The sequence below is a fragment of the Pleurodeles waltl genome, chromosome 1_1 (genome assembly GCF_031143425.1).
Source record: "Pleurodeles waltl isolate 20211129_DDA chromosome 1_1, aPleWal1.hap1.20221129, whole genome shotgun sequence".
In the NCBI taxonomy this organism is placed as follows: domain Eukaryota; kingdom Metazoa; phylum Chordata; class Amphibia; order Caudata; family Salamandridae; genus Pleurodeles; species Pleurodeles waltl.
Window position 1 is genome coordinate 385,952,596 of NC_090436.1, and position 1,153,433 is coordinate 387,106,028.

The following is a 1,153,433-nucleotide window of genomic DNA, read 5'->3' on the forward strand; positions in this document are numbered from 1 at the left end:
GGTGCTGGATGTAAAACATCAGGGCCCCTTTCTGGACTTTGTAAAGATTCCTTCAAATTACAGCACTGTTTCAACCATGTTGCCTAGGGATAATGCTCGCCACTGGGCTCTGAAGCAGGGAGCTTCATATCTGCCCAGAAAGAAGCCATTATTAAGAGTACTTTAAAACAAGGAAAATTAATTTATTCTACACTTTTCTTGGTAGCAAAGCCGTCAAGGGACTTCAGGTTAATCTTCAATCACAAATCGATATATCAGTTTATAAAGAGAAGAAAAAAACACTTCCAGGACAGTGAATGACAACCATAGAGCTTCAAAATGTCTATTTCCACATTTTGATTCCTCTGGTTTTTAAGGTTTTGTTTTCAAGGATTTCATTGGCAGCTATACGTTCTACCCTTCAAGCTAACCTCAGCACCAAGAGGATTCACTAATGTACTAACTCCTCTAGTACACACAATGCCGGAATCATGTTACAACCCTACTTAGGCAACTGGTTTATCCCTATCCACTCAAAAACCGCAATAGAAGTCTAACAGGTCCCATCTTGCGTCTGTCAACTCCCAGTAAGACATTGATATCTGGTCAACATCAAGAAGTCCAGCTTCTGAAATTCACTGCGCCAGGTTTCAGACATCAACATAATTTGTATTGATTTCCCAAACTGAGGGCTTCCAAGTTGAGACTACAACTGTCGAACGCTGTAACTCAGCACAGACCTCCTGCGAGGAAATTTCTTTCGGTACAAGGAGACATGGTAAGTCCCAGATTTTAAACATCTTAGCAAGGGAGACCTTTCGTTGCCAGGGACCTAATTGGGTCTCCATTTCTTTTGTTTGTAGTCCTCAACTGGAAAAAAGCTGCAATGGTGGCTAAATCCTGCAAACCTGGAGAAAAAGAGTGCCCCCGCCAAGTTACAATCCTGGCAGGCTGCTCAGCTCAGTGGAGGGGGAGGCCTCTTTCAGATTGTTGCTTGGTCATCTATTTAAAGAATAAGCAGCAATTCAAAAGGACTTCCTTTGGTGTTTTTCCTTAAACTTTAGGGCAAGCAGTTTTAAATTCAGACCAACAGCACAGTAGCAAAGTCTTATATACAGTCAGAAAAAAATCCTGCTTCTCTCCCTCAGTTAGCTGTCTAGATTTGTTCATGGGTAGAATAGAACCATTCAATCTTATTGGATCCCACATTCAGGAGACTCTCAGTGAAAGATAAGATCGCTTAAATGGGGCCTTTCCTCAATCTCACAATTTCAAACAATCCTTTTAAGTATTTCAGGGGATCTGCAGGTGGTTCGGGACACCACCGTTGGATCTCTTTGCCAGCTCCCACAATGCTTTAGTGTCACGTTTTCTATTTCGGATGCCAGATTTAGGTGCTTGGGGAATACATTTAGTGACTTCAGCTTCATCTCCCCTTCTTCTATATGATTTTCTGCCAATCCCTCTGATAACCACACTGCTGGTTCATCTCTGGAACGAAAATGCAGACTTAATCCTGGTTGCTTCATTTATGCCCACTGATCTGTGAGTTTACCCTCGCAAGGAAGATGGTCTATACTCCAGAACGTTTCTCCCACTACAGCCCTCTTCTGTCTCAGAACTACTTCTGACATCTTCTATCTGCTTGGAACCCAAAAGGGCGGGTCTCCAGTAACTAGTTCTTTCCTCCACATGTGCATCCTCTGTGGGAAGAACCTCATTGTCATTCTACTCATTGATCATATGGCCACCACAGGAAATATATTTGCCCTGGGTTTGAGGAAATCTCTAGACCGCTGTACTCGTGAGCCCAAATAGGTTCTTAAATGTCTTCATAATAGATTTCTCTTGGTTTTATCTGTCTCCACCTTTAGAAGACAATGGGTAGCAATAAAGAGTAAAAGAGTTTACTAGAAGAGGGTATTTTCAATATGGAGCCTTTGATGACTCATCCACTGAAAGGTTTTTCTTTTCATTGAACATCTCTCAGCCCTGTAGTTGCTTCCTTGGATTTACCCTTGGCGCTCTCAGCTTTACAATTAGCTAGCTCATTTTACGTCTCTATAAGATGTTTATGACCTCCAAAGTTGGGAGACTTGGGATCTTTGTCTACAAAACCTCTTACTCCGTTGTCTATTTAATTAAAGTATGGATTTTCTTTTGGGCCCAAGGTTTTGTCCTAAAGTAGCTTCCTCTTCCCATACAGCACCAGAGACTGCTCTCCCACCCCCAACTGAGGACGATGCATGGCACCTTTTGGATGTCACCTGAGCATTGAAGATTTAAGTCTCTCATTTAGGTGCACATAGTGTATGGATAGTTGTTAAACGATACTGCAAGCCATCTTCCTTTTCCCTACATAGTTGGATTATGAATTTCAGGCATCACACCTTTGCCAGATTCTATTTATTTTTGTTCTTGAGAAATGGCAGCTAATTGGATCGAGCTAGGTGGTACTTCTATTTAAGATATTTAGGGGGTTATTACAACTTTGGAGGAGGTGTTAATCCGTCCCAAAAGTGACGGTAAAGTGACGGATATACCACCAGCCGTATTACGAGTCCATTATATCCTATGGAACTCGTAATACGGCTGGTGGTATATCTGTCACTTTACCGTCACTTTTGGGACGGATTAACACCTCCTCCAAAGTTGTAATAACCCCCATTTAATGTACAGTGAATTCGAAGTTCCTTAAACTTTGTATAGCATTTTCACCCTGTTTTAAAGAATCATAACTCTTTGGACTTTGGAATTAAAGTTCTGAAACCTGCTCTCTAAATTGATCTATTTTGTCTTTTTTGCTTGGTGAAATTAGATGAGCTAGAGTACTTTGGAGTGGAAGTTGGTATTTCAGATTGTGGTACTTTTGCTTGGGCATATCATCATTTAACTAAGGACTGACACAAGGTAGGATTGAGGAGGTAATGTACTTATTGGCCACTAGTAATCTTCATTCTCAGATTTCTTCCTCATCTCAATAACCACAACCACTCCTCCTTCCCATTATCATAACCTTAATTTCCTTTTGCTTTGGAATGACAAGATGTGGGTCAGGTATCCTCTTTTGGCTTCTGGAAAATGGGTAGAGTTTAGGTGGAAGAGTTTAGAAGAAGGTTTTTAGATGAGAAGTCTTTTTTCTTTCGAAACCTGCCCACATTGTTCTTGGAGGAAGTATGCACACCTCATTTAAGGGCTGTGTTGAAGAAGGATAATCAGAGGAATGAGGATTACCGGATAAGTAACTGCCACATTACACAATGACTGGGGAAAAAGAATCAGACTGTAAGAAAATATACGTCAGAACAGAGGTATTGCTGGCTGAAGCTTTCATAAAACTACAAATATCCCCTGTGCCAATCAGCGTACCTCCATATATTGTAATATTTGTACATTTAGCTCAAGAGTGCAACTGTGCACAAATGTAGACAATAACATGGTATTTAGCGGTCTAATTACTAATTATTTTTGTCTGGACTACTGGATGTCATGTGCAATGTGCTGGGCTACAGTATTTTGTTGTTTGGTCAATTCCAAAGATATATGTAATGTTGTAAAATAATTGTACAGTACATAAAGAAATGAACATGTACTTTAAATGTTATCCACTCATCAGAGTGGAAACCTATATTATTATTTTCCTATATTCTTAACTTGGAGGGGCTTACCCTGTTGGTGAGTACCCGTAACAAAAGGCTCTAGTGTGAAAATTCGAAGTTACGGCTTACAGTGATCAAAATAAAAACATTAGAAAAACAACATGATGCATTAGCAAACCACAAAGTGCTACTTCATTTACCATAACATTGTACACATATTCAAACTAATTTTAAATGGGACGTTTTTAAATGCATCAATTTATATTAAAAATAAAGGGGACATTAAAACATAAATTATCAGACCTTCTAAAATGGTAACAATATATAATTGTACAATGTTTTCTAGACCAAAGTCTGTTCTGTGAACGGTGTTTTCACTAATATGCAGTCTTATGTTTATTTTCGTCACATATCACAATTCTCTCATTCTCTTCAACATACGTGACTTCCCATGTGGTAAGGACTGAACACCCGATCTGCTCTGTCTGATACTGCTATTGTCTAACAAGGTGCTCTTCGTGGAAGAAGCTTCATTTGATTTGTTTTCAATCAGATAATGTTTTCAGTGCGCTGAAGAGTGTTTATTTTACAAAAGCTTATGCTGCACTTCTTTTCAGTTTCATCGTAGAGCATTCTTCAAACTGTAATGGTCAGTATTTGTACTAAAATAAAACTGCTGTCTGGGACCGAAAACATTAACTGAAGACCCTACTTTTCACCTTCACTTATCCTAAAAGTAGATGCTTCTCCTAAAGCTGTGGAATAAAATGGAAAATGACATCTGTAGTTTAGTGCTGAATCATTTTCCATAGTTGGTGTTCTCAGGTTCCTTTCTTCCTTACTTCAGACTGTACACAGGCAGTCAAAAGGCATTTTCTGGCATCGCAAAGAGGATAACGAATGGAGAACTGGAAGGTCTTCTTGTGCCCGTTGTGGTCATCGGTCCCTGTTTATACAAAAAAAATTTTTTTAATCGCTGGACAAGGAACAGAACAACAGTGTTTCTTAAATTCACAAATGATGTCTTTTAAATAGTTTTAACAGCCTCAGTGTCATATTTGGTCACAGTCCTTTTACATTATCCTACATTGATTACTCGAACTAAAATCTCCTTGCAATGCCTTTATAAACACAATACTGCAGAGCATGCAAGGGTAGACTTCAACTAGGCCCATAAATGTACACATTTCCATTGATTCAGAACAGACTTCAGCTATCTTAACTGCAGTACATCAATAGAAAGGAGCATCGGGAGAGACCAACATGATAAGGGAATAAGGGATGAAAAGGTTGCCCATGGTACCATACCTGTTTTCAGGAACAAGATGGTGATGGAAAGGTTACTTGTTAATCCCAACTACGCAGTATTAGAATCTTCACTGAAGTCGTTCACACTGAATATTCCCACCCATGCACAGGAGCCCATTTCACTTTGGATAATAAATAAATCTAAAGAAAGGAGTATGCATTTATTTGTAGTGTGTAGTACTGCAGATTCACATGCTATGTACACTCCTGCCATCTAAATCTGGGCTCTGACTTTACAACTTGTTCCTCTCGAAGAAGTATTTTGTTGCTGACATGACGTTAAGACTCCTCCTCTTCGAGTGAATTTGCATGATCGATGGCTCCATTATTAGAATGCTCATTTTTCCCCCTGCTATTATGAGTGAGGATGGATCTATGAAGGTATAGAAAATATCAACTATTATATGTGTAAGACGAATATGGAAAATGTCACTTACCCAGTGTACATCTGTTCGTGGCATGAGTCGCTGCAGATTCACATGCTGTGCACAGTCCGCCGTCTGGTGTTGGGCTCGGAGTGTTACAAGTTGTTTTTCTTCGAAGAAGTATTTTCGAGTCACGAGACCGAGGGACTCCTCCCACTTCGATTCCATTGCGCATGGGCGTCGACTCCATCTTAGATTGTTTTCCCCGCAGAGGGTGAGGTAGGAGTTGTGTATGTTAGTAATAGTGCCCATGCAATGGAATGAATACGTATGTACATAATAAAGGTTAAAGTAATATATTTACAAATGTTGAAGATCTACTTCTAAACGGCTACAGGCTCCCGGGGAGGCGGGTGGGCGCATGTGAATCTGCAGCGACTCATGCCACGAACAGATGTACACTGGGTAAGTGACATTTTCCGTTCGATGGCATGTGTAGCTGCAGATACACATGCTGTGCACCGACTAGTAAGCAGTTATCTCCCCAAAAGCGGTGGTTCAGCCTGTAGGAGTTGAAGTAGTTTGAAATAATGTTCTTAGTACAGCCTGACCTACTGTGGCTTGTTGTGCAGTTAACACATCTACACAGTAGTGCTTGGTAAATGTATGAGGCGTAGACCATGTTGCTGCCTTACATATTTCGTTCATTGGAATATTTCCTAGAAAGGCCATGGTAGCCCCTTTCTTTCTGGTTGAGTGTGCCTTTGGTGTAATAGGCAGCTCTCTCTTTGCTTTAAGATAGCAGGTTTGAATACACTTAACTATCCACCTAGCAATGCCTTGTTTTGAAATTGGATTTCCTGTATGAGATTTTTGAAAGGCAATAAATAGTTGTTTTGTTTTTCTAATTAATTTCGTTCTGTCAATGTAGTACATTAGTGCTCTTTTGATGTCTAATGTATGTAGTGCTCTTTCAGCTACAGAATCTGGTTGTGGGAAGAACACTGGTAATTCTACCATTTGATTTAAGTGGAACGGTGAGATAACCTTTGGTAAAAATTTAGGATTTGTTCTTAGAACTACTTTCTTTTTATGTATCTGAATAAATGGTTCTTGTATGGTAAATGCTTGAATCTCGCTCACTCTTCTTAGAGATGTGATGGCAATCAAAAATGCAACTTTCCACGTTAAGTATTGCATTTCACAAGAATGCATGGGCTCGAAAGGTGGACCCATGAGTCTTGTTAAGACAATGTTGAGGTTCCATGAAGGAACAGGTGGTGTTCTTGGTGGTATGATTCTTTTTAAGCCTTCCATAAACGCTTTAATGACTGGTATTTTAAATAGTGAAGTTGAATGAGTAATTTGTAGGTAAGCTGATATTGCGGTGAGATATATTTTTATGGAAGAGAAAGCTAGATTTGATTTTTGCAAATGTAGTAAATATCCTACTATATCCTTTGGAGATGCGTGTAATGGCTGAATTTGATTACTCTGGCAGTAATACACAAATCTTTTCCACTTGTTTGCGTAGCAGTGTCTAGTGGTAGGTTTCCTAGCTTGTTTTATGACCTCCATACATTCTTGTGTGAGGTGCAAGTGTCCGAATTCTAAGATTTCAGGAGCCAAATTGCTAGATTAAAAGATGCTGGATTTGGATGTCTGATCTGTTGTTTGTGTTGTGTTAACAGATCTGGTTTGTTGGGTAGTTTGACATGAGGTACTACTGACAGGTCTAGTAGTGTCGTGTACCAAGGTTGCCTCGCCCATGTTGGTGCTATTAGTATGAGTTTGAGTTTGTTTTGACTCAACCTGTTTACTACATATGGAATGAGAGGGAGAGGGGGGAAAAGCGTATGCAACGATCCCTGACCAGTTCATCCATAGAGCATTGCCTTGGGATTGATCTTGTGGGTACCTGGATGCGAAGTTTTGGCATTTTGAGTTTTCCTTTGTTGCAAATAGATCTATTTAAGGTGTTCCCCAAATTTGAAAGTAATTGTTTAGTATTTGGGGGTGAATTTCCCATTCGTGGGTTTGTTGGTGATCTCGAGAGAGATTGTCTGCCAACTGGTTCTGAATCCCTGGAATAAATTGTGCTATTAGGCAAATGTGGTTGTGAATCGCCCAATGCCATATTTTCTGTGTTAGGAGGCACAACTGTGTTGAGTGTGTACCTCCTTGTTTGTTTAGATAATACATTGTTGTCATGTTGTCTGTTTTGACAAGAATGTATTTTTGGGTTATTATGGGTTGAAATGCTTTCAGCGCTAGAAATACTGCTAACATTTCCAAGTGATTTATGTGAAACTGTCTCTGATGTACGTCCCATTGTCCTTGGATGCTGTGTTGATTGAGGTGTGCTCCCCACCCTGTTATGGAAGCATCTGTTGTTATGACGTATTGTGGCACTGGGTCTTGGAAAGGCCGCCCTCGGTTTAAATTTGTACTGTTCCACCATAGAAGCGAGATGTATGTTTGGGGGTCTATCAACACCAGATCTAGAAGTTGACCCTGTGCTTGTGACCATTGTGATGCTAGGCACTGTTGTAAGGGTCGCATGTGCAATCTTGCGTTTGGGACAATGGCTATGCATGAAGACATCATGCCTAGTAGTTTCATTACCATTCTGACTTGTATCTGTTGTGTTGGATACATGGCCTGTATTACTTTGTGAAATGTTTGAACCCGTTGTAGACTTGGAGTGGCAATCCCTTTTGTTGTGTTGATTGTCGCTCCTAAGTATTGCTGCGTTTGACACGGCAAAAGGTGTGACTTTGCGTAGTTGATGGAGAAACCTAGCCTGTGAAGGGTTTGTATGACATATTTTGTGTGCTGTGAACACTGTTTTAGCGTTTTGGTTTTGATTAACCAGTCGTCTAAGTACGGGAACACATGTATTTACTGCCTTCTGATATGTGTAACTACTACTGCCAGGCATTTTGTAAAAACTCTTGGCGCAGTTGTTATTCCGAATGGCAACACTTTGAATTGGTAATGTATTCCTTGGAATACGAACCTTAGGTATTTCCTGTGTGAAGGATGTATTTGTATCTGGAAATACGCATCTTTTAGATCTAATGTTGTCATGTAGTCTTGCTGTTTGAGCAGTGGGATTACGTCTTGTAATGTGACCATGTGAAAGTGGTCTGATTTTATGTAGGTATTTAGTGTTCTGAGATCTAGTATTGGTCTCAGAGTTTTGTCTTTTTTGGGTATTAGAAAATACAGTGAGTAAACTCCTGTGTTTTTTTGTTGAATTGGTACTAATTCTATTGCGTCCTTTTGTAGCAATGCTTGAACTTCTAGAAGATCTATATGTTGTTTTGACATATTGTGTGTTTTCGGTGGGACGTTTGGTGGGAATTGGCGAAATTCTATGCAATAACCATGCTGGATAATTGCTAAGACCCAAGTGTCTATTGTTATTTCCTCCCAAAGTTTGTAAAATTGGCTTAGTTTTCCCCCCACAGGTGTTATGTGATGGGGTTGTGTGACTTGTGAGTCACTGCTTATTTTGAGGGGTTTTGGGGCCTTGGAATTTTCCTCTATTTTTTGGGAATTGGCCCCCTCTAAATTGCCCCCGAAAACCTCCCCTCTGATATTGACCCTGGTAGGTAGGCCTTGTTTGTGAGGTTGTGGTTTCTGTGGGTTGACCTCGAAACCCTCCCCTAAAAGGTGTTTTCCGAAATGTGCCTCTGCTCTGCGGGGAGTAGAGTGCGCCCATGGCTTTGGCTGTATCGGTGTCCTTTTTGAGTTTTTCGATGGCAGTGTCTACCTCCGGCCCAAACAATTGTTGTTCATTAAACGGCATATTGAGCACAGCCTGCTGGATTTCCGGTTTGAACCCAGAAGTGCGCAGCCATGCGTACCTTCGTATTGTGACTGCAGTGTTTATTGTCCTTGCAGCTGTATCTGCTGCATCCATGGAAGACCGTATCTGATTATTTGAGATACTTTGTCCCTCTTCCACCACCTGTTGCGCTCTTTTTTGGAACTCCTTGGGTAAGTGTTCGATGAAATGTTGCATTTCATCCCAATGAGCCCTGTTGTATCTTGCCAAGAGTGCTTGTGAATTGGCAATACGCCACTGATTTGCTGCTTGTGCTGCAACCCTTTTTCCCACAGCATCAAATTTGCGGCTCTCCTTGTCTGGAGGTGGTGCGTCGCCTGAGGTATGAGAGTTGGCTCTCTTACGAGCTGCCCCCACAACTACTGAGTCTGGTGTTAGTTGTGTTGTAATATATATTGGATCTGTGGGCGGTGGCTTATATTTTTTCTCCACCCTCGGAGTTATGGCTCTGCCTTTAACTGGATCCTGAAAAATTTGTTTTGAATGTCTTAGCATTCCTGGGAGCATGGGAAGGCATTGATACTGGCTATGGGTGGAGGATAGGGTGTTAAAGAGAAAGTCATCCTCAATTGGTTCCGAATGTAAGGAGACATTGTGAAACTCGGCTGCCCTTGCGACCACCTGTGTATAGGATGTACTGTCCTCAGGTGGTGACGGTTTTGTAGGATAAGAGTCTGGGCTATTGTCAGACACTGGAGCATCGTAGAGGTCCCATGCATCGGGATCATCCTGACTCATTGTGGTATGAGCTGGTGAGTGCATCAGTGGTGGAGTTGTTGCTGGTGATGCATGTATTGATGGTGGCGGGGACGGTGGTGGGGTTGTTTTCCTTGCTATCTTTGCCTGTGGTTGCTTGTCCTTTTGTTGAAAGGCAAGTTTTCTTTTTATTTTGATTGGAGGAAGAGTGGTTATCTTCCCTGTGTCCTCATGAATATGAAGCCTTCTTTGTGTGTAGTCAGGTTCTACAGCTTGAAGCTCCTCTCCAAATCTATGTAATTGGGAGGTTAATCCTTGTTCCTCTGTATAGGAACTAGTTTTTGGCTCCGAGGCTGGCTGTTTCGGAACCGAAACCTTTTCGGAAGTCTTTTTAGGCTCCGAAGAAACCTTCTTTGTTTTCGGCGTGGTGTCTCGGTGCCGAAATTCTTCGGTGCCGCTGTGTCTGTGCCGAAGTTTCTCGGAGCCGCTGTCTCGGCTCCGAGGTTACTGTGTGGCGGTATCTCGACCGGAGTCGGATGACTTCGACACCAGCATGCCCTTTTTCGGTGCCTTGGATAGGTCACCTATTTTTTAGGGTTAAGCCATGGCCTGTTGGCGGTGGCGTCCCCTGGGCTTTTGTAGACTTCTCGTGAGTCTTGATTTTCGACGTCTTACTCACGGTTTTGGTTGTTTCTTCGGCGTCGAGTTCTTCCGAATCCGACTCGCGGACGGAGAAAGCTTCTTCTTCCTCCTCGAAACGATCTTGACCTGTCGGCGTGGACGCCATTTGTAGTCTCCTGGCTTTTCGGTCTCTATGCGTCTTCCTCGACCGAAACGCTCGACAGGCTTCACAAGTATCCTCCTTGTGCTCGGGGGACAAGTTTAAGTTACAGACCAGATGGTGATCCGTATACGGATACTTGTGATGGCATTTTGGGCAGAAACGGAATGGGGTCCGTTCCATGAGCCTTGAAGTCGCACGTGGCCGGGCCGACCAGGCCCCGACGGGGGATCGAAAAAACCCCGAAGGGCCACCAGAGCTCTTCAAAATTCGGTGTCGATTTGTTCTAACTAACCCGATACCGAACGCAAACAATACCGAAGTTTTTTTCCGAGATTCTAACTAACTTTCCGACACGAAAAAAGGGAGCGAAAAGGAACACGTCCGAACCCGATGGCGGAAAAAAAACAATCTAAGATGGAGTCGACGCCCATGCGCAATGGAATCGAAGTGGGAGGAGTCCCTCGGTCTCGTGACTCGAAAAGACTTCTTCGAAGAAAAACAACTTGTAACACTCCGAGCCCAACACCAGACGGCGGACTGTGCACAGCATGTGTATCTGCAGCTACACATGCCATCGAACATATATATATATGTGTGTGTGTACAAAGTATCATACATGAAATCTGAAGCCAGCTAATGCCTTCCGGGAAGGCGCATGTCAATCTGCCGCACTACACCTTAAGAATAGATGCTTACAATGTAAATAACATACTCCATTCCTAGCATGTATTTGCTAGGGATACACATGCTAAGCATAGACTGTAGCAGTTCTCCCCTCGCAGTGGCTTTAGGTATGGAGATGGTGTAGACGTCTGGAACAGGTTCAGCAGGTCTGTTTGTCCAACAAGAACTTGTGTTGCTTGTACGTCCACACAACGTTTAGCAAATGTGTGCAGATTTGTACATGTAGCTGCCTTGCAAAGTTCAGCTAAGGGAATGTTACCTAGAAAAGCCATGGAAGCACCTTTAATCATAGTAGAATGTGCTCGTGGACCTGTTGGCAATATTCATTAGGATTTTATGTAACATATTTGTGTGCATTTGACTTTCCATCTCGCAATTCCTGCTTTAGAAACTGTGTTTCGCTTTCTAGGGTTCAAGAAAGCAACAAACAGTGTTTTCCTAAAAGGTTTAGTCCTCTCAATGTAATACACAAGTGCTCTTTTTAACATCAAGTGTATGAAGTGCTCTTTCTCCCACTGTCTGTCTTTGGGAAAGAGACCGGTAGATCAAGTATCTGATTTAAGTAAAAAGGTGAGGAGACTTTTGGAAGAAACTTTGGGTTTGTCCACAGAGTACCTTTTCTTGGAGGACTTGAAAGTAAAATTCTTCTATGGTAAGACCATCCATTTCACTAAACCTCCTTAGCAAGATAATAGCCACCAGGAAAGCAACCTTCCACGATAGGAACTGTAATTGTCAGAAATATAATGGTTCAAAAGATGAGCACATCATTTAGATTCCATGACTGGACCAGCGGTACCCATAAAGGAATTACTCTCTTTAGCCCTTCCATAAAAACAATAATGACCAGTATGCGGAAAAGGACTGGTGTATACAGTTTTGCAAGTATGCTACAACTGCCACAAGGTACGGTCATATGGAAGTGTATGCTAGCCGTGATTTCTGAGAGTGTAACACATACTGTACTAACTGTTGTTCTGTTGGACTGCAAAGGTATATACCGTAGGGGACAAACCTTTCCACTAACCTGTGTAGCAAGCTCTAGTTGTTGGGTGCTGTGCATCTTTAAGAATGTTCATACCCTCTGAAGGCAACTGTAAAAATTCAAACTCCATGACTTCAGGAGCCAAAGTGTGAGGTTGAATTGTTTGAGGATGGGATGCCTGACCCTGCTACTGCTCTCAGTGAGAAGGTCTGGGGTGTTGTGAGGTAATAGTGACAACTCCAGAAGGGCTGTTACGAAGGTCGTCATGCCCAGATGGGAGCTACTAGGATCATCTTGAAAGATGCCTGTTTTAGTTTCCTGACAACATAAGGAATGAGTGGGAGAGGTGGTAAAGCACAGGCAAATATCCCTGACTGATTGATCCACAGAGCATTGCTCATGGACTGTGGTACCTGTAGGCGAAGCTTTATCATTTTGAGCGTTCTGTGACGACAAACAGGCCTGGTGTCCCCCATCACTGAAAGTAGCAGCAAAGGATTTGGAGGTGGAGTTCCCACCCGTGGACTTGCTGCTGTGTCCTGCTTGGCAGGTCTGCAACAGAACTGTCCACCAGTGGGAGATACTGTGCCAGACGGTGGATATGGTGGCAAGAAGCTGAATGCCAAATCTCCTGAGCTAAGTGAGATCTGTATTGAATGTGTTCCCACAGTTTTCAGGATGTAATCCAGTGCCGTTATATTGTCTGTTCCGAGGACAACCTTTTGAGTAACAGTGGTGATGAAGGGTTTTAGGGCCAAGTGAATCACTAAGAGTTCTAGCAAACTGATGTGTATTTGTTGATGATCGGTGCACGAGCTCTGGACTACCATGTCCTCCATATGCACTCCTCATTCTATGAGTGATGCATCCGTGGTGACAGTCGCTTGTGGGACTGGGTACAAAAAAGGTCTACCCTTTGAGAAGACTGTCTGTGCTCTACCATTGTAATGACTGAAGGACCCTGGGCAGAATAAACACTAAATCCCCCAAACTGCCCTCTGTGTGTGACCACTGAAATGGTAGACACCCTTGTATACAATAAGCAATTATGTGACATTGTTCTGACTGGCAAGCGACATTGTAGCTGAAAAAGAGCCAGTTGGTTTTGGAGATTGAGAATCCTCTGGCAGGAGTATGCTTTGGCGGTAAGAACTGAGAACCTCTTCCAAATATGGTTATATCTGGAGAGGCTGCATATGGAACTTTAGGGCATTGATGGAAAAGTAACATACTGATGACATTTTGTGTTTGATGCAGGCATTGCTGTCTGCTTGAGCTCTTTATCAGCCAATCATCCAGACAGGGGACGACGTGAATGTTGTGTCTTCTCAAACGGGGCTGCCACAATTTCCAGGCATTTGTTAAATACTCGTGGTACTGTTGTCAACCTGAAAGGCAGTACCTTGAACTGGGAATGCCATCCACCTACCACAAACCTGAGGCAACAGTGATGTGCCGGATGAATAGGGATGTGAAGTTAAGTGTCCTTTAGGTCGAGTGCCGTCATGAAGTCACCTTACTGAAGCAGTGGAATCACATGCTGCAGTGTCACCATGTGAAAGTGTTCTGACAATATGTAATGCTTGAGATGGTGAAGATCTATTATTGGCCTCAGCATGCTGTCTTTCTTGGGTATTAGAGAATTTATTTGTGACAACCTTGCTTAGTACCCATGCGGGAGGAGATGGTGTGGGATTTTGTCTTCTAGCACACAACAAAAAAAATAACTGTGCTACTGTTTTAGAATATATCAATTAGTAAAAATGAACCACATTTTTTGTCATTTCAAAGTGTGGTGGAAACAAATATTTGAATATAATCAAATCACATCAAAACACTAGACGAGGACATTTGCACACATTAGTGTTTAGGCACAGTAAAACCGTATTTCAGTGCAAAAGTGATTGTCATATCAATTGAAAATGTGTTATCTGTACTACCACATCATGTATACTCCACACTACACCAATCTATGCCACTCCACTCCACTCAACTCCACTCTATCCCACTCAACTTCTCTACAATCTACTCCACTTCAAACTATCCCACTCCACCAAATCTACACCCACTCCCATCTACCCCAATCCACTCAGCTTCGCTCCAATCAACCCCAATCCACTCACACCCCAATCAACCCCACTCTGCTCGAATCTTCTCCACTCTATCTACGCCACACCAACCTACCCATATCTACTCCACTCCAATCTATCCTACTTCACTTCAATTTCCCAACTCCACAATCTACCCTAGTCGAACTAATTCACCCCACCCCACTCCAATCAAGCCTACTTCAATCCAAACTCCATTGCAATCCATCCAACTTCTCTTCATTCTAATCTACCCCACTCACGTCCACCCAATCTACCCCACTCCAGTCCACCCAATCTTCCCCACTCCAGTCCACCCAATCTTCCCCACTCCAGTCCACCCAATCTTCCCCACTCCAGCCCACCCCACTCCAGCCCACCCAGTCTACCCTACTCCAGTCCACCCAGTCTACCCCACTCCAGTCCACCCAATCTACCCCACTCCAGTCCACCCAAATCTACCCCACTCCAGTCCACCCAAATCTACCCCACTCCAGTCCACCCAAATCTACCCCACTCCAGTCCACCCAAATCTACCCCACTCCACTCTACCCAAATCTACCCCACTCCACTCTACCCAAATCTACCCCACTCCACTCTACCCAAATCTACCCCACTCCACTCTACCCAAATCTACCCCACTCCACTCTACCCAAATCTACCCCACTCCACTCTACCCAAATCTACCCCACTCCACTCTACCCAAATCTACCCCACTCCACTCGACCCTACTCCAATCTAACCAACTCCATCCCACTGCACCAAATCTCACCTACTCCAATCTATGCCTCCCCAATTTACTCTAGTCCAATCTACCTCTATCTATCTCACTTCAATCTACTCCACCCCACCCCAATCAACTCTAATCTACCCCACTCCAAACTACTTGACTCCAATCTACCCCACTCCATTCTAATCTAACCAACTCCAATCCACCCAATCTACCCCACTTCACTGTAATCTACCCCATTTCACTCTACTTCCAGTCTACCCCACCCCACCCCAATCTCACTACACTCTCGACTCCTTTAATCTGTCCACCTCCACTCCAATCTACCCCACTCCACTCTAAACCAGTCTACCACACTCCAATCTACTACACACCACTCAAATTGACCCCATGCCAGTGCAATCTAACCCACTCCAGCCTACTCTAATCTATCCCACCCTATGCTACACCTAACTGCCCTACTCCAATTTCCCCATCATGATCTATTCCTCTCTACCCCACTGCAATTTACCCAATCCCCACCCCAATCTACCCCCACACCATTCCATCCAAATCCACTATGCACTTCAATCTACCCCACTCTGGTCTACCCCACTCCAATCTAACCCAACCCACCAGACTCTACTCTTCCCCAATCTACCACACTCCAATCTATCCTACTCCAAAACACCCCAATCTACCCACACTCTATTCCAACCTACCCTACTATAGTCCCCCAATTCACCTCACGCAAATCTACCCCCTCCACTCCAATCTACATCACTCCACTCTAACCCAATCCAACCCGCTCTAAAATATCCCACTCCACTCTACCCCAATCTACCCAGATCTACCCTACTTCTACACACCTCACTCCAATCTGCCCCACCACAATCTGCCCTACTCCACCCAAATCTACTCCACTCCAATCTACTACACTCCCCCACTCCAATGTACCCTAGTCCGATCTAACTCAATCCACCCCAATCCAAACCAATCCACACCCACTAAATTCTATCCTATGCCATTCTACCTCATCTACACCACCTCGCACCACTAACTTTTAGCCATGCTGAATAGCAGCCACACTAGTGTACAACATGGCTAAAACACAATGCTTGTTTTATATTGGTCTGGGAAGTGTTGAAACATCTCCTCCATGTTATCCCAGGTAGCCCTGTTTTAACACAAAAGCAAGCCTACCATGTTGACTACGCATCAGTGATTAGCATGTCCAAACGCCATGTGTTTACCAGCTGCATCTATATGCTTGCTCTCCTTATCGAAGGAAGGAGCGTCACCTGTACTCTGGGAAGCTGCCCTCTTCCTACCTGTTGTACCCACTAAGAATCCAATGTGTGGTGTCCTCTAATGTAGGGTGGGTCAATGAGGTAAGGCTTATCTTTACATTCAGCTCGAGGTGTTAGCACCCTTTATTTTACAGGCTCTTTTAATATCTCAGTAGAGACCTTCAACATTAACCCTTCAATGGTAAAATACTGAATCAAGCACACAGTTTTATAGAGCGTCTTGACTAAGAAATCAATTTCCTCCTCTGAGGTGTGCATCTGAACCTTATGTTACTCACTGAAGGACACTATGGTGGAAGAAGTGGCACCTGATGGTGAAGCTTCGATTAGGACTGGCACATCAATGTCAAGGTCTGGTGAAACGACACTGTATGCATCCCCAGTATCTGGACTATCTGGGGGCACTCCCTGAAAGTCATCCTCATGAGAGTAGTGTGTAGGACCCCCTGTGTCTACATCGTCTGAGTGTTTGGAAGATGCTAACATGGATTGTGGAGATAGTGTAGTGTCAAGTGACATAGGGTTGATACTCTTATGCCCCATACTCTTTTTCTATTGAGGACGCTGAGGTTAAGCAACGTCCAGCCTCTTCCTCCTATGGGTCATCTTTTTAAGTAGTTGTTCTGCATGCAAATGCAGTTTTTTATCCATAAGCCCTAGGAGGTCTTTGAAGACATCAGGAATGATTCTGGTATAGGATTTCTTGGAAGACATGACTTAGACTTTTTCATACAATGCTCCTGTGTAGCGGCAACAACCAATGTAGCTGGCTTTACGCTCAAGTGTCAGTTGCTGAGTCAACACCTATGATGTGTGTTGAGTCAATGCTGTATGTTTGCTGTGCTCCAAAAGCTTTGCCGGCACTAAGGGGGTGCATGGCGTCAATGGTTTTAATGGCATTGATGGCTTCACCAGCAATAAATGCTGCTGTGGCTGAGGGCTGTGCATCCAAGCCAGCCCTTGTGGCCTTGAGCCGACTGGGATAGATTGAGGTTATCATCCTGTCTCATTCCGAGACGGGGTCCCTGTGTTGACCGGAACTCATAGGCAGCAACGCACCAAAGCGGAGGTGGGAAGGCGTAGGTGTAAATGTTTTGAGTATGTGAGGGCCTGGTAACCCTGGGTACTAACCGCCCTTGGAATGGTCTTCGTCCTGGGCCCAGATCACATGCCCGTGGATTCCTCCAGGAGTGCACAGTTGGAGGCAATAGTTTATGGTGGCCCTCCTCTTTGCGTTGATCATAGTCATTGGATGCAACATAGTGAGGACTTCACAGGATGACGCCACCTTCGGCACGGTCATTCTCTTTCTCGTCCCAGGTGCAGACTTCTTGTTATTCCTGTGTGGAGAATTCAGCTTCAGCTGCCATCTCCATGTTTTGAGCTAGATGCCATTTGTGTTGAGAGAGAAGGGTTTTCTTGTTGTTGAGTATGTTGCAGGGTGTGCAATCCTGTTCACTTTGTTCCGGTGACAAATAAAGTTGCAGACATTGTGCTGATCAGAAGATGCATACTTTGCCCCACACTGTGGAAACTTTTAGAAAGGTCCATCTCTCTTCCATCACCCGAAGCTGAGCATTTTCGGTGGCACTGGGGAAGGGGCAAGCACGAGGAAGGTGCCTCTGTAGATGTTATGGTTAAGATCAACGGTCTATGAAGGTGATGGAGAAACATCTCCAAGTCTGTTTTGTAGCAAGAAGTCGCAAGGGAGCTAAAGTTGCATGGAGTTCTGGTGCTGCTGAGAAGGGGAGTAGATTGTTAATGACTTAAATAAACATTCAACGCTGTGAAAGAAAGTTAATAAGGATAAATTACTTAATACGTAATCCTATTTCTCAAGTCCTAAGCACTGAAGAACAAGTTACTTACCTTTGGTAACACATTATATGGTAGAAATTTTTTAGCTGCAGATTCCTTAACTTACAATTTCTCCCAGGGAGTCAGTCTTGGTTCGAGGTTTGTTCTTTGAGCAGTACCCCTGCGAGCCGTCAGGTGGCATTGGTTGACTATGCTTCTGTGGTGTTGTGGTGTAATGCTATCTGTATTTAACCACTGGTTCCATCTTGACCACTGACTCCATTTTGTGCTGTGCTTAGCTTAAAACGAAGTCACATTGGTGGCGCAGGTATTTTTCTGCATTCAGCCTGTTAACGTGTTTTTGCTTTTTCTCACCAGAGAAGGGAACATAACATGGGAGAAGAATACAGATACGGATGTACCAGGCTGAGAATATTTATGGTTGAGCAGGGTACAGCTCGGTCTTAGAGATACACCGTGAGATCTGGCCAGTCTAAAGCGTGTTTTTTCAACACTGACCTGGTACAGTCAGCACTTGAATTTCACACGTACTCAAAGGGAGGGGTGGGGGGTTCTAGAACCTTCCTCTTAAGTTTGTTTAAAGTATATAAGGTGGGGAGGCTTGACAACTGAAAAAAAGAAGAAACTCATTTCTGGGGATGGACGTATAGCCCAGAGAGTAATCCCATCGGGGTTGTTCTCTTTTGTCTCGGTTGTCAAGGGTTCCACATCTTGAAGTTGGCAGTCAAAGGATGTTGTTGGATTCAGGCCCCATGGTAATGCATTTTTAATTCTTAAATCTAGCTTTGCTGTGTGCATATATGAATACGTATTCACTATATAGAAAATTTTACTTACCCAGTAGACATCTGTTCATGGCATGTAGTGCTGTAGAATCACATGCTTTGCATAAGTCTGCCATCTAGTGTTGGGCTCGGAGTGTTACAAGTTGTTTTTCTTCGAAGAAGGTTTGAGTCACTGGATCGAGTGACTCTTCCTCTCGGTTATACTGCGTATGGGTATCAAATCCTTTGTTAGATTGTTTTCCCGCAAGAGGGTGAAATAAAGAGTGTATAAATGTATATGTACATATATAGTAAAGAAATGAGTTGTCCATGCAATGTATATAAATATTTACAATAAATTGTACTACAACGGCCACAGGCTTCCGGGGAGGGAGAATGTGAATCTACAGCACTACATGCCACGAACCAATGTCTACTGGGTAAGTAACATTTTCCGTTCAATGGCATGTGTAGCTGTAAATACACATGCTTTGCTTAGACTGTAAAGCAGTCCCCTCCCAAAATAAGCGGTGGCTTGCCTGTAGGAGTTGGAGTAGTCTGAAACAGTGTTCGAAGCACTGCCTGTCCAACCTTTGATTGGTGGCGAGATAATACACCCACAGAGTAGTGTTTAGTAAATGTGTGGGGTAGACCATGTGGCTGCTTTACATATGGCTGCCATTGGTATATTTCCTACGATTGCCATTGAAGCTCCTTTTTTCCTAGTGGAATGTGCTTTAGGGGTTACTGGTAACTGTCTTTTAGCTTTAAGATAGCAAGTTTGAGTACAGTTTACTATCCAACTGGCTTATCCATTTTTTGAAATAGAATTATCTTTGTGAGGTTCTGAGAATGCCACAAAGGGTTGTTTGGATTTTCTGAAATTTTTGTTCTAACTATATAGCACATGAGAGCTCTTTTAACATCAATGAAGAGCTCTTTTAGCCACTGAACCTGGCTGTGGAAACAAGACTGGCAATTCCACTGACTGATTGATGTGAAAAAGTGAAACTACCTTTGGTAGGAATTGTTGATTTTTTCTCAGAACTAATTTGTCTTTATGGATTTGAAAGAAGGGTTCATCTAAAGTGAATGCCTGAATTTCGCTAACTCTTCTTAAAGAACTGATTGCTACCAAGAAAGCAACTTTCCATGATAGAAACTGTAGAGTACAAGAACGCATGGGTTCAAATGGTGGCCCCATAAGTCTTGTGAGGACAATATTAAGATTCCACACGGGCTGGAGGAACTCTACGTGGAATAACCCTTTTAAGACCTTCCATAAAGGCCTTAATAACAGGAATACTGAACAGGGAAATATGTTGTCTAATTTGGAGGTAAGCAGCTACAGCTGTTAAATGAATCATAATAGACTAATATGCTTATTTGCTTTTTGTAAGTGTAGCAAATAGCAAACAATATCCTGTACTGAAACTTGATCAATATTTTTGGGTTGTCAATAGTAGACAAAACGCTTCTATTTAGCTGCATAACATTGTCTAGTTATGGGTTTGCATGCTTCTTTTAGAATATCCATACAATAGGATGGAAGTTGTAAATAGCCAAACTATGACTTCAGAAGCCAAATCGCCAGGTTGAGTGTGCTGGGATTTGGATGTCTGATTTGGTCTGTTTGGCAGTCTGTGAAGTGGCACTACAGACAGGTCCAAAAGGTGGTATCCTCAGGGGGAGATGGCCTCACTAGGAATAATCTTGGTAATTAGAGAGGATAGGATCTGTGTCATATACAGGGAGTGCAGAATTATTAGGCAAGTTGTATTTTTGAGGATTAATTTTATTATTGAACAACAACCATGTTCTCAATGAACCCAAAAAACTCATTAATATCAAAGCTGAATATTTTTGGAAGTAGTTTTTAGTTTGTTTTTAGTTTTAGCTATGTTAGGGGGATATCTGTGTGTGCAGGTGACTATCACTGTGCATAATTATTAGGCAACTTAACAAAAAAAAATATATACCCATTTCAATTATTTATTATTACCAGTGAAACCAATATAACATCTCAACATTCACAAATATACATTTCTGACATTCAAAAACAAAACAAAAACAAATCAGTGACCAATATAGCCACCTTTCTTTGCAAGGACACTCAAAAGCCTGCCATCCATGGATTCTGTCAGTGTTTTGATCTGTTCACCATCAACATTGCGTGCAGCAGCAACCACAGCCTCCCAGACACTGTTCAGAGAGGTGTACTGTTTTCCCTCCTTGTAAATCTCACATTTGATGATGGACCACAGGTTCTCAATGGGGTTCAGATCAGGTGAACAAGGAGGCCATGTCATTAGATTTCCTTCTTTTATACCCTTTCTTGCCAGCCACGCTGTGGAGTACTTGGACGCGTGTGATGGAGCATTGTCCTGCATGAAAATCATGTTTTTCTTGAAGGATGCAGACTTCTTCCTGTACCACTGCTTGAAGAAGGTGTCTTCCAGGAACTGGCAGTAGGACTGGGAGTTGAGCTTGACTCCATCCTCAACCCGAAAAGGCCCCACAAGCTCATCTTTGATGATACCAGCCCAAACCAGTACTCCACCTCCACCTTGCTGGCGTCTGAGTCGGACTGGAGCTCTCTGCCCTTTACCAATCCAGCCACGGGCCCATCCATCTGGCCCATCAAGACTCACTCTCATTTCATCAGTCCATAAAACCTTAGAAAAATCAGTCTTGAGATATTTCTTGGCCCAGTCTTGACGTTTCAGCTTGTGTGTCTTGTTCAGTGGTGGTCGTCTTTCAGCCTTTCTTACCTTGGCCATGTCTCTGAGTATTGCACACCTTGTGCTTTTGGGCACTCCAGTGATGTTGCAGCTCTGAAATATGGCCAAACTGGTGGCAAGTGGCATCGTGGCAGCTGCACGCTTGACTTTTCTCAGTTCATGGGCAGTTATTTTGCGCCTTGGTTTTTCCACACGCTTCTTGCGACCCTGTTGACTATTTTGAATGAAACGCTTGATTGTTCGATGATCACGCTTCAGAAGCTTTGCAATTTTAAGAGTGCTGCATCCCTCTGCAAGATATCTCACTATTTTTGACTTTTCTGAGCCTGTCAAGTCCTTCTTTTGACCCATTTTGCCAAAGGAAAGGAAGTTGCCTAATAATTATGCACACCTGATATAGGGTGTTGATGTCATTAGACCACACCCCTTCTCATTACAGAGATGCACATCACCTAATATGCTTAATTGGTAGTAGGCTTTCGAGCCTATACAGCCTGGAGTAAGACAACATGCATAAAGAGGATGATGTGGTCAAAATACTAATTTGCCTAATAATTCTGCACTCCCTGTATATCCCATGGGTCTACCTCTTCTCTGAGGATCAGTTAAATCATCCATATGTGGTGATGCAGATGATGCCTGTGGAGAGAAATGGGCTGAGTGTGTAGGTGAAGGCGGTGGGGTAGAAGGAAGGGAAGGGGAATGTGGTGGTGGAGGCTGAGGTTGTTGCATTGCCTTTTGTTTTTCCTTCTGTTTAAAGACTTTAATAGGTGGAGGCCCAGCGTCTAAAGTCTATTGAAAAGTCCGTTTTAATTGTTGGAGGAGGAGAGACTATGATCCTTCCTGTTTCTTTGTGCATATGAATCTTGTGCTGTTTAGCGTCTATAACCTCTAATATAGGTTATATCTCAGATGACTCCTCAGTAGCTGGAGAATATTTACTACTGGCAGTTTTCGATTCCAAAGGTTTGGATACGGAAAGCTTGACTCGGACCAAACATGTCTGCTCCAAAAGTACTGTTACATTTTTTCAGCTTCGAGGTGGAAAAATCAGATTTTCGGCTCGGTACTGAAACAGATGTGACAGACTGTTTGGTATATGCCGAATGCGAGGGTTGGTCATCCTACGGTATTTTTCGGGTCAGACCATGGCCCGAAGGCAGTGGAGGACCGAAGACCAATACAGGAGACTTTTTTTTTTTATAGTTTTTGTTTGGTGTGACAGGGCTGATGTACTCACGTACTTGGACGCATCTCCATTCAACCTGCCCTTCAGTCCAGAGGAGTCTTTTTGGATCGAAATGATCTACAAGTGTTGCAGGTCTCTTCTCTGTGTTCTGGAGACATGCAGAGATTGCACATTAAATGCTGATCTGTGTAGGGACATTTGGCGTGACACCAAGGACAGAACCGAAACGGAGTCGGTTTCATCAGCCTAACACTGTTCGACTACAATGTGTCGAAATAGGCCCAAAAAGGGCAAGGTCGCCCCTAAGTGAAATCAACCCCACGACTGCAACAGGATCGACTGTAACAGTGGAAAACGCGATCAAAACTATGCCGACGTTTACAGAGAGTTAGAGGAAAGTTCAATAGGTACCGAACCGGGATGTACTGGAGTGAGAGGAAACCCGTCCGAACCTGACGGCTGAAAGAAAACATTCTAGCAAGGACTCAATGCCCATGCGCAGTATTACCGAGAGGAGGAGTCACCCGATCCTGTGACTCGAAAACCTTCTTCAAAGAGAAACAACATGTAACACTCCGAGCCCAACACTAGATGGCGGACTTATGCAAAGCATGTGTATCTACAGCTACACATGCCATCGAACATATAATATTATATTAATTGTTGATGTATTGCATTTTCTTTGATTTTTATTATTCCACTACTGTGATTATTTTAAGAATTGCACGTGCGTTGCTGCGTTCATATTAAGTGCTCACTTTATTATCTTTGTGTAACATAAATTTGTTACTCAGACAAAGAGTGCTGCATTCTTTGTATTCCTTTCACTTCGTTCCCTCTCGGTCTGAAGCAAAGCAGAACATGTGGTCGCCAATTATGACATAACTGGTCGTATAAAGGCACCATCCCAGCGCACTGACTTTCTTTTCACGACCTTCCATTGCAGAAGCGTGGAGCCATGAAGGACACTGACCCTGGTGTGCCAGAACTAGGGCCCTGCAAGGGAAGTCCCTGTCCCTAGAAATCAGTTTTCAGAACAGGGAGGATGGGTGGGCTGGTAAGAAATATGCCACTAGGATATGTCTCAAGCAGATAATTTGTTACCAAAAGTAACTTGTTCATCTGATAGAGACTTCTAGTTGCAGATTCCTTACCTTAGAATAGATACCAAGCAATACCATCATCGGATGAGGGTCTGTGAACCAAGATCTTACTAGGAAGTCCGGCAGGCCCACACAGGCAAAGTACCCGCCCCTTCAGACCTGACTATCCAGGCAGTAGTGTTTGGTAAATGTGTGCAAGGACGCCCACGCTGTTGCCTGGCAGATGTCCAGGACTAGAACTCTGCCTGCTAACGGTGTGGTTGCACTTGTTGCTCTGGTGAAGTGAGCGTGCAAACCCTCCGGGCGTTACTTTTTTTAGCCAATGCATAGTACATTTTAATGCACAGAACAACCCATCTCAAGATGGTTCTTTTCTGCACTACTCGACTTTTCTTTGCACCCACATAACCCACAAAGAGTTGGTCATCAACCCGGAACTCTTTGGTACTATCAAGATAGAACACCAGCACTCTTTTTGGGTCCAGGCTGTGCAGTTTCTCCTCTTCCTTGGAAGCATGAGGGGCACGTAAAAAGTAAGCAAAGTGATGGATTGGCCTAAATGAAAGGGTGTGACCACTTTAGGTAGAAAGGAAGCCCTGCTACGAAGCACCACCTTGTCAGGATGGATGGAGATGAAAGGTGGCTTTGAGGGAAAAGCCTGCAGCTCACTCACTCTACAGGCAGGGGTGATGGCTACAAGGAAGGCTGTCTTCAGAGTAAGAAGCCAAATTGGACAGTTGTGAAGCGGCTCAAAAGGAGCACACATCAGAAAAGAGCTAAGTTAAAATCCCACTGGGGAATAATGAACGGAGAAGGAGGAAGCAGATGGGTAAGGCCCTTTAGAAATCTTGCAACAATCGGAGATTTAAACAAAGAGGGTTGGTCAGGCAATCTGAGGGAAGCCAAGATGGCAGACAAATAACCCTTGAGGGTGCCCAGAGCAGAGCCCTGCAGGGCCAGAGAAAGAGCAAACAAAAGAACCTCAGAAAGAGGAGTACAGATGGGGTCAACAGACTTGTCTGTACACCATGCTACAAATTTGTTCCAACAAAAGGCGTATACTGTTTTAGTGGAGGGACACCTAACTGTCAAGATGACGTTACAGACTTCGGGCGGAAGGTCAAAAACTGTCAACTGCTGATGCTCAATCTCCATGCAAGAAAGCGCAGACTGGACAGGTTTGGGTGGAGAACCGTCCCCTGCTGCTGCGACAGAAGATCCTCCCAAAGAGGCAGTCTGAGTGAAGGATAGATGGCCTGCTCAAGAGTTCGGGATACCAGACCCTTCATGCCCAGTCTTGGGCCACAAGAATGACTTAGGCTCAGTCGTTCTTGATCTCCCTGAGAACTCTGGGCAGAAGTGGTATAGGTGTAAAGGAGGCCTGAGCTCCACTCGAGCTGAAAAGCATTGCAAAGAGAGTGCCGTCTTGGAAACTCCCGCAAGCAAAATATCTGACATTGCGCTTTCTCTACAGAGGGGAACAAATCTAACCAAGGTTATCCCAAATGCTGGAAGAGAACTTGCGCCACATCCAGATGGAGTCGCCATTCTTGATCGACCAGGCATTGATGGCTGAGTTCGTCTGCTCTGGCGTTCAGACAGCCTGCCAGATGCTGAACCATCAGGGATATGCCCTTATGTTCCAGCCATGTCCAGAGGCACAGAGCCTCCTTACAAAGGGTCCCTACCCCACCTGCCCTGCTTATTGCAGTGCCACACAGTAGTGGTGTTGTCTGCGAACACCTGCACCAATTTCCCTTTGAGAGAGAGGGAAGGAATGCTTTCAATGCTAGCCTGATCACTCCGAGCTCCAAAAGACTGATATGAAGCTTGGACTCCGTCGGAGACCAGACGCCTCTGATCTTCGCCTCTCTCATGTGGCTTCCCCATCCCAGGAGAGACGCTACTGTCAGAGCTGGTTGAGGAAGGTAGGGGGATTTGCCTCTGACCCAATCGAAGTTCAAAAGCCGCCCCTGCAAATCTTGTGCAATCCCCTCTGAGATCTGAACCATGTCTGTGACATTTCCCTGATGCTACACCCACTGGAACTTCTGAAGTGCAAAGCCCACATTTGCCATCTGGCATGTGTCACCAGCAGAATGCAGGAGGCCATGAGGCCCAGGAGCCTCGGAGTCATTCTCACGGAAATCCAGGATAGAGACTGAAACATCGGTATCATAGCCTGAATATCCTGGACTCGCAGCTCAGAGGATAGGCCTGAAACTGCACTGTGTCCAGAACAGCTCCGATGAAAAGGAGTGTCTGAGAGGGAGTCAGGTGTGACTTTGGCACGTTAATAGTGAACCCCAGCGAACGCAGGAGGTCCACTGTTGTCTGGAGGTGAGAGATGACAGCCTGGAGCGAGTAGGATTATTACCTACTTCTGGCACAGAGACCTGCTCTATGGCTCCCTTGGCCAAGAGAGCCATAGCTTCCTTGCAGAGAAGTGCCAGGTGATCCTCTGTCATCCGATCATAGGATGGTGGCATGGATGGAGGGGTAGTCTTGAAGGAGTAACCCCTTCGGACTATTTGCATAACCCACCTGTCTGATGTGATGGTGTGCCAGCAGGGGAAGTGATGGCGAATCCTGCCTCAGACTGGTCCCTGGTGGGGAAGCATCAGACTGCGATCGTTTGGAGGCTGCGGCTGAAGGGGGGCGGTGGTCTGGCTAGATTGCTGGTTCCCTTATCCATGTGGATGCTGGATACCATGGCCACGCAGAGACTGGGCAGCACGCGTGGCGCTGTGGGTGGTGGGGAACAGACGTGGCTAGGTGCCCCTTCCGTAGCCACGAAAGGGGCAAAAAGCAGCCTGAGGGGCGGGTGAGGGGCAGCAGAGGGGCCTAGGGACCGGGCCATAGCCCGGGACTCCTTAAAGTGCTTGAGCGTTGAGTCTGCTTTGTCTCTGAAGAGACGTGTGCCACCAAAGGGCATGTCTATCAGAGAGGATTGGACATCCCCTGAAAAGCCAGATGTCTTCAACCAGGTGTGGCGCCTTAAGGCCGCAATCATTCTACCCTGAGAGTCAGTTGTATCCTGCCTACATCAGATAGTGAATTAAGCTGCATCCCTCCCATCAGCAACAGCTGGGGAGAGAATGGCCCAGGCATCCTCCGGGACCTGTGGCAGTACCTGCGCAATTGTGTCCCATAAAGTATGGGTATAACAGTCCAAAAGAAATTGATGTTCGCAGACCGCAATGCCAGGCTGGAGGATGAAAACAGCTTCTTCCCAAGGTGATCCAAACTCTTGGATTTCCTAACCAAGCTCTCAGGGGTAGGGTGTTTTCGGTCAAGAATGTTGGGTCATTGAGCGCAGGCCTATGGCGGTGGGCTATTGTCCTGTACACAGGAGCGCCTGTGCTGGGTTTGGACCAGGTCCCCAGCAGGACATCAATGAGGGCTTCATTGAAGGACAAAAGGGGTTCTGACATAGAAGCTCCAGGCTGAAGCACCTCAGTCAGGAAATTGGTCCTGTCAGCCACCGAAGGCAGCTTAAGGCCCGAGACCTTGACCTCTCTTCGCATCACAATGGAATAAGACGTCCCCTCCTCCGTGGCCATAGTAAGGGAAGAAAGCATGCTAACATCAGGGGAGGTGTCCAGACCTCTGGCTTCACCCAGTTCCTGAGACCAGTCCATAGGGTCTTCAAGCTGGTATTCTAAAGGATCCAGCGACCCCTCCATACTATCACCAAACTCACACTCATAAGAATAAGGGTCAGCTTCCAACTTAGGGAACAAAGTCCCCACCGTAGTCTGCATCGAGGGACACCGGATCCGCGTCGGCAATAAGTGTGGGATTGACGATGCCTGCATGCCCGGTCAGAAGCTTTGATGCCGCAACTGTCACTTGGGAGGGTTGCAATGTTACAACTGATGCTGGTTCGGATCTGGAAGTGGATTCCTGAGTGCCCCCTGGAGCTGAGGCTTAAGCCACCAGCATGGAACCTGAGGGAGGCCCCCCTTTGGGGCTTGAGGACGCGGCGACAGGGACGGACGGCCCAAAGATGAGGGGCAGGGCCTTGTGAAATTCCTTCAATTGGGCAGGGGTGGCTCTGGCTCCCGGAAACTCAGGGAGGCAACCTAGAAGAAGGCTCCGAGGATGGAGGCTCCTTCTCCAGTGTTGTGTCGTTCGACCGACAGGGTGAAGTCGAAGGACGCTTGTGCTTTTTTGACTTCGTACACTCGGGTAAGTGTAAAAAGAAGATTTTTAATGGGATGTCAACGAATGGTGAGGGCTCTGCGAGTGGTCTCAGCATCTTCCTTCTTGACCAAGAGCGATGCGGAGATGGGTGCGGGGCTGCGAGTAGCTTTAGGGACCGCTCCCTCAAAGCCTTCGGGTTTATGGCCCGGCACTCGGAGCTCGACTTTGGGTCGTGGTCACAAAAACACAAAATGCAGATCCGTCAGGGACATCAACCAGTGACAGGAGTCACAGGGCTTCAAGTTTGACTTCCATGATGACATCCTTGATGCACCAAGAAGTTAAAAACCTCGACAAAAAGTCGAAAGTCCAGTCAAAAAGTGACTGTAGGTGCAGCTCTCTTCAGATCTGCGCGTAGGCTGGTGCAGAAAGAAAAGAGCTGACGCCAGCGAGCCAGGGTGGCGCCTACATACGACCAGCGATGTCATATCCGGCGACCACAATGCCAACGACAGACACAGAGCAGACTGACACCACCTGACAGCACGCAGGGGTACTGCTTGAAAAGTAATCTCCGGATCCAGACTGACTCTTGGGGGAAATTCTAAGGTAAAGAATCTGCAGCTAGAAGTCTCTATTCGATAGGCATTGTTAGCCAATAGGCTGCATCTAAGGCATAACAGAGAAAACTGGCACTGTGCCTTTAAGGCCTCACAGGACACTCTGTACTCCATCATGCCCACAGATGACAGTTATGTCAGGTCTTTTGTTCTGTGACATGAAAACACTGAAGACAAGGATGTATGAAAGATTCACCCAGGAAGGCGGGAGGGTTGTTCATGACTTTGATCAGGATTTACCCAAAAGAGAAGTAGAATTACAGGTAAGCAATTTATCCTTCTCTTCCAGGGGATCCTCATCAATAGTCATAAGCAATAAATATAACAGCAAGCTCATCCCACACTCATGCGGACAAATATAGAGACATTCAAAAGCAGCTGTTACAATTATCGAAAAAAATCCTTAAAGAGGGATGCACTACTTGAGTAACTCTCTGCGTGTCTGAGTCTAGACAGTAATGTCTGGTAAAGGTGTGTACAGATTTCTATGTTGTAGGTTTACATATCTCAGAAATGGGTACATTTCTCAGTAGAGCAGCTATTGCCGCCTTGCCCCTAGAAGAATGGGCCTTAGGCCTGCCCAGTAAGTGTTTGCTGGCTAACTGGTAGGAATACACTATACAGGATACTATCCACCTAGAGGTAGCCTGCTTGGAGGAAGCTATGCTTGCTGTCACTGGACCATAGCTGACAAATAGATGGTCAGATTGTCTGATATATTTGTTTTTATCTAGGTAAAACTTAAGAAATCTCTTGATGTCTAAGAAATGCAAAGCCCTCTCCACTGGACAGGAACGGTTAGGAAAGAACATTGATACAGAAATAGTTTGGTTTATGTGAAAATCGGAAACTACCTTGGGAAGGAAACTAGGATGCATTCTCATGAGTACCCTATTAGCATTATACACTGTACAGGGGTCTTTAGCACATAGAGAATGGATGTCACTGACTCTACGTGATAAAGTAATAGCTATTAGGAAAGCTGCTTTCCATGTGAGGTGTTGTAAAGAGGCTTTGTGTATGGGCTCGAAATGGGCGCCCATGAGTTTTGAGAGAATAAAATTAAGTTCCCATGGTGAAGAAGGAGATCTTAAAGGAGGGAATACCTTCTTCTGCCCCTCTAAAAAAAGTTTGACCACAGGCATCTGAAAGAAAGAAGTCTGTGTGGGAGACTTTCTGTATGCGGTAAGGGCTGCCAGATGTACCTTTATGAAGGAAAACTGCAGGCCAGAGGAGATAAGGTAAGACCACATTCCCTTGACTCAAAATTGGATGATCATTTCGGGCACACTACAAATACAATCACTTCACTTGTATTAATATGATTTTCTGGTAGAAGGTCTTTTGGACTCTTTAAGGATTTCCATACAATCCTGCGAGAGGCCTAAATGCCCATACTGGAGGAATTCAGGAGCCACGCTGTCAAGCTTAGCAAGGGCAGGTTGGGATGGAAATTCTGACCTCTGAGTTTGTACAGGAGATCCTGTCTGCATGGCAACCTCTTGTGTGGTCTTTCTGACAGGTGTAGTAGATCCAGGGGGAACCACCACTGGCAAGGCCAATGGGGAGCTATGAGATAATTTTGGTCCTGGATCTGTACCGTTTACTGTAGGGAAACACGTAAATACATTTCCTGGACCAACCAGGACGCAGTCTAGGCATTTTTTGTGGTTTTCGTCTGCAAACAAGTCAATTTGCAGCTATCCCCGTTATCGAATGAAGCCTTGTAAGTCGTGGTGGTGTAGAATCTAGTTGCTATTTTCAATTAAGGTGCAACTGAGAAAGTCCGCTAGGGTGTTTTGGACTCCTGGCACGTAATGGCTGAAAATGTTAGGTTTCTGGCTATTAGACTCTTCCAAATGTACGTGCAGAGATAGGGGTGAGAACAAGTCCTCCCTTGTTTGTTTAAGTAATGCATTGTGGTTGTGTTGTCTGTTTGGACCAGGAGAACACTTGTCGCTATTGATGTATAAAATGACTTGACGGCTAGATGGACCAACCTATGCTGAAGCATGTTGACGTGATACTGCTGTTCCTTGTCCGACCACAGTCCTTGAGTTTGTAGGGGACCCATGTTGGTAGCCCAACCCTGGAGGGACGCATCTGTAATTAGTGTGTGTGTGTGTAGGAGGGTCCTGGTGGAAGGGGACTCCTACTAGTAGGTAGTAATGGTGAGACCACTATGGCAGCAATTGCAGCGCATCTTGTGAGAGGGTCAGCTTGTCATCCCAGCAGCCCGAGAACTGAGTCAACTGATCCTCTCGAGTTTGTTGCAAAGGTCTCATGTATAACCTGGCATGTGGGTCAATGATGATGCAAGAAGCCATCGATCCTAGAAGAGACGCTACTTGTCTGGTTGATGGATGATGAGTGTTCAGGAGATTGTGACACTTCAAACTGATTGAGGATACTCTGTCCTCTGAAGGATACACTCTTGCGGCTCTTGTGTCTAGAGTTGTCCCCAGGTAGTGCATCTGTTGGGACAGTATGTGCGTCGACTTCCTGAAATTGATTTGGAGATCTACATTCTGCAAGATCTTGAGGCAGATACGTTAATGTCTTGCCATCTGTGATGGGGAGGAGCTTTTTATGCGCTAGGCGTCTAAGTAGGGGTAGGTTAATATCCGTTTCTTCTGTAGCTATAGTGCCTCTACGGCCATGCATTTTGAGAATGTGAGAAAAGGTGATTTCAGGCCAAAAGCTAGTACTTTGTACTGGTAGTATTTAGATGCCACTTTGAATCGTAGAAACTTCTGGTGTGTTGTGGTGATTGGAATGTGGAAGAAGGTATCCTGTGGATCTATGGAACACATCCATCCCCCTGATGGAGTTGAGGGTAGATCTGGTGAAGGGCAAGCATCCTGAATTTTTCTTTACATATAAACTTATTAAGAAGTCTCTAGTTCAGAATGGGTCTGATATCTTGGTTTGGGCCTTTTGTCCTCACTAGGAAACAGCAGGAGTAAACACCCTGTCCCCTATGGGAAAATGGGACCTACTCTATGGCCTCCTTTTGGAGCAGACTGGTGAGTTTGTTTTGCACGAGGACTTGCTTATTACAGGATGTTTTTGTAGGTGGGACAGCGGAAGGAGGAGACTTAAGTGAGTAGCCAATTTGAACAATATTCAAGACCCAATTGTCGCTTGTGATGGAGCGCCACTCGCCCAGGTGTCTGATGATACTTCCCCCCCACTGGAGTAACAGAGAAGGGGGAAGCGAGGGCTCATGGTTTGGCTGATGTTTTGGAAGAGGATGAAGGTTGACGAGTAACTCATCTTCCTCAAGCTGGCCTGCGGGGACAATAATGCAGTCGGGTCTGGTGCTGCTGGTGTGTAAACCTGTGAGGGGTTTGAAGTCTCTGCTGATAACAGTGCTTATCATAAGTGTTTATCATATGGATGTATCGTTTTCGGAATTCTTTACGATTCTCGAGGCCCACAGCCTTGAGCGTACCCAGCTCAGTTTTTATCTTGGCCATTTTGTTGTCCACATGTGAGCCAAAAAGCGAGTTGCCAGTGAAGGGGAGGTTGAGAATCCTGTGTTGTGCCTCAGGTTTCAGACTTGTCAGGCGAAGCCAGGATGACCTTCTGGCACAGCTGCCATGGGATTATCCATGTGCTGCCCGGTCTGTTGCATCCGTGGCTGCACTAATGGACTGGTTGGAGACTAAGCTGCTCTCATGGAGGATTTCTTGGAAGTCCTGCCAGTCCTCCTCTGTTAGCTTTTTTGTGAACCTGGAAAGCGAGTTCCAGGGTGACCTACTGTACCTTCCGAGCAAGGCAGAGGCGCTGGCCACCTCCATAAAAGAGGCAGATGATCTGCACATCTTTTTTCCGATAGCATCCATCTGCTTGCAGTCCTCATTTGCCATGAACATCAGTCCTCATTTGGAGGCACTGATGATGAGGCAGCTGCAGAGTGATTCTTTCGAGCTGCGGCTACAATGACTAAATCTGGTGGTGGAGCAGTCCTTAGAAATAACAGATCCTGGTCCAGTGCCTTATACTTTGTCAGTATCAGTATTAGCACATTTCACATAGAAGTCGGTTCTAGCAAGCCAGGGACCCGAGGTAGGAGTGGTCTTGATTCTGGTCTGTGATGCAGAGTCCCAAATATGACTGAGGTCAATGTTTCAGTGTTCAGTTTGGCTGTGCCTCTGGCTAGCACATCATTGAATGTAATTAAGTCGTCCCCCAGAGACACTCCTTTAGGTAGCGTGTCAAAGTGTGGAGGGTGTTTTATGCCTGCTATGGTGCTATCTGAATCAATGGGATAGCCGCGTTCTGGAAAAAGACCTGGTTATTGAGAACTCTGACCTTGATTGACACCTATGCAGAGTCCTGGACTTTGAGTTATGTGATCTACGCCTCTGCGGGCCCTAGACCTGTGTGGAGACTGTGGAGACTGTACGTCTACTTGGAAGTGTGGATGGAGACTCTGGAGAGAATGCCAAAGGAGGAGGACTTTGTGGCGATGGAGTACGTGGAGTGACCCTGGATGGACAGTAGGTCTGCGAATAATCTGAGCCAGGACTTTGGGGAGGATCACTGTACTTGAGCCCACTTTCCAGCCAATGTGGTGAAGGATTCACAGTTAACTGTTGCTGTAGGCCCTGGCTCCACTGATTCCATTGGCAAAATCTGCAGCTCTGATGAATGCCAGATGCTTCTGACCTCAACAGTCCTTTAGTTTTCGATGTCAACCTCTGGTTGTTTCAATGTTGACCGGCGTGATCACGATATCGACAAACTCCTCATCTCCCTGTGGGTATCCCTTGTCGTTGAAGGATGCCTCAACGCCAGAGAACGTCATTTATCCCCTCAAGGCGTTTCTTTTGGAGGTGCAGAGAGCTTTGACGTTGAAGGCCGGTGATGCTTTGGTGTCGACGTAGCTGTCGGCGAATGTCTTCACGGGGACCTTGATGACACTGCCGGATGCTTCAATGTCTATGGAGCTGTTGAGGCCGATTCAACAACAATTAAATCTTCAATGTCGAGTGATGATGGATCTCCAAGGCCAACACTGAGGCGTTTCCATCGATTTCAACCCCCTATCTGCCAAGGTCGGGGAGGGGTGGTGTTTCTCATGTGCCTCATGAGATCTTCCTGTGTGTGACGACTTCTTCTGAGAGGAGGGCTCTCCTTAGGAGGATTGAGACTCCCAAAGATCCCTTGAAGATCCTGCCTTTCCGAAAAGAACCATGAGGACAGAGAGATAATCAGGCTGCACTTCCTGGCAAGAGAGACATGCAGCCTGATAATCTCTCTGTCCTTCAGAGTTCTTTTCAACAGCTTTTGACAGTGATTACATGTCTCTGGAGGGTGAGATTCAGGGAGACAAACAATACAGACTGAAAGTGGATCAGTCTGCACCTTTTTTTTCCCACAAGAAGGGCACTTCACAAGAAGTGAAGGTATGATTTGACAGAAAAATATACTTTTCAGTCAGAAAAAACTTTTTTTTGTACTCTGGGAACTTAAAACTGTTGAATGATAGCAACAAGTAGTACTTTTGAAGAGAATTTCTTGACAAAATGTCAGAGAAACTGCAGAGCTCAGTGCTCCAGGAGCCTAACTGTAAGAGCCAGAAAATCAGAACTGACCTGTCACCTGTGGGGCATGATGGGATACAGAGTCCTGTGAGGTCTTAAAGGCATGGTACAATTTTTCTCTGTTATGCTTTAAATGCAGCCTATTGGCTAACAATGCATTTCATTCTATTGCAGTTTTCATTTCAAATAAAGGCTGTGACTTTATGGTCTCTTGTTTCTGCATTACAGAAAGCTTTCATAATTGTGATAGGCTTTTAAGTGGAAACTCAATGTCATTTGGGGATTTTAGCCCCTATTATAGCCTGCATATGTATAAGTAAATAAACACACACACATATATATATATATATATATATATATATATATATATATATATATATATATATATATACACATATATGTGTGTTTAAAAGTACTATAAATGTCAATGGTGTTATTATATATATATATATATATATATATATATATATATATATATATATATATATATATATATATATATATATATATATAATATCACTTACCCAGTGTACATCTGTTCATGGCATGAAGTACTGCAGATTCACATGCTCTGCATAAGTTTGTCATCTAGTGTTGGGCTCCGAGTGTTACAAGTTGCTTTTCTTCGAAGAAGTGTTTTCAAGTCACGAGATCGAGTGACTCCTCCTCTCGGTGATAGTGCGCATGGACATCGACTCCTTTGTTAGACTATTTTCCCGCAGGAGGGTGAAGTAAGGCGTGAAGAATTGTATATATAGATATATATAGTAAGTAAAGAAGATGTCCATGCGATGTATATGGAAAATGTCACTTACCCAGTGTACATCTGTTCGTGGCATGAGACGCTGCAGATTCACATGCTGTGCATTATCCTGCCATCTAGTGTTGGGCTCGGAGTATTACAAGTTGTTTTTCTTCAAAGAAGTCTTTTCGAGTCACGAAACCGAGGGACTCCTCCCTTTCGGCTCCATTGCGCATGGGCGTCGACTCCATCTTAGATTGTTTTCCCCGCAGAGGGTGAGGTAGGAGTTGTGAATATACTAAATGTGCCCATGCAATGGAGTAGGTATGTATGTACATAATGTGTATTAAAAAATATATATATATATTTACAAATTTACAGTTTTTATTGAACTTCTAACAGCTACAGGCTCCCGGGGAGGTGGGAGGGCGCATGTGAATCTGCAGCATCTCATGCCACGAACAGATGTACACTGGGTAAGTGACATTTTCCATTCGATGGCATGTGTAGCTGCAGATACACATGCTGTGCATAGACTAATAAGCAGTAATCTCCCCAAAAGCGGTGGCTTAGCCTGTAGGAGTTGAAGTTGTTTGAAATAATGTTCTTAATACTGCCTGTCCTACTGTGGCTTGTTGTGTTGTTAGCACATCTACACAGTAATGCTTCGTGAATGTATGAGGCGTAGACCAGGTGGCTGCCTTACAAATTTCTGTCATAGGTATAGTTCCTAGAAAAGCCATTGTGGTGCCTTTTTTCCTAGTGGAGTGTGCTCTTGGGGCAATAGGTAAATCTCTTTTTGCTTTAATATAGCAAGTTTGAATACATTTAACTATCCATCTGGCAATGCCTTGTTTGGATATAGGATTACCTGTATGAGGTTTTTGGAAGGCTACGAACAATTGTTTTGTTTTACGAAATTGTTTTGTTCTGTCAATGTAATACATTAGTGCTCTTTTTATGTCTAATGTATGTAGGGCTCTTTTGGCTACTGAGTCTGGTTGTGGAAAGAAGACTGGGAGTTCTACTGTTTGGTTTAGGTGGAATGGTGATATAACCTTTGGTAGGAATTTGGGATTTGTACGAAGAACCACTTAATGTTTATGTATTTGTATAAAGGGTTCTTGTATAGTAAATGCTTGTATCTCACTTACTCTTCTAAGTGATGTGATAGCTATTAGAAAGGTTACTTTCCAAGTTAAGTATTGCATTTCACAAGAGTGCATGGGTTCAAATGGTGGTCCCATGAGTCGTGTTAATACAATATTCAGGTTCCACGAAGGTACTGGTGGTGTTCTTGGGGGTATAATTCTTTTTAATCCATCCATAAATGCTTTTATGACTGGAATTCTAAAAAGCGATGTTGAATGTGTAATCTGCAGATATTGCTGTGAGATGTATTTTAATTGAAGAGAATGCTAGCTTAGACTTTTGTAAGTGTAATAAGTAGCTTACAATGTCCTTTGCGGAATCATGCAGTGGTTGAATTTGATTATTGTGGCAATAATGAACAAATCTTTTCCATTTGTTTGCGTAACAATGTCTTGTAGTAGGTTTTCTAGCTTGTTTAATGACCTCCATACATTCTTGTGTAAGGTCTAAGTGCCCAAATTCTAAGACTTCAGGAGCCAGATTGCTAGATTGAGCGATGCTGGATTCGGGTATCTGATCTGTTGTTTGTGTTGAGTTAACAGATCTGGCCTGTTTGGTAATTTGATGTGAGGTACTACAGATAGGTCCAGCAGTGTTGTGTACCATGGTTGGCGAGCCCAGGTTGGTGCTATGAGAATTAGTTTGTGTTTGTTTTGACTTAGTTTGTTTACCAGATAAGGAATGAGTGGGAGAGGGGGAAAAGCGTAAGCAAATATCCCTGACCAACTGATCAGTAACGCATTGCCCTTGGATTGAGGGTGTGGGTACCTGGACGCGAAGTTTTGGCATTTTGCGTTTTCTTTTGTTGCGAATAGGTCTATTTTTGGTGTTCCCCAGCGTAGGAAGTAATCTTGTAGAATCTGGGGATGAATTTCCCATTCGTGTGTTTGCAGGTGATCTCGACTGAGATTGTCGGCCAACTGGTTCTGAATGCCTGGGATGTATTGTGCTATTAGGCGAATGTGATTGTGAATTGCCCAATGCCAAACTCTTTGGGCTAAGAGACACAGTTGTGACGAGTGTGTCCCTCCTTGTTTGTTGAGATAATACATTGTTGTCATGTTGTCGATTTTGACAAGAATGTGTTTGTGGGCTATTAGTGGTTGAAATGCTTTTAATGCTAGAAACACTGCCAACAGTTCTAAATGATTTATGTGGAATTGTTTTTGTTGATTGTCCCATTGTCCCTGTATGCTGTGCTTGTTGAGGTGTGCTCCCCACCCCATCATGGATGCATCTGTTGTGATCACATCTTGAGGCACTGGGTCTTGGAATGGCCGCCCTTTGTTTAAATTTACAGGGTTCCACCATTGAAGCGAGAAGTGTGTCTGGCGGTCTATTAACACTAGATCTTGGAGTTGACCCTGTGCCTGTGTCCATTGTTTTGCTAGGCACTGTTGTAAAGGTCGCATGTGTAATCTTGCGTTTGGGACAATGGCTATGCATGAAGACATCATGCCTAGAAGTTTCATTACAAACCTTACTTGGTAGTGTTGGTTTGGCTGTATGTTTGATGTAATCTTTTGGAACGCTTGTACTCTTTGTGGACTTGGCGTGGCAATCGCTTTTTGTGTGTTGAGTGTTGCTCCCAAGTATTGTTGTATTTGGGATGGCTGCAGATGTGATTTCCGGTAATTTATAGAAAATCCTAGTTTGTGTAGAGTTTCTATAACGTATTGCGTGTGAAGAAGACACTGTTGTTGAGTGCTGGTTTTTATTAGCCAGTTGTCTAAGTATGGGAATACGTGCATGTGCTGTCTCCTTATGTGAGCGGCTACTACTGCAAAGCATTTTGTGAATACCCTTGGGGCTGTTGTTATCCCGAACGGTAACACTTTGAATTGATAGTGTACGCCGTGTATTACAAACCTTAAGTATTTTCTGTGGGAAGGATGTATGGGTATGTGAAAGTAGGCACCCTTGAGATCTAACGTTGACATGTAGTCCTCTTTTTTTAGTAAGGGTACCACGTCTTGAAGTGTTACCATGTGAAAGTGATCTGACTTGATGAAGAGATTCAGTGTTCTGAGGTCTAATATAGGTCTTAACATTTTGTCCTTTTTTGGAACTAGGAAATATAGTGAGTAGACACCTGTTCCTTTCTGATGTTTGGGTACTAACTCTATTGCTTGTTTTTGTAATAATGCTTGGACCTCTAGTTGTAATAGGTCTAAGTGTTGTTTGGACATATTGTGTGCCCTTGGGGGCACATCTGGTGGGAAATTTATGAATTCTATGCAATAACCATGTGGGATAATGGCTAGGATCCATGCGTCCGTAGTTATGTGTGTCCAGTTTTGGTAGTATGTGGCAAGTCTCCCCCCCCACTGGTGATAAGTGGTGGGGTTTTGTGACATTGAAGTCACTGTTTGGTTTGATTTGTCTTAGGTGTTTGGAATTTTCCCCTTCTTCTTGGGAATTGTCCACCTCTGTATGAGCCACAAAACCCTCCTCTCTGGTATTGTCCCTGATAGGTAGGTCTGGTTTGCGAAGTGGAAGGCTCTGGTGTTTGCATTCGAAACCCCCTCTAAATTGTGGCTTTCTAAATGTGCCTCTGCTCTGTGGGGAGTAGAGCGCGCCCATGGCTTTGGCCGTGTCCGTGTCCTTCTTTAATTTTTCAATTGCAGTGTCCACTTCCGGCCCAAACAATTGTTCCTGGCTAAAAGACATGTTTAACACAGCTTGTTGGATTTCTGGTTTAAAGCCCGAGCTTCGTAACCATGCATGTCTGTGAATGGTTACAGCAGTGTTGACTGTTCATGCTGCTGTGTCTGCAGAGTCTAATGCAGACCTTATTTGGTTGTTGGAAACTGCTTGTCCCTCTTCCACAACCTGTTGGGCACGTTTTGTGTGTTTTTTGGGCAAGTGCTGTATAATGTGTTGCCTCTCGTCCCAGTGTGCCCTGTCGTATCGAGCCAGCAGGGCCTGTGAGTTTGCGATCCGCCATTGATTGGCTGTCTGTGCTGCCACCTGTTTGCCCGCTGCATCAAACTTCCTACTCTCTTTGTCAGGCGGTGGTGCGTCTCCGGACGATTGAGAGTTTGCCCTCTTTCTTGCTGCTCCTACAACCACCGAGTCTGGTGTAAGCTGTTGGGTTATAAACACAGGGTCAGTTGGGGGAAGGTTTGTATTTTTTTCTGCACCCTAGGCGTAATAGCTCTTCCTTTAACTGGGTCTTGGAAGACCTGTTTTGCGTACTTGAGCATGCCTGGGAGCATTGGCAGACTTTGGTATGAAGTGTGGGTGGATGCCAAGGTGTTGAATAGGATGTCATCCTCTATTGGCTCTGCATGCATTGCTACATTGTGGAATGTAGCTGCCCTTGATAGTACCTGCGTATATGCAGTACTGTCCTCTGGAGGTGACGGCCTTGTTGGGTAACAATCTGGGCTGTTTGATACTGGAGCATCATATAAGTCCCATCATCCTGTGTCATTCCTCATTCCTGTATGAGTAGGTGACTGCATTGGAGGTGTTGTTACCGGGGACAGCTGTGGTGAGTGTAGTGGAGAAGGTTGTGGCGAAAACCTTGGTGGTGGGGTTTTATCTCTTGCCACCTTTGCCTTCGGCTGCATTTCTGACTCATGAAATGCCAGCTTTCTTTTGGTTTTAATTGGAGGTAGAGTTTGTATTTTTCCAGTCTCTTTATGGATATGCAATCTCCTTTGGGTATGATCTGGTTCCCCCATACTTATTTCCTGCTCAAATCTGTGTTCATGCATTTGGCTGGAAAGTCCTTGCTCTTCTGTGTAAGAGCTTCTTTTCGGCTCCGAAGCAGCTTTTTTCGGTACCGATGCTTCCGATAAAGTCTTTTTCGGTTCTGACGTTACCTTTCTCACCTTGGGTGAGTCTAACTCTCGGTGTCGAGATCGTTCGGTGCCTGAATCTCGACCTTTTTCGGTGCCGATGCTTGGTCACCGTCTTTTCGATGGGTTAAGACATGGCCTGCTGGCGTTGGCATCCCCTTGGCCTTAACGATCTTTGTGTGAGTCTTGGACGGGGCAGTTTTACTCACTGTTTTCTGCATCGTCGTGGGTCGCTCACTTTCGGAATCGTCGGAGTCCGTCCCCTGGATGGAAATTCTTTCCTCCTCTTCGACGTTGAGTTGTTCTCTCGGTGTCGACGCCAATTGTAGCCTTCTGGCTCTTCGATCCCATAGGGTCTTTTTAGATCGAAACGCCCGACAGGCCTCACAAGTATCCTCCCTGTGTTCTGGTGATAGACACAGATTACAGACTAAGTGCTGGTCTCTATAAGGATACTTCGAGTGGCACTTCGGACAGAAGCAGAAGGGGGTCCGGTCCATTAGTTTCGTCGATGGATGCGGTCGGGCCGACTAGGCCCCGCTGAAGAGCGGAAGCCAAGAAGGGCCGCTGGAGCGCTTCTACTATCGGTGTCGATACGCTAACACTAAACGGGTACCGAGCGCGAACAATACCGTTGAATTTTCGATATTTAGCTAACTTTCCCGATTCGAAATACGGAGCGAAGAGGAACACTTCCAAACCCGATGGCGGAAAGAAAACAATCTAAGATGGAGTCGACGCCCATGCGCAATGGAGCCGAAAGGGAGGACTCCCTCGGTCTCGTGACTCGAAAAGACTTCTTCGAAGAAAAACAACATGTAACACTCCGAGCCCAACACTAGATGGCAGGATAATGCACAGCATGTGTATCTGCAGCTACACATGCCATCGAACACATATTTACATAATAAAGTATCACACCGTCTACAGGCTTCTGGTAAGGAAGGAGGGCGCATGGGAATCTGCAGCACTACATGCCACAAACAGATGTACACTGGGTAAGTGACATTTTCCGTTCTATGGCATGTGTGACTGCAGATACACATGCTTTACATAGTCTGAAAAGCAGTCCCCTCCTAAAATAAGCGGAGGCTAGCCTGTAGGAGTTGGAGTAGTTTGAAATAGTGTTTTAAGCACTGGCTGACCAACACATGCTTGCTGACGAGACAACACATCCACACAATAGTGTTTTGTAAATGTGTGTGGTGTAGACCATGTGACTGCTCTACATAGGTCTGCCATTGGTATATTTCCTAAGAATGCCATTGAAGCTCCTTGCTTTCTAGTAGAATGTGCTTTAGGAGTTACTAATAGTTGCCTTTTAGCTTTGAGATAGCAAGTTTGAATACACTTTACAATCCAACTGTCCAATCCTTGTTTTGAAATGGGATTACCATTATGAGGCATTTGAAAAGCCACAACAAGTTGTTTAGATTTTCTTAATTCTTTTGTTCTGTCTGTATAGTACATAAGAGCTCTTTTAACTTCAAGAATGTGGAGAGCTCTTTCAGCGACTGAATCTGGCTGTGGAAAGAAGACTGGCAATTCCACTGACTGACTGATGTGAAAAGGTGAAACCACTTGGGGTAGACATTTTGGATTTGTCCTGAGTACTATTTTATGCCTGTGAATTTGAAGGAAAGGTTATTCTAAAGTGAATGCTTGAATTTCACTAAGTCTGCTTAAGGAAGTAACTGCTACCAAAGCAACTTTCCATGATAGAAACTGTAGAGTGCAAGAATGCATGGGTTCAAATGGTGGACCCATAAACCTTGTAAGCACAATGTTAAGGTTCCAGGTTGGAGCTGGTGGTGCTCTAGGTGGAATAACTCTTTAAGGTGCTCCATAGAAGCTTTTAGGACAGGAATTCTAAACAAAGAAGTGTGCTGTCTGTTTTGGAGGTAAGCTGATAATGCTGTTAAATTCATTTTAATAGATGAATATGCAAGATTTGCTTTTTGTAAATAAAGCAAATAACATACAATATCTTGTACTGATGGATTAATGTTTTCGAGTGGATTAATGTTTTTGGATTGACAATAACATACAAAACGTTTCCATTTAGCTGCATAGCACTGTCTAGTTGTAGGTCTACATGCATTCTTTAGAATATTCATACATTCTGATGGAAGTTGTAGATATCAAAACTCTATGGCCTCAGGAGCCAAATCGCCAGGTTGAGCATACTAGGATTAGGATGTGTGATCTGACCTTTGTTTTGAGTCAACAGGTCTGGTCTGTTTGGAAGCTTTTGATGTGGTACTACAGATAGATCCAAGAGTGTTGTTTACCAGTGTTGACGTGCACAGGTGGGAGCTATGAGTGTCATGCTAATGGAGGTGTGACGGATCTTGTTGACCAGAAATGAAATTAGTGGGAGAGGGGGAAAAGCATAAGCAAATATCCCTGACCATTTCATCCATAGAGCATTGCCCCTGGATTGAGGGTGTGGGTACCTGGTGGCGAAGTTTAGGCATTTAGCATTTTCGCTTGATGCGAAAAGGTCTATGTCTGGAGCTCCCCACATGTGAAAGTAATGCTGAATTACTTATGGGTGAATCTCCAATTCGTATGTTTGTTGCTGCATCCTGCTTAGGGGGTCCGCTAGTTGGTTGTTTTTCCCTGGGATATACTCTGCTAATAGATGAATGCAATTGTGAATCGCCCATTTCCAAATTGTCTGTGCTAGAAGGGACAATTGGGATGAGTGTTCCCCCCCCAACCCCTGGTTTTTGGAGATAATACATTGTTGTCTGTCCTTACTAACACTGTCTTGAGTGTGATCTGTGGCTGGACTGCTTTGAGTGCTAAGAACGCTGTCATCAATTCCAAGTGGTTTATGTGGCAAGTCTGCTGGATTGAGTCCCAGTCTCCCTGTATTGTAAGACAGTCGGGATGGGCTCCCCAACCTGTCATTGATGCATTTGTGGTGATTATGGTCTGTGGTAGAGTGTCCTGAAATGGCCACCCTTTTGGTAAGTTGGTGTGATTCCACCATTGCAGAGAGTTGTAAGCCCGGCGGTCCAACAACACTAGATTGTGAAGTTGACCCTGTGCCTGAAACCATTGTTGTGAAAGACACTGTTGCAGGGGTCTCATGTTTCATAATAAACCTTACTTTGTAAGTTTGGTTGTATTGCAGTTGAGCTATAAGACTGTGAAATGCTTGATTTCTTTGTGGGTCTGGGCAGGCTAATGCTGACTGAGTTTTCAGAATTGCTCCCAGATATGGTTGTATTTGCGCTGGCTGAAGGTGAGACTTCTGGTAATTGACTGTGAACCCTAGATTGTGTAGGGTATCTATTGCGTATTGCGTGTGTTTTTGACAGGTTTGAATGTTGCTGGCTTTTAATATCTAGTCTACCAGGGGAAGGCATTTATATAATGCCTTTTGAAGTATGCTGCAACTACTGCTAATCATTTGGTAAATAACCTTGGTGCTATTGTTACTCCAAAGGGTAGTACTTTGAATTGGTAGTGATAGCCTGCTATTACAAACCTTAAGTATTTGCGGTGTGCTAGATGTATGGGAATATGGAAGTAAGTATCTTTTAGATCTAATGCTGTCATGTAGTCTTGTTTTTGTAACAAGGGGATGAAATCCTGTAGAGTGACCATGTGGAAATGCTCTGACAGAATATACTGATTGAGAGGTTTGAGATCGAGGATTGGTCTGGGAGTTCCACCCATTTTTGGTATGAGGAAGTATAGAGAATATACTACTGTTCCTTGTTGATTGATGGGTACTACCTCTATTGCACATTTGAGTAGAGAAGATTCTACTTTCTGTTTTAGCAGAACCATGTGTTCCTGAGAGAGCCTGTGTGAACAAGGGGGAATGCTTGGTGGAATAGAGATGAGTTCTAGACAATAACTATTGTGGATAATTGACAGTACCCATTGGTCTGATGTAATTTGTTGCCAATGATGGTGGAAATGTTGCAGTCCTCCTCCTACAGGAGATGTGTGCTGTGTGGGGATGCAGAGAAAGTCACTGCTTTGATGAGGTGGAGGCCCCTGTTGTGGCAGTGGATTTACCCCTACCTCTGAAATTGTGTCCTCTGTAGGAACCCCTGAAGGATCCCCTAGAATAATACTACTTACGAAAAGTGCCCCGAAAAGGTGTTGTGTAAAAGGCACCCATGGCCTTTGCTATATCGGCCGGCTCTTTAAAAATGTTATCAGCATGCCTGGTAGCATTGGCAACCATTGATACTGTTTATGTGTAGAGGTTGAATAGGAAATCATCCTCTATAGGCTCAGAGTGCAGCTGCACATTGTGGTATGTGGCTGCTCTAGCAATGACCTGATTATAGGCCGTGGTGTCTTCAGGTGGAGATGGCCTTGCAGGATACAGATCAGGGTCATTAGATGGAATTGGGTCAGAATCATACATATCCCATGGTTCTATATCATAAGAATTATCACCCATATAATATCTGTGTGAGGAGACAGGAGACTGTCCTAAAAACTGTGTGGGTGAAGGTGGTGGAGTGTCAGGTGGTGGTGAAGTAGGAAGGTAAAATGAATGCGGTGGAGAAGGCTGATGCACTGTCTTTGGCTTCTCCTTGTGCTTAAAAATGTTCGCCGGCGAAGGCCCAGATTCCAAACCTTCTTGGAATGACAGTTTCTTTTTAGTTAAAGGAGGAGGAGAGGCAATAATTTCCCCTGTATCCTTTTGGGTTAGAATTTTCCTCTGTTTATGGTCCATGACCTCAAGAATAGTCCTAATGTCTGTTGAATCCTCTGAAGATGGAACATGTTTGCTTCCCACCAATGTATACTCAGAAAGCTTGGTGATTGACTGCTTTAAACACCCTGCTGAAGTGGATGGAAGTTTTTCGGCTCCGAAGAGGAGCTTGGATGTTTCAGCCATGAAGAGGAGCTTGGATGTCTTGGCTCCAAAGTGGTATATAGAAGTTTCGGTTCCGGAGTGGAAGCTGCCGTCTTACGACTTGATCCCGAAACAGGCGTGGTAGTCTGTTAAGTCGAATGCAGTTTGGCCTTTTTCAACACAGAATCCGATAGCTGGTCGTCGAGATGTAATTTTCAGGTCCGACCATGGCCGGGAAGCAGCGGTGGACCCAAGGCCTTTCGTGCTGATTTTTTAAAATGTTTTTGGTGACGGGAAGGGACGGGCTTACTCACGTACTGAGCTGCAGGAATAACTTGGCTGCCCCGATCTGACTCACGGTCGGAATCAGAGTCTGCGATGGAGACTGCAGTCTGCGCCTGTTCCTCACTGAAAATGTTGGGTGTTTGTTCTGTCGACTTCAATGCCATCTCTAGTCATCGCACTCTTCAATCCCGCAGAGTCTTCTTTGATCATCTCGCCTCGCAGGTTTCCTCCTTATGATCTGGAGAGAGGCTGAGGTTGCACACCGAGTGTTGGTCAGCGTAGGGAAAATTGGCATGGCACTGCGGGTAGAATCGAAATGGAGTCTGATCCATGAGCCTATGACGCAGTAGGCCCGAGAAGGCCCAAGAAGGGCGTGGGTGCCCAAAAGGACGTTTAATCGATCCGGACGCTACAATAGGATCAAGCACATTTAGGTAAACATGTTTGAAAAGGATACCGATGTTGAAGGAAAAGATAGAGAAGTTCAGATTCCACCTAACTGAGAGGGAACACGTACGAACCCAACGGAAGAAAAAAAACAATCTAACAAAGGACTCGATGCCCATGTGCACTATCACCGAGAGGAGTCACCACTCAATCTCGTGACTCGAAAAAGCTTCTTAGAAGAAAAACAGCTGGTAACACTTTGAGCCCAACGCTAGATGGCAAACTTATGCAAAGTCCTTGAACAATGCTATGGAAGAAAGATTAGCCAAAGTTGAGGAGGAAATTATTTTGAAAATAATCACGCAAATTTAATAGGGATACATTTGATTATGAGACAGGACAAATATATACATTTGCAAGGAAATTTGACTACTGGAGACAACAAAAAGTGAAGGAATCAGTGAGTAAAATTTAAAGTACTGAGAGAAAGACATCCAATGTAGGGATGAGTGAGAGTTCTGACACAGATTTTGAAGAATCATCACGAATAAGGTCCCATACTTCATTACAAGAGGAGTTTGATTTTTTAAGGAAGGATCGGAGAACAAACCACAGACAGACCCTGGAGGGGAGGAACCAGAACAAGAGGAAGAGGCCGAGGCAGAAAAGACGAGGGGGCAAAAGAAACTCACAGCGACGAAGGAAAAGTGACTCGAAGCAACAAACGGTATTAACCGATGACAAAACGGTGGTCAATTTGTCAAACATTATATTAGGTGAAGAGGACAAAGAAAATGTATCGTTAGGCCTCTCGTACTGCCAACCCAATGATTTTGATTACGTGCAAAGTCGTATAGATTTGTTTTTATTTATACGGAAATTAAAACTGTTAAAGATTCACACAGCCAAAAGTAAAAGGACGTTAGCACAGGGCGATATCATAGAAGGGACAAGCACAAATACAGAGAGGCAAAAGAGTCACAATTTACTAATTGAAGATGTGAAGTTAATGAGAGACCTATGGGAGTTGGAAGACAGTTCAATAGAGAAATTGAATGAAGAACAAGTAATTGGTAGACTGGAGTCTGAAGGTGTGTGTTTGGATAAAGAAGGGGCATCAGGCCTCAAGCCTAAGTCAAGAACTGTCCCATCACCCAGTGGAGATATGATTGATAAATTTTCAGAAACTTTAATCAAAGGACTAAAGACCCTTAGAGCCCAGTCGTTGAATATACTCAAAATAAATAACAGTGGATATTACAAGACATTGAACAAACTGTCTAACAATTCAGAAATTGTTGTGAGAAGTTCTGACAAAGGAGGAAATATTGTAATTTGGTCTATACAGCAATACATGGAAGAGGCGTATAAACAGTTGAATGACACAAAATGTTATAAAAGAATTGATTTTGAGCATGTTGAGAATGTCAAAAGACAATTTGATTTAGAATTGACACAATGGAGAGACAGAGGTCTTATCAGTGAGCAAGAGTATAGTTTTCTCAAAGTAGATTTTCCCAAATTACCAGTGTTTTACCTGATACCTAAGATTCATAAGGATGCACTCAAACCACCGGGGAGACCTATAGTGTCCATAAAAGGAAGTTTATTTGAATTTGTATCATAGTACATAGATACTTTTTTACAACCGTTAGTCAGAAATGTATCTTCTTATCTGCAGGACAGTAGTGATTTTTTAAGAAGGATTTTTGATGTAAGCTGGGAAAGTGAATTTCTCTTGATGACACTAGATGTAACAGCATTGTATACAAGTATCCCTCACAATTTAGGAGTACAGGCAGTAGAGTATTTTTTAAGAATGAGATCGATCAACTTTTACCATCACAGCAAAATGCTGAGCCAGATGATACGATGGTGTTTATTTTGCTCCAAGCTACGCCAACTTATTTATGGGATGGTGGGAGGAACAGATCTTAAGCAACTTCCCGTTAGATAAATGGAGTGGCAACATTATCATGTGTTTCAGGTACATTGATGATATTTTCGTAATTTGGAAGGGTGACTCTGTTACTGCTAATAGTTTTATCAAAGAAATTAACATCAATGAATGCAATATGAGATTTACTGGTAAAGTTGACAAACAAGAAATTGAATATAGAACATAGAAGATAACAAAATAGAGACAACATTGTTCAGGAAAGCTACAGCAGGGAACAGTATCCTACATACCAGAAGTCACCATCCTCAGGCATTGAAAAATAATATCCCCTTTGGAGAGTTGTTGAGAGCTAAAAGGATCTGTAGCAAAGAACATGAATATTCAAATGTTCAGCAAAATATGATAGAGAGATTAAAACAGAGGGGATATTCAAGTGAGATATTAGAGAAAAGTGCCACAAGAGTTAAATCCCATTCCAGGGAACAATTGCTATTTACCTCAGACCAGAAGAGTAACTCTGTGAGTAAGAAAAGTGATACACATAAGGACACTACAAATGTGAGATTTATAACCACCTTTAACAGTGCTCATGAATCAGTAAGAAAATTGTTACAGAAACATTGGCACATGCTGAAAAGTGATCCTGTTATAGGTACGGAACTAAAGAATAGACCAACGATAACATACAGGAAAGGGACATCTATGAGAGATGTACTGGTGAAAAGTGATGTGAGACAATGTAAAACTTCCCAAAGCAGTTGGTTTAAATCACTAAATGGATTCGTCAAATGCACAAAATGTAGGGCGTGCAAAAATGGGGAAAACATCAAAACCATTAGGCAAGGAGATAGAACTATACTGCCATAAAAGGCAGATATGACTGTAAGAGTGAATACGTTATTTATATTTTGAAATGCAGTTGTCCCAAATTATATGTTGGTAGAACCAAACTACAAGTACATAAAAGGATATTACAACACCTTATGGCAATTGTTAACAAAGATGATTCCTATCCGGTTGGTCGACATGTGCACGAGTTCCATGGGGGACAAGTAGGAGATGTCAAATACAGTGTAATTGATGGGATAAGAAAAGATGTTCGTGGAGGTGACAGAGAGACAAAATTTGAAAATTAGAGTCCAGATACATACTGACATTAGATTCAAGAGAACCAGTGGGGCTGAATTCGAGCGAGGAACTACATATACATTTGAGCTAACGTGTTTCTCACCAACGATCTAATAGTTGTATGTCAATAAGTGACAATATAGCATTGAATCATTTTTGTGATAACGGGCATACTTTATTAATAAGTTTCTTCTACATAAAGTCTGCATTAGAACAGTACAATCCCCATAGACTAGATATTTGACAAAAATGAAAAATGAAACATTATTATTTTTGTTTATTGCAGTTTAATTATCAGTTTCTATTGTTGGCAGAATTAATCATAATTATTTTTTGACCAAGTCCAAAACAGATGACAAATATGTTATATAGACGTTATTTATTCATTCGGATTTAAGTATGATTTTCTGTTAGTTACTTTATTTATTGGCCGTTTTTTCACATATTGTATCCTATATTTACTGTGTTGCTTTAAGTGAACTAATTGTAATCTAACACACATGATATATAAAGGGGGCCAAAATGGCGGCCCGCAGGTTGAGAAAGGCGGTAACGCCGAAACGCGTTCCTGTTTTGTTTAAATTAAACCTAATTCTCACATTCACGGAGTGCTGGTTGCCTTAATGACTTTTAAGGTATTGTTCTTCTGGTGATATCTATATATATATATCTATATCTATCTATATATATCTATATCTATATATATCTATATCTATATATATATATATATATATTGTGATCTGGGGTCCCTGCACATGGACGGGACTATTCAATGCTTAGGACTAATTATGAGGATCCCCTGGAAGAGAACCTTTCTTTTTCTATCATGGGACACTCACCATGCAGTCATGCTAAGCATTGGTAAGCTAGGATGGAGCATAAGTGAATCTGGTTTGCACAGCACTCTCCAGTGTGGTCTCACTGACATCAGGAGTTCATCTGTGAACCACCATCTCTAAGGCCATTCCAATGCAATTAGAGTCATCCTGGCCTTGGAAGTCCAACTTGCTCATGATTGATGGAGTCAAAGACCTGGAGAAAAGGCACTGAGAAATGACTGTGGGTGGATCATTGTGCCAAAAAGAAAGCCTGCATTTTTTTAAGCTTCAAGCACTATCCAAGTTCTGGGAGGTCCTATGCAGGGTTCTTTCCACCAGGCAGTTGACAGCTATATGGTAACAAATGGATGAATCGGGTTGGATCGGATCTGGATAGTGCCAACCTGTCTAGAAAGTGGTTGGCTGTGGAGCTGCCAGCTGTAAGAGATAACCTCCCTGTTTATGCTACTGAACTCAATGTAGTACCAATATGACACCAGAGCTGTACTGAAGCATCAGAGACCCTGTATTTTTGCAAGAGGTGCAGAGGTAAATTATTCGCAGTGTCAACACGCTGCCAGTGAAGTGTGGAATTAAAGGGTGCTCACTAGCATCAGAGGCTGGTCATTGTGGTCAGCACAGACAGAAACAGTCCAGGAGGGTTAGGGAACTTGGAATGGGGGCAAGTGGATGGATGCTTTACTTGGCATAGACAAAAAGAACAGACAATGGATGGAATCCGGAACAATGCAAACATTCTCAACCAGTCACAAAGATCTTGGTTTAATCCACTGTATTTTCACCCAGTGGTGCACTGAGCACGGGACCCACATTTGGGCATACCCTTCCCACTATCAGCGACAAAAGCAAAAAGAACAAATGATGGATGGATTGCTGAACACTGTAAACATTTACCCCCTGTCAAAAAGATCGGACTTTAATCCATTTTTTTTTTGCCCACCACGCCACCCCAGTTTGGACCCAGCCATACTCAAATCAGTCTTGCCCTGTTCCCCATAGGAACAGTCCAGCCCGAACTGCCAAGCCAGCTCCTCCCTGGGCCAAAAACAAGCATCCTGGGACTGGTTTCGGGGTATCAACCCTCATCAGCCAGGCTAGCTTAAATCCAGTGGTGCAGAGAGCACTGGACCTACGTCTGGGCATACCCTTCCCTCTTAGGGCGACAAAAGCAAAAAGAACAGATGATGGACGGAATGCTGAACAATGCAAACATTCAACCCCAGTCACAAAGATCTGGGTCTAATCCATCGTTTGGGTAATGGTAGGCAAAAACACTATGGATTAAGCTGAGATCTTTGTGACTGGGGATGAATCTTTGCATCGTTCAGCTAACCGTTCATCATCTGTTCTTTTTGCCCTTGGCATAGAGGCATGGCTCAAAGGATACTCTGTCACATAGAAATAGCAGTTTGATAATGACTAAGACATATCCTAAAAGGCACAGGAAATATTTGTTACACAGTCTATTGAGAACAGGAAAAATGGGAATGAGTTTAAGGAACTAGAGATTACAATTGGCACCACAGAGGAGGGGATGATTAAATCGCTTGACAATTCTGAAAATTATGTGGCGGGGTGAAAAAACAGCAACTGTTATAAAACAGGTGGGCTTGAGCACAGCTGATAAGAGTATAGCTAGATTTGATGGGATTTCCAGCAGTTAAGGAGGCATTCTACGTGGAGCTACTGGCCCCGTCAGATCACAACAGTGGCAAACTTGTGAGGAATGTGCAGAAGCGTCTCTCATCAAAGGATAAAAGTAGTTGTACAGTTATTTTAGGTCTACACAAACAGGATACTTACCTATGGTAACGCTCTTTCTGGTGGCTACTCTAACAGCAGATTCCTCACCTTTATTTCCCATAGTGCCAGACTGGATCCAGAAATCTTTCATAGCAGTCTTCTTGCGTGCTGCTAGGTGTTGCCCTGCAGGTCTGTGCTGGCTTTGTTCTTCCCTGGAAGTGATGGAGCGGAGCAGCATATAAGCGCCACCAGGTGTGCTGTAGTCAAAGCCGGTTTGGGGTCAGACATCGGAGTCAGTACCAGATTCTCCTTCAGCACTACTGACACCAGCATCGAAAGGGGGTGAGGAGGTGAGGGGAAGGTGAGGATGACACAGGTTTCAGAGCAAGGGTAGAAGCTTGCATCAGAGTTGGTATGACAAGAAGTTCAAGAATGCGGAGGACAGAGCCGCCAGCAATTATCTGATTGAGGGCCCCAGTAGATATTTGAGGCACTGTTGAAGTAACAAGGCATAATACAAAGTAAGACTGATAAATACAGTGTTGTTACTGGAACAGCAGTAAACCACCATGGCTGGTTTAGGATCTGTTTATTTGCAAGTGATGCCACCATAGGCCCCAGATCTTTAAGTGTTTGCCTGAACAGCCACCGGCCTTGTAAATAGGTCCTCAATGTGTGAAAAACCTATCCATTCCTCTCATTCATTTTTCTGTGGGAGGGCTTATATCAGACCTCCAGTATTTCACTCTTTCAGCTGACATCCCATGCCCACCAAAGTTTTTTCTTTCCTTAGTCCACCTAGTTTCTCTAGTATTCTCAAGAGATTCAACTTACTAGATAAATCTACATGTCATCTTAGGACCTGCATTTGCATATGTTTGATGCATGCTAGTATCTTTGGATTATGAGGTATTACCAGATCATATAGAAGAATCTGCCTTAATTTGGGTGACATCCATTACAGTTGGGCGAAGGTGCCTTGCCCATTTCCCAAAGGTGGACGGGATATAGCAGATTCTTTGGAGGTAGTGAGATTGGATCAACCTCAGTCTAGCAGTTCTCAAGGTGCTACCAGTGCATTTCTCCAGTGCGCTTCTTCTAATGGGTCCAGGTCACCCTCCCATTTCAGTTTCAGATTTTAGAAGAGGGATGGGGCATTGCACACTAGGCATGTTAATAATACCTTGGCTTCCTTTGAGCTATGCTCTGGAAGGGCACCTACACAAGGCCCATATGAAACAATTACATACTAGAGTTAAAAGTATTAGTGGCCCTTTCATTTTTGTAGCATAAATTGTTCTTGCAAGGTAGCAAAACGCTCAAAGTGCTCTCCCTCTCATACTTCTCTCAATTTGCAGATCTCAGTACATGCCATGTTAAGAACCAGTCAGTTGAGATGTATGCCATACCCATATGCCATGTCATAATAGTACTTCTTGACTGAGTTTGCCATTAGGATAGGGTCCCTGAGAAGAATTTCTAGTATTTTAGTACTACTCAACTAGTGCTATTCGTGGCGCAATGCTCGGTCGTCTCTTTTGCTTAACAGTCATTCATTTGCAATTTGAGGATATTCACCATGTGGCAAACACAAACTCACTCGATGCTGGTGTTTACCACTTTCTTTTCTTTCTTTCATTTTTTTTGTTTTTTAAAGCTGGGGGGTTGGCACCCTCCTGTATGCCTATTCCTCTTCCCAACCTGTTGACAGGCATTTCCCGGCCCACTACTGCACCGTTATTTAATTAGGCATTGCAGTGCAGGTGGCGAAATGTCAGTCGGCAGAAACAACTCAGCCTAAGGTCTGCACACCTTCATTTTCAATAATTAAGTGAGGCATCAGATAGTGTATACAGATAGCTGCCCTCTTTCCTGACTGCTTGCCCCTCATTAGGACGCTGTGCACCTTTGCCTGCAGATAGTCAAAGATGCTTTGAGGTATGGCACTTGGTTAGTTTTGTAAAATATAGAGGGGTATTCTCATTTTGTATAGTGGTACTTTACCCAGTACAGCTAGGGGTAGCATGCTCCAAGCTTAGAGGTCTATCTGTAGGGCTGCCAGGGGGTGAGGTCAATTTAAGTTTCCAGGACTGTTCTATGTCAAAGTCTATATAAATAACCAAGTATATAAAGCCAAATAACTGTCTGGGTGATTACAATTGATTTCAGTGCACTTCCAATCTGGAGGTCTCCATGTATTTCTCTAGGATTCACATTAGTCTCTGTCTTGTGGTTTATGCATTCTATAAAAAGGGGAGAACAACATATGCAAGCAGGGAGATACAGTCCTCAATTCTGTCTGCCCTTTGAAAGTCATGGATCTGCACATCACAGTGATTCCAACTCGCAAAAGGTGCAGATGAAACAGGATAAGGCTGAGAGGGCATACCTGCTTGGTTCCCCCTTCCTATTGGGGAAGGGCAAAAAATTTACTACTAGCTTGATCTCATGCCTGAGGATGACTGTACAATACAGCATTGTACAACAAAACCCTCAGGCCAAAATTAATCTTACATATCAACTGGTAGCAGAGGCCCCCAATGAGAGAGTCAGAGGATTTTTGAAAGTCTGCTAGTATCATGTCCTCTAAGTTCGTAGCCCCTTAAAATAGACATTTGGACCTTTTGAATACAGTGTCCTGTATTTCTTATATTTCACAGCAGCATGAAGCCGAGCCAGGATGCACTAAAAATGTCAAAATCCTGTCAGTTTGGTGGACAATATTTTAGCAACGATTTTGGAAGATAAGAGATGTCAGGTGGCAAAAGATGCACTGTCCAGGGATTACCTTAGTTTTATTATGGCTGAGATTGTGGTCACTTCTATGTCTCCATACAGGTAACTTTCTTGCACTACTGTCTAGAAGATGTGGTGCAACTTGCGAGGCAAAATGTTTGCACGCTTGAATTCAAGGGGGAACCCATTTATAATGGAGGATTTCCCAAGTTGCGTACCCATTATGGCTTCACCAATCTCTTTTGTGCTTAGTTAAAGTGCCTCATGGACTTTTTACGCTTCTTTCTTTTCCCAGGGGACCAGCAGTTAGGGATGAGGTGCTATCCTTTGTTGATACAGGACAGGTGCTGCACAGAGTGTCATAATACACAGCAAAAGTGAAGGCTGTGTCAGTCGCTTCAGTCATCCACTGCCCTTAGGGGTATCAAAATCCAGATACTATTTTGGGCTTGCCCACTTTATCACTTGTCTCAAAAACCCGACAATGGGATGCTAACTACATCAGTCTGGCTCTGTCTACAGCTATCTCTACAGGGGCTGTTTTATTTGCTTTAAATTGTAAGAGTAGGGTAGTCAATGTACTTGAAAAATGTTGTTCAAATTGAAACATGCTTCTTTCACTTTATAACGCATATGTGATATCAGTTTAGCTCTTTAAGTTTTAAGTCTTTCCATTGGATAGGCACCAATATGACCCAGCTTCATAGGTTTGGAAACACATCGTAATTTCTATTTGGAGGTAATGTCAGACCTCTTCATTAATGAGCCATTACACATTAAGCCTACATGGACCTCATCCTTTGTTGCTAATGATTCTGGCTGATATTTTGACTAGTGGGGTGTTTAAAGAGTTGGAGAGTGACTCTGAGCCAAGAGATTGTGACCTCTGACAGGTTGTAGGTAGATTCGGATAGGGTTGCTGTGTTGCAAGCAGTGGTGGAGCTCTGCCCCCTCATCTCGCATCAGAGGCGAGCAGCAAGAATTAATCCAGGGACTTTCTGCACAGCTTTGACACTGAAGACCATGGTCTCCCAAAGATAACTCCACACTCTGCAAAGGAGCTAATATACGTTTGCCCCAAGACATGTAGCAGATGGAGCTTCTCTATAAGACATGGTAGAGAGCCCCCTCATCCGGACAATTCACAGACAGGACGGGTCCTCTGGATTTAGTCTGCAGACATTGTTGTGGTTGACGGGGTGGGGGTGGGGGTAGGGGGGGTAATCACACTAGGTCAGAATCGCCTGGGGACCAGCTCTAGTCCGTTGCCTGGACACTGGCCGTGGGCATCGGGTGTGGAGTGGGCAGGGCTTGCGGATCCGGGGCGGCTCTGGAGTCCTATGTTGGAGTTTCTTTCGGGACAGGGCTGCTGTCCACAGGAGATCTTGGTCCTCTGGGGTGCAGACAGTCCTCTCGAGGCTTTTATGAGGTCACTGGTCCTGCAGGATGCGTTGCCTTTTTGTAGCAGGGGCTTCAGAAGCTGGAGACAGACCGGTAGGGCTGGGGCCAAATCAGTTGGTGTCTTCAGTCTACTATGCTGGGGGTCAGCTCAGCAGTCCTTTCTTCTGGTTGTCTTCTTGAGGTTGCCAGGAATTTGGTGAGCTAGGTTCAGGGGTGCCCCTAAATATTAGATTTAGGGGCGTTATAGGGGCCATAGGGCAGTTGCCAATGGCTACTGTCCCTGAGTGTGGCTACACCCTTCCTGTGCCCACATCTGCAGAGAGGGGGGTCACTTCAGCTCTGGACACCTTAGAGGTGGTCCTGTCTGGAGTGGCCACTCCTCCTTGATTTACCTAATTTTCCCACTGGACCTGCCAAAAGTGGGGCTTTCCCTTTCGGTGGGGGGCATGGCCACTAGCTAGAGTTTCCTGGGGCACTGTAACAGGAGGCCTGAGCCTTTGAGGCCTCAAGTGTTACAGTTCCCGCAGGGGGCAGGTATGAAGTACCTCCACCCAGAGTAGGCTTTGTTCCTGGCCTCAGAGAGCACAAAGGCACTCACCGCATGGGGTCAGAAACTTGTCTGATAATCACAGTCGGGCACAGACCAGTAAGCCCTACACCAGAGGGTTGGGTAGAATGCAGGTGACATCTCTAAGATGCCCTCTCAGGGGGCAGTTTCCTACTAACAGCTCTTAGGATAAAGCACACACCAGTCTTGATAAGAGTGACTCGTTATTTCTGGGCCCACTACAGGCGACACCGAAACGCAGGGACAACATATTTGCCTGAACTGCCCCAGTGGTGCTTGCCGTGCTTTGCCAGGGTCAGACGGAGACCTTGGTCCAAGTTTTCAGCAGTCTTCCAAAGGTGACCTGGGTTAGATGTTCATGGGGCAGGGGTCTACCCTCTATTTCGAAGAGCTTCAAGAATTATATACTATCCCAGCTGAACAGTTTTTGACACGTGCAGCACTCAGAAAGGTCATCGGTGAGACATGAGGAGACTCTGCCAAAGAGCCAACTGTGGATCAAGCACTGCAGGTGCTGTTAACATGGAGTCCCACGAGCTTCAGAAGCATCACTAACATATATATGACCCTAACCTAGGCGACAAGTAGGACCCTCAGTGGTCTTAAGAAAGCTTTGGAGTTAGGACTTGAAGATTGAGTTAACACAGGCAGATTGGAGCATGATCCTCAGCTACATCCAGAGTTTCTCAAAGAATGCACAGCTAAAGCTGCTACATTTCAATCATGTCCACTGCACGTACCTTTCTCCGTCGCGCCTCCATCGGATGCTTAGCATGGTGTTGCACGAATGTACCAGGTGCGAAGCAGACAGTGAGGAATTTTACCATGACATGGCAGTGCACAGTACCGCAACCTTCTGGGCCATGGTATGCCCATATGCCACACGAGGCAGACAACACATCAACACATCTAAAATGTGTCTGCTCGGTCTGATGCTCCGTCCCGAGGTGGACAAGGCAAGCAGAAGGCTTACAGACCTGGCACTAGCACTGGCAAGAAAAGCGACAGTGATGCACTGGAGGGCAGACTCTAAACCACCACTTGTGGTCTGGCAGAGCAATGTGCGCTGCTGGGTGAGAGAGGACGATGAGGTGCTGCTGCAGCTCCACTGGCAGGCGGGTCACAATACCCACATCATGGAATGAAACTTGATAGAATTAGCAGGAGGAGAGAGCACCCTAAAGGAGTGAGGCAGAAAGCACCGTGGCCTGGGGCCGCTCAACCAGCTGGCGAATAGGTTTGGGAGTGGACAGACTGTTTGGAGATGGCTTATCAGGGTTTGGGCTTATTGCAGCAGGGAGGGGGCACTTCCAGCAAGTGGCCTGGATCCAGCTGGGCACTGGCCCCCCCTTTACCTCAGCCTTCCTACTGATGACTGGGGGACACTCCAGCGGGGATACTGCACAGCACAAAAAATACAGTTCAGCCAACCCTTCCAATGCTCGCAACAACACACATGGTCACTTGGGATCACAACAAACAAGTTACTTGGCTTCGGTAACTCTCTTTCTGATATATGCTTTCTAGCAGCAGATTCCTTTTGGATATTCCTCATGCATCAGAGTGGATCCGGAAACTTTTGAACATTACCTCTGCATGCCAGAAGGTGGTGCCTCGCACCTCTACACTGATGCTGTTTTGGAAATTACGTGGGGGCCTACATAAGCATCACTCCTGTGTGCAGTCATCAGTTGCTTTCATGACCGTCCACAACCCCCGATGCAGATCCCCAAAATCAAATTGGAACACTGCATGCATATTTCTAGACATGGGATCTTATCCATGGAGAGAGTCCAATCACAAAATTGGGAGAATGGAGAATCTCTACTAGAATGAAAATGTCACTTACCCAGTGTACATCTGTTCGTGGCATCAGTCGCAGTAGATTCGCATGTTTTGCAATAGCTCGCCATCTGGTGTTGGGCCGGAGTGTTACAAGTTGTTTTTCTTCGAAGAAGTCTTTCGAGTCACGGGACCGAGTGACTCCTCCTTTTGTCTCCATTGCGCATGGGCGTCGACTCCATCTTCGATTGTTTTTCCCCGCAGAGGGTGAGGTAGGAGTTGAATTGTAGTAATAGTGCCCATGCAATGGAGTGACTAAGTATGCACCTATTTAAGGTTGAGATGATACATATACAAATAGTTGAAGGTAACTTCCAAACTGCTACAGGCTCCCGGGGAGGCGGGTGGGCACATGCGAATCTACTGCGACTGATGCCACGAACAGATGTACACTGGGTAAGTGACATTTTCAGTTCGATGGCATCTGTCGCTGTAGATACGCATGTTTTGCATAGACTAGTAAGCAGTTATCTCCCCAAAAGCGGTGGATCAGCCTGTAGGAGTGGAAGTAGTCTGAAATAATGTTCTTAATACGGCTTGACCTACTGTGGCTTGTTGTGCGGATAACACGTCTACACAGTAGTGCTTGGTGAATGTGTGAGGCGTAGACCATGTGGCTGCCTTACATATTTCTTGCATTGGGATGTTTCCTAGAAAGGCCATGGTAGCACCTTTCTTTCTGGTTGAGTGTGCCCTTGGTGTAATGGGCAGCTGTCGTTTAGCTTTAAGGTAGCAGATTTGGATGCATTTAACTATCCATCTGGCTATACCTTGTTTTGATATTGGGTTTCCTGCATGAGGTTTTTGAAATGCAATAAATAGTTGTTTAGTCTTTCTGATGTTCTTTGTTCTGTCAATGTAATACATCAATGCTCTTTTGACATCTAATGTATGTAGTGCCCTTTCAGCTACGGTATCTGGCTGTGGAAAGAACACTGGAAGTTCCACTGTTTGATTTAGATGGAACGGTGAAATAACCTTTGGCAAAAATTTAGGATTGGTCCTTAGGACGACCTTATTCTTGTGTAGTTGTATAAAAGGTTCCTGTATTGTAAACGCCTGAATCTCGCTTACTCTTCTTAGGGAAGTAATGGCGATGAGAAATGCCACCTTCCAGGTTAGGAACTGTATTTCGCAGGAGTGCATGGGTTCAAAAGGTGGACCCATAAGTCTAGTTAGGACAACATTTAGGTTCCATGAAGGAACAGGTGGTGTTCTTGGTGGTATAATTCTCCTAAGGCCCTCCATGAATGCTTTAATGACTGGTATCTTATATAGGGAAGTTGAATAGGTAGTCTGCAGGTATGCAGATATTGCTGCAAGGTGTATTTTAATGGAAGAGAAAGCCAGGTTAGATTTTTGTAAGTGAAGCAAGTAACCCACTACATGTTCTGGAGTTGTGTGTAATGGTTGTATTTGATTAATATGGCAGTAGCAAACAAACCTCTTCCATTTACTTGCATAGCAGTGCCTGGTGGATGGCCTTCTGGCTTGTTTTATGACTTCCATACATTCTTGGGTAAGTTGTAAGTGCCCGAATTCTAGGATTTCAGGAGCCAGATTGCTAGATTCAGCGATGCTGGATCTGGGTGTCTGATCTTTTGGTTGTGCTGTGTCAACAGATCTGGCCTGTTGGGCAATTTGATGCAGGGTACTACTGATAGGTCTAGCAGCGTTGTGTACCAGGGTTGCCTTGCCCAAGTTGGTGCTATTAATATGAGTTTGAGTTTGTTTTGACTGAGTTTGTTTACCAGGTAAGGAAGGAGAGGGAGAGGAGGAAAAGCGTAAGCAAATATCCCTGACCAGTTCATCCATAGGGCATTGCCTTGGGACTGTTTGTGTGGGTATCTGGATGCGAAGTTTTGGCATTTTGCGTTCTCCTTTGTCGCAAACAAGTCTATCTGAGGTGTTCCCCAGAGTTTGAAATAAGTGTTCAGAATTTGGGGGTGAATTTCCCATTCGTGGACCTGTTGGTGATCTCGAGAGAGATTGTCTGCGAGTTGATTTTGGATCCCTGGTATAAATTGTGCTATTAGGCGAATTTGGTTGTGAATTGCCCAACGCCAAATCTTTTGTGCTAGCAGGCTTAACTGCGTGGAGTGCGTCCCCCCTTGCTTGTTTAGATAATACATTGTTGTCATGTTGTCTGTTTTGACGAGAATGTATTTGTGAACTATTATTGGTTGGAAAGCTTTCAGTGCTTGAAAAACTGCTAGAAGTTCTAGTTGATTTATATGCAGTTTTGTTTGATGTACGTTCCATTGTCCTTGTATGCTGTGTTGATCGAGGTGTGCTCCCCACCCTGTCATGGAAGCATCTGTTGTTATTACGTATTGTGGCACTGGGTCTTGGAAAGGCCGCCCTTTGTTTAAATTTATGTTGTTCCACCACAGAAGCGAGAGGTAAGTTTGGCGGTCTATTAACACCAGATCTAGAAGGTGACCCTGTGCTTGTGACCATTGTGATGCTAGGCACTGTTGTAAGGGCCTCATGTGCAGTCTTGCGTTTGGGACAATGGCTATGCATGAAGACATCATGCCTAGGAGTTGTAGTACCATCTTTGCTTGTATCCTTTGTGTTGGATACATGCGTTGTATGATGGTGTTGAAATTTTGAATTCTTTGTGGACTTGGAGTGGCTACTCCTTTTGATGTGTCTATTATGGCTCCCAGGTATTGTTGTACCTTGCGCGGCAGAATTTTGGATTTTGTGAAGTTGACGGTGAACCCTAGTTTGAAGAGGGTTTGTATGATATGATTTGTGTGATTTGAGCACTCTATTAGCGAATGGGCCTTGATTAGCCAGTCGTCTAGATATGGGAACACATGTATTTGCTGCCTTCTTATATGTGCAGCGACTACCGCTAGACATTTGGTAAAGACTCTTGGTGCGGTTGTTAATCCGAAAGGCAGTACCTTGAATTGGTAATGTATTCCCTTGAATACAAACCTTAGGTATTTCCTGTGCAATGGGTGTATTGGTATATGGAAATAAGCATCCTTGAGGTCTAAAGTTGCCATGTAGTCGTGTAGTTTTAGCAATGGCAATACTTCTTGTAGTGTGACCATGTGAAAGTGGTCTGATTTGATGAAAGTGTTCACTACTCTGAGGTCTAGGATTGGTCTCAGCGTTTTGTCCTTCTTTGGTATCAGAAAGTACAGTGAGTAAACTCCTGTGTTTATTTGTGTGTTTGGCACTAATTCGATTGCATTCTTTTGCAATAGTGCCTGCACTTCTATCTCCAGGAGATTGGAATGATGTGTTGTCAAATTTTGTGCTTTCGGTGGTATGTTTGGAGGGAATTGTAGAAATTCTATGCAATAACCATGTTGGATAATTGCTAGAACCCAAGTGTCTGTAGTGATTTCCTCCCATGCTTTGTAATAATGACTTATTCTTCCCCCCACTGGTGTTGTGTGGAGGGGGTGAGTGACATGTGAGTCACTGTTTAGTAGTAGGGGTTTTGGGGCTCTGAAATCTTCCTCTATTCCTAGGGAATTGCCCTCCTCTATATTGTCCCCGAAAACCTCCTCTATACTATCCCTGGTAACTGGACGGTGTTGCTTGTGAGGTGCTGGCTTGTGTGCTCTGACCCCGAAACCCCCCTCTAAAGGGTGTTTTACGGAATGTGCTGTAATTCCCTCTGCTCTGCGGGGAGTAGAGTGCGCCCATGGCTTTGGCAGTGTCCGTATCTTTTTTGAGTTTCTCAATCGCTGTGTCCACTTCTGGACCGAACAGTTCTTTTTCGTTAAAAGGCATATTGAGAACTGCTTGTTGAATCTCTGGTTTAAATCCAGACGTTCGGAGCCATGCATGCCTTCTGATAGTTACAGATGTATTAATTGTCCGTGCAGCTGTATCTGCAGCGTCCATGGAGGAGCGGATCTGGTTGTTGGAAATGGTCTGTCCCTCCTCAACCACTTGTTTTGCCCTATTTTGTAAGTCCTTGGGCAGATGTTCAATGAGATGTTGCATCTCGTCCCAGTGGGCTCTGTCATAGCGCGCAAGTAGTGCCTGGGAGTTCGCGATGCGCCACTGGTTTGCAGCTTGTGCTGCGACTCTCTTACCAGCTGCATCGAACATGCGGCTTTCTTTATCTGGGGGTGGTGCATCTCCAGATGTGTGGGAGTTGGCCCTTTTCCTAGCTGCTCCTACAACGACAGAGTCTGGTGGCAGCTGTGTAGTGATGAAAACCGGGTCTGTAGGAGGCGCCTTATACTTTTTTTCCACCCTTGGTGTGATTGCCCTACTTTTGACCGGCTCCTTAAAGATTTCTTTTGCGTGCCGGAGCATACCAGGGAGCATAGGCAGGCTTTGGTATGAGCTGTGGGTGGAGGAGAGTGTGTTGAATAAAAAATCATCCTCGACCTGTTCTGAGTGGAGGCTTACGTTGTGAAATTGTGCTGCTCTAGCCACCACTTGAGAATACGCGGTGCTGTCCTCTGGTGGAGATGGCTTCGTAGGGTATGCCTCCGGACTGTTATCTGACACTGGGGCGTCGTATAGGTCCCATGCGTCTTGATCTTGGTCACCCTGGCTTATGGTGGTGTGAGCTGGGGAGTGTGATGGAGTTTGTGCTGGTGAGACGTTAATCACGGGCGGAGGAGAGGGTGGTGGGGTAACTCTTTTCACCACTTTTGGTTGTGGTGTCTGTTCAGTTTGGAACTCCAACCTTCTCTTTCTTCTAATAGGGGGAAGGGTGCTTATTTTTCCTGTCCCCTGCTGTATGAAGATACGCTTTTGCGTATGGTCCACATCAGTTGATTGTAGCTCTTCCTCAAACCTATGCTTTTGCATTTGGGAGGTTAGCGAGTGCTCTTCTGTATAAGAGCCTGAAGCTGGGTCGGTTGCAGTTTGTTTCGGGACCGAAACCCTGTCTGCGTCCTTTTTCGGCTCCGAGGTGACTTTTTTCATTTTCGGGGCCGAAACCTGTCGGCGCCGATCTTCTTCGGGCCGCTGTCTCGGCGTCGAGCCGTGTCCACACCGGCATCTCGGTGTCGAGGCTTGTCTCCAGCACTTTCTCGGTCCCGAGAAGGCTGCGTGCCGGTGTCTCGACCGGAATCGGACGATCTCGGCACTGTTTGGGCCTTTTTCGGTGCCGACGGTCGGTCACCGAATTTATGGGTGGAGCCATGGCCTGGTGGCAGTGGCGTCCCCTGGGCCTTGTAAATCTTCCTCTGTGTGTTTTTCGACGTCTTACTCACGGTTTGTGTATCGTCGAATCCTTCGGAGTCTGAGTCTTGGATCGAGAAGGTACCTTCCTCTTCTTGTTCCTCGAACTCTCGGTGGGCTGTCGGCGCGGACGCCATCTGAAGTCTTCTGGCTCGACGGTCTCGGAGTGTTTTTCGGGACCGGAACGCACGACAGGCCTCGCAGGTGTCTTCACTGTGCTCAGGTGACAGGCACAGGTTACAGACCAAGTGTTGGTCTGTATAGGGGTATTTATTGTGGCATTTGGGGCAGAAACGGAACGGGGTCCGTTCCATCGGCGTTCTTCAGCACGCGGTCGGGCTGACCAGGCCCCGACGGGGGATCGAAAAAACTACCCCCGAAGGGCACCGGAGCTCTTCGATCCTTGGACGCGGTGTTGAATCTAACTACGCCGATCCCGAACGCAACAATACCGACGAAAATCTTCCGAAATTAGCTATCTTTCCGTTCCGAAACTCGGAGCGACAGGAACACGTCCGAACCCGATGGCGGAAAAAAAACAATCGAAGATGGAGTCGACGCCCATGCGCAATGGAGACAAAAGGAGGAGTCACTCGGTCCCGTGACTCGAAAGACTTCTTCGAAGAAAAACAACTTGTAACACTCCGGCCCAACACCAGATGGCGAGCTATTGCAAAACATGCGTATCTACAGCGACAGATGCCATCGAACATAGTGTTACAGAAGGTAAGTAACTTATTATTCTGATAGGGAGCATCAACTTGTGAACAGATACCAAAGCACTGCCTATTTGAAGGTGTGTCTGAGTGGACTCAAACCAGAAAGTCTTCCAGGACAGAGGAGGCAAAATGCCCCTCTCTGCGATCCTGACTGTCAGAACAATAGTGCTTCATGAATGTATGGAGGGATGCCCACTTTGCTGCCTGGTATATGTCGAGGACAGGGACTCTGTGTGCTAACATATTGGTAGTAGCTTGGCTCTTGCAGAATGAGGACACAGTCTTTCTGGAGGGTGCTTTTTAACCAGTTTGTAGTAGATCTTTATGCAAAGCATGATCCAGCAGAAGATGGTTCTCTTCTGCACTGCCTTGCTTTTTTTTTTTTTTTTTTTTTTACTCCAGAGAACTCACAAAGGGATGATTATCCATCCGGTGTGCTCTGTTATAATCTATGCAGAAACTCAGCACTCTCTTAGGGTCCAAGTGATGGAGTCTTTCCTCCTCCTTAGACAGGTGAGGCAGAGCATAGAATGCCGTTAGGGTGATGGTTTGACCAAGGTGGAACAGTGTCAACTTTGAGCAGGTAGGATGCCCAGGCCAGGGACCCACATCTAAGCATACACTAGGTGGGTAGGGTATGCCCAGATGTGGGTCCCGTGCTTGCTATGCCACCGGATTCAAACTAGCCTGGTTGATGAGGAGTGATACCCCAAAACTGGTCCCAGGATGCTTGTTTCCAGTCTGGGAAGAATCTGGCCTAGCAATTCAGGCTGGGCTATTCCCATGGGGAGCAGGGTCAAGACTGATTTGCATATAGCTGTATCCAAATTGAAATTGCATGGCGAGCAAACATATGATGGATTTAGGCCCAGATCTGTGACTCAGGGTGAATGTTTGATTTGTTCAGCATTCCATCCATCATCTGTTCTTTTTGATCTTTTGCCATGTGGGTATCTCGGCTGTAAAATTTCTGGGTCCCTTGAGGAGGTTGAACAGGCTGGCAGCAAGGGGTGACCCGTCCAAAACTGTGGAAGGAGTGTTGAAATTAGTGTGGTTGGAGAGTGTTGAAACTGGTGCGGTTCGGCAGGCAAGCAGTACCCCCAACTTATTTTAAATAGTTTGACAGCGGAATCAGCCTTGTTTCTCAATAGGTACATCTCATCAAAGGGCATGTTCATCAGTGAGAACTTGACGCTGTCGGAGAATCCAGCTGATCGCAGCCACACATGGCGGTGAATGGCAACACTGGTGCCAAAAGCCTGCTAGATGAATCAGTGGTGTCCAAGCCACAATGAATTGTGAACTTGACAGCGTCATAACCATCCTGAACTGCTTGAGCCAGGACAGGGCGGAGGTCATCAGGCACCCCACAGAGGATTTGTGCCACCGAAATCAAAAGGGCCTGGGAGTAGTCCCCTAACAAGCAAATGGGGTTGATGAAGCGGGAGGGGGCAGGTTGGTGGAGGAAAAGACCAGCTTGCCAAACATTTCCACTCCCCTTTGTCAGGGGGAGTGGTAGGAAATATGTTCGGATGAGACATACTTGCGGAAGCCTGTACCACAAGGCTAGCGGGGGTGAGGAAGATGGTGCCTAGCAACTTGTTGGTTGAGTGGGGGCTCAGAGTAAGGCTTGGACAAAGCTCCTAATAAAGTGTCCGTCAGTGCCTCATTAAAAGAGAGAAGAGGCTCAGAAGAAGTCTGTCCCAGTAGCGGGAACTCTGTAAAAACATTAGTTTTCACATCCACGGTGGGGAGCAGGAGGTTGAGAACTTCAGCCACCCTATGCATAACCATTGAGTATGAGGCGTATACCTCTGTGGCAGGTCCAGGAATAGAAAAAATAATTGCCTCTGGAGAAGACTTGGGGCCACTCGTCTCCTGCAACCTTTCATTCCAATTGCCATCACTGCAGGGTTGAGCGTACTCATACCCTTAGTAAGAGTCAGAACCAGTGCCAAAAAGGGACTGCAAGGTGAGCTGCCTCCCTCGAGGAGCATGTCAAATGGAGAAAGAGGCACTTCGGGTGCATTCAGGCTTGACTTTAGTCAAAGTCAGATTGTCGCCATCTCGAAACTGGAAAGAATGTTCAGGTCCTCTTCCGCCACTGACAGAGTCGGCAGAGGCATCGAGGAACACGGACCCAGCACAGGTGTCGGGCTGAAAGTCGGGTAGACAGTGGAGTCAGAGGCAAGATGGACTCAGACTGTCCAACTGGCACCAAGAGCGAGCATGCCGGCAATACTCCAGATGGTGGGCAACAGATGCGTTTAACTCTGTGACGAAGTGGTGTAGCAATCGGCCCCAGAAACTCTGGTTGTACTGGCACAGTTGCAGGATCAGCTCTGAAGTCACCTGACTTCAAGAGAGAGATGGAGAAGAGTTGCGCCACTCCTGCAACTGTTCATGTGAATGTTGCAAGTGAGCAGAATCTCACTTTGAATTCTTATGGCTCTTTTTAGATCTACCTGAAGATGTGGAGTGCAAAGAAGACTAGCCTGTTGAGCCTGAGAACTCTACGCCTGGGGATGAGACTGGAACCATAGACCGCAACTGGAGCAGCCCAGATGTGGAGTCTTCTTATGCCTGGCAAGAGTTTTGCCAATTCCCTGATGGTCTTCTGGTTTGTCAACACACAATTGGTGCATGCCTTTGGGTTGTGGCTCGACCCGAGGCACCACAAGCATACCTAGTGGGATCTGTCACAGACATTTGTTTGTAACACCCCCTGACAGGGCTTGAAACCTGTAATTTTTGGAGGTGACATTGCTTGCATGCTGGAGAAATTTGAGGTACAATGTCTCTGATAGACACATAGGGAGCCCTAGATCTTTGCCTGGTGGAGCAGAAAGAAAGGATCTGAAGTCAGCGCTTGTGAGTGACACTTATATAGGCCCGCACATCATTTCTGGGGCACAACAGTGCTAATGCAGATTCACAAGGCACCACCTTCCGGCGTGCAGAGGTACTGCAAAAAAGTTTCCAGATCCAGTATGATGCCTGTGAAATATTAAAAAGGTGAGGAATCGGGGGCGAAGCCAAGATGGCACCAGAGACAGATGCTCTTTGAACAAGCTCCGAGCCGGCCTCCATGACAATCCTGTTTTATATCCTTCTGCCTCCCGGTTCGGGCCTCAGGGCTGCGAGGAGTGACCAGTGGATAGCCGCTGGGTGAGGCGGCAGGAGCTCTGCTGTAAGACGGGCCGGTCCGCTGCTGACCTGCTGGGAGGCCTGCGTGGCTTTGCAGTTTGTGGCGCCTCTGACAGCGGGTCTGCCCCCGGTCTGTGAGGACTTGCAGAGGGCTGGGAGAAGAATGAGGAGTCTCTCTCGCCTCAGGTGCTCTGCGGCTTCCTGCCTGATGCTTAGAGGCAGGTGGGCGGGACTGTTGACCCGCTGTGGAGCTCTGCAGGAAATCAAGTGGGATTCCGGCCCTGGGCCACTGCGGGAGCTGTGCGCCAGGTGGGGAAAAGCATAGCGACGCAGGTATGGCTGGTGAGGCCCCAAGATCTCCAGCGATGTCATGCTGGGGGGGCTTATCAATAAGCTGAGGATGGTGTGTGGCTCCCCTCCGGGGGCAAGTGGCTGCGAAAGAGGCAGTGGATCCGTACAGGCCTGGCTGAGTGAAAAACAGGTGGCCACGTGTGTGGGAACAAAGACCAGGGTAAGAAGGTGCTTAGACTGATGAGACTCTCCCTCCCTCCTTAATGGGCCTCTCCCTGACCGTGTATATGATACTGCACACTCTATTCAGAGTCTGCGGTGCACCCCGGAGTCCTGAGGCACTGGCCGCCGAGGGTGACAAGGTTGCCACTGACGAACTATCCTGACTGGAAACAGATAGTTCTTTCTGCTGACCTCCCTACTCACCCCTGAAGACACTAGAACGCACTGCTTGGGTAGGAATCGTTACAGGGTGGTTCACAGAATCCTTGGAGAGGCTTACAGCGACAACCATACCTAAATGGCGAGAGGCAAGGAACCCAAGCCGCCCCGGCAAGGAAAAATGGACTGCTACACAACAGTTGTGACCTCCCCGCCCCAGGCCCCCCCAAACGTTCCTGATAATGCTACCCCCCTCTTGGCAAAACAGTCCTCTAGAGAGGCCCTGGAGGGGCAAGGGGGGGAGGTGTGATCAGAGGTCTCCGGAACGTGGCAGAATGGGTCACATCTGCGGAAACACGGATATTAGTCTTCGAAGGCACCGACTAAGACCTACGCAGGGAGATGACGGAGACAAGGGTCACCAATAAGGATATCATGTGGCGGCTGGAAGATGAAGAAAACTGGGCCTGCAGGAACAATCTGCGATTTGTGAGATTTCCACAGGGGGCAGAGAAAACAAAACTGATCAGTTTCTTAGATGCATGACTCAGGTGAGTTTTGCCACCTGAGATGTTCTCTGCCTGTTTTGTGATTGAACGTGCCTTGGGGGACCCCCCCCCCCAGACCGGTGATTGCCTGTTTCCTAAACTTCCAGAACCGGGATATGATGCTGACAGAGGTTTGCAGAACGGGAGAAGTCAGACACAAAAACTCTAAGATCCTTATTCCCCTACCCCCGACTATACCAGGGTGGTTCAGATGCAGCGTGGCACCTTTGACTCCATGAAGGCCAAGCTCCGAAATCTTTAGCTACAGTATGTGTTCCTCTTCCCAGATTAATTGAAGATCCTGTTCCAAGGGAATACATTCTTCTTCCAGAAAGCAAAAGATCCCTTGGCATGGTTGGAGGAGTGCCCCCAACTCTCTGTGAAAGGGAGTCAAGGGGCTGGCACCAGAACCAACGGATGAGGGGGAGTGAGACCAAAGGAGTGGTTGTGCCCCATGCCAAGGGGCCAGAGGAGGCAAGAGGTGGATGAGATACACCGTGGTGACCACTGCAGTTGACAAAGGGAGGAGCTGATTCATCTGACTCGGAGGGAAGCCAAAACACAGTCACCTGAAAGATAAACAGGGGGGAGGACCATGCCACTGCCACAATTCTGGACGGCTCCATCGCAGACACTGAGACTGGATAGGAGTCTCCTCATCCTTTAGTGGCAGCCATTAACCATTTAGAGACTGAACAAGAGGGACCAGAGACCAATGGAGGTGGCGGGACAGTGGAGGCAGCATCGTGATAAGGGGTCAGAGGAGTATGGACTGGCTTCTCCTACCCTTCACCCCCCCACCCCACCGCAGAGGACTACGTACGTTGCTGCAGGAGTTTTCGTCCACAAAAAACAACTTTTCGCTGTGTTGTGTTTTGATACAGGGGGTTTCTGCTCTCTGGGGCGAGTGCCCCTGATTTGGTTTTAAAGTTCTGACACTGATGGCAGTCTACAGACCTTTCGACCCCTGCCGAGACAGTTCATGGGGCTTAGCGCTCGCAGGGGCCCTTGTGAGGTGAGGTGGGTGGGATGGGTATATGTTGAGGGGGTGAGGGACGTTTGCTCTTCTCTTGTTAATGGTTAGTGAAGTTGAGCTACAGACATATGTATCAAACATGGGATGCTGGATCCCAACTTTTCCTTTCGCATCCCTGAGTGCCTCAGTTGGGGGGGGGGGTGCACCTCTGCTTACTACATCTCTCCCTTAGATCAAAGATGACCCCTAGAGGAAGCAAATTAGGGCCTCCTCTGGTAGACTCGAAGTCCCTCACTGTTTTATCTTGGAATGTGAATGGAATGGGTGACAAGGTCAAGCATGGTTTGGTGTCCCAATACATAAAGAGGGTGCACCCGGACATTGTACTTCTACTAGAGACGCATCTTAAAAGCACAAAGTGTAACTTCCTGGGTAGAGGGCCCTATGTCACATTGGCACATGCAGGCTTTCCATCCGGCTCTAGGGGGGTGGTGATTTTGATTTGCCGGCCCCCTCTTCCCGCATCATACGACAATGGACAGACCCTGCTGGTAGATACGTGGGGGTGAAGGGGTTCTAGGGTAGAAGGGAGGTCCTGTTCCTGAGCACTTACGCCCCGCCCAAGCTCCAGATCTCCTTGCTAGAGAAGTTAGCAGAGACTTTTAGGGAGACTTTAATGATGGCGGCAGATATGGACCAATCCGGGACGTCTGAGTCATCTTGCTCCCCTACTCTGCTTTACTGCAGCCCTAGGATTGTCTGATCTGTGGCGGAGTGCCCACCCTACTGACAGGAAGTACTTTTACTTCTCTGGGGCCCACAAGGTCTTTTCTGGATTAGATTATATTTCCACCACCACCGGGGAGTTGAGGACTATACACCAGGTGGACTACTTGGCACGAGGTCTGTCTGATCACTCTGCCCTGATAGTCCGTCTGGGGAGTCAAGGAGATTGGTTGCAGAGATAGAGGCTGAGGGCTTGGACCTGCAAGATCGAGAAGTGGCACTGAACTATAAATCAAGGGAAACGTGGGGTCGGTTGCATCCACATTTGTGCTCTGGGACGCATACGAGACCATCCTTTGAGATAGCGCCCAAAACTCAGTGGCCCAGGAGAGAAAGAAGGTGTCGGAAACCTTAGAAAATTTTGAACACTATCTTCTGGTGCTTGAGGAGACTTTGGGTCAGAAACCAGCTCTCCCCGCACTCCGACAACTGGAATTAGTAAGGGCTGAGTACAGGGAAACAGCAGAGAGGGAGGTGAAAAGTCAGCTGCGTGCTACCCAGCACAGGCTTTATGAAAAGGGAGATAAAGCAGGGAAGCTACTAGCTACGCTGGGAAGGAGGGAGGTGGAGGCAAAGTGGATACATGAGATAGTGAATCCGGAGGGGGTCAGAGTGTCTTTGAACACAAATTGCAGAGGCCTTTGCTTGCTACTACCATGGTTGGTACAAGGCAAGACCTTTGAAAAATGCCCATCTGATCACGGGATACTTACAGGACATAGCTGGTCCAGTACTGGACGCTAAGGCACAGGCGAACTTGGAAGGCGACATCACTTTGGAAGAGGTAAAGGCAGCCATGGCACGGCTACACTCGGGCAAAGTCCTGGCCCCAACAGCTTCCGGGCAGAGCTATTTAAGTGACATGGTGATATATTATACCCCCACCTATTAAATTTGTTCCTAAAGGCAAGACAACAGAGAACTCTCTTTCCTGATTTGCGGGGCCGAGACAGTCGTTATTAACAAGGAAGGAAGGCCTAAAATGTCCTGTGCATCCTAAAGACCAATTTCCCTCCTCAATGTGGAGGTGAAAGTTCTAGCCATAATATTAGCAATGCGCCTCCAAGGCGTTATAGCTCCCCTAGTCCACAGAGACCAATCTGGCTTTATGCCAGAACACTCCAAAAGATACATTCTGAGGTGCATATTGAAGCATCCAGATCCACATGTATTTCTGGCCCAGGGCATTTAGAAAGCGTTTGATGCGGTGCACTGGTGAAACTTGGATTTGGCCCTCGATACCGGGAATGGGTGAGACTGCTATACTGCAACCTAATGGTGGCAGGGAGAGTAAAGGGACCCTTTAATCTGAGTACCACATTGCAAGGGGTACCAGGGTGGGATGCCCCCTGCGCCCCCTGTTTGCTCTCAATATAGAATCCCTTGTGTGCATGATCTGTACCCACCTTGAATTACATGGGTTCGGACTGAGACAGTAGGAGACTGTAGAGGAACGCATTTCATTATATGCGGATGACATACTCTTGTATGTCACAAGGCCCCTAGTGTCCCTCCCACGACTCTTCCATCTATTTGAGGAATATGGGAGCTACTCTGGCTACAGGATTAATTAAATGCATTTCATTATATGCGGATGACATACTCTTGTATGTCACAAGGCCCCTAGTGTCCCTCCCACGACTCTTCCACCTATTTGAGGAATATGGGAGCTACTCTGGCTACAGGATTAATTGGGACACATCTATCTTATATACCCCGCAAAGCGACACAGCTATCCATTCCCACCCAAGTCATCTTCAATGTTCGCAGGAGGGATTCAAGTACCTCGGTATCTATAGGACACATATGGTAGACCTTTGCCATATTAACAATTTGGGAAGGGTGATGAGAGCTGTCAAACAGACCTGGTACGCTGGAGAGGTCGCCCTCTCACACTGATTGGGTGTGTATCCATGTTCAAGATGATCCCTCTCCAGAAGTTACTACATGTTCTACAAAATACCTATAGCCAGATCCCCCCGGGATTCTTTACGGCCGTGGCACGAGACATGCAACCCTTTTTGTGGGAGGGGAAAAATCCCAGAATTGCCTTCAAAACGCAACAGAGCAATCAATACAATGGGGGCCTGTCTCTCCTTGACTTGGCGGTGTAGTACTGGGCAGCTCACCCGATTAACACCAATGGCAAGATGTTTGCCCCGGGAGATCACTCTACTTTTCGACTGGAGGGACTACAGTAGGAGAGAAAATCTTGTCTTAGCTATCTATATGGGGGAGGTGGAGGGTGACACCTTTTACCGGCCACTCATACGTCCCTCAGTGCATGGTCTAAGGCTACCACTGTAATGGGATGGCACCATGACCCACGTGGGAGACCCCCCTCTGGAGGGACACTGGCTACCAGAAATTAGTAAACTGATGGGTTTTGAGGCTTGGGACCGCATCAGTATTTCCAAGGTGGGGGATGTGATGGAGGGGGGAAGTTATCATGCCTTTTGCATCCATTCAAAACGAGCATGCGCTTAGTAAGATGCAGTTCCTGTATTATGCATGTTTATGGCACGCATGGAAAGCAGAGGGCCTTCTGGTGGAGGAGACAGCTGACTACGCCCTGCTAGAAGGTAGTTTATTGATGGAGAGCTTAGACACAAAAGCCATCTGTCCATGAAGTATAGGACTAATAATAATAAAATGCCTGACACACATCTCAGATTACGCAGCCGCTGGGAGACCAACCTACGGGAATTGGAAGATAAGGATTGGGAGGCAGCATTGTTGTTCCCACGAGAAGTGGCTATTAGGTTGAGACTGAGACTAATCCAATTTGAGATCCTTCATAGGATATATTACATTAGACAACGTTTGCATGCTATGGGAAGGGTACAAAACCCGAACTGTCTAAGATGTCACGGGAACATTGGCACCTTCCTACCACAATTTGGGGATGCCCAGTGCTTCAGGAACACCGGACAAGGATTTTAAGGGGATGTTTTCGGAGCAGATCCCACTCTACCCCAAATTTATTCTCCTGGGAATCCCTAATGACACTGGCTTGCCCTAAGCTCCTGTTCTGTAGCCTTGGGCTGGTGGTGGCCAAGAGAGATATGGCAGGTCTATGGGGCTCTGAGATATGTCCAACTGTGGATACATGGAGAAGAGGGATGGATGTATTCATGATGGCCGAGAAAGTAACATACACTAATAGAGGCTGTCCTTTGAAATTTGGGAAGGTCTGGAGGGCCTGGATGGCATGTTACTCCTTGGATCCATAGATACACATGGAACCTGGGCCCATCCGGACATGCTGAGAAGTATAAACTGAAGGGTATTAAGAGACACAGGGGTTGTGATGTGTATAGGTGGGAAGAGTTAACACTTGCTACGATAATTACCTACATGCTTAAGTGTCTGTGGGCTGTTATGGAGGGGTGGGAGTGATTGTTGCTTATTTCATTCTAGCTTTGGTACTATGCTTGTGCTGATTTACCAATATGTGATGCTTCTATGGTCATGCTATGCACGTTTCTAAAACTAAATAAAAAGATTTCTTTAAAAAAGGTGATGAATCTGTGGCTAGAAGTCTCTATCACAAATTTACAATAATGTGGGAAGCATGCACACCTTTGCTGAAATAGGCTGCAGAGGACTGTGTCTCCCACAGCTCAGAAAGCTGCTGCTTTCACGTCCAGGCAGTAGTGCTTCATGAACATGTGGCTACACTTCCAGGTGGCTGCACAGCAGATGTCTTGTAAAAGCACACCCGCATAAAGTACAGCAGCAGAAGTTGAACTCCTGGTGGCATGTGTCCTTGCTCTGTCCTGGAGTGGCTGCTTTGCTTTACTGTGGCGTAAAGTGATGCAGGCTGACGTGCTACTCCCAGTGCTGAAAGAGGTCTAGCTCTTTCTGGATGGCTGGAGGATGCATGCAGCTGGTCAGAACATATATTGTTCGTCCTATCCATGTAAAATCTAATGAATCTTACCACATCCAGCGAGTGCAAATATTTTACCTACTGACATTTCAGGATATGGGAAAAAAAACAAAAAACTGAAATTATGACAGGCTCATTACGATGTTAGTCAGTAGGGGCAATAGGTATAAAATTGGGATTAGTTCTCAGTATGATGTTGTCCTTTGTATAAGTGAAAAAAAGGCTCCTTTATAGTAAATGCTTGAAACTACCCTACTCTTCTAGCCAATACTAAGTCTAGAAGTGCTGTCTTCCACGAGATGAACTTTAGAAGTGCTTTGGGGATTGGTTCAAAGGGAGGCAGCAAAAGTTGGCTTGAGACAGTGTTGAACTCCGAAGGCTCTTGAGGGCACCTTATAGGAGGGAATGTGCTTACAAGTCTCGTCATAAACAGTTTTATGATTAGTTGTGAAAATAGAGTTTTGGAGGTGTTTTCTGTTCTCCTAAGTCTTGAGATTGCCATCAGGTGTACTTTTACTGATGAGTATTTGAGCTCACTCCTGACCACGTCCAGCAAGCATGGAAGTATTTAATAGGGCTGTATGGACACTGGGTGGAATCCTTTGTCTTTACACCATACACAGAAACGCTTCCACTTGGCGTAGTCAAGTACCAGGCTGTTAAACTCAGTGGCTACAGATCGTGAAGGCGTATCTCTCCCTGGTTTCTGGAGAAGAGCTTGGGGTGCATCTTTACAGCTGTTGCTTGCTAAGTGGGCAGTCTCAGAATTTTACTGCATAAGTAAGTACTTGTGTTAACGCAACAGGGCAATGAGAATCAGATTACATTGATTAGATTTTTCCTCCCACAATAATCTAGGGATCAACGGAAACAGAGCAAAGGTGTATGCAAAGAGGTTAAACCTTTTGATCACAAAAGCACTGCCCACAGCTCCTGGTTGCTAAAACAATGCTGCCATATTAATGCATTTCCTGTTGTCTGGAGGGGTAAACAGGTCTAGCATGAGTGATCTCCATCTGTGGAAAATATAGTCCACTTGATTTTGGCATAGCTCCCACTCATGGCAGTCTGTAGTGTCAGACTGAGTGCATCCTCCTTATAGTTTTGGCGTCTAGGTAGGTGTTTCACTGATTAGAGATGGCCCAGTCCCATAGCAGCTGTGTCTTTTCTGACAGAGATTGGGAACTCGTTCCTCTCTGCTTCGTGGGGAATGCTTGTAGGTATAGTTTTAGGTCTCCTAGCTCTAGGAAGTTGATGTGGAGCATCTTCTACATGTATAACTAGAAGCCTTTGGTCATTAGCTCTACATGTGACCTCCTCAATTGATAATCCTGCACCACCACTGAAAAGCTGAGGAACTTCCTGTGGTTTCAGTGTATGGGAATGTGGAAATATCCATCCTGAAAGTCCATGGAAGTCAGGCATTCTCCTCCCTAATGTACAGAGGACTTCTTATAGTGTTACCAAGAACTCTTTATTCAGGAACTTTTTCAGCTCTCTAATGCCCGAAATAGGCTCCCACTTTTTCAGTTTTCTATTTATAAAGAAGAATCTGTAATAGAATCCCTTGTTTCTCTGGGTTCTCAAGACTATCTTTTGCTCCCTCAAGTGAAAATGATGATACTTCCTGGGTCGGCAGACAGGTGATGTCTGTGCACCTCAAGGGTATGTCCAAAGTGTAAATTCTGCAGAACCAATCTGTACAATGTTATGGATTCCTATTTGGAATGGAGGAAAAGAGGGAAAATTCTCCCCCTCCTCCAAACTGATGAGTTGGGGACAGCAGGAGGAGGCAGTACGGAGAGTAAAGGTCTATTTGGCTTGTCCTGGAAGCTTGCCTGCGTGGTGCCCTTTCTCCATCAGGAAGGTCTGCTGTACCCTTGCCTGTTGGATGTGTAGTTCTGGTCGTATTAAGTCTGTCTTGGGGAAGTAATAGGAGCGCCCTTGACCTCCATATTGGTTGAAACCTTCCCTGTATGCTTAGGACTTTCTTGCGCCATGCAATGTACAACCAGGTCTATATTGTATGGGCTCAAGAAGTTTTTCAGTGTCCATATCTGTTTTGATGGAAGTCGTCTACCTGGTTTCCAAACTATGTATGCCCATCAAAACGCATTTCCAAGATACTGACTTAAACATCTGGGTGGGATGCATTAGACCATAACAATCCTTGCCTTTTTATAAATGCTACTCCTGACAGCTAACAGAAGGAAGCCTTTGGAGAGATCCACTGCTGTCTATGATGAGTGCACATATTTGTACCCTACTTGATGACTGCTTTGACAGCTGTTACCTTGTCCTCGGGGACAGAGTCGATCAGTGGCAAGATGGCATGCCGCACCTGATGGCTATAGTGGCCCAAAATTAGTAAAATTACAGTTTTAATTGAGGTTGCAGCTATGGCACTAACATTATGCCCCAAACTGTTTATCTGCTGGCTGTCCCTGTCAAGTTGTGTCAATGACAAGTGTGATAGGGCTCTGTGACCCAGGTTGAACAGGTGACACTAGGACAGACTCTGGTCGTGGGTGACCTGTAGGACAAACTAGGTCTAAATCTGGTGCACTTCTTTTCCAAATGTGGTACCACTTCATCAGTTTTAGGTACTTTGACAGTACAAAATTCTAGTATGGGACTTACACATTTAGCTTTGCAGGGCTGTTCCTTGAAATCATATGGGAACCATTGCTGTTCTATCCTAACCATCAAGAGATACAGACTGGAACTTGTTAATATACTTTTATCTTGAATTTCCTTATATTGTCAGACCTGTGTACTGCTTGATTCAGCTGTGAGAGCCAGTCCTTTCCACTCCACTCCTGTTGCCATCTCCACTTGGAGACTGCCTAGATTCATGCCAAGGAGCAGGACGGAGCCCGCATATCCAGCGTTTCCTCTCATGCATTCCTATCCCCCTCTTCCAATTTCCCCTGATGAAACTGAGATCGTTAGGAATTCATTTCATTCTCTATCAACAAATATATATTGGAGGAGGATTGGTAGAATTTCTTCATAGTCCCCACAACTGAGTTACCCACAAATCCTACCAAGTCATAATACATAGTGTACCTTACGTGAATAATCAATATATTCTAGAGGAAGGCTGGATGAGGTTTTCAGGGGCACTTTCAGGAAATGTAATATTTACTTAAGGTTTATGCAAACGCTAAGCCTACATTTTGCTAACCCTTCTAATATAATGACCATTAGTAAACTAATTTCCATGAAAGATGCAGTAGATTTAGATATATGCACAGATTCAAAAGCATTTTCTCTGATAACTTATAAAGGAACTGATTCAACTTCCAAGAGGAGAAAATCTTCTAAGAATCCGAAAATATCTTTTTGAGGCTCTCTAAGAAATTCATCACTAGAAAGAGAAAAAGTAAATTATAAGAGGGACAATTTCAGTAAGCTGTTCTGGCGGTAAGGTCAATTTTTATGAAACTGAACTCTAGAAAAGACACGTCTAAGTAAAGGCAGTAAGGCAGACTACCTCTTCCTGCATGCTCTTCGGTCAATGGTCTTTTTCCGACATTGTGCAAGACCTAGCTATGGATAAATGAGGAATTTGTGGAAGGATGATTGGTTCAAATGCTATTGTGCAGGCATGATGCACTAGGGACACATCAGATGGTGCAAAGACCTGATGAATGAAACACCGTTGTGGTACAGCTTCTGGCTCTCTCAAGTTACACAGCGTAATTACGTCTAAACCTCAGATCTCAAAACTTGGTGAGGTTTTAGGCTCTAGCCACATAAGATCGTTCAATCAGCTATTTACCAAACTTATGCTGTCTAAATCCCATTTTTTTCGATACCTACAAATCAGTTATGCCCTAGATACTTACAAAACTAAGCTGATCAAAGTGCCTGAATTCAACTCCTTTGAAGCTAGTTATAATTCACAAGCTGGTAGGGAAATGTATCTCCAGGACATACAAAATCACTGATACTAAATACATCCAATACCTACACCAAATTGCAGAAGGGGTGGCAAAGTGATGGTGGAGAATGGGATGCTGGAGAATGGATCAAGACAAAGATGGTCTTCAGCTGATTCAGCTCGTTTATTTCCACAGTCTTCTTTCATCCATATAACCTGTGGCAAATGGGCAGGGTTCCGAACCCCTGCTGTTTCTGATCCAATTTTGCAAAAGCATCTTTCATGCACACAATATGGAAATACCTGGTCATTGCTTGATACTGGGAGATAGTACATCAAACTCTTGAATAAGTACCCTCCATCACAGACTTTTTAATGGTTCTACTGGAGATTACAGATAGGAGGGTCCTATGTGGACACATACTTTATTTCAAATAGGGCTGCTGGTAGCCGAGAGGAACAAAGCTTGAAGGTGGAAGGAAAAAGGGCTAAAACACAAAGTGAAGGGCTGCACTAAAAACATCAGGGGATCTGGGCTGCATGGTGGAGCAACTACAACAAAAGTGTGGTAGTCTATGGGCTTGTCCCTTCTGTTGATTAATGAAATCACTTGCAGCCTTTTTAATTTAATGGGATGAATTGAAGCAATAATGTGGTGTTGCATTTATCATTTCCCACAATATCCAGAGTTAATCTTGTTCAAAGTCTGTGGTTGTTGCATACAGCCTTAAAAACAAAAATAATAAAAAACAATGTATGCTCACTGAAAGAAAGCAAAGCTTAAAATGGGGTTACAGTTAGGTGAAAATATCAATGAAAACATAACATTTTAAACAAAAAAAACACTGAAATTCACCAGGTAAAGTTTACTGAGCTAAAGGACGTGTGCCTCCACTATGCCCAGTGTTGTCATCAATAATGCAATTGAACATGTCATGAGTGATACAATCTGTGATGTCACAAGCAGAAAATAGTGGGGGCACAAGTTCTATAACTCGCACCCTCGCCATGCACTACTTATGACCTCACTTATTACTCCCACTGATCCGTTTCAGCCTCACACCGGCCTTGTTCACGTAACGACCAGGATGGTTTACACAGTGTATGTAGTATTCTGTATAGCAACGTAAAAAAACAGACTTTGCACAACTGCAGCGCTATTTTAAAAAGGAAAGGTCACTTGAAAACTGGGGAAAGAAAACACAAAAGTGAAGCCAAAAAAATCGTGTTTGCAGCATGCTTGTAACATTGTACTCAAACGTGAAATACAAACAAGTCAGCAAACTAAGTACTTTACCCTCAAAATAGTATGGTAAAAAAGTACATTAAAGTTTTTTCTACAATCAATTTATGTCCATTGGTATATAAGTCCCAGCACAAATTCTAAATATAATCTATTATGAATCGACAGTACAACATTCATACATGAACTCATATTAGACATCATAAACTTTGGTTCGCCTATGTCCCTTCTATATCACGCAGTGACTAATACACCACAGTGCCTAAACAAAAGGCTCAAAATGCCCTTCATTATCCTAGGCTGCTTTCAAGTTTTTCATTCAAGAACCTGGTATGTTTTACCCATTGGTCCACAGAGATACACAATGGATCACTGACATGTTTCAAACAACTTTGCAAATATTTGTTCAAGTGGGCTCATTTTCTTATTCTAATAGCAAACATGAGGATTAAGACCCAAGAAATGTGTAAGTTTAATTAAAAAAAAAAAATCCTATTGTTGGGTGAACAAGGCCTGTGTGAGGCCAAAACGTGTCAGTGTGAGTAATATGTTTGTTTTGGCACCGTGATTCCAGAGTGAGTGTCCTTCAATCTATGAAGTTAGGAATTTGTTTTGGGTATTGACACACTGGGAGGCGCTACCATGAGAGAAGGAACTAGCAGTATGATAAAACCACAGAGCATGAAACTGCATGGAACAAAGGGCCTATATAAATTTCAGAAGTTCTGTGGTTTATAGTGCAGAGCATTATCTAGAAGGGCTAACTTACGAATAAGATTCATTTTTATCACCCTGTGCATGCAAAAGCTTATCTACAGTGAAGGGGACTAAAACGAAGTAAGAACTATTCTTGCATTATTCAATATAATCAACTCGCAGGGGTATAGGTAATCCTGGAAATGCACACTAGCACATAACACTGCCTACTTTTAAACAGTGGCAGTACCAGAAACCCTAGTTTTAGTAATATGCACGAGTTAACGCTTTTGTTTAAATCTAGGAATGTTTAGCTTTTAGCATATCAATTATGTGTATTTGATTACCAAATTAAATTTCATAGAAAATGATTATTATTAAAAAGGTAAGAACTTTACATGTTAATTTTCCCAGTCTGTGCAAGGCAAGCTCTCTTCTTCATCTTCGGACTCTGGGGAAGCCTCCTTAATTCGCCTAAGTGCTTCGTGGATGCTGCGGGTCAGGGGATCGGTGTCAGGTAGAAGTGTGAACGATTCTTTCAAAACCTCAGTCTGCACCTTTTTCAATTTCACTCCCTTTCGAATTTGTGCCAGGATGTTATTGCTGTCATCTTCATCTCGGTAAGGAGGCAGAGACCGCTGCTCGGCTTTTCTCAGGTGAAAACTGCCACGCTTCAAGGAGGCAAGAACTTCATCCATAGGCGAGCTTGCTGCAGAGAATTAAAAGACTAATTAAAAATAACATTTCAGAATTTTCATAACAGCTTTTATTGTTGAAGAAAAAACTGTATGATGTCTTTAAATCGGTCTCGTCATTTCTACTTTATAAGGTTGTGAAGAAAAACTTACTATTATAACAATATTTCTGTTGGATGAATGATCTTTCAAAAGATTCCTCCCCTTATGAATAATCTACCCAGCATTCGGATTGGCCCAAAAACACCCAACCTAACCTGCAACAAATATCCATCTTTCAAATGTGACGGCACACTGCAATTCTGGACAGAACTTTATCAATGTTTATGAGGCACCAACTTGCGTAGGCTTCTGGTATTTTTCATGCCCCATCAAAACGTACAGAAAGTAACAGAGAAAGCGATGACAGGCCAAATACAGCAAATTATATGTTTGCATAACTATGAATCTTATTAATCACAGCACTAGCTCATGGGAAGGGTGGGGGTGAGCAATTTGTGAGAAGATTAGGGATCCACCAGAATGAAAATGTCACTTACCCAGTGTACATCTGTTCGTGGCATCAGTCGCTGTAGATTCGCATGTTTTCCATAGCTCGCCATCTGGTGTTGGGCCGGAGTGTTACAAGTTGTTTTTCTTCGAAGAAGTCTTTCGAGTCACGGGACCGAGTGACTCCTCCTTTTGTCTCCATTGCGCATGGGCGTCGACTCCATCTTCGATTGTTTTTCCCCCCGCAGAGGGTGAGGTAGGAGTTGAATTGTAGTAATAGTGCCCATGCAATGGAGTGACTAAGTATGTACTTATTTAAGGTTGAAATGATATATATACAAATAGTTGAAGGTAACTTCCGAACTGCTACAGGCTCCCGGGGAGGCGGGTGGGCACATGCGAATCTACAGCGACTGATGCCACGAACAGATGTACACTGGGTAAGTGACATTTTCAGTTCGATGGCATCTGTCGCTGTAGATACGCATGTTTTGCATAGACTAGTAAGCAGTTATCTCCCCAAAAGCGGTGGCTCAGCCTGTAGGAGTGGAAGTAGTCTGAAACAATGTTCTTAATACGGCTTGACCTACTGTGGCTTGTTGTGCGGATAACACGTCTACACAGTAGTGCTTGGTGAATGTGTGAGGCGTAGACCATGTGGCTGCCTTACATATTTCTTGCATTGGGATGTTTCCTAGAAAGGCCATGGTAGCACCTTTCTTTCTGGTTGAGTGTGCCCTTGGTGTAATGGGCAGCTGTCGTTTAGCTTTAAGGTAGCAGATTTGGATGCATTTAACTATCCATCTGGCTATACCTTGTTTTGATATTGGGTTTCCTGCATGAGGTTTTTGAAATGCAATAAATAGTTGTTTAGTCTTTCTGATGTTCTTTGTTCTGTCAATGTAATACATTAATGCTCTTTTGACATCTAATGTATGTAGTGCCCTCTCAGCTACGGTATCTGGCTGTGGAAAGAACACTGGAAGTTCCACTGTTTGATTTAGATGGAACAGTGAAATAACCTTTGGTAAAAATTTAGGATTAGTCCTTAGGACGACCTTATTCTTGTGTAGTTGTATAAAAGGTTCTTGTATTGTAAACGCCTGAATCTCGCTTACTCTTCTTAGGGAAGTAATGGCGATGAGAAATGCAACCTTCCAGGTTAGGAACTGTATTTCGCAGGAGTGCATGGGTTCAAAAGGTGGACCCATAAGTCTAGTTAGGACAACATTTAGGTTCCATGAAGGAACAGGTGGTGTTCTTGGTGGTATAATTCTCTTAAGGCCCTCCATGAATGCTTTAATGACTGGTATCCTATATAGGGAAGTTGAATAGGTAGTCTGCAGGTATGCAGATATTGCTGCAAGGTGTATTTTAATGGAAGAGAAAGCCAGGTTAGATTTTTGTAAGTGAAGCAAGTAACCCACTACATGTTTTGGAGTCGTGTGTAATGGTTGGATTTGATTAATATGGCAGTAGCAAACAAACCTCTTCCATTTACTTGCATAGCAGTGCCTGGTGGATGGCCTTCTGGCTTGCTTTATGACTTCCATACATTCTTGGGTAAGTTGTAAGTGCCTGAATTCTAGGATTTCAGGAGCCAAATTGCTAGATTCAGCGATGCTGGATCTGGGTGTCTGATCTTAAGGTTGTGTTGTGTCAATAGATCTGGCCTGTTGGGCAATTTGATGTGGGGTACTACTGATAGGTCTAGCAGCGTTGTGTACCAGGGTTGCCTTGCCCAAGTTGGTGCTATTAATATGAGTTTGTTTTGACTGAGTTTGCTTACCAGATAAGGAAGGAGAGGGAGAGGAGGAAAAGCGTAAGCAAATATCCCTGACCAGTTCATCCATAGGGCATTGCCCTGGGACTGCTTGTGTGGGTATCTGGATGCGAAGTTTTGGCATTTTGCGTTCTCCTTCGTCGCAAACAAGTCTATTTGAGGTGTTCCCCAGAGTTTGAAATAGGTGTTCAGAATTTGGGGGTGAATTTCCCATTCGTGGACCTGTTGGTGATCTCGAGAGAGATTGTCTGCGAGTTGATTCTGAATCCCTGGTATAAATTGTGCTATTAGGCGAATTTGGTTGTGAATTGCCCAACGCCAAATTTTTTGTGCTAGCAGGCTTAACTGCGTGGAGTGTGTCCCCCCTTGTTTGTTTAGATAATACATTGTTGTCATGTTGTCTGTTTTGACGAGAATGTATTTGTGAACTATTATTGGTTGGAAAGCTTTTAGTGCTTGAAAAACTGCTAGCAGTTCTAGGTGATTTATATGCAGTTTTGTTTGATGTACGTTCCATTGTCCTTGTATGCTGTGTTGATCGAGGTGTGCTCCCCACCCTGTCATGGAAGCATCTGTTGTTATTACGTATTGTGGCACTGGGTCTTGGAAAGGCCGCCCTTTGTTTAAATTTATGTTGTTCCACCATAGAAGCGAGAGGTAAGTTTGGCGGTCTATTAACACCAGATCTAGAAGATGACCCTGTGCTTGTGACCACTGTGATGCTAGGCACTGTTGTAAGGGCCTCATGTGCAGTCTTGCGTTTGGGACAATGGCTATGCATGAAGACATCATGCCTAGGAGTTGTAATATCATCTTTGCTTGTATCTTTTGTGTTGGATACATGCGTTGTATGATGTTGTTGAAATTTTGAATTCTTTGGGGACTTGGAGTGGCTACTCCTTTTGTTGAGTCTATTATGGCTCCTAGGTATGAAGAGGGTTTGTATGATCTGATTTGTGTGGTTTGAGCGCTCTATTAACGAATGGGCCTTGATTAGCCAGTCGTCTAGATATGGGAACACATGTATTTGCTGCCTTCTGATGTGTGCAGCGACTACTGCTAGACATTTGGTAAAGACTCTTGGTGCGGTTGTTAATCCAAAAGGCAATACCTTGAATGGTAATGTATTCCTTTGAATACAAACCTTAGGTATTTCCTGTGCGATGGGTGTATTGGTATATGGAAATACGCGTCTTTGAGGTCTAAAGTTGTCATGTAGTCGTGTAGTTTTAGCAATGGTAACACTTCTTGTAGTGTGACCATGTGAAAGTGGTCTGATTTGATGAATGTGTTTACTATTCTGAGGTCTAGGATTGGTCTCAGCGTTTTGTCCTTCTTTGGTATCAGAAAGTACAGTGAGTAAACTCCTGTGTTTATTTGTGTGTTTGGTACTAATTCGATTGCATTCTTCTGCAATAGTGCCTGCACTTCTATCTCCAGGAGATTGGAATGATGTTTTGTCAAATTTTGTGCTTTTGGTGGTATGTTTGGAGGGAATTGTAGAAATTCTATGCAATAACCATGTTGGATAATTGCTAGAACCCAAGTGTCTGTAGTGATTTCCTCCCATGCTTTGTAATAATGACCTATTCTTCCCCCCACTGGTGTTGTGTGACATGTGAGTCACTGCTTAGTAGTAGGGGTTTTGGGGCTTTGAAATTTTCCCCTATTCCTAGGGAATTGCCCTCCTCTATATTGTCCCCGAAAACCTCCTCTGTACTGTCCCTGGTAACTGGACGGTGTTGCCTGTGAGGTGCTGGCTTGTGTGCCCTGACCCCGAAACCCCCCTCTAAAGGGTGTTTTACGGAATGTGCTGTAATTCCCTCTGCTCTGCGGGGAGTAGAGTGCGCCCATGGCTTTAGCAGTGTCCGTGTCCTTTTTGAGTTTCTCAATCGCTGTGTCCACTTCTGGACCGAACAGTTCTTTTTCGTTAAAAGGCATATTGAGAACTGCTTGCTGAATCTCTGGTTTAAATCCAGACGTTCGTAGCCATGCATGCCTTCTGATAGTTACAGATGTATTAATTGTCCGTGCAGCTGTATCTGCAGCGTCCATGGAGGAGCGTATTTGGTTGTTTGAAATGTTCTGTCCCTCCTCAACCACTTGTTTTGCCCTCTTTTGTAGGTCCTTGGGCAGATGTTCAATGAGATGTTGCATCTCATCCCAATGGGCTCTGTCATAGCGCGCAAGTAGTGCCTGAGAGTTAGCGATGCGCCACTGGTTTGCAGCTTGTGCTGCTACTCTCTTACCAGCTGCATCGAACTTGCGGCTTTCTTTATCTGGGGGTGGTGCATCTCAAGATGTGTGGGAGTTGGCCCTTTTCCTAGCTGCTCCTACAACGACAGAGTCTGGTGGCAGCTGTGTAGTGATGAAAACCGGGTCTGTAGGAGGCGCCTTATACTTTTTTTCCACTCTTGGTGTGATTGCCCTACTTTTGACCGGCTCCTTAAAGATTTCTTTTGCGTGCCGGAGCATACCAGGGAGCATAGGCAGGCTTTGGTAGGAGCTGTGGGTGGAGGAGAGGGTGTTGAATAAAAAGTCATCCTCGACCTGTTCTGAGTGGAGGCTTACATTGTGAAATTGTGCTGCTCTAGCCACCACTTGAGAATACGCAGTGTTGTCCTCTGGTGGAGATGGCTTCGTAGGGTATGCCTCCGGGCTGTTATCTGACACTGGGGCGTCGTATAAGTCCCATGCGTCCTGATCTTGGTCACCCTGGCTCATGGTGGTGTGAGCTGGGGAATGTGATGGAGTTTGTGCTGGTGAGACGTTAATTACAGGTGGAGGAGAGGGTGGTGGAGTAACCTTTTTCGCCACCTTTGTTTGTGGTGTTTGTTCAGTTTGGAACTCCAATCTTCTATTTCTTCTAATAGGGGGAAGGGTGCTTATTTTTCCTGTCCCCTCCTGTATGAAAATACGCTTTTGCGTATGGTCTACATCAGTTGATTGTAGCTCTTGCTCAAACCTATGCTTTCGCATTTGGGAGGTTAGCGATTGCTCTTCTGTATAAGAGCCTGAAACTGGGTCGGTTGCAGTTTGTTTTGGCACCGAAACCCTGTCTGCATCTTTTTTCGGCTCCGAGGTGACTTTTTTCTTTTTCGGGGCCGAAACCTCCCGGCGTCGATCTTCGTCGGTGCCGCTGTCTCGGCGTCGAGCCGTGTCTACACCGGTATCTCGGTGACGATGCTTGTCTCCAGCACTTTCTCGGTCCCGAGAAGGCTGCGTGCCGGTGTCTCGACCGGAGTCGGACGATCTCGGCACTGTTTGGGCCTTTTTCGGTGCCGACGGTCGGTCACCGAATTTATGGGTCGAGCCATGGCCTGGTGGCAGTGGCGTCCCCTGGGCCTTGTAAATCTTCTTCTGAGTGGTTTTCGACGTCTTACTCACGGTTTGTGTATCGTCGAATCCTTCGGAGTCCGATTCGTGGGTCGAAAAGGTTCCTTCCTCTTCTTGTTCCTCGAACTCTCGGTGGGCTGTCGGCGCGGACGCCATCTGAAGTCTTCTGGCTCGACGGTCTCGGAGTGTTTTTCGGGACCGGAACGCACGACAGGCCTCGCAGGTGTCTTCACTGTGCTCAGGTGACAGGCACAGGTTACAGACCAAGTGTTGGTCTGTATAGGGGTATTTATTGTGGCATTTGGGACAGAAGCGGAACGGGGTCCGTTCCATCGGCGTTCTTCTGCACGCGGTCGGGCCGACCAGGCCCCGACGGGGGATCGAAAAACTACCCCGAAGGGCACCGGAGCTCTTCGATCTTTCGACGCGGTGTTGAATCTAACTACGCCGATCCCGAACGCAACAATACCGACGAAAATCTTCCGAAATTAGCTATCTTTCCATTCCGAAACTCGGAGCGACAGGAACACGTCCGAACCCGATGGCGGAAAAAAAACAATCGAAGATGGAGTCGACGCCCATGCGCAATGGAGACAAAAGGAGGAGTCACTCGGTCCCGTGACTCGAAAGACTTCTTCGAAGAAAAACAACTTGTAACACTCCGGCCCAACACCAGATGGCGAGCTATGCAAAACATGCGTATCTACAGCGACAGATGCCATCGAACATATTGTTACTGAAGGCAAGGAACTTTTTCTTATGGATACATCCTCTAACAAATCTCAGCATTCGAGTCCCAAAGCAGTATACCTCCCTAGGAAGTGGGAGTGAGTAGTGCAGTCTAGCAATGGAAACAATGCAACACAGCTCAGGGAAAGTACCCATCACTGAGTGACTAAGCTATGAGGCACTAGAGCTTTACAAAAGTATGCAAGGATAACTACGCAGATGCCTAGAAAATGTTGCCAACCAGGACGCCTACAGAAAGAGCTGTAGAAGCTGCAGTGGCCAAGGTGGAAAGAACACAAATGCCCTCTGGAGGACCCTTCATGGTCAGGGAATATTCGATATTGATACAAGAAATACCCAATGTGAAATAGTTTGCAGAGTCATCGCCTTGCTTTTTTAGGTCCACCAAGCCCCCAAAAATCTGATTAAGAAGTTAATCCTGCTGCATGCATACAAAGCTGCATGCCTGAAATCCAGCCAATGCAGACGTGTCTCCTCTCTGGTTGAATGTGGAAGAGGGAAGAAAGATGGAAAAGTTAACATAAAGGTGGATAAAATTGAATGCCATTGTCAAAGCTAGGCCCAAATGCCATTATGGAACAATAAACAGAGGGAAGTGGAACAAGTAAAGCAAACCTTTCAGAAAACACACTATTATTGACGTTCTACATAGGGGAGATTGATCAGGCAACTATATAACAGCAGACAAGGCTGGTAGATAGCCTTTAACTGTAGCCTCCTCCAGATCCTACTCAGTGAGGGGCCACGCCAATCATTAGGTTGAAAAGGTTGGGCTTCAAGGGTGGGTTGATAGCAACATCACAAAATAAAATGAAGGCTGGAGTATTGAAACTTTTCAAACACTCACCCCCAGTCACAGATCTGGGTTTAGTCCATCGTTATTGTGCTTGCCATGTCACCCCCCGTTTGGACCCAGCTATATGCAAATCAGTCTTAACACTGCTTGGAAAATATAGTAACAGAGAATCTGGTCTTTTGTTAGGGGTCATTTAAAGTCAATTATACCTTAATAATCGAAATCATAATGGTTCATCATTTATTAACCCAATAATTGGTTGGCTTATACAACTGATTACAGCAACAACTCATTACTGAAACCAGCATCATCTGTGGTTTGACGGATCCTTGAATCTCCACGTCTAGGCAATCGTTAGACTTGCCACCTTGGATCCAAAAAAGAGCACCTTTCTGAACTGCTTTGGGAGGGGAGGTGCTAAGGATGACAACACAGCAGTGATATTGAGATGTCCATTGCTTTGATGAGCCTCAAGAACTACCTATCCACCCACCCACCACAAAAAGGCTTCTAATACATGGCCAGTGTTTTGGGACTATCAGCCTTGGAGACACTCCTGCTGCGACATACTGCCTTTTAAGAGGAAGAGAAGCGGAGGAGTGGACACTTCAAAAGAAGCTGAACCCCAACATAAAACATCAAAGACTCAGCCCCTAAATCACATTTGGTGTCTAGAAATGGACTATGGGAAGAAGAGTGTGATACCACAAAAATTGCCATCTACCAAGCAGCTAGATGGGTTGTGTGAGGAGGGGAAACTCTGTAAGACATCAGCCTGTGACCAGGTCTGAGGGCCAAGGACCGCTAGTCTCCCTGTTGGGTGAGAGGACATCACCCAGGGAATCCAAGACCACCTGCCCTGGATTACCAGCATCCGCCTGCTTGCCAGGACCAGTGTGCACTGTGAGGAAGAGGAAAGCACTGGAGGGAGCGAGTTCTAGTGGGGAGCTCTGTCGAGTGGACCCCCTGTGGGGGGTGGGAGGAAATGGCTGCTGCACCGATCGGGTTATTGCCCGTGTGCAGGGCAGAGTTGGCAAGCCCCATATTCCAGGAGAGGGCAGCCATGAATTCAGCAGTGTTGCATGTGGCGTCAATCAGGCTGGAGCCCTGCGTAGTAGTGAGGCAGTGACCCAGTAAGCCATGAGGGGCCACTGTGGAAAATGTCACTGTGCAGATTGGGCCAGAGCCCAAGGAGTTGCGGAGACCCCATATGTCAGAGGAGGTCACAGAGAGCTACTTATTCTGCCCCCATTGGAGAAGTGAAGACACTATTGGAGCACCTATGCACCATCACCCAGGTGTGTAACGTAAGACAGGATCGTTGCAGCCATTCCCCATTGGGAGAGAAACTGAACACTAGCCCTGCAGGAGGAGTCACAGAGAGCCTCCGGTCGCTTTAGGAGTGCAACCGTGACAGAGATTGTGCACCTGCTGAATGCAGCCACTTGAGCCACGTGCACCTGACTCAACTGAGCTCAGCAGCAGCCGCTGCGAGCTCCCGCAGATAGGGCACCCTCAGAACGCTTCACAACTGCTGGTACTGGTAAGATGGATTTGGGCCTGTTGGCCACAGGGGAACTTGCTGCTAAATTGGCTTAGTTGTGCTGGAACACTACTAAGTCAGGGTCGTAGTGGGCTCGGTAGTCACATGGCGCCTGGGAACTGCCCAGCTCCAAATTATACCAGCACTGTTTTGTTTTTTTTAAACATTTTTATCATTTTGATATATGCAGGGAAGAAACAGACAGCAATGTAGTTCAAGCATGGGAATGATATTGCAGAGATGGAAAGATAGGAATCAGTACATGTCCTGTATATCAATGTCAATTACAAATTGCAAAAAAGCTAGGCATGCAGGCATAGGTACATTAAACTTCCCACAGAGTGAATAACGTGAGCCGGGTGGCCTCAACCTCGAATGGCATCAACAGACGTCTGGGACGTTGGAGGAGAGGTGGAAAGCGCAAGCAAATAATTTCTCAGCGGTTGCCAGATATCCTTTGGTCTGGAACTCACAGGTTGCAAAGTAGCATACAATTCACGGTTTGTATCACAATATGTGAGGCTGGCCAGCCAACAGTGGTTATTGGGCAAATTTTTTAACCCCATCTAAGCACTATCTCTCGTTTAGCCAGCAGGAGTGAAAGTGCAGTGAGTCGTCTAATGGTCTTGGGTAAGTAGCCTGTGTAGCCAAGAATGGGCATGAGCGGGTCGGGTCGCAGAAGCCAATCCACAATGGCCGACAATTTGTCAGACACCTCGCACCAAAAAGAACTGATCTCCGGACAGGTCCAGGCCATATGTATAGAATCAGCAGTTGGAGCACTGCATTTGGGGCAGGCAGAGGAGCGGTTTGAGTATATACAGGCAATATTTGTGGGTGTGATGTATATTCTCCTAAGGAATTTCAAGTGGACTAATTTAGAACGCTGATTGTGTGAGACAAACCTGGTATGCGCACAGTGTGCATCCCACACCTTCTGTGACAAGCGACGACCTAGAACCCTCTCCCAGGATTCCTGGAGTCGAGTGTCCAGTATTGGGAGAACTTTGATACAAGATAGATACAGTCTGGATACCAAGTGTGCTCCAGAGCCCCAAGTAGCCGCCAGGGTAAGAGTAGCGAACTCTGCAGGAGCTAAAGGATATGTGGAAAAGTGTGCCCGCACAGCGCGCTGCAGCCGGTAGAGTACAAAGTGTTGTAAGTGCGTGGCATCAGTGAATCGAATGTCTGTGGTACGTGAGAATATGTGATCAACCGGGAAAACATCCCCGAAGGAATCCAGATGGAAAGTGCGCAGTGTGCGTTGGACTAGTGTTTCGAGTGCTGGGTATAAATAGATCATTTATGAGTACCAAGGCAGGAGAATAAAGCGTGTCGCAGTAAATCACACGAGCAAGCTTGCACATGCCCAGCTAGTGGTAGAGAGAGTTTGAATATCGCTGCTATGCAACAGGACACCCCCAGGCAGGAGGGCATTCAGTGGGATTGGGGCAGAAAGGTGTCTCTCTGGGATAGAGTACGGGATATGAGCATCCAGATGATAACAATGGTATGTTTAGTGGCACTGTGCCACAAGGTAGTAGAACTGGAAGTGCGGGAAACCGAAGCCACCGCGCTCATACGGCAGAGTCAGGACCTCCCAGTGAATGCGTGGAAGACAATCAGTCCATACCAGATGGGTAGTCAGGCTATGGAGCGTTGCAAAAAAGGAATTGGTAAGCGGGATCAGAATGTTTAGAAACAGATATAAAAATTGTGGGAGAACCACAATTTTAAGGAGTGATATTCGGCCCACCATGGATATTGGCAATTCTACCCATCTGTCTACCCGGGCAGCAAGTCTCTCCACCGCAGGCCCATAATTGAGCCATAGCACCTGCTCCCTGTCACTGTGAAAGTGAATACCAAGGTATTTCAGTGAGTCAGAGCACCAGCGCAAGAGGAACCTCGTCACAGGCGGTTGGGTAGCACCTGTCAATGGGAAAAGCTATGCTTTAGCCCAATTGATATGGAGCCCTGAGAATGCGCCAAAACGAGCCACCTCTTCCAATACTGGTGCAAGGTTGATCTCGGGATGACGGACGACCAACAAGATATCTTCCGCATATAGCAACACCAGTAACGGCCTGTGGTCCATCGGAGCCCTCTATGTATATGACCCTCGCACGAACGGTGCACTAATGGGTCCATAGCCAGGACAAAAAGTAAGGAGGATGAGGGCAACCCAGCCGAGAGCCCAGTGTTACTGGGGAAAAAAGGAGACAACTCACTATTGAGCCGTATTGCTGCAGTGGGCCTGCGAATAGAGTAGAGATAGTAAGACCCACAATTTAGAGGGTCTTTACGAGCTTTCGGCAACAGAGCTATGATCGCCTCTCTCATCGATTCTGGCAAGGCCCCACTCTCAAGGGCTTCGGCGTACACCAAGAGGAGGTGAGGGGTAAGAATGTCCTTAAATTGCTTGTAGAACGCTCCAGTGAACCCATCTAACCCCAGGGCGTGCATCCCGGCCAAAGAATCTATCGCTCGTGATATCTCTTCAAAAGCTAAGGGCTCACTGAGGAATTGCTGTTGGGCAGATGACAACCAGACTACAGCGATATAGTCAAGATAGTCCTGTAGTGTCGAACCCAAAAAGCTCAGTTCTCACAGTATAAAGACTGGAGTAATATTTTAAAAAACTCTGCCAGGACCTCAGTGGTGCCAGCAGCAATGCTGCCGTCAGGTCTTTGAATTTCAAGTATGTGGGATACGGAACAAGGTGGTCGGATCAATCTGGCAAGTAGTCTCCCGGGCCTATCTCCCTCCCCGCATCTACGGCTTTAGTATACTTGTATATTATATTACACCACTCACTCTACTAAGTCGTTGAACTCAGCAAGCAGAGGAGGCAGCCTCGACATCAGTGAATTCACGGTCGAAATCATCGAGCCGAGCCTTGACTCGTGTAAGACCATTGCGTATGTCCCATAGAACACCAGCGTGTGTTGAAATGCAAACGCCTCTGATCTATGCCTTGAAGGCATCCCACTACACCGACCAAGTGTCCACCGTTCCCTCATTCCATTTAAAAAAGTCGAGCACTGATTTGTGCAGAAATGAACAGAACGGCGCATCCAACAGTGCCATGTCCGGGAACCTTCAGAATTTCCTGCAGCTACTGACCGCAGGTATAGAAAGAGTTAACAATAACGGGGAGTGGTCAGATAGCGTCCGCGGGAGATGCTGAACCACCGTGTCCCACGGTGCACCAGAGTGGAGCCAATAGTCCACGAGGGACCAGGTGCAGTGTGGTGCAGAGTGAAAATTATATGCTAATGCACCAGAACCACGCGGCCGCCATTGGTCCTGAAACGTGAAAGCAGAACAAAGATTCTTATGTGCCCTAAGAGAGCGGAGCTTAGAGGACAGGGCATGAGAAGTGGTATCTAATGCTGGATCTATTGCTAAATTGAGGTCACCGCCCAGTAGAATATGATCTCTCAAAACGATCAATATGGCAGTGAGTATCTTTGAAAAATTCAGGGGCGTCAATATTGGGTGCATACACATAGACTAACAAGATCTTGCACTTCTCAAACAGCCCTGTAACCATTAAATATCTTCCAGCAGGACCCACCCGGGTCAACAATGGCCATAAAGGCACAGATTTGTGGACCAGAATACAAACCCCATAGGATTAGGTGCTGTAGCTCAGGAAGTATTGGTGGGGGCCCCAAGTTTTTGCAAGTGGTGGCCCCAAGGGGTTGCAAAAGGGGGCCCCAGCTGCAAGGTGCATCTCCTGCAGGAACGCAACCTGCATCGCATGCCTGTGGAGGTACTGCAGCACCATCCTACATTTATGGGGATTATTTGGACCACGTACGTTCCAGGACATGAAATTAAGTCCCAAAGCATTTGTGTGTGAGGAGAATGCCATTCCTCCGTGTGGATCATGTGATGTCATCTGCGTAAACTACGTTAATGAGAATGGACTGCATTGCAAAACAAAACAGCATTACAGTGCATAAATTGAGAACAGAAAACAACCATCCCCCCACACCCAGACTACAATTACCAGGCAAAACCCACAGGACCCTAGAGACTGAGAAAAGGGATCATGGTGTAAACCATGGAAACATGGTAACGCAACCACAGGCATCTCTCACAATGCAGAAAAACCGGACTGTGAAATATGGATGAAAACAGCCCAAATGGGACACAGTAATGAATCAGTGAGAAGACATACAGTGGTGGGGTAAAACAATCAAAGGATAGATAACATGGTCATGAGACTGGCGGCAATGTGGAGACAGAAAGACTCATCTAGTCAGGCGGGAAGAGCTCCATGCTCGAGGTGGGGCCTCCATCAGAATCAATTTCAAAGAAGCTTTATTGCGGCTACAAGAGCCAAAAAAGCGCGAGCAGTAATAAATACAAATAAATGCACATGATAAAATAAAATTGCAGGTAAATATGGTGATAAAAGGGAATGAAATATAAATAAAAAATTAAAATGGAATAAAAATGAGATAGAATAAAATGGAAAGAAATTAGAAAAAATGAAATGAAGTGAAATGCACTCTGCAGGATGTTGGGACAGTCTTATTTGGAGTCTTTGTCCAGGAGAGTTTTCCCTCTAATAAGCCAATTAGCTCAGAGGAATTTGGCGATAGCGATCACTAGCGTTGGTCTGGTGTCTGATCTGAGGATTCGCAGAGCTAGCGCAGAGCAGTGTGCTCCCAGTAGTCTGCATGCCGGGGCCAGCCATTTCCTACGGGGGGCAGTATACGCGGGGCATGCAAAAAGGAGGTGAGGGAGATTCTCCACGGGGGCTTTGCAAGCAGGGCATGCGGTGGATTCGTTGTCTGACCAGCTGCTGGTGAAAAGTCTTAATGGGAGTGTTCCAATGCGGAGCTGGAAGTACAGTTTCCTTTCCCTTGGGGCCGTGATTAGGTCCCAAAAAGTTTCGTACTTGCATGACTCTTTTAGGTTGGCAAAGTCACAAGATAATGTAGTGTGGAGTGCAGCCCGAGTGTCTTCGTTGTTGGCCCTTTGCCAGTAAAGTTTCTTTAGTTCGCTTTTCGAGGGAAAGACTGACGTGGCTGGTGAGTTCCAGAGATCATCGAGCCCGATAGAGTGGAGTAAATCCTTGATGGATCGTAGCCAGGGGATTCTGTGCAGGTGGTCGGCTTTTAGGATGACCTGTAGAGCTTCGGTGAAGATGACAAGTTCCGGAGTGGTCCAGAGACGCCGCCAGTACAGCAGAGGTCGCAGGCGGGCTTTGTGACCAATGCGTTTGATGCCGAGGTCCTTGAAAAGAGGGAACAGTGGGGTGCTTAGCGGAAGGGACACAAGGTTTCTTAAGAAGTTGTTTTCAGCGGTGGTTAGGTCTTGGGTTTTGGTATAACCCCAAAGTTAAGCCCCGTAGAGCGCTGAGGAAACTGCCTGGGCTTCGTATAATTGTAATGCTGGGCGAATTGGTTTTGTGTGTGAGAGGTGGAAGTTTTTTAGTAGAGCCCCAGTTGTTTGTCTTAATTTAAGGGCTTGTTTTCCTATGTGTGGCTTCCAGGACATGTTGTCAGTGAGTGTTATGCCCAGGTAGCTGAAAATGCCCACCTTCTCGAGTGAGGAGCCCTCTAGAGTAAATTTCCCTTTGAAAGATCTGTGGGGATTAAGGGTCATTAGTTTGGTTTTCGTTGCGTTGATTTCGAGTCCCTGGGATGAACAGAAATGCTCGAAGCACGCAAGGAGTTTCCTTAGACCACTAGGGGTCTTAGATATCAAGAGAGTGTCATCGGCAAAGAGTAAGACTGGGATTTTTTGTGTGCCAAGTGAAGGTGCGTCAGCCTGCAGTCTGAGGAGGGAGGGGACAATTTCGTTGATGTACAGGGAAAAGAGGGTCGGGGCAAGTACGCAACCTTGCCGCACACCCCTAGAGACGTGGATTCTATCGGTAAGTTGGCCCTTGTTGCCCCACCTGACTTGTGCGTAGTTGTCCTCGTGGAGTCGTATCAAAATGGCAAGGATGTGTTCCGGGATTCCCATCCGAGAGAGAGTGACCCACAGTTTGTTGCGAGGTACTAGGTCAAAAGCAGATTTGAGATCCACGAAAGCTACATAAAGGCTGCCTTTACCGATGAACACTGTTTTCCAATATAATAATAGGAATCTGAGGGCTTGATCAGTGGTGGAAATCTTCTTTCGGAAACCGGCTTGGAGGGGGCTAAGGATATCGTGGTCAATTATCCATTCTTCTATCTTCCCTAGGAGGCAGTGGCAGAAGACTTTTTGGACACAGTCAATTAGACTAATGGGTCTATAGTTACAGGGAAGAGATCTGTCGCCCTTTTTAAAGATTGGAATAACAATGGCCGCTTTCCAAGAGTCGGGAATTGGCGCCCCAGATGCTATTGCGTTAGCTAGAATGGTGAGATATCTTGACCAGGATGCTAGGTCTGTTGAGAATAGGTCTGCTGGGACGCAGTCTGAACCAGGGGCCCTGCCGCGTTTTAGAGTGCTTAGAGAGTAAGTTATATCACTTTGGGAGAACAACAGGGGTGCTGCGGTGGTTGGTGCTAACGAGTGAAATAGGAGGGGGCCCGTGCAAACAGAGGTGGGGCTATCATGATCAGGGGAGTACAGACTACTAAAGTGGGCTATCCAGTCTCTTGGGGCAATATTGGTTGTGATGTCCAAACCACTGGTTTCTGGGCCTCGCGCTGCCAGGGACCAGAACAGACTATAATTTCTCTCGCGCACAGCGTCGCTGAGTGATGTCCACCATTTGCTATCTTGATCACGCTTGGCTATGCATATTGCAGATTTATAGGACTTCCTAGCTACGCGGATGGCGATGGGGTCCTTGGATTTAATGGCTTGAACTAGGCGCTTGTTTAGGGACCGGCACGTTTTGTTGAACCAGCGGTGCCTGGCTTTGGGTCGTTTGTCGTCGTGGGCTGGGGGTGCTGAGAAGTGGGTTGCGATATCCCTAAAGCAGGAGGTGTGGATTGAGCTAATTTCCTGGTGGGGTGTTGCTGAACCTGCCTCTAGGTCCCTTAGTGTGGATTTTAGGGTGTTGTTGGCAGCATTGATGAGTGCGGGCCGGGCCACAATATTGACCCATTTTAGGTGTCTTTTGTTGTTGGCCAGGTTAATACCCTCGGGTGCTACTGCTGCGGGGTTAGACGTGGCTGGGAGGTTACCTAGGGCTAATGTGTGGACAGAAAGAGGGTTGTGATCACTTTCGGTCCTTTCGATGATTGTCATATCGATGACTAGAGGCCATAATCTTATATCGAATAGGCAATAATCGATTCTGCTGGTGTGGTTCGTTTTGTTGTATGTGTGACTACCGTTGGTGTCTGAATTAGTTCTGCCATTTAGCGCCCTGAGTCCAAACTCCATGGTCAATGATTTTACCTGAATCGCAACCGACGTCCACCTTTTGATGGGTGCAATGGACAGGGCGGGGATAGACCAGACTTGATCTTCCTCGCGGGTGGACCTGAGATCGTCCCAGTCAAGGGGTTCGAATGTGACGTTGAAGTCCCCAGCCACAATGGTTTTATGATGGCGGGGATAATTTTGTAAGAGGGCTACGAGGGTTTTGGAGACTTGACCCCCCCTGACCCCTCGAGCGTAGATATTAAAGATGTTCACCACAGAGTCAGGCCCAAAGGATAGACGAAGGCCTAACAGGTCGGGAGAGGCGGTAGGTAGCTGTGATATATGGCAGCTAAGTGATGTTTTGATCCAGATGGTCAGACCCCCTGAGGGCCTGCCTCTCGTGCTGGCCACAGCGGGGATGTGGAAATTTGAGTAGCCTGTTCGGAAGAGTGGGTCGAGTGACCATGTTTCCTGTAGGAGACATATGTCATGTTCGTCAATAAATGAGGAGAAGGATGGAAGGGGAAGAATAGGTTTCAGACCTGCCACGTTCCATGAGACAAGTCGTACCCCAGATTGTGACTGAGTTGTCCTACCTAAGTGCCCGGGGTTTTTGAGGTTGGCTGTCAGGGGTTGGTTTGGCAGATGTGGCTGGGGGAGCAGGGATGGGTTGATGCCAATGTTTGCCCGTGAGGTTTGTGGTGGTTGGTGATGTTCCTCTGTTGGAACAGGCCTGGTCCTGATCAAGGAGATGCTTGCGGGCCTAGACAGCAGCTCTAGGTTTGGTGGGCAATGTGCCTGCAAGATGGGTGGAGCATCGTTGTCATGATTGCTCGGTGAGCCGGAAATGGTCGCGGTATCATGGGTAGGGGGGTGAATACATGGACAGACAGTGGTGGGGTAAAAAGAGGATCTGGGGGTGATGGATGTTGGAAGGTTGCAAGGTTTGCCTGCATAGATTTTAGGTGGAGCTGTGAGTCAATCATGTTTACCAAGAGGGGATAGGTTTTCTGCCGGGTGGTAACTCGGGCGTTCCTCGTGGAGCGTGGGTGACCTGGGCTGTTTAAACCGGATGCGTGAGTGTGCAGGTGGGCTTGTTCTTGCGTCTAGGGCCACCAGATTGTTCGCCATGGTCCTGTTCTTGAGTGTCAGTTTTAGGATATCAAAGTGAGTTCCCGGATCTGGCCGTCGTACTACGGTAATTAGGTCCTCACGTATTATGGATCGGCAACCTCTAACATGGCGAATCCAGTGGATTGCCTTGTTTTTGATAGAGTCTACCCCTTCCTTGTGCGCCAATGTGGTTAACTTGGGAACGTTAACCATTAGAACTATATTACCTAAATGGGACTGGTCAGTGGCAGGTTGCGTAGAGTATTTTGAGGCAGTGTTGCTCATGGGTTTGAGGGTATTATGATAGATGTCTAGTGAATTTCCTATGCCTAAATTGTGGAAGAGGGGAGACTGGTGGGAGTTCATGGTCTTTTCTTTGGTAGGGTGAGGGCCAGCGTGGCTAGAAGCAGAGGAGTTGGGCGAGTTTGTTGTGATGCCTGATAGGATTGGATTTTGGGCAAGGTTACTGGTGGTCGTGTTATTTGCGTGGGTTAGCTGTTTTACTATTGCAAGTAATGAGTTAACCATATGCTTGAGTTCTGTGACTTCCTTCCTTAGAGCTTGTATGTATTCGATATGCTGTGGGGTTACATGGGGAGAGTGCGTGTTGGTTGCTGCTGGCCCATCTGCCAGGGTGTCTGGGTTGATGTCGTCGCGTGATTCAGGGAGGTTGGTTAGGGGATTGAAGCGGTTACTGAGCTGGATGGAATCGTTGATGGCAAGTGGTAGGTCTTCTGCTAGGGAGGGGGCCGCGTGGGTGATAACGTTCCTACTTTCACCCGCCCCTGTAGTGTCAGTAACTTGTTGCCCTCGTTTCATGAAAATCTCAGCGATTTTCATGGAACCTTCCTTCCTGCTAGTTGAAGTGGGCCCCTCCCCAGTTGCAATAGAAATGTTTCCCTGGGGGCTAGTTAGTATTCCGTTGCATTCGCCCAGGAGAGAGTCGATTCTATCCATAACGCAATTGCTAGCAGCATGCTTATGCCTTTTTCGCTTGGCTTTTAGTACTGCCCCGGCCCCTGCCTCTATTGCTTTCCTTTTGCCCATCTGATGTTAGTGTAGGTGCAGGGTTAAATGATAAGGTGTCAGATTAAATGGAGCAGCTGACTGGGGAGACAGAGTAGGAACTAGTAAAAGGGACTGAGTACAATATGGCCTTCTTGGGAGATAGATGTTAGGGGGGTGGCCCAGCCCAGCCTCTGTCAGCCGCGGACGGGCGCAGGACGGGCCCGCCCTTGGCCCGGGCGCCGCCCGCGCGCGTCCCGCGCGGCGGGAGCGCGAACAAGTTTTAAAGGGCTCCTGCCCCGCCTCCAGAGATCACACAGCGCTTCCCGCGACGGCGGGAGCGCGAACAAGTTTTAAAGGGCTCCTGCCCCGCCTCCAGAGATCACACAGCGCTTCCCGCGACGGCGGGAGCGCGAACAAGTTTTAAAGGGCTCCTGCCCCGCCTCCAGAGATCACACAGCGCTTCCCGCGACGGCGGGAGCGCGAACAAGTTTTAAAGGGCTCCTGCCCCGCCTCCAGAGATCACACAGCGCTTCCCGCGACGGCGGGAGCGCGAACAAGTTTTAAAGGGCTCCTGCCCCGCCTCCAGAGATCACACAGCGCTTCCCGCGACGGCGGGAGCGCGAACAAGTTTTAAAGGGCTCCTGCCCCGCCTCCAGAGATCACACAGCGCTTCCCGCGACGGCGGGAGCGCGAACAAGTTTTAAAGGGCTCCTGCCCCGCCTCCAGAGATCACACAGCGCTTCCCGCGACGGCGGGAGCGCGAACAAGTTTTAAAGGGCTCCTGCCCCGCCTCCAGAGATCACACAGCGCTTCCCGCGACGGCGGGAGCGCGAACAAGTTTTAAAGGGCTCCTGCCCCGCCTCCAGAGATCACACAGCGCTTCCCGCGACGGCGGGAGCGCGAACAAGTTTTAAAGGGCTCCTGCCCCGCCTCCAGAGATCACACAGCGCTTCCCGCGACGGCGGGAGCGCGAACAAGTTTTAAAGGGCTCCTGCCCCGCCTCCAGAGATCACACAGCGCTTCCCGCGACGGCGGGAGCGCGAACAAGTTTTAAAGGGCTCCTGCCCCGCCTCCAGAGATCACACAGCGCTTCCCGCGACGGCGGGAGCGCGAACAAGTTTTAAAGGGCTCCTGCCCTGCCTCCAGAGATCACACAGCGCTTCCCGCGACGGCGGGAGCGCGAACAAGTTTTAAAGGGCTCCTGCCCCATCAGAATCATTATTACCCCGCCGGGAGTCACAAGGCAGGACGGTCGGCTGAGGATGTTGCTTACAAAACATCATGGCCTCTTTTGGATTATCAAAGTACCGCGTTTTACCGTTGACCTCTACCCTCAACCAGGCTGGATAGATCATGCCATAACGTACACCAGTTTTACGAAGCAAAGCTTTGACCTCAGTGAATTTTAGCCTGACTTCCTGCACCGGAGGCGTAAGATCGGGAAAAGGGACACTGTGGCACCCTGATACTGTAAAGGACCTTTCTCTCTGGCAAATCGAAGGCCGGAGTCTCTGTCCCTGAAATTCAGCAAACGGGCAATTATCAAGTGGGCAGGAGTCCCGGGGGCGTTCTAGGGCCCAAGGTAGAGTGTGCCCTTTCCACCCCAAAAATTGGGGTGAAGTCTCGGTGCCCAATAGATCAGTCAGCAACTTCTCCACAAATAGGTCAAGCCGTCCTGTGTTAGTAGATTGAGCAATTCCAGCAATGCACAAGTTGTTGTGGCGCCCCCTGGCCTCTAAGTCTTCGTTTTTTATGGCCTCAGTTTTTAGCCTACCCTCTACCTTCTTGAGACGCTTACGCAGTGATGCAGTATCATCCTAGATGCCGGAAATTCAACCCTCCGCACCCTCCAGGCGTGTTTGTTTTTTGTCCAGGCGACCGCTCATACTATCGCGTCTGGTGGTCAGAGAGTCGATCAGTCACCAACCTGACCACTCTGGACCTCCTCAGGGTCCCGTAACGGGGCTGTGGCCATGTCTGCCTGCTGTTTTTTTCTCAAACGGGAGTCTGCATTGTTTTGGGTCGCCATGGCCCATGGCCACCTGTAGCCACCCAACAGTGCACACCAGATCCAGTGGTGAGCCATGCAGCAGCCGGCAGTAATCCCAAAAAGCAGTTAATGCAATTATCACCACAGCAGCTGAAAACTACTAGATCAAAGGATAAGTGCCTCAAGGAACCCTCTTATATGGGTGCGCCAGTACAATGACAAGAGGCACAAAGCACGGGCCAACTGGACCGCCCGAGTCTGTAGCAATAAGGCCTCCAGCCAGTAAACATAAATACACATGTGCCCCGGTGCAAACCGGGGTGGAACCCCTGCAGGAGGTCAGCAAGGTGCTAGGAGAGAGGAGGGGGGAAGCTTGCCGCAGTAAGCAGTGCAGCTCTCCAATGTGGAGGAATGTTTATTAGCCAGTTTCGAAGTAGGCCTCAACAGGCTGCAACAACATGGTAATCATCTCAATGAGCGGCAAGACTGCCTGTATCACCTTGACGGTGTTGCATTGTTCGTGGGGGGGGGGGGAGGGTGGATGGAAGGGGGAATGCAGCTGGTCAACCCTCTGGCGGTACCGCACCAGCGGGCAGCACAGCCACCTCAGGCTCACCCGAGGCCCCTGTAGCCTCGGGCCTCCAAGGTGCGTATGCCAACAGACGCGGGCCGCAATGAGTACAGCAGCTTTGCCCCTCAAAGGTGTTGATGCGGCCACCCACTTAGTGCACCCCCCTGCTCCTCACCACAAAGCAGGCATCATCTGCCCGATCAGAATTCTCTGGCATCTTCAGTTGCCGATATTAGGGGATCCTCTGTCTGAGATTCAAAGCCGCACCGCTATAGTGGTCTGCGGCTTGGCCACGCCCCCCCCATCACCGTTGTATAGGTGAGAGCAGATTGTTCCGGTTGGAGGAGCAGGGGGAAAGCGCTGCAGCAGGCGTTACAAACCTCCAGCGGCCTGCCAGTCTCCAGGCAGGATCGCTATGATTTCAGGCTGGGCATGCTGCTGCAATCCCCCGGCTCCCTCCCAAGCTCCGTCCCCGCGCCGTCAGCCTGGTCTGCAGTCCCAGCTCACCTCAGCACTGCATGGTCTCTGTGTCAATTTTTCGGCCCTCTAGATGCGCAGAATGTTACCGCCTCAGGGGGGAGAAGTGAGATACCATGTTCTTTGATTTTATCCAGGGCCTCAAGTCCCTCATAACATTGGTGGTCCCAGCCATAGGCCGCAGGGTGATGCAGTGTCAGGTATCCTCTTCCCGCACTTTCCCAGGCCAGCACCAGCATGTGGTGGGTACCTTTGTTTTTGAAGTCCCAGAGTTTTCCATGCAAGTAGTTATTCTTGTCCCCTCTTTCAGCTCGTTTTTTATTTTTGTAGTAGTGAGGTCATAGTCTGATGGGCCTTGCCATTTTGATCCCCGGGCTCCTGGTAGGTCCCACCCGGCAATCGGCTTCTGTGAGAGCAGAGAGGCCAGATTAGTGCCCAAGCTCTGCTAGAATATGACAGGGGTGGGGGTGGGAGGGTCACCGCAGGTGTCAGGGGGGGCTCTCATGCCAAAAAGGGAGGATGGATTAGGGCGGATGGCGGACGCCAACATCATTCTACTGCGGCCGTGATGAGTGGAGCCAAATTTAAGCACCAGCCATACACGCTGGTGCTAGATGATTTCTTAGGCTATCCACCCCAAGACTTAAAGCCCATCAACAGATTTGCATGACCAGTGTGCAGATCCATAAAATGGACCTTTTTAGATGTGCCTCTTCCCAAAGTGAGGAATTTGCTGCATTTTGACAGAGAATCCACCAGAAAGATCACTAAGAAAGGAAAGTAACTTCTTCTGATTGATACTTTTAACTGCAGATTCCTTAACTTGTGAATAGATACCATTAGCTGTACCTCCCCAGGGGGTGGGTCTATAAACTGGCTCAGACTAAAATGTCCTGTACGACAGTGTAGGCAAAATGCCACTCTAGAAAGACCTATCTCGAGAAAATAGTGCTTTGTCAGCACATATAGCAATGCTCATGTAGCCGCTTTACAATGCCCAGGACATGGACTCCATGCACTAGTGCAGTGGTAGCACTTTTAGTCTTAGTGGAATAGGCCGGTAAATCCTCTGGAGGCTTCCTTTTTGCCAATGCACAGCAAATCTTTATGCAGAGAACAATCCATTAAGAGAAGGCCCGCTTCTGCACTGCCTTGCTGTTCTTTGCCCCAGAAACCCAGAAAGAGCAGATTTTCACTCAATGCTCTTTGGATCAGTCAATATAAAAGATTACTTCTTACTCTGGGTCAAAACAATGAAGTCTTTCTTCCTGCTTAGCGGGATGAGGTGGGGAAAAAATGCCATAAGGGTGATACCTTGCCCATCATGAAATGGAGTGACTACTGTTTGTAGAAAGGCAGAAAGAATGAAAGTAGGAAAGAATGTTGTATATGGTGGATTAATAGAGCCTGCATCTCGTTCACAAGCTTAGTTGATATCATGGCAATAAGCAAGACCGTTTTCAGCACTAACATCTCAAAGGACAACTGTGCAGTGGATTAAAAGGGGTGTACATCATAAAAGTGAGGACTAAGTTCAAGTACCACTGTGGCATCACAAAAGGAGTTGGTGAAAAAAACGTTGAAAATCTTTAAAACATCTCATCACAAAAGGTGACTTAAAGAAGGCTGATCCAGCAACTGTAAAAAAATAAATTAAAAAAAAGCAGAAAGAGTAGAAAAATAGCCTACAGCAGTGCAAAAAGGAAGTCCTTGCCTGGCCCTGGACAAAACAAATAATTAAACTTCAGACAGCTCGGCTTGTAGTGGGGTCAATTTATCAGGGGTTGCACCAAGCCACAAGTCTGTTCTAATGATTGGTGTACGCTGATTTTGTGGAGGGATGCCTCACTGCCAAGATGGCATCAATGATCTCAGGAGGAAGGCCGAAGAGGGCCACTAAATTTGCAAATGTTAAGATGTAAATTTTACATGCCTGGGTGCAGTACCCTGACCTCCTACTGAGACAGGAGATGCTCCCGAAGTGGCAGACATATGTTCATGCACAGGTTTTGGGTACCTAAGTCTTCTGACCCAATCCAGTGCAACTGGGAAGGCTTTGGTCTGGTCATTCAGTAATCTAGGAGGAAATCCATTTCATGCACCAAAGAGTAAAATATATATTACCTTACCAGTGGGAAGCTGTGTCTCAATATAGCTGCACGTTTTTGTGATCCATTATTTGATTAATTTATTTTGCTGAGGCTGATACTTGCCAATGAACCTCCTGATATAACTCTGTGCCTACTAGAGTGCTGACATTCTCCTCCCCCATTATTACAGTGCAAGGGTCAAGGACCTGCCACAATAAGCTCAGGTCCCAGCAGAATTGAGGACAACCTATATTTGAAGCATTCACATGAACAACTATGACATGTATTCCTTCCAGTAGTCCCCGCACTATCTACCCACCAAATCCCTCACTTTTGCCAGATGAAACAGGATGCCCCTCCTGATCCATTTTACTACTCACAAGGCGCGTGCTAGAGGAAACAAATAGGCAAGACCTCTCCATCTGCCTAATCCTAGCTTTTCCAATATGTGGGCTTAAGAACATATCCTGCATATATGCCATATCTATTTTATGGGTATGCAAACAAGGACGATCCCTCTTACTATGCATGCAAAATTTAGTTCCCATTTCACAATACTAGACTCCGAGATAATGTTTGCTGTGTATTATTCACTCAATATAGTGTTGCTTCCTGAGTGTAAGCCGCGTGATGCCATATCGTGTATGGGAAGTCTTGGTCTCTGGCAATGGAACCTCGTAGTATAACAAATATGAGCAACAATTGTACCACCTCCCAACCCATCACCATTGCCCTTCCAAATGACAGTGAACTGTTCCCTCCCTTCCAACCCCAAATAGCAAAGCGCTAGCTCTGTCATTAATAGAAAACAATTTGGAGCCCTCTTGGGGCAAAGGGTCCAGGGTCTATCTCACACCACAGGTGAGCAGGGGTGGCCATTAAGATATGGCTGCAGGTGGGCCACTCCAGGCAAACTCCAACTATTCATTATCTATCCTGCACCAAAATATCTACACCTCCACCAAGCAAAGCAAGTGAATTCTCTTCAGATGAACATATGTTTTTGGTAGTTAATCATATGCTGCAGTAAGATTAACATTAATCTAAGCATTAAAAATGAAAAGGAGAATAATCTACTATGCAATAAGGATCATCCCAGCCACTATACGTGATCAATCAACAATAGCCAACAATTTCAGTCATTACTGTTAATGGTTTCAACTGAGTCTTCCCCTGCTTTACACTGTAATGATACAAGTTTCTTCCTTGTGAATCTCTTGTGCTGCTTGTGGTTCCCCTGAGAGAGAACTAGGATTACAGGTAGGAAACCATTCCTTCTCTCTCACAGAATCTCCACTGGTGATCAAAAGCACTGACTAGAGTAGCAAGCCCATCCCTACAAACTGTGGTGGAAGATAGAAAAGATAGGTCCATAGAGAAAACTAAGTGAAGAGATTTCTCAGGGACGCCTATTCTACTTGAGCATCTTTTCTTGTATTTGAGTCCAAACAATAATGTTTGGTAAAAGTGTGAACTGATCAGCTGGTTTGCATATTTCAGCAATAAAAATATTCCTCATTAAATTTCTCTCTAGTGGAATTAGCTTTTGGTTTACTGCACAGAACTGTATTTGCTTTCTGGTAGCATAACAAGATGCAAGAAAATATCGACCTGGATATAGACTGTTTAGACATGGCTAAACCTGGACATAATTTACAAACATTTGATCAGACTTGTGTATGTCTTTTCTTTTGTCTAGATAGAATTTTAAGACACTCCTAACTTCTAAAGTGTGGAGACTTCTCTCTGTTGGGAGTGGCAGGGTGTTGAAAGAAAGTAAGCAAAGTAATGGACTAGTTAATGTGAAGATCCAAAAACAACCTTGGATACGAATTTTGGATGGAATCTCATAACCACCTAACTACTATGGAACACTGTATATGGTTTGTGATAACAAAGCTTGAATCTCATTAACCCTACGGGCTGACAAGATAGACACTAGGAAAGCAGTCTTCCAAGAAAGGTATTGCAAGGAGGCTTTATGGATGGGCTTAAAAGGAGATGCATGAGATGTGAGAGCACTAAGTTATGTTCCCAAGGATGGGAGGGATGGTGTATTGGAGAGAAAACATTCTTCATAACTCCAGGAAGTCTTTAATAACAGGGACTTTGAAAAAAGAGGTTTGTGGAGGATTTTTTTTTATAGGCAGTAATAGCCACCTAATGGACTTTAATAATTCTAAGCCAGATTTGGCCAGACAAAGCAAGTATGGAAGTATAGCTTCTTCTTAGCACATAGTTGGATCAAAGTTCTTGCCAGAACATTAGACATAGGATCTCTTCCATTTAAAAGAATAAGCTTAACACACTGAGGGTCAATTAGCTTCCTTAAGAATGTTCATGCATTCTTGTGGTAGATTTAAATGTCCATATCTTACGTGCTCAGAAGCCTTGCTGCCAGACTCAAAGATGAGAGATTGGGATGGACCATCTGACCTCTGTATTGCATGAGAAAGCCTGGTCTGTAAGGCAACTTCATGTGTATGCGCTCCAACATGTGGAGAAGGTCTGTGAACTGGCACTGTCAGGGGCACCATGGAGCTATCAAAATCATTCTGGCCTTCGATGTTAGACAGCTTGATGATTACTGATGGAATTGGCGAATCGGAGGAAAAGTGTATAAAATCTGCCGGACCAGTCGATCCATAGGGATTCACAAATTTTCCTAACTGGAAGTACCTCGAGGCAAAGTTTGGACTTTTATTTTTTTCAGCGGTTGCAAATAGGTCCATGTGAGGAAAACCGCAAATGCAGAAGAAGTTTTGAACGATGTTGTGTAGAACCCACTTGTGACTTTCTTGAAGAATCCTGCTTAGGGAGTCTGCTTGAACAACCTGTAATCCTGGATGATGTCTCTCGCTAGCAGCCAATTAATTCCATATCGTTTGGGCTTCCAGTGATAAGGCTCTGGACCTTGTTCTCCCTTGCTTGTACAGGTAGTCCATCATTGGTATGTCGTCTTTCTACACAAGAAGGGGTTTCATCTTTAAGGACAGAAGAAAAGACTTCAACGCCTCATGAACAGCTTGTAGTTCCAGGAGGTTGATATGATAAGTTATTTCCTTCCTGGACCATGCTCCTTGACTATTTAGGTGATCCATGTACGCTCTCCAACCTAACAGAGCGTCATCTGTCAGTACTGTCTCAGAGGGAACAGCCTGATGAAAAGGCATTTCTTGAAGGAGACTTTTCAGCTTGCACCACCATTCGAGGGATTGCTTCACTCTGAGGGAAAGTGTGCTCTCATCTTTCCAGTTGCCTGAATATTTACTCCATTGGTCCTCCAGGCATTTCTGTAGTGGTCTCATGTGGAGGCAGGCATTTGGGGTCAGAAATATGCAGGATGCCAATCATGCCATCAAGCCTAGGAGAGATGACACTTTACTCACCGTAGGATGAGAGGTTTTCTTGAAAAATAGACATTTCATATATATGGATGACAGTCTCTTCTCCGAAGGATACAAGTTTAAGATGTCAGTATTTGCTTCTAGAGACTAGACTGGTGATAAAGTTGATTTCTGGTGAGTGACATGAAGACCTAGTCGATTAAGAGTACAGACAGTTATTCGATAATGAAGCTGTGCGTGCTGTTGCGTTAACATCTTGAAATGCCAGTCGTCTAGATGAATATTTTGAGATTCCAGAGACGTGTGGTGACTACGCAATGCACTTCGAAAACGTTTTGGGGGCTGATTTGAGGCCAAAAGGAAGAACTTTGTATTGATTGTGATCGTAACCTACTACAAATTTCAGAAATTTGCAATGTTTTGTGGCTATTCGAATGTGAGAGTACACATTCTGAAGATCTATGGAACAGAGCCAGTCTCCTTGATAGATTTGAAGATAAATTTGAAGTAATTCTAAAATTCTGAACTTTTCTCTCAGTATCCATTTTTTTTGTGACTTTCAGGATTAGTATGGGCCTGAATTTGTTTTTGGGGGTTTCTTTTTCAACAAAAACATACCAAGAACAAATTCCCATTCACCCGCTGGCTGAGAGGAATGGGCTCCTCTGCATGCTTCTGCAGAAGGATGTTCACTCCTGATCTCAACATTTGCAGATGCTGATTGGATGATTTTGGTGGAATAGTTGGTGGAGGGCTGGTTAATCTGAGACAATAACCATTCTGTACAATATTCAGAACCCAGACATCATTTGTGATGGATTTCCACGCTGTCAGATATTGTGAAATACTTCCCCTTACCAGATTGGGTAATGGAAGAAGGGGAAGCAGAGATTTATTTTTTGGAGCCTGTAGGAGGCTTTCCTGCTTGGGAAGGTTGGTGGCCAGCTCTTCCCTTAAGTTGACGTCTTTGGTGATGCTGGAAAGGTCTTTGCTGCTGCAGTTGGTGGTGTCCTTGCAACCAAAGACTAGTTTGAACCCCCTGTGGAAAGAAACTCCTTTCGTAAAGTTTGTAAGGGTGCTTTTGTTGCTCCTTGCTGCTAATATCTAAACCAGGCCCCAAATATTAGCTTTTTAGATTTTCGCTTGAGGGCTGTAAGATGTAGCCAAGAATATTGTCGGAGTGCCAATACTGTGACTGCAGCCATGAATTGGCAGCAGCGCTAATCACTTGGTTTGAGACCATCATGGCCTCATTCATGATTTTGAAGAAGTCCTCTCTGCAGCGGTCTTCAACAAACTGCTGTAGGGAGCCCTATAAGGCTCGGTCATAGCTGTCTAGCATAGCAGACGCACTTGTTGCTTTCAAGGTTGTGGCAGCTCTACCAGATACTTTGCGTCTCACTGACTGAATTTATTTTACTCTCCTTGAATGGTGGAACTGTGGATAAAGGAGCAGTAGAATGTACTTCCTTCACAGCCAAAATAACAACAGTATCACGAGGAGGTTCTGATCACAGGAATACCAGGTCCTGCTCCGGAGGTTTATATGTTTTTCAGAAGCCTAGATGGGGTTGCTTTGGCTGCAGCTGGCATAAGGAACAGTTCCACGGCTGGTTCAAATAAACCTGGAGCTAGGGGTAGAAAGGGTCTTGATGTTGCAGTTAGTGAAGGGTTTTAAAAATCACTGATGTCATTGACGGAGCAGGTAATTAAATGCTCAGTTTTGTAGCTCTTTGTATAAACACCTCTTGGAAGGTGTTGATGTCATCAACTGGCGAGACGCCTGGCTGGGGAAGAATACATTAATGTTGGTGAGTATCTTCCAGAACTGGAGGAAGAGGTGAAATAAAATTATCTCCATCTTGATTGTGACCTATATCTCAATCTGGACCTAGGACGATAACGATAAGTGCACCGAGAGGAACCTCTTGATGAGGAAAGCAGAGAACGATGACAATGACTCAAAGGCACTCCTGCTCTTGATCTATGGCGAGAGCTGGACTGAGGAGACCTTGATCTCTGTAGAGAAGCAAGAGGCCTTGCTGACGAAGGGGCTTCCAAACGTGTCTCTGTCTGAGACAGAGGTGGAGGCAAAACCAGTGGAATTGGAGCTGAAGGAGCTGGTGGAGGCGGAAGAGAGTCCGGAAGAAGGACGGGTGAGAATGGCGAGTATGCCCTGGAATATTCTAAGTCAGAGGTTGAAGGTAATCTTTTTGGTCTTGACCTTCTGACTCTTTCTGCAGGTCTCGAATGCCTTGACGTCGACAGACTTCTTGACATGGATTTTCCTCTATGCCTTAATATCAACAAATTTTTATGTTGAGAGTTTTTTGTGTCTTGACATTGTGGAATGCTTTGACGTCATTCTCCTATGTTGAGATGTCAATTGTCGTCTCCTTTTCGACATCGACCCTGCTCTCTACAGCAAGCATGTTGGCACCGTACCTTGTCTCAATACTGACATGGAAAGTCATTTTTGAAGATTTTCTCTTTTTGGATCTCCCCCGCCTGGTATCCTCAGAGGAAGGTGGAAGAGCCCTGGTAGAAGAGTGATGTTCTCCTCACTCATGCAATGTTCCATCTTCAGACTGCGTCTCCTGATGTCTGTACCAAACAATTTCTAAGTGAATTTATTTTAAGAAAAAAGGCAAAAAAAGGCAGAGCTCAGTCCTCGATTCTCTCATGAGGAGCCCGAAAAAAGAACTGAGGTAACTGTCACCTACGTGCATGATTGGATATTGGTGAGCTGTGAATTCATATCTTCAGACTTGCAGCCTATACATCTACGTTATCCTTTTCCTTCTTCACCATTTTCTTTTAAGCTAGGTTTGTGAATGAGATTTGTAAGGCCAAATGACACAATTCCAGCAAAATGTTCCATATTTGTTAATTATATATTAACTCTTTTATAAATGCAAATTAAAACAACTGGCCAATACAGTCTCATTTATAGGCTGCAGAACATTTGCTAACTTTTGTGCTTATCCTGTGCCATACTTAAGAAAGGCTTCAGCGAACATCTACATTGAAGAATATATATTGTAAAGAAGTGCTCAGGGATTCCCGCATGTGGGAGGGACTCATCAGTGCTTAGGATTATCACTAGAGAGCCCCTGAGAGTATTTTGCCATCTAACTTTCAGCCAAGACATACATAGCATGGAATAGGTTATGTATATCATCTGCAGTTTCTTCTTGACATCATGCAATAATCTGCAAGTCTCTTAAATTGCAATTATGATGTCTGGGAAGAATTAGAGTGAGAATCCAGCCTAGTTTATATGCCTTTCTTCAAGCCAACGTCAATGTAACATCCTGATCTTTACAATTTACATGTCATGCAATTATCGATCTTGCCAATGCTTTAGGCATGGTGTTAGAGCTAACACCATGGGGGGCCCTTTAAAAAAATAAGGACTGGGGAGGAGTTGGTCCTATGAAATAGTTCAATAAGGAGCGACTCCACAAAAGACTTTGGGGGTTATTACAACTTTGGAGGAGGTGTTAATCCGTCCCAAAAGTGACGGTAAAGTGGCGGATATACCACCAGCTGTATTACGAGTCCATTATATCCTATGGAACTCGTAATACGACTGGTGGTATATCCGTCACTTTACCGTCACTTTTGGGACGGATTAACACCTCCTCCAAAGTTAGAATAAGGCCCTTTATGTTATCTGTAATAGTAGATTTTGAAACACATGTTTTTCTGTGCCTTGAGCACGCTTAAATGTCCTTCTTTTGGTCTCAGGTAAATTTTAGAGCCTTCTCCTTCACAAGGCATTTTTAGTGCCCTGTCATGTCACCCTCAATACCTGATACGTGATGCTCAGCCATGGCAGATCTGATTGCATGTTTATTGAGACACTTAGATATGCGATCAATGTGTAAAGACAAAGGGGGTGATTCTAATTCTGGCGGGCGGCGGAGGCCGCCCGCCAGAATTCCGCCCCCATAATACCGCTCCGCGGTCAGAAGACCGCGGAGGGTATTATGAGTTTTTCCCTGGGCTGGCGGGCGGTCTCCAAAAGACCGCCCGCCAGCCCAGGGAAAAACTCCCTTCCCACGAGGATGCCGGCTCGTAATCGAGCCGGCGGAGTGGGAAGGTGCGACGGGTGCAGTAGCACCCGTCGCGTATTTCAGTGTCTGCAAGGCAGACACTGAAATACCTTGCGGGGCCCTCTTACGGGGGCCCCTGCCGTGCCCATGCCATTGGCATGGGCACGGCAGGGGCCCCCAGGGGCCCCGCGACCCCCCCCTACCGCCATCCTGTTCATGGCGGCTTTCCCGCCATGAACAGGATGGCGGTAGGGGGGGTCAGAATCCCCCATGGCGGCGCAGCAAGCTGCGCCGCCATGGGGGATTCTGAGGGCAGCGGTAAACCGGCGGGAGACCGCCGGTTTACCCTTTCTGACCGCGGCCAAAGCGCCGCGGTCAGAATGCCCTGCGGGGCACCGCCGGCCTGTCGGCGGTGCTCCCGCCGACCCTCGCCCCGGCGGTCGGTTAAATCATTCTCAGATGGTGCCTCATGTCACTCAAAATGGATTTACTATCTTGACTATTTGAGGAGCCAAGTGGTGGAGGTCAGCCATGTCCGGCGAGGTCCAGTCTGTATCTGTGGTACAAAACGATTGCCCCGTATCAGAGGACAGCTTTGATTGCCTCTGATCTGATCTACCCCTACTGTTTAGCAGTGGGTTGACCCTCAAAGCCGGTAGCTTGAGTTTCTCACACTGAGCGAGTGTCTATCTTCGTCAGACAGGGGAGAAGAGATGATTTCTGTGGACCTGTATGTAGGAAGGTGCCACTGTTGGCATGGTTACCCCTTCCCCCACTTTTTGGCTAGTGTTGATGCCAACTTTGATTGAAAGTGTGCTGGAATCCTGCTAACCAGGACCCAGAACCAGTGTTCTTTCTCTAAAACTGTACCTTTGTTGCTACAATTGGCACATCCCTGGAACACAGTTAAGTCCCTTGTAAAAGGTACCCATGGTACCAAGGGACCTGTGGCCAAGAAAGGTCTCTAAGGGCTGCAGCATGTATTATGCCACCCTAGGGCACCGCTCACTCAGCACACGCACACTGCTGTGCAGCTTGTGTGTGCTGGTGGGGAGAAAAAGACAAAGCCGACATGGCACCATTCTCAGGGTGCCATGCCTGCAATCCAATGCCTGTGGCATAGGTAAGCCACCCCTCTAGCAGGCCTTACAGCCCTAGAGCAGGGTGCACTATACCACAGGGGAGAGCATAGCTGCATGAGCAATATACCCCTACAGTGTCTAAGTCCATTCTTAGACATTGTAAGTGCAGTGTAGCCATATTGAGTGTATGGTCAGGGAGTTTGGAGTTACGAACTCCACAGCTCCATAATGGGGCTTCTCTGAATACTGGGAAGTTTGATATCAAACCTCTCAGCACGATAACCCCACACTGATGCCTGTGTGGGATTTATTTAAAAATGTACACAGAGGGCATCTTAGAGATGCCCAATGTATGTTAGTCCAACTGCTAGTGCAGGACTGACTGATCTGTACCAGCCTGCCACTTCCAGACAAGTTTCTGACCACATGGGGTGAGTGCCTTTGTGCACTCTGTGGTCAGAAACAAAGACTGTCCTTTTCTTCCCCCCAGGAACTGTTTTAAAATTGCACTGTGTCCATAGAGGCTGAAAGATCGGAATCATAGCCTGAATATCCTGGACTCACTTTTCGGGAGGATAGGCCCGAAACTGCACTGTGCCCAGAACAGCTCCGGTGAAAGTGAGCATCTGAGAGTGAGTGAGGTGTGACTTCGGCACATTTATAGCAAACCCCAACGTGTGCAGAAGGTTCACCGTAGTCTGAAGGTGGGATAAACTACCTTCTGGGGCGAGTCCACTTTCAACAGCCAGTCGTCGAGATAGGGGAAGACTGAAACCCCCAACTTGTGTAGATGAGCTGCAACCACCGCCACCACATTTGTGAACACCAGAGGGATGCTGGTAAGGCCGAAGGGGAGCACAGTAAATTGAAAGTGATCGTGACCTACCACAAATCGTAAGTAACGTCTGTGGGCAGGCAAGATGGGAATATGGAAATAAGCATTCTGCAAGCCCAACGCTACCATCCAGTCTTCACAGTACAAGGCAGAGAGGACCTGAGCGAGGGTGAGTATTTTGAATTTCTTCTTCTTAAGGAAGAGATTTAGGTCCTTAAGGTCTAGGATAGGACGTAAGCCCTTGTCTCTTTTGGGCACCAGAAAGTAGTGGAAATAACAACCACAACCTACTTCTGGCGTAGGGACCCTCTCTATAGCTCCCTTGGCCAAGGGAGCTGCAACTTCATGGCAAAGAAGTGCCAAATGATCCTTTGGTATACGGCTGACTGATGGAGGCAATGGCTGGTGGGGCAAATTGGAAGGGGAGGGAGTAGCCCCTTCGAATGATCCGCAAAACCCACCTGTCCGTAGTGATGGACTCCCAGTGGGGCAGGTGATGGCGAATCCTGCCACCAACAGGAGCAGAGTGAGGGGACGGACTAGGAGGGTTTGGAGGCTGCAGCAGGGGCGGACTGGGCAGACCTCTAGTTCCCTGTCCCATGACCACGTAAGATTCCGTGCTGGGATTCTGAGCTATAGCCTGGGAGTCCTTGAACCTCTCCAAAGCAGAGTCCGCCTTGTCTCCAAAGAGACGGGAGCCATCAAAGGGCATGTCCATAAGAGTCTGTTGGAACATCCCCTGAGAAACCAGATGTATGTAACCAGGCGTAATGCCTCAAGGCTTCCGTTGTCACAACCGATCTACCTAGAGAGTCGGTCGTGTCCAGCCCACATCCAATAGTGAACTTTGCCAAGTCTCTCCCATTGGTAACCGCTTGGGAGATGATAGCACAGGCCTCCTCCGGTATCTGTGTCAGAACTTGTCCAACCGTATCCCACAGGGAGTGGGTATAGCACCCCAAAAGTCATGCAGTGTTCACTGACGCAAGACTGGAGGAAGCAAACATCTTCTTCCCAAATTGTTCCAGCCTTTTTGATTCCCTATCCGGAGGTGCGGCAGGTACTGCGCCCGAGGATGAGGATGCGTGGATGACAAGGCTCTCAGGCTTAGGGTGTTGCGACAGGAATTTAGGGTCGTACTGGGCGGGCCGACGGTGGCGTGTGATAGTCCTGTTCACAGGAGCCCCTGTGTTGGGTCTGGACCAAGTACCCAAAATGACTCAGTGAGGGCTTCGTTGAATGGAAGAAGAGGTTCAGATGTGGAGAAGTGTGGCTCAATGGTTAGAGCGGCAGACCCTGAAGCAGTGATCTGGCTCAAGACCAGGGTTCAAGTCCCGCTTCGGCAGGTCTTGGGCTCAATTCCCCTTGACCAGATAATTCTCGCCTCGGTGCCTAATCTAATTCATGGGTCCCACTCTGCAACTCTGGGCAATAGCTTGCTTAATCTCCACAACGGCCCCAACAGCGCTTGGATGCCTTGCTTCACCCTGGGGGTGCTCAGGAGTGGGCGCCTCACAGGGAAAAAGCCAGGAGGGGTTCCATAGCGGTATGAGTACAGCGCCTTGAGACCCTAACGGGTGAGTAGTGCGCTATACAAGTGCTAATTTACATTTACATTTTACAGATGTGGAAGCCCCTGGTTGGCGCACCTCCGTCAGTAGATTATACCTGACCTGAACAGTAGGCAGCTCAAGGCTGAGGACTTCTGCTGCTCTACTGCCGTAGCCATGGTAGAAGGAGACCGCATGCCAGCGTCTGGAGAGGTATTCAGACCACTGGCCTCGCCGAACTTCTGTGCCAAGTCCAAGTTAGGGTCGTCCTGGTATTCATACGGGGCCAGGGATCCCTCCGCCCCTTCCCCGAATTTGAACCCATAAGAATAAGGGTCAGAATCCAACCTGGGGTGAATAGGCCCCATCGAAGCAGGAGGCGGTGTTGGCTGACTCCAGTCCAATTCTTAGTCGTCAGCGATCAGGATTGGGTCGACATCGATGGTGGGCACCACCGACGTCTGACGAGTCGACAATCGAACGGTGCCGGGGAAGGTCTCAATGGTACGACAGGCGTCGGTGTGGATCTGGAGGGGACTGTGGTGGCCAGAGCCACTGGCGCGGAACCCGAAGGCCACCCACCCGAACCCCTTGGGTTCAAAAGCGCTGTATCTGGGTCAGACTACCCAAATATGAGGCGCGTGGCCTCATAAAACTCCTTTAAATGGGCAGGGGTCGCCCCGGCACCCGGAAATTCGGGGAGGCGTGGAGCGGACACAGTAGCAGGCTCAGAAGACAGAGCCCTTGAGGATCCAGGCTTCTCCTGCATCGCATCAGACGAGTGACGGGGCGAAGTCGAAGGGTGACGGGATCGCTTTGACTTCTTCTTACCTTGACCCAAAGACTTCGAAGAAGACGAGTGGTGGTGGCTCCGCGACCGGTCTGGACACCTTCCCCTCGAGCGAGACCGGGACTTACGCGGAGTCGAGCGCCAGGCCACCATAAGCTTGAGGGACCGCCCCCTCAAGGCCTTCGGATACATGGCCCGGCATTCGGAGCACGACTTCTGGTCGTGGTCGCGCTCCAGGCACCACAAACAGACCTGATGCGGATCAGTCACCGACATCATGCGGTGACAGTCCACGCAGGGTTTAAAGCCGGTCTTCAGGGGATATCCCTGGACGCACCAAAAACTCACCAAAAAGTCAACAAAAGAGTCGTGGTCGGTCAGAAAAATGACCAAGGGTAGCTCTTTCCAGATCAGCACATGGCGTGGAAAGAAAAGAACTGGCGTCACTGTGCTGAGGCTGCATCTATGTACTACTCTCAACGTCATCACAGTGAGTACGACGATATGATGCCAGCGGAGCCGTCCGACGCCACCTACTGACACGCAAGGGTATTGCTTGAAGAAAAAATCTCTGGATCCACTCTGACGCCTGGGTGAAATTCTAAGGCAAGGAATCTGCAACTAGAAGTCTCTATCAGATAAGGACCTTCATCATCTCAAAATCAGCAGCACAGTCAATCTGTGTGGGGCTGGACAACGCCAGTTGGCTCGCGGCCAGAAACGTGCTAGCTCAGGGGGAAACCCGATAGGCTGCGTGAAGTGTGTCTGCACTCATAGGCAGGCAGTGGCGACTACCCCTGTAGTGTTAGTGCCTGACCGTCGACGTGCCTACCGTATCAAGATGCCCGGAGATAAATGCACACGGTGTTCTCAACAAATGAAGCTGGACAAATTCACAACCCCCAAAAGAATCAGGACCAATAGCCAAGAACCCGGAGCGAACACAGCCTAAAGCTGAATCAGAACATGCTGGAGAAGCCTTAACCCTACAGGACATTATGGAGTGCGCTCTTTTTTCGAGTCAAGCATTGACTTGGTCACAACTGAGGTGTCATTGCTGAGGACGGATCTTCGCAATATGAGCTCAAAAATTAAAGAAGTTGAAGAATCCCCTGCCCGGCTTCAGCAGGACACCACAACCCTACCGTCACAAATCAAGGCCCTACAAATCACTAATAAAACAATGGTAGCCTGCCTGGAAGACTACAAAGGCAGGTCCAGGCACAATGATGTGCGAATCCTGGGAGTCCCAGAGTGCACGGAGGGGCCATCGACAGACCTCTTTGTCAAAGAACTGATACTTAAGGTATTGCAACCCTGTGGGCTGTCTAAGTATTTCTCAGTGTAACAGGCCTACAGAGTCCCAGGTGGGCACCCGCAGCCTAGAGCCCCTCCGCAACCCAGAATTGCCTGGATCTTCAACTTTTTAGACAGAGATGTAATGCTCCAGGCGCCCACCTGCAGTGCTCTCCCAACAACATACAAGAATGAGACAATAACCTTTTTTCCCAGACTTTACCCTCAAGGTCCAGAGACAACATCGCAGCTTCCAGGCAGTAAAAAGCAAACTGAGAAATAAAATGAAATATTCCATATTCTTTCCTGCCCAGCTAACAGTGGAGTCTGGGGGTAAAATCATGTTCTTCTTCACTCCAGAGGACACTTGGGAGTGGTTGGAGGGCTAGACAAGGGTGGGCAAGAAGGACAAAGTGAAGAGGCAACAGTGGCAGCGGGATCCCTCTTACAAAGTGTGTGAATTCCAAAGCCCAAATCCAGATTCTGCTGAAACTGAGATAACACAACTGTATGCCCCCTAAAACTTCCACCGTGACTAGAACTGCCACGGGTGGCCAGTTTGGGGCCGCAAGTGACAATTGGGAGGGGGGGGGGGGGGGGGGGGGAGACGGGCTGGGATTGTCTAGTTCCGATGGGAACAAATAATGTAAGTTGGTATGGTGATATTCCATACGAGGAAAGTACTTACACACTGTGGGGAGGGGATTTCCTCAAGGAGATATTTTTACTTTGTTTACTCAGGGGGGTTTGAGGGTGGGTTTACTCTGTTGTGCTGTTTTTCTGGTTCACATATTAGAATGGTACCAGCTTTTGATTACCATGCCCCCCACTCCTGCCTGCTTGGACAGGTTACTAGTGTTTATCCCCTCATGGGACATATGCCTCATGGGACCACACCACAACTGACTAATGGCTAAAGAGCACTTCTCCGTTATCAGACTCCTTTCTTGGAATGTCAATGGATTAGAGGACAAAATTAAATGTGGGGTGGTGCTCCAGTATATTAAACAACACTCCCCGACGTGATCCTCATAAAGGAGACACACCTTGGGGGCAGTGCTTGCAAGTCCATAAATCGGTGTGGGTATAAAATGGTGGTCCACGTGGAGTTCACCCAAAGAAGAAAATAAATGTCCCACGGACACCTTGGGTACCAGATACGGAATCCCAGGTATCCCTTAAGGAAGAGATCTCAGGATAACAAACCACAAGAAAAAAGAAACATGAACAAGTGAAAACTAAACATACAGAGTACAAAATGTATTTAAATATAATAATTGATTCATTATCTGTATAAACCAATACTAGAACCTAATATACCAACAAATAACCCTATAATAAATATCCTTGATGTGCACCCTGGAAAAATGGAAATGCTAAAACAAACAAATCGCAATCATACTGACTACATTCATACCATGTTAAAAAATGTGAGGACTCAATTAAATGCATTAAGACCAACACCGATAAAGCCAAAAGAGGCTACAAAGTATAATCATGCCTAATGGGGCACTAGGTCTCATCAGTGATAGCACAACCAAGTAGTAGCCCAATAATGTTGTAATGCTGTGGTATAGACTAGCCCAACGAAAGGAATCCTTAATATCTATTATATATTTCTTGGTAATTCTGCTTTCAGAATACAATAGTCCTTCTTAATTAGTCAAGAGTAATCTTTGTTCCTTCCTCATATTGGATGGGTAAATTGATTGTGGATTCCAAAGAAATATCCATGTTGGCCACAGCAAGTATCTTGTTCATAGATAATAGTGCCGACGTTCGTTTCGGTGACTAGCGACCTAGAAAAGGTCGCTCACCTTCCTCAGGGCACTGACCTTTGTACTTTTCAAAACAATTCCAGGGAACAATTTGTTACATGCATAATTCTAGAGATATACCAAACCAAAATGATAACATAAGGCAAATGGGCACATGTAGACTGGCCAAATCCGCTAATCCTGACCCATGGGGCATGCAGAAAAAAGGCTGATAACGTAACCTGCTCCAAAATTATGAAATAGAGGGCTAGGCACGCTCTTGAGCTATATATAGCTGTAGAAGCGACAAAAGATCTCATCGGGAGGAGGGACGCAATCCTACCTGATGAGGAACCCGCAATGCTAACAGACTCCATGCGGAGTGCACCACTGGCTCTAGAGGGACAGGAATATTACTTCAGAAGCAGCTACCTCCAACTATACGTCAGACTTGGACAGACCCACTGGGTAGATATGCAGCCCTAGCGGGGACATGGGAGGATGAAGCGGTGAATGTCTTATTAGTATATGTCCGACCAACCATGCATGGTGTCACCTTCCCAGAACTGGGTAAGCTCCTGCTTCAACTCCCAGAGGGGGAATTGCTATTGGAAGGACATTTTAATATGACACACTGGAATCACAGAGATCCTTTGCCCCCGTGACAGACAACCCTTTCCTACACCCAGCTGACAGACATCTCTTGGCTATGGGACCAGCAGACGTTTGGCGGACCAATAACTCATTAATGCAACACTTCACTTTCCATTCAGGACCCCACGGTAGCCTCTCTCGTACTGACATTGCCCTAACCCTGGCAGACCGCGTCTCCCACTTTCGGGAGGTGAGCCATCTGGCTAGGGGAATATCAGATCATTCCCCTGTCTGGGCAATTTATGGTCTAGATAGGTTACGGACCCACACAGCCATCACCATTAGTCTGTGGTATCTTAAGATCCCTGGCATTAGTGAGGGCCTGGTAAAAGCTACAGAACAATACTTCAAAGATAACAAGGCCTCAGTGGAGTCCTCTGAAACTCTTTGGTAGGCTTATAAAATAGTGATCAAGGGCCAGGCACTGCCGCTCACAGTCGGACACAAAAAATAGACACGGGCTGCGGTGGAGAAACTTGAAAGTGACATCCTCGCCTTGGAGACGCAGCTTTGAGTAGACACCACTGGGGACACTAGACATATTTTGGGCCTCAAACAACAAGAATATAGAGCCTTAGTGATGAATGCAGCTACAGCGTAACACAACATTGAGTCTATGAGGCAGGAGATAAGGCGGGGAGACTTCTTCAGTGGTTAGACAAAAGGGAGAGGGCCAGTTGATTGGTACTGAGTCTCGAGCCAGATGGGGGTCACCCTGTAACAGACCCACAAGGAATCGCAAATACTTTTGCAGATTACTGTGCCTGCCTTTACTCCCTGTCTGTACCGCTACAGCAGATGACTCCTGTGATCTCGTCCAAGACTTGCAACTTCTGACCCTATTGGCAGAAGATAGGTCGTTTATGGATAATGACCTCACACAAGAGGAGAAATACAATGGGGCCCAACGGACTCCCCATTGAGCAGTTTAACCCCTTCCCTGCCAAGCCTTTTCCCCTCCTGTGCCGAGCCTTTTTTTTGGCTATGTGGGGCAGTTCGCGCTTGGGCCCTCATAACTTTTTGTTCACATAAGCTACCCACGCTAAATTTGCGTCCTTTTTTTTCCAACATCCTAGGGATTCTAGAGGTACCCAGACTTTGTGGGTTCCCCTGAAGGAGACCAAGAAATTAGCCAAAATACAGCGAAAAGTTTGTTTAAAAAACAAAAACAAATGAAAGAATGGGGAAATAGGGCTGCAGAAGAAGGATCGTGGTTTTTCCCCTGAAAATGGCATCAACAAAGGGTTTGCGGTGGTAAAATCACCATCTTCCCAGCTTTCAGGAACAGGCAGACTTGAATTAGAAAACCCAATTTTTCAACACAATTTTGACATTTTACTGGGACATACCACATTTTTACTATTTTGTGTGCTTTCAGCCTCCTTCCAGTTAGTGACTGAAATGGGTGAGAAAACAATGCTGGATCCCAGAAAGCTAAACATTTCTGCAAAGTAGACAAAATCCTGAATTCAGCGAGCTGTCATTTGTGTAGATCCTACAAGTGTTTCCTACAGAAAATAACAGCTGAAATAAAAGAATATTGAAATTGAGGTGTAAAAAACAGCCATTTTTCTCCACGCTTTACTCTGTAACTTTTTCCTGCAATGTCAGATTGTTGAAAGCAATATACCGTTACGTCAGCTGGACTCTTCTGGTTGCGGGGATATATGGGGCTTGTAGGTTCATCAAGAACCCTAGATACCCAGAGCGTATAAATGAGCTGCACTTTGCAATGGGTTTTCATTCTATACCGGGTATACAGCAATTCATTTGCTGAAATATAAAAAGTGAAAAATAGGTATAAAGAAAACGTTTGTATTTCTAAAATGGCCACAGGATAAGGTGTTGAGAAGCAGTGGTTATTTGCACATCTCTGAATTCCGGCGTGCCCATACTAGCATGTGAATTACAGGGCATTTCTCAAATAGATGTCTTTTTTACATACTGTCTTTTGCTATTCTGTGTTCCCCCAAGTCTCCCGATAAAAACGGTACCTCACTTGTGGGGGTAGGCCTAGTTCCTGCGACCGGAAATGCCCCAAAACACAACGTGGACACATCACATTTTCACAAAGAAAACAGAGTTGTTTTTTGCAAAGTGCAAATTTTGACCTCTAGCTCAGCCGCACCTAGGGAAACCTAGCAATCCTGCGCAGTTTTGAAAACTAGACACCTAGGGGATTCCAAGATGGGGTGACTTGTGGGGCTCTAACCAGGTTCTGTTCCCCAGAAACCTTTGCAAACCTAAAAATTTGGCAAAAAAAAACCCCTTTTCCTCTCATTTCGGTGACAGAAAGTTCTGGAATCAGAGAGGAACCATAAATTTCCTTCCACGCAGCATTCCCCCCCAAGTCTCCCGATAAAAATAGTACCTCACTTTTGTGGGTAGGCCTACTGCCCGCGAAAGGAAATGCCCCAAAACACATCAAAAGTATCACATCAAAAGTATCAAATACAAAACTACCTGTTTTTGCGGGGAGGGTGAGGGGTGCCTGTGTTTTTGGTCCTGGGCTCAGCAGCCTTCTAGGGAAACCTACCAAACCCAGACATTTCTAAAAACTAGACACCCGAGGGAGTCCAGGGAGGTGTGACTTGCGTGGATCACCCAATGTTTTTTTACCCAGAATCCTCAGCAAACCTCAAATTTAGCTAAAAAATCACATTCTTCCCACATTTCTGTGAGGGATCACCGCACTGGGACAAATTTCATACCACCCAACATTCCCCTCAGTCTCCCGGTAAAAACAATACCTCATTTGTGTAGGTGGGCCAAATGCTTGTGAAAGGGAAAAATCAAAAATGGCGATATTGAGGTGGGAACCAAAGGGGGTCCAAAAGGGCAGTTTGCACACAAAAAAATAAATGTTTAGGCTGACAAGTGCAGCAGAATTTTTATCGGTATAGATGAGACAATGCTGGGTGGTAGGAATTTTGTGGATTCCTGCAGATTCCAGAAGGTTCCACCACAAAAACGTGGGCAAAATGTGTGATTTCCAGCAAAGTTGGAGGGTTGCAGAGCATTGTGGGTATGAAAATGGTGTGGGGTGCCTGTGAAACACACCACCCTGGAATCACCCAGATGTTTAGTTAGGTCTTGTAGATTTTTCTACATGGCAGCGTCCCAAAGTCCATAAAGCGCAGCCCTCACCATTCCAAGTGGGACAATTTTGAGAGTTAGCCAAGCTCTCATGGCCCAAATGTAAAACCAAAACCCAAAATAATCAAATGTCTTCTTGCTTGCTGTGGGATAAGATGTTTTAGAGTACAGGGTAGTGCTGAAAGACTATTACCCCCTTCAGTTGGGGTGGGGGCATAACCAGGCCCATACTGGTTGGTAGCCACCACCCCTATATATACATATATATATACATACATATATATACACACATATACATATATATATACACATACATATATATATACATATACATACATATATATATATACATACAGGGAGTGCAGAATTATTAGGCAAGTTGTATTTTTGAGGATTAATTTTATTATTGAACAACAACCATGTTCTCAATGAACCCAAAAAACTCATTAATATCAAAGCTGAATATTTTTGGAAGTAGTTTTTAGTTTGTTTTTAGTTTTAGCTATGTTAGGGGGATATCTGTGTGTGCAGGTGACTATCACTGTGCATAATTATTAGGCAACTTAACAAAAAAAAATATATACCCATTTCAATTATTTATTATTACCAGTGAAACCAATATAACATCTCAACATTCACAAATATACATTTCTGACATTCAAAAACAAAACAAAAACAAATCAGTGACCAATATAGCCACCTTTCTTTGCAAGGACACTCAAAAGCCTGCCATCCATGGATTCTGTCAGTGTTTTGATCTGTTCACCATCAACATTGCGTGCAGCAGCAACCACAGCCTCCCAGACACTGTTCAGAGAGGTGTACTGTTTTCCCTCCTTGTAAATCTCACATTTGATGATGGACCACAGGTTCTCAATGGGGTTCAGATCAGGTGAACAAGGAGGCCATGTCATTAGATTTCCTTCTTTTATACCCTTTCTTGCCAGCCACGCTGTGGAGTACTTGGATGCGTGTGATGGAGCATTGTCCTGCATGAAAATCATGTTTTTCTTGAAGGATGCAGACTTCTTCCTGTACCACTGCTTGAAGAAGGTGTCTTCCAGGAACTGGCAGTAGGACTGGGAGTTGAGCTTGACTCCATCCTCAACCCGAAAAGGCCCCACAAGCTCATCTTTGATGATACCAGCCCAAACCAGTACTCCACCTCCACCTTGCTGGCGTCTGAGTCGGACTGGAGCTCTCTGCCCTTTACCAATCCAGCCACGGGCCCATCCACCTGGCCCATCAAGACTCACTCTCATTTCATCAGTCCATAAAACCCTAGAAAAATCAGTCTTGAGATATTTCTTGGCCCAGTCTTGACGTTTCAGCTTGTGTGTCTTGTTCAGTGGTGGTCGTCTTTCAGCCTTTCTTACCTTGGCCATGTCTCTGAGTATTGCACACCTTGTGCTTTTGGGCACTCCAGTGATGTTGCAGCTCTGAAATATGGCCAAACTGGTGGCAAGTGGCATCGTGGCAGCTGCACGCTTGACTTTTCTCAGTTCATGGGCAGTTATTTTGCGCCTTGGTTTTTCCACACGCTTCTTGCGACCCTGTTGACTATTTTGAATGAAACGCTTGATTGTTCGATGATCACGCTTCAGAAGCTTTGCAATTTTAAGAGTGCTGCATCCCTCTGCAAGATATCTCACTATTTTTGACTTTTCTGAGCCTGTCAAGTCCTTCTTTTGACCCATTTTGCCAAAGGAAAGGAAGTTGCCTAATAATTATGCACACCTGATATAGGGTGTTGATGTCATTAGACCACACCCCTTCTCATTACAGAGATGCACATCACCTAATATGCTTAATTGGTAGTAGGCTTTCGAGCCTATACAGCTTGGAGTAAGACAACATGCATAAAGAGGATGATGTGGTCAAAATACTCATTTGCCTAATAATTCTGCACTCCCTGTATACATACATACATATACATACATATACATATACATACATATATATACATACATATATATATATACATACATATACACATATACATACATATACATATACATACATATATACATATATATATACATACATATACACATATATATATATATACATACATATACATATATGGAAAATGTCACTTACCCAGTGTACATCTGTTCGTGGCATTAGTCGCTGCAGATTCACATGCTGTGCACATCCCGCCATCTGGTTTTGGGCTCGGAGTGTTACAAGTTGTTTTTCTTCGAAGAAGTCTTTTCGAGTCACAAGACCGAGGGACTCCTCCCATTTCGACTCCATTGCGCATGGGCGTCGACTCCATCTTAGATTGTTTTCCCCGCAGAGGGTGAGGTAGGAGTTGTGTATGCTAGTAATAGTGCCCATGCAATGGAGTGAATACGTATGTACATAATGAAGTTTAAAGTAATATATTTACAAATTTACAAATGTTCAAGATCAACTTCTAAACGGCTACAGGCTCCTGGGGAGGCAGGTGGGCGCATGTGAATCTGCAGCGACTAATGCCACGAACAGATGTACACTGAGTAAGTGACATTTTCCGTTCGATGGCATGTGTAGCTGCAGATACACATGCTGTGCATAGACTAGTAAGCAGTTATCTCCCTAAAAGCGGTGGTTTAGCCTGTAGGAGTTGAAGTTGTTTGAAATAATGTTCGTAGTACAGCTTGACCTACTGTGGCCTGTTGTGCAGTTAACACATCTACACAGTAGTGTTTGGTAAATGTATGAGGCGTAGACCATGTTGCTGCCTTACATATTTTGTTCATTGGAATATTTCCTAGAAAGGCCATGGTAGCACCTTTCTTTCTGGTTGAGTGTGCCTTTGGTGTAATAGGCAGCTCTCTCTTTGCTTTAAGATAGCAGGTTTGAATACACTTAACTATCCATCTAGCAATGCCTTGTTTAGAAATTGGATTCCCTGTATGAGGTTTTTGGAAAGCAATAAATAGTTGTTTTGTTTTTCAAATTAGTTTTGTTCTGTCAATGTAGTACATTAGCGCTCTTTTGATGTCTAATGTATGCAGTGCTCTTTCAGCTACAGAATCTGGCTGTGGAAAGAACACTGGTAATTCTACCGTTGGATTCAAGTGGAACGGTGAGATCACTTTTGGTAAAAAATGTGGATTTCTCCGTAGAACTACTATATGCTTGTGTATTTGAATAAATGGTTCTTGTATGGTAAATACTTGAATTTCACTCACTCTTCTTAGAGATGTGATGGCAATCAAAAATGCAACTTTCCATGTTAAGTATTTTATTTCACAAGAGTGCATGGGCTCAAAAGGTGGACCCATGAGTCGTGTTAAGACAATGTTGAGGTTCCATGAAGGAACTGGTGGTGTTCTTGGTGGTATAATTCTCTTTAGGCCTTCCATAAATGCTTTTATGACTGGTATCCTAAATAATGAAGTTGAGTGCGTAATTTGCAGGTAAGCTGAAATTGCGGTAAGATGTATCTTTATTGAAGAGAAAGCTAGCTTTGACTTTTGCAATTGTAGTAAGTATCCTACTATATCTTTGGCAGATGCGTGTAAGGGTTGAATTTGATTATTATGGCAGTAATAAACAAATCTTTTCCACTTATTTGCATAGCAGTGTCTAGTGGTAGGTTTCCTAGCTTGTCTTATGACCTCCATACATTCTTGTGTGAGGTCTAAGTGTCCGAATTCTAGGATTTCAGGAGCCAAATTGCTAGATTCAGCGATGCTGGATTTGGATGTCTGATCTGTTGTTTGTGTTGTGTTAACAGATCTGGTCTGTTTGGTAGTTTGACATGAGGTACTACTGAGAGGTCTAGTAGTGTTGTGTACCAAGGTTGTCTTGCCCATGTCGGTGCTATTAGTATGAGTTTGAGTTTGTTTTGACTCAATTTGTTTACTAGATATGGAAGGAGTGGGAGAGGGGGAAAAGCGTAAGCAAATATCCCTGACCAGCTCATCCATAACGCATTGCCCTGAGACTGATCTTGTGGGTACCTGGATGCGAAGTTTTGGCATTTTGAGTTTTCCTTTGTTGCAAATAGATCTATGTGTGGTGTTCCCCAAATTTGGAAGTAAGTGTTTAGTATTTGGGGGTGAATCTCCCATTCGTGGATCTGTTGGTGATCCCGAGAGAGATTGTCTGCTAACTGGTTCTGAATTCCTGGAATAAATTGTGCTATTAGGCGAATGTGGTTGTGAATCGCCCAATGCCATATTTTCTGTGTTAGGAGACACAACTGTGTCGTGTGTGTCCCTCCCTGTTTGTTTAGATAATACATTGTTGTCATGTTGTCTGTTTTGACAAGAATGTGTTTGTGGCTTATTATGGGTTGAAATGCTTTGAGCGCTAGAAATACCGCTAACAGTTCTAAGTGATTTATGTGAAACTGTCTTTGCTGTATGTCCCATTGTCCTTGGATGCTGTGTTGATTGAGGTGTGCTCCCCACCCTATCATGGAAGCATCTGTTGTTATTACGTATTGCGGCACTGGGTCTTGGAAAGGCCGCCCTTGGTTTAAATTTATACTGTTCCACCATTGAAGCGAGATGTATGTTTGGCAGTCTATTAACACCAGATCTAGAAGCTGACCCTGTGCTTGTGACCATTGTGATGCTAGGCACTGTTGTAAGGGCCGCATGTGCTACCTTGCGTTTGGGACAATGGCTATGCATGAAGCCATCATGCCTAGTAGTTTCATCACCAGTTTGACTTGTATCTTTTGTTTTGGATACATGGTCTGTATTACATTGTGAAATGTGTGAACTCTTTGTGGACTTGGAGGGGCAATCCCTTTTGCTGTGTTGATTGTCGCTCCTAAGTATTGCAGTGTTTGACACGGCAGAAGGTGTGACTTTGTGTAGTTGATTGAGAAACCTAGTTTGTGGAGGATTTCTATGACATATCTTGTGTGTTGTGAACACCGTCTTAGCGTGTTGGTTTTGATTAACCAATCGTCTAGGTACGGGAACACATGTATTTGCTGCCTTCTGATATGTGCAGCTACTACTGCCAGGCATTTTGTAAAAACTCTTGGTGCAGTTGTTATTCCGAATGGCAACACTTTGAATTGGTAATGTATCCCTTGGAATACAAACCTTAGGTACTTTCTGTGTGAAGGATGTATTGGTATATGGAAATATGCATCCTTTAGGTCTAGTGTTGTCATGTAGTCTTGTTGTTTGAGCAGTGGGATTACGTCTTGTAATGTAACCATGTGAAAGTGATCTGATTTGATGTAGGTATTTAATGTTCTGAGATCTAGTATAGGTCTCAGACTCTTGTCTTTTTTGGGTATCAGAAAGTACAGGGAGTAAACTCCTGTGTTTATTTGTTGTTTTGGTACTAATTCTATTGCTTCTTTCTGTAGCAATGCTTGAACTTCTAGTCCTAGAAGATCTATATGTTGTTTTGACATATTGTGTGTTTTCGGTGGGACGTTTGGAGGGAATTTGAGAAATTCTATGCAATAACCATGCTGGATAATTGCTAAGACCCAAGTGTCTGTTGTTATTTCCTCCCAATGTTTGTAAAACTTGGTTAGTCTCCCCCCCACAGGTGTTATGTGTCAGAGATCTGTGACCTTGAAGTCACTGCTTGTTTGGAGGAGTTTTGGGACTTTGGAACTTTCCTCTATTCCTTTGAATATTGTCCCCCTCTATATTGTCCCCGAAAACCTCCCCGCTGATACTGGCTCTGGTAAGTGGGCTTTGTTTGTGAGGTTGTGGCTTCTGTGGTTTGCCCTTGAAGCCCTCCTCGAAATTGTGTCTTTCGAAATGTGCCTCTGCTCAGTGGGGAGTAGAGTGCGCCCATGGCTTTGGCCGTGTCAGTGTCTTTCTTAAGTTTTTCGATCGCAGTGTCCACCTCCGGCCCAAACAACTGCTGTCCGTTGAATGGCATATTCAGCACAGCTTGCTGTATCTCTGGTTTAAATCCTGATGTACGCAGCCATGCATGTCTCCTTATTGTTACTGCTGTGTTGACAGTTCTAGCAGCTGTGTCTGCAGCATCCATTGCTGACCGTATCTGATTATTGGAGATACTCTGTCCTTCTTCTACTACTTGCTGTGCTCTTCTTTGGAACTCCTTGGGTAAATGTTCAATAAAGTGTTGCATCTCATCCCAATGGGCCCTATCATATCTGGCTAACAAAGCTTGCGAATTTGCAATACGCCACTGGTTTGCTGCCTGTGCCGCCACCCTTTTGCCTGCAGCATCAAATTTTCGACTTTCTTTATCTGGAGGTGGTGCATCTACTGAAGTATGACAGTTGGCTCTTTTGCGCACTGCTCCCACTACAACAGAGTCTGGTGTTAGCTGTTGTGTAATGTACACTGGGTCTGTTGGTGGCGGTTTATATTTTTTATCTACTCTTGGAGTAATGGCTCTCCCTTTAACAGGCTCCTCAAACACTTGTTTGGAGTGTTTTAGCATTCCGGGTAGCATAGGAAGACTCTGATATTGGCTGTGTGTGGACGATAGTGTATTAAAAAGAAAGTTGTCTTCAATGGGCTCTGAATGAAGGCTGACATTATGAAATGCCGCTGCTCTTGACACCACCTGTGCGTAGCCTGTACTATCCTCTGGTGGCGATGGTCTAGCTGGATAGCATTCCGGACTATTATCTGACACTGGTGAGTCATAAAGGTCCCATGCGTCAGGGTCATCTTGACTCATTCCTGTATGAGTTGGGGATTGCATCATTGGTGGAGTGGCTACCGGTGATGGTTGCGGAGAGTGATGTGGGGATGGTGGCGGTGTTACTTGTTTAGCCACCTTTGCGTGTGGCTGTTTGTCCTTGTCTTGGAAGGCAAGCTTGCGTTTCATTTTGACTGGAGGAAGAGTGCTGATCTTCCCTGTATCTTTTTGAATAAAGAGCTGTCTTTGTGTGTGATCTGGCTCTATTGTCTCTAATTCCTGTCCAAATCTATGTGTCTTTATTTGTGTGGACAGTCCTTGTTCCTCAGTGTAGGAACTTGTTTTCGGTTCCGAGGCCGGCTGTTTCGGTACCAAAACCTTTTCGGCTGCTTTTTTCGTCTCCGACGAAACCTTCTTTACTTTCGGCGTCGTGCTCTCTCGGTGCCGACCCGTTTCGGTACCGCTGTCTCGGTGCCGAATCTTCTCTGAGCCACTATCTCAGGCCCGAGATTGCTGTGTGCCGGTATCTCGACCGGAGTTGGATGACTTCGACACCAGCTCGCCCTTTTTCGGTGCCGATGAACGGTCACCTATTTTTCGGGTTAAGCCATGGCCTGTTGGCGGTGGCGTCCCCTGGGCTTTAGCGGTCTTCTCGTGAGTTCTTTGTTTTAACGTCTTACTCACGGTTTTCGGCGTTTCCTCGAGATCGATCTCCTCAGAGTCCGAATCCTGGGTGGAGAATGTTTCTTCCTCCTCCTCGAAACGCCCTTGTCCTGTCGGCGCCGACGCCATTTGCAGTCTTCTTGCTCTTCGGTCCCCGAGTGTCTTCCTGGACCAAAACGCTCGACAGGCCTCACAAGTATCCTCCTTGTGTTCTGGTGACAAACACAAGTTACAGACCAGATGTTGATCTGTATATGGATACTTGTTATGGCATTTTGGACAGAAGCGGAATGGAGTCCGTTCCATCAGCCTTGAAGAGACACGTGGCCGGGCCGACCAGGCCCCGACGGGGATCAAAAAAAAAACCAAAGGGCCACCGGAGCTCTTCTTAATTCGGTGTCGATCTGTTGTAACTAACCAGATACCGAACGCAAACAATACCGACGATTTTTCCGAGATTCTAACTAACTTTCCGACCCGAAACACGGAGCGAAAAGGAACACGTCCGAACACGATGGCGGAAAAAAAACAATCTAAGATGGAGTCGATGCCCATGCGCAATTGAGTCGAAATGGGAGGAGTCCCTCGGTCTCGTGACTCGAAAAGACTTCTTCGAAGAAAAACAACTTGTAACACTCCGAGCCCAACACCGGATGGCGGGATGTGCACAGCATGTGTATCTGCACCTACACGTCATTGAACATATACATATATATATATATATATATATACACATATATGGAAAATGTCACTTACCCAGTGTACATCTGTTCGTGGCATGAGACGCTGCAGATTCACATGCTTTGCACATCCCGCCATCTAGTGTTGGGCTCGGAGTGTTACAAGTTGTTTTTCTTCGAAGAAGTCTTTTCGAGTCACGAGATCGAGGGACTCCTGCCCTTTCGGCTCCATTGCACATGGGCGTCGACTCCATCTTAGATTGTTTTCCCCGCAGAGGGTGAGGTAGGAGTTGTGTATTATAGTAATAGTGCCCATGCAATGGAGTAAATATGTATGTACATAATGTGGTTTAAAGTGATATATTTACAAATTTACAAATGTTCAAGATTAACTTTGAAACGGCTACAGGCTCCCGGGGAGGCGGGTGGGCGCATGTGAATCTGCAGCGTCTCATGCCACGAACAGATGTACACTGGGTAAGTGACATTTTCCGTTCGATGGCATGTGTAGCTGCAGATACACATGCTTTGCACAGACTAGTAAGCAGTTATCTCCCCGAAAGCGGTGGTTCAGCCTGTAGGAGTTGAAGTTGTTTGAAATAAAGTTCGTAGTACTGCTTGTCCTACTGTGGCTTGTTGTGCTGTTAACACATCCACGCAGTAGTGTTTGGTAAACGTATGAGGCGTAGACCATGTGGCTGCCTTACATATTTCAGTCATTGGAATGTTTCCTAGAAAGGCAATGGTAGTACCTTTCTTTCTAGTTGAGTGTGCCTTTGGTGTTATAGGCAGTTCTCTTTTTGCTTTGAGATAACAGGTTTGAATGCATTTAACTATCCATCTAGCAATGCCTTGTTTGGATATTGGGTTTCCTGTATGAGGTTTTTGGAAAGCAATGAACAATTGTTTCGTTTTTCGAATTTGTTTTGTTCTGTCAATGTAGTACATTAACGCTCTTTTGATGTCTAATGTGTGTAGTGCTCTTTCAGCTACAGAATCTGGCTCTGGAAAGAACACTGGTAGTTCTACTGTTTGATTCAAGTGGAACGGTGATATGACTTTTGGTAAGAACTTAGGATTTGTTCGTAAAACTACTTTATGCTTGTGTATTTGAATAAATGGTTCTTGTATGGTAAATGCTTGTATCTCACTTACTCTTCTTAGAGATGTGATGGCAATTAGAAATGCTACTTTCCATGTTAAGTATTGTATTTCACATGAGTGCATGGGTTCAAACGGTGGACCCATGAGTCGTGTTAAGACAATGTTAAGGTTCCACAAAGGTACTGGTGGCGTTCTTGGTGGAATAACTCTCTTTAGGCCCTCCATAAATGCTTTTATGACTGGGATCCTAAATAATGAAGTTGAGTGCGTAATTTGTAGATAAGCCGAAATTGCAGTAAGATGTATTTTAATGGATGAAAAAGCTAGCTTTGACTTTTGTAAATGCACTAAGTAGCTTACGATGTCTTTAGCAGATGCGTGTAATGGTTGAATTTGATTATCATGGCAATAATAAACAAATCTTTTCCACTTATTTGCATAGCAATGTCTTGTGGTTGGTTTCCTTGCTTGTTTTATGACCTCCATACATTCCTGTGTAAGGTTTAGATGTCCGAATTCTAAGACTTCAGGAGCCAAATTGCTAGATTCAGCGATGTTGGATTTGGGTGTCTGATCTGTTGTTTGTGTTGGGTTAACAGATCTGGTCTGTTTGGTAGTTTGACATGGGGCACTACTGAGAGGTCTAGTAGTGTTGTATACCAAGGTTGCCTTGCCCAAGTTGGTGCTATTAGTATGAGTTTGAGTTTGTTTTGACTCAATTTGTTTACCAGATATGGAAGGAGTGGGAGAGGGGGAAAAGCGTATGCAAATATCCCTGACCAACTCATCCATAATGCATTGCCCTGAGACTGATCCTGTGGGTATCTGGATGCGAGGTTTTGGCATTTTGCGTTTTCTTTTGTTGCAAATAGGTCTATTTGTGGTGTTCCCCATTTTTGGTAGTAGGTGTTTAATATTTGGGGGTGAATCTCCCATTCGTGGATCTGCTGGTGATCCCGAGAGAGATTGTCTGCTAACTGATTCTGAATCCCTGGAATATACTGTGCTATTAGACGAATGCGGTTGTGAATCGCTCAATGCCATATTCTTTGTGCCAGGAGACACAACTGTGTTGAGTGTGTTCCTCCTTGTTTGTTCAAATAATACATCGTTGTCATGTTGTCTGTTTTGACAAGAATGTGTTTGTGTGTTATTATAGGTTGAAATGCTTTCAACGCTAGAAACACTGCCAGTAGTTCTAAGTGATTTATGTGAAACTGTCTCTGCTGAGTGTCCCATTGTCCTTGGATGCTGTGTTGGTTGAGGTGTGCTCCCCACCCTATCATGGAGGCATCTGTCGTTATTACGTATTGAGGCACTGGGTCTTGGAAAGGCCGCCCTTGGTTTAAATTTATATTGTTCCACCATTGAAGCGAGGTGTATGTTTGGCGGTCTATCAACACTAGATCTAGAAGTTGACCCTGTGCCTGTGACCATTGTGATGCTAGGCACTGTTGTAAGGGCCGCATGTGCAATCTTGCGTTTGGGACAATGGCTATGCATGAGGACATCATGCCTAGTAGTTTCATCACCATCTTGACATGTATCTTTTGTTTTGGATACATGGCCTGTATTACATTGTGAAATGCTTGTACCCTTTGCGGACTTGGAGTGGCAATCCCTTTTATTGTGTTGATTGTCGCCCCTAAGTATTGCTGTGTTTGACACGGCTGAAGGTGTGACTTTGTGTAGTTGATTGAGAAACCTAGTTTGTGGAGGGTTTCTATGACATACTTTGTGTGTTGTGAACACCGTTCTTGCGTGTTGGTTTTGATTAACCAATCGTCTAGGTACGGGAACACATGTATTTGCTGCCTTCTGATATGAGCAGCTACTACTGCCAGGCATTTTGTAAAAATTCTTGGCGCAGTTGTTATCCCGAATGGCAACACCTAGAATTGGTAATGTACCCCTTGGAATACAAACCTTAAGTACTTTCTGTGTGAAGGATGTATTGGTATATGGAAGTATGCATCCTTTAGGTCTAGTGTTGTCATGTAGTCTTGTTGTTTGAGCAATGGGATTACGTCTTGTAATGTCACCATGTGAAAGTGATCTGATTTGATGAAGGTATTTAATGTTCTGAGATCTAATATGGGTCTTAGAGTCTTGTCTTTTTTGGGTATGAGAAAGTACAGAGAGTAAACTCCTGTTCCTTTCTGTTGAATTGGTACTAATTCTATTGCTCCTTTTTGTAGCAACGCTTGGACTTCATGTGTTGTTTTGACATATTGTGTGTTTTTGGTGGGACGTTTGGAGGGAATTTGAGAAATTCTATGCAATAACCATGCTGGATAATTGCTAGGACCCAAGTGTCTGTTATTATTTCCTCCCAATGTTTGTAAAACTTGGTTAGTCTTCCACCCACAGGTGTTAGGGATTTGTGACGTGGAAGTCACTGCTTGTTTTGAGGAGTTTTGGGACTTTGGAACTTTCCTCTACTCTTTTGGAATTGTCCCTCTCTATATTGTCCCCGAAAACTTCCCGGCTGATATTGGCTCTGATAAGTGGGCCTTGTTTGTGAAGTTGTGGGTTCTGTAGTTTGTCCTCGAAACCCCCCTCTAAACTGCGTTTTGCTAAATGTGCCTCTGCTGTGTGGGGAGTAGAGTGCGCCCATGGCTTTGGCCGTATCAGTGTCTTTTTTAAGTTTTTCGATAGCAGTGTCCACCTCCGGCCCAAACAACTGCTGTCCATTAAAAGGCATATTAAGCACGGCTTGTTGTATTTCCGGCTTGAATCCTGATGTACGCAACCATGCGTGTCTCCTTATGGTTACTGCTGTATTTACTGTCCTAGCAGCTGTATCTGCTGCATCCATTGCTGACCGTATCTGATTATTTGAGATACTTTGTCCTTCCTCCACCACTTGTTGTGCCCTCTTCTGGAACTCCTTGGGTAAGTGTTCAATGAAATGTTACATTTCGTCCCAATAAGCCCTATCATATCTTGCTAGCAGTGCCTGTGAGTTGGCAATACGCCATTGGTTGGCAGCTTGTGCTGCAACCCTTTTCCCCGCAGCGTCGAACTTGCGACTCTCCTTGTCTGGAGGTGGTACGTCTCCTGAAGTGTGAGAGTTTGCTCTTTTGCGAGCTGCCCCTACTACCACAGAGTCTGGTGTTAATTGCTGCGTGATATATACAGGGTCTGTTGGCGGTGGCTTGTACTTTTTTTCTACTCTTGGAGTTATGGCCTGCCCTTCACAGGCCCCTGAAACACCTGTTTGGAGTGTTTTAGCATTCCGGGTAGCATAGGTAAGCTTTGGTATTGGCTATGAGTCGAGGATAGTGTATTAAACAAAAAGTCATCCTCAATTGGTTCTGCGTGCAAGGTGACGTTATGAAATGCAGCTGCTCTTGACACCACCTGTGTATAAGCTGTACTGTCCTCAGGTGGCGACGGCCTAGCTGGGTAACAGTCTGGGCTGTTATCTGACACTGGCACATCATAAAGATCCCATGCGTCGGGATCATCCTGACTCATCCCAGTATGAGTTGGGGATTGCATCAGTGGTGGAGTGGCCACCGGTGATGTGTGCGTTGATGGTGGTGGGGATGGTGGCGGTGTTGTTTGTTTTGCCACCTTTGCCTGTGGCTGATTGTCCTTTTCTTGAAAGGCAAGTCTTCTTTTCATCCTAATTGGGGGAAGAGTACTTATCTTTCCTGTGTCCTTTTGAATATGGAGCCTTCTTTGAGTGTAGTCTGGCTCCATTGACTGTAGTTCTTGTCCGAACTTATGTCCTTGCATTTGGGAGGACAGTCCCTGTTCCTCTGTGTAGGAACCTGATTTTGGTTCCGAGGCTGGATGTTTCGGAATGGAAATCTTTTCGGTAGCCTTTTTCGGCTCCGACAACACCTTCTTTATTTTCGGCATCCTGGTCTCTCGGTGCCGACTTGTTTCGGTGCCGCCTTCTCGGTGTCGAACTTGCTCGGTCCCACTGTCTCGGGCTCGAGTTTGCTGTGTGCCGGTATCTCGACCGGAGTTGGATGACTTCAACACGTGTGTGCCCTTTTTCGGTGCCGATGGTCGATCACCTATTTTTCGGGTTAAGCCATGGCCTGCTGGCAGTGGCGTCCCCTGGGCTTTTGTGGTCTTCTCGTGAGTTTTGTGTGTCGACGTCTTACTCACGGTTTTAGGCGTCTCTTCGGGATAGAGCTCTTCCGAGTCCGAGTCCTGGATGGAGAAGGTTTCTTCTTCCTCCTCCAAGTGTCTTTGTCCTGTTGGCGCAGACGCCATTTGCAGTCTTCTTGCTCTTCGGTCTCTTAGTGTCTTCCTCGACCGAAACGCTCGACAGGCTTTACAAGTATCTTCCTTGTGTTCTGGAGACAAACACAAGTTACAGACCAGGTGCTGATCTGTATACGGATACTTGTTGTGGCATTTGGGGCAGAAGCGGAATGGGTCCGTTCCATCAGCCTTGAAGAGACGCGTGGTCGGGCCAACCAGGCCCCGACGGGGGATCGAAAAAACCCCGAAGGGCCACCGGAGCTCTTAAAAGTCGGTGTCGATCTGTTGTAACTAACCCGATACCGAATGCAAACAATATCGTCGAATTTTCTGAGATTCTAACTATCTTTCCGAACCGAAACACGGAGCGAAAAGGAACACGTCCGAACCCGATGGCGGAAAAAAAACAATCTAAGATGGAGTCGACGCCCATGCGCAATGGAGCCGAAAGGGGAGGCGTCCCTCGATCTCGTGACTCGAAAAGACCTCTTCGAAGAAAAACAACTTGTAACACTCCGAGCCCAACACTAGATGGCGGGATGTGCAAAGCATGTGTATCTGCAGCTACACATGCCATCGAACATATATATATATATAGTTTTAATTCCCTGGTACCTAGTAGACTTTCTGCTCCCCCGGGGTGTGGATCAGGGGTAATTGCCCCATCTGCCCACCTTGGGGTGGGGGTATGGCCATAGCCCACCCTCTTATTTTGGAAAAACAAAAAAAACTTCCCTGGTCTCTGGTGGGCTTTCTGCCCCCCCTTGGGGACAGATGGGCCTTGTAGAAAAGTGGGCCCATCTGCCCCCAAGGGGGGCAGATATGGCCAACAGTAACGTGCCCCCATGGGGAGCGACCCTTACCCAAGGGGCTGCACCCCTAAAGAAAACAGACACATACCCACACACACCAATCCCTGGTGCCTAAGTGGTTTCTCCCACCCCCGGGGGCAGATCGGCCTAATAGAAATACGCCGATCTGCCCCCAAGGGGAGCAGAAATGCCCTAAGATAAATTTGCCACACCCGGGGAGCGACCCTTGCCTAAGGGGTTGCTCCCCTTGCGTAAAATTGGCGCAACATTTTAAAAAAAAGATCCACGGTGCCTAGTGGTTTCTACCCCCTTGGGGGCAGATTGGCCTAACAAAAGTCACCCTATATGCCCCCAAGGGGGGCAGAAATGGTCTAAATACAATTTGCCCCCCAGGTGAGTGACCCTTGCCTAAGGGGTCGCTCCCCAACTCTAAAAAACTTTAAAAAACTAAAAAATGATCCCTGGCGCCTAGAGGTTTCTGCTCCCCCGAGGGCAGATCAGCCTAATAACAATAGGCCGATCTGCCCCCAGGTAGGGCAGAAATGGGCTAAAATAAATTTGCCCCTCCCGGGGTCGCTCCCCTTCAGTGAATTCACCTTAATAAAAATAAACTCCCTGGTGTCTAGTGGATTCTGCCCCCATTGGGGGCAGACTAGCCTCATAAAAATAGCCTAAATATAATTTGCCCCCTAGGGAGCGACCCTTCCCTAAGGGGTCGCTCCCCAACTCTAAAAAATAAATAAAAAAAAATAAAAAAAACAACAAAAAAACAAAGAAACAAAACAAAAAAATTATCCCTGGCGCCTAGTGGTTTCTATCCCCTCCCATCCCTGCTTTGGGGGTTGGGAGGGAAGCCCACTTAGGAAGCGCTAGCGCTCCCTCTGAGCTCAGTGCCGAGGATGTAATGGTTACGTCCTCGGAACATGAGCACTGTGCCGTTGGACGTAACCATTACGTCCACGGCACAGAAGGGGTTAAACTTACTGTATCCCTGATTGCACTGCATCCCTTAGAGATGTATAAGGAGAGTTGTGAAACGGGTATCCTACTAGTGACCAAAGACTTGCTTCTATAGTCGTTATACATAAGGAGGGTAGACCGCTGGAACACTGCTCATCCTACAGGTCAATTTCCATCAGTAATGCAAAGTCCAAAATCCTGGCTAAAACACTGGCTCTGTGACTCATATAGATAATCACAATACTAATCCACCCTGATCAATCCGAATTCATACTGGGCAAAACAGCCCTAAATCTGTGCCGACTCCATGGAGTACTAGGACATGTGAGAAGCATCCGGGAGGATATAGTAATTCTGTCACTGGATACCTGCATGGCCTTTAAAACCGTTGAATGGCCATACCTCTTTGCAGTATTAGAACATATGGGCTTCGGCAACAAATTTTTAGCCTGGGTGCGGCTGCTGTATGCTGAACCTCTGGGGCAAGTAAACGCCAGAAGCTCTCAAATATTACCCCCCTAAGGCGGGTGACCAGACTGGGTTGACAGACTATTTCTATAGCCCAATTACATTCTCTTATGCTTATCGTCGTTACGCCCCACAATTGGTAGACTACTGGATATCCTCAACAGTTTTAGTAAATACTCATGGTATACAATCAACTGGTCCAAATCCATAGTATATATCCTTTATGGGAAAGCTCCAAACTTGCCATCAAGGTTCGAGGCGTGGGTAGTGTTTGATGGGTTCCGCTATCTCTGGATCTATGTTACTAAACTATTCTACACAGCTAACCTGCCGGGCCCGCTAAACTGCTTCAAAGGGTACATACAGCACTGGAGATCACTCCCACTCTCCCTGCTCAGGCGAGCCTCTTTGTTTAAAATGATGGCACTACCAAGATGACTTAACGTGTTGCAAAACACTATATCCAATCCCTGCAGGCTACTTCAAGAATATTGAAGGTGAAGTCGGAGCCCTGCTGTGGAATGGGGGTGTCCCGCGTATAAGCGTACAATAAACTGACACTAGACTGGTACCATGGTGGGATAGCCCTAACGGATTATCCAGCAGTGCTATTGGGCAGCGCAACTAGTGGCCATTAATCAATGAGTTCATCAACCTGTACATGAACCGGCTTATCACATGGACTACTATACCCTGAGACTGGGGGCTACCAGTGCACACTCTACACTTCCCTGAAATATTTAACCCTAACAGGCCCAACAGTAAAGTCTTTGGTGTGGGGAGACAGGCTCACCCAGGCTACACCGCTTTGGGGTTCAGCGAAGGTGGGTGGGTTGGGTTAACAGCCAGGTTTTGACAAGTGGGATCTAATTGGTATCTTCAAGATAGGAGAGCTCTAGCCACATGGCACAGTTCTTCTGTTCTCTGACTTACAGAGGGAGTACAATCTTGCTGCTACAGAGACTTTTAGGTACCTGCAGGTTCGGCATGCCCGCCAAGTGACAATTCCTAAAGGGTAGGACCTTCCAGAAACAAGATAGACTATTAGACAATCACGTGAGCCAGAAGGCAATCTCTCTACCAGATAAGAAATTAATTAACAATGCTCCAGATGCTCGGTTTCACTTACACCTTCGTTGGGAGACTGACCTGCAAGACCTAACAGATAGAGACTGGTTGGAAGCACTCTCTTTTCCAAAAGAGGTAGCAATTTGAGCAACACTTAGATTTGTGCAGGTCAAAATTCTGCACCAAGCATACCTTTCCTGCAACACCCTGGTCAAAATGAGCAAGAGATCAGACCCAACTTGTAGTAGGCAGTGTGGGAATGAGGGGTCCTTCTTCCACATCATATGGAACTATCCTATGAGCCAGGACTTTTGGAAGGCAGTGGTGGCATGTATTAACAGCGTTTGTGGTGGTGATATGATTCCTTCACCAAAATGGTGTCTCCTGAATGTGTCGGAGGCCACAGACTTGGGCTGTGTGCAGCAGATTTGGGTCACCTTGGGACTCATTATTGTGAAACTAAATATAGCCCATGCTTAGCAGGTGGCACCGCTCCTCATCGAATGTAAGTATGACATGGGTTGGTGTATGGTGGTGGAGAAAGTGGTGTACAAGAGTAGGGGCTGTCCTGGCAAAGGGGTCAAAATCCGAGGCCAGTGGAATACTTATAGGGGCAGTCCATGTGCTGCTCACCTGACAATGGTCCTGAACCCAGATATGTAATGTACTTTTACACACCAAGTATACCAAAGAAATGGAGAGTTGTTATACTAGAAATGTACCTGTATGGTGGGCTGGTGTACAGGGGGTAGCTGATTTTTGGATGGCCTTGGATTAAAAGCAAAATGTATTTTTTTCTGTATTTTGCATTTTTTGGTAAAGTGTATTTTGATGGGGTAATTTTGATGCCTTGGGATGTTTGTGGTTGGGTAATTTTTTTTTTTTTTTTAATTGGACTGAACTTTCATTTTTGGTATTGCTTAATTAATAGTACTGCTTTCTTCTCTGTTTACCATGCCTTCTTTCTTTGGTAGCGAAGGAGGAGTGGGGGAAGTGTGTGTGTGTGTGTGTGTGTGTGTGTGTGTGTCAAAGGCCACCATTTTGTCTATGTTCTCCATGCCATGTGGCCATTTTCTGTAGTCAGTGTGCTTTTTGCCATAGGACTGTGTGCTCTTTGTTGTCCGTTTCTTGTTTGTTGTTTACATGTGTGGGCTAAGGACGTTTTGTGTAGTTGGTGTACTTTTGCCATAGGCCTGCATGTGTTCTTTGTTGTTCCATGGCTTCACCATTAAAGGCCATGTGCCAGAGCGGTCATTTTGTGTAGCCAGTGTGCTTTTGCTATAGACCTCCATGTGTTCTTTTTTTTCCATGTCTTGTTGTCTGTTTTTGTGAACATGTGACAGACATTTTGTATAGTCAGTGTGTGAAATCCTTTTCAAAGACATTTTCTACAGACACATTGTTTTTTGTTCATTTTTTTCTTTTTTCCTCCGATACAAGTTTAATGTGCTTGGGGATGATTGTAATACAGTGTTTTTGTGTGCAGCGTTTTTCATTGTCCCCTGGGCCACCTTGCCTTCCACAGTATTTTTCATAGTTCCTAGGGAGACACCTGCAATTTCTTTTTTTTTTTTTTTTTTTAGATATTCCATTTTCCCTTGCACCCCCTGCCTGCCATAATTGCCTCATAGGTGTACACAACAATACTTTTCTTTAAAACGATTTTTCCCCTCCACCCCCTGCCTGTCAGATGTGTTTCATAGGTGCACACAGCAATAGTTATTTTTAAGGATTATTCACTTTTCCCCTACACCCACGCCCACTATAGGTGTCTTATAGGCCACCGTACACACCATCAATAACTTTAAGAATTATTACTCAATTTTCTCCTGCACTCCCTGTCTGCCATAAGTGTTTCATAAGTGCACATCAGCCACAATCTTTAAGGCTTTTTCAATTTAACCCTCCATTTCTTGCCTGCCACAGGAGTCTAATAGGCCTTTGAGGCACATGGTTTGGAATGGATCCACTATTGTTAATTATTTGTGATGACATCACTAAGTTATATTGTCTGTAGATTCAATTTACTGATTTTTTCTTGTTTTGGTTTTAGGTGCAAAAGAACAGACATCACACACAGTACTGCCAGACAGAAGGCAGGGACTGAGTAAATACCACTTGAGTCCTTCTCTGCTTCTGCAGCGAGGCAAACAACATACCCACCTTCCTCCAGTTCTTCAGGCATTGGCAGTAGCAGACTAAAAAGTTATCTTCCCTAGTTTGGGGCTTCTTTACAATTAGCAAGCAGGAGGATAATATTGCAATATGTTCCATTTGCCACTTAAGTGTTTGTCAAGGTGAGTCATGTTTGCACTGTGGTACCGGAGGGCAAACATCCCATCGAAAGAACATCACTCTATCCAGTAGGATGAGCAACTTAAAAAGATAGCTGCTGATGGTGGTGATGAGAGAGGGGAAGCAGCTCAGTTCATATTGATAGAAGAAGGTGGTCATGAGAAAGAAGAGGATGACGGCATTACACAACGCAGCCCTGGTCCCCTGTGCTGTGCCAGCATCACAGCATCAGCAACCTCCAAATGGCACAAGACTCGGTTGGGGATTCCTCTGCGTACAGTGATTCCCCCAAGACACACACTGAGTCTACCACCTCCTGGCTCTCTCTGCAAGTTGCCTATGTCAGTGACATCTCAAAAGAAAAAAATCCAAGCTATGTTTACAAGCATGTTTAGGAAGAAGGGCCCTACAAACTCAACTACCCAATGGCACATCTGTACAATGGGAAGATGACTAAAAGGTTAGCACTGGACCTCCTCTCTTTTTTCAACTGGCTGGTCAAGGTATGTAGCAGAGTTCTATTGGCACTATCCACCATATGACAGAGATGTGGCCCAATTGTCAAGCAAGTGATTAAATGTGTATCAACGCACAATGGATCTCTTTTGTGGGAGTTAGGCAACAGCTATCTGCAGGTCTCAGAACTAAAGAAAGTTTTAATGGCATTCAGCAGCATGCAACAGTAGCAATGTTTGCCATGGAGAAATCCCATACAGCTGTAAACATCTTGGAAGAGTTTAACAGCAAGGTGTTTGAAATGCTTCAACCCAGAGGTCTCAGAACTGGATTTGTTACCACGAACAATGGCAATAATATAGTCAAAACCATGGCAGATAATTGATATTCAGGGTCCTGTGTCTGGTACAATGTATCCACCTGATTGTGCAGGACTTTCTTAAAAAAAAAAAAAAAGATATACTCAGCAACATACAAGCCACCTGCTAAAGAATTTGCACTTGTTTCATTCATTCTTTTAAAGCCCGGAAGCAGTTGAGGATCATTCACCATGCAAATAGAGTATTAGATTAAGCCGTCACACGGGAGGTGCCAACACACTGAAACTGGACCTACTACATGTTGCAACATCTGTTTGAGCAGTATATTCTGATTACCGATCATGTTCTTCAAAGGGGAGGGGATGCAACTGGGAAAAGCATGACAATGGAGGTCTACAAATTGGGGTTAGTCAAGTGCCTGACACAAATGCTGCTTTATTTTGAGATTTTCAAAAGGGAAGTCAGCAAGGAGGACAGTACAATGAGCCAATCAATCCCGTTGCATTTGCTACAGGACCAGTTGAAAAAAGTGCCACAAAGCTTTACCTGTGTGAACGAAGCAGCATATGAGTTGGTTCAGAGATTAATCCTTTGCTTGGTTGTTAACCCAAGGCTGCAAAGAAAGATTGTGTCTTCCAAAAAGTTTATATGTGCCACAATACTTGATTCACAGTAAAAAAAAACAAAAAAACAAAAAGAAATACTAGCCACTCTAATTTCTGCATCAGAAGAAGAATGACTAGAAGTTAGAGGCCTGGGCATAAGTTCTGACATGCATCCTTCAACCTCCAGAGAGGGCAGTGCTGTTGTCTCACAGTTCACACCATCATCATCAGCGACAGAAGAATCTGACCAACCCCTGCAAAGGCTTGGCTTCAAGTGGCAGGCCTTAAGTCAAGTGCAGAGGCAAAGGAGCTCAAACAAGAAGCAGAACCAATTACCTTTCAGAGGCTGGTTCAAGACTATCTGGATGACCCAAAAGCGGTTGACCTGGCTCAAAACACATTGGACTATTGGTATGGGAAGATACAACCATGGCCAGAGACCAGGAGGCTGACAAAGTTTCTGGCTTGTCATGTAGCCAGTGTGTCTTCTAAGTGTGTGTTCAGTGCAGCTAGCAGAGCTGTCGTAGTCAGAAGGACCAGTCGTGTGTCTCAAAATGTCGAGAAGTTGACCATAATTGACCAGCACTTCACAACACAAGATTACACTGTTCCTACATAGCACAGGAGGAGGACAAGGGCAATTAGTCAGACTCAAGCATGTTAGCTGATGAACCTCTGGGCAAACCTCCTGAGTTTGAGGACAAACTCTACTTCCCTGACTACGTAGTCTCCACTGTACCCTACATATGGAAAATGTCACTTACCCAGTGTACATCTGTTCGTGGCATTAGTCGCTGCAGATTCACATGCTGTGCATAGTCCGCCGTCTGGTGTTGGGTCGGAGTGTTACAAGTTGTTTTTCTTCGAAGAAGTCTTTTCGAGTCACGAGACCGAGGGACTCCTCCTACTTTGGTTCCATTGCGCATGGGCGTCGACTCCATGTTAGATTGTTTTCCCCGCAGAGGGTGAGGTTGGAGTTGTGTATGTTAGTAATAGTGCCCATGCAATGGAATGACTAAGTATGTACAAAATGAATGTTAAAGTAATATATTTACAAATGTACAAATGTTGAAGATTACTTCCAAACGGCTACAGGCTCCCGGGGAGGTGGGTGGGCGCATGTGAATCTGCAGCGACTAATGCCACGAACAGATGTACACTGGGTAAGTGACATTTTCCGTTCAGTGGCATGTGTAGCTGCAGATACACATGCTGTGCATAGACTAGTAAGCAGTTATCTCCCCAAAAAGCAGTGGTTCAGCCTGTAGGAGTGGAAGTAGTTTGAAATAAAGTTCTTAGTACAGCTTGACCTACTGTGGCTTGTTGTGCAGATAACACGTCTACACAGTAGTGCTTAGTAAATGTGTGAGGCGTAGACCATGTTGCTGCCTTACATATTTCGTTCATTGGAATATTTCCTAGAAAGGCCATGGTAGCACCTTTCTTTCTGGTTGAGTGTGCCTTTGGTGTAATAGGCAGCTGTCTCTTTGCTTTAAGATAGCAGGTTTGGATGCACCTAACTATCCATCTAGCTATACCTTGTTTTGATATTGGATTTCCTGTATGAGGTTTTTGAAATGCAATAAATAGTTGTTTTGTTTTCCTAATTAGTTTTGTTCTGTCAATGTAGTACATTAGTGCTCTTTTGATGTCTAATGTATGTAGTGCTCTTTCAGCTATTGAGTCTGGCTGTGGAAAGAACACTGGCAATTCTACTGTTTGATTTAAGTGGAACGGTGAGATGACCTTTGGTAAGAATTGTGGGTTGGTTCTTAGAACTACCTTATTTTTGTGTATTTGAATAAATGGTTCTTGTATAGTAAATGCCTGAATTTCACTCACTCTTCTTAGAGATGTAATGGCAATGAGAAATGCAACTTTCCACGTTAAGTATTGCATTTCACAAGAATGCATGGGTTCGAAAGGTGGACCCATGAGCCTTGTCAAGACAATGTTGAGGTTCCATGAAGGAACAGGTGGTGTCCTTGGTGGTATTATTCTCTTTAGGCCCTCCATAAACACTTTAATGACCGGTATTCTAAATAGGGAAGTTGAATGAGTAATCTGCAGGTAAGCAGATATTGCTGCAAGATGTATTTTTATGGAATTAAAAGCTAGATTTGCTTTTTGTAGATGTAGTAAATATGCTACTACATATTTTGGAGATGCATGCAATGGTTGGACTTGATTATTATGGCAGTAACAAACAAATCTTTTCCATTTACTTGCATAGCAGTGTCTAGTGGATGGCCTTCTAGCTTGTTTTATGACCTCCATACATTCTTGTGTGAGGTTCAAGTGTCCAAATTCTAGGATTTCAGGAGCTGAATTGCTAGATTCAGCGATGCAGGGTTTGGATGCCCGATCTGTTGTTTGTGTTGTGTTAACAGATCTGGCCTGTTGGGTAGTTTGACATGAGGTACTACTGACAGTTCTAGTAGTGTGGTATACCAAGGTTGTCTTGCCCATGTTGGTGCTATCAGTATGAGTTTGAGTTTGTTTTGACTCAATCTGTTTACCAGATATGGAAGGAGAGGGAGAGGGGGAAAAGCATACGCAAATATCCCTGACCAATTCATCCATAGAGCATTGCCTTGGGATTGCCGGTGTGGGTACCTGGATGCGAAGTTTTGGCATTTTGCGTTTTCTTTTGTTGCAAATAGGTCTATTTGAGGTGTTCCCCAAATTTGGAAGTAATTGTTCAGGATTTGGGGGTGAATTTCCCATTCGTGGACCTGTTGGTGATCCCGAGAGAGATTGTCTGCTAGCTGGTTCTGGATCCCTGGAATAAATTGTGCTACTAGTCGAATGTGGTTGTGAATTGCCCAATGCCATATTTTTTGTGTTAGGAGACATAACTGTGTCGAGTGTGTCCCCCCCTGTTTGTTTAAATAATACATTGTCGTCATGTTGTCTGTTTTGACAAGAATGTATTTGTGGGATATCATGGGTTGGAATGCTTTCAATGCTAGAAATACTGCTAACAGTTCTAGGTGATTTATATGTAACTTTCTTTGATGTACGTCCCATTGTCCTTGGATGCTGTGTTGACTGAGGTGTGCTCCCCACCCTGTCATGGAAGCATCTGTTGTTATCACGTATTGTGGCACTGGGTCTTGGAAAGGCCGCCCTTTGTTTAAATTTGTACTGTTCCACCATAGAAGCGAGATGTATGTTTGGCGGTCTATCAACACCAGATCTAGAAGTTGACCCTGTGCATGTGACCATTGTGATGCTAGGCACTGTTGTAAGGGCCCCATGTGCAATCTTGTGTTTGGGACAATGGCTATGCATGAGGGCATCATGCCTAGGAGTTTTAATACCATTTTTGCATGTATCTTTTGATTTGGATACATGGCTTGTATCACCTTGTGAAAATTTTGAACCCTTTGTGGACTTGGAGAGGCTATCCCTTTTGTTGTGTTGATTGTCGCTCCTAAGTATTGTTGTGTTTGACACGGCACAAGGTGTGACTTTGCATAGTTGATGGAGAAACCCAGCTTGTAAAGGGTTTGTATAACATAATCTGTGTGGTGTGAACACTTTGTTAGCGAGTTGGTCTTGATTAGCCAATCGTCTAGGTACGGGAACACGTGTATTTGCTGCCTTCTGATGTGTGCAGCTACTACTGCTAGACACTTTGTAAAGACTCTTGGCGCTGTTGTTATTCCGAATGGCAACACTTTGAATTGGTAGTGTATTCCTTTGAATACGAACCTTAGGTATTTCCTGTGCGAGGGATGTATCGGTATATGGAAATACGCATCCTTTAGATCTAATGTTGTCATGTAGTCTTGCTGTTTCGGATTACGTCTTGTAATGTCACCATGTGAAAGTGGTCTGATTTGATGTAGGTGTTTAGTGTTCTGAGATCTAATATTGGTCTTAGAGTTTTGTCTTTTTTGGGTATTAGAAAGTACAGTGAGTAAACTCCTGTGTTCTTTTGTGGACCTGGTACTAATTCTATTGTGTCTTTTTGCAGTAATGCCTGAACTTCTAGTCCTAGAAGGTCTAAATGCTGTTTTGACATATTGTGTGTTTTCGGTGGGACGTTTGGAGGGAGTTGGAGAAATTCTATGCAATAACCATGTTGGATAATTGCTAAGACCCAAGTGTCTGTTGTTATTTCCTCCCAAGATTTGTAGAACCGGCTTAGTCTTCCCCCCACTGGTGTTGTGTGAAGGGGTTGAGTGACCTGTGAGTCACTGCTTGTTTTGAGGGGTTTTCGGACCTTGAAATTTTCCCCGGTTTCTTGGGAGTTGGCCCCCTCTGTATTGGCCTCGAAAGCCTCCCCTTTGGTATTGTCCCTGGTAGGTAGGCGGTGTTGTTTGTGAGGTGCTGGCTTGTGTGGCTTGACCTCGAAACCCTCCTCTGAAAGTGGTTTTACGAAATGTGCCAAATGTGCCTCTGTCCTGCGGGGAATAGAGTGCGCCCATGGCTTTAGCTGTATCAGCGTCTTTCTTTAATTTTTCAATTGCAGTGTCCACTTCTGGGCCAAACAATTGTTGTTCATTGAACGGCATATTAAGCACTGCCTGCTGTATCTCGGCTTTGAAGCCGGATGTGCACAGCCATGCGTGCCTCCTTATTGTTACAGCAGTATTTATTGTTCTTGCAGCTGTATCTGCTGCATCCATAGAAGAACGGATTTGGTTGTTGGAAATGTTCTGTCCCTCTTCAACCACTTGTTTTGCCCGTTTTTGGAATTCTTTTGGGAGGTGTTCGATGAGATGCTGCATCTCGTCCCAATGGGCTCTGTCATATCGCGCAAGGAGTGCCTGCGAGTTGGCGATGCGCCACTGATTTGCAGCTTGTACTGCAACCCTTTTCCCGGCTGCATCAAACTTTCGGCTCTCCTTGTCTGGAGGTGGTGCGTCGCCTGATGTGTGCGAGTTGGCTCTTTTACGAGCTGCTCCTGCGACAACTGAATCTGGTGTCAGTTGTGATGTAATAAAAGCAGGGTCTGTGGGTGGTGCCTTGTATTTCTTCTCCACCCTTGGGGTTATTGCTCTGCTTTTAACTGGCTCCTTAAAGATTTGTTTAGCGTGCCTTAGCATTCCAGGGAGCATAGGAAGGCTTTGATAATTCCTATGGGTGGAGGACAGGGTGTTAAAAAGGAAGTCATCCTCGATAGGCTCTGAATGTAGCGATACGTTATGAAACTCTGCTGCCCTAGCCACTACCTGAGCATACGCTGTACTGTCCTCAGGTGGTGAGGGCTTAGTGGGGTACGACTCAGGGCTATTGTCCGATACTGGGGCGTCATAGAGATCCCATGCGTCCTGGTCATCTTGGCTCATGGTGGTATGAGCTGGTGATTGTGACGGAGTCTGTGCCGGTGATATAGGTGGTGCCGGTGGTGGAGAGGGTGGTGGAGTTACTTTCTTCACCAATTTTGCTTGTGGTGTTGTTTCTTGTTGTTGGAAATCTAGTTTCCTTTTTCTTCTGATTGGGGGAAGGGTGCTGATCTTCCCTGTACCACTTTGTATAAAGATCCGCTTTTGCGTGTGATCTACAGTCGTTTGTAATTCCTCCTCAAACCTGTGTTTTTGAAGTTGGGAGGACAGTGATTGTTCCTCTGAGTAGGAACTGGCTTTCGGTTCGGTTGCTGGGCGTTTTGGCACCGAAACCGTGCCTTTTGTTATTTTCGGCTCCGACAAGATTTTCCTCTTTTTCGGCGTCGCACCCTCTCGGTGTCGACCATCTTCGGTGCCGCTATCTCTGTGCCGAGCAGCTTCGGTGCCGCTGTCTCTGTGTCGAGCAGCTTCGGTGCCGCTATCTCGGTGTCGACCCTTTTCCGCGGCACCTTCTCGGTCCCGAGATTGCTGCGTGCCTGTGTCTCGACCTGAGTCGGACGATCTCGGCACCGTCTCGCCCTTCTTCGGTGCCGATGGACGGTCACCTACTTTATGGGTTGAGCCATGTCAGCAGTGGCGTCCCCTGGACTTTGTCTGTTTTCCCCTGTGATGTTTGTTTCGACGTCTTACTCACGGTTTCTTCAACGTCGAATTCTTCCGAATCTGATTCGTGGATGGAGAATGCTTCTTCTTCTCCCTCTTCCTCGAACCTTTGTTGTCCTGTCGGCGTGGACACCATCTGTAACCTTCTGGCTCTTCGGTCTCGGAGCGTTTTTCTCGACCGAAACGCTCGACAGGCTTCACACGTCTCTTCTTTGTGCTCGAGTGACAGGCACAAGTTACAGACCAAATGTTGGTCTGTATAGGGATATTTACTGTGGCATTTAGGACAGAATCGGAACGGGGTCCGTTCCATCAGTCTGGATGTTGCACGCGGTCGGGCCGACCAGGCCCCGACGGGGGATCGAAATTACCCCGAAGGGCTACCGGAGCTCTTCTGGATTCGGTGTCGACTCTAATCTAACCCGATACCGAACGAAACAATACCGACGAATTTTCCGTTGATTCTGACTAACTTTCCGACCCGAAACACGGAGCGAAAAGGAACACGTCCGAACCCGATGGCGGAAAAAAAACAATCTAACATGGAGTCGACGCCCATGCGCAATGGAACCAAAGTAGGAGGGGTCCCTCGGTCTCGTGACTCGAAAAGACTTCTTCGAAGAAAAACAACTTGTAACACTCCGACCCAACACCAGACGGCGGACTATGCACAGCATGTGTATCTGCAGCTACACATGCCACCGAACATATTGTTATATTGATTCTGAAAGGAAAAGGAAAAAGAACAAGTTACTTACCTTCGGTAACACCTTTTCTGGTGGATACATTAGCTACCTGTGGATTCCTCACCTAAAGAATTTTCTCCACGCGGCAGCATTCAACGGAAATTTTTCTTCTAGCTCTGCAGGTCGATGATGACGTCACAATTGCCCGACTCCCACGCAACGCCGTATGACGTCATCCAGGCAATAAGAGGTCGACGTGCAGACGTCAGTTATCACCATTTGTTACATGCCTCTGAGGCAACAGGAGAACATTGACACTACAGATGTGATATGAACACATCAATCAAACTTATGTACCAACATTTATTTCCACTAATATGAGACATAACCAATAGAAATAAACAATCCACTGTATACAATCCTACAATACGAAATATATGCATAAATATATAACTATACACATATGTCCTTTTAAAAAAAATATATATATAACTAAACAAATATATACACATATATATATAATTGCATGAGAATATACATATGTACAACATACTGGTACTCACCCAAGGAATTCTTGGTAAGACCAGTCAGGCAACGGGGAGGCGGGTGGGACCGTGAGGAATCCACAGATAGCAAATGTATCCACCAGAAAAGGCGTTACCGAAGGTAAGTAACTTGTTCTTCTGATGGATACAAATACCTTCGGATTCCTCACCTAAAGAATAGAGTCCCAAAGCAGTACCGCACTCGGTGGTGGGTACCTGAATGGTCAAACCCAGAAATCCTGCAGCAGTGACCGTGCAAAATGGCCATCCCTCCTAACTTCAGAGTCCAAACAACAATACTTGGCAAAAGTGTGGAAGGATGCCCAAGTTGCCGCCTTGCAGATGTCCACCACAGGAACACCACTAGCTAAGGCCGATGAAGCCGCCTTAGCCCTGGTGGAATGGGCTCGTAGCCCCACAGGAGGTTCCTTCTTTGCTAAAGAATAATACAATTTGATGCAAAGAATGACCCATCTGGAAAGCTTTCTCTTGTGGACAACTTTGCCTCTCCTCTTCCCCACGTAACCGACGAAGAGCTGATCGTCCTGTCGACAAAGAAGCTCAACGCTCTTCTTGGGTCAAGTCGGTGAAGCCTCTCTTCCTCCTTGGATGGATGAGGTGGAGGATAGAAGGAAGAAAGCGTGATGGACTGTCCTAAATGAAAGGGTGTAACAACCTTCGGTAGGAAAGCCGCCTTGGTCCTTAACACCACTTTGTCCCTGTAAAAGGAAGTATATGGGGGTTCCACACTAAGAGCCTGGAGATCACTCACCCTTCTAGCAGATGTTATGGCAACCAGAAACACAGTTTTTAAAACTAAAAGCCTCAATGGGCAAGAATGCATCGGTTCAAATGGTGAACCCATAAACAGGTCAATACTAAGTTCAAATCCCACTGTGACATAACGAATGGTGTGGGCGAAAACTTGTTAGTGAGACCCTTAATGAACCTCAAAACTATTGGGGACTTAAACAAGGAGGGTTGGTCTGGAAGGCACAGAAAGGCCTACAGCGCGGATTAATAACCCTTAACAGTGGCACCTGCACAACCCCTCTGTGCCAAGGACAATGCAAATAACAGTATGTCAGATAAGTAGGCACTCGAGGGATCAACTTGATTCTCTCCACAACAATTTACAAATTTAGCCCACCTGCTTGCATAGATAGATTTGGTGGAGTGTCGCCTGGCCGATAATATAACTTCCACCACCTCAGGGGGGAGAGAAAAACCACTCAGATTGCCCCGTTCAATCTCCAGGCATGTAGGTGCAGGCTCTGGAGGTGGGAGTGTAGAACCTGCCCCTGCGACTGCGAGAGGAGGTCTGCCCTGTGAGGGAGCCGGAGCGGAGGGCACAGAGTGAGTTGGAGAAGGTCTGAATACCACACCCTTCTTGGCCAATCCGGAGCTATTAAGATGACTTGAGCCCGGTCTTGGCGAATCTTCCTCAGGACCCGAGGAATCAAGAGTATGGGGGGAAACGCGTAAAGCAACTGACCCTTCCAGGACATCTTAAACGCATCCCCCAAAGCTCCTTGCACTGGATACTGGAGGCTGCAGAACGACGGGCAGTGCGCGTTCTCCCGAGTGGCAAACAGATCTATCTGTGGATACCCCCACATCTGGAAGATGTAAAGGACCAGGTCTGGATGAAGACGCCACTCATGATCGGTTGAGATGCGCTGACTGAGATCGTCCGCACGCACGTTCAAAACTCCGGCCAAATGGTTTGCTACCAAGCAAATCCGATGGTCCTGAACCCAGGACCAGAGCCGTAGAGCTTCCATGCAGAGAAGATACGACCCCACTCCTCCCTGCTTGTTTACATACCACATCGCTGTAGTGTTGTCCGTTAGGACTTGAACCGACCGACCGCGAAGGGAAGGGAGGAAGGCCTTGAGAGCCAGACGTATCGCCCGCAGTTCCAACAGATTGATGTGAAGCCTCTGTTCCCCTGGAGACCTTTGACCTCCAGGTCCCCCAGATGAGCACCCCACCCTAGAGTGGAGGCATCTGTCATCACTGTGGCCACCGGAGGTGGCAGCGAGAACGGCTTTCCTTGGGAAAGGTTGCCGTCCGCAGCCCACCATTGAAGATCTGCTGCAGCATCTCTGGAGATCTTTATTGATTCCTCAAGATCTCCTTTGTGTTGAAACCACTGCCTGGGGATTCATCACTGAAGAGCCCTCATGTGCCAGCGTGCATGAGTGACCAGCAGAATGCAAGAAGCAAACAGACCAAGCAGACGAAGGACCTTGAGGACTGGAACGACCGCTTGTAGGAAGTTGGCTCTGTATGTACTATTTCAAAGTAAGAAATAGCATGCACAGAGTCCAAGGGTTCCCCTTAGAGGTAAGATAGTGGCAAAAAGAGATAATTCGAATGCTCTATTTTGTGGTAGTGTGGTCGAGCAGTAGGCTTATCAGAGGGTAGTGTAAAGCATTTGTTGTACACACACAGGCAATAAATGAGGAACACACACTCAGACAATTCCAGGCCAATAGGTTTTTGTATAGAAAAATATATTTTCTTAGTTTATTTTAAGAACCACAGGTTCAAGATTTACAAGTAATACTTCAAATGAAAGGTATTTCACTTAGGAAATTTAGGAACTTTGAATTAGCAAAATAGCATGTACAGTTTTCACACAAATGGCAATAAGCTATTTTAAAACTAGACAGTGCAATTTTCAACAGTTCCTGGGGGAGGTAAGTGTTTGTTAGTTTTGCAGGTAAGTAAACCACCTACAGGGTTCAGAGTTGGGTCCAAGGTAGCCCACCGTTGGGTGTTCAGGGCAACCCCAAAGTTACCACACCAGCAGCTCAGGGCCGGTCAGGTGCAGAAGTCAAAGTGGTGCCCAAAACGCATAGGCTTCAATGGAGAAGTGGGTGCCCCGTTTCCAGTCTGCCAGCAGGTAGGTACCCGCGTCTTCGGAGGGCAGACCAGGGGGGTTTTGTAGGGCACCGGGGGGGACACAAATCAGCACAAAAGTACACCCTCAGTGGCACGGGGCGGCCGGGTGCAGAGTGCACACAGGCGTCGGGTTTGCAATTGGTTTCAATGGGAGACCCAGGGGTCTCTTCAGCGAAGCAGGCAGGCAAGGGGGGGGGCTCCTCAGGGTAGCCACCACCTGGGCAAGGGAGAGGACCACCTGAGGGGTCGCTTCTGCACTGGAGGTCGGATCCTTCAGGTCCTGGGGGCTGCGGGTGCAGTGTCTTTACCAAGCGTCGGGTTCTTAGAAGCAGGCAGTTGCGGTCAGGGGGAGCCTCGGGATTCCCTCTGCAGGCGTCGCTGGGGGGCCCCAGGGGGGTCAACTCTGGCTACTCACAGGGTCGTAGTCGTCGGGGAGTCCTCCCTGTAGTGTTGTTTCTCCGCAGGTCGAGCCGGGGGCGTCGGGTGTAGAGTGGAAAGTCTCACGCTGCCGGCGGGAAACGTGTGGTCTTTAAAAGTTGCTTCTTTGTTGCAAAGATGTTTCTTCTTTGGAGCTGAGCCGCTGTCCTCTGGAGTTCTTGGTCCTTTTAGATGCAGGGTAGTTCTCTGAGGCTTCAGAGGTCGCTGGACCCTGTGGAACGCGTCGCTGTTGCAGTTTTAAGTAGGGAGACAGGCCGGTAGAGCTGGGGCCAAAGCAGTTGGTGTCTCCGTCTTCTCTGCAGGGCTTTCAGGTAAGCAGTCCTTCTTCGTCTTAGGTTGCAGGAATCTATCTTGCTAGGTTCTGGGAGCCCCTAAATACTCAATTTAGGGGTGTGTTTAGGTCTGGGGGTTAGTAGCTAATGGCTACTAGCCCTGAGGGTGGCTACACCCTCTTTGTGCCTCCTCCCTGAGGGGAGGGGGGCACATCCCTAATCCTATTGGGGAAATCCTCCATCTGCAAGATGGAGGATTTCTAAAAGTTAGAGTCACCTCAGCTTAGGACACCTTAGGGGCTGTCCTGACTGGCCAGTGACTCCTCCTTGTTTATCTCATTATCTCCTCCGGCCTTGCCGCCAAAAGTGGGGCCGTGGCCGGAGGGGGTGGGCATCTCCACTAGCTGGAGTGCTCTGGGGTGCTGTAACAAAGGGGGTGAGCCTTTGAGGATCACCGCCAGGTGTTACAGTTCCTGCAGGGGGAGGTGAGAAGCACCTCTACCCAGTACAGGCTTTGTTACTAGCCACAGAGTGACAAAGGCACTCTCCCCATGTGGCCAGCAACATGTCTGGTGTGTGGCAGGCTGGCAAACCTAGTCAGCCCACACTGGAAGTCGGGTATCTTTTCAGGGGGCATCTCTAAGATGCCCTCTGGAGTGCATTTCACAATAAAATGTACACTGGCATCAGTGTGCATTTATTGTGCTGAGAAGTTTGATACTAAACTTCCCAGTTTTCAGTGTAGCCATTATGGTGCTGTGGAGTTCGTGTATGACAGACTCCCAGACCATATACTCTTATGGCTACCCTGCACTTACAATGTCTAAGGTTTTGCTTAGACACTGTAGGGGCATAGTGCTCATGCACCTATGCCCTCACCTATGGTATAGTGCACCCTGCCTTAGGGCTGTAAGGCCTGCTAGAGGGGTGACTTATCTATGCCATAGGCAGTGTGAGGTTGGCTTGGCACCCTGAGGGGAGTGCCATGTCGACTTAGTCATTTTCTCCCCACCAGCACACACAAGCTGACAAGCAGTGTGTCTGTGCTGAGTGAGGGGTTCCCAGGGTGGCATAAGACACATGCTGCAGCCCTTAGAGACCTTCCCTGGCATCAGGGCCCTTGGTACCAGGGGTACCAGTTACAAGGGACTTGCCTGGATGCCAGGGTGTGCCAATTGTGGAAACAAAAGTACAGTTTTAGGAAAGAACACTGGTGCTGGGGCCTGGTTAGCAGGCCTCAGCACACTTTCAAATCATAACTTGGCATCAGCAAAGGCAAAAAGTCAGGGGGTAACCATGCCAAGGAGGCATTTCCTTACACCGCTCCATTCTGGAACATTGTAATCAACGCCTGGATGTCCTGAATCCGCTGCGGTGGCGGAAAGGCCCGATTCAATGTTGTGTCCAGTACTGCCCCTATGAACAGGAGGCGCTGAGAGGGCTCCAGGTGAGACTTGGGCACGTTCACCGAAAAGCCCAAATTGAACAACTGAGTTGTTGACTGCAGGTGACGCCGCAGGAGCTCCGCAGACTTGGCTTTGATTAACCAATCGTTCAGATAAGGAAATACTGCTATCCCCCTTCTTCCGAGCTCTGCTGCAACCACCGCCATCACCTTTGTGAAGTCTCGAGGTGCCGAAGTAAGGCCAAACGGAAGGACCGCAAACTGATAGTATTGCGACCCTACCACAAACCGGAGATAGTTCCTGTGCTACTTGAGGATTGGGATATGGAAGTAAGAATCCTGGAAGTCGACAGACACCACCCAATCTGCTTCGTTCAACGCAAAAGAACCTGTGACAGGGTCAGCATCTTGAACTTTTCCTGCTTGAGGAACCAATTCAAAATCCTCAGGTCCAGGAGTGGCCTCAACCGACCATCCTTTTTGGGGATCAGGAAGTATCTTGAATAGCAGCCCTGACCCCTCTCCTGCTCTGGAACCAACTCCACTGCGCCTTTCGACAAAAGGATTAGCACTTCCTGTTCTAGTAAAAGAAGACGACCTTCCGAACAAAAGGATGGGCGGGGAGGGATGGGAGGTGGAAACTCCCGAAATGGAAGAGTATAACCTTTCCCCACAATGTCGGTGAACCAGGAGTCCGATGGTATTGACTCCCACATGTGAAGAAATTGAGACAGTCTTCCCCCCTACAGGAGATGCGTGTAAAGGGATTGATGGAGGACTAAGGCTGCTTTCCTTGCTGCATCCCTCCGGAGGAAGAGGCAGAGTGCTGCTGGGCAGCCCACTCTACCCCTGCCCCTGAAAGATCGATAAGGGTGAGCTCCTGAAGATTGTCCTGCTGCCTGGAGCCTCCCTCCAAAGGAAGAGCCACGCCCAAACCCTCTAAAACCTCCTGAATGATCTTAAGGAAGAGGAGGTGGCTGCTTGCAGTCCCAAAGATCTTGCTGTGGCCCTACTCTCCTTTTACTGCTCCAAGGCAGAGTTAGCTTTTGCTCCAAATAGTTTATCCCCATCAAAGGGCAGGTCGAGTAGGGTTGTCTGTATATCAGGAGAGAATCCTGAAGACCGTAGCCAGGCATGTCGTCTTGTCGCTATGGACGTGCCCATAGCCCTGGCCACAGAGTCAGAGGTATCTAGCCCAGATTGAATAACCTGGGTGGCCGCCGCCTGAGCGTCTGCCAAAAGTTTAAGCACCTCCTGAGATAATTCAGAGTGCGTCTTCGCTTCGTCCATAAGAGCATACATATACCTTCCTAAAATACAAGTAGCATTCGTAGACTTGAGGGCCATGCTACATAAAGAGAACGCCTTCTTAGCAGACTGGTCCATTCTCTTAGACTTCCTGTCCGCAGGAACCCCTGGAAAAGATCCCGGAGCAGAGCGAGAGGAGCATGAAGCCTGCACAACCAAACTCTCCGGAGTCGGGTGTCTGGATAAGAACGCCAGATCACCTGGAGCCACCCTATACCTTCTCGCCACCGACCTGTTCACAGCTGTCGAAGTAACAGGCTTCTTCCACACCTCCATAATTGGGTCCATAAGTGCCTCATTAAACAGAAGAAGCGGCTCTGCCACAGCTGATGATGGATGCAAAACCTCACTGCGAATGTTTTTCTTGACATCCGCAGCTGGAAGAGGAAGGTCCAGAAAATCCACCGCCTTCTGGACCACCGAATGAAAAAAGGCAGCCTCCTCAGTGTACTCCCCCGGAGAAGCCAAGTCCCACTCCGAGGAAGTGTCCAAACCACTCGCCGTGTCCAAGCCTTGCAGGTCTCCTAGTGGCTCCACAATCTCTCCCTCCTCCAAGAGCTGCTTCTCATACTCCTGCTCCTCTAGCAGCCTCAGAGCCAACGTCCTGGAGCGGAGCCTGGATTCAATCACCGGCGTCGATAAGGCGTCAGCCGACGCCGGATCCACCGGTGCCATAGGCTTCTTCAAGGTTGATTGAAGCTGTGGCGAACTCATAGGCGCTGGGACAGTGGACGTCGTCGGCGTCACCGGTCTTCTAGGCGACGCCATTGGTACCAGCGGCGAACCAGCATTTCCCGAAGGAGGAAAAGGCATGAAGGGCGCTGGTCTGTATGAAGCCGGAACACCCATGTCGAAGGCCAATGGACCCGAAGGCCCTGAATGCACACCTCCGGGCGCCATGGTGGCAAAGATGTTGAACATCGTATTGAGAAATGCGGCCGGGTCTGTGCCCGGCGCCGGGAATGCCGGATAACTTTGTGGAGCCGGTGCATGAGGCGAAGCCGGCGTCGACTCAGGCATCTCCATCTGCACCGGAGAGGCCCTCGGTTTCTGAAGTGGATCAACTTCAAAGACCGACAGTGGTGACGTCGGAGAAGCTGGAGTCGGAGGTGTAACAGTTGGACTGACTTCCTAAGTCAGTTGACGCCGAGCCAATGGCGACCTTGAGTGGGAGCGGTCCTTACTTGACTGGTGCCGCGAACCATGCCAGCGCCGGGAGTCTCGATGACGCCGGTGAGATCTCGAGGACTTAGAAGAAGACTTAAGACGATGATGCTTTTCCTTCTTCTTGGATCTTGCCAGGAACAACTTGGCCTCCCGCTCCTTAGGGGCCTTCGGATTCATGCGCTGACATGAACCGCACACCTCGACCTCATGGTTAGAACTCAGACACCAGAAACAATTCTCATGTGGGTCTGTGACTGACATTCGACCTCCGCACTCCCTACACGGTTTAAAACCCGACTTTCTTGGCTGCGACATTGTTACACACAAAGTGAAACAGTACCTCCCTGGTAGCCTCGAAGAAAAAAACGTTTCTCGAAGGCACGGAAAAAAGGGAACTGACGTCTGCACGTCGACGAGGACCTCTTATTGCCTGGATGACATCATACGGCGTCTCGTGGGATTCAGGCAATTGTGACGTCATTGACGACGTGCAGAGCTAGAAGAAAAATTTCTGTTGAATGCCGACGCTTGGGGAAAATTCTTTAGGTGCGGAATCCACAGGTAGTTGTATCCATCAGAAAAATATATATATCTATATAAAACATTTATATATTTGGTGTGAGGCTCGCGCTGCCCCATTTAGTGACATCATATGTACGGAGTGGACCAGTGTGCACACAAGAGGCCTCCATTCACTTAAAGGACACAAACACGACAATGCCTTCCATCCATATTCTTTTTGTCATTCCCTAGCTGGCTGCCACTGAAGATCATCATTAATTATACGAGACTGCCCTTGTGTATCACTTTCATGGGAAAAGAGATACAACAGACAAATATGCACCAAGCTTGGAACAGTTAACTATTGCATCAATGAGTGATATACTGAGTGAGGTGGCTATGGAGGGAGTTTTAATTAATTAGTAAATCTGATTGTAATGTATGGGGCTCAGGGGAAGATTCTGCCTAAATCACTGCAGTGCTTTCACATTTCACTATTATTTCTTCCATGCTCCACTCATTTACTGCACTTTTTTATTTTTTTGCAGGTTTTTCAGAGGCCAATCAGTTTAGTCAACAAAACTATACAAAATGCTCTAATTTGCTTTTTTCGCTCAGCAACACTACAGCTTATTCAGACCAGAAGTCGGGACAGGACTAACACAACAGCCAGTGTGAGGAAGTTAGGAACAATGTCTGTCTACTTTGATGGTAAACATCACTCAAAGAGGTCTACTCCTGTGGATTGGAGAGCGGTGTATTGATTAGGAAAATGCTAAGCAGTGAGCTGCCTCCAATGTCAAACACTAATTCAGTGGTTGGAGTCTGGTGTGGCACTGTCACTGGGCACATGATTTTCACACAGCTAAATGTTATTGGCATTTGTAAGATTGATCAGTCAGGTACATGCAGCCACTTATCTGGATCTGGTGGTAAAAGACTGCTCTCACTTCTCAGTTAATCGCACATGACTGCATCAGCCTATTCCCTGTTCTCTTGATCCCCATCCATCACGAAGCTCCACAATATTGACATTTACTTTTTTGTATACCATAGGCCTTTTTGTCTTCTGCACGAAAGTTCCATAATACTTCTGTTTCCCAGACTGGTTCAGCCCTGCACTCAAGACGGACATTCCGAGAAGAAGAATGCAGATGCACTGTCCATTGTGGCATATATGTGCAGTGCATTTATGGTAAGTGTACTTGTGGCCAACCAGCTACAGTAAATAATACTTGCACTCCTGTTAGGAAGATTACTCTGCATCAGGGTTATGTTGATTAGTACTGCAAAAGGTCATACATTAACACTGATCCCTATCTGCTGACACAAGATCCCTTCTTTATTAGAATACCAACTTTCATATGGCACACCAAAAAGAGTATACTTTGGAATGGACCAGTTCTCCAAAGCACATGCATTAAGTGTGAATGTGTTGCATTTCATTATACAGTTTTGTGTTTGAATAAGGTTTCCTAGGCTAGGATTTTTCAGTAGAATGTATTTCTTAGATTATACAGTGAAAAGAGTTTAGTTGATGCTCAGTGTATTTCGATGAATGTGGAGAGTCCTGTCTTCAAATAAACATGTTTCTACTGGAAAATTAAAGAAGTTGTTTTGTATCTACTTTTGAGGCCATATTTTGATGACTAGAAGAACCCTGCATGAGATAATCTAGAAGAATCTAATAGACTACTAAATTCCTGGGTGTCTGCTTTTATGAGGCACTGCTTTAAGACACTACTTGTAAAATTCTGTACCTTGGAGTTTGCTATTAGCTTTACTTTAAATTCTTTTACTAGTGGTGCAAAGCAGCTTGTGTTAGCAGTACTGAGTAGGCTTAACCAAAAATTATTAGCTATTTCTCTGCATTCCCATGCCTCACCTCAGTTTCAAGTTAAATCACATCCAAAATTCTGGGAATAGCTTCATTGGAGAATTTCCATAGGTTTTTAGTGATAGATTAGAGTGACTGAAGGGTTATATTAAATACAGCTCTAACAAATATTGTTCTGTTTGCCTGTGAAGAAAGGCTGATTCTGTATAGTTATATAAACACTAGAGGTGTGGGATAGTGGGAACTGAAGGTGGAACTGGTTTAGTCTCTGTTCAGTGCCCGATGTCGGTTGGAATGCTAAAATCCTGAGATGGGATAGTAATGGTTGGAGACTGTCCAATCATGGGGGTGCTGTGTAGTCCTGCAGGGGAAGGGGGAAATTTCCTTTACGGACTAGGTGGTCTCACACACATAATAGTGTCTTGCTTCATCATTTGACCACCTAGCCCCACCCAAGTAAGATGATACTGCTTGGGCGGACTCAACCTCTTGGTTAAAAGAACCAGAGGGAGTGCTGAAATTAGATTGCCTGGATAATTTACAGGGATCCAGAATGGGTGAATAATAAAGTAAAATTACCGAACATGTCACCAGTGATAGCTACTCATTTTAATGGTGGTGCATGCTGGTAAGACTAAAAATAAGGGGGAGAGGCTCATTCAGAGAATAATGTCTCTTTGAGTCTATAAAAGAAGTGTATCAGACCAACATGTTTCTGCCCTCACTGAGTGCTGGTAGGTCAGGGGCATTCGTCAGGGTCGGAGCACACGTAAGAAGTGGGGTGCTCAAAGTGGATAAAATATGGCCTACCTGAACAGGTAGTTCGCGGTGGGGTAGGCCCCGGAGTCGGGGGCGATTGGCCTCTGGTCTGGCTAGTGCCGGGGGGGGGGGGTTTGCCTTGTAGTCACACTCACTCCAAAGGGAATACCATGAGCGGCCTGGCTCCGGCATGTAGGTACCCCCCCATGGTATTCCCTTTGGAGTGAGTGTGACTACAAGGGAAACCCCCCCCCCCGGCACTAGCCAGACCAGAGGCCAATCGCCCCCGACTCCGGGGCCTACCCCACCGCGAACTACCTGTTCAGGTAGGCCATATTTTATCCACTTTGAGCACCCCACTTCTTACGTGTGCTCCGACCCTGACGAATGCCCCTGACCTACCAGCACTCAGTGAGGGCAGAAACATGTTGGTCTGATACACTTCTTTTATAGACTCAAAGAGACATTATTCTCTGAATGAGCCTCTCCCCCTTATTTTTAGTCTTACCAGCATGCACCACCATTAAAATGAGTAGCAATCACTGGTGACATGTTCGGTAATTTTACTTTATTATTCACCCATTCTGGATCCCTGTAAATTATCCAGGCAATCTAATTTCAGCACTCCCACTGGTTCTTTTAACCAAGAGGTTGAGTCCGCCCAAGCAGTATCATCTTACTTGGGTGGGGCTAGGTGGTCAAATGATGAAGCAAGACACTATTATGTGTGTGAGACCACCTAGTCCGTAAAGGAAATTTCCCCCTTCCCCTGCAGGACTACACAGCACCCCCATGATTGGACAGTCTCCAACCATTACTATCCCATCTCAGGATTTTAGCATTCCAACCGACATCGGGCACTGAACAGAGACTAAACCAGTTCCACCTTCAGTTCCCACTATCCCACACCTCTAGTGTTTATATAGATTTAGTCTGGGAGGTGGTGTGGGCGAGTTACACTCCCATTGCTCTCCTTTTGTGTATTTTTGATTCTGTATAGTGGCAGGAATGTTATAAGATGTGGTAAGATGTGAACTTGATCGGTTGTGTTGGACAAGTTACCTACCTTCGGTAACGCTTTATCTGGTAGAGACACAGACTAGCCAAAGATTCCTTATCTTAGAATTCTCCCCTGGCATCAGACTGGAGTTGGAAACTTTACCTCAGCAGTACCGCTGCGCGTTGGTAGAGGGCGTCGAGCAATTGCGAGTTCCTCCCCTGATGCGCTGACATCAGTTTCTTCTGTGACTAGAATATGCACATCAACGCGGAGCCACATAGAAACTGGCAGAGGAATAGTGTATATGCCAACTACGATGGAAAAATCATAATATTATACTCACAATAATGAAAAGACAGCAGAGACTACCCCCAAGCAAGACTGAAGAGAACACAGTTCGCAAGTGGGGAGAATGGGTGGGTCGATAAGTAATCTGTGGCTAGTCTCTCTCTCTACCAGATAAGGCGTTAATGAAGGTAAGTAACTTGTGCATCTGATAGAGACAACTAGCCACAGAGTCCTTATCTTAGAATTAGACACCAAAGCACTATCAACCCATAAGGAGGGTTGCGAACGGATCTCACCAGTCTCGCAATGAACAACCTGGCAACAAAGAGGAAATACCCCAGGCACAAGATGGACACAGTGAGAAGATAATGTAAGTTATCCACAATGAATAGATGACTGACATATCAAGAGGGAATATGAAAAGTCATGACTGGAAAGGAATGTCCCTGAAGGGAACGTGGTAGTGACCACGACAAGTGAGGCAGGCAGAGCTACCAATAAATAAAGGAATGAAAAGGGGTAAAAATGTCCAATGGACTGTGAGAGATAGGCAAGTAACACTATTCAAGGGACAACGTGTAGACATTAGGCTGGAAAGAAGTCACAGGTAAAAAAAAATTGGTAGCAGAAGGACTAGAGCAAACGTGCTAGGGACAGCTGTATCACTGCCCAAAACAGAGAAAACGTGTGAAGGAAGACAATGCGAAAACGGGAGGACATGATGTACTGAAGTAAATAACAGAACACCATAAGGTGTACAAATACAAACAGCAATGGGTGCCCTAGAAGAACTAGGAGAAACAAGCTCTAGAACCCAATGGGATGATAGACTTGGAAAGACAAAGTATGTTTGGCCCAAAATGTGCAAGAGCACATGTACACTATAGACCAAACAGAACACTATAGGAGGGTTGGTAATAGAACCCTTTTAGCAGAAATAGTATGGCATTAGGTAAAAGAACCTAATGCCACCGTGTGCTCACCATACAATCAAATAACTTGACAGGAACTAAAAGGGAGGAAGAAACACCATTCAAGAAAACAGCAATAAAGAGGAAACAAGGGTGGGCAACAACTGTAACAGAAGGCGGTATAGCTACCGGCTCAAAATGGCCGACAAAACTGTGCAGCACAGAATGCAAGAAAACAAGCAAAACAATTAATGGGAAAAAAACATTGAAGAGGAAGTGAAACGGCTGTGGAAAACCTGCAAGTAAGACCAGGACAAAAGAATCAAAGACATGAAAAGTGAGGCATGACAACAGACAGACCTAAAATAGAGTCCCACCACTAGAGTGAGGGTCCGTAACCGTTACAATGAGGGCACAGCAAATTCTTATGTTGAGAACAACAGGATGCTAAAGACCAGCAGACTAGGCAACGTCTGGAAAGGAGCAAAGAAATCACCCATAGAAACCCGTAAGGTTAGAAGGGAAGACACCTAGTGGACAGAGAAAAACCAGTCCCACCACGAAGCTCTATTAATGTGTACTGCCTGGTGAGGAAATGTAAGAAAAAGTACCTGTAGAGACGTGAACAGGTAAGAAAGAAACACATGTTGAGGGAAACAACCCCCTAAAGAAGTGTACAAAAGGTTAATGACAGACCAGATGACACCCAACAAAACCATTAGTTATGGAAGGAATATCTATCTATCGATCTATCTATCTATAGTGTATGGTGGCATACATCCTAAAGCAAACATAGTGGTCAAGAATCCCGCCAAGAATGACATACAAAAAAGTATACGATTCCACGGCATAGGTAAGAAAGACATAAAAGGTGTGCTGCTTGAAGAGACGCACCTGAAACAGAACCTTCATCATCCTGTGTGACGGGTAGCGACCGTGAGCATAACACTACAGGGAATACTAGCATCCCAAGCATTGACATGGGTTGTACAGAAAAGGAATCTATAAGCACAGGTTAAGCAAGTGAATGGATTAAATGTGTTCCTTTTCTTTTTTAATACATGAGGTATATGACACACAGTCACCCACCAAGACAGGAGGAAGGTAAAATTAGAACCTTCAAAGGCACCAAATGTGGTCCTGCAGGTGGATAACGACAAACAGAACATAGACAATATCAATTATAAATCCCATAGACAACATGGGAGAAAAGACCTCCTGTAAAAGAAGGATAGAAATGCAGCGCTGATGAACAGCAAGCCTAATAATTTAGGAAATAAACTGCTCCTGTAGGAGGAGTACAAGAAAAGATCCCAGCTGGGACCAAGAAGGAGGAAAATGCAGAAAAAGAGCTTACAAGAAAATGTTCGAAGGAGCCATGGGTAAACCAATCTTAACAGAACAGAGATTGTAGGCTATCCGCCCAGGGGTAAAATGAAGGAGAGGCAGACTTGGTCTGAAAGCACCACAAAAAGAAACCCAGTATATGTGGTAAGAAAAGACCCAGAATTATGGAGTTGATCCACAGCTGTGGAATGTCAAATGATAAGATAGGGTTATGACCATGCCTCAGAAGTAGAGCTGCTGCTCTACAGAACTATGTACCAGTGGAACATAAACAGTGCGCATCACCACCACTGCAATGGAAAAGTCCACTATATAAGGTAGATAATTTGTAAGAACAATGCTTCAGCAAAAAGAAGGCATACACTCTGGAGTCAAACCAAAATCTGGAGGACTACTTAATCTGTTAGAAACAACATAACAGTCAAAGCTTGTGTACGCACAGAAACACACCCGCAAGGATCATGAAAACCTTAAACAGCATGCAACTGTGTGGGTGACTGGGTTCAAAGGAGGACAAAACATTTGTCCCCACTATGGGAATCGCATGTGTGCCAAAAATAAATTTGTCCTTAAATGGCATGTTCAGCAAAGAATTCCTTACTGGGCCTGAAAAATTAGAAGGTCTTAGCCAAGCCCTTCGATGTATTGCTACCGATGCAGCCATCAGCTGACCAACGAAATCGGTGGTATCCATACCACAGCGATTCATAAGTGTGCCTGCCTGCTGACCATCCAGTATCAAGGGCAGGAGGGCAGTACAAGCCTCCTCATAAAGAGTTGGTAACAAACACTCCACTGAATCCCACAGAACATGGGAGAAGTGAGCCAGCACACAAGAGGTGTTAGTGGAACGTAAGGCAGCACTAGAGGAGGTGAACATCCTCCTGCCAGCAGCATCCAGCTGTCTGGCTTCTCGCTGTGGCGGGCAGGAGGTTTTTACGCTACATCATGTGTAGCCAAAGCAGTTCGTACCACACCTCTGAGAAGATGACTTTTCAGCCCGCGCTGCCAGGAGCCTCATCCGACGCTCCAGCAAGGACTTGGGCTTCAGCCAATGACGGGCGTCGCAACTGTCGGCATCGTGGTGAGTGTCCAGACACCACAAACACACCGAATGAGGGTCCGTGACAGACATCTGCGGAGCACAGGACCCACAGGGCTTAATCCCTGAAGGCATAAACAGTACAAAAAAATAAATTTATAGAAAAATACCTGTAAAAAATAGGGTGCGAGGCCAAAAGGTCAGAGGTATACTGTTACTCTGGATCCGCATTGATGCACGGAAAAGAAGAAACTGACGTCAGTGCGTCGGGGAGGGACAATATGGACTCTGCTAATGTCATGTCCGGAGACAACTTCGCTGCAGAGTCGCTCGACGTCCTCTACCAACGAAGAGAGGTACTGCTGAGGAAAAGTTTCCTGATCCAGCCTGACACCTGGGGAGAATTCGAAGATAAGAAATCCACGGCTAGTTGCCTCTATCAGACTGGAAAGATTCATTGAAGAAGTGGAGGTTATTAACTAATTATATCCCATTGTGGTGGCACCAAAGGCCGATGGAAGCCTAAGACTTTGCACAGATTTAAGGGAGCTGAAGAAGAGGGTTGTGAAGGACATGTTTTCTCTGCCCAATGTAAGTGAGATAGAAAGCACGTTAATAGGAGCAGAATACTTTACCACTCTTATTCTAACATTTGCATATTAACACGTTAGACTGAGTGAGAAGCCCAAAGACTTAACTTCTTTTGTCACACCATCGGGGTCATTTCGATTAAACTGCATGCAAATTGGTTCGAGTTTAACAACCTGTTCTCCAGAAATTCATGATCAGTATATGGGAAATCCCACTGATGTAATATTTTTCTAAGACAACATCAAGGTCTTTGGAAACACTTGGGAACAGCATCTATCCAGAGTAAGTTATATCCTTAGTTTACTCAAAGAACATAGTCTGACACTAAAGACTAAGAAATGTAAACTTTGTTTTAGGGAATTGTATTATTTGGGCCGCACCTTCTCTTCCAAAGGAGTTAAGCACAAAAAGGATGTGGGTTAAATTATGGAAGTTATTTGAAGTTGATGGCGAGCTTACGAACAGCATGCTTATGCACAGCAGGTGTATCTACAGATATGCATGCCAGTAAACACTTTTTTTTTACATCTATGAAACAATTCCGATAGGAGTTGTACCACATTTCTGTTACAAGAACTAAGTTTCCCTTCTACCAAAGTGATATAGCCACAAGCGACACCCTGCTTTCCAAGAGTCATGCTCACGCCGCAATGATGGAGTCCTTTTATGCACAATGGCTGCATGACTATTGTATCTATTATACAGCATAGTGGGGGCAACTTAGGTAGCATCCACAGTGTCTACCTTTTGCTGAATTAAGTCTTCTGGCATATCTTACCCCTGCATCCTTTTTTTGGGGAGGGCACAACAGACTGATGACCCATCTCAGAAGCCTCATTAAGGGTCCTAATGGTGCTATAGGAGGCCTACACTAATGTATTACTGTGTGTGTCATACATATAAATGTATGTTGTGTGTCTGTCCCCAGACATTTATTTGTGTACTTGATTGGAGGTGAATTGCGTGTTTCTAGTTTTGAATCAAATCGACTTCTTGCAAGCAGTCGTTTTATAAGACGTTTATTTCGGTGGCAAGCAGACCATCCTGAAATATAGGGTACCCGACTTTATATTGCTGAAGCAAAGCCTTAGTCTGTGGTTTATTGATTTGACTATACCACCTGAGCCTTTGTGGGTGAATTGTGGTTCCTCCAGTATATACACCTCATTTATTAACTTTGTGCGAAATTGGTTGATTGGAAAAACATATTTACCAAATTCGATCACATAAGCAGTGTGTGACTACAGAGGAGGTGCCCCCGCTCTTAACTATGAGGCTCAGATGCACCCTACAATAGGGTAAGTGGCCTGGGATGGTAATGTCTAACAATACTAATACTGCAATCATTTCTTACAGTTTCGGCTGACATACAGAGAACACTCATATGTTGTAATAATCTGCAGTGCTCATGAGTGGGGTGAGCATGCTGAGATTGGCATGTAATGGTCCTGGGTAATAAAGTTTTGTGATATGATCACTACAAGAACACATTTCTAAATCACAAATTATGAGAGTTCATTCAAATGATTTTTATATTCGTATTTATTTTTGATCATTATGCCACACTACTTCCTACAGGTTTGATTGCTGAATTACATCATACAGGTATGAGAGCCTTAAGTGTCATTCTTTTGCACACCTATAAATCAATGGCTAGGTAGGTACTTCTGTGGCTCTGATGAAGACCACTGACCAATTATTTTGGCATTAAAATTGTTGAAACATGTTGGCAACTTTCTACGGTTAGGTGAAACATTATCTTCACTCTCTAGCCATTAATCATTTGCTTTTAATTCATGTCAATGGAACCCCCTAATAAAGTGAAATTCCTGAGGTATACCCTTAGATATTTTAAAATTATTTTGTGGACCTTTGGTATCCTGAAATTAATATTCAGGAACTCCCAGCTCTGGGATGGGTCCACTGATGTAATACTACCTTACTTCAGTGAGGGGGGTGGGTGGGGGTGGGCGGGGTCGTTGATAATGAAGCATGCCACAAGTTGTGGGTGAAGCTACCCTTTAAACATTTTTATATATCCTCTCAAATGGATCAATAGGTATTTTCCTGCAAATAGGGAAGTAGTTTTGTACTTTATGTATTACACTTATATTCCAGTACTTTTATGTAAATATGTCTAGGACAGGAGAAGATACTGGGGTCTTTCCTTCAGACTCTCACTTAAGTACATATACAGGCAGAGCACAGCACAGAAACCGCACTCCTGGCAGCTAAACACGACATACGATTACTCCTAGACCACGGCCACACCACTCATACTCCTCGACCCGTCAGCAGCTTTTGACACTGTCCCCCACAGCACTCTGTGCACGAGACTCCACGATATAGGAATCCGCGGAAGAGCCATGGAGTGGATCCACTCCTTCCTCTCCAGGAGGATGCAGAGGGTCAGACTCCCGCCCTACAACTTCAGACTCACAGGAGTCAACTGCGGAGTCCCCCAAGGATCCTCACTGAGTCCCACACTGTTCAACGTATACATGGTCCCTCTTGCTGCCATTGTCAGAAGCCACGGTATGAACATCGTGTCATATGCCGATGACACACAACTCATTTCCCTCGCTGAAGACCCGGACACGGCCAGAAATAAATTTCACGCAGAAATGGAAGCCGTCATCACCTGGATGAGAGAAAGCTGCCTCAAGCTCAGCTCTGACAAGACTGAGCTCATCATCTTCAGAAACACCACCTCAGCTTGGGAATACTTCTGGTGGCCCACATCCCTCAGCACCCTCCCTGCACCGACTGAGCATGCCTGCAATATAGTGATCATCCTCGACTTCTCCCATTCCATGACCAGCCAAGTAAACTATGTTGCCTCCTCTTCCTGGTACACAGTCTGCAAACTCCGGAAGATCTTCAGATGGATCCCAGGAGACTGTCGCAGGACAATCACCCACGCCTTAGTCAAGAGCAAGCTCGATTACGGCAACTCCCTCTGTACCGGCACCTCAACTAGGAACATCAAAAAACTTCAACTCATCCAGAACACTGCTGTCAGACTCATTCTGGACCTCCCAGGACGAGAGCACATCACCCGAAGACTCTCCACTGGCTACCAAATCACCTTCAAGCTTCTCACACACACGTACAAGGCCATCCATAATGCAGGACCAGCCTACCTGAACCACCGCGTCTCCTTCAACACCCCGACCAGATCCCTCCGCTCCACCCTGATGGCCCTGGCCACCGTCCCTCGCATTGGCAAAACCGCCGCCGGAGGACGATCCTTTACCGACAATGCAGCGAAGAGCTGGAACAACCTCCCCCTGCACCTCAGACAAAGCCAGCCGCTCACCATCTTCAGGAAGAACCTCAAGACGTGGCTGTTCAGATGAGGCCCTTCCTCTCCCCCCCAGCGCCTTGAGATCCTCACAGATGAACAAATACTGATTGATTGACTGATTGAGATAGAGGCACCAACATGTTACAGGATGTCAGGCTCAAATGCAAGGAGAAGTTATTTGAAGACCCACACAAAGCATTCCAGTTGCCCATCGAGCTGAATTAGAAATGCTTCCAGTTGCATCATTGTTGTAAATACATGCTTGGAACAGAGATAGACTTATGGGGCATCACTGGGGTAAGAGTATACAAACTGTTGTGGGACTGTCCATACCACAGTGCCTTTCCAATCACCCAGATCTGCCTATTCGTAGGAGAAGGCGGTTAACAACATATTTAGCCACAACTTGTGCATGAATACTGAAGAGTTGGAGAACAATGGTGGTGGCTACTCCCGACGAATGCTGTCAGGCATTCTAACTGTAGTGTGTCATGGGAGATCTATTTATAGACATACACAAGAGCTCATAATTGCACATAAATGTGAGGCTCCTTGTTGTCTAAAAGCACATGATTGCCAACTATCAACCCAGGGAGGACTTGTTCTAGGACATCTTTTAAGGAATGGCTAACATCACAATATCCTAAGCACCACGGAGATGGCTGTACTTAACTTTCTACAGCTGCCAAGTCTAGTTTATCTTGATTGTACATAAGCACTGTACTGTCATATGTAAGTGGGTGGACAGATGGGGCACTAAATGGGAAATGATGGTAAAATGACCTGGGGTTGGCATCCGGGTAGCGTGTACACCGACTCTTACTTGCATTATCTATTTGCTATAAGCAACAGAGGGTAATCTCGATTGTGATTACTTGTATGCCTACAATTTCCACCAGGTGCACAAAACCATGCACCTGCTTAGCACTGACAATGATCCTGTCTGGAATTATGATCACACAAAATGCACCATTAACCATTCAAAAATGTTGATGGGAAAGCAAGTGGAGCGCACAGGTGTTTGGTATGTATATCACAATTTTTTTCTAAATAAGCCTCAAGTATTTCAGTGTGCTGAATCATGCCCTTATGCTAAAGATAACCAATCTGTCATTCAGAACAATATGTGAAAGAAACAATATTTTCTTACCTCTCCTACGTGGCACATCTTCCAAAGCCCCTGTCTTCTTTAATTTTCTTCTAGCATTAAGAAGCTGACCACTGTCTAAATGATGTGCAGATGGTGGACTTGTGGACTTCAGAACCACAGTATCAACCTTTTCTTTTTTCACAGTACTGACCATATTCTCTACAACATCAGTGAGGTCCTCCTTCGCAGGAAGTGGGGGTGGAGGTGGCGGTGGGGGTGGTGCAGGAGGTGGAGGACATGTCTGTCTGCATGTTTCCCACTCTGGTTCCCACTTGTCCTCCTTAGGAAAGGAAAGTGGAGTCATTTCGGGATCTAATGAGGTAACAAATGTAAGAGGTAATGCTGCATCTTCCAGCCGTGGGAGACAACCGAGTACCTGCCGTTCAAAAGCACTGTCAATCTCTCTTGGTTGACCCCTTTCAATTGCTTGTTGCATATTCTTGATTACGTGGAGTGACTGTGGTTCATCTGCTGAATATTCAGGACTTTTCCTTCTTGAATGAGCCAACCGCAATCTTGTTGATTTAAGTATCACCTGCCCTGGGTAGCGCTAAAATGAAAAAATACATGTATACTTTTGAACATCTTATTTCAATCAGATAAGGAAATAGCTCCACGTAGATAGAAAAACAGTTTATCATTTTGCTATCCTATAGATAGTTAACGTTTTTACATTAATTTGATTTTCGTACATGAGACAAATACAGTCATTTGAAAGAAAAAGTTATTTACCCATTAGACATGCTACCTAAACAGTGTAACCAGGCACCAAAAGGTAATCTTGTTGATCTTTTTTTCACTCCCAGTCAAATATGTTAGATTAAACCCATAAATTCCTTTGAAAAAGGATGTCTGCAATTAAGTTAAAGAGAGAAAAGCAGGAGTGGGAAACTAGAGTTAAAACAAGGGAGAAGGAACAGTGTTTTGGAGGATTGTGAAGTGTTAAATGTTTGTGAAGAAAAAGCAAAAAGCATCCATAGAAACAATGGAAATCTATAAGACAAAGTTATCCAAGGTGGCCCAGCAGACCGGGACCTAAGTACATTTTGTAGCCGACTGCAATGACAAGACCAGGAATGGTCTAGCAGGTTATCCAGTCAACATTGTAACTTTGGTCTCAAAAACATTTTCTGAACTCAAAATCATTCAGTGTAGCAGGGCTGGATGCTGAACAGGATTCCACAAGGTGGGATACTTCTTTTCTGAGTCTTTTGGTAACCTTGAACTTCACACATGAAAGCCCCAAGAAGGACAAGCCTAAAAAAAAGTGTATACCAAGGGTGCAACTTTTCAGGTTTAGCATCTTTGCCCAGTCCTCTGAAATTTGAAAAGTTCAGTAACTTCTTCCTGGGTGTTCCAATTTGTAAGATAAATAGTTTCTTGATTTTCTTTTAATAACACAAACTAGGACAAAAAATATTGTGATGTAACCTACAACACCTACAAATATCACCATGTGATCCAAAGACAAACACTGTTCAACATAAGAGGTAAACATTTCAATCTATGAAGTTTGCATTACAGAGTTGAGGACTAGAACAGCCAAACCTACCCAGTTCTATGTCCTTATTTCTCAGGTCGGGCATGCATGGGGTCAAGATTATCCTCCTATAGCAACCAAAAGCACTAGCCAAACAGTGACAGTGTATATTTATTTGTGTCCAGGTCAATATTAATGTGCAGAAGGGCCATCTCTGGGTCTGTTGCTAGTGCCCATCCCAGCACCTTCCCAGGATGCTAAGACCTCCTTCCTGAAGGGAGTGATTTTACAACAATCACATTCTGTATGCCTCGGGTCTCCATTAATGAACCACACCTCAAGCACAGTGGAGAGGAAATCATTCTGCTTCTCTGCAACATTTGTCTTGTACACTATATTCTGTGCAAATATTTAACTGTACCAATCTAAATCTAGAGACAATGGCTGATTCATTAGTAGAGGTCAATGCCTCCCATCAGGCTTCATCAAAGGCAAGCCTAAATCTCGCCCACAACCTTGGCTAAGCTTTCCAGGGTGTCTGTGGTATTTATAACCAGAGTGCAATATATTTGGGATATCTTATTATCCATTAAGTCTACCATCAGCAGTTTTGCTTCCAGTGTGCGGAAATCTGGAATCATTTCTAGGCCAGCTATATATGGTGTTATTGCATGCTGCAACTTGAGGTAGTGAAAGAAATGTGTCTTGTGAAGTTCAACTTCCTCTTGTAGATCTGTGAATGATTTAAGTACTCCTCCTGACATGTCTCCCAGATGTGATATACCTATTATATATCACTGTGAGAAACTCTGTAAGGCGGACACTTATTTTAGGGTTGTTGTGGCCTAAAGAGGTGTTTCTTTGGTGAGCTTCTGTCCCCATCTTAAGACTTTAGTCCCATATTATAATATTTTAATTTTTTTTAGAAATTGTTGGAGTGTGCAGGATCTACCCTACCTCCATGAGGCAGATGTATACTTTACAAATTCCCATCTCTCGGAGGCAAACGCCGGATTCTCCTGTATGCCATACCACCTTTAATTTAATAGATGGGAAGCCTGTAGTATAAATGGATGACATGTACTGCAATTTCCCCACCATAAATAGACTGAAAACACTTGGAAAGTGCAATTCTGGTCATGCTTTCGTTCCACTGAAAACCTCTAAGGATTGACTTAATATTTGGAAAAAAAGGGAGGTTTGAAAGCTAGGTCAGCAGTTGCAGTAATTCTACTATCTTAAAGATCACAGCCCTACCAAATAATGTCAAAGAAAGCTTGGACCAGAAATGATCTTCCGTTTAATTGTCAAGGATACGCTGGAGGTTCCTGGCCCATGCCCTGTGTGGGCTTGGGTGATGTACAATCCCAAGAATTTGACCCCCCCCCATGATAACTGTAAAGCGCATGACTATTCGAGGCCCTGAGGTTGTATGCTACTGTAAAAAAATAAGGGACTTTGACTTATTAGGATTAAGTCATCTCGCCTTCCCAAAAACATGAACAATTTGTACAGCTCTGGGGCCAGACCAGTCAGGGATTTGTTAGAAATAGCAAAAACACCATTAGCATATAGGGCCACTCTGTATGATACTAAGCAAAACCATGAATCTGTGCATCCATTCTGGCCCATTCAGCGACTGGTTCAATAGCAACAGCAAACAGCAGGGGTGACAGCGGGCACCCCGTCATGTGCCACGCTGAACTGGGAACCATTTCAACATTTCTCACCTATCTGGTTCTAGGCTGACAAGTCTGTGTATAGAAGACAAACATACTAAAGGAAAAGAGGGGTAAGACTGATTTTGTACAAGGACCTGAATGGGTAAGCCATCCTACTAAATCAGAAGCTTTTTCAAAATCAGCCAATAAGATCAATGCAGGACTACCAAGCCTCACTGCCAATGCAATAGCATTAGGGAGATGTTGAATGTTATGCGGATTACCCTTTGGACCACAGAGTACATTATATCAAGAAAGGATTGGCTATGGCTTTCGCCAGAATCATGACCTCTACATTCAATAAAGAGATTGGTCGATATTATGCACATTCATCGTGGGGGGAGGAGGGAATACACTGGGGCCCAGCACTTTGCCCACCTGTAACTGGCCTATAAACTCTACTAGCTACTCTTTAGCAATTTTGCTCTCTAGGGAGGCCCTCTCTATTTCAGATAGACACTGCATGGCAAGATCTGCAAAAAAAAAACTGTGTCAGAGTCTATAATATCCGTCCACAAGTATAAACAGTGCAGTACATTCCTAAGATATGTGCTATATCTTTCTCTACAGTAACCAACTCTCCATTATTGTTGGTTATGCCTGTAATGGGGTCGTGCCTAGCTATATTAAGACAAGGGTGATGTGGGGTTTTACTGTCCTCATCACCCCAGTTGTAGAAGCGAGTCAATTGCTAACCATGACGTCCCTGTCTCATCCAGTAAAATTTGTTGCAGATATATTTTATGAGTGCAAAAGATCTGTGATTGTGGCTGACATGGGAGAGACTGTATGCTGCCTGTTTTAATTATGGTAAAAACGTGCTTCCAATTCTAGCACCTACTCTTGTTGCCAAAGTTGTTTCTTCTTCCCTGCCGGAAAGCTGATGATATCCCCCTTAAGGATGGCTTTAAATGATCCCTTGAGCACACCAGGAGACATCTCTTGGTTTACTGAGTAATATGACTCAATAGCATCTCCAGTGTAAACTTTACAGTGTGCATCTTGTAGCCACCACGCTCTCAAGCATGATGTGGGCACGGTCCATCTCGGACCCCCATCATAAGGTAGACTCGGCAGGGGAGTGGTTAGACAAATCACAAGCACAGTGTTTGAGTTCCAGCCACTATGGGTAGGTCAGAATTAGGCATTAGAAGATATTATGAAAATAATTGCCATGCCCACCAAAATAAAAGGTGAATAGCTGTTCTTGCCAATGGAAGGTCTGCCAAACCCTGCCAGATCCAGCACTCCCAATAATTGTGCTAGTATTGCCGCTGATCGCATTCATTGTCAGCCACCCCATTCCAATCTCCTCCGAGCACTCAGTGGCTAACAGGTGATCATTGTAGGATGCTGGCCTGGTGTGTGGAGGACACCTATGGTGCTGTCATCCTACACCAGATCCAGGTATCCCTATAAATGAAGTGTAGGCAGTGTCTAGGAAGCCAGGGCTCTCTAGAGGTAGCTGTGGATGAAGCAGCCAAGACTTATCTAGGAGACATGCAAAGCTTATACAATACCACTATAGTCACACAACACTATCAAACATGAAAGAACCACACAGTGCTACAAAATTAAAGGTACTTTATTACAGTAACACAACACTAGAATGCTTATAGGCAGTTCCCCCCAACTGGAGGCATGTACACACTAATTATATAGACATTAGCAATTGGGAGATAACATAGAAACAACAAGCATTGGCCAAAGTATTAGAAAATAGTTAGGGTCCTAGGGGAAAGCCAAACCATATAGTAAGAAAATAGAATGCTAGACACAGTCCCCCACCCAAGGATGTGGAATCGAAAGAGGGCAGCTGGAGGAACTAGGAACCCAAAGAGGTAAGTACCAGAGTGACCCACAGCAACCAGGAGAGCAGAGGTTAGTGCATGGTTTTCCCCAAAACAGGAGGGCTTAGAAAAAAGATTGTGCAAGACCCAGACCAGACTGGAAAAACCCAAAGGTGGATTCTGGCAGAATAGGACCTGCAAAGGAAGGGGACCAAGTCCAGTCATGGCAGGAGCCACTACCCACCCTTCGTTGGATGCAGGACCAGGTCGACGGGGGAAGAAGACGACCAGCTGTGCAGCACAGGAGCTGAAGAGGAGTCCCTGAAGCGATGCAGATAGTGTCCCACTTCGTCTGTTAGGTTGCAATGGGTCAGTGGTGCTGAAGGAGCACCAACAAGCCTTGGCTAATGCAAAAGAAAAGAAAAGAAAAGAAGAGTTGCAAGGCTGAAGAGGACAGCAAGGTTCAGGGGACTCGACCCTTGAAGGGGAGTCCGAGGTGTCCCTCAGCAGTTGGGAGAGTCACCAGAAGCAGTTGCAGCCCCCACAGGCAACCCACTGGCAGCAGGCACAGCAAGTCTCAGTGAGGCCCAGTCAGCACACCTGGAGATAAGTCCCACATCGCTGGAGCAGCAGAGAGGAGACTGTGCTTGGCAGGAAGAAGTGCTAGAGGCTGGGGCTACATGGAGCCTGAAAATGACTTGGAGCAGGAGCAAAGAAGCCTTGCTAGCTGCAAGAGTTGCGGTGCACAGGAGTACTGTCCTGCAAGGAGAGGCAAGGGCTTACTGTCTCCAAAGTTGGATAGCTGGCAGAGAGGACCAAAGGGACCAATCCAGACCCCCACCTAAAATGCAGGATCCACGCAGTTCTGGAGGACAGCAGATCCGCGCAGCCGGTCGTCATTGCAGATGGTGCTTGCAGATGCAGGGGAGTGCCTCCACTCCATGGGAGATTCCTTCTTACTTCTTTGTCCAGGATGACGTCTCGACGACCTCAGAGGATGCACATCCGGGGAAACATTGCAGTTGCTGGAAGGAGCCGGAGAAACAATGTTGCAAAGCGGAGTCATTGCTGAAGTTGCAGATTGTTGGTTCCTGAAGAGTCCAGTTGCATTCCAGTGGCCAGAACATGAAGCAAACGTTGCAGAGGAGTCCTGGTGGAATCTTGCACATCGAATCTGAGGACCCACCAAAGAGGGAGACAATAGCCTTGAAAGGGGGTTTTGTCACCTGCAAGGTGACCACCACCTATCAGGAGGGGGCTGTGACGTCACCTACCTGACCTGGCCACTCAGATGCTCCCAGGGGCCTCTGCCCATTTTGGATTCAAGATGGCAGAATCAAGTGGCCACCTCAAAGAGCTCTGGGCACTACCCCTGGGGTGGTGATGGACAGGAGAATGGTCACTTACCTTTCCTTTGTCCAGTTATGCTCCAGAGCAGGGACTTTGGGTCCCTAGACTGGTGCAAACTGGTTTATGCAAGAAGGGCACCAAATATGCCCTTCAAAGCAAACCAATGGCTTCGGAAGGCTACCTCCCCCAAGCCTTGCAACCCCTATTTCCAAAGGAGAGGGTGTTACCTCCCTCTCCCACAGGAAAACCTTTGTTCTGCCTTCCTCTGCCTGATCTGGTCAAGCAGCAGGAGGGCAGAAACCTGTCTGAGGGTGGCCGCAGCACAGGCTGCCCAGAAAACCTCAGAAGACTGGTAGGAGAAATACTGGGGGTTCTCTAAGGAGCCCCCTAGGTGCATTGAACCATACAACCAATTCTGGCAATAGTATTGGGGTATCATTCCCACATGTCTGATACCAAACCTGTCCAGTTTCGGAGTTACCATTAGGGAGCTGGACCATTAGGGACCTGTGTGCGAACACGGGTGAAATGGGTTGCCCGCACTTACAAAGTCCAGTGTAATGGAACTGAAGTTCGTAGGGGCACCTCTGCTCATGAGGTAGAAGGAATAGTTTTCTTACCTGTAACTCCAGTTCTCTCATAGGGGGATTTCCATGATAGTCATAAGCAACCCTCCTTCCTCCCCAGTGGAGTAGACCAAATAATATCTCAAGTATATCATTACTCTCAGCTAGGACTACCTACAAACAGATCTGGGGTAAATGCCTTTCTCTAGGCATGATGGGATACTGGAGGACTAGCTGTTCTTAAAGACACAGTCTCCTTTTTCTTCATTCATAATGGCAGCCTATGAGCTACACTGCCCTGTACTCCATCATTATTTTGCATTACAAAGAAGTTTATGAAGGATTTTTTCTTCTAAACCTTCAACTCATTCACGCATTTGAATGCATGTGCCTTAGCTATTGGTCCTTTTTAAAGCAAACTAGATGAAGAATTTCAGACACTGTAGCCTTTCTTTTAGGCTGCATATTGACATTCTTAAGAGACTTTGCAGGCCTTCCTGAAGTAAGGTGAACATGAACACTTAAGAAGTTATATTGGAAAAAGTTATCCGGGATCCCCACAGGCGTGCGGAACTATTCAACGCTTATGACTATACCTGGAAATCCCCTACGAGAGAACGGGCTCTTGGCCCGCAATAGGTGGGTCTGCAAGAAGAATAGTGTGTATGGAATATGTGGTTTAGCTGCCTTCAGAACTGCACCTCTTTAATAAACCACCTATATTCCATGTTAGGAGTAGACTCTCTGTGGTTTTTACATCTCAACTAATCAGAGGCGGGAACCCCAAACTACACGTGTTCATGTGCGACATAATATGTGAGGTGTTGTGAGTTACCAAACTAGCTTTCACAACCAATCTGAACCCCACATTCAACCTACACTTAGTGAACATGAAGTATCTGTTGTGGGAATAAACCAAGACAGCCGCCAAAAGGGCGAAACACATTCTTTGTCTTGAGGTTGTTGCATATCTCAACTGCACCACCCTCCCCTTATCCCCTTAGCATGGACGGAAATGAACTGAGAAAAGAAAAAGCGAACAAAACACAGTAAGATCAATAGAAAGGAGCACCCCCCTCTTCAGAAGGGTTGCAGCAGATACTCAGTATGGTAGAGTAGGTCTTTCCTCTGGGCCTTTGGAGGCACTGACCATCTTCTCTAGGCCTGGAGGGATTATTTTTCTCCATCATCTGTATCAGAGGAGTTCATTCTGTGGACAGCACTGTGGCCCTTTGGGCTACTCCCATTTTCCTGGCATCGGAGTCCTCGACAGGAGCACTGGCGGTAGACAGTACCCTTATCTGACCACAGGCAGCATTGGAGGTCTTCGCTGAGGCACTGGCTTGGGAAACATTCCGTGTGAGTGGAGGCATCTCTTCAATTCACTCTCAAGCCCTTTTAGGATGGCCAAAGATTGGGGCCTTCCCATCAAAAAAGACTTTCAATTTGGATGGTCAGAGGGATATACATTTGAGACACAGTGCTCATTTTTTTTGCTTCACCAGTTCAAAGGATTTTCACTGCGTTTAAAGTAGTTAGGTGCAGTAAAGGAAGATGAGGATTTTTTGTGAGTCATGCTTGACTTTGCCCTATCAACGCACTGTCTGCAGGAAATGATCTCTAGCTCGATAGTTCAGGAAACAGGTGATGATGGGCCAGGGGGTGGGGGGGTTAGCCCTAGACATAGGCTGTGTCGTAAGAAATCAGTGAACCTGTTCAATTAGGAAATAAGCAGCAATCTGACCTTCCAGGAGAGAACCACAAAACCAGCCTTCTATAAACTGTTCCATGTGGGTTCCCTTGATGCCTTCAGGAAATCTCAGCAAATTCAAATTATCGTGCCTTGTGCGTCCTTCTGCATCTTAGATTCTTGCTTCCATTTACCCTATTAATTCCCGACAGTCTGTCGCAGGGTGGGCACCGTATCCTCGAGTTGATATGCAGCTTTCTGCTTCCGTGACACAGTTGGTCTTGTTGTGCACGTCCTTTCTGGGTAGTGTGACACCTTCCTAATCTTCGCCTTGAATGCTAGCCTCAAGAAGTGAATTGCTTCTAGGATTACCTCAATACTAAAGAAAGGCCCTTCTGTGGGGTTCAGAGTATTCACAGATTTGGGGCCATTATCAGATATGGGACTACTACTTTGTAAAAGGGGCTAATCCTTTTCCAACATAGTGATCCACCCAATAGAGACTGTCCAGGATCCAAAGTGGTCAACCCACCAAGCCTCCCAATCAGGAGTGGCACACACAGTCCGACCTAAGCAGGCTCAATGACAGGTCAACGCTGTGGGGAAAAGTATAAGTCCATGTGTGAGGGAGAGGGGGTCTTTCAAGAAAGCCTATGAGCCTATGCAAAGGGAGAAGGTGGGCCCAGTAACAGCACAAGGGTAATGATTCCCTCAGCAGCTGGAGCACTATGTTTATACAAGATCGCGGTCTGTAGGGTATTGATTCCACTGAGACACATAGGAAGTGGAGTGGTCTTCCCAAGAGGCCACATCGGTCCTCATATACCCATTTGCACCTTTGGGCTCCTCTATGAATCTTAACAGGTTCGGCTCATTCCCTCAGTATGAGCTTACTGTCTATGAGGCTAGTCCATGAATGCGAACCTCAGAGACACATTTAGTGGCATCCACTGCCACCACTCAGAGACACCTCTACTGCAACCCATCATGGACCCTCAACTTCACTGCCAAAACTCCCAATGCACGGCAATGTGAAGTCTCCTTGCAGCCGTCAGGGCCGATGATAGATGATGTTAGGTCCATGTCTCCCCTCGCTAGCACCTTCAGAATTTTTTTTTCTTGAGCCTGTTACATTTGGATTTTGTGACTGACCTCTGAGCAGTTCAATGTACCTCCAGGTAGTCGCTATCAATGCTTAGGCTGTGTTTTCATCCTCACCACCCCACCCCTCTGCAGAGTCAGTCAGAAACAGGGCCCATGTTTGGCCACTCCCGCTATGCCTCCTACCTAGTCCCTACATTTCTTTCTCCACGCTTTCCAGGCTATGTCCGACCTCAAGACAGGCATCCATGGACGCACAAGACCCCGCCGGAAACTCCTCTCCAGCCTGCCGTTTGGGTGCCTCCGAGGCCAGCTCTCCACACTTGCTTAACGCCTCTGCCATGGCAATTGAGCTCAGGCACTGGGTAAAGCGGCTGCAATTTTCTCCTCCAGTTGTGGCCTAGAGAAAATTGTATTTATTGCCCCGATGGGAATGCACAGCCCAGGTGCAGAGAGTATCAGGGTCACACCACTTCTGGCTGCAATCACTGCTACGCAGAAGCCAGTGGGAGGTGTTAATGAGGCACAATGTTGCAGAATGTTGGGCATAGTATTAAGGATTACAGTCCTACTTAGTCATGCCACCCTTGGTGCTCCAATTTTAATTAAACATTCAGTAACTGGTCTTGGGACATTTGGTCAAGACTTTTAGTGGATTTTAGAAACTCAGCCAATACTCCAGTTCATACTGGCCCTAAAAGTTGTTTCCAGATTGGAGTTGCATGCTGGCCCTGAGAATTAATTATAGAATAAGAGAACAAATTGGATGGCTGAAGTCAATCACACAATCATCCTCTTCCTCTCATTCATCTTTTTCTTTCTCCATTTAAGTATTTTGGCTTGTAGGTTGTGGGAGCCTTACTTTTTAGAAATAATACACTAGTGATTGGTGAGGGTCTTTAGGCCTTTCGAAGTAAAACTGGTTCACAAACCACAACTAGGTTTTTGAAGTACTTTCTCTGCTTTATGGTAACAGCTATGTCTTACAGCACTCCTGGTTGGTTTTTCAAAGTGACAACAGATGTAAATAGTCTAGACCTTTCCTTCAGTTAACTAGCCCCACCTAAAGTCTACCCAGGCTCATCAGCGACAATCTTCTTTTCATCAGTTAAACATACCCATCTGTCTGGTATTCACAATGTATTGTGGTGCCTGCATGTCTCTAGGAAGACCTAAAAGTAATTTCCTGCAGTGTTTTCCTTTTCACTTGTTTGGGATGAAAGGCCTGGCTTTGGGAGGCTAAATTGACAAACTTCACTTGCCTTCTTTTCATAAAGAGTCTGTTAAATACAGGGCTGGTATGACTTGCCAATATGAAATGCTCTAATTATGACCATCTGCTACTCCGAAAGCCTGCATAAGGTAGGGGTCAATAGATCATAACTACCTTTTGTCTGTGGCAGAGGACTGGCTTTGCAGGACGTTCACACCTAAAAAAGTTCAGAAGCTGCAGGAACTCTTGTGCGGTACACTTTTTTTTGGGTCCAGACTGTGGAGTCGTCCCTCTTCATTAGAGGGATGTGGTGGAGCAAAGAAGGTGAGCAGGGTGATATTCTGATCCAGATGAAAAGGGGTCACCACCTTGGGAAGGAAAGAGGCACGTGTTCTAAGAACCACCTTGTCTGGAAACATGGTGAGATACGGTGGTTTGGATGAAAGAGCCTTCATCTCACTCACTCTCCTGGCAGATGTTATTGCCACTAAGAAGGCTGTCTTGATGGTGAGCAGCCAGAGGGGACAATTGCGTAAGGGCTCAAAAGGAGCACACATGAGAAATGTGAGGACCAGATTTAAATCCCATTAGAGCATAACAAAGGGCATGGGGGAAACATATGTACAAGCCCTTTGAGGAATCTATGTACAATGGGAGATTTGAAAAGTGAAGGCTGATCAGGCAGCCGGAGGAATGCTGATAAGGTGGAAAGATAGCCCTTGAGAGTACCGAAGGAAGAACCCTGCAGGGCAAGGAATAGTATAAAGAGAAGGATGTCAGAAAGAGAAGCAGAAAGAATATGAATAGATCTTCCTATACAATAATATACAAAGCGCTTTCAACAGCAGGCATATACCGTTTTAGTGGAGGGACGTGTGTAGGAAAGTACCCTCTTTCTTGGCATGGTTACCCCCATTTTCTGCCTGTTGTTAGTATTTTTGACTGTGTCTACTGGGTTCCTGCTAACCGGGACCCCAGTAGTTTTGCTCTCTCTTCTAAATTATACCTTTTTCTTCCCACATTTGGCATACCACAAACTCCAGATCCATTTTACTGGACTTTCCGAGTGCGGGGACATCATTTTACACGTGTACTGGACATAGGTCATTACCTATGTCACGCTACATAATGGTAACTCCGAACCTGTGCATGTTTGGTATCAAACATGTCTGAATCATACCCCTGTTGCAAGTATTGGAAGTAGGATTCCATGCACTCTGGTGGCTCCTTAGAGGACCCCCAGGATTGCTACCACCAGTCTTACAGGGTTTTCCGGGCAGCCCAGCTGCTGCCACCCCTCAGACAGGTCTCTGCCCTCCTGCTGCTTGATCTGTCAGGGAGGCAGAACAAATGATTTTCTTTGGGAGACGGAGGTAACACATTCTCCCTTTGGAAATAGGTGTGACTAGCTTGGGATGGGGTAGCCTCGCCAAGCCACTGTCTTGCTTTAAAGGGCACATTTGGTGGATTTTATTAGCCAATTGTCTAGATATGGAAAGACATTTATATGTTGTCTTCTTAGGTAGGCTGCCACTACTGCTAAGCACTTTGTGAATACCCTTGGAGCAGTTGTTATTCCAAAAGGGCAACACTTTGAACTGGTAGTGTTTTCCCTGAATGACAAACCTGAGATATTTTCTGTGTGCAGGATGGATGGGTATATGAAAATACGCATCTTTGAGGTCTAAGGCTGTCATGAAATCTTGTTTTTGTAGTAGTGGGATGACATCCTGTAAAGTTACCATGTGAAAATGTTCTGACAGGATGTAAAGATTGAGGGGCCTGAGGTCTAGTATTGGCCTGAGGGTGCCATCTTTTGGGGGAATTAGAAAATATAGTGAGTGAACTCCTGTTCCTATTTGAGACCGTGGCACCAATTCTAATGCTTGTTTGAGCAGTAGAGATTGGAACTCTTCTTGTAACAGAATGGTGTGTTCTGTGGACTTTGGTGGGATATTTGGAGGAGTGTGTATTAATTCTAGGCAATAGCCATTGCGGATAATTGATAGCACCCAATTGTCTGTGGTAATATTTTGCCAATTTGTGTGGAACTGTTTTAGTCTTCCCCCACAGGAGAAGTGTGGAGTGGAAGGAAATGAGAGAAGTCACTGTTTTGGGTGCTGTGGAGGCTGCTTAGAAGCCTGAAATTTCCCTCTATTTCTGGGGTACTGTCCTCTATATGTGCCCCTAAAACTACCCTGTAGGTATTGCGGTTGGTAGGTAGGCTTTACCTGTGAGGTGGATGCCTCAGAGGGTTGTGGTCTGAAACCACCTCAAAACTGAGGTTTTCGAAAGGACCCCCTGTATGGCGCAGAGTAGAGTGCACTCTACTCCTTTGCTGTGTCAGAGTCCTTTCTTAATTTTTCTATGGCTGTGTCTACTTCTGGCCCAAAAGAATAACTTACTTACCTTCGGTAACGCTTTTTCTGGTGTATACATTAACTACCTGTGGATTCCTCACCTAAAGAATTCTCCCCTCGCGCCAGATTCAACTGAAATTTCTTCTAGCTCTGCACGTCGACGATGACGTCACAATAGCCCGACTCCACGCGACGCCGTATGATGTCATCTAGGCAATAAGAAGCCCTCGTCGACGTGCAGACGTCAGTTATCACCATTTTTTACGTGCCTTAGAGGTGAATAGGTGAAAATTTGACCTTGAAGAGAACATAAAGACATCCAAAGAAGTGAAAACGCAACATTTATTACACTAAAAATAACAAGAAAATAAATATGCCAGTCAAAATCAATCATGAGTACTTGAATTATCAAGACCAGAGAAAGAAATACATATATACATGCTATAACTATATACATAAAGTCCGCATATATATATATATATATATATATATATATATATATATATGGAAAATGTCACTTACCCAGTGTACATCTGTTCGTGGCATGAGACGCTGCAGATTCACATGCTGTGCACATCCCGCCATCTAGTGTTGGGCTCGGAGTGTTACAAGTTGTTTTTCATCGAAGAAGTCTTTTCGAGTCACGAGGTCGAGGGACTCCTTTCTGCTCCATTGCGCATGGGCTTCGACTCCATCTTAGATTGTTTTCCCCGCAGAGGGTGAGGTAGGAGTTGTGTATATAGTAATAGCGCCCATGCAATGGAGTAAGTATGTATGTACATAATGTAGCTAAAAGTGATATATTTACAAATTTACAAATGTACAAGATTAATTATTTGTCAACTTAAAACGGCTACAGGCTCCCGGGGAGGTGGGAGGGCACATGTGAATCTGCAGCGTCTCATGCCACGAACAGATGTACACTGGGTAAGTGACATTTTCCGTTCGATGGCATGTGTAGCTGCAGATACACATGCTGTGCATAGAATAGTAAGCAGTTATCTCCCCAAAAAGCGGTGGTTCAGCCTGTAGGAGTTGAAGTTGTATGAAATAATGTCCGTAATACTGCTTGTCCTACTGTGGCTTGCTGTGTTGTTAACACATCCACGCAGTAATGCTTGGTAAATGTATGAGGCGTAGACCATGTGGCTGCCTTACAGATTTCAGTCATTGGTATGTTTCCTAGAAAGGCCATGGTAGCACCTTTCTTTCTAGTGGAGTGTGCCTTTGGTGTAATAGGCAGTTCTCTTTTTGCTTTTATATAACAGGTTTGAATACATTTAACTATCCATCTGGCAATGCCTTGTTTGGATATTGGATTCCCTGTATGAGGTTTTTGGAAAGCAACAAACACTTGTTTTGTTTTGTTTTTCGAATTTGTTTGGTTCTATCAATGTAGTACATTAGTGCCCTTTCGATATCTAATGTATGTAATGCTCTCTCAGCTACAGAATCTATTTCTGGAAAGAACACGGGGAGTTCCACAGTTTGATTTAAGTGGAACGGTGATATGACTTTAGGTAAGAATTTAGGATTTGTGCGTAGAACTACTTTATGTTTGTGTATTTGTATAAAGGGTTCTTGTATGGTAAAGGCTTGAATTTCACTTACTCTTCTGAGAGATGTGATAGCTATTAGAAAGACTACTTCCCATGTTAAGTACTGTATCTCACATGAGTGCATGGGTTCAAAAGGTGGACCCATGAGTCATGTTAATACGATGTTGAGGTTCCACGAACGAACTGGTGGTGTTCTTGGTGGAATAATCCTTTTCAGACCCTCCATAAATGCTTTTATGACTGGGATTCTGAATAATGACGTTGAGTGCGTAATTTGCAGATAAGCCGAAATTGCAGTTAGATGTATTTTAATGGATGAAAAAGCCAACTTGGACTTTTGTAAGTGTAGTAGGTAGCTTATAATGTTTTTAGCAAATGCGTGTAATGGTTGAATTTGATTATTATGGCAGTAATAAACAAATCTTTTCCACTTATTTGCGTAGCAATGTCTTGTGGTTGGTTTCCTAGCTTGCTTTATGACCTCCATGCATTCTTGTGTAAGGTCTAGGTGTCCGAATTCTAAGATTTCAGGAGCCAAATTGCTAGATTGAGCGATGTTGGATTCGGGTGTCTGATCTGTTGTTTGTGTTGAGTTAACAGATCTGGCCTGTTTGGCAGTTTGATATGAGGCACTACTGAGAGGTCTAGTAGTGTTGTATACCAAGGTTGTCGTGCCCAAGTTGGTGCTATCAGTATGAGTTTGAGTTTGTTTTGACTCAATTTGTTTACTAGATACGGAAGGAGTGGGAGAGGGGGAAAAGCGTATGCAAATATCCCTGACCAACTCATCCATAACGCATTGCCTTGAGAGTGAGCCTGTGGGTACCTGGATGCAAAGTTTTGGCATTTTGCGTTTTCTTTTGTTGCAAATAGGTCTATTTGCGGTGTTCCCCATCTTTGGAAGTAAGTTTCTAGTATTCAGGGCTGAATTTCCCATTCGTGGATCTGTTGGTGATCCTGAGAGAGATTGTCGGCTAACTGATTTTGAATTCCTGGTATGAACTGCGCTATTAGGCGAATGTGGTTGTGAATCGCCCAATGCCATATCTTTTGAGATAAGAGTCCCTCCCTGTTTGTTCAGATAATACATTGTTGTCATGTTGTCTGTTTTGACAAGAATGTGTTTGTGGGTTATTATTGGTTGAAATGCTTTCAACGCTAGAAATACTGCTAGTAGTTCTAAGTGATTTATATGAAGCTGTCTCTGCTGAGTGTCCCATTGTCCTTGGATGCTGTGTTGGTTGAGGTGTGCTCCCCACCCTACCATGGAAGCACCCGTTGTGATTACATATTGAGGCACTGGGTCTTGGAAAGGCCGCCCTTTGTTAAAAATTCATGGTATTCCACCATTGAAGCGAGGTGTATGTTTGGCGGTCTATCAACACTAGATCTTGAAGTTGACCCTGTGCTTGTGACCACTGTGATGCTAGGCACTGTTGTAAGGGCCGCATGTGTAATCTTGCGTTTGGGTCAATGGCTTTGCATGAGGACATCATGCCTAGTAGTTTCATTACTAATTTTACCTGGAATCTTTGGTTTGGGTGCATGGCCTGTATTACGTTTTGGAATGCCTGTACCCTTTGTGGACTTGGAGTGGCAATCCCTTTTTCTGTGTTGATTGTTGCTCCTAAGTACTGTTGTATTTGACACGGCTGTAGGTGTGATTTGTTGTAGTTGAGTGAGAACCCTAGCTTGTGAAGGGTTTCTATTACATACTTTGTGTGTTGTGAACACCGTTCTTACGTATTGGTTTTGATTAACCAATCGTCTAGGTACGGGAACACATGTATTTGCTGCCTTCTGATATGGGCTGCCACTACGGCAAGGCATTTTGTAAAAACTCTTGGCGCTGTTGTTATTCCGAACGGCAACACTTTGAACTGGTAATGTACTCCTTGGATTACAAACCTTAAGTATTTTCTGTGGGAAGGACGTATGGATATATGGAAATACGCATCCTTGAGGTCTAGTGTTGTCATGTAGTTTGAGCAATGGGATCACGTCTTGCAGTGTCACCATGTGAAAGTGATCTGATTTGATGTAAATGTTTAGTGTTCTGAGATCTAGGATGGGTCTTACAGTTTTGTCCTTTTTTGGGTATGAGAAAGTACAGGGAGTAAACCCCCGTTCCTTTCTGATGAATTGGTACTAGTTCTATTGCATCTTTTTGCAACAACGCTTGTACCTCCAGTTGTAATAGATCCATGTGTTGTTTGGACATGTTGTGTGTTTTCGGTGGGACATTTGGAGGGAATTGTAGGAATTCTATGCAATAACCATGTTGGATAATGGCTAGGACCCACGTGTCTGTTGTTATTTCCTCCCAGTTTTGGTAAAATGTTGTTAGTCTCCACCCCACTGGTGTTATGTGTTGGGGATTTGTGACACTGAAGTCACTGTTTATTTTGCGGTGTCTTGGGATTTTGGAACTTCCCTCTACTTTTAGGGAACTGTCCCCCTCTGTATTGTCCCCGAAAACCTCCCCTCTGATACTGCCTCTGGTATGTGGGTCTTGTTTGTGAGGTTGAGGGTTCTGTGTTTTGTCCTCGAAACCCCCCTCTAAACTGTGTTTTCCGAAATGTGCCTCTGCTCTGTGGGGAGTAGAGTGCGCCCATGGCTTTGGCCGTATCTGTGTCCTTTTTAAGTTTCTCGATAGCAGTGTCCACCTCCGGCCCAAACATCTGCTGTCCGTTAAAAGGCAAATTCAGCACAGCTTGTTGAATTTCCGGCTTGAATCCTGAGGTGCGCAGCCATGCGTGTCTCCGTATGGTGACCGCTGTATTTACAGTCCTAGCAGCTGTGTCTGCTGAATCCATTGCCGACCATATCTGGTTGTTAGAGATACTTTGGCCTTCCTCCACCACTTGTTGTGCCCTCTTTTGGAACTCTTTGGGTATATGTTCTATGAAATGTTGCATTTCGTCCCAATGAGCTCTATCATATCTAGACAGCAAGGCCTGTGAATTTGCAATGCGCCATTAGTTGGCTGCTTGTGGCGCTACCCTTTTCCCCGCTGCGTCAAACTTGCGACTTTCCTTGTGGGGTGGTGGTGCATCTCCCGAGGTGTGTGAGTTCACTCTTTTGCGAGCTGCCCCTACTACCACTGAGTCCGGTGTCAATTGCTGCGTGATGTACACAGGGTTTGTTGGTGGAGGTTTGTAATTTTTCTCCACCCTTGGAGTGATGGCCCTGCCTTTCACAGACTCTTGAAACACTTGCTTTGAGTGCTTCAGCATTCCCGGTAACATAGGGAGACTCTGGTACTGGCTATGTGTGGACGACAGAGTATTAAACAAAAAGTCATCTTCAATTGGTTCTGCGTGCAGGGTGACATTGTGAAACGCGGCTGCTCTTCACACCACCTGTGTATAGGCAGTACTGTCCTCAGGTGGTGATGGTCTCGCTGGATAACAGTCTGGACTGTTATCTGATACTGGCGCATCATAAAGATCCCATGCATCAGAATCATCTTGACTCATTCCTGTATGAGTTGGAGACTGCATCATTGGTGGAGTGGCTACCGGTGATGGTTGTGGTGAGCGCTGTGGTGATGGTGGTGGAGTTATTTGTTTTGCCACCTTTGCTTGTGGTTGCTTGTCTTTCTCTTGGAAGGCAAGTTTCCTTTTAATTCGGATTGGAGGGAGACTACTGATTTTTCCTGTGTCCTTCTGAATGTGGAGCCTTCTTTGAGTGTAATCTGGCTCCCCTGCCTCTAGCTCCTGTCCGAATCTGTGTCCTTGCATCTGTGAGGATAGGCCCTGTTCCTCGGTGTAGGAACTTGTTTTCGGCTCCAAGGCCGGATGTTTCGGTATCGAAACCTTTTTGACCGTCTTTTTCGGCTCCGAAGACACTTTTTTGCCTTTCGGTGTTCCGATATCTCGGTGCCGACTCGTTTCGGTGCCGCTCTCTCGATGTCGAGATTGCTCTGACCCGGTGTCGAGCCTGTTCTGTGTCGGTATCTCCACCGGAGTCGGATGACTTCGACACGTGCGTGCCCTTTTTCGGTGCCGATGGCCGGTCACCTAATTTTTGGGTTAAACCATGGCTTACTGGCGGTGGCATCCCCTGGGCTTTTATGTACTTTCTGTGAGTTTTGGCCAGGGGTGTTTTACTCACGGTTTTCGGCATCTGTTCGGTTTCGGCCTCGGCCGAGTCCGAATCCGCGATGGAGAAGGTTTCTTCTTCCTCCAAGTGTTGTTGTCCTGCCGGCGCCAACGCCATCTGAAGTCTTCTTGCTCTCCGGTCTCTTAGCGTTTTCCTCGACCGAAACGCTCGACAGGCCTCGCAGGTATCCTCTTTGTGTTCGGGAGACAAACACAAATTACAGACCAGATGCTGATCTGTGTAAGGATACTTGTTGTGGCATTCGGGGCAGAAGCGGAATGGGGTCCGTTCCATTAGCCTTGAAGACGCACAAGGTCGGGCCGACCAGGCCCCGACGGGGAATCGAAAAAACCCCGAAGGGCCACCGGAGCTCTTCAAAATTCGATGTCGATCTGTTCTAACTAACCCGATACCGAACGAAAACAATACCGTCGAATTTTCCGAGATTTAACTAACTTTCCGAACCGAAACACGGAGCGAAGAGGAACACGTCCGAACCCGATGGCGGAAAGAAAACAATCTAAGATGGAGTCGACACCCATGCGCAATGGAGCAGAAAGGGGAGGAGTCCCTCGACCTCGTGACTCGAAAAGACTTCTTCGAAGAAAAACAACTTGTAACACTCCGAGCCCAACACTAGATGGCGGGATGTGCACAGCATGTATATCTGCAGCTACACATGCCATTGAACATATATACATATACACACATATACAAGACAATTGGCGCTCACCCAAGGATTTCGTGGAACAACCATTCAGGCAACAGGGAGGTGGGTGGGACTGTGAGGAATCCACAGGTAGTTAATATATCCACCAGAAAAAGCGTTGCCGAAGGTAAGTAACTTATTCTTCTGATGGATACACCTACTGGTGGATTCCTCACCTAAAGAATAGAGTCCCAAAGCAGTACTACCTCCGGAGGTGGATGCCCGAATAGTCAAACCAAGAAATCCTGCAGCACCGAGCGATCAAAATGGGCATTCCTCCTAACCTCAGAATCCAAACAATAATGTTTGACAAAAGTATGGAGGGATGCCCAAGTTGCCGCCCTGCAGATGTCAACCACAGGAACACCCCTAGCCAAAGCCGAAGAGGAAGCCTTAGCTCTGGTGGAATGGGCACGAAGCCCCACAGGTGGTTCTTTCTTAGCTAAGGAATGACAAAGCTTAAGACAGAGAATGACCCACCTGGATAGCGTTCTCTTGTGGACTGCTCTGCCTTTCCTCTTCCCCACATATCCAACGAAGAACTGATCATCTAGCCTGAACTCCCTCGTCCTGTCGACAAAGAAGCTCAATGCTCTTCGTGGATCCAGTCGGTGGAGCCTCTCTTCCTCCTTGGATGGATGAGGCGGAGGGTAAAAGGAAATGAGAGTAATAGACTGCCCCAAGTGAAAGGGTGTAACAACCTTTGGGAGGAAAGCCGCCTTGGTCCTTAACACCACTTTGTCTCTAAAGAAGGAAAGGTATGGAGACTCTACACTAAGAGCTTGAAGCTCACTGACTCTTCTGGCCGATGTTATGGCTACCAGGAATACAGTCTTAAGAACCAGCAAACGCAAAGCACAAGAATGCATTGGTTCAAATGGCGATCCCATTAGAAATGCTAATACTAAATTAAGGTCCCACTGAGGCATAACAAATGGTGAGGGCGGAAACTTATTAGTGAGCCCCTTAACAAACCTCAAAACAATTGGAGATTTAAACAAGGAAGGTTGATCAGGGAGGCACAGAAAAGCCGACAGTGCTGATAAATAGCCCTTAACTGTGGCAACTGCTCAACCCTTCTGTGCCAAAGAAAGAGCAAATGATAATATATCAGACAAGTGAGCCTTTAAGGGATCAATTCGGTTCTCTCCACACCAACGTACAAATATAGCCCATCAACTTGCATAGATTGATTTGGTGGAGTGTCGCCTGGCCGATAAAATAACATCCACCACTTCCGGTGGGAGAGAAAAAGCACTCAGATTGCCCTGTTCAATCTCCAGGAATGAAGGTACCGACTCTGGAGGTGGGGGTGTAGAATCTGCCCCTGCGACTGTGAGAGGAGGTCCACCCTGTAAGGGAGACGGAGCGGAGGGCACAGAGAGAGTTGGCGAAGGTCTGTGTACCACACCCTTCTTGGCCAATCCGGGGCTATCAAGATGACCTGGGCCCGGTCTTGGCGGATCTTCCTCAAAACTCGAGGAATCAGGGGTATGGGAGGAAACGCGTAAAGCAACTGACCCTTCCAGGAAATCTGAAACGCGTCCCCCAAAGCTCCTTGCACCGGATACTGGAGGCTGCAAAATAACGGACACTGCGCGTTCTCCTGAGTAGCAAACAGATCTATCTGCAGACACCCCCACATCTGGAAGATGTAAAGAACCAGATCCGGATGAAGACGCCACTCGTGGTCGACCGAGCTGTGTCGACTGAGAACATCTGCACGTACATCCAGAACCCCCGCCAAATGATTTGCTACCAAGCAAATCTTGTGGTCCTGAAGCCAGGACCAGAGTCGAAGAGCTTCTCTGCAAAGAAGGTACGACCCCACTCCTCTCTGCTTGTTTATATACCACATTGCGGTAGTGTTGTCCGTCAGAATCTGGACTGACTGACCGCGAATGGAAGGGAGGAAGGCCTTGAGAGCCAGACGTACTGACCGCAATTCCAACAGATTGATGTGAAATCTCTGTTCCACTGGAGACCAAAGGCCTTTGACCTCCAGGTCCCCCAGATGAGCTCCCCACCCTAGAGTGGAAGCATCCGTTACAACTGTGGCCACCGGCGGAGGCAGCGAGAACGGCCTTCCTTGCAATAGGTTGCCGATCGCTGCCCACCACTGAAGATCCACCGCAGTGTCTCTGGTGATCGTGTTCGAATCTTCGAGATCCCCTTTGTGCTGAAACCACTGCCTGCGGATGCACCACTGAAGAGCCCTCATGTGCCAGCGTGCATGAGTGACCAGCAGTATGCAAGAAGCAAACAGATCGAGCAGACGAAGGACCTTGAGGACTGGAACTACCGCTCCAGTTCGAAACATCGGAATCAACGCCTGAATGTCCTGAACCCGCTGGGGCGGAGGAAAGGCCCGATTCAATGTCGTGTCCAGTACTGCCCCTATGAACAGGAGGCGTTGAGAGGGCTTCAGGTGAGATTTGGGCACACTGATTGAAAAACCCAGGTCGTACAACTGAGTTGTCGACTGCAGGTGACGCCACACGAGCTCCGGAGTCTTGGCTTTGATCAACCATTCGTCCAGATAGGGAAACACCGCTATCCCTCTTCTTCTGAGCTCTGCCGCTACCACCGCCATCACCTTTGTGAAGACTCGAGGTGCTGAAGTAAGACCAAATGGGAGGACCGCAAACTGATAATGCTGCGACCCCACCACAAACCGGAGATACTTCCTGTGCGATTTGAGGATCGGAATATGGAAGTACGCATCCTGCAAATCGACAGACACCATCCAATCTCCTTCGTTCAACGCCAAAAGGACCTGTGAAAGGGTCAGCATTTTGAACTTTTCCTGCCTGAGGAACCAATTCAAAATCCTGAAGTCCAGAATGGGTCTCAACCGACCATCCTTTTTGGGGATCAGGAAGTATCTTGAATAACAGCCCTGACCCTTCTCCTGCTCTGGAACCAACTCTACTGCGCCTTTTGCCAATAGGGATAACACCTCCTGTTGCAGTAACAGAAGATGGTCTTCCGAACAGAAGGATGGGCAGGGAGGAGGGAACTCCCGAAAGGGAAGAGCATACCCTCTCTTCACAATGTCGATTACCCAAGAGTCTGATGTTATAAACTCCCACATTGGAAGAAATTGGGCAAGTCTCCCCCCTACCGGAGACAAGTGAACAGGGAGTGGTGGAGGACTAAGGCTGCTTTCCCTGCTGCACCCCTCCCGAGGAAGAGGCAGAGTGCTGCTGGGTTGCTCCTCTTGTACGTACTCTGCACCTGCCTCTAAAGGATCTGTAAGGCAGGGAGCTTGCAGATTGTTGAGGTGCCTGGAATCTGCCATGAAAGGAGGAGCCACACCCAAAACCCCTCAACTTCCTATATGACCTAAAGGCAGAGGAAGTAGCTGCCTGAAGTCCTAACGACCTCGCTGTGGCTCTGCTCTCTTTGAAACGTTCAAGAGCAGAATCTGCCTTTGTCCCAAATAGTTTTTTTCCATCAAAGGCAAATCCAGGAGAGTCGCCTGCACATCCGTAGAAAAGCCTGATGAGCGCAGCCAAGCCTGAAGCCTCGATACTATGGATGTGCCCATAGCCCTTGCCACAGAGTCAGAGGTGTCCAACCCAGACTGGATCACCTGGGTCGCCGCCGCCTGAGTGTCCGCTAGCAAATGCAACACCTCTTGTGGCAAGTTTGGATGACCTTTTGCTTCCTCCATAAGGGCATGAATATAACGTCCCAAAATGCAGGTTGCATTGGTCGACTTCAAGGCCATACTGCATGACGAAAAGGCCTTCTTTGCAGCGTGGTCCATTTTCTTTGACTCCCTGTTCGCAGGGGTCCCGGGGAATGAACCAGGGGATGACCAGGAAGAGCAGGAAGCCTGAACAACCAAACTCTCCGGAGTTGGATGTTTGGAGAGGAAGTCTGGGTCACCTGGAGCCGCACTATAGCGCCTTGCTACCGCCCTGCTGACAGCTGTAGAAGTCACAGGTTTCCTCCAAATGTCCTTGATGGGGTCCAGGAGAGCCTCATTGAAGGCCAAGAGAGGCTCAGCCACCACCGAGGCCGGATGCAGCACTTCCGTCAAAAGGTTCCTTTTCACCTCAGCAGCGGGAAGAGGAAGATCTAAAAAGTCTGCAGCCTTCCTTATTACTGCATGAAAAGATGCAGCCTCTTCGGTATACTCCCCAGGGGAAGCCAAATCCCATTCAGGGGAAGTATCAATACAGCTTGCAGTGTCAAGACCCTGAAAATCACCAGAAGGCTCCAAGATCTCACCTTCCTCCAGATGTTGCCTGCTATATTCCTCTTCCTCCAGGAGGCGCAAAGCTAGACGTCTGGACCAGAGTCTGGACTCGAGACCCGGCGTCGATAAGGTGTCGGCCGACGGCAAAGATCTTCGTCGGCGCCGTTCTTCGGATCCATCCGACGCCGGACCCTCCGGCGCCATAGGCACCTTGACAGTAGACTGGATCCGTGGAGAATCCACTGGCGCCGGAGTTGCAGACGTTGTAGGCATCACTGGTCTCCTTGGCCACGTCAAGGGCATCGGCGCTGCAGCAGCTCCAGACGGCAAAAATGGCATATAGGGCGTCAGCTTGTAAGGAGCCGGAGCACCCAAATTAAAGGCCAAAGGGCCCGACGGACCCGCATGCCCTCCACCAGGTGCCATGGTGGAAAAGATATTGAACATGGCATTTAGAAATGCCGCAGGATCCGTACCTGGCGCCGGGAAACCTGGGTATGTTTGCGGTGTCGGTGTCGGCGCCGGCATAGAAGCCGATGATGGGCCAGGCAAATCCTGCTCCGGAGAAGCCGCCGGCTCTTGAAGAGGCTCGACTTCAAACACCGACAAAGGTGAAGTCGGAGTCGTTGGAGGCGGAGGAGTGACGGTTGGACTAATCTCCCACGTAGGACGGCGCCGAGCTGATGGAGATGCAGATCTGGACCTGGACCGACCTCTACTCGATCGGCGCCGGGAGTCGTGACGGCGCCGAGAGTCTCCATGATGACGATGATGAGTCCTCGAAGATTTCGAAGAGGACTCTCTCCGATGCCGCCTTTCCTTCCTCTTCTTGGAACGGGCCAGGAACAATTTAGCCTCTCTTTCCTTAAGCGCCTTAGGGTTCATGCACTGGCAGGAACCGCATGACTCGACCTCATGGTCGGAACTAAGGCACCAGATACAATTTTCATGGGGGTCAGTGACCGACATCCGACCCCCACACTGGTTACAAGGCTTAAAACCAGATTGTCTTGGCTGCGACATTGTAACTACAGATGCGCAACTGTAACTCCCTGTTAGCCTCGAAGAAAAACTGTTATTCGAAGGCACGGAAAAAAGGGAACTGACGTCTGCACGTCGACGAGGGCTCCTTATTGCCTAGATGATGTCATACGGCGTCGCGTGGAGTCGGGCTATTGTGACACCATCGTCGACGTGCAGAGCTAGAAGAAATTTCCGTTGAAGCTGGCGCGAGGGGAGAATTCTTTAGGTGAGGAATCCACAGGTAGGTGTATCCATCAGAAATATGTTTTTTAATCGAGCAACATATTTAACACAGCCTGCTGTATTTCTGGCTTGAATCCAGAAGATCGGAGCCATGCATGCCTGCGTATAGTGACTGCAGTATTGACACTTCTAGCAGGGTATCTGCTGCATCTAGGGCAGATCGTATTTGATTGATAGTAATGGTTTGCCCTTCCTCCACTACTTGTGCCCTTTTCTGGTGTTCTTTGGGGAGATGCTGGATTATGTCTTGCCTCTCTTCCCAATGGGCTCTGTCATAGCGAGCTAATAGTGCTTGCGAGTTGGCTATTCTCCACTGATTTGCTGCCTGGGACGCAACTCTTTTCCCTGCAGCATCGAATTTCCTGCTCTCTTTATCAGGAGGGGGTGCATCTCCTGATGACTGACTATTAGCTCTCTTCCCATTGCGCTAACTACCACAGAATCAGGAGGTACCTGATGGGTGATATAATCAGGGTCAGAGGGTGCAGGTTTATATTCTTTTCTCTATCCTAGGTGTTATGATGCGTGCTTTAACAGGTTCACTAAATATCTGATCTGCATGTTTTACCATGCCTGGGAGCATCAGGAGGCATAGATACCTAGAATGTGTTGAGGATAGAGTGTTAAATAAGAAATCCTCTTCTAGGGGCTAGTGACACCATGATATGCTGCAGCCCTAGCTATAACTTGGTTATAGACAGTACTATCCTCAGGTGGTGATGGTTTAGAGGGATAGCTGTCTGGATCATTACTTGGAATGTGTAAGGAAATGCCTCCTTGGCATGGTTACCCCTGACTTTTTGCCTTTGCTGATGCCAAGTTATGATTTGAAAGTGTGCTGAGGCCTGCTAACCAGGCCCCAGCACCAGTGTTCTTTCCCTAACCTGTACCTTTGTTTCCACAATTGGCACACCCTGGCATCCAGGTAAGTCCCTTGTAACTGGTACCCCTGGTACGAAGGGCCCTGATGCCAGGGAAGGTCTCTAAGGGCTGCAGCATGTCTTATGCCACCCTGGGGACCCCTCACTCAGCACAGACACACTGCCTCACAGCTTGTGTGTGCTGGTGGGGAGAAAATGAGTAAGTCGACATGGCTCTCCCCTCAGGGTGCCATGCCAACCTCACACTGCCTATGGCATAGATAAGTCACCCCTCTAGCAGGCCTTACAGCCCTAAGGCAGGGTGCACTATACCATAGGTGAGGGCATAGGTGCATGAGCACTATGCCCCTACAGTGTCTAAGCAAAACCTTAGACATTGTAAATGCAGGGTAGCCATAAGAGCATATGGTCTGGGAGTCTGTCAAACACGAACTCCACAGCACCATAATGGCTACACTGAAAACTGGGAAGTTTGGTATCAAACTTCTCAGCACAATAAATGCACACTGATGCCAGTGTACATTTTATTGTGAAATACACCCCAGAGGGCATCTTAGAGATGCCCCCTGAAAACATACCCGACTTCCAGTGTGGGCTGACTAGTTTTACCAGCCTGCCACACACCAGACATGTTGCTGGCCACATGGAGAGAGTGCCTTTGTCACTCTGCGGCTAGTAACAAAGCCTGTACTGGGTGGAGGTGCTTCTCACCTCCCCCTGCAGGAATTGTAACACCTGGCGGTGAGCCTCAAAGGCTCACCCCCTTTGTTACAGCACCCCAGGGCACTCCAGCTAGTGGAGATGCCCGCCCCCTCCGGCCATGGCCCCACTTTTGGCGGCAAGGCCGGAGGAGATAATGAGAAAAACAAGGAGGAGTCACTGGCCAGTAAGACAGCCCCTAAGGTGTCCTGAGCTGAGGTGACTCTGACTTTTAGAAATCCTCCATCTTGCAGATGGAGGATTCCCCCAATAGGATTAGGGATGTGCCCCCCTCCCCTCCGGGAGGAGGCACAAAGAGGGTGTAGCCACCCTCAGGGCTAGTAGCCATTGGCTACTAACCCCCCAGACCTAAACACACCCCTAAATTGAGTATTTAGGGGCTCTCAGAACCTAGCAAGATAGATTCCTGCAACCTAAGACGCAGAAGGACTGCTGACCTGAAAGCCCTGCAGAGAAGACGGAGACACCAACTGCTTTGGCCCCAGCTCTACCGGTCTGTCTCCCCACTTCAAGAAAAACTGCAACAGCGACGCGCTCCCCAGGGTCCAATGACCTCTGAAGCCTCAGAGGACTACCCTGCATCTAAAAGGACCAAGAACTCCTGAGGACTGCGGCTCTGCTCCAAAGAAGAAACATCTTTGCAACAAAGAAGCAACTTTTAAAGACCACACGTTTCCCGCCGGAAGCGTGAGACTTTGCACGCTGCACCAGACGCCCCCGGCTCGACCTGCGGAGTAACAACGCTACAGGGAGGACTCCCCGGCGACTGCGACCCTGTGAGTAGCCAAAGTTGTCCCCCCTGAGCCCACCCCAGCGACGCCTGTAGAGGGAATCCAGAGGCTCCCCCTGGCCGCGACTGCCTGCTTCTAAGAACCCGATGCCTGGTAAAGACACTGCAACCCGCAGCCCCCAGGACCTGAAGGATCCGCCCTCCAGTGCAGAAGCGATCCCCAGGTGGCCCTCTCCCTTGCCCAGGTGGTGGCTACCCCGAGGAGCCCCCCCTTTCCTGCCTGCTTCGCTGAAGAGACCCCTGAGTCTCCCATTGAAACCTATTGCAAACCCGATGCCTGTTTACACTCTGCACCCGGCCGCTCCCGTGCCGCTGAGGGTGTACTTTTTGTGCTGACTTGTGTCCTCCCCGGTGCCCTACAAAAACCCTCTGGTCTGCCCTCCGAAGTCGAGGGTACCTACCTGCTGGCAGACTGGAACCGGGGCATCCCCTTCTCCATTGAAGCCTATGCGTTTTGGGCACCACTTTGACCTCTGCACCTGACCACCCCTGAGCTGCTGGTGTGGTAACCTTGGGGTTGCCCTGAACCCCCAACGGTCGGCTACCTTGGACCCAACTTTGAACCCTGTAGGTGGTTTACTTACCTGCAAAACTAACAAACACTTACCTCCCCCAGGAACTGTTGAAAATTGCACTGTGTCTAGTTTTAAAATAGCTTATTGCCATTTATGTGAAAACTGTACATGCTATTTTGCTGATTCAAAGTTCCCAAGTTACCTAAGTGGAATTCCTTTCATTTGAAGTATTACTTCTTGAACCTGTGGTTCTTAAAATAAACTAAGAAAATATATTTTTATCTACAAAAACCTATTGGCCTGGAATTGTCTTTGAGTGTGTGTTCCTCATTTATTGTCTGTGTGTGTACAACAAATGCTTAACACTACCCTCTGATAAGCCTACTGCTCGACCACACTACCACAAAATAGAGCATTAGAATTATCTCTTTTTGCCACTATCTTACCTCTAAGGGGAACCCTTGGACTCTGTGCATGCTATTTCTTACTTTGAAATCGTACATACAGAGCCAACTTCCTACAGAATGGGATCTGGGTCATAAATTCTCATGGAGCCACATTTTCTTGTTGTGAATCATAAGAATGAGTGGGTGACTGCACTGGTGTAGGGCTAGTAGGAGGAGAGGTAGGTAGGTGGGGAGAATGAGGAGGAGAAGACTGAGGTAGTGGTGGTTTCTCCTTCTGCTTTGGCACTTTTGCTGGAGGCTGCAAAGTGTCCAATTCCTTCTGAAAAGTGAACTTCCTTTTTGTTTTTAAAGGAGGTGCTGTCAGAAATCTCCTTGTTTCCTTATGGATGTGGATCCTGGATTGCCTTTCATCCATAACTTCTAGTATTGGTTGTACCTCGAACGCCTCTTCAGAGGTTTTGTAGCTTTCTTTAAGTCTCTTTGAAAGCTCATGTTCCTCTGGATAAGTTGGCCTTTTCGGCTCCGAAGCGTGCTTTTTTGGGATCGAAAAAGATGGGGATGAAGGTTCCAGCTCTGAAACTGGTTTTCTAATTTTTGACTCCGAAAAATGGTGTCTAGTGAAGTCGGAAACGGAGCTCTTTGTTGTCTATGATGTTTTCAGGGGAGTGGCCTTTTTCGGTGCCGAACTGGTGAGTTGGTCACTGCCAGTCTTTTTTCAGGCCGAGCCATGGCCTTCCGGCAGTGGCGAAACTAAGTCTTGTGCTTTTTCTTTTGTGAGGATGCAGGGGGAAACGTACTCACATGTTGTCCTGCTGTGACGGGTCTGTATTCTGATTCCTGCTCGGACTCGGAATCCGAACTGAGACTGCGGTCTGTATCGGTTCTTCTTCTACGTCGAGATGTTCACCGCTACCAAACGCCATTTTGAGTATTCTTGCCCTTCTGTCTCGAAGAGTCTTTTTCGATTGGAAGGATCGACAGGCCTCACAGATTTCTTCCCGATGGTCTGGGAAAAGGCAGAGGTTGCAAACCAGTTGCTGGTCTGTGTACGAGTACTTCGCGTGGCACTGAGGACAGAATCAGAATGGAGTCCGATCCATGAGGCTTCCACGCAGTCGGCCCGAATAGGCCAGAGTTGGGCACGCGCACCCCGAAGGGGGAACAAAGTTGTTTTCCAGACGGTACTGCTGTGTCGATGAAAGGATATTAACCCGGTCGATACAATACCGACGAAAAGAGTTTTACAGAGTCTTCAGAATCAAAATCTCGGAGCGAGAGGAAAAAAATCTGAACCCGATGGCGGAAAGAAAACAATCTAACAATGGAGTCGATGCCCATGCACAATGGAAAGAAGAGGAGGAGTCACTGCTCTATGCTCAATGCTATGCATTATTCAGCCATCTAGTGCTGGGCTCGGAGTGTTACAAGTTGTTTTTCTTCGAAGAAGTCTTTTCGGAGTCACGGGACCGAGTGAGTCCTCCCTTTCGGCTCCATTCTGCATGGGGGTCGACTCCATCTTAGAGTGTTTTCCCCGCATAGGGTGAGGTAGGAGTTGGTAAAGTAAAGATATTAAAGATGTCCATGCAATGGAGTAGATACGTATGTATATAGTGTGTAGTAAAGGAATATTATTTACATATATACAATTTACATGCAACTAAAACGGCTACAGGCTCCCGGGGAGGTGGGAGGGCGCATGTGAATCTGCAGCGCAACATGCCACGAACAGATGTACACTGGGTAAGTGACATTTTCCGTTCGATGGCATGTGTAGCTGCAGATACACATGCTGTGCATAGACTACAAAGCAGTAATCCACAGAAAGCGGTGGTCAGCGTGTAGGAGTTGAAGTTGTCTGAAATAATGTTCTTAATACAGCCTGACCTATTGTGGCTTGTTGTGTTGCTAACACATCTACACAGTAATTCTTAGTAAATGTATGAGGTGTAGACCAGGTGGCTGCCTTACAAATCTCGGTCATTGGTATATTACCTAAAAAAGCCATTGTGACACCTTTCTTTCTAGTGGAGTGTGCCCTTGGTGTAATGGGTAATTCTTTTTTAGCTTTAAGGTAACAAGTCTGAATGCATTTGACGATCCATCTGGCTATGCCTTGTTTGGATATAGGGTTACCTGCATGGGATTTTTGGAAAGCCACGAACAATTGTTTTGTTTTACGAAATGCTTTTGTTCTGTCTATGTAATACATTAGCGCCCTTTTTATGTCTTATATATGCTGTGCCCTTTCAGCTACTGAGTCTGGTTGTGGAAAAAAGACTGGGAGTTCAACTGTTTGGTTTAGATGAAACAGGGTTATGACTTTTGGTACAATATTTTGGATTTGTACGGAGAACCACTTTATGTTTGTGTATTTGTATAAAGGGTTCTTGGATAGTAAACGCCTGTATATCGCTAACTCTTCGTAGTGATGTGATAGCTATTAGAAAGGCTACTTTCCAAGTCAAAATTGGATTTGACAAGAATGCATGGGTTGAAATGGTGGCCCCATGAGTCGTGTAAGTACAATATTGAGATTCCACGAAGGTACTGGTGGTGTTCTTGGAGGTATGATTCTTTTTAGTCCCTCCATAAAGGCTTTAATACCTGTGATTCTAAAAAGCGATTTTGTATGTTTAATCTGCAGATAAGCAGGTATTGCAGTGAGATGGATTTTTATGGAAGAAAAAGCCAAATTTGATTTTTGTAAGTGTAGTAAATAACTTACAATGTTTTGTATGGAGGCGTCTAGTGGTGTAATTTGATTTGCCTGGCAGTAGAAAACAAATCTTTTCCATTTATTAGCATAACAATGCCTTGTTGTCGGTTTTCTTACTTGTTTAATGACCTCCATACACTCATTTGAAAGGTTTAGATGAACAAGTTACTTACCTTCGGTAACGCTTTTTCTGGTGGATACACTGACTACCTGTGGATTCCTCACCTTAGGATTCCTCACCTTATGAATTCGATCCTTGCGCCAGCATCCGACGGAAAGTCTTCTTCCTAGCTGTCTACGTCGACGAGGACGTCATAATGGCACGGCTCCGCGTGACTCCGTCTGACGTCAACGTGCCAATAAGAGGTCCTCGTCGGCGTACTAACGTCAGTTTCACCTCATTTTTTCGTGCCCTTAAAGCAAATAGGAGTAAACCGACCATGAAAATTGATAAATAATATAGAAAGATATACGCACACAAAAACCTTGACCATTTAAACCATTCAATCTTATTGAGAGTTGAAATACATGAATATACGAAAATATAGAGAAATATCACTATATACATATAAATATATATGCACATTCATATACATACAAATATATATATATATATATATATATATATATATATATATATATATATATATATATATATATAAAAATATAAGAATAAATATTAATCTAAATACTGCAAGATAAGAGTGTAACCAGCCAGGCAACGGGGAGGCGGGAGGGACCGTGAGGAATCCACAGGTAATCAGTGTATCCACCAGAAAAAGCGTTACCGAAGGTAAGTAACTTGTTCTTCTGATGGATACAACTACCTGTGGATTCCCCACCTTATGAATAGAGTCCCAAGCAGTACTGCACTCGGTGGTGGGTGCCCGCCTGATTACACCAAGAAATCTTGCAATACCGAGCGAGCAAAGTGACCGTCCCTCTTCATCTCAGAGTCTAAACAGCAATGTTTTACAAAAGTATGGAGGGTCGCCCAAGTTGCCGCTTTACATATATCTATCAATGGAACTCCACTCGCCAAAGTCGAGGATGCGGATTTAGCCCTAGTAGAGTGGGCCCTGATACGTTCAGGAGGGACTTTTTTTGCCAAAGAGTAACAGATCTTGATACACAAGATGACCCACCTGGAGAGTGTCCTTTTCTGTACAGCTCTGCCCTTTTGCTGACCAGCATATCCAACAAATAGTTGCTCATCCAAACGAAAGTCTTTAGTTCTTTCGAGATAAAAACTTGGGGCCCTCTTAGGGTCCAACCTATGGAGTCTCTCTTCTTCTTTAGACGGGTGGGGAGGAGGGTAAAAAGCAGGAAGAGTGATATTCTGCCCTATATGAAAAGGGGTGACAACTTTTGGCAGAAAAGCAGCCCTGGTTTTTAGAACTACTTTATCAGGGAAAAACATAGTGAAAGGGGGCTTAACGGAAAGTGCCTAAAGCTCTCCAATCCTCCTGGCAGAAGTAATTGCGATCAAGAAAACAGTCTTGAAGGCTAAATATCTCAATGGACATGAATGCATGGGCTCGAAAGGCGAACCCATTAACAATGTTAAAACAAGATTTAGGTCCCACTGAGGCATGTGAAAAGGAGTAGGAGGAAAGCTATTCACCAAACCCTTAAGGAACCTATGTACAATGGGAGACTTGAATAAAGACGGCTGATCCGGAAGGCAAAGAAACGCCGACAGAGCTGCCAAATAACCCTTAACTGTAGCTATAGCACAGCCCTTCTTCGCCAAACTGAGAACAAACAAAAGTACATCTGAAAGATGGGCCTTTAAAGGATCTTTTTGGTTCTCTCCACACCACAGCACAAATTTTGCCCACCTTCCGGCATAAATAGATTTTGTGGAGTGTCGCCTGGACGATAGTATAACATCCACTACATCCGGTGGGAGAGAAAAAGAACTCAAGTTGCCCCGTTCAATCTCCAGGCATGAAGGTGCAGGCTCTGGAGGTGGGGGTGTAAAACCTGCCCCTGCGATTGAGAGAGCAGATCTGCCCTGAGAGAGTTGAAGTAGGTCTGTATACCATACCCTTCTCGGCCAGTCCGGTGCCACCAATATGATTTGGGCCCGGTCCTGACGAACCTTCCTCAAAACCCGAGGAATCAAGGGTCTGGGGGGAAACGCGTAAAGCAACTGGCCGCTCCAGGACATCTGAAACACGTCCCCCAACGCCCCTTGCATCAGAAACTGGAGGCTGCCGAATAACGGGCCATGCGCATTCTCCCGAGTGGCAAATAAATCCACCTGAGGAGTACCCCACATCTCGAAGATGTGGAGGACTAGATCCGGATGGAGACGCCACTCGTGATCTAATGAGAAGTGACGGCTGAGAACATCCGCACGTACATTCAACACTCCGGCCAAATGATTTGCCATCAAGCAAATCTGATGGTCCTGAGCCCAGGACCAGAGTCGCAGGGCTTCTCTACAGAGAAGGTACGACCCTACTCCTCCCTGCTTGTTTATATACTACATCGCGGTAGTGTTGTCCGTCAGGATCTGAACTGACTGACCAAGAAGGGAAGGGAGGAAGGCCTTGCACGCCAAACGTACAGCCCGCAATTCCAACAGATTGATATGCAACATCTGCTCTGCTGGAGACCAACGACCCTTGACCTCCAGGTCCCCCAGATGAGCTCCCCACTCTAGAGTGGAAGCATCCGATATCACTGTGGCCACTGGAGGGGCAGTGAAAACGGTTTTCCTTGGGAAAGGTTGCTGTCCTCTGCCCACCACAGGAGATCCGTTACAGCGTCCCAGGAGATCTTTATTGAATCCCCGAGATCCCCCTTGTGCTGGAACCACTGTCTGCGGAGGCACCACTGAAGAGCCCTCATATGCCAGCGAGCATGAGTGACCAACAGAATGCAAGAAGCAAACAGACCTAGCAGGTGTAAGACTTTGTGGACTGGAACTGCCGCTCCACTTTGAAACAAAGGAATCAGCGCCTGAATGTCCCGTACCCGCTGAGGCGGGGGGTAGGCCCGAAACCTTGTCGTGTCCAATACTGCCCCTATGAACAGGAGGTGTTGAGAGGGCTCCAGGTGAGATCTGGGTACGTTCACCGAAAAGCCCAGATCGAACAACAACTGCGTTGTCATTCGCAGATGAGACAACACAAATCACTGGAGACTTGGCTTTGATCAACCAATCGTCCAGGTAGGGAAAAACCGCTACCTCCCTCTTTCTGAGATGTGCTGCAACAACTGCCATCACCTTTGTGAAGACCCGGGGTGCTGAAGTAAGACCAAACGGAAGGACCGCAAACTGGTAATGTTGCGATCCGACCACAAAACGGAGATACTTCCTCTGCGACTTGATTATGGGAACATGAAAGTACGCGTCCTGCAAGTCGACAGACATCATCCAGTCTCTTTCGTTCAACGCCAATAGCACCTGCGCTAGGGTCAGCATTTTGAATTTTTCCTGCTTGAGGAACAAATTCAAAATCCTCAAGTCTAGGATCGGCCTTAGACGACCGTCCACTTTGGGAATCAGGAAATACTTGAATAACACCCCTGACCCCTTTCCTGCAATGGTACCAACTCTATATAGCGCCCTTTGCCAACATGGCTACAACCTCCTGTTGCAACAACAGAAGATGGTCTTCTGAACAAAAGGAGGGACGGGGAGGGAAGGGAGGAGGAAACTCCTGAAAGGGGAGAGCATAGCCCTTTTCCACAATTCCTAGCACCCACGAGTCTGTTGTAATTGACCTCCATTACTGTAGAAAAAGACTCAATCTTCCCCCTACAGGAGAAGTATGACTGATAAAGTGGGGAAAACTAGGGCTGCTTCTGCTGTTGTCCACCAGAGGAGGATGAAGAAGAAGAGAGCTGCTGGGCTGGACCTCTAGCCCTACCCCTACCTCGCCCTCTGAAGGCACGATAGGGCGGGTTGGCAGGTTGTTGGGCATAAGATTGAGACCTACCAAAGGCAGAACCTCTAGCAAACCCTCGAAACCTACGAAAAGGTCTGTACAATGTAGCAGAAGGGGTCTGCAAACCCAGGGACTTAGCTGTAGCCCGACAGTCCTTAAACCGTTCAAGGGCAGAGTCTGCCTTGTCCCCAAACAGCTTTTCCCCATCAAATGGAAGGTCCATTAAAGTGGATTGTACATCTGACGAGAAACCCAAAGATCTTAGCCAGGCATGCCTTCTCGTAGCCACCGATGTTCCCATGGCCCTGGCAATAGAATCGGTGGTATCCAAGCCATACTGAATAATCTACTGTGCAGCAGCTTGCGCATCCAAGAAAAGGGACCCAAAAGATTTTTGCACTTCCTGTGGCAGATCTTTTGCCATCTCCTCAGCAGAGTCCATTAGGGCATGGATGTATCTGCCTAGCACACAGGTGGAATTGGTAGCTTTTAGGGCCATGCTGCAAAAGGAGAAAATTTTCTTTGAGGATTGACCATCCTCTTGGATTCTCTGTCTGTCGGAACACCAGGGAATGTACCGGGGGCAGACTTTGCAGAACATGATGCCTGAACCACCAAACTCTCCGGAGTCGGGTGACGAGATAGAAAAACTGGATCTCCTGGGCCACTTCTATGCCTTCTCGGCACTGCCCTGTTCACAACAGGAGATGTCACCGGCTTTTTCCATAGGTCTATAATAGGCTCAGTCAAAGCCTCATTAAAAGGCAACAAAGGGTCAGCACTGGAGGAAGATGGATGAAGAACCTCTGTGAGCAGGTTAGTCTTAACTTCTGCCGTGGACAAAGGCAAATCCAGGTAGTCAGCTTCCTTCCTCACCACAGCATGGAAGGAGGCGGCCTCCTCAGTAAACTCCCCCGGAGAAGCAATGTCCCACTCCGGGGAGGTATCCAAACCACTTGCAGTGACAAGTCCCTGGAAATCATCAGAAGGCTCTATCTCACCTTCCTCAAGCCTTCTGTATTCCTCTTCCTCCAGAAGCCTCAACGCCTTCCTTCGAGATCTTAAATGCGTCTCCAGAGCCGGCGTCGACAAGGACTCCATCTACGCCGATGATCTCAGACTCCGAACCGGTTCAGGAAGGCTCCCGGATTCAATCGGCGCCGGAGCCGGCGCCGGCCCGAAGTTGGCAGATGACCTCCTCGACGCCGAATGAACAGAAGGAGATGGAGCTGGTCTGGATGAGGCCATCAATGGCGCTGGATGGCGCGGAGAAGGAGTCGGATGAGAAGCCGACGGATCCACGGTCCCAGGCGAAGGACTCCTGCCATGGGAAACCCCCGGCGCCGGACCACCAGGCTCTGTAGGGCAGAAGGGCATGAATGGAGCAGCCCTGTACGACACCGGCGAGCCCAAATTGAATGCCAATGGCCCCGTGGGACCCGCCGGTGCACCAGCAGGGGCCATGGATTGAAAAACAGCATACATCGCATTCAAAAATGCGGCCGGATCCGTCCCTGGAGTCGGGAAAGCCGGGTACTGCTGTGTAGATGTCTGGGGAACATCAGGATCCCTCGGCGCCGGCGAGAAGCGAGGACTACCTTGAGTGACCTCATAGACTGAAGGCGCCGGTGACAACCCCAGACTCTCCGGCTGAGGCATGACCGTAGGACTCATCTCCCACGCCGTCTGGCGCCATGACGAATGAGATCTCGACCTCGAACGACTCCTCGATCGGCGCCGCTCCGAACGGCGCCGAGAGTCATGATGACGCCGCTTCTTATGCTTTTTGGGAGAAGCATGGGAAGAAACCTTCTTGTGATCCTTCTTCTTTGCCTTGGCCAAGAAGAGCTTCGCTTCGCGTTCCTCCAGAGCTTTTGGATTCATGCTCTGGCACGAACAACAACCTTCCACATCATGTTCGGAGCTTAAACCAAATACAGTCCGAATGGGGGTCGGTCACTGACATCCGACCCCCGCATTCCCTACACGGCTTAAACTCGGACTTCTTCGGAGGCGACAGTGTAACCTCAAGAGCGCTACCGTTACCAACGGGCCAGGAAGAAAAAGCCGTTGGCGTCGAAGCACGGAAAAAAGAAAAACTGACGTTAGTACGCCGACGAGGACCTCTTATTGGCACGTTGACGTCAGACTGAGTCACGCGGAGCCGTGCCATTATGACGTCCTCGTCGACGTAGACAGCTAGGAAGAAGACTTTCCGTCGGATGCTGGCGCAAGGATCGAATTCATAAGGTGAGGAATCCACAGGTAGTTGTATCCATCAGAAATCCAAATTCTAAGACTTCAGGAGCCAGATTGCTAGGTTGAGCGATGCTGGATTCGGGTGTCTGATCTGTTGTTTGTGTTGTGTTAACAGATCTGGTCTGTTTGGTAGTTTGATGTGCGGTACTACTGAGAAGTCCAACAGTGTGGTGTAACACGGTTGGCGAGCCCACGTTGGTGCTATGAGTATTAGTTTGAGTTTCTTTTGCCTCCGTTTGTTGACCATGAAAGGAATGAGCGGGAGAGGGGGAAAAGCTTAAGCAAATATCCCTGACCAGCTGATCCATAGAGCATTGCCCTTGGACTGAGGGTGTGGGTACCTGGACGCAAAGTTTTGGCATTTTGCGCTTTGTTTAGTTGCAAACAGATCTATGTTTGGTGTCCCCCAGCGGTAGAAGTCATCTTGTAGTATCTGGGGGTGTATTTCCCACTCGTGAGTTTGCTGGTGATCTCGACTGAGATTGTCGGCTAACTGATTTTGAATACCTGGTATATATTGTGTTATCAGACGAATGTTGTTGTGAATTGCCCAATGCCAAATGTTTTGTGCTAGGAGACACAGTTGTGACCAGTGTGTCCCCCCTTGTTTGTTTGTTTAGAGAATACATTGCTGTCATATTGTCTGTCTTGACAAGAATGCGTTTGTGGACTAGAAGGGGCTGAAAGGCTTTCAGTGCCAGAAAGACTGCTAGCAGTTCTAAGTGATTTATGTGAAGTTGTTTTTGTTGACTGTCCCATTGGCCTTGTATGCTGAGATTGTTGAGGTGTGCTCCCCATTCAATCATGGAGGCGTCTGTTGTGATAATGGCCTGAGGCACTGGGTCTTGAAAAGGCCACCCTTTGTTTAAATTTACAGGGTTCCACCATTGAAGCGAAGAGTGTGTTTGGCGGTCTATCAACACTAGATCTTGGAGTTGGCCCTGTGCCTGCGTCCATTGTGTTGCTAGGCACTGTTGTAAGGGCCGCATATGTAGTCTTGCGTTTGGGACAATACCTGTGCATGAGGACATCATGCCTAGTAGTTTCATTGCACCGTGTAATGTTGGTTTGGCTGTATGCTTGATGTTATCTTTTGAAACGATTGAACTCTTTGTAGACTTGGAGTGGCGATTGCTTTTTGTGTGTTGAGTCTTGCTCCCAAATATTGCTGTATTTGGGATGGTTGTAAATGCGATTTTTTGTAATTTATAGAAAACCCTAGTTTGTGTAGAGTATCTATTACATATTGCGTGTGAATTTGACATTGTTGTTGAGTGTTGGCTTTTATTAGCCAATCGTCTAGATACGGGAATACGTGCATGTGATATCTCCTTATATGAGCTGCTACTACAGCTAGGCATTTTGTAAATACCCTGGGTGCTGTTGTTATTCCGAATGTCAACACTTTGAATTGGTAATGTTTGCCTTGTATTACAAACCTGAAGTATTTCCTGTGAGATGGATGAATGGGTATGTGAAAATACGCATCTTTTAGATCCAGAGTTGCCATGTATTCTTTTTGTTTTAGTAGGGGAACCACGTCCTGTAGTGTTACCATGTGGAAATGATATGATCTGATGAAGAGATTTAACGTTCTGAGATCTAGAATAGGCCTTAACGTTTTGTCTTTCTTTGGGATAAGGAAATACAGGGAGTAAACCCCTGTTCCTTTCTGGTGATAAGGTACCAGTTCTATAGCTTGTTTTGCCAGTAGTGCTTGGACCTCTATTTGTAATAGGTCTAAGTGTTGTATTGACATTTTGTGCGTTTTTTGAGGAACATCTGGAGGGAATCTTGTGAACTCTATGCAGTAACCATGTTGGATAATTGATAGAACCCATGTGTCCGTGGTAATGTGTGTCCAATTGTTGTGGTATTTTGTTAACCCTCCCACCCCCCACCGGTGAAATGTGTTGGGGAAGTCACTGCTTGCTGCTAGGGGTTTGCTTAGCAGGCTGAAATTTCCCTCTTCCTCTTGGGAACTGTCCTCTGTAGGAACTACGAAACCCCCCTCTCTGGTCCTGGCAAGTGGGTTTTGTTTGGGAAGTGGATGGTTCTGAGGGTTGGTGTCTAAACCCTCCCCTAAACTGTGGTTTCCTAAATGTTCCCCTGTATTGAGAGGATTAGAGCGCGCCCATGGCTTTGGCCGTGCCCTTTTTCATTTTTTCTATTGCGATGTCCACTCCCGGCACGAATAGTTGATGTTGGTTGAACGGCATGTTCAATACCGCCTGCTGTATCTCTGGTTTAAAGCCAGAACTTCGCAGCCATGCATGCCTTCTTATTGTGACTGTTGTATTGACAGTCCGTGCCGCTGTATCAGCAGAGTCTAGTGCAGAACGGATCTGGTTGTTTGATATGGTCTGTCCTTCTTCCACCACTTGTTGGGCACGTATTTGATGTTCTTTGGGCAGATGTTGGATGATGTCTTGCATCTCGTCCCAATGTGCTCTGTCGTAGCGGGCAAGGGGGGCTTGTGAGTTGGCAATACGCCATTGATTGGCCGCTTGCGATGCCACTCTCTTCCCTGCTGCATCGAACTTACGGCTTTCCTTGTCAGGGGGTGGCGCATCCCCAGATGACTGTGAATTTGCCCCCACTACCACTGAGTCCGGAGGGAGCTGTTGTGTAATAAACACAGGGTCTGACGGGGCGGTTTATACTTTTTCTCGACCCTTGGCGTGATGGCTCTCCCTTTTCCTGGTTCCTGGAAAACCTGTTGCGCATATTTAAGCATGCCCGGTAGCATTGGCAGGCTTTGGTACGATGCATGCGTGGATGACAGAGTGTTAAACAGAAAGTCATCCTCCACTGGTTCGGAGTCCATTGTTACATTGTGAAATGTTGCCGCTCTGGCCAGTACCTGCGTGTAGGACGTGCTGTCCTCTGGAGGTGAAGGTTTTGTTGGATAACACTCTGGACTGTTGTCCGAAACTGGTGGGTCGTATAGATCCCAGGGGTCTGCATCGTCCTATGTCATTCCAGTATGTGTGGGTGATTGTGCCATAGGTGTACCCACTGGTGAAAACTGCGGTGATTGGAGTGGTGATGTTTGTGGTGAGAAATGTGGTGGTGGTGCTGACTCTTGTCTAACCACCTTGGCTTTTGGTTGTTCAGTGTCCTGAAAAGCCAGCTTTCTCTTGAACTTGATTGGAGGGATAGTTTGTATTTTCCCTGTGTCTTTCTGGATTTGGAGCCTTTGCTGAGTTGGTCAAGCTCTTCTAACTCCAGTTCCTGCTCGAATCTGTGCCTTTCTTTGAGAGGTAGAGAGCCCTTGCTCTTCCGTGTAGGAAGTGTTTTTCGTCTCCGAAGCCGGTTTCTTTGGTACCGAAACCCCGATGGAAACTGTCGGTCTCGGTTCCGAGAGGCTTTTTTGAGGTTTGCTCGACTCGACAACTCGATGCCAACTCTTTTCTGTGCCGCTTTCTCGACCCGAGTCGGAAGTCTTCGGCAATATTTTTAGCCTTCTTCGGTGCCAATGTTATTGGTCACCGTCTTTTCTGTGGGTCGAGCCATGGCCTTCCGGCAGTGGCGTCCCCGAGGCCTTGTGTTTTTTCATCTGACCTTGGGTGTGGGACGGGGCAGGTGTACTCACTTTTTGCGCCGCCGTCAATGGTCGATCCCCGTCGGAGTCATCCGAGTCCGAACCCTGAATCGAAATTCTCATTTCTTCTTCCTCAACGTCGAGGTGTTATGTCGGCTTGGACGCCATCTGTAACCGTCCCGCGCGTCATTCTCTTAAGGTCTTCTTTGATCAAAACGCCTTGCAGGCCTCACAAGTATCCTCTCTGTGTTCGGGTGATAAACACAGGTTACAGACCCGATGCTGGTCCATATAAGGATACTTGGCATGACACTTCGGACAGAAACGGAAGGGGGTCCGGTCCATGAGCTTCGACGACGGGTGTGGTCGGGCCGACCAGGCCTTGGTTAATTGCGGAAGCCCCGAAGGGCCGCCGAAGCAGTCTTGTTGTCGGTGCCCATGTGATGATACTAAAACCGGAACCGAACGCAAACAATACCAACGGATTTCGATAATTTTCTAAGTTTTCCCGATTCGAATTACGGAGCGAAGAGGAACACGTCCGAACCCGATGGCGGAAAGAAAACAATCTAAGATGGAGTTGACGCCCATGCGCAATGGAGCCGAAAGGGAGGAGTCACTCGGTCCCGTGACTCGAAAAGACTTCTTTGAAGAAAAACAACTTGTAACACTCCGAGCCCAACACTAGATGGCAGGAACAGTGCACAGCATGTGTATCATAAGATTTAAAACATGTATTCTAAAATGAGCTTTTCCTTTGAAATTCAGTGAGGATTAATAAAATTTTGTCTGCAAAACACCTAATTTTGGCTTCTACTTCTTCAAAAGACATGTCCTTCATTTCGTGTTTTTTTCCTCTTACAGCACAGGTTAGAAGGTTAATCGCTTCTCAAGTATATGGGTTCAGAGCACCAGACGTCAACACAAATTCTAGCTGTAGGCAAGGATCCACCCCATCATTTTGTGTCTCAGTCCTATCACAAAGAAAACCTCTCAGGAAATTCCAACTTATGCTGTCAAATGCTTTTTCAGTAACGAGCTCCACTACACATCAATGGTGTCATTTGAGATGTCAAGAGTGATGTCATAGAGCATGTCAAGAGTGATGTCATAAGCAGTGCATGGCTTGGGCACAAGTTATAGTTCATGCTGCTAACAATAACTGCTGAATTTGTGTTTTTTTAAAGTTCAAAATGCTAACATTGTCACTGAGAAATTCACCCAACTATGACGTTACATTAACCTTTGCTTATTCCAGAGTTTTAAGGTTATTTTTATAAACAAAAACAGATGTGTATTACACCAAACTATAACGTTACTTTAATCTTTGTTTTTTTCAGTGAATTTTTAGTTTTTGTTTTTAGTAAAAAAAAATTTTTATTTAATGCTAATCTATAGTAGACTAATGAATAAAACATAATTTTTGTTTTCCAAAAAAGTGATGGCTCTCAATAGATGCTTCCAAGAGCAGGATATACAATCTTCTGCATGGACTGGAGAGGCTTTACTTTTTGTTTGGCTCTTGTGAACTACTTGCAATTTTGTACTTTTGGAATAAAGTTTAAGACAGTGTTTTAGTATAATTCTGAACAAAACAGAATATTACACGTCATTCAACATACAAAAATAAATTGTGTACTGTTCTATGGAAGATATAAAGGGAGTATTTTTTGACAGTCTTGCAAGACGTCCATGAGAGAGGTCCAGGAGAGGAAGCACACCCAAAGAAAGGATTATGTTTGGTTTATATGGATGTCTTTTTTTAGAAGTAGATTCCATCCTTTTTGTTTCATTTCACTATTGGACTTTGTTGAGAGTATACATATTGTTGAGAGTAGACATATTTAGCTTGCTCGCATTTTCTATATAGCTTTAAAGAGAAGGATGTCTTCATCGGATTCAGATGAACAGCCAGGGGTCTTGCACCAGCTCAGCGACCTCAGCCGCCCATTATGTCCTTGGTGTGGCAATTTAGTTTTTAATGAGGCAAGGTGCCAAGAAGGTTTCCGCAAAATATGTCACATGTAAACTTTGCAGTAAAGAGTTTAGCCGGGAAAGCAGAATTAAGCAATTTAGCATGAGTTCCACAGACATGTGGAGATACCTGAGATCTATTCATCCGCGAAGGCAGAGCTGGCTAGTTCTGTTGAGCTAGACAACTCTTTACAGCGGCTTCAACATAATTTCCTCCAGGAGATACTGTGACTGAGCAGGTTCTAAGTGCACAGGCAGGCAACATGCCCGCTTTTTTTTTTTTTTTAACTGCTATTTTGCTGCTGGTGCAAGCAGATCGCTTTTTCTTCAGAGACAAGCAGGTCTACCCAGCACACTCATGAACAACAGGAAAAGTATCCCTCTAGATAGTATTTTTTAAAGTTATTTGTACATTTTTCTCCTTTTTGTTTTTAAAAAGATGCTGCTGGTGTTTGTTTCACACCTCAAGCTGTATGTTTTTGTTCTACCCTAAATATAAAAAAAAATTGAAAACACAAAAAATATTTTATAGTTGGAGAAAAACTCACTCTTTTCAGGGCTACTATGTAGTTTCATGATCTATGTTTTGTGTACTGTTTCCCTTTTTTTCCTTCTTATAAGTTCTGAGGAGATTCTCGCTATAGCAGAAGCACCTAAACGCTTGCTCTTGCCTGTATATTTCACTAGATTTCCCTCTCTCTCAAGAGAAAGTCTTGTAAGATCGTCACTTTTTGAGGGACGGGGGAGGGGGGGAATAGGGATTAACCATATACTCATCACAGTACTTATCTCTTACACACTTCTGCTCAAAAACAATGACCACAATACGCATTCCTACTAATGGAGTGTATTCAGAACTCATATATCCCTTTTTACTGTTCACAATCTCTCAAGAGTCTCACAAGATCATAAAAATCAGCTTAAAGCATTATTCTTTTAACAGAAGGTATCCCTTAGACTCAACCTCTCTAAACTTAGGTGGACAGCATGCCTTTCTCCTGCCTCCTTATATAGTTTTTTTTATTTCATTTCCACAACACCTCAAATTATTCACAGCAAATACCAATGGCTGCCATTTCATTTCTAACATTTCAACAGCCAGTCAGAGTGGACCCCTCGCTCTCCTACGAGAGCATGACGGTTAACTGGAAAAGGGGGCCTCTCAAACAATCACAGTCCTCCATTTTTAAATTTGCGCTCCCGCTGGACCCTCACAAACTCAACCATCCAAATGTACAATTATTTTTCACAATTAAAAAAATAAATAAATAATACACTACTGAATGTATCTACACCAAATCAGAAAGCACAGACCAAGATCTAGCTTCCAGCCGAATTTGGTGTAATGAATGGGGGTTTTACATTTTGGCACCCTCATTTTCTTGACTGATCACCCTGGCAGATGAGGATGGATTGTGAAGTGAAGCAATATATAGAGATGTCCATGCGTAAGAGGAAAGGAACAAGTTACTTACCTTTGGTAACAATTTATCTTGTAGAAACATTCTAGTTGCAGATTCCTTACTTTAGAATTTCCACCAGGCGTTGGACTGGATCCTGAAATGTTTTGAGAAGTACCCCTGCTAGCCGTCAGGTGGTGTCTATCTGCTCCGTGTGCGCAGTCATTGTGATGAAGTTGTGGTCGTATATAAGCGCCAACCCTGCACACTGACATCAGTTTCTTTTCACAACTTACCACACCAGTAACGCGAATCCATGAAGAACACTGAGAATGGTGCGCCAGAACTAGGGCCCTGAAAAAGGAATCCCTTTCCCTAGAAATCAGTTCGCAATGAGGGGAGGGTGGGTGGGTGAGTAAGCATCTGCAACTAGAATATGCATCTATCAGATAAATCGTTACAGAAGTTAAGTAACTTGTTCATCTGATAGAGACTTCTAGTTGAAGATTCCTTACCCTTAGAATAGATACCCAAGCAATACCATCCTAGGCATCGGGCTGTGAACTAAGATCATGCTAGAAAGTCCTGCTGGATCGAATGGCCAAAGGTAGGCATCTCTCCGGACCCGACTGTCCAGGCAGTAATGTTTAGTGAATGTGCACAGGGATGCCAAACATTGCTGCCTGACAGGTATCCAGGACAGGAACTCCGTGTGCTAATGCTGTGGTGGCAGCAGTTGCTCTGGTGAAGTGAGAACGCAAACCCTCAGGGGGTTGCTTCTTTGCCAAAGCGTAGCACATTTTGATGCAGAGCAGTACCCATCAGGAGATGGTATACTTCTGGACAGCCTTCCCTTTCTTTGCACCCACATAACCAACAAAGAGTTGAACGTCCACCTGGAAATCATTAGTACGGTTGAGGTAGAATGCCAACGCTCTTTTTGGATCCAGATGGTGAAGTCTCTCCTCTTCATGAGAGGGATGTAGCGGTGAATAAAAAGTAGGCAAAGTGATGGATTGGCCTACGTGGAAAGGAAGGAAGGAGGTCCTTGTACGGAACACCACTTTGTCAGGGTGGGCAGACAAAAATGGTGGCTTGGACGAAAGAGCTTGAATATCACTTACTCTGAGAGCAGAGATGATGGCAATAAGAAAAGCAGACTTAATTGTTAGGCGTCGCAGGGGGACAATTGTGCAGTGGTTCAAAAGGGGCATACATAAGGTAAGTTAGGCCCAGGTTCAAGTCCCACTGGGGCATAACGAACGGGGTCAGAGGAAACAAATGGGTGAGTCCCTTAAGGAACCTTCCAACAATGAGAGACTTGAATAAGGAAGGCTGATCTGATAAGGGCGGTGTAGGAAGTTGGCTCTGTATATACTATTTCAAAGTAAGAAATAGCATGCACAGAGTCCAAGGGTTCCCCTTAGAGGTAAGATAGTGGCAAAAAGAGATAATTCTAATGCTCTATTTTGTGGTAGTGTGGTCGAGCAGTAGGCTTATCAGAGGGCAGTGTTGAGCATTTGTTGTACACACACAGGCAATAAATGAGGAACACACACTCAAAGACAATAGGTTTTTGTAGAGAAAAATATATTTTCTTAGTTTATTTTAAGAACCACAGGTTCAAGATTTACAAGTAATACTTCAAATGAAAGGTATTTCAATTAGGTAACTTAGGAACTTTGAATCAGCAAAATAGCATGTACAGTTTTCACAAAAATGGCAATAAGCTATTTTAAAACTAGACAGTGCAATTTTCAACAGTTCCTGGGGGAGGTAAGTGTTTGTTAGTTTTGCAGGTAAGTAAACCACCTACAGGGTTCAAAGTTGCCTCGGGGTAGCCACCACCTGGGCAAGGGAGAGGGCCACCTGGGGGTCGCTTCTGCACTGGAGGTCGGATCCTTCAGGTCCTGGGGGTTGCGGGTGCAGTGTCTTTACCAGGCGTTGGGTTCTTAGAAGCAGGCAGTCGCGGTCAGGGGGAGCCTCTGGATTCCCTCTGCAGGCGTCGCTGGGGGGGGGAATCAGGGGGGTCAACTCTGGCTACTCACAGGGTCGCAGTCGCCTGGGAGGCCTCCCTGTAGTGTTGTTTCTCCACAGGTGGAGCCAGGGGCGTCGGGTGCAGAGTGCAAAGTCTCACGCTTCCGGCGGGAAACGTGTTGTCCTTAAAAGTTCCTTCTTTGTTGCAAAGATGTTTCTTCTTTGGAGCAGAGACACTGTCCTCAGGAGTTCTTGGTCCTTTTAGATGCAGGTTAGTCCTCTGAGGTTTCAGAGGTCGCTGGACCCTGTGGAACGCGTTGCTGTAGCAGTTTTTCTTGAAGTGGGGAGACAGGCCGGTAGGGCTGGGGCCAAAGCAGTTGGTGTCTCCGTCTTCTCTGCAGGGCTTCAGGTCAGCAGTCCTTCTTTGTCTTCAAGTTGCAGGAATCTTTCTTGCTAGGTTCTGGGAGCCCCATAATACTCAATTTAGGGGTGTGTTTAGGTCTGGGGGGTTAGTAGCCAATGGCTACTAGCCCTGAGGGTGGCTACACCCTCTTTGTGCCTCCTCCCTGAGGGGAGGGTGGCACATCCCTAATCCTATTGGGGGAATCCTCCATCTGCAAGATGGAGGATTTCTAAAAGTCAGAGTCACCTCAGCTCAGGACACCTTAGGGGCTGTCCTGACTGGCCAGTGACTCCTCCTTGTTTTTCTCATTATCTCCTCCGGCCTTGCCGCCAAAAGTGGGGCAGTGGCCGGAGGGTGCGGCATCTCCACTAGCTCGAGTGCCCTTGGGTGCTGTAACAAAGGGGGTGAGCCTTTGAGGCTCACCACCAGGTGTTACAGTTCCTGCAGGGGGAGGTGAGAAGCACCTCCACCCAGTACAGGCTTTGTTACTAGCCACAGATTGACAAAGGCACTCTCCCCAGGTGGCCAGCAACATGTCTGGTGTGTGGCAGGCTGGTAAAACTAGTCAGCCCACACTGGAAGTCAGGTATGTTTTTAGGGGGCATCTCTAAGATGCCCTCTGGGGTGTATTTCACAATAAAATGTACACTGGCATCAGTGTGCATTTATTGTGCTGAGGAGTTTGATACCAAACTTCACAGTTTTCAGTGTAGCCATTATGGTGCTGTGGAGTTTGTGTATGACAGACTCCCAGACCATATACTCTTATGGCTACCCTGCACTTACAATGTCTAAGGTTTTGCTTAGACACTGTAGGGGCATAGTGCTCATGCACCTATGCCCTCACCTATGGTATAGTGCACCCTGAGGGGAGTGCCATGTCGACTTAGTAATTTTCTCCCCACCAGCACACACAAGCTGACAAGCAGTGTGTCTGTGCTGAGTGAGGGGTCCCTAGGGTGGCATAAGACATGCTGCAGCCCTTAGAGACCTTCCCTGGCATCAGGGCCCTTGGTATCATGGGTTACAAGGGACTTACCTGGATGCCAGGGTGTGCCAATTGTGGAAACAATGGTACAGGTTAGGGAAAGAACACTGGTGCTGGGGCCTGGTTAGCAGGCCTCAGCACACTTTCAAATCATAACTTGGCATCAGCAAAGGCAAAAAGTCAGGGGGTAACCATGCCAAGGAGGCATTTCCTTACAGGGGGAAATGGCCGATAAGTAACCTTTAATGGGTGCCCAAAGTGGAGTCCTGCTGGGCCAAATAAAGAATGAACAAGAGAACCTCAGAAAAAGGTGCGGAACGGGGAATCAAGAGACTTGTTGGTACACCATGCCACAAATGTATGCCAATGTCAGGCTCACACCGTTTTGGTGGAGGGACGCCTGGCTGCCACAATAACATCACAGACTTCAGACGGAAGGTCAAAAGCTTTCAACTGCTGCCGCTCAGTCTCCACGCAAGAAGGCAAAGACTGGACAGCCTCGGGTAGAGAACCATCTCCTGCTGCTGTGACAGAAGATCCTCCCAAAGGGGCAGTTTGATCGGAGGATCCGGAGTCATGCTGAGTAGCTCTGGATATCATGCTCTTCATGCACAGTCCAGAGCCACAAGGATTACTTTGGCCCGGTCACTCTCGATCTTCTTCAGAACTCTGGACAGAAGCGGTATAGGCGGGAAGGCGTAAAGGAGGCCCGAGTTCCACTCGAGACAAAAAGCGTCACCGAGTGAGTGTCGCCTTGGAAACTCCAACGTGCAAAACAGTTGACATTGCGTATTCTCTGCAGAGGCGAACAGATCTAACCAAGGCTCTCCCCACTGCTGAGAAAGGCCTTGAGCCACTTCCGGATGGAGACACCATTTGTGATCCACTATGCATCGACGGCTGAGGTAGTCTGCTCTGGCGTTTAGAGAGCCCACCAGATAATGAACCACCAGGATTATGCCCTAATGTTCCTGCCGTGTCCAGAGGCGCAGAGTCTCTTGACAAAGAGTCCACGTTCCCACTGCATCCTGCTTGTTGCAGTACCACATGGCGGTAGTGTTGTCCTTGAACACTTGCATCACAACCCAGTGCAGGCTTTGTTTCTGGCCGCAGAGAGCACAAAGCCTTTCTCCCTATGTGGTCAGAAACTTGTCTGGAAGTGGCAGGCTGGCACAGACCGGTCAGTCCTGCACTTGAAGTTTGGTCAAAATACAGGGGGCATCTCTAAGATGCCCTCTGGGTGCATGTTTCAATACATTTAACACTGGCATTGGTGTGGGTTTATTGTGCTGAGAGGTTTCATACCAAAGTTCCCAGACTTCGGTGGAGCCATCATGAAGCTGTGGAGTTCGTAATGACAAACTTCCAGCCCATGTACTTTATACGGCCACACTGCACTTACAATGTCTAAGAATGGATTTAGACACTGTAGAGACATATTGCTCCTGCAGCTATGCCCTCACCTGTGGTATAGTGCACCCTGCCTTAGAGCTCTAAGGCCTGCTAAAGGGGTGACACGCCTATGCCACAGGAAGTGGTTAGTGGGCATGGCATCCTGAGAAGGGTGCCATGTTGACTTTGTGTTTTTCTCCCCACCAACACACAAAAGCTGCAATTGGAGTGTGCATGTGCTTGGTGAGGGGTCCCCCAGGGTGGCATAATACATGCTGCAGCTCTTGGGGACGTTACCCAGTCACAGGGTTCTTGGTACCATGGTTTCCTTTTACAAGGGACATAACTGTGTGCTAGGGGTGTGTCAATTGTGGCAGCAATTGTACACTTTTTTAGGAAAGAACACTCTTGTTGGGGCCTGGTTAGCAGGATCGCAGCACACACTTAGTCAAGTCAGCATCAATATCAGGCACAAAGTGGGGGAGGGGGATTACCATGCAAAAAGGGGCACTTTCCTACACGACCCCCTCCCCAACGAAAGAAGATGAGAATAACCTTTCCCAAAAGAGTCTTTATTGTCTAAGTGGAAAAACCTAGAAAGGCCATCTGCATTGGCATGGGCAGTCTCGGTTCTATGTTCCACTGAAAAGTCCATTCCTTGTAGGGAGACGGACCACCTCAAAGGTTTAGGGTCCTTATCTTTCATTTGCATCAGTCATGTGAGAGATCTGTGGTCAGTTTGAACAATAAAGTGAGCACCAAACACGTATGGTCTCAGCTTTTTCAGTGACCAAACCACAGCAAAGGCCTCCCTCTCAATGGCACTCCAACTCTGCTCCCTGGGGAGTAACCTCCTGCTAATAAAAGCAACAGGCTGGTCAAGGCCACCATCACTGGTATGAGATAGGACTGCTCCTATCCCATGTTCAGAGGCATTTGATTGCACAATGAACCGCTTAGAATAATCTGGAGCTTTGAGTACTGGTGTTGAGCACATAGCTTCTTTTAGGGTGCCAAAGGCCTTTTGACACTGAAGAGTCCAGTTTACCTTTTTGATCATTTTCTTTGAGGTCAGTTCTGTGAGGGGGGTCACAATGGACCCATATCCCTTCACAAACCTCCTATAATAACCAGTCAAGACAGGAAATGTCCTGACTAGAGTCTGGGTTTTTGGAGCTTCCCAGTCCAGAATTGTCTGGATCTTGGGCTGTAAGGGTTGCACTTTGCCTCCACCTACAACGTGACCCAGGTATACAACAGTGACCTGCCCTATATGGCACTTTGATGCCTTAATAGTGAGGCCTGCTGATTAGAAGGCCTGCAAAACCTTCCCCCAGGTGTATCAGGTGGTCCTGCCAGGAGGAGCTAAAGACAGCAATATTGTCTACATATGCTGTACTAAAGGACTCCAAGCCAGCAATGACTTGATTCACCAACCTTTGGAAGGTGGCAGGGGCATTCTTTAAACCAAAGGGTATAACAGTGAATTGATAATGCCCATCAGGTGTAGAGAATGCAGTCTACTTTTGCTCCAGGTGTCATTCAGAATTGCCAGTACCCTGCAGTTACCCTGCCTTGAACTTGACTGCACCTAATATGTCTACCAATTCATGTGCTCTTGGTATAGGGTGTGAATCTGTCTTGGTGACAGAGGTGAGACCCTTATAGTCCACACAAACCCTCATCTCTCTCTTGCCATCTTTAGAATGAGGTTTGGGAACTAAGACCACTGTGCTAGCCCAGGGACTGCCTGAGGGCTCAATAACCCCTAAACCAGCATCTTGTGGAGTTCTACTCTGATGCTCTCTTTGACTTGGTCAGACTGTCTGTAGAATATTGTTTTGATAGGTAAACTGTCTCCTGTGTCCACATCATGGGTACGCAGATGGGTCTGTCCAGGGGTCAAAGAGAAGAGCCCAGCAAACTGTGTAGGACCTGCCTGCAGTCAGCTTGCTGTCAGGCAGTGAGGGTGTCTTGAGTAGACAACTCCATCAACCGACCCATCTTCAGGTTCTTCAGGTTCACTCTGCTTCCTGCTACTCATCAGTAATCATCAACATGGTTACATCTGCCCTGTCACAATAGAGTTTTAGACGGTTTACATAGATCACCTTCTTGGGTGTCCTGTTGGTGCCCAGGTCTACCAATTAAGTGACCACACTCTTTTTCTCTTAGATAGGGTAAGGGCATCCCCATCTGTCCTGGAATGCCCTGGGAGCCACAGGCTCCAGAACTCATACCTTCTGCCCTAGTTTGAGTTCTACCAGTGCAGCCTTTTGGTTATACCACTGCTTCTGGAGCTGTTGGCTGGCCTCAATGTTTTGGATGCCTTTTCCATGTACTCAGCCATTCTTGAGGTGAGGCCTAGCACACAGTCCACCACATCTTGTTTCGGCTCATGGAGGGTCTCTCCCAGCCTTCTTTTACAAGTGCAAGTGGTCCCGTTACAGGGGAGCCATACAGAAGTTCAAAGGGGGGAAAACCCTACTCCCTTCCGAGGCACATCTCTGTAGGCCAAAAGCAAGCATGGCAGGAGAACAGCCCATCTCTTTTTGAGTTTTTCAGGGAGACCCATGATCATGCCCTTCAATGTCTTGTTGAATCTCTCAACACGTCCATTGGTTTGTGGATGGTATGGTGTAGTGAACGTATAAGTCACCCCACACTCATTCCACATGTGTTTCAAGTAAGCTGACATGAAGTTTGTACCCCTGTCAGAAACCACCTCCTTAGGAAACCCTGCCCTGGTAAAGATACCAATAAGGGTCTTGACTACCGCAGGAGCTGTGGTAGACCTAAGGGGGGTTGCTTCAGGATATCTGGTAGCATGATCCACTACTACCAGTATGTACTGACGTCCTGAGGCTGTGAGTGGCTCAAGTAGACCAACAATGTCCACTGCAACTGTTTCAAAGGGAACCCCCTCCACCGGTAGTGGGGGGCGGGGGAGTGTGGGGCTTTGGGTGGTCACATGCCCTACCACTAGCTTGGGAGGTGTCACAGGAGTTTCAAAACGCATTCACCTTCTGGGACATATTGGGCCAGTAGAAATGGTTGACAAGCCTTTCCAAGTTTGTCTCTGTCCCAGATGCCCAGCTAGGGGGATTTCATGGGCCAAAATTAGGATGAACTCCCAACACTGCTAAGGCACAACCACTCTCCTCGTTGCACCAGGTTTGAGGTCTCTGGTCTCAGTGTATAGGAGTCCATCTTCCCAAAAGACCTTGCAGTAGCCCGACAACTCCCTTCTCCTGGGCAGCTGCTTTCTGCCCCAGCCATTCAAGAGTGGGACAGGCTTTCTGTCCCTGGCACAGCTGTTCCCTTGAGGGTCCCCCTGGGCCCAAGAGCTCTACCCGATAAGGATCCAGCTCCATTGACTCAGTTCCCTCAGAGGATAAGACTTCTTCTTGAGTAGAAGAGTCTTGTTTCTTATGCTGCCCAGAATCTGGCTCCCCAGTCTGGCTCGCCAGTCTTCTTGCCCTTTCTCTTGGAAGGTTGGGCCATTATTCCAGGCTCAAATACTTTGTTTTCACCCTGTGCTCAACTTTGTGCTCTAGTTTTTACACATACCAGTTCAGGGATTCCCAGCATGGCTGCATGGGTTTTGAGTTTGACTTTAGCCCAAGCTGAAGATTCCAGATCATTCCCTAGCAAGCATTCCACTAGGATTGCAGAAGACACCACTACCTGTTTCAGGCCAGTAACACCTCCCCATTCTATGGTCACCATAGCCACTGCATGGACTTTGGCGACATTGTCAGCATTAGTAACTGTGGTAACTGGATAAGTTTGTCCAGCCAAACACTGTCCAGTTTTTCTGTCACCATGGTGACACTGGCACCTGTATCCCTCAGAGTCTCTACTTTTGTCCCATTGATTAGGAGGTGCTGTGTGTATTTTTGAATGTTAGGGGGACAGACAGCAGAAGTGGCAGCATCTACTCCACCCTCAGACTAAATTAGCTTCAGTGTGAACCCTGATTTGCTCTGAGCACACGGTTGATCCCACCTGGAGACTGGCTATATCAGTACTAACTGGAGCAGTGCTGGTGTGGTTCTTTTTGGGACAGGTCAAGTCTCCAGTTTGGTGGCCATGCTCTTTACAGTTGAAAAACAGGCCTTTTTGGGATCAAAGTTTTTACCCATGTGAAGAGGCTCGGGCCTGCACTCCTGAGCAGGTTTTTGGGGCCCTTGAGAAGACTCTTTACTGTTATCTTTAGGTGTCTCACTACCCTTCCCCTGGGCAGGCCTTGTAACCCCCTTTCTTTTGGTTGCCCTCAGTGGACGTCTTGGTCACAGTAGTCTTGACCCAATGGTCTGCCTTCTTTACCAATTCTTCAGGAGAAATTGGAACTAGGTCTACCAGATATTGATGCAACTTGTCATTGAATTAGTTACTTAACAGATGTTCTTTCATAAATACATTTTAAAGCTCATCATAGTCATGCACTCCACTGCCAGTTATCCAACCATCTAGTGTTTTCACTGAGTAGTCTACAAAATCAACGCGGGACTGTCTTGAGGTTTTGTGAACCCCTCTGAACCTAAATCTATACTCCTCAGTGGTGAATCCAAAGCCCTCAAACAGGATGGCCTTCTTGTGGTCATAGGATTCAGCATCTGCAGCAGTGAGTGTGAGCAGCCTATGCCTACATTTACCTGTAAACAGTTCCCAAAGGAGAGCTCCCCAATGAGACTTTTCTAATTTCCTGGTTCCACAAGCCCTCTCAAAGGCAGTGAACCATTTGGTGATGTCATTGCCTTCCTCATACTTGGAGACAATTCCTTTGGGGATTTTAGGGATATCAGAGTGCTCTCTGTCCCTCGCTGTTATATTGTTGCCACAATTGATGGGTCCTAAGCCCATTTCTGCTCTCTCCCTTTATACAGCCAGGAGCTGTCTCTCCAAGGCTAATCTTTGGGCCATCCTTGTTAAAAGGAGATCCTCTTCACTGAGACTGTTCTCAATGTTCCCAGGGGAACTGGACTCCTCTGTTGAAGACCCAGATCCACAGAGCACTATCCTTGGAGACAGGAACCTTGGTGATTCTGTCTTCCCTAGTTAGGTTAGGAGGAGGGAGTTCATCCTTCAGATCCCTAACCTCCTCCCCATTCAAGGGGAGGTCTTCCTCCGCAGCAGGATGTTCCTTTGCATACTCTGCCAAGAGCTCCTGGAGCTGAATCTTAGTAGAGTTGGAACCAGTTCTGATTTTTCTGAGGCTGCAGAGATTCCTTAGCTCTCTCATCCTCAGGCTGTTCATTTTGTTGCTAAAGTTGGGGATTACTTTTAGGAACTAAAACGACTTCTAGTTACTAACCCCTAATTAGAGTAACTTTTAAATCTGAAAAATAAATGCTAAAGGGTACTTAACCAAGGACCTAGCAGGACTTTTAATTTTTTTTTTTTTTAATTGCCAAATTCAAAAACATATGTTACTGAAGGCAATTTTGGAATTTAGTTGTATGATCAAGTATAAGCTGAGTAGTCCAGCAAATGCAAAGTTGTAGATGCCACCAACGTAGGAAGCTGGCTCTGTATATACCATATCAAAATGCGATATAGTGTGCACAGAGTCCAGAGGTTCTGCAGAGGCTAAAGTAGATAATACTAATGCTCTCTTTTGTGGTAGTGTGGTCGAGCTGTTAGGTTTATCAGAGGGTAGTGAAAAGCATTTGTTGTACACACACACAGACAATAAAGGAAGCACACACTCATGACTAACTCTAAGCCAAAGGTTTTTATATAGCAAAAATATATTTTGTTAATTTATTTCTAGAACCACAAGATTCAGTTTGCAGGTAAGTACATTTGAAAGTAAGTATCAAACATATGTACCAACACCACATTTTTCGATTTGGCAAGTAAACGATTTTCAAGAAAATAGCAATTATCTGTTTTAAAAGTGGACTGTGCAATTTTCAGAGACAGTTCTAGGGGGGAAGAAAAGTTAGTACAGTTCTGAGGTAAGTACAAGGCTTACAGTTCTAGTCTCTGGGGGTTAGGATGTCCATAAGTTTGGGTTCAAGTTCAAATACCCACCACCAGCAACACGGGGCCGGCCGGGAAGGGAGGGGGGATTGGGTTGGGGGGGCCGTGGTGTATTGGGTATTCACAGGTTAGCACCGAACACACACCCTCAGCGGAGCAGGGACGGTAGAATGCGGGGTGCAAACACAGCATTGGGCTCCCAAAGCTTTTTAATAGGGGGGAGCACTTGGGTCACAAAGAAGCTACAGGAAAGGTCCCAGGGGTCAGTTCTGGAAAACCACAGAATGCTGAATGTTGCTGGACCGGTGGTCGATTCCCCAAGGCCAGGGGGGCTGTGGGTGCAGAGGTACCTTTAAGATTTGGGAATCTTCAACCGGTTCTCTCGTGGTCAGGAGGGGGAGGTTCCTCCTGATTTAGGCTTATGCTTATAATTTTGCCTTTGAGCATCTACAGAAAGTACTGTCAAACAATGATGAACTTTGCAGTGCATTCTACTATTATTCTGATATATGTATATTGCTGCTTCGTTTGCACCCGCTGAGCACAGATTAAAGATTTAACGCAACGAAGGCCGTTCAATATCACTGAGCTGTGCACCATTTATATGTCAATGTACTTAGGCCAGTTAATCTTGGAGCATAGCCCTTCATTTTTTGATGGCACTGATTTTTAATTACACATGTTATGATTACCGTTGTTAAAATTGCATTATTTAAGTTTAATGTTGTGCATATCTCATTTTGATTTTAGCACAGGGCGTGAGGGTATTTATAGGTGATCACGGGTAAACTCATGGCAAGCTGCAAAATGATGGGTTTCACTTGCGTGGATTACAGAGGGTGGGTTTAAAATCTGCTTGTTCATGGTGGGTGGTTTTGTTCTTTTTACTTTGGAGGGGTTAGTCTGTGGGAAAGCTGATAAGATGGTTTTGTGTCTCAGCACAAATGAAGTATTTCACAGTATTTCATGTCATTATTTTTATTTTATTGTTTGTTTATTTTATTTAATATTTTTTTATTTTAATACATGTTTGTTCCATTTTCTGGGGGTAATGTCATCAGTTTATGTTTCACATATGTTTTGGTGCACGTTAGTAAGTGATTTACTTTTTTGTTTAAAAATAGGGTAGGCATTTCACAAGTACAATTTTATGGTCTGTTTTTATTGAGGTGCAAGTCCTTCTCATTTAAATGTGATATTATGTGCAATGAGATGAAAAGTTTAATGGTTACTTATGGCTTTTCTTTGTAGTTATCCCTGATGAAGGGCTTCAGCCCAAAATGGGTTGGGTTTACACCACCTGGGTTTTGTGGAATGATAAGTGAATTCCAACATGTTCGGAAAAAAGCTTGGGCACTGAATAAAGAGTAGAAGATTGGATTACCTGGTTGAAATTGGATTTTTCATTGATTGCTTTGAATTTCAGCTGTGCTTCTTGGTGTCTGGGTGCCCCATGCACACAAGCCTGTTTTGGAATATATTTGTGCTGCTGAGGCAGAACACGACTGAGGCTGCACACTCAAAGTACTCAGAAGGTACTGTCAAACAATGATGGACTTTGGAGTGCATTCTACTATTATTCTGACCCTGAGGGAGTGCCATATCAACTTTGCCTTTTTCTCTCCACCAACACACACAAGCTGCAATGGCAGTGTACGTGTGCTTGGTTAGGGGTCCCTCAGGGTGGCATAATACATGCTGCAGCCCTTGGGGACCTTTCTTGGTCACAGGACCCTTGGTACCATGGGTACCTTTTACAAAGGACTATGTGCCCAGGGTGTGTCAATTGTGGGAGCAATGGTACAGTTTTTGGCAAAGAACACTAGTGCTGGTTAGCAGGATCTCAGCCAAGTCAGCATCAATATGAGGCAAAAAGTGTGGGGGACGGGGGTAACCATGCCAAAAGAGGCACTTTCCTACAGTAGGCAAATATCCCTGACCACTTCATCCATAGGGTATTTCTGCTAGACTGTGGATGTGGGAACCTGGAGGCGAAGCTTAGGCATTTGGTGTTTTCTGCTGTTGCAAACAGGTCGATCTGTGGGAACCCCCACTGTGAAAGTAACAGAGGAGGACTTGCTGGTGGAGTTCCCACTCGTGGACTTGTTGCTGCATCCTGCTGAGGCGGTCGACAAAATCATTGTCCATACCTGGAAGGTACTCCACTAACAAATGAATTTTTCTGGCATAAAGCCTAAAGTCAAATACTTTAAAATAGCAGAGAGCCCATGTTTCTGAAGGTACCACACGGCTGTCATAGTTTCCTTATGTAGAAGAACAACCCTGCCTATTAGGTGAGGTAGGAAGGTCTTCAACGCTCAGTGATTGTCTAGAAGTTCAAGGAAGTTGATGTGGTGGTTCTGGTACTTAATTTCCCACTGACCCTGCACAGTCACATCCTGTGAGTGTGCGCCCCACCCCGAAAGAGAGGCGCCCATTGTAACAACTCTTTGCAGAACTGGGTCATGGAAAGGCCCCTGCAACAGGTTGCTGGTGTGCCACCACTGCAGAGAGCGTGGCAGCTGATAAACACTAGATCATCCCAAAGACCCTTTGCCTGAGACCACTGTTGGGCTAAACATTCTTGCAATGGACACATGTGCAGTGTGGCATGAGGTACTATGGCAATGCAGGAGGCCATCATACCTAGGAAGTGCATGACTGTTCTACCTGTGAGTAATTAATTTGGTTGAAACAAGGGGAGCAGTGCTTGAAAAGACTGGATCCTGCCAGGATTTGGATATGCTATCCCTACATTCAAGTTGAGAGTAGCCCTAGGTAGGACTGGATCTGGAGGGGTTGGAGGTTGGATTTTGAGGCACTGATGGTAAACCCCAAGTGATAAACCAGATCTACTGTTACCAGTGTGTGTTCGTAGCACTATTCACAGGTTTTTGATAAACCAATCATCCAGATATAGGAAAACATAGATGTCCTGTCTGTGCAGTTGTGCAGTCACCACCCCAAGACATTTGATGAACATCTGAGGAGCAGTAGAGACCCCAAAGAGGAGCACTTTGAACTGGTAATTTCTTCTGCTGACCACAAACCTGAGATACCGGTGATGAGCTAGATTTTTTAGGTCTGGCGTGGCCATAAAGGCACCTTGCTGGAGAAGCAAAATGACATCCTGTCACCATCTGAAAATGCACCGGCATTATGTATTCATTTAGGGGCCTGAGCGACCTGTTTTTTTGGGTATTAGGAAGTACAGTGAGTTTGCACCTTTGATCTACTGGTGAGAGTCTGTGTTTGTGAGGTGGAATGGTGGGAGGTATGGAAGTGAGCTCCAGACAATAACCATGTTGGACATTAACCAAAACCCACTGATCCGAAATGACGGTTTGCCACATGGGAACAAAGCCTTGTAAGCGCCCTCAACAGGTATGGTGTGGGCGAGGGAAGGAGAGACAAGGAATGGTTTCTTACCTGTAACTCCAGTTCTCTCGTAGGGGTATTTCCATGATAGTCATAAGCACTGAATAGTTCTGCACGCCTGCGGGGACCCCGGAGCACTGTTCTGTAGTGTATTCTTATGTGTAGATGTTTGCCTTTCTTGAAAAAAGGCCTGTTAAGTTACTTAAGAATATCAATGTGCAGCCTAGGTGAAAAGCTACAAAGGCAAAATTGTTCATTCTTTAGGTTGGAAAGAAAGGAAGCTGTAGTACAGATCTACCTTTAAAACCGTATTTATTCAAAAAATTTAGTAAAGAACATATTCTCCAACTTTATTTACACCTTCAAATGAGAATGAAACAATGCAGGGCAGTGTAGCCCATAGGCTGCCATTATACAGGATGTAAATAGAGCTGTGCCTTCAAGAAAAGAAAGTCTTCCTGTATCCCATTATGCACAGCAAAAGGCAGTTGCCTCAGTTCTTTTTGTAGGCTTGTAATATGACATGAAGAAACCTGAATATCCTTTTAATTAACAACACAGTTATTATTGTGGATATCCTTATGTCAACTCCACCGGGGAGGAGGGAGGGCTGCTTATGACTATCATGGAAATAGGGTATTTCCATGTATAGTCATAAGCACTGAATAGATTAGCAAGCCCATCCCAATAACCGCGGTGGAGTAGACAGAACAATACCGTAACAATAAATTACGCAAATAAATTCTTGAGAGAGGCCTGTCCAACCTGAGCATCTGTCCTAGCATCTGAATCAAGGCAGTAATGCTTAGTAAAGGTATGGACAGATTTCCAGGTAGCCGCTTTGCATATTTCTGCCAAAGGAATGTTTCTCATAAAAGCAACAGTTGCTGCCTTCCCCCTAGTGGAATGGGCTTTTGGCCTGCCATCGAGGGATTTATTTGCTAACTGATAACAGAATATGATACAAGAAACAATCCACCTGGATAAGGATTGTTTGGAAGTGGCTAAACCTGTTCTAACTGGGCCATAGTTAATAAACAGCTGCTGTGATTTGCGCAAGGATTTTGTTCTATCCAAGTAGAATTTTAAGACCCTTTTAACATCGAGAGAATGTAGGGTTCTCTCAGCAGGAGTAGACGGATTTTGGAAGAAAGTCGGTAATGAGATGGTTTGGTTTACATGAAAGTCTGAAACGACTTTAGGTAGAAATTTTGGATGTGTCCTCATTACTACTTTTGAAGAATGAAAAACTGTATAAGGTTCTTGAGCGCAAAGGGCCTGGATCTCACTGACCCTGCGAGCTGAAGTGATTGCAACCAGAAAAGCAGTTTTCCATGTAAGATGTTGGAGTGATGCTTTATGTATTGGTTCAAAAGGATGCAGCATCAGATGCGAGAGGACAATATTCATCTCCCATGGAGGAGATGGCCGTCTAATGGGAGGAAAGACCTTTTTCAAACCTTCTAGGAAGTCTTTTATGATTGGAATTTTAAAGAAAGAGGATTGGGAAGGGCTCTTTCTATATGCTGTTAGAGCTGCCAGGTGTACTTGTATTGATGACAATTGCAAGCCAGACTTCGGCAAATTTAACAAGTATGGAAGAATATCTTCTTCTCCGCATGTTATTGGGTCAATGTTCTTTTCCAAGCACCACATGCAGAACCTTTTCCATTTGAAGGCATAAGCTGTTCTTGTGGAAGGGCGCTTTGCCTCCCTTAGAATCTCCATGCAGTCCTGAGGTAGATTCAGGTGACCCTATTGTACTAACTCAGGAGCCATGCTGCCAAATTCAACGATGAGAGGTTGGGATGTGTCATCTGGCCTCGAAACTTCGTGAGAAGGTCTGGGCGACAAGGTAATCTGATGTGCGGTTTGAGTGACCGGTGAAGGAGGTCTGGAAACCACCACTGGTGTGGCCATTCTGGGGCAATGAGAATCATCTTGGTGTGAGAGTTGGACAGCTTGAGGAGGACTGTCAGTATCAGGGGAAGCGGTGGAAAGGCGTAAAGAAATGCTCCTGACCAGTTTATCCACAGGGCATTCCCCAATGTTCCTGGATGGTAGTATCTGGAGGCGAAGCTTTTTGCATTTTTTGTTTTCTGGGGTTGCGAATAGGTCTATAGAAGGGGTACCCCACCTGGAAAAAAATGGAGCGGACGACGTCGTTGTGCAAAACCCACTTGTGGTTTTCGTCCATTGCTCGGCTGAGGGCATCCGCTTGGACGTTCTGTATGCCCGGAAGGTGAGTTGCCACTAGCGATAGGTTCCTGGCTAGAAGCCAGTGCCAAATTGTTTGGGCCTCTGTCGACAGAGTCCTGGATCTGGTACCCCCTTGTTTGTTTAAATAATACATGGTGGCCATGTTGTCTGTCTGGAGAAGTAGAGTTTTCGCCTTCAATGAGGGGAGGAAGGCCTTGAGTGCAAGATGGACTGCGCGAAGTTCTAACAGATTGATGTGATACAGTCGCTCTCTCTGTGACCACGTGCCTTGTATTTGGAGGTGATCCATATGCGCTCCCCATCCAAGCAGCGATGCATCCGTGACTATGGTTTGGGTTGGAGGCTGTTGGAATGGGATCCCCTTCAGAAGATTGCTCGGGGAACACCACCACTTGAGAGATTGTATGGCATGGGGAGAAAGGAAGATGCTGTTCTCCCAATCGTCCACTAGTTGATACCATTGATTCTCTAGACATTCCTGTAAGGGTCTCATATGGAGGCGAGCATTGGGAATGAGGTAGATGCAAGACGCATTCGAGCCCAGGAGAAAGGATATCGCTCTTGCAGTGGTCTGAGGCATTTTCTCGAGCTTCTGGCACTTTTTGAGGATTGATAACTGTCGTTCCTCCGAAGGAAACACCTTTCCTTGAGTGGTTTCTATGATGGCGCCTAAGTAATGCAACCTCTGAACAGGTGTTGCTGTGGATTTGGAGAGGTTGACCTGAAGGCCCAGTCTCTGGAGTAGCTGGTGAGTCCAGTTGAGATGCTGTTGAGCCTCTAGGTATGTGGATGCTTTCATGAGCCAATCGTCTAGATAGGGGTAGACGAATATTCAATGTTTCCTTAAATGGGCTGCCACCACCGCCATGCCTTTGGAAAACGTCCTCGGTGCTGATTTGAGGCCGAAAGGAAGCACCGTAAATTGGTAATGACTTTTTCCGACGAGGAATCTCAAAAACTTCTGATGCTTTTTTATCACAGGAATGTGAAAGTAAGTGTCGCGGAGATCTATTGCACAGAGCCAGTCGCCTTGGCGAAGTTGGGGATAGATTTGGTGTAAGGATAGCATCCTGAATTTCTCTCTGCCAATCCATTTGTTGGCTACCCTTAGATCTAGAATGGGACGAAACTCGTGTTTGTCTTTTTTTGGTACCAGAAAGTACCTCGAATAGATTCCCTTTCCCTGCTGGTTGATAGGGACAGGTTCTATCGCTCTCTTTTGTAATAGGGTTGTTACTTCCACTTGGAGAGCGTTGAGGTGGTGATTCACCGATTTGGGTGGAATAGACGGCGGGGGCTGATGAACCTGAGACAGTAGCCATTCCTCACAATATTCAACACCCAGGCGTCTGACGTGATGCGTTGCCACTCTTCCAGATGACTTGAGACACTTCCCCCTACCGGAGTGGGTAACGGAGGAGGGGGAAGCGAGGATTCAGGGCTTAGACGCACTGGTGCCTGACGAGCTGTTTGGGCTTGTGGCGTAGAGCGACCCCTTGTTTGCTTTCGTTGGGTCGAAAAGGTTCTCTGATGTTGTTGCTGTTGCTGGGATCTTGAAGGCATCCACTGTGGTGTTTGAAATCTTTGAGTAAAGAGTCTACGGTGGTAGGGACGGAATGTTTTCCGTTGCTCTCTTGGTCTCTCGAGGCCCACCGCTTTTAGAGTGGCCATTTCCGTTTTCATCCTCAACATTTCGTCGTCAGCATGAGAACCAAACAAAGTGGAACCTGAAAAGGGGAAATTTTGTATTCTCTGTTGCGCCTCTGGTTTAAGTGACGTAAGGCGTAGCCATGCGTGTCTTCTGAACGAAACTCCATGAGAATAATTATGTGCGGATAACACAGAGGAGTCTGCAGCCGCGCTTATCACTTGATTGGAGACCATGGCACCTTCATTAACGATCTCCAAAAAAATCCTCTTTTTTATCCTTAGGGAGGTATTCCGCAGATTGCAGCACAGAGTCCCAAAGTGCACGATCATATCTGCCCAACAGGGCAGTAGCACTAGCCGCTTTCATAGTGATGGCTGAGGTGGAGCAAACTTTGCGGCCTGCGGCATACATTTTTCTACTCTCCTTGTCCGGTGGCGAAGAAGAAGACAGAGACATAGAATGTAACTTCTTAGCAGCCACGATTACTACCGAATCGGGCACTGGATCGGCCCTCAGAAACAAAGGGTCCTACTCCGGAGGACGATATTTCTTTATAAGCCTGGAAGGAGCAGTTTTAGCTGTGGACGGTGTTAAAAATACGTCCATTGCCGGTTCAAGTAGTCCTGGGACCAGCGGTAGTAATGGTCTAGAAGAACGCTGGTGTAATGTTTCAAAAATGTTAGAAGTTGTTGGAGCGGGTACTGCCAGAGGGATGTTCAACTTGGTAGCACCGCGAATTAGGACCTCTTGAAAGGTGTTCACATCGTCTATGGGAGAAACTCTCGGAGACCGGGAGTCAGATAAAGTCGGATAAGGAGGAATGTCTATTGTGGGAACGAGGAGATCTGCAAACTGATTCACCCCGATGATGATGTTGAGATGAAGAAGAGCGTCTCGAAGAATGTCGAGAATACCTTGTGGATTCTGCAGGAGTCACTGGGGCGGACTCTGAAGGAGGTACCGGCGGAGGACCTGTAGGTGCCAGAGGTGTCTGTGGTAGAGGCGACGGCTGAGGAGAAGGCTGAGGCGAAGGTGGTAAAAGAATGAGAGAGGCCGAGGATTCTGAGGTGGTATAGACCCTCCTTGGTCTCGAGTACCTCTCGGAGTCGACTCCTCTCGTCGTTGAGAGCTTTTTGACGGCAATCTCCCTCGACATCGATGGGATGACGGCGATCGTCTCCGCCGACGAGTACTGTCCACCGACATCGATCGTCCCCGTCGCATCGACGGTGACCTGGAACTTCGACGGCGAGTGTCTACGCCGCCTTGACGGCGATATGTTTGTCAACATCGAGCGATGGCTCTTCCTCGACGGTGATCCGGTCCTCGACGGCGAGCATGTTGGCGCCGTTCCTGGTCTCGACGTCGATGCTCTCGACGTCGTCGGAGACCTATGACGCTTGTGAGGAGGTCTGGCAGCTGCTCCATAGGACACAGTGAGAGCCCTGGTAGAAGACTGACCTTCTCCTCGCTCTGTGGCAGATTGCCCTCTTCGTCTCCTGTCCTCTTTTGCCTGAAGGTGGATTTTCTCCCTGTCACGAAGAGTTCTTCTGGAGAACGTTTTGCAAATGTCACAGGCATCAGGTTTGTGACTTGACGGTAGGCAAATAATACAGACTTGATGTGGGTCTGTTTTGGCCTTTTTCCTGCCACAACTAGGGCACTTATCAAAAAGAGAAGGCATTCTGGTGACAAAAAAAACTCAAATTTCTGTCAGAATTTGACAGGAAAAGCTAGAAAATGTTCACTCTAGATGAAAAACGTCGAGTGAAATTGAAATCCAAAGGATTTTAGTTGAGTTTTTGTCAAAAAAAGCTATGAAAGGTAGAGCTCAATGCTTCAGGGTCCTGTCAGAAGGAGCCGTAAAAAAGAATTGAGGCAACTGCCTTTTGCTGTGCATGATGGGATACAGGAAGACTTTCTTTTCTTAAAGGCACAGCTCTATTTACATCCTGTATAATGGCAGCCTATGGGTTACACTGCCCTGCATTGTTTCATTCTCATTTGAAGGTGTAAATAAAGTTGGAGAGTATGTTCTTTACTACATTTGTAGAATAAATACGGTTTTAAAGGTAGATCTGTACTACAGCTTCCTTTCTTTCCAACCTAAAGAATGAACAATTTGGCCTTTGTAGCTTTTCACCTAGGCTGCACATTGATATTCTTAAGTGACTTAACAGGCCTTTTTTCAAGAAAGGCAAACATCTACACTTAAGAATACACTACAGAACAGTGCTCCAGGGTCCCCGCAGGTGTGCGGAACTATTCAGTGCCTATGACTATACATGGAAATCCCCTACGAGAGAAGTCAGGGTTTGGAGGTGGGAGTAGCTCCTTTTGAGGACCTACCCTTGCCTTAGGAATGGTTTCCCCTATCGGACCCGCTAAAACAACCCCTGGGAGCGGGTGATTGTAGTGCCTCCATGGCTCTGGCTGTCTCCATATCCTTTTTTAATCTGATGGTGCTCACCATCAAAGGTCATGTTCAGCAGGTTCTGCTAGACTTTTGGGTTAAAGCCAGAGATACAAAGCCATGTGTGTCTGCGCAGCAGAATACTAGAATTTACCCCTCTGGCAGTCATGCCAGCTGTGTCCAGGGCACAATGAATAGAGGTGTTTGAGATCAGCCTGTCTTCTCCTGACCCCATTTTCTATGCTCTTCAGAAAGATACAGGAGGAGCTCGTCTCATTTCATCCCAGTGGGCACAATTGAATTTTGCAAGAAGGCCGACAAAATTAGCAATGTGCTAGTGGTTGGCTGATTGCGTGGCCACCTGTTTCCCTTTTTGCGTTTGCTTTCCTTATCTGGTGGTGACGCATCCCCGCTGGCCTGGGAACTGACTTTTTTACTGGTAGTGATGATTACTAGAGAATCGGGTGGGAGCTGACTGCGAATATAGCTGTGGATCAAAAGAGGAGGCTTTATATTTTTTATCCACCTTAGGTGTTATAACCCTAGCCCGGACAGGGTCATTACAAATGTCAGGGGCATGACGTAATATGCCCTTGAGCATGAGGAGGTACTGAGTAGAGCGGTCAGTGGATGAGATGGTTTCAAGAAGAGGTCCTCCTCTAAGGGCTCAGTTCCACATTATGAAAGGAGGCAGCACTTATAGTGAGTTCCGGAAAGGATGTGCACTCATCCAGAGGGATGGGGCAGGCAGGGAAGAGGTCTGGGTGCCCTGGTGGTCTACATAATAGAAGTCTCATAGGTCACCCTGTCGGGAAGTGTCAAAGGTATCATAACCCCCCCCCCCCCCCCCTCACCCACCTGTGTCTCTTGGAGAAGCATGCGGGCGAAGACTGAGTGACGGGCGAGGTGATGGTGGTGCAAGGGGCTGGTAGCCTTATCTGTTTTCATGCCTCGTTTTGCCAAAATTGGAATGTCCAAGGCCTCCTCAAAGGACAGCTGACGTTACGAGAATGGAGTAGCAGGGCCTGAAGGGCGAGCAAGGATGAGGCCCATGTGTGGGTGGATGACCAGGCGTTTCTGCCTGAGTTGCTCCTGCATCCTATGGAGAACCAGCTTGATTATGCCAGTGTCAGACTTCCTGGTTGGCGGCAAAGCCTTCAACTCCTTTGGCATCAAGGTTCCGGTCGATGCAGAGATGGATGTGGTCGGTGTCCAGCTAATCCCTTCCTACAAGTGGCAAGGCCGGAGGGAATGTGAGAAAAAAAGATAGAGGCATATATGTAGTGAATCCTATCTTGTTTTAATGGGAAACAGGAGTCAGCTTAGCCTTCGGGCTTGTGGACATGTGTCCCTGTCGCCTAGTGACTTTTACCCTACTTAGCTTGTGCTGTTTTAGCACAATTATTTAATTATACGTTTCCAAGATGGCTGCAATGTTTTAGTTTCACGTTATCAATGCCACCCGTGCTGAGGCTTCAATATCAGGTGACAAAGATAAACAAACTTAAGGTATTTACATTAGATACTTTCCCTCTTTACGCCTTTGAGGTAACTGTTTACATCAATTGGTGTCCCAAGCATGTCTTGTTATCTACTGTTTGGGAACAGACCTATGTCAGGGGTGCCAGCAGATCTGTATAAATGCACCTCACTTAGACAGACAGTCGGAGGGATTCCGACCAGATGCCATCACTGCTATCAATGCTGCACGTCACCTTGACGCTCACCCAGTCTTCATGTCCCGAAGGAGTCTGAGCTAGAGACCTCATTCCAAGATAACGAGGGTTGGGAGGCTCTTCTCATGGACATCGCATTGGCAGATAAGGTTTAACACACCTAGCTCTCTTTTAGGTTGGGGATTAGGTTCACCTTATTAGGACATTATTTCACATCTCATTTCATTTTATGTCATTGCAAGATGGTGGGGGTCTTTGTATTAATGACTCTTGTCTTTACCATTCTGTTTCTTGCACTGTTCATTATCCTAATCATTGCAGCCCATGCAACTTACTGTAGATTGCAGTTTTGTTAAATAAAACCTATTAAAACTGTACTGCATCTCCTTCGTTGTCTATGTGTGATTGAGACATGTTAATGTGAGAAAGGGATCATCTCTGTTTAACCACAACACTACCTGAGATGTCACACTCTTGAGTCCATGCGTAAAGGCTGCCACAAATCACCTTTTACTGTTGGGGTTTTTGGTGAGGTGCTGCTTGTGAGCCGGGAGGGTTGGGACGACAGTTGCAACTTGTTGTAGGATTGACACAGTTGCCTACAAACATAAGTACTGTCATCCTTAAACCAGCAGTCTTGCCTAAAGCAAGAGTAAAACTACGACATATACACATTCAGGTCGCTGCATTCCTGAGGCAATGGTATAATCATAAACAGGAGAACCATCCAAGTGGTTTCAGAAAACCTGGTTGTTATATTTTTCCATTAATCAAAAAAAATAAGAAGAAGAACATGTTTTTTTTCAAGTTCACAACTTAAAACGGTGTAACAATTGAATGCAACCACAATAAAATAGAGAATATGAAAACAGGCATTCTAATTCTATCATGTGGGAATGATAATAGTCTGTTTAATCTGTCAACAGCTAGAATCCCCTCCTAACGTCAAGAAGACATGAAAAAACCTTTGACTCCAAAGATAAAATTTATAATGAAAGCACAAATACAAATGTACATGCAAGCTCAAACTGCTGAAAGAGCAAGATATCTCCTAGATAAGACTTAGGGGGTTATTCCAACTTTGGAGGAGGTGTTAATCCGTCCCAAAAGTGACGGAAAAGTGACGGATTTACCGCCAGCCGTATTACAAGTCCATTATATCCTATGGAACTCGTAATACGGCTGGTGGTATATCCGTCACTTTACCGTCACTTTTGGGACGGATTAACACTCCTCCAAAGTTGGAATAACCCCCTTAGTTTTATGTTGTTAATGACACTAATCACCTGGGAAGAAAAATGAGGGGGACAAAATTTAAACCACAATTATTTGACAGGAAAAGGTTTCAAAATGCTATAACATTGAAGGCATTCAGTTAAGCAACTGTTTTATTTTGAAATATGGATAAAATGTCAGAGTACTCTTTTCTGGGAGTCTTCTCACAGTGTGGGGAAAAAAGAAATTAAAGGCTAACTGTCCCAGTGGTGCATGAAATGCCTGAGATATTGTAACTCTGAATGTTGAGTCTAGAAGTACAAATTTGGAAAAACTATTTTACACCCAGCAACCAATGTTTCATCTGAGGTTATACACAACATTTCTGCTGTTGACTCGCAAATGTGAGACTATAGTTTTTTTTATCAGGGATACAACTGAAATTATTCTCGAACAATAGACTTACAAAAAGAAGTCTCTTGTCTGCCTATTGTTTTGGAATCAGGGTACAAACATTGTGTAGTTCTGTTCCATTGGATCTTTACTGCTATGAAGAATTTCTAATTTTTTTCATAAATCCATATAAAAGAAAAGTGAAATCGTGGGATGTACAGCTACAGCAAAATCCCTTAGGTTTCAAATAAACTTTCTCTCTTAGAGCTTGATGACTTGAGGATATTACCCTTAGTTTAGAACAGAGACAAAACACAGACAAGGGCACACTGGAGGTAACAATGGTCTGGACAGGTGTATCAGTTGCAATTCAGATACAATGCATGATTTTAAGGAAGTAAAAAATGATCACAGTAGCTTCAAGTCACAATATATCAAGCAATTGAGACTGTTGGTTAGGTGTCACTTCCAAGCAGTTAGTTAATGACTTAAAATGAGAGAAGATAACTTGATTATCTTGCCAAATTAATAAACTGAAAATTGAGTAATGAAGAAACAAGACAATTAAATCAGATAATGGTGAAATACCTGCTTAAACATGCGAAGCCGGTCCAATGTTTTCTGTCTTTCTTGACTAAACAAGGTGGTTTTCTTTTCTTCATCATCTTGCAACTGATCACGTTTCTAATGGAACCCATATAAAAATTATCCCATCAAAATTTGTATACTAACCAAAATAGCAACAATTTGACATTAATAATAAGAAAAGCCTATAAGCACAAATATTGGTCTCACAAGTTTGTTTTATTACATATGTAAAATTATTAGGTCTATTGGAAGAAAATGTATGTAAAAGCATATGGCTTTCTTTTTATAGTGAATATCCTTTTGGTGAAACTATATGAAAATTGCTACTATAACAATCACCTGGCTACTAAACATACTGCGGCAGGAGTTAGAAGAGTGATTTATTAAGTGATTGAGTATGCTGGAAAATAAATGCTTTCAATATTGCTAAGAACCTGATGTAGAATTGTAAATTTAGTTTATTTCTGGAGATGCGAAATTTGTAAGCGAATCCATGTCACTATACCATCTGTATAGTGGAGGAAATTACACTGGTGGATTCTCTGCAGGATTCAGCACTGCCGTCAGAAATCAGGGCATTTACGTTTACAACCAAACTCTAAGCCAGGCCCAAAGAGGTGCATCAAAATGTTTCCATCAATGGTAGTCTCAAATAAGTTATTTTAATTAGCACATCTATAGCCCTTCTATCCACATTCCTTAATACAATGATTATGGGCTGCTGAAAGTCCCAAAACTATCTACCTAGGATTATTAATTTTAGTTGGTATCCTGTCCTTCATAGTTAGAGAGCAAATAGCATATACCCTTATAAAATACAACTTGTTTTTATTTGAATATGTTTGAGTCATAAGACCTGTAGTGACTCCATCTTTGGTCCACAATGCACCAGTACCCAGGCTCCACCTCAGACTGTTTTCCACTCAGCGGGTGAGTAGTGTTAGTGGAGAGCAGTGTCAAAGACAGAGTGCTGTGCATTGAAAAATGAGTGCAAGAAAATATCTGTGATCATCACTTGCTTTGGGAGAGGAAGATGTTTGCACTAAATCTACAATAAACAAAAAGGGCATGATGGGATACTGGTGGTCTCTGAAGCCTTAAAGCCGCAGTCATTTTTTCCACTCACATAATAGCAGCCTATCGGCTGTCGTAGTTTGGACTCTTGCTCTGAGCAAGACTGCTGGTCTCAGGATGACAGTACTTTCGTTTGTAGGTGACTAAGTCTCTTCCTACAACTATTTGTAACTGTTGTCCAAACCTTACCGGCTTACTAGCAGTACCTCACCAAAAACACAATAGTAAAAGGTGATTTGTAGCAGTCGCTTACGCATGGACTCAAAATACAATATCTCAGGGTTGTCGTGGTTAAACGGAAATTACCCTTTTCTCACAGATTTATTATGTCTCATACAAACAAAGGCAATAACACAGATGCAGTAAAGTTATAATAGTTTTTATTCAACATAACTGCAATTTGTGATAAGTTGCATGAACTGCAATGATTAGGATAATGAATATACCAAGCAACAGTATTGTAAAGAGGAGAGTCATTGTTATAAAGACCCCCACCATTATGCAATATATGAAAGAAATATATGTATATGTAAAAGATGGAATAAGCCCTAATACCCTAAGGAGAGTAGGTCTAACCTCCTACCTAAAAAGGAAGAGCTGGGTTCGTTAAACCTAATCTGCTAAAACCGTGTCCATGAGAGGAGCCCCCAACCCTCGTTACCTTGGAATGAGGTCTCTATCTCAGACTCCGCAGGGACACGAAGACTGGATCAGTGTCAAGATGACTGCAGCATCGGTATCAGCGATGGTGGCGATGCCCTCTGGTCGGAATCCCTCTGATTATCTGTCTACAAGTGTGTTGTATTTATACAGATCTACAAGGTCCCCTGACATAAGTGTTATTCATAACAATAGATAACAGGCATGCTTGGGACGGAAATAAATAATTAAATGGACTAAGCCAGAGCAAGCTAAGTAGGTTAAAAGTCACTGGGTGACGGGGGCACGAGTTTACAAGCCTACGGCTAAGCTAACTCCTGTTAACCCGTTAAAACAAACTAGGATTCACTACACCCTCCCCATTGCCGTAACAGGTATTATGAAGGTAAAGAAAACCCAATCGCTAAAAAGCTGCTACTGAACTAAAAAGCCAAAAAACGTAACGAAAAAATAAATGCTGTGTTATAAAATTCGTTTCTAAAAAACATTTCAGAGACTTTAATATCAACCATGACAAGTATAGCAAACTTTTAGTATAATTGCTTCTTTGATTAGAATCGGGAATTGGCAAGCGAATTCATTAAATTATGTGCTATATGCAGGATCTTGAAGAATGTCATCGAAGTCACCATTCAAGGATCTCAAAAATTAGTCAACATCGTCTGAAGTGAAATCGAGAGCTGGACGGTCAAACGGATCCACAGAGCAGAAGTGAGCCATAGTCATCGGTGTATCGACACTCGCTGTAGTGTCCTCATCCATGTTAGATCGAATAACAGAAGGCTCATAGGTGGCCTCGCGGAGCAACCTCAGTCTCAAGGGGCATGACCGTGTATGAACCCTCATCGGGGACATCAGCAGTTCGTGGTCCACAGATGTCGTCGGTGCAACAGCAAGACAGACCATAGGCAGATGTTCAAAGAGACACCATATGCAGCGGAACACCGGTTGTACGCACCACAGTAGAGGCCGGAATGACAATGACCAGTCAAATTCCAGTTCCACCAGCAAAGGCGTACCGAAGATCCGAACCATGCGTTCACGGCACAGCGGCGTTGACGGGAGCGGCTCCATTGCTCTGTGTCGCTGGAAAAAAACAACCACTGCGAATCAGAAAAAATAGCAGTAGTAGTCCGCCAATTAAAGCCAAAATAATTGGAAAGCCACCAAACACACTGGAAAAAAGTGAATGGATGGCTGATGGGATGACTCCGAAGACAGTCTGGAAGATGGACACGAAACCAGACCCGACAGCCTTAAAGAAATGAACAATCCCAGTTGTGCTTGAAGCATTGAATATTCTGGACACCAACTCTCCAAAGTGTTTGGGGAAATCGGTATTTAAAAGGGATTGTATCTCGGCTGATGATCTCGCAACCTGGAGAGCATACGTCTCTTTTGCGGATGTCAAGGCGACCTGTTTTTGAAACAATAGCGCCTTCAGTCTACTCAACTTGTCATAGTTCACATTAATAGTATCAATGTGGGGCCACATTTCAGATACATGTATCTCTCGTGTGGGAGGGAAACAAAACATGGCCACAACACGTAACGACCTTCGTGACTAAGATTGCGTAGGCAATTCCAGGTCGCAAGCCGCAACAGCTGTCATCGCTCAGAAGAACATAACTCCCATTAGAAAGAACATGAAACACTGAACGAATCAAGGGGACGGGAGTACCCTTCAGAAAACAGGCCAAATTCGCGACCCCCGCATTGCAAAGACCGTGAAGAGACACCTGTTTGCATATCATGGAATGACGAACAGTAGTCTCACATTCACTTCCGCTAAGAAAGACCTCTTGTTCGCCGTTCAGACATCGATACTCAAAGGGCAACTCCCACTCTTCCTTAATAAAGCTATCTCCTAGCCGTTCATATCGTCCCACTGCAAGATGTTTCAGGCAGCTTGAGAAACGAAACGTTGAAAATGGTAAATAAATAATGCCGTGTAAGAGCCAGATAGTTGAAGGACTCTCTGCTACCGTGAAGGGCAACTTATCTAATTTTTCTACTTGAAGCAAGGTGAAACAAGCCTCTCTTTTAGCCATTGTCACTTGTTCCCTGGAAAAATTAAAAGCAGCGAATAGTTCACTCCCATTAAGGTATTTCCATGGAATGTGGCCACTTTTCAGCGTCTGTAATGCCCAACTCAGCTGCATGATGGAACGCAGCTGTGTTTGCCCATGATATAACCGAGACAAATCAGTCTGAGTGATATCAATAGCAGATGACACTATATTCGACAGGGAATAAATCCTGTTGGATAGCGTGTTCATGCCATTGTCGACAACAGCCAAAGTGTTTTCCAAATTCTCTTTATCAAGTTGCCGTAAACGTGCAGCAGCCTCAATTTGAGAAAGTTTCCAAATTTCATTATACATGGCATATAAAAACCGTTTCGAGCGTTGCTTTCTAGGACCTAATAGGAAATCTTGTAGGTCTATACTGTCAGAAAGAGTATTCAGGTGTTGTTTCACCTCTGTTAAGGTGTTCGTTTGTACCCATTGTTGGCACAGCTTGCCCACACTAAGTTGTAATTATACCAGCATGCTGACCTGACAAAAAGCGAGGGTCTGGTCTATGAATGGAAAAGACCCCTGAAGAGTTCAAAAAACGCCTTTGACACTCATCATTATCGGTGGGCCATACCAACCATCCCCCGGGACTGGAAAGTGAAGAATTATAGTCACCAGCCTTAACCAATGCATCCAGCCTTTCCTCAGAAACATTTAGAAAGTGTTGCCAATCTTTAAATTTTATCGGTGTAGGGATACTGGGTGTGTTTAGATCCTTTATTTTAGCTAATCCCAGACATGATGTCTGTTCAACAGTGTCATTTAAAAAAATCATTTGCACAGGAATTAAGCAAGCTCGAAACAAAGCCTCCCTACCCTGTATCTGCCAATCTTGCGTCCCCCATACACTCTTCAAATCGATAGTGTCCCTCCAATATTCATAACCCTCAATCGAAAGTCGGGAAACAAAGGGATCTGAATAAATCAGTTTTGTATCTGTTAGCAATAGTTTTCTAATGTGTGTCTTAGGTAATTTAAAATAATAAGATTCAGCTTTCGTTGTATCATGCCCAGAAAAGTATGTGAATTTGTCACTGTAATACTTTGGACTCCCCACCCGTGGTGTTGAACAATGTTCCCATTGTGTATAGTTAAAAAGAGGCCTATATCTAGTTGCACGGTGCAGGTAGTGATGTCCCCAATTATTATAGCAGAACATTTCACCATAATTCATTGTAAAATCATATACATCATCACTTCCAAAAGCGGAGTAGTCCTTCATTTCAGTTAGCATGGAATCCACTGTTTGGACATCCCAATCATCAGAGACAACATGAGGTGTAATAACATCAGACATAGAAATTTTGAACACGTATGGTATTTGAATTATCTCTGTAGGCCCGTATATATCGAACGGAACTTTGTCCCAAACAATCCCATCAGAAATTGGAATAGCTGTAATATTGACAGGGGACAAATCACGTCGGACCTTATGTGATGAATGATGCAGTGTTAAAATTACATCAACAGGCTCCACTGAGGAGCGATCAGCAATATAGTGACCATTAATTAGTAAAAAGAAAACAGTCACAAAACCAATCCATAAAAACAATGCAATAAATGTCAAACAGAACCAGAGATAGTTCCATGGATATATCAAATAGTTCTTTTTAAGCCATTGATAGAACTTGCTACCTCTGGAAAGTTTGTCAGTCTCAGTTGAGGATGAATCTGAAGAAAAATCATCAATGTCCACAAAATAGCCAGAGGAAGTCTCCGCAAACACAGGACTCATCGAATTCCCATCCACTGTTCGTGGAGGTTCATGATAGATGACGTTACCAGTCGTGGAAGTGTTCGTGTAAAATACAGCCAAATCCTGTAGCGGTGCGTTCTCCGAAGTTGTTACAGGAACCAACAAAAGTTCATTTTCCGCCCTCCCCATGGTCGAGGAAGTGTCTGGAACAGCAGCTGACATAGTTGCATATTCAGTAGTAGCGATGGTCATCCTACTATGTAGAGGGATGTCCTGTTGGGTAGTGAGAGGGGATCGGGAACCACCCAAGGGACCTCCTGGTCTACTGTGAAGAATCGGCCACATGGTGTAATTTGATGTCATCAATGGAGATGAATCTGTTTGATTTGGAACCAGATAATGGCGGAAGGATGACCGTCCTGGTGCCTTTTATCCCCAAGACCGGTACAGGTGCTCTGTATGCTGGACCAAACTCTTTTTTCACAGCGATCTTCTCACGAACCAAATCCCCAACGCTAGGAATCCAGCCAGTCGAAGTTTTCGCCAAATCCCTTATTCCCAAGGAGGCAGCGCTTGCAGATGATTTATCATCACGGAATTGTTGAAACTCCTGTAAAACAGCGAGACGTTCTTTTATGTCAAATGGTGTTTCTGCTGCCACCATACCAGGGGCATCAAGATCGGGAACATACATAGTTGTCCCAAAGAGAACCTCATATGGAGACTTTCCCCTCAAGGACCGTCTTGGCAGATTATTCAGTGCTCTCTGGACCCCATATAGGTGATGTAACCAACTACGGCCTGAACCTAATACTCAAGCTGTTAAGGACTGCTTTAGATCACGATTCCGCCTCTCCATGACCGAATTTCCCTCGGGATGGTATGGTGAGGAGTAATGGAGTTCAACACCCATCCTCCTCATGGTGTCCCTGAAAGCCTTAGAGGCAAATGCAGGGCCCTGGTCCGAATGGAATGCTGAAACCGCATATGTACCGATAAAGATCAGCAAATCTTTTATAACAGTCCGGGCGTCAGCCGACCGCTGTGGCCATACCCACAGGGATCTAGAACAGGAATCTACAGCCACTAAAATGTATTTGTATGCACCATCAGGTTGCAAAGGACCACAATGGTCCAGGTACACACAATGGAGTGGTTTGTCTGACACTAAGAGAGATGTCTGCGGAGGGCGTCTGATATTCGAGCCCTTAATCTGCTGACAAATGTCACAGCAAAGGACATACTGTTTAGTCCGTTTGCATAGACCAGGCCACCAGTACCGTTGTTGTAGAATGGTGATAGTGGCCTGTATACCAGCATGTGCAGAAGCGACACCCTCATGAGCAGCTGTAATCGGTTCCAATCTTTGGTCTTCATTTGGGATCACTCGATCACCAACATCAGGAATTGTTGCAAAAGCAACATTTTGTGCAGCCGAGGCTTTAACGGCAATCAGTATTTCATTATCCAACCTCGTCCGAGAACGAGTCACTGCAGCCACAGAAGCCGTAGCCACTGAAGCTTTGGCTGCTTCGTCAGCCAATGTATTACCGGCAACATGTATTCCTACACGTTGGTGCCCCAATGTATGAACTACATGGACACATGGCAGCTTATCCTTAAGATCAGCCACCCTTCCCCACAATATTTTGTGTTTAATGGTGTTCCCTTTAGAATCTCTAAACCCGTTCAGTATCCAATGATTGAGGTATTCATTGTATGACTGGACGCAGTAATACGAATCACAGACGATCAAAGTCTGTGTTCCTGGCTCTGAATGTTCGAGCGCTAGAAGAAGAGCCTTAAGCTCGGCCAACTGGGCTGTGCAGTCCCCTAAGGTCTGAGTGTACGTGTTATGAGGATGAAAAACTCCGTCTTCCATTACCCCTTACACGGCTGCGCAAGCTGCCGAGTATTGATGTTTAGTACCCACAGCCGGTTGTGCCGATCCGTCAGTGTATATGATGGTATCATAACTGTCTATTGGCAATATGTGTAAGGGAGCGGGGTAATCATGTTCATACTGGAGAAATTCTTGTGTCTGAAGTCTTGGGTCAAACACATAATCAACATCAGTGGCGGTCAGAGATGTTGCCCATTGAATCCAGCGTGGATGCAATGCCTTAGGGTTAGGAACGCTCGCTTTAGTGACAGCCTCTAAGGCCGGAACCGGGGAGACAACAACAATGCGTTTCCCCTGGGCAAGCGGTCTCTCCTTTATGACGGCAATCTGAACTGCCGTCAGAATTTTTTCAGTAGGAGCAAAACGTTTTTCTGCATTGGGAGTACAAATGTGATTTGTATGCTATTGGCACTGTGTCACCCTCATTAAAGGTGACATAGGTAAATCCTAGGGCACCAGCTATTATTCTGATGACCAAATTCGTTTTATTGTCCCGTGTGTACAAGTGTCTAGCTTCTAGCATGTCTCGTTGTATGTCCCTTAGGATGTGTGTGTGTTCAATTGTCCATCGCCTGCTAGAATAATTGGGCTGAATTAAGTCATATAGTGGCTTTACGCGTTCAGCATAATCTGGAATATATGTTCTGCCAAAATTAAAGAAACCCAGTAATGACTGCAATTTCTTAAGCGTGTTCGGAGGCTGTAGCTGAGCACACTTCTCTAGGAAGTGCGGGGCCAGGCTCTTCCCCTCGTTTGATAGTTCATATCCTAGGAACAATACACTAAGAAAGGCTATCCTGCTTTTCTTAAAATTAAATTTATATCCGAAGGCGGCAAATCCCAAAATTATCCGATCGACCCTGGCAAGATGAATGTCAAGGGTGTCATCAGTGAGATAGATATCATCCACATATGATAATGCCTCGGAATCAAGCTCCTGTAATATTGATGTGACACGGGCCGAAAACAGTCCTGGGCTGTTTGTATAGCCTTGTGGCAAACGACAAAAGCGTTTCTGAGAACCATAGGAAAATGCACTTAGGTCTCTACTTTCATGTGCTAAATTCTGGCAGAAAAAACCATTAGATATTTCCAATGTAGTTTTGTATTTTTTACGCACTATATTATTAATTAGCGCTGTGCTGTGTGAATTTTGTATAGCATAAGTGCGTGCATGACTATTCAAGTGCCTATAATCAACCACTATTCTATATGAATGATCAGGTTTCGCAACGGTAAATAGCGGATTATTAATTGCCGATGTACAGGGCTCAATTACTCCCTGGTATTCAAGTTGTGACAGTATCTCCGTCGCTGGAGCTTTTGCTTCATGTTTAACAGGGTATTGTGGCTGCGGGTGTGGTGTAGACCGAACGGGAATAACATGACAAGGAGAGTCCTTGTCCCATCCTACATGATTACGGTATAATGCAGGTGCCTGTGCTAAAGCCCATTCAGCAGCATAGGCTTGTTTGTCTGTCTCCGGAACAAGATCGGAGAAAGAAGACAAAATGGCATCTTCCCCATGTGGGAGCATGCGGACATGTTCAGGTGGCCAGTCTCTCTTGGCCAACAGGATATCACTAGTAAGTTCATCCCAAAATATTACACTAATAATGCGTTCCACGTCTCCCTCTATCTGAATTGTTAAATCAAAAACCCGATCGGTGGAAGTACGCGGCCATCCGCCGTTTCAACTGCGATGTAATCGCTAGTTGCTGTCGCATCCAGATGATCTTTCAGACTCTGGCGACATATCGTGACCTCTGCCGCGCTGTCCAACAGAGTCACTGCCCACCTCTTGTTCCTCAACAGTGTTCTCAATACTACTGGCATTTTTTACTGTCAGTGCTGCCACTTTCTTCTTTTTAAATTGTGGCATCTGCTGAGGAGTCTTTTCTTCTTTTTTAATGGTAGACTGCAGTGAGTCTTTCTTTTCTTTCACGTATTCCGGACGTCGATCTTGACGGCCCCCTCTCTCGCTACGTTTATCCGGTGCGTCCTGAAAGGAACGAGAAGGACGTGAATCAGTATATCTGTCTGGAGTTCTAATGTTATCCCTATTCCTGAAATTATATCTCCTGTCGGAGTACTCCGGATGCGGAGAATCAGCTCTTTTATTTCTCCTATCCTTGAAATCCTTTTGTTTGTCCCAGCGCTTTTTAGACCCTTCTAGTGCTTGCCTTGTACCTTCCTTATGGGTGGTACTTGGTATGTCCAATTTTTTAGGTTTGGCTCCCAGCCCATCCCGTCCCGTCCTATACTAGTATAGGTATCAGAGATTATTTTCGGTAGCTGTCTCTCTTGTTCCTGGTGTGGAGTTTCCCGGAGACGCTGGCGTATCGCCAGTGCTACTGCTTCCCCTTTAATATGACTTAATATTATCGAGGAGACGGCGTCAAAGTTACGCATCAATTTCATCCCCAGATCTAGGGCTGGTGCAGCCCCATGCTCATTTTGTATTTGTTTCAACACTTCCGGCAAATTGGCCAGTGTAGGGGTACCATGCGTGGTAGTATAAACAGCAGCAAAGACTGTACCCCAAGTGGCACATTCATCAACCGAGGGAACCATCCCGAATGGCAAGCACATAGTGAGCAATCTATGTTTCTCCTGTGGCCCCGTATGGGGGAACACAGCTTCCAGCTGATTTGTTTTCTGAGCAATCCAGAACGGTATTTTTTCTCGATCCGAGGGCACTTTACCCATAATGGTATGCACCGTTTGTGGATTAATCCCAGTAGCCAATTGATATCCACCAGCTACTGGCGGTGCCGGACGCGCTGGTGTAGTGTTTAATGTTCGCATTACGAACTGGACCAATCGTCTATATAATGCCACTAATTCATTATATAATATCCTTAAATCTACAAGCGGCATAGTCTGTATGCCTGGGTGAGGTGTATATGTGGCAAACATGGGCCACGTAGGCCCTTCATTACTTAAAGGACCTAGCCTCACTCGTCGCAGTATATGTGGTAGGGCGCCTTCAAACCAGTTTTGATGCTCCTGATATGTGAGCGATATTTCATGATACTGGTATGCTTCGTACCTTACGGGTACGTCCGCAATGTCATAGGTGTGAAATGTGTGCGTTCGTTGGTCAGCCTCAGGAAAGGCAACCCAACAGTAAAATGTTTCCGTTTGGTAAGCTTCAGTTGCTTCTATAATCAAAGTAACTTCCCTGCCCTCTTCTGTAAGGCCATGTGCTAATAAATGTTGTGTAAGTGCATGTCTAGCATTCGCAGGAATGTCTATGGTATTAGCCATAGTTGTTTAGAGAAACGAAACACCAAAATAGGGGACGTTTTTTCCTTTTGTGAGTTCGAGCTCGAACAACCTACTGCCTATTTAGGAGTTACCTGTTTGGCTGAGGAGGATTCTCCCAAAGACCACGGACGTCTCCGTATAATGGTACTGAGGGTACTTGTTGTCTGTGAGACAGCGATAATCAGGGTAACCGTAAATTAGTGCCTAAACACCATCGTTGGTGGCGCCATGTCGTAGTTTGGACTCTTGCTCTGAGCAAGACTGCTGGTCTCAGGATGACAGTACTTTCGTTTGTAGGTGACTAAGGGCCTGATTCTAACTTTGGAGGACGGTGTTAAACCGTCCCAAAAGTGGCGGATATACCACCTACCGTATTACGAGTTCCATAGGATATAATGGACTCGTAATACGGTCGGTGGTATATCCGCCACTTTTGGGACGGTTTAACACCGTCCTCCAAAGTTAGAATCAGGCCCTAAGTCTCTTCCTACAACTATTTGTAACTGTTGTCCAAACCTTACCGGCTTACTAGCAGTACCTCACCAAAAACACAATAGTAAAAGGTGATTTGTAGCAGTCGCTTACGCATGGACTCAAAATACAATATCTCAGGGTTGTCGTGGTTAAACGGAAATTACCCTTTTCTCACAGATTTATTATGTCTCATACAAACAAAGGCAATAACACAGATGCAGTAAAGTTATAATAGTTTTTATTCAACATAACTGCAATTTGTGATAAGTTGCATGAACTGCAATGATTAGGATAATGAATATACCAAGCAACAGTATTGTAAAGAGGAGAGTCATTGTTATAAAGACCCCCACCATTATGCAATATATGAAAGAAATATATGTATATGTAAAAGATGGAATAAGCCCTAATACCCTAAGGAGAGTAGGTCTAACCTCCTGCCTAAAAAGGAAGAGCTGGGTTCGTTAAACCTAATCTGCCAAAACCGTGTCCATGAGAGGAGCCCCCAACCCTCGTTACCTTGGAATGAGGTCTCTATCTCAGACTCCGCAGGGACACGAAGACTGGATCAGTGTCAAGATGACTGCAGCATCGGTATCAGCGAAAGTGGCGATGCCCTCTGGTCGGAATCCCTCTGATTAGCTGTCTAAAAGTGTGTTGTATTTATACAGATCTACAAGGTCCCCTGACATAAGTGTTATTCATAACAATAGATAACAGGCATGCTTGGGACGGCAATTAATATCAACAATCCCTCGAAAGTATAGAGAGGGAAAATCCCTAAGTGTGAATGCCTACTGTATGTTTGTCTTTCGTGCTTGATCTTGACGCCTTGGCGCAGTGACACTGATAATAGAACCCATAACAAGTGGCCTAACTATAAACAAGGCCGCCATTTTAAAGGAAATAAATAATTAAATGGACTAAGCCAGAGCAAGCTAAGTAGGTTAAAAGTCACTGGGTGGCGGGGGCACAAGTTTACAAGCCTACGGCTAAGCTAACTCCTGTTAACCCGTTAAAACAAACTAGGATTCACTACAGGGCTACACTGCTTTCCTATTCTTCATCTCTACTTTGTCGGGAAAAAGGGTTTGTCAAGGAGATTTGAGGTTTGGTGTAAAACATTTACCACAAATAGTACATTTTAAGGGTATTTTAACCCTGTTTCCTAAGTATAATCTGAAGAATCACACCACTGTAGCCTATTTACCTAGGCTGCACATTATGTTCTTTTAAATATCTCTGTAGGCCTTCATGAAGTAAGGTGAACATCTACACTTAAGAAGAGACTATGTAAAGAAGTGCTCCAGGATACCGGATGTGGGCGGAACTATTCAAATCTTATGACTTCAACGAAGATCCCCTACGAGAGAACATATGATTATTTCCTACTTACGGAGATACCCTTCGAGAGAACATATGATTATTTCCTGCGTATTAAAGGCACACTGCACAATTATTACAAATGTGGGGTTATCAGACTGTGAGATTCAAAACCCCAGTACCCAAGTGAAAAGAGTGACCGTGCACATGTACAATACATCAATATATTATTTCTTAAAACACTGAAGTACTACAAGTAACAAATGAAAAAGGCTGGCACAATTGAATTGGATGATATGGGTGCTTTATTAGAAGTGTACTTCAGAATCCGACTTTACCATAAAAGAGAGTTTTTCTTTACAATTCCAAAGACACCTGCTGTCATTCAAAAGATATCCTCATTAACTGTAGTAAGGCAACTTGAATGTTATTCTTTGGGAGAGGTCATGGATGCGTAAGAGCTAAGTACCCCAAATACCCAATAATGGCTCTATACTGGGGTGGAAATGCCTCAGCAATAAAGGGGTTAGTAAATAACAACAATAAAAGCAGCCTCTAGAGGATGAAGGGCTCTCTCCACTACAGAGTCTGGCTGCAGAAAGCCTAGAAGCTTTATAGTCTGATTGAGGTGGAATGGGGATACTACCTTGGGGAGGAACGTAGGGTTAGCACAGAGAACAAACTCTGTCTCAGTGAATCGTGCAGGGTAAGACAACTTCTTTGGCCCTCACCCTTGTGGTTATTGGAACTTGGACCAACCCCCTCCCTGCTGAACTCAGCAAGAAACTTAGGGGTTGACAAACAAATCTCGATGTCTCATCAGATCAACATGGTCACCTCTCCTGCTTCTACACCCTGAAATGTCTAAAGAAAACATTCAGATGGCTCCCATTAAGCACTCAAAGATCACTCAAGCACTGATCACCAGCAAACTGGACTACAGAAATAACCTCTACATCGAAATTTCCGCACAATTCACCAAACAATTCCAGATCATTCGAAATGCAAGAGGCTCACTCTCAACCTCCCGCTCAGCACTCAAATCCAAACACTTCAGAGACCTCCACTGGATCTCCATATGCAAATGTGCCCTCTTCAAACTCCTGCCCTACGGAGCACTAAACAATCAAGGCCCCACATACCTGAATAACCGCATCATCTTCCATACCCGAACAGATATTTCCACTCCACTAACATTATGCTCACCCATGTTCCCAACATCCAGACAACCACAGCCAGAGGTCATGCCTTTCGTACCGGACTCCTAAACCCTGGAACAGCCTCCCATTACACATTAGATTTTCTAACTCTCTCCTAGAATTTCGCAACAAACTGTAAACCTGGCTTTTCCATTACGCCCTGGTCATAGTACTTAGCACAACTCCCCCTTCATAGGCACAAGGATACCCCAGGGTAATATGAACCCTGTAAAAAATCTTCACAAGATAACATAACAAGTGTCTACCGCTCACTGATGCATCTGAAGTAAGCTATGGCTAGGAGGAAGGCAACATTATAGAAAGGGAAAGGTAAGGGGCCAGAGTGAGGGTATTTTGAGGGAGCGGACACCCATGTACTTGATGAGCTGAAGTTTAAGGTTCGATGCATGACTAGGAGGCTTACTGGGAGGTGTGATCCTCTTGAAGCCCTCCAAGAAAGCATTGATGACAGGGATCCTAAATAAATGAATTCTTCTTATTCGTCATGGAGGTGGCAATAGCAGCAAAGTGTAGTCGTATGGTGGTGTAAGAGAGCCCTACTATTTGTACAAGCAGTAGCAAATTATGTCCTTAACAGTGGGTTTTAATGGGTCTAGTAGCTTGTGGATGAATTTTCAGACAAACCTTTTCCACTATGCGGCATAACACACATAGGTAGTATGTCTAAGTGCTTCACAGAGGATAGCCATGCACTCCTGCTGGAGGCTAAGTTATCCAAACTCTAAAGCCTCAGGAGCCAGATAGCTAATTTGAGTCGTGTATAGTCTGGGGGCCTTGGTTCTGTGTGAGAAAGCGTGGCATGCTGGGGAGCTTCTTGTGAGGGTCAATGGACACGCATTAGAGTTTTGACAAACGTGGGAGTCAACAGGATGAATGTGAGGCATGTTTAGTGTATCTTCCTTACCTCTTAGAGAAGGAGTGAGAGAGGATGAAATACATAGGCAAATAATTCTGACCAGTTCATTCATAGAGCATTGCTCATGGACTGTGGATGTGGGTACCTGGAGGCAAAGTTTGGACATTTTCCCTTGTGGTTAGTGTAGGAAGGTACCCTCTTTTTGGCATGGTTAGCCCTACTTTTTGCCTGCTGTCAGTGTGTTGTGACTGTGTTCATTGGGATCCTGCTAACCAGGACCCCAGTGACTGTGCGCTCTCGCCCTAAATGTGGTTGTTCCCAACTTTGTACACCCCATAATTGGCATACTGGTGCACCCATGTAAGTCCCTAGTATATGGTACCTAGGGCACTGGGGCACCAGGGGTTCTCCCATGGGCTGCAGCATGTATTATGCCACCCATGGGAGCCCATGCTAAATTTATCTGCAGGCCTACCATTGCAGCCTGTGTGAAAAGGTGCATGCATCCTTTCACTACAGGTCACTGCACCAGGTCAGTGTAAGTCACCCTTATGGCAGGCCCTCCTAGCCCAGAGGGCAGGTACCTGTATGCGAGGGAACCCCTGCATTAGCAGACGTGCCCCTACGAACTCCAGCTCCAGTGCACTGGACTTCGTAAGTGCGGGGAAGCCATTTTACCCGTATACCGGACACTACCTGTGCACAGCTACATAATAGTAACTTCAAACCTAGGCATGTTTGATATCAAACATGTCGGAATCATACCTTAATACTGATGCCAGTATTGGTTGTATGATTCCATGCACTCTGGGGGCTCTTTAGGGGACCCCTAGCTTTGCTCCTACCAGTTTGCAGGATTTTACCAGGCAGCCTGCACTGCTACCATCCTACATACAGCTTTCTGCCTGCCTGCTGCTTGATCAGCTCAAGCCCAGGAAGGCAGAACAAATGATTTCCTTTGGAAGTGGGAGGCAGCACCCTCTCCATTTGGAAATAGGTGTTGCAAGGCTTGGGAGGGGTAGCCTCCCCAAGCCACCGGTATGCTTTGAAGTAAACATTTGCTGCCCTCCTTGCATAAATCAGTTTGCACCAGTTTAAGGACACCCAGTCCCTGCTCTGGCGCGAAACTGGACAGTGGAAAGAACCACTCCCTTGTCCATCACCAGCCCAGGTGTGGTGCCAAGAGCTCCTCCAGTGGCCACATGATTCTGCCATCTTGAATTTAAGGTGGGAAGAGGCTCCTGGGAGCATCTGAGTGGCCAGGTCAGGCAGGTGACGTCACAGTCCCCTCCTGATAGGTGGTCACCCTGCTAGGTGACCAATCCCCCTTCCTGGGCTATTTAGGGTCTCCCTCTTGAGTGGGTCCTCAGATTCAATGTGCAAGATTCCAGCAAGACTCCTCTGCATCGCTTACTTCATCTTCTGGCCACCGGGACTACAACTGGACCCTCCAGGAACCGACTATCTGCAACTCCAGCAACAACTCACTTTGCAACATTGTTTCTCCTGCTCCTTCCAGAAACTACATTTCCCTGGCTGCGCATCCTCTGAGGGCGATGAGTCTTTAGCCTGCACAAGAAGCAAGAAGGAATCTCCCTTGGAGTGAAGGAGTCACAACCCTGCATCGGCAGGCACCAACTGCAATGACGACCGGCTACGTGGATCTTCTCTCCTGCAAAACTGCTTAGATCCTGCATCACAGGTGGTGGTCTGGAGTAGCCCCCTTGGTCTTCTCTACCAGCTGTCCAACTTGGGAGAAAGTAAGCCCTTGCCTCTCCTTGCAAGACAGTACCCCTGAGCACTGCGACTCTTACAGCAGTCAAGGCTTGTTGGCTCTTCTTCCAAGGGATCTTCAGGCTCGGTGTAGCCCTGACCTCCAGCAGTCTTCCCTACAAAGCTCAGTCTCCTGCCTGCTGCTTCAGCCACGTGGGGCTCCTCTCCAGGTGTGCTGAGTGGGCCTCACTGCGACTCCTGTGCCTGTTGCCTGTGAGAAGCCTGTGGGGGCTGCATCATTGACTTCTGACTTTCCTCACTGCTGAGGGTACCTGGGACTCCCCTCCTTGGGTTAAGTCCCCCTCAGACCTTCCTGTTCCCCAGCAGTTCTGCAACTTTTCTTCTGCAACTCTTGCCTTTGCTAAGGCTTGTTGGTGTTTTTTCCACACCACTGACTGACTGCAACTCTTCTTCCAGAGTAGGACACTGACTGCATCACTTCTGGAACTCTCCTCCTGCACCTGTGCTGCATAGCCGACTCCTGGTCTTCACCATCGAAATGGTCCTGCATCTCCAGAAGGCTGGGTAATGGCTCCTGCCCCATCCGTAAACTTCAACTGGAACTGGTTGCCTTCATTTGCAGGTCCTCTTCCATCAGGATAAATCTTCTGTTTCTTCCAGTCTTGCACAGTTCTTTTACAAATGTTAACTCTGGGTTTGGGGGAAAAACAGGTACTTAACTCTTCTCTCCTAGTCATGGGGGGAGGGTGTCACACTCTGGTACTTACCTTTTGGAGTTCCTGATTCCTCCAGCACCCCTCTACAGATTCCACTTCCTTGGGTGGGGTACTGACTTTCACATTCTACTGACATAGTATATGGTTTGGTCTACCCCTAGGTTCTCTATTATTTTCTGTTATTTCACTGTTTTCTATTGTTTTTTTATGCCAATTCCTGACTTCTAAGGTGTATATAATAGTGTGTTTACTCACCTGTTGGTAGAGTATTTCCTGCACAGTATTCTAATATTTGTCTTACCATAATAAAGTACCTTTATTTTTGTAACACTGTGTGGTTCTTTCATGTGTGTAAGTGTTGTGTGACTACAGTGGTACTGTACAAGCTTTGCATGTCTCCTAGATAAGTATTGGCTGCTCATCCATAGCTCCCTCTAGAGAGCCTTTGCTTCCTAGACACTGCCTACACCTCACTAATAGGAGATACCTGGACCTGGTAAAAGCGGATAACACCATAGGTGCTCACCACACACCAGGCCAGCTTCCTTCAGTGAGTGGGTAACAGGTTCATTTATGGGACCTTCCAACAGTGGAAGTTAGGGACTAGGACTTGCAGGTGATGCTCTCATTTGTTTACCTGTTGGTGCATTCTGCCGAGCAGGTCGGCAAAGTCACTGTCTACATCCCAGGAAGGTACACCCTAAAGCAGTGGTGGATAGCAAAGTGGCAGACCAATTCTATGTCTTGTTGGGACTACTTTGTCCTAAAGGACCTGAAAGAAGGCTTTGAGAGCTAGGCATATGGCTAGGAGCACAAGGTAGCTGATGTGGTGCATTTGGATTTAGTGGACCACACTCCCTGTATTGTCATGTTCTCTAGAATCACCACTCAGGCGAGAGAGACAAGCACACATGGTAATGTTCACCTGCAGGACGAGGTTTGCAAAGGGAATGCCCTACAACAGGTTGTTTGTGTTTCACCACTGCAGAGTAATTGGTGCTGGCCTTCAAAAACACTAAATCCTTACAGTGACTCTCTGACTGTGACCACTGCGGAGAGAGGCATCCTGCCACAGGTGTAGGTGAAACCTGGCATGGGGTACTACAGGTGATGCACACGTCTGTAGTACCTAGGAGGTTCAGTATGGCTCTGAGAATAAGTTGACTACTGGGCTGAAAAAAGCAGCATCTACTGAAATACCAAATCTCTGTTGACTGGTTAGGCTTTGCCTGTACTGGCATTAAAGACGGACCCAAGGAAGGGCTGGACCTGCAGGGGCTGAAGATGGGTTTTGTGGCATTTATGGTGAATCCGAGGCTGTGAAGGAAGGAGACTGCAACTTGAGTGTGGACTAGGAATTGCTGCCTGCCAGCCAGCATTCTTGATCAGCCAAACAGCAAGATAAGCAAACAGTTGCTGTCACCACCGACACTGAACACCCTTGTAGCAGTGTTGACCCCAGAGAGATGTAAATTGAATTGGCAGTGCTGTCCATGTATCACACTTTCAGCTCTATTAAATTCCTTGGATCTTCTAGCTACCTTCGCTGATGCACTGTGCTGCCCAGCCCCTCTTGTTGATTTTGTTTTTTTTCAGTGACAAATTCCTCCATGTCTGAAGCCCCAGTAGGTCATCCATCGCCAACATACTCAGCTACCAGCTTCACTTGTTGGCATTTTCTGGTAACTAGTTTTCAACACCCAGACTTCATCATTTTGAAGTCCCCCACCCCCAACTGGCATTTAACTCCTAAGAGACTTCTTCCAGAGAGCACTAACTGCTAAGCACTAACTGCATCAGCATAATTGTGGCTACTAGAAGACTAGGTCTGCGACGACCAGACAATCTAAGCTAGGAAACAGCAACAGAGATCCAATCAAGCATTGCACCATTGACAGTTTGCAACATCCACCTCTTAGTCAAAAGAAGGAAGAAATGGATCCATCAGGTGCCTTCGCTCAAGCAGTCTAGCATCAGACGCAGCAGAAACAACCATCAGGAGAAGAAAATCTAGCTCATCGACAAGACTTATCTTCTTGGTCATTTGATATACCAGTGGTCTCTTCTGTGATTCTATGCAAACTGAAGGAGGTTTTGGACTCTGTAGCCCATCCCAATTTTCCCAGGAATGGACCAAAATTAGGTATTTAATAAGCACCTTGCCTCGACTGACATTAGCCTCAGCTACTCCTCTGGATACCCCTGATGACCCCCAGCCTTTCTGACTATGCCACCTTTCTGTCAGTCTTCAAGAGAATGCTCAAGAGACCAGACCTTGAATTTTCTGCAGAAGACAACTTTTGCGAAAACTAATAAGGAGGCAAGAATGTCTTGACTTATATCACCCAAAACAACGAACTGGCTGCTGGAATTACTTGGGTGGGGCAACCCTTAATGACTGTTTCGTATGGGATAAAGAGATGATATCAAAGACTAACTGGCCCACTCTGTTAGCCCAGTGTCTTTTTGTGAAATCATGAATCAGCTTTGATAATTGAACACAGACTGCGAGAATTCAGGATCAAGAGACTGAAGACCCATACAACACCAGTGGTTGGTAGCTCATGAATTGCCACTAGAAAGCTGAAAACCATGTTTAAGGAACCACTGGTATCTTCCAGTGAAGAACCAATGTAGGTCAGCATTACTGAATTCTCTCTGACTGAGAGGGAGAGAATATTGTCAAACAATTGACACTGCATGTACTGTGGTTCTTCGGAACATCTGATCCATTCTTGCAAAGTTAGTCCAAAGGGACCTTTGGGACACACCCTTGTTAAAGGACAGGCGTACATCAAGTCCCTTTCATTGGAGCTTATGAAGATTAGCATTTTTCTAATTTTCTTCTGCCTATACAGATGTGTCTATGTGAAGGGAAGTCTGTTAGGGTTTCATCCCTTCTGGACTGTGGAGCCAGTGGGTTGTACCTGCATGAGAAATAGGTGGCAATATAAAAATTCTAAGGATTTTCAAAGAACCCCCAGAACAAAAACCACACGGTGGATGGAGTACCCCTAGTCTGTGGCCCATGAAAGGAGAGGACTATTCCATTAAGCCTGATAATCGATTCCCATCAAGAAACAGTTCTTTGGATGTCATAGCCTCTCCCAACTACACTGTTTTTCTGTAAGTCCTTGGATGGTATGTCATAATCCCTTTATTAATTGGAAAACCAGAACGATTCCCTGGTTTTCTCAATTTTGTGACAAACATCGTTATCCATATGGACTTTATTGGTCAATGAAGGAAGATGAGCTGGACAGTTCCCTTGACTCTAAGACAATAAATAACCTCCTGGAAGTTCCCATTGATTATCTTCAATATTCAGATCTTTCTGAGAAGCCCATTGATTGTCTATACCTCCCCACAGAAATATTTGACTGCTCTATCACAACTGAACCTGGGGCAAATGTTACATTGAGTCTACTCCCTCTCGGAATCGGAGGAGGATTTAAGGCAAAGTCTACAAGAAAAGATAACCCGGCCCACTTCAGCTGCCAAAGCCTAAGTGTTATTTGTACCTAAAATAAATCCACTGAACTGAGACTTTGCATTGGCTACAGGGGCTTGACAGAGTAACGTTAATGTATTAGTACCCCTTTGCACTTATCAAGGATATCAATAGAGTCTGTGAGAAGATTTAAGTTCTTCACTAAACTAGATCTATGTGGGAAGGATCTTTTATGAGACTACTGGAAAAATTCAGTCAGACCCCTATGGGCCATTTGAATACTGAGAAATAGCCTCTGAATTGAGTAACACACTAGCCATATTCCAACAACGTATAGACCAAGGGGGTCATTCCGACCTTGGCGGGCGGCTACTGCCGCCCGCCAGGCGGAAACCGCCATGCGGCCGCACTCACGCGGCCCCCATTCCGACATTCTCGCTGGGCCGGCGGGAATGAGGCCGCAACACAGGAGCCGGCTCCTAATGGAGCCGGCGGTGTTGCGGCCGTGCGACGGGTGCAGTTGCACCCGTCACGCTTTTCACTGTCTGCTATGCAGTCAGTTAAAAGCTGTCCGGGGCCCTGTTAGGGGGCCCCAGGACACCCCTTACCGCCAGCCTCTTCCTGGCGGTGCAAACCGCCAGAAACAGGCTGGCAGTAAGGGGGTCATAATCCCCAGGGCAGCGCTGCCCTGGCGGATTATCACCGCCGGGGCATAAACGGCGGGAAACCGCCGGCCCTGGCGGTGCGACCGCGGCGGTCAGAATAGGGAAGAAAGCACCGCCAGCCTGTTGGCGGTGCTTTCGTCATTTTTGCCCTGGCGGTCTTGGACCGCCAGGGTCAGAATGACCCCCCAAATCTTCTTCAAAAAGTTAAACCTGTTTATATCCATCTACCTGGATGCCATTTTGGTATTTTCCAAGGATACTTTGGCCGACGCCCTTCCTGAAGATATTCTGAGTCTTCACCTGCCTTTGGTCAAAACATTTCTCAAAACAATTTTGCAGTAGTACAATCTTTTGGGGAAAAATGTACACACTGGGTATTCTATGGTTATCAAAAGAGAATGGGAGGTTTTACATGGACCTGCCCGTAAACAGAGAACTGTGGGGGTCATTCTGACTTTGGCGGGTGGCGGAGGCCGCCCGCCAAATTCCCGCCGTCAGAATACCGCTGCGCGGTCAAAAGACCGCCGCGGTAATTCTGAGTTTCCCGCTGGGATGGCGGGCGATCGCCAGAAGGCCGCCCGCCAGCCCAGCGGGAAACCCCCTTCCATGAGGATGCCGGCTCCGAATGGAGCCGGCGGAGTGGAAGGGGTGCGACGACGGGTGCAGTTGCACCCGTCGCGATTTTCATTGTCTGCTTGGCAGATACTGAAAATCATAGTGGGGCCCTGTTAGGGGGCCCCACGACACCCGTTACCGCCATCCTGTTCCTGGCGGCGAAAACCGCCAGGAACAGGATGGCGGTAAGGGAGTCGGAATCCCCATGGCGGCGCTGCAAGCAGCGCCGCCGTGGAGGATTCCCTGGGGCAGCGGGAAACCGGCGGGACACCGCCGGTTTCCCGTTTCTGACCGCGGCGGTACCGCCGCGGTCAGAATGCCCATGGAAGCACCGCCAGCCTGTTGGCGGTGCTTCCGCGGTCGTTGGCCCTGGCGGTCGGTGACCGCCAGGGTCAGAATGACCCCCTGTATTCTTTAAAGGGAAAACACTATTTGTTCCTTTAAAGGAATTGAGAACTGAGGCACTCAAGGTGTGTGATGACCCGCTTACCCCCCATTGCTAATCATAGGGGAGTAAAGTCAACCGTGGAACTTAGACACAGAGTTTTTCTCACTCCCAACCTCCTGGGCTTCTTCAACCTTTAATACATTCTGTCTGACCACTGGCCCACTACCTGCACTGATTTCATTGCAGTCATAACCAAGTCTGAAGGGAACTGGGTTATCAAGTTGATAGTGTTTTTTTTCCAAACTGTATTTTACAGCTTTTAAAAAACGACCCTCAGCTGGAACTTTGGGACACCTTTTGTTTACAGGAAATTTTTCAATTACATACACTACCCTAATTTCTGATCTAAGGTCCCAATATAGTTTACGTTTTTGGAAGAACTTCTGTCAATCCCTTCAGATCAAGATAGCACTATCATCTGGGTATCAACTCCAAACCAACGGTCACACTGAACGTCTCAAGCAAGGTCTGGAGCGATATCTTTGATGCTTTTGTAATTCTACTCATAGTGACTGGTCTTCATAGTTACAATCTGCAGAATTCTCTTATAACTGTCCCATAAATCTGCCTTTCTTAGAAAAGGACATATACATTGCTGCAAAGTTAGCACTCAGGAATCCTGTGACTTTTACTCCTGTCCACATCACAATTATTTGGCTGAAAATCCGCACAACGAGGAGGCATCCAATGCTGAAATAACCTGGCTTACAGCAGGTACTAACCTTGCAACAGCCCTGGAGCGAAACCTCTGATGTTGAGGGCCCTGGGACGAAGGATCAGGTGTGGCGGAGCTTCTGAGTCTGCTCACATTGAGAGGCTAGTTTAGTGCTAGCGCCACGGCCTTGCAATTCTGTTTCTTTTGTTGCCACTTGAATCCCTTGTGTGATTGATGGGACAGGGGACGCTCTCTTACTCCATCAGCAGCAATTTCACAGAGAAGGTAATGCAAATATAAAGTTTAGGGAAAATATAATATGAGGCTTTCACCTGGCCATATGCAATGGTGAGTGTTCCCAAGATGACGCAATAGCAAAACATTTTTCTAGCTAAATGAGGTAGGAAAGAAAATGCAACTTCCCCTGTAAGCATCTATTTTCAGAGTGTACTGCGGCAGATTCACATGCTTAGCATACTCTGCCATATAGTGTTTGGTTCAGGTGATTGCAAGCTATTTGTCTTTGAAGAAAGGTGTCAAGTCATGAGAGGTATTGTGACTCCTCTTCTTGGAGTACACTGCGCATGAGCACCAACTCCATGTTAAACTGTTTTCGCACAACGGATGACCGAATGTATGGCATGTCAGCGTAAGTCTAATGTGTTAATCGCAATGTGTAATGAAAATACAAAAAAAGCAAAGGCTTCCGGGATGGAGGGGAGTGCATTTAAATTTACAGCACTACATGCTACGAACAGATGCTTACACAACAAGTAGAATTTTCTGTTCATAGCATGCATGGCTGTAGATACACATGCTTAGCACAGACTCAAAAGCAACGCCCTGCCGAACAGGTGGCCAGTGTGTGAATGATGCAGATGTATGAAAGAAGGTCATTAACACTGTCTGGTCCACTATGGCCTGTTGAAGGGCTAAGATGCCCACACAGTAGAGCTTGGTAAAGGTAGGTGGTGCTGACCAGGTGGCTGACTTACAAATATCTACTCCTGGATGTTTTCCTTGTCTAATATAGGTAAGAGAGGTAATGGACACTAGGAAGGCTACCTTTCAAGATAGAAATTGAAGGGGGCATGAATAGAGGTTCAAATGGTGGTCTCATGAGAATGTGGAAAACTACACCGAAAGTCCACACAAATGCTGGAGGTGCTCTCGGGACTATAACTCTTTTGAAACCCTCCATTAATGCTTTAATTGCCAAAATTTCAAAGAGGTATGAGCGTTTCCTATTCTGCATGTAGTGTGCAGATACAACTAAGATTAAACAGATAGGGGTGTAGACGAGGCATGTTTTTTTACAAATGTAAAACGTAGCCGATAGTATCCTGAACAGTAGGATTTAAAAGACTGGGCTTCTTAGAACACATAGTCGTGAATGAACCTTTTCCATTTTGCTATGTGACAAGACTCTGTTGTGAGCAGTCTGGTTTGCTTTAAAATGGACATATATTTTGGAGGAAGGTTGACATACCTGAATTCTAGGACCCCACATGCCAAGCTGCAAAGTTGAGCTGTCCGGGATGTACTTGACCTTGCATTGTGTGACAAAGGTTGGTCTGAGCGGGAGACTCTTGGGAGAGCTCACTGACATCTCCAGAAGAGTGGAGTACCATGGTTGTCTTGCTCAGGTTGGAGATACCAGTATAAGGGTTACTGGTGTTTGCCTCAACACTTAGGGAAGCAGCGAAAGAGTTTGAAAAGAGTAGGTAAATATCACTGAGCAATTCTTCAATATTATATTATACCATGGACTGTGGGTACAAAGTTTGGGCATTCTGTTTTTCTGAGATGGTGAGCAGGGCTAACTGTAGGATGTCTCGGCACTGGAAGCGATGTGTCCTGCTGAGCAGGTCTGCAAAGTCGTTCTCCACCCCCGAAAGATGTTCCACCATCAAGGTGAATGTTGTAGTGGAAGGCCCAATGCTAAATCCTCTGGATTAACAAGGCCAGCGGAGGGGAACGTGAACCACTCTACTTCTGTATGTAACACTTGGCTAGTCATGTTGTCTGCCTCAATGAGGACTACTTTGTGCTGAATAACTTGCAAGTTGGTTTTGAAAGGCTCATGATTCTCTCATGACTGGGGTAGGTGTTCCTTGAGATTGAATTCAATACTGACTCTTGAAAGGGTTGGATCTGTAGAGGGTGTAGATGGGACTTAATGGAGTTTATGATGAACCACAGGGCGTAGTGCTAGAAACTACAGTTTACTGCTGCTCTTGATCAGCCAATTGTTGAAGTAGGGAAAGATGTAAATGCCCTCCCTTCATGAATGCACTGTCACCACAGATATGCACTCCATAAACAACCTTGGAGCTGTGGTGATCCTAAAAGAAAGAACTTTGAATCGGTAGTGCGTCCACTTACCACAAAGAAAAGGTTTACTGAACAAGGTGGATGGGTATGTGGAAACAGGTGTCCTTTATATCAAGCGCAGTCATGAAATCGCCCTGTTTTGAAGGGGGGTGAGGGGAGTTGCCATCTGCTGCGTTGTAATGGCAAATGTATTGACAGGATGCAGCAGTTGAAGGACCTTAGATCGAGGATGAGCATGAGAGAGCAGTCCTTATTGGGGATAAGAAAGTAGAGAAAAAGGATAGATGCTGCTCCCTTGGTTTTGCAGTGAATCCCCTTTACAGTGAATTCTGCAGGAGGGAGTGCACTTCTTTCGGAAGGAGAGAAAGTGGTCTTTCTTGAGAGATTGTGTACAGAGCGGGATGTTGGAAGAGGTTGTGGGTAGTTGAGGGCAATAGCCATGTTGGACCACTAATGGGACCCACTTATTAGGTTTGATTTCCTCCTATCAAGAGAGGAAATCGCGTATCATCTCCCCTACAAGTGATGTGTGATGGGGAGAGGGGGAGGCGCAAGTCATTGTTTGGTGGTGACAGCTTCTTTGCTGGAACCACATTTCCCCCTAGAACTGCTGTTATCCCTATAGGAGCCTCTATTGTACCAAATGCAAGGTTTCTAGTGGAAAGACTGCTGCTGACTCTGATACGAGTACAGCTGTTTGGGCTACAGTGACTGGAAGAGGAGCGCTAGCGGCCAGTGTAGCCCATCAGATAATTAGGTGGCGTCTGCCCGTTGATGTATGCTGCATGAACTCTCAGGGTCACCAACCTCACTTTGAAAGGCCCCTTAAAATTATCTGGAGCAGATATTAACATGCCCCTAAACATGGGCAGGAATTGGACTGTGCGCTAGGATTTGAAGAGTATCTCCAACAGGAAGTCGCCCGCATCCTGGGTGACTTGCATGCCTACTTTGTGAAAAGTTGCAGCAATTTCAATCACCTCATGATAGGCCATAGTGTCATCAGGGGCTGGAGACCTCTGTGGGTAGCGGTTTAGACCAAAGTCACCTAGGGAATCAACATAATAGTCATCTCGGGATCATCAGTACTTGGCCTAAGGGCTGCCCATGAGGATCAAATGGGCAGTAGAAGCTGCCTGGCTTTGAATATCAAAGAGGAGGCCTGTCTGGTGGAGGCACTGGAGATGAAGTGCATTGGCATGGTGGCATTGGTGATGGAGGTAGAGGTGGGCTCTGTGGCTGAGAAGAGGAGTGGTGACTCTGGCCCTGCGTTTCTTTGGTGCTGGTTCAGAAGAGGAAACCTGGGAAGACTGCTCCTACTTAAGGCCAGTCTCTTCTTTCGAGAGAGACGTTCTAGAGGGACAGTTTTGTCATATTGTATCCAGTGGATAAAAAGGCACTTTTACCTGGTGTCCAGTTTTTGTCACAGCCTCTCGAGGATCAATGCCTTGACATTCCTCATCTCAGAACTTCAGCCAAGGCATCGGGGTCAGCTTTGGTGTCAAGTCAGATTTTGGCTTCAACAGGGTCTTATGTACCGGTGCAGATGAAGCATAGACTTCAGAGCTTGCTTCAGGTGGAACCAATGGCCTCAGGGTGGATTGGACTTAAAACTTTATGGAGGTCGACACCCTTTGGTAGAGGTGTGTTCAGCGACAAATCTTTTGGCCGGTGCTGACAGCAGCCCGTAGGCGGCGGGGGCCATAAGCTTGCCCCATTCTTTAGCACCCATGCTCGGGACTCAATGATCAAATCCCTTGAAAGCAGTGCTTTACCTCGACGAGGGACTTCTTTTGGGGTCCAGGCTTAGTGATACACGCTTTAGGGACAAAAGGTATAATCACTACTCTGGGTGTGGCCTCGGTGCGAGGGCCGGTCTTCGGGGCCAGGTAGTTGTCCTTCATCTCCTCGTGGTCAGACACGCTCAAGGGCACTGTCTCAGGCTTGAGTGTTGGCTGCATGAGCAGGAGACTCGACGGGTCAGCATTTTTCTGTTCTTCGATGTCGAGGAGAATCTTCTTCCCCAAAGATGTCTGGGATCTTTGAGGTGGTTTGCTTGTAGATCCTTCAGTGTGCCCGGAGCCGTTCCCTTCCATATCAGAGGGTCTTTTTGCATCTGAACGGGAGGTACCGTGCAGAGGAGGCTGTGTAATGGTCAGGGGAGAGGCACAAGTTAAACATCTCCTGGTGGTCCACCCACAAATATTTTAAATGACAGCAAACGCATTTCTGAAAGAGTGTCTGTTCCATCAATCATGCAGCATTCTCTGCTGAAGAAGCCTTCGGGGTGGTTGCCTGCCCCCGAGGGGCTCAATCCCTCGACTCCCCATGGTACTGATGACGTTCTTTGAGGTTGCCAAAGATGTTGAGGTATAAGGAAGACAAAAATACTGTGGCATACTCTAATCCAATGTGGTGGTATTGCACAGAGGCTGAATAGGGCCAACAAAATGTGCTCAAGGAAATGACTAACTTGAAGCCATTTGGTGCATGTTCGAACCCAGAGGAGGTAAAAGCAATCTTAGAGAATGACTCACCATGCACAATGTACACCAAGAGGTGAAGTCACACCATTCTTGTGACTCGACAGACTGCTTAGAAGAAAACCTTGCAAACGTCCCGGTCCAACACCAAAAGGTAGAAGTATGCTAACCATGTGTTTCTACAGCCATATGGGCTACAAACAATTCATTTTGAAGATTATTTCCACTAGAAGACTTTCACTTACTATCTGCACAGAATGATGCTTTCTGTACCCCTCATCACTCTGAAGACGCTGTTGAGTCTTTTCATTGTGTTTTGCAATGCATATGTCCTGCGGGTACACAAAATAAACAGTAAGACATTAACAATCAAGGGCTAGTTGGAATAGTACATAGAGCCAAAGCAAACATTTTCAATATGAAGCACAATATTCACTGAACAATTTGTACATCTTGGGGATTTCTTATGACCCTTGCTTTTCTTATGACCCTTGCTTTACTTATATTTTATCACATACTGTGGTGTGATAGTGTCCATTGCTTAGTAGTCTGCCTCTCAATATACTTGGGAGATGGGCTACTATGCGTTGTCACAAATGGTCTACTCATGTATATATAAAACTTTTTATTTGCAGATTACACATCACTGACTCACAGAGAATCTTCGACGATTAGGAAAAAAATTGAAATAAAAATGGCGTTACAATGGTACGGTCAGGCTCATGCAAAGCTTTCATCCAACAATTTAAAAGACATGTGATTTAGGCTTCTGTCATAGTCATGACTTAACACGCTATCATAGGTTTAAAGTTATGCAAGGTTCAATTCATCAGTTAATCAAGGCAAATTTATTTTCTGGGTACAAAATCTCTTGAATCACACTTCCATCTGTCAAACTGATAACTAAATGATAATCTGTAATTGGTGGTCAAAAATCCTTAAACAAAAGTCTGGTTCATGCTATATTAGGGGGGCAGCATTTTTCTCTGTAGGTTTAAACAAGAGCCATTTCCAAACCTCTAAACCAGTAAAACACCAGATGCTTAAGACCATTAATATCTTTTCTCTGCATTACCTTTAGCTTTATTTCGTAATTAAAAAAAAATTCCCTGGAGGTTTAAAAAAAGGGCAACTTGCGAACCTCTAAAGCCTTAGTACACCAGTGGCTTAAGAGCAGTATCTTTTCTCTGCATACCTTTAGATACATTTAGTAATTGAAGTGTTTTCCCATTTTTTGTTTTTTTAATTTCCTTACTGCATTTATAGTGTGACATATGACACAGTGAATAGTAAAGAGACGTGTGTCTCATACATTTGCAATTAACTTCAATACACAATGGTAAACATATGGGAAAGAAAACAAAACACAGGTAAAACAGCTCCATATACCTACATTGCAGAATTTAGTAAAAGTGTTGTACAACTCACAAGTACTCAGGAGACTGTCCCAAACCCATGTCAATTGGCTTTCATTCAGTATAGTGTTCTGCAACCTGGACTGAGTATCCATCTGGCTCATTCATATATACAGGCATGTAAAGTGTTTAAACTGGATATATGCTATCACCGATCACCATTACCTGCAACAGAGGAATCAAAGCTGATCCGGTGCATGCACCAGTAGAGTGGAGAGATTGACTAAAATGAGCTCCCATTGCGCCACAAGGGGATACTTACATAGCCCCAGTGCATCTTCACGCCGGACAGCCGTGTATTCCGCTCCCGCCCAAACAGAGAAGGAACGTGTCCATGCTTCATGTCGGTGGCTCAGGAGACCGCCATTTGCGGGTTATAAGGCGTTTGGCTACCATGAGCCCCCAAGTCCAAAAAGCGGGAGGTGGCATTCAGATTCTTACCCCTAGGAAACAAGCCCAGGATGCACATCTCCCATGTCAGTAGTAAGGGCTGGTCTACGCAATGCATTAAGTGTAATGGCTCAGAGTGGGGCACGACCACATCATATGCAGAAAGTCTGCTCGTAGGCTTTGACTTCGTGGGCAAGTGGCGTCTGTTTGGGCAAAATATCTGTTAATTTCTTCTGGTGTAAGATAGGCTCATTGAGTAACATAATATTGGATGAGTCGAAATTGCATATTACGCAGGACATACGTGGGAGTTTCCAATATGGTTATCCATTCCTTGTCTGTAAAAGGCCTCCCCCGTCACCCTCACAACGCGCCCGGAGAGCCACAAGTGGTCTGGATGTATAAAGCCGTAGAGAATCCATTATCCAGTGTACTATATGCCTTCCTTTTCCAAAGACATACATATACTGCAGCGTGTAGTGTGTCTGGGGTTCCACCTTGATGTCGCCCCATGCATGCTGCAAGGCCTGCCTGATGGAGCCACACAGAAGAAAAGTGCCTGGACCCAGTCCAGCAGTCTCCCTCAGTGTCTCATGGGTATTGAGAGTACCATCTATGTAAACATCTCCTAGGGTGTAGTCAGCGAGTTCTTCAGCCGATGTGACATACGCACCACAGGGTGTCCCTAAGAGTGGTATGGCTGGTGCGTAGGGAATAACATCCCTTGTGAGGTAGCAGCATCTACGAAAGCAACGATAGGCTAATATCAGCAATAGGGGCGCCGGAACTGCAGACTTAACACAGGGATGAAATGAATTAAGTAGTTTACACGGTGACCATGCTGGGAGATCAGTGGTTGTGTCCGCTAGCTGTCTGGAAGAGAACCAACGGGCCACCCATGGTAGCTGCGCAGTCAAGTAATAGTGCTCCAAATTCGGCAGTGATAGACCTCCCAAGGTTAGTGGACCTTAAAGCTTAGAGAGGGCTACTCTACAGTGGGATGTATTCCAAATTAAATTACGCACATCTCGCTCCATGGATCGGAAGAAGTATGCTGGTATGTATAGAGGTAGATTCACAAAATAATACAATAGTCTAGGCAGCACTATCATCTGAACAAGGGTCTTCCTGCCAATGACTGTCAGTGGTAACGTCTTCCAGAATGTCATTTGACGGCGTAAGCCTGACACAGCACTCGGCAGGTTCCCATCAAACATATCAGATTCAGTGTGGTATACCGGGATGCCAAGGTATCTAAATGTGTTGGGTTGCCATGTGAGGCCAGGTGCTATTGGAGTGAGGCCCAGATTAGACACAGTGGGCGTCAATGGGAAAACACAGAACTTGGCCCAGTTTACTTGCAAGCCAGACAGCTTTGCGTGAGTGTTGAACAATGGTATTAAATCGCCAGGAAAGTCCATTAGGTCTCCAATATACACTAGAAGGTCATCCGCATTCAAATAAACCACATGATTCCCATCCCTCTGCGGTATTCCCCAGGACTGTCCTGCTCGGCGCAGAGCAGCTGCCAATGGCTCCACCGTAAAGGCAAATAGCAGGGGAGAATTGAAGTGTTTTCCCATGCTTACGAAGGACAGTTCTATTGTGCTTTGCAAGATGACTGAACTACACTAACCATGACTAGACAAGTACACCAGGAAGCATCATTTAGACTGTAAAAATAACATTTTCATTGATACCCTGTCTTAGTGAGCTCAAAAGACCATTCTGAAGGCCTCAAATCTAAAATAATGCTTCAAGGCAAAGACTCTTCACCTCAGTTGATTTCCTATTTTTCGGAGTATATGTTAAATCTCAGTAAATGTCTAAATAAACTAATCTATGCACGTCTGTGCCATTTGTAAAAATTGTAAAAAACCACTGGCCTTATTATAACAAATAATTTTGTGTCAAAAACTACCATTTTCAATGCACTTCCTGTTCATTATTATGTGTTTGTGAGGATTAGGAGGCTCAGTCCCAAAACAAACACTTAATGAACACTTATTATTTTTGCTGAATTATATACACACAAAATGCAAAGCTGAAGCCCTCACAATATGAACAAGTTACAACACGTAAAGTGCAATTACATAATAACAGATTTGAAAACTAATAAATAACAGTAATTTGAGATTTAGCTCTTTCCTCGTTTTAAGGGTAATGTGGTAGATAATCTCATCTGTAAGATTATTTACAACATTTCTAATTTCATCAGTCACATCAAGGAGGCTGTCATGAGCATTGCATTTTGTGTGTGAGTTATGGTTTGCATGGGTGTTATGCGAGTTATGAACTGCAGTCCTGACCATATTTTGCCAATTTGAGCGTTTTCTCTGTTTTTATTTGTAATCAAAACTGCACATAAACTGTTTTTCCAGTCAAAGTCCACGTTTTATTTTAAAACTTGTATTTAGGAATTATAAACAAACCTACCCACAATTTCATTTTAACCTTTGTTTTTTTAGTGAATCAAAGGGCATCTGCTGTGTGTGTTCTTCCACACGCACGGCAATGAATATCATACTTTAAACTAACAAAACTACATAAATTCACCACTTGTATTTATCGCAACCAGGCCTCGAAAAATCTACTCACCAGGGTGAGTCAGATTTGATCAGGTTGAGCTTTTTTAGCACCTACTTGTGAACTTAAAGTGGAAGGAACAGGTGCTCTGCTCAATCAGAAAGTGAATTAGCAATAAAAATGCTTTTAGAACTTATTTTAATCTTTACACATTTGCTATCTGTTCAAGGACACAGGTTGAATATCAATTTACCTAATCGTTTCTTATCTTATCCTGGAAAATGCTGTTTATATTTCCTTCTCTTATTATAGTTACAGGGTTTTGTCAAATGAGCTGACACAACATTTAAACAACTTGTAAATGAATAGTACAAGTATTTCAAACTATATCAGGAATTACGAAAGCTGTTTTTTTTGCAATTCAGAAGCGTGATGCAAATATTTTAATAGGAGCAAAACAAATAAGAATACTTTACTTGGTAATGTGCAAATGACAAATATTTGCTGAAAATTGATTTCCAAACATGATACAGTACATAGTTTTCTCAGTAAAACCAAGTCAGTGGAAAATGTTGTGGCCATTTCCATGGAAAATCTGCTGACTATAAATAAGTGTGCTACCACCTCATGCTTCGGGTATGTAGTTATTAAACGTGATAGATTTTAAACATGATTTGAGAAACATTCCTGCCCCCACACTGATGTCAATGTGGTTAATGAACTAAGAGGCAAGTAAAAGGTCATATATGTGGCTAGATTTGTACTATATATGGAGCAAACGTTTAGTCTACTAAATCAAACAAAAGTATTTTTTTTGTACAGCAGACATGCTGAACTTGCGCATTTGAAGGTGCTCTCCTATGTGATGAAGAAGAAATTGGGGCTCTGTGAGTTAAAATATTCGCCCAGGATCACAACTTATTATAATTAGGTTTGGTAGATTATTAAAGGCACAAGATCTGAAGGTCTAGTAACATATGGTGGGGCTTGTATCAAGCAACTAATACTTGCGTCCTTGCCAGGCACTATTGATTAACTCACATATCACTTATGCCATGTTATACAACAACATTGCAACATCCGAAAGTAAATGTATAACAATAAATACATATGTACAAATAAATATTGCAACGACTTCAGGCTTCCGGAGAGGAGGGAGTGTGCATGTGAATCTGCAGCACTTCATGCCACAAACAGATGTACACTGGCTAAGTGACATTTTCCGTTCGGTGGCATGTGTAGCCGCAGATACACATGCTATGCATAGACTAAAAAGCAGTCCTTCTCCCACAACAGCGGTGGCTTGCCTGTAGGAGTTGAAGTAGTTTGAAATAAAGTTTTAAATACAGCTTGACCAACATATGCCTGTTTTGAAAATACATTCACACAGTAATGTTTAGTAAATGTATGTGGAGTGGACCATGTGGCAGCTTTACATATGTCTGCCATTGGTATATTACCTTAAGAAAGCCATAGTAGCACCCTTTTACCTAGTAGAATGTGCCTTAGGTTTTATTAAAAGTTGTCTTTTTGCTTTAATGTAACATGTTTGGATGCATTTAACAATCCATCTAGCTAATCCTTGTTAAGAGATGGAATTTCCTTTATGTGGTAGCTGAAAAGCAACGAAAAGCTGTTTAGTTTTCCTAAACTCTTTTGTTCTATCAACATAGTACATTAGAGCTCTTTTAAGGTCAAGAGTATGAAGAGCTCTTTCAGCAGTTGAGTCTGGCTGTGGGTAGAAGACTGGCAATTCCACTGTTTGGTTAATGTGAAAAGGAGAAACTACTTTTGGCAAACAATTTGGATTAGTCCTAAGTACTACTTTATGTTTGTGTACCTGGAAAAAAGGTTCCTTCAGATTGAATGCTTGTATTTCACTAACTCTTCTTAATGAAGTAACTGCTACTAAGAAAGTAACATTCCAAGCCAGAAATTGAATATCACACAAAAGCATGGGCTCAAATGGTGGTCCCATTAGTCTTGTGAGTACAATATTTAGATTCCAAGCAGGAACGGGTGGGGTTCTTGGTGGAATAATATGTTTTAGTCCTTCCATAAAGGCTTTAATAACAGGAACTCTAAAGAGAGAGGTATGTTGTATAGTTTGTAAGTATGCTGATATGGCAGTGAGATTAATTTTGATAGAGGAGAAAGCTAAATTTGCTTTTTGTAAATTAAGTAGGTAGCATACAATATCTTGTATTGCTGATTTAAGTGGGTCTATAGGTTGAGGTTGACAGTAGTAAACAAAAAGTTTCCACTTGTTAGCACAGCATTGTCTAGTTGTAGGTCTTCATGCTTGTTTCAGAACTTCCATACATTCTACCAGAAGTTTTAAGTATCCAAATTCTATGACTTCAGGAGCCAAATCGCTAAATTGAGAACACTGGGATGGGGATGCCTGATCTGACCTTTGTTTTGTGTTAACAAATCTGGTCTGTTTGGAAGTTTACAATGAGCTACTACTGACAGATCTAGGAGTGTTGGGTACTAATGTTGCTGTGCCCACGTGGGGGCTATGAGTATCATGGTGAGAGAGGTGTGACACAGTTTGTTGACCAGAAATGGAATTAGTGGGAGAGGGGGAAAAGCATAAGCAAATATGCCTGACCAATTGATCCATAGAGCATTGCCCTTAGACAGAGGGTGTGGGTGCCTGGATGCGAAGTTTTGGCATTTTTCGTTTTTGCTTGTTGCAAATAGGTCATTTCTCGTGTTCCCCACATTTGAAAGTACTGCTGAAATACCTGAGAGTGAATATCCCATTCCTGTATCTGTTGGTGAGTCCTGCTGTGTCCTGCTTAGTAGGTCCACTAGCTGATTGTGTATCCCTGGGATGTATTCTGCTAGCAAGTAAATGTGATTGTGAATTGCCCATATCCAAGTTGTTTGGGCTAGAATGGACAGTTGAGATGAATGTGTTCCCCCTTGTTTCGTCAGATAATACATTGTTGTCATATTGTCTGTTTTTATCAAGACAGTTGTGTGGCTGAGAAGGTGTTGAAAAGCTTTTAGGGCAAGGAATACAGCTAACAATTGTAAATGGTTATGTGATAAGGTAACTGTATTGAATTCCATTCCCCTTGTATGGTAAGGTTGTTGAGGTGAGCTCCCCAACCTATCATTGATGCATCTGTTGTTATTGTGGTCTGAGACACAGGGTCCTGAAATGACCGCCCCTTTATTAAATTGTTTTGATTCCACCATTGAAGAGATTTGTGTGTTTGGCGGTCTAACAACACTAGATTCTGCAATGGAAACTGTGCTTGAGACCATTGCTGTGAGAGGGACTGCTGTAGTGTTCTCATGTTTAATCTTGCATGTGGTACTATTGCTATGCAGGATGCCATCATTCCCAATAGTTTCATGTTAAACCTTACAGTGTAATGTTGATTTGGCTGTATCTGTGATATGAGGTTTTGAAATGCTTGTATTTGGATAGGCTAAGGCTTTCTGGGTATTGGGAATAGCACCTAAGTAAGGATGAACCTGTGCTGGTAGAAGATGAGATTTTTGGTAATTGATTGTGAAGCCTAATGTGTGTAGGGTTTCTAATGAGTATTGAGTGTGTTGCTGACATTGTATAGTACTGCTTGATTTTATTAGCCAGTTGTCTAGATAAGGAAAGACATGTATGTGTTGTCTTCTTAGGTAAGCTGCTACTACCGCTAGACATTTTGTGAAAACCCTTGGAGCTTTTGTTATGCCGAATGGAAGAACTTTGAATTGGTAGTGGTTTCCCGCTATCATAAATCTTAGGTATTTCCGATGAGCTGGATGTATGGGGATATGAAAATATGCATCTTTGAGATCAAATGAAGTCATGTAATCTTGTTTCTGTAGTAGTGGAGTGACGTCCTGCAGAGTTACCATGTGACAGGATATATAGATTTAGTGGTCTGAGATCCAGAATGGGTCTGAGAGTACCATCCTTTTTGGGAATGAGGAAGTATAGTGAATATACCCCTGTTCCGTGTTGAGATTTTGGAACCAATGCTATTGCTTCTTTTTGCAGTTGCGATTGTACCTCTTGTTGTAACAGAATGTTGTGTTCTGGGGACAACCTGTGATAACTAGGGGGAATGTTTGGAGGAGTAGCAATGAGCTATAGGCAGTAACCATTGCAGATAATTGAAAGTACCCATTGGTCTGTGGTGATATTTTGCCACTGGGAGTGGAATTGCTAGAGTCTGCACTCCACAGGAGACGTGTGGGGTTGTGATATACTGTGGAAGTCACTGTTTTGATGGAGTGGTGACACTCTTTGAGGCTTGAAATTTGCCTCTGGCTTTGAAGTGTTGACCTCTATAAGAGCCTCTAAATGCTCCTCTTTGGTATTGTTGTTGGCCTTGTTTAGGTTGGGAGGTGGAATCATCTGCAGATTGGGGCTTCAAACCGCCTCTAAATTGTTGTTTACGAAAGGAGCCTCTATAAGGTGTAGTGTATAGAGCTCCCATAGCCTTTGCAGTGTCAGAATCTTTCCTGAGCTTTTCAATTGTGTTGTCAACCTCAGGACCAAATAGGTGTTTTTTATTAAATGGCATATTGAACACTGCTTGTTGGATTTCTGGTTTGAAACCAGAAGATCTTAACCATGCATGCCTACATATAGTTATGACAGTATTTATGCTTCTAGCTGCTGTATCGGCAGCATCGAGAGCAGATCTTATTTGGTTGTTGCTTATTGCCTGACCTTCTTCAACAATTTATTGGGCCCTTTTTTGATGTTCTTTTGGCAGGTATTGTAACAATTCCTGTATTTCATCCCAGTGTGCCCTGTCATATCTCGCTAGTAGGGCTTGTGAAATGGCAATGCGCCTATGGTTAGCTGCCTGTGTAGCCACACTTTTACCAGCATCAAATTTCCTGCTTTCTTTGTCAGGGAGAGGGGCATCCCCTGAAGACTGGCTATTATCCCTTTCCCTAGCAGCACAGCACAGAGTCTGGTGGTACCTGTTGCGTGATATAATCTGGGTCTGTTGGTGCAGGCTTGTATTTTTTGTCTATTCATGGTGTTACAATTCTTGCCTTAACAGGTTCTTTAAATATGTCTGCATGTCTGAGTATGCCTGGCAAGATTGGCAAGCACTATTATTGTGAGTGGGTGGAGGACAATGTATTGAAAAGAAAATCCTCTTCCAAAGGCTCACTATGCATCTGTACCCCAAGGTATGCAGCTGCTCTTGCAAGGACCTGTGTACATGCTGTGCTATCCTCTGGTGGCGAAGGTTTGGAAGGATAGAGGTCTGGGTCATTTAGTGGTATGGGATCATGATCATACAAATCCCATGGGTCAACTGTACCACCATGCAAATATGTATGGGAATGTGTTGGTGAAGGCGATGGTGGTGGGTTAGGAGGTGGAGGTGAGAAAAAGTTGTGGAGAAATTTGTAAAGGTAATGGTTTCTCCTTCCGTTTAAAGATTTTTGCTGGTGGTGGAGCAGTATCAAGATTTTCCTGAAATGCCAATTTTCTTTTGTGGAGGAGGTGAAGCAATGATCCTCCCAGTCTCTTTTTGGATATATAACCTTGTTTTTTTGGCGTCCATGACTTCAAGTATAAGCTGAATATCTGAATCTTCAGAAATATATTCTGATGTTTTAGGTAATTTAGAGGATGTATCATCGAATGTCTTTGACTTGTGCTTTAATCGGCTCAAAAGTCCTTGTTCCTCTGCATAAGAAGATTTTTTTGCCTCCGAAGTGGATAACTTTTTCAGTCCCGAAGAAACAGCTTGTGGTTTCGGCTCCGAAGCTGGACGTCGAACTTTCTACTCCGAAGAGTGTGGACACAGGCTCGGCTCGGATGTGGAGCTTTTAATCGATTTGCTCGACTCCGGCATCGAAACGGGTGTGGCCTTTTTCGGCGCCAAACCTAAAGGTCAGCCGCCGCCGATTTTCGGGAACCATGGCTCTCTGGCAGTGGTGCACCCAAGGCCTTAATTGGTCTCTTGGAAGTGGGTGTGGGGGCAGTCATACTCACATGCTGAGCCGCAGTGATTGGTTAGCTATCTTCGTCCGAGTCTGCTTCTGAGTCGGTGTCCTAGATGGAAACTGACGTCTGTGCCTGTTCTTCTTCTACCGTATCGATGTACTCTGTATTTTTCGACGCCACATCAACTCTTCTCACTCTCTGGTCACGCAGTGTCTTTTTCAACCGGAACGACCAACAAGCTTCACAGTCCTCCTCTCGATGCTCAGGAGAGAGACCGAGATTACATATCAAGTGTTGATCTACATACGGGAATTTTGCGTGGCATCGAGGACAGAATCGGAATGGTGTCCGATCCATCAGACTCTGACATGGTAGGCTTGTACAGGACCGAGTTGGGCACACGTGCCCCAAAAGGGTGTTTTCTGGTTTTCGACTGTACTATTGGTTCGATAATAGATGGAAACGCGATTGAAACAACACCGACGGTGAAATAGAGTTATTATAAAGTTTCCGAATCTAAGGTCTCGGAGGCAGAGGAAACATGTCCGAACCCAACAGCGGAAAGAAAATAATCTAACAATGGACTCGATGCCCATGCGCACTATCACCGAGAGGATGAGTCACTCGATCTTGTGACTCGAAAAAGCTTCTTCGAAGAAAAACAACTTGTAACACTCGAGCCCATCACTAGATGGTGGACTTATGCAGAGCATGTGTATCTGCAGCTACACATGCCATCGAACATATATATACACAAACATACACATATGGAAAATGTTATTAGCCCCGTAAGCATCTGTGCATAGCATGTAGTGCTATAGATTCCGATGCTGTGCATACTCCTGCCATCTAGTGTTGAGCTCAGACATGTGCAAGTTGCTTTTCTTCAAAGAAATCTTTTGAATCACGAGGTGTAGTGACCACCTCTTACTGGCACCATGCATGGGCATCGGCTACATTATTAAGATTGTTTTTCCTGCCCGAATGGTGAGGGTGTCGATGGAACACAAAGATACAGGAAAGATGCCCATGCAAAGGAACAGTACAGGTAAAGCTAAAAAAAAAATAAAAGGAATGTCTGCAACCCCGAAAGGCTTCTGGGAAGGAGGATGGGCACAAGCAATGAATGGAGGGTTACAGGGTAACATTTTCCATGTGTGGCATTTGTAGCTTTAGATAGACATGCTGTGCCATAGAACATAAAGCAGTCCTCCCTTAAAGCAGTGACTAGCCCAGGGATATTGCAGAAGACGTACAAAATGTGCGTAAGACAGCCTGGCGGACTGTAGCTTTTTGACGGGATAAAACATCAATACTGTGATGTTTTATAAAAGCATGGGGAGCAGACCAAGTAGCTACCTTACAGATATCAGATATCAGACACAAGAATATTATCCAAGAAAGTCATAGAAGCTATTTTTTTTTTTTTTTAAACAGGTTAAGGAGGTCTTGGAGGAACAAGAAATGAAAATGTCACTTACCCAGTGTACATCTGTTCGTGGCATCAGTCGCAGTAGATTCGCATGTTCTGCAATAGCTCGCCATCTGGTGTTGGGCCGGAGTGTTACAAGTTGTTTTTCTTCGAAGAAGTCTTTCGAGTCACGGGACCGAGTGACTCCTCCTTTTGTCTCCATTGCGCATGGGCGTCGACTCCATCTTCGATTGTTTTTCCCCGCAGAGGGTGAGGTAGGAGTTGAATTGTAGTAATAGTGCCCATGCAATGGAGTGAGTAAGTATGCACCTATTTAAGGTTGAGATGATACATATATAAATAATTGAAGGTAACTTCCAAACTGCTACAGGCTCCCGGGGAGGCGGGTGGGCACATGCAAATCTACTGCGACTGATGCCACGAACAGATGTACACTGGGTAAGTGACATTTTCAGTTCGATGGCATCTGTCGCTGTAGATACGCATGTTCTGCATAGACTAGTAAGCAGTTATTTCCCCAAAAGGCGGTGGATCAGCCTGTAGGAGTGGAAGTAGTCTGAAATAATGTTCTTAATACGGCTTGACCTACTGTGGCTTGTTGTGCGGATAACACGTCTACACAGTAGTGCTTGGTGAATGTGTGAGGCGTAGACCATGTGGCTGCCTTACATATTTCTTGCATTGGGATGTTTCCTAGAAAGGCCATGGTAGCACCTTTCTTTCTGGTTGAGTGTGCCCTTGGTGTAATGGGCAGCTGTCGTTTAGCTTTAAGGTAGCAGATTTGGATGCATTTAACTATCCATCTGGCTATACCTTGTTTTGAAATTGGGTTTCCTGCATGAGGTTTTTGAAATGCAATAAAGAGTTGTTTAGTCTTTCTGATGTTTTTTGTTCTGTCAATGTAATACATCAATGCTCTTTTGACATCTAATGTATGTAGTGCCCTTTCAGCTACGGAATCTGGCTGTGGGAAGAACACTGGAAGTTCCACTGTTTGATTTAGATGGAACGGTGAAATAACCTTTGGCAAAAATTTAGGATTGGTCCTTAGGACGACTTTATTTTTGTGTAGTTGTATAAAAGGTTCCTGTATTGTAAACGCCTGAATCTCGCTTACTCTTCTTAGGGAAGTAATGGCGATGAGAAATGCCACCTTCCAGGTTAGGAACTGTATGTCGCAGGAGTGCATGGGTTCAAAAGGTGGACCCATAAGTCTAGTTAGGACAACATTTAGGTTCCATGAAGGAACAGGTGGTGTTCTTTGTGGTATAATTCTCCTAAGGCCCTCCATGAATGCTTTAATGACTGGTATCTTATATAGGGAAGTTGAATAGGTAGTCTGCAGGTATGCAGATATTGCTGCAAGGTGTATTTTAATGGAAGAGAAAGCTAGGTTAGATTTTTGTAAGTGAAGCAAGTAACCCACTACATGTTCTGGAGTTGTGTGTAATGGTTGTATTTGATTAATATGGCAGTAGCAAACAAACCTCTTCCATTTACTTGCATAGCAGTGCCTGGTGGATGGCCTTCTGGCTTGTTTTATGACTTCCATACATTCTTGGGTAAGTTGTAAGTGCCCGAATTCTAGGATTTCAGGAGCCAGATTGCTAGATTCAGCGATGCTGGATCTGGGTGTCTGATCTTTTGGTTGTGCTGTGTCAACAGATCTGGCCTGTTGGGCAATTTGATGCAGGGTACCACTGATAGGTCTAGCAGCGTTGTGTACCAGGGTTGCCTTGCCCAAGTTGGTGCTATCAATATGAGTTTGAGTTTGCTTTGACTGAGTTTGTTTACCAGGTAAGGAAGGAGAGGGAGAGGAGGAAAAGCGTAAGCAAATATCCCTGACCAGTTCATCCATAGGGCATTGCCTTGGGATTGTTCGTGTGGGTATCTGGATGCGAAGTTTTGGCATTTTGCGTTCTCCCTTGTCGCAAACAAGTCTATCTGAGGTGTTCCCCAGAGTTTGAAATAAGTGTTCAGAATTTGGGGGTGAATTTCCCATTCGTGGACCTGTTGGTGATCTCGAGAGAGATTGTCTGCGAGTTGATTTTGGATCCCTGGTATAAACTGTGCTATTAGGCGAATTTGGTTGTGAATTGCCCAATGCCAAATCTTTTGTGCTAGCAGGCTTAACTGCGTGGAGTGCGTCCCCCCCTGCTTGTTTAGATAATACATTGTTGTCATGTTGTCTGTTTTGACGAGAATGTATTTGTGAACTATTATTGGTTGGAAAGCTTTTAGTGCTTGAAAAACTGCTAGAAGTTCTAGGTGATTGATATGCAGTTTTGTTTGATGTACGTTCCATTGTCCTTGTATGCTGTGTTGATCGAGGTGTGCTCCCCACCCTGTCATGGAAGCATCTGTTGTTATTACGTATTGTGGCACTGGGTCCTGGAAAGGCCGCCCTTTGTTTAAATTTATGTTGTTCCACCACAGAAGCGAGAGGTAAGTTTGGCGGTCTATTAACACCAGATCTAGAAGGTGACCCTGTGCTTGAGACCACTGTGATGCTAGGCATTGTTGTAAGGGCCTCATGTGCAGTCTTGCGTTTGGGACAATGGCTATGCATGAAGACATCATGCCTAGGAGTTGTAATACCATCTTTGCTTGTATCTTTTGTGTTGGATACATGCGTTGTATGATGGTGTTGAAATTTAGAATTCTTTGTGGACTTGGAGTGGCTACTCCCTTTGATGTGTCTATTATGGCTCCTAGGTATTGTTGTACCTTGCGCGGCAGAATGTTGGATTTTGTAAAGTTGACGGTGAACCCGAGTTTGAAGAGGGTTTGTATGATCTGATTTGTGTGATTTGAGCACTCTATGAACGAATGGGCCTTGATTAGCCAGTCGTCCAAATATGGGAACACATGTATTTGCTGCCTTCTTATGTGTGCAGCGACTACCGCTAGGCATTTGGTAAAGACTCTTGGTGCGGTTGTTAATCCGAAAGGCAGTACCTTGAATTGGTAATGTATTCCTTTGAATACAAACCTTAGGTATTTCCTGTGCGATGGGTGTATTGGTATATGGAAATAAGCGTCCTTGAGGTCTAAAGTTGCCATGTAGTCGTGTAGTTTTAGCAATGGCAATACTTCTTGTAGTGTGACCATGTGGAAGTGGTCCGATTTGATGAAAGTGTTCACTACCCTGAGGTCTAGGATTGGTCTCAGCGTTTTGTCCTTCTTTGGTATCAGAAAGTACAGTGAGTAAACTCCTGTGTTTATTTGTGTGTTTGGCACTAATTCGATTGCATTCTTTTGCAATAGTGCCTGCACTTCTATCTCCAGGAGATTGGAGTGGTGTGTTGTTAAATTTTGTGCTTTTGGTGGTATGTTTGGAGGGAATTGTAGAAATTCTATGCAATAACCATGCTGGATAATTGCTAGAACCCAAGTGTCTGTAGTGATTTCCTCCCACGCTTTGTAATAATGACCTATTCTTCCCCCCACTGGTGTTGTGTGGAGGGGGTGAGTGACATGTGAGTCACTGTTTAGTAGTAGGGGTTTTGGGGCTTTGAAACCTTCCTCTATTTCTAGGGAATTGCCCTCCTCTATATTGTCCCCGAAAACCTCCTCTATACTGTCCCTGGTAACTGGACGGTGTTGCTTGTGAGGTGCTGGCTTGTGTGCTCTGACCCCGAAACCCCCCTCGAAAGGGCGTTTTACGGAATGTGCTGTAATTCCCTCTGCTCTGCGGGGAGTAGAGTGCGCCCATGGCTTTGGCAGTGTCCGTATCTTTTTTGAGTTTCTCAATCGCTGTGTCCACTTCTGGACTGAACAGTTCTTTTTCATTAAAAGGCATATTGAGAACTGCTTGTTGAATCTCTGGTTTAAATCCAGACGTTCGGAGCCATGCATGCCTTCTGATAGTTACAGATGTATTAATTGTCCGTGCAGCTGTATCTGCAGCGTCCATGGAGGAGCGGATCTGGTTGTTGGAAATGGCCTGTCCCTCCTCAACCACTTGTTTTGCCCTATTTTGTAAGTCCTTGGGCAGATGTTGAATGAGATGTTGCATCTCGTCCCAGTGGGCTCTGTCATAGCGCGCAAGTAGTGCCTGGGAGTTCGCGATGCGCCACTGGTTTGCAGCCTGTGCTGCGACTCTTTTACCAGCTGCATCGAACTTGCGGCTTTCTTTATCTGGGGGTGGTGCATCTCCAGATGTGTGAGAGTTGGCCCTTTTCCTAGCTGCTCCTACAACGACAGAGTCTGGTGGCAGCTGTGTAGTGATGAAAACCGGGTCTGTAGGAGGCGCCTTATACTTTTTTTCCACCCTTGGTGTGATTGACCTGCTTTTGACCGGCTCCTTAAAGATGTCTTTTGCGTGCCGGAGCATACCAGGGAGCATAGGCAGGCTTTGGTACGAACTGTGGGTGGAGGAGAGTGTGTTGAATAAAAAATCATCCTCCACCTGTTCTGAGTGGAGGCTTACGTTGTGAAATAGTGCTGCTCTAGCCACCACTTGAGAATACGCGGTGCTGTCTTCTGGTGGAGATGGCTTCGTAGGGTATGCCTCCGGACTGTTATCTGACACTGGGGCGTCGTATAGGTCCCATGCGTCCTGATCTTGGTCACCCTGGCTCATGGTGGTGTGAGCTGGGGAGTGTGATGGAGTTTGTGCTGGTGAGACGTTAATCACGGGCGGAGGAGAGGGTGGTGGGGTAACTCTTTTCACCACTTTTGGTTGTGGTGTCTGTTCAGTCTGGAACTCCAACCTTCTCTTTCTCCTAATGGGGGGAAGGGTGCTTATTTTTCCTGTCCCCTGCTGTATGAAGATACGCTTTTGCGTATGGTCCACATCAGTTGCTTGTAGCTCTTCCTCAAACCTATGCTTCTGCATTTGGGAGGTTAGCGAGTGCTCTTCTGTATAAGAGCCTGAAGCTGGGTCGCTTGCAGTTTGTTTCGGCATCGAAACCCTGTCTGCGTGTTTTTTCGGCTCCGAGGTGACTTTTTTCTTTTTCGGGGCCGAAACTTCTCGGCGTCGATCTGTTTCGGTGCCGCTGTCTCGGCGTCGAGCCGTGTCCACACCGGCATCTCGGTGTCGAGGCTTGTCTCCAGCACTTTCTCGGTCCCGAGAAGGCTGCGTGCCGGTGTCTCGACCGGAGTCGGACGATCTCGGCACTGTTTGGGCCTTTTTCGGTGCCGACGGTCGGTCACCGAATTTATGGGTGGAGCCATGGCCGGATGGCAGTGGCGTCCCCTGGGCCTTGTAAATGTTTTTCTGTGTGGTTTTCGACGTCTTACTCACGGTTTGTGTATCGTCGAATCCTTCGGAGTCTGAGTCTTGGATCGAGAAGGTACCTTCCTCTTCCTGTTCCTCGAACTCCTGTTGGGCTGTCGGTGCGGACGCCATCTGAAGTCTTCTGGCTCGACGGTCTCGGAGTGTTTTTCGGGACCGGAACGCACGACAGGCCTCGCAGGTGTCTTCGCTGTGCTCAGGTGACAGGCACAGGTTGCAGACCAAGTGTTGGTCTGTGTAGGGGTATTTATTGTGGCATTTGGGGCAGAAACGGAACGGGGTCCGTTCCATCGGCGTTCTTCAGCACGCGGTCGGGCCGACCAGGCCCCGACGGAGGATCGAAAAACTACCCCGAAGGGCACCGGAGCTCTTCGATCTTCGATGCGGTGTGGAACCTAAGTACGCCGATCCCGAACGCAACAATACCGACGAAAATCTTCCGAAATTAGCTCATTTTCCGTTCCGAAACTCGGAGCGACAGGAACACGTCCGAACCCGATGGCGGAAAAAAAACAATCGAAGATGGAGTCGACGCCCATGCGCAATGGAGACAAAAGGAGGAGTCACTCGGTCCCGTGACTCAAAAGACTTCTTCGAAGAAAAACAACTTGTAACACTCCGGCCCAACACCAGATGGCGAGCTATTGCAGAACATGCGTATCTACAGCGACAGATGCCATCGAACAGGTACTTTCGATTTAGCCTAACGGGTTTGTATACATTTGACCAACCAGCATGATATCCGAGCGGGCCAGGCAAGAACACCATGCAGCATTGAAGGGGCACGTTTGAAAATGAAAGAGCAAATATAATTACAGTTAAGTTTGATTTCTATGGGACATAGGAAACACATTCTTTGTTTTATAATAACTCTGGCACTGTTCAAGAGTTAACTTTCTAACCAAAAGACTTGGTATTGGAGCACTCAAAACAATGTATGTATCACATACCGAACAAAAGAGTTAATAAGTCCTCCAAGTTTAGTGAAACGTGAAGCATATTGTTGCGAATAGGTCAAGGATTATAGATGCACAGTACAATTATACAGCCAACAGGTTTTGTCCCATCTGACTTCCTCTAGACTGCAACCATATAATATGCTATCAGAATACATACGTTTGTAAATGTAATAATCTAGAATGTAGATGCGTAGCCAAACTAAGCTCATAAGACCACATTCACCTTGAACAGAGTCTCCATGAGGATATTGAAACCAATATGGTAAAGTGTTCTAAAGAAAGCGTACTGGTAGCTGTAGCAGAACTACACTGAGGATGATTAAGTGCTCATCAGACCCCCAAGTGAGAAAAACAAAACTGGATGAAAAGAATGTGACCATCCCTAGATACACAAGAGTAGCATGCCAATGTTGCCACAATTTTGTGTATATTAGGTAAAAGACCAAAATAGTTGTAGGAAGCTGGCTCTGTATATACTATATCAAAATGAGATTTAGTGTGCAGAGTCCAGTGGTTCCGTAGAGGCTTGACAGAGGTAAAAATAGATAATACTAATGCTTTATTTGTGGTAGTGTGGTCGAGCACTTAGGCTTATCAGAGGGTAGTACTAAGCATTTATTGTACAGACACAAGCAATAGAGGAAACACACACTCAATGACTTAACTCCAGGCCAATTAGATTTTAAATAGAAAAATATATTTTTGTTACTTTATTACTAGAACCACACGATTCAGTTCAGGAATAAATACTGTTGCAGGTAACTACTTAGCATAGACATAAATGTAACTTTGTTTCATTTTAGTCAATAAACAGTTTTTAAGAAAACAGACAATATCTATTTTAAATGTGGACACTGCATTTTCAGAGAAGTTCCTGGGGGAAGAAAATAAAGTACAGTTTTAGAGGTAAGTACACAACTTACAGTTCCAGTCTCCGGGTTATAGGTAACCCACTGTTGGGGGTTTAAGTTAACCTCAAACACCCACCACCAGCAACACGGGGCCAACCGGGTGCAGAGGTCTAAGTTGAGTAATTTTAACATGGGCTCCTATGGAGACAGGGGGTACTCGGAATTCGGTCTGCCAGTACGTAAATACCCCCCGCTCGGAGGGCAGACCAGAGGGGATTAGAAGAGCACTTGAGTGGCCACAAGTAAGCATCAAACACGCACCCTCAGCTGCACAGGGGCGGCTGGGTGCAAACAGGACGTCGGGCTCCCAATGTTGGTCTATGAGGGGGCCCTGGGGGTCACTCAGAGGCTGCAGGCAAGGTCCAGGGCGGTGTCTTGGGAACACCACCGGTCGGACAGGGAAGAGGGATGCCTGTTGATCGTTGCTGCACCGGGTGTCTGTTTCTCCAAGTTCTGTGGCCTGCGGGTGCAGTGGGTCCTTTGGCGTCAGATATCTTCATCTGGAGCTGTTGCGGTCAGGGGGGGCCTCGTAATTCCCTCTTCAGGCGTCGGACAGGGGTCAACCCAGGGTGAGCACTTGCTCGGAATCACCTGGAGACCCTCTCTGGCTGGGTGGACCACCTGGACACAGGCCGTGGGCGTTGGGTACACAGGGGTCAGGACTCACGCATCTAGAGTGAGGCGGGAATCGTTTAGAAAAGGTTTCTGCTTCTTTCCTTCTTTGGACAGGGCCGCTGTCCACAGGAGTTCTTGATCCTCTGTGATGCAGGCAGTCCTCTGGAGGTTTTTCAGAGGTCGCTGGACCTGCAGTACGCGCTGCTTTTCTTTTGAAGGTTCTTTGAAGCAGGAGACGGGCTGGGAGGGCTGGGGCCAAGTCAGTTGTTGTCTCTTTTCATTCTCTGCAGGGATTTGAGCTAAGCAGTCCTTCTTCTTGTGAGGTTGTCAGAAATATGGCGAGCTAGGGTCGGGAGAGCCCTTAAATACAAGATGTAGGGGCGTTACAGGGGTCTGAGGGCAGTAGCCAATGGCTACTGTCCCTGAGGGTGGCTACACCCTCCTTGTGTCCACTCCCTTTGGGGAGTCCAGGAGGGGGAGTGGGAGGGGGGCCAGGGGAGGAACTTCCTATCCCTATTGGTCCCTATCCTCCGAACTAAGATGAGGATTCTGCAGGGAGGGGGACACAGGGCACCTTAGGGGTGGTCCCAGCTGAAGTGGTCGCTCCTCCTTGTTTTTCTAAAGTTTCCCACCGCACTGGCTGCCCAAAGAGGACTGTAACACGAGGCCTGACCCTTTGAGGCTCACCGCCAGGTGTTACAGTTCCTGCAGGAGGGAGGTGTGAAGCACCTCCACCCAGAGCAGGCTTTGTTTCTGGCCTCAGACAGCACAAAGGCTCTCACCCCAGTAGGCCAGAAGTTCCTCTCTTAGTGGCAGGCTGACATAGACCAGTCAGTCCTACAATAGAGGATTGGGTAAAATACAGGGGGCATCTCTAAGATGCACTCTGTGTGCATTTATTAATAAATCCAACACTGCCATCAGTGTGGGTTTATTGTGCTGAGAAGTTTGATACCAAACTTCCCAGTATGCAGTGTAGCCATTATGGAACTGTGGAGTTCCTTTTGACAAACTCTCCGACCATATACTTAATATGGCCACACTGTACTTACAATGTCTAAGAAGGAACTAAGACACTGTAGGGACATACTGCTCATGCAGCTATGCCCTCACCTGTGGTATAGTGCACCCTGCCTTAGGGCTGTAAGGTCTGCTATAGGGGTGACATACCTATGCTACAGGCAGTGTTTTGTGGGCATGGCACCCCGAGGGGGATACCATGTCGACTTTGCCTTTTCCTCCCACTAACACACACAATTTGCTATGGCAGTGTGCATATGTTAGGTGAGGGGTTCTGTAGGGGGCACAACACATGCTGCAGCCCTTAGGAACCTTCCCTGGTCACAGGGCCCTTGGTGCCACTGGTACCTTTTACAAGGGACTTATCTGTGTGCCAGAGATGTGCCAATTGTGGAAACCATGGTACATTTTTAAGGAAAGAACATTGGTGGTTGGGCCTGGTTAGCAGGATCCCAGCACACTCTATATCAAGTCAGCATCAATATCAGGCAAAAAGTGTGTGCGTTGGTGAACTGCAACAAGTGACAGTTTCCTACAATAGTTGTAAGCAAAAAGTGATGACCAGTGAAGCATGTGCACTGATCTAATGTGTGATGGTTAAAGTATGATCTAAATAGTGTGAATATTACGAAAAAGACAGAGGTATCATACCTAATATAGGTGATTGTTGGACTATCATGAAATAAGGTGAGTGAGGCTGTAATAGAAAAAAATTAAGAAAAAACAGAGACACATTATGAACAATGGACTGTAGAATCATTTGAAAAAAGTCCCCAAAAAACACATCTGCAATTTGTATGACTGCAGTCATGTCACTCACATCAACTAGTAGGAAATATTTCCAAAACACATCATGAAAGTGGTAGCTGCAGGCTTCTAACAGAGCAAGAGAAACAATGTTGCATTGGCAGGATGCACAAAAAGGCTGAAAAGTTATCTGACAGGAAACAGGGAAATAATGCACTGTAATTTATAAAGTTACTTTTATTTTATTGTCAAGATTGAAGTGGACAGAAGTGTATATGTAGGTACAAATCCCTCAATATACCCTGACCAGTAAATTCACTGTTATGTCGCTCTGTGTGAACAAGTGGTGCTCATAATAGTCAGGAACAGGTATCCAGATAATTAAAGTTGGACCATCCAATAAGTAAATCAGAAATGAGCATGAAGCAAGGCTATAATAGGCCTAACCTAACGGAAATAAGCAGATAGGAGGTAGGGAGGCAGTTAAATCATAAAGGATAACGTTAAATGCAGTAATCCAAATTACATAACAAATGTATGTCCAAAGTAAGAGGAAATCAAACCCGAGTGGAGAGTAGTATCTGCATGTGTGAGCAAAACACCGTAGCGGCCAGCAGGATGAGATATAGAGTGTCAGCTTTGCTTTCTAGAAGCACACCCCTGAGCAAGTTGTTAAAAAGAGGAAAATAGTGTAGAAGTGAAGTGGCAAGTGGTGGCCATATCAGAAGAGTGAATTGAAGCGCGTGTGCCCATTAAGCAGGGAAATCATAAAGATAAAGTAAAATAAAGAAAGGATAAGATACATAAATCTTATAAATAATTTGAAGTGAAAGTTAGTAATAGTTATCCTATGGTAATAACAGTGTAACAGCCACTAGTAAATTAAGGAAAATGTAAGGCATAATAAAAAAGCAAGACAAATAAAACAAGTCTTCAAATTGTATGGGCCACATCAAAGAGCACATATTTGTCAATTGATATTGTCTCCTGTTTGCACCCGGGAGACGAGATCAAGGTATCAGTAGGTGTAATTATGAGCCCAACAGAAGTTATAGTGATGCGCTACAGACCAACACCTGGTGTAACAGTTTAAATCATTAGGAAAGACATACAGTTTTATATCATGATTTAAACCATAATAAACGGTTCCTAGTTTTACAATTCATGCTGCTTCCAATCTTCTCAACTGAGGTGCAAATTCCTCCTCCTGGGTGAAGTGGCATCTAATCAATGACATGGCACTTGATTTCAAGAACTTCCCTACTGCTGTGACGAGAAGAAAAGTGGGTAGTTATCTGTGTTGTTGATTGCTCTCATATGCTCCTGATGAGTCTTGATTCAAAAATTAGTAATTGTGGAGAAATAAAAGGTATTTACAAGAAATACCAATGATCCTGAACTGCTCATCCACCAAGGTTGACAGTTCCCTGAACAACCCTGTTTAACAAAATTAATTTCATACAAAGCAGTGGAGAATCAAAAACGCATAATACAATTATATACTGTATTTAGTCCGATGTTTTTGCCATTAAGCAAACTTTATTAGTATTTATTAAGTACAGGACAAGAATTTCACAAGACAAAATTAATTTCCAATCTACACATGTGCTGACAACCAATACTTTCAACTCCTTGAAGTTGCTCAGCTCACTGACTTACGAGGAGTTAAAGTATTGGTTGTTAATACGTGTATTGAGTGAAAATGAATTTTGGCAAATTAAATGATTGTGTTGTACTTATTTATTCTAATGAATTTTGTTTAACAGCAAAATAAATCAGGCTAAATACAGCATATAATTGTACGGCTCCTGTATGCGAAGTGATTGAAGCTCACTTACCCAGCACATCAATGTCATGGTGTAGTGATAGTCACTGTTGGAGTTTGTAGCATGAAAGGTCTTCCTACTGTTATTTTCTCTCTGTTCCACCATGCCTTTTCCTCCTCTATGCATTGTGTGACAACCACTAGATCCTCCTAACTCCCCGCCGCCTGTGACAATAGGTTCTGGATCCATTCCTAAATTGGTCTCATGTGTAGCCTCACATATGGGATTAGTGGTATACAGGAAGCCATAATCATCAGCAACTTCCCCACTGTCCTCACTGTTAGAGCCTGACCAATCTGATAGCTCGAGCTTCTTGCATTATCGCTTGTATACTTGTGCTGCAAGGAAACACTCTAGCTTTCATTGTATTGATTATGCTCCAAAGAAGATCTTCTCTCTTTCTGATGTGGGTGAAGACTTTTCTGTGTTTATGGAGAATCCCAGTCTGTGGAGCATCTCCAATGAATAAGTTACTTACCTTCGGTAACGCTTTTTGTGGTGGATACATTAACTACCTGTGGATTCCTCACCTAAAGAATTCTCCCCCACGCGCCAGCTTCGATGGAAACTTTCTTCTAGCTCTGCACGTCGACAATGACGTCACAATTGCCCGACTCCACGCGACGCTGTATGACATCATCCAGGCAATAAGAAGCCTTCGTCGACGTGCAGACGTCAGTTATCACCATTTTTTACGTGCCTTTGAGACGAACAGGTGAACATTGACCTTGAAGAGGACATAATCACATCAAGTGAAGTGAAAACGCAACATTTATTACAATAAAAATAAAAATAAACTAACGGCAATAACTCTTCCATATGGAAACAAATATGTCAGTCAAGTTCAATCATGTGTCCTTGAATTATATAAATCAGAGAAAGAAATACATATATACATGCCATAACTATATACATGATCCGAGTATATACAAATATACAAGACAACGGTGCTCACCCACGGATTTCGTGGTAGAACCAGCCAGGCAACGGGGAGGCGGGTGGGACCGTGAGGAATCCACAGGTCGTTAGTGTATCCACCAGAAAAAGCGTTACCGAAGGTAAGTAACTTATTCTTCTGACGGACACACCTACCTGTGTATTCCTCACCTAAAGAATAGAGTCCCAAAGCAGTACTACTTCCGGAGGTGGGTGCCTGAATGGTCAAACCAAGAAATCCTGCAGCACTGAGAGTGCAAAATGGCCATCCCTCCTGACCTCAGAATCCAAACAATATTGTTTACCCAAAGTATGGAGTGATTCCCAAGTTGCCGCCTTGCAGATGTCAACCACAGGAACACCCCTAGCCAAAGCCGAAGAAGCAGCCTTAGCTCTGGTGGAATGAGCACAAAGCCCCAAAGGTGGTTCTTTCTTCGCTAAAGAATAACAAAGCTTGATACAGAGAAGGACCCACCTGGACAGCGTTCTCTTGTGGACTGCTCTGCCTTTCCTCTTCCCCACGTATCCAACGAAGAGCTGATCGTCTTGCCTGAACTCCCTCGTCCTGTCGACAAAGAAGCTCAATGCTCTTCGTGGATCCAGTCGGTGGAGCCTCTCTTCCTCCTTCGATGGATGAGGCGGAGGGTAAAAGGAAGAAAGAGTAATAGACTGCCCCAAGTGAAAGGGTGTAACAACCTTTGGGAGGAAAGCCGCCTTGGTCCTTAACACCACTTTGTCTCTAAAAAAGGAAAGGTATGGAGACTCTACACTAAGAGCCTGAAGCTCACTCACTCTTCTGGCCGATGGTATGGCTACCAGAAATACAGTCTTTAAGACCAGCAAACGCTAAGAACAAGAGTGCATTGGCTCAAATGGCGATCCCATTAGAAATGTCAATACCAAGTTAAGATCCCACTGTGGCATAACAAACGTAGTGGGCGGAAACCTATTAGTGAGACCCTTAACGAACCTCAAAATAAGTGGAGATTTAAACAAGGAGGGTTGATCTGGGAGGCACAGAAAAGCCGACAGTGCTGATAAATAGCCCTTAACTGTGCCAACTGCACAACCCTTCTGTGCCAAGGAAAGAGCAAATAATAGTATGTCAGACAAATGAGCCTTTAAGGGATTCATTTGGTTCTCTCCACACCAACCTACAAATCTAGCCCACCTACTTGCATAGATCGATTTGGTGGAGTGTCGCCCACCCGATAAAATAACATCCACCACTTACGGCGGGAGAGAAAAAGCACTCAGATTGCCCCGTTCAATCTCCAGGCATGAAGGTGCAGACTCTCGAGGTGGGGGTGTAGAATAACCCCCTGCGACTGCAAGAGGAGGTACCCTGTAAGGGAGACGGAGCGGAGGGCACATAGAGAGTTGGAGAAGGTCCGAATACCACACCCTTCTCGGCCAATCCGGGGCTATCAAGATGACCTGGGCCCCGTCTTGGCGGATCTTCCTCAGAACTCGAGGAATTAGGGGTATGGGAAGAAACGCGTAAAGTAACTGACCCTTCCAGGACATCTGAAACGCGTCCCCCAAAGCTCCTTGCACCGGAAACTGGAGGCTGCAAAACAACGGGCACTGCACGTTCTCCTGAGTAGCAAACAGATCTATCCTCGGAAACCCCCACATCTGGAAGAAGTAAAGAACCAGATCTGGATGAAGACGCCACTCGTGGTCGACCGAGATGCGTCGACTGAGAACATCCGCACGTACATTCAGAACCCCGGACAAATGACTTGCTACCAAGCAAATCTGGTGGTCCTGAAGCCAGGACCAGAGTCGAAGAGCTTCTCTGCAGAGAAGATACGACCCCACTCCTCCCTGCTTGTTTATATACCACATTGCGGTAGTGTTGTCCGTCAGGACCTGGACTGACTGACCGCGAAGGGAAGGGAGAAAGGCCTTGAGTGCCAGATGTACAGCCCGCAATTCCAACAGACTGATGTGAAACCTCTGTTCCACTGGAGACCAAAGGCCTTTGATCTCCAGGCCCCCCAGATGAGCTCCCCACCCTAGAGTGGAAGCATCCGTTACAACTGTGGCCACTGGCGGAGGCAGCGAGAACGGCCTTCCTTGCGACAGGTTGCCGACCGCAGCCCACCACTAAAGATCCACAGCAGTGTCTCTGGAGATCCTGATCGAATCCTCGAGATCTCCTTTGTGCTGAAACCACTGCCTGCGGACGCACCACTGAAGAGCCCTCATGTGCCAGCGTGCATGAGTGACCAGCAGTATGCAAGAAGCAAAAAGACCGAGCAGACGTAGGACCTTGAGGACTGGAACTACTGCTCCATTTCGAAACATCGGAATCAACGCCTGAATGTCCTGAACCCGCTGGGGCGGAGGAAAGGCTCGATTCAATGTTGTGTCCAGTACTGCCCCTATGAACATGAGGCATTGGGCTCCAGGTGAGATTTGGGCACATTGATCGAAAAACCAAGGTTGAACAACAACTGAGTTGTCGACTGCAGGTGACGCCGCACGAGCCCCGGAGTCTTGGCTTTGATCAACCAATCGTCCAGATAGGGAAACACCACTATTCCTCTTCTGAGCTCTGCCGCAATCACCGCCATCACCTTTGTGAAGACTCGAGGTGCTGAAGTAAGACCAAACGGGAGGACCGCAAACTGATAATGCTGCAACCCCACTACAAACCGGAGATACTTCCTGTGCGATTTGAGGATCGGAATATGGAAGTAAACATCCTGCAAATCGACAGACACCATCCAATCTCCTTCGCTCAACGCCAAAAGAACCTATGATAGGGTCAGCATCTTGAACTTTTCCTGCTTGAGGAACCAATTCAAAATCCTCAGGTTCAGGATTGGTCTCAACCCACCATCCTTTTTGGGGATCAGGAAGTATCTTAAATAACAGCCCTGACCCCTCTCCTGCTCCGGAACCAACTCCACTGCGCCCTTTGACAATAGGGATAACACCTCCTGTTGTAGTAACAGAAGATGGTCGTCCGAACAGAAGGATGGGCGGGGAGGGAAGGGAGGAGGGAACTCCCGAAAGGGAAGAGCATACCCTTTCTCCACGATGTCGATGACCCAAGAGTCTGATGTTATAAACTCCCACATGGGAAGAAAATCGGGCAAGTCTCCCCCCTACCAGAGACACATGAGCAGGGAGTGGTGGAGGACTAAGGCTGCTTTCCCTGCTGCACCCCTCCTGAGGAAGAGGCAGAGTGCTGCTAGGTGGCCCCTCTTGTACGTACTCTACCCCTGCCTCTGAAGGATCTGTAAAGCAGGGATCCTGCAGATTGCTGTGGCGCCTGGAACCTGCCACGAAAGGAGGAGCCACGACCAAAACCTCTAAACTTTCTATAGGATCTAAAGGTTAAGGAAGTGGCTGCTTGAAGTCCCAACAACCTCGCTGTGGCTCTGCTCTCTTTGAAACGTTCAAGGGCAGAATCTGCTTTTGTCTCAAATAGTTTTTCTCCATCAAAAGGCAGGTCCAGGAGAGTAGCCTGCACATCCGAGGAGAAACCTGATGAATGCAGCCAAGCTTGACGCCTCGTCACTATGGATGTACCCATAGCTCTTGCCACGGAGTCCGAGGTGTCCAACCCAGAGTGAATCACCTGGGTCGCTGCCGCCTGAGCTTCCTTTAATAGATGCAACACCTCCTGTGGCAATTCAGGATGACCCTTTGCCTCCTCCATAAGGGCATGAACATAACGCCCCAAAATGCAAGTTGCATTGGTCGACTTCAAGGCCATGCTGCACTAAGAAAAGGCCTTCTTTGCTGCCTGGTCCATCTTCTTAGACTCCCTGTCCGCAGGGGTCCCAGGGAACGAACCAGGAGCTGATCGAGAGGAGCACGATGCCTGAACAACCAAACTCTCCGGAGTTGGATGTTTGGGAGAAAGTCCGGGTCACTTGGAGCCGCACGATAGTGTCTTTCTACTGCCCTGTTGACGGCTGTTGAAGTCACTGGCTTCCTCCAGATATCTTTAATGGGGTCCAGGAGAGCCTCATTGAAGAGCAAGAGAGGCTCCGCCACTACCGAAGCCGGATGCAGCACTTCAGTCAGGTTTCTTTTCATCTCTGCAGCAGGAAGAGGAAGGTCCAAAAAGTCTGCAGCTTTCCTTATTACCGCATGAAATGATGCAGCTTCCTCAGTATACTCCCCTGGGGAAGCCAAATCCCATTCAGGGGAAATGTCAATGGCACTTGCTGTGTCCAAGCCTGGGAAATCACCTGACGGCTCCAAGATCTCGCCTTCCTCCAAATGCTGTCTGTTGTATTCCTCTTCCTCCAGGAGGTGTAATGCTAATCTCCTGGATCGGAGCCTGGATTCGAGTCCCGGCGTCGATAAGTCGTTGGCCGACGCCTAAGATCTTCGCCGGCACCGCTCTTCGGATCCATCCGACGCCGGACCCTCCGGTGCCACAGGGAACATAACTGTAGACTGGATCCGTGGAGAATCCACCGGCGCCGGGGTTATGACATTGTAGGCGTCACAGGCCTCCTGGGCGACGCCAAGGGCTTCGGCGCCAAAGCAGCTCCAGAAGGAAGAAATGGCATAAAGGGTGTCAGCTTGTAAGGAGCCGGAGCACCCAAGTGTCCTCCACCAGGTGCCATGGTGGAAAAGATATTGAACATTGCATTTTAAAATGCAGCGGGATCCGTACCTGGCACCGGGAAAGCCTGCGGAACCGGCGACGGCATAGAGGCCGATGATGGACCAGGCATCTCCTGCTCCGGAGAAGCCGCCGGCTCCTGATGAGGCTCGACTTCAAACACCGACAAGGGTGAAGTCGGAGAAGCCAGAGTCGTTGGAGGCGGAGGAGTGATGGGCGGGCTAACCTCCCACGTCAGACGGCGCCGAGCTGACAGAGATCTGGATATGGACCTGGATCGGCCCCTGCTCGATCGGCGCCGAGACTCGTGATGCCACCAAGAGTCCCCGCGGCGTCGATGAGGCTTCGAAGATTTTGAAGAAGACTCTCTACGATGACGCCTTTCCTTCTTTTCTTGGAACGGGCCAGGAATACTTTTGCCTCTCTCTCCTTAAGTGCTTTAGGGTTCATTCGTTGACACGAACCGCATGACTCGACCTCATGATCGGAACTAAGGCACCATAAACAATTTTCATGGGGGTCAGTGACCGACATCTGACCCCCACACTGGTTACAAGGCTTAAAGCCAGATTTTCTTGGCTGCGACATAGTAACACTGAAGTGCAACTGTAGCTCGCTGTTAGCCTTGAAGAAAAAACGTTACTCGAAGGCACGGAAAAAAGGGAACTGACATCTGCACGTCGACAAGGGCTTCTTATTGCCTGGATGATGTCATACGGCGTCGCGTGGAGTTGGGCAATTGTGACGTCATCGTCGACGTGCAGAGCTAGAAGAAAATTTCCGTCGAAGCTGGCGCGTCGGGGAGAATTCTTTAGGTGAGGAATCCACAGGTAGGTGTATCCATCAGAAACTGTCTTTATGCTGTCTCTGCACTTGGAAAAGGAACTTGCATTTACCAGCACATCGTCTAGGTAGGGAAACAGATGTATTCCCTTTCTTCTTAAGTGTGCCATTTTCTCTGCTAAGCATTTTGTGAACATTTCGAGTGCTGATTTTGTTTCAAGTGGGAGTACTTTAAACTGGCAATGTGTCTGTTCTTTCAAGAAGCTTCAGAACCTTGTGTCTGTGGTTCACTTGGTTGTGCAGATAGACATCTTTTAGGCCTATGGTTGCCATGTAGTCTGTTTCCTAGGGTTATGGGATTACTTCTTGCAAGGTTTTCATCTTGAATCTGTGTGTCTTTATGAATTTGTTCAGGAACTAGAGGTCTAGTATTGGTTGTAGCAATTCATTGGGTTTTTGGACCAGGAAGTATGTCGAGTAGATTTCCTGATTGATCTTCTTCAGGGGTACTTTTTTATGGCCTTTTTCTGTAATAGTTCTCTCACCTCCATGCATAGGAATGTTTTTTCTTCATTTTAAGAACTGCTTTCTTTAGTCACACCTTTGGTGGGTGTTTTCTTAGGTCAATGCAATGTAATAAAATTGTCAGATGTGACCTCTCCCCACTCCAGAAGGAAGGCTTCTTTTCTTCTACAGGTGTTGGATGTGTTGGGGGGCTGATCTTGTTAGTCACTTGCTTGTTGGTGCTGTCCCTCTGGATGGTTGTCCTCTTCCACTCACCCGTCCACAAAAGCACTGTCAGGTGGTGTTTGGTACTGCCATTGTTCAGACAGTAGCTGTGCCTGACTTGCCTGTTAAAAAAGGCTGACTTCTTTCTTCCAGCCGGTCTACTTGTGGGGGTGACTCCTCTTATCTGGTGCCCTCTAAACTGCAGGGCTCCCATCGACTTTGCCATGTCATTATACTATGTTAGTTGTTGTAGTGTGTCATACACCACAAAAAGAATTGCTTGCAGCTGAACAGATTGTTAATGATGCTTATGATATAGGCCTGGACTTAATTGTTGCTGCGTGAAACCTGCAGCCAGGCATGCCTTCCAAACGTCATCCCTAAGACCACTCGTCTACTTGTTGTGTCAGGGCGTACAGAGTGGATTTAAGGCATGTGTTGGTAATATTCTTGCCCTTCGCCACAGCAGAGCTTGCCCTCTTATGGTACTGCTCTGGCTGGTGCTTCACCATTTCTCCATCTCTTCCAAGGGTTGGTACATATCTGTTCAGCAGTGCATTGGAGTTCGCAATGCACCACTGAGTGGCAGCCTCCTTTTTTTAAATTCCGCCCAACTGTTTCCATCCTCTTACTTTATTAGGGGGTGGCCTGAAGGAAGTTGGAACGTAAGCTCTTTTCCTAGCAGTGGGCACAATGATAGTCTGCCACCACACTGTCCTGTATGTAAGCAGGGTCCCTCAAGCAGTTTTTATATGTATTCTCTATTCTGGGTGCCACTGACCAGCAGGTTGCTGGGTCTCTGAAGGCCTCTGTTCCCTGGCACAGAATGCTAGGAAGCATTGGCAGGTACTGGCATTTGCTTCATGAGGGCAGGAGTGTTTTGAGTAAAAAGCTATTCTGTGAATGTTCTTCTTCTAGCTGGATCCCATACCGGTCTGCTGCCCTCTTGACGATCAAAATGTAGATGATAATATAATGCGAGGGAGAAGGACTCAAGGGATACGTGTCTACTCCCTATTCTGGGGAATCAGCTTTGAGATCCTGCCATTGTTTTTCAGTGCCTTCCAAGCCCAAAGCATCGTGGAACAGGCCTTGGGATTCTGGGTCCTCTTCTTTGTAGAAGATTTTTTGCTCTTCTTCCTCCTGTGGCTCTGGGGTCAGTGGAGGATCCAAGTCCCTGGTCTCTTTCTCTTCCTCTGCTTTTTCTGTTGAAGGGCCTTGACAGGATATGGACTTCTCAGAGGGAGGCATCAAAGTTCTCCTTCTTTTAAAGGATCATCACCATCCGGCTTCAAGCAGTCTCTTTTTCAGCTCGGTCTTGAGCGTGCACTCATCTAGCATTAAGCCCAGTCGCTTGCATTTTTTCAGAATCAACCCTTCAGCTGCAATCTTCTTGGGCTTCCCTTGACCTCTGGTGTCCTAAGACACTGATGTTTTTTCAGAGGATCGACCTCTTGCGGTGTCTTTGGTAAGGGACCTGAGGGGTTCTTTCAACCACAACTTGACTTCGGACGGAAAGATTTTAAGGGCCGATAGAGTCATTTGGGTTCTGGAGTCCAATGTCCCTGGCTCACTTGTCCTCTGTTTTTTCAGCATTACTTGTATATGCATTTCTGTATGTTTCTTGGGCTCCTGCTCAACGTTGATGACCTCCTTTTCAACGTCTGAGTCTTGGCCCCTTTGGTGATGTTATCCTTCTCCTTACTCGACAGTCTGAGGTCTCTCAGTGACGGAGTTTCCTTCTGTTCTTGCATGGTGTAGCGTGCCTGCCTCTGGTTCTCCCAGTCTCTCCACGCCTTAGGCATGAACACTACGCAAGACTCCCAGCCCTTGGTGCTGTGGTCTTTCAACAGGCAGAGGCTGCACACCTGGTGGCTGGCCCCCCAAGCAAATTTGTGGTGGAACTCTGGGCAGAATATTAAGGAGCTCCTTTTCTCCGGCCTCCTCTCCTCAGCTGCCCACATGTCACACCTACTTCGGGGTTTCTTGGTGAATACCAGTAGATCCCTTGGAGAGACTCTCTTCCTTCTACTACAGTGATATTTTTCTCTATGGAACTTTGAATTTTGTTTGACGCTCCATCACTTACTTTCTTTTGCCATTCGGAGAGCTTTAAGCAATGCTTCTAGACTCAACAGTGGAAAAAAGAATCTGAAGATGGCGACCATGAACAGGTGCTTTTGCAGCAGCCGTCTGATGTCAAGAAAAAAATGGACTTGGCACTTAATGGCGGAGCGTTGAAAAAAGGTAAATGTTTGATGGCCTGCCAAACATTTTTTCGGTATGCATGTGTGTAGGGAACAAACAACTAAGGTTATAAATGGAAGTTTGTTGTGACATTCAATGTCAATCAGTTTCATTAATACGTCCGTGGTATCCTGAATGTATGATGATATCTTTATAACCATGGGTTGGAGAAATGAGTCAATATATTCAGACAAACCTTCCATGGGAGACCCTATAGCAGAAATGACAGGTCAACCTGGTGTAAAAGGGCCATTTTCTTGCATCTTAAGTAAACACAGATGCATGGTGCAGCGCGTGCAGGACTGAAAACATATTTATGTTCCAAATCACTAATTAGGCACAGTTCACGCTATTCAAGTAGTGTACATTCCCCATTTTGACGTGATATCCTTTCAAGGGTTCTGATTTAGTAACCTATTAACCCTACTGTCAAACATTTGTTTATCAATTTCCTATAGTCAAAGTTGTTCATTATAACAATGTTCTCATTCTTGTCTACTTCTTTAGTAACAAGAGCAGGCAACTTCATAAGGTTTCTTAAGCTGTCCTTTCCATGAAGTTCCCTGGTAACAAGTTTATAAAAACATCAATGGTGTTTTCTCAAGGTGGGGGAGTTGAGGTAGATTCACTGTTGATATTCAAATTGGGTGTAAAGACTAATTCGGTCAGTAATTCCATAATGGAGGAAGTAGTAGGTCGGATCCATCAATCGGTAGTAGTTGTAAGGTCTGGATGTCTTTAATAGATCTATTCCATTCACCTACGTTTCTAGGAAACGCAAGGTCACGTTTGTCATAAAAATGTTTGACAAGTTCAAGCTTGCATATGTACTTGATGTACTAGTGCATTTACTGCTGTCTCTTCTCCTAAACCAGGCCAAGAAGGATGCGGGCTCTCTCCCACCTCAACTAATGAGTGAGACGTTCATCTGATTTCTGGAGACTGCCCGTGTCAGTGACATTGAAGTTTTTTACATATATATATATATATATATATATATATATATATATATATATATATATATATATATATATACTTTTCCTGTTTGTCTAACTTGTCAATCAAATGGATGTAACAATATAAATTATAGTATTTATTTTTTATTTTTACTACAATAACTTTTCAGTCTTTTTGTGAGTACTACTGACAACACAACACTAGCACCTTCATGACGTTTTTTTGATAATGTTTCCTACTGGTCTATGTGAGTAACATGACTATTTCCAGTAAATACTTTTGCAATTTTTCAGATTGATTTTTACAATCCTTTGTTCATGATGTGTTCCCCATTTTTACTTTCATTTTTTCCACACAGCCCTACTCACATTATTTTGTGGTGGTCCAACAATCACCTACTTTAGGTATGATACCTTTGCCCGTTTGCTTGTTTTCACATTATTAAAATCATCCTTTAACCATCATACGTTGGATCAATGCTCATTTCACCAGTTATCACTTTTTATGTACACCTATGGTGTACTTTACCTTGAAAAAAAGGGTGGCAACACTGACAGGCTATTCTCTATAACTAGGGATGGTCACATTCTTTTCATCCAGGTAATGGTTTTCTCACTTGGGGATCTACTTGCCACTTAACCATCCTAAATGTAATTCCACTACAGATACCAGCACATTTTTACATTTTTCATGGCATGGTATCATACTATTTTCAATATCTATCTGCTTGGACTCTGTTCAAAATTAATGTGGTCTCAGGAGTTTAGCTTGGCTATGTATCTACATTCTAGATTATTACAGTTACAAATGTACATATTCGGATTGCACTTTATTTTGTTGCAGTCTTGAGGAAGTCCGATGGGACGAAATACATGTTAGCTCTTTATATGTACTGTGGATCTATCATCTTTGACCTATTTGAGAAGCTATACTTCATGTTCCACTAAACGAAGAAAACATATTGCCTTTTGGTCAATCTGTGATTCATACATTGCTTGAGTACTCCGATACACAGTAGTTTCTTTTTAGCAAAGCTAAGGCCATTTGTCCGTAGGCTTAAAGTGACTACCTTTGGTGGCAGGGTCGGTGATTGTTGTAGAACTGTTTTTTTCATTTAGCTTATATTTGGGACATTAGAACACCATTACTGTTATGTGGATGGGCAGCAAGCTTTTTTTTCATAGCTACCTTCCCTTGTATGCAAATCTTCCAAAACAACTGTTGACTCTGTTCGACTGCTTCTTGGATAATTTCACATAGGTCTGTCAAATGCCCCAAAATGAAAATGTCACTTACCCAGTGTACATCTGTTCGTGGCATCAGTCGCAGTAGATTCGCATGTTTTGCAATAGCTCGCCATCTGGTGTTGGGCCGGAGTGTTACAAGTTGTTTTTCTTCGAAGAAGTCTTTCGAGTCACGGGACCGAGTGACTCCTCCTTTTGTCTCCATTGCGCATGGGCGTCGACTCCATCTTCGATTGTTTTTCCCCGCAGAGGGTGAGGTAGGAGTTGAATTGTAGTAATAGTGCCCATGCAATGGAGTGAGTAAGTATGCACCTATTTAAGGTTGAGATGATACATATATAAATAGTTGAAGGTAACTTCCAAACTGCTACAGGCTCCCGGGGAGGCGGGTGGGCACATGCGAATCTACTGCGACTGATGCCACGAACAGATGTACACTGGGTAAGTGACATTTTCAGTTCGATGGCATCTGTTGCTGTAGATACGCATGTTTTGCATAGACTAGTAAGCAGTTATCTCCCCAAAAGCGGTGGATCAGCCTGTAGGAGTGGAAGTAGTCTGAAATAATGTTCTTAATACGGCTTGACCTACTGTGGCTTGTTGTGCGGATAACACGTCTACACAGTAGTGCTTGGTGAATGTGTGAGGCGTAGACCATGTGGCTGCCTTACATATTTCTTGCATTGGGATGTTTCCTAGAAAGGCCATGGTAGCACCTTTCTTTCTGGTTAAGTGTGCCCTTGGTGTAATGGGCAGCTGTCGTTTAGCTTTAAGGTAGCAGATTTGGATGCATTTAACTATCCATCTGGCTATACCTTGTTTTGATATTGGGTTTCCTGCATGAGGTTTTTGAAATGCAATAAATAGTTGTTTAGTCTTTCTGATGTTTTTTGTTCTGTCAATGTAATACATCAATGCTCTTTTGACATCTAATGTATGTAGGGCCCTTTCAGCTACGGTATCTGGCTGTGGAAAGAACACTGGAAGTTCCACTGTTTGATTTAGATGGAACGGTGAAATAACCTTTGGCAAAAATTTAGGATTGGTCCTTAGGACGACCTTATTCTTGTGTAGTTGTATAAAAGGTTCCTGTATTGTAAACGCCTGAATCTCGCTTACTCTTCTTAGGGAAGTAATGGCGATGAGAAACGCCACCTTCCAGGTTAGGAACTGTATTTCGCAGGAGTGCATGGGTTCAAAAGGTGGACCCATAAGTCTAGTTAGGACAACATTTAGGTTCCATGAAGGAACAGGTGGTGTTCTTGGTGGTATAATTCTCCTAAGGCCCTCCATGAATGCTTTAATGACTGGTATCTTATATAGGGAAGTTGAATAGGTAGTCTGCAGGTATGCAGATATTGCTGCAAGGTGTATTTTAATGGAAGAGAAAGCCAGGTTAGATTTTTGTAAGTGAAGCAAGTAACCCACTACATGTTCTGGAGTTGTGTGTAATGGTTGTATTTGATTAATATGGCAGTAGCAAACAAACCTCTTCCATTTACTTGCATAGCAGTGCCTGGTGGATGGCCTTCTGGCTTGTTTTATGACTTCCATACATTCTTGGGTAAGTTGTAAGTGCCCGAATTCTAGGATTTCAGGAGCCAGATTGCTAGATTCAGCGATGCTGGATCTGGGTGTCTGATCTTTTGGTTGTGCTGTGTCAACAGATCTGGCCTGTTGGGCAATTTGATGCAGGGTACTACTGATAGGTCTAGCAGCGTTGTGTACCAGGGTTGCCTTGCCCAAGTTGGTGCTATTAATATGAGTTTGAGTTTGTTTTGACTGAGTTTGTTTACCAGGTAAGGAAGGAGAGGGAGAGGAGGAAAAGCGTAAGCAAATATCCCTGACCAGTTCATCCATAGGGCATTGCCTTGGGACTGTTTGTGTGGGTATCTGGATGCGAAGTTTTGGCATTTTGCGTTCTCCTTTGTCGCAAACAAGTCTATCTGAGGTGTTCCCCAGAGTTTGAAATAAGTGTTCAGAATTTGGGGGTGAATTTCCCATTCGTGGACCTGTTGGTGATCTCGAGAGAGATTGTCTGCGAGTTGATTTTGGATCCCTGGTATAAATTGTGCTATTAGGCGAATTTGGTTGTGAATTGCCCAACGCCAAATCTTTTGTGCTAGCAGGCTTAACTGCGTGGAATGCGTCCCCCCTTGCTTGTTTAGATAATACATTGTTGTCATGTTGTCTGTTTTGACGAGAATGTATTTGTGAACTATTATTGGTTGGAAAGCTTTTAGTGCTTGAAAAACTGCTAGAAGTTCTAGGTGATTTATATGCAGTTTTGTTTGATGTACGTTCCATTGTCCTTGTATGCTGTGTTGATCGAGGTGTGCTCCCCACCCTGTCATGGAAGCATCTGTTGTTATTACGTATTGTGGCACTGGGTCTTGGAAAGGCCGCCCCTTGTTTAAATTTATGTTGTTCCACCACAGAAGCGAGAGGTAAGTTTGGCGGTCTATTAACACCAGATCTAGAAGGTGACCCTGTGCTTGTGACCATTGTGATGCTAGGCACTGTTGTAAGGGCCTCATGTGCAGTCTTGCGTTTGGGACAATGGCTATGCATGAAGACATCATGCCAGGGAGTTGTAGTACCATCTTTGCTTGTATCCTTTGTGTTGGATACATGCGTTGTATGATGGTGTTGAAATTTTGAATTCTTTGTGGACTTGGAGTGGCTACTCCTTTTGATGTGTCTATTATGGCTCCCAGGTATTGTTGTACCTTGCGCGGCAGAACTTTGGATTTTGTGAAATTGACGGTGAACCCTAGTTTGAAGAGGGTTTGTATGATATGATTTGTGTGATTTGAGCACTCTATTAACGAATGGGCCTTGATTAGCCAGTCGTCTAGATATGGGAACACATGTATTTGCTGCCTTCTTATGTGTGCAGCGACTACCGCTAGACATTTGGTAAAGACTCTTGGTGCGGTTGTTAATCCGAAAGGCAGTACCTTGAATTGGTAATGTATTCCCTTGAATACAAACCTTAGGTATTTCCTGTGCGATGGGTGTATTGGTATATGGAAATAAGCATCCTTGAGGTCTAAAGTTGCCATGTAGTCGTGTAGTTTTAGCAATGGCAATACTTCTTGTAGTGTGACCATGTGAAAGTGGTCTGATTTGATGAAAGTGTTCATTACTCTGAGGTCTAGGATTGGTCTCAGCGTTTTGTCCTTCTTTGGTATTAGAAAGTACAGTGAGTAAACTCCTCTGTTTATTTGTGTGTTTGGCACTAATTCGATTGCATTCTTTTGCAATAGTGCCTGCACTTCTATCTCCAGGAGATTGGAATGGTGTGTTGTCAAATTTTGTGCTTTTGGTGGTATGTTTGGAGGGAATTGTAGAAATTCTATGCAATAACCATGTTGGATAATTGCTAGAACCCAAGTGTCTGTAGTGATTTCCTCCCATGCTTTGTAATAATGACTTATTCTTCCCCCCACTGGTGTTGTGTGGAGGGGGTGAGTGACATGTGAGTCACTGTTTAGTAGTAGGGGTTTTGGGGCTCTGAAATCTTCCTCTATTCCTAGGGAATTGCCCTCCTCTATATTGTCCCCGAAAACCTCCTCTATACTGTCCCTGGTAACTGGACGGTGTAGCTTGTGAGGTGCTGGCTTGTGTGCTCTGACCCCGAAACCCCCCTCGAAAGGGTGGTTTACGGAATGTGCTGTAATTCCCTCTGCTCTGCGGGGAGTAGAGTGCGCCCATGGCTTTGGCAGTGTCCGTATCTTTTTTGAGTTTCTCAATCGCTGTGTCCACTTCTGGACCGAACAGTTCTTTTTCGTTAAACGGCATATTGAGAACTGCTTGTTGAATCTCTGGTTTAAATCCAGACGTTCGGAGCCATGCATGCCTTCTGATAGTTACAGATGTATTAATTGTCCGTGCAGCTGTATCTGCAGCGTCCATGGAGGAGCGGATCTGGTTGTTGGAAATGGTCTGTCCCTCCTCAACCATTTGTTTTGCCCTATTTTGTAAGTCCTTGGGCAGATGTTCAATGAGATGTTGCATCTCGTCCCAGTGGGCTCTGTCATAGCGCGCAAGTAGTGCCTGGGAGTTCGCGATGCGCCACTGGTTTGCAGCTTGTGCTGCAACTCTCTTATCAGCTGCATCGAACTTGCGGCTTTCTTTATCTGGGGGTGGTGCATCTCCAGATGTGTGGGAGTTGGCCCTTTTCCTAGCTGCTCCTACAACGACAGAGTCTGGTGGCAGCTGTGTAGTGATGAAAACCGGGTCTGTAGGAGGCGCCTTATACTTTTTTTCCACCCTTGGTGTGATTGCCCTACTTTTGACCGGCTCCTTAAAGATTTCTTTGGCGTGCCGGAGCATACCAGGGAGCATAGGCAGGCTTTGGTATGAGCTGTGGGTGGAGGAGAGTGTGTTGAATAAAAAATCATCCTCGACCTGTTCTGAGTGGAGGCTTACGTTGTGAAATTGTGCTGCTCTAGCCACCACTTGAGAATACGCGGTGCTGTCCTCTGGTGGAGATGGCTTCGTAGGGTATGCCTCCGGACTGTTATCTGACACTGGGGCGTCGTATAGGTCCCATGCGTCTTGATCTTGGTCACCCTGGCTTATGGTGGTGTGAGCTGGGGAGTGTGATGGAGTTTGTGCTGGTGAGACGTTAATCACGGGCGGAGGAGAGGGTGGTGGGGTAACTCTTTTCACCACTTTTGGTTGTGGTGTCTGTTCAGTTTGGAACTCCAACCTTCTCTTTCTTCTAATGGGGGGAAGGGTGCTTATTTTTCCTGTCCCCTGCTGTATGAAAATACGCTTTTGCGTATGGTCCACATCAGTTGATTGTAGCTCTTCCTCAAACCTATGCTTTTGCATTTGGGAGGTTAGCGAGTGCTCTTCTGTATAAGAGCCTGAAGCTGGGTCGCTTGCAGTTTGTTTCGGCACCGAAACCCTGTCTGCGTGTTTTTTCGGCTCCGAGGTGACTTTTTTCTTTTTCGGGGCCGAAACCTCTCGGCGTCGATCGTCTTCGGTGCCGCTGTCTCGGCGTCGAGCCGTGTCCACACCGGCATCTCGGTGTCGAGGCTTGTCTCCAGCACTTTCTCGGTCCCGAGAAGGCTGCGTGCCGGTGTCTCGACCGGAGTCGGACGATCTCGGCACTGTTTGGGCCTTTTTCGGTGCCGACGTTCGGTCACCGAATTTATGGGTGGAGCCATGGCCTGATGGCAGTGGCGTCCCCTGGGCCTTGTAAATCTTCCTCTGTGTGGTTTTCGACGTCTTACTCACGGTTTGTGTATCGTCGAATCCTTCGGAGTCCGATTCTTGGATTGAGAAGGTACCTTCCTCTTCTTGTTCCTCGAACTCTCGGTGGGCTGTCGGCGCGGACGCCATCTGAAGCCTTCTGGCTCGACGGTCTCGGAGTGTTTTTCGGGACCGGAACGCACGACAGGCCTCGCAGGTGTCTTCACTGTGCCCGGGTGACAGGCACAGGTTACAGACCAAGTGTTGGTCTGTATAGGGGTATTTATTGTGGCATTTGGGGCAGAAACGGAATGGGGTCCGTTCCATCGGCGTTCTTCAGCACGCGGTCGGGCCGACCAGGCCCCGACGGGGGATCGAAAAACTACCCCGAAGGGCACCGGAGCTCTTCGATCTTCGATGCGGTTTTGAATCTAACTACGCCGATCCCGAACGCAACAATACCGACGAAAATCTTCTGAAATTAGCTATCTTTCCGTTCCGAAAGTCGGAGCGACAGGAACACGTCCGAACCCGATGGCGGAAAAAAAAAAATCGAAGATGGAGTCGACGCCCATGCGCAATGGAGACAAAACGAGGAGTCACTCGGTCCCGTGACTCGAAAGACTTCTTCGAAGAAAAACAACTTGTAACACTCCGGCCCAACACCAGATGGCGAGCTATTGCAAAACATGCGTATCTACAGCGACAGATGCCATCGAACTATCAATTTACCTTTTTAATTCTCAAGGACCTCGCTGGGCCGGAGCACGTCAGGAGACTGTTTGCTGTGTGAGCATAAATAAATCAGATAAGCTTTGAGTTATTTCAAATAACTATTATTCGTGCCTTCGGGTAACAATAACTTGTGCCCTGGCCATGCACGTTACCCCAGATATAACATTAGTCATTTCATCTTCTATGGCGTCATTGAAATTATCACTGCAACATTTGCAATAAAATTATTGATGAGGAAACTATGCATAGCGAGGGCGCGAGTTATAGTTACATATAGCCACTGGAAATAACTAAATGTAACAGCTGAACTTCTATGTTTTTGTATGTTTGAGATGTGACGCTAACTGTAACGTTCCTGTAACCTTAGTTTTTTAAGTGAATGTCTATGTTTTCTTTTACGTAAAGTAATTTTAATTACTATAGGTTAATCCAACCACCTCTGCGCACAGCTTTTGGCTGTGCGCGGCGGAGGTTGGCTGCAGGGCCTGCAGCCAACTCCCTTGAGCCACCCAACCCGGTGCCACTCACAATGACAAATGTTCTGAAAAATTGACAAAAAAATAATATTTGAGAAGTAAAAAGAGCGAGATCACCTTTCTGTAATTCCCTTAAATATTTGAACTTGTAAAGAATTTAATGATGAGAAATGACAACTGATACACCTAGAGTGGAACCCTCAACCTTCTGTGTTAGGGTCTAGGACCTTAACCACTACGCTAAAGGCGATTACTTACTACTCAGTGTCCAGACATCTCTATGGCATTCAAGCTAAAGAGGGTGATGGGGGGAAAAAAAGAGGTAAATGTTCCATCACGAGGAATGTTTAACATTCAAATCACGTGTAAATAAAGAGACACACTGCTATGAGATACCAGGATTTGAACCTTCAATCAAATGAGTGACAGTTTAAGACCTTTACCAGCAGGCCAGAGGTGACTGTTCTGCTGTGCATCAAAACATAACTCTAACATTCGAACCATACATCTTGCTAGTGTGACGCTTTGATCTTTGCACGGAGAGACCATTGTAATAATAATCTCTCTACATCTATTCCGCCCCGTTGTGGGATGGGTGAGAAAGAGAAAGTGAAAGGTGGGGGGATCCTCCTTTTACTTTATTATTCTTTAAGCCCAGGGGAGGTGGTGGTCCCTGGGGGCTGCGCGGCCCCTTGCTACTGTTTTAATATAGCTCCAGGGAGGTGGCAGTAGATTTTTTTTTGGGTGGGGGGAGAGGAAGGAAGGGTTGCAGGACATCCCCCTATTTGTTTATTTTGGTTGTAGCCACGGGGAGATGGTGGTCCCCAGCTGCGTGGGGGATGCATGCCCCCTGCATATTGCCCAGGGAAGTGGGGGTCCACAGTACCCCCTTTTACTTTATACTTATTGAAGCCCCGGGGAGATGGTAGTCCCCGGGACCCAGGAGGGGGCACCTGCATACTGTCTGAATATAGCCCCAAGGAGGTGGTGCCATCCCCGGAAGGCTTGTAGAAGTCCTAGGAGGAGGGCCCTGCGAAGCCTACACCCTTTTTTTAACACCCTATTTGCCCAGTATCTGGCCAACCCAGGGGCCAAATAAATCTACAGCAGGGGAGCCTGCGCTTTTACAAAACAAAACAAATTACAAAAAAATCTGATGATCCATCCACAAATTATTCTGAGATTATTTTTATTAAAAAAAATAAAAATAAAAATAAACTTTTCGCCCTGGTAGGGACCCTGGTGGACCCCTGCACCAAAGCTAGGGGCTCAGGGTATTCCTATGCTGGCCCCTTTTCTTTTTCACTTTTTTTTTTATTGGAATTCAGCTTAAGTCGAGTTCCGAAATGGCTGCCAACACTTCCTTTCTTAAGTGTTGGCAGCCAATCAGATATACACAAGGGGACAGTTGGATCCTTGTTTCTATACATCTATATTTTTCCCCTTGAATATCCCAGAAACTCCTGAACAGATTTACACCAAATTACAAAAAGCACAAGCTGCGCACCAAGATCTAGATTCCTGCCAAATTTGGTGTAATTCCGTTCAACAGTTCAGGCTGGAGCCGTGTCTAAAGAACCTATTAAAAAAAGAAAAACATGTTTTGGGACCTCCTTATTTTATCTGCCTCTGCTTGACGGATCACCCTAAAACCAAGACAGCAGCTGAACAGACTATCGTATTAGTTTTGTCAAGATTCGTCAAACAGCTCCAAAGTAATTGCCACAACAAACAAACACTTTTACTACGGAAACAAGGTTCTAACTATAAACTACCTACATGTGACCCCCAGTAGGTAATATATATATATGGAAAACATTACTTACCTAGTAGACATCTGTTTGTGGCATATAGTGCTGTAGATTCACATGCTTTGAATCAGTCTTCCATCTAGCTTTGGGCTCAGAGTGTTACAAGTTGTTTTTCGTCAAAGAATGTTTTCGAGGCACAACACAATGACTCCTCCTCTCGGTGATAGTGCGCATGGGCATCGAGTTCTTTGTTAGATTTTGTTCCAGCAGGCGGGTGGGGTAAAAAGTGTATATATAGATAGATAGTAAATGTCAAAATAAGATGTCCACGCAATGTATATACATATTTAGATTATATTGTACTATGATGACTACATGGTTCTGGGGAGGAGGGAGGTGCATGTGAATCTACAGCACTACAAGCTGCGAACAGATGTCTACTGGGTAAGTAACATTTTCCGTTCAATGGCATGTGTGGCATGTGTGGCTGTAGATACACATGCTTTGCTATGACTGTAAAGCAGTCCCCTCCAAATAAGCGGTGCCTCCCCTGTAGGAGCTGGAGTAGCTTGAAAAAGTGTCCTGAGGACTGCTTGTCCAACATTTGCCTGTTGGTGTGCTAAAACATCTACACAATAGTGTTTAGTAAGCGTGTGAGGTGTAGACCTAGTAGCAGCTTTGCAGATATCTGCTACTGGAATGTTTCCTAAAAAGCCATAAAAGCACTTTTTTCCTGGCAGAGTGTGCTTTAGGAGTTATTGGTATTTGTCTTTTAGCTTTGAGAGAACAAGTTTGAATGCACTCGACTATCCATCTAGATGCACCATTCTTTGAGAATGAATTACCTCTGTGAGGCATTGAAAAAGCTACAAAAAGCTGTTTTGATTTTCTAAAACTTTTTGTCCTGTCAATGCAATACATAGGAGCTCGTTTGACATCTAGTGTATGCAGAGCTCTTTCAGCAACTGAGTCTGGTTGTGGGAAAAATAAATAGGTAACTAAATTGATTGATCAATGTGAAATGGTGAAACTACTTAAGTAAAAATGTTGGGTTTGTCCTAAAAACTACTTTATCTACTTGAAAAAAAGGTTCCCATAAAGCGAAAGCTAGTATTTCACGGACACATCTCATTGAAGTTATAGCTACAAAGAAGGCATCTTTCTATGAAAGAAATTGCAAAAAACAGGAATGCATGGGTTTAAATGGTGGACCCATGAGTCTGGTAAGAACAATGTTAAGGTTCCATAGTAGAGCTGGAGGAACCCTGGATAGAATAACCCTCTTAAGTCCTTTCATAAATGCCTTAATAACAGGAATTCTGAACAAAGAAATATGTTGTCTGTTTTGAAGGTAAGCAGCTATGGCTGCTAAATTTTCCTTTTGTAAATTATGCAAATAACAAAAAATATCTTGTACTGACGCTTTGAGTGGATCAATGTGTTTAGGTTGACAGTAATGTGCAAAACATTTCCATTGTGCAGCATAACACTGTCTAGTTGTAGGTCTGTGTGCCTCTAAGAATGTCCATAATTTCAGGAGGAAGTTGTAAATATCCAAACTCTGACTTCAAGAGCTGTATCGCAAGATTGAGTGTTTTGGGGTCTGCATGTCTGATTTGACCTTTCTTTTGAGTCAAAAGGTCTGGTCTGGACAGATCCAATAGTGTTGTGTACCAAGGTTGATGTGCCCATGTGGGAGCTACAAGGATCATGGTTAGTGATGTTTGGTTCAACTTGCTTACTAGAAATGGAATGAGTGGGAGAGGCGGAAAAGCGTAAGCAAATATCCCTGACCAATTCATCCATAGAGCAGTGCCCTTGGACTGAGGGTGTGGGTATCCGGACGCAAAGTTTTGGCATTTTGAGTTTTCTACGGCGCGGAAAAGATCTATTTCTGGTGTCCCCCACAGGTGAAAGTATTGGTGAAGTACTTGTGGGTGAATTTCCCATTCATGGACTTGTAACTGCGTCCTGCTTAATGGGTCCGCAAACTGAGTGTCCATTCCTGGGAGATATTATGCCAAGAATTGAATGTGACTGCGCATTACCCACGCATGTGTAGTCTTGCATGGGGATCTATGGCAATGCATAAGGCCATCATCCCCAAAAGTTGCATCACTAGTTTTACTGTTTAAGTATGATTCTGTTGTAATTGAGTGATGAGATTTTGAAAAGCCAGTTTCAGAAATCTTCGGTGCTGAATGTCGGCTCCGAAGTGGTCGATTAGAAAGGTTGACTCGATTCCAAAACAGATTGGGATTTGGTTGATGCCGAAGGCATTTTGGTCTTAATGAATTTCAGTGCCGAACTGGAGGATAGGGCACTCAAATGTATTTTTCGTATCCTACAACGACCCGAGGGCAATGGAGGACCATTGATCAATTTTGAAGTCTTTTTTTAGTGTTTTTACGTGATGAGATGGTGCTGGTGCACTCACCTACTGCGCCGCTGCAATGGACTGGTATCGAAATCCGATTCTTGGACCGACTCAGAGTGTCGGATTGAAAGTGCTGCTTGATGTCCAACCTCTTCCTGTGCGTGCTCTTCTCTGGACACGTCGGATGTCGTCTGTTGTCTTGGGTGCCATTTCTAACTGATGTGCTCTTCAGTCCCTTAGGGTCTTATTGGATCGAAAAGACCTAGAAGTGTTGCAGGTCTCCTCCTTATGTTATGGGGACAGGCCCAAATTACATAATTGTTGATCTATGTACGGAAACCTGGAGTGACAATGAAGACACAATCAGCACGGAGTACGTTCCAAAAGACTATCATTCTCTGACTATGGTTGTCTAAGCAGCCCCAAGAAGGTTGCGGACGCCCAGAAGGCCGTTAAACCGACCCAGACAATGAAATTCGAATTGATTCGTAAAAGTTGGGAATATGCGATCAAAAACAATACCGTCATCAATAGAAAGATAGAAATTAAAGTTTAAAAGATACTGAACCAAGATCAACCAGAGCGAGAGCAAACACGTCAGAATCAGACAGTGGAGAGAAAACAAAGGACTCGATGCCCATGTGCACTCTCACCAAGAGGTGGAGTCACTTAATCTTGTGACTCAAAAACATTATTTGAAGAAAAACAACTTGTAACACTCCGAGCCCAACACTAGATGGCGAACTTATGCAAAGTGTGTGTATCTACAGTCACACATGCCATCTAACACACATATGTGCAGACACACACTCTGGGCTCTGCAGAAATACACCTCCACATCAATGTGCTGAATGTTCAGGCCGTTCCTTTGGTGTTGAAAGCCTTTCTGCTGTCCATCAAGGGGAGGCTGGTTTCAGGTTACTATTGGAATATATATATATATATATATATATATATATATATATATATATATATATCTATATATATATATATATATATAGATATATATGGAAAATGTCACTTACCGAGTGAACATCTGTTCGTGGCATGTAGTGCTACAGATTCACATGCTATGCATTGCTTCCGCCATCTAGTGTTGGGCTCGGAGTGTTAAAAGTTGTTTTTCTTCAAAGAAGTCTTTTTGGAGTCACATGACCGAGTGAGTCCTCCTCTCTGTAATACTGCGCATGGGCATCGACTCCTTTGTTAGATTGTTTTCCCGCAAAAGGGAGTAGGAAGGAGTGATAGAGTGTAAGAAAGTAAATGTACTATAAAAGTAATAGGTAAAATAGATGTCCATGCAAATGTAAATATATATACATATGTACAAATAATAAACTGCAACGACTACAGGCTTGCGGGTAGGAGGGAGGGTGCATGTGAATCTGCAGCACTACATGCCACAAACAGATGTACACTGGGTAAGTGACATTTTCCGTTCAATGGCATGTGTAGCTGCAGATACACACGCTATGCACTGACTAAAAAGCAGTTTGCTTCCCAAAATAATGACGTAGCTAGCATGTAGGAGTTGAAGTTGTTTGAAACAATGTTTTTTAGGACATCTTGACCAACATTGGCCTGTTGCTTTGAAAGTACATCCACACAATGTTTTGTAAATGTATGTGGTGTAGACCATGTGGCACCTTTGCATATGTCTGCCAATGTATGTTTCCTAAAAATGCCATAGAAGCACCATTTTTCCTAGTGGAATTTGCTTTAGGTGTTATTAAAAGTTGTTGTTTTGCCTTAATGTAGCATGTTTGAATACATTTAACAATCCATCTAGCTAATCCTTGTTTAGAGATAGGATTACATTTATGTGGTTGTTGAAATGCAACAAAAAGCTGTTTAGTTTTTTTAAAACTCTTTTGTTCTATCCACATAATACATTAGAGCTCTTTTAAGATCAAGAGTGTGAAGGGCTCTTTCTGCAGTTGAATCTGGCTGTGGGAAGAAGACTGGCAATTCCACTGTTTGGTTTATGTGAAAAGGTGATACAACCTTTGGCAAAATTTTTGGATTAGTTCTAAGTAAAACTTTATGTTTGTGTACTTGGAAAAAAGGTTCCTCAAGAGTGAATGCTTATATTTTACTAACTTCTTAATGAAGTAATCGCTACTAGGAATGCAACTTTTTTTTAATCTAACAGGGGTTCAAAAGGTGGACCCATTAGTCTTGTAAGTACAATATTGAGATTCCAAGCAGGAACTGGTGGTGTTCTAGGTGGAATTATATGTTTTAGTCCTTCCATGAAGGCTTTGATAACTGAAACTCTAAAGAGAGAGGTATGTAGTATAGTCTGCAAATATGCTGATATGGCAGTAAGATGGATTTTAATAGATGAGAAAGCTAAATTTGACTTTTGTAAATGAAGTAAGTAGCATACAATATCTTGTATTGATAATGTAAGTGGGTCAGTATTTTTAGATTGAAAGTAATAAGCAAATTGTTTCCACTTGTTAGCATAGCATTGCCTAGATGTAGGCTTGCCTGCTTGTTTGTAAACTTCCATACATTCTAATGGAAGTTTTAAGTATCCAAATTCTATGACTTCAGGAGCGAAAACGCTAATTTGAGAGCACTAGTATAGGGATGTTTGATTTGTCCCTTGTTTTGTGTTAGCAAATCTGGTCTGTTTGGAAGTTTGTAGTGAGGTACTACTGACAGGTCTAGGAGTGTTGTGTACCAATTTAGTCGTGTCCTCGTGGGGCATATGAGAATCATGGTAACAGAGGTTTGACTTAGTTTGTTGACCGGAAATTAAAATAGTGGGAGAGGGGGAAAGCGTAAGCAAATATCCCTGACCAGCTGATCCATAGAGCATGGCCCTTGGATAGAGGGTGTGGGTGTCTGGAAGCAAAGTTTTGGCATTTTGCGTTTTCGCTTGTTGCGAATAGGTCTATTTCTGGTGCCCCCACTTTTTGAAATTACTGTTGAAGTACCTGAGAGTGAATCTCCCATTTGTTTATCTGTTGGTGTGTTCTACTTAGGAGATCTGCTAGCTGATTGTGTATTCCTGGAATGTATTCTGCTAGTAGATGAACATGATTGTGAATTGCTTATTTCCATATTGTTTGGGCTAGAAGGGTCAGTTGAGTTGAACGTGTCCCGCCTTGTTGCTTTAGATAAAAAATGGTTGTCATATTGTCTGTTTTTATCAAGACAGTTTTGTGTTTGAGAAGTGGTTGAAACGCTTTTAGGGCATGGAACACAGCTAATAATTCTAAATGGTTTATGTAATAATTTAGCTGTTTTGAATTCCATTCTCCTTGTATGGTATGGTTAGGTTGTTGAGATGAGCTCCCCAACCTATCATTGATGCATCTGTTGTTAATGTGGTATGAAGCACAGGGTCTTGAAATGACCGGCCCTTCATTACACTGCTGAGATTCCACCATTGAAGGGACTTGTGCGTTTGGCAGTCTAACACTAGATCTTGCAATTGAGACTATTGTTGTGAGAGGCACTGTTGTAGTGTTCTCACGTTTAGTCTTGCATGTGGTACTATCGCTATGCAGGATGCCATCATTCCCAATAGTTTCATGATAAATCTTACAGTATATTGTTGATTTGGCTGCATTTGTGGTATGAGATTTTGGAAAGCTTGTATCCTTTGTGTATTTGGATAGGCTAAGGTTTTTTGTGTACTGAGAATAGCACCTAGGTAAGGTTGCACCTGTGCTGGTTGAAGATGGGATTTTTGGTAATTGAGAGTGAACCCTAATGTATGTAGGATTTCTATTGTGTATTGCGTGTGCTGTTGACATTGTATAAAATTGCTTGATTTTATTAGCCAATCATCTAGATAAGGAAAGACATGTATGTGTTGTCTTTTTAGGTAAGCTGCTACTACTGCTAGACATTTTGTGAACACCCGTGGAGCAGTTGTTATGCCGAATGGCAGAACTGTGAATTGGTAATGCTTTCCGGCTATCACAAACCTTAAGTATTTTCTGTGAGCTGGATGGATGGGTATATGGAAATACACATCTTTGAGCTCTAATGTGGTCATGTAATCTTGTTTTTTTAGTAGTGGAATGACGTCCTGCAGAGTTACCATGTGAAAGTGTTCTGACAGAATATATACATTTAATGGTCCAAGATCTAGAATGGGTCTGCTATTTCCATCCTTTTGGGGAATGAGGAAGTATAGTGAATATATCCCTGTTCCATGTTGAGATTTTGGAACTAATTCTATTGGCCTCTTTTAGTAGTAGCGATTGTACTTCTTGTTGTAATAGAACATTGTGTTCTGGGGACAACCTGTAATAACGAGGAGGAATATTTGGAGGGGTAGAAATCAATTCTAGGAATTTGCCTCTGGCTCTGAAGTGTTGTCATCTATAAGGAGCCTCTGAATCCCCCCCCTCTGGTACTGCTGCTGATTACCTTGTTTAGGTTGGGAGGTAGAAGCCTCAGTAGATTGGGACTTGAATCCTCCTGTAAATTGCTGCTTACGAAAGGGGCCTCTGTAAAGTGTTGTGTATAAGGCCCCCACTGCTTTGGCAGAATTTGAGTCTTTCCTAAGTTTTTCTATTGTGGTGTCAACCTCAGGACAAAACAGGTGCTTTTTTTTATTTATTTTTTTTAAATAAATCGAAGGGCGTACTCGGTACTGCCTGCTGTATTTCTGGTTTGAATCCAGAGGAGCGTAACCATGCATGTCTGCGTATGGTGACAGCAGTATTCACATTTCCAGCTGCTGTATCTGCAGCATCAAGGGCAGAACTTATCTGGTTAATACCTACGGCCTGACTTTCCTCAACAATTTGTTGAGCCCTTTTCTGATGCCCTTTTAACAGGTGTTGTAATAGCTCCTACATCTTGTCCCAGTGAGCTTTATCATACCTTGCTAGCAAGGCTTGTGAGTTTGCAATTCGTTATTGGTTAGCTGCTTGTGTAGCTACCCTCTTCCAGCAGCATCAAATTTCCTGCTTTCTTTGTCCGGGTGAGGGGCATCCACTGACGATTGACTATTTGCCCTTTTCTGGCAGCAATGACAACCACTGAGTCTGGAGGTACCTGATGGGTAATGTAGGCACAGTCTGTAGGTGCAGGTTTATATTTCTTACCTGCACCTATATTTCTTATCAATGCGTGGTGTTAAAACCCTAGCTTTAACTGGCTCATTAAAGATCTCATCTGCATGTTTGATCATGCCAGGTAGCATTGGGAGGCACTGGTAACCTGAGTGCATGGAGGATAAGGTATTAAAAAGGAAATCTTCCAAAAGCTCACTTTGCATAAGTACCCCGTGGTATGCTGCTGCCCTAGAGATGAACTGCGTGTATGCGGTAGTGTTTTCTGGTGGGGAAGGTTTTGAAGGATATAAGTCTGGGTTATTGGCAGGTATGGGATCTGGATCATACAGATCCCAAGGATCAACCGTTTCACCATGAGAATAAGTCTGTGAGTGTGTTGGTGAAAGCAAAGGTGGTGGGCTAGTGGGTGGTGGTGAAAAAGAAAGTTGTGGTGAATGAGGGGGGAGAAGTATGCAGAGGTAATGGCTTCTCCTTCCGTTTAAAAATCTTTGCTGGTGGTGGAGCAATATCTAGATGTTCCTGAAAAGCCAACCTTCTTTGAGTCTGTGGAGGAGGTGCAGCAATGATTCTGCCAGTCTCTCTATGGATATGGATCCTTGATTGTCTCTCATCCATGATTTCGAGAATGGGTTGAATTTCCGTGTCCTCAGAAATATATTCTGATGGTTTTGATGATTTAGAGAACTATTCATCATATGGCTTGGAGCTCTGCTTTAGATGGATTAGAAACCCTTGTTTCTCTGTGTAGGAATACTTTTTCGGCTCCGAAGTTTGCAGTTTTTTTGGGCCCGAAAATACAGCATGTTGTTTCTGCTCCTAGGCCGGACGTCGAGGTTTCGACTCCGAAGAGTTTGGACGCCGACTTGTTTCACAAGTTGAGCTTTTGGTGGTTTTGCTCGACTCCGGTGTCAAAGTAGGTGTGGCCTTTTTCTCACGGGTCGAACCATGGCTTTCTGGCAGTGGTGTACCCAAGGACTTTGAGGACTTTTTTGGACTGGGCATAGGGGCAGTCGTACTCACATTCTGACCAGCAGTGATGATTTGGCTATCTTCCTCCGAGTCTTCTTCGGAGTCGGTGTCCTGAATGGAAACTGCAGTCTGCGCCTGTTCTTCCTCAAGTGTGTCAATGTACACAGGACTTTTCAACACCATCTCCAATCTCCTGGCTCTCCGGTCACATAGCGTCTTCTTGGATCGGAACGATCGACGGTCTTCACAATCCTCTTCTCGGTGATCGTAAGAGAGACACAGATTACATACCAGGTGTTGATATGTGTATGGTAATTTCACATGGCAGAGAGGACAAATTCGGAATGAAGTCCGATCCATCAGGCTTCGACGCAGTAGGCCCGAACAGGCCCGAGATGGTACTATCAGCTCTACTATAGATGAAAACCACGATCAAAACAATACTGACCACGAAAGAAAGTTATCTAGAGTTTCCGATTTGAAATCTCGGAAAGAGAGGAAACACGCCCGAACACCCAACAGCGGAAAGAAAACAATCCAACAAAGGAGTCTGTGCCCATGCGCAGTATGCCTGAGAGGAGGATTCACTTGATCCCGTGACTCCGAAAATACTTCTTCAAGGAAAAACAACTTGTAACACTCCGAGCCCAACACTAGATGCAGAAGCAATGCATAACATGTGTATCTGCAGCTACACATGCCATCAAACACATATATATATATACATAATAAAAAATAAAAATAATAAATAATAAATGAACAAGTTACTTACCTTCGGTAACGCTTTTTCTTGTGTTACCTTTGGTAACGCTTTTTCTGGTGGATACAGTAGCTACCTGTGGATTCCTCACCTTATGAATTCTCCCAATGCACCAGCATTCAACAGAATTTTTTTTCCTAGCTCTCCACATCGATGAGGACGTCACAATTACATGGCTCCGAAGTCCTTACCATTTTTTTCTTTGTTAACCATGCTTTCGAGGCAAACAAGTGAATACCGACATCACAAGCACAACATGTGCTAACTCAAAATATATACATTAAAAAATCCTTTATATTATATATATATATATATATATATATATATATATATATGGAAAATGTCACTTACCCAGTGTACATCTGTTCGTGGCATGGGACGCTGCAGATTCACATGCTGTGCATTATCCTGCCATCTAGTGTTGGGCTCGGAGTGTTACAAGCTGTTTTTCTTCGAAGAAGTCTTTTCGAGTCACGGGACCGAGGGACTCCTCCCTTTCAGCTCCACTGCGCATGGGCGCCGACTCCATCTTAGATTGTTTTCCCCGCATAGGGTGAGGTAGGAGTTGGTAAAGTAAAGATATTAAAGATGCCCATGCAATGGAGTAGATATGTATGTACATAGTGTGTAGTAAAGGAATAATATTTACAAATATACAATTTACATGCAACTAAAACGGCTACAGGCTCCCGGGGAGGTGGGAGGGCGCATGTGAATCTGCAGCGCAACATGCCACGAACAGATGTACACTGGGTAAGTGACATTTTCCGATCAATGGCATGTGTAGCTGCAGATACACACGCTGTGCATAGACTACAAAGCAGTAATCCTCCCAAAAGCGGTGGTCAGCCTGTAGGAGTTGAAGTTGTCTGAAATAATGTTCTTAATACAGCCTGACCTACTGTGGCTTGTTGTGGTGCTAACACATCTACACAGTAATGCTTAGTAAATGTGTGAGGTGTAGACCAGGTGGCTGCCTTACAAATCTCTGTCATTGGTATATTACCTTAAAAAGCCATTGTGGAACCTTTCTTTCTAGTGGAGTGTGCCCTTGGTGTAATGGGTAATTCTCTTAGCTTTAAGGTAACAAGTCTGAATGCATTTTACTATCATCTGGCTATGCCTTGTTTGGATATAGGGTTACCTGCATGGGGTTTTTGGAAAGCTACGAACAATTGTTTTGTTTTACGAAATGCTTTTGTTCTGTCTATGTAATACATTAGTGCCCTTTTTATGTATAATGTATGCAGTGCCCTTTCAGCTACTGAGTCTGGTTTTGGAAAAAAGACTGGGAGTTCAACTGTTTGGTTTAGATTAAACATGGTTATGACTTTTGGTAAAAATGTTGGATTTGTACGGAGAACCACTTTGTTTGTGTATTTGTATAAAGGGTTCTTGGATGGTAAATGCCTGTATTTCGCTAACTCTTCGTAGTGAAGTGATAGCTATTAGAAAGGCTACTTTCCAAGTCAAGAATTGGATTTGACAAGAATGCATGGGTTCAAATGGTGGCCCCATGAGTCGTGTAAGTACAATATTGAGATTCCACGAAGGTACTGGTGATGTCCTTGGAGGTATGATTCTTTTTACTCCCTCCATAAACGCTTTAATAACTGGGATTCTAAAAAGCGATTTTGTATGTTTAATCTGCAGATAAGCAGATATCGCAGTCAGATGGATTTTTATGGACAAAAAAGCCAAATCTGATTTTTGTTAAGTGTAGTAAATAACTTACAATGTTTTGTATGGAGGCGTCTAGTGGTGTAAATTAGATTTGCCTGGCAGAAGAAAACAAATCTTTTCCATTTATTAGCATAACAATGCCTTGTAGTCGATTTTCTTGCTTGTTTAATGACCTCCATACACTCATTTGAAAGGTTTAGAAATCCAAATTCTAAGACTTCCGGAGCCAGATTGCTAGGTTGAGCGATGCTGGATTCGGGTGTCTGATCTGTTGTTTGTGATGTGTTAACAGATCTGGTCTGTTTGGTAGTTTGATGTGCGGTACTACAGAGAAGTCCAACAGTGTGGTGTACCACAGTTGGCGAGCCCACGTTGGTGCTATGAGTATTAGTTTGAGTTTGTTTTGACTCAATTTGTTGACCACGAAAGGAATGAGCGGGAGAGGGGGAAAAGCGTAAGCAAATATCCCTGACCAGCTGATCCATAGAGCATTGCCCTTGGACTGAGGGTGTGGGTACCTGGATGTGAAGATTTGGCATTTTGCGTTTTGTTTTGTTGCAAACAGATCTATGTTTGGTGTCCCCCAGCGGTAGAAGTAATCTTGTAGTATCTGGGGGGTGTATTTCCTACTCATGAGTTTTCTGGTGATCTCGACTGAGATTGTCGGCCAACTGATTTTGAATACCTGGTATATATTGTGCTATCAGACAGATGTTGTTGTGAATTGACCAATGCCAAATTATTTGTGCTAGGAGACACAGTTGTGACGAGTGTGTCCCCCCTTGTTTGGTTAAGATAATACATTGTTGTCATATTGTCTGTCTTGACAAGAATGTGTTTGTGGACTAGAAGGGGCTGAAAGGCTTTCAGTGCCAGAAAGACTGCTAGCAGTTCTAAGTGATTTATGTGAAGTTGTTTTTGTTGACTGTCCCATTGGCCTTGTATGCTGAGATTGTTGAGGTGTGCTCCCCATCCAATCATGGAGGCGTCTGCTGTGATAATGGCGTGAGGCACTGGGCCTTGAAAAGGCCGCCCTGTGTTTAAATTTACAGGGTTCCACCATTGAAGCGAAGAGTGTGTTTGGCGGTCTATCAACACTAGATCTTGGAGTTGACCCTGTGCCTGCGTCAATTGTGTTGCTAGGCACTGTTGTAAGGGCCGAATATGTAGTCTTGCGTTTGGGACAATACCTATGCATGAGGACATCATGCCTAGTAGTTTCATTGCAAACCTGACCGTGTATTGTTGGTTTGGCTGTATGCTTGATGTTATCTTTTGAAACGATTGAACTCTTCGTGGACTTGGAGTGGCGATTGCTTTTTGTGTGTTGAGTGTTGCTCCCAAGTATTGCTGTATTTGGGATGGTTGTAAATGCGATTTTTGGTAATTTATAGAAAACCCTAGTTTGTGTAGAGTATCTATTACATATTGCGTGTGAATTTGACATTGTTGTTGAGTGTTGGCTTTTATTAGCCAATCGTCTAGATACATGAATACGTGCATGTGATGTCTCCTTATATGAGCTGCTACTACAGCTAGGCATTTTGTAAATACCCTGGGTGCTGTTGTTATTCCGAATGGCAACACTTTGAATTGGTAATGTTTGCCTTGTATCACAAACCTGAGGTATTTCCTGTGAGATGGATGAACGGGTATGTGAAAATACGCATCTTTTAGATCCAGAGTTGCCATGTATTCTTTTTGTTTTAGTAGGGGAACCACGTCCTGTAGTGTTACCATGTGGAAATGATCTGATTTGATGAAGAGATTTAACGTTCTGAGATCTAGAATAGGCCTTAACGTTTTGTCTTTCTTTGGGATAAGGAAATACAGGGAGTAAACCCCTGTTCCTTTCTGGTGATAAGGTACCAGTTCTATGGCTTGTTTTGCTAGTAGTGCTTGGACCTCTATTTGTAATAGGTCTAAGTGTTGTATTGACATTTTGTGCGTTTTTGGAGGAACATCTGGAGGGAATCCTGTGAACTCTATGCAGTAATCATGTTGGATAATTGATAGAACCCATGTGTCTGTGGTAATGTGTGTCCAATTGTTGTGGTATTTTGTTAACCCCTACCGGTGAAATGTGTTTGGGAAGTGTGACATTGAAGTCACTGCTTGCTGCTAGGGGTTGCTTAGCAGGCTGAAATTTCCCTCTTCCTCTTGGGAACTGTCCTCTGTAGGAACCACAAAACCCCCCTCTCTGGTACTGGCCCTGGTAAGTGGGTTTTGTTTGGGAAGTGGATGGTTCTGAGGGTTGGTGTCTAACCCCTCCCCTAAACTGTGGTTTCCTAAATGTTCCCCTGTATTGAGAGGAGTAGAGCGTGCCCATGGCTTTGGTCGTATCCGTGTCCTTTTTCATTTTTTCTATTGCGGTGTCCACTTCCGGCACGAATAGTTGATATTGATTGAACGGCATGTTCAATACCGCCTGCTGTATCTCTGGTTTAAAGCCAGAACTTCGCAGCCATGCATACCTTCTTATTGTGACTGCTGTATTGACAGTCCGTGCCACTGTATCAGCAGAGTCTAGTGCAGAACGGATCTGGTTGTTTGATATGGCCTGTCCTTCTTCCACTACTTGTTGGGCAAGTTTTTGATGTTCTTTGGGCAGATGTTGGATGATGTCTTGCATCTCGTCCCAATGTGCTGTCGTAGCGGGCAAGGAGGGCTTGTGAGTTGGCAATACGCCATTGATTGGCCGCTTGCGATGCCACTCTCTTCCCTGCCGCATCGAACTTACGTCTTTCCTTGTCAGGGGGTGGCGCATCCCCAGATGACTGTGAATTTGCCCATTTTCTCGCAGCCCCCACTACTACTGAGTCCGGAGGGAGCTGTTGTGTAAAACACAGGGTCTGACGGGGCGGTTTATATTTTTTCTCGACCGTTGGTGTGATGGCTCTCCCTTTTACTGGTTCCTGGAAAACCTGTTGCACATGTTTAAGCATGCCCGGTAGCATTGGCAGGCTTTGGTACGATGCATGCGTGGATGACAGTGTGTTAAACAAAGGTCATCCTCCACTGGTTCCGAGTGCATTGTTACATTGTGAAATGTTGCCGTTCTGGCCAGTACCTGCGTGTAGGACGTGCTGTCCTCTGGAGGTGAAGGTTTTGTCTGAAAACACTCTGGACTGTTGTTCGAAACTGGTGGGTCGTATAGATCCCAGGGGTCCGCATCGTCCTGTGTCATTCCAGTATGTGTGGGTGATTATGCCATAGGTGTACCCACTGGTGACAACTACGGTGATTGGAGTGGTGACGTTTGTGGTGAGAAATGTGGTGGTGACTTTTCTCTAACCACCTAGGCTTTTGGTTGTTCAGTGTCCTGAAAAGCCAGCTTTCTCTTGAACTTGAGTGGAGGGATAGTTTGTATTTTCCCTGTGTCTTTCTGGATTTGGAGCCTTTGCTGAGTTTGGTCAAGCTCTTCTAAATCCAATTCCTGCTTGAATCTGTGCCTTTCTTTGAGCTGTAGAGAGAGCCCTTGCTCTTCCGTGTAGGAAGTCTTTTTCAGCTCCGAAGCCGGTTTCTTCGGTACCGAAAACCCGATGGAAACTGTCGGTCTCGGTTCCAAGAGGCTTTTTCGAAATTTGCTCGACTCGACAACTCAATGCAGACTCTTTTCTGTGCCGCTTTCTCGACCCGAGTCGGAAGTCTTCGCCAATATTTTGGCCTTCTTCGTTGTCGATGTTACTTGGTCACCGTCTTTTCTGTGGGTCGAGCCATGGTCTTCCGGCAGTGGCGTCCCCGAGGCCTTGTGTTTTTTCATCTGACCATGGGTGTGGGACGGGGCAGGTGTACTCACTTTTTGCGCCGCCGTCGATGGTCGATCCGAGTCCGAACCCTGAATCGAAATTCTCATTTCTTCTTCCTTGACGTCGAGGTGTTGTGTCGGCTTTGACGCCATCTGTAACCGTCTCGCGTGTCGATCTATTAAGGTCTTCTTTGATCGAACCGCCTTGCAGGCCTCTCCGTGTTCGGATGATAAACACAGGTTACAGACCCGATGCTGGTCCGTAGAAGGATGCTTGGCGTGACACTTAGGACAGAAACAGAAGGTCCATGAGCTTCAACGACAGGTGTGGTCGGGCTGACCAGGCCTTGGTTAATTGCGGAAGCCCCGAAGGGCCACCGAAGCGGTCTTGTTGTCGGTGCTGATGTGATGATACGAAAACCGGAACCGAACGCAAACAATACCGACGGATTTCGATTCGAATTATGGAGCGAAGAGGAACATGTCCAAACCTGATGGCGGAAAGAAAACAATCTAAGATGGAGTCGACGCCCATGCGCAATGGAGCCGAAAGGGAGGAGTCACTCAGTCCCGTGACTCGAAAAGACTTCTTCGAAGAAAAACAACTTGTAACACTCCGACACTAGATGGCAGGAACAGTGCACAGCATGTGTATCTGCAGCTCCACATGCCATCGAACATATATATATACAGACCGGCAACGGGGAGGCGGGTGGGACTGTGGGTGGAATCCACAGGTAGCTACTCTATCCACCAGAAACAGCGTTACTGAAGGTAAGTACTTTTGTTTTTCTGATGGATACAACTACCTGTTGATTTCTCACTTTATGAATAGAATCCCAAAGCAGTCCCACACTCTGAGGTTAGTGCCCGACTGGTCAAACCAAGAAGTCCTGCAAAACAGAACAGGCAAAATGGCCATCCCTCCTCACTTCAGAGTCTAAACAATAATGCTTTGCGAAAGTGTGGAGGGAAGCCCAAGTTGCTGCCTTACAAATATCAGCAACCGGCACACCTCTAGCTAAAGCCGAAGTGGCAGATTTAGCCCTGGTGGAATTGGCGCTAATGCCCTCAGGAGGAACCTTCTTTGCTAGTGAATAACAAATCTTTCTGCAAAGAATGACCCACCGGCTTTGCCCTTCATTTTACCCAAACATCCAATGAAGAGCTGATCATCAGTTATTTAGTCTCTCGTCCTTTCTATGTAGAAGCTTAGGGCCCTTCTCGGATCCAAGCAATGCAGTCTTTTCCCCTCCTTTGATGGATGGGAGGAGGGTAAAAGGACGGAAGAGTTATAGATTATCCTAGATGGAAGGGAGTGACTACCTTAGGAAGGAAAGCTGCCCTGGTTCTCAGCAACACCTTGTTAGCTTGAAAGGTAGTGAAAGGTGGTTTCACACTAAGGGACTGAAGCTCACTCACACATCTAGCCGAAGTGACGGCTGTTAGAAAAACTGTCTTAATAACTAAGAGCTTCAAGGGGCAAGTATGCATAGGCTCAAACGGTGAACCCATCAGAAAAGTCAAAACTAAATTCGAATCCCACTGAGGAATTACAAACGGAGTGGGAGGTAACTTGTTTGTTAACCCTTTAAGGAACCTAAGTCTAGGGGACTTAAATAAAGAAGGTTGATCAGGTAGGCAAAGAAAAGTCGACAGTGCCGATAATGAAAATGTCACTTACCCAGTGTACATCTGTTCGTGGCATCAGTCGCAGTAGATTCGCATGTTTTGCAATAGCTCGCCATCTGGTGTTGGGCCGGAGTGTTACAAGTTGTTTTTCTTCGAAGAAGTCTTTCGAGTCACGGGACCGAGTGACTCCTCCTTTTGTCTCCATTGCGCATGGGCGTCGACTCCATCTTCGATTGTTTTTCCCCGCAGAGGGTGAGGTAGGAGTTGAATTGTAGTAATAGTGCCCATGCAATGGAGTGACTAAGTATGCACCTATTTAAGGTTGAGATGATACATATATAAATAGTTGAAGGTAACTTCCAAACTACTACAGGCTCCCGGGGAGGCGGGTGGGCACATGCGAATCTACTGCGACTGATGCCACGAACAGATGTACACTGGGTAAGTGACATTTTCAGTTCGATGGCATCTGTCGCTGTAGATACGCATGTTTTGCATAGACTAGTAAGCAGTTATCTCCACAAAAGCGGTGGATCAGCCTGTAGGAGTGGAAGTAGTCTGAAATAATGTTCTTAATACGGCTTGACCTACTGTGGCTTGTTGTGCGGATAACACGTCTACACAGTAGTGCTTGGTGAATGTGTGAGGCGTAGACCATGTGGCTGCCTTACATATTTCTTGCATTGGGATGTTTCCTAGAAAGGCCATGGTAGCACCTTTCTTTCTGGTTGAGTGTGCCCTTGGTGTAATGGGCAGCTGTCGTTTAGCTTTAAGGTAGCAGATTTGGATGCATTTAACTATCCATCTGGCTATACCTTGTTTTGATATTGGGTTTCCTGCATGAGGTTTTTGAAATGCAATAAATAGTTGTTTAGTCTTTCTGATGTTTTTTGTTCTGTCAATGTAATACATCAATGCTCTTTTGACATCTAATGTATGTAGTGCCCTTTCAGCTACGGTATCTGGCTGTGGAAAGAACACTGGAAGTTCCACTGTTTGATTTAGATGGAACGGTGAAATAACCTTTGGCAAAAATTTAGGATTGGTCCTTAGGACGACCTTATTCTTGTGTAGTTGTATAAAAGGTTCCTGTATTGTAAACGCCTGAATCTCGCTTACTCTTCTTAGGGAAGTAATGGCGATGAAAAATGCCACCTTCCAGGTTAGGAACTGTATTTCGCAGGAGTGCATGGGTTCAAAAGGTGGACCCATAAGTCTAGTTAGGACAACATTTAGGTTCCATGAAGGAACAGGTGGTGTTCTTGGTGGTATAATTCTCCTAAGGCCCTCCATGAATGCTTTAATGACTGGTATCTTATATAGGGAAGTTGAATAGGTAGTCTGCAGGTATGCAGATATTGCTGCAAGGTGTATTTTAATGGAAGAGAAAGCCAGGTTAGATTTTTGTAAGTGAAGCAAGTAACCCACTACATGTTCTGGAGTTGTGTGTAATGGTTGTATTTGATTAATATGGCAGTAGCAAACAAACCTCTTCCATTTACTTGCATAGCAGTGCCTGGCGGATGGCCTTCTGGCTTGTTTTATGACTTCCATACATTCTTGGGTAAGTTGTAAGGGCCCGAATGCTAGGATTTCAGGAGCCAGATTGCTAGATTCAGCGATGCTGGATCTGGGTGTCTGATCTTTTGGTTGTGCTGTGTCAACAGATCTGGCCTGTTGGGCAATTTGATGCAGGGTACTACTGATAGGTCTAGCAGCGTTGTGTACCAGGGTTGCCTTGCCCAAGTTGGTGCTATTAATATGAGTTTGAGTTTGTTTTGACTGAGTTTGTTTACCAGGTAAGGAAGGAGAGGGAGAGGAGGAAAAGCGTAAGCAAATATCCCTGACCAGTTCATCCATAGGGCATTGCCTTGGGACTGTTTGTGTGGGTATCTGGATGCGAAGTTTTGGCATTTTGCGTTCTCCTTTGTCGCAAACAAGTCTATCTGAGGTGTTCCCCAGAGTTTGAAATAAGTGTTTAGAATTTGGGGGTGAATTTCCCATTCGTGGACCTGTTGGTGATCTCGAGAGAGATTGTCTGCGAGTTGATTTTGGATCCCTGGTATAAATTGTGCTATTAGGCGAATTTGGTTGTGAATTGCCCAACGCCAAATCTTTTGTGCTAGCAGGCTTAACTGCGTGGAGTGCGTCCCCCCTTGCTTGTTTAGATAATACATTGTTGTCATGTTGTCTGTTTTGACGAGAATGTATTTGTGAACTATTATTGGTTGGAAAGCTTTTAGTGCTTGAAAAACTGCTAGAAGTTCTAGGTGATTTATATGCAGTTTTGTTTGATGTACGTTCCATTGTCCTTGTATGCTGTGTTGATCGAGGTGTGCTCCCCACCCTGTCATGGAAGCATCTGTTGTTATTACGTATTGTGGCACTGGGTCTTGGAAAGGCCGCCCTTTGTTTAAATTTATGTTGTTCCACCACAGAAGCGAGAGGCAAGTTTGGCGGTCTATTAACACCAGATCTAGAAGGTGACCCTGTGCTTGTGACCATTGTGATGCTAGGCACTGTTGTAAGGGCCTCATGTGCAGTCTTGCGTTTGGGACAATGGCTATGCATGAAGACATCATGCCTAGGAGTTGTAGTACCATCTTTGCTTGTATCCTTTGTGTTGGATACATGCGTTGTATGATGGTGTTGAAATTTTGAATTCTTTGTGGACTTGGAGTGGCTACTCCTTTTGATGTGTCTATTATGGCTCCCAGGTATTGTTGTACCTTGCGCGGCAGAATTTTGGATTTTGTGAAATTGACGGTGAACCCTAATTTGAAGAGGGTTTGTATGATATGATTTGTGTGATATGAGCACTCTATTAACGAATGGGCCTTGATTAGCCAGTCGTCTAGATATGGGAACACATGTATTTGCTGCCTTCTTATGTGTGCAGCGACTACCGCTAGACATTTGGTAAAGACTCTTGGTGCGGTTGTTAATCCGAAAGGCAGTACTTTGAATTGGTAATGTATTCCCTTGAATACAAACCTTAGGTATTTCCTGTGCGATGGGTGTATTGGTATATGGAAATAAGCATCCTTGAGGTCTAAAGTTGCCATGTAGTCGTGTAGTTTTAGCAATGGCAATACTTCTTGTAGTGTGACCATGTGAAAGTGGTCTGATTTGATGAAAGTGTTCACTACTCTGAGGTCTAGGATTGGTCTCAGCGTTTTGTCCTTCTTTGGTATCAGAAAGTACAGTGAGTAAACTCCTGTGTTTATTTGTGTGTTTGGCACTAATTCGATTGCATTCTTTTGCAATAGTGCCTGCACTTCTATCTCCAGGAGATTGGAATGGTGTGTTGTCAAATTTTGTGCTTTTGGTGGTATGTTTGGAGGGAATTGTAGAAATTCTATGCAATAACCATGTTGGATAATTGCTAGAACCCAAGTGTCTGTAGTTATTTCCTCCCATGCTTTGTAATAATGACTTATTCTTCCTCCCACTGGTGTTGTGTGGAGGGGGTGAGTGACATGTGAGTCACTGTTTAGTAGTAGGGGTTTTGGGGCTCTGAAATCTTCCTCTATTTCTAGGGAATTGCCCTCCTCTATATTGTCCCCAAAAACCTTCTCTATACTGTCCCTGGTAACTGGACGGTGTTGCTTGTGAGGTGCTGGCTTGTGTGCTCTGACCCCGAAACCCCCCTCGAAAGGGTGTTTTACGGAATGTGCTGTAATTGCCTCTGCTCTGCGGGGAGTAGAGTGCGCCCATGGCTTTGGCAGTGTCCGTATCTTTTTTGAGTTTCTCAATCGCTGTGTCCACTTCTGGACCGAACAGTTCTTTTTCGTTAAAAGGCATATTGAGAACTGCTTGTTGAATCTCTGGTTTAAATCCAGACGTTCGGAGCCATGCATGCCTTCTGATAGTTACAGATGTATTAATTGTCCTTGCAGCTGTATCTGCAGCGTCCATGGAGGAGCGGATCTGGTTGTTGGAAATGGTCTGTCCCTCCTCAACCACTTGTTTTGCCCTATTTTGTAAGTCCTTGGGCAGATGTTCAGTGAGATGTTGCATCTCGTCCCAGTGGGCTCTGTCATAGCGCGCAAGTAGTGCCTGGGAGTTCGCGATGCGCCACTGGTTTGCAGCTTGTGCTGCGACTCTCTTACCAGCTGCATCGAACTTGCGGCTTTCTTTATCTGGGGGTGGTGCATCTCCAGATGTGTGGGAGTTGGCCCTTTTCCTAGCTGCTCCTACAACGACAGAGTCTGGTGGCAGCTGTGTAGTGATGAAAACCGGGTCTGTAGGAGGCGCCTTATACTTTTTTTCCACCCTTGGTGTGATAGCCCTACTTTTGACCGGCTTCTTAAAGATGTCTTTTGCGTGCCGGAGCATACCAGGGAGCATAGGCAGGCTTTGGTATGAGCTGTGGGTGGAGGAGAGTGTGTTGAATAAAAAATCATCCTCGACCTGTTCTGAGTGGAGGCTTACGTTGTGAAATTGTGCTGCTCTAGCCACCACTTGAGAATACGCGGTGCTGTCCTCTGGGGGAGATGGCTTCGTAGGGTATGCCTCCGGACTGTTATCTGACACTGGGGCGTCGTATAGGTCCCATGCGTCTTGATCTTGGTCACCCTGGCTTATGGTGGTGTGAGCTGGGGAGTGTGATGGAGTTTGTGCTGGTGAGACGTTAATCACGGGCGGAGGAGAGGGTGGTGGGGTAACTCTTTTCACCACTTTTGGTTGTGGTGTCTGTTCAGTTTGGAACTCCAACCTTCTCTTTCTTCTAATGGGGGGAAGGGTGCTTATTTTTCCTGTCCCCTGCTGTATGAAAATACGCTTTTGCGTATGGTCTACATCAGTTGATTGTAGCTCTTCCTCAAACCTATGCTTTTGCATTTGGGAGGTTAGCGAGTGCTCTTCTGTATAAGAGCCTGAAGCTGGGTCGCTTGCAGTTTGTTTCGGCACCGAAACCCTGTCTGCGTGTTTTTTCGGCTCCGAGGTGACTTTTTTCTTTTTCGGGGCCGAAACCTCTCGGCGTCGATCTTCTTCGGTGCCGCTGTCTCGGCGTCGAGCCGTGTCCACACCGGCATCTCGGTGTCGAGGCTTGTCTCCAGCACTTTCTCGGTCCCGAGAAGGCTGCGTGCCGGTGTCTCGACCGGAGTCGGACGATCTCGGCACTGTTTGGGCCTTTTCGGTGCCGACGGTCGGTCACCGAATTTATGGGTGGAGCCATGGCCTGATGGCAGTGGCGTCCCCTGGGCCTTGTAAATCTTCCTCTGTGTGGTTTTCGACGTCTTACTCACGGTTTGTGTATCGTCGAATCCTTCGGAGTCCGATTCTTGGATTTGGATCGAGAAGGTACCTTCCTCTTCTTGTTCCTCGAACTCTCGGTGGGCTGTCGGCGCGGACGCCATCTGAAGTCTTCTGGCTCGACGGTCTCGGAGTGTTTTTCGGGACCGGAACGCACGACAGGCCTCGCAGGTGTCTTCACTGTGCTCAGGTGACAGGCACAGGTTACAGACCAAGTGTTGGTCTGTATAGGGGTATTTATTGTGGCATTTGGGGCAGAAACGGAACGGGGTCCGTTCCATCGGCGTTCTTCAGCACGCGGTCGGGCCGACCAGGCCCCGACGGGGGATCGAAAAACTACCCCGAAGGGCACCGGAGCTCTTCGATCTTCGATGCGGTGTTGAATCTAACTACGCCGATCCCGAACGCAACAATACCGATGAAAATCTTCCGAAATTAGCTATCTTTCCGTTCCGAAACTCGGAGCGACAGGAACACGTCCCAACCCGATGGCGGAAAAAAAACAATCGAAGATGGAGTCGACGCCCATGCGCAATGGAGACAAAAGGAGGAGTCACTCGGTCCCGTGACTCGAAAGACTTCTTCGAAGAAAAACAACTTGTAACACTCCGGCCCAACACCAGATGGCGAGCTATTGCAAAACATGCGTATCTACAGCGACAGATGCCATCGAACATACCCTTATTTCACTGTTGAAACTGCGCAACCTTTCTGCGCTAAGGAAAGAGAAAACTGCAAAACAGTAGATAAATGGGCTTTTAGGCAATCAGTTTGTCTCTCTCCACACCAAGTAACATATTTTGCCCATCTATCGGCATAGACTGTCTTGGAGGAGTGTCACCTGCCCGATAAGATAACACCCACTACTTCTGGAGGGAGAGAAAATGAACTCAGATTGCCCCGTTCAATCTCCAGACATGTAGGTGCAGGCTTTGGAGGTGGGGGTGTAGAACGTGCTCCTGGGACGGCGAGAGGAGGTCTGCCCTGTGAGGGAGACAGAGCGGAGGGCACAGTGAGAGTTGAAGAAGGTCTGTGTACCACACCCTTCCTGGCCAATCCGGGGCTATTAATATGAGTTGGGCCCGGTCTTGGTGGAACTTCCTCAGAACTCAAGGAATCAAGGATATGGGAGGAGATGAGTAAATCAGTCGATCGCTCCAAGGCAGCTGAAACACGCCCCCCCAACACCCTCTGCATCAGTAATGAAGGTTGCAGAATGATGGGCAGTGTGCATTCTCGTGAGTGGCAAACAGGTCTATCTAAGGTACTCCCCCTATCCAGAAGACGTGAAGAACCACGTCCGGATGGAGACGCCACTCGTGATCGGCCAAATGGTTTGCTACTACACAACTCCGATGGTCCCTAGCCCAGGACCAGAGCCGCATAGCCTCTCTGCAGAGAAGGTACGACCCTACTTCTCCCTGCTTATTGATGTACCACATCGCGGAAGTGTTGTCTGTTGAGACTTGTACCGATTGACTGCGAATGGATGTGAGAAAGGCCTTGAGAGCCAAACTTATTGCCCGCAATTCCAACAGATTGATGTGAAACATCTGTTCTACTGGAGACCAAAGGCCTTTGATTTCTAAGTCCCCCAGATGAGCTCCCCACCTTAGAGTAGAAGCATCCGTTATGACTGTGGTCACTGGAGGTGGAAGACAAAACAGCCTTCCTTGAGAGAGGTTGCTGTCCACAGTCCACCATTACAAAACTACTGCAGCATCTTTGGAGATCGTTATTGACTCCTCGAGATCCCTTTTGTGTTGAAACCACTGCTTGCGGAGGCACCACTGGAGAGCAGCTGTGGCTGCATAAGTGACCAACAGAATAAAGGAAGTGAACAGACTGAGCAGACGTAGAACCTGGAGGACTGGAACAGCCGCTCTCTTTTGAATCACTGGAACCAACGCCTGAATATCCTGAATGATCTGTGGAGGAGGGTAGGCCCGAATCAATGTTGTGCCCAGTACTGCCCCTATGAACAGGAGGCTTTGAGAGGGCTCCAGGTGAGACTTGGGCACGTTTACCGTATTGCGCAAATTGAACACCAACTGACTTGTCACCTGCAAATGATGCAGCACGAACTTTGGGGACTCAGCTTTGATCAGCCAACCATCCAGGTAAGGGAATACAGATTATTCCCTTCCTTCTGAGGTCCGCTGCAACCACTGCCATCACCTTCATAAAGAATTGAGGTGCGGCAGTAGGACCAAAAGGAAGGACCGCAAACTGGTAGTGCTGCAACCCTACCATGAACCAGAGATACTTCCTGTGCGACTTCAAAATAGGGATATGAAAATAAGCATCCTGCAAGTCGATAGACACCATCCAGTCCTTCTTGTTTAATGCTAGAAGCACCTGTGCTAGCGTCAGCATTTTGAACTTTTCCTGTTTGAGAAACCAATTCAAAATCCTCAGGCCCAAGATAGGCCTCAATCGGACGTCCTTCGTGGGAAATCAAGGAATAGCTTGAATAACAACCCTGACCCCTTTCCTACTCCAGAACCAACTCCACTTGACTGCATATTTTAACAAAAGGGTGTGCACCTCCTGCTGAAGCAATAGGAGATGCTCTTCTGAGAAAAATGAATGAAGGGGACGGATGGTGGGAGGAAACTCCCAATAGAGAAGGGCATAACCTTTTCTCACTACCCTCAACACCCAAGAGTCTGATGTTATTAACTCCTACTCATGGACAAAATGTAACAGCATTCCACCTATGGGTAGGACATGCTGGAGAATGGAACGAGAACTAGGGCTGCTTCCCTTGCTAGATTTCCCCAGAGGATGAAGAGGAGGAGGAAGGCTGGTGGGCGGATCCTAGCATTCTGATTCTCCCATGACCCCTATAGGACCTATAGAGAGAGTTGACTGGCTGTTGGACGTGGGACTGCTGCCTCCCTCAAAAGGTCGACCCACTGCCAAACCCTCTTAACCTGCAAAAAGGTCTGAAGGGCGTAAAAGAAGCCTGAAGGCCCAAAGATTTTGCAGTGGCTCTGCTATCCTTTAACCGTTCCAGGGCCGAGTCCACCTTTGCCCCAAACAGTCTTGCACCATCAAATGGGAGGTCCATCAATGTAGCCTGCACATCAGAGGAAAAACCAGAACCGCTGAGCCAAGCATGCCCCCTAGTTGCAATGGAAGTCCCCATGGCTCTTGCAACTGAGTCTACAGTGTCCAGAGCTGACTGAATCACCTACTTAGCTGCCGCTTGACTGTCCTGCAACAGTTTACTAAAATGTTCCTGTAGCAATTTAGGGACGACCTCCTTCGCCATATCCGTGCATAGATGTACCTCCCCAGTACACAAGTTGCATTCAGCGATTTTAAGGCCATGCTTCCTGAGGAGAAGCATTTCATTGCTGACTGCTCCATGCTCTTTGACTCCCTATCAGATAGTGATGTAGGGAATGATCCCAGAGCCGATCTTGAAGAACAAGAAGCTTGCACCACCAAGCTTTCCGGTGTTGGGTCAAAAATTGTGGATCACCTGGAGCAACTTTGTATCTTCTGGCTACACTTCTGGTTTGAAACCACAGATGTAGTAACCGGTTTCTTCCATATATCTAATATGGGCTCTGTCAAAGCGTCACTGAATGGGAGGAGGGGCTCTGAAGAGGAAGCTGATGGATGTAGGACATCCATCAGAATATGGGTTTTTAACTTTGACACAGGCAGTGGCAAGCCCAAAAAGTCTGCTGCCTTCCTAATCATCCCATGGTAGGTAGTCACTTCTGCCAAGCGTTCATGCGTTGGCAAGACGAGCAAGCTGCCATGTTGTGATCCGAGCTCAAACAACAGAGGCAGTTCTCTTGCTGATCCAACACTGACGTATGAGCCCCCGTACTCGCTTCAAGGTTTGAACCAGATTTCTTCGGTGGAGAGATAGTAGCACTACAAAATAATTCCCTCAATACAGTTGAGATACAACGGTGAGGTAGAAAACCGTTAGCGTCGAAGACGCGGAAAAAAAGGGAACCGACATTAGCAAGCCGGCGAGGACTTTTTATGGCTCAGATGACATTAGACGGAGTCACGTGTAGAGCCGTGTAATTGTGACGTCCTCGTCGACATGGAGAACTAGGAAAATATTTCCGTTGAATGCTGGTGCATTGGGGGAATTAATAAGGTCAGGAATCCACAGATAGATGTATACATCAGAAATATATATATATATATATATATATATATATATATATATATATATATATATATATATATATATATATATATATATATCCCCTGTGTATTTATAATTAAGACCTAGTTACCATGGAGATGGACAGCAGGAAAACTTTAAACACCAGGTGAACGGCCCAATGTTATGGCACACTGATGTGGAGGCTGGTTTATGCCAGAGATCAGAGTCCTCTGATCTCCACCTCTCTCAAATCGCCGCAACACAGCAGCGATGAGTCTGTCACCACCATCTGCTCTGGGTATCCAAAGAAATTTGAATAGAAAGTTCCCTTGGTGCATGGCCCACTGAGACTTCAGATACCACCACAGAGCTCCCCATGTGCCATCTGGTATTGCTGAGCAACATGATGCAGGTTGCCAGTAGGCCATGGTGCCTCTGAGCCATCCTCACTGAGACCCAAGACAGAAGAATCAGGATGATAACTCAAATGCTCTGGACTTGTTGGTTCAGAGGGAGTGCTCAGAAGTGCACCATTTCCAGGATGGCTCCAATGAAAGGTAGCCTTTGTGAAGAAGTCAGGCAGGAATTTGGCACGTTGCTCATGAACCTCAACAATATAAGGACGTTCTTTGTCATCTGGACGTGGTACACAACTTTCTGTTTGCATTTGTCTGTAGATTCTTCAGCTGTTAAACCCAAAGGTGTGTGTTGTGGCAGATTGTGCAAGACATCCTGTGGGAGAGATGACAGCATTGAGGTTCAGGCTGTGAAACAGGTAGCAACAGGTAGTCTGAGTGCTTGGCTGTGCAGTGGGAGGTAGTTGTGAAATTGGCTATAGCTGCATGAAACACCAAGCTAAGGGTTGAGTGCAGACCCAAGGAAAGCTTGGGGGAGAAGTAAGGGTAAACAATTGCACCAACTCTTCATAATGTGCTTTTAAGAGCCCAGGACATCTGATGGTGCTTCCACCTATGTTCCCTGTAAGACGCATACATTTGAGCTCTACCTTTACTCAGCGTTCAGAGGTAGGTAGAGCGCACATCAGAGCACACATTACACAAGAGTGAGAGTACATTAATCAGCAACTCATTTCTAAAATAGAGTGGCACAAAAAAAATCTCTCTCGCTTTCAATGGCAGTGATTAAGAAGTATGGACAGAGAAGCATAAGTGACAACGAACAACTAGGTGCCCCTCTTCAATGGCCCCGTGACAGTTGCAGGTGCTCTCAAGGTCAGAACAAGTGTCTAAGGAAACAATGAAGGACCATGGTGAAATCTGGATGGTGCTGCAAGGAAGCTGCAATACGTTGGTCCCTGAGGCGGCGGTAAGTAGGGCCTCTGTTGTGGGCCTGCACTCGCTGGGAGTGAGCCAGGAAAGTATATAACTTCAGGCGAGCATAGGCTGGCAGTGTATCCCAAAGAAGTGGTCTGACAAAACAATAACAAAGCCTGTTGTGTGAAATTGTCATATTTTCTCTGCAAACTACACTCTAGTTACGGGTACTTCAATTAATGGCTGTCCTTTCATAAAGAGAGACAATCTGATATTTAATTTCAGAACACATGATCTCACTGCAAACACCAATATACCTTAAAAAGTTTTCAGAACTTATTTGTCTACATTAGGTGAAGAACTCTATTCTAAAACAGATGCTTAGCTGTTCTGCTAGAAACAACAATGAAACTGACATAATGGTGGGATTGCTCTCCTTGATATGAGGGCGTAGTACTGGGTGTCTCAGGTAGTAAACAACTGGAGGTACTTAGCTGGGGCACATCCAGACTTTGCGTTGGAAAGAACGCAATTTCAAAACACACCCCACTTCCATTATCTATATGGGAGTGAAAGAACACGGTCCCTCCTGCCTGCAACGCAGATGGTGATTGAGGGGTGGCATAAAGCATCCAGATGTAAAGGCTGGGTGGGCAAGATTACACGGAAAACAGTTATGGATGGGAAACTTAGAGGTTAGTAAGCTAAAAGGGTTCAGGGACTGGGACTTCATAGGTATCTCGAGGGTAGGAGATCTACTGTCTGAAGCGGTCCTGGCACCATTTCCTGTCCTACAGCAGGAATACCATCTTCAAGACACGCAGCACTTCTGATATCTACAACTTTAACATAAGTGGAGGTGATTCCGACTGACATACCAGAATACTCAACCTTGGAGGGCAAATTACTGATGGGGGAAATACCGGAGAAGGCGGTCTCCACCATATATAGAACACTTAACAACAACATGCCTGACACACTCCTCAAACCGAGATCCACCTAGGAGCAACAGTGGGCGGGCTGGAAGACAGACTGGGAGGCGGCTCTTATGTTCCCCAGACAAGTGGCAATTAAGTCCAGTTTACGACTCATTCAATTCAAAATACTACATCCCATTTACTATGACAGAGTACGGCTTCACGCAATGGGGCGAGCACTCTCCGCTGACTATTTCAGATGTGGGGATGGTAGAGGAGACTTTTTCCACACACTTTGGTCCTGTCCAACACTACGCCCCTAGGAGACTCCTGCTGACTGAAACCGTTGTTTTACCGGAAGATCCCAGGTATGTTCTGCTAGGAGTTGCCGGAGATATAGATCTCCCCTGTAAACAACTTATTCTTTGTAACTTTGACCTAGTAATAGTGAAAAGAGGCATTTCAAGACATTGGGGTACTCCAGAGACCCCGTCCCTGACCGAATTGAAAAAGGAATGGGTATGTACATGGCAGCAGAGAGTGCAGTGTACAAGAAGTAGGGGCTGCCCATGCAAAGTTCACTTGATATGGTACCCCTGGAGTCCATACTATGACATTCCATCTTGATTGTGTGCTAGCTCAGATGATCCCCTTTGGCGAAAATGCTGCCCTGACCTTGTGTGTCAGGCACCGTAACAGAGATGTGTTCCTTTTTATTAGATCTACCCTGATGATACTGTGGCCTATGGGGTTCCTTAATGTTGCATTTACATTCCTGCAGTTTATGGATTATTGCTATGGAAGTACGAAACTGATATCTTGTTTTGTATTGTTCACAAAAAAAACAATAACAATATATATATTTTTTTAAATGAATGCCTACTTACATTATGTGCATGTTTTGGCAAGCGACAGTCCAGACACTGCATACAATGCAGTGCATGAACTGAATCACAGCTCTGTGCCTCATTTTCTCAGTTCGCCAAAAAACATGAGTAATCTGAGGCAATTCATATTGCAAACCCCGCTAAAAAAATAATTTTATACTTGTCAGGACTTTTACTTGTCATCACGAGTGTAAAGAAATGGCTCCCTGTTGCAGTTACCCCCCACTTTTTGCCTGATACTGATGCTGACTTGACTGAGAAGTGTGCTGGGACCCTGCTAACCAGGCCCCAGCACCAGTGTTCCTTCACCTAAAATGTACCATTGTATCCACAATTGGCACACCCTGGCATTCAGATAAGTCCCTTGTAACTGGTACTTCTAGTACCAAGGGCCCTGATGCCAAGGAAGGTCTCTAAGGGCTGCAGCATGTCTTATGCCACCCTGGAGACCTCTCACTCAGCACAGACACACTGCTTGCCAGCTTGTGTGTGCTAGTGAGGACAAAACGAGTAAGTCGACATGGCACTCCCCTCAGGGTGCCATGCCAGCCTCTCACTGCCTATGCAGTATAGGTAAGACACCCCTCTAGCAGGCCTTACAGCCCTAAGGCAGGGTGCACTATACCATAGGTGAGGGTACCAGTGCATGAGCATGGTACCCCTACAGTGTCTAAACAAAACCTTAGACATTGTAAGTGCAGGGTAGCCATAAGAGTATATGGTCTGGGAGTCTGTCAAACACGAACTCCACAGCACCATAATGGCTACACTGAAAACTGTGAAGTTTGGTATCAAACTTCTCAGCACAATAAATGCACACTGATGCCAGTGTACATTTTATTGTAAAATACACCACAGAGGGCACCTTAGAGGTGCCCCCTGAAACTTAACCGACTATCTGTGTAGGCTGACTAGTTTTAGCAGCCTGCCACAAACCGAGACATGTTGCTGGCCCCATGGGGAGAGTGCCTTTGTCACTCTGAGGCCAGTAACAAAGCCTGCACTGGGTGGAGATGCTAACACCTCCCCCAGGCAGGAATTGTCACACCTGGCGGTGAGCCTCAAAGGCTCACCTCCTTTGTGCCAACCCAGCAGGACACTCCAGCTAGTGGAGTTGCCCGCCCCCTCCGGCCAGGCCCCACTTTTGGCGGCAAGGCCGGAGAAAATAATGAGAAAAACAAGGAGGAGTCACTGGCCAGTCAGGACAGCCCCTAAGGTGTCCTGAGCTGAAGTGACTCTAACTTTTAGAAATCCTCCATCTTGCAGATGGAGGATTCCCCCAATAGGGTTAGGATTGTGACCCCCTCCCCTTGGGAGGAGGCACAAAGAGGGTGTACCCACCCTCAGGGCTAGTAGCCATTGGCTACTAACCCCCCAGACCTAAACACGCCCTTAAATTTAGTATTTAAGGGCTACCCTGAACCCTAGAAAATTAGATTCCTGCAACTACAAGAAGAAGGACTGCCTAGCTGAAAACCCCTGCAGCGGAAGACCAGAAGACGACAACTGCCTTGGCTCCAGAAACTCACCGGCCTGTCTCCTGCCTTCCAAAGATCCTGCTCCAGCGACGCCTTCCAAAGGGACCAGCGACCTCGACATCCTCTGAGGACTGCCCCTGCTTCGAAAAGACAAGAAACTCCCGAGGACAGCGGACCTGCTCCAAGAAAAGCTGCAACTTTGTTTCCAGCAGCTTTAAAGATCCCTGCAAGCTCCCCGCAAGAAGCGTGAGACTTGCAACACTGCACCCGGCGACCCCGACTCGGCTGGTGGCGATCCAACACCTCAGGAGGGACCCCAGGACTACTCTGATACTGTGAGTACCAAAACCTGTCCCCCCTGCGCCCCCACAGCGCCGCCTGCAGAGGGAATCCCGAGGTTTCCCCTGACCGCGACTCTTTGAACCTAAAGTCCCGACGCCTGGGAGAGACCCTGCACCCGCAGCCCCCAGGACCTGAAGGACCGGACTTTCACTGGAGAAGTGACCCCCAGGAGTCCCTCTCCCTTGCCCAAGTGGAGGTTTCCCCGAGGAATCCCCCCCTTGCCTGCCTGCAGCGCTGAGGAGATCCCGAGATCTCTCATAGACTAACATTGCGAACCCGACGCTTGTTTCTACACTGCACCCGGCCGCCACCGCGCCGCTGAGGGTGAAATTTCTGTGTGGGCTTGTGTCCCCCCCCGGTGCCCTACAAAACCCCCCTGGTCTGCCCTCCGAAGACGCGGGTACTTACCTGCAAGCAGACCGGAACCGGGGCACCCCCTTCTCTCCATTCTAGCCTATGTGTTTTGGGCACCACTTTGAACTCTGCACCTGACCGGCCCTGAGCTGCTGGTGTGGTGACTTTGGGGTTGCTCTGAACCCCCAACGGTGGGCTACCTTGGACCAAGAACTGAGCCCTGTAAGTGTCTTACTTACCTGGTTAACCTAACAAATACTTACCTCCCCTAGGAACTGTGAAAATTGCACTAAGTGTCCACTTTTAAAACAGCTATTTGTGAATAACTTGAAAAGTATACATGCAATTTTGATGATTTGAAGTTCCTAAAGTACTTACCTGCAATACCTTTCGAATGAGATATTACATGTAGAATTTGAACCTGTGGTTCTTAAAATAAACTAAGAAAAGATATTTTTCTATATAAAAACCTATTGGCTGGATTTGTCTCTGAGTGTGTGTACCTCATTTATTGTCTATGTGTATGTACAACAAATGCTTAACACTACTCCTTGGATAAGCCTACTGCTCGACCACACTACCACAAAATAGAGCATTAGTATTATCTCTTTTTGCCACTATCTTACCTCTAAGGGGAACCCTTGGACTCTGTGCATGCTATTCCTTACTTTGAAATAGCACATACAGAGCCAACTTCCTACATTGGTGGATCAGCGGTGGGGTACAAGACTTTGCATTTGCTGGACTACTCAGCCAATACCTGATCACACGACAAATTCCAAAATTGTCATTAGAAATTCATTTTTGCAATTTGAAATTTTTCTAAATTCTTAAAAGTCCTGCTAGGGCCTTGTGTGTTAAGTCCCTGTTTAGCATTGTCTTTTAGAGTTTAAAAGTTTGTTAAAAGTTTGAAATTAGATTCTAGAAACAGTTTTAGATTCTTTAAAAAGTCTTCCAACTCCTAGCAAAATAATGTCTGATACAGAGATGAATGTGGTGGAACTCGACACCACACCTTACCTCCATCTTAAGATGAGGGAGCTAAGGTCTCTCTGTAATATAAAGAAAATAACCATTGGCTCCAGACCTACCAAAATTCAGCTCCAGGAGCTGTTGGCAGAGTTTGAAAAAGCCAACCCCTCTGAGGATGACTTCACAGAGGAAGAAATTAGTGACTTGGAGGGCAATTCCCCCCTTCCAGTCCTAAATAGGGAGACCAGGGCCTCTCAAGCCCTGTCTCCAAAAATGATAGTCAGAAATGTTGCTTCCCTCACAGGAGGGTCCAGCATTTCTGAAATCACTGAGGATGCTCTCAGTGAAGATGACCCCCTGTTAGCCAGGATGGTCAAAAGATTGGCTTTGGAAAAGCAGCTCCTAGCCATAGAAAGGGAAAGAAAAGAGATGGGCCTAGGTCCCATCGATGGTGGCAGCAACTTAAATAGGGTCAGAGATTCTCCTGACATCCTAAAAATCCCCAAAGGGATTGTAACAAAATATGAAGATGGTGATGACATCACCAAATGGTTCACAGCTTTTGAGAGGGCTTGTGTAACCAGAAAAGTAAACAGATCTCACTGGGGTGCTCTCCTTTGGGAAATGTTCACTGGAAAGTGTAGGGATAGACTCCTCACACTCTCTGGAAAAGATGCAGAATCTTATGACCTCATGAAGGGTACCCTGATTGAGGGCTTTGGATTCTCCACTGAGGAGTATAGAATTAGATTCAGGGGGGCTCAAAAATCCTCGAGCCAGACCTGGGTTGATTTTGTAGACTACTCAGTAAAAACACTAGATGGTTGGTTAACTGGAAATGAAGTGTGTGACTATGTTGGGCTTTATAATTTGTTTATGAAAGAACACATTTTAAGTAACTGCTTCAATGAAAAGTTGCATCAGTATCTGGTAGACCTAGGTCCAATTTCTCCCCAAGAATTGGGAAAGAAGGCAGACCACTGGGTCAAGACTAGGGTAACCAAAACTTCCACTGGGGGTGACCAAAAGAAAGGGGTTACAAAAACTCCCCAGGAGAAAGTGGGTGACACTAGAAACAAAGAAAAAGAGTCCTCTGTAGGCCCCCAAAAACCAGAACAGGTGGGTGGGCCCCAAGACACAACCCAAAACAAAGGTGGGTACCAGGGTAAGAACTGGGATGCCACTAAGGCATGGTGCCACAACTGTAAACAGTATGGGCACCACACCAAGGACACTTCTTGTCCCAAAAACAAACCCCAGAACAAAATTCCAGGGGTAACCAGTGTAGCCATGGGAGATGACTCCTCAGATGAGGAGGTCTTCATAGCCTTCAACTGGAAACAGGGCCCAACAGGTGAGTTGGAGATTCCAGAGGGAAGTAGACACTTCCACCACCTACTGGTGAATGGAATCCCAACCACTGCCCTGAGAGACACTTGTGCCAGTCACACTATTGTGCATGACAGGCTGGTGCTCTCAAACCAGTACATCCCAGGTGAGACTGCCAGGGTAAGAGTTAGCCTAGACAGGGTCACTAAGAGGCCTGTGGCTTTAGTGCCCATAGAAGTGGGTGGCACTCTTAGCTGGAGAAGGGTAGTAGTCAGTACAGACCTCCCCCTTGATTGTCTCCTTGGAAATGACTACCCAGAGGTTAGTCAGAGCCCAAGAGAGGAACTGGTCCAGTGCCAGTCCTCTCCCAAGGATTCTGGAAGTCCTGCCTCTGCAGTAAATGCAAGCAGGCCCCAGAAGAAGAAGAAAAGAAAACAGAGTAGGAAGGGTGGACAACCTTTAGCCAAGGTTACAGCAAGCCAAGGAGATTCTGCTCCAGTAGGGGAGAACTCCAAAAATGGCCCTGATAAAGTCCAACCTGACCCACAAGAAGTCCTGGCTAGACAGGCAACTGTTAAACCTGAGTGGGTGGCTCCTCAGCTAACAGAAGAAAGAGTGGAAGAAGGGTGTTTACTACAAGATGTGGTAACCCCCCACTCTAATACAGCAGACAGGCAACCTGAACCCAAAGAGGCCTGTAACTTAGCCCCTTCCCTTTTAGGTGAAGAGCTAAAGGTGTGGTTCTGGGCACTGACAGCTGTCAGTGGCCTCTGCTGGGTGTTAGCCTTTATGGCTGCACTATCCTTAGCATGGTGGTCTGACCCCATGCCAAATAGCAAGTTAGGCCCCCTGACCCTATTGGTCATGGTGGGGTTACTCCAGCTCTGGGTAACCTCTCTGGGTAAGCTAGGGGTAACCCTGGCCAAGATAAGGTCAGCAGAGGTGGATACCTCTAAGACCAAAATAGAAAGAATGGGTGGAGACATTGAAGAGGCAGACAAGAGGCAATTCAGACTAGGTCCTATCACTGTGGAAGTAGGTCAGTTCCCCAAAGGGAATGACCTGAACAGAAGGATGTAAGGCAGAGTAGGCCCTGCAACTAACCAGCCTATTTCTCCTACTCTTCCTCGCCTGACAGACTAGGAAGACTCTCCCAGCTTGGGCTGAGTCTCCTGGCCTGTGGGCTGGGGGAGGCTTGTGTAAAGAAATGGCTCCCTGTTGCAGTTACCCCCCACTTTTTGCCTGATACTGATGCTGACTTGACTGAGAAGTGTGCTGGGACCCTGCTAACCAGGCCCCAGCACCAGTGTTCCTTCACCTAAAATGTACCATTGTATCCACAATTGGCACACCCTGGCATTCAGATAAGTCCCTTGTAACTGGTACTTCTAGTACCAAGGGCCCTGATGCCAAGGAAGGTCTCTAAGGGCTGCAGCATGTCTTATGCCACCCTGGAGACCTCTCACTCAGCACAGACACACTGCTTGCCAGCTTGTGTGTGCTAGTGAGGACAAAACGAGTAAGTCGACATGGCACTCCCCTCAGGGTGCCATGCCAGCCTCTCACTGCCTATGCAGTATAGGTAAGACACCCCTCTAGCAGGCCTTACAGCCCTAAGGCAGGGTGCACTATACCATAGGTGAGGGTACCAGTGCATGAGCATGGTACCCCTACAGTGTCTAAACAAAACCTTAGACATTGTAAGTGCAGGGTAGCCATAAGAGTATATGGTCTGGGAGTCTGTCAAACACGAACTCCACAGCACCATAATGGCTACACTGAAAACTGTGAAGTTTGGTATCAAACTTCTCAGCACAATAAATGCACACTGATGCCAGTGTACATTTTATTGTAAAATACACCACAGAGGGCACCTTAGAGGTGCCCCCTGAAACTTAACCGACTATCTGTGTAGGCTGACTAGTTTTAGCAGCCTGCCACAAACCGAGACATGTTGCTGGCCCCATGGGGAGAGTGCCTTTGTCACTCTGAGGCCAGTAACAAAGCCTGCACTGGGTGGAGATGCTAACACCTCCCCCAGGCAGGAATTGTCACACCTGGCGGTGAGCCTCAAAGGCTCACCTCCTTTGTGCCAACCCAGCAGGACACTCCAGCTAGTGGAGTTGCCCGCCCCCTCCGGCCAGGCCCCACTTTTGGCGGCAAGGCCGGAGAAAATAATGAGAAAAACAAGGAGGAGTCACTGGCCAGTCAGGACAGCCCCTAAGGTGTCCTGAGCTGAAGTGACTCTAACTTTTAGAAATCCTCCATCTTGCAGATGGAGGATTCCCCCAATAGGGTTAGGATTGTGACCCCCTCCCCTTGGGAGGAGGCACAAAGAGGGTGTACCCACCCTCAGGGCTAGTAGCCATTGGCTACTAACCCCCCAGACCTAAACACGCCCTTAAATTTAGTATTTAAGGGCTACCCTGAACCCTAGAAAATTAGATTCCTGCAACTACAAGAAGAAGGACTGCCTAGCTGAAAACCCCTGCAGCGGAAGACCAGAAGACGACAACTGCCTTGGCTCCAGAAACTCACCGGCCTGTCTCCTGCCTTCCAAAGATCCTGCTCCAGCGACGCCTTCCAAAGGGACCAGCGACCTCGACATCCTCTGAGGACTGCCCCTGCTTCGAAAAGACAAGAAACTCCCGAGGACAGCGGACCTGCTCCAAGAAAAGCTGCAACTTTGTTTCCAGCAGCTTTAAAGATCCCTGCAAGCTCCCCGCAAGAAGCGTGAGACTTGCAACACTGCACCCGGCGACCCCGACTCGGCTGGTGGCGATCCAACACCTCAGGAGGGACCCCAGGACTACTCTGATACTGTGAGTACCAAAACCTGTCCCCCCTGCGCCCCCACAGCGCCGCCTGCAGAGGGAATCCCGAGGTTTCCCCTGACCGCGACTCTTTGAACCTAAAGTCCCGACGCCTGGGAGAGACCCTGCACCCGCAGCCCCCAGGACCTGAAGGACCGGACTTTCACTGGAGAAGTGACCCCCAGGAGTCCCTCTCCCTTGCCCAAGTGGAGGTTTCCCCGAGGAATCCCCCCCTTGCCTGCCTGCAGCGCTGAGGAGATCCCGAGATCTCTCATAGACTAACATTGCGAACCCGACGCTTGTTTCTACACTGCACCCGGCCGCCACCGCGCCGCTGAGGGTGAAATTTCTGTGTGGGCTTGTGTCCCCCCCCGGTGCCCTACAAAACCCCCCTGGTCTGCCCTCCGAAGACGCGGGTACTTACCTGCAAGCAGACCGGAACCGGGGCACCCCCTTCTCTCCATTCTAGCCTATGTGTTTTGGGCACCACTTTGAACTCTGCACCTGACCGGCCCTGAGCTGCTGGTGTGGTGACTTTGGGGTTGCTCTGAACCCCCAACGGTGGGCTACCTTGGACCAAGAACTGAGCCCTGTAAGTGTCTTACTTACCTGGTTAACCTAACAAATACTTACCTCCCCTAGGAACTGTGAAAATTGCACTAAGTGTCCACTTTTAAAACAGCTATTTGTGAATAACTTGAAAAGTATACATGCAATTTTGATGATTTGAAGTTCCTAAAGTACTTACCTGCAATACCTTTCGAATGAGATATTACATGTAGAATTTGAACCTGTGGTTCTTAAAATAAACTAAGAAAAGATATTTTTCTATATAAAAACCTATTGGCTGGATTTGTCTCTGAGTGTGTGTACCTCATTTATTGTCTATGTGTATGTACAACAAATGCTTAACACTACTCCTTGGATAAGCCTACTGCTCGACCACACTACCACAAAATAGAGCATTAGTATTATCTCTTTTTGCCACTATCTTACCTCTAAGGGGAACCCTTGGACTCTGTGCATGCTATTCCTTACTTTGAAATAGCACATACAGAGCCAACTTCCTACATTGGTGGATCAGCGGTGGGGTACAAGACTTTGCATTTGCTGGACTACTCAGCCAATACCTGATCACACGACAAATTCCAAAATTGTCATTAGAAATTCATTTTTGCAATTTGAAATTTTTCTAAATTCTTAAAAGTCCTGCTAGGGCCTTGTGTGTTAAGTCCCTGTTTAGCATTGTCTTTTAGAGTTTAAAAGTTTGTTAAAAGTTTGAAATTAGATTCTAGAAACAGTTTTAGATTCTTTAAAAAGTCTTCCAACTCCTAGCAAAATAATGTCTGATACAGAGATGAATGTGGTGGAACTCGACACCACACCTTACCTCCATCTTAAGATGAGGGAGCTAAGGTCTCTCTGTAATATAAAGAAAATAACCATTGGCTCCAGACCTACCAAAATTCAGCTCCAGGAGCTGTTGGCAGAGTTTGAAAAAGCCAACCCCTCTGAGGATGACTTCACAGAGGAAGAAATTAGTGACTTGGAGGGCAATTCCCCCCTTCCAGTCCTAAATAGGGAGACCAGGGCCTCTCAAGCCCTGTCTCCAAAAATGATAGTCAGAAATGTTGCTTCCCTCACAGGAGGGTCCAGCATTTCTGAAATCACTGAGGATGCTCTCAGTGAAGATGACCCCCTGTTAGCCAGGATGGTCAAAAGATTGGCTTTGGAAAAGCAGCTCCTAGCCATAGAAAGGGAAAGAAAAGAGATGGGCCTAGGTCCCATCGATGGTGGCAGCAACTTAAATAGGGTCAGAGATTCTCCTGACATCCTAAAAATCCCCAAAGGGATTGTAACAAAATATGAAGATGGTGATGACATCACCAAATGGTTCACAGCTTTTGAGAGGGCTTGTGTAACCAGAAAAGTAAACAGATCTCACTGGGGTGCTCTCCTTTGGGAAATGTTCACTGGAAAGTGTAGGGATAGACTCCTCACACTCTCTGGAAAAGATGCAGAATCTTATGACCTCATGAAGGGTACCCTGATTGAGGGCTTTGGATTCTCCACTGAGGAGTATAGAATTAGATTCAGGGGGGCTCAAAAATCCTCGAGCCAGACCTGGGTTGATTTTGTAGACTACTCAGTAAAAACACTAGATGGTTGGTTAACTGGAAATGAAGTGTGTGACTATGTTGGGCTTTATAATTTGTTTATGAAAGAACACATTTTAAGTAACTGCTTCAATGAAAAGTTGCATCAGTATCTGGTAGACCTAGGTCCAATTTCTCCCCAAGAATTGGGAAAGAAGGCAGACCACTGGGTCAAGACTAGGGTAACCAAAACTTCCACTGGGGGTGACCAAAAGAAAGGGGTTACAAAAACTCCCCAGGAGAAAGTGGGTGACACTAGAAACAAAGAAAAAGAGTCCTCTGTAGGCCCCCAAAAACCAGAACAGGTGGGTGGGCCCCAAGACACAACCCAAAACAAAGGTGGGTACCAGGGTAAGAACTGGGATGCCACTAAGGCATGGTGCCACAACTGTAAACAGTATGGGCACCACACCAAGGACACTTCTTGTCCCAAAAACAAACCCCAGAACAAAATTCCAGGGGTAACCAGTGTAGCCATGGGAGATGACTCCTCAGATGAGGAGGTCTTCATAGCCTTCAACTGGAAACAGGGCCCAACAGGTGAGTTGGAGATTCCAGAGGGAAGTAGACACTTCCACCACCTACTGGTGAATGGAATCCCAACCACTGCCCTGAGAGACACTTGTACCAGTCACACTATTGTGCATGACAGGCTGGTGCTCTCAAACCAGTACATCCCAGGTGAGACTGCCAGGGTAAGAGTTAGCCTAGACAGGGTCACTAAGAGGCCTGTGGCTTTAGTGCCCATAGAAGTGGGTGGCACTCTTAGCTGGAGAAGGGTAGTAGTCAGTACAGACCTCCCCCTTGATTGTCTCCTTGGAAATGACTACCCAGAGGTTAGTCAGAGCCCAAGAGAGGAACTGGTCCAGTGCCAGTCCTCTCCCAAGGATTCTGGAAGTCCTGCCTCTGCAGTAAATGCAAGCAGGCCCCAGAAGAAGAAGAAAAGAAAACAGAGTAGGAAGGGTGGACAACCTTTAGCCAAGGTTACAGCAAGCCAAGGAGATTCTGCTCCAGTAGGGGAGAACTCCAAAAATGGCCCTGATAAAGTCCAACCTGACCCACAAGAAGTCCTGGCTAGACAGGCAACTGTTAAACCTGAGTGGGTGGCTCCTCAGCTAACAGAAGAAAGAGTGGAAGAAGGGTGTTTACTACAAGATGTGGTAACCCCCCACTCTAATACAGCAGACAGGCAACCTGAACCCAAAGAGGCCTGTAACTTAGCCCCTTCCCTTTTAGGTGAAGAGCTAAAGGTGTGGTTCTGGGCACTGACAGCTGTCAGTGGCCTCTGCTGGGTGTTAGCCTTTATGGCTGCACTATCCTTAGCATGGTGGTCTGACCCCATGCCAAATAGCAAGTTAGGCCCCCTGACCCTATTGGTCATGGTGGGGTTACTCCAGCTCTGGGTAACCTCTCTGGGTAAGCTAGGGGTAACCCTGGCCAAGATAAGGTCAGCAGAGGTGGATACCTCTAAGACCAAAATAGAAAGAATGGGTGGAGACATTGAAGAGGCAGACAAGAGGCAATTCAGACTAGGTCCTATCACTGTGGAAGTAGGTCAGTTCCCCAAAGGGAATGACCTGAACAGAAGGATGTAAGGCAGAGTAGGCCCTGCAACTAACCAGCCTATTTCTCCTACTCTTCCTCGCCTGACAGACTAGGAAGACTCTCCCAGCTTGGGCTGAGTCTCCTGGCCTGTGGGCTGGGGGAGGCTTGTGTAAAGAAATGGCTCCCTGTTGCAGTTACCCCCCACTTTTTGCCTGATACTGATGCTGACTTGACTGAGAAGTGTGCTGGGACCCTGCTAACCAGGCCCCAGCACCAGTGTTCCTTCACCTAAAATGTACCATTGTATCCACAATTGGCACACCCTGGCATTCAGATAAGTCCCTTGTAACTGGTACTTCTAGTACCAAGGGCCCTGATGCCAAGGAAGGTCTCTAAGGGCTGCAGCATGTCTTATGCCACCCTGGAGACCTCTCACTCAGCACAGACACACTGCTTGCCAGCTTGTGTGTGCTAGTGAGGACAAAACGAGTAAGTCGACATGGCACTCCCCTCAGGGTGCCATGCCAGCCTCTCACTGCCTATGCAGTATAGGTAAGACACCCCTCTAGCAGGCCTTACAGCCCTAAGGCAGGGTGCACTATACCATAGGTGAGGGTACCAGTGCATGAGCATGGTACCCCTACAGTGTCTAAACAAAACCTTAGACATTGTAAGTGCAGGGTAGCCATAAGAGTATATGGTCTGGGAGTCTGTCAAACACGAACTCCACAGCACCATAATGGCTACACTGAAAACTGTGAAGTTTGGTATCAAACTTCTCAGCACAATAAATGCACACTGATGCCAGTGTACATTTTATTGTAAAATACACCACAGAGGGCACCTTAGAGGTGCCCCCTGAAACTTAACCGACTATCTGTGTAGGCTGACTAGTTTTAGCAGCCTGCCACAAACCGAGACATGTTGCTGGCCCCATGGGGAGAGTGCCTTTGTCACTCTGAGGCCAGTAACAAAGCCTGCACTGGGTGGAGATGCTAACACCTCCCCCAGGCAGGAATTGTCACACCTGGCGGTGAGCCTCAAAGGCTCACCTCCTTTGTGCCAACCCAGCAGGACACTCCAGCTAGTGGAGTTGCCCGCCCCCTCCGGCCAGGCCCCACTTTTGGCGGCAAGGCCGGAGAAAATAATGAGAAAAACAAGGAGGAGTCACTGGCCAGTCAGGACAGCCCCTAAGGTGTCCTGAGCTGAAGTGACTCTAACTTTTAGAAATCCTCCATCTTGCAGATGGAGGATTCCCCCAATAGGGTTAGGATTGTGACCCCCTCCCCTTGGGAGGAGGCACAAAGAGGGTGTACCCACCCTCAGGGCTAGTAGCCATTGGCTACTAACCCCCCAGACCTAAACACGCCCTTAAATTTAGTATTTAAGGGCTACCCTGAACCCTAGAAAATTAGATTCCTGCAACTACAAGAAGAAGGACTGCCTAGCTGAAAACCCCTGCAGCGGAAGACCAGAAGACGACAACTGCCTTGGCTCCAGAAACTCACCGGCCTGTCTCCTGCCTTCCAAAGATCCTGCTCCAGCGACGCCTTCCAAAGGGACCAGCGACCTCGACATCCTCTGAGGACTGCCCCTGCTTCGAAAAGACAAGAAACTCCCGAGGACAGCGGACCTGCTCCAAGAAAAGCTGCAACTTTGTTTCCAGCAGCTTTAAAGATCCCTGCAAGCTCCCCGCAAGAAGCGTGAGACTTGCAACACTGCACCCGGCGACCCCGACTCGGCTGGTGGCGATCCAACACCTCAGGAGGGACCCCAGGACTACTCTGATACTGTGAGTACCAAAACCTGTCCCCCCTGAGCCCCCACAGCGCCGCCTGCAGAGGGAATCCCGAGGTTTCCCCTGACCGCGACTCTTTGAACCTAAAGTCCCGACGCCTGGGAGAGACCCTGCACCCGCAGCCCCCAGGACCTGAAGGACCGGACTTTCACTGGAGAAGTGACCCCCAGGAGTCCCTCTCCCTTGCCCAAGTGGAGGTTTCCCCGAAGAATCCCCCCCTTGCCTGCCTGCAGCGCTGAGGAGATCCCGAGATCTCTCATAGACTAACATTGCGAACCCGACGCTTGTTTCTACACTGCACCCGGCCGCCCCCGCGCCGCTGAGGGTGAAATTTCTGTGTGGGCTTGTGTCCCCCCCCGGTGCCCTACAAAACCCCCCTGGTCTGCCCTCCGAAGACGCGGGTACTTACCTGCAAGCAGACCGGAACCGGGGCACCCCCTTCTCTCCATTCTAGCCTATGTGTTTTGGGCACCACTTTGAACTCTGCACCTGACCGGCCCTGAGCTGCTGGTGTGGTGACTTTGGGGTTGCTCTGAACCCCCAACGGTGGGCTACCTTGGACCAAGAACTGAGCCCTGTAAGTGTCTTACTTACCTGGTTAACCTAACAAATACTTACCTCCCCTAGGAACTGTGAAAATTGCACTAAGTGTCCACTTTTAAAACAGCTATTTGTGAATAACTTGAAAAGTATACATGCAATTTTGATGATTTGAAGTTCCTAAAGTACTTACCTGCAATACCTTTCGAATGAGATATTACATGTAGAATTTGAACCTGTGGTTCTTAAAATAAACTAAGAAAAGATATTTTTCTATATAAAAACCTATTGGCTGGATTTGTCTCTGAGTGTGTGTACCTCATTTATTGTCTATGTGTATGTACAACAAATGCTTAACACTACTCCTTGGATAAGCCTACTGCTCGACCACACTACCACAAAATAGAGCATTAGTATTATCTCTTTTTGCCACTATCTTACCTCTAAGGGGAACCCTTGGACTCTGTGCATGCTATTCCTTACTTTGAAATAGCACATACAGAGCCAACTTCCTACAACGAGCATACAATTTAAGTATGCTTTCTTTTTTGATACGCTGATTGCCAAGCTGACCAACAGCACAAGGTACGTCAGTAAATTATACGAGGTAAGCCAGTCTTGTGGAGAAGGTTGCTCAGTGACAGAAGCTGAGCTCACAGTGTCTGACAGGACCAAAATAAATACCATGTTTCTCTGTATGGAATGACTTTAGGGTGCATGCCCTTTCTATCCTGGCAACCCAAACGCCAATGCCATTAACTTATGGTCTCCCTCTATTGAAGTTTGTCTGGGCGGGTGATACAGGGGTTCGGAATGCACAATACTTTTAAGGTAAGCTTGATGTTAGATAACTTTCTGCCTGCTCTCTTCAATCTTGAGTTTAGAAACACTTGCAATGTTTCAATATATGGTCTATGTCTCGGGAAATACACCACAGTACAGCTGTGGCTTTTAAGGCACAATGAGATCTACTGCACATTATTTATTTTTCCAATACACAAATGCTCATGCGTTATTATGAACACTCGAATGAGAAACTGAAAGTTATGTTCTTGATCTGCTGATCAAACAATGCACAGATTTATTTGTAAGGAAAATGTTACTTTCCCTGTAAGCATCTGTTCATGGCATGTAGTGCTGTAGATTAACATGCTCTGCATACTCCTGCCATCTAGTGTTGGGCTCGGACATATGTAACCTGGTTTTCTTCGAAGAATTTGTTTGAGTCACAAGGTATAGTGATTCCTTCCATGACTGATAATGCGCATGGTCATCGGCTCCATTGTTAGATTCTTTTCCTGCACGCAGGTGAGAATGGAGATGGAAAACCAGGCAAGGGAATATGGAGAAGTAAAGTTAAGTAATGCCTCTGCAACAACTGTAGGCTTCCAGGGAGGAAGGTGGGTGCATGTGAATCTCCAGCACTACATGCCACAAACAGATGCTTACAAGGTAAGTAACAGTTTCAATTCATGGCATGTGTAGCTGTAGATACACATGCTCTGCATTGACTGTATGGCAGTTCTCCCCAAAGTGGTGGCTAGCCAAAGGTTGTGCAGAAGATTGAAAAAGTGTACGTAGTACAGATTGGCTCACTTGAGCTTGTTGACGAGCTAGGACATCCACACAGTAGTGTTTGGAAATGTGTGATGTGGACCAGGTAACTGCCTTCAAGATGTCATCTATTGGGATGTCACCAACAAAGACCACAGAAGCTTCCTTCTTATGAGTAGAATGGGACCTGGTTGGGGCAGGGAGCTGTCTTTTAGCATTTGCTTAGTATGTCTGAATGCACTTAACCAGCTAGTGAGCCAGCCCTGCTTTGGAAATGGCACTGCCTTTGTGCGGTTTTGTGTAGGCAACAAACAATTAAGTATTATGAAATGGTTTTGTCTTCTCAATGTACATAAGGGCCCTCTTTACAACTAGTGTGTGGAGAGCTCTCTCGGCTACTGAATCTGGATGTGGCAGGGATGTGGAATTTATTAAAATATCTACTTGTCCAGGGGACAGGTTGCTTCTCAAATCTACTTGTCCTGTAAAAAGATCTACTTGTCCCTCTGGTGCCATGTAGTGTGGCGACAAATTATGGCAGCAATCTCATTATGTAAGAGCTCTGATAATAGCCTCTCTGATTATGCCAGGGCTACTACCATAGTAGGGCTTGAATACTTGCAGTTTCAATCCCTACTGTAGCAATTTCCTTATTTTGCCACCTTTCTGCAGATCTGCATACTGGGGCTGGAGGAAGCAGTAAGCAATAGTTCCAGGGCTGGAATGCCTTTGCGTCTGCAAACCTACTAACCAGCATGTTTTAAAGATTTTCACCAGCTTCTCTCCAATATTTTCCCATAATAAGAAAGGTTGGAAATTTACTCCTGACAATGGCAGAATTAGAACTTCTTCCAGAGTTGGGAAGAAAGTGGCTGGAGGGAAAATGAACTTGCAAATGCTCAATAGATTTTCACATGAGCAAATCTACACATGCGTATTTACCCATGCTAAAATACAGTTCACAAATATTTTATAGGGGTACGATTTCCTGGTATACTTCTCTTGAAAGCCACTAATTCAAAGACATACCATGGGTGCACTTTTGTGACTTTCTTTAAGAATTTGGGACCACATGTAGGTAGGTTCAGATTTGCGACTCGCAATTTGCGAGTCGCAAATCCGAATGTAGGATGGTGTCCCTGACACCATCTGCGATTCGCAAGGGGGTCGCAAATGCCCACCTCATGAATAATCATGAGGTGGGTTGCAATTTGCGACCCCCTTGCGAATGGCGGCCCTCACAGGGATGGTGGCCTGCTGGAGACAGCAGACCACCATGTCTGTGACTGCTTTTCAATAAAGCAGTTTTTTTATTTTTTTTTGTAATGCAGCCCATTTTCCTTAAAGGGAAACGAGATGCATTACAAAAACGAACAATTAAATGTTTTCGTTTCATTTTTTCAGAGCAGGCAGTGGTCCACACTGAAAAGATTTATACAGTGACATTCCATTTGAAATGGGTGCAAACTGCAATTGGTTTGCACCCTTGGTCACAAAACAATCCTACATTGCACTGCGAGTCGCAATTAGGAAGGGAACACCCCTTCCTAATTGCGAGTCGCAAACCTGTTCGCAAAAAGCTACCTACATGTGGGTCTTGGTCCCTAAATAGGTCTGGTGTTAACAAAGACATTTTGTTTTTATTAAACTTCTATTTCTCTATCTGCTGGCTTTACTGTGAGTGATCGCATTCTGCTCTTCCACAAGGAGCATATTGGCACACAAAGTAGTTTTGTTCAGTGTCAGGAACTACAGTGGCAATCAGTGACGTAACGAAACTGGAGGGTGCCCCTTTACAAAGAACATGGAGGAGCCCCCTCTTTTGACTCACTCAGGGCAGGTGCTGTGCTGAAGGGGTCCCCTGGAGGGCGGCTGCGGGGCCTTTGTTATGCCACTGGTGGCAATGTGTGCTTTTAGAGTTCAAAAACTTTTGGGGGGGGTTTTGCCAGTGTTTGTTACAATGTTGAGGGCCTGGTAGCTGCCACAACAATAAATTGTTACAAAAGCCATGTCAAAACAAGACATGCATTGATGAAACTAAAAGACTTATAAAAATATATCGGATCAGTTGACTTTTTTCAGTGTTTGTTTATTTTCATGCTTCCCATAATCGTGTTGAAAATGGTTACACTGATTTTCCATTAGGAATATTTTTTGGAAATACTAGCATGCATCAACACATTTTACTAAATTACACTTCAAAGAAATAGCACCTAAAATTTCATGGTAGCGAAACTTTTTCCCTACTTGCATTTTTTCTGAACATTTTATTTTAAAAGCAAAGACTCTTCTCTCTTGCTTACAAGCTTCTGCAAACATTTGCATCTAATCAGAGAGCATTCTGGGAGCATTATACTTAGCCTCATAGCCTAAACGTTTCAAACATGTGTGTGCACCTTTTTTTCTTTTTTTTTGTACTGGAACCAACGTCAGTAGTGAAGTGTGACCTTAAAACATTTATTTACAGCACTCACCCTAATAATGAAATAATGAACCATAAATACAAGTTCAAACAGCATTATCTTTCGGAAACACATTACCTCAACTGCAGAGAGTTCCACTCTTTGTAAACTGGCAGCCAAATGGTTTGTACTGCAGAGGGTTGGGCCTACTTGTCCCAAGGACAAAGTAAACATGAAAACTTGTTGCCCTTGACCCCAAACAAGATGTCCCAGGCGTCTATAGGAATTCCACATCCCTGATGTGGGTAGAACACCAGGTGCTCAATTACCTGGTTGAGGTTGGAATGGAGAAACCACCTTAGGCAAACACGTTGGGTTAGTTCTAAGGGCTACTCTGTCAGCGTAAACCTTGAAAAAGGGATCTTCCTGAGTGAGAACTTGGATCTCGCTCACATGCCTGAGGGAAGTAATCCTGACTAACAACACTACTTTCCAAGACAAAAACTCGAGTAGACAAGTGTGAGGGGGCTCAAAAGAGTCCCATAAGCCCAATGAGGACTGCACTGATGTTCTGGGACAGGGTTAGGACAACTCCCTCAAGCCCTTTGTCAAAGGCTTTAATGACTGCACTTCTTGGTGTGAGGAGTGTTCCCTGTTCAGTACTAAAACTGCAGCTAAATGTATGCAAATGGTGCTGTAAGCTAGGCCTGAGCATTATAAGTGAAAGATTGTTGAAAGTATTTTTGAAGTGCATCTCCCACTCGTGTGTTTGTTGATTTCTGCGGGGACATCTGCGAGTTGGTTGTGTAACCCTGGAATGCATTGTGCTACTAGGTGAATTTGGCTGTGTATTGCCCATTTCCAAATGTTTTGAGCTAGGAGGGAGAGTTGGGACGAATGTGTTCCTCCTTGCTTGTTTAGGTAATACATGGTGGTCATGTTGCCTGTTTTTATCAGGACATTCTTCAGAGTGAGAAGAGGCTGAAAAGCTTTGAGTGCTAGGAAGACAGCTAACAACTCAAAGGGCCTGATTACAACTTTGGAGGAGGTGTTAATCCATCCCAAATGTGACGGATATACCACCAGCCGTATTACGAGTCCATTATATCCCATGGAACTCGTAATACGGCTGGTGGTATATCTGTCACATTTGGGACGGATTAACACCTATCTCCAAAGTTGTAATCAGGCCCTAAGTGATTTATGTGTAGCTGTTTGTGTTGGGCATCCCATTGTCCTTGGATGTTGTGATTGTTGAGGTGAGCTCCCCAGCCAATCATTGATGCATCTGTTGTAATTATGGTCTGAGCCACAGGGTATTGAAATGGCCGCCCTTTGTTTAGATTTGTGGAATTCCACCACTGAAGGGACATGTATGTATGGCGGTCTATCAACACTAGATCTTGAAGTTGACCGTGTGCATGTGACCATTGTTGTGCAGGGCACTTGTGTAAGGGCCGCATGTTTAGTCTTGCATGTGGAACAATTGCAATACATGATGCCATCATCCCTAACATTTTCATGACAAATTTGACAGTGTACTGTTGACCTGTCTGTATCTGTGCGATTATATTTTAGAATGCTTGTATTCTTTGCGTATTTGGGCTTGCTAGCATTTTTTGAATATTTAGTAGTGCACTTGAATACTGTTGTATTTGCACAGGTTGTAGTTGCGACTTTTGGTAATTTATTGAGAACCCTAGCGTGTGCAGGGTTTGTATTACGTAATGTGCATGGTTTTGACACTGCGTATGACTGTTTGATTTTTATTAGCCAATCGTCTAGTTATGGAAAGACATGTATATATTGTCTTCTTAGGTAGGCTGCGACTACCGCTAGGCACTTTGTGAATACCCTTGGAGCTGTTGTTATTTCGAAGGGTAAGACTTTGAACTGATAGTGCTTTCCTTGAATGACAAACCTGAGAAATCTTCTGTGTGCGCCAGATGGATGGGTATATGAAAATACGCATCTTTGAGGTCTAATGTTGCCATGAAATCGTGTTTTTGAAGTAGTGGGATAACATCCTGGAGAGTTACCATGTGAAAGTGTTCTGACAGGGTGTAAAGGTTGAGGGTCCTGAGATCTAATATTGGTCTTAGGGTGCCATCCTTTTTGGGAATGAGGAAGTATAGTGAGTAAACTCCTGTCCCTTTTTGATTTTGTGGCACAGGTTCTATTGCTTGGTTGAGTAATAGAGATTTGACTTCTTCCTGTAACAGACTGATGTGTTCTGTGGATACTTTGTGTGGTTTTGGTGGAATGATTGGGGGAGTTTGTATCAATTCAAGGCAATAACCATTGCGGACAATTGAAAGTACCCAATTGTCTGTGGAAATGTTTTTCAACTGGTGTGGAACTTTTGTAGTCTTCCTCCCACAGGGGAGATGTGGAGTGGAAAGGGATGAAACAAGTCACTGTTTAGTGTGCTGTGAGGTTTGTTTAGAGGTTCGATATTTCCCTCTACTTCTGGGATACTGTCCTCTATATGTGCCCTTAAAACCACCTTGTTGGTATTGAGGTTGTCAGGCTGGTTTTGCCTGCAATGTGGATGCCTCTGCTGTTTGAGCTCTAAATCCACCTCTAAACTGAGGTTTCCGAAAGGATCCCCTGTATGGTGTGGTGTATAGTGCACCCATAGCTTTTGCAGTGTCTGAATCCTTACGCAATTTTTCAATTGCAGTGTCCAATTCCGGGCCGAAAAGTTTTTTTTTTTTAATTGAACGGCATATTCAATAACGCTTGTTCGATTTCGGGTTTGAAACCCGAGGACCTGAGCCATGCATGCCTCCTTATTGTTATGACAGTGTTGACACTCCTGGCCGCTGTGTCTGCTGCGTCTAGGGCAGACCTAATCTGGGTATTGGTGATGGCTTGCCGTTCCTCTACTATTCGCTGTACCCTTTTTTGATGTTCCTTGGGGAGATGCTGAATTATGTCTTGCATCTTATCTCAATGGGCCCTGTGAGTTGGCTATTCTCCATTGATTGGCTGCTTGGGATGCAACTCTCTTCCCTGCAGCATCAAATTTCCTACTCTCTTTGTCTGGTGGGGGTGCATCACCGGATGACTGAGTTTGCCCTCTTTCTGGCAGCGCTTACTACTACTGAGTCTAGAGGGAGTTGTTGAGTTATGTAGACAGGATCAGAGGGAGGTGGCTTGTATTTCTTCTCTATCCTGGGAGTAATTATTCTTGCTTTAACTGGCTCGCTAAATATTTGCTCAGCGTGTTTTAGCATGCCGAGGAGCATAGGGAGCGACTGGTATGTTGAATGTGTGGCGGAGAGTGTATTAAACAGAAAATCGTCCTCCAACGGTTCAGTGAGCATGGTGACACTATGAGATTCTGCCGCCCTAGCTAAAACTTGATTGTACCGTGTACTAGCCTCAGGTGGTGAAGGCTTAGAGGGATAGCTGTCAGGAATGGGATCTGGATCATAAAGATCCCATGGGTCTACATTGTCTTGTTGCGATTCAAACAAATGTGATGGTGACTGCATTGGTGTAGGATTGGTAGGAGGAGAGATATGCAGGTGTGGAGAGTGAGGAGGAGAAAATTGAGGAGGTGGTGGTCTCTCCTTTAGCATTGGCACTTTAGCTGGAGGCTGTGTAGTATCCAATTCCTCCTGAAAGGCTAATTTCCTCCTAGGTTTTAGAGGAGGTGCTGTTAGGATTCTGCCAAATTCTTTGTGAATATGAATCCTGGCTTGCCTTTCGTCCATTACTTCAAGTATTGGCTGTACTTGAGAGTCCTCTTCAGAGGATTTGTGGCTTTGAGTGTTTTAGAAAGTCCATGCTCCTCGGTGTAACTTGCTCTTTTCGGCTCTGAAGCCAGCTTTTTCGGTATCGAAAAAGATGGTGTAGTGGATGGTCTCGGCTCTGAAAGGGATTTCCAAAATTTCGACTCCGAAAAACGGTGTTTGCTCGAGTCTGATACGGAGCCTTTCGTCGACTCCAATGGTTTCGGAGGAGTGGCCTTTTTCGGTGCCGAACTGGTAGTTTGTTCACCCGATGTCTTTTTTCGGGGCGAGCCATGGCCTTCGGGCAGTGGCGTACCCAAGGCCTTATGTTTCAGTCTTTGTGATGGTATAGGGGCAGGTGTACTCATGTGTTGTCCTGCAGTAAACGGCCTGTCTTCCTCGGATTCCTGGTTGGAGTCGGAACCTTGAACAGAGAGTGCTGTCTGCATGATCTCTTCCTCTTCGACGTCGATTGACAGTAATAAACAAATCGTTTCCATTTGTTAGCATAGCATTGCCTAGTTGTAGGCTTGCATGCTAGTTTGAGAACTTCCATGCATTCTAATGGAAGCTGTAAGTATCCAAATTCTGTGACTTCAGGAGCCAAATCACTAAGTTGAGAGCACTGGGATTTGGATGTCTGATGTGTCCTTTGTTTTGTGTTAACAAATCCGGTCTGTCTGGAAGTTTGTATGAGATACTACTGACCGGTCTAGGAGTGCTGTGTACCAATGTTATTTTGCCCATTTTGGGGCTATGAGTATCATGGTGAGAGAGGTCTGACGCAGTTTGTTGACCAGAAATGGAAGGAGTGGGAGAGGGGGAAAAGCGTAAGCAAATATCCATGACCAGTTGATCCACAGAGCATTGCCCTTGGACAGAGGGTGTCTGGATGCGAAGTTTTGGCATTTTGCATTTTCCCTTGTTACGAATAGGTCTATTTCTTGTGTCCCCCACTTTTGAAAGTACTAATGAAGTACCTGAGAGTGAATTTCCCTTTTGTGTATCTGTTGGTGTGTTCTGCTTAGGAGATCCGCTAGCTGATTGTGAATTCGTGGGATGTGTTCTGCTAGTAGATGAATTTGATTGTGAATTGCCCATTTCCATATTGTTTGGGCTAGAAGGGACAGTTGAGATGAATTTGTCCCGCTTTGTTTCTTTAGGTAATACATGTTCGTCATATTGTCTGTCTTTATCAAGACAGTCTTGTGCTTGAGAAGTGGTTGAAACGCTTTTAGGGCAAGGAATACAGCTAATAATTCTAAATGGTTTATGTGATAATTTAGCGGTTTTGAATCCCATTCCCCTTGAATGGTAAGGTTACTGAGATGAGCTCCCAACCTATCATTGATGCATCTGTTGTTATTGTGGTCTGAGGCAGAGGGTCTTGAAATGACCGCCCCTTCATTAAATTGCTGAGATTCCACCACTGAAGGGACCTGTGCGTTTGGCAGTCTAACAACACTAGATCTTACAATTGTACCTGTGCTTGAGACCATTGCTGTGAGAGGCACTGTTATAGTGTTCTCAAGTTTAGTCTTGCATACGGTACTATTGCTCTGCAGGATGCCATTATTCCCAATAAATAGTTTCATGTTAAATCTTACAGTGTATTGTTGATTTGGCTGCATTTGTGGTATAAGATTTTGGAAAGCTTGTATCCTTTCTGTATTTGGATAGGCTAAGGCTTCTTGTGTATTGAGAATAGCACCTCGGTAAGGTTGCACCTGTGCTGGCAGAAAATTGGATTTTTGGTAGTTGAGAGTGAACCCTAATGTATGTATGGTCTCTATTGTGTATTGAGTGTGTTGTTGACATTGTATAAAATTGCTTGATTTTATAAGCCAATCACCTAGATAGGGAAAGATATGTATGTGTTGTCTTCTTAGGTAAGCTCCTACTACCGCTAGGCATTTTGTTAATACTCTTGAAGCTGTTGTTAAGCCGAATTGCAGAACTTTTAATTGGAAATGTTTTCCTGCTATCACAATCATTAGGTATTTTCTGTGAGCCGGATGGATGGGTATATGGAAATACGCATCTGTGAGGTCTAATGCAGTCATGCAATCTTGTTTTTGTAGTAGTGGAATGACGTCCTGCAGAGTTACTATGTGAAAGTGTTCTAACAACATATACAGATTTAGTGGTCTGAGATCTAGAATGTGTCTGAGAGTGCCATTGTAGGAAGTTGGCTCTGTATATACTATTTCAAGGTGAGAAATAGTGTGCACAGAGTCCAAGGGTTCCCCTTAGAGGTAAGATAGTGGCAACAATAGATAATTCTAATGCTCTATTTTGTGGTAGTGTGGTCGAGCAGTAGGCTTATCAGAGGGTAGTGTTAAGCATTTGTTGTACACACACAGGCAATAAATGAGGAACACACACTCAAAGACTTACTCCAGGCCAATAGGTTTTTATATAGAAAAATAACTTTTCTTAGTTTATTTTAAGAACCACAGGTTCAAGATTTACAAGTAATACATCAAATGAACGGTATTTCACTCAGGTATTCTAGGAACTTTGAATAATCACCATAGCATGTACAGTTTTGACAAAAATGGCAATAAGCTTTAAAAGTGGACACAGTGCAAAAATCAACGGTTCCTGGGGGAGGTAAGTAATGGTTGAGTTCACCGGTGAGTAAAACACTTACAGGGTTCAAAGTTGGGTCCAAGATAGCCTACTGTTGGGGGTTCAAGGCAACCCCAAAGTTACCACACAAGCAGCTCAGGGCCGGTCAGGTGCAGAGGTCAAAGAGGTGCCCAAAACACATAGGCTTCAATGGAGAACAGGGGTGCCCCAGTTCCAGTCTGCCAGCAGGTAAGTACCCGCGTCCTTGGAGGGCAGACCAAGGGGGTTTGTACGGCACCGGGGGGACACAAGCAGGCACAGAAAGTACACCCTCAGGGTGCAGAGTGCAAACAGGTGTTGGGTTTTGTGTAAAAAGCAATGGGGAGACCCGGGGGTCTCTTCAACGATGCAGGCAGGCACAGGGGGGGCTCCTCGGAGTAGCCACCACCTGGACTAGGTAGAGGGTCGCTCCTGCACTGGAGTTCGGCTCCTTCAGGTCCTGGGGGCTGTGGGTGCAGTGTTGGTTCCAGGCGTCGGGCCCCTTTTTACAGGCAGTCGCAGTCAGGGGGAGCCTCTGGATTTCCTCTGCAGGCATCGCTGTGGGGGCTCAGGGGTGGTCAACTCTGGCTACTCACGGGCTTACAGTCGCCGGGGAGTCCTCCCTGAGGTGTTTGTTTTCCGCAGGTCGAGCCAGGAGCGTCGGGTGCAGAGTGGAAAGTCTCACGCATCCGGCGGGAAACGTGGAGTCTTTAAAGTTGCTTCTTTGTTGCAGAAAGTCGCAGTTTGTTGAACAGGGCCGCTTGTTCTCTGGAGTTTCTTGGTCCTTTGGATACAGGGCAGTCCTCTGAGGCTTCAGAGGTCGCTGGTCCCTGTTGAATGCTTCGCTGTTGCTGTTTCCGTCTAAGTAGGGAGACAGGCCGGTGGGGCTGAGGCCAAATCAGTTGTCGGCTCCGTCTTCACTGCAGGGCTTCAGGTCAGCAGTCCTGCTTCTTCTTTAGGTTGCAGGAATCTATCTTCCTTGGTTCTGGGGTGCCTCTAAATACTGAATTTAGGGGTGTGTTTAGGTCTGGGAGAGCAGTAGCCAATGGCTACTGTCCTTGAGGGTGGCTACACCCTCTTTGTGCCTCCTCCCTGTGGGGAGGGGAGCACATCTCTAATCCTATTGGGGGAATCCTCCATCTGCAAGATGAATGATTTTTAAAAGTAAGAGTCACCTCAGCTCAGGACACCTTGGGGCTGTCCTGACTGGGGGGGTGACTCCTTGTTTTTCTCATTATCTCCTCCAGCCTTGCCACCAAAGGTGGGGGCAGTGGCCGGAGGGGTGGGCATCTCCACTAGCTGGGATGCCCTGTGGCGCTGTAACAAAGGGGGTGAGCCTTCGAGGCTCACCGCCAGGTGTTACAGTTGCTGCAGTGTGAGGTGAGAAGCACCTCCACCCAGTACAGGCTTTGTTCCTGGCCACAGAGTGACAAAGGCACTCTCCCCATGTGGCCAGCAACATGTCTGGTGTGTGGCAGGCTGGCAAAAACTAGTCTGCCCACACTGGAAGTCAGGTATGTTTTCAGGGGGCATCTCTAAGATGCCCTCTGGGTGTATTTTACAATAAAGTGCACACCCGCATCAGTGTGCATTTATTGTGCTGAGAAGTTTGATACAAACTTCCCAGTTTTCAGTGTAGCCATTATGGTCGTGTTTGACAGACTCCCAGACCATATTCTCTTAAGGCTACCTTGAACTTGCAATGTCTAAGGTTTTGCTTAGACACTGTAGGGGCATAGTGCTCATGCACATATGCCCTCACCTGTGGTATAATGCACCCTGCCTTAGGGCTGTAAGGCCTGCTAGAGGGGTGACTTACCTATGCCACAGGCAGTGTGAGGTTGGCATGGCACTCTGAGGGGAGTGCCATGTCGACTTAGTCTTTTTCTCACCACCAGCACACACAAGCTGTGACATAAGACATGCTGCAGCCCTTAGAGACCTTCCCTGGCATCAGGGCATTAGGTACCAGGGGTACCAGTTACAAGGGACTTATCTGAGGGCCAGGGTTGTGCCAATTGTGGAGACAAAGGTACAGTGTAGAACACTGGTGCAGGGTCCCAGCACACTTTGAAATCATAACTTAGCATCAGCAAAGGCAAAAAGTCAGGGGGTAACCATGCCAAGGAGGCATTTCCTTACAGCTGTCTATTGGGTAACATCAAACGAAGAAAGGGCAGGAAGATGGAGTATAAATTCTTGGAACTGGCACTAGTCCTGACCAAACACAGGATCGCCATTACGAGGATGGGGTAGAGGGCACCTGAGTTCAACCGCTGGCACAGTAATAGGAATGGTCATTAGCTAAGGAATAACACATGAAGCTCAGCAGGCAAGACAACAAGGTGGCTGAGGACCTTGCAGTCTGGAGCGACTTTTGGACACACGCCAAGACCCCGAGGCTGTTACGGCCTCCACAGATAATGAAGGCACAGATGACGATGGGCACGATGGAGCGCATGCAAAGAGGGAAGGGGACTCCTCTTAGAGGAGTGGCACAACTTGACGTATCTAAGTGTGGGAGAGAGGCAGTCTCCTGGTTGGACGCTAAGAAACCATATATGGGCTGACTGACTACTAATGTACTCTTCGGGGATGTGCCCACTATGGTGTATGTCTCACTCTCTAATAACTGATATTTCTTGTTTATCATTAAACTGATAAATAAATGTTTTAAAAAGAAATGAGAAGGACTCAGAGCGGAATCAAAATATAGCTGTCATTTTTAAAGGAGCATTAAGTCTCTGTGTTGATTTGTGAAAAGACAAGGAATGATTTATATGACAGCTGAGTTAGCATTATCAATGAGGCTGCTGCCCTAATCCATGCAAGAGTTACATTTCTTGCTTGTTTGCCTAGAGTATCTGATGAATACCAATTTTGGTGCCGGGAAAGCTTTTATTAGGCAATTTTATGACCAAGAAGATTAATTATGCAGACCCATAAGGACAATGGTAGGTACCACAGTTCCTGCTCAAGGTGTTATGATGTGGTAAATAGTATGCACATATTTACAAATTTCAGTATTTACTGATGGTTTTACTGAACATTTCAGCCCTGACCCTTTAGCACTGCTAACCCCATTTCATTTCTGACTTGTAGCCACCCTGATGGGATCCATGAGCTAAGTTTCTGCCCATTTTACATTTGCCCGTCCCTTTTGTAGAGGGAAAACTATGTCAAAAGCATAAAAGTGTTTTGAGTAAGTGTCTCAGTTTACTTGTAAACCTTTCAGCCACAAGTACTTAGCTTGTTAACATAATGAGTAACAACCAAATATCCTGCAGGCTAATTACATACAAATTTGTGGTAGGTGAGGTTTAGAGAAGAAAATACAATGTATGTCAGTCACATTCACACTCATGTGGTGGGCAAGTACCTATTCACAAACAGTCAGAAGTGCAGTTAAGTGAGGGAAAATGCTAATTTTTGCTTTTCAGTTTCAAACATGACTTCAGAGTAGTTTATGTCACAGATTTTGGTGATCGTGCACTTGCTTGGTAAACTGTTTCATGATGTTAGCACATGTAACCTTGGCTGCAGGGCACAGACACTGCAGCAAATACAGGGAAATAACAATTAGAGTGAACACTGACAAACTATATTGAGATACGGAAAGTCTGGCTGCTCTAATATGTTGTCACCAATGGAGTCAAAGGGAACCACGTGAAAGTTCAAACCATGAGAGTTAACATCATGGTGACCTCATATAGATTTTCATCATCCAGTCAATCATCCTAATCAAAGATGGGCATGTCCTCCTACCGGTCTGCCACAATAAGGCTGTCCTCTTCCTGACTAGATTAGGTCTTTTGAAGCATCTGTGCAACAGATTGGTGTACTATGTGATAGAAGTGGAGAAATGGTCCACATTACAGATAAACTAGAAGCCCATGAACTCTGAGGTACTATTTGAAAACCAGCCATCAATTGTGCAACTGTTGACGGTGTTTTGAATATCAGAACCAGCATGATAGAAATAGTCATATCCACTCAGCGACTGATGCCACAAACAGATGTACACTGGGTAAGTGACATTTTCAGTTCGATGGCATCTGTCGCTGTAGATACACATGTTCTGCATAGACTAGTAAGCAGTTATTTCCCCATAAGCGGTGGTTTAGCCTGTAGGAGTAGAAGTTGTCTGAAATAGAGTTCTTAATACAGCTTGACCTACTGTAGCTTGTTGTGCGGATAGCACATCTATACAGTAGTGTTTGGTGAATGTGTGAGGCGTAGACCATGTGGCTGCCTTACATATTTCATGCATTGGGATGTTTCCTAAAAAGGCCATTGAAGCACCTTTTTTCCTTGTTGAATGTGCCCTGGGAGTAATGGGCAGTTGTCTTTTTGCTTTAAGGTAGCAGATTTGGATGCATTTAACTATCCATCTGGCTATACCTTGTTTTGATATTGGGTTACCTGCATGAGGTTTTTGGAATGCAATAAATAGCTGTTTAGTCTTTCTGATGTTCTTTGTTCTGTCAATGTAGTACATTAATGCTCTTTTGACATCTAATGTATGTAGTGCTCTTTCAGCCACAGAATCTGGCTGTGGGAAAAAAACTGGTAGTTCTACCGTTTGATTTAGATGGAACGGTGAAATAACTTTTGGTAAAAATTTAGGATTAGGTCGTAGGACGACCTTATTTTTATGTATTTGTATAAAAGGTTCTTGTGTTGTGAACGCTTGAATTTCACTTACTCTTCTTAGAGATGTAATGGCGATGAGAAAGGCAACTTTCCAGGTTAGGAATTGTATTCCGCAAGAGTGCATGGGTTCGAAAGGTGGGCCCATGAGTCTTGTTAGGACCACGTTTAGGTTCCATGAAGGAACAGGTGGTGTTCTTGGTGGTATAATTCTTTTAAGACCTTCTATGAATGCTTTGATGACTGGTATCCTATACAAGGAAGTTGAATAGGTAGTCTGCAGGTATGCAGATATTGCTGCAAGGTGTATTTTAATAGAAGAGAAGGCTAGCTTTGCTTTTTGTAAATGGAGCAAGTAATTTACTATATGTTTTGGAGTTGCGTGTAGTGGTTGTATCTGATTATGATGGCAGTAACAAACAAATCTTTTCCACTTACTTGTGTAGCAGTGTCTAGTGGATGGCCTTCTGGCCTGCTTTATGACTTCCATACACTCTTGGCTAAGTTGTAAGTGTCCGAATTCTAGGATTTCAGGAGCCAGATTGCTAGATTCAGCGATGCTGGGTCTGGGTGTCTGATCTGTTGGTTGTGTTGCGTTAACAGATCTGGTTTGTTGGGCAGTTTGATGTGGGGTACTACAGAGAGATCTAGCAGTGTTGTGTACCAGGGTTGTCTTGCCCACGTTGGTGCTATTAAAATGAGTTTGAGTTTGTTTTGACTCAATTTGTTTACTAGATAAGGAAGGAGAGGGAGAGGAGGAAAAGCGTAAGCAAATATTCCTGACCAGTTCATCCATAGGGCATTGCCTTGGGATTGCTTGTGTGGGTATCTGGACGCGAAGTTTTGGCATTTTGCGTTCTCTTTTGTTGCAAATAAGTCTATTTGAGGTGTTCCCCAGAGTGTGAAGTAGGTGTTTAGAATTTGTGGGTGGATTTCCCATTCGTGGACTTGCTGGTGATCTCGAGAGAGATTGTCTGCCAGTTGATTCTGGATCCCTGGAATAAACTGTGCTATTAGACGAATTTGATGGTGGATTGCCCACTTCCATATGTTTTGAGCTAATAAGCTTAACTGCGTTGAATGTGTTCCTCCTTGTTTGTTTAGATAATACATCGTTGTCATGTTGTCTGTTTTGACAAGGATGTATTTGTGGATTATGATTGGTTGGAAAGCTTTTAGTGCTTGAAAAACTGCTAATAATTCTAGATGATTTATATGCAGTTTTGTTTGATGTATGTTCCATTGTCCTCTTATGTTGTGTTGATTGAGATGTGCTCCCCACCCTGTCATGGAAGCATCTGTTGTTATTACGTACTGTGGCACTGGGTCTTGGAAAGGCCGCCCTTTGTTTAAATTTATACTGTTCCACCATAGAAGCGAGAGGTAAGTTTGGCGGTCTATTAACACCAGATCTAGAAGGTGACCCTGTGCTTGAGACCACTGTGAGGCTAGGCACTGTTGTAAGGGCCTCATGTGCAGTCTTGCGTTTGGGACAATGGCTATGCATGAGGACATCATGCCTAGGAGCTGTAGTATTGTTCTTGCTTGTATTGTCTGATTTGGAGACATGTGTTGAATGACTCTGTTGAAATTGTGAATTCTTTGTGGAGTTGGCGTTGCTACTCCTTTTGTCGTGTCTATTATGGCTCCTAGATATTGCTGTACTTTGCTTGGCTGAATGTTGGATTTTGCAAAGTTGACGGTGAACCCTAGTTTGTAGAGGGTTTGTATGACTTGATTTGTGTGGTTTGAGCATTGTGTGAGCGAAGTGGTTTTGATTAGCCAGTCGTCTAGATACGGGAATACATGTATTTGCTGCCTTCTGATGTGTGCAGCGACTACTGCTAGGCATTTTGTGAATACTCTTGGAGCGGTTGTTAAACCAAAAGGCAATACTTTGAATTGGTAATGTATTCCTTTGAATACAAACCTTAGATATTTTCTGTGTGATTGATGTATTGGTATATGGAAATATGCGTCTTTGAGGTCTAGGGTTGTCATGTAGTTGTGTTTTTTGAGCAATGGTAACACTTCTTGTAGTGTGACCATGTGAAAGTGGTCTGATTTGATGAATGTGTTTACTACTCTGAGGTCTAGAATTGGTCTCAGTGTTTTGTCCTTTTTTGGTATCAAAAAGTACAGTGAATAAACTCCTGTGTTTATTTGTGTGCTTGGTACTAATTCTATTGCATTTTTTTGCAGTAGTGCTTGAACTTCTATCTCTAGAAGCTGTGAATGGTGTTTTGATAAATTTTGTGATTTTAGTGGTATGTCTGGAGGGAATTGCAGGAATTCTATGCAATAACCATGTTGGATAATTGCTAGGACCCATGTGTCTGTAGTTATTTCCTCCCATGCTTCGTAATATTGACTTATCCTTCCCCCCACTGGTGTTGTGTGGGGGGGGTGAGTGACGTGTGAGTCACTGCTTGTTGGTAGTGGTTTTGGGGCTTTGAAATCTTCCTCTATTCCTAGGGAATTGCCCTCCTCTATACTGGCCCCGAAAGCCTCCCCTGTACTGTCCCTGGTAGGTGGACGGTGCGGACTGTGAGGTACTAGCTTGTGTGGCCTGACCCCGAAACCCTCCTCTAAAAGGTGTTTTGCGGAAGGTGGTATAAGATCCTCTGCTCTGCGGGGAGTAGAGTGCGCCCATGGCCTTGGCAGTGTCAGTGTCCTTTTTGAGCTTTTCTATGGCTGTGTCGACCTCCGGACCGAACAGAAGTTTTTCGTTTACTGGCATGTTAAGTACTGCCTGCTGAATTTCTGGCTTGAATCCAGACGTTCTGAGCCATGCGTGCCTACGGATGGTAACCGACGTATTAATGGTCCTTGCGGCTGTGTCTGCTGCATCCATAGAGGAGCGTATTTGATTGTTGGAAATGTTTTGACCCTCCTCAACAACCTGTTTTGCTCTTTTTTGTAGATCTTTTGGGAGATGTTCAATGAGATGCTGCATCTCATCCCAGTGGGCTCTGTCGTATCGCGCTAGCAGCGCTTGTGAGTTTGCGATGCGCCACTGGTTTGCTGCTTGGACAGCGACCCTCTTCCCGGCTGCATCGAACTTTCTGCTTTCTTTATCTGGGGGAGGTGCATCCCCAGAAGTGTGTGAATTTGCCCGTTTTCTGGCAGCCCCTACCACCACAGAGTCTGGTGGCAGCTGAGAGGTGATGAATACAGGGTCCGTAGGAGGCGCCTTATACTTTTTGTCCACTCTAGGCGTTACTGCCCTACTTTTAACTGGTTCCTTGAAGATCTCCTTTGCATGGCGTAGCATGCCTGGGAGCATAGGCAGGCTTTGGTAGGAGCTGTGGGTGGAGGAGAGGGTGTTAAATAAAAAGTCATCCTCTTCTTGTTCAGAGTGTAGTTCCACATTATGGAACTGTGCTGCTCTAGCCACCACTTGTGAATAGGCTGTGCTGTCCTCAGGTGGTGATGGCCTAGTTGGGTATGTGTCTGGGCTGTTATCAGACACTGGTGCATCGTACAAGTCCCACGCGTCTTGATCTTGGTCATCGTGGCTCATGGCGGTGTGAGCTGGCGAATGTGACGGGGTGTAAGTTGGCAAAGCCGGAGTTACAGGTGGAGGCGAGGGAGGAGGTGTTACCTTCTTTGCTGTTTGTTGCTGAGGAGCCTCTAGTGCTATAAACTGAAGTGTTCTCTTTCTTTTGACAGGTGGAAGGGTACTGATCTTCCCTGTCCCCTGCTGAATAAAGATACGCTTTTGCGTGTGATCCACTTCAGTGGATTGCAGTTCCTGTTCGAATCTGTGTTTTTTTATTTGTGAAGACATAGAATGCTCTTCAGTATAGGAGCCTGAAACTGGGTCTGTTGGTGCTTTTTTCGGCTCCGAAAACCCTGTTTGTCTTTTCGGCTCCGAGGTAACCTTCCTCTTCTTTTGTGCCGAAAAATCTTGGCCCCTATGGTCTTCGGCACCACTGTCTCGGCGTCGATCCGTGTCGACACCGAACTCTCGGTGTCGATGCTTCTCTTTAGCACTCTCTCGGTCCCGAGGAGGCTGCGTGCCGGTGTCTCGACCGGAGTCGGACGATCTCGACACTGAATGGGCCTTTTTCGGTGCCGATTGTTGGTCACCGGTAATTTGGGTTGAGCCATGGCCGGTTGGCAGTGGCGTCCCCTGGGCCTTTTTGCCTTTTTTAAGTTCTGATCTCGACGTCTTACTCACAGTTTTTGTATTGTCGAGTTCGTCGGAGTCTGAATCCTGGATGGAAAAGGATTCCTCCTGTTCCTCTTCTGTCTCGAACTGTCGATGCTCCTTTGGCGTGGACGCCATCTGCAGTCTTCTCGCTCGACGGTCGCGCAGAGTTTTTCGGGACCGGAACGCCCGACAGGCCTCACAGGATTCTTCGTTGTGCTCGGGTGACAGGCACAGGTTACAGACCGAGTGTTGGTCCGTATAAGGATATTTGTTGTGGCATTCAGGGCAGAATCGAAACGGGGTCCGTTCCATCGGCGTTGTTCTCCACGCGGTCGGGCCGACTAGGCCCCGACGGTGTGCCGAAATCTACCCCGAAGGGCACCGAAGCGCTTCGATGTTCAATGCGTCATCGTGTGTGTTTATCTCGAACCGGATCGCAACGATACCGTCGAAAATCTTCCGTTTTCAGCTATCTTTCCGTTCCGAAACTCGGAGCGACAGGAACACGTCCGAACCCGATGGCGGAAAGAAAACAATCGAAGATGGAGTCGACGCCCATGCGCAATGAGCACAGAAGGAGGAGTCACTCGGTCCCGTGACTCGAAAACACTTCTTCGAAGAAAAACAACTTGTAACACTCCGACCCAACACCAGATGGCGAGCTATTGCAGAACATGTGTATCTACAGCGACAGATGCCATCGAACTATATTTTTCTTCAATCATCGGTTATATGCCCAAACATGTGGGACAGCGATGGGGGTTTCCTTTTCACCTAGTTATGCGAACCTGATGATGGGATAGTGGGAGAAACATGTAGCATGGAGTGAGGAAAATGAGACATCTGCAACAAAAGCCATCTTGTGGCTGAGATACATTGATGATCTATTCATCATTTGGAATGGAACTGAGAAGGAATTTGTACAGTATTTTGAACGTTTGAATGAGAATGAAGTGGGTTTAAAATTCACCTACAACATCAGTTCCCAGTCTGTCTAATTTCTGGATGTTCTAGTCTACACTGAGAACAAGAAGATTGAAACAACATTGTATCGTAAAGCTACTTCTACAAACAGTATTGTGCATGGAGACAGTTTTCACCCGGCATCCCCGAAGAAAAGCATACCATATGGAGAGTTTATTAGGATCAAACGTAATTGCCCTACAGAATTTGAAATGGAACTGAAATTTAGAGAAACTCGACAAAGATTTGTACAGAGGAAATATAAACTAAAAGAGATCAATTTGGGAGAACGCAAAGTTAGATCTAAAACGAGAGATGAAATTTTGAACAAATCTAATTTCGAGAAGGACAACAAGAACGCCATTATTAGGATGATCATGACATAAAGTAAAGAAAATCATTTGATCTTAAAAATACTTAATAAGTATTTGGAGATTTTAAGGAAGGATCCAAACATTGGTAAACTGATTGGGAACATACAGGAAGGTGTCATCGATATGTGACCTTCTGGTGAACAGTCACTTCCAGTTAAACAAACCAACAATAGGATTTACATGCTGTGTGAAGTGTAAGGCCTGTCGGATAGGTGTAAATACGAAGGAATACCCAGATTCTAAAAGAAGATCAATAAGAATAACAAAGAGATTTACATGTGAAACTACTCACGTGGTATACATAATTGAATGTGAATGTGGTCTTTGCTATGTGGGAAGTACAATCTGTCCTTCAAAAAAACGTGTACTTGAACACATCAGGGCTGTGCAAAACAAGGATGTCAACTATGCTCTGGCTAAACATTTAGTCACACATGAAGGAAAAACTTGGTTGAATATTAAGTTCTTCGGGATCGCGACCATTGAGCAAAATGAAAGAGGAGGGGATCGTGAGCTCAGGCTTAGACAGTTGGAGTCTAGACTGATAGTACAACTTAAAACAAAGACTCTGAGGGGATTAAATGGCGATGAAGAACTTCATTACCATTTATGATGACTTGTGGCTATAAAAGCAATCAGTGCAATTAGAGGCCATCCAATGTAGTGACATTATGAAGGATGAATAAGCATTTAATGTTTGTGAGGTAATAGACATTGCGTAACCATAGGGAGACATGAGGCTGAAGGTATAGAGATTGAAGGCATTCACATGTATTAAGATGAGTATTATGTCTAGATGAGAGATATATATGAAGCAAAGAATATCAGGCTTCAAATATTATACCAGGTATACAGAGTAGATTGATAGACTCAAGGAAGATAAATGTTCCGAGAATTGGGGTAACATTATTGATCTTATAATGTGAATATTGCTAACAATATACTGTTCATAAAATCTAGTTATCAGCCCAACATCCCACTGACATGGCAAGTATGGTAACATCTACCTCACAATCGTTATTTATTTCTCTGTAAATATGTAAACTATCATTAATCTGCCTTGGACTTAGAGATATTTCAATATTTAATCATTCAACTTATTTTTTGATGTTTAGTAGTAATAGTGAAGTTTAGTGAATTCTGATTATGTTGTAATTGTTATAAGTTTTTATAGGGGACTATGTGTCCCATAATGCACTTGGGTGGTGGTAGGAAAACAAACTATACAGACTCATGGGAAGGCTTTTTTGTAAACTGTGATCAAGACCGAGAGGTTGAAACGCGTTGGTTGTGTCTTCTTACACTTTTCTTGAATAGAAGCAATAAAACTCTCCTGGAGTGCATACGAATCAATTGTTTTGCAATTGTTGGTGTTGGAAATTGTGGAGGAATGGTCCTTTCCTCATGTTTGCCCCTGTGAAATCTGCGAAAGGTGGACCTGTGGATGGTGTAATATAAATATATATGGAAAATGTCACTTACCCAGTGTACATCTGTTCGTGGCATGAGACGCTGCAGATTCACATGCTGTGCATATCCCGCCATCTAGTGTTGGGCTCGGAGTTTTACGAGTTGTTTTTCTTCGAAGAAGTCTTTTCGAGTTACGAGATCGAGGGACTCCTCCCATTTCGGCTCCATTGCGCATGGGCGTCGACTCCATTTTAGATTGTTTTCCCCGCTGAGGGTGAGGTAGGAGTTGTGTATATAGTAATGGTGCCCATGCAATGGAGTAAGTATGTATGTACAAAATGTGACTTAAAGTGTCATATTTACAAATTTACAAATGTACAAGTTTAATTTTAATCAACTTATAATGGCTACAGGCTCCCGGGGAGGTGGGAGGGCGCATGTGAATCTGCAGCGTCTCATGCCACAAACAGATGTACACTGGGTAAGTGACATTTTACGTTCGATGGCATGTGTAGCTGCAGATACACATGCTGTGCATAGACTAGTAAGCAGTTATCTCCCCAAAAGCGGTGGTTTAGCCTGTAGGAGTTGAAGTTGTTTGAAATAATGTTCTTAGTACTGCTTGTCCTGCTGTGGCTTATTGTGTTGTTAATACATCCACGCAGTAATGTTTATGTATGAGGCGTAGACCATGTGGCTGCCTTACAGATTTCTGTCATTGGTATATTACCTAGAAAGGCCATTGTGGCGCCTTTCTTTCTAGTGGAGTGTGCCTTTGGTGTAATAGGCAGTTCTCTTTTAGCTTTAACATAACAGGTTTGAATACATTTAACTATCCATCTGGCAATGCCTTGTTTGGATATTGGATTCCCTGTATGAGGTTTTTGGTAAGCTACAAACAATTGTTTTGTTTTGCGAAACTGTTTAGTTCTATCAAATTAGTACATTAGAGCTCTTTTTATGTCTAATGTATGTAATGCTTTTTCAGCTACAGAGTCTGGTTTTGGAAAAAACACTGGGAGTTCCACAGTTTGGTTTAAGTGGAACGGTGATATAATTTTGGCAAAAATTTGGGATTTGTGCGTAGAGCCACTTTATGTTTGTGTATTTGTATAAAGGGTTCCTGTATGGTAAAGGCTTGTATTTCACTTACTCTTCTGAGAGATGTGATAGCTATTAGGAAGGCTACTTTCCAAGTTAAGTATTGCATTTCACAAGAGTGCATGGGTTCGAATGGTGGACCCATGAGTCGCGTTAATACAATATTGAGGTTCCACGAAGGAACTGGTGGTGTTCTTGGTGGAATGATCCTTTTTAGACCCTCCATAAATGCTTTTATGACTGGGATTCTAAATAGTGAAGTTGAATGTGTAATTTGCAGATAAGCAGAAATTGCTGTGAGATGTATTTTAATGGATGAAAAAGCTAAGTTAGATTTTTGTAAGTGTAGTAAGTAACTTACAATGTCTTTAGCGAACGCGTGTAATGGTTGAATTTGATTATTATGACAGTAATTAACAAATCGTTTCCATTTATTTGCGTAGCAATGTCTTGTAGTAGGTTTTCTAGCCTGTTTGATGACCTCCATACATTCTTGTGTAAGGTCTAGGTGTCCGAATTCTAAGACTTCAGGAGCCAGATCGCTCGATTGAGCGATGCTGGATTCGGGTGTCTGATCTGCTGTTTGTGTTGAGTTAACAGATCTTGGCCCTCATTCTGACCTTGGCGGTCGGCGGAGAGGCGGCGGTTGGACCGCGAACAGACCGGCGGTATTAAAAATGGCATTCTGACCGCGGCGGTCCCCGCCGCGACCGACCGCCACTTCCCCACTCCGACAGCCACGGCGGTCATGACCGACGGGCTGGAGTCTGCGCACTCCGGTCCGGCGGTCGACCCAAGACCGCCAACGCTATCATGACCCTGCTTACCGCCGCGGTTTCTTGCGTTCGGGAACCGCCATGCGAACCATGGCGGTAGGCACTATCGGGGCCAGGGAATTCCTTCCCTGGCACTGATAGGGGTCTCCCCCACCCCCCACTGCCCCCCCGAGTCCTCCCCCCACACCCTCCACCCCCCTGCCACCCCCCAGAGGTGGTACGAACCCCCTCCCCACCCCCACCCCGACATGCACATACACGCACCCCGACATGCACACACCCCCAACATGCACATATACACACCCCCTACACACACACATACACAACGGGGACACATACCCGCACACATACATGCCGACATGCGCACCCGCCGAACTACACACATTGCCCATAGGCACAGCAGCAATCCCCGCCCGCATGCACGCACTCACACACCCCCTCTACACACTCCCACGCACACCCCCATGCACGCACACATCACACAACACCCCCCCACCCCCTCCCCTCACGGACGATCAACTTACCTTGTGCGTTGGTCCTCCGGGAGGCGACGGGAGCCATAGGGACGTGACCGCCAACAGAAGACCGCCAACAGAAGACCGCCACACAGAAATGTGGGTCGTAATTCTGGGGGCGGTGTTCTGCTGGCGTGGCGGTGGAGGTTGACCAGTCTCCACTTTCCCGCCGACCGCCAGTGTGGCTGCTGGCGGTATTCCGGCGGAACGCTCCCAGCGGTCGGAATACGCGCAGCGGCATACCGCCGCGGTCGGCGGTCTTTACCGCGGCGGTAACTCGGCGGTCTTGCGAAAAGACCGCCAAGGTCAGAATGAGGGCCCTTGTCTGTTTGGTAGTTTGATATGAGGCACTACTGACAGGTCTAGTAGTGTTGTGTACCAAGGTTGTCGTGCCCAAGTTGGTGCTATTAGTATTAGTTTGAGTTTGTTTTGACTCAATTTGTTTACTAGATACGGAAGGAGTGGGAGAGGGGGGAAAAGCGTAAGCAAATATCCCTGACCAACTCATCAATAACGCATTGCCCTTGGAGTGAGGCTGTGGGTACCTGGATGGGAAGTTTTGGCATTTTGTGTTTTCTTTTGTTGCAAATAGGTCTATTTGCGGTGTTCCCCAGTTTTGGAAGTAGCTTTGTAGTATCTGTGGATGAGACTCCTATTCGTGGATCTGTTGGTGATCTTGACTGAGATTGTCGGCCAACTGGTTTTGAATTCCTGGGATGTATTGCGCTATTAGGTGAATGTGATTGTGAATCGCCAACAGCCAAATCTTCTGTGCTAAGAGACACAGTTGTGATGAGTGTGTGCCTCCATGTTTGTTTAAGTAATACATTGTTGTCATGTTGTCTGTTTTGACAAGAATGTGTTTGTGGGCTATTAGCGGTTGAAATGCTTTCAACGCTAGAAACACTGCTAGTAGTTCTAGCTGATTTATGTGAAGTTGTTTCTGCTGAGTGTCCCATTGTCCCTGGATGCTGTGTTGGTTGAGGTGTGCTCCCCACCCTACCATGGAAGCATCTGTTGTTATCACGTATTGAGGCACTGGGTCCTGGAAAGGGCGCCCTTGATTTAAATTTACATGATTCCAGCATTGTAGCGAGGTGTGTGTTTGGCGGTCTATCAACACTAGATCTTGAAGTTGACCCTGTGCTTGTGTCCATTGTGTTGCTAGGCACTGTTGCAAGGGCCGCATGTGTAATCTTGCGTTTGGGACAATGGCTATGCATGAGGACATCATGCCTAGTAGTTTCATCACTAATTTTACCTGATACTTCTGGTTTGGGTGCATGCTTTGTATTACGTTTTGGAATGCTCGTACCCTTTGTGGACTTGGGAGTGGCAATCCCTTTTTGTGTTGATTGTTGCTCCTAAGTATTGTTGTATTTGACACGGCTGTAGGTGTGATTTTTGGTAGTTTAGTGAGAAACCCAGATTGTGAAGGGTTTCTATGACGTATTTTGCGTTGAAAACACTGTTCTTGAGTGTTGGTTTTGATTAACCAATCGTCCAGATACAGGAATATGTGTATGTGCTGTCTTCTGATATGTGCCGCTACTACTGCAAGGCATTTTGTAAATACCCTTGGTGATGTTGTTATCCCGAATGGTAACACTTTGAACTGGTAATGTACTCCTTGGATTACAAACCTTAAGTATTTCCTGTGTGAAGGATGTATGGGAATATGGAAGTACGCATCCTTGAGATCTAAAGTTGACATGTAGTCTTGTTGTTTGAGCAAGGGGATTACGTCTTGAAGTGTCACCATGTGAAAGTGATCTGATTTGATGTAAAGATTTAGTGTTCTGAGATCTAAGATGGGTCTCAGAGTTTTGTCCTTTTTGGGTATTAGAAAATACAGGGAATAAACACCTGTTCCTTTTTGATGGTTGGGTACCAGTTCTATTGCGTCTTTTTGTAACAACGCTTGAACTTCTATTTGTAATAGATCTAAGTGCTGTTTGGACATGTTGTGTGTTCTTGGAGGCACATTTGGTGGTAATTGTAGGAATTCTATGCAATAACCATGTTGGATAATGGCTAGAACCCACGAGTCTGTTATTTCCTCCCAAATCTGGTAATAATCTGTGAGTCTCCCCCGACTGGTGTTATGTGTTGGGGATTTGTGACAGTGAAGTCACTGTTTAGTTTGAGGTGTCTTTGGGCTTTGGAACTTTCCCCTAGTTTTAGGGAACTGTCCGCCTCTGTATTGTCCCCGAAAGCCTCCTCTTAGATACTGGGCCTGGTATGTGGGTCTGGTTTGTGAGGTTGTGGGTTCTGTGCTTTGGGCCTGAAACCCCCCTCTAAATTGTGTCTTCCTAAATGTGCCTCTGCTCTGTGGGGAGTAGAGCGCGCCCATGGCCTTGGCCGTATCAGTGTCCTTCTTCAGCTTTTCTATAGCTGTGTCCACCTCCGGCCCAAACAACTGCTGTCCATTAAAAGGCATATTAAGCACAGCCTGTTGGATCTCTGGTTTAAACCCGGAGGTGCGTAGCCATGCGTGTCTCCGAATAGTGACCGCTGTATTCACAGTTCTTGCGGCTGTGTCCGCTGCATCCATCGCCAATCGTATCTGGTTGTTTGAGATACTTTGGCCCTCTTCCACCACTTGTTGTGCACGCTTTTGGAACTCCTTGGGCAGATGTTCTATGAAGTGCTGCATTTCATCCCAATGAGCTCTGTCATATCTTGACAATAAAGCTTGTGAATTGGCAATGCGCCATTGATTGGCCGCTTGTGCTGCAACTCTCTTTCCCGCTGCATCAAACTTTCGACTTTCTTTGTCGGGTGGTGGTGCATCTCCAGAGGTGTGTGAATTAGCCCTTTTTCGTGCTGCGCCCACTACTACTGAGTCAGGTGTCAGTTGTTGTGTGATGTACTGTGTCTGTAGGGGGCGGCTTGTACTTTTTCTCCACCCTAGGTGTTATGGCTCTGCCTTTGACGGGTTCTTGAAATACTTGTTTTGCGTGTTTCAGCATCCCTGGTAACATCGGGAGACTTTGGTACTGACTGTGTGTCGACGACAAAGTATTAAATAAAAAGTCATCCTCAATGGGTTCAGCGTGCAGTGCCACATTGTGAAAAGCCGCTGCTCTGGACACCACCTGCGTGTAGGCCGTACTGTCTTCAGGTGGTGATGGACTTGCTGAGTAGCAGTCAGGACTATTGTCTGATACAGGCGCATCATAGAGATCCCATGCATCTGGGTCATCCTGGCTCATCCCGGTGTGTGTTGGAGATGGCATCATAGGGGGTGTTGCAATTGGTGACAGTTGTGGTGAGTGGTGTGGCGATGGTTGTGGCGAAGAGTGAGGTGGAGTTACTGCTTTTGCCACTTTTGCTTGTGGTTGTTTTCTTTGTCTTGGAATGAAAATGTCACTTACCCAGTGTACATCTGTTCGTGGCATCAGTCGCAGTAGATTCGCATGTTCTGCAATAGCTCGCCATCTGGTGTTGGGCCGGAGTGTTACAAGTTGTTTTTCTTCGAAGAAGTCTTTCGAGTCACGGGACCGAGTGACTCCTCCTTTTGTCTCCATTGCGCATGGGCGTCGACTCCATCTTCGATTGTTTTTCCCCGCAGAGGGTGAGGTAGGAGTTGAATTGTAGTAATAGTGCCCATGCAATGGAGTGACTAAGTATGCACCTATTTAAGGTTGAGATGATACATATATAAATAATTGAAGGTAACTTCCAAACTGCTACAGGCTCCCGGGGAGGCGGGTGGGCACATGCGAATCTACTGCGACTGATGCCACGAACAGATGTACACTGGGTAAGTGACATTTTCAGTTCGATGGCATCTGTCGCTGTAGATACGCATGTTCTGCAATAGACTAGTAAGCAGTTATTTCCCCAAAAGCGGTGGATCAGCCTGTAGGAGTGGAAGTAGTCTGAAATAATGTCCTTAATACAGCTTGACCTACTGTGGCTTGTTGTGCGGATAACACGTCTACACAGTAGTGCTTGGTGAATGTGTGAGGCGTAGACCATGTGGCTGCCTTACATATTTCTTGCATTGGGATGTTTCCTAGAAAGGCCATGGTAGCACCTTTCTTTCTGGTTGAGTGTGCCCTTGGTGTAATGGGCAGCTGTCGTTTAGCTTTAAGGTAGCAGATTTGGATGCATTTAACTATCCATCTGGCTATACCTTGTTTTGAAATTGGGTTTCCTGCGTGAGGTTTTTGAAATGCAATAAAGAGTTGTTTAGTCTTTCTGATGTTTTTTGTTCTGTCAATGTAATACATTAATGCTCTTTTGACATCTAATGTATGTAGTGCCCTTTCAGCTACGGTATCTGGCTGTGGAAAGAACACTGGAAGTTCCACTGTTTGATTTAGATGGAACGGTGAAATAACCTTTGGCAAAAATTTAGGATTGGTCTTTAGGACGACTTTATTTTTGTGTAGTTGTATAAAAGGTTCCTGTATAGTAAACGCCTGAATCTCGCTTACTCTTCTCAGGGAAGTAATGGCGATGAGAAATGCCACCTTCCAGGTTAGAAACTGTATGTCGCAGGAGTGCATGGGTTCAAAAGGTGGACCCATAAGTCTAGTTAGGACAACATTTAGGTTCCATGAAGGAACAGGTGGTGTTCTTGGTGGTATAATTCTCCTAAGGCCCTCCATGAATGCTTTAATGACTGGTATTTTATATAGGGAAGTTGAATAGGTAGTTTGCAGGTATGCAGATATTGCTGCAAGGTGTATTTTAATGGAAGAGAAAGCCAGGTTAGATTTTTGTAAGTGAAGCAAGTAACCCACTACATGTTCTGGAGTTGTGTGTAATGGTTGTATTTGATTAATATGGCAGTAGCAAACAAACCTCTTCCATTTACTTGCATAGCAGTGCCTGGTGGATGGCCTTCTTGCTTGTTTTATGACTTCCATACATTCTTGGGTAAGTTGTAAGTGCCCGAATTCTAGGATTTCAGGAGCCAGATTGCTAGATTCAGCGATGCTGGATCTGGGTGTCTGATCTTTTGGTTGTGCTGTGTCAACAGATCTGGCCTGTTGGGCAATTTGATGCAGGGTACCACTGATAGGTCTAGCAGCGTTGTGTACCAGGGTTGCCTTGCCCAAGTTGGTGCTATCAATATGAGTTTGAGTTTGCTTTGACTGAGTTTGTTTACCAGGTAAGGAAGGAGAGGGAGAGGAGGAAAAGCGTAAGCAAATATCCCTGACCAGTTCATCCATAGGGCATTGCCTTGGGATTGTTTGTGTGGGTACCTGGATGCGAAGTTTTGGCATTTTGCGTTCTCTTTTGTCGCAAACAAGTCTATCTGAGGTGTTCCCCAGAGTTTGAAATAAGTGTTCAGAATTTGGGGGTGAATTTCCCATTCGTGGACCTGTTGGTGATCTCGAGAGAGATTGTCTGCGAGTTGATTTTGTATCCCTGGTATAAACTGTGCAATTAGGCGAATTTGGTTGTGAATTGCCCAATGCCAAATTTTTTGTGCTAGCAGGCTTAACTGCGTGGAGTGCGTCCCTCCCTGCTTGTTTAGATAATACATTGTTGTCATGTTGTCTGTTTTGACGAGAATGTATTTGTGAACTATTATTGGTTGGAAAGCTTTTAGTGCTTGAAAAACTGCTAGCAGTTCTAGGTGATTGATATGCAGTTTTGTTTGATGTACGTTCCATTGTCCTTGTATGCTGTGTTGATTGAGGTGTGCTCCCCACCCTGTCATGGAAGCATCTGTTGTTATTACGTATTGTGGCACTGGGTCTTGGAAAGGCCGCCCCTTGTTTAAATTTATGTTGTTCCACCATAGAAGCGAGAGGTAAGTTTGGCGGTCTATTAACACCAGATCTAGAAGGTGACCCTGTGCTTGAGACCACTGTGATGCTAGGCATTGTTGTAAGGGCCTCATGTGCAGTCTTGCGTTTGGGACAATGGCTATGCATGATGACATCATGCCTAGGAGTTGTAATACCATCTTTGCCTGTATCTTTTGTGTTGGATACATGCGTTGTATGATGGTGTTGAAATTTTGAATTCTTTGTGGACTTGGAGTGGCTACTCCCTTTGATGTGTCTATTATGGCTCCCAGGTATTGTTGTACCTTGCGTGGCAGAATTTTGGATTTTGTGAAATTGACGGTGAACCCGAGTTTGAAGAGGGTTTGTATGATCTGATTTGTGTGATTTGAGCACTGTATGAACGAATGGGCCTTGATTAGCCAGTCGTCCAAATATGGGAACACATGTATTTGCTGCCTTCTTATGTGTGCAGCGACTACCGCTAGACATTTGGTAAAGACTCTTGGTGCGGTTGTTAATCCGAAAGGCAGTACCTTGAATTGGTAATGTATTCCTTTGAATACGAACCTTAGGTATTTCCTGTGAGATGGGTGTATTGGTATATGGAAATAAGCATCCTTGAGGTCTAAAGTTGCCATGTAGTCGTGTAGTTTTAGCAATGGCAATACTTCTTGTAGTGTGACCATGTGGAAGTGGTCTGATTTGATGAAAGTGTTCACTACTCTGAGGTCTAGGATTGGTCTCAGCGTTTTGTCCTTCTTTGGTATCAGAAAGTACAGTGAGTAAACTCCTGTGTTTATTTGTGTGTTTGGCACTAATTCGATTGCATTCTTTTGCAATAGTGCCTGCACTTCTATCTCCAGGAGATTGGAATGGTGTGTTGTTAAATTTTGTGCTTTTGGTGGTATGTTTGGAGGGAATTGTAGAAATTCTATGCAATAACCATGTTGGATAATTGCTAGAACCCAAGTGTCTGTAGTGATTTCCTCCCATGCTTTGTAATAATGACCTATTCTTCCCCCCACTGGTGTTGTGTGGAGGGGGTGAGTGACATGTGAGTCATTGTTTAGTAGTAGGGGTTTTGGGGCTTTGAAATCTCCCTCTATTTCTAGGGAATTGCCCTCCTCTATATTGTCCCCGAAAACCTCCTCTATACTGTCCCTGGTAAGTGGACGGTGTTGCTTGTGAGGTGCTGGCTTGTGTGCTTTGACCCCGAAACCCCCCTCGAAAGGGCGTTTTACGGAATGTGCTGTAATTCCCTCTGCTCTGCGGGGAGTAGAGTGCGCCCATGGCTTTGGCAGTGTCCGTATCTTTTTTGAGTTTCTCAATCGCTGTGTCCACTTCTGGACCGAACAGTTCTTTTTCATTAAAAGGCATATTGAGAACTGCTTGTTGAATCTCTGGTTTAAATCCAGACGTTCGGAGCCATGCATGCCGTCTGATAGTTACAGATGTATTAATTGTCCGTGCAGCTGTATCTGCAGCGTCCATGGAGGAACGTATCTGGTTGTTGGAGATGGTCTGTCCCTCCTCAACCACTTGTTTCGCCCTATTTTGGAAGTCCTTGGGCAGATGTTCAATGAGATGTTGCATCTCGTCCCAGTGGGCTCTGTCATAGCGCGCAAGTAGTGCCTGGGAGTTCGCGATGCGCCACTGGTTTGCAGCTTGTGCTGCGACTCTTTTACCAGCTGCATCGAACTTGCGGCTTTCTTTATCTGGGGGTGGTGCATCTCCAGATGTGTGAGAGTTGGCCCTTTTCCTAGCTGCTCCTACAACAACAGAGTCTGGTGGCAGCTGTGTAGTGATGAAAACCGGGTCCGTAGGAGGCGGCTTATACTTCTTTTCCACCCGTGGTGTGATTGCCCTACTTTTGACCGGCTCCTTAAATATGTCTTTTGCGTGCCGGAGCATACCAGGGAGCATAGGCAGGCTTTGGTAGGAGCTGTGGGTGGAGGAGAGTGTGTTGAACAAGAAATCATCCTCGACCTGTTCTGAGTGGAGGCTTACGTTATGAAATTGTGCTGCTCTAGCCACCACCTGAGAGTACGCGGTGCTGTCTTCTGGTGGAGATGGCTTTGTAGGGTAGGCCTCCGGGCTGTTATCTGACACTGGGGCGTCGTATAGGTCCCATGCGTCCTGATCTTGGTCACCCTGGCTCATGGTGGTGTGAGCTGGGGAGTGAGATGGAGTTTGTGCTGGTGAAACGTTAATCACGGGCGGAGGAGAGGGTGGTGGTGTAATTCTTTTAACCACTTTTGGTTGTGGTGCTAGTTCCGTCTGGAACTCCAACCTTCTCTTTCTCCTAATGGGGGGAAGGGTGCTTATTTTTCCTGTCCCCTGCTGAATGAAGATACGCTTTTGCGTATGGTCCACATCAGTTGCTTGTAGCTCTTCCTCAAACCTATGCTTTTGCATTTGGGAGGTTAGCGAGTGCTCTTCTGTATAAGAGCCTGAAGCTGGGTCGCTTGCAGTTTGTTTCGGCGTCGAAACTTTGTCTGCGTGTTTTTTCGGCTCCGAGGTGACTTTTTTCCTTTTCGGGGCCGAAACCTCTCGGCGTCGATCTGTTTCGGTGCCGCTGTCTCGGCGTCGAGCCGTGTCCACACCGGTATCTCGGTGTCGAGGCTTGTTTCCAGCACTTTCTCGGTCCCGAGAAGGCTGCGTGCCGGTGTCTCGACCGGAGTCGGACAATCTCGGCACTGTTTTGGCCTTTTTCGGTGCCGACGGTCGGTCACCGAATTTATGGGTCGAGCCATGGCCTGGTGGCAGTGGCGTCCCCTGGGCCTTGTAAATGTTTCTCTGTGTGTTTTTCGACGTCTTACTCACGGTTTGTGTATCGTCGAATCCTTCGGAGTCTGAGTCTTGGATCGAGAAGGTACCTTCCTCCTCCTGTTCCTCGAACTCCCGTCGGGCTGTCGGTGCGGACGCCATTTGAAGTCTTCTGGCTCGACGGTCTCGGAGTGTTTTTCGGGACCGGAACGCACGACAGGCCTCGCAGGTGTCTTCGCTGTGCTCAGGTGACAGGCACAGGTTGCAGACCAAGTGTTGGTCTGTGTAGGGGTATTTATTGTGGCATTTGGGGCAGAAACGGAACGGGGTCCGTTCCATCGGCGTTCCTCAGCACGCGGTCGGGCCGACCAGGCCCCGACGGAGGATCGAAAAACTACCCCGAAGGGCACCGGAGCTCTTCGATCTTCGATGCGGTGTTGAATCTAAGTACGCCGATCCCGAACGCAACAATACCGACGAAAATCTTCCGAAATTAACTATTTTGTCCGTTCCGAAACTCGGAGCGACAGGAACACGTCCGAACCCGATGGCGGAAAAAAAACAATCGAAGATGGAGTCGACGCCCATGCGCAATGGAGACAAAAGGAGGAGTCACTCGGTCCCGTGACTCGAAAGACTTCTTCGAAGAAAAACAACTTGTAACACTCCGGCCCAACACCAGATGGCGAGCTATTGCAGAACATGCGTATCTACAGCGACAGATGCCATCGAACAGCAAGTTTCCTTTTCATCCTTATAGGAGGGAGAGTTCTTATTTTCCCCGTATCCTTTTGAATATGGAGCCTTCTTTGTGTATAATCTGGCTCCCCTGTTTCTAGCTCTTGTCCAAATTTATGGCCTTGCAGTTGTACTGAAAGGCCTTGTTCCTCGGAGTAGGAGCTTGTTTTCGGCTCCGAAGCTGGATGTTTCGGTACCGAAACCTTTTCTACAGTCTTTTTCGGCTCCGAAGCCACTTTTTTAGGTTTCGGTGTTCCGAACTCTCGGTGCCGACTTATCTCAGTGCCGGTATCTCGATGTCGAGTTTGGTCGGAACCAGGGTCTCGGTGTCGAGTATGTTCTGTACCGGTATCTCGACCGGAGTAGGATGACTTCGACACGTGTGTGCCCTTTTTCGGTACCGATGGACGGTCACCGATTTTACGGGTTAAGCCATGGCCTGCCGGCGGTGGCGTCCCCTGGGCCTTCATGATTTTTGCTGAGTTTTGGCCGGGGCTGTTTAACTCACGGTTTTCGGCGTCTGTTCTGTTTCGGGCTCGTCTGAGTCAGCAATGGAGAAAGTCTCTTCTTCCTCGATGTTGTGGTGTCCTGATGGCGCCGACGCCATTTGAAGCCTTCGTGCTCTCCGGTCCCGTAGCGTTTTCTTCGACCGAAATGCCCGACAGGCCTCGTAAGTATCCTCCTTGTGTTCGGGGGACAAACACAAATTACAGACCAGGTGTTGATCTGTGTATGGATACTTGTTATGGCATTCGGGGCAGAAGCGGAATGGGGTCCATTCCATGAGCCTTGAAGACGCACGCGGTCGGGCCGACCAGGCCCCGTCGGGGGGTAGAAGCCCCGAAGGGCTACCGGAGCTCTTCTTGAAATCGGTGTCGATCTGCGTTAACTAACCCGATACCGAACGCAAACAATACCGTCGAATTTTCAGAGATTTAACTAACTTTCCGAACCGAAACACGGAGCGAAGAGGAACACGTCCGAACCCAATGGCGGAAAGAAAACAATCTAAGATGGAGTCGACGCCCATGCGCAATGGAGCCGAAATGGGAGGAGTCCCTCGATCTCGTAACTCGAAAAGACTTCTTCGAAGAAAAACAACTCGTAACACTCCGAGCCCAACACTAGATGGCGGGATATGCACAGCTGTATCTGCAGCTACACATGCCATCGAACATATATATATATATGAATACACTTCAAACATTATGTTTATATTGTCAGAAAATATTTTAGGCCCAGATACTTCCTTTGGTATGGTTCCACACAGTTTCATCTACATTTTATTTCTATTAGAGCCATGTCATCACACAGATTAAAACAGAAAGAAAATGTTTCTTACTTGTAATAAAAGCTTGCTTCCAGGAAAATACTCATCAGAGTCATAAGCACTGAATTATCCTGTCCACGTGCAGGATCCCGGAGCACCTTGCAAAATATGTATGTGTATGTATGATGATGTCTGTTTTGTAGGAACAGAATTGCAGTATTCTTTTTAGATCCAGTGAGTGTAGAACCTTTTCCAATGGATTGTAAAGGTTCAGTAAGAAAGATGGCAAGGAAATGGTTTGATTTACATGAATATACAGCACTACCTTTGATAGAAAGGCAGGGTGGGTCTCACTACAACTCTGATATACTGTATAAGTTTAGTTTTAACATTAGGCTTAGATTTCACGGACTCTACGCACAAATGTAATAGCTATTAGAAAATCAGACTTCCATGATAAATGATGCAGAGTTGCACTGTGTAAAGGTTCAAAGGGAGGGTCCATCAATTTTGAAAGTACACTATTCAATTCCCACAGAGGAGAAGGGGCTCTAATAGGAACAATTTCTTGATACCTTTAAGAAATCCTTTACCACTGGTATTCTGAAGAAAGAGGTTTGAGAAGGAGATTTCCTATATGCAGCAATTGCTGCTAGGTGTACCTTCGAAGTCGTAAAGGAAAGTTCAGATCTTGTCAGATTTAAAGGACATGCAATAACCACCCCCTCTTGGCATGTAATAGGGCCATAGCTATTCTGTATGAACCAGATGCAGAAGCTCTACAAATTAAACGCATTATGACATTCTAGTGGAAGCTCTCTATGCCTCTTTCAGAATTTCCATACAGTCCTGCAGATCTAAATATCCGTATTGGCCAAATGCTAAGTTCAGCGATGGTAGGTTGGGATGTAGGATCTGGCCCCCAAACCTGTAGAGAAGGTTAGGCCTGCATGTAAGCTTCATGTTTGGTCTTCTCTGACAGGTGAGAATATCCTTGAGCCCCACCCACCTAAGCCATTCAGGGCCTACTAGAATCGTTCTTGTTTAGAAAAGTCGCAGCTTGATCAACACTCGGACTCAGTGGGCTGCTAGAAAAGCATAGAGACATTGTCCTGAATGGTTGATCAAAAGGGCATTCCCCATGGAGCCTGGTTGGTAATATTTTGAGGTGAGGTTTGGGCATTTTCTGCTGTTAGTGTCTGCAAACAGATCTATTGTTACATAACCCCATTTGATGGACCCTTTGCAATACTTCTTTGTGGAGGATCCAGCCATGATTTTCTTGTATTAGTCAACTTGGGGTAACCACATCTACATTTTGAAGCCCCAGTAGGTGGACAGCTGCAAGAGATAGTCCTCCTGCCACCAGAAATGTCCAAATGGTTTGGGATTCCAGGGATAATGGTCTTGAATGTGCTCCCCCTTGCTTGTACAGGTAATACATTACAGTTGTATTATCTCTCTGTATCTTTTTCTAAATGATGCCTTGAGAGATAGATGCACAGCTCTAAACTTCAACAGATTGATGTGGTAGGATTGCTCCCTCTCTGACCATGTTCCATTATCTGTAGATGGCCCATGTGAGCAAACCATAATGGGTAGTGATGTATCTGTCACTATGATCTGCAATGGAAATCTCTGGTGAAAAGGAACCCTTTTCGGGAAGTTAGTTGCTTGACATAACCAAGGGGATCACTGAAGGGCCTCTTGGGATAACGTTAACTTGTTCTTCTAACTTTCAGTTTTCTGGTTCCATCGATCTTCCTGGCACTGCTGTAATGGTCCTCAAAAGAAGTCTGTAATTTGGAGTTAGGTAGATGCATGACGCCATGGACTCTAGAAATCTGTTGAGCTATCAGATGCAGAGCTTGCTTCAGACAGCAACATACCTGTTCAATAGGTCTGAGTATCTCCTCTGAAAAATACACTTCTGTGACCACAGTGGCTAATGTCACCCCGAAACAGGGAATCCTTTGCACTGATGTAATAACTGACTTTTGAAAATAGATTCTTAACCCCAGTCTTCGTGGCTAGTTGGAAGTGTTTTATTACTAGGTCTGGAGATTATGCCTTTATGATCCAATCATTCAGATAAGGGTAGAGGAAGATCGTTAACTTTCTGAGCTGAGCTGAGCTGTAACAGCTACCATGCACTTTGAAAAAGTGCAAGGAGCTGACTTCAGGTCAAAGGGAAGGACTTTAATTAGAAACAACACTTTACTACCAGAAATTTTAGAAACTTTCTGCACTTCATTATTGAAATGTCGAAATATGTGTCTTGAAAATCTATTGCGCACATCTAGCCTTCTTGATTTAACTGTCAGTAGACTGGTGTAATGCCAACATTCTGAATCTTTCTTTATCCATTTGTTTGTCAGTTTGAGATCGAGAATGAGTCTGAACTTTCATCGTGATTCTTTCTTTTGTACCAGAAAGAAATGGGAATAAATTCTTGCTAATTTTTATAAGACAGCACTACATCCATCGCATTCTTTTTTAAGTAAGGTGTTCATGTCCTCTTGAAGCAAGTATTGAAGATGATGGAAATATTTCTTCTGTGGTACAGACGGTGGAGGACACTTGAAGTTGAGAGAGTATCCATTCTGGACAATATTCAACCTTTGATATATTCTGCCACTCTTGTAGACGGTTCGAGATACTTTCCCTCATCGGAGTGACTAACAGAGAGGAGGGAAGTAAGGTCTCATTGTTCTGCAGAGGCTTTCCTGAGGGAGACACGTTTGCTTATCTCCTATGGCTTTTGAAGGTCTCCTGTGGTGCTGTTGATGCTGCTGTTGTGGTTGCCATTATGGGATTTGAACCCTCTGCGACATACTTCCTATTTTTAGGTTTGTAGCGTCTACTGAATTCTTTTTCCATTTTCGAGACATACTGTCTTCAAAGTGTCCATTTCCATTTAAATCCTACCCATCTCACCACTCGAATGAGATCTGAAGATCAAATTTCCTGATAATATCAGGTTAAGAATTCTCTGTTGGGCTGCTGGCTTTAACCATTTAAGCCTTAACTAAGCATTAAATCTTTGGAAAATTCTGTGGCAATACCCATGATAGGTATGAAGCTTTATAACTTGGTTGGACATCAAACTTCCTTCCTGAAAAAAAAAAAAAGTTTGTCCTTTTTAGGTAGCTTAACCGAAAATCTTTGTAGAGACTCCCAAAGGGATCTGTCAGTGGTCTGACAAGGCAGTAGCACTTTCAGTATTCATGCTTGTGGCAGCTGTGCAACACATTTCTCTCCTCACTGAATCAATCTGTTTACTCTCCTTTCCTGGAGGAACAGTGGATGACTGTGCAACAGCATGGGACTTATTAGCCGCAGACATGATAATGGAGTTAGGAGGAGGATCAGATCTTAGAAAAAGAAGGTCTTGAGCTGGACCTTTCTATTTTTTTTAACAGGCTGGTACGAGAAGACTTTGTAGATGCTGATGCTACAAATAACTGCACTGCAGCTCCCAAAAGATATAGGAAATAAGGACCTTGATTATCTCCTGTGATGCAGAATTTCAAACATCACCAACGTAGTGGTGGCAGGAGCCGGGACAGGAATGCTAAGTTTATCTGCTCTTCTTACTATTACCTCGCTGACAGTATTCATTATAAGTATTAAGGTAATCAATTGGCAATATGCTTACCGGAGCTGATTCCGATGCGGTCAGAGAATACTCCCCTGATGGAGGCGATCCAAGGTATGGGATGGATTTGACAGAGAATGATCACGCCGACTAGAGTTTCAGTGGAGCTTATTTTTCCACTATGACATATATAGCACATTAAAGGACAACAAGATCTTCTTAGAGACATGGATCTAGAATGTTGTCTTTTCCATGAGATCTCCTTAGGAAGAGACTGAGATGGATCACTGGTGACTTAAGGGTTTGGAGTAGTAGGAGGCGATAATGAGAATCGTGGAGAGTCTGAGCTTCTAGGTGTTGGAGTAGGAGACTGACCACAAGCATTACATCTCTTGTGGTAGGTGAGTATCTTCTGGAATACTCAGTCAGACCAGCTTGTTACTTGACAATGGAGCCAATTCCACTGCATATTTCTGGAATACGGAAGCAGAAGATGGTCTTGATGGTGGTTTCAACATCGATTGAGAGGGTCTTTAGGTGCCAACATTGATGGAAGTGATATTGACGTTGCAGGTGTCTTGGCATTGATGATTGCCCCGATGGCAATTTGCTGTTCCTTCTTGACGTAACATTCAACATCATACTTGTATCATGCTGTCTACAACAATACTTGTTTTCAAAGTTGAACAGTTACTTTTTTTTTTTCTTTTGCAGTCTTTAGATCTACTACACTGTTGGGTAGTCCCCAGCGCAACAGCAGGGTGCAGAGGTAGATGGAAAATAATTTCTCGCCCCTCATGACATCCTGAAGCTGTTTTCTGATGCTTTTCCTCTAGAAAGAGCAGCCTGATCCTGTGTCTCTCCTCCAGAACACTTTTTTTTAAAACAATGTGTGCAGTCCTTGGGATGTTGACCATCAGGAAGGTTAATGATGCAGAGATCATGGGCATCTGACTGGGCTTTTTTCTTGCCACAGGCAGGGCACTTCAAAGAAAGTTAAGGCAGTCCAAAAGGAAAGAAACTGATAATTACTGTAAGGAAATAGATGAAAAACATCTCAAGTCTAGAAGGACATAGAGTGTGTGGTTAAACCACATGTTAAAATGTTTTTTCTAGAGAGAAGACCGAAGGTGCTGACCTCAATGTTCCAGGATCCTGTTGCCAGGAGCCAGAAAAATCAACTGAACTATCACCTCTGAGACATGATGGGACACTGGAGGAAGAATAAAGCCTTTAAAGCCACAGTGCCAATTTGTATTTATTTAGCTATGCAGCTGACATGTTATCTGTGCCCTACATTCCATTTAACTTTCCTTTAAAAAAATAAAAATAAAAAAAAAGATATTTGTGAGAGATATTTCTGATCACTTCAGATTTAGTGGCATTTAGTACACTTGGAGATACTTTGAAAAAGAAAACATAAATGAAAGTTGACCATTTCAAGCCTTTTTAAGCTGAAAAAGTCTATTGTTTATGGACAAGATATACTCCTATACATCACAAATCCGGTGACCGCCAAGCGAGAGCAAAGTAAGTCTACTCCCAGCGGGCAGGAACAGAAAAACTTCCCCTGCATGCTGGGAGTGGGATTTCATCTGTTTCCCTGCCCGATGTCAAGCAGAAAGGACTGTTCCTGCACACAGAGAGAAGCATTTTTAACTTCTCCCTGCAAGTGGGAGCAACTGCCGCTGGACCTTGGGCCAACCACATACATGTTATGGCATGCAAATTCTTCCTGCTTTTTACTGGGATGATGGACAGCTAACTAAACAGCCCCTGGAGTATTTTTTATCTCCAATTTTGGAGACGTGTTGTTGAAGCAGGGTAATATGAGCACATCTCCACCAAAGAAGCACTTACAAAGCCTGTCGCTCACCATCTTCAGGAAGAACCTCTAGACGTGGCTCTTCAGATGAGCCCCTCCCCCCCACCGAAGGACCTCGAGACCCTTACGGGTGAGTAGCCGTGCTTTAAAAATACTGATTGACTGATACTACAATAAATTAAAAGGAAGTACCCTTGTTTGGTGGAGAGTCAAGTCTTTGTAGTCTTGTTGTCTCCAACACCAGGATTCACTGGAGACATTCCTTTACGCAGCTGAAGTGTGGAATATGCATCATACATCTACCAAATGAGGTAGCACTTACTAATTAGCCAGTGGGAAGCACTCCAGTTGGATAGACATTTGGGCAAAACTGTGGCCTCTTCTTGGATAAATAAGCAGGCCAGGATTCATTCTGGCACCGATGCTCATTTCACAGAAATTATACCTCTAACACTCCCCACTCCACAGGGCCTAGAAGGGGTTGGCCACAGGGCCTGGCTGCAGGCCATCCCCTGCTGAGAACGGCCAAAGGCCAGGCGTAGAATGAGGTTGGATGTAGCCAACCCCCGCTGCATTTAAAAAACCTTAGAAATTCACAGAAAAAATAACTAAGGATATGGGTGAACAGTAGAGTTAGGTTCTGATCCATAGAAATTCAGCTGTTAGAGTTATTTCAAGTAACTAGAACTCATGCCCCAAGGTAACTATAACTTGCGCCCTCGCTATGCACAGCTAATTACCATACATATTACATCATTAATGACATCCTCTATGGCATCATTGATATTATCACTGCAACATTTGTAATAACATTATTCATGAGAAAACTGCAAGGCATGGAGGAGAGTTATAGTTATCTTAGGGCACGAGTTATAGTTACTTGAAATAACTCTAACAATTGAATTTCAATTGGTTTTGTGTGTGTAAATTCAGAACCTAAGTATAATGTTCCTGTGACCTTTGAATATTTAACTGCTCTGAAATCTGACATGGGCAACATCATTATCTGCTTATGACTCTGATGAAGATCCCCTGAAACGAACATAAGGCACACTGAAGGAAAGATGTTACAGAAGGGCCTTAGAGCATACTTAAGGAAGGGCAAAAGTAACAAACAGTTAAAATCCTAACCTTTTTGTTCCTGAGGTAGGCCTTCTTGGCTGATATGCGTCCTCGTCTAGATTCCATGTGGCGTACTTTCTGCTCAAGCTTCTTTAACTCCCCCTGCTGTAGATGAAGAGATGCTGCCATGTTTTCTGTGGAAAACATTGCCTCCACGCTTTCATAAGTATCATAGTAGACCACTTCATCTCTTTTCTCTGTATAAAAAAACAATATCAGTTGAAGAAATGCAAAGAAATTGGTTTCAGGATTTATTACTTGATCATGTTTACAATGGTTTTAACAACAGACATTTGTGAGATATGCTCATGTATTAAGTGAAAAGAAGAATGACCACCTTGGCCATTCATACAAATCGGAGAGCAGCAAAGCACAATACACATTACCCCAATTTCAGAATTAGTAGGGTAAATAAAGGGTGCTTACTGCCAACTAAAGCAAATAAATTTCAAATATTGAGAAAAAGCCATATATAATTTTTCTAACTAATGTTACAATACATTTTTTTTAAACGGTTTGTGTATGGGGGGGACCTGTCATGTCCACAATATAGATATAAATTCAATCTTTAATGAAGGCAAACAGAAACAAGCATGGATATGCATACATAATATGATGCAATAAACATGGCACCTCCAAAACAAATCAGACACAGGCCAGCTGGGAATCAGTTTTCCACCAGACAGAGAAACAAAGACAGCTGGACCTACATAATTTCTATACCCATCTGTAAGGAAATGCCTCCTTGGCATGGTTACCCCCTGACTTTTTGACTTTGCTGATGCTAAGTTTTGATTTGAAAGTGTGCTGAGGCCTGCTAATCAGGCCCCAGCATCAGTGTTCTTTCCCTAACCTGTACTTTTGTTTCCACAATTGGCACACCCTGGCATCCAGGTAAGTCAGTTGTAACTGGTACCCCTGGTACTAAGGGCCCTGATGCCAGGGAAGGTCTCTAAGGGCTGCAGCATATCTTATGCCACCCTGGCGACCCCTCACTCAGCACAGACACACTGCTTGCCAGCTTGTGTGTGCTAGTGGGGATAAAACGACTAAGTCGACATGGCACTCCCCTCAGGGTGCCACGCCAACCTCACACTGCCTATGGAGTATAGATAAGTCACCCCTCTAGCAGGCCTTACAGCCCTAAGGCAGGGTGCACTATACCATAGGTGAGGGCATAAGTGCATGAGCACTATGCCCCTACAGTGTCTAAGCAAAACCTTAGATATTGTAAGTGCAGGGTAGCCATAAGAGTATATGGTCTGGGAGTCTGTCATGCACGAACTCCACAGCACCAAAATGGCTACACTGAAAACTGTGAAGTTTGGTATCAAACTTCTCAGCACAATAAATGCACACTGATGCCAGTGTACATTTTATTGTAACATACACCCCAGAGGGCACCTTAGAGGTGCCCCCTGAAACCTTAACCAACTACCCGTGTAGGCTGACTGGTTTTAGCAGCCTGCCACACACCAGACATGTTGCTGGCCACATGGGGAGAGTGCCTTTGTCACTCTGTGGCTAGTAACAAAGCCTGTACTGGGTGGAGGTGCTTCACACCTCCCCCTACAGGAACTGTAACACCTGGCGGTGAGCCTCAAAGGCTCACCCCCTTTGTTACAGCACCCCAGGGCACTCCAGCTAGTGGAGTTGCCCGCCCCCTCCGGCCACGGCCCCACTTTTGGCGGCAAGGCCGGAGGAGATAATGAGAAAAACAAGGAGGAGTCACTGGCCAGTCAGGACAGCCCCTAAGGTGTCCTGAGCTGAGGTGACTCGGACTTTTAGAAATCCTCCATCTTGCAGATGGAGGATTCCCCCAATAGGATTAGGGATGTGCCCCCTCCCCTCAGGGAGGAGGCACAAAGAGGGTGTAGCCACCCTCAGGGCTAGTAGCCATTGGCTACTAACCCCACAGACCTAAACACACCCCTAAATTCAGTATTTAGGGCTCCCCAGAACCTAGGAACTCAGATTCCTGCAACCTAAGAAGAAGAGGACTGCTGAACTGAAAAACCTGCAGAGAAGACGGAGACACCAACTGCTTTGGCCCCAGGTCTGCCGGCCTGTCTCCCCACTTCTAAAGACACTGCTCCAGCGACGCGTTCCCAGGGTCCAGCAACCTCTGAAGCCTCAGAGGACTACCCTGCATTTAGAAGGACCAAGAACTCCAGAGGACGGCGGCTCTGTTCCCCAAAGACTGCAACTTTGCAACAAAGAAGCAACTTTGAAACAACACACGTTTCCTGCCAGAAGTGTGAGACTTTGCACTCTGCACCCGACGCCCCCGGCTCGACTTTTGGAGAACAAACACCACAGGGGGGACTCCCCGGCGACTACGAGACCGTGAGTAGCCAGAGTTGACCCCCCTGAGCCCTCACAGCGACGCCTGCAGAGGGAATCCAGAGGCTCCCCCTGACTGCGACTGCCTGCTTCAAAGACCCGACGCCTGGTAAAGACACTGCACCCGCAGCCCCCAGGACCTGAAGGATCGGACCTCCAGTGCAGGAGCGACCCCCAGGTGGCCCTCTCCCTTGCCCAGGTGGTGGCTACCCCGAGGAGCCCCTTGGTCTCCCATTGAATCCTATTGCGAACCCGACGCCTGTTTGCACACTGCACCCGGCCGCCCCCGTGCCGCTGAAGGTGTACTTTCTGTGTGGACTTGTGTCCCCCCCGGTGCCCTAAAAAAAAAAAAACCCTGGCCTGCCCTCCGAAGACGCGGGTATTTACCTGCTGGCAGACTGGAACCGGGGCACCCCCTTCTCCATTGAAGCCTATGTGTTTTGGGCACCACTTTGACCTCTGCACCTGACCGGCCCTGAGCTGCTGGTGTGGTAACTTTGGGGTTGCTCTGAACCCCCAACGGTGGGCTACCTTGGACCCAAACTTGAACCCCGTAGGTGGTTTACTTACCTGCAAAAACTAACAAACACTTACCTCCCCCAGGAACTGTTGAAAATTGCACTGTCTAGTTTTAAAATAGCTATATGTCATTTATGTGAAAACTGTATATGCTATTTTGCTAATTCAAAGTTACCTACCTGAAATACCTTTCATTTGAAGTATTACTTGTAAATCTTGAACCTGTGGTTCTTAAAATAAACTATGAAAATATATTTTTCTATACAAAAACCTATTGGCCTGGAATTGTCTCCAAATGTGTGTTCCTCATTTATTGCTTGTGTGTGTACAACAAATGCTTAACATAACTCCTCTGATAAGCCTACTGCTCGACCACACTACCACAAAATAGAGCATTAGAATTATCTCTTTTTGCCACTATCTTACCTCTAAGGGGAACCCTTGGCCTCTGTGCATACTATTCCTTACTCTGAAATAGTGCATACAGAGCCAACTTCCTACACCATCCAGTAGACTGAGCCAATAGGATCTCTTCATAATCCCTATTCGAACACAGTTAAACTTAAAATCCTAGAACAGAAGTTGTCAGAATTAGCTAGTTTCAGTTGCTTACTGGTTCACAAAATATCACTACGGTCTACGAAAAGAACATCACTTGCAATATGGCTCCAACATCATTCCAATTTAGCCCACCTAGGACTTCTTGATTCACAGATGACTTGACAGTCACTTTTCCACAGACAAACTTGTCATGATAATCAAAGGAGCAACGACACTCACATTGCGTAACTTGATGACCTCATCCACGTGTTCAAGCTGTAATATTAGTAGGCATGCACAGCTCCAAAAGACTCTTACTCATGTTGATCACTTCCAAATACCAGCTGAAGACACCCAATCCAATCTACCCTCTGAACCATCAATCTATAACTACCAAATATCACCACAAATGTACAAACCTTTGAGTAATAATCTTGTCGCATGCATAGAAACAACATGCCCGCGCCATGTAATGGGAGACAAAAAAAGGAGCTTGTACTTTATACTGCTATGTTGCAACTTGTTTATCACATGCAAGATCAGTACAGCCATAAAGCATCAATAAACTATAACTCGGCTACTGAACCAACATACTATTAAACATTTAGAGGTTCCTCAGCTTCATCACATTAAGAGTGTGTTCTTTAACCAAACATCAGACATCGACAGACAGAATGAAAGAATGCTACACACGAAATAAAGAGGGTATTCAGAACGGCAAACTCTGTAAATTGCAAGTTACCTACAATAAAAGTATTAAGGCTGCAAGCAAAGAAAGCTTCATAAACTAAAAGTAAATACTACTTACCAGTACTCAGAGCTCTGGCTCATGTAGTTAATTTTAATTAGCATTTCTGTAGCATCTATACCATGTAGATAAGCTGTAAAATTATCTTGGTGGACTTATATCATAAAACACCTTTTTCTTTCAAATAAAAACAAACTGAATGGTTAACACAGATTCCCAAACAAGTTCTTAAAGAGCCAGGCCCAATCCATGATTACAAGGTACCCACATAAGATACATTTACATACAAGTGTATGGACCTCCTTTCCCTAGACTGTAGTTACGTTAGTAAACCTCGATTAATTAAGGTGTTCTGGGATTATCCTGGACACATATGGCAAAAACATCCATGCTCAACAGGGAATAAGGATTCTGCCCTTTAAAAGACAGGTCCTTCCAGTAAGGCAATCTCCTCAATTTTTTGTCTCTCTGAAAAGAGGATCAGGAATCATCACTAGCATAGGACTCTAGTATTCTTAGTCCATAAAGATCCTGAGTTAGAAATGGCTGGTTATTGTCTGCCATCAAAACCAGAAAGGAGTATGTTGCCCTGTAAGAATCTATTCGTGTTTTGAAGTTCCACAGATTCAAATGATTAGCATACTCCTGCCACCTAGTGTTGGGCTCAGACATTTGCAACTTGCTGGTCTTTGAAGAAGTCTTTTGAGTCACAAGGTAGGGGACTCGTCCCATAGCATGTATTGATCATGGTCATTGGCTCCTTTGTTAGATTGTTTATTTGGCTTGATGAGTGATAGTAGGATAAGAGCATTAGAGTGAGAGTAAAGATGACCATACAAGTAAAGTTGACAGGGGTGGGTGTTCTAGTAGAGAGGAGTGTACATCAGCCATTGATGTCCGGAAAAGAGGGTGGGCACATATGAATCTATTGCACTACATGCTAAGAATAGATGCTGGCAGGGTAACATTACATTTGTACCATGTGTTGGCAGCAGATACATACACTTAGCATTAAATGTAAAGTAATGCTACCCATAAACATTGGCTAGACAATGGTTGAGGTAGATGTCTGTAAAAGTGTTCGTAATATAGCTTGACCCACACTAGTTTGTTAGGTAGCGGAGACATCAACACAGCAGTGTTTTGTGAATGTATGTGGGTTATTCCATGTAGCTGCTTTATAGATATCCGCTAGTGCAATCTTTCTTAACAAAGCTATTGAGGATCCCTTTTTACATGTAGAGTGAGCCCTTGGACCTCCAGGTAGCAATCGCTTAGCTTTGTGATAGCAAGTCTGTATATGCCTTACTATCCATCTTCCAATTTCTGCTTTATAGATATGGAAGCACTTGTGTGAGTCTGAAAAAGCAACAGAATATTGCTGTGTTTTGTGAAAGGGCTTTGTTTTCTCAAATTAGTACATTAGTGGGTGTATAAAGCTCTTTCCGCTACCTAGTCCGATTTAGGAAAGAACACTGGCAGTGCGATGGTCTGGCTGACACGAAAAGCAGAAGCCGTTTTAAGGAGAAACCTGGGGTTTGTTCTTAGTACTAATAATTATCTGTATATATGTGGAAGAAAGGTTCTTCCAGAGTGAGGGCTAGGAGTTGGCTTATTTGTCTAAGATGTTATAGCCACCAAGAATAATACCTTCCATGTAGATCACATGAATATAGTGGTTCAAAAGGTGGACCCATAAGCCTGGTGAGAAATATGTTAAGGTTCCAGACTGGTGCTGGTGGGATGGAGGGAGGAATGACCCTTTTTAATCCTTCCATAAAGGCTTTAATTACCAGGACTTTAAAAAAGGTGTGTTGTCTGCTTTGCATGGTCGCAGCAAGTGCTGCTAAGTTTAGTCTAATAGAGGTATACGCAAGGCCTGCTTGTTATAAATGGAGTAGGTAACAAACAATGTCTTGTACTGTGAGAGAAAGTGGCTGGATTTGTTTTGCTATGCAGTAGTGAACAAACCTTTTCCATTTGGCTGTGTAATAGGCTTGTGCGGAAGACCTGTAAGCTTGTTTGGAATGGTCATACATTCTTCCAGAAGATTGAGACCTCAGGAGCCAGGTCGCTAGATTCAGTTGCTTGGGGTTGGGGTGTACGACCCTTCTCTGCTCCTGGGTCAGAAGCTGTGGCCAAAGAGACAGCTTCTTGTGTTGTACAAATGAAAGTTGTAGGAGGGTTGTGAATCATGCTTTTCTAGCTCATATTGGGGCTATTAGGATTAGACTGAGGGATGTTTGTGTGAGAATGGAATAAGGAATGCGTGGAAGAGGAAGAAAAGCGTAAGTAAATATCCATGACCAGATAATCCATACGCCATTGCCTTTGGACTGTGAGTGAGGAAACCTGGAGGCAAAGCTTTGTCATTTTGCATACTGTTGTGTGGCAAAGAGGCTATCACTGCAGTTGCCCACTGCTGGAAATCTGAGTGGAGCAGCATGTACCTGCTGTTGCATTCCTCTGAGCATATATGCAAAGTCGTTATTCACCCCATGTAGGTATTCTGCTAGGAGATGGACGTTGTGATGTATGGCCCAGTAGTATATGCGCTCCGCCATGGGTGAAAGCTGAGCGGAGTGTGTGCCCAAAGCAGAGCGGAGTGTGTGTCCCTTGTTTTTTAATGTAATACATGGTGATCATGTTGTTGGTGCGGTTAGAACGATCTTGTGTTGAAGTTTGTGTTTACATTTTATTGACTGATTAATGGAAATCATTACAAGTAACACAAGATAAAAGTCTACATTTAATTAGTAAAATCTTTCACCTTAAGCAGATAAGGCAATGTACTACAAGATTGTTGCCTTAGAACCAATTGGAATCACACTATGCTAACAAAATCTAGTTATTTCCTTCAGTAACATTATTATCTTAAATTCTTAAACTTCTGAATTTTATAGAAACACAGGGGTCCCTGGATCTCTCACAAAATGGCTTAAGGTCAGGTCACAACACAGAGACTGCACTTGTGTTAGTAATAGACAACATCCGTCGCCACGTCGATCAGTGAGGTGCAGCCATACTTCTATTACTTACATTTTGGCCAGCACAGAAGATTCAACTGCTGGAGATGAATGGGGTCGGTGACCCTGCCCTCTGTCTACTATCTTCCTTCCTCACAGATAGAGTCCATGTGGTCAGCTGAGGGACGGATGCCTTCAGTCTTCCTTGTTCCACATTGAGTATGACTCTCTTTAATATCTACGTGGTGCCTCTGATGCAACCTTTTGGGTTTGAGATTCAGCCATTTCTGATGACACTCAAATTATTGTGACTACCTCCAATGATGTGACCTCTGTTCCCCAGTCCTTTAGGCAATGTATGTCCAGCATTAAGAAATGCATGAACAACAACGTTCTCACACTCAGTGCTGGAAAGACAGATTTTGGTCATCGGAGCCAGGACTCAATATGGTCTAAAAACTGGTGGTCCGAGAAGTGTGGGTCTCTTCCCACCCCGGTGAAATCTGCCAAAAACCTGTGTATTTTGGTTGACTACTCCTTGAGCTTCAATAACCACGCTGGTTGTACTTTCAGTACTTGTTTTTATATAATTAGTGTCCTGAGGAAGATGTTTCCTTTTATCCCTAAGGATTTATGTCAGGCTGTTGTTATCGGGCTTATCACTTCTCAATTAGATTATTGTAATTCCCTATACCTGAATACTAACATGAGAGGCATCAACAAGTTGCAGGTGGTACAGAATACAGCTCCCAGGTACATTATGAATATCCCTAGACAGGTATCGGTGAGGGAAGGTTTGTGTGCCCCCACTGGCTTTCTATCATAAAGAGAATTGTTTTTAAAGCAATGTGTATGGTCCATAGGGTCCTTCACCCCCAGAACAGCTTAATCCTATGCTTCATTGATATATACCATCAAGACCACTTAGATCTTTCTCTCATAGACTGGCAACTGTTCTAAGATTTCTCAGAGCCAGGTGGGGAGGAAGGGCTTTCTCTGTGGGAGCGGCCAAACTGTGGAATACCTTGCCTTCCCACATTGCTGATACAGAAACCTTTCCAACCTTTAAAAAAACACAACTGAAAACATGGCTCTTCACTCAGCATGGCTCTGAATGAGTGTTTGTTTGTCTTGTCGCGTCTCTGCTAGCGCTTTGAAGTCTTCGGGTTTAGTGCACTCTACAAATGCTTATAACATAACATATAGATGTAATAAAAAAACTTCTTATAAACACTATTTCTAAAAGGTCTGTACAAAATAATGCTAAAGTTTCTACACTTAACAGTTCCCAAAGAAGAGCTCTCCAGTGAGACTTTCACTTTTCTCATTCCACAAGCCCTCTCAAAGGCTGTGAACCATTTGGTGATGTCCTCACCATCCTCATATTTGGGGACAAGCCCTTTGGGGATTTTAGGGTCATAGGATTGCTCTCTGTCTCTAGTTATTAAATTGCTGTTACCATTATTGGTTGCTAAGCCCATTTCTGCTCGCTCCCTTTATATAGCTAGGAGCCTATCTTCCAAAGCTATTCTTTTGGCCAACCTTGCTAAAAGGCTGTCTTCTTCACTGAGACTGTCTTCAGTGGACCCAGTAGAAGCTGACCCACCGGTGTGAGGTCTATGTGCTGTGGGTACTATCCTTGAGGACAGGGGTACAGAGGCCCTGCCCTCCCAAGTTAGGTTAGGAGGAGGGAGGTCATTATCCTGATTTCTAACTTCTTCCACATCCGAGGGGAGATCTTCCTCCTCAGCAGGGTGTTCCTTTGTGTACTCTGCCAAGAGCTCCTGGAGCTGGACCTTCGTAGGGTTAGAACCATTTTTAATATTTTTGAGAATGCAGAGAAACCTTGGCTCATTCATCTCGATATGGAGGTAAGGGGCCTCGTCGAGCTCCACAACCATATCCTCTGAGCTGCTCATTATTTTACTAAGGATGGGGATTTCCTTTAGGAACTAAGACTACTTTTAGTTACTGTATGAAGCTGGCCTGGTGGTTGGTGAGCACCTACGGAGTTATCACCTTATATCAGGTCCAGGGATCCCCTATTGGTTAAGTGTAGGCAGTGTTTAGGAAGCCAGGGCTCTATAGAGGTAGCTGTGGTTGAGCAGCCAAGACGTATTAAGGAGACATAAAAAGCTTATGAAATACCACTATAGTCACACAACACTTGCACACATAAAAGAACCACATAGTGTTACAAAAACAAAGGTACTTTATTATAGCAACACAAATACTAGAACACTGAATAGGCAATCCCCCAACTGGAGGTAAGTAAACACACTATTATATACACACTAGCAATTAATAAATAGCACAGAAAGCAATAAGCATTGGTAAAAGTAATAAGAAATAGTAAGGGCCCTAGGGGAGGGCCAAACCATATACTAAAAAAGTGGAATGTAAAAGGCAGTCACCCACCCAAGGAAGTGGAATCACTAGAAAGGAGTTGAAGGAACTAGGAACTCCAAGAGGTGAGTACCAGAGTGACCCCCAGCAACCAGGAGCACAGAGGTAAGTACCTGTTTTTCCCCAAAAGGATTATGCAAGAACCAACCAAGACTGGAAGAAGCCAAAGGTGGATTCTGACAGAAGAGGACCTGCAAAGGAAGGGGATTAAGTCCAGTTTGTAATGGAGTGCCCGGCTGTGGCAGGAGCGGCTACCCACCCTTCTGTGGATGGGGGACAAGGTAGACGGTGGATGAAGAAGGTCAGCAGTGCAGAGGAGGATCTACAGAGGAGTTCCAGAAGTGATGCACGTCGGCGTTTGTGAAGCAGTCGGCCAGTAGTGCTGGAGAACCACCAAGATGCCTTGGCAAATCCAAGAGACGGAGAGCAAGGTTTGCAAGGCTAAAGAGGACCAGCAAGGTCCAGGGGACTCGACCCAAGGAGGGGTGTACAGGGTGACCCTCAGCAGTTGGGAAAGTCACAAGAAGAGGAGGCATCCCTCACAGGCAACCCACTGACAGCAGACACATGAGTTGCAGTGCGGCCCACTCAGCACACCTGGAGGAGTGTCCCACGTCACTGGAGTAGCAGGCCAGGGACTGTACTTTGCAGGAAGGAGTGCTGGGCGCAGGGGCTACATGGAGCCTGAAGATCTCTTGGTGGAGGGGCAAACAAGCCTTGGTAGCTGCAAGGGTCACGTTGCACCGGGGTACTGTCCTGCAATTAGAGGCAGGGGGTTACCCTCTCCCAAGTTGGACAGCTGGCAGAGAGAACCAAGGGGACCACTCCAGACCACCACCTGTGATGCAGGATCCACGCAGGAGGAGAGAGGATCGACGCAGCTGGTCGTTGTTGCAGTTGGTGCCTGCAGATGCAGGGGAGTGACTCCTTCACTCCAAGGAAGATTCCTTCTTACTTCTGCAGGCTGAAGACTCGCTGCCCTCAGAGGATGCACAGCCGGGGAAATGTTGCAGTTGCTGGAAGGAGTCAGATAAACAATGTTGCAGAGCGGAGTCTTTGCTGAAGTTGCAGATTCTTGGTTCCTGGAGGGTCCAGCTGCAGTCCCAGTGGCCAGAAGATGAAGTAAACGATGCAAAGGAGTCCAGTTGGAATCTTGCACATCAAATCTGAAGACCCACCAAAGAGGGAGACCCTAAATAGCCCGTAAAGGGGAATTGGTCTCCTAGCAGGGTGACCACCTATCGGGAGGAGGCTGTGACGTCAACTGCCTGACCTGGCCACTCAAATGTTTCCAAGGGCTTCTGTCCACCTTCGATTCAAGATGGCAGAACCAAGTGGCCAACTGGAGGAGCCCTGGGCACTCCCCTTTTAATTGTCCAGTTTCGCACTAGAGCAGGGACCGGGGTCCCTGGACTGGTGCAAACTGGTTTATGCAAGGAGGGTACCAAATGTGCCCTTCAAAGCATACCAGTCGCTTGGGGAGGCTAACCCTCCCAAACCATGTAACACCTATTTCCAAAGGAGAAGGTGTTAACTCCCTCTCCCACAGGAAATCCTTTGTTCTGCCTTCCTCTGGCTGAGCTGGTCAAGCAGCAGGAGGGCACAAACCTCTCTGAGGGGTGGCAGCAGCACAGGCTGCCCGGAAAACCCCAGAAGACTGGCAGTAGCAATGCTGGGGGTCCTCTAAGGAGTCCCCAAAGTGCATGGAATCATACAACCAATACTGTCAACAGTATTGGGGTATGATTCAATACCAAATATGCCCAGGTTCGGAGTTACCATTATGTAGCTGGACAGGGGTAGTGACCTGGGTCCAGTACATGGGTAAAATGGCTTCCCAGCACTTACGAATTCCAGGGAAATAGAACTGGAGTTCGTCGGGGCACCTCTGCTCATGCAGGCGTGCCCTCGCATACAGGTACCTACAACCTGCCCTCTGGGCTAGGAGGGCCTACCATTGGGGTGACTTACAGTGACCTGTAGTGAAAGGGTGCATGCACAAAGCAACCACATTTAGAGGGAGAGAGCACAGTCACTGGGGTCATGGTTAGCACGATCCCAGTCAAAACACACAGACAGCAGGCAAAAAGTGGGGGTAACCATGCCAAAATGAGGGACCTTTCCTACACTGGCCCTTGGGGGGTGGGGCTGTCCAGAGGGCCATCAGTGGCTCCTTGAGGGGAGGACCCCCCTCCAAATAAAATAGCCACAGGAGGTGGTGGTACCCGGGACTCCGAAACAGACCCTCTTTTCTTTTAACATTTACCCCGAGGAGGTGGTGGCCCCGGGGGCTGTGGGGGGCTGCCCCCCTGGTGTACAATATAAGATGCCCTGCCCTGGGGAGGTGGTGGCCCCCAGGGCTGCAACCTACATACAATTTGAGCAATGTCCCAGACAGGTGATGGTCCTCGGGGCTGCGGGAGAGGGGGAGGCATGCGGCCACCCCGCATTCAATTTAAGACATGCCCCATGGGAGGTGGTGGTCCCAAAAGCTGCGGGGGGGGTTGGGGGTGCACTCCCCCTGCACACAATTTGAGGCATGGCCCGGGAAGGTGGTGGTCCCCGGGGCTTGGGGGCAGCCCCCCTGCATACAATTTAAAAAATGCCCCATGGAGGTGGTGATCCCCAGGGCTGCGGGGGGACCAGATGCCACCCCCTCTCCCCCACCCAGCATGAAAATGGAAATTACTCCTGGACCTGGCCCACCCAGGGACCACACAGAAACAAGGATGGGAGCATAAGCTAGATTTTTTGTTCTTGCTTTTTTGCTGCAAATTTTTGCATTTTGCAAATTAAAGTCAATAAATTTAAAACAAAAAATGCATTTTAGCCTGGTGGGGAGCGGGGGTGTTCACCTACCACCAGAGCTAAGGGGGCAGGGTGTCCCTACCCTGGCCCCTTTTCCTTCTTTTCACAATTTGTAGTGGGACTCAAGTCAGTCCCAAGATAGCTGCCGACACTTCCTGGTTTGAAGTGTGGACAGCCAACGAGAGCTCTGCATTTGCCGTGCATAAGCTCTTAATCTTCAAAGTATTCGCAGCCAGGGAGATACTAATTTGTTTTCTTTTTAATGTATCAAAAACTACTGAACGGATTTACACCCAAAAATAAAAGCGTCACCTGCGTAGCTTCCTACAGAATTTGGTGTAGTTCCATCCAATGGTTCAAGCTGTAGTTGTGTCTAAAGTGCCTATGGGAATTAATAAAGGAAACAACTTTTTAAACCACCCCCCGGCCCCCGCTTGACAGATCACCCCAAACTTTCTGTGTGCAACAAGAATCATCGGCAACCTTTTTATTTGGAAAAATTTAGTGAAGATTTGTCAAACGGTGCCAAAGATACAGGCAAGTCAAAAAATAAATGCTTTTTCTATGGAAACAAGATCCAAACTATAACTACCTAGTGGCAACTATAAATACATATATGGAAAATGTCATTTACCCAGTGTATATCTGTTTGCGGCATGTAGTGTTACAAGTTGTTTTTCTTCGAAGAAGTCTTTTCAGAGTCACAGGATCGAGTCACTCCTCCTTTCAGTTACAGTGCATTGTTTGATTGTTTTCCAGCAAAGGGTGAAGGAAGGAGTGATAGAGTATAAGAATATAAAGAGATGTCCATGCAAGTGTAAATGTATCTATATATGTACAATGATAAACTTTAACGACTACAGGCTTCCAGGGAGGAGGGAGGGTGCATGTGAATCTGCAGCATTACATGCCACGAACAAATGTACACTGGGTAAGTGACATTTCCGTTCGATAACATGTGTAGCTGCAGATACACATGCTATGCATAGACTACAAAGCAGTTAGTCCACCCAAAAAATAGCGGTGGTTAGCCTGTAGGAGTTGAAGTTGTTTGAAATAGTGTTCTTAAGACAGCTTGGCCAACAGTGGCCTGTTGCTGTGAGAGTGAGAAAACATCAACACAATAGTGTTTAGTAAAGGTATGAGGCGTAGACCATGTGGCAGCTTTGCATATATCAGCCATTGGTATGTTTCCTAAAAATGCCATTGACTGATTTTTCTTTCTTGTAGAATGTGCTCTAGGAGTGTTTAAAAGTTGTCTTTTTGTCTTGATGTAGCATGTTTGTATGCATCTAACAATCTATCTTGCTAAGCCTTGTTTAGATATAGGATTGCCTTTATGTGGTTGTTGAAAAGCAATAAAAAGTTGTTTTGTTTTCCTAAAGTATTTAATGCTATCAATATAGTACATAATAATAGCTCTTTTGAGATCTAGAGTATGAAGAGCTCTTTCTGCAACTGAGCCTGGCTGTGGAAAGAAGACTGGCAATTCCACTGTTTGGTTGATGTGAAAAGAAAACACTACTTTTGGTAGAAAGTGTGGAATTGTCTTAAGTACAACTTTGTGTTTGTGTACTTGGAAAAAAGGTTCCTCAATAGTGAAGGCTTGTATTTCACTAACTCTTCTTAATGAAGTAATAGCTACAAGGAAGGTAACCTTCCATGTTAGAAATTTAATTTGACAAGAGTGCATGGGTTCAAAAGGTGGGCCCATGAATCTTTAAGTACGATATTCAGATTCCAAGAAGGGACAGGTGGTGTCCTAGGTGGAATAAAGCGTTTTAATCCTTCCATGAAAGCTTTAATAACAGGGACTCTTAACAGAGAAGTACGCTGAATATTTTGTAAATATGCAGATATTGCAGTAAGGTGGGTTTTGATGGATGAGAAAGCTAAATATGATTTTTGTAAATGAAGTAGGTAGCATACAATATCTTGTATAGATGCTGTGAGTGGATCAGTATTTTTAGACTGACAGTAGTAAACAAATCTCTTCCATTTGTTAACATAACATTGTCTGATAGTAGGTTTACTTGCCTGTTTAAGCACTTCCATACATTCTGATGGAAGTTTTAGGTAACCAAATTTTATGACTTCAGGAGCCAAATCGCTAAATTGAGAGCATTGGGGTTTGGGTGCCTGATTTGACCTTTACTCTGTGTTAACAAATCTGGTCTGTTTGGTAGTTTGAAATGAGGTACTACAGACAGGTCTAGGAGTGTTGTGTACCAATGTTGACGTGCCCATGTTGGGGCTATGAGCATCATGGTCAGAGATGTCTGACGAAGTTTGCTGACCAGAAAAGGAAGGAGTGGGAGAGGGGGAAAAGCATAAGCAAATATCCCTGACCAATTGATCCATAGAGCATTGCCTCTGGATAGGAGATGTGGGTGTCTGGATGCGAAGTTTTGGCATTTTGCGTTTTCGCATGTTGCGAATAGGTCTATTTCGGGTGTTCCCGACTTTTGAAAGTACTTTTGAAGTACTTGGGAGTGAACCTCCCATTTGTGACTTTTTTGGTGATTCCTGCTTAGGAGATCCGCTAACTGATTGTCCATTCCTGGAATACATTCTGCTAATAGATGATTGTGAATTGCCCATTTCTATATTGTCTGGGCTAGCAGAGACAGTTGAGATAAATGTGTCCCGCCCTGTTTTTTGAGGTAATACATGGTCGTCATGTTGTCTGTTTTTATCAGAACAGTCTTCTGTTTGAGAAGGGGTTGAAATGCTTTTAGGGCAAGAAACTCAGCCAATAATTCCAGGTGGCTTATGTGAAATTGTTTCTGTTTGGGATCCCATTTCCCTTGAATGGTATGATTGTTGAGATGAGCTCCCCAACCTATCATCAATGAGTCTGTTATTACGGCCTGAGGCACAGGGTCTTGAAATGACCGCCCCTTCATTAGATTGCTTAGATTCCATCATTGAAGGGACGTGTGCGTATGGCGGTCCATCAACACTAGATCTTGAAGCTGACCGTGCACCTGAGACCATTGTTGTGATAGGCATTGCTGTAAAGGCCTCATGTTCAGTCTTGCATGTGGAACTATGGCTATGCAAGATGCCGTCATCCCTAGAATTTTCATGAAAATTCTTACAGTGTATTGTTGATTTGGTGGGATATGTGGGATGAGATTTTGGAAAGCTTGTATCCTTTGTGTATTTGGGTATGCTAGGGCTTTTTGAGTATTTAGAATAGCACCTAGGTAAGGTTGTACCTGTGCTGGTTGAAGTTGTGACTTTTGATAATTTAGAGTGAACCCTAGTGTATGCAGTGTTTCTATTACATATTGAGTGTGTTTGTTGGCATTGTATAAAACTGCTTGATTTTATTACCCAATCGTCTAGATATGGAAAGACGTGAATGTGTTGTCTTCTTAAGCAGGCTGCTGCTACTGCTAGACATTTTGTGAAAACTCTTGGAGCTGTTGTTATGCCGAATGGCAAAACTTGGAACTGGTAATGTTTTCCGACTATGACAAACCTGAGGTATTTTCTGTGAGCTGGATGGATGGGTATATGGAAATACGCATCTTTGAGGTCTAAAGCAGTCATGTAATCTTGCTTTTGTAGTAGTGGAATGACATCCTGCAGAGTTACCATGTGAAAATGTTCTGACAGGATGTATAGATTGAGAGGTCTGAGGTCTAGGATAGGCCTTAGAGTGCCATCCTTTTTGGGAATGAGGAAGTATAGTGAGTATACAACTGTTCCTTGTTGAGAATGTGGGACCAATTCTATTGCTTGTTTTAGTAGTAGGGATTGCACTTCCTGTTGTAACAGTTTCTGGGGACAATTTGTGGTAACGTGGTGGAATGTTTGAAGGGGTGGAGATTAACTGTAGGCAATAGCCATTGTGGATAATTGATAACACCCAATTGTCTGTGGTGATGTTTTGCCAATGAGAGTGAAATCTTTGTAGTCGTCCTCCCACAGGAGATGTGTGTGGTGGAGGGGTGGGAAAGAAGTCACTGTTTGGATGGTGTAGTGGCTTGCTTTGAGGTTTGGAATTTGCCTCGGTTTCTGAAGTATTGTCCTCTATAGGACCCTCTAAAGCCCCCCTCTTTGATATTGTGTCTGTTGTCCCTGCTTTAACTGGGAGTTAGAAGGTTCAGAGGATTGTGGCTTAAATCCTCCTCTGAATTGGGGTCTGCAAAAGGAGCCTCTATATGGTGTGGTATATTATGCTCCCCATTGCCTTTGCAGTATCTGAGTCCTTTCTCAGTTTCTCTATGGTGGTATCCACTTCAGGCCCAAATAAATGTTTTTTTTTTTTATTGAAAGGCATGTTAAGTACTGCCTGTTGAATTTCTGGTTCAAAAACAGAAGAGCGTAACCATGCATGCCTTTGTATTGTAAGGGCTTAAGTTACACTTGTTGCAGGTATATCAGCAGCATCGAGGGCAGACCTTATCTGATTATTACTTATAGCCTGTCCTTCCTCTACAACCTGTTGTGCTCTCTTTTGATGCTCTTTTGGGAGGTGCTGTATGAATTATTGCTTCTCATCTCAGTGGGTGCTATTGTATCTGACAAGGAGTGCTTGCGAATTTGCAATTTGCCATTGATTAGCCAGCTGTGTGGCTACTCTCTTGCCAGCAGCATCACATTTCCTACTCTTCTCACAAGGTGGAAGAGCATCTCCTGATGACTGTCTGTTAGCTCTTTTCCTAGCTGCAGTCACCACTACGGAGTCTGGAGGAACTTGATGTGTGATGTAAAATGGGACAGTAGGAGCAGGTTTGTGTGTGATGTAATATGGGTCAGTAGGAGCAGGTTTATATTTTTTGTCAATCCTAGGAGTAATTACTCTAGCTTTGACAGGCTCACTGAAAATTTAGTCAGCATGTTTGACCATTCCAGGCAACATTGGGAGACACCGGTATCTAGAATGAGTGGAAGACAGAGTATTGAATAGAAAATCTTCATCTAGGGTTTCAGAGTGCAATAATACCCCATGGTAAGCAGCTTCCCTAGAAAACACCTGAGTGTAAGCAGTAGTGTCTTCTGGTGGAGAAGGCTTGGAGAGGTATAGATCAGGGTCATACAGATCCCAAGGATCCACTGTATCTCCATGCACATATAGTGAGTGTGTTGGAGAAGGTAATGGTGGTGGACTATTGTGAGGAGGTGAAAAAGAAAGCTGTGGAGAGTGAGGAGGAGAATTAGGGAGAGTTGCTGGCTTCTCCTTGTTTTTGAACCTTTGCTGGTGGTTGAGCAAAGTCTAATTCCTCTTGAAAGGCCAGCTTTCTTTTAGTCTTTAAAGGAGGTGCAGTCAAAATTCTGCCAGTCTCTTTATAAATATGGATTCTAGATTGTCCATAATGTCCAATATTTGCTGAAACTCAGTGTCCTCATGATCAGGATTGTAAGATTCTTGCGTCTGCTTCGAGATTTGTTTAAGTTTACTCGAAAGTCCTTGTTCCTCTATGTATGAGGCTTTTTTCAGCTCTGAAGCCTGAATTGTTTTCAGTCCCGAAAATGAAGTCGGCTGTTTCGGCTCCGAATCAGGGCGTTGAATCTTCGACTCTGAGGAGTGAGGACGCTTACTGGAGTCCGAGGTGGAACTTCTGACAGACTTGCTCGACTCCGAAGTAGATGGAGGAGTGGCCTTTTTCGGTGCCAAACCAGAAGGTCGGTCGCCTACAGTCTTTTTTCAGGTCGACCTTGGCCTTCCGGCAGTGGTGTACCCAAGGCCTTCTGAAGTTTTATATATATTGGAGTAGGTGCAGATGTACTCACATGCTAGCCAGCCGAGATGGGTCTATCTTCTTCGGATTCCTGCTTGAAATCCGTATCTCGAATGGAGACTGCTGTCTGCGCCTACTCTTCTTCTGTGACAACGAGATGTACTGTGCTTTTTGGTGCCATTTCCAATCTTCGGGCTCTACGATCTCTTAAAGTCGTCTTAGATCGAAACGAACGACAGGCCTCGTAATCTTCTTCTCGATGGTCAGGAGAAAGGCACAAAAAATTCAAACCCGATGTTGGTCTGTATATGGGTGCTACGCGTGGCACCGAGGGCAGAATCGAAAGTCCGAAATATTAGGTTTCCACGGGGTAGGCCTGAATAGGCCCGAGTCGGGCGCACGTGCCCCGAAGGGCGAAATTTAGATTCCAACAGTACTACGAGTTCGATGCTAGATGGAAACGCGATTGAAACAATACTGACGATTTAATAGGTTTTCTAAGGTTGTCCGATCCGAAATCTCAGAGCGAGAGGAAACACGAACCCATCAGTGGAAAGAAAACAATCTAACAATGGAGTCGATGCCCGTGCGCACTGTAATCGAGAGAAGGTGTCATGCCATTAAACATATATATATGTGTAAAATAATATTCAAGAGGTACTCCAGGGTCCCAGAGTATGGGTAGGACTGTAGGAAAGTGCCACTGTTAGCATGGTTACCCCCCCTCCCCCCAACTTTTTGCAGGATACTGATGCCAACTTTGAAAGTGTGCTGTGATCCTGCTAACCAGGCCCCAGCACGTGTTCTTTCCCAAAATATGTACCTTTGTGTTCACAATTGGCACACCCATGGCACCCAGTTAAGTCCCTTGTAAAAAGGTACTCATGGTACCAAGGGCCCTGTGGCCAGGGAAGGTCCCCCAGGGGCTGCAGAACATATTATGACGCCCTAGGGGATCCCTCACCAAGCACATGCATACTGCCTTTGCAGCTTGTGTGTGCGGGTAAAGAGAAAAAGGCAAAGTCGACATGGCACTCCTCTCAGGGTGCCATGCCCACAAACCACTGCCTGTGGCATAGGTAAGTCACCCCTCTAGCAGGCCTTGCAGCCCCAAGGCAGGATGCACTATACCACAGGTGAGGGCACAGCTGCATGAGCAATATGCACCTACAGTGTCTATATCCATTCTTAGACATTTTAAGTGCAGTTTAGCCATGCTGAGTATATGGTCTGGGAGTCGGTCATCACGAATCCACAGCTCCATAATGGCTTCACTGAATACAGGGAAGTTTGGTATCAAACTTCTTAGCACAATAAATCCACAATGATGCCAGTGGGGGATTTATTGACAAATACACCCAGAGGGCATCTTAGAGATTCCCCTTGTATGTTAGCCAAACTAAGAGTGCAGGGCTGACCGGTCTGTGCCAGCCTACAACTTTCAGACAAGTTTCTGACCAAATGGGGTGAGAGCCTTTGTGCTCTCTGTGGCCAGAAACAAAGCATGTCCTGAGTGGAGGTGCTTCACATCACCCCCCTGCAGGAACTGTAACTCCTGGCAATAAGCCTCAAAGGCTCAAGCCTTGGGTTACAGTGCCCCAACGCACTCCACCTACTGGAGATGCCCGCCCCTTTGACAAAGCCCCACTTTTGGCAGGAAGTCTGGTGAGAAAATTGAGGAAAACAGGGAGGAGTGACCACCACAGCTGGGACCACCCCTAAGGTGTTCAGAGTTGAGGTGACTCCCCCCTCCCTGCAGAATCCTCCATCTTGGTTTGGAGGGTATGGACCAATAGGGTTAGGTTTGTGTCCCCCTCCCAAAAGGGAGTGGACACAAGAAGGGTGCAGCCACCCTCAGGGACAGTAGCCTCTGGCTACTGTCCTCTGACTCCTGTGGCGCTTCCAAATCCAGGATTTAAGGGCTCCCCTGAACCAGAGTTGTCAGATTCTTGGAGACCTCACAAGAAAGAAGAACTACTATGCTGGAACCCCAGCAGAGAAGAAGGAAGACGCAAACCGACTTGGCCCCAGCCCTACAGCCTGTCTCCTGCTTCAAACAACCTACAACAAGAAAGCAACACATTCTGCGGGACCAGTGATCTCTACCAAGCTCCAGAGGACTGCCTTGCACCCCAAAGGGCCAAGATCTTTCCGTGGACATCGGCCCTGTCCAAGAAGAAACTACAACCAAGGGACTCCAGAACCTCCCCGGATCCGTGAGCCCTGACCACCCTGCACCCGACGCCGTTGGCTGTTGGTCAAGTGACCCAACCAGCTGGACAGAGTCCCCAGGCGATTGTGAGCAAGTGCCCACCCTGGGTTGATATCTCCACCCCTCTACGATGACGCCTGCAAAGGGAATCCCGGGGACCTGCGAAGATATCCGACGCCTACAAGACCACTGCACCTGCAGCCCCCAGGCTTTGGAGAACCCGGCCTCCGGTGCAGCTACTTTCAGCAGGCAGCCCTCCTCACTCTCCAGCCTGTGGTTTGTCCAAGTCGATCTCCTGGACCTCACCTGCAGCATCTGAGTGACCCCGGGGTCCCCTCATAGATCAACATTGGAAACCCGACGCCTTGTTTGCACCCTGCACTGGGCCACCCCAGTGCCGCTGAGGGTGTGTGTTTGGTGCCTACTTGTGCCGCCACCCCTTCAGGCTCCTCTAAACCCCCTAGGTCTGTCCTCCAAAGCCGTAGGTACTTACCTGCAGGCAGGCCTGATTTTGAGTGCTCCCAGTTTCCACAGGAGCCATGTTAAACCAACCTCAACTTTGAACTCTGCACCTGGCCGGCCCAGTGTTGCTGGCTGGGGTAAACTTCAAAACTTCAACCCCAACCTGTGGACATCCTAACCCCCAAAGACAGGAACTCCAAGTCTTGTATTTATCTTGAAACGTACCTGCTAACTAAACCCCCCCCCCCCAAATTGCACTGTGTCAACCTTTTAAACAGATTATAGCTATTTATTAAAAAAACTTATAAGTTGCCAATTTGAAACAAAGTGGTATTGATACATATTTTGGTTACTTACTTGCAAATGTACTTGCCTGCAACTTGAATCTTGTGGTTCTAAAAATGAAGTACAAAAATATATTTTTGCTACATAAAAACATTTGTCTTGGAGTTAGTCATTGAGTGTGTGTTTCACTTATTGCCTGTGCGTGTACAACAAATGCTTTTCACTACCCTCTGATCAGCCTAACTGCTCGACCACACTACCACAAAAGAGAGCATTAGTATTATCTACTTTAGCCTCTGTTAAGGCTCTGGGGAACCCCTGGACTGTGTGCACACTATATCTGATTTGGATATACTACATACAGAGCCAGCTTCCTACAGATCCCTATTTGACTATATGCCTAATTAACAAGAAAAAAGGAATAGTTTCTTACCTCAAACTCAGTTCTCTTGCAGGGGTATTTCTATGATAGTCATAAGCGTTGAATAGTTCCGCCCGCCCGCGGAGACCCCGGAGCACTTTTTCCAATATATTCTCTTAAGTGTTCACGTTTGCCTTACTTCAGGAAGGCCAGCAAAGTCCCTTAAGAATGTCAATATGCAGCCTTAAGGAAGGCTACAGTGGCCGAAATTATTCTTCTACTTTGATTTAAAAAGGACAAATAGCTAAGGCACATGCATTCAAACGCATTAATGAGTTGAACATTTAGCAGAAAAAAATCCTTCACAAACCTTTTTGTAATGCAAAATAATGATGGAGTGCAGGGCAGTGTAGCTCATAGGCTGCAATTATAAATGATGAGACTGTGTCTTTAAAAACAACTAGTCCTCCAGTATCCCATCATGCCTAGAGAGGCAGAAACCTCAGTTCTTTTTGTAGGTAGTCCTAGCTGAGAGTAATGATACACCTGAGATATTATTTTGTCTACTCCACCGGGGAGGTGGGACGGTTGCTTATGACTATCATGAAAATAACCCTACGAGAGAACTGGAGTTACAGGTAAGAAACTATTCCTTCTTTAGTAGTGGATTTCCATGTATAGTCATAAGCGTTGAACAGAATAGCAAGCCCATCCCATAAACGGTAGAGGAGTAGATAGAAAAATAATGAAATACGCTATCAAGAAAAGAGGTTCTTGAGAGAAGCCTGTCCTACTTGAGCATCTGTCCTGAGTCAGGACAGTAATGTTTAGTTAACGTGTGGACAGACCTCCAGGTTGCAGCTCTACAGATCTCTGCAAAGGGAACATTCCTCATCAAGGCAGTCGTGACAGACTTGCCTCTGGTAGAATGTGCTCTTGGTCTGCCAGCTAGGGTTTTGATAGCTAGCTTGTAGCAAAATAGAGTACAGGAGACACTCCGTTTAGAGATTGATTGTTTGAAGGTGGCCAGACAGGTGCTAACCGGACCATAATTAACAAACAATTCTGGAGATTTTCAAATAGTCTGGTTTCATTTAAGTAGAATTTAAAACCATCTTTACGTCTAGAGAGTGGAGAGCCCTCTCCGCTGAAAGAAAGTTGGCAAGGAAATCGAATGGTTGACATGAAAGTAAGAGATGACCTTGGGCAGAAATTTAGGATGTATATGCATCACTACCTTGGAGAAGTGGAATACTGTGTTAGGCTTGCTATCTCTGCATTTTGATGTAATTGCCACAAGGAAAGCAGTTTTCCAAGTTAGGTGTTGGAGAGATGCCTTGGTTATGGGCTCAAATGGATTTTGCATGATGCGCAAAAGGACCATGTTAATCTCCCATGGTGAAGAAGGGCACCTAACTAGAGGAAAGACCTTCGTTAACCCTTCTAGGAAATCTTTGATCCTAAAGTAAGAGGTTTGCGAAGGACCTTTTCTGTATGCAGTCAGAGCTGCCAGATGGGCTCTAATAGAAGAGAGTTGTAGACCAGATTTAGCCAGGTGTAACAAGTATGGAAGGATGACATCTTCCTGGCAAAATGTAGGGTTTATCATTTTCGAGGAAAACCAGATGCAGAATCGCTTCCATTTGAAGGAATATGCAGCTCGGGTGGATGGCCGTTTTAACTCTTTTAGGATCTCCATACAATCCTGTGAAGGATTTAAGTGCCCATATTGTACTAACTCAGGAGCCATACTGCCAAACTCAAGGAAGAGAGATTGGGGTGTCTCATCTGCTCTCCGAATTTCATTAGGAGGTCTGGCCTACATGGCAGCATGAGAGGTGGTCGGAGCGACCGGTGAAGGAGGTCCGGGAATCATCACTGCCTCAGCCACTCTGGTGCAATGAGGCTCATTCAGGCTGAAGTGGTTGAGAGTTTGAGTAGGTTAGCTGGGATCAGGGGAATTGGTGGAAAGCCATACAGAAATGTGTTGGACCAGTCTATTCACAGAGCATTCCCCAACGATTCTGGATGGTAAAACCTGGCAGCGAAGTCACAGCATTTTCTATTTCCCGCTGTAGCGAAAAGGTCGACAGAAGGCGTGCCCCACAAACAGAAGATATATTGAACAACGTGTCTTCATTCAGCACCCACTCGTGGTTCACTTCGAGAACTCTGCTGAGGACATCTGCTTGTACATTGGGAACGCCTTGAAGGTGAGTTATTATTATCTTCAATCTCCTGGCAAGGAGCCAGTGCCATATCGTCCGGGCCTCTTGAGACAAGACTCTGGATCTGGCTCCCTCCTGCTTGTTTAGGTAATACACAGTGGTTGTATTGTCTGTCTGGACAAGCACAGTGTTGATGTTGAAGGATGGGAGAAATGCCTCGAGAGCTAGGTGCACCGCACGGAGCTCAAGTAGACTGATGTGGTATGACGTCTCCTTGGGAGACCAGAGGCCTTGAGTTTGTAGGTGACCCATTCGAGGAGAGAGGCATCTGTCACGATCATCTGCAATAGAGACTGTGGACGAAAAGGCATCCCTTGTAGGAGATTGGTTGGAGAACACCACCAACTGATGGATTTTGTTGCATGGGTGGACAGAATGATTCAGTCTTCCCATTTCGTGGGTCCTCCAGGCACTCCTGAAGAGGTCGCATGTGGAGGCGAATGTTGGGTGTCAGAAAGATGCAGAAGGCCATGGAGTCAGAAGTGAGGAGACTTTGCGCACTGTTGTGCGATGCATTGTTTTGAGTGCATAACACTTCTAGAGAATGGATAATCGTTGTTCCTCTGAAGGACACACGTTTGCCTGTAGTGGGTCTATGGTAGCTCCTAAGTAGTGCAACATCTGGACAGGAGCAGTTGTGGACTTGAGAAAGTTGACATGAAGCCCTAGTCGATAAAGGAGGTCACATGTCCATTCGAAGTGTAGTTTGGCTTCTGCACAGGTGGATGCCTTGATTACCCAGTGGTCCAGATATGGGTGGACGAAGATTTGGTGCCTTTGAAGATGTGCTGAAACCACAGCCATGCACTTGGAGAAAGTTCTGGGTGCTGACATGAGACCAAATGGTAGGACGGTGTATTGGAAGTGTTCTTGTCCCACAACAAATCTCAGGAACTTCCAATGCTTTTTTACGATTGGGGTATTTAAGTAGGTATTGTGTGGGTCTACTGAGCAACGCCAGTCCCCCTGGTGAATCTGTGGATATATTTGGTGTAAGGCCAGCATCTTGAACTTTTCCTTTCTGATCCGTTTGTTGGCAATCTTCAGGTCTAGAATGGGTCTGCACTCTTTCTTGTCCTTTTTTGGAACAAGGAAATACCTTGAGTAAATGCTGTTTCCCCGCTGGTGGAGGGGAACAGGTTCCACTGCTTTCTTTTCCAGCGGGATGGAAACTTCCGCCTTTAGAAGGCCAAGATGAGAAGTGGTTGACTTCGGCAGAATACTTGGTGGGGAGGTGAAAAACCTGAGACAATACCCATTTGTACAATGTTCAAGACCCAAGCGTCTGTTGTAATTCGTTTCCACTCCGCCAAGCAACTGGTGACACTGCACCCTGCAAACACCCCCTCTCGCCCCCCATTCCCACCCCCCCAGATTGGGTAACGGACACGGGGAAAGAAAGCTTTCAGGATTTTAAGGTTGAAGGTTGTTGAGAACCCGGATTGGGCTGGTGTGTCGTTCGTCCTCTTTGTTGTTTCTGCTGAGGTCTTCCAGGCAGCCACTGAGGGGTTTGAACCCTCTGAGTAGAATAGCAACGTTGGAAGGTCGGAAGGGTCGTCGTTGCTCTTTGGGTTTTTCAAGGTCTACTGCCTTCAATGTGTCTACCTCAGCCTTCATCCTTGGTATTTCATATTCTGAGTGAGAGCCGAACAGAGTGGAGCCTAAAAATGGCAGGTTCTGAATGTGTTGCTGAGCGTATAGTTTCAGGGACGTTAGACGCAGCCCGGAATGCCTCCTTAACGTTACTCCATGGCAGTATGTATGTGTATAGAGCAAGGATGAGTCCGCCGCTGCACTAATCATCTGGTTAGACCATAGCACCTTTTTGGACGATCTCTAAATAAATTCTACTTCTGATCTCCCAGGAGGTGGTCTGCAAAATGGAGTAGGGAGTCCCACAGCGCCATATCGTATCTGCCCAAGAGGGCCATTGCGCTTGCCGCCCTCATGGACGTTGCAGACCACCTACAGACTTTGCGGCCTGTCAGATCCACCTCCTTACTCTCATTGTCAGGAGAAGTAGTAGATGGAGAAGTGGCATGAGATTTGCAGGCAGCCAATAGTACCACCAAATCAGGTGGAGGATCAGAGCACAGAAACAAAGGGTCTTGTTCCGGAGCATGATTTTTAGTAGTCTGGAAGGAGCAGACTTAGTCGTAGCCAGCATAAGGAAGACTTCCATAGCAGGTTCCAGAAGACCAGGCACTAGTGGTAGCAAAGGTCTGGTGACCTCGCACTGTTATAGAGTCTCGAATATGATCGGTCAGCTGTCGGAATGTTCAGTTTCACCGCACCTCATACTAGAATTTCATGAAAGGAGTTGATATAGTCAACGGGTGAGGAGCAAGGTTGAGGTGAATCTGTTAGTGTGGGTGAATAGTCTCTGGTGGAGGGCGAGGAATCTCTATGATGGTGGGCACGCGATCTGGATCTTCATTGAGATCTGTGGGGGGAATGTTTTGACCTTGAACGGCCAGATGACTTATAGCCATGATGAAAATGATGGCTTGATCTTCAATGCAGTCTGGGTGCTGGGGCGGTGCTAGGCACTTGCTGCACCAGGGGTGATATGGGTGCCGGGAGAACTGGAGCAGCAGTCGAGTCAGACGTTGAGGTGAAGGTTGAGGAGGAGGCGTAGCACCCGTCGAGGAGAGGTGTGAGGAGAAAGCGACAAAGGGAGGAGCACCAGAGAAGGAGAGACATCTCTGGAATGGTGTGATTCCGATGGAGAATGGCTCCTTCTCAGTTTTACAGATTTCTGCCTCCTCGACGTCGAAAAGCTCTTCAGCATCGATCTTTCTCTCCGCCGTTTTGGTGTAGACATTGAGCAGGATGTCGAACTACGACAACGGAGCTACCTTCACCTCGACGCTGATTCCAACGGCGTCAATATACTCCTCCACGTATTGTGGCAAGTATCTGGAGTCCTCGACGTTGTGCGGCTTCTTGGTGTAGAGCAGCGACGCTTGTGCAACGCTGAGCCAGTCTTTGACGGCGAACATGCCGGCGCCGTGCCTCCTCTCGATGTTGACCTCCTCAACGTAGACCGTGACCGAAAGCGTTTTCCTCCAGAAAAACACCCCTCAGACCTTCCACGTCCACTGGAGGCTGAGGAAGAGCTTTGGTGGAAGACTGACCTTCTCCTCGCTCAGAGGTCCCACTAGCCTCTTGCTGGCGTTGTCTCTCTGCTCTCCCTTGAAGGCGAATCTTCTCCCTGTCACGCAGGGTACGTCTGCAAAATGACTAGCAGATGTTACAGGAGGCAGGAAGGAATGAAGATGGCAGGCAGATGATACAAACATAATGTGAGTCTGTTATGGCCTTTTTTTCTGCCACATCTTGGGCATTTGTCAAAGAAGGCATTTTTTGGGGGGAAAAATGCCTTAATTTCTGTCAATAAAAGACACAAATCAAGAAAGAAAGAAAAGATGTCGAGTAAAACAGTTGTCACTGAGATATGCACTCAAATTTAAAGAAAAAACCTAAAAAGGTCGAGCTCAATGCTCCAGGGTCCTGTCAGCAGGAGCTGGAAAAAAGAACTGAGGTAACTGCCTCTCTCTAGGCATAATGGGATACTGGACGACTAGCTGTTCTTAGAGACACAGTCTCCTTTCTCTTCCTTTATCGCAGCCTATGAGCTACACTTCCCTGCACTCCATCATTATTTTGCATTACAAAAAGGTTTGTGAAGGATTTGTTCTGCTAATTGTTCAACTCATTCATGCATTTGAATGCATGTGCTTTAGCGATTTGTCCATTTTAAATCAAACTAGATGAAGAATTGTGGACACTGCAGCCTTTCCTTTAGGCTGCATACTGACATTCTTAAGTGACTTTGCAGGCCTTCGTGAAGTAAGGTGAACACAAACACTTAAGAAGTTATATTGGAAAAAGTGCTCAGGGGTCCCTGCAGGCGGGCGGAACTATTCAACGCTTATGATTATACATGGAAATCCCCTGCAAGAGCATACATATTACCTCTTTTATGGCGTATGTTGATAAAAACTGTTCCCAATTTCGATTTTTCCAAATGTAAACATATTTGTGGATCTGGCATATGTGCAGAGCTACAGATATTCAATTCTTCATGAACGATTAAGATCTTTCCAAGGTTGAAAACTGCCAGTTTATATCAGTTATACTAAATGGCACTCAAATGCCAATCCAGAAATGCGTCTACTGCTAATTACACTATCAATGGGGAAGCAGCAGATGAGAAATAAATCGGAAATTGCAGTCAACAGTAAAACCTGTAGTTCCCGCTCTTCTTCACTGAACTTCTGGTAATTAAAATATGAGAAAGTAAGCAGATATGACTGATTATGAAAAATGTCACATTATTTCTAAAAGCAAAATAGAAAAAGCCATTATGGTAGTACTACCGTGGTTATTTAGTTAGCAGTCAAAATAATTGAAAGTAGCACATTCTTAGAAGCTTTCACCTTTTTGGTAAAGGTTAAAAATAAAATTGATAAAAGAGCAACTGAAACTTGTATTCCCAAATATCATTGCATTTTCATTACAGGACAGTGCTGTAGAATCACACGCAAAATATGTTGGTGCATGATTTTATACCACACAGTTTTAGAAAGCTCATCACAAATTTCTGTGGCTGGTTCAATATTCTTTCTCTTTTTTGGCCAACAGCAGTCAAGTTTCACGCTTATTCAATTCTATTTGGAATAAAAGTGTGTGTTTCTGTGTGAATGTTGATGAATATGAATCAGACTGGTGGTCTGCATTCCAAGATGGTATTTTTATTTACTTAAATTAAAGTTAGGTGTCCATAAAATGCTGTGATTAGTGTGACATATAGGTATTTTATGGAATATAATTGCATTTTAATTTTAACATTTACCCATTATAGTTACCAAATAAGTGACTGTGCAGTCACAACTCTGTCTTTGCTAGTGCACTGATTATGTAAATTATACTTGGACTGCACCTGATATCTGTCTTTTGATGCTTTCAAGTTGTGCAGTTAGTAGCAGCTCTTCAAATTTGAGAATCTCAAACTGTATTTCATAAAGCTGAAGCTGATGATCATAATAGTCGGATTCGAGTTGATCCAAAAGGGCCAAGGCATCAGCACCACCTTGTAAACTCTGCATCTAGAATGTGAAAGAAAAAGAGTGATTTATTTTTTTTATAACTGGTGTACGAAGAATTAATCTAGTGATGATAGTTCCCATAAAATACCTGTATAACATTCATAGCAATCAGAGATGTACTTTGTGATGTAGTGTATTTTATAAAAGGATTCACGTGTCATATTCAACTGGTATAACATACTATGATTGTATATTCCCCATAATGGGTAAATGTAATAAATCCATTAAAAAATGTAAACTTCCTCTTCACTGAAATCTCAAAACACTTATTTAAAAGGCACATCTCTCATAAGCACAATTAGCATGTCCTATCTACAGACATAGGGGGTTATTACAACTTTGGAGGAGGTGTTAATCCGTCCCAAAAGTGACGGTAAAGTGACGGATATACCACAAGCCGTATTACGAGTTCCATAGGATATAATGGACTCGTAATACGGCTGGTGGTATATCCGTCACTTTACTGTCACTTTTGGGACGGATTAACACCTCCTCCAAGGTTGTAATAACCCCCATAATCTTTTCCTATGTATTTTCTTACTATTATCACTATTAGGTTCACTCTGACACCGCTTATATCTTAATTTTTTTTACAAACTCACTAATATCAGAACTGATCTTGCAAGAAGTGCTGCGCATCGGCACTGTGACTCCATGTCAGAATCGCTTATCAAACCTGCCTAGCTTTATGTTTTGGTCTTTAACCCATCTTTCAAAATATCTACAAATGTTCTTCTCGTTAAGGAACACCGCAGACTGCGCCTTTCCCACAAGAAATGCTGGAATGATAAGTTTATTTACAACTCTCACAAAAAAATAAATCCCTAAAAATACTTCCTTGAAATCGAACAGCTTAAAAGCCAGGGCACTCAACTAAAATACACTGTGCTTTTACAGATTACATTTAATACTCTGACCACCAAAATTCATGTTCTATTTTTCAATAGCTGACCGCTTTTCCACTTTCCATACAGTTGATTATTCTACTTGTTGGATGGGTTGTTTTCAATTTCATAAAAAGCATCTTTTTCCTCTTCATTGTCCTATGGTATTTCACAACGAATTACTTTTAAACTATCTCTTTTTCAATCGCCTTTTCCTCTTTCAGGTACCATGCATAAATAAATGCAGGTGACACTCACATGTAGTTTTCATCCCCCCACCCTCTCCAGAGTTTGCATGCTCCTCAGTCTGCTTATTCCCTGATGCACAATTTATCGCCATGCACTTCCTTTACATTAATCCCTCCAAAACAGAAATACTGTCTTTGTCAGCGTCACCAGGTATCACTTAATTGAACTGAGCTTCATTTGCACCAATATTTGCAATGAAGGAGTTCTTTTTTATATTTTAATATTTTTATTGGGTTTTAACAAGACTCACCTCCACAAACTTTGTCACATTTACCCTTTTCTCTCTATCAACCCTGCCACACTGCCAGCTGCCAAAGTTGGCAATGCCCTCTACCCATAATATTTTAGTAGATGTGTTATCTACTGCTACTGTTACTGTTTTCTGTTTCTCTTTACAGTGCCTAGTTAAGCGGTGGATCGAGTTATACTTCTTCTCGATCTAGAATGTTCAGTACCTGTAGGTGATGGGTAATTCAGCTCTCAAAAGTCTTTTGCACATAATCAACTGCTGCGGCTAGAGTTCTTAAAAAGTTATTTATTTCCCTTTAGATGTTTGGGACAATTTCTCCAGTGTCAGGATCCACCACACCTTCAGAAGCTACATCACTTGTTGAGATTTACTGTGTGCCCTTGTGTACTAAAAGAGTTTGCTTTGCAGCTAGAAAGAGCCGGAACATGGTTTTGCCCTTTCTCATGAGTAATGAGTATATTGATTCTGCTGCTGTACATAGTAAAATTTCTTCTAGACACAACCTATAGAGGACTGTGTGATGTCTTCAACAGCTTGTAATACTGGGGATAACCACAGAACATGCATTAAGATGCATGCTTTAGTACAACTTTTCCTGCACTATTCTAATCCGACATGGTCTTCATTTGTGCGCCTCATCTGGTGTATCCATCATCTATACAACATTTTAAGTAAGGTTCCCAGCTGTTAGCATGTGTCTCAAAGGTGTTTCTTCTCATCAATACTTCCTCCCATTAATCATCCAACTCCACTCCTAGAACTCTTTGCCAAGGGCCTTGGAATGTTTGACTTGATCCTTCCACTAGCTTCAGATAAGCCTATAAATAGGAGATTTTGCACATTTTGAGGTGTCCCCTTTAGGAAATATTGCTTAAAGTCTGTCAGTTGTCTAGTGGCGCTATATTTGAGTGCTGGATTCATATCAATGCCACACTTGTTTATTAGTGGAAGAATTCATTTTCATCAAGACCAACATTTTCCTTAAGTTGCAGGATAAACTACACTGTTCCTCCATCAAACAGGTACCAGAGTGTGGAACAACACCAGTTCCCAAGCCTGGAAGTAAGTACTGTTCATACCTGGGAACAAACTGTGAAGGGAAAAAATGCCAAGGTGTTTGGATTTCATCTGGTCCCAGCTCAAAATCATGGCGATCATGATAATTAGTGGATATATCATTTGGCGCCTCATCAACTGTTGCTGCATTCATGTCACTTCCCATAGTTTCCTGCTAGAAAATGCGTGGTTGGTCATGCACCAGGCTCTCACAATGTCCTTTCTTGCTCATTTTGTCAAGAACTTCAGCTACACTCCCTGATGCTATCTCAGTAAGATTGGGTTTCCCAAAACCCACTCTCCAGGTCTTAAACAGTTTGATTTCCATCTACCGTTGCTCTCTTCTCAAATCTAGGCATAACAGCTTTGGCTTTTGTTTCTTTCCCTTTTTAATGCACAGGGGTAGTGCCTATAAGATCTGTAGATTCTTTGGAAGGATCAAAATTTTGACCGCTGTGATACACCTACCCCAGATACCCAAGGATAGGATTTGGATTCCTCTATTTCTTTCTTTAACCAAACCTGCACCCTTAAAAGCACTTGCCAGCTTTGGTTATATTAGATCAAGTCAACTGTTAAAATTTTTAAAGTTTGTGCCTGTTTTAGGATAACTGCAACCAGCTTCAGACACGTTTTCTTGACCATGATAAGACTGCCTAAAGGATGTGCTATATCCAAAGTTGAGGTACACAGCGTTTGGGCCTGAAGCTGGGAATTAATATTTGCCAGGTGAAAACTCTATACTTTTATGTAACTTTTAAGGCCATTTGCCCAGTACACCTTTTATTCTGTGTGAGAATTCTATTGTGAGTGATATTAGAAATTCATGTGCATTAGAATATAAACTGGAGTCTTGCCAATGTTGTGCAAGCCACCCTCCACCAATTTCAGGGGCCAATCGAGACAGGTAATACTGCGATTCACTTACTAATAATTCTTCTTTTCAGACATAATTTAAATATCAAGTGAAGCATTCTTTAACAGGACTTGGTGTGGTGGCTGGGAACAGTCAAGACTTAGCCAGCAGCAGTAACCGAAACTGGACCGGCCTGCCAATTGATAACTCCAGGTAGTTACAAGTCTCTATTTCCCCTATCACAATTCCTGATACCGGTACCAGATTTGTAATTTAAAAATACCATACTTTCTGCCTAATACATTATCATAATACTATAATCTAAAATGCCATTATTTAGGTTTTTTTTTGGGGTGTGTGTGTGTGTGTATATGTATATATATATTACCTAGTGGTGCTTGCCACTAGGTAGTTATAGTTAGGACCTAGTTTCTATGGAAAAAGCATTTTTTGTTTTGCTAATAACTCTAGCACTGTTTGCTGAATCTTCGCAAATGTTTTAAAAAAAATACGACGCTCACTTTGTCCTAGTTGGACTCTAGCTCTAAGCAAGATTGCTGGTTTAGAGATGACAGCACTTTTGTTTGTAGGTGACTAGGCCAATGCTACAATAAGTCGCAACTGTCGGCTCAAACCTCCTTGCTCACAAGCAGTACCTCACCAAAAACCTAAACAGTAAAAGATGATTTGTGGCAGCCTTTACGCATGGACTCAAGAGTGCGACATTTCAGCGGAGTCGTGGTTAAACCGAGAGTACCCTTTTCTCACATTAGCAACATGTCTCAGTCACACAGAAATGCAGTGAAGTTTTCAATAGGTTTCATTAAGACTGCAATTTACTTAATGTAAATTGCATGGGCTACAATGATTAAGATAATGAACAATGCAAGAAACAGAATTGTGAAAACGAGAGTCATGAATACAAAGACCCCCACCATCTTGCAATAACATGAGATGTAAAGCAGGTGTGAAATGAACCCTAACACCCAAGCATGATGAGCCTAATCTATAATCTAAGAAAAACTAGGTATGTTAAACCTAATCTGGCAGTACCATGTCCATGATAAGAGCCCCCCAATCCTCGATAACTTGGAATGAGGTCTCTAGATCAGATTCCGTGGTGACACGAAGGTTGGGTCTGCGTCAAGGCGACGTGTAGCATAGATAGCGTAGATGGCATCTGGTAGAAATCCCTCTGATAATCTTGTCTGTGTGAGATGTTTGTATACAGATCTTGTAGGACCCCTGACGCAGGTATGTTCCCAAACAATAGATAAGAAGGCATGCTTGGGGCGGCAATTATATTAACAATTCTCTGAAAAGGTACTTTATGTTACTGTCGCACGAAAGGGGGGAAGTACATGATGTGAATACATACGTATCTCATTTATCTTTGATGCTGATTGTGACGCCTTTACAGAATGGCACTGATAACGTGAAACTAAAACATCTTTCTTACTATAAACATAGCAGCCATCTTGGAAGAAATAATTAAATAAATGTTCTAGAACAGAGCAAGCTAAGTAGGTTAAAAGTCACTAGGTGACGGGGGCACAGGCCTGCAAGCCAGAAGGCTAAGCTAAACTCCTGATTCCCATAAAATAGGATCCACTACAACTTCAGCATATGTCAGAGGTGATCTATCAAGCGGGGGCCAAGAAAAAGGGGTGTGTGTCCCTAAACGCTTTCCACCTCTCCATACATCCTCCTCCCTGCACCATCACCTCCCCAGGGCTAAAATACAATAATGAGGGGGAGTTTGTTTCGGATCCCCGGCCTTGGGACTGCCACATCATTGGGCCAATTAAATATGTTATACTGGGGAATGATGAGTCTTGAGTAGTCACACTTCACCATTCATAATTCTTTTATTCTTCCCTGGATGAAGAAAATAACAAGGAGCAGCTAGTCCAATGCAACAACAGCCGACACGTGTTTCGTCAGATTGACTTTTTCAGGGCTGTAGATGTAAGTATTTGACAAAAAATTGCAATCAGGAAAAAAGTGCACAGGAATAGTCCCTTCAAGACATTGGTGTGCTCCACAGTACACAGATATCATAAAAGAATCCATTAGACGTCCAAAGTGATGGTGCGAAAAGGATATACCAACCACATGTTCATACAATGAGTTGCCCCCCAAAAACGGGTCACACGACATGCATTAGCAAAATGTAATAAAAATAAACCTCAGTGAATATGTTTTTTTATAGAGAAAAAGAAAAGAGTGAGAGGAACAATTACACTGCAGAAACATATTGTTATGTTATCAGAGGCATGGATATCGGAGACCGAAACTTTCTAAAATTTTAAGGGAATAGAATATCCAACCACCAAGTGATATTGACACAAATATCACCGACATAATGAGTAAAATAACTGAAATTAAAAAGATGAGCAGCCAAAGTTGAAGAGAAAAAGGGCAAAACGAGAAATATTTCTAGATATAATAAAGAAAGATGACATACCAGGAAATGTATGTCTATTCACTTTATCCAACGTGCTAAATGGTCCCATAGATGAAGTATATATAATAAATGCGTAGCGGGATTAGCCCAAAAGTAGTGTGTATCTCAAGTCAGGAGATATACGCGACCACGATAAATCTGTGTGTGTGTGTGTGTGTGTATATATATATATATATTATATATATATATATATTCAATGAAAAAAACAAAGATTACAGGGACGTTATAGTTAGGCTCTGAAATTACTTGTACAAAACCATAGAAATTCAGCAGTTCGTGTTATTAACTGTAACTTGCACCCAAAGGTAACTATAACTGGCGCCCTTGCCATGCACAGTTGTCTTATCCAAAACTGTATTGTAAATGTTGCAGTGATAATATCAAAGATGCCATAGAAGAGGCCATCAATGATATAATATGTGGAGTAATTAGCTGTGCATGGTGAAGCCGCAAGTTAAAGTTACCTCAGGGCGCGAGTTAGAATTACTTGAAATAACTTGGAACGTCGCAGTAACCTTTGTTTTTTCCCATTAATTACTGTTTTTTAGCATAAAGTAATTTGAATTACTATACGCTAATCCAACCACTGCTGCACACGGCCAATGTCGGACGCAGGGCCTGCCGTATGGCCTTTGGCTGAGCGCAGCAAGGGTTGCCACAGCGCCTGTCTGTGTCAGTGGATCTATGAGTGGGTTCGTGAGTGTCTGAGTGGGTCTGAAAGTGGGAGTGGGAGTCTAAGAGTAGATCTGAGTAGGTGCATGAGTGTCCGAGTGGGCGCGTGAATCTCTGAGTGCAAGTATGAGTGAATGAATTGGTGTATGAATGAGTCTCTGAATGTTTTTTTTACATTTTTTGTGTGCATATTCTCGAACATTCTCAAACATCCTCGAATATTTTAGAATATCCTCGAATATTCAAGTATATTCTCGAATATCAAGCATGGTGAAGAAAAACCATTTTAAACCCTAATTTGACCCTAAAACACCCCTATATCACACCCCTGGGGTCAGGGTACCTCCACCCATACCCCTTATACCACTTATCTTTTCTATTTTCAGCTCCAGGGACTCTCTCCCATAACATAAAATGGCGGCCACAACTTTCTAGTCAGGTTGTTACCAGCCAATTACAGTGCTTCTTTTTGCGCACGCATTCACAAAAACTTACAAATATTTGCGATTTATTCGCAGCCAGAGATATACAAATTTGGATTTTCCTTAATTTCCTGTAAACTACTGTCACGAACATGGTGGCAGGAGGCTAGTGTTCATTTACGTAAAAGGCAAAGGAGCCTAAGATTTACACATGCTCAAGGACATCCACACTAGAAACATATGAAGCCATCTGCAAAATTGTTACTGAAGACTTTCCTCCAACTGCTCGCCACTCGCTCTGATCTGGACTTTCAAGATCATGGTCATCAAGAAAAGGTCAGCGGTCTAGTTGTTAGGCCCAAGCAGTGTTCCATACTCAACAGGTGCGCGCTCTGTGAAAAACAATAGTAAGCTATATTTCGGAACTATTTTACTCTCAACCTGAGGGTAGTGTCTCAACTTTGTTTAAACAAACAAAGTTCTCTGTATTGCCAGCACTTTTCTGAAAGTTGGTAGAGTGCTGGAGAGTCCTGTTCTCTGCACACAGGGCAGCCAAGAATAAACTTTCTCTCAACATCTCTCCATAATTGGGGTAAGACTTTCTCCACATTGGAAATTGCATCAGGAGACTTTCCTTAAATCAGAACCATTACACACAGTAACTTTCGGATGATCCAAGCCGAACTAAAATAATTTTTACTGATAGCATCTCGTATAAAAAGACTCATATATATATATATATATATATATATATATATATATGGAAAATGTCACTTACCCAGTGTACACCTGTTCGTGGCAGATTCACATGCTATGCATATTGATTCCGAGATCTAGTGTTGGGCTTGGAGTGTTACAAGTTGTTTTTCTTCGAAGAAGTCTTTTAGAGTCATGGGATCGAGTAGCTCCTCCTCTTCAGTTCCACTGTGCATGGACATCGACTCCATTGTTAGATTGTTTTCCCGCAGAGGGTAAAGGAAGGAGTGATAGAGTATATAAGTGAAAAAAGAGATGTCCATGCAAATGTAAATGTAAATACATATGTACAAATGTGTTAACTTAAACAACTAAAGGCTTCCGGGGAGGAGGGAGGGTGCATGTGAATCTGCAGCACAACATGTCACGAACAGATGTATACTGGGTAAGTGACATTTTCCGTTCGATGGCTTGTGTAGCTGCCGATACACATGTTATGCATAGACTACAACGCAGTTTGTCCTCCCAAAATAGCGGTGGCTAGCCTGTAGGAGTTGAAGTTGTTTGAAATAATGTTCTTAGAACAGCTTATCCTACTGTGGATTGTTGTTGTGATAATACATCTACACAGTAGTGTTTAGTAAACGTATGAGGTGTTGACCATGTAGCTGCTTTACATATTTCAGCCATTGGTATATTTTCTAAAAAATCCATTGTTGCACCTTTCTTTCATGTAGAATGTGCCTTTGGGTGATTACAAGTTGTCTTTTTACTTTGGTATAGCATGTTTGTATGCAACTTACAATCCATCTTGCTAAACCTTGGTTTGATGTAGGATTGCCTGTATGTGGTTGCTGGAAAGCTACAAAAAGTTGTTTTGTTTTCCTAAATTGTTTGGTTCTGTCTATGTAGTACATTAGAGCTCTTTTGAGGTCTAATGTATGTAGAGCTCTTTCTGCCACAGAATCTGGCTGCGGAAAGAAGACTGGCAGTTCCACTGTTTGATTGATATGAAACGGTGAGACTACTTTTGGTAGAAAGTTGGGAATTGTTCTTAGTACAACTTTGTGTTTGGGTACTTGGAAGAAAGGTTCCTCAAGAGTAAAAGCTTGTATTTCACTTACTTTTCTTAAAGAAGTAATTGCCACTAGGAAGGCAACTTTCCATGTTAGAAATTGAATATGGGAATAGTGCATGGGTTCAAAAGGTGGTCCCATAAGTCTTGTAAGCACTACATTTAGATTCCAAGATGGAACTTGTGGTGTTCTTGGTGGAATGATGAGTTTTAAGCCTTCCATGAAAGCTTTAATGACAGGAACTCTAAATAAAGAGCTATGATGAATAATTTGTAAATATGCAGATATTGCAGTAAAGTGTATTTTTATTGAGGAAAATGCGAAATTAGATTTTTGAAAATGAAGTAAATAGCATACAATGTGTTGTATCGATGCTGTAAGAGGATCTATGATTTTAGATTGACAATAATAGACAAATCTTTTCCATTTGTTTGCTTAGAACTGTCTAGTAGTGGGTTTTCTTGCTTGTTTAATAACTTCCATACATTCTGATGGGAATTTTAAATATCCGAATTCCATGACTTCAGGAGCCAAATCGCTAGATTGAGAGCATTGGGGTCTGGATGTCTGATTTGACCTTTGTTTTGTGTTAACAGATCTAGTCTGCAGGGGAGTTTGGAGTGCGGTACTACAGATAGATCTAGCAGTGTTGTGTACCATGGCTGACGTGCCCATGTTGGTGCTATGAGAATCATGTTGAGTGAAGTTTGACGTAACTTGTTGACCAGAAATGGAAGGAGTGGGAGAGGGGGAAAAGCGTAAGCAAATATCCCTGACCAAATGATCCATAGAGCATTGCCCCTGGAAAGGGGATGTGGGTGTCTGGATGTGAAGTTTTGGCATTTTGTGTTTTCGCTTGTTGCGAATAGATCTATGTTTGGTGTTCCCCACTTTTGAAAGTACTTCTGAAGTACTTGAGGATGAATCTACCATTCGTGTGTTTGTTGGTGATTTCTGCTGAGGATATCTGCCAACTGATTGTCTATCCATGGAATGTATTGCGCTAATAGATGAATCTGACTGTGAATTGCCCATTTCCAAATTTTCTGGGCTAGAAGAGACAGTTGGAATGAATGTGTCCCTCCCTGCTTGTTGAGATAATACATGGTTGTCATGTTGTCTGTTTTTATAAGAACATTCTTCTGTGTGAGAACAGGTTAAAAGGCTTTGAGGGCAAGAAACACGGATAATAAATCAAAGTGGTTTATATGTGGCTGCTTCTGTTTGACATCCCACTGCCCTTGAATATTGTGATTGTTTAGGTGAGCTCCCCAACTTTTCATTGATGCATCTGTTGTAATTATGGTTTGAGGCACAGGGTCTTGGAACAACAGCCCTTTGATTAAATTGCTGCGATTCCACCACTGGAGGGACAAATGTGTCTGGCAGTCTATGAACACTAGATCTTGAAGCTGACCGTGTGCATGTGACCATTGTTGTGCAAGGCACTGTTGTAAGGGCATCATGTTTAAGCTTGCATGTGGGACTACTGCAATGCAAGATGCCATCATTCCTAAGATCTTCATGACAAATCTTACACTGTATTGTTGATTTGGTTGTATAAGTGGAATTAGATTTTGAAAAGCTTGTATCCTTTGCGTATTTGGATACGCTAGAGCTGAGTATTTAGGATAGCACCTAAATATGGTTGTATTTGTGCTGGTTGAAGGTGTGACTTTTGGTAGTTTATAGAAAATCCTAGTGTGTGCAGAGTTTCTATCACGTAACGGGTATGTTTTTGGCATTGTGTACGATTGTTTGATTTTATTAGCCAATTTTCTAGATATGGAAAGACATGGATGTGTTGTCTTCTTAAGTATGCTGCTACTCCCGCTAGACACTTTGTGAACACCCTTGTAGCTGTTGTTATGCCGAAAGGTAACACTTTGAACTGGTAGTGTTTTCCTTGTATGACAAACCTGAGGTATTTTCTGTGAGTTGGGTGGATGGGTATGTGGAAATATGCATCTTTGAGGTTTAGGGCCGTCATAAAATCTTGTTTTTGTAGCAGTGGAATAACATCTTGCAGAGTTAACCATGTGAACATTTTCTGATAAGGTGTACAAATTTGAGGGCCTGAGGTCTAATATTGGCCTGAGGGTGCCATTTTTTGGGGGAATTAGGAAGTATAGGGAGTATACCCCTGTTCCCTGTTGAAACTGTGGGACTAATTCTATGGCTTGCTTGAGTAGTAGAGATTGAACGTCTTGTTGTAACAGAGCTGTATGCTCTGGGGATAACTTGTGATATCTTGGTGGAATATTTGGAGGGGTGTTTATCAATTCTAGGCAATAGCCATTGCAGATAATTGATAATACCCAGTTGTCTGTGGTGATATTTTGCCAATAAGAGTGGAATTGCTGTAGTCTTCCCCCCACAGGAGATGTGTGGAGTGGAAGGGAGGGAAGGAAGTCACTGCTTTGGTTGTGTTGTTGGTTGTTTAGAGGTTTGGAATTTACCTCTATTTCTAGAGTACTGACCTCTGTATGTTCCTCTAAACCCACCTCGTTGGTACTGGGTTTGATATGGTTGCTTTGTTTGTGAGGTAGAAGCCTCGGAGGATTGTACTCAAACCTCCTCGAAACTGAGGCTTACGAAATGACCCCCTATATGGTGTAGTGTACAGAGCACCCATTGCCTTTGGTGCATCAAAGTCTTTTCGTAATTTCTCTATTGTAGTGTCCACTTCTGGGCCAAAGAGGTGCTTTTTATCAAAAAGCATGTTTAACACAGCCTGTTGGATTTCTGGTTTAAAACCAGAGAAGCGTAACCATGCATGTCTTCTAATGGTAATGGCCGTGTTAACGCTCCTTGCAGCTGTATCAGAAGCATCAAGGGCAGATCTTATTTGATTGTTACTGATGGCTTGCCCTTCCCCTTCTACTTGTTGTGCCCGCTTTTGGTGTTCCTCTGGGAGATGCTGTATGACATCCTGCATCTCATTCCAATGAGCTCTAGCATAGCGGGTTAGTAGTGATTGAGAATTAGCTATTCTCTATTGATTTGCTGCTTGGGACGCAACTCTTTTCCCTGCAGCGTCAAATTTCTTGCTCTCTTTATCAGGAGGGGGTGCATCTCGTGAAGACTGGCTATTTGCCCTCTTTCGTGCTGCACTAACCACCACTGAATCTGGAGGCACCTGATGAGTAATATAATCTGGGTCAGAGGGTGCAGGCCTATAGAGGGAGTGCAGAATTATTAGGCAAATGAGTATTTTGACCACATCATCCTCTTTATGCATGTTGTCTTACTCCAAGCTGTATAGGCTCGAAAGCCTACTACCAATTAAGCATATTAGGTGATGTGCATCGCTGTAATGAGAAGGGGTGTGGTCTAATGACATCAACACCCTATATCAGGTGTGCATAATTATTAGGCAACTTCCTTTCCTTTGGCAAAATGGGTCAAAAGAAGGACTTGACAGGCTCAGAAAAGTAAAAAATAGTGAGATATCTTGCAGAGGGATGCAGCACTCTTAAAATTGCAAAGCTTCTGAAGCGTGATCATCGAACAATCAAGCGTTTCATTCAAAATAGTCAACAGGGTCGCAAGAAGCGTGTGGAAAAAACAAGGCGCAAAATAACTGCCCATGAACTGAGAAAAGTCAAGCGTGCAGCTGCCACGATGCCACTTGCCACCAGTTTGGCCATATTTCAAAGCTGCAACATCACTGGAGTGCCCAAAAGCACAAGGTGTGCAATACTCAGAGACATGGCCAAGGTAAGAAAGGCTGAAAGACGACCACCACTGAACAAGACACACAAGCTGAAACGTCAAGACTGGGCCAAGAAATATCTCAAGACTGATTTTTCTAAGGTTTTATGGACTGATGAAATGAGAGTGAGTCTTGATGGGCCAGATGGATGGGCCCGTGGCTGGATTGGTAAAGGGCAGAGAGCTCCAGTCCGACTCAGACGCCAGCAAGGTGGAGGTGGAGTACTGGTTTGGGCTGGTATCATCAAAGATGTGCTTGTGGGGCCTTTTCGGGTTGAGGATGGAGTCAAGCTCAACTCCCAGTCCTACTGCCAGTTCCTGGAAGACACCTTCTTCAAGCAGTGGTACAGGAAGAAGTCTGCATCCTTCAAGAAAAACATGATTTTCATGCAGGACAATGCTCCATCACACGCGTCCAAGTACTCCACAGCGTGGCTGGCAAGAAAGGGTATGAAAGAAGGAAATCTAATGACATGGCCTCCTTGTTCACCTGATCTGAACCCTATTGAGAACCTGTGGTCCATCATCAAATGTGAGATTTACAAGGAGGGAAAACAGTACACCTCTCTGAACAGTGTCTGGGAGGCTGTGGTTGCTGCTGCACGCAATGTTGATGGTGAACAGATCAAAACACTGACAGAATCCATGGATGGCAGGCTTTTGAGTGTCCTTGCAAAGAAAGGTGGCTATATTGGTCACTGATTTGTTTTTGTTTTGTTTTTGAATGTCAGAAATGTATATTTGTGAATGTTGAGATGTTATATTGGTTTCACTGGTAATAATAAATAATTGAAATGGGTATATATTTTTTTTTGTTAAGTTGTCTAATAATTATGCACAGTAATAGTCACCTGCACACACAGATATCCCCCAAACATAGCTAAAACTAAAAACAAACTAAAAACTACTTCCAAAAATATTCAGCTTTGATATTAATGAGTTTTTTGGGTTCATTGAGAACATGGTTGTTGTTCAATAATAACATTAATCCTCAAAAATACAACTTGCCTAATAATTCTGCACTCCCTGTATTTCTTTTCTATTCTAGGTGTGAAGATTCTGGATTTCACAGGCTCATTAAAAATTTGGTCTGCGTGTTTTACCATGCCTGGTAACATTGGGAGGCATTGGTACCTAGAATGTGTTGAAGATAATGTATTAAACAAACAATCTTCCTCCAATGGTTCAGTGTGCATTGTTAGCCCATGATAAGCTGCAGCCCTGGCTATTACCTGGTTGTATATTGTGGTATCCTCATATGGAGATGGTTTGGATGGGTAGGTATCTAGGACGTTATCTGGGATGGGATCAGGATCATGAAGGTCCCATGGATATACTGTGTCTTCTTGCAAATAAAAAGAGAGAGTTGAAGAAGGCAGCTGGTGTGAGGAGAGACAGATAGCTGTGGAGAATGAGGAGGAGAAGACTGAGGAGGTACTGGATTCTCTTTTTGCTTTTGCACTTTTGCTGGTGGCTGTGCAGTGTCCAGTTCTTCTTGGAATGCCAGCTTTCTTTTTGTTTTTAGAGAAAGTGCAGTAACAATTCTCCCTGTCTCTTTATGGATGTGTATTCTAGATTGTCTCTCACCCATAATTTGTAGAATGGGCTTAATGTCCGACTCTTCCTCAGAGGTTTTATGGCTTTCTCTCAATTTCTTGGAAAGTCCTTGCTCCTCTGTATATGATGTCTTTTTCAGTTCTGAAGTCTGTTGTTTTTTCGGTTCTGAAAATGTTGTGGAAGGTCTCAGCTCTGAAGCAGCCTTTCGAATTTTCGACTCCAAAACTTGGTGTTTCCAGCTGGAGTCCGAAATGGAGCCATTTATAATTTTACTTGACTCCGAAGTAGTCGGAGGAGTGACCTTTTTCAGCGCCGAACCTGGAGGTCTTCGCGCCAGTCTTTTTTCAGGCCGAACCATGGCCTTCCAGCAGTGGTGTACCCAAGGCCTTAGGATGTTTCTTGTGTGGGGGTGCAGGGGCAGACGTACTCACAAACTGGCCAACTTTGATGGGTCTGTTGTCTTCGGATTCCTGTTCGGAGTCTGTGTCTCGGATAGAGACTGCTGTCTGCTCCTGCTCTTCTTTGGCGACATTGAGATGTTCACTGCTCGTCGACACCATTTCAAGTCTATGTACTCTTCAATCTCTAAGAGTCTTTTTTGATCGAAACGATCGACAGGCCTCACAGTTTTCCTCCCGATGGTCTGGAGAAAGGCACAAGTTGCAAACCAAATGCTGGTCAGTATATGGGTACTTGGCATGGCACCAAGGGCACAATCGGAATGGAGTCCGATCCATCAGGCTCTCCACGTGGTAGGCCCGAATAGGCCTGAGTTGGGCACGTGCGCCCCAAAGGGCAAACAAAGTGATTTCCGACGGTACTACCGGTTCGATGCTAGATGGAGAACACGATCGAGACAATACCGACGAAAGGGAAGGTTTTCTAAAGTTTTCCAAATCGAAATCTCGGAGCGAGAGGAAACACGTTCGAACCAGAGGGCAGAAAGAAAACAATCTAACAATAGAGTCGATGCCCATGCGCAATGGAACCGAGAAGAGGAGTCACTCGATCCCGTAACTCCGAAAAGACTTCTTCGAAGAAAAACAACTTGTAACACTCTGAGCCCAAACCTAGATGTCGGAATGGATATGCATAGCATGTGTATCTGTAGCTACACATGCCATCGAACATACAGATATAAAACTTTATTCCAATTTTTCATGTTTTTAATTTTACATGTGTAATATATTTACAAAAGTCATAAACATACATCGGTCATCCTAAAACTCTAAAAACAATATCTATCACTCCTAGCCCAAAAAACCCCGTAAATTCTTAAAAGAAATCTTACCCCAATATGCAACCACAGACATTTTTGTGGCTATGGTTTTTTTTTTTGGGATGACCCCACCCAGACCACCCTACTCTTAAAATATTTTGGGGCATAGGTGAATGGGGGAGGTGGGCTTGATGTTGGAGGCAGGGAAAAGGGGAGAATGAGAGGTAGAGCTAGAGGGGGAGAGAGAGTGTGTGGCTTGTGTGTCTATGTATAGTTATGGATATCCATATACACACACACACAGACACACATTTTTTTTTTAGTTTTTTTTTTTTTAGTGGTGGTAAATGCCTCAAGAGTTGCTGGTGCAAGCGGTTTATTTTCGCAACAAGCAGAAACTGCAACATCTGCCCACAGAGGCTGAGAAACACCAGGCAGGTGTAGTGGTTTCTTGTTTCATGCTGGGGAAGTAAACACTTTGCAGCAACAACTGGCGTGAGTGTGTCCCTGGATTTTTGGGGGACTTTAAATCAGGTTTCTCACACACACAACCTGCACTAAACCCTTCAGTCTAATCAGGGAATATTTGCTGAAAAAAGGTAGTTAGACAGAGATACATAGATAGATAGTTAAATGTGCCCAGGTAATAGACTACTTATTATTATTGTGAGTGTGAGGATGGGCCCCGAAAACAAGAGGTATGGTTGTTCTAAATAAAGTGTTATCTTCACTGCTATTGCATACAATCACAGCTCCCCTCTCAATAACCCTCAACCCTATTATACTCACAGACTTTTAGACATCTGAAATCATGGTAATCCAAAATAAATTAGTATAAATGTGAATCTGGATCTAAGACAAAGGCAGGGTGAAATGTAGATCCAAAATTATGAATTAATACTTCCCAGGGACCAAAGGTAAGACTGAGGTTTTTCCGAAGGGAGCTTCAGTGGGTAATGGCTTGGACTTCGGCTCACCAATCAGATCTGACAGTCTAGAATTGTTCACTATTAATGCGCACGTCTGTCTGTGATTATCGTTTACTTGTTAGTTAATTTTCATTACTTAAATTTATGAATGCTTTTCTCTGGGCCGGTGGTGACAGGAAATAAATCAATCAGTAGGAGAAGAAGCTGGGCACCGGAAACAAAGCAAATGCTGGCCTGATTTATCAGACTCACTATACTTTCTTGATGTGTATTCAATAACGTCTAACTTCCCCAGCTTGTTCACTACGGCTTTACATGTCTCACTAGCTTCTATATCTGCCTAGAGGCAAGGATGTCTATATGATGTCTCCCCAAATGGCTCTCCAATTATATAAGATTATTCACTAAAGCTTTCCTGATACCCCATGTTGACAAAATAAACAGTCTCCCTATTTGAGTCTCACACATAATCCATTTTCACACCAGATCAATCAATACAGCTAAGATGCCGCTTTAATCAATTTGGAAGTGAAAACAGGCTCTCTCAGCCCAAACTCAACCTCCCTGTGGAACAGTAGAGACTGGTAGACGGTTCATCAATAAACCCCTGGTCTTCTAAAAGACTCCTCTACTTCTCCAGTACTGGTAATGTTTGTGGATTCACATGCTTGATCATTTCCCCTTCATCAAAGTGGGAGTCACACTGTACCATAGAAAGCAGTAGAGAAAAATCTACGTACAATCACTTTAATAGTTTATTAGTATCTTATTAAAGACCCAAACACCAGTCAGTCAGGCAACAGCACCCTTCAGAAGCCACACCAGAGAGGCTCCAATCTCACAGATTTTCCAGCACAAGTGAGATACACACTACATATAACTAAGGGGTACCTCTATGGAGACGTGGGTGGGTCGCATGTGAATCTATGAAAGATTCCAATACCGGAAAACAACAGATACCGATAAGTAATTACTTTCTTCTCCAGTATGGGATCTTTCATGGATTTACATGTTTGAATCAGAAAAGTTAGCATTTGCAAATAAAAACATAATAATTACACTGCGGAAGGTGGGAAGATAGAAGTGGCTCACCTTATTGAAATAAATGGCATAATGCTGCTTGTCCCACGGCTTTATCACCTTTGTCAGCAGCATCCAAGCAGTAACGCTGGGTAAAGGTGGGTCTGCTGGACCATGCTGCTGTTGTGCATGTCTGCTGAATCAGCCCTCCAGCAAAGAGAGCTGTGGCATTACAAACGGCGATGGTAGAATGAGCTTTAAACTCTGTGTTAAGGGTTTTCCTGCATTGTCTTCAATGGTGGTTGTGATCCATCTTGCTATAGTTTGTTTCGACACTGGAAACCCTCCTCTTAAATTTCCGTATGCCACAAATAACTGATCCATTTTGCAAAACTGTTTCATTCTGTGCAAGCAAAATTTGATATACCTTTTGAAGTCTAAGGTATGTAAAGCTCTATCAGCCTTTGTTTGAGGATTAGGAATGAAAATGTCACTTACCCAGTGTACATCTGTTCGTGGCATTAGTCGCTGCAGATTCACATGTTTGGCACAGTCCGCTGCCTGGTGTTGGGCTCGGAGTATTACAAGTTGTTTTTCTTCGAAGAAGTCTTTTTGGTCACGGGACCGAAGGACTCCTCCCTCTTTGGCTCCATTGCGCATGGGCGTCGACTCCATCGTAGATTGTTTTCCCCGCAGAGGGTGAGGATGGAGTTGTTTGGTATAAATAGTGCCCATGCAATGGAGTGAATATGTATGTATGATAAGAGTTTCTAATAATTATTTACAAATGTTCAGATGTTTAAGGTTTATGATCTACTTCTAAACGGCTACAGGCTTCCCGGGGAGGTGGGAGGGTACATGTGAATCTGCAGCGACTAATGCCACGAACAGATGTACACTGGGTAAGTGACATTTTCAGTTCGATGGCATATGTTGCTGCAGATACACATGTTTGGCATAGACTATAAAGCAGTTATCTCCCCTAAAAGTGGTGGTTTAGCCTGTAGGAGTTGAAGTAGTTTGGAATAATGTTCTTAGTACAGCTTGGCCCACTGTAGCTTGTTGTGCATTTAGTACGTCTACACAGTAGTGTTTAGTAAACGTATGAGGCGTAGACCAGGTTGCAGCCTTACATATTTCGCTCATAGGAATGTTTCCTAGAAAGGCCATTGTAGCACCTTTCTTTCTGGTTGAGTGTGCCTTTGGTGTAATAGGCAATTCTCTTTTGGCTTTAAGATAGCATGTTTGAATGCATCTGACTATCCATCTAGCAATGCCTTGTTTAGAGATTGGATTTCCTATGTGTGGTTTTTGAAAAGCTATGAACAGTTGTTTTGTTTTCCTGATTAGCTTTGTTCTGTCAATGTAATACATTAGTGCTCTTTTGATGTCTAATGTATGTAGTGCCCTTTCAGCCACAGAATTTGGTTGTGGGAAGAACACTGGCAATTCTACTGTTTGATTTAAATGGAATGGTGAGATTACTTTTGGCAGAAATTTTGGATTTGTTCTTAGAACTATTTTATTGTTGTGTATTTGAATAAATGGTTCTTGTATGGTAAATGCCTGTATTTCACTTACTCTTCTGAGGGATGTGATTGCAATGAGAAATGCGACCTTCCAGGTTAGATATTGCATTTCACAGGAATGCATGGGTTCGAAAGGGGGACCCATGAGTCTTGTTAAGACGATGTTAAGATTCCATGAAGGAACTGGTGGTGTTCTTGGTGGTATAATTCTTTTTAGCCCTTCCATGAATGCTTTAATAACTGGTATTCTAAATAGAGACGATGAATGAGTAGTTTGTAGGTAAGCAGATATAGCTGCGAGGTGTATTTTTATAGATGAAAAAGCGAGATTTGCTTTTTGCAAATGTAGTAAGTATCCTACTATGTCTTTAGTAGAGGCATGTACTGGTTGTATTTGATTGGCATGGCAGTAGTAAACAAATCTTTTCCACTTAGATGCATAGCAGTGTCTAGTGGAAGGTTTTCTAGCTTGTTTTATGACCTCCATGCATTCTTGTGTGAGGTCCAAGTGTCCGAATTCTAGGATTTCAGGAGCCAAATTGCCAGATTCAATGATGCTGGGTTTGGATGTCTGATCTGTTGTTTGTGTTGTGTTAACAGATCTGGCCTGTTGGGTAGTTTGACATGCGGTACTAGTGAAAGGTCTAGTAGAGTTGTATACCAAGGTTGTCTTGCCCATGTGGGTGCTATCAGTATGAGTTTGAGTTGGTTTTGACTTAACTTGTTTACTAGATATGGAAGGAGAGGGAGAGGGGGAAAAGCGTACGCAAATATCCCTGACCAATTCATCCATAGAGCATTGCCTTGTGATTCGCGGTGTGGGTACCTGGATGCGAAGTTTTGGCATTTTGAGTTTTCTCTTGTTGCGAACAAATCTATCTGGGGTGTTCCCCAAATTTGAAAGTACTTGTTCAGAACTTGGGGGTGAATTTCCCATTCGTGGACTTGTTGGTGGTCTCGCGAAAGGTTGTCTGCTAGTTGGTTTTGTATTCCTGGAATAAATTGTGCTATTAGGCGAATGTTGTTGTGAATCGCCCACTGCCAAATTTTTTGTGTTAGGAGGCACAATTGTGTTGAGTGTGTTCCTCCTTGTTTGTTTAGATAATACATTGTTGTCATGTTGTCTGTTTTGACAAGAATGTATTTGTGTGTTATTATGGGTTGGAAGGCTTTTAACGCTAGAAATACTGCCAACAGTTCTAGGTAATTGATATGAAATTTTGTTTCGTGTATATCCCATTGTCCTTGAATGCTGTGGTGATTGAGGTGTGCTCCCCACCCTGTCATGGAAGCATCTGTTGTTATAACGTATTGAGGCACTGGGTCCTGAAATGTCCGCCCTTTGTTTAAATTTTTGCTGTTCCACCATAGAAGCGAGAGGTATGTTTGGCGGTCTACCAACACCAGATTTTGAAGTTGACCCTGTGCCTGTGACCATTGTGATGCTAGACACTGTTGTAAGGGTCGCATGTGTAGTCTTGCGTTTGGGACAATGGCTATGCATGATGACATCATGCCTAGAAGTTTTAGCGCAAATTTTGCTTGTATCTTTTGGTGTGGAAACATAGCACTTATTAGCTTGTGGAATGCCTGCACTCTTTGTGGACTTGGAGTGGCAATTCCTTTTGATGTGTTGATGGTTGCTCCTAGATATTGTTGTGTTTGACACGGTTCTAGGTGTGATTTTGTGTAGTTGATGGAAAACCCCAGTTTGTGAAGGGTTTGTATGACAAAGGTGGTGTCGTTTGCGCATTTTTTTACTGTGTTGGTTTTGATTAGCCAGTCGTCTAGGTAAGGGAACACATGTATCTGTTGTCTCCTGATGTGTGCTGCTACTACTGCTAGACATTTTGTGAACACTCTTGGTGCAGTTGTTATTCCGAATGGCAACACCTTGAATTGGTAATGTATTCCTTTGAATACGAACCGTAGGTACTTTCTGTGAGAAGGGTGTATTGGTATATGAAAGTACGCATCCTTTAGGTCTAATGTGGTCATGTAATCTTGCTGTTTGAGCAGTGGAATGATGTCTTGTAGTGTGACCATGTGAAAATGGTCCGATATGATGTAGGTATTTAGTGTCCTGAGATCTAATATTGGTCTCAATGTTTCGTCTCTTTTTGGAATTAGAAAGTACAGGGAGTAAACTCCTGTGTTTTTTTGTTGTACTGGTACTAATTCTATTGCATCCTTTTGCAGTAGTGCTTGAACTTCTAGTCCTAAAAGTTCTAAATGATGTTGTGACATTTTGCGTGTTTTGGGGGGGATGTTTGGTGGGAAGTTGTGGAATTCTATGCAATAGCCATGTTGGATTATTGCTAATACCCAATTGTCTGTTGTAATCTGTTGCCAAGATTGGTAGAATTGGCTTAGTCTTCCCCCCACTGGTGTTGAGTGAAGGGGTTGCGTGACTTGAAAGTCACTGTTTAGGTGGAGGTGTTTTTGGAGTCTGGAATCTTCCCCTACTCCTTGGGAATTGACCCCCCCGATATCCCCTGAAACCTCCCCTTTGGAAGGAACCCTGATATGGTGTGGTTCTTGATTGTTGGCTGGTGGTGTCTGTGGGTTGGCCACGAAACCCCCCTCTAAATGGAGTTTTTCTGAAAGAGCCTCTGCTCTGCGGGGAGTAGAGTGCGCCCATGGCTTTGGCCGTGTCTGTGTCCTTTTTAAGTTTTTCAATGGCTGTATCCACTTCCGAGCCAAACAGTTGTTTCTCGTTGAAGGGCATATTAAGGACAGCCTGCTGGATTTCAGGTTTGAAGCCTGAAGTGCGTAGCCAAGCGTGTCTCCTTATGGTGACAGCAGTGTTGACTGTTCTTGCTGCAGTATCGGCTGCGTCTAGTGAAGAGCGGATTTGATTGTTTGAGATCGTTTGTCCCTCTTCCACTATTTGCTGCGCCCTTTTTTGGTATTCCTGGGGAAGATGGTCTACGAGAAGTTGCATCTCGTCCCAGTGTGCGCGGTCATATCTGGCCAGCAGCGCTTGTGAATTTGCGATGCGCCACTGGTTGGCTGCCTGTGACGCCACTCTTTTCCCTGCCGCGTCAAATTTTCGGCTTTCTTTGTCCGGAGGTGGGGCGTCGCCAGATGTATGTGAATTTGCTCTTTTGCGAGCTGCCCCTACTACCACAGAGTCGGGTGGTAACTGCGAAGTAATAAACACTGGGTCTGTGGGTGGTGGTTTGTATTTCTTATCCACCCTTGGGGTGATGGCTCTTGATTTTACGGGCTCCTCAAAAATTTGTTTTGCGTGCCGTAACATCCCTGGTAGCATTGGGAGACATTGATATTGGCTATGTGTAGCCGAGAGGGTGTTAAATAAGAAATCATCCTCTATAGGATCGGAATGCAGTTGGACATTGTGGAAGTCTGCAGCCCTAGCCACCAGTTGCGAGTATGAGGTACTGTCCTCTGGCGGTGACGGCTTTGTGGGGTATGACTCGGGATCATTGTCCGGCACTGGGGTGTCATACAGGTCCCAAGCGTCTTGATCCTGATCGTCATGACTTATGGTAGTTTGCGCTGGTGAGTGCATTTGTGGCGGTGTTTGTGCCGGCGATGCCTGTGGAGGAGAGGGCGGAGGCGTGACTTTTTTAACCACTTTGGCTTGTGGTTGTGTGTCATCCTTTGGAAGTCCGATCCTTCTTTTCCTCATGATTGGGGGAAGGGTTGATATCTTCCCTGTATCTTGCTGGATGCACAGTCTCTTTTGTGTGTAGTCCGATTCTACACTTTGGAGCTCTTGTCCAAATTTGTGCATTTGGCCACTTAGTCCTTGTTCCTCTGAGTAGGATGAAGGTGTGGTATTTTTCGGCGCCGAGAGAGAATCTTTTTTCGGTTTCGGCACCGACAGAATTTTTGTTCCTTTCGGCATGGATTCTCGGTGCCGATGTTTTTCGGTGCCGGTATCTTGTTTTTGTCTCTCGGAGCCGCTTTCTCGGCTCCGAGGTTGCTCCATGGCGGTCCCTCGACCGGAGTCGGGTGTCTTCGCTATGGGCGTGCCCTTTTTCGGCCCCTTCGACGGGTCGCCTGATTTATGGGTCGAGCCATGGCCTGTTGGCAGTGGCGTCCCCTGGGCTTTCGGTTTGTCGATGGATTTACTTTTCGACGTCTTACTCACAGTTTGTTGCTGTTGTTCGACGTCGGAGTCTCCGGATTCTGATTCCGGAACCGAGAATGTTTCCTCTTCGTCGTCAAAACGTTGTTTTGTCGACGTGGACGCCATTTGGTGACGCCTGGCTCTTCGGTCCCGGAGTGTTTTTCTGGACCGGAAGGCTCGACAGGCTTCACAGGTATCCTCCTTGTGCTCGGGGGACAAGCACAAGTTACAGACCAAGTGCTGATCTGTATAAGGATACTTACTGTGACATTTTGGGCAGAAACGAAACGGGGTCCGTTCCATCGGCTTCGATGTCGCACGCGGTCGGGCCGACCAGGCCCCGATGGGGGATCGAAACTGCCCCAAAGTCTTCCGATGATCGGTGTCGATGTACCTAACTATCCCGATACCGAACGGAACAATACCGACGCTTTCTTCCGAGATTCTGACTAACTTTCCGAACCGAAACACGGAGCGAAAAGGAATACGTCCGAACCCGACAGCGGAAAAAAAACAATCTAAGATGGAGTCGACGCCCATGCGCAATGGAGCCAAAGAGGGAGGAGTCCTTCGGTCCCGTGACCAAAAAGACTTCTTCGAAGAAAAACAACTTGTAATACTCCGAGCCCAACACCAGGCAGCGGACTGTGCCAAACATGTGTATCTGCAGCAACATATGCCATCGAACATAATGTACTTAATACTATGGGTCCATAAAGGTGGAAATCTGAAAGGATCTTTGGTATGAACAAGGGGATGGTTCTTAATATGACACTGTCCTATTTGAATTGAATGAATGGCTCTTTTATGGTGAACACTAGTATGTCACTAACTCTTCTTGCTCACGTTAATGGCAGAAGTAGTGCTGTCTTCCACATGAGATATTGTAAGTCTGTTTTGTGGAATGGCTCAAATGGAGCTTTCATTCTTTGGCTCAGTACTACATCTGGTAGTGTTTCATTACCACAGAGCGAAATGATAGTCTGGTGAGCAGCCCCTGGGGCTGAGGCCATCTGTCTCACCTTCATGGAGCATAAGGGGAAAGTGAGGGGTTTGGAAAGGCCCAGGACTGTGTATGCTGGAAATCTGGGTATGGCTGTATCAAATGTAAGGTCAATACCATCTAAAATGTGATCCCAGAAGTGTTTCAATTTGGGGCAATGCCATAACAGTAGTAATGTGCCTGTGCTTCCACAACCGACACCTGCCCCCCCAGCCCGTAGCTCTCTGCAGATTTGGAGTGGTCCCAGGTGTGTATGCTGACAGGGGTGTGATACCAATATGACACTATGTTATAAGTCGTCTCTGTACTAGCTATGCTATGGGCTGTGCAGTGAGCCCTGTGGTAGATGTCTCCCCACTCCATGTCTAACAGGGCCCTCCCCAGCTCCTCCTCCTACCGATGTTGTGCTGGTGTAGGGGTCAATCAGGTACTAGTATTGAGAAATGTATAGATCTCGGAGATCAGTTGTTTGTCATCCCACTTTAGCAGGACCCATTTCTCAAAATGGTGAGGGGTCGCCGAGCATGGGGGTAAAGTGAGGGATGTAGCACCCAGTATCTCACCTGCAGATACAATAATCTATCAGCTTCCAATAGATTGTAGTCTTTCGTGAGGCTTTCGAAGGATACAATACCCTGAGTATCAAATAGACTCCCCACCCTCTTGCACCCTCTGGCATGCCAATGGCAAAAATAGTTGAGATTCATGCCAGGTGTGAAATCTAGATTGGTGCATATTTGTGCCATGGGTGGTGGGAAAGAGGAAAGCCCTGCTTGAGTGGCACTGCATCCCAAATGCGGAACACTGAGATGGTGACTGGGGAAGAGTATAACCCTATTACTCTATGCTTGAGAGTGAGCCAGGGTTCTTTCCAGATGTGGGACACGGCTCCAGACTGGTCCATAAACACCAGTGTTTTTATCGAAAGGGGGCATCTCCATTCAACCAGAAAACGTAGCTGGGCTGCTTGGAAATATCTCATGAGGCATGGGACCACCAATCCACCTTCCTGCTTGGGACAGTGTAGTATCTGTCTAGAGATGTGTGGAGGTTTCCCTTTCCAGACAAATTTAAAGATTTCTGCCTGCAGAGTAGGTATTGTGCAAGGTGGGTGAGAGGACTTGTTTGAAAAAAATACAGTATGCAGGGGAGGATCGTCATTTTGACTGCCGCTATGCGGCCAAACCAAGAGAGATTATGACGGTACCAAGTCTCCAAATCAGCCAGCACCTATTTAGTAAGGGAGGCACAGCTCTCCTGTGGACAGTCTGTGATGGAGTACGTGCCAACTCGATCCCCAGGTACGGGATATGGGAAGTGATCCAGGGCAATGGGAAACAGCCACATAGAGATGTTTCCAATAGGGGAGGGACTGTGAGGTTCAAAATTTGGGATTCTTGCATATTAACTCGTAGACCTGAAATCAACCCGAAGTTCTGCAGTTCGTTAAAATGATTTTAGAATGTCAGAAAGAGCCAGAATCATGTAATTAGCATATAAACTGATAAGGTGGTAGTCCCTGCTGATAAGGGGCAGCCTTGTACCGCTCTGTATCGGAAAGGGTTAGGAGGACACTCCATTGATCTGGACCAACGCCATGGGAAACCTGGAAATGCATTTAATTTGGGCCCAAAGGCAAAGCGGGGAAGGGTTTTGAAAAGATAGGGCCAGTGGACTCTGTTGAAGGCCTTTTCCAGATCGATCGATAACAAGAGTGCTTCTCGTCTGGATCTATGCATCTTATCTAAGAGGTGGACTGGGCGTTTCGTATTATTGCTGCATTGCCTGGTTGGAACAAACCCCACCTGCTCAGGGTCCACTAGGCCAGGCATGACGAGATTAAGTTGGTGTGCCAAGATCCCTGTAAACAGCTTGGTATCTATGTTGAGAAGTGATATGGGTCGGTAAGACACGGAGGATGCGGGGTCCTGTTTGGGGATTACCGTAATAGTCGCGTCGAGCATGGACTCAGTGAGGGATCCGGTATCTATGAAGGAGTTTAACAGTCGTGTAAAAAGCGGGGCTAATTCCGTACAGAATGTCTAATATAAGAGCGGGGTAAATCTGTCTGGCCCTGGAGATTTCCCAAGTTTTAGGCGGGAGATAGTTGAGATAACTTAATCTATATGAATAGGTCTACCCAGGGCGTCTGCTTCGATCTGCGGGAGCGGTATAATGTTGCTCCCTTCTAAGTAGGAGGCAGGATCAATCATTGCACCCCTCCTCCTATGAATGTAGGGATTGATAGAAGTCCCAAAAGGTGGCAGCTATCTGAGAGTCTGCGCGTGCCTCCCTACGTTGGGGTGTGAGCACTATTGATATGGAGGCTGCGTTTACGCATGCCCATAATTTTCGGGCCAGAAGAAGCCCACATCTGTTGCCGCCATGTAAAATTTGTGTTTAAGCCTAGCTATAGCATATTCTGCCCAGTCTAAATCAAGGCGCTTCAGCTGTAATCAGACTTTTTCCAGTTCTCAACATACTCTGGGAGCATCAGTAATCTTGTGTATTCTCTCCCATTCAGTTACTGTGCTCTCCCATTGAAGCCTCTTCTCCTAAATGAGTTTATTATCCGTGGCCGGGATTGAAATCGCCTCCCCTCTTAACACCAGTTTAAGAGCCTCCCAAAAGGAGGAGAGAGACGTATGCCCAGTGTCATGGACACTCAGATGGTCTATGATGGGCCAGCACACCTTTACTACTGAACTGGGCATGTTTACCAGGGAGTCCTGCAGCGTCCAGCTGGGGGGGGACTGGCAGTGAGTGTGAGGTATGTGGGCAATGAGCATTAAGGGGGCATGTTCAGACAGGGATCTGGGCTCAATGGACGCTCCCTTTATGCAGGAGCTAAAAGCAGGGGATGAGAAAATGATCGATCCTAGCATAGTTTTTCTTTGCTGCAGAATAGGAATGTGGAATCCCAAGTATTTGGAAGAGCCTCTTGCGAAACATCTGCGAGACCACAGTCTCTGAGCGATTGAAGCCCCTTCAGAGAGAAGGTTCCTGTTTGGTCTGATCTTCGTCCCAATCTGCCTAGGTCGCTGTCCATTACAAAGTTAAAGTCACCTCCTATTAGAAGGGCGGCGTCAGGATGCTGAGTGTGGGGGTCAGGGCAAATACGATAAATGACTCTTGTTTAGAGTTTGGGGCATATAGTGAGGCTATCATGAAGTGGAAGTTACCAATCCAATCCTCATCCTGTATGCAAGGAATCTACCCTTTATCTAAGCTATTTTTTGTAAGAACCTCCCCTGTAAAGTTCTTGGACAGTAAACCAGCCCCCCCCCCACCCCCCCTCTTCGACAGTGCTGAGGACCATAGTTGTTGGGAAAACCATTTGGAGCACATCCGGAAGACATTCTTAGACAAAAGGGGAGTCTTTTGTAAGAGACATATTTGGCTCTCAGAGCGCTCCAATAAAGATAGTACAGTCACTCGTTTAGAGGGGTTATTTAGGCCTCGGATGTTGATGCTTTAAAGTTTAAGTGACCCATGCGTGAGAGATCAGTAAACGTACATGTGTACTCTGAGTCAGTGTGTAAGTAAGTCACCTTGTAGATTAGTCACCTACTACATGTATGTAAACTGTGGTATCTCCACTGAGCTTATTGAGGGAGGGTGGGAAAGTATACTAAGGCACCCATTAATAGTTTATAACTGAACATGGAGAGGTCGGAGTCCTGAATCAGGAAAAAGTCTAATAGCGGGGCAAGGGCCTGGCCCCGGAGAATCAGGCTGCACAAGGTAGGACACAGATGGACCCCGCCGCCCAGGTCCCTGCAATGATGCTGTGGTAAACCCCAGGCTCAGCCTAAGTCAGACTAAGTGCAGACTCCCAAAGCTATCTGCTCACGTTCCTTGTTTGTTGGTGCCGGTGGTGAAGCTGGTTAAGACCGATTGTCGTTCCTGGGCACTTTCTTTTAAGGTCGGCCTGGTGTACTTTTGTCGACGACCCACCTTTTGCCAGCCGGGGCATTCTACTGGGGAGGATTCGCTGGAAGGTCATCGCTCCAACTCTGTAGCGCATTCAGCTAATCCCAAAACTCATCGGGCATCTGTGATTGATTTTAGTTGATGCAGTTGGCCTTCCCATCGAAAGATATGGCAGAATGGGTGATCCCAACCATACGAGATGCCTGCAGATCGAAGATGTTCCGTGACGGATTTAAATTCCTTGTGCGTTGGAGTGTGATTAGTGAGATGCCTTGGAAGAGACCTATTGTGTGGTCTCAAAAGCGGATGGGTTGTTTGTCCTGGGCCATCCGTAGAGTGTCCTTCTTGGTCTGGAAATCGTGTACACAGACGAGTATGTCAGGTGGTCTGGAGCCGGCTCCCATGGGCTAACCCACACTGTAGGCACGATCCAAGAGTATTTCTCTGTCCTCTTCCCATCATAAGATTGAGCAGAAGAGGGCAGTGGTGTATTCTCGGATATTGTTACCTTCAGTTCCTGGTGGGACCCCCTTGATTCAAATGTTATTGGGGTGGGAACGATTTTCGAGGCATACGCTCTGGGCTCGTATTTGTTCTTTTTGGTCCTGGACCCGTATGACGTCTTGCAGTAACTGCTCCATGTCTTCGTCCCATGCTATTCATTATCCTCCAGTCCTGAGACACTGTCCCCCAGCAGATCGTTGCAGAGATCGCACATTTCTTGGGACAGGTCTCTCCGAAGTTCCTGCAAATATGATTTCAATAGCTCAAAGAGAAATCCTCTGGCAACTGGTGCGAGTTCCTCATCATTGGGTCCGTTGGTGTTGGCCTGGAGTAAAGGGTGAGGGGGTGGATTCTGAAATCTTAGTGTGTGCTGGAGTGGAGTGAGCCAGCATATCGCACAGATTGGTCCTTCATGTGTTTGGATGATGTCGTGGTTACAAAGAGACAGGAATGATCTGTAAGACCTCGTTTGTGCCAATGGAACTCGAGCGGGGAAGACTAAAGCAAATAAAGCCAGCAAACAGATACCCAGAAAGTGTGAATTACAAACCACAAAGCCAACAGCAGGAATTCATTCCCAGGTCAACATTCAGTTTTTTTTCCTTTTTTTTTTTTTTTTTTTTTAATCAGGATCCACCAAGATAACAGAAAAAAATACATTGCGATTCCCAACTTTGTCTTAAATAACTTCCCTAATGGTTCCCAGAGAGAGAGCTCTAAACAGATACAATGAGACTAGGTAGCTATCCAAGTTCATTCAACAGGTGATTTAACTAAGAACAGATTTACCCATGATTGTCTAAAAAGAATTTACCCCAGATCAAGGAAAACGTTTTACCACTTCCTATTTTGCTAGCATATCTCATTTCCTGATTTCTGACTTACATCATTTTGCTCCGCCATTCTTGAGGGGTGTGAGATAACTCGGATTGCCAGTTTCTTAACAAGAGAGATCTGGCAACCACAGTGGCGATAAAAAAGAGTTTCTCCCAACTGGAAGGGAGCCTTGCCTCGGGATCGAAGCCTAAGCACAACAACCGGATACTGGGAGTTATAATAACCGGAGACATAGTTGTTAGCATCTTGAATATTCTATCCTAGTATTCCTGTATACATTGACATGTTTCAATCACATGTAGCCAACCCGCCACCCCTACTACCTTACAGCGAAAACAGAGATCAGGACAGCTGGGCACCACACGGGATAAGGGATTCGATATAATAGCCATTTGCTAAAAAATATAATTCGATGCCAGTTCGCACCTCTGAGAACTGAGAAATGTAAATGATTAATTCTCATCCAGCACTCACTTGAAAGGTCAAGGTCCTCCTGACGAGCCCATTTTCTTTGTGCCTTTGCCCCAAGATCGACCTTATCCCTGTCTAGCAATAGCCTTCTCCACTCCTTATCCCAGGATGATCCACCAATTCTGAGACTAACGCCTGGGCATTAATGATTAAATTGATATCCACAACCCTTAGACTGTGTAGCATAGTATTATAGGATCCCACCAGAAGAATGTCATTTTTGACAACCAACTGGATATTTAAGGGAGTTTCCCAGTTGTCTAAATCCTGCAAGCCCCCATCTCCTTACTAAGTCTGCATTGAGCTGAGCGCCAGAGCGTAACGTGAACTGTGTAAGAGGGGTGTCGAAATGGAAATATGGGACTGAATATTTTCTAAAAAAAACAGATTTTCTCTTAAAGAGCCATTTGACAATCTTATAGCGAATTTTTGGGGGAGATTTCACCAAAAGTGCTGGATTCCGAACATCGTGCTCCCTACTTATTAATTCACGAAAGTCATTAGAGAATACACAACCTACAGATTGATCTGCTTTAAAACTAGTGAGATAATGCACAAAAAAGGCAAAGTAATAATCTTTCAAATTGGGCAAAGCTAACTCCCCCTTTTCTTTATCCGCATGTAATGTGCTTAATGCAGCTCAAGCCTTCTGATTTTGCCAAATAAATGGGTGAAACAGACTCCAATTTTTTCCAAAAAGTTTTGTGTTAAAACACACAGGATGGCCGAGAACAGAAAGTTAAATAATTGTAAAACTGACATTTTTATCAATGCAATTCGACCTAATATAGAAAGGGGGAGAGACCCCCATCAGGCAAGCAAAGCGTGAGTTTTCGAGAGCAACGGGCGTAATTAAGGTCATCCAGGTCTCCTATATCGACTGAAAAATAAATCCCAAGGTATCTCTTTGGCCTAGTATTCACACAATGTCTTAATTCGGGGAGCAGTTTAATAGAAGAAGTGCCACACAGAATAATATCGGTCTTAGTCATATTAATCTTGTAGCCACCAATTTGCCCAAATTCAGCAAATACATTAAAAGCCGCTTCCTGTGAAGTACGTTCTTCATCTAAAAACATAATGATTTCGTCAGCATAGAGTTTAATCTTTCCCACTGACTTTAAAGGGGGTTGAATCTGATTATTTTGTCTGATTTTAATGGCTAAGGGCTCAATGAAGAGAGCAAAAAGTATGGGGGATAAAGGGCAACCCTCCTGAGTCCCCCGTTGTACTTGAAGTTGACCAACACATGCAGATTTAATAATAATATTAGCTTCAGAGTTTGAGTACAATCTTTGAATTGGTGCAGAGACCTGAGAGGGCACCTTATAGCTAGACAATACTGCAAAGAGTGTATCCCCTACAACCAGATCAAATGCTTTTTCCGCATCCAATAAAAGAACAATGGCAGAAATTTTATTAGAGGCGAAATAGTCCAGAGCCTCAGCCAAAAAGTGTGTATTAGTTGCAAGTTGCCGACCAGCTATGAACCCGTTTTGATCGGGATGCACCAGTTTATTGACAGCCCCGTTGAGCCTATTAGCCAAAAGTTTCATAATCATTTTATAATCTGTATTTAGCAAAGAGACTGGACGATATGCATTAGGATCTTCGCTGTCCTTATTCTTTTTGGGAAAACTGACCACATTCCCTGAGTGCCAAGAATTGGGACTCTGTTCGCCCCTAAGTAAGCCATTAATTAAAGACAAAAAATCATCCATGAATGCTTTAATGAAAGCTTTATAAAATTCAGCCAGAAAGCCATCAGGTCCACAAGCCTTCCCCGTTGGGAAGTTCTTGACAACCTCAAGGAGTTCTAACTTTGTAAATGGCTGTATTAGAGCATCACTGTCTTCTTCTGTAAGATTAGGAAGAAAATAAGTTACCTGTAACTGTAGTTCTCCAGTATTGGAATCTTTCATAGATTCACATGCTTGAATCATTCCCCGTCGGCGAGATGGTAGCCCCCGGTATAAATTACACAAGTAGTGTTAAAATATATTAACAAAAAGGCCCTAGGCCTCTTCACTTTAACAGTCTATCAGAGTCGTTTTAGGAAAACGACCAAACTTGAGTATCCACCAATCAGGCCACACCACCCTCTAGAATCATCCTGAGAGAAGCTCCAGCACCTCAGATTTTCTAAGCACAAGTGCGTTAAAGATAGGAAAAGAGAGAGAGAGAAAAAGTTGAAAGTGAGCTTCTCCGGGGAGGTGGGTGGGTCGCATGTGAACCTATGAAAGATTCCAATACTGGAGAACTACAGTTAGAGGTAAGTGACTTATTTTCTTACTCCAGTATTGGAACTTTCATAGATTCACATGCTTGAATCAGAGTAGAAAGCAGTACTTATGCACATTGTACCATTGTAACCATATAGGATACAAAACACGCGCATATATGAAACATAAGTATATACATCTATATATATATATATATATATATATATATATATATATATATATATATATATATATATATATATATATAACAAGGAATACTTCAACCAACACATGGTATATGAATACTATCATTAATTATGTCCACTTCTCTCTATGTTACACTGTTATCTTTCTTTTTTTTTAAATCATAACTCTGTAACCGAACATAAGGGATGTAAACAATGTGCACACCTGTTCTAGGATGGAGGGATGGAAAAGAGATGGCTCACCTTCACCTGAAGAGATTCCTGAGAACTGCTTGACCCACTGCTACCTCTCCCTAAGATAGAGATTCCAAGCAGTAGTGCTTGTGAATGTATGACAGCTCTTCCATGTTGCTGCCCTACAAATGTCTTGTAGGGAAACTCCCGCAAACAGCGCTGCTGACGAAGAGACTGCCCTCATAGAATGAGCATGTACAGATGAGTGCAGAGGTTTACCCGTTGCTTGATACAGAACCGAATGGCTGAGGCGATCCATCTGGAAATACTCTGCTTGGAAAGTGGTTGGCCTTTTCTAGGTGCACTGTATGCTACGAATAGCTGATTAGAGCGTCGAAAAGATTTAGTTCTGTCCAAATAGAATTGAACACATCTTTTAACGTCTAAGGAGTGTAATGCTCTCTCCGCCGGAGTAGACGGATGAGGACAAAAGGATTTAAAGAATAAAGGCTCATTGATGTGAAAGTCTGAAGGAACCTTCGGGATGAAGTGCGGATTAGTACGCAGCAGCAGTCTGTCTCGTTTAAACTGTAAGAACGGCTCTTGAATAAAGAGGGCTTGCACTTCGCTGACACGTCTGGCTGATGTGAGAGCCACCAATAAAGCAACCTTCCACGAAAGGAATTTGAGAGAGGCACGATGGATTGGCTCAAACGGATGCTTCATCAGTTGCGCTAAGACAATATTTAGGTTCCACGAGGGAGGTGGTGGTCTGAATGGAGGGACAACCCTGAAAAGCCCTGTCAAAAACCTCTTGATCAGACAAGAGGAATAGAGCGAGGGTGAAGCATCCGAACATCTGTATGCTGCTTTTGCCGCTAGATGTACTTTAATGGAAGACCGTGCCAGGCCTGCTTGCGCTAACTGCAATAAGTACGGCAATATTTGCTCTGGCGGTGAAGATAGTGGGTCAACCTGCCGCTGATGACACCAGACACAAAACTGTTTCCATTTGCAAGAATAAGCCTTATTAATGCTATTCGCTCTAGCTTTGTATAAGATATCCCTACACTCCTGTGGAATATTCAGATGTGCTGACTCCCTGTGCCCAGGAGCCATGCTGCCAAACGCATCGACTGCGGATCCGGGTGCCATACTTGCCCTTTGCTCATTGTTAACAATTGTGGAAACGGCTTCAGCGGAATGTGAGGCTTGATTGACAGAAGAAGAAGTTCCGCAAACCAGTGTTGACGCGGCCAATACGGAGCTATTAATATCAGAGTGCATGGCTCTGCCTTCATCTTTGTGAGGACTCTTGGGATCAATGGAATTGGAGGAAAGGCATAAGCAAAGATGTCTGACCAGACTAACGAAAACGCATTCCCCCAAGATCCCTTTTGGTGATGCCAACTTGCGAAGAACTGGCATTTGGCGTTGTCCTTGTTGGCAAACAGGTCTATTGTTGGTGTTCACCACTGGGAAAAGATGTAGTCCACTATCGACTGGTCCAGCTCCCACTCGTGGCAGCTTGATTTTTGCCTGCAGAGTGCATCCACTGTCTTGTTCTCTATTCCCGGCAAAAGCACAGCTGAGTGTGTGATGCCTTTCTGCGAGGCCCAATTCTGAATCCTCTGGGCTTCTCTGGAGAGAGTGAGAGATCTTGTGCCTCCTTGTTTGTTGAGGTAATGCATCGTAGTGGTGTTGTCTGTTCTTATCACTACGTGCGATCCTGAGATTTTCGGGAGAAAAGCCTGTAAAGCGAGGTACACTGCTCTGAGCTCTAGCCAATTGATATGCATCGCTGTTAATTGCGGTGGCCACTTGCCACTTACTTGAAGATCCTGTAGCACAGCTCCCCAGCCTTCCAGAGATGCGTCCGTAGTGATGGTCCACGAAGCCGGATGATGTAGGAACGAAAGGCCTATTAATAGATGATGCCTTTGAGACCACCATGTCAATGCTTAGAGTATTGCTGGGGTTATGTGTATCTGATCTACGAAGCTTCCTGAAACCTGGAGCCATTGACCATTTAGTTGCTCCTGTAACGGGCGCATCTTTAGTCAGCATAGAGGAACTAGAGGTATGCCTGATGACATCATGCCCAACTGAGACTTGAACAGGCGGACAGAAACACAGCTTCTTTTTTGTACAGATCTTGTTAGTGTCAGTAACCTTTGTTGCCTATCTAATGTGGGACACGCCATGGTGGACTGCGTGTCCAGGTTTGCCCCTAAAAAGGTGATACTGTTGATGGTCAGTCCCAGATTGGTTAGTAAGGAAACGCACTTTCTTGTTGATCTGCACGCTCCTGCGTAGGTATTTGCTTTTATCAGCCAATCGTCTAAATATGGAAAAATTTGGTGTTTCCTCCTTCTGAGGAAGGCTGCGATTGGTGCTAGACATTTGGTAAATATCCTGGGAGCTGATTTTAGGCCGAAGGAAGGACACGAAATTGAAAATGGCTGCCAGCTACGGTGAATCTCAGGTATTTTCTGTGGGCAGGGTGGATGGGAATGTGGAAGTATGCGTCTTTCATGTCTAGCGTGGACATGAAATCTCCCTGTGGTTGAGGCGCAGGAGGACATCTTGTAGGCTGATCATACGGAATTATTGCTTTTTTAAGTAGGTATTCAGTTCCCGTAAGTCGAGGATCGGCCTCCATCGGCCTCCAATCTTTCCACTTTTTTCGAATGAGAAAGAACCTGGAATAAAATCCTCTTCCCTGCTGTGCTCGAGGTACCTTCTCTATAGCTCCTTTGAGAAGCATTTTGTTGATCTCCTTCTTGTGATGTTGTGGGTATCTTGAAGGAGTCCTGCGAGGAGGATTGGAGGGAGGCAGTTAGGTGAATTCTAGAGTGTGGCCCGTTTCACTAATTGGAGGACCCACTTGACAATGATGATGTCTAGACGTCTCGTCGACGATGAATCTGTCGTTGACGGTGCTTTTTTCGCAGAAACAGAGGATGGTTTCTTGAAAGGCACAGATGGAGGGACAGAGGAGGATTTTTTATGCCTCTCTGAACTGCTAGCATGACCTCTCTCCCCTTTGCTGGAAGACTTCTGAGGTGAAAAAGATAGGCTGCGGCCCTTGCAAGACCCTGAAGCAGTCTTTTTGTGGACTTCCCTTGAGTGTTAGGAGGGAGATCTTGTGTCTGACCTCGCCCTCTTTGATGACCTTTTAGATGTTGAAGAGTCATCACTCTCAGAGTCAGAATGAAAATGTCACTTACCAGTGTACATCTGTTCGTGGCATCAGTCGCTGAAGATTCACATGTTGTGCATAGCCCGCCATCTGGTGTTGGGTCGGAGTGTTACAAGTTGTTTTTCTTCGAAGAAGTCTTTCGAGTCACAGGACCGAGGGACTCCTCCTCCTTGTCTCCATTGCGCATGGGCGTCGACTCCATCTTCGATTTTTTTCCCCGCAGAGGGTGAGGTAGGAGTTGTGTTGTAGTAATAGTGCCCATGCAATGGAGTGAATAAGTATGTACCTATTTAAGGTTTAAATAATATAATTACAAATGTACAAAGCTTAAGCTAACTTCCGAACGGCTACAGGCTCCCGGGGAGGCGGGTGGGCACATGTGAATCTTCAGCGACTGATGCCACGAACAGATGTACACTGGTAAGTGACATTTTCAGTTCGATGGCATCTGTCGCTGTAGATACACATGTTGTGCATAGAATAGTAAGCAGTTATCTCCCCAAAAGCGGTGGTTCAGCCTGTAGGAGTGGAAGTAGTTTGAAATAAGGTTCTTAACACGGCTTGACCTACTGTGGCTTGTTGTGCGGATAGCACGTCTACACAGTAGTGCTTGGTGAACGTGTGAGGCGTAGACCATGTGGCTGCCTTACATATTTCGTGCATTGGAATATTTCCTAGAAAGGCCATGGTAGCGCCTTTTTTTCTGGTTGAGTGTGCCCTTGGTGTAATGGGCAGCTGTCTTTTTGCTTTAAGGTAGCAGATTTGGATGCACTTAACTATCCATCTGGCTATACCTTGTTTTGATATTGGGTTTCCTGCATGAGGTTTTTGGAATGCAATAAACAGCTGTTTAGTCTTTCTGATGTTTTTTGTTCTGTCAATGTAGTACATTAGTGCTCTTTTGACATCTAATGTATGTAGTGCCCTCTCAGCAACGGAATCTGGCTGTGGGAAGAACACTGATAGTTCTACAGTTTGATTTAGGTGGAACGGTGAAATAACCTTTGGTAAAAATTTAGGATTGGTCCTTAGGACTACCTTATTTTTGTGTATTTGGATAAAAGGTTCTTGTATTGTAAACGCTTGAATTTCGCTTACTCTCCGTAGAGATGTGATGGCGATGAGAAATGCAACTTTCCAGGTTAGGAACTGTATTGCGCAAGAGTGCATGGGTTCAAAAGGTGGACCCATGAGTCTTATTAAGACAACATTGAGGTCCCATGAAGGAACGGGTGGTGTCCTTGGTGGTATAATTCTTTTAAGGCCTTCCATAAATGCTTTAATGACCGGTATCCTAAATAGTGAAGTTGAATAGGTAATCTGCAGGTATGCAGATATTGCCGCAAGGTGTATTTTAATGGAAGAGAAAGCTAGGTTTGATTTTTGTAAGTGTAGCAAGTAACCCACTACATCCTTTGGAGATGCTTGTAATGGTTGGATTTGATTATGATGGCAGTAGCAAACAAACCTTTTCCATTTGCTTGCATAGCAGTGCCTAGTGGATGGTCTTCTAGCTTGCTTTATGACGTCCATACATTCTTGTGTAAGGTCTAAGTGTCCGAATTCTAGGATTTCAGGAGCCAGATTGCTAGATTCAGCGATGCTGGATCTGGATGCCTGACCTGTTGTTTGTGTTGTGTTAACAGATCTGGCCTGTTGGGCAATTTGATGTGGGGTACTACTGATAGGTCTAGCAGTGTTGTGTACCAGGGTTGCCTTGCCCATGTTGGTGCTATTAGTATGAGTTTGAGTTTGTTTTGACTCAATTTGTTTACTAGATATGGAAGGAGAGGGAGAGGGGGAAAAGCGTATGCAAATATCCCTGACCAGTTTATCCATAGGGCATTGCCTTGGGACTGCCTGTGTGGGTATCTGGATGCGAAGTTTTGGCATTTTGCGTTCTCTTTTGTTGCAAATAAGTCTATTTGAGGTGTTCCCCAGAGTTTGAAGTAAGTGTTTAGAATTTGGGGGTGAATTTCCCATTCGTGGACTTGTTGGTGATCTCGAGAGAGATTGTCTGCAAGTTCATTCTGGATCCCTGGAATAAACTGTGCTATTAGGCGAATGTGGTTGTGAATTGCCCATCGCCATATCTTTTGTGCTAGAAGGCTCAGCTGCGTTGAGTGTGTGTCCCCCTGTTTGTTTAGATAATACATTGTTGTCATGTTGTCTGTTTTGACAAGAATGTATTTGTGAGTTATGATTGGTTGGAATGCTTTTAGTGCTTGAAAAACTGCTAGCAATTCTAGGTGATTTATGTGCAGTTTTGTTTGATGTACGTCCCATTGTCCTTGTATGCTGTGTTGATCGAGGTGTGCTCCCCACCCCGTCATGGAAGCATCTGTTGTTATTACGTATTGTGGCACTGGGTCTTGGAAAGGCCGCCCTTTGTTTAAATTTATACTGTTACACCATAGAAGCGAGAGGTATGTTTGGCGGTCTATCAACACCAGATCTAGAAGGTGACCCTGCGCTTGTGACCATTGTGATGCTAGGCACTGTTGTAAGGGCCTCATGTGCAGTCTTGCGTTCGGGACAATGGCTATGCATGAGGACATCATGCCTAGGAGTTGTAATATCATTTTTGCCTGTATTCTTTGTGTTGGATACATGTGTTGTATGATTTTGTTGAAATTTTGAATTCTTTGTGGACTTGGAGTGGCTAACCCTTTTGTTGTGTCTATTATGGCTCCTAGGTATTGTTGTACTTTGCACAGCAGAATGTGTGATTTTGCATAGTTGATGGTGAAACCGAGTTTGTAGAGGTTTTGTATGACCTGATTTGTGTGGTGTGAGCACCTTGTCAGTGAGTTGGTTTTGATTAGCCAGTCGTCTAGATACGGGAATACGTGTATTTGCTGCCTTCTGATGTGTGCAGCCACTACTGCTAGACATTTTGTAAAGACTCTTGGTGCGGTTGTTAAACCAAACGGCAATACTTTGAATTGGTAATGTATTCCTTTGAATACAAACCTGAGGTATTTCCTGTGCGACTGATGTATTGGTATGTGGAAATACGCGTCTTTGAGATCTAAGGTTGTCATGTAGTCCTGTTGCTTTAGCAATGGTAACACTTCTTGTAGCGTGACCATGTGAAAGTGTTCTGATTTGATGTAGGTGTTTAGTGTTCTGAGGTCTAGGATTGGTCTCAGTGTTTTGTCCTTTTTTGGTATTAGGAAGTACAGTGAATAAACTCCTGTGTTTATTTGTGTCTTTGGTACTAGTTCTATTGCGTTCTTTTGCAATAATGCTTGAACTTCTATTTCCAGAAGGTCTGAATGTTGTTTTGATAAATTCTGTGCTTTTGGTGGTATGTTTGGAGGGATTTGTAGAAATTCTATGCAATAACCATGTTGGATAATTGCTAAGACCCAACTGTCTGTAGTTATTTCCTCCCATGCTTGGTAATACTGACCTATTCTTCCCCCCACTGGTGTTGTGTGGAGGGGATGAGTGACATGTGAGTCACTGTTTGGTTGTAGGGGTTTTGGGGCTTTGAAATTTTCCCCTATTCCTAGGGAATTGTCCTCTGTATTGGCCCCGAAAGCCTCCCCTTTGGTACTGTCCCTGGTAGCTGGACGGTGTTGCTGGCTTGTGTGGCCTGACCCCGAAACCCCCCTCTAAAGGTTGTTTTGCGGAAGGTGCTGTAAGTGCCTCTGCTCTGGCTTTAGCAGTGTCAGTGTCCTTTTTGAGTTTCTCAATTGCCGTGTCCACTTCTGGAACAGTTGTTTCTCATTGAATGGCATATTGAGCACTGCCTGCTGTATCTCTGGTTTAAAACCAGACGTTCGTAGCCATGCGTGCCTTCTTATAGTCACAGATGTGTTAATTGTTCTTGCAGCTGTGTCCGCTGCATCCATAGAGGAGCGTATCTGATTATTAGATATGTTCTGTCCTTCCTCAACCACCTGTTTCGCCCTTTTTTGTAGCTCTTTGGGTAGATGCTCAATGATGTGTTGCATCTCGTCCCAATGGGCTCTGTCATAGCGCGTAAGTAGTGCTTGAGAGTTAGCGATGCGCCACTGGTTTGCAGCTTGTGCTGCGACTCTCTTTCCGGCTGCATCAAACTTGCGGCTCTCTTTATCTGGGGGTGGTGCATCCTCAGATGTGTGGGAGTTGGCTCTCTTGCGAGCTGCTCCTACTACGACGGAATCTGGTGGCAGCTGTGAGGTGATGAAAACAGGGTCTGTGGGAGGTGCTTTATATTTCTTTTCCACCCTTGGTGTTATTGCTCTACTCTTGACCGGCTCCTTGAAGATTTCCTTTGCGTGCCGAAGCATTCCTGGGAGCATAGGCAGGCATTGGTAGGAGCTATGGGTGGAGGAGAGGGTGTTGAATAAGAAGTCATCCTCAACTGGTTCCGAGTGTAGGGACACGTTGTGGAACTCTGCTGCTCTAGCCACCACTTGTGAATATGCTGTGCTATCTTCCGGTGGTGAGGGCTTTGTAGGATACGCCTCTGGACTGTTGTCCGACACTGGGGCGTCGTATAAGTCCCAAGCGTCTTGGTCTTGGTCACCTTGGCTCATGGTGGTGTGAGCCGGGGAATGTGATGGAGTTTGCGCCAGTGAAACGTTAGTTACAGGTGGAGGAGAGGGTGGCGGAGTTACCTTTTTCACCATTTTTGTTTGTGGTGCTTGGTCTGACTGAAACTCCAGTCTCCTTTTTCTCCTAATAGGGGGAAGGGTGCTTATTTTCCCTGTTCCTTCCTGTATAAAAATACGTTTCTGAGTGTGGTCCACTTAGGTGGATTGCATCTCTTCCTCAAATCTATGCTTTCGCATCTGAGAGGACAGTGATTGCTCCTCTGAGTAGGAACCGGTAGTTGGGTCGGTTGCGGGTCGTTTTGGCACTGAAACCCTGTCTGTACTCTTTTTCGGCTCCGAGGTGACCTTCTTCTTTTTCGGAGTCGAACCCTCTCGGCGTCGATCTTCCTCGGTGCCGCTGTCTCTGCGTCGAGCAGTTTCGGCTCCGATATCTCGGCGTCGATCTTTTTCAGCAGCACTTTCTCGGTCCCGAGAAGGCTGCGTGCCGGTGTCTCGACTGGAGTCGGACGATCTCGGCACTATTTCGGCCTTTTTCGGTGCCGATGGTCGGTCACCGAATTTATGGGTCGAGCCATGGCCTGGTGGCAGTGGCGTCCCCTGGGCCTTGTCACTTTTCTTGTGTGCTGGCTTCGACGTCTTACTCACAGTTCTTTGGTCGTCGAATTCCTCGGAGTCCGATTCATGGATCGAGAAGGTTTCTTCTTCCTCCTGTTCCTCGAACTCTCGGTGAGCTGTCGGCGTGGACGCCATCTGCAGTCTTCTGGCTCGACGGTCACGGAGTGTTTTTCGGGACCGGAACGCACGACAGGCCTCGCAAGTCTCTTCACTGTGCTCAGGCGACAGGCACAGGTTACAGACCAAATGTTGGTCTGTATACGGGTATTTGTTGTGGCATTTAGGACAGAAACGGAACGGGGTCCGTTCCATCAGCGTTGTTTTACACGCGGTCGGGCCGACCAGGCCCCGACGGGGGATCGAAAACTACCCCGAAGGGTACCGGAGCTCTTCACTCTTCGATTCGATGTCGATTCTATCTAAGCCGATCCCGAACGCAACAATACCGACGTAATTTTCCGATATTTAGCTAACTTTCCGTTCCGAAACCCGGAGCGAAAGGAACACGTCCGAACCCGATGGCGGAAAGAAAACAATCGAAGATGGAGTCGACGCCCATGCGCAATGGAGACAAGGAGGAGGAGTCCCTCGGTCCCGTGACTCGAAAGACTTCTTCGAAGAAAAACAACTTGTAACACTCCGACCCAACACCAGATGGCGGGCTATGCACAACATGTGTATCTACAGCGACAGATGCCATCGAACACTGGATTTTCCCTGTATTTTAGTTTCTGCAGCCATATCAATAATCTGCCTTCCCTATCCTTTAAAGTCTTAGAGGAAAAGGTACGACAAACCTTACAGTCCTTGGCTGAATGGTCTGGATAGAGGCAGTAAATGCAATCCTGGTGAGGTTCTTCAGAATGAAGTCTTTTCTTTCCACAAGTTTTGCAATTCCTGAAATGACCCTTCTTCTCTTTATCAGACTTGTTGAAGATTGGTTTCCAATCAGGTTAGATAAGTTTTTCTGAGAGAAAATGTGTTGAAAAGGTGTGAAGAAAGAGCAGAGCTCAGAGGAGACTCCCTAGCACGACGTGCGGTAGAAAATCTGAGGTGCTGGAGCTTCTCTCAGGAGGATTCTAGAGGGTGGTGTCACCTGATTGGTGGATACTCAAGTTTGGTCCTTTTCCTAAAATGACTCTGATAGACTGTGAAGAGGCCTAGGGCCTTTTTCTTAATATATTTTAACACTACTTGTGTAATTTATACCGGGAGATCCCATCTCGACGACGGGGAATGATTCAAGCATGTGAATCTATGAAAGTTCCAATACTGGAGTAATATCCAGTTTCCCCAAGAATTCCTTCATAGACCTAGGGTCAATATCCGGAGCATGGCTGTAAATTAGTCTATAATGCTCTAGCATAATTTCATCCACAACTCTGGGGTCAGTATGTCTAACCCCGGTGATAGGGCATCTCAAGGCATGTATGATATTACCAGCAATTAGATTCCAAGCCTGTCATGCTAAGAATTTGCCTGTGAAATTACTCTCTTCGTATACCTTTTGTTTATAAGTCTGACATCCTATATCAACCTTCTTGAGAAAATTGTTGGCCAGTGCCTTTTTAGCTAATTCAAAAGATGGTCTATTGTTTTCCGAAGGAGCATGTAGGTAAGCAGTTAAACACCTTTGCACTGTCTCTTCCTGAGCCCTGGTTTGTTGTCTCTGAGGATAATTGTCTGCTGCCTCCTTGGCGATTACCAAGCCCCTGAAAAAGGCCTTAAATGAATCCCAGATTATAGCCGGAGTTGAAGATCCCGGATTACATTTGAAAAATTCACTTATTTCGTCCTTAGAAATCTGTACCCATCCCTCATCTTGAAGAAGCTGCTGGTTAAAGACCCACCTTCTAGTCTGAAACTTGGGGGCTTCCGAATAAATAGACACTTCCAGCACCAGGGAGGTATGGTCAGATAAGCCAGAGTGCCGCACCAACTGAGTCTTGAAGCGCAATGTTTTAGATATCAGAAAAAAATCAATGCGAGAGGCGCTTTTGAACCGGGTTGAGAGGCACGTATACTCTCTCACCTAGGGGGCGTTCATTCTCCAAGGATCACAAAGCATCAAGACTTTGACATAGTCTTTAAAGATTTTGGCAACTCTAGGCTTATGTTGTTTCTTACCCCTAACAGTGGTATCCAAAATTGGATCCTGAAGTAAGTTAAAATCCCCTCCAATAATAATTTTACCTGATAATTGCAAAAGGGATTGGAAGAATCCTACATAAGGAGCTGGATCATCTAGCAGGGGTGCATAAAAGCTAACAAAGACAAATCTTTCTTTGGCAATTAAACAGTGCACCCAGTATCGTCGTCCTTCAGGATCGCAAAAAAGTCAAGTGGCCGAGCATTGGGGCCTCTAGCTAGAAAGACCGCCACATCTCTATGGGCTGCTGGGGCTGCGGCAACCAACTTAAAATCGGCCATCTTTTTAAACATGTGGAAGCCCACAACTTTAACTGGAATATGAGTTTCCTGTAAAAGAATAACCAAGGGATTTAGGGCAGCTACCCTTTCTTCAATTACAGACCTTTTCCTCCGATTATTTGACATTCCAGGAAACTATTCTTAGTGAAAAAGTCAACCTTGCCATTGAGTTCTCATAGAAGATAGCCGAAGAAATAAATGATATAAACCCACCAGGGAATTTGAGCCTTGGCCTAGTCTAATTAACATCACCCCCTTTATAACCTTAACCATTCTGAAATACGTGTAGCTACTATTTAGTGTGAAAAACCAGGATCCTGCACCCCTTACCAACTTTCCCAACACCCACCCCCAACCCGCACCCCAACCCTTGGGTGGCCGAAGCCTGGGGCCCTCCTGTCTGAGCAATCCGGGGCCACCCCTCACCCCATCCTTCCTTAATCGGGTGCCTTGGCATGGCGCCCTACACCAGACTCGAAAAGCACTGACATATAAGTACCATAATGACGCATTTGATTTACACTCTGTGAAATCCATCTTTCTGAAGCAACATTTCCCCTCCCATTACAAAGTCTATCCTCCTTTCCCCCTATCCTAAACATATTTTCCTCCCCCCCGTCCCTCTATCCCCTCCTTCTGCCCGACTGCTTCTGAATTAAATGCAACAAAGTCTTAGCAGCATCAACTGTATGAATTAAATTAGAATGTCCCTGAAAAAACACCAAGTTTAGATTGCTGTACAAGTCCTGCCGGAGCGCCGGCTTTTTGGAATGCCGGAATCATCCCTTTCAATTCTCTCCTCCGATGTGCAGCCACCACAGACATATTTGAGAAAATTTTGAAGACGAAATCGCCAGGGACCTGATGTACTTTACTCTTGCTTGTTGAAGAATGTGTTCCTTGACACAAAAATCACCGAAATTGACGAGGATACTTTGCATGGGGTGGCTGTACTGCGGGAACCCGATGGGCCCGTATGATGGTAAGATCCAAATGTTTATCCACTGGTTCGGAGAGAACATGCTGCAGGATAAGGTCCGTAATTACGTTTGTGACAGTCTGTCCATTTTCGCACCCTTCAGGGATTCCTGTAAATCTCAAGTTTGATCTGCGTGAGCAATTCTCAGCATCATCTAGCCGGATCTGTAAGTCTAACAAATCTGCTTGACATTTTGCCACGGACGGTTCCACAGAGACGTGAACATCCTCCAGGTCAGATGAACGAGTTACTTACCTTCGGTAACGACTTTTCTGGTGGATACATTAGCTACCTGTGGATTCCTCACCTAATGAATACTCCCATGACGCCAGCATTTGACGGAAATCTTCTTACTAGTCTCTGCACGTCGACGAGGACGTCACTCTAGCCCGCGCGACGCCGTCTGACATCATACAGGCAATAAGAGGTCCTCGACGACGTGCGGACGTCAGTACCAATCATTTTTTACGTGCATGAGAACAACCAGGCAATGCAATGAAAGAGCAAGGCAACATCCCATTACTTTGTAAAAATACACAACATTGCATGAATAACTGTAAATCTTTTATATATATATATAACTCTCTCTTTTTTAAAATATATATCTACACATCAAGTATATACACAAAGATATATACATATATACATATAATATATACAACATCTATTGCACCCTCAAAGACCAAGAGGAGCGTACTCAAGGATTACTTGGTAAGACCAGAAAGGCAACGGGGCGGCGGGTGGGACCGTGAGGAATCCACAGGTAGCTAATGTATCCACCAGAAAAGTCGTTACCGAAGGTAAGTAACTCGTTCTTCTGATGGATACAACTACCTGTGGATTCCTCACCTAATGAATAGAGTCCCAAAGCAGTACCACGCCCGGCGGTGGGTGCCTAAATGGTCAAACCAAGAAATCCTGCAGCACTGACCGTGCAAAATGGCCGTCCCTTCTAACCTCAGAATCCAAACAGTAATGTTTTGCAAAAGTGTGAAGGGACGACCAAGTTGCGGCCTTGCAGATGTCGACCACAGGAACACCTCTGGCCAAGGCCGAAGTGGCCGACTTAGCTCTGGTGGAATGAGCTCTAATGCCCTCAGGAGGATCCTTCTTTGCCAAAGAGTAACAGATTTTAATGCAAAGAACAACCCACCTGGATAGTGTTCTCTTGTGGACTGCCTTTCCTCTCCTCTTGCCCACGTATCCAATAAACAGCTGATCCTCCAGCCTGAAATCCTTTGTTCTATCAATAAAGAAGCTCAACGCCCTCTTTGGGTCCAGACGGTGCAGTCTTTCTTCCTCTTTGGAAGGATGAGGCGGAGGATAGAACGTGGACAAAGTAATTGCCTGAGCCAAATGGAAGGGTGAAACAACCTTCGGGAGGAAAGCAGCCTTGGTCCTCAACACCACCTTATCCCCATAAAAAGTTGTATAAGGGGGCTTTACTGATAAGGCCTGCAACTCACTCACTCTCCTTGCTGATGTTATAGCTATCAGGAAGACTGTTTTTAAAACCAAATACCTTAAGGGGCAAGAAAGCATAGGTTCAAAAGGGGACCCCATAAGGAAAGTCAGGACCAAGGACAAATCCCATTGCGGCATAACGAATGGCTTTGGAGGATATTTATTTAGAAGACCTTTCAAGAATCTGATAACAATAGGGGATTTAAATAAAGATGGTTGGTCTGGAAGACATATGAAGGCTGACAAGGCCGATAAATAACCCTTAATGGTAGCCACTGCACAACCTTTCTGCGCTAGAGACAGAGCAAAAGACAAAACGTCCGATAGATGAGCATGCAAAGGATCAATCTGCCTCTCTCCACACCACGCAACAAATTTAGACCATCTATTAGCGTAGATAGATTTAGTGGAGTGTCGCCTGGCCGCTAATATAACATCCACTACCTCAGGCGGGAGAGAGAAGGAACTCAGGTTGCCCCGTTCAATCTCCAGGCATGTAGGTGCAGACTCTGGAGGTTGGGGTGTAGAACCTGCCCCTGCGACTGCGAGAGGAGGTCTGCCCTGAAAGGGAGACGGAGCGGAGGGCACATTGAGAGTTGGAGAAGGTCGGAGTACCATACCCTCCTTGGCCAATCCGGAGCTATTAGGATGACTAGAGCCCGGTCCTGGCGAATCTTCCTCAATACTCGAGGAATCAAGGGTATGGCAGGAAACGCGTAAAGCAACTGGCCGCACCAGGTTATTTGAAACGCGTCCCCCAACGCTCCCTGCATCGGATACTGGAGGCTGCAGAATAACGGACAATGCGCGTTCTCTCGAGTGGCAAACAGATCTACCCGAGGAAACCCCCACCTCTGGAAGATTAAACGGACTTGATCTGGATGGAGACGCCACTCGTGGTCTGCCGAGAATTGGCGACTGAGACTGTCCGCACGCACGTTTAAGACTCCGGCCAGATGGTTTGCTATCAAGCAAATCTGATGGTCCTTTGCCCAGGACCATAGTCGAAGAGCTTCTCTGCAGAGAAGGTACGACCCCACTCCTCCCTGCTTGTTTATGTACCACATCGTGGTAGTATTGTCCGTTAGGACCTGTACCGACTGACCACGAAGGGAAGGGAGGAAGGCCTTGAGAGCCAGACGTACAGCCCGTAACTCTAACAGATTGATGTGAAACATCTTTTCCTCTGGAGACCAAAGACCTTTGATCTCCAGATCCCCCAGATGAGCTCCCCACCCTAGAGTGGAAGCATCCGTTATGACTGTGGCCACTGGTGGCGACTGCTGGAACGGCTTTCCTTGTGAAAGATTGTTGCTTGCAATCCACCACCTCAAATCCACAGCAGCATCTCTGGAGATCTTGACAGTACCCTCTAGATCCCCTTTGTGTTGAGACCACTGCCTTCGGAGGCACCACTGAAGAGCCCTCATGTGCCAGCGAGCATGCGTGACCAACAGAATGCAGGAGGCAAACAGACCGAGCAGACGAAGGACCTTGAGGACTGGAACTACCGCTCCATTTCGAAACATTGGAACCAAATCCTGAATATCTTGAATCCGCTGAGGCGGAGGAAAGGCCCGACCCAATGTTGTATCCAGTACTGCCCCTATGAACAGGAGCCGCTGAGAGGGCTCTAGGTGAGATTTGGGCTCGTTCACCGAAAAACCCAGGTCGAACAACAACTGGGTTGTTGACTGCAGATGATGCGACACAAGCTCCGGGGACTTGGCTTTGATCAACCAGTCGTCCAAATAAGGGAATACTGCTATCCCCTTCCTTCTGAGTTCTGCCGCAACCACCGACATCACCTTCGTGAAGACTCGAGGTGCTGAAGTAAGACCAAACGGACGGACCGCAAACTGATAGTGCTGCAATCCCACCACAAACCGGAGATACTTCCTGTGTGACTTGAGTATCGGGATATGAAAGTAAGCATCCTGCAAGTCGACAGACACCATCCAGTCTTCCTTGTTCAACGCCAAAAGCACCTGTGCTAGGGTCAGCATCTTGAACTTTTCCTGCTTGAGGAACCAATTCAAGATCCTCAGGTCCAGGATTGGTCTCAAACGACCATCCTTCTTGGGAATCAGGAAATACCTTGAGTAACATCCTCGACCCCTTTCCTGCTCTGGGACCAACTCCACCGCGCCCTTTGAAAGGAGGGCTTGTACCTCCTGTTCTAGCAACAGGAGGTGTTCTTCTGAACAATAAGAAGGGCGGGGCGGGATGAGGGGCGGGAACTCCCGAAAGGGAAGGGTGTAGCCTTTTCCCACAATACTGAGAACCCAAGTGTCCGTTGTAACAGTCTTCCATTTGGTGAGAAAATGCTGTAATCTTCCCCCTACAGGAGAGGAGTGAGTGGGAAATGGTGGAAGCCTAAGGCTGCTTCCCCTGCTGCACCCCGCCAGAGGATGAGGAAGAGGCAGAGTGCTGCTGAGAGGCTCCTCTGGTGCGGACCCTACCTCTCCCCCTAAAAGATCTATAGGGATGGGAAGAGGCAGGTTGCTGATATCTTCCCCGAAAGGAAGAGGAGGAAGAGCCACGCCCAAATCCACGAAACCTCCTGAAAAATCTGGAAGAGGCCGTGGAAGAAGGAGCTTGGAGCCCTAACGACTTAGCCGTGGCCCTGCTCTCCTTAAAACGTTCCAAGGCCGAATCAGCCTTGGCTCCAAACAGTTTGTCCCCATCAAACGGGAGATCCAACAATGTGGACTGTACATCCGCAGAAAAGCCCGAGTTACGGAGCCAGGCCTGCCTCCTTGCCACCACAGTTGTGCCCATTGCTCTGGCTACCGAGTCGGTCGTATCCAGTCCCGTCTGGATAATCTGGGTCGCAGCAGCCTGGGCATTTGAAACAACATCCAAAAGACCCTGGGGAAGCTCTGTAAATGATGAGGAAATGTCATCCATCAGAGCATGAATATACCTCCCCAGGATACAGGTTGCGTTGGTGGCCTTCAACGCCAGACTGCAGGACGAAAAAATCTTCTTGGACTGCGCCTCTAGTTTCTTTGAATCTCTGTCCCCAGGCACCGTCGGGAAAGAACCAGGCGCTGACTTAGATGAACAGGAGGCCTGCACCACCAAGCTCTCCGGCGTAGGGTGCCTAGACAGAAAACCAGGGTCAGTAGGAGCCGCCCGATACCTCCTGGCCACGGCTCTGTGAACTGCTGGGGAAGATGCCGGCCTCTTCCACACCTCTAACACCGGATCCAGCAGAGCGTCATTAAATGGCAAAAGAGGCTCCGCCGCAGCTGAGGCCGGATGTAGCACCTCTGTTAGAAGGTTTTGTTTAGCCTCCACCACCGGCAAAGGCAGGTCCAAAAAACTAGCTGCCTTCCGTACCACTGCATGAAAGGAAGCAGCCTCCTCAGTGTATTCTCCCGGGGACGAAAGATCCCACTCAGGGGAAGTGTCCAGCCCACTGGCCGACTCCAGACCACGCAGCCCATCACCCGAGTCCTCTAGCTCTCCTTCCTCCAGGGCTCGTTGGTACTCCTGCTCCTCTAATACACGGAGAGCACGTCTCCTCGAATGAAGCCGTTGTTCAATACGCGGAGTCGACAATGCCTCCGCCGAAGTCGAAGATCGGCGCCGATCTTCAGAAGCCACCGACGCCGCGTCCGGCGCCACAGGTAACTTCGGCGCCGACGAAAGAGCAGTTGAAGCAGATGGACCCACGGGAGTCACAGGCTGAAATCCCGACGTCGACGGGATGGAAATCCCCGGGGCCAATCCTTCTGAAGCCACCGGAGCGGCCACCGGCGCCGACACTGGCGCCGAGCCCACGTTCCCAAAAGGGAGAAAGGGCATAAAGGGTGCCGGCCGAAGAGGCGCAGGATCACCCAATGAAAAGGCCAAAGGCCCAGCCGGAGCACCCCCTGGAGCCATCTGTTGGAAGATGGCATACATCGCATTCAAGAATGCGGAACTATCGGCTCCAGGGGTGGGAAAAGCCGGATACTGGGGTGCCTGTCTCGGAGGCGACCCCGACGCTGGCCTCGACGTCTGCAACGCCGGAGAAAACACCTGAGGCTCCAATACCTCAATCACCGACGCCTGTCCAGGTGAAGTTGGAGACGCCGGAGAGGGCAACGGCGTCGAAGGATGCGGCGTAACCGTGGGACTGATCTCCCATGTCCTTCGGCGCCGATCCGAAGACCTGGAACGAGTCTCCTTCGAATGACGCCGAGATTCTCTACGGCGCCGGGAGTCTCGATGACGCCGATGTCTTGGAGAAGAAGACTTCTTGTGATGCTTCTCCTTCGATTTCGCCATAAACAGCTTCGCCTCACGTTCCTTGAGGGCCTTTGGATTCATGTGCTGGCATGAATCACAAGTCGAGACGTCGTGGTCGGAGCTCAAACACCAAAGGCAATCGGAATGAGGATCCGTCACCGACATCTTGCCTCCAACACTCACGACAAGGCTTGAATCCAGACTTTCTCTGCGACATTATTACCACAGCGAAAGACTACGCAGCAAAAATACACTGTAACCACAAAAGTAACAGTTGCTCCCTCGAAGATAACCGTTTCGAATGCACGGAAAAAAGGGAACTGACGTCCGCACGTCGTCGAGGACCTCTTATTGCCTGTATGACGTCAGACGGCGTCGCGCGGGCTAGAGTGACGTCCTCGTCGACGTGCAGAGACTAGTAAGATTTCCGTCGAATGCTGGCGCCATGGGAGTATTCATTAGGTGAGGAATCCACAGGTAGTTGTATCCATCAGAAACTCGCTGTTCAACCTCCTTAATACAGGAGTTAAGTTCCTGTATATTACTCTAAATTAAATTCAGTTGAGATTCCGTTCTCTGATTTGCCTCGTTTTGTGAAATTTTCAAAGCTTTTAACTCAGATAAAATCTGTAGGAGCAAATTTTCTGAAGGGATATCGGAGTTTGCCTGGTCTCTGGGTGCATGAGAAAACAAGCCCACTTGAGAGTTCAGCTGATCTTGGGCCGATTAGAGGGTCCATTAATGGAGGAGTTTGGGGGGGGGGGAGGGATAATCGACCCAGCTGTAGTGCTTATCAGCGCTTTTGGCCCTTCACCAGTCCACCAAACAGAGGATAGAGTAGTTTGGAGCCTGCGCCCATATCCAGAGCCCGGCTGTGAGTAACTTCGGCATTACAGCTCAAGGCTGATTGATTCAGAGTTGGGCCAACTTTATTCATTGACTGCAAATTTAAATCCAAGTCCAAGTCTGGGCTCCTAGCCTCTGCAAGCGAAGAGTCAGAACCAGCATTTTGCGAGCTAGTCATAGATGCCGGCAAGCTGTGAGGAGAAGTATCCCTAAGAGCTAAGTCGATAGTCGGTGGAAGGAAGGTGTTTGAAGACAAATCCATATTTAGGTGATTGTCGGATGGGGCTGGGCACTTTGTTTTAGTAGTGCGAGCAGCTTTAGGAGCCCTAGAGGCAGGGCGTCCTTTTCCCTGAAGATAGTGTGGAGATCGGGGCATTATACAGCACTGCTCCTTGTCCTTGCCCTTACAAGCGACATGCAGCCCCCTTCCTCTCCCCACCTGTGCAACAGGCTTCTGAAAAAGAAAACTGCCAAATTTGCGCTAGAAAAATGTTTTTGCGGGGACAGTGTCCTTTTAACCAACTGCTTTCCAGCACTTACAATGTGTTAATGTGCAAAAAATGTACAAAAATGTACTGCACCAGCAACCAGACAGTTCACACATCAGAGTAACTTATTTCATGTTCAGTTAGAGAAAGGGAAAGCTTCCCTTAAGTGAAAAAGAGTATTGCAGTCCATAGCCCCCACCTCACCTCTGTTTCCAGTCCTCCTCTCCTGAGTGCGGAACTCCAAATGTGCAGTATCAGGCCTCTTTGGGACTGAAAGCGGATTCCACCGACAGCCAGAGTATCCAGGGTCACATCCAAAGGAGAGTTCTCAAATCCACTCCAAACGGCGAAAAGCGGGGAGGGTCCGAAGCCTCCTTGGCGAACGTCTTTCCACGTTCAGTAATGCGGCGCCGCCATAAACACGTCTGCCTTCTAGCGCGCGTCCTTCCTGAGCCGGTGTTCAGCCGCGGAGCATGACGGGAGCTCCTACACGGCCGTCTCCCCCAGGTCAACATTCTGAAACTACCCAAGATGTCTTTTGCATACCACACAGCTGTGCTGTCTGGAAGACTGCAACCTAAGAATAGATCTTTATCACAAGACATAATGCAGTAGATATAGTAGGCTGGTGTTTCCTTAAGAAAGTCATGTACACTTTGGAACCACGGGTCATTTAATCTGAGTGAAGGGACATTTAACACAAAACTAGCATTAAATGGTAGAAAGTCAGTAGCACAGGACAAAGATAATCTACACTCCTTTCAATGTTCATCCTGTCTATGAAGAGTTTTGCAAAATTCATCAAGGAAAATGGAGCCATATTAGGAACAGGGATACGCTAGGACACATTGGCAATGTTTGCGGATGTTTTGCTTATTTTGAAGAACCAACAAGCCATTTATATTGCTGACTGCTACATATCTAAGTCACCACCTAGCTTTACAATAACACAGAATAGATTGAAATATTAAAGTTGACAATCTCAGAAAGAATTAGGTGGGAAATACTACTCCAATTCCCATTTAGATCTAGGAATTCAAATGAGACCATAATACTCTAAAACATAATGCTAACTACTCAACATGCTTCCACACAATACTGTAAGTAATGACCTAACAAAATGGCAGGAGCATAAACTCTCTTTGCTGACACTACTTATTTCAGACTGTTCCTGTATTGATAGACGTACATATGCTACAATTCTCAGCTACTTACACTATTTCAGCTAAGCACAATTGGCGGCTCACACTGAACCAAGTATGATTTGCTAGGCACCTCATACGTTACTCCATATTGTAGATGGGTGCTGTAAAACCATGCAAACAGAGCAAAATCCATGTGTGTGTTCTAAGATCTGAATGTGGTGTTAGATATCTGAGGTCTCAAAATAAGCAATGTTTTAATGAGGTTCAATAAAATGATTTGTACAATGCAGAGTAGAGTATACAACTGAAGGAGAAGAATTCTTCCAATTAGCAAAATAAAGACATTGGGTAAAGTACCACTTGGTGTGCCACGCAGACCAAGGAATTATCAAGTAATGAACAAAAGCATGTCTTTCTTTATCTGGTTTATGTAATATACAATTTGCATGGAACATCATGTCTCTATGTCAAAAGGAAAGTGGAAACAACTCACTCCAAAATACATGGATGTGAGCACGAGAGATCCTTCAACATTTTATCCTGCTACCATTATACCCCTGCACTCTTGAAAATATAAAATAGACAATACAAAATGTGGCTTTGCTGGAAAGGTGGAAGGGGCCTTGACACACTCTAAAGCTGTGTCACAAGACTGTTGTGTTTTGGAAATGGGGGAAGTTGATGCTATCATGGAATCAGCAATCCCTAGAGATCCACACCAACTAATTTTGGGTCTATCATGCAAAATCTACCACCTCCGTTGCTCACCAAGAGGATGTCTCATTATTGGCTAATTGGGGGTCAGTAGACAGATATTCAAACTTCTGGAGATGCAAACGTCATTAGCCCTAACTATGACTAACAGGAAACTAAAAAGGCTAAAATGGTCCTTCTAATACATGATATAGCATTTAATAACCAAACTACAACATGCTTCTGATGTTTGAGGGCCCTCTGCCCCACACGATCATAAGGTGTAAGACTCAACAGCTATGCCTTTGTAACCTGAATAAGCTAATTCCGGGGAGAAGGTCATGTTCTACTACAGTACATTTATCGTGTAGAGCACAAGCTAAAAAAAGTTTTCATTCCCTCAAGCCAGGTTGCCGCTATAAAAAACTGCAAAAAAAGTGAAGTAGCTAAAGTTAATAGGAAGATATGGTTATTCTATAAAACGAAGGTAAGTACCAAAAGAGATCACGACTTGTAATAAATAATATATAGTACCTACAATTTTAAAATAGCTGTCCCTCAAACTGTAATAAACTCTCAGAACCTCTCTTTCCTCCTTTCTACAGCTAAGCTGTAGGCCCTTCAAATACCTAATAATAGTTAAGATATGTAATTAAAACTCTCAATATTTAAAGTTTTCCTGTTTTTAAGCAAAACAAGGAGAAAAGGGCAGTAAACTGTGTTCACAGTCGCACCAAAACAAGCTAACATCACATGCATGAAATACATTATACATAAAAGAAATTGATGAGTTGCCGTACATCATTATAAACCTCAAGAATGCTGCAAAAAAACATGATTTTCTTATTTAAAGAGTGAACCTTATGGTTGTGTATTCAATAGTTCACAATGGGTTTAGGCTTATATTACCATAGTCTATTCTAATCCTAATTACCTGTAAAAATCCTAAAATGGCTAAAGGGATGATTCACAAGAGGATGAGGTATTGGCAACACTGTTTATGATCAACTTCTTACGTTTTCCTGGTGTAAGGGCCAATGTACAAAGCCCAGTTTGCAAAACCACTCAGTGTTTTTTGCACACAAACTAGCTCCGGCCTGGGCTTTATCTTGTGATGAGATTGTCGCATTAATCAGCCACACTGCAAAATGAATATTCAAAAGGGTTTTCAAAAATTCCTGCCTTCTTGCTGTTAATTAGGTAGAAAATATTTTCACATAGCCAGACAGATACAGGCAATCTCAGTTTTAGCATTTGCTGAATGTGAAAAAAATGAAACAGTAATTTGCCTTAAAGGGAGAGAGGTTTTTTGTTCACATATAGCATAACATCAAGGGGTGCATGCAGTTGTCCCTTGGACCATTCGGTCAGCCCTCACTGTACCATAGCCCCCCTTCATCCCTCCCAACCACCTCAAGGTTGTCCATCAACATTCACAATGTCTATATAGTACCAAAGGTACCCCTTTCACTTTGCTAACTAGTTACCATCCCAAGCCAGGGGTCAGTAACTGTTCAATGTCTTGAGACTGCAATCACAGTTGCAAACCAATGATACATCTGACTGTAAATCAGAAATAGGAGGGAAGCAACCCGTTCACGCTTCCTCCTACTTCTGTGTTGGAATAGCTCACAAATGAAATTCTGGGAGTCAGAAACACTTTTCTGTGTTCTGACTCACAAGACTTTTTTTTGTACAATTTGGTCGAAAAACATGCAATTTTGGAGACCATAGGCTTTGCAACCATAAAAAAAAAAACTTAGCACACTGGGTCCCAATTTTTCTTGTGTTCTATCATTTATTTTTCCAAATTTAAAAAATATATATATATTGCTGATGGTACTTACCTCTTCTTTAAGTGCATGTTTCCTTTGCTCCAAGCAGACTTCTTTTGCTCGCATCAGCTGGAGGGTCTCCTTTGAAACTGCATATTGGAGCTTTTCCATTCTGTCCACTGCAACAGCCCAAGATGCCTTGCCAAACTTTTTCTGGTCTGCTCGCATTCGATCTAATACAGCTATATGACAAATAAATACTTGAGAATAGTGCTAAAAAAATACAAGTGTTAAAAAATGTAAAAACGTGTCAAAGATTAGACAAATGGAAACATTCGTGAAGAACAAAGAGACTTCATGGCAAGGACTCACACTCAAACACACAACGAACAATAAGAAATGGCACTGAACTTTAGAAAAAGAAGGGAATCTAAAAGCTAAATGAACATACCAAAAGACTGTCCCAGTGGGCGAAGTGGTTTTGTGTATCATACCAATACTCAGAATGGGATGCGGATCAGGCCATTGTTCACAATTGGTTCGTTTACTTGTTGCTCGCATTTGCCTGCTTCTTACTGAATGGCTTTTCTTACTTGTTAGGGCTCGCCAAAGACAGCACACGTGTCTTTTGGGAGACATACTGTTAGCTTTCAGTGAGCCTACCAATGGCTACTGCCTACCAATGATTAGTCTTACTATCACTTAATTGCTTGCTTCTTCTTCAGCTTCTGTGGGCTTTTCTTCCTCTTCTGGTGTTCATCACTCCCTTGGAGCACAGACCCATTACTTGAGCCCCTCCACTGCTCCCCTTCCACATGCTACTTTTTTTTCTTGGTTAAGCACTATACAAGGGTGCATGTGTTTTCCAGCTGTCTCCCTAGTTTACTTCATGTTCCTCTTTCTCACCTGTGTTACTCCCCTGGCTCTCCTTCTCTCAGTTGAATTCTTGCTTCACCACCCCCTCTTCTGTGAGCTTGCCAACACACTCCTGCCCTCCCTCAGGTGTCGGCCTGCTTCCCTATTCCTGTCTTGTCACCCCCCATTCTTAATGAGCTTCTTCATCCCATCCTGCCAACCCTCCATTGTGTGCTACCTCATTCCTGGCTGCCCACCTTCCACTGTCTGTGTGCCTTAACGTCCGCCCATGAACCATGTGCTTTACCCACTCCTCGTCCTCCATCGTCCATGTGCTTCCCCATTACTGTCCCCACTGTTTTCTGTCCTCCTCTCTCGCCCTCTCCTTCCTCCATGTTGCCTCGTCCCCTGCCCACTCGCAACACCCAACCCACTTCTGACTTGGTGGTTTGATTGTTTTATTTAAAGGCACTATATCAAAAAAGCATATTAGTGCAAATTCCAGAAAGCGCATTTTGCACCGTGGAGTGGTAAAAAGAAAAAGAAAAAAAATGCACGCCTCATTTCGTAGGGGCAGGTGTCTTTATTGGCACGTGCCTACAGAATGACATGACAGCCCTAACGGTGTTTTTTTTTTTTTGCTTTGTTTACATTATTTATTGTAATGCTGCACTTACAGTATGACTAAAAATGACTGCCAAATAGTTCTTATAGGTGAGACCCGTTCGCCTTGCTAGTGCTTGTCTTGTGTTTGTCTCTTCCCAGGAGCATAGTTTCTTTACCGGCCTTTTAACTGAATGACTTGTATCCTTCCATTATTTACACTTAGAGATCTACTTTTTGTCTGTTGCTTTCTGCACTCCACAGGAGTACATTTGTTTTCTTGCTCTCTTCCCCATTAGCAAGTTTACCCATACAGACCAACTGTCATGAAGCCATGCTGCTCTTCCTCCTCCTTTCTCCCTCAGCCCTCCCTGCTCAACTTTTGTATTGTTTTTTCTACAGAACCCCTTCCCTTCCGCCTCGCACATACCAGGTCCTTTGTTGCTCACCAACCTCTCCCTTCTGTTTCTCAACAACATTGTTAGGCAGTTTTCAGTTGTTCACCCCACAACTTCCCCATCTCTCTTTCTAACTAAATGTCGTGCTTTTTAAGATGCTCCTTTATTTAGAATGTATGTAATAGCCACTTCTGTTGAGTTTCTTAATTTAACAAAAGGTCAGTCTCCTTATGGGCAGAGTACCTGTTTGCATAAGTCACATGTAAAATTGAAACATATAACTGAGAATTTCACGAAGGTATGCATGAACTTTAAAGAGCACAAGTCAGAAACAATGAGCAGAGACTACATCTCAGTTTCTGACTTATTCTGTCTAAATTTATGCATTTACTCAGAAATTCTGAGTTATAAGTTTGAACTTTACACACCTTGCATGCAGAAATAACAGATATTCGTTCCGTCATGACATGGCCCCAAGATGACATACACCATCTGGAAATGAAAAGGGAAAAAAAAGCCAAAGTGGCTGCAGCTGTGTCGTGGCATAAGCATGCATGTGTATACATCATTTTTATGAGCACGCAATTCGTGTTATTTTTCATTATGCTGCAATGACAGCAAATGGGCAACAACACATTTTTTTTGTACTTTTTATCGCTGCTGTTGAGCATCAGCAAGAAGCAATGGCAAAACCAAAAGACCAGTGAGCACCTTTGAAAGGATTTGCCAATCCTTGTTTTTCTAATACCAAAGCTCTATTCTTAGTTATATTACATTGGCTGAACTACTTGGCTTCACTGGCGTTTTTATTGTGTTGCCTGAACTGTGGAGAATAAACTCTAAGCCACCCTCTCAAGTCACGCTGACTGTAATGTAATCCTTTTGAGGCATCTCAATGTCAAATGGCATTTCATGTGTGCACCATTTTAAAATATAAAACATGCCGTTTGCTACTATTAATGTTTAAACATATTTTCCAGTATGGGCACATTCCCATAAGGTGTCTCTAACTGTATGAATTGCTTTCTAATGCTGAAATAAGTAATTATGTTGTATCTATTATAGTTGCAAATTGCCAAAGAACAACATTGTGATTTTCCTTTATTGTACACAAATATGTTCATGTACCTGCCACACGTGGTCATCATCCTCCTCCTCTAAAACATCCATACTTGGAGATTCTTCCTACCCACCGCTACTGCCGAACATATTTCTTCATCCCCATTAACACACACTTGTCGAAACTGCACCCAGAGATATACATACCTAAGCCTCAGACTCCTCACCCTCCATCTCTCCTATAGAATACAGTGCATTCAAAATCCTTTCTCAAGCCACACTGAAATGGCACCCAGAGATTTGTTGCACATCTGAGCACTTTGCAGCCTCATCAGTTGTAAGAAGTGCTATGAATGCTGCAGTAAAATACAATACAATACCTGATGAATCTATTCCCCTAAATGATTGTTGCTACTACCGTTGGAGGCACCCCAACATAGATCTGCTACTAATACTTCTACTAACACTGAGAGCACTGCTACAATAATTTGCACTATTACTACTAGTACAGTACAGTTATGGTACTACAAGCTTTAGTAATTTACTGTAACAGCTATTATTTATATTACATTAGGTACCTTAGTGCTTTAAGAACTACTATGAGTTCTATTAATAATTATACAAATAGTGATATCTATAACACTACAAATTACTTGAAATCCTTCTTAAATCTCTTAGCTGCCCCGTACACTACATAGTCGTAGAAGAGCACCTGCTCACATGGAAATCCTCAACATTGCTACTTTGGTATCAATGTATACCATATTATTAAACACTTGTTTGATGGTAAATTAAGGCAACCAGTGTCCTTGCTTAGATCAAAAGTTACGTTTTGAAGGTCTCTTCCACTGACGGTTTAGGTCGAGTAGCTCTTACCAAGGTGATAATGTTACCAAAAGTACTTTTTAATTTTCAAATCTCCTGATTCCGGTACCCAAGAGGGTGTTCCTGACCTCGGATGCCATGATGGGTGCATTATTATGGCATAATTGAAGACTCAGGGCTGTCCTGGCTAAGCTGAAGCTTCTCATGGCACCGGGGACGCTTAGGTGCTCCAGATTTTGAGCATTATTAGCTTGCAGTGCAACTTCAATGGCCTGCCTGCTAGCTCACTGGCCATCATTTACTTAAGGTGGAAGACACAGATAAATGAGACACATAAATTTAATTTAGGAAATCTTTTTGTACCCAAATCTCTCTTGTTGACACTCTAATAAGAGGTTGCGCTTCACTCTGGATCGCTATTGCAGAACCCAAATTCCTCTCCGCATACCCAAATATATACAAAGGGAATCCCCCTTAAAGAGTATCAGCACCTTCAGGTCAAGTTTTACAGAGGAAACAGCTGAGATGTGGGAGTCTTTTGGGAATCACATGTGGGTGACATGTTCCAAATCGGACACCCTAGTCAAGCAGTTTGGCAGGCGTCTTATTGCAGAGATTGGCTTCTTATAACGAATACCCAACGCAGGGCTCCCCCAATCCATTAACTCCTACATTGTTTAACAATGGCTGGAGAGTAACCTCCTGGCTTGTTACAGACATTCTGGGCTGTTCAACAGACCATTTGGCAACTTTTTGCATCAATCCTGTGATGATGCTATTATTATATGCTATCCATTGTATTGCTTTTGTACTCAACATAAAACAAGCATTTGCAATGCAACAGGCCTCACGTTTGCGCTATTAGCGTTGTAAACTCCTAACCAGACTTTTCTTGCCACATAAACTAATAATGAAAAGTAAAACAGTTTCACATATGCGAACTGATGGTCGCCATGAAATGAAAAGCGCTTGACTTCTGCCCAGCAAGATCGCGCTGCACAGGGAATGAAAAGATAAAGTAGTCCAGAAAACAGCTGAAAACACAGAGCCTCGTATGTTATCAGTAGTTTACCGGTGCGCTGAAGGAGGGCTAAACAACACCGGAAAAGGCATGACGTATTCATGCCTTTCACAAATAGAAAAGGTTTTTAAAAGGCAAGCCCACGAACTAATGAAAGTGATGGGAGTGACATGGCCCTGGTTAGATCCCACATAGAGATTACAACATGGTCCAGAGCGTTTGCGCGTGCTTGGCCCTAAGAAGAAGAAGAAAATAGTTTAAAATACCACTAATACTATTTACAAGTACTGTTACTACTAAACTCAGAAAAAATTTACATACCTGTAACAAAACGTTTGCAGCTTGTAGGGCTGTAGATTCACATGATTAGCCTTCTGCAGTCATCTCATGCTTCAGCTATTAGTGTAACAAGTTGTTGTTCTTTTAAGGACGAGTTTTGGTTTCAAGGTGACTTGCGATACCACACAGTGAAACCATAACACAGAATCTGCCTCACATTGTGTTTTACCCCTACGGATAATTTCAAGAGTGAAATTACAAAGCATTACAATGTCTGAACTGGAGAAAGGATAGATTTGAAAGAGTATGAATTATAACACATCAGGTGAGCTTGCATCCAAGGTGGCTGGTGAGATGCATATGAATCTACAGGACTACAAGCTGCAAACTGTCTTACTGTGTTATTCATTTATGGGTGAATCAGTCTTCTGAACCAAGTACTCTGGGGCAAACCTGCTAACTTAGAGAAGCAGTGGTGCAGCGGCAGGCAGTTGAGGAGTATTTCTTGGCTCGGGCACAGAGTTGTGCTGCAGCACACCCATGCTGATTCTTTGACACTGGTGCAGAAAGCTGCAGTACTGAGAGGATGCGGACTCGCCTGGCTCTGGCGGCGAGTGTAATCCCTTGAGTCTCTGAAGCTGGAAGTTGGTTCATACACTGGGTCTGGATGGACCACACACTACACCCTCAACAAGGCCTTGTGACACTTGCCAGTTGCTTCTGTAGGCTTCATATTCACCTTTATATCTCTATATCTAGCAACACTTGAGGACAGAGACTGCCACTGTTGAACGCCCAGTGATCTTGCAGTGTCCATATCTGTTTTGGACTGGAGATCTTTATGCTATCTGAGTAAGGATTATCCTTAGTAGGGCATATCCATGATCTTATTGTGAACCGCTGGCCTTAAAGAAGTAAAACACAATCATCCTTGCATGCATAAAATAGCTGCCCCAGAAAGCTATCTGAATCGAGTTGTGGCAATGTCCATCGTAGCATCATAGATTGCTGAGGTTAGATCCTACACATGCATGATAGCTTTACCCTCTGGCAATAGTTCTAGATGCGGCCCATAGTCAAACCATATCTGTCTGTCTTATCAGCTAAGAATTCCTAGTACACTGGAAGCCCAGAAAAAATAATTCCCAATGTTGTCTAGCCTTCTGCCTTCTCTCACAGGTAGTGCAGAGCACTGAGATGCTGGATTTATTATTTTTCTCTGGGCTGCTTCCATAGCACTATCTGCATGAGGATGCCCATTCAAGCAAGCAGGGGTATCCTCAGGTGCTGTATTTCTTGTCTTCAATAGGGATGACTGTTGGCCTTGGGATTAGATATTGGTGATGATAGGTATTGCCATGATGGCCTTTTGTATAGGCTTCTTATCATGGAAGAGTCAGTTTATGGGTTGGAATAGCTAAAACCCTCTTGGATGTACCTTTAGTAAATGGATGAAATCCTCCAATGCCATCCTGAGGAAAGTCTACAGTCGTGGAGTAGCATTTTAAGATATTGGTACTGCACAGTCTAATTCTGGGCTCGTAAATCTCTGCACTTGCCCTACTTTCTGCGGATCATAGTACATGTGTCATAGTGAGTTGGTGTGTCAAAAGAGGTGACTGTGGTGATGTAGGCTTTATAGGACTTTGCCTTGGTGGAACATATAAAGGAGTGAATAGCTTGAGTTTAATCAGAGGTCCTGACTGAGGAAGTTACAATGAGCTGGATGGCTGCTTGCGTGGATTAGCTGTTGCTGGTTCAGGAAAACACATATAAAAATTAGAAAACATCTGTCAAAGGTCTTTAATTAATGTCAGTGGTACCTGAATAACTGGTTGATCTGTGCATCAAGGACCATCCTTATATGACTCATAGTTACAGTGCCACCCGTCATACTGGTGTTTCTCAAAATGCTGAATTCTGGGCTCATGATCATCACTTTGTCCCTCAGGCCCAACAGGATAAACATCTTCCCCTTCATCTCACTCCTCCTCAACCACATCCTTCTACCCAAATTTATTTTCCAGTGGGTTTTAAGCAGGATAAACATCTTCCCCTTCATCTCACTCCTCCTCAACCACATCCTTGTACCCAACTTTATTTTCCAGTGGGTTTTAAGCATGTATCTCCACAAAAGTCAACTTAGGAGAGTGCACTTGATGTGACTTAACACTTTTTAGGGGTTTCTTCAATGTCTTTGAGGAACCTACTGATTCATTCCCACTGAAGAGAGTATTTGATGCCTTTGATTTCTGAAACCATAATATAACTCTACCCTCCATGTCTTTGAGGGCCTATATGAAGGCAGATGGTACTGCAAACCTTGCAGTCCTTGTGGTTAGGATGTAAGGAGCAAATATATTCTTAATGGGGATCTTTTAATTGGAGATTCTTGTCCCCCCACAGGCCTCACTTGGTCTGCTGATAGCTTTTTTTTTATAGAAGAAGCAGACTCAACTGTTTGGTCAGCAATTATAATCCACAGAAATTATAGAAGTCCTCCCATACTTGTAAGAAAGCTTGGAAGAAAAAACAAAAAGTCAACTTATCTGAAGAAGACTGATCAGAGCTCAGGATACTCCCTTCACACACAATATGCATCAGAAATCTGAGATATGGTGGTCCCTACCTTCCTGCCAAATTTGGTGTAAATTGGTTCAGCAGTTTTTGCTGTAGCCCTCCTTAAAGAAGTCTATAAGAAATGCACAGAGAATTTGCGTTTTATGACCCCCTTTTTCCTCTACACCACTGGATGGATCATCCTGAAACTTTCCATGCAAAAACTAGACACCACTACAACACCAGCTACACTCAATCTGCTCAACTCAAATGTCTGTTTTTCTAGCAATGTTTTTAAGCATGGGATTAGCAGAGTGCCATTCATGCCGAGCTAGAAAGAGACAAAAAACTTTACCATTCACACAGCAAAGTTGTCTTTAAGCATAGGATTAGCACAGTGCTATCCACGCTGCGCTATAAAATGACAAAAGCTTTTTATCACTCCAGGCACAGTATTACAGCTTTGAATTAGTAAAATGCTATTCAAGCCAACCTGGAATGAATAAAAGTAAACCGACTAGTGTTTTGCTATAATTATAGCTCTTCAGAGAGGTTTAGCCTTGTCCAGACACAAGGGAGCACCCAGTATAAGTAAACACAATTGAGTTTATGTTAGCAGAGACTGGCATTATGTTTTGTTGTCAGTAGGAAGCAGAAGTAAACTATTAGGGCATGTATAGCATTAGTTTCTGCAACCATGGACAGAAAAAGTAAATCGTAGCAGTATCCTGCAGATCATCACATACTGCTGCAAGACTGGCAGCCTGCCAATCCAGTCACGAACAGCAGGCAGTCAGAAATAACTAATCACAGACATCCACTCTGAGTGAGCAGCCAGAAATGCTAGACTGGTCCTACGATTCAACAGTTCTGATCAGCTTCCATTCAAATGATCAAATCAATTGCCAACGTTTACACCATTCTGACTGGTGGGTAGCCACCATTCACAATAGTCAAGAGCAGAGTGTCATTGGCAGACACACATGTTTTTAGAGCTTTTTTTTGCTAGCCAAACTCTAATATCCCAGCAAACGTGAAAAAAACAATTTTGTCTTGATCACTCAGTGAACCATTTTGCCTATGTGTTCTCGATAACATGTTCTCTTTTATGTTTGCCTGTGGTGTATGATGGTGGACAGCCCTCTTGTGAGTGCCAGGCAACTATAAACAAGTATACAAGCTCTATGTGTTCTTTCAGATGCTTATGGGTGGTTTCTATTGGTGAAATGTGTTGCAGGGAGTCACATGACAGCTAAACAATGTGCCTGGGCTCTGTTCGGTGCATGGAAGGAATTATTTTTTATTTGTTCTGCTTGATGTTTGTGTATTGTGTTATGGTTAGTGCTGTTGGGAGCTATAGGATAACTGTCAATAAAGCGCATGTGCCATGTTGTCTGTATGCAATATGGTTTATCAAATGTGGGTTGAACAGTGCCCAACTGTCCTTTGCACTGGGATTCTATAAATCCTCTCGGTCAGGCATCAGATGATAGCATTAAAAGTGAGATAGCAAATGTAGCTCAAAAACAAATGACTAATGTCTTTCTAAGTGAAGCAATGAAGAAGAACATTCATAAACTACGAGTTACAAACACCCCTTGAAAAACGGACAGGATGACTAAGTTTGAGTATTAACCCTAATCAATAAATAGAAACATGGCTCTAAACCAAAACAACTGAAAAGTAGGTTGAAAATGTAAAGATTGCATGCTCAAGTGGCATGAAAAGTAGGATGAGGTTTAAAGATTGCATGCTCAAGTGGCAAAGTCCTACTGAAGCTGCCCAGTTCTTTACAATGTATGGTCTGGGAATCACATAAAGCTACGTAAGAGAATGCTTTTTAGGGCTGGGTGTCCGCATCATAAAAGATATGACCACAGCATGAGTCATGGGCAAAGATTTACAATTAATTTTCAGCTTGGTTAAGTACTTTGAACCAGCTATTAGCAAACATGAAAAAGCTATATCAAGAATACATGGTTGCACAGAAGAAAACTAGATCGGATAATGCTGTTGCATCAGCTAAGACCCTGCTTTCTGAAGCTCCATTTACAGCATTCAGGTTTAAGTCAAAAACTTATTTTTATCTAATATTGAACTTTGATTGTTTAATGTCGACCTCTTAAGCAAAATCATGTAACAATCTCATTTGTTTCAACTTTTTCAAATGTTAATTAAGCGATAAGAGGAGAAATGCGTCTTTGCATAATCATATGTTTATTTTTTTACTATAATGCATGTTGTGATGATTTTTATTATTCACAAAGTAAGTTTGAATATACTCATTAAAAGTTAGTTTCAAATTACTTTATGATCATCAAGACATTAAGGTCTATTGCTAAGAGAAATTTGTGACAGAAAAGAGGTTCAATGAAAAACGACATCCAATTGGTAACAGTGCATGCAAGAATCATTTGACAAAAGGTAACAGTGGGTTGATCTAGGAAGTCCAAACCCAGTGTCTCTGGCCACTGAGTAATATGTTCTTCCACAAGAATGAAGCAGAAACAACTGATTGTACATATTTTTGTGTGCAAGTGTCTAGTGAAAACATACAGTGAAATGAAGGGTATCTAAATGAATTTATTTCAAAAAAATAATCATAGAGGCTTAATGCACTCCTAGAAACAATAACACATTCATCGTAAAAATGAAATAACTCTAATAACATATTTGAAGTAACATTTAAGTCTTAATCCTTTCAAAAGGCTTTAAGAACAGTGAAAATGGTGTGAGTGCTTGACAAAGAACTCAACATCCAATTCCTTTTATCAGAAAGTATTCATAAACACTTAAGAGCCATAAATGCCATCACACATTTCACCTTTTTGTGCTTTGGATGTTATCTCAAAGTATTTCACTGTTAGATCTTGAATAGAGAGGACGGCTGTGTGGGCTTTTCGCTGCCAATCAGCATCTTCCTTTGTGAGACTTTCTATTCGACGTGGACCCAAATAATCATTGTCAAGAGAGATCTAAAAACATAAAATATGGTAGTGATTAAGAGTTATAGTTATCAGCTACGTACAACATTATTACATTTGAAATGTGTTTTATAGGTATAATCATGCAACAAAAACTGGGTTTCGATTTGCTGCTCTCCAATTATGGTGTACAAACCCAGGGTACAGGACTGAAAACCAGCAGCCAGGTGTCTTGGACCCTTGTTTGACCTCTTGTGGGGAACGTGAACAAGGTAATGGGTCGGCAAACCCGGTTGTGGGTCCAACAGGGGTCTGCAAACCCTGCAGTACAGTCTGCCAATCCTTAGTAGTAGCATGGGAATGTAAATGGCCGTGCATGGATACATTCCTTCCTTTGCCAATTAACTGACTTGTCTATGCAGCTTTTCAAATTGCCCCATCTAAGTTGGAAAACCTTTTTATTAGTTCTCGCCCAAAGACTTACCATAATCCATGCCTGTTTTTGTAGTTAAATTCAATTTAAGCAACTGTGTCTTCACTGGCTTCAGTAACTAGGTGTATGTATTTGTCATATCTGTTGGCTTATTTGCCACCTTCATCCTCGATCAAAATGAAGCAGATGTTCCATCCATATACTAAAAGAGCATCAGAGTCAATGCACTGCACATTAACTGCAGAAGGGACATATGCCATGTTTGGCTTAGTACCCTGTCCATCAAGCCCGAAGGTTGGTAGTCCTTCTGGAAACGCTTTTTATGGAACTTAGTAGAGTCTGCCCAAGGATTTGTACCACAGTTTACTGATGTGGATATTTGCATACAGTCTGAGGAATATGTCAAAAAGACATTTTTAGACATCTCCTTTCTCAACTTACTACCATGAGGTAAGAAGCTGTGTTTAGCGCAGCAAGTGGGCAGGAGGTGTAAAAAGAATATATTATTTACTTGTAATCCTAGTTATGCATAATAGGAATCCTCACTGAAGTTATAAGTGTTGAATATTCTCACCTAAGATTGGGGCTGTAGGTACACTTAAAATGGGAAAGTATATCTTTACTTGGGGTAGACAAGGCATTGTTAAACAGTCCGGTTGCACATACTCCAAAGTATACCATAAAAGCATTTTTTCTAGATGGAAAACCCCTATTTATAAAGGCCTTAAAACCACATTGGACCACCTACCTGAAAATATCCCAGTCTCCTAAATAATCTTTCCCTGCCTTCTCTGTTAGGGAAAAAAGTAGGGAAAGGCTGTCTGTGAGGTCACAGAGTTAACATGTCTATAAAAAAAATACTGTTCCCTGTCTCATAATGCATTATACTGGCAGTTTGCCTTACAGCTTCAGTTCTTTTGGACTATATGATGTGAGGCGTATTAGCCAAACCTAATGACAACCAAGAAGGTAGGTAGGTTGTTTAAGACTGCAGAGAGGATTCTAAGATGCAGAATCAAGATTATAAGAAAGTAACATTTTCTTCTGAGTTTTAGGATCCTCATTGATGTCCATAAACGTAGAGAAGAATAGCAAGCATATCCCTAGGCTGCAGTTATCAATATGCTGAACAATATCAAACAATATTAGCATTGACTATGGGTAACTAACATGGAAATTCAGATTCGTTAACGCTGCTTGACCTACTAATGTGTCAATTAATCTTCATCCATATAGTAATGTTTGGTCAAAATTTGTAAAGATTTCCAGGTGGCTGTATTACACATTTCTGTTAAGGGTTCATTCATTAAGCAAGCAGCAGATGCCGCTTTGCTATGTGTAGAATGAGCCCTAGGACTTCCTAAAAGAGGTTAGCTGGCTCATTGGTAACAGTAAGAAATTATCCATCTAGCAATGGATTGCACCGGTCCTGAGAGCACCACAGATAACAAATAACTTGTTTGTTTTGGGTATATCTATCTAAATCAACTTGTGAACATCTACCACATCCAACAAATGCAAAGATTTTCCACTGAGAAGATGGAATGTTGAAAAATACTGGTAAGGAAATAGCCTGAGTTATATGGAAATCTGATACTACTTTAGGCAAAAAGGAAGAGTATGTTCTAAGGACTGTCCTATTCCTATGAAAAACTGTGTAAGGCTCAGCTGCTGAAGAGAGCCTGAATCTCTTCCTGCAGAAGTAACTGCTACTAAAAAGATAAACTTCCTAGAAAGCTGTCCAAAGAGGCCTTATGTATAGGCCCAAAAGGGGGAGGCATTCATTTTGACACAACCAGATTCAGTTCCCAAGAAGGTGGTGGGAGTCTAAATCGAGAAAAGTCCTCAACCCTTCCAAGAATTCACATTACAGGAACAGTAAAAAAGGATTTTATGCTACATCCTCTTCTATATGAACTGACCTTTAATAAAATGTTGTTGCTTTGCCTTGGCCAGATGAAGTAAATACGGTACAATGACTTCTTAATAAAGAATGGTGTAAAGGCCATTGTTTAAGGACCATATACCACATATTTTCTATGTTCATATATATGGTGCTCTGGCAGATTGGAGTTTAACCTCCTTAAGAATGCTCGTACATGTGGTGAATTCAAATTGCATATTGTATGATTTCAGAAGCCATGCTCCTAAATTCAACAAGGACACATTGGGGAGGGGAATAGAGTCCATCCTTGCATTCTGGAAAGCAGGTTCTGTTTGAACTGCTGCTTTTTGTGGGGTTTGACAGATGGGTGAAGAAGTTCTCTATACTACCATTATCTTGGCCATTCTTCGTTGTCATATTGCACTGTCTCAGTTTAATGCTGTTTGTACAAGTGTTATCAGAAGAAAAGCATGAAGAAATCTTCCTGAATAACTGATCAAAAGGGCATTACCAAAGTTTGTAGTTCCCATGTATTCAAGGCATAATTTGGGCATTTTGCATGTGTTTCTGTTGCAAAGAGATCTTTATTTGGGAAGCTCTAGTCTCGGAAGGATGACTTTCACTTACTTCACACTAGTAACGAATTACAAATCAGTTGGGTTGCCAGTGATAGAATTTTGGACCTGGCGCCGCCTTGATTGTGAGGTAAGGCTTTGTTGTGGTATTGTCCGTTTGGAATAAAATTCTGCTCATTTTTACCTATGGTTGGAAAGTTTTAAGGGCTAGGTTGACTGCTTTTATTTCTAGGACATTTATGTGGTAGAGATATTTTTTGACCACAACCCCTGAATGGCTAGATCTTGAAAGTGAGTTCTCCAACCTGTTAATGAGGCATCTGTGACATTTATTTGGTTTAGTAACTCCTGATGTGAGGGAATTTCTTTAAGGAGGTTCTGTCTGCAACACCATTCCTACTCTCTCCTAAGGAGGACACGCATCTCTCTTGGACTGTTTAGAGTTGCTGTGGTCATGCAGTTACTATTATGGTAAGAAGATTACGTGTTTAGGGTGGCAGCACGACCCAGTGTGGGAGACTGAGACATCCCCACATCTTTTGGAAGCTGCCGACCTAACTCCTGACTATTCTGTAGTTCCTCAACCGGCACTGGAAACAAAGAGGTGATTTGTGGCAATCTAAACCAAACATTTTGACTCCTCAGGGAAGTTGTGGTAACTGATCATACTCCTTTCACTGTTACTCACACATGTCAAGGCCACACACAAGATGCAAACTAGGTTTCAATACATTTATTGAAGCAACTGCCTAGTGTAAAAGCACGAGCGGTGATGTAAAGACAGATAAAACATAATACGGTTATCATCATTACAACCAGTGTAACAAGAATAAACAACCCCACTATTTTGTATGATTCTAGAAAACCTGGAGAGTCCTGCCTAAACCCTATGTCTAGATATTAGAGCATAGGGGTTGTAACCCTTCTGCCTGTTCTGATCTAACGGAGTAGCCCCAACCCCATACCTCATTAGCATAACAAGGGTCTGTCTGTTGTTTGGATGGCAATCCTCTTGAGAAGCTGAAGAGTTGAGGTCAGGATCAGCAAAGCTTTTGGTTGTATGGCATGTGTCCCAGAATGCCCATGACTATAATGCCCTTTGCCCTCCTTAAGCCTATATGCTGTGTATATAATAACCTATACAGAGTTTGTGAAACAGGCCTAAAGTACTGATGTGTCTAGTGAATAGGGACTGGCTCCTGGACTGGCAATACAAGTTAGCATATCACGTACCGTACATGACGGCCTTGAACAGGGCACAGAGTGCACGTTGTACAATGGCTTGATAAAATGTGCAGTGCGAACTCCATCTTCCTAGAAAGAGGTAGCTGATTAAAATATAAAAACAACATGCTAACAGCAGGCTCTGCTAAAAAAAATATGAATAAAATGCAAATTAGTGTAAAAAGCACAGGTTATGGGACTAATGCTAAACTAAGGGTGCCCAATCTAGGTGTTAAGGGGGGTCCTACAACAACCTCTCCTTGCTGGAACAGGAGTGCAGAGTGTAATACCTAAATAAACAAGTATAACACTTATAAAGTATTTAAATATATAAAAACTTTCAGCTAATCAAAGGAGTATGAACTATAAATCTAAAACCAAAGTGTAAAAAAAAAAAAGGTCCATGACAACAACCAGAACAAGCCAAAGCATAAGACCATAACAGTTTGTTGTCTCAAGACTAAGGGCCAATTAAAAGTCATCAGAATCCCTCATGAGACTAACGAACATAGCAGGGGAGATGGAATCCAGGACAGACCACACTTTGGGAGACGATAAATGCACTAGAGCCTCATTTAAAAGGTTAAAGGAGCACACATAATCCGTAGTCTCAGCCATAGCTGAGGAGGCAGCACTCCATGCTGTACCAGATGTCAGGGCACCGGGAGCCAAAGCAACATAATCCATGAAGGGTGGCTCATAGAAGGCGTCATGAAGTAACAGCAATCTCAGGGGACAATTCCAGTAATGAACCTTTATCGAGAACAACATCTGGTATATGCCCACAGACCATACCTGTTGCTGGACAAGACACACTTACAGTGCATGTTGGAAGGAGCACCATAAGCAACGTAAAATAGGCTGCACACAGCAGAATAGTGGTCGAAATGACAGTGTCCAGTCCTTATGAAGTTCTTCCAATAGTGCAACTCCAAAGTACTGCATCATACATTCATGACACAACTGGGCTGTCGGGCGCTCCATCACTCTTCTTAGTTGAGATGGGGTAACCATGGTGAATTAAAAATAGCAGCCGCAAGATACTGCCAATTCGTTCCAAAACAATAGGGAAACTTTTAAAAAACACTCGAAAAAAGTGAGTGAATGGGTGAAGGAATTGCACCAAAGACAGTCTGGAATGTACTTACAAAATCAGATCCAACAGCCTTAAAAAGTGAACAATCCCTCCAGTGCTAGATGCTTTAAAAATATGACTCACCATTTCACCAAAGTGTCTTGGAAAGTTCATATTTAAGAGAGACTATATCTCAGCTGAGGGCGTTGACACTTGCAGGTCCATATGTCTCACTGGCAGATGTGAGTGCCACATGTTTTTGTAATAATAGTGCTTTTAGTTTGCTTAGCTTCTCAAAACTGACATTATAAGTAGCAATGTGAGGCCACAAATGTGCTACTTTTATCTCTTGCATGGTAGGGAAAGTACATTCCCACAGCAGGTCACTATTGTAATGGAATGCTATCATACTAGCATAGGCTAGTATGATATTAAGTGGGGTGTCTGCGGTGGGCGTTTGATGGTGGAACCTTTAATTTGTTGACAGATGTTACAGATAAGGCCATACTGTTTGTATGTGTTTTTGAAAAAGAGATGGTAGCTGTCAAACCAGCATGGAAAGAAGCAACACCCTTTTGAACTGCTCTGATCAATTCTAGCTTGCGATCTTGGTTGGATATCACACGATCACCCATCCCTGCTATTGGTACAAATGCAATGTTTGGGCACTTAAATGGTAGGAATATTTGGTAGGGTATGCTTCTGGTAAAGGCTTAGAGTCAGTCAAAGCATTCACAGCAGCCAAAATTTAATCAACCCTTATATGATAAGTTATCGCAGCAACAGATTCCGTTGCAACTGCAAATTTGGCAGCTTCATCAGCCAATGAGTTTCCTACGTTTATTCCAACACACTGGTCGCCCAATGAATGTATTACATGAGCCCATGACAATTTGTCTTTAAAACCTGCCATTTCCCCCCACAAACATTTGTGATATGGTGTTTCCTTTTAAATCTCTGAACCCATTAAGGCGCCAGTAATGCAAGTTTTCATTAAGGGACTGGACACAATTATCTGAATCACACACAATAAGTGTAGGAAGATCAGAATCCATAGGTTCCAGTGTCAAAAGCAATGCTTTACGCTCAGCAAGCTGTGAAATCCCCTATGAACTGAGTGTAGATTTGTAGAGGGTGGAAGTTACCAACCCTCATAACTTCACAGACGGCTGTGCAAGCCATGGAGCATTGGTATATAGTACCTACAGCTGGCTGAGTTAAACCATCAATATAAATGATGATTCAGTAATGATCAAGGGACATGACATTAGTGCACATGGGGCACTCAAGTTCATATTGGAGAAATTCCTTGGTCTGTAGTTTTGGATCAAAAATGCTGGCTTTGGTAACAGACTCAACGGCTAGGATTGGGGTAACGACAATAATGCATTTACTCAGGGCTAATGGTCTCTCCTTCATGACCGCCATCTGAACTGCAGTCAGTATTTTTTTCTGTTCGGGCAAAGCACATTGCTGCACTTAAATAAAAGTGTGATTTCTACGAAATGGGTACCTTCATTAAATATGACATATGTGAAACCAATGGCACCAGTATGACCCGAATTACCAAATTTGTTTTATTTTCACATGGGTGTAAGTGTTTTGCTTTAAGCATGTCAGTCTTTAATGGAAATAATATTTGGTAGCTGACGTTCCTAATCTATTTGAGGAACATCTTTGAGCATCTGGCGTATTGCAAGTGCTGCCGCTTCCTCTTTAATAGTACTTAAAATAATTGACAAGACTGTGGCAAAATTGACCATTAATTTCATCTTCACATCCAAAGCAGGAGCAACCTTGTGTTCATTTTGTATTTGTTTTAACACTTCCTGAAGATTTGAAAGTGTTGGTGTGCCATGTCGCTGTATCAATTGCAGCAAATACTGTGCCCCAAGTAGAGCAGGCATCTATGGAAGGAACAATCCCAAATGGCAAGCATTTTGTGAGGATTCTGTGTTTATCTTGGGGTCCCATATGGGGGAAACACTGCTTCCAGGTGGGCAGTATTTTGTACAATCCAAAACTGAATTTCTTCACGTTTGGTGGGAGCCTTACTCATAATTGCATTGGTAATTATGAGGTTTATCCCCGGTGTAGTCAAAAGCTGGGCAGCTGGAGCAGCCCTCACTGAGGCAGTGTTCAAAGTCTGCATTACATTTAGCGTCTATATATGCTTACTAGATCATTATGTAAGTGATGTAGTCTGCAGGGGGCCGAGCTTGCCCGGCTACAAGATGGCCGCGCTGTAGTAAAGCTCTGCCAGCCACCGTAAAATCCGTCCACAATCCTACATGTCACATTCGTGTTTTGCTACCAGGAGTGTTGCCAAGGATAGCTACGAGGAGCAGGCGTGTGCGGATGCCCCTTTTTCCTGAAAAAAAAAAAGACGAACTGGAGCCCTGTGGTGCGAGAGGCGCCAGCGGCTTGCTTAGAGCTGGACGCGTGGTGGGCCGCCGTAACGGACGGGTGCGGCCCCAGGGGACGGACGTCTGGAGACGAGAGCCCGTAGCGGCGGAGAGAGGTGGGACGGCCCGCGTGCCCCGCGGCGGCCGGTGGCTCCCGTGGAGAAAACTTAGATGGCGCGAGAGGGGATGCGGTGAGGAGGCCCGGCGAGAGTTACGGGGGTGCGAGTGCGATGGAGTAGCACGGCGTGCGGGTGTAGATGAGCACCCCCTCCCTCCCCCCAGGTCAAAGAAGGCATTTTGAGAACAATTGGAAGCGGCGCAATAAGGGCGACGGAGAACGATGGAGAAGACGGCATAGTGTGGGAGCTGGTTGACCCTGGGGGCCGCTAGTGCCGTTGGAGGGCCCCAATGTTGGCGCACTTTGTTTTAACGCGACTGGAGCATTAAAGGGGCTGAACGAGGAACGTAGCGCTTTCAGTGCGCAGCCAAGAGAAACTGGGTGATTGCCTCTAACATCAGTAATAATCAGCGCGCAACACCATCCATCGGGGGTGAGTTCACTGTCGCGAGCCGGGGTGCGCTGGTGGTGCTTGCTTTTTGGAACCGCGAAGTGACTCTATACACCACCTAAAACATGGGCACGACAGACAGGATGCAAGCCAGACTGCAATTTGAACGACGGAAGACTCAAGGCCCAGCAGGAGATGGAACTGAGACGTGCTCAGAGAAAGGCCAGGAAGACACTCCCAGGGAAGAACAGGATTTAAGGCGGCTCCTAGTGTCAATGCAGCACAGTCTAAATCAGATAGACGGGAAGATCGACGCCCTCGCATACCGAATGGACAGAATGTCTGAACGCATAGATAAGCATGCGGAGCGATTGGATCATGTGGAGAAGAGAGTGTCAACAACTGAAGACGGGCAAACTGAACTAACGGGCGGCCAAATGAAACTCAGCAAAGAACTGAGTGCGCTCAAACTAAAGGTGGAGGACATGGAAGCCCAGTCCAGAAGGAATAATCTACGAATAGTGGGCCTGGCAGAATCCACTGCGATTACAAACATGGAAAGCTACATCGAACAATTGCTGGTGCTACTACTAGGACGCACTACCTTTTCGGACCTATTTGTAGTAGAGAGGGCGCACAGATCGTTAGCGGCTCGTCCGCCTCCGGGGGCCCCTCCGCGCCCCATCATCGCTAGGCTATTGAACTTTAGGGATCACGATGCTGCCCTACTCCGGGAAAGAGAACTTAAACAATTGCAATATGAAGGGGTGACGTTATCGTTTATCCGGATTTTACAGTACAGGTGCAGGAGACGAGGAGAACAATTATTGAGGGGAAAAAACTATTACGGTCCATGTACTTTTAGTTTGGCAGGGTAGAGCATCCTGTACTCTGAGTCGACATGGATGGTAGTCCAATTGTTTTCACAGACCCTAAAAAACTGGAACACTTTGTGAAGCGCAGAAGGGCGAGCGGCGGAGCTGAAGCTGCCGCAGATGAGGACATGTAGGTAGCGGTAAGAGGGTGGTGTGTCGGCTGCTACTGCCATCTTCGATGCACTATCAGGACTGCAGAAGATGAGGTTCTTGTGATACAATGGAACGGAGAGTTAACCTGTACTGTTCGTTATTGGGTGATCTGGGCTCACTATGGGAGCGAAGAACGAGTTACTTACCTTCGGTAACGACTTTTCTGGTGGATACATTAGCTACCTGTGGATTCCTCACCTAATGAATACTCCCATGGCGCCAGCATTCGACGGAAATCTTCTTACTAGTCTCTGCACGTCGACGAGGACGTCACTCTAGCCCACGCGATGCCGTCTGACGTCATACAGGCAATAAGAGGTCCTCGACGACGTGCGGACGTCAGTACCAATCATTTTTTACGTGCATGAGAACAACCAGGCAATGCAATGAAAGAGCAAGGCAACATCCCATTATATTGTAAAAATACACAACATTGCATGAATAACTGTAAATCTTTTATATATATATATATATATATATATATATATATATATATATATATATATATATATATAACTCTCTCTTTTTAAAATATATATACACATCAAGTATATACACAAAGATATATACATATATACATATATATAAATATATTATATACAACATCTATTGCACCCTCAAAGACCAAGAGGAGCACACTCAAGGATTACTTGGTAAGACCAGAAAGGCAACGGGGAGGCGGGTGGGACCGTGAGGAATCCACAGGTAGCTAATGTATCCACCAGAAAAGTCGTTACCGAAGGTAAGTAACTCGTTCTTCTGATGGATACAACTACCTGTGGATTCCTCACCTAATGAATAGAGTCCCAAAGCAGTACCACGCCCGGCGGTGGGTGCCTAAATGGTCAAACCAAGAAATCCTGCAGCACTGACCGTGCAAAATGGCCGTCTCTTCTAACCTCAGAATCCAAACAGTAATGTTTTGCAAAAGTGTGAAGGGACGACCAAGTTGCGGCCTTGCAGATGTCGACCACAGGAACACCCCTGGCCAAGGCCGAAGTGGCCGACTTAGCTCTGGTGGAATGAGCTCTAATGCCCTCAGGAGGATCCTTCTTTGCCAAAGAGTAACAGATTTTAATGCAAAGAACAACCCACCTGGATAGTGTTCTCTTGTGGACTGCCTTTCCTCTCCTCTTGCCCACGTATCCAATAAACAGCTGATCCTCCAGCCTGAAATCCTTTGTTCTATCAATAAAGAAGCTCAACGCTCTCTTTGGGTCCAGACGGTGCAGTCTTTCTTCCTCTTTGGAAGGATGAGGCGGAGGATAGAACGTGGACAAAGTAATTGCCTGAGCCAAATGGAAGGGTGAAACAACCTTCGGGAGGAAAGCAGCCTTGGTCCTCAACACCACCTTATCCCCATAAAAAGTTGTATAAGGGGGCTTTACTGATAAGGCCTGCAACTCACTCACTCTCCTTGCTGATGTTATAGCTATCAAGAAGACTGTTTTTAAAACCAAATACCTTAAGGGGCAAGAATGCATAGGTTCAAAAGGGGACCCCATAAGAAAAGTCAGGACCAAGGACAAATCCCATTGCGGCATAACGAATGGCTTTGGAGGATATTTATTTAGAAGACCTTTCAGGAATCTGATAACAATAGGGGATTTAAATAAAGATGGTTGGTCTGGAAGACATATGAAGGCTGACAAGGCCGATAAATAACCCTTAATGGTAGCCACTGCACAACCTTTCTGCGCTAGAGACAGAGCAAAAGACAAAACGTCCGATAGATGAGAATGCAAAGGATCAATCTGCCTCTCTCCACACCACGCAACAAATTTAGACCACCTATTAGCGTAGATAGATTTAGTGGAGTGTCGCCTGGCCGCTAATATAACATCCACTACCTCAGGCGGGAGAGAGAAGGAACTCAGGTTGCCCCGTTCAATCTCCAGGCATGTAGGTGCAGACTCTGGAGGTTGGGGTGTAGAACCTGCCCCTGCGACTGCGAGAGGAGGTCTGCCCTGAAAGGGAGACGGAGCGGAGGGCACATTGAGAGTTGGAGAAGGTCGGAGTACCATACCCTCCTTGGCCAATCCGGAGCTATTAGGATGACTAGAGCCCGGTCCTGGCGAATCTTCCTCAATACTCGAGGAATCAAGGGTATGGCAGGAAACGCGTAAAGCAACTGGCCGCACCAGGTTATTTGAAACGCGTCCCCCAACGCTCCCTGCATCGGATACTGGAGGCTGCAGAACAACGGACAATGCGCGTTCTCTCGAGTGGCAAACAGATCTACCCGAGGAAACCCCCACCTCTGGAAGATTAAACGGACTTGATCTGGATGGAGACGCCACTCGTGGTCTGCCGAGAAATGGCGACTGAGACTGTCCGCACGCACGTTCAAGACTCCGGCCAGATGGTTTGCTATCAAGCAAATCTGATGGTCCTTTGCCCAGGACCATAGTCGAAGAGTTTCTCTGCAGAGAAGGTACGACCCCACTCCTCCCTGCTTATTTATGTACCACATCATGGTAGTATTGTCCGTTAGGACCTGTACCGACTGACCACGAAGGGAAGGGAGGAAGGCCTTGAGAGCCAGACGTACAGCCCGTAACTCTAACAGATTGATGTGAAACATCTGTTCCTCTGGAGACCAAAGACCTTTGATCTCCAGATCCCCCAGATGAGCTCCCCACCCTAGAGTGGAAGCATCCGTTATGACTGTGGCCACTGGTGGCGACTGCTGGAACGGCTTTCCTTGTGAAAGATTGTTGCTTGCAATCCACCACCTCAAATCCACAGCAGCATCTCTGGAGATCTTGACAGTACCCTCTAGATCCCCTTTGTGTTGAGACCACTGCCTTCGGAGGCACCACTGAAGAGCCCTCATGTGCAAGCGAGCATGCGTGACCAACAGAATGCAGGAGGCAAAAAGACCGAGCAGACGAAGGACCTTGAGAACTGGAACTACCGCTCCATTTTGAAACATTGGAACCAAATCCTGAATATCTTGAATCCGCTGAGGCGGAGGAAAGGCCCGACCCAATGTTGTATCCAGTACTGCCCCTATGAACAGGAGGCGCTGAGAGGGCTCTAGGTGAGATTTGGGCTCGTTCACCGAAAAACCCAGGTCGAACAACAACTGGGTTGTTGACTGCAGATGATGCGACACAAGCTCCGGGGACTTGGCTTTGATCAACCAGTCGTCCAAGTAAGGGAATACTGCTATCCCCTTCCTTCTGAGTTCTGCCGCAACCACCGACATCACCTTCGTGAAGACTCGAGTTGCTGAAGTAAGACCAAACGGAAGGACCGCAAACTGATAGTGTTGCGATCCCACCACAAACCGGAGATACTTCCTGTGTGACTTGAGTATCGGGATATGAAAGTAAGCATCCTGCAAGTCGACAGACACCATCCAGTCTTCCTTGTTCAACGCCAAAAGCACCTGTGCTAGGGTCAGCATCTTGAATTTTTCCTGCTTGAGGAACCAATTCAAGATCCTCAGGTCCAGAATTGGGCTCAAACGACCATCCTTCTTGGGAATCAGGAAATACCTTGAGTAACATCCTCGACCCCTTTCCTGCTCTGGGACCAACTCCACCGCGCCCTTGGAAAGGAGGGCTTGTACCTCCTGTTCTAGCAACAGGAGGTGTTCTTCTGAACAATAAGAAGGGCGGGGCGGGATGAGGGGCGGGAACTCCCGAAAGGGAAGGGTGTAGCCTTTTCCCACAATACTGAGAACCCAAGTGTCCGTTGTAACAGTCTTCCATTTGGTGAGAAAATGCTGTAATCTTCCCCCTACAGGAGAGGAGTGAGTGGGAAATGGTGGAAGCCTAAGGCTGCTTCCCCTGCTGCACCCCGCCAGAGGATGAGGAAGAGGCAGAGTGCTGCTGAGAGGCTCCTCTGGTGCGGACCCTACCTCTCCCCCTAAAAGATCTATAGGGATGGGAAGAGGCAGGTTGCTGATATCTTCCCCGAAAGGAAGAGGAGGAAGAGCCACGCCCAAATCCACGAAACCTCCTGAAAAATCTGGAAGAGGCCGTGGAAGAAGGAGCTTGGAGCCCTAACGACTTAGCCGTGGCCCTGCTTTCCTTAAAACGTTCCAAGGCCGAATCAGCCTTGGCTCCAAACAGTTTGTCCCCATCAAACGGGAGATCCAACAATGTGGACTGTACATCTGCAGAAAAGCCCGAGTTACGGAGCCAGGCCTGTCTCCTTGCCACCACAGTTGTGCCCATTGCTCTGGCTACCGAGTCGGTGGTATCCAGTCCCGTCTGGATATCCTCCAGGGCTCGTTGGTACTCCTGCTCTTCTATTACATGGAGAGCACGTCTCCTGGAATGAAGTCGCTGTTCAATACGCGGAGTCGACAATGCCTCCGCCGAAGTCGAAGATCGGCGCCGATCTTCAGAAGCCACCGACGCCGCGTCCGGCGCCACAGGTAACTTCGGCGCCGACAAAAGAGCAGCTGAAGCAGATGGACCCACCGGAGTCACAGGCCGAAATCCCGACTTCGACGTCGACGGGATGGAAATCCCCGGGGCCAATCCTTCTGACGCCACCGGAGCGGCCACCGGCGCCGACACTGGCGCCGAGCCCACGTTCCCAAAAGGGAGAAAGGGCATAAAGGGTGCCGGCCGAAGAGGCGCAGGATCACCCAAAGAAAAGGCCAAAGGCCCAGCCGGAGCACCCCCTGGAGCCATCTGTTGGAAGATGGCATACATCGCATTCAAGAAAGCGGAACTATCGGCTCCAGGGGTGGGAAAAGCCGGATACTGAGGTGCCTGTCTCGGAGGCGACCCCGACGCCGGCCTCGGCGTCTGCGCCGGAGAAAACACCTGAGGCTCCAATACCTCAATCACCGACGCCTGTCCAGGTGAAGTTGGAGACGCCGGAGAGGGCAACGGCGTCGAAGGATGCGGCGTAACCGTGGGACTGATCTCCCATGTCCTTCGGCGCTGATCCGAAGACCTGGAACGAGTCTCCTTCGAATGACGCCGAGATTCTCTACGGCGCCGGGAGTCTCGATGACGCCGATGTCTTGGAGAAGAAGACTTCTTGTGATGCTTCTCCTTCAATTTAGCCATAAACAGCTTCGCCTCACGTTCCTTGAGGGCCTTTGGATTCATGTGCTGGCATGAATCAGAAGTCGAGACGTCGTGGTCGGAGCTCAAACACCAAAGGCAATCGGAATGAGGATCCGTCACCGACATCTTGCCTCCACACTCACGACAAGGCTTAAATCCAGACTTTCTCTGCGACATTATTACCACAGCGAAAGACTACGCAGCAAAAATACACTGTAACCAAAAAAGTAACAGTTGCTCCCTCGAAGATAACCGTTTCGAATGCACGGAAAAAAGGGAACTGACGTCCGCACGTCGTCGAGGACCTCTTATTGCCTGTATGACGTCAGACGGCGTCGCGTGGGCTAGAGTGACGTCCTCGTCGACGTGCAGAGACTAGTAAGAAGATTTCCGTCGAATGCTGGCGCCATGGGAGTATTCATTAGGTGAGGAATCCACAGGTAGTTGTATCCATCAGAAAAGTGATATGATTACTTACTAGCATAGGTGGCTGGCACGTTAGTGCATAAAGACAAGGCAGGGTAACATCTGCCCTGATGTGTGCTCCACTTATACCTCAGAAGAGGGAGTTGATGTTTTTGTTAGGGGGAGGGGAGGGACAAAGTTGGGTAAGGGATGGTTAAGATGGGCAAGTTGGGGTACTGCCTATTGTGGGAGGCGGGCGGGATTGCAGTGGGTTGTTCGGGTATGGCTGTTTGAGTACACACTTTTACACAAAGATATAGCGTTGCAAATATACAATGTAGATGGGATCAATGCGGTACAGCACTATAATAGAGATGACAAACTTCTACAAACACACACATCCTAATATAAATAAGGATCGTAAACAGCTTCGATTGATCACCTGGAACGTTCGGGGCCTCAATGACGCACGAAAGACTCTTAAGGTAATTGTGTGTCTACGCAATCATAAGGTAGATATAGCCATATTGCAAGAGACACACTTGGCCCCAAATAGCCCTATGCTTACGTCTCGGAGATTGCAGGGACAATTTGTTGCGGCTGGGTACACCTCACATTCTAGAGGCGTGCTGATTTGGGCTTCAAGAGAGACGGATATTGGTCTCTGCTTGGTGACCGCGGACCCTGGAGGGCGATGTGTGGTGGCACGGTGTACTGTGCAAACATTTACATTCTTACTGATCGGCATATACAGCCCCAATTATGATGACCCCCAGTTTTATCGAGAATTGGCACTCAAGGCAGACTCCTGGGGAGGGCAACCGCAACTCTGGTGCGGTGACTTTAACTGTACATTAGATCTATCACTGGACAGGTCGGGGGTGGCTCGTAGGCCGGCGGCAGCGGCACGCGAAATATCGCGCCTAGCCGCTGGGCTGGGTTTGGTAGACGTGTGGCGCGATAGACATCCTGAGAGGGGAGGTTATACACACTATTCAGACGCGCACAATTTGCACACGCGCATAGATTTTTGGATGGTTGCCCGCAGGTTGCTGTGCAGCTTGACCCCGGAGCCTCCTTGGCCTCAAACATATTCAGACCACTCCCCAGTACCAATACTGTTGACAACTGGAATAATAATGCTCCTCCATTTTCGTGGAGGTTTCCTCCCTTCTCGCTTTTAGATACAGCCTTTAAGGCCGAACTGGCCTCAGAGATCACAGAATTTTTTCGGATTAATGAGGGATCCGTTCCTGAGGTAGGCATGGTATGGGAAACCTTTAAGGTGTACATTAGAGGGGTTACCATAGCCAAACATGCGGGTGTTCTGCGGTCGATAAGGCGGCGGCTCCAACAGCTAGAAAGCGACTTATCACAGCTGGAACGGGACCACAGTGACACTGCAGACGCTAACGTGTTGAGCCAAGTTCACGCTAAGATACAAGAATACTAGGAGACCGCTCATACAGAAATACAACACTTGGGTAAATATACCACAGCCCGAGTATACAGGGAGGGAGGGAGACCGGGAGCAGTGTTGGCGGGCTTGGTACGTCCCCAGCGTGGCAAAAATACAATCGTAACCATACAGTCTGAGGGGGGAGAGGAAATAAAAGATCCTGAACGCGTAGCTGATAGATTCCGAGGATACTATCAATCATTATACTCTTCCAGGGTCAACCCAAACCCGGAGGCAATAGCAGACTACCTCACACATATCACTATGCCAAGACTGCCACAAGCGGATAGGGAGGCTCTCAGTGCACCTTTGACTCTAGGCGAGATATCGAAGGCGCTAGGGGGTATGGCGGAAGGAAAGGCTCCTGGTCCTGATGGACTGACAGTGTACTTCTACAAAGCATATCAACACCTGCTACTCCCAAAGTTAAAAGAAGTATATGAAGAAATGGTAAGGAAGGGAAGCATGCCCCCATCAATGAGAGAAGCAATGATAATTGCCCTGCTCAAACCGGGGGAACCCCGTGAAAACTGCTCCTCTTATAGGCCATTGTCACTGTTAAATGTAGATGTAAAAAGTTTTGCTCGGATTTTGGCTGATCGCTTGGCCATGGTGATGCTATGTTTGATTCGGCCTGAGCAGGCTGGTTTTGTCCCCGGCCGCAACCTATCCATGAATCTTTGTACATTATTTGGCACAATCCAAAATATTGAGGGCAGTGGCAGTCTTCCTGGATGCCGAAAAGGCATTCGACTCAGTAGAATGGGAGTTTTTGAGGGCAGCTTTGTGCAGATTTGGTGTAGGCGACACCTTCCTCCAACTGCTTTTTACATTGTACAGTGATCCCCGGGCCAGAGTTTGCATCAATGGTACGGTGACGGAAGCGTTTGGGGTTACGAGGGGTACCAGACAGGGATGCCTGTTGTCACCCCCGTTATATGCATTGGTGGCAGAGCCTCTGGCGTACGCATCAAGAGAGTACCATGGACATCGGGGTTTCGTATTTCAAAGTTACACCCTTGTCCTGTCTACGTACGCAGACGATACTTTACTGTACATCAAAAATCCTGAGCGTAATGTTGCCCCAATGCTCTGGGAAATTATAAAATGTGGCTCTTTGTCAGGGCTAGTAATCAATTGGGATAAGTCCATCGTGTTTCCCCTGACTTCAGTAACAACGCAGGTGGATGTGGGCTTCCCGCTAGGGTGGGAGACAAACACAATAAGATATTTGGGGATACAGGTACACACAGACCCTAAGAGAGTGATAGAGGATAATTTTGAAACTGCATTGAAAAAACTGTTGATGACTGTGGAGAGGTGGATCAAACTACCATTGTCACTACTAGGACGCATAGCTCTGATGAAAATGGTGGTTTTGCCGCTATTTTTATTCCTGTTTCAAAATATACTGATTGTCCTGCCGAAGACATATTTTGCCGCTTTGAAAACGTTGTTAATTAAATTGGCATGGGCAAACAAGGTGCCTCGCGTGAACTGGCGAACTTTGACGCTTCCATATGAAATGGGGGGCCTGGGCGCCCCAGACCTTGAGATATATCACATAGTAGCGCATGCAGCAGTGGCGCAGGACTGGATTCATGGGACAGGAGAAGCCCCGTGGCGAAGGATTGAGAGGGAGTTGGCTGCCCCAGAGCAGCTGAGTAGTAGGTTGTTCCACACCCCCCATAGACGTTATAAGGAATTTGCATCCCTAAACTCGGTTACGCGTGCATGGCACAAGCTCATTAGCAAGCAGGGACTGGTATTATTATATTCTCCGCATGTCCCAGTAGAGTGCTGTGCCTGGTTCCCTCCTGGGAGAGACCGTAGATTAGTGCAGTCCATGCGAGAAATCGGCATTGAAAAGATGGGTGACATCTTCGAAGAGGGCATAGTGAAGACCTGGGACGTAATAGCGAGGGACACAGAGGCCTCAACTTCATTGCACCGATATCAATATCACAGAGTGAGACACGCTTTGACGGAATTATTGGGGGACGGTATGCAAGAGCCCCCGGAGGTGCATGCTCTCTCGATGGTGTTGTTGGGAAAGCAGCCTCGCCGACTGATTTCTTGCCTCTATGCGCATGTTCAGAGGTCAAGGGAGCACGAGTTGTCGAGGGCTCGTTTGGAATGGCCTAAAGAGTTGGAGGTGCAGATCTCAGATGCCCAGTGGCGCTACTGCTTCTCTAGAACGCGTTCCATTTCCCTGAACGGCTGACACCGCCTAATACATTTTAAATATCTAAATAGAGTCTATTATACCCCCCTGAGACTCTACCAATATGGTTTACGAGAGACAGCTAACTGTCCCAGATGCGGGGAGGGACAGGCTGGATTCTTACACGTCGTGGTGGTGTGAGAGGGTGCAGTAGTTTTGGAGGGCAGTGACGCAGGAACTAAGCAATATCGTTGGAGAGCAAATGGCCTGTGAGCCACTGACGGCACTATTGGGCTGGGATAAACAATTAGCAGCACAAAGTCGCAGGTTGGTGGCGATGGGGTTCCTACTGGCCAAACGGCGTATAGCAATGCGATGGGATCGCGGCCCAGTCCCTACAGTGAGGGAGTGGCATAGAGATATGGCATATTGTAATACACAGACAGACAACTATAGCGAGATGCTCCCCCCTGCCACTAGACTGAAGAAATACTGGGAGGCCTATAGCCGCTACCTAATTGGAAAGGAAACCGGGGAACCAGAAGCAGGAGGGAAATTCTGATGTGGCGGAGTAAACTTGTATTGCACGAACATGTGTAGTTATTGTGGCTAGATTAACGACCAGATGTTTCAAAGTAAGGTGGAGATGTATAGTACTGTTTACTGTATGCGACCTCCTAAAGTACATCAAGCGATTGATATGTTTGCAACAAGGTGAATATATTGTTATGTGGTGAGTGCCTACATTATTAAAATATAAATAAAGATTTACAAACAAAAAAAAATGTAGTCTGCTAGCTGCATATTTTGTGCATTTGGACATGGTGTATATGTAGCAAATGATGGCCATGTAGGTCCTTCATTGCTTACAGGACCAAATCTAACGTCTTGAATTACATGTGGGAGTTCTGGTGTTCTTGATATATTGGTGGTATTTCTTGATATTGATAAGCTCTGTATTGTGCCGATGCATTAGCTACAGTGTATGTGTGAAAAGTGTTTGTATTGGCATCGACTGCAGAAAAAGTGACTCATGAGTAGAACGTTTCTGTCCTGTATGCATCATGTGCTTCCACCACGAACATAACATCTTCATCCCCCATTAGCAAGGCCATTAGCAAGTAAATATTGTCTGACAGGCTATCTACAATTTACTGGAATTAACACTGGTTGTGCTTGTACCATATGATAGAAACACCAAATGGGGCATTTCTTTAAGGTTCAAAGACTAAGATAGGTACTACCTTTTTAGCTGAGAAGGATTTTCCCTAACACCACGGATGCCTCCGTATATAAAGGTAATTACAGTACCTTTGGCATGTGAGAGAGTTACTACGGACATCCGTCAAATAAGTACCTGACAAAAACATAGGTAGCACCATGTTGAGTGGTTCCAATTACGGTAAAGACTACGTGTTTACGGCACTGAGTGTGGGCGACTGAGTCAATCCTGCACCGTTTGGAAGCTGACGGCCTAACTGCTGGCTAGCCCGGAGTGCTTCATCCAGTCCTGGAAAGGAAAAAGTGTTTTGTGGCAACTTAAACCTAACATTCTGACTCCTCCATGGAAACAGATCATAGCCCTCTCACTCAGTTATTCAGTGGCTCACACATGCCAAGGTCGGACATGAAATGCAAACTGGGTTTCAATACATTTATTGAAACAACTGCATGCTAGCTTAAAAAGTATGACCTGCGATGAGGCAGATGAAAATAATAAAGTAATCAGCATTACAACCAGTGTAAAGAATATAAACAACTCCATAATTGTGTAGTATTCTAGAAACCCTTGAGATTGCTGCCTAAACCTGATGTCTAGATCTGAGAGCATAGTGGTTGTTACCCTTCTGCCCGTCTCGATGTAAGGGAGTAACCCTGACCCCATACCTCCATAGGATGGCAAGAGTCTGCCTGTTGTCTGGATGGCAATCTTCTCAGGAAGCCGAAAAGTCAGCGTCAGGATCAGCAAAACTGTTGGTTGTGTGGCATGTATTCTGGGACGGCCATGACTGGGATGCCCTCTGCTCTCCTTAGGCCCATGAGATGTTTATAAAATTAACCCATACGGAGCTTGCGGAACAGGCCTGCCGTACTGATGTGTCTAGTGAATAGGGACTTGCTACTGGATTGGTGATATGAGTTAGCATGTAACGTACTGTACATGACAGCCTTCGAAAGTCACACAGTGCATGTTGTACAAGTGCTTGATAAAAGGTGCATCACGAACTCTGTCTTCCAAGAAAGAGGCAGTTGATTTTTCTACATTGATATGCAGCCCCAAGCAATATAACAGTTGGGAGGCAGTGGTGGAAGTCCAGTTGTGTCCGATGTGGAGATAGTGCTCTAACCAACCAGTCGCCCAAGCAAAGGGTAAATGTAGATTCTTTTCCTTAAAAGACACACAACTATTACGACCATTCACTTGGAAAACATCCTTGAAGCTGATTTCAGTCCAAATGGTAGGCCGTTGTATTGGAAATGGGTTTTACCGACAATGAATATGAGAAACATTGTACTTGACTGCTACAGGAATGTGGAAAGAGGCAACCTGTAAAACCCACAGAACACATCCAGTTTAATTTCATGTGCTGTGGATAGATTTGATCCAACGCCAGCATTCAGACTCTCTCCCTTTTGACCCATGTGTTTGCTTGTCTTACATCCAAAAGAGGGTTCCATTTCACTTTTTTGAAGGAGGGGCTGTACTTCCTGATTCAAAGGCTGTAGTTAGAATTTAAGTGCAATTTTTTAAGGGATTGATAGATGTGGAGATTTGAAATGAAGAGTACTGACAAACTCGATGATTTGTAGGACCCACTGTTTGTAGTTATTCTTTTAACTCTATCCGATTGTTTGTGACACTCACTTCCACTGGAGTGTTTTCACTATGAAAGTGATTTTGAGTAAAATCTATGCTTCTGTTAATGTTGCTGGCCTTTTCCTTTACCATTTTTCCGATGGTATTGAGACGATTATTGATGATTCTGTTTACCCTAAGGCCAGTAGTAATAGAACCACTGATGAAGTAGAACCTTTCTCTCTGTTGGTATCTGTAATCTCTCTATAGTGAGAAAAGTCATTTTTTTCTATTCCTAAAAATCAACTGCTTTTAAGTTTTCAGATAGTTTTTTTACGGATTCAAAATCCTCATCTGTGTGATGAGAAAATAGAACTGCTCCAATAAACGGTAAATTCATGATCCTTAACTGTACTTCTGGTCTAAAGTTGTTAGTCTAGGCAAAGAGGCTTGTCGAGGTTATATCCCATAGCATAATGAAGTCACTGCCAAGTCTGCTGAATTTACTGCAAAAGCGTTTGTCCCTCCTGGATGATTTCCAAGAAGTCATGTTTACTCTCCTGAGGGAGATCATTTGCGAGAGCAAGAAAAGACTGCCATAAGTCTCCACCGTATATGCCTAGCAGCGCAGAGACACTAGATGTTTTAAAAACCACAGCTGCCCAAATACACACCTTCCTGCCCACCACATAGAGCCACCTACTCTTGTTCGCTGGTGGAAATTATGATACAGGTGCAAAGCAAATGTTTTTCTGACTGTAGAAACTATGACTGAATCAGGTTTGGGTTCCTGGAGATTGGGTCTGGTTCTGATGGGTTATATTGTTTTTTAGAAAGTCTAGCGGTAGCTGGCTAATACTGCTGGTGTTAGATTTTTTCTGCAGTTAGGTCTGCAAAACCTGTTACCAATAAAATATTAGGTGTTGGAATGGTTCACAGTTTTACTTTCTCTACAGCAATGGAGACTGTCATTTGCACAGCTTACAATTGTATGCTTAGTTTTGAGGCTCCTCCTGACATCTTAAAACACTAGTCCAGCATCAACCGGAGATGTTCTAACTGGTGATGCAGCTGGATATTGGTGTGTAAGAAGTAAACACGTCTGTTGAATGAGATGTTTAAGTTGTAGGACAAAATGATTGTCTTTTCCACCTGTCAGGGCTCTGTGAAGGTGACTCTTGTGGAACCTGTGCTCCTCCTCAAGAACTGAAAGGTGCAGGTGACATAGATGAAGCTCTAGGGAAAACAACAGGACTTTGTGGAGGCATACGATGCAGAGGCGTTGGAGGAGCTGGAGACATGAGGGGCCTTGGAAGAAAGTCCAGAGGCTCAAGTGTTTTTTGTACTAATCTTCAGCTGGAATTTGTGAATCTCAAATTTGAAAGCTTCAGCATGTTCTAAAAGGAAGAGCCTACAGTGAAGTATATGGATAAATGGATGCGGAAGCAGTTTTGAACATCAATATTCTTTTTTTTTTTTTTTTTAAATATTTTTATTCTGTAGTTTAAACCCAAGGAAACACCATGTAGGGTGCCTGGTATGCACCCACAAAACAAATTCAGATTAAAAAAACAGCTACCCATCATCTTCCCAGACGTTCTACATTTGTGCACTTCAAAAAGGAAAGAAGAAAAAGGGACAATTGCAGACATGTATCACATTGACATGCTTCACGTCACCTGGCACTGGGTATCGATGCACCAGGGCTCTGTTCAACTTCTTCCCCCAATGAATAGCATGTGAGCCAACAGTACCAACACCTTATAATATTTCTGGGGGCAATCCCCACTAGCATGTGACTTTTTCTGCTGCCAAGTAAATATCTATGCCCTGTCTCCATTCAGATACTGTCAGGGTTTCACCCTACCCCCAAGCCTCCACAACTGGGCTATATCCCTCTTTGCAACCACCAAGTCTAGGCTGCAAAACAGTAGTTTGGCCTGGGGAAGGTCCACATCATTAGGAATCCCCAGAAGGATGAACTTTGATTCCAGCAGAATTGACTCTTTCATGATATTACTAAATTCTCTGATAATTTCCATCTAATACTCATGGATTTAAAGGACACCCCCATAGCATGTGAAGGAAAGACTCGTCCTCGCCCTTGCACCACAGACAGTAAGGCACCATTGCCTTTTCCATACCATGTAAGTCTCCGGGTATCATAATACACTGTAGAATTTTAAACTGTATCAGTCGTAGCCGTGATTTTATTGTCACTTCTCTCGAGTGCATCAGGGCAGCCTCCCAATCTATGTCGTCCATGCCCCTACATCCCACTTTAACTTCTCTCACAGCCTACCAAGGTTATCTGGCATATTGTTATTCAAAGCCTTGTAGGTGAGGGAAACCTTTACCGAATTCCTCTGTAAGCAACCACCTTTCCAGTAACACATACTACGGGATGCCCTCCCAAGTAGCCCCTAAGCCTGCCATGTGTGCCATAGCTAAGCATATTTTAGGAACTGGTTGGAATGCATTCCATACTCGTGCTGTGAGGAGGAAAAAGTTCAAGATCCCAATTTTCCAGCAAGTCCCCACCTTAGAGATACCAATAAAGTCCCAGGGCCCAAAACCGTTCAATTTCCCCAACTCCGTGAGCAATGTCTCCTCCCACCAGGGCGTTTCTTTCATGATTTTTCAGAACCAGCCCAAGTATTTTGTGGCTTGGCTCCATGCCGCTAAGTCCACTTAAGTGGCCGAGAGTAATTGATGTGATCCCTTAACCCCCAATGAGGTAGTGCATACGTGAGCAAGGCCCTCACCTCGCCCATTCAAGTCTAAAGGTAGGGTGGTCGTAAGGGGTGAATATCCAATCATTAATATTTATAAAGTGGGTGGTCCAATAATAAGCATCTAAATCCGGGAGCACTATTCTTCCATTCTAGGGATTACCCTACAGTGGGCAATTCTGGGGTGTCCCCCATTCCATAACAGGGAATGCAAATCTCCCTCCAACATAGAGAACACTTCCTGAGGGACCTGGTAATATGTGTTCTGTAAGACGCATAACAGCCTGGGGAGTGAAATCATTTTAAAGATAGCTACTCGCCCCAACACTTTTCTGCATTGTCCTGAAACGCTTTGGCCACCTTCCACATGTTTTTGCGGAGGCAGAGCTCCCTTTCCAACATCATAAAGATCCCCAAGTACTTAAAGTTGTCCTCTGCTAATATCAGTTTTTGCAGAAGCAGGGTCTTCTATCCGACCAGGGGAGACTACACAACTGACTTTATTGAACCTGTAACCAGAGTGAGCCTCGTACTCCTCGACTATTTGAAAAATCAGCAGAAGAGTTGTGATCGGATTGGTAATATAAAGCAAGATGTCATTCCCAAAGAGCAAATTATTTTCTGTATTCCACATGCCAAAAATTCTATAGTGAAAGCAAACAAGATGGAAGACCGGGGCATCGCCGCCTGGTTCCTCTACCAGTGGGGAAGTCAAAGGACAGTGTTCCATTTACCTTTACTGCCACAACCAGAGCCCAGTAGAGCACCACCACCCATTTCCAATATTTGGGATCAAACCTCACCAACATTTGTTTCAAGAAGGGCCGCATCTAGCACAAGAAAGACATGTGCGGCCGGTCAGTCTCACCTCGTCTGCCAATTGTGTGCCCACCACGGGCTGCAGCGCCTTGACATGCCAGGCATGAAGTCTGACTGGTCCCTGTGTATCAGGGGCGTAATGACCTGCAGAAGCCTCGAGGTCAATATTGTAGCCAAAATCTTAACTTTAATAATAAGTAATGAAATTGGGAGGTATGAATCACAAAGTTCTTTTGGTTTGCCTGCCGTATAGATCATCGCAATGGTGGCACATTAGAGATCAGCCAGAAGCATCCTCTACATTTCAACCTCCTTAAACAGATTTAGCAGATGGGGCACCAGCAACCCAGCATAACGATTACAAAATTCTGCTGGGATCCCGCTGGGATCCCGTTGGGCCCCAGGGATTCACTGATCCGTACTGGCTTTCGCAGACTGTACCTCAAGCAATGAGAGCTCCGTCTCCAATGCATCTCTTCCCTCTGTGTCTAATACAGAGTTGACCACCATCGCCAGATATTCTTCTATATGCGATGCACCATGCAGCGGTCTGCCTTTAGAAAATCACCTGTAATACTGGGTAAATGCACCCGCAATATGTACATCGGAGTCAAGTCTTCCCTTCCAGCCCTATAATCCCTTGCACCCACCTTGTCTCCATTTCCTTCCTGCCAAGCCAGGCCAGGATTTTTCTTGCCTGGTCACCGATTTCATATAAGCGATGCAGTGTAACGAGCACCTGCTTCTTTGCCCCTTCCTGTGCGAAGTTCCGCCATTCCACCTTCAGGATTTCTAATTGCCTGAGCATGGAGGGCCTAATACCGATCCAATAGAGGGGGATGATCTAAGAGCCTCTGAACTATGTACTCTGCCTGGTGAATGCTGCCCATCTCCCCAGCTAGGGCAAAGAGATAGTCCAACCTTGAGCAGATCCTATGAACCCCGGAGAAATAGGAATTTCTCCTTTCAGTAGGGCGCTTGCGGTACCTCCGGTCCGAAAAACCCATCACCGCAGCAAAGTGCGAGAGAAGAGTGTCCTGCGGGGCCAACCTTGACGTCCTAGGTCTGCCTGAGTCTACTGCCATGACGTTGTTCCCACTAAAAGCAGCAAGGAATTCGCTTCCAGCAGAATCTCTGTAAGTTTAGTCATTCAGGAGGACTGCAGCCTATGGGGTATATACACACTGAGTGGGGTGATAGCGGCCCAGCTCCAAAACCCCTGCACTCCCACAAACTTGCCATGGGGGTCGACCCACTGCTTCATCGCCCAAAAGGGGAGGGGATTCTTTTTAATCAGTATAGCCATTCTCCTGTAGTGTAGCCAGCATGTGCCAGTTTAGTATAATACCCTCTTCCCAGAAACTGGCAGTGTGTCCCCTGGAGATGAGATCTGATTGTTGCCATTTAATAAACTCGCCCACCAAGTCGCTCTTCACTTTGTTACTCAACCCACTGACATTCCAGGACAGGCAGAGTACAGTGGTGTCTAAGGGTTGGTAATGCGCCATGTCCCTATATAAATTCTCAATATGTGCATGCGTCCCTATCAAGGACCACAGAGTGTCTGAGTAGTCTGAACACACCCACCAAGAATCAAGAAAACCCTGAACCTTGAAAGCAACCCCCAACTCTTCCCCACCCACAAGGACCCCCTCAAGTGTAAACCCACATAACTGAACTAAAACTACTTGTCAGGAGAGAATGATAGAGCCATAGCCCGCCACCCTAACTCAACAAACTCAGTCCCAAAAAATGGTCAAATGCAACCAGAGCCTACCACCCCGGTATGGGGTGGCCTTCAGTAAGAGAAGTTCCTGCTCAGTACCCCAGAGCATTTACCAAAGGAGCGTGGAGAGTCTGATGGAGTAGTCGCAGGATACTGTTTCAAGTTATCAAAAGCCACATCAAAAGAGTGCGGGACACCGGCTCATGGTCCTCCCCTGAGGAACCACTGGGGTAATCTCTACTGGGGCACTCCTCTGAATCTTCTTGGTCGTCACTGTCAGGGTACTATCTGAGTCTGAGGAGACTGCCTGCCCCCTCCCAGTCATCTGACCAAATCATGGACCTCCCTACAAACCAATGCCTCCCCCCACCCTTCTGCATCACCTTTCCGCCTCACTTTCGGAACAGTGGCTTCTCTTTCGGTCATGCACCCTCGCCACTGTGAGATCTCAAGCCAATCCTGCGATTTCTCTGCCCACTCTAGCTAGGACATCCCTGAATCTGTGCCCAAGCATGTTCAGTTGTTTAAAAGAAGGACTTCCCCTGAAACATACCTTAAGCTTTGTCCAATCAAGGAGTCAAAGTTGTGTTGTTGTCATTGGAGCTCGTAAGTATAGTCTGGGAAGACAAGGATTTTAAAGTTCACATGGCGTATTTCCCCCAGATGGCGCTCCTCAGTAAGGAACATGTCACGGTCCCGATAGATCTCTGTTGTACCAAAGTGTCCAGAAACAGCACCATGTAAGGCCCCTCAACCCATTTGGGGAACCCCACAGACCTCAAGTTGTTCCATCAAGCACGGTTTCCGCATTCTCCAGAACATATCTTTGGTGGTGGCCCAGGCTATGATCACTTCTTTTTGGAGCTCATGGACCAGGTCTACCAGCTCGGAAATTCTCGTTTTGGTTGCAGTTACCCTCTCAGCCACGTTGCAGAGGTCCTGACGCAGGAGAGAGACCTCAGAGTGCACCTCTTCCACTCTGCTCTCCAAGGCCATCCGTTTGCAGAATGAAAATGTCACTTACCCAGTGTACATCTGTTCGTGGCATTAGTCGCTGCAGATTCACATGTTGAGCACAGTCCGCTGCCTGGTGTTGGGCTCGGAGTATTACAAGTTGTTTTTCTTCGAAGAAGTCTTTTTTGGTCACGGGACCGAAGGACTCCTCCCTCTTCGGCTCCATTGCGCATCGGCGTCGACTCCATCTTAGATTGTTTTCCCCGCAGAGGGTGAGGCTGGAGTTGTTTGCTATAAATAGTGCCCATGCAATGGAGTGAATACGTATGTACATAAAAAGTTTATAATAATTATTTACAAATGTACAAATGTTTAAGATTTAAGATTTACTTCTAAACGGCTACAGGCTTCCCGGGGAGGCGGGAGGGCACATGTGAATCTGCAGCGACTAATGCCACGAACAGATGTACACTGGGTAAGTGACATTTTCAGTTCGATGGCATATGTTGCTGCAGATACACATGTTGAGCATAGACTATAAAGCAGTTACCTCCCCTAAAAGCGGTGGTTTAGCCTGTAGGAGTTGAAGTAGTTTGGAATAATGTTCTTAGTACAGCTTGGCCCACTGTAGCTTGTTGTGCATTTAGTACATCTACACAGTAGTGTTTAGTAAATGTATGAGGCGTAGACCAGGTTGCAGCCTTACATATTTCGCTCATAGGAATGTTTCCTAGAAAGGCCATTGTAGCACCTTTCTTTCTGGTTGAGTGTGCCTTTGGTGTAATAGGCAATTCTCTCTTGGCTTTAAGATAGCATGTTTGAATACATCTGACTATCCATCTAGCAATGCCTTGTTTAGAGATTGGATTTCCTATGTGTGGTTTTTGAAAAGCTATGAACAGTTGTTTTGTTTTCCTGATTAACTTTGTTCTGTCAATGTAGTACATTAGTGCTCTTTTGATGTCTAATGTATGTAGTGCCCTTTCAGCCACGGAATCTGGCTGTGGGAAGAACACTGGTAATTCTACTGTTTGATTTAAATGGAATGGTGAGATTACTTTTGGTAGAAATTTTGGATTTGTTCTTAGAACTATTTTATTTTTGTGTATTTGAATAAATGGTTCTTGTATGGTAAATGCCTGTATTTCACTTACTCTTCTGAGGGATGTGATTGCAATGAGAAATGCGACTTTCCACGTTAAATATTGCATTTCACAGGAATGCATGGGTTCAAAAGGTGGACCCATGAGTCTTGTTAAGACGATGTTAAGGTTCCATGAAGGAACTGGTGGTGTTCTTGGTGGTATAATTCTTTTTAGCCCTTCCATGAATGCTTTAATAACTGGTATTCTAAATAGAGACGATGAATGAGTAGTTTGTAGGTAAGCAGATATTGCTGCGAGGTGTATTTTTATAGATGAAAAAGCGAGGGTTGCTTTTTGCAAATGTAGTAAGTATCCCACTATGTCCTTTGTAGAGGCATGCAATGGTTGGATTTGATTGGTATGGCAGTAGCAAACAAATCTTTTCCACTTAGATGCATAGCAGTGTCTAGTGGAAGCTTTTCTAGCTTGTTTTATGACCTCCATACATTCTTGTGTGAGGTCTAAGTGTCCGAATTCTAGGATTTCAGGAGCCAAATTGCTAGATTCAATGATGCTGGGTTTGGATGCCTGATCTGTTGTTTGTGTTGTGTTAACAGATCTGGTCTGTTGGGTAGTTTGACATGCGGTACTAGTGAAAGGTCTAGTAGAGTTGTATACCAAGGTTGTCTTGCCCATGTGGGTGCTATCAGTATGAGTTTGAGTTGGTTTTGACTCAATTTGTTTACTAGATATGGAAGGAGAGGGAGAGGGGGAAAAGCGTATGCAAATATCCCTGACCAACTCATCCATAGAGCATTGCCTTGTGATTCGCGGTGTGGGTACCTGGATGCGAAGTTTTGGCATTTTGCGTTTTCTTTTGTTGCGAACAAATCTATCTGGGGTGTTCCCCAAATTTGAAAGTAATTGTTCAGAACTTGGGGGTGAATTTCCCATTCGTGGACTTGTTGGTGATCTCGCGAAAGGTTGTCTGCTAGTTGGTTTTGGATCCCTGGAATAAATTGTGCTATTAGGCGAATGTGGTTGTGAATCGCCCACTGCCATATTTTTTGTGTTAGGAGACACAATTGTGTTGAGTGTGTTCCTCCTTGTTTGTTTAAATAATACATTGTTGTCATGTTGTCTGTTTTGACAAGAATGTATTTGTGTGTTATTATGGGTTGAAAGGCTTTTAACGCTAGAAATACTGCTAACAGTTCTAGGTAATTTATATGAAATTTTGTTTGGTGTACGTCCCATTGTCCTTGAATGCTGTGGTGATTGAGGTGTGCTCCCCACCCTGTCATGGAAGCATCTGTTGTTATAACGTATTGAGGCACTGGGTCCTGAAATGTCCGCCCTTTGTTTAAATTGTTGCTGTTCCACCATAGAAGCGAGAGGTATGTTTGGCGGTCTACCAACACCAGATCTAGAAGTTGACCCTGTGCTTGTGACCATTGTGATGCTAGGCACTGTTGTAAGGGTCGCATGTGTAGTCTTGCGTTTGGGACAATGGCTATGCATGATGACATCATGCCTAGAAGTTTTAGCACAAATTTTGCTTGTATCTTTTGGTTTGGAAACATAGCACTTATTACCTTGTGGAATGCTTGAACTCTTTGTGGACTTGGAGTGGCAATTCCTTTTGATGTGTTGATGGTTGCCCCTAGATATTGTTGTGTCTGACACAGTTCGAGGTGTGACTTTGTATAGTTGATGGAGAAACCCAGTTTGTGAAGGGTTTGTATGACATATGTGGTGTTGTTTGTGCACTTTCTTACTGTGTTGGTCTTGATTGGCCAATCGTCTAGGTAAGGAAACACATGTATTTGTTGTCTCCTGATATGTGCTGCTACTACTGCTAGACATTTTGTGAATACTCTTGGTGCAGTTGTTATTCCGAATGGCAACACCTTGAATTGGTAATGTATTCCTTTGAATACGAACCTTAGGTACTTTCTGTGAGAAGGCTGTATCGGTATATGAAAGTACGCATCTTTTAGGTCTAATGTGGTCATGTAATCTTGCTGTTTGAGCAGTGGAATGATGTCTTGTAGTGTGACCATGTGAAAGTGGTCCGATATGATGTAGGTATTTAGTGTCCTGAGATCTAATATTGGTCTTAATGTTTTGTCTTTTTTTGGAATTAGAAAGTACAGGGAGTAAACTCCTGTGTTTTTTTGTTGTACTGGTACTAATTCTATTGCATCCTTTTGCAGTAGTGCTTGAACTTCTAGTCCTAAAAGTTCTAAATGTTGTAGTGACATTTTGCGTGTTTTTGGAGGGATGTTTGGTGGGAATTTGTGGAATTCTATGCAATAGCCATGTTGGATTATTGCTAGTACCCAATTGTCTGTTGTAATCTGCTGCCAAGATTGGTAGAATTGGCTTAGTCTTCCCCCACTGGTGTTGAGTGAAGGGGTTGTGTGACTTGAAAGTCACTGTTTAGGTGGAGGTGTTTTTGGAGTTTGGAATTTTCCCCTACTCCTTGGGAATTGACCCCCTCTATATCCCCTGAAACCTCCCCTTTGGAATGAACCCTGATAGGGTGTGGTTCTTGTTTGTTGGCTGGTGGTGTCTTTGGGTTGGCCACGAAACCCCTCTCTAAATGGAGTTTTTCTAAAAGAGCCTCTGCTCTGCGGGGAGTAGAGTGCGCCCATGGCTTTGGCCGTGTCTGTGTCCTTTTTAAGTTTTTCAATGGCTGTGTCCACTTCAAGGCCAAAAAGTTGTTTTTCGTTGAAGGGCATATTAAGGACAGCCTGCTGGATTTCAGGTTTGAACCCTGAAGTGCGGAGCCATGCGTGTCTCCTTATGGTGACAGCAGTGTTGACTGTTCTTGCTGCAGTATCGGCTGCGTCCATTGAAGAGCGGATTTGATTATTCGAGATCGTTTGTCCCTCTTCAACTATTTGCTGCGCCCTTTTTTGGTATTCCTGGGGAAGATGGTCTATGAGAAGTTGCATCTCATCCCAGTGTGCGCGGTCATATCGGGCTAGCAGCGCTTGAGAATTTGCGATGCGCCATTGGTTGGCTGCCTGTGATGCGACTCTTTTTCCTGCCGCATCAAATTTTCGGCTTTCTTTGTCCGGAGGTGGGGCGTCGCCAGATGTATGGGAATTTGCTCTTTTGCGAGCTGCCCCTACTACTACGGAGTCAGGTGGTAACTGCGAAGTAATAAACACTGGGTCTGTGGGTGGTGGTTTATATTTCTTATCCACCCTTGGGGTGATGGCTCTTGATTTTACGGGCTCTTCAAAAATTTGTTTTGCGTGCCGTAACATCCCTGGTAGCATTGGGAGACATTGATATTGGCTATGTGTAGCCGAGAGGGTGTTAAATAAAAAATCATCCTCTATAGGATCGGAATGCAGTTGGACATTGTGGAATTCTGCTGCCCTAGCCACCAGTTGCGAGTATGAGGTACTGTCCTCTGGCGGTGACGGCTTTGTGGGGTATGAATCGGGATCATTGTCCGGCACTGGGGTGTCGTATAAGTCCCAAGCGTCTTGATCCTGATTATCTTGACTTATAGTAGTTTGCGCTGGTGAGTGTATTTGCGGCGGAGTTTGTGCCGGCGATGCCTGTTGTGGTGGAGAGGGCGGAGGCGTGACTTTTTTAACCACTTTGGCTTGTGGTTGTGCGTCATCCTTGAGAAATCTGATCCTTCTTTTTCTCATTATTGGGGGAAGGGTTGATATCTTCCCTGTGTCTTGTTGGATGTACAGTCTCTTTTGTGTGTAGTCTGATTCTACACTTTGGAGCTCTTGTCCAAATCTGTGCATCTGGCCACTTATTCCTTGTTCCTCTGTGTAGGAAGGAGGTGTGGAACTTTTCGGCGCCGAGAGAGAATCTTTTTTCGGCTTCGGTACCGACTGAATTTTTGTGGCTTTCGGCAGTGTGTCTCGGTGCCGATGTTTTTCGGTGCCGGCATCTTGTTTTTGCTTCTCGGAGCCGCTATCTCGGCTCCGAGGTTGCTCCATGGCGGTCCCTCGACCGGAGTCGGGTGTCTTCGCTATGGGCGTGCCCTTTTTCGGCGCCTTCGACGGGTCGCCGGTTTTATGGGTCGAGCCATGGCCTGTTGGCAGTGGCGTCCCCTGGGCTTTTGTTTTTTCAATGGTCTTTATTTTCGACGTCTTACTCACTGTTTGTTGTTGTTGTTCGACGTCGGAGTCTCCGGATTCTGAGTCCGGAACCGAGAATGTTTCCTCTTCGTCGTCGAAACGTTGTTTTGTCGGCGTGGACGCCATTTGTAGACGCCTGGCTCTTCGGTCCCGGAGTGTTTTTCTGGACCGGAAGGCTCGACAGGCCTCGCAGGTATCCTCCTTGTGCTCGGGGGACAAGCACAAGTTACAGACCAAGTGCTGATCTGTATAAGAATACTTACTGTGACATTTTGGGCAGAAACGGAACGGGGTCCGTTCCATCGGCTTCGGCGTCACACGCGGTCGGGCCGACCAGGCCCCGATGGGGGATCGAAGCTACCCCAAAGTCTTCCGATGATCGGTGTCGATGTACCTAACTATCCCGATACCGAACGGAACAATACCGACGCTTTCTTCCGAGATTCTGACTAACTTTCCGAACCGAAACACGGAGCGAAAAGGAACACGTCCGAACCCGACAGCGGAAAAAAACAATCTAAGATGGAGTCGACGCCCATGCGCAATGGAGCCGAAGAGGGAGGAGTCCTTCGGTCCCGTGACCAAAAAAGACTTCTTCGAAGAAAAACAACTTGTAATACTCCGAGCCCAACACCAGGCAGCGGACTGTGCTCAACATGTGTATCTGCAGCAACATATGCCATCGAACCTTGGTTTTCCTTCCATAGGATAACATTGCAGAACTCCGAAATTGCACTGTGTTAACTTTTTAAAGTGAAAAGAATTCCCATTTAAAAACGTACTTACCTGAGCGATTTTTCTCTGATGCCTAAACATATATAAAAGGTACTTGCTATTTTATAAACTGGTGTGGATCTCCTTCTTGAGTTGTGTGTCTCATTTATTAACTATTGTCAGCATTTGTAGATATCATGCACTCCCCAGTGTTAAGCCAAAGGTTGCTCAAACACACTCTCCCTTAATAAAGCACTTTGGGACTGCATAGCAAGCCCTGTCCACTCACTGGGGAACACCTGGAGCCTTTAAATGGTATTCACATATCACATAAAGGGCCAGCTTCCTACACCCTTTATTGGGATAAGTTGTGTTCTGCAGGCCTCTAACAAAGCTGTGAGAAGGTGAGATGCGCCCTGTGCTTATCGCGTCACTCAGGCACTTCAAAAGGTGTCTCCCACAGCGTGGACACAGGCAGGACTACATCATCCACAAAGCCTGTGAAACTGAGGGGCAGGCCCTGGACTTTTTGCGTCACTTGGGCACTTCAAAAGGTGTTGACATCTCCCACAGCACGCTCGTATTTGCCCATCATAGCCAGTCATTGCCCAGAAGAGCCCGTGGCAGGTACCCCTCTTGGGTTTTCTTTCTTAAAGGATTTTGTTTTATAATCAACAAGATACAGATTTGTTGATTCACTCTGGGGATAAAATCTGCCAAGTTTACGTTTTTTTTGTTTCTGTCTGTACTACTTTAAATTTGCGGTCATCTCTGCTAGTGTTTTCACACCGCAAAAATGCTAACAGTTTGCTGTCACATAGGCACTCTTTTTCTCATGCAGCCTAAGTAACAGGTTTTAGATTAAATTATTCTTTTTTTACTGCCCTTGAAAACATAATTAAACTTATTCTTGATTGCTAGGAGACTGAAGCTGACTAAATGTATCTTGACATATCCTTCTGTCTATCATAGGCAGGAGAAATCTTAGTTTCTAAACGCTGTAAGCTATTATTTTTATTTTACAATAAATTTGTATAAGGCAGCTAACACAGTACTGGGTTATAACGTGCAGCCTGAAATTGGATGTAAATAGTGTTGTGTTTTTATATCTCCCAAGTAGTGGACAACTTTATTTACTTATGTACTAAAAAGCATTCCAAACATCCTAAAGACTACTTCACATTGAGCAAAATTGGAAATTTAAAAGTGTAGGTTGAGCAGATACTTAATTTGATCAATCCACTCTGCTCAAAACCCTGTGTAAAAAAACAAAATTGCTAAACTATTTGAGAAATCAGTTGCTAAGGAAGAATCCAAAATGTGACAAAAAATGACAACTCGCATATCCCTACTACAGTCCCACCAATAATTATAGAGGGCACAAATTTCCAGTCTTCTACTAATTCACACATACAATTGGAAGCCCTGGTTACTTGTCCCTTTAGTATACTTAGTAGGTTAAATCCAACAACAGATGAACCGCTGGGCCCCACAAGACAGACTACTGAGACAAATGCTACTGTGTTGCCAACAGCCAATACTGAGGCACTAGATAGTATAAACATTTGAGAACTGACACAGCAGAATTAAAACATGTAGTACATTTGTTAACACAGAGCTTCCTGGGGACCAGATACATTATTTGGGAGGGTGGGAGAGGGGAATAGATAGCTGTAGACATAAGGACGACAGCCCTACCATAGGCAAACAGATTAACTAGGGTACTAGAATGCCAGAGCAAGGCTGCAGTAAACCCAAACCACGGGGGCGGGTGAGTCATGTGCCTCTGAAGACAGTTCCTCTTACAACGCTCAGAGATCTATGGTCATTTCCAGTGACTGCCAGTCCTCTGGAAGCGTTCCTAAACCCCACAAATTCTTTACTTTTAATAGGGGCTTGTAACCAGTGTATTGCAACACTATGAACCAACAATATGATATCAAATCAGAGCAAAATAGGCAAGCAATATTTCCAGGTAATCCAACTTCTATGCATTTCAGAGGTGTAAAGGAGAGAGGTCGCTACAGATTAAACCAATCAACACCAAGGTTTGTGCATATGACTGCTATTCCCAAATTAGCACATCGGTCAACAGAAAGTTAAAACTCGCTGATTAATAAGGCGGTGCACTGGATAAGGGGCACTCATAAGTACTATGTTATCTGCTCTGACACTATAAATGCTACATTATTTTCATAGCCCCAATAGATTTACAATTACAGTGAGTTGACTTAAAAAAATCTGAGCCATTTGCCAATGGGCTTTTGGCAATGAATATGCATACAATATCCCCTCTTAATTAAAACAATCAGTTTAAGTCTAGTGTACCAAACACTATCAACCATAGGATCCACAAAGGGGATTCTCCCCCTGGCAAATGTGTATTGACTACAAATTGGGAATTGTCACCTCACTCTACTGATATTCTACCTATTCTAGATGTTCTAGACCATGGAGCGCCTAGTGGAGGTGGTGCCAATTATATTCTATGTTCCTCTTAGCTTCCAAATACTATTACTTTGCAACAGGGATCCAAAACAGACTCATCTGTCACTTGAGAAATAAACCATAATTTCCTGGAACACTGCATGACTAAAAGGGAAGTTATATGATCCCATTGGTGTAATTTAATAGATACAACAGACATACTCCAAGAAACTTGGGAACCTGTTCCCTCATACAGTGTATTTTTGATCGTTTTACTATTCCCACTGTTTCATCTAGAGCTGAGACACCTTCAGGTCGTATAGCAGTGTGGGTTAATATCACTTTGGATTGTTCCATCAAGAAACTCCCCATTAATTTGCCAGATATTCTAGGTATAGAATTTATTTCAAATGAGGGCAAGAAACTAGTAATTATAAATGTCTCTAACCAAACCGCCAGCAGGACAGTAGATTAAGAAGTTTTAAAAATACCATCCAATTACTTGGAAATTCTCTCAAATGGTCCATATGTCATAGTCGTGGGGGACTGTAATACTTGTTTTTGAGCCTTCTACAATTTTGAGAGACCTCGCTAAGGTCAAGGATGAGTTAGATAGTACACCTAGGAACTTTCATGCGAGGTCAGCATTACGAATGACATCACTGTAACATTTGGTTTACGCGCCTGCAATGGATGTACCATTACTGACATTCCAAGGAAACCTACTTTCACAGAGGGAATTACACAAGTATTATTGACTATATTTTTTTTATGTCCACCATTGGGCTAAGTTGAATGACAGAAGCTATGGGCAGGCATGAAAGTGATCATTATCCCCTGGTGCTACACCTTAAAAGGAATTTAGTCAACAATCAATTAAAATGGCAGGATCGAGGTGCGAAAGAACTAGGAATCTCAAACAATAGGAGAAATGTCAAGTGGGGCAATATTGCTAGAGGCCCAACCTCTTTAGTTAATTTGTATGATAACTTAGTTCCAATACTTGTCTCTCTTGGTGAATGCCATTTCACTGATATCTTCATTATGGACACCCATACTAGATGCTTCCTGGATCTGAAAAAAGAACAAGTTACTTTACCTTTGGTAACACTTTCTCAGGTGGATACAGTATCTACCTGTGGATTCCTCACCTTTTCAGTATCCCAATGTGCTAGTGTTCCGCAGAAGGCTTCTTCAAAGCTCTACCACATAGGTGAGGACATCACAATAGCACTGCTCTGCATGCAACTCCATTTGACGTCACTGGGGCCATAGGAAGCCCTCATCGGCGTGCTGATGTCAGTTTCCAACCCACTTTTTTTCATGCCTTCAAGGCAAATGGGTAAAACCAACATCACAAATTCAACACCATGTTGCAATCCAGATACATATATACAAATATTTATATGAAATAAGAAATAAATAAATAATATACAAATAGCTTTTTTTGGCATATGCAGACAAGCAACGGGGAGGCGGGTGGATCAGTGAGGAATCCACAGGTAGATTCTCTATCCACCAGAAGAAGCATTACCAAAGTTAAGTAACTAGTTCTTCTGATGGATACAGCTATCTGTGGATTCCTCATCTTTTGAATAGAATCCCCAAGCAGTCCAGCACTCTGAGGTGGGTGCTTGTCTGCCTAAACCAAAAAATCATGCAAGACAAATTGGCCGCTCCGCCTCACCTCGGAGTCTAAACAATAGTACATCGCAAAAGTGTGGAGGTTGCCGCTTTACAGATGTCAGCTACTAGTACACCTCTAGCTAAAGTGGAAGTAAAAGACTTAGCTCTAGTGGAGTGAGCTCTAATACTTTCAGGTGGCTCTTTGTTAGCCATGGCGTAGCAGGTCTCTATGCACATGATGACCCATCTGGACAATGTCCTCTTATGCATAGCCTTTCTATTCATGTTGCCCACATAGCCAATAAGCAGTTGATCGCCCAGCTGGAGATCACGTCCTGTCTATATCAAAGCTCACAGCCCTTTTAGGGTCCAGGCGATGAAGCCTTTCCTCCGCCTTGGATGGGGATGATAGAAAATAAGAAGGGTGATAGACTGGCCCAAGTGGAAGGGAGTAACCACTTTTGGTAGGAAAGCAGCCCTGGTTCTCAATACCAACTTACCTGCATAGAAAGTTGTAAAGGGGGTGTTCACACAATGTCTGCGATTCACTAACACGTCTAGCTGACGTTATGGCAACTAGAAAAACTTGAACAGGGAAGGTTGGTCTGGCTAACAAAGAAACGCGAAAGGGTAAGCAAATATCCCTTAACTGCTGCAACTGCCCAACCTTGTTACATCAGCGAAAGCACAAAAGGCAAAATATCAGACAAATGGGCTTTTAGAGGGTCAACCAAATTTTCTTCACACCACTTCACAAACTTAGGCCACCTGCTACCATAAAAAGACTTGATGGAATGTTGCCTGGCCTATAAAATAACATCCACCACATTAGGGGGAAGAGAGAAAGAACTCAGATTGCCCTGTTCAATCTCCAGGCATTTAGGTGCAGGATCTGGACGTGGGGGTGTACAACTTACCCCTGGGACTGCGAGAGGAGGTCTGCCCTATGAGGGAGACAGAGCGGAGGGCACAGTGAGAGGTGAAGGTTTGTGTACCATTCTTCTTGGCCAGTCCAGGGTTATTAATACAACTTGGGCTTGCTCTTGACGAATCTTCTTCAGAACTCGAGGAATCAAGGGTACAGTGAAAAATGCGCAGAACAGCTGGGAACCTCAGTCCAATTGAAACGCACCCACCAATCCCCCCTGCATCAGATAAAAGGGGCTGCAGAACAACGGGCAGTGCACATTCTTGTGAGTGGCAAACAGGTCTATCTGAGAAGCCCCCCACAGCCAGAAGATGTGAAGCACCACTTCCGGATAAAGACGCCACTCGTGATCAGCTGAGAAATGCCGTCAGACTGTACCACATGTACATTCAGAACTCCGGCTAAGTGATTTGCCACTATGCTATCAAATAGTCCCGGGCCCAGGACCAGAGCCGTACAGCCTCTCTGCAGAGAAGACACGACCCTACACCTCAATGTTTGTTGATGTACCTCATTGCGGTAGTATTGTCTGTTAAGACCTGCACTGACTGACCGCAAATGGAAGGAAGGCCTTGAGAGCCAGCCGTATTGCCCACAATTCCAACAGGTTGATGTGTAACTGTTCCTCTGGACACCGAAGTCTTTGAACTCCAGATCCCCCAGATGTACTCTCCACCCTAGAGTGGAGGCATCCATGATTACTGTGGCCACTGGAGGTGGAGGACAAAACAGCTTCTCTTGAGATAGGCTGCCGTCCGCACTGCACCATTGAAGATCCACAACAGTGTCTCTGGAGATTTTGACTGACTTTGAGATCTCCATTGTGTTGAAATCACTGCCTGCAGAGGCACCACTAGAGGGCCCTCAAGTGCCAGCGTGCATGGGTGACCATCAAAATGCAGGCTATCAGACCAAGCAGGTGCAAGACCTTTAGGACTAGAACCACTGCTCCACTCTAAAACTCTGGAATCATAGCCTGAATGTCTCGTATCCTCTGAGGAGGAGAATAGGCACGATTCACTGTGTTGTCGAGTAATGGCCCTTTAAACAGGGTGTGCTGAGAGGGCTGTAGGTGAAATTTGGGCATGTTGATGGAAAAGCCCAGGCTTTTAGTCAACTGTAAGTGATGCAGCACAATCTCTGTAGACTTGGCTTTGAGCATCCAATCGTCCATGTAAGTTGATACCAGTATGCCCCCCCCATTCTGAGATGTGCTGTGAACACGGCCATCACCTTCATGAAGACTTGAGGTGCGGAAGTAAGCTCAAATGGAAGGACTGCAAACTGATAATGTTGAGACCCCACCGTGAAGAGGAGCTACCTTCCTGTGATACTGCAGAATGGTAATGTGAAAATACGCATCCTGCAAATTGATTGAAACCATCCAGTCTTCCTTGTCCAGCACAATAAGCACCTGTGCCAGGCTCAGCATTTTCAATTTTTCCTGTTTGAGGAACCAATTCAAAACCCTGAGGTCTAGGATCAGACGCAAATAGTCGACTTTTTTGGGAATCGGTAAGTACTGTGAATAGCATCCCTGGCGCCGTTCCTGCCCTGGAACCAACTCCACGGCGCCCTTTTAAAGTAAGGGTCAGACCTTCTGTCAAAGGAGCAAAATATATTCTTATGAACAAAAGATTTGTTGGGGAGGAAAAGGGGAGGGAAATTTCGAAAGGGTAAGGTGCACCTATTTTCTACTACACTCTAAACCCACAGGTCTGATATTATTGACATCCACTGTGGTACAAGATGATACAACCTTTCTCCCACTGGCAAAACATGCTCTAATAAAATGAAACTAGGGCTGCTTTCCTGTGGCATTGGCCAGGAAAGAAGAGGAGGAGGAAGGCTGATGAGCGGCTCCTCGCTGTTTTCCTTGGCCAACCCTCTAGAACTCCTACAGATGGGATTATACAATTGCTGCTGCTGATACTGCCTCAAAAAAAGCTCCTCCCAAATCCTCACAATCTCTGAAACTGCCTATAGTCCTTGGGTTGCGTATGAAGGTCCAAAGATCTTGCTGTTGCTTTACTCTCCTTAAACCTCTCAAAGGCACAATCAGCTTTAGCACCAAACAGTCATTCCTGCTGTTCCACACTCTGACGTCTGTTTGGTGATGTGGGGGAGCCAATTAAATCTATTCTTAATTGCCATCTTTATTTGGGAGGGTCTGTTTCACTTAGCTCACTCCGTTCTTTCCTTTACTCTGTTTACTCTCAATGTTTTCTTTCTCCATCACCTTTCTCTTTCCATCTCTTAAACTCCATACTAACAGTTTTGCTCTTTCTTAACCTGTTGAATGCGGACGCCCACACTCCCTCCCTGGTGCGGGTCACGACCAGTGGCCGACACCAGGGAGGGGGTTAAAAATCCTCCGGTGCAATGCACCGGAGGATTTTTTTTTTTTTTTTTACCGTAGGAGATGCGGAAAAGCTTCCGCGTCTCCATCCCACCCCCTTCCCGCCCCCTTATGACGTCACAGTTTTTCCCCACCGGAGAAGGAGAGAAGCAGGTAAGCATTCTCTCTTTCTCCGGTGGGGAAAAAAAGGCCAAAACGGCCTCCCCAGATGCCAGGGAGGCATCGATGGAAAGGGGAGGCTGCGATCCACGGCCAGGAAACGCCCCTAGGCACCAGGGATCTTCTTTGGGGGGGTCGCCCCCTCGTAAAAGGGCCACCCCCCCCCCCCCCCCCAGGGGCAATAATTATGTATTTACACGGTTTTGGGGGGCGATCGCGCCCCCCACAAAAAAAATAAAAAAATAAAATTTAAAACAAAATGGCGGGGTCGGCCCTTGGAACACGGGCCGACCCCAGGGGGGAAAAAAAAAAAACATGTAGTTTTGCCTGGGGGGGCCGATCGCCCCCCCAGGGTAAAAAAGAAAAAAAATAATAATTTTGGTGGTCAGCCCTTAGGGTGACCATCAATGGGGCCATTTATTTTTTTTTATACATGTGTGCTTTGCCAAGGGCAAGCACACATGTATAAAAAAAAAAAAGATTTGTGACATGAGTGTCTTGTTTTCTTTCTCTCTCTCTCTCTCTCTCTCATATATATGTGTATATATGTATACACATATATATATATAGATATATATATATAGACATATATATATATATATATATATATATTTTTTTGTTTTTTTTGTTTTTTCAGGACAAGCATTGCAGCGTCCATGTGCTGCTTTTCTGACTTGTTGGTGTGTATCTGGGCTTCTAACAACGCCCACCTCACGCCCATCACTACCACTCGTTCGTGGGCTTGCCCTTCAAAAATCCTTTGATGACATTGGAAAATTATTTACCTTTGTCCCTCCTTGGGGAGGTTTTGTTACCGCCTTGGCCATCGCCCCTGGTACATGGCTAATTGCACTTTTGCTGTTACGTTTAACTGCGAGCGAACTTCTTTTCCTTTTGTGTAACTCTTCATATGATGCTCATGGTGGGCGTGGCGCTGTGAATCGGCTCTCTTATGTGAAAGAGTTTAACTTTCAATTATCAATTTATGTGGCAAGAAAAGTTGGGTTAGGAGTTTATAACGCTAATAGCTCTAACTTGAGCAGATGCGAGACCCATTGCATTGTAAATGCTTGTTATTCTTGTGTGTGTTGTTTTATAATGGTGAACAATTTCACCGCACTCCACGAGGACCGTGATCAAGACTCCTTGGTGAGTTGAAACACGTTGGTGGTTATTGACTGCAATAAAATACACGTTTATTTGTACTTCGTGGAGTGCGGTGAAATGTTTCGGCATTAGATAATTTCTAGATTGGTCTTCTCTGTCACTGGGCACCGGCAGTGGAGTGTGCCGCCCAGCAACCCTTCAACCACTTTGTTTCTAAACACATATATATATATATATATATATATATATATATATATATATATATAGATATGCAACACAAATTGGTTAAAAAGATTGTTGCGCAGCGCACTCCACTGCCGGTGCTCAGTGATGGAGGAGAGCAACCTCGAAAATATTTTGTGAACAAGAATCTCACCGCACTCCACAAGGTTCAAATTGACATGTTTTATTGCAAGTATAAACAATTAAAGAAAAGAGGGACTCATTTACTGTGATCAAGAATCCTTGAGAGTCGAAACGCGTACATGGCTGTTGCTTGCAATAAAAGATGCCAATTTGAACCTCGTGGAGTGGGGTGAGAATCTTGTTCACACAATATATATATATATATATATATATGTATATATATATATATATATATATGCATGCATGCATGTCTTTTCTGTAGTGGCAGTTGCCATAAAGTAGCTGAGTGGATTAGTAAAGGCAAGCGTTACCTGCGCTTTAAAACAAATGTAATGCCAGGGGGACTATGGAGATATGAGTGGCACTTTTGCTGGGTAGTACTGAGGGAATTAGAAGAGGAGGTAATGGGAGGCAGAGCACCAAAAATGACTGTTGCACAGGGTGTGTGGTAAGGTGAAGTAATACATTCTTTTTTTGTTTTTTTCAGTGTTTTCAGAGAATCTGCAGAATTGGAGAAGAAGCGAAGGTAAGGTGACGACATTTCCTGTTGTACACAACAAACATACCCACAAGCAATTTTGTGACTATCTGCCTTCTACGTAGGCTAGTAATTTAGAGGGACAGTTTAGCCAGTTGCAGAGATGGCGTCTCGTTGGATGACTGCTGATCAAGCCCTAGCTCGGGTTATGGAGGACAGTTCTGATGTAGGCTCAGAGACTGAGACAGCAGACACTGAGACAGCATCTGAGGGAGAGGACAATGGGGCAGATTCTGGGAGTGATTTTTCAGTCGGCGGAGTCCCATCTGACGACACCTCTTCCAGTGAGTCTGAAGGAGACAATGACGACATCCGTGCTGTCCCTTCGCAAGCACATTCTGGGCAGCGGGACCACATTGGGTTAGCCGAACCCAGAGAGCACGTGCTTGCTGCCGCAAGCACAGAGAGAGTGCTCTCTTGGCAGCCCCCCTGTTTGGTTCAGCCCCAAATTCCACCTTTTACTGGTGACGCTGGATGTAAAGTCGATACAGCTAACTTTTTGCCAGTCGACTACATCTATCTGTTTTTGGATGTTGACTTTCTTCAGAAAGTTGTGCAGCAAACAAATTTGCGTGCAGACCAATTTCTGAGGGAGTGCGGAGACACTCTAGGGCCCCGTTCTAGGGCACGCCAGTGGACTCCCACTTCGCTGGCGGAGTTGAAGATATTTTTGGGCCTTAAGCTCAAAATGGGGTTAGCCTCACTGCTGTTACAGAAGAAGAAGAAGAAACTGTTTACCCACCTGATTCAGATGGCAACATATAATGCGTATGTTGTTTACCGTCAGACAACAACAGGAAGACTCATGACTTTCCTTGACTTCCAGTTGTCTGTAATTGAAAGCCTCACTGCTGTTACAGAAGAAGCAGCAGCCTCCACCTCAGAAACCCACCTTGCAGTCCTACTGGACGACTCGCACGGTTTGGGTAACTCCCATCTTCGCACCATACATGAGCAGAGATCGTTTTTTGCTACTGCAGCGCATCCTGCATTTCAATGACAATTCTGCTGCATTGCCCCGGGACCATCCAGATCATGACAGGTTGTTCAAAATTCGGCCTGTCGTGGAACATTTGTCTGCCAGGTTTCCAGAGATATATACTACTGGAAAGAATATAGCGGTCGATGAGTCCCTGATCCTGTACAAAGGACGGCTGCTTTTCAGACAGTACATTGCGAGCAAAAGAGCTCGCTATGGCATAAAGCTGTACATGCTGTGGGAGAGCTCTACTGGCTATGTGTACAGCCTGAGAGTGTATACAGGGAAGGATTCTACCCTAAACCCTGTAGGTTGCCCTCCGGTGTTAGGGGTCACAGGTAAGATTGTATGGGAACTTGTCCAGCCACTTCTTCACAAAGGTTATAACCTTTATGTGGACAATTTCTATACAGGAGTAGAGCTGTTCAGTGAGCTCTACAAAGCTGGCACTGTGGCCTGCGGTACAGTTCGTTGTAACCGTAAAGGATTCCGGCGGGAGCTTGTTTGCAAGAAGCTCCAGAAATCACAGAGTACTGCATTGCGTTCTAACGAACTGCTCGCAGTCAAGTTCCTAGATAGACGTGATGTATACGTGCTCACTACAATTCATGATGAGAGCACTTCTCCCATCACAGTTTAGGGTCAGATGGCCGAAGTCCACAAGCCCATCTGTATACTCGATTACAATAAGTACATGGGTGGAGTGGACAAGAACGACCAGGTTCTTCAACCATACAATGCGTGTCGTAAAACTCGCACTTGGTACAAGAAACTGTTTACCCACCTGATTCAGATGGCAACATATAATGCGTATGTTGTTTACCGTCAGACAACAACAGGAAGACTCATGACTTTCCTTGACTTCCAGTTGTCTGTAATTGAAAGCCTCACTGCTGTTACAGAAGAAGCAGCAGCCTCCACCTCATATGTTCTGGAGGATGTGGCAAGGCTGCAGGAGCGACGCTTTGCTGATCGCATACCTAAAACACCCAAAAAGGATCGTCCATGTCGTCGCTGTAAAGTGTGCTCAAAGCATGGAAAGCGGCAGGAGAGTCGGTATTACTGTCCCCAGTGTCCATCACAACCAGGCCTCTGTATCCCTACTTGCTTTACGTTGTATCATACTAAAGCAAAGTTCTGGGAAATCGACTGAGGTTGAGCTGCTGTTGGGTAATCCTTTCAGTGGCAGTGCATGGATACCGAACGTCCATGGGCCACTGCTTCGTTAGGCAAGGAGCCACAGAATTTTACTTCATCATGGACTTCCTTTTGGCGTGGTCGGTGTTCTGTTCAATTAACATGCATTTTCTTCCCCCTACTGCATATACTAGTGGACAGAACATATGCCACATTGCCACGGAGTACGCTTTCTTCACCTGCATGTCTACCTTACTTTCAACGGTAGATATGCTCTCTCAGTTCGAGGAATCACTTTGTAGGGCATACTTGGAAGCCCCCAACTTGCTTCCACAAACTAGTATAGGTTCACTTGGCTATTGTACAGGATTAGCCAGGACTCTGATGAGAACAGAGACATGGATGGGTAAGGAAAGCTTATGGTAGGAGTGCCTTCACAGGGTTATTGCACATGTAGAAGGCAGATAGTAAAGGTAGTACAGATGTACATCATCTACACCTATGGATTCAAACCCATTGGTGCCATCCCAGCACTGAAGGAGAATGACTTGTATAGGTCAGTGTGTGACCTGCTTTTCATGTTCATCCTCCATCAGAACTTAGTAGATGTTCAGTTTGCTGTATAAGCGTATTATAGTCACATCACTGCACATAATGTTGGCTGGGACATATGCTACGTTCTCATGGACTCCCCTATGTACCAAACACTACCCTTTTCCATAGCCTATGACCTTCTCTTTAGGGAACATCATGGGAAATCCCCAGCATGTCTCCCTTAGTTTCAAAGGTAGATATGCTCACTCAGTTCGAGGAATCGCTTTGTACGGCATACTCGGACACCCCCAACTTGCATCCACAAACTGGAAGGAGTTGGATTTAGCACAGAGAGTGCATTAAAGGCGCATGAAAAACATGTCTTCCTGAGCCTCAGGTGGCTGTCACAGGAGTCATTAGTAAAGGTTTGTTACGCATGCATTTGGTAATGTTAAGGAAGAAGGAGGCAGGTAGCCTATGACCTTCTCTTTAGGTAACAGCATGAGAAATCCCCAGCATGTCTCCCTTAGTTTCAAAGGTAGATATGCTCACTCAGTTCGAGGAATCGCTTTGTACGGCATACTCGGACACCCCCAACTTGCATCCACAAACTGGAAGGAGTTGGATTTAGCACAGAGAGTGCGTTAAAGGCGCATGAAAAACATGTCTTCCTGAGCCTCAGGTGGCTGTCACAGGAGTCATTAGTAAAGGTTTGTTACGCATGCATTTGGTAATGTTAAGGAAGAAGGAGGCAGTTACTTGACAGGTGGTAAAATGTAGTCAAACTTATTCCGTTCTGTGGCGTGTGAATGTGATGGGCCCTTGTCTGGCAGCGGTAAGTTAATGTGAGTGGAGTGATTGATTGGATTGGGCCCGTGGCTGGCGATATGAAAGGGTTGTTTGTTGTGCGTGAATGGCGTGTGAATGGACCATAAAGAGGTTGGTGCCTGGACCCGGCTTTATGGCCCACCTTCAGAAGGCTTGGTTTCAATATTCAGATACTTTGATAAGTAATCATGCTTTGAAACCATAATTTCTGGAGGTCCTAAAACCAACCAGTGTGAGTGGTGGGTTAACTTTAACAAACTAGTACCAGGGGAGTCCAAGGGTGCAGGACTTGCATGGCTCTCACCAGTTTTCCTTCACCCAGAATCCCCTTGAAATTAGATTATGTGCTTAAAAAACACATTTTCCTTGCATTCCAATGAGCAGAAGTCCAGGGATCTGCAGGGATCCTCAAAATTCCTACCACCCAGTGTTTCTCCACTTGTCCTGATAAAAACACAACCCCGCTTGTGTGCCTGCGCCTAGTGCATGCTTCAGGAATGAATCACTCCAGGGTTAACAGTAGACCTCAAGCAATGACTACCATTGACCCTTGTGTGATCCATTCCTGTCGCGGGCGCTAGGCCTACCCACACAAGTGAGGTATCATTTTTATCGGGAGACTTGGGGGAACGCTGGGTGGAAGGAAATTTGTGGCTCCTCTCAGATTCCAGAACTTTCTGTCACCGAAATGTGAGGAAAACTTGTTTTTTTAGCCACTTTTTGAGGTTTGCAAAGGATTCTGGGTAACAGAACCTGGTCCGAGCCCCGCAAGTCACCCCTCCTTGGATTCCCCTAGGTCTCTAGTTTTCAGAAATGCACAGGTTTGGTAGGTTTCCCTAGGTGCCGGCTGAGCTAGAGGCCAAAATCTACAGATAGGCACTTTGGAAAAAACAGCTGTGTTTTCTATAAAAAAAATAGGATGTGTCCATGTTGTGTTTTGGGGCATTTCCTGTCGCGGGCACTAGGCCTACCCACACAAGTGAGGTATCATTTTTATCGGGAGACTTGGGGGAACATAGAATAGCAAAACAAGTGTTATTGCCCCTTATCTTTCTCTACATTTTTTCCTTCCAAATATAAGAGAGTGTGTAAAAAAGACGTCTATTTGAGAAATGCCCTGCAATTCACATGCTAGTATGGGCACCTCGGAATTCAGCGATGTGCAAATAACCACTGCTCCTCAAAACCTTATCTTGATCCCATTTTCGAAATGCAAGGTTTTCTTGATACCTCTTTTTCACTCTTCATATTTCAGCAAATGAATTGCTGTATACCCAGTATAGAATGAAAACCAACTGCAGGGTGCAGCTCATTTATTGGCTCTGGGTACCTAGGGTTCTTGATGAACCTACAAGCCCTTTATATCCCCGCAACCAGAAGAGTCCAGCAGACAAAACAGTATATTGCTTTCAGAAATCTGACATCGCAGGAAAAAGTTACAGAGTAAAACATAAAGAAAAATGGCTGTTGTTTTCAGCTCAATTTCAATATTTTTTTATTTCAGCTGTTATTTTCTGTAGGAAAACCTTGTAGGATCTACACAAATGACCCCTTGCTGAATTCAGAATTTTGTCTAGTTTTCAGAAATGTTTAGCATTCCGGGATCCAGCATTGGTTTCACACCCATTCCTGTCACTAACTGGAAGGAGGCTGAAAGCACCAAATATAGTAAAAATGGGGTATGTCCCAGTAAAATGCCAAATTTGTGTTGAAAAATGTGGTTTTCTGATTCAAGTCTGCCCGTTCCTGAAAGGTGGGAAGATAGTGATTTCAGCACCAGAAACCCTTTGTTGATGGCATTTTCAGGGAAAAAACCACAAGCCTTCTTCGGCAGCCCTTTTTTCCCATTTTTTTGGAAAAAACAAAATTTTCACTGTATTTCTTAGTCTCCTCCAGGGGAAACCACAAACTCTGGGTACCATTAGAATCCCTAGGATGTTGGAAAAAAAGGACCCAAATTTGGCGTGGTTAGCTTATGTGGACAAAAAGTTATGAAGCCCTAAGTGCGAACTACCCCAAATTGCCAAAAAAGGGCTCAGCACTGGGGGGGAAAAGGCCCAGCAGCTAAGGGGTTAAAACTGCTTATTTCTACTCCTCTCGCTTTTTTATTTCCCGCTTCCTACCTCCTCTTTCAAACTCGCAAAAACTTGGTTATTTCTTTCCTTGTTTCGTTCCTCTCTTTTTTCCTCATCAGGCATTCATTCTTTCACAATTTTTTTCTCTTCCTTTCATTCTTTCTTTGTCTTTTTTATATGCTTTCTTTTGACTCGGTATGCGTCCTTTCACTTTTTTTTTTTTAGATCTTTCTTCCTTCCTTTTTCTGGTGTTTTTCTTATCTTTATCTGTCAATTCATGTTTTACTATAAATCCCTCTTTTTCCCATCTGTCTGTGGAAGCCACAAGTTATTTGTCGGGACCTGAAGTGCCAAAGTGGTTTTCCCATTCTGTGTCTGTGGGAAATGTGTCAATACATACATGCCTTGGTTCTTTCGCTGCTTGTTTCTCTTACCATCTCTCTTTTTTCTCTAATATTCATTTTTCTTTCTTTTCATACTTCTTTGATTATTTTTTTCTTTTCATCTTTCACTAGCTGCCTTCCCTTATTTCTTTTGTCTCACAAGTTTGCTCTATTTCTTCTCTTAGTTGTGTTTTCATTTTCTCGTTCTTTCTTTGATTTCTTTGCAACCCCTTTTCTTTCTTTCGTCTGTTGTATTCCTTTCACTTCTCTTTTTCTGCCCCATCCACTTTCTCTTCTGAGGCCTAGTTATCAATGGAACAACAGATGCAGTGGCACTGGGGCCCAGAGACCTATGACCCTCACACAACTCTAATTACTGCTGTACTTTCCTACTAAAATTGAAGTCAAACATTTTACTTTCTAACTCCACCATGACACCATTACCACACCACTTGTCCTCTCCATCTGGACTCCCGACTCCTTCTTTTCTTTCACCCTCCGATCCGTATCAAATGATATTTTGGTTATGGTGTTTTGATCATTACACTCCAATGTCAAAAGTGTATTTCTGATAAAGGTTTATATGATGATTGTATATGTTTTAAGATAGAGGAAGAAGGTAAATGGAAGTGCTTTCGTTAAATGCTGGGCCATTCTAATTATATGCCAGGAAAAGACTAAATTACGAGGCAGGGTTGACAAATTTATGTGGCAAGAAAAGTCCAATTATGAACTTACAATGCCAATAGCACTAACTCAAGAAAATGTGAGACCTATTGCATTGCAAATGCTTGTTCCTTGTTGAGTGTGCTTTTGGACGGTGAGGCAGTTGTTTGCCAGCTGTTGCATAGCACTGGATTATTTCCACAATCCATTGTGCGATAGTCCCGTTTGTGACGGGGATCCTTTACTGGATTTGGCATGAGACAAACAGTTGGTTCTCTTTGCGGAGCTGCTTGGTCTCCTCTAGGTCCTACATTAGTGCCCTTCTTGCGTCCAGTGTATGTCGTATTCTTTCCAGTTGCCTTTGTGGGTTCTTAAAGAAGACTGGCAACTGTATTGTTTGGTTGACATGGAATTAGGTTACCACTTTAGGTAGGAATTGGGGGTTCGTTCTGAGACCTACCTTATCCTTGTGGATTTGCATGTATGGTTCCTGTATTGTTAATGCTTGAATTTCGCTTACCCTTCGTAGGGATGTGATAGCTACGAGGAAGGCATTCTTTTGTGTAGTAAACCGGAGTACAGCTTTGTGCATGGGTTCAAATGGTTTTGTCATAAGTTGTGTTAACACTGTGTTGAAGCTCCACACTGGGGCTGGTGCACTTCTGGAAGGGGCGATTTGTTTGGATCTTTCCAGGAACCTCTTTATAACAGGTAACAGGTGTTGTGAAAAATCCTTTACATAACGTTCCTCTGGTGTAGGCCACAATTGCCACCAAGTATACCTTGAGAGAAGAGTAGTTGATTCCACTGTCTAACAAGTGTGTGAGATAGGTTATTACTGTTTCCTGCCTAGACGTTGCTTTTAGAGTATTATTTCCCTTGCACAAAGGAGGTATCTCTTCCATTTTGATGCGTAGCGTCTTCTTGTTGTTGGTTTTCTAGCTTCCTTTAGTATCTCCGTGGTTCTGGGTTGTAGGTTAAAGTGTCCTAAGTCTATGTATTCAGGCACCATGCTGCTAGATTGAGTGTTGCTGGTTCCGGGTTGAGCACTTGCCCCTTCTGCATTGTGAGTAGGTCCTGATCCGCTTTGATCCTTATCATCTATCCCTTGGACAGCTCGAGTAGGTTTGAATACCATGTTTGTCTGGCCCTCCAAGGGGCTATTAGGATGAGCTCTGTCGTCACTGGTTCCTGGCCTTCTCCAGCACCTTTGGTATTAAGGGAAATCGGTGGAAAGGCATAGGGAAATCTCTCTGAAAAGTTCAAGGACAGGGCATTCCCTTCTGACTGGTGGTGTGGAAACCTGGAGGCGGAGTGTTGGCATTTTCTGCCGATGTGAACAAGACAATTGTTGGCGTGACCCAAATCCTAAAGATTTGTTCTAGGCTCCTTTGTTTTATCTCCCATTCTAGTGTGCTGTTTTCCTGTCTGCTTAGTCTGTCTGCCACTATGTGGGCCTTCCCCGGCAGGTGGACTGTTTTTAAATTAATCCCCTGTGGTATCACCCAATTCCATATTTCCTAGGCTAGCTTGCTTAGGTTGAACGACTTTGTACCCCCGTTTGTTCAGATAAAACATTGTTGTTGTATTGTCTGTTTGGATTAGTGCTGTCTATTCTGATATCTGCATTTAAAATGCTTTCATGGCCATTAGCACTGTTTTCAGCTCTAGGAAATTAATGTGTTTTATCGCATCCTTCTTGTTCCATTGGCCTCGTATTCTTAAATTGCCCGTGTGTGTTCCCCATGCCTTGAGGGATGCATTCATTGTGATGGTCACTGAGAGAGTTGTTGTCTTAAAAGGTCTTCCCCTGGTTATGTGTTTGTATGCCCATCATTGCATTCCTTCTGTATTTTCTCTGTTACAGTATCTTTTGTGTGCCTGGTTCATCAGTATGTGAAGATAGGCGTCCTGAAGGTCTATGGTTTCCATGAAGTCTCCTCTTTGCAGAAGTGGATTACTGTAGGAAAGTACCATCTTGCTTGGCATGTTACCCCCATTTTCACTGTATGTATGTTTGTTTTTGCCCTTGTGTCACTGGGGTCCTGCTAGGCAGGACCTCAGTGCTCATAGTGTATGCCCTGTATGTGTTCCCTGTGTGGTGCCTAACTGTATCACTGAGGCTCTGCTAACCAGAACCTCAGTGTTTATGCTCTCTCTGCTTTCTAAAATTGTCACTGCAGTCTAGTGACTAATTTTACCAATTCTCATTGGCACACTGGTACACCCATATAATTCCCTTGTATATGGTACTTAGGTACCCAGGGTATTGGGGTTCCAGGAGATCCCTATGGGCTGCAGCATTTCTTTTGCCACCCATAGGGAGCTCAGACAATTCTTACACAAGACTGCCACTGCAGCTTGAGTGAAATAACGTCCACGTTATTTCACAGCCATTTTTCACTGCACATAAGTAACTTATAAGTCACCTAAATGTCCAACCCTCACTTGGTGAAGGTTAGGTGCCAAGTTACTTAGTGTGTGGGCACCCTGGCACTAGCCAAGGTGCCCCCACATCGTTCAGGGCAAATTCCCCGTACTTTGTGAGTGCGGGGACGCCATTACACATGTGCAGCGCACGCAGGTCACTACCTATGTGTAGCGTCACCATGGTAACTCCAAACATGGCCATGTAACATGTCTAAGATCATGGAATTGTCACCCCAATACCATTCTGGTATCGGGGGGACAATTCCATGATCCCCGGGTATCTTGGATTCAGAGGTGTTGGGGGCACACTGGACTGCTCTGAGTGGCCATTGCCAGCAGGTGACGTCAGAGACCCTTCTCATAGGTTCTTACCTCTCTTGGTAGCCAAACCTCCTTTCTTGGTAGCCAAACCTCCTTTTCTGGCTATTTAGGGTCTCTCCTCTGGGCTATTCCTCAGATAACGAATGCAAGAGCTCACCAGAGTTCCTCTGCACTTCCCTCTTCGACTTCTGCCAAGGATCGACCGCTGACTGCTCCAGAACACCTGCAAAACTGCAACAAAGTAGAAGACGACTAACAGCAACATTGTAGCGCCTCATCCTGCCAGCTTTCTCGACTGTTTCCTGGTGGTGCATGCTCTGAGGGCTGTCTGCCTTCACCCTGCACTGGAAGCCAAGAAGAAATCTCCCGTGGGTCGACGGAATCTTCCCCCTGCTAACGCAGACACCAAAAGACTGCATTACCGGTCCTCTGGGTCCCCTCTCATCCTGACGAGCGTGGTCCCTGGAACACAGGAGCTGGGTCCAAGTGTCTCCCACAGTCCAGTGGCCCTTCTGTCCAAATTTGGTGGAGGTAAGTCCTTGCCTCCACACGCCAGACAGCAAACCTGTGAACTGCGTGATTTGCAGCTGCTCCGGCTTCTGGGCACTTCTCCAAGGATTCCTTTGTGCACAGCCTAGCCTGGGTCCCCAGCACTCTGTCCTACAGTGCTCAACCCGCTGAGTTGGACTCAGACGTAGTGGGACCCTCTTTTTGTGACTCTGAGTTCAAAGAATTTCCAAGTGCCTGCTCCGGTACTTCTGCGGGTGCTGCCTGCTTCTGCGGGGAGTTGCTGAGCGCCCCCCGTCTCCTCCTCCAAGGGGCGACATCCTGGTCCTTCCTGGTCCCCAGCAGCACCCAAAAACCTGTACTGCGACCCTTGCAGCTAGCAAGGCTTGTTTGCGGTATTTCTGTGTGGAAACACTTCTACAACATCCAACACACTGTGGGACATCTTCCACCCAAAGGAGAAGTTCCTAGCCTTTTTCGTTGTTGCAGAATCTTCAGCTTCTTCCACCCGGAGGCAGCCCTTTTGCACCTTCATCCGGGGTTTCCTGGGCTCCTGCCCCCAGACACTATTGCGACTCTTGGACTTGGTCCCCTTCCTTTTCAGGTCCTCAGGTCCAGGAATCCATCTTCAGTGTTTTGCTGGTGCTTGTGGTTCTTGCAGAATCCCCCTATCACGACTATTGTGTCTTTCTGGGGTAGTAGGGTAACTTTACTCCTACTTTCTAGGGTCTTGGGGTGGGGTATTCTGGACACCCTTACTGTTTTCTCACAGTCCCAGCGACCCTCTACAATCGCCCATAGGTCTGGGGTCCATTCGTGATTCGCATTCCACTTTTGGAGTATATGGTTTGTGTTGCCCCTAGACCTATGTTTACCTATTGCATCCTATTGTGATTCTACATTGTTTGCACTACTTTTCTTACTGTTACTTACCTGTTTTGGGTTTGTGTACATATAACTTGTGTATATTACTTACCTCCTAAGAGTGGGTATTCTCTGAGATACTTTTGGCGTATTGTCACTAAAATAAAGTACCTTTATTTTTAGTAACTCTAGTATTGTGTTTTCTTATGATATTGTACTATATGATATAAGTGGTATAGTAGGAGCTTTGCATGTCTCCTAGTTCAGCCTAAGCTGCTTTGCCATAGCTACCTTCTATCAGCCTAAGCTCTATTCTACTAATAAGGGATAACTTGACCTGGCATAGGGTGTAAGTACCACAAGGTACCCACTTATAAGCCAGGCCAGCCTCCTACAATTACCTCCTGCAGGGTTGTCAATTTAAAATGCTGAGTGAGGATACATTTGTTTGTGAATGTGAGGTCCAGGATTGGCCTCGGCATAAGTCTTGTTTTGGTAGCAGGAAGTAGGGTGAGTAGTTTCTCTTGTTCAATTCCTTTCTTGGAGCTCTTTCTATTGCTTGTTTTTAGAGGAGTTCTTTCACTTTATCTCCCTAGTTGTACCAGTTCCGTTCTTTGATATGTTTTCTTCTTTGGTGGGTTTGGTGGTGGAAGGCTTGAGAGTTAGTATACAGTAGCCATGGCGTACCACGTTTAAAACCCAATTCCCCATTGCTGTGGGTACAGAGCTATTTGGCCCCTACCGGTGGTGTGTGTGGATTTGGGGCTGTCAGTCACTTGGCTGTTCCTCCTTCCCTGGGGGGTTGGCCCCTTGCTCTCCCTCTACCTCGAAAGGGTTGTCTTGTGGGGTGTTGCCATTGCTGGTACACGGTCTGTTGGCCACTCTGTTGGGTACTGCGCTGGGGCGGTTGCTGCTGTTGCAAAGGCACCTTCCTGTGGGCCTTCTGATGATGCTTCCTCTTCTGACGTTGCCTCTGTACTGGAGCACCCTCATTGCCTTTGCTGTTTCGTTGTCCTTTTTGAGTTGCTGGAAGGACCTATCCACCTCTTTGCCAAATAAAGCCTCTCCAGTGAAGGGCTTGTTTAAATGGAGGGCTGTACCTCGGGTTTGAAGCAGGAAATCCTGAGCCACGCATGCGTCCTTAGTGTTGTTCCTGTGCACATTTGTCTGCTGGCTGTGTCGGCGGTATCCAGTGCCAATTATAGGCAGGCTTTGGCAATGGTTTTCCCATTCTGTATAATCAATCACTTTCGCTCTTTTCTTATCTCCTTCTGGGAGTTTCTTCATAAACTCTACGATTTCGTCCCACTTTTTTTGGTGGCCATATCTGTTGAGAGGAGCGTTTGAGATCGCTATACGCCACTGTTTTTCTGCTTTTCTCTTAATCTTTCTCCCCACCACGTCCAGCCTTTTGCTTTCCCTCTCTGGAGGGAGGCCTGTAGAGGTTTGTGCATAGCTCCTGCTCCTTGCTGTTGTCAAGATGGAGGACTTGTTTTTTTTCCACCCTTAGTCTCACCCCTTTTGCTGCTGCGGGTTCTCTGAAGGCCTCCTTACCCTGATTCAGGATGCTGGGTACCACGGGGAGATAGAGGTTTCCCTTGCTTGATGGCATGATGGTTTCCAGTAGGAAACAGGAGTCTCCTTTTCTCTTCTTGCAGGGGTACTCCATATGTGTCTGCTGCCCTCTTCACTAAGCAAGTGATGTCGCTGGGGGGCGAAGGCTTCGAGGGTTAGCTGTCGACCTTCACTTCTGTGCTCTCCGTTTTGAGGTCATTCCAATCGTCCTCGAAACTCCAACTTCAGGGCTGCCTTGTGGTGCTTTTTCCCTGGGATTTTCTCCTCTGAGGTTTTTGGTGGTTTCTTTACCTTCTCTGGCCCTTTCTCAATGTCCTTTGTCTTCTTCTGCAAGCATTTTTTCTTGGTGTCCCCCTCGTCGGTCCGACCCTCTGTGAGTCAACTTTGCACCTCCTGCCTGTTCTTCTTTGTCACTGGATAGGCCTAGTTCCACCTGCTTTCAGTTTACCCTGAGGGTTTTTAGAGCAAAAGGTGGCGCAGGCCTTGTAGCCCTCGTCTCTATGGTCTTTTGTAAGGTAGAGGTTTCAAACTTCGTGCGGGTCCCGCTGTGCAAATTTATGGTGGCAGTTCGGGCAGAATTTAAATGGGGTGTTTTCCATGACCCCTATCTTGCTTCATTTTCCTGGCCTGTGCAAATAACTTTGGCGTCCCCCACCGAGGGATGTGTTTGGCTCTCTCCTCGTCACGGTCGTTGATTTCGGCACTATCTACCCTAAAGAAAAATTTACATTTCTTCGTATCTTTTTCAGTGTTGTCTCAAAAAACTTCAGAGCTCCTCCTTTGCTTCCAGACCCAACAGCGGAAAAAAAAATCTAAAGAAGGGTACCACGCACAGGAACTTCCGAGGCGCTGTCTGACGTCATACTGGGGGCAGACCAAGCATTAATAGGTGGTCGACGATGCCCAAAAAAGAAAAGAAAAAAAACAGACAATACCGGACCCAACAACTAGATGACCAAATGTGATTCCATAAAAGGATTCATGTGCAAAACTATAACTGCTGAATTTCAATGGTTTTGTGTGTAAAAAAATCTGAACCGAACTATAACGTCCCTGTAACCTTTGTTTTTTTTGTGTGAATTTCTAAGGGTTTTTTTTTAAATGCTAAATGTCCCTGTAAGTTTTGTTTTTTGATGTGAATTTCTAGTTTTTTTTTTTTTTTTTTTTAAACGCAAAGTAAACTTTTATTACTATTTTTTAATCCAACCGTAGCAGCGCATGGTCGAATTCCCCGCATGCAGCCAACCCCATGCTGTGGGTCTGTGAGAGTGGTTGTATGGGTGTGCGTGGCTGTGACTCAATGTGGTAGGTTTCTGGGTCTGTGAGTGGGTGTGCAAGTCGTTTTGTGAGTGTTAGTGGGTGTGTGAGTGGCTATATGTATGTGTGAATGGTTGTGTGAGGGGGTGTTTTTTTAATTGGGGTCTGTATCTGTCGCAGATTCACAGAGGGGTGCACCGAGCACCGCTGAACTTCCACGAATCCACTCATGCCCCCCCCACACCCAAAAACAAATTGGGGGCAAATCTTCATAGACCCCTCCATCAGTCCAATTAGGTCAAGATACTTCTATCCTGACCCATCATATCCTATTTCATCTTTATTTACCCCTCCCCCAAAACGGACAGCGTGCCAAAACACAAAATGGCGATCGCAACTTTTCTCTTAGGTTACACAAGCCAATCACAGCATTTCTGTTGGCGAGTGGATCTGCGTCTCTAGATATACATAAATATTTTTTCTTTAATGACTCAAACTACTGAACAGATTTACACCAAATTACAAAAAGAGATCTTTCTGGACCAAGATCTAGCTTTCTGTCAATTTCGGTACAATTTCATCCAGTGGTTTGGACTATAGTCATGTCTAAAATCCATATAGGAAACTGCATGGGAAAAATGAATTTTGGGACTCCCACTTTTTTCTCGGCCACCATTTGACTAATCACCCCAAAACGTTCCAGACAGCAGCTGAATTGACTGTTGCACTAGTTTAGAAAATGTGTATGCATATAAATATAGAAAATGTATATTTGCTTACTGTGGATATTTTGGATTCAATATTCTGTTCGATATTCTATGTCATCGTTATTCTGTATTTGATATTCAGGGAGCATTATGTGTGATTCTATGTGAAGGAATATGTGGATTTTTAAGGTAGATATTAGAGCACACAATCAACTTTCTACAATCCAACTTTAAATCCTATTAATTAGATGTGATATAAAGCAGAGGGTTGTAAAGTTGTAAAGTCGGCTTACTCTCACCTCTGTATTTTTTTAACTGTAATTTTTGTTAAAAGTATAAACTGGCCTCAGCTCAGAGCTCAACATTTTTTTGCTATAGGATGTCTTACCTGGTAGCTGTGACATTCTGTATCCGGAAATCATCACACCTGGAAGGCCTTAAGGGATAAATCTCACCTCAAGTAAAGTTAGAAAACTTCACCTGCTTGGTAAAGTTTGGAGTATCCTAATTCTGTCCAACTTCGCAACTGACACTTTAACTAGCCACTAATTTAAAATACCACTACAGATAGCTAGCTTTGAGCATATTCTTTAAGGGCATTTTGGGAAATTAGCGGCAAACAGTGTGTTTTAGATATTTTAAGGCGGCAAAAAAGGGAAACCTAAATAGAATTTAAAAGGAATATTACATGGGACGTTAGGAAGGTCATACAATTAATTTCACTATTACAATTAATTTCACTGCTTAAGAAAAAAAAAACTCTTAATTTTTTTAAGTTCCCCTCAGTTGAAGGAAGCATGAGGATATTTCATGTATAGATCTTCATCAATTAGTATCCCAAGGATTTTCACTACTTTCTTGGGTATGGGAAGGATGGGAAGGGTCACCACAATCTCCATTTTATTGCAGCTGAGCTTCAATTGGCGATTGTTCATACAATCCTGGATGTATAGCATAGTTTATTGAAAAAGGTCTTGGACTCCAGAGTATCACTGAAGGTAAAGATCAACTGCATGCCGTCTGCGTAGTTACACATTTTCCCCTTCCGTTGCTGAAGGGAATATATGAGGGGACGGATGTAAGGGTTAAAAGATGAGGGGACAATGCAGAGCTTTGGGGTAAACCACAATTAAGATGACCTTTGATGATGGATGAAAAAGGAGGAAAGTGAACAGACTGGAAACGGTCTTTGAAGAAGGATTCAATCCATGCGATAGCAGAGCTCTGAAGGCCTGCAGCCCTGACCCAGTCAATCAGAACGGTATGATCAACCACATCAAAGGCTGCGGATAAGTCTAAAAGGGCCAGACGGCAAGAATGATGAATTCTGTTAAGTAGGCCAGCCGAAAGCTGGCCTGATAAGGTTCTAAGAAAGCAGATTCCTCCAAAAAGGCACAAAGATGATGGGGCACATGACTATCCAGAAGCTGTGCTAAGTAAGGAAGTGGAGAATTCTGCCTATAGTTTTTCAGGACAGCCAAGGCCTCTCCAGCTTTCTTAAGAAGGGGGAGTGCCACTGCCTCTTTAAAGGAGTGTGGAACCATGCCTTGACTGAGGGAGGAGCTAAGGGAACCAGTATCTATCTCCAGAAATCGGTAGAAGATGGTTTTATAAAACCTGGGCGGGCATATATCAGTAGGGGAACCATATTTAACCTTGGTCATCTATTCAAGAAAGTGATCTTCACTAATTTCGGAAAGTCAAAAGAGTTTTATTGTTAATATCTCCTGGCAAGGTTAACATAAGAAGTGTGCTTGGGGGTATACGTTTTTTAATGAGCCATATTTTGTCCACAAAAAAAGGAGTTCAAGGTATCACAAAATTCCCAATATGCGGCCATGGTATTGTAATTCTATCTGGGTTGGATAGTTCCCAGTCTAAAAAAATGACCTTGGTTTTATTTTCTGCGTTTAAAATGTTATTGGAAAAGAATGCAGTTTTAACCCGGAAAATACCTTTTTTTGTAATTTTTAAAGCACAACAGAAAAATGTCTCTATTTTCAGGTAGATACGAGCTGCACCATCTTTGTTCGGCTTGCCGGAGTTCCAATTTCATTGATTTTAGCTCTTCCATGAACCATTTAGAGACCTCATGATGCTAGGGTTTTAGGTCAAGCCTAGGAAGCACATGCGCGGTCTATGCTAGGCATTGTGTTCAGTATATGGGCTTTAACCACGCGCCCTCTCTTGCCATTCATTCTTTGTTGTGCTCGTCTTAAATGCTTAATTTTATTTGATGCATTTTGCTAAATGTCCCTCCTTTGCCTGCCAGGTTCCCACCCAGGAAGCTTTCAGTAAGAGAAATTTTTTGTTGGCCATCACATTACGTGATGCTTCCTTCTGTTACAGCATATGATGGCCCCTCTTTCTGCCAGTTTTTTTTTTTTCCCCTTTAATCCCAGTCAAGATCCTTTCTCCTTGCAGCTCTGCGAGATTCTTAATGTTCACATGTTTGATTTTTCTGCTTTTATGGTCTTTGGGGTGCGGACACTACCAATAATACATTCTCCCGCCAGCTTTATGTCCTGTTTCTCATCTCTATGGTTACATTGGAGAAGCATAGGCAGAACTTTTTTTCTGCTTGTGTGTTATACGATTAGAACAATACAGAGTGGATGTGGGTTTTGCTCATGTCGCACGTCTCTTTCCGCCATTTTCTGTGACAATTATTGCCGTTTATCAGATCATGGGCATCTCCTATGTGCCGGAGGCTTGGATCAGCAGCGATCATTTCCGGGGTTCCTGGAAACCGAGGAGTGGGTGCTAAAATAGGAGGAGCAGGTGATGGTGGGGTTTATGTCCAAGCAAGGTTCTAGATGCCTTTGTAGTTTGTGTGATGCGGCGTCTTACACTGACCTCAGCATTTAAACACAAGGAGTCGGAGCTCTGCAGCTCTGGGTAAGGGTTGAAGGTGGGAGATCCACCTTTACAAGAGAGGGTCAGCCTTTGGGCTTTACTGGATGCAGAATCGAGCCATTTTACGTGTCCTCTCCTGGGCGGGTAAGTGTGTGGCTTGTGGCACAGGAAAGGGTTAGAGAGGTGCATTGTGTAAAGTAGGTAGGGTGGGTAGTTTAACTGACGTCAGTTACTGATTCCTTAATTCTATGTTGTATTGTTGTTTGATTTTTCTAGAGCGATAAGAAGAACCTGCCCAGAATGAACTACTGGTGACTTCGCTTAAGCCACCATGTTCCTTTTTGATCGCTCACTGGCTCCAGTATATTAATGGCAACGTTACTTTTGTCTTTAGCTAGCTTGTAAGTGTACTGGTGCCGTTTGCGTGGTTTTGAAATGTTCCTTGTTGCATCTAGATACAGACTATACTGGAGGATGACAATTTTAAATCTGTAGTTGATTCGATGCCTCTAAGCCTAAAGTTAAGGAACAAATGACTTACCTTCGGTAACACCTTATCTGGTAGAAACTCAGACTATCAGTAGATTCCCTATCTAAGAATTCTCCCCAGGCGTCAGACTGGATCCGGAAATTTTTCCTCAGCAGTACCTCTGCGCGTCGGTAGAGGGCGTTGAGCGACTCCGCAGCGACGTCGTCCCCGGACAAGAGTTCAGTGGAGTCCATATATTCCCTCCTCCGATGCGCTGACGTCAGTTTCTCCGGTGACTTGAAGCTGCAGAACGCAGAGCCACAGAGAAACTGGTAGTAAAATAAAAAAACTGAGTAATAGTGTATATGCCAACGAGAAAAGAAAAGACACATCATGAAATGTACAAAAACTAGAAAACACCCAAAATCACCCTAAGCAACACTGAAGAGCACATAGTTCACAAGCGGGGAGGATGGGTGGGTTGTTAAGAAATCTGCAGTTAGTCTGTGTCTCTACCAGATAAGGCGTTACCAAAGGTAAGTAACTTGTTCATCTGATAAGGACAACTAGCCGCAGATTCCCTATCTTAGAGTTAGATACCCAAGCAACTCCCTCCCCCAGACCCCAAAGAGCAGTGCGAATGGATCACACCAGTCTCGCAAAGAAGAACCTGGTAACACAGAGGAATAACCAGGCTCAAGACAGAGAGGGCTAGAGAAGAACATAAGTTACTCACAAAAAAAAATGACCGGCATATCCACAGGTGAAATGCTAAGTCAGGACTGGTAAAGGAAAGTGTCTACAGGAAACTAGGCAGCAACCATACCTATAGGGGAGAAAAACTGCTAACAAAACAGAGACAGAACTAGAAAACACATGATAGAAAACGTGTGAAAGAGTCAAAGTAGAAGGACATAGTACCCCGGCAGAGGCAATATGTGACAAACATACACAAGCCAAGACAGAACACAGGTTAAGGAAAAGAAAGAATGAAAACCCAAAAGAGTACGGGCAGACCAGCAATGGTTGCCTCAGAAGGAGCAGGGAAAAATGCTCCAGGCCCCAATGGAATAATAAAGGGGAAAAAACCAGCAAGGCCCTGCGCAAAAGTGTAAAGTGTATGGGCATACACAAGGCAGGGTATGAGTGAAAGTCAAATAGAGAACAAAGAAGCAGAACTCGAACGACAAGGTAAAAGGAATTGAAGATGCTATGTGAACCCAGAGCAAAAAATGAATGCGAGAAAAGAAATGAAGGGGAACACAATAGCCCAGACAATGAAAACAAAGAAGCACCCTGACACGGGAACCAGAGGCAGAATAAGCATCCACACAGAAAGGAGCCCACAGAACTGTGCAGCAGAAAGCACAGAACATATTGAAAGGAGCATGACTGAAAAGCAAACCAATCATGGCACCCCCCGAAGGAAGACGAGGGCAGGAAAGGAACATGAAATTGGAGACGTGTTAAGAGACAAGAATCTGAAAAGACCCACTCGACGAAAGAGCGAGGGTCTATGATCATGTCCATGAGGACGTGTGGACGCATGGAAAGACAGCCATTGGTGGTGGCCAAGGAAGAACGATAGGAAGTATGCAAGGTGTCACAACACCAGGTGGATAGGGAAAACACAGAACTCTCCCTGAGCCAGACGGATGGAACGTACGGTAAGGGACCAACAGAATCAGTGCTCAGGAACAATGAACAGGTAGACAAAAGACACTAATGAAGGAAACAATCTGCGCAGGCGTGCACAGAAGGGGACCAAACGACCTGTTGTCACCAGATCACCCGACAACAGGAAGCGAACGGTAGCACGCTTCCAAAGCCATCCACCACCACTCCAGTTGAAGTGGGGGTGGGGGGGGAGAACAGCTGAATGTGGTGGCAGGATGAAAAATCAAAGAACAAGGGATACCCCTGCATAGGTCAGGAGGAATGGCACGGAGAGAGCATACACTCAGGAAGGACCCAAAAGGAGCAGAAAAGAGGTAAAATGGAAGGAAAGGAAAATACCCTCCATAGGAGAGAAAAAGAATACTACTGTCCTTGTATGTTCATGGTTTTATTTTATTTTTTATAATACAGTGTTGCACAGACTAGCCAGAGACCCACGGTATGTGGGAGCCAGTGCCACGAAAGGTAAGAGACGCAAACACTGAGCCAGTGCGTAATGGTCCTGGAATAAATGCAAATAACAAAGGTGACGGTAAAAGCAATCAAGAACACCCTGAAAGACACGGAGGGGAATCTGCAACAAGCACCAGTATGAGCCTGTAGAAGAGGAAAATAAGGACAATGTAGAATCCGTTGAAAGAATGGGACAAGAAGCCTTCCCAGAAGACAAAATAAGAGGAACCGACAACGGAGGGGGAGACCTTACAAAAAGTAGACAAGGAATGGCTCCTGGAGGAGTACAACATATTCCCACATGAAAAGAAAAACAAAGTAAACAAAACAAAGTAGCTTACTATCAAAAGCTCAAAAGAGCGAACGTCTAACCCAATCTCCAGATCAACAGGGACGATAGGCAAGATGCCAAGCGTAAACTAAAGGAGAGGCAATGTTGTCAGAACGCAAAACAAAAAGAGAACCACTAACGGTAGAATGAAAACGCCAAAAGGAGGCGAAGGAATCTGCCAGTAAATATGGCCAAATGAACAGAGGGCACCCGGCCCACCTCCGAAGTACAGCCACTACTTGACATGGCGAGAATCCGCCATATGTAAACAAAACTGAGAGTCGGCAGAGTAATGCGAGTGCCTTACAAATGGACAGACATCAGTTCCCACCATGGAAATCACACAGCCGGCACTAAGCAGAATCTGCATGTGACCCAGAGAGAAGTTTGCCATCAAATGGCATGTCAAGAAGAGCATCCCCGCAGTGAAGGTGAAAAAGTGAAAGCTGTCAACCAAGCCCTGCGATATATGGCAATAGAGGTGGCCATGATCCGACCCACGGAATCGGTAGAATCCATGACTAAGCAGACCATAAGTCGAGCAGCCTGTTGACCATCTCTGATCAAAGGCACTTCGGGCCGTGCAAACATCCTCCAAGAACGATGGTAATAAACGTTCCACAGAGTCCCAGAGCACATAGGAAATACGGGCTAACACACAGGAGGTGTTGGTGGAACAAAGAACAGCACTAGAAGATGCGAAAATACGCCTGCCAGCAGCATCCAGCTGACTATAATCTCTGTGAGTGCTCCAAAGCAGGAATGCCCAAAGCAGTCTGGACAACAAACCCCCTCAAGAGTAGGATGGTGGCAAAGGCACAGGGAATCTTCCTGTGCTGGCCGATGTATGTGTGAAATAGAACGGTCCACTGAGGGACCAGAGACTGGGTGATTCCAGACACCTAGAACGATGTTGTAGAGAGCCTTGCAAAAAGGCAGAACCAGTTCGATATCGGCTAGTTCCAGATTAAAAGTTAACATGGGATCGGCAGATAATTGCACAATAGGTAGATTTAAGTTCAAAACATCTGCCACCACACTCAATACATCTGCGAAAGTAATGGTGGACTCTGTCACCAAATCAGGTGCTGAGAGAAAGCTAGATGCCGGCGAAGAATCTAGGCCACTAGCCATGGCCAAATCAAGCACCGAATCAGAGGATTAACCCAGAGGGGGGCCCCATGATGGGATCTTGAGAAGGTGCAGAAGGTTCACATAATGGATCTAGCACAGGCGCAGCATCTATATCAACCAGCGCCACTCCCGGCAACGACCAATGTTGAGTGGGGGAAGCTTCTTCGGAAGCGTTGTCGTCCGACTCTGGCAAAATGAGTATAGGTGTGTCAAGCGGAGTCGACTGGCCGAACAGCGTTGTGAGAGGCGTCGGAACAGCAGGATCAGGCAGAGGAGGCAGAGGTCATACGAGGCCATGCACTGACTCTGATCCAACTCTGGAGTCAAGAGTGTGAATGGGCATTGAGGTGGAAACCGCCGGCGAAGATCCTCCATAGGGCCGAAGGCACTCCAGAGGGAGGGAAGGACCAAAGATGGAATGAAGGGATGCATAGTAACTTCGCATTTGGTCCATAGTCACCACTGTGCCGGGATACGGCGGAAGGGAAGGAGTCGACTCCAGTGCGGACTCCACAGGAGGAGAACGCATAGCGGTGACGCCGAAGGACCTGATGGCATTCGGAAGGACGTACGTGGAGAAGCCGAGTTCTGGAGTGCTCCCGGGACCGCGAGGATGAAGAAGGACTCTGATGCCAGTGGGAAGAGGGCTTGTCCACTCGGGCCGCAAGGAGCTTCATGTGACACTCCCTCAAAGACTTCGGCTTCAGACGACAGTAGGGGTCGCAGTCGTCGATGTCATGATGAGACCTCAGACACCACAAGCATACGAAATGTGGATCAGTGACCGACATCTGCCGGGAACAGGATCCACAGGGTTTAAACCCAGAAGGCATATACACTATTAAATTTAAAAGGTGGTAAAATTATACCGGAAGTCGGGTAGAAAAGGCCAAGAGGACCCAATGTACTCACTACACCGGATTCGCATTGCTCGCGCGGAAAAGAAGAAACTGATGTCAGAGGTGGGGAATATTATGGACTCCGCTGACGTCATGTCCGAGGACGACGTCGCTAGACGCCCTCTACCGAAGCGTAGAGGTACTGCTGAGGAAAAATTTCTAGATCCAGTCTGTCGCCTGGGGAGAATTCTAAGATAGGGAATCTGCAGCTAGTTGTCTCTATCAGATAACCTCTTTTATTTTCCTTCTTCTTGTGACTTTTTCATGATAGACCGCTTTTCTAGTTACATCTGCACAGATGGCATGTTTCCTTCTCGCAGGAACTTGCATCTTAAAACAGCAGTCACCTCATTTTCTCAAAATTGGTGGCAAGTGAACTGGCAATCATTTTGGCTTTAGTTGTGCCTTTGTCTTTCATTGTTGACCCCAGTGCATTTCGTGCTGGCAGTTCCGCTTGGGCAGGCTTGCCGAATCTGCCTGGTGTGCCTCGTCGCTTGTAGGGATTGCATGTTTTGTGTTGCCTTTTTATTTGTTCATGTGCTTTAGCTGAACTGTATGTTTAGGCTGATCAAAACAACATTTTCTTTTAGGTGCCAGGTAACTTGTTTTCTGGTATTCTAGAGAGGTCCTGGATCTTTGCGTTATCATGGCATCACAGCAACCTGATTATCCTGGTAAATTATTTTATCTGCAATCTAAGTTTCATTCCATTTCCATTTCGTTCCATTCAGTTTCATTCTGATTTAATGTGGTTCCTGTGTTTTTATCCATCTGGTCCCCCTTTCTTATTTCTCAGTTAGGTGACTCCTCAAGTTTTTTTTTTTTTCATAAACCACCTCCTTCCCTTAGGAAAAAAAGATCTTCAAATTTCTGATAAAAAAAATATATGTATATAAAAAAATGTCTTTTATGGGGATTTTTTTTAGAAAGGATTAATTATAATAATAATTTTTTATGATAGGTTGTTATATCCAATTTCTCATAATCTATTTTCAGGATTGATTCATGTGTAGTAATAGATTCTGTACAGCAGTTTTTAACACTTTGCAACATATATGAGATTGATGAATTGATGATAAATGATATGCATTACTATTTATTGAACAGGCAACTTATGATTGACATCAGACCTAATTAAAATTAAAATTATGTATTGTCTATTTGGGTTATCTTAAGTTACATTAAAAAGATATCCATGTCTAACTAATTGAAAATTTCTTAAATTATTCCAAAGAATATAGGTGATCCCCGTATTAATTGTGGAATTTAAAATATAACTATAGATTTTTGCATGTTTTAAGATGGCTGCCGCTTTAGTTCACATTGTTATGCTATGGAAATAGACGAAGGACTGTTAATTTGCACTTAAACGATGCCGGCTTTGTAGGCAGATTTGTCCAGTAGAAGGCGTTCTGCCGAAACACGTTGACATCGCATTTCAGGACACTGTGTTACCTGCATTAAGAAATAAACTTATGAACCATATTCGAGCTTGCTGGATGTGAGTTTGTTTCGATATTGGGATTCAACCAACGGGATCGGTGCAGCCGTCAGATGGCCATCTGTCCATCTGTTGAAGATTATATATATATATATATATATATATATATATATATATATATATATATATATATATATATATATATATATATAGATTTATTTATTTTTATGTGCAAGTCTGGCAAGTGTTCGGATTGTTACCCGCCAAATCACTCAGTCGTTTGATTTATATGCTAACCTGATGTGTTAGGCAAGATGTTTTTGCATACTTCTCTTTGAAGTTTCTTTTCAAAGTGCTGATACGCTTCAAAGAGACCCAGTTGTTTAGATTTCTTGGCCTTTACAATGATCAGTTTAGAAGTCTGCCTTGCTCCATCCACTTTTTCATAGTGGAGTGCGGTCCTTGCTCTGACTGGACAGCAGGGAATGCTTTGATTTAAATGACAACGTCATAAGAAAATGGAGATTGTGTTTCTGTCTTGGCCTTTTTGTATTTATATGCAAAGCTTGTGGTCTTAATCTGTGCTGACTTTAATTAGTTTCCATTATCTAATGTATAAGCTGAAGTTCTTGACAAACATTTTTCATGCGTATTATTCATTTTTCAAATTCTGTAATGTACTTCCTGCATCGGTCATCCCATGTATCGCAGCATATGTTTTAGACTGATCACATGTTGCAGGTCATTGAAGGTTATTTATGCAGCCCTTAGCTTCTGTAATTCTGGGTCTGATGTCATTGCTGCCTCTAGTTTCTCAGCTTGTGGTATTCACTTTTTTTGTAGCTTCACTGGTATTCACTGCTTTGAACCTTCACTTATTCCGCATTCTTGTCTGTGGTCGTATCCAGCCACTCTACTTGTGTTTTTTATCTATCTTTTGTTTGACCTTAGAGCTCCATGTTGTACATATGCTTGAGGGACCAGGGGGCTCTCATCTCAGCCACTGAACACGGCACAGGGGGCCTTCTATACAAGATGTCCATGCCTCGGAACGCAGCGCCAGGCATTCAGTTACGATGATGCCCTGGATGACACTGCTCCGATGACTCTTCCTCCTTCAGACATGTGCGGTAGTAACTTCTGGAAGCAGCCAGTCATTTCGGTGCTCAAGTACAAGATGCCCTCTAAGGTATGCACATTGCCTTTTTGGAAAGGGAGCTGTATCGTTTCTGGCGGTCCGGCTTCCCAAATACTCATAAACGCCTGCAAATGAGTTAAGCTTTTACGATCATGTATCGACTACCTTATGTGCACTACCTTTGTGGGCTGGAGGGAGCTAAGTGAGTTTGGGAAAGTTGCTAACGACTGTTTTGTTTTCGTTCAATCGTCCAAGGATATATCCCAGGATAATCACATAGCTATTATCGTTTTCTTGGGAGATGTGATGCAGGTTGTGTGAACCTAAATTGATCGTATACAGTGCATCTGGGGCATACAGACACACCCTGTGTTTTACTGCCCCTCATGGAGTTTTAACTGTATAATCACTGTATTCACTGTTTTGAAAACCTGTCAAGTTTTAATATTGGTCTCTAGCATCCAATATCCTATTTTTTATGTGGAAGAGGCTAGTTAATTTGCTTCAGTCATTGTTTATTTATCGCCCTGCCTTCTACCCTCAAGACTGAATTGGTCAGTACCTTTAGCTCTCAAAATTTCCACAGTCTGTTCGCACTGAGGATGTAATAGCAATCCTGAATCCCCAAAGCTGCCTCTTTAGGGGTGAAGCTTGTTTTGTTATCAAGGTAATGTTTACTTCTCTGTCCTTTAAATTTCACCTCCTACAGGTTAAGGAAGAAGATTCTAGTGCCCCGACTTCTGAAACCCCATCTTCTACGGAATATACCAGCAAGGTTTCTATGAAGGCCAAGGCCACCTCGGTTATCATGAACTCCCTCATGACAAGAAAGCTTGTCACTTCCATTTTGTGGGGAGTGTGAAGGGTTCTTTGTGCAAGGATTACCTTGCTCGTTGTTGTGCTGGAGAGTACATTAAGTTTAAACTCCATCTGTTCCCAGAATAATATGAATAAAGTTCCAGTCACCTTAGAGAGGTCTTGGTTGCATTTTAGTTGGTCATTGAGCCACCCTGGTCGAGTGGGAAGAGCTATAGCTGACATGAGAGAAGTGTAGGTAGATTTGTGCTATCGCCATCTATTTATTTGCCAGGATGTCCTTCGTATGTATAATGTAGTATGTGTCTGATTAAATTAAGCCAAGGAGGGACACTGGTTTATCTTGAGTATTGGATGTGGAAGTATTTTAGTGACCCCAGTGTTTATTTTTATATATTTGCATCTCAGGTACGTGCTAAGTACTCAACGGTGCTTAGCTGAGTCTAAAAAAGTAATAAAACTGTACAGTGCACAGTGTATGGAAACAACATGACCTAGTCTTATTGGTTTGTTTTGCTTGCATTAAAATATGTTTCCAGCACACGTCCGAATTACAAAAATGTGCTTCATTTCCGCTTTCCCGATTCCGAAATATTTTCACATTTCATTTACAGACATTTTTGTTTTTTGTGTGCTAGAAAAATATATTATACGGCCTTACCCCAGTACTTAGTATTACTGTCAAATAAATCCTCTCAATTTGAAGTCAGAGAAATAAAAATAAACTACAAGCTCCCTTGGAAGACAGAGCCTGACATTTGACCTGTCTTTAAATTAACAAATGTGATAAGAATTTAAAAGGCTGTATATAGAAAACGAGCACTCGTGGAAGCAAACAGTAAAAGGGCCATGCTGGACAAATTCAATTAAATAAAGCCAGCAAACAGAAAGCAAGCAATTGTGAGTCACAAACCACCAAGCCAGTGGTAAGCAATGGGCAGCATGCATTCTTGGGTCTGCTTTCAGAATGTCTCCCAAGAAGGCTTTAGCAACCATATATGTGTGCTGTCTGGTAGGCTTCGACCTAGAAAGGAGCATGTAATATAAACTGACGTGGCACCATAAGTCTTTTGGTCTACATGTGTAGTCTGTTATTTAACAATCTGTTTCATTTTAGTATTGTATGTCAGTGTGAAACCTAAAAAGGGCCAGTGTAATTATGTGATTCTGCAGCCATGGTGCCTTTTTTTTCCTGCACAGTTATGGATCCAAAGTGGCGATGTGTTTGTATGCAGAGGAAGGACCTTTGCAAAGGTTAACTGGTCATTTTTCAATTACTTATTTATGTATTTGATTTTTATGTTATGCTGCTTAATTTTATGAGCATTACTGTCTAATGCTAAGTGTCTGAATGAATGTACAAACACATTCTTATTTCTGATAAAGGTTTTTATTGGGTTTACATGAGGATTGTATGTTTTCCTGATCTCTACTTATTGCAGTTATGACCATGATTTATGCCAGCGTAACATCCTTATTACACTATGACTGTTTGAACACTCGTGATATGTTTGGGTGATCCTTCTAGTGGTTGCACAATGTCGGCTATGGGATGCTCTATCTGCCAATGTAAGGTACTGCATGGCTAAATACTTATGAGGTCCCAAAGGCTAGACCTATTGGCTGTGCCCATGCTTGTTTTTATTTTCCGGAGAGGGGTATGAAAATCACTGGCGGCTCTTCGCCAGGCCTTTATCTCCTCATCGGAATTATCCAAGTCTTCAGTCGAAGTATGTAAAGAATATGTCAAGGTGTCACACAAGGAATCAAGATTAATGTGATTCCAGTTTCTGGAGACAGAGTCCAAAACAGGAATGTTAAACTGTTTTTCGATGTTTCTATTTTGTGCACTGTACACTAATAATGATAATTAATAGTGTGTGTAAATAAATATATATATATATAGACCGGGTGCTTAATGATGTAGTCTACACCATCCTATTATTTGATATACTGATATTTATTTATTTTGTCAATTTGGAATCATTGCATGTTTGATAGTTTAAAAGTTTTTTTTTTTTTTTAGAAGAGAAGCATTATGTAGGGGTTACGAAGTGATTAAAAAGGAGTGGAAATTGAATGTTATAGGGGATGATGGATTATCAAAGGAAAAGAAAGAATAAGTAATAATGAATTATGAATATATAAATGTGTATATAAAATAACCGAATAACAGATTTATAAAATGGGGTGTTTTGTGGTATTAGAAGTATGATTTAAACTGTTTCTGAGTAAAGATTTTTTCTATGTTTATTAACAGACAGGATATAATGTCATGGGGTGGTGTAGCTTGTTTTTTCGAATTGAAATAGGGTGGGCTATGAAGAAGACAGATTTGTTTGAAACGCGTTGCCCCATGCCTTAGGAGTTTCCAGCTTGTACAGTCGGTGTGCTATTAAAGTGACTGTTGTGGAGTAAAGTCTGGAGTGCCGGCGTCTCCTTCACGAATGGAGTGAAAACAGAATTGTTGAATGTTTACGGAGCCTCCATCCGGAGCCGAGCACCAACCGGGTAGGTGGTAGTAGTCAGCTGCTGCAGGACGCTTTCGGGAGAATACATTTTTATCTTTTCCGCAAAGGTTCCGCAGAGCAGCCAAACTAGTAAGTTATTTTCATTGTAACGATTACACTGCTTTCCATTAACTTTTCCCTGTTCTCCAGACTTGTAACTTTTGTCACGGTTTCTTTCTCTGCCTTTCCTTGTGATCACTAGTCTATTCATTCGCTGAAAGTTTTTATTGTTCATTGCTTCATATTAGTTAGAACACCTCTGGATGACATTAGTATAGAGGGTGGTGAATTATTTTGGGATGGTGCTCATGTGTTAAGGTAATGACGAGAATCACTTGTCTTCTGATTTTCTAAAGAACCTATACTTTATACTTGATTTTGGGGGTACAGCCTGAAAACTGTCCTGTTCTACTAGTGATGCTGCCCGATTTTCGTATGATCTTGGGGCATATGGAGATATAAAATAATTTTTCAGATTTTTACATACTATGTGTAACTTTGCATCCAAGAGCCTTCATGGCAAGTGACCTTGTATCACTTATTTTAGAATGTTGTAATAAAACTCTTTATGTGAATTTCAATAATTCAGAGGACCCCATTGCTTAATTGGACTGTTTTAATCAGCTAATTGATATTTAGGTAGATGTCTTGGCGCGCAATTCAATCTGTGGGAGAACAACGTGAAGTCAAATTTCAGGGTGTTGAATTTTTAGTGTGTCTAATTTTGGGGTACTGATTTTCTCCCACAGGAGCACACTACAAAAGAAGAGACACAGCACTGACACACACTGGAGAACTGAAAGCACGTAATATGGGTGCCCAGAGCATCGCCTTTGTGCCAGAAACAGTCAATAAGAGTGCCAACAAACAAGACAAGATTCTAGCAGCAATAATAGCTACCAGAACGTCATTAGCCCATAAAATTGATTGTGGCAAAAGCTCTAAACCTCCTAAGTGACAATCGTAGGAAATGCCCAAACGCATCAGCACTAGGAACTAGACGAAAGAATGAGATGTCTGGAAAATAGAGCAGAGGATTTTTCCAGATTTTACAGCAGCAGCCTCATTTATAGACATTAAAAGGTGACTGGCTGCTTGTGGCAGGAGTAAATAATTCCCTGCTATGCCCTGCAATGCTCAAAGTAATGGCCGAAGACAATGAAAGATTCTTCCCTGACTCAGAGGAGATATCAGACTGGAGGTTCCCAGGTAAATTGTATCAAATACCAGGTGGCAGCAGCAAAGGCAAACCGAAGTATTTTTTAAATAAAATAAAAAAAAGGATCTGTGTAAATAAGCCAATACGTCAAGAGGGATAAAAGAGAATGCGATGTTGCAATGGCCAACCAGCAGGAGAAATGCCTGACCAATGGATACTGAGGAGGACACAAACACAGACTCTGAGCAACCACTTGACTCAGTTGATGAACAATGTTTGGTAGGGACAACATCCAAAACGGCAGATAAACTGTGAAGACGATGCTATAATCATGAATGGACAAGATACGACCTCAACAACACACAATAAAGAATACTAACAGCAGTGAATGGGGTAGGCCAACAGGATCTTTAACAACAGCTGGAATGCCACTGCCCCTCTTATCACCAGCAGCCCCAAAGGACTACTACAACGTTAAGGATTGGGATACTGTAACTAAATTAACAATATTTCTGAGTATGACAGGGAGACCAAGTCCTGGACATGAGGAGCTAGGGAAATTACATGTAGTTGAATTGTGGGGGGCCTATAAGGATCAGGCAAGACAAATAAGAAGATGGGAAAGAAAAAGCAGTGGACAGAAGAGGGATATAATTCTTGCTTTATACACAGTGGAAACACACACATAATAAATGAACAGGTAGCAGTAGATGAGTACTGGACAATCACAAATTAAGTCCCTCACTTGGAATGTGAGAGGGTTCAATAATGCAACCAAAAGTTATAAAATACAATCCCAAATCAAACAAGCATTGGCAAAGCCAATAGGTCACAACTTTAGGACATACTGGCTTTGTCAATGTGTTTTAGCCATGCTACACAGCATCCCTAATTAAACAGCTTTGTACTTTTATTAATAGGAAGCTGGATGTGCCATGGGTAACAGATGCCCTATCTCTGTCTGTACCGGGTTCTTTCAGATTTCCAAGGGTGCGGCCATATGGATCCATAGTCATGTACCCTTCAAGGTCACACAGACCTGGCATGACAACCTGGGTAAATATGGTGCAGAGACTGGGCTCTTGCATGGGTAGCCACTATCTCTGTTTAGTGTATACACCCCTCCTGCCCAACCCCCAGTAGATTTTCCAGCGAATATTGGTGTTTTAATCACACAATTCCCCCACCTCTCTCTTTGGATCCTGGCGATAAAGAGGGGATATAAATAGGATGAGCAACTGTTCCGTCGACAGAACAAGTGGGATGACAAAGAGGCATGGTGGTCGATCCCCTATGGCTAGATTCACTGATGTGTTGAGATTGTCAGACATCTAGAGAGACATACACTCTCTGGAGAGTTGCTCTATGTTCTAGTCTGGGGAAAACAGAGCATTCTCTTACATAGATTATTTCCTCATACCCCTTTATGAGTCCCATGCATGCCTGTAAAAGGCCCTTTTCACCACTCAACAGTGGAAATGCAGTAGTCAATGGGTCCAGAACAGAACAAAACCAGTTGGCAGCTTAGAGCATGGTGTTTAACAGACTTAGCAGACAGACGGCATACACTTGATGCCAACTATCACTATTTTGACAGAAACAACGCTTGGCCAACAAGCTTAAAATACTCAGGAAAACATTTAAGGCCTCCTCACGAGGGGATATTATTAGCTCTCAAACAGGCAGACACCAACAATAGCAATAGGAGATACCGGACCTTTGAGCATGAATCCTGTAGATGGAAAGGAGCTTTCTAGTGTTTCCTTCACCCGTAACCTTTAGGGATTCCTTGCACAAACAATTCGTCATTCAGCAAACTTTGCTGAATGAGGTGGGAACTGCCTGGCTTTTTACACAAAGCTGAGCTTATCAATGGAGAACAAAGAGAGCAAGACCCTTCGTTGCACAAACATTCTGTGGGTTGGGATTATTTGTACTCCCCAATGGTTAAAAAACTTTTTACAAAAAATGGGTGCACCTAGTGTGTGTTGTATCAGCACTGGAAAATGGGAGGGAAACAGGTTCTGCAAGCACATGAAAGCACTCATTCCCAACCTGGTTTGACCAGGTGTCACTATGCTAATGTCCTGTGATAGTGAAGCCACTTACAGATCATAGTAGGCTTCAGGCTCAGCTCTTTTTTGCACCCGAGACCAACCTAAGTTGTACCGATCTGAGTGACATTCTGGTTTAGACAAACAAGAGGACAAAACAAACAAGCACTGCACTGTCATAGTTCAGCCTGGAGATGATTAGGGCATGTGTCACTGAGCGCAGGTCTTGAACTGGGAATAAATGGTTACTGTTCGTAAACAGGCAGTTTTGCATTGGGTGACTTAGTTCATTTCTGATATGAAGGTGTCATGCTAGATAAATAAGGTGGAGATATTCTTAAATCATTAAGAGTCAACTTGAAATTATTAATGGAGTGCTCAGATGGTTATGAACATAGAAGTAGGAATTGTGTAATCTGACATCCAGCTCTGGATTTAGGCATAGGCAGACAGGCATGAAGTACTTAATCTTCACTAGTTGTGAGCAGTACTGAAGGAACAAGGTGAATAATTAGAGAAAGATTCCATTAATATCAGGGCATCACTTCATAATGTATCAAATACCACCACAACAGATTGAGGGAAAACAGCAGGCATGTGTTCTACATGTTCATTGTGATTGACTCTTGAAATGGATGTGACAGCAGTAGACTAAAGCGGTGAGGTCCCTGGAAGCTAGTTGACTGTCTTTATACTTAAAGGTATGGGGCTAGAGGGTGCTATGGGTATGAAGGAGTTCCCCCGATAAACCAATGTGGAAGCCATTATTAGTTATTGGTTGTTTTTGCCAAGCATGGTAGTATTACTGGTCGGCAACCAATTTATAGCCAGTTGGGAGAAATCGCACTCCTTTTAGAGTGGTGTTCTCGAGTGCTTTTTGACTGGATTGCTGGTACTAGGATTTTGCACGCTAAGAACCACTATTTGGTTTCTCAGTGCACTTGTTTCCTTAATGGTATATATGTTCATTGTATTTAGTTTTTCAGCTGCAGGCGCATACCATGACTATTCTTTGGCAGGCAGGACTGCAATAGGGGTGATTCCTTTTGCAGGACTTCACAGACATCTGCAGTCTTGGGCTGGAGAAGGGGGTTATAGCCACCTTTCTAGAAAGCCTGAAAGGAGATTAAGAGAGGGATGTTTGTGGGCAGGATTAGGTCCTGTTCCCGGAAACCTTCAAACGATTAGGTCCTGTTGCCGGAAACCTTTCAAATGATTAGCAAAGTTCAACTACCCGAGCTCAGCCCCCTAGTAGCTACAGCACAGAACAAAAACCCTTAACCTAGGGCAAGGTGTTAAGCATTTATGCAGTACCAAAACCGTAACAAAGTCAAAACGCGGAACAATAAAACTGCTGAACAGAATTAGAAATATAGAGTAAACTCTAATACATAAGTTCACAAAAATCCAAAAAAAGGGAAAGGAGATTAGAATTTTTAAAGTTTTAAGCAGCAACAGCACTAAAAACACAAAAGACCAAGACAATCAATGGCCACAGGGGATCGGGACCTAGGATCAGCTTGAGGCTGTCTACGATGGGAGTGCAGGCCAGATACACAACCAGGTTCACCCAGGTCAACGATTTTACCTTCTAACTTTCTTCTTTAAGTCCCTATCCACCACAGGAGCACACTTCCAGAGCCCTTCCACAGACCTTCAGGGGAGGTCCTTAGAGACTCACAGCATGTCAGGCAGAGGCCAACCACGGGGCCCAGTCCAAGTGCCACTGGTCAGATAGGTACTTCCAGGAAAAGGCTTCTTCTAGCATTTTGTACTCCTGTACCCTGAACAAGATGTCAAGCCTTGAGACCTTTGGAATCCACTTTTTGTCCTGGGTACAAGAGGGAATAGGATCTGTCCTTCAGGTCTCCTCGGAAGACACAGAAAACAGCACCAGTCCTCTTCTCATCTTGTGCAGGTCTAGGAAGTGTTCTGACGGGGTGACTGGGAGTGCAACATTTATACTTGGCTCTAGCTAGTGGGTGGGATTGACTCCTGGGCACCCCTGACCAATTGGTAAAATAGTTCACAGCCCAACTCTACCCACACTGGCGATTTTGAAGATGCAAAAATTTTCTGTCACACCAACCTTCAGTTCAGAGGGCTGAGTGTGCGCATGCGGAGTGTACTATGGTAATCCTAGTGTTCTCCCACAGTCAACACTAAAATCCCTTTGAAGCAGCCACTTTACCCACAATACACCCAGAGACAAAAAGAGAAAAAAAGGATGCAGACAGTCCCTACCCTGCAGATTCTGCAGACTTCAGAAGAATAATCTCTATCCACTCTGGTGAGCCTATTCTTTTACTTCTGAGTGGCTTTTTACACCAAGTAACACCCTTCAAAGGGTAAACTGAGTTCATGCAACTGACAAGTTTACTGATAAACAAGCCTTCAGTAGAATTAAAATAGTGCAATACTGCCTCATTGCATGATTGTAATCCCAATTTCTTATAAGTTGAAATTAAGAAGGTTCTTCACTACCAAGTGAATTTTGCACAACAGCAAACCAAGTGGACTAGACTTACTCTGAGATAACTAAAAACTAAAAAAATCTGCAGGCAAGGCAGAGTTTTGTGTATTTCCATTTCTGTTTAATTTATCTGGAATCAATCTGACCAAAGTGCAATCGCAAAAAGTTAATTCTTAGGACCCAGGTGATGGAAACTGCATGATAGGAGGAGAAATGTTTTTTTAATAGTTATCTTTGAGCAAGGAAGCATGATTGTGGGAGCTGAATTTCTCAAGATCTCTTGCATGGGAAAGAACTAAAATAAGGCTAATTAAAAAGCCCTTAAAAAGGATTTAGTAATACCTGATCCCATGGGTATTCTGTTTTCACTTCATTTAAAGGTTTGGCTATTGTTCCGTGCCATGGTGTGTTGACTTGTGATGTTGGACTGTGGAGCTCGTCATAAAATACCTCTAAGAGCATTCAGCTCTGCTTTTTCATGTCAAACCAATATCTTTCCAGGGCATAATTTGTTCTTAGATCATGATCAACCAATCTGAGTACCAAACGGATTTGTGCTGGTCTAGACTACTGTGAGATGTTGAATATTGTTCTAAAGAATTTGCTCTACTCTGTGTTTATGCAAGAATTAGGCTTTTCCGAAAAGGCTTCCATTCCGTACATTAAAGCTGGTATATATTTAGCTTTAATTACATGTAAGAGGCATGATGAATTGCCCTCCTATATTTTTTAAACAGTTTTAACAGCACAGCTCTCAATAATGTGTCCTTTTATCCTCACCAGGTATGCTCTATGGTCCCCCTTTTTGTATGCAGGGTAACGCCGAGGTAAGTGTAGGAGTCCACCTGTTCCAATGGTTGCTATCCCACACACCATGCAGTGGATTTGCTTTTCAATGGGCCACAACTTTATTTATTTTTTCATAGTTAATATCCAGCTGCTCAATGTCAGTTTCATGTGGGTGGACAGGACCTCAGATTCAACAGGTTGTCCTCGATATCGGATACATGTAAGTTAATGATCTGTGGAGCAGGTGCACAACCTTGTTTTAGTCCTTTGTTGACAGGCTGCTTTTGATGAGGCTGCAGCTTTGCCCTGGTTTAACTTATACCCAGTAACATCACAAAATTAAAAGATGGACGGCATGTTGGAACACTCACCCCAAGTCACAGATCTGGGTTGTGACTGGGGTAAGTGTTTGAAAGGTTTCAGCACTCCATCCATCATTCTTTTGTGTTGCTAAAGTCGCCATAAATTGTCCAGCGTATGCCCAGACGTGGGACCCTTGCTCGCTGAAGAGCACCCAAGACCAGCATGAGGACAGCACCATACTGATCACAACCACCGCATGAACATCAGAGGACGTGGTAACAGCTACAAGTGGAGTGGGCTCCAAGCCAGCTTCAAATCTGGGCGGCGACAATTAAAAAGACTCAGACTGCGTCTCCACGTCTTCCCGTACCTCTGATGTTTCTCTTCCCTGGGTCACCCCACGTACAGCGGAGGAGTTGATTTAAGCCCCCTGCATGCATTATGGGGTGATGGCGCAGGGGGAGGATGGGGAGTGCGAGTAGAAACGACATAGGAGCACTGCACTGATATGAGAAATGTTGGATTATACGGATTCTTCAAATTCTGATTACAGTAGTCGCTGGGTGCTGAGATGTGAGCCGGGAAGCGCCCTGTTGGGTACAGCCAACCCCCCACCCATAGCACCCCCCCACCCAATTGGAGGTAGGGTGTGTGTATAGAATGTGCATGAATATTATTACTTTTTTTTTTGTTTTTTTTGCATGAGGGAGACTTCACTTCTTGCCCCAGGGTTGGGGAGTTGTGGGATTTTAGTTCTTTATTACATGGGTCCATTCAGGGTCTTTCCCTGCCTCCACCAATGCCATTAGCCCGCAATGGACATACACATACCACCTTACACTGACTTGTGTCTTGAGGGTGGGAGCTCTTGAGCTCTCCTTACAATTCCTGATATGGCAGCCCCCCTTTATCAGTTGGAACGTCAGGTGCCTGAGAAGTATGGCAAACGGTACGAGATACACACCCACCTCAAGAGGAGGAGAGTAAATATTGCCCTCTTACAAGAGACCCATCTTACTGCACCAGAGAGGGATGCCTTACTAAAGAGATGGTGGGGTTAGATCTATGCCACCACACATTCCGCATTCTCAAGAGGGGTTCTGATCTGGGTCCAACCCGGGGTCCCATTCCAAAAGACAGAGGAACTAACTGACCCTAATAGGAGGTATGTCTTAATGCCTCTCCCGAATATATGCCCCAAAGTCAGATCGGGGAAGCTTTTACGATGTTCTATCTCAAACACTTGCACCATATTTGACGCAACCAATACTTTTAGGTGGGGACTATAATAGCATAACTGACCCTGTTCTGTATAGGTCCCATCCACCCCTGTGAGATTCCCTGGTTATAAGATTCGCAAGGACCTTCCAGACCTGGCAAAATCGGTGGGGCTTGATTGATTCTTGGCGAAGACTAAATCCAACTGCCAGGGATTATTAATACTTCTCAGGAATGCACGACCTTCATGTGAGGTTGGATGTGTTCCTTTGTTATCCGGTTATACATAGATCAGTGCGCCATACTGAATACCTCTGTCGCATGGTATCCGATCACATACTTGTTGCTTAGACTGGACTGGCATAGAGAACATCCAGAATCCTGGACTGGCGCCTGCAAGTAGAGGCCCTAGAAGACTCGGCGTTTAAGCAGTCAACAGGAGATGCCATTAGAAATTACTTCACGGATAATACTCACTCCTTCACATCCCCTGTTACTGAGTGAGATGCCTTTAAGGCAGTCATCCAGGGTAAATGTATAGCTAAGGTGGTTGGGGTACGGCGGATCCTGCAGGGTGGAGGCGTATTAAAAAACCCTTAGGGAGATTGAGAGGGCACGACCCGGGCATAGGGAACACCACCAGCAGCTGTTAGATGTGAAACAACAACTCGCTGTACGTATGGAGAAGCTTAGATGTTTTGACCATCATGTATATACCATAAGAGAGCCTGCAGGGCGTGATAAGGTGGCTACGCTATTGGCTAGCTAATCCGAAACCCAGAAGCTTCCTGATACTGGAAATGGACAGCGCCTTGGGTGAAATGAGATCAATCAGAGATTGCAGGACTATTATGCCGCACTATACGAGACCCCCCACTTGAGCTCCAACAGAAAACCTTGATGAATTTTTGGGACCAGTAGAGTTAGCTAGGGTGAGGGCGGAAGAATGCTAAGGGCGGACATCAGGGCCATGGCTTGAGGAAAAGTGTCCAGGACTGATGGGCTCCCCATAGAATTCAATGCAACATACATTGAGGACCTAGCTCCTAAATTGGTAGACTTACATGCAGCGGCGAAGGAAGCTGGCTGCCTTCCCGCCACCACGGGAACACCCTTGTGATTCCTCTACTCACTGAAACCGTGTCGTCCCTAGCCCCTACCCCACCCTCCAACCCCCCTCCCTAAAGGATGTGCGGGTTTATCGTCTACTGTCCATTTTGAACATGGAATATTAACTCCTGAGCCAGATTCTGGGTCCACGCCCCCTCTCCCACATGCACACAATTATACATCCAGACCAAAATGGTTTTATCCCTGGCAGGAATACAGTTCTGAATATATGCAGACTTCTTTCCCTGATGGACACTATGGGCCCAGACGAAGACAATGCAGTGACAGTCTCCATAGATAACAAAAGGCATTTGATAGTTTCCGATGGGACTACTTATACCAGGTGCTAGACAAAATGGGACTGGAGACAAGCTTTCTCCAATGGACCAGGCTAATATATGCGAACCCAGTTGTGCGGGTTCACACTGGCAAAGTAATATCAAATTCCTACATGGTGGGGGTGGGACACCAAACAGGACTGCCCCTTTCTCTCCCTTTTATATGCTATTGCAGTCGAACGATTGGCATGTAAAGCGTGAATGTGAGTGGCATATTGAGGACCGACCAGCAGGGATACATTTCATACTATAGCATTATATGCTGATATGCTACTGTTACTTGCCAATGCTGGGGAGGGTTTACTTGGAACAGTTTGGTACCTTTTTGGGTCAGCGGATTAACTGGCTGAAATCGCTCATGTCCCTCCCCTCCCCCAGATGCAGTGTCCACAGGAATTGCACGGTTTGAGCTGGGAGGGCTTCTGTATGAAATACCTTGGACTTAAAATATATCACACTAATAGAGAGATTTTGGATGGTAAAAATATAGGAACAGTGATCAGGGCGTTCCGTACCAGGGTGGCCTTCTGGAACTCTCTTTGTCAGTAGCAGGCAGGATTGCAATTGGCAAAATGACAATACTCCCACACCTACTATAATTCTTCACTACACAGCGGTTATTAATCCCCCATAGCACCTTATAGAATCATAGAGTCATAGAATCACTAAGTGAAATTAGTATGGGCCAAAGGTAGAAGAAGGGTAGCCATGTCTAAGCTACGGAGGCCTACTTTGGATGGGGGTCTAGCAGCCACTGATTTTAAAATACACTATTTAGCAGCCCAGCTTCAATGTCTTAATAAGTGGTTAAATATAAGGCTTAATCCTGAAAGGAGACTCCTGAACTGCTTCTGATACTGGACAAGTGTCACTGACTGCGTGAATGAGGTCACAGAGAGAACGATTTCCTGAACCTCTCTGGTATGTCTGCAGTGGGGGATTTCCTGATCTGGCTGAATATAAATTCACCACCAAGTTTGTGGACTTTGCCCTGGTATTGGCAAGGAAGGAGAGTACACTGAAGCTGGAAAGCCACAGCTGCCCCCGGATACACAAATGGAAGGACGCTCTTATTACGTGGGCAGGGTATGAAGGCACAGTGTTGTTTCAAGAGGTGAGGAAGGGGCGCTGCATGACTGAGAAGGCCAGGGCATGGTAGGCTCTCTTACAGTGCCTGAAGGAACCTGAAGACGATTCCCCGAGAGTTCTTTATTGTCAGCCATGGTAGCCAGGGAGGCATAAATGCTGCAACTCATACAGGTGGGGTGATATGCCATGCAAACACAACTGTAACACAATAGGCAGTAGTCCATCGTAGTAGTGGAGTGATTAACAATAACGGGATTTGACGATGATCCCAAGCAGGCAATTTGGCAGGGGGAGGGGTGTGAGAAGGGTGGGTGTGTGCGTGTTATACCAGTTCCTCCTTAGTGCTTGAAGGAGCTGGCAGTCATACAATGTTTTCCACTGTTTAAACTCTTATTTGAAAAATATGTCTACATGTTTTGCTACACTGATACCTGTATGGAGTAATACTTGCTGTAAGAAGTGATGGCTCGCCCACCAGGCACGGTTTCATTATAGACAAAGCCAATATATAAAAAAAAAGTTTAAAAAAAATAAAGTAGGAACATACTTGCATCTTTCCTTTTTGACAAGGTGGCTAAGGTTTTACACAAGTTATCTATTGTGAGAACTAGATTTTTAGCTCTGGATTAGAGGTAAAAACTGTAGCAAGGTGCATCAAAACAAATTTGTGAGAAATGTAATCTTGTTGATCATAACGGAGGAAGTTCTGGTGTAATTCATTCTATACTTAAATACAGTTGTATTGCCACAAATATTGCCAGTCCACCTAAAGCAAAGGTCTTCCTTTTGATGATAGCCTTACTGTGGGGATATAATAACATAAAAAATAATGTTTTCTGGAGGAATTTTATATAGTGATCTGTTATAAAAGATATGGCATCTTTGTAGTTACTTAGTTGGACCCAAACTGCTATATTCCAGGAGCAAATAGAAAGTGGGCTATTTGTCTCAAGCTCTGTTTTACACAGCACTGGTTTGGGAACTACCTATGTGGGTAAAAGTTAATTTGATACCTACTTCTTTGTATTTTTCTCATGCAAAGCCGTCAGGGGCCACGAGCAGTCTGCTTCATGTTCGGTTGGTGCTTTATGTAACAATAATGATTCCCTGGCTTCTCTAGATCAATTAGGAATGGTGAATTACGTTTTTCCCTGTGCTTTTGCCTTTCTGACAACAGTGATGTGTTTCATTGCAGCAGGAATATCACCTTTTCTTATTGATTGGAGACTTGGTTACTGGACAGGGACTTATTCTAAACATAAGTAGGGTGATGAAGAACACATCTATTTCTTGGTCTTTATTAAATAAAAGGTAAATATTTACTGAAGTATTTTGGGTGTGGAAAATTATTTGGAAATTTTAAAATATTGTTCATGTTTAATATATTGTGTGCTCTTGATGAGTTCCAGGGTGTCAGATGTACCATCAGACATTTGGGGCTCTTGTTGGTCTATTCTTCTAATCTGTCTTCTTGAGTTGTTTGGAGTATTCCGTCATGTGGTCTTGCAACTAATATGCAAGACTGAAAATCAGATATGGATCCCTGGGAATCGATTCTTGCATTGTTTTGGTGAAGGAAGTTTTTACTGGTTTTTGTTGTGCTTCCAGTTGTGAATGATTACTTTTTGTCCAGATCATGCTAGATGTGGTCTGAGTTGGATTATTATGATGAGACAAAGTATATGCAGTAGTTGTAGTAACTTTTTATTTTCAACATGTTCTGGCTACTCTTTGCTGGGTTTGTGAACAAGGTCTGTGGGTGGAGTTGAGCAAAGAGTAGATATGGTATTTGTCTTCGGGATGCCTGCATTAGGTCCAGCCTTACGGATGATGTTGTTCCAGTTACAGATTTGGCAGTAGTCATTACCCAATTTATGTCTTTCTGTTGATTCCGCAGATTCATGACTGGAGGATGAGGTGTAGTTTTTGGTTACTTTCAATGATCTATTATCAATCTTGGCATGAATTGCAAATGTTTCAATGGTTTGGACCTTGGTATTCCTGCGGATTGGTAGTAGGGGAACGTCATGTTTTCGTGTCCCCCTCATATCCCTTCTGTGCATTATCTGCTTCCCTAGGTTTAGAGCCCCGGTTACAAGATCTATACAAATCTATGCAAATGGAACTGGGAGAACAGAGTCTTGTCTCCTGAATTAGTGCTGCAATGTTTTAAATTGTGGAGTTCAAGGGTAGCTGAGGTACTATTCCTAGTTTGGTTTGAAACATTCTTCCATTTAGAGAATACAGCATAATTTGTATGTTGAAATAATGCTTTATCCACACTGGTCTTTGGTGTGTCTCATTTTTTTTAAGCTTCCTTTTTTTCTTTTTTGCACATACAACGGGTATATTTTGGGTGGGATCTCTGGTCCTGGTTCTAGTTGAGAAAGGATTTCTATGTCCAGTGAAATTATTTGTTGCTTGTGGAGTCAAACTGGATAATACAATCATAGTCCTTTCCAGTGACCTTCTCAGTGGGTCCTAAAGATGAATCTGGTATCTTTTTGAAATGTTTATAAGTGCCTGTACAATTATTTCAATGGTTTTAACAGTTTTGGTGGCATGTGGCCACAATCCCTGAGCCAATAGATTGTGTACAGTAGCTTCTTTTAAGTCTTCGACAAATGTCTGCAGAATTACAAGAACAATTCATAGTTGATCCAGAAGCAGGACACAAGTACATGACTCCTTGGTTTACTCACCTTCTTTTTGTGCCATTTCACCTTAGAGTTTAAGTTGTCCATTTCCGTTGCAATAGCTATCATATAATTATGAACTCAGTCCAGCATCTTGGTTTGTTTTTCTTGGATGAGTGTTTAGACAAGGTGTTGATCATTACAGTGAGGACATTTGTCATTTCAAAACCAGTCAGTCAATTTATCTGATTTGTTAAATTGTTGGCTATTATCGTATTTGTTGTGGTTGAAGGCCCAATGTTGCTGCAAAGATTCATTTGACAAGTCGTTCATTGAAGCAGCTAATACAACGTTATCAGGTATGTTATAATGACTTAAATCAAGCTGATTGTTTGCTCATTCTAGTTCTTGTTAAGATGACTTCAGTAAAATAACGTTTTTATTCCTTAAAGTTTTGGCTTCAATATTTGGTTTCTAGCAATCTAAACAGTGGTTTGTTTGTAGGTTAGCTCTGTACTTTGGCAGCTGTTTCTAGTTCTGTGCCTGCGGGGACATTTTCAGTAAACCCCATGTTTTTTCTTGATTTGTTGAACTATGCAACATCTTTTAAATATGCTGTTTAGAACCTTGCTCTTCTTTTTTATATGTTGTTGGTTTGAGCACTTGCTGATGCTTCTGTATATGTTTGGTATATTGGGTCTGTATAATCAATGTCGTTCCCACCAGTTGGCTAAAGTGGAGTGTTTGGCATAAAACAACATTTGTCATACAGACACCAGACTATGGGTGTCATGTAGTGGTGATGGCACTTAACCCCAATTCACATCTTGGCCTGAATTATTACCAAAGAATAGAGGAAGGTAGCAGCTGTTATTTTTGTTGGTAAATTTCTATCAGGTATTATGACCCGAGAGGAGCCCACTTTTAACACACTATTGGAGCAACAGTAGACGCAGGTGTGTGTGATGAATGAGGTAATTGAGGCCCAGTCTTTTGTTGAACTTTACTGGCTTGGGTTTTATTGTACCTGTGACTATTCAATAAGTGTACAGAAAAAAGAAAATAGAGGGCACCTTCAGTAACACTCCAGGAGTTAGGTTGAAAAGACTGGGACTGTGGTACCTCGTGAGCCCTAGCGAGGATTGGCCTGATTCACCCACAAGTCACAATGGAAGCTGCGTTGGCACCCCCTTCATTTTCCTCTGGGTGCACTGTACCAGCTTGGGCCACGCCCAACTGCCGACTGCTTTCCCAAAAACAGCCCTTGCAAGTGCGCCCTCCACTCCAGTCCTCAAACCTGGAAGACCACACCACTGCACCTTACCACAACTCAGTTGCTCCAAAGCTTACTGGTGACCTTCACCACTGGCAGCGCTCAGAAGGCTGGAGAGGCAAAAGCAGAGAGCAGCAGTGTGAGGAGGGGCATGGTAGGGCAGCTCTGGGCAGACAACAGCTGGATGCAGTACCACGAGCAACTGTCACTGACCTCTGGCTATGGTGAGGATGCTAGGCACAAGCATCCTCAGCTGTTACCACAGGGGTCTGCACAATTTGGCTCTGTCCAGGGCCATTCATGACCTTCAGTCTCATGCTGTCTCATGCACTGTCCAGTGCTCCTTTTCAACAAAAGCATCAGCAGTTTCCTCTACAATATGTTTGTGGGAATCGTTATTTTAAAGTGGATGGGTTGTCAGCAGGGTAGTAAAGGGTTAGGGGGGCTTATTCTGGTCTAAGAGTCCACAATTGACCTATTTCGAGAATATCTGGTGGCATTCTGGTTGCCCCTGCATAACAGTGGTCCCACACTTGAGGTATTATGGGTACTCTTAGCAACATTCTAGTCCTCTGTGCCTTGACAGTTAACCATCCTGGACATACTGTAAATATTGGTGATGGCAGTCTACCTATTACTGGAATACCAGTAGCCCATTCTTGACACACAGCATTTATTTTTGGGGGGGCATTCATACTATAGCTACAATGATTAGGCCCCCTCCTTAGCCTATTACTGGCACTCCTGACAGCATTCGGGCGATCCCTGGCACAATGGTTGCCAATCCTTGACAAATTCTAGCTGTCTTTCTTGATAACACTATGCTATACATATTTAATAGAGACAGGCCATTTGTCATTGTTGACCACATTTTCCTAACTATGTGCAATACATATGTAGCTCTAAAGCCAATCTTTAGGGAAACTGTGCAGTAAAACCCTTTTAGCCGCCATTTGTCAAAGTGTTTAAGACGGATGTGGCCCCACACCCTTGGGCACAGTAAGGCTTTGGGCTGCAGATTTTGCTATGTGTCTTTAACTGGCTTGATCAAAATCAGGGTAGCTATTTGTGCCACAACTGTCAAGTTTCAGCATCTTTCACAGACAGCTCAGAGACGATATAAATGCTTTTAACATAACAAAGCAATTATCAAAAGTCCATCAATGCATTCTGCAGGGAGCATATTTGTTGTCAAAACAAACTGAGAAGCAACAGTGGATGTAATCTGAAAAAAAGGCAAATCTTCAAGTAATCACTCTTACATAATGGCCTCACACAATGTCCCTGATCCTTTTGCATCAGATTTCCTAACAATAGCCTCTGGATTAGAACAAGCCCCTCCCCCCCACACACCCCCTTTCACAGAAGGTTTAAATAATTAGCAGAACAGAAATCACTAGTGTGATCTAAAGATAAATAAAGCACAACTCCAAACAAGCAGAATACTATATAAGCAATACACATATGCAAATTTGACACAATACCTTTATCTGCTGTCTTCTAAGCATAGCCAGTTCTCTCATATCTCGAAACGGTTGCAGCAAGTACTGGTACAGTTCTGTGGTTGCTTCTGCAAGGTTACTGTAGGCCTCATCTTCCAACTGATACAAATCAAGCAACTCAACCATACTTTCTGTGTTCTTGTGCTTTTCCAAAAGCTAAAGAAATGAGGAAAACTAATTGAAGCCATGCAGCTCATGTTACATACCTTTCCAACCATCAAAAACCATTGTTTTAGCCAAGGGTGTAGGTAAAATGACAGAATCATAGAGAAACCACTAAATAACTAAACATGTAATTTATTTAGATATAGTTACCACTTAAAAAGTAACCTAATAGGCATGGATACATAAAATTACAATTTTAATAAGTCTTCACTATCAACGTCCTTAGTCCGCTGAAGGCATAAAGGTGCGTAAGGGGAGCAGTTACTTACCTGTGTCTGAAGTTCTCCAGTATTGGTATCTTTCATAGACTGACATGCTTGAATCATTCTCAGTTGCCGAGCTGAGAATCCCAGGGTAAAATTCAGAAATCAGCACTTTGCTAAGTAGCCTGCTATGGCTGAAACATACTCTCTTTATTATTCTATTCACATCAAGTGAAAATAACTAAACTTCTGCCAATTAGATTGCAGCACCCTGAACTCCACTTCCCTCAGAGTCTACCATACTTTAGATTTTCTAGTTCAAGTGTGAAGCTCAGTTAGTCTTGTTGAATAGATGACAATCAGCCCAGGAGAGTGGGTTGCATATTTATCTATGTACGATACCAATACTGGAGGATTCAAGTCAGAACTGCTGGGAAAACATGTGTCTATTTTTCCATGTAGCTGCCTTGCACATATATTGTATTGACATATCTGCAAACAGAGCATTACAAGTGGAAACACTCCTTGTACAGTGCACTTTCAGTTTACCTCTCAGAGTGCTTTTTGTTTCGTTATAGATAACCAGTGGGCTTTGCTCTTATTTGAAAGAGAACGACATTTACAAGTAGAACCATAGGCTACCAATAGTTGATCCGTTTTTACTCCTGTCAATATCAAATTTCAAGCGCCTTCTTACATCAAGAGTAAAGTTATTTTCCTCTGTGTCTTTAGGATTCTGAAAGAATGTCTTTATAACTACAGGTTCATTAAAGTAAAAATCGGATTGCAGTTTTGGAATGAATCAAGGGGTTGTTCTTATAATCCGATCATCCCTTAATTGAACATAGGGCTCCTTAATAGTAAGGACTTGTATTTCACTCAATCTTCTTGCAGAAGTCAATGCGAACAGCAATGCAATTTTCTAGGAAAGATATTTCATTTTGGCTTTATGAATGGGTTGAAAGAACTCATCTTCAGCAGCAAAAGGACTGCAATTAATTGCCAAGGAGTTGGTGGATACTTCAATGGAGGATATGTTCTAAAACGTCCTCTTAAGAACTCCTTCACAATTATATTTGACCACGGGCATGGTTTATGGAAATATCTCCCAAAGCTTGATATGGCTGCTAAATGTACTTTTAACTGATGTTTGAGAAAAAATAGATCAAGTAGCACCTGTTCCGGTCAACGAAGGTATAGGGTAAATATTATCGTCCAGACACTGCAAACAGAATTGTTTCCATTTAAATCTGTAACTCTTGTTTGTTTCCACTATGTCTTTAGCTAAGATTCTTTACAATCTCTGGTTTATTTATCTAGATGCAAGCATTCATTATGCTCGGGAGCTGACAAGTTTAAGGGCTTTGGATCTCGGTCCTTAAGGGCAGTCAACATATTGTGAATTGGTTTCAGCTGAACATGATGGTGTGATAGGACATGTAGGTCTGTGAACCAGTAGTGTCTGAGCCACGTTGGAGCTGTTGTCCACCTTTCATGTTGTTCAGCACCTCTCTATGGATCTGCCTGAGAAAATGGAACTCTGTTTTCAGAGACTGACTAACTCATGGACAATCATGTTCAAGAAAGAGTTTTTTACTAAGAGGATTCAAGCAAAACTTGGGAGACCCTTACATCGGGCATTATCTCCTCAGATGCAGATATCCCTCAGCATAGTGACATCCAACAAGAATGGTGATCTTGGAATACAAATGTTCTTATTTGTATTTGAATGGTTTACGTCTATAGGATTATATATGTTATGTAAAAGAATTTGTGGGGAAACCTTTGGGTCATGTTCGTGGTTTCTAAAAATCCTTAATTAAAAAAAAAAAAAAAAAAAGCGTAGGCAAAGATTCGGGAAGATGCTATCAGAAATGCTTTTCCCCACTACCCTGGTTGCTGATGCCAAGTTGCATAAAATTGGTATTTCCAGTTGTGGGCAGCTACAAATAAATGTAAAGGACATTTGGTAGTTACTGATTTAACTTGCATTTGTAGCAGTTACTTGACATCCTGCTCAGGGTGTCGGCCAATGATTGTCAGCGCCTAGCACATAATCCACTGTTCGTGTGATGTGATGCTTTTCTGACAATTCTCAAATTCTTTGTGTTTCTAGAGACACTGCTCGCAGTTTTATGCTCCCTGGACACGTTTGTACAACATTCCTACGTTCTTTAAATAAAATCACAACTCAGTCTGTAAACACTGTGCATACTTTTGGTAGGAACCTAGCCTGTTGCTCAAGTAATGTAGATATCTCAGATGGATTTGGAGTCTGAAAAAGTATTGTATACCAGTATGAGATCTAGAAGTTTCCCCGGGCAGATATTAGTAAGGGTTAATAAGCAAGTGGTCAGAGAAGTTATGCAAATCTGTTGTTTTGCAGTTTATTAGTGAGTGTAATATTGAAGTTGTTAAGATGAATGATTTGATATAATTGTGCTGGGGAATTGGTGATGGACATGCATGATGTTTGCTCTAAAAGGAGATATATAATGATATTCAAAGGAGGATGGGGTGGTGGCTGTGTGGGAGTGGGGACGGGCTTAAGAATTAAAATGAAGATAACAACTCCTCTACCTTTGCAGTTGTTCGGGGTGAATACGTAAGTGGACAACGTTTCTACTACAGTGGCAGATGTGGCTTAATTCATGTAGTTGACCCAGATTTCTTGATGGCACAGATGTTGCGTGAGGGATGTCAGAATGAAAACAGACAGTAGTATACTTCATGAAATATTGAGTCCACAGACCCAAAGAGACCAAGAGTTCCTTAAAGATGTTACATGTCTGACTGGGAGTCTCGGTGGGCAAATCAGCTAACTAGTTCTGGGTGTAAGGAGGCGTTGTGAGCGAGCACATGGGTGGGTGAAGTGGAATCACAATATATGTTAGTGGATAATGTGGTAGACCATATACACCTTAATGTTTAAGTAGCATAGGGCTTTGAATGAGGAGAGACATGATTATGGGCATTGGTATAATAGTGGAAGGAGATAATGATTTGAAGGAATTAAAAGTATAAGAAAAGCATTGGATTTCCCAAGAACATAAGTGTTGTAAGGATGCTTCACAAATTTTAAGTATTAACAAAAATATCATCTGCATTCATAATCTGCAAAAATACAAACTTTGTTCCAAGGGTATAGGATTAAACAATTGAACCTCGGTACTAGTAAGCATCAGCAAAAACATTAACAAAAGTAATAATGTTCAGATACGAACATTTACATGGTACTAGTAACATGTTGTATCGTCTAAGCTGGGAGTTAGGGTAACAAGCTATATTGTTCTTAAAGTTCAGTAAAGACAAGGACATTGCACTGCGTTTGAAGATCACAGGCAGAACTGCTGTAAATAAACATTATGCAGATACTTGGAGAGGTGCCATAGGTGCTTAGATTCAAAGTGATTCTATATGTGAAGACGTGGGAAGGAAAACTTAAATTGTGAGAACACAAGAACAGAAGCCAGGAGGGGCTGGCGGGAGGAGACAATTGAAAGGAGGACCACCCTAGCTGATTCTGATGCATGAAAAAGTGGATACACTTGGGGCGAAGATGGTTCATACTGCAGTTAAAACACTACATGCAACATGTTTCTCATTCATATGAAATGTCTATGTAAAAGTGGGTGTGTTTAGTAAAATAATTAGATCCCACCCGGGATTCCACCCGAAGCCATTGAAACATTTCACATGAGCACAGGTTACATTACACAAAGACATTCATTTTTTTTGTAGCCATGGGGGAGGGGAATTAAGTGATTTGCCAAAAATCATAAGATGTTGTCTTTATGACCTTCATATTTTCATCGGCAGCACATTCTGTTAGCACTCCCACAGGAGCAGTCCAGTTAGGGCAAGATTTTTTTTATTTTTTATAAATAGAACATATGTGACCAATTGGTGGGTTGGAGTGACCTTCCATGGCTTCTCGGTGGGGACTACAATAGTGTAATTGATGTGACAATGGACCGCTCCTACCCCCGCTACCTACATCGCCAGTGGTAGCGGCCTCAAAGAGCCTGGTGAACTGGACCCAACAATGGCAACTGGTAGATGTGTGGAGAGAGCGACATAAGATGGATAGGGTTTACTCCTTTTACTCTGCAACACACTCCCTGCACGTACGCCTAGACAGAATACTTGGACCATGAATCTCGCCATGGTAGTGATAGATTTGGAATACCAAGGGCGCACGCACTCTGATCACAATCCCTTAATTGCACGTTTGTGCTGGGGTTCCCCCCGCGCAGCTATTCCTACATGGAGGCTGAGGCCGGAGTTGCTGGAAGATTCCCCTTTCCGAGCATCGTTAAGCGTTGTACTCCCAGAATTTTTCTAACAAAATGACAGCACGGCCTCATCGGGTTTGATAGAATGGGACGCATTTAAGGTCTTCATACGAGGACACTGTCTGGGCACTCAATGCAGCCTGCGCCGCTCTGTTGAACGGGAACTGACCAAAATAGAGCGGGATCTAATACAACCAGAGAGGGAAGCAACCAACAACCAGCCTGATCACTCGAGACTGCCAGCAATACGCGCTGAGCATCTATCACTACTAGAGCGTCTGCATTGCTTGAATTACTCCGCACACTCTGCAAGAACTCACATCTGCTGATAAGGCAGGCAAGCTCTTGGCCTGGCTGATTCGACAGGACTACGAGAGGAAACCAATATTGGAAATCCTCTCACAAACAGGGGAACTACTATACACGCCACAGGAGATACAAACTGAATTCGCAAGGCACTACGAGGCACTTTATGCCTTGAGAGCAACCTCTGACAACAACTCTAGCTTAGAATTCCTCACCGGAGTAGTACTACCACACATAGAGTATGAACAAGCCGAAGCCCTTGAGGCGCCCCTAGACCTCGAAGAAATTCGATCTAGTATCCGCGAGCTCGCATCTGGCAAAACACCAGGCCCAGATGGACTCCCAGTTGACTTTTATAAAGCCTTCGCGGTGCATCTGGCGCCCAAACTACTTGAACTCTACAAGACAGCTGAGCGAGAAGGCCATCTTTCAGCCACTCAGAGAGAGGCACTGCTGGTCTCCCTTACTAAACCTGGAGGTAACCCGGATAGACCATTGGCAATGTTGAATACCGATTATAAAATATTAGCCAAATTACTGGAGACGCGCCTTGCACCGGATGTACCAGGCCTGATACACTCGGACCAGAATGGATTCGTCCTGGCCAGAGATACCTCCCACAACATTAGAAGGTTATTCCGAGTTATGCAATATGCGAAACGGGACTGGCCACGAGCGGGCTGTCTCGTTTTAGACCTGGAAAAGGCCTTTGACTCCTTGGAATGGCCCTATCTATTCGGAGTCCTTCGGCAATTCGGTGCGGGACCATTCTTCACTCGCCTGACTAAGTTACTATATACCAGACCACTAATCCGAGTGAAACTGGGGTCTGAAATATCAGAACCAATTCGAGTAGGCAGGGGTACGAGACAGGGTTGCCCCCTTTCACCACTGCTGTTCTCACTCGCTATGGAGCCCCTGGCAATAGCCAGGCAGAGCGGGGGATGGCTGGGGTATTCCGTTAGGAGATGTTACTCACATAATCTCACTACATGCTGATGACCTTCTTTTATACTTCCGAGACATTACGCGAATCCCTCCTGAGGCTGGTTTACTTCTACAACAATTCGCCCTTTCATCTGGCCTGAGAGTCAACTGGTCTAAATCCTGCCTCTTCCCATTCGACCCGGGACTCCCTGACCCGAGACTTATTATTGCCAGAAATCCCGTCCCATGGCAACCCCATACATTCAGATACTTGGGCATTCGAATATACCACCGTGAGGAAGACATATTTGAGGGCAACCTTGTAAGAGCTGTGTCCTCGGTTAAATCCCAAATGGTCTTCTGGAAGACACTACCGTTGTCAGTAGCAGGCAGGATAGCACTCCTGAAAATGGTGGTCCTGCCCCGACTTCTATACTTCTTCACTAATCTTCCGCACTATGTTCCTCCTGGTTTCTTCAGGGCTCTGGAGACAGGACTGAGGGAATTCATTTGGAACGATGGCCGCTGTAGGGTTGCCTTAAAGAAACTGTACCTGCCACCAGATAAGAGCGGACTAGCAGTTCCTAACCTGGAACAATACTACCTAGCGGCTCAACTTCAATGGATAGCCAGATGGTTGGCAGATCTTCAGCGTGTAGACACGGCATCAGAGAGCAAACCCTGGACACTCCCACAGATACAACATTTATTTCACCCACTCACACAGACACAAACACCCCGGCAACTCTTTCTTAGGGTGGCTCACAAATGCTTTCATCGCTCACTTCGCCTCACAAATACGCAGCTCCCCTTTGCACCGGCCTTGGCGTTATTAGGCACACCAAGAGGTTCCAGAATCACGTCAGAATACGAACTGCACGCATGGCACGAAATAGAAATAGACACACTGGGAGACCTGTAGGAAGAGTCCCAACTGCTCCCCCTTTGCCAGGCTTCAAGAGATGGGGCTACCACCAGGCCAATTTTTATCGCACCGCTCCCTGATAGAGGCAATGAGATCCAAATGGGGTGACATCTCTGTAGCTCCTCCCACTCACTTACTGATTCAATACTTACAGGTGGTGGGCCGAGGGCATCATTTAATTAGTTGGCTAGCAGATGCTTTGAGATCCCAAAGCGCTCTTGACAACGAAGCGCTACGTATGGCATGGGAAACAGACTCAGACATGTCAATCACAATACCACTATGGAAAGCTGCCCTTTCAGGCCACCTTAACGTGCCTCGCAATTCCCGATTCCGCTTAATCCAATACTACATAGTGAACAGAGTATACCTCACACCGGCTCCAAAGAATAGATACTTTGCTCGCACAGATGCAGCCTGCCCCAGATGCCATGAGATCGGAGCAGACCTCCTACACATGCTCTGGTCCTGCCCTACCTTGAGCTCCTACTGGAGAGCAGTAAAGGAAAGCCTATCCGACTGTATAGCACTACAAATACCCTTTACATGGGAAGCGTGTATACTAGGTTTATTTCCCAGAAGCAAGCAACATAGAGCAGAAGTACGCTTCGCAGACCTGGGACTCATAGTAGCAAAGCGATTAGTGACCCGCAGATGGAAGTCACCTGACCCGCCCCCGACACAGGCCTGGAAACGATCTCTCGAGGTGTGGGCGGGAGCTGAAGGCACGGCACTGGCGCGGGAGGAGGTTTTGGGGTTGAGACAGTTTCCATTGTCTGCTAGCTGGGAGGGAATGTTACTGCGGCTGCGTGATGAGGGAATGCACCCATCAGAAGAGGGAGTGGAGTAATGTAGGTGGACGCCACCCTGACAAGAAAACACAATGCATGGGGGAACTGAATAAGAAAAGTTAGCCAGACATACCCTGACACTGGAGTTAAAAATGACAATGCCTGCTTAACCTGATACCTGACCCAATCCTCCTATTAATAAACTGTTCTGCAACAATGTAATCCCATTCCGACTGGAAATAATCACATAAGTGTATTCTACATAAGTGTCCATTGCCGGTAATTGTTGAATGTTAATCTTTTTCTCCCTTATTGTTCTGCCCCTCCCCCTTACACTCAAATTTGCATATATACAAAGCTCATGATCCCTTTCCTTTTCTCCTCTTTTTACCTAATCAGACTACTCCCATTGAACACACATACTAGAAATAACTTTAAACCAGCATACACTGTACGAGCATGCTGATAAACATCAGAAACCCTATGGGGCTCTCACTCCTGCAAATCTATAAAGGGTTGACAAAGTTAAATCACAACAAGTAGCAGGTACAACATGGTACGATAACTTTGGATGTCATAACAATGGAAATGTATAACTGAATAACTGCAAATGTATATCAAGTGATATGTTGCAGCAATGCATAATATATACAATGCCAGCTATGTAATGATATAAGAACACATACCATACTGTATGAAACGTAAACAAATGTAGAAACATGAAGCAAAGTAAAGATGAAAATACCAATAAACAAATTTGTGAAAAAAATAAATAGAACATAAGTGCATAGTGAAGGTGTTTTAATGAATCATTACTTCCACTGCAGGAGATGGGATGCTACTGCTTGATGTCTTTTGGTGAACATGCTGCTTATTGTAATTGGGAAGCAGTATACTTTTGAATTTAGAAACCTCTGTGGTGGCACTCTGTATTTTTTTTACTTTTTAAATGCATTCTGTCTTTCCATGATCAAACATTATTTTATTGCGTTCTTGGGGTGCATAGAAGGTCAAGTCCCTCTGATCCCTGAAACTGTTTTAAACTCGTAGAACCATCAAACCTCTTTCCACTGTTGACTATAATTCATTTCTGTCAAGCTCTTAGAGTGCAGGGTTTTAGGGGAGTTGAGGTAAAAGAGAGGTAAGCAGGAGCCTCTTGGAACGGATGGTTAGCAAAAGGCTCTGGCTACTAAGATTAAGGCTGCAGCCTTGGAAACCTGAGTATTAGTTGGAGCTTCAAGGACCTAAATTGAGAAGAGCTTTTGCAGGGAACCTAAGTGTAAGACGAAGCCTGTGGAGCTTAGTTGTGAGCGGGAGCTTGGAAGCTCTAGCAGGGAGTGGGAACCTCCAGGCCATAGTGTGCCCAGAGCACCAGGAGACCGAACAGTATACAGAAACCTCAGTGAATCTCCTGGTATACTTGGCTTCCACTGGCTTAAGAGTGAGCAGAAACTTTTAGGTAAGAGTGAGCAAGAGATATAGGGCCTAGGGGTCAACAGGGATCTAAGCAGACCTGCGGATAAGCAGGATACCAAGGCACCAAGGAGTGAGCACTATTGAAAGGGCACCAGAAAGTGAAAAGGAGCTTCTTGGGTTCTCAATGCGACAGCCTCAGCGATGTTCATATGAGCAGGAACCTCATAAGACCATAGAGCAGAAATTAGTTTAAGGGCCCAGTGTGAAAGTGGGTAGTTTTAGGACCAGCTGATGATGAGCAAGAACCTAAGTGCCTTAGGGTGAGCGGGGCAGCTAGGTCTATAAGAATGAACAGAAGTCAGACCTAAGGGTGAACTTGATACTTCGGGGACCTGTAGACCCATGTACAATGAGGATCCCAAAGAATGAGTAGCAGCTTTAAGGCCTAAGAGCAGGGAGATGACTCAGGAATCTGAGGATGAGCACAGGTGAAGAGAAATTCATGGACCTGAAAATTAATTCGAGATGTATTAAATAATGACGTTTTCAGTCCCTTCCCGTGTTACTGGCCCTACATGCTAACAAATCCTTTATTTACCACAAAGCTCTCCTAAAATTAGACTAACCAAGCAACGCTTTGTGGAAGGTCGCGACCCGTAAATGTTGGCCATTTTTGGGGGGAGTGCCCGTGCCAATCTTTGTTCCTAATCCGACTCTGCTGCAGCATGAAGCAGTACAGAGGGGCAGTATGGTTACTGGGGTGGGGGGGAGGGCGGGATATGGGGATCACCAACAGCTCTGTAACAAGGTAAGAACTTTGACACAATAGGGACACCCTAGGTTTGGGATAAGGAGCATTGCTTATTTGATTCCCACCTAATGGCTGGCTAGTGTGGTCAGGGTCATAGGGTTATGATGTGGCTTCTTTGCCCGACAGGATCCTGACCTAGTCCTGCTACAGGAAATGCACCTGGTGAGTAACAACTGTGATGTCACAGACAGGGGCTGGTACAGGGTCCTACCCACTTTGGGTTTACAACAGGCCCCTGAGAAGTGGCTATCCTGGTGTTTAGGTTGCCCCCACTGACCTTCACATGAGACTGGACTGATGCGGAAGGGTGCAGTGTAACAGTGTTGAGAGAACGGAATGGGGACAAAATCAGTGTGGTGTTGATAAACTTACAGTCTGGACTGCAGTCGGTAATGCTTCTAAAGAATGAGGATATGGATCACACAGGCCCCCCAATGGGATCCAGCTCATGGGTGGGGATGTCAGCTTAGCGCTTCATCACGACAAGAACAGGTTCACAACAGCCAAACATTCAGTCAATGACGACAGGAGACTACAGCAATTCCTGACTGTCTTTGGTCTACTAAACCTCTGTTGTACCGCCAACTGCAACAATAGAGAATACTCCTATGTGGCCACCAATAGATTTTCCTTCTCCGGCTTGATTACTTCTTTGCCTCATTGCTGCAAGGGTACAGATACTGGAATACACATTTCTTCCAAGAGGGATCTCCGATCACTCCTCACTTCTAATGATAATATACTCCATACACACTTGGGGTTGTTCCTAATGAAGACTGGATCCGTGGGTTCTCCAAGACTGGGAAAAAAGGGCTAAAATGGGTCAGATTATGGATGACTACTTTAATGACAATGCAGGGTCAATGGTCTGGAAATTGACCATATGGGTATCCTACAAGGCTGTCATTAGGGGACACCTTATAGCCTTACCTTCAGGTACCAGAAGGGAAAAAGAAAAAGTAGTGCGGGAGCTGGCGGCTCATTTGGGCCACAGAGAACCACCCACCCCAGCACTTTTGGGCAGTCGCCTAGAGTGGCAGACAGAGGGCTTTACATACCTGACGGTGTACATTGCCAGGGACCACTTGGCATTTATGCAGCGTAACCTAGGGAAAATCCTTGTGGACAACAAAACAGACGTGGCTCATTGAGTGAGCTGCCATTGTCACTGATGGAGCAGGTGGTGCTTTATAAAAGGATCTTCCTACCAAAATTTTTGTGCATGCTGCAGAACACACCCTATGAAATTTCCTCCTCCTTTTGTAAGCAAGTTGACGGAGTGACAACAGCTATTCTGGGATCGGGTGCCCCAAGTGTTTGGAACTGAAGGATCCCTTATTGTAATGTATAATTATCTGTACCTGGAGATTGCCAAACGTGGGTGTTGTAATACCGTCTCAGGTTTGCGAATACAAAGAAATATAAAAAAATAAATTAAAAAAATAATTAATAATCACAACAATCCAAGACCTCGAAGCCTTCGGAGTCCACAGTACAGGGGCAGTGGGAAAGGAGGTGATGCATTTCAGCCAAAAATGGATAAGGGGTCAGAAGGTTGCGGGATCTATAGCAATTCCATTTGAGCACAAAACATTGGCTTTAATATAGCCTGGAACCGTAATGTAACAGGCCTACATTAATAAACTTGGTATTCACCACACTCTAGCCCTGTGTGACTGGTCCCGTTCATGTTGGACACGGTTATCGAGCCTTTTACGTTTAAAGCTTTACATCGGGTCAGATCTTTCTGGCTGCGTGCCACAGGTTTCCGCAGGCACTTAATTGTTCTTGAGGCCTAGCCATGCAAAACAGACACTGGGTGTTTGGGTGTTGGGCGAGACAGGCGCTTGGTCCTGAGAAGTGTACTTGGCTGAATATTAGGGGACAGCCAGCAAAAAGAAATGAATATTATATTGGCATTGTAGGGATGATGGCTGAATCAAGCAAGACTGCAATGGGACTACTACTGTCTCAGAGTCCTGACAATACAGGGTTCAATAGTTGACTAAAAGTGTCTAATTCCACGCAATACTTCTTGCCTTTTAGAAAAAAACGCCAGATGTACACGTTGCTTACTCTACCCAGCCCTACTGTCCTTCCTGATACACCAAGTTTACATGTTACTGACCCAACCTCAGCCTTCGAGGTCTTTCTGGGTCTCCGGACTTTCACGTGGCCTGCTCCACCCCAGCTTTTGCGATTAGTTATTTACTTGTGACTTTACCTATCCCAGCCCCACAAGCCTGCAGCGACCCTCGTTGATGAAGACTACAAACTGGTTGTTGAGGCCTTTAATCTGCTCCTTCTGCATGGAGCAGAGCTTGTGCAGCGGGGACAGATCTCCAGGATGGGCAGGGAGTAGAGCAGGAAGGGAGGGGCGGGAGGGAGGAGTCTGTCAATTCTCCTAGCAAGGGTCAAGGCGATTGTGATCTTTTGCAGGCCAAGCTGGTAGCCCATCACCATATTCCTAGATGAAGGGCGGATGGACATGGACCCCTGCTGCTTAAGATGTGCTTGTCCCCATAACGACTGCCGTACAGACATGCCAGGCTCACCATCTGCACTTTACCCCTTCTCTCCCTCCTCGTTCAGCTCCTGCACAGCCTCACCCTGCCATTCCATACTGACAGACCAACTTTATAGGCTAATAAAGTAAACACTCATTTTGTTTCTGTACACCGCACATCCTGAACGCCAAGTATTTGAAAGTGCTCACATGTGATAATGAACAAGGATGCTCGGTGTCAAAGTATTTGTCTAGGATCACACATTTTGGTCGATCAGGGAAGCTGAGGTACAACGCTGAAGTTGCAGTAGCACATTGTGCAATTCAGACAACAGATTGGTATTTCTTTTTGCCATCAAAGTCAATGCTTTGAGCGTAATCTTGGAGGATGAGATTAGAGTTTGGGTGACAGGTAAATTCACTATTTTACATTGAGTAGTTTTGCATAGGGCAAACCTTGCCCAAGGACATAACACTGGTCACAGACTAAGTTGCATGTTCCTTTTTTTTTTGTTGGGACATTGCCTGGATTCACATGATGCGGAACCAAGCCTGGGATTTGAACGTGGATCCTGACGATACATGGTAGGTATCTGTAGATACTGGGACACATACACGCACTGAGCAGGCCCTTAAACTTCACCTATAGATCCTAAACCAGGATAACATAATGCAACACCCCCTACCCCCCCCACGCAGCTGCTGTATGCCTGCAGCCCTCAACACTAATAGAAGCAGCAGCATGCGTAGCAGCCACCTCCTCTGTGATCTCCGGCAAATCCTACAGGCCAACAGCACAGGAATAATAACTTTTTAAAAGTCCATACACACTACTGTGTTCCTCCACCGGCTATGTAAAATCACCGCCACTGCTACCTGCACTTCAGCACCATGTTTGAACCGCACCTGTTTTAAAGCCAGTGGCTAAAGAACGGTCTCTTAGTCTTGAGTGAAGCAGTAACATGCGCACTTTGTGAGAATGTGCGCGCACTGAAGTTGGTATTATAAGAAACAATGCTCCCAACTAAACAGAGACAAATCTTCCCTCCAAGAATGCTGCAAGATAACGTTCTTTGGAGCCATTTTGGCAACGTTTATCATATGCTGGAATGGTAATAAAAAACATAATAATAATAATAATGGACCTTGCCACAACAGCTTGTTGAAGAGTCAGTTTCATCACTGTAGTGTAGGGGGTGATGTAATGATGGCATTGGCGTCAGTGAATGAAGACGGGTTTGGAATGTTAAGAGCGACAGCTGCTGGATAAAGACAGTTGCAGGAAGGACGCGAAGCGCTTAGTCGCAATCAATGAAGGAGAGTACTTAAATTGTAGGTCAGGATGGGAGGCTTCGGATTATGCTATGGATGGGCGTTACTTTGTGGATTTGTGAATAAGGCATGAGCGCATCTCGTTGCCAATGTTGTGTAGTAACACGCTACACAAGATAATAAAAAAATTCAAGCTAGTGCGTCAAGAATTTTCAATTCTATTAAAGACATGGAGGCGAGGATTATGCTTCTCTTTCTTTACTGTCAATTAAACAGCAGCCAATAAACTTACAGAAAATCAAAAACTACATCTCCCAAGAGCACTTGTAGTCCGGCCTGACCACTTCCAGGCTAGCTCCCCACTATAAGACTCACCATAACAAAAGTCCTTCCTCTTTCTTTGCTGCTGCGCAGCCGGAGATAAGTCCCTTTTCTCCTTATTCTATATCTTGTTTCTGTGAATGTTATTACATACAAATTATCCAGTGGAGCAGGAACGGGGCAGAGCCGTGCTCGTGTTATTCTGCCTTTGTTTGACCTGTAGGGGGTTTTCCTCCCCCCCTTGAACTCCTTCTGTGCATCCTACCATGGCTTTCTTTGCTGAGGAGGATAAATACTATCAGGAAGAAGTGGAAGGACCCTTCCAAGATTAGATGGAGGAAAGATTGGTACAGGCCTTGGGCAACCATGTACAATATTCAGTTAATCAGGCTTTGATTAAGGCCTTAAAAACTTTTACAATGCCCCTGGTCAGATATGGGCAAAGAGAGCTGATGGGAACTCCACCCTCTGGATCAAGGATTAGAGAACCTCAATCTGAGGAGGGCGGTTTGAACCCCAGAGCATCCTTAGGATCGTTATCCTCAGCGGAAATTCTTTTGCAGATGGCAACTGCAGTCCTCAAAGACCATGAATATGGTCCTGGTCTCACAGCCGCTTCTGACATATTTCCACCTCCATCAAGCTCGTGCAAGGAACTCTCACAGTCTTCTTATTCTCATTCTGATTCGGAGTTCTCTGAACCCAAGCAAGCGGGTAAACGCAAACGTAAATCTCATCATGTCCCGGATGAGGTGGTGACGCAGAAAAATGTGTTATTTGACCCCGAGAACATTATTCACCCCCTTATCTACAGAATGGGTTCCATGTGTGGAAGTGGCCCACTATGTGCAGGATAGACTGCGCAGACGTTTCGATAAGGATGTGCGCAGTACATTGCATTCCAAATGTCCAAAACCCTCTCTGCTTGGGGAGGTAGTTGACACTCCTGAACTCGACCCTAGTGTGGCTACCTTCTTGAAGAAGTTTACAAAAGGCCCCAAGAAAGGGCTTGATTGTGCCTGGAAGGGTTGCCAGGACAAAATGTTGGATCTTTCGGGCCCCATTACTAAATTTTTGGAATTAGCGGTTCAAGCTAAAGAGACATGTACGCCTCTGGATCCAGAGGCCGTTCTTGAATGGGCTCAGAGAGCTATCTGTCTACTGGGAAACGCAAACTGTGCCATGTCCACAGAGCGCAGAAAGTAATTTCTTATGCGCATTGACCCCCACTTGGTGAAGCTTGCTCCTACTGAACCAGGATCTCTAGCTAATGGTCTCCTTTTTGGAGACAGGTTCATTAAGGACCTGGATAAATAAGTATCTGCCTTTTCAGCTCTAGAAAAGGCCCAGACCTCGATGAAACAGATGTTCAGTGGTGGCCTTTTTACCAGGACCGGACGGTATCAGGGTCGAGCGTCAGGCTGAGGCATTCAGCAGACCTCCCCCAACTACGCCCCTAGAGGCAGAGGCTACTATAAGTCCTCCTCAGGATTCTATCCATCAAGGGCCAGAAGAGGCCGAGGTCGTGGTTTTAGAGGAAAAGGGTCTGAACGCAATCAAGATTCCTCCGCCTCAGGTAAGAATTATTTCCTTTACAGAGGTAACCCTTGGGGGGAGGTTGGGGAGTCATGTCCAAGCATGGGGGCGCACCTTCTTCGCAAGCAAGCGATAGTCCACTCAGAGCCACATCCAAACTGTTTTCTCAGCACTATTTTCCTCGTGCAAAAGAAGGGAGGAGGTTTTCGCTTAGTATTAAATTTGAAAGATTTCAATTCTTGGATAGTTTATCGCCATTTCAAGATGGAATGTATACATCTATTTTCTGTCCGCACTGACGCTTTCTGCAGTTTCTTTGGAGACACCAATGGTACAAATTCAGGGTTCTACCCTTTGGTCTGTCTTCCGCCCCTTGGTGTTTCACCAAGCTGCTACGCCCTGTAGTGCAATTCCTTAGAGAAAGAGGCGGTCACCTCATCATTCACCTCGACGACATGTTAATCATGGCCCAAACCAAGGGCTTAGCCTTACTTCATCTGACCTGGGCGATTCAAATCCTCCAGGACCTGGGTTTCTTGATCAACAGCAAAAAGTCAGTAACATTCCCCTTGTAATGTATAGAATTCTTAGGTTTTCAGGTGGATTCTGTTCAGGCCCAACTAAGGTTATCGCTGGCGAAACGGACCTCGATCAGGCAAGAGTTAAGGAAAGCCCTTGCCTCTTCGACTATATCATTATGGATTTTGGCCCGACTAGTGGGGCTTCTTGCTTCGTCAATTCAGGCGATTTTTCCAGGCCCGTTACAGTATCGAGCTCTTCAACGTCTAAAGATCCTGCATCTCCACAAAGGTCTGGCATTTACAGAACAGACTCCGTTATCTGAAGAAACCAAAATGGAGATTGCTTGGTGGCTGAACCATACGGAAGAGTGGAACGGCAGGGCCATTTTTCCGTCCTCGCCAGAGATTGTGATAGAATCGGATGCCAGCCAGTGGGGTTGGGGAGCTCATTGTGGATCAGTGGACACGGGAGGATGGTGGTCCTCGGAGGAGTTGAGTCTTTACATCAATTGTTTAGAGTTGCTAGCGGGAACCTTTGCGATTCGCTCGCTCTCCCCAAGCAAAGCCAGTTGTTGCATTATGCTGCGAATGGACAACATCTCAGCAGTGAGATATATGAATTGACTGGGCGGGACCAGATCTCGGATGCTGGCGGAGATTGCCAAGGAATTTTGGCATTATTATCTGCAGAACCAAATTCACGTGATAGCGGAGTACATTCCAGGTCCCTCCAATGTAGTGGCGGATTTGAACTCTTGTTTTCTGAGGGACGGCAGCGAATGGAAGCTTCACCAGTAGATTTTTCAGAACCTTACGGAGAAATGGGGTCCCTGCTCAATAGATCTTTTTGCATCATGCCTCAATTCCTAACTTTCTCAGTTTTTCAGCTGGAGGCCGGATCCTTTAGCGATGGGCTCAGATGCATTCCTTCAGGACTGGTCCCAGGATCTTCATTATGCTTTCCCCCCATTCTCAATAATCCAGAGAGTCCTTGCGCAGGTCAAAAGACAACTAGCCGAGATCATTTTAGTGACACCTCTCTGGAAAGCTCAAGCTTGGTTTCCAGTTGCGAGGTCAGTATCATGTGCACCCCCTGTTCTTCTTCCATTGTTTCCGTCGTTGCTACTGGACCCCTTGAGTCTTCCCCCATCCTCTTGTAGTACAGGGCCAGTTAAGTCTCATGGCTTGGAGACTTTCCGGAGACGTTGGCAAATGCCGGGAGTTTCAGGAGAAGCTACGTTCTTTCTGTCTCAGTCTTGGGCTCCCTCCACCCATAAATCTTATGAAGCCTCCTGGAAGAGATGGGTGGGTTAGTGCAGTGAACGGAGTATTGATCCCTTGGGGGCCCAGATTTCCATGATTGCAAATTTTCTCTCAGAATTGGCAACTCAGGGTCTCGCCTACAGAACTGTTAATAATTTCAGGTCTGCAATTTCAGCAGGTCATCCGCATGTGGACGGTAAACCTGTTGAACATCCTTTGATTTCTCTAAGATCCTTCGTGGTATTCGGATGGTTAATCCTCCTCAAACACGATATTCGGTTCTGTGGGATGTGGATGTTGTCCTTCGTTTTATCAGGTCTTGGCCGGGTAATGACGATTTGTGCCTTAAGCAAATGTCTGCCAAACTTACGGTTCTTTTGTGTCTAATCTCGTGTAGACATGTATCGGATGTGCGAGCATCGGATTTGACAAGTAGAGTATTTACTTCTTCCGGAGTTTCATTTACGATTTCTAGGCGTACAAAAACTGTAACTAAATGTATTTTGTATCCTGCTTTTCCCCATAATCAGAAGTTGTGTGTTGTACAATGTTTTAAGGCTTATGAGAGTTGTACGCGCGAGTGTCGCAGGGATGTAGGAGAACAACGGTTGATTTCTCTGCAAAAAACATATGGCCCTGTGTCAGCAGCTACTTTAGATAGATGGGTTAAGTGGCTTTTGGGGGAAAGCTGGTATAGACACTTCTATTTTTGGTGTTCACTCAATTCGGGGAGATATGGCCTCTTAATCTCTTGGAGCTGGTTTCAGATTGGAAGATATCATGGCAGCAGCAGATTAGTCTTCAGACAATACATTTAAGGTGTTTTATCATAAGCCTATTGTTGATATAGCGTCAACAGTGGTGGAGCGGCTTTGAACTAGCATAATCCGAAGCCTCTCGTCCGGACGCAGAATAAAAAAAAAGTCTAGGTATTGTGTCAAGGATTTTCAATTCTATTAAGGACACGGAGGTGAGGATTATCCCACCCTTACTGTGAAACTTGTGATATTATTGAGTGTTAAAAGGTTAGAGATTTATATTTGTTATGATGAGATGTGTTTATATCAAAGTTTTACCCCCCCCCCCTTAGGATTTATCCATTTCTAAATAGTATTATTGGTACATTTCTTTTATCCTTAGGTTCCGTTAATAAAGGCAATTGATACTACAAACAGATGATCACGCCACCGTTGGCTGTTGGACAGCATGTTCCGCTGCAAGTTGTTGAAAGTTATGGAGAAATGGTCGCCTGACGCAATGAAAGAGGAAGGACTTTTGTTATGGTGACTCTTATAGTGGGGAGCTAGCCTAGGATTGGTCAGGCCGGACTACAGGTGCTCTTGGGAGATGTAGTTCATGATTTTCTGTAAGTTTATTGGCTGCTGTTTAATTGACAGTAAAGAAAGAGAAGCATAATCCTCGCCTCCATGTCTTTAATAGAATTGAAAATTCTTGACGCAATAGCTAGAATTTTTTTATTATCTTGTATAGCGTGTTACTACACAACATCGGCAACGAGATGCGCTCATGCCTTATTCACAAATCCACAAAGTAATGCCCATCCATTTGAAGGGATGCGTTGATTTCAGTGTCCCGATGCCGAGGTGGATTCCGCCGTTGAAGTTTAGCAATTTCTTTTCCGGATTCCGGAATAGTTGCACTCAGCTACGCTTCAGTGATCCCACTGCCACAATTAACACTGTCCAGCTAGAAATTGTCTAGGGTGTGCGATTTCTTTTGTGTACAGGAGTGTTGGAGACGTTACATTGCACTTATTGCTGAGTGTGCTGTGTGCCTACTGCGCATAAAAGCCTTAATGGCTGTAGGTGTGATGTGCGTCCTCAACTCATATTATCAATTTGGACAGATGCCATTTTAGAAGTAGCAGTTACAGCGAAGCAGTCTCAAATGAGAGTAATATGTGTGGAGCAGTGATCCACTCTCCTTTATTCTTTCAGTGGCAAGCAGGGAGTAATTTGTGTGGAGCGGTGATCGCACCCGGTGAGCAGTTTCTTTCCTCCACAAACATGTGTTGAGCCGTTTCAGTATAATTTGGTGTATGACTACAGTATGTAGCGGTAGTGCGTAACAGAGATGCTCACCTTTATTATGCACACACCGTAATGCTAAGTGGCGCTCACCTTTACCCCCACGTGTCTGTGACTTCTCAGTGATGCGCACACCTTAATTCAATGCAGCACGGGACAGCAGAGTTCGCCTTTTTCCTCACAGAAGTGACTTCTGGGTGATGCGCACACCTTAATGAAAAGTGCGCTCAGCTTTTATATATAGCACGTTTGTGACTTCACAGTGATGCGCATACCTTAATTCAAAGCGGCCCCAGTTTTAGTCTGGGTTTATAATGCGGCTGGGAACTTTCCGTTATTCGCACACCTCAAACTAGTTATACGGGTGAACTACATATATTTTTACATACTTGTGTGGAATACTTTGGAGGGTGATATTCTAATTTATATTGTGATATTGTGAATTTTCAACATGGTTAATATTACATTTTTTAAATAATAATAATTCGTTTTTATATACAAAGTAATCGTTTCCTAAGCGTAATTCCAAAACAGAGCTAGAAACAATAAGGGAGACCAAGGCACATTGAATAGCATTACATGGTATAACATCATCAATACAAAAGCATATATTGGGAAAACATCTTGCGTATTGATACGAGTATGTCAAGAATTTGGGTTACAATCATCAGTCATGCTGTTCAGAGTTAGCATCTGCTCGTGAGTCAAGGTCATAGTATGCGATCCAGGTACCCATATTCACAGAACGTTATGCGGACAACCTCTGCTCTTGTATACCACCCTCACTGCTGCCATATATAAATCCATCCTGCTCTTCCATTCAGCCAGTGTGGGTACCTCAGGGGTCCCCAGTGCTTGAAATGGAAAAATAGAAGTGCAGGTACTCTGTACCAGAGTACCTGCTTGTTTCTGAGAAGTGCCGGTACTCTCGAATTCAAAGTATTATGTTTTCCTTGAGAAGTGTAGGTACTCTCCCTCTCAAAATCAGAAAGTGCTGGTATTCAGTACCGGCCCATTTAAAGCCCTGGGGGGCCCACAATAATTCGCCCGAGCTCTCTCTTAGCGATGATCATGCCTAGATTACAGAATAGCCATTTCATACGGGGGAGATCTATGTCCCAGGGTACGCCTAGGAGAACATATTTAGGGTTCCCTGGTAGTGAGGTCTCAAGTATCTGTCCTAGTTCTTTCAGCAGGTTTTGCCAGAAAGGACGTAGGACCAGGCAGGTCCAGAGGGTATGGAAAATGTTTCCTCCTGGACCCTTGGATCGTAAACAGTCAGGAGAGGCTGCCTGTCCCATTTTAGGAAGGTGTGCTCTCTCATAATAAATTCGGTGTAGTTGCTTTAGGCGGATGAGCCGCAATCTGGATTTGATTGCCACCTCTCTAGGAAACATTAGAGCAGCCTCCCAAACTACATCTTCAAATTCGCCTATTTCAACTTCCCAGGTGTATCTGAGTTTCCGTAGAGTGTCAGGCATGTTATTGTAAAGGGTTCTATATATGGATACGATCGCTTTCTCAGTTATTTCCCTCCCATCAACAGCCTATCTTCCAAGGGTGAGTATTTCTAGAGATCATGCAGAGTGATTTAGCTCTCCATGCATGTTAAGTTGAAGGTATCTAAAGCTTTGTTTGTCTAGGAGCTGAAATTCTTGTTGGTGTGAGAAGGGCATAGGTTCCCCTGCCCTCAGTAAGTCTCCCACCTTAGAGAGGCCTATAGTGTCCCAACCAGAAAGCCTCTTAGTTTGTGCAATTCGTTGAGCTTGTTACCCACCCATAACAGAGTGTCGCGTGAGATTTTTCCACCCACCTGATGCCTATATTGGCCCTGTGCCATGCCTCAATAGCTACTTGGGTAGCGGGCAGGAAGCGCCTCACTCCCATTACCCCATAGAGGTAGTGACAATAAGGAAATTCCATGAACTGCGTAGGTAGGGTGATCCCTCTCCACGTGACCCCCAGTCATAAATTACTACCAAGTGAGAGGCCCGTATTATGCTCTAGTATCAGGTAGGGTAATACCTCCATTATAGCAATTTCGCTGAAGTGACTGGAGGCTTAGCCTAGGGTGCTTCTCCTTCCACATGAGCCTTCTCAGTTCTTTCAATTGTAGTGAAGAGGTCATCTGGGAGTCTATGGTAAGTGTTTTGCAGGACACAGAGAAATTTGGGGAGGGAGACTGTTCTGAACATGGCCACTCTACCCATTATTGTTAGAGGGAGCGTATTCCAGCATTCGCCATCTGTTCAGAAGTCTGATAATACTTTCCCAGTATTGAAATCTATACTACCTTCAGGGTTTAGTGTTGCATAAACCCCTAGGTACCTGAAGCCCACTCGCAACACTCTCAGTGGTCCTTCCGATCTACACAAAGTGGCATGAACAGTTTTCAACAAGTGGTTTGAGTAAAGAACTGATTTAGTCCAGTTTATTGTATATCCGGAATGGGCACCTCAAGTCTCGAATGTCTGATGCATTTCAGGGATCGAAAGGCTAGGGAGAGTTAAGTATAGGAGTATGTCCTCTGCATACAACAAGATTTTCAACTCTGCAAGGAGGGAACAAGAGGCCCTGAAGCCTTTTATCACTGGATTATTGCGAATCTTACAGGCCAGGGGTTCTACAGTGAGAGAAAATAGGAGGGGGAAAAGAGGGCAACTCTGTCTGGTGCCTTGCCTGATAGGAAATTCAGTCGACATTGTGCCACTGACCCATACTGTAGCAGGGGTCTCTATATAAAGCAGGGTCACCCATGCTAAAAACTTTTCCTTAAATCCCATTCTTCGCAGGGCATGCAACATATAAGGCCAGTGGACAGCATCAAAGGCCTTTTCTGCATCGAATTACACAAATACATGAGGGTCCGGGCGGGAGTCCACTGGCGCCATCCAGTTATGGAGTATGCGCAGATTCCCTCTGGTGGAGCGTTTCGGCATAAACACAGCTTAGTTCATTATGAACAAGGGGTGGGATGACTCGAGAGTCTAATGGCAATTAGTGTGGCTAAGACCTTGGTTTCAATATTAAGAAGGGAGATCAGGTGGTGGGATCCACACTCTGAGTGGGGTTCTCTTATTTAGGGTTGACCACTATCATAGCCCTACGTAGATCAAGAGGTAGGATCTCCTCTTTCGGGGCTGTAACACATCAATTATAAAGTGGGGTGCTAATAGATCTATCTGCTTTTGAAAAATTTGGCTGGGAGACTGTTCGGGCCTGGGGTCTTCCCTGTAGACAGTATTGCAACTGCTTCTCTCACTTCCGTAATGGTAATCTCTAGCTCTCTCCCAAGAACTCACTGTACTCCGCAGGGACCACAAGTATGTCTAGATCGTTTAAATACTCTTCTATCTGGTGTTGGTCAGGAAGCTGGCTCTCTATATAGTGCACTAAAATGAAGTTTATTGTGCAGAGAGTCTACTGGATCCCCAAAGGTTTGCAGAGGCATAAATAGATAGGTCTAGTTCTCTTTTTGTGCAAGTGTGGGCGAGCAGTTAGACTTATCAAGGAGTTGCGTTAAGTATTTGTTGTACTGATAGAGGCAATAAATGAGACACATTCAAAGAATAAATCTGAAACCAATTTAGAAAAATAACAGTTGCTTTTATATATGCTTTGAATCAAAGAACTTTGTTATAAGGTAAGCAGTTTTTACATTGAAAATACTTTGCTATTTATAAAAACAAAAAAAATAAAAATCAACAGTGCAATTTTCAGAGGCTTTAATGTTATCCTATGGGAGGAAAACAATAAAGCAGTTTCACAGGTAAGTACACGACTTACGATTCCAGTCTTCAGGGTTTTAGACTAGCACCAGGCAAGGGGCAGGTTGGTACCAAGAGTGCACCCAGCTGTCCCCATGCTGCTGTGCGTGCAGAGGTCAAGGTCGGTGCCCAATGTTAATCAATAGAGGCTGGGGGGGAATGAAGAAGCACTGCCCCCGGTACAAGCGGTGTCACAGGTTGGGCTTCGGGGGTTGAGGCAAGCATCGGGGGACCAACAAGGCAGCACCAAACTTCCACCTTCAGTGGCACAGGGGCAGCCAGGTGCAGAGTGCCAACACAGCGTCTGGCACCTAACGCTTTCCAATGGAGACAGGAGGTATCCACTGTAGCGCTGCTTACAGGTGAGTAAAGCGGGGACAAGGGTCGATTTTCTGGAGATGAGGTACATACAAGGGTTGGCCACAAGAAAGCACAAAACCTACACCCTCAGCGGCACGGGGCGGCCGGGTGCAGAGTGCCAACACATTATCGGGCGCCCAATGTTATTCAATGGAGGAGATGACTTTCAGAAACAGACTACAGGCTCTGGCCAGGAGGCTGGGAGAGGTCAACCCGCAGCTGCCCAGGTAAGTTGAGATGCCAGGGGTCGTAGGGACACCAACAGTCCAGCTCCCCAAGGCCCAGGGGCCCTGGGTGCAGCGGTGTCTTTAGGCATAGGAAACAACTTACCAGGCAGGTCGAGGTCAGGACAGATTTAGGCTGCCGGCGTTGTTGTGGAGTCTGGCAGGGGTCAGCCCACGGTGGACTCTTGGTCAGAAGTGCAGGGGAACCTTCACTGGACTGGTGAGCCATTTGGACTGGGGCCTGGGGCATCAGGTGCAGAGGTGGTTCCAGGTGGCGGATTCGCGGTTCCTCAGGCAGACTAATACTTCTTCTTTAGAGATGGTTTATTTTGGACAGGTCCCCTGTCCTATGGAGTTCCTGGTCTTTATCGAAGGCAGGCAGTCCTCCTGAGGCTTTGGAGGTCACTGGGCTGCAGGACAGTCGTCTTCTGTGCACAGTTTCTTTGAAGGCTGCAGACAGGCTGGTAGGGCTGGGTCCAAGTCAGTTGGTGTCTTCAGTCTTCTTTGCCGGGCAACTTCTGTTTTTTTCCAGCTCTTCTTACGTCAGCAGAAATCTGACTCTAGGGTTCAGGGGTGCCACCTAAATATTTCATTCAGGGGTGTTACAGGGAGTGCCAGGTGGTAGCCAAGGGGCTACTCACATCTGTGGTGACTACACCCTTCCTATGACCACTTCCTTGGGGAAGTGGGCATAGCCCTAACCCTATTGCCCTAATTCCTTCCATGCAAGATGGAAGAATTTAAAAAGTGGTGTCCACTTTAACTTACCCACCCTGGGGGTGGGACTGGCATGAAGTGGGCACTCCTAATTTACCTAACTTTCCCGCCAGTCCTGCTGCCAAAAGTGGGGTCAGAAACTGGGGAGTCGGCCTCCTCCACCATTTGGAGAGTCCTGGGTTGCATTTAAAAGGCAGCAAGGCCTTTGAAGCTCGCAGCCCTAAAACTTCTATCCTGCCTGGGAGGGGAGGTCACACCTCTGCCCAGAGCAGACCTTTGTTCTGAGCAGCCCTCAAAAGCATTGGTTCTCACCTCAGGGGGACAGAACTCTGTCTTAAGGTGGCTGTACTGGTTTGACCAGTCAGTGGCCACACTAGTAGATAGTAGGTTTTCAGGGGACACCTCTAAGGTGCCCTCTGTGTGCATTTTTAAATAATCCATCACTGGAGTCAGTGAGGGTTTATTATTCTGATATGTTTGATACCAAACATCCCAGAATTCAAAGAAGCCATCATGTAGCCGGGGAACTCACAATGACTAGTGTCCAGCACGTGCATTTAAAATGGCTTCCCTGTACACTTACTATGTCTAGGAATCAACAAAGATATAGCAGGGGCATATCTGCTCATGCAGATATGCCCTCACATGTAATATAACACACCCTGCCTTAGGGCTGTAAGGCCTACTAGAGCGGTGACTTACAAATATTGCATGCAGTTTTTAGGGGACATGGCACATAGGCCATGGTGTGCCATGTTGTGTTTTCCATTTTGGGAGCACCTTGTCAGGCAGTGGCACAAGTTGTGCTGCAGCTCTGAGGGACCCTCTCCAGCACCCATGCCCTAGGTACCATTTACTAGGGTGTTATAGGGGGCCGAAGGGCTGGTCACTTGGGGATCAAGTGACCAGGTGTCTGTTTTAGGGAAGGAACACTGGCACTGGGGACCTGGTGAGCAGGAACCTAGTGCACTTCAGTTGAAGTTGCATCCAAAACCAGGCAAAAAGTAGGGGCTACTGCAACCAGAACCCAGCTCCCTACAGTCAACTAGTGTACGTTCTCTATAAAGGGTCTCATAAAATTGGACGAACTCATTGCAATATTCTGGTCAGTGACACAAGGAGTGCCTCCTTTACGCTTTATCTGAGCTACCCATTTTGCCTCTAGTTCCCTTTGTTCCAGCCAGGCCAATAGCTTCCCTGCTTTGTCACGCCTGTTGTGAAGCCGTTGTTGTGTGGCCAAGAGATTGGTTTTTTTAGGTCATTGGTCGCCAGCATTTTATATTCTGCTTGCAGATTCTCCATTTGTCTAAGGGTCAAGGGAGTTGATGCATCTGCATTTACCGCCTCCACGGTTGTTTCTTTTTTTGTAGGCGATAATGTTTTGCATCCTGCCTTGTATCACTGCTTTGTAGACCTCCCACAGTGTCACAGCTGAGTCTACAGTCTGTGTTTTACGAGAAATACAGCTCTGTATCCCTTCTAATTTCACGTAGGGTTGTCTCATCCCTTAACTCCCAAGTGTTTAGTATCCAACTGGGACCCTGGTATCAGCGCCTTCGACCAATAGAAACCCTGAGTGGAGAGTGATCAGACAGTCCTCTCGCCAGGTACACTGCACTCCTTATTATACCCACTTCTCCAGATAGTGTTACATGTGATCTATCTAGCGTGGGTGTCAATGCATCATTAAAGTCACCTGTAATGATATGCAGAGAGGACTCTGTTTCCAATAGGATTGCAGCCACTGCATTTAATGCAAGCTGTTCCAGGTGGGGAGGTGTGTGTACCCTAATAATAGTTACATCTTCTCTTCCCAACATGCCCTGAATGACTGCATAGGTCCCATTGGGGGTTAAGCCATGTTCTGATGGCTTGGAAAGGGAGGAAGTTTTCCGGATGAGGATAGCTACGACTATCGCTCCGGAGGTAAACACAACGCGGACCAACATGCTATAAACCCCTCGGGACAAGAAGCGACAATTGCTGCTTCAAATGTGAGTCTCCTGTAGGAGAACAACATCAGGTTTCTGACGTCTGATAATGGCAGTCACTAGACCCCTCTTACCCTTATGTCCAAACCCATTGACATTCAATATGAGCACAAAGCATGTACCAGACTACGAGTGTAGACATTACAACCACAAAGAATAACATTTGCGTCCCCTGCCGGTGTAGTGAGGCACTGCTTGTAACCAAGATCTTCTCCTCGATTAGTGTGCAAGCAAACAGAAATGTGCTATGAGGCCTCTCGGTGGCAGCTGGAGGCTTCGCTGCCAGCACGATATGGGCTCTTTTTCCATTACCAAGCATGTAGAGAAATCGGCTGAGGCAAAGCGAGTCCGAATCCAAACTTCCAGAAATACAGGTACATTAATGGCTGCTACACTCTCAGGGGAAAGCCCACAAAAGACAGGTTGTAGAGCCGTTTTTCACACCATCCACTCTCCAGAGAAGGTCTTTAGTGATTGCCTTCACAGCAGCTAAGTCTTTACTATGGGTGTGGATGACGTATTTCAGCTCTGAGATCCTCTCTTCTGTTATTGTCACTCTATCAGCAACGTTGCAGAGGTCCTGTCTCAGTAAAGAAACCTCCACTGCCACTTCACTAACTTTGGTTTCCAAGGCTGCTCTGGATTGCTGCATAGCTAGTAGCAAGGCCACGTTGCCAGGTGACTGGACAGTTGTGTCACCCCGACCGTGGGAGTCTGTCTTAGGATATTTATCGCCCTTTACCAGTTTGGGGGGGGGGGGGGGGGGGGGTTCAGATCTTTATCCATGTTGAGGTTGTTGGGGGGGGGTCCAACAAGAATTGTAGCTCGTAGGTCTGTTTAGGGGGTAGCGTTTACCAGACATGTCACAGAATCTCACAGTTGGTATAATGACAGTCTCTAAAATTCTAATGGTCTCACACAGGGATCAAGGGTCAGGATTCATACAGGATGAAAGTGGACCCAGCCAGATCTGGTCTTGGGCACGTCTAGCCCACCATGCTGTTGGCCATACCCCGGCTAATATTACTGTTAATCCTCCTAAAGAATTTCTGTGCAGTCCTGGTGAACCTCCAGTAACATGGTTGCAATGGAAAGATGTTTTTTTTTTTTTAATTTAGAGACCACAAACTTTGAAGATAAATTATCACCATAAAGGTTATAATTACATTTATTGGTCTCTGAAGGTTTAAGAATGTATGTCCTATTACAGAGAGAGGTGCTTGGGGAAGAAGTGTCAATGTATTTGTAGAAGCCATCACACAGCTCGACAAGTATTTCTATCCCAAGGTGTGCATAGGAGTTACCAGATACAAATTATTTCACAGGTAACAAAACAAACAGGAAAGTATAGATGAATGTCATAGCATTGAGAAAACTATCATTAGATTGTAGGTTTGCTTGAATAATTAAATATGAGATTAAGTGGTAATGCAAGCATATGAATCAACAATCCAAGGAAGACTGTGGATTAATGGGGATTCAGAGTTAAAATATGTATTATCTATAGTACGCAAAGCAGAAATGTCTGGTAGATGCGCAAAAGCAATAAAGAGAAACAACTGAATCAGAGTCTGAGGTTGTAACCAATGTTTTCTTAGACAAGTCAGGGAACAAGATTAATACATATAAAAAGGTACAAAGCTCATATAGTCAATGAAAATTTAAAATGTTACAGGTGTGTTAGTACATCACACTTAGTTAACAGCAGAAATTGTCCTGCTCTAAAACATAAGTGTATTAGATGTGGGAAAATTGGTAATTTTGTACGTGTCCGCAAAATAAAAAAGGAAAAGTGTAACAAAGTAAAATGCATGTGGACACAGGGTGCTAATGCCTCTAGTGAAATGAAAATGATGAAGTGTTAAAATCAGAACAAAGGGGGTCCTAAATACTTCTAATGAAAGCTGTAGAGGTTGGGTGGTGTTGGTATACATATAGCAGCAGACTCTAGCTCACCCTATACAACTGTGAACGAAAAAAAGTGTGGAAGAATAATTTTTAGAAACAAGTAGGATTGTTTCTTGTGTATTATGATACTGCACTAGAAAGCTTCACAGGTAAAACAATTGACATGATTGGGTTCAGGAGACTGAGATTTAAGAACAGAATGGCTTGTGGGAAATTACATGTAGCAAAAAGAGTCCATCTGTCTGAGCGTGGCTGGATCAAAGGAACTTAACTATAAATACTGGATCCCAACAGTAAATAATAGGTGTAAGAAGCTGGCTCTGTATATACTAAATCAAAATGAGATATAGTGTGCACAGAGTCCAGGGGTACCCCAAGAGGCTTGACAGAGGCAATGATTGTTAATACTAATGCTCTATTTGTGGTAGTGTGGTCGAGCAGTTAGGCTTCTCAGAGGGTAGTGTTAAGCATTTGTTGTACACACACACACACAAGCAATAAGTGAAAACACACACTCAATGACTTAACGCCAGGTCAATAGGTTTTTATATAGAAAAATATTATTTTGTTAATTTATTTTTAGAACCACAAGATTCACTTAGCAGGTAAGTACATTAAATGAAAGGTACTTTGCATAGTAATAGTTAGGACTTTGAATCAAATCAGTATTGTACACAGTTTTCATTAACATGGCAAAAAGCTATTTTAAAAGTGGACACTGCAATTTTCAACAGTTCCAGGGGGAGGTAAGTACAGTACAGTATCTGAGGTAAGTACCACACTTATGGGTTCAGTCTCTGGGGCATAGGTAGCCCACCGTCTGGGGTTCGAGGCAACCCCAAGCACCCAGCACCAGCAATACAGGGCCAGTCAGATGCAGAGGTCAAACAGGAGCCAAAATAATATGGCCGCCTATGGAGACAGGGCGTACTTCGGTTCCAGTCTGCTTGTAGGTAAGTACCTGCATAGTCAGAGGGCAGACTAGGGGGGGGTTTGGAGGAGTGCTGGAGGGGCCCAAGTAGGCACAAAAACCACACCCTAAGTGGAACGGGACGGCTGGGTGCAGTGGGCCAACAGGTCGTCGGGTTCTCAACAGAACTCTATGGAGGGACCCGGGGGTCACTTAGGTGCTGCATGCAGGGAACAGGGGGGCCTCTTGGGCAAGCCACCGACTGGGCATCGGTAAGGGCCGCCTGCGGTCATTGCTGTACCAGTGATCGGTTTCTCACAGGCTTGGGGGCTGCAGGTGCAGTGCTTCTCCAGGCGTCTGATATCTTTGTACCAGACAGTCACCGTCAGGGGTGTCCTCGGGATTCCCTCTGCAGGTGTTGTCCTGGGGGTGCAGAGAGGTCAGCCAAGGGTGGACACGTCGTCTGAGTCGCCTGGGGGGGGTCCTCTCTGGATAGTTGGTTTCTCTAGACAAGGGCCAGGGGCGTTGGGTGCAGAGTAGTGGGGACTCACGCTTCTGGAGTGAGGTGGGAGTCCCTTTAAAGATGTATGTCTTTTCTTCTGGTTGGGCAGAGCCGCTGCCCATGGGAGTTCTTTGTCCTTGTGTTGCAGGCAGTCCCCTGGAGGCTTTTCAGGGGTCGCTGGTCCTGTGGAACGAGTCGCTTTTCAGTTGCAGGGTCTTTGAAGCAGGAGACAGGCCGATATGGCTGGGCCTGAGTCAGTTGCTGTCTCCTTCTCTTCTCTGCAGGGTTTTCAGCTCGGCAGTCCTTCAGTTGTCAGGAATCTGATGATCTGGGTTCAGGGTCGCCCCTAAATACTAAATTTAGGGGTGTGTTAGGGTCAGGGGGCAGTAGCCAATGGCTACTGTCCCAGAGGGCGGCTAAACCCTTTTTTGTGCTCACTCCCTCTGGGGAGGGGAGGGGGGCACATCCCTATCCCTATTGGTCCTACTCCTCCAAAGCAAGATGGAGGATTTCTCAAGGAGGGGGTCACTTTAGCTCTGGTCACCTTAGAGGTGGACCTTGCTGGATAGGTGACTTCTCCTTGTTTTTCTCATTATCCCTCTGGACTTGCCGCCAAAAGTGGGGGCTTGTCCGGGGGAGGGGGGGGGGGGGGTGTCCGGGCATCTCGACTGTCTGGAGTGCCCTGTGGGCACCAGGCCTGAGCCTTTGAGGCTCACCGCCAGGTGTTACAGTTCCTGCAAGGGGGAGATGTGAAGCACCTCCACTCAGTCCAGGCTTTGTTTCTGGCCCCACACAGCACAAAGGCTCTCACCCCAGGGGGTCAGAAACTCGTCTCTCAGTGGCAGGCTGGCACAGACCAGTCAGTCCTGCACTGAAGGATTGGGTAAAATGAACGAGTTACTTACCTTCGGTAACGACTTTTCTGGTGGATACATTAGCTACCTGTGGATTCCTCACCTAATGAATACTCCCATGGCGCCAGCATTCGACGGAAATCTTCTTCCTAGTCTCTGCACGTCGACGAGGACGTCACTCTAGCCCACGCGACGCCGTCTGACGTCATACAGGCAATAAGAGGTCCTCGCCGATGTGCCGACGTCAGTACCAACATTTTTTACGTGCATGAGAACAACAACCCAATGCAATGAAAGAGCAAGGCAACATCCCATAACATTGTAAAATACACAACATTGCAATAAAATGGCTGTAAATTTAATATAACTCTCTTTTATTTTTGTTTTTTTTAAACCAACAAATATATGCAAATCATGTATATACACAAAGATATATACATATATATATATATATACATATAAATATATACAAGTATCCATATATACAACATCTATTGCAACCTTGAAGACCAAGAGGAGCGCACTCAAGGATTACTTGGTAAGACCAGAAAGGCAACGGGGAGGCGGGTGGGACCGTGAGGAATCCACAGGTAGCTAATTTATCCACCAGAAAAGTCGTTACCGAAGGTAAGTAACTCGTTCTTCTGATGGATACAACTACCTGTGGATTCCTCACCTAATGAATAGAGTCCCAAAGCAGTACCACTCCCGGTGGTGGGTGCCGAAATGGTCAAACCAAGAAATCCTGCAGCACTGACCGTGCAAAATGGCCGTCCCTTCTGACCTCAGAGTCCAAACAGTAATGTTTCGCAAAAGTGTGAAGGGACGACCAAGTTGCGGCCTTGCAGATGTCGACCACAGGAACACCCCTGGCCAAGGCCGAAGTGGCCGACTTAGCTCTGGTGGAATGAGCTCTAATGCCATCAGGAGGATCCTTCTTTGCCAAAGAGTAACAGATTTTAATGCAAAGAACAACCCACCTGGAGAGTGTTCTCTTGTGGAATGCCTTTCCTCTCCTCTTGCCCACATATCCGATGAACAGCTGATCCTCCAGCCTGAAGTCCTTCGTTCTATCAATGTAGAAGCTTAACGCCCTCTTTGGGTCCAAGCAATGGTCTCTCTTCCTCCTTTGAAGGATGAGGCGGAGGATAGAACGTGGACAAAGTAATTGTCTGGGCCAAATGGAAGGGTGAAACAACCTTCGGGAGGAAAGCAGCCTTGGTCCTCAACACCACCTTATCCCCATAAAAAGTTGTATAAGGGGGTTTTACCGATAAGGCCTGCAACTCACTCACTCTCCTTGCAGATGTTATAGCCACCAGGAAGATTGTTTTAATAACCAAATACCTTAAGGGGCAAGAATGCATAGGCTCAAAAGGGGACCCCATAAGGAAAGTGAGGACCAAGGACAAATCCCATTGAGGCATAACGAATGGTTTTGGAGGATATTTATTTAGAAGACCTTTCAAGAATCTGAGAACAATAGGATTTAAATAACGATGGTTGATCTGGAAGACAAATGAAGGCTGACAAAGCCGACAAATAACCCTTAATGGTAGCCACTGCACAACCCTTCTGCGCTAGAGACAGAGCAAAAGACAAAACGTCCGACAGATGAGCATGTAAGGGATCAATCTGTCTCTCCCCACACCACATAACAAATTTAGACCACCTATTAGCGTAGATAGATTTAGTGGAGTGTCACCTGGCCGCTAATATAACATCCACTACATCAGGCGGGAGAGAGAAAGAACTCAGGTTGCCCCGTTCAATCTCCAGGCATGTAGGTGTAGACTCTGGAGGTTGGGGTGTAAAACCTGCCCCTGCGACTGCGAGAGGAGGTCTGCCCTGAGAGGGAGACGGAGCGGAGGGCACAGTGAGAGTTGGAGAAGGTCGGAGTACCACACCCTCCTTGGCCAATCCGGAGCTATTAAGATGACTTGGGCCCGGTCTTGGCGAATCTTCCTCAACACTCGAGGAATCAAGGGTATGGGGGGAAACGCGTAAAGCAACTGGTCGCACCAGGTTATCAGAAACGCGTCCCCCAACGCTCCCGGCACCGGATACTGGAGGCTGCAGAATAACGGACAATGCGCGTTCTCCCGAGTGGCAAACAGATCTATCCGAGGAAACCCCCACATCTGGAAGATTAAACTGACTTGATCTGGATGGAGACTCCACTCGTGGTCGGCCGAGAATTGGCGACTGAGACTGTCCGCACATACATTCAAGACCCCGGCCAGATGATGTGCTACCAAGCAAATCTGATGGTCCTTTGCCCAGGACCATAGTCGAAGAGCTTCTCTGCAGAGAAGGTACGACCCTACTCCTCCCTGTTTGTTTATGTACCACATCGTGGTAGTATTGTCCGTCAGGACCTGTACCGACTGACCACGAAGGGAAGGGAGGAAGGCCTTGAGAGCCAGACGTACAGCCCGTAACTCTAACAGATTGATATGAAACATCTGTTCCTCTGGAGACCAAAGTCCTTTGATCTCCAGATCCCCCAGATGAGCTCCCCATCCTAGAGTGGAAGCATCCGTTATGACTGTGGCCACTGGTGGCGACTGCGCGAACGGCTTTCCTTGCGAAAGATTGTTGCCCGCAATCCACCACTTCAAGTCCACAGCAGCATCTCTGGAGATCTTGACCGCACCTTCTAGATCTCCCTTGTGTTGAGACCACTGCCTTCGGAGGCACCACTGAAGAGCCCTCATGTGCCAGCGAGCATGCGTGACCAACAGTATGCAGGAGGCAAACAGACCGAGCAGACTAAGGACCTTGAGGACTGGAACTACCGCTCCATTTAGAAACATTGGAACCAATTCCTGAATATCTTGAACCCGCTGAGGCGGAGGAAAGGCTCGATTCAATGTTGTATCCAGTACTGCCCCTATGAACAGGAGGCGCTGAGAGGGCTCCAGGTGAGATTTGGGCACGTTCACCGAAAAGCCCAGGTCGAACAACAACTGGGTTGTTGACTGCAGATGATACGACACAAGCTCCGGGGACTTGGCTTTGATCAACCAGTCGTCCAAGTAAGGGAATACTGCTATCCCCTTCCTTCTGAGCTCTGCCGCAACCACTGACATCACCTTCGTGAAGACTCGAGGTGCTGAAGTAAGACCAAACAGGAGGACCGCAAACTGATAGTGCTGCGACCCTACCACAAACCGGAGATACTTCCTGTGCGACTTGCAAGTCGACAGACACCATCCAATCTTCTTTGTTCAACGCCAAAAGCACCTGTGCTAGGGTCAGCATCTTGAACTTTTCCTGATTGAGGAACCAATTCAAGATCCTCAGATCCAGGATCAGTCTCAACCGACCATCTTTCTTGGGAATCAGGAAGTACCTTGAGTAACAACCTCGACCCCTTTCCTGCTCTGGAACCAACTCCACAGCACCCGTTGAAAGGAGGACTTGAACCTCCTGTTCTAGCAACAGGAGGTGTTCTTCTGAACAATAAGATGGGCGCGGCGGGTGGGGGGGCGGAAACTCCCGAAAGGGAAGGGTGTAGCCTTTTTCCACAATACTGATAACCCAAGTGTCCGTTGTAACAGTCTCCCACTTGTGGAGAAAATGCCGTAATCTTCCCCCTACAGGAGAGGAGTGAGTGGGAAATGGTGGAAGCCTAAGGCTGCTTTCCCTGCACCCCTCCAGAGGACGAGGAAGAGGCAGAGTGCTGTTGAGAGGCTCCTCTGGTGCGGGCCCTACCTCTCCCCCTAAATGATCTATAGGGGTGAGAAGAGGCGGGTTGCTGGAACCTCCCCTGAAAGGAAGAGGAGGAAGAGCCATGCCCAAATCCATGAAACCTCCTGAAAAACCTGGAAGAGGCCGAGGAAGAAGGAGCTTGCAGCCCTAACGATTTGGCTGTGGCCCTGCTCTCTTTAAATTGCTCCAAGGCCGAATCTGCCTTTGCTCCAAACAGTTTGTCCCCATCAAACGGGAGGTCTAATAGGGTCGACTGCACGTCCGCAGAAAACCCTGAATTACGGAGCCAGGCCTGTCTCCTCGCCACCACAGCCGTGCCCATCGCCCTAGCCACCGAGTCGGTCGTGTCCAGCCCAGACTGGATAATCTGGGTTGCGGCAGCCTGGGCGTCCGAGACAACATCCAAGAGCCCCTGGGGAAGCTCCATAAAAGAAGATGAAATATCATCCATAAGAGCATGGATATATCTCCCCAGAATGCAAGTTGCGTTGGTGGCCTTCAACGCCAAACTGCAAGAAGAAAATATTTTCTTGGATTGCGCATCCAGTTTTTTGGAGTCCCTGTCTCCAGGTACCGTCGGGAAAGATCCAGGCGCTGATTTCGATGAACAGGAGGCTTGCACCACCAAGCTCTCCGGCATAGGGTGTCTTGAAAGAAAACCAGGGTCAGATGGTGCAGCCCGATATCTTCTGGCCACAGCCCTATGAACTGCTGAGGAAGATACAGGCTTCTTCCACACCTCCAACACCGGATCAAGCAAAGCCTCATTAAACGGCAAGAGAGGCTCCACTGCAGCAGAGGCCGGATGCAGCACCTCCGTCAATAAATTCTGCTTCGCCTCTGCCACCGGCAAAGGCAGGTCCAGAAAGTTAGCCGCCTTCCTCACCACCGCGTGAAAGGTAGCAGCCTCCTCCGTATACTCCCCTGGAGATGAAAGGTCCCACTCAGGGGAAGTATCCAGCCCACTGGCCGTATCCAGACCATGCAGTCCATCACCAGAGTCCTCAACCTCTCCTTCATCCAGGACTCGCTGGTACTCCTGCTCTTCCAAAAGACGGAGAGCACGACTCCTTGAATGTAGTCTCTGCTCAATACGTGGAGTCGACATGACCTCTGCCGAAGTCGAAGATCGGAGCCGATCTCCAGAAGCATCCGACGCCACATCCGGTGCCACAGGCAGCTTCGGCGCCGATGAAGGAGCAGGACGAAGAGATCTTGGAGCCGATGGACCCACCGGAGTCACAGGACGAAATCCCGACGTCGACGGGATGGAAACCACCGGAGCCAATCCCTCTGAAGCCACCGGAGCGGCCACCGGCGCCGAGCCCACATTCCCAAAAGGGAGAAAGGGCATAAAGGGTGCCGGCCGAAGAGGCGCAGGATCACCCAATGAAAAGGCCAAAGGCCCCGAAGGACCAGCCGGAGCACCTCCTGGAGCCATCTGCTGAAAGATGGTATACATCGCATTCAGAAATGCGGTACTATCGGCTCCAGGGGCGGAAAAGCCGGATACTGAGGTGCCTGGATCGAAGGCGACTCCGATGCCGGAGACATCACAAGAGGCTGCATCACCTCAACCACAGAAGCTTGTCCAGGCGAAGTCGGTGACGCCGGAGAGGGCAACGGCGTCGATAGATGCGGCGTGACCGTGGGACTGACCTCCCAAGTCCTCCGACGCCGAGCCGAAGGCGACCTCGAACGAGTCTCCTTGCTGGAATGACGCCGTGAATCTCTACGGCGCTGGGAGTCTCGATGACGCCGATGAGACCTTGGCGAGGAAGACTTTTTGTGATGTTTTTCCTTCCTCTTCGACGTCGCCAGGAATAGTTTAGCCTCACGTTCTTTGAGGGCCTTCGGATTCATGTGCTGACATGAATCACAAGTCACAACATCGTGGTCGGAGCTCAAACACCAGAGACAGTCGGAGTGAGGATCCGTAACGGACATCTTGCCCCCCACACTCTCGACAGGGCTTGAAACCTGACTTTCTCTGAGACATTGTTACCGCAGAGAAGAACTACGCAGCAGAAAATACACTGCAACTACTAAAGTAACAGTAGCTCCCTCGAAGATAACCGTTTCGAATGCACGGAAAAAAGGGAACTCACGTCGGCGAGGACCTCTTATTGCCTGTATGACATCAGACGGCATCGCGTGGGCTAGAGTGACGTCCTCGTCGACGTGCAGAGACTAGGAAGAAGATTTCCGTCGAATGCTGGCGCCATGGGAGTATTCATTAGGTGAGGAATCCACAGGTAGTTGTATCCATCAGAAACAGGGGGTATCTCTAAGATGCCCTCCGTGTGCATTTTTCAATAGATCCAACACTGGCATAAGTGTAAGTGTTTAGTATTCTGAGAAGTTGGATACCAAACCTCCCAGTATTCAGTGTAGCCATTATGGAACTGTGGAGTTCGTTCTGACAAACCCCCAGACCATATACTTAATAAGCCACACTGTACTTACAATGTCTAAGCATGGACTTAGACACTGTAGGGGAATATTGCTCACGCAGCTATGCCCTTACCTGTGGTATAGTGCACCCTGCCTTAGGGCTTTAAGGCCTGCTAGAGGGGTGACTTACCTATGCCACAGGCAGCGTTATGTGTACATGGCACCCTGAGGGGGATGCCATGTTGACTTTGCCATTTTCTCCCCACCAACACACACAATCTGCAATGGCAGTGTGCATGTATTATGTGAGGGGTCCCTTAGGGTTGCACAACACATGCTGCAGCCCTTAGGGGCCTTCCCTTGTCACAGGCCCTTGGTACCACTGTTACCTTTTACAAGGGACTTATCTGTGTGCCAGGGGTGTGCCAATTGTGGAAACAACTGTACATCTTTAGTGAAAGAACACTGGTGCTGGGGCCTGGTTAGCAGGGACCCAGCACACTCTCAGTCAAGTCAGCATCAATATCAGGCAAAAGGTGTTGGGGGGGGGGGGGGGGGGGGAGTACTGCAACAAGGAGCCATTTTCCTACAACAGGTTTTGGTTGTTGATGAAGGAGAAGTAACCGGAGAGGTGATGCTGAAGAATTTTCTGAATGTCTTCAATTGGAAGATTGGGAGATATATTTTATGTTCAAAATGTTTCATTCTTAAAGAAAATGATACTATAAAAGACCACAAAGCAAAAAATTACACCATTGGCAGTCAGGGATAAAGTAAATGTAGAATGATCACAATTAGTTGATACTGGAATCAAAGAGCTGATAGAAGCAGAGGATGGTTAGCCCCGTTGGTAGCTGCACGCAAAGCCAATGGTAAAGAGAGACTGTGCATGAACTTAAAGGATCTAAATAACATCATTGACTAATTTCCTTTACCCAGGGTTAGTGAAATGTTGACAATGACTAAATGGATGGAGGTGTTTTCTGTTTTAGATTTATCTGCTGCCCTACCACCAAATACCTCTTCATTAAGATAGCAAGAAATACACAGCATTCATCACTCAGGTAGGGGGTTTCCAATTTAGAAGAACGGCATTCAGTTTAGCATCAGCAGTGTTCCAGCACCTTAACTTTAATTTATTTGGCAAAATGAAAGGAATTTTTCCAAGACAACATACTAGTTGTGGACTGAGATAAGTACCATGGCAAACAATTAGAGAAAGTGTTGGATGTATTGGAAATTCAAGGCCTCACAAATGAATATGCCAAATGCAAATTTGCCAAGAAACATAACTCACAAGATCAGTGGATGTGGAGTTAGAGTTAAAGAAAGTTTATTATGAGCAATTAGAGAGGCTCCGCACCCACAGAAAAAAGGAACTTAAGAACATTTTTAGAGTTAGTTGAATTCTTTTCGAAATTTGTTAGAAATGTTTACATGAAAACCTATGAAGTAAGGAAGTTGTTAAAACAAATGCAAAATATGAATGGTCGGAGGGATGTAAACAAGAATTTGATAATATCAAGGATGGTATCTGTACAGCACCTGCTCTACAAGGATTTGATCACCAGTGTACTAATGTTTTGACTACAGATGCTAGCAGCAAAGTTCTCAGGCAGTTTTATCTCACAGGAACAGAGAAGGAGTTGAGGTCATAATTGTGTTTGCTTCAAGGGTGTTATCTTCAGAAGAGAATAATGCAGTGATATAGAGAAAGCTCTAGCATGTGTCTGGACGTTGGAACATTTTCGATCATTCATATTGGGAAAGGTAGGGATAGTCAGATGTGATCATAAACCACTTGGAAACATTTTGTCCACCGTGGGGATGTCGAGAGTATCATCTAGGTTAGCTTGTTTATCCATGCGTCTATTGGATTTTGTGTACGTACAAAGTTGAGTATGTACCTGGGAGGAAACACGCTGTAGCTTATTTCTTATCCAGAATGGCCACAACATTGTTGGAGAATCAAGATGATCTGATGGAAACTGAAAAATAGCATGGGTGCTTGATACAGGAGAACATCCACTAAATCTGGAAGAATGGAAAGCAGAGGGGGAGAATGAACAGGTATAAAGAAAGGTCATTGCTTTTGTGAGTAAAGGATGGCCCAATAAAAACAATTTAGGGGAACTCTAAGAATTCTGGGAGGTATGTAGTGAATTGGCCATCATGGGTGGATTTCTAGTAAGAGGGAAAACTGCTTTGAGAAACAAATCATCTCAGTGTGCCATGAGGGACATTTATGTTTAATAAAGTCTAAATCTGCAACGAAACATATGTATTGGTAGCCAGGTATGGATAACAATGTAGAAAGAATAGTTAGGAAATGCCATGAATGTATGTCCGCTGATAAATCTTTGAAAACCTTGAGACCTCCTATGAGTAGTTCATTTGAGTGCCCGAATATCTTCTGGAATAAAGTGGCAATTGACATTATGGGACCAGCGGCGATTGACATTAAAGGGCCAAAAGGAAATTCTCAAAAATATACTGCAGTTTTGACTGATGTATTTTCTTGGTAGCTTTACATTAAAACTGTGGATAAAAGACAAAGTCACCATATTGGGGTTCGCTGACGAGATTTCCCAAAATGAAGGGGTTTCCAATATACTGCTGAGTGATAATCTGTTCTACAGAAAGTCAAAAAATATTTCAAAATATGTGGGATCAGCCACAGAACAACTTCTCTTTACAATCCAAGTGGGAATGGAATGGTTGAATGTTTTGATAGGGTCCTAAAATGGGCCATACAGTTAGCATTGGAAAACAATTCTTATTGGATGATGCAAGTGTATAAAACAATTAGGTCTTACAGGACAATAGAAGTGGCAGAAGTGGCATGCACAGGGTTTCCTTGTTTGAGTTAAGAGGAGGAAGGAAACCAAGGTCAAACTTTCACCAAAGATGGTTGCCTAAACTCCCCCCCCCCTTTCCCAAATGAGTGTAATCGGTTTTTGTGAAAGGTTAGAGAATAAATATTAAACAAACAAGAAGAATATAAAACGTATTATGACAAGAAACATGGGGTAGAAGTCAGTGAGCAAAAGGTTGGACAGTGGATAAGAATTAAGAAACCTGGTATGGTTCCTAAGGGAGAAGGAGCTTACATTGAACCTAAATGCATTGAGCAGGTATTGGATAATGTTGTCAGGTTAGAAGATGATAAGGTGTGGACTTTAAAGTTAGTTGCTGCTTGTCCTGAACAGCACAAAGTTGAATTATAAAAGAAACAAAATATTAGATTGTACAATTTAGTGAAAGACATGGTGATTCCTGAGCACAAAGAATGTTGGGAACAAGATTACTAACAATAGGAGAATGCAACATGGGGACAAGACTACTAACAATGGGGGAATTCAAGATGGAGGACATGTGGAAAACCAGTTTTTGGGTGAGGATGGAGGCCTGGAACTAGAAGAGTTGCGAACAGATTCAAATTACATTTCTGTGCCTTCCACAGACTAGCTTTCTAGAAGACCAAATAGATCAAGCAAACACCCCATGAAGTTAAGTGATTATGTTTATGGATAAAGTATTAATCTTATTTTATTGTTTTATTTTAAAATCTACCTGTATGTTGATTGGGGGCTGGGTGTTATTTAAATAAAAGAGGTAAATGTGTAGTGGTGATGTAATAATGGCCTTGTCTTCAGAGGCTGTACAATGTTTTGGAATGTTAGGAGAGATTGCTGGGTAACAGCAATTCAGCCGAGGACGAGGAGCACTTGGTGGCACTCAAAGGAGAATACTTACCTTATCTTGTGTAGTGTGTTACTACAATTACGCCTGCTCAAATCTCTATTGGGGGTGATGTCATCATGCGTCCCCTCTAACTGTGTTTTGCCACATAAGAGCGATGCATCTACACAAGGAACTGGACCATTAGCGGACTTAACCCAGGATTCCTTCAATAATACAGTAAGCATCACTGTAAGAATGGAAGCTTCCGTTACCCCGGTGTAATAGCAATACAAATATCTTGGTAGGAGTGACATTTTTGGCTAAACTACCAGTTTGGGATGACTACAAATGCTTCTCTGGAAGGGTCAGAGCCCCCTTTACAAGATCTGAAAATGAGTGGAGAATGCACACCACAAGAGTTGAGTTTCATATCATTTTTTTAGCACAAAGCTGATGCATTAAGTATGTAGGCTTTTCTTTTTAAACTATTGTGCACCAACAATACATCAACAATCTGGTTGTTTTATGATTATATGATGAGTATAATCCATTTAGAGTAACTATTTATTTGAAAAAGCTATACTTTTATATTCATGGCATAGAATTGGTGAAGTTGTGATTTACATAAGTTTTAAAACAAAATCCTTTATTTCAACTGTGCATGTGGGTTTGAACTTATATTACTTGTTGGCTTAATGTTATTTATTCATATAGTATATTTTTATTTACACATGAGTGGGACAGAAATGTTCCTCAATTCATGTTTAAACTCCCCCTCCCCCCCCCCACTTTTAATAAATAATTTTAAAATAATCTGATCACTAAAGCGAACCGCTTGCAGGTGTTAAATAAATATACTTTCTTCCATTTTGAAGACAACTTACACTCTGTGTTGTTTTGCGCATGATTTACAACTCAACCTATTTTCGGAGTTGAGCTCATGCTAGGGCTCTTGGAGCTAAAGCGGGCCTTGGCTCTGTTGGCCCGCCCATCTCTAGTCGTCATCTCAGGGAGATGAGGCAGGCTCTTTTATTCACAGGTCCATGTTTATGTAGAAAGGAACAATGTTTCGTAGCTTTATCAATCTTTTCTTTTTTTGTGAAGGGAGCAAAACCTCTGTGCAAGAAACGGCAGTGGCACAGAATGTGTGTGATCAACACCACCACCACCACTGAAACTGTGTGAGAAACCACAGTGACACAGAATGTGTGTGATCAACAACACAACCACCACTGAACCCAGCCTGGGCTCAGCATCTTGAGAATTATGGCGACTCTCTCTGTGCCAGAACAAAAACAGCATGTGACGAAGTCCATATCTGTTGTACGGCACTGTGTGTTCGAGCTATGTAAAACTAGCCAATATAAAATGTGGATTCTACTTGTCACCAATATCTAATCACACCCTCCAACAATTAAGCACAAAGCATTAACCTCTAAAGGCTGAATGAGATACCAATCTAGAGGGTGAATGTGCATTAAGAACCTGGAAAATCTGGGATCAATCCCTGCTTGATCAAATTGTGTGATCCAAGGCAAATACTTTACTTCATCGAGCAACAGTTTTGGTTCATTATCATATATGAGGGAGAGAGCACTTTAAATACCTGAGTTTAGGATTTGCAGTGTACCAGTAATCTGCTTTGTGTTCCATTTCATATTCTACAACTTGGTCCATCTATAATAAGAACAACAGAATAAACCAGAGCAATCGAAGTTGCCCTGAATTTAGCGAAAGTCACCGCTACTGCCGAAATAGATGATATACCATCTATGTTGTATTATGCAGATTTGGAGAGCAAACTATCATCCAGAAGGGTATCCTAGCGCTGAGCAGATGCGAGTCTGGGCCCACTTTAGGCCCAGTAGGACTACTCAAAAAAGCCATGTCTTCAGCTTTTTGAGGAATTTAAGAAGTACGGAGGAGTCTTATGTATAGGGGCAGGTACCTCCATGCTTTAGGAAAACGATGTAGGCTCGAACGGTCGGATCTGGTTTTCCGTATGCATAGGATTTGTGTAGGTAGGAATTTGGACGATCAGGAAATTTTTGGAAGGCTGGGCCAATGTTATGTAGTGCCTTGAAAGTGTGGGCTAGGAGTTAGAATGGTTCTAATTTTCGAATGCGGAGCCAGTGAAGCACCTTCAGGTGTGGTGTGATGTAAGTGTAACAGTGATTCTGCACACGAGTTCTGAATGGCCTGCAGCCTTCTGTTGAGTTTTTTGCTGATCCTGGCATAGAGGGTGTTCATACAGGGAGTGCAGAATTATTAGGCAAGTTGTATTTTTGAGGATTAATTTTATTATTGAACAACAACCATGTTCTCAATGAACCCAAAAAACTCATTAATATCAAAGCTGAATATTTTTGGAAGTAGTTTTTAGTTTGTTTTTAGTTTTAGCTATGTTAGGGGGATATCTGTGTGTGCAGGTGACTATTACTGTGCATAATTATTAGGCAACTTAACAAAAAAATATATATACCCATTTCAATTATTTATTATTACCAGTGAAACCAATATAACATCTCAACATTCACAAATATACATTTCTGACATTCAAAAACAAAACAAAAACAAATCAGTGACCAATATAGCCACCTTTCTTTGCAAGGACACTCAAAAGCCTGCCATCCATGGATTCTGTCAGTGTTTTGATCTGTTCACCATCAACATTGCGTGCAGCAGCAACCACAGCCTCCCAGACACTGTTCAGAGAGGTGTACTGTTTTCCCTCCTTGTAAATCTCACATTTGATGATGGACCACAGGTTCTCAATGGGGTTCAGATCAGGTGAACAAGGAGGCCGTGTCATTAGATTTCCTTCTTTTATACCCTTTCTTGCCAGCCACGCTGTGGAGTACTTGGACGCGTGTGATGGAGCATTGTCCTGCATGAAAATCATGTTTTTCTTGAAGGATGCAGACTTCTTCCTGTACCACTGCTTGAAGAAGGTGTCTTCCAGGAACTGGCAGTAGGACTGGGAGTTGAGCTTGACTCCATCCTCAACCCGAAAAGGCCCCACAAGCTCATCTTTGATGATACCAGCCCAAACCAGTACTCCACCTCCACCTTGCTGGCGTCTGAGTCGGACTGGAGCTCTCTGCCCTTTACCAATCCAGCCATGGGCCCATCCATCTGGCCCATCAAGACTCACTCTCATTTCATCAGTCCATAAAACCTTATAAAAATCAGTCTTGAGATATTTCTTGGCCCAGTCTTGACGTTTCAGCTTGTGTGTCTTGTTCAGTGGTGGTCGTCTTTCAGCCTTTCTTACCTTGGCCATGTCTCTGAGTATTGCACACCTTGTGCTTTTGGGCACTCCAGTGATGTTGCAGCTCTGAAATATGGCCAAACTGGTGGCAAGTGGCATCGTGGCAGCTGCACGCTTTACTTTTCTCAGTTCATGGGCAGTTATTTTGCGCCTTGGTTTTTCCACACGCTTCTTGCGACCCTGTTGACTATTTTGAATGAAACGCTTGATTGTTCGATGATCACGCTTCAGAAGCTTTGCAATTTTAAGAGTGCTGCATCCCTCTGCAAGATATCTCACTATTTTTGACTTTTCTGAGCCTGTCAAGTCCTTCTTTTGACCCATTTTGCCAAAGGAAAGGAAGTTGCCTAATAATTATGCACACCTGATATAGGGTGTTGATGTCATTAGACCACACCCCTTCTCATTATAGATATGCACATCACCTAATATGCTTAATTGGTAGTAGGCTTTCGAGCCTATACAGCTTGGAGTAAGACAACATGCATAAAGAGGATGATGTGGTCAAAATACTCATTTGCCTAATAATTCTGCACTCCCTGTATAGTCCAACCTGCTTGCGACCAGGGCGTGTGTGACAGTTTTCTGGGTGTTGATTGATAGCCATTTGAAAAGCTGCCTCAGTATCTTCAGGATACGGAAGCATCAGGCAGTGACAGCATGTACTTCTCACCTTAAAAAAATATTTCTACAATTTGCTAGATGCCTTAAAATATATTGGTATTCTTCATCAAATTAAAAAAGCGTTAGATAGAGCCCTAAGGTATGCAAGCAAATTAAGAGTTGAAGGCCATATATAGCACACCAAATTAATTTGGAAGGACTACAAAAAACCTAGTGTGGGTTGCAAAAAAATAAAAAAATACTAATCAATCCTATAAGGCCCATTATAGAAATTCTGGGACCTGGTTAACAACTTCAAGAGGCGTACACTGCTTAACTCACACAATAACATCAATGCAGCTACTTGGTCTCATTATGTAAGCACTTTATTACAAAAAATAAAAAATACTGAAATATTGGATAACGGAAGTCGACCAATCAAATTAGAAGCCACTTGATTCGCAGCACCCAATAAAGTCTCAAATGCAGCTAGAATTGTGGGCAACATAAAATCACCACATTTATAGGACAAAAAGGAGAACACAGAGACCATTAGGGCAAGTTGTGGCAATAGAGCTTCAGGCCCCAATGGTCTAAAACCGCCATTCTTCAAATATGACCCAACATACTGGGCTGAGACACTAAGGCACTAAACTTATTTACACACTGCTACATGAAAGGCTTAGTTCCTGCACTGTGAAAGGCCAATTGCTACACCCAATACATAGCAAGCTAATTTAGAAACGAATATAACTGTAGAGGAAGTCTTCTATGGCAATGGTAAACTATGGATGTGGAAACTCCTACACCCAGACAGCTGCCCTGACGTATTCAATAAAATATTCTGCCCACTTTAAGCACTACTACTAGCACATCTACATAACTCCTTTGCTGCAATGGGCATATCACCCACAATGCAAGAAGTCATGATTTCAGTCATACATAAAGCAGACAAAGACCATACACAGTGTGCCTTCTTTTGCCCCATCTCCATACTCAATAAAGATGCCAAGATATTCACAGGCATACTGGCAGGTCAGCTGGGTCCTCACATGCAGGGATTAGTGGACCCAGATCAAACCAGCTTTATACCAGAGACAGGCTGCAGTGACAATAAAAAGTGTATCCTACATATCCTGGATAACACTGAACACCTGGGGACTCCAACCTTTCTACTTACTATATAGATGCCGAGAATGCTTTTGACCAGGTCCACTGGAAATCTGGATCACAAGCTACCTCTTTATGCAGATGATATAATAGTGCTAACTAACCCCCAGACATCTATCCCTCAACAGGAATGTATCTGGGTTCAAAATGCACATAACAAAATCCCAGTTCCTCAGTCTTAATTCACCAGGAGATATCAGAAGCCCTACAGAAATCATTTCCATTTACCTGGAGCTAGAGGTTCAGCCAATATTTGTATATAAAGGTATGTCCCACTATAGATAAAACAGCCACCTCAAAAATACAATGATATTTTAAACACCAACAGTACGGATCTACACAATTGGCAGATGGGAGGTCTGTCTGGATTGGAGCAATTAAAATTATGCTTGGCAAAAAGTCTATAAACCATGCAAGTTTTGCCATTGCAACCATCTCCTGGGAAGGCTGACAAATTGCAGAAACTACCGTAAAGCTTTATCTGGGGCGGGAAGAACGTTTGCCTGCCCAAAAACACAAGGTATCTTTTACCTGCAGAGGGAGGCCTTGGTGTACGGCATTTGACACCCTGCTATAATGCTGCATAACACCGATACATAACAGAATAGGACAGATCTACATAGAAGAAACACTGATATTGTATGGCTCACTTGGTCCCAGGCATCCATATTTGGAAAGTCCCAGCTACTCAAATCGAGGCCCTAGCGGGTGTACTCTTTCCCTGTGCTCAAACAAAGGCTAGATATGTGGGACAGAGCTGCGACTGAGTAGATAACCTGGCCCTCACAGCTGATGCCTATTATAGGCAACCCAGAGTTCTTTCTGGCTTATTCGGGCAACACTTATAAGGAATGGTAACTAGCAAACTTCAAACAAGTGGGAGACACCTACGACTGAGATGGTTTCCAGTTTTCCGAGCAACTCAAGGAGGGTTATGGATCCCTGAGAAAAAGAGTTTGCACTAATTGCAAATCAGGCCCTGGATTACTCATCTGATCATCAAAACTTAACCCCTTGGATGCTACGGACATAATGGTTACGTCCTCTGCCTTCGGGTGCAGAGGACGTAACCATTATGTCCTACACCCGGTCCGCCTCCCCCTACCCTGGGCAGGGATGGAAGAGGAATCGCTTTCCCTTCTACCCCCGATACTCCCCCATGACGTCTGATTACATCAGCGCACAATGACCTCATCAGAGGTCACCCCCAAGTGTGACAGAGGAGAAACAGATTAGTTTCTCCTCTACACGGGGGTAGGTCAGAGAGGCATTGGAGGAAAGGAAACGCTTTTCCTTTTCTCTGGTGTCTCTCTGAGCATTTCTGCAGCACGATTAGACACCAGGGAGTTTGCTCTTTTTATGAAACTGACATGAGGAGAGCGGCCCCTTGGGCAAGGGTTGCTCCCCAAGGGGGGCATTTATTCTTTGGCGATATCTGCCCCCGTTGGGGGAAGATCGGTCTATATTAATTAGGCCCATCCAAAACCGCTAGAAACCAAGGATTTTCTTTTTTTTTTTTTAATAGAGCGGACTGCCCCCTAGGCAAGGGTCGCTCCCCTGGGGGGTCAAATTTATTTTAGGCCATTTCTGCCCTCCTTGGGGGCAGATCGGCCTATTTTTATTAGGCCACTCTGCCCCCAAGGGGGGCAGAAACCACTTGGGCACCAGGGATTGGTGTGTGTATTTTGTTTGGGAGGGCAGCCCCTTGGGCAAGGGTCGCTCACCATGGGACACATTACTGTTGGCCCTTTCTATCCCCCTTGGGGGCAGATCAGTCTATTTTTGTAATGCCCATCTGGTGGGAGTCAGGCAATTGTGACGTCATCGTCGATGTGCAGAGCTAGAAGAAAAATGTCCATCGGATGCTGGCGCATGGGGGGAAATTCTTTAGGTGAGGAATCCACAGGTAGTTGTATCCATTAGAAGGGGACAAATTTGTTCTGCCCACTGGTGGGCAGATGGGGCAATTATCCCTGATCCACTCCTCGGGCAATGGGGGGGAAGGGGGTGGTGGCTCAGAAAGCCAACTAGATGCCAGGGAATTAAAAAAAAAAAAAAAAAAAAAAAAAAAAGAGAAAATAGTGAGGTGGTGGCTACCAACCAGTATGGACATGGTTATGCCCCACCCCAACTGAAGGGGGTAACAGTCTTTCAGCTCTTCCCCCGCACACTAAAAGATCTTATCCCAATGGCAAGCAGAGAACATTTGATTATTTGGAGTTTTGATTTTACATTTGGGCCATGAGAGCTTGGCTAACTCTCAAAATCGTCCTACTTGGAATGGTGAGGGCTGCACTTTATGGACTTTGGGACGCTGCATGTAGAAAAACTACGAGACCTAGACACATCTGAAAGCTAAACATCTGGGTGAGTCCAGGGTGGTGTGCTTCACATGCACCAGCACCATTTTCTTACCCACAATACCCTGCAAACCTCCAACTTTGCTTGAAATCACACATTTTCCCTACATTTTTGTGATGGACCCTTCCGGAATCTGCAGAAATCCACAAAATTCCTACCACTCAGCATTGTCGCATCTATACTGATAAAGATTCTGTCTCACTTGTCAACCTAAAAACTTTTTTTTCGAACTGCCCTTTGGTCCTGCTTTAGTTCCCCCTCAATTTCGACATGTTTTTGGCTCTTCCCTGTCATAGGCACTTTGCCCATTTACACAAGTGAGGTATTAGTTTTTTATCGGGAGGCTGAGGGGGAACGTTGGGTGGTAGGAAATTTGTCCCTGTGCGGTGATCCCACACAGAAATGTGAGGAAAATTTGATATTTATTTTTTTTAAGCTAAAGGTTTGCTGAAGATTCTGGGTAAGAAAACACTGGGGGAACCACGCAGGTCACACCTCCCTGGACTCTCTCAGGTGTCTAGTTCTCAGATATGTCTGGGTTTTGTAGGTTTCCATAGATGGCTGCTGAGCCCAGGACCAAATACGCAGGTGCCCTCCCCACCCCCTGCAAAAACAGGTAGTTTTAGGATTGATAATTTTGATGTGTCCGTGTTGTGTTTTGGGGCATTTCCTGTTGCGGGCACTAGGCCTACCCACACAAGTGAGGTACCATTTTTATCGGGAGACTTGGAAGAATGCTGGTTGGAAGGGCATTTGTGGCTCCTCTCAGATTCCAGAACTTTCTATCACCGTAATATGAGGAAAAAGGTTTTTTTTGGCCAAATATTGAGGCTTGCAAAGGATTCTGGGTAATAGAACCTGGTGAGAGAGCCACAAGTCACCCCATTCTGAATTCCCCTAGGTCTCTAATTTAAAAAAATGCACAGGTTTGCTAGGGTTCCCTAGATGCCGGCTGAGCTAGAGGACAAAACCCACAGCTAGGTACGTCAGATTTCAATGTAAAAATGTGATGTCTTCATGTTGCGTTTTCTGTCGCGGGCACCAGGCCTACTCACACAGGTGAGGTACCATTTTTAACCAGGAAACTTGGGGGAACACAGAATAGAAGAACAAGTGTTACTGTCCCTTGTCTTTCTCTACATTTTTTCCCTTCCAAATGTAAGACAGTGTGTAAAAAAGTCTATTTGTGAAATGCCCTGTAATTCACATGCTAGTATGGGGACCCCGGAATTCAGAGATGTGCAAATAACCACTGCTTTTCAACACCTTATCTTGTGCTTTTTTTGGAAATACAAAGATTTCTTTGATACCTATTTTTCATTCTTAATATTTCACCAAATAAATTGTTGTATACCTGGTATACAATGAAAACCCCATTGCAAGGTGCAGCTCATTTATTGGCTCTGGGTACCTAGGGTTCTTGAGGAACCTACAAGCTCTATGTATCCCCACAAACATAAGAGTCCAGCAGACATAATGGTATATTGCTTTCAAAAATCTGCCATAGCTGGAAAAAGTTATATAAGAAAACGTGGACAGAAAAGGCTCTTTTTTAACCTCAATTTCAATATTTTATTTTAGCTGTTGCTTTCTGTAGGAAAACCTTGGAGGATCTACACAAATGACCCCTTGCTCAATTCAGAATTCTGTCTACCTTTCAGAAATGTTTAGCTGTCCGGGATCCAGCATTGGTTTCACACCCATTTCTGTCACTAACTGGAAGGAGGCTGAAAGCACACAAAAAATAGTAAAAATGGGGTATATCCCAGTAAAATGCCAAAAGTGTGTAAAAAATGTGGTTTTCTGATTCAAGTCTGCCTGTTCCTGAAAGCTGGGAAGATGGTGATTTTAGCACTGCAAACCGTTTGCGGATGCCATTTTCAGGGAGGAAAAAAAAAAAACATGCTTTCTTCTGCAGCCCGTTTTCCCATTGTTTGAAAAAAATGAAATTTCTAGCTGTATTTTGGATAATTTCTTGGTCTCCTACCGGGGAACACACAAACCTCTAGAATCCCTAGGATGTTGGAAAAAAAGGACTCAAATCTGGCGAGGGTAGCTTATGTGGATCAAAAGTTATGAGGGCCTAAGCGAGAACTATCTCAAATAGCTAAAAAAAAAGGCTCAGCACCTGAGGGGGAAAATGTCTGGCAGCGAAGGGGTTAAGCCAGTCAATTTCTACCCCATTTGAAAAATGGCTTATCATCAAATCTGGTGATAAACATCTTATATCTGACCTTTAGAAAATGCTTAGTAAGTCAATCCCCCAGGTAAAATTCTCAGAGAAGGTGTATAGAGGAACTAGAATTAATACTCTCGGATGGCAGTGGGCAGAAATATTTTACAGGACATGTACCCTAGTGGCAAACAGAGCAGGCACGGGGTTCCAGGCTCAGATTACTCTATATTGGTATTATACCCCAGCTCGAATTCAGGTTTGGTCCCTTTGCAAAAATACTCTGTTAGAGGAAGTGTGGCCGGAGTGGAAAGTTGACACACCTATTATGGCAATGCCCCAAGCTACAGCTATAGTGGCAATACGTTCTGACCAGTATTCATAAAATATTTTCCACAGATATCCTATGACACCTGGCTTATATCCAGTTAGGCCGATCCAACAAACTGACCTATCAACTTTGTTCAAAGCAATCGAAGCAAAGCAATCACACGGGCACTTTGTGCCGTTAAGCAAGCAATCTCTGCATTATGGGAGAGGGATTTGGCCCTGGAATGGCGTACCAGACTACGGGAGCTATTGGGAACAAAGATATTCTTGGCTAGTCTGGATAGAAGGGGAAGTCAGTTCGAAAAAGACAGCCTTCTTAGCTACAGACTTTACAGAGTTCACATGCCCTAGATACTTAAAAGCGCTCACACAATCCTATATTACAGAACATAGGGCTACTCCAAATTTTTTGACTCTCTGAAGAGGGAGAGAGAACCTCAAGGCTATACCCAATGATGATGACTTCAAACATTTTCCATGGCACATAGAACTTTGTATTGTACAGACAATGAAAGGGGGCTCAGGGGGTGGGCCTTTGAGATAATTATACACTGCTTTTTCTACAATAATTAAGCAGCCCCATTGGCCTGTGGTTTTAGATGGGTGCGTGTATAGGAGACTAACTGTTAAAAATAAGAGTTAAACTATAAAAAAAATTGTCACTTCATTCATTCATATTCAATATATATATATATATATATATATATATATATATATATATATATATATATGCAAAAAAGAGAATAGAGAACTCTGGGTAGTTCCCAAGTTTAGGTGGAGAGCAGCTCTAGTAAGGAGCACCCTGCAACACCAGCGACACTCTAGATTTGCTCACCTCAAATGTCTGTTTATCTAGCAAAGTATTTAAGCATTGGATCAGCACAGTGCTATCCACGCCGAGCTAGATAGTGACAAAGTCTTTTGCCATTTATACAGCAAAGTCTTTAAGCGTAGGTTTGACACAGTATCAACCTTGCCGAGCTGTAAAATGACAAAAGCCATTTACCACTCCAGGCACAGTATTACAGCTTTGGACTGATAAAATACCATCCAAGCCAACCTGAAATGAGTAAAAGCAACCCCTGACACGTGTTTCGCTCTCATTAGATGGCTTTTGTCATTTTACAGCTCGGCAAGGTTGATACTGTGTCAAACCTACGCTTAAAGACTTTGCTGTATAAATGGCAAAAGACTTTGTCACTATCTAGCTCGGCGTGGATAGCACTGTGCTGATCCAATGCTTAAATACTTTGCTAGATAAACAGACATTTGAGGTGAGCAAATCTAGAGTGTCGCTGGTGTTGCAGGGTGCTCCTTACTAGAGCTGCTCTCCACCTAAACTTGGGAACTACCCAGAGTTCTCTATTCTCTTTTTTGCATAATTTATGCGTCACTCTAACCCTGAAAGGGATTTGTTTTGACTTATACTGGGTGCTCCCTTGTGTCTGGACAAAGCTAAACCTCTCTGATGAGCTCTAATGAGAGCGAAACACGTGTCAGGGGTTGCTTTTACTCATTTCAGGTTGGCTTGGATGGTATTTTATCAGTCCAAAGCTGTAATACTGTGCCTGGAGTGGTAAATGGCTTTTGTCATTTTACAGCTCAGCAAGGTTGATACTGTGTCAAACCTACGCTTAAAGACTTTGCTGTATAAATGGCAAAATACTTTGTCACTATCTAGCTCGGCGTGGATAGCACTGTGCCGATCCAATGCTTAAATACTTTGCTAGATAAACAGACATTTGAGGTGAGCAATCTAGAGTGTCGCTGGTGTTGCAGGGTGCTCCTTACTAGAGCTGCTCTCCACCTAAACTTGGGAACTACCCAGAGTTCTCTATTCTCTTTTTTGCATAATTTATGCGTCACTCTAACCCTGAAAGGGATTTGTTTTGATATATATATATATATATATATATATATATATATATAATTTTTTTTTACATCTTTTTATTAAATCAAAGCTCATCATTTATTTATTTCTGTCAGGGAATCCATGCCTGACATGATATGTTGCCCAGGGGAACAGGGCAATGGTTGTGTAAGTTTAGTAGGAAATACTGGAAAAGGTTGTCTGAGATAGGTATGTAATATAATAATAGATAAGACGCTGATCCCACCATTTTTAAAACTATGTGGTAATGTTACTGGTAATTACAGGGATAGGGTTTTTGTCCAAACTCTAGTATGCTAATGAGTATCCCAGCTGTCCGTCAATCTCTGCAATGCACTCAGCTCTGTTCAAAACCACTGAGTCAGAATCCTGTATTACTGTATCTAGAGCCAAACCTTAGCAGTATGTGCCCATACTTAACGCAGGGAAGTGTCGACCAGGCTGGGCTCCGGGGAAACGCTGTTTTTTTTTTGTTTGCTTGTTTTTTGTTTTTTTTAAAGACAACTAAAGGGAAAAGAGAAGCTGCCACACAACAATGCACATATGTTTTTAAGAACAAAAGAATCCCACGGGTACTTAGAGACCAGGGATCAAAGTTTTCTATCAAGGAACAACGGTCCCTCAAGTGAAAGAATACAAATATAAATCAAATGCTACATAGAAACACAACGGGATCTATGCTTAGTTTCCAAATTGACATTGCTGTCCATTTATTTGAATTTAAGGCACTGTAGTGGGGAAACAAAACAAAGGAAAACTAATAATCACAACAAAGGCAACCGAGTTGAGCACTCAGGAGTTACATGTGTGACATAAATCATACTGCAACAGTGAAATCACAATACTTAAGTATCCATGCTCACATCGACATAATAGAAAATACAAAACAATGAATCAAGGTACTGCAGTCGATTACGTTTCTATCCCTTAACCCAATGCTGGGATCATCATCAGGACATAAGATTATGCCTGAGGTGAGGGGGTTACTTACTGCATAACCCAATGCCTGCTTAAGCAGAAAGCAATATAAAAAGTGTGAAAAAAGCATGAAGAAACAAAGGGGGAGAAAGAGAAAAAAGAGGGGAGACTTGCATTGGATACAGTATCTTTATATGCATATAAAGTACTTGATAAACACACCTTGCAAGGACAATGTGCAGAGCCAGCATGCGGATTGGATTCAGCGATCAATGAAATAGATCAGTGATACTGAAAATGGAGACAATGGGCACGATGTCCTCAAGTGGAATTGGTGTTGTTCGGTGGGCCTAACCCGAATGCATGTAATCAATGAAGGTGGATATGAAGGACGCGATTACCGAGTGGAAAGAATAAACTGAATTGGGCGCAACAAGATTTAGGTGAGTGTAGACAGTCCTGCCAGGAAGCCACATAGTCTTCTATACAGAACTAACCCGTGGGAAGCCATCATATGGTCCCAAAGCAATCACGCAGAAAAGATCACTTGTGCATACTCGGGTTCGAGAATCAAACTCCAATATTCTGTTGCCAAAGACAAATTATGGAAAAGACAAGTGAGAGGAATTCTCAAACAAGCCTATTACAAGGGAAATACGACCCGTCTGGACAAACCTGAGAGTGCAGAAGCCACACTGCCGAGTGGCGAATGTGCAGAAATGATGGCAACATTATATTTCCAAGCGTCCTAATGGAAGCCTAAATGTAAAGTGTCACAAAGCTATAACACAAGTATTTCATGTGTGCAAGCCCTAGACAGGAAACAGTGCAGTGTAATACCAACTCAAGTTGTGGCGGAACATCCCGGAACACACGGAGGAGTGACGGCGTCCCAAAGACGAGCACAGGAGAAAGTTAACCCTTCTCGATTTTAAAAAGAAAGAGGAGTATGCATGACTGACACCAATGTGAATGGAGGCAGCCAGATGAAAAGTGCGGCGGCCATTACTGAGCGGTGGGAATGAGGGAATAAGTAAAGTAGAAATTTCAACACGTCCACAAATATACAGCCACAATTTGCTGGGTTCATTTTAGTCATAACGTATTGGTACAAACAAAATTTGAATGTTTCCATCCTCCAACAGTGGCATAATGAAAATGAGATTAATAACATCCACAACGCTTAATTACACTATCATATTGCATCAATAAATAAAGAATAACAAATAATAGGTGCATAATACCAGAAATGTAGAAACTTTACTTAATTGAGCACGCACAGTCAACATCCCTGTAAAAAGTCCATAACGGGCATAGGCAATGCTACAGGAGAAGGAATGTAAGTAACCAATTATGAGAAAACCAATAAAGCAAAAGAAAATAATGGCCCACCTGCCCCAGTATTTACGTTTGTCATGCAAGAGACTAATGCAGAAAACTTCTTCGGACCAAGGAGAACCGAAAAGGCAACACCAAGCAAATTCGGGGGACACCAGGTGGGATGTACTTCAAGAAAGGGTGAAGCTTTGGAGAATGAAGGATCGGGTCCGTCTCCACGGGGACAGCAACCCCACCACCGATGACCTCAGGAAAAACAACCTAGTGACTATATGGAGACTGGAAGAGGATTCCGTAGCTCCGGGACGATTTTTTTTTATTTCTCGTCAACTTTGCTATGCTGCCTGACATCAGAACACTGAAGATCTAACTGGTTACTGTTTTCTCCCCCCCCCCCCCCCTTTTTTTTTTTAGTTCAAAAAGGGTGGGGGGGAATGAAGTTGGCGGTGAGTAGCGGTTGAAAGTCCTCGGCACAGTAACATAGGGTGGGTGGGGAGTTAAAGGGTGACGATCAGGGTATGTTATTGTTTTCTGACACAGGATTTAGGGAAGGTCATTGAGGACATACAAAGAGAAGAAGATACAGAGGAGTCGAGACACCTCCAAATGACCACTTATAGTATAGCAGTGTTGACATGGAAAGTGAATAGGTTAGGTCACAAAATTATGCGGGGTCTGGGAACTAAAGCTCTAACATGCTATGCGCATATAGTCTTACAAGAAACTCATATAAGCGGCACATACGCCCCATCGCTGAAAAGGGGGAAATATAAAGGGGTGGGACATACTGGTTACGCTAGGGGCTCCATGGTGCGGACATCTCTCCCTTTTGAAATAAGTAGGATATGGAGGGCCGCCCTAGGTCGATCTATAGTGATAGTGGGGAGTTGGGTGGGAGAACAGATGGCATTGGTTAATGTATACATGCCTCTGGGACATCAAATTGAAATGCTAAAGGTACTAAGTCGAATAGTAATGGAGATCCCACAAGCCCCAAAACTAATGGGTGACGATTTTAACATGTTCATGATCTCTTTCCTGGATAGGATGTATACAGGGAGTGCAGAATTATTAGGCAAATGAGTATTTTGACCACATCATCCTCTTTATGCATGTTGTCTTACTCCAAGCTGTATAGGCTCGAAAGCCTACTACCAATTAAGCATATTAGGTGATGTGCATCTCTGTAATGAGAAGGGGTGTGGTCTAATGACATCAACACCCTATATCAGGTGTGCATAATTATTAGGCAACTTCCTTTCCTTTGGCAAAATGGGTCAAAAGAAGGACTTGACAGGCTCAGAAAAGTCAAAAATAGTGAGATATCTTGCAGAGGGATGCAGCACTCTTAAAATTGCAAAGCTTCTGAAGCGTGATCATCGAACAATCAAGCGTTTCATTCAAAATAGTCAACAGGGTCGCAAGAAGCGTGTGGAAAAACCAAGGCGCAAAATAACTGCCCATGAACTGAGAAAAGTCAAGCGTGCAGCTGCCAGGATGCCACTTGCCACCAGTTTGGCCATATTTCAGAGCTGCAACATCACTGGAGTGCCCAAAAGCACAAGGTGTGCAATACTCAGAGACATGGCCAAGGTAAGAAAGGCTGAAAGACGACCACCACTGAACAAGACACACAAGCTGAAACGTCAAGACTGGGCCAAGAAATATCTCAAGACTGATTTTTCTAAGGTTTTATGGACTGATGAAATGAGAGTGAGTCTTGATGGGCCAGATGGATGGGCCCGTGGCTGGATTGGTAAAGGGCAGAGAGCTTCAGTCCGACTCAGACGCCAGCAAGGTGGAGGTGGAGTACTGGTTTGGGCTGGTATCATCAAAGATGAGCTTGTGGGGCCTTTTCGGCTTGAGGATGGAGTCAAGCTCAACTCCCAGTCCTACTGCCAGTTCCTGGAAGACACCTTCTTCAAGCAGTGGTACAGGAAGAAGTCTGCATCCTTCAAGAAAAACATGATTTTCATGCAGGACAATGCTCCATCACACGCGTCCAAGTACTCCACAGCGTGGCTGGCAAGAAAGGGTATAAAAGAAGGAAATCTAATGACATGGCCTCCTTGTTCACCTGATCTGAACCCCATTGAGAACCTGTGGTCCTTCATCAAATGTGAGATTTACAAGGAGGGAAAACAGTACACCTCTCTGAACAGTGTCTGGGAGGCTGTGGTTGCTGCTGCACGCAATGTTGATGGTGAACAGATCAAAACACTGACAGCATCCATGGATGGCAGGCTTTTGAGTGTCCTTGCAAAGAAAGGTGGCTATATTGGTCACTGATTTGTTTTTGAATGTCAGAAATGTATATTTGTGAATGTTGAGATGTTATATTGGTTTCACTGGTAATAATAAATAATTGAAATGGGTATATATTTTTTTTTTGTTAAGTTGCCTAATAATTATGCACAGTAATAGTCACCTGCACACACAGATATCCCCCTAACATAGCTAAAACTAAAAACAAACTAAAAACTACTTCCAAAAATATTCAGCTTTGATATTAATGAGTTTTTTGGGTTCATTGAGAACATGGTTGTTGTTCAATAATAAAATTAATCCTCAAAAATACAACTTGCCTAATAATTCTGCACTCCCTGTACATAACGAGTGTGAATTGCCCACGAGGGGAGACCTAGCAGGTTTTTATGGCATTAGGAAATGGAGGATGTGTGGTGCTCTCTTTATCTACAAGATAAAGTCTATTCTTATAGCTCGGCCTCACAACATACATTCCAGCATAGATGATATATTTACACCCACACCACACTCTAGATCACTCCGCCATGGAAATCAAAATACAGACTTATAACACAAACCAGTCAGGTGAATGGCGGATGGCAACATGGCGATTAACTTTGCCGGAAGAGGTAGAGAAGCTAACCAAATTAACAGAGCAATGTTTATGTAAAACGGGGAAACAGACACATATGAGACTGCCCTTTAGGAGGCTTATAAAGCAACAATAAGGGGAGGGAGATGATTGCACGGGAAGTAGCAGATAAAGGGAAAAGGTACAAATAATGTAAACATCTAGAAAAGGAGATAAGACAGAAGACAGACAGGCTCACTCAGAAACGGATGAAATAACCCTGGAAAGGGGACAAAGCGGACAAACACTTAGCATGGCTAGCAACTAGGAAGGTAGCAAGATCACATAAACCTGCGATGATAGACCCTAGAGGGAATAAGGTGCAGGACAGTGCCTCACAGCAGAGATCCTGGCAGGATACCTACAGGAGTTTTATGGGAAACGCCACAGAAATAAAGACAGAGTTGAAAGACTTTTTGAAATACTGTCCCTGTAGAACGTTTAACTAGGAGAGGGCACTGGAGTTGGAGGCAGATTTACCAGAAGAAGAGATCAGAACAGCACTCTCTCAGCTGGAAACCAGAAACCCCCCTGGTTTACCAGTTGAACTCTTAAGTCATTTATCCTCGAAAGTAGTACTTCCCCTATTCAAGATGTATATTAAGGCTTATGAAAAGGATGAACTGTCTAGAGACTTACAGACGGCTACAATGACTACTATTCTGAAGCCACGGAAACCAACAGATAGATGGGACACATACAGGCCCATCTCTATAATGAATGTAGATGCCAAAATACTGGTAAATGCCCTGGCTAACAGACCGAGGGAAGTGACACTGGAACTGGTGCTCTCAGACCAAAATGGCTTTATGCCACATAGATCAACATGCTTTAACCTTAGAAGACTATATAATAACATTGCAGCAGCAGCGGAGTCACAGGTGCCACTAGCAGTGGCCTCGCTAGATGCTCACAAAGCATTTGATTCAGTGGCTTGGCCCTTTATGTTCGCAGTATTAGGAAAAGTGGGTTTTGGCCCAAAATATTTGAGATGGGTTCAATTACTATATAAGTTACCCCAAGCAAGAGTGAACGTGAATGGAGTCCTTTCAATGATAGTTCTGATAGAAAGGGGGAGATGCAGCAGGGGTGCCCCCAGCCACCATTCTTATTTGTACTAACAATAAAACCACTAGCGGAATGGGGGAGAATAGATGCGCAAATGAGAGTTGGAGGTGGGATCCTTGCTGGGAGGATCATATCTCCCTATACGCAGATGACGGACTGTTATATTTGGCCGACCTAGATAAAAACTTAGACAGAATAAGAGAAATATTTGCATTATTTGGAGAGTACTCCAGACTCCATATTAATTGGGATACATCCTTTATCTTCCCAATGGCTACCTGGGTGGTGATTACTACTCTCCAAATGCCACTACAGATGGAAAGGACGCATTTGAAATATTTGGGAATTTGGATATCAACGCCGGCGACCTTACATTATGAAGAACATTTTGAAGAAAATTTTGCACCTTTACTACGGATCTTGGAAATGGATGTGAAACACTGAGAGGGACTATTCCTTTCATTGATGGGGACGGTGGCATCAATTAAAATGATGGCACTCCCTTGATTTACCTAATACTACAAAACAGCTCCTACAGGATACCTAAATACGATTTTACAGAACTTGTTATGGGAGGGAGGTTTTCCAAGAATAGCACTCAACACTACAACGATCTACACATGAGGTGGGGGGGGGGGGGGGTAGCCTTTCCCAGTGTAAAACAATACTATAAAGTGGCACACTTATTTATAATTAATGATTGGGCTTATACACTGCTGACTCACCCATTGTTTTGAATGGATAGGAAGATGATGGGAGAGAAAGGGTACCTACATGTGCTTTATGGAGGAAAACTGAAAAATGAGGCTCCCCCCACTACTAAGATGTCCTTAGAGTTATGGCATGAGCTCCACAGAGTGATGGGATGGAAGGGAAGACGTACCCCGGGGACCCCATTATGGGTGGGTACAAGGCTAAAAGAAGCCACTAAGCTTTTTTTTCCAAAATGTGTTTATTAAGGTTTTTATCCACACACATACATCACATAATCAAAACTGTTCTTGTAAACCCTTTTAACAGTATGTTCTGCCCAGTCACTGGCTGACTGTTACCACAGCATAACAACACATATAGAAGAAAAAACAAACATATAATCCCCAACACCTCCCAACCCCTGTAGCCCCCACACAACCACCCCTTCCATGCTGGGAATCTTTACTGCTAAAGGCATTTCACCACCTAATTTCCGCCTACATTTTTAAAGTTCGGTAGATGGCTAATCTAGTTTGTAGGATGACATGTGGGTTTGTATCCTATCAGATTCCTCCAGCCCATCGTAAACGTTAGGAGTCTGCTGGAAAGTTGGCCCAGTCTGCCCATCCAGTATCGACCCCATCAATTCCTGTATCATCAGTCGCCATGCAAGTAGCACCTCAGGCAATTTCGCATCTTTTCTCGTTCGCCTTGTATGTTCCTCTTCCACACTCGCCCATTCCTGCAAGTCTTTCACCCAGCTCTCCTTAGTTAAGGCTCGGTCACTCATTCAATGTATTGCAATTCTTCGCTTGGCCACTTTGAGGCTCAGGACTGCATATCACCTGCTAAGCTGTCACTTCTGGTCACGAGGCAACAATCCTATGAGACAGCCACTGACAGTCAAGGGGATATCCCACCCAGTGGTTTCCCTAATCTGATCCACTACTTCTCTTCAAAATTTCTATAACCTTTGGCACTGCCAAATCAAGTACAGAAAGTCGGCCTCTAGAGCCAGACATTTGGGACACCTAGGGTCCAGGGCCAGGTAAATTGGGTGGAGTCTTATCGGAGATAGGTAGGTCATATGAATAACACTGTATTGTATTTGCTTGAATCTAGCGCAGACCGACACCCTCCGGACCTCTGCATGGATTGGAGACCAATTACCGAGGGAGAGCAGTTCCTCACTAACAGCCTCCCATTTCTCCTCTATTTTCAATTGTTTAACTGGTCTATCAGTCCTCAGTGCCCGATACACGTGTGTCACCAGCCTGCGCCCCTGCCATTGACAACGTGCAGAGTACTATAAAAGTAGAGTCCGGGTTTCTGGGAACGGTGGCCATAACGGTCTTGCTTGGGCCGCAATTTTAGCATATTGGAGAAACTGTACCCTGCCCAATGCGAAGGTTTCTATTGCGTCCTGGAAGGATATAAATCTCCCATGCAGGTAAAGATCAGCTAACATCAAACATCCACCCACCTGCCATTTATCCACTGACATGGAGTTCTGTATTTGCATGAAGGGGAGTAGGATCCAGATATCCAAATCGGGCGCATAAGGCATTCTCTGTATTACTGTTTGCACTGTCCTCTCCCACAATTTTGCCATTAGGCGTATTAAGTGTGGGTAGGTGTCCAGGAGAGCCCTCCCCCTCATCAACAGCGTCCCCAATGACTGTGTTGCTCCAGTGATCGTCAAGAGGGAGTGTTCCCTGCTAGGGTCTGTGTCTAACCATTATATGGCATGTTGAAACTGTGACGCTAGATAGTATAATTCTAGGTCTGTAATCTCTAGACCTCCTCGCTCCCACTCCCTCTGCAATATGGCAAGACTCACCCAACACCTTTGTCCACTCAATAGTAGTTCTACCAGTAGCGAGTCTAATTCACAGAAGGTTTTTCTCGGTATATCATAAAAAGTACCTTGCATGGTGTAGAGGCATCACGGCAACACCACCATCTACCTTACCCATCAAAGACAATTTTAATGTGTTCCAAAATTAGATGGATCGCTGCAATCCTCTTATCACCCTGCCCATGTTCAACTCTTAACTCGCAGTTTCGTCCAGCGATATAAAACATTCCCACGTAACGTATTTTGTCAGTTACCCAAGCAAGTCCACCTGTGAGAGTTGTCCTAACGGGGATCCGGTCAGCCCCACAGTGGGAAGAAGAGAGACTTTATTCTATTCACTCGGAGCCCAGTGACCCCTTCAAATGTCACCAGTTTTGTCAACATTAGTGACAACGATTCAGCTGGTTTCTGTAAAGAGAGTAGCACATCATCCACATAAAGGGGGAGATGATGTGCTCCAGTGCACCCACTGATCAGGCACGCCAAGGGCTCCACAGCCAAAGCAAAGATCAGAGGGGACAAGGGACAACCATGTCGGGTACCACGCTGGAGTCTTATTGCTGCTGAGACTGTGCAGCCAGTACGTACCCTGGCCTGTATAGCAGTTTTATCCATTTAATGTATTGTGGGCCCAGTCCCACCCTATCAAGCACCCTCCAGATATAGCTCTACGGACCTTGTCAAATACCTGTTGTAGATCCAGGAAGGCCAACGCGTAGTTACCAACTTCCCCACTCAGTGAATGAATCACATGGGCCAGATGGCGAATATTACAAAGAGTGTTCCTAAACAATATAAATCCCGACTGGTCTTCAATTATTAATTGCGGTAGAAAGGGTGGCAATCCCACCACCAATACGTGGCTGAGCACCTTGAGGTCCACGTTCAACGTGGACATGGGCAGATATGAGCTCGGTTCAGCCGGGTCTTTGTCAGGTTTTGGGATCACCACTATGAGAGACTCTTTCATGGAACTTGGCAAGTCACCCCCATCCAGTCCCGCAACATAAACCTAAAGTAATTTGTCTAACAATATTTCAGAGAACTGGCAATAAAATTCAGCAAGGAGGCTGTCAGGCCCAGGGGATTTTGCCGGTTTCATAGTCCATATTGCCTCCAAAAGCTCCGCTCCTCGGAGCTGCCAGGGACTTGCGGTCTTCTACTGCACCCTGGCCTTCCTCGTAGACCCCTCTTAGGTGTGCTGCAAAAGCATAACTAATTGCCTGTTGTATGTGCACTAAGGTTCCGTTTGTATTACAAATCTTCAAAACTGGGGGTGGATTGGTTCTTTATTTTTATAAAACGTGCCAATAGGTGACCTGATTTATCACCCTCTAAGTACAACTGCCTACGGTTGGCCGACCTAATGTGCTTATCCAGCTGGTCACATACCTCCCCCACTTTCTGTCGCTGGGCATTCCACTGTGTCTTCTCTACACTCCCCACCATGAGGGACCGCTCAAGTATGGCTAACTCTTTTTTTTTTAGTGGAGAAGTTGTTTTCCAGCACATGCCTCATACCCTTTGTCACCGAGAAGCAGGCCCCTCTCACCACCACCTTCAGCGCATCCCACTCCATTGCCCTCCTGTTTGTGGACCCCCAACTGTACTCAAAATAACTTAAGCTTTGCGCAACTTGCTCTCTAAATACTGGGTCCGTCAGCGACGAGGCATTCAGTTGCCACAATGGCATCTGGAGGTGCAGCGCATAGTGCGAGTAAGTAATCAGTAATGGAGGGTGGTCTGATGAGCATCAGTAATGTATTGTGCCTTTGACCCCTGTGCAAACACACAGTACAGGCGACTATAGGTTTCTGTTGACAGGGAGTAACAGCATTAAGTTTGAGTGGACGGGTTTCGCCTCCTGCAGATGTCTATCAGTCTGAAACTATCCTGCACGAGTCTCAGGGCTGCTACCGTCCTAGGTTTGGTCCCTTTGCAGGGTGGCGTTCTATCCAGCTCAGCATTCAAAACACAATTAAAATGTGCAGCCATTATAAACCCTGGATCCGGGGAGGGGTGGACTTCCCCCAGCATTGCCCCTAGGAGATCCCCATCATTTATATTGGGAGTACATACATTCCTTTGATCCTCACATAACAACCCTTATCATCAATACATATTCTGATGGGCTTAAAGGGGACAACTGGGGCAACCCATATTAAAGCACCCTGTGCATAACCTGAGTAAGAGGTAGCATACAGTTGCCCCCTCCATTGGCTCCTTGTAAGAAGATGGCTCTGTATATACTATTTCAAAGTAAGAAATAGTGTGCACTAGTGCAATAGTGTTCCCCTTAGAGGAAAGATAGTGGCAAAATTAGATCATTCTAATGCTCTATTTCGTCGTAGTGTGGTCGAGCAGTAGGCTTATCAGAGAGTATTGTTAAGCATTTGTTGTACACACACAGGCAATAAATGAGGAACACACACTCAAAGACTTAACTCCAGGCCAATATGTTTTTATATAGAAAAATAGCTTTTCTTAGTATATTTTAAGAACCACAGGTTCAAGATTTGAAGTAAACGCATAAAATGCAAGGTACTTCGTACAGGTAAGTTAGGAACTTTGAATAAAAGCAATAGGTAGGCACACAAAACACACCCTCAGCGGCACAGGGGCGGCCGGGTGCAGTGTGCAAAGCAGGCATTGGGTTTCAGATAGGAAACAATGGAGGGACCCGGGGGTAACTCCAGCGGTGCAGGCAGGCACAGGGGCGGGATTCTTGGGACAGCCACCACCTGGGCTAGGCAGAGGGTCACCTGGGGGTCACTCCTGCGCTGAGGTTCGGTTCCTTCAGGTCCTGGGGGCTGCAGGTGCAGTGCTGGTTACAGGCAGTCGCAGTCAGGGGGAGCCTCTGGATTTTCTCTGCAGGCGTCGCTGTGGGGGGCTCAGGAGGGTCGTCTCAGGCTACTCACGGGCTCACAGTCGCCGGGGAGTCCTCCCTGCGGTGTTTGTTCTCTGGATCTCGAGCTGGGGGCGTCGGGTGCAAAGTGTGAAGTCTCACGCTTCCGGCAGGAAACGTGAAGTCTTTGAAAGTTGCTTCTTGTTGCAAATAAGTTGCTGGTGTTGAGCAGAGCAGCTGCTCACGGGAATTTCTTGGTCCTTTAGTTTGGGGCAGTCCTCTGAGGCCTCAGAGGTCGCTGGTCCCTGTCGGATGCGTCGCTGGTTGCAGGTTTTCGAATCAGGAGAAGGCCGGTAGGGCTGGGGTCAGTTCCCTTTTTTCCGTGCCTTTGAGTAATGGTTATTTCTTCGAGGCTCCAGGGACCTACTGTTTCACTCAGAGTGTTACTATGTCTCAGCCACGTAAATCGGGTTTTAAACCCTGTAGGGAGTGCAGTGGCCAAATGTCGGTGACAGACCCACACGAAAATTGCTTGTGGTGTTTGAGTTCTGACCATGAAGTCAAGGAGTGCGGTTCATGCCAGCGTATCAATCCGAAAGCACTCAAGGAGCGGGAGGCCAAGTTATTCTTGGCGAAGAAATCAAAGAAGAAGGAGAGACATCACCATCGTACGTCTTCCTCTAAATCTTCGAAGTCGCACAGACGTCATCAAGACTCCCGGCGCCGGCATGGATAACGACGTCGGTCGAGTAAGGACCGATCCCGCTCGAGGTCGCCATCAGCTCGACGACGTAAGACATGGGAGGTTAGTCCGACGGTAACACCTCCGCCTCAGACGACTCCTATTTCTCCTACATTTCCTCTATCTGTCTATGAGGTCAATCCTCATCAGGATCTGGAGTTTTCACCTGCGCAGAAGGAGATGCCAGTCACCTCAGGCGCTGACTCCACAGGAATATCCGGCGTTCCCGGCACCAGGTACAGACCCTTCCGCATTTCTAAATGCGATGTTTAGCATTTTTGCTAATATGGCTCCGGGAGGTGGCCCGCCTGGACCTTCAGGTCCTTTGGCATATGACATGGGTGTTCCTGCTCCCTACAGACCGACGCCCTTCATGCCTTTCCTTCCCACGGGAAGTGCTGGCTCAGCGCGGGTACTAATTGCGTCACCTAGAAGGCCTGTGACGCCGACGACGTCTGCTGCCCCGGCGCCGATGAGTTCACCACAACCTCAATCAATGCTGAAGAAGCCTACGGCGCCAATGGATCCGTCCAGACCCACAGGAGTCAACTGCAGAGTCCACCAAGGATCCTCACTGAGTGGCACACTGTTCAACGTATACATGGACCTTCTCGCTGCCATCGGCAGAAGCCACATAATGAACATCGTGTCATATGTCGATGTCATTTCCCTCACCGAAGACCCTGACACGGCCAAAAGGAACTTCCACTCAGGAAAGGAAGCCGTTGCCACCTGGAAGAGAGAAAGGTGCCTCAAGCTCACATCAGACAAGACTGAGCTCATCATCTTCGGAAACAGTACCTCAGCTTGGACGACTCCTGGTGGCCCACATCCCTCAGCGCCCCTCCTGCACTGACAGAGCACGCCCGCAACCTAGGCATTATCCTCGACTCCTCCCTATCCATGACCAGCCAGGTAAACTCAGTTGCCTCCTCCTGCTGGCACACGCTCTGTAAACTTCAGAACATCTTCAAATGGATCCCAGCAGACTGTCGCAGGACAGTCACCCATGCCTTAGACACTAGCAAGGTCGACTACGGAAATGCTCTCTACACTGGCCCCTCAACTAGAAACATCAAAAAAATATAACTCATCCAGAACGCCGCTGCCAGACTCAATCTGGACCACGTACAAGGCCAGACAATGCAGGAACAGACTACCTGAACCACCGCATCTCCTTCCACACCCCCGCCAGATCCCTCTTCTCCACCCAGATGGCCCTGGCCACCATCCCTCGTAGCTGCAAAACCACCGCTGGAGGACGATCCTTCACCTGCGTTGCAGCAAAGAGCCGGAACAACCTCCCCCTGCACCTCAGACAAAGCCTGTTGCTCACCATCTTCAGGAAGAATCTCAAGATGTGGCTCTTCAGATGAGGCCTCTCCCCTCCCCAGCGCCTTGAGACCCTCACTGGTGAGTAGCCACGCTCCACAAAAACTGGTTGATTGATGGTTTAGTGGAATAATCGCTCTTTTGATGTAAATCATAAATTAAGTTCCTCAGCATGGTAGTCCCCTCCCCCCCAAAAAACACCCCAACTTCAGTATCACAAACAATAAATTTGTTGTCCTACTTGAAAACCCCAAAGAGAACTGCACCCATCCCATCCTCAGGGAGTGGCCGCCCATCCCTCCCAGCTCAACGATAAGCTAGAGGGCTGCTAACCCCACCCCACTTTTCCCACCCACTCCCCTGAAATCTAATCTAAATACACATTATTAACTGCTATACAAACAGTCTGACCAGTATGTCTGAACCCAAGTACAGCGCGAGTCTCGAACAGAGGACCGTCACTGCACAAGCAAGGTGCCCAGAGCATCCTGCTATACTGTCTCAAATCTGACTGGTGGGTCAGCAGTCAGATCATGCCCCAATGGGCGGTCCCACACACAGTGCACTGTAGACCTCCCCCCCCACAGAATTGTCTCTTAGCTTCTCTTTGTTTCCGACACATTCCCTGTTCCTACTCATCGCTTTCCAAGCCTATCCATCCGCCGTCCCTCCTCCTCCTGTGTATCTCGTGTCAGGGTGAGCGTCGAAAAGGAGTTTCTCGTTTCCGGGGGACTAGGTTCAGCTCTCAGAGTGCCACTATTCGTCCCATGGATCTGTTCTCCAGATTGAGGTCCAAATTTGATGAAGGTGTTCTCCATCGCAACTGGCACCGTCAATCTTTCTTTTGTCTTCCGTTCTGGTCTTGGTTGGATGAAGCTTGTTTCAAACCTATGGAGTTCATCCATTGCTTCACCAGGGACCTAAAAAAATAGAACCTTTACATCATGTTGTACTCTAAGCCTAGCTGGGAACACCAGGCAGTAGTGAATGTCATGGTCTCGCAGCCTGCGTTTGACCCCCCCAGAAAACCATTAAGAAGGCCCTTTTTTCGTGTAGTCTGCATAAATATAAATTTGTTTGTCTTCGTACTGGGAGGGCTGTGCACTCTAACATGTTGGAAAACTGCATCTCTGTCTCTATGATTGAACATTAGTGCCACAATTGGAGGCGCCCCTGGGCTTGGGGGGAAGGGGGGGAGGAGATCTTTTAGCCCTCTCAATTGAGAAAAGGATTGACAGGTGAATTGGGCTCAAAGCTTTTGGTATCCATTCCTCTCGAAACAATTTACAGAGGGGCCTTCTGCCTTCTCCGGGAACCCAAGACAGCTTTGATTATTTCTGCGGGAGCAGCCCTCGGCATCCTCCACTCGCACTTCCATTCGGGTCGCCGCAGTGTCTTGAAGTGGCCATACATTTTTCCCAAGTTCCACAACCTCTTCTTCGGTTGATGTGACCTTCTCCGCAACCTTGGGGAGATCCAGTCGTAGATGATTAATGTCCATTGCCATGGTATCCATTTTATTTTCAAGAGCTATTCGCGTTCCTCGTATGGCTTCCAGTATTTCATGAGTGTCTTGTGCCTGTGGCAGTTTATCAGGACTGCGCTGTCTCGCTTCTTCTCGGTCACCTGCCTCCTGGCCGGCGACAGTGTATAGCACTATTTTGTTCGATTGCGCCCCCCCCTGGAGTTTATCCTTCCCCCATACTTTCTTTGCACCTTAATGTCCCCAGTGGGAGCATGGGCTCTGTATCTGTATTGGGACTGCCCCGGTGGCTCCTTCCTCTCCCTTAACAGCCCCCCAGCCCTCTGCCCAAAGGAACTCTTAGCCTGCACAAGCCACACACTGCTCGGGCTTCCACTCCGAGTCCCGGCCACCGCAGCCTTCACTCTGCGATTCGCAGGGTTGGCGACTGGTGGCCCTTCAAGGGACAGGCCTCACCATTCTGAAGTGAGGCCAGCCCATCCTCACCCAGAATTTTCTCGTGGTTGTCAGCTTTTACTCGGGGAGCGGTACTCTCTGCAGCCTCTCATCCACCGCTACCACTACTACGTTAGGCCAGGAGTTTAGCAGATCCACAAGATCAGGTAGGATTATGCAGGATTACTGTATGCAGGAATGGAGCATGGCAAGGTACATCTACTCGCCCATCTTCCCGGCTACGCCCCTAAGAAGTCACTAAGCTTGAGGGCTTTTGACAATGAGGCCTAATAGGGACCAGCGCTCTGGCAGACATATGGGACGTCAACGGAACTGCACCATTCTCATCTTTTTGCACAGAATATAAAATGTCCTCTGCTAAAATATTAAGAAAAATGACAGCTGTGACATGCTCTGAAAGCAGTGATTACAGATAAAGAAGAAATTATGGAGCCCTCCCCGCTAGAGTATAGGTTACTAGATGGCCCCCAACACACAAAATTATTTCACTCACCTATCAGGTAAGGAACACTCAAAGATTTGGTAACACTGAGAAATAAAGGGCAGACTGATATCGGAGGCATGGAGGATGAAGATTGGGTAGAAGCACTGCAATTCCCCAGACATGTAGCGAGGAACAAGTTACATACCTTCCGTAACGCATTATCTGGTAAAAAAACGATTCCAACGGCAGGCATATACCATCTAAGTAGAGGGATGCCTGGCTGCTAGAATATATTTACAGACTTCGAGAAGAAGGATTACCTGGGCCCAGACGTTCTTTATCTTCTTGAGAACTCTGGGCAGAAGTGGTATGGGCGGAAAGGCATACAACAGGCCTTAACTCCACTTGCAACGAAAAGCATTGCTCTGCGAATGCCGCCTTGGAAACTCCAGCATGCAATACTGCTGACATTGCATGTTCTCTGCAGAGGCAAAAAGATCTAACCAAGGCTCTCCCCACTGCTGAAAGAGTCCTTGTGCCACCTCCAGGTGGAGACACCACTCGTGATCCACTAAGCATCGACATGGCTGAGTTTGCCTGCCCTAATGTTCAGAGAACCTGCCAGGTGTTAAACCACCAGGGTTATGCCCTGCTGTTCCAGCCATGTCCAGAGACTCGGGGCCTCTTGACAAAGGGTCCACAACCCCACACCGCCGGCTTGTTGCAGTATCACATTGCGGTGGGGTCCATGAACACCTGCACCATCTTCCTTTTTACAACAGGAAGAAATGCTTTCAATGTCAGTCAGATCGTCCGGAGCTCCAGTAAGTTGATATGGAGTCCGGATTCTGCTGGAGACCAGAGGCCTCTGATCTTCACCTCTCCCAGATGGGCGCCCCATCACAGAAGTGACGCATCTGTCACGCCTGTAAACTTTGGTTGGGGAAAGGAGAGGAGTCTGTCTCTGATCTAATCGCAGTTCAGTAACCACCACTGCAGATCTTTTCCAGTTCCCTTCAAGATCTGAACAGTGTCATTGAGATTTCTCTGATGCTGTGCCTATTGTAACTTCAGGTCCCACAGCAGAGCCCTCATATGCCATCTGACTAACCAGATTCAGGAGGCCATGAGGCCCAACAACCTCAGAGTCTGTCTCACCGAAATCCAGGATAGAAGCCAAAACATCAGAATCCTAACCTGAATATCCTGGATTTGCTGGTCGGGAGGATAAGCCAGAAACTGCACAGTGTCCAGAACAGCTCAGATGAAAGGGAGCATCTGAGAGGGAGTAAGGTGTGATTTCAGCATGTTTATATTGAACCCTGTTGTATAGCTATTTCAGCCATGTTTTAGACACGTTATTTTAGCTAAACCTGCCGATTGTGCACTTTAGCCCAGTTACATTTGATTCAGCATCGCTTTGTGTTTCTATCATAAGCCACGTTTGCGGTGTTGTTTTATTTTCTCTTTCTGGATGTTCATTCACCTAGGAAAGCATTACGTTCTTAGCACAACATTCATTTCACTTTGTGCTTTCCTCAAAGCTGAAACCAGATAGGGTGGTACGCTGCGTCTCAGACATTCACAGAAACATACACATCCTTACGTGGGGACCTTTTCATAGAACATCAGCTGTTTTATTAATACACTTCTCTGTCCCATACACGTTAGAGGGAGATTCCAGCTAGATGACTACGACTGCATGCCGACTGTCTTAGCTACAGCTGCTTGCTTAAGACTGCAGAATCCCAGGCCTTCATGGGGACGGTGTCTTCTTAGACAATGGGCTTCCTTGCTTAGATATGGGGGATGATGTCTTCCAGGGGTGGATTAGGGCCTGTCACTCTGTGCACTAACATAGCCTAGGTAGGGAATATATATGTATTATTCCGAGTGACAGTATGGTGGGACTGTCTCATTAGGATAATGAGAACCTACTCAACAACCCCAGTGAATGCAGGAGGTTCGCCGTAGTCTGAAGGTAGGTGACGACAGCCTGGGGCGTAGGAGCCATCAACACCCAGTCGTCAAGGTAGGGAAAGACAAACCCCTAACCTGCACAGATAAGCTGCTACCACCACCATCACTTTGGTAAACACTCAAGGGGCACTAGTGAGACCGAAGGGGAGCATGGTAAACTGAAAGTGCTCGTGGCCCACCTTGAGCCACAAGTAACGCCTGTGTGCAGGCAGGATGGAGATGTGAAAACACCCATCCTGCAAGTCCAATGCTACCATCCAGTTTCCTTGGTTAAGGGCAGACTAGACCTGAGCCAGAGTGAGCATTTTGAATTTCTCCTTTTTGAGGAAGAGATTGACAATCCGCAAATCTAGAATCGGGCGAAGACCCTTGTTCTTTTTGGGTATCAGAAAGTAGCGGAAATAACAATCACTGCCTACTTCTGACATCGGGACCCTTTCTATGACTACCTTGGCCAAGAGAGCCGTAACTTCCTCATGAAGCAAGACTAAGTGATCCTCCATCAGCTGTTCTTTTAACAGAGACATTGAGGGAGGGAAAGGGTGGAAAGGGAGGGAATAGCCCTTCTGTATGATTTGCAAAACCAATTTGTCCGATGTTATGAACTGCCAGTGAGGGAGATGAAATTGAATCCTCCCTCCAACTGGTCTTGCAAAATCACACTAGGAGGACTTGGGCACTATGGAGGGGGGAGGGGGGGTGCTGGGTGGTGGACAACTTCTGGCCGGACCTTCTGGGTCTGAAGGTATCACAACCTCATCCCCGCATAGGATGCTGACCGGGAGGAGGGAGGTGGCTTGTCTGTGGATGGCGTGATACCCCACCCCTTCCGAAGCCTCAAAAGGGGGGGAAAGACAGCTTGTTGGTGAGAGGTTGCCCAGAGGCCCAAGGACTTGGCCGTAGCCCGGGACTCCTTAAAGTGTTCTGGCGTCAAGTATGCCATTTCACAAAATAGGCCGGACCCATCGAAGGGCATGTTCATTAGGTTTGCCTGAACAACCCCCGAAAAGCCAGATGTACGAAGCCAGGTGTGGCGACAAAGGGCCACCCTTGACTAAATCACTCTACATAGTGAGTCAGTCATGTCCAAACCACACCTAATAGTAAACTTGGCTGCATCCCTCCCATCTTTGACGGTTTGTGAGAGAGTGTCCCCCACGCCCTCCGGGACTTAAAGCAGCACCTGCACCACAGTTTCCCATAAAGTATGAGAAAAACTGCCCAAGAGGCATGAGGTATTTACTGACCTCAATGCCAGGCTGGAGGAAGAAATCATCTTCTTCCTAAGCTGGTCCAGCCCTCTTGGATTCCCTATCTGGGGGAGCAGGGAAGGGAAGGTTCAATGGGAAGTGGAGGCTTGGACTACAAAGCTCTCTGAGGGGGGTTGTTGTGTGAGGAAGCTAGGATCACTCAGAGCTGGGCGATAGCGGCGGCTAACTGTTCTATTTACAGGAGCCCCTGTGCTAGGTTTGGACCACTTTCCCAGCAGGACATCTGTGACTGCTTCATTAAAGGGTAACACTGGTTCCAATGTAGATACCCCAGACTGAAGCACCTCAGTCAGGAGGTTAGTCCTAACCGCCACCATAGCATACAACGGTCCCTCCTCTAAAGCCACCCTAAGAGGTGAGAGCATGGCAGTATCTGGAGAGGTGCCCAGTCCACTGGCCTCTCCTAACACCTCATACTAGTCCATGTGGTCCGATTGAGACTCTAGAGGGTCCTGAGACCCCTCCAATTCCTTACCACTGCCTGGGTGATCATAGAAAGGCTCAGGCAATGATCTGGCATCTGTTGGTGCTGTCGGAATCGGCGTTGTGCAACGCTGTTCTGGCTCATCGGATATTAGAATGGGGCTCGTGCCACCAGTGGGGGGGGGGGGGGGTCAGTGACGTCAACATCGGGGGCGACGCCGGTGGAGGCAGACTGTGTGGACTCAGCTTATTTCCGGATCGGATATCAGATACAAGAAGCGCCATCGGTGAGAAGCCGCTGGCGTAGAACCTGAAGGGCCCTTGTCAACCCTTCGGGCCCAAAGGTACGCCAGTGGGTTCAGCCTGCTCAAATACGAGACGCATGGCATTGTAAAACTCTTAGATTTGAGTGGGGGTCGCTTCAGCTCCCAGAAAAGGGGGTGGAGGAGGCTCAAAGTTGGCCATGACAATTGGTCAGCGGAACGGTGCCTGGAATGTTGACGTTCCTGACTCGTCTAGTCGGCCAACAGGCGAAATGAAGTCAAAGTCCGCTTGGGCTACTTCTTCTTCTTGAGCCTCTTCCCCAAGTGCCCGGAGGACCTTGAGTGGGACAAACAGGACTTGGGGCTCCTGGAGCGGTCCCGCGACCTCCTCCTCGACCAGGACCGTGACCCTGAAATGTGAGGAGTGGCGCCAGCAGACGTTGACTGTTGGGCTACTTTGAGCTTCAGGGGCAGCACCCTCATAGCTTTCGGAGCCATGGACCGGCAGTCAGAACATGACTTCAAGTCGTGGTCTCGGCCTAAACACCAGAGACATACCTTATGGGGTTCTGTCACCGACATGGTACGGTGGTAGGCACCACACAGCTTGAACCTCATCTTTCTTCATGCCATCCTTCGCAAAGAGAACAAAAATCTTCGACAAAAGGTTTTTAAAAAGGCTGGTCAAAAAAAAAGACTTGATTCCGGATCTGCGCTTTAATCTGCGCAGAAGGAAAAGAACTGACATACACATGACTGGGTGGTGCCTTTATAGGCAACAATGACCTACCAGACAGCGCGAACGACATCACATGGATCCGAACGACACCACCCGACGGAGCGTGCAAGGGTACTGCTCAGCAAAAGTTCTGGGTTCCAAGCTGACGTCTGGAAATTCTAAGGTAAGGAATCTGCAGGTAGAAATCTCTATCAGATTAAGGCCTGCTATGAGTTAATACGGCTCAAAATTCTACAAAGCGTTTATTATACCAGAACACACCTAAATACCACAGGAAAGATTTCAGATGACTCCTGTCTTCGAAAATGCGGACAACCGGGAACGTTCCTACATATCCTTCCGGACTGTCCCGGCACTGAAGGAGTTCTGGGGAAAAAGTGCATCACAGGTTACAGGAGTGGTGATAGGCATGACCACCCTATTCGGTCTGGGGGCCTGGAATGACTCCGATGCTAATTCGTAGCAACGAACATTGTTTAATTTGGGGTTCCTTCTGGCCAAATAGAAAATAGCACACAGACGGGGATCTTCCGGGACCCTGAGGATATGAGACTGAGAAAGGAAAATGGATATGAGCTATGCCCAAGAAAAAACAATTTATAAAAGAGGGTGGCCAAAGAATTCTGTCAAAGTTTAGAAAGGATGGGCACGCGAAAAATTAATATTTTGATTGCCAGCAACCTTGGTGGGTGAGTTGGGAAGGAAAAGGATGGATCGCTTATTGTATGTCGTTAGGTTTGGAAAATCAATAAAATGATTTACAAAAAAATGAGAACACATTATCTAGTTGTTCACTATCTTCCTCAGCCAAGAAAAAAAGTCTGATTGATATTCTAAGAAAAGATGTACTTCCAAAAGCAGCAGCAGCTCATTTGATTCCCAAATATTCTACTGCAGCCTCAGCACAATGTTCTTACGAACAACTAGAGATTATGACAAAGTGTGGCACATCTGAATGCCACTTTGATGTAATTAGAGCTGTAAAATTGAAAACATTTTCTACAGAGGATATTCCTGGCTTGCTCACCCTATTCAACTGGTTTCCAGCTTTTAATTTTCGTTCATCTTTTTCTTTCACTTTAAGCAGGACCCAGGAGCTGGAATTTGCTACCAGGTCGTTCCTTTCCCTAAATGTAGAACTGCACACTTAAGCTTTGCCAATGTGTTTTAGCCATGTTGTATATCAGCGTGGCTGCTGTTCAACATGGCTAAAGGTTAGTGGCGTAGAGGATAGTGACATGGAATGTCAGAGTGGAATGGCGAACAGTGGAGTAGAATATTGTAGAGTGTAGTGGCAGAGAGTGTTTTATATTGGAGTGGCATAGTCATGTAGAGTGGCATACAGTGGAGTTGCAAAGAGTGGACTGGTGTAGAGTGCATTGGCATAGAGTGTTGCGGAGTATAGTGATGTAGAGTGCAGTGGCAATGTGTGCAGTGGCACTGAATTCAGCAGTGGTCAATGCAGTGTCATGTAATAAAGTGGTGCAGAGTTGATTGGGGCAGAGTGGCGCAGAGTAGAGTGGTATAGAGTGCAGTGGCATAGAGTTGTGCAGAGTAGAGTAGCATAGAGTACTGCAGAGTAGAGTATAGTGCTTTAGAGTTTCGTGGCATAGAGTGCAGTGGTGTAGAGTTTCGTGGCTGAGAGTGCAGTATTGTAGAGTGGCACAGAGAGCAGTGGTGTGGAGTTTTACATTCCAAGAACAACAGCCACAATAGTGACCGACATACCTTTAGGACTTTTTACAGGGATGTTGGTTGCGCGTGTTTAACTCTACACCGTTTACTTTATGCCATTACACCCTACACCACCCTACGAAACTGCACTCTACCCTGCACCACTCGACTCTACGCCACTTCACTCTGTTCCACCACACTCTATGCCACTGCACTCTATACCACTCTACTCTTCGCCCCTGCACTCTACTTCACTCTTTTCTACTGCACCAACACTCTACTCTGCAACACTGCACTTTCTGCCACTGAATTCTACGCCACTCTACTCTGCACTATTCCACTGTACACCACTGCACTCTACTCTGCACCATTCTATGCTACTCTACTCTGCACCACTCTACGCCACTGCACTCCATGCCACTCTACGAGCAAGATGTTGCCAGGTCCACTAGATCAAGCTAAGGTTCCAGCTACGCACAAACAATCAATGTTTCTAACTCTAATGGACTGAATTGTGGGTAATATTTCAGATAGTGGTGGTAGCCCAACAGGAGATTGCTATAAACTGGAAACCAAAGAAAGTAGAGTTTCCCTAGTGGTCTGATAATTTACTACAAACAGTCATGATGCAAAAACATACTATAATGCTAAGTTGCAAATTAACTGATTTTTCATTCATTTGCATAGTACATTATATTTTTGTTGGCAACTATACACGATGAAGAACATAAAAAACATACAAAGGGCTCACTATATGAAAAAAGAGTAGCAGGAAATTGTGTAAAGCCATACAGTAGTACCCAGCACCTTGTTTTTGCATTATCAATGTTAAAATAAATTAGATCAATATGGAAACGCAGCTTTTATTTTGTGTACTGTAGGTCCAACCCTTTTGTTTGGCCATGTAAGGACCACATCCCACATAGATTCACTGAGAAATAGAGAACATCAACACAGCCCAACTTTCACACCGAGATGGGAAGTAGTTTTAGCGATTTATAAAAACGTCAAATAAATTGAATATGTGGCTATGGGGACATGGTTATGGAGTGGTTTGCTTAACAATTAGTAAAAGTGTGATTATAACTTTCTTTGGCATCCTATTTTGGCCTATATGGAGAAGAACACCACAGGTAGACTTGCTTTGGCTATATGACGAAACGTAGCATCATAAATGGAGCAAAACTGGGATAGGAGCGACATTTGGGGAAATAATGTTTTAGGGAAACCATGTCAGCTGGAATTAGAGGGGAAGAAAGGTGGGATCTTGGGTAACCACTTATTACATTCTGCATTCACAGCTCAGGCTGTCATTCTTACAATGCTGTTTGTACGGTTTTAACCTATGATTTCAATAAAAAATAAAATAAAGAAAAGAAACTGATGCCAGCAATCAGAGAGCAGTATGGCCAAACTGCGTCAGTGGGAGTACGGCAACCGTGGATACTTTGACTGGAAATCCTACAAAGTCATAACTGGCCAGTAACAAAGGGCAGAAAATGAAATGGCTTTAAGTCAATTGATTAGATTTCGCATAGATGCAGAACGGCACTTTGCTGGCTGAAAAACACCCCTAAAAAGATCATTTAGAAGTTTTTTAATAGTTCGGCGAAAAACCAAAGTACAAAATTATTGACCCTTTAGAGTGGATGACGTGATACAAAAATGCCCTTAAGAAGCTATTGTTTAGCGAACCATGTGTTGACCTAATTATATAGTGCTCGGTTGAAACAGTGGATTGTTTCACTGCACACTGCATCTGGAGGACAATTTCTTCCAGTATGCTGATGACGTCCTCCTCTAGCTGAGCAACCCCTCATGCCAGATCCACGAGTGGAACAGATCCTGAACAAGCTTGACCAGGCTAACTGGACCTAGTCAAATACTTATCCTGTTCGCAAGTGGTTGAAATGTGGAAGGCTGTAATAGTCTGGATTAAGTGGAAGGAAAATCTGAGCTAGGAAACAGTACCCTGGGCGGGCACGCAACTTTCTTAGGTGTCTGCTGTTAAGGGTTTGAAAGGATGGAAGAGGTTGGGGATATTAATGCAGGGAGCTGTGACAGCCCAGATGGGTATGAGTTTTTTGTTGACCTTTGGGAGGAATGTGGGCCCCTGCAATCACAATTTTTTTGCTACCTGAAACTTAAGCATGCTCGCACTCCATACCTGGATGAGGTTGAAGAACTCCTGGTGTTTAGTCTTAAGGAAGCTAGTTTGACTTTAGAAAGAAGGGGGAGGGTGGGAGAAGTCTCACAAATATACGAGTCGCTCAGTAAACACACACTCCCAATGCTTTCCACTGCCTGCAAAAAGCCTGGGAGGCAGAACTGAGCTCGCTAGAAGGTGAAGACTAGCAGATGGCCCTCATGGCGCCTGGCAATATCCGCTTGACACCAACTTAATTTTTGTGCGAGTATTCGAATTGATTAAGTATCAGACAGTGGCTCTGGTGCATATTTAAAGAACTAACTCGCTCCCACATGCCTTAAAGTTGAGGACTTCCTACGCAGTTTGCAATTTTAGCATTAGCCATCATTCTGATCATATAGGTGGTTAATACATTTTCTCATCGTTTAATTGATTCATTAAAATCAATTATTTAATTGGTACAGTTACCCACAAAAGTATTATGACCGCTTGCAATTCAAACTTCAAAGTCTATTAGAATATAGGGAAACGTTCTAGCTGAAAATAGGTCTTATTTAAAAATATAATAATTTACATAACCATAAATAATCTTTATCATTAGCGAGTTAAGCCATGCGAGTCCGGGACTGGACATACAGTATGCAAGTTCTGCTTTGGAATCTCCTTCTGCTAGTCTCTTCAAGGACCGAAAAGGAGTAAGTAGAGAGGGGGTGTGCTAAATAGCCAGTCATGGAGGTAGAGATGTAATTTTTTTCAGTGACAAACTCGCCAAGTAACTATGGGAGCAGAGGGGTAAATTAAGGAGTAAGAGTCCTCCGAACATGGGTGACAGATGTAACTATTTTCGGCAATGTGCGCCTTGTTCTTTATTTCATATACAAAATGTAACTGGGTGGGCATGAAAATAATAAAAAGAAGCACGTCAATGAGGCCCAGAACAGGCTCGGAAGATAGCTCAGCGAGCTTAGGGTCAGAGAAAAGGAGGATTGACTGACATCTTCCAGCAGAAATGGAAGCATCACCATCTCCCAAGAACAACAGGACAAGTTGCGCCCAGTTACAGAAGTCATTCAGATCTTTTAAGACAATGAAGAAGCATGGACCATGGACTTCGTTGGGGGGGGGGGGGGGGGGGGGGGGTTTAACATTCGATCCGGACAATGTTTATGGAAGGACTGACCCCTCATAGGGTTGCGACCTTTGCAAGGCCAGGATTCTAGTTTAGCAGGTTTAGACACCAGTACTAAAGAAAACAAGCAGTGGTAAAGGCAAAAGGTATCGCCTATGCAATAACTATTGGTTTTGACAATGTCTTTTAGCCATGTTGTACAGCAGCATGGCTGCTGTTCAGCATGGCTAAAAGCTAGTGGTGTGGCATGTGGTGGGAAATAAATGAATAACTCTTTCCCGTAAGAGTAGAACTGGGCAGAGTAGAGTGACGTAGAGAAGCATAGAGTGGGGTGGGGTAGAACTGGGAGGAGTGGAATAGAGTGGAGTGGCATAAAGTGGAGTGGTGTGTAGAATGGAGTAGAATGGGACGTCTTAAAGAGGCATGACAGCGTAGAGCGGCGTGGAATAGAGTGTGTGAAGTGGCGTAGAGTAGAGTGGCATATAACAGAGTGGTTTCTAAGTGGAGCAGCATAGAGTTGAGTGGCACAGAGTGTAGTAAAGTGCCGTAGAGTGCTGTGGAATAGCATAATGTGGATTTGAGGTGTAGAGTGGAGGGGTATAGAGTGAAGTGGCATAGAGTAGCGTGGTACAGAGCGGAATGGAGTGGCGTAGAGTACAGTGGAGTAGTGTGGAGAAGTTGAGTTGGTGGAGTAGAGTGGCATGGAGGAGAGTACAGAGGTGTTGAGTAGAGTACTGTGAAAAGGCATAAAGTTCCCTGGAGTGGTGAAGAGTAGAATACAGCACAGTGGCGTAGAGTGGATTGGAATAACGTAGAGTGGAGGTGTACAGCGGTGTAAAGTGCCAAGGAGTGGTGCAGAGTGCCAAGGAGTGGCGTAAAGTGGCTTTGAGTGGAGCAGGTTGGCGATGGGTGGCAGAGAGCAGTGTAGTAAAGAGGCATAGAGTGAAGTAGAGCAGAATGCCGTAGAGTGCTGTAGCATGGAGTGGCATAGATAAAAGTGGAGTGGCACAGAGTGGCGTAAAGCAGAGTGGCGAAGAGTAGAGCAGCACGATGTGGAGTGGCATAGAGCAGAGTAGCGTGGAGTGGTATATGGTATACAGTAGAGTGGTATAAAATAGAGTAGCATTGAATGCAATGCAGTAGAGTGGTGTACAGTTGTAGGCAGAGATTCAAGACATTTTTCTTTGAAACAAAGCATGAGTATGCGATTTATCGATATTTAGGATTAACATACAAAGTTCACGGTTGCCAGGTGAACTTCCACAGACATGTGATGTCTTCTGTACCACTTGTATATACAGTTGGAGGTATGGTTAAAACGTCTGCCTAGAATTCATTTTAAGAAAGAACGGGACAATTTTACCCCATGTCAAATATTGATGTTTATCTTTATGCTTAACCATCCATCCCATGTCAAATAATGATGCTTATCTTAATGCTTAACCATTCAATCATGGCATGACTCAATCGTTCTGTAAAAACGGTTGGCCTAAATAAGGCCACCACATGACAATTACATAAGGAAAGAGCCTCCATTCACAGAATCTAAAAATCAATGTAAATTCGGTCTTTCCATGTGTTTGTAGTATAGATTTAAATGGGAGTTTCGGTGTTACCTGGCCGAACAGATGGCTGGCTAACTTCCGACAAAAGGAGGTGTAAAATTACATTCTCGAGGCACTTTACAGGATTCGACTGCTGAGCCATAACAAAATGTCAAAAATTAACCCTAAAGAAAGGTTGAGGCTGCATGCGCTTGCTAAAGCAGACTGACTATTTTAACCAGCATGCAAAGCAGAAAACGCCAGCTCATGGGACCAAACAAAGACATGAAACAGTACACTTTTGGAGCGACTTTGAAAGGTGTTTATTATCACACGATAATCGTTATACCACGTCAGTCGGTTTACGCCAACGTAAAAGTGGCAGAGCCTCCGTGTAGAAGCACGAAGAAATAGTACTCACACACGGTAGCGTAGTTTGAAACGGGATTTTATCCAAGAGCATAGTCCATGACAGGTCAATGTGCCACCGCAGTCCAGAGGTCAATGGACAGCTGGAACGGACAAGGCCAACAGAGATGCGCCAATGCCATGGTTACAGTAGAGTGTAAAATAAAGTAAGAGAATGAGCAGAGAAACTTTAAGACAACATTGCGCCGGCCAAGACGCCTTGTGTACAAGGTTCTAGTGTTCATGGGTTCGGTAATCTCACGGAAGAAGCAATTTTATAAAAACAGTCTCCCAAGCGTCTAATGAAAGAGGCATCAAATTTTGGCAGGGGGTAAAATCATGCGTATCAATTTTTGCCGTGGATTATATACTAAATAAATACAACACTTTCTGGACATTGAGTTAAGTACTTAATGCATTAGTTTCCTATCGAAAGATACCAATATAGTAATTCATTCTCCTGGCAAATAGTACAACTCAGATATCTACTGGCACAAAAAAAGACGATTAGCCTACTAAATGTCTTCCGTTACGTCAACCTAAGCAGAAGGATGAATGATAAAAAAAAACACTGACATGGTAGGATTCAAACCTGTAACATTCAGGTCACATGAAATATGTGCATTTAACCGCTGAGGCATCTCACAAGTGTGGGAAGATGAGAAGTGCAGGTAATGCAACCCTAAAAGGAAAACAGGTGCAATCCAAGACGGCTGAAAGAACTACTAAGACTAGGCAGAAATGTGAGCAACCACTGGTAGCTCCAATGTCTTGAATTTTGAATCAAGGGGAAGCGTGGAAAGCCTTTGTTAACCGTGCTTATTAGGAAACTGGGTAGTGATCGCAACATTCAGAGCGACTCACAGTAACTGTGCCTGTAACTTAGGTACCAAACAACCACGGCTGCAGGACACTTCAGTAAATAAAAAGTCACGACTATCTATATAGATACGATTTTACATTACGAAAATGTAGAGGTGAAGGTTTCATACTAATAGCATCAATAAAAAAAGGAATACTATGAGCAATGTTTAGACTGATTCTGTACATAGGACGCAATAACGACTCACGTGCCACACTAATCTTGCATTAAAGCCCAACGTACTCTAGTGCTGAGCCTCCATGAATTTGCCAGACGCTGGCCTCATCATCCCTGACCTTCTGTTCCCTCTTATAACACCCGCGCGTGCATTCCTATTAAGCTCTAAGCCCTCCCTGTGGCGGCACACGTACCACTTGGGACTCACCTGCTGGAGTTGGCGCCGGGCCCTTTGCAGCACCTCTTCGTAGCCCTCCCGGCGCAGCTCACTGAGGCTCTCGTAGTACTCCTCGGGGTCGCCGCTTTCGCTGAACAGCACTCTAGAGAGGATCTTCCACCCGCAGGTGTCCAGGGCATGCCCTAAGTAGAGCTGCAGCTGGTGGCAGAGGCCCTCCACGGGCGGTGCAGGGGGCTCGGGAGCCCCAAAGAGAGCGGCCCACACTCCCGCCGGCGCGGCTGGCAGAGGGGGCAGGCAGGGCTCAAGCTCGGCGCTGACGGCGCAGAGCTGCTGGTGCACCGCCCGGAGGTCCCGCGAGGAGAAGAGGCCTGCCCAGCTGTACTGCTCCTCGTCTGCCTCTCCCGGCGCCTCGGGCTCACCGGAGACGGCCCGCAGGGGACTCCCCCGGCTGCCGCTGCGCCGCCGCTGGGCCGTGCGGTTGTGGCAGGTGACTGCGAACTTGTCCTCCTCCTCGTTCCAGGCTACGATGAAGACAAACTTGCTCTTGTGTGGCTCCTCGAAGACGTGCGGCCGTACGGACACCCAGTCCGCCTCCAGCGGCTCCTCGGAAGAGGACATGGCCGCCTGGTCCAGGTCCTCAGCTGCGCATCCTTGGCGACCTGGTCCCGGCAGCCAGGGTCTCGCGCTCCCCTGATGGGCGACCTCCCGCAGTCCTAACCCCACACAACCGGTACACGCGATCCGGAGACACTCCAGCCTTGCCAGCACCGGAGCCCCTTCCTGCTGGACCACGGTCTCCTCTGGCTCTCCCCCAGTTATCAGAGTCTTCAGCGGTTGTTTAGTTACTGCCCGGGTTCGCACTCTGCCTCCTCGGCCCGCACTCCGCCGGCATCCGCAAGGCTATTGTTGCGCAGTGACGTCTATTCGCCCCCAGGGCTCGCGTGTCCGGATCTGTTTACACCGAGCCGTAGCACCAACCGGGATCCCTCCGCCGCTGTCATTAGCCCGCTCACCACCGCGACGGTTCCTTCGGCCGCCCTCCTTTACCCACAGCGCCTCCCACCAGGCCTCCGCAGCTTACCTCCAGCTGCCCCCGGGTGCGACTGTTCCGCTGGCTCCTCCCCTGCCAGCACCGTCAGCCTCATTCTGAAAAAACAAAACAAAGCAGCCTTCTTTGGCCAGTGACGTTGCGACCGCTGAGAGGAAAGTAAACATGCGCACGTGCAGCAGCGCGGAGTTGGACGTTGCGCCTGTGTATAACCACTGCCTGGGCTCTGTGACATCTCGAAAGCTAGCACACTGAGCCCAACAAAGACTCGCTGCACTGCGCCTGCGTTAGAGATCCCTGCTGCACGTGCGTATATTTACTTGACACGTAATTAGTGTGACCAAAGGTCCCGAATTTGCCCGGACAGTCCCGGTGTTCAGAGGACTGTCCCGGTGTCCCGACGCTTTTGTTCATTTTCTATAAATGTCCCGGTTTTTGGGGCATAGGTCATGTCAACCTGTGAACGCTATGTTAATTTTAAATAAATGTCCCGGTTTCTGGGACAAAGGTCAGGTCAACCTGCGAGGCAGAAGTGAAAAGTGTGCTCTCCTTTCACATGCAGCTCTAGAGTTTTTAAGTTGGGCTTTGGTGAGACTAAACTTTGCACGCGGCCACCATCACTCAAAATTGTACATTTTACATGTCACTTGTGGAAGACATTGGCTGCAGCTTTATTTCAGATATTACACATTCCCACTTTTTCTGTGGCTCAGCTGAAGTTAGGCCCTACTGACACATGGTCATAAATCAAAACAAAATTATTCTGGCAAGTTTCTTAGGTCAATTACAACATTGGAACATGATCATAAATCAAGGGGTAAATCATTCCAACATGTCATTAGGCTGTCATTCAAATGGCTGGACATTTAATGATGATTAATAGTCCATTTATTGCCTGGATCAGTCCCTGTTTTATTGGTGATGATTGGGCCCTTGAGCTGGAGCTTCACCATTTGTGCTGGGAGGAGGTGTATTGCACCATCTCACTACTTTAGGCCCAACTTGCTACCTTGTGTTGTCTGTTGCACTCCGCCAACCGGTGGGCCAGGTTGCGAGTGCCGTGTCATACCCCCTTTTCCTCCCTGAAAGCACTACCCTGCCGTGAGGCATCCCAAGATAAGTTCCCGGTCTGCCACCCGCGGTGGCCTTTCACAGCTCATCTGACTCCTTCACCGCCAGGCTGCCTGTGGGCTTACATCCTAGGGCAGCTCCCCCTCTGCCAGACTGATTTTCTTCTAATGACAACCAGCTAGAGCCAGGGCTGGCCACAGGTTGGACCAGAATACTTGCAGCCCTGCGTCGGTTAGGCGCACCCCGTCCTGTGCAAAATACTATGGGCATCTCAAGTTGATCAGGCCATGCCTGATGGCGTCCTAACAGTTCACCCTACAAAATATTTGCCACTGCCACATTGAGCTTTTTTCTGGATCTTTCAAGGGCGCCAGTGGACCAGGCACCCCTCCCTGTCTGCCTGGGATTATTTCAGACAATAATAGTTTGGCGCTGCCCACAAGCCTGCTGCTCCAATCAGGTCCTCCTTGATGCTCACCAACAGCTCCTTCCTACCCAGCTGTGCCAGTTCATTACCCAAAGTGGACTATCAGCACATCCAGCTCCCCAAGCCACTGCTGGCGCATCCTGCACAAAACGCCTTCCAGTTGGTCCGAGCACATCCCTGTTATTCCTGCCCATTTAATGGCGGTGCTGGTTGGCCTGGGCCTCTGGACATACCCCTTGGTCAACCAACCTTCAGTTTTCCGCACGAATGAATGACCCGCCATTCAAACCGTCTTTCTCTGTTCACCTGCCAAATAGTGATATGATTGGGGGCTGCTGGCAACCCCACCTTTTCAAGAGTCATCCTGAACACTGCTTTAAAATTAAACTTGCAAAGGCAGTCCCTATTGCTGTGCTTGTATAAGGGACCCTCACCCAGAGGGCAAATTGCCAAGTACTCCTTCATCCAGCAAACTGGGCACACTTCACTGCTCGACAGCCGCATCAGCCTCATTAGGACGCCTCTCCCTTGCTGGTCTTTCTTGGACCTACTTAGCGTCACCTCCATACTCTCCGTGCTAAGTTGTACATCCTGTGCCTGTAGACAGGATCCCCCAGTGTCCTGCTTTGATGAGGCCACCAGCTTGCTTACTCTGAAGGCCCCAAAGAATGCCAATGTGAAAGTTGCCCTGAATAACATGACCTCTGCTGCGTCCTTACAAACCAGTGGCGAAACCTCGACTATGCGGGCTAGGGTGCTGCACTCAATGGGCCTCCTCTTGTCCACCTTCGCCTCCTCCAGGCGCCACCATCCCTTCATCGTTGTCCTTAGATAATGAGATGATGTTGGGTCCTCTCCGGTGGCCATCTTCGCGAAGTGTGCTACTGCTGCTAGATGTACCAGCGCCCACGCTCTGGATTTCTTCTGGTCGAATGCTCATTTGACAAAGCATTCTGCCGATTGTGCAGTGTCCTGTCTGTTGTTGAATTATTGCAACCCCATAACTTCTCAAAATGTTTTCTAGTAAGTTGCATACCTCTTGGGTGCTTATGCATGTTGCACGACCTGTGACAGCACACCCACCAGGGACCACAGCTCCCCTGGGAAAGGTGTCATGTTCTTCTCTACTGCGGGTGCCAACTCCCTGAACTTCACCATCTGGAAACGAGATAGCGCATCCGCTTTAGCATTATTGATCCCCTGCACATGCTTTGCCCGTAGCTCCAAATTATTTGACAATTGCAGATGCACCAATCTCCTCAGCACCCTAAACACCCTTGTGCACCTCACCGTCCCTGTGTTAATGGCCTGTACCACTGCTTGGTTGTCTGACCAGATGGTCAGCTTCAAAATACACAGCCGTGTACTCCAGATGGTCAGTGCCAATATGAATGGGAATAATTCTGGAAATGTTATGCTCCCATTCCTGAAGCCACCTCATTGTGTACCATTTGTCTCCTAGGATAGCCCCAAAGCGTTTGCTGCCTGTGGCATCTGTGTGTAGGGCCAACTCCTTGTTAGATACCCAACCTTCCCCTCCATATAAGAACCCCACTGAAGTGAGTTAGGAAGGTCACCCAGGTCTTTAAGTCCTGTTTTGCCCCTGCACTCAGTCTGACATGGTGGTGTTTCTTCTTCAGAGCTTCAGTCATTTGCGTTAGCCTTCTCACAAAGACTTACACTACTGGGATGACCCTTGCTGCAAAGTTCAACTTGCCAATTAGCTCCTGCAAATGCCCAGGGTGGCTTTCTTTTTTTTTTGTCAAGTCCCAGATCTTTTGCCCAATGTCCTGCACCTTGGCCTCCAGTATCCGCAAGATGCCGGCCACTGAGTCAAGTTATATGCCTAGAAACACAAGCTTGGATGCGGGACCCACTGTTTTATCCACCGTGACCGGGACCCCCAGTTCGGCTGCCAGCTTCTGGAAGCCCCAAGAAGGCTCGAGCACTCATCACTGTTCGGCTTACCAACGAACAGGAAAGTCGTCCAGGTAGTGCAATTTGCCACCATGGGGGTGTCTTTTGTAGAGGGTCCATGCCAAAAAGGTGAAAAACTTTTCAAAGTAGGCGCAGAATAAGGAACACCCCATGGGCCTACTTTGTCAAAGTAGGTCTCCCCATTAAATTGAAAGCCCAGGAGGTAGTAGCTGTCGGGGTGTACAGGTAAGAGCCTGAAAGCAGATTCGATATCCGCTTTCGCCAACAAAGCACCCGGACCTGCAGCACACACCAAGTCAACTGCGTCATCCGCTGATTTATAACTAACTGTGCATTCTTCTGGATTGATAGCATCATTAACAGACTCACCTTCTGAGAATGAAAGGTGGTTAATTAATCTTTACTGGCCTTGCTACTTCTTGGGTACTATTCCCAGGGGTGAGACCACTAGTTCCTCCAGTTTCCACACAACTAATGGGCCTTCTACCCTGCCCAACTCTTTTTCCTTTTCAATTTTCTTGTGTACAAATGAGGGGGCTGTAAGGCAAAGCGCAGGTGTAAGGAAATGCCTCCTTGGCATGGTTACCCCCTGACTTTTTGCCTTTGCTGCTGCCAAGTTATGATTTGAAAGTGTGGTGAGGCCTGCTAACCAGGCCCCAACACCAGTGTTCTTTCCCTAACTGTGCCTTTGTTTCCACAATTAGCACACCCTGGCTTCCAGGTAAGTCCCTTGTAACTGGTACCCCTGGTACCAAGGGCCCTGATGCCAGGGAAGGTCTCTAAGGGCTGCAGCATGTCTTATGCCACCCTGCAGACCCCTCACTCAGCACAGACACACTGCTTGGCAGCTTGTGTGTGCTGGTGGGGAGAAAATGACTAAGTCGACATGGCACTCCCCTCAGGGTGCCATGCCAACCTCACACTGCCTATGGCATAGGTAAGTCACCCCTCTAGCAGGCCTTACAACCCTAAGGCAGGGTGCACTATACCATAGGTGAGGGCATAGGTGCATGAACACTATGCCCCTACAGTGTCTAAACAAAACCTTAGACATTGTAAGTGCAGGGTAGCCATAAGAGTATATGGTCTGGGAGTCTGTCCTACACGAACTCCACAGTACCATAATGGCTACACTGAAAACTGGGAAGTTTGGTATCAAACTTCTCAGCACAATAAATGCACACTGATGCCAGTGTACATTGTATTGTGAAATACACCCCAAAGGGCATCTTAGAGAAAACATACCTGACTTCCAGTGTGGGCTGACTAGTTTTGGCAGCCTGCCACACACCAGACATGTTGCTGGCCACATGGGGAGAGTGCCTTTGTCACTCTGTGGCTAGTAACAAAGCCTGTGCTGGGTGGAGGTTCTTCTCACCTCCCCCTGCAGTAACTGTAACACCTAGCGGTGAGCGTCAAAGGCTCACCCCCTTTGTTACAGCACCCCAGGGCACTCCAGCTAGTGGAGATGCCCGCCCCCTCCGGCCACGGGCCCACTTTTAGCTGCAAGGCCGGAGGAGATAATGAGAAAAACAAGGAGGAGTCACTGGCCAGTCAGGACAGCCCCTAAGGTGTCCTGAGCTGAGGTGACTCTGACTTTTAGAAATCCTCCATCTTGCAGATGGAGGATTCCCCCAATAGGATTAGGGATGTGCCCCCCTCCCCTCAGGGAGGAGGCACAAAGAGGGTGTAGCCACCCTCAGGGCTAGTAGTCATTGGCTACTAACCCCCCAGACCTAAAACACACCCCTAAATTGAGTATTTAGGGGCTCCCAGAACCTAGCAAGATAGATTCCTGCAACCTAAGACGAAGAAGGACTGCTGACCTGAAAGCCCTGCAGAGAAGACGGAGACACCAACTGCTTTGGCCCCAGCTGTACCGGCCTGTCTCCCCACTTCAAGAAAACTGCAACAGCGACGCGTTCCACAGGGTCCAGAGACCTCTGAAGCCTCAGAGGACTACCCTGCATCTAAAAGGACCAAGAACTCCCGAGGACAGCGGCTCTGCTCCAAAGAAGAAACATCTTTGCAACAAAGAAGCAACTTTTAAAGACCACACGTTTCCCGCCGGAAGCGTGAGACTTTGCACTCTGCACCCGACGCCCCGGCTCGACCTGCGGAGAAACAACGCTACAGGGAGGACTCCCAGGCGACTGCGACCCTGTGAGTAGCCAGAGTTGACCCCCCTCAGCGCCCCCAGCAACGCCTGCAGAGGGAATCCAGAGGCTCCCCCTGACCGCGACTGCCTGCTTCAAAGAACCCGACGCTTGGTAAAGACACTGCACCCGCAGCCCCCAGGACCTGAAGGATCCGACCTCCAGTCCAGAAGCGACCCCCAGGTGGCCCTCTCCCTTGCCCAGGTGGTGGCTACCCCGAGGAGCCCCCCCCCCCCCTGCCGGCCTGCTTCACTGAAGAGACCCCTGGGTCTCCCATTGAACTCCATTGTAAACCCGACGCCTGTTTGCACTCTGCACCCGGCCGCCCCCATGCCGCTGAGGGTGTACTTTTTGCGCTGACTTGTGTCCCCCCGGGTGCCCTACAAAACCCCCCTGGTCTGCCCTCTGAAGAAACGGGTACTTACCTGCTGGCAAACTGGAACCGGGGCACCCCCTTCTCCATTGAAGCCCATGCGTTTTGGTAACCACTTTGACCTCTGCACCTGACCGGCCCTGAGCTGCTGGTGTGGTAACTTTGGGGTTGCTCTTAACCCCCAGCGGAGGGCTACCTTGGACCCAACTTTGAACCCTGTAGGTGGTTTACTTACCTGCAAAACTAACAAACACTTACCTCCCCCAGGAACTGTTGAAAATTGCACTGTCTACTTTTAAAATAGCTTATTGCCATTTTTGTGAAAACTGTACATGCTATTTTGGTAATTCAAAGTTCCTAAGTGAAATACCTTTCATTTGAAGTATTACCTGTAAATCTTGAACCTGTGGTTCTCAAAATAAACAAAGAAAATATATTTTTCTATACAAAAACCTATTGGCCTGGAATTGTCTTTGAGTGTGTGTTCTTCATTTATTGCCTGTGTGTGTACAACAAATGCTTAACACTACCCTCTGATAAGCCTACTGCTCGACCACACTACCACAAAATAGAGAATTAGAATTATCTCTTTTTGCCACTATCTTACCTCTAAGGGGAACCCTTGGACTCTGTGCATGCTTTCTTACTTTGAAATAGTACATACAGAGCCAACTTCCTACATAGATTTATCTAATTTTGCCACTATCTTACCTCTAAGGGGAACCTTTGGACTCTGTGCACACTATTTCTTACTTTGAAATAGTATAAACAGAGCCAACTTCCTACACTTATTTAGATAAAATCCTGCATTTAGAGGAAGGTGTAGACTCTAGCTATGAGGGAAGTTGTGTTCAACCCCCAACCATGGAAGTTCAAGCCATGCTGGAGAGAGATGGGGTGCCCCTGATCAGTTACAACCATCACTGACAGCTTTTGATTCACATCATGCTAATTCACCTCAGCTAACTATTGTTTTTATTAGTCAGCCCTCACGCAAAGGCCCACAAGATTATAATAAACTAACAGGGATTTCACTCTTTAAGAGCACATTGAGAGGCATTAATCTGTCCGTGGAGGCTGGGGCTGCGGCACCCAGTATAAAACACACACCTGGAAATTCTCATCAGATGTTACAGCTCCTCTCCTGGAACATAGCAGGGCTGAACTCAAAATGTAAAAATCAGGAGTTGCTATCTTTCATTGGCAATTTTGATATTGTTTGTCGCCAGGAGAATTGGGTATGTGGCAGTGAATCCTTGGCTTTGGATGGTTTCTGTTCTTTTAGTTACCCCGCTATTCTATCAAACGTAGACAGGGGAAAGGGGGGTCTAATTGTTTTGGTTTCCATCTCATTAAGCTCTCTGTATGTTAAGATCCTGTGCTCCAGTTCTTATTATCAAATTCTAAAATGATCCTCGCCTAGAGTAGGCAATATAATTTTAATTAACTTTTATTATAATTCATTTCATGCCCAACCAGTATGGACTATCGAGGATTTGGAACGTACCATTAAAGTTCTAATGGGCAGAGAACCTGCAAATGTGTCAGGTCTGTGGAATTAGAGACAAACAAGGCGAGTATGTGGGTCACTTTCGGCATTCAGCATATCGCGAAGACCTAATAAGTCTAATTTTAGCTAATAACTTGCTTTTTGCCTCAGAGACCACTAGCGATTATAGTAGGGAAGTTCCAACATTTGTGGGGAGAGGAAAAGGCAGCACGATTGACCATATCCTCCTGATGGCGTATTTAGTCCTTTTACTGGAACATTTTGAGGTGCATTCATTTCCCTTTAGTGACCATCATCCCCTTAACCATCAGTTGTGCATTCCCGTTGCCAGTTTCTCAGTTTACTAAGCCAAATTCCTCCCACCATCTGCACTGAACAAGGGGTTACAAAGAAAATAGCTACACATTAATCCTGACGTAGTTTTGAGGGATCTTAATATAAAGAACTGGGCAGAGATTGCTTGCTGCGTGTCGGATGTTGCTGACCTAGTGGATACTTGTGGTAGCTGCAGCAAGATATGTAAATCAGTCTCAGAAGCCCAATTTTCAAATAAGTCCCGGACAGAGCATCACGTCCTGGTTTAACCAAAACTGCACAAAAGCCTATTAAGCATTAAAAAGGATAACTAACACAGTCCCCTGGGATCAGGTTGCAGTTAGGAGGGCAAGATTGGCTTATGAGTAAGTTATAGTCAATAGGAAAGTAGAGATCAGGGCAAGAGCCTGGGATGACTTGGAAAGAGATGCCTTTTAAAAGGATAACCAGGCATTCTGGGAAATTGATAATCAGCCTTTCTTTTCAGGAAATTCCCCCTCAGGCATAGAATGTCATATCTTGGAGCAAGATTGGGTTGGGTTGGGCATTTTACAGGTTTTTTTTCCAGTGGAGACAATAAGCCCTTACCTAAGACCCCTTCTCTTGTCTCACTCTCAGAACTCTTAAGATTTAGCAAGTTTATTTTAGTAGCTGAAGTGGGAAAGGCAATATTAAGCTCGGCAACAGGGAAAGCGCCAGGTCTGGATGGGGTCCCAGCTGAGCTTTTTAAACATAACCTTGAACTCCCCTGGTCACAAACCTTTTTAGAGCAGTGGTTAAGGAGGGTCCCATCAAGAAACTGAGGGACTCTATAATTTAAAAAAAGGAGACCCCACACAGCGCGTAGTTGATCACAAGGACAGCACAGTAAGGTTGGGAACCAAGTTCCTGGTGAGGGGAAGGCCACTAAAAATGTATCTTATTCCCCCGGAGCTGTGTGAGATCAAATCTAAGCTCAGGGTCCTTAACCCAAGTGGAATAGAGCTCAATATCCATAGTAGTAGACAGTGGCACATATGATTGAATCATTACTGAGTCCAGTATTTTCGTAAGCCTAGCTTCCTCTTTAAAGGCAATAAACTTCTCTCTTACCTTGCTTTTAATACTGGGTAGGATGTTATCCAGCTCATCAAAATAACCACTTAGGCCCAGATTGTGCAGTGAGTTTTTGACATACGTGAGCAGGAAATGGCTTGCAAACTGCGTTCCGTGAGACAATCTTTGACAATACGGCGGGTAAAGTCCAATTCTTCTGAGTTCCAAATTTTAAGCCACATGTGAACTGGGACCAGACCGACTCCGTCTTCCAGAAAGGTCATCCCGAGTAATAAATCTTGGGGTGGCCTTTGAAGTCCCTAATAGGCTATTTAATAATGTATTTGCTGCCTGTTGTAGGGGCGCAGGTGTTATGTTTCCCCAGTCCACATCCAAATGACTTGAGAACCAGGTTCAATTTCTCACTAAAGAACACAAGAGAATTATGGCATGCTTGAAAGATCAAGAGGGGAGGGCATGACAAAACAATATTAGAGTGGTTGGGGTGCCAGAAGGAACTGAAGGCCCCAGCGTCAAACTTTTCCTGGAGACCCTAATCTCTGAGTCCCTTTTCCCTAAGATAGTATCCACGTTCTTCACTATTGACCGGGCCCCTCCAAGGACAATCATTGTGGGAATATTCAGTTTCTGGGACAGAGATGCTATCAATCAATCAAACAAATTTCTTAAGCGCACTACTCACCCGGTAGGGTCTCAAGGCGCGCTGGGGGCTACTGCTCGAAAAGCCATGTTTTGAGGTGCTTTCTGAAGGTTAGGAGGTCCTGGGTCTTGCGTAGGTTGGTGGGGAGGGAGTTCCAGGTTTTGGCGGCGAGGTGGGAGAAGGATCTGCCGCCGGAGGTGGTGTGTTGGATGCAGGGGACTGTAGCGAGAGCGAGGTCGGCGGAGCGGAGCGGAGCTGTCGAGTTGGTTTGTGGAAGTTGATTCGTTCGTTGAGGTAGGCCGGTCCGGTGTCGTGGAGGGCTTTGTGAGCATGGACAAGGATTTTGAAAATAATCCTTTTGTTGATGGGCAGCCAGTGTAGGGATCTGAGGTGGGCGTGTAGGTTATTCTTGGCTGTAGATGGGTTCCTCGTGAGGGAGAAGATGAGCTGGGTGTCGTCAGTGTATGAAATGATGGTGAGGCCGTGGGTGCCGATGATGTTGGCAAGAGGAGCCATGTAGATATTGAAAAGGGTGGGGCTGAGGGAGGATCCTTGGGGGACTCTACAGATGGTCTTGGTGGCTGTAGACCGGAAAGGAAGGAAGCAAACTCTTTGGGTTCTTTCAGAGAGGAAGGAGGTGAGCTAGTCCAGGGCTTTGTGACGAATTCCAGCGCCGAAGAGGCGTGTGCGGAGGGTTTGGTGGCATAATGTGACGAAAGCTGCAGAGAGGTCTAGGAGGATGAGGGTGATGGTTTTGCCCTTGTCCAATCTGGTCCTGACGTCGTCTGTACAGGTGATGAGGGGGGTCTCGGTGCTGTGGTTTTTGCGGAATCCAGACTGGGAGACGTCGAGTATGTTGTTGTCTTCTAGGAAGTGAGACAGTTGTATCTTTACTATCTTCTTTATGGCCTTTGCGGGGAAGGGGAGAAGAGTGATGAGTCGGTAGTTTGTGAGGTCTTCAGGGTCTGCTTTGGGTTTTTTGAGAAGAGCGTTGACTTCGGCATGTTTCCAAATATCTGGGAAGGTTGCGGTCTTGAAGGAACTGTTGATGACAGCCCAGAGATGAGGAGCGATAATTTGGCTGGCCTTGTTGAAGATGTGGTGGGGGCAAGGATCTGTTGGAGAGCCTGACTGGATGGACCTCATGGTTTTGCCGATTTCTTCGTCGTTAGTGGGGGTCCAGTTGTTCAGTAGGTTGGTGCGGCAGGGTGCTGTGTTTTTGGTCGTGTCCGTGGTGTTGATGGTGGGTGATGGCAATGTGAAGCTGTCGGTTATGTCTGCGATCTTGCGGTGGAAGTAGTTGGAGAGGGAGTTGCAGAGGTCTTGGGAGTGTGGAGGGTCAATGGTGCAGGATTTAGGTTTGGTGAGTTCTTTGATGATGGTAAAAAGTTCCTTGCTGTTGTATGTGTTGTCGTCTATGCGTTCTTTGTAGAAGGGTCGTTTGGGGTCCGGATGAGTTGGTGATGTTTGCGCATGGCTGATTTGAGGGCGGAGAAGATCCTGAGGGAACTTACAGTACAAAAATACCAACATCTGGTTCTTCCCGGACTTTGCGCTTAAGGTTCAACAACAAAGATAAAGCTTTCAGGCTGTCAAAAAAGCATTACGGGAGCGCAAACTCAAATATATGATGCTTTTCCTGGCACACCTGCGGGTGATCGCAGAGGGCAGAACATGGCACTTCGCCACGCAGGAGGAGGCCTGGCATTGGCTGGAGCAGTCACGAGCCGTGCCTGCCAGTGGAGCAACAGAGGAGGATCTGGCAGAGGAAAGATGGTGGACCACCTGCCACAGAGGCATGATCCCGGACCGGGCGGTGCAGTCTCCGACACCATAGATGGCCAAATCCGATGTGGCCTGCCACAGTGACTGGAGAGTCCAGACGATGAATGTATCCTGGCTGTGTCTGGAGGATAGCCAAATGCTGAGCCCCCTGGTCTTCGGGACCAGACGTATCTCATGCCGGAGCTACCTATTGGGAACTGATGGTAGCCCTTTGCGCACTTGAAGTGGGTTCTGGCTACTAGCCCGGAGCCCGGTCAGAACAGGCGGGCACTGCAGAACAAAGAAATGGGTCTTGGGGGATTTGAGCTAACTGCTTGTGATAACAAATAGTGAAGGTTGGAATTGGTGGAAGCCCACCCACATAAGAGTCTGAGCTCTTAAAGGCAACAGGAGCTCCACTGATTGGGGAGGTTGGCGGTTCAAAACCTGCTGGGCGGGGTTGCAGGGAGGGGGGAGTTCCTAGTTGGGGAATTCTAATGAGCATTGTTCTACACTGTTTGTTTGCTATTGCACAGTTGTACGGTGACCTGTGGCACTTCTGGGGTAGAGGAGGTACACAGGGGTACCCGAGAGTGGGGGATAGATGCATTAACCCTCCGGGGTATAGAAGCTTTCCCTAATGGCAGCCACGATAACACGCATCCTTAGTGTAATGACATGAAATGTGAATGGGCAGGGTAGCCGCATTAAACGCACCACAGTCCTTCAGTACTTGGGCAGACATGGCCCAGACCTAATCCTGTTACAGAAAATGCATCTAAAAAGGAATCAGTACAAGGCACTGGACAGGTTCGGTTATCATACGGTGGCACATGCGGGTTATACAGCAGACTCTAGGAGAGTGGGCATCCTCCTTAAAAAATCAATATCATTCATTTTGACTCGCACCTGGTGGGATATATCGGGACGTTATGTGGCAGTCTCGGAAGAGTGGGAGGGCCACACGCTCAACATAGGCTCAGTTTATGCCCCGTCAAGACTCCAGGGGTCTGCTCTTGCGGACCTGGGTCCTCTGCTGGTAGATCTCCTTGTTTTGGGAGGTGATATGAATCTTATGATTGACCCAGGGCTGTACAGAATTACATGAGCGAAGGCCCTCAATGCTTTGGTGACACTGCGGTCTTTTTTGTACTCCTTTGGCTTAACAGACTTGGGGAGGGAACACAACACGGGAACAAGGCAATTCACGTATTCCTCCATGCCCCATGGGAGTTCGTGGAGGGTGGACTATCTATTCACCACATGGGCACATGCTGGGAGGTTCAGGGAGGCCAAGAACTACCCGAGAGGGATTTCAGACCACTCCCCTGTAGGAGTTACATTGCTGGGTCCTACACAATTATACTCCCTGCTGGCAAAATTAGACCCTTGGCATCTGATAGATAAGTCCTTCAGTGATAAAATAAGTGAGAGCGAACACAATACTTTGAGGAATATCAGGGGTCAGTGGAATCCACCTGTATTTTGTGCGAGGCCTTCAAAATCATAATGAGGGGACATGCTAAGGATTTGATAGGGGGCAACAAAAAGGAACAAAATCTACAAGCGAAGAGCTTGAACGAGAAATTTAAGCCCTTGAAACCTGCCATCAACTAGATAGGGGGTGGATGGTGGTATCCTGCACCAACTGTGGCTCAAGCAACAAGAACTACGTACATTAGCCGAACAACACATCCGGGCTTGCGCGTTGGCGTCTCACTGACAACTGTACGATGTGGGCGATAAGGCCAACAAACTATTGGCCTGGCTGAACAAGAGGGACCAAGAACAGTCATGGGTAGGGGAAATATGGAACAAGGAGGGTATCCCCTGCATGCCAAACTATGCCATACCGGAAGCCTTCACTACATATTATGATGAGGTCTATACCTTGGTGACCCAGATGACCAAGGAGGACTGTATTGACCTCCTACGGGACATTCCGTTGTCTGGGCTCTCTGAGGAAGATAAAGGAGTTTTAGATGTTGAGTTGAAGAAAAAGTTGCCTTGGAGTTGCATGAGCTCAAATCAGGCTAAGCAGCAGGACCAAGTGGACTCCCAGCTGAACATTTTAAATGCATTGGAGCAAGATAGCGAAGCATATGCGGACCATGTTTCTAGAGGTATAGAGTGTAGGGCTGCTACAGGCAGATCAGAGGCCTGCAACCATTGTAGTAGGGCAGACCCCCAGAGGAGTGTTCCTCTTATAGGCCCATCTCCCTTCTCAATACAGAGGTCAGCGAAGGTCTTGCCAACCAGACTGCTTGTAGTCATCGCAAAGCTGATCCATCCAGACCAATCCGGCTTCATGCCATCAAGATGCACGCGCTTGAATCTGAGGCGACCATACAGGGTTCTACTTATGACAAAAAACCACAGCAATGAGCAAGCGGCACTCCTGTCTCTTGATGCCAAGATGGTCTTTGATAAGTGTGGAGTGGCCATACATCTTCACCACTCTTGAGAGGATTGGTGTCGGGCCGCAGTTCCTGGACTGGATCAGACTGCTGTACCGGCATCCGGTGGTCCCCGGTTGGGTGTTAATGCCATGCTCTCAAGACCCTTTGCCCTGCACAGAGGCACCCGACGAGGGCGCCCACTTTCCCCTACCCTATTTGCGCTGGCACTTAAGCCCTTGGCGGCGTGGATTCACCATGACTCCTTGATTCGGTGTATAAGATCTGGCACGGCATGGGTGGAGCGTATTTCCTTGTACGCAGACAACATTCTGCTATATGTCACTAACCCCGATGGTCCATTGATAGGATAATGCAGGTTCTTTGTGTATTTGGGGAGCACTCTGGTGACCCGAATAACTGGTACAAATTGTTGGTTCTTCCCCTGGCGGGGGTCCCCTCACCTTGCCCCTGGATTGTACTGCACCGATCTGCCAGGAGGGATTTACGTCACTAGGAGTCAGGAGTGTTTCCTCCAGAAAAAACCTACAGCTCCAGCTAGATAGATTCCATAGAGATGTGGCTCACTGGAGGACGTTGCCGCTCTCCTTGATGGGTAGAGCTCTCTTCAAAAGGATGACATTGCCATGGCTCCTATATGTCTTCCAGAACATTCCCTGTAGGATACCGGCAGTGCTGTTTCCACAAATGGATCAGGGAATCTGACTGCTGTTATGGGACGGTGGCTGCTCCCACGTCGCATTGCAAAATTTGAAGTTGGGGGTCCATGAAGGTGGGCTGGCCATCCTGGACCCCCTGCACTAGTACTGGGCAACACAATTGGTCACCATTAATGACTGGGTCTTTGCTGATCAGGGAGACCCAGTGTTTCATGTGGACAGAGATGCAATGGGCAGGGAGGGATACAAATCCGTCTTATATAACCGCTTGAGCTTGAAACCATTACCGATGCACACAGGAACAGTGGTGAGAGCATGGACTGATACCACACGTTTTTTGGGCTGGAGATCTACTTTGACAGCCCAAACCTCATTGTGGTGCAGTGATTTATTGGGGGATCTACAGGCCCTGGGCGGGTTTCGCAGATGGTCTCTATTGGGATTTTACCACCTTGGCGATACCTGGAGGGGCCAGGCACTAGTGACGGTTGAAGTCCTTCAGCAAGAATATGCTTTGGTGGACTCTGAATTGTATAGGTACCTGCATCTGTGGCATGCATTGTGCCGACATGTCCCAGAAGGCAAGCAATTTCCTGAATCGGCCCCCCTAGAAGTCCGCCTTCTGGTGGAACGACTGGCAGTGAGGGCCATATCTATGCTGTATAGGAAATTGATGTACAATTCCCTGACCCTATGTGACCCCTGCGTGCTACATGGGAGGTAGGCTTGGGAGCATTGGATGATGAATATTGGGAGGAGGCGAGGCACAGTCCCAGGGTAGTGGCGATTAGGGCCAGGTTCAGGTTGATTCAGTTGTGAATTCTACACAGGGAATATTACTCCAGGGTAGCACTGCTGTGCAAGATGGGTAGGGCGCAGAACCCACAGGTTGAGGGCAGAAAGGCACCTTCTATCACATTTTATCAACATACCCCCTGATACGCGCTTACTGGCAGAGGGTCTCGGGGTGGCAGCCCAGGTGCTTGTGAGGGCGGTCCTGCTGGATCCCAAGTTGTTTCTATTTAATATAGCAGGGGAGGAGTCCTGGCCGAAGCATCAGGGACTGTGGTTTGCCGTGGCGGCAATAGAGGCGAAGCACAACATCACGCGGGCTTGGTGTCTGAGTCACCACCCAGAGTACAGGAATGGCAATCAGACCTGGATTGATGCCGGGGTGCGGAAAAAATAATCTACCAGAGTAGGGGATGTCCGAGAAAGCCCGGCTGCTTTGATTAGTGATATGTGGCCAGCATAGAGCAGAGATTATATGGTGGGGTGAACTCTGCAGCAGCAGAGCACATGCTAGAAAGGGGGCTGGATAAATCAAACAGGCTTTAAAGAGACAGAAAGGAATGCCAGCCAGGCCAACACCCTCTTCCTGTACCCCAGAGCCAGATGGCAGACCAAGGAATGGAATTTGCAGATGGTCTGGAGGAGGAGTGTTAATGGAAATGAGCCACATCAGTATGTTGGCTTAGCTAGGTCTTACTCTGCTGGAGAGGAATCCTCGATCTTGGATTTTTAAAGTGTAGTGCTTTGTGGGACAAAAATATGCCACACTTTGGAGGAAGCTGGCATGCTTTGGGGTGACACCCTGCATTTCATTAGACAGGGACGCCCCCCTTTGCTTGTCCCCACCAGACCATTGAAAAAATATGTGAGAGCTGCATAGTTACTCAGATCTGATGCCTGAAACTAGAAAGAGAAGAAGGACTGCCTTGTTGGAACTCTGGCCTGCACCATAAAGGACTGCTTTCTGGAGGACTGCTCCTGCTGCACACTAGGAACTACACCCCTGAGGACCTTGCATTACTACCAAATGGATTAGGAAGTGGACTCCCTCAAGCAACAGGTTAACAGAGCTTCCCTGTGTTGGAGTGTAGTTATTATAATCAAAATTAACAGGAAATGTTTGCAAATTTATGTATAATGATGTCGCATAGAAAATTGTATTAATGTGCTTTTAACATAAGCGCTTGAAAATGTGCCCACGGGGAGTGGCCACCAATGTATACGATGATAAATGAAGTTGACTAAAATGAATTATTGATGTACTAATGTGTGGTTTTGTATTAGTAGTAAGAGTTATATGTTAAGATTTGCTAAAATTAATTACTAGGCCTTAGTTAGCATGAGTTGGGGCCTAGCTGCCAGTCTCACATTAAATGTGTTTTTCTAACGTGCAATGTGCTGCCTTGCTGAAGGACATGTAGCCGTACTTTTCCAGAAGCTAAAAGATGTGTGTAACTGTAGTAAATTATTTCTCATGAGACCCGACTTGCGCAAGGAGACATTCTTGCTGAATGCAACAGTGTAGACTTGCAACAGGTACAAGGTCGCCTGAACTGGTAAAGACAATAGAACTACTGACTGGGACCGCGAGAATAAAAGTTTATACCTGACATTCTACCCGTTGGAGACGTCAATTACAGGAGCCAATAAACTACGTGAGAACTGTTTTAAAGTGGAAATCCTAAAGAGATGACAACCAAATTATTGGTTGGAGATAATGATGCACCAAAATGTGCCCAATTGGAAATTAGGAGACTGTACAACAAGATTGATATAACCCTGTGTCACAAGGAGAAATCAGCCATTCCGAGCCATTTTTGCTATTGCCATTACGTGCCATTTTTGCTAGTACCTAGCCACTTTGTCACTCTGTCTTAAAGACTTTGCTGTGGTTGACTCTTCAAACCATCCTTACCCTTGCTTTGCCCCCGTTCTATACTTTTCCTCCTTATGAGGGAGGTATTCCTTATTGCCTGTCTTGCTGAATTTCCTGGTTGATGGCGAATCAACTGATGTCCTGAGGACGAAGACTGACTCTGTATGCTGACCCATGACGGAGGGTAACTATATGATAATGAAATTGTAATTGTCTGTTTGCCTTTCCTTTCTAGGTACCAACTGCTTCTTTTGATAGAGACCATAGATAGATGTTTTCTAAATTTGTGTTGCTAAATTGTTTTGCATGAAGCCCAACATGCCAATGCTAATTCGAGCTAGTTAAGGGGTTCACTAAACGGATGCAAATAGACAAATGACTGAATCGATGCTTTGTTGAATAATGCGCTAATGATATTCTGCTAAAGTTAATCTATGTTGACGTCGTGCTTTGTTCTATTGTTTATGATCTTTGCTTTGCTGAAAACTTATTCGAGTTGCCATATTGTGACATTGCTGATGTGTTTTCTGGTTTTGAGATTAATAAACTTGCTAGTAGAGTGTAATCAATAGGGAATAAATATCATAAATCTTAAAAAAATGTGTGTGGTTATTCATGACCGAAAGGTCATGGGGTGTTTCGGTTTTCATTAATGTTATTAACTAATTTGATTGATTTGCTATTGTGAATATTAATGAGGTTATTGATCTATTGATTGACATGCTGATTAGTTATCTCATCTTAAGGTGTCTCCAATCAGGGTCAAAAGATTCATTGGCCTAAGACTAAGCAAATTATCTAGGGCGGGACACGTTATCAGTTCTGGTAGCAGAGGACGGTGTAGGCCCTTTGGGGCCCTAGGACGAGGGACCATTGTTTTAGAAGTAATTTCAAAGATGCAAATTGGAGAAATGATGTGCCCCTAAGTCCCAAATGACTTTCCCGGAATCTTGGAGCTTGCCGAAGTGAGTTGTGTATGTTCTTGGCGTTCTAGTGATAGGTATGCGTGACGTAGAATGTGCCCTTGCTCAGCTTATGCATATCGCAGGTGAATTGTGAAGGTTTGTGAGAATTTAGGCCAGGTAATGTTTTAGTAGGAGTGGGCGTACTCCGCAGTATGAGAGTAGGGAAGTCGGCAAACTTCATGTGAGTGTAGCGCTTTGTGCTCAAAAAATTGTCCACGTGGTTGTTGGTGATTTACGGACCCGGCGTGGTCTAAGACTCCGGAGTATATTGATAAGTGTATGAGACACTTGGTTTATGTTGTAGTTTGCGCAGTTTAATAGGTCAATCAGGCGTGGTTGACGGATCAAGTTTGAGTCAAAGTGTGTGAGTGAAAACTTCGATGGAGATTTGGTAAGTTCTAAAGTGCACTAGGACGAACCATTGACAAGTCGAGAGTGAAATTTGCAGGTCAAATTTTGCTTGCGAGTGCGGGATCTGACAAAGAGAGAGTAGCTGCCGAGGCTTCAAGTGAAATCTCTGTAAAGTTCTGAAGCGATTGTGGTACCCTTCCTGTAGTAAACCGGCAAATTTGAGTTTGATGTTAAGGTGCTCGCAATATATTGGCTTAGTTTTTGTGGATCTAGAGTGAGGAAGACAAGCTGCAAGGCTTTGTCAGCCGCAGAGTGTGTGAGTGTGACATCATTGGAGCCACGCTGGGATAGGTCGGTTAGTGAGAAGGGTCGTGCACGGATTGGCAGCCATATGTGAGAGGCAATTGGTTAAGAAGGTAGGCGAAGAGTGTTCTGGGAACTAAAGTCATTTCCAGATTAGATTCTAAACTAAATAAAAGACGCAAAGATTACGTTTTTCAAGGCTTTGAAGAGTGCTTTGAGGGGAGATGTGTATATTACAGAGAGTGTGGGGGAGCCTACACCGCCAGAGGATACTCCGGCTTATGCAGTAATGGAGGAGATGGGAGTCGCGCCATGTCTTTGGCAAAAGCAATGGTGCAAATTAACAGAAGATGGGTGTTTGGCGTTTCCAGAGAATGGAACCTTTAACATAGCGGTTCTAGAGAATTTGCGGAATGCATTAAATGAGCAAGAGCCGCCTCCGAGACCAGCTCAGGTTGAGGCGTTAGCGATTTGGGATTTAATGGCCATACGACAGAGGCAACAGAAATTTGAGAGGAGAATGAGGAAAGCAGAAAAGACTCTAGCGGAGGCTAGATGGGATAGTGAGACCAAGATGTGGAGAAGGGAAATAATAGACGGAGTTAGGATGTTTCTGGCAATAACCCAAGAGGCCGAAACACAGGGAAGAAAGGCCACTTGCAAAACAGAGAAGGGCTCTAGTAGGCAAAAGGAGGCTCAGAAGTCTTGGGTAGATGCAGACGATTCGGATGATGATGAGTTTCTCAATCAGTTGCTACATGATCGACCACCACCATATGCTATAAATGACAATAGACCGAGTACTAGTGCAGGTCCTGTAAGTTCGACACAGAATCAGGGGATCACAAATACAGTACAGGCAAATAATTTTACCACATCAGCTCCGATACAGAATGGTGCTAGTATATCCACTGCACCTGAGACGCAGATACAGTTGCAGCCACCACCAGTTCAGAGGCTCTACCCTGATGTCCCAGTATTAGAGACGACTATGAATTTGATGGTGCCGCCTGATCCAGTATACACGAGATCAAAGTTAGTGCAGATTGAGCCAACTCCACAATTGCTGCCCCAGCCGCAGAAACAGGTGGTCTTGAATTACACTTTGGCCACAGGACGGCAGTCAGTTACAGCACCTATAATGAATCAAGCTATTGGAGTCAATGCTCCACTGGGATTAGGAAATGGACAGTCACCAGCTGCTATATCTTTGCCAATTACCGTTGGTCCGCCAGTACCGCTGTATGCGCAGGCGAAGCCTAGTGTGTGTAACCAAGGAGTAATGACTCAAGAGGTGATAAGAGGAGGGTTCTCAGGAAGCTCCCAAGGGATGACATTGGGAGAACAGACAGCGGAGAGGTCTAGATCCTTATTGGACTTCAGTCCGATTGGGGTTCCGTTAGAAACCATGAGACAAGCAGGTTTGGGTCTACTAACTCCACAGGTACTGAGTGCAAATACGTCACAAACTCCGATCGTGCCAGCTGGAAATATCTTGTTGCAAGGCTTGACAGCGCAACAGTTGAATGAATGGTTAGACAAGCTTAACACTCCACAGACTACTCCTGCAACAGCAGAGTGGTCAGAAAGAGAGGAATACCTGAATTTTTTGATGTTGGGAGTGGAAGCAGCGGAGCTAGTTGAAGGGAGTGGTGCACCAGAGGTTGGCAAATTTAGCAGACAAATATGGCATAGACTTAGAAAATACTAAGCATCTGAAGAGGAGTTGTAGGTTAGACTTCGAACCTAAAGATTTTGATCACATGAGGTCTACTGGGATGTAGGCACACCTTAAAGAGATACTGTAGAGTGCGCAGGTTCGGGGAGCATTAGAGAAGTGGGAAGGCAGATGGGCAAAGAAGAGAGATAAGAGGAAAAGCAACTGCTCGGAACAGCAGCAGGCGAAAGCTGTGCCAGACACAGGAACAATAAAGGTGTTGCCGATGAGAGAAACAGCTGGAGGGGTTCTAGTTCATGTACCATGGTCTAGAGGTGACATTCTGTCATTCACAAATGACTACCCCAGGTTGAGGGAAAAGCAGATAGAATGGTATCAGAAAACGGATAGGTTTGTGAAGCTTGCAAAATGTCTTTGGGAAGACCTCAATACCCTGTTTGAGATTATAGTTCCAGCCGATTTGTGGCTTGAGTGCAAGAGGAGTGTGGATTGGCCGACAGCAGAACCGGCAAGGGACAGAGCTACAGGAGCACTGTCTCCTGAGGTGATGAAGTACTACTATAAGGTGATTGAGTTTTTGAAGCAGAAGGTGTTGCCACAGAATATTGATTGGCAGAAAATTGATTGAACAGCACAAGAAGGCAAAGAGTTGATACATGCTTACTATGAGAGGTTGTTAAAGGCCTTCAAGCACTACAGTGGCACAGAGGTCATAGAACCGAAAGACATGAACCATCTTGTGTTCAGGTTCATTGAAGGATTAAGACCAGAGATTAGTCAGATGATTAAGAATCATTTGATCTGTTGGCAAGCGAAGCCGATTGATGAAGTGTTGCAGTACGCAAAATACTGTAGTGATGAGATTGAGTTGAAGCAGAGAAAGCTGAAAGAGAAGGTGATGGTGATGCAAATTAAGGCAGCTCAAGCAGGGATGCAGTGGAATGGAGTACAGCAGATGGTGCAGCAACCGCAATGGTCGGATGACTGTTCAGATAGTGAGGAGTGCAGGTTTGCAGTGTCCCTAGAAGTAGATCAGAGGGGCCCTTATGTGAAGGAAAGGTAATGGGTCACAAGGTTTCATTCCTGGTTTACACAGGAGCTACACGCTCTACAATCAGAAGTGCAGAGGTTCCGAAATTGCCACTTTCAGGGCGTACTATAAAGGTAGTAGGAGTAGCAAATCAGCTCCTGACTAATCCAATTACAGATCCGGTTCAGGTTGAGATTGGTACCTTTCAGGGATTACATAGGTTTGTAGTCTGTGATTCAAGTCCTGTGTCCTTACTAGGGAGGGACTTGCTGTGTAAAACGAGGTGTTCAATCACCTGTTCCAATGAAGGAATTGAGGTACAGACAAACAGTGATAATGAAGGGGATGGTGGTCAGATCTCAGAACCAGAGCTGGAGATCACAGATGAGGAGTACTCTTTGATAAGCTTCTTCCCGATGCTCACAGTGACCGATTTGCCAATCGAATTGCAGGGGACAGTAACTGAGAAGGTATGGGATTTGACAGGAAAGGAAGTGGGACTGATAAAAGGAGTAGAACCAGTTAAAGTGGATGTGAAGCCAAATGCCGTGTTTCCCCAGGTACCACAGTACCACATGGCACAGGATGTCCTCATACAGGTGATGCAGATAATTGCAGACTTTGTAAAGCAAGGGGTCCTGAAGGAAGTGATGAGCAGCCCATGTAATTCACCAATAATGGGATTGAGAAAGCCTTGTGGGAAAGTTCGAATTGTCCAAGATCTGAGGAAAATTAATGAGATAGTGGTAAAATGCTGCCCCATAGTGCCAAATCCAGCCGTGATCATGTTCCAGGTTCCATGTGATGCAGAGTGGTTCACAGTCGTTGACTTGTCCCAAGCATTCTTTTCTGTGCCTCTTCATGAGGATAGCCAATTTCTCTTCAGTTTCAAATTCTTGGACAACGTTTAAAGTTGGTGTCGAATTCCTCAAGGGTTCTCAGAATCGCCTTCCATCTTCAATCAGATTTTGAAGAAGGATTTGGAGTCATTTGAATTGCCTTTTAATTCGACTCTAGTACAGTACATTGATGATTTGTTGATTGCGTCCAAATGAAAGATGACTGCAGGTATGATACTATCGCCTTACTGAATCATTTGGGGAAGAACGGACATAAAGTGTCCCCAAAGAAGCTGCAGTACTGTCAGAAAGAGGTGAAGTACTTAGGCCACCGGATTGAGAAGGGGTCAAGGAGAATATCCAAAGAAAGAGTGACAGCCATATTACAGATGAGTCCCCCGACATCCAAGAGAGACGTGAGGATGTTTTTGGGAATGGTGGGCTACTGTCGCCAGTGGATTCCCAGCTTCTCGATTATCTCTAAGCCTTTGGTGAGGTTGACTGTCAAGGAGGTAAAGGATTGCCCCGATACCCTAACTATGTCCGAGAAAGAGATGAGGGCATTCATTGAACTGAGAGGATGTATGTGCAGGGCTCCAGCTTTAGGTATGCCTGACTACACTAAGCCTTTTGTCCTGTTTTGTCATGAACGTGATGCTTGTTCTTTGTCTGTCCTGACACAGGTCCACGGAGGTGCGAATTGACAAGTAGCATATTTTTCAGCTTCTTTGGACCCAGTTGCAGCAGCCTTACCAGGTTGTCTGCGTGCATTTGCAGCAGTTGGTCAAAGCCTTACTCAGTGTGAAGGCATAGGGACATCCTTTAACAGTAATGGTCCCACACTCAGTCGAGATACTGCTCACCCGAACAAAGACGCAGCATATGACAAATGCCCGCCTGACCAAATACGAGATGATTATATTGGGGTCACCTAATATGTCATTGAAACGCCGTACTGTGTTAAACCCAGCAACTTTGCTTCCTAATGAAAATACAGATGTTGAGGATGCTGAGGAAGTAGAACATGATTGTCTTGAGGTAACAGAACTGTGCACCAAACCGAGACCTGACATTAAAGATACTCAATTAGAGGGAAATTATTACATTATCTTTGTTTATGGTTCATGCTTGAGAGACTCAGAAGGAGTACTGAGAGCCGGATACGCTGTATGTATAATCACTGGTATCCTGGAAGCATCTTGGCTCGAAAGAGTGTACTCTGCTCAAGTGGCTGAAGTGGTTTCTCTTACTAGGGCATGCCATGCCGCTAACAAATTGAAAGTCACTATCTATACTGATAGCAGATACGGATTTGGAATTGTCCATGATTTTGGCCAGGTGTGGTCACAGAGGGGTTTCATTACCTCTTCTGGTTCTCCAGTGAAAAATGGTGAACGAATTAAGGAGTTGTTGCACGCAAGTCAGTTACCTCTTGAAACTGTTGTGGTGAAATGCAGTGCTCATGTGAAATCACAAGACTTTGGTGGTCATTACAACCCTGGCGGTCGGTGTTAAAGCTGCGGTAATACCGCAAACAGGCCGGCAGACAAAAAAAGGGAATTATGACCGTGGCGGAAACTGCCAACATAGACAGGCACTTTAACTCTCCGACCGCCACGGCGGTACAGACAGGCAGCGCGGCGGTCACCGCCAACAGACAGGCGGAAGACAATGTACCGCCCACAGTACCATAACATGCCAATCTGCCACCTTTTCTGGGGCGGATTCACCGTGGATAAAAACACGGCGGAAACAGCTTTTGCAATGGAAAAAACGCTCACCTTAACACACTCCACGAGGAAGGAGGCCACCATGGAGCCCGAACTACAAATACTCCCTGCGCTTGTCTTCCTGCTCCTCTACGATCACCAGCAACGAAGGCGCCAAAGACAAGGGTGAGTACTGCACCTACGACATAGGGGAGGGGGGAGGCAAAAGTCAGGGGGACACACATGCAACACCCCCACCCCCAACCCGACCCCCACCCACTACAACACACACACCAATGCATTTCCAAACAGCACAGTAACAACCCACAACCCCCCCGGAAGAATGCAAAGACAAAAGGAAATCAGTTCAAACATTGTAATGTATTAAAATACAGTAACCAAATATATACAGATATATATAAACATTCGAAAATCATACATCACGAGTAGTACTGCAGGTATGCACATATCAATGTCCGTGGACCACTGGGCCCAAAATGCATGGGCGAGGCCCACACTAGATACCTGTCCACAAACGAAGAGAACACTGCAGGGGCATCAGATAGAAATACAACAGGCACCTCAGGAGGAAGGGAAGTGGGGGGCACCTCAGCCGGATTACAGCACCACGCCAGATCCACGACAGGGCTCCATGCCCATTGATGTATCCTGGGGAGTGCAAAGCCACAGCCTCTCAAGTCTACAGTGGGTGGTTTGCCCACTGTTCAATCCTGGGGAGTGCAAAGCCACAGTCTCTCAACTCTATACAGTGGGTGGTTTGCCCACTGCTGCATCCTGGGGAGTGCAAAGCCACAGTCTCTCAAGTCTCTACAGTGGGTGGTTTGCCCACTGCTGCATCCTGGGGAGTGCAAGGCCACAGTCTCTCAAGTCTAACAAGTGGGTGGTTTGCCCACTGCTGCATCCTGGGGAGTGCAAAGCCACAGTCTCTCAAGTCTCTCCAGTGGGTGGTTTGCCCACTGCTGCATCCTGGGGAGTGCAAAGCCACAGTCTCTCAAGTCTAATAAGTGGGTGGTTTGCCCACTGCTTTATCCTGGGGAGTGCAAAGCCACAGTCTCTCAAGTCTCTCCAGTGGGTGGTTTGCCCACTGCTGCATCCTGGGGAGTGCAAAGCCACAGTCTCTCAAGTCTAACAAGTGGGTGGTTTGCCCACTGCTTTATCCTGGGGAGTGCAAAGCCACAGTCTCTCAAGTCTCTCCAGTGGGTGGGTTGCCCACTGCTGCATCCTGGGGAGTGCAAAACCACAGTCTCTCAAGTGGATGCAGGTCTCCACTGGTTCTGGAGGGGGACTGGTGCCCAGAGTGCATCACACTCCCCCTGACGGTCCCAGTTCCGTCACTGTCCCAGCTGCACATGGGCTAACGATGCTTGATTTGGCGGTCTTTGCCCTGTTCAGCGGTCTTCACCATGGCGGTCTTTGCCCTGTTCAGTGGTGCTTTGCCCTGTTCAGCGGTCTTCACCATGGCGGTCTATGCCCTGTTCAGCGGTGCTTGTCTTTGCTGTCTCTGACCTGTGCAGCGGTGCTTTGCCATGGCGGTCTTTGTCCTGTTCAGCGGTGCTTGCCTTTGCTGTCTCTGACCTGTGCAGCAGTGCTTTGCCATGGCGGTCTTTGTCCTGTTCAGCGGTGCTTGTTTTTGCTGTCTCTGACCTGTGCAGCGGTGCTTTGCCATGGCGGTCTTTGTCCTGTTCAGCGGTGCTTGCCCTGTTCAGCGGTCTTCACCATGGCGGTCTTTGCCCTGTTCAGCGGTGCTTGCCTTTGCTGTCTCTGACCTGTGCAGCGGTATGTGGCATTACGGTTCCTCATTGCCCAGCGGAGTTGTGGCTGCCGGGGCCCTCCAGGTCACTGACGCTGGCGGTGGTCTCCTGACCAGTGACGATACTGCTGCCCTCCAGGGCACTGACTCTGGTGGTCGTCTCCGGACCAGTGACAATACTGGTGCCCTCCAGGGCACTGACTCTGGCGGAGGTCTCCGGACCGGTGACAATACTGGTGCCCTCCAGGGCACTGACTCTGGCGGTGGTCTCTGGACCAGTGACGATACTGGTGCCCTCCAGGGCACTGACTCTGGCGGTGATCTCCTGACCAGTGACGATACTGCTGCCCGCCATGGCACTGACTCTGGCGGTGGTCTCCGGACAAGTGACGATACTGGTGCCCTCCAGGGCACTGACTCTGGCGGTGGTCTCCAGACCAGTGACGATACTCTTGCCCTCCAGGGTACTGACTCTGGCGGTGGTCTCCGGACCAGTGACGATACTGCTGCCCTCCAGGGCACTGACTCTGGCGGTGGTCTCCGGACCAGTGACGATACTGGTGCCCTCCAGGGCACTGACTCTGGCGGTGGTCTCCTGACCAGTGATGATACTGCTGCCCTCCAGGGCACTGACTCTGGCGGTGGTCTCCTGACCAGTGACGACAGTGCTGGCGGTGGCGTCCCGGCCGGCGGGGAGGATGGCGCCCTTCTCCGCCGTGCTGCTCTTACCAGACTTTGGAGACTTCTTCTGCCCCTTTACCACCTTGGGAGGAGTCACAGCTGACTCAGCACTCCCCCCGGGACCCTTGTGAGCTGTTTTGCCGGCAGGAGTCTTCACCCTCTCCCATCGGCCACTTTCCAACTTAAGGTGCTTTACAGGGGGTGGACTGGCAGTGCTTTGGCTCCGTGTCACACTGGCTGCCCTGGTGGCCGGTGCACTCTACACACCTTTAACACGCACCACTGGTACCTGACTTTTTTTGGCTGAGGTGCTACTACTGGACCTATGAATTGGAGAGGTGGGGGTGGTGGGAAAGAGGTCAACGTTTGCTGAGGAAGAGTTTCTGACGAACACTGGGATGTGTAGCTGGAGGTGGTCTGGGAGTGGAGGAAGAGGAGGTGGTTGTAGGAGGTGTAACTTTAGGTGATTTGGGTGCAGGTACTGGAGGCTGTCGTGAGGTGGATGGATGTTGGGTGTGTGGGTGCCCGCGTTTGTGTACTTTGGGAGGGGGCGTCACAGACACACTGGGAGTGGACACAGGGGACGTGTAAATGGTAGTGGGGGTGGTGAGTGCAGGTGAGCGGGGTGTGGTGCTGGGTGTTCTGGTGCAAGTCCTAGTGCCTGTAGATGTAGTGCATGCAGGTGAGAGTGTAGACAACACTGGGAGGGAGGAGGGAGATGATGAGGAGGGGGACACAGTGGAGGCAGTGGATGTTGCTGTGTCTGTATGTGGGTGATGCTTGTGTGAGTGCCTGTGGGTTGTGTGGTGCTTATGTTTGCCTGAGCTACTTTTCTGTGTTGAGGTGTGTGCATGCTTGTCTGATGGTGTGCTTGGGATAGGCTGGGGTACAGGGGACTGGGTCTGGGTGGAGGAAGTTGGAGGGGGGAGGCTAGACACAGGGACAATGGCTGCCATCAGTGCTGAGGCCAGAGATTGCAGGGTTAAATGAAGGGCAGCCTGACCAGAATGAATGCCCTCCAGGAATGCATTACCGTGTTGCAACTCCCTTTCTACACCCTGGATGGCATTCACAATGGTAGACTGCCCAACAGTGAGTGACCTGAGGAGGTCAATGGGCTCCTCACTGAGGGCAGCCTGGGGTGACGGGGCAGGGGCTGAGGTGCCTGGGGCGAAGGTGATGCCCACCCTCCTGGGTGAGCGGGCACGGAGCGAAGGCTGAGGGGCTGCTGGGAGGGCGGTGCTGGTAGGGGGGGGTGTCGGCTGTACCTGTAGAAGTGGAGGGCACAGATGGTGCCGCCACCACAAGGGAGCTCCCATCGGCGGACGAGTCCGTGTCGCTGTTTGGTGATCCGGTGACCGACGTGAAGCTCCCCTCGCCCTCCGTCCCGCTGGTGTATTCAGAGTGTGTGGTGTTACCCTCCATGGCCATGTGGGATGCAGCTCCCTCGTGCTCCGGTGCCATTGTACCTCCGCCTGATGATGCTGATGCACAAAAGAACAGGGAGAGCACAAAAAGGGGGGGGGCAACAGATGAAAGACAGGTTGAGTGCATGGCTTACCGCTACCGTTGGCGGACAATACAGACACAGCAGCCCCCTGCACTACGCCGTGCTCTTGGCCTCTACAGATGCAATTCCTGGGATCTGGCCAACATGGCTATGGTGGACATCTGCACACATAGATGACACAGGGGCATGTCTACCTGTACTTGGCACTCTACAGAGGTGGGGTGGAGTGCCACATGGCCTGCATTCCGGAGGGGCCTAGCCTACGTAACTCGCCCTGGCCTAGGGAAACCCACAGCCCTCCTCCCTCACCCAGACCCCTCCACTGCGCGCAAAGTCCGCAGAATGGGAGTGTACTCACCCCCTTGTGTCTGCTGTGATGCCCTCAAGCGCCCATCCAACTCCGGGTAGGCCACCGCCAGGATCCCGAAAATCAGGGGGGTCATGGTACGACGGGCACCCCTCCCACGTTGGGAGGCCATCCCCAGCTGAGCCTCCGCCGTCTTCTTTCTCCAGCGGCGAATATCCTCCCATCTTTTACGGCAGTGGGTGCCCCGTCTCTGGTGGACCCCCAGGGTCTGGACGTCCTTGGCGATGGCACGCCAAATGTCCTTCTTCTGGTGGGCGCTGACCTACATGACATGTACAGGGGAAGAAGAGAAGTCATTACCAACTGCACCGTCGAAATGAGTTGCCCCCATCCCAACCTCTGTCATGTGGCACATGCATTCACAGTCCTTCATGGTCGCTGAACTCTGCCCCCTTCCTACTGACATCCAGCCCTCTCCACCCAGCATAGCCCATACAACATGCTCCCTGTGTACTTACCTGTTGGTCTGGAGGACCGTAGCGTAGCGTGTACTGGGGGAGGACCCCGCCGACTAGCTTCTCCAACTCCTGAGCAGTGAAGGCAGGGGCCCTTTCCCCAGACGCAGCAGCCATTGTCTCTTCCAGACCGAGGTCACAGCAGCACTTGCAGTGTAGGTCCTCTCCTGTCGAAGATCATTTATCGAGTGATTGAACAGATAGAAAATGGCGGATGTAGGAGGCTGGCCTGGTTTGTAGTGGGTACCAAGGGGTACTTACACTCTGCACCAGGTCCAGTTATCCCTTATTAGTGTAGAAGAGGTGTTTCTAGCAGCTTAGGCTAGTAGAAGGTAGCTATAGCTGAGCAGCTTAGGCTGAACTAGGAGATATGCAAAGCTCCTACTATACCACTGGTGTCATATGCACAATATCATAAGAAAACACAATACACAGATATACTAAAAATAAAGGTACTTTATTTTTATGACAATATGCCAAAAGTATCTCAGTGAGTACCCTCAGTATGAGGATAGCAAATACACACAAGATATATGTACACAATACCAAAAATATGCAGTAATAGCAAAAGGAAGTAATGCAAGCAATGTATAGTCACAATAGATTGCAATAGGAGCACATAGGTACAGGGGCAACACAAACCATATACTCCAAAAGTGGAATGCGAATAACGTATGGACCCCAAACCTATGTGAGCTTGTAAAGGGTCGCTGGGACTGTAAGAAAACAGTGAGGGTTAGAAAAATAGCCCACCCCAAGACCCTGAAAAGTAGGTGTAAAGTGCACCTATATTCCCCAGAGAGCACAGAAGTCGTGATAGGGGAATTCTGCAAGAATGAACAACACCAGCAATGCAACCAAAGTGGATTTCCGGACGAGAGTACCTGTGGTCCAAGAGTCGCGACAAAGTCGGGATTGGGCAGATGCCCAGGAAATGCCAGCTGAGGGTGCAAAGAAGCTGCCACTGGATGGTAGAAGCTGTGGATTCTGCAAGAACGAAGAGGGCTAGAAACTTCCCCTTTGGAGGATGGATGTCCCACGTCGTGAAGAAGCTAGCAAAGATGTTCCCACGCAGAAAGACCGCAAATAAGCCTTGCTAGCTGCAAGGGTTGCGGTTAGGGTTTTTGGATGCTGCTGTGGCCCAGGAGGGACCAGGATGTCACCAATTGCGTGAGGAGACAGAGGGGGTGCCCAGCAAGATAGGGAGCCCTCAGAGAAGCAGGCAGCACCCGCAGAAGTGCCGGAACAAGCACTACGAAGAGGAGTGAACTGGAGCTCACCCGAAGTCACAAAAGGAGATCCCACGACGCCGGAGGACAACTCAGGAGGTTGTGCACTGCAGGTTAGAGTGTCAGGGACCCAGGCTTGGCTGTGCACAAAGGAAATCCTGGAAGAGTGCACAGGAGCCGGAGTAGCTGCAAATCACGCGGTACCCAGCAATGCAGTCTAGCGTAGGGAGGCAAGGACTTACCTCCACCAAACTTGGACTGAAGAGTCACTGGACTGTGGGAGTCACTTGGACAGAGTTGCTGAGTTCCAGGGACCAGGCTCGTCGTGCTGAGAGGGGACCCAGAGGACCGGTGATGCAGTCTTTTGTTGCCTGCGGTTGCAGGAGGAGGAGTCCGTCGCCCACGGGAGATTTCTTCGGAGCTTCTAGTGCAGAGAGGAGGCAGACTACCCCCACAGCATGCAGCACCAGGAAAACAGTCGACAAGGCGGCAGGATCAGCGATCCAAGGTTGCAGTAGTCGTCTTTGCTATTTTGTTGCGGTTTTGCAGGCGCCCTGAGTAGTCAGCGGTCGATTCCTTGGCAGAAGGTGAAGAGAGAGATGCAGAGGAACTCTGATGAGCTCTTGCATTCGTTATCTAAAGAATTCCCCAAAGCAGAGACCCTAAATAGCCAGAAAAGGAGGTTTGGCTACCTAGTAAGGAGGATAGGCTAGCAACACAGGTAAGAGCCTATCAGAAGGAGTCTCTGACGTCATCTGCTGGCACTGGCCACTCAGAGCAGTCCAGTGTGCCAGCAGCACCTCTGTTTCCAAGATGGCAGAGGTCTGGAGCACACTGGAGGAGCTCTGGGCACCTCCCCTGGGAGGTGCAGGTCAGGGGAGTGGTAACTCCCCTTTCCTTTGTCCAGTTTCGCGCCAGAGCAGGGCTGGGGGATCCCTGAACCGGTGTAGACTGGCTTATGCAGAGATGGGCACCATCTGTGCCCATCAAAGCATTTCCAGAGGCTGGGGGAGGCTACTACTCCCCAGCCCTGACACCTTTTTCCAAAGGGAGAGGGTGTAACACCCTCTCTCTGAGAAAGTCCTTTGTTCTGCCTTCCTGGGCCAAGCCTGGCTGGACCCCAGGAGGGCAGAAACTTGTCTGAGGGGTTGGCAGCAGCAGCAGCTGCAGTGAAACCCCGGGAAAGGTAGTTTGGCAGTACCCGGGTCTGTGCTAGAGACTCGGGGGATCATGACATTGTCTCCCCAATGCCAGAATGGCATTGGGGTGACAATTCCATGATCTTAGACATGTTACATGGCCATGTTCGGAGTTACCATTGTGACGCTACACATAGGTAGTGACCTATGTATAGTGCACACGTGTAATGGTGTCCCCGCACTCACAAAGTCCGGGGAATTTGCCCTGAACAATGTGGGGGCACCTTGGCTAGTGCCAGGGTGCCCACACACTAAGTAACTTAGCACCCAACCTTTACCAGGTAAAGGTTAGACATATAGGTGACTTATAAGTTACTTAAGTGCAGTGGTAAATGGCTGTGAAATAACGTGGACGTTATTTCACTGAGGCTGCAGTGGAAGGCCTGTGTAAGAATTGTCAGAGCTCCCTATGGGTGGCAAAAGAAATGCTGCAGCCCATAGGGATCTCCTGGAACCCCACTACCCTGGGTACCTCAGTACCATATACTAGGGAATTATAAGGGTGTTCCAGTATGCCAATGTGAATTGGTGAAATTGGTCACTAGCCTGTTAGTGACAATTTGGAAAGCAAAGAGAGAGCATAACCACTGAGGTTCTGGTTAGCAGAGCCTCAGTGAGACAGTTAGTCATCACACAGGGAACACATACAGGGCACACTTATGAGCACTGGGGCCCTGGCTGGCAGGGACCCAGTGACACATACAACTAAAACAACATATATACAGTGAAATATGGGGGTAACATGCCAGGCAAGATGGTACTTTCCTACAGCGGTGACGTCCGCGGCGGTGCGTATTATCACTGCCAGCGCACTTCATCATTGGCAATGTTAACCAATGCAGCATTGCGCCGCGGTCTACGACCGCCTACCGTGACGGTGTACAACGCCAGCGCAGATACCTCACATCCCATTGTCCCACTTTAGAGGTCAGGCAGCCGCCATTTCAGGGGCCCACATGGCTTCATTTACTATTGCGTCACACATACCTAGGCCTACACTCAACACACATACAGGAAGAGTTTTGTATTTGGTGTTGTGTTCTGTGTAGCTGTGGGTACATACCTGGGAATTTGTTGACTCTGTGGTCGCTGTTGTCCTGCTTAGGCACCGTCAGCTGGGACATTTGAGGAGATGGCGGAATCCTCTGGTGTACCGACCGCTGGTGGACCTGTTAACAATGGAGGAGCGACATTTGATCATCACCTACAGGTTTGACCGTGCCACAATCCAGGAACTGTGTACCCAGTTGGAGCCAGACCTGATCTCACCAATCCGCCATCCCACAGCAATACCCCCTGAAGTGTAGGTGCTATCAGTGCTCCACTTCCTTGAAAGTGGCTCATTTCAAACAACTGTGGCCATGGCATCAGGGATGTCCCAGCCTATGTTTTCCAACGTGTTGTCCAGAGTGTTGTCTGCTGCTGAAACACGTAAGGAGCTACATCGTTTTACCTCAGGTGGAGGATTTGGCTACAGTGAAAGGTGACCTCTATGCCCTGGGACATATCCCCAACATCATAGGTGCTATTGATGGCAGCCATGTAGCTCTGGTCCCCCCACGCAGGAGTGAACAGGTGTACAGGAACCGGAAGAGTTATCATTCCATGAATGTACAGATGGTATGTTTGGCAGACCAGTACATCTCGCAGGTAAATGCTATGTTCCCTGGCTCAGTGGATGATGCCTACATCCTGCGGAATAGCAGCATCCCGTATGTGATGGGTCAACTCCAGAGGCACCGTGTGTGGCTATTAGGGGACTCTGGTTACCCCAACCTGTCATGGCTATTGACCCCAGCGAGGAATCCCAGGATCAGGGCAGAGGAACGCTGCAATGAGGTCCAGGGGCGGACTAGGAGGGTGATCGAACGCACCTTCGGCCTCCTGAAGGCCAGGTTCAGGTGCCTCCATATGACAGGTGGTTCCCTATTCTACTCACCAAGGAAGGTGTGCCAGATCATCATCGCCTGCTCGATGCTTCACAATCTTGCTTTGCGACGCCATGTGCCTTTTCTGCAGGAGGATGGTCCAGATGACGGTGTTGTGGCAGCTGTGGATCCTGTGGAGCCTGTGGACAGTGATGAGGAGGGAGCTGAGGAAGAAGACATAGACAACAGGGAGTCAGTCATACAGCAATATTTCCAGTGACACACAGGGGAGAATTTGTTTTTACTATTACATTCACTTTCACACTTCTACCTCTATCCTGTCTGTCGATTTCAACAAGTATATGGTAACTGAGTTGTACATTTTCATTACGGTTTAACAGGTGTGGTTACCAACGTGTGTCATCTGCTTGCATCTTTCATGGACTTGTGATGTGTGACATAGGTATGTTGGCATTACATTTGAAAACGCATTTTGTCACTGTCATTGCTAATACACATTTTCAAAATCACAGACTGACTCCAGACTGTTTTGTGGTTCAAGGGTGTTTATTGAAGTGCTAATTATTGGAGGGGGTGGCAAAATGGTGATGGGTGATGGTGGTGGAATGTCCATGGCAGAGTCCAGTCTATTAGTCACACAGGTGCACTGCCCATATGGGCATAGGAAGTGGAGCTGGGGCAGTTCCAATCTGGACAGGGTAACAAAGTGAGACAATGGGAGGACAATCAGGGTGGTCTCATTTCCTGACGGGGGTCTTGCCATCTTGCTCTGTCCTGTTCCTGGATCTCAGGGACCGCTTGCGGGGTGGTTGTCCATCTGCAGAGGGTGGGGTGCTGGTGTGGTGGTCCTGTGGCGGGGCATCCTGTCCACTAGCGCCGGCGGAGGTGGTGGGCAGTTTATCGTCCATGCTAGTGTCAGGGGCCCCTTGGAGTGCCACGGTGTCCCTCATGGTCTTTTGTATGTCCTTCAGCACCCCTGCGATGGTGCCCAGGGCGGAGCTGATGGTTCTGAGCTCCTCCCTGAACCCCAAATACTGTTCGTCCTGCAGGCGCTGGGTCTCCTGTAACTTGGCCAGGACCATAGCCATCATCTCCTGGGAGTGGTGGTATGGTCCCATGATGGAGGAGAGGGCCTCGTGGAGAGTGGGTTCCCTTGGCCTGTCCGTCCCCTGTCGCACAGCAGCCCTCCCAGTTCCCCTGTGTTCCTGTGCCTCCGTCCCCTGGACCGTGTGCCCACTACCACTGCCCCCAGGTCCCTGTTGTTGTTGGGGTGGTGGGTTACTCTGGGTTCCCTGTAGTGGTGGACACACCGCTGATTGACGTGTCCTGGGTACGGATGTATGGGCCCGCTGGGTGGGTGCTGTGCTGGTGTTACCAGAGGGTGGAAGGTCAGTGTTGGGCTGTGCCTGTGCAAGGGGAACCGACTGTCTCTTCTGTGGGTAGGGTGGAAATGTCTGGACCCTCCTGTGTGGTGACGTAACGTAGTGGTCCTGCAAGGGTATGAGAGCATGATTATTGCATGTGTGTGTGTCATGGTGTGCAATGGGTGGGTGTGCGTGTACCCCAGTGCAAGCATTCCTGTGTGGGGGCTTGTATGATGATGTTGTTTGGGGGTTGTTATGGGTATGTGCAGTGAGCATGCTTTAGTGCTGGGTGTTCATGCTTAGTTGTGTCATGCAGGGCTTGGTGTTGGGATGTGTGGTTTGTGTTATTAGTACATTAGTGAGGAGTTGAAGTGATAGGGGAGGGGGTGAGGGTGGGGGTGTGTGATAGCATGCAGGTAGGGTGGTGGATCTGATAGTTATGATTTAACTTACCAGTGTCCATTCCTCCACCGACTCCTCAGAGGCCCTCTGGATGCATGATGGTCAAGACCTGCTCCTCCCATGTTGTTAGTTGTGGGGGAGGAGGTGGGGGTCTGCCGCCAGTCCGCTGAATCGCGATGTTGTGCCTGGAGACCACTGAACGCACTTTCCCCCGTAGATCATTCCACCTCTTCCTGATGTCCTCACGGTTTCTTGGGTGCTATCCCACAGCGTTGATCCTGTCGACGATTCTTCGCCATAGCTCCATCTTCCTGGCTATGGAGGTGTGCTGCACCTGTGCTCCAAATAGCTGTGGCTCTATCTGTAGGATTTCCTCCACCATGACCCTGAGCTCCTCCTCGGAAAACCTGGGGTGTCTTTGGCATGACTTGGGGTGGTGTAGGTGATGTGTGGGGAGGTATATGTGTTGATGAGTGTGGTGATGTGTGGTGGTGTGTGTTGTTTTGTGCGTGGATGTTGTATGGGTGATGGTGTTGTGTGCCTCTGTGTGGCGGGGTTGTCTATTGCTGTGCTATCTCTCTGTCGCCTTCGTCTCTAATTTTTGGTCATAGGGGTTTGTGGGTGATGTGGGTGTGTGTTTTATATTGTATTGAGTGTGTGGGAGTGGTGTTTGTATGTTTCTCAGGTGTGTGTATATGGAATTGTCCAATGTGGCGGTGTTTTGGAGATGTGTGTGTATTTTGAGCGCGGCAGTGTGTACCGCCAATGGAATACCGCGGTTGAAAGACCGCCACGTGGATTCGTTGGTCGTGATATCATGGGCGTGTTTCTGTTGGGCTGACGGTGGAGGATTTGTTTTCGCCAGTTTATCACTGACCTTTAGTGTGGTGGACTTGTGTGGGTGTCTGAATTTCGGCGGATTCCGAGCTGTGGGTCATAATAGCTGTGGCGGAATTCCACGGCCGTGGCGGTGTATTGGTGGTCTTCTGCACGGCGGTAAGCGGCTTTTACCGCCAATGTTGTAATGAACCCCTTTGTGTCAATGGGAAATGGATATGCAGACCAAGTCGCAAGGTTTTGTGCATTGAACTGTATATCGTTCAAGGATCAGTGGGAATTGTTACCTGAAACAGAAAATGAGACATGCACATGTTACGCATTGAGGGTGGTTGACACAATGGAAGAATTAAAATTGTTGCAGGGACGTTCCAGCAGAGAAGAGAAACGTTATTGGCTTAAAATGCAATGTGTACAAAGACCTGATCATTTGTGGGTTTCAGATGAGGGGAAAATGGTTTTGCCAAACAGTCTCTTGTCACAGTTTGCAAGGTTTTACCATGGTCAAGCACATATTGGGAGAGATGCCATGATCAGGTTGTTCAAAATTGATTGGTTCAATCCAAAATTCAGACAAGCCGCAGAAGTAATCTGTCACAGGTGCATCATCTGTCAGCAGATGAATGCAGGGAAAGGGACCGTGGTGAATTTGAGCCACATTGGGAGAGCAGGAGGTCCATTTAGCAGGATGCAGATGGATTTTATCGAGATGCCTGTGTGTGGAGGTCTGAGGTACGTGTTGGTAATTGTGTGCATCTTCAGTCACTGGATTGAAGCTTACCCTACACATAGGAATGACAGTCTCACAGTCGTGAAGTTGCTGCTTAGGGAGTTGATACCACGCTTTGGGTTCCCGATCTCTTTAGAATCAGATAGAGGAAGTCACTTCAACAATGAGGTGGTCAAGCTCTTGTGTGCAGCATTGAACATTGAACAGAAGCTGCATTGTAGCTACCGTCCTGAAGCCTCAGGACTAATGGAGCAGATGAATGGTACCTTGAAGAAGAATATGGCAAAAATGTGTGCAGCTACCAATTTGAAATGGCCAGACGAATTGCCCTTAGTGCTAATGTCAATGAGAAATACACCCAACCAGAAAACAGGACTGTCTCCTCATGAAATTCTCATGGGCCGAGCTATGAGATTGCCCGCAGTGCCTGCAAATGCTCTTGTGAATATCATGGATGAGATGGTGTTGGACACTGCAAGCTCTGGCTGACGTGGTCCGCTCTTTCTCTCACCAGGTGGAAGCAACCACACTGCCACCGATAAATGATCCAGGTCACAATCTGAAAGCCGGTGACTGGATTGTTATGAAGAAACACGTGAGAAAGTTGTGTTTGGAGCCACGTTGGAAGGGGCCGTATCAAGTGGTACTGACAACTACTACTGCTGTGAAATGTGCAGGAATTCCTAACTGGATCCATGCCAGTCACACAAAGAAGGTGACATATCCAAATGATGAGGAACTTGAGTTGGTGAAAATAACAGCTACAGAAAATGAAGTCTCAGGGCCAGAGAGTAATCAAAGGGGAACTGAGACTGAAGGAGAGCCCGTTGAGGACAGCTTGGTCACTCAAACAGCAAACAAGATCCAGAAGGGTGACGGTGAGCCTATCTCAACTGAGGCACCAGGAGGACCGACCCAAAGAGAAGTTCTCCCAGAAGCAGACGGATACAGGTTTGAGGTTGAACCCTTGACAGACCCAGAAGGCTAAGGAGTTCAGGCAGAAGACAGTCAGAGTGTTCAGACTCCTCCCGAGCCACTTGCAGGTCCAGCAAGAGAAAACACCATAGCACAAGAGGAGGGCATTGAACAGCAACCTGAAAAGCCATACGATAAAAGGACACTGAGAGGAGATAAGTGGCCAGAGTCATAAGCTGCAAAAGGGAAAGTGGTCATCAATGAAACAATAGAGGAAGATGTCGATACCACAAGGAAAGAAGATCTGAGTGAAGGAGAATTGCAGGGTGACCGCAAGTTGAAAAGAAAGAGAATAGCAAACAGAAGATTTGCAGGTCCCGAATGGGCTTATGCAACGTCAGCCGAGTGGCAACAAGAGTTCTTGACTTTCTGTTTTGATCGTGAAGTTCCAGGTCAATATTATGGTACGTGAAGTTGGCTACAAATAAAAGAGACTGTGTTAAGCTGAAATTGAATAAAGGGAAACCTGAGAAAAGAGACTGATGAATTATCGGATGTGACATTGTTAACCTAAATTGACTTTTGAAAAATTGATTGTGACAAACTGCTAACTGGATTGACAAAAGACCCTGGGAGTGAATGAGAAAGCTGTAAATACTTTTTGCTTAGCTCTATTGAAAAAAAAAAAAGAGAAAGTTATTAACCATCCTCATATTAGTTGATTACATTTATAGTACTTTACTTTCTGATTCTTTACAGATCATGCTTAGGTCAGGAGATGACGTTGAGGGGAATAAGCGCTGTAAATATTTGGTATTGCTTTGGGTGTTATGTGTGTGATCTGCATTATAGCTTTGTTTGTGGAAATGCGTTTGGTGGACGAGAGTGAAGCTAACAATGCTAGTTTCAGAGACTGCTACACTAACACCGTGGGATAAGTTTGAGTAAGATACTAAGTACTTGCATGATGAAACTAATACCAAAGGGGAGCTGCCTACTAACATTTTCTATCGCTTGCTGAGTGAGTATGTTGACACTATGGATGCGAAGGCTTGTTATGTGTGTACACAAATTCCTCTTTCAGTCCAAGAGGGAGTTACATATCACAGCTTGCCATTAACATACGGGATTAGCTGTAGTCTGCTACTAACGCGTTTCTATAACCAAGAAGAAGTGTAATATTTTTACTCAAACTATGATTTAGTGTTCTCTTATGTGCCTATCATAGAAGATTTGAATAGTGTAGCTAAGTATTATGCTATAAAACTGATTAAGGGATTCTTTGAGCCTAGAATGACAATTAGTACTTCATATGCGCACCGCAATAATTTGACATGCTTGCTTACATTTGTAGAAAATAGTTTTCTAGATCACACTGAAGACAGAAGGAGGGTTTCAAAGGTGAAATTAGAAAAGGGCTTGCAGTAACGATCAATCATTTATTAGTAATAGCAACAACGGGATTAAGGAACAAGGGAAGCTAGCTTTAGATGCGAAACATGTAGGTAGGCTTTGCATTACGCGACCAAAATCATATTATGACAATGTATTTGTGGGAACGAGTGAGTGTAAGCATGTGTTTTTGTTTCAGAATAAATGGACTTTCATGCTAAATGGAATGGATCAAGTGATCTCAGGGGTCTATTACATTTGTGGTCTTAGTGCTTATTACCGTCTTCCAAAGGGACGGTATGGGACATGTTATTTGGGAATAGTTTTTCCAAAGATCTATCAACTAGATGATTTAAATACATTTCTGAAAGTGACAGAATTACTTTGTGCTAGACAAAAGAGAGAAACTGCTGCTGGTGTAGTAGGAGGCATATTTGGAGCAATGATTCCTTCAGTGGGAGTTGTTTTGAACTCTACAAAGATTCTAAAGTTGTCTACTGTTGTGGATAACATGCTGACAAACTTCACAGGGGCTATACTCCTGATGGATACTGAACTTGCTGCGGAGAGGGCTATGACTCTTCAAAATAGGCTTGCTTTAGACATTCTTTTAGCGAAAAGTGGCGGACTCTGTAAGATGCTTAATGAAAGGCACTGTTGTGCCTATATACCTGACAGTAGTAATGAGATTAGAAGTATGCTTACTAACCTAACAAGAGACAGTACAGATTTGAAGGAACTGAAAGAACCTGGAGTCTGGGAAAAGGTTGGAGAGGGATTTGCCCATGTGGGAAGTTGGTTTAGTGGTATTTGGCATGGATTCTTGGGAAAATTAATACAGGGAATAGTAATTGTTTCGGCTTGTTTATTTGGCTTATGGGTACTGAGCAAAATTTGCGAAAGGGGTAAAGCAAAATGGGCAAAACATAAAGTGAGCAGGGAGGAAAAGAAAAGGGAAAAAATGTTCTAAGCAAAATATGAAAAGGCGAAGCAAAAAGAAGAAATCGAAATGAAGGAAATGAAAAGGTGAAGGGTTGTAAAATAATGGATTTGTGTGATGACAAGTGTCATCAGAGGAGGGATTGTTGGAGTGTAGGTGTTATAATCAAAATGAACATGAAATGTTTGAAAATTAATGTATAATGTTTTCGCATAGAAAATTGTATTAATGTGCTTTTAACATAGGCGCTTGAAAATGTGCCCACGGGGAGTGGCCACCAATGTATACGATGATAAATGAAGTTGACTAAAATGAATTATTGATGTACTAATGTGTGGTTTTGTATTAGTAGTAAGAGTTATATGTTAAGATTTGCTCAAATTAATTACTAGGCCTTAGTTAGCATGAGTTGGGGCCTAGCTGCCAGTCTCATGTTAAATGTGTTTTTCTAACATGCAATGTGCTGCCTTGCTGAAGGACATGTAGCCGTACTTTTCCAGAAGCTAGAAGATGTGTGTAACTGTAGTAAATTCTTTGTCATGAGACCGGACTTGCGCAAGGAGACATTCTTGCTGAATGCAACAGTGTAGACTTGCAACAGGTACAAGGTCGGCTGAACTGGTAAAGACAATGGAACTACTGAATGGGACCGCAAGAATAAAAGTTTATACCTGACATTCTACCCATTGGAGACGTCAATTACAGGAGCCAATAAACTACATGAGAACTGTTTTAAAGTGAAAATCCTAATGAAATGACAATCAAATTATTGGTTGGAGATAATGATGCACCAAAATTTGCCTAATTGGAAATTAGGAGACTGTACAACAAGATTGATATAACCCTGTGTCACAAGGAGAAATCAGCGATTCTGAGCCATTTTTGCTATTGCCATTACGTGCCATTTTTGCTAGTACCTAGCCACTTTGTTACTCTGTCTTAAAGACTTTGCTGTGGTTGACTCTTCAAACCATCCTTACCCTTGCTTTGCCCGTTCTATACTTTTCCTCCTTATGAGGGAGGTATTCCTTATTGCCTGTCTTGCTGAACTTTGCTGAGTTTCCTGGCTGATGGCGAATCAACTGATGTCCTGAGGACGAAGACTGACTCTGTATGCTGACCCATGACAGAGGGTAACTATATGATAATGAAATTGTAATTGTCTGTTTGCCTTTCCTTTCTAGATACTAACTGCTTCTTTTGATAGAGATCTTAGATAGATGTTTTCTAAATTTGTGTTGCTAAATTGTTTTGCATGCAGCCCAACATGCCAATGCTAATTCAAGCTAGTTAAGGGGTTCACTAAACGGACGCAAATAGACAAATGACTGAATCAATGTTTGTTGAATAATGCGCTAATGATATTCTGCTAAAGTTAATCTATGTTGACGTCGTGCTTTGTTCTAATGTTTATGATCTTTGCTTTGCTGAAATCTTATTCGAGTTGCCATATTGTGACATTACTGATGTGTTTTCTGGTTTTGAGATTAATAAACTTGCTAGTAGAGTGTAATCAATAGGGAATAAATATCATAAATCTTAAAAAAAATTGTGTGGTTATTCATGACTGAAAGGTCATGGAGTGTTTCGGTTTTCATTAATGTCATTAACTAATTTGATTGACTTGCTATTGTGAATATTAATGAGGTTATTGATCTGTTGATTGACATGCTGATTAGTTATCTCATCTTAAGGTGTCTCCAATCAGGGTCAAAATATTAATTGGCCTAAAACGAGTCCCAGACTAAGCAAATTATCTAGGGCGGGACGCGTTATCACCTGCACCATCTCCCATAAAAAGTCCCCAGCCTGGAGTGTCTTTAGTGGACGTTTAAAGGTCTGGTGAGGTGCATTGTGGGAATTGTAGTGCAAACTCCCAAGGGCCATCTAAGAGCCTCTAGACCCTTGGATTTGTGTTTTGGACACTTTGAACCCTCAAGGGGAACTTCAGGAAGAAGTTCCAGAAGTTTGGAGAAGTTTGGAGCAACTTTTGGAGAACGCTCCATAAGTGGACCACCTGATGTCAAAAGCCAAGCCAACTGCCTTCAACCGCGACCTGGCCTGAATTTCAGGCTCATCCCACTGAAAGCTCCAGAGCTCCAGACTTCCAGGAGTTGACCGGGACCTCGCAGAAAAGCAATCTGCATCAAAATCGGCTTGCTTGAGAGGACCTCATGACGTTGAGGGAAAATCCTCCAGAAAAGTTTCTAAGTCCGGAGGTAAAATATTGACCGAGACCTCCCACTCAGTGTATCCAAGCAGGGCTCCATCGCGGTTGGTCTCAAATTGTGACTTGGTCCTGGTCTAGCGTGACCAGATGTCCACAGTTGGTGCGAGTGGATTTGAAGCTCTAGAAAACACATTTATTAATTTAATCTTTGAGAATTTATATCTCCGATTCCCTATATTAGATTTTTGTTGTTTTGGTGTAATTGTAAAGATAAACATATTGCCTATTCTTATAAATTGGGAGTAGATTTCTATTGTGTCTTACTTATTTAATATATTGGTGTATTTAAATGCTTTCCATTCCTGTCTCCTAAGTTAAACTTGCCTGCTTGCAACCAGGTACAAACTGTTGAGCCAGGGGCTTATGCATTGAGACCTTGACTGGACCTTATATAAAATATAAAAAAATAAGATAAACATCTCAAACAAACTTAAGATACCTCACAGTAAAACCTCATTTTCTTGGATATCTCCAACAGAAATTAGACTACGCATCAGTAATTATAACAATTGTATAACTTTTGCTACAGCCTACTTATCTTAATCTTCACAAGCCAGCGCAGTTTTTAATGCCTCCTTTCTTTGCGTTTGTACGGGTGTGTTTTTAGGACAGTTTAATTTAATTTTCTATGACTAGCATTTTAGCCTCTATTCTATTTTTTTTTGCCCCTCCTCCTGGTTGCTGACCAAACGTCCATTTTGAGCAGTTAGCAATCTAGTCATTCTGCCTTCGTTGGGGGAATGCCTGTTTATGGCCGATGAGGGCACAGATGCGCTGCTAACACAAAGAATCCAGCACTATTTTTAATGCCTCTTTTCTTTGTGTTTGTACGGGTGTGTTTTCAGGATAGTTTAATTTACTTTACCTAGCATTATAGCTTTATTTTATTCTACTTAATGCTCTTTGCACCGCACTCTGGGAAGAAAGTTTCCTAAGAGCCATTCCGTTAATGGGCTCCATTTTTAATACCCTGCTCTCCGGTCTGCCACAACTTGGGCGATTGTGTACAGAGAGCTTCTACTTTCAGCTCCACATCCTGGTTGCCAACCAAACCTCAATTTTGCGGGTCTAGTCATTCTGCTCTTGTTTAGTGAATGCCTATCAAGGCCTGATAGGGGTGCGGATGTGGTCAGTAGACACTCCAAAGGTGAGCCAAAAGAGTACCAAGGGCAAGCCCGTCTGCACTCAAACATTACCAGGAGCCCTGCCTCTCCTGACAGAGAGGCGAGCTCTACTGTGAGATTGTGCTACTCTGCTATTGCACTTCACCAAATTAAAGATAGGCTTGTTAGTCTGGGTAGACAGCCAACATGTTGTACCTGCCTCTTTCCCCCTCTTTAGAAAGGCCCAGTTTTCTGTACGGCCTCTAGGTACTCCTGTTCCTATACCTCTTTGAGGCCCTGGACCTTCGAGGGGGTGGGTTTCACTTACACAGTGGCAGATGTACCATCCGATATTCATTTGTTGACACTTGCAAGTTCTACTAGGCCCAAATCCTCTTGCCATCCCCAGAGGCTTAAAGGCCTTTACTTTAATATTATGTCTATGTTCAAACATTCCACAGAACTTTGGGGTCTTATATCCTCTCTCTCTCCAGACTTATGTTTTCGTACCAAAACTTGACTGCATTCTGCAGATCCCCCTTGTATTTGTTAGCGCTTCCAGATAAATACTAATTGGTTAGACAGGACAGAGAATCTAGACTGGTGGGTAGCATTGACATTGCTTTTCGGGACTCAGTAAGGGTTTATCTGATTGACTCCCTCTTAACTGATTGGGTGGAACTGTGTATTTTCAAAATTGAGCTCTCCACCGAAGACCATTGGAAGGGTGCGTTTATATATCACCCACCTGGAACCAAGAAAGAGTTCAGCTGTCTGTTAGCAGAATGTATTGTTCCTCATGCCTTGACGTCTAACAACTTCCTCCATTTGGGAGATTTTAGTTTTTATTGGGAAGAAACCTCAAAACCAGAGGTAGCCCAACTTCTTACTGACATGGAAATGGTAGGCCTCCAACAGAAAGTGGTCAGTCCCACTCATGAGGCAGATCACACTTTAGACCTAATTTTCACAAACTCTATCTCTGGAGAGTCACTCTCCACTTCCCCTTCTTTGGACTGGACATCATCTGATTGGGATCCACATTCCTAAGGCTGTTGTGATTGATAAGTCTTTTAGAGTTGGCAGAAGAGCCTCAAGACACTAGAAGACAGTCTTGCTGGACTCTTTCTCTAAGACTTTTCATCCCTCGGAGGTTACTCAGGGCACCAATATTAATGCAGCGCTGTATGATTTCTATAGCTCTCACTCCCTAGTGGTTGACTTGTCACTCTCAAACAGGCAGCATCCACCTCCAGTAGACCTCACGTGCTGCAGCATTCTACGAAGCTAACAATTGAGAAAGCTTTAAGTGAAAGGCATGAAAGAAGATAACGTCAGTCCAAAACCCCTTCTGATAAAGAAGCATATGAGTCAGTGCTCACTAGCTACTTCAGGAAAATCTGAATGGCCCGTAAAAATCATATTACTTATAAAAATGAATTAGGCTGGTAATTCGGCAAAATAACTTTATAAAGCGCTTAATGAATTTACTAAGCTTCGCGCATGCTCTTACGCTGCCTCAGCATCACAAGAGTTATGTGATTCCCTGGCAGACCTCTGCGCGGAGAAATTAAACATTGTATATCAGAACTTCCCCAACCTTCCCAGGCATTTAGATTTATAGCTAGCTAAAATTCGCACCCAGCCTGACATCACGTTTCATGTGGATAGGTTTTGACCTTTTACTTTAGACCAAATTCTGGGGCTGCTTGAAAAGCTAAATCAGGTTCCCTCTCTGACCTATGTCCTCCCAGAATTACTGATAGTCTGTTTAGCTTGGTTGCTCCTTCCACTTTGTCTCTTTTAAACCTTTCTTTGGACATGGACAAATTTCCATTGGCCTGAAAAGCTGCACTAGTTTCTCCAATATTAAAAAAAACCTATTATAGATCCAAAGAACCTTTTCAATTATCACTCCATCTCGCTTCTTCTACTCTTAGGAATAATCTTGAAATGTTTGATAAATAAACAGCTCACAGCATATTTGGAAGATAATGAGGTTCTCGACCCATCTCAATCTTTGATTTAGAGCTTTTCATAGCACTGAGACCACACTAGTGGAGGTTTCTGATAGCATCCGACTATCCCTCGATGCTGGCACTCCTGACATGCTGGTGCTGCTGGATTTGTCAGCAACTTTCATCACTGTCTCTCATAATATAATGATTTGCAGGCTGCATGATATAGGCATCTACTGTAAAGATCTACTGTGGCCCGTTGGCTTCTGGGATAATCGGGCACAGATGTTCTAATTAGGCCCTTTTAAGTCACGCACTATGCCTATTAATAAGGGGACCCTCAAGGCTCTGCTTCAAATACCACATTATTTAACATTGATGTGGCCCTCCTTGCCTAGATTCTGTGGTTTTGAGGTAGTACCATACACTGATGACACCCAATTAGTCATCTCCTTCGGACAGGATCTTGATGGGGTGAAACAACGTTTCACAGACTGTATGAGACAGATAGCTGCCTGGATGATGAACAACTGTCGGCAATTTCATGGTGATAAAACCAAGATAATGCTGTTTGGTAAAACTTAGCAGCTCTAGTCGGCAGACTGATGGCCCCTGGAACCGGGTGCAGCCCCGTCTCCTAGGCGGACAGTGAAAAATCTTGGTATCAGGCTTGAACAGACCCTGTCTATGAAAGATCACGGCTCATTCATCTAAGGCTCATGCTTTGTTACTATGTACTCACTGAGGAAAGTGTTCACTTGGCTTCCACCTTCCCCCAGGAAAACTCTTGTAAATGCCCTGATCATTAGCTGTCTTGACTAAGGCAACACCCTGCTAGCAGCAGCAAATGGTACACTGTTGTCCAGAATTTAGATTGTGCAGAATTCCGACGCAGCTTTGGTCTGAAACCTTCCTTTAGCCTCTTCTTCGGCCCCCACGTTACAAACCCTACTCTGGCTGCCAGTCAGGAAGCGTTCTGTCTACAAGCTATGTTCTCTCACCCACAACTCTGATGGGTAAAGGTCCTACTTACATAGAGGAAGATGAGCTATCACTATCCTGCTAGAAAGCTGAGATACAAGGACAAAGCTTTGCTTATTGTTTCTGTATCCATACCTTTAGATTCGGTTGCAGTCTTTTTCCTACCTTGCCCCTTCTGTCTTGAACAAGCTTCCTCAGTTGCTCTTGTACAGACTTTGATAAGTTTAAAAAACTTCTAAAGACATGGCTGTTCAAATCAGTTTGTTGGCTCTATGTTAGTAAAGTACCGAAATACACCTTCGGGTGTGAGCCACTGTGCTATAACAATAGCGAGTAACATAACATAATTTCTAATTTCAGTCCCAATTTAACCCTAAATACAATGAGGCCTACTCACAAAATGCATTGTTTAGTACCTGAAGTAATATAACTGTAGTACTTACTACTCATACTACAATGTATTATTCCATAACCTACGGGTCAGTAGTCTCCACTGAAAAAAACCGAAACAAAAAGTTTCAGTAATTTTTTCTATTTGCTGCTCGTTTTCCTTTATGGAAAACTGGCTGCAGATAGAAAAAAAAACTGCTTTATTGAAAAGCAGTCACGGACATGGTGGTCTGCTGTCTCCAGCAGGCCACCATCCCCGTAAGTGCCTAAGGGCCAGATGTAGGAAACTGTTTGCGACTCGCAAACTGCAAAATTTGCCGTTTGCGAGTCGCAAAATGCAGTTTCCTATGCAGAAATGCATTTTGCGAGTCGGAACCGACTCGCAAAATACATTTCCGACTCGCAAATAGGAAGGGGTGTTCCCTTCCTATTTGCGACTCGCAGTGGGATGCAATACCATTTGCGACCGCGTACGCGGTCGCAAATGGCATCGCAGTTACCATCCACTTCAAGTGGATGGTAACCCACTCGCAAATTGGAAGGGGTCCCCATGGGACCCCTTCCAGTTTGTGACTGGACCCAAAAATATTTTTTCAGGGCAGGGAGTGGTCCAAGGGACCACTCCCTGCCCTGAAAAAATACCGAAACTAAAGGTTTCGGTTTTTTTTTAAGTGCAGCTCGTTTTCCTGTAAGGAAAACGGGCTACACTTAAAAAAAAAAAAAAAAACTGCTTTATTTAAAAGCAGTCACGAACATGGAGGTCTGCTGACGACAGCAGGCCTCCATGTTTGCGAGTGCTTATACTCGCTATGGGGCCGCAATTTGCGACCCACCTCATGAATATTCATGAGGTGGGTCATTGCGACCCCATAGCGAGTCACAGTCGGTTTCTGAGACACCGTACTGCATAGCAATTTGCGACTTGCAAATTGCGAGTCGCAGGGACTCGCAATTTGCAAGTCGCAAATTGCCGTTTTGCTACATCTGGCCCTAGAATCGCTATGGGGTCGCAAACTGCGACCCACCTCATGAATATTCATGAGGTGGGTCTTTGCGACCCCATAGCAAGTCGCAGAAGGTGTCTGAGACACCTTTCTGCATAGCAAATTGCGAGTTGCAAAATGCGAGTCGGAAGGACTCGCAATTTGCAACTCGCAATTTGCTTTCTACCTACATCTGGCCCATAATTTATTAAAATAATTATTTAATAAACATTTTTGTTCAAGCATTTACACATTGTAACATTTATCTTATTAGTTGTAGGTTAAAAATAATAATTTTAACTTATTTTACAACTATATTTTACAAAAATATTTTTTAAATTAGTAAACTTCATTAATTTTCCTATACATTCCAATACAAAATGTTCAATCATAGATGCCTGGTCCCCTTAACTATGGGGGGTGACATGCAGCAATGGTGAATAGCAAAAAAATGTAGGATGACACCCAGGTGTAGTGGAAAAAGTACACATGAGTAAATATACAAATGTATATTTAATTTGTAAATTAATAGGCACAATGTGCTCATCTATAAACTCAGGTTCCTTACCTCACAACAACCTGGATGCCTCTCACCTTCTGATAACAGTCTCCTCACGGAGGCTTGCATTTCTGCAATCCTTAAACCTCTCACCTCAATCCCCTCACCGCACAATTACTACTTATTAAGGACAATCTGTGCACATGCCAATCGAAGTCTGAGAAGGTTTTTTGAAGAAAAAGAAAAATCTAATGATCCTGTTCATAAACTGTAGTAGTAGTAGTATGTGAAGCTACGGCGATACTACTCACATCCTGCAAAATGCTATTCACTAACCAATGGATGGAGACCTCCACTTCAACCTCTCCTATTGTAAGTATAATACTTAGGTGTTAATTTGGGAGGGACCACCCCCGGACTTGGAAATGGTAAATAGCAAAAAAAAGCCTAGAGTTACACCTAGGCTTAATAGTAAATATACAAAAGTAAATATACAGATAACTTTGTGAATAGCCGCCATTTTGCTCATTTATGAACTCAGACGCCGTACATCACACAACCTGGATGTTATCTCACCTTCCAATAACTCAGGGCCTCATTACAACATTGGCGGTCCTAGGAAAGCCAATGCTGTGGTGGCGGTTGGACCACTGCACTCCAGGCGGTCCAATCGCCCATTATGACCCTGGCAGTCAGACAGCCAGGGGACCACAGTGCTCGCCAGGAACATGGTTCCCGACTGGTTGACAGGGGTCGGAGTTGTTGTCAGCCAGGGCGGCACAGAGTTCAGCATCGCTGCGCTGATCATGAGTCCAGTTTCTGCCAGCCTTTTCATGGCAGGAACCCCACCATGAAAAAGCTAGCAGAAACACAGTGCAGGGGGACCATGTTGGGGGCAGTACAGGGCCCCCGCCAAACCTCCTCAGAATGCACACTGTCTGATTTGCAGACAGTGCGCATCCCAAGGGTGTTGGTGTGCTACGGTATTGGCCTTGGCTCCCTTAAGATGAGCCGAGACCAATACCATAGCACTGTTCCCACTGTGCTGACTGGCGGGAACATCGTAATGTTTCCGCCGGCCAGCTTGGTAGAACATTGTAATGCTATGGGGGGGTGAGGCAGCTGGGTTGACAGCCGCCTCATCCTGCAAGTTTGGTGGTCGGCTCGTCCGACCGCCAAACACGTGATGAGTCCCACAGTCTTTCCATGGTGGATGCCAGGTCAGCAATCCTTGAATCTCTCACCCCAGTCTCCAGCACAATGCTGTTAAATCTGCACACACACCAAACAAACTCTGAGGTTTGTTTATAAAAAGAAAAATCAATGGGGCCTATTCATGATCTACATTTGTAGAGCGTGAAGTAATACTACTGTGGGTACTATTCACATAGTACAAAATGATACTCACAAACCTCAGGATGGCATCCTCCACCGCAGCCTCTCCTATCATAAGTATACAATTTAGATTTTAATGTTGAAGGAACCAATGATGTTGGTAGGAAGAGGGGGAATATCTACTCCCAAATGGGAGGGGTGTAGGCAAATTTAAGAAGGGGTTTAGGAAAGCACATGCTAATCCAAAAACACAAAAGAGTAAGGCCATTTCTATTCACAAACTACACTTATTAAGTGACTAGAGGCCTAAAGGTGACAATACTGGTGAAAATATACTCCACCCACCATTCGAGTAAATCAAGCACCACACATGGCCACTCACATGTACTATAGCACACTCCCATAGAAAACAATAGGAGCAGGGATCAAAATAACATCTCACAAGAAATAATAAAATGATTACAACCTTTTATATATATATATATATATATATATATATATATATATATATAAAAATCACCTACTGGTGTCACTAGTAGGTAGTTAAAGTTAGGAAGAGTGTTTCTTGTTTTGCCAATAACTTTTATTATTATTTATTTTAATAAATCTTACACTTCAGTGGGTTCAGCTGCTGTTTTGAAAGTTTTGGGGTAATCCATCCAGCGAGAGCCCAGAAAAAGGGGGGAGGTTCTAAAACACATTTTCCCCATGCATTTTTCCATGGGGATTTTGAACACGACTACAGCCCAAACCGCAGGATGGAATTACACCAAATTTGGCAGAAAGCTAGCCCTTGATCCAGAAAGTGTGCTTTTTGTGATTTGGTATAAATTCGTTCAGTAGTAATTAGAGATTAAAAAATATAGATTTCAAAGAATGTGGATCCTCCGTGGATCCAACTGTCCCCGGGCTGATATGTGATTGGCTGCCAACACTTCAACAAGGAAATATCCACAAATCCAGATCTGCTAATTTTTCCAACATTTTAAAAAAAGGCCAGTCTCCCACTCCTTTTTTTTTATTTGGCCTCCTGGTGGGCCAGGTCCCGGGGGCACTGAGAAAGGAGGGAGAGCACACAGGCCCACCTCCTAGGGCTTATATTAGCTCCGGGCCCACCACCACCTACCCGGGACGATTATACAAAAATGTGCAGAGAGGCCCGCGTTGCCCCCCGCAGCCACCACCTCCCAGGGGCCAAAATAAGATAATGAAAGGGGTCCATTGTGGATCCCGCCGATCCTGGGGACTACCACCTTCTCAGGGCAAAGTTTAAAATTGGAGGGGGGCTGCATGTCCCCCCTAGTGGAGCCATTTATGGGCCTGGGGACCGCCAACCCCCAGGGCTGACTCCTGCTGTCATGCGGGCAGGGAAACTGAGGAAACTATTGTTCTCATAGACATGGAGCTGCACATTTAGCAGCTCCCTGTCTGTGACAGCAATGCCAGCTCCCACAGGAGGCGTGGAGCCGGCTGGGACCACAGGGGTCTTCAGGCTACCCCGCGGTCCCATTGCAGGGCACCCAGGAAAGATGGCCAGTCCTGGGGGATGGGGTCCCTGGGGCCAAAATCAGCCTGGGGAGGGGGCCACATGGCCCCTAGGCCCCCATGAAAGGGCAAGAAAAACCCAGTCCTCACAGTCACGTACAGATTGCAATGATGTTCACCTCCACGAAGAATTTCAGATCATTTCCAATATGGAATCACTGAGTAAACACACCTGCTTTGCCTTTGCCAAGCCCAGGAGTTAGGATAATTTTTTCTTTCCAGAAGTGGAGCTTCAACTGGGGCACCTGCCACTTTTATATTTGTAAGTGCTTCCTGTTGAGGTTTGAATTTCTGTGAAATGAGCATTATGGCCAGAACGGAAGCTCACCTGCTCGTTTATCCAACAAGAGTCCACAGTTTTCCACAAAATGTCCACTCACCTGGAGTTCTTTCTGCGGGTTAGTTAGTAAGTGCTACCTCGTTGAGTAAATGTCCAGTGTGTATGCTACACTACAGCTGCCTAATGGAGCATGAGGAAATGTCTCCAGCGACCTTGTGTATGTTTGGCAATGAGATTGTTCCTAGTGTGCCTTTCTCCAGAATTCTGTGGTATCATAAATCCTCCTATGGAGAGGCCAACAAGGCTACAAAGTCACCCCAGAGTGCCCCCCAATGTGTTTCTCACCGATTTTGATGGCATGTTCTTGATGGTAAGTAATATGAGGACATCTCCACAAAACAAAGAAGCACTTACTTCATATAGATAAGAGCAAGGACTCTGGTTTGGTGGAGATTTACGTCTTTGTAGTGTCATTGGCTATAGGAGGATTCATGTTATCACAGAATCCTAGGGAAAAAGGAAATAGGAGCAATCGTGTTGCCAAAACACACACAAGGTCACTGGTGACATTTCCCTGTACTCCATTACACAGCTGTAGTATAGAATACATACTGGAAATGTATCCAAGAAAGCAGAAAGAACTCCACTTGGGGAGATATTTTGTGCAAAGCTATGGTCTCTTGTTGGATAAAAGGGCAGATGAGGTTCCTTTGTGGTGGAATCACTCACACAGCTACTGACACACCCACAAAAACACTCAGAAACCCACTCACAGACATACTCAGACACTCCTAGACCCACTCACACACCCCGCTCACAAACCCACTCAGACACTCATGCACCCACTCACAGACCCACTCAGAGACTTACGCACCCACTCACAGTCCCACTTAGACACTCATGCAGCCACTCACAGACCCACTCAGACATTCACGTACCCACTCACAGACCAACTCAATATTCTAACACATACACTCACAGACCCACACAGACACACCGACACCCACTCACAGAGACGCTGCCACACACAGACATACACTCTCACACCCAGTCTGACAAACAGAGACATCTTCTCACACCTCTTCTCACACCCAGAGAAACAGGCCCTACAGCCAAACTCACGCCACAGGCATCCAAAGGCCATGCGCAGCGTGGGTGTGTCTGGTTAGGGGGTTGGCTGCTGGCCCTGAGGCCAACCCCCGCCGCACACACCCAAATGCCCTGCGTGGCACAGGGTGGGGTGGTTATAGGGGGTTGGCCACAGGGCCAACCTCCGTCGCACTTGGCCTAAGGCCGTGTGTAGAGGTAGATGGATCAATATATAGTAATGACAATTACTTTATGTTGAAAAAAACATAGGAATTCACTGAAAGAAACAAAGGTTACAGGGACGGTATAGTGAGGAAATAGAATTTAAAAAAAGACAGAAATTCACTTAAAAAAACAAAGGTTACAGGGACGTTATAGTTAGGCTCTGAATTTACTCACAAAAAAATGAGAAATTCAGCAGTTATAGTTGGAGTTATTTCAAGCAACTATAACTAACTTGCGGCCTAAGGTAACAATAACTCACGCCCTCGCCATGCACTGCAAATTACCCCAGATAATACAGCACTCATCACAACTTTTATAACATCAATAAAAATATCAATGAAACATCAAAAAAGTCATATTATTGAAGAAAGAACTGGGCGTGGTGAGGGAGCATGTTATAGTTACCTTAGGCCGTGAGTTATAGTTACTTGAAATAACTCTGCTATACTGAATAAACCTTTGCATCTTCTAAAGAGTAAACCAGTAATATCAAATAGGATTCCTGCGAAACCGCAGATATCGTTTAGAAGGGCCAGATCCTTCAGAGATAGTTTGATATCAAGTGATATAAGAAGTAAGCAGTATAAGTGTAGTAAGTGTAAAGCATGTAGACATGGAATAAATGTAACTCAATTGTGACCACATGTGTAAAAACTGAAAATCAATAAGCATTTGACATGTAAAACTGATTATGCCATTTATATGCTGAAATGTGACTGAAACTGGATGTATATTGGTAGCATGATATTAGAAGTGCACAAAGGTGTATTGCAGCATTTAAGGGCAATTAAGAACAGTGATAATACATACCCTGTTGCAAGACATTTTTGGAAAGAACATGAAGGTGATGCTAATAAATTGCAATACTCGGTACTGGATACTATCCCAAGAAGTCCAAGAGGTGGTAATAGGGAAAAAGCTTTAAGAAAGTTGGAAGCAAGGCATATTCTTAAGTTAGATACATTGGAACTGAAGGGGCTAAATGTGGACAATGAATTACATGTATTTGTATAAGATTTATATAAGATTTAATCATTAGGAAATGTACATGAAAATGCTACTTTTTAACTTCTTGTCACTATGCTATTTCACATTTTTTGTATTTTAATTTGGTGTTGTTATCTTTTTTCAGTGTACTTCAGGACCAATATCATGGATAGAGAGAATAGTTAGAAAAAAGATTTTTTGAAAAAAAAAAAGAAAAAGAAAATAAGATAAAAGGAAAAAGAAAGTGAATTACGAACAGTAAACATGAGAGTTAAAAGAACAGTCAAGAAATCCCACTGGGGCAGGATTGAATGTGATAGATATTTATTAATAATTACGTCTGCTGTTAATTTCTGATTTATAAAAAGGATCATGTACAATAAAGGTTAGGCAATTGTGTTGGTAAGATGATGATTCTCTCTGTTTTGTAAGAGCTGATAAGTAGTTCGTTTGGGAGAAATTTGTATCAGATGGCGGCCATATAAGTGACGATTGTCAGGATGTATTTGCCCGTTTGTCAGTTTTGTTGAAGGTTTTTATGTTTAAGAGGAAGTAAGACTGTTGTGATGGTAACCGTGACAAAGATCTCGTAGTGGATCGAAACGTGTTGGTTTTACTCAGCAATTTAAAATAAAAAGATTTAGCATTAAAGTTGGGAGTGCCGCTACTTCTTCAATGTAAAGGGAGTTTTGTTGTATATATATATATATATATATATATATATATATATATGTATATAATCAGTGAAAAAACAATAAAGTGATGTTATCGTGTTATAATTAGGTGTTGAAATCAAATAAGAGCTAACATTTAAAAACTGAAAAATCTCTGAAATTCGCCAGTTAGTGAATTAACTGTAACTAGTGTCCAATCATGTATGCTTACAACCCACATCAGGTGTGCTCAGCCTTCACCTTGTTTAACTTGGCATAGTAATTGTACCCCAAACTTTACTGGTTTATTAATTGTGCACCACATAACTTTTCACATGCACAGCCACACTTGTCTCCATCACTTACACTATTTCCATTCTTTGCACCTGCATGTGTAAACGCTATGCTGTCTATTACTAAAGACCCTCTTCTAATGACTTCCTTTTATAAATGATGTAAGGACTCATGGAATAACGTGAATAGCAATATCAGTGATAATGTAGTTTGAAATGTCATCAGTGATCTCATCAATTATGTCAATTAACATGTCATCTATGATGTCATCAAAGTTGTCACTTAACATATCATGAGTGATGCAATATGTGAGGTGATAAACAGTGCATGAGGAGGACGCAAATTATAGTTAGTTCACTAAACTATAACTGTAAAATGTCATTGTTTTTTTGATTTGTAAACATTAGTTTTTGTAAGGAAATGCCTCCGTGGCATGGTTACCCCCTAACTTTTTGCCTTTGCTGATGCTAAGTTTTGATTGAAAGTGTGCTGGGACACTGCTATCCAGGCCCCAGCACCAGTGTTCTTTCCCTAAACTGTACCTTTGCTTCCACAATTGGCACAGCCCTGGCACTCAGATAAGTCCCTTGTAACTGGTACCCCTGGTACCAAGGGCCTGATGCCAGGGAAGGTCTCTAAGGGCTGCAGCATGTCTTATGCCACCCTGGGGGCCCCTCACTCAGCACATACACACTGCCTCACAGCTTGTGTGTGCTGGTGGGGAGAAAATGACTAAGTCGACATGGCACTCCCCTCAGAGTGCCATGCCAACCTCATACTGCCTGTGGCATAGGTAAGTCACCCCTCTAGCAGGCCTTACAACCCTAAGGCAGTGTGCACTATACCACAGGTGAGGGCATATGTGCATGAGCACTATGCCCCTACAGTGTCTAAGCAAAACCCTAGACATTGTAAATGCAGGGTAGCCATAAGAGTATATGGTCTGGGAGTTTGTCAAACACGAACTCCACAGTTCCATAATGGCTACACTTAAATCTGGGAAGTTTGGTATCAAACTTCTCAGCATAATAAATGCGCACTGATGCCAGTGTGCAATTTATTGTAACATACACCCAGAGGGAATTTTAGAGATGCCCCCTGAATACCAATCCGACTTCTAGTGTAGGCTGACCAGTTTCTGCCAGCCTGCCACACACCAGACATGTTGCTGGCCACATGGGGAGAGTGCCTTTGTCACTCTGTGGCCAGGAACAAAGCCTGTACTGGGTGGAGGTGCTTCACACCTCCCCCTGCAGGAACTGTAACACCTGGTGGTGAGCCTCAAAGGCTCACCCCTTTTGTTACAGCGCCCCAGGGCATCCCAGCTAGTGGAGATGTCCGCCCCTTCGGCCACTGCCCCCACTTTTGGCGGCAAGGCTGGAGGAGATAATGAGAAAAACAAGGAGGAGTCACCCACCAGTCAGGACAGCCCCTAAGGTGTCCTGAGCTGAGGTGACCCCTGCCGCTAGAAATCCTCCATCTTAGTTTCGGAGGATTCCCCCAATAGGGTTAGGGATGTGCCCCCCTCCACACTGGGAGGAGACACATAGAGGGTGTAGCCACCCTCAAGGACAGTAGCCATTGGCTACTGCCCTTCCAGACCTAAACGCACCCCTACATTTAGGAAATCAGATTTCTGCAACCTGTAGAAACAAGAAGGACTGTTGACCTACAAGTCTGCAGAGAAGACGGACGACGACAACTGCTTAGGCCCCAGCCCTACCGGCCTGTCTCCATCTTCAAAAGCCTGCAACCAGCGACACATCCGACAGGGAACAGCGACCTCTGAAGCCTCAGAGGACTGCCCTGGACTAAAGGACCAAGAAACTCATGTGAGCAGCGGCTCTGCTCAAAACCAGCAACTTCTTTGCAACGAAGAAGCAACTTTTTAAGACTTAAAGTTTCCCGCCGGAAGCGTGAGACTTCACAATCTACACCCGACGCACTCGGCTCGAGATCCAGAGAACAAACACCACAGGAAGGACTCCCTGGCGACTGCGAGCTCGTGAGTAGCCAGAGACGACCCCCACTGAGCCCCCACAGGGACGCCTGCAGAGAGAATCCAGATGCTCCCCCTGACCGTGACTGCCTGTAACAAGGGACTGGACGCCTGGAACCAACACTGCACCCGCAGCCCCCAGGAACTGAAGGAACCGAACCTCAGTGTAGGAGTGACCCCCAGGCGACCCTCTGGCTAGCCCAGGTGGTGGCTGTCCCGAGAAGCCCCCCCCCCTGTGCCTGCCTGCACCGCTAGAGTGACCCCCGGGTCCCTCCATTGATTCCTACCTGAAACCCGATGCCTGCCTTGCACACTGCACCCGGCCGCCCCTGTGCCGCTGAGGGTGTGTTTTGTGTGCCTACTTGTGTGTCCCCCAGTGCTCTACAAAACCCCCATGGTCTGCCCCTGAGGACGCAGGTACTTACCCGGTGTCAGACTGGAACCGGAGCACCCCTGTTCTCCATAGGCACCTATGTGTTTTCGGTACCTCTTTGACCTATGCACCTGACCGGCCCTGAGCTGCTGGTGTGGTAACTTTGGCCTTACCTTGAATCCCCAACGGTGGGCTGCCTATGCCCCAGAACTGAGACTTGTAAGTGTTTTACTTACCTCACAAATTAACCTTTACTTACCTCCCCCAGGAACTGTTGATTTTTGCAGTGTCCACTTTGAAAACAGTGTATTGCCATTTTTACAAAGACTGTATATGATATTGCTTTTATTCAAAGTTCCTAAGTTACCTAAGTGAAGTACCTTGCATTTTATGTCTTTACTTCAAATCTTGAACCTGTGGTTCTTAAAATAAACTAAGAAAATATATTTTTATATATAAAAACCTATTGGCCTGGAGTAAGTCTTTGAGTGTGTGTTCCTCATTTATTGCCTGTGTGTGTACAACAAATGCTTAATACTACCCTCTGATAAGCCTACTGCTCGACCACACTACCACAAAATAGAGCATTAGAATTATCTAATTTTGCCACTATCTTACCTCTAAGGGGAACCCCTTGGACTCTGTGCACACTATTTCTTACTTTGAAATAGTATATACAGAGCCAAGTTCCTACAGTTCTAATCTCATTTCAACACCTAACTATAACATCATTTTATCCCTTTATTATTTTAGTGAATATCTGTTTTTTTTTTTAAAGGAAGTAAAATTACATAACCATAACAAAATATCAGCTTCTTTAGCCTTAGGTTTTTTTCAGTGCATTACTGTGTTTCAAAGTTGAGCATACACCCAACCACTTCAGGCTAACTTCGGATTCAGCTTGGGGTTTTGGGGGGGCACGGTCGACCACAGGGCCTGGTCAGGTGCGATCCCCTGCCTCCCAACCCCCACCAGTTCTAACCGCCGCCAGTGCCATACCTCCTGCCAGATACTGCACCAATCTCTCCACAGGCACACAATCTCCAGCAACCTGCGGCCAAAACCCCCAGCGTTGCATGACCTCTGGCCATGCGCAGCAGTGGTTGGTCACTTGGCCCAACCACAACTGGTCTTCACCCTCCTGCCAGCTCTTGCACCCATTGTGCTGAGAGTATCCAACTGCCCATTGTGCAGTGCCTTTGACCGTATGCAACAGGGGTTGGGTGCAGAGCCTGGCCTCTGGCCTGGGGGTGCAGCCTGGAGAGGGGTTTACTGCACGGCCTGGACTTTGGCTGGGTTCAGCAGGGGTTGGGCGCAGAGTCCCCACCACCCCGCTGAACATTCAGACCTCTGGCCAGTCCCTGTACCCAACCTTCAGCAGGTGGCGAACTCCCAGCTGCTGCACCTACCCTTTTCCCCACTGCAGGCAGCCAACCCTCATTGGGCACAACCTACACAATGATGGGTGGCCCAAAAGACTGTCTACCAGACCCTTCTGATTGTTTTTTTAAAGTATGCGATACTGCCATAGCACAGCACCATGAAACCCATACACCAGTGGAGAAGTGTGGCACAATGGTTAGAGCGGCAGACCTTGATGCAGAGATCTGGCCCAGGACCAGGGTTCAGTTCCCACCTCGTTGGGTCTTGGGCTAAATTCCCTTGGACCAGATAATTCTCGCCTCGGTGCCTAATCTAATTAATGGGTCCCGCTCTGTAACTCTGGGCAATAGCTTGCTTAATCTCCACAATGGCTCTCACAGTGCTTGGATGCCTGGCTTCACCCTGGGGCTGTTCAGGAGTGGGTGCTTCACAGGCTAAAACCAGGAGGGGTTCCACAGCAGTATGTGTACAGTGCCTTGAGTCCCTAACAGGTGAGTAGTATGCTATACAAGTGCAAAGATTACAGTTTACCATAGGGGCCTGCTCTGCTGGGTACCATGGCACTCTTTGGGAACCACCACATATCTCTGGGGGCCTAAGTTTGGCCGCCCTTGGCCCTTTATTTTTTTCACATTTTTCAGTCCTCAGGGACCATTTCCCAAGTCAAGTAATGGCTACCACAAATTGTTATGTATGTTGTAGCCAGCCAATCAGCTTCCACCCATGAACTTTGTATGGGCTAATATGAGCATATCTGGACCCTAATGGTCCATATACCTCTCACTTTTTGCCAGTGTTTTATGGCCACTTTAGGTACTTTTTAAACTTCTAATTTCTTGATTTACAACAAATAAGAAAAGCACACTTTCTGAGTAAAGTTCTAACTTTTTGCCTAATTCGTTGTAATTCCACTTAACCACTTTTTACGTACCATAGAGGCGACTTCCCTATGGAAATTAACACTAGAAATACTGCTTTTTCTTGGTCCTCGCTTGACAGATCAGCACAGAACATTCCACGAAGAAATAAAAGTGGGTGAACTTTTTTTTGGGACGTTTCATACAGATTTGTCAAACTATGACAACAATTATTAAAGAAACAAAAAAAAGCCTTTTCTGTGGAAACTCTTATCCCTAACTATAACTACAGGGACACTATAGTTAGGCTCACATTTTAAATGTGCAAAACCACAGAAATTCACCTGTAATAGTTAGAGTTATTTCAAGTAACTATAACTCACTCTCCCGCCATGCACACTTATCTGATCATTAATTTTACTGAATGTTACAGTGACATTATCACTGATGTTATCAAAGATGTCATGAGTGCTGTAATTTGTGGGGTAATTATCAGTGCATGGCGTGAGTTACAGTTACCTTATGGCGCGAGTTATAGCTACTTGAAATAACTCTAACTCAATCAATCAATCAATATTTTTAGAACACGCTACTCACCTGTAGGGTCTCAAGGCGCTGTGTAGTATGTCCACAGGGTTCAGTTGAAGAGCCAGGTCTTGAGGTCCTTCTTGAATTGAGGTAGCAATGGCAACTGTCTGAGGTGGAGAGGTAAGGTGTTCCAACATTTTGATGCCAGGTAGGAGAACGATCTCTGTCCAGCTGAGTACTTTCTTATGCGGAGTACGGTGGCTAGCGATTGCTTGGAGGAGCAGAGAGGTCTGGCAGGGGACTAAAAGGTGATGTGTTGGTTGAGGTATCTGGGTCCAAGGTTGTAGAGGGCCCTGTGAGCATGGAGGAGCATGAAGTTGATCCCCTTCTCAACAGGGAGCCAGTGGAGATCTCTCAGGTGTCCTGTGATGTGTTCTTGGTGGGGGGTGTTCAGGATGATTCTGGCAGAGGCGTTCTGGATTTGTTGTAGCTTGCTCAGGTTCTTCTTGGCGGTACCGGTGTAGAGGGCGTTGCTGTAGTCAAGTCTGCTTGTGATCAGGGTGCGCGCCACAGTTTTGCGGCAGTCGCTTGGGATCCATCTGAAGATCTTCCGTAAGAGGCTGAGGGCATGAGAACAGGTGGAGGCGACAGAGTTGACCCGTCTTGTCATGATGAGCGCTGAGTCGATGATGTCGCCAAGGTTGCGTGCATTGTCTGTAGGGGTGGGGGGGCTGTCAACTGCTGAGTGCCACCACAAGTCGTCCCAGGCTGAGGAGGAGGGTCCCAAGATGGGGATCTCGGTCTTGTCAGAGTTTAGCTTAAGGCAGCTCTCCTTCCTCCAGACGGCAACTGCTTCCATCCCATCTTGGAAGTTCTTCTTGGCCATTGTGGGGTTTTCAGTCAGGGAGATGATCAACTGGGTGTCATCGGCATAGAAGACGATGTTCCGTCTGTAGCTTCTGATGATAGGGGCGAGCGGGGCCATGTAGATGTTGAACAGCGTGGGACTCAACAAGGATCCTTGGGGTACTCCGCAGCTGATCTCTGTAGATTCTGAGAGGCGTGGCGGGAGTCTGATTCTCTGCATACTGCCCATCAGGAAGGAGTGTATCCACCGAAGGGCCTTGTCGCTTATGCCTGCTGTGTGGAGTCTGGCGCATAGGGTGCAGTGGAACACTGTATCAAAGGCGGACGATAGGTCTAGTGGGATGAGGGCTGCTGTTTGGCTGCGTTCAAGGAGAGAGCAGCAAGCAGGGCGGTATTGGTGCTGTGATTAGTTCTGAATCCTGATTGGGAGATGTCCAGGATGATGTTGTCCTCGATGTGTTGGCGGAGCTGAGCGTTGATTCCTTTTTTGGCGACCTTGGCTGGGAAAGACAGCAGGGAGATGGGGCAGTAAGTCTTGAGATCTGTGGGGGTCAGCTGTGGATTTCTTCAAGAGCGGGCGGATCTCGGCGTGCTTCTGGTCTTGTGGAGTTCAGGTGCGATCGAGACACTGGCTTTGTTGAAGATGTAGTGGGGGCTTGGGTCGGTGGTTGCTCTGGAGTAGATGCTGCTCATGACGAAATGGGTCTTGTCAGTCATTGGGGGGTCCAGGCGTGCAGGAACAGTGGGGGTTCAGTGGGTCTGTTTTTTTTTTTTTTTGGTGTGTTCGGAGAGTCTTGGGGTCCGAAGATGTCATAGATAGCCTTGATTTTCTGATGGGAGAAGTCGGCTAGTCTGTCGCAGAGGTCCTGGGATGGCGGGATGTTAGTGGCCTCAGCTTGTGGTTTGGCAAATTCCTTGATGGTGGCGAAACGTTATTTTGTGTTGTGGGTGGTGGCGTTGATGCGGTCCTGCAGGGCGTTTTTCTGGTGCATCTGATGAGGCCATGGTGTTTCTTTTGGGTGGATTTAAAGGGGGGGTGAACCAGCTGGCTTTCTTAGTGGTATATTTCCCTATGGTCATTCGGAGTGGGACTGGGGTGTTGGCACAATCGTCAGTCCATTGCAGAGGTTGCTTACTGAGGAGTTGGCATCTGTTATGTCGGGGGCGAGATGCTGAGGGTGTTGATGAGATGCTCCTCTGTGGTCTGGCTCCATTTCCTGTGGGGGGGGGGGGGGGGGTGGGCGGTGTGGACCTGAGCTGTAGGTGTGGTGATGGAAAAATGGATGCAGCGGTGGTCAGTCTAGTGTAGCGGTGTTGACTCGTCGATGGTGACATTAATGCTGGAGGAAAAGATGGGGTTGAGTGTGTGTCAAGCGATGTGCGTTGGTGAGGTGGGGGCCTCGAACACAGAGCTGGCAGGGTCTGTTAGAACCCAATAGTGGCGACAGCAGCAATGGCCATGCAGAAGAGAGAAAAATTGGTAAAAAGTGCAGAAACAGAAAAGTAGTAAAAAACAGACATACACTTTTGTCCACTAGGCCACCAGGGATGTGGCGCAGGCGGGTGCCTGGGGGTGGCAGCGGGCTTCGAACAGAGAGCTGGCAGGCTCTGTTAGAACCCAACAGCGGCAGCAGCAGTGGCCATGCAGTGGCCATGCAGGAGGGAGCGACGGACACTGCCCAGAAGGTCAGTGGAGTCACCTCTCACTGCGCAGGGGCCACCCTTAAGAAGGGGATGCAGGGGGAGGGATCGGTCAGCTGGGAGGGCCGGAAAGTGCTTGGAGGGTGGAGCCACAGGGGCAGCAATGGTGGAGAGGGAAGCACTGGAATAGTAAAGAGTGCGAAATGGGTGAAAAGTGCAGAAACAGAAAAAAAGTAAAAAATCTGGAAAAAAGACAGAAGAACAGACAGACATAGATGGTCACCAGGCCACAGGGATGAAGCGCAGGCAGGTGACTGCGGATGGAGGCGGGCCTCGAACACAGAGCCAGAAGGCTCTGTCAGAACCGAACAGTGGCAGCAGAAATGGCCACGCAGGAGGGAGTGACAGATGCTGGCCTGAAGGTCACTGGAGTGAATTTCTATGGTTTTGTACATTTAAAATGTGAGCCTACTACAAAATCCCTGTAACCTCTGTTTTTTTCCAGAGAATTTCTATGCTTTTTTCAATTCTATTTATATAACTAAAACATCTCTGTAACCCTCTTCAGAAAATTTCCATGTTTTATTTTAACGTAAAGTAATTTTCATTACTATGCGTTAATCCAACCAACAATGGCCGTGCGCGGCTGTGGTTGGCTGCAGGACCTGCAGCCAACCCATATAACAACCCAACCCTATGCTGTGCAGGCCTTTGGTGTTTGGATTAGGCCGTGTGAAGCAGGTTTGGCTGCAGGGCCTGGCCAATTGCCAGGCCCTGCGGCCAACCCCTTTAACCACCCAACCCCGTGCTGTGCATGGCCTTCAGGTGTGCGCAGCAGGGGTTGGCCGCAGCCAACTCCTACAGCAATCCAACCCTGCGCTGCAGCCAAGCCCCTATAATCACCCAATCTTGCACCATGCATGGCCTTTGGCCGTGCATCGTAGGGCTGGCCACAGGGCCTAGCCTGGCCTGCAGCCAGTCCCTGTGGCCAACACCCCTGAGCACCCAACCCACGCTGCGCATGACCTTTGGCCATGCGCAGCGGGAGTCGGCCGCAGGTCCATGTGACCCCCCTCCCGGGTGATTTTGGTCCTAGGGACCCCATCTCCCGGGGCCTGGCCTAAACATTTGGGCCCTCATTACAACCCTGGGGTCGGTGATAAAGCGGCGGTAATACCACCAACAGGCTGGCGATAAAAAAAATGGACTCATGACCAAGGCGGAAACCACCAACAGATACAGCCACTTTAACACTCCGACCGCCACGGTGGTTGCAACAAATACCGTGGCGGTAACCGCCAACAGCAAGACGGAAGACAAGGTACCACCCACTACATTGCAACTCGCCCATTCGCCAGCTTTTCCGGGGCGGTACCAACGCCATCAAAAGCACGGCGGAAACAGAACACAGAAGGGAAACGACTCACCTCTCGACACTCAAGGAAGAACCAGGACGCCATGGAGCCCGAGCTGCAGGTGTTCCCCATGCTGGTGTATCTTCTCATACACCAGGAACATGAACGCCGGCAACGACGACCACGGTGAGTACTGCACCTAGCACACGGGGGAGGAAAAAGAGAGTGACACACATATGCAACGCCCCCACCTTCACCCCCAACACTATACACACAAACACATGCAACAACATTACATATACACCCCGTAACCCTCTGGAATAACGCAAGGACTAAAGGAATAGAGTAAACTGAGTGTAATATTAGTAATTTTAAGAAATATGTTCATAAAGAAAAAACAGTATGTACAATATATACAATATATGCAAAAGGAGGGACAATGCCCACTCAAAAATTGTCCGTGGCCCACTGGGCCAAAACACATAGGCCAAGGCCACACTTGACTCCTGCCTCAATATGGAGAGAACACTGCAGGGGCATCATGTCGAAAACACACAGGCACCTCAGAGGGATGGTGAATTGGGGGGCACCTCAGCCGGAAGATGGTAGAACACCACTGCTCCTGGAGGGGGCTCTATGCCTACTGTTTGGTCCTGGGGTGTGCAAGGCCACAGTCTCTCAAGTGGGTGGTTTGCCCACTGCTTGGTCCTGGGGAGTACAAGGCCACAGTCTCTCAAGTGGGTGGTTTGCCCACTGCTTGGTCCTGGGGAGTGCAAGGCCACAGTCTCTCAAGGGGGTGGTTTGCCCACTGCTTTGTCCTGGGGAGTGCAAGGCCACAGTCTCTGGAGTGGATGCCTTCTTCCACTGGTTCTGGAGGGGGCCTTGTGCCCAGTCTGCTTCATCCTGGCAAGGAGGGGCTGAGTGGGTGCCTTCTTCCACTGGTTCTGGAGGGGGCTTGTGCCCAGTCTGCTTCATCCTGGCAAAGACAGGCTGAGTGGATGCCTTCTTCCACTGGTTCTAGAGAGGGCCTTGTGCCCTGTGATGCAGATGTTTTGGAGTGCAAGGTCACAGTCTCTCACCTGGGTGTCACAACAACAGCTTTTGCAGGGGCCAGGATGCACTGCAGCCCATGTAGTCGCCACTACACACTGCTCTCCGGTGGTGACGGCTGCTCAGTCTATGCCAGTTGCGCTGCAGGTGGCGGTGCAGGCAGTGGTGGTGGTAGCCTTCAGGCCTTCACCTGCAGCCTCGGACGTCTGCGCACTGGGGCTGCTGTCAGCGGTGCTGCAGGTGGCAGGGCAGGTGGCGGTGCTTTCCGCGGGGCAGGTGGCGGTGCTGGCAGTTGTGGTGGTAGCCTCCAGGCCTTCACCTGCAGCCTCGAATGGCTGCCCACTGGGGCTGCTGCTGCTGGCAGTGGTGCTGCTGGCGGCACCGCAAGTGGTGGTGCTGTCCGCGGTGCAGGTGGCGGTGCTGTCCGCGGTGCAGGTGGCGGTGCTGGCAGTTGTGGTGGTAGCCTCCAGGCCTTCACCTGCAGCCTTGGATGGGTGAAGTGCCATGGCTGGTGTTCTGTGCCCCTTCCTGCCATTAGCAGATGGGTGTGCCTCCTTGCTTCTGCCTGCTGGAGTCTTTGACTTGGCCTTGCTGGCTGGTTGTGCCTCCTTCCCCTTGCTGGCTGCTGTCCCCTTCTTGCCCTGGCCAGGTGGCTTGGCAGGTGTTGCTGGCACACTGGCTGGGCTGATGGGTGCCTCCTTGGAGCCTCTCACAGCTGCAGAAACCACAGTGGCCGTGGACTGGGTGGCTGAGGTGCTGGGCTGGGTTCTGGCCACTCTGGCCCGAGGTGATGGACAGGGGGGGGGGAAGGGTAGGGAATAGGTCAATGGTGATGAGGAAAAGCTTCTTAGGGGCACTGGGGCGGGAAAAGGGTGAAGGTCTGGGAGTGGAGAAAGAGAGAGTGGTTGTAGGAGGTGTCAGTCTGCTGTGTTTGGGTGCAGGTGCATGGGCTGGATGCTGTTGTGAGGTGGATGCCTGTTGGGTGTGTGTGTGCTTGCGTTTGTGTACTTTGGGAAGAGGGGTCACGGACACAGTGGGAGAGGACACAGGGGACGTGTGCATGGATGTGCGGGTGGTGACTGCCAATGAGGGGCGTGTAGTGATAGGCGTGCTGGTGATGGAGGTAGTGGATGAGGATGTAGTGCATGCAGGTATGAGTGGAGACACTACTAGGAGGGGGGTGGACGAGCAGGAGGAGGGGGAAACAGTGGAGGCAGTGGATGTTGGTGTGTCTGCATGGGGATGGTGCTTGTGTGAGTGCCTGTGAGATGAAGTGTGGTGCTTGTGTTTGCCTGAGCCACTTCTGAATGATTGCTGGTCTGAAGGTGTGCTTGGTATAGGCTGGGGTTGAGGGGACTGGGTAGAGGAAGTTGGAGGGGCAGGGTGGAGACAGGGACAATGGCTGCCATCAGTGTGGAGGCCAGAGCCTGGAATGCTCTCTGTTGGGCCGCCACGCCAGAGTGAATGCCCTCCAGGTATGCATTTGTTTGTTGCAAATGCACTGCTACACCCTGGATGGCATTCAGTATGCTTGGCTGCCCAACAGAGAGGGATTTCAGGAGGTCAATAACCTCCTCACTGAGGGCAGCAGGACTGACTGGGCCAGGGCCTGAAGTGTCTGGGGAGAAGGAGATGCCCACCCTCGTGGGTGAGCGGGCATGGGAAACACGCTGAGAGGCTGCTGGGAGGGCAGTGCTGGTACGGGGGTGGCGGCTGTACCTGTTGTTGGGGTGGGCACAGAGGTGTCCGCCACCTCCAGGGAGCTTCAATTGGCTGTCGGTAATGTCCCCTCCTGTCTCCGTCGTGGTGCTCCCCTCGCCCTCCGTCCCACTGGTGCCCTCACCGTCGGTGGATTCGGCCTCCAGGCCCATATTGGATGCAGCTCCCTTCATCGCTGGTGCCTCTGCTCCTCCGCCAGATGATGCTAATGCACACAAGGACAGGGTGACAAAACAAGAAGGGGGGAGAGACAGAGGATATACTTGGTCAATGCCAACAACAACACTACCGTTGGCGTACACAACACATAGGGATTAGCCCTATGCACTAGGCCATAAACCAGTTACAATGCTAGTCACCAGCCCATGAGGTACAATGCCTAACACCATTAGCTGCACACCTGAAACCCACAGGACCCTGCCCAGCAGTAGATGCCCACTAACACTAATGGGGTTGGAGTGCATCTGACCTTGCCCATCATTGAACATACCCTGCCATGTTAGCCCTGGCCTAGGGGCACCCACAGCTCACATCCTGCACCCAAGTAAAACCTTAATTCGCGCAGTCATGATTCAGAATCTGTACTCACCCCCTTGTGGCTGCTGTGATGCCTTCAAGTGCCCATCCAACTCCGGATAGGCCACTGCCAGGATGCGGGACATCAAGGGGGTGAGGGTATGACAGGCACCCCTTCCTCGTTGGGAGGCCAGCCTCAGCTGGGCCTCCGCCATCTTCCTTGCCCATCAGCGCAGGTCCTCCCACCGTTTGCAGCAGTGGGTGCTCTGCCTGTCAAAGACCCCAGGGTCCGCACCTCCTTGGCGATGGCACGCCAAATACCCTTTTTCTGATGGGCACTGACCTGCAGAAAAAATACAGCAGAAAAGGGATTAGTCATACCGTCCAGACTTTCTTACTCACGGCCCACCATATCCCTCCCATCCCCTTACGCACATACATTCCCTACCATACATGCAGCACTCTGCCCAGGATCTCTCAGACCCTCCGTCCCCCCACACAGGGCTTACACACACAGCAATCCATACATTCATGGGCCACGCATCATGCTCACAGTGTACTCACCTGTTTGTCTGGAGGACCATAGAGTAAAGTGTACTGGGGTAGGACCCCATCCATTAGTCTCTCCAACTCCTCTGAAGTGAAGGCGGGGGCCCTTTCCCCAGACACTCGAGCCATTGTCGCTTCCAGACACAGGTCACAGTGGCACTTGCAGTGTAGGTCCTCTCCTGTTGAAGGTCAGGTAGCAAGTGAGTGAACAGATAGAAAATGGCGGTTACTTCCACGGCGGTGCTTACCGTCACTGCTGGCGTACATCGCCATTGGCTCATGGAACCCATAGGGCCCAATGATAACCATTACAGCGCACAACGCCAGCGGAATTACCTCATTTCCACTAGTCCCTCCTCACAGGTCAGGCAGCCGCCATTTCAGGGGGGCACAGGCCATGGCACCTAACTGCGTCATAGCAGACATTGACACATCAACTAATTCTCAAGTTCACATACTGTTTCTGTAAATGAAGAAATGCATATTAATATTGACATATGTGTGAATATGACCCTCTGCTCACTGTTTTCCACCCTAGAGTACAACCGCTGAGGATGAATAGGAGATGGAAACATCCCCAATTGTAAAGACCCCTGGTGGACATGGCAACAATGGAGGACAGGCATATTATCCTGACCTACAGACTTGATAGGGCCACAATCCAAGAACTGTGTGCCCAATTGGAGCCAGACCTGATTTCAGCTATCCACCAGCCCACAGGTATCCCCCTCTAGTTCAGGTCCTGTCAGTGCTCCGTTTCCTGGCAAATGGTTCCTTCCAAGTGAAGTGGCCATGGCATCAGGGATGTCTCAGCCAATGTTCTCAAACGTGCTGAGCAGAGTGTTGTCTGCCCTGCTGAAACACATGCGCAGCTACATCGTATTGCCCCAGGTGGAGGATTTGGCCACAGTAAAGGCTGACGTTTGTGCACTAGGACATATCCCCAACATCATACGTGCCATTGATGGTACACATATTGCATTTGTCCCCCCCCGAGAAACGAACAAGTGTTCAGAAATAGGAAAAGCTTCCACTCTCTGAATGTGCACATGGTGTGTTTGGCGGACCAGTACATCTCCTGTGTCAGTGCCAAGTATCCTGGCTCTGTGCATGATGCCTTTATTGTGAGGAATAGCAGCATTCCATATGTGATGTCTCAACTCCAGAGGCACTCTCGATGACCAGACAAGTCAACACCGTCTCATCATCATGCTTCAACATCCTACGCATGCTCCGAAAGATCTTCTGATGGATCCCCACCGAAACAAGGAAAACGGTCACCCAGGCACTCGTCACCAGCCGACTGGACTACGGAAACACCCTCTACACCGGAACCACGACCAAACTACAGAAAAGACTCCAACGCATCCAGAACGCCTCCGCACGCCTCATCCTGGACATCCCCCGACACAGCCACATCTCCGGACACCTGAGAGACCTGCACTGGCTCCCCGTCAGCAAGAGAATCACGTTCCGCCTCCTCACCCACGCACACAAGGCCCTCCACGACCTGGCCCCCAGGTACCTCAACAACCGCCTGACCTTCTACACTCCCACCCGCCAGCTACGATCGACCAGCCACGCCCTCGCCGCCGTTCCACGCATTAGAAAAGCCACCATGGGAGGAAGATCCTTCTCCTACCTGGCAGCCAAGACTTGGAACTCCCTCCCCATCCACCTCCGTCTGACCCAAGACCACCTCTCTTTCAGGAAGCAACTCAAGACCTGGCTGTTCGAGCAGTAGCGGTCCCCCCTCCCCCAGCGCCTTGAGACCCTCCGGGTGAGTAGCGCGCTTTACAAATTCTTGATTGATTGATTGACAGGGTGTGGCTAATAGGTGAGCCCATGGTCCCCACCCAGTTCAGGTAGGTATATGGGTGTGGGTTTTGCCCTAAGGGTGAATGTGTGGCTAACAGGTATCCCTCGAATAGGTGCAGCTGACTCTGGTTACCCCAACCTCTCATGGCTACTGACCCCAGTGAAGAATGCCAGGACAAGAGCAGATGAACGTTACAATGAGACACATGGGCGAACAAGGAGGATCATTGAGAGAACCTTTGGCCTCCTGAAGGCCAGATTCCGGTGCCTCCATCTGACAGGTGGATCCCTGTACTACTCACCCAAGAAGGTGTGCCAGATCATTGTTGCATGTTGCACAACCTGGCCTTCAGACGCCAGGTGCTTTTTCTGCAGGAGCATGAGCCTGGGGGTGGTCGTGTGGCAGTGGTGGAGGTTGTGGACAGTGATGAAGAGGAGGCAGAAGAAGAAGATGTGGACAACAGAAGTACACTCATTCAACAGTACTTCCAGTGACACACAGGTAAGACACTGTAACTTCACCTTCCATTGCAGTTTTGTGTTTGACATATAACATGGCAGCCTGATTTCCCTATTTCTATGGCCCCTTACTGCACCCTTCGGCATCTCTATTTCAGATCTCTTTGCCCCACCCGGGCTCCTGGTGTGTTTACTGCTACCCACTTCAGGTCATACCTATGTAAATATTACAGTACATTTGATTTGCAATGTTTACAGTTTGTGAAGGTAATACATTTGTCATAGAATTCCCCGCTCAGTACTTAAATTTGTTCCAAGGGAGTTTATGTATGTGCTAATAAGTGTAGGGGGTATTTAAATGGGCTGGGTTGCTGCTGGAGGAAAGTCCAGGGTAGAGTCCATTCTATTTGTATCCCAGGTGCATTGTCCAAAGGGGCATAGGAAGTGGAGTAATGGCAGTTCAAGGTGGACAGGGTGACAGAGTGGGACAGAGGGTGACAATCAGGAGAGTCTTATTTCCTGGCAGGGTCTTGGCAATGTTCTCTGGCTTCTGCCTGGATCGCAGGGACCATTTGCGGGGTGGTTCTCCTTCTGCTAGGGGTGGGGTACTGGTGGTCTGTTGTTCCTGTGGTGGAGCCTCCTGTCCACTAGAGCCAGTGGAGGTGGAGGGCTGTTCTTCGGTTTGGCTAGTGTCCGGTGCCCTTTGGTGTGCTACTGCCTCCCTCATGGTGTTGGCCATGTCTGCCAGCACCCCTGCAGTGGTGACCACGTTGGTGTGGATGTCCCTCAGGTCCTCCCTGATCCCCAGGTACTGTCCCTCCTACAGCCGCTGGGTCTCCTGCAGCTTGTCCAGTGTCTGGCCCATGGTCTCCTGGGAATGGTGGTATGCTCCCAGGACGTTGGTGAGTGCCTCATGGAGAGTCGGTTCCCTGGGCCTGTCCTCCCCCTGTCGCACAGCAGTCCTCCCAGCTTCCTTGTTGTCCTGTGCCTCTGGCCCCTGAACCGTGTGCCCACTGCCACTGACCCAAGATCCCTGATCGTCCTGTGTTTGTGGGATGGCCTGGGGTCCCTGTTGTGGTGGACACACTGCTGATTGACGTGTTCTGGGGACAGAGGGATGGGCCCGCTGGGTGGGTGCTGTGCTGGTATTTCCTGAGAGGGGAGCCTTTGTGGAGGGTTGGGACTGTGCCCGGGTAACCAACTGTCCAGAAGTTCTTGATACCGCGATCCAGGTGTGCAGAGCTGCTGTCATCACTGTGGGCCTCTTCAGGGGGGGACTGGATGTGGCTGGCACCTCCTCTCCGGTGACGTTGAGTGGGGGTCCTGTGGGGATGTAAATGCAGTGTTATTGTATCGGCGTGTGCCATCTTGTGCATGGATATGTTTCCCTCTATGGGTGTTATTAGCAAGGCAGCTTTGGCTTGTGTGAGTTGTGCTTGGTTTGGCTAAGTGATTGTCACTAGTGTGCATGCTTTGGTGATGGGTGTCCATGCACGTCTGTGATGGGGGTCCATGCATTGGTGTTGCATGCAGGACTTGGTATTGGGATGGGTGCGTTGTGATGGTGGGGTATATGTGAGGTGATGGAGTGATTGGAGTGAGGGTAAGGGAGGGGGTATGTGATGGCATGCAGGTAGGGTGGGGATAAAGTAGTAAAGATTTGACTTACCAGAGTCCAGTCCTCCTGCTACTCCTGCGAGGCCCTCAGGATGCATGATCGCCAAGACTTGCTCCTCCCATGTTGTTAGTTGTGGGGGAGGATGTGTGGGTCCACCGCAGGTCCTCTGTACAGCTACCTGATGTCTTGCTACCACGGAACGCACCTTCCCCGGTAGGTCGTTCCACCTCTTCCTGATGTTATCCCTTGTTCTGGGGTGCTGTCCCACGGCGTTGACCCTGTCCACGACTCTCCGCCATAGCTCCATCTTCCTAGCAATGGACATCTGCTGCACCTGTGATCCAAATAGCTGTGGCTCTACTCTGATGATTTCCTCCACCATGACCCTTAGCTCCTCCTCTGAGAACCTGGGGTGTCTTTGTGGCGCCATGGGTGTAGTGTGAGTGGTATGTGTGAGGGTGTGTGGGGTGATGTGTTGTGGTGTGTGCTGTGCGGTACGTGGATGGTGCATAAGTGATGGTGTTTTGTGGCTCTGATTCAGTGGGTGCTCCTGGATTGTCTCTCTCTCACCTGCCAAAATGTTTGAGTCGTAAAGGGTTGTGGGTAATGTGGGTGTGTGTTTTATATTGGTGTGGGTGTGTGGGTGTGGTGTGTGTATGTATGTCAGGTGTGTGTATTTTGAATTGTCCAATGTGGTGTTGTTTTGTATGTGTGTATGTATTTTGAGCGCAGCAGTCTGTACCACCAATGGTTTACCTCGGTTGAATGACCGCCACAGTGATTTTCTGTTGGCGTAATTGTGTGGGTTTTGGTACCGCCAGTTTATCACTGACCTTTGGTCTGGCAGACTTGTGTGGGTGTCTGTATAGTGGCGGATTTCTCTGTGTGGGTCATAATACCTGTAGTGGTATACCGCCGTGGTCACAGTATGTTGGCTGCAGTCAGCATGGCGGTAGGCGGCACTTACTGCCAGAGTTGTAATGAGGGCCTTGTTATTTTGGGGGGAGGATGGCCACGTGGCCCTCCTCCACAGGCCATTCTTGGTCCTGGGGACTCTATCCTCTGGGGCCAGGCCTAAACATTTAATTGTTTTTTGGAGGGAGGGGGGCCACGCTGTCGCCCTCCCTAGGCTGATCTCAGCCCCGGGGACCCCATCCCCAGGGGTCTGGCCGAAATATTAAATTTTTGGGGGGAGCGGGGGCTGCTCAGCCAAATCACAGCAAACAGCTATGTCCTGGGGGTTAGCACACTCTGGACATAGCAGAAGCTGTCCTTGGGGTGGCAGTCCCTAGGGTTCCCTGTGGCTTTTCGAAGGTAGTCGTGCACCCCCCCCAACGATAAAAAGCCCTGGGGAGATGGTGGTCCCCGGGAGTGCAGGGGGGCCAGCTGGCCCCTGCATTTAATGATAAAATCTGCCCAAGGAGGAGGCAGTCCCCGGGCCTGCGGGGGAAGGGAGGGGGGCACTCCCACATTTAATTGTAAAAACTGCCCTGGGGAGGGGGCAGTCCCCATGGCTGCATGTGGTCTGGATGCCACCCATGCACTTGATGAAGCATTGTGCCACAGGGAGGTGACGATCTCCAGGGCTGCGGGAGGCGGGCTGCCTACCCCGTTCAAAATGTCAATGCCCCTGGGACATGGCCCATCTGGGGGCTTCCCTGAAACAAGCGCGGGAGCTTGCCAAAATTTAAAAAAAGATGCTTCTTTAGTCCTGGCGGGTTCCCTCTGGGACCCCAGTGTAGGAAAGTACCCTCTTTTTGGCATGGTTACCTCCACTTTTTGCCTGCTGTCAGTGTGTTTGCCTGTGTTCATTGGAATCCTGCTAACCAGGGCCCCAGTGACTGTGCTCTATCCCTCCATATTTGGTTGCTTAGGACTTTGCACACCCTACAATTGGCATACTGGTGCCCTCACATATGTCCTTAGTATATGGTACCTAGGTACCCAGGGCATTGGGGCACCAGGGTTCCCCATGGGCTGCAGCATGTTTTGTACCACCCATGGGAGCCCATGCAAAATGTGTCTGCAGGCCTGCTATTGCAGCCTGTGTGAAAAGGTGCATGCACCCTTTCACTAAAGGTCACTGCACCAGGTCACTGTAAGTCACCCCTATGGCAAGCCCTTCTAGCCCAGAGGGAAGGGTGCTAGTACCTGTGTGTGAGGACACCCCTGCATGAGCAGAGGTCCTTCATGAACTCCAGCTCCATTTTCCTGGACTTTGTGAGTGTGGGAAGGCCATTTTACCCGTGTACTGGACATAGTTCATTACCTATGTCCAGCTACATAATAGTAACTCCAAACCTAGGCATGTTTGGTATCAAACATTTCGGAATCATACCCCAATCCAAGGTGGGCAGAAGCCCCTGGGAGCATCAGAGTGGCCAGGTCAGGCAGGTGACGTCACAGCCCCCTCCTGATAGGTGATCACCCTGCTAGGTGACCAGTCCCCCTTCATGGGCTATTTAGGGTCTCCCTCTTGGGTGGGTCCTCAGAATCGACATGCAAGATTCCAGTAGGACTTCTCTGCATTGTTTACTTCATCTTCTGGCCACTGGGACTGTAACTGGACCCTCCAGGAACCTATAAACTCCAGTGACGACTCCGTTTTGCAACATTGTTTCTCCGGCTCCTTTCAGCAAATGCAACATTTCCCTGGCTGTGCATCCTCTGAGGACGACGAGTCTTCAGCCTGCACAAGAAGTAAGAAGGAATCTCCCTTGGAGTAAGTGAGTCACTCCCCTGCAACCGCAGGCACCAACTGCAATGACGACTGGCTACGTGGATCCTCTCTCCTCCGGAAATGCATGGATCCTGCATCACAGGTGGTGGCCTGGAGTAGTCGACTTGGTCTTCTCTACCAGCTGTCCAACTTGGGAGATGGTAAGCCCTTGCCTTTCCTTGCAGGACAGCACCCCTGTGCACTGCCAAGGTTTGTTTGTTCCTCCTCCAAGGGATCTTCAGGCTCTGTGTAGCTCCTGCCTCTAGCTCTCTACCCTGCAAAGCACAGTCTCCTGCCTGCTGCTCCAGTGACGTAGGACTCCTCTTCAGGTGTGCTGAGTGGGCCTCACTGCAACTCCTGTGCCTGCTGCCTGTGGGGGCTGCCACTTCTTCTCATGACTCTCCCAGCTACCGAGGGTCACCTCATACTCCCCTTCTTGGGTCAAGTCTCCTGGGCCTTGCTGGTCCTCTTCAGCCTTGCAAAACCTTCTTTTCCAACTCTTGCATTTGCCAAGGCTTGATTGGTGGTTTTTCTAGCTCCCCTGACTGAATGCATCACAACCGCTGATGTGGGACATTGTTTGCATCACTTCTGGAACTCCTCTTCTGCTCCTGTGCTGCAGTGCTGACTTTCTATCCACCGTCGACCTGGGCCTGCATCCACATAAGGGTGGGTAGTGGCTCCTACCACAGCTGGACACTCCAACTCAAACTGGACTTGGCCCCTTCTTTTGCAGGTTCTCTTCTGTCAGGATCCACCTTTAATTTTTTCCAGTCTTGTCTGGGCCTTGCACAGTCCTTTTTCAAAGTTCTCCTGTGGGTTTGGGGAAAACCAGGTACTTACCTCTTCTCTCCTGGTCGCAGGGGGGCACCCTGGTACCTTGTGGGATTACTAGTTCCTCCAGCTTCCCTCTACTGATTCCACTTCCTTGGGTGGAGGACTGCTTTTCACATTCCACTTACTTGGTATATGGTTTGGTCCCTCCAGGGCCTTCAATATCTTCTATTGCTTTTTCTGTTTGCTATTGCTTTCTATACTAATCACTGACTTCTGATGTGTACATAATAGTGTGTTTACTCACCTCCTAGTGGAGTATTGCATATACAGTATTTTAGTATTTGCGTTACTATAATAAAGTATCTTTATGTTTGTAACACTGTGTGGTTCTTTCATGTGTGTAAGTGCTGTGTGACTGTAATGGTATTGCATAAGCTTTGCATTTCTTCTGGATAAGTCTTGGCTGCTCATCAGCTACCTCTAGAGAGCCCTTGCTTCCTAGACACTGTCTACACCTCACTAATAGGGGATACCTGGACCTGGTATAAGGTGTTAACACCATAGGTGCTCACCAAACACCAGGCCAACTTCCTACACCCAGCAGTACAGCTAAGGGGTCAAGGTGACTCTCCCCTGGCTCCTTTTCTTATTTTTTTAACCTTTTTTGTTGAACTTGGCTCCTGCTGAACTGTTGACAGCCAATCAGATCTCAGCACAAGTTTGGGAGTGGTCGCAAATCTTTTGCATCCCTATATATACACATTTGCATTTCGTTTCATTTCTCAAAAATTACTGAATTGATTTACACCAAATAACAAAAAGGGCTCTTTCTGGATGAATGACTGTTGAATATTTTTGGAAATGTTTATGAAGATTCAAGTGGCGCTAAAGATATAAGCAAGTAAAAAACTGCTACCTAGTGGTGACCCCCAATAGGTAATATATATGTATATATATTACCTACTGGGTGTCACCACTAGGTAGTTATAATTAGGACCTAGTTCCCATAAGAAGAGCGTTTTTTGTTTTGCTAATAACTTGGCTCCCACTTGACAGATCTTCACACAATTTTCAAAACCTGTACTTGGGCTTTTTTAGCGATAAAATTTTAGCTTTGGCTATGAACAACTTTCAACTGACAAGGGGAGGGTGTTGTGTAACCATTTTAGTTATAGCTCCATGCACGTTATGTTAACAACTAGGCCGCTGAGCACTTTAACCTAGATGTATTTTATTCAGCTTTGCTTTATTGTTATTACAATAACCATTTTTATGGTCTTGTTTATTTTCATCCATCTAACTGTTTTTGCCTAGGCCAGCACTCTGTTCTTAAACAAGACATTCTTGATCACTCTGTGCTTCATTTAAGGCTGCAGCTCGGTACATTGCCGGTGAACGTGGTAGAAGTTTAGTCTCCAACATTCGTAGAAAATACACATCCTTACGTAGGGACATTTTCTCGGAACATCAGCTGTGTTATTATATAAACACTTCCTTGTCCCTTACACGTTAGAGGGAGATTCCAGCCAGGGAACCACAACTGTACGCTGATTGCTGAATGCTTTGCTACAGATGCTAACACAGACCACAGGCCTTTGCCCAGGTATGGGGGTTGATGTCTTCCCAGGGGAACCTGAAAGGCAGAATTAGAGCTTAGCATGCTATGCTCAAATTACAACCTAGATAGGAAATAGTCCATTGATTATAGTGACAATATGATAGCGTTTTTTCTATGCTTCACTCTTCTTGTCACAATTTTAATACTGTCATGTTGTGTCGTCCTGGTTATTGCAGCTAACGCTTTGCTATCTAAGATGCAGTTGTTTTATTAAACTCATTATTGAAACATATACTGCCTCTGTTTGTCATTTATATATGAGACTGAATTGTAAATGAGAAAAACGGATGTGACCTGAGTGACCACGACTTCCCTAAGAAGCCTATGTCATGCGCTCGGCTGCCCAATCATCACTATCCTTTGGTAGGGATGAGGCACTGCTAGTTGGCCGAAGCAAAACCCGGATTGGAGCGACAGGTGTCACCCGCAATGGGTTAGACTCAGTCTCCCACACCGCAGTCGATTCTGCTGCTCAAAATCCAGTAGTCTCATTAGAATAATGAAAGCCTACGTGACATGGCTCAGTTCAGCTGCTGTTTTGAAAGTTTTGGGGTTATCTGTCAAGTGAGGGCCGAGAAAAAAAGAGGGTCCCAAAACATGTTTTCCCCATTCATTTTCCCATAGGGTCTAATGACACGCCTACAGCCCAAACTGCTGAATGAAATGACACCAAATGTGGCTGAAAGGTAGATTTTGGTGTGCAGATTGTGCTTTATGTAAATTGGTATAAATTCAAATGTATAACTTGAGCAATTAAAAAAAAATACTTTATTTACATTTTCTAGATAAGTATATGCACCCACAGTACAACAGCATGAGTAGGCAAACAGCGCGAGCATTAGCACATCGAGCCAGTCAAATACAACAGAGCAAAGCAATACTGATGCATTAAGAGATAAGATGAGGTACAGTAAAAATAAAGCAACTTTGGCCGCTACAGTCCGTCACTAGGCTGGGGAAATATAATGGTATGTGGGGAAATATGATAGTATGACCAGGGGACTGCCTGTTAAAGATGTTGGTGACAAAGTTTGAAGATAGGTCCTTAAAGGTTTCCAGATATCCTTCGGACAAGAAGCAGGAGGCTGAAGAGAGGCGTATAGTTCGCTGTTAGTATTGCAATGGATGAGGTCCCTAATCCAGGCCGCCTCTGTAGGTCGAGCCACACTGCCCCAGTGTAGGGCGATCCGTCATTTGGCAAGCAACAGCGCCAATGCAGTGTAGCGCAGAGTGGATTTTGGCAGTCGCTTTACATATACCAGTAGAGCCTGTAGTGCATCAGAGTCGAGTTCCTGATCTATCATGCAGGACTGAGTGGAGTAGATGATGCCCCAGTATGTAGAGACCACTGGGCACGTCCAAGTCAAGTGGATGAAATCGTCCTGGTTGGCATTGCATTTAGGACATTGATGAGACCGTGAGGAGTATAGTGATAATAGGTAGGTTTGACCACTGACTTTGTGTTTCACCACTGTGCATATGAGTTGTTGAATGTTCACCAGTTGCAGATTACATTTTGTATTCAGTTTAGCTGCCTACTGACTTTATCGTGGCGTTAGGCATTACATTTTGTATTCAGTTTAGCTGCCTATTAGCTTTATCGTGGCGTTAGACATTGCAGTTGAGACATTGCAGATGAGCTGTGTTTTTCCACATGGTAAACTAAGCTTGTGTTTTTCGTAGTTTCTCTTACCGAACACAATAGCATGATAAGGAAGCACATATTTTGTGTTTTTCTTTAGTGCAGGGAAGAAGTTGGTCTTGGAAGAGGGAGCCTTGAAATATTGGCCAATTTTTAACATTGTTTCTTCCAACTGTGACTAACAGTAGCCAGCATGTTTTGAATATTTACATCTGAGAGGGAGGGGCCTTTCAGAAGGCTTTTTTCCATGATTATTTAAGCTATAAAAGGTGGCCCTGGGCAATAGCGAGGTGAATTTCCGAGACCTCAGTCAGGATTGGACGTCAAATGCCTGACATTTTCCCTTGAGGGTGGAAATCTCTTTCTCGCAGTTGAACAGGGGTCATCAACTTGCTGGCATGAGAAAGATGAAGAGCATTGACAGGCACTACGGTGATGAATTTTGACTTTATTCTTTGCTTTGCAATTATGCTATAATATAATCACATATATTTGCTGTGTACATTGCAGTTGAGAATCACTTTGATATATTTTCCTTTCATTGCTGTGACTATTTTTAAACGTGTGTCTCCGACCTACTAATCTCCTTTTTCAGGAACCTCGTGGTGAAGTAATAATAAATGTCTTCTTTAAACTAAGAAGTGCATTCCAGAGATTTTTGTCAGCTCGGTCATTAGTGAAAGGAAAACAAGGGGTCAAATTGAATGAGAGCTAAATGAGTGATATATGCATGGTTTATAAATTTAAAATGTAAACATTTGTGACAGTTGTAGTTAGATACTAATCTGACCTGTGTACAGAAGTAATACCAAACCTTATCTGGCAAAGAGTGACCAACATCCCTCTCCCAGGCCACCCTCAATTTGTCGGGCCGAAGCTGTAGGGAAGTGTGATACAGGCAAGAGATAAAATGCACATTGTCCGTAGCAGTGATGGTTATGGACAATGGGGGGGTGGGAAGTGAGTTTCTTGGCTCCGTTGGTTATGTAGGCATTGCCGTGCGCAATGTGCCATAGAATCTAGGTAGAATAGATCTATCTAGCGCAGAGGGTTGGTGCCCCTTCGGTCGCATCTGTGGCTGAGTGGAGTTTAGAGTGTGAACAGATTGCCAATTGTATGTAAATGGAGACAAGCAAGAGTGCGCTGAGTCAGCCACTCGCATGTAAGTGGGAGCCACGGATTGTTGGACAAGAGAATGTGTGGTGAGTAAAGAGTATCAAAGTCTAGATAGCGGAGTAGTTTTATCCATGCCCAGCAGGTCGTAGAAAGAGTGTGAATTTCCACTGAGGTGCGCTGTAGGCCTCTAGGCAGTAGGACAGCAAGAGAAATAAAGGAGGTCTGTGATTGCGCCGGCCTGACATATTGGATTCTATTATCAGGATGATACCCGTAATAGGCAAAATGTGCACAAGCAATTAGATAATAAAGGTAGAAGTCCGGGACCTCAAATCCCTCATGCTCAAACTGGAGCATCAGTGTAGACCAGCGCACTCGGGGGCACCCACCCGCCCAAACCAACCCCGTGAGGATGTCACGAAACAAGTTGAAAAAGTGCCTGGGCAAAGCTATAGGAATATTCAAATATAGGTACAAAAAGAGAGGAAGGACCAGCATCTTTATAACGGCTACCCTCCCGGCAATCAACAGGGGCAGCGTTATCCATTGCTCCGCCTGCGTGGTAAATTTGTCAACCGCCGGGCTGTGATACTGGCGAATGACCTCCGCACTGCATCTGCGTAGGTGTATGCCAAGGCATTTTGTTGAGTCGTCCCTCCAGACCAGGGGGTGGGCAAAGGGGCAAGGCACTGTGGCATCAGTAAGAGGGAACAGCTCTGACTTGCTCCAGTTGATCGTCAAGACCAATAAACAACTGAAGTAGATCACCTCCTCCACCAGTGGGGCAAGATTGTCACCTGGGCCCCTGACAAAAAGCAAAATATCATACGTATAAAGAGAAGCAAGTAGGTGCAAGGCGGAACCAGAGTCCCCAATGTAGGTGCCTCTCCTGGAACCGAAGCACCAAAGGATCCATGCAGACGATAAATAATAGAGGGGAAAGTAGGCATCCCTGATGGGTGCCTCGAGATAATGGAAATGCATCAGGCAATGTCCTGTTAACCTGGATTCGGGCTGAGGTGGACGCATAGAGGAGTGCTATAAGGTTGCGGAATCTGCTGGGTATGCCCATATTATGCAGAATGGCATATAGAAAGGACCACTCAAGGGAATCAAATGCCTTTTCTGCATCAAGCAGAATAGCTGCAGAGAGAATTTTCAGAGATATCTGGTTCAAAACAGCAAAAAACGTACATAAATTAATGTAGGTGGTTCGGTTAGGCATGAATCCTGATTGCATAGGGGCTATTATGCTTTCCATTAATAAGGACATGCGCGTAGCCAGGACCTTGGCTAGAATCTTATTGCCATGGTTACGTAATGATAAAGGACGGTAGGAAGAGCATTGTTGGGGTGGCCTTCAGGGCTTGAGAAGGAGCACTAAAACTGCCTCATGCATGGAAGGGGGGAGCATGCCCTGAACCAGGGACTCCACGTAAACTTCGAGGAGACATGGGATAATAATGCCTTTATACACCTTATAGAAGTCCCCAATAAAGCTGTCCAATCCCGGATCCTTCATACTAGCAAGAGAGTCAATGCCCTGGGAAACCTCCTCAGCGCTGATGGGCGAGGTGGGGAACTGCTGTTGACCAGCCTCTAGCCACACCTTGCAACCTCAGCCAACTACTCTAAGAACTCGGCTGCCGTGACAGATGCACAAGTCTGGTATAAGGATCGGTAATAGGATTCAAAAGTGGAGAGGATATCAGGAGTGCTTGTAGCGATCTCTCCAGACTCCATCTGACAGTGAGAGTGGTAACATAAGAGGATTGATACGATGGGCCGAGAAGGCGCACAAGTGTGTGACCAGGCCGCTCACCCTCTCTGTATCTCTTGGCCACAGCATATTTACTGAGGTATAACACCTCATGGTCGGCAGCCTCACGAAAACACTGCAGCAGCTCTCTGTAGGGGAATAGTAGTCATGAGGGCAGATAGAGCCTGCTGATCAAGAACTTGCAGCTCACTCTCAATTCGGGCAAGTTCCCCCCGGATGGAGCAAAGTATCCCAGCATGTTTGGCGATGCACACTCCCCTAATGTAGGACTTGAAGGCATCCTAGTGTGTTGCATATTTAGGAACAGTACCCAAATTGAGAGCAAAATACTCCACAATAGCGTCACGGACACCTGAATGGAACACCTCATCCTGCAGGGCACTGGAGGGGAATCGCCATGCATGGACAGGAGGGAGCAGGGTTGCGATTTGCATGTTCAATATCACTAAAGAGTGATCAGACAGGGTACGGGCAGATGTGAAAGCCCAACTAGCCAAAGGGACGCTGCAGGGGTCACATATCAATGATCAATGTTGGACCATACATTGTGCGTCAAGCAGACTGCGCAACGCTTGAATGGAACTGGGCTTAGTAACTCTGGATGTACCTGTGGTGTTGAGTTGTGGACAGCAAGTGAGGTTAAAGTCTCCACCTAACAAAATATGTTCAGTATGGAACCGTTCCATCCGAGACATCAGGGCATGGAAAAACTCTGGGGAATGGATGTTAGGCGCATAAATGTTAACTAAGAGCAGAGGGACAACGTCCAGGGACCCATGCACTATGACATAACAAAGCTCAGTATCAGCCAGCGATTCATAGCATACAAAAGGTAGGCTCTTACGGACCATTATGCACACACCCCTGGAATAGGAGCTGTAATTAGGGATTCCCACCCCATTGCACAGTGAAGACACTAGTCGCAGAGGGCGACAGATGAATTTCTTGCAGGAAGGTGAATGTAACGCCGTGCCTTTTAAATAAATAAGGACCTGTTTGCCTTTCCTAGGATTTTTCTGTCCCTTAATGTTCTATGTAGCGCATGAGACATTAAGGCCCATATTTACATTTGTTTGTGCCACATTTGTGTCAAAAAACTACGCAAATGTGGCGCTAAAAAAGTATAAATAAGGGCCTAAATGCTGAGTCCCCCTTGAAGTAGTGTGACGTGTGTGTGGTAATGTATCAGTAAGGACGATAAAAGATCCATGATGTGCTTCATTGCATCAGGTGCAATACATAAAACACAACAAATAAAAAAACATACTCAATATCCATCCCCCACTCACACCAGAGAGAACAAGAACCCTGGTGAAAATCCTAATCCCAATGACAAATCAAAGAGCAGCGTACACCTAGGGGACGTAGCAATGCTCCTTGTAGGGAACACTTAGGCCACCATATGAAGAAATGGTTGGCAAACAACAGTCAAAGCAGTTCCGCCAGTAATACCAAAGGAGGACTGCGTAGCAAAATCCGGGAGGGCTGTCCAAACAAGTGACCCCACTGCAGTGGAGATGCAAGGAATGATCTTGGAAAAAGATGGGCATCATCAACTGTCAATACAAAATGTCTCACTCTGGTGAGGGATCCTGCAACGCCGCAGGTGAGGATCCTTGGGAGCCCCTGAGGGCCACGACTTGATCCAATTTCTGCTGCTTAAGGAAAAGGGATACTTCCGCAAGGAAGTTAAAGACTTGGGGCTTGCCATTCATCTCAATGCGCAAGCGGGCTGGGTAGAGCATCCAATAGCGCAGTTCAGCTTGTTGCAGCAGGCTCTTCACTTCAGCATATTTACGTCGAGCCTCCTGGACAAGTGGAGTGAAATCCAGATAGAACGACGGAGTAATTCTCTGAAACTGTACCAGGGTCCTGTCCTGGGCCAAGAGGAGAGCAGCATTGCAGTCCCAGTAGTTCAATATCCGTGCGATAATCGGGCGTGGTGGAGCCCCAGGGACAGGACACAACTTCAGGGATTTGTGTGCTCTCTCCACCGCAAATGAAAAAAGAAGGAGTCCCTGCCAAATAGCTCTATCAGGAGACGCTCAACAAAGGTGCTTATGGGTCCCATATTGGTGGATTCAACCACATCTGCGATTCAGATATTATTTTGTCACAAGCGAGCCTCCAGGTCTTCATTTTTTGCTTCCAACGTCTTCAACAAGCACTCAACTCTGTCCACTAGTTTAGTCGAGACTGTTGCGCCATCTTCAATTTCAGATATTCGCTGTTCAGCAGCTCTCAGTCTAGTGGAATGGTCATCAAGGCACTCATGCATTCCATCCAGTCTCATTGGGAGAGAATTGAAGCACGTATCTATGGCCTTGAAGCCCACCCCAGTTCCGCCATTATGGCCTTGACTCCCTCCAGCAGGGGAGTAGAATGCACGCCTTCTGCAGAGTCACTGCTGGATGAATAACCAGCCTCCTGGTGTCTAGGGGTTCTGGTAGAGTCAAATGATATTTGTCACTGTTTGGGGTCTCTGCACCGCATTTTAAGGCAAGCAGTAAGAAGAGAACAAGCACTAAAGACAATAATGCCAGGGTGGGGCAGACAACCCTATGGTAGCGTGAGTACAAGGTCAGACACAGTCACCACGTTGTACACACTCCCTAATCGCACATCACAGTCCCCGGGAGGTCACTCAGCAACAATCAAAGAGCTGAATGCACCCACTCCTGTCACCACCGGTGCAAGCAGGGTATGCAGGTCTGCAAGATCGCCAGTCGAGGATAATGTCACTGGTATCTTCCCAGCTCCAGTCCAGGGTGCAAGGCCTTAAAGCGCATGCGGAGGGGCGTAGTCACCTGTATACCCCACGGTGGTCCGCCTGTGGGACAGGCCGCCCAGTGGATGCCAAGAAGGCCCAAGCCTCGCGGGGCCCCCCTTTGCTGCAGGGAGATATCAGAACAGGGCATCAGGGGGGTAAGGCAGGCCTCCCACTGTACCTCGAGTAAGGCCATCTCACGGCCCGCAGCTTGGACTAGGTCAGCACATGCAGCCCATGTACGCATCCGCTCCAGCCCAACACCGCTGGGGCGAGAGGAAGCAAGCGCCCAGAGTGCTGATCTCCTTCGGCTGGATGAATCAGCAGTGGCGCCAGGGTAATTTGCTGAGCAAGCCACGGCCTCGCCCCCAGGCTCGCCGCGGCCCCTGTCACCTCAGGGCCTCCGGAGACCACGGCAGGCCGTGGCAGTCAGCTAGTCGAGTCCTCTGACCCCCGCGCCTCCTCACATGGGTCCCGGCAGCTTTCCAAGGGCCAGTGACCCACGGGCGGCAGGCTGCCTAGGAGATCTGGTGGTGTCCCAGGAGCTACATAGCTGCTCAGCCATCTTAGATGGCGGTTAGGCTATGTCCCCCTTGAGCAAAACTAATGTTAAACAACAAATGCCTCAATAATTGTCCTACCAGGTACACACTGTTTTGTCAACAACCAAGTAATGATTGTAATTTCTAAGACATGAACAATCAACACAATATACAAGGTCACTGTTGAGCAGAAGTGCATCTGTGAGATCAGCACACACCTTGTTTGGTGCTGGAACACAGCCATGAGGCTCCCATCAAGAGTGGTGGGAGAAAGAGAAGCAGAGTTCAATACAGGACTTCACACAAGTGTTATGCCAGATGCAGATATAAATATTTCATATCTTGACAATTTTAACACAGAAAGGTGCTGTGTTTTCATGGTCAATAAGAATGTGGTTGCTCATGGGCTGCAGCAATGAAAAGAGATACACCAAGTACTATATTTTCAGATGCGTCAACGAGATGGGCAGCAGCAGCCCCCACATGCAAGCACAGAGGCAGTCTTCTGGCTGCAGCATCAAGAGCAACAGAATGATGGGCTGTAGGATTGTTTTTGTTACTAGGGTCTTCAACCAGAACACTTAATCCAAAAGCTTTTTTCTCATGGCAGCACAATGTGAAAGGTTTTAAATAATTAGGTTGCCCTAATGCAGGTGATGGTGCCTATGCTTGCTTTAGAGGTATGCATACTTGCTCTGCTTCCTTGGATCAAAACAAAGGCTCAGGGGTGTCTTTCCTCACAAAATCGTGCAATGGTTTGACAATAGTGACATAACCCAAAACCCACTGCTGGCAGTAGTCTGCCATCTCCAAAAGAGTACGTACCTGGGAGGAGGTAACAGGTATGAGTAACTTAGCAATAACTTCAATTTGGTCCATAGACAAGTGCTAGTCCCTGGCCAAGATGTATTGACCTGAATATCAAACATGGGTAAAAAAGAATTGTAACTTGTATTTAGATGCTTTAGGCTCTATTTTAGCTAATTCAGTTAGTAAATAGAAGACATCAATCTTGTGTTGGTTTAATGAGTTAGAAGCAAGCAGTAAATCATGAACATACTGAACCAGTGTTTATCCATCTGAGAAGACATGGGTGTCTAGATCCTTCTCAAGAGTTTGCAAGAAGAAAGATGGTAACTCTGTATAGCCTTGAGACAATCTACATCACGTGATCAGTAACATAGTGAGAAAAATGTGTTGGAAATGTCACCTGCGTCAGTAGTTTCACTAAAGGGAGACAATAAGAAAATTTAAAGGTTTTCAATGCAGACCTAATAGCACCAGTATAGACCTAAATATAGAGGGATTTGAATACAGCTTTTCAATGAGACTCAACCGGATCTCAAGAAATAAATGAAGATTGTGGGTTTTAGCGGTGAGATGAAGAGAAAGAGAGATGATCTTCAAAAGAAGCCAAAAACATAACTTTTTGATGATCAAGCTAATTAACATGTCCTTGTCTCCAGACCCAAGATGTGAACGAAAGGCTATAAAATATTATAAATGGACGCAACCGCTTAATCGTGAGCAGGAACAGCTTGCTGCGGTAGTTATAGTTATGGTAATATGGAATTTTTATTTACCCTCTGTCTGCTCTCATATTGACATTCTGACTCTACCATATTACCCTCCTCCTATCAAAGTAGGTCTCATTCTTCCTGCAACACCTATTATGCATCTCTCTTCCATCAGCACTATTACCACTAATGCAATAGAAGATCCCCTATCTTCTCCTATTTCGTACTATTTTCACTGATACAGACGAAAAACCAAAAGAACAGGCCAACATCCCACCTCCTCTGACTTCTCTCATTGACTTCACTAGGACAACTCCCCACTTATTCAGACTGCATTAGATCCTCTGTCCTCTTCACCCCTTGGTAACCAGGATACACTAGCTCCCTTCAGTAATCATCTTCAATGACAGGACACCCAACATCAATATTTTTTAATTCATTCTCCTAACTTCTCAAATCCTCCTTCTTTCCTCATCCAACCCCACTATCCTTCCTCCCCTACATGATGTTTTAGAAAGACACAACTCTTCACCTCTGCTTTCTAAACCAGATGCTGCACTCCTATCATCACCTCTCCTATCCTTAGTCCCCTAACCAATCTCATTCAGCAATTAGGCTATTTCTATTCTTATGATTTAGAAGCTGAGAACGCTGTATACCATCAAAGGACCAATTTTGTTGCACTAGTCTTTTCATGGTAGGCCTCTTCAAACAACATCCTGCATGCTTGATCACTGCACCCTCATTAAGATGTGCCCTTGTAAACTGCCACTTTCTAGTTAATAAATATGTCAAAATCTCAGCTACCATCCTGGATTTGGATATTGACATCCTCTTCCGAACATGCACCTCCCTCTCAACCAACAACCTGACTCAGCTTTGCCTCCAACCCACTCATGGTATCAGGGGTTTTGTCAGAAGTAACTAAGTCAAGCTCTGCCCTCTTTTGGAAGGCTTTTCAGGACTGATGAGCCTTCTACTACATCCCCACTCTCTGTACCAACCTCAATTCTGGGGATGGATGGAAAACAAAAGAATAGGAGAAATGGAGTTGGGAATAGAGAATTACAAAAGAGAGATGCAACTTGTCTGGGTCCGTCAGTCATTCGATGTTCATTGGTTGTAGGTAACCACTTGTTCTGCACAGCGCTCAATTTGGTTGAGTTGAGAAGCTGCAACATAAAATAATATTTTCTGTAAACCTTTTCTCACTTATTTTGTGGACTACTATTTCTTTCTTTAGTTTCTCTGTAAATGAATACCCTGGGTTCTCAGTGGAGTTTTCAGAAATGTTGCCACATTGTTATAGGAACAAACTTTCTCCTTCATAGAAGCTTCCAAACTTTCATACAACAAAAATAAATTTATAATAAAGGGATATTCTGCCTTAAATACATGAGTTATCTTTTCCATAGTTACAATTCACACCTGCATAATGAATTGGATGCATGGAAAGTTTTTCAGGTAACAGCACCTCACAATTTTCCTTCCGTGCATTCTTCTTTTGAAAGTTGTTATGGAAAGTATACTCTTAATGACGTCTGTAGTCTTAAGCTACATAGCTGTATAAGACTTTCAAAGTTACAACATCCTGAATGCTTGTGAATCAATTCTGAAATAATTGACTGTTACCGAGTAATGTAGATTTTCCTAGTCCCATGACGGAAAGTCTTAATTTTATTAAAGACACGGAGGCGAGTATTATGCGTTTCTTTTCTTACGTTAATAAATAGCAGCAGTCAAGAAATATACTACAATTCCCAGAAGGCAAAGGAACAACAGCCAATGGGAATAAAAACGTAGTCAGAACAGTGTACACCAATCACATGTATACAAGGATATTATGACATCACTTGACTGCGAACAGCCCTCTTTTCATGTGAGAGAATCAATTAAAATTAAACAATGGAACAATAGAAAACAAAATGAGAATTGCCATAATGAAAGACAGAACATTGGAACAAAAGTTCAAAATCCAAGGTAACCAGGACAAGCCATTGCCCCTCTGGAAGAATGAGCTCCGAACATAGAAGTATCTATGCCCGCCAGGGACATCAACCATTTAACCCATCTAGCTAGGGTAGCAGCCGAAACAGGAGAGTGGAGTTTTCTAAATGAGATTCACAATTGGGAATGAGAAGAAGATCTTAAATCTGCAGTCTTTAATTTGTACGCTTTTAAACATTGTCCAACACATAGTTTCGGATGGTCAGGAAACTATGGATAAAAGACGGAGGATAAATTGGTTTTGGTTCGACGAACCACATTAAACAACACCCCCGTAGGTGTAAATTGTCGATTAGAAATATCCAGAGCTTTAACATCTGAGAGACGTTTTATAGAAACAAGGCACAATAACATGGTCAACTTTGCAGATAACATTTTTTATGAAAGCATGAGATTATCAGGCCATGACAGAATACATTTCAAAACAATGTTAACATCCCATAATTGACTGTATTTAGGCAAAGGAGGATTGGAAAACTTTACTCCCTTTAGTAAGCGGCAAATCAGAGGATGTTCTCCCACAGGTTTTCCATTGACTAGGGCATGATTGGCAGATATGGCTGATCGATATAGGTTGATTGTACGGAAGGCTTTGCCTTTGCTGGCTTCAGCCGCTAGGAAGTTGATAATATAAATCAAATCCGCTGAAAAGGAATCAATGTGTTTTCCCAGACACCAGCTGTGCCAAATAGACCAGGCTGACGTGTAAGCCTTTTTTGTGCCTGGGGCCCAGGACCGTGAGATGTATTGGGAAGCTTCTGTCGAAATGCTCGGGAAAGATTGAGATTGCCCGAGATTTTCCATGCCGAGAGGGTTAATAAATTGTCCAGGATGAGAGGATGAGATCGGCCTAGAGGGTCTAGAAGTAAATCCGGGAAGGAAGGAATCAAAATCGGGAAATCTATTGAAAGTTCCAGAAGAGCCGGGAACCAAGTTTGTGATTGCCAAAAGGGAGTTATGAGAATTAAAGAGGCTTGTTGATGCCTGATATGGGCCAGCACCCTGCTGATCATAATGAAAGGGGGAAAGGCGTAATTGAGGGAAAGGGACCATTCCTGTAAAAAGGCATCTGATGCCAAGGCCAATGGATCTGGACGCCAACTGTAAAATTGGGGAAGCTGAGAATTGAGGCGAGATGCAAAAAGATAGATTTGTAGAGGACCCCATTTGTTTTGAATGATCTGGAAAATTGAAATGTGCAGTCTCCAATCGCTTGAATCTCGAAGATGACGAGAATGCCAATCTGCCACCGAATTTTGAGAGCCCGGAAGGTACTCTGCATGAACCGAAATGTGGTTTGAAAGGCAAAATTCCCAAAACCCCTTGGCTAGTTCCGCCAGAGGTTTGGATCTTGTGCCCCGAGGTGATTTATATAACGAACAGCAGAGATGTTGTCCATTCTGAGGAGAATGGCACAGCAAACTCTGTTTTTTGTAAGGCTTCTGATCGCAAAGGAGCAGGCAAGCATCTCTAAACAACTGATATGCATTTTGGACTCCTCTGATGACCAAGTGCCTCCAGTCGAGATTGGTCCACATCTGGCCCCCCAGCCGGTTCAGCTTGCATCTGATTCTAATACTAGATCTGGGGCTGATGCAAAGATAGTCCTTCCGTTCCAGGCCTCTAAATGGTCTATCCACCACTGACGTTCTGTGCGAGAATCGACGTCTAATGGAATGATATCTGCGTATGAGAGGCCTTTCCTTAAATGACGATTTTTTAACCTTTGAAGGGCTCTGTAGTGGAGAGGGCCTGGAAATATGGCTTGAATTGAGGAGGAGAGGAGACCCACAATTCGCGCTAAGGTTCTGAGAGAGATCTGAGAACTGCGTAGGACTTGAAGAATTTCCGACTTTATGGTCTTGATCTTTGCAGAGGGAAGCAGAAGAGTGGCAGAAATTGAGTTTATTTGGAGACCTAAGAATTCTATCATTTGTGAAGGGGTTAGGATAGATTTTTCTCTGTTTATGATAAAACCTAAGTCTGAAAGGAGTGAGCACGTGAGGGATAGATGACACAACAGGGATTGTGGAGACTGGCTCATTATTAGGATATCATCAAGGTAGATGATGAGTCTGACACCTTGAGCTCTGAGAAAAGCTACCACTGGTTTCATGAGTTTGGTGAAACACCATGGGGCCGAAGAGAGACCGAAGGGTAGAGAGGTAAAATGAAAATATTGGTCTGACCATTGAAATTGGAGAAACTTCCTGAAATGAGGGTGGATTGGAACTACTAGATACGCATCTTAAAGATCCAATTGCACCATCCAATCCTGTTGAAGAAGAGTATCTCTGAGATGGAGGATGGTTTCCATCTTGAAATGGTGATAGACTACAAAATGGTTGAAATACTTGAGGTTTATCACAGGCCGCATTTTTTTGTTTTTCTTTATAACCAGGAAAATTGAACTTGTAAAACCTGTTGGTTTGGGAAGGGTAAGGGCGATGGCTTGTTTTTGCAATAGGGATTGCACTTCTGAGGTAATGAGGGATGCCATCTCTGAGGAAAAATGAGGGAGAGGGGGTAACTGAGTCTGAATAGGGGTTGCATAAAGTTCTATGGCATAACCTTGAACAGTGTGAAGAATCCAAGGATCTGCCGTGATTTCCGACCATTTTGGTAGGAAAAAACAGAGACGTCCTCCTACAGGTGTAGAAGAAGGTATAAGACTTACTTGGTTGAGAAGAGGATCTCAAGTTCCTGAAGCGTCTGGAGCGGAAACCTCTTGATCTCTGAGGATAAAATTGCGGCCTATACTCTTGGTAGAGCGCGTTGTGGTATCCCCTGGAACCTTGGTAGTAGTATGGACGGCCGGCAAAGCGGTTCCTTCCTCTGCCAGCCCTTGCAAAAACCCACTGGGCAAACACCTTTTTTAGTGATTGTTGGGCCTTATCCAGCGACGTGAAGGTTGCTACTTACTTACTTAAGTCTTTGATAAAAGACTCACCAAATAGAGCACTGTCGGTGAGAGCATTAGGTTGGACAGTAGCCAGGTTGACTAGTTTAGGGTCGAGTTTCAGGAGTAGACCCTTGCGTCTCTCATGCGTAAGAGCGGAATTTGCATTGCCTAGAAGGCAAAAGGTACGTTGGACCCAAAGGGTAAGCTCTTCAGGACCGATGAAGGAGCCGTCAATTCTAGCTGCTTCCGCAATGTCAAATATGCGAGTTAGAGGACCAATAATATCAAGCAGCTTGACCTGACAAGAAGCCCACGCCTTATCCACTCCTTTGCGTGGATCCTTGCCTAATTTTGTGAAAAAAGTCACAAGGGGTTGGTCAATAGAGGGAGTGACTGAGAGATTACGGGAAAGAGAGGGGCGAGGACACTCTGATTTTATTTTCGCTCTAGTTTGTTTATCTAAGGGACAATTCATTTTAGCAGAGACATATTGTGCGACATGGTCTGCAGGAACCCACTCAGTAGAGTAGGGGGGAAGTATATTGGAAGGGTCAAACATCGGGAAGCCTTCAGGGTCTAGAATATTGGAAGTTTGAAGGGAGGATGGTTTAGGTTTCTTGGGGGGAGGGGGAGAAAGAGAACCATCATCCCCATTAGAAGACACATTGGAGTCAGAGTCCAGGTCAGGAAGGTCGTCATCTGTGTCGGGGACGGACGATATTATCAAAGGAGCAATAACATTCTTTTGCTTAGATTTGTGCTTTAAATTTGGTTTCCTAATGTCCAAATGTTTATACTTCTTGGTGGGGGCCTTTTGAGGAACCGCGTCCTCTGCCACATGTGAGAAGGTCTCACTTTTCTTTTGTGCCAATTTTTTTGATTTTTTGGGATTTTTATTGGGAGAAAGGCGCTGACTGCATTCCCCCGCAGCCTGGGCCGACATAGACCTAGATATCATGTCAGAGAAAGAAAGTTCTAGGTTCTTAGAATTATTTTGCATAGAGGATGATACTGCCTGTTGGACAGAGGATTTTATAAAAGCAGACAATTCCTGGCTGATGTCCTCAACATCATGTGAATGAGAGTTGTCTGAATCCAGATGGGGATAAAAGGAGAACTGGAGAGTGAGGGGTTAACAAAAACCAGGAAAAAAAAACTTCTAAAGCTCCACCTGTGGGCGTCGCCAAACCTGCCAGTCGAGAGGGAACACAGGACAAGGAAGGACTGGAGCCTGTATATCAAGCCAGAGGTAAGGGAGCCAAACGTAGAAAATGCTTAGCAGAAAATATATGCAATAGCATTAAAAGCGAGCGCTCAGGCCGACGAGTGCTAGAGAAATGTCAAAAGCTGTCAGAGAGATGAGAGGTGCCGGGTTTCCTCAAGCGCATCAATAGAAACTGCCGCCTGAGGAGACCCGGCAATGTAAACAATGCGCGCACTGACGCGCGCAGAAATAAATTACTGGCCGTTGGGATGAGCGCGTGGAGCGCTGAGGAAATGCGGCAACCTGCCAACTAAAACGGGAGGAATGAGATAAGAAAACAGCGCGTTTATGCAACGCGAGCACCAGAATACAATATTAGTTATTATTGCTAATAAAACGAAATAAACCATCCGACTTTGAAATTTTTTACAGAGACAAAGATAAAAGGGTACTTAACTTGACTGCGAGCAGCAAGAAAAGAGGGCTGTTCGCAGTCAAGTGGTGTCATAATACCCTTGTATACATGTCATTGGTGTATACTGTTCTGACTACGTTTTTATTCCCATTGGCTGTTGTTCCTTTGCCTTCTGGGAATTGTAGTATATTTCTTGACTGCTGCTATTTATTAAAGTAAGAAAGGAAATGCATAATAGGAGCCTCCGGTCTTGTCATAAAATTCTTGTAAACTAGTTATGAAGACTGTAAATCCTGTCTGAATGAAAATGCAGCACTAACCTTCCTTTTCACCGGCAGGTATCGTGCTGATATAGTGGAGCGTAAAGTAGCAAGATTAATACAAGGAGCATGTCCCAGGAACGACAGGCATGCTGCAAATGAAGATCAGGTAAGTCTTTTAAGAAAAATCACCAACAAGCGCTTGTATATCCTGGTGGGCAAAGTTTAAATAGACAATCACGCACAACATGGCTGCCAGTCTTGTGGACAATCAAATACCAAGCACCTCGATTATTCACCCATACTACAGTTAGAGGGACTAGCACAAGAACACAACCCATATGGAATGGTTTCAAATATCAGGGGTATAAGTTGAGATGGAAACACACAAAGAAAAATCATGGGGCACTTCTTCAAGCATTACTTGAGCTGCGGAAATTACACGAGTCATGGGTTTGGGAAGATAATGGTTGGGCCATACCAGTATTAGATGGTGTCATGTTTTGAGACACCAAGTAGTGAAACAGATTAATATACCCACTGTCACAGTATATAACTTGGCAGGGGACTGGACCGCTACTGGAAGAAGCAACCTGGAGAAAATTGGAGATAGGGAGGAGAGATATAAAAACAATGTTATCTGGTACTGGTACATTGCTGGGCGTCTCTCTCACTCGGTGCACAACTTAGTTCAATGGGATGCAGGCCTTCACACCAAATGAAGTACCATAGATTAGTACCACATGTTAGGTGGAACATTAGGCAAGTGATTGTAATATAGCTTACCAGAGACTGAAGGTAGATGGACGATGTTGAGCATTCAAGGAAACATGCAAGAAGTGGTAAACACAGCAAAAGCAGCTAAGCTCAAAGAAGCAATTCAAGAGTATATGGTAAGGTGCAAGGATCTGGGAGGAAGGGTACTGAGGGAGCCGATGGGTAGAACAAAACGAAGGTGCAGCTACTACTGACTTTACATTAAATGAAAGTGAAATTATATGAAAAACGAGTCACCTTGTGGAAACAACGTTGCTTAGTTTTAAACCTACCTAGTGTTGTCAGCCTTGATAAAGTCAAAGAGGTTGAAACACATCTCAATGTTCTGCCTGCTTTATTTACTTGGCTGTGATTACTGGACTTAACTATAAACCTAGGACAAATTTCTTACTGATGTAATAAATACTTTGGACTCTAATTTTGGTGTGTGCTCCAACCTTTTAGTATCAGGTTGCAGTGGGTCCCCAACTTTGGTTGAGCTCATTCCCAACACCGTAGGTTGCAGAATGATTTGGATTGTTACAGCACCGCAATGTTGCTCAAACTATTATGTCTTTCATTATATCTACTGCTTCCTTGTATTGCCATATAAGTCATAAGAATGTGCAACTATGTATAGTCACTGCTCTCCATATGTTAGCAAGTTGCAGGGTACGAGGACCAGGAGTATAGTGAAGGCGGAACACCTTGCAACTATACAAAATGTTGCTAAGCAAGGAAGACAGGGTAGGATGGTATTTTGTGCTGCATCTAGCCAAAGTACCTTAGAGGTGTATCATCCAACCCAGAAGTTGATTCTACCATGTCAAAGTTAGCAGTCTAGATACTGATGAGTTTGATAACCTTCCATCTTACAGTCTATCAAACTCTGTGTGTCTGTCCTTTAAGTTGTGTCAATGCCTATTTGTAATGTTATGTGAGTTCGGCTGAGTTTGTGCAGCTTTTGTATGAGACCCTTTGACCCAACTGCTCACACCTGGGTTCTGCTTAGGTGGAGTCACTGGCACAACTTTGGGTGTGGCTTGAAGCCACAACAGTACACCCTAAGTTCCTCTCCACAAGTTTAGGCTTGAAAGGATACTGATAGACCTGACATCCTCGGCATGGTATTCCTCCAGAACCGTTTGCTTTCAACCCTCCTGTTGACTGAATTTGTTTTTTACTGACATTAAAACATGTCCCAGCGTGCTGTAGTGCAGTTTTAATCTTCTTTTCGACCTGGCAAAAAATAATATTTTGCTAGGCCTAAACCTTCCTTTTTAATAGTTATAAGTCACCCCTAAGGTAGGCCCTAAATGCTCAATGAGCAGGGTGCATTGTATTTAAAAAGCAGGACATGTGAACTTACTTTTTACTTGTCCTGACAGTCCATAACTCCTAAAATAATACTTATAGTCATTTGGATCGTATATTAGCGAGTGGCGTTGATCTGCAGTCCTTGGTGGAGGCGACACATTTGGGTCGTTCCTATCTGATCATGCGCCGGTATTACTGGCATTGCAGTCGGGTCCGCCCATGCAGAGCATACGCAGCTGGCCATGCCCCCAGATCTCTTGACAGTTCTGGCATGCCATGAGGCTCTTGCGGGTGGTCTAGCGGATTATCTGGAGTTTAACTGCAACTCTGCTACCAGTAAAGCATTAAGCTGGGAAGCACTTAAGGCTGTCATGCGTGGGGCCTGTATGGGTGTGACATATGGAGTGTGGCACCAACTGGAGGCGACCTTGGGGGCGCAGGAATGCCAACTGGCTGTTCTGCAGGACTCTTGGGAGGAGTCACAGTAGGTGCGACAGGAGGTGCTACAGGTGCAGCGGGAAGTGCAGTCAGCATGGAACTCACTGGCAGGTGCGTATCGTCAGCGACTTCATAGGGAGGGGGACAAATCAGGGAAACTCCTGGCATAGATACTGAGATGGGACCAGGAACTCCCCCCTATTTTGCAGGTCCTTACACTGAATGGATCTTGTAACTAGTCATCAGGATGTCCTGGAGGTATTCGTGGAGCATCTTCGTGGAGTGTACAGTGCCGGGGTAGTGGTTCTGCCTGAGCGGATTAAAGGTTATCTGGATGGAGTGGGGTTGCCCAGACTGATCCCTGGGGTTGTGCAGGAATTAATTGGAGAGTGAGACATACGTGGAGGAGCTTGGAGCAGCTATTTAGGCCCTCAGCAGATTCAGAGCCCCAGGCGGGATGGCTTCCCTGTGGAGTTTTACCAAGCTTATTCTGCAGTTCTGTAAGGAAAGTTGTTAGATGCTTTTTTTTAGGCTGGGGGCAGTGGGATACTGCCGCGTACGATAAGGGAAGGTAATATCTGCCTGCTGCCCAAGCCTGAGAAAGATGATGCCGACCCCTCTTTGTACAGGCCTCTCACAATGCTCAATACTGATGTTAAAATATTATGCAAAGTATTGGCAACACGGCTATTGACAGTGGGCCACACACTAGTACATGAAGATCAGTGTGGTTTTATGCCAGCACCACTCTTAAAGTTTGCAGACTCACTCATGTATTGCACAAAATAATGGACTGTGATTCTGAATTGGCTTTAGTATCACTAGACTTGGAAATGGCGTTTGATATACTGGAGTGGCCGTACCTTATGGCTGTGCTCTGGGGAATAGGATTTGGTCCTTTCTTTTGTGGATGGGTGCGCCTCTTGTGCCTCTTGTATACTAGCCCTTCTGTTCAAGTTTGAATTGGGAGAGACTTATCGGGGCAGTGGGAGGTGGGGAGAGGCACCAGGTAGTGCTGGCCGCTCTCGCCACTACTATTCACCCTTGCCATTGAGCCCTTGGCGATTCTGCTGCATGGGGAGATGGAGTGATGGGGGATTCAGGTTGGTGACTCTACTCATATTCTCTCTTTGTACGCGGATGATGCGTTGGTATATGTCTATACACCTGCCTGGGTGGTACCAGTCTTGTTGGGGCTCCTTGAGCCCTTTGGAACGGTCTCGGGCCTCCGAGTCAATGTTGGGAAGTCGCGCCTGTTTCTGTGGGGGAGCTTAGTGGGGTTCCCTCTAATCGACTACCTGAGCTCAACCTCTGCTGGGAATTAGAAGGCTTTAGATATTTGGGTCTATGGGTGGTCCATACGGAGGAAATATATAGACGCCTCAATGAGGATAAAGTTATGACTATTCTCGAAAGGTCCGTGGCATTTTGGAGTCAACTGCCCCTGTCTGTGATAGATAGGGTGGCGGTGGTGAAGATGGTTTTTGTCCCACGCTGCCTTTATCTCATTCAGAATGCCATGTTTCCAATCTGTTCCTCCTTTTTTCGGAAGTTAGACAGTTTTCTTATGTTCCTGGTTTGGGTCGGACGTCGTATTAGGGTGGCATTGTCGGTTCTTAAAAGGGATATGGAAGATGGGGGTCTCGCCATGCCTGATGTGCAACACTACTATTATGCTGCCAATTTACAACATGCTGCGTGATGGCTGACAGTATCAGACAACTGGGAGAAGAGGTTGTTCCTGGGTATGTTGGGTGATGGTACCTTGGCGCAATTATTGATGAGGAGAGGACGATCGATGGAGGAAATTCCCTATTTAATAAGGCAGACCGCGGCAATCTGGGAGGCACTCATAGGTAAAGCGTTGGGTAGGGAACATTTCGACAGAGGGCTGCGCATTTGGGATCTTGCCCATTTAGGGCTATTGATGCTGACATGTCAATGGATCGTTGGAGTGCCGGGGGCTGCCAGACTGGAGGGGATCTTTACCCCGGGGGTGTTCATTGAGTTCCCGGAGGCTCAGGAAACGTTTGAGGTGGGGCCGGGCCAGTCTCTGCAGTATGCCAAACTGGAAAGTATGACGCAGGAGGTTTGGTGTGGGTTTCCAGTTTGCCCCGCAGCCATCCCACGTGTTGGGCGGTCTGCTTCGTTTGGGGAGAGGGAGGACACCTCATCTCGTTATTCTGTAAAGCTGTTAGAGGTGATCAGTGTGTTGCACATGCTGCGTGGACGAGGGAGCTGGGGGAGCCGGTAACAGACGCTCGTTGGGCGCAAGCATGTATGCTAGTGAAGAAAGTGTCCTGCAATCACAGATTTAAATTGCTCTATTTTATCTTTCTGCATCGTACATATGTAACTCCAGGGCGTCTTCATAGAATATCTCCTGATAGGGAGGCGAGGTGCACGAGATATGTGGAGCTAAGAGCTAGGTTTTTTGCATCTAGCCTGGGCATGCAAGAGGGTTCGGGGATACTGAGAAACGGTAGCACCTAAGATAACAGAGGGGACTGGCACAGCGATACCTTTGACCCTGATGGCCTGCCTTCTGGGAGTGGTGCCTAGACCCAAGGGATGACAGATACATCATAAAATGGGCCAACTGGCGTTGATGCTGGCCAAGAGACAAGTGGCCATATGCTGGATTAGTGCCCAGGTTCCCCGGATGGCCTTGTGGCAGAGGGGTCTCCTTGAATGGGGAGTAGCGGAAGAGGTACATATGTGTAATACCCGTACTGGTAGGGGGGCGTTCGAGGCCATCATGCTGTGGGGGTCCCTATGGCAGAACTTTACGGAGGAGGATGAGCATGATTTTATGGACAGCTCTAGTGAAGGGGAGTGATGTGTGGACACTGTTGTATCTTTTGAAGCCGTGATGTTTGATGACTTATAGTGTTACCATATGGTCCGCATGAGTGTGATCAATGGGTCACCTGGGCATAAATGTGCTGTGAAAAGCAGGGGGCCCAGCTCTGGTGGCCATATGATCTTGGTTGTGTGTATTGCCCTCGCTCATGCTAAAGGTTATGAGATCTCTCCTTCATTGAATTGCTGAAATGCACTGCTTGTTATGTTTCATGTTATTGTATTGTTAAATCATGACTGACAACAGATGTGATAAAAATACCAATAAAGAAAGATTTTAAAAATAAATAAAAAAACTTCACAGTTTTAAGGCCTGCGTCTCGCATTGACTAACACTGGGTTACATTATTACATTTAATACATGCTAACTTTAGATTGGGAGCAGATAGATATATGCTGTTTACACTGAAATTAATTGTAATTTTAAATCCTCTTTATTAGTGAAGTTGGATTTGAAGTTACAATTTTGAAAATGCCACTTTTAAAAAGTTGGCATTTTCTTGGCCCAACCAACAGTGCCTTTCTGCCAGTGTCTTGGGTCACATGACTGTGAATGTCTCTGCTGTTGGGGTTTATGTATTACTTCCTGAAAGTGAGACAATGGGAGCTTAGGTGTGAACAGAGTAGGCTATCCTGACTGGATGACTGAAGAGGGCTGTCTCTAGCCTCAATTATACTTCAAAAAGATATGCCTGCAGCACACACAAAGGAACCTGACACCAGGCCTGCCCTGCCTATTGTCACCCCAGATAGTTGGAGCCTTGATCAGTGAAAGGGGGAGAACTTTACAGATCCAGTTGTGAGGTAGAACAGGGAGTGCCCCCACACAAAGGCTGGCAACCCATTAGGACACACCTGGACCTGTGGAAAATTCAGAAATAGGACTGACATCCTACCAGAAGACTGCCCTGCTGCTTGAAGGACTGCCCTGCTGTATGAGAAGAAAGATTGCACCTGCTTGCCTTCTTACCAGGCTATCCAGAGTGACTTTAAGATTCAGTTGGCTGACCTCCTGTATAAGTTACAGGGGCAGAACAAGCTCCAGTGAGCTCCCTGCAAATGCCCAGCTGAACAGCTACAACAGGGCCTGCCTAAGTCCTGTTCCTGGACTCTACTGGAGTTAGTCCTGACCACCAGGAAGTGCCCCTAGGCCCAGAACCCTTGGCTTGTATCAGTGGAAGCTCCATGAAAAAAACAGATGGGAAATCCTGACGTTTGGGCCCCTCAGGACTGTGGAAGAGCCAGTTTGTGCCAAAAATCTGCTGCCCATGACAACTGCCAACTGAAGACTCTGATGAGACCTGCTTTTTGCACCAACCAAGACTGCCCACGAAGATCAGCAACACAAAGCCTACACTTTGCAATACAACAACATCCCATGATGACTGCCGACATGAAGCTGCAGCGATGACCGGATCGTTGTAGTACAGCAATGACCGCCGCAAAGCTCAACCTGCTCTTCTTGCTGAAAGCCTCCTCCTCCTGGCCTTTCCCAACATGAACGGAACTCTTTGCACTGGTTTTAAGAAGGTAACTCTTTAGCGGGATTAACCTGGCCCTTGCATCCGATTTATGCAGCATCGCGGTTGGACGTAACTTGTGAGTTTCCCCTAATCTACACGACCAGATAACCACAATTGTTTTTTTTTGTTCTTTTAGGCATTATTTTTACTAAAAACTTTGAAATCAATTATCTCTGGATAAACTGATTGTATTTTTGTCCTCCTGGTATCGTTTTATATACTAAAATGTACTTAAATATTCTAAATTGCTTTGGGGTTTTTCTTGTGTTGCATTTTCACTTGAATACTGTTTTTGTGCTGCATAAATGCTTTTCATATTGCCTCTCAATAAGCCTGACTGCTTTTTGTGTCAAACTACCAGAATGTCAAGAACAGGCTAATTTAGTGACTTTTTGGTTCATCCCAACAAGGTTTGTGCTTGTTGCCTGAGTGGGGCTTCCACTCCTTTCAGCCAAAAACCTAATTTCTTACAGACACTATTGATGGAACCACCATAACAAGCATAGTGCGTAGACATGACTAGCTGGTTCCCAGGATCTCTTCTTCGGACCGTAGCCTTTCCAATCAGTCAGTAAGTCTCTTGGAATCAAGAACAGCCTTTACTTCAAATTCCTTCTGTCGTTCCACTTCAGTAGGTGCAGGTGGAGCAGGTAGTCTGGTACCATCTCATATATATTCTAACAGACACACAAGGATGAGAGGACAAACAGACATAGAACACAGTGCCAGATTCACAGCTTCTGCTTTAATTACTTTTTCAGCAAATGGTCAAGTATGCCTAGGGTAGAACTTAGTTAAACCCTTTAACTTTAAACTTTTGTGGACACCCTAGTTATTCTTCTGAATGAAAATCTGGGGCTGCACATCAATATTTATCTCCATCAGTTTTAAAGTGAATTTTGTCTCTTCGAAGATTGTGTATTGCCTGTTGTGCATGATGTAGAAGTTCTGCAAGGTTTTGTACTGCAGGGGCAGATTGAAAATACTTGGTGTCTGTGGTAATCATGCTTCGGTGATAACTACTGAAGAACGGTTGATACTTAGAAGAATGATGGACATTAATGCAACTAAACTCCACTGCCAGAGAGTAGATTTCTAGGTATCCTGTAGCAATTAACAAAGTCTGTACTGCACTGTTCTAATGTCTGATTGACATGCTCTGTTTGTCCATCAGTTTGTGGATGATAATAGGTGGACAAACACGCATCTATTTTCAAAAAGGAAAAAAAGAACACCAAAATGGGACACAAACTGCTGTTGTCAACACAGATTACCATATAGGGAGATAATACTCTGCAAAAACACCATAGCCAATTTGGAGGATGCCAGTATCCCTTCCAAGGGGACAAAATGTGGCTTTTTTGCCAAGTAGTGCACAACTACTAATATGGTGTTGAAACAATGAACTGAAGTTAGATTGTGATATAGTCCAATGTACACTAAGGGGCTTAGGGCACAGGTATTGGCTGCAACAAATCAGTAAGACACGTGAGGCTGTCAGTTGTAATCCATATTGGAATCTCCCTACACCCTCAAATCCTGACAATAATGCACTGTCTTTTAGTATCAGTAATGTAGCGGATTCCCTATATCCTAACTGAGATAAAGGGTCTGTTTCGCAATGTTTTGTGTTGGCTACTGTGTTACAAAGTCGTAATCGATGAAGAATTGCATCCCACAGAGTTATCAAGAAAGACTATGACTGATTTAAGGAACAGTAATTGGTCTATTAAAATGGTCACTGTGTATCCAGTTCCGAGGAGCTAATGGTGCCACTCTTCAGAGGTCACACTAATGGCTAACAGTTCTCAGTCTGTCCCTTTCGTATCATTTGAGGGCAACATACGAGATAGGCCACAAGCTGCAGCTGTCCAATGCCCTAAAGTTGTTGAGACAGAGCTCCTCCTACTACCACATGCCATCCATTGGTCTCAACAGAAATGACTGAGTAGGACATCGGTGCTTTAGGATAGGCGTTGAGATCAACTTCTGTTTGAGGGTCTGGAAACCATATTCAGCATATGTAGACAATAGCTGAGAACTGTTCTATGTATCTTCTGTAAACGTTTGTGAATCTGAACAAACACACCACTTTGTTGACATTTTTTGGAATTTCATAGCGTAGCATTACCGCAGCCTTTTTTGGGTCCATGTGAATACCAGTGGAAGACAGTATGGTTACAAAAGAATTCACTTACAGAAGCTCCCACCTATAGATCTATACTACAGTCAAAATCATAGTGTAGGGACAACATATTTGCCTTTACCATGTCAAAAAAGTCTCTGAAATCTGATTATTACTCTGGTAATTTCCCTTCATCCTCTTAGCTAATGCACACTTTAACCATGTGTCTTCGGCCATTCAAATAGATTGAAAATATTGAGATTAGAACATTACTGTCCTAGTTTGCCAGGCAATGAGATTGTTGTTTAACACCAATTATAGCATCCCCAAAATGGCCTGAAAACGGGTGGCATAAATCAAATCAAAGATAATAACTTCTGAATGATTTTCAACAATCGTCCCGACAACACTTCAGAAATGATGCTTAATGATATCAGGTGATAATTCCTTTCCATCAGTGGCTCTCATTGACTCTGTTTGGGGCTTTTCTAAAAATTCTACCCCCATGGATGTGGCATAAGTCAGATCCATAAAATTCCCAGTTGTCCCTGAGACTAGCTATATTCAGGAAGAAAGGTTTATCTTTTGTGCATTGCTAAGGGTTACTTGCATGAATAAATGACTTTGATTCTGATATCTGATGTTAGCTACGGTATAGGGAACCAGGAGAGGTGGTGGGCCTGGAAGTGTGGCTCCTGTTGCAGCCAAGCAATCTAGTTTTCCGCAGGATCTTTCACTACCGCTACTCTCTTCTGGGGGTCATACTGCACCTTTTGACTTTGTGGGACATGCCTTAACAAAATGACCCCTTATTCCACAGCTCAAATACAAGTTGCTCTTCCTACATTTCTCTTTATCCTTGTTCAATAAGGGTCCTTGTACTCCACTAATTTGCATGGCTTCCACTGAAGATTCTGATAACTTAGACACTTCAGACTACTTAAGAATTTTGTGCTTTTACCACGCCCATCACAGGCCCATCACTTACACTCGTTTGTGGGCTTGCCTTTCAAACATTCTTTGTTATTATTGGTAAATGCTTTATGTTTGTACCTCCTTGGAGTGGTTCTGTTATTGTCTTGCAGACTGCCCATGTTACATTGATAATTGCTAGATTTCTGATACATTTGACTGCAAGCCAACTAATTTTTCTTTTTGTGTCTCTCCTTTGTGCTCATGCTCATGGTGGTCATGGCGCTTTGAATCGGCTCGGTTATGTCAACTGTTTTACTTTTCATTTTCAATTTAGGTGGCATGAAAAGTCCAGTTAGGAATTTACAACGCTAATACCTCTAACTCGAGCAAATGCAAGACCCATTGCATTGTAAATGCTTATTCTTTAGTATGATTTCTTTCGCTTCTCCTTTGCCACCTTTAACATTTTGTCTTTCCAATAAACAGTGAAGCATTTTTCCACCAAGTCTCTGCTGAGTTCACCACCTGTGTTTAGAGATCTTTTGGATTATCATGTAATCCACAGTAAAAGGGCGATAGTCTCTTTTCTTTCCTTTCGGCCATACCAATTCCAATGCTAACTCATTACAGTTGTTAATGTATTTGAGAAGATCTTGATTTCCCCTGTTTTAAATTGAGAAGCTCAATATCCACTGACTGAGTGAAAGTGTGCTTGGAGTACACATTCTTCATTTCATCTTTAAAAAGAGTCAAATTATATAACACAGGATCATCCTGATCAACCAAAGTGATAGCCCAGGTGGTGTCATTTTCACACAGGAGGAAAATATTAAAGCGACCTTCGATTGCTCATCCAGGAAAGCTGGAGAGCACTGAGAAAATGTAACTGCCACTGGTTTATGAAAATTGACAACTTAATCAGATCTCCTAATAACTGTTCAGGAGGAGCTAATGGTTCTGTAACCAACATCATAACTTATACCCTAAATACTGAGGTTGAGGTATCAGTTGCTGCTGGAGTCAAATAGGACACATCCATTGCCAAATCTGAACCTGCTCCTGGGAATTGGTTGCACACAGCTGGCCTAAGAAATGGTCTAGGTCTGGGATTTGTGGGGCATGGGGAGTGGCAACCTCTATGCATCATCAGGAGACATGGAGAGCTGAGCGGGTCAAAATGCTACATGAGTCTGTGAGCTAAATATTTCTGATCAGAGAGAGTTGAGCAACATTTTGGCTGAATCAACCAATGTGGGCCCCTGAAATTAAGATCTATCACTCAGGCAAGACATATACTTAGGCTGGCTCTTTTGAGAGGCTTTTGTTGGAAGTAACTTAGCTAAGCACTAACCTCTTTTGTAATGTCTTGCAGGAGCAATGATCTTCCTTCCACGCTCCCACTCTCTGTACCTGCCTGTGAACTGTGGATGGATGAGAAGCAAAGGAATGAGATAAGTGGTTTGGAATGGACAAAAAAAGAGATGCAGCTTGTCTACGACCATCATTCATTCAATGTTTACTGGTTGGAGGTTACCAGTTATTCTGTCTAGTGTTTATTCTGATTGAGGCGAAGAGCTGCAGCACCTACGAATATGTTATGTAAACCTTTTATCTCTTTTTATTGTGGACTACTGTTTCTTTTTTTAGTTTCTCTCTAAATGTATACCTAGGATTCTCAGTAGAGTCCAATCTATCATCGAATTAGGGTCTTCTGAAATGCTGCCACAATCCTTTAGGAAAGAACTGTCTCCTATCTAGAAGCTTCTAAACCTTCCTATAAATCAAAGAAATTTACAGTAAATAGATATTCGACTTAGGACTACACAAGCTCTCATCTGCATAATTATACTTCAACATCACAGTATAAATTGGGTGCATGAACATTTATCCAGGTAAGGGCACCTTACAATATTTCCTGTGCTGCATCATTTCTTTAAATTCAGCAAGTTATTTTGGAAACTAAAGTCTCAAATACTTCTGTAGTCTTGGGGTGCGATGATGCACCCCAGATTTCAAAATCCCCAGTCCTCAATCCTTGTAAATCAATTCTGGGATTGATGATTGCTTACCCAGTAATCCTTGTAAGAAGGGGCCAGATGTACAAAGCATTGGCAAAGGGATTAATAATTTGTGAATATTATCAAAACACAAAATGTGATTCGCTATGTATTAAAGTATGAAGCTGTTTGCGATTCGCTGAATGGCAAATTAATTAATAATTTACCAAATTGGAAATTGCTTCTTAAGTCATTCTAGAACTGTCTGAATCACTACCAAGATGTTCATAGCCACATGCTAAATGCAGCAAAGGAAAAACAACAGGACAGGAGGAGAGCTACTTTGGAATCGCAATCCTTTGAAACCATGGCCAGCCGGACTTACTGAGGGTAGAGGAGCCAGAAAAAGGAAGTACAAGTGCACTGATAAGGAATAGGAGATCCTTGTTGAGCATTGTGGTGCCCATAGCGAGGATCATTTTTTGGAAGTCAGCTTTATCTGCTCCAGAATGCAAAACAAGAAAATATGTCAAAATATTTCAGGAATACATACATTTGAGGGGGCGTGACCGACAACATGGCAGGCTAGACTTGCCCGAGCTAAGCTCCAGACCGGCCCATAAAATCCTGTCTTTATCCTGTCCTCTGAGCCCCATCACCCGGTAATCTTTACTCGCATTTCGCCTAATCTGCACCCCAGACTCAAAATGTAGCTTTATTGAGGAGTAGATGATCTCAGAGAACTGCAGAGCTAATCTCCTCAACGAGAGGCAGCCTTGAAAAATGGTGTCTGCCCGGGCCGGCACCTGATGGCTGAATCCTTGTCCTGATTAAGTGGTGCAGAGGTGACAGATTGCGGACTGAAGATGGCGGACTGGAGACAGTAAAGCCCCTGTGGACCCTTGGTGCCACCTGGAGAGGACAGCAGAGCGGGTGCATATTGGAGCACGGCCTCCTGATCCAACGGAGGAGAGGCACGCAAGAGAGGAGGAGAGTGGAGGTCGCCAGCTACAGGCCCTGAAATCCCAAACACCCCCTCCCTTTTCTTCCCTTCTTGGCTCCTGGGGAGAGGAAGCAGGGGTGTTGAGTGGATTGGGGCTCCCCCTTGGGGACCCCTAGGGCAGAGGTGACAGAACAGGAGCGACAGAGATCGGAGGGTTGAGAGAGGGCATACGTTGAAGGCCAAGCCCTGGGGCCCTGGTCGGCGCATGGCTGGCGGTGGCTGAGAGGACAGCAAATGTGGCAGTGAGACAGTGCCGGTGCAGTGTTTGTTGAGGCTGAATCCGGGAGCCATAGCCATTGCAGTGAGTGACTGATCAGAGGGGGGTGTCTACTAGGCCGCATAACGCCTGGCTGTTGCAACACTGAGAACTATCTGACAGCCCAAGATTAGGTGAAGCAAGTGTCGACCATTCCCAATCGGAGGACATGAGAGGAACCAATGACCCAGACTCACCCCTAAAAGGGGGAATATGGGCTCCGAGCCCACTAGGACATGAGAGGCAAGACTTTGACCTCCCCATAATGCACCACCAAAATAACCCCTGAAATCCCTCCAGCCCTATATACAAGAGTGAATAGAAGGCTCTGTCGTCGCTCTACAGATGTGGGGCGGCCTTTGCTGACAGGATCTCTTGGGGGGCAGAACCTCCACCTTGCCCTTCTCCACAACTGTACTGGCACCAATAGGAACTAGATCAGCCCTGGGGACCAAAACAGGATCCCCCTAAGGAACCTAGAGAGCGACAAGGATATCTCTTGAGACAACAACCCTTACAGGTCCTGCATCAGATCGACATGAGGTACCTTCCACAGACTATGGTGGGGTCCTGGAGAGGTCAGTTGCACTGCTGGATTCCCCTCCTCCCCTCCTTGCAATGTTGGCCCACTTAAGCAGAGATACGAGGTATCCGTCACCCCAACTTGGGATCTGAGCCCAGAAGCCCTGCCAAAGCTGAGACACTATCGCAAATCGGGGCCTAATATAAGTAGAACTGAGAATAAGGTATGAACCGGAGATCTCCTAAGAGTGCAAAGCTGTATCACCACGTGAAGGAGGTCTCCATTGCTGATCTGTGGAGGTTAGGGAGGTGTCCCCTCCTGAGTATAGGACTGAGAATGATAACTAAACAGAACTGAGACCCTTTCTCTTTCTATTGTGCCACTGCGGAATTGAGGATATCTACTGCCGTGTTCTTTGGAAAGTCCATCTGAGCAGGTCTTCTGGAGGAGAGTAGCGGAGGATCTTAGGGGGTGACGTAGCCAGCCTAGGTGTCACAGGTGACATGGTTAAGGACAAGGACCCAAATGCACCCGACAAGGGAAAATAGACAGATATACTAGAGCAGTTGATGCCCCCTGGAAGACGCGGGACGTGGGACCTTTGCCGCCAGGCAATGCAGCACTTCTAAAGGCAATTCAGCAATCCAGGGCAGCCCTGGAATCCAAAATTGTAAAGGTGGCAGCAGAAGCCTCCCTGTTACAAAAGGACCTGGGAAACGTCGTGGACAGGGTGACTGCAGCTGAATATTAAATCATAGAAGTAGAGGATACCACTCACTCTCAGGGGAAATAATTGAGAACTGTCAAAGCAATCGGCAAAGAACCACTATGGGGGTGGATGACAGGGAAAACTGAGCAAGGAGGAACAACCTCCACTTTGTGGAATTCTCAGAAGGAGTGGAGGGTACCAATTTACCTAGAATGTGGGACACCTTTACCTCTACTAATTTCTCCTTTAGTGTTTTGCACACAGGGTACTGGCTGCTAGGCTGTCACCAAGTGCCCCCCCCCACGATCCTCATTGCGAGATTCCTGATCTTTCATGACCGGGACATTATCCCCAGAGAGGCAAGCACCTCAAAACACTTAAATATGACTCCTCAACCACAATGCTGTTCCCTGACTCCTTCCGCGAGGTTCAGAAACAGAGGCGTTCCTTTGACGCTGTTAAAGTAAAACTCTGGGCCATGCATTTGCAATACATACTCCTTTTCCCTGCGAAATTAAGGGTTATTTTTCAAGATAAATCCAACTTTTTTTGGAAATGCCACAAGGGGCATTGAGATGGCTGGAGGAGCGCTCTCCCCAAAGACCCACACAAGACCCCCCATCAGTGCATTCAGGGGTGAGAGGACTAGGAGCCAGGCCGAAAACCTGGTCCTCCAAGGGTAAGAGATGGGCCCACACAGGGGTGGGGGGATAAGTCATGGGAGAGACCCTTGAGAATAGAAACTCTGGGAGATCGCTCATCAGAATCAGAAGTTGGAAGCAAGAGGGTCTCGGCCGAAACAGATACATCCTTGTCATGGGAACAACAAATGAGTCTCAATCAACATATCAAGGGGAAAGGAGACCCACTTCAAGGAAGACCAGCCAAATTTCTGAAAAACAATTGCATAAACAGTCCGAACTGGAGATGATAGTTACGAAACCGGGGTCTCATGGGGCTACGGAATCTTAACATTCGAGGGAAACACTTTCCTTGGTGGCCTTCTGGTCGCTTGAAAAGTGGCATACAGCCGGCCTGAGAGGGAGAGTAATCTTTGTCATTTCTCGCACCCCACTCCCCTATTTAGGATTTTCTTTCTATCTTTATTAACCTGGTTTGAGTAAGTCAATGGTGAATGGACAGAGTGTGTGAGCCTGAAAACACTGCGTCATCCAGAGTGAGGGGCTTACCTGAAGGATGACTACTGCACTACGATTTGTCAGACCCCTCTGTACTGAAATAGAGGCCATATTTAGCTGTGTGCATGATTTCCTAGTTTTAGGGGAAAAGTTCCTGGGGATAGAATTCCTTAACTTGGGATAGGGTGGGCTACAAACCTCTCAGGCCTGGTCCTGTGACGTAGATACCATAGTGTTATGTGGGTGACTTCGTGCAGGGGAGAGGATCCAAAATGTAGGTTCTGTGTTTGTTAAGATGTTTCATGCTTATTGTATGTTTGACATGCTTTGACATGCGGGTGTTCATTGAATGTAATCAAAGTTTATCTCAAGAACTTGAAAGACACAGATATGTTAGTGGGTATACATGGTACTCAATGCTAACCCTGATTCCAGGGATTGATCTATTCTTACATGGAACGTAAATGGATTGGGTAATAAAATCAAAAGGGGTAAAGTATTAGCCTATATTAGACACTAGCAACCAGATGTTGTTCTCCTTCAGCAGACTCACTGAAAAGGGACCCAATGCCACTTCCTTGCTCGTAGGGCATTCACTATGCTGGCACATGCGGGGTTCACCTTGGGAGCAAGGGAAGTGGCAATAGTAATCCAGAAAACACCTCCCTTTCAGGTACAACAATCATGGTTAGACCTCAACAGAACTTATGTAGCAGTTCCAGGTCTCTGGGGAAGACAGGATGTCATGATTGTTAGTGTGCACACTCCACCCACACTACAACAACCAACTTTGAATAAAGTTGCTGATATTTTGTTGACAACCAAGTCTTCCCTGCCTATTGTTGGTGGGGATTTCAATGATGTGATATCACCAGATCTAGATAGATCGAGGGTAGCATCCATCACACCAGAGCCACGCCACTAGCTCGCTTTGCAGATATCCCCGGGCTCATTGATCTTTGGCTCTGTGATCACCCAACAGATCAAGGCTATTCCTACTATTCTGGGGTGCACACATTTTCTAGATTAGATTATATTTTTACACCGGCGGGAGAGGTGGGGATGATCTAGAGAGCAGATTATCTACATAGGGGCCTATTGGATCACTTCTTACTCTGGATTTCCCTAGGATGGAAGCCCCGTGGGAGCGGTGGGGGATGGCGATTGAATTCTTGGGAACTAAAAGATGAGACGGTCATACGGGAATTCAGAACAGAATCTGAACTTTACTTACAGGAAACAAAGACTCCGTAACCTTGGTGGTGGTGCTGTGGGAGGCATATATAGCAGTAATGCAGGATAGAGCAAAACACATAGGTGGTCATTCCAACCCTGGCGGTCGGTGTTAAAGCGGCGGCCAACCCGCCAACAGGCAGGCGGTTAAAAAAATGGAATTCTGACCCTGGCAGGAACCGCCAACACAGCCCGCCACTTTAACACTCCGACCGCCACGGCGGGACAAACAAACAGCGCGGCGGTCACCGCCAACAGGCAGGCGGCAGACAATGTACCGCCCACCCTATCACAACCCACCAATCCGCCACCTTTTCCGGGGCGGGAGCCCCGCCGATAAAAACACGGCAGAAACAGACTACGAACGGGAAAACGCTCACCTCTATACACTCCACGAGGAATCTGGACAGCATGGAACCCGAATTAAACATCCTACCAGCTATTGTCTACCTGCTCTTCTACCAGGAGCACGAACACCGGCGCAGACGACAACGGTGAGTACTGCACCTACGACACAGGGGAGGGGGGAGGAGGAAAGGTTACGGGCACACACATACGCGATACACCCACCCCCCCCACCCCCCCCACCCCCCCTCAAATACCTACACACCAATGCAGAGCAACAAGTCAAAGTGACACCCCCAAACCCCCCGGAATAATGCAAAGACAAAATAAAATGTTCATTCAAATAGAAGTATATTATAGCTCAAATGAAGTAATGTGAAATATGAAATATGAAATATACATGTTATATAAAGAACATAGTTAAAAATATATACATAGGTTATAAGTCCTGCACATTTTGCCAAAGTTCCATCGTTCGTGGGCCAATGTGCACAAACACATGGGCAAAGCCCACACACGAGACCAGATTCCATTGGAGAGAACCAGATTCCATTGGATTCCATTGGAGATGCTGGGGCATCAGATGATAAAACTACAGGCACCTCAGGGGGAAGGGAAGGGGGGGCACCTCAGCCACATGAGTCCACAACGCCAGATCCACGAGGGGCCTCCATGCCCACTGTTCCATCCTGGGGAGTGCAAAGCCACAGTCTCTCAAGTCTCTACAGTGGGTGGGTTGCCCACTGAGCCATCCTGGGAAGTGCAAAGCCACAGTCCATCAGGTGGATTACAGACTACACTGGTCATGGAGGAGGCATGGTGGCCAGAGTGCTTTGTGAAGCCCTGCTCGACACAGAACCAGCACTGCCAATGGGCCAGCGGTGCTTGACAGGAAGGGCCCAGCAGAGCAGTTCAGAGACGGCGGTGCCCAGCGGAGCGGTGCTTGACAGGAAGGGCCCAGCAGAGCAGTTCAGAGACGGCGGTGCCCAGCGGAGCGGTGCTTGACAGGAAGGGCCCAGCGGAGCGGTGCTGTAGATGAAGGGCCCAGCGGAGCGGTGCTTGACAGGAAGGGCCCAGCGGAGCGGTGCTTGACAGGAAGGGCCCAGCAGAGCAGTTCAGAGACGGCGGTGCCCAGCGGAGCGGTGCTTTGACAGGAAGGGCCCAGCGGAGCGGTGCTGTAGATGAAGGGCCCAGCGGAGCGGTGCTTGACAGGAAGGGCCCAGTAGAGCAGTTCAGAGACGGCGGTGTCCAGCGGAGCGGTGCTTGACAGGAAGGGCCCAGCGGAGCGGTGCTTGAGATGAAGGGCCCAACGGAGCAGTGCTTGACAGGAAGGGCCCAGCGGAGCGGTGCTGTAGATGAAGGGCCCAGCGGAGCGGTGCTTGACAGGAAGGGCCCAGCAGAGCAATTCAGAGACGGCGGTGCCCAGCGGAGCGGTGCTCGACAGGAAGGGCCCAGCAGAGCAGTTCAGAGACAGCGGTGCCCAGCGGAGCGGTGCTTGACAGGAAGGGCCCAGCAGAGCAGTGTTTGAGATGAAGGGCCCAGCGGAGAGGTGCTTGAGATGAAGGGCCCAGCAGAGCGGTGGTTTAGATGAAGGGCCCAGCGGAGCGGTGCTTGACCGGAAGGGCCCTGTTCAGCGGTGCTTGTCTTGGTGGGCCCCTGTTCAGCGGTGCTTCTCACGGCGGCCCCTGTTCAGCGGTGCTTGTCTTGGCGGGGCCCTGTTCAGCGGTGCTTGTCTTGGCGGGGCCCTGTTCAGCGGTGCTTCTCACGGCGGCCCCTGTTCAGCGGTGCTTCTCACGGTGGCCCCTGTTCAGCGGTGCTTGTCTTGGCGGGGCCCTGTTCAGCGGTGCTTGTCTTGGCGGGGCCCTGTTCAGCGGTGCTTCTCACGGCGGCCCCTGTTCAGCGGTGCTTCTCAAGGCGGCCCCTGTTCAGCGGTGCTTGTCTTGGCAGGGCCCTGTTCAGCGGTGCTTGTCTTGGCGGAGCCCTGTTCAGCGGTGCTTGTCTTGGCGGAGCCCTGTTCAGCGGTGCTTCTCAAGGCAGCCCCTGTTCAGCGGTGCTTCTCACGGCGGCCCCTGTTCAGCGGTGCTTGTCTTGGCTTTCTAGGGAACCAGACCTGGCCAATACTTCCCGCTCAGTCGCCATCCGAACTTTCAGTTGCGGGGCCCTCCTGTGATGCAGTCCTGGGCCCGTGGGTGTCCTCCGTCACACCCGGAATGGGGCTGGTGGGGCCCTCCTGGTCAGGTCGCCTGCTGCCTGACTTGTCCGCCCTGCTGCCCTTGCCCTCCTTCGCTGAATCTCTGGGGCCCTTGCCTCCCTTTGTTGATGTGCCAGGTGACGGGGCAAGGCTACTGTCCTTGGTGGCAGCCGTCTCAGGCTTGTCGCGCCGGCCCTTCATTTTTTTGGTCCTCTTCCCAAGGGGTGGGCTGGCTGTCCCCTTGCTGCTGGCCGATGTTCCTGCCCTAGGAACTGGTGGACTCCAATAGCCCTGCACTATGGTCCTAGTAGATGCAGGGCTGGTGGTGGCTGAGGTGCATTTTGGAGTCTTACGAGATGGAGGGGGTGGGTCAGTTGTTGGAAAGAGGTCAAGGTTGGAAAGGAAAATCAATTTAGAAAGACAGGGACGGGTAGGTGTAGTGGGTATGGGTGTGGAGGAAGAGGATGTGGTTGTAGGAGAGTCAAGTGTGCTGTCTTTGGGTGCAGTTGCTTGTGACGGAGGCTGTCGTGAGGTGGATGGCTGTTGGGTGGGTGGCTGCCTGCGTTTGTGTGGTTTGGAAGAGGGGGTGACAGACACACTGGGAGAGGACACATGGGACGTGTAAATGGCAGTGGGGGTGGTGACTGCACATGTGCGGACTGGTCTGGAGGGTGTGCTGGTGATGGACGTACTGGCTGATGGGGGTGTGCATGCAGGTGTGAGTGGAGACGTCACAGGGAGGGAGGAGGGAGACAAGGAGGTGGGGGACACAGAGGAGGTAGTGACTGTTGGCATGTCTGCATCTGGATGTTGCTTGGCAGCACCGTTGGCGGAGAGGACAGACACAGAAGCCCCCAGCACTACGCCGCGCACTCGGGGTACACTACTCAATTATTGTGACTTGGCCTACAGGTCTATGGACGACAAATGCACACATAGGTGAGGCCGGACCATGGATAGCTGTACATAGCACCCTACAGAGGTGGAGGGCGGGGGCACAGGGCCATGCCTAACGGAGGGGCCTAGCCTACAGAAAGCGCCCTGGCCTAGAGATAGCCACAGCCCTCCTCCCCCACCCAGACACCTCCACTGCGCGCAAAGATAGCAGAATGTGCTGATACTCACCCCCTTGTGTCTGCTGTGATGTCCTCACGCGCCCATCCAAATCGGGGTAGGCCACCGCCAGGATCCGGGACATCAGGGGGGTCAATTGGCGGCTGGCACCCCTCCTACGTTGGGAGGCCATCCCCAGCAGAGCCTCGGCGGTCTTTCTGCTCCCGCGGCGGATGTCCTCCCACCTCTTGCGGCAGTGGGTGCCCCATCTGTTGTGGACCCCCAGGGCCCGGACGTCCTTGGCGATGGCACGCCAAATTTCGATCTTCTGATGGGCGCTGACCTATGTGACATGTACAGGGTGGGAAAAGAAATATCATCTCTTTTCTGCATGGTCGATGTGAGTGGCCCCCCCTCCCCAACCTTGCCATGTGGCACATGCTCTCATCTGTCGTGCGTTGCACTCCTCGTTCGCTCACCTCCTCACCATCTTACATCTACCCCACTCAACACAGGCATAGCCGATACTATGTGCTCCCTGTGTACTTACCTGTTGGTCTGGAGGACCGTAGAGTAGCGCATACTGGGGGAGGACCCCATCAACAAGTTTCTCCAATTCCTCAGATGTGAAGGCAGGGGCCCTTTTCCCAGTCGCAGCAGCCATTGTATCTCCCAGACCGAGGTCACAGCAGCACTTGCAGTATAGGTCCTCTTCTGTGGATGATCAGGTCTCGAGTGATTAAGCAGTTAGAAAATGGCGGTCACGCCCGCGGCAGTGCGTACTGCGACTGCCGGCGCACATCGTCATTGGCTCCTGAAACCCATAGGGTTCAATGTTAACCAATGCGGCTTAGCACCGCGGTCTTCGACCGCCTACCGCCACGGTGTGCCACGCCAGCTCATTGACCTCACATCCCATTGTCACACTTCACAGGTCAGGCAGCCGCCATTTCAAGGGCCCACATGGCTTAATTTCTACTGCGTCACACAGGCCTAGGCCTTGCATTGCCACTCAAGCCATTCAATGCATAGCGAATCGTGTACTGTGCAAGCTGTGTGTACGTACCTGTGGGTTGCTTCACTCTGTGCTCCATGTTGTCCTTCCTAGGCACCGTCCGCTGGGACTTGCGAGGAGAAGGAGGAATCCTCCTGTGTACAGACCGCTGGTGGACCTGTCGACAATGGAAGAACGACATATCATACTGACATACAGGCTTGACAGAGCCACTATACATGAACTGTGTGCCCAGCTGGAGCCAGCCCTGATGTCCCCCATCCGCCAACCCACAGGAATTCCCCCTCTGGTGCAGGTGCTGTCAGTCCTCCATTTTCTTGCAAGTGGCTCATTCCAGACAACAGTGGCCATGTCATCTGGAATGTCTCAGCCAATGTTTTCTAAGGTTTTGTCCAGAGTGTTGTCTGCCCTGACGAAACACATGCGGAGTTACATTATTTTCCCTGAGGAGGTTGATTTGCCCACTGTGAAGGGTGATTTTTATGCCCTTGGACATATTCCCAACATAATTGGTGCCATTGATGGGACCCATGTAGCCTTAGTCCCCCCAAAAGACGATGAGCAGGTGTACAGAAACAGGAAGAGTTACCATTCTATGAACGTCCAGGTGGTCTGTTTGGCTGACCAGTACATCTCCCATGTGAATGCAATGTTCCCTGGTTCAGTGCATGACGCATATGTGATGCGTAATAGCAGCATCCCTTATGTGATGGAACAGCTACAGAGACAACGTGTGTGGCTAATAGGTGACTCTGGTTACCCCAACCTGCCTTGGCTATTGACCCCAGTGAGGAATCCCCGGACCAGGGCTGAGGAACGGTACAATGAGGCCCATGGGCGAACTAGGAGGATCATAGAAAGGACCTTTGGGGTTCTGAAGGCCAGGTTTAGGTGTCTGCATATGACAGGGGGATCCCTGATGTACTCACCAAAGAAGGTGTGCCAGATCATCGTGGCCTGCTGTATGCTTCACAATCTGGCATTGCGACGTCAGGTGCCTTTCCTGCAGGAGGATGGTCCAGATGGTGGTGTTGAAGCAGCTGTGGAGCCTGTGGAGAGTGAAGAGGAGGAAGACTCAGAGGACGACCCAGACAACAGAGTTATCCAACAGTATTTTCCGAAGCACACAGGTAAGAATCACACACGCCATTTTAATTTTCCTGAATGCCTCGTGCTTCTCAACTTTGTCTATGACCCCCCCAGTTATTTGAAACTGATGTTTGATTCTCCCTTCCCTTTTCAGTGCTGTATGACCCACTGCGTGACTTCTGCTTGGTTAGCCCATGGACTAATGCTTATTGATCTCGGTATGTGTTCAGCACAAAGTTTACAGAACATAATTGATCGGTAATGTGTTTTACATTTGTAAATAATACAGCCTGACTCCAGCATGATTTCAGTGCATTGCGTGATTTATTTTTGGTGCTAGATGATGGTACATGATATTCACACGGTGATGGGTGGGGGTGGAGTAATGTCCATGGCAGAGTCCAGTTCTCAGTCTCACAGGTGCATTGTCCATATGCCTGTGGAAGGATGGAGCAGGGGCAGTTCAAGGTTGGACAGGGTGGCAATGTGGGACAGTGGGATGACTTCAGGGGGTATCTCATGCTGGCGGGGGTCTTGACATCCTACTCTGTCTTTTTTTTGGATCTCAGGCTCCTCTTGCGGGGTGGTTGTTCTTCAGCAGGAGGTGGGGTTCTGGTGGCCTGTCGTTGTGGTGGGGCCTCCTGTCCACTAGCGCCGGCGGAGGTGGTAGGCTGTTCCTGATCCGGGCTAGTGACAGGGGCCCTGTGTGGTGCCACATGGTCCCGCAACGTGTCTTCTATCCGGTGGAGGGCCTGGACTATGCTCCCCATGGCGGTAGAGATGTTGGTGAGATGATTGTTGAACCCCATGTAGCGTTCCTCCTGCTGTGCCTGGATCTCCTGGAACCTGGCCAGTACCGTCGCCATCGTCTCTTGTGAGCGGTGGTAGGCTGCCATGATGGTGGTGAGGGCCTCTTGGAGAGTCGGTTCCCTGGGCCTCTCCTCCCCCCCCTGTCGCACAGCAGCCCTCTGAGTTGCCCTGTTTCCCCCGGACTCTGTCCCCTGGACGGTGTGCCCACTACCACTGCCCCCAGGTCCCTGTTGTTGTTGGGGTGGTGGGTTAGCCTGGGGGCCCTGTAGTGGCAGACACACCGCTGATTGACCTGTCCTAGAGACAGAACCATGGGCCCGCTGGGTGGGAGCTGTGCTGTTGTTCCCAGAGGGGGTTGGGTCTGCTGTGGCCTGTGTGTGGGGAACCGACTGTCCAGAGGTCCCCGATGGTCCGTGCTGGTCGTCAGGTTCCAGGTCGACAGAGCTGCTGTCATCACTGGGTGCCTCTTCCGGGGGGGGTGGACATTTCTGGACCCTCCTGGCCGGTGTGTTGGCGTTCGGGTCCTGCATGGGGTAAGAGAGTATGGTTATTGTTTCTGTGTGTGCTATTGTGTGCGATTTATGGGTGCCCTTGTCCCCCAGTGCTGTCATTCCCTTGGGGGAGGTGTTGTGGGGGTGTTGGGGGGGGGGGGTATGTGCAGTGGTCATGCTTAGGTGATGGGTGTCCATAGTTTGTGGTGGCATGCAGGGGTTGCTGTTGGGTGGGTTGTGCTGGGGAGACATTCTCAGGGAGGATGTGTGATGGGGGGGTTGGGGGTGAGGGTGGTGGTGGGGGTTGGCATGCTGGGGGGGGTGAAGTGGTTGAGATTGTACTTACCAGAGTCCATTCCTCCGTGTACTCCAGCAAGGCCATCAGGATGCAGGATGTTTAGTACCTCTTGCTCGCATGCTGTGAATTCAGGTGGAGGTCCCCCGCCAGTCTTCTGCACTGCGATGTTGTGTCGCGAGACCATCGAGTGCACCTTTCCCCGTAAGTCGTTCCAACGTTTGCGGATGTCCTCTCGATTTCTGGGATGCTGTCCCACCGCGTTTACCCTGTCCATGATCCGCTGCCATAGCTCCGCCTTCCTGGCTATAGTGGTGTGCTGCACCTGTGAGCCGAAGAGCTGGGGTTCGACTCTTATGATCTCCTCCACCATGACCCGGAGTTCTTGGTCCGAAAAGCGTGGGCGCCTTTGGGGTGCCATGGGGTGGTGTGGATGAGGTGTGGGGTGGTGTATATGGTGAAGAGTGTGTTGGTGTGTGGTGCTTTGTGCTTCTATGTGGTGTGTGTGATGGTGTAGTGTGCCTCTGTGTGATGTAGCTCTCTATTCTGTGATGTGTCTCTCTCTCCTTCGTCTATGATCTTCGGTCGTAGGGGTTTGTGGGTGATGTGGGTGTGTGTTTTATAGTTGGTTGGATGTGTGGGAGTGTTGTTTGTATGTGTGTCAGGTGTGTGTATTTCAAATTGTCCAATGTGGCTGTGTTTTGGAGCTGTGTGTCTATTTTGACCGCGGCGGTGTGTCCCGCCAATGGAATACCGCGGTTGAAAGACCGCCGCGTGGATTCGTGGGTCAGAATGGCATGGGCGTGTTTGTGTTGGCGTGACGGTGGAGGTTTGGTCATCTCCAGTTTTCCGCGGCCCGCTGATGAGGCGGCCTTCCTTGGATGTCGGGATTTTGGCGGTTTCGCCGTTGTGGGTCAGAATGACCGTGGCGGTTTACCGCGGCCGTAGAATGGCGGACTTCTGACCGGCGGTAAGGGCCTTTTACCGCCGAGGTCAGAATGACCCCCATAATGCTTTCCTAGGAATAGAAATAAAACAACACTGCAAATCTTGCTATTGTTAGAAAAATAAAGCAATGCTGAATAAAATGTAACTGGGCTAAAGTGCACAATGGCAGACCTAGTTTGTTAAAAGAATGTTTCTAAAATATGGCTAAAATAGCTATACAACACCCTCTCCTTGCCGGTTCAAAGGTAGTTTAACAGCTTAAAATAAGATAAAGAAGCCCTAAAAAATCTATTAATAAAGGCATATAAACATAAAAGTCAATAATGACAAGTTAAAAAAACACTTGAGCATGAAAGAAAAGAAGGACAATTTCAAATTTCAAAAGTAGCGCCAAATAAAGCCAAATTAAAAATTCAGGGGGTCATTCCGACCCTGGCGGTCCATGACCGCCAGGGCCGGGGACCGCGGAAGCACCACCAACAGGCTGGCGGTGCTTCCTGGGCCATTCTGACCGCGGCGGTAAAGCCGCGGTCAGAAAAGGGCAACCGGCGGTTTCCCGCCGGTTTACCCCTGGCCCAAGGAATCCTCCTGCTTGCAGCGCCGCCATGGGGATTCCGACCCCCTTCCCGCGATCCTGTTCCTGGCGATTTTTACCGCCAGGAACAGGATGGCGGGAACGGGTGTCGTGGGGCCCCTGGGAGCCCCTGCACTGCCCATGCCACTGGCATGGGCAGTGCAGGGGCCCCCTAACAGGGCCCCATAAAGATTTTCAGTGTCTGCAAAGCAGACACTGAAAATCGCGACGGGTGCCACTGCACCCGTCGCACCCCTACAACTCCGCCGGCTCCATTCGGAGCCGGCTTCATTGTTGAAGGGGGTTTCCCGCTGGGCCGGCGGGCGGCCTTCTGGCGGTCGCCCGCCGGCCCAGCGGGAAAGCCAGAATGGCCGTCGCGGTCTTTTGACCGCGGTGCGGTCATTCGGCGGTTCCCTCCAGGCGGGCGGCTCCCGCCGCCCGCCGGGGTCAGAATGACCCCCTCAGTGTCATTTTGAAAATCGCCAATGATATCAGGGACAATGGATGCCAGGAAATGTTCCACTTCGTCAGGTGGTTAAGTATCCAAATTGTTGCCAAGAAAAAACATAGAGTACTCGTGTTCCAAAGCCTGGGCTCCAGCTGAGGCAGTAGCATTCCATGTTGTGCCAAACATTGAGGTAAGAATCACAGTATCCACAAGGGGCAACTCATAGAAGGGTTGCCGTAGCAAACACCCTCAACGCGCATGTCTGATAACCCTCATCGAGATCATCAACAGATCAGAAGCCAATGAAAGTAAGCGCCGCGTAGAAAGACAGACTGTCAGTGCACATTCAAAAAAGCACCAACGGCATCGAATCACGGGCTGCACACAATCCAAAACTGGTCAGAATGACAAGGACCAGTCGCACTCTAGTTGTTCCAGGAGTGGTGCTCTGAAATACTGCATCATGCGTTCACAACACAGTTGCGCTGGTGGAAATGCTTCCAGTCCTCCTTGCTGTGAAGAGACAGCCATTGTGGAGAAAAAGTAGCAACAGCAAGATGCCACTTACTACAGCCAAAGTAATCGGAAATCTCCTGAAAATACCTGAAAATATTGAGTGTATGGCTGAAGGTAGCAAGCCAAATATAGAGGGTAAGGTGTGAATGAACCCAGAAGCAACAGCCTTAAAGAAATGAGCAATTCCAGTAGTACTGGACGTGTTGAATGTTCGTCTCATGAGTTCACCAAAGTGTCTCGGATGCGCATAGGTCTCGCATGCAGATGTAAGCGGCACATGTTTTTGAAACAATAAAGCCTTGAGTCTGCGCAACTTGCCAAAATTCACATCGGAAGTAGCATTATGGGGCAAAATGTCTGTTACTCTTCTTTGTTGTTTAGGGGGAAAGAGGACATTCCTGCAACATGTAACAATTTGGGAGACCGAAACAACATGAGCAACTCCGGCTTGCATTCCACAACAGCGCTCACTGTTAAGGGGCACATAGCTGCCATTTGAGAGCACCTGGAACGCAAGTCTAATCAAGGGGACTGGAACACCCTTCAGATAACAAGCCAAATTTGCCACTGAGGCATTACATGCCCTGTGCAAGGACAGCTGTTTACAAACCATTGAATGGCTCACAGAAGTCTTGCATTCACTATCGCTAAGAGAGAACTCTTTCATGCCATTGAAACATTTGTACGAATAGGAAAGCTCCCACACCTTGTGTATATAACTATCTCCCAGCCTTTCATATATGCCTATTGGAATGTGTTTCAAACAGGATGTGAATTGAAGTGTTGCAATAGGCAGATTTATAACCCCATGTATTAGCCATTCAGCAGATGGTATTTCAGCAACAGTAAAAGGCAACTTTTCTAATTTCTCAATGTTGAGCATGACTTAAGTCGCTTCCTTCTTAGCCATTATTGGTTGTTGTTGTGTAAAATATAATGTTGAAAAATGTCCCTTGTGCTAATGTGTTGCCAGGGAACGCGACCTGCTTTCAGTGTTTGTAGTGTTCAACCTAACTGCATAATGGACCTTAGCTGACTCTGTCCATGGTGAAAAGATGACATGTCACTCTGTACTATATCTATTACAGAGGATACATTGTTATTTAAAGAGCATATCCAGTCGGACAAGGTGGTAATCCCATTATCTACAACGGCTAATGCTTTCTGTAAATCTTCCTAATCAATTTACCTCAACCGGGCAGCTGCTTCTTGTTGGGAAAGTTTCCAAATTTCATTATATACTACATATAAGAAGTGTTTTCTGCATTGTCTTCTGGGGCCTAACAGGGAATCCTGTAAATTTGTTTCATTAGACAGGGAACTAAGGTGTTCTTTAACAGCCTCTAGTGGGGAACCTTTCAACCATTGCTAGCATAATTTTCCTACAATATATGTTGTCACTATAACTGAGTGTTGTGAGGTCACATAGCAAGGGTCCGGCCTATTTGTTCTAAAGCCCCTCGTGGAGTTTACAAAATGTGTATGGCACCCATTGGTGTCTACTGGCCACAATAACCACCCACCTGGATGTGAAATTGATGTGTTAAATGTTCCATTCCGAACCCATTCATCAAGCTGATTTTCAGATCCGTTTATATATGTTTGCCATTTGTAAAATTTAGCAGGTGTAGGAATACTGGGCACATTCAATTTCTTAATATTTGCTAAGCATAAACAACTTATCTGTTGTACTGTTTCATTTAAAAATATAATTTGAACAGATATCAGGCATGCTGTAAATAAAGCTTCCTTTCCACTTTTTTGCCAATTTGTAGTTCCCCACAGACTTTTCAAGTCTATCGACTTCAACCAGTAATCATAGCATTCTATAGTCAACCAGTAAACAAAGGAATCAGAATGATTTAATTTTGTGTCTGTCAATAAAATATGTTGACTTTCCATCACTGGCATTTTAAAATAATATTACTCAACATTTTTAACACTGTGCCCAGAAAAATATGCAAACTTTTCAGTATACGTTTTGGAACTCCTCACTGGTAGAGTCGGACAGCGTTCCCACTGTGTATAATTAAAAATAATCTTTGGGGTACTTGTTCTGTGAATAAAATGATGTCCATAATAATTATAACAGCACATATCTCCATAATTTTCTTTGGATTGATACACATCTTCATTTTCAAATACTGCATAATACTGTAAATCAGTCATGATAGAATCAACTGTTTTCACATCCTGATCATCAGAAACTACTCCGGGTGTAATTACCTTGTCCATAGAAAGATTGAATACATATGGAATTTGAATGACCTCCGTCGGGCCACATAAATCAAACAATACTTTATCCCAAACAATCCCATCAGGTACTGGTATGGCAGAAATGTTCACTACGGTCAAGTCTCTGCGGACTTTGTGTGATTAAAAATGTGGTTTTAAGACCTCATCCACCAGTTCAACTGTAGAGCGTTCAGGAAGGTAATGACCATGTATAAGTAAACATGTAAAAGTAAAAAGAAAACAATGACAACCCCAATCCAAAGGGCAAAGGCAAGTGCAGTTAGTAAGAGCCATAGATAGTTCCATAGAAGAATAAGATAATTCATTTTGAGCCAAATTTTCAGCTTACGTGCTCTTGACAGTTCTGTTGCAGTAGAGGCAGAGGAGTCTGTGAAAGTGTCATTGATGTCGGCAAAATATCCAGAAGCAGTTTGTGCAAAACCGGAGCCGTGTTTGGAAGAGAAGAACTTGCAGAAGACTCCATTGGTGATTCATAGGAGACTATGCAATTTGTTTGTGTAGAATTTGAATAAAATCAATCAATATTATTGGTGTTATTTGTAGTAGTAGAAGTTAGTGGAACCAATGAAAGCTCATTTTCCACACTCACCAAGCTCGGAGAGGTGTCAGTGTTGCTGCTGAAATCCTGTAGAGGAACATTCTGGTCCGTAGTGAGAAGGATTCGAATACAATCCCAGGAGTCCCCTAGGTCTGCTGTGCAAGATCGGCCATATGGTGTAGCTTGACATTGTCGATGGAGATGAAGCGATTTTCTTTAGAACCAGGCAGGGGTGGTAGAATGACAGTTCTGGTACCGTGTATTCCCAGGACTGGAACCAGTGCACGATAAGGAGGACTGAGCTCCTTTTTCACAGCAAACTTTTCATGCACCAGATCCCCAATTTTTGGAATCCAGCTGCTAGATGTTACTGGTACATTCTTTATTCCCAAGGAGGCAGCACTGGCAGATGCGTTGTCATCACAGAAATGTTTTAAGTCCTGCAAGACAGTGACACGTTCATTTATGTCAAAAGGTGTATCTGCCGCCCCCACGCCAGGACCATCAAGATCTGGAAAATACATTTGTGGTCCAAACAGGCTTTCGTATGAAGTACGCCCCCCCCAAATGATCTTCTGGGCATTTCTTAAGTGCTCTCTGGAGTCCATACAGGTGTGTAAGCCAGCTACGACCTGTGCCTAAACCTCTGGCTTTTAAGGACTGCTTTAAATCTTAGTTTTGTTGCTCCACAACACTATTTTCTTCAGAGTGAAATGGAGATTAGTAATGCAGTTGGACCCCTAATGAAGGCATGGCGTCCCTGAAAGCCCTTGAGGCAAAACCAGGGCCTTGTCCGAGTGGAAAGCCACAACAGCATATGTGCTGATAAAGACTTGCAAATCATCAATAATAGTTTGAGCATCAGCTGAGTGTTGTGGCCAAACCCATAGAAATCTGGAGCATGAATCAACAGCGACTAAGATGTATTTGTTTGCACTATCAGGTGTCAGGGGCCCACAATGGTCCAAGTACACACATTGTAATGGTTTGTTGGAAATTAGGAGGGGTGTCTGCGGTGGGTGGTTGACGGTGGATCCTTTTATTTTCTGGCAGATGTCAGAACAAAGGACATACTGCTTGGTCTTTTTGTAGAGACCTGGCCACCAGTAATGTGCATGTAACAGTGAAATAGTAGCCGTCACACCAGCATGAGCAAGCAACTCCCTCACGCGCTGCTTTGATCGATTTTGGTCTTTATTGGGAATAACACAATTTCCAACCCCTTGTATTACTGCTAGAGCTGTATTAAGGCATGATATGTGGCAGAAATATTTAGCAGGATATGCTTTTGGTAAGGGCGTGCCATCAGCCGAAGCGTTCACAGCTGCCAGTGTTTCATCATCCAATTTCATCCTAGAACAAGCTCCTGCAGCAACAGAAGCCGTAGCTACTGCTGATTGTGTTGCTTCACCAGCCAAGGTGTTGCCTGCAACATATATTCCAACATGCTGATGTCCTAATATATGTACAACATGGACGTTGGGTAGCGTTTCCTTCATATCCGCTACTTTCCCCCACAGAAGTCTGTGTTTAATAGTGTTTCCTTTTGAATCTCTGAACCCATTCTAGCGCCAGTAATGTAGATATCATTGAACGACTGGATCCATATGTTCCAGGTCCATCGCCAGAGTCTTGAGCTCTGCAAGTTGTGCAGTGCAGTACCCTAGGGTCTGCTTGTAAGTATGTTGTGGATGGAACTTACCATCCTTCATGTATCCACTCACGACTAAGCAAGTGCTGGGATATTGATGTTTGGTGCCTATAGCTGGTTTGGCTAAACCATCAGGGTACAAAATTGTCTGATATTGTTAAATAGTCAATGTGTTTGCTGGAACTGGATATTCAAGTTCATATTGAAAAATCTCTTGAGTCTGTAATTTTGAGTCAAAGAGATAGGCCCTCATTACGAGTTTGAAGGTCTTAAGACCGCCAGTCTTACAGCTGCGGTTGCGGTGGTCCGACCGCTGCATTATGACCGTGGCAGAGCTGCCATGGTTCGACCGCCGACACCACCAGATTGCTGCCAGTCGACAGCCTGGCAGTCTCGGCGGTTGCAATCTGCCAGGGTGGCGCTGCATGCTGCGCCGCACTAGGGATTACGAATCCCCAATCTGCCATCCTTTTCATGGCGGTTTGACTGCCATGGAAAGGCTGGTGGAATGGGGGCGTCAAGCCCCCTGGGGACCCCTGCACTGCCTATGCACTTGACATGGGCAGTGCAGGGGCCACCATGGACAGCCCGTCCCACTTTCCGCTGCACGAATTATAGGCAGTGGAAAACGTGGTGGGTGCTGCTGCACCCGCCGCACTGCCACATTGCCGCCAGCTCAATTACGAGCAGGCATCAATGTTAAGGTTCTGTTGCCTAATGGGCTGGCGGGCGGAAACGCTGTTTCCGCCCGCCGGCACAGCGGGAAAATTATAATAGGGCCGGTGGTGTTCTGGCCTCACTGGTGGTCAGATGGTGGTACGAGTTTGGCAGGCGGCAGACTACATCCGTAGCCAGAGACCTTGCCCATTGGATCCAAAGTGGATGTAATGCTTTAGCGTTAGGAACGCTAGCTTTGATAACAGCCTCATGAGCTGGTATAGGGATACGTCAATGATATGTTTATGCTGGGCCAGAGGTCTCTCTTTAATGACAGCCATCTGAACAACAGTGAGTATTTTCTCAATGGGAGCAAAGCTTTGTTCAACTGTAGAGTACAAATGTGATTTGTATGCAGTCGGGACGGTCTCACCCTCATTGAATGTTATGTAGGTGAAACCAATGGCACCAGCAATTACTCTGATGACCAGGTGTTTTTTGTTGTCCCTTCTATGTAGGTGTTTTGCTTCAAGTATGTCTTTTTGCAATGCTCTGAGAATGCATGTGTGTTTGACTGTCCAGTACTTGCTTGGTAAAGTCAGGATGTATTAAGTCACATAATGGTTTATTACATTGTGTATAATCTGGAATGTATGTTCTGCCAAAATGTAAAAAGCCCAATAAGGACTGGAACTTTTTTATTGTGTTTGGTGGTTATAATTGTGTGCATTTTTCAAAAAATTGGAGCTCAAAGCTCTTGCCTTCATCTGACTGTTCGTATAGGACACTAAAGAAGGCTATTTTTTTCTTTTAAATTGAATTTGTAGCCGAATTCAGCAAATCCTACAACAATGCGGGCTACCCGTCTTATAGGTTGCATGAGGTCATCGCCCGCAAGGTAGATGTCATCAACTTACAATAACGCCTCAGTGTCAATATCATGTAAAATAGATGTAACACGAGCTAAGAACAGTCCTGTACTGTTCTTGTACCCTTGTGGAAGTCGGCAGAATTTTTGCTGAGAGCCTAAAGCACTGAAACTTGTTCAGTCCCTACTTTAAGGCACTATGGTGGTCATTCCAACCTTGGCGTTAAAAGGCGCTTACCGCCGTGCAGAAGACCGCCAGAACACCGCCGCGGCCGCGGTAAACCGCCACGGTCATTCTGACCCACAACAGGCAAACCGCCAAAATACAGACATCCACAAAAGTCCGCCACACCAAAGGGCAGCGAGAAACTGGCGATGACCAAACCTCACCCGTCACGCCAACAGAAATACGCCCACACTATCACGACACACGAATCCTCGTGGCGATCTTTCAACCGCGGTATTCTATTGGCGGTACACGCCGCTGCGTTCAAAATACACACACTTCAACAAAACACCGCCACATTGGACAGTTACAAATACACACACCTGATACACATACACACACCACACCCACACACCCAATACAATATAAAACACAAACCTCCACTCCTAGAGAATCGTGACTATCCACAGAGAAAAGACATCCGAGCACCCAGACGCGCATTTCACTGTCACCCAGCAATATTAGCACGCACTTCACACAACGCAACAATACACATCACCACAATTAGCACCACACAATCCACCCCACACATCACCCACACCACCCCATGGCACCGCAAAGACACCCCAGGTTTTCTAACGAAGAACTCAGGGTCATGGTGGAGGAAATTGTACGGGTAGAGCCACAGCTCTTCGGGACACAGGTGCAGCACACCACCATTGCCAGGAAGATGGAGCTATGGAGCAGAATAGTCGACAGGGTCAACGCAGTGGGACAGCACCCAAGAAATAGGGACGACATAAGGAAGAGGTGGAACGACCTACGGGGGAAGGTACGTTCTATGGTATCCAGGCACAACATCGCGGTGCAGCGGACTGGCGGCGGACCCCCACCTCCTCCCCCAGAATTTACAACATGGGAGGAGCAAGTATTGGCGATCCTGCATCCTGAGGGCCTCGCAGGAGTATCTGGAGGAATGGACTTTGGTAAGTCTCATCTTCACTACTTCATCCCCCCCACCCCACCAGCATGCCAACTCATACCCCCACCCTCACCCTCACCCCCATCACTCCTACTCCTTGCAAATGTCTCACCATCACAACTCACCCATCCCAGCACCAAGCCCTGCATGCGACCACAAAGCATGGACACCCATCACCAAAGCATGCCCACTGCACATACCCATCCCCACCCAAATCACCGTCACTAAAGCCCCCACACGGGAATGCCAGCGCTGGGGTACAAGGGCACCCACCCATTACATGCTATGGCACACACAAATGCAATAACCATACTCTTATACCCCTGCAGGACCCGAACGCTACGTCACCGCGCAGGAGGGTCCACAAATGTCCACTCCACCCCCAGAAGAGGCCAACAGTGAGGACAGCACCTTTGTCGACCTGGATCTAGATGACCAGCCCGGTCCATCGGGGACCTCTGGACAGTCGGTTCCCCTCAGACAGCCACAGGCCATAGCAGACCTTCCCCCCTCTGGGAACACCAGCACAGCACCCACCCAGCGGGCCCATCCCTCAGTCCCCAGGACACGTCAATCAGCGGTGTGTCCACCACTACAGGGCACCCAGGTTAACCCACCACCCCAACAACAACAGGGACCTGGGGGCAGTGGTAGTGGGCACACGGTCCAGGGGACAGAGGCCTAGGGAAACAGAGGAACTGGGAGGGCTGCTGTGCGACGGGGGGGACAGGCCCAGGGAACCCACTCTCCACGAGGCCCTCTCCTCCATCATGGGAGCATACCACCACTCCCAGGAGACGATGGCGACTGTCCTGGCCCGGTTTCAGGAGATCCAGCTTCTGCAGGAGGAACAGTATATGGGGTTCAGGGAGGAACTTCAAACATCAGTTCCGCCCTGGGAACCATTGTAGGGGCTCTGAATCAGGTAGTCACCACATTGCGGGTCACTGTGGCAGGACAAAGGGCCCTTGACACTAGCATGGACCAAGAACTGCCTACCACCTCTGCCGGCGCTAGTGGACAGGAGGCCCCGCCACAGGACCAACAGGCCACCAGCACCCCACCCCCTGCAGAAGGAGAATCACCCCGCAAGCGGGCCCTGAGATCCAGGAAGAAGACAGAGTAAGATGCCAAGACCCCCGCCAGGAAAGGATACCTCCCGGAATGCCATCCCACTGTCCCACATTGACACCCTGTCCATCCTTATACTGCCCATGCTCCACTTTTCACAGGCATTTGGACCTTGCACCTGTGAAACTAACAGTCTGGACTCTGCCATGGACAATCCTCCACCATCACCCCTCACCGATTTGCAACCACCCACCAATATAGAACACTGAAATAAACACAGTTATTGCACAAAACAATCAGGAGTCTGGCTGTTTTTGTTTAACAAATGTATTAGACATTACCGTCCCAAAATGCATATTTACATTGTGATGCCAACATACCACTGTCACACAGCTGTAGTCCATGGGGAAACAAAGCAGATGTCTTGCAGTATGGCCCACATCTCTGAAATTGGAAGGGAAAGTCACAACTCAGTAACCATACACAGGAGGAAAAGGTCAGACAGTAGAGAGGTAGTAGGGGTTAAGTATATGTAATATGCCGGGTTGGAATCTTACCTGTGTGTCATTGAAAATACTGCTGTATTACTGTTTCCTGTTGTCTATGTCGTCCTCTTCGGCTTCGTCGTCTTCACTCTCCACAGACTCCACAGCTGCTACAACACCAGCATCTGGACCATCCTCCTGCAGAAAAGGCACCTGGCGTCGCAAAGCCAGGTTGTGAAGCATACAGCAGGCCACAATGATCTGGCACACATTCTTTGGTGAGTACATTAGGGAACCACTAGTCATATGGAGGCACCTGAACCTGGCCTTCAGGAGGCCGAAGGTCCGCTCGATCACCCTCCTAGTTCTCCCCTGGGCCTCATTGTACCGTTCCTCTGCCCTTGTCCTGGGATTCTTCACTGGAGTCAGTAGCCATGACAGGTTGGGGTAACCAGAGTCCCCTAATAGCCACACACGGTGCCTCTGGAGTTGACCCATCACGTAAGGGATGCTGCTATTCCGCAGGATGTACGCGTCATGCACTGAGCCAGGGAACTTGGCATTCACATGGGAGATGTACTGGTCAGCCAAACACACCATCTGTACATTCATGGAATGATAACTTTTCCTGTTCCTGTACACCTGTTCACTCCTGCTGGGGGGGACCAAAGCAACATGGGTCCCATCAATGGCACCTATGATGTTGGGGATATGTCCAAGGGTATAGAAATCACCCTTCACTGTAGCCAAATCCCCCACCTCAGGGAAAATGATGTAGCTGCGCATGTGTTTCAGCAGGGCAGAAAACACTCTGGACAACACCTTGGAAAACATAGGCTAAGACATCCCTGATGATATGGCCACTGTTGTTTGAAATGACCCACTTGCAAAGAAATGGAGTACTGACAGCACCTGCACTAGAGGGGGGATCCCTGTAGGTTGGCGGATTGGTGACATCAGGTCTGCCTCCAGCTGGGCACACAGTTAATGAATAGTGGCTCGGTCAAGCCTGTATGTCAGTATGACATGTCTTTCCTCCATTGTCGACAGGTCCACCAGCGGTCTGTACACGGGAAGATTTCTCCATCTCCTCGCATGTCCCAGCGGATGGTGCCTATGAAGGACAACAGCGAGCACAGAGTCAATCAGCCCACAGGTATGTAACCACAGTTTGCCAAAAACACGATTCTCAATGCACTGAATGGTTTGTATGAGTGTTGATGCAAGGCCTAGGCATGTGTGACGCAGTTAAAAGTAAGCCATGTGGGCCCCTGAAATGGCAGCTGCCTGACCTGTGAAGTGTGACAATGGGATGTGAGGTCAATGCGCTGGCGTGGCACACCGTGGCGGTAGGCGGTCGAAGACCGCGGCGCAAAGCAGCATTGGTTAACATTGAACCCTATGGGTCTCAGGAGCCAATGACGATGTGCGCCGGCGGTCGCGGTATGCACCGCCGCGGTACGCACCGCCGCGGGCGTGACCGCCATTTTCTATCTGCTTAATCACTCGATACCTGATCTTCCACAGGAGAGGACCTACACTGCAAGTGCTGCTGTGACCTCGGTTTGGAAGAGACAATGGCTCATGCGACTGGGGAAAGGGCCCCTGCCTTCACTGCTCAGGAATTGGAGAAACTTGTGGATGGGGTCCTCCCCCAGTATGCACTACTCTACGGTCCTCCAGACCAACAGGTAAGTACACAGGGACCATGCTTAGTGCGCAATGCCTGTGTTGAGTGGGGTGGATGAAAGATGGTGGGGAGGGGAGCGATTGAGGCATGCATCAAACGACAGATGAGAGCATGTGCCACATGGCAAGGGTGAGGATGGGGGGCCACTCACATCGAGCATGCAGAAGGTGATGAATATTTTTCTCTCCCTGTACATGTCACATAGGTCAGCGCCCACCAGAAAATCGACATTTGGCGTGCCATCGCCAAGGACGTCCGGACCCTGGGGGTCCACCACAGACGGGGCACCCACTGCCGGAAGAGATGGGAGGACATCCGACGCTGGAGCAGGAAGACGGCGGAGGCTCAGCTGGGGAGGGCCTCCCAACGTGGGAGGGGTGCCATTCGGACTTTGACCACCCTGATGTCTCGGATTCTGGTGGTGGCCTACCCCGATTTGGATGGGCGCGTGAGGACATCACAGCAGACACAAGGGGGTGAGTACATTCTCATTCTGCTGACTTTGCGCGCAGTGGAGGTGTCTGGGTGGGGGAGGAGGGCTGTGGGTATCCCTAGGCCAGGGCGATTTCTGTAGGCTAGGCCCCTCCGTAAGGCATGGCCCTGTGCCCCGCCCCCCACCTCTGTAGGGTGCCAAGTACAGCTATTCATTGCCCTGTGTCATCTATGTGTGCAGATGTCGCTCATAGGCTTGTAGGCCATGTCCCACGGATTGAGTAGTGGACCCCAAGTGCGCGGCGTAGTGCAGGGGGCTTCTGTGTCTGTCCTCTCCGCCAACGGTGTCGCCAATGCATGCACTCAACATGTCTTTATTTTCTCCCCCCCCCTTTTTTGTGGTCTTCCTGTTCATGTGTGCATTAGCATTGTCAGGCGGAGGAGAAGTGGCATCGGAGCACGAGGGAGCTCCATCCCACATGGCCCTGGAGGGCTATGCAACGGATTACGAATACACCAGTGGGACGGAGGGCGAGGGGAGCTCCACAGCGGGGACTCGTGCAGACATTAGTGACACAGACTCGTCCTCTGAAGGGAGCTCCCTTGTGGTGGCGGCAACATCCGTGCCCCCCGCAACAACAGGTACAGCCACCACCCAGCGCATCAGCACCGCCCTCCCAGCAGCCCCTCAGTGTTTGCCCCGTGCCCGCTCACCCAGGAAGGTGGGCATCTCCTTCGCCCCAGGCACCTCAGGCCCTGCCCCTGTCACCCCTGCTGCCCTCAGTGAGGAGGTCATTGACATCCTTAGGAAGCTCACTGTTGGGCAGTCTACTATTTTGAATGCCATCCAGGGTGTAGAAAGGGAGGTGCACCAGAGTAATGCATACCTGGAGGGCATTCATTCTGGTCAGGCTGCCCTTCAGCGATCGTTCAACACTCTGGCCTCAGCACTGATGGCAGCCATTGTTCCTGTCTCTAGCCTCCCCCCTCCAACTTCCTCCACCCAGACCCAATCCCCTGTACCTCTGCCTATCCCAGACACACCATCAGACCAGCCTGCACACACCTCGACACCCAAGGGAAGCTCAGGCAAACATAAGCACCACACATCACACAAGCATTCACACAAGCAACATCCACATGCAGATATACCAACACCCACTGCCTCCACTGTGTCCCCCTCCTCCTCGTCTCCCTCCTCCCTCCCTGTGACGTCTCCACTCACACCTGCATGCACAACATCTTCAGCCACTACGTCCATCACCAGCACACCCACCAGAACCCCCCGCACACGTGCAGTCACCACCCCCACTACCATTCACACGTCCCCTGTGTCCTCTCCCAGTGTGTCTGTCACCCCCTCTTCCAAGCTACACAAACGCAGGCAGCCACCCACCCAACAGCCATCCACCTCACGACAGCCTCCAGCCCAAGCACCTGCACCCAAAGACACCAGACTGAAAACTCCTACAACCACAACCTCTTCCTCCACTCCCATACCTACTACACCTACCCGTCCCTCTCTTCCTCAAATGCTTTTCCTTTCCAAACTTGACCTCTTTCCAACAACTCCCCCACCCCGTCCATCTCATAGGACTCCAGTCAGCACCTCCGCCACCACAAAAGCGGGCCCTGTGATGACAGTCTGCCATGGACTGTGGAATCCCCCACCCTCAAGGGCAGCCAGTTCAGTAGGGAGCCAAGGCACGGCCAGCCCATCCCCGCAAAAACATCCGAAGATTGGCAGTGGCCGGCGCGAGAGGCCTAAAACACCAGGGACCAAAATCCCTACCTTGGCTCCGGCAGGAAGTGTGGTGCCAGCTGGCACACCGCCAAAGGTGGGGAAGGGCCACAGACGAACAGGGAAGCATGGGAAGGGCAGCACGCCCGACAAGACTGCCAGCAGCCCAGCTGGGCAGGAGGGCCCTGCAAGCCCCATCCCAGGTGGGCAGGAGGACACCAACAGGCCCGGGACTGCAGCCCAGGAGGGCCCCGCCAGCCCCATCCCAGGTGGGCAGGAAGGCGCAGCCAGCCACAGGTCAGGTGGCGAATGACCTCCACGCCATGGGCCGTCTCAAGCACCGCTACACTGGGCCCTTCATCTCAAGCACCGCTGAACAGGGCACCGCCGTCTCAAGCACCGCTGAACAGGGCACCGCCATATCAAGCACCGCTGAACAGGGCACCGCCATCTCAAGGACCGCTGCACTGGGCCCTTCATCTCAAGCACTGCTGCACTGGGCCCTTCATCTCAAGTACCGCTGAACAGGGCACCGCCGTCTCAAGCACCGCTAAACAGGGCACCGCCGTCTCAAGCACCGCTAAACAGGGCACCGCCGTCTCAAGCACCGCTAAACAGGGCACCGCTAAACAGGGCACCGCCGTCTCAAGCACCGCTGAACAGGGCACCGCCGTCTCAAGCACCGCTGAACAGGGCACCGCCGTCTCAAGCACCGCTGAACAGGGCACCGCCGTCTCAAGCACCGCTGAACAGGGCACCGCCGTCTCAAGCACCGCTGAACAGGGCACCGCCGTCTCAAGCACCGCTGAACAGGGCACCGCCGTCTCAAGCACCGCTGGCCCATGAGCGGCAGGGGCTGGCCCGCATCTGTGTCGAGCAGGGCTGCACGATGCACTCTGGGCACCAGTCCCCCTCCAGAACCAGTGGAGACTGTTATCCACTTGAGAGACTGTGGCTTTGCACTCCCCAGGATGGTACAGTGGGCAAGCCATCCACTGTAGAGACTTGAGAGACTGTGGCTTTGCACTCCCCAGGATGTAACAGTGGGCAAGCCACCCACTGTATAGACTTGAGAGACTGTGGCTTTGCACTCCCCAGGATTGAACAGTGGCCATGGAGGCCCCTCATGGATCTGGCGTCGTGCACTCATCTGGCTGAGGTGCCCCCCCTTCCCTTCCCCCTGAGGTGCCTGTAGCCCCTATCTGATGACCCTGCAGTGTTCTCTCCGTTGGAGTCAGGTATCCTGTGTGGGCTTTGCCCATGTGATTTGGGCCGAGGGGCCCACGGACAATGCCTGCTACAATGATCGGACTTTGAAATTTATGTATATAAAGCTTTTAGATGTGTGATATATTTTTAAGCCAGTGATACAATATATTCCAATGTTTAGAATCGTTTCCTTTTGTCTTTGCATTCTTCCGGGGGGTATGGGGGGTGTAACTCTGAGTTGTTGCTATGCATTGATGTGTGTGTTGTAGTGGGTGAGAGTGGGGGTGGGTGTGTCACGTATGTGTGTACCCGTAATTTCTTGCCTCCCCCCTCCCCTGTGTCGTAGGTGCAGTACTCACCGTTGTCTTCTGCGCCGGCGTTCGTGCTCCTGGTAGAGGAGCAGGAAGACAATCGCTGGGAGGATGTGTAGTTCGGGTTCCATGCTGTCCAGATTCCTCGTGGGGTGTATGGAGGTGAGCGTTTTCCGTTTGAAATGGCTGTTTCCGCCGTGTTTTTATCGGCGGGGCTACCGCCCCGGAAAAGGTGGCGGATTGGTAGGTTGTGATAGGGTGGGTGGTACATTGACTCTCGCCTGTCTATTGGCGGTGACCGCCGCGCTGTTTGTTTGTCCCGCCGTGGCGGGCGGTGTGTTGAAGTGGCGGTCTCTGTTGGCGGTTTCCGCCAGGGTCGGAATTCCATTTTTTTTACTGCCAGGCTGTTGGCGGTTTAGCCGCTGCTTTAACACCGTCCGCCAGGGTTGGAATGACCCCCTATGTTCTTCACCTGAAGAACCCGTTGGAAATATCCAGGGTCGTTTTGTATTTTTTGCGCACTATATTATTCATAAGTGCTGTGCTGTGTGCATTTTGTATAGCAAATGTGCATGTGTGACTGTTTAAATGTCTGTAGTCTAAAACTGTTCTATATGAATGGTTGGGTTTAGCGCCAGGAAATAATGGATTGTTCATTGGTGAAACACGGTGTTCAGTTACACCCTGGTACTCTAATTGTTTGAGGATTTCCCTCACAGGTGCTTTAGCTTCATGCTTTATTGGATATTCCGGTTGAGGTTGAGGTTGGGTTTTAATTGGTATTACATGATAGGGGGTATCTTTATCCCACTCTATGTGACTGTGGTATAATGCAGATGCCTGTGCCAATGCCCAATCAATCACGTGTATTTCAACTAGCTTTCTGGGAACAAGGAGAGAGAAAGATTTTTCAATAATATCTTCTCCATAAGGGAGATTACAGACAAACTCTGGTGGCCAGTCTTTTTCGGCCAGTAAAATACCATAAATGGTGACAATGCGGTCCCAAAAGATAGCATTGATTGTGGGTTCAGTGTCTGCCTGTAACTGTATAGTTACTTTAAACTCCCTGTCTGGCATGGAGACACGCATGTCCGCAGTCTCAACTTGTAAGAAGTCATCAGTTGCTTTCACCTCTTGAAGATCCCAGCAAACTATTGAAACCTCTGCTGCACTGTCTAGCAGTGCCAATGCCCACTTCCTGTTCTTCAGTAAAGCCCTCTTCCTGAGTGGTATGTCCTACTGCAACTGCTACCACCTTTTTCTTTTTGAACCGGGGTTTTTTGTTGGGGCAGTTTCTCTTGATTCTTAAGAAAAATTTCAGACGAGCATTGTGAGTCCTTTCTCAGTTTCACGTACTCTGTTCACTGCTCTGACCGCCCACCTCTCTTACTGTGTTTTTCCGGTGAGTCCTGAAAGGAACAAGATTGGCGTGTATCAGTATATTGATATCTGTGAGGCATTTTGTATATTATCTCTATTTCTATTTTGAGGGGTCTCTGAATGTGGAGATTCTCCCCTTTCTTTTTTGGGTGTTTGTTGTTTTTTAACCCAGCACTTTTTAGAACCTTCAGGTGCTTGCTTAGTAGAATCTTTATTAGATCTACCTTGTAATTGTAGTTTAATTGGTCTGGCCCCCAGACTATCTCGACCAATACTAGAGTAGGTCTCAGCGATAATCTTTGGCAGCTCACGGTTTTTGATCCTGTACAGGAATGGCCCGGAGCTGCATGTGCACTGCTAGTGCAACTGCTTCCCCTTTAAGGTTACCTAATATGATTGAAGACACAGAGGCAAAGTTGCCCAATAATTGCATTCCCAAATCCAGGGCTGGGACAGCCCCGTATTCATCTTGAATTTGTTTTAACACCTCCGGAAGATTGGCAAGTGTTGGTGCACTGTGTGAGGTAGTATAGAGCGTGGCAAATATCATGCCCCATGTGTTGCAATTATCTATTGTGGGAACCATCCCAAATGGCAAGCACATAGCGAGGATTCTATGTTTGTCCTGAGGACCGGTAAGGGGAAAGAAAAACTTAATTTCTTCCCGCTTTTCGGGTGCTTTACACATGATCAAATGTACAGTTGCCGGGTTAATGTCTGGTGTAACTGCGTGTGGTTGCGCTGGGGCAGCACATGCTGGGTTAGTATTTAGTGTTTGCATTAAAAACTGTACTAACAGTCTGTATATTCTAGTGAGCTCCATACATATGTGGCGAACCTCAGCTACCACTAAGGTTGCTGCATCAGGGTGCGGTGTATATGTAGCCAATAAAGGCCAGGTCGGGCCATCTTTGATCAGAGGACCTAACCTAACGTGTAATATTGTATGTGGTAGGGCGCCATCAAGCCAATTATTATGGTCTTGATAAGATAAAGTTATTTCTAAATATCCATAAGCTCTGTAATGGGCAGGTATGCTTGCAGGTGTATAATGATGAAATGTGTTTGTGTTCCCATCTACTGCTGGAGAAGTGACCCAAGAATAAAATGTTTCTGTTCTGTAGGCTGGATGAACCTCAACAACAAATGTGACTTGACCCCCCTGGGCTGTAGGCCTTTTGCCAATAAGTGTGCAGTAAGTGGAGGTTGCATATTTACTGCAATTACTACCCGTTGTGGGTTTGCCATGTTAATGGTAAAGTGTATGTTCAGAGATAAGGACACCAACTGGGGATTGATCCTTTTAAGGTTCAAGCTTGGACAACCTACAGCTTTAGATAGGTACTACCTACTTAGCAGAGGAGGAAATCCTCAATACCGCAGTGGTCTCCGTATATAGTATTGATGTGTCTTTAGCCTTTAGTGAGACAGAGATACTTAGGTGGATCCGCAAATTATTGCCTGACAAAATGCTGGTGGTGCCATGTCGCGTATCCTAATGAGGCTACTTGATTTTGGCGGCAGAATCGCATAGATTGAGGGGTACTAAATACAATTCCACACCATGTGACGCTGTCGGCCTAATCCGGATTTATCGGCTAACTAGCAGTGCCTCATCTCCACCCAAAAGCAGGGATGATTGTGGCAACCGGGGGCATGACAACAAAGACTCTTCAGGGGAATCGTGGTTGATCAGATCTCATCCTTTTCTCTCAGTTACATTAGTCTCACACAGGCAAAGACAAACAGAGGGAGAACATAGTTTAATAAGGGTTTATTGAAGTAACTGCATCTTAGGTAAAATGGCATGTATTGCAATAACTAGGATGATAAAACACAATAAAAGCAAGAGTGTGACAAGGAGAGGGAAATACAAAAACAGTCCCACTATACTGTCACTAGGAGTGATATCTAGTTCTCCTACCTAAGCTAGGTTAACGCACAGTTTAATAAGCCTAATCCGCCCTTTAGGTTTCCCCCCTGGGAAAACATCATCCCTCATACCTGAGTAAGAAAGCCTGTAGTCTGGAGAGACCCCATCCCCCTGAAGGCCAGCAGTTCGGCAAACTAAGCAAGCAGCTGTAGCAAGGCAATCAGCAATCAGCATGCAGTCGTGGTCATCTGGCTGGATTCTCCCTCTAACGTGTATGGGACAAATGAGTGTTTTTATAATTAAACAGTTGACATTCTAAGAAATGGTTCCCACATGAGTGTGTATGTTTCTGTGAATGTTGAAGACACAGCATACCACTTTTGCCGGCAACCCTATTTGACTGCAGCCTTGAAGATAGCACTAAGTGAAGTGAGATCCTACTAAGAACGTAATGGTTTCCTAGGCAAAAGAACAATTAGATAGAGAGAAATAAAACACCACCACAAATGTGGCTATTTCAAAAAAAATAAAGCGATGCTGAATAAAATGTAACTGGGCTAAAGTGAACAACGGCAGGTCTAGTTTGCTAAAAGAATGCGTCAAAAATATGTCTAAAAAAGCTATACAATACTATGACCTTGGAGATCATTGCTTGCAACCCATGATGTGTAATATCAAACCAGAATAATCAGCTATGTGATCTTGTGGAACACTGGGCTAATGTATGCTTCTACAGAGATATACATGATGATGCTTTTGGACTTAAATAAAAGTTTGAAAAAAAGAATGTGTTTTTGTGGACACTGACTTACAAGATAAAGTCAAACATGTATAGAAAGTCAATAGATAATAGCAATTTGTTGTACGGTCCTGTGTTCCTGATTAAAATGGTATCCAACAAGTGTGAGTGGGCCTGTCACCCAGCACAGGAAAGCCCCAACAATGTAACAATGGAAAGTGTGAGAAATCCTTGAAATTAGGTTGATTTGTGGAATGTGGGTGATTGCAGTATTTAGACCTAGGGTTATCCGGTACTTAGGGAAACCTACTAACCTGAAACATCTCTGAAAATAGACACCCAGTGGAGTTCTGGGCAGTGTTGTCTGTGAGGATCTCATCACTTCTTTACCATGAATGCCCAGCAAATGTCAAACGTTTGTTTAAAAACACACAGAATCTACTCACATTTCTGTGATGGACACTTTCAGGATTTATGGGGAATAACAAAGTCACACAACACAACGTTTCTACACTTTTAGTGAACAAAATACTTATCGTTTATGGGTGGGCCTATTGTAACAGACAGACACTATACTGACATTGTGAAGTCAGTGTAGCATCAATGTGATCTTCACATGTTCAAAGTTTTGGCCTATTCTTATCACATGGATTAGGTCCACCCACATTTGTGGGAGAACCTTTTAATTGGGAGAAGAGTGGGAAAATTTGGACTTTTGAAGGTTGCCACAAGTACAGGAGTTTGTTGTCACAGAAAATTGAAGAGATTATTTTGTTACTCATAATTTGTCATTTGGTGGACACCCTAGTTAAGAAAATGTGGTTGAAAAGCACACTAGGCACATCATGCTTGATTCCCTGGGGTATTTAGTTTTAACAAATGTCCAGGGTTTGGAGGCTTTTCTAGGTACCAGCATATCCCTGGCCCAAATACTTCATCACCAAGTCATGACCAGGGAAGCTCTTTCTGTCAAAAACATTCCTTGCTGCCTAGTGTGTAGATCCCTGCTTAAATCCATTGAGAATCCACATAGATATGATACCCCCGAACTCACAGACTGCACCAGTGCTCAATGTGTAAATAAAAACATACCGGGACCCAAAGCTCTTCTCTGAAACATGTGACTGCTGCAATTAAATGTGCGAGCACAGAATTTTGAGGCAGCATAATCCTGAAGCCATCTCAGGCCTCTTTAATCCATTTACAGCCACTCTCTACTCCTTCAACTTGCGCTTGCAGCTTTCTGCTTTCTCCCTTTGTGACACCTTTCCGTCTTTCTCTCCCTCTGTCTTTCCTATGTGTCTTTAGCTCGTAGTAAATGCCTAATGCAGAAAAATAGGTGCAGGCTCCCAAAAATAAGTGCCGGTCCCCCGCACCAGCAACCACCAGCTCAAATTAAGCACAGAAGTGCACACAAGGGAGACGAGAGGAAATTACTGTTTACAGGAAAAGTTCCTAAAAATCAGACAAAATTTGCATTTGACACATAGCCATAGCTAGTCAGTTACAGTGAAGGAGATCTGGCACCCAGCGACAGAAACCTTGAGATGTGTAGAAATATATGTCTGAAGTGGTTTTTCATATAGCCCATGGGTGATACCTGTGACCAAAATATAGGCACCCTAATTCTGCATTTCACTTTCAGTTGCTTTTAAAATTTCCCAAATGCCCTACACCCAGTGTATTGCCTACGGGCACGTTCAACTGATAACAAACCTGCACATTCTCATATCCCCAAACTCAGAAGACTTGAAGGAACACAGATTTGGGTCACGTCTTGGCAGGGGTATGTTTATGCATGAAGGGACTGGAAGGAATTAGAGTATTTTGGAAGATATAAACAAACATCTTATGAAAGCCATTTTTAGAACTTTTCCCCATGTCAGCCAATCAGGGTGAAGGAGGTGTGGCATGCAGCGATAGAAACCATAGGATGTATGAATGTTCAAAATATATGGTAATGGTAGGCCTCATAAACCTAGGGGTGATACCTGTGACTACAAACCAAGTACCCTAACTGGCATTTTGCTTTCAGAACTTCCCAAATGTATTGCTCCCGGTTCTGTGTCTGTGAGTAACCAAAGCCCTTAGAAAATCAATGTATGTGTGATCATCCTATACTCAGGATACCCAGGGAAATATAAATGTGGGTTGAGCCTTGTCAAGAGCATGTTACTGCATAAGGGAGACCAGAGAGAATTGCACTGTTTTGGAAAAGAAATTGCTGAAAATCAGAACTATGCCATCTTTACCACATTCTCCAAGTCAGCCAGTTAGGGCTAGGGAGGACTGGCTTGCATCAATGAGTTCCTTAGGTAGTATAGAGTTAGAAAATATATAGGGCCTATTCACAAACTGCATTTTGTAGTGCATAAAAGTAATACCACAATAGTACTCCTTACTTACTACAAAATGCATTTTCCAAACATACAAGTGTAAATCTCCACCTCTCCTTTCTTTGCTAATGAAGATCCTCACACATGTAAGTTTACTACTGAGTTGTAAACATAGATGGGACCAGGGACAGTGGCTTGAAAAAGGGGAATGCTTACTATTAAATGTGAGAGATTTTGGGAGGAATAAGTAGGAACAAACAGCACTTCTAAAGTTACTAAAGCCAAAAGGACCCAGTAAGTGTACTCCAACTCAGAGCTGGAGTAAGTTCAGCACCACACATGACCAACCACTGGTTCTGCAGCACCTTTCTATAGACAATAATTGTGGTAGGGACTTAAAATAAAAACCCTTATGAAATAATGTTAAATGAAATTATTTAAACTATTTAAAACATAAATATATTTAATTTATTGTTAAAAAAACAACTAAAAATGAGACATTTATTATTTTACTGTAAAATAATGTAAGCTTTTTGAATTAAAGTATAATGTAACTTTTTTATTAAAATATAATTACATTGCTTTTAATCAAGTGTATACATCGTTTGTATTAGATAATAAACAATAAAAGCATATTTTTGCCTTTGATGGAATCTTTCCTTCAATTTAAATGTCAGAAACATATTTGTATTGAATTTAATATATTTAAATTGATTGAACATGTAATTCAAAGTTATATTAATAGTGTTGTAACATTGTATACTTTGTTATACATTTAAAATACATATATTATATTAGCTTGCATTAATATTTAACCCTTTGGGTGCCCAGGACGTAACAGTTACATCCTGGGTCTCGGCGCTCGGTTGCCGAGGATCTAACCGTTCCGTCCTGCTCCCGGCCACGCTCCCCCCCCATGGGCCTCCCACCCACCTCCACTGGGCAGGGATGGAAGAGGAATCGCTTCACCTTCCTCCCCTGACTGCCCCTCCTTAGTGACGTCTGATGACGATAGCACGCTTACCTCATCAGAGGTCGCCATGCTTCCAGCGCGATCCAAGGAGAAACTGATTAGTTTCTACTCAGTACGGAGGCAGGGGAGGTCAAGGAGGCATGAAAAAGAAAAGAAAGCCTTTTCCTTTTTTATGTCTCTCTGTGCATTCCTGCAGCACGTTTGCATAGCCGTAGATCGGCCTGCTTTTATTAGGCCCATCTGTCCCCAAGGGGGGCAGAAACCACGGAGGCACCAGGGATTGGTGTGTGTGTGTTTTGTTTTGGGAGGGGCCCTCGGGCAAGGGTCGCTCCCCATAGGGGCACATTACTGTTGGCCATTTCTGCCCCCCTTGGGGGCAGCTCGGCCTATTTTTGGAAGGCCCATCTGCCCCTAGAAAACCCACTAGACACCAGGGAAGAATTTGTTTAAAGAAAAGTGGGTGAGGGGAATGGCCATACCCCCACCCCAAATAAATGGAGATAAAGATGTTCTTCCTATTGTAGGGAAGATGGGGCAATTACCCCCGATCCACCCCCAGGGAGCAGAAAGCCTACTAGATGCCAGGGAATTCAAAAAATAAATAAAAGTGGGGTGGTGGCTACCCACCAGTATGGGCATGGTTATGCCCCCACCCCAACTGAAAGGGGTAACAGTCTTTCAGCTCTTACCCCCACACACTAAAAGATCTGATCCCAACGGCAAACATGAGGACATTTGATTATTTTGGGTTTTGATTTTACATTTGGGCCATAAAAGCTTGGCTAACTCTCAAAATCATCCCACTTGGAATGGTGAGGGCTGCACTTTTTGGACTTTGGGACGCTGCCATCTAGAAAAATCTACGAGACCTAGGCACATCTGAAAACTAAACATCTGGGTGAGTCCAGGGTGGTGTCTGGATCATTCTCTTACCCACAATGCCCTGAAAACTTCCAACTTTGCTTGAAATCACACATTTTCCCCACATTTGGAACCTTCCGGAATCTGCAGCAATCCACAAAATTCCTACCACCCAGCATTGTCGCATCTATATGGATAAAAAGTCTGCCCCACTTGTCAGCCTAAAAACATTTTTTTTCAAACTGCCGTTTTGAACCCGCTTGGGTTCCCCCTCAATTTCGACATGTTTTTGGCTCTTCTCTATCACAGGCACTTGGCCCACCTACGCAAGTGAGGTATCATTTTTATCAGGAGACTGAGGGAAACGTTAGGTGGTAGGAAATTTGTGCCGGTATGGTGATATATGGGGAAAATGTGATTATTTTTTTTTAGCTAAATTTGAGGTTTGCTGAGGAGTCTGGGTAAGAAAACACTGGGGGATCCATGCAAGTCACAGCTTCCTGGACTCTCTCAGATGTCTAGTTTTCAGAAATGTCTGGGTTTGGTAGGTTTTCCTACTTGGGTGCTGAGCCCAGGCCCCCAAGAGAACAGGTAGTTTTGTAATTGCTAATTTTGATGTGTCCACATAGTGTTTTGGGGCATCTCCTGTTGCGGGCACTAGGCCTACCCACACTAGTGAGGTGCCATTTTTATCAGGAGAGGTGGAAGAGTGCTGGGTAGGAGAAAGTTTGTGGCTCCCCTCAGATTCCAGAACTTTGCAGCACCTAAATGTGAGGAAAAAGTGTTTTTCTGGCAAATGTTGAGGTTTGCTAAGCATTCTGGGTAACAAAACCTGGTGAGAGCGCCACAAGTCACCCCATCCTGGATTTCCCTAGGTGTCTAGTTTTAGAAAATGAACAGGTTTGCTCGGTTTCCCTAGGTGCCGGCTGAGCTAGAGGTCAAAATCCACAGCTAGGCACTTTCCAAAAAACATGTCAGATTTCAATGTAAAAATGTGATGTGTCTATGTTGCGTTTTCTGTCTCAAGCACTAGGCCTACCCACACAAGTGATGTACCATTTTTATCGGGAGACTTGGGGAACACAGAAGAGAAGAACAGATGTGTTTGCAGCTTGTCTTTCTCTACATTTTTTCCTTCCAAATGTAAGACAGTGTGTAAAAAAGACGTCTATTTGAGAAATGCCCTGTAATTCACATGCTAGAATGGGACCCCGGAATTCAGAGATGTGCAAATAACCACTGCTTCTGAAATCACCAGATGGGTGAAACCTAATTGCATCAATCTCAACCCACAGAAGATGGAAATAACTTTCAGTAAAAACACCTTGCTCTGGAACTCTACCTGGTGGCCTACTGAGTTTGGACCCACATCCCTCTCTGCGATCCACTTAAAGAACCTCAGAATAGTAATAGGCAACCAACTCACCATGACCGGCCAAGTGAACTCAGACTCCATCTCCTGCTTCCACACACTCATCTTCAAATGGCTACCACCTGCACTCTCCGAACCGTCACCCAAGCCCTCTTCACCAGCAAGCTGGAATACAGCAACACATTCTATGACGGAAACAATTCTCAATTGACCAGAAGCATCCAGATTACACAATACTCAGGAGCCATGCTCAATCACAATTTTCCACCCGCACTCAAATCACCCTGCACTTCAAAGAGCTTCACAGGCACCCAATCCACAAAAGAGCACTCTTCAAACTCCTCACATACACATACAAAGACTTACCAGACATCCGCCTCAGGTCTCTCAACAACTACATTGTAAACTTTCTCAAACCTACCAGATACCTCCGCTCAGACAGACTCCTTTCCTACTCGCATCCCCTCTCCCCGCATACAGAGAACCATATCTGGTGTTTGTGCAGTCTCCTACCTTGCTCTTAAAGTCTGGAATGTCCTGCCCCTGCACATCAAAACCGCCTCTTCATTTCTTGAATTCCACAAGAAACCGAAGACATGGTTCGTCACATAACCCCACCTGTCCCTGAATCTTCCTTTAGCCCTTGCCCTGCTCGGCCCATACAGTTCCTGTGTCAGTGACAGGATTCTGTCCGAGAGTTGAGTGCTATACAAATACACATAGCCTAACATAACTGACACTCATAGTATTTGGCGACATCCTTCATAACATTGATAAGGAACACTCTTTTTTTCTCATTGTACTTGATCCAATGGAAACATTTGATACCACAGACCACAGCACTCTTGGACAGCCTCAAAATTAGGATGGGTTTGGGTGTAACCATTTTGAAATAGTTTGAGTCATACGTCTTCACTCATAAAAATAGGTAACCCACCAGGGGGAATAATTCCTTTTCAATGTTTTTCTTCTCCTGGAGGGGAGGGACATTTGAGCCATACATTTCTCATCTCTAAAGTGTAAATGTAAAATTTATTTATTTTTATTTTGTTTTTGCAAATTGAATTATATATAAAATATTTGTTTCTGTTGTAGATGTTCAAGCTAGTATTTGGTGGTTTGGTGTTTGAAGATGTCGAGAGATAACACATTGATTCATTTGTTTGTATGACTTTGCCTATCTTTGAGGGCTACAATTCGATTTCCAAAGTTTAACATAAATGTATCACTTTCCTCTGCATTATACCTAGCACATTGTAATTGAGTTTGATCATTTTAGATAGCAGAGATGGCATCTCATGTAATGACTGCTTCCCAGCTGCTACCTCAAATAATTGAAGGAACTCTGAGGCACCAATGAAACTGAGACAGCATCTGAAGTAGAGGCTCATGGATCAGAATTCTGAAATATATTTTTTGGTCAGTGGAGTTCAATCGGATTACTTTCCAGTAATTTAGGTGAACATAACCATGGCAGTTGTGATGTCCCTTCGTAAGCACAGTCTGTGCAACAGAGCGACAGTAACGGTGTAGCCTAATCTAGAGTGCAGGCAGGTACTATGCAGAGCACAGACAGAGTGCTCAATTGGCAGCCCCTTAATTTAGTTCAGCCACCAATTCCCTTATTCAATGAAGATGATGGAATAAAAAAATAACTTGTTACCTACTCCTTACTTTCTCTGGTTAATGACTTCCTTGAGGAAATCGTGTACCAAAACCATTTCCATGCCAGTTTCTGAGGGAGCATGGAAGCACTCCAGGGCATCACTCAAGGGCACACCTGTGCTCAATCACTTTATTTGGGGAGTTGAAAAAATATCTGGGTCTTACACTTAATATGGGAACAGTGCACATACTAGCTTTGTAATCCTACTGGTCATCCTGTATGGTTTGGGCAACAACCTTCGCATCAGTCATGGCCTGAGATGAGTTTTTGACTTTGCAGCGTATGCTGCATTCCAATAATAATTGTACTGCATTGCCACATGAGCACCCAGACCATGACAGGTTGTTTGAAATTCATCCTGCCTTTTAATATTTTTCTGACAAGTTCCAGAGCTTTTTTATGCCTGGAAAGAATATAGCTGTCAATGTGTAATTGACCCTCTACAAAGGGTGACTGCTGTTCAGGTAGTACAAACCTAGCAAAAGAGCTCATTATGGCATCAAGATATGCTGTGCAAGAGCTCTATTGATTATGTAAACAGCTTGAGAGTATATACAGGGAAGGACTCCACAATAAATCTGGCACGTTGCCCACCCATGTTAGGAATTTGTGAGAAGATTGTATGGAAGCTTCATAAAGGTCGATAACGTCTGTGTAGGAGTCCAGCTGTTCAGTGATCTGTTCAAGGCTGGTAGCGTGGCTTGAATTTGAAGACATCACAAAGGTTTTCCTCAGGGGCTTGTTTGTAAGAAGCTCAAAAAAGGACAGAGCAGTGCATTGGGTTTCAGCAAACAACCCAATGTCAAATTCTTAGATAGGCAGGATGTATTTATGCTCACTACACTTCACAAGGAGAGCACTTTTCCGGTCACAGTCTGGGCAGGTGGCAGAAGTCCTAAACCTGTGTACTTGATTACAACATGTAGATGGGTGGAGTGGATTAAAATGACCCGGTACTTCAACCATCCAATGCGAGTTCTCATAATTGCACATAGTATAAGAAGTTGGCAATCCAACAGATGCAGTTCGAAATACAATGTGTATGTAGTCTTTTGTCAGACCACCGCAGCAAGGAAAAGGGGAGGAGATTCAGTATTGACCCCAATGCCAATTTCAGCTAAGCCTATGTGTTCTAACTTGCTTCACTTTGTACCACACAAAAGTGAAGCTCTGGGAAATTGACTTAAGCATTCCGATTAACTGTTGTTATGTAATGTTAAATGGCTGTGGATGGAAATGAACCTTCCATGCCCCATTACGTGTATGGCTGCTTAGCCCTTCAAATTGTTTAATTTAATTTGTAAATAAGTACAGAAATCCAGGATTATTTCATGCTATATTAAATTTGACCCACTGTGTCTTGACTCAATTAAATAGGTACCTGTTGGTCTTGCTTTTGGCCTGCTTGCCACTTTCATCCTCCATTAAAACATGTCCACCATACTATAAGTGCATTACTGTCAATGCACTGCTGGTAACAGAGAACGTGACATCCACAATGTTTTGATGATGTACACCATGTGCACCAATACTAAGGCCATTGTATGTAGCATTTACTGGTCATAAAATACTAGCTGCAATTTGTGACCAGTGTTTTTGCAACCAGTAAAGAAGTTTATGAACTGATCTATGCACTAATAAGTCCATTCTTAAAATCCTGAATGGTAGTGGGTCATAGTAAATCAACCTCATGAATATTAACAAGGTAGGTCACAAATTGCAATTTATTCCGATTGGAGGCCATCACAGGGATAGGGGCCTGCTGGGATCAGCAGACCATCATATCTGTAATTACTTTTAAACAAAGCAGACCTTTGTGGTTAAATGCAGCAAGTTTTCCTTGAGGGAACCATACTGCATCTAAGAAGAAACATTTACTTTTGTGTTTGTTGAATATTTGTCAGTGGTCCCATGTACCACTGCATTCTATTCAATAAACATTTGTTTTACATTCACAAAGGTGAATGCATAACCACCTCATCTGTAGTGTTGTTAAAATATCAATGTTTTGCAGCTGTTTGGTTGCAAAACACTTATTTTTTTAAACTTTGTTTATTGGTCTTTTATATTTTCTTTTCCCTCAAAGGAGCACAATCACATAGATGAAAACATTACAATATCTCAGTATTGTCAGGGTTAATACAATGGGGTATGCTCATCCATGGGATATATTGACATCATCATCTTCTCTCAAGCGTTGCAGCAGGTCTCGACTGTATCTGTATTGTACTTTGAGGTTATTCTAGTCTTTTAGCGCATGTTAACTCTAGGTTCGGTTCCTGGGGAATGTCACATACAGTATCTATTATCTCACATTATGTTGCTGGCATCAATCTCAGTTATGCATAAGGCCATAAGCAATAAATAATAAACATGTAAAATATAAAAAGCGCCTAAAGAATAGTTCCCTGTGAGGGTGTGTTGTAGTGTTGATCATGGGATGGGGTTCCCAGTGGATGGAGCTGCTTACTCCGGGTCGTGTGGTCTCTGGCATCGGGGGGAACGCGGACCGTTTAGGCAGGGCATGGGGTCAGCAGTTGCATTCTGCCTCGGCTCTTGTCATAGCAGTATGCTACCATCTTGTTCTACCCTTCCACTTCTGTTGGCGCCCGCATGGGCCTATGTCTGCACATTGCCCGCTGGTACCGCCCCTCCCTATCTTTCCCGCTCTAGGGGGTGAAACAGGTCTCGGTCAAACTGCCTATAACCTGTGCCCTGATGCCTGTGTGCTCTACCGTTCCTGCGACTCTCATTTCTCCAATATTTCTGACCATAGGGAAGCAATGGGGCGTGCGCGCCCTCCGCGTGCTTCCTCCCGCTTCAACACACTCTGCTCTGCCCTCGCCCATCTCTTTACATCATGCTTCCAGTCCATCAGGATCGGGCCTGTGGGGGATTTCCAGGCTATAGCTATTCTGCGTCTAGCCTAGAACAAGGCTAAATCCAAGAATCTGGTACCAACCCTTCCAGTATAGCTGGTCTGGGAAATAGGCCCAACAGATGCAGGGCTCAGCTTTATTGGCTGATCCAAGACCCTCCCCATAGTACTCAGGGTCTGGTTCCAGAACTGAGTGCACCCTGGGGCATTCCCAGGTCATGTGGTCAAAGTCTGGGTCCTCTATGTTACACCTGGAACACTCCCTTGGTTCCCCACCGTAGATTGCTCTAAGCCTGTGTGGAGTTAGGTATGTTCTATGAACATAGTTATATTCAGTGTATTTAAACCAGGTATTGTGGGATACTTTGTGGGGGGAGGCCAGCACTTTCTGTCATTCCGTGTCTGCTATATCCCTTCCCAGCTTCACCTCCCATTTGATTCTGAGCAGCTGCAGTGCTTTCTGAGTCATCTCGTTGGGTGCACTATATAGCCAAGTGACCAAGTGGGTACCCTCTCCTATTGTCAGCAAGAGCTGTAAAAGTTTGTGCACATCTGGCTCTGCGTTCACAGTATCCCATAGGCGTATTACAGCACCTGTTAGCACTCTGTGGGTAAGAAATTGCCTGAGGGGCACTCCAGTCTCCGCAGCAATGTCTTCGAATGGGATTAGCACGCCGGTTCGAAAGCAGTCCCCCAGTGACACTCCCACCTTTTTCAAAAATCACATTTCTCGCATGGTAAAGGAGTGGGCTGGGGCTCCAAGGGGTATGCCTGTCGAGGGGAGCTCTGGGGAGTATGGCACCTTCACGCCTGTATGTTTCAGGCTTTGGCACCAACAGGCCAGGGCTGTTGTTAGGAGGGCATTCTGGGCTGGTAGAGGAGCCTTGGGGTCTTGTATCTTGACCAATAACAGGTCCTTGATAATCCTCCCCTGGGACGTCCCTAGGTCTAGGCAGCTCCCGCCCACTAGCCATTTTGTTATCCATTGCAGCTGACAAGTCAGATGGTATAACTCGAAGTCAGGCACTCCAAGCCCTCCTTCGCCAGGGGGCCGGCACAGTGTGAGGAGGGAGGTCCACTGTCGACCTCCGTCCCACAGGAGTTCCCTGAGAAGGGCGTCCAAATCCCTGAACCAGGGGGTTGGTATGTTTACTGGAAGATTAATAAAGAAGTATAATAGGTGGGGTAGCATAATCCTTTTGGATAATGACACTCGTGCCATCATGGGAAGTCTGAGGGAGCGCCAGAACGTTAGCCAAGACCGCAGGGATTGGAGCGCTCCTCCCAGGTTTCCATCACTAAGGTCTCGGAAATCATGAAATATTTGTATCCCCACATATTTGAACATACGGGGATGAGAGGGAATATTAGGGGGACATGTGGGGGGGGCATGTCACACCCACATGCAGTGGGAATACATATTTTTTGTTCCTATTCATTTTCAGGTCTGATGGACCTGCGAACTCCTCAAGTATGTTTAAAGCCCATGGGATCCCAGTTGTACAGTCTCGTACATAAACTAAGAGGTCATCTGCGTACAATTAAATAATGAGGTTAGAGTTGCCCTATTGCATTCCTCTGTTCCGTCCCTGCATGCGGGAATTGGGCTGCTAAGGGTTCAATGGCTATAGCAAACAGCAGAGGGGAGCGGGGACAACCCAGTCTGGTTCCTTGGAATATTCTGTAGGTCGTCGATATGGTCCTACCCGTCTTCACCCTTGCTGTCAGAGAGCTATATAAAAGCTCCACCCATTTCACCCAGTCCTATTCTGATCATTACTGCCCTCAAGTAATCCCATCTCAGAGAGTCAAATGCTTTCTCCAAGTCAATGGAGATAGGCATAGCGTTGGGGTGTTGCATGTCATGTGGGATTTGCAACAATGAGTATAGGCACCTTAGGTTCAGGGAGGTATTACGGGCAGGTATAAAACCAGTTTGATCATAATGTATGAAATGGGAAATGTGGGGGTGTGATCAATTGGCCATGACTTTACTCAATATCTTGAAGTCACAGTTCAGCATGGATAATGGACAGAAATCAGTCACCAGGGCGTCCTTGGCCTTGGTTTTGGGCAGGGGGATCACCAGTGCCTCCCTCATTGTTGTCGGAAGGATACCATTTCCATACGCATACGAGTATACTTCGACCAGTTGGGTTGCCAAAATATCTGTGTATGTCTTATAGAATTCCATGTAGTGTCCATCCGTACCCAGTGTTTTGCCCGCCACCAGTTGTATAATGGCGGTCTTAACCTCCTCTATTGTTATTGGTTCACCCAGGAGGTCTCTGTCCGCCTGCTCGAGCGTTTGCAGTGGCAAGGTCTGCAGGTGGTATCCTAACATCAGTGGCAGTCCATCCACAGCCTGTCTACATAGGGACTTATAGTAGGTTTTAAATGCATCATTTATGCCTTCTAGGGAATATATACATATCCCGTCCACCGTGCGGAGACTAGTGATCGGGGTACCCACATTTCCAGGGTGCACCAACCAGGCTAGCATTCTACCGGATCTAGCCTCCTCCTTGTGGGCTGAAGCCAGGTATCTCTGGTAGCTGTGGCAGCTCAGCTTTGCTAACGTCTCGTTGTATGCCTCATGCACACAGGTTAGATTCTGACTCGCCCCCTGGCCAGTGCCCTGGTCATTACCTCTATCATGTATTTCCCGCTCTAGGAGTTACAGATCTCTCTAGGGTTCATCAGATCCCTACTGATTGGCCCATACAGTGTCCTCGTTTTGCTACCTTCAGGGTCTCCCATTCAATGCTTCGGTTCCAGGCGGACCCCTTGTTAGCGGTAGTGTGTTCAATTAAGTAAGTCCGTAGGGAGGCTCTATAAGTCACGTCTTCTAACACCTGGGGCTGTAGTCTCCACGTAGGGACTGGGGGTCTATCGCTGGCGCAGCGCCATGTAAGTAACAGTGGGCTATGGTCGTACAGGGTCCGCTCTAGGTATTCAGTGTGTGTAATCTCCGGCTGAGGGTCTTGGTGCACACAACTTGGTCTATTCTGGTATGTATGCGGTGCACGCCCAAATAATGTGAGTAATCTCTGTCGTACGGGTGCTGAGTCCGCCAGATGTCTTCTACTGCCCAGTGGGTTGCACAGTCATTCAGTGGCTATCTTGTGGGCCACAGCCCCAGGTAATGGAGGGTGAGAGCGATCCAGTCCGTGACAGGGTACAGTTAAAGTCACCTCCCACCAGTATTTGGTCCCCCGAGAGCCTAGCCAATCGGTCTGAGAGGGTGTGTAAGAATGGGATCTGGTCCTGGTTGGATGCGTTAATACATCCCAAGGGAATGTGTCTCCTGTGTAGCCTGCCCTTCACCAATACATAACAGCCTTCCTGATCGATGCCAGTGGACGTGACCTCAAAGGGAACTCCAGCCCTCACCCATATCAGATGCAAAGGCAGAATAAGTGGTTGCGTGTATCTGTCCCCTCCATCTTCGTTGCAGCCTGCGACATTCTTTGCGGTGAAATGTGTTTCTTGGAGCAATGCTATGTGGATCCCCCTTCTTTTCAAATATGCTAGGATCTTATAATGCCTAGAGATGGTCCCCATGCCTTGAATATTCAATGTTACTTGTTTGTATTCCGCCATAGTGGTGGTTTAAGGTCGGCATGGGATGTATGTCCCTCCCTGCGGCTGTGCTCCGCTGGTTACCCCACCCATCTCCCACACACCCAGAGCCTCATCAAATCATGAATGTGTGTACTCAGTGGCGCTTTTTGGTAAACTAATAACAACAGAACCCAACTCCCCTTCCCCCGGGTGATCCTGCAACTCATGATTACCCACATCATGTAATTTGAACGTAACCATGGTAACAAGTCAATTAGAGACCTTGCCATCAGCTGAGCGTTGGGCAAGAATCTGGGGGTGTGTGTGACCTCTGCAGCCCGACAAGCAGGGTACCTACCCCATCAGGGGCCATGTGTGATGACGATTAAGGTGGGTAATGTGCTAACACAGTTTGTCTGCAGTTTGGGGTGTCACTATCGGGTCCCCAACAGATTGGTGTGAGTCCGAATCAGCAGAGGGTGTTCGCCCATGTAAGTCCACCTCGCTGGAGTTTCCTGCCACTCCGGTGGCCCGGAATAATGCTGTTGTGTCCAGTGCCGGCCATCAGTACCGCTCACTCTGGTCCGGGGTGGGACCAGGCTTCCATTCAGGATCGTCTCTGGGCTCCAAGACCTCCCACGCTTCTTTCGTGGCTTTCCCACGGTGTTTGTGGTAGTATCGGGTCCTGCTTTGTAGGTTTCCAGCAAAGTCCATGCTTCTTCCAGTGTTTGGTAGAAGTTTGTATGTCGTTCCAGTATCATCCGCAGTCAGGCCGGGAATAGGAGTGAGTACTGGATGCCCTACTCCCTGAGCGCTCGTTTCACCGCTACGTATGAGGCCCTCTTAGACTGTACCTCAGCTGTAAAGTCTGGGAATAGAGCCACCTTACTGTTCTCTACCTTGTAAGGACCGGCCTCTCTGGCACACCACAACAGTACATCCCTGTCCCTGGAATGTAATAGTTTGGCCACCACTGTGTGGGGGGGGGGGCGACCCGGTGCCAGGTGTCTCAATGGTACCTAGTGTGCTCTTTCCAGTGCAAAAAAGGGAGTAAGCTGCCCCAGGGCTACCTCAGTTGTTATCCATTGCTCCAGGTAGGACACCATGTCAGGTACCTTGACGTCCTTGGGGAGGCCAATAATTCACACATTATTTTTCCGGCTGCTGCCCTCCGCATCCTCAGCCCTGCGGTCCAGTCTGTGCACCTGCTCGGTCAGTTGTGCTAGCTGGGTTTTCAGTTCCTGGTGCGACGATTGTAGGTCTGTGAGCGTGGTCTCAGTGTTCCCTACCCTGTCGGCCAGTTTCAGGTGATCCGCCCTCAGTAAGCCCAGTTCGACAGAGACCTGGCCTATTTCGTGCTGGAGAGTTGTGTTAGAGTCCGCTATGGCCCCCAGGGTCTTGTCCAGAATGGCCTGTATTGGGGTGGACGGAGTCTGACTTGTCCGGCTGTGCCATCCCGCTCGTCAGCTGCAGACCTCTCGACATGGCTCTTAGTGTGCCCTTGATAGTCATCCGCAATTCAAACCGGGGGCCTTTAAGTGAGGGACCCAATACATTGGGCTCTCGGACGTCTTGCAGACCCCTAGGCCCTGGACCCCTGTCAGCAGCCGGAGCCCACCTGGTGTACAGCAGGGTGAAGCGCTCAAGTAGTGAAAATCCACCAGGAAGGGTCGCAGTCCAGGCCCCAGTCCCACCCACCAGCGAACCCCCACATGCCAAAGGAGCCAGAAGGCAGCGGCCAGGGCAATCACCAGCTGCTTCACTCACCAAGTCAAGGTGGGAGGCAGTTTGTAGCAGGCAGCACCCCAATCGGCGATCATCTCCTATCGCTCGCAGCAATGCAAGGTGGAGTGTCTCTGGGGGGGCCCCCACCACCATGGCAGCTGGAGCCCACCCGGTGTACAGCATTGTGAAGCGCTCAAGCAGTGAAGATCCGCCTGGAAGGGTCGCAGTCCAGGCCCCAGTCCCACCCACCAGCGAACCCCCACACGCCGAAGGGGCCAGAGGGCAGCAGGCAGGGCAATCACCAGCTACTTCACTCACCAAGTCCAGGTGGGAGGCAGTTTGTAGCAGGCAGCACCCCAATCGGCGGTCATCTCCTAGCGCCCCGCAGCAATGCAAGATGGAGTGTCTCGGGGGCCCCCCACCGCCACGGCCGCTCACTTCATGTCTGTCCCGGTGGGACCTTTTACCACAGCCCTCCACCGATCTCTGCCCAGTGCACAATCTCCTTCACTTTAGGGGGCCAGGTATGTTGATGCTGTGGCAATCAGCTGCCAGGTGTAAAGTATTTGTACCAACACACACAGTAACTTAATGAAAACACTACAAAATGACACAACACAGGTTTAGAAAAATTGAAAATATTTATCTAAACAGAACAAGACCAAAACGACAAAAAATCCATCATACACAAGTCAGGTTATTAATTAAAAAGCAAAAAGGATCTAAAATCCTTTGGCAAACAGATAAAATACCGTTATCGTTAAAAAGTACCTGGGTCGTGTAAAAACATGCGCGGGCGAGTGTGAGTCGAAAAAGGCAAGAGCTGCGTCGATTTCTCACCAGCAAGCGAGCTCTTGCGTCGTTTCTCCTTCTCTCGTCGGACCGGCGTGCGTCGTTTTTCCTCCCCGCAATAGCGATGCTTCGATCTGGGCAGCACTTGGGTACGGGCAGTCGTTGCGTTGTTTTTCCACGCCCAGCAAGGTTTGCGAAAAAAATCCTGCCGCACGGAGATAGCAGAACCGCGCTGTGTGGGTTACGATGATTTCAGCCGCGAAGCCGGCAGCGCGTCGTTTCTTCAGCTGCTCTGGGAGGTTGCATTGGAAATTTCCCCAAATGGCGGTCTGTGTGTGGATTGTCAGGCTTGGTCTACCAGCTTCACCTGTCAAGGCCACAGGAACTGGATAGGGCACCACTTGGCAGGGCCGGAGCCTCAACAGAGAGTCCAGGTGCTGGCAGGGGAAGTCAATGATGGCCCGAGACTTCAACAACAGGAGGCAAGCTCAGGACAAGCCCTTGGAGATTTCTTCACAAGCAGTAATGCACAACAAAGTCCAGTCTTTGTCCCCTTTCACCAGGCAGAAGCAACAACTGCAGAAAAGCTCCACAAAGCACAGTCACAGGCAGGGCAGATCTTCTTCCTCAGCTCTTCAGCTCTTCTCCAAGCAGAGGTTCCTCTTGATTTCCGGAAGTGATCTAAAGTCTGTGGTTTTGGGTGCCCTTCTTGTACTCATTTTGCCCTTTGAAGTAGGCTTACTTCAAAGAAAAGTCTCTCTTGTTTGTGAAATCCTGCCTTGCCCAGGCCAGGCCCCAGACACACACCAGGGGGTTGGAGACTGCATTGTGTGAGGGCAGGCACAGCCCATTCAGGTGTGAGTTATGTTATGTTACACAATTTATAGAGCGCATGGCTACCCTTGTGTTTCCCAGCGCTACTAAACCCTAACCACAGAGGGGATGAGAATGATATGCAACAAGAAAGGAATAGGAAAAGCGGACCTAGAATAACCAAGTTTTCAAGGCGTTTCGAAATTCCAGTTCTTGCTCCATCAGCCGAAGATTAAGGGGCAGCAAGTTCCACAATTTGGCTCCTAAAAACATCAGAGAGGACCCACCCCATCTTGCTTTCTTTATTTTTGGTACGGTTCCTAAAGCTAGAGTAGTGGATCTCAAATTTCTATTCGGCCTATAAAAAGTGGCCAAATTCCTAAGGAGCATAGGTCCTCTATCATGCAAAGACCTGTGGATATGACATAGAGCCTTAAATTTGATCCGCTGTACAACAGGCAACCAGTGCAAAGAGGCCAATCCAGCCTTCACAGAAGACCATCTCAGGATGTTCAGTAATAAACGAGCTGCAGCATTTTGAACTCTTTGTAATTTCTTTTTAACATATACTGGGGAACCTAGGAAAAGGCCATTTCCATAGTCTAGCCTTGAAAGAATAACAGCTTGCACAGTGCTGGAAGAATAACAAAAATCTTCCTAAGAAGTCTCAATAAGGTAAAGCAAGTAGTAGATATGTTCGTAGCCTGCAGGTCTAGTGTCAGAAGGGGATCCAAACTGATCCCCAGGCTCTTAACATGCTTTTTGGGAAGAGGGAACTCACTAAGTGCCGAAGGACAAGTGCGAGACATTCCAGGCCTTGGTTCGGGGCCGAGTATCATGACTTCCGTCTTCTCCTCATTTAGTTGCAATTTACTCTGAGTCATCCAGCTTGAAACCGCTTGCATACAAGTAAGGAAAGCGGCTCCTTCTGAGGTCTCATTAGCAGTAAAGGAAACCACCAGTTGGGTGTCATCAGCAGAGGACACTAATGCTAACCCAAATGATTCCACCAAAGAGGCCAAGGGAGCCATATAGATGTTAAACAGTGTCGGACTAAGGGCAGAGCCCTGAGGTACACCGCACCCGCACTGTAGTTTGTTTGATAGGAATGATCGATTTAGGACCTGAAAGGACCTGTCCTGTAGGAAGGAAGTAAACCAGGCAAGTGTCTGTTCCTTAATTCCGAGCTCCCTCATTCTCTGGATCAATACCCGGTGGTCTACTGTGTCAAAAGCTGTGCTCAAGTCCAGCATAATAATCACTGTGGTAAGACCCTGATCTACCCTCTTTTTGGCCTCTTCCGTAACCGCAATTAATGCAGTTTCCGTGCTGTGACCAGTTCTAAAGCCCATCTGAGTGGGATGGAGCAACCCATTCTCTTCTAAAAAAGTAGAAAGTTGCCAATTGATATATTTAGCCAGAATTTTAGCGGGGTGGGCAAAAGGGAAATGGGTCTAAAATTCTTCAACACTGTCGGGTCAAGAGATTTTTTTAATAGCGGTTTCACTATAGCATGCTTCCAAGAGCTATATACTGCTCCTTTGGAAAGAGAATCATTAAGTTAATGTGTCAACATCGGGACTATAACTTCCACCCCCTGCACAAATATGTGAGGAGGGTCCGGGGGGATCCTGATTTCAGGACACTCAAGAAATGTAATACTTGAGTTTGTGAAAGAGGGCTAAAGTGAGAAAGACAGGCTGTATTAACACCATTAACAAACTCCTCCTCTTTCAGTGAGGGACTTTTCTCCCCAAAAGTGGCATAGATGTTAAAAAAAAAATTGGTGGAAAAATTCAGCTAGTAAATTGCTGTGTTCCATGGAAGCCTCTAAAGGATTGCCTTTCACCGGCACGTGTAGAATATCTTTTAATATTTGGAAAACTACTTTGGGGGAACCTGCCGCTCCCTCAATATTCTGCTTTTAGAAAAACCTCTATTCCTCCTTAATTTCAGCATGATACCTTCTAATAGCCCCCTTATAAGCTTTCCTATCTGCTGGAACAAACAGCTTTCTCCAAGTTCTTTCTAACTTTTTACATTCCTTTTTTAGGAGAAGTAATGAGGGGGTAAACCAAGGGGCACTAGTTGTTCTACGCGGACCAAACTTTTTCCTCAGGGGGAGAACTATGTCCAGACTTTCAGTGATCCAGTCACTGAAAGCCTCAATTTCAGATCCCCTCTTGCTCATGACACTGGACTTAAGAGATTCCAAAGTGACTAGAAAATTCTCTTTATCGAATTTATTCCACGATCTCCCGACCTGAACAACCGGCTTACTCCCACTCACCAATGTACCCGTGGCTAATTCAATAGGAATAAAAAAATGATCAGACCACGCTAGTGGGGTCGGAGACCTACAAGTCAGGGCAGGAGTGTTACTAAACACTAAATCAATAGTATGGCACATTTTGTGGGAAGGGCCTTTTACAAGTTGGGTTAGGCCCATTGCTTCCATACCACCAAGTAGATGCCTTGAATCTGTTAGTTCAGGGATCTCACCATAAATATAAAAATCTCATAAGATTGTAAGATTAGGTCTGGCACATATAAAATCTGCCGCACAGTCAAAGAGAGAGTCTAAAAACCTTTCCGGGGGAGCGATAAATTAGGATCCCTGAGAAAGTATAACAAGGGTCAAGAGCTAGAAAAAAAAACATACCTTCCCCCTCCACTAGCTGAAGAGGCTGAAAGGTAAGGTTCAAACAGTCCCTATAAATGACTGCAATACCCCCTCCTCTTGCCATCCCTCAGTCTAATCTGGCGATTCGATACCCAATAGGTAATGCCAGGCTAATATCTGGATCAGAAGCATCATTCAGCCATGTTTCGGTTAGAAACAATGCTGTAGGCGAGACCTCAGTTAGCAGTAAATTAATATCAAGTTTGTGGGCGACCAATGAGCAGCAGTTAGTGTAGAGCAAGAGATAAGAGGATTACCCCCTACCTCCAACTCAACCCCCCTTGGGATTGAAAGTCCAGTGACAGGCAGGGCAGCGCCATATATCTCTAGTACACTCTCTACATATAATACATTCCTTGTTACCTGAGACTCTCAGGCCATGCAGCTCCTTAGAGGAATAACTAAGTAGATAGAGGAGGCATCACTAGCCCCAAAAGCCCAAAAGTAAAATCAGGGCTACAGAGACCCTAAACACGGGTCACAAGCATAAGTCCCCCCCAGCATAAAAAAAAACAGATTCACAAGTTTTTTTAAATATAATCACCATAAAAAGTAGTAAAAATAGTAAAACCCAATTCAGTATTAATATTGCACAGATCAAGACTATCCAATTTTATCTTAACAGATTTCTGGGCTGATTAGCCCTCTCACCCCTCATATGGAGAAGTGGCCACTCCTCTTCTCCCTCCTAGCACAGATGGCTCATCAGGATATGCAGGCTACACCTCAGCTCCCTTTGTGTCACTGTCTAGAGAGAGGTGCAAACAGCCCAACTGTCAAACTGACCCAGACAGGGAATCCACAAACAGGAAGAGTCACAGAATGGTTTAAGCAAGAAAATGCTCACTTTCTAAAAGTGGCATTTTCAAACACACAATCTCAAAATCAACTTTGGTAAAAGATGTATTTTAAAATTGTGAGCTCAAAGACCCCAAACTCCACATGCCTATCCGCTCCCAAAGGGAATCTATGCTTTAATCATAGTTAAAGGCAGCCCCCATGTTAACCTATGAGAGGGATATGCCTTGCAAAAGCGAAAAACAAATTTAGCAATATTTCTGTTGGGACATATAAAACACATTAGTATATGTCTTACCTTAAACATACATTGCACCCTGCCTATGGGGATACCTAGGGCCTACAAAGGGAAAGTTTAGGCCTGGCAAGAGGGTACACTTGCCAAGTCGAACTGGCAGTTTGAAACAGCACCCACAGACACTGCAGTGGCAGGTCTGAGACATGATTACAGGGCTACTAATGTGAGTGGCACAACCAGTGCTGCAGGCCCACTAGTAGCATTTGATTTACAGGCCCTGTGCACCTCTAGTGCACTGTTCTAGGGACTTAGCAGTAAATCAGATATGCCAATCATGGATGAACCAATTAGATACACATTTTGTATAGGAGCACTTGCCCTTTAGCACTGGATAGCACTGGTGAACTGCCCAGGGTAACAAAAAAAGCAAAAACAGTCTCCAGCACACATCAACAACCTGGGAAACAGAGGCAAAAAGTTAAGGGTGACCACGCCAAGGATACCAAGTCTAACACGTAGCAAATGTTTCATCCACTGTATTACAAGTGTTTTAAAGTCAATGCACTGCACATATCAGTGGACAGGATGTGCACCATGTTTGACAGAGTATCCTGTCCACCAAACCCTAAGGCTCTTAGGGCCAGATGTACAAAGCGTATTGCATGGCGCAAACTGCGAAATTCAAAACACACATCGCGATGCACATTCCCATTTTGCGAGTCAGTACCGACTTGCAAAATGGGAATGCGACTCGCAAATAGGAAGGGGTGTTCCCTTCCTATTTGCGATTCGCACCGCGATACAAAATTGCTTTGTGACCGCAAACGCGGTCGCTAAGCAATTTGCAGTTAGCACCCATGTCAAATGGGTGCTAACTCATTTGCAAAAGTGAAGGTGTCCCTATGGGACCCCTTCCCCTCTGTGAATGTCAGCAAAAATATTCAGAGCAGGCAGTGGTCCAATGGACCACTGCCTACTCTGAAAAAATGAAACCAAGTAGTTTCATTTTTTCTTTTGAATTGCAACTTGTTTTCCTTTAAGGAAAACGGGCTGCAATACAAAAAAAAACTGTTTTATTGAAAAAGCAGTCACAGACATGGAGGTCTGCTGTCTCCAGCAGGCCACCACCCCTGTGAGTGCAGGGAATCACAAGGGGGTCGCAGATTGCGACCCACCTCATTAATATTAATGAGGTGGGTCTTTGCGACCCCCTTGTTATTTGCAGAAGGTGTCATGGACACCATTATGCATATGATTTTGCGCTTCGCAAATTGCGAGTCGCATTGACTCACATTTTGCGATTCGCAAAATCATATCTTCCTACATCTGGCCCTTAATGCCTGCTTTAGAACTTCAGAGAGGGGAATACTCTGTCACAAATATGACGGCTATCCCATCCACCATATTACGATCCCATTTTATCCTATGGGGATCGTAATATGGCGAATGGGATATCCGCCATGTTTATGACGAAGTATTCCATCTGTCAAGTTCTAAATCAGGACCATAGTCTTTCTGGAAGTACTCTTTAAGAAACTAACTTAGGAGGGCCTGCTACAGCACGTTTCGCCCAGTTTACAAATGCCTGTATGTTCACACAGTCTGATGTATGGGCCTACAAAGACATCTTCCGAAATCTCCAACTTACTACCACACCTTGGAAGGAGTTGGATTTTGCACAATGAGCATGCTGAAAGTGCTAAAAGACATTTCTTCCTGAAATTAAGCAGACTGCCATGGGGAGGCGTAAGTTAAGGTGCCATTGGCGCCCTCATAGTATTAGGACACCAAGTGAGACACAGTGCATGGTGATGATCATCAATGATGTAATTTCAGTTATCATCAGTGATGTTAATAATGATGTCAATGTCATGAGTGTTCTAATATATGAGGTCATAATTAGGGCATTGCGAGGGCACAAGTTATTTTACTTATTGTTAACTATAACTGGTAAATTTCAATTTTTTTAAAGTTTAAAATGTTACATTTGAGCTAAAATTTTCACCTATCTATACCTATACTTATCCTTTGTTTTTTTCAATGAATTTCTGAGTTTTTTTTAAGCTGACGTAAGATATTATTTCTATACCTAACTATAAAGCTGCTTCAAACTGTTTTTTCAGTGAATTTCTATTTTTTAAAAATACTTTAATGTATAGTAAGATTCTGTTACCACATCTAACTTTGGCAATCCTCCATTGTGCATAGCCTTTGCCCGTGCAAGGCATGGGGTTGGGCGCTGAGCTTGGTAGATAGCCATTCCATGCTCTCAGCCCCCCTGCAGCTGGCCAACATTCTGCAGCGCATGGTCTGTGGCTGTACATAGCTTGCAGGTAGCTGCAGTGCATGGCCTATGTCCTGGCCTTGCACGCCCTACAATTGGCCAAGCTCTCAGGCTGTGCACTGCCCACAGGTGGCCGTTGCACTCAACCCCAACAGACACCGACCCCCAATTTTTTAAAATTGTTTTCCCAATCCTGCAGGGTGCTCGCAGGAGCCAATAGTCCACGCTGGTTCCAATGGGACTCCTGTGGGAATCTAGGAACCAACAATGGCTCTTGTGCATCTCCAGTGGGATCAAGGCCCCCGAGTAACCTTTTTTTTAATTGACCCCAGGGGGTCCTTCTGGGACCCTTCCCCCAAAAGGTCCAGATGGTCAGAGTGCCCCCTACCCTTGCACCTTATACCCCATTTTATTTTTGTCAGGACAAGGGAATAGAGTCCCTCAGTCTTGTAAAGGCAGACACAGCATTTTTGTATAAATTACAGCTAGCCAGTCAGAGCTCGTGCAGGAGCGAGGCAGCTGTTGGGGAAAAAAAAGCCTTCTCAGCAAACAAATCACAATATCTTGTAAAACTTTGTGCCCGTGGGACTCCTAGGAGCTTCCTGTAAAGCCAACCATCCATATATATATACATTTTGAACCTTAATTTCTCAAAAACAACTGAACAGATTTACACTAAAGGCACAATTTCAGGGTTAAGATCTAGCTTTCTGCCAAATTTGATGTAATTTTGTTCAGCCCGTTTTGACTGAAGTGCTGTTCCAAAATCCCTATGGTAATTACATAGGGAAGTTGTGTTTTGGGACCCCTTAATTTTTTCAGTCCCCGCTTCATGGATAATCCCCAAACTTTCCAGGAAGGAGTTAATGTGGATGAAAGTTTTGTGGTGATTTGACAAACGGCAGCAAGGTTATTAGCAAACCAAAAAGCACTCTGTTTATGAAAGCTATAAAGTGGCGTCTGCCACTGGGAAATATGGGTAATATGCACATAAATATGTGTATATGTATGTGTGTGGGGTGCGTGTGTGTGCGTATATATATATATATATATATATATATATATATATACACACATATATATATACACATACATACATCAACCATGTGGTGTGTTCATGCGCACCCAATCGTCAGTGGTGCTTGGCTATTAAGATAGGTCTGTTCACCCCGGTTACAGATTTGTTTCTCCTCCTCACCTTCACAGGGATGAGGCCAGCACTCCAGTGCTCACCTTTGCTTTATTTCTGGCTCATGGCTTAAGAATCAACGCATTTTGGCTGTGGGTAATATGTCTATAATATGGCTAATATGTATATAAATATGTATTTTCACTGAAAAAACTTAGGAAGTAGAATTAAAAACTCTATAGAAATTCACTTAAAAAAACAAAGGTTACTGGGACGTTTTAGTTATGCTCACATTTTTAATGTACCAAACGTAGAAATTCACCTGTTATAGTGATCTAAAGTAAATATTACTTGTGCTCTTAGGCAACTATAACTTGTGCCCAGCCATTCACCGTTTGTTTATCAATAATTTTACAACAAATGTTAGAAATGTAACAGTGATATTATTAATGATGTCATAAAAGACGTCATGATTGCTGTAATATCTGGGTTAATTAGCAGTGCATGGCAAGGGCGTGAGTTATAGTTACCTTAGGGCAGGAGATTGAGATAACTATAACTATAAAAGGTGAACTTCTACGCCCCCACGTCCTGCTTTAAGTAGCAGCTCCCTGCATGCGGAAGCAATGTTTTCATTTGTCTTCCCTGTACGCCTATTTGCGTGCAGGGAAGACAGACAAAAACTCCGCTTTCTGCAAGGGATAGCTGTTTAACAGCTCTTCCTTGCAGAAAGTAGACTTTGTTTGAATTTGCTTGGTGGGAGATGTCAATGCTCCCACCAAGCAAAAGCAAACAGCTATGTCCCGGGGTGGGCACCCGGAGACTTTGCAGGAGCCGGGCCTGAGGGGTGGTGGTCCCCAGGGCCATCAGTGGTTTCACAGGGGGGCCCCCCTCCAACAAGCATAGACCCGTGAAGGTGGTGGTCCCCAGGGCTGCGGGGAGGACCGCGCAGCCCCCACATTGAATTGCATTTATGCCTGGAGAGGTGGAGGTCCCCGGGGCAGTGGGGGAGGCAGCCCCTCACATTAAAATATGAATTTGGTGAAATTTCAATCAGTGGTTCAGGCGCTATCGCTGTTCAAAATCCCTATGGAAAAATGAATACGGAAGAAGTGTTTTGGGACCCCCCTTTTTTTTGGCCCCCACTTCACAGATCACCCCGAACTTTTCCAGACAGCAGCTGAAGTGACCTCCATTTTTTGGGGGGAACATTTTGTGTAGATTCGTCAAATGGCACCAAAGTTATTAGCAAAACAAAAAACACTTTTTCTATAGAAAGTCCTAACTACAACTACCTAGTACTGACTGCCACTAGGTATTTTTGTACATATATCTCCACTTTTTCTTTCAATATTAAAGATAGGAATGCGGCACTCCACAGCTGCTGAAAGATAGTTTTTTTGACACGCCAATCACAGTGGCACGCAGTTTGCTGTGGTGAATGATTTGTCTATTATAACAGGAACAAGAATTTTATAAAGATGGCCAGCAAGATGCAAAGTATGTTTGATAATCGAAAACAAAAAGCTGAAATGATATTTACTAAATCAGTACAGACTGGGAGGAGTAAACAAGGATGTCGAGAGAGCAATAATGAAGAAGATATATATAGCATGTTTAAAGAACTTGAAAGGCTAAAAAAAAGAGAACTGAATAAATGGTGGGAATGTGAATCTTTGACAAGATATTTAGATGCCGAAAGAGTCCCTAGAGGATTGAGAATTATGATTTTTCCAAAATATGATAATCCTAATCCTGAATTATTAAAGGAATGGGCAACTCACAATGCCAAAAGCACAATGGGAATGATGAGAATATTGATCAAATATGCACAAAGTGATAGGGATATAGCATTGGAGAAGATTGAGTTAATGAGGCAAACATTTTTATTATGTACTGATGAGAAATTGGTGGAAACTTTAAATCAAGCCATGGAAGATCGCTTGCAGAAAATGGAAGAGGATATTATCCAAAAAAAGGCACGGAAATTTAATAGAGACAAAATAGCTTGTGAAACAGGACAGATTTATACATTTGCTAGGAAATTTGATCAATTAAGAAAACAAAGATCGAATGAGGTCCATGAGAATGCAAGTATGGAAGAAAGTAATATTGTGATTAGTGAAAGTTCAGACACAGATGTGGATGAAACAGTAAGAATCAAATCCCATACTAATTTACAGGATGAATTTGATTTTTAAGGTGCGATCAGAGAACTAATCACAGACCTTGGAGAGGAAGAGGCAGACTAAAAGGAAGAGGCAGAGGAAGAAGAGACGAGGTGGTAAAGGAAGGAAACCAAGACGAACAAGAAAGATGACTCGAAGCAGCAAATGATACTGATAAAAACAGTACTGAATTTATCTACAATGGAATTAGATGATGAAGACAAAAAAACTTGCCACTAGGCGTATCCTTCTGTGAGGTCAATAGGTTTGATTATGTGCAAAGTAGAATATACCTCTTTCTCTTCATAAGTTGATGAAAATTCATAAACCTAAATGTAATAAGCCTAAGTCAGTGACTGCAGGTGATGTGATTGGTAAAATTTACTATTAGAGGATATCTCTTTAATGAAAGATCTGTGGGAGTTGGAAGAGAATGCTATGACATCTATTGATGAAGAAGAAATTCTAGAAAAATTAGTGTTTGAAGGTGTTAAAGTTGATGAAGAAGGAGGAACTAGTTTGAAACCTAAATTGAAGACAATTCCAGCATACTGTGGGGATCTCATTGATCATTTTGTGGAAGTAATAACTCAAGAGTTGAAAAGACTAAGATTTAAAGAAATGGAGGAAACTATGAAGACTATGACTAGTTATAATAAGATAATTGAGAAACAGTCCACAAATAGTAGTCAGTAGCTCAGATAAGGGGGTAATGTGATTTGGTCTCTACAAGATTACATGGATGAAGCATAAAAACAGCTTGATGATGAGACCCTCTATAAGTGAGTAGATAGGGAATATGTAAGTAATATAAAAATGGAATTTGATAAAAAGTTGTTGGCATGGAAAGAGCAAGGATTAATTAATAGTGAGGAATATAGGTTCCTAAAGGTTGATTACCCCAAACTACCTGTTTTCTATTTGATCCCAAAGATGCACAAACATGATTTAAAACCAACTGGTAGACCCACTGTAGCAATACAGGGGAGTCTATTTGAATTTGTAACACAATATGTTGAATTGTACTTGCATCCATTAGTGACAAGTTTACCATCGTACCTGTAAGATACTACAGAGGTTTTACAAAGAATCTTCGATGTAAGCTGGGAAACTGATATGCTTCTCATGACTCTTGATGTTACAGCCCTATACACCAGTATCCCACACCAGGATGGGATAAGAGCAGTATAACATTTCTTGAGAGCAAGACCAATCAAATTTTATAAACATAGCAAAATGTTAATTACGATGATTGATTGGTGTTTCAAACATAATATTTTTTTCTTTAATAATGAAATCTTTGAACAAAATTGCGGGCAAGCGATGGGGACCTGTTTTGCCCAGAGTTATGCAAACTTATATATGGGGTGGTGGGAAGAACAGATCCTCAACAACCCTCCACTGGATGTGTGGAATGAACATATTGTGATGTGGCTGAGTTACATCAATTATATCTTTATTATATGGAAAGGTGATATGGAAAGTTCAAGAAACTTTATCCAAGAAATGAATGATAATGATTTGAATTTGAAATTTGCAGGTAAAATACATACTAAAGTGATTGAATATTTAGATGTTAAGATTAAGATAGATAAAGGTAGAATGGTAACTACAGTATACAGAAAACCCACTTCAGGAAATAGTATACTACATGAAGCAAGTTTTGATCCCCAACCACTAAAAGAAAGTATTCCATTAGGGGAGCTGTTGTGAGCTAAAAGAATTTGCAGTACGGAAAAGGATCTTGAGTTAATACAGCAAGAGATATTTGAGGGACTTAAATTGAGAGGTTATTCTGATTCAACATTAGATATGGGAAAAAATAAAGTGAAATTACGTTCTAGAGACTCCCTTCTATTTGATACAAGAGATAAAGAGAAGAAAAGACAGCAAGAGAGGAACAGGTACCCATAGATTCATAATGACATACAATACAGGGCATAATCAGGTTAGAAGAATATTGAGTAAACATTGGCATGTGTTGAAAAGTGATCCTGTGATAGGGAAGGAAATACCCAATAAACCCCAGATAACATATAGGAGAAGTAGATCCATGAGGGACATATTGGTTAAAAGTGATATTAGGAAACATGACAAAGAAAGTATGTGGCTGCAAGTACAGGATGGATTTTATAAATGCTCTAAGTATAAAGCCTGTAAGAACGGTGAGAGTATGAACTCCTTGTTCGTGGGACAGAGAACGATACATAAAATCAGGGGACGAAATACATGCAAGAGTGATTTTGTGATATATATTTTTAAGTGTAGTTGTCCCAAAATATATGTACGGGGCACCAAATTACAGGTTAACAAATGGATTTTACAGCACTTGAGAGCCATACAAAATAAGGATAATAATTATCCTGTTGTGCGCCACATTCATGATATACATAATGGAGGGATGGATCAAATCAAATACAGTGTGATTGATGGAATAACTAAGGATATCAGAGATGGCAATAGAGAGTTGGAACTGAGAACATTAGAATCAAGATATATAATTATGTTGGACACTAAACAAACAATTGGATTGAACAGTAGCGAAGACATGTTTATACATTTGCAGTAAATTCTATTGTTGAAAAAGTATGTAGATGATTGCATAGTGATCTCATGTTATTCCTACAATTAATCATTGTAGAACACAAGTGTAGATATTGCATAATTAGTATAGCATTAGTATTTAGAATCAAGTAATTTTCAATAGGTATTATAAGTGAAGATATCGAAAGTGTAAAAATTAGGGTAGGAATCACTCATACTATATTTCAATTTTGGGAGCGCTAATGTTGAAGTGCACATTTATCGCATTGAAGTTCATTATGATTGTTGTATAATTATCCATCCCGCTATGCTGTTATAAATTGGAGGGATTTGGCACTAAATTAGTGATATGTTTAATCTTAATTGTATGGTTATTCACATTGGTATGTTTATTTTGGAGCGATTTACGAGTAGCATTTCAGAGAAGTCAAATTAATGATTTTTTTCTACAATAATCATCACGTGAGAAACAAATTGATACTGGCTATTAGTTTAAACAACTAAAATTGAATGAATTTCATGAAACGATGAGACGTTAAATGGATTGTATGGTATAGAAAGAGAATCCAAGATGGCGACTGCGAGGTTGACAAAGGCGAAAACGCCGAAACGCGTTCCTTAGCGTTTCAATAAAAACTATCTTTCAGCAGCTGTGGAGTGCCATATTCCTATCTTTAATATTGAAGGAAAAGTGGAGATTTTTCACGCGGTAGCGCGCGTCTGACATCAGCACCACTGGCGATTTGGAGCAGACGAGCTATGCCGAGTTCAGTGTCTATATCTATAAATATCTCTCTCTCTCTCTCTCTCTATATATATATATATATATATATATATATATATATATACACATTATATATATATATATATTATATTATATATATATATATATATATATATATATATTCCTAAACCAAGCCGCTTCGTTCCGGCCTCTATGTGGCAAGCCTCGGCAGGGTAGCGAGCCCTATTCCATCCAAAACCCCACGCTGCCCAGAAATGCGACACCCGTCAGCGTTACCAACACAACGTGCCGAGACTTCTTGAACATCAGCGTGTTTTTTTTAAAATCACAGAACCTTACACCTTTCGGAGCCTCCGCTTGTTCACAGGTTAATCAGGCAGCACGGTGTTTTGTGTATATATATATATATATATATATATATATATATATATATATATATATATATATATATATATACATATATAACAAGTTTCCTGGGACAGGTTTTATGGTACCACCCCTTATAAGCCAGGCTAGATTGAGTCCAGTGGCACAAACATTGCACAAACATTGGCATGGCGGACCTTATACAAATGCTAAGGCAGTGCCATATTTGGTGCTGATCCATTTATAGGATCCATAGTTGTAGGAAAAAAAAAATGCATTTTCATTTGAAACGCTATCATAATTACAGAGAGGTGACTGCCACAGTGTAATTGGAGACAGTTATATGGATCTAGAGGCATTCATGTTGCCCACTCAAATAGACTGGGTAACATCTTGAAGCTCAGGTATTTTTGGGAAAAGAAGTAAAATGTGTTTATCCTTAACATTTGGAAATGATTCAATTTAGCACATTAGGTTTTTCACTGTATTGTCTGACGTTCATTAAACATTTCTAAACATAAACCTAACAAAATTCCTGAAACCTGCCCCTCCCCTAAAATGTTCTTGGAATCTGTGCCTCCCTCTGTCCTGTCAACAATATTATTAGTGGCTCAGGAGGCTTGTTCGCTGTCATGCACCCTACCTATGGCCACTTTTTTTTTAAGCTCCATTACAGTCTATTAAACCGTTTAGAAGGGACATTTTATAGAGTACACATCCTGGACCAAATTACTTTAACATTCTCCTAAATGTGGCCATTAAATAAAATGAGACAGATTAAATAAAATTATTTCCCTGGAATCACCCAATTTGGCCAAACGAAAAAGCTGAAATTTGAAGCTAGGTTTTCTGGTTACAGATTGTCAGTGCTTAATTTGTGCTTGTTGTTTCCGGTGTGGAGCACCGGCACTTATTTCTGAGGGCCGGCGCTTAGTTTTCTGTCTCAAGCATTTATTGCGAGCAAAAGACATGTGGGAAAGACGGCGGAAGAGAAAAACAAAAAAGCGTCAGAAAGGGGAAAAGCAGGCGTGAGCTGAAAGGGTAGCGGGTGGCTGTAAATGGATTGTAGAGGCCCGAGGTGGCTTCAGGATTACGCTGCCTCAGTATTGTGTGCTCGCACTTTTAATTGCAGCAGCCGCTTGTTTAAGAGGAGGGCTTTGAGCACCAGCACCTTTTTATTTATAAATTAAGCACTGCAGATTGTGAAATTCATTCACTGGAGAAATATCCCCTCTCTTCTGTTTAACAATGAAAGATAATGCTTTGGGGGTCATTCTAACTCTGGCGGGCGGCGGAGGCCGCCCGCCAGAGTTCCCCCCTCCAGAATACCGCACCGCGGTCAGAAGACCGCTGCGGTTATTCTGTGTTTCCCGCTGGGCTGGCGGGCGACCGCCAGAAGGCCGCCCGCCAGCCCAGCGGGAAACCCCCTTCCCACGAGGAAGCCGGCTCCGAATGGAGCAGGCGGAGTGGGAAGGTGCGACGGGTGCAGTTGCACCCGTCGCGAATTTCAGTGTCTGCTAAGCAGACACTGAAATTCTTTGTGGGGCCCTCTTATGGGGGCCCCTGCAGTGCCCATGCCATTGGCATGGCCACTGCAGGGGCCCCCAGGGGCCCCACGACACCCCATACCGCCATCCTGTTCCTGGCGGGCGAACCGCCAGGAACAGGATGGCGGTATGGGGTGTCTGAATCCCCATGGCGGCGCAGCAAGCTGCGCCGCCATGGAGGATTCATGAGGGCAGCGGAAAACCGGCGGGAGACCGCCGGTTTTCCTGTTCTGACTGCGGCCAAACCGCCGTGGTCAGAATGCCCTGCGGGGCACCGCCAGCCTGTTGGCAGTGCTCCCGCCGACCCTGGCCCCGGCGGTCCTTGACCGCCGGGGTCAGAATCACCCCCTTTGTGTTTCATTCTTTGAGGAGATAAATAAGATACACTGTGTTAAATGAATAGACTTATTAAAATCAATGTGGTACAAGAACACTTTCTGGAAAACAGTACAAAGTTAACCAAATTTGTACGTTAACACTGGCTGCCCCTGAAGTAACAGAGAGAAAATAAAACTATTCAGCAGAGGCTCAACACCTTATTACACATATTGCTAAAACAAAAAGCTCTTGGAGATCCCACAGAGGATTTTGGGTTACAGAACATCAGTGAGTCATGTCGGTGTGCAAACTCATCCTTAATGAGTATACTCAAGAGGTGTGCCAACGACTCACAACCGGGAGCAGTGTTGACCCTACACGGACTTTGTTGTTCCCCGATTGGGACGTTAGTATTACTAGTCTGATCAAGTTGGGTAATAAGTGCTGAGACATTCATGTAAGAATGGCAGACAATCATTGTCGTTTAGAAGTTTTATATGAAGAATTATTAGGCACATAAATGAATATGCTGTCAGTCAGCCTAGCAACAAAGAGTATAATTCAGAAGTAAAATAACTCAGTATGATTCTATATTAAAATGGGCATAGATTCACCTTCAAAAGGTGGAGAATAAGGGATACGGAAAATATATGTCATTTTATAAGGTTCTAGACAAAGACTTTCATCCGTTTCTACACAAGTGCATGATTATCAGGATATGCACCAATAAGGAACAAGCAAAAAGAAACATTTTACTACAGAATACACTTCTCTCATGGTAGTACTACATAGGGTTTCAGTCATTCTCACAGTTTATGTGACCATGCTAGTTGATAACATTGTAGAGCAACAGCCTAGGACAGTTGGGATGTCTTTGGTTAGGTACAGTGAGGGAAAGGTTTATGGCAACGCTCTCTGTTTATCAGTGTGAATCTTGAAATTCAGTAGCAGTCATCACGTGATGTATTGGGACATTAATGCAAGATGAAGGAGAGTGGAAATACACCTTATGTTTGCGTAAGCTCAATTTATAATGCATTTAATGTGAAAAATGATAAACAACTTCCACAGTCACAAGTGAAATTCAGAGTTCGGCAGTACTTCCACATACTTTGAATGCCAGATGAAAGCTGTTGCAGAAATGCACCATTTTAGATTTAATGTCAATGCCCCCTTGTCCTGCGGTTGGCAGTTTTTGCATTTCAGAAACTGGATTATGCAAAGAAAATGCAGTGTCTATGATGCCAGCAGGGCTCTGTCTTGTTGCACCAGTCCACTCTGGAAAAGGCTGGGCAGGAGACAGACATTCAGCACGAGCCAAGCTCAAGCCTTACTTGACTTGCGCTCTTATAGTGCATGAGGTAGAATATTATTTCAGTTCTTCACATTTCGCAGGTTAATAGTTATGTTTATGACACTTTTTGTCATTGAGAGATTAAACATCCTCTTTCTGTGGTCACAGGACGGCTATCCTGAAGTTGAATCTCGAATATTTTGAGGTTAATAGATTGTAGTGTAGTATCATTGAAAATGTTCCTTTCTAGTGATCATTCGTAGAAGCTGTCTTGCTTTTTTGCACCCCATTGCTTGTATTTTTATTTGTTTTTAGGGTCGAGCCTGCGTTGCATGCACTCGCGCATGCATATCGCAGCGAGACGCTTTAGTGTTTAGAAAATGGGCTCGGAGCCCTGTGGACGTCACGTCAGTGTTTTTCATTGGTCCGTGGGCTTGCCTAATAAAATCTGCTTGCTTTCATTAGTGGAAGGCATGCATATGTCATGCCTTTTCCGGTGGTTAGCCCTCCTCGAGCGCATCGACCAAGTACAGAAAACATGCGAGGCTCGCTGTTTTCTGTCCGGCTCGTGGACTACTTTTTCTCTAATTTACTAGCGCGATTTCGCTTGGCAGAAGTCGAGCGCTTTACATAGTTAATTGCACTTTTTCGGGTTAGGTACATAAATGCACTTTTGCCGATAGGTGAAAAGTCGGGTTAGGAGTTTACAACGCTATCAGCTCTAACATGAGCAAACGCGAGACCCGTTGCATTGCAAATGCTTGTTTAAACTTTGTATTAGTTTTCTTAAACTCCCATATCACAAAATGCAGTCCTTGTGGTGTTGTGTAACATTTACTTCTACGCCAAGCCTCAATCCTCTCAAAGTGGTTCCCCTTGCTTATAAAACTTGAGCCATAATACCAAATTGAGAACAATGTTCTCTACCAACTTAAACATAACTCTTTCCTTTGTTTAATCTTGAGTTCTCCTCTAGACCACTCGCTCTGGGCTCCAGTTTAATCTTAACACCCTCAATGCTAGTTAGGTGTTTCATTTTGCAAATAGTCCACAACCGGTTTCCACACAGCTTCACATTTTTTACGTTCACCCTTCAGGTCATATGAGAACATTTCCATTGCCATTAATTTCCACAACCTGTGCACCAAGGCCAAACCATTGGGTGCCCTTGAGTTTTTCCAATTCACTGCGATTTCGTGTTCCGCGGCAAACAACAAGTCTGTTATTACAGTTAAATACCCGCCCCAAGTCACTTCGGTTTCATTGGAGGAATAACCAGAAATGTTGTAACTGAATCTGGTGGAATTGGGAGTCCAGTAGCCTTCTTCATATGGCTTACTGTTTCTTCCAGAACACAGTTATTGCTGGGCTGGCCCACCACACATGCAGACTGGATCCCTTTATATTACAACCTCTCCAACAATTAGTTTTTGTGGTATCATGTACTAGTTGTACATAATTTTATGCCATGTCTCCCTGCCTTGAATGCTACGGATCATCTTCGATATGTCCCTCCAAAGTCTGGTCCATTCCTCATGTGCTATTTCAGTCTCCAGCACTCTCGCCCATTTCTTCACGGATGACCACTTATGGCTCTGCGAGGGAGGTGTCAGTGTTTCACGAACTGCTGATATAAGGCCTTTGGGTGTTTTGTAATTAAGGGAACACCTTTATAAACAGTCCGAGTTCTCTTGTCCCTACCTCCGTATTGTAGTCTCCTGCCCTCCATATGGCAAATTAAGTTACATCTGAAGCCAGGTTAAAGTACAGGTTGTTCAACACTGGAGTAAATAGGGAGGTGAAGGACATTATCAATCAAGATATGGTAAGTGAGTCTGATGTTTCCATGAGAAGTCTTGTGATGTCAGACAAATAGGCCACATTTAGTTTAGTGTATGTGGGGAGCCACAGTAGGCGTGTCTCCATGACATGCCAGTGTATTTCATTTAGTGATCAATCAAAAGCAATGCACAATTGTGCTGCCAAGAAATAAGTCTTTATGACCAGTAGGCTCATTCCACTCACTATTCCCTTTCTGGCTACTCTGGGTTTCACCCCATCTACCCAAGTCACTCTTTATTTTTTTTTAAGGGGTGGTTAATTTGCTTTATATGATTCTTCAAACATCGGTGGAATCGGCAATCCTAAATATTTAAAGTCCTTTTTAATCCATTTGATCAGATATCTTCTATCTCCACTCAAACTTGTCCCTCTACATAATCCCGACATGTCAGATCTAGAAAACATATTCTTAACCCCTGTATTCTTTAGTAATGCAGTAGAAGGGGAATAACCTCTTGTATGGAGCATATAGGATCCCCCGGAGTCAATAAGATTTCAGATGTATCTTATGTGGGCAAAAAGGAGCTGGACAATGGGCATCCTTGCTTCATCCCATGGGAGCCTAAAACTATCTAACTTATTTTCATTAACCAGGATTCTGGCCTTTGGGTCCTTTAACTAGCCCATATGTAATTTTGCATATACAGATCAATCTCCATGTTATCGCGCACTTCTGGAAAAATGGATACTTGACTCTATTAAAGGCTTTTCTTACATTGATCATCAGTATTGACATCTCGATCTGGTGCAAGTCCCTATTTATATTATCAAAATCTAGCAATTTCTTCTGATCCCTAACTGAACTGGGTCAATTACTTTTCCAGTCTATCCAGCAAGACTTTCATGTACATTCTTAGGTCTAAGTTGAGAAGTGGTCTGTAGCTAGCACACTGTTCTTTAGCCTTGCCTCATTTGTGTAACAAAGTTATGTTTCCTTCATCCATAGATTCTGTAACACACCCAATGCCACAGAAGGTGTCAAACCAACTGGTCGACTGAGGGACCAGTAAAGAGGTGAAGCATTTAGAGAACCCATTAGTTAGGCCAGCAGGATGCAGGTCTTAGTGGGGCGGTAGGTTTTTAATGACCCTCTCTACTTTTCCCCATGTGAGTTCTCTCTCCCTTTCCAGATGTGTGTCCTGCAGCAAGGTAGGAAACTGCATAGGTGTCAAGGAGTCTGCTTTTGTTTGGTGGAATAGATGTTGGCTCTGGCAGAGCATCTGATTGGATTCTCTGAATGTTTCCCTTTTCTCAGTCTTTGTATCAATCAAAGACACATTTTGGCATCTACTATTGGGTATTTGAGTGGTATTTTTTGCACATCGCAATCGCACCGCTAGCCTCTAGAAACTTGTCAACTTTATTGGTTTATTCCTAAGATTTTTGTTGGAGATTTAGAAGGACCTTTACAGACCTTTATGTTAGAAGTAAATCTAGTTGGCTTCTCATTTCATCATTTATCTCAGGAGATAGATATATATATATATATAGATATATATATATATATATATATATATATATATATATATATAGAGAGAGAGAGGGGTTTTCCATTCTTATATTGCATATCATTGTAGTGATTGATATTAAAGTGTCCTTTTATTTGGTCTTTCATCTTTTTTTTGTGGAGTCTATCTTTAAGTGTGGATGAATCCATTTTCAAGGTCTCCCCCTCCTGTAACATTCAGCCCATGTAAAGTCTTATATTATGGGAGTGTGGGCTAATAGTGTTATCAGACCCACCAAGAGTTTGACTATCTGGTCAACAGTGTACCTGTTCCCCATATCTGGTCAATTATGGAAGAGGTTCTGTGACTGTGTGAAAAGAAGGTAATTTCCTTGTCTGTAGAGTGTGTTTCCCTGTATAGGTCATATAAGTCTGCATTAGATAATCTAGTCTGCAGGGTTTGAGACATTCCAACTCCTGGATCAGAACCTAGTTGGTGTTTATATTTGTTTAGGGGATGTTCTATATTAAATTTCCCTACTCACAGAATTTTTCCTCTCACTTTCCCATGTAATAGGGTTAACATTATATTTATGTGCACTTCTTGATTAGTGTTAGGGACGTATGAAGCTATCAATGTAATCTCCAGCCTCCAGAGTTTGCCTGCTTGATTTATATATCTACCCTCTTGTGTGTCTGTAATTTCTTCTGTTAGTTCTAATGGTAGGAGTTTGTGTATAGCCAAAATCACTCCCTAGTCTTTTTGGCATTAGTTGTTCCAAAAAAACTGTCCAGGGAATAACTTATGAGATGTGTCTTTCAAAACTAGGTTGGATTCCTGTGGCTATATCACATCTGGCAGTTCGCAACTAGTAGCTCTCCATTCCCTATATCTGTTTATTGGTGCAGTGAGGCCTCTAATATTCCAAGTTAATATTTTAAGCATTGGGTCAATTTAGCAGTCTGAAATCAGAAATGTTGGTATACCGTGGAGTTTTTACACATAAAGAGAGACGAGGAAGGTTATAACCCACATACTACCTCCCAAAATCAAAACCGTGAACACAAAAAGTATGGGGTGGGAATGCGAGACCAGACCAACTTGTGGTGGTACCACTATTGCCATGATCCAGTCTAATCAGACGTGGTTGTGAAAACCATGTATTTGGTTCCGCCTTACGGAATAGGTGGTCTCACACACATAACATTGTCATGCTTCACCTTTGTCCACCTACACCCCCCCCCCCCCCCCCCCAAAGGTAGGACAGTGCCAGCTGGGCGGACTCAACCTCGTGGTTAAATGAACCCAGAGGTAGTTCTTAAAGGACTTTTTCCGGATAAAACAGGGATCCAGTTGTTTAAATAAAATTATCTAACAGATCACCGGTGAAAATCACACCTTTAATAGTGGTGTCTGCTGGTAAATTAAAAACAAGATAGGGACATTTTTTGAGTGTAATGACTCATTACGTCTCCATAATCCTAACGGGCAACATGTTTCTGCCCACATAGGAAGCCATAACTGGTCTGGGACATTCTTCAAGGCCTGAGATCCCTAGTGAGTGTAGTGTGAAGAAGAACCTATCCTATCCTTATGGTGAGAGGCTCATATGCAACACACTGAAGGCCTACCTGAGTATTTACTCAAATTTGGAGGTACCCTAAACTTTAAGGGTTACTAGCCCCTGGTCAGGGGTAGGGGTAATGCCCAGAAAAATAGCTGGGCGGGGGCCCGAATAGGTGTCCCTGACTGATGCACCCTTTGATAAATGTGTGACTACAAGAAGCATCACCCCTACACCAGACCAGGGTCTAGTAGCCCTTCAAGTTTAAATCCTGAATGCCTTTTGTGAGTTCCGCCTGGACGATATGTATTTGTATTTCACAGATTGAAAATGATCAAATAGGACTTTTTCCACATGACATGGACCTATCCAGCCTTGACCCCCTTTTGGTATAAAGTAGGACATGAGCGCTCCATGGTCACAGGCCGGGGCATAGACATTACACCCAGGATTGCCTTGCTGGGTCTGCTAGAGGAGGGTGAAGGGTTGAGGTTGGAAAGGAAATTAATTGGTGTGGCCACTGATAGCGCGTCCAGACCTTATAAATTACTTGTACTTGGACACGCTGGAGTTCGGTGGACCTTTTAACCTAGTTGGGCTCTCCTCATCCAAGAATAGTCGGATCACTCAAATCAATCATCGATAACTAATTATAGTCATGACATGCAGCCAGTGGCTCTCAATGCGCCTTGCATCTTCCAGAGACCCGTGAACCCATGTACCACTTCTAACAAAACATCAGCTTGACAACTCCATTTGAAGGCATTTAATTGGCTCATACTATGAGTTGTCCACTAGAGAGTCCTCATCGAGCCAATGCTGGCCACGCCCCATGTCTTGATTTTTAGTGTATGTCTTTAGACAACATTGGTTTTTAGAGCGCGTGGTACCCTCTTACTGTTCTCCCTGGTTTATGATTGCACCTCTTCTCATTGCTTCGGGGGCCTTCCTTATAATATTTTGTATGCAAGGGCATTGCTACTCATGTTTCTTTTGGGCATTGCTGAACCAACACAATTCGGGATTGCTCTCACGTGCTTTGCTCTTGTCTCACGGTGTGCCTCTCCCATACCCAGATGAGCTCCGAACTCTCACTCTGAGGGAATGAGCTGTGGGCGGATTAGCTGCCTGTCTGTATGAGTGTGCATGTTATTAGAAGAACGTGGTGTACTAGTGGTCATGGTGCTAGAAGGATGCATTTCTGCAGTGGAAGATATTAGAAGAATGTGCAAGAGGTGCCTGATTTATCTGATTGTGTGGTGGAGCTGACAGATTAGGTCGATTCATTAGGTGGTTAGTAGTGCATCCCAAAAACCTTCACATGATGAAAATTATGAAATTGGTCAGGCTGCCATTCTTTGCACCATGGAACTATTCAAGTTGTCCATTTCATTATGGCGCTGGTCCATTAACCAACAGGGAAGTATCTCAATTCATTATACTTTCTAGGTGACATTCACCTTCCAGCGAGGTGTTTCTTTCAAGAATATAAAATTTGTGAGGAGTTGTAGCTCGTTGTATCAAGAACTCGTTTGCTTCTTTGAATCAACAGGTTAAATGTTGTTTACATAATACTTCTTTTCCAGTGTGTCTACTGCTAACTCGCTATAATGCTGCCTACTGCTGATTTGCCTGTTTCCATCTTGTCATTTCAATGTAGTAGTTGCAGGCATAAAGTTCAAGCTTCTGCCTGCTTCCTACAGTCCTTCAATGTTAAGTTTCAAGATCATGATGCAACTTATTTAACTTGGTTTAAGGAAGATGAAGAAGTCAAGACTTTAACGAAAAATGTTCCCATTAAATGGATTGGACAGGAGTACATGTTTTCATTGAGCAGACTTTGTGTGCTTTCACAGAAAAAAGTGCTTCCCCTTCACGCAGCTGATTGTTTTGTTTATTCACCTGTCTGAGCACAGTATGGCTACTTGGGGAAGGCTCATGAAATTAAAGTATCAATTTTGGGGGCACATATATGGCACGGTGATGCTGCTAAAGTGTCTTAGATAACTAAATCATTAATGGTGTTTCTTTTTCTGGCAGCTGCACAGATCCCCTTCACTTTCAATCAATCAATCAATTAATCAGTACTTGTAGACTGCAGCACTGCTACCCTGGAGGTGTCTGGGTCCTGGGGTGCGATGTCTCAGTTGAAAAGCCAGGTCTTGAGTTTCTTTCTAAAATATGCAAGGGAGGTTGATGTTTGAAGGTGGAGGAGGAGATTGTTCCAGGTCTTGGGTTGGCTGTGGCTGCGTGGGTGCCAGTCTTCCTGGTCCATCAGAAGATTCTGTGGAGCGTGTGGAAAGTGTGGTAGCAGGAGGATGTGACTAGGTTGATCTGCTGCTTCATGGTCAGTTCGCTGTTGAGGATGAAGTTGAGGTTGCATGTGTAGTCTGCTGGTATGGGTGATGGGTCCAAGTTAGGCTGGCCACCAGTTGTGGTCCCATATGGATGTGTTTCTCCCGAAGATGAGTACTTCCTTCTTGTCGAAGTTTAGTTTAAGACAATTGGCTTTCATCCAGTTGGCTATGTTGGTAATGGTGTTGCGGAAATTTGTTCTGTTGGTGGGGGGTCTTCGGTGAGCGATAGGATGAGTTGTGTGTCGTCTGCATAGGAAATATTGTTGAGACCTTTGGATCTGACGAAGTCACTTTGGTGTTGAACAGCGTAGGGCTGAAAGATGTTTCTTTGGGTATGCCACAGATGATGTTCTTGGGTTCAGAGGTGAAAAGAGGCAGCCGGCTGCTTTGTGCATGTCCTATGAGGAAGGAGGCGATCTACTTGAGGGCATTCTCCTGTACACCAGTGCTGTGGAGTCTATTGATGAGGGTGGGGTGGGATACAGTGTCCAATGCAGCTAAGTGGTCAAGGAGGATCAAATCTGCAGTCTCCCCGCAGTCGAGGAGGGTTCTGATGCGGTCTGTGGCTGAAATCAGAGCAGTTTCCATGTTGTGGTTGCCTCTTAAACCTGATTGGGAGTCATCAAGCAGGTTGTTTTGTTCCAGGTATTCTGTAAACTGTTGGTTGATGGCCTTTTTGAGTACTTTGGCAGGGTTGGGGAGCAGAGAGATCAGACGATAATTTTTGAGTTTGCTGGGATCGGAGGAGAGTTTTTTTTAGGAGGGGACTGATCTCTGCCTGTTTCAAACTGTTTCAAACTGTCCAGGAAGGATGCCATTGTGATGGAGCTGGTGAGAATGCTGGTGAGTTCTGAGCTGATGTGGTTAGCTCTAATGTTGAAGAGAAGGTGGAGGCATTGGTCGGTGGGTGCCCCAGAGTGAACAGACGACATGAAGGTCAAGGTAGTCTGTGTGGTGAGTGGGGTCCATTCAGTGATCATGTGGCTGGTGTATGTTAGTTGTATGAGGTTGTCGAGATTAAGAGCTGTGGGTCGAAGTTGTTATAGAAGTTGCTGTGGAAATAGTCCAAGATGGTGTTTCAGAGTTCTTGGTAAGGGTGGATTGTGTTCTCTGAGGCTGCATGGTTGGAGTATTCCTTGACTATTTTGAATAGTTCTTTCATTTGATTGGTTGCTGAGTCGATGCTGGCTGTGATGGAGGCTCTTTTGGCTTCCTTGAGGAGTAGATGGTGGTTGCTAACGGCTGCTTTGTGAGTGGCTCTGTCGGAGGGATTTTTGGTGAAGAGTTATTGTTTCTCAAGTATGTAGCAGTTGCACTTGGTGGATCTGAGCTCTGGCTTGTCTTGATGTTTTGTTGGATCTCGCTGGCTTCAACAGGGGTCTCTGTCAGCGTATTCGATGATCCAGGTGGAGAAGTTCTGGATGGCCTGTTCTAGGTCTGATGAGGCTTTGGGGTTGGTGGTGCTGAGGGCCTGTGTCCATTGTGTTTCTATTACTTTCTTCCAGCTACGGTCATGGGTGTTGTGGTGCATGGTGATGGTGTGCTGTGCGTTGAGGATGGTGAAGTTAACAATGCTGTGGTCGGACCAGGTGAGTTCTGTGCTGTGGCAGAATTGAATCTGACAGTGTCGATGAAAACTGAGTCAAGTGTGTGTCCAGCTTTGTGCGTGGGTTTGGTGACCAGTTGGGTGAGGCCAATGTTGTGCATGCTCTCCATGAGGGTGGTAGAATTGGGGTTGTTGGGATTGTCAAGATGAAAGCTGAGGTCACCAAGAAGGATGTAGTGGTTGGAGTCAATGGCTAGACTGGCTATGAGGTTGGTGGTGGCATCACAAAAAGCAGGTCAGAGTCGCGGGAGTCTTTATATGAGTGTGCCGCTTAATGCTATCTTGGCATCGGTCTGCAGCTGGAAGTTGAGTTGCTCCATGAGGGGTGTGGGCCACCATCGGTAGTGATGCATTGGATGGTTTCCTTGCAGATGATGGCGATGCCTCCGAAGTGTTCATTGGTGCGGTCTCTGTGTAACATCTTGTAGCCGACGAGGAGCACTGTGGCGATGTCTGCGTTTGAGGAAGGGTGAGCCAGGTTTCGGTGATGAAGGCTACGTCGGGGCCAGGGTGGTGGTGATGGTGTCCCAGATTTCTGTGACGTGTTTGCAGAGGGATCCGGAGCTGATCAGGAAGCACTTGCGAGGTTCCAGGTTGTTCGAGGTCTTCCTGTTGGGGTGATGCCTGGTCCTGTGAGGACTGTTGGGGCTGTATTGCAGGAGAATCGGCAGTGTCGGTGGGTGAAGTGACCTTTGGTTGCTCGGGGAAGAGGTGCAGCTGTCAGGGCCAGAAGCAGCTGGAACTTTCCATCATTGACTTTAGACTTCAGAGTACAGTTGTATGTTTCAGAGCAGTATGGGATACCCAGGGCTACACTAATCCACATGCATTTTGTAGTCTATCTTGACAGTGCAGCTGTCACCAGACCTTATTTAATCAACGAAACAGAGATTTCTGAGTACTATTGGGAGAGGGGCTTAGGCTGCACCCACTTTTGTTGGTTCCCTGAGTACAGAATTTATTCGGCTGAAGTTGTGTGCTTCCACTAAAAAGAGTGCTTGTATTGCACTTTGTGGCTTGTGGCACAGGTTAGACTCAGCAGAGCAGAATTGGTTATGGTGGCACACCAATGATCATGACCATAGTACTGATCTGTTTATTATAAAATATGATGTCAAAGGCAGTTGGCCTGATGTATTAATTGTAAAAACATATGTTAAATTAATAGCATTTAGGGGGATTATTATGACTGTATATTGAAGCCTGAAAAGAGGTAATTTGTAAGATGGAGTTTCACAGGTTACCGTGGTAGGCAAATGTTTCAATGTTGGTCACCCGCTTTAAAAAAAAGTGAACATACAAGATTTGCTCTTTGAGAATCTTTGTGCGGCCCTGTTAGGAAAGATAGCCTTTTGCTTAGCCATCGATAATGTTTTCTACCTTTCTGATTTCATGACTTGGTGCCTGATGGTTGTCTTGTGAAAAAAATTACAATTAAAACAGTAAGCCTGATTGGTTAATGGTGGCCATCTGTAGGCTTGATTGATAGACTGATAAACTTTATGTCCGATGCCATAGTCTGATCGGCTTACTATGAAAAGTTCTGACAAATGCAGTAGGCCTATCTTATTTATTGTGAATTTGTTAAAGTCAGTAAGCCTTTAACATGTGGTTGTTATTACATGTTGTTACAGGAGGTAAGCAGGTATTTTGTTATACATATTTTCACAGATTACCCGAGTAGGCAAGTATTTTGGCATTGCTACTCACTCTGACAAACCTTGAGGGTATTCACTGTGATGATTCTTGTTAGACCCTATTGAGAGGGGTTGTAATTTGTTTTGCAAGAATATTTTGTTACATATTTGTAATTTCATAACTTGTATGGATGACGGTTGCCCACTAATGTGCACTTGTGTTGAGGAAAACGTAGAGCCAATGACAAACGCTGTAGGCCTTATAGATTTATTGGGGAAGGTCATTCTAGAGTCGATCTATTTGATCTGGTCATTATGAAAAGTGATAACCAAGCCAGTAGGACCTACCTAATTCTTGTAAAAAAATATGTATTAAAGGCACTATGCTTTTAAGGATGATTATAGAGTGCTAAAGCTGGTGACTACAGCAGTAGGCAACGATGCTGGTGATTCACCCAAACAAACCATGGGGATAGAAGATTTGTAGTACGGTAATCTTTGATAGGCTCTATTAACGGGGAATTTATATTGTTTTGACAAGTGTAATGTTATACATACTTATAATGGTATTACTGTACATCCAATGGTTGCCTTGTGGGAAAGCTTATGGCCAACGCAGTAGGTCTGAATTGGTTATAGCGAAAAGCCAGTGATAAAGGTTATAGACCTGATTTTTATTATGAAAAGTTATGATAAAAGTAACAGACCTGACATAATGATTGTGAAAAGCATATGTTAAGAGGCATTTAAAGGTAGCTTGTTATTACTCTGCAGATTACTGTAGTATGCAAGGGTCTTGGTGTTGGTAGTCTCTCTGACAAAGTGTAGGTATAGAACATTTGCACAGTGAGAATCCTTGTTAAGCCCTCTTAAGAGATATTGATACGTTCTCTAAACCTCTACCACCCACCCTTCCCAGAGTTGCAGAGTTTAGCTTCCTGACCACCGGCACCAAGTACTTAATCAATGCACCAACCTGAATCAGAAATTCAGTTAAACTGCAGTCCATACACAATCCACTGAGCAATGTTGAGCAGGAAGTATTTACTGGTAATGATTAATGCAATAAGATAAATTCAGGGGAACCCATGAGACTCCCAACTCTCTTTTATCAACATTTCCAAACAGCGCTAAGAAACAGGATCTGTATTTCAAAATCCTAGTTTAGTGCATAGAATATGAGTGGTAACCATGCATAATATGTACAGTAAGGTAGGGAAGCAAGTAATGGATAACACGAGTAACAAAAATAATTGTTTATTTAAATCTATAGTCTTAATAAACTTATGCTGCTATTTCTAGGCACTATGCTAGCTTTAGCTGAATCAGTAAATAATAAGCTTACATAAAAGTTTCAGAGATGGTGCGCACAGAATACCTGTTTTCAAAACAGCCAGAAGCTGTTGTGTGGTTCTGAAAAAATAAAGTAGCTATTTCCTATACCTTTCAAACAGCTCTGAAGAACAAAGAGCAACCCGTAAAGACCACTCTGTTGTTGCTTTCTGCTAAAGTGGGGTTGCAGCTGCAGATGTGACCTCATCTGTGAAATCCTGGACAGAGCTCCCAGGTAACCTATAGTCTGACACCTGTTTTTTTAGGATCTGATCAAAAGATTGTTCAAAAAGACATTATCTTTCATATATAATTATTTAATAAAAAGAAAATAGGTATAAAGCTCCCAGACATCTAGCAAGAAGACAAACGATCATGGAGGTAAATAGGTCAGCTGAATGGTCACCTTTATCTGAGAAATTCTAGTAATAAAAAACAATCCTAGTGTGTGGATGCACATGATGCAAATATATCCGTGCATGAATAAATATTTTCATGATCTATAAAGGAAATAAAAGCATTTACATTTTAGAAATAACAATTTAAACTCATAACATGGAGGAAATGGAAGAGATAGTATTTTACTTTTTTAACTGTAATTTTGTAATCATTCGTAATTTTATGACTGTGTGCCAGATGGTTACCTTGTGGGAAAGTGTAAGCTGAATGCTGTAGGCCTGAGTTAGTGATGGTGAAAAGCCAATGATAATAGCTAAGGCCTGATTGGTTCACTAGGAAAGGCATTTCAGATGCCAGAGATTTGATCTGCTTAGTATTAAAGGGTACAACAAAGGCAGTAGGTCTGATTTATTTACTATGCAGTCACATATTTTGTCACATTATCTCACAAACCACATTTGTAGGGAAGGATTTTGGTGTTGGCTACACCCCCTGACAAACTCTAGGGTTCAAAGATTTGTGCTGTAATACTTCCTGCTAAAATCTCTACCAAAGGCCTGACATGCTTAGCTGTCTGCCAGAATCTTGTTAAATAATACATACCTTTGTACATGTTAAATGTATATAGAGCTACACAGAGGGCCTTTGGGTCAGTCTTCTTCTGCCATTGGTCTGTCTATCATTTACACTCTGCTTCCATCCATGGCAGAGAGCTGCATGGAGTAATGATTCAGGTTCAGTCCACAACAGTCAGAGGCTCTCTTGACCTGTGAAAGATAGCATTTTCTGATCTTGTGTGCACATCTACCTGAAAATGAGAGTGTGTCAGTGCCAGGGCTAGTTGCCTGCCCCACCTGGCCACTTCCTCTAAACCAGACAGCCATTATGGAATGCTGTTGTCCTTAGCGTATTATTGTTTTACCATTCCAAGATGGCCAAAACTCTAGTTCTAAATGTGGTGGCTATGCTGGAACCTAAAATAATGGTAGACTACATACAATACTTCTGTAGGACCCCTTCTGTTATGTTTAGTTTTGTTATTGGAAGAAAGTGCCTGCAATGTTTAGATGGCAGCATGCTTTCTTTTTTTCGGTGTGCATTCTTTTAATATATTGTTGTTGAGTTTGTGTGTTTTTTTGCATTTGAGTCAGAGGGTGAATTCAAGACTGAATAAGTGGATAGATGAATGGATGCCTGGGTGCAAAGATGAGTGACAAAGAGCATGTGTTATGATTTAGTGAGAGCTTAACTGCATCAATGACACAAAAGGCACTTTTATTCACAAGCCAGACCTATTGCCATTGCCTTTGATTGTGTGCCTTTCTGTCTTCTAACATCTGGTAAGCAAAGACACTCAGTGTCAGCCAGTAATTTTAGGAGGGAGGGGGCGGACGGAACACTCATGAACACAGACACAATCACTTACACTCATTCATTCATGCACACACACGATCACACCCATCCATTCACAACCCTCATTTCCAAATATTCAAACATGCACACACGCTGGCACCAAACATTAAAAAAGCACACACCTGGAGCTCAGCTACAGAGGTCCTAGGAGGGTTGGGACTGCTGCCTTCCCTCATTGGCTGGCATAGGTCAGCCAATGAGGGAAGGCAGTAGTACCAACTTCGTCACAGAGAGGGATGGGGTCAGTGAGACTGCTGATCCCACCGACTCTGTGATGATGTGTCACTGATTGACACTCGGCCCTGGGCGCTTCAGGGCTTAAAGCTGAAGCGCCCAGGATTGAGGCAGTGAGTGACACTACCCATCATCACTGAAGAGGAGGTCCTCGGGGGCCTTTGTTGAGCTGAGGAGGTCACACCCACAGGAGCTGTGACCTCCTCAGCCCACCAAAGTTCAGCTCAGGCATCCAGGAGCCTGCGCAAATAGCAGATGTCTAGTTCCTGACTGCCCGGCCATGAAAATGAAGAGTGTCTGTCAGGCTGACCTTTGCTCAGCCTGACAGACAGTCTTCTTGAGGGGAAAAAGGCAAGGGTATGTGGTCCCTTAGCCCCAAAGAATGGGCACCACTGATGACGCTTCTGTGGATCATTTATTTTGTAACTGTGCCTCTGCTGGGATCAACTGCTACCTCTGAAGGGGTTGCTCTTTCCCAAAAAAGGGTGTTTGGAGGGAAATGTCACCTGCATGGTGTGTACAGTTGTGTTCCTCTACCCCAAGTGACCCACTGTGAATATCTGGTATCCTGTTTTTTTATTTTGGCTCCAGCCTCACGGTAATCCAGGCAACCCGCAAAGGCCTAGGTCTTGTCTTTGACATGATAAAGGTCCTGGCCCTGTCCTGGACTTGGAGGCTTGCACAAAGCATCCTCTCACCGGTTAGACAGTGTACCGCTGTCCCTATCATGGGTTTAGTGTGTAGCACTGTGGTGGTACCGTGTTTTGTGAATCTGTAGTTATGACCAGACCTTTTATCTGTGTCACAGAAAGCTTTCTAGTTCTACACTAGGTTCTAGTGTAAACATCCCCATACAAGATTGCGTATATGCCTGTGTGAACTGTATGGTGAATACATTGTGTGTATCAACGAAACAGATTATTGGAGCCTGTTGGGTTCATTTTGGAAGCCCCTGGCCTCCTAATTTGCACACAATGGAGAGGGGTTGTTTTCCTAAACAGTAGAAGTGTATGCCTAACATTCCACAAGCTTGTGTGAGGAGATGTAAACAAATAAGTGGGGAAATAAGAAAATAGCTTTCCTTTAGGAATGTGATCAGGTTTGATGACTGCAGGAGCTTCTGATGAGTTTTTCTAAGTATTGCCATATGGTACATCAGTGGTGGGTGTAGGGTGGGACTGCAGACTCTCTTGTTCAGAGTGTGAAGGGTCCTTTAGTTAAGGCTAACCTTTTGTCTCTTTTGATTATCAATGTTAAATGTGGCTGTTGGTAGCCCTGTGCTGAATGATCATACCTCTTTTTTGCCTATGTTGAGGGTGCTCCAACCTGGAGATCACTGTGCCTTGAGGACCATGACTCTACTGAAAAGCTGTCTGGAAGACAGCCTAGAAACGACACCTGAAAGAAGAACCAACCCAAACCATTTCTGTAAGTGCAGACAGAGAATCAACGTCCTCTGTCTACTTGTAATGTATACTAATGGGAGCTGCTGGCCTACTTGTTGCTCCAGATCTAAGTTCTCTCAGATCAATCATGGGAGTACTCCACACAGTATATAGAGTATGTGACAAAAATATGCTTCAGCAATTGATGCACCAAAGTGGATATGAATAAAATTAGGTTCAAGTGTTAGATGTTACAGTGACAATAATACACAAAATGATCTGCCTGACTGCTCAAGAGAAGAGAGTCACCCCTATGGGCCATTTTTTACATTTTATTTTAGAAGTGAAAGGTATTTCGTTCTTCATCTGCACAAAACAGTTGCACATGTTTTTGCAAAATTCTTCTTCTTGCTGGGTCCATTTAATTTGTGAACGTGCCTATTTAGGAACAAAGTACAAAACTTCATTTTATTCTCAGCGTCAGCCTAACATATGGTGATCTTGGGCAATTTACACTGTTCAAGGCTCATTCACTGTCAAGCACAAGATATGATCTTTTCACAGGAAATTGCCCGTCATATTGTAACACAATTTAACAAGGTTTGTTTTTCACTTTGATGTGTAAAGCATATGTTTTATTTATGACATCTGTGGCCACTCGTTTTGGAGAGTTGGATGAGCTGAAAGGCACTTTCTATAAAAGCTTTTGTGTTTGTTTACCTACAAAATAAAGATGTTTTCCGTCTGCAACTGTGACTTTTTTGGAACACATATATTACTCCATATAAACGATTTCCTCATGTTACCTTGCAGGCAGTAGGGCCATGATTTGGATGGTGAAGCAGGTGGAGTGGCACAGGGGCCACAAGCTCTAGGAAACACCACAGAGCACCTGTTATTGCTATATTTTACCACCGAGCAAGAATTCGCAAGCACAGTTACCTTGCAGGCACTAGGGACAAGTTTTGGATGGTGCAGTGCGTACAGTGGCACAGAGGCCCAAAGCACTAGGAGCCCTACTGAGCACCGATTATTGCTATATATTACCAAAGAGCAAGCAGTCGCAAATGCAATTACTTTGAAGGTACTAGGGCTATAATTTGGATTGTGCAGTAGGTGCAGTGGCACAGGGGCCAAAAGCTCTAAGAAACCAACTGAGCACTAATAATTGCTATATGTTACCACTGAACAAGCAGTCACAAGCACAGTTACCTTGCGCGCACTAGGGTCATAATTTGGATGGTGCAGCAGGTGCAGTGACACAGGGGTCTAAAGCTCCAGGAAACCTATTGAGCACCGATTATTGCTATATGTTGCCACTGAGCAAGCTGTCACAAGCACAGTTACTGTGCAGGCACTAGGGTTATGATTTGGATGGTACAGCAGGTAAAGTGACACAAGGGCCAAAAGCTCTAGGAAACCTACTGAACACCAATTATTGCTATATGTTGCCACTAAACCAGCAGTCACAAGCGCAGGTAACTTTAAGGCACCTAGGGCAATGATTTGAATGGTGCAGCAGGTGTAGTCCCACAGGAGCCAAAAGCTTTAGGAAACCCACTGAACACTGATTATTGCCATATGTTGCTACTAAACAAGCAGTCACAAACGCAGTTTCTTTGCAGGCAGTAGGAGCCTTGATTTGAATGGTGCAGCAGATGCAGTGGAACAGGGGCCAAAAAGTCTAGGAAACAAAGCGAACACTGATTATTGCTCTATTTTACTACTAAACACTCAGGAGTGCTTTTTTGTTTTTTATTGTAACCATTGCACCCAAAGTAACATATAGCCTAAAGCATCACTGTACCTATTGGATTTTTTGGTCTACCTACAACTTATGTTACATTCAGCACATTTTCACATTTTTGTATGGTCCTAAAATGCTTCTGAATTTGGGCACAGTAATACCTTGGCAAGGGCATTCTCCATTCATCAGCACGTCAGCTGTTGTAAGCATTATATAAATACTTATAATTTATTATATGGCATTCTATACCAAGCATTGGCAAAGCCAAAAGGTCTCGCTTATGTGAGATCTATTGGCTTTGTCCATTTTTTTTTGCCATATTATACAGCAATGCTAGCTTCAGTGAAGCATAAATGAAAATAAAAAAGTGCTATCATGCGGACAGCGCTGGTTGTGTCATACACATTTATTTACAGTACTTTCAGCCATTTGCAACATAGCTTAAAACATTAGCAAAGCCTACAAATCTCACATAGGCAAGACCTGTTGGCATTGTCAATGTTTGTTTCATATCCTTAGGGAATCCTGCCAATTTGTAAGCAAATTTTGGCAGGAAATTAAAAATGCATCTCAGGAACCCTGACGGTTATGATGCCTGCCTTCAAATAACCTGTTGAGAGATCCATTAGTACAACAAATTAATCCTCATTTAAAAGCTACATAATAGTCCTATTCCCACCCAATAGATGGGGAGGGAAAAATTGTAAATGTCATATTTTCAAGAAGGAACATATACACATCAATACTATAAGTAGACTGAGTCTGTTTTCTATAAACAAATGTCCAGGTATGTGGGAATTAGTACAGAAAACGGTATTGTCTTTTGTATTACTCTCCTTTTTTTGTATTAGTCAAAGTATAGGGATGTTCGGAACACAGCATTGATTAATCCTTCTCTCTCCGTTTAGCTTTGTTGGCCATCTGGACCACTGTTTTAGATCACGGTTCTGGAGCATGCCCCTCAATCGAAGGAGAAGAACTCAGGTAAGTGTTGGTTTTAAGTGTAGTCAATTCTAAGGTTTTGTGCTCATGTGAGAGATATCCACCCTGTGCTCGGAGTGATCTAGTGCTTCCGTCACCATGTGTAAAACAACAAAGGAGCTGGCCTTGGTGTAGGGGAATTTAGCTTATTTTCTAGTTCTCAGCCACTACAGCAGCAAAGACAGTTCAAAGCCAAAACACATAAAAATCTCAATTCACGGCAAAAAGGTTGGGATGCCTTTTCGTAGCATTTACAGCTTGGTGACCCCAAGAGAAGCATGCCGTTTGTTTAACCTGTCCCACCTGGTTCCTTTCCTCACCTCCCATGTCTACACAGGAGCCGATCGCCTACCTAAGTGAGCCACGTTCCTCCAGGAATGTGGCAGGGTGGCTAACATTGACGGTAGCCTCTGTAGCATCAGCCCTCGTCAGGGCCAGCCCACCCTACACCGTTTGTGCAGGGGGTTTACCTCGGCATACCCCTCACGCGTGGACTAAATGACAGTGCCCAGGCATGACGTGTCTGAGGGGTTAAAAGGCAATAACAGAGGCGCGAAAGACTACAGAGAGCAGACTAAAGTACGTGTTTACCTACATCAGTGGCTCAGCGTCATTCTTTCTGCTTCTGCTCGTCGACTTTAAAATTGGAGATGAGGGTACCGAGGCCCGCTGCCTCCCAAGCTTCAGACTCGGCTCCACGGCCCTCAGGTGCACTCACTCCAACGGCCATCGGAACACTGCCTGCGCCGGCAGCATGACAACGCACACGTGGCCTCCGGCCCTGCAACACCGAGACACGCTCCTTCTCAGCTGCACACAGCAGGCCAACGCCCATGGCCCCGCCCTCCTTGAGCCAGCCCGTGGCCTCGGCCCAAGCCGCAAGCCGCACCAGCAATGGCCCCGCCCGTGGCTCCACCCGCACAACCTCGAGGCAAGTGTTTTCCCCCTCCCGCCTCCCCTGCTACCGCATGCGGACTACAGCGACCAACCTCAGCACAACCAGGCCTGCAGCGCATGATCAATTTGTTTTTCAGCATTTCTGCTCCCCCTGGCCAGCAGGTATTTATAGAAATGCCCCCAGCCTCTGACATGTGGCCAAGTGGAAAGTTCGTCCCTGGGAGCAATCTGCCTGAAACTGTCCCGGACATTTTGCCAAAGGTGAGGACTCTCAGTCTAATGTTTGGACATCACCACCACATCCAGAATGTGGTGTCCCACACCATAACTCACACACCTGCCAGGCATACTCACGCCCAGTGCCATGGCGGGCATTCTGTCCCTAGAGCCTTTCACTATCACCGGCGCCCCACCCAGGCCGCAAGATGGAAAGCATGGCTGGAGCACCTTGAGACCTATTTCGAGGCTCTCAAGGTGAAGGATGAACAGAAAAGACCCCTACTCCTCCATTTGGGTGGAGTGGACAGCCACAAAATATCCAAGTCTGTACATGAAGCCCTTGCCGCAGAAACCACACTCGCTTTCTTTGACCCCAGGCTGGAGTCACAGCTGGCGGTAGATGCCTGCCCCACTGGACTAGGCACCACCCTGGCACAGAAACAAGACTGTGGAGACTGGGCACCCACCACGTTGGCCAGTCGGACCCTTACACCAACAGAGCAATGGTACTCCCAGATAAAGCGAGAGGCCATCGTCATTCACTGGGGGGTGATGCCACTTCAACCTCTATCTCTACAGCAAGGCTTTCATCGTAATTATTGACCACAAGCCACTAATACCACTCTCCAGGGGGTCGTCCTCGAAGCCGCCACCACGGATCGAGAAGTGGATACTACAGCCACAGGAGTTTGACTTTAGCATGGACTATCAACGAGGCACCCGAAACCCTGCCTACTTATCCTGTCATGCTCACCCAGCGACCCCGCAGGAATTGGAAGAGGCATTGGATACAGAGGAATACATTCGATTAGTGGTTGACCGGGCCTGTCGTTGCTCATACCACTCACGGAAGTGGTGGAGTCTACCAACCAGGATGACTGTCTGCAGATAGCCATAGAAGCTGCCAAGTTAGGAGACTGGCGCCCGCTGCAACACCCAGCGGCCTTCTGCACTGCCGATGCCCGAGCCAAGCTCCAGGCGCTCTTCAATGTCAGACACAAACTTTCGGTGAGCGAAGAGGGGTGCCTGCAGAGAGGATTCTGCCTCGTGCTGCCCACCTGCCTGACGTCTCGAGCTGTGTCCCTGGGACACAGAGCCCACCAGGGCATCGTCAAGTCAAAAAATCGGCTTAGGAGTAAAGTCTGGTTCCCTGGCCTAGACCAGCAAGTAGAGGAAGTGGTCAGAAGGTGTGCCGTCGGCCAAGCCAGTGGGCTACCTGATCCCCCAGCACCAGTAATCACAGAGGAAGGCCCTATGGCCCCCTGAGAGAGAGTCAGTGCAGACTTTGGAAGTTTACCCGACGGGTCCCACATCCTGGTGGTAGTAGACGATTACTCACGATACCCAGAAGTAGAAATTGTGCAGTCCACATCTGCTGCTGCTGTCATCCCGAAGGTGGAGAAACTGATGGCCACCCATGGCCTGTTTGGCGAGGTTTGCACTGACAATGGACCCCCCTTCAACAGCCAGGAGTGGGCTGAATTCCTAAGATCACAAAACACCAGACACCGCCGCATCACACCCAGGTGGCCACAGGCAAACGTCGAGGTGGAACGTTTTATAAGAACACTAACCAAAGTGATCAGGATTGCAGTGGCAGAATTGCAGAACATCGAAAGCTCCATCTACACATTCCTATGAGAGTACCGGGTCACACCCCATGCCACCACCGGGGTCGCCCCAAGCCAACTCTGCTTCGGCCGAACCGTGACCGATGCCATACCACACCATCCGGCGTGGATAACACAGCCAGAACCCCAAAACCAGTCAGCACAGCGGAGATCCCGCAACAACGTGTACGCCTCGTGGAAGCGGCGGGCCCACACAATGCCCATCTGAATAGGGGATGCCGTCCTAGTAAAAGACTGTCACCCAGATGGAAAGTTCCAGTTGCCGTTCGAAGCCGACCCATGGATTGTAATTGCGGTCAATGGAACTATGGTAACCGCAACAAGATCATCAGAGATTGTGAGCCGAAACATATCTCAATTCAAACGATTCTCGGCGGCTACCCCAGTCGGCGCGGAACGGTGGAGGTTCCGCTACACCTGAGGATCCCAGTGACCCAGAAGATGTTCAACCCCGTCCTGGCACGCCCAGATCGGCGGAGTGCCTGACGGTGATAAGCGCGGCTGCCAGCCTGCAGGGAGTGCCAAGTCCCTCACAGTCTTAGCCGTCAAACACCAGGGGGAAACCATGACAGCCAGCTGGGAGGTCCAGAGGTGGGCGATACCACCTAAGGCATAACCCCAACCCTTCTAGACGCCATGCTGATTTTGTATCTGACTGATGTGGCCGGCCAAGGCTGTCCCCGAACTGATGCACCCCATATTGTGTATACGATGGCATCTTTGGACTGTGCCCCCCCAGTATATATATACTGTTAGTGTTTGTGAATGAGTGCATATGGGGTGTGTGTGGGTGTGTGTGCATGTATGCAGGGAGGGGGATTGCTGTTATGGAAGGGGGTGTGGGAGGGGGGTGGTGTTATGGAAGGGGGTGTGGGAGTGGGGTGCTGATATGGAAGGGGGATGGCGGGTATTGGAATTGCAGGGGGGTTGTGGGGAATCATCTGCTGGTGACAGGAAAGGAATTTCCTGTCACCGGTAGACTTTCTGCCAGGGTTTTCGTGGTGGTGTTACAGCTGCGGAAACCCTGGCGGAAAGCCGAACCATTATGCCGCCAGCAATCTTCAGTGGACCGCCGGGTCGGAGATGCTGATCTCTGGCCAGGCTGTCCAACCTCCCTGGCGGTACAAACGGGGATGTGGCGTTTTGGCAGAGGCCAAACCGCCACACTCATAATGTGGCAGTCTTCACCGTCGGCCTAGTGGTCTTCAGACCGCCAGGGTCATAATGGGGACCTATGAGTTATGTAGTTTCATAAACACATTGTAAGGAAATGTCTCCTTGGCATGGTTACCCCCTGACGTTTTGCCTTTACTGATGCTAAGTTATGACTTGAAAGTGTGCTGGGACCCTGCTAACCAGGCCCCAGCACCAGTGTACTTTCCCTAAACTGTACCTTTGTCTCCACAATTGGCACAATCCTGACACTCAGGTAAGTCCTTGTAACTGGTACCCCTGGTACCAAGGTCTCTGATGCCAGGGAAGGTCTCTAAGGGCTGCAGCATGTCTTATGCCACCCTGGGGACCCCTCACTCAGCACATGCACACTGCCTCACAGCTTGTGTGTGCTGGTGGGGAGAAAATGACTAAGTCGACATGGCACACCCCTCAGAGTGCCATGCCAACCCCACACTGCCTGTGGCATAGGTAAGGCACCCCTCTAGCAGGCCTTTAGGCAGGGTGCACTATACCACAGGTGAGGGCATAGGTGCATGAGCACTATGCCCCTACAGTGTCTAAACAAAACCTTAGACATTGTAAGTGCAGGGTAGCCATAAGAGTATATGGTCTGGGAGTTTGTCAAACACAAACTCCACAGTACCATAATGGCTACACTGAAAATTGGGAAGTTTGGTATCAAACTTCACAGCACAATAAATGCACACTGATGCCAGTTTGCAATTTATTGTAAAATACACCCAGAGGGCATCTTAGAGCTGCCCCCTGAAAACATACCCGACTTCCAGTGTAGGCTGACTAGTTTCTGCCAGCCTGCCACACACCAGACATGTTGCTGGCCACATGGGGAGAGTGCCTTGTCACTCTGTGGCCAGGAACAAAGCCTGTACTGGGTGGAGTTGCTTCTCACCTCCCCCTGCAGGAACTGTAACACCTGGCAGTGAGCCTCAAAGGCTCACCCCTTTTGTTACAGTGCCACAGGGCATCCCAGCTAGTGGAGATGCCTGCCCCTCTGGCCACTGCCCCCACTTTTGGCAGCAAGGCTGGAGTTGATAATTAGGAAAACAAGGAGGAGTCACCCAGCAGTCAGGACAGCATCTAAGGTGTCCTGAGCTGAGGTGACTCTTACTTTTAGAAATCCTCCATCTTGTGGAAGGAGGATTCCCCCAATAGGATTAGGGATGTGCCCCCCTCCCCACAGGGAGGAGGCACAAAGACGGTGTAGCCACCCTCAAGGACAGTAGCCATTGGCTACTGCCCTCCCAGACCTAAACACACCCCTAAATTCAGTATTTAGGGGCTTCCCAGAACCTAGGAAACTTGATTCCTGTAAACTTAACCAGAAGAAGGACTGCTGACCTGAAGCCCTGCAGTGAAGACGGAGACGACAACTTCTTTGACCCCAGCCCTACCGGCCTGTCTCCCAACTTCGGAGAAAACTGCAACAGCGACGCGTCCAACAGGGACCAGCGACCTCTGAAGCCTCAGAGGACTGCCCTGCAACCAAGGACCAAGAAACTCCAGTGAACAGCGGCCCTGTTCAACAATCTGCAACTTTCTTGCAACAAAGAAACAACTTTAAAGACTCCATGTTTCCCGCCGGAAGTGTGAGACTTTCCACTCTGCACCCGACGCCCCCGGCTCGACCTGCGGAAAACCAACACTTCAGGGAGGACTCCCTGGCGACTGCAAGCCTGTGAGTAGCCAGAGACGACCCCCTTGAACCCCCCCAGTGACGCCTGCAGAGGAAGTCCAGAGGCTCCACCTGACTGCGACTGCCTGTAACAAGGGACCCGACGCCTGGAACCAACACTGCATCCGCACCCCCCAGGACCTGAAGGAACCGAACTCCAGTGCAGGAGTGACCCCCAGGCGACCCTCTACCTAGCCCAGGTGGTGGCTACCCCGATGAGCCCCCCCTGTGCGTGCCTGCATTGTTGAAGAGACCCCCGGGTCTCCCCATTACTTCCTATCTGAAACTCGACGCCTGTTTCCACTCTGCACCCGGCCGCCCCTGTGCCGCTGAGGGTGTACTTTCTGTGCCTGCTTGTGTCCCCCCCGGTGTCCTACAAAACCCCCCTGGCCTGCCCCCCGAGGACGGGTGTACTTACCTGCTGGCAGACTGGAACCGGGGCACCCCTGTCCTCCATTGAAGCCTATGTGTTTTGGGCACCTCTTTGACCTCTGCACCTGACCGGCCCTGAGCTGCTGGTGTGGTAACTTTGGGGTTGCCTTGAACCCCCAACGGTGGGCTACCTTGGACCCAACTTTGAGACTTGTAAGTGTTTTACTTACCTGTGAACTTAACCTTTACTTACCTCCCCCAGGAACTGTTGATTTTTGCAGTGTCCACTTTTAAAACAGCCTATTGCCATTTTTACCAAGACTGTACATGCTATTGTGATTATTCAAAGTTCCTCTAGTACCTAAGTGAAATACCTTCCATTTAAAGTATTACTTGTAAATCTTTAACCTGTGGTTCTTAAAATAAACTAAGAAAATATATTTTTAAATGTAAAACCTATTGGCTTGGAGTAAGTCTTTGAGCGTGTGTTCCTCATTTATTGTCTGTGTGTGTACAACAAATGCTTAACACTACCCTCTGATAAGCCTACTGCTCGACCACACTACCAGAAAATAGAGCATTAGTATTATCTATTTTTGCCACTATCTTACCTTTAAGGGGAACCCTTGGACTCTGTGCACGCTATTTCTTACTTTGAAATAGTATATACAGAGCCAACTTCCTACACACATCTTTTCAATGGCTAAAGCATAGACGTGAAGCCATTGATTGAAAATTCTATGTCAGATTAGGTATTTACCAGATATATCTCATCAAGATAAAAAAATGTCCAAACATTCTTTTCAGTGGTATTTAAGGTTTAATAAATTGCTGATTGTATTAATGTCTACAGAGACATTACGTTTCTTTTGCACCTGAATATCAGTAAAAAAGAGCATAAACTCTTCCAAATGGGGCTGCTTTCACAGATATGCATTATGTCCTGCACGTTGCAGAAGGTTATGCCCATTAGCACTTCAAAAGTGGTAGAAAGTTGAGTCTAGCAGTAGCTCGCTGATAACTTCAGGTATAACAACCATTTGCAATGCAATTGGTCTCGCATTTGCTCGAGTTAGAGCTATTAGCATTGTAAACTCCTCACCGGACTTTTCTTGCCACATAAATTGAAAGTGAAAAGTAAAACAGTTCCACATAACTAACAGGACTTTTCTTGCCATATAAACTGAAAAGTAAAAGTTTCACATGTGCAAGTCGACGGCCGCCATCAGCGCAAAGCAGGCACACAAACGGAAATAAAAGTTCGCTCACAGTGAAACCTATTGGCAAAAGTGCAATTATCCATATAACCCGCAAACGTGCAATTATCTATGTAACCAGCAAAAGTGCAATTACCTATGTAACAGGATTGATGTTGTACAAATCGCTTGACTACTGCCCGGCGACATCGCACTGCGAAATAAAAAGAAAAAGTAGTCCAGAAACCAGACGCCTTGTATGTTTTCAGTAGCTGGTCGGTACACTCGAGGAGGGCTAAAGACCGGAAAAGGCATGACTAATGAAAGCAAGCGGATTTTAAAAGGCGGCCCACAAACCAATTGTGACGGGGTCCTTTATCCCGAGTCGAGGGGATATTGGAAGAAGGTGACAGACGCGGCACTTAAGGGTGTAGTACGTTTATTTATTTCTTCGTTGGGATTGTAGCACTAGCTTTTCCGCCAAAGTGTTATATTCCAAGTCCAAAACTAATATATAAATCCCTTTTCTTTTCAGGGTTCCTTGATGTTCCCGGGACAGCCTGGTCCGGTCCGGAGGGAGAGGTCTTGTTCACCCGGCTCTCATGGCCCCAGGATTTCCCAAAACAAAGAAGGAGAAAGGAACAGGTAAGTGGGGGAATTCATCTATACAGGGTTAATTGGGGTTAGTAAGGAGTGAGAGGGGGGGGGGGTTTGTGTGGAGGTGGAGGAATGTGGGGGCACGTTTCTCTTGTGTCTTCCTTTCGTTGTGCCCTGTTTGTGACCCCCTTACAGTTTTAACCACTGGTCTGGGTACGGTCCTTGTGGGGTTACCCTTCAGTTAACTGTGGAGCTGATTAAATAGGATCCCCTTCCCTACACGACCTCAGCCCTCTCCTCTTAGCCCCTTTAAACCCAGCCAACCACCCAGAACCCCAGTCCCAGCCCCGGTACGCTTGTACCTGACTTGGCCACGCCCCTCCAGGGACGTGGCCGGCTTGTAGGCGATCTCCCGACTTCGTCTCGACAGGGGCGGGAGGCGCCCAAGGGTTTCCGCTCTCCGTCCGCTGTTCCTTCTCTACGGCGGGGTTTTCCTTCTCTCTTGGTGGTCCGCGGCGTTCGTCTCTCCGGCTCTCCCTGGCGTCGGCGTCTCTCTCTGGGTCGCGCGACTCTCTCTCTCCGTCGGTCGTCCCTCCTCCTTCTATCTGACGGATGACGTTGGACGTCATCACGTCAGGAATCCCTCGGGTGCCCCCGGGGTATCCTCTGGCGGTCGTTCGCTCCGACCCGGAACCGGCGTCCGGAGGCGCCCGGTTACACATCCCCTCACATGAATGGGGCTGATCGAGCCCCACCAGATCCGGAAACCGGGACAAATAGTCAGCCTGACCCATAAGGTCACCAGGGAGGTGGCAAACCTGGAAGGAGAAAGGTTGGAGTTCCATGAACCATCTCAATATACGATTTTTGGTATTCTTATATCTTGAGAGCCACGTAAGGGGTGCATGGTCCGTATGCAGTAGGAAAGGTCTGCCCAAAAGATAGTATTGGAGACTTTCGATAGCCCACTTAATGGCAAGACATTCCCGCTCTATAATGGGGTATCTTTGCTCCCTGGGAAATAGCTTACGGCTAATAAAGACGACAGGATGGCTCACTCCGTCTTCATCCTTTTGAAAAAGAACGGCCCCTACCCCCACGTCGGAGGCATCCGTTTGGAGATGAAAGGGTTTGTCAAACTCAGGACATTTCAATATCGGTTGAGTGGTGAGACACCTTTGCAAGGTATGATAACTATGAAGTTGAGTCGGGTCTAGTCGTGGGATGTGGTTGGGCTGTCCTTTTCTTAAAAGATTGGTTAGGGGGGCAGCCAAACTGGAATAGTGGGGAATGAACATTCGATAGTACCCTACTAGACCTAAAAAGGAACAAACTCCCTTCTTCGTGGTGGGAGCATTGGTGTGTAGGATGGCTTCGATTTTATTCTTTTGGGGTCGAAGTATACCGTTGCCAATGTGATAACCCAGGTAGGAGATCTCACTAAAAGCCAGTCGGCTCTTGGCGGGGTTGGCTGTCAGTCCAGCCTTCCTTAAAGCCGAGAAGATGTGGTCTATGTGGACCACATGGTCTTCCCAGGTCTCACTGAAAATAACGATGTCATCCAGATAGGCCGCCGCGTATCTGGTATGAGGTCGTAATATGGTGTCAATGAGACATTGGAAGGTGGCGGGGGCGCCATGTAACCCAAAAGGGAGAACCTTAAAGTGATACAATCCTGAGGGGGTAGCGAAAGCCGTCTTTTCCTTGTCTTCGGGACCCAACGGGATCTGCCAATATCCCTTGGTCAAGTCAAGGGTAGACATATATTTCGCTTTCCCCAACCTTTCTAAGAGCTCGTCTATCCTAGGAAGAGGATAGGTGTCAAATTGTGATATGGAATTGACCCGTCTAAAGTCAATACAGAAACGTATAGACCCATCAGGTTTGGGTACCAAGACCACGGGCGAACACCAGGGGCTTTGGGAAGGTTCTATGATGTCTAGATCTAACATCTTCTCGATTTCGTTTTCTACGAGGGTTTTCCTAGCTTCAGGGATACGATAAGGTTTTAGTCGTACGGTCTTCCCAGGTGGTGTGAGGATTTGATGATGTACCAATCGTGTCCTACCGGGTACCGAGGAGAACACCCGACCGTGTTTATCGAAGAGATTCTTCAATTGTCTATTTTGTTGAATCGAGATCTCTGTATTAATGATAGGAACCTCTCTCTCGCCAGGGGGATCAGTGGGGCACCACCCTATCTCTAGTTCCTTAACGGTATTAACTAGGCAGCCGTGCCTTGGGTCGTTCGGAGGTTCTTCCCATCTTTTTAATAAGTTAACATGGAAGATCTGTGACCTAGGGGGAGTGTCGTTAAGCTGAATTTTATAAGTTACGGGGGTTACTAGTCCTGTTACGGTGTAGGGTCCTTGCCACTTGGCTAACAATTTGTTGTCTGAACTGGGAAGAAGAACTAGCACTTTATCTCCTAGGGAAAAGGACCTCAATTGGGTATTCCAATCATAATTCCTTTTCTGTTTGTCTTGGGCCCTCTCCATGTGTTCCCTTACGCTTTCCCATACTGTATGTAGGTGGGTTTTTAACTCACGGGCGTACTTTAGAATGGTTTTTTCCCCGTCTTCTTCTTCCCACATCTCAGCGGCCATATCTAGTAGGGTCCGTGGTTGTCGCCCAAACAACAGCTCAAACGGACTATGACCCGTAGAGGCTTGTTCGTGTGTCCTGATTGCGTATAATACTAAAGGGAGTTTCCTATCCCAGTCCTTACCAGTCTCCGAGATAGTTTTCTTTAGTAGTGTTTTGAGGGTACGGTTATATCTCTCCACCAAACCATCGGTTTGTGGATGATAAACCGACGTCCGTAACTGTTTAATCCCCAATAGCTGACATATTTGTGTCATCAGGTTGGACATAAATTGGGTACCTTGGTCCGTTAGGATTTCTCGATGAAACCCAATTCGGGAAAAGAACCCTATCATGGCGTGAGCAACACTTTTGGTGTTAATACTAGAGAGGGGAATAGCCTCAGGGTATCTCGTGGCGTAATCTACTAATACCAATATATAACGATAGCCTCTCGACGAGGGCAGAAGAGGGCCAACGAGGTCCATCCCTATTCTGGAGAAGGGGACATCAATGATGGGGAGGGGTTGTAAAGGGGCCTATCTCCGTGAGCCTGGGTCAATCAATTGGCATTTTGGACATTGTTGACAGAATTTCCTAATCTGGGAAAACACCCCCGGCCAGTAAAACTTCCTCAACAAATACTCCTCTGTTTTCTCCCTCCCATAGTGTCCACCCCCGGGCTGGCTGTGGGCTAAGTGTAGAACTTGTTGTCTATAAGGTTCTGGAACTATCAACTGTTTCTTTTCGTTTTGGTCTTTGTAAGTGACTCGGTATAATAGGTCCTTAACTATGGTGAACGAGGGACCCTTATCCTGGGGGTTCCGTGGGCGTGCACTTTTCCATGCATGAATTAAACTGGGGTCTTCTCTTTGCGAAGTCCGGAAGCTGGGAAGAGCAGTGAGGGCGAGGACCTTTGTAATTACCCTGGTCCTGCTGGAGTGGTCTTGGGTATAGGCTTTCTTAATTATTCTTTTCTGGTTCCGGGTGAGTTTAGGTCGTACCCTCGGAGGTGATAGAGGCATATTGGAGAAAGGAGCGTCCTTCCACCAGTTGTTGGTTTCTTCGAGCTGTCTAAGGCTGTCTAGGAGTTGCGGGAACTCCGAAAAGTCAGTTCCTATAATCGCTTCTTCAACCAGTTGCTCTACTAAACCCACTCTTATGGGTATTTCTTTTCCTCCCCAGGTGAGGGTTGTCCAGATTAGGGGATATTCTCTGGTTTCCCCATGGATGCAACAGATTGATACCGTGAATTCCGAAGTGTAGTAATGTGCGTTGAACAACCCGGCCCTGACCACAGATTGGCTGCACCCTGAATCGATGAGGGCCACTGTGCTTTTCCCATTGATAATCAGTCTCTTTTTATAAGGGGTGTCTCTTTTCCCTGTGTAAAAGACTCTTCCCCTTGTGACCCCTATTTCCATGGGTTCTGGTTTTTCTGTTTTCAGGGGGCAACCTCGAGCTATGTGGCCCCATTCCCCGCAACTGAAACACTGAGGTTGTTGTATATAGGGCCTATCTAGTCCCCGGGATTTCGCTATGTCCTCATTGATTCTTCGTCCCGCTGTCGAGGATGTTCCCGAACCCAGACGCAGGGGACTAGGTGTTGATCGGGGGGGGTTACTTTGAATTCAAGGGAGCGATGAAAGGCACAGGCCAACTCAATGGTAGTATTGGTATCTGGGTTTGGATGTTGTTTGATCCAGTTGCGTGTAGACGGAGGCAGAGCGTCCAAGTATTGCTCTAAGAGCACGATCTCAATAATGTCTTCCCGATTTGTCCCTATGGGACCCAACCATTTGAGACCCAGATCTTTGATCCTAAAATATAGGGCCCGGGGATTTTCATTGGGTCCCCACTTCGCTTTTCTAAACCGGACGCGATAATGTTCAGAATCAAAACCCACCCGTTCTAAGATGCTCTTTTTAATATCCTTATAAGGGGTTATTCCACCGGGGTTTAGCGCTTGATAGGCGGCTTGAAGAGTCCCCGTCAATAAGGGGGCGATATATTGGCCCCATCGCTCCTGAGTCCAAATAGCGGAAGTAGCAACTCGTTCAAAATTGGTGAAAAAGGCATCGGGGTCTTCACCTTCTTGATATCGTTGTAAGACCGAACTGGGCACATTCGGGTGTACGCGGGTAGCATCGATGGTATCTGTGAGATTCTTAATGGCGGTTTCATGAACCAACTGGTTGTTGGCCATTATGGTGGCCTGACTCTTAAGGGCATTTTGTAGTGCCTCTCTCTCCAATTTGGCCTCTTTTTGTTGCTCTTCCCACACTAATTGTAGGTGTCTTTGTCCGGAGGCCAACTGTTGCATCATATCGGATAGGGTACACTTCTCCTCCATGGTTGGGAAGTCTCTGTCGCCTATTCCAATATCCCACTTCTGACACCACTGTGACGGGGTCCTTTATCCCGAGTCGAGGGGATATTGGAAGAAGGTGACAAACGCGGCACTTAAGGGTGTAGTACGTTTATTTATTTCTTCGTTGGGATTGTAGCACTAGCTTTTCCGCCAAAGTGTTATATTCCAAGTCCAAAACTAATATATAAATCCCTTTTCTTTTCAGGGTTCCTTGATGTTCCCGGGACAGCCTGGTCCGGTCCGGAGGGAGAGGTCTTGTTCACCCGGCTCTCATGGCCCCAGGATTTCCCAAAACAAAGAAGGAGAAAGGAACAGGTAAGTGGGGGAATTCATCTATACAGGGTTAATTGGGGTTAGTAAGGAGTGAGAGGGGGGGGGGTTTGTGTGGAGGTGGAGGAATGTGGGGGTACGTTTCTCTTGTGTCTTCCTTTCGTTGTGCCCTGTTTGTGACCCCCTTACAGTTTTAACCACTGGTCTGGGTACGGTCCTTGTGGGGTTACCCTTCAGTTAACTGTGGAGCTGATTAAATAGGATCCCCTTCCCTACACGACCTCAGCCCTCTCCTCTTAGCCCCTTTAAACCCAGCCAACCACCCAGAACCCCAGTCCCAGCCCCGGTACGCTTGTACCTGACTTGGCCACGCCCCTCCAGGGACGTGGCCGGCTTGTAGGCGATCTCCCGACTTCGTCTCGACAGGGGCGGGAGGCGCCCAAGGGTTTCCGCTCTCCGTCCGCTGTTCCTTCTCTACGGCGGGGTTTTCCTTCTCTCTTGGTGGTCCGCGGCGTTCGTCTCTCCGGCTCTCCCTGACGTCGGCGTCTCTCTCTGGGTCGCGCGACTCTCTCTCTCCGTCGGTCGTCCCTCCTCCTTCTATCTGACGGATGACGTTGGACGTCATCACGTCAGGAATCCCTCGGGTGACCCCGGGGTATCCTCTGGCGGTCGTTCGCTCCGACCCGGAACCGGCGTCCGGAGGCGCCCGGTTACACCAATGAAAGTGACTGACGTGACATGGGCGTTGTTAGAAGCCCAAAGAGAGATTACAACAGGGGACAGAGCGCTTTGCACTCGCCCCTAAAAAAACATATAGCAAACATTTACATTTATTAGATGATGTCACCAGTGATGTCATCAATGATGTCATTTAACTTGTCATGACTGATGAAATATGTGAGGTCATAAGCAGTGGGGGCCCAAGTTATAGTTAGCTCACTGAACAATATCTGGCGAATTTCAGTGTTTTTTTGTTTTAAGCGTTTGCAACAACTAACTATAACATTACTTATCAGCTTCAATACTCTGTGGTGTGAATCTTTCCTGCGCAAACCTCACCCTTCTGATATAATTAGTTATGTCTCACCAGTCTCTTTCATTAGGTGAATTGCAATTAATACGAACAAGCCCACAAACCCTTTCCATCACTGGCTTGTATCGGAATGAAAGACATGTATTCCATTAGCCAAGGACAAACACTCACTCTCTCTCGTGAGGCTGTCCCTGGCACAGCTTCATACTGCAGGGGAAACACAAAGACGTATCTTGAAGTCTATGCCCCTCCAGGCTATTTTCAAATGTTAGTACACACGCAGGAGACTGGTGTCCCTTGTTTCAATACTGCAAGTAGCTTCAGATTTCACAAACCTTTCCTTTCAAGCGGGTCGCTGCTGTTACTCATAATCTATATAACTATATATATATATATATATATATATATATATATATATATATATATATATATATATATATATATATATATATATGTAATAATATAAATATATATGTGCATGTCTATAAGAGTATATTTACAGATATAAATATATCTATACATATATGTACGCAGAAATGAAAGCTTATACCATTTAAACACAAAAAAAGTATATCTTGCCTGTGTAGTACTTATCTATTTTGTAAAAAATGTGAGGTAAAGGTACCAGGTGGTAAATGCTGAGTGGTAAAGCCAGTATACCCTTTTGAAGATACCAAACAACCTCCTTGAGTTCAAATATTTTCTTTTCCCAGAACTTCAAAATGAATCTTTGATAAAACAGATCACACAGTTCAGTAGTCCAAGGTGAGTCAGAGGGCGAAGGAGGTGGAAAGTAGTCCTTGGACATCAAAGTAAACTGATGAAAATCATAGATGAGCTGCTCCCACATCATGAAGAGGTCTTTCTGTGGAGCTGGATATCGCATTGTCAATTTTACTTCTGATACATTCAGTTTCTTTTATATTATGGAATTCTTGTGCCTCGGTGGCTTTGCCCAACAGGAAAAAAACACAGAAATTGCATTCTGATCTTCTACGCCCATGTACACAGTAGGGACTGTAATGACTATCAAGATCTCATCCACCTCTGACTGGGAGCTACCAAACATTTTTTCTGAAATAAAATGTTCGATCGGGACACGGTTTCGCCAAGGACCATGTCGGCCACTCTGAGCTGAGCTCCTCCATAAATCTCGCCACGATCGGTTGTTATCCGTAGCAGACTGGCATTTTTTTTGGCATTCCCCCTGCCGGGGAGACCATATGGTGTCGGAGTCATTGACCTGCTGTCCCCGCTTCCAGTAAGCATGGCGTATTGTACTACCGACTAGAGACCTGCCTCGGCAGCACACACCCCGAGATCGAGCTGCTGTAGCGCTCGGCAGCTGGGAGGCTGCACGCCCTACCCCGGCCCTTGCTGAGAGGACTGGGTGTAGGGTTGTACCGGCAGATGGAGAACCTGCCCGGTGACCGCCTCACATGCGTTGCCTGGATCAGGCAGGATAGACAGAGTTTCCTCCCTCAGGGACTGCCCTTGCATACTGGGCAGCCGGGTCGGACCAGGCCGAGCGAAAGGACTGTGCTGGTGTGGGGCCCATGTGTCCTGGTGGATGGCTCCGGTTTCGCAGGGACACCCCGCCCTTCAGAGCAGCAAACTTGAGCCTCCATGATTGAGAGAACCTCACTGCCAGGCACACACGAGCTGCCCCTTTGCAGTCCCCCATTAGAACTCCTGAATGTCTCTCCAACCGGGGGGCTTCCCTGGCCATGGGCTACTATGGCTACCGACCAGAAGGAGGGAGGCCTGTCTGTTGACAGGGGGCACCTGGTTCATCTGTTGGTGACGATGCTCCTTGATCTGCCCGGAGCCAGCAGGGGATCACTCTAGATTTCCCCCCTGGCTGTGATGTAACAATGGCCCTTCCCCACATTCTATGCCAGGACCTCCACCTGACATCTGGTCAACGACCAGCCTCTTCTCGGTGCAACTACACTCGTACAGGGAGAAAGCTTCAATACACTTCCCCTCAAGGGGCTCAACACACAGGGCTGAGAAGCCCACCCTGTTGACCCAGCGACTGTTGGGGGCCCCTGGAGGAACACTGCATCTACACAACCAGGTGAACGTGGGGAAGGACAATCATTCCCCTCCTCCCTCCTCCTTACAGGGTAAAATGAATAAATGTACTCAACGTCCTCTGCTCTGGGGGCGGCATCTTCGGGTCTACCGCCACCCGAGGCTTTTGCTGATCATACCTTGTCAATCCTGCAAGCTAGCCAGGACTCAAGGACATCACTGGTGGGCAAGATCGGCGAACTCAGCATAGACATATCACTGCTTCTATGTGATCTACGGCACACTGCTGAGAGGGTCACAGAGGGTCACAGAGGGTAGAATATTGGAGACAGAGGACCCACTGTGCACGTTAATCTCAAATTGCCACCCTCCAAAAGACTATTCATCTACTTAGCATAGACATCGGTATCGGTGGGATCCTGGAAGGATCGAAGGGCCCCCACACCATTTGATTCATAATGTGCTGGTTGAAAACCTGGGCGCCGGTGTGGGGAGGCTTCATAGTAGAGTGAGGTCACGGGTCGCTCGCTCCCAAACCTCCCCCGGGGGCCACATCCAGCCTAAGCCTAATCATTTTCTGCATATTTAACTTTGCAGAGAGAGATGCAGCGTTGTGAGCCTTCCACTGACTGGATAGTTTGATGTGTGGCCCGCCTTGAGGTCCTCTTCAAGGACAAATACCTCTTTTTAGATGACCGCAAGAGCTCATAGCACTGGGTGGATGAATGGCCAAACCTACCGGGGCAGGGACCCCCTGCACATCAAGACCACCCTGGCAGCCAGGGATGCACAGGCAGTCGGTGATACCTGCTGTGCAGGAGATGGAGGAGCAGGCGCCAGATCCAATCTGCAGGGGCTGTAGAAAGTCAGCAAATGAACGGCCAACCTTCCTCAGAGGATGACGAGCTGGCAATCTCCAATACCCTAGTGCCAGTTCTGTCAGGCTGCCTGGTTTCTACTGTGGGAGGCCCTTGCTGAGATCACCAGTTTGCCAGCATATCACTCTACTGGTTTGGGCGTGTGGCGAGGCTCCACTGGGATTACCCTGCCTCGTGCTTACTTTTGTTTTGGGGTTGTGTTACTTTAGTTGCCTTTAAAAGTTGGGTATTGTTGTAGGGGAAATTATTGGGTGACTTCTGGTAAATAGGAATCAACTATTCCTAGTTGATTCCACAATGGATGCTTCTGGTTGATGAAGTACTGGGAGGGGGAAAGGGAGGTTGTTCTCCATGCTATGTCTCTTTTACTTTCTAGTTTGAAGGGTTTGAAAAAAGGCAGCCGCATTTGCACTGAATTATGGTTAAGTCTGAAACAATATAAGCACACTCTCCTGCCCACCACTTAAATGGCTGTCTCCACACGTCACTGATAGCACCAGGGCCAAGACCTGCCACACATCCTGACATCGAATGTGAACATGCTCCTGGATAGGGTGAACCGGGGGCTGTGCTTAAGCTCTAGCAGGGGATATCGTCCTTCTCACAGGTGTTTCATGGGGCTTCGCAAGGGGGTGAAAAGGGGTAGCCATTTCAATTCAAAATTGCTTACCATTAAAGATCAGGCGGGTATGGTATGATAGATGGCGTAGGAACGTAGCAAGAACAGGCCTTCTCTATGGTTGACATTTATACCTGGTCAGTGTCTATGTCCCTCTCCACTCTCAAAAGATTTATTGACAACTCGGAGTGCACTTGTGGCACAAATTCCACCAGGCTGGTGGGTTCTGGGGCAATTTCAATGGGGAGACTGATTGGAACCTGGAGAAAACAAGTGGGGGGTGACTCGCTCGGACCCTACCCATTGACATGTTTTCAGAGGTGCTGGGCCTTTCAGACACCTGGAAGACCCTGCACCCTCCAGAACGCCCCAACACCTACTTGGGAGCCTGTTAGACGTTCTTCTTCCTGGACTACCTTTTCCTACGTAATGGCGAGACTCATAGGGGGGAGGGTGCACATACAATGCTCAAGAACAGTCGGCCACTTCCTGGTAGAGTTGCAGTGGTGCTAAACCCAAAAGGGGTGGGAAGGAGGGGGCAACTGGGGCATGGCGACTTTGAGCCCCAGAGACAAGGAAATATTCAGCAACCATGCTTACTCATTACCTGGCAGACAACTTAGGCTCTGTCACCTCGTCAGAAAAATTTGGGGGGGGCACTGAAGGCATCCCTTAGGGGTGACATTATCAATCATATAGCATGTCAAAATAACAACAGCAAGAAGTAGCTCTGCTAGAAGCAGGTATTCTGAAACTAGAGGGAAGCAGTGGCCTTAAACTCAGCTGTAGCACGCAGAGACTCCCTGCAGACACAAACAGTGCTAAACAGACTATCTTGACCGAAGCCAGAACGCATGGCTGGCCATGCAAGGCCGCATTTACCAGTGGGGCGACTCATTTAGTTAAACGTTGCTCTGGCTTTGGAGTAATACAGCTCACCAAGAACTTATAGCTCAGGTCCTGGCTGTGGATGGGAACAACAGATGGGGGAACACTGTTGTGGCCCACTGTTTTGCATCCGATTTGGCAGCTCTCACTCCCCCAAAGAGTGCCATGACATAGCTGAACTCCAGCAGTTTGTAGAGAACCTACAGACCAAACACCTTTTGCCAGAAAACAGGCAATACCTGGAAGACAACATAACCAGAAACAAATTAGTAGAGGCCTTGGTACAGATGCAGCCAGGTAAAACTGCAGGCCCTAAAGGATTCGCAGCGGAATTCTTAAAAACCTGCAGGACCCAACTCATTGACCCCCCGCTTTCTGCCTTAGCAGAGGTCCATGAGATTGAACAACTCTTGCTAATCCTACAGTTAGCGGAGACAGTGGTCCTGCCTATGCCAGGCGGCTCACCTAAATGCTGCGCCTCATTTTGTCCCATTTCACTTTTAAATATTGATGTTAAGATATGGGCCAATGCATTGGCCACCCGCCTCCCGAAGGTCATAGGTTCCCTGACACACCCAGACCAAGCTGGCTTCATCACCCAGACGGGTTACCAGGCACAACGTACACTGGGTACAAAATGCATTGTCACTGGATGGAAAACTGCCTGGGGCTTGCGCACTCTTGTCAGATGATTTTCATCTTTGACTGTGAATTTGGAATACCGCTTCTTTCACCTGTACAAGTTAAATGATGTTCCCAAATGTATACAAGTTGGGTCTGCTGTATACTAATCTGAAATATTGGGTACATTTCGGCACCGCGTGTTCTGATTCTTTCATAGTGCACAGAAGCACAAGACAGGGATGCCCCCTGTTGCCCTTACTGTTCGCTAAAGCCATTGAAGGTATGACTGCTTGGATGAGGATTGATTCACAACTCCGGAGACTGGAGTGGTCCCCAGTGGTAGTGGACAGGCTCTCCTTTTATGTGGCAATGTCCCTATCTTTATGGAAGATCCCTAAGGGCCACCTCCTGGGCTGTCAAGATATTCCAGGTCTTCATCAGCCTTTTGGGGCTCCACATTATCACTCAAATCAGTGATATACCCCATAAAGTAGCCACCCTCTGATATGGAGATACGGAGTATGACTGACGACCCAAACCAAGCATGGACCATAAACATACAGTCTCAATAGACCGATTGAAGCACAATTTAAAGTTTTGGTTGTCCCTCCCATTCTCTCTTCAGGGAAGATTGGCAATATATAAGATGGTGGTTTAACCCCGCATCCTATACTAACTACAAAATTACCTCTTCCCCTTACCATGCACCTTCCTTAACAGACTAGACACAATTTTGTGGAGCTTTCTGTGGAAGTTACTGACACACACTTCCCTATCTGACTGTTTTAAATGCCCTATGACAGCGTGAGTGCAGCACCAGACCTTCAATCATACAGGGTCTCCCATTTGATTATGTTTGAGATGCAGGATATTAAGGGGTGACAAGCTATACAGTGTTTGAACATGCCAGAGACTAGAGTGCTTTTGGGAGTGCATGCTGTCATGCCGGCAGAAAGTCCTGGGATGGGGAACAGACACCAAGTCACTTTGGGGTGGCCATAACTGGTGATGGTGAAAAGGGATAGAGTCAAAGCATGGAAACTGCTAGACCCACCTACCCTGGAGCACTGGAGATAAGGTCTAGACCAATGGCTCCCAACCTGTGGTCCGGGGACCCCTGGGGGTCCGCAAAGCCTCCTCAGGGGGTCCGCGATTGCCTAGAAAATTAAATAACATTAACATTTTAGGTGCCCAGCTTTCAGTAATGACTCAGTGGGGGGGTCCCCAGATTCCACAAATGATGCAGTGGGGGTCCCCGGGTTCCACTAATGATAAAGTGGGGGTCCACAGAGGTGAAAAGGTTGGGAACCACTGGTCTAGACAGATGCATGAGCCTAGAGATCCCAGTATATGCAGCAAGAGGCTGTCCACAGAAACACTCTAAAATATGGTCTGATTGGTGCAAATACAGGGGAATACTCCTGGAGCCGAAGGGGATACGAACACAATCTCTAGATAAAGAAATGAGAAACTACGGTGATTAGCCATTTGAATGTAGGCTGGCAGAGAGACGAAAAGATAGTATATGAACGAGATGACAACTGTGGGGAGCACAACTGTTTACATGCACCACGATTGTCATGCCAATGTACTCAATTAACTGTGCAATATGCTATGCAGTGACGATTGCCGCGTTTGCAAAATAAACCTCAATAAAATGTGTTTTTAAAGAAAAGTTAGAAGCGGTCACTAACACCTGGGCCAGGTTGAAGCCCTTTGCGTTGCTTCTCCCCTCTCTGCGCCATCCTCTCTTATCTGTTGCTTCACCCCCTCACCTCCCTACTACCCCGCGGTCTGCTTGCCTGCTTGCTTCTCCGCCGGCTCCATGTTGCCCTCATCTGTTGCTCCTCCTCCCCCAACCTGTGCATTCCATTCAGCCTCTGCCCTCATTGCGTCCCCTGCCCACTTTTGTTTTAAAAAAATGCTTTCATGTGTTATTTTTCTTTTTAGTTAATGAAGCATCTCAGATCAATAACGCACCCACATATTTTTGTAGGCATGCACATGATGCATGTCTACATTATGACACCTGTGGCCCCATCAAAGGCTTTATTTTATTTTTTAGCTATGCTGTACAGCATCAGGAATTTTTATTTATGTATTTATTCATTGCTATATAGTGCGGACAGCACCCAGAGGTGCTAGAGTCATTTACAATAGAAACAGATCCTTATATAAGGCAAGGGTTACATAATCCAAGATGTTGGTAACATGATATAATACACAAGATTACATTATCCATCTATGATGACACACTGAAATTAGCCAAAAACCTGGGAGTATGATACGAGTTACAAACTGCAGTAGTCATAGCAGTTGAATAACAGTAACAGGGTGTGGATTGGTGCCAGGTACAGGATAGGGTCTAATAAATCAAGATAATAAGGTACGTTTCAGGACACCCATCAGTGTGGGGATTAAACATGAAAGGTGAGATCCAGGGAGGTTAGGTTACCAAAATGGTCTTTGAAAGAGAGGGGCTTCCAGCTCAGGCTTAAAGATAAGCTTCAAGGTAGTAGTGCGTAGGTTGGATGGTAAAGAGTTTTATAATCTGGCTGCAGTTCTTGAGATGAATAGTGCAAAATGCTACTTCTTTTTAAAGATCAGAGGTTCTAGCAGTAGTGATTCGACATTCCATGCTGGTGTAGTGCCCCCAGATATGTTATTGTTTCCAGCCAGGTACGGTGGAGTGTATGTGTTTATAGCCTTGTGGGTGATACAAGCCATCTTGTATATAACCCTGGCTTCAATGTGTAGCCAGTGAAGTAATATCAGTACAAGTGAAATATGGTCATTCCTTTTGACCCCAAAGATGTGCTTCCAACTGTAGAACTGATTTAAGATGAGTGAGATGACTCTTGGGAAGACTAAATTAAAGATTTACAGTAGACATTTCTGGACAGCACCAGTGATTGAACAAGAGTTGTGAAATCTGGTTCTGGAATATAGTGGTGAATTCCCCAAAGGAAACACAATTTAAAATGCACATTTCTAGCCATGGTGTTGATTTGTGAGGTTGACTGTGCCTTTTAAGGATTCCTTCGGATATGGTGACTTTGATGAGGAAATGAGGAGGAATTTAGTTTCGGAAAGATTCCGTTTTCAATGATGGAGAGTCATCCAGTTGTGAAATGTGCTTATCAAGGTGTGAAATGCCATTTGAAGAGGAAACTTTTAAGTACAGCAGGGTATCATCAGCACACTGACAGAGGAATCACTGATTTTCTTAGTAAGACTCCAAGGGGTTTGATATAAAGGTTGAATAAGGTCAGGGTTGGGATAGATCCTTTAGGGAACCCTTGAATTAGGGCCCACAATCAGTGCTTAATCTGAGCTGGTTGCCAGTGGGGCCAACCAGCACTACATTTTGGAGATCATCGCTTATTTGTCCTCATCAGACATTGACCAAGAGCAAGAGAGGGAAAACGGAAAGGAAGAAGAGAAAAAAGGAAATAAAACCTTCACAAATGAAAGCAGGAACCTGATAAAGCGAGATAAAGGGGCAAGGTGTGTTTGGTAGTGGGTCAAAGAGGTGGATTTGAGATTACGAATTTGGCATGCTGACAATTAATAGCACCTGCAGCGGGCTTCTGAGCACGGATTTGGGCACCAGCACTCATTCTTTTACAAATTCAGCATTGCCCACATTGTTGAGAAGCAACTATCAATTTTTATCCTCCGCAACCTGCTCATGAGGTGTGATTCAAACCAGTTGAGAACCACACTATCAATGCCCATTCGATATTCGAGCATGTGAAGAAGCACGCAGCATTACTGTACTGTATCAAACTGTACTGTATCAAAAGCCACTATACTGTATCAAAAGCCAATAATAGGCCAAGAAGAATCAGGAGGATTCCCGAAAAGGATTTCCGACCGTACCTCCTCGGTTAAGGGGATCTGTTCCAAGAAGGAAAGGCCCTTGCGCAGATGTTGAATTTTTAACCTTCCAAAGAGCCAGGTAATGAAGGGGAGCCGGGAAAATGGCTTGAATTGAAGAGGACAGAAGCCCCACTATCCTGGCAATGGCCCTCAATGACACTGTCTGGTTGGCCAAAGCTGATCTCAACTCTAGTTTGATATTGCAAATCCTGGGAGAGGGAAGAATGAGTTGGGCTCGCACTGAATCTATTTAAAAACCCAGAAAATCTGAGAAGGCTTCAACTATGACTTCTGCACATTGATGATAAATCCCAGATCCTGCAACAGCTGAATAGTCCATGACAAATGACTCCGGAGAGTCCGAGGGTCCTGAGCCATCAGCAAGATATCGTCCAGATAGATTATCAACCGAACCCCTTTGGCACGAAGCGACTTGGCTCTACTATTGGTCTCAACAGCTTTGTGAAACACCAAGGGGCAGACGACAGGCCGGATGGAAGAGCTTTGAACTCTAGACAATGACCCCTCCACAGAAACTGCAGGAACCATCTGTGAGGCGCGAAAATCGGAATTGAAAGGTAAGCGTCCTTCAGATCTAGTCGAACCATCCAATCTCCTTCCAACAGAATGTCCCTCAACATGTGAATCCCTTCCATTTTGAAGTGTCTCTATAAAATCCAGCCATTAAACCCTTTAAGATTTAAAACCAGGCAGTGACCTCCCCCCTTCTTGTCCACAAGAAAAATAGGGGTGATGAAACCCCCTGGATGAGGGGCCAAAAACTCCACAGCTCCTTTGTCCAGCAGAGATTGGACTTCTTGATCTATAATGGACAGATCTGCTAGGGAAAAATACATTGGAGCGGGAGGCTGAAATTGCTTCGGGGTGCTGAAAAACTCCAGTCTGAAATCATTCACCGTTTAAAGAACCCAAAGGTCCCCAGAAATCAGTTTCCAATTGTGAAAGAATGAACTGACCCTGCCCCCCAAAGTCACTTGAGAAGAGGGAATAACACTTACCAGAGTATCCTGCATCCTGGATTTCACCTTGTTATCCCTGTCTGGGACCCATGCGGAATCTGGCCCGCCCGCCACGAGAACGGGTGGGGTAGAAGGTGGTCTCTGCAGGGTCTCCATACCAGCCTCCTCTACCTCTGGGATAGTAAACTTGAGGGCTCGAGAAGGCTCCTCGGCCGGGCATACTGTAACGACTGGCCTTGAGAAAAAGGCCGCGCTTCAAGACCTTTTTAAGGTACATCTGGGCTTTGTCAAGGGAAGAATAGGTAGAGCAAAATCTTGATAGTTCCTTAACGAAAAGTGCTCCAAATAACATCCCATCCGCCGCGGGACCTGCTAGAGAAGTAGACAGATCATTGAGTTTAGGGTCAATGTGCATCAAAAAAAAACATCTGTGCTTGGTAGAAATAGCACAGTTAGTATTGCCAAGCTGGAAAATAGCCCTCCGTGCCCATCCAATAAGGATATCAGTGTCTACCGCCATACCAGATGCCTTAGAGTGGAAAGATAACTCAAAGATTTTAGTGTGTGGGCCAGACATGTCCAAAAGTTTATCTTGCCAATTACACCAAGCTCTGTCTAAATCCTTTTTAGGGTCCTTAGAATTTTTTTTCATAAACATCATCATAGTGTGATCCACCTCAGGCGTGTCAGCCACTTTCCCATCTAAATCAGGTCTTGGACATTCGGCCCGGAGACGAGCGCGAACCTCTTTGTCAAAACTTTTACACAAATGGGATTGCACGTAAGTGGCCACCTCAGGAGGAGGAACCCAGTTAGTTGCCCTAGGGTGAACAATATCAGTGAGGTCAAAATCTAAAACCTTGGGAGGAGAAGAATGTCTTTTGGATTTTTTGCTGGGCCCTGGCACATCTGGGTCATCTGAGTCAGAAGAGGCGTCGTTATTAGAGGACGAAGGGGTATCAGCATCCGTTTTACTGCTATGGTTGTGTTCGCCGGTTCTTTTGTGGCTTAATTTCTCAAAGGCATCAGCCTGCTCAGTAGGGGTTGTGGAATCACTCTGTTCCCCCTTGTCCTTGGGTTTAGGATGATCAGAAGGGGCTGGGAGTCCCGGCATCCAACCTTGATTACGAGCATAATCAAGTAACTGACCCGAAAAAGGACCTAACGCCTTCACGAGGGCGTCATTAACAGATTGCTGTACCCTAGTGTCAAGGGCCTTGACCAGATTCATTTCCAGCTGGTCAAAATTATCTTCAGGAAAATATCCTGATTCTTCGCCCTGCCATTGAGCCATTCTTCTGAAACAAGAGTAATTTTCTCTATAAAATAATATAAAATTAATATAAATTCAGGAGGTTAAAGGAGGAGTGCAAAAAACCCCTGCCAGGCCAAACTTAAAATGTTTCTACGTAAAATGTGGAGGGAGCAGCCTGGATAAGAAAAGCACTCTAGGCTGAGCCTATTTGATTTATACAGCCATAAGCACTGCTGTAGGCCGTCTGGGGAGCACAGTATGGGTACACAAGCAAGAGGCAGCAAGCACCATCGTGTTGCAGAAGCGAGTCGGCTCTTCCCTGAAAGTGAAAGGGGAAAAAAGCCGGCTCGCATGAAATGACGCGATCGCCATAATGGAAAAGGGACTACGCGATTAGTGCGTAGTCCGCTCCTGCTACACAGAAAATAAACTCGGCCAAACGGTGTGAGTAAATATAAGCACACACACGCGCTGAAAGCGCTAAACAAAATCACTCAAAGATCAATGCTAAACACAATTATCGTAAGGAAAATATGAAATGTACTTATCTGCTGCGGAGCAGCAAAGAAAGAGGAAGTGACTGTCGAGGTCATGGCTTTTATGGGTATAGGTCCTGAGATACTATTGGACCATGTGACTTTACTCTGAGTATCATGGGTATTGAAGTTTTTTGTTTACTGTTATATGATTGGCTGCTGTTGGGAACAGTAAAAGAAAGAGAAAGCATAATCAGAGCCTCCGGTTCGGACATAGAATTCACAGCTATTTCCCAGTCACACAGAGGACTGGATATTACCGTTAATCGTGTTAACACTTATTCAAATTCAGTGGATACAACAACTATGTATTGCATGTACTTTCTCAAAAATGTTTAAAAATTAGAGTCAGGTGGACGAAAGGAACATCACACACCCCATTAGAACCTACTTATAAACACGGATGTAATTGCCTGATAGGACATTATGGGGAGGTGTTGCCTGTGTTACACATTAAAAGAGAACTGAATATGATGTTTGCTTGCACCAGTTATCCTTTGGCGCAAAGAATATACAAAACAACAGAAGACCAGACCTATTACTCGAAGGTGAGTGCCCAACAGACCACCTACTTAGCTTCCCATAAGTTCTGCATGTTGCAGTACGAGGAGAAGGCCCCAGCTTTTCAGTTAGAAGAGCGTGGTGGCCATTTCGCATGTGCATGTTTGTGTCAATTGTAGGGGGTGTTTCCTGCCCCTGTGATCACGTCATATTTTGCACTTCTATATTTCAAGTACTGCGCCGATCATTTGTGGATGAATTACCTCGCTCTGACTGCAACATCATTGTGGACGTTTCAGTTCTAGTGTCACAAGGCCACATGTGAATGGAAACTGGAGTGCATGAAGTTTTGCACATCCCTAGAAACATCAACTTATGAAACAAAATTCCTCAAAGTTAGTGTAAGGATGTAGGGTGTCTGATATCGATAAGTCTCAAACCCCATACGTTGTGACTCAAAAGTCTCTCTTTAGTTATAGCCAAAGATGGCAGATACTAGGAAATTCTTTGGACCCCTAAAGTCAATACCTGATATGACATGCATGTTATACATGTAGGTCAGTTCAGTATTGGTGGTATTAAAAGACCTTTTAGCATCCTCTAGGTGCAGAGAATATAAGGATATTTTAGTAAAAATGGTGCGATTATGGGTTTCTGGTACCCATAGGTCAGCTCCATTATGTTCACCTCTTCTAAATTCCCGTCATTAGACCAAAGTATTCTTACTAATAAATGGTAAAGATCTTAAAGATCTTTCTGAGTGCCTCTATATTTCATCAGCCCCGACTCAACCATGAGATCTTATCATTCAGACCCCTTCTGTGTGTGCACAGTCTGTATACCCATCTAAGCTCCCACTCCAGTAGAACGTTATATAGCTGTTTTGTGACGGAGGTCTTCCGTACTTGTTCAAGTATCGTCCAGCAGAATGGAGCGGCCACTATTGATGTAATGGGTCACCATCTTGGTTATGGCCCAATATGTTCTCCGATTACATTTTCCTGCATCTCCACCCTATTTATTTCACGCCACAAGGGCACGTGATCAGTTGCATCACATTTGAAGAACTGGAATTAGTCTTCCTATACTGAATCAAATATAATTTGTCAAGACCAGGTCCAATCGCTTTGTGGGCTTCTTGAGCTGGCACATACCACAGTTCCCACACTGATAATGTCCGTTGTTTTTTACTCTCAGTCGTGTAGTCCTACTGTGGATCAGGGCATTCCTTAAGTTACGTCCCCGTTTATCTGCGAACTGTGATTTCTCAAAGGCTTCAGTGTCAGTATTCAGTATTCTCCAGTTCTTACTGATGATCTTTTACACATGGTTAGAGACGGCAGAATAGGTAGTCACTCACACTAGACGGTAGTTTTTGTCCCTTTTGTTATTGCGTTCAATCGGCGACTGCCTGTTGTTCATTCTTCTTCTTCTTATATAATTATATTCGTTTCTGGGTAAGAGTTGTCTGAGCTCATTGCTCAGGATATCAGCCTTTCTGCTGAAGTCGTGTACATGCCTGCAGCTACGATGAAGCCTTAAAAACTGTCCCTACTGTAGATTTTCACACAGTGGTCGCGGATGGAAACTGTCAAGACGTAAGTATCTGTACCGACCTGCATCCTTCTGGTATGTGTCTGTGCATAACAAGCCATTCTCGTGAAAGATTCTCACATCAATAAAGGTAAGAATATTGTTGCTCAATGAGTGCGTAAACTTCAGAAATTAATTTAGTGTGTTAAGCAATCCAAGGAAATTGCTATTACCCCAACACCTCACCAGATTACCACAGTGTCATCCATGTACGTTCTCCATACCTCAAAGTTATTCCTGAATGGGTTACTTTCTGACATCACCCTGGAGGATTCAAAATGGTGCATATAGAGGCAGCCAATGCTGGGGGCAAAAGTACTGCCCATGGAAGTAACGAGTGCCTGCTGGTACATGGTATCTTCAAATCAAAAACAGTTCTTTGTCACGAACAAGTGCATGCAGTCCAGTACAAAGTGTCTTGGGGTTGTTTGATTCTAAGGATTGGAGTAAAGTAGAACCTTCATGGCCCACAAAATTTCTTCCAGGGGTAAGCTTGTATATAAGCTTTCCACATCCAGTTCCATGAAAAGATTTTGTCTGGGTCAAACTGTACATATTTCAGCAGTCTCAGTAGGTCCTTTGTATCTCTTAGGTAGGAGGGAATCTGTTTTACCAGACGCATCAGAAAGTGGTCACTGAATTGTGAAAGGGGTTCCAGCACTGATTTCTTTTTAAACTCTATTTATTAAAGTACTTATATACTTATAATACAATTCTTGTCATCATTATTATCTGGATCACAATTTGCTATTCGATCAAATGACACAATGTTTCAATTTGACCTAACCCTCTTACCAATCAGTGCCCCAGGGTACTCTATGCCTAGCCCCGTATCCAGCCCCCACCTAGAAGCCTCTGTAGTTGAGGCAGTGGGCCCAGATTTTCTCATATTTCTTAGTACTGCCTTTGTAGATCTCCTGTTCAATTCGTTGACACCAGTCTATGTGATGTTTCCAGTCCCTAACCGATGGAGGGTCGCTTGTCCCCCAATGCTTTAGCAATGTCCCTCTTGGCCACCCCAGCCGCTACTTTCAGCCATATTGTTTGGTGTCTGGGCCAGTTCCCCTCCCCTGTGATATTTAGGATAAGCTACCTTGCTTCTAGCGGTACCTCTAGGCCTGTTGTTCGGGACATCTCCAACACCACCTGGGATCAGAAGCTCCAGCATTGAATTTATACTGGAAATAGTTGGTCTGTCTGGAAACTGATGCCAATTTTTATGCACCTTAGGAAGCGTGTAGAAGGCTGTGGTGAATGGATTGCCCACTCTCAAGAATTCAGCTTCTCCTTTTTAAAATCTATCACTGGCTTTTAGCCACTTCATCCTACCTAGACTAGAGATCACAGATATAAGTGTATGTGTAGGATCCCCACCATTTGGACATCATTTATTTCATCATTCATCAAGCGTAGGCACTCCTTCTTACAGTCCTGTGTATTCTGCAGGATGATGTCCCACCCTTATATGCTGGTTTTATATTGCTATACTGTAAGGAAATGCCTCCTTGGCATGGTTACCCCCTGACTTTTTGCCTTTGCTGATGTCAAGTTATGATTTGAAAGTGTGCTGAGGCCTGCTGACCAAGCCCGAGCACCAGTGTTCTTTCCCTAACCTGTACCTTTGTTTCCACAATTGGCACACCCTGGCATCCAGGTAAGTCCCTTGTAACTGGTACCCCTGGTACCAAGGGGCCTGGTGCCAGGGAATGTCTCTAAGGGCTGCAGCATGTCTTATGCCACCCTGGAGACCCCTCACTCAGCACAGACACACTGCTTGCCAGCTTGTGTGTGCTGGTGGGGAGAAAATGACTAAGTCGGCATGGCACTCTCCTCAGGGCGCCCTGCCAACCTCACACTGCCTATGGCATTGATAAGTCACCCCTCTAGCAGGCCTTACAGCCCTAAGGCAGGGTGCACTATACCATAGGTGAGGGCATAGGTGCATGAGCACTATGTCCCTACAGTGTCTAAGCAAAACCTTAGACATTGTAAGTGCAGGGTAGCCATAAGAGTATATGGTCTGGGAGTCTGTCATACACGAACTCCACAACACCATAATGGCTACACTGAAAACTGGGAAGTTTGGTATCAAACTTCTCAGCACAATAAATGCACACTGATGCCAGTGTATATTTTATTGTGAAATACACCCCAGAGGGCATCTTAGAGATGCCCCCTGAAAACATACCTGACTTCCAGTGTGGGCTGACTAGTTTCACCAGCTTGCCACACACCAGACATGTTGCTGGCCACATGGGGAGAGTGCCTTTGTCACTCTGTGGCTAGTAACAAAGCCTGTACTGGGTGGAGGTGCTTCTCACCTCCCCCTGCAGGAACTGTAACACCTGGCGGTGAGCCTCAAAGGCTCACCCCCTTTGTTACAGCATCCCAGGGCACTCCAGCTAGTGGAGATGCCCGCCTCCTCCGGCCACGGCCCCACTTTTGGCGGCAAGGCCGGAGGAGATAATGAGAAAAACAAGGAGGAGTCACTGACCAGTCAGTACAGCCCCTAAGGTGCCCTGAGGTGACTCTGACTTTTAGAAATCCTCCATCTTGTAGATGGAGGATTCCCCCAATAGGATTAGGGATGTGCTCCCCTCCCCTCAGGGAGGAGACACAAAGAGGGTGTAGCCACCCTTCGGGCTAGTAGCCATTGGCTACTAACCCCCCAGACCTAAACACACCCCTAAATTGAGTATTTAGGGGCTCCCAGAACCTAGCAAGATAGATTCCTGCAACCTGAAGACGAAGAAGGACTGCTGACCTGAAAGCCCTGCAGAGAAGACAGAGACACCAACTGCTTTGGCCCCAGCCCTACCGGCCTGTCTCCCCACTTCAAGAAAAACTGCAACAGCGACGCGTTCCACAGGGTCCAGCAACCTCTGAAGCCTCAGAGGACTACCCTGCATCTAAAAAGACCAAGAACTCCCGAGGACAGCGGCTCTGCTCGAAAGAAGAAACAACTCTGAAACAAAGAAGCAACTTTAAAAGACAACACGTTTCCCGCCGGAAGCATGAGACTTTGCACTCTGCACCCGACCCCACTGGCTCGACCTGTGGAGAATCAACACTACAGGGAGGACTCCCCGGCGACTGCGACCCTGTGAGTAGCCAGAGTTGACCCCCTGAGCCCCCCCAGTGACGCCTGCAGAGGGAATCCAGAGGATCCCCCTGACCGCGACTGCCTGCTTCAAAAAACCCGACGCCTGGTAAAGACACTGCACCCGCAGCCCCCAGGACCTGAAGGATCCGACCTCCAGTGCAGAAGCAACCCCCAGGTGGCCCTCTCCCTCGCCCAGGTGGTGGCGGAGCCCCCCCCCCTCGCCTGCCTGCTTCGCTGAAGAGACCCCTGGGTCTCCCATTGAACTCCATTGCAAACCAGACGCCTGTTTGCCACTGCACCCGGCCGCCCCGTGCCGCTGAGGGTGTACTTTTTGTGCTGACTTGTGTCTCCCCCGGTGCCCTATAAAACCCCCCTGATCTCCCCTCCGAAGTCACGGGTACTTACCTGCTGGCAGACTGGAACCGGGGCACCCTTCTCTATTGAAGCCTATGCGTTTTGGGCACCACTTTGACCTCTGCACCTGACCGGCCCTGAGCTGCTGGTGTGGTAACTTTGGGGTTGCCCTGAACCCCCAACGGTGGGCTACCTTGGACCGAACTTTGAACCCTGTAGGTGGTTTACTTACCTGCAAAACTAACAAACACTTACCTCCCCTAGTAACTGTTGAAAATTGCAGTGTCTAGTTTTAAAATAGCTTATTGCCATTTGTGTGAAAACTGTATATGCTATTTTGCTAATTCAAAGTTCCTAAAGTTCCTAAGTGAAATACCTTTCATTTGAACTATTACTTGTAAATCTTGAACCTATAGTTCTTAAAATAAACTAAGAAAATATATTTTTCTATACAAAAACCTATTGGCCTGGAATTGTCTTTGAGTGTGTGTTCCTCATTTATTGCCTGTGTGTGTACAACAAATGCTTAACACTACCCTCTGATAAGCCTACTGCTCGACCACACTGCCACAAAATAGAGCATTAGAATTATCTCTTTTTGCCACTATCTTACCTCTAAGGGGAACCCTTGGACTCTGTGCATGCTATTTCTTACTTTGAAATAGTACATACAGAGCCAACTTCCTACATTGGTGGATCACCGGTGGGGTACAAGACTTTGCATTTGCTGGACTACTCAGCCAATACCTGATAACACAACTAAATTCCCAAAATTGTCATTAGAAACTGATTTTTGAAATTTGAGCTATTTTTCTAAATTTTTAAAAGTCCTGCTAGGGCCTTGTGTTAGTCCCTGTTAGCACTTCTTTTAGAGTTTAAAAGTTTTGTAAAAGTTTGAATTAAGTTCTAGAGATAGTTTTAGATTCTTAAAAAGTATTCCAACTTTTAGAAACAAAATGTCTGCTGCAGAAGAGATAGTGATGGAACTCAACCTCACCCCTTACCTGCATCTTAGGATGTCAGAGTTAAGGTCTCTCTGCAAAATCAAAAAAATAAAAACTGGTTCAAACTCTACCAAAGTACAGCTCCAGGAGCTTTTGGCAGAGTTTGCTAAAAACAACGCCTCTGATGATGGCCTCACAGAGGGGGACACTAGTGATGTGGAGGACTTCCCACCTCCAGTCCTAGTTAGGGAGACCAGGGTCCCTCAAACCCTGTCTCCACAAGTGATAGTCAGAGATGCTGCTTCTCTCACAGGAGAGTCCAGCAACTCTGGGAGCATTGAGGGCAGCCTCAATGAAGATGACCTCCTGTTAGCCAGGACGGTCAAAAGATTGGCTTTGGAAAGACAGCTCCTAGCCATAGAAAGGGAAAGACAAGAGATGGGCCTAGATCCCATCAATGGTGGCAGCAACATAAATAGGGTCAGAGATTCTCCTGACATGTTGAAAATCCCAAAAGGGATTGTAACTAAATATGAAGATGGTGATGACATCACCAAATGGTTCACAGCTTTTGAGAGGGCTTGTGCAACCAGAAAAGTAAACAGATCTCACTGGGGTGCTCTCCTTTGGGAAATGTTCACTGGAAAGTGTAGGGATAGACTCCTCACACTCTTTGGAAAAGATGCAGAATCCTATGACCTCATGAAGGCTACCCTGATTGAGGGCTTTGGATTCTCAACTGAGGAGTACAGGATTAGGTTCAGGGGGGCTCAAAAATCCTCGAGCCAGACCTAGGTTGATTTTGTTGACTACTCAGTTAAAACACTGGATGGTTGGATTCATGGCAGTGGTGTAAATGATTATGATGGGCTGTACAATTTATTTGTTAAAGAACACCTGTTAAGTAATTGTTTCAATGATAAACTGCATCAGCATCTGGTAGACCTAGGACCAATTTCTCCCCAAGAATTGGGAAAGAAGGCGGACCATTGGGTCAAGACTAGGGTGACCAAGACTTCCACAGGGGGTGACCAAAAGAAAGGGGTCACAAAGACTCCCCAGGGGAAGAGTGTTGAGACATCCAAAGGAAAAAGTAAAGAGTCTTCTACAGGGCCCCAAAAACCTGCTCAGGAGGGAGCGTCCAAAGCCTCTTCACAGTCCAATTTTGGGTACAAGGGTAAAAACTTTGATCCCAAAAAGGCCTGGTGTCGTAGCTGTAATCAGCAGGGACACCAAACTGGAGACAAGGCCTGTCCCAAGAAAGGTTCCACTACTAACTCTACTCCAGCTAACACTGGAATGGCCAGTCTCCAAGTGGGATCAACAGTGTGCCCAGAGCAAAACAGGGTTCACACTGAAGCTACATTAGTCTCTGAGGATGGGGTGGGTTTAGCCATACTGGCTGCCTGGCCCCATAATATGCAAAAATACAGGCAGCAACTCTTAATTAATGGGACAAGTGTAGAAGGCCTGAGGGATACAGGTGCCAGTGTCACCATGGTGACAGAGAAACTGGTTTCCCCTGCTCAATACCTGGCTGGACAAACTTATCCAGTCACCAACGCTGACAATCAGACTAAAGTACATTCCATGGCTATGGTAACTTTAGAGTGGGGAGGGGTCAATGGCCTGAAACAGGTGGTGGTCTCCTCAAATATCCCTGTAGACTGTTTGCTTGGAAATTACCTGGAGTCCTCAGCATGGGCTGAGGTAGAGCTCAAAACCCATGCAGCCATGCTGGGTATTCCTGAACTGGTATGTGTCAAGACAAGGGCACAGTGCAAGGCTGAGGGTGAAAAAGTGGTGTTGGAGCCTGGAAAAAGGGCCCAACCCTCCAAGAGAAAAGGAAAGAAGACTGGGGAACCAGCTTCAACACAACAAGAGAAAGAGAACCTCTCTTCCCAGGAAGAAGTTCTGGCCTCTGAGGGAACTGACCCCATGGAGTTAGAACCTTATCAGGTTGAGCTCCTAGGCCCAGGGGGACCCACAAGGGAACAGTTGTGTAAGGGGCAAGAAACCTGTCCCTCTCTTGAAGGCCTTAGGCAGCAAGCTGCTGAAGAGTCCAAAGGAAAAGTCACTGGAACACATAGAGTCTATTGGGAAGATGGACTCCTCTACACTGAGGCAAAAGATCCCAAACCTGGTGCCACAAGGAGAGTGGTAGTGCCTCAGAAGTTTAGGAAGTTCATTCTGACCTTAGATCATGATATTCCACTTACTGGGCATTTGGGAAAGACCAAGACTTGGGAGAGATTAGTCAACCATTTCTATTGGCCCAACATGTCCCAGAAAGTAAAGGAGTTTTGTGTCTCCTGTGCCACCTGTCAAGCCAGTGGTAAGACAGGTGGACACCCAAAGGCCCCCCTCATTCCACTTCCAGTGGTGGGGGTACCCTTTGAAAGAGTGGGTGTGGACATAGTGGGTCCACTTGAACCTCCCACAGCCTCAGGGAACCAATACATACTAGTAGTAGTGGATCATGCTACTAGATACCCTGAAGCAATTCCTCTTAGGTCCACTACTGCCCCTGCAGTAGCAAAAGCACTCATTGGTATTTTTATCAGAGTGGGATTTCCTAAGGAGGTGGTGTCTGACAGGGGTACCAACTTCATGTCAGCATACCTGAAGCATATGTGGAATGAGTGTGGGGTGACTTACAAATTCACCACACCATACCATCCACAAACCAATGGTCTTGTAGAAAGATTTAACAAGACATTGAAAGGCATGATCATGGGGCTCCCTGAAAAACTCAAAAGGAGATGGGATGTCCTCTTGCCATGTCTGCTTTTCACCTACAGAGAGGTGCCTCAGAAGGGAGTAGGGTTTTCCCCCTTTGAACTTCTGTTTGACCATCCTGTAAGGGGACCACTAGCTCTTGTAAAAGAAGGCTGGGAGAGACCTCTTCATGAGCCCAAACAAGATATAGTGGACTATGTACTAGGCCTACGTTCTAGGGTGGCAGAGTACATGGAAAAGGCAAGCTAAAGCCTTGAGGCAGGCCAACAACTCCAGAAGATGTGGTATGATCAAAAGGCTGCTATGGTTGAGTTTCAGCCAGGGCAGAAAGTCTGGGTTCTGGAGCCTGTGGCCCCCAGGGCACTTCAGGACAGATGGAGTAGCCCTTACCAAGTGCTAGAAAGAAAGAGTCAGGTCATCTACCTGGTAGACCTAGGCACTAGCAGGACCCCCAAAAGGGTAATCCATGTGAACCGCCTCAAACTCTTTCATGACAGGGCAGACGTGAATCTGTTGATGGTAACAGATGAGGACCAGGAAGCTGAGAGTGAACCTTTCCCTGATCTCCTCTCCACAGACCCTAAAGATGGCTCAGTTGATGGAGTGATCTATTCAGACACCCTCTCTGGCCAACAGCAATCTGACTGTAGGAAGGTCCTGCAACAGTTTGCTGAGCTCTTTTCCCTTATCCCTGGTCAGACAAACCTGTGTACCCATGATGTGGACACAGGAGGCAGCATGCCTGTCAAAAACAACATTTTCAGACAGTCTGACCAAGGGAAGCTCAAAGTGAAAGTCCACAAGATGCTGGAATTGGGAGTCATTCAGCACTCTGACAGCCCCCGGGCTAGCCCAGTGGTCTTAGTGCCCAAACCTCACACCAAAGATGGAAAGAGAGAGATGAGGTTTTGTGTAGACTGCAGAGGACTTAATTCTGTCACCAAGACAGATGCCCATCCCATTCCAAGGGCAGATGAATTGATTGATAAACTAGGTGCTGCCAGATACTTAAGTACCTTTGACTTGACCGCAGGGTACTGGCAAATCAAAATGTCACCAGGAGCAAAAGAAAAGACAGCATTCTCCACACCTGATGGGCACTATCAGTTCACTGTGATGCCCTTTGGTTTAAAGAATGCCCCTGCCACCTTCCAAAGGTTGGTGAATCAAGTCCTTGCTGGCTTGGAGTCCTTTAGTGCAGCTTATCTTGACGATATTGCTGTATTTAGCTCCAGCTGGCAGGATCACCTGGTCCACCTGAAGAAGGTTTTGAAGGCTCTGCAAGCAGCAGGCCTCTCTATCAAGGCATCCAAATGTCAGACAGGGCAGGGAACTGTGGTTTACTTAGGACACCTTGTAGGTGGAGGCCAAGTTCAGCCACTCCAGCCCAAGATCCAGACTATTCTGGACCGGGCAGCCCCAAAAACCCAGACTCAAGTCAGGGCATTCCTTGGCTTTACTGGGTACTACAGGAGGTTTGTGAAGGGACATGGATCAATAGTGACACCCCTCACAGAACTTACCTCCAAGAAAATGCCCAAGAAGGTAAACTGAACTGCAGAATGCCAACAGGCCTTTGACACCCTGAAACAAGCTATGTGCACAGCACCAGTTCTCAAAGCTCCAGATTACTCCAAGCAGTTCATTGTGCAGACTGATGCCTCTGAACATGGGATAGGGGCAGTTGTGTCTCAAACAAATGATGATGGCCTTGACCAGCCTGTTGCTTTCATTAGCAGGAGGTTACTCCCCAGGGAGCAGCGTTGGAGTGCCATTGAGAGGGAGGCCTTTGCTGTGGTTTGGTCCCTGAAGAAGCTGAGACCATACCTCTTTGGTACTCACTTTGTAGTTCAGACTGACCACAGACCTCTCAGATGGCTAATGCAAATGAAAGGTGAAAATCCAAAACTGTTGAGGTGGTCCATCTCCCTACAGGGAATGGACTTTATAGTGGAACACAGACCTGGGACTGCCCATGCCAATGCAGATGGCCTTTCCAGGTTCTTCCACTTAGAAAATGAAGACTCTCTTGGGAAAGGTTAGTCTCATCCTCTTTCGTTTGGGGGTGTTGTGTAAGGAAATGCCTCCTTGGCATGGTTATCCCCTGACTTTTTGCCTTTGCTGATGCCAAGTTATGATTTGAAAGTGTGCTGAGGCCTGCTAACCAAGCCCCAGCACCAGTGTTCTTTCCCTAACCTGTACCTTTGTTTCCACAATTGGCACACCCTGGCATCCAGGTAAGTCCCTTGTAACTGGTACCCCTGATGCCAGGGAAGGTCTCTAAGGGCTGCAGCATGTCTTATGCCACCCTGGAGACCCCTCACTCAGCACAGACACACTGCTTGCCAGCTTGTGTGTGCTGGTGGGGAGAAAAAGACTAAGTCGACATGGCACTCCCCTCAGGGTGCCATGCCAACCTCACACTACCTATGGCATAGATAAGTCACCCCTCTAGCAGGCCTTACAGCCCTAAGGCAGGGTGCACTATACCATAGATAAGGGCATAGGTGCATGAGCACTATGCCCCTACAGTGTCTAAGCTAAACCTTAGACATTGTAAGTGCAGGGTAGCCATAAGAGTATATGGTCTGGGAGTCTGTCCTACACGAACTCCACAGCACCATAATGGCTACACTGAAAACTGGGAAGTTTGGTATCAAACTTCTCAGCACAATAAATGCACACTGATGCCAGTGTTCATTTTATTGTGAAATACACCCCAGAGGGCATCTTAGAGATATCCCCTGAAAACATACTCGACTTCCAGTGTGGGCTGACTAGTTTCACCAGCCTGCCACACACCAGACATGTTGCTGGTCACATGGGGAGAGTGCCTTTGTCACTCTGTGGCTAGTAACAAAGCCTGTACTGGGTGGAGGTGCTTCTCACCTCCCCCTGCAGGAACTGTAACACCTGGCGGTGAGCCTCAAAGGCTCACCCCCTTTGTTACAGCACCCCAGGGCACTCCAGCTAGTGGAGATGCCCACCCCCTCCGGCCACGTCCCCACTTTTGGCGGCAAGGAGATAATGAGAAAAATAAGGAGGAGTCACTGACCAGTCAGGACAGGCGCTAAGGTGCCCTGAGCTGAGATGACTCTGACTTTTAGAAATCCTCCATCTTGTAGATGGAGGATTCCCCCAATAGGATTAGGGATGGGCCCCCTCCCCTCAGGGAGGAGGCACAAAGAGGGTGTAGCCACCCTCCGGGCTAGTAGCCATTGGCTACTAACCCCCCAGACCTAAACACACCCCTAAATTGAGTATTTAGGGGCTCCCAGAACCTAGCAAGATAGATTCCTGCAACCTGAAGACGAAGAAGGACTGCTGACCTGAAAGCCCTGCAGAGAAGACGGAGACACCAACTGCTTTGGCCCCAGCCCTACCGGCCTGTCTCCCCACTTTATGAAAAACTGCAACAGCGACGCGTTCCACAAGGTCCAGCGACCTCTGAAGCCTCAGAGGACTACCCTGCATCTAAAAGGACCAAGAACTCCCGAGGACAGCGGCTCTGCTCGAAAGAAGAAACAACTTTGCAACAAAGAAGCAACTTTTAAAGACTACACGTTTCCCGCCGGAAGCGTGAGACTTTGCACTCTGCACCCGACCCCACTGGCTCGACCTGCGGAGAACCAACACTACAGGGAGGACTCCCCGGCGAATGCGACCCTGTGAGTAGCCAGAGTTGACCCCCCTGAACCCCCCCAGTGACGCCTGCAGAGGGAATCCTGAGGCTCCCCCTGACCGCGACTGCCTGCTTCAAAGAACCCGACGCCTGGTAAAGACACTGCACCCGTCTCCCATTGAACTCCATTGCAAACCAGAGGCCTGTTTGCCCACTGCACCCGGCCGCCCCCATGCCACTGAAGGTGTACTTTATGTGATGACTTGTGTCCCCCCCGGTGCCCTACAAAACCCCCCTGGTCTGCCCTCCGAAGTCGCGGGTACTTACCTGCTGGCAGACTGGAACCGGGGCACCCCTTTCTCCATTGAAGCCTATACGTTTTGGGCACCACTTTGACATCTGCACCTGACCGGCCCTGAGCTGCTGGTGTGGTAACTTTGCTGTTGCCCTGAACCCCCAATGGTGGGCTACCTTGGACCCAACTTTGAACCCTGTAGGTGGTTTACTTACCTGCAAAACTAACAAACACTTACCTCCCCCAGGAACTGTTGAAAATTGTATTGTGTCTAGTTTTAAAATAGCTTATTGCCATTTGTGTGAAAACTCTATATGCTATTTTGCTAATTCAAAGTTCCTAAAGTTCCTAAGTGAAATACCTTTCATTTGAAGTATTACTTATAAATCTTGAACCTGTGGTTCTTAAAATAAACTAAGAAAAGATATTTTTCTATACAAAAACCTATTGCCTGGAATTGTCTTTGAGTGCGTGTTGCTCATTTATTGCCTGTGTGTGTACAACAAATGCTTAACACTACCCTCTGATGAGCCTACTGCTCGACCACACTACCACAAAATAGAGCATTAGAATTATCTCTTTTTGCCACTATCTTACCTCTAAGGGGAACCCTTGGACTCTGTACATGCTATTTCTTGCTTTGAAATAGTACATACAGAGCCAACTTCCTACATATACTCATTTATTTGTAGATCTTTCAGCTCAGTTTGCTCAGCTGTAGTCATGAGTTTGTTCAGTTGTACTCATGTTCTGAAATACTCTTATAGTGGAGGTGTCAGTTGCCTCTACCATATTTATCTTTTGGGACTGTGCTGAATGGTGGAGTAAACGTATACTTTTCCCTTTGGCCTTTGTCCTCATCACCTATTTCTTTCATCTTATCATCTGTGTGGGTGAGAGTCCTCTCAAAAAATAAGGACTACTTTCTGAATAACCAGATGGAAATAGGCTGGATTGGAATGATGCCTAGTGCAGAGGCTCCTCGCTTAACATACATTTTAGTCTATTGGGAAACTGAATTGTCCTTCCATTAATCACTCCCTATCCCCTTACATGATTTGAGCTAAGTGCAAGATGCACAATGTTAGTCCTGTAAGGGAGATTGTGAGTGTACAAGTCTTTGGCTATGTTACCTGGAGTAGGGTCCGCAGCGTTTCTTCCTTCCTGATTGTATCAAAGAGTTGGCAGGTGCTTTGAATTTGCGCAAAGTGACCAGGTTGGGTTGGGTGCCTTGACACAGAAGTAATTTCATCTTACATTCAAAGAACTGTGCACATTCTCCTGCTTTCACGTCATCAAATTTGACATGGCTGTTCACGGTTTCAGCCAGTTCGAAAAGTTGTTTAGGTCGGTTCTCGGCTAAGTCAATGAGGGTGCTAATGTAATTCTATTTTGCACAAGAAATGTTTATTTTGAACTGTGATCTTGCATTTCGGAGAGATGTAGGGTTGATGTGGGAGGCTATTGCCTTCATTTCTTTTCCCCTATTCCCAGGGCACTTCTCTCCTTACACAAAGCCTCGATGAACCAGGGAGCTGATGTTCTAGGTCTTTTCTTTTTACACTGGGTCCGAGCAAGCTCATCAAGCAGACTTGAGAGGCAGTTAAAACATTGGACAGTCAAGTCATTGATGTCCGTTTCATGGCTGATGTGCGGACATAACTTCCATGCAGTGTTGCTAAGTATATTGACATCCATGTTTTTGTGTTTCAATACTATGTTACCACCTTTTTCAGTTGACCTAATGTCATGGAATGTAAGCGCCCCAGAATAGAAGGAATAAGATGATGGTTAGACCATTCTAGTGACATAGGTTCATCCACTGAGAGCAGGTGTCTAGTGTGGCCCCTTTCAAGTGTATTGGTCTTAGGATATGTTGGATCAGATCATTTCTGGAAAGAAATGAGGCAAATTAATTAACTGGTGCCTCAATTAAGGTTGAAGTTTCCCAGGTAAAACACTTTGTCACTTTACATTGATTGATTATTTGTAGAGCTCCCGGTTTTATGGTATTTATTTTTTTAACTTTTCAGTCTGTATTTATCCATATTTGATTTTTGGCCTTTTTGTCTGTATTTATTCACATTTTATTTTGTCGCAAGAAAAAAATCGCTGCAGCTAATATTTTTTCAAATGTATTTAAATAGGCAATGCACGCTTGGTTGTTATAAGTTTAGATAGATTTATGTAGATGGGTAAATGGGTTACTGCTTTTAACAAAGAGATCCTTTTGTTACTTGCAGTTAATACATTCCAATCCTTCTAATATAGCACAGTGAGCTATCAAGGACCTAGTAAAACCCTTGCTGTCTTATGTAACATAGCCTACACATTGATTTACGCACATATGATTTAATATCAAATAACGTGTGATGTAAGAGCTCTGAAACCCTAAATTGGGATGAATAGCGTTCTAGAGGTAGTTAAATTGCTATTTGTGTACAAATTGGGATAGACTAACACATATAACATTCCTACAGTGCAGCCATATCTCTTGGATCCAGGGACTGAACAAGGTCAAAGCATGTCTCTCAAGTATCTGAAGTGATAAGGTGTGTGCATTTGTATTCCCTCAATTGCTTTTAGGTGTGCGTCTGCCCCGCCCCCTCATAGCTCCAAGCCAGGATATTTAAATTAAAAGAGGCCTGATGGCCCCTTAACGTTGACCTTTATTATTGGCTCAGCTGAAATCGGATCAGCCATCTCCCTGCCTGCACTCCGCAGCAAAGTTAAACATATTTATTTGCATTTTTCTGTTTCTATTTATAAATACAGACAAAGGAAAAATAAAAACCGGGAGCCCAAAATATTTGTGAGATCCATGTATTCCTTGGTAAAGACAGCATTATTACCAAGCGGATGATAACTGAAACTTGATCTCAAAGGGGAACTGTGTTGCATGTGCAGTCCCAGAATCAGGCATTGAAAAGTGTCAAATAAGCAACTGTGAATCTTTCTCCTTTTCAAGGAATCGCCCCCAACTCTCCCTACATGGTCACTTCTGATGATGGTGTAGTTTGGAAGAAGTAGGAGATCCATTTTGGTGTGGTATATATTATTAAAGTACATCTCTGTGAGGATTAGTAGGCCAAGGTTGTAGTGTGAAATGCTGTCTGCAATTTCCAGCTTATGTTTCACCTTTGATCTACAGTTTTGGGACATGCACCATAACACTGAGGTGATGGACTAGGTGTGAGGATTGCCAAGGGGTTTAGTAACAATAGGAATAATGTTGTGGGTGACCAGTGCCATCTTTGAGTGGAACTGATATTAGGTCCTAGTCAAGGAGTTACTCAGCATTCTGAATTGTTTTGCAAAATTGTGGGTAGTGGGAGTACAGTAAGCCGAGTGTATTGAGGTGTCGTAACTTCCAAGTAAGTTGTCAATGTCTGGCTGGGAGAGATTAGATAAGAATCTGTTAGGACCAGGTGTACTATTGCTCCTTGGTTTAACTACCTGGAATAGTGAGATTTCAGCTGGAGGAATGGAGAATTTAATAGAGCAGCAAACATTGAATTTAGATGGGATTTAGTCTGAAAGTCAAGAGAGATACAGTTTGTGTTCTAGGGAAATTTGAGCTATAGGGTAGAGCTTACTATGATATTCATCTAGCGTTTTTGGCTTTGGAAGATGGTTGCTGTTGATATTATTAAACAGTTGTTCATTGTAGAGAGGTAACTCCCAGTGGATGCTGTCTCAGCAGAGGAATAGTTCATGTTATAAGACTGGGACTGGTAAAAGGTTTTTGGTAAAGAGGCCCTGGTGGCAAATGTAGCTCATCATTCAATAACTGGGTAGGAAGGAGAAAAAATGCAGGAGATGGTGTGTTGAGTGTGATTAGTGCTGGGATGGGCTAAGTGAGAGGATGGGTGAGTACAATATTTGTGGAAATACTGGGGGATCAATAACGAAAAGGAGAGGCATGTGAGGAGGTCATTAGCGAGTGGTGTAAGGGTGGTGGAGGGGAGTATCAGGGAGCAGTATAGAGGAATAGGGTTTGTGTGGCTTGATGTGGGCAGTGGCTGTAGAATGTGAACCATGTGTGAGATTGAGGCAGGAGTGAATGCGAGTTGTAAAGGGGCTTAGTGGCATTGGTTATGACTGGTCAGCCATACAGATAGGGTGTTAAAAGAGTAGAGATCTACAAACGAGCTTTCAGCTTGTAGAGGGGATCACCTTGTGTGACTGATCGAGTCAGTAAGGGGTGTAAGGTGGTATAGGAAGGTATCATATTGTATGATGGAGTATTCAGTGTGATATCATTGGGACTGTAGTAGAAAACATTAAAGAAGATGAGTGTTGTAAGAGCTAAGCAACATGAGATGAATTTGGTTGTTCAGGTACCAATATGGCATAGCCGAATATTCTTGCCTGGGTAAGCTCACAGTATGTATGGAGCATTCTCCTTGAGTGGTGGATCCCATCAACAAGCGTTCTACGATGTTTGGGCAACGTATAAAATGATGAGATCTGGTGTACTGTGTGGCATCAGAATATGTTGGTATGTCCCAGTGAGGTCTGATGAGGGACATGAAAGATTCTAAGGCCCATATTTATACTTTTTTAGTGGCGCATTTGCGTTGTTTTTTTATGTAAAATCGGCGCAAACTTACAAAATACAATTGTATTTAGTACGTTTGCGCTGCTTTTGCGTAAAAAAACGACGCAAATGCGGCACTAAAAAAGTATAAATATGGGCCTGAGTCCTTCCAAGTTGGAGCATTGGAAAGACAATAAAAATGTTTTTCCGCTAGACTTGTTAAAATCCAATCTTTTGTTATGTGGATGCCTAACCCCTTAGCTGCTGGGCCTATTGCCCCACAATGCTGATCCAATTTTTGGCTATTTGGCATCGTTTGGGATCCATAACAATTTTTCCACATAAAATACCAATGCCAAATTTGCATCCTTATTTTCCAACATCCTGGGGATTTCAAACGTACCCAGGGTGTGTGGATTTCACTGGAGGGGACTAAGAAAATAGACAAAATATAGCAAAAGTTTGAGTCTTTTGAGAGACATAGGAAAAACGTACTCCAGATGAAAGTGTCTGCTTTTTTCCCCCTAAAAATGGCATCAACAAACGGTTTGCTGTACTAAAATCACCATCTTCCCAGCCTTCAGGAACAGGCAGAGCTGAATCAAAAAACCTAATTTTGTACTATTGTTTTGGAATTTTTCAAACAGGTAACCCATGTTTCCTATTTTGTGCTCTCAGTTTGTGGTGGAAACCAGTGTGAAACCCATGGGCGATCTATGGATTTCTGAAAAGTAGACAAAATTCTAAATTCAGCATCCTGTCATATGTGTAGATCCCTCAGGGCTTTCCCAAATAAATATACCTTTGAAATAAATATTGAAAATGAGTGGGAAAAAACAGCCATTTGTGACAACATTTTTATCTGTAACTTTTTGTCAGGGTGGCCAATTTACAAAAATAATATATCATTATGTCTGCTAGACCCTTCTGGTAGCAGGGATATGTAGGGTTCGTAGGATCTCCAAGAACTCAAGGTACCCAGAGCCAACAACTGAGCTGCACCTTACAATGATTATTCATTGAGTACAGAGTACAGATCAATTCATATAGTGAAATAGGTAGAATGAAAAATGGGTATCAAGGAAACCTATGTATTTCTGAAATGAACACAAGATATGGAGTTTAGGAGCAATGGTTATTTGTACATCTCTGAACTTGTGGGTACCCGTACTAGTGTATAATTTAGGGGATATTTAGCAAAATGTCTTCTTTCTTATACGTTGGCTTACATTTGAAAGGCACAAATGCAGCAAAATCCAATTGGTAATAACAAACGTTCTACTATTCTATGCTCTCACAAGTCTTCTGATAAAAATGGTACCTCACTTTTATGGGTAGGCTTGGTGCCAGTGACAGGAAATGGCCCAAAGCACAACATGGACACATCACATTTTTGCACTGCAAACTGACCTTTTTTCCAGTGTGGGTAGGTGTAGATTTTGGCCCTAAGTCAGCTAGCTTCTAGGGAATCCTAGCCAACTTTAAAATATTTAAAACCTAGACACCCAGGGGTATCCTGGGTGGGCTGACTTGTGTGGCTCACACCAGTGTTTTAGCCAGAATACCTTGCAAACCTCAAACTTTGACAGAAAAACACATTTCCTCATATTCCTGTGGTGGGAAGTTCTGGAATCTGTGGGTATCCTCAAACTTCAGTCCACCCCGCATATCCCCCATGTCTCCCAATAAAAATGTTAATTCTCTTGTGTGGCTAATGCCATTGACAGGAAACGGCCCAAAACACACCATGGCATTTTTCCACCGAAAACTGGCCCTTTTTTTCCAATGTAGGTAGCTGTCGATAGTGGACCATAGCTTAGCCTAGGGAAACCTATCAAACCTGCACATTTTGTAAAACTAGACATGTAGGGGTATCCAGGAAGGGCTGTCATTCATGGCTTCCGCCAGTTTTTTTGACCCAGAATCCCTTGCGAACATCAAACTTTGAGTAACAAAATACATTTTCCTCAAATTTCTGTGATGGAAAGTTCTGGAATCTGCGGGGGCAACAAACGTTCATCCACCTGGCATTCCCCCAAGTCTCCCTACAAAAATGGTACCTCATTTGTGTGGGTAGGCTTAGTGGCCGTGACAGGAAATGGCCCAAAATGCAACATGGATGCCTCACATTTTTAAACTGGAAACTTACCCCTTTTTTCAAATGTGGGTAGGTGTAGATTTTGGACCCTAGCGAAGCCTAGAAAACCTGTACATTTTTTAAAACTAGACACCTAGGGGTATCCAGGGTGGGTTGACTTGCTCGGATCTCACCAGGTTTTTGGACCCAGAATCCCTTGCAAGCCTTAAATGTTGACAAAAAAAAACGATTTTCCTCACATTTCTGTAATGGAAAGTTCTTGAATCTGTGGGTATCCACAAACGTCCATCCATCTAGAATTTTCCTAAGGCTTCTGATAAAAATAGTACCTTACTTGTGTAGCTGGGCCTAGTGTTTGTGACAGAAATGGATCAAGCCTAGGTCAGAGGGAGACCCCTGGCGAGGTCTTCCAAATACCTTGGTTTGAGCTGCACCTGTAGCGGTCACTAGACCCAGCCACACATGTTGAACAGTGTTTGTATCGGCACAAGTGGGGTAATGCAGAATGGTACGAAATTTGTGGATTCCTGTGGATTCCAGAAGTTTTAATTACAGAAATGGAAGGAAAATGGGTGATTTCAGTCAGAGTTTGAGTTTTGCAGAGCAATGTTTGTAAAGAAACCTCCTGACATCCATGCAAAGCACACCACCCCATACTCCCTTGGGGGTCTAGTTTAAAAAAATGTCAGTAGTTCAAAGGTTTGCATGGGATACAGCACAGCACTGCAATACAAAATACACCACTACCCCTATTGCTTATCTCTAAACAAAGCTATTTAGGGACTTTTGTATTGTTTTCTCTTGTGCCACCCACACAAGTGGGGTACTGTTCTTATCAGGAGATGTGTGGGAACTCAGGGTGGTGGGAAACCTTTGGCTCCCCACAGATTCCATGCCTTTCCATCACAGCAATGTTTGACATTTGCAAGGGCTTCTAGGTTAAATTACCTAGTGAGAGCCATACAAGTCATGCACACCTTGACTCCCATTGCTGTCTAGTTAAAAGAAAATATATGCAGGTTTGCCTACGTGCCAGCTGAGCTAGGTCACAAAATCCATAGCTACCCACATTAGAGGGAAAAAAAAACAATAGGTTCTTAGTAAGGGCCATCTTTACATTTTGGCTGATAAAGAAGACTCAATTGCTCTGGTGGAGGACTTAATATCTGCCATGCTGAAAGTACTCCACCCGAAAAATTTAGAAATTACTGCCAAGCAGGTGGTCGACTCAAATGCATTGACATGAGCCGCAGAAATGGTGGTTCTTGTCAATGCCTTTTTACGTTTGACTACTCCATCAACATGACTAAGCCGTTCATCAAGTTTTTTTAATTTTTTGAAACAAAATCCAGTAGTCTTATTTTCTTTTTTTACATAAATGCCCCTCTCACCATGGGAGCTATCTCCTATGACGAGAGGGGCATTAGACAGTTATCACTGCCCCTTACAACCACGGTTTTCCAGGTGGTGACAGGCAGTGAAAACTGACCTGTATGTCTGTACTTCTAAATTAGGAGTGCGTACACAGAAGTCAACTGCACTGCAGATGGCCCTTACTCAGTCGGGACATGGGAGGGGTGCAACCATGTCACAGATGAAGTATGCTTCCCCATGGTTACACCAGGGCAATGTCCACATAGATATATCGGAAGGCCAGACCATTATCTTTACAGTAAGGATACTTTGTTATCATTCCAACAGAGTATTCTTACCACACAGAAATAAATCTGGTACTAATATTTTTAAGATAATCCACCACTTACACTTATTGGTTTTCACACCTCCCGAAATGCTAGCTTCAAAGCACAAATAAGTATTAAAGTATCTGAATAATGAAACCAAGACTTCTGAAGAGGAGCCATTAAGCCATGTAAGTCACCAACCAGTTTATGGTCCATTTACACGCCATTAACTCACTACATACAAGACTTTCATACCACCACCCACAGGCCCATTCCAACAGATCAGTACACTCGCATCACCATACTGCTGGTGTGCAAGGGCCCTTCATAAGCCAAAGTACGGACTCCCCATTTATGTCCAGACATGTCAAGGGCTCATCACATTTATTCAAACAGTGATTCATACACCAAAGGACGGAATCCCCACTTATGCCCGGACATGTTAGCAGCTAATGCATCCACAACTTTCACAAATTAAAAGATAGTTTACTACATTGTTACCACCTGCCAAGTACCCGCCTTCGTTCTGAACATTACCAAACGCATGCCTAGTGAACCTTTATTAATGGGTTCCATGGCAGCCACATGAGGCTCAGGAAGACATGTCTTACATGCGTTTTTATTGCACTCACTGTGGTAATTTCAACTCCTTCCACTTTGTGGATGCAAGCTGGTATTCCTCTAAAGGAAGCGTTCCTCAAACTGAGTAAGCATATTTACATTTGAAACTAAGGCAAATATGCTGGGAAATACTGCCAAAGTTCCATAAAGATAACGTCAAAAACTATGAAGAACAGTAATTTTGACATGCAGGGTAGTCCATGAGAAAGTAGCATATGTCCCATCCACTGTTTTATGCAGTGCTGTGACAGTAATGTACTTATCACATAGCAAACTGACTATCTACTAAGTTCTGCTAGAGCAGTGATACTCAAAGTACGGCCTGGGGGCCGCATGCGGCCCTTGTGACATTTACATGCGGCCCCCAGGTCATCCATCAGCAGCACTGTGCTGTGCTGCTGTTTATTTGACTTGCCACTAGCACTAGAAATTGTTAAATAAACGGGCAAGTATTTATTTGGAGGCTAATTGAAAAGGGAGTAACTAGGGTGTCCTGGAACTCAACTTTAGAAACACCTTAGTTATTAAAGACATCTTGCAGCCAAAATATACAAGCATTTACAATGCATCGGGTCTCGCGTTTGCTCGTGTTAGAGCCGATCGCGTTGTAAACTCCTAACCCGACTTTTCACCTATCGGGCAAAAGTGCATTTATGCACGTAACCCGAAAAAGTGAAATCAAGTAGGTAAAGCGCTCGACTTCTGCCAAGCGAGATCGGGCTCGTAAATTAGTTAAAAAAAAGTCCATGAGCCCGATGGAAAACAGCGAGCCTCGCATGTTTTCTGTACTTGGTTGCTGCGCTCGAGGAGGGCTAGCCACCGGAAAAGGCATGACGTATGCGTGCCTTCGACTAATGAAAGCAAGCCGATTTAATTAGGGAAGCCCACGAACCAATAAAAAGCATTGACGTGAAGTTGACAGGGCTTGGAGCCCTTTTCTAAATACAAAAGAGTCTGCCTGCTATACGCATGCGCGAGCGCATGCAAAGCAGGCTCGACCCTAAAAACTATGATCTGTTTGAAATTCAAAAAGTGCATTTCATTAATCTGCAGAACCATTTCAGCTTAGTACACACAATCATTTCACTGCATTGAGAAGTATTTTTTAAAGTGATATTTTTCAAACATAAATTTACAAACTTTCATCCCCCTCTACCCTCCACACCCTGACAACAAAGTGAACTGTGAACTAAGAGGCAAGTCAGTTGTTATGTGAACTCTTTGGGAGGGCTGGGTTTCTATTATACATTAAAATTATACTTTCTTAAATCAGACCCAGAATGTTTTATACAGCATACATCCTGAAGACGTATTTCAAGGTTCTTATATGTAACGATGAACAAAAAGGAGGTAAAGTGAAATAAAACATTTGCCTAGGATCACACAATTTGGTTAAATGGAGGAGCCGGGATTTATACCCAAGTTTCTGGTTTCACATAGCACAATTCAGACACTAGATGTATACGCTTCATTTCCCCTACAACTACTTTACCACTACCCCTTCCCACCCCTCCGACCGCGACCCTGCTGGCATCAATGCGGCCCTCAGTCACATCACAGAGCAAACAGTGCAGCCCCTGGGAAAATGTTTGTGAGTACCCATGTGCTAGAGGATGAAGATGGCAAGTAGGACAAACATTTTACCCATATGTGTAGCGTTGGGAGCAGGGTTCTCTGTATTGGTATAATTGTTTGTAAAATGGACTATCATCAAAGTGGGTATCCTGTTGCTGATGCAAGAGTAGTCAGGGGTGATTTATAGAGTAACTTAGTTGAAGAGCCAAGTGTTCAGCTTCATGTGGAATGCTCTTATTTTAGAGACAGCGGATATGTTTGGAAGCAGGTCATTCTGCCCTTTTGGATCCTATTAGAAATCTATTCTTACTGTGGCGCTGCCTATGCTGAGCAAAGGTGTCTGGAAGGTTTCTGAATCTAGGCGGTATTGAGCTACGCTGGACCAGTGCTGTGTAAGACTTTGAATGTGTGTTTCAGAAGTTTGAAAAGAGCTGTGGATTGGGAGTCAGTGAAGCTGTTTCAGGTGCTGGGTGTGCACGTGTTGGGATGTTGAGAGAGGCTCCCTGCTGCGTTCTGTATGGTTTGGAGTCATCTGCTTAGTTGAGTGAGGTATTGTCTCGGTGAGTGCGGCACCAATAGGTTTGAATTTGTAGGTGAAGTTATGGCATGTGTATATGTATTACCTTTACCATCTGCCTTCTACCTAAGCAATATACCTGTGAAAGAACACCTACCCTAAGCGCTTCTTACCCGTTCATGTCTGTCCTCATCACAGTCATGACTACTCTTGTATACTTGCCAAGTGAACCATTACTAACGCCTTCTGTCCTTAGCTACTAGAAGCTCAAGAAAGCATGTCTTTCATGCTCCTTTAGCATACTTACTGTGCTAAATCCAACTCCATCCAGTTTGTGGATGCAAGCTGGGGTTGTCTGAGTATGCCTTCTGAGGCCTCATTCCTCAAACTGAGTGAGCACATCTACCATTAAAACTAAGGTAAACATGCTGGGGAATACTACCTAAGTTCCCTAAAGTAAGAAGCCAAACAAATGTCCTGTGGGACTCATTCAACACTTCTACTTTTGCTTTGAAAGTGTGAAAACTCAATTACTAACTTGTATCATACCCAATTGTATTGAAAAAAGGGTAGAGGACACAATATGTTGTATGATGATTGTTTTAACATCTTTAGTATAAGGGCATTATACATTTCCTTATATATCCAAATTAGGGCAGACGAAGCAGTGCTCAGACAGTGACAAGTATTTATTCAACAACATAGAACAAGACACTGAACAGATCCCAAGGGTGCATAGGATTATATATCAAACATAAGATCCTGGAGATCCTGTCTGTTCATATATGGTCTCTCCTGGCAAAACAGAACATGTTTTCAAAGTAATTTAGGGAGAGGATGTTGATGTTTCAACCTGTAATTAGTCTTCAGTTCTCATCAGAACAAAAGTTGTCTGACTAAACATCCCTAGAAATAGTGGAATCTTGGGACCTTCAATAAGGCATCCTGTAAGCAATACGTGCAAGATTAGGTCAAGACAGAGCCTACAATGTATACTCGGCTGCACAGTTAGTTGGACTGTTCTAGTGGGGTAAACAAATTATTCAGGAAAAGTACACCTTTGTATTGTGTGGAAAAAGTGTCACACCTACACATACAGGAGTATTCCTAGACAAAGTCAACAATGCGATGCGGGCTGCTTAGTTCCTTAGACAGTCCCGTGGAGGTAAATGGATTACTTGGGAAGAGCACACCTTTGCATTGTGTCACACGGCGCACTGATGTCACAGGTGGCAGGGGATGACGCAGGAGCAATTTTGTGTCTCCCCGCCCTTCTTTTGAAAAAAGGAATCCTCCGGGGCAAGTACTGGAGGATCCTTATTAGCCCTCCCCGGTGTTAGCCTATGGCCGACAGACACACTGAGGAGGGTGTTAGTGTTAGCCATTGGCCGACACCCGCACATAAGGGGTTAATTATCAACCTAAGAACAACAAATATAACTTCAATATCAAAAGTAACCAATTATGCTTTAACAACAATGTTTAGAATCAAATACATATTTAATAAAATACACATAAAATACTATTGACATTTGTTGATCTAATTCATCACCCATTGGACTAGATACATGATCCAAAATGTTTAGTCCAAAAATAACATACAAAACAACTGTTTACAATTAAAGTACTAAAAAGGTTAATGTGCTGATGCAGCCATTCGGTGGCTTCTTGACCTTTATTCCACCTTCTCCAGGACCTATAACTGAATTAAAACCATTGATACTAGCCAGGAGTTTTTAACAAGTATATTGAAGGTGCTGTGCTTTTATTGTCCTTCACCCATGATAATACAAACAGACTGTTTCTTTCCCTATGGAATAAAAAGCAAATCTTTAAGACTTTGTAACTTAAGCAGGGAGCTCAGAGTTCAGGTAGCAAGTATACTGTTCCTTTTATGCCCTAAGCAAAACAGCTGCTATGATAATGCAGATCACAGCTGTCAAGAAATTGCTCCTTAAAGCAGCATTTTCAATTACCTGTCTATTTGGCGCAATTCACACAGTTTTTTATATCTGTTGGCTTATAAACTGACAAAGGTCTTGTAGGCTGCCAATATGTTGTCCTGTGTTTTTCATTGAAGTCAGGGTTCAACAGGATCACAAACCATTGTTCCTTTGTCCAAATGTGTAGGTACCAATATGGCCTCGTGGAATAGTGTTATCCAGATGAGCTTACAGTATGTATAGAGCATTCTCCTTGAGTGATGGATCGCGGTGAGGAAGGGTTTACAATGTTGAGGGAAGGTATTAAAATCATGAGATGGGGTGCACTACGTGGCATCAGGATATGTGGGGCAGTTCAAGTGAGGTGTGATTGGGGACATGGCACTTTCCAAGGTGGGGCATGGGAAAGACAAACCTCAGTTTCACTTTCTAGCTTGAATGGTTGTTTAAGTAGAAGCATCCCTTTAGGTATAGGAATGAGAATCCCTGAATACAAGTCAGTAGGGAGAAATATTATAGCGGCATATGGGAGGTCAGAGGTGAGGGTTTGGTCAACTGGCAGATTAAGAGCTGGGATCCTGCCATAAGTAAAACTTCCTGCGTCAAGAGATTACAAGTTCCCTTGATCTAGTGAACTGCAGAGAGAGGAAGAAGTGGTGCATAAGTGTCTGTGAGTGCTGGATGATGGAGGAGAGAGGGGGGAGTTGGGGATACTGGAGTAGGAGCTGAACTGTGCTTGAACTGGGATGGCAGAGGGGACTAATAATACAGCCTTGAGAATGACTGCAGATGGGTGGTCAAGTAATGACAGGCGTATATCTGTGGACTGAAGCATTGTCTTTCCACTTTTCTATGTGGAAATGGTTATCAATCCATTGAATAGAGAGTAAGGACACATTCTCAGCTTGCAGCCATGGGGGTTATTTGATGATGATGCAGCATTAAGTTTGCTGTGGAAAATTTCAGTCCAGGATATGGTATTATAAGTGAAGAATATGAATTCTGTTTTGAGCTTTCCATAATGCCTGCTGCAGTGTTGATCAGTGAAAAAGGCACCGGGGAACCCGTCAAGGGTACTATATTTACACTTTGGCTGACATTTTAGAAAGATTTGGAGGGTAGAGACTCTTGAACGAGTTGGCTCCCACTATCTCCAGCTTGATCTACATAGTTGAGTGGTGGGATTACGATTGCTTCATGTTGAGGGCAGTGCCTCAACCCCCTGGTTTCAGGCTACAAGAAGAGCCTTGAGGATTATGGCCATTAAGGAGAGTTTTGGTGGGATCTACTGTGCTCAAACTTGGGAGTGATAGACAAGAAAAGTGTAACATGGAAAAAAAGCAGTGATCGGGGCTGACTACATTGACAGCAAGCATCCTGCTGGGGCAGCAGTGGCTTGATGCTAGGGGGAAGGTCATAAAGGAGTGTAGAAGTCTGGTAAGGCCAAGTAGAGGAGCCTGAGAGTCTAATAAGCAGCCAACCTTCAGTGAGTCCTGCTGTCTCTAACCTCACAGGAACGTACACACAGAATATAAACCGAACCTCCAGTATTAAGACCCACCAGTGGAGTCTCACTGCTGGGATCACACTTTTGGCTTGTGTCTCAATGAACCAGTGGTAAAGATTATGCCAGAGAGTACTGACCATGATCTAGGGTCTAGTAACAATGCACAATATGTAAATAGTCCATCTTTTTGGGGGAAATGGGTCTTGATTTATAACTTGATGTACGGAAATTCTTGTTATGAAAATAGTAAGCCTTCTTTTCATGGAGAATGGGCATTGTTAGATGGCAAGACAATCAGTTCTCCCAGAAAGGCAGATAGCCATGTTTATATGTATACAGCTGAGTAGTCCTATTTCATTATTTAGCCAGGCTGGGCTAACCAGTCCTCTTTAAGTTTCTGTGCCCAGCTAATAAAGATGTCCTGCTCCTCTGTACAACAAGACCTTAGATGGTGACATAACAGTCATCCAATTGGTGAGGGAGAAATGAAGACAATGAAACCATACTTTCACCTCATCTGAGCGCCACTACCTCTGAGGTAGTGGAGCCTCACAGGTCAAGATTCCTTGATTCATTGTCTCGGCCATGCAGCAGATCTTGGACAGAGAGCAGTTGGCGATCCATTGACTGTGCAACTCAACTCACTTTCTCTGGGCAGGGTAGGGCAGTGCTGGGAGTCAGCAGAAGCAGCAGAAGCTCATGGACCAGGATTCACTGCCTAGGCCCTGTGAGGGGTTGTGCAAGGGCAGAGTGCGGCGGCACAGTGAGTGCAAGGGTTGACTCACCACTTTAGAGCACAAAAACTACACTGGAGGCCAGAAAACAAGCAGCAGTGCCTGTGGGTTGAAGTCAGATTCACCATTGTGCACTATCAGGGTTGCCAGGCTGTTTACCATAGGGAGTCCTCACTAGTCCCCACAAGAGTCCCAGCATTCAGCATGTTCATTCAGGTAAGGCTTTGAAACATAGTCCTTGTGTGTGCTGGCCAGCTCAGCTTACACAAATTCATTCTTTCAGCCCTTCAAAGTGGGTGTGTGCGGTGCATTTCTATGGAAGGATGGCCCAGGCATAGGCAGGATATACATGGATTGAGAGTCCATGCCTCGGAGATCAACAAGAAGTGTGTAGAAGGGTATATCCGGTCATCAAAGGAGACAAATTTGAAGTTCAGCAAATTAGGTTTATTGTAATAAACAAACCCATGACACAGAGCTTCACAGAAGGTCAGGCTTGTCCGGTGATCAGCTCCAAGAATGACGCTCACCAACATGACAACCCCAACCTTCCAGAACATCACCATGTCATGGTAAGAAATCTATGTTAAAGGGACACTACAATAACAAGCTATAAATCTATAACAATACTACACATCTTCCTTTTTCCCACAACAATAACGTTTAAAAAAACGATACACACTAAGGCCCTCATTACAAACCTGGCGGTCGGTGATAAAGCGGCGGTAATACCGCCAACAGGCTGGTGGTAACTACCGCCAAATATGACCATGGCGGAAACAGCTGAGACAGACAGCCACTTTAACACACCGACCGCCAGTGCGGAATCGACAGGCACCATGGCGGTAGCCGCCTACAGTCAGGCGGAAGTCAATGTTCCGCCCACTGTATTATGACACATCAATCTGCCACCTTTTACGGGGCGGTACCAACGTCATCAAAAGCCTGGCCGAAACACTGCACGGAAGGGAAACGACTCACCTGTGGAGACTCTGGGAAGAACCACGCTGGCATGGAGCCCGAACTGCATATCTTCTCAATGCTCTTCTACGTCTTGCTCCACCACAAACATCAACGCTGGTGAAGAAGACCACAGTGAGTACTGCCGCCTAGCACACAGGGGAAGGAGGTAAAAGAGAGTGACACACACACACGCAACACACACGCCCCCAACCCCAACACCATACACACAAGAAGATGCAGTAACATAACATATTTATCTCGTACACCTCAGGAATAATGCAAGGACAACAGCAATAGATCAAAGTGAGAGTAATAAGATAAATATAGTAGAAATATGTGCTTTCAAATCCAAAAGTACATACATATTTACAAATGAAGGGACACTGCCCAGTCCTCAATGTTCGTGGGCCACAGGGCCACATTACAAAGTCCAAGGCCCACTTGTCTCCTGCAACAACACGGAGAGAACACTGCAGGGGCATCAGTTCAAAAATAGGCAGGCACCTCAGGGGGATGGGGAACGGGGGGCACCTCAGCCGGAAGATGGAGCAAATCCACTGGTCCCAGAGGGGGCAACGTGCCCTGTGTTTGGTCCTGGGGAGTGCAAGGCCACAGTCTCCCAAGTGGGTGACTTGCCCACATGGTCTGGAGGGGGCCCTGTGATCTTCATCCTGGGGAGGATGGGGTGAGTGGATGGCTTCTCCACTGGTTCTGGAGGGGGCATCGTGCCCTGTGATCTTCATCCTGGGGAGGATGGGGTGAGTGGATGGCTTCTCCACTGGTTCTGGAGGGGGCATCGTGCCCTGTGATGAAGGTCTTGGGGAGTCCAAGGTCACAGTCTGTCAGCTGGCTGTCATACCCACAGGATTTGCAGCGGCAGCCCGCACAACAGCCCATGGATACAGGACTACACACTGTCCGCCAGCGGTGACGGCTGCTCAGTGGTGGCAGTGGTGGTGCTGCTGCTGGTAGTGGTGGGGGGAGGCTCCAGCCCATCCCCTGCAGGCTCAGACGGTTGCCCACTGGTGCTGCTGCTGGTGGTGGTGCTGGTGGCGGTTCTGCTGGTGGAGCTGGGCGGGCTCCAGCCCATCCCCTGCAGCCTCGGACGGCGGCCCACTGCTGATTCTGCTGGTGATGGTGCTGGTGGTGGAGCTGGTGGTGGGCTCTGACTGAGTCCCAGCACCAGGCCCCTTGTCCTTTCTGCCTTCTGGTGCAGGCCCCTCACCCTTCTTGGCAGCAGCTGGGGATTCCTCCTTCCCCTTCCTGGCAGCAGCGGAGGGTGGCACCTTTCCCTTCCTTTTAGCCGTTGAGGGTGGCATCTTTTCCTTTCTTACCCTCAGCTGGGTGTGGCACCATTCCCTTCCTTTCAGCAGCTGGGGGTGGCTCCTTGTACTTCCTGGCAGCACTTGGGGCAGGCAGCCTTTCCGTGTGGCTGCCTGGTACCCGGGATCGTTTCCCACCAGGAGTTGCTATGGACACTACTGGGCCCGTGGACTGGGTGGCTGAGGTGCTTTCCTGGGTTTTACACACCCTGGCCAGATGTGAAGGATGGGGGGCATGAGGGGGGGGGGAGGTTAACGGTGGAGAGGAAAAGCTCCTTAGAGACATTGGGGCGGGAAGAGGGAGAAGGTTTGGGAGTTGAGGAATAGGGAGTGGTTGTAGGAGGTGTCTGTTTGCTGTGTTTGGGTGCATGGGCTGGATGCTGTTGTGAGGTGGGTGGCTGTTTGGTGACTGAGTGCTTGCGTTTGTGTACCTTGGGAGGAGGGGCACAGACACAGTGGCATAGGACACAGGGGGCGTGTGCATGGCTGTTAGGGTGGTGTCTGCAGGTGAGGTGTGTGTTCTGCTAGGTGTGGGGGTGATGTGATAGTGGATGGTGGTGTAGTGCATGCAGGTGTGTGTGTAGACGCAACTGGGAGGGAGGTGGAGGAGGAGCAGGGGGACACAGTGGAAGCAGTGGATGTTGGTATGTCTGCATCTGGATGGTGTTTGTATGAGTGCCTGTGGGATGATGTGTGGTGCTTGTGTTTGCCTGTGCCACTCTTGTGTGTTGTCCTGTGTTGCTTGCACGTCTGCCTGTGTGCTTGGGATAGATTGGAGTTGAGGGGAATGGGACTGGGTAGAGGAAGTTGGAGAGGGGAGGGTGGAAGCAGGGACAATGGCTGCCATCAGAGAAGAGGCCAGAGCCTGGATTGAACGCTGTTGGGCTGCCAATCCAGTGTGAATGCCCTCCAGAAATGCATTGGTCTGTTGCATTTGGGCTGCCAGCCCCTGGATGGCATTCACAATGGTTGACTGCCCTACAGAGATGGATCGCAGGAGGTCAATAGCCTCCTCAGTCAGGGCAGCAGGGCTCACTGGGGCAGGGCCTGAGATGCCTGGGGCGAAGGAGATGCCCACCCTCCTGGGTGAGTGGGCACGGGCAACTCGCTGAGGGGCTGCTGGAAAGGTGGTGCTGGTATGGGGGTGGCGGCTGTACCTGTAGCTGGGTTGGGCACAGCGGTGTCCGCCACCACCAGGGAGCTTCCATGGGAGGAGGTATTTGTGTCCGAACTGTCCCCTCAAGTCTCCGCCGTGGTGCTCCCCTCGCCCTCCGTCCCACTGGTGCCCTCACCGTCAGTGGACTCTGCCTCCTGGGTCCTGTGGGATGCAGCTCCCTCCGTCGCAGGTGCCACTGCTCCTCCGCCAGATGATGCTAATGCACATAAGGACAGGGTGACAAAACGAAAAGGGGGAGGGGATAGACAAAGGATACATGGTCAATTGCCGCACCAACACCACAGTTGGCGTACACAACACACTCACACACAGGGAACAGCCCTACGCACTAGGCAATGCACTACCAGTAGCAATGCTGGTCACCAAGGCATGGGGAGAGACACATACGGCCAACTGCAGCATACCTGGGACCCTCATAGCCCTGCCCAGTAGTGGATGCCTACTAGCTAGGTTGAAGGAAATTCACATCAGAACCCTGCCCAACATAGAACCTACTCTGCAATGTCAGGCCTGGCCTAGGGGCACCCACAGGCACACATCCCCCACCTGGATACCACCCCACCAGGCGTAAGTAGTGATGATGGGCACTGTACTCACCCCCTTGAGGCTGCTGTGATGGTCCCAATTGCCCATCCAGCTCCAGATAGGCCATTGCCAGTGTACGGTCCATCAGGGGGGTCAGGGTTTGACGGGCACCCCTTCCTCATTGGGAAGCCATCCCCAGCTGGGCCTCCGCCATCTTCCGTGCCCAGCGTCTCAGGTCCTCCCACCAGGTGCTCTGCCTGTCGTAGACCCTCAGGGTCCGCACGTCCTTGGCGATGGCACACCATATACCCTTCTTTTGATGAAGGTTGAACTGCAGAGGAAATATACACAGGGAAAGGTATTAGTTAGACCGTCCTGCCTGTTACACTCATTGCCACATACCCCTTCGCATTCCCCTTACGCACAGACTTGGCCCAGCATAAATGCTGCACGCTGCCCAGGGCCCATCCACCAACCCCCCCAGAACGAGCACTTCACACACCACTCCATGCATTTATGCCACATGCATCGTGCTCACAGTGTACTCACCTGTTGGTCTGGAGGCCCATACAGCAGTCGGTACTGGGGTAGGACCCCATCCACCAGTCTCTCCAACTCTGCCAAGGTGAAGGCAGGGGTCCTTTCTCCAGTTACACGAGCCATGGTACGTTCCAGGCACAGGTCACAGCAGCACATGCAGTGTAGGTCATCTCCTGTTGAAGGTCAGGTAGCAAGTGAGTGTACAGATAGAAAATGGCGGTGATGTCCGCGACAGTGCATACCGTCACTGCCGGCGTACATCACCATTGGCTAATGTATCCCAAAGGGCCCAATGATAACCAATGAGGAGTTGCACAACAGTTACCGGCCGCCTCCCGCAACGGTGCACAATGTCAGCGTAATTACCTCACTTCCACCAGTCCCTCCATACAGGAGAGGCGGACGCCATTTCAGAGGGGGGGGGGCAGGCCATGGATCCTAAACGCGTCACAGTTCACAATTGTACATTCAGGATATATGCCACTAAAAAATTATAAAAATCACATCATGCATTGATATAATGTATGTATTGTTATAATGTACAGATAATGACCGGCTCCTCACTCTTTTGCCCCATAGATTGCAACCCCCGTGTACAGACCCCTGGTGGACTTGGCAACAATGGAGGACAGGCACATTATCCTCACCTACAGACTTGACAGGGCCACAATCTCAGAGCTGTGTGCCCAATTGGAGCCTGACCTGATATCTGCTATCCGTCACCCCACTGGGATACCCCCTCTTGTGCAAGTCCTATCTGTGCTCCATTTCTTGGCAACTGGTTCTTTCCAAGTGACAGTGGGCTTGGCAGCAGAAATGTCACAGCCAATGTTTTCAGTTGTGCTGACAAGAGTGTTGTCTTCCCTGATTAAACACATGTGCAGCTAAATCGTTTTCCCCCAGGTGGAGGATTTGGCCACAGTGAAGGCTGACTTCTATGCAATGGAACATATCCTGGCGAAATTAACAGGTCTTCAGATATCAAAAAGGTTTTCACTCGATGAATGTGCAGATGGTGTGTTTGGCGGACCAGTACATCTCCCATGTCAATGCTAAGTATCCTGGGTCGGTGCATGATGCTATTATCCTGAGGAATAGCAGCATCCCAAATGTGATGGGCCAACTCCAGAGGCACTGTGTGTGGCTAATATGTGAGCCCTGGTTCCCACCCAGTGGATGTTGGTGTATGGTGTGGGCCATAAGGGTTAGTGTGTGGCTAACAGTTATCCCTGCAGGTGACTCTGGTTACCCCAACCTCACTTGGCTACTGACCCCTGTGAGGAATGCCAGGACAAGGGCAGAGGAACGTGACAATGAGGCACATGGGTGAACAAGAAGGATCATTGAAAGGACCTTTGGCCTCCTGAAGGCTAGGTTTCGGTGCCTCCAGAGGATGAGGATGAGGACAACGGAACTGCAGTGATTAGACAATACTTCCAATAACACACAGGTAAGACAGTGTAACTTCACATTTCATTGAAAGTTTTGTGTTTGACATTGTCACTGGCAGGCTGTGAATTCCCACTTCTATGCCCACTCACTGTACCCTTTGGCAACTCTTTTTGCAGATATTGGGGGCCCACTATGACTCCTGGTGTGTTCATTGCAGGTCTTTACTATGTATACATTACTGTACAGTTGAATTGCAATGTTGAAACCTTGTTAAACTAATACATGCTTAAATCATTTGACATTCCCAATACTTGTATTTTTTCAAAGTGTGTTTATTGCAGTGCTCTGAAGAAAAGTGGGAAGTGCAATGGGCTGGGTTGATTATGGAGGAAAGTCCAGGATAGAGTCCAGTCTATTTGTAGCACTGGTGCATTGTCCAAGGGGGCATAGTAAGGGGAGCAATGGCAGTTCAAGGTGGACAGGGTGACAGAGTGGGACACAAGGGTCACTACCAGGAGAGTCTTTCCTGGCAGGGTCTTAGCAATAGTCTCTGGCTTCTGCCTGGATCGCAGGGAACGTTTGCAGGATGGTTCTCCTTCAGCAGGGGGGGGATGCTGGTGGCCTGTTGGTCCTGTGGCAGGGCCTCCTGTCCACTAGCGGCAGCGGAGGTAGAGGGCTGTTCAGTAGTCTGGCTAGTGTTAGGGGCCCGCTGGTGTGACACTGCCTCTCTCATAATGTTGGCCATGTCTGGCAGCACCCCTGCAATGGAGACCAGGGTGGTGTTAATGGACTTCAAGTCCTCCCTGATCCCCAGGTACTGTCCCTCCTGCAGCCACATGTTCTCCTGCAATTTGTCCATGATCTGGCCCAGCGTATCCTGGGAATGTTGGTATGCTCCCAGGATCGTGGTAAGTGCCTCCTGGAGAGTCGGTTCCCTGGGCCTGTCCCCACTCTGGCGCATAGAAGTCCTCCCAGCTTCCCTGTTATCCTGTGCCTTTGTCCCCTGAACCGTGTGCCCACTGTCACTGACCCCAGGTCCTTGATTGTCCTGGGTTCTTGGGGTGCCCTGGGGTCCCTGTAGAGGTGGACACACTGCTGATTGACGTGTCCTGGGGACAGAGGTATGGGCCCACTGGGTGGGTGCTTTAGTGGTGTTTCCTGAGGGGATGGCTCTGTGATGGTGTGTGACTGCCTGGGTAACCAACTGTCCGGAGGTCCCTGATAGGCCAGGTTGGTCATCCGAATCCAGGCGAGCAGAGCTGCTGTAATCACTGTGGGCCTCTTCTGTGGGGGACTGGATGTTGCTGGCACCTCTTCTCCGGTGACATTTGCTGGGATACCTGTGGGGATGTAAATGCAGTGTTATTGTTTCTGTGTGTGACATATTGTGCATGGGTGGGTTGCCCTCTATGGTTGTTATTGCCCTGGCCACTTTGCCTTGTGTGCATTGTTATTTGGTGGGCTAGCTGTTTCCCTCTGGTGTGCATGCTCTAGTGATAGGTGTCCATGCAGGTTTGTGAGTGGTGTCCATTCATTGGTGGTGCATGCAGGGCTTGGGTTTGGGATAGGTGAGATGTGATGGTGGGGTGTGTGGGAGGTGGTGGAGTGATGGGAGTGAGGGTGGGGGTATGTGATGGCATGCAGGTGGGGGGGTGATAGAAATAGTTGAGAGTTGACTTACCAGAGTCCAGTCCTCCTCCTACTCCTGCCAGGCCCTCAGGATGCATGATTGCCAAGACTTGCTCCTCCCATGTTGTTAGTTGTGGGGGAGGAGGTGGGAGTCCACCGCCAGTCCTCTGTACAGCGAGTTGGTGCCGAGCTGCCACGGAATGCACCTTCCCCCGTAGGTCATTCCACCTCTTCCTAATGTCATCCCTTGTTCTGGGGTACTGTCCCACGGCATTGACCCTGTCCACAATTCTCCGCCATCGCTCCAGCTTCCTAGCAATGGATATCTGCTGCACCTCTGATCCAAATAGCTGTGGCTTGACCAGGATGATTTCCTCCACCATGACCCTCAGCTCCTCCTCAGAGAATCTCAGGTGTTGTTGTGGTGCCATGGGTGTTGTGTGAGTAGTGTGGGTGAGGGTGTGTAGGGTGATGTGTTGGGGGGGGTGTGTTGTGAGGTTAGTGGGTGGTGTATAGGTGATGGTGGTATGTGGCTCTAGGTGTGTGGGTGCTCTTGCTGTCTCTCTCTGTTGGCAATGGTTTGTCTTCGTAAAAGGTTGTGGGTAATGTGGGTGGGTGTTTTATAGTGGTGTGGGTGTGGTGTGTGTATGTGTGTCAGGTGTATGTAGTTTGAATTGTCCAATGTGGTGTTGTTTTGTTTAAGTATGTGTATTTTGAGCGCAGCGGTATGTACCAATGGTTTACCGTCATTGAATGTCCGCCGTGGTGATTTGTTGGTCATAATGTGATGGGGGTTGTTCTGTTGGCGTAACGGTGTGGGTTTTGATACCGCCAGTTTATCACTGACCTTTGTTGTGGCGGAGCTGTGTCTGTGGCTGTATAGTGACGTATTGATATGTGTGTGTCATAATATGGTAAGTGGATATCTGCGGCGGCGGCTGTATGTTGCTGGCAGTCAGTGGGATTTACCTCCAATGTCATAATTAGGGCCTAAGTGAGATCATAACACAACAATTTTGTTGGCAACACAATGGGGCTTTGTAAACGAGAAAGTTTGACAGTTTTTGCTGCTTACTCCCTTGAGACCTCTTGTGAAGTGACACCTTCATCACTTATCACTAGAAACACAGCTTTTACCTCCTGACAAGAAAAGTTAACATCTGTGCCAAGCATAGAATCATCCTCTTCTTAGTCCTTCAAAGACATATCCAGATAAATCTTCGCTTACTAAGCAGTAATCGGTATAACTCTGTTTTTATTCCACCACCCTTTACCTGAGAGTAACACAGCACTCTTCCCTACTTTCATAACTTTGGTAGGCTTATGGAATTTCGCTTCTCCTTTCAAGACTTTAGTGTTTTGTTTTTTAAATGACCGAACCACCTTCATGGAATTCAAATTCTTTCACATGTTTTGTCTTGTCAAAATATTGTTTTTGGATCCATTGCCTTTCTTTAACTCTTGTTTTGATATTGTTCCTAGACATAAACTCACATTCCTCCCCTTTACACAACCAATTTGGAACAAACTTCACATTAGGCTTGCAACCTCTTAGTAATGAAAAAGGAACATCTGTAGTGGTGTGAGGTGTGGTATGATAAGCCCACAATCTTTCTTTCAAATAACTCACAACATCCACACCAGAAGAAAGCGCAGACTGAATTCCTTCTTTTAAAAAACAATCTGCCCTTTCAGCAAGTCCATTTGCAGCAGGACTATACAGAGCTACATGGAAATGTTTGACATCATGTGAAGACAAAAATTGTTGCAGATCCTTTGACATAAAATGTGAGCCGTTTTCCGTGACTAGCTCTTTAGGCGCACCTTCCACAGAAAACACTTTTCAAAGAAAGGTAATCACATTTCTAGTTTGGGTGGAATCAATAAAATCAAAATAAATCAATTTTGTAAAATAATCAATTAAAACCAACAAATACTGATTTCCTTGAGGCAACAATTGAAAAGGCCATGAGAAATCCATTGCTACTTTGTGCCAAGGACCTTTTGGTAATGTAACAGGTGTCAATGGTTTTTCTCTGGTCACCCAATGTTTATCAGGCACTACACATTAAGGACAAATATCAATAAAAGATCTTACTTCTGAATCCATTGTAGGCCACCAATAAAACTGTCTCAACCTCTTACAAGTTGCTGAAACTCCTAAATGACCGAAATGTGCAATTTCTACAATATTGGATCTAATATTTCTAGGAGGAACAAATAGTCCACCTCTCATACAGATATTTCCTCTACAAGTTAGTTCAGATAATACTTGTTCAAAACTTTGCAACTCTCCTTCCACTCTCCTAGGCCACCCTTCTCTTATATACTTCAACACTTTTCCTAATGTGACATCACTCTCCATGGCTCTCTTCCAATCGTTTTGAGAAAGCTGCCCATTCACACCTTGCAAAGCATCAACCACCCCTACCATACATTCGGTATCTTCATCATCCGAAAAATGTTCAATATTAACAGGAAAGCTGCAAGAGTGAGTTGAAGGGGCAGGAAGTGGCTGTAAATGGATTGAAGAGGCATGAGTTGGCTTCAGGATTACGGGGCCTCAGTATTCCATGCTTGCACATTTAAATGCAGCAGCCACATGTTTAAGAGGAGGACTTTGGGCACCGGCATGTTTTTATTTACAAATTGAGCACTGATTGAACAGTGTCCATTTTTATGCTCAGAAAAGTGTGTCCGAGTAAAAAATATATTTATTGCCAGATATCAACAGGATTTAGGGCCTGATGTAGGGCAATGATTTATAGGGCAGTGGTAACACAATGTTTTCATAAGTGCCATTTCTACTGGAAAATACTTCTTCTGTGGAATTACCACTACAGTGGCAATAACAATTCGCCTTGATTTAAAGATCGTGCAAAAAGTTGTTTTGACCTTCATAGATAACAGTGGATATTATCAATCCCAGGTAGGAGCTGGCTGGCAGTTCAGGTTAGACTATTCCCATGGGGAGCAGGGTCAAGACTGACTTGCATATGGCTCAGTCCAAACTGGGATGGCGTGGCAAGCAAAAAAGCAATGGATTTAGGCCCAGATCTGGGACTGCAGGTGAATGTTTGATATTGTTTAGCATTCCGTCCAACATCTATTCTTTTTGCATTTGTCGACGTGTATGGAAAGGGTATGCCCACATGTGGATGCCCATTGCTCACTATGTCCCCATATTCAAGCTAGCCTGGCTGATTAGGAGTGATACTCTGAAAGTGGTCCCAGGATGCTTGCTTCTGGTCCAGGGAGGACCTGGCCTGACAGCCCAGGCTGAACTGTTCCCCATGATGAACAGGCTCAAGAATGATTTGAATATGCATGGGTCCGAAATGTGGTGGCATGGTAAGCAAAAGAGCAATGGATTAAACCCAGATCTGTGACTGGTGGTGAGTGTTTGAAGAGTTTCAGCACTCCGTCCATCATCATTTTGTGTTACTAGATATTATCAATTCTGTTATTAATCTTGCTTATCCACAGGCAACAACTCAAACACCCAGTATTTGTACAATTCATAAAAGGCATGAACAGTCTATAAATCAAAGAGTGCTGATAATGAAGCCCATATAATTATTAATACTAACTACAATAATAATACTAATAAACTAAGGTTCTATGTGGTGCTTCATATCACTGTTCTGCCACTTCTAAGTGCTGTAGCCAACTTATGTTGCTGTGCTCAGTTAAATGTTTTTCAAGTTATCAATCTCATAAGGATGAAAGGCTGAGTTGATCCCACTGTGATTCAAAGTTCTCTCTTGAAGGTCACGCCAAGATGTCTACAGATGTCAACAAGCTCCTAATTCACTGAGCAATAAAAGTTAATCATAGTGTATCTGAATCATTTTCATAAGGCCTTCTTGGGAGTAAAAATGTTCTAACAATGTGTTCATAAAGGTACTGAATACCTCATTCTGGGATGAGAGAAAAAAGCACACCCTTAGTATATACAAATAAAAAACATAAAGCAACTAGTAATGTTCTAATATATGATGATACCGGGATGAGAAAGCAATGGCAATGGTAATGCCCTGGACGTAATTCACAAGTATCCACGGATTAATTAGTAACCCATTCCGATGATGATGTGAATTTACTTACCTCCAAAATCCTGACCAAATGGCTCTGCATCGTAGCAAATGCACAATAAATCATTTAATTACTTATTCTTAAAACTTTCTTTTGTTGAGAAGAATGACCATAATGTATGGTAAGTTAGGACTAAGGGCTTTGAGGTCACTGAAAAAATAAAGCTTTACACAAATCAAGGCATTTGAAAAGCCTTTGCAGAAATTCACAATTTGCACCAGGCAAGCCTGACCTTCAATTACTGGTCTGTACATCTACCTCTACAGGAAAAGCTACTAGGCTGAAGATGAATGTTCTAGAAGAACTGGATGGATGCAGTCTAACAGCAATCATTTACTGTGGCTCTCAAGTCAGCATTATCTATGAGCTCGTCTACAAGAAATCTCAGACTCCTGATGAAACCACCAGATACACTGGTCCTGAGGGTCTTTGAGAGAATGGCCCTAATTATATTTGGGATACATCCAAATACAAGTAAGATCTCACAGGAAAATTGCAGGGGAGGCACAGAAGGAAGGGGATGTGGTCTAGTGGCTAAGTTGGTGACTCTGTTCTAGCCTTGTCAGGTTCTTAGACAGGAGCCAAGAATAGCTCTCAATGCAAATGGTAATCCCACTCTCTCTTTTTGTGTGGTAACACCAAAGGCCTGTTTCCATCAGGGCTTTGGAGGTAACTCCAGGGGGAGAAAGCGGTAATGGGAAAACAGGGAAGCAACACAGTTTTTGGCAGGCCACCCTTCAGATGTTTTGGAGCAGATGAATAAGTTGCACTGTACTTAAGTATAGCTTTCACAGGCAGTCAGGTCAAAAAGGAGGGTCAGGAGGTAATAAAGTTAGGAAGGAAACACACTGCAAGAAATGTGACTAAAAGAGAGTGACCACATCTACCCAGAGTAGCAAATTTGCCTATTTATCTTTTCTGCATGGGCACCCAAGAATGTTTGCCTTTTTCCAGATTGTATTTTTGCTGGCTTTAGGAGTTTGTGTAATTTACCACTGCTAAACATTATTAAAGTGCCTGTCTAACCCCGTCTAACCCCACTCCCCCCACCACCCCAATAAAACTAGTGCTGTACACTGGAACTCCCTGCTTGGCTTATTTATTGCCCCTATAATTCTATTGTGAATGGTGCCTTATATTGCACAGAGTGGCTCGAAGGTTAAGTGTCATAGGAGGCCTGCAGTGTCTATTTACACCACCCACAAATATGACAAAAATATATGTCTGCCAACAGCAGGATTGTGCTCCGGCTGAGCTGCAGTTTGAATGCACATTAGTGACACACAGAAAAGTAAAATGCCTTGGCAATATAGGACAAGCCTATTTGTGTATATTCATATCACCCTTAAAATGTGCCTTGCAACCTCACATTGCAGGGTGCTATTATTATATAAAAAATAAGGTGCACTACATATTGGGGTTAGTATGTTCTCTCATGGGGAAATGTTGCAAAGTTATTTCTTACTATTGAAAATATGATTTAATGGTGACATGTACTTTAATCTGACTGAGTCTGAACTGCCTTATAACCAGTTCTGCCACTATTCATACCTCCGGGGCTGAAATATACATCCCTGGGTGGAACAGTTATTGACTCTGGCTCAGAGGACAATAGCGAGTTCTGGTGCTTAGAAGCTTATCTTAGGGATCTAGGGGCTATAGGACTGATCACAGTGAATTTTGCCAGAACTGTGAAAACGTTAAGACTTCTACATTGTTTCCTCTCTGGAGGACGGGACTAAGTGCTGAGGCTTGCAGGAAGGTTGCACCTAAAGCAGACAAGAAAATCAGCTTTGGAGCTTCTTGCCATGCTGAAAGCTGGCTTAGATGGACCGTGAGACCAAGATATCTGGCCTCGTGGACCCCTGCCTGGCTATAGTTTTCAGCCTTGGCTCGCTGCAGGATTCTGACTTCCAAAGAAGTTATGAAGATCAAAGGTAAAACCTTCAAACAGGACAAGACGCCAAATCAATCTGACCCACAAAGGGACCTCTGTAGCAACAAAATCCAGGTTTGTTGTGCTCTAAACGTTTTGTATTGAAGTCAATGGCTTCAGCAGGAGATCAATGACAGTAAATCAAACTTCAAGTGCCTCTCGCCAGCCTCAGCCTTGTATCTTGTCCAGCAGGAAGATTGTGGCTTTTGAGGGGCCACTTGAGCGGCTAAGTCCCAAAGTAGAAACTATGACCAGGGTGACCTGTTTGGTGTATCTGACCTCTGCGTCATTGCAGTCGGCTTAAAATTGGACCTAGGTTTGGCCTACTTCCTACTACTGTTTTTGATTGGCACTCTACTTTTTTCTTGGCCCTTTTGCCAAGTGATTTTGTCACTTGACAAACGTTTCCCAGATAGCCAGTAGCTCTCTATCATACATTTTGTTTACTGAAGGACTCAAGGAGTGATAAAGGAAAGCAATGGAGTGGAACTTGAGATATGAGATGTCTCTATGGTAAAATTGCTCCAATTACATTTGAGGAGGAATCCATGTCTACTGTCATCTGGATGTAGGAAAATAGGCACAGATGTAAATACCATCTTTAATCAACAAGAGACCTGTACTTTGTCTGGACACAAAAAATTTACTTTGTTAATTGCAAGATTGGTATGACAACAGGTGAAATCTTGAATAAACTGCTGATAAAAATTACCAATGTCCAGAAATTGTTATACTTCTTTAATTCTGTTTGGGGATGACGACTTTTTTGTAGTGTCTTTAAAAAAACACAGAATGGCATCTAGGTAAATCACCAAATAGGTGCCCAAGAGATTGCTGACATCATTGATGAAGTACTGGAATTACAAAGCCCAAAGGACATCATAAGATATTTGAAATGTCCATTCTGCCTGTGGAAGACTGTCTTCCAGTTGTCTCCCTCCATTAATCTGACTAAATTCTACACACCTTGCAGATTTAGGCCCTCATTACACCCTGGCGGTCAAAGACCACCAGGGTTGTTTTGGAGATTGTACCGCTAACAGCCTGGTGGTAAAAATCGCCATCTTATGACCGTGGCGGTAGCGCCGCGGTCGCACTGCCAGGACCGGCGGTTTCCTGGCATCGTTGTCCCGGCGGTTATAATCCACTTGCAGGGTTGCCCTGGGGATTATGACTCCTCTTCCCGCAAGCCTGTCCTCTGCTGCCCACCAAGGTTGTAATGAGGGCCTTAGTGTTGTAAACACATTGGCTCCCTTTGATTGTTCTAGTAGTGCAAACATTCGTAGGAAAGGGTAATGATTGCAAATATTAATCTGATTGAACTCAAAATTTTCTATGCAGGTCGATATTCACCTTCAGATTACGGAATTAAGAAAATTGGTGAATGAGGAAAATTGGAGCTTCAGCTGAGGACATAGAATGTTTTTTAAAGCTAAAAAGGAGCTTAACCTCCCCCCGATTACTTATCATTGGTTCTCATTTTCATTGTCACTCTTGTATTTCAATGTCACTCATAATTTCTTCCTATTCATTGGTGAGTGCGCCTGCGCATGTAAGCTTCACTTTGTGTCCTTGTTTTTATTTTCGTCACTGGACCATAGACCAAGTACTGATTGATTTCTTGATTAGTGTTGTTCCGCACTGCTTGCTCTCGAATTTTAGTACTTTTTTGTGAGTGTGTATTGTTTGTTTGTATGTTATTTTCACACACTCCTCTGCCACTCTATCTTGTTGTTAAACTGCTTTCATGCCCCTTCATTTTGTCTTTTTTGTCTTGGGCCCGTCGTTCCAGTTGTTCGTTCTTTGTTTTCCAGATTTTTCAAAATGTCACTTTCCAGTAACCTGCTTTTCTCTGACCCGACTGGTCCGAGCAGCAAAGCAACACAACAGCACAATTTATTACATTTTAATACAGTTACATATTGCAGCATTCACAAAGGGTGCGTTTGTTTATGACTTGTCCTTGTTTTGGTTGTATTCTCTTCAATGCAAACTTCCTTCCCAGTTTGGGAAACACAACCTAAGTTACAGTTTTTAATTTGTACCAACTGGTGATATTGATGCTTGCATAAATGCATGGGTATGGGTGCTGATAGCAGTTTATAAGTTGTATGCCTCAATCACACGCAACACTATACTCATACCATAAAATACTATACAATAAAAGGCCACCACATACCACACCAAACCATACTATGTAATAACAAACCATAACATAACATATTATACAATACAAACCATTCCATACCATTACGTACTCTACCATACAATAAGAGGCTATACCAGACTATACAATACAATCACCATTCTTACCATATCATACCATAGTATACAATAAAAAGCCGTACCATAACATCCCATACAATAAGAGCCCATATCACACTATAAAATGACAGCCTTTCTTTCTTTCTAATGGACCAGCACTAACAGGTTCGGACGCGCTTTTGCTCACCTGGGGGCCGCAGAGGAGGAGGCAGTGACGCTACACCAAGGGCAGGAGCGCTTTTAAATCCTGACTAGCGCTCCAGCCTCGCGGGACGCGCTTTTGCTCACCTGGGGGCCGCAGAGGAGGAGGCAGTGACGCTACACCAAGGGCAGGAGCCCTTTAAATCCTGACTAGCGCTCCCGCCTCGCGGGACACTCGCGGGCGCACCCGGGCCAAGGGCGGGCCTGTCCTGTGCTCGTCGGAGACCGGAGGAGGCTGGGCAGGGCCCCCCCTCTTTCATCTGTACGGCGGTAGCAGCAGGTTTGCCAGTGCTTGGTTAGTGCTTGGTGGGATCCTCAGTCCCAGGTCCCCTTGCTCTCTTCCTACACTTGGGAGATCTTCGCGGGCTGGGTCATCACTATTCAACTTCTCTTTTGTTCTCGTTCTTGGGGACCCTAGTCCTTGGCCCGGACACGCTGTAGGGAATTATGGGGAAGCGCAAGGCTGATGATGTCCCTGCGCCACCCTCTGGCGCCAAAAAACACAAGAAACGAGCTGGTCGGAAAATTGACGACCCTCCTAAGCCCATTAGGAATCAGTTTCAGGCTATTGACTCCTTGTTTGAAGAAGTAGAGGCAATATTGAGGAGTCCATCCATTACCGCTCCTTCCATCCCTGCTACTTCGACTATTAGGAAGATCCCAGATCTATTTATCAAGAAACTACAGTCACCTCCTTTGTCTGTGGAAGCGGACTTCCATCCCCCTCCTATATCTGAGGCTGCAATCTCCTCACCGTCAATGAGGCCTACTTCAAGTGTTGATGTTGCAGAATGTAATCAATTTAGGGACTCTCTGCATTTGGGTTCCAAGTCTGTAGTCTCTAGTGTTATTCCCTGTTCCAATAGATTTCAACTCCTATCCACCTCTAGCGAGAGCCCAGGTTGTTCTCCGCCCTTAATTTCTGTGGAACCTGATACAGAGGAATTGGTCTGGCAGGCTAAACGCAAGATGTCACTTGAACTGGAAATTGTTTCCCAGAAGCTGGACAATTTAAAATCCTTGGTAACGGTTATTCTGGACAAAATTTCTGGACTATCTGAGACGAAGGTATTGTGTAATTGTAAATCGCTTAGCACGAATGACCACATTCCTGAGCTGACTGGAGGGCCTAACGTGCTAGCTACTTTAGACACTGGGGACAATCTAGTTTCTCACCCCAAACGTCCAAAGCAGGGGGCTAAGTCTATGAGTGTGGCTATAAATAAAAAGGGGAGTTGCCTCTCTCTATCCGATGGCAACCCCTTCGACCCCGGTCCCATGTTTATCCCCGCTCCAACAAATAACGATCTACGTCCTTCCTGTGTAAATCCCCTGTCTATGGGAGCCATGGTTGGGAAGGGTGCACGGGTGCCTGCAAGCCCACCCAGAGTCTCATGCTCAGGTCAATCCAAATTCATTCAGGCGACAGTTCCAAAGGGGAGACACGATCAGAGTAGGAAGGATGCCCTTATCTATATGACAGGGGTCCCCAGGCTATCTGCTGGGCAGAGAGAGTCTCATGATTCTCTCATTAATAAAGTTGTCTACTGGTTTCGCATTCAGAGGAAATGTTTGTCTGTTATCCGTTCTGATGTTTGGGAGGCACGTAGATATGCTCAACCAGACTCAGATTTTGATTACATTTCAATCCTCTTTTTTGATACCTCTATGGTTGATAACCTTTTGGCTTTCAACCTACGGACTCATTGTCTGACATCTGGTAGAAATATTGGAATTGGCCTCTGCATGTATTCTCCAGGGGGAGGGAGTTACTAAGGACTGATAGATCTTCCAATACTCATGAGGGAAAGGCTCTGGGTCCACTTAATAGCAATCGATCAGCTTTGACCAAGGTCCGTTCCCCCCGGTCATCTGATTTAGATTGACTAAACAACGTCTCTCCCTTAGCGTCCCCCACTTCAGTTGATCCAGGGCTCTGAACTCAACCATACCCCTGAGAGCTAGACCCACACCTGTGTCCTCTGTACTTAATATCTTATCTTGGAATGTGGCTGGAATAAGGAAAAAGATAGGAGATCCTGGATGAGTTAACTTCATCTCTAAGCAAGACTTATGCCTTTTTCAGGAAACCTGGGCGGAAGAGTTAATATATGTTGAGGGGTTCACAACTTATTTTGTCGCAGCTCAGCCTGCCTCTGGAGGCTTTGGTAGGCCTATGGGTGGGCTCATGATTTTAGTGAATAAGAAACTGCAATGCGACCATTCTGTATGTCCCCTTAACTCATTAGATCTCATGGGTGTCAGACTTATATTCCACCCTGGTTTCATAGTGACCTTGGTCAACGTGTACGTGAGGTTCGTCCCCCCCAACATGGAATCAAGGGTTCTTGCCCAGTTAGTTGAGTATATGGAATCTTTGCATCATTCTAACCATCTGGTGATAGGGGGCGATATAAACTGTTCTTTTGTATCCCAGAACCTCGTAGGTAATTTAACAACTGAAGAAGACGACTCCTGTGGTATCCCCCAAGCGAAGGATGATTCTCTTAGCACTGGTTCTTGTGCCGCTACACAGATGGCTTCCCTCTGCCTACGCCATGGACTCAGGGAATGTAATGGTCGGACTAGATCTGATCTAAACCGTGCCCCCACCTTTAAGCGGGGTGTTCCTCCAGCACTATCGATTATTCTTTTGTTGACATCAGGCTTTGGTCACACATTCTGGATATGAAGGTTGAATCCCTTCACAACAGCGATCATTACCCTCTATGCCTTACCCTATTCAACAAAGCATTTGGGAGAACTCAACACCTAGAGACCACTGATGTCCCGATCCCTTCCCTAAATTCCATGAAAACCCGTGTTAGTTGGCCAAAAGTTATATCTAACCCACTTTTGGTTAAACAACTTTATTCTTTTTTCTTACAGTCGTTCTCTGGTCTTGAAAATCAAGAGGTCAATAGTCTTCCAATTGTGAAAATTCATGTTGAATTGATAAATTTTCTACAGAACGCTTTTTACAAAGAAACCACTGTGCGACATGCTTCAGATGCTATTCGATCCAGGGAATGGTTCAACAATGACTGCGACCTTGCTAGCTCAATCTTAAATTGGCCCTCCGCAAGTACTCACAGGAGGAGATTAGGACCGCTAGAGTTAGCTATACTAAGGCCCTGAATCTAGCGAAGAAAAACCGGGAATTTGAGATCTGGCAGAAGTTGAAAATCGAGACGAGGGCTCTTTTTGGAGGTTGTTGACTCACAGGCAAAGAGAGGGTAGTGCTATTCCTAATTTTCATATCCAACCTGAAAGATGGGTGGCTCATTTTTCCGAGATTTATGCGTCATCTGTGCAACAGCATCATGAGGCCTATACGGGTGGCAATTGCAGACCTCTTATTGAGGGTCCCATGGAGAGCATTGTTTTTACAATTGCTGAAACCACAGTAGCTATTAATTCTTTGAAACCAGCTAAGGCTCCTGGTCCCGATAAGATACCGGGGGACCTGTTTAAGTCTGAACCCGTTATTTGGGCGTGGTACATTAATATCTTATCAAATGCCATCGCAGCAGGTAGCCCCATTCCGGACTCGTGGCTCGGAGCCGAAATTATCCCTATTCATGAAAAAGGAGATGTGGGACTGCCTGCCAATTACCGCCCAACTAGCCTCATTGATAATCTTTAAAAGATTTTTTCTAAGCAAGGCCTTGACAGGCTAATGGACTGGGTCCAAGCTAACCAAGTCCTATCTCCCCTCCAGGCTGGGTTTCGTTAAAAAATCAGCACTATGGACCAAGTTTTCGATTTTTTTTGTTACTTTGGAAATACGCTACCCTGGCCAAACAAAACTTGTATGTTGCTTTTGTTGACCTTAAGTCTGCGTTCGATCTCGTTCCAAGGCAGAAATTGTGGGAAGTCCTAAAGAAAATTGGCGTCCCAATGAACTTGGTGCATCTAATTCAAAGATTACACAAGAATACCTATGCTCGAGTAAGATGGGGCAGCCAGGGGAAACTTACTGATCGTATTAATATCAGGTGGGGAGTACGCCAGGGCTGTGTCCTGGCACCTACTCTCTTCTCGTTGTTTCTCAATGAAGTAGTGCAAGTTGTAACTGACTGTCAAAACGATGCCCCTTCCTTGAATAATTCAAAAGTTCCAATTCTCTTATTTGCCGATGATTCCCTCTTGATCTCTAAAACACCTATGGGCCTTCAGGTTCTCCTGGATAGGTTTAGTGTGTTTTGTGCAGATCGTTGATTGGAACTTAACTCTAGTAAAACAAAACTCATCTTTGGTCCTGGCAGCTCAAAACAATGTAACATTTTGCATAATGGGGCTCCCTTGAGCAAGGTATGCTCTATTGATTATTTAGGGGTGAGAATCAGCAATGATATGAACTGGCAGGCCCAGGTAGGGAAAAGCTTAGCCCTCCTAGCACATAGGTCAGGGGCAATTTTGCGTTTTCAAATGTCTAATATTGAGAAAGTTGTTTCCCCAGCTATTAAAATGTATTTAGCCAAGGCTCAGTGTGCTGCGGTCTACGGTGTTGAGGTCTGGGGTTGCTCTAAATCTAGCAAGTTATCTGTGGGGGGAAAACAGCTTCGCAAGATCACTCGTGACATGCCCTCGTCGTAGTACGCCCTTGGTCCCAGTGTTTTTGGACCTAGGGTTCCCTCACATTTCTGATGTAATAGCTTTAAGGCCTTTCATTTTTTGGGTTCGTATCTGGACTACCCTTGAATTAGTCACCTACAAGGAATCTTTGCAAGACTTACTGGATAGACCAAACATACTTTCTATCCCTTGGTTCAAGCACATTTCAGAATGGTTCCATACTTTGGGACTTAGTTATTTTTGGAGCCAGCCCAATAATTTAAGGAGGGCTCACAAGGACCACCTGAAATCTGTTTACTGGTCCCATGTTAGGGAAAAACATCTGTTTTGTACCTCACATGGCAGGTTGACATCTCTTTTTCTCGATTATAAGTGGTTTCCCCACTTCGAACCCTTCCTGGACTTAATTACCGATCAATTAAGCAAAAGTTTGTATGTTCGTTTTAGGTATGGAAGCCTCCCTTTGAAGTCCTTTTCTAGTTCATGGAGCTCCACCCTGCCATCCGATAAATGCCCTTGCTGTAATGGTTCTATGGAAACTGTAGTGCACTTTATGTTTATTTGTCCTGCCTATGGTATTGCTCGGCGGAAATGGCTTCGTCTCGCTTGTAGGAATATGGGGTTGAGAACGTGTAGAGACGCCCTTAGGTTGATGTTGAGAGATTGTTCCTCTCTCCTAACTTGTGCGGTCAGCAAGTTCCTTGCGTCCGCTTGGCACACACGTACATATTTAAAAAAAAAAAGGTTTATAGTGATTTGATATTAACCGATCCCTGATTTTACCTTATTTAACTCAAATTGTTTTATTAATTGAATTTCTTATAAATTACTGATGAGGAAGTTTAAAGCAGTTAACAAAAGGAACTTTGACACTTGCCCCTCACTTATAGGACGGGATGCATATGTGAAGTTTTATTTTAATTTTTTCCTTCTGTACACTTGCAGATCCCTCATTTTATAGTATTTTTATCTTATTCTTATTATCTACTTTTTAGTCTTGTTGCTATATATTTATTATGTATAGATTATGACTTCATTGTTGTAAGTTATTGCTTTGATGGTTATTTAGACCGAATAAAGCTTGTGTGACTGACAACAGGTTTGGAGTATTGTGACTCTTCACTCGCCTAGCCATAAGCAGTAAGCTGTGCATCCTGCCAGACGTCCTGAAAGAATATTGTTTTAAAGTTATCAGATCTCAATTTGCATTTTGTTTTATCTATCTTTTGACTAAACTGGAACAAAAATATGAAGTAATCTTTTAACTAGAGGCTGTTGCTCAAAATTAATGGCATAGCTCAGGATAGTGCAACTTTCCATTAATAGGATAAGTTAAAGGTAATCCTAGCCTAGCCATGAAGAATGCAGGGGATTAGGATAAGAAATGCAGATTCCATTGTGCAAGAAAAGCTGAGAAATACTGGGGATCTTCCGTAAAGTGCTGTGGGGATTCCATAGCAGGCCACCATCCTTCCCAAGTCTTCCCTGGTTCTTGCAGGTGTTCAAACATTCGTTATGGAGGGTGAGTAAAATAGAATGACCTTGTTTACCAACTTATATATGATGTGCCCCTGTCAAGAGTCACAAGCTACTTGGAGACAGCTGGAGAACTGAAGAAAAAGAAAGTAAAGTCTAGCTGTAACCTCTGAACTAGACTTCTGCTACTGAGACACCACGTGGAAAGAGAGATTCATCTGGAATACTCAACAAGATGGTGAACAGGAGTAAGGGTAAGAGGCAAAGGATCTTAATTAGATAACTTACCTCAGGGAGAATTAAAAAAGGGTACATGGAGTCGAGAATGGGTGCAAACTCTGCAAAGTATAAGTAAACCCATCAAATGTTGTTGCCTGTGAGAGTGGAACTTCTTATCCTGTCTCTGCTCTTCCCGCCCTGGAAACATTCCTCCATCTGATTTGGAAGTGACCAACACAAGCACCCTGTAAACCAGCCCATCACTGTACACTAGTACACCAACATTCCCTTTTGAACAACTGCCCTAATGAAAAGTTATGTCTTCTCTAGAGTATCTGTGTGTGTCACTGTGTTTACAACATAGGGCTCTGACACTTATATGAAAAGTATGACTCTGGATAAATGATGTAAAGTGTTATATTTAAATCAGTGGCCTGCTGCCAAACTCCTGGGGTGGCCTCAAGAGGTTGACTTTTGTAGCCAGCTGGTGGATTTACCCCCCTCAAAGTGGTACCTGCCTTTAAAGGAAAAAAACAGCATAGGCAGGTTCACCATACCAAGATAGCATAGCAGACTTGCTGCAACTTTAGTCCAAGGTACAGTACTGAACCTGCCTTTTTGGATGTCTCTCAACTGACTAAAAGCACCTTCGATTCAAGCTGTAGGGTAGTCCTGGTATTGTTGGACCTGCCTGCAGCATTCAACATGGTTTCACATGCCAGGCTGCTCACATGCTTTCAGGAGATTGGCATTAGGGACAATGCCTGGAAGTGGTTTAAGTTCTTTCTTGAGGACAGGAGTCAAGAAGTATGGCTACCCCCGTACTTCTCCCAAAGTCGAAGGGTCTCAGTGGAGATCCTCATGGTTCAGTGTTTAGCCTCACAATGTTTAATAGCTGTATGTCTCCCCAGACTAAGGTGATGGAATCACTTGGGGCTAAGATTATTTCTTACGTGGATGATACCCAGATATTTTTCACCTTCCATAAAGGGATGCAGTTGAACAGGTTGCCATTCGACTCTGTCTCCACAGTTTTTCTCTGCATGACTTATAACCAACTTAAGTGTAACACCCAAAACAGGGAAGTGCTCAGTTTTGGACACAATTTCGCTCTCAGTCTGGATGTCCACTGGCCTGCAGGGTTGTCTCCACCGGCTACCCAAGTAGACTCTAAAAAACCTGGGAATTAAATTTGATAATAACATGTATTTCCATAACCAAACTATCTCTGTGTGAGGTGTGTGCTTTGGCATCTTACGTGTAGCAAAGAAAAAATCTGCGTTTCCTTTCAGTTCGTACTAGGATCACAGTGGTATTGGCTTTGGTTATGTCCAGGTTGGACTATGTGAATGCATTACATGCTGCTCTGCCAAAGTACCTGCTGAGAACACTCCAGATTGTTGAGACTGCAGCAGTTGGGCTGACTCTTGGTCATCCTAAGCGCTAGCAAATTGCTATGCACTTGCATAATAAACACTGGCTCTCTGTGGAAAAACAGATTCTTTTCAAGTCCTCTCTGTTAATGCACAGAGCACTCCATCATTTAGGACCTGAATATTTATCTGCAAGGATTGACTACTATAGCCCGATAAGAGTCTTACATTCTTCCAATTACCATCTAGCCAGGGTTCCAAGATTTCATCTGGCTAAAGTAGGTGGGTGTTTTTTCTCTTTTTTGGGCCAGGTGGGTTGGAACAATCTCCCTTTGAATTTGGGATAGATTTGCCAAAATAGGCAATGAAGCATTATTTAGGAAAAAAACTCGAAGACGTGGCTCTTCTCACAGTAGCTGTCAACTCGCTTGCTTTCTCTAACTATACTGTGCAGCGCCAGGACACTCTTTTGAGTAGTTGTGCACTTCAGAAATCTTTCTACATTAACATTAACTTATAACATTTCTGTAGAAAGACTTCCAAAGCATGGGTCTCTCTTTGGAAATTCAATAACCAACATTGCTCAAACTCTTGGAGCTTTCTACCAGGATGTTGGGGACTTTTGAGAACTTTTGTGATCTCTAACATGAAAAAATGGCGTTAGAGGGGCCACTCTAAAAAGGACAGTTTTTTAATACTGTTTCTGGTGCCATCTGCTCTGGGTTAATATCAAGGGCGTCAACTCACCAAAATGCAAGGGTCGCAGACGTGGCATCACACACCCTTTGGCCTTAGCATCATATTAAGTGACATCATATAACCTTTGATCTGAATCTTACCATGAATTGAAGTCACATGACCTTAAATCTGATGACATCACAATAACTGATATCGCTGAAGCCCCATAAGAACTGCATTATTATGTAACAACACTGCAAAAACAAATGCCCATTTCAAACACTACCTATATTAAGGAGCTGGAATGATATGGTAGAGGAGCTTTACTTGATTCTCTTTGGATTATATGATATATTATGAGCTTGTTTGAAGAGTATATAGTGCCACAAAAGAGCACTAGGAACCTAAATTATTTTTACCACAAAATGTTCTGATTTAATAGTTAACCTAGTGTATACCGCAACTAGCTATGGATTGATAAATGATGAAAAGAGGAAAAAATGTTTTTTAAAAACAATAGTAATGTCCACATGAATTAACTGGCATTGCCCATACATGTCAAATATTAATTATGTTATTGATTTAAATTATTCCTTATTGTTAAAATAGTTTGATTTGTGATTCATTTGTAAGGCTCTATCTCTCCTTGCAAAGCACAGAGGTGAAGGTCTTATTCAACAAAATAATTTTTCATGTATTTACAATAATGAAACATTGGAATGACTTGTTCAAAACATATTTTAGTCATGTTGTATTTAATCAGAAGTGTTTGCATCGCACTGTTGATTTTATTTATTTATAAAACCTAAAGCGGAATGTCCCTGTGAAAGCTGTAGATAGTAAACAGCGCTCATTGATGTACTTTTTAGCCACTGTTTTTTCAGTTATAGATGATGAGATTAGAAAGTGGATGGGTGTAATACTTGCCCTGAATGTGTTATCTGAGAGTGAATCAGTGAGCTCAGCCTCTTCTAGGGTCAAATAGTGCATCTTAAATCACAGATTTCACATACATTTGCTAAACAAATATAGGGGGTCATTACAACATTGGCGGTAAAAAGCTGCTTACCGCCGTGCAGAAGACCGCCAACACAGTGCCGTGGCCGCAGAAATCCGCCACAGCTATTATGACCCACATCCTGAAATCCGACAAAATTCAGACACCCACACAAGTCCGCCACACCAAAGGTCAGTGATAAACTGGCGAAAACAAAACCGACACCGTCACGCCAACAGAAATACGCCCATGCTATCACGACCCACGAATCCACGCGGCGGTCTTTCAACCGCAGTATTCCATTGGCGCTACACACCGCCGCGCTCAAAATACACACACATCTCCAAAACACCACCACATTGGACAATTCGAAAGACACACACCTGATACACATACACACACCACTCCCACACACTCAATACTATATAAAACACACACCCACATCACCCACAAACCCCTACGACAAACAAATCTGAAAGAAGGCCAGAGAGAGACACCACCATCCACAAACTAGGAGCCACAGGCACTCAACACCATCACCCACACTACTTCCACGCACAAAACACCACAAACCACTACATATCACCACACTTATCACCACATACACCACCCCACACATCACCTACACCACCCCATGGCACGGCAAAGACACTCCAGGTTCTCGGAGGAGCTCAGGGTCATGGTAGAGGAAGTCGTACGGGTAGAGCCACAGCTATTTGGATCACAGGTGCAGCACACCTCCATAGCTAGGAAGATGGAGCTATGGCGGAGAATAGTTGACAGGGTCAACACAGTGGGACAACACCCAAGAAATAGGGACGACATCAGGAAGAGGTGGAACGACCTACGGGGGAAGGTGCGTTCCGTGGTCTCCAAACACAACATCGCAGTACAGCAGACTGGCGGCGGACCTCCACCTCCTCCCTGACAACTAACAACATGGGAGGAGCAGGTCTTGGCAATTCTGCATCCTGAGGGCCTCGCAAGAGTCGGTGGAGGAATGGACTCTGGTAAGTCAAATCTTAACTATCATATCCCCCACCCTACCTGCATGCTATCACAGACCCCCACCCTCGCCCCCTCCCCTATCACTCCAACTCCTCACTAATGTACTAATAACACAAACCACCCATCCCAACACCAAGCCCTGCATGACACAACAAAGCATGGACACCCATCACTAAAGCAAGCCCACTGCACATACCTATAACACCCCCCTCAACCATCATCACACAAGCCCACACACAGGAATGCTAGCACTGGGGTACACGCTCACCCACCCATTGCACACCATGACACAGATGCAATAATCATGCCTTTACACCCCTGCAGGACCACTACCCAACGTCACCAGACAGGAGGGTCCAGACATCTCCACCCCACCCACAGAAGAGGCCCACAATGATGACAGCAGCTCTGTCCAACTGGATCCAGATGACCAGACCGGACCATTGTGGGCCTCGGGACAGTTGGTTCCCCACACCCAGTCACAGGCCATCACAGACCTTCCACCCTCTGGTAACACCAGCACAGCACCCACCTAGCGGGCCCATACCTCCGTACCCAGGACACGTCAATCAGCTGTGCGTCCACCACTACAGGGAACCCAGGATAACCCACCACCCCAACAACAACAGGGACCTGGGGGCAGTGGTAGTGGGCACACGCTCCAGGGGACGGAGGTCCAGGAACACAGGGGAACTGGGAGGGCTGCTGTGCGACAGGGGGCGGACAGGCCTAGGGAACCCACTCTCCACGAGGCCCTCTCCTCCATCATGGGAGCATACCACCACTCCCAGGAGACGATGGCAACGGTACTGGCCAAGTTTCAGGAGTCCCAGCGCCTGCAGGAGGAACAGTATTTGGGCTTCAGGGAGGAACTCAGAACCATCAGCACCGCCCTGGGCACCATCATAGGGGTGCTGAAGGAAATACTTAACACCAGGAGGGACACTGTGGCACTCCAAGGGGCCCCTGACACTAGCATGGACGATGAACTGCCCACCACCTCTGCCGGCGCTAGTGGACAGGAGGCACCGCCACAGGACCACCACACCAGCACCCCACCCCCTGCAGACGGAGAACCACCCCGCAAACGGTCCCTGAGATCCAGGAACAAGACAGAGCACGATGCCAAGACCCCCGCCAAGAAATGAAACCACCCTGATTGTCATCCTACTGTCCCACTTTGTAACCCTGTCCATATTGGAACTGCCCCAGCTCCACTTCCTATGCCCATATGGGCAATGCACCTGTGAGACTAATAGACTGGACTCTGCCATGGACATTTCTCCACCATCACCCCTCACCATTTTACAACCCCCCTCCAATATTTAGCACTGCAATAAACACCCTTGAAGCACAAAACAATCTGGAGTCAGTCTGTAATTTTGAAAATGTGTATTAGCAATGACAGTGACAAAATGCGTTCTCAAATGTAATGTCAACATACCTATGTCACACATCTCAAGTCCATGAGGGATCTAAACAGATAACACACGTTGGAAACCACACCTGTGAAACCGTAATGGAAATGTACAACTCAGTTACCATATACTGGTTGAAATCGACAGACAGGGTAGAGGTAGAAGTGTGAAAGTACTTGTAGTAGGCAGGAATGTATTCTCACCTGTGTGTCACTGGAAATATTGCTGGATAATTGAGTCCCTGTTGTCAATGTCTTCTTCCGCTGCTTCCTCCTCCTCACTGTCCACAGGCTCCAGAGCTGCCACAACACCGTCATCTGGACCATCCTCCTGCAGAAAAGGCACCTGTCGTCGCAAAGCCAAATTGTGAAGCATACACCAGGCCACGATGATCTGGCACACCTTCCTTGGTGAGTAGAATAGGGAACCACCTGTCATATGGAGGCACCTGAACCTGGCCTTCAGGAGGCCGAAGGTGCGTTCGATCACCCTCCTAGTCTGCCCATGGGCCTCATTGTAGCGTTCATCTACCCTGGTCCTGGGATTCCTCGCTGGGGTCAGTAGCCATGACAGGTTGGGGTAACCAGAGTCCCCTAATAGCCACACCTGGTGCCTCTGGAGTTGACACATCACATAAGGGATGCTGCTATTCTGCAGGATGCAGGCGTCATGCACAGAGCCAGGGAACATCGCATTTACCTGGGAGATGTACTGGTCTGCCAAACATACCATCTGTACATTCATGGAATGATAACTCGTCCGGTTCCTGTACACCTGTTCACTCCTGTGGGGGGGACCAGAGCTACATGGGTCCCATCAATGGCACCTATGATGTTGGGGGTATGTCCAAGGACATAGAAGTCACCTTTCACTGTAGGCAAATCCTCCACCTGAGGGAAAATGATGTAGCTCTGCATGTGTTTCAGCAGGGCAGACAACACTCTGGACAACACGTTGGAAAACATAGGCTGGGACATCCCTGATGCCATGGCCACTGTTGTTTGAAATGAACCACTTGCAAGGAAATGGAGCACTGATAGCACCTGCACTTGAGGGGGGATCCCTGTGGGATGGCGGATTGCTGACATCATGTCTGGCTCCCACTGGGTACACAGTTCCTGGATTGTGGCACGGTCAAACCTGTAGGTGATGTTCAAATGTCGCTCATCCATTGTCAACAGGTCCACCAGCGGTCGGTACACCAGAGGATTTTGCCATCTCCTCACATGTCCCAGCGGACGGTGCCTAGGAAGGACAACAGCGACCACAGAGTCAAACAACTCAGAGGTATGTACCCACAGTCTACCCAGAACACCATTCATACACAGAATCTGGCCTGTATTTGTGTTGTGCGACAAGGCCTAGGTCTGTGTGACGCAGTTGGTAATTAGGCCATGTGGGCCCCTGAAATGGCAACTGCCTGACCTCTAAAGTGGGACAATGGGATGTGAGGTAACTGCACTGGCATTGTACACTGTCGCGGTAGGCGGTCGAAGACCGCGGCGCAATGCTGCATTGGTTAACATTGGACCGTATGGGTCCCAGGAGCCAAAGACGATGTACGCCGGCGGTGATGCTACACACCACCGCGGACATGACCGCCGCGGACGTGACCGCCATTTTCTAGCTGTTCAATCACTCGATACCTGATTTTCAACAGGAGAGGACCTACACTGCAAGTGCTGCTGTGACCTCGGTCTGGAAGAGACAATGGCTCATGCGTCTGGGGAAAGGGCCCCTGCCTTCACTGCAGAGGAGTTGGAGAAGCTCGTGGACGGGGTCCTCCCCCAGTACACGCTACTCTACGGTCCTCCAGACCAACAGCTAAGTACACAGGGAGCACATTGTATGGGCTATGCCTGTGTGGAGAGGGCTGGTTGTAAGAAGGAAGGGGGCACAGTTCTGCGTGTATGAAGGACTGTGAATGCATGTGCCACATGGCAAGGCTAGGGATGTGGGCCAATCACTTTGACGGTGCAGTTGCTAATGACTTCTCTTCTTCCCCTGTACATTTCATGTAGGTCAGCGCCCACCAGAAGAAGGATATTTGGCGTGCCATCGCCAAGGAAGTCCACACCCTGGGGGTCCACCACAGACGGAGCACCCACTGCCGTAAAAGATGGGAGGACATTCGCCGCTGGAGCAAGAAGACGGCGGAGGCTCAGCTGGGGATGGCCTCCCAACGTGGGAGGGGTGCCCGTCGAACCATGACTCCCCTGATGTTCCGGATCCTGGCGGTGGCCCACCCTGAGTTGGATGGGCGCTTGAGGGCATCACAGCAGATACAAGGGGGTGAGTACAACATCATTCAGCGGACTTTGCGCGCAGTGAAGGTGTCTGGGTGGGGGAGGAGGGCTGTGGGTTTCCCTGGGCCAGGTCGAGTTCCGTAGGCTAGGCTCCTCCGTAATGCAGGACATGTGGCACCCCACCCCACCTCTGTAGATTGCCAAGTACAGGTATACATGCCCCTGTGTCATCTATGTGTGCAGATGTCGACCATAGCCATGTAGGCCATATCCCAGGAATTGCATCTGTAGAGCCCAACAGCACGGCGTAGTGCAGGGGGCTGCTGTGTCTGTATTGTCCGCCAACGGTAGTGCTAAGCCATGCACTCAACCTGTCTTTCTTCTGTCACCCCCCCCTTTTTGTGGTCTCCCTGTTCTTGTGTGCATCAGCAGGCAGAGGTACAGTGGCACCGGAGCACGAGGGAGCTGCATCCCACATGGCCATGGAGGGCCACACCACGGACTCGGAATACACCAGTGGGACTGCGGGCGAGGGGAGCTTCACGGCGGTCACAGGATCTGCAGCCAGCGACACGGACTTGTCCTCCAATGGGAGCTCCCTTGTGGTGGCGGCAAAATCTGTGCCCCCCGCTTCTACAGGTACAGCTGCCACCCCCTACCAGCACCACCCTCCCAGCAGCCCCACAGCCTTCGCCCGTGCACCTCAACCCCTGCCCCCGTCACCTCTGCTGCCCTCAGTGAGGAGGCCATTGACCTCCTCAGGTCACTCACTGTTGGGCAGTCTACCATTTTGAATGCCATCCAGGGTGTAGAAAGGGAATTGCAACACACAAATGCATTCCTGGAGGGCATTCATTCTGGTCAGGCTGCCCTTCATCGAACCCTGCAAACTCTGGCCTCAGCACTGATGGCAGCCATTGTCCCTGTGTCTAGCCTCCCCCCTCCAACTTCCTCCACCCAGACCCAATCCCCTGTACCCCAGCCTATCCCAAGCACACCATCAGACCAGCATGCACACACCTCACCACACAAGGGAAGCTCAGGCAAACATAAGCACCACACATCGCACAGACACTCATGCAAGCATCACACACATACAGACACACCAACATCCACTGTGTCCCCCTCCTCGTCTCCCTCATCCCTCCCAGTCTCGTCTACACTCTCACCTGCATGCACTACCACTAGCCACTCCGTCCCGCACCATCACACCCACCACCACACCCCGCTCACGTGCACTCACCACCCCCACTACCATTTACAGGTCCCCTGTGTCCTCTCCTAGTGTGTCTGTGACGCCCCCTCCCAAAGTACACCAACACAGGCACACACCCATCAAACAGCCATCCACCTCACGACAGCCTCCAGCGCATGCATCTTCACCCAAAGTCACCAAACGTACACCTCCTACAACCACTACCTCTTCCTCCACTCCCAAACCACATCCAGCTACCCGTCCCAGTGTTCCTAAGAAACTTTTCCTGACCAAGCTTGACCTCTTTCACCCCCCCCCCCCCAATTCATAGGTCCCGTACTAGCACCTCAGCCAAAAGATCTCCGGGACCAGTGGTGCCTGTTGTTACAGGTATGTGGAGTGCACCGGGCACCAGGGCAGCCAGTGTGACACGGAGCCACAGCACAGCCAGTCCCCCCCCTGTGAAGCACCAGAAGTTGGACAGTCCCCAGCGGGAGAGGGTGAAGACTCCAGCCAGCAAAGCTTCTCACAAGGGTCCCGGGGGGAGTGTCGACTCAGCTGTGACTCCTCCCAAGGTGGGGAAGGGGCAGAAGAAATCGCCAAAGTCTGGGAGGAGCAGCACGGCGGAGAAGAGCGCCATCATCCCCCCTGCCCAGGAGGCCACCACCAGCCCAATCGTCACTGGCCAGGAAGCCACCGCCAGAGTCAGTGCCCAGGAGGGCAGCCCGATCGTCACTGGCCAGGAGGCCACCGCCAGAGTCAGTGCCCAAGAGGCCACCCCCAGCCACAGCCCAGCTGCCTAGGAGGGCCCCGGCAGCCACAGCCCAGCTGCCCAATGAAGGACCGCTAGCCCCAGCCCAGCTGGGCAATGAAGGACCGCCATGGCAAGCTCCGCTGAACAGGGCAAGCACAGCTGAACAGGGCAAGCACCGCTGAACAGGTCAGAAACTGCAAACTCAAGCACCGCTGAACAGGGCAAGCACCGCTGAACAGGTCAGAAACTGCAAACTCAAGCACCGCTGAACAGGGCAAAGACCGCCATGGCAAGCACCGCTGAACAGGGCAAGCACCGCTGAACAGGTCAGAAACTGCAAACTCAAGCACCGCTGAACAGGGCAAAGACCGCCATGGCAAGCTCCGCTGAACAGGGCAAAGACCGCCAACTCAAGCCCCGCTAGCCCATGGGCGGCAGGGGCAGTGACGCAACTGCGACCGTCACGGGGTGAGTGATGCACTCTGGGCACCAGTCCCCCTCCAGAACCAGTGAAGACATGCATCCACTACCTCTGTCCTTCACAGGATGAAGCACTCTTGGCACCAGTCCCCCTCCAGAACTAGTGGAGACATGCATCCACTACCTCAGTCCTTCACAGGATGAAGCACTCTGGGCACCAGTTCCCCTCCAGAACCAGTGGAGACATGCATCCACTACCTCTGTCCTTCACAAGATGAAGCACTCTGGGCACCAGTCCCCCTCCAGAACCTGTGGAGACTGTGGCTTTGCACTCCCCAGGATGGTACAGTGGGCAAACCACCCACTGTAGAGACTTGAGAAGCTGTGGCTTTGCACTCCCCAGGATGGTACAGTGGGCAACTCACCTACTGTAGAGACTTGAGAGACTGTGGCTTTGCACTCCCCAGGATACATCAATGGGCATTGAGCCCCCTTGTGGATCTGGCGTCGTGCACTCATCCGGCTGAGGTGCCCCCACTTTCCTTCCCCCTGAGGTGCCTGTTGTATTTCTATCTGATGCCCCAGCAGTGTTCTCTCGGTTTTGATCAGGTATCTAGTGTGGGCCTCGCCCATGCAGTTTGGGCCCAGTGGTCCACGGACAATGAATTGTGCATTACCTGCACTACTAATCGTGGTGTATATTTTGTTTAATGTGTATATATATATATATATATATATGTAGATATTTGCTTACTGTATTTTGATATATTACAATGGTTCCACTAATTTCCTTTTGTCTTTGCATTCTTTCGGGGGGTTGGGCGTTGTTACTGTAATGTTTGGATATGCATTGGTGTGTGTGTTGTAGTGGGTGAGGGTCGGGGTGGGGGTGTTTTGTGTGTGTGTCCCTGTCTTTTGCCTCCCCCTCCCCTATGTCGTAGGTGCAGTATTCACCGTTGTCTTTGCCGCCGGCGTTGATGATCGTCGTATAGGAGCAGGAAGACTTATGCAGGAAGAATATGGAGTTCCGGCTCCATGGTGTCGTCGTTCCTCATGGAGTGTGTAGAGGTGAGCGTTTTCCCTTTGAAATGGCTGTTTCCGCCGTGTTTTTATCCGCGGTGAATCCGCCCCGGAAAAGGTGGCGGATTGGTGGGTTGTGATACTGTGGCCGGTACTTTGTCTCCAGTCTGTCTGTTGGCGGTGACTGCCGCGCTGTTTGTCTGTACCGCCGTGGCGGTCAGAGTGTGAAAGTGGCTGTCTTTGTGGGCGGTTTCTGCCACGGTCATAATTCCCATTTTTTTACCGCCGGCCTGTTGGCGGTCTTACCGCCGCTTTAACACCGTCTGCCAGGGTTGTAATGACCACCATAGGCTCTGCACAGAAAGTTCACTTCAAGTCTTTCATGGTGTGCCAGGCCAATGATTCAGTTGTTTAAAACAAATATGCAATTGGTGTCCCCATATGTCAAAAATTTCCTAAATTGTGTGAGGGCCAGTATTTTGTGATGGGCGCTGCCACTATGCCCAAGGTACCCCTGTTGACCAAAAATGTCATAAATATGCTAGTGTCACAATTTTGCCATTAGTGCCATTTACATACCATGTAACTAACAATGTGAGGGTCAGCATTTTGTCATGGTTGCCCCCCCATGCATTACTTGTTCTTCTACATGCTAAACATTAACTCCCATGTGCTAGCGTTAGCTAGCATTTAGCAGAATTTCTTTGAGTATGCCAATGTCAGCATTTTTCAAGGCTGCCCTTTCCCAAGTATTACATCTAACATACCAGTGCCAGTATTTTACCACAGATGCTTCCTATGCCTCCAGCATGGCAGTGGCAGAAGTTTTCCACTGGTGCAGTAATGAGTTAAGAATTGCATGCCAGGCAAAAGGCAGACTCACAAGCTTAACACCACATTCTTACTCAAGTGTATACTAACTAAAACTCATTCTCACACAAGATAACCCATTCAGACCCATTAAGACGGATTTTACCAGCAGCTTTTACGATTGTGCAATATCATCCTCTTGTGGGTGGAGCACAAGCATGCATGCACTACAGCTATGTTCTTTACAAGTTTCAGTGTTTTGTGCAGCCCACTTTTCTTTCAATAATGCAGTGATCGTATGTAGGTAGTTCTACAGCATCATATACTGGGCAGGTGGATTCCAATCCATATACAGGCTCTAGGGAACAATAAGGCCCTCTTAATGACATTGGCGGTAAATGGCGCTTACCACCATGCTGAGGGCCACCAACTTACCATGGCGGTGGCAGATATCTGTTCACCATATTATGACACACACACACCAATCTGACAGAATACAGCCACACACACAAATCCGCCACACCAATGGTCAGTGATAAAGTGGCGGTATCAAAACCCACACCGTTATGCCAACAGAACAATGGCCAACACATTATGACCCACGAATCACCACGGCGTACATTCAATGTCAGTAACCATTGGCGGCACATACCGCCGCGCTCACAATGGACACCCACAAACAAAACAACACCACATTGGAAAATTCAAACAACACACACCTGACACCCATAAACACACCACACACCCACACCACAATAAAACACACACCCACTTTACAATTACAAACAATTGCCACCAGAGAGACACCAAGACCACTGACACTACTAGAGCCACACACTACTCACACCTATACACCACTCACGCACTCCACATCACACACCCCAACACATTACCCAACACACCCTCACCAACACACCTGACGGAACACCCATAGCACCACAAAGACACCCCCGGTTCACAGAGGAGGAGCTAAGGGTCACGGTGGAGGAAATCATAAGGGTAGAGCCACAGCTATTTGGAGCACAGGTGCAGCAGATATCAATAGCCAGAAAGATGGAGCTATGACGGAGAATCGTGGACAGGGTCAAAGCTGTGGGACAGCACCCAAGAACTAGGGATGACATCAGGAAGAGGTGGAACGACCTAGAGGGGAAGGTACATTCCATGGCAGCAAAACACCAGCTCGCTATCCAGAGGACTGGCTGTGGACCCCCACCTCCTCCCCCACAACTCACAGTATGGGAGGAGCAAGTCTTGGCAATACTGCATCCTGAGGGCCTGGCCGGAGTCAGAGGCGGACTGGACTCTGGTAAATCAACTCTCCACTATTATCAACCCCTCTACCTGCATGCCATCACATTCACTCACTCTCACTCCCATCACTCCACAACACCCCAAACACCCCATCACAACTCATTCATCCCAATGCCAAGCCCTGCATGCTGTACCAATGCATGGACACCCCTCACAGCCCTGCATGGACACTTATCACTAAAGCATACACACACCATAGAGAACTAACAATCCCACCATAAACTACCACACACAAGTGAAAGCTGGCAGGGCAAATCCAACCATAGAGGGGAAGCCAGGGATGTACAATATTTCAGACACAGAAACCATAACACATCATTTACATCCCCACAGATACCCCAGCCAATGTATGCGGAGAGGAGGTGCCAACACTATCCAGCCCCCCATCTGAAGAGGTCCACAGTGTTGACAGCAACTCTATCTTCAGGATCTGGATGACCTACCTGGCCCATCAGGGACCACTGGACAGCCAGTTCCCCAGGTCCAGTCAAACACCACCACAGAGCCTCCCCATCAGGAAACACCACCACAGCATCCACCCAGCGTACCCATACCTCTGTCCCCAGGACACATCAATCAGCAGTGTGTCCACCTCTATAGGGACCCCGGGGCACACCTCACCCCCCAAGCCAATCAGGGACCTGGTGTCAGTGGGCACACCATTCAGGGGACAGAGGCACAGGCCACCAGGGACACTGGGAGGACTGCTGTGTGCCAGGGGAAGGACAGGCCCAGGGAACTGACCCTGCAGGAGGCAGTCACCGAGATCCTGAGAGCCTATCAACATTCCCAGGACACAATGGGCCAGATCCTGGACAACGTGCAGGAGAACAGGCAGCTGCAGGAGCGACAGTACCAAGGGATCAGGGAGGCCTTGCAGGCCATCAACAACACCCTGATCTCTATAGCAGGGGTGTTGGCAGACATGGCCACCATTATGAGGGTGGCAGTCTCACACCAGCAGGCCCCTGCCAGTAGCCAGACATCTGAGCAGCCTTCCACCTCCGCTGCCACTAGTGGCTAGGAGGCCCCACCACGTGACTCACAGGCCACCAGCACCCCTCCTCCTGCAGAAGGTAAACCACCCCGCAAACGTTCCTTGCGATCCAGACAGAAGCCAGAGACACTTGCCAAGACCCCGCCAGGAAATTAGACTCTGATTGTCACCCACTGTGTCCCACTCAGTCATCCTGTCCACCTTGAACTACCATTGTTCCCCTTCCTATTGCCCCTTGGACAACGCACCTGTGCTACAAACAGACTGAAACAACACCTTTCCTCCATCATCACCCTATCCCATTTCACTTTCATCCTATATGTTAGCCCTTCAATAAACACCCTTTGAAAAAGATCCATTTGGAGTATAACATGTATATCAAATATGTATTCATTGAAACAGGTGCAAACATTGCAAATTAACTGTACAGAGAATGAGCATAGATTAATGACCTGTAGCTGGCTGTAGTGATCACACCAGGAGTACATGTCCGGTCACCAACATCTGCAAAATGAATTGCCAGAGGGAACAGTAAATGGGCATAGATGTGGTAAATATCAGCATTCCACTGCCACACAGATTACAATCAAATTAATTGAAATGTAAAGTAACACTATCCTACCTGTGTATCATTGGAAGTCTTGACGGATCACAGATGTTCTGTTGTCCTCATCCTCATCCTCTGCCTCCTCATCCTCATTGTCCACAGGGTGTACTGCTGGCACACAGGCATCTCCAGTCCCCTCCCCCTGCAGAAATGGGACATGGCGTATGAAGGCCAGGTTATGCAGCATGCCACTACTATCTGGCAGTCCTTCTTAGGTTAGTAGCACAGGGATCCACTTCTTAGATGGAGGCACCGGAACCTGGCCTTCAGGAGGCCGAAGGTCCATTCAATGATCCTTCGCGATTCGCCCATATGCCTCATTATAACTTTCTTCTGCCCTTGTCCTGGCATTCCTCACAGGGGTCAGTAGCCATGATAGGTTTGGGTAACCGGAATCACCTGCAAATATTGAAGGAGAACATTTAGCCATACTGTTGGAAATGGGGTCAGGTTACCCACTGTTCAAGCAAGGACCCTCACTCTAGTCAGGGTAAACGAGAATCACCCTCAGCTAACTTCTTCTTACCCCCTTGGTAGCTTGGCAGAGCAGTAGGCTTAACTTCAGAGTGCTAAAAAGTCCAACGCAACCCCCTACCAGCCTAAAGCCAGGGGAGAACAATCAATACCTTGATGTACGTCCCTGATTGGGGCGATAGAACAAGGACCCAGGCCCACAACAGCAGGGGCATGTTCCAGTTCTATGCCTTCCCGACTCCAGTTGGATCCCTCTGTCCATACTCTCAGGGCCCACTAAGCTAACCCATGGGGAACCCTTCTCCACATCTGCAGATACCATCTGTGCAGCACCTAACTTTACTTTGCTCACATGTATCTCAATGGGCAGATAGTACCACCAGGGCCAACGTAGTGGTGTTGCCCACTCCACCCCCGGGGTGTGACTCTTGTCCCCCCCCAGGGGTGACTCTGTCCACCAGGACAGCAAGCCACAGTGACCCCTGACAACTGTCAGGGATGAGAGCCCGACCTCAGGCCTCTCCAACCACTGTGACTGTAGAGAGTGGGGGCGGTAGCCCCAGGTGCCTTGCACCCTTTGACCACTCTCTCTTCCACCAGGTCAGGGATGACAACCTGACCCTGGTCCTCCCCTCTGGTGCTCTGTACCCTACCTACTGGAGCGGCACCCCCAGAGTCTAAAATTGTCAGGATGCTTGTCAAAGCAGTCCTGCACAGTTCTTCCACCAGTGCAGGGATGTTAACCTGCAACTGGTCCTCCAACCTGGGGTCTGTACCTTCAGGTTGGACTAGGGCCAGGGGTGAGGCTTCCCTCCCCCTGCCATCCCTTCTGGGGTCCTGCACCCCCCAACTAGGAGTGGCCCCCTCAGAAGACAACAAGGTAGGGGTACTGTTAGCAGTAGCCCCTTCCTCAAGGTCAGGGGGGACACCCCGAACCTGGTCTTCTAGTCCAGGGTCTGTACCCTCAGACTGGACCACTGCCTGGCAACCCAGGACTTCCTGGGGGGCATACCTACCCCCCACCAGGTCAGAGTTTACCCTCTCAACCTGGTCATCCAACCCAGAGTCACCACCCTGCGGTTGAACCACTGCCTGGCGCACCAGGACTTCCTTGGGAGCACACTTACCCCCCATCAGGTCAGAGTTTACCCCCTGAACCTGATCATTCAACCCAGAGTCACCACCCTGCAGTTGAACCATTGCCTGGCACAACAGGACTTCCAGGGGGGCACACTTACCCCCCTCAAGGGACACACTGTCCCCAAGGGCCACACAAGAGTCTGACTGGCGCAAGTCTCCTGACCTCTGGAGAAGTGGAGAAGTGTGGCTCAATGGTTAGAGCGGCAGACCCTGAAGCAGAGCTCTGGCTCAAGACCAGGGTTCAAGTCCCGCTTCGGCAGGTCTTGGGCTCAATCCCCCTTGACCAGATAATTCTCGCCTCGGTGCCTAATCTAATTCATGGGTCCCACTCTGCAACTCTGGGCAATAGCTTGCTTAATCTCCACAACGGCCCCAACAGCGCTTGGATGCCTGGCTTCACCCTGGGGGTGCTCAGGAGTGGGCGCCTCACAGGGAAAAGCCAGGAGGGGTTCCATAGCGGTATGAGTACAGCGCCTTGAGACCCTAACGGGTGAGTAGTGCGCTATACAAGTGCTAATTTACCTCTGCCTATCTGACAGAGTCTGGATTCCCCCTAACCCAGAAATGGTCTCACCAAGGTCATTCCTGGGGGGCTCTGCTCTCAGAGCTGACCCCTGACCCTTAAGGTTCTCCACTGGGGTCCGTAACCCCCCCTCAACCCTCTGTCTGGACTTCTGCACCCCCTCACTAGGAGTGGTACTGCCAAACACCAGAACTGGTGGGACGCTGGCTACAGCCGCCCCCCCCCCAAGTTCTCCTGACACTGTGGGATCTCCCTCTACAGATGGCCCTACGGTACAGAGTAGGCTCCCCTCCTGGTGTTCCCTCTTGAAACCCTCCAGTACCTGGGACCGGATCTCAGGCACCTTGGGCCTCAGCCCATCCCCATTCCCTCTCTTCAGAGACTGGACATGGGGTCCCTCACCCATCACACTACACTGGGACCTACCTGGGACACTACAATCCTTCCTTACCTCACCTGGTTGGGAAATACCTAGACCACTCCTCTCAGGAGCACCCCCAAATGCCTCTTCAGACTCTTTGGTACTCACCCAGAGGTCTGCCTCCAGTGTAAGTTCCCTGGGGTCATAGAACTCACACTCCACCTGGTGTTGGCGTAGCTCTGGAAAATAAGGACTAGACATATGCTCTCCAGCAATTACATAACTCAGCCCCTCACATGAATTAACCAACGTACCCTTCACCCAACCATCCAGTGACTCTGCTTTGAAAAAGCATCCCACATCACCCTCCTGAGACTGGTGAGACAGTACCTGACTGTCCCTGAGACTCAACCCACACTCTTCTGGGATGTCTTCACACTCCATAACCAGGACTTCTACCTGGGGGGAACCCCTCTCCTTGTCACTCTCACCTAGAGTCAGTAGAGTGTCCCTCCCACCAGTAGGAATATGACTCCCCATGCCAGTTCCCCAATCGACCTCAGGGACCTTGTGCATCACTGGAGCTACCTCATACCCCTGAACCTCCTGGCGTGTGTTAACTCCCTCCTTCAAGTAGGGCACCTCATCTTTGGGCATGTGCACTTCTTCAGCAGCACTGGATATAAAATTGTTGCTGCCACCATTCCAGCTGGACTCGGCCCTCCTAACTTCCATCTCTTCCAGTTTTAGCTCATAAGCCAAAATCATAGTTTCTATCTCTAAGTCCCTTTTCCACTCGTCGAACTCCCTTTGCATCCTCAACTTTTCTGCCTCCAACCGGTGAGCCCTTTCTGCCTGTCTGTCCTGCACATCTTTAGGAGTCAGACCCTTAGAGGACCTACTGCTACCACTCCTGGAGACCCTCCCCCAGATGTAACAGGTACCTCTACTATACCACGGTGTAGACTCTGCACTTTCACTTCCATATCTTCTGGGTGCCCCCCCAGCTTCTTTAGCTGTCACCCAGGCCCTCAATGCCTCTAGCAGCTCCCCCTTCTTTACAGAGCTCTTAACGGGACAGGCAAGATCTTCACAGAACTGTTTCAATTGAGCAACTGCATACATCTTCAGTTTCCCTAATTCAATTACAGATCCAGCTGTTGCATCTCCAGATTGAGACATGATGGCAACAAGTGCAAAGTTCCAACGGCAGAAACAAGTTCCCAATGAAGTAAAAAGAATCAGTCAAGGGATCAGCAAAATCATGGGAGTTTAACAAAAATGAGTCCCAAAGAGAAAAATGAAAGACCACCAAACAAGTAGTATGTGGCCACGTAGTGGTCTGAGATCAAAACAGTAGTGTACACTTAATCACTGAATGTCAAGTACAAATACAAGTACAAATCCCAACCACTGATCACCAATGTTAGAAATGGGGTCTTTGGTTGACAGTCAGGTTACCCCCTGTTCAAGCAAGGACCCTCACTCTAGTCAGGGTAAAAGAGAATCACCCTCAGCTAACTCCTGCTTACCCCCTTGGTAGCTTGGCAGAGCAGTAGGCTTAACTTCAGAGTGCTAGTTGTAAAGTATTTGTACCAACACACACAGTAACTTAATGAAAACACTACAAAAGGACACAACACCAGTTTAGAAAAATAGGAAATATTTATCTAAACAAAACAAGACCAAAACAACAAACATCCGACATACACAAGTCAAGTTTTGAATTTTTAAAGATTAAACTCAAAAATAGCACAAAATGCTTTGATGAGGTGTAACACGGCGTTGTGACGGAGTCGTTCCCAACAAGCCGATACCAGCGGTGCCGGACACGGAGTCACGTAGACCCCCGAGTACAGTACCTTTGGTGAAGAGTGAAAACAAGTCGATGTGCGAAGTCGGGGATCGCAGCGTCTGTGCGAAACGTTGAATCCGCGCACTTCGAGTGGCATCGGTCACGACGAGGTGCAGCGACTTACACGGAGTCGTGGACTTCAGCGGGGCTGCAGCGGCGTCGGGCCTGCGAAGGTCGTCACGTTCCAGCGAAGATCACAGAGTCGGTTGCATGCGGCATCACCGGATTCAGCAGCGGCGTCGGTCCGAAGTCGTCCGAAATCGATTTCCTTGGATTTCCACCAGCTTTCCTTTCAAGGGCCCAGGGACTGGCTAGGGCACCACTTGTCAGAGCAGGAGTCTCTCCAGAGACTCCAGGTGCTGGCAGAGAGAAGTCTTTGCTGTCCCTGAGACTTCAAACAACAGGAGGCAAGCTCTAAATCAAGTCCTTGGAGATTTCTTCACAAGATGGAAGGCACACAAAGTCCAGTCTTTGCCCTCTTACTCTGGCAGAACAGCAACTGCAGGATAGCTCCACAAAGCACAGTAACAGGCAGGGCAGCACTACTCCTCAGCTCTTCAGCTCTTCTCCAGGCAGAGGTTCCTCTTGATGTCCCGAAATGATCTAAAGTCTGTGGTTTTGGGTGACCTTCTTATACCCAATTTCTAATCTGAAGTAGGCCTACTTTAAAGTAAATTCTCTTTTGAATGTGAAATCCTGCCTTGCCCAGGCCAGGCCCCAGACACTCACCAGGGGGTCGAAGACTGCATTATGTGAGGACAGGCACAGCCCTTTCAGGTGTAAGGGACCACTCCTCCCCTCCCTCCTAGCACAGATGGCTCATCGGGAAATGCAGGCTACAACCCAGCTCCCTTTGTGTCACTGTCTAGTGTGATGTGCAACCAGCCCAACTGTCAAACTGACCCAGACAGGGAATCCACAAACAGGCAGAGTCACAGAAATGGTATAAGCAAGAAAATGCTCACTTTCTAAAAGTGGCATTTTCAAACACACAAATTGTGAGCTCAGAGACCCCAAACTCCAAATGTCCATCCGCTCCCAAAGGGAATCTGCACTTTAATCAGATTTAAAGGTAGCCCCCATGTTAACCTATGAGAGGGACAGGCCTTGCAAAAGTGAAAAACGAATTTAGCAATATTTCACTGTCAGGACATATAAAACACATTACTATGGGGGTCATTCTGACCTCGGTGGTAAAAGGCCCTTACCGCCAGTCAGAAGTCTGCCATTCTACCGCCGCGGCCGCGGTAAACCGCCACGGTCATTCTGACCTCCAACTGTGAAACCGCCAAAAACCCGACATCCACGGAAGCCCGCCTCATCAGCGGGCAGCGATAAACTGGAGATGACCAAACCTCCACCGCCACGCCAACACAAACACGACCATGCCATTCTGACCCACGAATCCACGCGGCGGTCTTTTAACCGCGGTATTCTATTGGCGGTACACACCGCCGCGGTCAACATACACACACATATACAAAACACAGCCACATTGGACAATTTGAAATACACACACCTGATACACATACAAACAACACTCCCACACACCCAATTAAATATAAAACACACACCCACATCACCCACAAACCCCTACGACCACAAATATCTGAGAGAAGGCGCAATACACTGAGAGAGAGCACAGGGAACACAAAGCACAACACACACAGGAACCCAACATCATCACCCACACCACATCTACGCACACATCACCACGCACATAACCACAAACACCACCCCACACCTCATCCACACCACCCCATGGCACCCCAAAGACACCCCAGGTTCTCGGACCAAGAACTCAGGGTCATGGTGGAGGAAATAATTAGGGTAGAGCCCCAGCTCTTCGGCACACAGGTGCAACACACCACAATAGCCAGGAAGGCAGAGCTATGGCAAAGGATCGTAGACAGGGTCAACGCTGTGGGACAGCATCCCAGAAATCGGGAAGACATCCGAAAGCAATGGAACGACCTACGGGGGAAGGTGCGCTCGATGGTGTCAAGACACAACATCGCTGTGCAGAAGACTGGCGGCGGACCCCCACCCACTCCACCCCAATTCACAGCATGGGAGCAAGAGGTAGTTAACATCCTGCATCCTGATGGTCTCGCTGGAGTACCCGGAGGAATGGACTCTGGTAAGTCGATTCTCAACTACTTCACCCCCCCCAGCATGCCAACCCACACCCCCACCCTCACCCCCAATCTCAACCCCCCAGCACACATCCTCCCTGCCAATGTCTCACCAGCACAACCCACCCTAAACAACACCAACCCCTGAATGCCAACACAAACCATAGACACCCATCACCTATGCATGACCACTGCACATACCCATCCACCCCCCCCAACCACCCTCACAACACCTCCCACTGGTGGACAAGGGCACTCACAAAATGCACGCCATGGCACACACAAAAGCAATAACCATACTCTTTTACCCCTGCAGGGCCCGAACGCCAACACACCGCCACGGAGGGTCCAGATTTGTCCATCCCACCCCCAGAACAGGCCCCCAGTGAGGACAGCAGCTCTGTCGACCTAGAACCTGATGACCAGCCCGGACCATCGGGGACCTCTGGACAGTCGGTTCCCCACACACAGATACAGGCCACAGCAGACCCAACCCCCTCTGGGAATATCAGCACAGCCCCCACCCAGCGGGCCCATGCCTCTGTCTCCAGGACACGTCAATCAGCGGTGTGTCCGCCACTACAGGGCACCCAGGCTGACCCAACACCCCAACAACAACAGGGACCTGGGGGCAGTGGTAGTGGGCACACCGTCCAGGGGACAGAGGCACGGGGAAACATGGCAACTGGGAGGGCTGCAGTGCGACAGGGGGTGGGAGGACAGGCCCAGGGAACCCACTCTCCAAGAGGCCCTCACCACCATCATGGGAGCATACCACCACTCCCAGGAGACGATGGTGACGGTACTGGCCAGGTTCACGGAGATCCAGGCACAGCAGGAGGAACGCTACATGGGGTTCAGCAATGAACTCAGGAACATCGGTACCGCTATGGGGACCATAGTCCAGGCCCTCAACCGGATAGAAAACACATTGCGGGACCATGTGGCACCACAAAGGGCCCCTGTCACTAGCCAGGACCAGGAACAGCCTACCACCTCCGCCGGCGCTAGTGGACAGGAGGCCCCACCACAACGACAGGCCACCAGAACCCCACCTCCTGCTGAAGAACAACCACCCCGCAAGCGGAACCTGAGATCTCACAGGAAGACAGAGTAGGATGCCAAGACACCCGCCAGCATAAGATACCCCCTGATGTCATCCCACTGTCCCACATTGTCACCCTGTCCAACCTTCAACAGCCCCTGCTCCATCCTTCCACAGGCATATGGACAATGCACCTGTGAAACTGAGAACTTGACTCTGCCATGGACATTACTCCACCATCACCCATCACCGTTTTAATATCATGTACCAATATCTAGCACTATAAATAAATCACTCATTGCACTGAAATTATTCAGGAGTCAGCCTGTATTTTTTACAAATGTATTACACATTACTGTTCAATAATGTTCAGTCAATTTGTGATGACAACATACCGATGTCAATAAGCTTTAGTCCATGGGCTAACCAAGCAGAAGTCACGCAGTGGGTCATACAGCACTGAAAAGGGAAGGGAAAATCAAAAATCAGTTAAAAAGAACTGTGGGGAAATACACAAAGTAGAGATGCAGGAGGCTTTAAGTAAATGTTAAATGGCGTGGGTGATTCTTACCTGTGTGCTACTGAAAATACTGTTGGATAACTGTGTCCCTGTTGTCTGTGTCGTCCCCGTCGTCTTCCTCCTCTTCACTCTCCACAGGCTCCACAGCTGCTACACCACCACCATCTGGACCATCCTCCTGCAGGAAAGGCACCTGCCGTCGCAATGCTAGATTGTGCAGCATACAGCAGGCCACGATGATCTGGCACACCTTCTTTGGTGAGTACATCAGGGATCCACCTGTCATATGCAGGCACCTAAACCTGGCCTTCAGAAGGCCGAAGGTTCTTTCTATGATCCTCCTAGTTCGACCATGGGCCTCATTGTACCGTTCCTCTGCCCTGGTCCGGGGATTCCTCACTGGGGTCAATAGCCAAGGCAGGTTGGGGTAACCAGAGTCACCAATTAGCCACACACATTGTCTCTGTAGCTGTTCCATCACATAATGGATGCTGCTATTACGCATAACATACGCGTCATGCACTGACCCAGGGAACTTGGCATTTACATGGGAGATGTACTGGTCAGCCAAACAGACCACCTGGACATTCATAGAATGGTAATTTTTCCTGTTTCTGTACACCTGCTCATCGTCTTTTGGGGGTACTAAAGCCACATGGGTCCCATCAATGGCACCAATGATGTTGGGGATATGTCCAAGGGCATAGAAATCACCCTTCACAGTGGCCAAATCAGCCTCCTCAGGGAAAACAATGTAGCTCTGCATGTGTTTCATCAGGGCAGACAACACTCTGGACAAAATCTTAGAAAACATAGGCTGAGACATTCCAGATGACATGGCCACTGTTGTCTGGAATGAGCCACTTGCCAAAAAATGGAGGACTGACAGAACCTGCACTAGAGGGGGAATTCCTGTGGGTTGGCGGATGAGGGACATCAGGGCTGGCTCCAGCTGGGCACACAGTTCATGTATAGTGGCACGGTCAAGTCGGTAACGTAGTATGATATGGCGTTCTTCCATTGTCGACAGGTCCACCAACGGTCGGTACACGCGAGGATTCATCCTTCTCCTCGCAAGTCCCAGCGGACGGTGCCTAGGAAGGACAACATGGAGTATGGAGTCAAGTAAATCACAGGTACGTTCACCACAGCTTGCATAGCACACGGTTATCTATGTATTGAAAGGCGTGTATGTGTGGCAATGCAAGGCCTAGGCCTGTGTGACGCAGTTGAAATTAAGCCATGTGGGCCCTTGAAATGGCGGCTGCCTGACCTGTGAAGTGGGACAATGGGATGTGAGGTCAATGCGCTGGCGTGGCACACCGTGGCAGTAGGCGGTGGAAGACCGCTGTACGAAGCCGCATTGGTTAACATTGAAGCCTATGGGTTTCAGGAGCCAATGAGGATGTGCGCCGGCGGTCGCGGTACGCACCGCCGCGGTACGCACCGCCGCGGGCGTGACCGCCATTTTCTATCAGATTAATCACTCGAGACCTGATCATTCACAGGAGAGGACCTATACTGCAAGTGCTGCTGTGACCTCGGTCTGGAAGAGACAATGGCTGCTGCGACTGGGGAAAGGGCCCCTGCCTTCACGTCAGAAGAGTTGGAGAAACTTGTGGATGGGGTCCTCCCCCAGTATGCGTTACTCTACGGTCATCCAGACCAACAGGTAAGTACACTGGGTGCACATTGAATGGGCTATGCCTGTGTTGAGTGGGGTGGATGTAAGATGGTGGGGTGGGGAGCGAATGAGGAGTGCAACGCACGACAGATGAGAGCATGTGCCACATGGCAAAGTTGGGGAGGGGGGGGCAATCACATCTAACATGCAGATAAATGATGATATTTACTTTCCCACCCTGTACATGTCAAATAGGTCAGCGCCCATCAGAAAGTCGACATTTGGCGTGCCATCGCCAAGGAAGTCCGGGCCCTGGGGGTCCACATCAGACGGGGCACCCACTGCCGCAAGAGGTGGGAGGACATCTGCCGCGGGACCAGGAAGACCGCCGAGTCACTGCTGGGGATGGCCTCCCAACCTAGGAGGGGTGCCAGTCGTACCCTGACCCCCCTGATGTCCCGGATCCTGGCGGTGGCCTACCCTGATTTGGATGGGCGCTTGAGGACATCACAGCAGACACAAGGGGGTGAGTATCAACACATTCTGCTATCTTTATGCGCAGTGGAGGCGTCTGGGTGGGGGAGGAGGGTTGTGGGTGACATTAGGCCAGGGCGCTTTCTGTAGTGTAGTCCTCTCCTTTAGGCATGGCCCAGTGCCCCTGCCCCCCACCTCTGTAGGGTGCCAAGTACAGCTATCCATGGTCCTGCATCATCCATGTGTGTATTTGTTGTGCATAGACCTGTAGTCCTGGTCACAAGTACTGAGTAGTATACCCTGATTGCGCAGCGTAGTGCATGAGGCTCCTGTGTCTGTCCTCTCCGCCAACGGTGTTGACATTGCATGCACTCAACCTGTTTTATTTTTTCTCCCCCCACCCTTTTTCTTAATCTTCTTGTGCATGTGTGCATTAGCATCATCAGGCGGAGGAGAATTGGCATCGGAGCACGAGGGAGCTGCAACTCACAAGGACCCGGTGGGCCGTGGTACAGACACCGAGGGCACCAGTGATACGGAGGGCGAGGGGAGCACCACAACGGGGACCGGTGGTGACACCAGCGACACCGACACGTCCTCGGATGGGAGCTCCCTAGCGGTGGCGGCAACATCCGGGCCCCCTGCCTCTACAGGTACAGCCGCCACCCAGCGCACCAGCCCCGCCCTCCCAGCAGCCGCTCAGCCTACGCTCCGTGCCCGCTCGCCCAAGAAGGCGGGCATCTCCTTCGCCCCAGGCACCTCAGGCCCTGCCCCTGTTACCCCTGCTGCCCTCAGTGAGGAGGTCATTGACCTCCTTCAGACCATCATTGTTGGGCAGACTACCCTTTTGAATGCCATCCAGGGGGTAGAAAGGGAGGTGCATTGGAGCAATGCCTACCTGGAGGGCATTCATTCGGGTCAGGCTGCCCATCAACGATCGTTCAATGCTCTGGCCTCAGCACTGACAGCAGCCATTGTCCCTGTTTCCAGCCTCCCTCTTCTAACTGCCTCCACCCTGTCTCCTGTTCCTCAGCCTATCCCATCCACACCATCAGACCAGCCTGCACACACCTCAACACCCAAGGGCAGCTCATCCAGACACAAGCACCACAGATCCCACAAACAGTCACCCAAGGAACACCCAGATGCAGACATGCCAACAGTCACTATCACCTCTGTGTCCCCCTCCTCCTCGTCTCCCTCCTCCCTCCCTGTGACGTCTACACTCACACCTGCATGCACACCACCATCAGCCAGTGCTTCCATCACCACCACACCCTCCAGTACAGTCCGCACACGTGCAGTCACCACCCCCACTGCCATTTACACGTCCCCTGTGTCCTCTCCCACTGTGTCTGTCACCCCCTCTTCCAAGACACACAAACGCAGGCAGCCACCCACCCAACAGCCATCCACCTCACGACAGCCTACGTCACAATCACCTGCACCCAAACACAGCACACCTGACTCTCCTACAACCACATCCTCTTCCTCCACTCCCATCACCACTACTCCTACCCTTTACCTTGGTCCTAAAAAACTTTACCTCTCCAATCTTAACCTCTTTCCCTCCCCTGACCCACCCCCTCCATCTGCTAAGAGTCCCAAGAGCACCTCAGCCACCACCAGCCCAGCTACAAGTGTCACTGTAGTGCATGGGTTCTGGAGTCCACCCTTTGGCAGCAGTGACACATCTGTCAGCAGCAAGGGGACAGCCAGCCCCCCCCTGGCAAGAGGACCCGGAAACTCAAGGGCCGCCGTGAGAAGACTGACACGGCTGCCCCCAAGGACCAAAGTTCGGCCACTTCACCTGCCACAACATCCAGGGGAGGCAAGGCCCAGAGAGCCTCATCTAAGGAGCGAAAGGGCAGCAGGGCGGAGAAGTCAGCCAGCAGGAGCGCGGAGCAGGAGGGCCCCACAAGCCCAATCCCGGGTGTAAGGGAGGACACCCAAGGGCCCAGGACTCAGTCACCGAAGGGTCCAGCAACTGCACGGTCGGAGGGCGACTGAGCAGGGAGTCCAGGCCAGGTCTGGCTCCCTTGAATTACTGGACAAGCACCGCTGAACAGGGCCCCGCCGTGCAGAAGAGCACCGCTGAACAGGGCCCCGCCGTGCAGAAGAGCACCGCTGAACAGGGCCCCGCCGTGCAGAAGAGCACCGCTGAACAGGGCCCCGCCGTCTCAAGCACCGCTCCGCTGGGCCCCGCCGTCTCAAGCACCGCTCCGCTGGGCCCTTCCTGTCAAGCACCGCTCCGCTGGGCCCCGCCGTCTCAAGCATCGCTCCGCTGGGCCCTTCCTGTCAAGCACCGCTCCGCTGGGCCCCGCCGTCTCAAGCACCGCTCCGCTGGGCCCTTCCTGTCAAGCACCGCTCCGCTGGGCCCCGCCGTCTCAAGCACCGCTCCGCTGGGCCCTTCCTGTCAAGCACCGCTCCGCTGGGCCCTTCCTGTCAAGCACCGCTCCGCTGGGCCCCGCCGTCTCAAGCATCGCTCCGCTGAGCCCTTCCTGTCAAGCACCGCTCCGCTGGGCCCCGCCGTCTCAAGCACCGCTCCGCTGGGCCCTTCCTGTCAAGCACCGCTCCGCTGGGCCCTTCCTCTCAAGCACCGCTCCGCTGGGCCCCGCCGTCTCAAGCATCGCTCCGCTGGGCCCTTCCTGTCAAGCACCGCTCCGCTGGGCCCCGCCGTCTCAAGCACCGCTCCGCTGGGCCCTTCCTGTCAAGCACCGCTCCGCTGGGCCCCGCCGTCTCAAGCACCGCTCCGCTGGGCCCTTCCTGTCAAGCACCGCTCCGCTGGGCCCTTCCTGTCAAGCACCGCTCCGCTGAGCCCCGCCGTCTCAAGCATCGCTCCGCTGGGCCCTTCCTGTCAAGCACCGCTCCGCTGGGCCCCGCCGTCTCAAGCACCGCTGGCACAATGACAGTGCCGGTTCTGTGTCGAGCTACTGTTCACGGTTCACTGTGCCCACCATGCCTCCTCCATGACCAGTGGTCTCTGTAATCCACCTGATGGACTGTGGCTTTGCACTCCCCAGGATGGCACAGTGGGCAAACCACCCACTGTAGAGACATTGAGAGACTGTGGCTTTGCACTCCCCAGGATGGCACAGTGGGCAAACCACCCACTGTAGAGTCATTGAGAGACTGTGGCTTTGCACTCCCCAGGATGGCACAGTGGGCAAACCACCCACTGTAAAGACATTGAGAGACTGTGGCTTTGCACTCCCCAGGATGGCACAGTGGGCATGGTGGCCCCTTCGTGGATCTGGCGTCATGGACTCATGTGGCTGTGGTGCCCCCCCTTCCCTTCCCCCTGAGGTGCCTGTAGTTTTATCATCAGATGCCCCAGCAGTGTTCTCTCCAACGGACTCAGGTCTCCTGTGTGGGCTTTGCCCTCGTGTTGATACACTTTGGCCCACGGACACTTGGAATTTCGTTAAATGTGCAGGACTAATTGCCTCGGTTTATCGATTGCACAAAATATTTATTTTCTTTTGTATTATTTTTATTGCTATTTGACCATGACTTAACAGAGGCTATTTTTTACATAAATTTTGTTTCTCTATTTAATTATGTCTTTGCATTTTTCCGGGGGGTTTGGGTGGTGTCACTGTGACTTGTTGCTCTGCATTGGTGTGTACATAGTTTGGGGGGGAGGGGGGTCGCATATGTGTGTGCCGTAACCTTTCCTCCTCCCCCCTCCCCTGTGTCGTAGGTGCAGTACTCACCGTTGTCGTCTTCGCCGGCGTTCGTACTCGTGGTAGATGAGCAGGTAGACGAGAGCAGGTAGGATGTTTAATTCGGGTTCCATGCTGTACTCCTTCCTCGTGGAGTGTATAGAGGTGAGCGTTTTCCCGTTCGTAGTCTGTTTCCGCCGTGTTTTTATCGGCGGGGCTCCCGCCCTGGAAAAGGTGGCGGATTGGTGAGTTGTGATAGGGTGGGCGGTACATTGTCTCCCGCCTGTCTGTTGGCGGTGACCGCCGCGCTGTTTGTTTGTCCCGCCGTGGCGGTCGGAGTGTTAAAGTGGCGGGCTGTGTTGGCGGTTCCCGCCAGGGTCAGAATTCCATTTTTTGGACCGCCGGCCTGTTGGCGGGTTGGCCGCCGCTTTATCACCGACCGCCAGGGTTAGAATCACCCCCTATTATCTGTCCTACCTTAACCATACACTGCACCCTGCCCTTGTGGCTACCTAGGGCCTAATTTAGGGGTGCCTTACACGTAAGAAAAGTGAAGGTTCAGGCCTAGCAAGTGGGTAAACTTGCCAAATTGAATTTACAGTTAAAACTGCAAACACAGACACTGCAGTGGCAGGTCTGAGACATGATTACAGAGCTACTTATGTGGGTGGCACAACCAGTGCTGCAGGCCCACTAGTAGCATTTGATTTACAGGCCCTGCACCTCTAATGCACTTTACTATGGATTTACTAGTAAATCAAATATGCCAATCATGGATAAACCAATTACATACAATTTTACACAGAGAGCATATGCACTTTAGCACTGGTTAGCAGTGGTAAAGTGCTCAGAGTTCAAAAGCCAACAGCAACAGGTCAGAAAAAAAATAGGAGGCAGGATGACCCTGCATAAGCAAAAAGGTCCAACACACACACTATCCCATATGGCCAACACCATAGGAATACAATAACATATACTGTGTGGGAACCAGGGCTTAGCTATTAGCCACACCCTGCGACTCTGTAGTTGGCCCATCACATTTGGGATGCTGCTATTCCTCAGGACAAAGGCATCTTGCACCGACCCAGGGTACTTAGCATTGACTTGGGAGATGTACTGGTCTGCCAAGCATACCATCTGAACATTCATGGAGTGGAAACTCTTACAATTCCTGAACACCTGTTCATTCTGCTGGGTGGGGGGGGTGACAAATGCAATATGTGTTCCATCAATCGCCCCAATTATGTTGGAGATATGTCCCATTGCATAAAACAAGGCCTCCACTGTGGCCAAATCCTCAACCTGGGCGAAAACAATGTAGCTGCACATGTGTTTTATCAGGGCAGACAACACTCTTGTCAGCACTATTGAGGACATTGGCTGTGACATTCCTGCTGCCAAGCCAACTGTCACTTGGAAAGAACCAGTTGCCAGGAAATGGAGTACTGATAGCACTTGCACGGGGACCCCAGTGGGGTGACGGATAGCAGATATCAGGTCAGGCTGCAATTGGGCACACATCTCTGTGATTATGGCCCTGTCAAGTCTATAGGTGAGGATAATGTGCCTGTCCTCTAGTGTTGCCAAGTCCACCAGGGGTCTGTACACGGGGTATGTCTCCATCTCCTATTCATCCGCAGCGGTAGGAATCTAAGGGACAAAAGAGTGAGGAGCCGATCACAAACTGAACAATGGAGCTACAACAGTAGTTTGACGCCTGTAAACATGTAATGGGTCAGTGTGATTTGTCCAGTATGTGCTAATATCTCTTGTGACACAGCATTATTCCAGAGGCCTCTGCAACTCCTCATTGGTTAACATTGGGCCCTAGGGGGTACAGTGGCCAATGGTGATCTACGCCGGCAATGATGGTATCCACCGTTGAGGGCGTGACTGCCATTTTCTATCATATTCCTCACTTGCTACCTGACCTTCCAAAGGAGAGGACCTTCACTGCATGTGCTGCTGTGACCGTGTCTGGAACCTACCATGCCCTGTGTGACTGGGGAAGGGGCCCCAGCCTTCACTTAGGAGGAGTTGGAAAGACTGGTGGATGGGGTCCTACCCCAGTACGGACTGCAGTATAGGCCTCCAGACCAACAGGTGAGTACACTGTGGGCACGATGCATGTGGCATGGATGCATGGAGTAGTGTGTGTAAAGGCTTCGTGTAAGGGGGGTGGGTGGATGTCCTCTTGGCGCCATACAGGCGTTTTTGTGTGCCAATGGTGATGGGAACGGGTATGGTGGGCCATATGTGTAACAGGCTGGGCTCGTCATCTAATGGTATTTCCCTGTGTGTATTGCCTCTGCAGGTCAGAGCCCATCAAAAGAAGGGTATATGACGTGCCATTGCCAAGGACGTGCGGACCCTGGTGGTCTATGGCAGACGGGGCACCCACTGTCGCAAACGGTGGGAGGACCTGAGACGCTTGACATGGAAGACGGCGGAAGCCCAGCTGGGGTTGGCCTCCCAACAAGGAATGGGTGTCTGTTGAACCCTGACCCCCTGATGGTCCGCATACTGGCAGTGGCCTATCCAGAGCTGGATGGGTGCTTGAGGACATCACAGCAGCCACAAGGGGGTGAGTACAGTGCCCATCATTACAACTTACGCATGGTAGGGTGGTATCTGGGTGGTGGATGTGTGTCAGTGGGTGGCTCTAGGCCAGGCCTGACATTGCAGCGTAGGTCCCCTGGTGGCTAGAGTTCTGAAGGGATAATCCTGCTACCTAGCTCGTAGGCATCCACTACTGGTCAGGGCTGCGTGGGTCCCAGGTGTGCTGCATTTGCCGGTGTGTGCCCCTCCCCATGCCTTGGTGGCAAGCAATATCACTAGTAGTGCAATGGATAGTGCGTAGGCCTCTTCCCTGTGTGTGAGTGTGCTGCGTATGCCAACTGTGTTGTTGGTGCAGCCATTGACCCAGTGTATCTTTTGTCTCTTCCCCCCCTTTCTTGTTTTGTCATCCTGTCCTTATGTGCATTAGCATCATCTGGTGGAGGAGCAGAGGCACCGGCGACGGAGGGAGCTGTATTCCACAGGACCCAGGAGGCAGAGTCCACTGACGGTGAGGGTACCAGTGGGCCAGAGGGCAAGGGGAGCACCACGGCGGAGACTGGAGGGGACACTTCAGACACACATACCTCCTCTGATGGACGCTCTCAGGTGTTGGCGGACACTTCTGTGACCACCCCAGCTACAGGTACAGCCGCCACCCCCGTACCAGCACCGCCCTCCCAGCAGCCCCTCATCGAGTTGCACGTGCCTGCTCACCCAGGAGGGTGAGCATCTCCTTCGCCCCAGACACCTCAGGCCCTGCCCTAGTGAGCCCTGCTGCCCTGAGTGAGGAGGCTATTGACCTCCTGAGATCCATCTCTGTAGGGCAGTCAACCATTGTGAATGCCATCTAGTGGCTGGCAGCCCAGATGTAACAATCTAATGCATTCCTGGAGGGCATTCACACTGGATTGGTGGCCCAATAGAGATCGATTCAGGCTCTGGCCTCCGCACTAATGGCAGCCATTGTCCCTGTTTCTACCGTCCCCCCTTACCACTTCTCAGTCCCATTCTCCTCAACCCCAACCCATCCTAGGCACACATACAGATGAGCATGCACACTTCATCATACAGGCACTCACAGAAACACCATCCAGTTGCAGACACAACAACATCTACTATTTCCACTGTCTCCCCCTCTTCCTCCTCCTCCTTCTCCCACCTAGTTATGTCCACACTCACACCTACATGCACTACCTCATCATCCACTACAAACATCATCATCACACCAAGCAGAACACACACCTTACAGGCAGACACCTCCACAACATCCATGCACACGTCCCCTGTGTCGACTCCCACTGTGTCTGTCCCCCCTCCTAAAGTACACAACTGCAAGCACTCAGACACCCAACAGCCATCCACCTCACAACAGCATACAGCCAATGCACCTGCAAACAAATACAGCAGACACTTCCAACAACCACTCCCTCATCCTCCACTCCCATTCCTTCTCCCTCTTCCCGCCCAAATGTCCCTAAAAAGACAGTGAGTTCCTATCCATGCTTGACCTCTTCCCTACCCACCTGCCCTGCACGTATGGCCAGGGCATCACAAACCCAGCCAAGCACCTCAGCCACACAGTCCATGGGCCCAGTTCCATCTGCACCCACTCGTACTGGAAAGGGATCCAGGCCACATTTACTGAAGGGGAAGGAGCCTGCACCAGCAGGCAAGAAGGCCAAGGAGTCTGCACAAGCAGGCAGGAAGGCCAAGGAGCCTGCCCAAGCAGGCAAGAAGGGCAAGGAGCCTGCCCCAGCAGGCAGGAAGGCCAAGGAGCCTGCCCCAGCAGGCAAGAAGGGCAAGGAGCCTGCACCTGCCACCCGAAAGGCCAAGGAGCTTGCACCAGCAGACTGGAAGGCCAAGGAGCCTGGAACAGCAGCTGTGACGGAGCCCCCACCACCAACCATGGTTGTGCATCCATCCAAGGGTGCAGGGGCTGTGCAGGAGCCTCCCACTGCCAGCAGCACCACCACAGTGGATCCATCCGAGGGTGCAGGGGATGTGCAGGAGCCTCCCACCACCAGCAGCACCACCACAGTGGATCCATCGGAGGGTGCAGGGGATGTGCAGGAGCCTCCCACCACCAGCAGCACCACCCCAGTGCAGCCGTCCGAGGATGCAGGGGATGTGCAGGAGTCTCCCACCACCAGCAGCACCATCACAGTGCAGCCGTCACCGCCAGCAGACAAAATGTAATCCTGCCTCCATGGGCTGCTGTGCGGCCTGTCCACTCCAGAACCAGTGGGCAAGACACCCACTCCTGAGACTTTGGCCTTGCACTCCCCAGGACCAAGCACAGGGCATGTTTCCCCCTCCAGAACCAGTGGGCAAGACACCCACTCCTGTGACTGTGGACGTGCACTCCCCAGGACCAAGCACAGGGCATGTTGCCCCCTCCAGAACCAGTGGGCAAGACACTCACTCCAGAGACTGTGGCCTTGCACTCCCTAGGACCAAGCACAGGGCATGTTGCCTCTTCCAGAACCAGTGGGCTAGACACCCACTCCAAAGACTGTGGCCTTGCACTCCCCAGGACCAAACACTGGGCATGTTGCCCCCTCCAGACCAGTGGTCTTGTTTCAGCTCCTGGCTGAGGTGCCTTCCTATTTACCAAATGATGCCCCTGCAGTGTTATCTCCGTGTTGATGCATGTGACAAGTGGGGCCTTGGACTTTGGCCTGTGGCCATATGTCCCACGCAAAATGAGGACTGGGCTGTGTCCCTTGTTCTGTAAATTTGTATATATCTGTTATATTGCTTAAATTATTATATCTACTGTGTGGATCTTATTGCAAACACTTTGGCAAAATTGTTTTGTCCTTGCATTTTTCAGCCGACTTAGGGGGATTAACTTGTTTTCTTGGGCAGCTGGTTGTGTTTATGGTGTGTGTATGGTGCATGTGTGTCACTGTCGTTTTCCTCCCCCCCTTTCTTGTGTGCTAGGCAGCTGTACTCACGGTCGTCGTCTTCGCCGGCTTTGGTGTTCGTGGTGGAGCAGAACGTAGAATATTATCGGAAAAACATGCAGTTCGGCGTGGTTCTTCCCTGAGTCTGCAATCGTGAGTCCTTTCACTTCTAAGGTCTGTTTCCGCCAGGCTTTTGATGTCGTTGGTACAGCCCCGAAAAAGGTGGTGGATTGTGTTGTTGTAATATGGTGGGCGGAACTTTGACTTCTGCCTGGCTGTAGGGGGCTACCGCCGTGGTGCCTGTTGTTTCCGCCCTGACGGTCGGTGTGGTACATTGGCTGTATTTCGGAGACCTTTCCACCATGGTCATAATTTGGCGGTAGTTACTGCCAGCCTGTTGGCGGTATTACCACCACTTTATCACCGACCGCCAGGGTCTAAGTGTAGCATTGGGACAGAGAGTGCTTCCCAGTTTCACACGCACTTTCGAACAACTAGACATGGAGGCTGTCCAGTGCCGATATGGGTATCTTTGACAATTTGTATGTCAGTAGTATAGGTGGACCCACAGTGCTGTGTTAGGTGCTCGGCTGTAGGCCCTTTACTCAAGGCATGGACAGCAGTATAAACTCATGGGGCTGCAGTTTGCAGGCAGAAGAGAATTCTGAAGCAATAATGGGGGAAGGATAGTGTGCCTTGAGGTATCCCAGCAAGAAACCCTCTGCGTTTGTTTACAAGCATGTTTGTTTTTCTCTATTTGCATGTTGTTAGGGTTTGAATCCAGATATTTAGATAGTTCATGGCAGATATGCATTGCCTGAAGTTTGTTCCTGGTCGCTCTGGGCAAATCACTTAACCTCAATGCAACGTTTAGTTCTCATGGAAAACGTTTGTAAACTGTAAAGTGCTCTAATGCCCTTGATCCAACTTTGAGCTATATAGAACTGAAATAAAAAATACCTTTGGTTCCTTATAAAATGTTTGTTCCTGTTGCTGTAAGTGTGATCTTATGCTTTTTGCACATGTGTGCTATTTATTTTTATTTTTGATGTTCATATGGCATACATGTTTTATGCCTGTATTCTCTTGCTACTCAAAATGCAGTTTCAGACTCTGGAATTCATACGCAATGTTTTCCCTGGGATGTTTTCTAACGGGCCTGGACAGTTCAGAGTATTTGTATCTAAATTGGGGAAATGGATCTACGTTGTGCCCCCTCAACTCATTGAAACCCAGAAACCCTCCCGCTGTAACCTTCCCTCTCCCCCAATCAGCTTTTCTTATTCTTTATCATATATCAAAAATAGCAGCAAGCATTAACTGATGTAATGAAAAAAATTAAAAATTCCTGGAAGCTCCTGATAGATTGGTAGCCATATTAACAACAAATAAGAAGCTTTCAAGGCGGCCCAGGCATGGGTACAGTTTGTCTCTGATGCTTTTTTTATTTTTTATTTTAACCTGGCACAGAATCTAATAAAGTCTGTGGAGGCCAGGGTTGATTTGTGTCACTAAGGAAGTGTCATCTGTCGGGCGTGTATAGTTTTTCTCATAGCGCTGTCTCACTACAGCATCCATTTTAGGACATCTTCATTCTTCACTCTTCATCCCTACTTCTCATCTATCATTCCTGCTTCTCATCCATCATACATCATCCCTACTTCTCATCCATCATCCCTACTTCTCATCCATCATACATCATCCCTACTTCTCATCCATCATCCCTACTTCTCTTCCATGATCCCTACTTCTCATCCCTGCATCCCATCCCTGCTTCTAATCCATCATCCCTACTTCTCACCAATCATACATCATCTCTACTTCTCCTCCATCATCCCTACCTCTCATCCATCATACACCATCCCTACTTCTCATACATCGTCCCGGCTTCTCTTCCATCATCCCTACTTCTCACCCATCATCCCTACTTCTCATCCATCATACTTCATCCCTACTTCTCATCATCCCTGCTTCTCATCCATCCTCCCTGCTTCTCATCCATCCTCCCTGCTTCTCATCCATCATCCCTACTTCTCATCCATCATCCCTGCTTCTCTTCCATCATCCCTGCTTCTCTTCCATCATCCCTACTTCTCCTTTGTAGGAAAATGCCACTGTTGGCATGGTCATCCCCCACTTTTTGCCTAGTGTTGATGCCGGATTTGATTGGAAGTGTGGTGGGAACATGCTAACCAGCCCCCAGCACCAGTGTTCTTTCCCTAAAACTGTACCTTTGTTTCCACAATTGGCACAGCCCTGGCACACAGTTAAGTCCCTTGTAAAAGGTACCCCTGCTACCAAGGGCCCTGTGGCCAGGGAAGGTCCCTAAGGGCTGCGGCATGTATTATGCCACCCTCAGGTACATTCAGTCAGTACATGCACACTGCTTTGCAGCTTGTGTGTGCTGATGGGGAGAAAAGACAAAGTCGACATGGCACTCCCTTCAGAGTGCCATGCCCACAAACCACTGGCTGTGGCACAGGTAAGTCACCCCTCTAGCAGGCCTTACAGCCCTAAGGCAGGGTGCCCTATACCACAGGTGAGGGGGGCATGGTTGCAGGAGCACTATGCCCCTACAGTGTCTAAGTCAATTCTTAGACATTGTAAGTGCAGGGTAGCCATACTAAGTATATGGTCTGGGAGTCTGTCAAACATGAACTCCACAGTTCCATAATGGCTACACTGAATACTGGGAAGTTTGGTATCAAGTTTCTCAGCACAATAAACCCACAATGATGCCAGTGTGGTATTTATTGAAAACTGCACACAGAGGCCATCTTAGAGATGCTCCCTGTATGTTAGCCCAACTGCTAGTGCAAGGCTGACCAGTCTGTGCCAGCCTGCCACTTCCAGACAAGTTTCTGTAAATTGCAGTGTTCACTTTTAAAATAGCTTTTTGCCATTTTAAAGAAAACCGTGTACAATATTGATTCTATTCAAAGTCCTTAGTATTACTATACAAAGTACCTTTCATTTAATGTACTTACTTACTAAATGAATCTTGTGGTTTTAAAAATTAATTAATCAAATAATATTTTTCTATATAAAAACCTATTGGCCTGGAGTTAAGTCATTGTGTGTGTTTTCACTTATTGCTTGTGTGTGTAAAACAAATGCTTAACACTGCCCTCTGATAAGCCTAACTGCTCGACCACACTACCACAAATAGAGCATTAGTATTATCTATTATTGCCTCTGTCAAGCCTCTTGGGGAACCCCTGGACTCTGTGCACACTATATCTCATTTTGATATAGTATATACAGAGCCAGCTTCCTACATTATTCATCATACATCATCCCTGCTTCTCATCCATCATCCCTGCTTTTCATCAATCATACATCATTCCCTTCTTCTCATCCATTATCCCTGCTTCTCTTCCATCATCCCTGCTTCGTATCCCTACTTCTCTTTCATCATCCCTGCTTCTCGTCCATCATTCCTACTTCTCATCTCTCATCCCTATTTCTCATCCATCTTCCATCATCCCTACTTCTCATGCCTCAGCCATTATCCCTATTCCTCATACATCATCCCTGCTTCTCATTCCTCATCCCTCAGTCATACCAACAGCTTTTTAGTTTTGTGAAACACACCTTCACACTGATTGGCTGGCAACAGCCAATCAGAGTTATGAGAGAGGCTTGCATTATATTGCACTGAAACACAGCCTTCTCATTGCATGTGCTGGGTGAACACAGAAGAGAGGAAATTCAACCGTGTTTGTTTCCAGTGAATTGAAGGCTGTACAACATTTCATTTTATTTAATGAAGTGTTTTTCTGTTTACACAGGCCTCTCCAGAAAGCTCTGCTGGTTTGAGAAATACAAGGAGCCCATGGCTTAGGTCATAAATCATCTCTTGGAGAAAGGGTTATACAGTTCATCTGCAGTTCATTGGATGATGGCGGAGTCATAAGAAGTAGGAATGATGGAAGATGGATGAGAAGTAGGGATGAGAAGCAGCGATGAGAAGTGGGGAAGATTGAAGAGAAGTAGGGATTAGAATCAGGGATGAGGAGTAGGGATGATGGATGAGAAGCAGGGATGATGGATGAGAAGTAGGGATGATGTATGATGGATGAGAAGCAGGAATGATGGATGAGAAGTAGGGATGATGTATGATGGATGAGAAGTAGGGATGATGGATGAGAAGCAGAGATGAAAAGTAAGGATGAGGAGTGAGGAATGAGGATATCCTAAAATGGATGCTGTACATATCGATGTCTCAGGCCTTCAAAGCGTTGTTCGTTCGAGACATGAAAGCTGTATTCTTACAGAAAATGTTTTACATTTTTTATTACAGTTCTATATCCACGCTTTCAATTTCCCTGGGGCCCACAGATGTCACGGATGTCAGGCCTCGATAGGGCGAGTCAGCAGCTGATGTGGGTCAGATGCATGGACATACGCAAAGCAACTTACAAAGCTGTACTGGAGCTGCAGCATGACATTGCCACCACAATTACGTCCTTGGACAGTGTAGCCAGGTACATACACCATGGAGGAAACAGTTCAGAGGTAGAACGAACACAAACCAGGCTGTGTGTGCTGCCCATGCTAAATGAATCAGCCAATGGGAAGTGAGTATTCATGGAGTATAACTAGGGCTCCCGGTTTTTATGTTATTTATTTTATGTACAGCTACTGGTCTAAATGTCATTAATCACAGCACAGAGAATCACTCAAAAGAAGACAAATTATCTGCATTTTTCTGCTTTTAAAAATAAAGTCAGAAAAAATAACGTTTTTTGTATGTATTCATCTGTAAAAATCAGTAAAAACGGAAAACGGGGAGCCTTGAGTATAACAGTGCTTGAAAAGCACAGTGGTGATAAGCCCTCTGATTGGCCGATTGCAACGCAGTCTCCACAGCCTGAATTCTCCACAATCAGCCAAACAAAAGAACTTTTCTGTACTGGCTTGTTCATTTTTTTTTTTATTCAGCAAGGCAGTTAAATCAGCTGATGGTGGTGGTTTGCGCAACTTTGCCATAGTTAGGAGGCGAATAGATATTTTGAGGCATGTCTTGGCCCTGCTTTTGTCACCTCCGAATGTAGGGGTCGCAAAAGCAGTGACAAGGGTCTCATAAGACAAGCCAGTGGTCGACCCTTGGCGGCCCCTAAATGACGTCCATGGTTAATATTTTCCCACCAGGTGAGTAAGGGGCGAGTCAACAGCCTGGGAAAACACGTCTTTTGACATTTGGCGGAATCTTGCACCCAGAACTGGCAAAAGTGAACCTGTAATTAAAACTAGTCCAGAAGCCCTCACCCATGGCCAGTGTTAAAGGTCAGTTTACATTAGAACAGGTCACTCAAATCAGCTTTAGAAATAAAATATTGGCTCTCTTACTTAGCAAGTACAGACAAAACATAGCTGATAGTAGGCACAGGCAACGCTTTTATTGTTAAAGTGTAATCTTGCATAATTATTCTTTTTTGGATTACGGATTTTTATCCTCTGGCAGTTGGTTTTTTGTGTGTCACCTGCAAGAGACTGGTACGAGCAGAAAATGGCTGGTGGGAAATGAAAATGTGTCTACTTGAATCAGTCTCCTGCCAGTATCTCGCGTGACTTGTGCTCAAAGTATACTCACAGGCCCAATTTTCAAGCAGATGACCAGCAAAATATAATATGAATTTCGCGTAATGAGTGTCATTTTCACGAAAATTGAACACGTCACAATTTCACCCAAATGTAGATTATGGGTAAATGGTACTTTTATCCTGAAAGACTGTTTGCGAAGGGACAACAGGAGGAGAGCAAGCTATTCCAGTTGAAGAAACAAAATACTCCTGTACACTATGAAGAATTAGCTCGTGTGACACACAACCAACCCATGTCAATTTTCTTAGCATGTAAGCAAGTGAACTAGCTACTCAAACAATACTAACTGCCTGAATACGGGGGTACAATGCAATTTAACCAAAAATGCCTTAATGGTTAATCACTATGTAAACGTTTTCAAGGTCCAAAGCTAAACTGTTGTAGGGAGAGCCAAGAGAAACAGGACACCGGAGCCTGTAAATACTGTTCCTTTGCAGTGACACCGAGGACAGGCTGCTTTCTGCTGTAACTGAACACCAGCGGGCAGATCACTTGTCATGAATGATTTAGAGTCAACCAACAGCAGGATGCAGGTTTTGAACTCTTTAACTTTAAACTCTGCAATGTTTAAATTATTAAAACAGGCAACATGTCTGACTGAAATGAGGAGCTCCTTTACCGTTCTTCCAAGGTACTGCTAGAGTTAGTTCTTGGTTCTAGTTGAGTCCTGCTAGATGCAAAACTTTTCGTTTAATGCAGAAAAACTATCATTTTAGCTACATCAAACTGCAGTCTCAAACCAATGAAATATTACTGAATCTTCTAAGGAGGAGGTAGCAGATTTTCGAACTTGCGAAGTTGAAGCAGCACCCACATGAAACTGAGGGCCAGATTTAGAGTCTGGCAGAGCTCTGTCTGAAACATGACGGAGTACCCTCTCTCCCAGACTGAGTGTCCGCCCACTTCACTAGAGTCGGACAGACCTTCATTATGTTGATGGCAGAGAGCGCTCCGACTCTGTTGCTGACATATACCTATAACCCTATTTAGAGCGGGTGGCTGAAGGCAGGTTTTCACTGTCCTTACCAGGTAAAGCCTAGTGAGAAGAGGCCGCAAAAACTGCAAAAAGACTCCCACACAATGGAATTTAGAGATGTCCACCAACCCAACAGACATCCATTGCATTTCCAGGAACTGCAGTCATGGCGGTTCCTGCAAATGGATTGAATAGTAGGATGGCTTTAACAACGTGATGGTGCCATACGTCAAACTTTCAACATTTTTTTTATTTTCAAAAACCAAATTCAAAAGTGAGATTTTGTTTCTGAAAGAAAAAATGACCCCCTTGCTTTGGGAACTCACTCCCATGGGGTGGGGGACATTTTTCAGCTTTCAGTGCCCCCACCTCCAAACGGCAGTGAAAGCTTGACATTTGTTTGCCCTTTCTATACATGACGGTGGACAAATGGTAAAACTTCTGACAGCCTTTCATCTGTGGAGCTGTTAGAAGTGTATGCCGGGGCGGAGGTAGAGTAGTTTCCACTGTTGACATACTGACGGTCAGCTTGAATCTAAATACGTTTGGTGTAGGGAGCACTCCATGGCCTTTGCAACAGACTACCCTCTTTGCCAAATTCTAAATAGCTCCCTTTACGTTTGAAAATAGAAATACAACATTGAAAGCGTGCTGTACGGCTCGACCATATTGACAGAGCCATCCTTCAAATCTTCAATGCGCTGACCGGAACAATTATGATGGCGATTCCCGCCAATGCAAGAGATGTCCACCGGGCTGGTGGACATCTCAAAAATTGGCAGACGACAACTCCCTCAAGGTGATTGAGTATGTGACTTTGTTGCCCTGATGGAGTAAATCCCATCCACCAAACTCTAAATCAGGGCCAATGTCTTTTGAAGAAGCACAGTCTCCTTTAATAAAACATGATTCACGTTTAGAAATGGAAACAGGGATTGTGGTCTGCTGTTTCTTGCAGGCAATTATCCTTGTGTTCGCAGCCAATCACAGGGGTTCACAAACCATGACTTGTCTACTTATGATTCATTAGGGAGGTTACTCTGTGATCCCTGTAACAGGATATTTTGCAATGTGACCCACTGGTCACTTTGTAATATCAGAGACAGGTGCAAACAGTTGGTGTGCAATTTGTGACCACTATTTCAAGCCTCTCTCTATGTACATCTGGCCCTTACATCTGCTGATGACGAGATTGGGGATTAGTAAGTGTTGAAAATGGTTTGTGAGAATTCACAAATATGGCAGGTGGTAAATGTTGACAAACTTTCAGGGCGTTGCCGCTCTGAAACATCCACTCCCCACCTAAATAAGGAGATTTACTGACACAGAAATGTCAATGTGCGGAAATTCTTTTGAGGGTTCAACACCAGCTTTGTGAATTCCAAGTGATCTACACTCACAAAAAATGCGTAGGAATAGGATAATTGTGGATTTACTTTCTTCTATTTTCCAGTTCACGGCCATTTTCTTTCAACATAAACATTTTAAACTGTCTCTCCGTCCTGGGCACCCTGTAACAACTGAACTTTGTGTCATGTTGTTCACCACCTATGCCTGCTTAGTTTATATGTACATTAGATGTGCAGAGAAGTGTGGAAAATGAATTGGAATATGTTGCAAAATAAGCACAAAGTGTCCTTTAGTTGACCACTCCTCTAACACGTTTCTGGGAATGTTCAATATTTCAACACATGTCCAAAATCAACATATAGCTTTTTCATGACTTCTAAGCACAAGCACAGAGATCACATTGCTGTGGGAGGTAACAATGCCCAACATCCTGTTGCCTTGTTTGAGTGTATGCTGGTGACCCAAAGGTTTCTTCAACAGATGCACATTACACCCATGCTTTACATTTTTGAACAAGCAAGGATCTAGTATTGTAGATCACTTAGTAGGCTACACATCTTTCAGCTACAGCTAAGATAGCACATGAGATGCGGTTTAAGTGGTATAGAAGGGTCTTCAAGATGTCACTTAAACACAAACCTCTGCAGCCCCTGATATGGGTTCCCCAACCATGTAGGCCCCCCCAACCCCTCAAAGGGCCCCCAATCCAGCAAACATCAATTAATATATGTGAGACTCAGGTGCCACTTCTCACTTTCTGCTCAGGGGTGGGCGAGCGGGCATCATTTTGCGTTATGCCAAAGGGGTTAACATCATGAGATGTTTCCTAGAGGGATGTGTCCTTCACTCACGGAGACAGAAAGGAAGGTGCTAGAGAGGATAGAAAAGACCACATCCAGACTAAAACAATTGTACATTGGAAACAGAGAAGAAAGGTGAGAATTTATAGAGGCACTGTGATTACTGACAAGGTATTTTCAGAAGGTTCAACACCGAAAGTGACATGCGGCTGTCGGAGAAGAAGCCAGGTGGAGTTGAGATGAGCTTAATAAAAACTAAATATGATCACCAATCCTGAGGGATTTGTGACCGTCAAGAGGTGCAATCCACGGACACTGGAGGTAAACATTACCAGGCCCTGAAGCGGTCTCTGTCTTTAGCATATGGGAATGTTATTTGAGCCTGTTTTGGGGTTGAAAATTATTTGGTCTTCATTCTCACCTGTGTCTAACTCTTGTGTTGGAGAAACTTCAGAGTTTCCAGAAGAAAACGAATGATCTAAATTAGTAATCACATGGGTCGGGGGCAGGTGTGAGGTCGAGCACTGGTGTGCTGTGGGATATCAAGCCAATTGAAATGTTCAAACACAGGTGTGAGAGGCGAGCAGCATATGTCCCATTAACTACCTTTTGTACTGCTTTCAAAGAGAAAACAAATCCTACCATTGTACGTTCTTCCAAGGCATGACGCGATTGCAGCATTTCGCCCGGTCACATTCTTTTCTTTAATTCAACAGTCTGCCCCAAGGGTAATTTGCGGGGCTCGCACCTGTTTTCTAATTTATGTATCTCAAAACGTATTTTAATTCCTAAACCACATCTATTTCCCGACAATCCCAAACGTGTTTAAAAAGTCACAAACTCAGGTCATCTATTGTCAAGCTATTTGTTGCATTGAACTAAAAGTAGTTATTTAGGCTATTTTGTTTATTTCAGCTGTTTTGCATTATTTAGGATTTTGAAATGAGTGTTAGTATTTTGTAATTTAACCAAAAGGGTTATGTGAATTCATTGTATTACTTTAGCCGAATATTGTTGTACATTTTTAATGAAGTAGTGTATCTGAAATATATGAAAGCCTTATTAAGGCTCATTATCTTCAACTGTGAATAAAGTTTTTATTTAACTGACATGCCTGTTGGTGTTGCATCGCTCCGGGAGGCAGATAATTCAGAATCCTAAAACAAGAACAGGGTTGGGTTTCTATCTTAGTTTACTGGCTGCGATCCTTACAGAAACCTCTCTTGACTGGCTCACTCTGATTCGTTGACATCAACATTATCCTCCACAATTAGCATCCCATAATCAATAAAAAAATACTAAATCATATAATTATTTTATGTATTTATTTTTAATTTCTTTAATCGCATTCTGAGTGAGCAGATAATACGGTGCATTTGATAAAAGCAATAGAACTAACAGGGTAACACCCCAAGTTAAAACAGAGAAACAATTAAATAGATCTGCAGCGTAGCTTTATCTTGTCTCCCAGGGGTCGTGCAATACGGGCGATCCACTTTCGCTTGAGTGGAGGTGGGGAGGCCCATCGAAAATCATAGAATTATTAATTAACACTTTAACCACATCAACAACCATTCAATAATATATTGTGTTATTCATATTATTAACGTATAATTCATAATGAATTATTATGAATTCCTTTAGGTTTGATACCCACTCCCCTAAAGATCAAGCCAAGACCTAATTTAAGAATATAGTATGTGTGCACATTGAACCAACGTAAATGGTACTTAATGGCATTTAAATCAGAAGTGTAGCTACCAGAAGTCCAGTGCTCCATTGCCAAGACCCCAGAGCCCGGAAAGGCCCATTTAATCTTGATAATTGTATTTAACTACCACAAGAGCAGTCAAAGGCGCCATGTTCATTGCTTGCACCAGGGCCCAGGGCATCCTTACAACATACTGCCTTAAATATCAAAATATGAATAGAAGGCGTGTATCTGAGAAGGTAGATTAAATCCATGAGAACAATTGTGCCTGTAGCCGCATTATAATAGGGAGTGGGTCTGGTCACCTTTGAATTCTCTTTTCTCTATTTATCTTTCAGGATATCGGTCAGTGACAGAGGGCCTGACTTAGAACTTGGCGGATGGGTTACTCTGGCACAATGGTGACAGATATCCCTTCCACCGAAATCTAAATCCGACTGGATATGATGGGATTTAGATTTTAGTAGACAGGATATCAGTCACCGTTCTGACAGAGTAACCCGTCCACCGAGTTCTAAATCAGGTCCATAGTTTTTTCATTGTTGTTTACCACTGTCTCTAGCATTAGTAGAAGACCAGAAAGCTTATCCCCAGTGCACAAAGTATCGCATAAGACATCCCAATGTTTCCCAATTGTTTTTATTAAAGTTTTCATTAAACAATGACATGAAAAGAAGCAACACGAGTATTATTGGGCGTCAGCATGGCGACAGGGGTAAACAATGCCACCGAGCATCTGATGGGTGGATAGCTGCATACGGGGTAAATCAGGCAGAGAGGTGCGGCCATGTAGCTACCCTGGTAGCGGTATGCCCCTGTGCTAGGGGGAGGTGAAAACTGGGTGAGGGAAAGAGAAGAGCATTAGGCACCAGGGCGTCATTAGGCGGGACTCTCTGTTAGATGCAAGGGGTGCTACTTCTGAACGACCCTGGTTATATTTAGGGTGGGGTAACTGCTGGGGGGACACCCCGGGTGTGCTGAGAGCAGGGAGGAATAGACCAGCGGGCCCAGCACTGGCAGGAGTAAGTGGGGGGGCATAGTAATGAGCTGAAAGTAACATTGAGGGGAAGAGGGTCGAGTGGGTAAGGGCTGCATGGGGGCATGCCGTTATTCCGAGTTCATTGGAGAACGTGGTCGAGGAAGGTGTCCCATGCTGGGAAGATGGGGTGCTTGCATATGTGCCGGACCTCCTTGAAGCACAGGGCCTCACTCTCAGCCCTCCCCAGTGCTGCATCTCTCCATACCAAGCCTGATCGCCAGTGCAGAGTGATGGCATATTTGGCGAGGAGCAGGGCTAGTGAAACACGCCCTCACCACCAAGCGCTTCCCATGTTTAAAAATGCCGAGAGCCCAGGCCTCCCAAGGGTGTATGTCAGGGTGATATGTTACCTCGCAGAGTTTTTGTATGGATCGAATGCCAGTAAATGGTGAGGGCAGGGCAGGAACACAGCATGTGTTGTAGATCTGCTGAGATCATGTGGCAGCGCGGGCAACTCTAGTGGGCTGCCGGGAAGAAACGGTTGAGTTGTTGAGGCATTAGAAAAGCCCTGTGGAGAATGGTGAATTGAATACTCTTCAACCAGACATTGCATGAGACTCGGTGTGGGAATTCGAGGACCCTATCCCACTCAGTGTCATGGAGAGCATGTTTGAAGTTGGTTTCCCATTTGTCTCTCAGTGACGTCAAGGGGGCCTCAGTGAGCCCCCTCAGTGCCTTAGAGAGCCACGAGAGCCAGGTGATAAGGCGGCCTTGTTTCCATGCTTAGTAGGGTCTGTATAACAGAATGATTAGGGAGTTCTGCATCCACTATGGACCATTGGGTGTGTAGTGCATGTCATATTTGGTGGTACGTCAGGTATTGACCCCTGGAGAGACCAAACTCATCAATCAATTGGTCGACAGTGAAAAGCTGGCTGCCTGTGAATAGGTTGCTAACAGTGGTGAGGGAACAGGCGAGCCAAGGCACTAAGACCACTGAGGAATGAGAGTCGGGAATGCAAGGAAGGCCCTGCAATAGAAGGCGGGGCATATGGAGTGACATGGCAAGTAAGGCGAGTGACCCACCTGATGCATTTGCAAGCGATTGTACCCATTTGGGACTGCGGAGACGGGGGGTGTTATAGCCAACAGAAATCTCAGAATCTCCAAAGGAGTGGGGGGACCGGAGCCCATGCACGCCTCAGTCAGGTTGCGCTTTGCCAGCCACCACGCGACCCATTAAAGCTCGGCTGCTTCAGACGAGGTCGTGCAGAGGTCACCCTTGTTCACTGGCAGTCGCAGTTTCTGTAGTGATTTGCAATGCCACATATTGCCCCAGATAGGTTCACTAAGCAGCGTGTCGTGATCGTGGAAGAAACTGCAGGGAGGAATGATGGGCAAGTTGGCGAAGTAGAAGAGCAGGCAGGGGAAGATGATTATTTGGGAAATTACAATTTTGTCCGTTGTGGCCAGGGTAAGTACTTTCCAAAATTGCACCTGTGATTTCAATGCTGTGAAGGCCCTCCTGAGGTTACCCGTCAAAGAGGTCAGTGGGATAGTGGTACAACCGTATCCCAAGGTACTGAACAGTGTCACCGCTCAAGTCTAATATTCGTCCCCTTAACCAAACCTCAATGGGGGGCAGGGTGAAGGTGCATGATTTTGCCCAGTTAACAGGCAAGCCAGCAATGTGCATACATTATTGTAGTGTGCTGTAAATGTGGGTGAGGTCCATGGGGATATCCCCAACATAAAGCAGTAGGTTGTATGCATACAAGGAAACCCCATAGGACACACTTTCTAGGGGTATCCCGCAAGCCTCCTCCTCCAGGTGAACTCTTACTGCCAGGGGTTCCATTACGAGCCCGAACAATAATGGAGAGGGGCAGCCCTGCCTGGTTCTCCTTTTCACTGTGAATGCAGAGGAGATCATCTGACCCAGTTGTTCCCTGGATCTGGGGGCCTCTTATAACAGCTGAGTGTAGGGCATAGGCATTCACCTACCCCCATGGTGGATAGCACCTGGAAAAGGTAGGTTCATTCTAAAGTATGGAAAGCCTTTTTTAGGTCCAGAATGAGGCAAGCTGAAAAGGAGAATTTCTGGGGGGCTTGGTCCATCAGATGGAACAGGCGGCCTATATAATGGGAAGTGCTACGTCCAGGAACAAAGCCATTTTGGTCAGGGTGTCCTAGGGCCGGCAGGATCTGGGCATAGCACTTAGCCAGGATCTTCTTCAGGATCTAATAGTCCATGCCCAATATAGCAATTGGGCGGTAAGAAGCGGGAAGGGTCAGGTCTCTTTCGGGTTTCAGCAGCAATATGAGTATTGACTCTCATAGGGATGGCGGCAGCCTCTTTGTACGTAGAGCTTCTTTGTTGATTCCAGCTAGGCGAAGAGCAAGGAGAGATCTTAAGGTATTATAGTATTCAATTGGGAGACCGTCCAGGCCAGGGGTTTTTATTCCTGGCCAGGGTACGGATGACTTGTTTTATCTCACAAACAGTTAGGGGTTCATTCAGTTCCTCCCTGCTAACAGGTATGATCTTAAGAAGGGGACACCCTGGTAGGCAGGATCTGACCTCTTCCACAGGATGATGCAGAGTTGCTGCCTAAACCGAGGACTAGTAGGCAAAGAAGGCATCTAGGATAGCTCGTTGGGTGTGGAGGCTGGTTCCAGAGGGTGAGAAAATCCTGATGATGGACCCAGTATGGGAATCCTTGCAGATAAACCACACAAGAAGTTGGCCTGATGTATCTCTTTCTCTGTGTGTTCTGGCTTCATAGGCTTTAAAACTGAAACAGTACAGTTCTTCTAGGATGGGCCCATATTGGGTTTTGGCCTTCCCAAGCTCCTCTCTCCTGGAGGTGCCCAGGAACGCCATTTTGTCCAGGTCTGCTATTTGGCGCTTGGACTTGGCTAGCTCATGGTCGAGTGTTTTGTGTACACCTGTTATTTGCTGTATGTCTTGAATGCTTCCCACTCAATGGCTCTAGAGAGCGCTGTTCCTTGATTATTGGAGGAGTACTGAGTGATGTGCTCCCAGTGGGACTGCTGGAAGGAAGGGTCCTCCAACATCTCCCTAGAAGTTGCCACATAGGTACCAGGGGTAGTAGAGCACTCCATGACATGTCGACCGTGTGTGCGTCATGATCTGTAAGTAGGCGGGCAAGGTAATCAGCTTGGTAGACAACGTCAAGAAGGGCGGCTGAGAAGTTAACACAATCAGAATACACATACAGGTTGTGTGCTGGGGAATAGTAGGAATAAACCCACATGTGAGGGTGTAGGGATCGTCACACATCCACCAATGCCCACTGATGGACCCACTTCTCAAAGTGCCCTACCTGTGTCTGGGGGGGGACGCAAGTGAGTGGTGGGCAAGAACAATTTAAGGATCGGTATGACATCCCCATACATCCAGAGCCACCTGTATCTCTTCTAGCAGATAAAACGTCAGCCTTTGAAGTGTCTTCTAGTCAGTGGCAGATTTCAGACATGCCCGTCAAGGGTCTACTGTCTTTATTTCATCTACAGAATTCCAAATTGTTTCTTTTTTTTAAAAATTGACACATCCTGACAGGGGCTGCCGCTACAGTTACCTTCAATCAGGCTAACTCACTTCCTTGTTTAGTCTTCCTAATGTAAATGTGCTGCTGCACATGCCATCTCAAGCTGTCATGTAGCAGCATTTGTCTGACTGATGATATCTCAGCCCTGAGGCTTGTGAGGTCATCAGTCAAGCAATGCCATAACCACTGACACTGAACAGTGACCCCTGATGACATGAAGATAAAGTCAGACCCAGCAGCCTCAGGCTGAAGCCCTGCAGTGGCTGGACCCCAGAGAGAGCGCAGAGGGAAGTGTACTGCTATCTCTTAGTAAAGTTGTCAAAGATTTTTCCCCATTGGTTGTGTGGACCATTGTTAGTTGGCATGCAGCATCAAAATACATTTCTATCTTATGAAGCCAATGTGACTTCACAATAAGGACCAGGAATCGCCAATTGTAATTAACAAGGATTTATTTCAGATCAGTAATCAAGCTTGTTTATAGATATGCCAGGAATACATTCTAAAGGTACAGCAATACACTTGGCAAGCTGAAATATGTGAATAGGTTCAGCCATTGCAAAACAAGGTAAAAAGTAGGAACAGCCACAGCAATACAGAAACTGAGAATAAGGAACAGGTGTTCCCCAAAGAAACTTCTGTTCTCTCTCCTAAACATGGGATAGCTATAGAATCATCTAATCTGGGCTCTAGTTAGGGAGTTTAGGAAGGTGTCAGCATAGCAAAGACTTCAGTAGAAGTCTTCAAGGAAAGGAATAGTGTTTAGCATGAAGCGTCGCACTTGCAAGAATAAAGAAAAGCAGAAAGGTCTGTACCCGTCAAAGTCTAAAGGGAATCTGCGTAACTACTAACTGTGTGAACACCAGTTAAAACAATATGAACTTCAGCAACATTTGTAAATTTCCCCACACCACCAAGAACTATTCAATTCATTACTAATGATGCACACTTGCAACATCACTAAGGTTTTCCAGTGCATCAAAACTAAGGCTGCAACTGCAGTTCTTAATTTGAGCCAGTGGTTTCCAGTTGGGGGTACCAGCACTTATTTTTGAGGGCTGGCTCTTATTTTTCTGCCTTCATTATTTTCTACGAGCAAAGGACACATATGGGAAAGACGAGGAAGAGAAACACGAAAAAGCGTCACAATGGGAAAAAGCAGAAAGGTGCAAGAGTGAGCTAAAGGGGCAGGGAGTGGCTGTAAATGGATTAAAGAGGCCCGCAATGGCTTCAGGATTACACGGCCTCAGTATTCTGTGCTCAAATATTTAATTGCAGCAGCTGCGAGAGCTTTGGTCACGGACACGTTTTACTGTACAAAGTAAGCACTGGCACCAGCACTTATTTTTCGTCATTAGATATTTAGTGAGAGCAAGAGAGGGAAAAACACACAGTCGCGGCTGGTGACTGGGCAAAGTGGCGGACGAGGAGAGCAGAACAAAAAGAAAATATATATTACTTTTTTTTTTACTTACCTGGTCGCTGACGCACCGCCGCTGCACTCCAGGCATAGGCCTGCCCCGTGCCAATCATGCCGTTGCTCAGAGCAGCGTTATGATTGGCTGGAGCGCCCTGGCTGGGTGCTCCAACACAGACTAGGAGCCTGGATTAACTATTGCCAACTTGGCAACACAGGGCCGGGATGAAGAGAGCCCTTGTGCACATGTGTGTATGGCCGGTCCAAGACATCCGGCCAAACATACATGGGCACTGGGGGGAGTGCTCTGTGCACTCCCCTCACTGCTCGTCACCCCCATGGTCCACCCCTTTAAAAATAAAACAATAATAAACAGCTTTTATTATTGTTTTATGTCTAAGGGTTTGCAGCTCCTGTTGCGCTGGCGGGGATATCGACGCTCCTCCACCATAGCAGGGGAGCCGCATGGCATACTGGAACACCCTTATAATTCCCTAATATATGGTACTGAGGTACCCAGGGTATTGGGGTTCCAGGAGATCCCTATGGGCTGCAGCATTTCTTTTGCCACCCATAGGGAGATCTGACAATTCTTACACAGGCCTGCCAGTGCAGCCTAAGTGAAATAACGTCCACGTTATTTCACAGCCATTTACCACTGCACTTAAGTAACTTATAAGTCACCTATATGTCTAACCTTCACCTGGTGAAGGTCGGGTGCAAAGTTACTTAGTGTGTGGGCACCCTGGCACTAGCCAAGGTGCCCCCACATCGTTCAGGACAAATTCCCCGGACTTTGTGAGTGCGGGGACACCATTTCACGCGTGCACTATACATAGGTCACTACCTATGTATAGCGTCACAATGGTAACTCCGAACATGGCCATGTAACATGTCAAAGATCATGGAATTGTCACCCCAATGCCATTCTGGCATTGGGGAGACAATTCCATGATCCCCCGGGTCTCTAGCACAGAACCCGGGTACTGCCAAACTGCCTTTCCCGGGGTTTCACTGCAGCTGCTGCTGCTGCCAACCCCTCAGACAGGTTTCTGCCCTCCTGGGGTCCAGCCAGGCCTGGCCCAGGAAGGCAGAACAAAGGACTTTCTCAGAGAGGGTGTTACACCCTCTCCCTTTGGAAATAGGTGTCAGGGCTGGGGAGGAGTAGCCTCCCCCAGCCTCTGTGCTGGGGAGGAGTAGCCTCCCCCAGCCTCTGGAAATGCTTTGATGGGCACAGATGGTGCCCATCTCTGCATAAGCCAGTCTACACCGGTTCAGGGATCCCCAAGCCCTGCTCTGGCACGAAACTGGACAAGGGAAAGGGGAGTGACCACTCCCCTGACCTGCACCTCCTAGGGGAGGTGCCCAGAGCTCCTCCAGCGTGCCCCAGACCTCTACCATCTTGGATTCAGAGGTGTGCTGGCACACTGGACTGCTCTGAGTGGCCAGGGCCAACAGGTGACATCAGAGACTCCTTCTGATAGGCTCTTACCTTTCTTACTAGCCTATCCTCCTTTCTAGGTAGCCAAACCTCCTTTTCTGGCTATTTAGGGTCTCTGCTTTGGGGAATTCTTCAGATACCGAATGCAAGAGCTCACCAGAGTTCCTCTGCATCTCCCTCTTCACCTTCTGCCAAAGGATCGACCGCTGACTGCTCAGGACGCCTGCAAAACCGCAACAAAGTAGCAAAGACGACTACTGCAACCTTGTATCGCTTCATCCTGCCGGCTTTCTCGCCTGTTTCCTGGTGGTGCATGCTCTGGGGGTAGCCTGCCACCTTCTTGCACCAGGAGCTCTGAAGAAATCTCCCGTGGGTCGACGGAATCTTCCTCCTGCAACCGCAGGCAACAAAAGACTGCATCACCGGTCCTCTGGGTCCCCTCTCAGCACGACGAGCGTGGTCCCTGGAACTCAGCAACTCTGTCCACGTGAGTCCCACAGTCCAGTGACTCTTCAGTCCAAGTTTGGTGGCGGTAAGTCCTTGCCTCCCTACGCTAGACTGCATTACTGGGTACCGCGTGATTTGCAGCTGCTCCGGCTCCTGTGCACTCTTCCAGGATTTCCTTTGTGCACAGCCAAGCCTGGGTCCCCGACACTCTAACCTGCAGTGCACAACTTCTGAGTTGTCCTCCGGTGTTGTGGGACTCCCTTTTCTGACTTCGGGGCGACTCCGGTTCACTCCTCTTCTAGGTGCCTGTTCTGGTACTTCTGCGGGTGCTGCCTGCTTCTGTCAGGGCTCCCTGACTTGCTGGGTACCCCCTCTGTCTCCTCATCCAAGTGGCGACATCCTGGTCCCTCCTGGGCCACAGCAGCATCCAAAAACCCTAACCCTACCCTTGAAGCTAGCAAGGCTTGTTTGCGGTCTTTCTGCGTGGGAACACCTCTGCAAACTTCTTCACGACGTGGGACATACATCCTCCAAAGGGGAAGTTCCTAGTCCTCTTCGTTCTTGCAAAACACCAAGCTTCTTCCATCCGGTGGCAGCTCCTTTGCACCCTCAGCTGGCATTTCCTGGGCATCTGCCCACTCTCGATACTGTCGCGACTCTTGGACTTGGTCCCCTTGTTTCACAGGTACTCAGGTCCGGAAATCCACTGTTGTTGCTTTGCTGGTGTTGGTTTTCCTTGAGGAATCCCCCTATCACGACTTCTGTGCTCTCTGGGGGTTGTAGGTGCACTTCACACCTACCTTACAGGGTCTTGGGGTGGGCTATTTTTCCAACCCTCACTGTTTTCTTACAGTCCCAGTGACCCTCTACAAGCTCACATAGGTTTGGGGTCCATTTGTGGTTCACTTTTGGAGTATATGGTTTGTGTTGCCCCTATACCTATGTGCTCCTATTGCAATCTATTGTAACTTTACACTGCTTGCATTACTTCCTTTTGCTATTACTGCATATTTTTGGTATTGTGTACATATATCTTGTGTATATTTGGCATCCTCATACTGAGGGTACTAACTGAGATACTTTTGGCATATTGTCATAAAAATAAAGTACCTTTATTTTTAGTATATCTGTGTATTGTGTTTTCTTATGATATTGTGCATATGACACCAGTGGTATAGTAGGAGCTTTGCATGTCTCCTAGTTCAGCCTAAGCTGCTCTGCTATAGCTACCTTCTATCAGCCTAAGCTGCTAGAAACACCTCTTCTACACTAATAAGGGATAACTGGACCTGGTACAGAGTGTAAGTACCCCTTGGTACCCACTACAAGCCAGGCCAGCCTCCTACAGCAGGAAACTGCAGAAGTGAGATAAAAGTGCCTAGAAGTGGATTAGAGAGGCATGGGGAGGTTTTAAGTAGTAGAATTGGTGTTCAGCGCACGAGGTTTAATTGTCCCAGCTGCTGGCTTCTGAATACAGCTTTGGGCACTGGCACTAATTCTATGACAAATTAAGCACTGAGTAACTGCAACCTTGAACATCTCTTGTTCGTGGTACACGATGAACAGGAGGCTTCTCCTCACTATTAGTCTCCATGCTCTTTTCTAAGTTCTTCTCTTCAAGTCTCACTATCAGCCTTCTAATACATACAATATTCCTTTCTCTAGCTAACAAGAACCACAATAAGATTTCTGCAAAGAAAGAGAGAACACTCTGGCAAACAAAATGCATATAAAATGAGGCCTGCAGTCAGGCAACATTAACTAAGCCTTTAATATGCACTTCAAATACGTGACTATGCATGCATGCGTGTAAAGAAATAAATGCAAAACGTGAAGAAAAACATATAAATGTTAACATATGCAAATATAACTTGAAGTGTAAGTGTAAAACATGAATAATAAATACATGTAAGTATTTTTCAACTGAACATTAGGGTACATGTATATAAATCTCCTAGAGCCTGGTTACGATCTTGGTGGATGGGGTTACTCCATCACAAACGTGACGGATACCCCATTTGATGTATTACAATTCCATTATAGCCTATGGAAATTGTAATATTGTGGACGAAATATCCGTCATATTTGTGATGGAGTATTCCATCAGCTAAGATCGTAATTATGCCCTTAGTCTCTACAATGATTCTATTTTAATTAATATGTGTAAATGCTTCAAACACATTAATAAGATTAAAGCACACAGGGAATATGTCACATATGAGAATACGATTGTGCATTTGTGACATGTAAAGTATGGACTTTAAACTGCGCTACTCCACATCACTTTACCCTTTTACAATTAATCACAGGGTGGGGTAGGATAAGAAAGCCTCAGTAACTCCACCCCGGACTGGCCGTCGCAGCCATCAGGTGTATTCCCAGGAGGCTGGAATGGTGGGAGCTAGTTTTTCACAGTGGGGGCCGATTTTGTTACTGGGGGCCAGTTTTGCAGAGGTGCTGCAATATCAGCCTCCAGTAACAAATGCAGCATTGCTTCACAATGGGATCTCCCCTTGGCGGTGGGGGAGGAGGGGTTCTGGACTGACAACATTTCCAAGGCTGCTTTGGGTTCCCAGTCCAGCCCTGCTCCACCCAGTGACATATTGTAAAAGTGTGATGTTTAGAGACTGCAGGTACGGAGATGAGCACTTGAACCAGTGAAGTGTACCAGTATGAGTATTAATGGCACATCACACAGGTTGTTCCATCCAATGTCTGGGCCCCTCAGGATTTGAATGGAGTGAGTTTAACAGGGAGTTAGGAGAGTAGCCTGCATGATATAAAAGGGCAGTTGCAGGTATTTAAAAGATTAAATGCAAGTGAACAGATATTACTGCATTACTGAAAATATATGTGTATCAAACACTTGTACCTCTCCTCCACAAAATACTTTCATATGCCGAGGCTATCCATGTTACTGTGGTTAACAAGTTGCGACCTAGAAAAGAATTTAGAATTAATTGAACTCAGTTCTACATACTGGATTCATAGGGATAATAAATAGGGATTATATCAGTGTAGGGTTCTAAAGATGCATTTGAACCATACATGAAGATAATACTCAAAATGGAAATTTAAATGTGGATCCATATTATTCTAAGTCGGTGAACTGTGGAAGCGAAGCAAACATAAAGCTATATCTGCACTACTTAATGTCAGCTCAAATTTCAATAGCTGATAGCAATTAAGCATTTTTAGAGTGTTTTTACTGCAGTGATATGTTTGTAGAACTTGCAGTGTGGTGTCGATGAATTCACTTACATTTGCTTTCTACCTACACATTTTCCATGGCCTGTCTGAGGACACCCCACTCCAGAGGTTAGCGTACCGGCTCTGATAATGATCAGATTGCTAGGTTTGTGACACTTGTTTCCTTTAATATTAACATGCATTTTAGACTCATTTGTACAATTTTTCTTGAGAGTTTTAATCTCTGTGTTACTTCTCCAATCCTGTTTTGGTTTCTGTGTTTAAATCATTCTTTCTTCTTCAACTCAACCTGGGGCATGATATGAATTTTGGTGGACGGGTACTCTGTCATAAACATGATAGATATCCTATTCATCTTAATACAAGTGCAATTTTAAATAGTTTTTTGTGCAATGAAAAAGGTAACTACAGCAATGGAAATGAGTGAAAGCCATTTGGATCTGGCATCTATTATTGATTTGTGTCCCGGTTGACCTCAGTGAAATGTGCTGAGTTTGTCCCTGTGGAACTTGCTGATACCAGGATACATTTAGCAGTGCTCTCACTTTCTGTGGTGTCTTAGTTGGACTCTAGCTCCTAGGCGAGACTGCTGGTTTAGGGATGACAGCACTTTTGTTTGTAGGCCACTAAGCCAATCCTACAACAAGGCGCAACTGTCAGCCCAACCCTTCATGCTCACAAGCAGTACCTCACCAAAAAACCCAAACAGTAAAAAGGTGATTTCTGGCAGCCTTTACGCATGGGCTCAAGAGTGCGACATCTCAAGGGAGTCATGGTGGAACAGAGAGTACCCTTTTCTCACATGAACAATGAACAAGTCTTAGTCACATACAGGCAATGAAGTAGATCCAGTAAAGTTTTCAATAGGTTTTATTAACAAGACCGCAATCTACTGTGAAATGCATGAGATGCAATGATTAGCATAATGAAAAATGCAAGACGCAGAATTGTAAAGACGAGAGTTGTGAATACAAAGACCCCCACCCTCATTTAATAAGCAAGAAATGTAAAATATCCCTAAACCCTAGCATGGAGAATCTAATCTCTAACCTAAAGAGAGCTAGGTGTGATACACCTAACTTGCCAGTACCAAGTCCATGAGAAGTGCCCCCCAACTCTTATTTCCTTGGAATGAGGTCTGTAAATCAGAATCCATGGTGACACGAAGGCTGGGTCTGCATCAAGGTGACGTGCAGCATAGATGGTGTTGATAACATCTGGTAGGAATCCCGCTGATAACCTTGCTTTCACCTACACTGCAGCAAAGAGCTGGAACAACTTCCCCCTGCACCTCAGACAAAGCCCGTCGCTCACCATCTTCAGGAAGAACCCCCCCCAGTGCCTTGAGACCCTCACGGGTGAGTAGCCACGCTTAACAAATATTGGTTGATTGATTGATTGTCTGCGTGAGATGTATTTATACAGATCTTGTAGGACCCCTGATGCAGGTATGTTCCCAAATAATAGATAGGGAGGCATGCTTCGGGTGGCAATTATATAAGCAATTCCGCCAACAGAGGAGCGGGCCGGACCGCCAAATTATGAACCAAACGCAACTCATGCATCCCGCGCACCACCCACCGCCAGGAAAGGAGTCCCGCTGACGACGGCAGAGCACGCCCACAGGCCGTCGGAAAGGCCCAACCCGCTCATCAAATAATGAACCACCATTCTGCCGCCAGTTCTGGGGCGGGAACCACCGCCACACAAAGCCAGGCGGAAAAGAAACAAATAGAAGGAAACACTCACTGGAGGTCAACAAAACGTGCAGCGACAGCCATGGACAGAGAGCTGCAGATCATGCCAGCCTTGCTCCTTGCTATATATCTACACGACCAAGACCGCCGACGAAGACGGCGACGGTAAATACCGCAACCTACAAAACAAGGGAGGAAAGGGCAAAGTTACATACCCAACGCAAGGCCCCCCCAACCCTTCCCAGCAGCAATAGTCAGACACCCCACACCAAGAGGGACGTACCCGACCGAAGGCCACTGCAACTTGGCCATAGAACATACAATAGCACCTCAGCCATAAATTATTTAAACAAACACCAGGGTGGAACTGCGTGCAGCCCAAACACATGCCACACAGAAACTTCATTCAGTAGCTCACTGAGCTAAATGATGATAACAGGGCCAATGGCCAATCCATAAAAAGTCAATTTTCCTTGGCCACAACTAGCCACACCTGACTCCCACAAGTGCTGGGCACTCCACTCAACAGGGCACCATGGGGGGATCCAGGCACCTCACAGAATGAGGGCAGGGGGAGTGGGGGTGGGTATTTACGACTGGGGTGGGACTTTGACTTGCGTGAGGAGGTTGTAGGGGGGTGGGCTTCTCCTTTGAAGGGGGTGGGGGCTGTTTGGCTCGGGCGGAGCAGGATGCCTTAGGCTCTGAGCGGACCTTCTTCTTAACTGGAGAAGGGGCACGGGAATGGGAAGGCTGGACCAGGGTGGGCTACAATGTGGAAGGAGTGGAAAGGGCAAGGAGGTGGGCACGTTTCGGGACAAAAAGGGGTGGGCGAGTGGGTTGGAACAGGTCTACACAGGAGAGAAAACGTTTCTTGGAAGCAATTGGGGTGGGCATGGATGAGGGCGTGGGAGTGGAGGCAGAGGGAGTTGATATATGGGGTGTAGGTGTGCATGTAGTGGGTGCCGGTGACTGCTCAGTATGCTGTGGTGTGGTGAATGTCTGATGGGTGGGTGTCTTGATGCGTTTGAGTGTTTTGGGAGGTGGGGGTCGACACAGTGGGAGAAGACAGACAGCTTGTGTGGATGTATGTTGGGTGGGTGTCTGCAAGTCGGTGAGTGTGCTGCATGTGTCAACTACAGTGGAGGTGGTGAGTGCAGGTGTGGTGTATGGGGTGCATGTATGGTTGTCTGCTATTGTGGTGAGTGCAGGAAGAGGAGCAGTAACAGTGAGTGAAGGTGCAGTGAGTGAAGGTGTGCATGTAGAGGGGACAGACAGATGCGGAAGAGGCGGGCACACTGGGGGAAGTGGACGTTGTTGTGTGTGCAGGTGTATGTTGGCTGTGTGAATGCTTGTGGTGGGAGGTGTGGTGCTTGTTTTTGGAAGTGTGTTTTTTGTGTGTCGATGTGCTTGGCTGCGTGTCTGAATGTGTGCCTTGGACGGGTGAAGGGAGTGGGGTGCTGGAAGGGGTAGAGGAAGTTGGAGGGGGGACGGAATGGCCAGGGAAACTGGCTGCCGTCCAAGAGGAGGCCAGAGCCTGAAAAGATCTCTGTAGGGCAGACAGGGCACCGTGAATGCCATCCAGATAGGCATTAGTCTGCTGCACCTCTGATGCTAGCCCCTGGATGGCATTGACGATGGTTGTCTGCCCTACAGAGATGGTTCTAAGAAGGTCAATAGCCTCCTCTGTGAGAGCAGCAGGGCTGACTGGGACAGGGGAGGAGGTGCCTGGGGTGAAGGAGACGCCCACCTTTCTGGGTGGGCGGGCACGGCCAACTTGGTGAGGAGCAGAAGGGAGGGCGCTGATGGTATGGGTGGTGGCGGAATATCTCACAGTCGTGATTTGTCCACTAGTGTCCGCCACCGCCGGAGGACCCCCAGCGGAGGAGGTTTCAGAGTCACTACCCCCTGTGGTAGTAGCCTCCCCCGTGGAAGTCCCCTCGCCATCCCACCCCCTGGGCGTCCGTTGTCTCTGCCTCCGGGATCCGTGGGCCGCTGTCTCCCCACTAGCCGGTGCCTTCGCTCCCTCGCCTGATGTTGATGCTGTGCCAGACACACAAAAGAGAACAGGGATGGGGAGACAAAACAGGAGAGACACTTGTAAGTAGCTGAATGCTGATACACAATGGCCAGACATACACCGTCCCAGCAGACACACCCAACAGGCAGCACCGTGCACTAGGCCCATGACCATGGCCCTGACTACTGAGCAGTATAGTGACCTACACCCATATCCTGTCATTGCATTGAAGTTGAGGTAGGTGAAACCTGACAGGGACACCCCTAAACCCTTTGGGGAGCAGACAGTAGCTGGACACCAGTCAAAAACCCTGCTCTAAGCACCTTGAGCCCTATCGCACACACATACACTCATCCTTCCAGGCTGAAGTATGGGCTGTGAGTACTCACCCCCTTGTGACTGCTGTGCAGCCTTCAAGCGCCCATCCAGGTCTGGGTACGCCACCGCCAGGATCCTTCGCATGAGGTGGGTCAGTGCCCGACGGGCACCCCTACCACATTGGGAGGACTTCCCCAGCTGGGCCTCACTGATCTTCCGCGCCCAGCGCCGCAGGTCCTCCCACCTCTTACGACAGTGGGTGCTCCGCCGGTTGTAGACCCCCAGGGTCCGTACCTCCTTGGCGATGGCATGCCAATGTGCCCTCTTCTGGTGGGCGCTGACCTAGTAGGGAGACACAGAGAAGAAACACAGAGGTCAGGCACCTGCACGATGGCAATAGCTGGCTGATTGTTTGACATAGGACAGACAGTACTCCCGTACATGCAGGACAGTGGCACTCAGCATTCCATGCACCAAGCCCCATCCTGGCTCACAGGAGCGCACATCAGAGCAATCCACTCCATCCATTACACACACAGTGACCCCCAAACCTGGACTCACCTGTACCTCCGCCCGGCCGTAGAGTCTGCCGACCAGGGGCAGGACCCCTTACACCAGTTTCTCCAGTTCTTCCTGGGTGAAGGCCGGGGACCTTTCCCCGTGCTCTGCACGAAAAAAAGTTAAAATCTTATTAAAAATTAGTTAAAACAGCTAAAAACACACAAAGAAATACAAATGTAAACCATGACAAACACAGCAGACCAAAGCCAATCTTATCAATAAGGCAATTTAGAAAAATTGGCTTATTGTAACTTTGGAATAAAGCCAATGATCAAATCAGTTAACAGTAGTCATGATCTTGAAGAATGTCTCCAAAATCATCGAAAGGAAGTGTATCCAGGAAGGACTCCACATCATCAGATGTCAGATCGATGACAGGATTGTCAGATGGGTCCACAAAGCAGAAGTGCGCAGCAGCCTCAAGCGCAGGACCACCCCTGATTGCAGTACTATCCAAAGTGCCTGAAGGAACCAGATAGTTATCAAGGGGTGGCTCGTAGTTGGCCTTGTGAATCAGCCTCAGTCTCATGGGGCACGACTGTAAATGAACCCTCATCGGGAACACTAGCAGTTCTCGGTCCACAGGAGGCACTGGCGGAACAGCAAGGCACACCGAAGGTGGAAATATCAAAGGGATGGGAGTATCGTTCAGAAAATAGGCCAAGTTCGCGCCCCTGCATTGCAAAGGGAATGAAGGGACACCTGTTTTGCAAATCACTGAATGGCCAACAGTAGTCTCGCATTCACTTCCGCTGAGAAAGACCTCTGTTTTGCCATTCAGATGTTTGTACTCAAAAGGCAACCCCCACTCTTCTTCAATATAGCTATCTCCTAGCCACTCGTATCTGCCCACAGCAAGATGTTTGAAGCATTTCGTGAAATGAAAAGTGGAAATGGGCAGATTTATAATGCCATGAGCCATACTGTTGATGGACTTTCTGCAACCGTGAAAGGCAGCTTTTCTAACTTTTCAGTATGAAGCATGGTGAAGCTTGCTTCCCTTTAAGCCATTATCTGTTGTTCCCTGGATAAATTAAAAGCAACAAAAAGGTCACTACTGTTAAGGAATTTCCATGTAACGCGGCCATCTCTCAGAATCTGTAACGTCCAACCTAACTGCATGATTGAACACAGCTGATTTTGTCCATGATGCAGAAGGGACCTGTCATTCTGAATGATGAGAATTGCAGATGACACTATGGCCCTCATTACGAGTCTGGGGGTCTACTGACTGCCAGACTCACGGTGGCGGTCCCATCGCCGGCTGGCCGGCAGTGTAGACCACCAGATTACGTGTGTGGCGGTTTGGCCTCTGCCAAACTGCCACTTTCCCGTTCATACTGCCAGGGCAGTCGGACCGCCTGGCCAGAGATAAGCATCTCCATCCTGGCGGTCCACCAAAGACTGCTGGCGGTATTACGCGTCCCCTTTCCACCAGGGATTTTGTGGCAGTAGCACGGCCACGAAATCCCTGGTGGAAAGGCTACTGGAGACAGGATTTGCATTCCTGTCGCTGGTAGATGACTCCCCCACCCCCCCATCTACACAAGTGCCTCCCCACCCTCCCTTCCCTTCCAACATTCCCACTCCCCGAACCCTGCAATAAGCCCCAGATCCCCATACTAACCACCACCACCCCGCACACACGCACGCACCCACAGACACACACACCCTGACAATCACTCACACTCACAACACCCTTACAGTCACGCACACACACAACACCTTTACAGTCACACACACACAAAACACCTTAACAGTCACGCACACACACACAACATCCTTACAGTCAAATGCACACACGCATCACCACATTTACCCACAGACACACACGCATGCAGGCATGCGCAAACACTCCCCGTCCCTCCACCTCATTCATACACACACTCACACACACACATCCATTCACACACCCCACCCCACCTCCCCTTGCAGAGGACACTTACCTTGTCTGACGAGGTGCTCCTCCATAAGGGGACGGGACCCGGCGCTCCAACCGTCATCAGCGCCACGCCATCAGGGCACCGCCAGGGCATATTACAGGTCGTAATACAGCTGGCGGAGTCCTTTTGGCGGGACGGGGCCGGTGGTGGAACCACCTCTGCACCACCGACTGCCAGCTCCACTGCTGGACACTTTCTGCTTCAAGAATGGCGGAAAGCTGCCAGCAGTCATGATATGGCAGTCTGATGACTACCAGCACTGGCGGTCTAGTGACAGCTTTGGCGATCTTGGAAAAAGACGGTCAAAGTCATAATGAGGGCATATGTTATTAATGGTGTATATTGTGTTGGACAGAGTATTCATGCCAATATAAACAACCATTAAAGCCTTTTCCAAATTTTCCTTATCTATCTGCCTTAAACGTGCAGCCACTTCTATTTGCAAAAGCTTCCAGATCTCATTGTATACGGAGTACAAGAATCTCTTCTGGGACCTAGCAAGAAATCCTGCAAATCCATTTCCTCTGAAAGGAGATGAAGATGTTCCTTAACTGTTGCTAAGGTGTTCGTCTATAACCATTGTTGTCACAGTTTACCCACAATGTATGTGGTAACTATACCCGAGTGTTGACCCAGGACAAATGAGGGTCCGGCCAGCTAATCTTGAAACCCCCTGCGGAATTAACAAAACATGCCTGATAACCATTTGTGTCCATTGGCCACAATATAAACCCGCTGGGATTGGGAAGTGACGAATTGTAGGTACAAGCCTGAATCTTTGCATCTAATTCTTCCTCAATGACATTTAGGAAGGATTGCCAATTGGTGAGTTTGGCCGGTGTGGGGATACTGGGCATATTAATTTCCTTCATTTTTGCTAACTCTAGGCAGCATGTCTGCTGAACTGTGTCATTTAACAATATCATTTGAACAGGAATAAGGCATGCTCTAAACAAAGCCTCCTTACCCTGATTTTGCCAATCTTGCGGTCCCCACACACTTTTCACATAAATAGTCTTCTTCCAGTATTCATATCCTTAAACAACAAATCGGGAAACAAAGAAATCTGGATAGATCAATTTAGTGTTAGTTAGCAAAATCGTCCTAATTTTAAAAGGTTGTAACTTGAAGTAGTATGACTCTGCATTTGTAACGTCATGCCCAGAAAAGTCTGCAAATGTATCTAAATAATGCTTTGGGCTCACCACAGGTAGAGTTGAACAGTGTTCTCACTGTGTGTAATTAAATACTGATCTATGTCTTGTTGCTCAATGCAGGTAGTAATGTCCCCAATTATTATGACAGAACATTTCCACATAATTCTTTGTGTTAGTGTACACATCATGAATTTCAAATACAGTGTAATCTTGAAGCTCAGCAAGCACTGAATCAACTCCCAGTCATCAGAAACAAGACCTGATGTAATTACATCATTCATTGAAATTTTGAAAACATATAGAAAACATATTGAATTTGTATAACCTCAGTAGATATATATCAAAGGGAACTTTATCCCACACCATCCCATCTGGAATTGGTACTGCTGAAATGTTCACAAGGGACAGGCCTCTTCGGACCTTATGTGAGGAAACAAATGGAGTTAAAACTTCATCCAGTGGCTTGACAGAAGTGCGTTCAGGAAGATAGCACCACTTATCAAGAGAAAGGAAACAGTCTCAAAACCAATCCATAACAGAAAGGCAAACAATGTCAGAAATGTACACAGATAATTCCATGGATAAACAAAATAGTTATTTTTAAGCCATATGTACAGCTTACGTGTCTTTGAAACAGTTTCAGTTGCATACGTGGATGAAGTTGACGAAAAGTCATCAAGGTCGATGAAATAGCCAGAATCAGTCTCTGCAAACACAGAAACCGGTGTATTACTGGTGGATGTATCCACTTCACGTGGAGGTTCATAGTAGATGGTGTTGTCTGTTTGTGTTGAGTTGGAGTAGAAGATAGCCACATCTTGGACAGTTGTTGTCTGTGAAGTGGTAAAAGGAATCACAGAAGCTCATTCTCTGCCCTCCCCCTGCTTGAGGAGGCATTTCTAGCATCGTTGTAAATGCTGGTGTAGTCAGAAGGGGAGTTGTTTCTTCTTTGAAGAGGTATGTCCTGTTTGGTAGTGTAGGAAAGTGCCCTCTTTCTTGGCATGGTTACCCCCATTTTCTGCCTGTCAGTGTGTTTGGCTGTGTTCACTGGGATCCTGCTAACCAGGACCCCAGTGATTATGCTTTGTCCTCCAAACGTGGTTGCTACTAACCTTTTCTCCCCACAATTGGCATACTGGTGCCCCCCTGTAAGTCCCTAGTATTTGGTACCTAGGCACCCAGGGCATTGGGGTTCTAGGTGATCCCTATGGGCTGCAGCAGTTATTCTGCCACTCATAGGGAGCCCATGCAAATGGTTCTGCAGGTCTGCCATTGCAGTCTGCGTGAACCGGGTGCACGCACCCGGTTTCACTACAGGTCACTGCACCAGATCACTGTAAGTCTCCTCTATAGTAGGCCCTCTCAGCCCAGAGGGCAAGGTGCAGGTAACTGTGTGTAAGGGCACCCCTTCACAAGCAGAGGTGCCCCCACAAACTCCAGCTCCATTTTACTGGACTTTGTAGGTGCGGGAATGCCATTTTATATATCTACTGGACATAGGTCCAGCTACATAATGGTAACTCCGAACCTGGGCATGTTTGGTATCAAACATGTCGGACTCATACCCCAGTACTGTTGCAAGTACTGAAAGTATGATTCCATGCACTCTGAGGGCTCCTCAGAGGACCCCCATCATTGCTACCACAGTCTTCCAGGGTTTTCCCAGGCATCCCAGTTGCTGCCACCCCTCAGACAGGTTTCTGCCCTCCTGCTGCTTGATCTGATCAAGCTCAGAAGGGCAGAACAAAGGATTTCCTTTGGGAGAGGAGGTAACACCCTCTCCCTTTGGAAATAGGTTTGGGAGGGGTAGCCTTCACAAGCCACTGGTTTTGTGCATAAACCAGTCCACACAGGTTCAGGGACACCCAGTCCCTGCTCTAGTGCGAAACTGGACAGTGGAAAGGGGAGTGACCACTCCTCTGTCCATCACCACCCCAGGAATGGTGCCCAGAGCTCCTCCAGAGGGTCCCTGGGTGCTACCATCTTGATTCCAAGGTTGGCAGTGAACTCTGGGAGCATCTGAGTGGCCAGGCCAAGCAGGTGACGTCAGAGGCACCCTCTGATAGGTAGTTACCTGGTTAGGTGACCAAGCCCCCTCTTTGGGCTATATAGGGTCTTCCTCTGGTGTTGGTCCTCAGATTTGGCTTGCAAGATTCCAGCAGGACTCCTTTGCAACCTCTGCTTCGACTTCTGGTCTGCAGAACCACGCCTAGACCCTCCAGGAATCCACAAGCTGCAGACCAACGAGGAAGTCGCTTCTGCAACATTGAATCCAGAATTCCTGCCAGCTTTACAATGTTTCCCCGGCTGTGCACCCTCAGAAGACTGCAACACTTCAGCCTGCAAAAGAAGAAGAAGGAATCTCTCTTCGGGTGAAGGCATCACTCCCCTGTAACTTCAGGTACCTGGCTGCATCGATGACTGGCTGTGTGGAGTTCCCCTCATCCTGAGTGGCGTGGGTCCTGCATCATGGGTGGTGGTCCAGAGAGGCCTATTGGTCCTCTCTACCAGCTGGCGCACTTTGGTGGTGGTAAGTCTTTTCCCATTCACGCAAGACAGTACCCCCATGCACTGCATCCTTTGCAGCTGCCAAGGCTTGTTGCTTCACCTCCAAGGGGAACTTCAGGCGATGTGTAGCTCCAGCCCCCAGCACTCCCTCCTGCAACTTCTGGACCTCTGTGTGGTCCTCCGGAGACGTGGGAGCAACTTCTGTGGTGCTGCGTGGGCTGCTTCTGCAAATTCTGTGTCCCTGCCCTGTGGAACACCTGTGGGTGCTGCCTCTGCTCCTGTGGGCCTTCTGTGATGCAGAGGGTCCCTTGTGACTCCCTCTCCTGGGTAGAGTCCTACTAGACCTTGCTGGTCCCCGGCAGCACCTCTTTTCCTCCAACCGCAAGTTTGCCTTTGCCAAGGCTTGTTGGTGAAAATCCTTCACCATCACCCATCTGCAATCCAGCTTCCAGCGTGGGATACCTCTTTCACACATCAGGAACTCTTCTCCAGCTTCTGTGCTGCAGTGCTGACATGTCTTCCTTCTTCGTCATCCAACTCCAAAAGGTACCTCTGGGTGGGCAGTATCTCCTACCCCCTGGGACTCCACAGACACTTCTGGACTTGGTCCCCTCTCTCCACAGGTCTCCATCTTCAGTTTTCCACTGCTGGTTCCTTGCAGGCTGTTCTGGGTGTCTTCATTTTCTTCTTTTCATCCTTTGGGGTGGTTTTAGGGAAATACAGTGTTTTACTCCTGCATTCCTGATCGCTGGGGGGGGGGGGGGGGTACTACATTATTTACCTGTGTGGTTTCCTAGTACTCCCAGCTCCCCTCTACACGATTTATGTACCTAGATGGAGGCCCTGTGTTCGCATTCCACTTTCTTAGTATATGCTTTGGGCTCCCCCTAGGGCTACTTTTGCATATGGCTATTGTACTCTGTTTTCTAAACTTTGTATGCCACTTACTGTTTAGTAGTGCGTATATATATATATATATATATATATATATATATATATAGTGTATTTACTTACCTCCTATTGGAGGGTTGCCTCTCTAGTATTTTCTGATACTGTGTTCCAAAAATAAAGTACCTTTATTTTTGTACAACCAAGTGTTTTCTTTCTTGTGTGAAAGTACTGTGTGACTGTAGTGGTATTGCATGAGCTTTGCATGTCTCCTAGATAAGCCTTGGCTGCTCATCCACAGCTACCTCTAGAGAGCCTGGCTTCGAGACACTGCCTACACTTCACTGAGAGGGGATACCTGGACCTGGTATAAGGTGTAAGTACCATAGGTACAGCTTCCTACAGGTAGTGAGAGGGGACCGGGTACTACCCAAGGGACTTCTGGGTCTACTGTGCAGGATCAGCCACATGGTGCAATTTGATGTTGTCGATTGAGACATATCTGTTCCATTTGGAACCTGGCAGCGGTGGTAAGATGATAGTTCTGGTACCTTGTATTCCCAGGGCTGGTACCGGTGCTCTGTAGAATGGACCATATTCCTTCTTCACAGCAATCTTCTCACAAATCAAATCCCCAAGAAGTTGTTGGCAAATCTCTTATTCCTAAGGTGGCAGCACTGGCAGGTGAATTATCATAAAACTGCTGAAGCTCCTGTGTCCTATGTCATAAGTTGTGTCTGCTGCCACCATACCAGGGCTATCTAGATCTGAGACATACATAGGTATCCCAAAGAGGGTTTCGTAAGGTGTGTGTCCTCTCAAGGACCATCTTGGCAGATTATTCAGTGCTCTCTGGACCCCATGTAGGTGATGAAGCCAACTGCGGTCTGAACCTAATACTCTAGCTGTAAAGTTTTCTTTAGATCTCAATTCTTCCTCTCCTCGGCCAAATTTCCCTCGGGATTGAAGGGTGGGGAGTAATGGAGTTCAACACCCATCGTCCTCATGGTGTCCCTGAATGCCTCAGAGGCAAAAGTGGGCCCCTGGTTCGAATATAATGCTGCAACTGCATGTGTACCGATAAAGATCAGCAAGTCTTTTATAACAGATTGAGTATCCACTGTGGCCATACCCACAGGAATCTAGAACACAAATCTACAGCAACTAAGATGTATTTGTATGCACTAGCAGGTTGTAAGGGAACACAATGGTCCATGTACACACATTGTAGTGGCATATTGGATACTAAGAGGGATGTCTGCGGTGGGCGTTTGATGTTTGAGCCGTTTATCTGCTGGCAAACGTCACAGCAAAGAACTTATTGCATGGTCTGTTTGTATAGACCCAGCCAAAAGAAGCATTTCTGTAAGAGTGTTATTGTGGCCACGACACCAGCATGAGCGGATACAACACCTTCGTGTGCAACTTTGATGAGATCTAATCTCTGGTCTTGATTGGGAGTCACTCGATCTCCAACCCCAGAAATTGTTCTAAAGGCAACATTCTGTGCACTAATGTGGTAAGAATATTTAGTAGGGTATGCTTTTGGGAGAGGCTTGCCTTTAGGCGAGCCCTTCTCAGCAGCCAGAATTTCATGATCCAATCTCGTCTGAGAACGAGTCGCTGCAGCAACAGAAGCCGTGGCTACTGCGGATTTGTCTGCTTCATCAACCAAGGTATTTCCAATAACGTGTACTCCTACATGTTAGTGACCCAATGTATGTACTACATGAGCATCAGGTAGCTTATCCTTAAGATTAGCCACCCTCCCCCACAGAGTTCTGTGTTTAATGGTGTCCCCCTTTGAGTCTCTGAACATGCTCAACCACCAATTATTGAGATTATCATTGTAAGACTAGACACAGTAGTATGAATCACACATTATCAATGTACGCTGTCTTGGATCAATATGTTCCAATGCCAGGATGTGGGCTTTGAGTTCAGCCAATTGTGCTGTGCAGTCCCCTAGGGTCTGTGTGTAGGTATTGTGAGGGTGGAATACACCATCCTTCATTACTCCGCTCACAGCTGCGCCAACGGCTGAGTATTGATGTTTTGTATCTATAGCTGGTTGTGCTGAACCATCAGTGTAAATGACAGTGTCATATCAGTCAAGTGGCAATATCTTAAGAGATGCTGGGCACTCCTGTTCGTATTGGAGTCATTTTAGTGTTTGAAGTTTTGGATCAAAGATGTAATCAACATCAGTGGCAGTCATGGAGGTTGCTCATTAGATCCAGCTTGGATATAATGCTTTAGCGTTAGAAACGCTTGCTTTGGTGACAACCTCTAAGGCTGGCACCGGGGTAACGACAATAATAAGTTTCCCTTGGGCAAGTAGCCTCTTCTTGATGACAGCTATCTGTACAGCAGTCAGATTTTTTTCTGTGGGTGCAAAGCGTTGTTTGCATTGGAGTATAAATATGATTTATTTGCTATGGGCAAAGTGGCGCCTTTGTTAAAGGTGACATAAGTAAATCCAATGGCACCAGCAATTATTCTGATGACCAAATTTGTTGTGTCATCACAGGTATGTAAGTGGTTTGCTTCTAGCATGTCTTGCTGCAATCCTCTAAGGATGCACGTGTGTTCAACTGCCCAGTGTCTGCTTGAGAAATCTGGGAGTATTAAATTATAGAGTGGCTTGATGTGTTGTGCATAGTCAGGAATGTAAGTTCTTCCAAAGTTGAAGAAACCAAGTAAAGACTGCGGTTTCTTGATAGTATTTGGTGGCTGGAGTTGAGCAAATTTTTCTAGAAAGTGCGGAGCCAGGCTCTTGCTCTCATTTGATAGCTCGTATCCCAGGAACAATACACTGAGAAAGGCTATTTTAGTTTTCCTAAAATTGAATTTGCAGCCAAGGGCTGCGAATCCTAGAGCGATCTGATCGATGCTGGCAAGATGAATGTTGAGGTCGTCATCTGTGTGATAGTTATCATCCACACAGGACAATGCCTTGGGGTCAATATCATGCAATATTGAGAGTAAACGGGCTGAAAACAACCCTGGGCTGTTCTTGTAGCCTTGGGGCAAAACAACTGAAACGTTTTTGTGACCTGAATGAGAATGCACTCAGGTCCCGACTTTCATGTACTAAGTTCTGGCAGAAAAAAACATTGGAAATATCCAAGATTGTTTTGTATTTTTTACACACCATGTTGTTAATTAGGCAGTACTGAGTGAATTTTGAACTGCATATGTACGTGTGTGACTGTTTAAGTGTCTGTAGTTTAAGACTATTCTATATGAATGGTCTGGTTTTGCAACGGGGAATAACGGGCTATTCATAGCAGAGACACAGGGCTCTATTACACCCTGGTACTCAAGCTGAGTGAGGATCTCCCCTACTGGAGCTTTGGCTTCGTGTTTAACAGGATATTGGGGCTGAGACTGGAGTGTAGACCTAATAGGTATTACATGGTATGGAGAATCCCTATCCCACCCTACATGGTTGTGGTATAGCGGCTAACAGCGTAGGCTTATTTTACTGCCTCTGTAACAAGATCAGAGAAAGACAGCAAAATAACACCTTCCCCATGTGGGAGCTTACGGACGTGTTCAGGAGGCAAGTCTCTTTCAGCCAACAGGATATCACAAGTTTATCCCAGAATATTACACCAATGGTCCCTCAATTTGGATATTTAAATGATAAAACTTGTCGGGTGGGAGAACGCGCCTGTCCGCAGTCGACTGCAATAAAGTCACTAGTTGCTGTCGCATCCAGATGATCTTCCAGACTCTGGCGACATATTGTGACTTCTGCTGCACTGTCCAGCAGTGTCACTGCCCACATCTTGCTCTTCAGCAATGTTCTCAAGTTTGCTGGCATTTGTAATTGAAAGTGCTGCCACCTTTTTCTTTTTAAATTGTGGCTTTTGTTGTGGAGACTTGTCTTCTTTCTTGTCTGTAGACCGCTGTGAGTCTTTCTTCTGTTTCACGTAGTAGGTATGTTGCTCTCACCGGCCCACTCTCTCGCTACGTCTATCTGGTGTGTCCTGAAAGGAACGAGAGGGACGTGAATCAGTATATCTGTCAAAAGCTTTTATATTTTCTCTGTTTCAGAGTTCTCCGGGTGTGGAGAGTCTGCTCTCTGACTTCGCCTGTCTTTATTTTTTGTTTATCCCAGCGCTTTTTAGAACCCTCCTGGGCTTGTTTCGTACCTTCTATAGGGGTGGTACTCTGAATTTCAGGCTTTTTCGGCTTGGCTCCCAAAGTATTCCATCCTACACTAGTATCGGTATCGGAAATAATTTTCGGTAGCTGTTTCTCCTGTTCCAGGTGTAGAATGTCCCAGAGCCTCTGGCGTATGGCCAACGCTACTGCTTCAACTTTAATATTACTGAGTATTATTGAGGAAACTGCATCAAAGTTATGCATCAATTTCATCCCCAAGTCCAGGGCTGGTGCAGCCCGTGTTCGTTCTGAATTTGTTTTAACACTTCCGGTAAATTTGAATGTGTTGGGGTACCATGTGTGGTAGTATATATTATAGTGAAGACTATACCCCATGTGGTGTAGTCGTCCCCTGAGGGAATCATTCTGAATGGCAAGCACATCATGAGAATTCTGTGTTTCTCCTGTGGTCCCGTATGGGGAAATACAGCTTCCAGCTGATTATTTTTCTGGGCTATCCAGAACAGGATTTTCTCTCGTTCCATGGGCACTTTGTCCATGATAGAATGTACTGTTTGTGTGTTAATCCCAGTAACAGACAATGGGCATCCAGCGGGTGCTGGTGGTGCTGGACGCACTGGTGTTGTGATCAAATTTTGCATTACGAACTGACCAAGTCGTCTACATAATGTTACTAGCTCATTGTAAAGATTACGCAGATCAGCTGCCACATATACACCACACCGGGGTGTGGTTTATATGTGGCAAACATTGGCAACATTAGTCCAATCTCATGGGTTGTATTACATGTGGTAGGGCGCCATTAAACCACTTCTGATGTTCTTGATAAGTAATTGATATTTCAAGATACTGGTATGCTTGGTAGCTTTGTGGTATGTTTGCAACTCTATGCGTGGAATGTTTATGTTGTACAGTCTTCCTCAGGAAAATTTACCCAGGAATAGAATGATTCTGTTTGGTAAGCTACATGATGAATGTGACATCCCACCCTTATCTGTTAAACCACGTCCTATTAGATGTAGTGTTAATGCATGTCTGACAATCTCAGGAAGGTCTATGGCGTTAGCCATGTTGAAAAATGGGTAAAGAGGTGGAACACTCAAGGGGGAGAAAAGTCCTTTTAAGAGTTTGAGCTTGAACAACCTACAGCCTAGTTAGGTGCTCCCTGTTCAGCTGAGGAGGATTATCCGCAAGACCACGGACATCTCTGTATACTGGTACTTAGGGTACCTATTGTGTGAGAGACAGAGATACTCAGGGCATCTGTAAATTAGTGCCAAAACACCATCATTGGTGGTGCCATGTCGTAGTTGGACTCTTGCTTCTGGGCGAGACTGCTTGTTTAGGGATGACAGCATTTTTGTTTGTAGGCGACTAAGCCAGTCCTACAAGTACAACTACCACTGTCAGCCCAACCTTCCCGGCTCACAAGCAGTACCTCACCAAAAAACCCAAACAGTAAAAAGGTGATTTCTGGCAGCCTTTACACATGGACTCAAGAGTGCGACATCTCAGGGGAGTTGTGGTGGAACGGAGAGTACCCTTTTCTCACATGAACAATAAGTCTCAGTCACACACAGGCAATGAAGGAGATGCAGTAAAGGTTTCAATAGGTTTTAATAACAAGACTGCAATCTACTGTAAAATGCATGAGCTGCAATGATTAGGATAATGAACATTACAAGAAGCAGAATAGTAAAGATGAGTGTCGTGAATACAAAGACCCCAAAAATCTTGCAATAAGCATGAAATGTAAAATATCCCTAAAACCCTAGCATGGAGAACCTCATCTCCAACCTAAAGAGAGCTAGGTGTGATAAACCTAATCTGCCAGTACTAGGTCCATGAGAAGTGACCCCCAACACTTGTTACCTTGGAATGAGGTCTCTAGATCAGACTCTGTAGTGACACGAAGGCTGGGGGCTGCATCAAGGCGACATGCAGCATAAATGGTGTTGATAGCATCCGGTAGGAATCCCTCTGATAACCTTGTCTGAGTGAGATGTATTTATACAGATCTTGTAGGACCCCTGACGCAGGTATGTTCACAAATAATAGATAAGGAGGCATGCTTGGGGCATCAATTGTATACACAATTCCCTCCAAAAGTACATTATGTTCCTGTCACAGGTAAGTGGGAAAGGGACATGATGTGAATACCTACGTATCTCACTTAACTTTGACGCTGATAGTGACACCTTTACAGAGTGGCACCAATAACGCAAAATCAAAACATTTCACTAATAATAAACATAGAAGGCATTTTGAAGAAAATAATTAAATAAATAGGCTAAGACAGAGTAAGCTAAGTAGGTTAAAAGTCACTAGGTGACGTGGGCACAAGCCTGCAAGCCATAAGGCTAAGCTAAACTTTTGATTCCCATTAAAACTAAATAGGATCCACTACAGTGGCAAAAATTGCAATCTGCAGGAGATGGGGGAGATTCTTGTTTTCAATTCTAGCTGGACCCCACACAAACCCCTGACTTGAAGGTCCATAAGTACTTTTTTTCTTCGAGTCACATCCTGGCTGGGGTTTGACTGGAGCTTTAACACTTTGATGCCAATGCTAATGTGGGAACTAAGTCATTCAGTGTATCACTTCACAAGTGCTTGAGCTAAACTAAAGAGGTTTGGACTTATCGAGACTTACTGTATTAGAGGTATGTATGTACTGTAATGTCAGATATATCTGTCTATTTGAGTAATTATGCAATCAACCATTTGCTTACAATAGTAAACAAGCTATTACTTGTGCTTATGTAGCACTTACTAACAACAGTTTATTACTGAGTAAAGGAACAATTTTGAGCACCCTTAGAATAATAAAAGATTAAGGAAAGAACAGTAAAGGTTTTACACTTAAGCCTTGCTGTTTGAATGCAGCTCTTGATGCCAGTTCAGAACTCGTGAAGCTATATTAGGATTATAACTTGTGACATGCGGGTAACATAAGGATCCGTGTACCAAAAGCAGTAATTTACTGAGCTGTTCACGTACAGTACAAATCTGAGGCCCGCTGCATAAGAACCCTTTAATCTATTATATGTCAAGCGGGGCCCATGACTAGCTTCACACAGATTTGTCCGGCAAGTGAAATAATCTCCGGGGTGTGGCTATTTAATACTGCTGGAGTGTCAGTGTCCTGCTCTGCCAGGCGTGTTTATTGCACAGAACTGCATTCATTGCCACTAAAAGCAGAATCCAGCACTTTAACGAAAAAGAGCGCTGGACACAGAAACGTTCCCTCGAAAACAATACATCCATAAGAGAAATGTATACAGGATAAAAATACTAACAAAGCTGAGGATCAAGTACGTCAATTGCTAACATGAACTTCCCTCTCTCTTAATGACATCCTGAGAAATATTCCTAACATTACAATTCTAGCTCTTTGGACAAAGTATTGAGCGCTGATTTGTGCTACACCCCCAGAAACGATATACAAACCAAGCGCAAGATTAAAGCTGAGTTTGGGACAATATCTCTGCGTTCGCAGTGTGCGTACCGATGATTGGTTGTAGTGAATAATTAACTAAGGCATTCTTCTACTTCCTATTCATCCTCTTTAGCACTTAACAATTTCATCTAAAGAAGATATGATTCATTTTACCCAAGATGCATACAGTACCTGTGGTTCGTTGTGCAAGTTTATAAAGAGGTAATATTGAATCTGCAAAAAGTAAAGCAGCCATACAAGATATATTTTATTAGGTGTTGCCTGACCAGGTAATGAGGAGAGAGGTGAGTCTGGGTTATGCTGAATGTGAAAATTTAAGGTTCTGCTCCATTTTCTTAGAGCTCTGGTGTTGTTGCGTTTGAAAAGTATCCTCTTCCAAAGTGGATGTTTTGAAACTTTTTAAATGACTTGCTTCTGCTATGGATCACACTCCTATTGAGAACCTAGACGCCAGGGGCTAGCCCCTTGAGTTGCCAGTGCGTCACTTTTTATCTGAGAAAAAGTGACGCACCAGCGGCACAAGGGGCGTGTAAATAAGCCCATTTACCCCTTTGCTTCCAGGCCTTTTCCCCTCAGGTGCCAGGCCTTTTTTTGGTTGTTTGGTGCAGATTGCGCTTAGGCCCTCATAACTGTTTGTTCACATAAGCTACCCACGCCAAATTTGCATCCTTTTTTACCAACATCCAAGGGATTCTAGAGGTACCCAGAGTTTGTGGGTTCCCCTGGAGGAGATCAAGGAATTAGCCAAAATACAGCAACATTTTCGTTTTTTCAAAAAAGAAATGGGAAAAGGGGATGCCGAAAAAAGCTTGTAGTTTTTCCCCTGAAACTAGCATCAACAAAGGGTTTGTAGTGCTAAAAACACCATCTTCCCAGCTTTCAGGAATAGGCAGACTTGAATCAGAAAACCACAATTTTCAACACAATTTTGACATTTTACTAGGACATACCCCAGTTTTACTATTTTTTGTGCTTTTAGCCTCCTTCGAGTTAGTGTCAGAAATGAGTTTGAAACCAATGCTGGATCCTGGACAGCTAAACATTTCTGAAACGTAGACAAGATTCTGAATTCAACAAGGGGTCATTTGTGTAGATCATTCAAGGTTTTCCTACAGAAAATAACAGCTGAAATAAAATAATATTGAAATTGAGGTGAAAAAAACCCAGCCATTTCTCTCCACGTTTCACTCTTTAACTTTTTCCTGCGATGTCAGATTTTCAAAAGCAATATATCATTACGTCTGCTGGACTCTTCTGGTTGCGGGGATAGATAGGGCTTGTAAGTTCATCAAGAACACTAGGTACCCAGAGCCAATAAAGGAGCTGCACCATACAATGTGTTTTCATTGTATACCGGGTATACAGCAATTAGTTTGAGGAAATATAAAGAGTGAAAAATAAGCATCAAAGAAACCTTTGTATTTCCAAAATGGGCACAAGATAACGTGTTGAGAAGCATTGATTATTTGCACATCTCTGCATTCCGGAGTCCCCAGACTAGCATGTGAATTACAGGGCATTTCTCAAATAGACGTCTGTCTTACATTTGGAAAGAAAAAATGTAGAGAAAGATAAGGGGCAATAACACTTGATCTGCTATTCTGTGTTCTCCTAAGTCTCCTGATAAAAATGGAATTTCATTTGTGTGGGTCGGCCTAGTGCCCGCAGCAGGAAACGCAACATGGACACATCACACTTTTACATTGGAATCTGACGTATTTTTGGGAAAGTGCCTAGCTGTGGATTTTGGCCTCTTGCTCAGCCGGCACCTAGGGAAACCTACCAAACCTGTGCATTTTTCAAAACTAGACACCTAGGAGAATTCAGAATGGGGTGACTTGTGGGGCTCTCACCAGGTTCTGTTACACAGAATCCTTTGCAAACCTCAACATTTGGCAAAAGAAACACTTCTTCCTCACATTTCGGTGATAGAAAGTTCTGGAATCTGAGAGGAGTCACACATTTCCTTCTACCTAGTATTCTCCCAAGTCTCCCGATAAAAATGGTACCTCACTTGTGTGGGTAGGCCTAGTGCCCGCAACTGGAAACGCCCCAAAACGCAACTTGGACACATCACATTTTTACATTGACAACTGATGTGTTTTTTGGAAAGTGCCAAGCTGTGGGATTTTGGTCTCTACCTCAGCTGGCACCTAGGAAAAGCTACCAAACCTGTGCATTTTTGAAAAGTAGACACCTTGGGGAACCACGGATGGGGTAACTTGTGCGGCTCGCACCAGGTTCTGTTACCCAGAATCCTTTGCAAACCTCAAAAATTGGTAAAAGCGCTCCACCGTGGGCCCAGTGCCGGACGAGCTGGTCTCGTCCTCAGCACACGGTGACCATGGCCAAGGGCGAGACCAGCTCGTCCAGGGCACCATACGGGTTAACGTTCTTACACTCAACAGGCCCAGCGAATATGTTTAGCTGGTTCTTCGTTCCAACTGAAATATCCTTGAGTGATGAAGGAAATGACACTTTTGGGACATTTCAAGAAAGTTATTTTGTGTCAGGTTTCCCTCAACTCAGTCAAGGACAATGAAGGTTACCTGTCAATAACTAATATATTTTCTTAATTCATGCTGAACCTAGTTCTACTGTTTTTTTGTAGTCCATAAATTTGATATCTGATAACTGACAGACGAACGGAAAGTTGCTCCTCCCTCCTGCATGCGTCTTCCCTTTCGTATTGAGAACGGACCGTGGAAGTGGCCAGGAGTGCTTGTGCTGGTGCTCTGCAAGTACTGGATTTCCCTGAGCGAATTGCAGCTCGTGGGGCCTGGGTGCAACGGTAGGGTGACTAGATTTTCAGAACAAGCAAAGGGGACAGCGATTTACATAGAAGTAAGACTAAATTTTGACACTGCACTGACCAGTGCCAACATTTATATAGCATGAAAATTAAATTAAATACTTCATTGGCCATGCTTCCTTTATATATATCTCAGGACAACCTTATGGAACACACTACACCATGGCCAAGGAAGCATGGCCAAGGAAGTCTTTAATTTTCATGTTACAGAAACACACACCTCTGTTGCATGAAAATTAAAGGCTTCCTCAGCCATGTTACCTACCATGTGTTGCAAGGGGAGATTTGTGAATCTGGCCTCAGGCGATGGGCTCTGCAGGGTTTAATTAACCCCTCATTAAATCCAACTGTGCCACCTGAATTAAGTCAGGTATTACAGCTGGAGACTCTTTTAAGCAAAAGTCTGCCCTTGGTGCCATGAGAGGCCCTATCTGAACGTGAGCCTTTAGATAAATGTGCGTGCTCACCCGACCCCCTATCAAAACCAGGACATGTATCTCTTTTTGTAACAAGTGCCAGGATGCCGGGACAGTCATCAATAAAACGGGACTGTCCAGGCAAATCTGTGAAGTCTGGTCACCCTATACAATGGGCGCAGTGGGTGCTACCCTTGGTTCATTTCTGTGGCATTCCGCTTCATTCCACCCGCTGTTTTCTGCCTTGGTGCTTTCCCTTTGGCATGCTCTATTCTGGGTCAACTCAGATCCTTCTTCCTCCACCCACCGAAGCATGATGTCGCTTCTTGCGGCCTCACTGTCAAGTATGTACCATTGTCTCCCCTAGCCCCTGCAGTGCCTGCCCTGCCTTCCAGTCATCTAACCCTCACTCAGCGCTGCATTACACCCATGACGGTTCTGATGAGTGTGTTCACAAGGGGCTTACTTGGGGTAGTGGTGGAGTGCTGAGAGGAAGGGATTGAGCCTTGTTGACATTTTTTTGGGGGGGTTAGTAGAATGAGGAAAGCGGACAGAGGGGGTGGTCGGGTGGTTGCAGAGTGTTTGGTGACCTTGGGGTAGCGTTGCTCCTGTGAGGTGTTGTGAGGGGGTGGTGGCGATTTAGCACAAAGCAGCCCTGGTGTGGCTTGTGCTTTCAGGGCGGGGTTGAGTCGAGCATAAGGGATTATTATCCTTGGTGTGCTCTGAGGAGTCTTGGCTTGCCATGCCTTTGCCCACCCACAGGCTTAGAATCAGTGTTTGTTGATGCGTGGTGACATGGAGGACACATTGGAGGCTGCTGAAACCAGTTCTGGAGCTGCTGAAGCAGAGAAGCAGAGTTCTGTATGCTCCTGTACATGGCGTTCACATTTTGGGGAAGCGGTAGGATCGCTGCAGAGAGAATTCCGGGATTTTAGCGACAGCTACTGAGAGCCGGTAGTGAATTTTTGTTTCTGCTCCGGTGGGTCTGCCGGTGCATTCAGAAACTGTTGGCCCTCCCTGCACAACTCCTATTCTTGAGTTCTCTGGACTTAGGTGAGCCGAACTGTCACTGTGGCTGGCTCTGGGGAGCTAGGGTCAGGTGTGCGGCAAAGCGGTGAGCAGCCCCTTGTCAGCTGCCAGGTTGGAGCGTTGGTGTTGTTGTGTGAACAGGAACAGTTGTAGTAAGTCACATAGGAGAGAGCTTTGTGGAGGATTTGCATTTGTTTCCTGAAGGGGATGTTCCCTTCATGCTCTTTAGCCTGCATTTCAGCCTGGGGGTGATGGTGGTGGCGAAGCACTCCTCCTCTTTGGGGAGGTGAGTGGAGTGGATTGTTTTGTTGTTTTTTCAGTTTGTTAACTTTTTTTGGGATTCGGTAAAAAAGAAATCGCAAATTGCGAGAAAGTTCGAGAATGCACACTTGGAGGAGCCTGATGACATCACCAGCAGGAAATGAGTAATTCCAGGCAGTTTCAGGTGCCACACCCAAACCAGCATCCTGAGAGAGAGCAGCCGAGTCACATAGAGCAGCACTCAGCAGGAGCAGAAACACCTGAGCCAGGATGGAGACCCCAGGAACATCACAGGAGAAGCAGGAGAGGAAGCGCAAGCTCAAGTTTAGTGAACAGGAGCTGGAGGTACTGACTGAAAGGTTGTGAAGAGCCATGACCGCCTGTTTGGGAAATCTTCGCTCCAGGTTCCTGAGAGCGAAAAAAGAAGGTTATGCCTGGACATCCAGAGAAAAATCTGCGCCATTGGAGTGGCACAGCGCTCCATAGAGGAGATTAAGAAAAGGTGGTACGACCTGCGCTCCCGGGCAAAGGAGAGGGTGGCAAGGAGACTTGCGGAGGCCAGGGGCACAGGTGGCGGACCACCAACGAACCACCATCCACACCACTGGAGGACCTGGTGGAATCCACACTCCTCCCTGAAGCTGTGACAGGGGTCACAGATATCGACACCTCCGGTCAACCGAGTACCAGCCAAGGTAAGTGCAATGTTGTTTGTGAACCCATTATGTGTATGCACAAAAGCCCCTTAGGAATTAGCATGTAATGTGAAGTAGTGTGTGAAGTAGTCCAGTCCACATCTTAGAAGCAGCACAACAATGCATTATGGGAGTTGCGGTCCACTAACTAGTACAGACGGTAGCATAACAATGTAATGAAGCATAGTGACACCCAAGGTAACACAACACACACAACATCATGTAGAGCAGTACCTGTACTTTATTGCCATTTTCAGACGGATAATGTAACATACAGTACTGACATGCTGAATATTGTTGTTGCAGGTGGGCCAGGCCCAGCAGCCACACACAGTCCATGTGTAGGGGCGACGGACACCCAGCAGCCCTCTGACACCAACACCAGTGGGTCCCTCCACATCTCCACTGTGCGCCGCAGGCCCAGGGCACTACCACTGCCAGACTTCAGCGGCGACTCGGATGTGCAGCAGGAAGGGCCCAGCACACCGTCTGCACCAGACAGGCGCAGCCAGATACTGGAGGGCAGGGGTCAGCCAGCACACCGCAGGAGTGCCACAGTGTCTCAGCAGCTACTCCATGAGGCAGGTGAGGGTCCGTCCTTGTTCGGGGGCCTTGAGGCTGCTATGTTGCAGCAACAGCGCCTGCAAAACAAGCGCATATTTAGTTTGGACCGGAACCTGAGAGTCCACAATAGACACATGATGGGCCTGCATCAGCCACTGGACGCACTGAACAGCAACATCACACAGCTGCATGAGGGACAGGTGTAGGCTTCTGAGGACACTAGGGACCTTACTAGTGCAGTGCGTGACCTCTGCCAGGAGCTGCGCCATGAAAGGGTTAGCCGGCGCAGACACGAACACCGATTCAGGACAATGTTTGGCAGCTACTGCAGGTCCTCCAACAGGATGGCGAACTCCACAGCACTCATCGCCCGTCGCGCTGTGGCGGCACAAGTGGAGGCTGCACACACCAGCAGGGACGTGGTCCAGGGCCTTGTGCACATCACTAATGTGATTGAACTTTTCATGGGACAGAGATCTGCCACTCCCAGTGAGGTAGCTTTGGGGGACACTGAGGACAGTTCTAGCCTCAGTAGTGTGGCCGTACCTGCAGCAGACACCAGACGGCGCAATGCCCGGCGCAGCACTGCCACTGAAGGTGACATTCAAGGTGCCAGTGAGTTAACTTGGCACCCGAGTGGTGTGCGTGGGAGGAGAAAGTGACTCTTGCCGCGATTTCACTGGTGTTGCCACTATGACGTAATAGTGTGTGACTCAGTTCTTTTGTTAATTTTATTTTTTTCCATCACCTGTTTACTTCATTTAACACTCATTCATTACCTGACGTAAGGTAATAAATTCTATCACTACAGGTACAGTTGTCAGTGGATTTTTGTCATTCATACTCACGTCTGAAATGGTTGTGTGTGATGTCGGAACGCCTTTGCCTTCCCTCTGCTGCACTGGTCCTGTCTGCTGGCTGTAGAGGTGGTATGGGATCGTCATCCTCATCTGATTCAGTGTCACTGATTTCTATAGGTATGCCCCTTGTTGTAGCTATATTGTGCAAGATTGCACAAGTAGCCACTATTCTACATGTGGTTTCTGTACTGTACTGTAGTGCCCCTCCACTTTTGTGGAGGCAACGGAAGCGACTCTTCAGCAGGCCAAATGTGCACTCCACAACGTTGCGGGTTGCCCTGTGTGCTGCATTGTATCTCCGTTCTGCTGGTGTTGCGGGATTGAGGTAGGGCGTCATCATGTAGGTGCGCACTGCGTAGGCACTGTCTCCTGGAAGGGACAGGTGTTATGAGTAACTCTGCCATCTGACATGGGTTTGTCATCTATGAGCCAGTGTACAGAGTGACATTACCTAGTAGATATCCTTCACCAAAAAATTCCCCAGCTAGCATTCTTGTGTGAATCCCGCTGTGGCGAAAGATGTACGAATCATGTGTGCTCCCTGGGTACCTTGCCACGAGATCAGTTATGATATAGGAGGCATTGCATATCACCTGTATATTCATGGAATGTTGGTATTTACGGTTTCGGTACACATACTCTGTGACTGATGGTGGACATATTGCCACATGTGTGCCATCTATGGCACCTAGGATGTGGGGGAACTGTGCTATCTGGTAGAAATACATTTTTGTCTGCTGTATTTCCTGTGGGGTGTGGGGGGATCTGGTGTACTGTTGGAGTTTGCTTAGCATGGCGTTGATAAATGCATTGAAAAATATGGAGAGGGTACTCTGTGAGACCCCCCCAGCCGCTGCTATGACCCCTTGATAGCTCCCTGAGGCGAGTAGGTGTAGGGAGCATAATACCTGCACATGGGTGGGTATGCTGTGAGTCCTTAGTGTTCTGCGCTGCAGTATTGGTTGTAGCTCAGCTATCAGATCAAGTATCATGGCTGAGTTCAACCTATACCTCTCAAATATTTCCTCCTCTGTCAGGTCAAAAAGTGTAATGCGCACTCTGAAAATGCGCTCCTGTCTCCTCCTCCCTCTCCTCAAACCTGCCAAGATCCTCATCCTCCTCACCATGACGTAGAGTGCAGCCATTGTGGAAAAGAGTCTGAGGCATTCTGGGCCTCTTTATATAGGTTGCACTTGGTTACCACCTGGTTTCACTTAGTGGTATTTTGCATGTGCAAAATGCCATTCTGCGAAAAATCGCAAATTGCGATTTTTTGATGCATTTATTTGCGTCTTGGATTTTGCGAATCGCATTTTGCGCCTCGCAATTTCCTACTGGAAATACCGAATCGCAAAATGCGACTCGCAAAACCAGGTCGCACCGCAAAAAATCGCAAATTTTTGGTCTGCGAATGCCTTTCATGCATCGCAGCCCACGTTTTTGCACTCGCAAACGGCCGATTTTTGCGATTCGCACCGTTTGCGAGTGCAAAAACTTTTCATACATCTGGCCCCAAGAGAATATCCAGGTGCTTTAGGGTCAGGATGGTTCAGGGGGTTCAGCTGAAGAGCCAGGTCTTGAGTGCTCTCTGGAATTCCTGTAGAGAGGTGAAAGTCCAAAGCTGCAGAGAGAGGTTGTGCCAGGATTTCGCCATGAGGTAAGAGAAGGAGCATCCACTGCTGCTGCTTTGGTGGATGCGGGAGATGCAGGCGAGTGAGAGGGAGGCAGAGCATAGTTGTCTGGTAGGGTGGTGGAAGTTCAGGCAAAGGTTGATATAGGCTGGTTCTTGGTTTTGCAGTGCTTTGAGGGTGTGGATCTTCAGCTTGAATTGGCATCTTTTATGTATGGGGTGTAGTGGAGTTTACTGAGGTGGGGTGATGTGTCCCCATTTGGGGAGGTCAAGGATGAGTCTGGCAGCAGAGTTCTGTATGGTCTGGAGTCTCTTCAGAAGGTGTGATCCCAGCATAGAGTGTATTGCTATATTCTAATTGGCTAGTGATTAGGGCCTTAACAATGGCACGTCTGGCGTTCTCGGGGAGCTATACGAAGAATTTTCGTAACATGCAAAGTGTGTGACAGCAGACATAGGTGACTGAGTTGATCCCTAGTAAGTCCGTAGGAAAGTGGCACTACCTGTGCCCAGAGCCTGTAACTTTAATGCTACTAGTGGTCCTGCAGCACTGATTGTGCCACCCATTTAATTAGCCATTTAAACATGTCTCAGGTCTGCCATAGCAACCTGTGTGTGCAGTTTTAAACTGTCATTTCCAACTGGCAAGCTAAACGTTTCGCCAGGGCCAAACAGTCCTTTTTGATACATATAACTCATCCCCAGGATAGGCCCTGGACAGCCCAGAGGGCAGGGTGCATTGTATTTAGAAAGTTGGAAACCTATTCTTTTGTTTTACATGTCCTAGTAGTGAAAACCTCTTATGTTTGTTTTTCACTACTGCAAGGCCTGCCTCTCCCGTAGGATAGAATTGGGGTTACATTATCACATTTAATAAGCTGTAACTTCCAAATGGGAACAAGTACAAAGTTCATGTTTGGTGTCTTTGGAATTGTAATGAAAAGTCCTTTCTTATGGCAAAGTCAGATTTTAAATTACAATTTTGAAAATGCCACTTTTAGAAGTTGGTATTTCTCTGCCTTAGCCATTTAGTGCCTGAAGCCTGTCCCTGGGTCACATGACTGGGTGAGGATGACAGTTGGTCTTTGTGTATTTCTTCTAGGCAGCGAAACACAAAGAGAGCTTAGTGGTACTGGATAGGCCATCACTTGCCGAATAGGAAGGAAGACTGGGCACAGCCCTAATTACACTTGAATGGGCTGTGTCCTGCCTCCACACAAAGGGCTGTATACCCCCTGTTAGTATAGAGCCAGGGCAGGTGAGGTAGGGAAACCTATAGAAGCTTCATTTGTTTCAAAGGAAAACCCAAGTATTAACATTGGACTTTAGACAACAACTTGTCTGTACAGTTCTCTGCCAGGTAGAAGAATTGCTGTGCTGCTGAAAAGACTGCTGCCCTGCTGGACTACTGCCTTGCTGGACCGCTACCTTGCTGGATTGCTGCCTGAGTCAGAGAGACTGGATCTGCACAAGAAACCAGGACTCCGTGAGTGATTCCAGTGGCTAGTCTGCTGTCCTCCTGTTGAGAGCCACAGGGACAATTCAGGCTCACAACCACCTGCACCAGCACCCAGATCACGCTTGACCAAGCCTCTGACACCAAAATGGTGCCCTCAGGTCCCGGGTAATTGGTGTGGCCTCAGAGGATGGAATTTAAGTTTTTGGACCCTTTGCGACCACGTACAGGCCTGACCTTGTCACAGTCCACTGATGTAAAATTCTGTCAGCCTGACTCTTCACACTACAGCATCGACTGTTCTTGGGGAGCATCACCGCAAAGCTCTGGCCCCGCCTGCTCATGACGACACATGCTACAGTGACGACTGTCCATGACGCCAAGTCTGCTTTTTGCGCTCCCTCAACAACCATCCGTGACATTTCTCTTCTCCTCGCGGCCACCTCCACAGCGAAGGGAACTCTTTGCACTGGACTGAGAAGGTAACTTTTCAGCAGGGCTAAACTTTCCCTGTAGCAGACCCACGCTCCATTGTGGTCGGCCAGAGCTTGTGACTTTCTTCCGATCTTCAATGACCAGATAGCTATGAGTGGCACTTTGGGCTCTTTGCCGCTATTTTCACTTACATTTTTAAAATTGCATATTTCCAACTCTACTGATTGGAGTGTTGTTGTTTTGATATTGTTTCATTTATTACATTTTAATCTGTTTTTTTCTTTACTGGTGTGGGATCGTTTTTGTGTGGTGGTTTCAGTTTATTTGTTTTAAGTGCTACACAAATACTTTACACATCGCATCTAAGTTACGCCTAACTGCTCTGTGCCAAGCTACCAGAGGGTTGAGCACAGGTTAATATGGGGTTTGCTTGTATCTCACCTTGACAAGAATTGTGGTTGCTGCTTGGGTATGATTTCACCCCCTGTGGTCAACACTTCCTCTTCCTACAGACATGCTTGGCCATAAATATATTTGGTGCTTTTATTGTAGATATTACAATCAGCGATTTGTATATGTGAGGTATCCTTTTCCTCATCAAAAGACTATGTCCCCTTCTGCTCCTGCACCTTCTAATCGCTCTCCGATCCTCCTCCCTAGTGTGATATAGATCTGGAGCAATACGGCCCCTGGAACAAATATTAAAGGATAGGGTAAATAATATGAAGAGAGTGGTATGGTGCTCTCCTTACTAAGTGCCCATCACCATGCTTGTGCTCTTAGTGGGGTGGGGCTTGCTACCTTACTCATACTTTCCCAGCCCCAAGTAGCCCAATTGTGGTGACTGCACACCAGCCCACCACCTCTTTAATGAAAACCCTTGTAACCTGGGACTTGTCTGAAGCCACAGCCCTCCAAGGTTGTGGCGTTTTGAGCCGCAGCATCATCCTGCTCTGTGGGACCACTGGATTCGATGGCAACAGAGCGGTCATCCTGGTCTGTAGACTCTAATCCTTCCATCCCCGTCTTCAGCCTGCATGGCTCCTCAACTGCTCCCTGCTCGTCACTGCTGCCTTTAGCCTTGATCGCGTTGGGACAGCATCTGTCCAATGTTCTCCATCCTTCTTCGTACTCGCTTTACCTCATCCTCGCTGGGGTGTCTCCAATGACCGCTATCTGTCCTGGGCTCTTCTTTATGCTCTTCACTGGCAGAGAACACAATGTGAGGCCGTCCCTAGGGACTGGTGTGCTGCAGGACCCATCCCATGCGACAATGGTGTCGGCCAGCTTGAAGTTCTCGGTGCAGTAGTCGCCCAACCACACCCACTCAACCAGTAACCCAATTTCTCACAATCACTCAGCATCCAGAGTGTTCCCTTAAGGGGTCTTCAAGCCCCAACCGAGCAACAAAAACTGGAATCCAATGCTTGCAAATCACAGGTTCTCTAATATTACACAATACCGTTATAAATGATTAGTACTAAAAGAAGTATGGGAACTCAAGATAGGAAGCCAAGTACAGTGGATAATAGACCCTTAATGGTGCCCAATTTAGAGGAGTTTTTTCCCTTCAGAGGATTCAATAAAGCAGGATCTAGAATAGCTTGTCACTGCCTTAATCCTTAAACTACAGAGTATATATCCCAAAATGTAGGTAATCAAATGCTGTCCCACACTTTGAAGGAGAGATTAGGTAATAGTTTAATATTGCCATTAATTACTCAGTTACATAATCATTTTTGTAGTATTACATCAGTTAGTTAAATTATTGATATTTTTCACACGGATTGTAATCCACTAAATTATCAACAAATTATATGGCTACTGCGTTCTTGCCCTCAGTTACAATTATTGCCTTTGGCTATAATTTAGTTAGTCGCTTTTTCTATGAAATCTGATCCTTTTATTGCAAGAGTAGAATTTTGGTCTACGTTAGTTCCATCAATAATTCTGAATGATATTGATTTATTATGTAGGAGGGGTTTGATATTTCTTCCATTGAACAACCTTCTGTAGGAGTAGAGTTAAAAAGCTCTCCAACAACAGATGTGAATATCTTAGCTCACAGCTCTTGATTACCTAATAATGTTAAAGCTCATGAGTCAGCTAACTGTTTCATCATCCAAGTTCATGTTGACTGCAGAAGATTCTGTATTAGCGAGCATATATGGCAGGAGTCGCTAAATGCTGAGCTATCTTGGGCCAGGCTATCTGGACAGCTAAATGCTAATGAAATAAATAAGGCTACTATGCTGCGTTTTTAACAAGAGCTTCCAGCTTCTACCATTGAATTTAGTGGGCTTTCATGATGAAAAAAATAACTGCCTGAAAGCACTTATTATTTGTCTATAGGAGACCTAGATCCTTATTGCGAGTGTGGCGGTCTGGACCGCCGACAATGCCATCTAACCACCACATTACAACCCTGGCTGTTGGATTTCCAGGGAACCGCCTGCTCCGCCAGGATCTCGGATCCCGACGGTCTGGAGGAGGGTGGTGGTCCTGGTCTGCCAGGGAAGAGCTACAAGCAGCACTGCCCTGGGGATTACTACCCCATTCTCCGCCAGCGGTTTCATGGTGGTAGCACCGCCATGAAAAGGATGGCGGAGAACAGGTGCAGGGGGCCCAGCACTACCCATGCACTTGGCATGGGCAGTGCAGGAGCCCCCGGCCATTAACATTGCAATGTTCATTGACTGCATTGCAGACAGTGAACATTGCGATGGTGCTGGTGCACCCTGCAGGTGACAGCATTGCTGCCGGCTCCATTACGAGCCGGAGTCAATGCTGTTGCCTGTTTCCTGCTAAGCCGGTGGGCGTGTAGTGTGGTTAGTTTTACGTATCCATTGCGCGTTAGCTTCAGGCTTTAGGCCTTTGTGCACTTTGCCCTGGATGTATTTTATTCATTTGCTGGCAGCTTAGAGCCTCTGTGCACTTTGCTCTAAATGCTTTTTATTAGGCTTCGTACTGTTATTTTTCAAATAGCCAGTTCTACAGTTTTGTTTTTTATTCATATCACACTGTTTTGCCTACTTCAGCACTGGAGTTCTCCATAACACATTCACACTGTGCTTCAGTCAAGGATACAGTCTGGTACATTGCCGATAGACGTGGTAGGAGTTTAGACTTGGCATTCCTGCGTAGGGACATTTTGTGATCACGCTGACATGTTAGTTATAAAATCACTTCCTTGTCCCAATACACGCAAGAGGGAGATTCCAACCAGGGAACCACAACTAGACGCTGACTGCCTCGTTGCAGATGCTGAACCAAGATGACAGGCCTTTGCTCAGGTATGAGGGCTGATGTCTCCCCGGTGATTCAGAAAGGCAAGTTAGAAGCTTAACATGCTGTGCTCGAAATAGATCAAGCAGAGGGAGAGTAGAAACTAATAGACACGATGATAGCTTTGTTCTTATGTTTTACTCTCCTGGTGACTATTTCAATCCTACTGTGTTGTATGGTTTTGGTTATTGCGGCTCACGCCTTATTATCTAAAATACAGTCGTTTTATTAAAACATTATATAAAACCTATACTGTCTTTGTCATTTGTATACGAGATCATACTGTAAATGAGAGAGTTGGTTTGGATCTGAGTGACCACGACTTCCCTGAGAAGTTCCAAAGATGTCATGCGCTCGGCTGCCCAATCATCTCTTCCCCTTGGAAGCAAAACCCGGATTTAGGGTGACAGAGTTCCTTACACGTGGGTCAGACTCAGTCCCCCACACCGTTATCGATCCTGCTGCCTAGAAATCCAGTAGTCTCATGTAGGATAATGAGAGCCCACGCGACAGGCGAAAACGTAGGTTTCCACCCACTGACCTAGCAAGAAACCCAATAATAGCTCCGGCGGGGAGGTTGCTGCGTAGGCGGTGGCCACCCTATTGGGAGTTTGGCAGATAGACTTTTCCGTCCGCTAAAACTCATTTTGGGGCCCCTGGTGTTTAAACAAATTAGAATTCAATAACGTCTATGTAATTGAGAGCTTTGCACTCTGTTCCAATAAATGCCATGCAAAGGGAGGTTTAGCTGTGCTATTATCAACATTGTACAGATTGAACTCTGTGTCTTTAATAGGTTAGATAAATGATATACAATGCACACAAATTAAAAGGCAGGACCAGAATTATTGTAATAAAACAATCACTTCTTCTATTTAATCTTCATATACCCACGGTAAGGAAAATGACTCTCTCCTGGTCAGCTGTTTCAATTTTACAATTTGAAAAAGTACAATTGAAAATGACTCTAGATCTCAGTTTCTAATAGTGGGAGAATTTAATGTAAAAATATCCAATACTCTCCTGAGAACTTTAAGAAACAAAGAGGATAGAAGATGCCTGGAATATCCCAGAAATATTACACCACAATGACTACTCAGTTGATAGTAGGGGTAGACAATTGCTCAAATTCCTAAACATCACTATAGCAATAGTAAGCAATGAAAGAATCACACCAGATGTTTCTGCAAGACCTACTAGATTTAGCATAACTGGATCATCAACAACTGACTATATAATATTGAGTTGTGATTTATTTGGTCTACTATCTGAGCTCAGCAGGGTTGATCAAATCTATAGTGATCATATAATCTTGAAAGTTTCTATCAAGCTCCTATTCCAATCAACGTGGGCTTTGGTAATGACCAGGTTAATGTAGCTTCTAAGAAGGATCATCTACATAATGGAACTCCACAAATATAAATTTGTTTAATGAAAAAAAAATCAGGAGGTGTGGGGGTTAAATAATGTCAAGGATCTTACTATAATAGCAGAGTTTGAGAAATTCATCACTAGGAGCACAGAGAAGATGCTGAGTCTTGGAAAATCACCATACAAAAGTGACTGTGGTAGTAAAGATGGTATAGATACAAAGCTTTCCAAACAAGTTAATAAATTAACAAATAAATCATTTTTTATATAAAAACGGAATTGCTGAGCAAAGCAATTCAGGCTTTAAGGAAAGAAAGGAATAGATACTCTCTCTTTCGTAAAATGAAATTAAATGATCAAAATTGGATTGACAGGCCACAGCTACCAGATCATCTAGAAAATAATGGTGGCTTACTGGCCTTTAATTGCGGGTATAAAAAGAATATTTTGATTACTTGTATTTCTCCACAGACATGGTCTGATTACATTGTTTAACTATGTGCTGCAAAAGTAAATGACCTTACTCAGGTTCCATCTCTCGACCATTATCGACCACTAACCCAGGATACTAAGGATGATTCATCCCTGACAACCTGACTGTTTAATATATAAAAGTACCAGAACTTCAGGAGCTATGGGTCAGATAAGATTCCAGTTCTTCCCTTGAAAACTAATACAGAATTATAGGGAACACCAGGTAAGGAAAATTACTCTCTTCTGCTCAGCCCCTTTATATGATTTCTGTTCTAATATAGGATGCATTCCCTACTCATGGAAAGGAACCGTTATGATTCCATTGCTGAAAAAAGGAGACAGATCACGTCCAAACAATTATAGGCAAATCACAGTTCTTGATTCAGCTTGCAAGATTTTTGCAAGAAGTATCTCAGATCATTTGCAAGACCGGGCCCATGTAAATTGAGTAATTCCTTTAGAACAATCGGGTTTTATACCTAAATTCTCTGTACTGGATATCATTGCTGTTGTTCAAACATGAATCAATAAATATATACATTTTAAATCTCAGATAAGTTATACTGCTTTTATTGACTTTTCTACAGCACTTGACAGAGTTCAGGGACAGTTTATGGAAAACACTTGCCGATCTGGTTATTCCATTGAATCTTCTCAGAATAAGTGCACTTCATACTTCTACATAGTGCAAGCTTCTGATGGGTGGGCATAAAGGGATAACCTACAAGACAGAAACAGGGAATTGATTGAAACAGGGATGTATATTGGCATCACTATCATTTTTGCTGTTTGTGCATGATCTACCCTTGCAATTTATGCAACTCAGAAACTTTCCCCCCCAGATTGGGATCTAAAGTCCTGATTCAGAACTTGATGGATGGGTTATTCCATCACAATGGTGAAAGATATCCTGTCCACTGAAATCTAAATCCCATTACGTACAATGGGATTTAGATTTCAGCAGATGGACTATCAATCACCATTGTGACAGAGTAACTTGTCTGCCAAGTTCTAAATCAGGCCCTAAGTCACTGCACGTTTTGATGTATGCTGATGTTGTGACTTTACTTCATTTGACTCAGATGGGGCTGCAGATAAACTTGGAAGTGTCATTTATTTATACAGAAAAACATCATCTTAAAATGATTATCACCAAAACTAAGATATCAGCTTATTAGGGGGAAATATCAATGTAAACCTTATTGTTGGTCTTAGGTGGTGAGAAATTACAGCAAGTTAATTCCTGCACCTGTCTTGGCAGAATTTTTTCTCCGAACCTTGACAGCAAACAGCACTTTATTCGGAATGGTAGCAATGCAGGTGCATCAAATATATTTTATAAATCTATGGGGACAACATTTTTTTTACACCTATTAGAAATCTATGAGGTACAAATTCAGGGCACCTTAAACTATGCCTTAGAACATACATTCCTTATGATGTGTGCAGTTTGGAAAAAAAAATGTTTTGTCCTGTTTCCCATTAGTTCTGTGGTTGGCATGCATCTCCCCAAATATGCTGTTGTGCAAGAGTTTAACCAAGAGTTTAACTAGAAAACCTGCACATGCTGTGCTTGTTTTAATGTCTATCTCGGGGCTATAAAGTTAGAAAAACACACATTTTTCCAAATTACATGCTGCTCAATGATGTAAGCATAAGTGGATTTAGGGTAATTTCAATAAAAACGGTGAAAGATTTTTTTTTCCATGATGTCTTCATGAAGTGTCCTAGTCAGCTTTTCAGAAGAGGGGATGTTCACTGTGCATACATTGATTTTTTATGGTGTGCTGAACATTACAACATTTTATTTTACTATATGTTATAACACTCCTGGGGGTGATACATGTCCATAGGCAGTCTATTGCAAATCAGCTATTCTGTGAGTTCTAGGTTCACCTTCTCCACTGCAAAGTTCTAGTGTGAAAAAGCAGAAGGCAATTGTGAGCCATGGAAAATTTCACACAAAAAGATATGTCTGCAATGTTTCCTTGCCAGCCAGTCAGGAAGAGCTTCCTCACCATTGTATTCACCATCACAACCACAAACATAAGTTATATTGCTAAACCTGTTAATACTGCCACTACAATGCAACGGCACAATTTATAAATTAATTGATCATAATTTAGTGATAGACACAAACAATACATGACACATGGTACAAAACGACTTTTAAAAATTACCTAATATTCGGTATGGGTATAGAATTTGATGACAATGTTTTTCTATTGCGGATCTACGATATGTACCTATTTGAGTGAGAAACACAAGACAATGAGATTAAGTAAACCACTTGCCTATTAATATGTGTGGAAAATAGCAATTTTATGCAGTGCAGTTAAAAACTTTCATGTGTGGAATTATACTACAGTTAATTAAAAGCAAGCAGGTAAGCACCATGTGATTTTAAAGCCAAATATCTTTATTAGACTAATACATGTTTTAGGAACTTCGCTTTCTAAACAGATGGATAGGTCACAAAAAGATGTTTTAAAGGAATTCCTAAATGTTCTGAGTGGTATTTAGGGCAATGCCTGGTGCAAACACGCTTTACCACTATAATATGAAAGGAGATTTTTGGATATGGTAAAATGTGCCAAAAGTGTGTGTCCATCTTTGTTGTGCTGAGTTATGTTGTGGTGTGATATGTTGTTTTGTTTTATTGTGCTGCATTATTGAATTGATTTGTTGTAGTGTTGTGGGTGCGATGTTGCATTTTGTTTTGTTGAGGTGTGCCCTGTTAAGTTTTTATAGTGGCCTTTTGCTTTGCGTTATGTCATAGTATTGTGCTCTGTAATTACTTTAGAGATGTCAACAGATTCTGTTTCAATTCCTTTGAAGCTCAGTGACAAACATCCTATAAAGATAATTTCTTCACAATGCAGTGCTTTTTTTTCATCTGTAATGCAAAGGCATTTGTGGCCGGTATTCTCCCTGGGTGGTGCTTTGTCTGCATTAATGTGATGAATTAGAATGCTGATTACTATTCTACTCCATTGGACTTAAATAAACCATAAGAAACATGTTCTCTTTTTATCTCAGTACACAAACCTATGGCCCCGATTACGAGTCTGGCGGTCACGAGACCGCCAGACTCGCTGTGGCGGTTGAACCGCCGCCAATGCGGCAGTCCGAGTGCCATATTAAAACCACGGCTGAGCAGGTGGGACTGGAGGTGTGGATCAGGACACAGAACCAACACAAAGAGATGCAAAAAGATCAAGATGTTGAGCCATTGTGGCAGGAGGAGGAGTTACGGAGCATTTTGTGCCAAAGATGGAAGATGCCAAAACCCAGAGGAGTCAGCATCACTAGAATCCGGGACAGCAGCCACTACCGCGGAGGACCATGAGGGCGAGTCAGAGCACTCAAGCAGAAGAGCGGAAGCAGACCACTAGCTACTTGGAGACTGCGTTATTGGCAGGAGAAGAACCCCGCCGGCAGGCCACCCATCCCAGCCATGCTCTAGGAGGTGTGTGATTGGGTTTGGGGTTGAGGAAGATGGGCAGGTAACAAAAAGGGAAATAGACCGTAGCAAAATTTAAGTGTTACGGTCAACAGCACATAGTTTTTCTTTTGCTTGGTTTGAATTTCCTTTATGTGCATGCACCGGAAATTGGTGGTGGCAACGTGTCATGGTCCATCCTGCCAGTGCTCCACTTGCGCAGTGATTATTGCATATTGTAAGGTGCCACTGCACCAATGACAAAATACAGCATGATGATGAGTGCTAAGCTTACTGAAATATACTAATGCTCTAATAAGCGTGATTCGCCTCTTGGCATCTTAGTTGGATAACACCAAAGTCTGTGACATTTGGTGTAAATACTGGACTTTTGACTGATAGTGCCAGATCACTGTTTCTTGAGCATGGCTACAAAGGATTATTGGGATGGTGAGACTAGTACATCAGACAAGTGTACAGTACTAGTAGCCATCCAAATCATAAATCATAGGGACGCTGCGATTAGCATATTGGACACATTTATTGTACAGCTCTGGTTGCTATCCATATCATTGTTTTGTTTCATGCCCTTTTGCCCTATTTCTACTGTTGTTTGAGATATGATTTTTAGTTTCTGCTTAAGATGTGGCTTCTCTTAAGAATATCGCCAATATCAGCCGCCATATTGCTGAACCCCACATAAGCAGTCACGCCCAGCAGCCGATGTGGATTATTGTCCATCTGGAGCCCAAGCCCATGTTCCTGATCGCGTCTGGGATTCGGCGGCTGAACACCCAGCAGGTTTGCGAGTTCCCTCATTTAAGAAGGAAGTGGCTGACAGAGACCTTTGCCTGCTTTCCTGACAGCGAGTTCCATCACGCAGAAACTCTGGCGCCGGTCAGTTATAGCACTGAGTGGCATTCCGGTAGGAGCTTCTTTGTTATCACACGTGCAATGTGTTGTACGAAATAGTCTGAGTAAAACTCCACTTGCCACAAGTTTAATGATTGCACGTAGAGTCTTGGAAAGTGCGTATCGTGAATGAGTGCAAGTACCTGTCATTTCGACAACAGAGCCCAAGGCATAATAGAGATTGAAACCCAAGACATATTGTGCATAAAGACTAATTTCGGAATTGGTGAGCACTCTCCTCGCACATGCATTGTGCAGTACATTTCTGTTGATTGCGTGATCTGGGACCCAGGAGTTGCAAATAACTTTTTGTCTAAAACTTTGTATTCATTACCAAGAGCATTGTTTTAATTATCATCTTTGGAACATTCTGCTTGTTCATGTGAGTACTATGTACAATACCCTCAGAGAGACTAATCTGAAACTGACAGATATACCCCTGATCTCCTACTAATTATCAGGTAAAGGAAATTCTGTTAATGTATGATTACTTTGGTCAAGTGATATGTGAACAATTGGGAAAGACTTGCATCACCTGCTAACCGTGTGGACAGGGGCGGCTCCTCCATTAGGGAGGAAGAGCGTCGCCCCCCGCCAGCAGCAGAAGCTGCAAACCTTTCACTATGAAGGGATATTAAATTAGGTTTATTATCCCTTTGTGGTGGAAGGGGCTAGGCAACGGGGGTGACGAGTAGCGAGGGGAGTGCACTGTGCACTCCCCTCAGAGCGCATGTGTGTTTGGCCAGGTGTCTCGGGCCGGCCAAACACACATGCGCTATAGGCTCTCTCCAGCCTAGCAACACGGTTTCTGGGCTGGACAGAGTCTGCACAGGCTCCCAGTCTGCGTGCCAATCCTGACGCTGCTTTGAGCAGGGCCGCAGGACAGGCTGGGAGCATGTGCCTGCCTGCAGCCTGAGGAAACGGAGGAGAAGTGTGGCGAGGAGCAGGTACGTTTTTAGTTTATTTTACTTAATTTTTTGACCCACTCCCGTGCGCTGCCCCGGCCCCTACTCATTAAAGATGCGAGCCGCGACTGCATGTGTATAGTCTTGTTTCAGATCTCCCTCCCTGCACTACACTCTCTAAATCCCCTCCCCTCATCTGGCTACTCTGAGCTTCTGTTGATTCTTTAGTGCAGAATTGGAGGTGTCAGAAGTTGGGAATACTGAGGGTACTACTCCCAAGGAGCATACTGATCGTGACACACTAACCCACTCAAGAATTAGTTCCTCCTGAGCAGTACCGCCAAGATGTCCATCCTTGATGACCTATAAATATGAATGAATATGCAAATAGAATTGGTTGCTGCAAGATTAGAGACTGGCCATTCAGTTTGCCCAGCTACACAGTCAGCAGGGGTCAGTGTCACCCCCATCAACCACAGCGGTAGCCACTAATCCTGCAACTCTGACTATGCCTGCCTTATCAGTCACCGTTTCACCCACAGTACCTTTGGTGCCCCCCGAGCACTTTGCTGGAGATCCTTCAAACGTTCAGACATTTCTGACACAAGTCCAACTGCATTTCATGGTATGTCCTATTGCATTCTGAGCAGTCACACATTGCATTCTTTGTTTCCTACCTCAGTGATGATGTAGCTGTGTGGGCTGTGTCTTTAGTAAATATGCATTACTGATTGTTGTACAATTGGAGAAAATTCAAGCTTAAAGTCATATGCACATTTGGTTGGAGAACAATTACAGGGTCGGCTGACCGAGAACTTTTAGAAGTATGCTAAAGAAAGAAGGATTTAGTGCACTACCTGACCCAATTCAACCAACTAATCACAGAAACAAACTGGCCAGAAGAAAAGAGGGCCGCTCTATATTATCAGGGTCTAAAAGACAACCTCAAAGACAGAATCGCTCCTATTGATCCTCAGCCTAGCTCATGTGAAGACTGATTTCATGGACATTACGGCTATACCATCCTCTTTCTGACAGATAAGGTGATAAAAAAACGCATGGAAATCCAAACATATGTTCGTCAAGAGATAAACCAATCAGTACAAACGATGAGAGCAGTGAGCCAATGGAAATAGGCAGAATCAGAAAACCACACACACATCAAGAGAAAGACCAACTGAGAAAGAATGGACAATGCCTTTGTTGTGATAATAAATGATATTTTGTTAAAGATTGTTCAGTTTGCCCCAAAGGGTTTGGACAGAACTTTCACCACAGACACAATCAAGAAACAGCGAAACTAGTTGACTCGAGGACCAGAAAGAAGAATTCCTCAAGTATAGCCGTAATGCTCCTGAACAAACAGTTGCTAACATGTTACCAACCTTTTCCCCCATATCTCCTTGGATGTTCATCTTACAGTAGGCCCCATTCAAGAAGAAGTAATCGTGATGATTGACTCAAGGGCCACAAAGAATTTTATAGACTTTTCATTTTGCTCCAAATTGTGCATACCTACAAAACAAAAACTAAATCCAGAAGTAGTTTGAGTCACAGATGGCACCTTCCTCACATCTGTTACCATAACTGTGGTATGAGTGAATAACCCAATGGTTTGTCCACAACAAGACCTGGTTCACAAAGAGCACCTTTGATCTGACTTGATTGATGCTCCACAGTTCAAAGTTATTCTTGGTATGCTCAGGCTAACAGAGCATAACCCTAACATAGACTGGGCAAATCCGACCGTTACCTTTGAATCAGAATGGTGCATGCAAGAATGCCTGGGTCAGGTCACATCCATAAAAAAGGTCCAGAAATAACTAATCTTATAGCTACGGCTGTGGCACAAGACATTGAACGTTCCACAGTCTATGAGAGTTACAGTGATGTATTTGATGAAGTAAGTGCAGAAACATTTCCACCGCATTGCACATATGATTGTCAAATTGACTTAGTACCTGGGGCAAAGATTCCTTGTAGCAGAATCTATACATTAACATGACAAGGTAACCAACACTTGAGAGAGCACTTAGATAAATACCTTAAAATGGCTTTATCAAACCATCAAAATCTCCAGCTGTGTCACTTTTCTTTTTTGTTCCCACCAGTAGTGGTGAACTGCATCCTTGTGTTGACTACAGGCATTTAATTGATTTCACTGTTAAAAGCAGGTACCCTTTGCCACTTATGCCTGTGCTCTTTGACCAAGTACGAACAGCAACAATACACACTAAGTTAGATCCCAGAGGAGCCTACCATTTAATATGTACTTGCTCTGCAGATGAGTGGAAGAAAACATTTTGCGTGTGTTACGGCCTGTTTGAATCCTGTGTGATGCCGTTCAGTTTGTGTAATACTCCAATGACATTTCAGTTCTTTGTAAATGACGTTTTACAGAAATTCCTGAATACATATGTAATCATCTATATCGCTGATATACTGAAATATTCCAATTCCCAAGCAGAACATAGAGAACATATAAAAATCATCTTACATACCTTGAGATAGTATGGCTTATTTACCCAAATGTGAGTGCCACACTACTGAGACAGAATTTTTGGGATTTATTATCACCCCACAGGAAATTACCATTACTGACAGAAAAGTACAAGGTATCCAGGAGTTGCCCAGACCAAGAAACAGCAAGGACATTCAGCGATTCTTAGGATTCACAAATTTCTGTAGAGGTTTAACAGACATTTCTCAACCACAGCAACTTCCTTGACTAAACTCCTTTAAAAAGGGGTTGCATTAGATTGGACAAATGAGGCAGATGTTTCCTTTAAAAAACTGAAACAAGCATTCAGCTCTGCCCCAGTGGTAAGACATCCTGATACTGGACAGCCCTTTATTGTCAAGGTGAATTCCCCCGACAGTGCAATTGGAGCAATATTGCCACAAAGAGATCAAACCTCAAGCCAGTTACAGCCTGTGGCATATTTATCTAAGAAGTTCTTACCTATAGAACTGAATTATGCAGTAGCTCAGAATTTACGTCCAGATTTTGGAAGGCCCAGTGTTCGACTATGCACATTAAAAGCAATCTTTTCACCAGCATCCTTCCCAAATCTGATGGTCAAACAGAACAGGTGAATCAAGAATTCAAACAATACTTATGATGTTATCTGTTTAGCACACAAGACTCTTAGGTTAATTTACTCTGGGATGCTGAGTTTGCTTATAATAATTTGAATCATTCATCCACCAATATGTCCTCCTTCTTTGCGAATAATGGCTATCATCCACAATACTTACCTTTCTTGAACCCACAACCAGAAACACACATCCCACAGTTACACTCTAGACTACAGACAATGGCTAAACTTGCAAGGACATTATGAGAAAATGGTTTAAAAGCCTAATTCAGGTATAATACAACGGCTGACCACAAAAGCTAAGCCTAGACCTATGTACCAGCCAGGAGACAAAATATGGTTGTCAACCAAATATTTATGATTCAAAGAACTTTACAAGTTTCATCCAATTTTATTGGACCCTTTGAGATAAGTGCCTAAATCAATCCGGTCGTCTTTCCTTTAAAAGTCCCAAAGACAATGGCAGTCCATCTGCTCTACCATAAATCTTTATTAAAACCTGTTACTTCCACAACTGTCTCTACCGCCGCCGGTTGTTGTAGGAGGTCATTTGGAGCATGAGGTTCGTTCTATTAAAGACTGTAAAAAATAGAGAGGTAAGACATGGTATTTAGTGTCATGAAAAGGCTATGGCCCTGAGGAGGACTCCTAGGAGCCACTGGAGGTTCTCCATGCTCCACACCTCCTTTGCTATTTTCATTGTACGCATCCCAATGCTCCCAATCACACTAGGTGAACCTGTTTTCAGTGGGTAGGATTGTCGTGGTCTATCCTGCCCCTGCACCAGTTGTGCAGCTATTATTGCATATTTTCAGGTGCCGCTGCACCAACAACAAAACTCAGTATGGTGGTGAATGCTAAGCTTACTGAAAGTGCTCTTACAAGCTTGATGTGCCTCTTGGCATCTTAGTAGGATAACAACAAAGACTGTGCTATTTAGTGTAAGTACTGAACTTTTGAGTGATACTAACAGATCACTCTTTCTTGAGCAGGGCTACATAGGATTATTGGGATGCTCTGACTAGCGCATCAGACAAGTTACAGTACTAGTAGCCATCCATATCATGGGGACGCTGTGATTAGCACATTTGACAAATGTATAATACAGTGCTGGTTGCTATCCATTTCATTGTTTTGTTTTATGCCCTTTCATCCTATTTCTGCTGTTGGTTGTGACTTTTAGCTTATTTATAATGTGTGGCTTCTCGCAAGAATATCTCCAATATCGCCATGTTTCCGAAAAGCATATAAGCAGCCATGCTGAGCTGCCAATCCGGATTATTTTGTATCCATAGACCAAGCCTGTGTTCCTGATCGCGTCGGGGATCCAACGGCTGAACACCTAGTAGCTTTGCGAGTTCCGTCATTGTAAGTAGGAAGCGGCTGACAGAGACCTTTGCCTGCTTTCCTGACAGCACGTTCCATCACACTGAAACTCCTGCACCAGTCAGTCAGAGCATTAAGCGGCATTCAGGTAGGAGTTTCTTAGTTATCCCCCACGCAATGTGCTGAATTAAATGGTCCAAGTAAAACTCCACTTGCTACAAGTTTAATGCTTGTACCTAAAGTCTTGTAAAGAGCTTATCGCACATGAGTGCAAGTACTTGTCATTTCAACAACAGAGCCCAAAGCATATTACATATTGAAGTCCAAAATGTACTGTGCATAAAGACTAATTTTGGAGTTGGAGAGCACTCTCCTCGCACGTGTTGTGCAGTACATTTCTGTTGATTATTTGATCTGGGACCCAGGTGTTGCAAATAACTTCTTGTCTAGAACATTGTATTTGTTACCAAGTCCACTGTTATATTTATCATCTTAGGAACATTCTGCTTGTTCATGTAAGTACTATGTGAAATACCAACTGAGATACTAATCTGAAACTTAAGGATATACCACTAATTTCCTACTAATTATCAGGTAAAGGCAATTCTGTTAATGTATAATTACTTTGGTCAAGTGATATGTGAACAATAGGGAAAGACCTGCATCACCTGCTTATCCTGCAGATCATCTTGTGCCAGATCTCCTTCCCCACAGCAGCCCCTCTAAATCCCCTCCCCTCCTCTGGCCACTCTGAGCTTTTGTCAATTTTTTGGTGCAGAATTGGAGGTGCCATACTGAGAGTACAGCTCCTGCGGAACATACCAATTGTGACACAACACTATTGAGAGCAGGTTTTTCTATTACTTCACACTCCATACCTCAGTGGTCTTGACTAATTACCTATTATTGATCTGAATCTTAAAGACATCCGAAGCACTGTTGTAGATCCATTGTAGTTGCTTGGGTGTAGGAGTTTAGCTTAGCGTCAGCTTGCAGGCCTGTACTCTTTTATTTAGATAAACATGTTCTGTTTCATTATTCATGTTCATTCATTTTAGCAGTATTAGCAGGTCTTGCATTTTATAAGAAATGTATTTTTTTATAATCAGTTGCCATCCCGTGAAAGCGTCATTATTATCAGTAATGTACGTATTGGATTATCATCATGTTCCTAGGCTTCACGTTAGACAAGAACAGAATGTAAACATGTCAGGCATTTTACATGGGCCTTATAAAAACACTCTGTGAGAACAAGGTCATTAGAGGGGGCTCCACCCAGGATATTCCATCCATACTGCACGTCAGTTTGCAGCAGACGTCAACCTTTGTGTCTCTACACCGCCTGATTTCGAGACTGGAGGCTCCCTTGCTCTAAGGTAACGGGGGTTGGGGTGCTTCTTACGGACATGGCTTGGGCATATTAGGTTTATCATACTTTGCTTTCTTTAGGGTAGACAATACACTTTCGGGAGGAAGTTGTGTGTTCATGAGTATCGAAAAATGTTAATTTATTTTGTTTGAATCTGTTTTGTTGAATCTGATGGTTGAAAAAAACAACAGAAGTTGCATAGTGGCACATTCTAGATAATAACGTTGTTGATATGATACATGTGCTTCAGTGGTCTGTGTCGTGCACAAAACATTATGGAGGATACAAATATTGCGCAAACAATAGCATTAATATGCTGCAGGTGCAGTTACATGATACGCTTTCACATTTAACAACTGCAACCTGTATGCGCTTTCAAATAACAGATCAGTTGCTTATATTAGAACATAAGGAAAGAAAAAAACAACTAGCCAGTTCGGGTTGAACATAGTAACTACCAGATGAGAAGGTGCGCAACTTCATTAAGTGCTATTTAACAGACATTTTGAGACATCTGTGGAGAGGATAGAGAGATGTCCAAAGGTTCTGCTTCCACTGATATGTTATGATGTCTGTTGGTTATGACTGGGACAGTGTTGCTTTACACTAACCTGACTCTGCGTGTGCTGGCATCTTGTAAATGGTTATGTAAACATAGGTGAGACCCCTCTCTGCCCCGTTGCTTCATTTATGGAAGCATTGGGTCCACACGTTATATTGTCTGGCAGAGGCATGTGTAAGTCTGCTAGTATTGTGTCCTATTGAGTTGCTATAGGGTATTTGCGGAGGCCCAGCGCATTTTCCCAGTGGAGTGCCAACGCTCTATGCATGTACCCAGACCATCATGGATTGGGACCAGGAATCATAGCATGGTGCATCAGGCTTCTTCCACCTTTGAATAATGAATCGTTTGGCTAATATAAGCCCTAGATCTAGGAACCTTGAGGTGATGTGGTTATGTTTAGATCTGTGAAAAAGTCTCAATATGCATGTTTCCCATGTAGTAGTGATTGAGCAACCTACACAAAGCAGCAGTCGGTCCATCAGCTCTCCCCAGTAGCCCTGCAGGGTGGGACAGGACCATAACATGTGCAAAAGGTCAGCATACAGCAGGCAGCATCGAGGGCAGTTCGCGTCTGTTCTATGAAAGAAACTATTAATTTGCTGTGGTGTCAAATAAACTCAGTGAATAATATAGTATAGGATGAGGCAGAATCTAGCATTATGCAGCACCTTCAGTGGGCTCTCTAGTATGTGAGACCATTGTTTGTCTGCGTATAGTGTACCTTTATTGGTTTCCCAGTGCACTCGAAGTGTTGTGAGTGGGGGGAAGTGTGGTGTCTCAGAGGTTCTGCCAGAAAATGCACCAGATGTTTTTCTGCACCAAGCATGTGTAAATATTGTAGTGTCAGGTGTGTGGGAGGTTCGGGAGTTATGTCTCCCCAAGCCTGTCTTAGCGCACCATGTGATGGATCGGTGTAAAAGGAAGCCACCAGCAGGCATATTAGTATCCCTCTGTACGATATCATACGTGGCTATCATATAAATCACTAAGTGCATGGATCCCATGCAGCATGGCAAGCGGTCAGTTCTGTTGTTGATGTGGTATGTGATCTGCGTGGCGTTCCCACCAGTGCCATTGCCGGTGCATAAGGGATCACTCCTCTGGTAAGGTAAAGGCTCCTGGGATGGCAGCAGTATGCCGTTTGTAGCAGTGGGGCCTCAGGGACAGTGTGCTTTGTTCATGGATGCAATAAATGAAATAAGTCGGGAAGTTTCCATGATGGGGATATGGTGGCTGTCTCTGCCAGGTTTCGATTGTCAAGCCAATGAGACATGAACTATAATTGGGCCTCAAGATATTAGAGTTCAAAGTTAGGAAGCAGCAGCCCACCCTGATCTGTGGCTCTGTAAAGTCTGGTGAGTGCTACCCTGCAACGAGAGACATACCATGGGAATTGTGCGTACAAATGAATGAAATAATGATGCTGGCATGTATAATGGAGGATTTGCAAAATAATATAATAGGTGAGGTAATGCGACCATTCTTATCAGTGCAACTTGGCCTGTCATAGATAGCGGAAGGTTTTTCCAGAAGACCATTTGTGATTTTAAAGAGATCACTGCTTGCACTAGGTTGCCATCCAGCAAGTGATCTTCTGTGTGATGTATCTGGATCCCCAGAGATCTAAAGGTATGTGGTTGTCATACAAGTGATGGTGTAGCTGGGAGAGGACCGGGGTCTGAAGTGGTAGAAAAAAAGGATATAATCAGGACTTAGTCCAATTAACTCGGAGTCCAGATAACTCAGTGAAGGTGTTGAATGTTGCAGTAACGGAGATGAGCAAGCGTGTGACATCACGTAAATGAATGAGGATGTCATCCCCATAAAGTGATACCACATGCACATCGTACCCCAGAGGTATTCCCCACTCCCATCCTCCCTCCCGGAAAGCTAATGCTAAAGGTTCTACCTCTAAGGCAAAAAGGAAAGGGGAGAGGGGGCACCCCTGGCAAGTGCCCCTCTCTATGGTGATAGGAGTAGAAATCAGAGATCCAGTGCCTACTCTATTCATTGGTGAAGTATATAGCAGTCTTACCATATTGGTGACTCGAGTGCCCAACCCCATCTGCTGTAAGACCCAAATGAGATAAGGGCCCACCGCAACAGTGCATGTCTTGAGAGGCAAAAAAATCTGCGGATATTGAATGACGTAGCGTGGGTTGGTACAAATCTGTTTTGATCTCTGTGGACTACGTCGGTTATCAACACTGCTTGCCAGTCTGCTATGATCTTAGCTAATATCTTATAATCAAAATTTAGGAGTGCCAGTGGCCTATAAAAATTAATTTGTGTTGGGTCTTTATGTGGTTTTTGTAAGGTGAATAAAAAGGCATCTCAGAGCGAGGTGGGAAGATGCGCTAGGTCCAGTGCCTCCTCACAGAGGTGGAATAAGCGGTGCACTAACTGTGTGGCATACCCCTTGTAAAATTCCGCAGGTAGCCCATCGGGCCAGGTTTTGTTTTTAGTAGCCATGGATTTGATGGTGTTCCGAACTTCAGACAATCAAATGGGTTCTTTTAATTCAATTCGCTGTTTCAGTGTCGCTTGGGGTAAGGGCAGACTTAATAGGAATGAGTCAAGGGTGCTTGTAGAGGATGTCCCATTAGTATGGTATAGTTCAGTGTAGTGATAGGACATCTCATTGTGAATTTCGCATTGAGTGTAAAGTAATGTGCCATACTTCAATTGGGCACTGGGGTCTACCCTGTTTTATTAGCCATGGCAGGAAAGAACCAGCCCTATCAGCCGTGGCATGAGTCCTGGCTGAGTATGCTACATAGTTTATACAACCTAGTTTTTCTAGAAGTGACAATTGCTCTTTCTGGGCCGCGACTAGTGTCATGTATCACCTAATTTTCTAGGTGAATCAGTCTCCATTCAAGCAGGGTAACCTCCCTATCCAGCTGCTGGCGCATGTTCCAGGTCAGTCCCATGCAGTGACCATGAAGAGTCACCTTAACAGCATCCCACTCTATGGCGGTTGTGCTCACGGAAACCTTGTTTCCATCAAAGTAGTCAGTTATGTGATTGACTGATTTGCGGAATGCCGGATCTTCTAGGGCCAACAGTTGCAGGTGCCATTTTGGTACCGGCACAGGACCTAAATCCCAGTCTAACTGGAGATATTGGGGATTGTAGTCTGAGAGTGTTTGGCCCAAATAATCTGTGTGTTATACACGTTGTGCTAGGCTAGTAGTGGAGAGTAACCTATCAATACTCACATGAAATCCATGTAGAGCAGAATAGAAAGAGCAGACTCTAGTACAGTCATTGTGGGAGCACCCTATATCAAGGAGACCCCAGTTATGTGGTCATTAGTGAGGTTATGAGCGATGGAGGTTGTTTCTGTGCGAGGAAGGTGTGGAAAGGAATGATCAAGAGTTCCAGCTAAAACGCTGTTTAAATCTCCTCCCAGTAACCAGGGCATACCCCCCCACTCAACGGGACAAGATCTCTGATAAATGTCGTAGGAAAGAAGCCAGGTCAGTGTTGGGGGGCATACATTTTGCAGATGAGGACTTATTTGCAGTCTAACTGGCCTTTCACAAACACGTATCTGCCATCTGGGTATGTTACCACTTCCTCTGTTACAAATGGGACCCCAGCTCAAATCCAAATCAGGGCTCTGTGAGCATAGGAAGAATAGTTAGTAGAGTATATCTGGCCGTGCCAACTTCAACGTAATTTGTAAACTTCCAGAGCTGTCAGATGAGACTCTTGCAAGAAATGCGATATGTACTGCATGCCGCCGAAGACAAGAGTAAATGGCATAGTGTCTACTGGGCATCTGGATGCCCCGCACATTCCAGGTCAGCAGTTTAGTGGGAGTCATAAGCAATCTGGGACTACACAATCATAAACCTGGATCTTTCCATAAGTAGCGTTATATGCAGGAAGAATAAAGTATCAGTCACACTAATCACATAATAGTCAGCAATGCTGGCATATGCACAAAACAACTGGCAGGAACACTTAAAGCGTAGAACACAAAATGCAACTGTCAACAAGTTGGATACCATAAGAGCGGTGAACATTAACCAGAGGCTGCCCAAATCTACAACAAAGTATATATTGAAGGGGGGTGATAAGGTAACAAGGATTCAATTCAGTCTGATGTTATATTTCAGGGAGGGGGAAAGAGAAGCCACCCCTAGTGACTTGGGGGTGAGTTCTGGCGGCATCACCCTAGCCAGTTACCGCTTTCAAGTCCAATTGTAGACATGTTCAGTGACTCGAGACTATAGTGTCTGTCGTCTATGGGGTAATATCCAGTGGATGCAATGAGTCACTGCCGGAGGGCCACGTAGCAATGCTCTCCTCATCAGATGTCTGTGGCTTCTCCACATCTGGGCTTCAGCAGCGAGGTGTGACTGCAATAGCAGCAGCCTCCTTTAGCTCTTGACAACGCTCCTCAATGATTTTTTCAAGATCTGGGGGAGGTCTCAGAGCATCTCTTGCCCTCTGCTAGGGCCCATGGCATGCACTCTGTTGTTTCGGAGCAGCAGGCTTCTGACCATCTATGCTGGAATCTTCCAGCCATCCCCATGCACCCTCCGTGGAAGCGAAAAAAATGTGTGGTGTATTTTATTATCACTCACAAGTGTGCTGGAAACAGTAATGAGTATCTGAGGTACAATTCTCAGAGACAACACTTAACAGCCAGAAAGGAGATCCGCTGCCATTGGACCGCAAGCATGTAATCTGGAAAGAACATTATTTTGGCGTTGTCACCCTGTATTTCAGAAAGCAATCTTGTTTCCCGTTGCACTGTGTCTCTGTCCCGGAAATGTAGAAAGCGAATCACCATGTTACTGGGGTGCATTCCTGGCAGAGGTCTACGTGCCAGGACCCAATGGGGTCTTTCAATGGAAAATAAACTTGACAGAGGGTCTGCAGGGAGCAGTCTGCGCAGCCAGGATTCTATGTATTGTACCGCATCACGGCCCTAAGGGCCCTCCGGGAGTCCCACAACATGAATATTATTCCTGCAGGACCTCCCCTCGATATCCTCGATGGGCGATTCTAGGACTTGTACTCGGTCAGAAAGAGCTTGTATTGATGTGTTCATAGTTAGGACTTGTGGTTGTAGTGATAAGAGTGCTTGCTCTGCTGTGTTTACCTTGCTTGCAGGTTTCTGGTGTTCCGCGTGTAACAGGATGAGATCTGATTCCACAGTGTCTAGTTTGGATTTCTAGCTTGCTCAATGGCTGGCAGCACCAAAGCTACTTTCGCTTCCAAAGAAATATGGTGCACCTTCTGATCCTGTGCACCATGCAGTGCCATTGAGGCTGTGGAGGAAGCTCGACCACGAGGAGCCGCTTGGCAATTGGTCATCCGAGTTTCCTCATCTTGGGCTCAGCCATCTGAGTTCCCGCGACACCCGCTCGGCGCGCTCGTTGCCAAAGCAGTTTATAGGCCCAGGGCCATTGGACGCACTCCACGGCTAACACAGGTGCCTCGTTTCACTGGCCAGTCATCAGTTTCCCAGCGCCTCACTTGCCCGCAATACAGGTCCACTCAACAAGCAGTCAGGGTTCATTTGGTGCCGCAGGGCCTCTCCGATCTGAGTGGTGTCCCTGCCAGAGACTGGTAGCCAGTCAGCCAACAGCGAGGAACATCATAGGAAGTAAAACGCACACAGTCCCATCTCCATAGCCTCTTTGCTGTTCGTCCAGCTCCACCGAGTACCCTACATTCAAGGCAATGCTCCAAACTCAGTCCTCAATGTAGCCAGCCTCTCACCTCGGGTCCGCGTATGTTGCTCCTTCACCATCCACCAGCAGACGGGGCTTCCCCCGTTGGGCTAGCAACCTCCAGCGTGCAACCGCACACCCTGTGGCCGCCAACCACCCAACTGTCGCCTAGGGGCCTGAAACACCATCCCTGTGGCTGCAGGCTGTGAAGGGACCACGTCTCGCCATCTCCACAACCTCTGCCCCACAAGATCACAAGCCCCAGCTGGATTCTGGTCCCTCATGCAGGCACCCGATCTCCTAGGTCTGCTGTTCGATCCCCGATTGTCTTAGGGCGACGAGTGATCGATTTCCTATGCTAGATAGCTATTGCAATGTGTAAATGTAACGGATAATGGGTAGCTAAGCGGAGCCGACTCAGATCACGTCCGCCATGTTGTCTCGTTGGCCACGCCTCCCTTCATGGTAGGATTGTTCATATTCACATTGCTTATTCTCACAATCCTGATTTTGTCTCTTGTCATTAACCTAATCATTGCAGCTCGTGTATTTTATCGTAGATTGAAGTCATTTTAATTAATGTATTGAAAACTATTCTGCATCTTCTTGCCTGTGTGTGTGTGTGTGTGTAAGAGACTCATTTCTAATGCGAGAAAAGTGTATGACTTCTTGCACCACGATTTCCCTGAGGTGATTTCAGAGTCCATGTGCTAGGCTGCCAGGAATCACCTTCACTGTTTGTGTTTTAGTGAGGTGCTGCTAGAAAGCCAGAAAGGATGGGTCGACAGCTGCCAACTGGTGTAAGAGTGACTCAGTCGCCTACAATCAGAAATTCTGCCGCCCCTAATCCAGCAGTCTTGTAGAGATGCAAGGGTCCTTACGACAGCACTCTATAAAAGGGTTGTTAATCACTAGGGATACGGTGAAAGTGGTGATACCCAACCATATATAGAAAAGATAACTTACCTGCATATGTTTCCTTCTGTCCGAAGAATTGGCGGTGGCGTTCTCCTGATTCTGGACCTGGAAGAAAACAAAAGAGAGCGATTCAGTCTACAATACCCTTCATCCGAAAACTATATACAAAGTAAAAAAAGTGATTACGTGCAAATATAACAGTCTTTTTGTACTCCTTGTTGTTGCCTGGGACTTATAGAGATTTTTAACCTTATCACTGATTTTAAGCCAGAGAGAGAGTTGGCTAATAAGTAGCCCAATCCCTGACATCGTAGAAGCTATTGCTGAAGGTATGGTACCCAGCATGTTGACCTGACAGCAAAACAGTTTAAAAGGCCTAGCTATAATTTTTAAAAACTGTTTTTCATGCAATATCATGGCAATAATTTTACCTACCAGCAGAAGCCCTGGTGTTTATACTAAACTCAGTCACTATGCCATTTCTGGCTCCCTCATTTGCAGGGTCCCTTGATATTCAGTGACTTTTTCAGCAGAGTTGAAGGAAAAGCTTGCTCTATACATTGCATCTGCTGCTAATTTTACTATTCTCTGAGATTCTAGTTATCATCGGATGATTCCTTTAACAAAATGGGAAATCAACATGTTTGAGATTTTATGTTTTTATTTAACACGGGTTGTGTCACAAGCAACTCATTCGGCAGGGCACATATCAGGTGCCCTATTCACAAATTTAAAGAAATGTGTTTGTGGATATGCTTCCTGAATAATATGGACGGACCTTTTAGCAGTGTTCCTTTCTATTCTTTAAGATGAGACTACAACTGATAGGTTGGTGCGCCTGTTGTGCCCTCTCCAGTGTGGACACGCTGTTAGGCCACAGGTATGGCACAGCTCTATTGGGACACTGACTCACTATGCTGGTGTAATCGGAGTGGCCTCAAGCGTCCACTCCGTTCATTATTTATCCCTTTGGGCAGCGCCCGCTGCAGAGGTGAGATGCAGCCGCAGTGTATTGTAGAAGCCAGGTGGCACTCTACATCCCTTCCAACTTTTATTAACTGAAAAACAACTTTTTTATTTACATCATGCACACATAGTCTTGCAGCATCTGAGTTGATGTGGGTTAGGGCGAAGACCACACGTTTGGCTCCGGCTCTCATATCAGACAGTGGGGTGACAGAGTTTGCTAATCCACTGTAGGTGTCTGGGTGCTGAGAATCCTCTGGGAGTGGGCACACCAGTCACTGGCATGCTCCAGGGGGTTGCAAGGGCGGCCTCGGCCACCACCGCCAAGGGAGCTGGATGTCACAGCATCTCAAGACATCTCATCCAGCTCCTCCTGGCTGTCACCATGCACCTTGAGTGCAACCGCTACTCATTTGAACCAGGAAACATTCTGGGCTACAGTAGTGTGGCCCTGCTGGACAGTAACTATGGTTTTCTGAACGTCCACAACCTTCCAAATTTCCTTTTCAAAAGGTGTACGAAACTTCCACCAAGGGTGGCAATCCAGCAGAGTCCAGCAAGGAACTCCAGCTACTCTGTGCTGAAGGCAGGGGGCCTGTCACCTGCTTTGCCCGGCATCCTGGCTCCCAGAGGTCAGTAACAGAAGCAAAAAATGAGGAGGTCGTGCTGGCTGTAGTGTTAAGAGGCAAGTGAGCTTTTTATCAATATGTTGTGTACAAGTACATGGTGGATGTGATCCGTGACAGAGATGGACACAGCCACTGGCTTTCGTGCGTAGCTATCACACATGTTAGCCTGTGGCAGGGTCTGTCATTGATGGTACCACCTACTACGCGGTCAACTTCCGTACGGCTATCGGGTAAACAATGTCCTGATGACAAGGTCAGGCATCCGCCATTTTAGGGTGTGAAGCTGTGCATCTCATAATTGTTAGTGCGTCACCAGCACTCAAAATGGAGGCTAGTGTATCTACAAAGGTCAGATATGAACAACACTATTCTAGGCAAGATATGAGACAATAAAAAGGGAACTGTGACTGTGTTTGACATCGATAGTGCCATGGGGAAATACCTTCATCGACGGTATTTAAAAAAAAAAAAAAAATTGCAAATAATACACTGAAAATGTATTTGCACATAATAAAAAAAAAAGAAAATGAAAAAATCAGTTTTGAAGTTCCGAACATTTCATAACAGTTTGTGTTAAAATATTACACTGTGACATTCCTACTGTTACCAAGACTTAAGATGTGTGCTGATCATCAAAGTATGGTGTGACCATTTAAGCTGATTTTTTATTTTCCATACATGTAGACCTTTGAACCCAGGCATGGGTAGGGGACGAAGGCCTCAGGTCTTCCGGCCATTTCCAGGCTTTGCCACAATGGAGGAAAGGGATGTAATAAAAAAGTTTCAGCTAAATAGACAACCTATCCTGGATTTGTGTCTACAGTTGGAGCCTGATCTCATGCCTGATCTCATGCATCACAATAGGAATACAACAGCAATAACACCAATTGTGAAACTCATGGTAGTATTTCATTGTGTTACCACTGGCACTTTTCTGTACACTGTGGCACTATCTGGGGGCATCTCCCAACCAACTTTCAGTGGTGTGCTACAAGAAGTCCTTGATAAGACATCAACCACTACATCCAATTCCCACGACAACATGATTTGGCCACCATGAAGGGAACATTTTATGCTTTGGGTGGACTACCACTTGTGGTTGGAGCAACAGATGGCACTCATATTGCCTTGGTGCCACTACACACAGGTGAACCGGTCTACCGCAATCAGAAGAACTTCCATTCCATCAATGTGCAAGTTGTCTGTTTACCGGATTTATACATCTCAAGTGTGTTTGCCTGCTGTCCTGGGTAAACACATGATTCATTTGTACTACAGAACAGCACTGTACCCCTGCAGATGTCACAACTTGAACTGGAGAGGGCCTGGCCTGTTGGTAAGTACAATATGATTTGAAGATAATTTGCTTGAATCCAAGTTAAAGAAGGTATAGCAGCTTGATATGATATTAATATATTGATATGTTGCTTCCATCTAGGAGACTCAGCTTATCCTAACAGACCATGGTTGTTAGCGTCACTGAGGAATCCAACAATGCCAGGGGAAGTCTGCTTCAGTGAGGCCCATGGAAGAACACAAAGGCCAATGGAGCAGGCTTTCGGGCTCCTCAAGGCCAGGTTTAGGTGCCTGGACAAGACCAGTGGAGCCTTCCTCTACTCACCCGATAAGGTGTGCCAAATCACGGTTGCCTGCTGCATACTCCACAATATCGCCCTGCAATGGAACATCATCATGATTACAGAAGAGGGAGACCATGAAGAGCCACCCCGTGAGGATATTGAAATGCCCAATATGTCAAGCCATAGCATACTATTCTTTGTTCACATTTGCTAAATCTTCAATTTGTATTATGTGGTGTTAGCTGTTGATGTGTCTCCTCATAATTGATAGAACCTTTTTTTAGCACACCACTGAATGGTCATTGTGACACTGCATGCAATATTGTCACAGTGTCCTGTAATGGTCAAGTGGCCTCATATTGTGTTACTGCCATAATGTAGACTATTGGTGTTATTGATGTAGGATTCCAATTGTGAGGGAAGAATTTATGGTTCCAACTGATGAGGTCATGCATCAATGACAGGTTGCCTATTTAATTTGATCTCATAAAATATTCCCTTTCTTCCATGGTGTCAAGGTCGTGGATGGCCTTGAATGGCACCGACTATTGGGGTTATGCATGGTTTGTGAAACTCAGCTCTGGTTTAATCTAAGACTTGTTACCTACACATGTATGTTACCAATACATTTGGAATTTGCTTTGTTTTATTTGAATGAAATGGATAAAACATTACGTCTTTGTGATTTGTAATTTTCCTTTGAAATAATTGTTCAAAAGATTTGAGAAAATGATGGTGAAAGGCAGACATGAAAAATGAAATGTCGCAATAAATGCAAAAACAGTCTTGTAATTTGTGTCCAAATAATTTGTTTGCATGACACAAAGGAACAGAAACATGTATCAAATAGTGAGAAAAATTAACTGAAAAATAACAGTCTGACATGGTGGATGAAAGTAAAAGTAAAAGTCAAAAACTGTTTGGAGTCCAATGTACAAAATACAACTGTCCTCAAAAAAGGTAAATGTGTCCTAAAATAGTCCACAGACTAAATGGTAGACACACTGGAGGAAGTTAGGGTCTGCGTCTCTTGGAGGTTGTGTGGGAATCTTGCCATCCTCTCCTGGTTGTCCGGATGACCGTCCCCTCTGGGGAGGAGGGGGGCATAGGTGCAGGGACTGGGGTAGGAGGTGCAGGCTCCTCCTGTGGATAGGGCCTACCCGTCTGTGGCTGGAAGTGGTGTACTTTGCCCAGATGTAGAAGGACCACAGACAGGGGCAGATGGTATGGGAAAAGCCCTGCACATTTGATAGTAGATGTCAAAATGCATGCCAGTCAGAGAGCTCTTTTTGTCTTTGTGATTATGTATTTCCAACATGAGCTCCCTCTGCACCACCTTGAGATACTGGAGCTCAGTAACAACCTGGCCCATCATGTCTTGGGACTGTTGTACTTCTCCCAAGACTCGGTCTATGTTGGTCAGCGGCCTCCCTTTCCTGGCCCACTGTTTCCCTCTCACGATGCCTACCCCCAACAACCCTGTGCCTTGGAGGCAATGAGCCCCATCCCACTGGGTCCCGGCAGAACTGAAGGCAGTGTTGGTGTTATTTCAATGACAGCCAGGACTGGGAGGCACAAGAATGGCGTGATGTTCCTTTGGACATAGGAAGTGGAGGTATCCATTGGCTGAGGTGTTGTTGCAGCTGAGGTGAGAGGTGTTGGTGTGAGCCGAGTGTGACTCACTGGAGCTGTCTGGGCAGACAGACCAGATGGACCAGCTGGCTACTGATCATTGGGACTTGCAGGAGTGGATTCCTTACTGAAGCTTGCTCCTGGTCTGGAGTGGAGGTGTAGTGGGTGGCAGACTGCACTGGCCTAGGGGGTTGGATCTGAGAAGGATGCAGAGAATATGGAATTAATATCTAGTTTGTCTATCATATGTGTCTTTATCTACAAATGGGGCAACCTGAAAAGTTAAAACAGACTTAGGCCTTTGTGTGATTTTTATTGTTTTACACATGCAGGCTGATTTACACAGATGCCAACTCCAGTGAAGTCATTGTAGAGATGTCCTGAAATATAGCAGCCATTCAGCCCAACAAAGTTGAGAGTAGATTAAGGTACTGGACCATTCCAAGGCCTAGAAGGCTACAAAACCGTAGGAAGGTGGCCTGGTGTGTGGTGGAGTCCTATGGTGTTTGCACCTTATACCAGGTCAAGGCAACCCTTATTAGTAAATGAAAACAGTGTCTACAAAGCCAGGGCTCTCTAGTGGTAGCTGTGGTGAGCAGCCAAGACTTATCTAAGAGGAGTGTAAAGCACTTGCAATACCACAGCAGTCACACAGCAACTTATCACACCTGAAAGGAACAACACAGTTTTACAAAAATAAATGTACTTTATTACATTGCCTTAGGTGCCCCAGGATGCAGGGGAGAGACTCCTTCACTCCAAGGGAGATTCCTTCTTGCTTCTGTGATGCAACTAAGTCTTATCAGTCCCAGAGGATGCACAGCCATGGATTGTTGCAAATGCTGGAAGGAGCCAAAGAAACAATGTTGCAAGGTGAAGTCGTCTTTGGAGTTGCATGCTTGTTTGGTTCCTGAAGAGTCCAGCAACAGTTCCAGGAGCAGAAGAGGTTCATGCAGAGAGGTCCTGGTGGAGTCTTACACACCGAATCTGGGGACCCACCCCACGGGAGTCCCTAAATAGCCCTAACAGGGGGACTGGTCACTCTGCAGGGTGACCGCCTATCAGAGGGGGTCACTGACATCAGTCACCTGTCCTGACCAACCAGAGGCCACTGCACATCTTGTTTCCAAGATGGCAAAATCAAGTAGCCAACTGGAGAGGCTCTGGGCACCACCCCTGGGTTGGTGATGGAGAGGCGAGTGTTCACTCCCCTTTCCTTTGTGACTTTCACGCCAGAGCAGGGACAGGGGGTCCCTGGACTAGTGCAAACGGGATTATACAAGAAGAGCACCAATTGTGCCCTTCAAAGCAAGCTGGTGGCTTGGGGAGGCTATCCGCCCCCAGCCATGTAACACCTATTTCCAAGGGAGAGGGTGTTGCCTCCCTCTCCCACAGAACATCCTTTGTTCTGGGTTCCCCTGCTTGAGCTGGTCAAGCAGCAGGAGGGCAAAAACCTATCTGAGGGGCTGGAGCGTAGGCTGCCCGCAAACCCTGAAAGACTGATACGAGCAATACTGGGGGATCATCTAAGGAGCTCCCAGAGTACATGAAATCAGACCACCAATACTGGCATTAGTTTGGGGTATGATTCTGACATGTATGATATCAAACATGCCAAGGTTCGGAGTTACTATTATGTAGCTGGATCACAGGGAGTAACCTGTGACCAGTACACGGGTAAGATGGCTTCCGAGGTCCAGTGAGTTGGAACTGAAGTTCATAGGTGCACCTGTTCTCATGCACGGGTTCCCTCACACATAGGAACTTGCACCCTGCCCTCTGGGCTAGGAGGGTCAGCCATAGGGGTGACTTACAGGGATGTGGTGCAGTGACCAGCAGCGAAAGGGTGCTTGCACCTTATCATGCAGGCTGCAATGGCAGGCCTGCTGACAGTTTGCATCGGCTTCTATGGGTGGCACAATACATGCTGCAGGCCATGGGGGACTCCTTGTGTACCAATGCCCTGGGTACCTAAGTACCATATACTAGGACTTACAGGGGTACACCAGTATGCCAATTCTGGGGTGTAAAGTGTACCAAAGCAACCAAATTTAGAGGAGAGAGAACAATCACTGGGGTCCTGGTTATCAGGATCCCAGTGGAAGTAGCAAGCACACTTATAAACCGGCACAAATTGGAGGTAACCACGCCAAAAACAGTGACTTTCCTACAAAAACATTTGAAAAACTGTTGTTCAACGTCATATTGAAACTGTCATTGGTCATCATATGGACAGTGCAAAGTCAATTGTGTGTGACTACTACTTCTATTCAGCATGCCACATAACATTGTGAGAAATCTTGGATTCCAAAGACTATGAATTATGTGAGCATTTACATCACTTCAATATAGCTATGAGAAGGTGTCAACATGATTGAGATACACAAGTGACATTTTATTCTATTAGCATGAAATAGTAACTGTCAAATGCATATGTTTTTGAGATGTGTGCACATATGGAAATAAAGAAAGGTGGAGCAATATTACGTTGCACTATTTTCCTATACAAAAACAGGGCATCATGGTAGTTGTAGCCATCTGTTGACACCACAGACAATACTTGTTTAGAAATTGAGTTACACATATTTATTTCAATGACTATGGGGGATATGAACACACATTTACAATGTATACACACATATGGGTATGATGTGAATAGGTGAAAATACCACTTACAAACACTGGGACATATTTATGAAAAAGTGGTGCATCATTCATGATGCGCCAAGTTTCTAGCGCCCCATTACGTCCCCCTAATGACACCATGTGTGCGCCGTATTTACAATATGGTGCACCATGGTGGTCGTGTCCACATTAGCATTAGAATTTATGGCGCTAATGTAGCGCTTTGCTGGATTAGTGCCATGAATGATGGCACTAATTCAGCAAAGCACAAGGAGGCCCATTGTTTTCAATGGGAGCGTCATCTTAACCCCTGGCTTTGGCAGGCGTTAATAATGACGTAAAAAATGGCGCAGTAAAATCTAATAAATTTCACTCCAACATTTTTCTGGGCCTCCCTATGTGGGAATGCCCCCCTTGCATACATCATGCCTGGCGCAGGCATATTGTGGCGTGAGGGTTTACAAAGTGGTGCAATGCCTGCATTGCACCACTTTGTAAATATGGGGCATGGAAAATGCCACCTTAAGGCTACATTTGTGTAAAAAAAAAAAAAGACCACAAATGTGGCACAACGTGGCGCTAGAGGCATCATAAATGTGCCCCACTATACCTTCCTGTGTAAATGGATGGAGGTTTGGACCTGTTTTCTGGGAGTACAACAACAGATTGATAGAAAGCAAGGAACTGAGCAAATGCAAGGGATGATCCATGGGCAACAACCATTATTTTGACTAAACATATTGCAAATTGTTAAAAAGAGAGATACAACCATGATGCTAGTAATTGGTATGAAACAATAAATTTGTGGAGAAAACTTAAGATATTTTTTTTTTGGTAAGGACGCTTAACCATTGTAAACGTCTAATTTAAGGGCAGCACTCCATTTGTGATTATTGCGACATTGCTAAGTGCAATTTACCAGACTCCACTTCACCAGGGATTCTAGTCAGGCCTTCAGGAGGTAGGATCTGCAAGGCCTTCTCCTCCCAGGGAAAGAGCTGTAAGGGGCGGCTGGGAGAACCACCACCAGTCCCCTGGGACTCCAGATAATGCTTGGAGGCCGGGGAACTGACTCTCACCTGCAGGCTGTTCCACCTCTTCCTAATCTCCTCCTCTGTGCTCAGATTTCAAGATACACCATACTCTGTCAACTATTCTGGACCACATTTGCGTTTTTTGAGATATGGTTGTGTTTTGTACTTGTGCTCCAAACAATTGTAGCTCTACTCTAATGATTTCATCTACTAAGACAGGCAGCTCTTCCTCTGTGAAGTGGGGATTTCTACTCCCTGCCATTGTGATTTTTTTTTCAAAACTAATCTAGAGCCCAAAAAATGAGGGATACTGTGGGAAAGTAAAATTAACAAAAAACACAGGGGGAGAGCAACACAAAAAAAACCTGTCTCATGTATTGTGAATTCGGTTGGCTGTCTGATCTTCTGTAGTGGAATTGCAAAGGCTCATGGTCTGAAATGGAGTGTGTTTTATAGTGTGTTTTTCTTGTGTTCGCAATTGTCCTATATACAACAGGTGTGGGCTAATGCATTCAACCAATGGCCAAAGCCATAGTGCTAATCTGAATGGATCCTGCGACGGACTCCTGCCATCATAGGCCCGCTGCTGAAACACTGCCAGCATGAATGTGTGATGTAAATAGGCTCTGCGGGATCCTGCTGTCAAGACGCCGATGGAGGACAATACTAATCAGCATTGGAGTCCGCCGCATTGGCTGTTGTATGCAGCTTGCATGACAGAGTGGACTCCAGCATGGCGTTCTTTGGCTCAGCCTCAATACATCTAAATACAGCGTGTGGAACACTGTCGACTTGTCGGTATTTTCTGGCCCGCTGCCTCCGTGGCTTGGCGTTAACACTGTCAAGATCTAAACCTGGCCCTTAGGGCCAGATTTAGAGTTTGGTAGACAGGTTACTCCATCACAATCGTGACGGATAGTCTGTCCACCTAACTACGATTTCCATAGGATATTATGAAATTGTTATATGTCGGACGGGATATCCGCCACATTTGTGAAAGAGTAACCACCTCCGCCAAATTCTAAATCAGACCCTTAGATCTGGTCAGTTATGCAGCTGGAATGCCCTCTGGTAAAGTAATGAATTATATAGCGCAAAAACACTGATAGGCAGTTGGAAAGGAAATGGTGTAAACACTGAGGTATTAAGGAAAAACAAGCCTATCAGAAGGCACTTAAAATTTATCAAAAACAATTAAAAGCATTAGCAATTTCTTCAACAGCCAGAAGACAATGTCTGTCAAGAGTTTGCCATTAGAGCTTTTTGCAGTGGTCAGATCATCAACACATCCCAAAGCTTTGGAGCAAAGTACACGTCACTTGCATGGGTGACAAATTGTCCTCTTTTTTCGAGGACAAAATCAGTCAGATTCAAAAAGCCTCTCCCCTCTCAGAGGTTGCCTTTCCAAAAATGAATAAAAGTGGAATATCATCTACTCTGACAGTTGATCTATTCTCGAAGACTAACTAAGTCTTGCTACCAGTAATGCCTGAATTAATGTCCAGCTGTAAATCAGGTTCTCCAGAGAACCCTTGCCTCCTAGCCATTATTCCGCAAGGTAGGGCCGCTATTGCACTATTGCTCTGTGGATTATTGAATTCATCCATTGAGTCCAGTAATATTCCTTCTAGCTGAAAGCAGTCTGCAGTCACTTTGATCCTAAAAAAAACTAATGCTGATCCTAATTCTCTGGTCAACTGTAGACCAATTACTTTACTCCCAGCGCCAATAAAAGTATTAGAGAAGCACATTAATTCTCAACAGTGTAATCACCTGGAATCCAATTACATACTGGATTCCTCCCAACCTGGATTTAGATCTGCTCACAGTACCACAGGCACATGTATACTTTTTGATGCAAAACTGCACTAACGCAGTTTTGCATCAAAAAGTTTAGCACCTGCTTGTGCCATTCCTGAGCACCAGCCGGGCGCCATATTTATGGAATTGGCGCCATAGAATTCCATTCCATAGAATGGCGCAAGCCGGTGCAAAGGGTGGACTAGCGTAAAAAAAATACGTTAGCTGGGTGGGGGTAGCGGTATGGGAGAAGGGGGTTTTGCACCCAAAAATGACATTAGGCTGGTTAGAAGCAAAACAAAATGCTCTAACTAGCCTCAACTCTTTTTCTGATGCAAAACCATTTATACCACTTGACTCCTGTGTTAGAAAAGACAGGCGTCATGACCACCACCCCACCAATGGCCAGCACAGGGGACCAGTGTCCCCTGGGAATGGCCATTGCACCCTGTGCCATGCAAGGGGCCCCACGTTGGGCCCCTGATGGCACTTTAATTTAAAATAATCCTTACCTCTACTTACCCTACTAACTCGGGATGGGGTCCCCCATCGTCTGGTGTCCCTCTGTTGTGGGTGGGGGTGTTCCTGGGGCTTGAGGAGTGCACCTGTGGACCCATTTGATAGTGTTTAACCATGGAAATGGGTCCACAGGTCCCATAACGCCTGGTCTGACCCAGGCGTTAAATAATGGTGCAAAGCAGGCTTTGCACCTTTAGACCCTCCTCTCACCCGTGCGTCGTTTTAACACGGGGGATAAATATGGGGTTATGGGGTTAGCACCATTTGTTAGATGGGAACGCCTACCTTGCATCTCATTGACGTAAGGTAGGTTCACGCATCTAAAAAATGGTGCAAACTCAAATATTTTGATGCTAGACATGTCTAACGTCAAAATATGAATATGGAGTTAGTTTTGTGCTGAATTTGCATAAACTAAAATGAAGCAAATTTGGTGCTAATGGAGTATAAATATGCCCCCCAGTCTATTCTCCTCTAACAGTGTTGGAATATCTGAAGAACACCCTTGGTAATGGTGGTACAGCTGCCCTGATCCTGTTGGACGTGTGGGTAGCTTTCAACATCATCTCCCATTCTATTCTTATCCTAAGATTGGCGCATAGTTGGTGTGCAGGCTCTGCAGTTGTTAGCTGACCAGCTTCCTTGCTAGTGGTTCGTCTGCCCCTTTTCTCCTCTTAAAACCTACTGAGGTTAACTGGGGGGTGCCACAGGGGCTATCACTCAGCATCACCCTTTTTAATGTGTAAATGATACCTTTGGCTGCAATCATTTGCAGTTTTGAATTTGAGGTGTATTGTTATGCAGATGACACCCAGACCACCATGCCACTCTCAGATAAAGAGGGAACATCTCAGACAAGATTTAAACAATGCCTGAGGAAAGCTGTGAGCTGGATGAATACAATAATTTGAAACTTAATGCTGACAGGGCAGAATTACTGATCTTCAAGAAGGATAAGAATTCCTGGAGTGAGTATTGGTGACCTTTATAATTGGGTACCCACTTGTACGAACGGAGATGGTGATAAATCTCGGGGCCAAGTTTGACCACCAGCTGACATTCAAGAACCAAATCAATGTTTACAGCATCCTGTTTCAGCATTGTTAAAATGCTAAGGAAAGTCCTCTAGTTCATTCCTTTTTCGACCAGGAAAAAGTTCATTCATGCCCTGGTTACAACCAGATTAGACTGTTCAAATTCCCTTCATCTAGGCCTATCTGACTGCTTGATTTGTAAACTACAAATACTGCAAAATACAACAGCTAGACTACTTCTTAAAGTGCCTAAAATAATCAATCTCTTCAAAGTGGAAAGACCTCCATTGGCTGCATATCATCAGCTGTATTCAATTTGAGACTCTTTCACTTAGCCTACAAAAACTTATGAAAATCTATTCTCCACCCAGGCTGCTGAGATATTCTGAGGGACAACTCATTTTGAAAGCAAGATTTCGGCTAACCTATTGAGGAGCACCTTCAAATATCATGCTACGTGCCGATCTGTGGAATCTTCTTCGTTTAACCATGAGGGTTATCACTAACCAGCTCAGATTTCGCAAAGAACTGACGTCTTATTTTTTCCACAGCCTTTTTTCTTCTTTTAACATCCAGTAACATGTCTGTCCACCCTATGAACCCTTACCACCTAGAATCTCATTTGCAAGCATTAGTTTCGCTTTAGAAAAATATTAAATTACATTTTTCCTATAAATGTAACACATACTAACATGTCAAACCAACTTCTACGTAACTTCTCCATTTCCCCTGACATCTCACCCCCCCACCATTGATGATCCATTTCTTGCATTCCCCATAATATTGCAACATACCCTGTACCTGTGTCTTGATCGCAGAAAAGGGCACTTTAAAACTATTCCTACATCTGGGACATCTCAGTTCTTATTAAAGGTAATATCCTGAGGTACATCCGTCACGTATGCTCTCTGTTGTCAGTAGCCATGTATAACCTAAATGAGGCCAATTTGTTTCATACACTTTAAATGCATTTTCTAGTGAGAGCAATTTGTTCCACAACTACAAAATCCCATATTTTATTGAGCCTGGCCAGGAGGGTTGTATGATGGAACCACAAGTGCAATTACCATGATTGCCTTTACAACGTGGTAATTACAACGCATCTGTCATTACAACGAATACACTTACTCCGAATTTTTTTTACCATGAAAATGACTTTACCACTCACGCCTTTACCACGAAAATTTTGTGGTAAAGGCATGGTTGGTAAAGACATATGAGTGGTAGAAAATAAAATAGTAAGTATAACCCATATATATATATATATATATATATATATATATATATTTGTGTACATAAACATGTATAATATATATTTTATGTATTTATTTGCGGATATGTTTAAATATATGTTACATATTAATGATATGTATTTGTATATATATATATATATATATATATATATATATATATATATATATATATACACACACACACACACACACACACATATATAAATATTTATGTGAATGCACAGACACGTTGCCACCCACAAACTATACCCACCCTCGGCCCTAATAATTCCCTTACCACCTCAAAACCCATACCCATCCTAAAACTTAAAAATGCCCTTACTACCCTAAAACCCATAACCACCCTTAAACCAAAAAATGCTCTTACCACCCTAAATCCCACACCCACCCTAAAATCTAGAAATGCCCTTACCACCCCAAACCCACCCTAAAAGCTAAAAATACCCTTACCATCCTAAATCCTGTACCCTCCCCTAAAACCTAACAAAATACCCTTACCACCCCAAAACCAATTCCCACCCTAAAACCTAAAAATGCCCTTACCACAACAAACCTCATACCCACCCTAAAACCTAAAAATGCCCTTACTACCCCAAAACCCATGCCTACCCTCAGACCTAAAAATGCCCTTGACACCCCAAAACCTATACCCAGCATAAACCCTAAAATTATCCATACCACCCTAAATTCCATACCCACCCTAAAACCTAAAAATGCCCTTACCACCCCAAACCCATACCCACTCTAAAAGCTAAAAATACCCTTACCATCCAAAATCCCATACCCGTCCTAAAACCTAGAAATGCCCTTACCACCCCAAAACCAATTACCACCCTGAAACCTAAAAAAAGCCCTTACCAGCACAAAACTCATACCCACCCTAAAACCTAAAAAAAAAAAAAACCTTACCACCCTAAAACCCATACCCACCCTAAAACCAAAAATGCCCTTACCACCTCAAAAACCCAGACCCAACCTAAACCCTAAAAATACCCTCACCACCCTAAATCCCATACCCACCCTAATACCTAAAAATTTCCCTACTATCCCAAAACCCATACCCACCCTAAAACCTAAAAATATCCTTACCACCCTAAATCCCATACCCACCCTAAAAATAAAAAATGCCCTTACCACGCCAAAACTCATACCCACCCTAAAACCTAAAAATGCCCTTACCACCCCAAAACCCATATCCAACCTAAATACACTATATATATATCTATATATATATATATATATATATATTTACTTAAACCACTTACCACTAACCTGTACTTACCTGCAAAACCTTTACCACGCATACGCCTTTACCATTCATGCCTTTACAAAATAAAAACAATAATACTTACCTTTAAAACCTTTACCACGCATATACATTTATCACTCATGCCTTTAGAATGAAATTCGTTGTAAAGACATGCGTAGTAAAGGTATTTTCGTAGTAAAGGCATTTTCGTGGTAATGGCACCATTGAAAATGCATTTCGTGGTAAATGCATCGTTGTAAGCAATGATTTCCCGGCCTGAAGTGTTGCCACTCTGCCTGTTCCCTATGCAACCAGGTATGTCTGCAAAACTGCCCCCAAAGCTAATACAGTTCCTTCCCCCTAAGTGACCTTGGAGGTCTTTTTGTAGATGAAGGAGCCCTAAAGCTATTACCCCACTGTTCCTCAGGATCGTAACTGCAACCATCTTCTTAACAGTTTCCAACACTATGACCTCAGTAAATGAGTTAAGGCTCCTTCCAACCTACATCCTCTCCTGCAGTCTGCCAGTCTTCTCACGTCCCACTTGTGGAGTTGTGCGTGGTTGTGGTAGCAATACATCAGCATTTAACAATGTGTTCTCCAACTGTTGGCATCGTGCATAGTTCTGTGCGTCTTGGAAATGATGTTTATTTGCCATTCCTCATCTGTGATATCCATCTTCAGTTCCTCCCCCTTCTCTTCTGGCCGGAGTGCTGACACTTCCTGAGCCATAATCAGGTTATCAATATTAGCTATCAAGCACTTGTTGTGGTTCCATTTCAGCATCACTTTTCAAACTATGTAAGTCCCTCCGATACTCACAGTTTTAAAGCTGTTGTGATACCCAAATCCCCACTTAGATATTGAAATCTCTTCAGCTCAGTCAGCCATATCCATCTTTTAACATCCCAAATGGCTTCATTCACCCCTTTCCGGGAACAGGGAGCCCACCATCAGACATTTCTTATTCTTCTACGTCTTAAAATTACTACTCATCCTGGTGAAAGTGATGCAAATGGGCACAAATGTGAACAGATATGTAGTGAAACTTCTGTTCAGAACCAGCTTATCCCACACTCCAAGGTTGCCCTAGTGACCAGTGATGAGTAGAGCCACCAACCTCTCTGTTTCTTGTGCAACTATTGAATGCTGTCACATGGTCTACACAATATCACTGCTTCCCCATCTCCCTACTAGGTAGTGATAGTACTCCCTCCATCACCAGCTGATGAAGAAACTTTTTTGAACAGGGAAGGGTAATGTAGTGAAAATAGGTAGGTTTGACCACTGACTTTGTGTTTCACCACTGTGCATATTAGTTGTTCAATGTTCACCAGTTGCAGATTACATTTTGTATTCAGTTTAGCTGCCTATTGGCTTTATTGTGGTGTTAGACATTGCAGTTGAGACATTGCAGATGAGCTGTGTTTTTCCATATGGTAAACTAAGCTTGTGTTTTTTGTATTTTCTCTTACCGAACACGATAGCATGATAAGAAAGCACATATATATATATTTTTTCCTCAGTGCAGGGAACAGGTTGGCCTTGGAAGGGGAGCCTTGAAAAGTTGGCCAATTTTCAATGTTTTTCTTCCAACTCTGACCTACAGTAGCCAGCATGTTTGAATATCCATCTGAGAGGGGAGGGCCTTTCAGAAGGCTTTTTCCATGATTGTTTAAGCTATAAAAAGGTGGCTCTGGCCAGTAGCGAGGGGAATTTCCGAGACCTCGGTCAGGATTGGACGTCAAATGCCTGAAACAGACACTTGTCCCGTGAGGGTGGATATCTCTTTCTTGCAGTTGAACAGGGGTCATCAACTTGCTGGCATGAGAAAGATGAAGAGCTTGGCAGGCCCTACGGTGATGAATTTTGACTTTATCCTTTGTTTTGCAATTATGCTACAATATAATTACATATATTTGCTGTGTACATTGCAGTTGAGAATCACTTTGACATATTTTCCTTTCATTGCTGTGACTATTTTTAAACGTGTGGCTTCGACCTACTAATCTCCTTCATTTTTTTAGGAACCTCGTGGTGGAATAATAATAAATGTCTTCTTTAAACTAAGAAGTGCATTCCAGAGATTTTTGTCAGCTCGGTCATTAGTGAAAGCAAAACAGGTAAGCAAATCTAACAGTAATAAACATGTAGTGTAAGTTTAAAAAAATCATAGTAGTCATCTCACTATTATATTTTATTTCAAAGCTACAGAAAATATGGGTCAGCCAACATGTGTTTCTCCCCCTCAATAGCGCGCACGCTTCCACACTCACTGACCCACTTAAAACTGACTTAGTTATACGTTTTGGAGTGCAGATTAATATGGGAAAGGCTTGGGAATTGTCTGTGAAAACCTACATAAATTGGGATGATGTCGGTGATCGACACATTTGCAAGGGCCTGATACAGCCAGGGAAATGCGTCAGACAGCTGATTTACTTAGCATTGTGGACCATTCAGAGACCCAGTCCAACCAGAGCTGTGCTTCACGTGGGACACTAATGCATAGCTGCCATGTAGTCAGGTTGTCTATGTGTGTCGTTCCTGTGTGCATATGTGTGACATTTATATGACAGATGTGTGATGTTCTGAGTGACACTTTATCACAAGCGAAAGAAATAGCAGGTTATGTTCACACAAATACGTGTGTTTCAATAACTATCCCATTTTCTGCAAGATAATGCAAACCTCTCTAGAGCACAGGTTAATCTACCACAAAACATCTGCTCAGATTATTGTCCTCTGATCAGAAGTATTATCACTATGTATTTTCTCAACGAGGGCTGAAGAATTGTACCAGATGCTGCAGCCATTATTTTAGTGGGAGGCACTAAGGTTAGAAGTGTCAGCAGACCCCTGTAGTGCTTAAATCCCAGGGTTTGAGGGCCCTTGTAAATGAAACTGCAGTTGCCTGTCCTCTTTTTCATCGTACACTCCGTCCCACACGAGTCTATCTCACTCCCTCCGGTTCCGCTCTCCTCTTCTTTCCTCCATCCCTGGTATTGCAACAATCCTTATGCACGCTCGTTCAAGTTCCCCCTTTCTCTCTTTTTCTTAAACCCGTTCTCTCACCCTGCTTCCCTCCCCATATTTTAACTCTCCTAATTTCTATTTCCATGTTGCTTCTCTCCGTCTTCCTAAATACCCCTCCCCACCCCACCCCATCTTTGTATCCCTCCTCCACATTTAAATTACATCTTGCTCAAAGAGCTGGTTAAAAATAAAATTGAATTAATACACTTCTGTAAAGTTTTATTCAGTGATCAGTCAATCTCCCCTTTTATGTATTCACTACGCATCGCTGGATGACCACGTGACTCGCCCAGACACAGAGGCCCGACTTGCGCCTGTCATGGAGGAAGCCTTAAGTAAAACTCTAAAGAGCACATTTGTTTCTTAACGCTTGGCTGGTCTGAGTGACTGTGAGACGATAATTAAAATTCTGGGCAGCGAGCCGTAGTGCAACCAGGGCAAGCCAATTGGTGTGGTTGCTTTTGGTATGCAGTCTCATTGAGAACCTTGTACTTGGTCCCAGGAGCTATCATGCTTGACTAACGCATTTTAGTGCGGTGACACAGACACCAGCACTAAATTGTGTTAGTCTAACTCTTGATGCGTGATACTTGGCAGGGCTGCTAATGCCACAAAATTATCTCATCTACCCCTTTCCCAGGTAAAAGGGCTTCTAACTCATCCTCTCGCTTGTTTAGTGCTTTATAATACTCAAAAAGACTGATATATGTTCTTTTCACTGGTGACTTTAAGGTTGGCATTGGTTGGATGTTTATATGAAATGGAAAACATTTCATATGTATCCAGCAAAGCACAGATATGCACTTAAATGACTTCCTTTCTACACCCTACAGGACTCGTCAGAAAACTGCACAACTCTCCACTATTGTGCAGATATGTTATATCCATTAGCCAAACTTTATAATACACAACTATTGTAAACCCCAGTCACTGGTGATCAACTGAGGTTACAGTATCCAAACCCAACCAAACTCACTCAGAATGTGCACCTTATAAACATGTCTAACCTAACATAACATTATAACTGCAAAATATCTACACATCTAGTGGAAATTTTTAACTGCCTTTTCTGCTGAGACACATTCTGAAAATTCGGATTTTATGAGTGTTAGGAATTTATGAGTGGAGTTTTCACTTTTAACTCGCATGCCTAAAGAATTTTGAATCGGGCACAAAGTCTGCCAAGTTGAAGTAGATATACTTACTCTTTATGGCATGCTTGTCGCAATTTATATACATAGTGTTTCCAAATAAATTTCAGAGCTCAACAAAGTAAGAGATAAGCGAGGTTATCCAATATAAAGATACTGCTTAGCAATTCATAATTGAAATCTGCAAATACCAACTCAGGACATACAGCTGTTCACAAAGATGTGGCACCCTAGAGGGCTGGACAGGCCAGCAGTGGCTTTCTGGTCTTCAAATATTTTAAACCGCTGTTGTGGTGCATCCTAGATTAAACAGGGGTGTAATGTGTGCATTAGATGCTTCTCACAGAGGATTCAATGGACAATCCCCAAACAGGGCAGTGAATTTCAAATTACCTATGTCACCCTTTTTAGCTCCATCTTCAATTGCCTGGTTAATCCGCTGTAATGGAAAGAAGGAAACCCATGCTATCAAGCTATGTGTGCATGCATTCCTGTGGTATTTGTGTGATGCAAACCTGGCCGAGAGGCAGCAGAGCTCTGTAAAGGGTCAAAGGTAAGGATAAAGTTGAGAGTGAGAGAGCGTAGTTTTTACATATTATAGACGTGAAATGCTTATGATTAACAATGCTACATTAAATAAAATATTCATTGAAATATATACATAAAATCATTTATGTTAATGTGTATAAACTAATGTCAACTATAAGAAATAATCGTTCATAGATTACTAAAACTGTGCCTATTAAAACGTATAAAACTGCATTCATTAGAACTCGTATATCTTAAGTTAGCATGAGCCAAGCAAAGCTGTGTAGCTCTCATATTAAAGTGTATTTTTCTGTCTCTTCAGTGTGCTGACTTGTAAAAGACCATGACCCAGTGATTGTTCTTTTTCTTTCAATAGTTTGCAACAGAACCTCATTTTCCCATGCGCATGCTAGCAGCTTTTAGTATAAAATTATGTGCTTCGAAACATTATTTGACACTTCCAAGGACGATGGAGCGAGAAGAAGAGAACTTGTGACCTGATATGTATAAAGACAATGAAGTAATTCCGGATGAACCACCTACGAAAATACGTCAATTATGATGACCAATTAGAACATAATGTTTTATCGAAAATGACAAAATGCATTACTTAATGTAAAATTTGATAGGTTAACAATGGTGGGGTGTATTGGCTGACCAATAGAATTTTGGGGGAATGTATCACGAAAAAGGGATAAAAACCCATGACACAGGAGACAAACGGTCATTAGGTAGGGAATGATATTGATTGCATCCCGAAACTCTGTCACTCTATTTGGTGACTTGAGAATTAGAGAAAACTATCTTTGCCCATAGACTGCCCCTTACACTTTTCTCCGTAGGAGGAGAGTGTCTTTGCCCTTAACTTAGATAGACTGTTGGCGATCTAACTGATGTCCTGAAGACGAAGACTGATCCTGAATGCTGACTTAATCAGAGGAGGGTAATTATAAAAATTGCTAATGAAAATTCACTTATTTGCCTTTTCTTTCTAGGTACCAACTGCTGTATGTTTTGATTAGAGACCTTAGATAGATGTTTTCCAAATTGGTGTTCAAATTGTTTTGCATGAAGCCCAACATGCTAATGCTAATTAGAGGTTAGACGAGGTATTCATTTGACTGACAAACCGACGTGACTGACGTGATGCTATGCTGAACTAGTACCTTAGAACATTCGATGTATTACGATTCACTTATATCCATCTGATTATCTATGCTACTGATCTATGCATTATTGAAAGCTTATTATGATTATCATCTTGTGACTGTGCTTATATGTTTCCTGGCTTTGAGATTAATGCTTTTGCTATTAGATTGTAATCAATAGGGGTTAAAATTCATAAAACTCCATTAAGGTGTGGTTATTCGTGACTGAAAGGTCATGATTGAGCCGAAGGTTTATTAATGACTAAAGTAAGATATATTTTGGTGTTAACTATCAACAATGTTATTGACGTACTGATTGATATATTGATCAGTTATCTCGTCCTACGGTGTCTCACCTCTGGGCCCAAAGATTCATCGTCCTAAAACGAGTCCTGATGTGTATAAATCGACTTAGACGGACGCGTAAACAGTTCTGGTAGCAGAGTACGGTTTGGCCCTTGAGGGCCTTAGGACGGAGTTTTCATTGTTTAATTGTTTTCTTGTGATAATACAATTTGGAGAAATGATGAGTTGCTAGATTCGCCATGGCTTTCCCGGGATCTCGGAGCCTGCCTAAATGAGTTGGGAATGTTCTCGGCGCCATAGTATGTGTGGTTAGTGTCTTTTGCGCTTATTAAATCTTATGCACTTTGCAGGTGATTGTGAATATTTGAGTGCGATTAGGCCAAATTAAGTGTTGTTTAGAAGGAGTGGGCGTACTCCACAGCATGAGAGTAGGGAAGTCGGCGTACTTCATGTGAATGCAGCGCTTGTTGCTCAAAATTATCCACGTGGTTGGTTGTTGTATACGGGCCTATTGAGGTCTAAGACTCCGGAGTATGATGTTAAAATGGTTTATGTTGTAATCTGTGCGGTTTTAGTAGGTAAATCGGGCGTGGTTGACAAGTCAAGTTTCGAGTTATGATGCATGTGTGAAACCTTCGATGTAGATTTGACAAGTTCTAAAGTGCACTAGAAGGAGTCATTGACAAGTCGAGAGTAGGATTTGCAGGTCGAATTCTGCTTGCGTATGAGGGAACTGAGAAGGAGAAAGTAGCGGCCGAGGCTTCAAGTGAAATCTCTGTAAAGTTCTGAAGCGAATGTGTTACCCTTCCTGTAGTAAACCGGCAGATTTGTGTTGTCATTCAAGTGCTAGCAATAATTCGCATTAGTTTGTATGAGTGGTGAGGAGTTAGCAAGGTGTGGACAAGCCGCAAGACTTTGTCAGCTGCAGTGTGTGTGAGTGTGACGTCAGTGGTGCCACGCTGGGATAGGTCAGATGTCGAGAGGGGTCGCGCACGGATTGGTTACCGTCCATGAAAGGCAATAGGTTGAGCAAAGGGCAGGTGAAGAGTGTCCTGAGAACTAAGCCGTTTTCTGATTAAATATAAAATAAAATGAATTTTGTTAAGGCGTTTAAAAGCGCTTTGAAAGGAGATGTGTATATTGTTGCAACTGATGGGGAACCTACACCGCCTGAGGGTACACCAGCTTATACGGTTATGGAGGAAAAGGGTGTTGCACCGTGTTTATGGATAAAACAATGGCGCAAATTAACCGAGAAAGAGGGGTGTCTAGCGTTTCCGGAACATGGAATGTTTAATCAAAAGGTGTTAGAAAATTTGAGGTGGATGTTAAGTACGCAGAAACCACCTCCTCGACCGGCACAATATGAGGCTTTGGCAATTTGGGACCTGATGGCTCTTAAACATAGACAAGAAAGATTTCACAGAAGATTGACAAGGGCAGAAAAATCCTATGCAGAGGCTAGGTGGGATAATGAGAACAAAATGTGGAGACGAGGAATAGTGGATGGGTTAAAGCTGTTTCCGGCAATAACCCAGGGAGAGGAGACACAGGGAAAGAAAGCTTCTTGCAAAACTGACAAAGAACCAGGCAAACACAAAGAGAATAAAAGATCCTGGGAAGAAGAGGACGATTCAGATGAGGAGGCGTTTATGGATAGATTGTTACATGATCGTCCGCCACCATATGCGGTGAACGACAGTGCACCAAGTACTAGCTTGGATCCTGGGAACCAGACGAAGAAGAAGGGTGTTACTGATACAGTGCAGACTAGCGATACAGCTTTGATACAGAATGGTGTCAGTGTACCCACTGCACCAGACTCGCTGATACAGTTACAACCTCCACCACAGATACAAAGAATTTATCCCGATGTTCCAGTACTCGAGACTACTACGAAGTTGGTGGTACCGCCAAACCCGATATATACAAAGCCAAGATTAATGCAGATTGAGTCAACTCCACAGTTAGTGTCACAACCGCCACAACTGATACCTGGGTATAACCCAGTAGCGGGTCCTTTGAAAGAACCTGCACCAGGGTTATTAGAACAGACCTATGGTGTCACCGCTCCAAGAAGCTTGGGATCAGGCCAGACACCTGCCGCTATATCACTACCTATTACTGTTGGTCCCCCAGTACCATTATATGCACAGGAGAAAACAGGGACACGCGAACAGGGGGTCATAACTCATGAAACAATAAGAGGAGGGCCTATTATAACTCCACAAATAATGGCCCAGGGAGGACAGGTTTGTGAACAATCAAGACCCTTAATGGATCTCAGTCCAATAGGGGCACCTCTTGAGGCAATGCGACAAGCAGGGTTGGGAGTCCTGACTCCCCAAACTATGAGCACAAATACCTCATACACTCCAATGATACATACAGAGAACATTTCACTGCAGGGTTTTACAGTACAACAGTTAAATGAGTGGTTAGAGAAAACTTGCACATCACAAAAGACTACAGCGACTACAATCGAACCTGAGAAAGAAAAACAAGATGAATACCTAAATATAGTACGACTAGGAGCAGAAGCTGCTGAATTGGTGGATGGAACAATGGGAGTAAATAGGTTAGAGTCTTACACTGAGGCAGAATTAAGGTACTTATGCCCTAAAATCACCAAAGAGGTAGGCCAAGTACACCAGAAATTAACGAATTTGGCAGACAAATACAATATCGACATTGGAAACACAAAACATTTGAAACGGAGTTACAGATTAGATTTTGACACTAAGGATTTTGAACACATGAGATCTGCAGGCATGAAGACACATTTGAAAGAGTTGCTGCAAAGCGCACAAATTTGGGGTGCACTAGAGAAATGGGAAGGCCGATGGGTAAAGAAAAGAGATAAGGGAAAAAGAGATAGTCCAGGATCTAATGAAACAACAGTCACACCAAATTTAGAGACGGTGAAAATCCTACCTATGAGAGAAACAGCTGGTGGTGTTTTGGTGCATGTACCTTGGTCCAGGGGAGACATTTTGTCCTTTACGAATGATTATCCTAGGTTAAGAGAAAAACCGATTGAGTGGTATCAACAGACAGATAGATTCGTGAAGCTTGCGAAATGTCTCTGGGAAGACTTAAATACCTTGTTTGAGATTATTGTTCCGCCAGACTTGTGGCTCGAGTGTAAGAGAGGGGTAGATTGGCCCACAAAGGAACCAGCAAGGGATAAAGTGACTGGAGCACCTTCTGAAGAGGTGATGAAATATTATCATAAAGTAATTGAGTTTTTGAAACAAAAGGTGTCGCCAAAGGTAACTGATTGGCAGAAAATTGACCGGACCTCTCAAGAGGTTAAAGAGTCAATACATGCATATTATGAAAGGTTGTTAAAGGCATTCAAACATTACAGTGGTACTGAAACAATTGAACCGAAGGACATGAATCATCTTGTGTTCAGATTCGTCGAAGGGCTGAGACCGGAGGTCAGCCAAATGATTAAAAATCATTTGATTTGTTGGCAAGCTAAACCGATTGATGAAGTATTACAGTACGCGAAATACTGTAGTGACGAAATTGAGTTGAAGCAGAAAAAGTTGAAGGAGAAGGTGATGGTGATGCAGATAAGGGCTGCACAGGCTGGAATACAGGGAAATGGTGTTCAGCAAATGATACAGCAACAACCGCATTTGAATGGTGTGTTTCAGGCACAGCCGAGAGGTAGAGGTCGAGGGTTTGTGAACCGTGGTTCGGACATGAATAATGTTGTTGTTCAAGGTGATGGTCAAGGAGTGAAAAAGATGTCACCATGTCATGCGTGCGGGGGCGTGGGACATTGGAAACGGGATTGTCCGAATATAATGCAGGATGGTACAGTTCAGCAGAGTATTAATGCCGGTACACTGCAAAATTCACGAGGTCCAAGAATGAGACACCAGAATCAAAACTATCAAAATAATTTGGTGCAAATGTCAGGGGTGCAACCTATCCAGCAAATGCAAATGCCGCGTTTCCAAACAGTGTCAGTACAACCAATACAACAGCAGATCCCTATGGTGCATAGACAGCAAATGCAGTTACCCCTGGCTCCGATGGGACAGCAACAGGTGACGCTTCCTCAACAGGTCACAGGTCAGGTAAGAAATCAAAACAACACTGTACAACAATTCCCATTACGAGGTGAAAATGAGATGAATGAGGATTGGTCAGATGACAGCTCAGACAGTGAAGAGTGCAGACTCGCAGCATCCTTAGAGGTAGATCAGAGAGGCCCATATGTGGAGGGAATCGTAATGGGCTACAAAGTCTCATTTTTAGTCGATACAGGAGCTACACGCTCTACGGTTCGCAGTGCAGAGGTACCAAGATTACCTCTCTCGGGGCGCACCATACGAGTGGTTGGTGTGGCTAACCAGTACCTGACTAATCCAATCACTGACCCAGTGCAGGTTGAAATCGGAAATTTTCAGGGCCTGCATAGATTTGTTGTATGCGACTCAAGCCCAGTATCCTTATTAGGAAGAGACTTATTATGCAAAAACAAATGTTCGATTACCTGTTCCAATGGTGGAATAGAGGTACAGACAAACAGTGATGATGAGGGAGATGAGGGTCAACTCATAGAAGAAGGAGGAGAGATGAATGAAGATTACTCTCTAATTACCCTTTTTCCAGTGTTTACCTTGATCGATCTACCTGCTGATCTGCAAGGATCTGTAACAGAGAAGGTGTGGGATTTGACTGGAAAGGAGGTTGGATTAATCAAGGGAGTAGGTCCAGTCAAGGTGCAGATAAAGCCGAATGCAGTGTTCCCACAAGTGTCACAATATCACATGACTCAGGATGTCCTTATTGAAGTGACACAGATAATTGCAGATTTTCTCAGACAGGGAGTTTTGAAAGAGGTCCTGAGCAGTCCGTGTAACTCTCCAATTATGGGTTTCAGAAAGCCCTGTGGGAAAGTTCGAATTGTGCAGGATTTGAGAAAAATAAACGAAATTGTGGTAAAATGCTGCCCTGTGGTTCCCAACCCAACGGTAATAATGTACCAGGTTCCTTGTGATGCTGAATGGTTTACCGTAGTAGACCTATCACAAGCGTTTTTCTCGATACCACTTCACGAAGACAGCCAGTTTTTGTTCAGTTTCAAATTCCTGGATAAGGTGTACAGTTGGTGCAGAATTCCTCAGGGGTTTTCTGAGTCACCATCCATCTTCAATCAGATATTGAAGAAGGATTTGGAACCTCTTGTGCTACCTTACAATTCGACTCTTGTACAGTACATTGATGATTTGTTGATTGCATCCAAAACCAAAGACAGCTGCAAATATGATACCATTGCATTATTAAACCATTTAGGGAAAAACGGACATAAGGTGTCACCTAAAAAGCTGCAGTACTGTCAAAAAGAAGTGAAGTATTTGGGGCATCTGATTGAAAAAGGGTCCTGAAGAATATCAAAAGAGAGAATAACAGTTGTTTTACAAATGAATCCCCCAACAACAAAGAGAGATGTCAGGATGTTCTTGGGAATGGTGGGCTACTGTCGCCAGTGGATACCCAACTTCTCGATCATTTCAAAACCATTAACAAAACTGACAGGAAAGGAAGTTAAGGATGAACCATACACAATCACATTGACAAAAGAAGAGCTTGAGTCATTTCTAGAGCTGAAAGAGTGCATGTGCAGGGCTCCAGCATTAGGAATGCCTGATTATGAGAAACCATTTTTGTTGTTCTGTCATGAACGTGATGCTTGTTCTTTGTCTGTTTTAACACAGGTACATGGAGATGCAAATCGCCCTGTAGCATATTTTTCAGCTACTTTGGACCCTGTCGCAGCAGCCTTACCGGGTTGTTTGCGAGCAGTCGCAGCAGTTGGTCAAAGCCTTTCACAATGTGAGGGCATAGTCATGGGATACCCTCTGACAGTAATGGTTCCACATTCTGTTGAAATTCTGCTGACACGAACTAAGACACAACATATGACAAATGCACGACTTACCAAATATGAGACAATTATTCTGGGGTCACCCAATGTCACATTGAAAAGGTGCACTGTGCTGAACCCGGCAACTCTACTTCCCATTGAGAATACAGAAATAAAAGATGGGGAAGAGTTTGAGCATGATTGTCTGGAGGTGACTGAGCTCAGTACCAAACCTCGCTCAGATATAAAAGATACCCAGTTAGAGGAAAACAATTGCATTATGTTCGTTGATGGGTCCTGTCTAAGAGATTCAACAGGAACCTTGAGAGCTGGTTATGCAGTATGTACCATATCTGGTATAGTCGAGGCCTCCTGGCTCGAGAAAGTGTTTTCTGCACAGGTGGCAGAATTGATAGCTCTCACAAAAGCCTGCCATGCTGCTGTAAATCTGAAAGTAACAATCTATACAGACAGCAGATACGGATTTGGAATTGTACATGATTTTGGTCAACTCTGGTCACAGAGAGGGTTCATGACATCCTCTGGTTCACCAGTGAAAAATGGAGAACAAATAAGAGATTTGTTACATGCGATTCAGTTGCCTCTCGAAATTGCCGTGGTGAAGTGCAGTGCTCACACCAGATCACAAGACTTTGTGTCAATGGGGAATGGTTATGCAGACCAAGTTGCCAGATTTTGTGCATTTAACTGTATATCTTTTAAAGAGCAGTGGGAACTGTTACCACAACCTGAGAATGACACAACCTTAAGTCTAGCATTACGAGTGGTTGATACTTTAGACGAATTAAAGACATTACAAAGCCACGTTAGCAAAGAAGAAAAACGTTCCTGGCAGAAAATGCAGTGTGTACAAAGAGCAGATGATATTTGGGTGTCAGAAGAGGGAAAACTGGTTTTGCCAAACAGTCTTCTGTCACAATTTGCCCGATTATATCATGGGCAGGCACATTTAGGAAGAGATGCCATGATCAGATCATTTAAGATTGATTGGTTCAATCCAAAATTCAGACATGCCGCAGAAATTACTTGTCACAGGTGCATCATCTGTCAACAGATGAACGCTGGAAAAGGAACAGTGGTAATTTTGAGCCACATTGGGAGAGCTGGTGGCCCATTTAATAAACTACAAATGGATTTCATTGAAATGCCTGTTTGCGGAGGATTGAGGTACGTGTTGGTGATTGTGTGTGTTTTTAGCCATTGGATTGAGGCATATCCCACACGTAGGAATGACAGTCTTACAGTTGCAAAACTACTACTCAGAGAATTAATATCCAGGTTCGGGTTTCCGGTTTCTATAGAATCAGATAGGGGATGACACTTCGACATTGAGGTGATTAAACTTCTGTGTGCCGCACTCAACATTGAACAAAAGCTGCATTGTAGCTATCGCCCTGAAGCCTCAGGACTAGTCGATCAGATGAATGGTACTTTGAAATCAAGAATAGCAAAAATGTGTGCAGCAACAAACATGAAGTGGCCAGATGCATTACCTCTAGTGCTGATGTCTATGAGAAACACGCCAGATAAGAAAACGGGATTGTCCCCACATGAAATCCTCATGGGCAGAGCAATGAGGTTACCGGCGGTACCTGCAAATGCACTAGTGAATATTACAGATGATATGCTGTTGGATTACTGCAAAAGTTTGGCTGACGTGATTCGCTCTTTCTCTCACCAGGTGGAAGCTAACACATTTCCACCAATCGGCGAACCAGGACACTCTCTGCAAGCTGGAGATTGGGTGGCTGTCAAGAAGCACTTAAGAAAATCGTGTCTTGAGCCGCGTTGGAAAGGGCCATATCAAGTGATATTGACGACCACTACTGCTGTGAAGTGTGCCGGGGTTCCCAACTGGATACATGCCAGCCATACAAAAAGGGTAGCGTGTCCTGTTGAAGAGGAACCTGAAAATTCCGGTACAGCAACTTCAAGAGGAGAAGTCTCAGAGTCAGAGATCAGTCAAGAAAGATCTGAGACTACAGGAGAGCCCGCTGAGAACAGCCGTGTCCCTCAAACTATCAGTGAGTTCGAGAGAGGTGACGGAGTGCCAATCTCAGTGGAGGCAACAGGAGAACAAAGGCAAGGAGAGGTTCTCCCAGAAGCAGACGAATACAATTCAGAGTCTGAATACAGTGTTGAACAAGAAGGAGAGAGAGACGAAGAAGTGGAAAATTTAAATCAGAACGAATCAGAATCTCCTGAGCAAGTTCCAAGCCTATCAGGAGAAAACACCATATTACAAGAGGAGGGTGCTGTCCAAGGTACTGAAGGGAAACGCCGAAGCAAGACGAACAGAGGTGACAATTGGCCAAACAAATCACACCTTAGAGTAAGAGAAATAGCAAATGAGACAATAATAGAGGAAAGCAATACCTCACAAACTGACGATCTGAGTGAAGGAGAACAACAAGGAGAACGAAAATTAAAAAGAAAGAGAATAGCAAACAGAAGATATACAGGTCCTGAATGGGCATATGCTACAACTCCTGAATGGCAACTAGAATTCTTAGCATTCTGTTTTGATCGGGAAATACCAGGCCAGTACTACGGTACCTGAAGAATTACAACAAGAAAACTGAGATAAAAGATCGAAATTGTGAAAGCTGAAAAATAATAATAAAGAGTCTTAAGAAAAAAAAAAACTACCGGAAAGTGACATTAAACCTGGATTTGACTTATAGAAACCTGATTACGACAAGCTGCTAACCTGAATTGACGAAAAGGGTCCTGGAGTGAGTGAAGACGCTGTAAAATACGCAGAGAGAGTTTGCTGCTCAGAGTTGATTGTTGATCTGCTATTCTGATTCTATATAAACATGGCTTATAGTAACAAAGGAAGTAAAGTGTGTGGCTGGTTAGGACTTATGATAGGTGTTGTATGCGCAATAATGATTGTGGGAGTGATTGTGGGGATGCCATGGAGAGAGAGTGAAACTATTAATGCAACTTTAAAACCTGAGACTACTACTACAACTAATAAACTATCACCATGGGAGAAATTTGAGCAAGACACAAGACATCTGCATGAGGGAACTAATGCAAAAGGGGAGCTTTCTACTAATGTTTTCTATCGCTTACTAAATGAGTATGTGGAAACTATGGATGCGAAAGACTGTTATGTATGTACTAAAATTCCTTCATCTGTGCAGGAGGGAGTTACTTATCATAGCCTCCCTCTTACGTATGGGATCAGCTGTAGCTTGCTACTAACAAGATTTTATGATCAAGAGCATGTGCAATATTTTTATTCAAATTTAGACGTTGTGTTTTCTTTTGTGCCTGTTATTGAATTCTTAAATAAGCTAGCTAAAGAGCATGATATAAAATTAGTTAGAGGATTCTTTGAGCCAACACTAACATTTGGAACTGCTTATGCACATCGCAACAACTTAACATGCTTACTGTCTCCTGTAGAGAAAAGCTTTTTAGATCATACAGATGATAGACGCAAAGCATTAAAAGAAAGATTAAAAAAAGGTTTAGAAAAACGCACTTATGCAAATGATTATGCTTATACTGCAATTAAAACACAAGGCAAGTTAGCTATAGATGCATTACACGTAGGTAGACTCTGCATATATAGACCGAAATCTGATCAAGATAATTTGTTTGTAGGAACGAGTGAATGTAGGCATGTGTTTTTGTTTCAGAGCAAATGGACCTTTATGTTAAATGGACAAGACTCAGCAATTCCTGGAATCTATTACATCTGTGGGTTAAATGCATATTACCGTCTCCCTAAGGGATGGTATGGGACATGTTATTTGGGAATAATATTCCCAAAGATCTACCAGATTGATGACTTAAAACAAATACCTGAAACGTCTGGATTACAACATACCAGACAAAAACGAGAATCAGTGGCGGCTGTCATTGGTGACATATTTGGAGCTATAATCCCTTCAGTGGGGGTTATCCTAAATTCTATGAAAATTCAAAAGTTGTCTACTATTGTGGATAACATGCTGACAAACTTTACAGGAGCTATACTTCTGATGGATACTGAACTTGCTGCAGAAAGAGCTATGACTCTTCAAAACCGGCTTGCTTTAGACATTCTTTTAGCAAAGAGTGGAGGTGTGTGCAAAATGCTTAATGAACGTCATTGCTGCTCATATATACCTGATAACAGTAAGAAAATTAGAAGCATGCTTACTAACCTGACTAGAGATAGTACAGATTTGAAGGGTCTAAAAGAACCTGGGGCCAGATGTAGCAAGGGTTTTGCGAGTCGCAAACGGCGAAAAACGCCGTTTGCGACTCGCAAAAGCCACTTTGCTATGTTGAAATGCATTTTGCGAGTCGGATCCGACTCGCAAAATGCATTTCCGAATCGCAAATAGGAAGGGGTGTTCCCTTCCTATTTGCGATTCGCAATGGTATGCAATTCCATTTGTGACCGCGTATGCGGTCGCAAATGGAGTCGCAGTTACCATCCACTTGAAGTGGATGGTAACCCATTCGCAAACGGGAAGGGGTCCCCATGGGACCCCTTCCCCTTTGTGAATGGACCCCAAAACATTTTTTCAGGGCAGGGAGTGGTCCAAGGGACCACTCCCTGCCCTGAAAATAACGAAACAAAAGGTTTCGGATTTTTTGAAATGCAGCTCGTTTTCCCTTAGGGAAAACGGGCTACATTTCAAAAAAAAAAAAAACTGCTTTATTTAAAAGCAGGTCGCTAACATGGAGGCCTGCTGACTACAGCAGGCCTCCATGTTAGCGAGTGCCTATACTCGCTATGGGGCCGCAATTTGCGACCCACCTCATGAATATTCATGAGGTGGGTCATTGCGACCCCATAGCGAGTTGCAGTCGGTGTCTGAGACACCGTACTGCATACCAAATTGCGAGTTGCAATTTGCGAGTCGGAAGGACTCGCAAATTGCAACTCGCAATTTGGTTTTTTCGTACATCTGGCCCCTGGTGTTTGGGAGAAATTTGGAAAGGGAATTGCCCGAGTGGGAAGCTGGTTTACCAACATTTGGAATGGGGTACTTGCAAAAATCATGATGGGACTACTAATTGTTCTGATTGGTTTATTGGGATTTTGGGGAATATGCAAGATTAATGATAAAGTGAAAAGAAATTTGACTAAAAGAACCAAAAGAAACGAAGAAAGTGAAAGAGAGAAAATGTTCAATGAAATATGGGAAAGCTCACATAAAGGGCAGAATGTTGAAATGCGTATTATGCGCAAGGTGAAAAATTAAGATCAAAAGATTTGTGATGACGAGCGTCATCAGAGGAGGGACTGAGAGAGCGTAGTTTTTACATATTATAGACGTGAAATGCTTATGATTAACAATGCTACATTAAATAAAATATTCATTGAAATATATACATTAACATAAATGATTTTATGTGTGTAAACTAATGTCAACTATAAGAAATAATCGTTCATAGATTACTAAAACTGTGCCTATTAAAACGTATAAAACTGCATTCATTAGAACTCGTATATCTTAAGTTAGCATGAGCCAAGCAAAGCTGTGTAGCTCTCATATTAAAGTGTATTTTTCTGTCTCTTCAGTGTGCTGACTTGTAAAAGACCATGACCCAGCGATTGTTCTTTTCCTTTCAATAGTTTGCAACAGAACCTCATTTTCCCATCCGCATGCTAGCAGCTTTTAATATAAAATTATGTGCTTCGAAACATTATTTGACACTTCCAAGGACGATGGAGCGAGAAGAAGAGAACTTGTGACCTGATATGTATAAAGACAATGAAGTAATTCCGGATGAACCACCTACGAAAATACGTCAATTATGATGACCAATTAGAACATAATGTTTTATCGAAAATGACAAAATGCATTACTTAATGTAAAATTTGATAGGTTAACAATGGTGGGGTGTATTGGCTGACCAATAGAATTTTGGGGGAATGTATCACGAAAAAGGGATAAAAACCCATGACACAGGAGACAAACGGTCATTAGGTAGGGAATGATATTGATTGCATCCCGAAACTCTGTCACTCTATTTGGTGACTTGAGAATTAGAGAAAACTATCTTTGCCCATAGACTGCCTCTTACACTTTTCTCCGTAGGAGGAGAGTGTCTTTGCCCTTAACTTAGATAGACTGTTGGCGATCTAACTGATGTCCTGAAGACGAAGACTGATCCTGAATCCTGACTTAATCAGAGGAGGGTAATTATAAAAATTGCTAATGAAAATTCACTTTTTTGCCTTTTCTTTCTAGGTACCAACTGCTGTATGTTTTGATTAGAGACCTTAGTTAGATGTTTTCCAAATTGGTGTTCAAATTGTTTTGCATGAAGCCCAACATGCTAATGCTAATTAGAGGTTAGACGAGGTATTCATTTGACTGACAAACCGACGTGACTGACGTGATGCTATGCTGAACTAGTACCTTAGAACATTCGATGTATTACGATTCACTTATATCCATCTGATTATCTATGCTACTGATCTATGCATTATTGAAAGCTTATTATGATTATCATCTTGTGACTGTGCTTATATGTTTCCTGGCTTTGAGATTAATGCTTTTGCTATTAGATTGTAATCAATAGGGATTAAAATTCATAAAACTCCATTAAGGTGTGGTTATTCGTGACTGAAAGGTCATGATTGCGCCGAAGGTTTATTAATGACTAAAGTAAGATATATTTTGGTGTTAACTATCAACAATGTTATTGACGTACTGATTGATATATTGATCAGTTATCTCGTCCTACGGTGTCTCACCACTGGGCCCTAAGATTCATCGTCCTAAAACGAGTCCTGATGTGTATAAATCGACATAGACGGACGCGTTAACAAGAGCAAGCTTGATTGTGGACTCTTACTGTATCATGATATAGTGCCCTTCAAAGAGATGTGAATTCATCTCTTTTCGGAATAGGAGCAGCGTTGGGGTAGTCCTAATAGTTATAAGTATGTTGTTCCAGATAATGGGTGCAGAGATGGAAAAGGCCTGTTGCCTTGTTTTCCCTTTTTAATGGGCGAAATCTGTTTACGGTTTTCTGTTAATAAGCTTATACAACTCACTTCCACCTACAACCAAAGGCCGATGGGTTATCTGTAAAAAGAGACCATAGTAACAAAGAGGGAGGGGAGGGTGAGTGTTGCGGTGGGGGCTTGGCAGGGGTGTGAATGCGCGAAGGAATGAAGGGTAATCCCCAATGGGTCATCAAGACTGTTGGTATGTATCCATATATTTGGGCCATAAAAGACTAGGGGGGCCCTATGTTGGAGGTTTAGATGACTCAAGGAGCATGTTGATGAGGCTCAGTATTCGCAGGTAAGCTGGGCAGGTGAGCTTTCCGAATTCAGCGGCTACAAAATTAATACAATGCTCACATGTTTTCTCAAAGTGCATCAGTGTACGCGTTGTAGTCGCTGTAAGCCGTTCCATGCTTAGCAGGTGCCACAGCTCTTATAGCCAGCCTAGGCGTGTCAGTGTCTGGTCGGAATCCCAGTGTGCCAGTAAAGTTTGTTTTGCCACCCAAGTGCCAATGTAATAGCCTGTCCCTTTGGAGACTGTAGGGGTTATGTGAGTGGGTTGGGGAGTCCTAGAAGGATGTAGCTGACAAATTGGGGTAAATCTGTGGACCATATTTGGTTGATGTCAGATAGTACTGCCCCTTTCAGATGGGGCAGATAAGTGCATCAGTAGCTTTGAGAGACATACTGCAGGGACGACCTTAGCTGTAGGGGACATAAAACGTTTATTGAGTGGGTTGATTGGGAGCCAAACTGACAACATTTTCGAAACCACTAAAATCCCCGGAGTAACACTTAAAGAGAATAAGTTTGATGGATTTCAGTTTAACAATTATAGATCAGAAATATGGGGAGCATTGAGAAAAAACTATCCCAATAAACCAGATATAGGAGGCATGATGGCAGAGATAAGGAGACCAGATGAAAATGTAACTGATAATGTCAATAGAATGAAAGAAAGATGGCATCAAGAGACAGGGAAAGCATGAGAAAATGAAGGGAGTAATACTATGGCCTCATTATGACTTCGGCGGTCTTCTAAGAAGACCGCCTAAGTACCCCCAGTCCGAAGACCGTCAGTGTTGGCGGTCTTCCGACCGCCATATTATGACTGCTAGCGGCTCTCCGCCATACATTGGGCGGAGAGCCGCCAGCACCCATACTGGCGGTCGGCGGTGCAGTGGAGGTTGCTCCTCCGGCACCGCCATGTCACCACAACACCGCCCACCAAATTACGATACAGTATTCAGCGTGGCGTGTTGTGGTGACGGGGTGCTGTCGGCGGAGCAGGCCCCATGGAACCCGTTCCCTCCCGGACGACCACCGAGACAGGTAAGGTGATCGTCCGACAGGGGAGGCGGTGGGAGGGGTGTTTTGTGGCGTGTGCGTGAATGGGGGTGTGAGTGTGTGGAGGGGGTGAGTGAGTGCGAGTATGAATGCGGGGGTGTGGTGTGTGTCGGGGTGCATCATGTATGTGTGCATGCATGTGTGCATATGTGTGCACATGTATGTGTGTGAGTGGTGTGTGCATGCTTGGGGGCCCATGGTGTTCGGGGACGGGGGAGCGGGGGCCCTATCGGCTTTGGGGGCGGTAGGGGGGCTGTGGCTGTTGGGGGAGGACTCTAGGGAGGAGGAGAGGGGTGGGGAGACCCCTATCAGTGCCAGGGAAGGAATTCCTTGGCACTGATAGTACCTACCGCCATGGATTTCCTGGTGGTACAGAAGCCACGAAAATCATGTCGGTATGTGAGGTCATTATCCCGCAGGCGGGCTAGTGACAGCTGCCAGGCTGGAGACTAATGTCTCCAGCCTGGCAGTCGTTACCGCCGTGGCGGACGGTGTGGTACATTGGCGGTCATAATTTGGAGGTAATTACCGCCAGCCTGTTGGCGGTGCTACCGCCAATTTAACACCGTCTGACGGGGTCGTAATGACCTTCTATATTCTTTTATAATATAATAAAAAGAGGACTACCAACAGATGTGCAGGCCAATTTAGAGAATATAGTGGGGTTGGAAACAAAGCCCTAGATGGAGATCCTGGCACATAGTGTACACTTTTGCAAAAAGAAGGTAGAGAAGGAGAAAGAAAAACAGATGGAAAATGAAAAAGAAGCTGCCAGGCTAATGCAACACATGTTGAAAGAGACAGCAACAGAAGGGGCAGTATTGGCTGCGGCGGTACCCCATAAGGTAATGTTGCAACCACAACAGCAATGTTATAGAGGGAACCAGTCAAGTGGTGGAAGGGAAAGAGGAAGTTTTAGAGGAAATATGGGAAACCGAAAATCGATGGAATGTTTCTGCTGATATAACATGGGCCATATGGCAAGAAAGTGCAGACACAAAAAAGCAGATTAGCAGGCACAAGCAATGTAGATACAGGGACAGGGACAATAGATACAGAACACACCCAACACACCCCTGCAACATAACCTGATACAAGGACAACACATTCTGAGCCCATCCCAGCAAAACAGTTTCCAAGGTTACCAGAATAAGGGTCCACAAATCCACCAACAGCAAAATAACCCCCAAGGCCCCATAAACCAGCAAAGATAAGGAGGGATGGTAGTGATGGCTGGAACAAATCTATTTTATGAGAATATGGGAAAAGCGTTGGTCAGTGCAATGGAGATGTTAGGAAAAAGGTACAGGAGCTGGGGGAGTATCACCATTTTTATAATTGCTATACATCTAGCCATGGACAAAGGCAGGTGAATCCAATGATCTACCTGAGTGGTTAATGTTTCGACAGTGGGGCCATAGTTTAGTCTCACAACCTGCTTCTAATCCCTATGTAAGACAATACCTAAGTATTTAAACATATGGGCACACCTCTGCAACGGGAAGTCACATTGGAATGGAACAGTGGCGTCTATAAGAGGGAAAAGTTCAGATTTAGACCAATTGATTTGGAGGCTAGAGTGGTGTCCAATTCTAATCACCTCCTGCAGTTAGGTTATTTTTTGAGTAGCGTATGAATAGCAACACGTCATCTGCATAGAGTGAACCATAACAGGGCCCGTGTCAAACTGCAATCCACAGTGTAGGTGGGTTTCCTGCAGGTGCCTAACCAACGGGTCCATGGTGATTATAAAACGTAATTGGACTAGAGGGCATCCTTGCCTTGTGCCACACATCACTGAGAAAGGCGGGGACAGGGAGCCATTGGCCCTCATGGTTGCCGTGGGTGAGGTATATAAGAGTTTAGTCAGCAACTGGAACCCAGTTGGGATATCTAATTTGCCCAGTGGAGGAATGGCCATTCTAAGGAGTCAAAAGCCTTCTCTGCGTCCAATAAGGCAACAGCAGCTGGGGTGCCGGATGAGTTTCTCTTGAGGACTGAGAAGACGGTTCGTAAATTGAGAGAGGTGGAGCAGTGGGGCCCAATCCCAGACTGTGCAGGGGATATAATATGCTCCATCAACAGGGTGAAGAGGTTAGTGAGCACTTTAGCCAAAATTGTATTGTCAAAAGTCAGGAATGATAAGTGTCTATAGGAGCTACAGTGATGTAGGTCTTTGCCAGGCTTGAGGAGCAGGGTTACAACAGTAAGACACTGGACTCAAGGGTCTCTGCATACACAGCTAGCAGCCTTTGGGGGAGAAGATGTTTAAAGTGCTTGTAAAATTCCCCAGTGAACCCATCTAGGACAGGGGCCTTGAATCGATCGAGAGAGCCAATTGCCTGTGTATTTTCCTCACTTGAGATTGGTTCGCTTAGAAACTGGATATGGACCGGGGAACCACGCCATAGCAATCTCCTCCAGAAAAGACAAATGGGATTGCCATATCCCTGGAACATCTAGAGGTGTATAGATGCATGTAATATTGGAGGAGTGCTGTCAGAATGGCCTCATTTGAGGTCACCTTGCTGTCGCTTTCCTGGCATAATTCGACTATATAATCAGAGTTCCTTAGTGGCTGCAATAAGTGGACCAAGGTGTGTCCCAGGTGCTCGCCCACTCCCTTGTGGCGGGCTCTAGTGTATTTCCCCAGGAAAAGGACATTGTGGTTGGATAGTTCACGATATTCTGCTAGTAATACAATGTGTTTAAGGGTTTGGGGGTTGTTTTGTTGGTGTATGTCAGTCACATCAATCTCCGACAGTTCTTTCTCAATTTGTGACATTGCTCTACGTATGTTCCACAGCACCCCTGAGTGCTTGAAGGGGCGGATGCATCGTACATAGGCCCTAAACACCTCCCAGAAGATGGCTTGGGTGGTAACAGATCCGTCATTAGGCCGGTAATAGTCGAACACTGCAGTGTGGAGCTCAGAGTAGAATAATGTATCTTGTAATGCCAGCATGGGAAAGTGCCACTGCTGCTCCAAAGTGCTCCCGATCGGGATATGTAATGCAAGAAGAACCGGGGCGTGGTCTGAGAGGGTGCGTGCCAGGTGCTGGATCTCTTCTAGCCAGGGGCAAAGTGTGCTGGATAGGAACAAATAATCCAGGCTTGACCACGTGTTGTGAGCGGCAAAGTAATGGGTGTATGCTAAGGCTGATGTGCCCTTCATGCGCCAGGTATCTAAATTGATTGTTGTCATAAAAGTTGCGCAGTACCTGGAGCGATCGAACGTTGCAACCATCAATATGTTAAGATCCCCTCCCATAATTATGTGTTCAAAGTGCATGCGGTCTATCCAAGCCTGAAATGCCTGAAAAATGTCAGGGGAGTCTGTAGTTGGGGCGTAGATTTTGGCTAAAAGGAGGGAATGCCCTGCCAAAGATCCTGTGATCAGAACATACCTGCCCTGCTGTCTATGAAGGTGTCAGTGGGATGGAACGGTAGGCTGTTGTAAGTCAGAGTGCAGACCCCCCTGGAGTTTGCGCTATATCAGGAGCAATAGTGGTGGGGGCCCCATGAGGCTGCAACTGTATTAAACCTATTGTGTGGGAGGCGCGTCTCTTGCAAGAAAGCGATTTGAGTGCCATGTCGAGTGAGATGTTGCAATACCTGCTTCCCTGTTCTTGGGTTCTTGAGGCCCCTAATCTTCCACGTACGAAAACATGTTGGTGTCATTGGGTAAAATGGCGATGTCTGGAGGCTTTTGAAAGTGTGCAATGTTAGCAAAGAGAACAGCAGGGAGAAACCATCAATAGTGAGCATATATAACTAAACAAACCCCACCCACACCCACATCTGACTGAGATCAGCTTAGGGAATCCCAAACAACCAGAATACCATAATGCAAAAAACTGGAACGTGACATAGATGTGTATACTACTGAGGAGTGGCAATGCCATGGCGGAAAGCCCAGTTCTGGTTGGATCAGGGCCAGAGAGGCAAGTAATAGGTAAGGAGTAAGAGGAGGGGGCAGTGTCAGGAATCACATAAAGGCTGCAGTAGCTAAACGCAGAGTGGTCTTGCCAGTGGTCACCAGCTAAGCGTCAATTATGAGGGGGCACAGGGGAGTAACTCCACTACTCTGCAGTATAGAGGTCAACACTGGCCCCAAGTGTGTGAGCAGAAGGGACCTGTCCGAGGAGGTGCGCTTCGCCGGAGGGCGGTCTTTCCGATATTCTTTGCAAAAGGTCTGCACTGCTGCCGGGGTGTTGAAGTACTGTGACTTGCTGTCTGCATCCACCTACTGGCATGCCGGGTACAGCATGCTGTACCTTAGTCCCAGCCTCCGTAGAGTAGACTTGACATCTGTTAATTTCCCGCGGGTGTCCTGGACCGCCATGGTGAAATCAGGGAAAAGGGAAATCGTGGATCCCTGCCATTGAAGCGGACTGCTCTCTTGGGCTATGCGAAGCACCGTATCGCGGTCTCTAAAATTAAGTATCCTGGGGATGATCGACCAGGGACTGGGCACGGTCCTGATGATCTCTAGGCTCTTTCCACCACGACGGAGGATGTAAATTTGTGCTTGTCTAGGAGATCAGAAAGTAGCTGTTCGATGACAAGGTCTAGGCATCCAGTGGCAGTGGACTCTGCGACTCCCAGTACACGCAAATTGTTGCAGCTGCCCCTATTTATCTTCATTTTTAATCACAACAGTTTTTAGCAATTTTTCCATTCTGTCCAGTTGTTTCACTGCCTGTGTGCAGCCATCCTCCAGGTTCGAAACCCGTTTCTCCCCTGCATTTAGTCTGGAGTCATGGCGGGCAAGACGCTTGCACAGTCCATCAAGGCACCCAGCCAAGAAGCCAGATTTGGTGTCTATTTCCCCCAAAGCCCTGCCTAGCTCGGCCATGATTGAATCAGCACCAGGTAATTGTTCCTCAGATGGGCCCCCAAGAGCCCCTACACCCGCCATGGTCTCGGGCTCCCCAGTCCCAGGTCTCTTCTGTTTCTCAAATGTGAATCGTTGCTGCTTAGGATCCCCACACACCATAGCCAAGCAGGATGAGAGTCAAATGGGCTCGGTGTCTCCAAAGGCCATAATCGCAGGGCACATAGGCAGGAGAAGGGCGGCGCATGTCGGTGCATATCAAGATCATGCAGCAGCCATCGGATGGAAGTGAGATAGAGGGCCATAGAGCCCAGAGGACAATTCACACAGTGTCAATAATAGTCTGAAGTGGAGGGGGCAGAAGCCACAGCGTGGGTGAAGTCGAAGGGGCTCCTCCTTCTGCTGATGATATTCGTTAGACAACAAGAGGCTCTCCGTTATTGTGAGTGCTGCAGTACTGGGGAAGCAGGACCCTCTGGTCGATGAAGATTAGTCCCATTACAATCGGATCTTAGGGGCATGCTCCGCCAGAGCTTCAGAGCCACACGGCCATTTTGGTCGCTGGCTAGGCCATGCCCCCAGAGAGAAGGAATCATTGAAGAAATGGTTTCTGGCAATGGCCCCCAATTAGTAAGTTCTAATATACAGAATTATTTTACTAAATGTGGTGTCAAACACAGGAGAATGTCCAACTTCCATCTGGAATCCAATGGTGAAGTTGAAAAATTCAACAGGGGAGTGAAAGAAGCTAACGAATGGGCTATTAAAGGATGAATTAGTTGGAGAAAAGCAATACAAACTGTCGATAACTTATAGAACAATCCCAAAATCTGTCACATTGGTAACTTCCTTCCAGTAGTTGAGGGGCTACTGTGCCTAGCATTAAACTTGTTCCATGGTGGTTAAAAAACAAGAGACAAAGGTAGTTTTAATATTGATTTCAGCAACGTTCTAAGTAACAAGAGGAACCTGAGAGTCGTCGAAGACCTTGGGTACACATTATATTTTTCAAACAATGGTCCCTAGACAAATACAATAAAATATTTTGCAACCAAATGGTTAATTTATTAATAAAAATCAAATTTTTTAGTTTCAACAAACAAATAATGGCTCAGTGGATGTTGGTAAAAAAACTTGCTCGGCGCTCTCTCATTGGTGATGCACGTGTGACAATGGTGATCAAAGTGTGTATCCAAAAACAAGGATAGCATCGCCTATTGATCAATTAAACCAATGTGTATAGGGTCCACGATTAAAATCAACGTTTTGATCCCATTAAAACATAACAGGATCACCATCAGGGCATAATTGAGCCAGAGAGCAAACTAAAATAAACAGAAAAAAAGAAGAAATTAGTAAGACCATGTGTAACGAAGGAATCAATATTGTAGCGTAAGGTACGAAATTCATGAATACACATATGGATATGGGCCTTTGATCGAACTGGTCTTTCAGCGTACCAGTTTTAGACACTGCTCCGATTAGCCATAGGGCCTTAATTCTTTATTCCTTTTTTCTTCCCCCGATTACATGTCCTGAGAAACCTTTCTACATGTAATGCAAATTTGCTGTGCATTCCTTTTCACAGGTGAGCCGTGGCCACATTTTGAAATAGTTTCACCACCCAAACTCCTTCTCACCCACCGAGGTTTTGCATTTTCTCTCCATTTTTGTATTTCCGGTTCTATCAAACACCCATTTCTATCAGTGAGTACTTTTCATGAATCTTGTACAATACACTACCTTCTCCTTCTTTACACATTGCCTTACTCATTTCTTCTGTCTTCTCTTTATTTTATTATGCCTTCGGGCTCCGTTATGCCAAGTTTCCTGATGAAGATCTTGTTATTTGTTAAGGGATAGAGATCGACTTTAATCGCAGACCCTATTCACATTGGCTAAAATTGATCAACGGACGGTGCTGTTCTTGTTTTTGGATACACACTTTGATCACCATTTCCACAGGTGTTTCACCTGTGACAGAGCACCAAGGACATGTTTCACTAAAACTCCCTGCTTGTAGTTTATGTACACCTTTTTGATTGTTATACATAAGTTAACCATTTGGCTGCAAACCATTATTTATTGTATATGTCTATTCTTCGTGTAATATATTGATTTCAGCAACACAAGGAAACAGAAGCAGTATAGAGAAGCAGAAACAAACAAATGGACATAAAAATGGGTATAAAGGAAGGAGCATGTAGTAAATGTTCAGTAAATATCAGTGATTAAATGTGATTTCAAATACATATTGCAAGGAATTTTGGTCACTCATATAACACATGAGAGTGTGGACATGCAGGAATTTAAAACCTCTGTCTTAACTACAGTGAAGTCATACTGTGCTGATATATTAAGCAGGAGACAACAACCAACTCTACTACTAGTACAACGATAACTGGAGTAATGACTGTGGTGGCCATGGCAGCTAGTTTTAAATGTACCAGAAGCAACTAATGAAGAAGGATCTGAGTGCGTGAAAAGTTTTGAGATGCATGCAGTGGTGGCGGATAACACAGAATACAGTGTTGATAGAAAGTAAGCTCTGTTGTGTAACTTGTAGAACTGCCGAGCTGTGAAGGGAAGAAGATTGTTTGACCACAGAGCTTCTACAAAGGAAAATTTAAAGGAGGAAGACTCGGATGTATGCATAGAAGAGAAGAAACATATGGAAGCTTAGATACCACTGCAGTGGTAGACGCCATAGATACAAACTGTTGGAGAGCCAGTAAGAACATGTGTTTCAACCCTGAGAATGTTAGGAATGTAACGGTGTGGACAACATTATACAATATTAGTTAGTAAGGGGCACAACTCGTACAGAAGAGACCACTGTACTACAGAGATCCCATCTTAGAAAAATGTATTGCCACCATGAAGAGTAAATAGTGCCCTGCTAAAAGAATACACATTCTAAAAAAAACACAAAACAAGGCGCACTTGAGGTCAACCTAACCTGATAGAAAAAAGTAAAGACAATAACAACATTAAAGGATATATATTAGGCAAAGACATATTTAAAAAAAATAATGTTTGTTACAGTGGCGTCTGAGCCACTCATTTTGCATCCCTAAAAACTGCCTAGCTATTGGCAAAGAAGGCAGTATGTATTTTAGAAAGCAATGACTGCTTTCAAGAAATTGAAGAACAAATGGTCTGTGTGATTATTATGTATGACAAACATGATAAAACTAACCCCTGTGTGTTTAGGTTGATGGTTTCACCAGTAGATATCAGACCGTGGAAGATGGAAAGAACTAAAACACACAGTGAACTATCTTCACCCACTGCTGTCTAGACATGCTCTCAGAACTGAAGTTAAAGGGCATAAATAGACCAGCGGGGAAAAGGCAATGGGATCCTAGAGAAAAGAAGCAAAGATGAACACTGGACACTGGAGTATTATTTCGTTAACTTGGCACTTTGTTATATTCACACCTTCATCAGGATACTTAAAGCAGAAACTTGTATAAAGCAGTTTAAAATTGTGAATTCTATTAATTTCTGTTATTGTCTCATTATTTACCTGATCAAGCTAATGTTACCAATAATATCTATGGTTCCATATGCAAGCACAGTATTATGTTAATCCAATGACAGAAAATGCACATATTATAAACTGAGCAAAAACAATTTCCTAGAGGTTAAATAATATACTTGTTAGTCATGATTGAGGATGTAGGGACCTTTGACGCATATAATGACTAATAGCCAATCCTGAACACATGCAAAAAATAAAAACGCAATTAGAGCAGTTAATCAGCATTTTCTTTGAGTTAAAATGTATATGCTTATAGTTATCAATTTTTGAAAAATTTCACCATGTTTCCAGATATTCCAAAACAGAGAAGTGGCACCCCAAATGTTCTACAGTAAGATGAGTTCTTATAGAACCCACTGCATACCAATAGGGGAGAGGATGTGGTGTAATGGCCTGAGCTGGCGACTTTGGAGCGGGGTGAACCAGGTTTGAGTCTCGGCGCTGGCTCAATATCCTGTGATTCTGGGTAAATCACTTAATCCCCCCATACCTACAATTCAGTGCCTTAAAACCATCACAGATGATTTACAGCGCTTTACAAATCTTTAATTTATTTATTTTGATAGAAATACCCCAAATACCTTCCAAAAAGGTCCAAACAACATTCCAGGTAAAGATCCAAAGAAAAGATGAACAGAAACAAATTCACCCAAAATCCACAAGGAAACGAAGTTTCAAAAACAGGCAGTGTAGCTGGAAACAAAGTTGGCGTATGACACACTGATTCAAGAAAAGTAACGAGTCCTCAAATCAAGCACAAGCAATAAGCCTTCTGTCCCTTTTCATGGATGACGGACATCTGCAAGAATGAGTTGCTACTGGCCACAAGCTGGTAAGACTCTACAAGAAGCAAGGTTAACAGACAGACTACCAAAAGGAAAAATCTAACAAAAGGACCTAAGGGAACAGAAAGGGAGAAAACAGTGAAGGATACCAAAACAGGTAGTCGGAATAGCCAGTGCAACCACGCAACCCACTGCCAAGGACTGGGCCAAGGTCTTGAGGAGTTTCCTGACCTGGAAGCAAGTGAGTGTGCATTCCCAGGAGGTAACTGTTTAGTGCCCGCTCCTGTCTAATCTTCCACAGCCATGTTCTCCAGGGCTTCCATTCCTTGCATGCCTCACCGTTTATGAGATGACCATGACTCTGGGGAAAGCAAATCCTTTTATCTCATTAGAATTCACTGTGGCATATCACCAATATAAACAGCACAAATGTTTGTGCCAACTAACTGCCTTGGTAACACCAGAAGGGGTGTAACCAGTTTTGTTTGGTTAGTTCTGCCTCAACGGTTTTCCAAAGGACGATTAAAAGTCCTGGAATGTATTGATTTTTTTTTTTTTTAATGAACGCTTCCACTATAAAAAACATACAATGAGATGTAGCTAAATGTAGCTAAATGTTTTGCAATTAATTTAACCTAGTGGTTTGACCTTAAACACAAAAAATGTAAAGCTAAGAAGACAGCCGTAGAGTTCGTGAGTCACATGTTTGGGGCTAATGGTATTAATAGTATTAACCTCATGCCATTCCTGGTTTCTGCTTTTGTTGAGTGACCTGTGCCTAACAACATGGAGGAACTCACATAATTTTTTAGCATGTTTGAATTTTGTTCCAAATGCATTAGTGGTTATGCTGAGTAGGTAGATCCCAGGGGAACTTTGATTAAAAAAAAGGGTGGAATTTCTGGTGGGTCACTACATGTGGGCAGAGTATGAGAGGGATCAAACCTGCATTGCACTTCGCCCCTGTTAGACCTGACAGACTTAGGGTGGTCACCCCTAACTTTTTGCCTGCCTCCCTCCACATTTGAGATACTATTTTTGCTGGTTTTTAGACTCTGCACACTTCACCACTGCTAACCAATGCTAAAGTGCATATACTCTTTCCCTTTAAACATGGTAACATTGGATCACACCCAATTGGGCTATTTAATTTACTTATAAGTCCCTAGTGCCAATGGCATGTAGATTAAAAGCTACTATTTGGCCTGCAGCACTGATTGTGCCACCCACTTCAGTAGCCCCTTAACCTTGTCTCAGGCCTGCCATTGCAAGGCCTGTGTGTGCAGTTTCACTGCCAATTCGACTTGGCATTTAAAAGTACTTGCCAAGCCTATACCTCCCCTTTTTCTACATATAAGTCACCCCTAAGGTGTGCCCTAGGTAACTCCTAGGCCAGGGTGCTGTTTAGGTAAAAGGCAGGACATGAACCTGTGTAGTTTACATGTCCTGGTAGTGTAAAACTCCTACATTCGTTTTTACACTACTGTGAGGCCTGCTCCCTTCATATGCTAACATTGGGGCTGCCCTCATACATTATTTGAGTGGTGGCTGCTGATCTTAAGGGAGTAGGAAGGTCACATTTAGTATGGACAGAATGGTAATACAAAATCCTGCTGACTGGTGAAGTTGGATTTAATATTGCTATTTTAGAAATGACACTTTTAGAAAATGAGCATTTCTCTGCACTTAAATCTTTCTGTGCCTTACAATCCACGTCTGTCTGGGTTTAGTTGACAGCTCCTTGTGCATTCACTCAGACACACCCCAAACACAGGATACTCAGCCTTACTTGCATACATTTGCATTTTCAATTGGTCTTCCTGGGTTGGGAGGGTGGAGAGCCTGCTCTCACACAAAGGACTGCCACACCCCCTACTTGGACCCTGGCAGACAAGATTGAACTGAAAAGGGACCTGGTGCACTTCTAAGCCACTCTTTGAAGTCTCCCCCACTTCAAAGGCACATTTGGATATAAAAACAGGGCCTCTGCCCTACCACCTCAGACACTTCCTGGAGAAGAAACCTGAACCAGAACCTGCACCCTGACAAGAAGAACTGCCTGGCTGCTCAAAGGACTCACCTGACTGCTTTCTGAAGAGGACTGCTGCTTAGCTGTTGCACTGCTCTCTTGCTGTGCTGCAGACGTGCTCTCCAAGGGCTTGGATAGCGCTTGCCTCCTGTTCTCTGAAGTCTCAGGACCAAAAAGACTTCTCTCCTGCAGCTGAAATCCCCGCACGGTGAAAATTCGACGCACTGCCTGCCAAGAATGACACACAGCCTGCTTGCGGTGAAAAATTCACTGCATGCTGAGACCAGAATGACGCAGCCCCGACTTTGCCACAGAAGATCGACACAGCACCAGCGACACAACCGGAACTTTGACGCGCGATCCTACCGGATCGATGCAAGCCGACTCAGATCGCAGCGCCTGCCGTGCAGAAGAAAATCCCACGCATCGCCTACCGGAATCGACGCAGCCCCTGTGACTTTGCTCCACAAACCCAGGATTCCAAGCATCGTCCCCGGAGCGCCTGAAAACACTGCAACCCGAAGAGGGTACAAGTCCGCGTGCCAGAAATTGCGCAACATCTTCCCCGCGTGGAAAATAACGACGCAAGTCAGTGTGCGAAGGGGCTAAACCAACACACACTCACCGATTTCCACGCACCTCCTCCTCTGCGGTCCCTTGCAGGGATTTTTCAACGCACCCCAGGTACTTCGCCCTGCAAGAGAAACTTGTTGTTTCTAGGAGAACTTAAGACACATTTTATTGCTTTTACAGTAATATTTTAACTCTAAAACACTTGATATCACTTTCAGTGATATCCTACATTTGCTTATTTCATCTTTAATCGTTTTGACCTGCATTTATCCAAATAAATATTATATATTTTTCTAAACACTGTGTGGTGTATTTTGTGGTGTTATATTGTGGTATTGTATGGTTTATTGCACAAATATTTTACACATTGCCTTCTAAGTTAAGCCTGACTGCTCAGTGCCAAGCTACCAGAGGGTGGGCACAGGATAATTTGGATTGTGTGTGACTTACCCTGACTAGAGTGAGGGTCCTTGCTTGGACAGGGGGTAACCTGACTGCCAACCAAAGACCCCACTTCTAACAGCCACATCTTCACAGTTTTCTCACAAGGTATTACAATTGATTGGGTTTGTTGATGCAAGATTAAGATTTGTCCTGAGTCAAAGTGGTGCTAAGGAAGAACGTACAATTGCTTTGACCTCTTGTAAACTAAGAGGCGCTGAGACCAGATATTCTTTGATTGTTTGAGATTGGATTGTGTGCCTAAGTGGCTGAGTGTTTTTTAGCTTTTCTGTGGGGCAGAAAATTCAAGATCCATACTGACCATAAGACCCTTGTTAACATTCTAATGGTTCTACAAGATTGGCAAAATTGGCTTGGAAGTTAAATGACTACGCATTCAGGCCCAGGTTTATTAAGATTTTGCGTCACTTTTCTGGTGCAGAACTGACGCAAAATCCATTTGGGCACTTACTAAGTCAATCAAAGCCACTTTGCATGGTTTAGTAAATACAAAGTAATGCAAGGCAGTGCATAGTGCTGCCTTGCATTACTTTTCATCACTGAGGTGTTCCATGGGTGGACCATGGGCATTCCCATGCATCCTCGCATGGATTTTGACACAGTCCCAGATTTACTAAAGTGAGTAAACCTGGGATTGTGACAAAAAGCTATGCCACCTTGAAGCAGGAGTAACAAGAAGAAATATTTCTCTTCATTACTTCCTCTTTCTATCCATGAGTTCTGCAGCACGCATTGAAAGAGAAAATTGCTTCTAAGCAGGGGTGTTACAGAGGACCCCTGATCCCCTGCAGTGCGGGGGGAACCCTAGGCTAACCCAGACTGGAGGGGGGCCCTTAGACCCTACTGAAGTTAGTTTGGAGGGGCCTTCAGCATTTCTTGTTCGTTTTGTTACACCACTGCTTCTAAGGATTGCTTGTGTGCAGGAAGGTATCACTTACTGCACAAAAACAATCCTGTCTGTAACAAAGATACCCTTGCACCATGGTACAAGGGTGCCAGCCTTGGCGCTAGGCAGCACACAGTGTGCCAGTGCTAGGAGACAGTAGAAATGTGCTATATCTGAGTAGTTATGACGCATTTCTGCTGTCTCCCTTTCACACAATGCAGTGCAGCAACTTTATTTGCTGCCCTGCGTTCCATTACATTTTAGTAAATTTGCCCCTCAATGTTGAGGACAATCAACGGAAAATAAGTCACAGATACCAGAAAATGAAAAATATCAGGATGAGTGATGGAAAAATGAAACCCATGTGGCTACAGTTTGGCTTGGTAATGAGACTTGTGGTTGCATGTGTTGACTGACAAAAAAATAGGGCTAAAAGCCACCAAATCTGACAACAAACGCAAATATGTTATGTTAGAGAAATGCGCTACATGCCAGAGTGTCTCTTGGTGCTAGATTTGCACAGGGAGCAAAAGTTGCATTGGTTAATCTGCTTCACTCAATGTGTACAATTTAAACTTCTTCCTAAAAATAAGACGTGAAGAAATGTTTCTAATTTCTAGAGGTAAAATATTCCACAAGGTAGAAACAAGAGAAGAAAAGGGATACCCTTTTGCGTGAGCCTTAAAAACACAACCATAGGATCTTTAAAAAGTATTGATTTGAAGAGACTCGAGTTCAGATAGGTGTACATTTAGCTAGTCGCTTAGTTCAGACCTGTGGGAGTTATTCAGTATATGAAGCAATGAACAATGCAGAGAATTTTGAACACAATTCAAACCTGCATCAGAGGCCAATGATAATGTTTCATTATGTGGGTGACTTTACAAATGTGGGGGTTGTAATAAAACACAAAGCCTGATTCTGAAGGATATGGCGATGGTGATTCATCGAACAATTAGTACCTCAATAGGCTATATTGCAATAATCTAATTGGAAGCCATAAGAGCTAAAGCCTTGAGGTTGCCAAAAAAATTCTAAAAGTATGAGCATTTCACCTGGCCCATTTCATGTTGCCTTTGGTCCTTGGCAATAACTCACCATTGATTTAGACCCAATGAAAGTGTTGTCCAGTAGCAGGCAGGTTGCCATAAGTCTTGTGGACTGTGATGGTAAATGTTCTCTTGATCAAACCTGCAACTGATGGTATCAAATTCATATGGCAGATCTTTCAAGGGAGTGCTTTCCAAACCAAGTGGTGAGTGACTACTGAGTTCAATTTTTGCCTTAGGAGATGACTAGCTTCTTAAAGGGGAGAGGTATTAAATAACAAAGGCCTGCACATACCACTCATGAAGAAACAGGCAGGTGGAACATGTGAGCAGGCTGGCTAAAAACACTAAACTAGCTCAGGTGAGAAAGGCCACAGTGAAGAAAGCTGTAAATGAATGTTTCGGGGCGTATCACTCAACACCCCATAGTGCAATGGGAAGGATCCCAGTCATAGCACCTAGGGAGAGGTTAACATTCTCAAAGTTGTGCCCCTAGTTTGCTAAGTTGTAGTAGAAGTGGGAAAGACACGGTGTTAATGATCATAAGGAAGAGGTGCATAAAAAAGTCTGATTGCTGCAGCGTGCCAAGAAACTGCACTAAAGTGCTAGCAGTGCTGTGACAGAGATGAAGATTCTGGTAAGATACTTTGGGCCTGATTCTAACTTTGGAGGACGGTGTTAAACCGTCCCAAAAGTGGCGGATATACCACCTACCGTATTACGAGTTCCATAGGATATAATGGACTCGTAATACGGTAGGTGGTATATCCGCCACTTTTGGGACGGTTTAACACCGTCCTCCAAAGTTAGAATCAGGCCCTTAATGTGCATCAAGTATCCCACCTTTAATTATGGGCAAAGTATTGGCACAGTTCGTTGGGGAGATGTGGATCATAATGAAACGCAGGGTTGTTATTTGCGAGTGCAAGTGATTACTGCTTCATTACCTGCTGATAAAGAGATGAATGGCAGTGGGTAAATTAAAAATGGAAACTCAGTTGAACTACTAGGGAATTATACACTGCGTGTATTTGAGAAATGTTTTGTGGTGAGGTGGATAGGTCTGGCTTGTTATCAGACCTGTTGCTATACCTTATGTAAGCAACAGAAACATAGCTTTAATAAGCACCACTGAAGAGGGGCTTTGGCTCCTCCTACATGTTGACTGCCTTACCTACAGCATTTGATTGGGCAGAAGCTGTGTGCTTCTACTGAAAAAAATGCTTGTTTTGCAATTGTGAATGTATGCTTTGTTGGAAAGCGTATGCTTCCGCTGAAAACGGTATGTTTCATTTTTACCCGTTCTTACTTCCAAGACATACCCACCACACTCACGCGGTACCATTTTGTTTTTTCTACTTCTATTTCATTTATCTTGCATATGCTTCCTGAATTTGTGTGTGTGTGTTTTAGTGGATAGGTGAGTGGATGAATGTAAGAATGAGTCAGTGGGGGGATGGGGGTGAATTCACACAGGAATTTAAGGATGGGTGAGTAGATGAATGTGAGATTGAGTCCATGGGCTGTTCACTGGATTCATGAGTGCAGGAATAAGTGACAGAGACGGTGCACGTGTGAAGAGGTATTGTGTACCTAAACTCACCAGTAACTGGAGAAGCACTTTCACTAAGACGCCAGACCGATTAGGATCTCCATTTTTGTTTTAAGTGATGGTACTTCGCATCGTTTCGCGTGGGTTAAGAATTCATACAACGTATAGGTTTCCTGTGAATATCTCTCTATGTTCATTTTCCGTGTAGTAAACTTATTTTTTCCTTCCACTTCTTAGCTTTGAGATCTCGTCCAATAAAAGTTTAAATAAAAGATGATAACGGTGTCTATGTTATCTTTAATCTGGAGATCATCCGTGTTATGACACAATTATAGGTCAAACTGTGCCCAGCTCTTTCTAATAGTGAAGCCAAGGCTGCACTGACCCAGAACCTTTCTTCGTGGGAAACCCGATGCCACACATTTGTAACGGATGTGAAAATCTCCGCCAGGCAGGGACAGACCTTTCTTTCCGAAGACTTAGGCCTCGCTTTCATTTAAATGCCCAAAAAGTTGTAAAAGCGGCGCTGTTCGAGTACAGCTGGCCCAGTCATCGCAGGGGGGGACCCGGGCTGAACAGAAGTCCTTTATACTTCCCAGAAGTGTCTGCAATTCAGAAGGAACTGCACAGAGGTCTACATTCTCCGAGAATATTAGGTTTAAAAATGCATCTCTTGACATGAAATGTGACCACGTCTTGCAGGAATGCATACTGCTTTTCATCCGGAATTCGATCAGTACTAATATTTTATATCGTGATTTAGGGGTTTACCTTTAGCACTAGACTCTCAGGCTGCCATTTTAAAAGCTTCTATTCATTCAGGTTGGTTCCCTTTCGCAGTTCTGTGTTTCTGAAGTTACCTTCACCTGGTTTCAGAAGGTTCTGCTAATCTTCTGATTATTTATTTCAACATGTATCTGCTGATTGGTGCAAGAGGAACCCCACCATCAAGACTGGTTACTGAACAGAATTAAAAGTCTCCCCACAGCTGCCCCAGTTTCGCATTCGCTTCCTGCTTGAATAAACAGCCCATAAAAAGCAGAAAAGGAAATATTGGCTGCTTGGTTCTTGTGCTCCAAAGCAAGCAATGAAAGTCGGTAAGTAGCACAAATTTAGTCTAGCAGCCCAGGAAATGCTCTGACCACGTTTTCATGCTCCGAACAATCCCTGTATGGCACGTTAGAACTATTTACAAAATTTGATGACTACTTTTTACTTTTCTATAATTTTCAGACTTGAGAGTTGAATTGCAAAGACACTAGCTATAATTTAGCTCTCCTCTTCTTTTTTATTTCAAACTTATTTATTTTTGTTTCATGGCGAGCCACAACAAAAGCCAAAAACCAATAATTGCTTTATGGTAAACTCACTGTTACCGCCCACTTTACCCGTTATATCATACAGCAAATACCTTATTATTACATAAAGAAAACTACAGGAAACTGACTCACCTAATGCTTCCGAACATTCTGCACTCCTTTACAATGGGGGTTATTATTTATCCGTGTACCTAAACAGTAAAGATTACCATCCTAGTTCAGGCATCTGGACAAGGTGGCAGGTAGATCCAGCATACCCGGCTCCCACGGTGACCACCTCACATTAGGTCATTATTAACTCTGCTTCCATCCAGTCTTGCTCTTTTGTGTTGTACCCTAATGCATTCTTGGCGCTGTAGTCTTGTTTTGCTTCCGAATTTGACTTACACACCTGAAATCAATGATTATCTCCCAGTATCACACAATCCTGAGATTCCTTAACCCCTGAAGAAGAGCCAGGTCTGCCCTCGCACTGTTTTACACAGCCTCATCGCCCCCGTGATCCAACGATGCAGTAATTTCAGTGACGGTTCTCCGCTCTGGGCGGTTGTTGAGCAGGCCTTGATGGATTCCTAAAAGGATTTTCACAAATAATAATCAAATTTCCTCAGAAAACCTTTATTCTGTGAGGCTACCTGTGCTGTGAGTGTAGCAAGGTAGCCTCTGTCTAGCCTTGTTACCCCCACTTTTGGCCTGTTTGTGAGTATATTTCAGGGTGCTTTCACTGTCTCACTGGGATCCTGCTAGCCAGGGCCCAGTGCTCATAGTGAAAACCCTATGTTGTCAGTGTGTTTGTTATGTGTCACTGGGATCCTGCTAGCCAGGACCCCAGTGCTCATAAGTTTGTGGCCTATATGTGTTTCCTGTGTGGTGCCTAACTGTATCACTGAGGCTCTGCTAACCAGAACCTCAGTGTTTATGCTCTCTCTGCTTTCTAAATTTGTCACTGCAGGCTAGTGACTAAATTTACCAATTCTCATTGGCACACTAGTACACCCATATAATTCCCTTGTATATGGTACTTAGGTACCCAGGGTATTGGGGTTCCAGGAGATCCCTATGGGCTGCAGCATTTCTTTTGCCACCCATAGGGAGCTCAGACAATTCTTAAACATTCCTGCCACTGCAGCCTGAGTGAAATAACGTCCATGTTATATCACCGCCATTTTTCACTGCACATAAGTAACTTATAAGTCACCTATATGTCTAACCCTCACTGGTTGGGTGGCAAGTTACTTAGTGTGTGGGCACCCTGGCACTAGCCAAGGTGCCCCCACATCGTTCAGGGCAATTTCCCCGGACTTTGTGAGTGCGGGGACACCATTACACGCGTGCACTATACATAGGTCACAACCTATGTATAGTGTCACAATGGTAACGCCGAACATGGCCATGTAACATGTCTAAGATCATGGAATTGTCACCCCAATACCATTCTGGGATTGGGGGGACAATTCCATGATCCCCCGGGTCTCTAGCACAGAACCCGGGTACTGCCAAACTGCCTTTCCGGGGTTTCCACTGCAGCTGCTGCCAACCCCTCAGACAGGATTCTGCCCTCCTGGGGTCTGGGCAGCCCTGGCTCAGGAAGGCAGAACAAAGGATTTCCTCTGAGAGAGGGTGTTACACCCTCTCCCTTTGGAAATAGATGTGAAGGGCTGGGGAGGAGTAGCCTCTCCCAGCCTCTGGAAATGTTTTGATGGGCACAGATGGTGCCCATCTCTGCATAAGCCAGTCTACATCGGTACAGGGATCCCCCAGGCCTGCTCTGGTGCGAAACTGGACAAAGGAAAGGGGAGTGACCACTCCCCTGACCAGTACCTCCCAGGGGAGATGCCCAGAGCTCCTCCAGTGTGTCCCAGACCTCTGCCATCTTGGAAACAGAGGTGTTGGGGCACACTGGACTGCTCTGAGTGGCGAGTGCCAGCAGGTGACGTCAGAGACCCCCTCTGATAGGCTCTTACCTTTCTTGGTAGACAATCCTCCTTTCTTGGTAGCCAAACCTCCTTTTCTGGCTATTTAGGGTCACTCCTCCTGGGTATTCTTCAGATAACGAATGCAAGAGCTCACCAAAGTTCCTCTGCACTTCCCTCTTTGATGTCTGCCAAGGATCGACCGTTGACTGCTCCAGCACGCCTGCAAAACCGCAACAAAGTAGCAAGATGACTACTAGCAACATTGTAGCGCCTCATCCTGCCGGCTTTCTCAACTGTTTCCTGGTGGTGCATGCTCTGGGGGCTGTCTGCCTTCACCATGCACTGGCAGCCAAGAAGAAATCTCCCGTGGGTCTACGGAATCTTCCCCCTGCTAACGCAAGCACCAAAAGACTGCATCACCGGTCCTCTGGGTCCCCTCTCATCCTGACGAGCGAGGTCCCTGGAACACAGGAACTCTATCCAAGTGACTCCCACAGTCCAGTGATCCTTCAGTCCAAGTTTGGTGGAGGTAAGTCCTTGCCTCCCCACGCTAGACTGCAAACTTGTGTACTGCGTGATTTGCAGCTGCTCCAGCTTCTGTGCACTTCTCCAAGGATTCCTTTGTGCACAGTCTAGCCTGGGTCCCCAGCACTCTGTCCTGCAGTGCTCAACCCTCTGAGTTGGACTCCAACGTCGTGGGACCCTCCTTTGTGACTCTGAGCCAGCTCCGGTTCACAAATCTTCTAAGTGCCTGCTCTAGTACTTCTGCGGGTGCTGCCTGCTTCTGTGGGGGCTCTGAGTTGCTGAGTGCCCCCTCTGTCTCCTCCTCCAAGGGGCGATACCCTGGTCCTTCCTGGTCCCCAGCAGCACCCAAAAACCCCTACTGCAACCCTTGCAGCTAGCAAGGCTTGTTTGTGGTATTTCTGCGTTGAAACACTTCTGCAACCTCCAGCATGCAGTGGGACATCTTCCATCCAAAGGAGAAGTTCCTAGCTCTCTTCGTTGTTGCAGAATCCTAAGCTTCTTCCATCCAGAGGCAGCCTTCTTGCATCTTCATCCGGGGTTTCCTGGGCTCCTGCCCCCCCCGGACACTATCGCAACTCTTGGACTTGGTCCCCTTGCCTTGTAGGTCCTCAGGTCCAGGATCCGTCTTCAGTGCTTAGCTGGTGTTTGTGGTTCTTGCAGAATCCCCCTATCACGACTATTGTGTTCTATTGGGGCAGCAGGTGTACTTTACTCCTACTTTTCAGGGTCTTGGGGTGGGGTATCTTGGACACCCTGACTGTTTTCTTACAGTCCCAGCGACCCTCTACAAGCTCCCATAGGTCTGTGGTCCATTCGTGATTCGCATTCCACTTTTGGAGTATATGGTTTGTGTTGCCCTTAGACCTATGTTCACCTATTGCATCCTATTGTAATTCTACACTGTTTGCATTACTTTTGTTACTATTACTTACCTGTTTTGGGTTTACATATAACTTGTGTATATTACTTACCTTCTTACTGAGGGTACTCACCGAGATACTTGTGGCACATTGTCATAAAAATAAAGTATCTTTATTTTTAGTAACTCTGTGTATTGTGTTTTCTTATGATTTTGTGCTATATGATATAAGTGGTATAGTAGGAGCTTTGCATGTCTCCTAGTTCAGCCTAAGCTTTGCCACAGCTACCTTTTATCAGCCTAAGCTGCTAGAAACACCTCTATTGTACTAATAAGGGATAACTGGACCTGGCACAGGGTGTAAGTACCACAAGGTACCCACTATAAGCCAGGCCAGCCTCCTACTTTGAGGACGTAGGCTTCTATAAGCCTTGAGCTTCATTCTGTGAAAATAGGTTTCACAGAGAGGATGAAGACCCTTGTCACTCCTTGTTTTCCCTCGGATGAAGGCACCCAATGGAGTAGTTTTAAGAATCTTAATCACCTCTTGATTCAGACTTGCACTGAAGGAACAACATGATGACATTATTTGTAAAAACATGCAAAGATAAATTATCAAAGCCCAACCCTCCATCTCTTGAACCCTCCCATTTTACAAGCATAGTGAAATTGAGGATTAAAGTAAACTGTCAGATTAATGTGGCATAATCATAAAACTTGATACGTTTTTATTTTGGGTAACAATGCTCTACAGCAGCCCCCTAAAAAAGAAAAACACAAAAAGACACAAATACAAAAATACTATAATTACTGATGATGCACCATGATAAATATAATTAGGGCTCTTAGGTGTATGGTATTCAATGGTTTGAGAGTTCCATTTGTATTTATCCATGTTTATTTTGAGCTCATGTTATCTGGATTTATCCATATTTATTTTGTTTTTGGTGTAAAACTGTGATGGAAGTGGGCATAGTTGTACATTTATTTAACTGAGGTTCTTTAACTGCCCTGTTAAGCATGAGGCTCAAACTGTCAAATACCTCCTTTCAAAAGTCAGAAACCTTGGAAGAAAACCAAATCGTATGCCAATTTATACTAGAAGCCCTATCACAAACCTAAGAAACACCCACCTCTGTCACTCCCAGTGTGCATGTCTTCCTGAAGATCCAATTTTTAAGGTAATTGAAGGCTGAAATTCACAGATTTAGAGAAACATCTATGCATAACAGAATCTGTCAAATTGACCTCTAAACCTTCTATGCAACCTTACTTATGATATCTACTTCCAATTGGGGTTGATTAGATTTCAATTTACTGGAGAGTTTGGAAGCATAAATGAGCATCTTGTAATAACAAGTGATGGGCTGAAAACAGTAGTGGGCATTTCACTATCATTTAATAATATTAATTCACAAATACCTGTACAAGGTACCCGGTATCTGTTAAGTTGCTATATTACTTATTTAGAATTCCTATATAGCACACATGGACTAAGAGGCATTAGGGTGCTTCACATGAAATGAGAAACAGTTAGATACCAGGTGAAGGGTAGGAGTTTAGACCAAAGATCAACAATGAAAGGTGCAAGCAGAAATGTGTTGGAGCTGAATTTTCTTAGATTCTGCAACAAGGTTTTTTAGGAGTTTTGAAACGAGAAGCATTTTGCAGTGCTTCCTGAAGGAGGTGAGCAAGGTTTGTGTTCTTAATTTAGGGAGTAGGAAATGTCCATGTTGTAGTGGTGTGTCAGTGAAAGATTGTTCCAATGTGAAGAGAGTACTACATTTGGGTGCTTTAGGAAGCAAAGTGCCTCAGCTTCCCAGGCCTCTCGAGCCAGCGGAGGCAGAACGTAGAGCCATCAGGTATGGAGGGTTGCTTTTGTCACTAGGCAGCAAGCCTGAATTAGATTTTTCCAATTTGCTTTGTTAGGGAGCCAATGTAGGTCGTAGTATGGGGATGGTGTGTTTTTGTAACAGTAGTTACAAGCCCAGCTGTTGAGTGCAGTACAGCTTTTAGTAGGGGTATGGGTGGGCATGATGGGCATGCACCGGGATGACATTTCCAAAGGCATTGATCAAGACATGAACAGCTATTTTCATGAGCCTAACCGAAATAATGCAACAGATGTTTTAGGGTTGTATTTGAAAGGTCAGAGTGAGGGATGGATTCATCATGTATCCAATCAAAAGTGTGCCCTATGTAGATGGGTCAAATTTGTACCGGAGTGGGAATACGAAGAGAACCATTTCCGTTTGTTGGAGTTTAATAGCAGAAGGTTATCTCCCCCTACTATAGAAAACGTGCAAGACAGCTTGCAAGGGTAACAGTGACTTTGATTAGCGATTTAAGATATTTTTATCTACTCCTGAGTATCATTGAAATTCTGCTGTACAGCTAAACCAGCAGTCTGAAGGACTTGACTCAGGGGATCTATGTATGAGCGAAATAGCAAAAGCTAAGAGTGAATTTTGTTGGGTGCTGTATTGTGTACTCAGAAATTATGTAATTTGAGATGTCAAAAGTGTCATGAATACTATAATTTTACATGTTATAAGTGATGTAATATGGAAGGGTATAACCAGTGCATGGAAAAGGTGTGAATTATAGTTAATGTAGTGTACCAAGTGAGGTGACTAGACTGGGTACGGAGGTGCACGACTTACAGTAACTTGAAGGTCGTGCGTACATTTTGAATGTAAGTTATAACTATAACTTCAGAATTTACAATGCGTGTCTAGTTTAAGTTGGGTTTGTATAGAAAGATTAAAGAAAGTTTATCCAACCATAACTTACCCATATCTTTTTTTTTATTGAATTTCAATGGTTTTTATTTTGTGATAAAAATATGTTTCAAGCCATAGTGTTCAGTGTCACTCAAACCTATGCATTCTTGGGGACCTAAACATTTGGTTTAACAAACCCAATATGCCCCATCCAAAAGCTATCACCACTGGCCTAGTCCCATTGAACCTACATCAGATTGTACACAATCCCATACACATCGCTGGACACATCCCAGATGTAATTTCTGCAAAGCCTGAACTAGTTACTGTTCATAGCAACACGCGAATCATATGGTCAGACCACCATTTGATAACCTTCCGACATAAAACACCACAAATCAACACACCCACAACAACTTACATACATGCATCTGTCAACATAGAGCAAACTCAATATTGAAGACTTAGAAATACAACTAACAGCCAACACAGATCTAGATACAATGAATTCTGTTCCAAAACTTTATGATTGGCTACAGAAAGCTTTTGATATCCTAACACCACTCAGAAAAACTAAACAGGACAAAAGAAAACCAACACCTTAGAGAAACACAGAACTGAAACAGATAAAGCAACAAATCAGAAGGTTGCAGCGGATCTGGCACAAAACAAACAACATTCAAGACAAACTCCAGCTACACAGACTTAACAGAATATATAAATCATCAATCAAAAAAGCTAAAAAAAGGTACTACTCAGAATTCTAAATGCTAAATCTGCAACCAAAGAATTTTATAAAATTCTCAATGAATTTCTAAAGCTTAAATGCATGGAAGGAAGTCATCCCACTACTCAAGATTTCACAAACAAACTGGCAACTCATTATACAACCAAGGCAGACACATTGGACTCTTTTTTTAAAATAGAAGAAAACAATAATCACCAACCCCTTTCCTAAAATCCCCTCCAAAAATAAACCAACCCAGACTCTATACTCCTTCAAACAAATATCACAAGGTGAATTTATGGATTTGGTCAAAGCAAGCAGGCCTTCCGGTTGCCCTTCTGACCCTTGTCCACCACACATCTTCAAGAACATTCTTTTATCTACTTCTGCTGCCACCTGTAAGAAGAATCATCAATAACTCTTTAACTACAGGAACTTTTCCTGAAGACCTGAAAAAGGCATACATACATACGTCCATTATTAAAGAAAACAAACCTATTCCTGCAGGACTCCAACAACTACAGACCAATCACAAATGGACCTTTCCTGGGCAAACTGATAGAAAGAGCAGCAGCATTTCCCTAGATGTCACAACTCATTAAAGACAACTCCATACTTCCATACTATCAAACTGGATTCTGACCAGGAAGAGGCACTGAATTGGCACTCATAGCAACCTGGGATGATCTTAAAAACACAGTGGACCACAATGGAGTTGCTGCACTACTTCTCCTGGACCTCTCAGCTGCCTTTCATACAGTTGACCATGACACCCTAATTCAAAGACTCCACAAAGCCGGCATAGAAGGGACTGCTCTCAACTGGATTACATCCTACCTTCAGAACAGAACTAATATTATTAATTCTCCGCCCTTTTGTCCAAACCCTCCCTCACAAAAACAAGGGTCCCCCAAGGATCAATCATTTCACCTTTGCTTTTCAACATCTACATGAAATTATTACCAGAATTGATCAATGTTTTTCAACTCATGTGCTACAACTATGCAGATGACACACAAATACTACTTCAATTGGAATGCCCCAAAGACATTGAAAACTCACAAATCTTCAGTCGCCTCAGAGCCATTGATCGGTGGATGACTTGGATCCATCTCAAACTAAATGCTTCCAGAACGGAAATACTCACATGTGGTGACTGGAAAAATTATGACCCACTGTGCACCTGGCCTGACGATCTCGGACCACCTCCTCAACTATCCACGGAAGTTAAAAACCTTGGAATTACCATGAACTCCAAGTCAGCAATGAATGCCCAAGTGGACAAATTAGCACAAACAAGCTACATCACCTTGAAGACTTTGCAACACATCTTCCCCCACCTCAGATTTCCACCCAAGGTGCAGGCTACTATATCTCTTGTACTATCCAAACTGGATTATGCCAATGGCCTCTACAACAGATCATCTCTATCTATTCTGAAAAAACTTCGACGTATTCAGAACTCTGCTGCCAGCCTACTATTACATGTAAAGCCACAAGCCCACAAATCCTCTGCCTCGAAAGCACTACTCTGGTTACTTGTTGCCAGAAGATCCACATTCAAGCTGCTTTGTATCACCCACAAAGCTATATATGGAACAGGACTGCTTTTTATCAGAAACAAAATAAGCAAATACATTCAACAAAGAAACCTCCACTCAAGATTGGCACCCCGCCTTAGAACACCACCATACAAGAAAAAGACAATAGGTGGTACATCCTTCTCCGTTCAAGCAGCCAAACAATGGAATTCATTACCCCCAAATATAAGATCCACGGATAACTATCTTGTCTTCAGAAGACTACTTAAGAGTTGGCTCTTTCCTTCATAACCACCATATTCAAACAGCAATGGACTGCATATACCTGTGTTGATAACTATTTTTAATCTGATGATGTGTATATTCTAGATATGTATAGTTCTTTAGGAAACATGTAACGCTACTATGTCAAAACAATAAATAATACACATAGGGCTTGATTACAACTTTGGAGGACGGTGTTAATCTGTCCCAAATGTGACGGATATACCACCTACCGTATTACGAGTCCATTATATCCTATGGAACTCGTAATACAGTGGGCAGGATATCCGTCACATTTGGGACAGATTAACACCGTCCTCCAAAGGCCCATACTCTTTAAACCTGTTTAACAAATGTATATTTACTCACAGTTTTACTTATATATATATATATAAATATATATATATATACACATATATATATATATACCAAAAAAGAACATTTCAATAGTATTCGCACACTCAGGACTCAAGGGAAAACGAAAATCCTTTAATCATAAACACAACGCGGTTCGACTGACACAGCAGCCTTGGTCACGTGATAATTACTGCCAATCAAAATCTACTAAATACCACCAATTCATGAACATAGAAATTAGACCACAATAGAAATAAAAGAAGTAATCTATAATCAACTACCCCAATTCATAATCACAATGCAAAGGCTGGCGGAAAGGGGACTCGTAATCCCCAGCAGCACTGCCTTGGTGGATTGTGACCGCCGAGACAGCCAGGCTGTCGACTGGCAGCAAGCTGGCGGTGCCAGCGGTCAGACCATCACAGTCATTATATAGTGGTTGGATCGCAGCTTGCGCGGCGGTCCGACCTCCATCACAAGTCTGGCAGTCTCAGGACCGCCAGACTTGTGATGACCACCATGTGGTAAAAGTGTGTGAATGGATGTAATGTGACAGGAATATACATTCTGAGGTGTAAATGTTAATTTTTGGTAGTGTGTGTGAATAGTGTAAGTACGTTAAAGTTAAAAGCTTTAAAAAACGTAGTTACATATTGTGTCATGGTATATCACAGTAAGTTCGCTGTATACCGAGGTGCATGCAGATGAGAATTCAGTATGTGAATTGCTAATCACCTTTGTTTACCAAAGGTAAAAGACAGCCATGTAGTTTTTATCACAGTTTTGCTGCGTTCTGGGTCTGCATTTCACTGTGCTGTAACCTAAGGCCTTAGATATAGGTAAGTATTAGGTTTCATTGTTTTTCCCAACCTACTACTAATTTAGTAAAGTGGTATTAAGCAGAGAAATCTTTATAGATAGAGAAACAATTTTCCCTATATATTTATAACAGTGTAAGAAGAACTGCACATTTTTTAAAGGAGCACAGTAATTTGTAGGTATTATCTCACTACTCTGTGCACTCTTTTTTGTATATTTATATGTTAAAAATAGCAAATACACTTTAGTAAACTACATTTATAAAATATAGTATATTACAGTGTATTTTTAATTTAACATTTATTATTTTAATTTATTTTTGGTACAGCAGTACTCCCAAGGCAGTACTGTGGTACTCTGTATATTTTTTTATAAAATATATAGAAACTTATAAATATTTTCCCTACCTATTACCACTTTAGTAAAGTGTTAATAGGTATGGGAAAAATACTAAATCTAATACCAGCCTAGATTTGAAGGCGTAATGCAGAACACAGCCAAACTGTACCTAAAAACAACATGGCTGTCTTTAACTTTTAGAAAGGCAGTCAGTAGCCAATCACCTAATGACTTGTCATTGCTATGTACTGTGGTACTTCTGGAAAATACTGTGAAATTACTGCAACAGATATTGTTAAGTTAAAATACCTAATAACTTTAAAAATGCTTAATCTACTTACCTGTAGTACCCAAAAGGATCATCTGTGCACCATAATCTCTAGTCCTTCCAAATTTCATGTAAATAGGTTCAGCCGTTTTTGTGCTGCGTACAATACAATAAGTCTATGGAAAATACATTGGTGGCAATACGTGTTTTGGGACCCCCTTTTATCTTTACACTCCCTTGACCAATCCCTGTGAAACTTTGCATCATCTGGCAACGTAGACGGAAGAATAAGTCTGCAAATTTCATGGAGATTCATCAAACTGGTGCAAAGTTAATAATGGTAAAAAATCTCAGAAATTCCTATCTCTGGTAGCCCTATTTATAACTACAGAGTGGCTAGCACCATTGTGTTTTATTCATATATCTATATTTATATATTTTATATATCTATATTTTCACAGAAAAAAAACAAAAGGTTATTGTGATATTATAGTTAAGTGAAAATTTCAGTGACTAATGTTTTAAACTGAAAAAACACAGCAATTCACCAGTTGTAGTTATCACTAGTCACTATAACTTGTGCTCTAAAGTAATGATAACTTGTGCTCGACCATGCACAGTTTTGTGATCAATGATGTAATTTCAAATGTTGCATTGATGTCATCAATGATGATACAGAACACGTCATGAGTGATGAAATATGTGGGGTAATTAGCTGTGCATGGCGAGGGCATGATTTATAGCAATCTTAGGGCACAAAACACCAAAGTTACAAAAATCAGGTGAAGGGAAGCAGTTATGATTTCAGCAAGGTTTCTCAGATCAATGCTTTTCACTCCAAAAAGTTTTAAAATATTAGTAAAGCACTGTTTTTCACTCTTAGTGGCAATATATGAGCCTTAAAGGCGAGGGTCCAGGGCAAAATCAAAGTTTCAGGCCACCTGCACTGGAAGTCAGAGTCAAATGCGGGAGTAGGCTGATCCCGTAGATTTTACCTTTGCACTTAAAAAATGTTCTGCTTCTTTTTCTCATCAACAGTGATGTCAGTGGGGTCCTCTGCAGCTTGAGTCTGCCATTGGCAGCCTCAAGCTCCGACAGACGGGTGAAGTCCAGCGGTCTGGTTAAGAGCTTGTATTCTTGACAGCAGTTGATACGAAACTCTGTTCCCAAAAACTGCTATCTTTTGCCTCGGACTCTATACCCACAAACTGTTATCTTTTGCCTTTGGTTTGCAAGGTGCAGTCCTGTGAGGAGAAGGAGTACACTCTAGCACCAGTCAAGGGTCCAGGACTTGTGAGGCTCCTCTCGTGGCCTAGGACTCACTTGTAGTGAACAGGGCAAGTCCTGTGGCTACTGGTCAGCTGGGCACTTTGCAAGCAAACGTTAGCTTTCGTGTGCCTGAAGGATAGCCATTATAGTCCATTTACTGATCCTTGGCACAAATGGGAGCAGGTCCAGCTTTTGGGATCTCTCGCCATGGGTTCAACAGTAGGAGCAGCCCTTTTCTTTTTGAAGTCTTATCTGGGTTAAGTAGATGCAGTCTTTCTGGGTATAGCTTTTCTTTCCGAGGTCCACAGGTTCAGCAGGTGCAGTCCTTCTGTTCATTCCGAGTTCATGAGTATTCTGTGGCTGGATCCCAGGGATGCCACTTTTATGCAAATTGCGAGTTAGTGGGTCAGGAGGACTCCACAGCCAATGGCGCTACAATTTCAAAGGGAAATCCCTACTTACTTTTGCATCACTTCCTGTTGGGTTAGCTTAAACAATCCACTGTGCATCTCTCTGTTCACATCCAAGATGTCAGGACCCTTCTTTCCTTGATCAGAGCTATAGCCACACCCCTGAGGTGTGGCCAATATAATTAGCCACCCCTCCTGGAAAACCAGTTCTGCAATGGGTTTCCCTTTCTGGAGGAGATGCCAGCCTGTCTACGTACACCAACGAACAAGCAAGCTAAGGTGTGACTTGCATTTGCCTCTCGTTTTCTTTATAAAATCGCCTATAACAATGGTTCCCAACCTTTTGACTTCTGTGGACCCCCACTTTATCATTACTGGAACCAAGGGACCCCCACCGAATCATCATTGGAATCCGGGGACCCCCCACTGAGTCATTACTGGAAGCTTGGGACCTAATTTGTCAATATTTATTAATTTTTTTTAATTTTCTAAGCAGTCGTGGACCCCCTGAGTAGGCTTTGCAGACCCCCAGGGGTCCCCGGACCACAGGTTGGGAACCACTGACCTATAAGATTACCTATAGATCTGGGAATAGGACACCTTCTTCTAGCCAGTAGAGGGTAATGTAAGTTCGAAGCCTCTGAGTAACTTGACTATTTCCACCACTTTGGATCAAATCATTGACATCTTGCTCAGCAAGATTGTTAAGTTAAAGGGTGACTCTAATCTATTGGATAATGGAAGGTCCAGTAAATCAATGTAGCCAGTGGAGTCTGCTGTTTCACCAGAATGCTTTGCATGCACCAGGTTCTGAGCTGGTGTCATCATGTGCCAGTCGCTCTTGAGAGCGGGAAACAAAGGTAATTTCAAAATCTTGTAATTCCTTGTGTAGAAGACAATCTCTTTTGTCAGCCACTTTGCCAGCAAGTTGTGGTGTTATGCAAAGCTAGAGAAAGTTTTCCCCCTAAATAAATCACCAAATGTTTTGGAGAAAGCCAGAGCCATAATAAAATTCCAACTAGAAGTTTGCTGATGGCAGTACCACACAAATATATTCAGAAACAAATTTGGTCCCCCATTTAGGCTTGGAATTTTTGTATCCCCTATTCTCACCCTTGAATACTAATAGAGCAAAAAAGAGAGGTTTCCATACTAACTGAAGCAGCCCAGAGGACTCAAAAAGTGCAAGAATCAAGGGACAAAAAGGAATTTAAGGAAATGATGAAAATGCTGGAAAAAGTACAAGGAGATTTTGTAATTCAATGAGTACAATCCACAGCACTTCTTGTGCTCTTCCCAACAGAAAATAGGCAAGGTGACCTGGAAAGACAAAACAAAGCCTTGATGGATTGGGCTACATACATTGGAAGTCAGCCACGATGGATTGGGATTGACTACAAGTCCTGCCTTAAACATGACACCTTCCTGTTCCTTACGGATGCTGTTATATTGTCTCTCAATTGGTGCCTAGGCCCAGACACACTTATTGTACCTTTCAGTTCCATCCTTGTATGTTAGCAGATAGTATTGTCCCTTTCCAGGTACCTCCCATACATCATTTATTGACCAGACAATAGTACACAAACATCTTTTGGCAGTCAAGGCAGCCTACAAGAAGTAAGAGGATGCCCGAAGGCAAGTTGATCCTTAGTATAAGAAGGGGGATAGAGTTTGGGTATTATTGGGATGGAAAAGTCCCCTGCATAGAGAGGGATGCACACCCCTTCCCTAAGTGCCACCGCTGCATGAATTTCTGTAAACCTGCTACTGATTTTTGGTCATGGCTGAACATGAATCAGACATGAGCGCCCTGACCTAGCCTTTCTCATGGTAATGTGGTCTTGCTGAACTGAGAGGGACGTACCAAACACTACTCTCATAAAGGTATAGGACTATTGCCCTTGCCAGGAGATAAGTGTTTGAAGCCAGGTCTTGACAGCATACCCATTTTGTGTTTCATAAGAGTCAGTAGCGTTAACATGCCTATTTACCTCTGTTGCTGGAGGGGCATCTACCAGCCCCCTCATGTAAAGTTTTGCGGTTGTGTACTTAACTCACCCTTGGATTACATGATGTCTGTATTTAACACCAAGCAGTGCATGATGATGACGTGTGCAGGCAGGGATGTCTGTGTGTCTGTGCATGGTACATAACATGGAGGCCTGTGGGTTTGATTATGGAAGCCCAGGGCCTGGAAAGGCTAGTAGTTGTGAGGACTGCAACACTTAGACAAGAGATGTGGGTTACTGACATTCCTGAAGTCTGGGTGGAAATACACACACTGAAGGAAAGGGAGCAGAGCATCCTCCTTGCACCTCAAAATTCCCTTTGATTCCAGGAAGAGTTACTGGTCAGTGGGGCCTGGCTCATTGTAAAGTGCAATGGAGGGTTTCATAGGATCGCCTCTGTAGGACCAGGGAATCATGAAAGAGGGAAAGGCTTAGTATTGGAAAGTGGAGTATCGGTAAGGGCAGGTAAGTACCTTAGAAATAGGCCACAAACCCCCCACTAAGTCCAGTCAGGGTCTCAATAAATCAGCTCAACCCTTGGTAGTTTGGTAATGATCAGTTAAGCTTAACTTAGGCGACAGGTGTGTAAAACATTTAAAATATCATAAAACAGTAAATAAGCAAAACACAAATTACAATAAAAATCCAATACCAATTTATAAAACTAGATTATATTTTTATCTTTAAAATGACACTAAAACAACAAAAATCCAATAAATGAAACTGGAGATATGAATTTTTAAAGATTTAAAGATTAAGGTGATCATTTTGACATTGGCGGTAAAAACCGCCTACCGCCGTGGTGACGGCCGCCAAAATACCACCACCACGGCTACCATCCGTCTGCCAGATTATGAGCACTGCCGGACTTCCGCCACAAGAAGGGCAGAAATCCGGCAATGTTCATGGTGGCAGATGGTGGTAAGGTGGCGCTGCTACCACCAGCACCGCCACGCCAGTTGAACGCCGCCAGCCGTATTATGACCAGTAATACGGCCTGGCGGTGTTCTTCTGGCGGGCTCTGCTGGTGGTAGCAGCGCCACTTCCCATTCCCTGCAGGAAGACCTCCTCGACCAAGGTAAGTCGGGCTTTCGACAGGGGAGGGGGTTGGTGTTGTGTGTGTGTCTAGGTGGGGGCATGAATGTGTGTGTTGTGTTGTTTGTGTGGTTGTATGCATGTGAGTGATTGTGTAAGAATGTGGGCAAGCATGTCTGGAGGTATGCGTGTATGAATGCATGTATGCTAGTGTGAGTGATTGGGTGTATGCGTGGTGCGTGTCTGCAGGTGTGCGTGTGTATGGGGTGTGTGTGATGATCGGAGTCTGTGTGTGTGTGTGTAGATCAGGGGTGGGGGTGTATTTGGATGTCGGGGTAGGGGGTTAGTGTGTATATGGGGGTGGGTGGGCTTTGGATGGACGGGGGTGTCAGGTGTGTGTTGGGGGGATGGGGAGCCGCCTACCTGTGACATGGAGGGAATTCCCTGTCACCGGTAGGGCCTACCACCATGATTTTCGTGAAGTTGCTAAAACCACAAAAACCATGGTGGTAGGCAGGCTCATGATCCACAACGAATCCACAACTCACCCCAGTGTTCCAGAAGCTATGAGTTGCTCCTTGAGTGTTAGGTCTGCAAATCCTGGGATGCACCTGGCTCAAATCCAACAATGACCACTGGTCTGTTTCTTCAGGGCTTGATGCAGGGGACTTTGGTCAGCTATTTCCCACCTGTAACTAACAGGGAGTCCATTGTGGAAGCAGTAGAAGCCAGTCAAAGTACTTTATGTGGTGAAGCCCAAGTGTGCAGCTGGAGCAGTCCTTCCGGGTGCAGTGTCCAGGTGCAAGCTAGGGGTCCAGCAGGGCAGTCCTTCTTCTTCTTGTCTTCTTCTTATAGGTATCTGAGGTGGGGTGTAGCTTTGCCATATTTATCCTTGCTCCTGGGGTGGCAAGCAGGGGAAGGTGTGGGGGTGGGCTCTGTCCAATCACGTTCAGGCCACCACCCTCTTGAGTGACCACTTCCTGGCAAAAATCAATCCCACAGAGCAACATTCTCCCAAAATCCAAGATGGCAAAAATTCAATCTCGGAGGTTAGGTCTGCCTGAGCCCACCCACTGGTGTGGCTAAGTTTCCCTTAACGCACCCCTTCCTTAATCTAATCAGGGGCACCTGGCTGTCTGGGTTTGCAAGAAATGGGGGCAGTACAGTTGCTGTCCCAAATGTCCTTCCATCCTTTGAAGACCAGTTTGGATGTTCTCTCCCCTATCCCTTTCTGCCATCTGCTGAGGCAGATCTCCTCCACCCAGAAGCTTCCTTTGTGTCACCCCAGGCCATTTCACACCTCATCAAGGCAGCCTGTCTCAGGCTGCCAGAGGCTGACCAATCAGAGAAGGGTACTAATCTTTCTAGGTACAAGTTATATTAATTTCAATAGTGGCAAGTTGTTGAATTTATTATAACTTTTAATTTGATACTAAACATACCATATTTAGCTCTTTCCTATGGAAAATAAGACTTTATTATTTTAAAATAAAGTCTCTCCATGTTAGCCTATGGAGCCTATTCACTACTGTGGGGAATAACAAATGTAGGTATTTTTCCCTTACCAGGGCTTATACACATATTTTATAAAGTCCCTGCTTATAGTTACATTGCACCCAACCCCATGGGCACCTAGGGCATACCTTAGGGTGACATATATAAAAATAAGGTAGCTTAGGACTTTGGAAGTACTTTTAATCCTAAAGTCGAATTTGGGGTCAACTTTAACTTAAAAGCAGCCAGCAAGGCAGGCCTGCCTTTAAAATGACACTGCCACCTACGGGTGTACTACCTATGCTGGGGTCAGTAAACCTACATACCCTACATATACTAGGGACTTAAAGGTAGGTTGACACAGCCAATTATAATTAACCTAATTTGCATATCCATTTGATTCAGGGCACAGACCCTGGGACTGTTTAGAAGATTTCCAGGGCACCATCAGAGCCAGAAAAACACCATTATAAGTGAAAAATGGGGGCAAAAGGTTGGGTGGTTCTGCAATCAGCTCTGTTTTCCCACTCTTAGGTATTTGAACCTTTTTGAGGTGTGGCTCTCGAGCACTTTTTCAGGCTGTGGTTGGGTACGACTACAGCAGGGTTGACAGGCAATTTGAGAATTGACATATTAAAGCCATAGTAAGCTGAATCTTCAGGGCCAAAGAGTTGCTTTGTTGCACATTACAACTGAGGGAAGCACCTGTGGGACCTCCTCCAGTAAACCGCTAAGGACAAATTTGTTAGCGAGAAGAAGGGAGAGAAGGGACCCAGGAGACACTGCCCATGAAAGCTGTAGCAATCACACCTTTAGAGACTGTACTTAGTATTATTTAGTATGCCGTAGTATACTTTGTGGGTGTAAAAATATTTTTTTCTTAACAGAATTAAGTATTGGACTGGGAAATCAGAATATTGGGGTCAATGATTGAATTCTGAATCTTGTTCCTTTGTTTACCTTGCATCTACCTCCCCCAAAAAGCCTTGGACTGCCCAACCCACATTAACACTGAAAGTAAAGTGCTAAAGGAGTAGTACTTGGCCTAGTTGCTCAGGACTCGTAGCAGGTCAGGTACTGAGACATTAGGAGGAAAAGGGCACAGCCTCACTGGTTGGGCCCAGTAACCCCTGCCCTACTTTCCCCAAGGTCCTCTTAAACGTTTTATTGTTAATAGCAAGCATACACCCAATGTTTCTCCCTAAATTTGTAGTCACCTTTTGGATTCTATAATTAGGAAGCAGTTGCAGTCAAAATCAAATTATGTGACATGTAGTGTGTTCATCCTGTAATACAAATCTCTTGTGTCAAACCAGCTGTTTCTGCCGGATAAAATATTTCTTCTCACACCATGGTAGAAGGATTACTGGAATATTAGGCAGAATCCCTTCTTCATTTTAAAGTGCAGCATGGCTAGCTACAGTGTCTTGTTCCTCGGAAGGTCTATGGCATTTCAGAATGTTCCTGGGAACCTGCTTCCTATATTCATGCCCTCCCCTGTTTGATTGTAGAGTTCCAAGTTAGACACCTGAATAAACCAAGATCTCCAAAAGCCTCTTGAGAGGCAAACTTCCAGAGGGTGGACTGTCAGGAATTTGAGGAAGCATCTGGGTGACATCACAGAGAAGAATCACACAAACCTTACAGGGGGATACACAAGAAGCACGGGTGAGAAGACAGGACAGACCACATGTCCCATATACACTTGCACATAACATACGATTTGGCTGTAAAATCGGCTGGAAACTCTGGAAGACAGGGCAATTGATGCTAAAGCAGTCAACTAGACAACTAATTCATCTGTATACTCACTTATAGTTTAGGAAATTATATTTTGGGGCAATATAGGCAACAAGAATACTTAAGCCTGTTGTAAGCACGTAGTAGCTGCCTCGCACCTTTTCATTGTATTGTATTGTATTGTATTGTATGGCTTTCCATTCTGGCTAGTTCGGCATCACGTTCCTGTTCCGTCACCTTCTTGTTTTCTCAGATTTCCAGTTCCCTCGTGTTAGCAAGCGTTAGTCAGGGTTTACTTGTTTATTTGCTCGTTTGTACTGTATATCATCATCTTCCACTTGTATGTCCTGGCTGCCTTTGGCATCTGGGAATCTATTCGGGTTAGTGTGGGACTTGTGGCATCTCAAACCATCTAAGAGTTTGTTTAGCAATAAAAGAATCAGATTTTTTTGTTTGGTTCTGTAAGGTTTTTATCAATATCCCTGGTTTCACACTCAATACATCCCTTTAACCCCCAAAGGTAATGCACCATTTTTAGAGAAAATGAAAACTGACAAATGTACCTTACATTTGTTCTAGCAAGATATGCTCTGGTAGACAGGAAGTGTTGGGAGTCAGAGACACCTGTTACTGAATCTTGCATAGGCAGGTGATTATAAAATGGGACCCCCATCCTTGTACCCATAAATCAGCATGCATACACAATGAATGCTATTATACAGTCACATGGTTATTTATTTAGCAGTATTACCGTGCTCTTGAAACTCTGGAGCCTGGAGGATTACTATTTGTCTTATAGGCCTAACTCTCTTATAAATATTCAGTCTAAATTACCTGCTGAAGTTTTGTCTCAATGTCTTTTTTGAGCCCAGGTACTACACAGATCAAAGCAAATTCTACGTCATCACATAGCAATGGGGTTGGCGCCTTCAGGCGGTTGAGATGTTTGTGTGTACTCGTCATGTGTGTATTGTGTGGTTCATGCAGTTGTGTGGTGTGCGCTGAGTGGGAGGTGTATATGTGTATATGGTGTACAAGTGCTAAGTCGTAAGGTTTTAAGTCCTCGCTGTCTATGAATGTCTTTTTGGTAGCAAAGATTTGTGGGTTGTGTGGGGGTGTGCTATATAGTGCAGTGAGTAGATGTGTCTGGTGTGTGTATGTGTGTCGGGTGTGGGGGATTCGAACTGTCCAATTTGGTGTGTGTTCTGTCTGAAGTGAGTTTTTGAGCACAGCAGTTTGCACTGCCAATAGTTTTCTGCCATGGAGAAACTGCTGTGGTGATTTGTGGCTTGTAATCTTGTGGGTGGAAAGTTGGCGGTTGGTGGTGCTGGTGGTGCTGGTGGTGGAACCACCTCTTTCCTGCTCTCCTGTGTCCTGGCAGTGTCAAATTTGTGGCTGTTTAGTGGCGGTCTTCAGTGTGCGACTCAATACGGTGGTCAGATTACCGCCAACATGGCGGTCATTTGGCGGCCGCCACCACGGCGGTCTTTGAAAATGACTGCCAAAGTCGTAATGAGGCCCTATGTGAACTAACGTGTGCTGAGTGTTAATATGGAAACAGTTGAAACTAGTCCATCTGCCTAACTAATTTTTGACTTGACAGGATTGTTAACTTTTGTGTTATTATTTAAAAGAACCATACAATGGGATCTCTGAGCAGGTGTTAAACATATGAGAAGGTCTGTGGATGGCAACTGAGGAGTAAAAGAGGAAGATTGGGGCAGAAGGTATCAGCTCGATGACCCCCCCTCCCAGAACCTCTGCAACAAACGCTCACAATTTTCAGCAACACAACCACCCCCATTTACAGCGATTTCAACCCACAACTGGTGCCAACAGAATCCACCAAATACCTCCCAATCTTATATAGACAACCACATGACCCGTAATCACCCCAGAAGAAACTGCTGCCCTCATGAAGTCCATCCACTCTGGAGCCCCATAAGACCCCTGCCACCACTACGCCTACTTCAGTGAAATGTAGACCTTTCAACGTTCACCAACTACAGACATATCCCTGCTACAGTTCCTGGCCAAGGACTGAATACCTCAACAACCACCAACTGCTCCACAACACTCAGTCTGGTTTCAAACCCAACTACAGCATGGAAACTGCCCTCACTGCTGCCAAGGATGACATCCCCATGACAAAGGGCAGAAAAGGCACACAGGCCTTTGTCCTCCTGGACCTTTCCACGGCATTTGACATAGTCTCCCACCCAATCCTCAATCAACACCTACATGACATCAGAATCCAAAGACAGGCACTCCAGTGGAATTACTCCTTTCTGAATGGAAGGACCCAGTCAGTGGGCCTGGCACCATACTCCTCGGAAGCCCATGACCTCATCTGTGGAGTTCTGCAAGTATCCTCCTTGAGCCTGACCATTTTCATGCATACAGGATCTCTCTATCCATCATCAACTGCTCTCATGACATCAATGTCCTTTCTTACGCCAAAACTCATTCTGTCCCTCACAGACATGACACTCAGTACCCAGATCAAGTTTAATGCCTCCATGACTGAAATCGACCAGTGGATAAAGACGAACTGTCTAAAAATGGACACAGATGACTGAAATTGTGATCTTTGTTAAGAGCACATCACCATTGGATTCCACCTGGTGGCCAACAGAGCTAGAACTAATACCCATCCCTACCAACCACGCCAAGAACCACTTGATCGTCATTAACAGCAAACTCAACATGACCACCAAGTCAGTGCCATTACCGCCTCATGCTTCCATAGCCTGAAGATGCTGAGGAAGAGTTCCAAATGTCTCTCAATCATGACACAGAAAAACATATCACACGCCCTGCTCAAAAGCAAGCTGGACTACGCAAACATCATCTATACTGGTATAAACAAAAAAAGAAAAAACTGACCAGAAGCCTGCAGGCCATTCAGAACTCAGCATCCAGAATCACTTTTAACCTCACATGCCGCACTCACATCACATCTGAAGGAGTTCCACTGGCTCTTCATTCACAAACTAGCACAATTCAAACTCCTTACCCACACTATCAAGACACCAAATAACACTGGACCAGCATTCCTCAACAATCGCATCTTCTTTCACAAATCTTCCAAACACATTTGCTTGTCTGGACTCCTACTTGCACAAATCACACGCATATGGAAACAAGGACATCTTAAGGATGCTGGGAGCCCTGGGCCACACAGATTTTGGGAACCCCTGTTCACAACAGCTTTGAATTCATTATCCAATTTCAGCTCTTACATGCCCTCCTTGGCCAAATTTCTGACAGTGCACAGGCACACATATGCACATTTTAAATGTGTTTACATCTAATATTTAGGGATAGTGACTGCTATTTTCAATATTTAACACAGCAGCAGCTCGCTAACATTACTGTAATTAATGTCTGTGACACCTTCCCATTTCTCATTCGTAAGGGACCTCCTTTAATGTAAAAGAAACTTTTTTATGGATGCTGCATGAAACATAAATACAGCATATCTCTCAATATGTCTCTAATAGACTATCACACATCACCCACATTGAAAATAAATTAAAGGACACTGGTAATTAAAACAATTTGTTTAAGAATTACTCAGAGTAATCAGGGAAAGACTCTGCAGAACAGAGCTGGCTCTATAAAGACCCTGGGCTAGAATCCACTTTGACCATGCCTTATAATGTCTTTGTATGGATTAACGGACCCGTCGGTCAAGCCTTCTAAATAGCTCCCAAAAGCATGGAATGATTCCCACTACAGATAGGAGAATCCTCCTCAATTCCTGAATTACACAAGAAGCTGAAGACCTGCCTTTTTGAGTAGTCCTACTAGACCCTAGTTGGGGCTAGACTCACAACTGCTCAGCACCAGTATACCCTTCCAGGAGTTAGTGCACTCTACAAATCTGCACAGCATAACATAACAAGGGGGTAATATTTGCTAGCAGAGTGGAGCATTCAGAAAAAAAATAAGAATGAGACTTGGCTGCTGTGATTTTTTGACAGATTGAGGGAGGTTCTTCTACACCCAGAAAAATGGACATCAAAAAGCCTAACTACCCATAATCAGACAGAGTGCAATTCCATGAGGTGATTCCACTCCACTGGCCTCATAATCAGGTCCACATGCTAGAATCAGTGTGCAATTACATGTTTTCCCTTTTGTTTCTCCATAGAGAATGTTCTTCCCCATGATGAAACTTTTTCCTCTATGTGTTTTTTTTACCTTTTAGATATTTCCAGGGTGCGAATGGGTTAGAGAAGAGTTTACGACATGTTTATATATATTCACTAACTCATTTTGCACCCCTTACGTCGGAGTTACTCCTGAATAATTGTATAAAGTCTTGGCATACAGTTGCACGTGTTAAATGGATTTACATATACTCCGTATTCTTTTGTGAATACCTTGCCGCCATAATTCCAGTCATTTTCACCCATATGCACGTGCTCATCCAAATTGCCTTTATGAATCAGCCCATGGAGTTCTCAATCTAGGTGGATTTTCCTACTGGGTTTCACTTCCAAGACTTAGGGGGTCATTTTGACCTCAGCGGTCTTTTGTCAAGACCGCCGAGGGACCGCCGTGCGGAAGACCGCCAGTCGTGGCGGTTTTCCGCTCTGCATATTATGACTGTTGGCAGCCCTCTGTCCTTTTTCGGATAGAGAGCCGCCAACAGCCATACTGGCGGTCGGCGGGGAAGTGGAGGTTGCTCCACCGCCACGTCAACAGAACACTGCCCACCGAATCACGTCCTGTGATTCAGCGTGGCGGTGTTCTGTTGACAGTGTGGTGTCGGCGGAGCAGCCCCCATGGATCCCGTCCCCTCCCGGAGGATCAACGGACCAGGTAAGTTGATCGTCCGTTAGGGGAGGGGAGTGGGGGGGGGCGTTCTGTGTTGTGTGCGTGCATGGGGGTGTGCGTGTGTGTATGTAGAGGGGGTGTGTGAGTGCGTGTATGCATGCGGAGTGTTGTGTGTTTGGGAATAAGTGCATGTATGTCTGTAGGTATGTCTGTATTGATGTGTGCGTGTATGTTTGAATGTGGATGTGTGTGTCTGACTGTGTGTGTGGCTGTTGGCATGAATGTCGGTGTGTGTGCGTGTATGTGTGTTGGTGGTGCCTGCGTGCGTGTCGGGTGTGAATGAGTGATGTGATGTTGGGGGTAGGGGTGGGGGGAAGGGGGTCCTGCCACCTTTGGAGGGTGGCAGGGGTGGTGAGGGGTGTAGGGGAGGGAGTCGGGGTGGGGTTGGGGGGTGGGAGAGACCCCTATCAGTGCCAGGGAAGGAATTCCCTGGCACTGATAGTGCTTACCGCCATGGATTTCATGGCGGTTCAAAACCGCATGAAATCCATGGCGGTCAACCGGGTCCAAATGCCGCCGGCGGTATAGTGACGACAGCCGGGCTGGAGTCCCAGGTCTCCAGCCCAGCAGTCGTCTCCGCCCTCGCAGGCGGAACGGAGAAGAGGCAGATGACCATGGCGGTAACCGCCATGGTCATAATTGCAAAAATTTGACCGCCAGCCTGTTGGCGGTCTTACCGCCGCTTCTCCGCCGTCCGCCAGGGTCGTAATGACCCCCTTAATGATTAAGATTACCAACCTCCAGTAAGTGACCTTCTCCCATTTGTGCCACGATGTAAAACATTTCTATAATAAAGGCAGTTTTATATATGTAAATGCTACTAATTGCAGAAAAAAACAAAACTAACTCAGTCTCATCTCCACTTTTTCAATTTCTTATTCTCACAGAGAGGATTCACCTAAGTATGTCTGGAATGGCTTTGCTACAGTGCTTGGCAGGGCACAGGTTAATTATCCAAAATTGTCATCAAGCTTCAAGAGCTTGCTTTATTAATAAACAATTGCCACCCAGTATTTTGAAACAGCCAGTGTGTTAGCCAACAACATACCTAAAGCATGAGGTCATCATAATATGCTGCAAGCCTTCCGCCTATATTCTGAACAGTAAACCTGCAGTGAACTTCAAAAAGAAATTATAAAAGGGTTGATTTACTGTGGTGCTGGAACGGTTTTCAGAGTGGGGGTGCTGCCAACAATTTAAATTTATTGAAGTCATTGAGATTGTCAAAAATCCAAGAGTAACACAAAGAACAAGTGTAGGGAAAGAGCCACACCAGTTTAGCAGGAGAGTGGTAAGGGTGTGGTATGTAGACTGTGTATTTTGGAGCACATTTCACAAATATATAACAAAACCTTAGCGTGGTAGTGCACTATTATTTACAGACAGCACGTCTGCTTGGGGACTACATTTGCACAGATGTAGTTTTACTGATAAATATATACAGCACACAAACAATAATGTGTGGGAATCAGGTTTCGTTAAATATTTATCATTTGTGCATCACCAAGATAAGTGTCTTGTTCTGATCCTATTAAAATCTCCGTTTCCATCACTTTTCAGAATTACCACAAAAATGGGGGGGGGGGGTTAGCGCCTGATCAAGGTGGCAGCGTAGGAGGGGAACTCTGGTCACGAGCAGCCTTTTACTTTAAATAACACCATCTGGAGGAGCATCCCAGCTATGAAAAGCAGGCCCCGGATCACCTGTAGATATACATGCTCTGATTTGATCCCATCTAGCGCAATTCATCTTGTACACCACTGATGCAGAATAAGGGCGGTCAGTATGACTTCGACAGACAGTTTACACCGTCCGCCAAAGTCCCGACGGGCAAGTTGCCGTCTGTGCGGCAGCCTGCACATGGGCCCCAATATGAGTTTCCTGCTGGGCCAAGGGGTGGAAACTGAGTTTCCACCCATTGACCCAGGGGAAAACGGCCTACAGCATTGTCTCTGGCTCATAATCGTGCCAGCGGCAACATTGTAGTGTGAAGGGTGCACCAGCACCTGTCACAAAGTTCACTGACTGCAAAGCAGACAGTGAACTTTGTGACGGGGGCCAGGGTGGAGCCTGCACTGCCCATGCCAAGTGCATGGTCAGTGCAAGGCCCCCCTCGCCCACCCTGCACCCCGTCTCCACCAGCCTGTACATGGCGATGTTACAGCTATGTAACTGCTGGCGGAGAGGGGGTCGTAATCCCCAGGGCAGCGCTGCTTGCAGTGCTGCCCTCGTGGATTTGGACCGCCAGCACTGCAAGACCCTCCTGTGAAGGAAAACTTGTGGTGCTGGCGGTGCGACCATGGCACAACAACTGCGGTTATAATGTGTCGGTCAGACTGCCGCCAAAGCCACTAGTTGTAATCAATGCCCTAAGTAATTAAAATGGCCACAGTTGCAATGCCGCATAGCTTGGTGCCTTGCTTTTGACTTAGCGATACTGAGCCTACTCACACAATACATCCTCTTAAGGTAAAAGTGCTTGCATGCTCCTTCTCTGCGGGCCTTACTTCAGTGATTTTTATTTCGCCAGACCACCAAAAGTCAGCCCGATAAGCAGCAAGACTCATGATTGCTACACCCAATATGGCACTTCCAGCTTTACATTAGTTTACGTAACACCTGATCACTACAACAAGACAGCGCTCTGAAGCTTGAACTGAATAAGGACTAAACCCTCCGTCAGGTGATGACTACAACACCCTTAGTACCACAATAGAATCCAAGGCATGCACTGATCGGGGTTCTGATGTTATGCTTCGAGTGCTATTAACTCTTTTAATTCAGAGCGGATCACACATACTCTACTAGATATAATCTTGCTCCTGTTGGCCACAGCAAGCCGCACGAAGACTGTACTTTGTGACTCACTGTTTTTCATCTCAAGACTAAAGTTGGCGCCCCCTCCACCAAAAGCCCTGTAATACTGCTTCTCTTTAAAGGTGGCATACAAAATCTTTACATGTCTATCTCAAAGTATTGATACTTTGTCACCTTTGGAAAGGATCTGAAGCCTGAAGTGTGAAATACAATGCAGGGCATCAAGAGGCTCCACACAAAAGAGACAATAGACAAATACGTGTGCGATCATGATGACCTGCATTTTTCTGGGGCTTCACCCATTGTTGGCATCAACTCATTTCTTTTTAAGGATTGTACCTGAAAGGCAGCTGCTGTGAACTATCTCAACAAAATTCTCTTTGTGCACTTCACACCACAACCATTTGCATGCTATATGTTGGATTACAAAAGGTAATTTATCATAACGATGCACCTCTCAAGATGGCAGACACAAATGATAAAGACTCTATGGGAGAGCACAAAGGCCCCAAAGAGCAAAGGGAACAAAAAAAGGCCAAAAACAGATCAAACAGCACCCCCTGGTTGCAGAATGCCCAATTAAACCGAAACAAGATCTAACCAAGAACATTGAAACTATTTTATTGAAACTTAACTCTTTACATGACCTGACACAGTCTACCAAAGCCAATACAGAAAATCTCCAGCTTGAAATGGGTGGTCAAAGACAAGATGTAAGCGCTCTAGCCAACAGTATGGAAGAATCAAGGATTAGCAAAGTAGAATACAACCAGAATCCTCCCATGAAAAGCTTAGGTCTACTGCCACAAAAGGTGATATCGCTGGAGAAAGAAATCTTGGCCCTAGAAGACAGAACTATGAAAGGTAATCTGAGAATTTATGAGAGGTAATTTGAGAATTGTTGGCCTATCAGAAAACACGGACTGCAACAAAAAATCTTGCTTGGTCTTTTTGGAATCATGGCTCCCAAGAGTACTAGACCTATCTTTCTGGAAAGGCCATAAAATGGGCATTTCACAAGACTATCCCACGCTAACAGCAAACCCCATGAATATTTCTGGCACTGCGCTCTGAGCTCAGGTCCCTGAATATCACCTTCTCTTTCATTGGTCCTGCAAGGATGAGAACTGTCTTCAATGGAAACTCAAGGATCTTTGATAAACCTGAAGACTTAGAAAACTATGTGAGACATCTATCGGACTTCCAGATGACCCACTAAATTTACTTTATCATACATTCAGTTTGGATCATCTTTACCAGTTTCATATTCTGGTTGATATCCTTTTCCAGGGACGTCTTGGTGCTCTCATCCAGGATAACATACTGATATAATCATGACTACTATTTGCCATCCCCAATATGTTGAATTTACTACTCTCCATAATGTTATCCTGGTTGCTCCACTTTCAGATAGAAGTCAATCATAAAACTATTTTTTAAACATCTGGCACAATGCTTCTAGTATAGCAATATGTGCTACTTTCCGACACACAATGGCTCATAATCTTCTCCCTACAGGTTTTAATATTGAGTAATTTGCATTGCAATCTGTTCCATATGTTATATCTGGGTCTGTTTGTTATTTTTTTCTTTATGCTTCCACAAAGCTCTGTATTTGATTATCCTGACAGCTACCTCTCTGCAAGTCGGATTAATTGTATCTTATAGAGGATTTATTGTTCAAAACAAGCTGACCACAGCTCTCCTTATAGCAAGATCTATTTAGACCATTTACAACTTTATTCAGTACATGATTTTTCACTGTTGTGATTGCTTATTACAGTTTACACACTGTTAATGTTCCATTGCTCTCTATGTTCTAATTGTGGCTGGATCTCTCATCTGAGACCGTGTTTCTTTATTGAGGCCTTCATGGCCACTTTTCCAACTTCGGGGTAAAGGGTGGGTTGTTTGGATGGACTTGGATGAGGGTGGTTATAGAGTTCAATTGGCGGTATGCCTAGTTCTAAACAGCAGTATGTTGCAATAGTGTTTATTGCTTAGTCGCAACTTGTCTGATATCTTTCTTGTGCTCTTCTCTTTCCCTTTTGCTCCTACATATTTGTACACCTCCCCTTCTTCTGTAGACCCCTTCGCGATACAACACAGGTCACTTCAACAGTAAAGCAATTCCACCATAACCCAGACTTTGCTTAAAAGTATTTCTCTTAATACTAAAGAGCTTAAGCACCCAATCAAAAGGAAAAAGGTCCTAAAAATAAAAAGCAATATTATTCTCCTTAAGGATTCCAGGGCCAGACTGACCGAAGCCCAGAGTATGCAACATACATGGATCTCCAACTGTGCATGCTCACTAGCCATTAATAAGAAAAATGGAGTGTTTACACTGGTTTCAAAACAAGCAGGTTGTTGGGTTGAATCAATCACACACGATGACCAAGGTACATTATTACTATCAAAGTTACAAAAAATGGCTTTTCTTTTTCATTGTGAACATCTATGCCCAACAACAGATGAGCCAAACGTCTGGTCATCACAAAATTACAAATTACTTGAATTACCCTAGAATAGCAAATTTATCCTGGCAGATGACTTTAATCTCCCTTATGATATCACTTTAGATTGATTATCACAACTCAGATTTAAACCTACCCGCTCCCACACACAGGATCATCAACCTATAAAGGACAATGATTTAGTTGGCACCTGGAGACCTCACAATCTAACAAGTAGTGATTTTACCTTGTATTTGCATACCCATAACTCTCTGCCCAGAACTGACAGTTTTTTCATTAGTAAAATTCTAGTGCAATCATCCATAAACCTAATGATTGAACCAGTTCTCATTTCAGACCACACATGCATCACAATGACCGTAAACCTATCTATAAAAAAATCGAACTCAAGTTCATGGCTAATGAACAACAAATTGCTCCATGAGCCCACTTCTAACAACTAAATTGCCCAATCATTGACTAAGTTCTTTAAGGAAAATATGTCTTTAGAAGTGAAGGAGAGAACACATGGGATGCCTTGAAAGCCACTATAAAGGGGGAGATGAGTGGAATAATGACAAACAAAAACAATCAACTAAGTGCAAAATTGAATCTCCTAGAAAAACAAATCCAATCTTTAAAAAAAGATAGAATAACAATCCTCGATCCACTTACAACTTCAAAAATCAAACATCTCAAATATCAGTATAACAAAATCTTAAGTAATATAGCCCATATATAGTCTTCTAAATCCAAAGTTAAAAATATTACAGAACGCAACAAAGCCCGTGACTCCTTATTCATATAACAGCCATTAAAGATAAGACAGGTTGCCTGAAACAAGATAAGATTGTTTTTCTAGTGGCAGCTCTATAACTCGTCCCAAACAAATAACATCTCCAGTATAGACATTTGCAAGGCTATTTTGGACCCCCTTCAGTTTCCCACTGTTCCAAGGAAGACATGGAACTTCTCAATAACGCATGTTTACAAGAAGAAACGTCAACAGCTTTTAAATCTCTGAAACCAAATAAAGCCGGGGTCCTGATGGCTTCCCTGTACCTTTTTACCACAACTTTCATTATAAACTAATGCCCCACCTTCTAAATCTTTTTAATACCTTCAACTCCAAAGGCAAAACTGCAGGCTCCTTTTCTGAGGCACATATAGTCCTTATACCGAAGGAAGAGAAAAAACAATTAGAAACAAAAAAATTCCATCCTATCTCCTTGCTTAATACTGACTATAAAATATATACAAACCTTTGGCCCTCAGACTAGAAAAGGTCATCCCATCTCTCATCCATCCCTCACAAACAGGCTTTGTTAAAGGTCGTCTAACAGCCGACAATATTAGAACCTTCTCCCATGTAATCAGAAAAACCAAACAAATCCCTACCATACCCCGATGGCCACGGCCTCAGATATGGCGAAGGATTTTGATAAGGTTTTGTGGACTTTTCTGAAAGCAACTCTAGAAAAGTATAACTTGGGTAAGCGCTACATACGAATGGCCATGGCAATCCACCAGAAACCTGTGGTGCGAATTAAACTCAATGACCAATTATTGAACAAGTTCTGCTTATCACACGGTACTTGGCAAGGTTTCCATCTGTCCCCTCTTTTCTTTTTTAGTCTTAGGTGAACCATTTCTATTTTCCATTAGGACCAACAACAACATACAGGGGATTCCCTTCAAAAGTGGCACCCAAAAAATAGCAGCTTATGCTGTCCTAATTTCGTCTACAGAGGCAGATTGAGCCATTCCGGAAATGCTCCATATAATTGCAAACTTTGCTAGCATATCAGGACACACCTTCAATAGGGAGAAAACTGAAATATTTCCACTAAATATACACTGTCTTCCCCACGTATCGTCCGGTTTCAACTTGAGATGTCAACCAAACCAAATAACTTTGTCCTTACATGTTTCACTTAGTCTTTCCAGTTCTTTTTACAAATCGATTAATACCCCAATATCTGCTTTTATAGACTATCAAACAGCCTTTCTTGGTGGACAAACTCTTCTATGATCAATCGTCCTGCCTGGGTCGATCTGGAATCAGATTTGGTTCTCCTGCTGTCACTCATTAATATCCTGACAGTTAAACAACTCAAAATGCCTCATTTATCTCAATTTTTTTAAGGCTCAATGTCTGCAATTAAAAATTTGGATAGATGCTTCCTTTATAAGATCAAAGAATAAGAATTTGCTTCTCTGTGTTCAAAACAGCCATGAACCTCAATCCCACCCTCCCTTTCTGGAAACAATGGTCGTCCCCAGGCATTCCATACGTTAGGGATATTATCCAACCTGATAACCCTGTCTCATTTGCTATGCTTTCTTCTAAATTTAACCATAAACCCCTAGAGTTCTACAACTTTTTAACATTAAAAGTAGCTTTAAGGGGTATAAATAGACCACATAATGTGAATTGTCTTGAATTCCTTCAAAGTTGTCAGGCAAGTGGCACTCAGTATCCATCATTCATAAAACCCTAATGAAACCTCCAAACCACAAACAGATGTGATCCATCGTGCATGGGATATTTCATGCACCAAATATATAACCATACCTATTCCAGCAACGAACTGGAAACACATATGGAACTCTTTGCTAAGATACAAAATCTCTCCGCTTATTCTACAATGTAAGCTTTGGACGGCATACAGATCAGTCTGGATCCCCCCAAACGTCTCCATAAACAGTGTCTTCTCCCTTCATCAGCCTGTTGAACAATATATAATACCACACATGGCGGACCTGGGTCCACTTGACCACGAGTGCGGACAACAATTTACACTACACTACATTTAATAATGAATCTTCCTGTTTACTTTGGTCCGAACTATACCTGTATGAACCCCATTGCTAACGAATACCAATAGGTACTCCCTCCTCAATTTTTTTTCCTCTTCTTTCTACCCTTTCTCTTTACTCTCCCTTTCACAAGACCTCAGAAATTCAACAATGAATCTTAAATTATGCTCCTACCCTATGTGCCTGACAGTTATCTTTGTTTGAGTGGATAACCTCATTGCACGTCAACTTGTTGTACTCTTTTATAATTAACAATGAAAATTGCTTGAAAGAAAAAAAAAAGAATCACAACCAAACAGTCCTTCTTTGCGCTTTCCTAACTGCTGATATACTTTGAAATATTTGTACAGGTTATTTACAAGTATTTACATTTTGTTGCATCTTACAGAAAACTGACATCCTGCAGCTTTTACTTTCACACATCTTGTACCCCTGCATGATTGTCACATAGTTTACTTTACAAAAATCAGTTCACTTTGCAGTCAGAAAAGAAAATGGCAGTCGACATGTGAAAAGAAGCAGCAGCAAACCGACAGAAGAGATAGCCTGACATTTGACTTCTCTCTTTTAAGGCACTGCAAACGTGACAAGATAAATATACAATTTAAAGGCATCTTTAATGCTTATTCACCTTCTGAACTCCAGCATAATTATTTTGGGGTGCCTCGTTACCACCAGGACCCCTATGTTCAGCACCCATACAGATTATGCAAAAAGTAAGGCAAATACATTAGTTGCTTGTGTACTTGGGAATGAAGCAAACAGCACTGACTCCATGGTCAGAACATGACTGCACACAATCCTTCCAACACGTGCAGAGTGAAAAGGTACTCTCTTCACTATTAAATTTGAAAGACTTGGCTAAGTTTGAGGCAGAATCCGTTTTTGAACTATACAATATGGGCCTCATTAATGGGGTTTTGGCATAGGGCAGAGCAGCAAGTCACCTTGCTGCACTGCTCTACGCCAAAGGGAAAGGGCAGGAATGCACTGTATTTATGCACTATGGTGCATTCCTGTCCGTTCCCCCCTGTACTGGCGCCATTTCGGCAGCCTAGCATCAATGCAGACACTCTTGCACCATGGTGCAAGGGTGTCTGGGTTTTCGTCTGGATAGTTTTTGTGCAGGATGGGGCACCTTCCTGCACAAAAAACAATTCCAGGACGTTTTTACTCTTTCCATGCGTGCATCAGAATGCAGTACACATGGAAAGAGGAAAAAATAGAAGAAATAAAAATATTTCTCCTTGTTATGCCTCTCCTCGGGAGGTGTAGGGTTTTGGCACATCCTCAGGTTTACGTGGTTTTGTAAACCTGGGATAGTGTCAAAATCCAAGGGTGTTGAATGGTAAAACCCACCGTAACGCCTCTTGAAAGCCTCCCTAATGCAGAGGAAGGCAAAGCAGTGACTTGTGCTGTCTTGCCTTATTCCATGTCTGAGGCTATTCAAAGCCACGCAAGCTGGTTTTGCATGTCTTCATAGATATGATTTTGTAGTGTGCGGTGCCGAAGCATCCGAAAAAGTGACACTCCAGCGTCGCTCGGAGCTCATAATTATGCCCCTATGTGAGTAGAAGAAATAGTGCAAACACAGTTTGGCCTACTTTCCATTTAAAAAAATGTTAATTACAGAACCCAAATTTCTTTGTACATCAATCACACAGGTAAAATGAGTTAAAAACAAAGTATGTGTTGTGCATGCTTGGCAATAGTTCCACACTCTATTTCCTTTATAATGGCCAGAAGCAAAAGTATTTATATGATATGTGGAGAGTATTTGGGCGCCAAAGCCGCCCTTATTGCTAAATTTAGTTCAGTAAGGCATATGGTGAGTGTCAATGTCCATTCTAAGGACCAGGAGTAGGAGCCCCTCTCCGAGAAAAGAGTGGGGGTCTGATTTAGATCTTGAAGGACGAATTATTCCGCCGCAAACGTGACGGTTATTCCGTCCAGGCCGTCAGACATTAAAAAGTAGAATGCAAACACAATATTTAAAAAGTGAAAATCAATAGTATATTTAATTAAAAGTAATTTGAGTTGTATTCTTCAGTATTTCTTTTTTGTCATCGTTAACAGTAACCGCTGATTTAGTTATTTTTCTTATTGAGTGAATGGCCTCAGGCAGCAAACCGCCAACAAGTGTTTCACCCCCTTCGGCTCACAGGCTTGGGTTTAGTCAGGGCAGGGTTTTGGGCGATATAAATCCGAGAATAATTCGGACATGGCATGATACAGACAGCACTAGGACCACTGCAGACAGCATGCCCCTCACAATGTGACTGGCTCTAAGCTAGAACAACTACTAGCTTCCAGTGCTTAATTTGTAAATAAAAACGTGCCGGTGCTCATAGCCCTCCTCTTAAACATGTGGCTGCTGCAATTAAATGTGGGAGCACGGAATACTGAGGCAGTGTAATCCTGAAGCCATCTCTGGCCTCTTTAATCCATTTACAGCCACCCCTTCCCCTTCAGTTTACTCTTGTAGCTTTGTCCCATTGGGACGCTTTTTCGTTTTTCTCTCCTGCGTCTTTCCATATTTCTTTTGCTCAAAAATAAGTGCCGTTGCTCCGCACCGGAAACAGCAAGCACAAATTAAGCACTGCTAGCTTCTACTTGTCATTTGACATACAGGCTGCACAGTTCTCACCAAGCCATACATCAGTCGCTCCCAGCAATATTTTTGACAGCAGCAGTTTCTCTGCTATGGACTAATATAAAATGTGTTTAAATGTGTTTGCTTCATTCCTTATTGTATACACCACAAAAGAGACTTGCCCCGATTTTGCACGAGGACAGAGGTCCCTGTAATATCCCCCTTGATTTCATATGTGCACCAGAATAAGCCTTTCTGAGATAATCACACTCTCAGATAAACCTATCTTACATACTCCTTATTAGCATGTGTACATGTGTATGAAATGTGAGTAATTTGTTTTTACATATTTATCTGGAATTTCCGAAATTATGCGAAATTACAAAATGAATCCTTGCACTAATTTTAGAAAAAGAGCAGAAGAAACACTATTGCCTCGAACAACAGCCACTTGTGTTCTGGTTGTGTGTTGTTTCCACCCTCTTGCGATGCTACGAAATTATGCTACGAAAAATGACATGGTGTAATAGAGTCATTTCGAGAATTTCGCATAACGTGAAAGTCCCAAAAGTACGTGGATTACGGAGGCATAATTTACATTTCTCCTCAGTTTAGTTTTCAAATCCCTTCATAGTGCAGCCCACGCTGGCTGTTGCCTCACTCCCCAGTGAAAGGTTATACGCATTTGCCACCTACCAAGTAATGACTTTCCCCATGACTATCTTATCTTGAGGAGGGGGCATTTTGGTGACTAGCACAGAGCTGAGAAGTGGTCTAACAAGGGTAAGGCTGGATGTGACCATGTTTTTTAGTGTATTTGCACAGCGGAGACGATTTACGTCATGCCAACGAGAAAGAGTGACACAAAATGCGCTCATGTACAAATTGTCATGGTGCCATAAATCCACGGTAGGTGCAGGAAGTCAGGTTTCCTGCTAAGATACAGAACCACATTCACTGTACTGCCAGTAGATTGGACCAGATCCAAACCACAAAGAACAGATGGTCTGAGCCAGTTTCTATCATCTAAATGGACGGCACACCTTCAGCATAGTAAAATATAAAAAGGTAAACAAAATTATTCAATAAAAATATTGTGTCAAAAATATTGTTTAACAAAATATTATGTCCCTCTATTTATAATGGGGTGGGGTACAAAAATATCGCAAATAAACTGTTGTTTAACACTAATATCGTCCAAAAACATTCAAGAATATTGTTTTTACTGTATATAGTTTAAAGTAGTAAATCTTAAATATTGTAGTATGTAACATGAATATAATGCAAATTACATAAATTCCACTAATCCGTAACACTGAATATAAATATATGGTTATATAAATACACACATCTGTGTGGTTATATATATCTATATAATTAGTGTAACACATTTATTAAATATATATATATATTTTACATTATATTGCATTTATTTTGCTAAAATGTTTACATTTATTGCTATAAATATATTTATATGTTTAAAGCAGTGGCGGTCACCAATGAGTAATTATTGCTAGGTCAGCGGTTCCATAGGAAAATTCTGTTTTTCCTTTTTTTGTTTTGCTTATAATTTTGACTCCGTTTGATGAATCTTCATGAAACTTTTTTTTAAAAGTGCTCTTTTTGCCTAGTGTATCTTTCAAGTGGAGGCAGAGAAAAAAGGAGGGTCCCAAAATGCAAAATCCCTGTGTATTTTCCATAGAATTTTTAGACAACGCTACTGCAAAAACTGCTCAATGGAATTACACCTGATTTCTCAGGAAGCTAGATGTTGGTCCAGAAAGCTTGCTTTTTGTGAAGTGGTGTAAATCCATTCAGTAGTTTTTAAGAAATCAAGATTCAAAACTATTTGTATATCTGTATTGGAAAAATAGAGTGTTCCTATTGGCCCAAGGGGCTTTTTCCCCCTTGGTCCGCTTGATACCACAGGATCCGCGGGGCCCAATAAGGCTAGGGATGGGAGTCGCACAGCCCCCTCCCCAATGTATTTATATTTGGCCCTGGGCGATGGATCGCCAGGGCATAATAAGTCTCGTGCGCGAAGCTAGATGCCTCCCGCCCATTAGATTTTGGCCCAGGGGATGGAGCCCCCAGAGCCCAAGGAGGCTTGGAGAGGGGGACTGCACATCTTTCTCCCCTGTTTAATTATATTTGGCCCTGGGGGATAGGGTCCCCTGTTCCTTTTAAGGCTTGGTGAGGGATGCCACACATGTTCCCACATCCCCACTCCTCTTTATATTGGAACTGGCCTAGGGGGCGGGGCTACCCGGGCCAATTAATGGTTGAGGAGGGGGCTACATGCCCCCCTCCTTTTAATATATATGTTTTGGGCCCAGGGGATGAAGTCCCCGTGGCCAACCCTGCGCTGCGCACGGCGTGGGGTTGACAGCCTGTTGGAGCTTTTACCACATGGCCTGGCGGTAGGCCTAGCCCTGTAGCCAACTTCCCTGCTGAGCAAGGCCAAAGGCTGTAAGCAGCTCGGAATTAACAGCCTGTGTGGGGTTGCTATCAGGGTCTGGCTCCAACTCTTGCCCTGCGAGCAACCCTCCATCACGCACGAACAAAGGCCATGTGTGGCATGAGGTTGTCTGCCTCCATCTGGCTGTCTGTGGGGAAGTGGATGCAGGACCTGACTGCAAGTCATGCCCTGCGGCCAACCCCATGCCACATGCGACAAAAGGCCATGTGCAGCATGGTGTTGGTGGCATACGGGTGGGTTGGCCACAGGGTCCGGCCATAGTCAACCCCCTGCTATGCACTACCAATGGCTGTGTGAAGTGTGAGTCTGGCAGCCTGTGGGGGTTTGGTGTAGGGCCTGACCACAGGCCAGGCTCTGCAGGCAGCCTCCTGTCACGCACAGCCTTTAGCCATGCATGGCGATGGTTAGCTTTATGCATGGTACTAAAACATTACTTTTACTACATAGGAATTCACTGAAAAACCAAAGATTAAAGTAATGTTATAGTTAGGTGTGATAAAGAGATTTGTTTTTGTTTTAAAAAAACTTAGAAATTCACTGAAAAAAACAAACATTAAAGTACTGTTATAGTTAGGTGAATATGTAATTGACAACATTGACATTTTGAACTAAAAAAAACCCACATAAATGATCTAGCAGAGCTAACTATAACTTGCACCCCAGCTAAGTGCTTATGACCTCACAGTTGTCTTGGGAATCATGCAGACATTTATAAAACCATGAATGTTAAATTAATTTGACAGGATATTAGTCATCATGTACTGCTAGCTATCACAAATTGATTGACTTTTAAATCAGGTACTTAAAACTCTTTATATTTCTATGGTTGTTTTTCCCAATTTCAGGCAATCATGGACTTTATCTGGAATGTTGTACATGTCTGAATATAATTTTATATGTTGAATTGTAAACTTCTTTTCATATCACTTCATGGTTTAAAACATATAGGTAAGGATGATATCTTCTGTGATAATGTGAACATGTTGTAGCATTCTAAGATAGCAGTCATGGAATTGGTACTTTTTTCTCCCTAATTAAGTCATTTTCATTGTTTATGGCACTGTCACAAGTATAATTTGTAATGTTACCACTGTCCCCTGGACCTAGGAGCAAGGCTTTGGTAGCGGACATGCGTCAGGGCCTGCAGCTAAAAAATATAAAGTGAGGATCTGGCATAATTCTGGTGGTTACGGCACATGTTTCCTAAGGGCTGATTGGGACTTCTGGGGAATAAAGAAGCAAGGTAAAATTATCTATCTATCTATCTATCTATCTATCTATCTATCTATCTATCTATCTATCTATCTATCTATCTATTCATCTATCTATCTATCTATCTATCTCTCTCTCTCTCTCTCTCACTCTCCCTCTATATATATATATATATATGTATATATATATATATATATATATATATCTTTCTAAACATATTTTTAACATAATTTAAAAAATATTAACAACTCAATTACAAAACATTAAATAAAATACCAAATAATTAAAATATAAAAATGTAAAAAACAATAAGAACACAATTACAAAAAACATATTTATTCAAAAAAATTAAAAATGCAAAACAATAATATAGAATTAAAAAAATAAACAGATAAAAATTAAGAATAGATGCATACAATAATAGGTAAAGAAAGTTTTGAAGTTTGGGAATATTAGATATACTATTCCCACTCCAAATAATACAGAGGAGTAAGAAAAGTGTTGAGGGACTAGATTTACTATTCCTACTCCAAACAGCGCAACAGTAGGGAAACTGTTCAACTTTGCAGGAGCTAAATTTATTATACCCACTCCAGTTATCATAGAGAAAGTGTTGGACTTCAGATGGGTTAAATTTGCTATTCCCACTCCAAACAGCACAACAGTTGAGAAAGTGTTTGAGTTTCGAGGGGGTACATTTACTATTCCCACTCCAGTAAAATTGTTATTTCTTACCTACTTAATTTCCCACTGTATGCCCCTACAAAGATAGCAGCCCACACCTGAAATGGAACTAAAATAGATATGCATAGCACAAATTACATAATTGACAATCAATTAAATAATTTATTAACAATTAATAATTAATTGTTAACTATTTATTTCTTAACTTCCCACCCTACACACCTACAAACTCAGCAGCCTGCACCTAAAATATAATTAAAATATATAAGCATTGCACAATTTACATAATTAATATTTAATTAAATAATTCATTACTAATTCGTTGTTAATTAATTCTAACTTAATTAACTCCCCACCCTAAACCCTCACAAAGCTAGCAACTCACACTTTACATCCAACTGAAATAAATCAGTATTGCATAATTTACATAATTAATATCACTCACATAATTGATTAAAAATTATTAATTAGTTAAAGATGAACTTAAATAACTTCCCAACATATCCTCCTAAAACCTCAACACCTGCTATGTTGCCATGAATTACTATGAACAATTAAAAAAATAACTTACACTTACAAACTATATGTAAGAAAATGAATAAATATTATGCAAACAATAGTAACACATAAATTAATACATGAACTAAAACACATTAAAATAAATAAAAGACAATATTTTACAATCACATTACTGAATGCAATATTAAAATCAACAATAGTTTTAAAAACATTACTTACTTAAAAATATATTCTTGAAAATTCTATTTTTGCATCACAATATTTCTGCAGCATAATATTTTATATCCGAAATGTATGTCTCTCAATATAAGTAACTTGATATTTTGTCCAAGCACCTCTCATAGTACCAGACTGCCAGACAACCCAAAATGTAGCCCAACATTGTGAGGGTTGAGTGTGATAATGTGTGGGACAGCTAAATGCCCTTGAGAGCCAACAGATGATGTGTGATGGCAAGCTTGGGCCCTCTCAACACCTAGTTGTGAGTGAGTGATTACAAGCTGAGAGAGTCCCAGGGGCCAGTGGCAGAATTGCTCAGGATTTACAGGCCTGCAGAGGGTCTCTGAGGAATGGAAGAAGAGGTCTAGTGACAACAGATACCCCAGAAGCAAGTCCCAAGAACTCAAACAGACCCTTGCTAAAATCATCCATGCAGAGTACATTGCTGGAGGCAGGAGAGCCTCATAGTAGGTTCCTGATCCCGCTCTTTCACAGACAGACAGTATCAAAGTTGGAAGGCAACTGCTCTCAACACCTACTTAAATACACGTGTAGGATCAGAAGGCATCCAGTAGGCCCTGACCACACGTTTGGGTTCTGATGTCCCATGCTCTACCTCTTCTGCCTGTGAGGTAAACTTCTATTGCTGCTGTAGGTGCTGTTCCTGTTCTGTACACAGGCCTCAAAAATCATAAAAGCATTACTAGATCTCGCGGTCTGGTGACTAGAATAATTTACTCGACCTAACTATAATGCACTTGACCCTTAAACTGGTCTCAAATTGTGTGATGCTCAGCATTCTTTTATTTCACCAAGTCACCTTTTTCTTTATTATCATAGGTGAAAGCACCTTCAAATGTGTGAGTCCAGCCTGTTCGCTGTGTAAACAGCTCTTTTGTTTGATTTATTAGAGTAAACTTGTACTCCATGTAGAATAGGAATCTAGCCCCCATTCAGGGTACACATGACCCCTGAATTACCTCTTAGTTCACTAATAGCATTGTCATCAGGGCAGAGGCAGGAATGTTTCTCAGTTCATGTTTAAAACCTCTCACTTTTAATAAATAAATTACTAGAGGTTGATGTAGCAGTGCACTGTCATTTACAGACAATACATTTCCCACTGAAATGGTCACAAACTTTCCAAATGACATGCTGTTTTACTGTGCAGTGACAAACAATGTGTTGAAATTGTGTTTCAGCAAATCAGCAAATATTTATAATTTGCACATCACCAAGTAAATTGTTCTAATTTGTTTTGATCATATTGAAATCTTTGGGCCTCATTACGAGCGTGGCGGTCCAAGGAACGCCACACATGCGGTGACCATCAGACCACCACAAACCAGGCGGTCCGACTGCCACATTACAATCCCTGTGGGTGAACACGCCAGGGGACTGTCGTCACCGACAGGAACATCGTTCCTGATGGGCTGACGGCGGTCTGGTTTGTGCTCAGCCACAGCGGCACTGAACTCAGCATCACCTTCCTGATTAAAACTCAGCTTTCCGCTAGCTTTTCCATGGCGATCACCCTGCCATGGAAAGGCAGGGGAAAGCCAGTGCTGGGGGCAAAAGGGGGGCCCTTCCACTGCCCATGCTCATGGCATGGACAGTGCAAGGGCCCCCTCTGGCCGGCGCCATCAGAATGTGCACTGTCTGCTTTGCGTGTAGTTTGTGTGAGCATTCCGATGGTGCTGGTGCGCTATGGTATTGGCCTCGGTTCCCTCAAGACAGCCGAGACCAATATCGTAGCACTATTCCCACCGGTCAGCCGTACGGGAATGTTGTAATACGCTTGGGAGGGTGCCACTGCTATGGCAGTGGCATCCTCCCCGTGAGTTTTGCAGTCGGCTCGTCCAACCGTCAAACTCGTAATGAGTCCCTTTGTTTCCAGCACACTTCAGAATTTAAAAAAATAAATGCACTTTCCTAATGCCTGATATATTTTGTAATATTTGTACAGTTCATTTACAAGCTAATTACCTGTAGAGTGCTAGAAAAAACACTGACATCATACAGCCTTTCATTTCAAACTCCTTCTACAATTCTCTGACATCTTGCTTTAAACATTTCCTCAAACTCTGCAGTCAGAGAAAGAAAAGTAAACACCAATGTCCAGGATGAAATAAGCAGCAAATTGTAAGAAGACATACACTGACATTTTACCTGTGTTTGAACCATAGCATATGTAACAAGATATAAACAAGTTTTAAAGGCACCTTTATTGCTTATTGACTTCCTGAATGAACAGAATGGGCAAGGAGGCCCCAAATATAGCTTACCTTGATAAAATCTCACTCAACACAGTGAGAGGGCGAATCGATCTTTCAAGGCTTGTCTACATAAAGAAAGCTTGCATTAAAACTAACTTTGATCTGTGATTGAAGAGAAGCTAGCACTGCAGGAGTTCAGTGGTTGATATATGAATTGTCTGTATCGGGGGGATGTGATCAGGCAAGATAGCTGTCAAAAGCAACAGTTACATTACAGTGTGTTTTATTCTGAAAATAACAATTTTAGGACCTCAGTACAACCCTGGAGGTCGGTGATAAAGCGGCAGTAATACCGCCAACAGGCTGGTGGTAAATACCGCCAAATTATGACCCTGCGGAAAAAGCTCAGACAGACAGCCACTTTAACACACCAACTGCCAGTTCGCAATTGACAGGCACACGGTGGTAGCCGCCTACAGTCAGGCGGAACTCAATGTTCCGCCCACTGTATTATGACACATCAAACCGCCACCTTTTCCGGGGCGGAACCAACGACATCAACTACACACTGTCCACTGGTGGTGACGGCTGCTCAGTGGTGGCAGTGGTGGTGGTGCTGGCACTGCTGATAGTGGTGGGGGGAGGCTCCAGCCAATTCCCTGCAGCCTCGGACAGCTGCCCACTGGTGCTGCTGCTGCTGGTGGTGGTGGTGGTGCTGAAGGTGGTGCTGTTGGTGGAGCTGGTGGTGTGGGGAGGCCCCAGCCCATCCCCTCAGCCTTGGACGGCTACACACTGGTGCTGCTGGTGGTGAAGCCGGTGGCGGTGCTGCTGGTGGAGCTGGTGGTGAGGGGAGGCTCCAGTCCATCCCCTGCAGCCTTGGACGGCTGCCCACTGGTGCTGCTGCTGGTGGTGCTGGTGGATGTGGTGGTGCTGCTGGTGGAGCTGGTGGTGGGGGAGGCCCCAGCCTATCCCCTGCAGCCTCGGACGGCTGCCCACTGGTGCTGCTGCTGCTGGTGGTGGTGCTGCTGGTGGAGCTGGTGGTCGGGGAGGCCCCAGCCCATCCCCTGCAGCCTCGGACGGATGCCCATTGGTGCTGCTGCTGCTGGTGGAACTGGTGGTGGGGGGGAGGCTCCAGCCCATCCCCTGCAGCCTTGGACGGCTGTACCACCATGGGTGGTGGTGTGGACTCAGACTGAGCACCTGGCTCCTTTTCCTTTCTGCCTGCTGGTGCAGGCCCCTTGCCCTTCCTGGCAGCAGCTGGGGATTCCTCCTTCCCCTTCCTGGCAGCAGCTGGGGATTCCTCCTTGCCCTTCCTGGCAGCAGCTGGGGATTCCTCCTTGCCCTTCCTGGCAGCAGCTGGGGTTTCCTCCTTGCCCTTCCTTACAGCAGCTGGGGTGGCACCTTTCCCTTCCTTTCAGCAGCTGCGGGTGGCATCTTTCCCTTCCTTTCAGCAGCTGGGGGGGGGGGGTTCCTTGCCCTTCTTGGCAGCACTTGGGGCAAGCACACTTTCCATGTGGCTGCCTGGTGCGCTGGATCCTTTCCCCCCAGGAGTTACTGTGGACACTACTGGGCCCATGGACTGGCTGGCTGAGGGGCTTGCCTGGGTTTTGCACACCCTGGCCAGAATTGAAGGACGGAGGGAGGAGGGATAGGGAAGAGGTCACCGGTGGAGAGAAAAAGCTTCTTAGGGACCTTTGGGTGGGAAGCGGGAGAAGGTTTGGGAGTGGAGGAAGAGGGAGTAGTTGTAGGAGGTGTCTGTCTGCTGTGTTTGGGTGCAGGTGCATGGTGTATTGCTGTTGGGTGTCTGAGTACTTGCGTTTGTGTACCTTGGGAGGGGGGCACAGACACAGTGGGATAGGACACAGGGAACGTGTGCATGGCTGTTGGGGTGGTGTCTGCAGGTGAGGTGTGTGTTCCGCTAGGTGCAGTGGTGATGCTGGTAGTGGATGATGCTGTTGTGCATGCAGGTGTGAGTGTAGACACAACTGGGAGGGAGGTGGAGGAGGAGGAGGGGGACACAGTGGAGGCAGTGGATGTTGTTATGTCTGCATTTGGATGGTGTTTGTGTGAGTGACTGTGAAATGGTGTGTGGTGCTTGTGTTTGCCTGTGCCACTCTTGTGTGTTGTCCTGTGTGCATGCATGTCTGCCTGTGTGCTTGGGATAGGTTGGGGTTGAGGGGAATGGGACTGGGTAGAAGAAGTTGGAGGGGGGAGGGTGGAAACAGGGACAATGGCTGCCATCAGAGAGAAGGCCAGATCCTGGATTTATCTTTGTTGGGCCGCCAAGCCAGTGTGAATGCCCTCCAGAAGTGCATTAGGCTGTTACATTTGGGCTGGCAGTCCCTGGATGGCATTCATGATGGTTGACTGCCCAACAGAGATGGATCCCAGGAGGTCAATAGCCTCCTCACTCAGGGCAGCAGGGCTCACTGGGGCGGGGCCTGAGGTGCCTGGGGCGAAGGAGATGCCCACCGTCCTGGGTGAGCTGGCACGGGTAATTCGCTGAGGGGCTGCTGGGAGGGCGGTGCTGGTACGGGGGTGGCGGCTGTACCTGTAGCTGGGGTGGGTAAAGAAGTGTCCGCCACCCGAGGGAGCTTTGATCGGAGGGGGTATCTGTGTCCGAACTGTCCCCTCCTGTCTCCACCGTGGAGCTCCCCTCGCCCTCCGTCCCACTGGTGCCTTCACTGTCGGTGGACTCCGCCTCCTGGGTCCTGTGGGATGCAGGTTCCTCCGTCGCAGGTGCCACTGCTCCTCCGCCAGGCCTGACCAGATGATACTAATGCACATAAGGAAAAGGGTGACAAAACAAAAAGAGGGGGTTAGGCGAAGGATACATTTGGTCAATTGCTGCACCAACACCACCGTTGGCGTACACAACACACTCACACAGGAGGAACAGCCCTACGCAGTAGGCAATGCACTACCAGTAACAATGCTAGTCCCCAGGGCATGGTGAGGGACACATAACGCCAACTGCAGCATACCTGGGACCCACATAGCCTGCCCAGTAGTGGATGCCTACTAGCTAGGTTGAAGGAAATTCACATCAGAACCCTGCCCAACATGAAACCTACACTGCAATGTCAGGCCAGGCCTAGGGGCACCCACAGGCACACATCTCACACCCGGATACCACCCCACCAGGCGTAAGTAGTGAGGATGGGCACTGTACTCACCCCCTTGTGGCTGCTGTGATGCCCCCAAGCGCCCATCCAGCTCCGGATAGGCCACCGCCAGTATGCAGGCCATCAGGAGGGTCAGGGTTTGACGGGCACCCCTTCCTCGTTGGTAGGCCATCCCCAGCTGGGACTCCGCCGTCTTCTGTACCCAGCCTCTCAGGACCTCCCACCGTTTCCGACAGTGGGTGCTCCGCCTGCCGTAGACCCCCAGGGTCCGTACGTCCTTGGTGATGGCACGCCATATACCCTTCTTTTGGTGGGCGCTGACCTGCAGAGGACATATACACAGGGAAAGGTATCAGTTAGACCGTCCTGCCTGTTACACTCACGGCCCACCATACCCCTTTCCATTCCCCTTAGGCACAGGCATGGCCGAGCATAAATGCTGCAATCTGCCAGGGCCCATCCACCAACCCCCCCAACACAAGGCCTTCACACACCCCCTCCATGCTTTCATGCCACATGCATCGTGCTCACAGTGTACTCACCTGTTGGTCTGGAGGCCCTATCAGCAGTCTGTACTGGGGTAGGACCCCATCCCCAGTCTCTCCAACTCCGCTGAGGTGAAGGCAGGGGCCCTTTCCCCAGTTACACGAGCCATGTTAGGTTTCAGACACAGGTCACAGCAGCACATGCAGTGTAGGTCCTCTCCTGTTGAAGGTCAGGTAGCAAGTGAGTGTACAGATAGAAAATGGCAATGACATCCGCAGCAGTGCATATCGTCACCGCCTGCGTACATCACCATTGGCCACTGTACTCCATAGGGCCCAATGATAAACAAAGAGGAGTTGCACGGCGGTTCCCGACTGCCTCCCGCAAAGTTGCACACAGCAGTGGAATTACCTCACTTCCACCTGTCCCTCCATACAAGACAGGCGGACGCCATATCAGGGGGCGGCGGCCATGGTTTCTAAATGCGTCACTGTTCACAATTGTACATTCAGGACACATGCCACTAATGAATTATTAAAATCACATCATGCATTGAACTGTAGTGGTTACAATGTACAGAAAATGACCGACTCCTCACTCTTTTGCCCCACAGATTGCATCCGCTGCAGATGAATAGGAGATGGAGACATCCCCCAGTGTACAGACCCCTGGTGGACATGACAACAATGGAGGACAGACACATAATACTCACCTATAGACTTGACAGGACCACAATCCCAGAACGGTGTGCCCAATTGGAGCCTCACCTAATATCTGCTATCCGTCACCCCACTGGGATCCCCCCTCTTGTGCAAGTCCTATCTGTGCTCCATTACCTGGCAACTGGTTCTTTCCAAGTGACAGTGGGCTTGGCAGCAGGAATGTCACAGCCAATGTTTTCAATTGTGCTGACCAGAGTGTTGTCTGCCCTGATTAAACACATGTTCAGCTACATCATTTTCCCCCAGGTGGAGGATTTGGCCACAGTGGAGGCTGACTTCTATACAATGGGACATATCCCCAACATTATTGGGGCTATTGATGGAATACATATAGCATTTGTTACACCCCCCCCCGGAGAAATGAACAGGTCTTCAGAAAACAAAAACCATGTCACTCAATGAACGTGCAGATGGTGTGTTTGGCGGACCAGTACATCTCCCATGTCAATGCTAAGTATCCTGGGTCGGTGCATGATGCAATCATCCAATAGCAGCATCCCAAATGTGATGTGCCAACTCCAGAGGCACAGGGTGTGGCTAATAGGTGAGCCCTGGTTCCCACCCAGTGGATGTTGGGGTATGGTGTGGGCCATAAGGGTTAGTGTGTGGCTAACAGTTGTCCCTCAGTATTTACAGGTGACTCTGGTTACCCCAACCTCGCATGGCTACTGACCCCTGTGAGGAATGCCAGGACAAGGGCAGAGGAACGTTACAATGAGGCACATGGGTGAACAAGAAGGATAATTGAACGTACCTTTGGCCTCCTGCAGGTGAGTTTCAGTGCCTCCATCTAAAAGGTGGATCCCTGTGCTACTCACCCAAGAAGGTCTGCCAAATCATTGTGGCATGCTGCATGTTGCACAACCTTGCCTTGAGACGCCATATGCATTTTCTGCAGGAGGAGGAGGCTGGAGATGGCCCTGTGGCAGCAGTGGACCCTGCGGACAGTGAAGATGAGGAGGCAGAGGATGAGGACAACAGAACTGCAGTGATACGTCCATATTTCCAACGACACACAGGTAGGACAGTCTAGCTTCACATTTCATTGACAGTTTAATGTTTGACATTGTCACTGGCAGGCTGTGACTTCCTACTTCTATGGCCACTCACTGTACCCTTTGGCATCTCTATTTGCAGATATTGGTGCCCAACTATCGCTCCTGGTGTGTTCACTGCAGCCAACTACAGGTCTTTCCTATGTATACATTACTGTACAGTTGAATTGCAATGTTTAAACCTTGTTAAATAAATACATGCTTATATCATTTGACATACTCCATACTTGTATTTTTCAAAGGGTGTTTATTTAAGTCCTAAGAAGTAGAGGGGCAAGTGCAATCGGCTGGGTTGATGATGGAGGAAAGTCCAGGGTAGAGTCCAGTCTATTTGTAGCACAGGTGCATTGTCCAGGGGGGCATAGGAAGGGGAGCAGTGCTAGTTCAAGGTGGACTGGGTGACAGAGTGGGACCCAAGGATGACATTCAGGAGAGTCTTGTTTCCTGGCGGGGGTCTTGGCAATAGTCTCTGGCTTCTCCCTGGATCGCAAGGAACGTTTGCTGGGTGGTCCTTCTGAAGGGGGAGGGGTGCTGGTGGCTTGTTTGTCATGTGGCGGGGCCTCCTGTCCACTAGGGGCAGCGAAGGTGGAGGGCTGTCAGTAATCTGGCTAGTCTCGCTGGTGTAACACTGCCTCTCTCATAATGTTGGCCATGTCTGCCAGCACCCCTGCAATGGAGACTAGGATGGTGTTAATGGATTTCAAGTCCTCCCTGATCCCCAGGTACTGTCCCTCCTGCAGCCACATGTTCTCCTGCAACTTGTCCATTATCCAGCGTATCCTGGGAATGTTGGTATGCTCCCAGGATCGCAGTGAGTGCCTCCTAGAGAGTCGGTTCCCTTGGCCTGTCCTCCCCCTGGCACACAGCAGTCCTCCCAGCTTCCCTGTTGTCCTGCGCCTCTGTCCACAGAACCGTGTGCCCACTGCCACTGACCCCAGGTCCCTGATTGTCCTGGGTTTGTGGGGTGCCCTGGGGTCCCTGTAGAGGTGGATACACTGCTGATTGACGTGTCGTGGGGACAGGGGTATGGGCCCGCTGGGTGGGTGCTGTGGTGGTGTTTCCTGAGGGGGGAGGCTCTGTGGTGGTGTGTGACTGTGGCTGGATAACCGACTGTCCCGAGGTCCCTGAAGGGCCAGGTTGGTCATCCAGATCCAGGCGAGCAGAGCTGCTGTCATCACTGTCGGCCTCTTCTGTGGGGGGACTGGATGTTGCTGGCACCTCTTCTCCGGTGACATTGGCTGGGATACCTGTGGGGATGTAAATGTACTGTTATTGTTTCTGTGTGTGACATATTGTGGATCGGTGGGTTACCCTCTATGGTTGTTATTGCCCTGGCAGCTTTGCCTTGTGTGAGTTGTTTTTTGGTAGGCTAGCTGTTTCCCTCTAGTGTGCATGCTTTAGTGATATGTGTCCATGCAGGTTTGTGAGTGGTGTCCATGCATTGGTGGTGCATGCACGGCTTGGGATTAGGATGGGTGAGATGTGATAGTGGGGTGTGCGGGAGGTGGTGGCATGATGGGAGTGAAGGTGGGGGTATGTGATGGCATGCAGGTAGGGGGGTGATAGAAATAGTTGAGAGTTGACTTACCAGGGTCCAGTCCTCCTCCTACTCCTGCCAGGCCCTCAGGATGCATGATTGCGAAGACTTGCTCTTGGGTGGGGGTCAACCGCCAGTCCTCTGTACAGCTAGTTGGTGTCTTGCTGCCATGGAACGTACCTTCCGCCGTAGGTCATTCCACCTCTTCCTGATGTCATCCCTTGTTCTGAGGTACTGTCCCATGGTGTTGACCCTGTCCACGATTCTCCACCATAGCTCCATCTTCCTCACAATGGATATCTGCTGCACCTGTGATCCAAATAGCTGAGGCTCTACCCAGATGATTTCCTCCACCATGACCCTCAGCTCCTCCTCTGAGAATCTGGGGTGTTGTTGTGGTGCCATGGGTGTTGTGTGAGTGGTGTGAGGGTGTGTAGGGTGATGTGTTGAGGTATGTGTTGTGAAGTGCGTGGGTGGTGTATAGGTGATGGTGGGATGTGGCTCTTGATGTGTGGGTGCTCTTGCGGTCTCTCTCTTTGTTGGCAATTAATTGTAGTCGTAAAGGGTTGTGGGTACTGTGGGTGTGTGATTTATAGTGGTGTGGGTGTGGTGTGTGTATGTGTGCCAGGTGTGTGTAGTTTGAATTGTCCAATGTGGTGTTGTGTTGTTTGAGTGTGTGTATTTTGAGCATGGCAGTATGTACCCCCAATGGTTTACCGTTGTTGAATGTCCGCCGTGGTGATTCGTGGATCATAATGTGATGGGCCTAGTTCTGTTGGCGTGTGGGTTTTGCTACCACCAGTTCATCACTGACCTTTGGTGTGGCAGAGTTGTGTATGTAGCTGTATAGTGACGGATTGGAATGTGTGTGTCATAATATGGTAAGCAGATATCCGCCGCCGCGGTATGTTGGCGGCAGTCAGCATGGCGGTTAGTGGGATTTATCGCCAATGTCATAATGAGGGCCTTAATGTAGAGCTTCATACCACACGTCTGCTGTTTCTCGACACTGTAACAGGTGTCACTATTAACCAATTTACTCATATTCCCACCTCAGAAGAAATGGAAGGTAAAGTCTTCCTTGACAATAATTGAAACCTATGACTTGGAGGTCACCTGTTTTGTAGCAGCTACAGTATAACTTGCTGAACTATCCTGTTATCTAAAAAGCAACACATTATATTTTAGTTTTATTTGTATCTATGTACACACTTTAAATAAAGGTTCCAACTTAGATTCAGGTTTTACTTGATTTCTTCCATGGGAGTTGATTTCCTTAGTGATCTAGAAATTTGAAAAATTGGAGGATGTGTGTCATCCTTCTTTTCTGCAAAGATGAACGTCAAAGGGCTGCATTTTTTATTCTAAACATGTATTTACATTGATATTTTTACAATTCTGAATGTTGTTTATGGTAGTGGTAGGAAAGCAGAGGTTTATTATTCTCACACCCCATGATTGTTTAACAGTGCAAAACCCCTGGTCCTATCGACAAGTTTCTCTTCAGGTTTATTTTAAAACTCTATTTTCCTTCAATGATGTGTTGCAATTTACTTCTCTCCCTACATTTTGGTGGACTTTATGGGTATTGTGGTGTCTGCACAAATTTCCATTACAGCTTTCCTTTCTTGCGAAGTGTAGCTTTCAAAGTGTGTTCTGTGTTGTAACTGCAGAACTACAGCAGCTTTTGTACCACATGAAGACATCTTAAATTTTGTAGTTTATGTTCTTCTGACCAAAGTCGTCTTTGCAAAACTAGCACCAGATCCGGTTTATTCAGGCAGGTGCAAAATATCTTCAGAACCCACTCTTGGGACAATGGATATTGGCGGGTCCTGTATGCACAGAAGTAATTGTCCAGTAAGAGACACTCCAACATCAGCTGTACCAGAAGCAGTGTTTTCAAGTTAGAGTTTCATCAGGGGGCTGCAGTGGCTGCAGCATACCCATAATTTTCTTCAGTTTTCTGACTTCTTCTGACTAGGCCAACAATTAAAAAAACTACATTTTCTGTTCACCATCCCTGCTAAACTTGTAGAGCCTTTGAGTATTCCTTCAGTATTAATATCTGAATATCTGTTTGCAGAAATCTAGAACTGAGAACTTCTTCTATTATATGTATTGACAACTGATCTATTTGCGATGCCTATAACCATGGAGATTTTTCATGTTGGGAAGATGACACTATATTGATAATATCAACCTGTAAAAATATTGTACCTACTACATTACCTACCAGCACCATCAAAACAATTGTCATATTTTCTATTCTCCACTCCACATCTGCTTACCTAATCTTAACATGTTTCATGTAGTGACGGCAGTATTTCCTCTTGATTGCTGAATAATGAAAAAACTGTGCTTGTTTATCAACATCTGCAAATCTGGCAATTTACTATTAATTAACCCCTTCGCTGCCAGGCCTTTTCCCCCTCCTGTGCCAGGCCTTTTCTTGCCTATTTAGGGCAGTTCGCGCTTAGGCCCTCCTAACTTTTTGTCCACATAAGCTAACCAAGCCAAATTTGCGTCCTTTTTTTCCAACATCCTAGGGATTCTAGAGGTACCCAGACTTTGCGGGTTCCCCTGAAGGAGGCCAAGAAATTGGCCAAAATACAGGGAAAATTTAGTTTTTTTCAAAAAAATTGGAAAAAGTGGCTGCAGAAGAAGGCTTGTGGTTTTTCCCCTGAAAATGGCATCAACAAAGGGTTTGCGGTGCTAAACTCAGCAGCTTCCCAGCTTTCAGGAACAGGCAGACTTGAATCAGAAAACCCAATTTTTCAACACAATTTTGGCATTTTACTGGGACATACCCCATTTTTGCAATTTTTTGTGCTTTCAGCCTCCTTCCAGTCAGTGACAGAAATGGGCATGAAACCAATGCTGGATCCCAGAAACCTAAACATTTCCGAAACGTACACAAAATTCTGAATTCAGCAAGAGGTCATTTGTGTAGATCCTACAAGGGTTTCCTACAGAAAATAACAACTGAAAAAGAAAAATATTGAAATTGAGGTAAAAAAACATAAATGTTTCTCTACGTTTTACTCTGTAACTTTTCCCTGCAATGTCAGATTATCGAAAGCAATATACTGTTACGTCTGCTGGACTCCTCTGGTTGCGGGGATATATAGGGCTTGTAGGTTCATCAAGAACCCAAGGAACCCAGAGCCAATAAATGAGCTGCACCCTGCAGTGCGTTTTCATTCTATACCGGGTATACAGCAATTCATTTGCTGAAATATAAAGAGTAAAAAATTGCTATCAAGAAAACCTTTGTATTTCCTAAAAGGGCACAAGATAAGGTGTTGAGGAGCAGTGGTTATTTGCACATCTCTGAATTCCGGGGTGACCATACTACCATGTGAATTACAGCGCATTTCTCAAATAGATGTCTTTTTTACACACTCTCCTATATTTGGAAGGAAAAAATGTAGAGAAAGACAAGGGGCAATAACACTTGTTTTGCGAATCTAAGTTCCCCCAAGTCTCCCGATAAAAATGATACCTCACTTGTGTGGGTAGGCCTAGCGCCCGCGACAGGAAACGCCCCAAAGCGCAACATGGACACATCCAAATTTTTGGAAGAAAACAGAGGTGTTTTTTGCGTAGTGCCCACCTGTAGATTTTGGCCTCTAGCTCAGCCGGCACCTAGGGAAACCTACCAAACCTGTGCATTTCTGAAAACTAGAGACCTAGGGTCTAAGATGGGGTGACTTGCGGGACTCGGACCAGGTTCTGTTACCCAGAATCCTTTGCAAACCTCAAAATGTGGCTAAAAAAACACATGTTCCTCACATTTCTGTGGCAGAAAGTTCTGGAATCTGAGAGGAGCCACAAATTTCCTTCCACCCAGCGTTCCCCCAAGTCTCCCGATAAAAATGATACCTCACTTGTGTGGGTAGGCCTAGCGCCCGCGACAGGAAACGCCCCAAAGCGCAACGTGGACACATCCAAATTTTTGGAAGAAAACAGAGGTGTTTTTTGCGAAGTGCCTAACTGTAGATTTTGGCCTCTGGCTCAGCCGGCACTTAGGGAAACCTACCAAACCTGTGCATTTCTGAAAACTAGAGACCCAGGGGAATCTAAGGAGGGGTGACTTGCGGGGCGCGGACCAGGTTCTGTTACCCAAAATCCTTTGCAAACCTCAAAATTTGGTCAAAAAAACACATGTTCCTCACATTTCTGTGGCAAAAAGTTGTGGAAACTGAGAGAAGCCACACATTTCCTTCCACCCAGCGTTCCCCCAAGTCTCCCGATAAAAATGATACCTCACTTGTGTGGGTAGGCCTAGCGCCCGCGACAGGAAACGCCCCAAAGCGCAACGTGGACACATCCAAATTATTGGAAGAAAACAGAGGTGTTTTTTGCGAAGTGCCTCCCTGTAGATTTTGGCCTCTAGCTCAGCCGGCACCTAGGGAAACCTACCAGACCTGTGCATTTCTGAAAACTAGAGACCTAGGGGAATCCAAGATGGGGTGACTTGCGGGGCTCGGACCAGGTTCTGTTACCCAGAATCCTTTGCAAACCTCAAAATTTGGCTAAAAAAACACATGTTCCTCACATTTCTGTGGCAAAAAGTTCTGGAATCTGAGAGGAGCCACAAATTTCCTTCTACCCAGCGTTCCCCCAAGTCTCCCGATACAAATGATACCTCACTTGTGTGGGTAGGCCTAGCGCCCGCGACAGGAAACGCCCCAAAGCGCAACGTGGACACATCCACATTTTTGGAAGAAAACAGAGGTGTTTTTTGCGAAGTGCCTACCTGTAGATTTTGGCCTCTAGCTCAGCCGGCACCTAGGGAATCCTCCCAAACCTGTGCATTTCTGAAAACTAGAGACCTAGGGGAATCCAAGATGGGGTGACTTGCGGGGCTCGGACCAGGTTCTGTTACCCAGAATCCTTTGCAAACCTCAAAATTTGGCTAAAAAAACACATGTTACTCACATTTCTGTGGCAGGAAGTTCTGGAATCTGAGAGGAGCCACAAATTTCCTTCCACCCAGCGTTCCCCCAAGTCTCCCGATAAAAATTATACCTCACTTGTGTGGGTAGGACTAGCAACCACGAAAGGAAAGGGCCCAAAACACAACGTGGACACATTACATTTTTTTATAAAAAGCAGTGCCTACCTGTGGACTTTGGCCTGTAGCTCAGCCGGCACCTGGGGAAACCTAGCAAACCAGCGCATTTTTGAAAACTAGAAACCCAGGGGAATCCAAGATGGGGTGACTTGCGGGGCTCTGACCAGGTTATGTTACCCAGAATCCTTTGCAAACATAAAAATTTGGCCCAAAAAACACTTTTTCCTCTCATTTCGGTGACAGAAAGCTCTGGAATCTGAGAGGAGCCACAAATTTCCTTCCACCCAGCGTTCCCCTAAGTCTCTTGATAAAAATGGTACCTCACTTCTGTGGGTAGGCCTAGCGCCCACGAAAGGAAATGGCCCAAAACACAACGTGGAAACAACATATTTTTTCACAGAAAACAGAGGTGTTTTTTGCAAGGTGCCTACCTGTGGAGTTTGGCCTGTAGCTCAGCCGGCCACAGGGGGGGGGCAGAAATCCCCTAAAATAAATTTGCCCCCCAACCCCCACCCCCCCCGGGAGCGACCCTTGCCTACGGGGTCGCTCCCCGTGCGTGACATTGGCGCCAAAAAACAAATCCCCGGTGCCTAGTGGTTTCTGTCCCCAGAGGGGGCAGAAAAGGCCTTCCTGAAAAAATTCCCCCCATGGGAACGACCCTTGCCCAAGGGGTCGCTCCCTTATGACAATTTCAGAAGAAAAAAAAAAAATCCCTGGTGTCTAGTGGGGTTTCAAAAGCCGGATTGCAAGCAATCCGGCTTTTGAAACCCTCAGAGAGACTTCAAAGGGAAGGAAATACTTTTCCTTCCCTTTGAAGCCCCTCCGGGCCTCCCCAGTGATTGAAAGAGAAATGCTTTTGCATTTCTCTTTCAATTGCGCTGGAAGCAGAGCTTCCAGCGCGATTGGGGAGGCCCCTGTGACAAATCAGCGCGTGCTGACGTCACGGGGGGTGAGGGGGGTCGGGGGTGGAAGGGGAAGGTCTTCCCCTTCCATCCCCGCCTTGGGGGGGAGGGGGGTGCACGGGGGGCGCGCTAGCGCGCCCCCAAGTTCCCCTGTGCCATGGACGAGATTATCTTGTCCAAGGCACAGGGGAACTGTAGCCTTTGACGAGATCATCTCGTCCAAGGCACAGAACAGGTTAAGTGCTGTTGATTCTCTCCACCCTATCACCACAACATCAGACCTTCCCATCAAACAGAAACTCTTTCTACTTGAAAAATTGGCAAACATGAGTTAAACAAATGGTGGAAGGTGTCCTACTTGAACAACTACATTGAAGTTGGATGCTTGCCAAGAGGCCTACATATTTTTGTTATTCCGACATAGGAGAACCTATATCCAGGACTGTTGGTTGAATGCTCATAATTTATGCCACAAAACTGCCAGGGTATGTTCCAAGTACTGGTTAAATATGCCGAGATAAATATAGAACCAACTAAAGAGGAACTGTGGAGATTAAAAGAGGAAATCAATAAATACAAAGAGGACAATGGAGTAAAGGAATTTCTAATCTACTAGAAATTAAACTGACTACAGGGAGGAAATTAAATTTAAAAAAGACATAGGGCCTCATTACGAGTTTGGTAGTCCATGGACCACCATGGCGGCCTGGCGGTACGACAGCAGTCGGGTTGGCGGTCGGACCACCAGATTACGAGTCATGCTGACCTATGGAGCAAAGACTGCTGCGGTCCTGCCGACACTACCAGGCAGCACAGACTGCCGCAATCACGAGGCAGCACAAACAGGTCAGTGGACATAGTGTTTCCGCTGGACACATTATGAGGTTGCACACCGCCAATGTGACTGTGGCAGTCTAACCACCACCTCTCAGAAGGCTGAAATGGAGACTATCAATGCCGCTATGGGCACAACCGACCGTAATTACACACACCTACTTGTGTTATTAACTACACCAACAGATCGTTGTGCTGTCGTCCACATGAGCTGGGGAGTCACGCTACTGGCACCAAGTACACGTCTCATTGTGTCCTAGGTCATAATTAAACACAAAAATGAGACATGCACAGTCACAATACTCCTCCTTTGGGAAGTCACTCACACTGCACAGCAACACAAAACAAAAATACTGGTCCACTTATCTCAGGGACAGTGAGGTGTACACAACATTGTTTTACACAACACCACCAACACAGCAACATCACATCTACAAATACAACTCACTTACTCACATTCCTCACATGCCATGGACTCTTGTCACATTCAACACACATATTTATGGATGTGGCATGGAACACAAACACCACTACCACTAAACAGCTCTGCAATAGACACACACATCACACACACTGCAACACACTGGAAGGATAATCGGATGCACAATGCACTGAGAGACCAATATACAACCCTAACTATGCAAACCATACCTGCACAATGGGAATAGGGCCAGCAGGGACACCCAGGGAAGGAGGCTGAACTGGGACACATATCACCTTGCAGCTGCTCATAAAACAACATTTACACAGGAACTGGCCCTTCAGCTACCTCAGGGACAAACAATACTAGACCCAAATGACATGCCTATCACCAAAATTTGGAAGTTCAAGTCAACAAAGCACATACAACTCCAACTGCATGGGATATACCTCTACATGAACTAGCTGCAAAGTACACACAGCTAAATGGACACATGAACAGGCAAACGCAAACAAAGGTAGCACAATTGAACACACTCCATGCCTGCCAAACAAAACTCAAGCTGACACACATCGGATGAAAACATGATCCATAGCAGAGGGACGATGTCAGGGGGCAGATTTGGGCAGGGGAGGTTGGTCGTGGGTTTGGGAGGGGTGGTCTGCTTTTTGGGAGGGGTGGGAGAGACATGGGTGCTTGCAGGGGGGCAGGGGAGGCCTTGGAAGTCGAAGGGATGGACTAAGAGGTGGGTGCGTGCCCCTTGGGTTTGAGACGAGGGTGGAGGGAACAGGGGAAAGGTTAAGGTTTACAAAAAAAAAGTTTCTAAGGGACACGGGGATGGTCAGCAGAAGAGGGTGGGGATTTGGAGGTCAAGGGAGTGGTTGTCTGCTGTGTTTTGGATGTTGTGGGTGTGTGCTTCTGGGAGGAATGCTTGTGTTTTGTTGGTGTCTGTTGCATGGATGAGTGAGTGCGTTTGTGTGTCTTGGGGGTCTCGGAGGTAGAGGTGCTGAGTCATGGAGTGGTGAATGTGTGATGTGTCTGTTGGAGTGGTGACTGCAGGTATGCTGGGTGTCTGTGGGGTGCCTGCAGATATGGGGCTTTTGGTGGATGTCTGGGTGTCTGTAAGAGTGGTGTCTGCGGGTATGCTGGGTGTGGTGAGTTTGTCAGTGTGCATATGCTAGATGTAGTGTGTGTAATGCTGGGGGTGGTAGGGGTGTCTGGGGAAGTGGTGACTGTTGTTGTGTCCATGGGTGTCTGTTGTTTGCTTGTGTGCCAGTGTGTTTTGTGGTGCTGATATCTGTGTGTGCTGCTCTCGTGTGGATGTGTACGGATCTGTCTGTGTGCCGTAGGTAGGGGAAGGGGATTTGGATTGAGAAGAGGAAGGTGGAGGGGGAATGAAAGGTGGGGGGGTGACTGGCTGCTGTCAGTGAGGAGGCCAGAGCCTGAAAAGATCTCTGTAGGTCAGCCACTGCACCATGAATGCCTTCCAGGAATGCATTTGTTTGTTGGAGTTGGATTGCCAATGCCTGGATGGCATTCCCAATGGCTGACTGACCCACAGAGATACTTCTCAGGAGGTCAAAAGCATCCTCGCTGAGGGTAGCAGCGGTAACAGGAGCTGGGGTGGTGGTGCCTGCAGCAAGGAAGACTCCCATCCTCATGGGTGAGCGGTCATGGCAAACTGAGTGGGGAGCAACAGGGAGGGTGGTATTATAAATGGGGGCGGCAGACAAAGATGGTACCAGGGGATGCCCTGATGGGTCCGTCCCCACTTGGGAGTGTCCACTGGAGGAAGAATCCAATGATATGATGAAGAGGATGTTCCAGTCTCACCCATGACACTTCCCTCACCCTCCAGGCAAGTAAGGAGTAAGGGACCTGTCATGTGTCAAACACACACATTGTCAATGTTGCTAAAGGCACATATGGCTTAAATTGATGACTTACATCTGTACCCATTCCTAATCTACTCAAAGGAATGAGGCATTCTGGGCGGGGTAGGATTTGCCACCACAGCCTCATATTTGCCACATGACAGGATTTGCTGGGATACAGAGAGTGGGCACAGTGCCACAGTTGCATAGCCACAGTGACTCTACCCCAGCATAGACTAGGCCCCATACTGGGAGATACATTTGACAGGCCCTGGTCTCTGCAAGCTGAGTTGACAGAACCTACATGACACCATTTTCATCACTTCCATGCACGACAGTACATCATGTAGCCAACATCAATTTGGCATGTGGTGTGTGTGGAAACCTGAAAGGCAAAGTGAGTCATTATATGCCTTCCACACAACAGTTTAGCAAGGGCAGGTGTGTTAAGCAATCTGTGGCACCATATACACTGCTCACATTACTCTCAACTGGCTCATACAACATGCATATTCAGATCATGCTGTCATGCACAAACATTTTGTTTGACATTTACACCAATCATGAGGAAAAGATGTCAGTGGATGGCAGTAATGTCTCTTCACCATATTATGTGCAGCCAATACAAGGAGGATCTAGGACCCCAAAAATCTCACACAGCACAATGTGACTGAACATACTATATGACACTGGCCACCAATACCTGCACATTGTCCCTCCCATTAATGCCACACAGGCTGTAACAACAGGCATGTGAGTAGTCAAACTGGCACACAGGGCCACATTCTAGCCTGTGAGGAGGGAAAGGATGGTTAAGTACAGAGAAAATTGTGGACATGAGGTACTTACCTGCTCCTCTGGTGAACCATAGAGCTGCCAATACAGGGGTAGGACCTCATTAACTAGTCTCTTCAGCTCCTTTAGAGAGGGCAAGGACAGGGTCCCTAATACCTGTTGGACATGACATGATAGCTCCCAGAGGCGGTACACAGCATCTCAGGTTGTGGAGGTCTTGCTGGCAGCAGTGGCAGGGGTCAAGTGAATGAATCTGCAGAACATGGCAGTCACATCCACCACGTATCCGGTCATCACAGCCTGCAGATACAGCCATTGACCCGCGACTGCCACTGGCAACAACATTAGCCTATGGCTGGGTCCGCCACAGTTGCAACCGCTTACCGCCATGACGATTTCCGCTGGGGTTGCCGGCGGTTCCTAATGTCCAGTGGAGTAGGTCAGGCAACCGCCATTTTGGCAGCCTGAAATGCTTTATTGGATTTAATAAATAGCGTCACACATCCAAAATGTATTTTTGACCACACAGACATGCTTATCCTGTCTTGTCATGTAGGTCCTATTACTCAAACACCATTGAAGTACTTTGAAGGGCAAAGATGGCATTAAGCAGAGGGGCACAGTCCACCACTGCCAATGGTAATTTTGGTAGTAGGTCTATCAAGTCACATTTCGAAGGGCAATTGTGTTGCACATCTTTGAGTTTGGTCCATATGCATGTTGTGGACAAGAGTGGAAAGACATGGGGGTCGCATGTGACCCTTGTGTTCTTTGCAGTTGTAATGTGGATTGGTTGCCATGCCTATACATTCTTAAATGCCTTGTCACATGATATCATTGATATGTATCATGTATGTTGCTGTGGGCACACTGACTAATGTTAGAAATCATGTCTTGTCATACACAGGTACCCAGGGAGAGGGAGCATGCAACAACCTCCTGTCTACCATCCACTGCCAGACCTTCAGACCATGGAAGAACACCACATTAGCCTATTTTACCATCTGAATAGGCAAAAATACTGGACTTATGTCATCAGTTGGAGCCTGATTTGATGCCAACTATTCATTATCCAACCAGCATAATACCCACTGTACAAGTCATGTCAGTATTACACTTCCTGGCCACTGGGTCCTTCCAACATACAGTGGCCCTATCAGCTGGCATAACCCAACCTATGTTCAGTCTGGTGTTGAAGGATGTCCTCTCAGCAATGTTGAAACACCTGGACAGCTATTTCCAGTTTCCCCGACATGGGATTTAGCCCATGTAAAGGCTGACTTTTATGGGTTTGCAAGCATCCCTCATGTGGCCATTGATGGCAGACATGTTGGCTTGGTCCCACCGCAGGGAAATGAACAAGTATTCTGCAGCAGAAAGAACTTTCATTCCATCAATGTGTAAGTTGTATGTTTGGCGGATCTCTACATTTCACAGGTCTGTGCCCGTTATCCGGGTTCATCCTATGATTTCTTCATAATGCAGAACAGCACCATACTCCCGCTGATGTCACAGCTGTACCCAGAGAGGGCCTGGCTGGTTGATAAGTCACATCTGTCCTGAGTGTGTGTGTTCAATGTCTGGTGTTACAATCATGAAGTGAGTGACTCATTGTTGCACATATGTTCCATGCCTTAACAGGAGAACAAGGTGGGAAGTGGAGTGGGCATTTGGGTTCCTGAAGGCCAGATTTTGCTGTCTTGACCAGACTGATGAAGCCCTCCTCTACTCATCCAGAAAAACATGTCAGATCACTGTGGCATGCTGCATGCTCCACAATATCGCCTTGTGGAGGAATATCCCGCACACCCCAGAGGAGGGGCAGCCTGCAGAAGATCTCATCAACAGCTACTTTTCATGAGTGTAAGTATGTCATGTGACATCATGACTGTGGCAGTGCAACGTACTGTAGGTCTGAGAATGTATGGAGTTGAGTGTTTTGGCAACAACAAGTGAGTTGATACTCTGCATTATTCGGCCAAAGGGTGCTTAATGATTTAGCCTTTGACATATCCCCACCTTGATGATGCTGCTTTGTTTGTGACAGTCGCATTGTAATGTTATTCTATTTCCAGATGCTTGCTATGTGATTTGTGTAATAGGTATGTTTTCAAGCCTATACTCCTTGGTTTGTCTTTGCACAGATGCCTTCACCATGACATCCTCTTGTGGGCATTTCAGAGTTGTGACACTGGCAGGGATATGATGCTGTTCTGACAGAGGAAGTGGACATGGATTGTCCCAGGTAATGTAGGTCACAGATTTAGGGTGTCTAAGACCTGTGCCAAGGCAGCTTGAACAGTGTTTGGGTGGTAGGTCTGAAGTGCCCATTGTACTTGTTTAATGTGCTGTGTTGGGGCAATTGAATCATGTGTGTCATAATGTGGGCATGAAATGTATAGTTATCAATTGCGAGCAAAGCATTCACCCTTCACATTAGCTAAACACTCTTCTTGTATGACCTGTATATAGCTGTAGATGTGTTTCATCATTGCAGGCCACAGTGCCTGTTCCACAACACTGACATATGTTTGTGTCTTACTATCAGATGATAGAAGAAGAAGAAGAAGAGCTTTATTCTGTCCATTGACCATCAAAGCAATGCAGTACAATAAATAATCACAATTAAATACCATCGTCTACAATCAATATAAAACATCAATACATATGAGTAAAATTAAGATACACCTAAGAATTCCATCTAAGTCATCTTCATAAATCCTTGATTTTTTTTAAAACAGCGACGTATATGCCACACAGCTACTAAAAACTTGCTAACTGCAATAATCAGATCATATGAGCTATGGCTTTTTAAAATCCTTAGTGCAAAAGTGCAATTATTCAATCCCATATCTCAACAGATCTTATGAATCCATCTTGACCGTGGGGTAAAGTATGCAGGACAAAAAAACTTAAAATGAGCAACAGTTTCTGAGGCACCTCCACATACAAGGCATATATCAGAAAGAGTGGATGGCCCCCAGGTACTGGTTAAGGACTGCAAAGGTAGAATTCCAAACCTAAACCTTGCGTACAAACTCTTGCCCTGCAGATCGGGTATAATATCTAAGTGGGGTTCGTATTGCGGAAGCCATTTAAAATCAATATAAAGATTAGTCAAATGACCATGTGATTTGCTGATTATGTAGTTGTCCCTTACATGGGAGCAGTAAGCTGATTTTAGAAGATTTTTATGGCGTTTCTCTAAATTATAAGGATTTTCCCAGTAATCACCCAGTCCCAACACACGGAACTAATGGGACATATGTCTGATCCATGGAGTTGTAGCAGCATTTTGGCTTTTTAGTAGGTCAAGTAATGAAACCTTATATATTTCCAACTCAGAAGTAGTCCATATTCCTATCCAGTATAAAAGAGGTCTTAAAACAACTATATCAACTACTCGATTTAACCCCAAATCATAAAAAAGAGGAATCAAGGGTGTACTACAGGGACAAGCAATTAGAGCCCTCGCAAAATAATTTTCACCCACTAATATCTTGCTACAATTGCCATATCCCCACACTTCCGCCCCTATACAAGGCAGCTCCCTGCGCTTTGGCTATATAAATTTTGATCGCAGGGGAAACTATCTTTGTTGTAGAACTTCGATAGAAGCGCAGTATGGGCACAGCTCTATATTGTAACAGCCCCGCACTCTTCGAAATCTGGTTTTTCCAGGATAATCTACTGGTTAGCCTAACACCCAAATAATCTATGGAGCTAACCTTGTTCAAGGGGAGTCCATCAATATTGATGGTACATCTTTTACTGACACCAGTACAAAACACCATCAATTTAGTTTTGCTGATGTTTACCTCTAACCCATGTTCACTACAAAATAACTTAAATCTGTCAACTAATGTTTGCAACCCCCTTGGTGTTTTTGAGAAGAGAAGTGAATCATCTGCAAAAAGGAAAATATGGATCTTTTGTGCATTCAGAGATGGGGCATTGTTCTGGCATGTGATTAGATCCTTTACCACCTCATTATTAAAAAGGGTAAATAATACAGGGGCCAACACACAACCTTGGTGAACTCCCCTTTTAACGGGGATTTTTTCGGTTAACTCGCCTTGCTTTCCCCATCTCACTTGTGCGTAGGTGTTTTCATGAAGTCGCTTTAGCAAAAGTAGAATGTCGGATGGGACCCTCAGCCTACTTAACACTTCCCAAAGTTTGGCTCTGGGGACCAGGTCAAAGGCAGATCGTAAGTCTATAAATGCTACATATGAAGGCTGTTTTAAAAGAGCAACACATTTCCAGTACAAAATGGCCAGTCTAAAGACCTGATCCACCGTGCTTGTTTTTAGACGAAAACCTGCCTGAAGTGGGGAAAGTATCTGGTGGTCTTCAACCCAGGCGGTTAGCCTCTGTAGAAACTGTTTAGCAAAAATCGTTTATAGATTATCGATGAGGCTAATCGGTCTGTAGTTAATGGGAAGATTAGCATTACCTTTTTTATAGATTGGTATAATTCCAGCCCCCTTCCATGTGTCAGGGATTGCCCCCCCTGCAGCTATACAATTTGAGATTGCCTTTATATACCAGGACCATATTTTTGGTTCTGATTTATAAAGATCTCCTGGGAGCTTATCCGGCCCAGGGGCTGTGCCGGGTTTTAAAGAATTAATGGCATCAAGAGTTTCATTGATGGAAAAAAAAGATGCAATCGTCAGCGGTATAGGCATCTCCCTCAAGTAAAGGCAAACTAGAATATGAATTTGATCTTACTGTCTGAGAGTAATCTTCATCACATACCATCAGATCTGCTGGTAGAGCATAGAGATGGATAGTCATTGGATAATGATGGGCCTGTGGTCAGGGACTGTTGTACTGCCCTCTGTCTGTACCTTGGTTTATGTGATGGTGGATTGCTCTGGTGTGGTATGTGATAAGGCTTAAGCTGGTGACACCATCCACGTTCTGTTTGCCTGTTCTACAGGACAATGTCTGACAGGGCCCTTCCTTCCGCGGTCTGGGGTACTGTACCTTGGTATGTGTACTTTGACTCAATATGAGTCAGCCATTCTTGGCTATAACAGTCAAGACATATCAACAGCCTATGTGCTGTATAGTGGAAAAATGTTTGGTGTGACCAGACACCTGTAGTAATGGGTTTGTGTGTGTTGTTAGTAATCCTTAGCAGGGCACTGTGCCTGTAACATATCCCTTCCTGCATTAGCATCTTGTGTCTTCCTCATGTGCTTCACATGATCTTACATCTCTACATAGGAAAATGTGGTACAGAAGCAAGCAGAATATTACTTTGATAGATTATTTTATTGGACAGTTGTGTAGAATGTTAATTGGGGCATGATGGAATAGAAAAGTGAAGGGGTCAGTCATGGTGGTCGAAATCAAGAGAGTAGATGCCATGTCATTGGAAGTCCAATGACCAGTGTACTCCTCCCATTGGAAACGTAAGGTGGTTAAAGAACAGTTAGAGTGAATATGTGGCAACCAAAGAAGGTCATTTTGAAAGAAGTCACTTGCTGGCAGTGGTGGGTGTTGTGCAATCCGCGCCTCCTGAGTTGGATGTTCCCGCTTGTGTAGGAGGGAATGGGAGATCTGCTGCTACAGAGGCATGGCTGTCTGTGGTGGGTTCTTCCCCTGACAGGGCCTCCCTTCCAGTGGCTGGCATCGATAAAGGGCATGGTATAGATATGCCAAAAAAAGGGGTAGAGTGTTGTTGTCCATCCCTGCTCAGGGTGGTGTTAATGTCCCTCTGCACCTCTGTTAGTGAGGCCATGTTGGTATTGTGAGCCTCCTACTGTTCAAGCATTTCCCGATGGAAGTCCCTTCTGCAGCTGCTTCATTTCCCGGAGTTGAGAAAGTACCTGGCCCATCACTCCTTGGGACTCCGGATAGACCCCCAAGATGTGCGTGAAGGGGTCCTGGCCAATAACAGTCCCAGTGGCCTCACCCCTCTGGGCCATAGCATCCCTCCCACGCACCCTATCACACGGCCCTGTGACATTGTCACAGGGTACCCTCTGCCACTGGTCCCTGGACTATCATTGTCAGAGGTGTTGTGTTGTGACTCAGGATTCTGGACTTGGGGCACAAGGTGGTTGAGACAGTGCTAGGGACACAGGCTGGGGAGCACATGGTTGGATGTAGAGGCAACCGAGCTGGGAGGTGTTGATATGGCCACAGTGGAGGTGACTGCTGGTGTCTGACCCGGTTGTCCAGATGGACTAGAGCCATCCTTCACGTCCAGATGTCCAGGAGTGTCTTCATAACTGAGGGCTTTATCCATGGGGATATTGACAGTCTTTTTAGTGTCCTCTGTGTGACCAGTGGAAGCTCAACCTGTTGATGTTAAAGATACAATGTTACCCTTTGTTTTGTGACATCTACTTCCAAAACTTTAAAGTGACATTTTGCAAAGACTTTGTACATATTTGATTTACGGGTAATCTTATTGTGACTGGTACACATGGTATTGGTTGAATTGGCATGAGATGTGTGGAGCATGCCAAATCGCCTTGGCTGAAACAGCTGCTGAGATTAGCAAAACATTGTCCCTTGGGGGGGATGGTCTGATAATGTCATCTTGTCACCAGTGCAGGCTAAACAGTGGCTAGGCAAGCTAGGTTTTTTGCCCATTTTGAGGCCTAGTAGAATGTGATGCAGGCAGACCCAGGAGTTTGTTGTATAGGTGACTTAAGTCATTATGTGGTTACTGCAATGATAATGTGTCTGCTGTCAATACCATTCTGGTGAGGCATATTGAGGCCTTTGGGATCATTGTTTTTCACACTGGGTAAGCTGTCCTTCCTGTCCTCAATAGTTACATCTTGGGTTAGCAGGTCAAGATGCAGCTAGGTAGCCAGAGACATCTCAGAATTGGGCATGAGCTGTATCCTGGTCACTTCCAGATGAGTAAACCTCAAATCTGACTTAGCAGGAAAGGGTATTTGATTAAAGTGACCACTGGTGTGGTGCTTTGAGTTGGGGAAACAGTGCGTCTTGGGAGTTACAGTCATTTTATTATCTGTACTGCATACACTTGACAATTTCCATCCTCCCAGGTGTATGGAGTTCATTTCGGAGTTGTCTACTTGATGGATTTGGGCAATTGAAACAGGTTTTGTATTTGGAGTTAGGGAAACAGGGCTGATTGGGATTCATATTCTGAGCGCTCCCTCTACTTCCAATCAGTTTCCATATGGTATCCTCCCAGGGGAGTGAACTTCAATTGAAATTTCACAAACATGGCAATTTGGGCATATGGACCCTGGGCTTGTGTCTGGAGTGAGGTATACCGAGCCTCCTAGCCTTAGCAGTCAGGCCACTTCCTCTACTACCCACACTTCACAAATGTTATCCTCATATCTGATTAAACATACGCTGTGATTTGCCAAACTTAGCTCTTTGAGTTTATGGAAACTGTTCTGTTGTTTGTAGTCGGAGAAACAATACCTCCTGTGAGTTGCAGTCTGGTTATTGTATCTACTTCACACTCTTGACCAATGTCATCCCCCAGGTGAGTAAACTTCATTTGAGAGTTGAGGAACAGGGGTATTTGGATACAGGAACACTATGCTGGTGTTCAGTTATGGAAGCAGTGCCCCCTGGGATTTGCAGTCATGTCACTTCCTCTACTACACACACTATACATATGTCACCTCCCCCCTAGTAAGTAAACTTCATTTGGGATTTAACAAACCAGGGTATTTTGGGGGGAGGACACTGTGCTAGTGGTTAGGGTAACAGTGCCAGGGCCTCCCGGGATTTGCATTCATGTCAGTCCCTTTACTACACACGCCATTGATATGTTGTCACCCCAGGTGAGTACACTTCATTTGTGATTTGACAAACAAGGGCATACAGGAAGCAGACACTGTGCTTGTGTTGATATTACAGAGACAGTGTCTATTGGGCTTTGCAGCCATGTCACTCTCTCTACTACACACACTTGACAAATAGTATCCTCCCAGGTGAGTAAATGTCATTTGAGAGTTCACTAACTGGTGTATTTGGACAAGGTAATACTGGGCTGGTGTTTGGTTTTGGAGAAACAGGGGCTATTGGGCTTTACAGTCATGTCACTCCCTCTACTTCCCAACAGTTAGCCTATGGCATCCTTCCATGTGAGTACACTTCTATTGTGAGTTCACAAACAGGAGTATTTAGAGAAGAAGGCACTGTGCTGGTGGTTGGAGTAATTATAACAGTGGCTCCAGGGAGTTATAGTCATGTCCGTCCCTGTACTATACACACTTGACAAATGTCATCCTCCCAGGTGAGTACACTTCAACTGGGAGTTAACAAACAAGGGTATTTGGTGAGGGAAACACTGGGCTGGTGGTTTGGGTAACAGTAACAGTGCCTCCTGGGAGTTGTAGGCATGTAAGTCCCTGTACTACACACACAATACAAATGCCCCCCCCCCAGATGAGTACATTTCAATTGTGAGTTGCCAAACATGGGTCTTTTGATAGGTGAACACTGGGCTAGTGAGTGGAGTGACAGTAAAAGTGGTAAAAGGTGAGCTATAGGCATGCATGACATAGAATTTTGGTGACATACTTTTGTGCTGTGACCTACCAGACTCCACTCCCCCAGGTATTCCTGTGAAGCTTTCAGGATGCAGGATGGTCAAGACCTTCGTCTCCCAAGGAAAGAGATGCAATGGGGCACTGGGAGGGGCTCGCCAGCCTTCTTGGCCTGCAGCTCCTGCCTGGAGACCAGCACCAGGGAACGACCCTGGCCCCGGAGGTCGTTCCACATCCTTCTAATGTCCTCCCTTGTGCACATGCTGGTGCCTACAGCATTCACTCTGTTGACTATTCTCTCACACATTTCCATTTTCCTACTGAAAGGAGTGTGCTGGACATGTGCTCCAAACAACTGTGGCTCTACTCTTTTGCTTTCATCCATCATGACTCAACTCACCCTCGGAAAAATGTGGATTTTTAGAACGTAACTTGGTGTAAAGGGGAAAAAATGTGACAGTGACTTACTAAAGAGGGGAGGTGCAAAAGAGTGTAACTGGACAAAAGTGTGCGCAGGGTGTTCTATGGTATGGTCAAAAAAAAAAATGGGTGCCTAATATATGTACTCAGTGGAAAATGGTGCTCTGGCTTCTGTGTTTTGCTTAGGAAAGGCAAAGGACTGTGGTGTGTGAAGGAGTGTGTTTTATAGTGCCCTTTGCAGATGTGTCCAGTGTGGCAGTGTGTTAGCTGTGTTGTTTTCAAATTCATCCCATGTGCAGTTGTGTATTGCTTTGGTGATCGCGAACCGCCGTGGTTCGAACCGCCATTGGCTGACCACGAGAGGTGTCCACCACTGCGACTGCGGACTTGTAATAGTCAGTGGTTGGTTGCGGTGCTGTCGGCGCTGGAGGTCGGACTGCCTATTTCCGGGCCTCTGCACTGCTGTCGGTCTGCCTTTTTTGGTTGGCGGTTGCCAGTCCTGCCTGTGTAACTTGTAATAGGGCGGTTTAGAAGACTCGTAATGAGGCCCATACATTCTTCAGAGACAAAAACTACTAAGCTGAAGACAGAAAATTTATCTTTGCAAAGAAATAAGATGTACTCAGAAAAGAGCTAAAAACTGCAGATGCACAAAGACAGCAAGAACTATTAGTCACAGTAATAAGTAATGAATTGAGCAAAAGGAAGAGGAACAGGAGGAAGCACAGACAGCAGAAGGAACAAGGGGGAGAGGAACAAAGAAGAGATCCTAACGCCCAAACCAACAAGAAGGAATAAACACTGGGGCTGCTGGTAAGAAGACCATTATCAACTTATCCAGATATACTTTGGCTCTCATTACGAGTTTGGCGGGCGGTGGAGGTTGCCAGCCAAACTCGTACTGGCATCAGGTCGCCAGTGCGGCCAGAACACTGTCGGAAGTTCAACAGTATTTCCGCCCTCTGGCCCTGCAGTGAACAGGGCCTTAACATTGATGCTGTCTCATAATCAAGCTGGCACCATTGTGGCAGTGCCGCAGGTGCAACAGCACCTCTTGCGCTTTCCACTGCCCGTAATTCGGGCAGTCGAAAGCGCGATGGGGCTGTCAATGGGGGCCCCTGCAATGCCAAGTGCATGGGCAGCGCAGGGCCCCCATGGAACCCTCTGAACCCTCTTTCCACCAACCTTTACATGGCGGGGCTACCACCATGCAAAGGCTGGCAGAAAGGGGACTCGTAATCCCCGCAAGCAGCGCTGCTCTGGTGGATTACAACCGCCTAGACCGTCAGGCTGTCGACTGGCAGCAACCTGGTGGTGTTGGCGGTCAGACCATGACGCTTTCGCCACGGTCGTAATATCACGGTCAGACCGAAACTTTGGCGGCGGTCCGACCGTGACCCTGGCAGTCTGGTGACCTTTGTCTGGTACTGAAATTTGTGTTTTAGGCAAATGTCACCCTTTCTACCCCAGCACTGATTTTAATTGCCGCCAATCTAGAATTGATTTTTGTTTGCTCAAAAAATGAAATTATTGAAATTGCTTAATTTATCAGGGGGTTCATACTGATTCTGGTATAAGACATATGACTGTCACGTAGGTTCTCGTTATCCTAATGAGGGTACTGGATTTGGGAGGCAGAATCACATAGATTGTGGGTACTAAGTCCAATTCCACACCATGTGACTCACGTCTGTTGGCCTAATCTGGGTTTTCCGGCTAACTAGCAGTGCCTCATCTCTGAGGGATGATTGTGCAACCGGACGCATGACAAGAAAGACTCCTCAGGGGAATTGTGGTCGATCAGATCTCATCCCTTTCTCTCAGTTACATTAGTCTCACATAGGCAAAGATAAACAATAGTTCAATAAAGGTTTATTGAAGTAACTGCATCTTAGATAAAATGGCATGTATTGCAATAACTAGGATGATAAAACCCACTAAAAGCAAAAGGGTGACAAGGAGTGTGGAACACAAAAACAGTCCCACCATGCTGTCACTAGGAGTAATATATATCTTTCCTACCTATGCTATGTTAGAGAACAACATATTAAGCCCTAATCAGTCCTTCGGGTATCCCCCCTGGGAAGACATCATCCCTCATACCTGAGCAAGGAAGCATGTAGTCTAGAGGGACACCATTCCGCTGTAGACCAGGGATTTGGTAGTCTATGCAAGCAGCTGTAGCGAAGGCAATCAGCTGCTTGCTTAGACTACGCAGTCATGGTCATCCCTCTAAATGGAATCTCCCTTTAACGTGTATTAGACTGTAATGATTTATGTCAAAAACTGCAAGGTCCTACTAGGTCGATCTCCGAAATAAGTATTGTTTTATTTTGGTAATTATATTATCTGGCCGAAATCACTCATTCTAATTCCTTCTTCTCTTTTCTAGGTGTGTCTAAGGAGAATCTCCTCTTCAATCGTCTGATGGTGTGGGACACTATCTCCAAGGTTTCGGATCCACCACGTATGTTCCTCTGGAAAAAAAACAGAGGGCGGGCTCAGGTAAATGTAGTTTTTATGGGTTGTGTGGGGATAAGGGCATAGGGAGGTGTAGGTGAAGGACAGTGAGAAAGGTTTTTTTTCTCCTTTCTTTGCTCCCTTCCCAGTGGGTCAAACAAGCAATAGTGTGGGTCATGCATAAGTGCAATTTTCTCCTAGGTTACTTCCACCAGGTTTTATTATTTATCTATATTTAGCTTTTATTTATATATATATATATTTCTTTCTGTATCGTCTTTTGTCTCTCTGCCCTCTCCTCACCTCATGCATTTCAGCATGGCCCATCCCTTGCTGAAATAACTCCATACCTTGTGGAGCCACCCCCCTCCAGGAACGTGGCTGGGCTACTCTGCATTGTAAGGATCCCAGCACCTGTCCAGTCGGTTTTGGGACTTCGGTGTTTCTTTTCCTGGCTACGCTTCACCTGCGCGCTTCGTTGACGGTTGTAAATCTGGTCCCATGTCTTCTTCTACCAGTGTGGTGGTGGGCTTCTCATTTTCAGTCTCTCCTGGGGTGCATGAGTCCTCCGACAACCCCCGACTCGGTGTCTTCTTCCTCCTTTTCCCTCGACACGCGTTGGCCCTGCAGGTCGTGACCCAAGAAGTTCCCAGCGTCCTGTGGGAGGAGTCTCCTCTCAGTGCCCCCCGGGGTACTCCCCTGGTGTTTCCTTTTTTGCTGTGCCCCTGGGGTGCATGTCGGGCTGCCAATCACGGTCCGGTTGACCAAGGCGGCCCACGACAGGGACAAAGGAGTGTTTTTATATTAAAACAGTTGGTATTCTAAGAGAGGGTCCCCACATAGGAATATATATGTTTCTGTGAATGTTGGAGACACAGCGTACCACTTTTGCTGGCAACCCTATCTGACTGCAGCCTTGACGAAAGCACAAAGTGAAATGCTAAGAACGCAATGCTTTCATAGGCGAAGGAACAAATAGATAGAGAAAATAAAACAACACCGCAAATGTGGCTAATGCTAGAAAAAAATAAACAATGCTGAATAAAATATAACTGGGCTAAAGTGCACAACGGCAAGCCTCATTTGCTAAAATAACGTGTCTAAAATATGGCCAATAATAGCTATACAACATGACAACACATTTGAAGGATTTCAGTATTAATGATATTGATGTATTATATTATTATTGATCAGACACACAAAATAAGAGTACCTAGAACAAACTCCTAGGGAAACTATTCTAGATATGGAATTTTAGGTAGGCATGCCCTAATGAAGTGGTTTCAAGTCAAAAGGCAAATTTAATTCTAATACCTCTCATGATACCATGGATACTTTTCATGCTGTGCGCATAAGGGAAATTGAGAAAAAGATGAGATCAGAAAAGTCACATTTCCCCAAACTCAACAGGGAGCAGACAACCTCCATGCACACGCTCACAAATGAATCTAGTACTTAGCCGCGACCCCATTTTTGGGGCTGGGACACCGCACCTCCTTGCCCTTTGCCCTTCAAGAAAAGTGTCTGTCAGGCTGATTAAACGTCAGTCTGACAGACACTCTTCCATTTCAGGTCAGGCAGCCAGGAGCTAGACATGCATTATTTGGGCAGGCTATGGACTGCCAGAGATGAACTTTGCTGGGCTGAGGAGGTCACACCTCCTTTGGGTGTGGCCTCCTCAGCTCAGCACAGGTTCTTGAGGCCCTGCCCATCGGTGACGAGGGGTAATGTCACTCATTGCCTTGTACCTGGATGCGTCTGCTTTAAGCCCTGAAGCACCCAGGGTTGAGTGTCAATTACTGACACATCATCACAGGGTGGGGTCCGGTCAGCATTCTCACTGACCCCATCCCACTCTGTGATGAGGTTGGGACCTCTGCCTTCCCTCAAGGCCTAGGACTGCTGCCTTCCCTCATTGGCTGACCAAAGGGCAATCAATGAGGGAAGGCTGCAGTTCCAACCTTCCTGGAACCTCCAAGGCTGAGCTGCAGGTAAGTGAGTTTTTTAAAATGAATGTTTGGTGTGTGGGTGCGTCTATGTTTGATTATTTGGTAATGAGTGTTGTGAATGTATGTGTGTGTGCTCAAATATGTGTGAATGAATGAGTGTGGGTATGTGTGCGTGTGTGTCCTCTCTTCCCCCTTCCTCCTAGAATTACTGGCCGTCACTGCTAGTATTAACCAAAAATAACTGATAAAGGGGATGATATTGTGCTCATGAATGTGGTAGACTATAGATCAGAGGCAATAAGACAACTGGCTGATACCAACTGTTATAAAATCATCCCTTATAAAGATATATACATGAATATCAAGAACTCCTATTAGAGTGGAGAGAACAGGGACTCACTGACATTGATGAGTATGTTTTTCTTAGACCTGATAAACAGAGCTCTCACTCTCTTTTTGCCATGATTCACAAAAATGAAATACATCCACTAGAAGAACATCCACTTCCAAAGGTGGCTTATTAGAAACATTGACCATTTATCTAAATCCTTCTTTAACGTAGTTTAACGTATGTCATGATTATACTTGATGTACATTCCTTATATAAAAGCATCAAACATGATCTGGGAATAGAGGCATGCACCCATTTCCTCAAAAGTAGATCTATCAAACTGCTCAGCCATAACAACATTTTGGGGCATATGATGACATATTGCTGAAACAAAACATCTTTATGTTTGAGAATACATAATTCTCAGGGACAGCCATGGACACCTCCTTCACCCACAGCTTCTCAAATCTTTTTTATGCCCCCAGTTTATATACAGATTTTACTCAACGAAGAATTATAAACACAGTGTTAATATTGTTAGCTTGTGAAAAGTTTGTAATGTGTGAAATCTGTAATAATACACTCATTTGTAAAAGAAATGTCTTTCCTGTTATATCACCATTGTTCTGCAGATGTTGAAATTGTACCAAAATGCTTACTAAACAAAATAAGAGAAAGAAGATTAAACAAAGCTTTTATGAACACCGTACTGAAGGTTCAACTTGCAAAGCCAAAAAAAATGTGAAATGAAAAAAAAATGGCAAGATTACTCAATGACTTACTGGAAAACTAATTAGGAAAACTAAAGTTAGTGGTGAATGTGTCAGTGAGGAAAACAAAGAAGTCACGTTGAAAACAGGCTGAAGGAGAACAAAAAGAGTAATGCATGAATGGAATATATTTAGAGAACTTTAACTGAAGTTCTTTTGTAATAGGTTTAATGCAAACGTTTAAAAGATCTGTGAACCAGACTTTGGCACAAAGAGTTTGTAAAGAATATTGTAGACAAGGCATTTGCTGTAAAGAGAAAGTTGTTCATTCTGATCCTTAACAGAATGATATCTTTGAGTAGGTTAGTGAGGTCACTCAAAACGAAGTGCTGCCAAAAGCAGCACCTTAATAGTTGGAACATTTGTGCAATGTTTGAGGGAATCTGGGGACATACTTCCAGTACAGATGCATTTTTTATTGAAGAAAGCTATTTTGAAGAGAATAGTTTAGTGGTTTTGGTTGAAACAGAAAGTCACACATATGAAGTGAAAAAAGTATGACAATAGAAAAGGAGAAGTTAGTACCTAGAAATGGAGAATATGTATTTGGGGATTAGATGTTACAACTGTGGTCCCCTGCTCTAGTGTACAAGTGGAAGTGCAGCAAAATTTGCAACATAAGACTTAATCAACAAACTTAGATTATTTTTCAACAGTAAAACATACATCTGGAGTTTTGTGATCTTTTGACGCCTACAGAGTTGGGAAACTATCACTTCTCTAAGCAGGTATGTGACAGTACTTTCTGTCAGAGACTGTCTGTCCATCATAAAAAATGCACAACCTAGTTAGAAGCTTGTACTTTCTGAAAAATCCAGCTCTGCATTTAAAGACCATGAATAATGCTTTGCTACTTCGGAAGCACTCCGATGTAACAAATATTACAGATGGTATTCAAATGACTTAGGGCTTGATTTAGATTTCAGGAGATTGGTTACCCCGTCACAATAGTGATGGATATACCGTCTGCTGACATATAAATCCCATAATTTCCTATGGGATTTATATTTTGCCAGACGGGATATCCGTTGCTGTTATGATGGAGTAACCTATCTGCTGAAATCTAAATCGAGCCCTTACGTTTGTCCTGAAACAGTGAACAAATTGTAGTGGTAGAGGAAGAGTACAGAGAGAGTACAGAGATTGTCTTAGGCACCTTTAGGAAAGAAAAGAGTGAACTTATTGCAACAACAGCAGAAACTTTTAATAGCATGTGCTTGTTGCCATCGTACCCAGAAAAGTAGATATTTGTGCCAAAAATGAAGACCTTATACAGTGGTTTAAACTTGTACTACACTTAATAGATGAGTGGTTTAATCTATGTATCAGCGAGGTTGTTTGTAAATATTGTAAAAACAAATTGGATTTACAACAAGTTAGAAATGTCTGCAGTCCCTACAGAGCTTGAACAGCCCAATGTTGATGAGAGAATTCTTATCCAAGAAATAAACCTTGTCAAAGCTATAGTTCGAATGAAGACAAAAACTGGAAACATACCTTCAGCAGAGTTAGTAAAATGTCTCAAAGGAAAAGTTGGATATCTTCCACTAGACTTTAGGCAAAATATTGAAAATCCTGGTGTAGACCTAGAAGTAGAGCAACCACTAGTGACTCTAGTGAATGGTGTGCCAACAGAGAACCAAAAAAAAAAAAAGAATTGATTAGTTTTGATAATGTGAAAAATATACTGCATCTTATAATAGAAAACATATTCTACAAAGATGTAGCTGTAGAACAAAATGTAAGTTCACTGGGCACACACTCTTCAAGGTTTAGTGATAGTAGACAATTTGAAAGAGCAGATTCTGCTATAGCACAAGAAATATGCAAACATTATTGTATTCACCCTATACACGAGAGGGTTGTCATGGCTGATGCATTAACTAATATTAACTGAAGCAACTTCTGTGTGTGGGAAAATACTTTAGAAGCCTGTTGCTTTCCACATCTGCTTCCTACAGGAGGAGGATGGTAGGATGGTATGATGATGATCCTGGGTAGATTCCTGCTTCAGAGTACAGTTCACCTAGACTCTATCCTTAGTACCTTAATATCCAGGGTTCAGGCAAAACATTCCATATATTTTAATCTTCTCTTTGTTAGTGAACTTTCTGTCCTGCTGTATGCTGTAGCACATATTGTAGAAACAGGAGCACTATTCCTAAATATGACTGCCAGAGATGTTCTCTATAAAATTAATGGTAAACATGAAATTCTTGAAAGTGTTGGTTTGGATTTCCTATACCTGTTATCTTGAAAGGAAGGGTGAACCTTTTCATGTCTGCAGTCAGACATACAGTCACAGGCAAATCGCTTAAGAACACATACTTTTGGAGAAGTTAGGCGTACAAATTTATCAATGACTACAACCCTGTAATTTTGTCTATGTGGAATGCCAACATAGACTTTGTAGCAGGCAATTTCATGCTGCCGCTCAATATGTTATATCATACATTACAAAGTCTGCAAAGTCAGAAATATAAGAGGTATGGGAAGAGATCTCAGCAGAAAAATATTTAACTAACTTGTACAGCCTCAGTTTGAAGATGCAGTTCCATAGGCAAATGGGTTCTTTTGATGCCTGTGACCAAGCTCTTCTAGCCTAAATGGTATGAGCAATTCTATAGTTTGGAATAGTTGAGGCCTAGCTTTTACAGGCAAGAAAGTGTTGAAATAATTTGCTGAGAGTGAGTATCTTGCTCACTCTCCTTCTGATAGCACTGAGATAGTGAAAAGGAACATGATGGGCACTTATTGTCTCAATTGTAGTGTTAATTTGGAAACCATCTGTCTGTAGGAAGCAGTTCAATTCTACACATACAAAAACAATGCTGACGAAAACATTGAAACATTGCCTTTGGCAGTAAAGGTTGTTTAGCAAGATACACCAAACCAAGTCTCATCAACCACCGCAAATTCTGTTGCCAAATGTCGGATAATAGAGAGCTCTTTTACTTGGCTCTTCTGCAACTCTCTAAAACTAGCATACCGAGGAGGAACTGTTAGGTCAATATGACTGTCATGAAATGATGAAATTCACAAAGGAGATACTAAAGCAACTGAGGTTGCAATGGACAGATCAGATGGCAGCCAGAATACTGGCACTCAAAGTCAAGATCCACCTGTCCAGTCTGTTATTGAAAATGAAGCATCTATTGCCATGAGTGAGATTGAGCATTTGATGGATCAAGTGAGGATTGTGTCTACTGACTTGATTTAGTAGCTCTACGAAATGACGCAGCTACAGATTTTTCAACAACTAACAGAATCAGTTGGCCATGGAATTCTACATGAGAAATCT

General features: G+C 45.7%; 1 protein-coding gene across 2 annotated transcripts; it reads right to left on the minus strand.

Moving 5' to 3' along the window:
* Positions 1-2,612: 2,612 nt before the first annotated feature.
* Positions 2,613-654,169, minus strand: JMY (junction mediating and regulatory protein, p53 cofactor). Of its 2 annotated transcripts, XM_069223266.1 has the most exons (12): positions 652,928-654,169; positions 571,918-572,091; positions 485,252-485,402; positions 474,901-475,070; positions 420,195-420,360; positions 391,688-391,875; positions 265,907-265,993; positions 238,007-238,102; positions 169,877-170,050; positions 169,501-169,780; positions 79,791-80,101; positions 2,613-4,524 (listed from the first exon to the last, which is right to left on the minus strand). In XM_069223266.1, exons 1-11 carry the CDS (start codon positions 653,513-653,515, stop codon positions 79,794-79,796), a joined length of 2,382 nt encoding a protein of 793 aa, XP_069079367.1. In that variant the 5' UTR covers positions 653,516-654,169; the 3' UTR covers positions 2,613-4,524; positions 79,791-79,793. The 2 variants fall into 2 exon arrangements, with proteins under 2 accessions (XP_069079367.1, XP_069079357.1); XM_069223256.1 differs by having other exon boundaries at positions 169,501-170,050.
* Between the last annotated feature and the right edge of the window lie 499,264 nt (positions 654,170-1,153,433).

Coding starts and splice junctions, on each gene's coding strand:
- JMY (XM_069223256.1), bottom strand. CDS start 653,515: ATGTCCTCTTCCGAGGAGCCGCTGGAGGCGGACTGGGTGTCCGTACGG. Junction 265,994..391,687: donor CCTACCTCAGGAACAAAAAG/GTTAGGATTTTA, acceptor GTGTACCCGCAG/GACATATGCATTGCAAAACA. Junction 170,051..238,006: donor GGCTTCGCATGTTTAAGCAG/GTATTTCACCAT, acceptor TTTTCATTTTAG/CGCTACCCAGGGCAGGTGAT.